The sequence below is a fragment of the Lissotriton helveticus genome, chromosome 7 (genome assembly GCF_964261635.1).
Source record: "Lissotriton helveticus chromosome 7, aLisHel1.1, whole genome shotgun sequence".
Classification (NCBI taxonomy): domain Eukaryota; kingdom Metazoa; phylum Chordata; class Amphibia; order Caudata; family Salamandridae; genus Lissotriton; species Lissotriton helveticus.
Window position 1 is genome coordinate 3,667,529 of NC_136068.1, and position 1,148,669 is coordinate 4,816,197.

General features: G+C 51.6%; 6 protein-coding genes across 8 annotated transcripts in view; 1 reads left to right on the top strand and 5 right to left on the bottom strand.

Moving 5' to 3' along the window:
• Positions 1–99,187: 99,187 nt before the first annotated feature.
• On the bottom strand, positions 99,188–732,079 carry APOE (apolipoprotein E). Of its 2 annotated transcripts, none has more exons than XM_078651268.1 (4): positions 731,745–732,079; positions 128,360–128,444; positions 101,940–102,090; positions 99,188–100,246 (listed from the first exon to the last, which is right to left on the bottom strand). In XM_078651268.1, the coding sequence occupies exons 2-4, from the start codon at positions 128,400–128,402 to the stop codon at positions 99,616–99,618; spliced, it is 825 nt and encodes a 274-aa protein (XP_078507394.1). In that variant the 5' UTR covers positions 128,403–128,444; positions 731,745–732,079; the 3' UTR covers positions 99,188–99,615. The 2 variants fall into 2 exon arrangements, with proteins under 2 accessions (XP_078507394.1, XP_078507395.1); XM_078651269.1 differs by lacking the exon at positions 731,745–732,079 and adding an exon at positions 142,582–142,826.
• Positions 216,609–228,790, bottom strand: LOC144767927 (uncharacterized). Its single transcript, XM_078651266.1, has 5 exons — positions 228,611–228,790; positions 226,853–226,909; positions 220,990–221,143; positions 216,835–217,600; positions 216,609–216,756 (listed from the first exon to the last, which is right to left on the bottom strand). The coding sequence occupies exons 2-4, from the start codon at positions 226,893–226,895 to the stop codon at positions 217,003–217,005; spliced, it is 795 nt and encodes a 264-aa protein (XP_078507392.1). The 5' UTR covers positions 226,896–226,909; positions 228,611–228,790; the 3' UTR covers positions 216,609–216,756; positions 216,835–217,002.
• TOMM40 (translocase of outer mitochondrial membrane 40) lies at positions 448,473–594,108 on the bottom strand. The gene is made up of 10 exons (XM_078651267.1): positions 593,970–594,108; positions 573,527–573,731; positions 562,528–562,595; positions 561,994–562,086; positions 549,847–549,948; positions 549,591–549,696; positions 524,045–524,167; positions 495,875–495,951; positions 472,376–472,478; positions 448,473–451,139 (listed from the first exon to the last, which is right to left on the bottom strand). Exons 2-10 carry the CDS (start codon positions 573,723–573,725, stop codon positions 451,000–451,002), a joined length of 1,011 nt encoding a protein of 336 aa, XP_078507393.1. The 5' UTR covers positions 573,726–573,731; positions 593,970–594,108; the 3' UTR covers positions 448,473–450,999.
• LOC144766555 (uncharacterized) lies at positions 512,299–516,763 on the top strand. Its single transcript, XM_078650360.1, has 2 exons — positions 512,299–513,148; positions 515,389–516,763. Exon 2 carries the CDS (start codon positions 515,436–515,438, stop codon positions 516,372–516,374), a length of 939 nt encoding a protein of 312 aa, XP_078506486.1. The 5' UTR covers positions 512,299–513,148; positions 515,389–515,435; the 3' UTR covers positions 516,375–516,763.
• A 20,249-nt stretch (positions 732,080–752,328) lies between the features above and the next one.
• On the bottom strand, positions 752,329–962,449 carry NECTIN2 (nectin cell adhesion molecule 2). Of its 2 annotated transcripts, XM_078651271.1 has the most exons (10): positions 962,277–962,449; positions 961,962–962,216; positions 937,430–937,762; positions 935,878–936,171; positions 934,131–934,248; positions 930,668–930,819; positions 801,447–801,591; positions 779,505–779,568; positions 768,217–768,312; positions 752,329–752,728 (listed from the first exon to the last, which is right to left on the bottom strand). In XM_078651271.1, the coding sequence occupies exons 2-10, from the start codon at positions 962,017–962,019 to the stop codon at positions 752,546–752,548; spliced, it is 1,443 nt and encodes a 480-aa protein (XP_078507397.1). In that variant the 5' UTR covers positions 962,020–962,216; positions 962,277–962,449; the 3' UTR covers positions 752,329–752,545. The 2 variants fall into 2 exon arrangements, with proteins under 2 accessions (XP_078507397.1, XP_078507396.1); XM_078651270.1 differs by lacking the exons at positions 752,329–752,728; positions 768,217–768,312; positions 779,505–779,568; positions 801,447–801,591; positions 962,277–962,449 and adding an exon at positions 902,070–904,269 and having other exon boundaries at positions 961,962–962,269.
• A 165,370-nt stretch (positions 962,450–1,127,819) lies between these two features.
• Positions 1,127,820–1,148,669, bottom strand: part of LOC144766556 (potassium-transporting ATPase alpha chain 2-like) — a 57,638-nt gene continuing 36,788 nt past the window's right edge. The window contains exons 19-23 of the mRNA XM_078650361.1: positions 1,146,935–1,147,080; positions 1,145,679–1,145,812; positions 1,137,369–1,137,470; positions 1,136,621–1,136,712; positions 1,127,820–1,128,100 (exon numbers count right to left, since the gene is read on the bottom strand). Of these exons, the coding sequence (XP_078506487.1) occupies positions 1,128,072–1,128,100; positions 1,136,621–1,136,712; positions 1,137,369–1,137,470; positions 1,145,679–1,145,812; positions 1,146,935–1,147,080 (503 nt within the window). The 3' untranslated portion in view covers positions 1,127,820–1,128,071. The remainder of the gene's footprint in view (positions 1,128,101–1,136,620; positions 1,136,713–1,137,368; positions 1,137,471–1,145,678; positions 1,145,813–1,146,934; positions 1,147,081–1,148,669) is intronic.

Consider the following 1,148,669-nt stretch of genomic DNA (forward strand, 5'->3'; position numbering starts at 1 on the left):
CTCGTTGCCAGTGGTAGATTTATATTTAGAGGCCTCGTTGCCAGTGGTAGATTCATATTTAGAGGCCTCGTTGCCAGTGGTAGATTCATATTTTGAGGCCTCGTTGCCCGGGGTAGATTGATATTTAGTGGCCTCGTTGCCAGTGGTAGATTCATATTTAGAGGCCTTGTTGCCAGGGGTAGATTCATATTTAGAGGCCTCGTTGCCAGGGGTAGATTCATATTTAGAGGCCTTGTTGCCAGGGGTAGATTCATATTTAGAGACCTCGTTGCCAGGGGTAGATTCATATTTAGAGGCCTCGTTGCCAGGGGTAGATTCATATTTAGAGGCCTTGTTGCCAGTGGTAGATTCATATTTAGAGGCCTCGTCGCCAGGGGTAGATTCATATTTAGAGGCCTCGTTGCCAGGGGTAGATTCATATTTAGAGGCCTCGTTGCCAGGGGTAGATTCATATTTAGAGGCCTTGTTGCCAGGGGTAGATTCATATTTAGAGACCTCGTTGCAAGGGGTAGATTCATATTTAGAGGCCTCGTTGCCAGGGGTAGATTCATATTTAGAGGCCTTGTTGCCAGGGGTAGATTCATATTTAGAGGCCTCGTTGCCAGGGGTAGATTCATATTTAGAGGCCTTGTTGCCAGGGGTAGATTCATATTTAGAGACCTCGTTGCCAGGGGTAGATTCATATTTAGAGGCCTCGTTGCCAGGGGTAGATTCATATTTAGAGCCCTTGTTGCCAGTGGTAGATTCATATTTAGAGGCCTCGTCGCCAGGGGTAGATTCATATTTAGAGGCCTCGTTGCCAGGGGTAGATTCATATTTAGAGGCCTCGTTGCCAGGGGTAGATTCATATTTAGAGGCCTCGTTGCCAGGGGTAGATTCATATTTAGAGGCCTCGTTGCCAGGGGTAGATTCATATTTAGAGGCCTCGTTGCCAGGGGTAGATTCATATTTAGAGGCCTCGTTGCCAGGGGTAGATTCATATTTAGAGGCCTTGTTGCCAGGGGTAGATTCATATTTAGAGACCTCGTTGCCAGGGGTAGATTCATATTTAGAGGCCTCGTTGCCAGGGGTAGATTCATATTTAGAGGCCTTGTTGCCAGTGGTAGATTCATATTTAGAGGCCTCGTCGCCAGGGGTAGATTCATATTTAGAGGCCTCGTCGCCAGTGGTAGATTCATATTTAGAGGCCTCGTCGCCAGGGGTAGATTCATATTTAGTGTCCTCGTCGCCAGGGGTAGATTAATATTTAGTGTCCTCGTCGCCAGGGGTAGATTAATATTTAGAGGCCTTGTTGCCAGGGGTAGATTCATATTTAGAGACCTCGTTGCCAGGGGTAGATTCATATTTAGAGGCCTCGTTGCCAGGGGTAGATTCATATTTAGAGACCTCGTTGACAGGGGTAGATTCATATTTAGAGGCCTCGTTGCCAGGGGTAGATTCATATTTAGAGGCCTTGTTGCCAGGGGTAGATTCATATTTAGTGGCCTCGTTGCCAGGGGTAGATTCATATTTAGAGGCCTCGTTGCCAGGGGTAGATTCATATTTAGAGGTTTTGTTGCCAGGGGTAGATTCATATTTAGAGACCTCGTTGCCAGGGGTAGATTCATATTTAGAGGCCTCGTTGCCAGGGGTAGATTCATATTTAGAGGCCTTGTTGCCAGGGGTAGATTCATATTTAGAGACCTCGTTGCCAGGGGTAGATTCATATTTAGTGGCCTCGTTGCCAGGGGTAGATTCATACTTAGAGGCCTTGTTGCCAGGGGTAGATTCATATTTAGAGACCTCGTTGCCAGGGGTAGATTCATATTTAGTGTCCTCGTTGCCAGTGGTAGATTTATATTTAGAGGCCTCGTTGCCAGTGGTAGATTCATATTTAGAGGCCTCGTTGCCAGTGGTAGATTCATATTTTGAGGCCTCGTTGCCCGGGGTAGATTGATATTTAGTGGCCTCGTTGCCAGTGGTAGATTCATATTTAGAGGCCTTGTTGCCAGGGGTAGATTCATATTTAGAGGCCTCGTTGCCAGGGGTAGATTCATATTTAGAGGCCTTGTTGCCAGGGGTAGATTCATATTTAGAGACCTCGTTGCCAGGGGTAGATTCATATTTAGAGGCCTCGTTGCCAGGGGTAGATTCATATTTAGAGGCCTTGTTGCCAGTGGTAGATTCATATTTAGAGGCCTCGTCGCCAGGGGTAGATTCATATTTAGAGGCCTCGTCGCCAGGGGTAGATTCATATTTAGAGGCCTCGTTGCCAGGGGTAGATTCATATTTAGAGGCCTTGTTGCCAGGGGTAGATTCATATTTAGAGACCTCGTTGCCAGGGGTAGATTCATATTTAGAGGCCTCGTTGCCAGGGGTAGATTCATATTTAGAGGCCTTGTTGCCAGGGGTAGATTCATATTTAGAGGCCTCGTTGCCAGGGGTAGATTCATATTTAGAGGCCTTGTTGCCAGGGGTAGATTCATATTTAGAGACCTCGTTGCCAGGGGTAGATTCATATTTAGAGGCCTCGTTGCCAGGGGTAGATTCATATTTAGAGGCCTCGTTGCCAGTGGTAGATTCATATTTAGAGGCCTCGTCGCCAGGGGTAGATTCATATTTAGAGGCCTCGTCGCCAGGGGTAGATTCATATTTAGAGACCTCGTTGCCAGGGGTAGATTCATATTTAGAGGCCTCGTTGCCAGGGGTAGATTCATATTTAGAGGCCTTGTTGCCAGGGGTAGATTCATATTTAGAGGCCTCGTTGCCAGGGGTAGATTCATATTTAGAGGCCTTGTTGCCAGGGGTAGATTCATATTTAGAGACCTCGTTGCCAGGGGTAGATTCATATTTAGAGGCCTCGTTGCCAGGGGTAGATTCATATTTAGAGGCCTTGTTGCCAGTGGTAGATTCATATTTAGAGGCCTCGTCGCCAGGGGTAGATTCATATTTAGAGACCTCGTTGCCAGGGGTAGATTCATATTTAGAGGCCTCGTTGCCAGGGGTAGATTCATATTTAGAGGCCTTGTTGCCAGGGGTAGATTCATATTTAGAGGCCTCGTTGCCAGGGGTAGATTCATATTTAGAGGCCTCGTCGCCAGGGGTAGATTCATATTTAGAGGCCTCGTTGCCAGGGGTAGATTCATATTTAGAGGCCTCGTCGCCAGGGGTAGATTCATATTTAGAGACCTCGTCGCCAGGGGTAGATTCATATTTAGAGGCCTCGTCGCCAGGGGTAGATTCATATTTAGAGGCCTTGTTGCCAGTGGTAGATTCATATTTAGAGGCCTCGTCGCCAGGGGTAGATTCATATTTAGAGGCCTCGTCGCCAGGGGTAGATTCATATTTAGAGGCCTCGTTGCCAGGGGTAGATTCATATTTAGAGGCCTCGTTGCCAGGGGTAGATTCATATTTAGAGGCCTCGTTGCCAGGGGTAGATTCATATTTAGAGGCCTCGTTGCCAGGGGTAGATGCCAGGGGTAGATTCATATTTAGAGGCCTCGTTGCCAGTGGTAGATTCATATTTAGAGGCCTCGTTGCCAGTGGTAGATTCATATTTAGTGGCCTCGTTGCCAGGGGTAGATTCATATTTAGAGGCCTCGTCGCCAGGGGTAGATTCATATTTAGAGACCTCGTTGCCAGGGGTAGATTCATATTTAGAGGCCTCGTTGCCAGGGGTAGATTCATATTTAGAGGCCTTGTTGCCAGGGGTAGATTCATATTTAGAGGCCTCGTTGCCAGGGGTAGATTCATATTTAGAGGCCTCGTCGCCAGGGGTAGATTCATATTTAGAGGCCTCGTTGCCAGGGGTAGATTCATATTTAGAGGCCTCGTCGCCAGGGGTAGATTCATATTTAGAGACCTCGTCGCCAGGGGTAGATTCATATTTAGAGGCCTCGTCGCCAGGGGTAGATTCATATTTAGAGGCCTTGTTGCCAGTGGTAGATTCATATTTAGAGGCCTCGTCGCCAGGGGTAGATTCATATTTAGAGGCCTCGTCGCCAGGGGTAGATTCATATTTAGAGGCCTCGTTGCCAGGGGTAGATTCATATTTAGAGGCCTCGTTGCCAGGGGTAGATTCATATTTAGAGGCCTCGTTGCCAGGGGTAGATTCATATTTAGAGGCCTCGTTGCCAGGGGTAGATGCCAGGGGTAGATTCATATTTAGAGGCCTCGTTGCCAGTGGTAGATTCATATTTAGAGGCCTCGTTGCCAGTGGTAGATTCATATTTAGTGGCCTCGTTGCCAGGGGTAGATTCATATTTAGAGGCCTCGTTGCCAGGGGTAGATTCATATTTAGAGGCCTCGTTGCCAGGGGTAGATTCATATTTAGAGGCCTTGTTGCCAGGGGTAGATTCATATTTAGTGTCCTCGTCGCCAGGGGTAGATTAATATCTGCCTCTAGTTATAATCCGCGGTTCAACAGGTGCAGCGAGTGTGAAGAGGATGTGGGGTCATGTTTTTAAAAACTCAACCAAATTTAAATACCTGTAAATGAACTGTACATGTATTTTAAAATCTGTCATCAGGGAGGGAAGCACAATCTAAGCACATCTTTTATAATTCTGAAGTGTCATGAAAACAACATCTTTAATAAGATTAAAATGAATGAACACTTTACTCCCCCCCTGCCCCCACCCACCCTTTGAAAATGGTTCCATCGCCGCTGTGAGCTGTAGTCCCCCCCCTCCCCACCCCCCTGCGGGGCCTCTCAGGCAAGGACTCCCTCAAGTCGGCCTTTAAATCCCTGCATTGACCTTTGCCCCCATCAGGCCTGGTATTCATTTCCTCCGTGGACTCTGCAAACAAGCACTGGACACATCAACCTCGCTTCGATCGCTGAAGGAGCTGAAGCCAGACCCAGTGAGGAGCCGCAGCGCCCCCCGGCGGCTCCTGGGGGGAGCACAGCACCGCACAGCGCCTCGAAGAGCCGAGCCCAGGCAGGAGGGTCTGTGGCGCCCCCCGGCGGCTCCTGGGGGGAGCGCAGCACCCCGCAGCGCCTCGAAGAGCCGAGCCCGGGCCGGAGGGTCTCTGGCGCCCCCTTGTGGCCGCCCTGATGACCACCAGCCCGGGCTGGGAAGGGTTAATGGATCCAGGGACGGGCTCCGCCGTGATTGGCTGCTCTATCTAAGATCGAAGACGAAACCAAGACGTGTATTTGTCAGATCCGGGCAGCCACTGCCCTGCTCGTGACCTCACACGTCACGCAAGCATGACATCACAAACAATTCCACCAGTAACACATCACAAGTGACATGTTTTAGATACTTGCACAAGTGCCACCTTTGCCTACGTAACGTTTGTTATTGTGCTGGAGTGTCTGCCTTCTATTGCAGTATTATACCTCTACTTGTATTTTGTACGTTTTTTGTAACCTGCACCCTTATCACTTTTTCCTCCTATAATGCACCGATTGCTACCTCATGTATTTTGGTTGCTCACTAGTGTCACTTTGATCCATGTAACTTATTGTTCGCTTTTGTATTTTGTTCCTGTATATCACTATTGGTCCTTCTGTGAAGCGCTCTGACACCTTCGGGTAAAGTCCGCGCTATAGAAAAATGCATAAATAAATAAAAATAAATAAAAAATCACCAATTATATTTATTTATTTATTTTATTTGATGCATTTTTATAAAGCGCGGACTTTACCCGCAGGTGTCAGAGCGCTGAGCACTAGAACCAGTGACGTCACATGAGAGACTGATACAGGAAGGGAACAGACAAAGGTGGCAGGAAATAGAATCGAAGCGACGCAGGCAAAAGACACACGATCTCAAGCACAGACTGTACGGGCAAAACTATGACTATAAACGACATGTCTTACAATGACTAAAGAACTTCCTGGCGAAAAATAGGCCACAGAATCGAAACAACGCTGGCATGACGTTACTGATGACGTCGTTCCACTCACAGATAGCGCCTTGAGCTTGTAGAGCCTCAAGGCGCTGTGTTGATGGCATCAGGCCTCAATGCGCGTGCGCAGCCTCCCCCGGGACTGAGCCCCCCCGGGCGGTGATTGTTTCACGTCCTGAGACTCCCACCCGAGCTCTGGGGTCGGAGCAGCGCTTCCGGTAAAGATAGCGCCTCGTGTGGGGACCTCGGGGCGCTTTGGGGCATCTGACAGCAGATCTAGAGGCGGAGGCAGCGCTTCTCAGACTGATGCCCCCCCCCCCCATCTTCATTCATTCACGGGGGGGGGGGGGGGGGCGGAAGGGGCTTTTTGCAGACCCTCTAGGAGGCAGAGACGACAAACACTGCAAAAACGCAAAACTTACCATCCAACACTGTCCAGTTTCGTGCTATTATCAATCATACAGGTAGATATTTACCTACTGCCCTGTTGTCTATGGGTTTTAAGAATTGCACATGCAATTTCGTGGGCACTTTTGTAAAAATCGCGGCATTTTTACAAAAGTGCAGATTTCGCTGCAAAACGCGAAATCGCGAAATCCTAGAGGGTCTGATGAAAGCCTACCTCAAACCTGTACAAAAGTCCAAAGCCGCATTCTACACCCACTTGATCCCATCGAGTCCTAACCCCTCAAAAACCATTTTTAGGGCTCGGGGCGGAGCTCCGAGATCCTAATGTAACAGAAAAAAAAAAAAGTCTTTAGGGCCTCGGGAAAGACACATTCCTTAGTTTTTTCTTATCGGAAGGAATGTTGATTGGTCGTCGCGGTGCTGTTTTTGTAGTTTTCTTGATGCCATAGGGCATTAGGCGGCCATGTTGGCATTTTCTCGGCGGTTTCGCGCACGGCCGACCATAAATATCAATTAGGTGCTGTCAGGGAGGTGCTGTAATGGAATCCAGATGTGTGCGCGCGTTCACCATCGAGCAGTGCGTTTGTCGGGCGCGCTGTGGAACGGGCCCGAGCGTGAAGGATCTCTGGTGCCATGGTTCATGGATGTGTCTAAGGGGAAATTGCCAAGAGTGACTTTTAGTTGGCATTTTTGAAATGGGAACCGAGCCGATGAAGAGAGGAATGCGACACGTGGTCACCTTGTCTGTGAAGCCATGGCGGTGTTCCGTTTAATGAATTGCTTGTCTTCATGCTGTTGCAGCTGCCATTCTGTAACATCTACTTAAATCACAGCTGGAAACACAGCTAACAAATCGATCACCAGGAAGGCGCTATTTACCTACCTCACAATGCAGCGAAAATAAACGGGACACGTACTCACATCGATAAGGCGGCAGGCATGTTATGTCATTATTAATCACTTTCTTCACTGTTAGCACCTCACGTGTGCTCTTTAAAAAGTGTCAGCCCTCTTTTGTTTCAATGGCGAACCTCGATGGATCGCATCCTTGACGTCACCAGGGAGGAAGGAAGGAGGAATTATTGAAAAGGATGTCAATGCGCACATCGGAGGGGAACCATCGCTGCTCAATACTGTCACCAATTGAAAGTTCGCTAAAGCGCCTTGCAAACTATTCTTGAATTTAGCAGGAGCCGTGGAAGTTATTTTAATCCACTTTTTAAAGGGACCATCGCTGAGAAATGGGTGTCTCTTTGGGCGAGAGAGCGCTTCCAAAGCTTCCCGGACTTTGTTGCAACTCATGGGTAGGAACATTATCCTTCAGCACACGTTTAAATATTAAGATGAGCCAGGATGTGAACAATGCAAGTGATGGTGCCAAATGTTGCAAAACCTAGTCTAACAGCACAACAAACAAACGAGAACAGGAAGCCTGAATCATTGCCAAATAGTAAGGTAAGAAAGCTGGCACTAAATTAGGAGACGTGCTATCACCAGACACTGCACTCGAGACTTAAGAGCACATTTTGGTCATTTAAATGAAATGGGTTCTTTTTAATTACGTATTATTTAACCATGCATTAGTGAGTCCAGAGTAGTGAGTAGTGAGTAGTGAGTAGTGAGTAGTGAGTAGTGAGTAGTGAGTGCAGAGTAGTGAGTGCAGAGTAGTGAGTAGTGAGTGCAGAGTAGTGAGTGCAGAGTAGTGAGTAGTGAGTGCAGAGTAGTGAGTAGTGAGTGCAGAGTAGTGAGTGCAGAGTAGTGAGTAGTGAGTGCAGAGTAGTGAGTAGTGAGTGCAGAGTAGTGAGTGCAGAGTGGTGAGTGCAGAGTAGTGAGTAGTGAGTGCAGAGTAGTGAGTGCAGAGTAGTGAGTAGTGAGTGCAGAGTAGTGAGTGCAGAGTAGTGAGTAGAGTAGTGAGTTGTGAGTAGAGTAGTGAGTAGTGAGTGCAGAGTAGTGAGTAGTGAGTGCAGAGTAGTGAGTAGTGAGTGCAGAGTAGTGAGTGCAGAGTGGTGAGTGCAGAGTGGTGAGTGCAGAGTAGTGAGTAGTGAGTGCAGAGTAGTGAGTGCAGAGTAGTGAGTAGTGAGTGCAGAGTAGTGAGTGCAGAGTAGTGAGTAGAGTAGTGAGTTGTGAGTAGAGTAGTGAGTAGAGTAGTGAGTAGTGAGTAGTGAGTGCAGTGGTGAGTGCAGAGTGGTGAGTGCAGAGTAGTGAGTAGTGAGTGCAGAGTAGTGAGTGCAGAGTAGTGAGTAGTGAGTGCAGAGTAGTGAGTGCTGAGTGCAGAGTAGTGAGTGCAGAGTGAGTGTTCTGAGTGCAGAGTAGTGAGTGCAGAGTAGTGAGTGCAGAGTAGTGAGTGCAGTGGTGAGTGCAGAGTGGTGAGTAGTGAGTGCAGAGTAGTGAGTGCAGAGTAGTGAGTAGTGCAGAGTAGTGGGTGCAGAGTAGTGAGTGCAGAGTAGTGAGTAGTGAGTAGTGAGTAGTGAGTAGTGAGTGCAGAGTAGTGAGTAGTGAGTGCAGAGTAGTGAGTGCAGAGTGGTGAGTGCAGAGTAGTGAGTAGTGAATGCAGAATAGTGAGTGCAGAGTAGTGAGTAGAGAGTGCAGAGTAGTGAGTGCAGAGTAGTGAGTAGAGTAGTGAGTTGTGAGTAGAGTAGTGAGTAGAGTAGTGAGTAGTGAGTAGTGAGTAGTGAGTGCAGTGGTGAGTGCAGAGTGGTGAGTGCAGAGTAGTGAGTAGTGAGTGCAGAGTAGTGAGTGCAGAGTAGTGAGTAGTGAGTGCAGAGTAGTGAGTGCTGAGTGCAGAGTAGTGAGTGCAGAGTGAGTGTTCTGAGTGCAGAGTAGTGAGTGCAGAGTAGTGAGTGCAGAGTAGTGAGTGCAGTGGTGAGTGCAGAGTGGTGAGTAGTGAGTGCAGAGTAGTGAGTGCAGAGTAGTGAGTAGTGCAGAGTAGTGGGTGCAGAGTAGTGAGTGCAGAGTAGTGAGTAGTGAGTAGTGAGTAGTGAGTAGTGAGTGCAGAGTAGTGAGTAGTGAGTGCAGAGTAGTGAGTGCAGAGTAGTGAGTAGTGAGTGCAGAGTAGTGAGTAGTGAGTGCAGAGTAGTGAGTAGTGAGTAGTAAGTGCAGAGTAGTGAGTAGTGAGTGCAGAGTAGTGAGTAGTGAGTAGTGAGTAGCGAGTGCAGAGTAGTGAGTGCAGAGTAGTGAGTAGTGAGTGCAGAGTAGTGGGTGCAGAGTAGTGAGTGCAGAGTAGTGAGTAGTGAGCAGTGAGTAGTGAGTAGTGAGTGCAGAGTAGTGAGTAGTGAGTGCAGAGTAGTGAGTGCAGAGTAGTGAGTAGTGAGTGCAGAGTAGTGAGTGCAGAGTAGTGAGTGCAGAGTAGTGAGTGCAGAGTGGTGAGTGCAGAGTGGTGAGTGCAGAGTAGTGAGTGCAGAGTAGTGAGTGCAGAGTAGTGAGTGCAGAGTGGTGAGTGCAGAGTGGTGAGTGCAGAGTAGTGAGTAGTGAGTGCAGAGTAGTGAGTGCAGAGTAGTGAGTAATGAGTAGTGAGTAGAGTAGTGAGTAGTGAGTAGAGTAGTGAGTAGAGTAGTGAGTAGTGAGTAGTGAAGAGTAGTGAGTAGAGTAGTGAGTAGAGTAGTGAGTGCAGAGTAGTGAGTAGTGAGTAGAGAGTAGTGAGTAGTGAGTAGTGAGTAGTGAGTAGTGAGTAGAGTAGTTAGTAGAGTAGTGAGTGCAGAGTAGTGAGTAGAGTAGTGAGTAGAGTAGTGAGTAGAGTAGTGAGTGCAGAGTAGTGAGTAGTGAGTGCAGAGTGAGTGTGCAGAGTAGTGAGTAGTGAGTGCAGAGTAGTGAGTGCAGAGTAGTGAGTAGTGAGTGCAGAGTAGTGAGTGCAGAGTAGTGAGTAGTGAGTGCAGAGTAGTGAGTAATGAGTAGTGAGTAGAATAGTGAGTAGTGAGTAGAGTAGTGAGTAGAGTAGTGAGTAGTGAGTAGTGAGTGCAGAGTAGTGAGTAGTGAGTGCAGAGTGGTGAGTGCAGAGTAGTGAGTAGTGAGTGCAGAGTAGTGAGTGCAGAGTAGTGAGTAGTGAGTGCAGAGTAGTGAGTAGTGAGTGCAGAGTTGTGAGTAGTGAGTGCAGAGTAGTGAATAGTGAGTAGTGAGTGCAGAGTAGTGAGTATTGAGTAGTGAGTAGCGAGTGCAGAGTAGTGAGTTCAGAGTAGTGAGTAGTGAGTGCAGAGTAGTGAGTGCAGAGTAGTGAGTAGTGAGTGCAGAGTAGTGGGTGCAGAGTAGTGAGTAGTGAGTAGTGAGTGCAGAGTAGTGAGTAGTGAGTGCAGAGTAGTGAGTGCAGAGTAGTGAGTAGTGAGTGCAGAGTAGTGAGTAGTGAGTGCAGAGTAGTGAGTGCAGAGTAGTGAGTGCAGAGTGGTGAGTGCAGAGTGGTGAGTGCAGAGTAGTGAGTAGTGAGTGCAGAGTAGTGAGTAGAGTAGTGAGTTGTGAGTAGAGTAGTGAGTAGAGTAGTGAGTAGTGAGTAGTGAGTAGTGAGTGCAGTGGTGAGTGCAGAGTGGTGAGTGCAGAGTAGTGAGTAGTGAGTGCAGAGTAGTGAGTGCAGAGTAGTGAGTAGTGAGTGCAGAGTAGTGAGTGCTGAGTGCAGAGTAGTGAGTGCAGAGTGAGTGTTCTGAGTGCAGAGTAGTGAGTGCAGAGTAGTGAGTGCAGAGTAGTGAGTGCAGAGTAGTGAGTGCAGTGGTGAGTGCAGAGTGGTGAGTAGTGAGTGCAGAGTAGTGAGTGCAGAGTAGTGAGTAGTGCAGAGTAGTGGGTGCAGAGTAGTGAGTGCAGAGTAGTGAGTAGTGAGTAGTGAGTAGTGAGTGCAGAGTAGTGAGTAGTGAGTGCAGAGTAGTGAGTGCAGAGTAGTGAGTAGTGAGTGCAGAGTAGTGAGTAGTGAGTGCAGAGTAGTGAGTGCAGAGTAGTGAGTGCAGAGTGGTGAGTGCAGAGTAGTGAGTAGTGAGTGCAGAGTGGTGAGTGCAGAGTAGTGAGTAGTGAGTGCAGAGTAGTGAGTAGTGAGTGCAGAGTGGTGAGTGCAGAGTAGTGAGTAGTGAGTGCAGAGTAGTGAGTAATGAGTAGTGAGTAGAATAGTGAGTAGTGAGTAGAGTAGTGAGTAGAGTAGTGAGTAGTGAGTAGTGAGTGCAGAGTAGTGAGTAGTGAGTGCAGAGTGGTGAGTAGTGAGTAGTGAGTGCAGAGTAGTGAGTAGTGAGTAGTGAGTAGCGAGTGCAGAGTAGTGAGTTCAGAGTAGTGAGTAGTGAGTGCAGAGTAGTGAGTGCAGAGTAGTGAGTAGTGAGTGCAGAGTAGTGGGTGCAGAGTAGTGAGTAGTGAGTAGTGAGTGCAGAGTAGTGAGTAGTGAGTGCAGAGTAGTGAGTGCAGAGTAGTGAGTAGTGAGTGCAGAGTAGTGAGTAGTGAGTGCAGAGTAGTGAGTGCAGAGTAGTGAGTGCAGAGTGGTGAGTGCAGAGTGGTGAGTGCAGAGTAGTGAGTAGTGAGTGCAGAGTAGTGAGTGCAGAGTAGTGAGTAGTGAGTGCAGAGTAGTGAGTAGAGTAGTGAGTTGTGAGTAGAGTAGTGAGTAGAGTAGTGAGTAGTGAGTAGTGAGTAGTGAGTGCAGTGGTGAGTGCAGAGTGGTGAGTGCAGAGTAGTGAGTAGTGAGTGCAGAGTAGTGAGTGCAGAGTAGTGAGTAGTGAGTGCAGAGTAGTGAGTGCTGAGTGCAGAGTAGTGAGTGCAGAGTGAGTGTTCTGAGTGCAGAGTAGTGAGTGCAGAGTAGTGAGTGCAGAGTAGTGAGTGCAGAGTAGTGAGTGCAGTGGTGAGTGCAGAGTGGTGAGTAGTGAGTGCAGAGTAGTGAGTGCAGAGTAGTGAGTAGTGCAGAGTAGTGGGTGCAGAGTAGTGAGTGCAGAGTAGTGAGTAGTGAGTAGTGAGTAGTGAGTAGTGAGTGCAGAGTAGTGAGTAGTGAGTGCAGAGTAGTGAGTGCAGAGTAGTGAGTAGTGAGTGCAGAGTAGTGAGTAGTGAGTGCAGAGTAGTGAGTGCAGAGTAGTGAGTGCAGAGTGGTGAGTGCAGAGTAGTGAGTAGTGAGTGCAGAGTGGTGAGTGCAGAGTAGTGAGTAGTGAGTGCAGAGTAGTGAGTAGTGAGTGCAGAGTGGTGAGTGCAGAGTAGTGAGTAGTGAGTGCAGAGTAGTGAGTGCAGAGTAGTGAGTAGTGAGTGCAGAGTAGTGAGTAGTGAGTGCAGAGTAGTGAGTAGTGAGTAGTGACTGCAGAGTAGTGAGTAGTGAGTAGTGAGTGCAGAGTAGTGAGTAGTGAGTAGTGAGTAGCGAGTGCAGAGTAGTGAGTTCAGAGTAGTGAGTGCAGAGTAGTGAGTGCAGAGTAGTGAGTAGTGAGTGCAGAGTAGTGGGTGCAGAGTAGTGAGTGCAGAGTAGTGAGTAGTGAGCAGTGAGTAGTGAGTAGTGAGTGCAGAGTAGTGAGTAGTGAGTGCAGAGTAGTGAGTGCAGAGTAGTGAGTAGTGAGTGCAGAGTAGTGAGTGCAGAGTAGTGAGTGCAGAGTAGTGAGTGCAGAGTGGTGAGTGCAGAGTGGTGAGTGCAGAGTAGTGAGTAGTGAGTGCAGAGTAGTGAGTGCAGAGTAGTGAGTAGTGAGTAGTGAGTGCAGAGTAGTGAGTAATGAGTAGTGAGTAGAGTAGTGAGTAGTGAGTAGAGTAGTGAGTAGAGTAGTGAGTAGTGAGTAGTGAAGAGTAGTGAGTAGAGTAGTGAGTAGAGTAGTGAGTGCAGAGTAGTGAGTAGTGAGTAGAGAGTAGTGAGTAGTGAGTAGTGAGTAGTGAGTAGTGAGTAGAGTAGTGAGTAGAGTAGTGAGTAGAGTAGTGAGTGCAGAGTAGTGAGTAGAGTAGTGAGTAGAGTAGTGAGTAGAGTAGTGAGTGCAGAGTAGTGAGTGCAGAGTAGTGAGTGCAGTGGTGAGTGCAGAGTGGTGAGTAGTGAGTGCAGAGTAGTGAGTGCAGAGTAGTGAGTAGTGCAGAGTAGTGGGTGCAGAGTAGTGAGTGCAGAGTAGTGAGTAGTGAGTAGTGAGTAGTGAGTGCAGAGTAGTGAGTAGTGAGTGCAGAGTAGTGAGTAGTGAGTGCAGAGTAGTGAGTAGTGAGTGCAGAGTAGTGAGTGCAGAGTAGTGAGTGCAGAGTGGTGAGTGCAGAGTAGTGAGTAGTGAATGCAGAATAGTGAGTGCAGAGTAGTGAGTAGTGAGTGCAGAGTAGTGAGTGCAGAGTAGTGAGTAGAGTTGTGAGTTGTGAGTAGAGTAGTGAGTAGAGTAGTGAGTAGTGAGTAGTGAGTAGTGAGTGCAGTGGTGAGTGCAGAGTGGTGAGTGCAGAGTAGTGAGTAGTGAGTGCAGAGTAGTGAGTGCAGAGTAGTGAGTAGTGAGTGCAGAGTAGTGAGTGCTGAGTGCAGAGTAGTGAGTGCAGAGTGAGTGTTCTGAGTGCAGAGTAGTGAGTGCAGAGTATTGAGTGCAGAGTAGTGAGTGCAGTGGTGAGTGCAGAGTGGTGAGTAGTGAGTGCAGAGTAGTGAGTGCAGAGTAGTGAGTAGTGCAGAGTAGTGGGTGCAGAGTAGTGAGTGCAGAGTAGTGAGTAGTGAGTAGTGAGTAGTGAGTAGTGAGTAGTGAGTGCAGAGTAGTGAGTAGTGAGTGCAGAGTAGTGAGTGCAGAGTAGTGAGTAGTGAGTGCAGAGTAGTGAGTAGTGAGTGCAGAGTAGTGAGTAGTGAGTAGTGAGTGCAGAGTAGTGAGTAGTGAGTGCAGAGTAGTGAGTAGTGAGTAGTGAGTAGCGAGTGCAGAGTAGTGAGTGCAGAGTAGTGAGTAGTGAGTGCAGAGTAGTGGGTGCAGAGTAGTGAGTGCAGAGTAGTGAGTAGTGAGCAGTGAGTAGTGAGTAGTGAGTGCAGAGTAGTGAGTAGTGAGTGCAGAGTAGTGAGTGCAGAGTAGTGAGTAGTGAGTGCAGAGTAGTGAGTGCAGAGTAGTGAGTGCAGAGTAGTGAGTGCAGAGTGGTGAGTGCAGAGTGGTGAGTGCAGAGTAGTGAGTGCAGAGTAGTGAGTGCAGAGTAGTGAGTGCAGAGTGGTGAGTGCAGAGTGGTGAGTGCAGAGTAGTGAGTAGTGAGTGCAGAGTAGTGAGTGCAGAGTAGTGAGTAGTGAGTAGTGAGTGCAGAGTAGTGAGTAATGAGTAGTGAGTAGAGTAGTGAGTAGTGAGTAGAGTAGTGAGTAGAGTAGTGAGTAGTGAGTAGTGAAGAGTAGTGAGTAGAGTAGTGAGTAGAGTAGTGAGTGCAGAGTAGTGAGTAGTGAGTAGAGAGTAGTGAGTAGTGAGTAGTGAGTAGTGAGTAGTGAGTAGAGTAGTGAGTAGAGTAGTGAGTGCAGAGTAGTGAGTAGAGTAGTGAGTAGAGTAGTGAGTAGAGTAGTGAGTGCAGAGTAGTGAGTAGTGAGTGCAGAGTGAGTGTGCAGAGTAGTGAGTAGTGAGTGCAGAGTAGTGAGTGCAGAGTAGTGAGTAGTGAGTGCAGAGTAGTGAGTGCAGAGTAGTGAGTAGTGAGTGCAGAGTAGTGAGTAATGAGTAGTGAGTAGAATAGTGAGTAGTGAGTAGAGTAGTGAGTAGAGTAGTGAGTAGTGAGTAGTGAGTGCAGAGTAGTGAGTAGTGAGTGCAGAGTGGTGAGTGCAGAGTAGTGAGTAGTGAGTGCAGAGTAGTGAGTGCAGAGTAGTGAGTAGTGAGTGCAGAGTAGTGAGTAGTGAGTGCAGAGTAGTGAGTAGTGAGTGCAGAGTAGTGAGTAGTGAGTAGTGAGTGCAGAGTAGTGAGTAGTGAGTAGTGAGTAGCGAGTGCAGAGTAGTGAGTTCAGAGTAGTGAGTAGTGAGTGCAGAGTAGTGAGTGCAGAGTAGTGAGTAGTGAGTGCAGAGTAGTGGGTGCAGAGTAGTGAGTAGTGAGTGCAGAGTAGTGAGTGCAGAGTAGTGAGTAGTGAGTGCAGAGTAGTGAGTAGTGAGTGCAGAGTAGTGAGTGCAGAGTAGTGAGTGCAGAGTGGTGAGTGCAGAGTGGTGAGTGCAGAGTAGTGAGTAGTGAGTGCAGAGTAGTGAGTGCAGAGTAGTGAGTAGTGAGTGCAGAGTAGTGAGTAGAGTAGTGAGTTGTGAGTAGAGTAGTGAGTAGAGTAGTGAGTAGTGAGTAGTGAGTAGTGAGTGCAGTGGTGAGTGCAGAGTGGTGAGTGCAGAGTAGTGAGTAGTGAGTGCAGAGTAGTGAGTGCAGAGTAGTGAGTGCAGAGTAGTGAGTGCTGAGTGCAGAGTAGTGAGTGCAGAGTGAGTGTTCTGAGTGCAGAGTAGTGAGTGCAGAGTAGTGAGTGCAGAGTAGTGAGTGCAGTGGTGAGTGCAGAGTGGTGAGTAGTGAGTGCAGAGTAGTGAGTGCAGAGTAGTGAGTAGTGCAGAGTAGTGGGTGCAGAGTAGTGAGTGCAGAGTAGTGAGTAGTGAGTAGTGAGTAGTGAGTGCAGAGTAGTGAGTAGTGAGTGCAGAGTAGTGAGTGCAGAGTAGTGAGTAGTGAGTGCAGAGTAGTGAGTAGTGAGTGCAGAGTAGTGAGTGCAGAGTAGTGAGTGCAGAGTGGTGAGTGCAGAGTAGTGAGTAGTGAGTGCAGAGTGGTGAGTGCAGAGTAGTGAGTAGTGAGTGCAGAGTAGTGAGTAGTGAGTGCAGAGTGGTGAGTGCAGAGTAGTGAGTAGTGAGTGCAGAGTAGTGAGTGCAGAGTAGTGAGTAGTGAGTGCAGAGTAGTGAGTAGTGAGTGCAGAGTAGTGAGTAGTGAGTAGTGACTGCAGAGTAGTGAGTAGTGAGTAGTGAGTGCAGAGTAGTGAGTAGTGAGTAGTGAGTAGCGAGTGCAGAGTAGTGAGTTCAGAGTAGTGAGTGCAGAGTAGTGAGTGCAGAGTAGTGAGTAGTGAGTGCAGAGTAGTGGGTGCAGAGTAGTGAGTGCAGAGTAGTGAGTAGTGAGCAGTGAGTAGTGAGTAGTGAGTGCAGAGTAGTGAGTAGTGAGTGCAGAGTAGTGAGTGCAGAGTAGTGAGTAGTGAGTGCAGAGTAGTGAGTGCAGAGTAGTGAGTGCAGAGTAGTGAGTGCAGAGTGGTGAGTGCAGAGTGGTGAGTGCAGAGTAGTGAGTAGTGAGTGCAGAGTAGTGAGTGCAGAGTAGTGAGTAGTGAGTAGTGAGTGCAGAGTAGTGAGTAATGAGTAGTGAGTAGAGTAGTGAGTAGTGAGTAGAGTAGTGAGTAGAGTAGTGAGTAGTGAGTAGTGAAGAGTAGTGAGTAGAGTAGTGAGTAGAGTAGTGAGTGCAGAGTAGTGAGTAGTGAGTAGAGAGTAGTGAGTAGTGAGTAGTGAGTAGTGAGTAGTGAGTAGAGTAGTGAGTAGAGTAGTGAGTAGAGTAGTGAGTGCAGAGTAGTGAGTAGAGTAGTGAGTAGAGTAGTGAGTAGAGTAGTGAGTGCAGAGTAGTGAATAGTGAGTGCAGAGTGAGTGTGCAGAGTAGTGAGTAGTGAGTGCAGAGTAGTGAGTGCAGAGTAGTGAGTAGTGAGTGCAGAGTAGTGAGTGCAGAGTAGTGAGTAGTGAGTGCAGAGTAGTGAGTAGTGAGTGCAGAGTAGTGAGTAGAGTAGTGATTAGTGAGTAGAGTAGGGAGTAGTGAGTAGAGTAGTGAGTAGAGTAGTGAGTAGTGAGTGCAGAGTAGTGAGTAGTGAGTAGAATAGTGAGTAGTGAGTAGAGTAGTGAGTAGAGTAGAGTAGTGAGTAGTGAGTGCAGAGTAGTGAGTAGTGAGTGCAGAGTAGTGAGTAGTGAGTGCAGAGTAGTGAGTAGAGTAGTGAGTAGTGAGTAGAGTAGTGAGTAGTGAGTAGAGTAGTGAGTTGAGTAGTGAGTAGAGTAGTGAGTTGAGTAGTGAGTAGAGTAGTGAGTTGAGTAGTGAGTAGAGTAGTGAGTAGTGAGTAGAGTAGTGAGTAGAGCAGTGAGTAGTGAGTGCAGAGTAGTGAGTAGTGAGTGCAGAGTAGTGAGTAGTGAGTGCAGAGTAGTGAGTAGAGTGGTGAGTAGTGAGTAGAGTAGTGAGTAGAGTAGTGAGTAGTGAGTGCAGAGTAGTGAGTAGTGAGTAGAGTAGTGAGTAGTGAGTAGAGTAGTGAGTAGAGTAGTGAGTAGAGTAGTGAGTGCAGATTAGTGAGTAGTGAGTGCAGAGTAGTGAGTAGTGAGTAGAGTAGTGAGTAGAGTAGTGAGTGCAGATTAGTGAGTAGTGAGTGCAGAGTAGTGAGTAGTGAGTGCAGAGTAGTGAGTAGTGAGTGCAGAGTAGTGAGTAGTGAGTGCAGAGTAGTGAGTAGAGGAGTGAGTAGTGAGTAGAGTAGTGAGTAGAGTAGTGAGTAGAGTAGTGAGTAGAGTGTGAGAAGTTGGCCTGATATATAATGTTCACTATTCTAGTGATCACTTTGTATCAGTCCAAACAACCCTTATTGATGATTGGTTGTAAGTCAACCTTATAGACCAGCTATCCTAGTAGCATGGATACGAGCAGTCTAAGGCTAAGACTCTAGAGGGCGTGTTAAGCCAGCTGTTTTACCATCACATTACCCCTTGAACACCAAGTGAAAGGACACCACACAAGTTGTTATCAAAAATAAAGTATATTTATTTATAACAAGACTACCCTGGCTCTTTATGAGACAGGGAGCTAAGCACACAACAAAACTCTTAAGAAAATACTTTAAGTCGCACAATTTACACAAATGCCCGAGGGGCACGAAAAACCATATACTACAAAAGTGGAATGCGAATTACTAGCAGGTAAGTAACTATTCTCATAGGCTTTAGGATCGCTAGGACTGGACTACTGAACCTTTAGATTACTAGCAGGAGACCTAGGGACGTCGTGTGCAGAGTGTGCACTCTCACGCGGGATACGGAACAAAGTCTATGGATCCTAGTAAATGCAAAGTTAGTGTTCTCGGGCGAACCCGACTAGGTAGGTCAAAAACGAAAGTGGATCTAGACACTTAGAGAGTGGCTCTATGCTGGAGCACCGTGGTACTCGGTTTACCTAGCCCAGGGACTGCGGCTGCATAGGGTTCAAGTGTCGTCGGGTTTCTTCGTTGACGAACCAGGAGCCTGAAGTAAAAGTTGCTGGCAGGCGACCAGTGAAGATGTTCCGGGCTGATCCAAGGACTGGATCAGTGAAGAAGGATACCTGTAAGCAGAGGGGACCAAGTTCTGAATCACTAGCCAGTGATTAGGTGGGCACCAGGATGGCACCGGACGAGGTCACTCAGCCAGGTGAAGAGGTGACACTGGATTCTGCTGCTGCACGGACCAGGGCGCTGATGTCGACCAGGCTGGAGGTCTGCGAGCTGTCCCACGTCGGATGTCTGCTGCTGGCGATGCTGGATCCGGTGAAGGAGGCAACAAGCCTTGGCTAAGGCAGGCCCACGCGGTGACACAAAATAGCGTCTGGGGTGGACCAGGAGGGTCCTAGGAAGTTCCCCTTCAAGAGGAGACAAGGGCCAGTCCAGAGGAGCTAGACCAGTGGTGAAACAAACATAGGACGTCGTCTGGAGGGTCACTAGCCAACGGGCAAGTGACCTGGACAACGCGGTGAGCAGCAAAAAGCAGAAGGGCCCCACGCAGATCTCGTGGATGCAAGGGGGCTGAACTTCGGTGCTGGAGCTGCTCAGGGTCGGGGCTTCTCTTACCCCAAAGCACTCGGTCGAGGGTCACTCGGTGGTCGTGCTGGACAAGCGTCGTGCAGTCTTGAAGATGGCCGGTCCCTCGAGGTCTCATCACACCCACGGGTCACAGCTGGGCTGATGATGCAGGTAGAGGTCAGAGGTGCCAGGGAAGCCGGTTCTCGTCGAGCTGGGCAGTCTTGATCCGGAGGAGAGACTTACAGCAGACCGCGAAGCTTGGTTGGTGCCTGCTGCTGCAGGGTGACTACTCCTTAGTCACAAGGGAGAATCTTGGGAAGAAGTCTTGAGTTCCTTTCGTGGAAAGTAGTTTCAGGATTCAAAGATGATCTAATTTGGAAGGGGGCCTGCTCCTACCTTTATCCTGAAAAAGGGGGCTGGCACGCGACTAAGTCCTGCCCTATGGGTGGGACTAGGAGGGGGGTGGTTACACCCCTCTCCTTTGGCGGGCTTTTCCCCAGAGCAGGGGCTGGAGTGCCCCTGGAACTGGTTCAAGCTGGCCTATGCACAGTGAGCACCGGGGTGCCACTTGCAGTCACCTTCCTCTAAAGCCCTGCCTACCTGGGATACACAAAATCCTGTCTGGGACGGTGCTGGCACCGCCCCTGGCAGGAAACCCTTTGTCCAGGCCTCCGTTTGCTGGAAGGACTCCCAGCAGCAGGAGGGCAGACTTGTGTCTCGGTGGCAGCATCCATTTTGTGGAGCTGAGGCTCTGTTAAACTTTAACCGGGGTTACAGCTACCGACATGTCTTCTCCCTCTAGAGGGGTGGAATGCTACCCCCGTCGCCAGAACTGGCGAGGGGGTAGTATTCCAAAGCGTATGACACCTTACACGACATGTTTAGATATTGTCAGACCAAAGTTACCATAACCGCGAGGATTATAAGGCACTTAAGAGTATATGGTCTGACGCTATCATGGAAACGGCTAAGGGATAGATCCCGAAAGCCGCAGACAGGCTCAGCTCATGCCAGAGCACTATCTCACACGATTCCAAGCACTCTGCCTCCAGGATTGTTAAGGCCTGCCATAGGAGTGACTGATAGGAGATCTGTGTGTCCATTTGAGGGTTAGATATAGGTATATTATATCTAAAGCAAAGGGTGATTACACCACCTTGCCCCAGCTGTCAAGCAGCCAGTTGTGTCAGTTTTGGATGGCCAGCCAGGGGTGGCATAATACATGCTGCAGCCCCTGGTAGGCCCTGGGTACACCTATGCCCTGGGTACCTAAGGTACACTGTACAGGGACTGATAAGGTGACTCAGTATCCAATTGGATATGTACCTAGGGTACATGGAATCCATTTTAACAGAGAGAGCAGTGGGCCTGGGGTCCTGAATAGCAGGGCCTCAGGTCAACTAAGTCAGAAAACCAGCAAAACACCAGGCAAAAAGTTGGGGGCAACCATAGTCAGGGATACCTTCCTACATAGAGTAGTGAGTAGTGAGTGCAGAGTAGTGAGTAGTGAGTAGAGTAGTGAGTAGTGAGTGCAGAGTAGTGAGTGCAGAGTAGTGAGTAGTGAGTAGTGAGTAGAATAGTGAGTGGTGAGTAGAGTAGTGAGTAGAGTAGTGAGTAGTGAGTGCAGAGTAGTGAGTAGTGAGTAGTGAGTAGAGTAGAGTAGTGAGTAGTGAGTAGAGTAGTGAGTAGAGTAGTGAGTAGTGAGTGCAGAGTAGTGAGTAGAGTAGTGAGTAGTGAGTGCAGAGTAGTGAGTGCAGAGTAGTGAGTAGTGAGTAGTGAGTAGAATAGTGAGTAGTGAGTAGAGTAGTGAGTAGAGTAGTGAGTAGTGAGTGCAGAGTAGTGAGTGCAGAGTAGTGAGTAGTGAGTAGAGTAGTGAGTAGTGAGTGCAGAGTAGTGAGTGCAGAGTAGTGAGTAGTGAGTAGAGTAGAGTAGTGAGTAGTGAGTAGAGTAGTGAGTAGAGTAGTGAGTAGTGAGTGCAGAGTAGTGAGTAGTGAGTAGAGTAGTGAGTATTGAGTGCAGAGTAGTGAGTAGTGAGTAGAGTAGTGAGTAGTGAGTAGAGTAGTGAGTAGTGAGTAGAGTAGTGAGTAGAGTAGTGAGTAGTGAGTAGAGTAGTGAGTAGAGTAGTGAGTGGTGAGTAGTGAGTGCAGAGTAGTGAGTAGTGAGTAGAGTAGTGAGTAGTGAGTAGAGTAGTGAGGAGAGTAGAGTAGAGTAGTGAGTAAAGTAGTGAGTGCAGAGTAGTGAGTAGAGAAGTGAGTAGTGAGTAGTGAGTAGAGTAGTGAGTAGTGAGTAGAGTAGTGAGTAGAAAGTAGTGAGTAGAGTAGTGAGTAGAGTAGTGAGTAGAGTAGTGAGTAGAGTAGTGAGTAGTGAGTAGTGAGTAGTGAGTAGTGAGTAGTGAGTAGAGTAGTGAGTAGTGAGTAGAGTAGTGAGTGCAGAGTAGTGAGTAGTGAGTAGAGTAGTGAGTAGTGAGTGCAGAGTAGTGAGTAGTGAGTAGAGTAGTGAGTAGTGAGTAGAGTAGTGAGTAGTGAGTAGAGTAGTGAGTAGAGTAGTGAGTAGAGTAGAGTAGTGAGTAGGACATCACAGGCAGCAGCTGTGCAAGCTTCTTACACTCACAAGGAGACTACAGGCAGCAGAGGTGCAAGCTTCTCCCACTCACAAGAAGGACATCACAAGCAGCAGCGGTGCAAGCTTCTCACACTCACAAGAACGACATCACAGGCAGCAGCAGTGCAAGCTTCTTACACTCACAAGGAGACCACAAGCAGCAACGGTGCAAGCTTCTCACACTCGCAAGAACGACATCACAGGCAGCAGAGGTGCAAGCTTCTCACACTCACAAGAAGGACATCACAGGCAGTAACGGTGCAATATTCTCACACTCACAAGGAGATAACTGGCAGTACACACCACATGAACACACTCCATAACACATAGCAACAATACATTGGCATTTATAATGCCATTAGCTCAAACTCAAATAAATCCGAGCCCGATTGCATTTCTAATGCTTGTTTCTCTTATAAATGACATGACAAAACCCCCAGTACGAACGAATAATATCATATCTACCAACCTGCACTGCGAATCTCTGGCAGGCAGCTTCATCAATAAACTACAGTGCGTCTATAATACACTCGACGCCAGAAGGGCCGCCTCCAAACCGTGGCCATCTAACTGCCCATCTGATCTCCACCATCGGTGTCCTGTAAAGAGCTGGAAACTCTGTCAGCGAAGGGGAAATCAGGCACCACTGATGACCCAGTAAAACCGGACACCTTCAGGAATTCTAGGACTGCCTTATGACGGAGGGCAGGGAACTGATCAATACATCGCTCCAGGCATCAGTAATTCCCAAATCTTGGAAACACGCCAAGGTTGTTCCCTTACTGAAAAAGCCAGCACTGAATGCATCTCTGCCAGAGAATTTCTGGCCAATTTCTCTGCTTCCTCACTTGGCCAAGAATATGGAATCCCACGTTAATATCGTCCTGACCAAATCTTTGGAAGTCAATGAGATTTTGGACAGATCACAAAACGGGTTCCGGCATAAACACAGTGACAACACCTCAACACTGATCTTACTCGATCTCAGCGCGGCCTTCGACACGGTCTCAATGACTCGGAAAGATCGGGTCAGTGACAAGGCCTGGTTTGCGTATTTTCTATCTGATCGCTCCTTTCAGATCCACTCCCCTCCCAAACTATCCTGTACCTATCCCCTCAGCAGTGGTGTTCCCCAAGGCTCTGCCCTGAGCCCCACGTTGTTTAACGTGACTGTCCACCCTCTAGCCCTCTTGGCCAAAGCCCGGAAGATTAATATGATATATGTTGGAAAGGCGATCCCAGGGGAGACAGAAGATGTCTGACTGCCCGCCCGCCCCGAGACCCACCTCTCTCTATGGAATAGGCCGAGCGCTGTAGGGAGGCCTCCTTGGCGAGGCTCCTCTCCTACAATCGTAACAGCTGAGCAATCACACTACCACAGACGGACACCACACGAAGGAATATTCTCAAGAATCTTTATATAAGAAATGAAGGCACGTTCTCGTAAGGCTATCACACAGGGATCGAGGGATCCGTAAAGTCTTGGTTTCGGGAAAAAGGGGGGTAGCGGGACAGTCTTGGTACCAACTGGTGCGTAGATAGTTCAAGGGGTCAGGCCGTGACGGCGTCGGCAGGGCCTCGATATTGTTCAGCGTTGATCAGGCCGCGACAGCGTCAGCAGGGCCTCGAAGGTGGTACAGCTTGGTTAGGCCGCGACAGCGTCAGCAGGGCCTCGAAGGTGGTTCAGCTCGGTCAGGCCGCGACAGCGTCAGCAGGGCCTCGAAGGTGGTTGAGCTTGGTTAGGCCGCGACAGCATCAGCAGGGCCTCGAAGGTGGTTTAGCTTGGTTAGGCCGCGACAGCGTCAGCAGGGCCTCGAAGGTGGTTCAGCTTGGTCAGGCCGCGACAGCGTCAGCAGGGCCTCGAAGGTTCCAGGTGCATGAGTTCGGATCAGGATCAGCCGCGACAAGGTCAGCAGGGCTTCGACTCCAAGATACAACTGAAGTCCTAATCCAGGGCTCGCCCAGATATAGGACTGGAGTTCTTTGATGTCCGGACCCTCGTGCCTGGGGGTCAGAGGGTCTGGGATGAAGGTGTCCAGACACCCAGCAGGGGGGTGGAGCCAGCGCCCAGGGAGGCTGGGGGGGCGATCGATACCAGGCGTTCGGGGACGGCTGGAGGCCCATCGAAACTCCCCTCCTCCGGGATCCGCCAAGTGGCCACTCTACCACCTGGGAGGATCTTGGTGCCTCGATGTCGGGGCTTCGCTGGGGCCGGGGCCAGGGATGGCTGCGGCCACGTGCTCGGGACGTGATGGTCCCAAGATGGAGTCGGGCCGGAATGGGTGGCCTGGCATGGTTGCCAGACCGGCAGTGTTGGCGAGCAGGGTCCGCCGGGTTCTCAGGGGGGAGAGCCGTGGGTTTCCAGGGGGGCTGCTCTCGTCGATGGTTCGTGTTCAGGGGGGTCGGCAGCGGGTCGACGGAGGCCCGATGTCGTCCCGGGCCCACCATGCGGGAGGGGTAGGACCACGCCACGAGGCCGGGTCCAACACATGTCCCCTCCAGCTGAAGGCGGGGAGAGTCACCCATCTTCCTGGGGATTCTCCTCGTCGAGGCGGAAGAAGGGGGACAGGCCATCAGCGTTGGCGTGGTCGTCGCCCGGGCGATGCTCCACAGTGAAGTCCATCCCTTGGAGGGAGATGGACCATCGTAGCAGCTTTGGGTTTTCGCCACGCATCTGCATCAGCCACCGCAGGGGCCGGTGGTCAGTCTGGACCCGGAAGTGGGTGCCGAAGAGGTAGGGCCTAAGTTTCTTGAGGGCCCACACGACGGCGAAGGCCTCTCTCTCAATGGTGCTCCATCGCTGCTCTCTGGCCAGCAGCCGTCGGCTGATTAAGGCCACAGGATGGTCAATCCCCTCGGGGTCAAACTGAGACAGGACCGCCCCGATGCCGTGATCCGAGGCGTCGGTCTGGACTACGAACTCCCGGCTGTAGTCAGGGGCGTGGAGCACAGGGGCGGTGCACATGGCTGTTTTCAAAGTCTCGAAGGCCACCTGACACGCGGGTGTCCATTGTACTTTCTGTGGCCGGTTCTTCGAGGTCAGCTCAGTGAGGGGCCCCACAATGCTCCCATAGTTCTTTATGAAGCACCGATAATATCCAGTGAGCCCCAGGAAGGCTCGGACGGCGGTCTGGGTGACCGGGGGCTCCCAGGCTAGGATGGCGTCAATCTTGGGTCAGAGGGGAGCCACGTGGCCGCTCCCCACTTGGTGTCCTAGGTAGGTCACGGACCCTTGACCTATCTGGCACTTGCTGGCTTTCACAGTTAGTCCGGCCCGTCGGAGGGCCGTCAGGACCTCCCAGAGGTGCTTCAGGTGCTCGGCCCAGTGGAGACTGTACACTGCAATGTCGTCTAGATAGGCGGCACTGAATTCTTCTAGCCCCGCCAGTACTTTGTTCACCAGTCTCTGGAAGGTTGCTGGGGCATTTTTCATACCGAAGGGCATCACCTTGAATTGGAAGTGGCCATCGGGTGATGAGAAGGCCGATCGCTCCTGGGCGCCAGGGGTGAGGCCGATCTGCCAGTACCCGGCTGTGAGGTCGAAGGTACTGAGGTACTTGGCGGCTCCCAGGCGGTCGATTAGTTCATCGGCCCAGGGGATGGGATGTGCGTCGGTTCTGGTAACAGCATTCAGTCCCCGGTAGTCGACACAAAACCTGAGTTCTGGAGGGGTGCCAGGTGCGGCGGCTTTGGGGACCAGGACAACTGGGCTGGCCCAGGGACTGTCGGAGGGTTCGACCACCCCCAGTGCCAGCATTTTGGTAACTTCTGTCTGGATGCAGGCCCGAACTCGGTCGGGAACTCGGTAGGCCCGGTGTCGCACTGGCTGGCTGTCCCCGGTGTCAACATCGTGGACACACCACTGGGTAACCACAGGGGTGAGGGAGAACAGGTCCGTAAATTGCTCCAACAGCTCTTGGCAGTCTCGGCGCTGTGCGGGGGTCAGGACGGAGGAGAGAGAGATTCCCTCGACGGAGCTGTCCTTCTCAGCGCACCTTAGGAGGTCGGCCAGGGGCTCGGAGTCGTCTTCGGCCCCATCATCGGTAGCTAGCAGCAGGCTCAGTTCGGTGCGGGCAAAATGAGGCTTGAGCCGGTTGGCGTGCAGAACCCGGAGGGGGTTTCGGGGTGACTCCATGTCCACGAGATAGGTGACGGGGCTCTTGCGCTCGATCACTTTGAAGGGGCCCGACCATTTGTCCTGGAGGGCACAAGGTTCGACCGGGGACATGACCCAGACCTGCTGGCCCGGTTTGAACTCGATGGATGAAGAGTTCTGGTCATACCAGCGTTTCATGTCCTCCTGACTGGCCTCAAGGTTGGCCTCGGCAAGGGCCCGGAACTTCCGAGTCTGGCTTCGGAGGGTCAGGAGGTACCGGTAGACATCCGGCGGTGCGTCTTGGACTGTAGTTTCCCAGCCTTCTTTGACTAGGCTGAGGGGACCTCGGACAGGGTCCCGTACAGGAGTTCAAAGGGGCTGAACCCCAGGGATTTCTGTGGTACCTCCCGATAGGCGAACAAGAGGCAGGGCAGCAGGACGTCCCATTTGCGGCGGAGGGGCTCTTCTAGGCCCTGGATCATCCCCTTGAGTGTTCGGTTAAACCGCTCCACAAGTCCATTCCCTTGGGGGTGATACGGGGTGGTGAACTTATACGTGACCCCGCACTGTTGCCACAGGGACCGCATATACTTCGATATAAAGTTTGTGCCCCGATCGCTCACGACTTCTCGGGGAAACCCCACTCTGGAGAAGATCCCCATCAGCGCTCGGCCCACCACGGGAGCCGTTATTGTTCGGAGGGGGATGGCTTCGGGATAGCGGGTGGCATGGTCCATGTAGGAAGGGGGAGTCTCTGGTTGGCGCAGTGCAGCACTAGCGACAAGCAGGGCCTCTCTCTTCCCCGTCAGGGCGAAGGGTTACCCTCAAGAACAACCTCTGCTTACCCTCTAGGTAGTGTGGCGCAAGCAGTCTAGGCTAATCTCTGGGGCACATAGGGTTAAACATTTGCAATATCATACCATCACAACCAACCCACCACACAATGACACCAAACTGTATTTTAGTAAAAATATATCTTTATATATATAGATTTAAGCAGGCTTGTAAATACAGTTTCTTCACTTTCAAGAAATGGTTCCAGTTACTTTCAATAGACCATATATACTCTTCCAGCAGTGCCTTGTAAATACAGTCTTTTTACTTTCTAAAAGTGGTTCCAGTGACTCTCTGATTATGTCACAGGTCTTTATAGCAATATTTAGGGCCTTCTGCCCACTTTCCTGAAGGTATGGTGCTCCTTAGTCCTTCTATGCGCTTCGTAGCGCTCTAGTTCGCTTTGTGCTGCTTCGCGGTAGATGCCCTGCTAAACCTCACGCATCTCGCGTGAGACGGCGTTCGGCGCGAACACTGAGAATGGCTGGTACAAGGCTACAAGCAATCCCACTGCCAGCGCACTGCTCTCAGCGCGCTCTATGCCTCTGGGGCGCCCAGCCTCAAGGCTCACACGAGGGGGGCAGAGACAGGAGGGGTGTATGCTGCAGCCAAGGCGCTTGGGGGCCAATCACTCAGACAGAGGCTTAGAGCTGGCAGTGCGAGGCGTCAGGACTTCAAGGCGCACACTGCAGGCTCCGTTCAAGCACATATCATGACGTGCACACTTCAGCTACTTTGATGTGCACACTTCTTGGGTGAACCTTAAAAGAGGACAGTCAAAGGCAAGTTTCAAGCGCCCAGTTCTTTTCAGAGTGCAGCCGTGCGCTGCGTGTGAGGCACAGTACCTTGACTTTCCTTGGCGGTTCGGGTCGGACGGCTCTAGGCTGTCGTCCAGCGGGGCGGTGCTGTCCTGGAGGGCGGGGTGACGCGGGGGCCACGGGGTCGCTTTCCTTCAGGCTGGCGGTGCTCCGGGGGACACAGGCTCACAAGGGCAGAGTCCTGGGGTCCTGGAGAGGGGTGCAGCAGATGGGATGATCGCTTACAGCAGGGCTTCTCACGGAAGGTGAGCCCACGCTTCTGGTCCGTCTTTTCTGTACTTTCCACGGGCGGGGGCCAGCAGATCGTGGTGATTGGACCGGACGAGTCCTCTGCTTTGCGTTGAGAGCTTCGGCTCAGGGAGGCAGTCACGGTGCTCGGGTCAGGCGGCGCTGACCTTTGCTGTGCGAGCTGCGGCTCGGCGGCAGGAGCTCACGGTGCTTGGCAGGACAGGGGCAGCGCAGGCTTGTCAGAGGGCACGATGGGGGCAAAGCGCACTCAGCTTTCCGGGGCAGCGATGCAGGGACACAATCCTCAGCAGCAGTTCCTCTTCCAGGGGGGGGTAGCGCCCACTGTTCCTGGGGCGCAGTTCAGGGGGCAAGTTCCACAGCAAGCCCTTGGAGATCTTGGTAAAAGTTTGGCACAAGTTGAAATTAAAGCAAAGTCTTTCAGTCTTTCTTCTCCTGCTCTCCTTCAGCAGCAAGGCACCCACCACAGGCCAGTCTCTTGGGGTCAGAGGCAGTACTTCTCCATGCAGCTTCCAGGGTCCTTCTCTTCAGGCAGAGCTTCTTCTTTGCGCAAACAGGATCTAATTTACAAGGAGCAGGGCTCCTACTTTTATACCCAGTTTCTTTTGTTCTTACAGGCCAGGGGGGCCTTTGCCTAACTGCTCTCAGTTCCTGAGCACTTGTGGTGGGTACTTCTGCTTCTGCATTCAGTGTGAGGGCAGGCACATCAGCCGCTCCCCAGGGGGGCGGAGCCGGCATTGTGAGGACAGGGGCAGCCTGAGCACTTTGTTGACAAGCTTCGCCCTTCCTGGGCCAGGTGCAGGCTGAGTCATCAGTCGCTCCCCAGGAGGGCGGAGCCAGCATTGTGGAGGCAGAGCACAGCCTGATGCATCATTCAGGGAAACTCCCACCCCCCACTAGGGTGTCATCCTGCTATTCACAACCTGTCAACTCCCAGCCCTGTCACTCACACACTCAGACAGTCAGATACACACAAAGCAGAGGCGGGCTGAAATGGTTAGACAAGCAAATGCTAACTTTCTAAAAGTAGCATTTGCAAACACAGGATATTAAAATAAACTTTACTAAAAGAAGTATTTTATTATTCTGAGTTCAGGCATACTAAACATTAAATTCTACCATGTTCCCTGAGCCTGCTGGGATTATAGAGTGTAATAATTCCAGCAGCCTATCTGGCCTAAAGGGAACTGGTAGCCTTACAATAGTGAAAAACGAATTTGGCAGTAATTCACTATTAGGACATGCCACACACATCAGGGCATGTCCTACCTTACACTTACAATGCACCCTGCCCTTGGGCCTACCATAGGGGTGACTAATATGAAGTTAAGGGAAGGTTTAGAGGCTGGCAAGTGTGTGCACTTGCCCAGCCAGTGTGACAGTACCAGACTGCACGCAGGTTCTGCAATGGCAGACCCTAGACACATTTTAAGGCTGCTTCTGTGGGTGGCGCAACCAGCGCTGCAGGCCCACTAGCAGGGTTGGCATTCACAAGCCCTGGCACTCCTGGTGCACTTTACTGGGGACTAACAGTAAATCCAATGAACCAATCATGGACATCAATCACATGTACACTTTTCAGTAGGGAGAGCATATGCACTTTGGCACTGGTCAGCAGTGGCAAAGTGCCCAGAGTCATTAAACCAACAAAAACAGGTCAGAGAGAGTATTGGAGGAAGGCAAAAAGTTTAGGGATGACCCTGCCAAGCGGCCCAGGTCCAACAGTCCACCAGGACGAGGATGAAGCGATGCCCTTGCGAGATTCGGGGGTCCAGGGGCCCCACGATGTCGATCCCCACTTGCTCGAAGGGGGTGGTAACTACTGGAAAGGGTTGGAGCGGGGCCTTCACCTTCCCCCCGCTCTTTCCGCTGGCTTGGCAGGTCGGGCAGGTGCGGCAGTGGTTATGCACATCGTTGCGCATTTTCGGCCTGTAGAAATGGGTCACCAGGCGGCTGTAAGTTTTGTCCTGCCCCAGGTGCCCGGCGAGGGGCACATCGTGTGCCAGGTTCAAGAGGAAGTCTCTGAATCGTAGGGGGACCACCAACACTCGGCTGGCCCCCAGCTCGGCAATCTTCTGTTCACTGTATAGGAGGCCGTGGTCCCAGTAGACCCAGTGGGACCCCGAGGTGTCCCCGGCAGCTTGGGCTGTGGCTTGCTGCCGGGTCCCCTCGAGGGAGGGGCAGGCCTTCTGTTCCTGCCGGAATTGTCCTCCTGGCGCCATTGGGCTAGTTCGGGTATGTCGCTGAGTTCGGCGCTGCCTTCTTGGTCGTGCTCCGATGGCTCGGGCTCGGGGTTGGAGTCCTCAGTGACTGCGGGCGGTGGTGGCGCGGGCCACTCTGGTTCTTCAGTCGGGGTGGCCTCGGTTGCCGCCGGGGCCCGGGCAGTCATAGATCGGGTCGTAGCGCAGACCCACTCTGGTAGTCCCATCATTCCTAGATGTTCTCGCCGCTCGACTTGGGCCCAGGGAGAGCTCTCGAGGTCGTTTCCGAGGAGGCAGTCCACGGGGGCGTCATCCCGGACGGTCACCTTGAGGGTGTCTGACACCCCCCCCACTCAAAGGGGATTCGGGCCATCTGACACAGAGTCTCGGAGTTGTCGGCGGCCCTCACGGGGCATCGCACGTTTGGTATGATCTGTTCGGGGGTCACCAAGTGGCAGCGGACGGCCGTCACACTGGCTCCCGTGTCTCGGAGGGCTTCGGTCCGTCGTCCATTGATGTGGACCCACTGACGGTATTTTTGAGTGTTGCTCGGTAGCGGGGCCTGGGGGACCATGTCTCTTTCGCCCAGGCAGGCTAGGGCCATGGCGGCCGGTTCATACTCTGTCTGATCTTCATTGTAGACCTCTTCGTCTTTTTCTCCCCCTTCCCCCAGGGCTGCGGCAGCGAACTGGCGGGTCGGAGGCCCGGTGGTGCCGGGACGCTGGTTCATGGGGCAGAGGGGGTCACTGGCATAGTGACCGGGCCGCTGGCATCTGTGGCAAGTAATGTTCGGGCGGGGCCCCGGCCGTGCTGGGGGGGGTCCTCTTCTGGTCAGGGATGGCGAAGTGCTATTCTGGGGGGACCCCCGAGGTGGACTCCGTCCCGGGGCCGGCGGGAAGTCTCGGCTCCTGTTCTGGCCTCCTCCGCCGCCCCGCTGGCGTGGGTGCCCCTGGCCGTTCCGTCCCGTTTCTCCTATCGGGGTCCGGGGGACCCGGGTGTTCACCCATCGATCGGCCTCGACGGCGAGTTTTCGGGGCTCGGTCAGCTTGCTGTCGAGGAGATGCTGTCTGAGCTCGACAAAGCAGTTGTTGGAGAGGTGCTCCCAAACGATGAGGTCGAACAGCTGCTCGTAGGTGGACACTTTGCTGCCCTTTATCCATCCTTCCAGGGCCCGGCTATAAAAGTTTACGTACTCCACCCACGTGGTACCGGGGATCTTTTTGCAATCTCTGAATCTCTGTCGGTAATCTCGGGGGTGAAGCTATACCGGGAGAGCACGGCGTCCTTCATGTGGTCATAGGAGGACATCACGTCCTCGGCCAGCTCTAGCAGGGTGTCTCTTCCTTCGCTGACAAATCTCCCCCATAAGCCGGCACCCCAATCTTTTCGCGGGATGCGGTGCGCGGTCATGGTAACTTCATACGCCTTGAACCATTGCTGGATATCATCATTCTTGTAGTATTCCTTGACGATATCCTTGGGGATGTGGACCTTCGGGTCGGCAGGAGGTGGAGGGTTCCGGGTTACCGCGGCGCCAGCCTCTTCAATCTTGGCTTTGATTTCTAGTACTTTGAGGCCACGCTCGTGTTCGTACGTGAGTTTTTTTCTTCCAATTCTCTTTGTCTCCGCCTCTCTTCTATGTCTCCCTCTAATCGTAGTGGCTCAATGGCCATTTTCTTTTCTGCTAATTGAAGTTCCCCGTCCAGCCGGAGTCGGGCGAGCTCTAGTTCATGGAGCCGACTCCTCTCTCGCTCCCTGGCGTCTTCGTGGGAGAGGCCCGGTTCTCTGTTGGTGGTTCTTTCTTCCACTGGGGCTATGACTGTACTCCGGGGTACTTCTAGGACAATGTCATCGTTAGCTTGGGGAGGATCGCTCCGGTCTCCACCCACGTTTGCAGTGCTTCTTTAAAATCGTCTTTTTTGCTTAGTCCGGTGGTAGCGATACCCAGGGCTTTGCAGAATTGTTTGAGTTCTTTATGGGTGTATTCCTCTAATCGATCCTTCTGGAATTCTGTGGTCGTTCCGGCTTCCTTAGTACTCATGGTTGCTGTGTGTCTCTGTTAGTAGTGGCGAGTTACTCGCTGTACGATTTGCGCGGGCTCGGATCCCGTCGCTTGCCACCAATGTTGGAAAGGCGATCCCAGGGGAGACAGAAGATGTCTGACTGCCCGCCCCGAGACCCACCTCTCTCTATGGAATAGGCCGAGCGCTGTAGGGAGGCCTCCTTGGCGAGGCTCCTCTCCTACAATCGTAACAGCTGAGCAATCACACTACCACAGACGGACACCACACGAAGGAATATTCTCAAGAATCTTTATATAAGAAATGAAGGCACGTTCTCGTAAGGTTATCACACAGGGATCGAGGGATCCGTAAAGTCTTGGTTTCGGGAAAAAGGGGGGTAGCGGGACAGTCTTGGTACCAACTGGTGCGTAGATAGTTCAAGGGGTCAGGCCGTGACGGCGTCGGCAGGGCCTCGATATTGTTCAGCGTTGATCAGGCCGCGACAGCGTCAGCAGGGCTTCGAAGGTGGTTCAGCTTGGTTAGGCCACGACAGCGTCAGCAGGGCCTCGAAGGTGGTTCAGCTCGGTCAGGCCGCGACAGCGTCAGCAGGGCCTCGAAGGTGGTTTAGCTTGGTTAGGCCGCGACAGCGTCAGCAGGGCCTCGAAGGTGGTTTAGCTTGGTTAGGCCGCAACAGCGTCAGCAGGGCCTCGAAGGTGGTTCAGCTTGGTCAGGCCGCGACAGCGTCAGCAGGGCCTCGAAGGTTCCAGGTGCATGAGTTCGGATCAGGATCAGCCGAGACAAGGTCAGCAGGGCTTCGACTCCCAGATACAACTGAAGTCCTAATCCAGGGCTCGCCCAGATATAGGACTGGAGTTCTTTAATGTCCGGACCCTCGTGCCTGGGGGTCAGAGGGCCCGGGATGAAGGTGTCCAGACACCCAGCAGGGGGGGTGGAGCCAGCGCCCAGGGAGGCTGGGGGGCGATCGATACCAGGCGTTCGGGGACGGCTGGAGGCCCATAGAAACTCCCCTCCTCCGGGATCCGCCAAGTGGCCACTCTACCACCTGGGAGGATCTTGGTGCCTCGATGTCGGGGCTTCGCTGGGGCCGGGGCCAGGGATGGCTGCGGCCACGTGCTCGGGACGTGATGGTCCCAGGATGGAGTCGGGCCGGAATGGGTGGTCTGGCATGGTTGCCAGACCGGCAGTGTTGGCGAGCAGGGTCCGCCGGGGTCTCAGGGGGGAGAGCCGTGGGTTGCCAGGGGGGCTGCTCTCGTCGATGGTTCGTGTTCAGGGGGGTCGGCAGCGGGTCGACGGAGGCCCGATGTCGTCCCAGGCCCGCAATGCGGGAGGGGTAGGACCACGCCACGAGGCCGGGTCCAACAATATATTACGTGGACAACACGTAATTGACATTCACTTTCACCAATAACCAAGCTCAAGACCTTCTAAAATTCCGTGAAGATGTCCTAGCCATCTCAGACTCCTTGTGATCCTGGCAGCACGCAGGGTGCACACACAGACTCCCTGAGATTCCTGGGAGCGTGCACACACAGACTCCTTGTGATCCTGGGAGGGTGCAGCATGCACACACAGATTCCTTGTGATCCTGGGAGCGTGCATCATGCACTCACAGACTCCTTGTGACCCTGGGAGTGTGCAGCATACACATACACAGACTCCTTGTGATCTTGGGAGCTTGCAGCGTGCACACACAGACTCCTTGTGATCCTGGGAGCATGCAGCATGCACACACAGACTCCTTGTGATCCAGGGAGCATGCGGCATGCACACACACAGACTCCTTGTGATCTTGGGAGCGTGCAGCATACACATACACAGACTCCTTGTGATCCTGGGAGCATGCAGCATGCACACACAGACTCCTTGTGATCCAGGGAGCATGCGGCATGCACACACACAGACTCCTTGTGATCTTGGGAGCGTGCAGCATACACATACACAGACTCCTTGTGATCCTGGGAGCATGCAGCATACACATACACAGACTCCTTCACATACACAGACTCCTTGTGATCTTGGGAGCTTGCAGCATGCACACACAGACTCCTTGTGATCCTGGGAGCGTGCAGCATGCTCACACAGACTCCTTGTGATCCAGGGAGCGTGCAGCATACACATACACAGACTCCTTGTGATCTTGGGAGCACGCAGCGTACACATACACAGACTCCTTGTGATCCAGGGAGCGTGCAGCATACACATACACAGACTCCTTGTGATCTTGGGAGCTTGCAGCGTGCACACACAGACTCCTTGTGCTCCTGGGAGCGTGCATCATGCACTCATAGACTCCTTGTGATCCTGGGAGCGTGCAGCATGCTCACACAGACTCCTTGTGATCCAGGGAGCGTGCAGCATACACATACACAGACTCCTTGTGATCTTGGGAGCTTGCAGCGTGCACACACAGACTCCTTGTGATCCAGGGAGCATGCGGCATGCACTCACAGACTCCTTGTGATCCTGGGAGCATGCAGCATGCACACACACAGACTCCTTGTGATCCTGGGAGCGTGCAGCATACACATACACAGACTCCTTGTGATCTTGGGAGCTTGCAGCGTGCACACACAGACTCCTTGTGATCCTGGGAGCGTGCAGCATGCACTCACATCCTCCTTGTGATCCAGGGAGCATGCGGCATGCACACACACAGACTCCTTGTGATCCTGGGAGCGTGCAGCGTGCACACACAGACTCCTTGTGATCCTGGGAGCACGCAGCGTACACATACACAGACTCCTTGTGATCCAGGGAGCGTGCAGCATACACATACACAGACTCCTTGTGATATTGGGAGCTTGCAGCGTTCACACACAGACTCCTTGTGATCTTGGGAGCTTGCAGCGTGCACACACAGTCTCCTTGTGATCCTGGGAGCACGCAGCATGCACACACAGACTCCTTGTGATCCTGGGCGCATGCGGCATACACATACACAGACTCCTTGTGATCCTGGGAGCGTGCAGCATACACATACACAGACTCCTTGTGATCCTGGGAGCATGCAGCATACTCACACACACTCCTTGTGATACTGGGAGCATGCGGCATGCACACACAGACTTCATGTGATCCTGGGAGCACGCAGCATGCACACACAGACTCCATGTGATCCTGGGAGCACGCAGCATGCACACACAGACTCCATGTGATCCTGGGAGCACGCAGCATGCTCACACAGACTCCTTGTGATACTGGGAGCACGCAGCGTGCACACACAGACTCCTTGTGATCCTGGGCGCATGCAGCATGCACACACAGACTCACTTTGATCCATGGAGAAAGCAGCATGTACTCACAGACTCCTTGTGATCCTGGGAGCACGCAGCGTGCACACACAGACTCACTTCGATCCTGGGAGCTTGCAGCATGCACACACAGACTCACTTTGATCCTGGGAGCTTGCATCGTGCACACACAGACTCCCTGTGACCCTGGGAGCATGCAGCATGCACACACAGACTCCTTGTGATCCTGGGAGCAAGCAGCATGTACTCACAGACTCCTTGTGATCCTGGGAGCTTGCAGCATGCACTCACAGACTACCTGTGATACTGGGAGCGTGCAGCGTGCACACAGAGACTCCTTGTAATTCTGGGAGCATGCAGCATGCACACACACAGACTCACTTTGATCCAGGGAGCTTACAGCGTGCACACACAGACTCCCTGTGATCCTGGGAGCTTGCAGCGTGCACACACAAACTCCCTGTGATCCTCGGAACTTGCAGCATGCACACACAGACTCACTTTGATCCCGGGAGCAAGCAGCATGCACACACAGACTCACTTTTATCCTGGGAGCGTGCAGCATGCACACACAGACTCACTTTCATCCTTGGAGCTTTCAGCGTGCACACACAGATTCCATGTGATCCTGGGAGCACGCAGAATTCACACACAGACTCCTTGTGATCCTGGGAGCAAGCAGCATGCACTCACAGACTCCTTCTGATCCTGGGTGCATGCGGCATACACACACAGACTTCCTCTGATCCTGGGAGCATGCGGCATGCACACACAGACTCCTTGTGATCCTGGGAGCAAGCAGCATGCACTCACAGACTACCTGTGATCCTGGGAGCGTGCAGCATGCACTCACAGACTCACTCTGATCCTGGGAGCATGCAGCATGCACACACAGACTCCTTGTGATCCTGGGAGCAAGCAGCATACACACACATACTCTCTCTGATCCTGGGTGCACGCGGCATGCACACAGACTCCCTCTGATCCTGGGAGCATGCGGCATGCACAAAGACTCCCTCTGATCCTGGGAGCGTGCGGCATGCACACACAGACTCACTTTGATCCCGGGAGCAAGCAGCATGCACACACAGACTCACTTTCATCCTTGGAGCTTGCAGCGTGCACACACAGACTCCCTGTGATCCTGAGAGCGTGCGGCATGCACACACAGACTCCCTGTGATCCTGGGAGCCTGCAGCATGCACACACAGATTCCATGTGATCCTGGGAGCACGCAGAATTCACACACAGACTCCTTCTGATCCTGGGAACATGCGGCATGCACACACAGACTCCTTGTGATCCTGGGAGCAAGCAGCATGCACTCACAGACTCCTTCTGATCCTGGGTGCATGCGGCATACACACACATACTCCCTCTGATCCTGGGAGCGTGCGGCATGCTCACAGACTCCTTCTGATCCTGGGAGCACGCAGCATGCACACACAGACTCCCTGTGATCCTGGGAGCGTGCGGCATGCACTTACAGACTTCTTGTGATCCTGGGAGCGTGCATCATGCACTCACTGACTCCCTCTGATCCTGGGAGCATGCAGCATGCACACACAGACTCCCTGTGATCCTGGGAGCGTGCGGCATGCACTCACAGACTCCTTGTGACCCTGGGAGCGTGCAGCGTGCACACACAGACTCCTTGTGATCCTGTGAGCTTATGGCATGCTCACACAGACTCCTTGTGATCCTGGGAGCATGCAGCATGCACTCACAAACTCCTTGTGATCCTGGGAGCATGCGGCATGCACTCACAGACTCTTTGTGATCCTGGGAGCATGCGGCATGCACTCACAGACTCCCTCTGATCCTGGGAGCATGTGGCATGCACACACAGACTCCTTGTGATCCTGGGAGCATGCGGCATGCACTCACAGACTCCTTCTGATCCTGGGCGCATGTGGCATGCACACAGACTCCCTCTTATCCTGGGAGCATGCGGCATGCACACAGACTCCCTCTGATCCTGGGAGCATGCGGCATGCACACAGACTCCCTCTGATCCTGAGAGCGGGCGGCATGCACACAGACTCCGTGTGATCCTGGGAGCGTGCAGCATGCACACACAGACTCCCTCTGATCCTGGGAGCATGCGGCATGCACTTACAGACTTCTTGTGATCCTGGGAGCGTGCAGCATGCACTCACAGACTCCCTCTGATCCTGAGAGTGTGCGGCATACACATACACAGACTCCCTGTGATCCTGGGAGCATGCAGCATGCACTCACAGACTCCCTCTGATCCTGGGAGCATGCGGCATGCACACAGACTCCCTCTGATCCTGAGAGCGTGCGGCATGCACTTACAGACTCCTTGTGATCCTGGGAGCGTGCGGCATGCACTTACAGACTTCTTGTGATCCTGGGAGCGTGCAGCATGCACTCACAGACTCACTCTGATCATGGGAGCATGCGGCATGCACACAGACTCCCTCTGATCCTGAGAGCGTGCGGCATGCACTTACAGACTCCTTGTGATCCTGGGAGCGTGCGGCATGCACTTACAGACTTCTTGTGATCCTGGGAGCGTGCATACTACACACACAGACTCCCTCTGATCCTGGGAGCATGCAGCGTGCACACACAGACTCCCTCTGATCCTGGGAGGGTGCATACTACACACGCAGACTCCCTCTGATCCTGGGAGGGTGCAGCATACACATACACAGACTCCTTGTGATCCTGGGAGCATGCGACATGCACACAGACTCCTTGTGATCCTGGGAGCGTGCGGCATGCACTTACAGACTTCTTGTGATCCTGGGAGCGTGCATCATGCACTCACAGACTCCCTCTGATCCTGGGAGGGTGCATACTACACACACAGACTCCCTCTGATCCTGGGAGGGTGCAGCATACACATACACAGACTCCTTGTGATCCTGGGAGCAGGCGACATGCACACAGACTCCTTGTGATCCTGGGAGCGTGCGGCATGCACTTACAGACTTCTTGTGATCCTGGGAGCGTGCATCATGCACTCACAGACTCCCTCTGATCCTGGGAGGGTGCATACTACACACACAGACTCCCTCTGATCCTGGGAGCATGCAGCATGCACTCACAGACTCCTTGTGATCCTGGGAGCGTGCGGCATGCTCACACAGACTCCTTGTGATCATGGGAGCGTGCGGCATGCTCACAGACTCCCTCTGATCCTGGGTGCACGCGGCATGCACACAGACTCCCTCTGATCCTGGGAGCATGCGGCATGCACTCACAGACTCCTTGTGATCCTGGGAGCGTGCGGCATGCTCACAGACTCCTTGTGATCCTGGGAGCGTGCGGCATGCTCACAGACTCCTTGTGATCCTGGGAGCGTGCGGCATGCTCACACAGACTCCTTGTGATCCTGGGAGCGTGTGGCATGCTCACACAGACTCCTTGTGATCCTGGGAGCATGCAGCATGCTCACACAGACTCCTTGTGATCCTGGGAGCGTGCGGCATGCTCACACAGACTCCTTGTGATCCTGGGAGCATGCAGCATGCACACACAGACTCCTTGTGATCCTGGGAGCGTGCGGCATGCACACACAGACTCCTTGTGAGCCTGGGAGCATGCAGCATGCACTCACAGACTCCTTCTGATCCTGGGCGCATGTGCCATGCTCACACAGACTCCTTGTGATCCTGGGAGCGTGCGGCATGTACACACAGACTCCTTGTGATCCTGGGAGCATGTGGCGTGCTCACACAGACTCCTTGTGATCCTGGGAGCGTGCTGCATGCTCACAGACTCCCTCTGATCCTGGGAGCGTGCGGCATGCTCAAAGACTCCCTCTGATCCTGGGAGCGTGCGGCATGCACACACAGACTCCTTGTGATCCTGAGAGCATGCAGCATGCACACACAGACTCCTTGTGATCCTGGGAGCGTGCGGCATGCACACACAGACTCCTTGTGATCCTGGGAGAGTGCGGCATGCACACACAGACTCCTTGTGATCCTGGGAGCATGTGGCGTGCTCACACAGACTCCTTGTGATCCTGGGAGCGTGCGGCATGCTCACAGACTCCCTCTGATCCTGGGAGCGTGCGGCATGCTCACAGACTCCCTCTGATCCTGGGAGCGTGCGGCATGCACACACAGACTCCTTGTGATCCTGGGAGCATGCAGCATGCACACACAGACTCCTTGTGATCCTGGGAGCATGTGGCATGCACACACAGACTCCTTGTGATCCTGAGAGCATGCAGCATGCACACACAGACTCCTTGTGAGCCTGGGAGCATGCAGCATGCACTCACAGACTCCTTCTGATCCTGGGCGCATGTGCCATGCTCACACAGACTCCTTGTGATCCTGGGAGCATGCAGCATGCACACACAGACTCCTTGTGATCCTGAGAGCATGCAGCATGCACACACAGACTCCTTGTGAGCCTGGGAGCATGCAGCATGCACTCACAGACTCCTTCTGATCCTGGGCGCATGTGCCATGCTCACACAGACTCCTTGTGATCCTGGGAGCGTGCGGCATGCACACACAGACTCCTTGTGATCCTGGGAGCATGCAGCATGCACACACAGACTCCTTGTGATCCTGGGAGCATGTGGCATGCACACACAGACTCCTTGTGATCCTGGGAGCATGTGGTGTGCTCTCACAGACTCCTTGTGATCATGGGAGCATGCGGCATGCTCACACAGACTCCTTGTGATCCTGGGAGCATGTGGCGTGCTCACACAGACTCCTTGTGATCATGGGAGCATGCGGCGTGCTCACACAGACTCCTTGTGATCCTGGGAGCATGCAGCATGCTGACACGGACTCCTTGTGATCCTGGGAGCATGCACACACAGACTCCTTGTGATCCTGGGAGCATGTGGCATGCTCACACAGACTCCTTGTGATCCTGGGAGCATGTGGCATGCTCACACAGACTCCTTGTGATCCTGGGAGCATGCGGCGTGCTCACACAGACTCCTTGTGATCCTGGGAGCATGTGGCGTGCTCACACAGACTCCTTGTGATCATGGGAGCATGTGGCGTGCTCACACAGACTCCTTGTGATCCTGGGAGCACGTGGCGTGCTCACACGGACTCCTTGTGATCCTGGGAGCGTGCGGCATGCTCACACAGACTCCTTGTGATCCTGGGAGCGTGCGGCATGCTCACAGACTCCCTCTGATCCTGGGAGCGTGCGGCATGCTCACAGACTCCCTCTGATCCTGGGAGCGTGCGGCATGCACACACAGACTCCTTGTGATCCTGAGAGCATGCAGCATGCACACACAGACTCCTTGTGATCCTGGGAGCGTGCGGCATGCACACACAGACTCCTTGTGATCCTGGGAGCGTGCGGCATGCACACACAGACTCCTTGTGATTCTGGGAGCATGTGGCGTGCTCACACAGACTCCTTGTGATCCTGGGAGCGTGCGGCATGCTCACAGACTCCCTCTGATCCTGGGAGCGTGCGGCATGCTCACAGACTCCCTCTGATCCTGGGAGCATGCGGCATGCACACACAGACTCCTTGTGATCCTGGGAGCATGCAGCATGCACACACAGACTCCTTGTGATCCTGGGAGCATGTGGCATGCACACACAGACTCCTTGTGATCCTGAGAGCATGCAGCATGCACACACAGACTCCTTGTGAGCCTGGGAGCATGCAGCATGCACTCACAGACTCCTTCTGATCCTGGGCGCATGTGCCATGCTCACACAGACTCCTTGTGATCCTGGGAGCATGCAGCATGCACACACAGACTCCTTGTGATCCTGAGAGCATGCAGCATGCACACACAGACTCCTTGTGAGCCTGGGAGCATGCAGCATGCACTCACAGACTCCTTCTGATCCTGGGCGCATGTGCCATGCTCACACAGACTCCTTGTGATCCTGGGAGCGTGCGGCATGCACACACAGACTCCTTGTGATCCTGGGAGCATGCAGCATGCACACACAGACTCCTTGTGATCCTGGGAGCATGTGGCATGCACACACAGACTCCTTGTGATCCTGGGAGCATGTGGTGTGCTCTCACAGACTCCTTGTGATCATGGGAGCATGCGGCGTGCTCACACAGACTCCTTGTGATCCTGGGAGCATGTGGCGTGCTCACACAGACTCCTTGTGATCATGGGAGCATGCGGCGTGCTCACACAGACTCCTTGTGATCCTGGGAGCATGCAGCATGCTGACACGGACTCCTTGTGATCCTGGGAGCATGCACACACAGACTCCTTGTGATCCTGGGAGCATGTGGCATGCTCACACAGACTCCTTGTGATCCTGGGAGCATGTGGCATGCTCACACAGACTCCTTGTGATCCTGGGAGCATGCGGCGTGCTCACACAGACTCCTTGTGATCCTGGGAGCATGTGGCGTGCTCACACAGACTCCTTGTGATCATGGGAGCATGCGGCGTGCTCACACAGACTCCTTGTGATCCTGGGAGCACGTGGCGTGCTCACACGGACTCCTTGTGATCCTGGGAGCGTGCGGCATGCTCACACAGACTCCTTGTGATCCTGGGAGCGTGTGGCATGCTCACAGACTCCCTCTGATCCTGGGAGCATGCGGCATGCACACACAGACTCCTTGTGATCCTGGGAGCACGCAGCGTGCACACACAGACTCACTTCGATCCTGGGAGCTTGCAGCATGCACACACAGACTCACTTTGATCCTGGGAGCTTGCATCGTGCACACACAGACTCCCTGTGACCCTGGGAGCATGCAGCATGCACACACAGACTCCTTGTGATCCTGGGAGCAAGCAGCATGTACTCACAGACTCCTTGTGATCCTGGGAGCTTGCAGCATGAACTCACAGACTACCTGTGATACTGGGAGCGTGCAGCGTGCACACAGAGACTCCTTGTAATTCTGGGAGCATGCAGCATGCACACACACAGACTCACTTTGATCCAGGGAGCTTACAGCGTGCACACACAGACTCCCTGTGATCCTGGGAGCTTGCAGCGTGCACACACAAACTCCCTGTGATCCTGGGAACTTGCAGCATGCACACACAGACTCACTTTGATCCCGGGAGCAAGCAGCATGCACACACAGACTCACTTTTATCCTGGGAGCGTGCAGCATGCACACACAGACTCACTTTCATCCTTGGAGCTTTCAGCGTGCACACACAGACTCCCTGTGATCCTGGGAGCCTGCAGCATGCACACACAGATTCCATGTGATCCTGGGAGCACGCAGAATTCACACACAGACTCCTTGTGATCCTGGGAGCAAGCAGCATGCACTCACAGACTCCTTCTGATCCTGGGTGCATGCGGCATACACACACAGACTCCCTCTGATCCTGGGAGCATGCGGCATGCACACACAGACTCCTTGTGATCCTGGGAGCAAGCAGCATGCACTCACAGACTACCTGTGATCCTGGGAGCGTGCAGCATGCACTCACAGACTCACTCTGATCCTGGGAGCATGCAGCATGCACACACAGACTCCTTGTGATCCTGGGAGCAAGCAGCATACACACACATACTCTCTCTGATCCTGGGTGCACGCGGCATGCACACAGACTCCCTCTGATCCTGGGAGCATGTGGCATGCACAAAGACTCCCTCTGATCCTGGGAGCGTGCGGCATGCACACACAGACTCACTTTGATCCCGGGAGCAAGCAGCATGCACACACAGACTCACTTTCATCCTTAGAGCTTGCAGCGTGCACACACAGACTCCCTGTGATCCTGAGAGCGTGCGGCATGCACACACAGACTCCCTGTGATCCTGGGAACCTGCAGCATGCACACACAGATTCCATGTGATCCTGGGAGCACGCAGAATTCACACACAGACTCCTTCTGATCCTGGGAACATGCGGCATGCACACACAGACTCCTTGTGATCCTGGGAGCAAGCAGCATGCACTCACAGACTCCTTCTGATCCTGGGTGCATGCGGCATACACACACATACTCCCTCTGATCCTGGGAGCGTGCGGCATGCTCACAGACTCCTTCTGATCCTGGGAGCACGCAGCATGCACACACAGACTCCCTGTGATCCTGGGAGCGTGCGGCATGCACTTACAGACTTCTTGTGATCCTGGGAGCGTGCATCATGCACTCACTGACTCCCTCTGATCCTGGGAGCATGCAGCATGCACACACAGACTCCCTGTGATCCTGGGAGCGTGCGGCATGCACTCACAGACTCCTTGTGACCCTGGGAGCGTGCAGCGTGCACACACAGACTCCTTGTGATCCTGTGAGCTTATGGCATGCTCACACAGACTCCTTGTGATCCTGGGAGCATGCAGCATGCACTCACAGACTCCTTGTGATCCTGGGAGCATGCGGCATGCACTCACAGACTCTTTGTGATCCTGGGAGCATGCGGCATGCACTCACAGACTCCCTCTGATCCTGGGAGCATGTGGCATGCACACACAGACTCCTTGTGATCCTGGGAGCATGCGGCATGCACTCACAGACTCCTTCTGATCCTGGGCGCATGTGGCATGCACACAGACTCCCTCTTATCCTGGGAGCATGCGGCATGCACACAGACTCCCTCTGATCCTGGGAGCATGCGGCATGCACACAGACTCCCTCTGATCCTGAGAGCGGGCGGCATGCACACAGACTCCGTGTGATCCTGGGAGCGTGCAGCATGCACACACAGACTCCCTCTGATCCTGGGAGCATGCGGCATGCACTTACAGACTTCTTGTGATCCTGGGAGCGTGCAGCATGCACTCACAGACTCCCTCTGATCCTGAGAGTGTGCGGCATACACATACACAGACTCCCTGTGATCCTGGGAGCATGCAGCATGCACTCACAGACTCCCTCTGATCCTGGGAGCATGCGGCATGCACACAGACTCCCTCTGATCCTGAGAGCGTGCGGCATGCACTTACAGACTCCTTGTGATCCTGGGAGCGTGCGGCATGCACTTACAGACTTCTTGTGATCCTGGGAGCGTGCAGCATGCACTCACAGACTCACTCTGATCATGGGAGCATGCGGCATGCACACAGACTCCCTCTGATCCTGAGAGCGTGCGGCATGCACTTACAGACTCCTTGTGATCCTGGGAGCGTGCGGCATGCACTTACAGACTTCTTGTGATCCTGGGAGCGTGCATACTACACACACAGACTCCCTCTGATCCTGGGAGCATGCAGCGTGCACACACAGACTCCCTCTGATCCTGGGAGGGTGCATACTACACACGCAGACTCCCTCTGATCCTGGGAGGGTGCAGCATACACATACACAGACTCCTTGTGATCCTGGGAGCATGCGACATGCACACAGACTCCTTGTGATCCTGGGAGCGTGCGGCATGCACTTACAGACTTCTTGTGATCCTGGGAGCGTGCATCATGCACTCACAGACTCCCTCTGATCCTGGGAGGGTGCATACTACACACACAGACTCCCTCTGATCCTGGGAGGGTGCAGCATACACATACACAGACTCCTTGTGATCCTGGGAGCAGGCGACATGCACACAGACTCCTTGTGATCCTGGGAGCGTGCGGCATGCACTTACAGACTTCTTGTGATCCTGGGAGCGTGCATCATGCACTCACAGACTCCCTCTGATCCTGGGAGGGTGCATACTACACACACAGACTCCCTCTGATCCTGGGAGCATGCAGCATGCACTCACAGACTCCTTGTGATCCTGGGAGCGTGCGGCATGCTCACACAGACTCCTTGTGATCATGGGAGCGTGCGGCATGCTCACAGACTCCCTCTGATCCTGGGTGCACGCGGCATGCACACAGACTCCCTCTGATCCTGGGAGCATGCGGCATGCACTCACAGACTCCTTGTGATCCTGGGAGCGTGCGGCATGCTCACAGACTCCTTGTGATCCTGGGAGCGTGCGGCATGCTCACAGACTCCTTGTGATCCTGGGAGCGTGCGGCATGCTCACACAGACTCCTTGTGATCCTGGGAGCGTGTGGCATGCTCACACAGACTCCTTGTGATCCTGGGAGCATGCAGCATGCTCACACAGACTCCTTGTGATCCTGGGAGCGTGCGGCATGCTCACACAGACTCCTTGTGATCCTGGGAGCATGCAGCATGCACACACAGACTCCTTGTGATCCTGGGAGCGTGCGGCATGCACACACAGACTCCTTGTGAGCCTGGGAGCATGCAGCATGCACTCACAGACTCCTTCTGATCCTGGGCGCATGTGCCATGCTCACACAGACTCCTTGTGATCCTGGGAGCGTGCGGCATGTACACACAGACTCCTTGTGATCCTGGGAGCATGTGGCGTGCTCACACAGACTCCTTGTGATCCTGGGAGCGTGCTGCATGCTCACAGACTCCCTCTGATCCTGGGAGCGTGCGGCATGCTCAAAGACTCCCTCTGATCCTGGGAGCGTGCGGCATGCACACACAGACTCCTTGTGATCCTGAGAGCATGCAGCATGCACACACAGACTCCTTGTGATCCTGAGAGCGTGCGGCATGCACACACAGACTCCTTGTGATCCTGGGAGAGTGCGGCATGCACACACAGACTCCTTGTGATCCTGGGAGCATGTGGCGTGCTCACACAGACTCCTTGTGATCCTGGGAGCGTGCGGCATGCTCACAGACTCCCTCTGATCCTGGGAGCGTGCGGCATGCTCACAGACTCCCTCTGATCCTGGGAGCGTGCGGCATGCACACACAGACTCCTTGTGATCCTGGGAGCATGCAGCATGCACACACAGACTCCTTGTGATCCTGGGAGCATGTGGCATGCACACACAGACTCCTTGTGATCCTGAGAGCATGCAGCATGCACACACAGACTCCTTGTGAGCCTGGGAGCATGCAGCATGCACTCACAGACTCCTTCTGATCCTGGGCGCATGTGCCATGCTCACACAGACTCCTTGTGATCCTGGGAGCATGCAGCATGCACACACAGACTCCTTGTGATCCTGAGAGCATGCAGCATGCACACACAGACTCCTTGTGAGCCTGGGAGCATGCAGCATGCACTCACAGACTCCTTCTGATCCTGGGCGCATGTGCCATGCTCACACAGACTCCTTGTGATCCTGGGAGCGTGCGGCATGCACACACAGACTCCTTGTGATCCTGGGAGCATGCAGCATGCACACACAGACTCCTTGTGATCCTGGGAGCATGTGGCATGCACACACAGACTCCTTGTGATCCTGGGAGCATGTGGTGTGCTCTCACAGACTCCTTGTGATCATGGGAGCATGCGGCATGCTCACACAGACTCCTTGTGATCCTGGGAGCATGTGGCGTGCTCACACAGACTCCTTGTGATCATGGGAGCATGCGGCGTGCTCACACAGACTCCTTGTGATCCTGGGAGCATGCAGCATGCTGACACGGACTCCTTGTGATCCTGGGAGCATGCACACACAGACTCCTTGTGATCCTGGGAGCATGTGGCATGCTCACACAGACTCCTTGTGATCCTGGGAGCATGTGGCATGCTCACACAGACTCCTTGTGATCCTGGGAGCATGCGGCGTGCTCACACAGACTCCTTGTGATCCTGGGAGCATGTGGCGTGCTCACACAGACTCCTTGTGATCATGGGAGCATGTGGCGTGCTCACACAGACTCCTTGTGATCCTGGGAGCACGTGGCGTGCTCACACGGACTCCTTGTGATCCTGGGAGCGTGCGGCATGCTCACACAGACTCCTTGTGATCCTGGGAGCGTGCGGCATGCTCACAGACTCCCTCTGATCCTGGGAGCGTGCGGCATGCTCACAGACTCCCTCTGATCCTGGGAGCGTGCGGCATGCACACACAGACTCCTTGTGATCCTGAGAGCATGCAGCATGCACACACAGACTCCTTGTGATCCTGGGAGCGTGCGGCATGCACACACAGACTCCTTGTGATCCTGGGAGCGTGCGGCATGCACACACAGACTCCTTGTGATTCTGGGAGCATGTGGCGTGCTCACACAGACTCCTTGTGATCCTGGGAGCGTGCGGCATGCTCACAGACTCCCTCTGATCCTGGGAGCGTGCGGCATGCTCACAGACTCCCTCTGATCCTGGGAGCATGCGGCATGCACACACAGACTCCTTGTGATCCTGGGAGCATGCAGCATGCACACACAGACTCCTTGTGATCCTGGGAGCATGTGGCATGCACACACAGACTCCTTGTGATCCTGAGAGCATGCAGCATGCACACACAGACTCCTTGTGAGCCTGGGAGCATGCAGCATGCACTCACAGACTCCTTCTGATCCTGGGCGCATGTGCCATGCTCACACAGACTCCTTGTGATCCTGGGAGCATGCAGCATGCACACACAGACTCCTTGTGATCCTGAGAGCATGCAGCATGCACACACAGACTCCTTGTGAGCCTGGGAGCATGCAGCATGCACTCACAGACTCCTTCTGATCCTGGGCGCATGTGCCATGCTCACACAGACTCCTTGTGATCCTGGGAGCGTGCGGCATGCACACACAGACTCCTTGTGATCCTGGGAGCATGCAGCATGCACACACAGACTCCTTGTGATCCTGGGAGCATGTGGCATGCACACACAGACTCCTTGTGATCCTGGGAGCATGTGGTGTGCTCTCACAGACTCCTTGTGATCATGGGAGCATGCGGCGTGCTCACACAGACTCCTTGTGATCCTGGGAGCATGTGGCGTGCTCACACAGACTCCTTGTGATCATGGGAGCATGCGGCGTGCTCACACAGACTCCTTGTGATCCTGGGAGCATGCAGCATGCTGACACGGACTCCTTGTGATCCTGGGAGCATGCACACACAGACTCCTTGTGATCCTGGGAGCATGTGGCATGCTCACACAGACTCCTTGTGATCCTGGGAGCATGTGGCATGCTCACACAGACTCCTTGTGATCCTGGGAGCATGCGGCGTGCTCACACAGACTCCTTGTGATCCTGGGAGCATGTGGCGTGCTCACACAGACTCCTTGTGATCATGGGAGCATGCGGCGTGCTCACACAGACTCCTTGTGATCCTGGGAGCACGTGGCGTGCTCACACGGACTCCTTGTGATCCTGGGAGCGTGCGGCATGCTCACACAGACTCCTTGTGATCCTGGGAGCGTGCGGCATGCTCACAGACTCCCTCTGATCCTGGGAGCATGCGGCATGCACACACAGACTCCTTGTGATCCTGGGAGCACGCAGCGTGCACACACAGACTCACTTCGATCCTGGGAGCTTGCAGCATGCACACACAGACTCACTTTGATCCTGGGAGCTTGCATCGTGCACACACAGACTCCCTGTGACCCTGGGAGCATGCAGCATGCACACACAGACTCCTTGTGATCCTGGGAGCAAGCAGCATGTACTCACAGACTCCTTGTGATCCTGGGAGCTTGCAGCATGAACTCACAGACTACCTGTGATACTGGGAGCGTGCAGCGTGCACACAGAGACTCCTTGTAATTCTGGGAGCATGCAGCATGCACACACACAGACTCACTTTGATCCAGGGAGCTTACAGCGTGCACACACAGACTCCCTGTGATCCTGGGAGCTTGCAGCGTGCACACACAAACTCCCTGTGATCCTGGGAACTTGCAGCATGCACACACAGACTCACTTTGATCCCGGGAGCAAGCAGCATGCACACACAGACTCACTTTTATCCTGGGAGCGTGCAGCATGCACACACAGACTCACTTTCATCCTTGGAGCTTTCAGCGTGCACACACAGACTCCCTGTGATCCTGGGAGCCTGCAGCATGCACACACAGATTCCATGTGATCCTGGGAGCACGCAGAATTCACACACAGACTCCTTGTGATCCTGGGAGCAAGCAGCATGCACTCACAGACTCCTTCTGATCCTGGGTGCATGCGGCATACACACACAGACTCCCTCTGATCCTGGGAGCATGCGGCATGCACACACAGACTCCTTGTGATCCTGGGAGCAAGCAGCATGCACTCACAGACTACCTGTGATCCTGGGAGCGTGCAGCATGCACTCACAGACTCACTCTGATCCTGGGAGCATGCAGCATGCACACACAGACTCCTTGTGATCCTGGGAGCAAGCAGCATACACACACATACTCTCTCTGATCCTGGGTGCACGCGGCATGCACACAGACTCCCTCTGATCCTGGGAGCATGTGGCATGCACAAAGACTCCCTCTGATCCTGGGAGCGTGCGGCATGCACACACAGACTCACTTTGATCCCGGGAGCAAGCAGCATGCACACACAGACTCACTTTCATCCTTAGAGCTTGCAGCGTGCACACACAGACTCCCTGTGATCCTGAGAGCGTGCGGCATGCACACACAGACTCCCTGTGATCCTGGGAACCTGCAGCATGCACACACAGATTCCATGTGATCCTGGGAGCACGCAGAATTCACACACAGACTCCTTCTGATCCTGGGAACATGCGGCATGCACACACAGACTCCTTGTGATCCTGGGAGCAAGCAGCATGCACTCACAGACTCCTTCTGATCCTGGGTGCATGCGGCATACACACACATACTCCCTCTGATCCTGGGAGCGTGCGGCATGCTCACAGACTCCTTCTGATCCTGGGAGCACGCAGCATGCACACACAGACTCCCTGTGATCCTGGGAGCGTGCGGCATGCACTTACAGACTTCTTGTGATCCTGGGAGCGTGCATCATGCACTCACTGACTCCCTCTGATCCTGGGAGCATGCAGCATGCACACACAGACTCCCTGTGATCCTGGGAGCGTGCGGCATGCACTCACAGACTCCTTGTGACCCTGGGAGCGTGCAGCGTGCACACACAGACTCCTTGTGATCCTGTGAGCTTATGGCATGCTCACACAGACTCCTTGTGATCCTGGGAGCATGCAGCATGCACTCACAGACTCCTTGTGATCCTGGGAGCATGCGGCATGCACTCACAGACTCTTTGTGATCCTGGGAGCATGCGGCATGCACTCACAGACTCCCTCTGATCCTGGGAGCATGTGGCATGCACACACAGACTCCTTGTGATCCTGGGAGCACGCAGCGTGCACACACAGACTCACTTCGATCCTGGGAGCTTGCAGCATGCACACACAGACTCACTTTGATCCTGGGAGCTTGCATCGTGCACACACAGACTCCCTGTGACCCTGGGAGCATGCAGCATGCACACACAGACTCCTTGTGATCCTGGGAGCAAGCAGCATGTACTCACAGACTCCTTGTGATCCTGGGAGCTTGCAGCATGAACTCACAGACTACCTGTGATACTGGGAGCGTGCAGCGTGCACACAGAGACTCCTTGTAATTCTGGGAGCATGCAGCATGCACACACACAGACTCACTTTGATCCAGGGAGCTTACAGCGTGCACACACAGACTCCCTGTGATCCTGGGAGCTTGCAGCGTGCACACACAGACTCCTTGTGATCCTGGGAGCGTGCGGCATGCTCACAGACTCCCTCTGATCCTGGGAGCATGCGGCATGCACACACAGACTCCTTGTGATCCTGGGAGCACGCAGCGTGCACACACAGACTCACTTCGATCCTGGGAGCTTGCAGCATGCACACACAGACTCACTTTGATCCTGGGAGCTTGCATCGTGCACACACAGACTCCCTGTGACCCTGGGAGCATGCAGCATGCACACACAGACTCCTTGTGATCCTGGGAGCAAGCAGCATGTACTCACAGACTCCTTGTGATCCTGGGAGCTTGCAGCATGAACTCACAGACTACCTGTGATACTGGGAGCGTGCAGCGTGCACACAGAGACTCCTTGTAATTCTGGGAGCATGCAGCATGCACACACACAGACTCACTTTGATCCAGGGAGCTTACAGCGTGCACACACAGACTCCCTGTGATCCTGGGAGCTTGCAGCGTGCACACACAAACTCCCTGTGATCCTGGGAACTTGCAGCATGCACACACAGACTCACTTTGATCCCGGGAGCAAGCAGCATGCACACACAGACTCACTTTTATCCTGGGAGCGTGCAGCATGCACACACAGACTCACTTTCATCCTTGGAGCTTTCAGCGTGCACACACAGACTCCCTGTGATCCTGGGAGCCTGCAGCATGCACACACAGATTCCATGTGATCCTGGGAGCACGCAGAATTCACACACAGACTCCTTGTGATCCTGGGAGCAAGCAGCATGCACTCACAGACTCCTTCTGATCCTGGGTGCATGCGGCATACACACACAGACTCCCTCTGATCCTGGGAGCATGCGGCATGCACACACAGACTCCTTGTGATCCTGGGAGCAAGCAGCATGCACTCACAGACTACCTGTGATCCTGGGAGCGTGCAGCATGCACTCACAGACTCACTCTGATCCTGGGAGCATGCAGCATGCACACACAGACTCCTTGTGATCCTGGGAGCAAGCAGCATACACACACATACTCTCTCTGATCCTGGGTGCACGCGGCATGCACACAGACTCCCTCTGATCCTGGGAGCATGTGGCATGCACAAAGACTCCCTCTGATCCTGGGAGCGTGCGGCATGCACACACAGACTCACTTTGATCCCGGGAGCAAGCAGCATGCACACACAGACTCACTTTCATCCTTAGAGCTTGCAGCGTGCACACACAGACTCCCTGTGATCCTGAGAGCGTGCGGCATGCACACACAGACTCCCTGTGATCCTGGGAACCTGCAGCATGCACACACAGATTCCATGTGATCCTGGGAGCACGCAGAATTCACACACAGACTCCTTCTGATCCTGGGAACATGCGGCATGCACACACAGACTCCTTGTGATCCTGGGAGCAAGCAGCATGCACTCACAGACTCCTTCTGATCCTGGGTGCATGCGGCATACACACACATACTCCCTCTGATCCTGGGAGCGTGCGGCATGCTCACAGACTCCTTCTGATCCTGGGAGCACGCAGCATGCACACACAGACTCCCTGTGATCCTGGGAGCGTGCGGCATGCACTTACAGACTTCTTGTGATCCTGGGAGCGTGCATCATGCACTCACTGACTCCCTCTGATCCTGGGAGCATGCAGCATGCACACACAGACTCCCTGTGATCCTGGGAGCGTGCGGCATGCACTCACAGACTCCTTGTGACCCTGGGAGCGTGCAGCGTGCACACACAGACTCCTTGTGATCCTGTGAGCTTATGGCATGCTCACACAGACTCCTTGTGATCCTGGGAGCATGCAGCATGCACTCACAGACTCCTTGTGATCCTGGGAGCATGCGGCATGCACTCACAGACTCTTTGTGATCCTGGGAGCATGCGGCATGCACTCACAGACTCCCTCTGATCCTGGGAGCATGTGGCATGCACACACAGACTCCTTGTGATCCTGGGAGCATGCGGCATGCACTCACAGACTCCTTCTGATCCTGGGCGCATGTGGCATGCACACAGACTCCCTCTTATCCTGGGAGCATGCGGCATGCACACAGACTCCCTCTGATCCTGGGAGCATGCGGCATGCACACAGACTCCCTCTGATCCTGAGAGCGGGCGGCATGCACACAGACTCCGTGTGATCCTGGGATCGTGCAGCATGCACACACAGACTCCCTCTGATCCTGGGAGCATGCGGCATGCACTTACAGACTTCTTGTGATCCTGGGAGCGTGCAGCATGCACTCACAGACTCCCTCTGATCCTGAGAGTGTGCGGCATACACATACACAGTGTTAGACGGAGACCTGAAGGGTCGGCCGAGCACAGTGATCGCACAGACAGGTAACTTCCCCCCCACAGATGGACACCACACAAAGATCAGGGTAACACCTTTTATAGGCACTTCTGGTAGTAGAGTGGTACGATACAAGGCGATCAGGACACGATGATCCTCTCAATTCTAGTCTCTAGTAAGGGAAGGGGGTAGCGGGACAGTCTTGGTACCCACGGGTATGGAGGTGTAACGGTGATAGCTCACAATCCTCGAGCTCGGTGTTCGGATGGGTCAGACCGCGGCAGCGCCGGCAGGGCCCGAAGAGGTCGTAGGTGGCAACGGGCCGCGGCAGCGCCAGCAGGTCCCAACGAGGATGAAGGTTACAACGGGCCGCGGCAGCGCCAGCAGGTCCCACGAGAATGCAGGTTGCAACGGGCCGCGGCAGCGCCAGCAGGTCCCACGAGGATGGAGGTTACTACGGGCCGCGGCAGCGCCAGCAGGTCCCACGAGGATGAAGGTTGCAGAGGGCCGCGGCAGCGCCAGCAGGTCCCACGAGGATGAAGGTTGCAGAGAGCCGCGGCAGCGCCAGCAGGTCCCACAAGGATGAAGGTTGCAGAGGGCCGCGGCAGCGCCAGCAGGCAGGACAATAGTTCACAAGGCAGGGCTGTGGCAGCGCCAGCAGTCCGTCAAGGATGAGTTCTTCTCGGTGTCTCTCGACTCCAGGATACAACTGCCTTCCTGTCCTGGGGCTGCCTCAGTTATAGGTCTGGCGCCCTTTGATGTCCGGACCCTCGCTCTTGGAGGTCGGGAGGTCTGGGATGAGGGAGTCCAGACACCCAGCAGGGGGGTGGAGCCAGCGCCCAAGGAGGCTGGGGGTGCTCGGCACCTGGCGGGGGGGAGCCATCGACACTTCGTACTCCCATTGACCTGCCAAGTGGGCCGTTCACCTCCTGGGTGGAGGGTGGTGCCGGGATGTCGGGGCTTGGCCAGGCCCAGGGTTGGGGTCGGGCTGAGGCCGCGCGGCCGCGTGGTGCCGTGTCCAAGATGGCGGCTGGGCCGGGCAATGGTGCTGACGGTGGCCTGGGCCCTGTCCTGCGGGGAGGGAGCGAGCCCTTCATGTGGCCTGTCCAACATGCGTCCCCCCCAGCTGAAGGCGGGGAGAGTCACCCATCTTCTTGGGGACTTTCCTCGTCGAGGCGGAAAAAGCGGGACAGGCCATCCGCGTTGGCGTGGTCTTGGCCAGGGCGATGTTCCACAGTGAAGTCCATCCCCTGCAGGGAGATGGACCATCGCAATAGTTTGGGGTTCTCCCCCCGCATCTGCATGAGCCATTGCAGGGGCCGATGGTCCGTCTGTACCCGGAAATGGGTTCCGAAGAGGTATGGCCGGAGCTTCTTGAGGGCCCATACCACCGCGAAGGCCTCTCGCTCAATGGTGCTCCAGCGCTGTTCTCGGGGCAGTAGGCGTCTGCTGATGAAGGCCACTGGTTGGTCCACTCCTTCGGGGTTCAGTTGGGAGAGGACGGCCCCAATACCATGGTCGGAGGCATCGGTCTGCACGATGAACTCGCGGCTGTAGTCGGGGGCCTGGAGCACAGGAGCGGTGCACATGGCGGCCTTCAGCGTCTCGAAGGCTGCTTGACAGTCGGGAGTCCAGTTGACTCTTTTTGGGTGGTTCTTAGACGTGAGCTCCGTGAGGGGCCCCACAATGCTGCCATAGTCCCTTACAAACCGCCGGTAGTATCCGGTGAGCCCCAGGAAGGCTCGGACCTCGGTTTGTGTCTCGGGGGGTTGCCAGGACTGAATGGCAGCTACCTTGAGTTGGAGGGGGGCCACCAGACCGCTCCCCACTTGGTGTCCGAGGTAGGTCACGGACCCCTGGCCGATTTGGCACTTGCTGGCCTTTATGGTGAGGCCGGCCTGTTGGAGGGCCTGCAGGACCTCTCTGAGGTGGTGGAGGTGATCCGCCCAGTGGCGGCTGTATACCGCGATGTCGTCCAGGTAGGCGGCGCTGAATTCTTCGAGGCCCGCCAATACCTGGTTCACCAGTCTTTGAAAAGTGGCTGGAGCGTTTTTCATGCCGAAGGGCATCACTCTGAAATGGTAGTGCCCATCCGGGGTGGAGAAAGCGGAACGTTCTTGGGCTCTGGGGGTGAGGCCGATCTGCCAGTAGCCCGCTGTCAGGTCGAAGATGCTTAGGTAGCGGGCTGCCCCCATGCGGTCGACTAGTTCATCTGCTCGGGGGATAGGGTGAGCGTCCGTTCGGGTGACCGCGTTCAGACCCCGATAGTCAATGCAGAACCGGAGTTCAGGGGTGGTGCCCGGGGCCGTGGCCTTGGGGACCAGGACGACCGGGCTGGCCCAGGGACTGTCCGAAGGTTCGATGACTCCGAGGGCGAGCATCTTGGAGACTTCTTCTTGGATGCATGTACGTACCCGATCCGGTACTCGGTACGCCCGGTGTCGAACAGGAGGACTGTCCCCCGTGTCCACGTCGTGCAGGCACCAGGAGGTGACTCCGGGTGCGAGAGAGAACAGGTTTGCGAACGGCAGCAGGAGGGCCCGGCAATCTTGACGCTGCTCTGGGGTCAGGGCCTCAGAGAGTCGGACCCCGTCCACCGAACCGTCTCTTTCCCGGGTCCTCAGTAGGTCAGGGAGGGGCTCGGAGTCTCCTTCCGCGCCACTGTCGGTAGCCATCAGCAGGCTGAGCTCTGAGCGCACGAAGTGGGGTTTGAGTCGGTTGGCGTGGAGGACCCGGAGGGGGTTCCGGGGGGACTCCAGGTCGATGAGATAGGTGACGGGGCTCCTGCGCTCGATCACCTTGAAGGGCCCCGTCCATTTGTCCTGCAAGGCACATGGTTCGATGGGGGACATCACCCATACCTGCTGACCCGGTTCAAACTCGATGGAGGAGGCATGTTGGTCGTACCACTTCTTCATGTCCTCTTGACTGGCCTCCAGATTGGCTTTAGCGATCTCCCTGAATTTCCGGGTCTGATTACGGAGGGTCAGGAGGTATTTGTAGACGTCCGGAGGGGTCTTTAGGGGGGCCATTTCCCATTCCTCCTTCACTAGGCTGAGAGGCCCGCGAACGGGGTGTCCGTACAGGAGTTCGAAGGGGCTGAAGCCGAGGGACTTCTGGGGGACTTCTCGGTAGGCGAAGAGGAGGCACGGTAGTAGCACGTCCCACTGGCGGCGTAGGGGTTCTTCCAGCCCCATGATCATCCCCTTGAGGGTGCGGTTGAACCGCTCGACCAGTCCGTTCCCCTGGGGGTGATAGGGGGTGGTGAATCGGTAAGTGACTCCGCACTGCTGCCAGAGGGATTTCATATACTTTGAAATAAAGTTCGTACCCCTGTCGCTGACGACTTCCCGGGGGAAGCCCACTCGAGAGAAGATCCCCATCAAGGCTCGACCCACTACTGGGGCTGTTATCGTACGAAGGGGGACCGCCTCAGGATAGCGGGTAGCGTGATCCACCAGGACCAGGATGAAGCGATGTCCCTGTGCTGTTCGGGGGTCCAGGGGCCCCACAATGTCTATTCCCACCCTTTCGAACGGGGTGGTCACCACGGGGAATGGTTGTAGGGGTGCCTTGAGTTTGCGGCCGCTCTTCCCACTGGCCTGGCAGGTCGGGCAGGACCGGCAATGGTTGGATACGTCATTTCTCATTTTGGGCCAAAAAAAGTGAGTCACCAGGCGGTGGTAGGTCTTGTCTTGGCCCAGGTGCCCGGCCAGGGGGACATCATGGGCTAGGTTCAACAGGAAGTCTCTGAAGTGGAGGGGCACCACTAGCACTCGCCCGGCCCCCAGTTCTGCGATTTTCTGTTCGCTGTACAAGAGATCATTGTCCCAATAAACCCAGTGGGCCCCGGTGGTGTCTCCTTGGCTCTGGGCGAGCGCTTGCTGTCGCAATCCCTCGAGGGAGGGGCAGGTCTTTTGCTCCTGCCGGAATTGTTCCTGGGTGGGTGTTAGACCTGGCACCTTGGCGTGAGTTTCCCTTCCACTTTTTGCTGTTGTGCCTCAAATGTTTTGCTGGTGTCTGCTACTCAGGGCACTGCGCCACGGCCAACCCGTGCCGCAGTGCAAGTGCTCCCTACTGTAAAGTGTACATGTGATTGATGTCCATGATTGGTTCATTGGATTTACTGTTAGTCCCTAGTAAAGTGCACTAGGAGTGCCAGGGCTTGTGAATGCCAATACTGCTAGTGGGCCTGCAGCGCTGGTTGCGCCACCCACAGAAGCAGCCTTAAAATGTGTCTAGGGTCTGCCATTGCAGAACCTGCGTGCAGTCTGGTACTGTCACCCTGGCTGGGCAAGTGCACACACTTGCCAGCCCCTAAACCTTCCCTTAAACTTCATATTAGTCACCCCTATGGCAGGCCTGAGGGCAGGGTGCATTGTAAGTGTAAGGTAGGACAAGCCCTGATGTGTGTGGCATGTTCTAATAGTGAATTACTACCAAATTCGTTTTTCACTATTGTAAGGCTACCTGTTCCCTTCTAGGCCAGATGGGTTGCTGGAATTATTACACTCTATAATCCCAGCAGGCTCAGGGAACATGGTAGAAATTCATGTTTAGTATGCCTGAACTCAGAATAATAAAATACTTCTTTTAGTAAAGTTTATTTTAATATCCTGTGTTTGCAAATGCTACTTTTAGAAAGTTAGCATTTGCTTGCCTAACCATTTCAGCCCGCCTCTGCTTGGATGTGGATCTGACTGTCTGGTGTGTGTGAGTGACAGGGCTGGGAGTTGACAGGTAGTGAATAGCCAGATGACACCTTAGTGGGTGGTGGGAGTTTCCCCTGAATGATGCATCAGGCTGTGCTCTGCCACCACAATGCTGGCTCCGCCCTCCTGGGGAGCGACTGATGACTCAGCCTGCACCTGGTCCAGGAAGGACCGAAGCTTGTCAACAAAGTGCTCAGGCTACTCCTGTCCTCACAATGCCGGCTCCGCCCCCCTGGGGAGCGGCTGATGTGCCTGCCCTCACACTGAATACAGAAGCCAGAAGTACCCACAACAAGTACTCAGAGACTGGAGCAGTTATGCAGAGGCCCCCCTGGCTTGCTAGAACAAAAGAAACTGGGTATAAAAGAAGGAGCCCTGCTCCTTGTAAATTAGATCCTGTTTGCGCTACAGAAGAAACTCTGCCCGAAGAGAAGGACCTGGAAGGACAAGGAGGAGTGCTGTCTCTGGCCTGTGTCTGGTGCCTTGCTGCAGAAGGAGAGGAAAAAGAAGAGACTACAAGAGACTTTTGCTTTATTTAACTTTGTGCCAAACTCTGCTAAAGATCTCCAAGGGCTTGCCTGTGAACTTACCCCCTGACCAGCGCCCCAGGAACAGTGGGCGCTACCCTTCCTGGAAAGAGAAGCTGCTGTGAGCCTTGCATCTGTCCTCTCAAGGAAGGCTCTGGGCACACTCGTCCCGCCAAGCACCGCAGATCGCTAACTGGCAGGCCCCAGCTGACATCGCCGAAGACCAGCCTCGCTGGCCCCAGCACCGTCCCTGTCGCCTGCCTATCTGCCGTCTGCCCCGCAAGAACGGACCCTGCCTTGTGCCTGCCTGCTTCCTGACGAGAGAAACGCTCCTGAAACCCCAGCCGCCGATCGTGACCTGCAGCGGCGTGGGGGGAGAAGAGTTACCCGCTGTGTAACTGAGACGCGTTGCTCGCGCCTCACAGTGCTGCCCGGGGCCCCGCCCCCTCTTTCCGCGACCTGAGACGCTGTGCCCGACAGATCCGGCCCGGCCCGCAACGTCCACCCCCTGAATCGCCTCGAGCCGTGGCTCGCAACCCAGGAGGAAGACACCGCGTCGCGGGACATCGAAGCTGACACCGGCACTGCGTCGAGAAGCTCTCCAACGAACACTCCAGGTACTGTGCGCACTTGCGACACGAGCCGCCTTGAAAGCCAGGCTCGCATCACCCTCTGAGCGGCACTAGTACGTTTCCCCAGCCTGCCGTCCCCGATCCGCCTCACAGCGCGCACTCCCTGCAGTGCGAGCCGCACGCCTAGATAGACCCGGCCGAGCCGAGCGCGAGAAGCGTGAGCTTGGGCGGGCCGGGCCCGATCCTCCTACGCGAAGGATCCCAGAGGCGCAGGGAGGCACACGGGACGTCAGGGGAACCCTTGCTGACCAGGGATTTTTGCGTGTAGAACTGGAGAAGTACTTTGGAGAACCTATACCCCCCCTTTCTTTGAAGTAAAGAACTATTTTAAAGAGCTGAATAAGAACTGTGGCACATTAAGAGTAACTGGAGCCGTGCAATTGCAAAAGTAACCAAGACTGTATTTACAAGCCTGCTTGAGATTTATATAAAGAACATATATTTTTACAACTACAGTTTGGTGTCATTGTGTGGTGGGTTGGTTGTGATGGTGTAATATTGCAAATGTTTAACCCTACATGCCCCAGAGATTAGCCTAAGACTGCTTAAGCCACACTACCTAGAGGGTAAGCAGAGGTTGTCTTGAAGGTAACCCTCAGCCCTGACGAGGAAGAGAGAGGCCCTGATTGTCGCCAGTGTTGCACTGCGCCAACCAGAGACTCCCCCTTCCTACATTGGTGGCAGCGGTGGGATTCACGAATTTACATTTGCAGTGTTTTACCTTAGCTACTGACCATTGCATAAGCGATTACAGTCCAGCAACTTAGCCACAGACTTTTTGTTTTTCAATTCTGCTAAAGAAGAAGATCCCTAGTGTTGAAATCATGCCTGCCACCAACAGCGTTGATGGGGCGGAATCCATGACCTCTGAGGTGTTGGAGATAGAATGGGACGCCTCAAAGTTGGATGACTATAAGAAGAAAGAATTGTGGAGCTTTATAAAGAAATTTAAGGTTCCACATGCAGGCTGCAGGAACAAGGAGGATTTCCACAGAGCGCTGAAAGCCTGGAGTGAATCAAGGGATGCGCCTGTGGATCTTGTGATACCTGAGCGACCAGACAGCGTCCACAGCTTTGGCAGAGGCCTGTCGCCAGAGGAGCTGGCAGGCAGACAAGCAACCAAGGATCATGAGATAAAGTTGGCAGAGTTGAAGTTGAAGGGCCAAATGGAGCTTGAAAGCAAAAAAATGGCCCTGGAAGAAAGAAACCTCCAATTGGAGTATGATGTGAAAATGAGGGAGATGAGTCTAAAAGAGAAAACCTTGGATCATCCTCCCTCTGGTGGCAGCGCAATGCCGGTGCAGGTAGAGTCAAGAGTGCACATCCCCAAAGATGTGGTTAAAGAGTTCTTTAGGGGGGATGACATAGGACAGTGGTTTAGGGCATATGAGGTAGCCATGTTTTCCCACCGGGTCCCTGAGAAGGATTGGGGAGCGGGGTTATGGGGAAGGTTCCTTAGCGAAGGGCGGGACACCCTGCTAGATTTGCCCACTGAAGACCAGAGATCCTATCCCCATATGAAAGAAGCTTTAATGACCAGGTATGGGCTTACCCCTGAAATGTATAGGCAGAAGTTTAGGGGGTGTAATAAGCGGCCTGGGAGTACGTATGTGGAGTTTGTGACTTTTTTTTGCAGAGCACTGGATGGTTGGGTGAAGGGTAACAAAGTGAATGATTTTCAAGGTCTCTTTGATTTAATTGCATGGGAGCACTTGTCTGATCAATGTTTTCCTGAGTTACGCCAGCACCTGATTGATAGCAAGTTGTCCAACCCGAGGAAACTTGCTGAGGAGGCGGACCGCTGGCTCAGCACCAGGGTCCACAAGGGTCCAGTGGGAGACTCCGCCAAGGGTGGGCAGGGTCCCCAGCAGAAGAGTGGGGGGGACAAGGGAAAACAGAAAGGGTTCCAAAAAGGCCCCCAAAGTAATCCCCAAGGGGACCAGCAGAAAGGTTCTCAGCCTCCCCCACCCCCAAAGCAGAATGGGGCCCCGACAGGTAGACCTGTTCCAAAGGGGCCCTTCAATTGTTACAAATGTGGTGACCCGGGGCACATAGCCAGTGACCCCAAGTGTCGCCTGTTTGGAAAACCAGCACCCACTGGTGCTCCGCCCCGACAAGTGACCAGTGTTGTTAGACGGGGACCCTGAGGGTCGGCCGGATACTGAGGGAGAGATCCCCGAGGGGGACCGTCTCCGGGGATCGTACAGACAAGTTACCTCCCTCCCCACAAACAGGCACCACACCAAGTCGAGTTCAATGCTTTATATAAGGTTCTTAAGGCAAGGATATCAGCGATACAGGATATCTCGGACCCGGGGGTCCTCTCACTTCTAGTCTCTGTAGGGAAAGGGGGTAGCGGGACAGTCTTGGTACCGGATCGGTACAGGTAGTGGTAAGGGGCGAGCTCACAATCCTCGAGCTGGAGGGTCTGTGGATCGGGCCGCGGCAGCGCCAGCAGGCCAAGATGGTAGTCTAACAAGGCAGAGGGCCGCGGCAGCGCCAGCAGGCCAAGTCGATGGTTTCACGAGGCAGGGGGCCGCGGCAGCGCCAGCAGGCCAAGATGGTTTCACTAGGCAGAGGGCCGCGGCAGCGCCAGCAGGCCAAGACGATGGTTTCACGAGGCAGAGGGCCGCGGCAGCGCCAGCAGGCCAAGACGATGGTTTCACGAGGCAGAGGGCCGCGGCAGCGCCAGCAGGCCAAGACGATGGTTTCACGAGGCAGAGGGCCGCGGCAGCGCCAGCTGGCCAAGATGGGTTCACGAGGCAGAGGGCCGCGGCAGCGCCAGCAGGCCAGTTACGGATGAGTTCCTCTCGGGTCTCTCGACTCCAGGATACAACTAACTTCCTGGTCTGGCCCTGCCCCAGTTATAGGTCTGGTCCCCTTTGATGTCCGGACCCTCGCGCCTGGGGGCCGGGAGGTCCGGGATGAGGGAGTCCAGACACCCAGCAGGGGGGTGGAGCCAGCGCCCAGGGCGGCCTGGGGTGATCGACACCTGGCGGAGGAGAGCCGTTGACGATTCCTTCTCCCATTGACTCGCCAAGTGGTCACTCTGCCTCCTGGGGGGAGGTTGGTGCCTCGATGTCGGAGCCGGCCGGCCCCAGGGTGAGGGTCGAGTTGAGGCCACGCGGCCTCGTGCTGCAGTGCCCCAAGATGGCGGCCGGGTCGATGTCGTGGTGTGGATGGTGACCCGGGCCAGCTGGGTCCGGAGCTGGTGTCTTGTAGTGGAGGGATTGCAGGGTACTTCGGGTGGTCGTTTGTGGACTCTGGCTGGGGATGCAGGGAGAGCCAGGGTCCCGGTCCCATTGCGGGGAGGGGGGACAGCCCGAACATGCGGCCTGTCCAACATGCGTCCCCCCCAGCTGAAGGCGGGGAGAGTCAGCCATCTTCCTGGGGACTCTCCTCGCTGAGGCGGAAAAAGCGTGACAGGCCGTCTGCGTTGGCGTGGTCCTGACCTGGACGATGTTCCACCGTGAAGTCCATCCCCTGCAGGGAGATGGACCAGCGCAACAGCTTCGGGTTCTCCCCCCGCATTTGCATCAGCCATTGCAGGGGTCGGTGGTCTGTTTGCACCCGGAAGTGGGTGCCGAAGAGGTATGGCCGGAGCTTCTTGAGGGCCCAGACTACGGCGAAGGCCTCTCTCTCACTGGTGCTCCAGCGCTGTTCTCGGGGCAAGAGGCGTCTGCTGATGAAGACCACCGGATGGTCGACCCCTTCGGCGTTGAGTTGGGAGAGGACGGCCCCCACACCATGATCGGAGGCGTCCGTCTGCACAAGGAATTCCCGGCTGTAGTCGGGAGCCTGGAGCACGGGGGCCGTGCACATGGCGGTCTTTAGCTTTTCGAAGGCTGATTGGCAGTCCGGGGTCCAGTTGACGGTTTTGGGGCTCTTTTTGGAGGTGAGCTCTGTGAGGGGCCCCACGATGCTGCCATAGTCCTTCACGAACCGCCGGTAGTATCCGGTGAGCCCCAGGAAGGCCCGGACCTCCGTTTGGCTCGTAGGGGGTTGCCAGGCCTGGATGGCAGCAATCTTGAGTTGGAGAGGGGCCACCAGCCCGCTTCCCACTTGGTGTCCTAGGTAGGTCACGGACCCTTGGCCAACCTGGCACTTGCTGGCTTTGATGGTGAGCCCGGCTTGCTGGAGGGCGTGTAGAACCTCCTGCAGGTGGCGGAGGTGGTCGGTCCACTGGTGGCTGTACACAGCAATGTCGTCCAGGTAGGCGGCGCTGAAGTCTTCCAGGCCCGCCAGTACCCGGTTTACCAGCCGTTGGAACGTTGCCGGGGCGTTTTTCATGCCGAAGGGCATGACTTTAAAGTGGTAGTGCCCGTCTGGGGTAGAGAAGGCGGATCGTTCTTGGGCCCTAGGGGTGAGGCCGATCTGCCAGTAGCCCGCTGTTAGGTCGAAGATGCTCAGGTAGCGGGCGGCCCCCATCCGGTCAATTAGCTCGTCTGCCCGGGGGATGGGATGAGCGTCGGTCCGGGTAACTGCATTTAGCCCTCGATAGTCCACGCAGAACCGGAGCTCAGGGGCAACGCCCGGGGCAGCTGCCTTGGGAACCAGGACGACTGGGCTCGCCCAGGGACTGGCTGAGGGTTCGATCACTCCTAAGGTCAGCATTTTGGACACCTCGGTCTGGATGCAGGCTCGTACCCGGTCTGGTACGCGGTAGGCTCGGTGTCGAATAGGAGGGCTGTCCCCGGTGTTCACATCGTGGAGGCACCAGGGGGTGACTCCGGGGGTGAGGGAGAACAGGGAGGCGAACCGCCTCAGGAGCGTTTGGCAGTCTTGGCGTTGCTCCGGGGACAGGGCCTCGGAGAGCTGGACCCCTTCCACTGAGCCGTCCTGCTCGAGGGCCCTCAGTAAGTCCGGAAGGGGTTCGGAGTCTTCTTCTGTCCCAGTATCAGTAGCCATCAGGAGGCTGAGTTCGGATCGCACAAAATGGGGTTTGAGCCTGTTGGCATGGAGGACCCGTAGGGGGTTCCGGGCAGTCTCCATGTCGATTAAATAGGTGACGGGCCCCTTGCGTTCGATTACCTTGAAGGGCCCGGACCATCTGTCTTGGAGGGCACAGGGCTCAACCGGGGACATCACCCAGACCTGTTGTCCAGGTTCGAACTCAATGGAGGACGTGTGCTGATCGTACCACCTCTTCATGTCCTCCTGACTGGCCTCGAGGTTGGCTTTGGCGGTGTCTCGGAACCGCCGGGTCTGGTTGCGGAGAGCCAGGAGATACCGGTAGATGTCCGGGGGAGTTTTCTGGGGAGGCTGCTCCCAACCTTCCTTGACTAGGCTGAGGGGGCCCCGGACGGGGTGCCCGTACAGGAGTTCAAAGGGGCTGAAGCCGAGGGACTTCTGCGGGACCTCCCGATAGGCAAACAGGAGGCATGGAAGTAGTACGTCCCACTGGCGTCGAAGGGGTTCTTCTAGACCCATAATCATCCCCTTGAGGGTGCGGTTGAATCTCTCGACCAGTCCGTTTCCTTGTGGGTGATAGGGGGTCGTGAATTTGTAGGTGACCCCGCATTGCTGCCAGAGGGACTTCATATATTTGGAGATAAAGTTCGTGCCCCTGTCACTGACGACCTCCCGGGGGAACCCCACCCGGGAGAAGATCCCCATCAGGGCCCGGCCCACCACGGGGGCCGTCACAGTCCGAAGAGGGATGGCCTCGGGATAGCGGGTGGCGTGGTCTACAAGGACCAGGATGAACCGGTGTCCTTGGGCTGTTCAAGGGTCGAGGGGCCCCACAATGTCTATTCCCACTCGTTCAAACGGGGTGGTGACGACCGGAAAGGGTTGTAACGGTGCTTTGATTTTTCGGCCACTTTTTCCGCTGGCCTGGCAGGTGGGGCAGGCCTTGCAGTGGTTGGTGACATCCTTCCGCATGTGGGGCCAGAAAAAATGGGTCACCAGGCGGTCGTAGGTTTTATCCTGCCCCAGGTGTCCGGCAAGGGGGACATCGTGGGCTAAGTTCAGGAGGAAGTCTCGGAAGCGAAGGGGCACCACCAGCACCCGACTGGCCCCTAGTTCTGCAATTTTCTGCTCGCTGTAGAGCAGGTCTTGGTCCCAGTAGATCCAGTGGGCCCCCGAGGTATCCCCGGTGCTCTGGGCCAGGGCTTGCTGCCGGAGTCCTTCGAGAGAAGGACAGGTTTTTTGTTCGGCCCGGAATTGTTCCTGCGTGGGGCCTCCCTCCTGCTGCCATTGTGCCAGGTCAGGGACGTCCCGAAGCTGGTCGGGTCTTTCTTCGGTTTGGGTTAATGGAATGGCTTCTGGGGCGGCCTCCTCTGGGATGAGCGCGGGAGGAGGTTCTGGCCACTCGGGCTCTTCTGGGCTGGGGACCGCGCGGGCGGTCATGGACCGGGTCGTGACGCAGACCCATTCGGGGAGGCCAAGCATCCCCAGGTGTTCTCTCCGTTCGACAGCTGCCCAGGGAGAGCTTTCCAGGTCGTTTCCTAGGAGGCAGTCCACGGGGGCATCATCGCGGACAGTTACTTTTAACATCCCTGTTACTCCTCCCCACTCGAAGGGGACGCAGGCCATGTGGCATAGGCTTTCGGAGTTGTCGGCTGATCGAACAGGGCAAAGAATGTTCGGCAAGATTTGGTCTGGGGTGACGAGGTGGCGTCGGACCGCCGTTACACTGGCCCCGGTGTCGCGGAGGGCTTCCGCCCGGCGGCCATTAATGTTGACCCATTGACCGTACTTCTGTGTGTTGGCGGGAAGGGGGGCCCGCGGAATCATGTCTCTCTCCCCTAAGCAGACCAGTGCCATGGCGGCGGGTGCCCATTCAGAGGGATCGGTCTCGTACTCTTCTTGGTCTTCCGGGATTATTTCTTCCCCTAGGGCCGCCGCTGCAACTTGGCGGGGAGTAGTGTTCGGATTCTTTGGGCAGTTGGGATCACTGGCGTAGTGGCCGGGTCGTTGGCACCTGTGGCACGTAATGTTGGCCCGGAAACCGGCCCGGACGGCAGGGCTTCCTCGGCCAACCGGGGTCGAGGGGTTTCTGGGGGGTGACGAGGGGCCGGGGTCTCTCCCCCGACCCTGACTTCCTCCTCCCCCTCGGGGGCGATACGGTCTGGATAATTCGCTGGGTGCGCTCCGGCCAACTCGGGTGCTTTCCCACCGGTCGGCTTCGGCGGCGAGTTGTCGAGGGTCGGTTAGCTTACTGTCCAGGAGGTGTTGCCGGAGCTCCACGAAGCAGTTGTTCGACAGGTGTTCCCATACGATAAGGTCAAAGAGTTGTTCGTAGGTGGTCACTTTGTTGCCCTTGATCCACCCCTCGAAGGCTCGGCTAAAAAAGTTCACGTACTCCACCCAAGTTGTACCCGGAATCCGTTTGCAGTCGCGGAACCGTTGGCGGTACATCTCCGGGGTGAGCCCGTATCGAGTGAGGAGGGCGGCCTTCATGTGGTCGTAGGAGGTCATCAGCTGGTCCGGGAGTTGCAGCAGGGCGTCCCGCCCTTCGTTGACAAACCTCCCCCATAATCCGGCTCCCCAATCGCTTCGGGGAATCCGGTGGGAGGTCATTGCCACCTCATAGGCTTTAAACCACTGCTGGATATCATCGTTCTTGTGGTATTCCCGGATGACCTCTTTGGGGATGTGAACCTTGGGTTCGGTCGAGGCAGACGGGGTCGGTCGTTCGGGGAGCCCGAGGTCTTTATTCTGTTTCTGGATCTCCAGTGCTTTGAGATTGCGCTCATGTTCGTACTCTAGTTTCTTTTCCTCTAGCTCCCTCTGTCTTTGCTTGTCTTCCCGCTCTTCCCTGAGCCGTAAGTGTTCCAGGGTTATTTTTTGTTCTGCCAGCTTGAGTTCCCCATCCAAGCGAAGTCGGGCTAGTTCTAATTCGTGGAGTCTGGTTTTTTCTCTTTCTCGGATCTCTTCCAGGGAGAGATCCGCTCTTTCTTTAGATGGTGCGGGGCTCGTTTCGGTTGTTTGTGTTCGGGGTACGGCCGTACCCGTTTCCGCCCAGGCTTCCAGGGCTCGTTTGAAGTCTTCCTTCGTACTCAGACCCGTGGTTGGGAGACCAAGTTCCATGCAATATTGCTTCAGTTCTCGGTGGTTGTAGTCTTCCAATTTTTCCATCTGGAATTTCTCCGTTGTTCCGCTCTCTGTTGTCATGGTGGTCGTGTGTCGTGGGTCGGGTGACTTTCTGTACGATTATGCGTAGGTTCGGATCCCGTCGCTGGCCACCAATGTTAGACGGGGACCCTGAGGGTCGGCCGGATACTGAGGGAGAGATCCCCGAGGGGGACCGTCTCCGGGGATCGTACAGACAAGTTACCTCCCTCCCCACAAACAGGCACCACACCAAGTCGAGTTCAATGCTTTATATAAGGTTCTTAAGGCAAGGATATCAGCGATACAGGATATCTCGGACCCGGGGGTCCTCTCACTTCTAGTCTCTGTAGGGAAAGGGGGTAGCGGGACAGTCTTGGTACCGGATCGGTACAGGTAGTGGTAAGGGGCGAGCTCACAATCCTCGAGCTGGAGGGTCTGTGGATCGGGCCGCGGCAGCGCCAGCAGGCCAAGATGGTAGTCTCACAAGGCAGAGGGCCGCGGCAGCGCCAGCAGGCCAAGTCGATGGTTTCACGAGGCAGGGGGCCGCGGCAGCGCCAGCAGGCCAAGATGGTTTCACTAGGCAGAGGGCCGCGGCAGCGCCAGCAGGCCAAGACGATGGTTTCACGAGGCAGAGGGCCGCGGCAGCGCCAGCAGGCCAAGACGATGGTTTCACGAGGCAGAGGGCCGCGGCAGCGCCAGCAGGCCAAGACGATGGTTTCACGAGGCAGAGGGCCGCGGCAGCGCCAGCTGGCCAAGATGGGTTCACGAGGCAGAGGGCCGCGGCAGCGCCAGCAGGCCAGTTACGGATGAGTTCCTCTCGGGTCTCTCGACTCCAGGATACAACTAACTTCCTGGTCTGGCCCTGCCCCAGTTATAGGTCTGGTCCCCTTTGATGTCCGGACCCTCGCGCCTGGGGGCCGGGAGGTCCGGGATGAGGGAGTCCAGACACCCAGCAGGGGGGTGGAGCCAGCGCCCAGGGCGGCCTGGGGTGATCGACACCTGGCGGAGGAGAGCCGTTGACGATTCCTTCTCCCATTGACTCGCCAAGTGGTCACTCTGCCTCCTGGGGGGAGGTTGGTGCCTCGATGTCGGAGCCGGCCGGCCCCAGGGTGAGGGTCGAGTTGAGGCCACGCGGCCTCGTGCTGCAGTGCCCCAAGATGGCGGCCGGGTCGATGTCGTGGTGTGGATGGTGACCCGGGCCAGCTGGGTCCGGAGCTGGTGTCTTGTAGTGGAGGGATTGCAGGGTACTTCGGGTGGTCGTTTGTGGACTCTGGCTGGGGATGCAGGGAGAGCCAGGGTCCCGGTCCCATTGCGGGGAGGGGGGACAGCCCGAACATGCGGCCTGTCCAACAAGTGTTCACTTAGGAGAAGAAGTGATGGTCCCGGGGGGTGGAGATCCTGTTCAGATGACCCTAGTCTCACTAGGAGACAGTGAGATGGTCCCTACAAGCTACCTGCCCTCTAACACTAAAAAATATGGGCAGGTGGTTACCATCAATGGTAAGAAAGCTGAGGCTCTTAGAGACACAGGAGCCAGCGTGACTGCAGTGAGGCATCACCTGGTGTCTCAAGAGCAGGTTGTACCCCATGCCTACTGTAGGGTTGTCAACGCTGACAATTCAGAGAGTCAGTGTCCGATGGCTCAAGTTCCCTTCGAGTGGGGGGGGGTCTCTGGTACTCTGCAGGTCTGTGTGAGGAAAGCCATGTGTTGGACAGGCCGCATGTTCGTGCTGTACCCCCTCCCCGCAATGGGACCAGGACCCTGGCTCTCCCTGCATCCCCAGCCAGAGTCCACCAACGACCACCCGAAGTACCCTGCAATCCCTCCACTACAAGACACCAGCTCCGGACCCAGCTGGCCCGGGTCACCATCTACCCCACGACATCGACCCGGCCGCCATCTTGGGGCACTGCAGCACGAGGCCGCGTGGCCTCAACTCGACCCTCACCCTGGGCCCGGCCGGGCCCGACATCGAGGCACCAACCTCCCCCCAGGAGGCAGAGTGACCACTTGGCGAGTCAATGGGAGAAGGAATCGTCAACGGCTCTCCTCCGCCAGGTGTCGATCACCCCAGGCCGCCTGGGCGCTGGCTCCACCCCCCTGCTGGGTGTCTGGACTCCCTCATCCCGGACCTCCCGGCCCCCAGGCGCGAGGGTCCGGACATCAAAGGGGACCAGACCTATAACTGGGGCAGGACCAGACCAGGAAGGCAGTTGTATCCTGGAGTCGAGAGACCCGAGAAGAACTCATCCGTGACTTGGCCTGCTGGCGCTGCCGCGGCCCTCTGCCTCGTGAAACCATCTTGGCCTGCTGGCGCTGCCGCGGCCCTCTGCCTCGTGAAACCATCGTCTTGGCCTGCTGGCGCTGCCGCGGCCCTCTGCCTCGTGAAACCATCTTGGCCTGCTGGCGCTGCCGCGGCCCTCTGCCTCGTGAAACCATCGTCTTGGCCTGCTGGCGCTGCCGCGGCCCTCTGCCTCGTGAAACCATCTTGGCCTGCTGGCGCTGCCGCGGCCCTCTGCCTCGTGAAACCATCGACTTGGCCTGCTGGCGCTGCCGCGGCCCTCTGCTTTATGAGACTATCACCTTGGCCTGCTGGCGCTGCCGCGGCCCGATCCACAGACCCTCCAGCTCGAGGATTGTGAGCTCGCCTTTTACCACCACCTGTACCGATCCGGTACTAAGACTGTCCCGCTACCCCCTTTCCCTACAGAGACTAGAAGTGAGAGGACCCCCGGGTCCAAGTTATCCTGTAACGCTGATATCCTTGCCTTAAGAACCTTATATAAAGCCTTGAACTCGACTTGGTGTGGTGCCTGTTTGTGGGGAGGGAGGGTACTTGTCTGTACGATCGCCGGAGACGGTCCCCCTCGGGGATCTCTCCCTCGGTATCCGGCCGACCCTCAGGGTCCCCGTCTAACATTGGTGGCCAGCGACGGGATCCGAACCTACGCATAATCGTACAGAAAGTCACTCGCCCCACCACACACAACAACCATGTCAATAGAGAGCGGAACAACGGAAAAATTTCAGATGGAAAAATTGGAAGACTACAACCACCGGGAACTGAAGCAATATTGCATAGAACTTGGACTTCCAACCACAGGTCTTAGCACAAAGGAAGACTTCAAACGAGCCCTAGAAGCTTGGGCAGAAACGGGTACGGCCGTACCCCGAACACAAACAACCGAAACGAGCCCCGCACCAACTAAAGAAAGAACGGATCTCTCCCTGGAAGAGATCCGAGAAAGAGAAAAAACCAGACTCCACGAATTAGAACTTGCCCGACTTCGCTTGGATGGGGAACTCAAGCTGGCAGAACAAAAAATAACCCTGGAACACTTACGACTCAGGGAAGAGCGGGAAGACAAGCAAAGACAGAGGGAGCTAGAGGAAAAGAGACTAGAATACGAACATGAGCGCAATCTCAAAGCACTGGAGATTCAGAAACAGAATAAAGACCTCGGGCTCCCCGAACGACCGACCCCGTCTGCCTCGACCGAACCCAAGGTTCACATCCCCAAAGATGTCATCCGGGAATACCACAAGAACGATGATATCCAGCAGTGGTTTAAAGCCTATGAGGTGGCAATGACCTCCCACCGGATTCCCCGAAGCGATTGGGGAGCCGGATTATGGGGGAGGTTTGTCAACGAAGGGCGGGACGCCCTGCTGCAACTCCCGGACCAGCTGATGACCTCCTACGACCACATGAAGGCCGCCCTCCTCACTCGATGCGGGCTCACACCTGAGATGTACCGCCAACGGTTCCGCGACTGCAAACGGATTCCGGGTACAACTTGGGTGGAGTACGTGAACTTTTTTAGCCGAGCCTTCGAGGGGTGGATCAAGGGCAACAAAGTAACCACCTACGACCAACTCTTTGACCTTATCGTATGGGAACACCTGTCGAACAACTGCTTCGTGGAGCTCCGGCAACACCTCCTGGACAGCAAGCTAACCGACCCTCGACAACTCGCCGCCGAAGCCGACCGGTGGGAAAGCACCCGAGTTGGCCGGAGCGCACCCAGCGAAGTATCCAGATCGTATCGCCCCCGAGGGGGAGGAGGAAGTCAGGGTCGGGGGAGAGACCCCGGCCCCTCGTCACCCCCCAGAAACCCCTCGACCCCGGTTGGCCGGGGAAGCCCTGCCGTCCGGGCCGGTTTCCGGGCCAACATTACGTGCCACAGGTGCCAGCGACCCGGCCACTACGCCAGTGATCCCAACTGCCCAAAGAATCCGAACACTACTCCCCGCCAAGTTGCAGCGGCGGCCCTAGGGGAAGAAATAATCCCGGAAGACCAAGAGGAGTACGAGACCGATCCCTCTGAATGGGCACCCGCCGCCATGGCACTGGTCTGCTTAGGGGAGAGAGACATGATTCCGCGGGCCCCCCTTCCCGCCAACACACAGAAGTACGGTCAATGGGTCAACATCAATGGCCGCCGGGCGGAAGCCCTCCGCGACACCGGGGCCAGTGTAACGGCGGTCCGACGCCACCTCGTCACTCCAGACCAAATCTTGCCGAACATTCTTGCCCTGTTCGATCAGCCGACAACTCCGAAAGCCTATGCCACATGGCCTGCGTCCCCTTCGAGTGGGGAGGAGTAACAGGGATGTTAAAAGTAACTGTCCGCGATGATGCCCCCGTGGACTGCCTCCTAGGAAACGACCTTGAAAGCTCTCCCTGGGCAGCTGTCGAACGGAGGGAGCACCTGGGGATGCTTGGCCTCCCCGAATGGGTCTGCGTCACGACCCGGTCCATGATCGCCCGCGCGGTCCCCAGCCCAGAAGAGCCCGAGTGGCCAGAACCTCCTCCCGCGCTCATCCCAGAGGAGGCCGCCCCAGAAGCCATTCCCTTGACCCAAACCGAAGAAGGACCCGACCAGCTTCGGGACGTCCCTGACCTGGCACAATGGCGGCAGGAGGGAGGCCCCACGCAAGAACAATTCCGGGCCGAGCAACAAACCTGTCCTTCTCTCGAAGGACTCCGGCAGCAAGCCCTGGCCCAGAGCACCGGGGATACCTCGGGGGCCCACTGGATCTACTGGGACCAAGACCTGCTCTACAGCGAGCAGAAAATTGCAGAACTAGGGGCCAGTCGGGTGCTGGTGGTGCCCCTTCGCTTCCGAGACTTCCTCCTGAACTTAGCCCACGATGTCCCCCTTGCCGGACACCTGGGGCAGGATAAAACCTACGACCGCCTGGTGACCCATTTTTTCTGGCCCCACATGCGGAAGGATGTCACCAACCACTGCAAGGCCTGCCCCACCTGCCAGGCCAGCGGAAAAAGTGGCCGAAAAATCAAAGCACCATTACAACCCTTTCCTGTCGTCACCACCCCGTTTGAACGAGTGGGAATAGACATTGTGGGGCCCCTCGACCCTCGAACAGCCCAAGGACACCGGTTCATCCTGGTCCTGGTAGACCACGCCACCCGCTATCCCGAGGCCATCCCTCTTCGGACTGTGACGGCCCCCGTGGTGGGCCGGGCCCTGATGGGGATCTTCTCCCGGGTGGGGTTCCCCCGGGAGGTCGTCAGTGACAGGGGCACGAACTTTATCTCCAGATATATGAAGTCCCTCTGGCAGCAATGCGGGGTCACCTACAAATTCACGACCCCCTATCACCCGCAAGGAAACGGACTGGTCGAGAGATTCAACCGCACCCTCAAGGGGATGATTATGGGTCTAGAAGAACCCCTTCGACGCCAGTGGGACGTACTGCTGCCATGCCTCCTGTTTGCCTATCGGGAGGTCCCGCAGAAGTCCCTCGGCTTCAGCCCCTTTGAACTACTGTACGGACACCCCGTCCGGGGCCCCCTCAGCCTAGTCAAGGAAGGTTGGGAGCAGCCTCCCCAGAAAACTCCCCCGGACATCTACCGGTATCTCCTGGCTCTCCGCAACCAGACCCGGCGGTTCCGAGACACCGCCAAAGCCAACCTCGAGGCCAGTCAGGAGGACATGAAGAGGTGGTACGATCAGCACACGTCCTCCATTGAGTTCGAACCTGGACAACAGGTCTGGGTGATGTCCCCGGTTGAGCCCTGTGCCCTCCAAGACAGATGGTCCGGGCCCTTCAAGGTAATCGAACGCAAGGGGCCCGTCACCTATTTAATCGACATGGAGACTGCCCGGAACCCCCTACGGGTCCTCCATGCCAACAGGCTCAAACCCCATTTTGTGCGATCCGAACTCAGCCTCCTAATGGCTACCGATACTGGGACAGAAGAAGACTCCGAACCCCTTCCGGACTTACTGAGGGCCTCCGAGCAGGATGGCTCAGTGGAAGGGGTCCAGCTCTCCGAGGCCCTGTCCCCGGAGCAACGCCAAGACTGCCAAACGCTCCTGAGGCAGTTCGCCTCCCTGTTCTCCCTCACCCCCGGGGTCACCCCCTGGTGCCTCCACGATGTGGACACCGGGGACAGCCCTCCTATTCGACGCCGAGCCTACCGCGTACCAGACCGGGTACGAGCCTGCATCCAGACCGAGGTGTCCAAGATGCTGACCCTAGGAGTGATCGAACCCTCAGACAGTCCCTGGGCGAGCCCAGTCGTCCTGGTTCCCAAGGCAGCTGCCCCGGGCGTTGCCCCTGAGCTCCGGTTCTGCGTGGACTATCGAGGGCTGAATGCAGTTACCCGGACCGACGCTCATCCCATCCCCCGGGCAGACGAGCTAATTGACCGGATGGGGGCCGCCCGCTACCTGAGCATCTTCGACTTAACAGCGGGCTACTGGCAGATCGGCCTCACCCCTAGGGCCCAAGAACGATCCGCCTTCTCTACCCCAGACGGGCACTACCACTTTAAAGTCATGCCCTTCGGCATGAAAAACGCCCCGGCAACGTTCCAACGGCTGGTAAACCAGGTACTGGCGGGCCTGGAAGACTTCAGCGCCGCCTACCTGGACGACGTTGCTGTGTACAGCCACCAGTGGACCGACCACCTCCGCCACCTGCGGGAGGTTCTACTCGCCCTTCAGCAAGCCGGGCTCACCATCAAGGCCAGCAAGTGCCAAGTTGGCCAAGGGTCCGTGACCTACCTGGGACACCAAGTGGGAAGCGGGCTGGTGGCCCCTCTCCAACTCAAGATTGCTGCCATCCAGGCCTGGCAACCCCCTACGAGCCAAACGGAGGTCCGGGCCTTCCTGGGGCTCACCGGATACTACCGGCGGTTCGTGAAGGACTATGGCAGCATCGTGGGGCCCCTCACAGAGCTCACCTCCAAAAAGAGCCCCAAAACCGTCAACTGGACCCCGGGCTGCCAATCAGCCTTCGAGAAGCTAAAGACCGCCATGTGCACGGCCCCCGTGCTCCAGGCTCCCGACTACAGCCGGGAATTCATTGTGCAGACGGACGCCTCCGATCATGGTGTGGGGGCCGTCCTCTCCCAACTCAACGCCGAGGGGGTCGACCATCCGGTGGCCTTCATCAGCAGACGCCTCTTGCCCCGAGAACAGCGCTGGAGCACCATTGAGAGGGAGGCCTTCGCCGTAGTCTGGGCACTCAAGAAGCTCCGGCCATACCTCTTCGGCACCCACTTCCGGGTACAAACAGACCACCGACCCCTGCAATGGCTGATGCAAATGCGGGGGGAGAACCCGAAGCTGTTGCGCTGGTCCATCTCCCTGCAGGGGATGGACTTCACGGTGGAACATCGTCCAGGCCAGGACCACGCCAACGCCGACGGCCTGTCACGCTTTTTCCGCCTCAGCGAGGAGAGTCCCCAGGAAGATGGCTGACTCTCCCCGCCTTCAGCTGGGGGGGACGCATGTTGGACAGGCCGCATGTTCGAGCTGTACCCCCTCCCCGCAATGGGACCAGGACCCTGGCTCTCCCTGCATCCCCAGCCAGAGTCCACCAACGACCACCCGAAGTACCCTGCAATCCCTCCACTACAAGACACCAGCTCCGGACCCAGCTGGCCCGGGTCACCATCTACCCCACGACATCGACCCGGCCGCCATCTTGGGGCACTGCAGCACGAGGCCGCGTGGCCTCAACTCGACCCTCACCCTGGGCCCGGCCGGGCCCGACATCGAGGCACCAACCTCCCCCCAGGAGGCAGAGTGACCACTTGGCGAGTCAATGGGAGAAGGAATCGTCAACGGCTCTCCTCCGCCAGGTGTCGATCACCCCAGGCCGCCTGGGCGCTGGCTCCACCCCCCTGCTGGGTGTCTGGACTCCCTCATCCCGGACCTCCCGGCCCCCAGGCGCGAGGGTCCGGACATCAAAGGGGACCAGACCTATAACTGGGGCAGGACCAGACCAGGAAGGCAGTTGTATCCTGGAGTCGAGAGACCCGAGAAGAACTCATCCGTGACTTGGCCTGCTGGCGCTGCCGCGGCCCTCTGCCTCGTGAAACCATCTTGGCCTGCTGGCGCTGCCGCGGCCCTCTGCCTCGTGAAACCATCGTCTTGGCCTGCTGGCGCTGCCGCGGCCCTCTGCCTCGTGAAACCATCTTGGCCTGCTGGCGCTGCCGCGGCCCTCTGCCTCGTGAAACCATCGTCTTGGCCTGCTGGCGCTGCCGCGGCCCTCTGCCTCGTGAAACCATCTTGGCCTGCTGGCGCTGCCGCGGCCCTCTGCCTCGTGAAACCATCGACTTGGCCTGCTGGCGCTGCCGCGGCCCTCTGCTTTATGAGACTATCACCTTGGCCTGCTGGCGCTGCCGCGGCCCGATCCACAGACCCTCCAGCTCGAGGATTGTGAGCTCGCCTTTTACCACCACCTGTACCGATCCGGTACTAAGACTGTCCCGCTACCCCCTTTCCCTACAGAGACTAGAAGTGAGAGGACCCCCGGGTCCAAGTTATCCTGTAACGCTGATATCCTTGCCTTAAGAACCTTATATAAAGCCTTGAACTCGACTTGGTGTGGTGCCTGTTTGTGGGGAGGGAGGGTACTTGTCTGTACGATCGCCGGAGACGGTCCCCCTCGGGGATCTCTCCCTCGGTATCCGGCCGACCCTCAGGGTCCCCGTCTAACACCATGCCTGTTGACTGTTTGCTAGGGAATGACTTGGAGGACTCCCCTTGGGAAAAGGTGGAGAAAACGACTCACCTGAGGATGGTGGGTCTACCTGACTGGGCGTGCGTGACCACCCGGTCAATGGCAGCCAGTAGGGGTGATCAAGAGGTCCTGGGGCCTGAAGGAGAGGCCCAGGAACCGGCCTTAGGGAGAAGGCGCAGGGGGCGCGGGAAACCGGCCCCTGAAGTTCCCACGGTCCAGGAGGAAGCAGACCTTGGGGGGGATGCCCTGGAGCCTACTGGGGAACAGATTGCCGAACTGGGGGACCTGCCTGAGCTGACCCATTGGCAGCAAGAAGGAGGCCCCTCCAGGGAGGAATTCTGCAGGGAGCAGAAAGAATGCCCTTCTCTCGTGGGTATGCGGCAGCAGGCTGCAGACCAGGCCAATGGTGTTCAGGCCAAAACACATTATGTGTACTGGGAGAATGACCTCCTGTACTCAGAGCCTAAGGCTGCTGAACCTGGGTCAGCCCGTGTGCTGGTGGTACCCCAGAAGTTCAGAGCCTTCCTACTGGGACTGGCTCATGATGTGCCTTTAGCAGGACATTTGGGGATGGACAAGACCTATGACAGGCTTGTCACCCACTTCTACTGGCCCCAAATGCACAAGAGCTCAGATGCTCATTGTAGGACCTGTCCAACTTGCCAGGCAAGTGGGAAGAGCGGAGGGAAGAACAAGGCTCCCCTCCAACCCTTCCCTGTGGTCAGTACTCCATTCCAACGAGTGGGTATTGACATTGTTGGGCCTCTGGACCCCAAGACAGCCATGGGCAACAGGTTCATCCTGGTCTTGGTGGATCATGCCACCCGGTACCCTGAAGCCATCCCTCTGAGGACAGTGACGGCCCCCGTGGTGGGGCGTGCACTGATGGGAATTTTCTCCAGAGTGGGATTCCCTCTAGAGGTGGTGAGCGACCGGGGGACCAACTTCATATCCAAGTATATGAAGTCCCTTTGGCAAGAGTGTGGTGTAACCTACAAGTTCACCACACCTTACCATCCCCAAGGAAATGGGTTGGTTGAAAGATTCAACCGAACCCTGAAGGGCATGATCATGGGCCTGGAAGGTCCAATGAGGCGTAAGTGGGACGTCCTCTTACCATGCCTGCTCTTTGCATACCGCGAGGTGCCACAGAAGTCTCTAGGGTTCAGCCCCTTTGAGCTGCTGTATGGTCACCCCGTGAGAGGACCACTGAGTTTGGTAAAGGAAGGCTGGGAGCAATCTCCCAGGAAACCTCCCCAGAATGTATATAGCTACATGCTGGCCTTCAGAAACCAAACCAGGCGCTTCAGACAACTTGCTGAGGCAAATCTGGAAGCTAGCCAGGAGGAGATGAAGCGGTGGTACGACCAGAATGCCACTCTGGTAGAGCTTCAGCCTGGTCAAGAGGTGTATGTCTTGGCCCCAGTGGAACCCTGTGCACTTCAGGATAAGTGGACAGGCCCATTTGAGGTTGTGGAGCGCAAGAGCTCAGTGACATACTTGGTGGACATGAAGACGCCCAGGAATCCTTTAAGGGTCTTACATGTCAACCGCCTCAAGCCCCACTTGAAAAGGTCCGAAGTGGGCATGCTGTTGGCCACTGATGATGGAATGGAAGAGGAGTCTGAGCCTCTTCCTGACCTCTTAGTAGCCTGTGAGAAAGATGGGTCAGTGGATGGAGTTAACCTCTCACCCACCCTGACCCCTGAGCAACAGGAAGACTGCCGCCAATTGCTGGGGCAGTTTCCAGATCTGTTCTCCCTGGTTCCTAGTGTCACAGATTGGTGCGTCCATGATGTGGACACAGGAGACAGCTTACCTGTGAAGCATAAGGCTTACAGAGTGACTGACAGGGTCAGGGCCTGCATCAAGGAGGAGGTCTCCAAGATGCTTGCTCTTAGGGTGGTTGAGTCTTCCAGCAGTCCTTGGTCCAGCCCCGTGGTCTTGGTCCCAAAGGCTGCTGCGCCGGGAGCCACACCTGAACTCCGGTTCTGTGTGGACTACAGAGGACTCAATTCAGTCACCAAGACTGACGCGCACCCTATCCCCAGAGCTGATGAGCTCATTGATCGGCTAGGGGCTGCCCGGTTCCTCAGCACGTTTGATTTAACGTCTGGGTACTGGCAGATCGCCTTAACCGATGGGGCAAAGGAGAGGTCAGCATTCTCCACACCAGATGGGCATTTCCAGTTCCGGGTTATGCCATTTGGGATGAAGAATGCCCCTGCCACCTTCCAGAGGTTGGTCAACCAGGTGTTGGTTGGGCTGGATGAGTTCAGTGCCGCCTACCTGGATGACATCGCAGTGTTCAGTGGCACCTGGCCAGAACACCTGCGACACCTCTGGGAAGTGTTGATGGCGCTGCGCAAGGCAGGCCTCACAATCAAGGCAAGCAAGTGCCAGATTGGGCAGGGTTCAGTGGTGTACTTGGGACACCAAGTGGGGAGTGGCAAGGTGGCACCCTTGCAACCCAAAATTGAGACCATCCTGGCTTGGGAACCCCCCAAGACCCAGACTGCAGTGAGAGCCTTCCTGGGGCTCACTGGGTATTACAGGAGGTTTGTCAAGGGCTATGGCACTATTGTGACCCCCTTGACAGAACTGACTTCTAAGAAGCAGCCCAGGAATGTGATTTGGACTGACACCTGTCAGAAGGCTTTTGACACCCTGAAGACTGCCATGTGCACGGCGCCCGTGCTCCTGGCTCCTGATTTCTCCAAGGAATTCATAGTGCAAACAGACGCTTCAGAGCATGGTGTAGGGGCTGTTCTCTCACAGATGACTGAGGAGGGCTGGGACCAACCCGTAGCCTTCATCAGTAGGAGGTTACTTCCACGGGAAAGTAGGTGGAGTGCAATAGAGCGAGAAGCATTTGCTGTGGTCTGGGCGCTGAAGAAGCTGAGACCCTACTTGTTTGGGTCTCACTTCCGGGTTCAGACGGACCACAGGCCCCTCAGATGGTTGATGCAAATGAGGGGTGAAAACCCAAAACTGTTGAGGTGGTCCATCTCCCTACAGGGTATGGACTTCACGGTGGAACACCGCCCTGGCACAGATCACGCCAACGCTGATGGTCTGTCCAGATTTTTCCGCCTTAGTGATGTGGAACTCCCTGGGGAAGGGTAGTTCTCCCCACATTTCAGCTGGAGGGGACACGTGTTAGACCTGGCACCTTGGCGTGAGTTTCCCTTCCACTTTTTGCTGTTGTGCCTCAAATGTTTTGCTGGTGTCTGCTACTCAGGGCACTGCGCCACGGCCAACCCGTGCCGCAGTGCAAGTGCTCCCTACTGTAAAGTGTACATGTGATTGATGTCCATGATTGGTTCATTGGATTTACTGTTAGTCCCTAGTAAAGTGCACTAGGAGTGCCAGGGCTTGTGAATGCCAATACTGCTAGTGGGCCTGCAGCGCTGGTTGCGCCACCCACAGAAGCAGCCTTAAAATGTGTCTAGGGTCTGCCATTGCAGAACCTGCGTGCAGTCTGGTACTGTCACCCTGGCTGGGCAAGTGCACACACTTGCCAGCCCCTAAACCTTCCCTTAAACTTCATATTAGTCACCCCTATGGCAGGCCTGAGGGCAGGGTGCATTGTAAGTGTAAGGTAGGACAAGCCCTGATGTGTGTGGCATGTTCTAATAGTGAATTACTACCAAATTCGTTTTTCACTATTGTAAGGCTACCTGTTCCCTTCTAGGCCAGATGGGCTGCTGGAATTATTACACTCTATAATCCCAGCAGGCTCAGGGAACATGGTAGAAATTCATGTTTAGTATGCCTGAACTCAGAATAATAAAATACTTCTTTTAGTAAAGTTTATTTTAATATCCTGTGTTTGCAAATGCTACTTTTAGAAAGTTAGCATTTGCTTGCCTAACCATTTCAGCCCGCCTCTGCTTGGATGTGGATCTGACTGTCTGGTGTGTGTGAGTGACAGGGCTGGGAGTTGACAGGTAGTGAATAGCCAGATGACACCTTAGTGGGTGGTGGGAGTTTCCCCTGAATGATGCATCAGGCTGTGCTCTGCCACCACAATGCTGGCTCCGCCCTCCTGGGGAGCGACTGATGACTCAGCCTGCACCTGGTCCAGGAAGGACCGAAGCTTGTCAACAAAGTGCTCAGGCTACTCCTGTCCTCACAATGCCGGCTCCGCCCCCCTGGGGAGCGGCTGATGTGCCTGCCCTCACACTGAATACAGAAGCCAGAAGTACCCACAACAAGTACTCAGAGACTGGAGCAGTTATGCAGAGGCCCCCCTGGCTTGCTAGAACAAAAGAAACTGGGTATAAAAGAAGGAGCCCTGCTCCTTGTAAATTAGATCCTGTTTGCGCTACAGAAGAAACTCTGCCCGAAGAGAAGGACCTGGAAGGACAAGGAGGAGTGCTGTCTCTGGCCTGTGTCTGGTGCCTTGCTGCAGAAGGAGAGGAAAAAGAAGAGACTACAAGAGACTTTTGCTTTATTTAACTTTGTGCCAAACTCTGCTAAAGATCTCCAAGGGCTTGCCTGTGAACTTGCCCCCTGACCAGCGCCCCAGGAACAGTGGGCGCTACCCTTCCTGGAAAGAGAAGCTGCTGTGAGCCTTGCATCTGTCCTCTCAAGGAAGGCTCTGGGCACACTCGTCCCGCCAAGCACCGCAGATCGCTAACTGGCAGGCCCCAGCTGACATCGCCGAAGACCAGCCTCGCTGGCCCCAGCACCGTCCCTGTCGCCTGCCTATCTGCCGTCTGCCCCGCAAGAACGGACCCTGCCTTGTGCCTGCCTGCTTCCTGACGAGAGAAACGCTCCTGAAACCCCAGCCGCCGATCGTGACCTGCAGCGGCGTGGGGGGAGAAGAGTTACCCGCTGTGTAACTGAGACGCGTTGCTCGCGCCTCACAGTGCTGCCCGGGGCCCCGCCCCCTCTTTCCGCGACCTGAGACGCTGTGCCCGACAGATCCGGCCCGGCCCGCAACGTCCACCCCCTGAATCGCCTCGAGCTGTGGCTCGCAACCCAGGAGGAAGACACCGCGTCGCGGGACATCGAAGCTGACACCGGCACTGCGTCGAGAAGCTCTCCAACGAACACTCCAGGTACTGTGCGCACTTGCGACACGAGCCGCCTTGAAAGCCAGGCTCGCATCACCCTCTGAGCGGCACTAGTACGTTTCCCCAGCCTGCCGTCCCCGATCCGCCTCACAGCGCGCACTCCCTGCAGTGCGAGCCGCACGCCTAGATAGACCCGGCCGAGCCGAGCGCGAGAAGCGTGAGCTTGGGCGGGCCGGGCCCGATCCTCCTACGCGAAGGATCCCCGAGGCGCAGGGAGGCACACGGGACGTCAGGGGAACCCTTGCTGACCAGGGATTTTTGCGTGTAGAACTGGAGAAGTACTTTGGAGAACCTATACCCCCCCTTTCTTTGAAGTAAAGAACTATTTTAAAGAGCTGAATAAGAACTGTGGCACATTAAGAGTAACTGGAGCCGTGCAATTGCAAAAGTAACCAAGACTGTATTTACAAGCCTGCTTGAGATTTATATAAAGAACATATATTTTTACAACTACAGTTTGGTGTCATTGTGTGGTGGGTTGGTTGTGATGGTGTAATATTGCAAATGTTTAACCCTACATGCCCCAGAGATTAGCCTAAGACTGCTTAAGCCACACTACCTAGAGGGTAAGCAGAGGTTGTCTTGAAGGTAACCCTCAGCCCTGACGAGGAAGAGAGAGGCCCTGATTGTCGCCAGTGTTGCACTGCGCCAACCAGAGACTCCCCCTTCCTACAGTGGGCCCCCCTTCTTGACGCCACTGAGCCAGGTCGGGAAGCTCGGGGGGCTGTGTGGACCCCTCTGGGGTGGGGTCCGGGTGGTCGGTCTGGAGGAAGTCTTCTTCTGGAGTGATCGAGGGCGGAGGTGCTGCCCATTCTGGTTCTTCCGGTCTAGGGATGGTGCGGGTGGCCATGGACCGGGTGGTTACGCACGCCCAGTCCGGGAGACCCAACATCCCCAGATGCTCTCTTCTTTCCACAGCGGCCCACGGGGAGCTCTCGAGATCGTTCCCCAGGAGGCAGTCTACGGGGGCATCGTCACGGACAGTTACTTTCAGCATGCCGGACACTCCTCCCCATTCGAAGGGGACGCAGGCCATCCGACACAGGCTCTCTGAGTTATCTGCCGATCGGACGGGGCAAAGTACGTTTGGTAGGATTTGTTCCGGGGTTACCAGGTGACAGCGGACGGCCGTCACACTGGCCCCGGTGTCACGCAGGGCCTCGGCCTTGTGCCCATTGATGCTCACCCATTGGCTGTACTTCCGAGTGTTGGCGGGCAGGGGAGTCCGCGGGACCATGTCTCTTCCTCCTAGGCATGCCAGGGTCATGGCGGCGGGTTCCCACTCGAACTGCTCCGACTCATAGGTCTCCGTGTCTTCGGAGACTTGTTCTTCTCCCAGGGCGGCGGCCGCCATTTGGCGGGGCCCGGGGGCCTGGTTCTTCGGGCAGGTCGGGTCACTGGCATAGTGGCCGACTCGCTGGCATCGATGACACGTCACGTTAGCTCGGAACCCCGGGCGCATCGGGGGGTTTCCCCGGCCTGCTGGGGCCGGGGTGGCGTTAGTGGGTGCGGCCGGGGCGGCGTCTCTGCCCCGGCCCGGGCCTCCTCCTCCTCCTCGGGGACGATGGTGACCTTGGTTGGTTCTGTTCTGCTCATTCGGCCCACTCCGGGCCACTCGGGTGCTCTCCCACCGGTCAGCCTCGGTGGCGAGCTGCCGGGGTTCAGTCAATTTACTGTCGAGGAGGTGCTGCCTGAGCTCGACAAAGCAGTTGTTGGAGAGGTGCTCCCACACAATGAGATTGAAGAGTTGTTCGTAAGTGGTTACGTTGTTACCCTTGATCCACCCCTCGAAGGCTCGGCTGAAATAGTTCACGTATTCCAACCACGTCGTACCTGGGATCCGGGTGCAGTTGCGGAACCTCTGGCGGTACATTTCGGGTGTAAGTCCATATCGACTGAGGAGGGCGGCCTTCATGTGGTCATAGGACGTCATTTGATGGTCCGGAAGTTGCAGCAGGGCATCACGACCCTCGTTGACGAATCTCCCCCATAGACCGGCTCCCCAGTCACTTCGAGCGACTCGGTGGGCGGTCATGGCAATCTCATAGGCGTTGAACCACTGCTGTATGTCGTCGTTCCGGTGATATTCTCGGACCACATCCTTGGGGATGTGGACCTTCTGCTCGGTAGGACCCGGGGAGTGCGGTTGCTCGGGCACCCCTAGGTTTTTGTTCAGTTTGCGTATTTCTATCTCCGCTAGTTTGCACTCGTGCTCGTATGCCAGTCTTTTTTCTTCGAGGTCTCTCTGTCTCTGTTTTTCCTCTCGCTCTTCTCTGAGCCGTAAGTGTTCTAAGTTTATTTTTTGTTCCGCCAGTTTCAATTCTCCGTCTAATCTGAGTCGTGCCAAGTCTAACTCGTGTAATCTATTTTTTTCCCGCTCTTGGATCTCTTCATGGGAGGGGCCTGTTCTCCGTTCCTCCGTCCGGGTGGTGTTGACTTCCGGGGCTGCGGGGTCCCGGGGGGTTGCGGTATTTGTCTCTGTCCAGGCCTCTAGGGCGTTTTTGAAGTCTTCTTTTGTGCTTAGCCCGGTGGTAGCAATGCCTAAGTCCATGCAAAATTGTTTGAGCTCTCGGTGGTTGTATTCTTCCAGCTTTTCCATCTGGAACTTCTCCGCCGATCCGCTCTCTTTGGTCGTCATTGTGGTTTTAGTCGTAGGGTGAGTTACTGTCTGTACGGTACGCGTTGGTTCGGATCGCGCCGCTAGCCACCAATGTTAGACGGAGACCTGAAGGGTCGGCCGAGCACAGTGATCGCACAGACAGGTAACTTCCCCCCCACAGATGGACACCACACAAAGATCAGGGTAACACCTTTTATAGGCACTTCTGGTAGTAGAGTGGTACGATACAAGGCGATCAGGACACGATGATCCTCTCAATTCTAGTCTCTAGTAAGGGAAGGGGGTAGCGGGACAGTCTTGGTACCCACGGGTACGGAGGTGTAACGGTGATAGCTCACAATCCTCGAGCTCGGTGTTCGGATGGGTCAGACCGCGGCAGCGCCGGCAGGGCCCGAAGAGGTCGTAGGTGGCAACGGGCCGCGGCAGCGCCAGCAGGTCCCAACGAGGATGAAGGTTACAACGGGCCGCGGCAGCGCCAGCAGGTCCCACGAGAATGCAGGTTGCAACGGGCCGCGGCAGCGCCAGCAGGTCCCACGAGGATGGAGGTTACTACGGGCCGCGGCAGCGCCAGCAGGTCCCACGAGGATGAAGTTTGCAGAGGGCCGCGGCAGCGCCAGCAGGTCCCACGAGGATGAAGGTTGCAGAGGGCCGCGGCAGCGCCAGCAGGTCCCACGAGGATGAAGGTTGCAGAGGGCCGCGGCAGCGCCAGCAGGCAGGACAATAGTTCACAAGGCAGGGCTGTGGCAGCGCCAGCAGTCCGTCAAGGATGAGTTCTTCTCGGTGTCTCTCGACTCCAGGATACAACTGCCTTCCTGTCCTGGGGCTGCCTCAGTTATAGGTCTGGCGCCCTTTGATGTCCGGACCCTCGCTCTTGGAGGTCGGGAGGTCTGGGATGAGGGAGTCCAGACACCCAGCAGGGGGGCGGAGCCAGCGCCCAAGGAGGCTGGGGGTGCTCGGCACCTGGCGGGGGGGAGCCATCGACACTTCGTACTCCCATTGACCTGCCAAGTGGGCCGTTCACCTCCTGGGTGGAGGGTGGTGCCGGGATGTCGGGGCCTGGCCAGGCCCAGGGTTGGGGTCGGGCTGAGGCCGCGCGGCCGCGTGGTGCCGTGTCCAAGATGGCGGCTGGGCCGGGCAATGGTGCTGACGGTGGCCTGGGCCCTGTCCTGCGGGGAGGGAGCGAGCCCTTCATGTGGCCTGTCCAACACACAGACTCCCTGTGATCCTGGGAGCATGCAGCATGCACTCACAGACTCCCTCTGATCCTGGGAGCATGCGGCATGCACACAGACTCCCTCTGATCCTGAGAGCGTGCGGCATGCACTTACAGACTCCTTGTGATCCTGGGAGCGTGCGGCATGCACTTACAGACTTCTTGTGATCCTGGGAGCGTGCAGCATGCACTCACAGACTCACTCTGATCATGGGAGCATGCGGCATGCACACAGACTCCCTTTGATCCTGAGAGCGTGCGGCATGCACTTACAGACTCCTTGTGATCCTGGGAGCGTGCGGCATGCACTTACAGACTTCTTGTGATCCTGGGAGCGTGCATACTACACACACAGACTCCCTCTGATCCTGGGAGCATGCAGCGTGCACACACAGACTCCCTCTGATCCTGGGAGGGTGCATACTACACACGCAGACTCCCTCTGATCCTGGGAGGGTGCAGCATACACATACACAGACTCCTTGTGATCCTGGGAGCATGCGACATGCACACAGACTCCTTGTGATCCTGGGAGCGTGCGGCATGCACTTACAGACTTCTTGTGATCCTGGGAGCGTGCATCATGCACTCACAGACTCCCTCTGATCCTGGGAGGGTGCATACTACACACACAGACTCCCTCTGATCCTGGGAGGGTGCAGCATACACATACACAGACTCCTTGTGATCCTGGGAGCAGGCGACATGCACACAGACTCCTTGTGATCCTGGGAGCGTGCGGCATGCACTTACAGACTTCTTGTGATCCTGGGAGCGTGCATCATGCACTCACAGACTCCCTCTGATCCTGGGAGGGTGCATACTACACACACAGACTCCCTCTGATCCTGGGAGCATGCAGCATGCACTCACAGACTCCTTGTGATCCTGGGAGCGTGCGGCATGCTCACACAGACTCCTTGTGATCATGGGAGCGTGCGGCATGCTCACAGACTCCCTCTGATCCTGGGTGCACGCGGCATGCACACAGACTCCCTCTGATCCTGGGAGCATGCGGCATGCACTCACAGACTCCTTGTGATCCTGGGAGCGTGCGGCATGCTCACAGACTCCTTGTGATCCTGGGAGCGTGCGGCATGCTCACAGACTCCTTGTGATCCTGGGAGCGTGCGGCATGCTCACACAGACTCCTTGTGATCCTGGGAGCGTGTGGCATGCTCACACAGACTCCTTGTGATCCTGGGAGCATGCGGCATGCTCACACAGACTCCTTGTGATCCTGGGAGCGTGCGGCATGCTCACACAGACTCCTTGTGATCCTGGGAGCATGCAGCATGCACACACAGACTCCTTGTGATCCTGGGAGCGTGCGGCATGCACACACAGACTCCTTGTGAGCCTGGGAGCATGCAGCATGCACTCACAGACTCCTTCTGATCCTGGGCGCGTGTGCCATGCTCACACAGACTCCTTGTGATCCTGGGAGCGTGCGGCATGTACACACAGACTCCTTGTGATCCTGGGAGCATGTGGCGTGCTCACACAGACTCCTTGTGATCCTGGGAGCGTGCGGCATGCTCACAGACTCCCTCTGATCCTGGGAGCGTGCGGCATGCTCACAGACTCCCTCTGATCCTGGGAGCGTGCGGCATGCACACACAGACTCCATGTGATCCTGAGAGCATGCAGCATGCACACACAGACTCCTTGTGATCCTGGGAGCGTGCGGCATGCACACACAGACTCCTTGTGATCCTGGGAGCGTGCGGCATGCACACACAGACTCCTTGTGATCCTGGGAGCATGTGGCGTGCTCACACAGACTCCTTGTGATCCTGGGAGCGTGCGGCATGCTCACAGACTCCCTCTGATCCTGGGAGCGTGCGGCATGCTCACAGACTCCCTCTGATCCTGGGAGCGTGCGGCATGCACACACAGACTCCTTGTGATCCTGGGAGCATGCAGCATGCACACACAGACTCCTTGTGATCCTGGGAGCATGTGGCATGCACACACAGACTCCTTGTGATCCTGAGAGCATGCAGCATGCACACACAGACTCCTTGTGAGCCTGGGAGCATGCAGCATGCACTCACAGACTCCTTCTGATCCTGGGCGCATGTGCCATGCTCACACAGACTCCTTGTGATCCTGGGAGCATGCAGCATGCACACACAGACTCCTTGTGATCCTGAGAGCATGCAGCATGCACACACAGACTCCTTGTGAGCCTGGGAGCATGCAGCATGCACTCACAGACTCCTTCTGATCCTGGGTGCATGTGCCATGCTCACACAGACTCCTTGTGATCCTGGGAGCGTGCGGCATGCACACACAGACTCCTTGTGATCCTGGGAGCATGCAGCATGCACACACAGACTCCTTGTGATCCTGGGAGCATGTGGCATGCACACACAGACTCCTTGTGATCCTGGGAGCATGTGGTGTGCTCTCACAGACTCCTTGTGATCATGGGAGCATGCGGCGTGCTCACACAGACTCCTTGTGATCCTGGGAGCATGCAGCATGCTGACACGGACTCCTTGTGATCCTGGGAGCATGCACACACAGACTCCTTGTGATCCTGGGAGCATGTGGCATGCTCACACAGACTCCTTGTGATCCTGGGAGCATGTGGCATGCTCGCACAGACTCCTTGTGATCCTGGGAGCATGTGGCGTGCTCACACAGACTCCTTGTTATCATGGGAGCATGCGGCGTGCTCACACAGACTCCTTGTGATCCTGGGAGCACGTGGCGTGCTCACACGGACTCCTTGTGATCCTGGGAGCGTGCGGCATGCTCACACAGACTCCTTGTGATCCTGGGAGCGTGCGGCATGCTCACAGACTCCCTCTGATCCTGGGAGCGTGCGGCATGCTCACAGACTCCCTCTGATCCTGGGAGCGTGCGGCATGCACACACAGACTCCTTGTGATCCTGAGAGCATGCAGCATGCACACACAGACTCCTTGTGATCCTGGGAGCGTGCGGCATGCACACACAGACTCCTTGTGATCCTGGGAGCATGTGGCGTGCTCACACAGACTCCTTGTGATCCTGGGAGCGTGCGGCATGCTCACAGACTCCCTCTGATCCTGGGAGCGTGCGGCATGCTCACAGACTCCCTCTGATCCTGGGAGCGTGCGGCATGCACACACAGACTCCTTGTGATCCTGGGAGCATGCAGCATGCACACACAGACTCCTTGTGATCCTGGGAGCATGTGGCATGCACACACAGACTCCTTGTGATCCTGAGAGCATGCAGCATGCACACACAGACTCCTTGTGAGCCTGGGAGCATGCAGCATGCACTCACAGACTCCTTCTGATCCTGGGCGCATGTGCCATGCTCACACAGACTCCTTGTGATCCTGGGAGCATGCAGCATGCACACACAGACTCCTTGTGATCCTGAGAGCATGCAGCATGCACACACAGACTCCTTGTGAGCCTGGGAGCATGCAGCATGCACTCACAGACTCCTTCTGATCCTGGGCGCATGTGCCATGCTCACACAGACTCCTTGTGATCCTGGGAGCGTGCGGCATGCACACACAGACTCCTTGTGATCCTGGGAGCATGCAGCATGCACACACAGACTCCTTGTGATCCTGGGAGCGTGCGGCATGCACACACAGACTCCTTGTGATCCTGGGAGCATGCAGCATGCACACACAGACTCCTTGTGATCCTGGGAGCATGTGGCATGCACACACAGACTCCTTGTGATCCTGGGAGCATGTGGTGTGCTCTCACAGACTCCTTGTGATCATGGGAGCATGCAGCATGCACTCACAGACTCCTTCTGATCCTGGGCGCATGTGCCATGCTCACACAGACTCCTTGTGATCCTGGGAGCATGCAGCATGCACACACAGACTCCTTGTGATCCTGAGAGCATGCAGCATGCACACACAGACTCCTTGTGAGCCTGGGAGCATGCAGCATGCACTCACAGACTCCTTCTGATCCTGGGCGCATGTGCCATGCTCACACAGACTCCTTGTGATCCTGGGAGCGTGCGGCATGCACACACAGACTCCTTGTGATCCTGGGAGCATGCAGCATGCACACACAGACTCCTTGTGATCCTGGGAGCATGTGGCATGCACACACAGACTCCTTGTGATCCTGGGAGCATGTGGTGTGCTCTCACAGACTCCTTGTGATCATGGGAGCATGCGGCGTGCTCACACAGACTCCTTGTGATCCTGGGAGCATGTGGCGTGCTCACACAGACTCCTTGTGATCATGGGAGCATGCGGCGTGCTCACACAGACTCCTTGTGATCCTGGGAGCATGCAGCATGCTGACACGGACTCCTTGTGATCCTGGGAGCATGCACACACAGACTCCTTGTGATCCTGGGAGCATGTGGCATGCTCACACAGACTCCTTGTGATCCTGGGAGCATGTGGCATGCTCACACAGACTCCTTGTGATCCTGGGAGCATGCGGCGTGCTCACACAGACTCCTTGTGATCCTGGGAGCATGTGGCGTGCTCAGACTCCTTGTGATCATGGGAGCATGCGGCGTGCTCACACAGACTCCTTGTGATCCTGGGAGCACGTGGCGTGCTCACACAGACTCCTTGTGATCCTGGGAGCGTGCGGCATGCTCACATGGACTCCTTGTGATCCTGGGAGCGTGCGGCATGCTCACAGACTCCCTCTGATCCTGGGAGCATGCGGCATGCACACACAGACTCCTTGTGAGCCTGGGAGCATGCAGCATGCACTCACAGACTCCTTCTGATCCTGGGCGCATGTGCCATGCTCACACAGACTCCTTGTGATCCTGGGAGCGTGCGGCATGCACACACAGACTCCTTGTGATCCTGGGAGCATGTGGCGTGCTCACACAGACTCCTTGTGATCCAGGGAGCATGCGGCATACACATACACAGACTCCTTGTGATCCTGGGAGCGTGGAGCATGCACACACAGACTCCTTGTGATCCTGGGAGCATGTGGCGTGCTCACACGGACTCCTTGTGATCCAGGGAGCATGCAGCATGCACTCACAGACTCCTTCTGATCCTGGGCGCATGTGCCATGCTCACACAGACTCCTTGTGATCCTGGGAGCGTGCGGCATGCACACACAGACTCCTTGTGATCCTGGGAGCGTGCGGCATGCACACACAGACTCCTTGTGATCCTGGGAGCGTGCGGCATGCTCACAGACTCCTTGTGATCCTGGGAGCATGTGGCATGCACACACAGACTCCTTGTGATCCTGGGAGCATGTGGCGTGTTCACACAGACTCCTTGTGATCATGGGAGCACGCAGCATGCTCACCCAGACTCCTTGTGATCCTGAGAGCATGTGGCATGCACTCACAGACTCCTTGTGATCCTGGGAGCATGTGGCGTGCTCACACGGACTCCGTGTGATCCTGGGAGCGTGCGGCATGCTCACACAGACTCCTTGTGATCCTGGGAGCGTGCGGCATGCTCACAGACTCCCTCTGATCCTGGGAGCGTGCGGCATGCTCACAGACTCCCTCTGATCCTGGGCGCATGTGCCATGCTCACACAGACTCCTTGTGATCCTGGGAGCGTGCGGCATGCTCACACAGACTCCTTGTGATCCTGGGAGCATGCAGCATGCTCACACAGACTCCTTGTGATCCTGGGAGCATGTGGCATGCACACACAGACTCCTTGTGATCCTGAGAGCATGCAGCATGCACACACAGACTCCTTGTGAGCCTGGGAGCATGCAGCATGCACTCACAGACTCCTTCTGATCCTGGGCGCATGTGCCATGCTCACACAGACTCCTTGTGATCCTGGGAGCGTGCGGCATGCACACACAGACTCCTTGTGATCCTGGGAGCATGCAGCATGCACACACAGACTCCTTGTGATCCTGGGAGCATGTGGCATGCACACACAGACTCCTTGTGATCCTGGGAGCATGCAGCATGCACACACAGACTCCTTGTGATCCTGGGAGCGTGTGGCGTGCTCACACAGACTCCTTGTGATCCTGGGAGCATGTGGCGTGCTCACACAGACTCCTTGTGATCATGGGAGCATGCGGCGTGCTCACACAGACTCCTTGTGATCCTGGGAGCATGCAGCATGCTCACACGGACTCCTTGTGATCCTGGGAGCATGCAGCATGCACACACAGACTCCTTGTGATCCTGGGAGCATGTGGTATGCACACACAGACTCCCTGTGATCCTGGGAGCACGCAGCATGCTCACACAGACTCCTTGTGATCCTGGAAGCATGCAGCATGCTCACACAGACTCCTTGTGATCCTGGGAGCATGCAGCATGCTCACACAGACTCCTTGTGATCCTGGGAGCATGCGGCGTGCTCACACAGACTCCTTGTGATCCTGGGAGCATGTGGCGTGCTCACACAGACTCCTTGTGATCATGGGAGCATGCGGCGTGCTCACACAGACTCCTTGTGATCCTGGGAGCATGCAGCATGCTCACACGGACTCCTTGTGATCCTGGGAGCATGTGGCATGCTCACACAGACTCCTTGTGATCCTGGGAGCATGTGGCATGCTCACACAGACTCCTTGTGATCCTGGGAGCATGTGGCGTGCTCACACGGACTCCTTGTGATCCTGGGAGCATGTGGCATGCTCACACAGACTCCTTGTGATCCTGGGAGCATGTGGCATGCTCACACAGACTCCTTGTGATCCTGGGAGCATGTGGCATGCTCACACGGACTCCTTGTGATCCTGGGAGCCTGCAGCATGCACACACAGACTCCTTGTGATCCTGGGAGCATGCAGCATGCACACACAGACTCCTTGTGATCCTGGGAGCATGCAGCATGCTCACACATACTCCCTGTGATCCTGGGAGCATGCGACATGCACACACAGACTCCTTGTGATCCTGGGAGCGTGAGGCATGCACACACAGACTCCTTGTGATCCTGGGAGCGTGCGGCATGCACTCACAGACTCCTTGTGATCCTGGGCACATGCAGCATGCACTCACAGACTCCTTGTGATCCTGGGCACATGCAGCATGCACTCACAGACTCCCTGTGATCCTGGGAGCGTGCGGCATGCACACACAGACTCCTTGTGATGCTGGGAGCATGCAGCGTGCTCACACAGACTCCTTGTGATCCTGGGAGCATGCAGCATGCTCACACGGACTCCTTGTGATCCTGGGAGCATGCAGCATGCACACACAGACTCCTTGTGATCCTGGGAGCATGCAGCATGCACTCACAGACTCCTTGTGATCCTGGGAGCATGCAGCATGCACACACAGACTCCTTGTGATCCTGGGAGCATGTGGCATGCTCACACGGACTCCTTGTGATCCTGGGAGCGTGCAGCATGCACACACAGACTCCTTGTGATCCTGGGAGCATGTAGCTTGCTCACACAGACTCCCTCTGATCCTGGGAGCGTGTGGCGTGCACACAGAGACTCCTTGTGATCCTGGGAGCGTGTGGCGTGCACACAGAGACTCCTTGTGATCCTGGGAGCACGCAGTGTGCACACACAGACTCCTTGTGATCCTGGGAGCGTGAGGCATGCTCACACATACTCCCTGTGATCCTGGGAGCGTGAGGCATGCTCACACGGACTCCCTGTGATCCTGGGCGCATGCAGCATGCACACATAGACTCCTTGTGATCCTGGGAGCATGAGGCATGCACACACAGACTCCTTGTGATCCTGGGAGCATGCAGCATGCTCACACATACTCCCTGTGATCCTGGGAGCATGCGACATGCACACACAGACTCCTTGTGATCCTGGGAGCGTGAGGCATGCTCACATGGACTCCCTGTGATCCTGGGAGCATGAGGCATGCACACACAGACTCCTTGTGATCCTGGGAGCATGCAGCATGCTCACACAAACTCCCTGTGATCCTGGGAGCATGCGACATGCACACATAGACTCCTTGTGATCCTGGGAGCATGCACTCACAGACTCCCTCTGATCCTGGGAGCATGCAGCATGCACACACGGACTCCTTGTGATCCTGGGAGCGTGCAGCATGCACACACAGATTCCTTGTGATCATGGGAGCATGCGGCGTGCTCACACAGACTCCTTGTGATCCTGGGAGCGTGAGGCATGCACACACAGACTCCTTGTGATCCTGGGAGCATGCAGCATGCTCACACATACTCCCTGTGATCCTGGGAGCATGCGGCATGCACACACGGACTCCTTGTGATCCTGGGAGCGTGCGGCATGCACTCACAGACTCCTTGTGATCCTGGGAGCATGCGGCATGCTCACACAGACTCCTTGTGATCCTGGGAGCATGCAGCATGCTCACACAGACTCCTTGTGATCCTGGGAGCATGCAGCATGCACTCACAGACTCCTTGTGATCCTGGGAGCATGCAGCATGCTCACACGGACTCCTTGTGATCCTGGGAGCATGCAGCATGCTCACACAGACTCCTTGTGATCCTGGGAGCATGCAGCATGCACTCACAGACTCCTTGTGATCCTGGGAGCATGCAGCATGCTCACACGGACTCCTTGTGATCCTGGGAGCATGCGGTATGCTCACACAGACTCCTTGTGATCCTGGGAGCATGCAGCATGCTCACACAGACTCCTTGTGATCCTGGGAGCATGCAGCATGCACTCACAGACTCCTTGTGATCCTGGGAGCATGCAGCATGCTCACACGGACTCCTTGTGATCCTGGGAGCATGCGGTATGCTCACACAGACTCCTTGTGATCCTGGGAGCATGCAGCATGCTCACACAGACTCCTTGTGATCCTGGGAGCATGAGGCATGCACACACAGACTCCTTGTGATCCTGGGAGCATGCAGCATGCTCACACATACTCCCTGTGATCCTGGGAGCATGCGACATGCACACACAGACTTCTTGTGATCCTGGGAGCATGAGGCATGAACACACAGACTCCTTGTGATCCTGGGAGCATGCAGCATGCTCACACAGACTCTCTGTGATCCTGGAAGCATGCGACATGCACACACAGACTCCTTGTGATCCTGGGAGCATGAGGCATGCACACACAGACTCCTTGTGATCCTGGGAGCATGCAGCATGCTCACACATACTCCCTGTGATCCTGGGAGCATGCGACATGCACACACAGACTCCTTGTGATCCTGGGAGCGTGAGGCATGCTCACACAGACTCCCTGTGATCCTGGGAGCATGCAGCATGCTCACACAGACTCCCTGTGATCCTGGGAGCATGCAGCATGCTCACACAGACTCCCTGTGATCCTGGGAGCATGCACTCACAGACTCCCTCTGATCCTGGGAGCATGCAGCATGCACACACAGACTCCTTGTGATCCTGGGAGCATGCAGCATGCACACACAGACTCCTTGTGATCCTGGGAGCGTGCAGCCTGTGTGCTTACCCAGTCTGTAGCCTTCTTGGCAAAGGCTCATACTGGTCAATAGGAAAACAACAATTTCACAGAGTTCTTTGTGCTCCTGCTTCCAAATGTTGCCTTGTATGTAATCATAGTTAAAAGCTGCAGCCACAGAGCTGACCTCATGGCCTGGGGAGTGGTCAAGTGCCTCTTGACAGCCACCCATGAGTGCACTTATACTGCACAGCTTTTAATGAGTAAACCAGAACTCATGCACATAAAAAGACCTCACACATACCCTCGCATGCACCCTCACACATACCCTCGCATGCACCCTCACACATACCCTCGCATGCACCCTCACACGTACCCTCGCATGCACCCTCACACGTACCCTCGCATGCACCCTCACACGTACCCTCGCATGCACCCTCACACGTACCCTCGCATGCACCCTCACACATACCCTCGCATGCACCCTCACACATACCCTCACATGCACCCTCACACGCTCACAGAGGTGTGCACAGCTTTCATAACATAAACCAGCATTTGCTATGGTGAAGGATTTTTGTACCTCAGGAAGTTTGGCGCTCTGTAAACGTAACTGTAAGTGGGCTTGTAGTGTATGGTGCAACCAGGTAAGGTGATAATCCCTTAACCCTAAGAATAATATTAGGGATACCCTGCACTATTACATATGAACCAGTGGGCGATGTTCAAACTTTAGGTCTCCCATATTTTTACCCTCAAAGACGCAGGGATCCCCCTCCCCACAGACTTGGGCCTCGAAGGAGTAACCACACTAGAGTTCCTCCTCCTGATAGGGTGTCTCATTTCCCATATTTTCCTCCATTGTTCAACAGGTGTGAGTCCCTCTCAGGCCTAGTGGGAGTCGACTGACTCCCGGACAGTGTAGGCGAACCAGCACAGGTGATGAGACCTACTATCGGTCCTGCACAGACCTGCCCACTTAAGGCCGGACTTGCCGGCAGAAGTGAGCCGGTACTGTGCAGAACCAAGAGATTGGTTAAGGAGAGACAGAATGCTGCCATCAGGGCTGAGATGTCTTCCCAAGATCCCCTGCTCAGTGCCCCCCCAGTTATCGCCCCAATAGCGCCTCCGCGCCCTAGTGAGTGTGCGGCGACCAGCCCTAACCTTCCACCACAGTCTGATCTAGATAGTTCTCCTATTGCTATAATTTTTAGCCCCAGGCAGTTGTCTGATCTGGCACCCACTTTTCTCGCAACTAGCATTGGCGGGCCCATGTGGGAGGGTCCTCCTCTAGCTACTCCGGGGAGGGCGGGCGCCCTAAGGACTGAGCCCCGAGGGGCCGGCTGAGGTGGCTCCTGTTTTTAGGATTCTCAGCTGGAACGTTGCGGGCATCACTAGAAAGCTGGATTTACCGGACTGGAATTCCTTAGTGGAGGCTTACTCAATCTGCATATTCCAAGAAACTTGGAGCAAGGAGCCCTGCCACAAGGTGGGGCACTCAACGTTTTTTAAACCAGCAGTTCCCCCCTCTTCGGGGAAGGGTCGCCCCTCAGGAGGCCTTCTTATATGGGTTGATGTCACGCTTGGGTGCCAAATTGTACAGCACGAGACTAATTCCCCTGACCTTCTTAGAATTTCACTCATGGGGCCCAGGAGAGGGCTCACCCGTGATATTATAACATCTATGCCAGGGGCACGAAAGGAGGATCCCAGCCCCCATTGTTGCAGGTCTGGAGGATCTTCTTAGGAAGTGCCCTGACAGATCACATGTCCTGGGCGCCGGGGACTTCAACTGTACGTTCGAGCCTCTGGCGACGGAAGACATCCTGGACACTGCCAAAGAAGATGCTAAGAGAGGTATTCCCATTTTAACTATTCCGCCTATCCGGAGGTGGTCCCAACGGGTTGTACAACTTAACTCCCTGGCCCTGGAATTTGGTCTGAGGGCAGCGAATGGGAGGACGACCTCAGACCCCTCCGGAGCCCATACTTATAATAGGCCTAATCATGCGTCGAGAATAGATTATATTCTCCTCGACTTTAAGCTCTGGACTTTTGTGTATGACATGGTAGTCCTCCCCTCAGCCGATAGCGACCATAACCCCCTCTCTTTGGCTCTGCTCCCCTTGTGGGGTGGGGAGCAGGGAATACATATGTTGCCAAAATCGGCTCCCTCTTTGGAAGTACGGCCCTCTAACTGTGGGAGGCGCTTGAGATGGAGCAAAGTTGCTAAGGATGGGGAGAGAATGACAGCCATGGAGGCTCTTTTAGTAGCTTCTCTGTCTATTCTGGATTCTTCCACCCTGACGAACAGTGAAGTGTCGGGCCTCTTTTGCAATACAATCACGGCCTTGGGTAATCTCTTCCTACTCCCAAATAGGGCCCTCACACCGGGTGGAACTAACAGATCCAAGAACCAACCTGGCTAGTTCACAGAGAAATGTAGGGAGACAAAATATGCCTTGACTTCAGCTGTTAAAGGCAAATCCCCGGTGGAGATCAGGTTCGCCAGAAAGGAGTATAAACAGACCGTCAATGCAGCAAAGAAAGAATGGGAGGATAGGTACTGGACTGAGCTAATGGCAGCAAGTGAAGGCAGAGATGCTAGAGGGTTCTGGAATCTGATAAGGACAAGGGATAGACCAGACTGTACCCTTATCACGTGTAACATTTCAGCCCACACCTGGTACAACCACTTTGTCCCTCTACACCTCTACGGAGGGGCATACCCAAGCGACCACTCTGAGTAGTCTTTCGCCAGTCGACTCCTCGGGGGACACATTGGGCGATCCCTTTACCCCAAGAGAGGTCGAAAGCGTAATAAACTCGCTGGTGCCCCTCAAAGCAGCTGGGCCCGCTGGGATGCCGGGTGATCTGTTGCGCGCCAACACGAAGGAGTGGGGAAAGCTGGTTTCATCCTTGCTAAATGCTATTAATAATGGTGCACCTGTCCCAGAGTCCTGGAAAGGGGCTGAGGTCGTCCCGATATTCAACGGGACGACCCAGCCAATTATAGGCCCATAAGCCTAATTGACTCATCTCAAAAGGTAGCGGGGAAAGTAATACTGGGAAGGGTCCTCCAGTGGATAGACGAGAATGACATCCTATCAGACCTTCAGGCCGGATTCCGTTCCGGTACAGGGACCGTAGAACAGGCCTTCAGACTGGTTCTTCTCCACTGGAAGCTGGTGCTGGGCAAGGGCAGTCTTTATCTGGCCTTCATAGACCTGAAGACTGCCTTTGACCTAGTACCACGGGAGGGGTTATGGAGAGTCTTGTCTGAGATGGGGTTGCCCTCGTATATCCTGTCCCTTTTGGTCAGGTTACACGCTGGAAACTATGCACAGGTGCGGTGGGGCTAGCACGGTGAGAAAACCGGCAGGATCCCAGTAGAAAGAGGTGTCCGCCAGGGATGTTTGCTTGCCCCCACTCTGTTCTCTCTTTACGTGAATGGAGTGGTGGAGCATCTGCTAAAACATCCTGCGGATGCACCCTCTCTGGCGGGCAAGCGCATCCCCACCTTGCTTTTTGCCGACGACACCCTCCTCATCTCAAAGACCCCCGTGGGCCTGCAGAGTCTCCTCAATAGCTATCAGGAGTTTTGCTCGCAGAGGGGCCTGATAATAAACACCAATAAAACAAAGTTCCTGGTTTTGAACCCGCCCAAAAAAATGGGCCGCCCCCCGGTGCTGAATTCCGTGACTCTGAAGAGGGTGTCTGAATTTGACTATTTAGGCATCCGTCTCTCAGACTCAATGCATTGGAACTCGCACATTCAAAAGATGCTTCTAAGCCACAAAAGGGTGGGCGGCGCCTTACTGAAGGAGCAACGCTCCTCTACACTCAAGCCTATTGCCCCAGTCTTGGAGATCTACAAAGCTAGAGAGGTTAGTGCTGCTTTGTATGGGGCGGAACTGTGCGGTACGTGTAATCTTGAAGTGTTAGCCAGATCAGAGAGCAAATTTCTGAAAGATCTGATGGCTCTCCCGCAGAGCACCCCAACAGTACCCATACTAATGGACTTGATCAAGGATCAGGCCCAACTTCGCCCTTTGCTGCTCTGGGCGCGACTGTGGCGTGTGCCCGAGTTGTCCTCATATGCAGAGGCTTTAGCAGAGGTCATGTCGCTGGAGGGCTGGTCCAAGATCAAGTGGCTGAGGGATGTGAAACGGCTGCTAGGAGCTTTGGGTCTCGGGGATGCTTGGGAAGCTAGGACCGCCCCCCAAAGCTGTTCTCAAGAAGCTCTATTGGAGCTGAATCCTTTGTAACAACTCCACTGATGTGAAACATTGTAAATCCACGGATAATTTTGTAAAGATGAAGGAAGTGGTGGCCTACGAACCCTATCTCGACATTATTTCCAACCCAACTGATAGGGCTTTGTACTTCAAATTCAGAGTAGGGACACTACCCGTAGGCGATTTTACTGCCCGTTGGAAACTTTCCCACCTGCTCTCCTCCTCCTGTGCGACCTGCCCATCATGTGTAGAGACGGTCGCCCACATCTTCTTCGAATGTCCAGCATATGTACTGCCGAGGCGGAGATGGCTCAAACCCTTATGTAGACAGTTAGGTACCCAGCAGTATAGAGAGGCGCTTCATATTTTAAAATCTGACACTCGCACCCTGGTTGTTTGCGGTGTGTCTAAGTTTTTAAAATGGTCATGGTTAATTCGTTTGAATAGGCTTTCCTTGACTATTTAATGCTTGTATTATCTGTTTTTACATGATTATATTTGTGTAAATAGAATGTGATTGTTCTTATTGATCTTAAAATTGTTGTATTTCTGCTTTTATGATATTTTTATATCGAAATAAAGGCATTCATTCATTCATATGAACCAAGTCCTGGGCACACATAAGATAATAATACAGAGAAAAGGTATCTCGGAACTGATACTGGCTGCCGTGAACAACCACAGCGCACTCTTTGAAGATCCACTTTCCAGTACCGAACAACCGATCGGTCTTTGAAACTTCAAGGCACCTCCAACAACTGGATCACCATTATTGTGGTGCATCTGTACTCCCATAACAGTCCACTATTTTGGAACTTTATCTTGACCAGGTGGGTCGGAATTATCACCGGCGGAGCGACCACCAAGATCCTTTTCTCCGATATTCAGCCCTGAGGTAGTCGCAGAATTATTTTCCAATGCAACGAAACACGTGTTGGCTGGTTTCTTTTGAAATGAGGGCAAAGTAATATTCTACCTACAAGAACAATTGACCGGAACTTACAAATTTTTCTTGAACAATGCTGATACCTTTTCTCTGTATTATTATCTTATGTGTGCCCAAGACTTGGTTTCGTAAACCTGCATTGATGCACACACAAACACCCTCACTCACACCGTCACATGCACACAGAGGCGGTATAGCTTCACACAAACACTCACACAAACTCACACACACTCACAGAGAGGCAGGCCAGTTTTTGCAGAGTAAGCCAGTATTAGGTCCCACACAAACACCCCGGCCAACACAGAGATGTGAAGAAAACTCTTGGGAAGTCTTTCACCAGAGTATTTTAAGCAGCATTTTTATTTGGTTTCAAAGGAAACCAGCACCAAGACAACAAAAGCAACCCAGAAACATGAAATTATTTAACACATTATTTTCTTGAGTTCAGCTGCGGACAGACAGAGGAGAGATGTCTGTAAGAGGCGTCTTCGGAAGTCCACGGTTGGCGGGGGCTTCAAGCCACAGACGCGATTGCTTCAGTATTGGCTGAGAGTGTCAGTGGGGCAGAAGTGAGACTAGGGTGCAGCGTCCTCTACTCCTGCCTCATGAAGGGGCAGATCCTCTGACGTTTACTACCTCTGGAGTCCTTGGACATTGGGAGTGAAGCTTCAGAGCAAGCGCGACTTCGTCCATGTTGAGGTTAAGATAGCAGTGAGAGTTAGAGTTCTAGGCGGTCGAAGGGGTGGACATGGCGAGAGCTAGACCCAGGTTTACTGCTGCTTCCCCTGCAGGGTCTCCAGGAAGGACTGGAACTGGGTGCGCATGCTCTCCAGGTACGGTGTGAACCACTTCTTGATCACCTCGGATCCCTCCTCCATGGAGCCGCGCACGATCTCCATCTTTTCCTTCACCTTCTCCTGGAGGTCCCCGGCTCCGGAGCTCAGCTTGTCGCGCACGGTCTTGCTCTGTTCATCCATCACTTGCCGGATGGCCTCCAGGCGCTGCTGGCTCTTGTCCCGGATGCTCGATACGTAGGGCTCCACCGAGTCCCGCACAGCCTCCACCTTCTCACTGGTTTTGGTGCGCATCTCCTCGGCGTAGGCGTTCAACTTCTTCTTCAAGTCCTCGGTGTCTTTGTTGAGCCTCTTCTTCAACTTCCTCAAGTACATGTTGAGGCGGGTGCGGACCTCCTCGATGTTCTGGTCGAACATCATGCGGATGTCCGACGAGTACTGAATGACTTTGCTCTTCGTGTCTTCCATGTCGGTCTTCAGCTTCTCCGAGACGGCCGAGACCTCAGTGTTGAAGCGTTCCTGTACGTCCTGAGCGTAGGGACCCAGCTTGGTTCTGATGTCCTCAGTGTAGACGTTGACTTCATCCATGGTGTCCGTTATGAGGCCACTGAGAGGTGAAGAGATCAACAGAGAGAAGGGTAAGCAAAGGGGAAGAACTGAATGAGAGGAGATATAGAACTACAGCAAGCGAGAGGAAGGACAAACGTAGAAGAGGCGTCAGAAGGGGAGACACTGGAAGGTGAGATCATGGAAGAGAAGAAACTGGAAGAGGAGGCAAATGAAGACCAGACGATAGAAGAGGAGACACTGAATGAGGAGACACCAGAAGGGGAGAGAAGAGAAAGGGAATCACCAGAAGAAGAGATAATAGAAGAGGAGACAATTGAAGAGGAGACACTGGAAGAGGAGATAATAAAACAGGAGATAATAGAAGGAGAGGAGACACTGGAAGAGGAGATAATAAAAGAGGAGATAATAGAAGGAGAGGAGACCTTGGAAGAGAAGTGGACACCAGAAAAGAAGACATCAGAAGGGGATATATTATAAGCGGAGACAATGGAAGGCGAGATCATGGAAGAATAGGAACTGGAAGAGGAGGCAAATGAAGATGAAGCGATAGAAGAGGAGACGCTGACTGAGGAGACACCAGAAGGGGAGATAAGAGAAAAGGAATCACCAAAAGAATAGATAATAGAAGAGGAGACACTGGAAGAGGAGGGGCACCCGAAAAGAAGACATCAGAAGGGGATATATTATAAGGGGAGACAATGGAAGGCGAGATCATGGAAGAATAGGAAGTGGAAGAATAGGCAATTAAAGATGAAGCGAAAGAAGAGGAGACACTGAAAGAGGAGAAACCAGAAGAAGAGATAATTGAAGAGGAGACACCAGAAGAGGCGAGCAGCAGAGAGGTTTCAAAATAAATGAGAGAAAAGAGGAACGACGGCTAAAAGAGAGTAAAAGTAAGAAGTGAAAATGGGTAGAAAAAATAAAAATGGGTAGAGAATTATACAGCAGGTTGAGGGGAGCTGTAACATAAGAGAAGAATAAAACAGAAAGGGCAGGAGACAAGGGAATGTGGGAGCAATCAGACTGAGAGGACTGAGTGTCATTGGGAGGGAAGGAGTTCAGGGGAGTCTAGAGTTGAGAGTAGGGAGTGTGTGTGGGTGAGTGAGGGTAAGAGAGGAGCTATGTAGGCAATTACATAATATGGGATCAGAAGCAATAGTGGGGGGGCAGGAAGAAGTGAGGGTGTGGTATGGGGGGGTAGAACCTGTAGCAAAACTGGGCCAAGAAAGAGAAAGAGAGATAAAAAGTAAAACATAAGGAAAACACACCAGACTCGAAAGGTTCTTGTGGATACTGCTGTTAGATCAGCTTACAACGCCTTCTTCTGACCTCGCCAGCAGGATTCTACGTAACAGATCTGGCTTAGACACCATCTTTACCCCCCATGGTTCTGAGTTGGTCTAAGATTAGGCACCTCCTTTACCACCCATGGTTCGGAGCGGGTCTAAGATTAGACACCGCCTTTACTACCCATGGTTCTGAGCTGGTCCAAGCTTGGGCACCGCCTTTACCACCCATGGTTCTGAATTGGTCTAAGATTAGACACTGCCTTTACCACCCATGGTTCTGAGCTGGTCCAACATTAGACAACACCTTTACCACCCATGGTTCTGAGCTGGTTTAAAATTGACTGCTGTCAGCCATGACGTCAGATGGTGTGTCAAAGGAGAGAACCCCGATCAGGACGACACCACATTGGAGAGAAAGGGATGTATGAGACGAACACTCACTCTAGCTCTTTGCTGAGCTGCGACTCCTTAATCTTGGATGTTGCATCGTCCGCGACCTGTCCCACCTGGGCTACGTAATCCCAGAAGGTGTCCACCGCCGTCTCCCACTTGGTCTTCGGTTCGTCATTGAAAAAGAGGTTGGCTTGACATCCTGAGGAGACAAAGGAAAGAATACAATGATGAGTCATTTGGTGTAGAGTCTGGCGGTTTTTGGCAAGGTCCACATAATGATGAGAAACAAAACAGGGGACGAAATCACTCCCTGGCGCTAAAAGTGCTTAAGTAGATCACATTTGTCTGTAAAGAAAAGGCAAGGCAAGGCCTGGAACCTCTGGGGCAGATTTAATGCCCCGTACGGCACATTTGCGCCACCGTTGCGTCACTTTTGTGATGCATCGGCGGCGCAAAGCCAGTGCCATGCTGCGGGGTATTTACAACGTGACGCATCTAGGGAGATGCGTCACGTTGTAAAGCTCTGCGCCCCATGTGGGCGTTCCAGCACGGGGGGCTTTCCGGCGCAGGAAAGCCTCCGAAAAGTGGCTGAGTGAAATCTACAAGATTTTACTCAGTCAGTTTTCCTGCCATTCTGCGTCAAAACCCTGCGCCTGCGCCTGCACCTGCTTGAAGGAGGCGTAAGGATTGACGCAGCATGTTAGAGATAGGGCACCCCCGAGCCTTGCTGGAGCTGCCGCAACTCCAGCAATGCGCCGCCTTTCCGCCGAGGGATGCGACACGCATCTGCCCATCTGTGCACCACGGTGCGCTGCTTTGTAAATGCGGCGCATCAGTGGTGGCGCACTGTGGGCAGACACTTTGCAACTGTTCTGGCGCATCCCTGCTGATTAGCAGAGATGCGCCAGAAATAGTAAATCTGCCCCTCTGGTTCTGTCTCCCCTCTGAGGGAAGCCATGCTCAGAGACACCATTGGACACGCCCTCCCCTCAGGGAAGCCGGGTCTGTCGGCTGCAGTGTTTGATTGTCAGAAAGATGGTGGTCCATGAAAGGAACCCCTCGCTACCCAGAGAGGGCACCGTCTGCGGCCATGGACGTCCTCCGCAGCGTGGCCGTCGTCTGTGGCCGGGGTGGCCTGGAATGACCACCGCTAGGATGACAGTGTAACGATGGACAACCAACAGTGGTAACATCAAGGACATCACATCAAACGTCTACAAGGGGAGGGTTCTCAGGATGCAACACTGACAACTACGCAGAAGAGCCTGATTGGCACGAGTTTCTCTGCCACAAAGTTTGCAGACAGCACAGTATCAGCACAGTACCAGCGCAGTATCAGCACAGTATCAGCACAGTATCAGCACAGTATCAGCACAGTATCAGCACAGTAATTTTCCTGTCTCGCACTATTCTTTTGTGACCTAGAAGCAACTGTGGAAACAACAATAAAAAAGTAATTTATGGAGTATTCGATGGACCCAATTTTTCAAACAGATACCCAGGCACACAACAATACAACACTCTAAGAAGTAAAATGCAATAGGTTTCTTGTATAGTTTGGAAACAGTTCGGTCTTTAATTCTCAAGCAAGCCAGGCTGACTTGCTTGAGAATTAAAGACCGAACTGTGTCCAAACTATAGAAGAAACCTATTGCATTGTTGTTGGCTTACTTATTAGAGTGTATATGTGTCTACACTGACACACTGTCTTATACTCAATTGTTGTGTGCCTGGGTATCTGTTTGAAATTTTGTATTGTGTTGGTAATTTCCCGCACACAATTGGGGGATTACAGGGCTCATCCCCTCACCCAGTTGCACCGCACGACGACATCTCTTACGTCCTAAACTACTGCGTCCACTGGTAGCTGAGCGCCTAGGAACTTCCCTGGACCATAAAACCCTTCCGAGAGTATATTACTATTCGATGGATCCATATGCACCCAATGGGATCGCAATCTGCTCGCAAGACAGAGCTGGAACCCAGTGGCGGCTGATGCCTTTTGAAAGTGTTGAGCCAGAAAGCTCTGAGCCGAAGAGTGGTGCCCTCCTCCCTGGTGCACCGCATGTCCCGGAACCTTCCAGAACATTTGAATCTTCACCAATGTCTGCGCGACAGACGGGTGCAAAGGCTACCGTTGCTGCACGTGCTAACGCAAAAACACCCTTTTCCGCAGCACTTGATTGCTGCAAACGTTTTTCTTTCACTCTTGGTGAATGTCGGAGATGAGTAAGGCCGGACTTGGTGCAAACTAAGTCCACTCAAGGCTGACCCTTGAGTGAATTATGTGCTGTGACCACATGATGACTTGTTCCGAATGTTCCCAATTGTAAAATATTGTATTCCGGCCTATTGATTACACTCCATCCAGTCCGAGCCGGAGAGTACGGCTTGAGCCGGAGAGTATGGCCCGAGTACGGAGAGTACGGCCCGGGTGCGGAGATTCCGTCCCGACTGCGGACGTAAAGATATGGCTCGTAAATGACCTCTGTGAATGTCAAAAGTCGTAAAGTTAGACTTTTGTCTAAGATTGCCTTTGTAAATCAAGCCCTAAGTTTAGACCTGGAGTCTAACTTTAAACCTGAAGTCTAAGTTTAGACCTGAAGTCTAACTTTAGACCAAGAGTCTAACTTTAAACCCGAAGTCTAAGTTTAGACCTGAAGTCTAACTTTAGACCAAGAGTCTAACTTTAAACCCGAAGTCTAAGTTTAGACTTCAGGCCTTAAGTTAGGCATCAGGTCTAAACTTAGGCTTTAGTTCTAAACTGAGGGCCTCATTTACTAATTCTTGGTGTAGGGCAGCCAGAAAGTAAAAAAAGTGAAGTTCTGGCAGCGCACAGGGCTTGTAAATAAGCCCCTCAGACTTCAGGTCTAAACTTCAATCCATCAATCTCGATTAGTATAGCGCCACTAATCGCCGGTCAGGGTGTCCAGGCGCTGAGCGCTGAGTGCTGCTGCCGGGGGCTCACTTGAAGAGCCGGGTCTTGAGTCCTTTCCTGACTTCCAGCAGGGAGGGTGAGGCCCGTAGGCGAAGAGGACGGTCGTTCCACAACTTTGCAGCGAGGTAGCTCCACTGTTGCTGAGGCGGATGCGGGCGACGCAGAGGGAGGTGGGGCGCAGGTGTCTGGAGGGTTGGTGGAAGGTCAGGTGGTGGCTGGTTGTTGGACTTTGGCCCTTAGGGCAGGTTCACCCCTAGACTTTTTGCTTGAAATGGTGACCTGGAGATGGTGATTTTTGGATTCTGCGCACTTTCACTGTGTCCCAGTGGAAAGTGCGTGCGCACTCTGAGTGCATGTGCTGAGCTAGGCCTGCCCGCCCATAGGAATGCATGGGGAATGTATGTGTCCCTGGTAGTTCCTGATGCGTGGGGTGTACAGGCTTGAGTCTGGTATGTGTGAACTCGTGTGAGTGAATGCTGCGCAACGGTGTATGCAGCATGTATGTGTCTAGTAGGAAAGCGCCATTTCTAGACATGGCTGTACGTGTGCTGTGAGGGTGCTGGCGTGTGATTGGCTGGAGCTGGCTGGCATGCCAGGCTCCAGGAAGTCTGGATGGGTCTGCCCGGTGGTGAGTGGAAGATTAGCATGAGTGATGTGTGGGAGGAGTGTACCTGTGTCCTGGATGGGCTGGGTTTTCCCCACACAATGCTGGCTCCGCCCCCCTGTGGTGTGTCTAATGACCCAAGCCCTGCCAGTGAATAGAGAGGGTGGTTGAGGTAAACAGAGTACTCAAGAACCAGCTGCGACTGGTTCCGCCCCCACTCTGCACCTTCAGACAAAGGAATGCACTGTATAAAAATGGGGCTGTGTCCCCACAGATGTTGTTCTTTTCCAGGATCCAGAGGGGGCTGCTGCTGCTGCTGCTGGGCCAGAGGACCGCCACTTGGGGTGTCTCCCTGCCTGGAGACCCAGTGAGCTGGCTCTGGGCCCAGTCTTGCCCCCCTGCCTACCAAGGAGGACTTCTGCTGGGCTTATTAGCCCCTAGCGCCTGGGAGCGCATTTTATTGACTTTTGGCGCTTGAGGGCGCTTTGCTGTGACCCAGCGCTTAATAGCGCTTGAAATTGCCATTTTAGCGCAGGGAGCGCTTTAAATTTCATTTGGCGCTTGAGAGCGCTCTGGGTGCTTTTGCCTGCTCTATTTGCCAATTTGGAAGCCCCTGGCGAGTGCCCACCTCGCCGGGGACTGTACCGCTATTGTCGTGGCCATAGCGAGAGCCCACCTCGCCTGCTATCTAAATTTGAGGGTTCACCGCCGCTGCCCGGAGTTTGCCTCGAGGGCCCGCCTCCCGACCGAGGGCCGCGCTGCCATTGGCGGCCCCCAGTCACCGGAAGTCAGGCAGGCGGTAGCGGGACAACAGGAAGTCCCGTCCTGCCCCGGCCCCCAGGAGGAGAGAGACCCAGCGAGGAGCAGCGCGAGAAGAAGAAGCCGGCACCTGTCCCCCCCCGAGGCTCCAGGAAAGTGAGGAGAGCCCCGGGGAGAGGGGAAGCGCCGGCGGAGCAGAGACGCCGCCGAGACCCAGCGCGACGGCGGGAACCCGGTGAGTGCATCCAAAGGAGAGGGGGGTGTCGGGGCACATTGCCGGTGCCCGCCCCGCCCCTCCCGTGCAGGCCTTAGTGCTGAGAGGCCCGTGGGGCCTCCCTTGATCCCGAGTCCCCCGGGAGCGACTCCAACGAGTGGGAGCCTTTTCTTGGAGCCACGAGGTGCCCCGGGGGCACCAGTTGCTTTGCAGAGCCCAGAGAGGCTCGTGAGCCCCACCATTGTGTTTCAGAGCCAGAGAGGCTCTTAGGGGGCATTTCTGGGCAATTCGAGTCCCCAAGAGGGGGACTCCAACTAGAGCCAGAGAGGCTCGAGGCGCTATTTGTTTACCGAGCCCAGAGAGGCTCTAGGGGGCCTGCTGGTTTTGTGAGAGCCCTGAGAAAGGCTCATTGCCCATTTTCGTTTTGAGAGCCCTGAGAGGCTCTGGGGCCCAGTGGTCCTGGAAAGAAGGGCCTGAGAGAGGCTCAGCAGCCTCCTTACTTGTCCAGGAGCCCAGCGAGGCTCCGCAGTGCCAAAGTGGTGGTTCTTGAGCCCAGAGAGGCTCCAACGTTGCCCTAACTTTCCCTGCACCAGTTGCCCAGCACTTTGTGGGCAACTGCGACGTTTAGGCCCTGACATTGGGACACAGGGACAGTCACAGGTGGTGACTGATCTAAGTTTTGCGCAATGTTATTGCTGCACCTCTGAATGTATTGTTTATGCGTCATGTGCCTTTACACCTCTGAATGAATGTTATGCATTGCATCATGTGTTTTCCTCTTACACCCCTACAGGTATTGTAATACATAGGTGGTTGTTTTCTCCCTAGTACAGGTGGTGCTAGTGAGGTCCTGGTTACCAGTAATTACTGGTTGTGTGCTATTTTGTGCTATATTCTATGTTCTAAGTGCTATTTCTGAAAGTGCTACTTCTGATTCCTGACAGTGGTCCAGGTGGCCCTGTCTTGTACATATCCCTTGTAAATTCTGCCCGTGCCTCTGGCACATTGTAAAGTGTGTGTTTTATCTAATGTGTTTTGGTGTAATACAAAGGCTATTTTTATATAACCTTGTGTGGAGTTTCCTTTGTGGTGGGCCTTTGGGTGCTGTTGCTGGGGTGCGTGCGCAAATACTTAGCCTACATCGCCTCCAAGTTTAGCCTTGCTGCTCGCGCCACGTTACCTAGAGGGTGAGCAGGGGTTATCTTGGCGTGTAACTCCCTTGCCCTGACTTGGGTGTGGTGGTCTCTGACTGACTTTGGCGAAAGCCCTGGCCAGCCGGGGATCCCACTTCCAACATTGGCGGCAAGCGGTGGGATAAGGATTTGTGTTTGCCTTGTACCTTAGTAGCGGCTGGCTGCACCACAAAACTCTGCATTTTAGATGACCACATTTTAAGGGGATTGTTTTTTTGGAAGTTTCATATTTTCTTCTCCTGAAGGTATCATTGTGCAATTGTGTCCAGTGCATTTGTTCCCCTGCCCCGCGCCCAGAGTCTGGTACCTGTGTCACTTGTGGTCAGGTTGAGAAGTCAGGGGTGGTAGAAACTGCCTTACTAGTCCGAGGGGGGGGTTGTGTGTGGATGAATGGTGTGTGGCACTAGGCAAGTGAGTGTGAGTTCTCTGGGGTAGAGAGCTTGCTGAATACCTTGTGAATTGTGTACTCCTGTGTTAGCTCAGACCCCTAGGTTCCCTGTGTGATCTCTTCACTAGAACGTCCGCCAGAATGGTGCCTGCTTTTGATGTCTGTGATCTGTTTAGATACAGTATGGGAGAGTTGGTAAGGTTCTGTGAAGAGAGAGACATAGGGGTGGATGAGTTAGACACTCAGTCCGAACTTAGGAGCAGCCTGATCCTATGGCAAAAGTGTCAGTGGGACCTTGAGCGCAGTGAGGAAAGGGCCCGGGCTTCACACCAGGAGGGTGGTGGGTCTGTGGGGAGCCCTGAAGATTCAGAAGAGGAGGAAGAAAATGATAGCACAGGGACGCCAGCAGATAGTGAGGACCCCATAGATAGGGAGTCCCTTGCTGGGTCCAGCATAGGAGGCAGCGCCTCATCCCTTTCCCTGTCCCCAGAGGAGCTGGAAGATAGGAGGAGAGAAAGGGAGCACCAGCTGGCTTTAGAGAGGCTCAGGTTGGAGCATGCCCAGGCTATGGCACAGCTGGGCATTAGAAAGCAACAGCTAGAGACCGAGAGGGTCTTAGCGCAGGAAAGGATAGAGGAGGCTGAGAGGGCCTCCACCAGAGGCGAAGTAGCTCTGGAGGGTAGACTATCCCCTGCGCGCAGTGTTGAGTTTCTGGATCCCCCAGGGAGGGTTGGGTCCAGTGGTGGCAGCTATTTAGATTCCAGTGTAGGAAATCCCAGTCCCAGTTCCCCCAGTCTGGTACCTTTTTCCCAAGAGGAGGAGTATAGGTTGAAATTCAGGGGCAGTAGGAAGCTGCCTCACCAGTCGTGGGAGAAGTTTGAGGATGAATGTTGTGGAGCACTGTGGGCTTGGGTAGAGGTTCACACTGACTCTGATTTTGAAGTCTTGTTTGATCTTATAGTCAAAGAGCAGGTGCTCAGTGGTTGTTCGCCAGAGTTGCGCCAACACCTGTTGCAAGTTGGATTTACTGATACAGAGTTACTGGCAAGGGAAGCCGACCGCTGGGAAAGGGCCAGAGGTTCTCTAGGGTCATTGGTGAGTGACTCCAAAAGTAGTGGTTCAGGGATCTTCCAGCCCAGCGTGGTGGAAGAGGCTCAGTGTAGCCCAGTTAGGTCCCAGGATAGCGAGGAGGGTTTAGGGGCTCACTGCCTGGCTCAGTGGAGCAGGAGTGAGGGGGAGACCAAGGTTCCCCAGACGCCCGAAGCCCTGCCTCAGGACTTGGATGGTTTCTGTAGGGAACACCAGGTTGGGGACCTAGGCTGTCCTGTTAGTCCACTTGAGGAAGATCTCCTAGTGAGTAGAGGACCTGGAGCGTCTGTAACCAGAGCTCCTATGGTTCTAGAGTCTGGCAGTACCGCTCCGGTAGGGAGGGTACAGGAGTCCAGAGTGAGGAGTGATTGGGGGAGTTCCCCAGTGGAAGGACCAGTGGGTCAGGGACTACCCAGTTGGGCTAGGTTCCCGTGTAGTGACCATGGTGACACCACTTCTGGTCTGGGGGATCGTCACGCACTGTCAGGTGGACAGAGGGCGGGAGATCTGCGCCAGACAGACAGTCACGCAACAGATGTGACATTTGTTAGCCTCAGGGGGATTGCGAGTGAATCCCCAGAAGTCCTGGAGTGCCAGGCAATTGTTCCACCGAAGGTTCTAGACCAGAGGTTGGGAGGCCAGGTTCAGGATCAGCCTGACCTGAAGGGTAGGACGACTGTAACCAGTGTCCTGACCGGTTCTTCTTCCAGAGGAACTTCTCCAGGTGGGAGAGGGCAGACCTCTGGAAGGGGGTGCAGAGGGTGGGAGAGCCCACCTCTGACCCCGGTGCAACCTGAGTGGATAAGTCCTGGGTTGGAATGGCGTTCTAGGGGTACCCCTCGCAGAGGGAGGAGGAACCCTAGGAGAAGAGGTAGGGGGAGGAGAGCCTTCCCCGAGACTCCTGGTCCGCCTGAGGTTGTAGGCCCTCGGCTGGAGTACCAGTGGCAGTCTAGTCCTGTCTTGCAGACAGGAAGAGTGGAAAATGGCTCCTATGTGCCAGGGGTTACTACCCCCCGCTCTGCGAATTGGCATGGACCCGTGGCACCTGGGTGGCCCAGGGCCTGGTCCTGGCCGCGGACAACTTGGGAGTACCAGTGGGGTAGCCCAGTTGGTCCAGACAGTGTGTTGAGAAGGAATCCCATGGGTTCACCGTGGCATAGAACAGGAGGGTGTCCCTGCAGTTGCGGGCCCGCGTCCGTGTTCTATCGCCCCAAGCAGGGAAGTCCATCACGGTGGTGATTGGTCTCCCCTGCGTTTTGGCTGGAAGGGGGTTATGTTGGACTTTGGCCCTTAGGGCAGGTTCACCCCTAGACTTTTTGCTTGAAATGGTGACCTGGAGATGGTGATTTTTGGATTCTGCGCACTTTCACTGTGTCCCAGTGGAAAGTGCGTGCGCACTCTGAGTGCATGTGCTGAGCTAGGCCTGCCCGCCCATAGGAATGCATGGGGAATGTATGTGTCCCTGGTAGTTCCTGATGCGTGGGGTGTACAGGCTTGAGTCTGGTATGTGTGAACTCGTGTGAGTGAATGCTGCGCAACGGTGTATGCAGCATGTATGTGTCTAGTAGCGAAGCGCCATTTCTAGACATGGCTGTACGTGTGCTGTGAGGGTGCTGGCGTGTGATTGGCTGGAGCTGGCTGGCATGCCAGGCTCCAGGAAGTCTGGATGGGTCTGCCCGGTGGTGAGTGGGAGATTAGCATGAGTGATGTGTGGGAGGAGTGTACCTGTGTCCTGGATGGGCTGGGTTTTCCCCACACAATGCTGGCTCCGCCCCCCTGTGGTGTGTCTAATGACCCAAGCCCTGCCAGTGAATAGAGAGGGTGGTTGAGGTAAACAGAGTACTCAAGAACCAGCTGCGACTGGTTCCGCCCCCACTCTGCACCTTCAGACAAAGGAATGCACTGTATAAAAATGGGGCTGTGTCCCCACAGATGTTGTTCTTTTCCAGGATCCAGAGGGGGCTGCTGCTGCTGCTGCTGGGCCAGAGGACCGCCACTTGGGGTGTCTCCCTGCCTGGAGACCCAGTGAGCTGGCTCTGGGCCCAGTCTTGCCCCCCTGCCTACCAAGGAGGACTTCTGCTGGGCTTATTAGCCCCTAGCGCCTGGGAGCGCATTTTATTGACTTTTGGCGCTTGAGGGCGCTTTGCTGTGACCCAGCGCTTAATAGCGCTTGAAATTGCCATTTTAGCGCAGGGAGCGCTTTAAATTTCATTTGGCGCTTGAGAGCGCTCTGGGTGCTTTTGCCTGCTCTATTTGCCAATTTGGAAGCCCCTGGCGAGTGCCCACCTCGCCGGGGACTGTACCGCTATTGTCGTGGCCATAGCGAGAGCCCACCTCGCCTGCTATCTAAATTTGAGGGTTCACCGCCGCTGCCCGGAGTTTGCCTCGAGGGCCCGCCTCCCGACCGAGGGCCGCGCTGCCATTGGCGGCCCCCAGTCACCGGAAGTCAGGCAGGCGGTAGCGGGACAACAGGAAGTCCCGTCCTGCCCCGGCCCCCAGGAGGAGAGAGACCCAGCGAGGAGCAGCGCGAGAAGAAGAAGCCGGCACCTGTCCCCCCCGAGGCTCCAAGAAAGTGAGGAGAGCCCCGGGGAGAGGGGAAGCGCCGGCGGAGCAGAGACGCCGCCGAGACCCAGCGCGACGGCGGGAACCCGGTGAGTGCATCCAAAGGAGAGGGGGGTGTCGGGGCACATTGCCGGTGCCCGCCCCGCCCCTCCCGTGCAGGCCTTAGTGCTGAGAGGCCCGTGGGGCCTCCCTTGATCCCGAGTCCCCCGGGAGCGACTCCAACGAGTGGGAGCCTTTTCTTGGAGCCACGAGGTGCCCCGGGGGCACCAGTTGCTTTGCAGAGCCCAGAGAGGCTCGTGAGCCCCACCATTGTGTTTCAGAGCCAGAGAGGCTCTTAGGGGGCATTTCTGGGCAATTCGAGTCCCCAAGAGGGGGACTCCAACTAGAGCCAGAGAGGCTCGAGGCGCTATTTGTTTACCGAGCCCAGAGAGGCTCTAGGGGGCCTGCTGGTTTTGTGAGAGCCCTGAGAAAGGCTCATTGCCCATTTTCGTTTTGAGAGCCCTGAGAGGCTCTGGGGCCCAGTGGTCCTGGAAAGAAGGGCCTGAGAGAGGCTCAGCAGCCTCCTTACTTGTCCAGGAGCCCAGCGAGGCTCCGCAGTGCCAAAGTGGTGGTTCTTGAGCCCAGAGAGGCTCCAACGTTGCCCTAACTTTCCCTGCACCAGTTGCCCAGCACTTTGTGGGCAACTGCGACGTTTAGGCCCTGACATTGGGACACAGGGACAGTCACAGGTGGTGACTGATCTAAGTTTTGCGCAATGTTATTGCTGCACCTCTGAATGTATTGTTTATGCGTCATGTGCCTTTACACCTCTGAATGAATGTTATGCATTGCATCATGTGTTTTCCTCTTACACCCCTACAGGTATTGTAATACATAGGTGGTTGTTTTCTCCCTAGTACAGGTGGTGCTAGTGAGGTCCTGGTTACCAGTAATTACTGGTTGTGTGCTATTTTGTGCTATATTCTATGTTCTAAGTGCTATTTCTGAAAGTGCTACTTCTGATTCCTGACAGTGGTCCAGGTGGCCCTGTCTTGTACATATCCCTTGTAAATTCTGCCCGTGCCTCTGGCACATTGTAAAGTGTGTGTTTTATCTAATGTGTTTTGGTGTAATACAAAGGCTATTTTTATATAACCTTGTGTGGAGTTTCCTTTGTGGTGGGCCTTTGGGTGCTGTTGCTGGGGTGCGTGCGCAAATACTTAGCCTACATCGCCTCCAAGTTTAGCCTTGCTGCTCGCGCCACGTTACCTAGAGGGTGAGCAGGGGTTATCTTGGCGTGTAACTCCCTTGCCCTGACTTGGGTGTGGTGGTCTCTGACTGACTTTGGCGAAAGCCCTGGCCAGCCGGGGATCCCACTTCCAACACTGGTGTATGCTGGTCCCCGGGTGTGGAGGGCCTTGGGGGGGTGTGTCCGCATCTTGACCTGGAGCCAGTCAGTAAGCCTGAAGGCTTGTACCTCACCTTTAAGTTTACCTTTGTGAATCGGGCCCATGGTGTCGGCTGGCTACATCTTGTGTTTATATTTTCGTCATTTTCCATCACGCTTGTTATTTGAAATGCCCAAGTTTACATCATTTTGCTGCAGTGTACAACTGGTGCTTGGATCGGATAAAAATTATGCTGTGGAAGCACGGGAACAAAACAATTTTTGTAGGGCGACCTGTCTTCATGATCATTTCATGCTTACAAAAAGCATCGTTGTCTGCAATGTTGTGAGCTTTTGCATGATTTCAGCAAAGGGAATTAATGAATTTTGCCCAGCCTAGTCTCTCAGCCAGGACTGCCCCCCTTGGCTTCCGGGTGGAAGCTGTACAGGACTCCCTCCATGGCTTTATAGGGCCTCCAGTGGGTGGTCCACACTTGCCCTGGGTGGACCCTACGTAGTATTCCTTGCCGCTTTGACAATACTCCAATGGGAAGGGTCTTTTGATGATACGGAGTGGACGCCTTCTACCCAATCGCCTCAACCGATGCCCTTATTTTATTTATTTATTTATTCAAAGTTTTATATAGCGCGAACAAGATCTTTGCAGATATCAGAGCGCTTTACAGTAACAGAGGGTAGGGGCAACAAGGGGGTGATTATACACACTCTTGAAAACAATATAATAGTCGGTAGAAGTGAGTTGCAAAGTAAGAAAGCAATCAAGTAAGAGTATAACAACAGTAAACAACAGGCAACCAAAAATACAGAGCCGTGCAATGTCTTTGATCCAGTAACCATAGCGTTCAGGTGAATTTAGCCATAAGGATGGCTTTTACCTCTTTCTTAAAAAATGCAGTGGAGGAGATAAGCCTGGTTTCAGGCGGGAGTGCATTCCAGATCCTGGGTGCCATTCCTGAAAAGGAGCGTTTGTATGTTTTTTCCTTCCGGAATCTTCTAGGTTTCAGGAGGAGGTTTTCTGTGCTTCTATTGGATCTCGAGCCTCCTGATATAGTCAGCTTTTGAGTGAGGTAGTTGGGTGACTTGTGGTGTATGGCCGAGTGTGTCATACAGGCAATTTTCAGCTGTACTCTGGCTTCAAACGGTAGCCAGTTCAGGGTTTTTAAGTCAGGGGATATATGCGAGTGTTTTCTTGAGCCAGTGATGAGTCTCGCGGCAGCGTTCAGGGAGGCTCTTAGGGGTGCCGTTGTTGATAGGGGAAGCCCGCTGAGAGCCACAATTCCGTAGTCTATGCGAGGGATGACTAGGGCTTGTACAGCAGTTTGGAAGTCCTTGGGTGGGAGGAAGGGTGTGAGTTTCCTCAAAGTGTTGATTTGGAAATTAGCTCCTTTAGTTGCTTTGCTAATGTGCTGCTGCATGTTGAGATTGGAGTCAAGTGTGATGCCTAGGGATTTCGCGGAGTCCACGATGGTGGGCTGGACATTGAGTGCAGTTAGATGATTGAGCCAGGTTTGGGTGATGGCGTTTTTCGCAGGAGGTGAGATCAGAAGGAACTCAGTTTTCAGAGCATTTAGTTTGAGGTGATTATCGGCCAGCCATGATTGGGTGTTTCTTAGTGTGGAGTTCAGAAGTTTGATGTCTTCCGGGGATTGTAGCTTGAGGTAAAGTTGAGTGTCATCGGCGTACATATGGAAGTGTACATTCGATGCTTGAAGCAAGGTTGTGAGTGGTTCCATGACGAGGTTGAACAATGTGGGGGATAGGGAAGATCATCCTTGTGGGACGCCTAGTGTTACGGGCACAGATGAGGACAACACGTTGTTGATCTTGAACTTCTGAGACCGGTTATGTAGGAAGGAGGTGAACCATTTGAGGACAGTCCCAGATAAACCCATTCTTGTATTTAACAACTCCAGTAGATTCTCATGTTTGACCGTGTCAAATGCTGAGGAGAGATCAAGAAGGATGAGGAGGCAGGAATCATTGCGATCAAGGATTTGGAGGGCGTCATCAATTATGTGTGTCATAGCCGTTTCTGTGCTGTGTTTTGCTCGGAAGCCTGATTGATGAGTGTTGAGGAGGTCAAACTGATCGATGTGTTTTGTCAGTTGGAGTTGTACGCATTTTTCTAGCAGTTTGGCCAGGGTGGGGATATTGGTGATAGGGCCGTAATTGTTTAGGTCGGCCGGGTCAGCTGTAGGTTTCTTGAGTATAGGCATGACTTGCCCTACCTTGAGGGAGTCTGGGATGAGTCCTTGTTGAAGGGAACCGTTAATGATTTTAGTCCAGAGTGGGAGGAGCAGGGGGGTGAAGTCTTTTACAGCATTAGCAGGTAGTGGGTCTGTGAGGTGATTAGAGGGCTTCAAGGTGCCGAGCAGTTTGTGAATTGATTCTTCAGAGTAGGTGTCGAAGGACGTCCATGCCGCGTTGTTTTTAGGTTGAGTGTTAGTTATGCTGATGGGGCTGGAGTATCGGCTTACATCATTGAGGAGATCACTTCTTATATTGTCGGTCTTTAGCTTGAAGAAGGCAGAAAAGTCTTCACAGCTTGGAATATCACTTGTTGTGCTGTTTGATTGTAGAGGTTGCATCTTGGTTTGGGTTTTGACTAGCTCGAACAGTTTTCTTGGTCGGTTTTTTGCTTGGTCCAGCTGTTGGCTAAAGAAGTCCGATTTCGAACGCTTGATTTTCCTAAAGTAGGCATTTCTCTTATTCTTAAGCATTTTAAGGTGCAGTGCTGAGGGGTCAGATCTCCAGGTGCGCTCTGCCATTCGCATAGCGCTCCTGTCTTCATTGAGTCTACCATCATACCAGGGGTTCGAGTTCTTGGTGGAGACTCTCATCAGTTGGAGGGGGGCGGCTTCATTGATTATTGAGGTCATAGAGTCGAGGTAGTGGTCGGTCAGAGAATGAACATCAGAGACGCCCGTAGGGGGAAGGAGGAGACTGCGGGTGTGGGAAGGCAAGGAGTCGGGGTTAAGATTCTTCATGTCCCTTTTCCAGATCTTTGTTTTGGTGGGTTGAGCCGGGTTAAGTTTGACCTTTTCGTTGATGAAAAATGTGATAATGTGGTGATCTGACCAGTCACAGGGTTGGATTGCCTCCAGATGGGTAGAGTCCTCTTTGGCGATGATCAGGTCGAGGATAGAGCCTTTGTCGTGTGTAGGACTGTTGCAGATTTGGGTGAGGTCAAGCGTGTTGAGGAAAGTTTGGAGACTATTCACCACAGCGTCTTTCTGGTCGTTCCAGTGGAGGTTGAAGTCACCAATGTAGATTTGAGTGATCTGTAGCCCGGCGTTGGATGTTATCGTGTCCATGAGTTGTTGGGAGAAGGTGAGGTTGTCCCCGGGTGGGTGGTAGATGACATGCAGGGAGCAGACAGGTTTGCCCTCGCTGGTAATATCGAGGCAAATGAGTTCACAGGAGGTAAGGGAGGGGGAGGTGGCTTTAGTAACAGCGAGATTGCTCCTAAAAATGCATGCAATACCCCCGCCCGTCTTGCCAGTTCTGTCGAGTCTAATGATGTGATAGTTGGGGGGGACTAGTATGTTAATTATAGGTGTAGAGGCTTCAGTTAGCCACGTTTCAGTCAGAATGGCTAGGTCAAGGTCCATTGTTAAGATGAGATCCGCGATGCCGGAGGAGTGTCTCGGGGCCGATCTGCAGTTGAGAAGGAGACATTTGAGGCTGGGGGTGAGAAGGGTGGTCGAGTGTTCTAGAGAGAGGGGGATTTTTCTGAGATTATTGGGGACGGAGCTTCTGTTACTCAGTGTGGGGGGCCTAAGGGGATTTGTGAGAATCGTGGGTATGGGAAGGTGTGTGGTGGTTGTGTGTTTTGTGGGACCTGGGCCATATGAGCGGAGGAGAGTGTATAGGTCGCGGTCAGAGAGGGGGTTGAGGGGGCGACGGGGGCGGCGGGTGATATTGCGAGCGGGGATAGAGGGCCAACGCGGGGAGTAATGAATGAAAGGGTCTGTGGGGAGGGTGGGGGACTTGTTGGACGCAGAAGTGGTGGGTAGGGGTGTCTGGGGTGTGAGAAAAGAAGTTCTTTGATGGTGTGGAGCTCTTCTTTGACTTGTAGGAGGGTGGATATAATCAAGTCCAGGGTTGGATTGGGGATGGTATTGGGAATGAGAGCCACGGGCGGTTGAGTGGGGCACTGTAGTGGGAGCTGAAGTGGAGGGGGAGGGATGTGCTAGCGACGGTGCCGGGCTCTTCGGCAGTAGTAGGTGGGGTTGCATTCGATGGGTGAGAGAGATTGTGGGTAAGGGGTGTGGATGAGGTAAGGGGCCGGTTGGTAGAATAGGTGATGGCGCTGGTGGGAGGCGGCGCAGGTGTGTTGAGGGATGAGTGTAGGCTGGAGATGGTGGGGGTGCAAGTAAGATAGTGGGGGCTGAGAATGGGGGGGGAGAGGATGAGGGGTTAGGGTAAGGGAGGTGGTGTGTTCCATGAGTCTAGCTGGGAGAGTGGGGTAGTGGGGAGTGAGAGTGGGGGGGAGATAGGGTGAGAGATGGTCCTGCTGCGGGACGTGGGAGATATGTTCAGGGCGGTGATGGGTTCTGCAAGGCTCGTATGAGGTGTGTGGTGGGGGGTAAAGAGGGTGGGGGTATGGGGGATGTATGAAGGGGAGTGATCTTCGCCAGTGCATGAGGGGTGTGGAGAAGTGGGATCGAGAGGGTGACTGATTACAGCGCTGGGGGGAGGGGAGAGGTGTGTGACGTTCAGATGCTGTGATAGGTTAGGCATGTTAGATTGACGATTGGGAGTCGAGGGTGTTGTGTAGTCCGCGGTGCTAGGAGTGGAGGTCCGCCTGTTGGAGATAAGATCTATGAAGGTGGGGAACAGGTTGTCGAGTAGGTCAAGGCTCCTGTCTGTGGATTGGAATAGGATGATCCCATTGTTGTAGATGGAGATAGTGGCTCTGCCAGAGAAAAGTTGGGATGGTGTAATGGAGAGTGTTAGCCCATGAGCAGATTTTCTAGTGGTGGAGATAGTGAGAGTGGAGAGGAACATTTTCCTACACTGTGCTCTACATAGAGGGTAGAGGATGATATCCGTGCTCGTGGCCCCATTAATTAGTGAGAAGTAGGTGTCCACAAACGGGGTTTCAGGGTGGGCCTTCATGAAGTTGTGTTTGAAGCGTTTGGCGTTTTTTTTGGTGAGCTCGGGTGGGTAGTTAATTTTGTATGTGTGCTTGCCCATGCTTTCCATGATGGAAGCGGTGTAGGTAGAAGAGGGGGGGTGTGGGTGGGTGGGTGAGGTTATAGGGCGGTGAGCATGAAAAGAAAAGAAAAATAGAGGAGGATAGCCTTAGGTATGAGTTAATGAGGATGACTAGTCTAAGATGGCCACCAAAGTGGAGGACTAGTCTAAGATGGCCGCCAAAATAGAGTATAGAGAGGCAAGAGTATTAGTCCTTTGTCTGTTGTTGTTGGGATTTAGAGAGTTCAGTTTCCCTTTCTACTGAGTTAGTCCAGCTTCTATGTTGCTGCTTCTATGTTGCTGCTTGGTGGGGAGGAGAGAGACTTATCTCCGTTTAGGTGACCCCTGACCGAGTTGGTATGCAGCCTCATGGTCATCTGGGGGCAGTGGGGCGATTTATTGCTCCAGTTATGGCCCCCGCCATTTTAGACAATGGAGACACTGCCCAGTCGACGAAAATAGTTTGATTTGAAAGAAAATATCACTTTAGGAAACCGGACAAAGGGAGAGAAAACCGGCATAAGTGTTCAGGAAAGTAAACTTGTGTGCACACACCTTGTAAAGAATCAGGCGGCCACTCGTAGCACCCCTGCACAGGCTGCAGCTCCGCTCACGGTAGATCCCGGTGGCAGCAGAGGGGGGCGCGGGGAGTGGCTGTTGTCGCTGCGGGCCGAGAGGCTTGATCCAGCTGATCTGTCCATCTGGGGGTAGGCGCGATGCTCCCGGTGAGCGTCCCTTCTCTAAGATCGATCCTGTGATGATGAGAGAGACTTCCCGAGGGCAGCGTGAGCTCCAGTCGTGCCAGCGGTTCCAGTCAAGCGATGATGAGAGAGACCTCCCGAGGGCAGCGTGAGCTCCAGTCGTGCCCAGCGGAGCCAGTCTCCTCGGTGGCTGCCGGATCTGTAGCAAGCTCAGCGACCAGCTCAGAAATCCGTCGATGGTCCGGTGCAGGCCGGTGCAGGCGTGGGAACCCTCCGACGAGGAGCCTGCTCCAGCCGATCCGACCGACCGGGCATCGGCGAGAGGTTCCCAGCGATCTCCCGTGGGCAGCACAGCACTCCTGCTGAGCTCAAATCGTGCCCAGCGGGGCCAGTCTCCACAGCGGTTGCAGGTGCGCAGATGGCTGCGATGGTTGCGGTGCTCCAGGTGCGAGTCCTGTCCCCAGGACCGCTCCGGTGGTGACGGGCGAGACCAAAGGCGATTTGGAGACCTCACCGTGGGCAGCACAGCACTCCCGGTGAACTCCAGTCGTGCCCAACGGTGTCAGTCTCCTCAGTGGCCGCTGGATCCGCCACCAGCTCGGCTATCCGAATCCGCCACTGGTCCGGTGCAAGCGTGGGAGCCCTCAGCCGACTCGAGCCCCTCTGCTGACCAGCGCCTCCCAGGCGATCCCGGACTCAAACTCCTCCGATGTCCAGTGCCTCCCAGGCGATCCCAGATCACAGATCAGGCGCACAGACCCACGCTGAGCACCAGCCGTCCGCAAATCAGGTACAATTGTTCATTTTGCATCCAGTTACTTGTTCGTGTTTCGATTCCTCGAAGTTGTGGGTGCTAACAGGGATAAAATCCAATATTGGGATCCCAAGCACTAGGAGCTCTTAACAGGAGCTCCTATCAGGCGGCCATCTTAGTTCATACCCTTGAATGGTAGGTTGTGTCTTTAATATTATAAATATTAATGGCGGCATCTACCTGCAGGTGCAACAGCGTCTACGCTCAACGTCATTACTACACCCCCTGCTTATGCACAGCGCCATTTGTTGCTCTCTGATTCCACAACATCTTAAAGCAGAGATGGTCCTTGGGAAGTGGATGTGAGCAGCTCAAGTCATTCAATGTCAACAAATCAAAGTCAGACCTAGGCGTGGACTTCACAAAGCATGGATGTATCTTTACTTCAAAACCATAATCTGAGGTCAACCCAAAGACGACACCAAAGCTTCTAATCCTTCAAAGGCTCTCGGACAACAACCTAAACCTAAACTCATCACTCGCCCTGCGGCTTCGATACCCAAGCCAACACTCTTCAAAAACCCATAAAGACTCCTGGAAAACCATGCGAATACACATGCTCCAAGTAAAACATGCAGGAACACGCCAACACCTTCTGCACCCTGGTACCCAGAAGCCCTTCGTGGTAACAAATGCTCTTTCTGCAGACAGGAAAGAAAATGGAAAATAAACAGAGCCCTCAATGGCCTTGCACTACTGATGTCCTGACTCACAACTGCCAAAGCTACGTCCTACACCAGCCCCATCTTTGAATCTGCCGGCAGACCAGGCGTGTTCTCCATTACAATCAAGCACCGCACCAACGGCCAGGCTCACCCTCAATTCCCACACCACACAGACACACGCACTACTATCAACCTCTTATTCAATGGAAAAGAATCACTGATCCAGGAGCAGATCATAGGCACAACGCCTGCTTCGCCCTTCTCGTAGCATCCTGCCAGGGTCCTCCTTCAAAGCCTTACTTCCTGCAGAAGATACCAATTTACTAAACTTCTTGAAAATCGTCTCGTATGAAGACGATGTCTTAGCCTCGTCTTTACTCAACGCTCCCCCTGGAGATGCTCTTCCATCCCTGCTCACCATTGCCAATGCCTCCCTCATTCAAGGCTTCTTCTCAGAAGTACTCAAGAGGGGGGCCAGATCCTCCCACTCCTGGAGGAATCAACACTAGACCCCAAGGCCCTCGCCAACTACCGGCCCATCACTCACCTTTCCTCCATCAGCAAGAACATTGAAATAACCAGAGTAGCGCCATCCATTTAAACAGCAACATACTTGACTTTAAATCACCCTGCAGCATGGAGACCACCACATCACGCACCCTGGAAAATGCCACTGACCACGGATGAGCTCGACCCCGCCTCTCGATGATGCTGGAGCCCTCCTGACTACGGATGAGTGTGACCCCGCCTCTCGATGATGCTGGAGCCCTCCTGACCACGGATGAGTGTGACCCCGCCTCTCGATGATGCTGGAGCCCTCCTGACCACGGATGAGCGCGATTCCCCCCCACCCTCTTGATGATGCTGGAGCCCTCCTGACTACGGATGAGTGCAATCCCACCTCCCGATGATGCTGGAGCCCTCCTGACCATGGATGAGCGCGACCCCCCCTCTTGATGATGCTGGAGCCCTCCTGACCACGGATGACCGACTTTTATGAAATTCAGTCGGCAGGTCGCATTTAGGTAAGACCATCATCTTACAGCGCCACATGGATTGTCGCCATAGCATTTGAACGGCCGGTCAGGGAGGGAAGCCGAACAACAAACCCCTGAGGCTTCCCTAGGGGCCCAATATCTTCTCCATAGGTTTTGAGGCAATGCCACCCTGCATAGAAAAAGATGTGCACTCATGCACCAGCCATATCTCTAGCCCGCTGGTCGTGTGAGGGCACGTGGATGAAGCACAGGGTTGTGCTCTAATGTGCTATATTGTGGTGGGCGTCATCATACCTACTTTGTTAACTTGTCCAGTCTTGCCCCTAGAATACGGAACGCACTTCCTCTTGAAACCATATCTCACCCTTCGACCTCCTCGGTTGCGCCTGAATAAATACCTTCAACAATAGCCCTGAAGACACTCAGATTTACTTTTGTTTCGTGTACACAGCTCTGGCAGCCCATTCTACTGCACAATTTTGTTGCTTTGTATCTACTATGCTTCACCTGTTGTTATATGTACAGTCCTTGCTATTTGCATGTCCATTTGTTTAGAATGTCTGCTTCTCTGTACCACACCCAGACACCCAGATGGGTCATGTTTGCGCTTTATAAAACTTCCCAAATGAATAAATAAATATTTCTTGATATCTGCTACTGTCTTGATCTCCTCATATTCCAAGAATGCGAAGCCTCCGATCTGGAGCAGGTGATTGGTCAGAGTTAAGTGGATTAGCCAGGCTGCCTTGAAGATAAAGAGCCCCTGGGGTTAACCAGCTCTGCTGGGAGGGCAGTGTGCTGCTACGCAGGAATGCCAGAACAGGGGGATGAGTCACAAACCATGGTCTTCAAAGGAAAGGGGAAGGCCTCAGTGTCATTTACAACTCTACTCATTTGACCCAAAGCTAGAGCTAGGATAGGGAAGGAATGCACAGATGCAAGGGGAGAGTCTATGGAAAGTAGCGCCCTAGGGGTGTGTTTACCCAGCTCTTACCACCCTGCTGGAAAATCAGCCATTATGAATCTGGAAGATTTGGTGCACTCTGGGACGAAATAATGCCACACTCTACAGGATGTGGTCATGCCTTTGGGGAGTTACCCTGCTCCAATTGGTCAGCAGGGACCTCCTGCTTGATCCAGAGAACTTGGAATAAGTATCTGAGAGTGGCAGAGCCCTCCAGATCTGCTGCTTGAAACTGAGAATCAGAAGCGTCTGTGCTGAAGAGTTTGAAGTGCGTTTCCAAAGTCCAGGACTCTGAGTTTGCACCTTTTTGCACCATTGGAAACTGCAGCCCTGTGGATCAAACCTGCTTCAAAAGAACTAAAGAGTGGACTCTCTGCAAGCTACAGGTTAACAGAGCTCACCTGGACATCCGCACAAAGAATTCCCAGCCTGGAGTACCAGTGGATTCGTCAGGGTTTTGTTTAATTGGATTGCGGAATTGAAGTTTCACACGTTCAAGGACCCTCTTGGAGATTCCAGAACCTTGGAATGTGTGTTGGATACTTTGGGACCCGCAAGCAGAACGCAAGGAAGGAGTTCTAACGGGACCCAGCCTGCTGGAGGGGGCTGCACCAGAGTGATGAGAGATCCTCCAGAACAATTGCTAAAGGTGAATGTGTACCTGTCAGAGCAAACAAAATGACTAAAAGGGGCACTGTTGGTTTCTAAGCACTAGAAAGCGACTAATATTTAAAAATTCATATTTCTGGTTCCCTACAATGGATTCTTTTCATTTTGGTTTCATTTAAAAGATAAAACTATTTCCTATTTTTATAAATTGGTGTTGGATTTATATTTTGTGTTGTGTCTTAATTCTTTACTGAATTGGTGTTTTTAAACGCTTTACATACCTGTCTCTGACGTTAAGCCTGCCTGCTCGCAGCCAAGGGTTCAGCAGAGGAATACTTTTCTAAGACCTATTCTGAGCCCTATACTGTGTTAGCGGCCCTATTGCCAGTGGCAGACTTACATTTGCCCCTACCAATAATCCACTGTCCAACACGGGTGCTTTGCGTGCATGAAAAATCACTGAACCATGACATCCAATGCCAGGTCACGTGAATCCATCGTGGACACCAACCACTCACCCTCCCGGCACACTTGAGAAGAAAACAAACACAGCCTAGAACCAGCCGTTCCTCCCAGAAAGTGACTTCAGAACTGCTGTTCAAAACATTATACTCTTAAATCTGTTGTTGGTGACTGCCCTGCACATGGCCTCAGAGACACCACACACACACCCTCCTATCCCATAAGGACATCCTACACACCACAGCTTCAGAGACATCACACGTCCCCCTCCTGCCCCATCAGGACATCCCACACGCCACGTCTCATCCAGGGCGTGAAGCGGTATCATCACATCGTCCCCATTCAGATGGAACTCCACTGGCTCCCCTTGCCAGCCACAACATATTTAAAACCAGCTGCATCCTCTACAAATTCCACATGAACAGCACCCGCAGCTATCTGGCAGGCAAGCTCGCCATCTCTGGGCACTCTGGAGCCAGTGCACTCACAGCTGTGACAAGCTCGCCATCTCTGGTGGCTCTGGAGCCAGCTCACTCTCAGCCGGGACAAGCTTGCCGTCTCTGGTGGCTCTGGAGCCAGCGCACTCGCAGCCGGGACAAGCTCGCCAACTCTGGTGGAACCGGAGCCAGCGCACTCGCAGCTGTGACAAGCTCGCCAACTCTGGTGGCTCTGGAGCCAGCGCACTCGCAGCAGAGACAAGCTCGCCATCTCTGGGCACTCTGGAGCCAGCGCACTCGCAGCTGTGACAAGCTCGCCAACTCTGGTGGCTCTGGAGCCAGCGCACTCGCAGCTGTGACAAGCTCGCCAACTCTGGTGGGACTGGAGCCAGCGCACTCGCAGCAGAGACAAGCTCGCCAACTCTGGTGGCTCTGAAGCCAGCGCACTCGCAGCTGTGACAAGCTCGCCAACTCTGGTGGGACTGGAGCCAGCGCACTCGCAGCCGGGACAAGCTCGCCAACTCTGGTGGCTCTGGAGCCAGCGCACTCGCAGCAGAGACAAGCTCGCCAACTCTGGTGGCTCTGGAGCCAGCGCACTCGCAGCCGGGACAAGCTTGTCATCTCTGCTGGCTCTGGAGCCAGCGCACTCGCAGCCGGGAATAGCTTGTCATCTCTGCTGGCTCTGGAGCCAGCGCACTCGCAGCCGGGACAAGCTTGTCATCTCTGCTGGCTCTGGAGCCAGCGCACTCGCAGCCGGGACAAGCTTGTCATCTCTGGTGGCTCTGGAGCCAGCGCACTCGCAGCCGGGACAAGCTTGTCATCTCTGCTGGCTCTGGAGCCAGCGCACTCGCAGCCGGGACAAGCTTGTCATCTCTGGTGGCTCTGGAGCCAGCGCACTCGCAGCCGGGACAAGCTTGTCATCTCTGCTGGCTCTGGAGCCAGCGCACTCGCAGCCGGGAAAAGCTTGTCATCTCTGGTGGCTCTGGAGCCAGCGCACTCGCAGCTGTGACAAGCTCGCCAACTCTGGTGGAACTGGAGCCAGCGCACTCGCAGCTGTGACAAGCTCGCCAACTCTGGTGGGACTGGAGCCAGCGCACTCGCAGCTGTGACAAGCTCGCCAACTCTGGTGGGACTGGAGCCAGCGCACTCGCAGCCGGGACAAGCTCGCCAACTCTGGTGGCTCTGGAGCCAGCGCACTCGCAGCAGAGACAAGCTCGCCAACTCTGGTGGCTCTGGAGCCAGCGCACTCACAGCCGGGACAAGCTTGTCATCTCTGCTGGCTCTGGAGCCAGCGCACTCGCAGCCGGGACAAGCTTGTCATCTCTGCTGGCTCTGGAGCCAGCGCACTTGCAGCCGGGACAAGCTTGTCATCTCTGGTGGCTCTGGAGCCAGCGCACTCACAGCCGGGACAAGCTTGTCATCTCTGCTGGCTCTGGAGCCAGCGCACTCGCAGCCGGGACAAGCTTGTCATCTCTGCTGGCTCTGGAGCCAGCGCACTCGCAGCAGAGACAAGCTCGCCAACTCTGGTGGCACTGGAGCCAGCGCACTCGCAGCCGGGACAAGCTCGCCAACTCTGGTGGCTCTGGAGCCAGCGCACTCGCAGCCGGGACAAGCTTGTCATCTCTGCTGGCTCTGGAGCCAGCGCACTCGCAGCCGGGACAAGCTTGTCATCTTTGCTGGCTCTTAGACCCTACAGCAGGGGGTTGGAGATGGCGGTCTGTGGGCCAGCCTGCTGGAGGGGGCTGCACCAGAGTGATGAGAGATCCTCCAGAACAATTGCTAAAGGTGAATGTGTACCTGTCAGAGCAAACAAAATGACTAAAAGGGGCACTGTTGGTTTCTAAGCACTAGAAAGCGACTAATATTTAAAAATTCATATTTCTGGTTCCCTACAATGGATTCTTTTCATTTTGGTTTCATTTAAAAGATAAAACTATTTCCTATTTTTATAAATTGGTGTTGGATTTATATTTTGTGTTGTGTCTTAATTCTTTACTGAATTGGTGTTTTTAAACGCTTTACATACCTGTCTCTGACGTTAAGCCTGCCTGCTCGCAGCCAAGGGTTCAGCAGAGGAATACTTTTCTAAGACCTATTCTGAGCCCTATACTGTGTTAGCGGCCCTATTGCCAGTGGCAGACTTACATTTGCCCCTACCAATAATCCACTGTCCAACACGGGTGCTTTGCGTGCATGAAAAATCACTGAACCATGACATCCAATGCCAGGTCACGTGAATCCATCGTGGACACCAACCACTCACCCTCCCGGCACACTTGAGAAGAAAACAAACACAGCCTAGAACCAGCCGTTCCTCCCAGAAAGTGACTTCAGAACTGCTGTTCAAAACATTATACTCTTAAATCTGTTGTTGGTGACTGCCCTGCACATGGCCTCAGAGACACCACACACACACCCTCCTATCCCATAAGGACATCCTACACACCACAGCTTCAGAGACATCACACGTCCCCCTCCTGCCCCATCAGGACATCCCACACGCCACGTCTCATCCAGGGCGTGAAGCGGTATCATCACATCGTCCCCATTCAGATGGAACTCCACTGGCTCCCCTTGCCAGCCACAACATATTTAAAACCAGCTGCATCCTCTACAAATTCCACATGAACAGCACCCGCAGCTATCTGGCAGGCAAGCTCGCCATCTCTGGGCACTCTGGAGCCAGTGCACTCACAGCTGTGACAAGCTCGCCATCTCTGGTGGCTCTGGAGCCAGCTCACTCTCAGCCGGGACAAGCTCGCCGTCTCTGGTGGCTCTGGAGCCAGCGCACTCGCAGCCGGGACAAGCTCGCCAACTCTGGTGGAACCGGAGCCAGCGCACTCGCAGCTGTGACAAGCTCGCCAACTCTGGTGGCTCTGGAGCCAGCGCACTCGCAGCAGAGACAAGCTCGCCATCTCTGGGCACTCTGGAGCCAGCGCACTCGCAGCTGTGACAAGCTCGCCAACTCTGGTGGCTCTGGAGCCAGCGCACTCGCAGCTGTGACAAGCTCGCCAACTCTGGTGGGACTGGAGCCAGCGCACTCGCAGCAGAGACAAGCTCGCCAACTCTGGTGGCTCTGAAGCCAGCGCACTCGCAGCTGTGACAAGCTCGCCAACTCTGGTGGGACTGGAGCCAGCGCACTCGCAGCCGGGACAAGCTCGCCAACTCTGGTGGCTCTGGAGCCAGCGCACTCGCAGCAGAGACAAGCTCGCCAACTCTGGTGGCTCTGGAGCCAGCGCACTCGCAGCCGGGACAAGCTTGTCATCTCTGCTGGCTCTGGAGCCAGCGCACTCGCAGCCGGGAATAGCTTGTCATCTCTGCTGGCTCTGGAGCCAGCGCACTCGCAGCCGGGACAAGCTTGTCATCTCTGCTGGCTCTGGAGCCAGCGCACTCGCAGCCGGGACAAGCTTGTCATCTCTGGTGGCTCTGGAGCCAGCGCACTCGCAGCCGGGACAAGCTTGTCATCTCTGCTGGCTCTGGAGCCAGCGCACTCGCAGCCGGGACAAGCTTGTCATCTCTGGTGGCTCTGGAGCCAGCGCACTCGCAGCCGGGACAAGCTTGTCATCTCTGCTGGCTCTGGAGCCAGCGCACTCGCAGCCGGGAAAAGCTTGTCATCTCTGGTGGCTCTGGAGCCAGCGCACTCGCAGCTGTGACAAGCTCGCCAACTCTGGTGGAACTGGAGCCAGCGCACTCGCAGCTGTGACAAGCTCGCCAACTCTGGTGGGACTGGAGCCAGCGCACTCGCAGCTGTGACAAGCTCGCCAACTTTGGTGGGACTGGAGCCAGCGCACTCGCAGCCGGGACAAGCTCGCCAACTCTGGTGGCTCTGGAGCCAGCGCACTCGCAGCAGAGACAAGCTCGCCAACTCTGGTGGCTCTGGAGCCAGCGCACTCACAGCCGGGACAAGCTTGTCATCTCTGCTGGCTCTGGAGCCAGCGCACTCGCAGCCGGGACAAGCTTGTCATCTCTGCTGGCTCTGGAGCCAGCGCACTTGCAGCCGGGACAAGCTTGTCATCTCTGGTGGCTCTGGAGCCAGCGCACTCGCAGCCGGGACAAGCTTGTCATCTCTGCTGGCTCTGGAGCCAGCGCACTCGCAGCCGGGACAAGCTTGTCATCTCTGCTGGCTCTGGAGCCAGCGCACTCGCAGCAGAGACAAGCTCGCCAACTCTGGTGGCACTGGAGCCAGCGCACTCGCAGCCGGGACAAGCTCGCCAACTCTGGTGGCTCTGGAGCCAGCGCACTCGCAGCCGGGACAAGCTTGTCATCTCTGCTGGCTCTGGAGCCAGCGCACTCGCAGCCGGGACAAGCTTGTCATCTTTGCTGGCTCTTAGACCCTACAGCAGGGGGTTGGAGATGGCGGTCTGTGGGCCACGGTCCTGCAGCAGGGGTTGGGGATGGCGGTCTATAAGGCACCGTCCCACAGCAGGGGTTTCAAGAGGGGGCTGCAGCATCCGCTGGAAGCTGTTGGCCCAGAGGGCATCTTACCTGTCAGAGCCACCAGCGCCAGCAGCAGGCCCAGGAACTTCATGGCGCCCTCTTATCCTGTGATTGTCCGAGAGATGAGCAGGATCTGTGGAGAGGAGACAGAGAGAGGGTCAGTGACTGTAGGGGTTCCTCGTCCGTGCGCCTCTGTGGTTTGATCTGGTATTGATCAGTCTTAGAGCAGGGCCATTGGTTCTCACAATAGGCCTTGCCAATGCCAATGCTTGTTGCCTTTCCTTTTCAGCATCAGAAAAAAAGAAAAGTTAACGTTCCTCTCAATGACATATATGCACACGTGTCAACAAGCACCATGATATTACCGCGACCCAGCACGATACCGTACAGGTAAGCGCGCGCCCTCGCGCACGCATGCGCGTACAGCATGAGTCAGCGGCCATTTTGTTTTTTAAGTTACTGTTTCAAGATAGTGAACCCCCACCTTTTGGAGGGATAATCTAGAAAAACAAACAAAAAAAGCACATTTAGGGGAAAGAGCTGACTGGTAGCTAAGATTCACTAAAATCATTAAACCGGGGATTGTACTAAAGGGTCGCGCCTCCCGAGGACGGTGTCATGAGGAGGAATATTTGTATTTTCCCTCGTTACCTCCTCTTTTCTTTTTTAAATGCATTCTGTATCACACATAGAAAGAGGGGGTTGTCTCTTAGGGTTGTTTTGCAGAGGATGGTTCCGTGCCTGCAATGCAGGAGCCCTCGCACCAGGGTGCAAAGATGCCTGCATTGGCAGCAGACACCACAAGGACCCCCTGCGCTGCGGTCAGGCGGGTCTTAGTAGATGTGTCACATTTCTGCTCTCCCCCTTCACGCAACGCAGCTCAACGCGTTCCCTGCCTGCTTTGCATTGCGACAAATGTGCGCGCCCAGAGTATGCAGGAGCGACTGTAAGCAATGGAAAGATACAAAAGAACACATCAAGAGGCGGTGCAGAGGCTGCGCTCCAGGGGCGGGGCAGACACGAACAGAGGATGATGCAAATGAGATTGACAGGAAAGCTAGCCAACGGTAAGCAGCGGCCTGACCCAAAGCTGGTTGTACACATTGACATGGTTCACAGCAGGAGTTTCTGCAGCAGAGATCTACAGTTGTGTGCGGGTGAAGCCTAACAAGAGCTGCTTTCTTTCCGGTGACATCCAGTTTTCAACTTTTTAGGTGCTTTTGTTCGCGCTCGCGCCTCACTGACGGTGCCATAAGCAGGGCCGGACTGGCTACCGGGCAGTTGTGTGTGCTGCCGAGCTAGGGGCTAATTTCTCTGTGGTGGGAGCTTATTTCGTTGATGGGGACCTGCGTGCGATTTGAAATAAAAAAAGCAAAACGTTTTGCACACGCAGGTCCCCATCAATGAAATTACCCCCAGCACGGCAGCACACACAACTGCTCGGTAGCCAGTCCGGCCCTGGCCATAAGCAGACTGTAAAGTAGTCCCTCCTGCATTCCAGCGCAAGCACACGTCACAGTGAAATGGCCAAAACAAAAACGTTGGCACCAAAATACTCCTCTGAACTCATCTAAGGTACGGTTGGTAACATCACAAGTGAACGGCTGAAGTTTGCAAGCAAAGTCGGCCAACGCCTGAAGGAGGCTGTTGCTTAGCTCTGTTGGCGCAAGAACTGAAAATAATAATCTTACCACGACTGGTGCAAGCGCCTTATACACCAAAAGAATCTGGGTACTTAAAAATTGTATTAGTGTGTATGTGTGTGCAAGTCTATGTCAGGGGGCTCAGAGGCAGAAACTGCCCAGACCAGGGGCTCAGAGGCAGAAACAGCCCAGACCAGAGGCTCAGTGGCAGAAACTGCCCAGACCAGGGGTCTCAGAGGCAAAAACTGCCCACACCAGGGGTCTAAGAGGCAGAAACTGCCCACACCAGGGGTCTTAGAGGCAGAAACTGCCCAGACCAGGGGCTCAGAGGCAGAAACTGCCCAGACCAGGGGCTCAGAGGCAGAAACTGCCCAGACCAGGGGCTCAGAGGCAGAAACTGCCCAGACCAGGGGCTCAGAGGCAGAAACAGCCCAGACCAGAGGCTCAGTGGCAGAAACTGCCCAGACCAGGGGTCTCAGAGGCAAAAACTGCCCACACCAGGGGTCTAAGAGGCAGAAACTGCCCACACCAGGGGTCTTAGAGGCAGAAACTGCCCACACCGGGGGTCTTAGAGGCAGAAACTGCCCAGACCAGGGGCTCAGAGGCAGAAACTGCCCAGACCAGGGGCTCAGAGGCAGAAACTGCCCAGACCAGGGTTCTAAGAGGCAAAAACTGCCCACACCAGGGGTCTCAGAGGCAGAAACCGCGTGCACCATGGGTGCTGAGCCCAAAACTGTTCCATATTAGGATATGTGTTTACTAAGGTCTTTCCATTGGGGGGATGCTGCCATGGAAAGGCTGGCGGGGATGTGCTTTGGGGGTCGGTTGGGGGCCCCCAGGAGGGGTGGGGGGTGCACTTGGCGGGTACCCATGGTACCCCCCTGCAAGCACAAGGTGGCAGGCACTGCGCGTGCAATGCACTGATTGCACCCTTGATGTATTTATCCAAAATGAAGTGATCTTGAAGTTGAATTCTTAGCATTCAATCCTGACATACATTTATCGATTGTAATTGTCCTCCAATCACAAACTCTGGAGGATTCTTCCTGTTTTTAATTATTAAACGTGAAATACCCCCCACAGGGTCCAGGTTGTGCCTAGAGGGACCGACCCTAGTCAGGGTGCGCGACGTCTTACAGATCTTGGGCCCGATTCACAGAACTAACTTAAGACAAAATCCTAAACTTACTACCATTTTGGTATTCACAGAAGTTAGGAGTCCTAAATGCCTTCTGTGAACCCCGAAAGTCTTAAAGTTAGGATTTTTCTCAGTTTAGGAGTAGTAAAGTTAGGACTCCTAACTTTAGGACTCCTAAACTGAGAAACATCCTAACTTTAAAACTTTCGGTATTCACAGAAGGCATTTAGGACTCCTAACTTCTGTGAATACCAAAATGGTAGTAAGTTTAGGATTTTGTCTTAAGTTACTTCTGTGAATCGGGCCCACTCTGCGGTGTCACACAACACACCACAGAAGCACAAAACAGTATTTTACCACATAATACTAGAGTGCCACACACTGAGCAGTGTACCATGCAACACTCTGCAGTCCTACACAACATACAACTGTACTACAAAACACAGTACCACACAACACAGCACAGAACCATGCAACAGACACAACCCCATCTGGCACTAGCCGCAGGCTTCAGGGGGCTGAGCATCAGACCTGGTCAAAAACAAACCACAGACTGAGGCTGGCAGGGGCAGAGGACACGCGTCCAGCGCCTAGCAGCAGGGACTGCTCGGTGCAGGGGACGCTGGCAGGGGCGGACTCCCACTCAGCCGGTGCCAGGGGTTGCCCATCCCACGATAGGTCTCTCTGGCTCCCGCGTGCTACCAGAGAGTAAACAACACAATGACAAAGTGCCTTGAAACCAGCGGATGCCTAAAAAGCGCTTCAACACCCCATCAGGGGTTAGAAGCGCTATATAAATACAAAACTTCATTCCTCCTCTATCCTTCTGCTATCATTCCGAATCCAAATAACTGACTAACTGTTAGACCTGACACCTTTTGGCGTGGTTCTTCCCCCATCTTTTTGCCTCTGACTCATGTGTTTTGATGCTGTGCTGGATTTCGTTTTTGCTGGTTTAGATGCTTTGGACACTCTGCCACTGCTGATCAGTGTCAGAGTGTAAGTGCTCCTTCTGTAAATTGTGATATTGATTGAGTATACCTAATTGGCATATTTGTATCACCACGAAGTCCCTAGTAGAGGGTACTGTGTGTGCCCGGGCTGGTGATGACAAATGCTGCTAGTGGGCCTGCAGCGCAGATTGCGCCACCCACATGAGTAGCTTTTAAAATGGTGACTCAGGCCTGCCAGCGCAGGGCCTGTGTGCAGTCAGTGACTGCCTGTCCCCCTGGCCAGTATCACCACTGGCTGGGCCTAACCCTTCCCCGTCTGTGCACATCAGTCACCCCTATGGAAGGCTCAAGGTACCCCCTGGGCAGGGTGCAGTGTATGGATAAGGTAGAGCATGTACTAGTGCAGGTACTATGCTCTGGTAGTGGGCAGCAGCCATTTTATGTGCTCACTGCTGTAAGGCTATCTTGCTCCATAGAGTAACATGGAGGGGGGCTGGGCCCATGTGATACCAGCCTATCTTCCCATAGGAACAAGATGGGACATAAGTGAAAGATATCCCTGGACTCAGAATTTAATGACACATCTTTTAGTGAAGGGTCTTTTTAAATCCTGTGTTGGAGAATAGCACTTTTAGAAAGTGGCTGTTCTCTTGTCTAAACCTTTCTGTGTGCCTGGGTTTGTGGAATGCCTGCCTGGTCTGGATGTGACAGGGGGGGCTGCAGAGCCCCAGAGGAGAGGGTCGGAGCCATCCCGGGGATGAAAGGGCACATCTGCCTGCCTGGGAGGAGGGAGGAAGGAATGCCTGATAAGTGCTGAGCTGCGCCTGCCTACCTCCCCCACATTAGCTCTCTCCTGGTGGTCAACTGACCCCACTGGCCCTGAAGCTGACAGGAAGAAGAAAGCCAGAGACACCTCAGTGCTCCGCAACCCCCAGAACTGGTTTAGACTGGACCCAGGGCCTCCATGCACAAAGAACTTCAAAGACATTGGGGGGTATAAGGAAAGGACCCCTGTCTGCAGAGAATTAGATTCTGAAATTCTGCAAGCAAGAAGGAACCCTCGCTGGAAGGAGGACAGCTAGAGAACTGAAGGAAGACTGCCTTGCTGTGTGCTCTAAGGGCTGACTTGTTCTGCTGTCCACCTGGAAGCTAAGGAGAAGAAAGGGACTTTGCTGTGTGCTGTGACCCTGCCTACTTGAAACTGCCAAGACTCTGCTGTGTGCTGTGTCTACAATCTTGAATCTCCAAGGGCCTGAGAAGAGCTGGCCCCCTGTCTGCAACCCAGGAACATAAAGGTTGCCCAAGGAAACAAGACTCTGCGGTGCCCCCTGAAGCTGCTGTGTGGCAAGGAGATCATGAAGCTGCTGTGTGCAGGGAAACTCGGGGACTGCTGGACTAAGCCCTGCTGATTGCCCCGTGTAGCGCGCTGGCTGCTCTCTGTTCTGCTTGAGAGCGCCGCGCTGTCTACTAACTGCTGCATCTCAAGATCGACGTGTTCATCGACACGTGCTGGTGGGGGCCAGAGGGTTCTAAAGCGCTCCAGCGTGGTGAGGGCTAAATACGCTTGACCCGCCTCAGCATCGCCGCGGGCCCGGGCCCTGAAATCACCCCCGAAGGTCTGCTCGCAGCCACGAAGGGGCCGCGCTGTGGTTGGCTGCCGCCGTAGGCTGAGGGAGAAACGCCGCGACCGGATTGGTCGATTTCCCCAGAGCAGGCGGTGACGTCACGGGAGGCTCGGCAGAAGCGCCGCGACCGGATTGGCTGATTCCCCCTGCGTGGTGGTGTCGTCACGGGAGGCTCGGCTGAAGGGCCGCGACAGGATTGGCTCCCGTCGTCAAGGACCTCGTCTGCCTGCGTAATCACCGCCGGGACCGGGGAAGACTGACCCGACCTCGCCGAGGGAATTGTAGGGGTGCTCGAGCCCCCGGCCTGCCGTCTCTGCTCCTCGCCGCCCCCGAGAGACTGGGAGCGGGCGGAGGACCTGCTGAGACCGGCCGGGCCCAAGCGCGAGTGGGCGCTGGCAAGGGAGGCTCGCCTGAGGCATAAAGAAGTGCCGGGGGAAGGAAAAGGAGTCCCCCCAGCCTTCGGGTGAGACGCGCTGCCGCGCTTGGCATTCCTGGTATTAGGGGCAGATCAACCTGGCTATTTTTAAGCGCTGACATTGTTTTCCTGGTTCGTTTTGAGAGCGAAGTGCATATAAATCAGGGGCATATTTTTAAGTGCTGATTTGAGAGACTAGAGACTATTTTTATTGTTATGCTAAGAACTGCTTATTTACAAGACCTACTAAGAATTAAGTGCAACCTTGTTCTAAATGAAGTGTTTAACGTGCAACCTTTAAGTTAGAAATGCTAGCTGTTCTAAAGAAGTGATTATCATGCAACTGCTTCATTTACATGCTGAAACTAGATAAAGTTATATTTTATATATACTTACCTGTGTGGTCTCAGTTTGTGGTGGATTGGGAATTGCTGTCGTGTTAAGTGCAAATGTTATCCACATTGTCTCCGAGTTTAGCCTAGACTGCTCGCGCCATGCTACCTAGAGGGTGAGCAGGGGTTATCTCAGAGGGTTATTCCGTCGCCCTGACCGGAGCTAGGGGTCCCTACTTGGGCCAAGGTACTTACCTTTGCCAACCAGAGACTCCCGGTTCTAACACTAACCTATCCACCACTTAAAATGTACTCGCATGTTTCACTATACTAATTCAACACTGATCCTCTATGGGTCCCGGATTAGCGTGCTACTCGCCGAAAAAGAGCTTCGACGCCTCGTCAGGGGTAGTAAGCGCTATAGAAATGCAATTACAATACAATAGCGTGCGTGGTGGGTCAACTCTCGCTGCCCTCTCATCCCACTAACGAAAGGGAGCAAAGTGGGTCTCACTCACCCAACCCTTCACTTCTGCCCCTCTGCACCACTCACCCAACCCTTCACTTCTGCCCCTCTACACCACTCACCCAACCCTTCACTTCTGCCCCTCTACACCACTCACCCAACCCTTCACTTCCACCCCTCTACACCTATCACCCAACCCTTCACTTCCACCCCTCTGCACCACTCACCCAACCCTTCACTTCTGCCCCTCTGCACCACTCACACAACCCTTCACTTCCACCCCTCTGCACCACTCACCCAACCCTTCACTTCTGCCCCTCTGCACCACTCACACAACCCTTCACTTCTGCCCCTCTACACCTATCACCCAACCCTTCACTTCCACCCCTCTGCACCACTCACCCAACCCTTCACTTCTGCCCCTCTGCACCACTCACACAACCCTTCACTTCTGCCCCTCTACACCTATCACCCAACCCTTCACTTCCACCCCTCTGCACCACTAACCCAACCCTTCACTTCTGCCCCTCTGCACCACTCACCCAACCCTTCACTTCTGCCCCTCTGCACCACTCACCCAACCCTTCACTTCCACCCCTCTGCACCACTCACCCAACCCTTCACTTCTGCCCCTCTGCACCACTCACACAACCCTTCACTTCTGCCCCTCTACACCTATCACCCAACCCTTCACTTCCACCCCTGTGCACCACTCACCCAACCCTTCACTTCTGCCCCTCTACACCTATCACCCAACCCTTCACTTCCACCCCTGTGCACCACTCACACAACCCTTCACTTCTGCCCCTCTACACCTATCACCCAACCCTTCACTTCCACCCCTGTGCACCACTCACACAACCCTTCACTTCCACCCACTGCACCACTCACACAACCCTTCACTTCCACCCCTCTACACCTATCACCCAACCCTTCACTTCCACCCCTCTGCACCACTCACCCAACCCTTCACTTCTGCCCCTCTGCACCACTCACCCAACCCTTCACTTCCACCCCACTCACCCAACCCTTCACTTCTGCCCCACTACCCCACTCACCCACACCTTCACTTCCACCCCTCTGCACCACTCACCCAACCCTTCACGTCCACCCCTCTGCACCACTCACCCACACCTTCACTTCCACCCCTCTGCACCACTCACCAACACCTTCACTTCCGCCACGTCGCGGAAAAGAGCTTCGACGCCTCGTCAGGGATAGTAAGCGCTATAGAAATGCAATTACAATACAATAGCGTGCGTGGTGGGTCAACTCTCGCTGCCCTCTCATCCCACTAACGAAAGGGAGCAAAGTGGGTCTCACTCACCCAACCCTTCACTTCTGCCCCTCTGCACCACTCATCCAACCCTTCACTTCTGCCCCTCTACACCACTCACCCAACCCTTCACTTCCACCCCTCTGCACCACTCACCCAACCCTTCACTTCCACCCCTCTGCACCACTCACCCAACCCTTCACTTCCACCCCTCTGCACCACTCACCCAACCCTTCCCTTCCACCCCTCTGCACCACTCACCCAACCCTTCACTTCTGCCCCTCTGCACCACTCACCCAACCCTTCCCTTCCACCCCTCTGCACCACTCACCCAACCCTTCACTTCTGCCCCTCTACACCACTCACCCAACCCTTCACTTCTGCCTCTCTGCACCACTCACACAACCCTTCACTTCCACCCCAACCCCACTCACCCAACCCTTCACTTCTGCCCCTCTGCACCACTCACCCAACCCTTCACTTCTGCCCCTCTACACCACTCACCCAACCCTTCACTTCCACCCCTCTACACCTATCACCCAACCCTTCACTTCCACCCCTCTGCACCACTCACCCAACCCTTCACTTCTGCCCCTCTGCACCACTCACACAAACCTTCACTTCTGCCCCTCTACACCTATCACCCAACCCTTCACTTCCACCCCTCTGCACCACTCACCCAACCCTTCACTTCTGCCCCTCTGCACCACTCACACAACCCTTCACTTCTGCCCCTCTACACCTATCACCCAACCCTTCACTTCCACCCCTCTGCACCACTCACCCAACCCTTCACTTCTGCCCCTCTGCACCACTCACACAACCCTTCACTTCTGCCCCTCTACACCTATCACCCAACCCTTCACTTCCACCCCTCTGCACCACTCACCCAACCCTTCACTTCTGCCCCTCTGCACCACTCACACAACCCTTCACTTCCACCCCTCTACACCACTCACCCAACCCTTCACTTCTGCCCCTCTACACCACTCACCCAACCCTTCACTCCCACCCCTCTACACCTATCACCCAACCCTTCACTTCCACCCCTCTGCACCACTCACCCAACCCTTCACTTCTGCCCCTCTACACCACTCACCCAACCCTTCACTCCCACCCCTCTACACCTATCACCCAACCCTTCACTTCCACCCCTCTGCACCACTCACCCAACCCTTCACTTCTGCCCCTCTGCACCACTCACCCAACCCTTCACTTCTGCCCCTCTACACCTATCACCCAACCCTTCACTACCACCCCTCTGCACCACTCACCCAACCCTTCACTTCTGCCCCTCTGCACCACTCACCCAACCCTTCCCTTCCACCCCTCTGCACCACTCACCCAACCCTTCACTTCCACCCCTCTGCACCACTCACCCAACCCTTCACTTCTGCCCCTCTGCACCACTCACACAACCCTTCACTTCTGCCCCTCTACACCTATCACCCAACCCTTCACTTCCGCCCCTCTGCACCACTCACCCAACCCTTCACTTCCACCCCTCTGCACCACTCACACAACCCTTCACTTCCGCCCCTCTGCACCACTCACCCAACCCTTCACTTCTGCCCCTCTACACCACTCACCCAACCCTTCACTTTCACCCCTCTGCACCACTCACACAACCCTTCACTTCTGCCCCTCTGCACCACTCACCCAACCCTTCCCTTCCACCCCTCTGCACCACTCACACAACCCTTCACTTCTGCCCCTCTGCACCACCCACCCAACCCTTCACTTCCGCCCCTCTGCACCACTCACACAACCCTTCACTTCTGCCCCTCTACACCTATCACCCAACCCTTCACTTCCGCCCCTCTGCACCACTCACCCAACCCTTCACTTCCACCCCTCTACACCACTCACCCAACCCTTCACTTCTGCCCCTCTACACCACTCACCCAACCCTTCACTCCCACCCCTCTACACCTATCACCCAACCCTTCACTTCCACCCCTCTGCACCACTCACCCAACCCTTCACTTCTGCCCCTCTACACCACTCACCCAACCCTTCACTCCCACCCCTCTACACCTATCACCCAACCCTTCACTTCCACCCCTCTGCACCACTCACCCAACCCTTCACTTCTGCCCCTCTGCACCACTCACCCAACCCTTCACTTCTGCCCCTCTACACCTATCACCCAACCCTTCACTTCCGCCCCTCTGCACCACTCACACAACCCTTCACTTCCACCCCTCTACACCACTCACCCAACCCTTCACTTCTGCCCCTCTACACCACTCACCCAACCCTTCACTCCCACCCCTCTACACCTATCACCCAACCCTTCACTTCCACCCCTCTGCACCACTCACCCAACCCTTCACTTCTGCCCCTCTACACCACTCACCCAACCCTTCACTCCCACCCCTCTACACCTATCACCCAACCCTTCACTTCCACCCCTCTGCACCACTCACCCAACCCTTCACTTCTGCCCCTCTGCACCACTCACCCAACCCTTCACTTCTGCCCCTCTACACCTATCACCCAACCCTTCACTTCCACCCCTCTGCACCACTCACCCAACCCTTCACTTCTGCCCCTCTGCACCACTCACCCAACCCTTCCCTTCCACCCCTCTGCACCACTCACCCAACCCTTCACTTCCACCCCTCTGCACCACTCACCCAACCCTTCACTTCTGCCCCTCTGCACCACTCACACAACCCTTCACTTCTGCCCCTCTACACCTATCACCCAACCCTTCACTTCCGCCCCTCTGCACCACTCACCCAACCCTTCACTTCCACCCCTCTGCACCACTCACACAACCCTTCACTTCCACCCCTCTGCACCACTCACACAACCCTTCACTTCTGCCCCTCTACACCTATCACCCAACCCTTCACTTCCACCCCTCTGCACCACTCACACAACCCTTCACTTCTGCCCCTCTGCACCACTCACCCAACCCTTCCCTTCCACCCCTCTGCACCACTCACACAACCCTTCACTTCTGCCCCTCTGCACCACCCACCCAACCCTTCACTTCCGCCCCTCTGCACCACTCACACAACCCTTCCCTTCCACCCCTCTGCACCACTCACACAACCCTTCACTTCTGCCCCTCTGCACCACCCACCCAACCCTTCACTTCCGCCCCTCTGCACCACTCACACAACCCTTCACTTCTGCCCCTCTACACCACTCACCCAACCCTTCACTTCCACCCCTCTACACCTATCACCCAACCCTTCACTTCCACCCCTCTGCACCACTCACACAACCCTTCACTTCTGCCCCTCTGCACCACCCACCCAACCCTTCACTTCCACCCCTCTGCACCACTCACCCGACCCTTCACTTCTGCCCCTCTGCACCACTCACCCAACCCTTCACTTCCACCCCTCTACACCTATCACCCAACCCTTCACTTCCACCCCTCTGCACCACTCACACAACCCTTCACTTCTGCCCCTCTACACCTATCACCCAACCCTTCACTTCCACCCCTCTGCACCACTCACCCAACCCTTCACTTCTGCCCCTCTACACCTATCACCCAACCCTTCACTTCCACCCCTCTGCACCACTCACCCAACCCTTCACTTCTGCCCCTCTACACCTATCACCCAACCCTTCACTTCCACCCCTCTGCACCACTCACCCAACCCTTCACTTCTGCCCCTCTGCACCACTCACACAACCCTTCACTTCTGCCCCTCTGCACCACTCACACAACCCTTCACTTCTGCCCCTCTGCACCACTCACCCAACCCTTCACTTCCGCCCCTCTGCACCACTCACCCAACCCTTCACTTCTGCCCCTCTGCACCACTCACCCAACCCTTCACTTCTGCCCCTCTGCACCACTCACACAACCCTTCACTTCTGCCCCTCTGCACCACTCACCCAACCCTTCACTTCCACCCCTCTGCACCACTCACACAACCCTTCACTTCCACCCCTCTGCACCACTCACCCAACCCTTCACTTCTGCCCCTCTACACCACTCACCCAACCCTTCACTTCCACCCCTCTGCACCACTCACACAACCATTCACTTCCACCCCTCTGCACCACTCACACAACCCTTCACTTCCACCCCTCTGCACCACTCACCCAACCCTTCACTTCCACCCCTCTGCACCACTCACCCAACCCTTCACTTCTGCCCCTCTACACCACTCACCCAACCCTTCACTTCTGCCCCTCTGCACCACTCACACAACCCTTCACTTCTGCCCCTCTGCACCACTCACACAACCCTTCACTTCTGCCCCTCTACACCTATCACCCAACCCTTCACTTCCACCCCTCTGCACCACTCACCCAACCCTTCACTTCTGCCCCTCTGCACCACTCACACAACCCTTCACTTCTGCCCCTCTACACCTATCACCCAACCCTTCACTTCCGCCCCTCTGCACCACTCACCCAACCCTTCACTTCTGCCCCTCTGCACCACTCACACAACCCTTCACTTCTGCCCCTCTGCACCACTCACACAACCCTTCACTTCTGCCCCTCTACACCACTCACCCAACCCTTCACTTCCACCCCTCTGCACCACTCACCCAACCCTTCACTTCTGCCCCTCTGCACCACTCACACAACCCTTCACTTCTGCCCCTCTACACCACTCACCCAACCTTTCACTTCCACCCCTCTGCACCACTCACCCAACCCTTCACTTCTGCCCCTCTACACCTATCACCCAACCCTTCACTTCCACCCCTCTGCACCACTCACACAACCCTTCACTTCTGCCCCTCTGCACCTATCACCCAACCCTTCACTTCCACCCCTCTGCACCACTCACCCAACCCTTCACTTCTGCCCCTCTACACCACTCACCCAACCCTTCACTTCTGCCCCTCTGCACCACTCACACAACCCTTCACTTCTGCCCCTCTACACCTATCACCCAACCCTTCACTTCCACCCCTCTGCACCACTCACCCAACCCTTCACTTCTGCCCCTCTGCACCACTCACCCAACCCTTCACTTCTGCCCCTCTGCACCACCCACCCAACCCTTCACTTCTGCCCCTCTGCACCACTCACACAACCCTTCACTTCTGCCCCTCTGCACCTATCACCCAACCCTTCACTTCCACCCCTCTGCACCACTCACCCAACCCTTCACTTCTGCCCCTCTACACCTATCACCCAACCCTTCACTTCCACCCCTCTGCACCACTCACCCAACCCTTCACTTCTGCCCCTCTGCACCACTCACCCAACCCTTCACTTCTGCCCCTCTGCACCACTCACCCAACCCTTCACTTCCACCCCTCTGCACCACTCACCAACACCTTCACTTCCACCCCTCTGCACCACTCACCAACACCTTCACTTCCACCCCTCTACACCACTCACCCAACCCTTCACTTCTGCCCCTCTACACCACTCACCCAACCCTTCCCTTCCACCCCTCTGCACCTATCACCCAACCCTTCACTTCCACCCCTCTACACCTATCACCCAACCCTTCACTTCCACCCCTCTGCACCACTCACCTTACCCTTCACTTCCACCCCTCTGCACCACTCACCCAACCCTTCACTTCCACCCCTCTGCACCACTCACCCAACCCTTCACTTCCACCCCTCTGCACCACTCACCCAACCCTTCACTTCCACCCCTCTGCACCACCCACCCAACCCTTCACTTCCACTCCTCTACACCTATCACCCAACCCTTCACTTCCACCCCTCTACACCTATCACCCAACCCTTCACTTCCACCCCTCTACACCTATCACCCAACCCTTCACTTCCACCCCTCTGCACCACTCACCCAACCCTTCACTTCCACCCCTCTGCACCACTCACCCAACCCTTCACTTCCACCCCTCTACACCTATCACCCAACCCTTCACTTCCACCCCTCTGCACCACTCACCCAACCCTTCACTTCCACCCCTCTGCACCACTCACCTTACCCCTTTTTCCTCCAACCTTTCACTTCACTTCCATCTTCCCCAGGGCCACTCCCTTCTGTCCCTCCCAGACCCCCACCTCCTCTCCCAGCCTCCTCCCTTCTCTTCTGGCCCCTCTCTCTGCACCCCTCGCCACACCTCCCCTCATTCTCTCCTGGTTCTCCCCAGACCCCCCTTCCGTGTCTCTCAGGTCCCTTCGTGTGGCCTCGGGCCAGAGCTGCCGACTCTAAAGCTGGCGATCCAGGGTTGAGTCTCGGCGCCGGCTCAGCATCCTGTGATCCTGGGCAAATCTCCTAATCTCGCTGTGTCTACAGACGAGCGTGTCCTTGTGAGATGTAAAGCGCTCCGATGCACCCCCCCCCCCCCTTACCTCCTGGTCTCGCAGCGCCTCTTCTGAGAGAGCTGCCCTCCGCTCCCCCTTATATAGCGTTTCCTCCCCCCTTACCTTATATAGCGCCTCCTCCCTCCCCTTATATAGCGCCTCCTCCCCCCTTACCTTCTCATAGCGCCTCCTCCCCCCTCTTACCTCCTGGTCTCGCAGCGCCTCTTCTGACAGAGCTCCCCTCGGCTCCCCCTTATATAGCGCCTCCTCCCTCCCCTTGTATAGCGCCTCCTCCTCCAGCGCCATTAAGCGGGTCAGGGATCCGCGGAGTCAGCGCGGAGGGTTGGAGGGGCGAAGTTTACCTCCAGTCACCCTCCGGCCTCCGACGCGGCGTTAACCCCTCGCCTCCCGCCTCGAAGCCTCCCCGGCGCCCGCGGCGCTGGATTCTTGAGGATCACCCGGCCTGTGTCTCTGTTCAGAGCCCCCCCCCTCCTGCGGGGGGGGGGGGAGGAGGGGGTCACATCTCTGCTCTGCTTCTTCGAAACAATTTAGACTATAAAACTGTTTCCAAAACTTTTGTGTCAACTGCTTTGTTCTGAAGAGTTGTTTGTGCCTCGAGAGGACGTGACTGTGAGGGGGGCTGAGGGCAGTGTGAGGGGAGCTGAGGGCAGTGTGTGAGGGGAGCTGAGGGCAGTGTGTGAGGGGAGCTGAGGGCAGTGTGTGAGGGGGTCTGAGGGCAGTGTGTGAGGGGGTCTGAGGGCAGTGTGTGAGGGGGTCTGAGGGCAGTGTGTGAGGGGGTCTGTGGGCAGTGTGTGAGGGGGTCTGTGGGCAGTGTGTGAGGGGGTCTGTGGGCAGTGTGTGAGGGGAGCTGAGGGCAGGGTGTGAGGGGACCTGAGGGCAGTGTGAGGGGAGCTGAGAGCAGTGTGTGAGGGAGTCTGAGGGCAGTGTGTGAGGGGATCTGTTTGTAACTGGGGCAGTGTGTGTGAGGGGGTCTGTGGGCAGTGTGTGAGCGGGTCTGAGGGCAGTGTGTGAGGGGGTCTGTGGGCAGTGTGTGAGGGGGTCTGTGGGCAGTGTGTGAGGGGGTCTGTGGGCAGTGTGTGAGGGGGTCTGAGGGCAGTGTGTGAGGGGGTCTGTGGGCAGTGTGTGAGGGGGTCTGAGGGCAGTGTGTGAGGGGGTCTGTGGGCAGTGTGTGAGGGGGTCTGTGGGCAGTGTGTGAGGGGGTCTGAGGGCAGTGTGTGAGGGGGTCTGTGGGCAGTGTGTGAGGGGGTCTGTGGGCAGTGTGTGAGGGGATCTGTGGGCAGTGTGTGAGGGGCGTGTGTGGTGGTGGTGTGTTTAGGTGTTGATTGGTGGTGAGTGGTGGGGTGTGTGGTGGTGGTGTGTGGTGGCGATATGTTTAGGTGGTGGGTGGTGGTGGTGTTTTGTGGTGGTGTGTTTAGGTGGTGGTGGGGGGGTGTGGTGGTGTGTGTGGTGGTGGTGTGTTTAGGTGGTGTAGGGTGGTGTGTGGTGGAGGTGTGTGTGGGGGCAAGGAGTAGTGGTGTTTGTAGAGGGAGTGAGTGGTAGTGGTGTGTCTAGGCGGAGGTGGGTGGTGCGTGTAGGGGCAGTGAGTGGTGGTGGGTTGTGTGTGGTGGTGGTGTGTGGTGGTGGTGGTGTGTTTAGGTGGTGGTGGGTCGTGTGGGTGGTGGTGTGTGGTGGTGGTGTGTTTAGGTGGTGGTGGGTGGTGTGTATAGGGGTTGTGAGTGGTGGTGGTGTGTGTAGGGGCAGTGAGTGGTGGTGTGTGGTGTGTGGTGGTGGGGTGTTTAGGTGGTGATGGGTGGTGTGTGGTGGTGTGTGTGGTGGTGGTGGTGTGTGGTGGTGATATGTTTAGGTGGTGGGTGGTGGTGGTGTGTGGTGGTGGCGTGTTTAGGTGGTGGTGGGTGGTGTGCGGTGGAGGTGTGTGTAGGGGCAGTGAGTGGTGGTGTTTGTAGAGGGAGTGAGTGGTGGTGATGTGTCTAGGTGGAGGTGAGTGGTGTGTGTAGGGGTTGTGAGTGGTGGTGGTGTGTGTAGGGGCAGTGAGTGGTGGTGTGTGGTGTGTGGTGTGTTTAGGTGGTGTTGGGTGGTGTGTGGTGGTGGTGTGTTTAGGTGGTGGTGGGTGGTGTGCGGTGGAGGTGTGTGTAGGGGCAGTGAGTGGTGGTGTTTGTAGAGGGAGTGAGTGGTGGTGATGTGTCTAGGTGGAGGTGAGTGGTGTGTGTAGGGGTTGTGAGTGGTGGTGGTGTGTGTAGGGGCAGTGAGTGGTGGTGTGTGGTGTGTGGTGTGTTTAGGTGGTGTTGGGTGGTGTGTGGTGGTGGTGTGTTTAGGTGGTGATGGGTGGTGTGTGTGGTGGTGTGTGTGGTGGTGGTGTGTGGTGGTGGTATGTTTAGGTGGTGTGTGGTGGTAGTGTGTGGTGGTGGTGTGTTTAGGTGGTGTGTGGTGTGTGGTGGTGATGTGTGGTGTTGGGTGGTGTGTGGTGGTGGTGTGTGTAGCGGCAGTGAGTGGTGGTGTGAGTAGTGTGTGTAGGGGTGGTGAGTGATGGAGGTGTGTGTAGGGGTGGTGAGTAGTGATGGTGTGTGTAGGGGCAGTGAGTGGTGGTGTGTGGTGGTGGTGTGTTTAGGTGGTGGTGGGTGGTGTGTGGTGGTGATATGTATTGTTGGGTGGTGTGTGGTGATGGTGTGTGTAGCGGCAGTGAGTGGTGGTGTGAGTGGTGTGTGTAGGGGCGGTGAGTGATGGTGGTGTGTGTAGGGGCAGTGAGTGGTGGTGGTGTGTGTAGGGACAGTGAGTGGTGCTGGGTGGTGTATGGCGGTGGTGTGTCTAGGTGGTGGTGGGTGGTGTGATGTGGTGATGTGTTTAGGTGGTGGTGGGTGGTGTGGGTGGTGGTGTGTGGTAGTGTTGTGTTTAGGTGGTGGTGGGTGTTGTGTGTAGGGGTTGTGAGTGGTGGTGGTGTGTATAGGGGCAGTGAGTGGTGGTGTGTGGTGTGTGGTGGTGGTGGTGTGCTTAGGTGGTGTTGCATGGTGTGTGGTGGTGGTGTGTTTAGGTGGTGATGGGTGGTGTGTGGTGGTGTGTGTGGTGTGTGTTGATGGTGTGTGATGGTGATATGTTTAGGTGGTGGGTGGTGGTGTGTTGTGGTGGTGTGTTTAGGTGGTGGTGAGGGGGGTGTGGTGGTGTGTGGTGGTGTGTGTGGTGGTGGTGTGTTTAGGTGGTGGTGGGTGGTGTGTGGTGGCGGTGTGTGTGGGGGCAAGGAGTTGTGGTGTTTGTAGAGGGAGTGAGTGGCGGTGGTGTGTCTAGGTGGAGGTGGGTGGTGCGTGTAGGGGCAGTGAGTGGCGGTGGTGTGTCTAGGTGGTGGTGGGTGGTGTGTGGTGGTGCATGGTGGAGGTGTGTGTAGGTGGGTGGTGTGTGTAGGTGTGGCGAGTGGTGGAGGTGTGTGGTGGTGGTGGTGTGTGGTGGTGGTGTGTGTAGGTGGAGGTGGGTGGTGTGTGGTGGTGGTGATGGTGCATATAGGTGTCGGTGAAGCAAATGAGATGTAAGGAAGTACAAGCCGGTGAGCATGAAAAGGGGCGCTGAAATGGACAAAGATGAGGTGTAAGAAATGTTTATGAAGATTTCAGAAAGATGTAAAGAGAAAAAGGGTGAAAGTGTCCCCCAGAGTGAGAGAATTACAAGGGGGGGGTGACTGAGGCACCCCTCCCCCCCACAGTGTTCAGCAATATTCAACACACAGCCTCTAGCTGCAGACTTGCAACATTTTCAACTATTCAGAACACATGTATAGTTGTTACTTACTGATTTGATGCTGAGAACTAGCATTGGCAGAGCCAACAGGTCTGGATCATTTTAGGTGGATTTCCGACCTTGTGTGATATGTCTTGATGCAATCACAGCGCCTTGAGACCCTCCGGGTGAGGAGTGCGGTCTATAGAGCCTTGATTGATTGATTGATTGACAGAAGCCCCTGTCCTGGTCAGATGACTCAGGTGTAGTTTATACCTCCTGGCCAGGATCCCTCGCAATGCTTCTTTGGCCACGCCCCTGTTAGGGACCCCCCATCTCTCTTTCACCCATCTTGAAGGCCTGTCTGGGACACGCTTGTGAGTGGGCGGGTCTGTTTGTGGGTCGGCGGGTGTGAGTGTGAGTGGGGTGTCTGTGGGTCGGCAGGTGTGAGTGTGAGTGGAGGGTCTGTTTGTGGGTCGGTGGGTGTGATTGGGGGGTCTGTTTGTGGGTCAATGGGTGTGAGTCTGAGTGGGGGTCTGTTTGTGGGTTGGTGGATGTGAGTGTGAGTGGGGGGTCTGTTTATGGGTCAGTGGGTGTGAGTGTGAGTGGGGGGTCTGTTCGTGGGTCGGAGGGTCTGAGTGTGAGTGTGTTTGTGGGTTGGTGGGTGTGAGTGTGAGTGGAGTGTCTGTTTGTGGGTCGGCGGGTGTGAGTGTGAGTGAGGTGTCTGTGGGTCGGTGTGTGTGAGTGTGAGTGGGGGGGTCTGTTTGTGGGTCAGTGGGTGTGAGTGTGAGTAAGGTGTCTGTTTGTGGGTCAGTGGGTGTGAGTGTGAGTGGGGGGTATGTTTGTGGGTCGGTGGGTGTGAGTGTGGGTTCTGTTTGTGGGTCAGTGGGTGTGAGTGTGAGTGAGGTGTCTGTGGGTCGGTGGGTGTGAGTGTGAGTGGGGGGTCTGTTTGTGGGTCGGTGGGTGTGAGTTTGAGTGAGGTGTCTGTTTTTGGGTCGGTGGATGTGAGTGTGAGTGGGGGGTATGTTTGTGGGTCGGTGGGTGTGAGTGTGAGTGCGGTGTCTGTTTGTGGGTCAGCGGGTGTGAGTGTGAGTGGGGGGTCTGTTTGTGGGTTGGTGGGTGTGAGTGGGGTGTCTGTGGGTTGGTGGGTGTGAGTGTGAGTGGGGGTTCTGATTGTGGGTCGGCGGGTGTGAGTGTGAGTGGGGTGTCTGCGGGTCGGCGGGTGTGAGTGTGAGTGGGGTGTCTGTTTGTGGGTCGGTGGGTGTGAGTGTGAGTGGGGGGACAGTTTGTGGGTCGGTGGGTGTGAGTTTGAGTGGGGGTCTGTTTGTGGGTCGGCGGGTGTGAGTGTGAGTGGGGGGTCCGTTTATGGGTCAGCGGGTGTGAGTGTGAGTGGAGCTGGTGATGAGCCCCCAGACTCAGACATGGAGCTCTTGCTGAGCTGGTGACCCGGAGAGGGAAGAGTTAAAGGCTGTCCAGGCGGCCATGTCTGTCTGTCCGCTCCCTGCATCTTTAAGAGAGGCAGAGCGATGGCAGCCCCTTCCCCATCCGAGATACAACCCCAAAGGGACACTGTCGGGACACAACGCATTGCAGGGCCAAGGATGCTGCACATCAGAGCCCACTGATCTGCCCACGGTTCTGCCCGTGGACTCCAGGATCTGAGGGCACCCTGGTGCTCTCGGCTGTGATGTTCCACAGCACAGCACATGTTTCTACCCATGTTTCCGCTCATGTTTCTGCACATGTTTCTGCACATGCTTCTGCCCATGTTTCTGCCCATGTTTCTGCCCATGTTTTCTGCCCATTTTTCCTGCCCATGTTTCTGCCCATGTTTTCTGCCATTGTTTCTCCGAATGTTTCTGCCCATGTTTCTGCTCATGTGTCTGCCTATGTTTTCTGCCCATGTTTCTGCCCATGTTTCTGCCCATGTTTCTGCCCATGTTTTCTGCCCATGTTTCTGCCTAAGTTTTATGCCCATGTTATCTGCCCTTATTTCTGCCCTGTCAACTCCAGAATCTGAGCTCTCTACTGATGATGTTCCACAGTACAGCTCATGTTTCTGCTCATGTTTTCTGCTCATGTTTCTGCCCATGTTTCTGCCTTTGTTTTCTGCCCATGTTTCTGTGCATGTTTTCTGCTCATGTTTTCTGCCCATGTTTCTGCTCATGTGTCTGCCTATGTTTTCTGCCCATGTTTCTGCCCATGTTTCTGCCCATGTTTCTGCCCATGTTTTCTGCCCATGTTTCTGCCCATGTTTTCTGCCCATGTTATCTGCCCTTGTTTTCTGCCCTGTCAACTTCAGAATCTGAGCTCTCGGATGGTGATGTTCCACAGTACAGCTCATGTTTTCTGCTCATGTGTCTGCTCATGTTTTCTGCTAATGTTTCTGCCCATGTTTCTGCCTTTGCTTTCTGCCCATGTTTCTGTGCATGTTTTCTGCTCATGTTTTCTGCCCATGTTTCTGCCCGTGTTTCTGCCTATGTTTTCTGCCCATGTTTCTGCCTATGTTTTCTGCCCATGTTTTCTACCCATGTTTCTGCCCATATTTCTGCCTATGTTTTCTGCCCATGTTTTCTACGCATGTTTCTGCCCATGTTTCTGCCCATGTTTTCTGCCCGTGTTTCTCCGAATGTTTCTGCCCATGTTTCAGCTCATGTTTCTGCCTATGTTTTCTGCTCATGTTTTCTCCCCATGTTTCTGCTCAAGTTTTCTGCTCATGTTCCTGCCCATGTTTATGCCCATGTTATCTGCCCTTTTTTCTGCCCTGTCAACTCCAGAATCTGAGCTCTCTACTGATGATGTTCCACAGTACAGCTCATGTTTCTGCTCATGTGTTCTGCTCATGTTTATGCCCATGTTTCTGCCTTTGTTTTCTGCCCATGTTTCTGTGCATGTTTTCTGCTCATGTTTTCTGCCCATGTTTCTGCTCATGTGTCTGCCTATGTTTTCTGCCCATGTTTCTGCCCATGTTTCTGCCCATGTTTCTGCCCATGTTTTCTGCCCATGTTTCTGCCCATGTTTTCTGCCCATGTTATCTGCCCTTGTTTTCTGCCCTGTCAACTTCAGAATCTGAGCTCTCGGATGGTGATGTTCCACAGTACAGCTCATGTTTTCTGCTCATGTGTCTGCTCATGTTTTCTGCTAATGTTTCTGCCCATGTTTCTGCCTTTGCTTTCTGCCCATGTTTCTGTGCATGTTTTCTGCTCATGTTTTCTGCCCATGTTTCTGCCCGTGTTTCTGCCTATGTTTTCTGCCCATGTTTCTGCCTATGTTTTCTGCCCATGTTTTCTACCCATGTTTCTGCCCATATTTCTGCCTCTGTTTTCTGCCCATGTTTTCTACGCATGTTTCTGCCCATGTTTCTGCCCATGTTTTCTGCCCGTGTTTCTCCGAATGTTTCTGCCCATGTTTCAGCTCATGTTTCTGCCTATGTTTTCTGCTCATGTTTTCTCCCCATGATTCTGCTCAAGTTTTCTGCTCATGTTTCTGCCCATGTTTCTGCTGTGTGGACTCCAGACTCCGAGAGAGCCCGTGGTGCCCTCTGCTGGCGATGTTCCACAGCACGGTACAAAAGGGGGTGGTGATGGACGGAGCATCTGAACCAATCAAACACTCACACCCAGTCAACAGATCTGGGTTTAATCCATCACCCTTCTTTAGCCCACTCTGCCACCTTAGTTCAGACATGGCCATATGCAAATCAGTCTGACCCTGTGCCTCATGGGCCTCACCGGTGGCAGAGTGGGCTAAAGAACGATGATGGATTAAACCCAGATCTTTTGACTGGGTGTGAGTGTTTGATTGGTTCAGAGGCTCCGTCCATCACCACCCCCCTTTGTACCGCTTTGTTCGCCATAAGTTTGGCAGGGTATGCTCAGAGGTGAGTCCCTTGCTCACTTTGCCACTGGATCAAGCAAGCTTGGCTGAAGACTGGCCTAGGAAGCTTGTTTCTGGTCCAGGGAAGGTATGGCTTGGCAGTTCGGGCTGGACTGTTCCCATGAGGCACAGGGTCAGACTGATTTGCATATGGCATGTCTGAACTAGGGTGGCAGAGTGGGCTAAAGAACGGTGATGGATTAAACCCAGTTCTGTTGACTGGGTGTGATTGTTTGATTGGTTCAAATGCTCCGTCCATCACCACCCCCTTTTGTACCGCGATGTTCCACAGCACAGCCAATGTTTTTGCCCATGTTTCTGCCCATGTTTTCTGCCCATGTTTTTGCCCATGTTTCTGCCCATGTATCTGCTCATGTTTCTGCCCATGTTTCTGCCCATGTTTTCTGCCTATGTTTCTGCCCATGTTTCTACACATGTTTCTGCCCATGTTTTCTGCCAATGTTTTCTGCCCATGTTTCTGCCCATGTTTCTGCCCATGTTTCTGCCCATGTTTTCTGCCCATGTTTCTGCCCATGTTTCTGCTCATGTTTCTGCCCATGTATCTGCCCATGTATCTGCTCATGTTTCTGCCCATGTTTTCTGCCTATGTTTCTGCCCATGTTTCTACACATGTTTCTGCCCATGTTTTCTGCCCATGTTTCTGCTCATGTTTCTGCCCATGTTTCTGCCCATGTTTCTGCCCATGTTTCTGCCCATGTTTTCTGCCCTTGTTTCTGCCCATGTTTCTGCTCATGTTTCTGCCCATGTTTCTGCCCATGTTTCTGCTCATGTTTCTACCTATATTTTCTGTCCATGTTTCTGCACATGTTTCTGCTCTTGTTTACTGCCAATGTTTCTGCCCATGCTATCTGCCCTTTTTTCTGCCCTGTCAACTCCAGAATCTGAGCTCTCTACTGATGATGTGTCACAGTACAGTTCATGTTTCTGTTCATGTTTCTGCCCATGTTTTTGCTCTTGTTTCTGCTCATGTTTCTGCCCATGTTTCTGCTGTGTGGACTCCAGACTCTGAGAGGGCCCCTGGTGCCCTCTGCTGGCGATGTTCCACAGCACAGCCAATGTTTTTGCCCATGTTTCTGCCCATGGTTTCTGCCCATGTTTTTGCCCATGTTCTGCCCATATTTTCTGCCTGTTTCTGCCCATGTTTCTGTCCATGTTTCTGCCCATGTTTTCTGCCCATGTTTCTGCCCATGTTTCTGCCCATGTTTCTGCTCATGTTTCTGCCCATGTTTCTGCCCATGTTTCTGCCCATGTTTTCGGCCTATGTTTCTGCCCATGTTTCTGCCCATGTTTTCTGCTCATGTTCCTGCTCATGTTTCTGCCCATGTTTCTGCCCATGTTTTCTGCCCATGTTTCTGCCCATGTTTCTGCCCATGTTTTCAGCCTATGTTTCTGCCCATGTTTCTGCCCATGTTTTCTGCTCATGTTTCTGCTCATGTTTCTGCCCATGTTTCTGCCCATGTTTTCTGCCCATGTTTCTGCCCATGTTTCGGCCCATGTTTCTGCTCATGTTTCTGCCTATGTTTCTGCCCATGTTTCTGCCCATGTTTCTGCCCATGTTTTCTGCCTATGTTTCTGCCCATGTTTCTGCCCATGTTTTCTGCCTATGTTTCTGCCCATGTTTCTGCCCGTGTTTCTGCCCATGTTTCTGCCCATGTTTCTGCCCATTGTTCTGCCCATGTTTTCTGCCCATGTTTCTGCTCATGTTTCTGCCCATGTTTCTGCCCATGTTTTCTGCCTCTGTTTCTCCCATGTTTCTGCCCATGTTTCTGACCATTTTTCTGACCATGTTTCTGCCGAGTGGACTCCAGACTCTGAGAGTGCCCCCTGGTGCCCTCTGCTGGTGATGTTCCCCAGCCCAGACCTGGCTCTGCTGCCCCAGGGTTACAGTCACAAGGTGCCCCCCACCAGACCAGAAGCAGAGAGCTGGACTCTCCCCTCTCTAGGCTCGGGGCTCTGCCCGCACCTCTGCCCCTCGAGGGGGGTGGAAGCCTGCAGACTGGTCTCACCTGGGAGTTGTTGTGGGTTTGTGGTTGCCCCTGGCTTCTTGCCAGCGCCCCACTGTGGGATGAGTGCCCCCTTGTGTTAGAAAGGCGATCCCGGGGGAGGCAGAAGATGTCTGACAGACCACCCCTAGGACCACCCCTCCGTCTAAAAGTAGCCGAGCGTTATCGAGAGGCCTCCTGGGTGAGGGTCCTCTCCTAGGATCGTACAGCAGAGTAACCACACACCACAAATGGACACCACACAAGAGGATGAGTTCTTAGGCTTTATCAAGAATAAAGGTTGCTTGTCTTTAGAGATATGTACAGGCAGATCGAAGGATCTGAAAAGTCTCGTAAATAAGGGACAGGGTAGCGGGACAGTCTCAGTACTGATGAAGGACGGGATACCCGGCGCACAGCTCTCAATCCTCGAGCCGGGGGTTCCGAGAGGTCGAGTCGCGGCAGCGCCAGCAGAACTCGACAGAGGGTCTTTAACGGCGAGGGGGCCGCGGCAGCGCCAGCAGGCCTCGAGGTAGTTTCGGCGAAGATGGGCCGCGGCAGCGCCAGCAGGCTCCAAAGATGGTTCAGCTAAGATGGACCGCGGCGCGGCAGCGCCAGCAGGCTCCAAAGATGGTTCAGCTAAGATGGACCGTGGCAGCGCCAGCAGGCTCCAAAGATGGTTCAGCTAAGATGGACCGCGGCAGCGCCAGCAGGCTCCAAAGATGGTTTAGCTAAGATGGACCGTGGCAGCGCCAGCAGGCTCCAAAGATGGGTTCAGGCTTCAGGGTAATGAGTTCTTCTCGGGTCAGCCGCGACAGCGTCAGCAGGGCTCTTGACTCCAGGATACAACTCCCGTCCTACTTCAGGGCTGGCCCAGATATAGGACTGGAGCCCTTTGATGTCCGGACCCTCGCGCCTGGGGGGCAGAGGGGCCGGGATGGCGGTGTCCAGACACCCAGCAGGGGGGTGGAGCCAGCGCCCAGGGAGGCCAGAGGGCGATCGATACCAGGCGTCCGGGGACGGCTGGAGGCCCATCGAAACTCCCCTCCTCTTGGATCCGTTGAGTGGCCCCTCTACCACCCGGGGGGATCTTGGTGCCTCGATGTCGGGGCTTCGCTGGGGCCTTGGCCGGGGCCGAGGCCACGTGCTCGGGACGTGATGGGCCCAAGATGGAGTCGGGCGAGGCCACGTGCTCGGGACGTGATGGGCCCAAGCTGGAGTCGGGCCTGTAGGGGTGATCCGGAGGGGTAGCCGGACTGGCAGTGGTGGGGCGTGCAGGGTCCGCCATGTTCCCGGGGGGAGAGCTGGGGTTTGCCAGGGTGGTTGCTCTCGTCGGTAGTTCGTGTAGGGTCGTGCCCAGGGGGTGACCGTGGCTCGATGGAGGGCCGACGTCGTCCTGGGCCCGCCATGCGGGAGGGGTAGGACCACGCCATGAGGCCGGGTCCAACACCTTGCCAGCAGCTTGTACTCTGTGTGGACTTCAGAAAGGAGCTCAAAGGTTTAGGAAAATGATGCATAGTTCCATGAATTGCGAATTCGTCACTAAGCGCTATATCTCAGCGTGAAATATTTCCAGCATCACCGGTTTCGGGTTCATGATAATGGATTAAACCCAGATCAGTTGACTGGGGGGGAGTGTTTGATTTGCTCAAACTCTCCGTCCATCATCCCCTTTGGTATCTCATGCACACACACAAACGCGCACTCACTCACACACATGCACACACGCTCGCACGCACACTTATGCACACACACACATGCAGACATACACTCTGTGTCATTATAGCTCCCCCAGGAAAGACTCCAGGTGCCTCACCTCCACACATGAACGCGCACTCACGCACACACACGCACACACGCTTGCACGCACACTAACGCACACACACGCAGACACACACTCTGTTGCAATATAGCTTCCCTGTGAAGGCCTTCAGGTGCCTCACCTCAACACACGCAGACACATGTACTCACGCACACACACGCACGCGCACTCATGCACATACACACACACACACAGACGCACACTCTGTTGCATTATTGCTCCCGGGAAGGCCTCCAGGGGCCTCACCTGCAAACACGCACACACGTGCACTCACATGCACTCACGCACACACACTCACACACTCTGTTGCATTATTGCTCCCCGGGAGGCCTCCAGGAGCCTCAACTACCCATATGCACACACGCTCACACGTGCACTCACACGTACTCACGCGCACACACATGCACAGGCACTCACGCACGCACACACACATGCACACTCTGTTGCATTATTGCTTCCCAGGAAGGCCTCCAGGAGCCTCACCTGCACACACGCACACACATGCACTCACACGCACTCACGCACACACATGCACTCACGCACACACATGCACGCGCTTTCACGCACACGCACAGTCTGTTGCATTATTGCTCCCCGGGAAGGCCTCCAGGAGCCACTTCTAGACACAGTTTCAAACCTGATAACAATACACTCCAACCTATGCGTTCTGGGTGACCTTAACATTTGGTTTAATAAACCCAATATGACCCATCCAAAAACTATAATCACCGCCCTAGACGCATTGAACCTGCATCAGATTGTCCACAAACCGACACACACTGCTGAACATATCCTAGATGTCATTTTTGCTAGTACTGAACTAGTTACCTTTCAAACTATAACTCCAGTCACATGGTCAGACCACCACTTGCTTGCCTTCCAACATCAAACAACGCTGAGCGACTCACCTAAAACTGCCTTACATCCATTCACCTATCGGCCGTGGAACAAACTCAATTTGGAATTTATTTATTTTATTTATTTATTTATGCGTTTTTATATAGCGCGGACTTTACCCGAAGGTGTCAGAGCGCTTCACAATAGGAACAGAACTGATACAAGTGAGCAAAATACAAAAGCAAACGTTACATTAAATGAAGCAAAAATGACAATCGTGAGCCAACAAAATACAAGAGGTAGCAAACGGTGCATTACAGGAGGAAAAAGTGACGTGTGCAGGTTACAAAAGCGTACAAAGTAAACATAGAGGTATAATACTGCAATATATGGAGGACACTCAAGCACAAGAACAAACGTTACGTAGGCACTGGTGGCACTTGTGTAGGTATCGAAAACAAACAAATGTAAGAGGTAGAAAACAGTGTGTTACAAGAGAAAGTGACGGGAGCATGTTACACACGAGTACCAAACACAGGTAGAAGGATAATACTGCAATAAATGGCAGACTTTCAAACCACAAGAACACACTGGGAGGACACTTCCATAGTCATGTAAAGTAGATTTCTCTAAAATGGAAGGGCTTCCTTCAGATAATAGAGAGGGCATGGATTACATTTGGAAGTGTCTTTGAAGGAGGAGAACTTTCAGGTCAGTTTTGAAGGCCTGGGGGGAGGTGGTGGTCCAGAGCTGAGGCGGAAGTGAGTTCCAGATTCCCACTGCGCTGCCTGAAAAGGATTGAGCCATCGATCTTTCCTTCTTGAAAGTGGGAGGTTCAAGCAGTAGATTTTCCGCATTTCGTGATGGTCTAGAGCCTCCAGAGAGTTTCAGTTTATTAGCCAGGTAGCGAGGAGAGGAGGAGTGCAAGGCTTTGTGGGTGATGCAGGCAGTCTTGTAGATAGCTCTAGCCTCGATGGGGAGCCAGCGGAGGGTGGATAGCATGGGAGTGATGTGGTCACTTCTTTTGGCCCCATAAATAAAACGAGCTGCTGAATGGAGAACAAACTTAAGGGGGGACAGGTGGGATTTGGGGAGGCCAGTCAGAAGAGAATTGCAGTAGTCCAGTCTGGAGAGGACCAGCGATTTGACCACGGTTTTAAGGTCATGCTCCGGGAAGAAGCGACGAATCCCCCAAATAAGGCGCAGTTGGTATCGGGCAGACTTTACAATTGAATTGATGTGGCGAGTTAGATTGAGTTTTTTGTCTAGTATGACACCGAGGGATTTTGCGCTGTCGACAATGATGGGTTTATTGTTCAGTAGATTCATCCGGTCCATCCATGATTGAACCGGGGGAGGAGAAAGTGAGGAGGAGAGGAGGAGGAATTCAGTTTTGGAGGGATTCAGAATCAGTTGATGTGTTGACATCCAGTTTTGAATGGAGTCGAGGGTAGAGCTTAGGACGGAGAGATCGTGAGTGGAGGCAACCTTGAGGTAGATTTGAGTGTTGTCAGCGTAGAGATGATAGTGGACCCCGGATTTACTTAGGAGATTTCCCAATGGTTCCAAATAGAGATTGAACACTGTGGGTGCAAGAATAGAGCCTTGGGGAACACCTTGACCCACCGCCAAAGGAGATGAAAGACTGTCACCTATTTTGATCATTTGGGATCTATCAGAGAGGAAGGAAGCAAACCATTTAAGCACGGTGCCCTCCATGCCCATTCTCTGTTGAAGAGTGTTGAGGAGGGTGTTGTGATTGACAGTGTCAAAGGCTGCAGAAAGGTCAAGGAGAATTAGAAGACAAGACCCCCCCGAGTCTAGTATTCGCAGCGCGTCATCGATCACTTGCAGCAGGGCTGCTTCAGTGCTGCAGTTTTGGATGAAGCCGGACTGAAAATTGTCAAGAAGATCATTGTCCTTGATATGACGAGAGAGTTGTTTTGCTACACATCTTTCTGTGATCTTCGCAAGAAAGGGAAGGTTAGTGATGGAAAACTTGGAAACACAACTAACATCCAGTACAAATCTGGAAGCCATAAATTCTGTTCAAAATCTATATGAGTGGCTCTAGGAAGCTTTTGACACCCTGATACCACTCAAAACCACACAACAGAACAAAAGAAAAATAGCGCCTTGGAAAAACATAGAATTAAAAGACATAAAACAACAAATTAGAAAGCTGCAACGTACCTGCCTCAAAATAAACGCCAAACAAGACAAACTTCACCTACAGAAAATTAACAGATTATACAAGTCGATTATCAAAAAAGCTAAGGAAAGGTACTATTCAGACAGAATTCAAAACGCTAAATGTGCAAATAAAGAATTCCATAAAATATTCAATGAATTCCGCAAACCAAATTGCCTAGAATAAACTCATCCTGTTACTCAAGATTTCACAGACAAACTGGCAAATCATTACACGGACAAAGCAGACATGTTGGACTCGTACTTACAACAGAAACAAAGCACCAGCACTAACCCTTGTACAAAACAACAATCCAAGAATACTCTAACTCAGCCTCTCCGTTCCTTCCAACACATCTCACACGATGAATTTATGAACCTGGTCAAAGCAAGCAGGCCTGCCGGCAGCCCTTCGGACCCCTGTCCGCCACAAACTTTCAAGACAATTCATTTAACAACCTCTGCTGCCATTCCAGTAAGAAGAATCATCAACGATTCCTTAACTACTGGAATATTTCCAGAAGAACTCAAAAAGTCACACATACGCCCTTTACTGAAGAAAACAAACTTGGACCCGCTGAACCCTGACAACTACAGACCCATTACAAATGGACCGTTCCTGGGCAAACTGATAAAAAGAGCAGCGTTCGCCCAGATGTCACAAATCATTGAAGAGAATGACATACTTTCAGACTTCCAAACAGGATTCCATCCGGGAAGAGGCACTGGATCTGCCCTCCTTGCCATCTGGGATGACTTGAAGAATACAGTTGACCGCAACGGGGTTGCTGCGCTACTCTTCTTGGACCTCTCAGCTGCCTTTGACACGGTTGACCATGACACTCTGAAACAAAGATTCTACGAAGCCGGCATAGAGGGAACTGCTCTTGACTGGATTGCGTCCTACCTTCGAAACAGAACTAATGTCATCCACACCCCACCTTTCTCATCCAAACCGTACTCCACAAAAGCAAGGGTCCCTCAGTGGATGACTTGGAGCCATCTCAAATTGAATGCTTCAAAAACTGAAATACTCACGTGTGGCGATTGGAAAAATTACAACCCACTTGCCGCATGGCCTGATGAACTGCTATCACTGCCTAAAGTATGGAAGGAAGTAAGAAACCTCGGAATGACCATGGACTCCAAGCTGTCGATGAATGCCCAAGTGGACAAACTAGCAAGATCAAGCTTTGTCACTATAAAAACGTAGTGACAACTTTTCCCTCATTTGGCATTTCCGCACAATGTCCAAGCTACGATCTCCCTTGTTCTGTCCAAACTCGTTTAACAATCGCCAAGCCTGGAACACAATCACCACCGAAGACACCATCCGCCTTATGAATTCCATCCACTCTGGCTCGCCAACCGACCCATGTCCCCACTACATCTTCACCAAAGCAGACTCCATCATCGCACCCCACCTCCGTGCTGTTATCAACTGCTCCTTCAACTCTGCTACCTTCCCAGAAAGCTGGAAACATGCCGAAGTCAGCGCCCTCCTGAAGAAACCCACAGCAGACCCCTCTGAACTCAAAAACTACCGCCCAATATCCCTCCTCCCTTTCCCGGCAAAAGTCATCGAGAAAGCCGTCAATAGCCAACTCGCCACCTTCCTCGAAGCCAACAACTCCCTCGATCCCTCACAGAACGGCTTTCGAGCCAAACACAGCACCGAAACCGCCCTCATCGCAGCCACAGACGTCATCCGAACACTACTGGACAACGTAGAAACAGTGGCCCTCATTCTACTCTGTCATAGCACTCTCATACAACGCCTTAACAACATCGGAATTCAAGGAAAAGCGTTGGACTGGATCGTCTCGTTCCTCGCCGGAAGAACCCAGAGAGTACAACTTCCCCCATTCAAATCTGAGGCTACCGAAGTCATCTGCGGTGTACCACAAGGATCATCACTCAGTCCCACCCTCTTCAACGTCTATATGAGTCCACTCGCATTCATCGCACGTCAACACAACCTCAACATCATCTCCTACGCTGATGACACCCAGCTGATCCTTTCCCTCACCAAAGACCCCAACTCCGCTAAAACCAATCTTCACGAAGGTATGAAAGAAGTAGCCGAATGGATGAAAACCAGCCGCCTAAAACTTAACTCAGACAAAAAGGAGGTGCTCATCCTAGGATCGTCCCCCTCTGCTTGGGACGACTCATGGTGGCCTTCGGCTCTGGGCACAGCACCCACACCCACAGATCACGCACGCAACCTGGGCTTCATCCTAGATTCCTCACTATCGATGACCAGACAAGTCAACGCCGTCTCATCCTCCTGCTTCAACGTACTTCGTATGCTCAAAAAAATCTTCCATTGCATCCCCTCCGAGACAAGAAAAACCGTCACCCACGCACTAGTCACGAGTCGACTGGACTACGGAAACACCCTCTACGCCGGCATTACAGCCAAATTACTGAAAAAACTCCAACGTATCCAAAACGCATCAGCGAGACTCATTCTGGACATCCCACGCCAAAATCACATTACCGGCCACCTGAAAGACCTCCACTGGCTCCCCGTCAACAATAGAATAACATTCCGTCTCCTCACCCACGCACACAAGGCCCTCTACAAGCCAGGGCCCGAATGCCTCAACACTCGACTATCCTTCTACACACCCACCCGCCAATTAAGATCCTCCGATCAAGGCCTCGCCGCACTTCCGCGCATCCAAAGATCCACCATGGGAGGCAGATCCTTCTCCTACCTGGCGGCCAAGACCTGGAACTCACTCCCCACCCACCTCCGCCTTACACAGAACCACACCTCCTTCAGAAAAGAACTTAAAACCTGGCTATTCGATAAATAATAAACCACATCCCCAAGCGCCTTGAGACCCTCTGGGTGAGTAGTGCGCTATATAAATTCTTGAACTTGAACGGATCACCTTTAACGACCATGAAAAGACTACAACGGATTCAGAACTCGGCTGCCAGACGACTCTTGCATATCAACCCGCGAGACCACATCTCCCCTAACTTTAAAGCTTTGCATTGGTTACCGGTTGCCAGAAGATCCACGTTCAAGCTGCTTTGTATTACCCACAAAGCGATGCATGGAATGGGACCACTCTTCTTCAGGAATAAAATCACCAAACACATTCCACAAAGGAACCTACGCTCTAAAGGAGCATCTCGCCTCAAAACCCCACCATACAAGAAAAAAACCATGGGTGGCACATCCTTCTCTCTTCAAGCAGCCAAACTATGGAACTCTTTACCCCCCAACATAAGATCCACCGACAACCACCTTATCTTCAGAAAACTACTCAAGATTTGGCTCTCCCCACATAAGCACCATACGCAAACAGAAATTTACAGCATATCCCTCTGTATACAAGCATTTGTTTTCACCACATATATGTACCTATCTTTGTGTATTACTTTGTATAAACATGTAAAATAATTATGTTGTTGAGAGAAAAAATAATAATAATAAATAAATAAAAATCATCTTTGGTCTACATGTACATACTTCCATTGTGCATCTATGCACCTTCCATGTACTTGGATCTGTGCGTCTGTTACTTTTCTCCTGAAAAGGCATATCCAATGCACCACCCTATTTCTCATCCTGTGCCTCTATCGTTAATCTGCATATGCTTACCTCCTGTATGCATCTATATACTTTCAATGTAGACTCTCTCCTGCTCTACCCCTCCTTGCGTCATCTGACACCTCTTTTTACTACACCGATCCCCTAAAACAAACCTTTCTAAACTCTTTCCTCTGAGTCCTCCCCTCCAAAACTCCTTTTTACTCATCCAAAAGCTTCCTCCTATTGCTAAGACCTTAAAAAAAACAACAACAAAAAAAACCTTCACTCTTTGATCCCTCCACTATACTTTTCAATCGAAATTGACAGACTAACATGTTCACTTCTCAAATTCCATATTCAATTATACTAATATACTACCAAAATAACTGAATAACATATCCACTACTCAAATTACTTCATATTTTTTTTTACTATACTAATTTTCAACAGTAATCCTTGATGGGTTCCGGAGTGGCGTGCTACTCACCAGAAAAGCGCTTCAACACCCATCAGGGTGCTATATGAGTGCTATATGAATGCAAATCTTTCTTCCCCTTTTCTCGCTCCGCTATCCTTCTCACTCCAAGTAACAGACTAATATCCACCACTGAAATTACCTCATATTTCACCATATTAATTCACCACTAATCCTTTCTGGGCTTCCTGAATAGCGTGCGTCAACAAGCGCTACATAAATACAAACCTTTTTCCTCCGCTATCCTTCTGCTATCATTCCAAATCCAAATAACTGACTAACCTATCCCCACTTAAAATGTACTCGCATGTTTCACTATACTAATTCAACACTATTCCTCTATGGGTCCCGGAGTAGCGTGCTACCCGCCGAAAAAGCGCTTTGACGCCTCGTCAGAGGTATCAGAGGTATTAAGCGCTATATAAATGCAATTACAATACAATACACACACGCACACTCTGTTGCATTATTGCTCCCGGGAAGGCCTCCAGGAGCCTCGTCTGCACACACGCACACACGTGCACTCACAAGCACTCACGTACACACACGCACGTGCACTCACGCACATACACACACACACACACACAGACGCACACTCTGTTGCATTATTGCTTCCCGGAAATACCTCCAGGAGCCTCACCTGCACACACGCACACACGTGCACTCACATGCACTCACGCACACACACATGCACACTCTGTTGCATTATTGCTCCCCGGGAAGGCCTTCCAGGAGCCTCGTCTGCACACACGCACACACGTGCACTCACAAGCACTCACGTACACACACGCATGTGCACTCACGCACATACACACACAGACACACAGTCGCACACTCTGTTGCATTATTGCTCCCCGGGAAGGCCTCCAGGAGCCTCACCTCCACACACGTACACACGTGCACTCACACGCACTCACGCACAAACAAGCATGTGCACTCACGCACACACACTCACACACTCTGTTGCATTATTGCTCCCTGGGAAGGCCTCCAGGAGCCTCACCTGCCCACATGCACACACGCTCACACGTGCACTCAAACGCACTCACGCACACACATGCACATGCGCTCACGCACGCACACACACACATGCACATGCACTCACGCACACACTCACGCACACTCTGTTGCATTATTGCTCCCCGGGAAGGCCTCCAGGTGCCTCACCTGCACACACGTGCACTCACATGCACTCACGCACACACTCACGCACACTCTATTGCATTACTGCTCCACGGGAAGGCCTCCAGGAGCCTCACCTCCACACATGCACACGCGTGCACTCACACGCTCTCACGCACACACATGCACATGCACTCACGCACGCACACACACACACGCACACTCTGTTGCATTATTGCTCCCCGGGAAGGCCTCCAGGTGCCTCACCTGCACACACGTGCACTCACATGCACTCACGCACACACTCACGCACACTCTATTGCATTACTGCTCCACGGGAAGGCCTCCAGGAGCCTCACCTCCACACATGCACACGCGTGCACTCACACGCTCTCACGCACACACATGCACTCACGCACACTCTGTTGCATTACTGCTCCCCGGGAAGGCCTCCAGGAGACTCACCTCCACACACGCACACACGTGCACTCACACGCTCTCACGCACACACATGCACATGCACTCATGCATGCACACATACACACGCACACTCTGTTGCATTATTGCTCCCTGGGAAGGCCTCCAGGCGCCTCACCTGCCCACATACACACACGCTCACATGTGCACTCACACGCACTCACACACACACACTCACACGCACTCACGCACACACACGCACGCACATGTACACTCTGTTGCATTACTGCCCCCCGGGAAGGCCTCCAGGAGCCTCACCTCCACACACGCACACACGTGCACTCACACGCTCTCACGCACACACATGCACTCACGCACGCACACACACACACGCACACTCTGTTGCATTATTGCTCCCCGGGAAGGCCTCCAGGGGCCTCACCTCCACACACACACACACGTGTACTCACACGCACTCACGCACACTCTGTTGCATTACTGCTCCCCGGGAGGCCTCAGGAGCCTCACCTCCATACACGCACATGCGTGTACTCACACGCACTCACGCACACTCTGTTGCATTACTGCTCCCCGGGAAGGCCTTCAGGAGCCTCGCCTGCACACCCTGGACTCTGCACCCCTTATCCGGACACCATAAATACCGCACAGAAGGACGTGTAGGGCAAAGTGTAGAGGAGCGCGTGGAGTTCAAGGGACAGGACGGGGGGGTGGGGGGGTGGTGGAGAGGGTGACCCCGGCCAAGCTGTGGGAAGCCCTCTCCCTCGGTCCCCACAGGCAGGGGTGTTGGGTTGGGTGTCGGGTGTTGGGGTGCTGCAGGCCCCCCCCCCCCCCCGGATATCCATTTAAATTTTTTTATTTTTTTATTTATTTATTTATTTATTTATTTATGCGATTTTATATAGCGCGAACTTTACCCGAAGGTGTCAGAGCGCTTTACATAGGACCCAGTTTCAACCATAAGGACTGAAGGTTACATTCGGAAAAACAGATTTGCAAATTTTTGACTTACATAAGAACCAGTTGAAAACATACGGACTTAGGGTTACATGCGTTAAAAAAAAGGGTCTAAAGCAAATACCATTGATTAGAGTTATTACAATAAGTCAAAGAGCAGCGTTCCATGAGTGTGGTGCAGTCACAGAATGGTTTAAACTGCATTAAATGGTGTCTTTCACCGTTCAGAGTCGCTGTGGTTCGAAGGCAGAGGTCAGAGGTCAGGCTGACACGTCGCTGCTGTGGAGACTTGTGGTGGATTCTGTACAATGCACACGTGACCGTCCTGCTGGTGGACAGACAGTGGACAGGAGGGGGCACAACAAGATTTAAATACCAAGAGAAAAACTCTCAGAAAGTTTCAAACTTTAGCAGCCGTGTGGAAAGCACCAATGAGCCCCGCCCCTTTGTAATCCTGAGGTGAGGAGGAAACAAAGGCTGAATATGATTGAAACAACTCAAGACACTTTCCTTGGTGGGGATGGGAGTGCTCGCTGGCACACGGCACTTACACTATGGTGCGTCCTGTACAGGTTTAGCAGCAACGCGACGTGTCTGGAAATGTGCGGTCCGTAAGGAGAGCGCAGTACCACGCCATGGGCGCGATTCACAAGGGACCTCCACACTCGTGGCAGAGGACCCACACTCGTGGCAGAGGAACCACACTCGTATCGGAGGAACCGCACTCGTGGCAGAGGACCCACACTCGTGGCAGAGGTCCCGCACTCGTGGCAGAGACCCCACACTCCTGGCAGAGGACCCGCACTGGTGGCAGAGGAACTACACTCGTGGCAGAGGAACCACACTCATGGTAGAGGAACCACACTCGCGGCAAAGACCCCACACTCATGGTAGAGGAACCGCACTCGCGGCAAAGACCCCACACTCATGGTAGAGGAACCACACTCGCGGCAAAGACCCCACACTCATGGTAGAGGAACCGCACTCGCGGCAGAGAACCACACTCGTGGCAGAGGTCCCGCACTCATGGCAGAGGACCCTCACTCATGGCAGAGGACCCGCACTCGTGGCAGAGGAACCACACTCATGGTAGAGGAACCACACTCGCGGCAAAAAGACCCCACACTCATGGTAGAGGACCCGCACTCGTGGCAGAGGACCCGCACTCGTGGCAGAGACCCCACACTCGTGGCAGAGGAACCACACTCGTGGCAGAGACCCGCACTCGTATCGGAGGAACCGCACTCGTGGCAGAGGACCCACACTCGTGGCAGAGGACCCGCACTTGTGGCAGAGGAACCACACTCGTGGCAGAGGAACCACACTCATGGCAGAGGACCCGCACTCGTGGCAGAGGAACCACACTCATGGTAGAGGAACCACACTCGCGGCAAAGACCCCACACTCATGGTAGAGGAACCGCACTCGCGGCAGAGGAACCACACTCATGGCAGAGGAACCGCACTCGCGGCAGAGGACCCACACTCGTGGCAGAGGACCCACACTCATGGCAGAGGACCCACACTCGTGGCAGAGACCCCGCACTCGTGGCGGAGGACCCGCACTTGTGGCAGAGGAACCACACTCGTGGCAGAGGAACCACACTCGTGGCAGAGGACCCACACTCGTGGCAGAGGTCCCGCACTCGTGGCAGAGGAACCACACTCGTGGCAGAGGAACCACACTCGTGGCAGAGGAACCACACTCGTGGCAGAGACCCGCACTCGTATCGGAGGAACCGCACTCGTGGCAGAGGACCCACACTCGTGGCAGAGGTCCCGCACTCGTGGCAGATGAACCACACTCGTGGCAGGGGACCCGCACTCGTGGCAGAGGAACCACACTCGTGGCAGAGGAACCACACTTGTGGCGAAGGAACCGCACTCGTGGCAGAGGAACCGCACTCGTGGCAGAGGAACCGCACTCGTGGCAGAGGACCCACACTCGTGGCAGAGGAACCACACTCGTGGCAGAGGTCCCGCACTCATGGCAGAGGACCCTCACTCATGGCAGAGACCCACACTTGTGGCAGAGGACCCACACTCGTGGCAGAGACCCCACACTCGTGGCAGAGGAACCACACTCGTGGCAGAGGAACCACACTCGTGGCAGAGGAACCGCACTCGTGGCAGAGGAACCACACTCATGGCGGAGGACCCTCACTCATGGCGGAGGATCAGCACTCGTGGCAGAGGACCCACACTCGTGGCAGAGGACCCACACTCATGAAGGAGGACCCACACTTGTGGCGGAGGAACCGCACTCGTGACGGAGGAACCGCACTCGTGGCAGAGGAACCACACTTGAGGCAGAGGACCCGCACTCGTGGCAGAGAAACCGCACTCGTGGCAGATGACCCACACTCGTGGCAGAGGACCCACACTCGTGGAAGAGGAACCACACTCGTGGCGGAGGCCCTGCACTCGTGGCAGAGGAACCGCACTCATGGCGGAGGCCCCGCACTAGTGCTGGAGGCCCCGCACTCGTGGCAGAGAACCCACACTCGTGGCGGAGGAACCGCACTCATGGCAGAGGAACCACACTCGTGGCAGAAGACCCACACTCGTGGCAGAAGACCCACACTCATGGCAGAGGAACCGCACTCGTGGCAGCGGACCCACACTCGTGGCAGCGGACCCACACTCGTGGCAGAGGACCCACACTCATGGCAGAGGAACGGCACTCGTGGCAGAGGAACCACACTCGAGGCAGAGGACACGCACTCGAGGCAGAGGACCCGCACTCGTGACAATGAAACCGCGCTCATGGTAGAAGACCCACACTCGTGGCAGAGGAACCGCAGTCATGGCGGAGGCCCTGCACTCGTGGCAGAGGAACCGCACTCATGGCGGAGGCCCCGCACTAGTGCTGGAGGCCCCGCACTTGTGGCAGAGGACCCGCACTTGTGGCGGAGGACCCGCACTCGTGGCAGAGGACCTGCACTCCTGCCAAAGGCCGTACACTCGTGGCAGAGGACCCGCAGTCATGTCAGAGGAACCGCACTCGTCGCGGAAGCCGTGCACTCGAGGCAGAGGAACCGCACTCGTTGCAGAGGACCCGCACTCGTGGCGTAAGCCTGGCACTCGTACTGGAGGCCCCGCACTCGTGGCAGAGGACCCGCACTCGTGGCGTAAGCCTGGCACTCGTGCTGGAGGCCGCGCACTCAAGGCAGAGACCTCGTGGCAGAGGCCCCGCACTCGTGGCAGAGGAACCGTACTTGTGCCGGAGGACCCGCATCCGTGGCAGAGGAACCGCACTCGAGGCAGAGGACCCGCACTCGTGGCAGAGGTACCGCACTCATGGCAGAGGTACCGCACTCATGGCAGAGGACCCGGACTCGTGGTAGAGGACCCGCACTCGTGGCAGAGGACTCGCACTCATGGCAGAGGACCCGGACTCGTGGTAGAGGACCCGCACTCGTGGCAGAGGACTCGCACTTGTGGCAGCAGACCCACACTCTTGGCAGAGACCCGCACTCGTGGCAGAGGACCCGCACTCGTTGCAGAGGACCCGCACTTGTGGCAGAGGACCCGCACTCGTGGCAGAGACCTGCACTCATGGAAGAGGACCTGCACTCGTGGCAGAGGAATCACACTTGTGGTGGAGGCCCTGCACTCATGGCGGAGGCCCTGCACTCGTGGCAGAGGAACCGCACTTGTGCTGGAGGACCTGCATCCATGGCAGAGGAACCACACTCATGCCGGAGGACCCGCATCCGTGGCAGAGGACCCGCACTTGTGGCAGAGGACCTGCACTCGTGGCAGAGGACCCGCACTTGTGGCAGAGGTATTACCAATGCTACACAGGTAGTATCAGTGCCCAGGTAGTACCAATGCTCGGGACGTATGGCTTCATGTGCAGTACCAATGCTGCTCGGGTTCTACTGCTTTATGTGTAGTACAATGCTCGCGGAGTACCAACGCGCAGGTACTAGTACTTCGAAAGAACCAGTGCTCAGGTAGTACTGCTTCACGAGTTGTACCAGTGCTCGGGTAGTACCAATGCTCAGGTGCCCGTGCTCGGGTAGTACCAATGCTCAGGGGCCAGTGCTCGGGTAGTACCAATGCTTGGGTGCCAGTGCTCGGGTAGTACCAATGCTCAGATACCAGTGCTCGGGTAGTACCAATGCTCGGGTGCCAGTGCTCGGGTAGTACCAATGCTTGGGTGCCAGTGCTCGGGTAGTACCAATGCTCAGGTGCCCGTGCTCGGGTAGTACCAATGCTCAGGTGCCCGTGCTCGGGTAGTACCAATGTTCGGGTGCCAGTGCTCAGGTAGTACCAATGCTTGGGTGCCAGTGCTCGGGTAGTACCAATGCTCAGGTGCCCGTGCTCGGGTAGTACCAATGCTCGGGTGCCAGTGCTCGGGTAGTACCAATGCTTGGGTGCCAGTGCTCGGGTAGTACCAATGCTCGGGTGCCAGTGCTCGGGTAGTACTAATGCATGGGTGCCACTGCTCGGGTAGTACCAATGCTCAGGTACCAGTGCTAGGGTAGTACCAATGCTCAGGTGCCAGTGCTCGGGTAGTACCAATGCTCAGATACCAGTGCTCGGGTAGTACCAATGCTCAGGTGCCAGTGCTCGGGTAGTACCAATGCTTGGGTGCCAGTGCTCGGGTAGTACCAATGCTCAGGTGCCCGTGCTCGGGTAGTACCAATGCTCAGGTGCCAGTGCTCGGGTAGTACCAATGCTCGGGTGCCAGTGCTCGGGTAGTACCAATGCTCGGGTGCCAATGCTCGGGTAGTACCAATGCTCAGGTACCAGTGCTCGGGTAGTACCAATGCTCAGGTACCAGTGCTCGGGTAGTACCAATGCTCAGGTACCAGTGCTCGGGTAGTACCAATGCTCGGGTGCCAATGCTCGGGTAGTACCAATGGTCAGGTACCAGTGCTCGGGTAGTACCAATGCTTGGGTGCCAGTGCTAGGGTAGTACCAATGCTCAGGTGCCAGTGCTCGGGTAGTACCAATGCTCAGATACCAGTGCTCGGGTAGTACCAATGCTCAGGTGCCAGTGCTCAGGTAGTACCAATGCTTGGGTGCCAGTGCTCGGGTAGTACCAATGCTCGGGTGCCAGTGCTCGGGTAGTACCAATGCTTAGGTGCCAGTGCTCGGGTAGTACCAATGCTCAGGTGCCAGTGCTTGGGTAGTACCAATGCTCAGGTGCCAGTGCTCGGGTAGTACCAATGCTTAGGTGCCAGTGCTCGGGTAGTACCAATGCCCAGGTGCCAGTGCTCGGGTGGTACCAATGCTCAGGTGCCAGTGCTCGGGTGCCAGTGCTCAGGTGACAGTGCTCAGGTAGTACCAATGCTCAGGTGCCCGTGCTCGGGTAGTACCAATGCTCGGGTGCCAGTGCTCGGGTGCCAGTGCTCGGGTGGTACCAATGCTCAGGTGCCAGTGCTCGGGTGCTAGTGCTCGGGTGCCAATGCTCGGGTGCCAGTGCTCGGGTAGTACCAATGCTCAGGTGCCCGTGCTCGGGTAGTACCAATTCTCAGGTGCCAGTGCTCGGGTGCCAGTGCTCGGGTGGTACCAATGCTCAGGTGCCAGTGCCCGGGTAGTACCAATGCTCAGGTGCCAGTGCTCGGGTGCTAGTGCTCGGGTGCCAGTGCTCGGGTGCCAGTGCTCGGGTAGTACCAATGCTCAGGTGCCCGTGCTCGGGTAGTACCAATGCTCGGGTACCAGTGCTCGGGTAGTACCAATGCTCGGGTGCCAGTGCTCGGGTAGTACCAATGCTCGGGTGCCAGTGCTCGGGTGCCAGTGCTCGGGTGGTACCAATGCTCAGGTGACAGTGCTCAGGTAGTACCAGTGCTCAGGTGCCAGTGCTCGGGTGCCAGTGCTCGGGTGCCAGTGCTCGGGTGCCAGTGCTCGGGTGGTACCAATGCTCAGGTGCCCGTGCTCGGGTAGTACCAATGCTCAGGTGCCAGTGCACGGGTAGTGCCAATGCTCGGGTGCCAGTGCTCGGGTGCCAGTGCTCGGGTGGTACCAATGCTCAGGTGCCAGTGCCCGGGTAGTACCAATGCTCAGGTGCCAGTGCTCGGGTAGTACCAATGCTCAGGTGCCAGTGCTCGGGTGCTAGTGCTCGGGTGCCAGTGCTCGGGTGCCAGTGCTCGGGTAGTACCAATGCTCAGGTGCCCGTGCTCGGGTAGTACCAATGCTTGGGTGCCAGTGCTCGGGTAGTACCAATGCTCGGGTGCCAGTGCTCGGGTAGTACCAATGCTTAGGTGCCAGTGCTCGGGTAGTACCAATGCTCAGGTGCCAGTGCTCGGGTAGTACCAATGCTCAGGTGCCAGTACTCGGGTAGTACCAATGCTTAGGTGCCAGTGCTCGGGTAGTACCAATGCTCAGGTGCCAGTGCTCGGGTAGTACCAATGCTCAGGTGCCAGTGCTCGGGTGCCAGTGCTCAGGTGACAGTGCTCAGGTAGTACCAATGCTCAGGTGCCCGTGCTCGGGTAGTACCAATGCTCGGGTGCCAGTGCTCGGGTGCCAGTGCTCGGGTGGTACCAATGCTCAGGTGCCAGTGCTCGGGTGCTAGTGCTCGGGTGCCAATGCTCGGGTGCCAGTGCTCGGGTAGTACCAATGCTCAGGTGCCCGTGCTCGGGTAGTACCAATGCTCAGGTGCCAGTGCTCGGGTGCCAGTGCTCGGGTGGTACCAATGCTCAGGTGCCAGTGCCCGGGTAGTACCAATGCTCAGGTGCCAGTGCTCGGGTGCTAGTGCTCGGGTGCCAGTGCTCGGGTGCCAGTGCTCGGGTAGTACCAATGCTCAGGTGCCCGTGCTCGGGTAGTACCAATGCTCGGGTACCAGTGCTCGGGTAGTACCAATGCTCGGGTGCCAGTGCTCGGGTAGTACCAATGCTCGGGTGCCAGTGCTCGGGTGCCAGTGCTCGGGTGGTACCAATGCTCAGGTGACAGTGCTCAGGTAGTACCAGTGCTCAGGTGCCAGTGCTCGGGTGCCAGTGCTCGGGTGCCAGTGCTCGGGTGCCAGTGCTCGGGTGGTACCAATGCTCAGGTGCCCGTGCTCGGGTAGTACCAATGCTCAGGTGCCAGTGCACGGGTAGTGCCAATGCTCGGGTGCCAGTGCTCGGGTGCCAGTGCTCGGGTGGTACCAATGCTCAGGTGCCAGTGCCCGGGTAGTACCAATGCTCAGGTGCCAGTGCTCGGGTGGTACCAATGCTCAGGTGCCAGTGCTCGGGTGCTAGTGCTCGGGTGCCAGTGCTCGGGTGCCAGTGCTCGGGTAGTACCAATGCTCAGGTGCCCGTGCTCGGGTAGTACCAATGCTCGGGTGCCAGTGCTCGGGTGCCAGTGCTCGGGTGGTACCAATGCTCAGGTGACAGGGCTCAGGTAGTACCAGTGCTCAGGTGCCAGTGCTCGGGTGCCAGTGCTCGGGTGCCAGTGCTCGGGTGCCAGTGCTCGGGTGGTACCAATGCTCAGGTGCCCGTGCTCGGGTAGTACCAATGCTCAGGTGCCAGTGCACGGGTAGTGCCAATGCTCAGGTGCCAGTGCTCAGGTGCCAGTGCTCAGGTGCCAGTGCTCGGGTGCCAGTGCTCGGGTGCCAGTGCTCGGGTGCCAGTGCTCGGGTAGTACCAATGCTCTGGTGCCAGTGCTCGGGTGCCAGTGCTCGGGTAGTACCAATGCTCAGGTGACAGTGCTCAGGTAGTACCAGTGCTCGGGTGCCCGTGCTCGGGTGGTACCAATGCTCAGGTGCCAGTGCTCGGGTGCTAGTGCTCGGGTGCCCGTGCTCGGGTGGTACCAATGCTCAGGTGCCAGTGCTCAGGTGCCAGTGCTCGGGTGCCAGTGCTCGGGTAGTACCAATGCTAAGGTGCCAGTGCTCGGGTAGTACCAATGCTCAGGTGCCAGTGCTCGGGTGCCAGTGCTCAGGTGCCAATGCTCGGGTAGTACCAATGCTCAGGTGACAGTGCTCAAGTAGTACCAGTGCTCGGGTGCCCGTGCTCGGGTAGTACCAATGCTCAGGTGCCAGTGCTCGGGTGCCAGTGCTCGGGTGCCACTGCTCGGGTAGTACCAATGCTCGGGTGCCAGTGCTCGGGTAGTACCAGTGCTCGGGTGCCCGTGCTCGGGTGCCAGTGCTCAGGTAGTACCAATGCTCAGGTGCCAGTGCTCGGGTAGTACCAATGCTCAGGTGCCAGTGCTCGGGTAGTACCAATGCTCAGGTGCCAGTGCTCGGGTAGTAATGCCGCACAGGTTCTGCTCCTGCTGCTGCCCCCTCAGCAGTACCCTGTCAGTCAGTCAGAGTCTGTCAGCAGCCCCTCCCCCCCCTCACTGTCCCACATCTGCTTCTGAGGCTCTGTCCCGAGGGCACTTCCGCCCTCACTTCCTCCCTGTCTGGTCCTGTCTGGGTAGAAGGGCACATTCGGGCAGGTTGTGGCTGGTGATGTCAGAGGCAGGAGGGAGGGGCTGGGGCTGAGTCAGAGGTCGGGTTCTGCACGTCAAGCATTCCCAAAGGTCAGCGCCCTCTGGGCATGAAGAGCCACCGCCCCCCCCCCCCCCAGAGTGGGGTTCAAGACCCTCTCTGTCTCTGAAGAGGGGGTGCACTGCCCCCCCCCCCCCCCGAGTGGGGTTCGAGACCCTCTCTGTCTCTGAGGAGGGGGTGCACCGCCCCCCCCCAGAGTGGGGTTCAAGACCCTCTCTGTCTCTGAGGAGGGGGTGCACCCCCCCCAGAGTGGGGTTCAAGACCCTCTCTGTCTCTGAGGAGGGGGTGCACCGCCCCCCCAGAGTGGGGTTCAAGACCCTCTCTGTCTCTGAGGAGGGGGTGCACCGCCCCCCCCCCAGAGTGGGGTTCAAGACCCTCTCTGTCTCTGAGGAGGGGGTGCACCGCCCCCCCCAGAGTGGGGTTCAAGACCCTCTCTGTCTCTGAGGAGGGGGTGCACCGCCCCCCCCCGAGTGGGGTTCGAGACCCTCTCTGTCTCTGAGGAGGGGGTGCACCGCCCCCCCCAGAGTGGGGTTCAAGACCCTCTCTGTCTCTGAGGAGGGGGTGCACCGCCCCCCCCCCCAGAGTAGGGTTCAAGACCCTCTCTGTCTCTGAGGAGGGGGTGCTCCCCCCCAGAGTGGGGTTCAAGACCCTCTCTGTCTCTGAGGAGGGGGTGCTCCGCCCCCAGAGTGGGGTTCAAGACCCTCTCTGTCTCTGAGGAGGGGGTTGGTTTGATCTTCTGTTACCTACCAACTACTCTATCCTCAGAAATAACAGAACTGACAAATTTGGGGTAGGTGTCGCTATCATTTGCAGAAACTCCCTTCAAATTAAAGTCCTTCCTACCATCCTCTTCCGTACATTCGAATGCCTCTCCCTAGAACTTCAAGTACATCACGGCTCACCCTTCAGGTTCCAAGTCATCTACCACCCGCCCGGAAACTGCTCTCCTTTTTGGAGGAACTCACCGACTTCTTTAGTGACCAATTGGCTCAAAGTGACAGACAGATCTTCCTGGGTGACTTCAATCTACACCGGGGCTCTTCGGAAGACTCGGCTGCCAACAAGCGTGCCACTTTCTATCAGCCAATGATCTGTTCCAACACTGCTCGGAAACTACACACTCTGAGGGCTCAATTCTGGACCTTGTCATATTCAAAGCAGACCTGCTCACTATTGCTCCCCTGTCCAAGTAGACTGGTCAGACCACTTCCTCATTCCCTTCCGTTTTCATCTATCGCTCGTTATTTCACTCGGCCAACCCAAAAGGGCTTCTAACTGGTTCCACAACACTAAAAACATTGATCTTGACACTCTGTGTGACTCTGCGTTGCAATCACTTCCTAGACTAGACCCTAGCTGGATGTCAACGATCTCACCTCCCATTGCCTCTCAGTCCTAGCAGTCAAAATAGATTTAGTTGTCCCACTCCAAAGCAAAAAGAAAAGACCCACCCCCTCAGCACCTTGGTACAATAAAGCTCTCTATGATGAAAGGAAAAATCTCAGAATATTGGAGAAACAGGGGAGACAATCTACATCCACCACCAATCTCTCGCTTTTACGTTCGGCAAAATCCAAATAAAACAAGCACATATTTCATGAAAAAGCATCACATTTCAGATCCCGCCGCGACTCAGCCTCATCAAAAACCCAAACTGCTCTCCCCAAACCATCGAGCCTGAGGATTCTTCAAAGAAAGCAGAAGAATTTGCCCTATTCTTTGATGAAAAGGTCAAATCACTGGTGGATCAGGTCGCCCAACCCACCCCCATTGAGGACGAAAATCCTTAGTCACTTGGCAGAACTTTGCCGCCATCTCAGAGGTTGATCTTCTCAAATGCATCCTTGAAACCAAACCCTCCAACTATTCTTCTGACCCCATCCCTAGTGTCATCGCCATTGATTTCAACACCAATACTCTCTCTTACTGGACCAGGCTAGTTAACCTCTTCCTCAGTCAAGGCTCCCTCCCTGCTGCCCTCAAATAGGACAGGATACCCCTCTTCTAAAAATACACTCCATAGATGCGAATGACCTCAACAACTTCCGCCCCATCACCAACCTCCCTTTTCTTTCTAAAATCACAGAAAAATGTTTTGCGAAACAACTTTCCCAACACATTATGGACAATAATCTCCTCGAGGTTTTCCAATCTGGTTTCATCCAAAATTGCAGCACTGAAACAGCCCTGCTGAGAGTGATCGATGATGCGCTGCATATTCTCGATTCGGGGGAATCGTGCCTTCTGATTCTTCTTGACCTCTCTGCAGCCTCTGACACTGTTAATCACAACACCCTCCTTAACACTCTTCAACAGAGAATGGGCGTGGAAGGCACAGTGCCTAAATGGTTTGCCTCCTTCCTCTCAGATAGATCCCAAATGATCAAAATAGCGAACAGTCTCTCGTCTCCATTGGCTGTAGGTCAAGGTGTCCCTCAAAGCTATAACCTGGCACCGACTCTGTTTAATCGATACCTGGAACCATTGGGGAACCTCCTAAGCAAATCTGGAATCCTCTACCATCTTTATGCGGATGACACTCAAATCTACCGCAAGGTTTCTTCCGCACACGATCTCTCACTACTCAACTCTACTCTCATCTCTATTCACAACTGGATGCTAGGTCACCAACTTATTCTCAATCCCACCAAAACTGAATTCCTCCTCCTTTCTACCTCTCCCCTCCTCCGGTTCAATCCTGAATGAATCAGATGAATTTACTGATCAATAAACCCATCATTGTCGACAGCGCTAAATCCCTAGGTGTCATTCTTGAAAAAAGACTCAACCTAATCTCCCACATCAACTCCATTGCCTAGAACGCATGTTATCAGCTGCACCTTCTGTGGGTGATCCGTCGGTTCTTCCCGGAGAATGACCTAAAAACCTTGGTCAAACCGCTAGTTCTCTCTAGACTGCATTACTGTAGTTTTCTTCTGACTGGCTTACCCAAATCTCACCTCTCCCCCCTCAAATCCGTCCTCCATTCAGCAGCTCGCTTCATTTCAGGGTCCAAACGAGGTGACCACATTACCCCTATCCTGTCTTCTCTCCGATAGCTTCCCATCAAGGTTAGAGCTATTAACAAAATGGCCTGCATCACCCACAAAGCCTTGCATACTTCCTCCCCTCGTTACCTGGCGAATAAACTGAAAATGTCAGGAGGTTCGAGACCCTCTCAGAATGTGGAAAAATTTCTGTTTGAGCCCCTTCTCCTTCAAAAAGGAAAGATCGATGGCACAATCGTTCTCAGATAATGCAGTGAGAATCTGGAACTCGCTTCCCCCATTGCTCCGTGCCACCACCTCCATCCAGATTTTCAAAGCTGACCTCAAATCTCTTCTCTTTCAAAGACACTTTCAGAACTAATACCCTCATTCTCAGACCCCTCCAGGAAGTTAGTTCACTATTGTAAATTTGTAACATCATCTTATTTATTCCCCACCATTGATTGCTGTGTCTGATATTTTGTGATTGCCTATATGGTTTTACTCTGCCTCTCCTGTTGATTTTTGTGACGTTCTATTTTGTACCATTTCTCTCAAGTAACGTAACTGGTTCTATTGTACAGCGCTCTGGCACCTTCTGGTAAAGTCCGCGCTTTATAAAAATGCATGAAATAAATAAATAAATAAAGCTAGTAACTAGGCGCTATGGCGTGGCCAGTGTCTTCGCTTTCAGACTCTAAGAGGCTGGTCACGTGACTTCTCGATGTGTTTTAGAAGTTGGTCCCGGAGTCGATTCCTCGCTTTAGAAGTTGGCCCCGGAGTCGATCCCTCACTTTTAGAAGTTGGTCCCAGAGTTGATCCCTCTCTTTTAGAAGTTGGTCCCAGAGTCAATCCCTCGCTTTTAGAAGTTGATCCCGGAGTCAATCTCTTGGTTTTAGAAGTTGGTCCCGGAGCCGATCCTTCGCTTTTAGAAGTTGATCCCGGAGTCAATCTCTTGGTTTTAGAAGTTGGTCCCAGAGTCGATCCCTCTCTTTTAGAAGTTGGTCCTGGAGTCGATCCCTCGCTTTAGAAGTTGGTCCCGGAGTCGATCCCTCACTCTTAGAAGTTGGTTACGGAGTCGATTCCTCGCTTTAGAAGATGGCCCCGGAGTTAATCCCTCTCTTTTAGAAGTTTGTCCCAGAGTCGATCCTTCACTTTTAGAAGTTGATCCCGGAGTCGATCTCTTGCTTTTAGAAGTTGGTCCCAGAGTCGATCCCTCTCTTTTAGAAGTTGGTCCCAGAGTCGATCCTTCGCTTTTAGAAGTTGATCCCGGAGTCGATCTCTTGCTTTTAGAAGTTGGTCCCAGAGTCGATCCTTCGCTTTTAGAAGTTGATCCCGGAGTCGATCTCTTGCTTTTAGAAGTTGGTCCCAGAGTCGATCCCTCTCTTTTAGAAGTTGGTCCCAGAGTCGATCCTTCGCTTTTAGAAGTTGATCCCGGAGTCGATCTCTTGCTTTTAGAAGTTGGTCCCAGAGTCGATCCTTCGCTTTTAGAAGTTGATCCCGGAGTCGATCTCTTGCTTTTAGAAGTTGGTCCCAGAGTCGATCCCTCTCTTTTAGAAGTTGGTCCCAGAGTCGATCCTTCGCTTTTAGAAGTTGATCCCGGAGTCGATCTCTTGCTTTTAGAAGTTGGTCCCAGAGTCGATCCCTCTCTTTTAGAAGTTGGTCCCGGCGTCGATTCTCGCACTTGAGACGCCGTCTGCCTAGATTACTTCTCTTAAATCGTGGCGTCACCTCTGGGTGTAAATTCTCCCTGCAGTGCCTCTTTAGTTTCCTGCCAGTAATCTCAATATCTAATTAACGGCCCCCAGGCAGTGTTAGCGCCCTGAACTGTCCCCCTAAAGCACTAGGGGGCCTATTAGTACCCAAAAACGTTTTCCCAAGGGACAAAATGTGTGGTGAGTGGTGTGCCCGAGGACTGCACTGATGCAGGTGCGGGGGTTGGGGGGGAGGTGGGGTTAGAAGTGGGGGGGGCAGTGATGAGGTGAGTGTAGGGGAAGGGAAGGGAAGCGAAGCAGGCACATCTAGGGCTGAACTGAACAACATGGAACTGGAAAACCTGGGATCAATCCCGGCCTCCCCGATTGACACTCATGGAGTGCCATAGAGCAGAGTGTCGTAGAGTGGAATGTCGTAGAGTGAAGTGTCATAGAGTGGAGTGCCATAGAGCAGAGTGTCATAGAGTGTAGTGTCATAGAGTGGAGTAACGTAGATTGAAGTGTCATAGAGTGGAGTGTCGTAGAGTGGAGTGTCATAGAGTGGAGTGTCGTAGAGTGGAGTGGCGTAGTGTGGAGTGTCATAGAGTGGAAAGTCATAGAGTGGAGAGTCGTAGAGTGGAAAGTCATAGAGTGGAGAGTCGTAGAGTGGAGTGTCATAGAGTGGAGTGTCGTAGAGTGGAGTGTCATCGAGTGTAGTGGCATAGAGTGGAGAGTCGTAGAGTGGAGTGTCATAGAGTGGAGTGGCATAAGTGGAGTGGTGTAGAGTGGAGTGTCATAGAATGTCATAGAGTGGAGTGTCATAGAGCGGAGTGTGATGGAGTGGAGTGGCATAGAGTGGAGTGTCATAGAGTGGAGTGTCATAGAGTGGAGTGTCGTAGAGTGGAGTGGCGTACTGTGAAGTGTCATAGAGTGGAGTGCCATAGAGTGGAGTGTCATAGAGTGGAGTGGCGTAGAGTTGAGTGTCATAGAGTGGAGCATCATAGAGTGAAGTGGCATAGAGTGTAGTGCCGTAGAGTGGAGTGTCATAGAGTGGAGTGGTGTAGAGTGGAGTGCCGTAGAGTGAAGTGTCATAGAGTGGAGTGGCATAGAGTGGGGGGCATAGAGTGAAGTGTCATAGAGTGGAGTGTCGTAGAGAGGACTGTCATAGAGTGGAGTGATCGTAGAGTGGAGTGTCTTAGAGCGGAGTGTCGTAGAGCGGAGTGGCATAGAGTGGAGTGTCGCAGAGTGGAGTGGCGTAGAGTGGAGTGTCATAGAGTGTAGTGGAGTGTCATAGAGTGGAGCGTCATAGAGTGCAGTGTCATAGAGTGGAGCGTCGTGGAGTGGAGTGTCAGAGAGTGGAATGGCATAGAGTGGAGTGTCATAGAGTGGAAAGTCATAGAGTGGAGTGTCGTAGAGTGGAGTGGCATAGAGTAGAGTGTCATAGAGTGAAGTGTAATAGAGTGAAGTCTCATAGAGTGGAGTGTCGTAGAGTGGAGTGGCGTACTGTGAAGTGTCATAGAGCGGAGTGGCATAGAGCGGAGTGGCATAGAGTGGAGTGGCGTAGAGTGGAGTGTCATAGAGTGGAGTGTCATAGAGTTGAGTGTCATAGAGTGGAGCATCATAGAGTGAAGTGTCATAGAGTGGAGCATCATAGAGTGGAGTGGTGTAGAGTGTAGTGCCGTAGAGTGGAGTGTCGTAGAGTGGAGTGGTGTAGAGTGGAGTGTCGTAGAGTGAAGTGTCATAGAGTGGAGTGGCAGAGTGGAGTGTCATAGAGTGAAGTGTCGTAGAGTGAAGTGTCATAGAGTGGAGTGGCAGAGTGGAGTGTCATAGAGTGAAGTGTCATAGAGTGGAGTGTCGTAGAGTGGACTGTCATAGAGTGGAGTGATCGTAGAGTGGAGTGTCTTAGAGCGGAGTGTCGTAGAGCGGAGTGGCATAGAGTGGAGTGTCGCAGAGTGGAGTGGCGTAGAGTGGAGTGTCATAGAGTGTAGTGGAGTGTCATAGAGTGGAGCGTCATAGAGTAGAGTGTCATAGAGTGGAGCGTCGTGGAGTGGAGTGTCAGAGAGGGGAATGGCATAGAGTGGAGTGTCATAGAGTAGAGTGGAGTATCATAGAGTGGAGTGTCGTAAAGTGGAGTGGCATAGAGTAGAGTGTCATAGAGTGAAGTGTAATAGAGTGAAGTGTCATAGAGTGGAGTGTCATAGAGTGATGTGTCATAGAGTGGAGTGTCATAGAGTGGAGTGTCATAGAGTGGAATGGCATAGAGTAGAGTGTCAGAAAATGTGGAGTGTCATAGAGTGGAGTGTCGTAGAGTGGAGTGGCGTAGAGTGAAGTGTCATAGAGTGGAGTGGCATAGAGTAGAATGTCGTAGAGTGAAGTGTCATAGAGCGGAGTGTGATAGAGTGGAGTGTCATAGAGTGGAGTGGCATAGAGTGGAGTGGCATAGAGTGTCGTATAGTGGAGTGTCATAGAGTGGATTATCATAGAGTGGAATGTCGTAGAGTGGAGTGTCGTAGAGTGGAGTGTCATAGAGTGGAATGTCATAGAGTGGAGTGGCATAGAGTGGAGTGGCATAGAGTGTTGTATAGTGGAGTGTCATAGAATAGAGTGTCATAGAGTGGAGTGGCATAGAGTGGAGTGGCATTAAGCGTCGTAGAGTGGAGTAACATAGAGTGGAGTGGCATAGAGTGTCGTAGAGTAGAGTGTCGTAGAGTGGAGTGACATAGAGTGGAGTGTTGTAGAGTGGAGTGGCATAGAGTGGAGTGGCATAGAGTGGAGTGGCATAGAGTGGAGTGGCATAGAGTGGAGTGGCATAGAGCGGAGTGGCATAGAGCGGAGTGGCATAGAGTGGAGTGGCGTAGAGTGGAGTGTCATAGAGTGTAGTGGAGTGTCATAGAGTGGAGCGTCATAGAGTGGAGTGTCATAGAGTGGAGCGTCATAGAGTGGAGTGTCATAGAGTGGAGCGTTGTGGAGTGGAGTGTCAGAGAGTGGAATGGCATAGAGTGGAGTGTCATAGAGTGGAAAGTCATAGAGTGGAGTGTCATAGAGTGGAGTATCATAGAGTGGAGTGTCGTAAAGTGGAGTGGCATAGAGTAGAGTGTCATAGAGTGAAGTGTAATAGAGTGAAGTCTCATAGAGTGGAGTGTCATAGAGTGGAGTGACGTAGAGTGGAGTGGCGTAGAGTGGAGTGGCATAGAGTGGAGTGGCATAGAGTGGATTGGCATAAAGCATCGTAGAGTGGACGGGCATAGAGTGTCAGTGAGTGGAGTGGTATAGAGTGGAGTGGCGTAAGGTGGAGTGGCATAGAGGGTCGTAGACTGGAGTGTCATAGAGTGGAGTGGCATAGAGCGTCGTAGAGTGGACTGTCATAGAGTGGAGTGGCATAGAGTGGAGTGGCATAGAGCGTCATACAGTAGAGTGGCATAGAGTGGAGTGGCATAGAGTGGAGTGGCGTAAGGTGGAGTGTCATAGAGTGGAGTGGTGTAGAGTGGAGTGGCGTAGAGTGGAGTGGCATAGAGTGGAGTGTCGTAGAGTGGAGTGTCGTAGAGTGGAGTGTCATAGAGTGAAGTGTCATAGAGTGGAGTGTCGTAGAGTGGAGTGTCGTAGAGTGGAGTTTCATAGAGTGGAGTGTCATAGAGTGGAGTGTCGTAGAGTGGAGTGTCATAGAGTGGAGTGACGTAGAGTGGAGTGGCATAGAGTGGAGTGGCATAGAGTGAATTGGCATAAAGCATCGTAGAGTGGAGTGGCATAGAGTAGAGTGTCATAAAGTGGAGTGGCATAGAGTGAAGTGTCATAGAGTGGAGTGGCATAGAGTGGAGTGGCATAGAGTGGAATGTCGTAGAGTGGAGTGTAGTAGAGTGGAGTGTCATAGAGTGGAGTGTCATAGAGTGGAGTGGCATAGAGTGGAGTGGCATAGAGTGTTGTATAGTGGAGTGTCATAGGAGGTGACCTGACCTGACCTGGTCAGTCCGGTCGCTCCTCCTGCCGCGAGGCCACCCCGAGTGTGCACGCTCTCCTCCCACTGCCGCCGCCGCTGCCGAGTCAAGACTGCCCCTGTCTTGGTTTGGCCCCTGTCCCTGACTGTCCCTGTGCCTGCTTGTTGTAAGCTGTTTTACTGCTGCCGTTTCTCGTTGTGTAAATTGTACTTTTGCTGCCGTTCTCATCTCTCGTGTTTGCCCTTAAGTTTTGTCCCTTTGTCCTTCGTTGTTCCCTGCCCCACCCCGCTCCCCGCAGCATCCCCACACGCTCCCCCCCACTCGCCACCCCGCTCCCGCCTCCCAGCTGCTCCTCCCTCCCACAAGGTACTTAAGGGGAGGCTCACGGGGCTAGGAGCTGTGACCTGACCTGACCTGACCTGGTCAGTCCGGTCGCTCCTCCTGCCGCGTGGCCACTCCAAGTGTGCCCGCTCTCCTCCCGCTGCCGCCGCCGCTGCCGAGTCAAGACTGCCCCTGTCTTGGTTTGGCCCCTGTCCCTGACTGTCCCTGTGCCTGCTTGTTGTAAGCTGTTTTACTGCTGCCATTTTCCCCGTTGTGTAAATTGTACTTTTGCTGCCGTTCTCGTCTCTCGTGTTGCCCTTAAGTTTGTCCCTTTGTCCTTCGTTGTTCCCTGCCCCACCCCCGCTCCCTCCAGCATCCCCGCATGCTCCCCCTCACTCGCCACCCCGCTCCCGCCTCCCAGCTGCTCCTCCCTAGCCCCTGCCCCCCCACTCTCCACTTATGGCAGAGTGCACGCGTACGTGCAGCGTTGACGCGCAGCATTGACGCGCAGCGGGCGCGCCAATTGCGTGCTGAAGGCGCGCCAAAGGTAAGCCCGTCTGCGCCCGTCCGCGCCTGGCCCGCGCCCAGCGCCAGGACCCCTGGCCCCCGCCGATGCAAGACCACCCGACAGACATACGACGCAGAGTGGAGTGTCGTAGAGTGGAGTGGTGTAGAGTGGAGTGTCGTAGAGTGGAGTGGTGTAGAGTGGAGTGCCGTAGAGTGAAGTGTCATAGAGTGGAGTGGCATAGAGTGGGGGGCATAGAGTGAAGTGTCATAGAGTGGAGTGTCGTAGAGTGGAGTGTCTTAGAGCGGAGTGTCGTAGAGCGGAGTGGCATAGAGTGGAGTGTCATAGAGTGTAGTGGAGTGTCATAGAGTGGAGCGTCATAGAGTGGAGTGTCATAGAGTGGAGCGTCGTGGAGTGGAGTGTCAGAGAGTGGAATGGCATAGAGTGGAGTGTCATAGAGTGGAAAGTCATAGAGTGGAGTGTCGTAGAGTGGAGTATCATAGAGTGGAGTGTCGTAAAGTGGAGTGGCATAGAGTAGAGTGTCATAGAGTGAAGTGTAATAGAGTGGAGAGTCGTAGAGTGGAGAGTCGTAGAGTGGAGTGTCATAGAGTGGAGTGTCATAGAGTAGAGCGTCATAGAATGGAGTGGCGTAAGTTGGAGTGTCAAAGAGTGGAGTGTGATAGAGCAAAGTGTCATAGAGTGAAGTGTCATAGAGCAGAGTGTCGTAGAAGGGAGTCTCATAGAGTGGAGTGTCATAGAGTGGAGTGTCATAGATTGGAGTGTCGTAGAGTGGAGTGTCGTAGAGTGGAGTGTCATAGAGTGGAGCGTCATAGAGTGGAGTTCCGTAAGTTGGAGTGTCATAGAGCAGAGTGTCGTAGAGTGGAGTGTCATAGAGCAGAGTGTCGTAGAGTGTCATAGAGTGGAGTGTCGTAGACTGGAGTTTCATAGAGTGGAGTGTCATAGAGTGGAGTGGCGTAAGGTGAAGTGTCATAGAGTGGAGTGCCATAGAGCAGAGTGTCTTAGAGTGGAGTGTCATAGAGTCGAGTGCCATAGAGCAGAGTCTCGTAGAGTAGAGTGTCGTAGAGTGAAGTATCATAGAGTGGAGTGCCATAGAGCAGAGTGTCATAGAGAGTAGTGTCATAGAGTGGAGTAACGTAGATTGAAGTGTCATACAGTGGAGTGTCGTAGAGTGGAGTGTCATAGAGTGGAGTGTCGTAGAGTGGAGTGGCGTAGTGTGGAGTGTCATAGAGTGGCATGTCATAGAGTGGAGCGTCGTGGAGTGGAGTATCATAGAGTGGGGTGCCATAGAGCAGAGTGTCATAGAGAGTAGTGTCATAGAGTGGAGTAACGTAGATTGAAGTGTCATACAGTGGAGTGTCGTAGAGTGGAGTGTCATACAGTGGAGTGTCGTAGAGTGGAGTGTCATAGCGTGGAGTGTCGTAGAGTGGAGTGGCGTAGTGTGGAGTGTCATAGAGTGGCATGTCATAGAGTGGAGTGTCATCGAGTGTAGTGGCATAGAGTGGAGAGTCGTAGAGTGGAGTGTCATAGAGTGGAGTGGCATAAGTGGAGTGGTGTAGAGTGGAGTGTCATAGAGTGGAGTGTCATAGAATGTCATAGAGTGGAGTGTCATAGAGCAGAGTGTGATGGAGTGGAGTGGCATAGATTGGAGTGTCATAGAGTGGAGTGTCATAGAGTGGAGTGTCGTAGAGTGGAGTGGCGTACTGTGAAGTGTCATAGAGTGGAGTGTCATAGAGTGGAGTGTCATAGAGTGGAGTGGCGTAGAGTGGAGTGTCATAGAGTGAAGTGGCATAGAGTGGAGTGTCATAGAGTGGAGTGTCATAGAGTAGAGTGTCGTAGAGTGGAGTGGCGTACTGTGAAGTGTCATAGAGTGGAGTGTCATAGAGTGGAGTGTCATAGAGTGGAGTGGCGTAGAGTGGAGTGTCATAGAGTGGAGTGGCATAGAGTGGAGTGTCATAGAGTGGAGTGTCATAGAGTTGAGTGTCATAGAGTGGAGCATCATAGAGTGAAGTGGCATAGAGTGTAGTGCCGTAGAGTGGAGTGTCGTAGAGTGGAGTGGTGTAGAGTGGAGTGTCGTAGAGTGAAGTGTCATAGAGTGGAGTGGCAGAGTGGAGTGTCATAGAGTGAAGTGTCATAGAGTGGAGTGTCGTAGAGTGGACTGTCATAGAGTGGAGTGATCGTAGAGTGGAGTGTCTTAGAGCGGAGTGTCGTAGAGCGGAGTGGCATAGAGTGGAGTGTCGCAGAGTGGAGTGGCGTAGAGTGGAGTGTCATAGAGTGTAGTGGAGTGTCATAGAGTGGAGCGTCATAGAGTAGAGTGTCATAGAGTGGAGCGTCGTGGAGTGGAGTGTCAGAGAGGGGAATGGCATAGAGTGGAGTGTCATAGAGTAGAGTGGAGTATCATAGAGTGGAGTGTCGTAAAGTGGAGTGGCATAGAGTAGAGTGTCATAGAGTGAAGTGTAATAGAGTGAAGTGTCATAGAGTGGAGTGTCATAGAGTGATGTGTCATAGAGTGGAGTGTCATAGAGTGGAGTGTCATAGAGTGGAATGGCATAGAGTAGAGTGTCAGAAAATGTGGAGTGTCATAGAGTGGAGTGTCGTAGAGTGGAGTGGTGTAGAGTGGAGTGGCGTAGAGTGAAGTGTCATAGAGTGGAGTGGCATAGAGTAGAATGTCGTAGAGTGAAGTGTCATAGAGCGGAGTGTGATAGAGTGGAGTGTCATAGAGTGGAGTGTCATAGAGTGGATTATCATAGAGTGGAATGTCGTAGAGTGGAGTGTCGTAGAGTGGAGTGTCATAGAGTGGAATGTCATAGAGTGGAGTGGCATAGAGTGGAGTGGCATAGAGTGTTGTATAGTGGAGTGTCATAGAATAGAGTGTCATAGAGTGGAGTGGCATAGAGTGGAGTGGCATTAAGCGTCGTAGAGTGGAGTGACATAGAGTGGAGTGGCATAGAGTGTCGTAGAGTAGAGTGTCGTAGAGTGGAGTGACATAGAGTGGAGTGTTGTAGAGTGGAGTGGCATAGAGTGGAGTGGCATAGAGTGGAGTGGCATAGAGTGGAGTGGCATAGAGTGGAGTGGCATAGAGCGGAGTGGCATAGAGCGGAGTGGCATAGAGTGGAGTGGCATAGAGTGGAGTGTCATAGAGTGTAGTGGAGTGTCATAGAGTGGAGCGTCGTGGAGTGGAGTGTCAGAGAGTGGAATGGCATAGAGTGGAGTGTCATAGAGTGGAAAGTCATAGAGTGGAGTGTCATAGAGTGGAGTATCATAGAGTGGAGTGTCGTAAAGTGGAGTGGCATAGAGTAGAGTGTCATAGAGTGAAGTGTAATAGAGTGAAGTCTCATAGAGTGGAGTGTCATAGAGTGGAGTGACGTAGAGTGGAGTGGCATAGAGTGGAGTGGCATAGAGTGGATTGGCATAAAGCATCGTAGAGTGGACGGGCATAGAGTGTCAGTGAGTGGAGTGGTATAGAGTGGAGTGGCGTAAGGTGGAGTGGCATAGAGGGTCGTAGACTGGAGTGTCATAGAGTGGAGTGGCATAGAGCGTCGTAGAGTGGACTGTCATAGAGTGGAGTGGCATAGAGTGGAGTGGCATAGAGCGTCGTACAGTGGAGTGGCATAGAGTGGAGTGGCATAGAGTGGAGTGGCGTAAGGTGGAGTGTCATAGAGTGGAGTGGTGTAGAGTGGAGTGGCGTAGAGTGGAGTGGCATAGAGTGGAGTGTCGTAGAGTGGAGTGTCGTAGAGTGGAGTGTCATAGAGTGAAGTGTCATAGAGTGGAGTGTCGTAGAGTGGAGTGTCGTAGAGTGGAGTTTCATAGAGTGGAGTGTCATAGAGTGGAGTGTCGTAGAGTGGAGTGTCATAGAGTGGAGTGACGTAGAGTGGAGTGGCATAGAGTGGAGTGGCATAGAGTGAATTGGCATAAAGCATCGTAGAGTGGAGTGGCATAGAGTAGAGTGTCATAAAGTGGAGTGGCATAGAGTGAAGTGTCATAGAGTGGAGTGTCATAGAGTGGAGTGGCATAGAGTGGAATGTCGTAGAGTGGAGTGTAGTAGAGTGGAGTGTCATAGAGTGGAGTGTCATAGAGTGTAGTGGCATAGAGTGGAGTGGCATAGAGTGTTGTATAGTGGAGTGTCATAGGAGGTGACCTGACCTGACCTGGTCAGTCCGGTCGCTCCTCCTGCCGCGAGGCCACCCCGAGTGTGCACGCTCTCCTCCCACTGCCGCCGCCGCTGCCGAGTCAAGACTGCCCCTGTCTTGGTTTGGCCCCTGTCCCTGACTGTCCCTGTGCCTGCTTGTTGTAAGCTGTTTTACTGCTGCCGTTTCTCGTTGTGTAAATTGTACTTTTGCTGCCGTTCTCATCTCTCGTGTTTGCCCTTAAGTTTTGTCCCTTTGTCCTTCGTTGTTCCCTGCCCCACCCCGCTCCCCGCAGCATCCCCACACGCTCCCCCCCACTCGCCACCCCGCTCCCGCCTCCCAGCTGCTCCTCCCTCCCACAAGGTACTTAAGGGGAGGCTCACGGGGCTAGGAGCTGTGACCTGACCTGACCTGACCTGGTCAGTCCGGTCGCTCCTCCTGCCGCGTGGCCACCCCAAGTGTGCCCGCTCTCCTCCCGCTGCCGCCGCCGCTGCCGAGTCAAGACTGCCCCTGTCTTGGTTTGGCCCCTGTCCCTGACTGTCCCTGTGCCTGCTTGTTGTAAGCTGTTTTACTGCTGCCATTTTCCCCGTTGTGTAAATTGTACTTTTGCTGCCGTTCTCGTCTCTCGTGTTGCCCTTAAGTTTGTCCCTTTGTCCTTCGTTGTTCCCTGCCCCACCCCCGCTCCCTCCAGCATCCCCGCATGCTCCCCCTCACTCGCCACCCCGCTCCCGCCTCCCAGCTGCTCCTCCCTAGCCCCTGCCCCCCCACTCTCCACTTATGGCAGAGTGCAGGCGTACGCGCAGCGTTGACGCGCAGCATTGACGCGCAGCGGGCGCGCCAATTGCGTGCTGAAGGCGCGCCAAAGGTAAGCCCGTCTGCGCCCGTCCGCGCCTGGCCCGCGCCCAGCGCCAGGACCCCTGGCCCCCGCCGATGCAAGACCACCCGACAGACATACGACGCCGCCGCCCTCAACGCACTCAATGCCGACCGGAACCCCGCCTGCTGCCGGGCCACCCCGAAGCGCATCCACGGACCCTTCACCTGCAAAACCTGCAAGTTCACCTGCCTCTGAACCTGCTCTGCACCCGCCAAGCCAAGCACCAGCAGCAACCACCTCAAGTGCATCCTGCTCAACACCCGCTTCGTCCACAGACACGCCGTGGAACTCTGGAACCTCCTCGACACAACATCACCAGACATCGCCTTCCTCACGGAAACCTGGATGAACGTCTCCTCAGCCCCCGACATCGCCATCCCGGACGGGTACAAGATCATCAGGAAGGACCGCGTCAACCAGACCGGAGAAGGCATCGCCATCGTCCACAAGAACACCATCCGCATCACGACCGACTCCAACGACACCTTCTCCGCTGCCGAGCACCTCCACTTCCAGATACACACCGACTCAAGGACGACCCTCAGAGGCACCCTCGTCTACAGACCCCCGGGACCATGCACACAATTCAGCGAAGACATCACAGACTTCATCAGGCCGCACGCCCTCCCCTCCGCTGACTACATCCTCCTAGGGGACCTCAACTTCCACCTGGAGAACAACAAGGACCGCAACACCACCGCCCTACTGGACAACCTCGCCACCCTCGGACTCAAGCAACTGGTGACAACCCCCACCCACCACGCCGGCCACACGCTTGATCCCGTCTTCTCATCCAGCAAGCACGTCACTTTCAGCCTCTCCACCGGACTTCACTGGACCGACCACAGCTGCGTCCACTTCAGCTTCAGAAAAACCACGACCCACCACCACCCACAACAGGTTCCTCACAGGAGCTGGAGCAAGATCACCGCCGACCAGCTCACCACCTCCCTCAGCCAGAACCCACCCGCCAGCACAACGGACCCCAACGAAGCAGCCCGCAACTTCACACAGTGGCTGACCGCCTGCGCCGACGACCTCGCACCACTAAAGAACCCTCCCAGCAGACCCAGAAGCAAGAAAGCCTCCTGGTTCACCGACGAACTCAAGGACTCCAAGAAGACCTGCCGCACCCTCGAGAAAGCCTGGCTCCTCGACCAGACCACTGACAACATGACCGCCCTCAAACACGCCACCCGCAAGCACCACCAGCTTATCCGCACCACCAAGAAGAAATCACTGAAGGAACGACTGGACAACAATGCCCACGACAGCAAGGAACTCTTCAGCATCGTCAAGGAGTTCTCCAACCCCAGCACCGGCACCAACGACATCACTCCTTCACAAGATCTCTGCGACTCTCTCGCCTCGTTCTTCCACCGCAAGATCGCCGACATCCACAATAGCTTCGGCGCACCATCCACGTACCCAACCGTCGAACCAACGCCCCCCACCGCCACCCTCCGCACCTGGACCACGGTGACCACCGAAGACACAGCCCGCACGATGAACACCATCCACTCCGGATCTCCAACCGACCCCTGCCCCCACCATGTCTTCAACAAGGCCGACTCCACCATCGCACCCCAGCTCCGGAACATCATCAGCACCTCCTTCAACACTGCCACCTTCCCGGAGAGCTGGAAGCATGCCGAGCTCAGCGCCTTACTGAAGAAACCAACAGCGGACCCCACCGACCTCAATAACTTCCGCCCCATCTCGCTCCTCCCTTTTCCTGCAAAAGTCCTCGAGAAGAACGTCAACAGACAGCTTGCCGCCTTCCTCGAGACGAACGGATCCCTCGACCCCTCGCAGTCCGGTTTCAGAGCCAACCACAGCACCAAGACCGCCCTCATCGCAGCCACCGACGACATCCGAGCCCTGCTCGACAACGGGGAAACAGCGGCACTCATCCTCCTGGACCTCTCTGCTGCGTTCGACACTGTCTGCCACCGCACCCTAGTCCAGCGCCTCAGCAACATCGGTATCCAAGAGAAGGCACTGGAGTGGATCATCTCGTTCCTCGCCGGTAGAACTCAGAGAGTCCGCCTCCCCCCGTTTCGATCCGAGGCCACCGAAGTCATCTGCGGCGTACCACAAGGATCATCACCCAGCCCCACCCTATTCAACGTCTACATTAGACCTCTTGCAGCCATCGCACGCCAACACAACCTCAACATCATCTCCTACGCTGACGACACCCAGCTGATCCTCTCCCTCACCAGAGACCCCGACACCGCCAGAACTTGCCTACACGAAGGGATGAAAGACGTCGCCGAATGGATGAAGAACAGCCGCCTGAAACTGAACTCAGAAAAGACGGAAGTCCTCATCCTGGGACCATCGCCCTCCGCCTGGGACGACTCCTGGTGGCCCCCCGCCCTGGGCACCACTCCCAAGCCAACAGACCACGCACGCAACCTGGGCTTCATCCTAGACTCCTCCCTCTCGATGACCAGACAAGTCAACGCCGTCTCCTCATCATGCTTTCACACCCTACGCATGCTCCGCAAGATCTTCCGATGGATCCCGACAGAAACCAGGAAGACGGTCACCCAGGCACTCGTCACCAGCCGACTGGACTACGGAAACACCCTCTACGCCGGAACCACAGCCAAGCTACAGAAAAGACTCCAACGCATCCAGAACGCCTCCGCCCGACTCATCCTGGACATCCCCCGACGCAGCCACATCTCCGGCCACCTGAGGGACCTGCACTGGCTCCCCGTCAGCAAGAGGATCATGTTCAAGCTTCTCACCCACGCACAAAAGTCTCTCCACGACCTGGGCCCCAAGTACCTCAACGACCGCCTGACCTTCTACACGCCCACCCGCCAGCTACGATCCACTAGCCTCGCCGCCGTACCACGCATCCGAAGAGCAACCGCCGGAGGCAGATCCTTCTCCTACCTGGCGGCCAAGACATGGAACTCCCTCCCCACCCACCTTCGGCTGACCCAGGACCATCTCGCCTTCAGGAGACAACTCAAGACCTGGCTGTTCGAACAGTAGCGGACCCCTTCCCCCAAGCGCCTTGAGACCCTTCCGGGTGAGTAGTGCGCTATACAAATGTCATGATTGATTGATTGATTGATTGATTGATAGAATCGAGTGGCATAGAGTGGAGTGGCATAGAGTGGAGTTGCATTAAGCGTCGTAGAGTGGAGTGACATAGAGTGGAGTGTCGTGGAGTGGCATAGAGTGGAGTGTCCTAGAGTGGAGTGTCATAGAGCGGAGTGATGTAGAGTGGAGTGGCATAGAGTGGAGTGGCATAGAGTGGATTGGCATAAAGCATCGTAGAGTGGACGGGCATAGAGTGTCGGTGAGTGGAGTGGTATAGAGTGGAGTGGCTAAAGGTGGAGTGGCATAGAGCGTCATAGAGTGGACTGTCATAGAGTGGAGTGGCATAGAGTGGAGTGGCATAGAGCGTCGTACAGTGGAGTGGCATAGAGTGGAGTGACATAGAGTGGACTGTCATAGAGTGGAGTGGCATAGAGTGGAGTGGCATAGAGCGTCGTACAGTGGAGTGGCATAGAGTGGAGTGACATAGAGTGGACTGTCATAGAGTGGAGTGGCATAGAGTGGAGTGGCATAGAGTGGAGTGTCATAGAGTGGAGTGGCATAGAGTGGAGTGGCATAGAGTGGAGTGGCATAGAGTGGAGTGGCATAGAGTGGAGTGTCATAGAGTGGAGTGGCATAGAGCGTCGTACAGTGGAGTGGCATAGAGTGGAGTGACATAGAGTGGAGTGTCATAGAGTGGAGTGGCATAGAGTGGAGTGGCATAGAGCGTCGTACAGTGGAGTGGCGTAGAGTGGAGTGGCGTAAGGTGGAGTGTCACAGAGTGGAGTGGCACAGAGTGGAGTGGCATAGAGTGGAGTGGCATAGAGCGTCGTACAGTGGAGTGGCATAGAGTGGAGTGTCATAGAGTGGAGTGTCATAGAGTGGAGTGTCACAGAGTGGAGTGGCACAGAGTGGAGTGGCATAGAGTGGAGTGGCATAGAGTGGAGTTGCGTAGAGTGGAGTGGCACAGAGTGGAGTGGCATAGAGTGGAGTGGCATAGAGTGGAGTGGCATAGAGCGTCGTACAGTGGAGTGGCATAGAGTGGAGTGTCATAGAGTGGAGTGTCATAGAGTGGAGTGTCACAGAGTGGAGTGGCACAGAGTGGAGTGGCATAGAGTGGAGTGGCATAGAGTGGAGTTGCGTAGAGTGGAGTGGCATAGAGTGGAGTGGCATAGAGTGGAGTTGCGTAGAGTGGAGTGGCATAGAGTGGAGTGGCATAGAGTGGAGTGTCGTAGAGTGTCGTAGAGCACACAACCGTTTTTATTTGTAAGTTGCTGTGGAGCTAGCAGGTTCCCCTCCGCGCTGTGGATTGTAGCACCCACCCCGAGTTCGAGCCTATAGTGGGAGTGAGAAATGGAGGTAGTAATTGAGCTCCTGAACGGCCGCTGACGGATTTTCCTGACGTCCACGGAGGACCCACATTGTACAAACTTGTGGTGTCTTAGTTATGCCATGGATACCTGCTGGTATGTCTTTGTTGTCACTCCAGCGGCTGTGGCGAGGGGTTATATTCACAGAGGCCTTGTTATCCCTGTACAGAGAGGTTGTGACAGCCCATGGGGGGCGCTGCATTAAGAGGGACTGTTTCAGGATTTACCAGGGATGGGCGTGAGGTACCGTGACCCCCATCTAATTCCATCGGGAAAGGATTTCAACATATACAGCGTGTGGGCCCGATATAAGAATTGTTGGGGAAATCATGATATCCGAATGGCATGGCAGCAGTATGAACTCTTCATTCAAATATTCACCGTCCTCCCATGGCTAGGATCACACCAATGGGAGTGGTGATTACATCACGTATAGCCAACCAGACCCTGTGTCTTCTCAAGCGAAGCATTTCCCAGCGCCTTGAGACCCTCACAGGTGAGTAGCGCACTTTATAAAACCCTGCTTGATTGGTTGATTGAGAGCACTTGAGAGAGGCAATCACGCCGAAACGCGTCAAGAAGGAAATCGCTGTTTTTTTTAAGTGTTGGCAGTCAACTTGGCCCTTGGCTTGAAGCAGAGTCTCATATAAAAAGTAAAAAATAACGGAAAGGGGGAAGGGTAGGTATACCCTGACCCTCCCCCACCCCAGATATGGTGGGGGTGTCCCACAGGGACCCTGGAGGGGTTCAAAAGCAGTTTAAAAAATTGCTCTTATTCACAGTAAAATGATGGCATAAAAAAAATGTATTTCCAGTTTACTCCTGCGAGCTTCAGGACTAAAATGGACTTCTTCGCCCAACCTGTAGTGCACCAGGATGTGCGTTTGCAGAGTAGTGGTGAAAAGGGCGTGACTTCCAACAACCTCTTAGGAATCCAGCTGTGTGGGACTTACTGGAGGTAACAAAAGGCGAAGTTGGCCCCCAAGGACCCTCAAGTGCCAAGGGGACTTCATCCCCCTACTAGAAGTGCGCCAGGAGGTGAATTTGCTGAGTGGTGGAGAAAGGGGGCATAGCCACCGAAAACCCCTCAGCAACCCAGCTGTGTGGGATTTACTGGAGGTAACAGGAGGGGTAGTTGGCCCCAAGAACCCTCAAGAGCCAAGAAGAACGCTTTATTCCCCAAGTAGTAGTGTGCCAGGCGGCGCGTTTGCAGAGTGATGGCAGAACTTGTGAAATGCAAATCGGGCTCTCATGGGGACCCTTGCCCTTCTCGGTTTTCAGATGAATGGCCCAATGGCTAAATCCTATATTGAACTAAATCCGGAGCTCCTCATTTAAAACTGGCGATATTCCGGCCAATCAGCAACAGGCATTTTTATTACTATTGTTTAAGAAATCTAATGCTGACCCTGAAGTGCTCAGCAACTTTCGACCGATCTCCCTGCTGTCTGCACCCGCTAAACTCTTTGAGAAATTGGCTCAGCGACAGCTAGCCGACTATGTAGAAGGTAATGGCCTCCTACATGACTCTCAATCAGGCGTCCGTTCTGGTTACGGCTCGGAGACAGCTTTGGTAGAGGTAGTGTGCTCCCAACCCCCATTCTGTTTCAAAGGCTCCCTTGAGCCAGCAAGCTGACGAGCTTTGGAGATGCACCTGTGTGCCTGTGAGTGGTACTGTGACCTGAGAGGAACTTGGCAGCATTTCCAGCAACCCCAGGTGATTTTTCTTTGCTCTCTAAAACTGCTGCTCTCTACTGATGAAGGGCTCAACCCAGAAACACGTGTCTAGAGATATACAGCAATGTCTGCACCAACATTCGTGAAAAACTCCAGCTAATTTTGAAGTAAGTTTGAACTGTGTACTGCATTTACCAGGATGCAGAGGGGCGAACTGTGCTGGGACGGTGAGGCAGTGTGCTCCCACCCCAATTCAGCTTTGGTAGAGGTGGCTGAGTCAGTGAGAATGACAGTTGACAGTGGCGCATCAGCCATGATAGTGCAGTTGGACCTATCAGCAGCGTTTGATACGGTAGCGCATTCAATCCAGCAGAAAAGACTAAGGGGCCGATTCACAAAGGTAATCTGAGACAAACGTCTAAATATACTACTTTTGGTAATCACAGAGGTAAATTCCAAGTTGTATCTTTATGTCCGCAGTTCGGCCAGAATTTCTGCACCCGGGCTGTACTCTCCGGCTTGGGCCCTACTCTCCAGATTGAGCCGTACTCTCCGGCTTAGGCCGAATGAAGTGTAATCAAAGGGCTGAAATGCAACTTTTATAAAAAGAAAAATTAGGAACGTGTGGTAAATCGTAGAGGAGGACAATGAAAAAACATTTGGACAGATAAAAAACTGTGGCCAGACACTGCAACATAACCCTGAAAAGTTGGCTCCTTTGCTTCATGGTACAATTTGTGCTCCCCTCGGTGTTGGATGTAGTGTCAACACTACAGTCTACACTGAGGGGAGCACAAATTGTGCACTGCATATACCATGATGCGAAAGAGCAAACTTTTCTGGGTTATGTTGCAGTGTCTGGCCACACTCTTTTATCTGTCCAAATGTTTTCTCACTACCCAAACTTGTTTTTCATGACCTCCTCTACCATTTATCACATGTTCCTAATGTTCCCTTTGGAAAAATTGTATATTGGCCCATTGCTTACACTTCATTTGGCCGGAGCAGGAAACTACAGCTCGAACCTGAGAGTACGGCCCAAGCCAGAGAGTACAGTCCGGGTGCGGAGACTACGGCCCAGGTGCGGAGATTCCGGCTTGACTGCCGACATAAAGATACAACTCGTAAATGATCTCTGTGAATACCAAAAGTCGTAAAGTAAGACTTTTGTCTCAGGTTGCCTTTGTGAGTCGGGCTCGATGTCATCTTGGTTTTCGGGGGTGGCACTCGACTGGTTACGGTCGTATCTTGAAGACCGCTCCCAATGGATTTTTCTCTGTCTATTCTCTTCCTCGTTAAAACCACTATTGTGTGGAGTGCCACAGGGCTCCGCCTTGAGCCCGCTGCTTTTTAATATCTACCTTGCCTCTTCGGCTTTGCATATTGCTTCATGGGGGGTGAAGGTGGTTTCCTATGCAGACGATACTCAGTTGGTGTTCTCTTTTAAAGAACAATCCGCTGCAGCCTTCCATAAATTCAAGGAATGCCTGAAAGACATTTTAGTCCGGATGAACGGAAATTGTCTGAAATTAAGTACAGAAAAGACGGAGTTCTTGGTTTTCAGTCAAGCACCTCCCTCCCTTTTGTGTCTTCGGTGGCCTGGAGAGATGGGTCCCCCGTCTGTGCCTACGGACTCAGCTAGAAATCTTGGAATCAGGTGGGAGACGGATCTCTTCTTTACGACCCAAGTCTGGCAAATCTCTTCTGCCTGTTTTGGGAAACTGAGAACCATCAGGAAATTCCTATGTTTTTTGCCAGAGGAGAGCCGTAGGCTTACAATCCAAGTGTTGGTAACCTCCCAGGTGGATTAGGCCATCAGCTTCTACCTAGGGTTGCCTGCCACCTGATTCAGAGACCACGGGTGGTCCAGAATGCGGCGGCGAGGCTAATCTGTTGGTTCCCCTTTCATCATCATATTCCTCTGAACCTGAGGCAGCTACACTGGCTCCTGGTGGCCAGAAGGATAGAGTTTAAGGCACTGACCTTCGCCTTCCGAGCCGCGAGTGACAGAGGCCCAGGTTACCTCAGGCAGAGGCTCAGCCCATATCGACATGAGCGGATCCTGAGATCAAAAGGCCTGCGACTCCTTTGCATCCCACAATATGCCAAGACTCAAAAAGGGGGTAGGTCCTTCAAGCCAAACTGTGGCACGCCACGCCAAGCTCTTTACACCTGATAGAAACAGAACATGAGTTTAGGAAGGCCATAAAAACTTGTCTTTTAAGCAGGGGTAGTATTACTGGTTGATCTTTCTCTTTAGTCTGTTCTTAGCACCCGGACACCTCTGTCGGGGTAGCTGTGCGCTTTACAAATGGCTTTTGATTGATTGATGGGGAAAAGGGGGCGTGGCTTCCAAAAACTCTCAGCAATTCTGCTGTGCGGGACTTACTGGAGGTAACAGGAGGGGTAGTTGGCCCCCAAGGATGTCCTTGGGGGCCAACTACCCATCCTGTTACCTCCAGTAAGTCCCATATAGTGGGATTGCTAAGAGGTCTTCGGAGGCACGCCCCCTTTTTCCACCAATCTGCAAATGCGGCTCCTGGTGCACTACTGGTTGGAGGATGAAGTCCACTTTACTCCTGAGGGCCTTGGGAGCCAATAAGCTCTCCTGGTACCTCCTGTAAGTCCTACACAGCGGAATTCCTGAGCGCTGGTCAGAGGCCCCGCCCCCTTTAATCACCACTCTGCAAATGCAACTACTGTTTAAAAAACCATGGAAATTCACTGAAAAAAACAAAGGCTACCGGGACGTTACAGCTAGGCTCAGGTTTCACTTGTGCAAAACCAGTGAAATTCAGCCGTTAAAGTTAGTGAGCTAACTTTAACTCATGTCCCCACAATGCACTGCTGATGACCTGGCATATTACATCACTCATGACATTGTCATTGACATCACTGATGACATCACCAATGATATCACTGGCGACATCATCCAGTGATTGTGAGTGGTTTTTAAAAAAAGTTTATGAGTGTTAAATATATATATATATATATACCAAGGTGTATTGTTGAATCAGTTGAAAAAAGCCCTGGCCCTAGGGGTGGGGTCCCCAGGTCCTGAAAATAGGACAGGGAAGTAGGTCCAAACTGCCCCCTCCCTTAAAAAAAAGGGGAAAAAAAAGAAAACGCACCTCCTGGTGCACTGCTGGTTAAGGGATTAAGACCCCTTGGGTCCAGAGGGTCCTTGGGGGCCAACAAGCCCTCCTATTACCTCCCCAGTGAGTCCCACACAGTGGGATTGCTGAGAGGTCTGCGGAGGCCACGTCCCCCTCATCCACCACTCTGCAAACACGCCTTCTCACGCACTGCTGGTTGGGGAATGAATTCTACTTTACTCTTGAGGACCTCAGGACTAAAGTGGACCACTTCCCCCTATCACTAGTGTACCAGGAGGCGCGTTTGCAGAGTGGCGGGGAAAGGGGGCGTTGCCTCCGACAACCTCTTAGAAACGCAGCTTTGCGGGAGTTGTGAAAAACTCTGCTCCGTGTAGCGGAGTTTTTCCTTGCTCGCGCTTAACAACTTACAGTTGGCGAGTGCGAGTGCGGAAAATCCACCTTCCAGCAAGATTTCTCAATGTGGGCGGTTAGATTTCTAAACGCGGGTGGTCGCGGACGGTCACAACCGCTGGCATTGAGAAACCTTCAGTTTGTGTTGAGAAGGCTGCTGCTCGGGTAAAAACTCCACTCGAGCGACAAGAAAAGAAGCAGCGGCCATTAGCGCAGCACATGGTGCTGATCATGTTGATTTACAGCACAGGACAAACACCCGGCACTGAAAATAAATGCACTCTGCAGCTTGCGGAACTTGGCGTAGTGTGGCAGAGTTTTATTGTCAATTTGTGGAGTTCCACGCACCGGAACTCCACGGACACTGCTCAGGCCTACTTATGACCTCACATATTACATCACTCATGACATACTCATTGACATCACTGATGACATCTCAAATGACATAACTGATGATATTACTAATGTATCATCAAGTGAGTGTAAGTGTTTTTAAAAGTTTATGATTGTTAAACATATATACTAACCTACTACAAAAGTTACATTAGTATAATAGGTGCACTACTACTGAGTGATTCCACTTCTAACAAATATTAAATGAGCGGCTGTGTGACTGTATGCACCCTTGTGTGTATGGGTGCTTTAGTGGCTGTATAAGTGGATGTATAAGTGAGTGTGTGAGAAGCTGTGTAGGTGAGTGAGATTCTGTGTGAGTGGCTGTATTGATGAGTGAGTGGGTGTGTCAGTGGCTGTATGGGTGAGTGAATGGCCGTGTGAGTGGCTGTATGGGTGGGTAACTGGGTGTGTGGTGACTGCATGGGTGAGTGAGCGGGTGTCTGAATGGCTGTATGAGTGACTGGCTGGGTCTGTAAGTGGTTGTATCAGTGAGTGAGTGGCTGTTTGAGTGGGTGATTGGTTAAGTGAGTTGGTGTGTCAGTGGCTGTATGGGTGATTGGATGTGTGAGTGCTTATATGGATGAGTGAGTCAGTAGCTGTGAGGGTTATTGAGTGCAGCTATCAGGGGCTGTATGGTTGAGTGAGTGTATGTATTGTTGTGTCAGTGACTGAATACATGTGTCAGTGGTGTATGGGTGAAGAACTGCATATGTGAAAGGCAGTATAGGTGAATGTTGGAGTATATGAGTGACTGTATGTGTGAGTGTGGGATTGTGAGAGTGGCTGGATGGGTGACTGAGTGCTTGGGTCACTGACAGTATGAGTGAGTATGTGTTACTATCTGTATGAATAAGTGAGTGTGTGTGTATAGAACTAGAGGTGAGTAAGTGGTGATCTGATTGACGCTATGGGTGAGTGACCAGGTGTGTGAGTAGCTCGATGGGTGACTGACAGTGTGTGAGTGACTGCATGGGTGAGTGAGTGGATAACTCAGTGGCTGTATTCGTGAGTGAGTTGGTGTATGAGTAGCTGTATGCGTGTGTGAGGGGATGTGTTTATAGACCTATGAGTCAGTGAGTGCGTGTGTAAGTACTGGTATGGGTGTGCCAGAGGTTTTGAGAATGGTAGTGTGGAAGTTGTAGTGAGTGTATGAAAGGATATAATGGGGTGTGAGTGGTTGAGTCAGATTCTGTGGGTGCTGTCATGAGTGATGTCATTTGAGATGTCATGAGTGATGTCACCAACCATGTCATGAGTGATGCAATATGTGAGGTCATAACCAGTGCATTGCAGGGGTGCTAGTTATAGTTAGCTCAGCTGACTATACCTGCTGAATTTAATTGGTTTTGTATGAGTAAAGCTTAAGCCTAACCATAACATCTCTGTAACCTTTGTTTTTTTAACTGAATTTCTAAGGTTTTTAAAATTATATTTGCTAACTATAACGCCCCTGAAATCTTTGTTTTTTTACTGTGAATTCCAAGGTATTTTTAATTTTATTTTCAAACTGAAACCTATAAACTTTGCGTGTGTGAGTGGCTGTATGGGTTTGTGAGTGAGTGTGTAATGTCTTGGTAATTATGTAAGTGCAAGAGTAGTGCCTGGGTGATTGTATGATTACATAGGCGGTGCGCCTGTGTGATTCTATGCGTGCAATTGCCAACGACACACTGTGAATACCGGTGTTCTTGACAAAGTGTAAAACACATGTATAGACATATTTTACAGAACCTTCCACTGTAGCTACTTAGTAAGATACCAATTTAACTTACGCCTTTCTATTCATTTGTTGAAATAACTACATTAAAATATATTCTCCTTCTTCACAGCAACACCGGGGGTTGCAATGACATCTGAGGTCATGAATCCAAATGACAAAGTGTAAACAGATATATAGACATATTTTACACAAAGTTTGAGGTTAGCTGTTCTGTAACATATTGGTTTAACTCTATTTTAACAACACATTTGTAAAAAAGAACAGCTCAAAAAATAACTTTCTTCATCTGATCTTAGGAGTAGAACATAACAACCAAACACCCATTAAACTGCCCATTCTTACCCAAACTCATGGGGAACCAACATCTGCTGCAAAACTAGTGCAATGGACCATCTGTGAAAAGACCCTCTCTAGAGGGGCAAACAAAAAGTATTCACGTGGGACTCGTCTATGTTATAGCATCTTAAAACCTATCATAGAAAACGTCTCCAACGGGCGATCAGGCAAAGGGAAGCGGGAGGACCATCTCCATCGGTGGCACAAGCAACAATCACCGGCCAAAAGCAGAACGTCCCCTCCGGAACACACAGTGGGGTTCACATACTACAGCCTCTTAACTAGAGTTCGCATTGTTGAGGGGTTTAACTTATTTTGTGTTTAAACTTTGCCTTGGAAAGATAAGTAGGAATTTTCTGAATATAACAATGGATTGCTGTCTGATACTACAAACACTACCACAACGCCAGGACCCTGACAACGCCTTCCTTGTACCACACAGTGTCTTACTGTGTTATGTGGTATCTTGCAGTACCGTGTACAGATATGGAGTATCGTGCAGTGGCACACAGGTTGGTGCAGTGCTGTGCAGTATAACACAGTGTCATACAGTGTTGTGCAGTACCTTTCAGTGCCGTGTACAGATATGTTGTATTGTGTGCAGTGTCATGCAGGGGCGCACAGGTTCATGGCTCAGCAGTATCACACAGTCTCATGCAGTGTCATGCAGTATCTTGCAGTGCCGTGTACAGTTATGTAGTATCATGCAGTGTCATGCAGTGTCATGCAGTGTCATGTTATCTTTATTTATTTATTTTATGCGTTTTTCTCTCGCGCGGACTTTACCCGAAGGTGTCGGAGGCTTCACAATAGGAACAGAACTGATACATGAGAACATTACAATAGCAGACGTTGAGATACATGAGGCAAAAGTGACAATTGTGAGCAAAAAAATACAAGAGGAGCAAATGGTGCAAAACAGGAGGAAAAAGTGACGTGTGCAGGTTACAAAAGCGAACAAAGTACAAGTAGAGGTAAAATACTGCAATAAATGGAGGACACTCAAACACAAGAACAAACGATACGTTGGCAATGGTGGCACTTGTGCAAGTATCGAAAGCAAACAAAATGTAAGAGGAGCAAACCGTGTGTTACAAGAGAAAAGTGATGTGTGCATGTGTGAGGAATGAGGTGGAGAAATGAGGGACCATGGGATACAGGGCGGTAGATGCTACCGTTGTTTTTAATGCGGTTTGTATACAGGGCAAGGTTCACAGGGTATAACAGTCTCTAATCGCCAAACAGCTGGAAGATGGTCCCTGGAGCCGTCGGCCTCCTTCTCTAGACGTTCCGTCTTGCCTGCTACCGTCGGCTCCTCTCAGGGTCGGAAGGCTCTCGAAGGAAGCAGAGATGGAACAGGGCAGTTAGAGGGATGTATCGGGAAAATCATTGAGGAGGAAGGGGAGTGCGGGATCACCAGGGTTCCACCACCGTATACCGTATCACTATAAGCACTCTGTGATGGTGACGGGGAAAGAACGAAACGTACAGTGACCACCCCGCAGCCTACCCCGTCCCACCCCGTGTAACAAACAGACCCCTGAGGCGCAGTCGTACCTTGTCCAGCCACACTTCTCCCCCGGAAGTGTGGCAGGGCAGCTCGCGTCTCCGTAGGCCTCCTGGCTTGACGAGTCTCTGGGTCTGCACTCCGGGTCGATCCTCTTCAGTCACGTCCCCCTCCTGGGCTTTCTCCTCAATATTCTCCTTGGCGTTCCTCTCGGCGTTCTCCTCGGCATTCTCCTCGGCAAGGGATTCCGCACCAACCAGGAAGAGCGGGGCTTCCTTAAACGCCCCCGAAGCAGTGGATTGGTTCCCAGCCAAACATGAGGTGACCCTTGATTGGTTGCCTTCAGGGGAAGCCCCTGACGTCAGAGAAGGCGGGTCAAATGATGAAGGCAGTTCCAGTGTCCCCGGTAGGGCAGGGGAAACCCAGGAAACAGGCAACGGATCCTGCGGACGGGGTGGAAAGGAACAGTGGTTAAAAGAAACACCCCGTCCGTCGGTGTCATAGTCCGAGTCCGGGACCTCGTGACACATCCCACCCCCAGGATTGACCCGATCGGGGGAAATCGGGAAGCGGGAAAGAAAGTCAACATTGCCTTGCAGGGAACCCTTCCGATGCCGAACCTCAAACGAACCTCAAAACAAAAAGGCTGCAACGCCAGGAACCAACGTAAGATCCGATCATTGTTCCCCTTATTCCTCTGGAGCCACGTCAAGGGGGCATGATCGGTAAACAGCACGAAGGGTCTCCCCTCAAGATAGTATTTCAGTTTGGCCACTCCCCAGTAAACAGCCAAACACTCCTTCTCGATAGTGGAATAGGCCTGTTCTCTAGGAAAGAGTTTACGACTGATGAAGAGTACCGGTCTCTCAACACCATAGTCATCCTCCTGTGACAGAACTGCCCCAATGCCCACCCCAGAAGCATCCATCTGCAAAATGAAGGGTTTCTGAAAATCTGGGGAAATGAGGACAGGGGAAGTAGTCAGGGCTTCCTTTAGGGCCTGAAAAGCTGAAGTATGGACATGAGAAGGGGCCGGTAAAGCAGACGACTTAACAGCTTTACCCAAAAGATCAGTGAGGGGGCCGGCAAGATTCGCAAATTGGGCAATGAACCTTCGATAATAGCCCACTAGTCCCAGAAAAGCACGGAGTTCTTTCTTTGTGGAGGGGTAAGGTAACGCCCTGATAGCCTCGATTTTCTCTGATTGAGGTTTAATGTGTCCATCCCCTAGGAGATAACCAAGGTATCTGACTTGTTGAAAGGCTACCCTAGACTTTTTTGCATTGATATGCAAGTTGGCTTCTTGGAGGCTAGACAGGATGTTACTTAAATGGTTCATATGCTCGTTCCACGTCTTGCTAAACACTACAATATCGTCTAGATAGGCGGATGCATACTGCAAGTGGGGTGACAGCAGGGTATCCATGACCCTTTGAAAAGTGGCCGGGGCTCCGTGCAAGCCGAAGGGGAGGACTGTAAAGTGGAAATGACCAGAGGGGGCAGAAAAGGCCTTTTTTTCCCTGTCCTCGGGGGCAAGAGGGATCTGCCAATACCCCTTGGTGAGGTCGATGGTGGTTATATAACGGGCCTCACCAAGGCGCTCCAACAGTTCGTCCACTCTGGGCAAAGGATAAGCATCTTGTTTGGATACCCTGTTGACGGCACGGAAGTCTATACAGAAACGGATACTACCATCCGGTTTTGGTACCAATACGACCGGAGAGCACCAGTTGCTGTGGGACGGTACTATTATCCCGGAACGGAGCATATTTTGGACCTCTGTCTGGAAGGCTAACCGTCTTGCCTCAGGAATCCTGTACGTTTTTTGTTTGACCACCACATCTGAAGGCGTATGTATGTGGTGTTCGGCCAAATGTATGAGCCCTGGTTGATCCGAGAAGACCTCGGCATGGGACAGGAGGAGAGACAGGACTTCTTCCCGTTGTTCAGGAGTAAGGTCATTATTGATAGGAGTGTCCCTGACTGTGTGGCCTTTTTCGGATATTGAGGAAACCAGGCTGATGGTCTGTGGAGGTTTCCCTAACCACTTCTTGAGAAGATTGATATGGTACATGCTGGTTTTGTTTCTTCCCAACTGTATCAAGTAGGTGGTACGCCCTATTCTTCTCACTATTTTAAAGGGCCCCTGCCATTCCTTCCTCATTTTATGTGTAGAAGAGGGTAACAGAATCAGAACCCAGTCACCTACGTTAAGTTCTCTCCACTTCTTTCCTCGATCATAAAATGTCTTCTGTTTGGCCTGAGCTATTGCTAAGTGGTCGTGAGCAAGCGTTCTGAGTTTATGCAGTCGGGACTGTAACTGACGGGTATAATCCAACAAGGCTTCAGCCTCCTGTACTCCTTCAGCTTCCCAACTGTCTTTAGTGATCTCAAGGAGAGTTCTCGGCTGTCTCCCAAATAATAACTCAAATGGGGAAGCACCTAGGCTGGACTGTTTTTGACTTCGCAGTACGAAGAGGGCAAGAGGCAGCAACTGATCCCAGTTCTTCCCATCCCCAGACAATAGTTTTTTTAGAGTCAATTTCAGGGAGCCTTTGTAACGCTCAACCAGCCCATCTGTCTGGGGATGGTACACAGAGGTTCTAATGTGTTGGATGTTCAACTGTGTACAAACTTGCTGCATTAACCGGGAAACAAATGGGGTACCCTGATCGGTGACTATTTCTCGTGGAAAACCCATACGAGAGAAGACCTCTATCAGTCTCTGAGCTATGGCGACTGTAGTTGCTGCTTTAAGAGGAAAAGCCTCAGGGTAGCGAGTCGCATAGTCTACCAAGACAAGTGCATACTGGTGTCCCCTGGAAGACTTAGGCAGTGGACCAATTAAGTCCATACCGAGACGATCAAAGGGAACCCCTATAATTGGCAAGGGAACCAAAGGGACAGGAGGAGGGGTATAGGGGTTTTTCTTCTGGCATATTCTGCATTCTTGACAGTATTTTTGGACCTGTGCATAAATACCGGGCCAGAAAAAAATGTCTCAATATGGATTGCCCTGTTTTTTCTGCCCCCGAGTGACCTGCCAGCAGATGTGCGTGCCCAAAAAATAGAATCTGGTCACGGAAACTGTTCGGAACCAAGAGCTGAGGCTCCGCATCAGCCGTAGCGAGTCTATAGAGTAGACCATTCTTTTCGACATATGTAGGATAGTGTCTAGTGGATGGATCTTGTGTATCCCGAGCAACTTGCCAGGCATGAGTGAGGCTAGCATCATTCAATTGTGCTGTCCTAAAATGAGTATCCCTGGCCCAAGGTTCTGAGGCCAACATGGAATCATGGGGGCGAGAGAGAGTCTGTAGGGTGTCCCGCAGCAGGGCGTTGAATGAGGGATTGTCTGTCCCTATGATAATAGGCTCTGGTAGTCCTGACATAACCCCTACAGTGACTTCCATCTCTTTCCCAGAGGGGGTACACAGGGTAACTCTAGCAACAGGGTATTCTTTAACGTCCCCGTGAACACACCGAATGTTCACTGTTTTCCCTGGGAGAAGAGAAGAGGGAGCTACTAGATCTTCTTTTATAACCGAATGTTTACAACCGGAGTCCAGCAAGGCCCTTATGGTAACACCATTTAGAGTAACTCTTACGTAAAAAGTGGCTCCTGTTTCATGTGCGTACAAGATGGACCTGCGAGCGTAGCTTACGTCCATGGGCTCGTCCTCCTTTTCCTTTTTTTTTCGACAGTACCGGGCTATATGACCCCACTCTCCACAGTCATAGCATTGGGGTCCGGAATTGGGCAAGTCAGACCGTTGAAACCGCAGCCTTGGTGGTTCGGGGATAGTCTTTTGCGGCTTTTTGTCTGGTTTGAGGGGGTTTAGGCTTTTGATCGGTTTATCCGGTTCTCTCATATACGGCTTGCCTTGTGCTCTGGAATAACAGGTGGCCATTTCTATGGCGTGGTCTAACGTCAACCCTGCATGTTGTTTAAGCCACCGTTGTGTACTATACGGCAGCGACTCAAGAAACTGTTCCAGGTATATCTTATTCATAATGGCATCAATGTTTCCTTCGTGGGGTTTCAACCACAAATCAGCAGCTTCCTTCAATTTAAAGAACAAGGTCTTAGGCAGATCCCCGGGAGTCCCTCTCTCCTGGCGAAACCGTAGTCAGTGGGTTTCTTCATCCACCCCCAGCCTGTCAAGGATATACTGTTTGACCACTGCATAGGCTACAGTGCCATCGCGATTCACAGTCTGGTATGCAGCTTGGGCTTCACCGATCAATAAAGGGGCCAGGTAAAAAGGCCATCTGTCCCCAGGCCATGCACTCGCTCTCGCGGCCCTCTCAAAATTTAAAAAGAATGCAAGAGGGTCCTCTCCCGGAGTAAACTTTTGTAGGGGCACCACCGTACCTGGGGGTGGGGCGGTAGCCCTCCCTTGACCCAGTACAGTCAACAATTGGGTTTGTCCTTCCGCTAACTTCAGGATCTGGTCGGACTGGCTTTGTATAGCCTGGGAGAAAGTGGTCCGGTCCGCTTCCATTTGCGTCAAGATGTTCTCCATTCTTTATCGAATGGCGGGGTTCCCCTCAGTCTCTCCTATCTGGCTCGCCACTTGTGAGGAATGAGGTGGAGAAATGAGGGACCATAGGATACAGGGCGGTAGATGCTACCGTTGTTTTTAATGCGGTTTGTATACAGGGCAAGGATCACAGGGTATAACAGTCTCTAATCGCCAAACAGCTGGAAGATGGTCCCTGGAGCCGTCGGCCTCCTTCTCTAGACGCCCCGTCTTGCCTCCTACCGTCGGCTCCTCTCAGGGTCGGAAGGCTCTCGAAGGAAGCAGAGATGGAACAGGGCAGTTAGAGGGATGTATCGGGAAAATCATTGAGGAGGAAGGGGAGTGCGGGATCACCAGGGTTCCACCACCGTATACCGTATCACTATAAGCACTCTGTGATGGTGACGGGGAAAGAACGAAACGTACAGTGACCACCCCGCAGCCTTCTCCGTCCCACCCTGTGTAACAAACAGACCCCTGAGGCGCAGTCGTACCTTGTCCAGCCACACTTCTCCCCCGGAAGTGTGGCAGGGCGTCTCGCGTCTCCGTAGGCCTCCTGGCTTGACGAGTCTCTGGGTCTGCACTCCGGGTCGATCCTCTTCAGTCACGTCCCCCTCCTGGGCTTTCTCCTCGATATTCTCCTTGGCGTTCCTCTCGGCGTTCTCCTCGGCGTTCTCCTCGGCAAGGGATTCCGCACCAACCAGGAAGAGCGGGGCTTCCTTAAACGCCCCCGAAGCAGTGGATTGGTTCCCGGCCAAACATGAGGTGACCCTTGATTGGTTGCTTCAGGGGAAGCCCCTGACGTCAGAGAAGGCGGGTCGAATGATGAAGGCAGTTCCAGTGTCCCCGGTAGGGCAGGGGAAACCCAGGAAACAGGCAACGGATCCTGCGGACGGGGTGGAAAGGAACAGTGGTTAAAAGAAACACCCCGTCCGTCGGTGTCATAGTCCGAGTCCGGGACCTCGTGACAGCATGTTACAAAAGAGAACCAGACACAGGTACAGGGATATATTATACTCCTTAGCACACGTTGGGTAAAGTTGTGAAAGTTCACAAGTGTTTCCACCATGCATCAATCATACATAAACAATAAATTCAGTTCCTAGTATTCAGGTTTGTTGATGTTGTGGTTTTATTTCTGGAGACGTCACAGCCGACACGTGTTTCGTCGTTGAGGGAATATATCCCACGATTTTTTCGAAGCGCAAATGAGTAAATTAGTCTAAGAGAACTAAGATTGGATCAACAACTAAATCTCAATTCAAATCTTTCTTTATAGAAATATCGACAATTTGGAGAATAGGTATTTCAAGCATGATTCACCTATATGCATGCTACCACTATTCACAAAAAACAAGAAACTTAACTTCAAAAAATCACCTTTCACGCCCAATCACAAAATGCATGATGACACACACAACCATTGACCTCTCCATTGCTCAATGGGTCCATAGACTTGTAATGCTGTCACAAACATGGAATGTTTGCATATACAGTGACTTAAGTTTTGTAATAATAACATCATCATCTCTAGCGTCAAGTAGAAATTTAATTATAACCGCCACCTATTCTAAACTGAAGTTAAGAACACAACGTGTACTTAAAATATATTGTAAATGATGCAACTACTACCAACAGTATGTTACAACATCACATGTCTTTTCTGACAGCCTCGAAAAAGTCGTGGGATATATTCCCTCAACGACGAAACACGTGTCGGCTGTGACGTCTCTAGAAATAAAACCACAACATCAACAAACCTGAATACTAGGAACTGAGGGGCATATTATCAACAAATAGCGATATTTATCGCTAAGTAGGGTTAGAGACAATTTTTTTTATCGCTAAGTATCGCTAAGCATCGCCTATTTTTATCGCTTAGGAACCTTGCTATTATCAAGGTTTATCTCCTAAGCGATAAAAATCGGCCGAAATGCATGGATATCGCTGAAAAGTCAGCGATATTCATGCATTACCGAGCTAATGCTCTTAGCCATGTTATCCACCTCCCATTGGATAACATGGCTAAGAACTGCTCAGGGCAGGCGTTAGCTTTTGGAGATATTCGCGCTTAGCGCGAATATCTCCAAAAGTTGGTAATAGGAGATAGCGATGTTAGCGACTGTTTCCAGTCGCTAACATCTTGGCACGCCCACTTTGCATGTCATTAGTGATAAATATCACTGACATGCAAAGTGGGGCCCAAGATGGTCGCTATCTCCTACTAGCGGTCGCTAACTGGTGTTAGCGACAGCTAGGTAATAGGGAGATACTTTTATCTCCGCTTTCTTGGCTTTTAAAGCCAAAAAAGCGGAGATAAACCCCCTTGATAATATGCCCCTGAATTTATTGTTTATGTATGATTGATGCATGGTGGAAACACTTGTGAACTTTCACAACTTTACCCAACGTGTGCTAAGGAGTATAATATATGCTGTGGCCTCGGCCAAACTAGAAGAGTAAAGTGGTTCTCTTTTCCTTTTAGCACCGTATCTAATAGTAGCAATCTTACCAGTAATAACAAGGTGTACATTCCTTTGAAGCGCCATTACCTAGCCCAAATACCACTAACCCAGTATATACAGGTACAGGGATAATACTGCAATAAATGGCAAACACTCAAACCACAAGAACACACTGGGAAGGCACTGCCATAGTAATGGAGGGTGGAGTTTCCTATAATGGAGGGTCTTCCTTCAGATAGTAGAGAGGGCGTGAATTAACTGTGGAGGTGTCTTTGAAGGAGGAGAGCTTTGAGGTCAGTTTTGAGGGCCTGGGAGGCAGTACCGTGTACAGTTATGTTGTATCGTGCAGTTATGCAGTGGCACACAGGTTGGTGCAGTGCCACACAGGTTGGTGCAGTGGCACACAGGTTGGTGCAGTGGCACACAGGTGTGTGCAGTGCAGGCAGTGGTTTGCTTTCAGTATTCAAGCGCTTCTTTCCTCTGGGACTCCAGGACAGAGCAGAGGGCAGAGGAGCTGCACTGGGGGAGCTGGGGGGTGTGCTGGTGGGGGCTGCAGCTGGGGAGGAGGGGTGGAAGGCGAGAGGCATTCTGGGAGTACAACCACCAGGATGCAGGCGGAGGTGGGGCAGGTCATTGCCTCTGCATAAACACAGGGCTTCAGACCTTTGACCTCTTTCTAGCGCCTGGGGCTCTGCTCACATTCCCACGGGGAGGCGCTCTCCAGATGTGCAGCTGTGTGTCCTGACATGTCCCCGCATACCGACCCCGTGCAGTGTCCGGGCGTCTGAGGGGCGCCTGGTAGGCTGAGTCTGGGCGTTACTTCCGGTCAGGTGCAGGCTGACTTCAGCAACATGACAAGCCAAACAAGCACTGCTAAAGCACAGTGGGTACACACACACACACACAAACACACACACACGTACTGCCAAACCACAATGTCTATACACAAACACACACACGCAAGCAGTGCCAAGTCCCAGTGGGTACACACCCACACACACACACACACAAGCACTGGCAAACCACAGTGGGTATAAACACAAGCAGTGCCAAAGCACAGTGGCTACACACACACAAGCACTGCCAAAGACCAATGGGTAAATACACACACACACACACACACTCACTACTGAAGCATAGTGGGAACACACACACAAGCTCTGCAAAAGCGCAATGGGTACACAAAAACAAGCACTGCCAAGGGTCACATTGTGAAAGCGCGCGTGAAGACCTATGAAGTCCTAGACACAGTAGCAGCAAAAACAATGAGGGGCAAATTAACAGGAAAAGGCGATAAATATCGCTATGCACGCTCAGCGCGATTTTAATTATCTCCGGTTTTTATCGCCCGGTTAGCGCATTATTAACAACGCTCATCACCCAGGTGGTAGAAATCCAGCGATAATCAGCGAAATGCAGGAATATCGCTGGAAAACCAGCAATATTCCTGCAACGATAGGGAATTCCTAGTTGATAGCCCATGGTGGTCGTAGCCTGACAATCCACCCCCTTTACACATATGGCTAAGTCTGAAATGTATCCGACGTTAGCTTACAGCGATAACCGGGGTTAGCGCGGGTTTCAATATCGCTATGGGTGTCAGGGCATTGGCTTGTTAATACCACGAGGTGCGGTTTGCGAGTTTTTCCCTGCTGTGTTGCCTGGGAACGCCCTCTTTGCATCTCAATACGGATGCATGGCACGGCATAACTGGAACAGGTGCTAAGACAAGGAAACACGTGCTAGCGTGTCCTTGTCAATACTGCGATGGAATTATCACTGCTTTTCGGCCGAAAACAGCTCCAAAAGCGGCAAAAAGGGGCTTGATGAAATGCCCCCTTTTTTCAATGTAAGAGTGTCCGATGAGGGTGGACCCGCCAAAGCAAAAGCAAAATCCACGTCATCAAAACGCAATCCAGCAACATCCTCATGCACCAGGGTGAGGGTGGAGCTGAGACCCCTTGGTCCCCAGCAGGGGCAGCTCTAGGCTCATGGCGGCCCTGGGCAGGGAGCGTAGGTAGGGGGCCCCGGAAGCGGGGGTCAGGGCGGGGCAGAGCACGGAGGCCAGTGAAGATGGGGGGTCAGGGTGTTTAGAAGTGGACAGAGCCGGAGGCCGCCAAATCCCTGCCAGGGGCCGCCGCGCAAATATGTATCCATCCTCAGAGGATTATTATATTAAGGATATATATTGGCGTGGTGGCCCCTGGGGTTTGGTGGCCCTGTGCAGGGGCACAGCTTGCACATGCCTAAGGCCGCCCCTGTCCCCAGGACCCCCTGTGGACCACCCTGGCCACTCACACCGCTCTGATTTGCCTTTGGACAAAGCTCGGGTTGTGGAATCAAATCATCGATGCGAAGCCCAAAGCAACGAATCGCCTCTAAGACTCGCTGACAGAATAAAGTGCTGAGTATTTGACGCCCGAGTAAATCACTCAACCCTCGTCTGCAGAATAATGAACCATTCCAGACGTTGAGACTATATACAAGCACGACTCCTGAAAGGTTTTGAGAGGTACGTATACACGGCCGGACTAGGAGCCAAAACCGGCCCAGGCAAACAGCTCGCCTGGCCCCGGGCCCGGGGGGGTTGGGGGTGCTAGTTGGAAGCACCACTCCCGCCTCACCACTGCTGCTTTTGTGATAGACGGCCGATATTGCAGCTATGCTGCAAAACTGGCCCGGAAACGAAAATGGCCCCCACCCTGGCAGCCCACCAGGGAAATGCCCAGTGCCCACTACAGCCTGTCCGGCCCTGGAAGTATAGTCCTGGTTTCAGGTCGACTGTCCTCAGCCTCCCTTTCTGGAAAAGTGGCAGTTATATGAGAAGTGGACCCCAATATGGCCGTCTTCTTACGGACATTTACGAAGGATCCTAAGAAAGGTTTCCAGGATACACTACTGGGCATCACTGGCCACTGACTAAGGATCGGGAGCTGGCGTACCAGGCTCAGGATTTGGAAATCTCCCCTTACCCTGATGTCTTCATTGGTTGTGTCCAACGTGCTCTCTGCCAGTTGGGGCATGCCAACGATGCTCTCCCTTCAGAGACGAAGTGGTCCATACCCCTCGCCCCCAGACTCACGGATCTGGCTACAGCCGCAGCGGCCCCAGGGTTGCCCCGCTTCTCTTTGGAGATGCTTTTGTTAATGACTTAGGGCTTGATTTAGATCTTAGCAGACAGGATATCCGGTGCACCGTATTACAAGTGCCTTAGGATATAATGCATCTATAATACAGGGGAACGGGATACACGTCACGTTTGCGATGGAGAATCCTCTCCACCAAGATCCGAATCAGACCCATAGGCTAGGTTATTTCTGTGTTTACCGCCTCAGACAATGTGCCGCTCTCACTCAAAAAGTCTTTCAGTCTGGTCTATTTTCAAGGGCCGGGCAGTCCTGGGGCCATTTGCCCACTCGTGTCCGCTATCAAGGCTCCCAATGAGGGACAGGGAGGATGAGGAGATACCTCGAGGGAAACTCAATCTTCCTCTCCAGATCGAAACTTGGGGCCTTATTCATGAGAAGTGATGCATTGACGCGTGGAAACTCTGCGCCCTCCTTGCGACGTGATGGATGCGTCATATTTACTGTAGGACGCATAATGTCGCAAGGAGTTACAGATACTTCAGTATTACTGATGTAACTGTCGGCGCAAAACTGACGCATTGCTGGAGTTGTGTCGGAAGCGTGATGCAATCCAAGCATGCAGGGGAGGGCTATGAATACAGCGCTGCGTCACCCTTACGCCTGCCATGAGGCAGGAATAAGGGTTTGACGCAATGGCGTCCTAGAAGTGGCGCAGTGAAATCTTATGGATTTTATTGTGACACTTCTACGAGGCTTACTTGCGTGAGAACGCCCACCCTGCATACATCATACCTGATAAAGGTATAATGTGATGCAGGGCTTTACAAAGTGACGCATCTGTCTACATGCATCAACTTTGTAAATAGGGCGCCCTGTGGTGCATGAACCCCTTGATATCTCATATATGGGCAGTTAACTTTTCTACACATCTGTTCACTTTTGTCCGACTGATTCGTCAGTGTATAAAAGATACCTTGTGTCGCTCCATATATCATAATGAAGTTGACTACACTTTGGTGAGTGATATATTATTTATTAGAACATTGGAATGTTGGGAGCTCCATTGCAGACAATGGAGTGCTCCCTGCTACTACGGTCCGGTAAAGGCCCGCAGAGCAACATTCCAATGTTCTGCAAAGGCTTCTCGAAGCTCGAGGGGATTTATATCCCCTCGAGCTTCGAGAACCCTTTGTTTAATTTGTTAGAACATTCTGCCCTCTAGTGGCAGAATGTTCTAATAGCCTTATAGCCCTTCGTAGCAGGGCTATACCGGCTATTAAAGTCCCGCTGTCTCGTTAAAGTCCCTCGCCTTCGGCTCGGGCCTTTAACGATTCAGCGGGCCTTTAATAGCCGGTATAGCCCGCTACGGCGGGCTATAAGGCTATAGTATGTGTAATTCTTTTTTGGTAGGGATAGAATATTTTTAGCTGACTCCAGGTTTTAGGTCTTACCTAGCACAGTGCACATCTGCTGTCACTTGCAGGAGAAATTGTATACTACCAGGGGGTTGAAGCCCGCCTATTGCTTACCATTAGCTTCCTTGTCAATTCTATTTGCTTATTACTAATTGTGCTGCCGTTCTTTTCTTGTGGAGGGAGAGCTGTTGTGGCTGTCGGGACTGCTGGATATTGTGGACCCTCCTTGCTGAGATTTACAACTTCTCGCGGCCCCCGCTGCGCGGGAGCCGCTCGCTTTGAGAACTGTGAGGAAGACCGACCCCCAGATTGCCGGCGGGACTGCAAGGACCAGCGTGCAGTGCGACGCTGATCTGCCGCAGCTGGTCCTCTTCCCGCCCCCACCTCCTGGCTGAATAAATCCTGTTGTGAATCGCGCCTACCTGGTGCTGCCGTTCTTTTCTTGTGGAGGGAGAGCTGTTGTGGCTGTCGGGACTGCTGGATATTGTGGACCCTCCTTGCTCAGATTTACAACTTCTCGCGGCCCCCGCTGCGCGGGAGCCGCTCGCTTTGGGAACTGTGAGGAAGACCGACCGCGGGACCGCAGAGTCCCAAATATAACATAGTCACATGTATATGCACTGATTGCATCCTCTAGCTACTAAGTATAGACTACCAATGTTAGAAATGGGGGTCTCTATTTGGCAGTGGCGGGCCACAGTCCAAGTAGGGACCCTTCTTCCTAAGTCAGAGTAAGGGGGATATACCCTTTGATACCCCCTGCTCATCCCCGTTACATGGGTGGGGTACTATGGTGCTACGATGGACCAGATGTGTACTCTAAGGTTTCAGTCCTCCCACTGTGCCTGGTCCCCTAGGGTAGAGTGCACGGACCCCCCCCCCTGTGTACCTGCATTGACCACCCCCCACCTCTTCCGGGGTGTGCATGTTTGGGGGTCCATGTGCTGGGGAGAATGGGGTTTTCTTCCAGGTGATCGCAGTTTCAGCTTAAGATGGGGGTCCTTCTTTGTGCCCCTTGCTCCGGGGTATGCTGCACCAGGCATGCACAGGTCCATGGAAAACTCTGGGGAGGTTTGGTGAGATCACTTCCAGCAGTCCTGGGAAATCTGCTGCAAAGAACTGGCCAGACACAGCCTAGGTGGCGCGGGTGCCTCACCCACAGATTTGTCCACTATCAGCTGAAGTGCCCCATGGGTCATTTGCTCTTCTCTCTTTGTAATGCCTCGATCAAGTGACCTCGAAAGCTGGGAAGTGCTGGCCACCCTGTATCCACCTGGATTTCGGTGGGGTCTCTCCTGTTGCATCAGCAGAGAGCAGATTCTTGACCTGGGGCAGTTTCATGCTGCTGGTACCTTTCAGCTCAGACCAGCCCCCGCGCCCCCGAGCAGCCCTGTCGGTGTGTCATGTCTCGATGATGCCCTGCTGGGGGGCGGGCATGACCGGAAAAGGTGAGCGGTTCAGTTCACTTGATCTCAACAGTTTTTCTGCCCTCTGTTTAGTCTTTTCTGCTTGTTTTTCTGCTCTCTGTTTTGCCTTTTTCGGCTCATTTACCTGCCCTCTGTTTTGCCTCTACTGCTCGTTTTTTCTGCCCTCTGATTTGCCCTCTTCTGCTCTGTTTTGTCTTTTCTGCTTGTTTTCTGCTCTCTGTTTTGCACTCTACTACTCTGTTTTGATTTTCTGCGTGCTAATTTTTCTGCCCTCTGTTTTGCCCTCTTATTCTCTGTTTTACCTTTTCTGATCATTTTTCTGCCCTCTGTTTTGACTGTTCTGCTCATTTTTCTACCTCTTTTTTGCCTTATCTGCTCGTTTTTCTGCCCTCTGTTTTCACTGTTCTGCTCGTTCCTACCCTCTTCCCACTGTTTCCTCAAGACCTGACTTTTTGACGAAAACCTTGCACCCCAGCACCCAGATACCTACCCAAATGTGTGAAAGTGCTGTGCTCTACAAATACTGGTTGATTGATTGATTGATTGATTGATTGATAGAAGTAGTCTAGAGCTTAACACCGGGCACGCACACATGTGACCTATGAGTGGGGCTTTAAGTAGTCGGGAGGAGGGAAATTGTGCTGTAAACAATGTAACAAGTGGAAATTTTTGAAGACGAGAGTTTAGGAATGGCCGATAGAATATGTTTTGGTTATGAGGTAAGTAACATTAAACTAAAGATAGCAGTGCTGGGATCAGTGGTTTACTGCAGTGTTGCTGTGATCGGCAGTTTAATGGCGGGAGGTGTTAAGGTTTGAGTATGAGCTGCACCGCTACAGTATGAAACAATGCGGGATGTAGGGAGCCCCTGCCGGCCACTATTTGTGAGTTCACTCAATCGCCATTAGATGGAATGTGGGAAGGGGAGGGAAGTCTGTTGCTCTTTGCACTTGTTCATTTATGGAAACAGCCAAAATGACGCGACACGAGGGAGCTGCAACACCCCATGAGATACGCTGGGGTAAAACCGTGGGAATAATGTATCTCTTGCTGAGGTGAGTCTTCAGAGCCTCAGTGACGGGTTGGGTCTCCTGTGTCTTTTCAGACCTGTAGTTCTTTTTTGGAAATGGACATATCAAGGTGAGCCAGGGCACGCGACCCCATGATGTACTCTCGGCCTCTTTTATGAAAAGGGTCAAATCTCTGCGAAGCAACACTTTTCAGTGCGCCCTCCTTGCGACACCATGGATACGCCGTATTTTCTATACGGCACTCCATGTCGCAAGGATTGACAGATACAGCAGGAATCCTGGCGTACATGTTGGCACAAAAATGGCACATTGCTGGAGTGTGTCTGGAAACAGACGCAACTCCAGCAACGTGTCATTTTGCATGGGGCAAGCCCCATGTGGAAAGGCCTGTGTCACCCCTTACGCCTGCTTCAAGCAAGCATAAGGAATTTGACACAGTGAGACAGTAGAAGTGTTGCTGTGAAATCTCATAGATTTAACTGCAATGCTTCTACAAGCCTTTTCTGCGCCAGAACGCCCCCCCTGCATACATTCTACCTGTCGCAGGTATAATGTAGCGCAAGGGTTTACATAGTGACGCATCTGCCTAGATTATTCACTTTGCAAATATGGCGCAGTGTGGTGCATTTTTTACGCTGCCGCAGCATCACAGAACGGGAAGCAACACCAGCGTAAGGGCCTCATAAATATGGCCCTCTTTGATTATAGTTTGAGCAGACCACATTTGTGGCAGTAGTTTATAAATTCTTTACATAAGCGACCCCACAGACTCTGAGCCATGCGGCATCATGAGGGAGGGCGTCCCCGAGAGGGCCAATAGAGGGCCACAGTAGCCGCAAGCGAATCATCTGAAATAGGAGACCTGTCCCCAATAAGAGCTACTTTCAAGAAGCAAATGACTTTTAGTGATGTCTCCTTATGTTCTTTCATTTATAGGTTAGAGACCCCCACCTACTTACTGAACAAACCAAGTGACCCTAGGAACCAAATAGGGCACATGAACTGGGTCTTTTGAAAGAAAAGCCCACAGTGGGCGTGGGAGGGCCCATGTTTAAAACTCCTCAATATTAAAAGGTAAGAGGAGAGACACATTAGTGCCCTTGAGCGAGAGGCATGGGCCAAACCCCTAAAAATGAAATAAAAATGTCATCTTCCTTTCCAGAGTGACCGCATCATGTGCAACTTTGCGAATACATCATATGATTTGAAACAATAGGGAAATAATACAGATCATAGTATCTTGATCTGAAAGAAAAGGCCGGGTACAGACGTTCTTATCTCACTGAACAGATAGTGTAAATAATCTTTAGTATGAATGTAAGGGACTCTAGGGACTGGAAGTAATGTAATCTTGATGTAAGCTTGATTGATAGTTTATTGACCCTGATTGCCAGTTGAGTGATTCAGTTTGGGGATCTGAATAAAAGGAGCAAAGAATGTTGCTGTACAAACTTGCATGGTGGGGTATAGTAGCATGAACTCCCCTTTTGGTAATTGATATGATAGAAGAAATGCCTCGGAATGTTGAGTCGAGTACAATGAAGATATTCTTTGCAATGAGATTTGATGCAATGAAACAATAGTACTGTGAATGTTGATATTTTGTTACACAGTTTTTTAAATACTATTTGCTGTGAATTCTTGTGGGAGATTGTGTATTTTTAATTTTTGTCCTGAGGAAGATTGCAACATATCATAAACTACACCGAAACGCGTCAACATACTTTTTATATGCAGGATCCACCTGACATTGTGATATAGCAGATGATTATCTTTGTGGAGCAGTGTGTATTACTTTTAATGACCATAGTGGACCAGCAGCACTTCATTAGACCTGATTGCAGTGTTTTATGTTTTCTCCATTTTTAAATTATAAAAATGTTTTAACTGTTATGAAATCTTTGTGCCATATTGTGCAGAGGGGTTCAATTAATGTATAGTTGAGATCTAGTAATGTAAAGCATCTTCTGTATGTAAATTCTGTTTTTCATATACATAAAAGAATGAAGTGTGGAATCATTACTATATAATTATGTTATGTTTGTGAGTACTTTTTTAAATATTAGATCCCGGTGTGGAAAACACGCAATAAAAACTCTGTTCAACTTGATATTGATGTGGTGCGAATTTATGTTTGTAGACCTTTGTGGCATGAGAGAAGGTTGTTGATTGGTTGTTTGAAGACCTATCTAGGATTTTTGTTTCCCCAAGGGGAGCATTGATTTTACTGCTGACACAGTGCTCTGCCCCCCTGGTCTCTGGGGCCCTTCTCTCGTGTCTAGTAGGCATGACTGTAGGGGACCAGGCCTTGCGACACTAGAGCTGCCTGGCTATCTCAGCCGAGTGTGATAGCACTTGAGGGCTGGCGGCACCAACAGTAAACGTTAGTACCTACCACAACCGTTGCTATGTAACCAAAACTGCCGCTACACCCGCTGCCCTGTAACCACAGACGGCCACAGACCTCACACCTGCCCACCCAGAGTTCAACCGACCCCTGAGAAGAGACCACTGGTGGGAATGCACAGTTCTTTCAGGGCCTCTCCCATTTTCAAGGCCTGTGTCCATGCTGAGATCAGTCAAAACTTTGATACATTAACATCAAGTACATTTGCAGCATCTCAGGCACTTCCAAGCAGGGAGCAAGACTTCATGCCAGACTGGGGAGTTCAACATGTTCTGGAAGACTTTGAGTGACAGTGAATCAGTCACTCGCGTTCACAAAACCAACCTCCGCGAGGCGTTCCTTTCACAACAGCTTCCGACTGGTGTTCTTGCTCCTGTCTGCAGATGAGGACAGTCCACACTTTTGCCTTAATTCAAGTTTGGAGACCACACAATTTGTTAAACATACACATTTTTATTTTAATACTGATTGGACAAACCAAAGCTGAAGTATCTGAGATGGAGGTGACACAAAGCAATGGGCCGGCAGAAAAACGTGCCACTCCTGGGTGCTGCGCGAGTGCTGCAGGAGCAGGGATCGACCTGAGACGCGCTGGTAGAGTCGCAGGAGCACGGGCCGCTCCTGGGTGCTGCGCAAGAGCTGAAGGAGCAGGGATAGACCTGAAACGCAGTGGTAGAGTCGCAGGAGCACGTGCCGCTCCTGGGTGCTGCGCAAGTGCTGCAGGAGCAGGGATTGAAATCATAGGAAGCAATGGACTGGCAGAAGCACGTGCAGCTCTGGGATTCTCCAGGAGTTCCCACAGACCAATCAGGAAGGCGCTTTAGTGATTAGTTGAACTTCTTGAGGAAGTTTCCCCAGAGGGTGGACAGCTGCTTCTGCAGGTCCTCGGCGTAGGGGTTGAGCTTCTCCTTCAGGTCTTCGGCGTAGGGCTCCAGGTTCTGCTGCACGGCCTGCACTTGTTGGGCCAGCTGGCCCTGCACCTCCTGGGTGAAGGGGCCCAGCCGCTGCTGGTACTCCTGGATGCGCTGGTTGATCTTCTCCGTCAGCTCGTCGGTGAAGGGGCTGATCTTCTCCCTCAGCTCCTCCAGACCCCGGACGATCTTGTCGCGCACTTCCTCGCTGCTGGAGGACCAGCTCTGGCGGAAGCTCTCGGAGTTCTGGTCCATCTGCTCCCGGATCTGGTCAGCGTAGAGGATGGCGCTCTGACGCAGCTCCTCCACGTTGGCCTTGATCTTCTGGTTGAGCTCGTCAGCGTAGGGGCTCACCTGACTGTTCACGGCCTGCAGGTCGTTCAGGATCTTCTGGCGGAGAATCTCAGCATCCTGCCCCAACCTTTCCACGAGCTCTTGGGAGAGCGGGCTCACCTTTCCTTGCAGGTCCGCCGCGTAGCCATTGGCGTTGTTGATGCTCGCCAGGATCTGGTCACTGGAAAGAACCACATGAGAGAGTTATCCAATGGCAAGAACCTTCCCCGGTTTATATTTACTCCCCCTGAACCAGATGAAAGATCAGAGGGGCATATTATCAAGGGATTTATCTCCGCTTTTTTGGCTTTAAAAGCCAAGAAAGCGGAGATAAAATTATCTCCCTATTACCTAGCTGTCGCTAACACCAGTTAGCGACAGCTAGTACGAGATAGCGACCATCTTGGGCCCCGCTTTGCATGTCAGAGAAATTTATCACTAATGACATGCAAAGTGGGCGTGCCAAGATGTTAGCGACTGGAAACAGTCGCTAACATCGCTATCTCCTATTACCAACTTTCGGAGATATTCGCGCTAAGCGCGAATATCTCCAAAAGCTAACACCTGCCCTGAGCAGTTCTTAGCCATGTTATCCAATGGGAGGTGGATAACATGGCTAAGAGCATTAGCTCGGTAATGCATGAATATCGCTGACTTTACAGAGATATTCATGCATTGCGGCCAATTTTTATCGTTTCAGAGATAAACCTTGCTACTAGCAAGGTTTATCTGCGATAACAATTGTCGCAGCTCGGCGATACATTTTTCATGCTAACCAAGCAATAGCGATAATTATCGCTATTGCTTGGTAATATGCCCCAGAGTTTGCTTATCTCCAGCGCCACTTGATCGGACCCTGGAGGCATACTAAAGCAAATACTCCAAAAAGACAACATGAATAGATTCAGCAAACACAAATAACAGAAGACTCTGCTAATGATTGTGACGGAGACAATCAAAGCCGAGATATTGACGGGTCACAATATCACAACCAGAATATCGAAAGACATGTCAATGACACAAGTGCACAGTGGGAGGTGAGGATTTACTATTCTTAACTCCACATCCACTTACATTGAAGACAGCGGGTCCGATACACAAAAGTAATCTGCGACAATATCCTAACTTTACGCGACTTTTGCTATTCCCAAAAGGCATTTAGTAGTAGTAAAGTTAGGATTTTTCTCAGTTTAGTAGTAGTAAAGTTAGGAACCCTAACTTTACTACTACTAAATGCCTTTTGGGAATACCAAAAGTCGCGTAAAGTTAGGACTTTGTCTCAGATTACTTTTGTGAATCGGGCCCATCAATATGACTAAGGTATGTATACGTGGAGTCAGGTTCTTTCGATACTCTGTCCCTCAATATTCAGGTCAAATTACTATGCGATATCCCCACTCCACAATGCTGCTAACTAAGGTGTTGGCCTCAAGACCCACCTACCCTATCTTTACCTGGAGCCTGAGAGGTTTGACATCCTAATGCCAACGAAGGGGGAAGGATCAGATGAGAAGGTGCTCGCATGGCCCACCCGCAACATTCCCTTTCTAACAAGCTTGTGAACATGAAGCGGCGTGGCCTCAATGCGGTTAGGGGGCCTAAGAAGATGGCACTTTGGATGGACCATGAGGTCCTTGCATGGTGGTACAGCTGGGCTCCTGCCGTAGTCCGCAGGAGCGGAGTCAATGATGGGAAGCCCGACCAAGCATCGGGTTCTTATAGTGAAGGAGGTCCCAAGGTAAGGCTCAAACCCCACAGTAGGACTTAACTACAACTCATGAGGAACCCCATGTCACACCCCCACTGGACTTACAACCCTGCTGTGGAAGCACATATAACTCATGACCCTGGAGCAGCAGCACTTTCACAGCACCTCCTCGCTCTGCAAGAACCGCTCCGGGGGCTTCGATAAGGCACTGGTGGTGGAAGTGCATGGGACCCCAGGGGTCTGACTGCATCAGTGGCTCAGGTGTTTGTCCCTAAGGGTGGCAGCTCAAAGAACACTATGGGGCATATTGCCAACAAGTAGCGATAATTATCGCTAAATAGGCTTAGCGACGATTTTTTTATCGCTGCCTATCGCTGGATATGTTAGCAGAGAAAACATGCTTTTAGGAACGTTTTTCTCCATTGTGCTAAAATATCCAGCGATAGCGGCGAAATGCGTGAATATCGCTCTTAGCCATGTTATCCACCTCCCATTGGATAACATGGCTAAGAACTGGTCTGGGCAGGTGTTAGTATTTGGAGATATTCGCGCTTAGCGCGAATATTTCCATCGCTACGCCTGCCTTGCTAATAGGCGATAGCGACGTTAGTGACTGCTTTCAGTCGCTAACTGGTTGGGTACGCCCACTTTGCATGTCATTGGCGATAAACATCGCTGACATGCAAAGCGGGCCCCAATCCGCTCGCTATCGCCTAAAAGCTGTCGCTAACATCAGTTAGCGACAGCTTGCTAATAGGGCGATAGAATTATCGCCGACAACTGCCGCTAAAGCGGCGATAATTGCCTATAGCCCTGCTTGATAATATGCCTCTATGGCCCCGATGTAGGTAAATCTAATTTACCTACTCATAAATACCGAATTTTACCGATTCGGTATTTATGAATCGGTAAATTGGAAGGAGGCAGATGTAGGTAATTTTTGATTTACAATTACCGAATCTGTAAGATTCGGTATTTACCGATTCGGTAAATACCGATTCGGTATTCCCCATTGATTACTATGGGCTTTGAAGCCTATAGGAATCAATTGAAAATACCGATTCGGTGTTTACCGAATCGGTAAATACCGAATCCTGGAAGGGGGAACGGGGTGTCACTTTGACACCCTGTAGCACCCCAAATGCAGGCTTGTGTGCCATGTGGCACACAGACATGCCCTAAGGGCATGTCTGTGTGTCACATGGCATAGGTGTACATGCACAGATGTGCATGTACACTGGAATTCGGTATTTTACCACCCAATAGGATTGGGTGGTAAATACAGACTCCTAAAGGGCCTCTGGCACTCTGTGAAGTGCCACCTACATCTTGATTTACAGAATCGGTACATTTACCGATTCTGTATTTTACCGATTCTGTATATTTACCGAATCGGTAAATATACCGATTCTGTAAATGAGATGCCCCCTACCTGCCAAATCCCAAATACCGGTCGGTAACGGCGGAAATCGGCCGTTACCGACCGGTAAATGGCGACCTACATCTGGCCCTATGTCAATAGTGTTTTGTGAATCTGTGATTCAATTCAACTGAGTAAGGTGAGTTAATATTATGACAAGGGATTCCTGCTCACTGTGTCATGATGAAACACCCACCACATCTTGCATTAGGCCACCCAGGGTTCACTAAGAGGTTCTTCCTTTGAAGCCTGCTCACTGTTCCCACAGCCCTCAGTTCACCCCAGAGTCACTCAGGGGTGAACCTCCCTGGTCCATGATCTCCTCCTCATACGCTTGCGCTCACTGATGGAGAGCCGTTAGTTCACCTGTGGTTCCATCTCGCTGTCGCGTTATAGGCCTTTGCTCCCTGATGTCACACTCTAGGTAGAGAGCTTCACTCACTTGATTTGTTGGCCCCACTCGGACTGCTTGATCTTCTCCAGGATGTCCTCCTTGGTGCTGGTGGCCTTGGCCACATACTGCCAGAAGGAGTCTTTCACCTGCTCCAGCTGCGTCTTGGGCTCCTCGTGCCAGTGCAGCAGGTTGGCCTGAGCCCCTGTAGAGAGGAAGAGTGAGCCGTGAACCTCAGAACACTCACCGCAAACACCCTGAACACGAGCGGGACTCGGAGGTACACCGTCTGTGAGGACAACCCACAACAACAGCCACAGGAACCACACTCACAACCAGAGCATTGTACACCCTCAACACGAGCGGGACTCTGGGGTCCACCCTCTGTGAGGACAACCCACGACAACAGCCACAGGAACCACACTCACAACCAGAGCATTGTACACCCTCAACACGAGCGGGACTCTGGGGTCCACCCTCTGTGAGGACAACCCACAACAACAGCCACAGGAACCACACTCACAACCAGAGCATTGTACACCCTCAACACGAGCGGGACTCTGGGGTCCACCCTCTGTGAGGACAACCCACAACAACAGCCACAGGAACCACACTCACAACCAGAGCAATGCACACCCTCAACACCAGCGGGACTCGGAGGTACACCGTCTGTGAGGACAACCCACAACAACAGCCACAGGAACCACACTCACAACCAGAGCAATGCACACCCTCAACACCAGCGGGACTCGGAGGTACACCGTCTGTGAGGACAACCCACAACAACAGCCACAGGAACCACACTCACAACCAGAGCATTGTACACCCTCAACACGAGCGGGACTCTGGGGTCCACCCTCTGTGAGGACAACCCACAACAACAGCCACAGGAACCACACTCACAACCAGTGCAATGCACACCCTCAACACGAGCAGGGCTCTGGGGCTACACCCTCTGTGAGGAAACCTATGACGAAAACACTCGGACAGTCACAGGCACCTAAAAAACACACCCAGTGCAATATAAACCCTCTCAACTTTATCAACAATAACCATTCTGGGAAAGTAAAAGCAACTTCAAAAATCATGCATGAACACAACATCTGCATTTACAATCACTTGAACTGTGACAGCACTAAGAGGGGTTTGGGCACTGTGGGGGGGTCACTCATCAGCAACACAACTTCTCTTGCATCAACCCATCACCAAGAGCAGCCCTGGGAGAACAAAGGACACCTTACAACACCCATGACCAGCACATCTCCTTATATAACCACATCAACAATACCTGTTCCAAGACCATCTTAGCGCCACTGAAAATCACCCGTGGACTTCACAAGAACCACTTACACAACGGCTTCGATAATAATAGCGCCAGGATCATGAAGCGCGTGTCAAAGGATGACCCTCATGCAGAGCATCCACCCACACACACCACTCATACCAGTACGTGAGGAGTGACACAGACAAATCAACAACTCAAAAACACCAAACCCCCTCTCAGTACACCAGGGCAACCTCATGGCCCAGGAGGACAATCACCCATAACCCCCACAAACAACCCTTCTTTAACAAAAGGAGCGGGCAGTGGGATTGGGGAGAGTACAGGAGACTTGAAAGACTCTCAAGGGATCATCCATGAACAATACAGGCTGCACCCCTCTCAAAACCTCCTCACAAACAGCAGCTCCGTAAGAGAGAAGCCACCCTCAGCCAATCACCCTCGGCCGACGCATAATCAGCTCTCACAGCCAAGTGAAGGTCAGCTCAGAGAATCACCACTAAAACCCCAACATTGATTCCCACGGCCTCACAGCAGCAAGAGAATCAGGAGGAGCTGAGCAAAGCACACATGAAAAAGACATAACACACTCTAACAACCTTAAGCAAGGTCTGAGGCACTGACAAAACACAACAGGTACCCAACCTTTACCAACAGCATCAGGAGATCAGCAGCAACTCAGACAATCTCCCATAATCATCACACCACATTGGCACTCCCAACCTCAACAACAACAGTGGCAGAAGAGCATCTCAGCAAACCCCCCATGCCCAGCACAATACCATCTCGGGCGAGTGAAGGACAGCTCATAAAGTCACCCTTGGATCACGCAGAACACAGAGCATACAGAAAGTGACACAAAGTGCAGAATTCGCTGGTCTTTAACACCGACAGCAGAAGTAGTGAAGTGAATCCCAGAGAACAACTGGTTTACAACTTAGCACCCAATGTTACAGCCTTACAAACGTCAACAGCAAAAGGTCCAAGGGCGCCTCAGCACAGCACTTATGACCAGCAAATACCAACTATCACTAACATGTCGCCAAGTACAGCATGTGGAGGGTCACGAGCACATCAGAGCAACAAACATTACATACACAAATAGCATGTCAGGAAAAGAGTCAAACCATCTCAGAGAAAAAAACTATCAACAACAGGTCACCCAGGTCACAGCCTCAAACACAACAGCAGGAGAGTCATGAGCACCTCAAAGAATCACACAGGAAACAAAACATCGCACATAAACTTATTTCCAAGACTAACACCAGTTTAGTTTATTAAATTAGCACAACTAATTAAAACCAGGAGAACCAAAATCCCTTTGGAAAGTAACCCTTGGACAACACAAATCAACTTGAAAAACCACATAAGCAATGAAAGTGCAAGGAGAATAATGTGCAGCTCACATAATGACTCAGCTCTCACGGAGCACCAGCACAGCCTCGGGAGAGTTAGGTGCATCTCAGAGAACCACTCAAACCCAACACAATCACTCTCACAACCTTTTCACCAGTGATAACACTAGGAGAGTGAGGAACACCTCAAAGGCTCACTTCTGAATAACACATCCCACACAACTTTACAACCAGTAACACTTCTAGGACAGCAAAGAGCACCTGAGAGAATTACTTTGGAACAACACAACATCATACAAAAAACCTCATAACCAGTTGTACCACTGGGAGGGCGAGGAGCACCTCACCGCAGTGAATTACTGATGAGCAACACAACAACTTACAAAACCTCATGACGAGTAGTACAACTAGGACAGTGAGATGCACCTCAGACAATCACTGACAAACAACACAACAAAACACAAAACCTCTTCACCTATAAATTCACCTGTATAACGAGGAGGACCTCAGAGAATCACAGTAGAAAGACACATAGAACAAAACCTTATTACCAGTAACACCACTGAGAGAATGATGAGCACCCCGAGAGAACCACTGATGAGCAGCACAACATCGAACAAAACCCATCACCAGTAACACCACTGAGAGAATGAGGAGCGCCCCTAGAGAACCACTGATGAGCAACATAACATCAAATAAAACCTATCATCAGTAACACCACTGAAAGAAAGAGGAGCGCACCTAGAGAACCACTGATGAGTAACACAACATCTAACAAAACCCCATCACCAGTAACTCCACTGAAATAAAGAGGGGCACCCCAAGAAAACCACTGATGAGCAGCACAACATCGAACAAAACCCATCACCAGTAACACCACTGAGAGAATGAGGAGCGCCCCTAGAGAACTACTGAGGAGCAGCACAACATCGAACAAAACCCATCACTAGTCACACCATTAAAAAAGCGAGAAGCACATCAGAGAACCACCGATGAGCAACACAGCATCGAAAAAAATTATCACCAGTAACACCACTAAGAGAAATAGGAGTACCCCCAGGGAACCACTGATGAGCAACACAACATCGTACAAAACCCATCACCAGTAACACCACTGAGAGAATGAGAAGCGCCCCAAGAGAACCACTGATGAGCAACACACCATCAAACAAAACCCATCACCATTAAGACGACTGAGAGAAATAGGAGAAGCCCAGAGAACCACTGATGAGCAACACAACAACTTACAAAACCTCATGACGAGTAGTACAAGTAGGACAGTGAGATGCACCACAGACAATCACTGACAAACGACACAACAAAATACAAAACCTCATCACCTATAAATTCACCTATATATCGAGGAGGACCTCAGAGAATCACAGTAGAAAAACACATGGAACAAAACCTTATTACCAGTAACACCACTGAGAGAATGATGAGCACCCCAAGAGAACCACTGATGAGCAGCACAACATCGAACAAAACCCATCACTGGCAACACCAATGAGAGAAATAGAACCCCAGAGAACTACTGATGAGCAACACAACATCAAACAAACCCCATCATCAGTAACAACACTGAGAGAATGAGGAGCGCCCCTAGAGAACCACTGATGAGCAGCACAACATCGAATAACACCCATCACCAGTAACACCACTGAGAGAAATAGGAGAACCCCAGAGAACCACTGATGAGCAACACAACATCGAATAAAACCCATCACCAGTAACACCACTGAAAGAAAGAGGAGCACCCCTAGAGAACCACTGATGAGCAGCACAACATCGAATAACACCCATCACCAGTAACACCACTGAGAGAATGAGGAGCACCCCTAGAGAACCACTGATGAGCAACACAACATCGAACAAACCCCATCATCAGTAACACCACTGAGAGAATGAGGAGCACCCCTAGAGAACCACTGATGAGCAACACAACATCGAACAAAACCCATCACCAGTAACACTGCTGAGAGAAATAGGAGAACCCCAGAGAACCACTGATGAGCAACACAACATCGAATAACACCCATCACCAGTAACACCACTGAGAGAATGAGGAGCACCCCTAGAGAACCACTGATGAGCAGCACAACATCGAATAACACCCATCACCAGTAACACCACTGAGAGAAATAGGAGAACCCCAGAGAACCACTGATGAGCAACACAACATCGAATAAAACCCATCACCAGTAACACCACTGAAAGAAAGAGGAGCACCCCTAGAGAACCACTGATGAGCAGCACAACATCGAATAACACCCATCACCAGTAACACCACTGAGAGAATGAGGAGCACCCCTAGAGAACCACTGATGAGCAACACAACATCGAACAAACCCCATCATCAGTAACACCACTGAGAGAATGAGGAGCGCCCCTAGAGAACCACTGATGAGCAACACAACATCGAACAAAACCCATCACCAGTAACACTGCTGAGAGAAATAGGAGAACCCCAGAGAACCACTGATGAGCAACACAACATCGAATAAAACCCATCACCAGTAACACCACTGAGAGAATGAGGAGCACCCCTAGAGAACCACTGATGAGCAACACAACATCGGATAAAACCCATCACCAGTAACACCGCTGAGAGAAATAGGAGAACCCCAGAGAACCACTGAGGAGCAGCACAACATCTAATAAATCCCCATCACTAGTCACACCATTGAAAAAGCAAGAAGCACATCAGAGAACCACAGATGAGCAACACAACATCGAATAAAACCCATCATCAGTAACACCACTGAGAGAATGAGGAGCGCCCAAAGAGAACCACTGATGAGCAACACAACATCAGGGGAAAAACATCACCAGTAACACCACTGAGAAAGCGAGAAGCACCTCAGAGAACCACTGATGAGCAACACAACATCGAACAAAACCCATCACCAGTAACACCACTGAGAGAATGAGGAGTGCCCAAAGAGAACCACTGATGAGCAACAGAATATCTACCTCAGCAGACTCCACTCTCAACGAGCTGGCGGGGAGCCTGTACCATGTCAGTCATGCTTGCTTTGGGGTGGGCATCACATATACGGGCAATCAGACACGGAAGGGGTAGGGGGTAATGGGGGGGGGGGATCACTGTGTGCTGTTTGTTCTGACCGTTTTCCACTGCCCGCTACTCCCTTCCAGTGCTGGGTCACAGTATACCATCTCGACCACTGCCCACCCTGCTGCACGTGTCCTTCCACGCTCCACCCAATCAGATCCGACCCTTCACTGCACCCCACATTTGATTTGTGCCCATACATACCTGCAAAGAGGGCCAGAGACAGGAAGACGGCGGTGAGCTGCATGATGGTCAAGGGTCCTGCGGGGGGAGGAGAACACGTCACAAAGGGAACAGGAGGCTGAGCAGTCGGTGCCCTCCTCACCAGACTGTGCCCTCCATTCAAGACTGTGCCCTCCATTCAAGACTGTGCCCTCCATCCCAGACTGTGCCCTCCATCCCAGACTGTGCCCTCCTGACCAGACTGTGCCCTCCTCACCAGACTGTGCCCTCCTCACCAGACTGTGCCCTCCATCCAAGACTGTGCCTTCCTGACCTGACTGTGCCCTCCATTCAAGACTGTGCCCTCCATCCAAGACTGTGCCCTCCTGACCAGACGGTGCCCTCCATCCAAGACTGTGCCCTCCTTCCAAGACTGTGCCCTCCTGACCAGACTGTGCCCTCCATCCAAGACTGTGCCCTCCATCCAAGACTGTGCCCTCCTGACCAGACTGTGCCTTCCTGACCAGACTGTGCCCTCCATCCAAGACTGTGCCCTCCATCCAAGACTGTGCCCTCCTGCCCAGACTGTGCCCTCCTCACCAGACTGTGCCCTCCATCCAAGACTGTGCCCTCCTGACCAGACTGTGCCCGCCTGACCAGACTGTGCCCTCCATCCAAGACTGTGCCCTCCTCACCAGACTCTGCCCTCCTGCCCAGACTGTGCCCTCCTCACTAGACTGTGCCCTCCATACCAGACTGTGCCCTCCATTCCAGACTGTGCCCGCCTGACCAGACTGTGCCCTCCTCACCAGACTGTGCCCTCCATCCAAGACTGTGCCCTCCTGACCAGACTGTGCCCGCCTGACCAGACTGTGCCCTCCATCCAAGACTGTGCCCTCCTCACCAGACTGTGCCCTCCTGCCCAGACTGTGCCCTCCATCCAAGACTGTGCCCTCCTTCCAAGACTGTGCCCTCCTCACCAGACTGTGCCCTCCTGACCAGACGGTGCCCTCCATCCAAGACTGTGCCCTCCTTCCAAGACTGTGCCCTCCTGACCAGACTGTGCCCTCCATCCAAGACTGTGCCCTCCATCCAAGACTGTGCCCTCCTCACCAGACTGTGCCCTCCTGACCAGACGGTGCCCTCCATCCAAGACTGTGCCCTCCTTCCAAGACTGTGCCCTCCTGACCAGACTGTGCCCTCCATCCAAGACTGTGCCCTCCATCCAAGACTGTGCCCTCCTGACCAGACTGTGCCTTCCTGACCAGACTGTGCCCTCCATCCAAGACTGTGCCCTCCATCCAAGACTGTGCCCTCCTGCCCAGACTGTGCCCTCCTCACCAGACTGTGCCCTCCATCCAAGACTGTGCCCTCCATCCAAGACTGTGCCCTCCTGCCCAGACTGTGCCCTCCTCACCAGACTGTGCCCTCCATCCAAGACTGTGCCCTCCTGACCAGACTGTGCCCGCCTGACCAGACTGTGCCCTCCATCCAAGACTGTGCCCTCCTCACCAGACTGTGCCCTCCTGCCCAGACTGTGCCCTCCTCACTAGACTGTGCCCTCCATACCAGACTGTGCCCTCCATTCCAGACTGTGCCCGCCTCACCAGACTGTGCCCTCCTCACCAGACTGTGCCCTCCATCCAAGACCGTGCCCTCCTTACCTCCCTCTTCCCACTTTCCCTTTCCTCCCATTTCCCTCTCTTCCTCGTGTTCCTCTTCCCTCACTCTTCCCTCTCTCCCTGTCCTCCCTCCAGCTCCTCAGCCCTCCCTCCAGCGCCTAGAGGCGGGAGCCCTTACCTGCTCGCTGCTCCTGCCGGGTTGAGTGCTGAGACTCTGCCCCCGCCGCTCTGCCCTTATATAGGGCGGGGGCAGGAGACGGGGGCAGACTCTAGGGCTGGACTCTCCTTATCGGCCTCCTCGTGGCGCTGGGACGTCTCAGGGAGAGAGGACTTCACCCCCGGGGGTGAGGGACGCCCCAACGCTGACGTCACCATCCTTAACACCGACAGGTGAGAGCCTCCCCCCCAACTCTGACGTCACCACCCATCACATCTGCAGGTGAGAGCCCCCCTACTCTGACGTCACCACCCATCACATCTGCAGGTGACATCCTCCCCCTACTCTGACGTCACCCTCCACACAGAGAGGGGCTTACGGTGAGATTTCACCCCCAGGTGTTAGTGCCCCCTAAAACTCTGACGTCACCACAGAAAGTGCTTCCGACAGGCTGGAGGTCAGGAGTTCAACCCCAGAGGTCAGAGGCTCCCCAAACTCTGACGTCATCGTAGATCCGCCTCTCCCCCCCCCCCCAATCCCCAGGGGGAGTCACACATAACTGGGATGGGGGAGCAGGGAGGCCCAATTGACAGAATGTGGACAAGTACTCACCTCCTGACTGAAAACACACAAGTACTCACCTCCTGACTGAAAACACACAAGTACTCACCTCCTGACTGAAAACACACAAGTACTCACCTCCTGACTGAAAACACACAAGTACTCACCTCCTGACTGAAAACACACAAGTACTCACCTCCTGACTGAAAACACACAAGTACTCACCTCCTGACTGAAAACACACAAGTACTCACCTCCTGACTGAAAACACACAATTACTCAACTCCTGACTAAAAAACACACAAGTACTCAACTACTCCTGACTGAAAACACACAAGTACTCACCTCCTGACTGAAAACACACAAGTACTCACCTCCTGACTGAAAACACACAAGTACTCAACTACTCCTGACTGAAAACACACAAGTACTCACCTCCTGACTGAAAACACACAATTACTCAACTCCTCCTGACTGAAAACACACAAGTACTCACCTCCTGACTGGAAACACACAGGTACTCACCTCCTGACTGAAAACACAAAAGTACTCACCTCCTGACTGAAAACACACATGTATGCACCTCCTGGCTCAAAAGACACATGTACTCACCTCCTGACTGAAAACAAACAAGTACTCACCTCCTGACTGAAAACACACAATTACTCATCTCCTGACTGAAAACAAACAGGTACTCACCTCCTGACTGGAAACACACAAGCACTCACCTCCTGACCGAAAACACACAAGTACTCACCTCCTGACAGGAAACACACAGGTACTCACCTCCTGACTGAAAACACCCTAGTACTCACCTCCTGATTGAAAACAAACAGGTACTCACCTCCTGACTGGAAACACACAAGCACTCACCTCCTGACTGAAAACACACAATTACTCATCTCCTGACTGAAAACACACAAGTACTCACCTCCTGATTGAAAACAAACAGGTACTCACCTCCTGACTGAAAACACCCTAGTACTCACCTCCTGACTGAAAACAAACAAGTACTCACCTCCTGACTGAAAACACACAATTACTCATCTCCTGACTGAAAACAAACAGGTACTCACCTCCTGACTGGAAACACACAAGCACTCACCTCCTGACCGAAAACACACAAGTACTCACCTCCTGAATGGAAACACACAATTACTCACCTCCTGACTGAAAACACACAAGTACTCAACTACTCCTGACTGAAAACACACAAGTTCTCTCCTCCTGACTGAAAACACACAATTACTCACCTCCTGACTGAAAACAAACACGTACTCACCTCCTGACTGGAAACACACAAGTACTCACCTCCTGACTGAAAACAAACAAGGACTCACCTCCTGACTGGAAACACACAAGTACTCACCTCCTGACTGAAAACACACAAGTACTCACCTCCTGAATGGAAACACACAATTACTCACCTCCTGACTGAAAACACACAAGTACTCAACTACTCCTGACTGAAAACACACAAGTACTCACCTCCTGACTGAAAACACACAATTACTCAACTCCTCCTGACTGAAAACACACAAGTACTCACCTCCTGACTGGAAACACACAGGTACTCACCTCCTGACTGAAAACACACATGTATGCACCTCCTGGCTCAAAACACACATGTACTCACCTCCTGACTGAAAACAAACAAGTACTCACCTCCTGACAGGAAACACACAGGTACTCACCTCCTGACTGAAAACACCCTAGTACTCACCTCCTGATTGAAAACAAACAGGTACTCACCTCCTGACTGGAAACACACAAGCACTCACCTCCTGACTGAAAACAAACAAGTACTCACCTCCTGACTGAAAACACACAATTACTCATCTCCTGACTGAAAACAAACAGGTACTCACCTCCTGACTGTTATGTTATGTTATGTTATGTTATTTGGTATTTTTATAGCGCACAGCTGCCCCAGCAAAGGGGCGTCCTGGCGCTCTGACAGATGCTGTAACATAACACATAATAAAAGAAGAGGAATTAACTAGATGCCGGGAACAGGAAGGTTTTAATCGCCTGCCTGAAGGTGAGCAAATCTTCAAGGGCTCGAATGTGAACAGGGAGCGAATTCCATAAACTTGCCGCTAGCAAACACAAAAGTACTCACCTCCTGACTGAAAACACACATGTATGCACCTCCTGGCTCAAAAGACACATGTACTCACCTCCTGACTGAAAACAAACAAGTACTCACCTCCTGACTGAAAACACACAGGTACTCACCTCCTGACTGAAAACACACAAGTACTCACCTCCTGACAGGAAACACACAGGTACTCACCTCCTGACTGAAAACACCCTAGTACTCACCTCCTGATTGAAAACAAACAGGTACTCACCTCCTGACTGGAAACACACAAGTACTCACCTCCTGACTGAAAACAAACAAGGACTCACCTCCTGACTGGAAACACACAAGTACTCACCTCCTGACTGAAAACAAACAAGTACTCACCTCCTGACTGAAAACACACAATTACTCATCTCCTGACTGAAAACAAACAGGTACTCACCTCCTGACTGGAAACACACAAGCACTCACCTCCTGACCGAAAACACACAAGTACTCACCTCCTGACTGAAAACACACAAGTACTCACCTCCTGACTGTAAACACACAAGTACTCACCTCCTGACTGAAAACAAACAAGTTCTCTCCTCCTGACTGAAAACACACAATTACTCACCTCCTGACTGAAAACAAACACGTACTCACCTCCTGACTGGAAACACACAAGTACTCACCTCCTGACTGAAAACAAACAAGGACTCACCTCCTGACTGGAAACACACAAGTACTCACTTCCTGATTGGAAACACACAAGTACTCACCTCCTGACTGAAAACAAACAAGTACTCACCTCCTGACTGAAAACACACAATTACTCACCTCCTGACTGAAACACACAATTACTCACCTCCTGACTGAAAACAAACACGTACTCACCTCCTGACTGGAAACACACAAGTACTCACCTCCTGACTGAAAACACACAAGTACTCACCTCCTGGCTGTAAACACACAATTACTCACCTCCTGACTGAAAACAAACAAGTACTCACCTCCTGACTGAAAACACACAATTGCTCACCTCCTGACTGAAAACAAACACGTACTCACCTCCTGACTGGAAACACACAAGTACTCACCTCCTGACTGAAAACACACAAGTACTCACCTCCTGGCTGTAAACACACAATTACTCACCTCCTGACTGAAAACAAACAAGTTCTCACCTCCTGAATGAAAACACAGAAGTAATCAACTCCTCCTGACTGAAAACACACAAGTTCTCACCTCCTGACTGAAAACACACAAGTAATCAACTCCTCCTGACTGAAAACACACAAGTACTCACCCCCTGACTGAAAACAAACAAGTACTCACCTCCTGACACAAGTACTCACTTCCTGACTGACAACAAACAAGTACTCACCCCCTGACTGAAAACAAACAAGTAAACAAGTACTCACCTCCTGCCTGAAAACACACAGGTACTCAACTCCTGACTAAAAAACACACAAGTACTCAACTACTCCTGACTGAAAACACACAAGTACTCACCTCCTGACTGAAAACACACAAGTACTCACCTCCTGACTGAAAACACACAAGTACTCAACTACTCCTGACTGAAAACACACAAGTACTCACCTCCTGACTGAAAACACACAATTACTCAACTCCTCCTGACTGAAAACACACAAGTACTCACCTCCTGACTGGAAACACACAGGTACTCACCTCCTGACTGAAAACACAAAAGTACTCACCTCCTGACTGAAAACACACATGTATGCACCTCCTGGCTCAAAAGACACATGTACTCACCTCCTGACTGAAAACAAACAAGTACTCACCTCCTGACTGAAAACACACAGGTACTCACCTCCTGACTGAAAACACACAAGTACTCACCTCCTGACAGGAAACACACAGGTACTCACCTCCTGACTGAAAACACCCTAGTACTCACCTCCTGATTGAAAACAAACAGGTACTCACCTCCTGACTGGAAACACACAAGCACTCACCTCCTGACTGAAAACACACAATTACTCATCTCCTGACTGAAAACACACAAGTACTCACCTCCTGATTGAAAACAAACAGGTACTCACCTCCTGACTGAAAACACCCTAGTACTCACCTCCTGACTGAAAACAAACAAGTACTCACCTCCTGACTGAAAACACACAATTACTCATCTCCTGACTGAAAACAAACAGGTACTCACCTCCTGACTGGAAACACACAAGCACTCACCTCCTGACCGAAAACACACAAGTACTCACCTCCTGACTGAAAACACACAAGTACTCACCTCCTGACTGTAAACACACAAGTACTCACCTCCTGACTGAAAACAAACAAGTTCTCTCCTCCTGACTGAAAACACACAATTACTCACCTCCTGACTGAAAACAAACACGTACTCACCTCCTGACTGGAAACACACAAGTACTCACCTCCTGACTGAAAACAAACACGTACTCACCTCCTGACTGGAAACACACAAGTACTCACCTCCTGACTGAAAACAAACAAGGACTCACCTCCTGACTGAAAACACACAAGTACTCACCTCCTGACTGAAAACACACAAGTACTCACCTCCTGACTGAAAACACACAATTACTCAACTCCTGACTAAAAAACACACAAGTACTCAACTACTCCTGACTGAAAACACACAAGTACTCACCTCCTGACTGAAAACACACAAGTACTCACCTCCTGACTGAAAACACACAAGTACTCACCTCCTGACTGAAAACACACAATTACTCAACTCCTGACTAAAAAACACACAAGTACTCAACTACTCCTGACTGAAAACACACAAGTACTCACCTCCTGACTGAAAACACACAAGTACTCACCTCCTGACTGAAAACACACAAGTACTCACCTCCTGACTGAAAACACACAATTACTCAACTCCTGACTAAAAAACACACAAGTACTCAACTACTCCTGACTGAAAACACACAAGTACTCACCTCCTGACTGAAAACACACAAGTACTCACCTCCTGACTGAAAACACACAAGTACTCAACTACTCCTGACTGAAAACACACAAGTACTCACCTCCTGACTGAAAACACACAATTACTCAACTCCTCCTGACTGAAAACACACAAGTACTCACCTCCTGACTGGAAACACACAGGTACTCACCTCCTGACTGAAAACACAAAAGTACTCACCTCCTGACTGAAAACACACATGTATGCACCTCCTGGCTCAAAAGACACATGTACTCACCTCCTGACTGAAAACAAACAAGTACTCACCTCCTGACTGAAAACACACAGGTACTCACCTCCTGACTGAAAACACACAAGTACTCACCTCCTGACAGGAAACACACAGGTACTCACCTCCTGACTGAAAACACCCTAGTACTCACCTCCTGATTGAAAACAAACAGGTACTCACCTCCTGACTGGAAACACACAAGCACTCACCTCCTGACTGAAAACAAACAAGTACTCACCTCCTGACTGAAAACACACAATTACTCATCTCCTGACTGAAAACACACAAGTACTCACCTCCTGATTGAAAACAAACAGGTACTCACCTCCTGACTGAAAACACCCTAGTACTCACCTCCTGACTGAAAACAAACAAGTACTCACCTCCTGACTGAAAACACACAATTACTCATCTCCTGACTGAAAACAAACAGGTACTCACCTCCTGACTGGAAACACACAAGCACTCACCTCCTGACCGAAAACACACAAGTACTCACCTCCTGACTGAAAACACACAAGTACTCACCTCCTGACTGTAAACACACAAGTACTCACCTCCTGACTGAAAACAAACAAGTTCTCTCCTCCTGACTGAAAACACACAATTACTCACCTCCTGACTGAAAACAAACACGTACTCACCTCCTGACTGGAAACACACAAGTACTCACCTCCTGACTGAAAACAAACAAGGACTCACCTCCTGACTGGAAACACACAAGTACTCACCTCCTGACTGAAAACACACAAGTACTCACCTCCTGAATGGAAACACACAATTACTCACCTCCTGACTGAAAACACACAAGTACTCAACTACTCCTGACTGAAAACACACAAGTACTCACCTCCTGACTGAAAACACACAATTACTCAACTCCTCCTGACTGAAAACACACAAGTACTCACCTCCTGACTGGAAACACACAGGTACTCACCTCCTGACTGAAAACACACATGTATGCACCTCCTGGCTCAAAACACACATGTACTCACCTCCTGACTGAAAACAAACAAGTACTCACCTCCTGACAGGAAACACACAGGTACTCACCTCCTGACTGAAAACACCCTAGTACTCACCTCCTGATTGAAAACAAACAGGTACTCACCTCCTGACTGGAAACACACAAGCACTCACCTCCTGACTGAAAACAAACAAGTACTCACCTCCTGACTGAAAACACACAATTACTCATCTCCTGACTGAAAACAAACAGGTACTCACCTCCTGACTGGAAACACACAAGCACTCACCTCCTGACCGAAAACACACAAGTACTCACCTCCTGACTGAAAACACACAAGTACTCACCTCCTGACTGTAAACACACAAGTACTCACCTCCTGACTGAAAACAAACAAGTTCTCTCCTCCTGACTGAAAACACACAATTACTCACCTCCTGACTGAAAACAAACACGTACTCACCTCCTGACTGGAAACACACAAGTACTCACCTCCTGACTGAAAACAAACAAGGACTCACCTCCTGACTGGAAACACACAAGTACTCACTTCCTGATTGGAAACACACAAGTACTCACCTCCTGACTGAAAACAAACAAGTACTCACCTCCTGACTGAAAACACACAATTACTCACCTCCTGACTGAAACACACAATTACTCACCTCCTGACTGAAAACAAACACGTACTCACCTCCTGACTGGAAACACACAAGTACTCACCTCCTGACTGAAAACACACAAGTACTCACCTCCTGGCTGTAAACACACAATTACTCACCTCCTGACTGAAAACAAACAAGTACTCACCTCCTGACTGAAAACACACAATTGCTCACCTCCTGACTGAAAACAAACACGTACTCACCTCCTGACTGGAAACACACAAGTACTCACCTCCTGACTGAAAACACACAAGTACTCACCTCCTGGCTGTAAACACACAATTACTCACCTCCTGACTGAAAACAAACAAGTTCTCACCTCCTGAATGAAAACACAGAAGTAATCAACTCCTCCTGACTGAAAACACACAAGTTCTCACCTCCTGACTGAAAACACACAAGTAATCAACTCCTCCTGACTGAAAACACACAAGTACTCACCCCCTGACTGAAAACAAACAAGTACTCACCTCCTGACACAAGTACTCACTTCCTGACTGACAACAAACAAGTACTCACCCCCTGACTGAAAACAAACAAGTAAACAAGTACTCACCTCCTGCCTGAAAACACACAGGTACTCACCTCCTGACTGAAAACAAACAAGTACTCACCTCCTGACTGAAAACAGGTACTCACCTCCTGACTGGAAACACACAGGTACTCACCTCCTGATTGAAAACACCCAAGTACTCACCTCCTGACTGAAAACACACATGTATGCACCTCCTGGCTCAAAACGCACATGTACTCACCTCCTGACTGAAAGCACACAAGTACTCACCTCCTGGCTGAAAACACACAGGTACTCACCTCCTGACTGAAAACACCCTAGTACTCACCTCCTGACTGAAAACACACATGTATGCACCTCCTGGCTCAAAACACACATGTACTCACCTCCTGACTGAAAGCGTACAAGTACTCACCTCCTGACTGAAAACACAATGTACTCAGCTCCTAACCGAAAATACACATGTACTCACCTCCTGATTGAAAACACAAATGTACTCACCTCCTGACTGAAAACACCCAAGTACTCACCTCCTGACTAAAAACACACATGTACGCACCTCCTGACTGAAAACACAAATGTACTCACCACCTGACCGAAAACACACGTGTACTCACCTCCTGACCGAAAACACAAATGTACTCACCACCTGACTGAAAACAGACAAGTACTCACCTCCTGGCTGAAAACACACAAGTACTCGCCTCCTGTTTGAAAACACACATGTACTCAGCTGATTTGAGAATAAACATAGTTTCATGCACCTCAAAGTAAAAAAGCAAGTTACCTAACCATATAGAGACATAAGTTCTAATTTTCTCACTACACACATGCACACACACTCTCTCCCTCACACATGCACAAATTACTCTTGTTCTCTCTCACACCCACACACACCCACATGCTCTCTCACACACACTTTCTTTCTCTCTCACACTCACACATGAGCATGCATGCACAGACTCTCTCACACACTCTTTCTCCCTCTCTCACACACTCTCTTTCTCTCTCACACCCACACACACACTCTTTCTATCTCTCTCACACACACACAAACTCTCTCACACACACACTCTCTCTCACACACACTCTTTCTCTCTCTCTCACACACACTCTCTTTCTCTTGCTCACTTTCTAACACACGCTCTCTTTCTCTCTCTCACACACACTCTCTTTCACACACACACACACTCACACACACAGTCTCTCTCACACACACTCTTTCTCTCTCTCTCAAACACACTCTCTCTCACACACACTCTCTTTCTCTTGCTCACTTTCTAACACACGCTCTCTTTCTCTCTCTCACACACACTCTCTTTCACACACACACACTCACACACACAGTCTCTCTCACACACACAGGGGCATATTACCAAGGGCATTATCGCCGCATTAGCGGGACTTTTTCCCACTAATGTGGCGATAATTTTATCGCCCTATTACCAAGCTGTCGCTAACACCAGTTAGCGACAGCTTGTAGGCGATAGCGGACATTTAGGGGCCCACTTTGCATGTCAGCGATAATTATCGCTAATGACATGCAAAGTGGTGAGGTTCCGTAAAAATTATTACGATGTTCTGGGCATTGCCGAATATGGATAAGTTTGGTATCTACGAACCGCAAATGACGAGTTCGGCAAGTGTGCGAATTTTCGCTACACTACCTGCCAGGGTTCGTCTAATATTACGTGTTCTTCATCTGAACCCTCGGGTTCCATTTTAGATACGGCATCCATTTTGTTTCTTGCCCTCACGTAGTCAGCGAGCAGATAACTGTTCGCCCCCTGACCCTCTAGTTCCCAAGCCTTACGGAAGACGCATATTCCTTTCATGCGTCTTTATGACCGGAGGAATGACACAACAAAGGCAGATGGCACAGCTTGAGGGTAATCTGGTTGTACCGGTCTATTGTGACAGCCCTACAGGCAATGGATCCAACTCTTTTGATCTCACGATCATGCTTCCGATATTACCCCCACACTCTTTTCTTTACACGTGTCTGACTTCCTTGCAGCTGCTCTTGTCTCTCCTTCTTGGTCATTTACAACTCTAATGGGTGTGCCTAATGGTGGGAAGATGTACTTTTACAGTTGGGAACCGGCATGGCTATTTATAAAGATGTTCCGGGATTCTGAACACATGAAAGCGACCCTTTTGAAATCTACTGTGGGAACCGGATTGTAATCTTTTGTCCACATGTTATGCAATGGTAACACTCTGTATAAAAGAGAGCGACCTACAACCTCAATTTGAAGCAGACTCTCAGAACCTACACACTGTTGTACTTCTTGTGACTTTTGCCTCCCTGCAGTAATAAACGCTGATCTTTGACGCCGAAGGAAGTGTCCCGTGTCTCTGTAGTTTGTGCGCCGAAACAGGTATCCCATGAAGGTTATAGGTGTTGTTCCCTGGCACCGCTGGTACTGTTAAAAGTCCAGTCCTTCAGTTGGCGCCCAACGTTGGGCGACTTCAGCGGTACCGGTCCAAAGCCTGATGATCGTGAGGAACTTCGTGTGAAATCTCCGAGGGAAGGTGCACCCCGCTTCATCGATCCTGTTGTCGAAATAAGTGGCCCGAAGTTTTTCCCTGCGAAGATTCCCGCTTCCTGACGGCTGCGACGGACCGATGCCCTGACTGTCGACCTGTCTTCGACGCCCGGCGCAGACCTTATGTACAAGCGAGACGATAGACGGGCCTTCCTGGTGCCGCCATTGAAGTTCTGAGTTAAGTATTTTGTGGGTCGCTCCCAGTCCTTAGTGGTTGTTCTAGCTTCTTGAAAGCTTTGTTGTTAGCCTTGAAGGCTTTGTTGTAATAGCTCACCGAGCTTTTAATAGCCTCCTCAGGCTTTGTGGTTAGCTCTCCGAGCTTTGTGATAGCCTTAAGGCTTTGTTGTATTGCATGGTTCCATTGCATTTGTGGTTCTTAGTATTGGTCCTTAGTATTATTTGACAGTTGCAATTGCCAAAAACCGAGGGTTTTGACTTACACGAGGTTTAATTACTTCGGTAATCCTTGAAGTTTGATACTAGGTTAGTGTGCACGATGCCTAGCCATAGTGGTTTGTTTCGTATTTTCAAATGTTGCGCAATGGATTCCCGGTTGGAGGACTCGTGTCCGATACCTCCAGTTGGAACTCCGATACATGATCTTTATAGTCGACACGGGGTGGGTCCTATAATATATAATGATTACTGGGTCCGCTATACAAAGAAAGACGGTGACCTTAGATGGCCACCACATGGAACTTTTGAACTTTCGATTTTAGATAATCTTGAGGCTAAATTATTTTTAAAGAAAGCTAGGCCAGCTATGTTTGATTCCTTTCGGATATGGCGTAAAGAGGCCAAGCAGAAAGAAATCAAACAACTTAAAAAGGATCAGAAGCAAGGGTTCGTTCCGATAATGCAAGCTATACGAGAATGTAAACAGGACAAAGAAGAAAAGGAAATGGAAATCTCTACTAGATTGCATCATATGAAAATAGATAGATGTTACCCAGTTTTGCCAAATAATCTAGAAAAGAAAGAAGAAGATTTGAAGGAGGATTCCTTGTTATCGTATTTAATGAAATCACCACCTCCTTATGTACAGGGTGCTACTGCTCCTGTAGTTCCTCCTGTAGTACCTCCTGTTGCTCCCCTTGTTGCTCCAGCGGCTGCGGGTCAGCCCGCTGTTAACCCTACGTTTGTTCCACCACCTGTCCTTGTTCCTACTGCTCCTGTACCTGTACCTTCGCAGACTGTTGTTTCTGCTACTCCAACTATCTTGTCAGTTCCTACTATGCCTTCTTTCACCTCCAGTGTTGTTGCCCCTGTTTTTCTTTCTCCTTCTGTTCGTAAGCGTGTTCCTAACTCTGTTGCTACCCTTTATTCACCTTTTTCTGGTCCGTTATTTTCGTCTGATTCATCTGAAACTCCTCAGAGACGGAGTCAGATCCCTAGTGGTAGGGAGAAAGAGACATTAATAACCATGGCACATAGGTGGATAAGACATCCTGCTAATTACACTCCTCGTGTGGTCTTTGATACATTTTCTCAGTTTAATGAGCCTACGCAGAGATTCGTGTTTGAGGAGATGTGTAACTTTTTGAGGGAAGAATGGTATAATGATGATGTAGATAATGTACCATCCGACATAATTGAACTTCAGAGTCACTTTTCGAACGGTATGATTATAGGAGACGATGTACGACGTGCCGTGGAACGCTTATTAGCGTTTAGATCCACAGCACATTCTCGGGTGTCCTCAGATGATACCACCGAGAATTGGAAAGCGGTTCCTGGTCAATATCCCATGAGAGAGGTTCCGCCACTGTGGGTGCCTGGTGATCCTAATGCAAACCCTGTGGTTCTACCGCATTTTCGAAGGGTATGGATACATCTTCCATGGAAACGATCGGAAGTTTTGCAAGTGAAGCAATCCTTACCCGATCCGCGTAAAAATCCGGCTGGTTATTATAAGGAGTTATCACAACTGGTGGAAGCTTCTATTATGAACCTTGCCGACATCGACATGTTGTTTGGCAATGTTGTACCGCAACCAGTTTGGGCCAAAATTCGTCAAGCCAACCGCGCAGTTGAATTAGGGGGTGATTGGGCTGCACTGCTAGCGGCTGATGCATTACAAGTTGGTGGGGCTAAGCCCGACCAGCTAATCTTAGACTTGCCGCAGAAAATCATTACGCTCATGAAAACTATCATGCCAGCGATGAAGGTGAACTGGGATAAGTTATCAGCTTGTAAGCAAAAGAAAGACGAGAGTGTCTCGGATTTCTTTACAAGGTTTGAGGAAGCGTTTGTCGACCACAGCGGTCAGGACATGGGAGCTGAGGGAGGCCAGCGGTTATTTGTTGACAAATTTGTGTCGAATTTGTTGCCTGAATTAAGCAACAAACTGAAAAATTCAGAGAGTGCGTGGGCAGTTTCAACCCCTGCGCAAATACTAGCAACAGCCCAGTATTATGAGAATAGGGAAAAGGAAGAAAGTGATCGTGTAGAGAAGAAAACGAAGGAGCTCAAGACGAAGGTTTTGTTACAGCAAGCATACCCTCCACGATCAAACAAAACTGATTCACAACAGCAGTATCGACCACGAGCACAGCCCGATAGGACACAGCCGCGTTCTGACAATTTTGATTATAGATCTTCCCTTGGGTATAATCAGTGCGCATATTGTAAGAAAGAGGGACACCTAAAATATGATTGTCTTGCCTTACGGGACCGCCTAAATGGTGTGTCAGCACGAGGAAATCGTGGTAGTGGTCCCCAACAGGCATCACGAGGTAGAGGTCGTGGTTCATCCCACAATCAGAGTGATCGTTATCAAAATCAATCAGATGCAAATAATTGTTTTGACCAGCGAAATGCAGGGTCAGTCCGATCTGCACAGTATAATGTGGACGATTATTACGTAGAGCATGAGACTGTTGTAAATGACCATTACTAGGACAGCCAACGACAAAGAGAGGGAGTAGTGTCAGCTCCGGTCGATCAGAGTGGGCCTTACGTTGCAGTGGCTACATCGGGTGTAGTTGAGCCTTTTCTGTTAGACACTGGTGCGACGAAAAGTTCCATCATGCATTCGAAACTCCCTGGCGCACCTTTGTCTGGCTTAACGAACGTTTCCGTTGGATTCTCTGGCGCCCCTGTTAGCAACCCAGTCTCTAGTCCTTTGCCTCTTATGATTGGTACTCGTGAGCTAACGGCTCCACTGATTCTATCTACATGTTGTGGTGAAAATCTTTTGGGCCTGGATTTGTTGAAACGATTATATGCAACATTGTATTGTTCCCCCGAAGGAGTGGAGCTTACATTGGGACGGAGAGTGATCTCTCCAATATATTTATCAGTCTACAAATTCCCACCGGAATTGAGTTCCCTCCCTGCGTCCTTATGGGCCACAGGTCCCAATGATGTGGGCCTGTTAGACATTCCACCCTATGTGATTCAATTGAAACCAGATGCGCGATTACCACGTTTACCTCAATATCGTATTTCTCTTGAGGGCGAACGAGCGCTGTTAGCAATCGTTCATGATCTCATTGGAAAAGGTGTTGTTGAAGAAACTCGTGGAAACGTGTGTAATAGCCCTGTATTACCAATTCTGAAACGAACTGACCCAACTAAACCTCCTGTGTATCGTTTTGTAATAGACTTAAGAGAAGTAAACAAAATAGTGGTTCCACAATTTCCTGTAGTTCCCGACATTACGGCTTTACTAACAATGATTCCGGCATCTGCCTCCTGGTTCACAGTGATCGATCTAAAGAATGCTTTCTTTAGCATCCCAATTGCAGAGGAAAGCAGAGACCTATTCGGATTCTCATTAGGTGGTCGCAGTTTTAGGTTAAAACGCGCTCCACAGGGCTACTGTGAGAGTCCGTCAATCTACAGCCAAGCACTTAAAGGTCAACTTGATGCCTTTGTATTACCTAAAGGTGCAGCTTTGATTCAATACGTTGATGATCTTTTAGTGGCAGCTGATACAGAAGCTATTTGCAAAACGGCTACAGTATCATTGTTACATTATCTACATAACTTACACCACAAGGTATCGCCTTCAAAGCTACAGTATTGTTGTCAAGAAGTTACCTATCTAGGTCACTTATTGTCAAGAGAAGGGAGAAGGTTGACCCCAGAGAGAATTGCAGCGATTTCCCGAATGACTGTGCCAAAAACCCAGAGAGATGTTCGTGCCTTTTTAGGTATTACGTCCTATTGCAGACAATGGATTCCAAATTTTTCATTGTTGGCGAAACCATTGATAGCCCTTACGTGCAAGGATGTTTCATCCCCATTGCCTTGGACTGAAGAGTGTCAGAAAAGTTTTTCTGAATTACGTGATGCGTTGTGTTCGGCTCCTGTGTTGGGCACTCCTGACTACAGTTAGCCGTTTACACTATACGTTCACGAGAGGGATGGTTGTGCGTTGAGTGTCCTGACACAACCTTTTGGTGGTAAGCAACGCCCATGTGCCTATTTTTCTTCGACTTTAGACCCAGTAGCAAGAGCCTTGCCAAGTTGTTTAAGGGCAACAGCGGCAGCTGCGGCGTCCATTCGACAGTCCGCAGGTCTAGTCATGGATAATATGCTTACGGTAATGGTTCCACATGCAGTTGACACTCTATTGAATCGAACGAAAACTCAACATCTGACGAGCGCAAGATTGTCTGGATATGAGTTGACGTTGCTGGCCAGTCACATACGGATAAAACGATGTAATGTGTTGAATCCAGCAACATTGCTGCCGATCGACACAGAATCAAGTGGTGAAGCAGTACATGACTGCTATCTCAGAACTGAAGAGGAAACTAAGGGTCGTATTGACCTAAAAGATACTCCATTGACAGATCCCGATGGTACTTTGTATGTGGATGGTTCTTGTTTCAAGTTGCCGAACGGTGATGTGACGACTGCGTATGCTGTAGTTACATTGAGAACGATTGTGGAAAGCGAAAGACTAAGTCAGAATTCGGCTCAGGCTGCCGAGTTAATAGCTTTGACGAGAGCGTGTGTGTTGTCTAAAGATAAGCGGGTGAATGTGTTTACAGATAGCCAGTACGCGTTTGGTGTGGCACATAGTTTTGGACGATTGTGGAGAGAGAGAGGATTCCTTACGTCGCATGGCACGAAGATTCAACATGGTCAGCTTGTAAATGATCTTTTAGATGCACTCACATTGCCTAAACAAGTGGCCATAGTCAAATGTAGCGCACATCAGAAAGTAACGGACGATGTGGGTCGTGGTAATGCGTTTGCGGATGAAACGGCTAAAGAGACGGCTAAAGATTTAACGAACAGAATGTATGTTACGAGCTCAGTGAGATGGCCAACAGAGACTGGTATGTGTAAAGACACATTTGAAAGCGTGAAAGGAATACAGAATGAAGCCACTGAGACGGAAAGAACTAAATGGAGAGAGAGCACGGGAAGATTAGATGAGAATGGATGTTGGGTTGATTTATCAGAGAAGCAGAGATGGATGTTACCGGATGCGTATGTGCTCGCTGTTGTTACAATGGCTCATGGTATGGCGCACATCAACACGAAAGGTATATGCAAGTTGTTGTCTCATGTATGGAAGAATGATGGGATTACTAAGTGCGCCGAGAGAGTGGTTAAAAATTGTATGGTGTGTTTGATGCACAATCCTGGTAAGGGCACCCCCACTCCACCTGGTCATTTTGCCCCTCCTACGTACCCTTTCGAAGTTATCCAGTTGGACTTTATCCACATGGACCGATGTAATAACTTGAAGTATGTGTTGGTTGTGGTGTGTGCATTCTCTAGGTGGATTGAGGCCTACCCCCTTAAGGATAATACGGCTTTATCCACGGCAAAAATTTTGCTCAAAGAGTATTTTCCCCGCTACGGAATGCCTCGGGTCGTATGGTCGGACAACGGAAGTGAGTTTGTTGGGAGTGTGATGAAGAGTGTGTGCCGCGGTTTAGGGATAGTACAAAAATTTCATAGTGCAAACCATCCACAATCAGCAGGCTTGGTGGAGGGATATAATGGCACTCTAAAACTGAAATTGGCTAAAATTCAGGCAACAACTGGTTTATCTTGGCCCGACGCTTTGCCTCTGGCTCTCCTGTCGACCAGGGCAACTGTACACTCTCGAGTAGGGCTCAGCCCATATGAGATTGTGTTCGGTCGTCCTGCTAATATATGGGGAGTCCCAAGACCTAAGGAAGTTGATAGAATTGAATACCCTATGTTGATTGATTATCTCTATGATCTGACTGCTAAATTGAGTTTGATTCATCAACAGGTCTTTGAGTCTCTGCCATCACAAACAGAGGGTCCTGGTCATCGACTTCAACCAGGGGACTGGGTCCTCGTCAGAAACTACGGACGAAAACGAAACCTTGAACCAAGATTTGTGGGCCCGTTTCAGGTACAGCTGGCTACAAGAACGGCGGTTCGACTACACGGACGTCGGAACTGGGTACATGCTACCCACACGAAGAGAGTCCCGCTTCCTTTGCCATCGGACACCTGGATAAGAAGAGGTCTTTCTTCATCTGAGACCGACACTGCACCACGTTTCGTTCCATTCAGCGAAGCTCGGCTTGTATCTGACACCGTTGCTGACTCCTCTCAAACAATTTCCTCCACATCAACCTTGGAAAATTTGGCTGTTGAACAATTGCCTGAACAATTGAACACTCCTTTGCCGTCCAATCCATTGTTTGAAGATCAGACTCGCCCTGGAAGTAGCCGATATTTTCTTCGTCCACGAACAAGCCATAAATAAAAAGATTTTTTTGTTTATAGGTTCTACGTTACTCTGAAAACAGTGGACATTATATATATATTGTGTATCTTTTTCTTTTTCGTACAGCCAAGAACATTATCTAGCCTAGAACCTACCATCCAGGTTGACCGTAAGGCCGTGCGGGTACTTCCTTCTGTTTAGCAGCTATCGACACAAGGTTGGTTTCTATTATCAATTTCTGGGAATTCCTGGGAATTGATAACCGCTACTCAGAACGAAGTGCGTCAAGAACGTCGCGGACGGTCGTTAGGGGATGGAATCATCATTGTCTGAGCTGTCGAAAAGAGAAGAAATGTTGGCGCAAAGATCTACATTGCAGAAAATATGTCATACAAAATGGTTTTTCTCACAAGTAATCATACTGTTTCTCACCATATCTATGCTATTGGTAGGAGGAATATATTATGGGTCTCAGTTCTTATTGTCTTCTGCTACACCTACTCTTCCATCTCATGATCAATATTTCATTTCTACTGTTTCTCCACATTCCTTTTATCCTCTGCCTCAACACGAACAAATCAGACGTGCGGAATTCAGAAACAACTCTTTTATACAACTCCTGCATCAGCATCAGTTAGTGGTAAACACTACCAACTGTTGGGTGTGTGGGTTAATGCCACATACTATGGATAAAGGTATTCCGTACCTAGTTCTGCCTTATAGTGCACAAGGGTCAGCTCGAGCATTACAAACTATGTTCCGTAGCGCACTAGATTCCTACCCCCATCGAGAACCACGCTCAGCAAACTCTGGTCCTGGCCCATACCACAAGACTCTGGCGAGAGCTATTGCAGACTTAGATAGAGACATTTTTGACGCATCACTCATCCCAGAGGAAGAGGTGCGAGCATATAAGGAACTAAGTGAAGCTGAGTACAGCTTATCAGTGGGTGAGAGGCAGCTTAAAAGCTCGCCACCGATATGGATTGTACCTCACCTTGGTAAATTCTGCTTAAAAGGTCTTGGTCGAAATCCGAGAGCTCAGTTTGGGGAGAGTGCTTGTACCGAGACATATGTCTTACCGACGCTCTCTTCCCCTGTTTTCCTGCCTACCAAGGGTACTTACTTTGTATGTTATGATCGAGCCTATACGTGGTTACCTCATGACTTCTCGGGTACCTGCTATATTGCGAATCTTTTGCCTCCCACTTTCACTGTGGCCTCTGATTATCACAGAAATAGAATTGTAAGAGGTGTGATTAGCAAAGAAGATACTTCCGGACAAGAGGCGGGAGACTTCTTTAAGGGTTTCCTACCATTCTGGGGACCAATGGTTAATAGCAGGAACCTGAGACAGTTAACTCGTGTAGTAGAATCAACTGCCAACATAACTGCAAATGCCCTTGGTAATTTGACAGCCGAAGTCCAGGCGGATAGACTGATGACGTTGCAGAACCGTATGGTTCTAGATATCGTTCTAGCAGATAGAGGTGGGGTTTGTAAAGTCATCCATTCGAGCTGCTGCATATTCATACCTGATAACGCTCCAACGGTTTATCAAGCCATCTCTAAGTTGCACAAAATTTCGGACTCCATACACGTGGACGAAGGAAATTGGACGCTTCTGGGATGGTTTTGGGGTCTGATATCGACTTGGGGTTGGAAGATTCTGATGATCATAGGGATTGTTGTGACATTTCTGTTCTCATGTTGTCTTTGTGTGCAATGTGGTCCTGCCTTATGTGGCCTTTGTGCTACGACGTGTATAAGACAGCCCGTTGTCACCAAAGAGGCATTAAAGGATCGAATAATGTATCAACAACATCTGAGTGATCTGATGAGTATCGAAATCGATTATGATTCCGACTAGTGCTTGCCTACATGAGGGCAAAAGGACCGTCTGAGGTTCCGTAAAAATTATTACGATGTTCTGGGCATTGCCGAATATGGATAAGTTTGGTATCTACGAACCGCAAATGACGAGTTCGGCAAGTGTGCGAATTTTCGCTACACTACCTGCCAGGGTTCGTCTAATATTACGTGTTCTTCATCTGAACCCTCGGGTTCCATTTTAGATACGGCATCCATTTTGTTTCTTGCCCTCACGTAGTCAGCGAGCAGATAACTGTTCGCCCCCTGACCCTCTAGTTCCCAAGCCTTACGGAAGACGCATATTCCTTTCATGCGTCTTTATGACCGGAGGAATGACACAACAAAGGCAGATGGCACAGCTTGAGGGTAATCTGGTTGTACCGGTCTATTGTGACAGCCCTACAGGCAATGGATCCAACTCTTTTGATCTCACGATCATGCTTCCGATATTACCCCCACACTCTTTTCTTTACACGTGTCTGACTTCCTTGCAGCTGCTCTTGTCTCTCCTTCTTGGTCATTTACAACTTTAATGGGTGTGCCTAATGGTGGGAAGATGTACTTTTACAGTTGGGAACCGGCATGGCTATTTATAAAGATGTTCCGGGATTCTGAACACATGAAAGCGACCCTTTTGAAATCTACTGTGGGAACCGGATTGTAATCTTTTGTCCACATGTTATGCAATGGTAACACTCTGTATAAAAGAGAGCGACCTACAACCTCAATTTGAAGCAGACTCTCAGAACCTACACACTGTTGTACTTCTTGTGACTTTTGCCTCCCTGCAGTAATAAACGCTGATCTTTGACGCCGAAGGAAGTGTCCCGTGTCTCTGTAGTTTGTGCGCCGAAACAGGTATCCCATGAAGGTTATAGGTGTTGTTCCCTGGCACCGCTGGTACTGTTAAAAGTCCAGTCCTTCAGTGGGCGTGCCAAGATGTTAGCGACTGAAAACAGTCGCTAACATCTCTAACTCCTATTAACAACTTTTGGTGATATTCGCGCTAAGCGCGAATATCTCCAAAAGCTAATGCCTGCTAAAATCAGTTCTTAGCCATGTTATCCAATGGAAGGTGGATAACATGGCTAGGAGCATTGTCACGATAATGCATGAATATCGCTGATTTTACAGCGATATTCATGCATTTCGCTGGATTTTTACCGCTTTTGAGATAAACCTTGATAATAGCAAGGTATCTCAGCGGTAAAAATCCTCGGTGCTCGGCGATATTTTTTTCCCGCTAACCAAGCTTAGCGATAATTATCGCTATTGCTTGGTAATATGCCCCACAGTCTTTCTCTCTCTTGCACACACACACTCTCATACACACAAGTATATGCAAACACTCTCTCTCCCACACACACACACATTCTTTCTCTCTCTCTCACACACAGACACACACACACATAAGCACACACACACTTCTATGGGACAAGTACATGACAAGAAATAAACACAGTAGTGTTCACTTCACAGTGCAAGCACACTCCTCCCATCACACAAGCAATCCCCTTCTCGGTCAATAAACACACAAGTGCACACCTTCTTACAGTATAAACACAGATGTGTACACTTCAAGATAAACACAATAGTATAAGCACACGTTTGCACTGCACATACACACTTGCACAGCCACATACTCACCTGGTTTGTACATAAACACAACTGTATGCATCTCAAAATAAATAAACACCAAAGTACAAACCTCACGGTATAAACACACAAGTACTCAATTGCTCCCTGTTCACACACCTCTGCTCACCCTGTCAGACTTTATACACACAGGTACTCATCTTAGAACACTAACACACATACTCACTTTCACACTGCACACACATATATTTAATACACACATACTCACCTGAGAGTACATGTGCCATAGACACACAATTAACCACCTCCCAAAGTATAAAGACATAGGTGCACACCTGAAATTAAACAAACACCTATGTACTTACTCACAATATAAAAATGCAGGTGCTCGCCTTCTTACACTACAAATACATAAATACAAACCTCTCCAAATACAAGCACACGACTACTAATTTCACAATATTAACCAGAATGTATTATCCTCATAGTATTAACATGAATGTACTTAACTTTTCACATAAATGCTCACCTTTGTATAAAAAACTCAAGTACTCACAAAAAGAAAACACACAAAGAAGTCTGATGGAGACAAGGGAGGGTATTGAGGAAGTTTTTCTCTACCATTTTGGAGAGGTGTATACGGAGGATTAGAATACCAGGGAGGAGGATGTGGAAGATTGGCTGGGACTGGACCGTCCAAGTAAGATTCCCGATATCCAAAGGCGGCGGTGGGAGTAAGCCTGGGCCGTGGGCTGTGGCCCGTCTGCTGCGGTCTGTGTGTGGAGCGTCCGGCCTCGGCTGGCTGGGCCACATCGCCGGCACTGATTGAGTCGGGGACAGGGACCTCCAGTTTGTTAGCCGTGTGGATTGGCCCTCTGCTCCCTGAATTGTTTCCCTGCATCGTGCCAAGGCCACGTGGGGCTTGTGTGTAACTGCTGGCATTGCTGCACCTGGTGTGGATCACCCGGAGTTGTGGGGGCCCCACCGCTTCTCGGCGTGGCTGTGTGAGGAGGGGCTGGTCCAGCATTGGTGGCCTATTGTGGAATACGGGCCTTTTGATCCGGGCCCGCTTCTATGCCCCAGTAACCACAGTCTGGTGTGTAGACTTGGCCTGGTTTCACCTGTGGGGTGTACGGACTGCTGGATGTTGTGAGTACAGGGGAGGAGGCTCTATTGGTCCTCCCTACATATATTTGCCAAGGATCCTATCCCGTTCCTATTGCCAAGCAGTCCACGCCACTGAGGCTCCAGTGAGGGCTTGCCCTCTGACAGGGGTGTCACCGGGTCAGATACTGCTCCATTGACACTGGGAGTCACATTTGTTTTTGCAGCCGCTGGCTCTGGGTTGCCCCTAATTGACGACGTATCAGGAGGGTATTGGTTTTCCACCCTACAAGGAATGATTGTTGCACTGTTTGACCTTTTGCATTACACCTATTGCTGGGTGCTGTGTTGGAGGAAGTTGTGCTGCAGTTCAGTGTCTGCGGTCTCTGTCTACAAGTATGGGGAAACCGGACAAATCGCAGCCTCGCCTCATGATTGAGGCGCGAAAATCAGGCAGGATTCTTCAGAAGGCGGCTTCTGACTCTGAGGCAGATGGACAGGAAGAAGCCCCACCTAGTCTGGAGTCCACGCTGTTGGTGATGCAAAAGAGTCCCCAGGCCATTGAGGAAAGTATGTCCATGATAAGTCATAGACTGGACCATATGTTGTTGCAACTAGAAAAGCTCAATGCGAGAATGGGGGAGATGGAACAGAGGGTCTAATGCGGAAGATGGTCTAAACTACGTCACTAGCAAGACCCATATTATGGAAAAGGTCTTAGCCCTCATACAGGCCAAGAATGAAGATTTGGAGGCCAGGTCTAGAAGGAATATCATACACCTTATGGGCCTTCCAGAATCCACAAATACTGGCAAAATGGAACAATTTATTGAGTCTCTCATTAAGGAAATCTTTGGTCCCGAGCAACTGCCCTCAATGTTTGCAGTGGAGCGGTCCCACCGCTCCCTGGCAGTGCAACGGGTCCCTGGGGCTCCACCTCGTCCCATTATAGCCAGGCTGCTGAACTACTGGGACCGAGATGTCATCCTGCGGCTGGCCAGGGAGAAGGGGAACATATGTCATCAGGGTAATACATTGCCCTTCTTCTCCAACTTTACTGATGCAGTTCAGTCTGCATGGTGTGAGTTTGGGACAGTAAAAATATTCCTCCAGTCCGAAAACATACCATGTTGTATCCAGCGCACCTCTGCGTTGGAGCGGAGGGGAACTTTAAGATCTTTTTTACCCCAAAGACGGCGATGGAGCATGTAAAGCAATTAAAGAGGCACCGTTGTGAGATCGAAACTGACCGGGGAGAGGAGGACTGAAACTGTATTTGTCACAGAGTTCACAATGTAAAACCGTTTCTTACTGTATATGTCAGGGTTCACAATATAAAACCCTTACTACTGTATTTTTCAGAAAGTTCACACTGTAAAACCCCGTCGTACTGTATATGTCAAAGTTCACAATGTAAAACCCCTTGTTACTGTATATGTCAAAGTTCACAAATGTAAAACCCCTTCCTACAGTATTTGTGAGAGAGTTCACAATGTAAAATCCTTCTTATTGTATTTGTCAGAGAGTTTACAATGTAAAACCCCTTTTTACTGTATTTGTCAGAGAGTTCACAATGTAAAACCCCTTTTTTCTGTATTTGTCAGAGAGTTTACAATGTAAAACCCCTTTTTACTGTATTTTTCAGAGTTCACAATGTCAAACCACTTCTTATTGCATTTGTCAGCGTTCCCAATGTAAAACCCCTTCTTACAGTATTTGTCAGAGTTCAAAATGTAAAACCAATCTTACAGTATTTGTCAGAGTTCATAATGTCAAACCCCTTCCTACGGTATTTGACAGACAGTTCACAATATCAAACCCATTCTTACTTTATTTGTCAGATTTCACAAAGTCAAATCTCTTCTTACTGTATTTGTCAGAGTTCACAATGTAAAACCCCTTCCTACTGTTTTTGTCAGAGAGTTCACAATAAAAAACCCCTTCCTACTTTATTTGTCAGAGAGTTCACAATGTAAACCCCCTTCCTACTGTATTTGTCAGAGAGTTCACAATGTAAAACCACTTCTTACTGTATTTGTCAGGGTTCACAATCTCAAACTTCTTCTTACAGTATGTGTCAGAGTTCACAAATGTAAAACCCCTTCATACTATATTTGTAATAGTCCACAATGTAAAACCCCTTCCTAGTGTATTTGTCTGAGAGATCACAATGTAAAACCACTTCTTATTGTATTTGTCTGAGTTCCCAATGTCAAACCCCTTCTTACTGTATTTGTCAGATATTTGACAATGTCATACCACTTCTTACTGTATATGTCAGAGTTCACAATGTAAAACACCTTCTTACTGTATTTGTCGGAGTTACAAATGTAAAACCTCTTCTTACTCTATTTGTCAGAGTTCACAATGTAAAACCCCTTATTACTGTATTTGTAATAGTTCACAATGTAAAACCCCTTAATACTGTATTTGTCTGAGAGTTCACAATGTAAAACCATTTCTTATTGTATTTGTCAGAGTTCACAATGTAAAACCATTTCTTATTGTATTTGTCAGAGTTCACAATGTAAAATCCTCTTACTGTATTTGTCAGAGTTCATAATGTAAAACTCCTTAAACTGTATTTGTCATAGTTCACAATTTAAAACCTCTTCTTACTGTATATGTCAGAGAGTTCACAATGTAAAACACTTCTTACTGTATTTGTCAGAGAGTTTACAATGTAAAACCCCTTTTTAGTGTATATGTGAGAGTTCACAATTTCAAACCACTTCTTACTGTATTTATCAGAGAGTTCACAATGTAAAACCCCTTCTTACTGTATATGTGAGAGTTCACAATGTCAAACCCCTTCTTACTGTATTTGTCATAGTTCACAATGTCAAACCCGTTCTTACTGTATTTGTCACAGTTCAAAATATAAAAGCACTTCTTGCTGGATCTGTCAGAGTTCACAATGAAAAACCCCTTCTTACTCTATTTTCAGAGTTCACAAAAGTAAAACTCCTTCTTACTCTATTTGTCAGAGCTCACAAATGTAAAACCTCTTCTTACTGTTTTTGTAAGAGCTCCCAATGTAAAACCCCTTCTTAGTGTATTGGTCTGAGGGTTCGCAATGTAAAACCACTCTTTATTCTATTTGTCAGCGAGTTCACAATGTAAACCCCCTTTTTACTGTATTTGTCAGAGTTTACAAATGTAAACCTTCTTCTTACAGTATTTGTCAGAGTTCACAATGTCAAACCCCTTCTTACTGTATTAATCAGAGTTCACAAATGTAACGCCTTTCCGACTGTATATGTCGGAGTTCACAAATGTAAAACCCCTTCTTACTCTATTTGTCTGGGAGTTCACAATGTAAAACCACTTCTTACTGTATATGTCAGAGTTCACACATGTAAAACCCATATTACTGTATATGTCAGAGTTCGCAAATGTATAACCCCTTCTTACTGTATATTTCAAAGTTCACAAATGTAAATCCCTACTTACTGTATATATCAAAGTTCACAATTTAAAACCCCTTCTTACTGTATATGTCAAAGTTCACAATGTAAACCCCCTTCTTACTGTATATGTCAAAGTTCACAATGTAAATACCCGTCTTACTGTATTTGTCAGAGTTCACAAATATAAACCCACTTCGTACTGTGTATGTCAGAGTTCACAAATGTAAAACACTTTCTTACTGTATGTGTCAGAGTTCACAAATGTACACCCCCTTCTTACTGTGAATGTCAAAGTTCACAATCTAAACCCCCTTCTTACTGTATATGTCAAAGTTCACAATGTAAATATCCGTCTTACTGTATTTGTCGGAGTTCACAAATGTAAACCCCCTTCTTACTGTGTATGTCAGAGTTCACAATGTAAAACCCCTTCTTACTTTATATGTCAGAGTTCATAATGTAAAACCCCTTCTTACTGTATATGTCAAAGTTCACAATGTAAAACGCCTTCATACTGTATATGTCAAAGTTCTCAATTAAATACCCGTCTTACTGTATTTGTCAGAGTTCACAAAAGTAAACCCCCTTCTTACTGTGTATGTCAGAGTTCACAAATATAAAACCCCTTCTTACTGTATATGTCAAAGTTCACAATGTAAATCCCCGTCTTACTGTATTTGTCAGAGTTCACAAATGTAAACCCCCTTCTTACTGTATATGTCAAAGTTCACAAATGTAAAACTGCTACTTACTGTATCTGTCAAAGGTCCGAATGTAAAAACCCCTTCTTACTGTATATGTCAAAGTTCACAATGTAAAACCCCTTCTTACTGTATATGTCAAACTTCACAATGTAAAACCCCTTCTTACTGTATATGTCAAAGTTCACAATGCAAAACCCTTCTTACTGTATATGTCAAAGTTCACAATGCAAACCCCCTTCTTACTGTATATGTCAAAGTTCACAATGTAAATACCCGTCTTACTGTATTTGTCAGAGTTCACAAATGTAAACCCCCTTCTTACTGTGTATGTCGGAGTTCACAATGTAAAACCCCTTCTTACTGTATATGTCAAAGTTCACAATGTAAACCCCCTTCTTACCGTATATGTCAAAGTTCACAATGTAAAACCCCTTCTTACTCTATTTGTCTGGGAGTTCACAATGTAAAACCATGTCTTTCTGTATATGTCAGAGTTCTCACATGTAAAACCCCATATTACTGTATATGTCAGAGTTCTCAAATGTATAACCCCTTCATACTGTATATTTCAAAGTTCACAAATGTAAATCCCTACTTACTGTATATATCAAAGTTCACAATGTAAAACCCCTTCTTACTGTGTATGTCGGAATTCAGAATGTAAAACCCCTTCTTACTGTGTATGTCGGAATTCAGAATGTAAAACCCCTTCTTACTGTATATGTCAAAGTTCACAATGTAAATACCCGTCTTACTGTATTTGTCAGAGTTCACAAATGTAAACCCCCTTCTTACTGTGTATGTCAGAGTTCACAATGTAAAACCCATTCTTACTGTATGCGTCAAAGTTCACAATGTAAATACCCGTCTTACTGTATTTGTCAGAGTTCACAAATGTAAACCCCCTTCTTACTGTGTATGTCAGAGTTCACAATATAAAACCCATTCTTACTGTATATATCAAAGTTCACAATGTAAAACCCCTTCTTACTGTGTATGTCGGAATTCAGAATGTAAAACCCCTTCTTACTGTATATGTCAAAGTTCACAATGTAAATACCCGTCTTACTGTATTTGTCAGAGTTCACAAATGTAAACCCCCTACTTACTGTGTATGTCAGAGTTCACAATGTAAAACCCATTCTTACTGTATGTGTCAAAGTTCACAATGTAAACCCCCTTCTTACTGTATATGTCAAAGTTCACAAATGTAAAACTGCTACTTACTGTATCTGTCAAAGGTCCGAATGTAAAAAAACCTTCTTGCTGTATGTGTCAAAGTTCACAATGTAAAACTCCTACTGATGGTATATGTCAAACTTCACAATGTAAAACCCCTTCTTACTGTATATGTCAAAGTTCACAATGTAAACCCCCTTCTTACTGTATATGTCAAAGTTCACAATGTAAATCCCCGTCTTACTGTATTTGTCAGAGTTCACAAATGTAAAACTGCTACTTACTGTATCTGTCAAAGGTCCGAATGTAAAAAACCCTTCTTGCTGTATGTGTCAAACTTCACAATGTAAAACCCCTTCTTTCTGTATATGTCAAAGTTCACAATGTAAACCCCCTTCTTACTGTATATGTCAAAGTTCACAATGTAAATACCCGTCTTACTGTATTTGTCAGAGTTCACAAATGTAAACCCCCTTCTTACTGTGTATGTCAGAGTTCACAATGTAAACCCCCTTCTTACTGTGTATGTCAGAGTTCACAATGTAAAACCATTCTTACTGTATATGTCAAAGTTCACAAATGTAAAACTGCTACTTACTGTATATGTCAAAGGTCCGAATGTAAAAACCCTTCTAACTGTATATGTCAACATTCACAATGTAAAACCCCTTCTTACTGTAGAGCGTGTCGTCTTCACGTTAGTGATGACACTGCAGCAGATTGTGCCTGCGATTCACAGAACATTGTTTCATTTCCGTTGAAGAATGGCTGAGGGCGGGCTTTTGGCTGAGCTGGGGCACAAAAGGCTGGAAATGTGCAGGACTGCCAATAAACATTGTACAATATACAACGTCCAGCAGAAGGCAATATATACGAGCGCCGGCGCCCGCAATAAATACAGCTATATTTTTATACATTGGTTTTCGTGCTTCATAAAGCAACAAGAGCCGCAAAAAAAGCATTACATGTACACGCTGGCTGGCGGGGAACGCCGTGAAGTCGTGAAAAGAGAGGACAGTTTGAAATAAAGCATCCTTTGTGCTCCCGAGAATCACTCTGCACCCACACTCACCAGATACGTTCCTGGAAGAGGATGGAAGCGTTCCCCTGGGAACGATCTTGGGAGAAGTTCTCGGGGAACCCCATGATTTTGTGGTTCAGGAGATGTGGGTGAGTGCCTGGGGTGTGAGGTAAAGTTGATAGGGTAGCCTGACTGTCTGCAATCCCTGCTTTTGTAATGTTATTTCAAAAGCAAGTAGTTAACCCTAAAAAAGTTACCTCAAAGTAAGTGGTCTGCAGCCCGGTCGGCATTCCGCTACATGCCCATCCCCGGTGCAGCCAGCAGCCCAGATGAGTTGCGTTAATGAGGCCACACACTCTAAACTCAAAGACTAACATTCACGGTGCCAGAGAGCACCAGGCATTCATTGGGGGGCAAGAGGCTGAGAGACATGCACACACATAGCGCAGCAGCTCAGTGAGCCAGAAACGGGTAATATTTCTTTGCAGCAAGCGCTATAATATAAGGCACATTTTATTTTTAACACTCTCCAGAGGCACACTGAGACTGTTGACATTAAACTAAATTGCAACATAAAGCATCCTTTGTGCTCCAGAGATCTGCTCTGCAGTCCGAGTTCACTTCAACTTGTTCAAGTTCAAAGTTCACGTAAGCTCATTTATTGCATGCACAAAGTTCACTTCGACTCATAAATTCTCAAAGTACTCTTGAAGTTCCCAGGTGGCTCGTCGTGTGCTTAAAGTTCATGTCAGCTCTTTAGGAAGTGCATGCCTCAGCCCATCATTTCCCCAAGTTTGCGTCTGCACATCACTTGCTCGGCTCGCTTTTTCTCGTTGTTCAGACAAGCTTGGCTTTAGAGCCTCATTGCGCAAAGTTTGGTTTGGCTCACACTCACTGTTAATTGGGCGCTTTGCCTACCGCCCGTGGTTGTACTGCATTTTCTGCCACTGCACGGTCAAGATCACAAGCCGGTTAACTTTATCAGCTACTGGTTGGCAGAAGGCGATAGTGTTTCGCGCACAGGGTTTGGGACCTCCGAATCTGCAACCTTTGTGAGCTTGGCCTCGACGTTGGGTCTCCTAGAGTTGTCCATCCAGGGACTTGGTTGCTCTGGCCAAGAAACAATGCACAGATCATGCCTTAAATCGGTGACAGGGTCTGCCAAAACGGGGGAGCACCATGTTCACTCTGAAATAACAAGACCTTAGAACTAACAATGGTCCGTGCTCTCACAGTGAATGGCAAATAGCATGCTGTGACCCCCCCCCCCCCCCCTCCAAGCTCGCCATTCAGTGATATGGTGCTCTAAATCACTATTGTGTGTCTTGGACAGCACAGCTATGCCTTCATGAGGCAGGCCAGGAACGATACAGCCCTGTCACCCCACAACTTTACATAATTACCTACTCTATTTTTAATAAAGCATAGGTGTACTCTTATCTTTCTGTTCCTAAGTATCTGCTTTTCTTCCTACCCTTCACACCTCACTCCTTCCCTTCTCTCCATTCTTCTGTCACTTTCTGCCCTACGTCCAAGTTTCCTCTTAATCGCCACCTCCCCTCATTAACTGCTTGTCATTTTTCACCTTTTCATCTTTCCCTTGCACTCTCTTTTCTAGCACCCCACTTCTGTCTATTCTTCCTACCTTTCTCCTCTTTCCTTTTTTCATTCTCTTCATGTTCCACTCCAGTCTTGCACTCCCTATCTCTGCTTTCCTCTCTTCTCTTCACATTCTTTGTCTACAGAATCTATATTTGCCTTCAGACCTCTCCTCCTTCCTCAAGCTCCCTTTTATGTGTTACCTTCTGGCGCATTTCTTTATATCCACTCCAGGAATCTGTGTTTGTTCTCAGGGTCATACATTTTAATCTTGGTACGCAACTCAATCTTTCATCTTTCTGAGGTCGATAAAATGTTTACCTATGAAGGATAACAACATTTTAAATTCGGTGTCAAGGCCCCCTTTGGTGAATATGTGCTTTACAAAGATTCATGGTATGTTAAGCACACAAATGTATTTTAATCTTTTGTTTTTAAACTTCTTTGCTATATTACACTGTCATTATTCTCTCTGTCCCTCCTTGACTCCCGTGACCTCCTTTCTTTCCTTCGTCCCATCTTTTTCTTTTCCCTTTTTCTCTTCCTTAGAACCTCCAGCCATGCCTCCTTTCCCCTCTTGCTTCCTTACACCCTTATTCCATTCTTGCTTCCTTCCTTACACCCTCATTCATTCCCCATCCTTCCTCCCATGGTGCAGTTATTCCTTCTTCCTCCATTCTTTCCTTACTTTCTTTTTTCCTGCTCCTTCCTTCGCCTCTTCTTTAATTTCCTCCTTTCTTATCATCAACCCTTCCTTATGCTTATCTTGCTCCTTTCCTTTCTTCTTTCTATTCATCCATCACACATCATTCACTTGCTTTCTCCCTCTATTCCATTTCTTCCTTTCACATTCTTTACTTGTTTCCTCCTCCTTTCATCTGCTACTCATATATGTCCTCACTCCAGTACTCCCCTCCCTGCCTGCATTTGTTGCTGCCTTTTTTAATGTATTCCTTCCTTCACCCTTTCCTATCTTTTAAACAGCACAGTAAAAGCACATTCTCTTTAGTTTGCAAAGCTGCCTCAAGTCCTCCAACGACCCTTCCTAAAGCTGCAATTTGAGCATTACACACATTCTCTAATTTGAGCTCACTTTTAAGTTGTTGTCATTGGCTTACCATATGTTATACTATGTTATGATATATTGATTTGTACATTACACTAATCACCTGAGAGAGTATGCAGGCACTTGGGCGGGTGTATAGGTCTGAGGTCCCTGAGGTGCTTATGCTAAGAGCCAGGCCTTCAGCTTCTTGCGGAACGCAAGATGTGAGGAGGTGGCTATGATGTGGTGAGGCTTGTGGATGTGGCTGTAACCAATAAAGGAAGTGGGTGGAGCCTCTGGGGAAGTAGGCAGAGCTGGGAAATTGGGTGTGGCCTCCCCAAAAAATGGAGCCACTGCTTCTTATGTCAGAGTTCACAATGTAAAACCCATTCTTACTGTATTTGTCAAAGGTTCACAATGTAAAACCCCGTCTTACTGTATTTGTCAGAGTTCAAACTGTAAACCCGTTCTTACTGTATATGTCAAACTTCACAATGTAAAACCCCTTTTCACCGTATGTGTCAGAGTTTACAATGTCAAACCCATTCTTACTGTATTTGTCAGAGTTCAGAATATAAAACCCCCTTTTACTGTGTTTGTCAGAGTTGACAATCTCAAACCCCTTCTTACTGTATTTGTCAGAGTTCACAAATGTAAAACCCCTTCTACTGTAAATGCTAGGGGTAGGGTTTTTAATGAAGACAGGAAGAATGGTGCTCAGACTAATGCTCGTGGTATTTTATATGGATTTGAGTAAATACGGTGCTGCCAGGTCGGGGGATTTACCCGATAACCCCCGATACGTGTTGTTAGAAAGGCGATCCCGGGGGAGGCAGAAGATGTCTGACTGACCACCTGTAGGAGAGTAGGGTCTGCAATCCTATGATCACCCAGATTTTTGCTTTTTGCTTCACTGGTTTACGACTTTCCCTGGCTGTGGGCCTGCTAATCAGACCCACAGCCTAGCTGTTCTCTCTATCCAAATTGTACTCAGGTACTGAATTGGCACTGGGCCCTCTCTGAGTCCCTGTACCCAGGGCTGAGGGGTACCCAGAAGTCTCCCAGGGGCTGTAGCATGTATTATGCCACCCCTGGGCTGACTAACTAAATCTGACACAACTGGCTGCTTGACAGCTGGGGCAAGGTGGTGTACTCACCCTTTGCTTTAGATATAGTATACCCTAAAATGGACACACAGATCTCCTATCAGTCACTCCTATGGCAGGCCTTAACAATCCTGAAGGCAGAGTGCTTGGAATCGTGTGAGATGGTGCTCTGGCATGAGCTGAGCCTGTCTGCGGCTTTCGGGATCCATCCCTTAGCCGTTTCCATGATATCGCATACCATATACTCTTAAGTGCATTATAATCCTCGCGGTTATATGCCAACTCTGATATCGCTTTATCAAAACATGTCGAGTAAGGTGTCATACGAATTGGAATACTAACCCCTCGCCAATTCTGGCAACGGGGTTAGCATTCCACCCTTCTAGAGGGACACGACATGATGGTAACCTGTAACCCCGGTTAAAGTCAAACAGAGCCTTAGCTCCACAAAATGGATGCTGCCACCGAGACACAAGTCTGCCCTCCTGCTGCTGGGAGTCCTCCCAGAGCAGGAGGCAAGGACAAAGGGTTTCCTGCCAGGGGCGGTGCCAGCACCGTCCCAGACAGGATTTTGTGGATTCTAGGTAGGCAGGGCTTTAGAGGAAGGTGACTGCAAGTGGCACCCCGGTGCTCACTGTGCATAGGCCGGCTGAAACCAGTTCCAGGGGCACTCCAGCCCCTGGCCTAGGGAAAGCCCACCAAAGGAGAGGGGTGTAACCACCCCCCTCCTGGTCCCACCCATAGGGCAGGACTTAGTCGCGTGCCAGCCCCCTTTTTCAGGATAAAGGTAGGAGCAGGCCCCCTTCCAAATCAGATCATCTTTGGAATCAAGACACGACTTTCTACGAAAGGACTTCAAGATTTCTTCTTCAAGATTCTCCCTTGTGGCTAAGGAGTAGTCACCCTGCATCCGCAGGCACCATCTTAAGAACACTGCGGTCTGCTGCAAGTCCTTCCTCCGGAATCCGACTGCCCAGCTCGACGAGAACCGGCTTCCCTGGCACCTCTGACCTCTACCCACCTCTACAGCTAAGCTGAGAACCGTGGGTGCGACGAGACCTCGAGGGACCGGCCATCTTCAAGACTGCACGACTTCTTTCCAGCACGACCGCCGAGGAATCCCCTGGTGAGTGCTTTGGGGTCCGAGAAGCCCCGACCCTGAGCAGCTCCAGCACCGAAGTTCAGCCTCCCAGCATCTCCACGATCTGCGTGGGGCCCTTCTGCTTTTTGCTGCTCACCGCGTTGTTTGGCTACTAGCCCGCTGGCTTGTGGCCTTCCTAACGACGCCCGACCACATCACTGCTGCTGGTCTGGTTGCTCCAGGCCGGCCCTTGCTCCCTTCCAGAAGAGGAGCACCCCGGACCCTCCTGGTCCACTCCAGACGCCATTTTAGGTCCACCGCGTGGGCTTGAATTTGCCAAGACTTGTTGCCCCAATCCTGGGTCCAGCGACGTCGACAGCATCATCCATCGTGGGACAGCTCGCCCCTCCATCCTGGTCACCGACAACGCCTCCTGGTCCGTGAGACTGCAGAGCACAGCGTCGCCCACTCACCTAGTCGAGGTGACTACCATCCGGTGCCCTCCTGGTGCCACCTGACTACTGGCTAGTAGTTAGGAACTTGTTCCCCTCTGCTTTCAGGTGTCATCCATCTTCGATCCAGGCTTGGATCACCCGAACAATCTTCACTGGTCGCCTGCCAGCAACTCCTTTTCTTCAGGCTCCTGGTTCGTCAACGAAGAATCCCGACGTCTTTCCAGACCTATGCAGCTGCAGCCCCTGGGCTAGGTAACTTCGGCATTTCGATGCACCAGCATAGCCTCACTATCCAAGGGTCCAGATCCACTTTCGTTTTTGACCTACCTAGTCGGGTTCGCCCGAGAACACTAACTTTGTGAATTCTAGCTTCCATAGGCTTTTTCCCGCCTTACGCGTGAGAGTTCCCACTCTGCACGTGGCGTCCCTAGGCCTCCTGCTCCTAACCTGAGTGTTCAGTATTGTAGGCCTAGCATTTCTAAAGCCTCTGAGAATCGTTACTTACCTGCTAGTAATTCGCATTCCACTTTTAGAGTATATGGTTTTTCGTGCCCCTCGGGCATTTGTGTAAATTGTGCAACTTAAAGTATTTTCGTAAGAGTTTTGTTGTGTGCTTAGCTCCCTGTCTCATAAAGAGCCAGGGTAGTCTTGTTATAAATAAATACACTGTTTATTTTCATAACAACTTGTGTGGTGTCCTTTCACTGGGTGTTCAAGGGGTAATGTGATGGTAAAACAGCTGGCTTAACACGCCCTCTAGAGTCTTAGCCTTAGACTGCTCGTATCCATGCTACTAGGATAGCTGGTCTATAAGGTTGACTTACAACCAATCATCAATAAGGGTTGTTTGGACTGATATATAGTGATCACTAGAATAGTGAGCACTGCACATCAGGCCAACTTCTCACACCACCCCTAGGTCCACCCCTCCATCTAGAAGTAGCCGAGCGTTATCGAGAGGCCTCCTGGGTGAGGGCCCTCTCCTAGGATCGTACAGCAGAGTAACCCCACCACCACAAAGGAACACCACACAAGAGGATAAGTTCTTAGGCTTTATCAAGAATAAAGGTTGACGGTTTTTAGTGATAGGTACAAGCAGATCGAGGGATCTGAAGAGTCTCGTAAATAAGGGACAGGGTAGCGGGACAGTCTCAGTACTGGTGAGGGAAGGGATACCCAGCGCACAGCTCTCAATCCTCGAGCCGGGGGGTTCCGTGAGGTCGAGCCGCGGCAGCGCCAGCAGGGCTCGACAGGTGGTCTTTAACGGAGAGGAGGCCGCGGCAGCGCCAGCAGGCCTCGAAGTGTTTTCGGCGAAGATGGACCGCGGCAGCGCCAGCAGGCTCCAAAGATGGTTCAGCTAAGATGGACCGCGGCAGTGCCAGCAGGCTCCAAAGATGGTTCAGCTAAGATGGACCGCGGCAGTGCCAGCAGGCTCCAAAGATGGTTCAGCTAAGATGGGCCACGGCAGCGCCAGCAGGCTCCAAAGATGGTTCAGCTAAGATGGACCGCGGCAGCGCCAGCAGGCTCCAAAGATGGTTCAGCTAAGATGGACCGCGGCAGCGCCAGCAGGCTCCAAAGATGGTTTCAGGCTTCAGGGTAAAGAGTTCTTCTCGGGTCAGCCGCGACAGCGTCAGCAGGGCTCTTGACTCCAGGATACAACTGGCGTCCTACTCCAGGGCTGGCCCAGATATAGGACTGGAGTCCTTTGATGTCTGGACCCTTGCGCCTGGGGGTCAGAGGGGCCGGGCTGGTGGTGTCCAGACACCCAGCAGGGGGGTGGAGCCAGCGCCCCGGGAGGCCGGAGGGCGATCGATACCAGGCGTCCGGGGACGGCCGGAGGGCCATCGAAATCCCCTCCTCTTGGCTCCGTTGAGTGGCCACTCTACCACCCGGGGGGACCTTGGTGCCTCGATGTCGGGGCTTCGCTGGGGCCTGGGCCGGGGCCGAGGCCACGTGCTCGGGACGGGATGGCCCCAAGATGGAGTCGGGCGAGGCCATGTGCTCGGGACGTGCTGGGCCCAAGCTGGAGTCGGGCCTGTAGGGGGGGTCCGGAGGGGTAGCCGGATCGGCAGTGTTGGGGCGTGCAGGGTACGCCATGTTCCAGGGGCGAGAGCCGTGGTTTGCCAGGGTGGTTGCTCTCGTCGGTAGTTCGTGTAGGGAAGCGCCAAGGGGGCGACCGAGGCTCGATGGAGGGCCGATGTCGTCCTGGGCCCGCCATGCGGGAGGGGTAGGACCACGCCATGAGGCCGGGTCCAACATGCGTCCCCCCCAGCTGAAGGCAGGGGAGAGTCACCCATCTTCTTGGGGGTTCTCCTCGCCGAGGCGGAAGAACCGGGACAGGCCATCAGCATTGGCGTGGTCGTTGCCAGGGCGATGCTCCACAGTGAAGTCCATCCCTTGGAGGGAGATGGACCATCGCAATAGCTTCGGGTTCTCGCCCCGCATCTGCATCAGCCACCGCAAGGGCCGGTGGTCGGTCTGTACCCGGAAGTGGGTGCCGAAGAGGTAGGGCCGGAGTTTCTTCAGGGCCCACACGACGGCGAAGGCTTCCCTCTCGATGGTGCTCCATCGTTGTTCTCTAGCCAGCAGGCGCCGACTGATGAAGGCCACGGGAAGGTCGATTCCCTCAGGGTTCACTTGTGATAGGACCGCCCCAATGCCGTGCTCCGAGGCGTCGGTTTGGACCACAAACTCTCGGCTGTAGTCTGGGGCCTGGAGCACCGGGGCGGTGCACATGGCAGTCTTTAGAGTCTCGAAGGCTGCTTGGCACTCGGGGGTCCAGTGCACCTTCTGTGGTAGTCTTTTGGAGGTCAGTTCTGTGAGGGGCCCCACAATGCTCCCATAGTCTTTTATGAAGCACCGATAATATCCAGTGAGCCCCAGGAAGGCTCGGACGGCTGTCTGGGTGACCGGGGGCTCCCAGGATCGGATGGCGTCAATCTTTGGCTGGAGGGGAGCCACCTGGCCGCTCCCTACTTGGTGCCCCAGATAGGTCACGGACCCTTGGCCTATCTGGCACTTGCTGGCTTTTATTGTCAGTCCGGCCCGTCGGAGGACCGTCAGGACCTCCCAGAGGTGTGTCAGGTGTTCGTCCCAGTGGAGGCTGTATACCGCAATATCGTCCAGATACGCGGCACTGAACTCTTCTAGCCCCGCCAGCACTCTATTCACTAGTCTCTGGAAGGTGGCCGGGGCGTTTTTCATGCCAAAGGGCATCACTTTGAAGTGGAAGTGGCCGTCGGGGGTCGAGAAGGCAGATCGCTCTTGGGCACCAGGGGTGAGGCCCATCTGCCAATACCCGGCCGTGAGGTCGAAGGTGCTGAGATACTTGGCGGCCCCCAGGCGATCGATCAGTTCATCTGCCCGGGGAATGGGATGGGCGTCGGTCCTGGTGACGGCATTCAGCCCCCGGTAGTCGACACAGAACCGGAGCTCCGGGGGTGCGCCGGGGACGGCGGCTTTGGGGACCAGGACAACGGGACTGGCCCAGGGACTGTTGGAGGGTTCGACTACCCCCAGGGCTAGCATCTTGGCAACTTCGGACTGAATGCAGGCCCGAACTCGGTCGGGAACTCGAAAAGCCCGGTGTCGTACAGGCGGGCTGTCCCCGGTGTCGACATCGTGGACACACCACCGGGTGACCCCGGGAGTGAGGGAAAATAGGTCTGCAAATTGCCCCAGCAGTTTCCGGCAGTCTTGGTGCTGTTCGGGGGGCTGTTGAAATTTTTATGTGACCCCGCACTGTTGCCACAGGGACCGCATATATTTAGATATAAAGTTTGTGCCCCGATGACTCACGACTTCTCGGGGGAAGCCGACTCTGGAGAAGATCCCCATGAGCGCTCGGCCCACCACGGGGGCCGTGATGGTTCGGAGGGGGATGGCTTCTGGATAGCGAGTGGCATGGTCCACCAGGACGAGGATGAAGCGGTGTCCCTGAGAGGTGCGGGGGTCCAGGGGCCCCACGATGTCTATCCCCACTCGCTCGAAGGGGGTTGTTACCACGGGAAAAGGTTGGAGCGGGGCCTTGACTTTCCCCACGCTCTTCCCGCTGGCTTGACAGGTCGGACAGGTCCTGCAGTGGTTGCTCACATCGTTGCGCATTTTCGGCCAGTAAAAATGGGTCACCAGGCGGCTGTAGGTTTTGTCCTGCCCCAGGTGCCCGGCGAGGGGCACGTCGTGTGCCAGGTTCAAGAGGAAGTCTCTGAATCGGAGGGGGACCACCAGTACTCGGCTGGCCCCCAGTTCGGCAATCTTCTGCTCGCTGTAGAGGAGGTCGTGGTCCCAATAGACCCAGTGGGACCCCGAGGGGTCTGCGGCGGCTTGAGTGGCGGCTTGTTGTCGGATTCCCTCGAGGGAGGGACACGTTTTCTGCTCCTGCCGGAACTGTTCGCAGGTGGGGCCACCTTCTTGGCGCCATTGAGCTAGTTCTAGAAGGTGACCGAGCTCGGGGAGGTCTTCAGGTTTGGGCCCCTGGGGCCCGGGTTCCGGGTCGGCGCCCTCGGGGACGGCGGGCGGCGGAGGTGCGGGCCACTCCGGTTCTTCAGGCGGGGGGTCTTCGTTCGGGACGGAGGCCCGGGCGGTCATGGATCGAGTGGTCGCACAGACCCATTCGGGAAGTCCTAGCATCCCCAGATGCTCTCTCCCTGCTCGACGTGGGCCCAGGGGGAACTTTCCAGGTCGTTCCCGAGGAGGCAATCCAGAGGGGCTTCATCCCGGACAGTCACTTTCAGCATGCCCGACACCCCTCCCCATTCAAAGGGGATACGTGCCATCTGGCACAAGCTCTCGGAGTTGTCCGCCGACCGTACTGGGCACAGGACGTTGGGTAGGATTTGTTCGGGGGTTACCAAATGGCAGCGGACCGCCGTTACGCTGGCTCCAGTGTCACGGAGGGCTTCGGCCCGGTGTCCATTAATGGTGACCCATTGGCGGTACTTCTGTGTGTTGCCGGGGATCGGGGCTCGGGGGATCATGTCTCTTTCACCCAGGCATACCAAGGACATAACGGTGGGCTCCCACTCGGCCTGCTCGGGGTCGTCGTCCTCTTCCTCGCCTCTTTCTTCACCCAGGGCGGCGGCCGTGATCTGGCGGGTTGGAGGTCCGGTGGTGCCGGGTCGTTGTTTCATTGGGCAGAGGGGGTCATTAGCATAGTGACCCGGCCGCTGGCATCTGTGGCAGGTAATGTTTGGGCGGGGTCCCGGTCGGGCTGGAGGGGCCCCCCTTCGGCCCAGGGCTGGCGAAGTGGAGGTAGGGGAGGACCCCGTGGGGGCGTCTCGGCCCCTGCTCTGGCCTCAATCAATCAATCAATCAATCAGGTCATTTATAGAGTGCACTACTCACCCGTAGGGTCTCAAGGCGCTGGGTGGGGGGGGGGGTGCCGTTACTGCTCGAACAGCCAGGTCTTGAGCTTCTTCCTGAAGGAGAGGTGGTCTTGGGTCAGGCGCAGGTCGGTCGGGAGTGAGTTCCAGGTCTTGGCGGCCAGGTAGGAGAAGGACCTTCCTCTTGTTGTCGCTCTTCGGATGCGTGGGACGGCGGCGAGGGCGTGGCTGGTTGATCTGAGGAGGCGCTTGGGAGTGTAGAAGTTGATCCGGTTGTTGAGGTAGCTCGGGCCTTGGTCGTGTAGGGCTTTGTGCGCGTGGGTGAGGAGACGGAAGGTGATTCTCTTGTTGACCGGGAGCCAATGCAGATCTCTCAGGTGTCCGGAGATGTGGCTGCGTCGGGGGATGTCGAGAATGAGTCTGGCCGAGGCGTTCTGGATCCGCTGGAGTCTCTTCTGGAGCTTGGCGGTGGTTCCGGCGTAGAGGGCGTTGCCGTAGTCCAGTCGGCTGGTGACGAGGGCCTGGGTGACCGTCTTCCTCGTCTCGGTGGGGATCCACCGGAAGATCTTACGTAGCATGCGCAGGATGTTGAAGCAAGACGAGGAGACGGCGTTTACTTGTCTGGTCATGGAGAGGGAGGAGTCCAGGATGAAGCCCAGGTTGCGTGCGTGGTCCGTCGGTTTGGGTGCGGTGCCCAGGGCGGGGGGCCACCAGGAGTCGTCCCAGGCGGAGGGCGAGGAGCCCAGGATGAGGACCTCCGTCTTGTCCGAGTTCAGTTTCAGGCGGCTGGTCGTCATCCATTCGGCTACATCTCTCATCCCTTCGTGCAGGTTGGCTCTGGCGGTGGCGGGGTCGTTGGTCAGGGAGAGGATCAGCTGGGTGTCGTCGGCGTAGGAGATTATGTTGAGGTTGTGTTGGCGTGCGATGGCCGCGAGGGGGCTCATGTAGACGTTGAAGAGGGTGGGGCTCAGCGAGGATCCTTGAGGGACGCCGCAGATGACTTTGGTGGCCTCTGACTTGTACGGTGGTAGGCGGACTCTCTGTGTTCTTCCGTCGAGGAAGGAGGTGATCCATTCCAGTGCCTTGTCCTGGATCCCGATGTTGCCGAGGCGCTGTACTAGGGTGCGGTGGCAGACAGTGTCGAAAGGCGCGGAGAGGTCCAGGAGGATGAGGGCCGCTGTTTCTCCGTTGTCCATCAGAGTTCGAATGTCATCGGTGGCAGCGATGAGGGCGGTCTCGGTGCTGTGGTTCGCTCGGAAGCCAGACTGTGAGGGGTCGAGGGATCCATTCGTCTCGAGGAAGGCGGCCAGCTGTTTGTTGACGGTCTTCTCGATGACTTTGGCTGGGAACGGGAGGAGCGAGATGGGACTGTAGTTCTTGAGGTCGGTGGGGTCTGCTGTGGGTTTCTTGAGAAGAGCGCTGAGTTCGGCGTGCTTCCAGCTCTCAGGGAAGGCGGCGGTGTCGAAGGAGGTGTTGATGATGTCCCGCAGGTGGGGTGCGATGACAGCGTCGGCCTTGTTGAAGACGTGGTGAGGGCAGGGGTCAGTCGGAGATCCGGAATGGATGGAGTTCATTGTGCGGATGGTGTCTTCGGTGCTGATCGGAGTCCAGGTGCGGAGGGTGGTGGTGGGTGGCGTTGTTGCGGTTGTGGCTTGCGTTGGTTGGTTGCTGAAGCTGTTGTGTATGTCCGCGATCTTGTTGTGGAAGTAGGACGCGAGGGAGTTGCAGAGGTCTTGCGATGGGGTGATGTCGTTGTTTTCGGCGTTGGGGTTGGAGAGCTCTTTCACGATGTTGAAGAGTTCCTTGCAGTTGTGTGCGTTGTTGTCCAGCCGGTCCTTGTATGTATTTTTCTTGGTGGCGCGGATCAGTTGGTGGTGTTTCCGGGTGGCGAGCTTGAGGGTGGTCATGTTGTCCGTAGTTGGTTCCCTTCTCCAGACTTTCTCGAGGGCTCGACAGTTCTTCTTGGAGCTCTTGAGTTCGTCGGTGAACCATGGTGTTTTTCTGCTGCAGGGTCTGCTGGGTGGGGTTCTCAGAGGGGCGAGTTCGTCCGCGCAGTTGTTGATCCACTTCGTGAGGTTGTCGGCGGCCTGGCTGGGGTTCGCTGAGCTGGCGGGAGGGTGCTGGCTCAGGGAAGTGGTGAGCTGGTCGGCTGTGATCTTGTTCCAGCTTCTTCGGGCAACCTGTTGCTGGTGGTGGTGGATCGTCGTTCTTTTGAAGGTGAAGTGGACGCAGCTGTGGTCCGTCCAGTGGAGTCCTGTTGCGTGGCTGAAGGTGACGTCTTTGCTGGATGAGAAGACGGCGTCGAGTGTGTGTCCGGTGAGGTGGGTGGGGGTGGTCACCAGTTGCTTGAGTCCGAGGTTGGCGAGGTTGTCGAGCAGGCTGGTGGTGTTGCGGTCGCTGTTGTTCTCCAGGTGGAAGTTGAGGTCCCCCAGGAGGATGTAGTCGGCGGAGGGGAGGGCATGCGGGCTGACGAAGTCGGCGATGTCCTCGCTGAATCGTGTGCGTGGACCCGGGGGTCGGTAGATCAGGGTGCCTCTGAGGGTGGTCTTCGGGTTGGTGTGGATCTGGAAGTGCAGGTGTTCAGCGGTGGTTAGGGTGTCGTCGGTGTTGGTCGTGATGCGGATGGTGTCTCTGTGGATGATGGCGATGCCTCCTCCCGTCTGGTTGGCGGTGCGGTCCCTCCGGATGATCTTGTAGCCCTCCGGGATGGCGATGGCGATGTCGGGGGCTGAGGAGGCGTTCATCCAGGTCTCGGTGAGGAAGGCAACGTCAGGGGCGGTGGTGTCGAGGAGGTTCCAGAGTTCGACGGCGTGTCTGTGGACGGAGCGGGTGTTGAGCAGGATGCACTTGAGGTGGTTGCTGCTGATGTTCGGCTTGGCGGGTGCTGGTGCAGGGTGAGTCCGGATGCAGGTGAACTTGCAGGCGTGGCAGCTGAAGGGTCCGTGGGTGTGCTTTGGGGCGGCTCGATGACATCCTGGGATGCGGCCGGTGTTGAGTGCGATGAGATCGGCGGCGTTGTAGGTTCGTCGGGTCGGCTTCCGTCGGTGGGGGCCAGGGGTCCTGGCCCTGGGCGCGGTCCAGGCGCGGACGGGCGCAGACGGGCTTACCTTTGGCGCGCCATCGGCGCACAATCGGCGCGCCCGCTGCGCGTCAACGCTGCGCGTGCGCACGGTCGCCATTTAAGGCGAAGTGCGCGGGTGGGCGGAGCAGCTGGGAGGCGGGAGCGGGGAGGGAACAGAAGGAAAAAAGGGGCGGGGTCGGCGGTGGTGGCGGGAAGCGGGGGGCGGCGAGGAAGGCGGGAAACAGGTACATTTCGGGGGTGAGTCCGTAGCGAGTGAGGAGGGCGGTTTTCATGTGTTCGTATGAGGTCATCTTGGCATCGGGAAGCTCTAGCAGGGCGTCCCTACCTTCGTTGACGACCTTCCCCCACAGGCCGGCGCCCCAGTCCTTAAGGGGTACTCGATGGGCGGTCATGGCTACTTCATAGGCTTTGAACCACTGTTGGATGTCGTCGTTCTTATAGTACTCTTTGACGACATCCTTGGGTATGTGCACCTTCGTGTCCACAGGAGAGGGCGAGGTCTTGCCCCCGGAGGCGCTGGCCTCGCTAGTTTTGGCCTTGATTTCTAGTTCCTTTAAGCCACGCTCATGGTCGAACGTGAGTTTCTTTTCTTCGAGGTCTCTTTGTCTTCGTTTCTCCTCTAGGTCTCCTTCCAGCCGTAGTTGCTCGAGGGCTATTTTTCTTTCCGCCAGCTGCAGTTCTCCGTCCAGCCGGAGTCGGGCGAGCTCCAATTCGTGGAGCCGGTTCCTTTCTCGTTCCCGGGCGTCTTCGTGGGAGAGGCCCGTGTCTAGGTTTGCGGGTCTTTCCCCCGCTGGGGTCGCGTCGGTCTCCGGGCATCCGTTCGGGCCCGGGTTATCTTCATTCTGGGGTGGCGTGTCTCCGGCTTCCACCCATGTTTGCAGGGCCGATTTAAAGTCTTCCTTGGTGCTTAGGCCAGTGGTAGCGGTGCCCAGGTCTTTGCAGAATTGTTTCAATTCCTTATGACTGTACTCTTCCATTTTCTCTTTTCGGAATTCTGCAGTCAGTCTGGTTTCTTGAGTAGTCATGGTCGTGGTGTGTTTTTATCGGTAGCGGGTGAGTCACTCTCTGTACGATCTGCGTTGGCTCGGATCGCACCGCTGGCCACCAATGTTAGAAAGGCGATCCCGGGGGAGGCAGAAGATGTCTGACTGACCACCCCTAGGTCCACCCCTCCGTCTAGAAGTAGCCGAGCGTTATCGAGAGGCCTCCTGGGTGAGGGCCCTCTCCTAGGATCGTACAGCAGAGTAACCCCACCACCACAAAGGAACACCACACAAGAGGATAAGTTCTTAGGCTTTATCAAGAATAAAGGTTGATGGTTTTTAGTGATAGGTACAAGCAGATCGAGGGATCTGAAGAGTCTCGTAAATAAGGGACAGGGTAGCGGGACAGTCTCAGTACTGGTGAGGGAAGGGATACCCAGCGCATAGCTCTCAATCCTCGAGCCGGGGGGTTCTGTGAGGTCGAGCCGCGGCAGCGCCAGCAGGGCTCGACAGGTGGTCTTTAACGGAGAGGAGGCCGCGGCAGCGCCAGCAGGCCTCGAGGTGTTTTCGGCGAAGATGGACCGCGGCAGCGCCAGCAGGCTCCAAAGATGGTTTAGCTAAGATGGACCGCGGCAGCGCCAGCAGGCTCCAAAGATGGTTCAGCTAAGATGGACCGTGGCAGCGCCAGCAGGCTCCAAAGATGGTTCAGCTAAGATGGGCCGCGGCAGCGCCAGCAGGCTCTAAAGATGGTTCAGCTAAGATGGACCGCGGCAGCGCCAGCAGGCTCCAAAGATGGTTCAGCTAAGATGGACCGCGGCAGCGCCAGCAGGCTCCAAAGATGGTTTCAGGCTTCAGGGTAAAGAGTTCTTCTCGGGTCAGCCGCGACAGCGTCAGCAGGGCTCTTGACTCCAGGATACAACTGGCGTCCTACTCCAGGGCTGGCCCAGATATAGGACTGGAGTCCTTTGATGTCCGGACCCTCGCGCCTGGGGGTCAGAGGGGCCGGGCTGGTGGTGTCCAGACACCCAGTAGTGGGGTGGAGCCAGCGCCCCTGGAGGCCGGAGGGCGATCGATACCAGGCGTCCGGGGACGGCCGGAGGGCCATCGAAACTCCCCTCCTCTTGGCTCCGTTGAGTGGCCACTCTACCACCCGGGGGGACCTTGGTGCCTCGATGTCGGGGCTTCGCTGGGGCCTGGGCCGGGGCCGAGGCCACGTGCTCGGGACGGGATGGCCCCAAGATGGAGTCGGGCGAGGCCACGTGCTCGGGACGTGCTGGGCCCAAGCTGGAGTCGAGCCTGTAGGGGTGGTCCGGAGGGGTAGCCGGACCGGCAGTGTTGGGGCGTGCAGGGTACGCCATGTGGCAGGGGGGAGAGCCGTGGTTTGCCAGGGTGGTTGCTCTCGTCGGTAGTTCGTGTAGGGAAGCGCCAAGGGGGCGACCGAGGCTCGGTGGAGGGCCGATGTTGTCCTGGGCCCGCCATGCGGGAGGGGTAGGACCACGCCATGAGGCCGGGTCCAACACGTGTGAGTCGAAGGATCCACACTGGGAAATGAGCACAGTCCTGGGCATACATGGTGAGGATATCACAGAGATAGTACAAGTGTTTTCATGTATTAACAATTCGGTGGTCAACATCAGTGGAAGTTTGAAAATGTTTTTTTATCACAAGGCAACAACTGTATTAAACCAAACAACCATCCGACACGTGTTTCGTCACAAGGAGTGATCCTTTGAATCTTCAGGGCTGGGAAGGATACAAAACAATAGGTGAGTGATACAAGGGAAACTGAAGGTAACAAAGTTGTTCGTTTTATATAAACCGGGGGAAAGGAAGGGGGTCACCCAAAGTGCACCAGCGGATAAAAAGAGAGACAGAGCGCTAGGTGAACAGTGACTGTTGTGAGTGTGCCGCTCTCATGGTTTGTACATCATGAGTAATCCACGGGAAAACACAGTAAGTGCAGCAAATGCAGTGACTGTTGTGAGTGTGCCGCTTCCATGGGTTGGACCTCATGAGAAATGCGCAGGAAAGCACAGTACATCAGAATATGTGACATGGTACACAAAAGTGGAGAATTATGTGTGGGTGGTAGGTGTGGTGTAGAGTGGTCATTGTGGAACCGCAGAAACCAAGTGAATAATAAACAGGAGTACAGTATGGCAGTGGTCGGTAAAAAGTTTGTAAATAATGGAGAAATTCCTACTGCACACTACGGCCCGAATGGTATCTAATATCTGCTAATGTGGTAGGTTGGTAACGGAAAGAACAGTGTGCAGGCGCTGAGATACAGAGAAAGCGTCATTGGATGATGCAACCTGATGGAGGAGAGGATCCTACTGTGGTGGGCAAGCTAATGGGTGGGAAAGAGAGACAAGGAGGGAAGGAAAGGGTGGGGGAAGGCGGGAGGACAGGACGTGTGGCATACTGGATACGCGGTGAATAGAGATGGAGGGAGGGTGGTTACCTGTTCCATGTTTGGAAGCAAGAAGAGAGCAGGACCCTGTGTAGAGGAGAAACAGGATGGACAAGGGATTAGTCTAAACCCCTTCCTACTGTATTTGTCAGAGTTCACAATGTAAAACCCCTTCTTACTGTATTTGTCACGGGGTTACAGCACGCACAGCCCGTACCTACTGTCTATGGCACGGGCTCTGCATCAACGATGTCCCAGTCCGCTATGAGTGATAGAACTACTAGCGCAACGGGTCAAACAAATACTTATAAAGCAGGTCAACAAGGGGTCGGAGCTAAAGTCCCAGGGCCTCATTTATGAGGCCTTGCGTCAGTTTTGCGCTGCTGATGCGTCACTTTTTGTGACGCATCGGCGGCGTAAAACATGCGCCTTGTTGCGCCATATTTAAAAAGTGACGTATCTACCTAGATGCGTCACTTTTTAAACCCCTGCGCCACATTATACCTGCGTCAAGTATAATGTATGCAGAGGGGGCGTTCCCCGCAAAAAGCCTCGTAATAGTGACGCAGTGAAATCTATGAGATTTCACTGCGTCACTTTTAGGATGCTGTTGCGTCAAAATATTGCGCCTGCCTCTCAGCAGGCGTAAGACTGATGCACGCCCTTTCACACAGGGCTTTCCCCATGTGAAAGGAAGCATTGCTGGAGTTGCATCACTTTTGTGACACACTCCAGCAATGCGTCACTTTTGCGCCTACAGATACGTCAGAAATACTGACATATCTGTAACTCCTTGCGACATGATGCGTCATACTGTAAATATGACGCATCATTGGTGTCGCAAGGAGTGCGCAGTGAAAAGTGACGCATCGCTGTTTTCACGCAGCGATGCGTCACTTTTCATAAATGAGGCCCCCAGATCCTATACTGCCTTTAAGTTATTTTTTGTGTGATTACTTAAGCTCTGGAACCAATTCAGAACCTCCTTCTAGCCAGACCTAAAAAGAAAATGTGGAAAGTTAAGCTCCACTCTCTCTCGAAATATAAACCTTATTTTGGTCTATTATGTTGTGTTTTTTAAGGTTTTGTTTTTCCAGGTGCATTGGCCATGCTGCGCCCACTCCTCCTCCAGCCCGCTGCCACCTCTGCTTTCACCCCGCGTTGATGCGTCACCCCTGGGTCCAAATGGCGCAATCTTAGGTAAGGAAGGCTGACAGGGCAGATTGTACTCAACCTCCTGGAAGACTTTGTCTTGAAAGGAAAAGTAAAAGATAAGAAGGACGTCCAACGAGGCAGAGGAGCGCGGACAAGGGTTGGACTGTGATACGCGGCGTGTTCAGGATTGCGCACATGCTGGGGCTGGAGGACCGCAGGCGCTTCCAGCCTGTCCCACTGACCCTTGGCTCTAGCTTCCAGTGCAGATGCTGATCTCGCTGCCAACAGCTGGCTCTGATGTCCTCTCAGGTAGCTGAGTCCAGATGCTGCAGCCTCAGGGCTGGTGAGTCACTGGCCTGGACCTTGAGCTCCTGCAGAGGAAACATCAGGAGCCATGAACTGGCCAGATCCAGGGAGCTGCACCTGACCAGCCCTGGCCGCTCTCTAAACTGACCCCCCTCCTTATGAAGAACCCCTGCGGCACCACACTGAGCACTGACCACCCCTTCCCTGACCCTCTATTCTACCTGGAACTGCTGCCACCTGCGGGTCCTCTGAAGGCACTGAAAGTCTGGTGCATGGAAGCTGCCTGAAATGTTTTTGTTTTTCATGCACAAGCTCTATTTATTTATTTATTTATTTATTTTATAGTTTTATAGAGCGTGAACCAGACCTGCGAGGGTATCAGAGCGCTTTACAGGGTATAGGGGGAGGAGTACAAAGCGTAAGGATGGGAGGGATCAAATTGGGAAAGAAAGGGATACATTATACAGGAGGAGCACGCGGTCTAAAGTCCAAGCTACATGTGGGATAAAAATTAAAGCAGGCAGATATAATATACAAGGCACGCAGTCTCAGCTCTTGGGGGGATGCCCCGGAGTGCAGAAAAATGTATCATCCGTAGAGGCCGTGGATAATGCCGAGGTGGAGGGTGGAACATGTCGATGAGGTGATTGTAAAGCATTCATTAGATGAGGTATTTTCCCATTAAGAAGGTTCTGGTCTCCTTCTCAAAGTGTGCCAAGGACGGCTCTAAAAGTTGGGAGTTTATTTTTAAAAACTAATGGCCCCTACTCCATTCTTTTTTGTGTTTGTGAGCTGGCAGTGGCAGACAGAAAAAAGGAGCTCATACTTTTCTCTGAATAGGATGTGGCAGTCGAATACCTTCACTCAAACGGCCCCTACACTGTTGGACCATTGGAGTAAGATTTCCAATGGCAAAGCCAGTAGACAATCAACAAATCCCTGCTCGGGAAACTCCAGACCATCCAGAACTCCACCGCCAGACTCATCATCGGTATGCCACGACAAGACAACATCACCCAGCGCCTACGAACCTCCACTGGCTCCTCGTCGAGAAGAGAGGGACCTTCAAGCTACTCGCTCATGCCTACTAATGCCTCCACAACACCGGACCCCAATACCTCAACAGAAGAGTCTCCTTCTATGCACTCAAGAGAAGCCTCTGATCCACTGACCTCGCCCTTGCCGAAACCCCGTGCATCCGCAGAGCCAGAACGGGTGGAAGAGCCTAATCCTACATCTCGGCAAAGACCTGGAAGGAACTCGTGCTCTGCGTGCCTTCAGATAGAGGCTCAAGACCTGGCTCTTTGGGTGAGATTAAGCTGCACTATCCCCCCCCTCCACCCACCAGCACCTTGGGACCCTCACAGGTGAGTAGCGCGCTTCACAAATCCCTGATTGATTGGTTGACCGCATTTGGAAAACGGATGGTCTGCCCAACTCAAACTAGAGCCGGCAGGCCAAGGGTTTGCGGACAGCGATCCCTGAGATTGCTGCCAGAGCTGCTTATCCACCAAACTCTAATCAGGGGTAAAGTTATGTTCATAAATTTGGCTTCTCAGAATTGTGGAATGCAAATGCAGCTAGACATGAAGATCAAACACCTGAAAAATCAATAAATAATCATTACAAAAAAAGAAGGGAATAGTCTATTTTGGCAGAGTCCTGAGCCTATGCAAGGTTTTAAAGGGCAGGCCGGAAGTCTTTAAATTGTTAGCGCAGGCCCAACTGAAGTGCAACGAGGAGAAATCGGAGGTGCTGCTTTATGGATCCTTCCCTCCGCATTTCAGAGAGGACATCTGGCCTGTGGGTTACCCCTTGCCTAATTCTATGGGGAGCCCGGCGAAAAATCACGGGGTCTGGTTCAGCAAGGAATTAAGATTTCTGCCTAAGATGAATAAATTAGCCGGAGTGTGCTTCGGAACACTTAAACGATTAAAGAAGTTCCTGCCCTTATTGCCCAAAGGGGCCAAGGAAAGGGTGACCCGCGCACTCATCCTGTCACGACTGGACTATGCCAATGCTTTGTACATTGGTCTCCCAGCATATCAGCTAAAAAAGCTGCAGATTGTCCAGAACGCAACAGCGAGAGCTTTACTGGGGATCACTAGTAGGTCTAGTGCAAGGGAGTCGCTACCGGATCTGCACTGGCTTCCGGTTGACTTACGATTCTGTTTAAAGCTCGTACACTGGCCCATGCTGCCCTCTACAAGGCAGGGCCGTAGTATCTTAGGAGACGCTTTACTTTTTATGTGCCACCCAGACACTTGCCCTCCTCAGGCCAATGCCTCACTGTCGTGCCTAGGTACCGTTTGGCTAGAATGGGCGGCAGCGCGCTCTCAGTTAGAGCTGCCATGGCCTGGAATGCCTTGCCCTTTGAACTTCGCAGCAACTGTGACCTCAAGCTGTTTAAAAAACATCTAAAACTCTGGTATTCAAGTCATCTTTCAGCCGGGTCAGTTCCCTTTTTTATCTCCATCCGCCAGGACACTTCCGAGTAGTGCCCTTGCGACACCTGGTAGTGCTCTTGTGACCCCTGGCAGTGCCCCTGTGACCCCTGGCAGTGCCCTTGTGACCCCTGGTAGTGCCCTTGTGACCCCTGGCAGTGCCCTTCCGACCCCTGGCAGTGCCCTTGTGACCCCTGGTAGTGCTCTTGTGACCCCTGGCAGTGCCCTTGTGACCCCTGGCAGTGCCCTTGTGACCCATGGCAGTGCCCTTGTGACCCCTGATAGTGCACTTGTGACCCCTGGCAGTGCCCTTGCGACCCCAGGCAGTGCCCTTGTGACCCCTGGTAGTGCACTTGCGACCCCTGGTAGTGCTCTTGTGACCCCTGGCAGTGCCCTTGTGACCCCTGGCAGTGCCCTTGTGACCCATGGCAGTGCCCTTGTGACCCCTGGCAGTGCCCTTTCGACCCCTGGTAGTGCTCGTGTGACCCCTGGCAGTGCCCCTGTGACCCCTGGTAGTGCCCTTGTGACCCCTGGTAGTGCCCTTGTGACCCCTGGCAGTGCCCTTCCGACCCCTGGCAGTGCCCCTGTGACCCCTGGTAGTGCCCTTGTGACCCCTGGTAGTGCCCTTGTGACCCCTGGCAGTGCCCTTGTGACCCCTGATAGTGCCCTTGTGACCCCTGGTAGTGCTCTTGTGACCCCTGGCAGTGCCCTTGTGACCCCTGGTAGTGCTCTTGTGACCCCTGGCAGTGCCCTTGTGACCCCTGGCAGTGCCCTTGTGACCCATGGCAGTGCCCTTGTGACCCCTGATAGTGCACTTGTGACCCCTGGCAGTGCCCTTGCGACCCCAGGCAGTGCCCTTGTGACCCCTGGTAGTGCACTTGCGACCCCTGGTAGTGCTCTTGTGACCCCTGGCAGTGCCCTTGTGACCCCTGGCAGTGCCCTTGTGACCCACGGCAGTGCCCTTGTGACCCCTGGCAGTGCCCTTGCGACCCCTGGTAGTGCTCGTGTGACCCCTGGCAGTGCACCTGTGACCCCTGGTAGTGCCCTTGTGACCCCTGGTAGTGCCCTTGTGACCCCTGGCAGTGCCCTTCCGACCCCTGGCAGTGCCCCTGTGACCCCTGGTAGTGCCCTTGTGACCCCTGGTAGTGCCCTTGTGACCCCTGGCAGTGCCTTTGTGACCCCTGATAGTGCCCTTGTGACCCCTGGTAGTGCTCTTGTGACCCCTGGCAGTGCCCTTGTGACCCCTGGCAGTGCCCTTGTGACCCCTGATAGTGCCCTTGTGACCCATGGCAGTGCCCTTGTGACCCCTGATAGTGCACTTGTGACCCCTGGCAGTGCCCATGCGACCCCAGGCAGTGCACTTGCGACCCCTGGTAGTGCTCTTGTGACCCCTGGCCTCAGAGGTGGCAGCATCATTGCCTCCACCCAGGGCGGCTGTCCTAAAGGGCGTTGGGGGCTCCGTTTTCCTGAGTGTCTCTCATTTTTTATTGCACAAATAGTGAATAATATTATTCACTATTAGTGTAATAAGAATGGAGCGCAATTACCTGCAATATATCGTCATCTGGCAGCTGAGGTAAGTAACATATTATTGTTAATGTATGCTGTATGAGAGTCTGTGGGAGAGAGTGTGTGTGTGAAGGTAAAGGTCAAAGGGCGTGTGACGTCACTTCCATCCTCCCTGACCTTCATGTGTCTGGAGGGCAGTTTCAGGGATGGGGGGGGGCAGGGCTGTCTTGGTTCCCGCTGACGTACACTGGTGTGTGACGTCACTTCCGCTGCCCCTCACTGTACTCAGGGAAGGGGTCAGTGCCCGATGACGCGTGGCCTGGGGGGGGGGGGTTCAGCGCCCTATGGTGTGTGGCGTGTGACGTCACTTCCGCTGCCCCCATGCCGCAGGGTCTGTGAGGGGCACAAGGCTCTAATCCAAGCTTCTGTGCGCCTGGTGAGGTGGGCACGTCAGGGTCAGAGGTCACGGCTTCTGGGGTCACCCAAGGCCCAGACCTTGACCCCGGGTGCATTGTGACCCGCAGACACAACTCGAGCTGTGACCCGGCCAGCACGTGCTCAGTGACGTCACTGCAGTGCTGCGGAGGCCCCCACACTCTGAGTCAGGCCCCAGCCTGTAGTGTCCTAGCATGGACACGTTCTAGTGTTCAAGTGTCTGTATTACACTTTACACCCACCCACCACAGACGTCATGGTGTCACATGACGCTGGCAATAAAAGGGGCCGAGCGCACGTGCTCGTGGCCATTCCCACTACCCTCATCTGGTGTCTGTGTCAGGTCATTGCTGCGCCTGACATGCGGGCCTAGGGCCCTCCACCATCAAACCCTACAATGGTGACGAGGCCGGTAGCGCAGCCCATGCGTGCCACTACCCACTGCTAAATCTACTAGAAATAGGGGAAGAGAGCTGCCCATCTAGAGGGCATCCCCTGTGGCGAGGCGCGACGCGCCGAGAAGACCGGTGGCCACGTCGGAGCCCCGCAGTGACCGGGAGCCCCTCAGCAAGCCGACCGGAGCCCACCCGCGTCCACCGCCACCAACGAGTGCCACCGAAAACAAGCGGACCGCCCAGTGCCCACCTGCGACGGCCGCGTGACTGAAAACCCCCACCGGAGAGGTACTCGGGCCGGGCGGAGCCCACCCGCCGCGACCGCGACGGAGCATCTGGCCCGCCGGCCGAAGGTGAGCCCCACGGGCGAAGTGCCCGCAATGAACTGTGCCACTGAATAAGCAGGACCAGCGGAGCCTACCCGCGGCCTGCCCGAGTCGTCCCCCGCCCCCGCCGCGTGTGTGCTTGGAAGCGGCAGGGGCTCATAGACTAATGGCAGCGTGAAATACAGTGCGGCCGGACCCGCAATCACCATAGACTACGAGGGGGAGGGAGCGGAGTAGCTAACCGCCTCCCGACCCCCCTCGCAATGTGATCCGGGCCAGCGGAGCCCACCCGTGGCCCGCCGGTAGCGACACCCCAAAGGAGGACTCTGCAGCGCCAGCGGAGCCCACCCGTGGCCCGCCGGCGGCACCCCCAGTGACGAAGAACACTGCAGAGCCAGCGGAGCCTACCCGCGGCCTGCGAGGGAAATGGCAAGTCTCCGCCGCGCAGCGTGTGGGAGGAAAAGCTGCTGCGGCGGGAGACCGGAAAGTGGAGCCTGCAGCAGCCGGTAAATAAGCAGAGCCGGCGGAGCCTACCCGCGGCCTGCCTCAAGCGTCCCCGCCCGAAGGCACAGTGAGAGCAGCGACGCGCTTTCCCCCCCCCGCCCCCCCCTCACCTGAGGGAAGCATCTACACCCCAACATCCCCACAAGCGGGCGCTCACCCCGCACAGTGACACACCACACTGCCGGCGCAATCTTCAGCCCCTCTCCCAAGCCCCGGAGTGCAGCAGGACGGCTTAGGAACAGAGCCATAGGAACAGAGCCAGTAAGCTCCGAGGACAGTGTCGACTTTCCCCGCCCCGCGCAGCGTGTGCAATGAGGAGCTGCGGGGGTGGGCTGCAAGCGAAAAGTGGAGCGGAACGCCGCGGGCGCTGACACCAATATGCCCCCACCTGCCAGAATAATGAAAACGCTTAGAAGCGGCCAGCACTGCTGAATGAAACCCTAACTGTGCCTAGGGACACTGGCTGCCACGCACAGACACTCCTATGTGCCACATCTCTAAAAGTGAAAGTGCCGGTGCAATCAACCAACGGTGAGGCGCCTGTGCCTTTCTGCCCCCAAAAGTGAAAAAACAAAAGTTGACTCACCAGCTCCCAGCAGCAGCAGCTCCAGCCCCATGTGCACTGTGACAATAGAGTGCACATCAGGGGAAGACAAGACAGGCTGCTAACAAATCCAGCAACACTGCCACCCAGTGGCTAAATGAAAAAGTGTACCTACATCCACATGAACTGAAACAAGCATTGCACAACGCAAGAAATTTCACTCAGCAAGTAACTGCGCAACAGCGCCAGCGACACCCACACACACCAGCAAGGAGTCGGCGACTGCCACTTCCAACGCGACGTGGGAAAAGGCACCAATGCCTCACAAAGCATCCAAGCACTGACGTCTGGAGGAAACGGCTGCCAAGCACTAAAAGAACGTCCAGGGAAACGACTGCCGCGATCAAAGGACGGAGAGGGCAGCGACGCCTTGTGGCCACAGGCGCTCACCGCATCATCAACTACTCCCGCCAACGGTCCAAAGCATCAAGTACCCGACGACAGCCAAAGCAGCAAGTACCCAACGTCACGCCGCAGAGGTCCCAGAACCCTGAACAGTAAGTGCGCAAACAACGCGCCACGTGGCGACGCACAGCCACCGCAAGCCGAAAGAAGAATGCATGCAGCGCCATCGCGCAGAACAATCTTCGCGAGCGATCGCCCATCAAGTGCCGACCCGCGACAGATCCATGGCGCCTCCCAGGAGCCGATCCCCAGAATGATCGCCCTTCAAGTGCTGACCCACAACGGGTCCCCCAGGAACTGTTGTAGCGCAAAGTCCGACAGGACGACTGAAAGCAACCTGCCAGGCATCGGCAGAAGTGGACCACCAACCGGTCCAGGACGTTCAACCATGAACAGGTCTACAAACATGGACCCCCGAACGTCACCAACAACCATCAAGAAAAGAAAGCATCAAGAAAAGAAGGTTCGCGACACCAACTCTGGCTGCTGAGGAAGAAGGAGAAAGTGTCCCCGACGGGGACAAGACCAGGGGTACACATGCAGGGTGCGCGCACTGCATGGAGGACCCAGGTCAGCAGAGAAGACACAAGATCGGTCCAAGTGATGTCGCGATGCAGAAGGAAGAAAAGGAGAGATCTGAGTGGCACGTTTGCCACCGTGAAAAGGAAGGAAGAAAAGGAGAGATCTGAGTGGCACGTTTGCCACCGTGAAAAAGAAGGAAGAAAAGGAGAGGTCTGAGTGGCACGTTTGCCACCGTGAAAAGGAAGGAAGAAAAGGAGAGATCTGAGTGGCACGTTTGCCACCGTGAAAAGGAAGGAAGAAAAGGAGAGATCTGAGTGGCACGTTTGCCACCGTGAAAAAGAAGGAAGAAAAGGAGAGATCTGAGTGGCACGTTTGCCACCGTGAAAAGGAAGGAAGAAAAGGAGAGATCTGAGTGGCACGTTTGCCACCGTGGAAAAGAAGGAAGCATACCCATGTGGCCTGTTGCCACAGTTAAGAGTAGAAGGAGAAGTCAGTGCGAAGCAACATCCCCACGGTGAACTAACTAAGGAAAGAGAGAGGAGTGCAGGAAGACCACTCACACTCCCGAAGAGAAGGAAGGCGACAAGTGCCAGGACAACGGTGCGAGGAACACGAGGCCGGAAGAACACCAGTGGCAAAGAAGACCAGCTGACAGACGATGTTTCCGCACACCCAGGATCTGCGGAGAGGAGCAAGCGAGACCGTTAGTGACATCCACCTTTGGGGTCACACGGACACTGGACACATGCCAGCCGTGGTGACTCAGGGGCAGAGGCCTCCGGGACGCAGTCCCCGCGACGAGAGACGGTCCTCCGACGCCCATCCGAAAGGTCCGGGGAGGGCGAAGACATCGCAAGCAAAGACAGAAACCAACAGCTACCTTGGGACGAGGCTGCGGAATCTGAGGTGAGACACATCGTCTCTTCCATACCCCCACTGACGGCGGCGCAGGAACAACTGATGTGGACACATCCAGCCCAGCGCGAATCCGAGAAGAGGACCTCAAGGATATCCCGTGGCAGGGGAACACCGACGAGAGGGGTCATCCTAGTGAGAGGGATGCCTTGCAACGGATCTGCCTTTTGCCAAGTAGGACACAGACTACAAACAAAGCTAAGGCCAAGACCGGAAATCGTGCATCATTCCCCGGCGAACCACAAGAACTCTAACTGCACCCGTTGCATGGAAGTGAGCAAAAGAAGGACTGTGAGGACAATTTGGTCGCAGAGTCATCAACAGACTGTTTCCATCGAGCACCACAAACCGGTGCCACTGTGAACTAATGTTACCCGCCACAGGTTGAACACCATCTGTGATTCCAAGCAGCGGCGAATTGAAAGACATTGCGGAAGCTGAACACTTTACTGCATCCTGATACATGTTATTTTCCCCACAGGTTGATTTCTGAATGTGGGTCTTTGCAATTAAAAAATGGGAGGGATGTAGTGTCCTAGCATGGACACGTTCTAGTGTTCAAGTGTCTGTATTACACTTTACACCCACCCACCACAGACGTCATGGTGTCACATGACGCTGGCAATAAAAGGGGCCGAGCGCACGTGCTCGTGGCCATTCCCACTACCCTCATCTGGTGTCTGTGTCAGGTCATTGCTGCGCCTGACATGCGGGCCTAGGGCCCTCCACCATCAAACCCTACACAGCCCTCAGCAGCAGGTGCATTGTCAGCAGGGCTACCTTCCCGTCCAGCGTCCATGCCCTGAAACCCGCTGGGTCTGCAAAGATCCGCAGACGGACGGACAGACACACAGACATTGCGAAAGCCGCCGCTTGTGACCCCGTGAGTCACACTATCCTCACCGCCTCGGTAAATGAATAATTTCTCAGGCTCTGCCCCTCATGCCCCCCCCCCACCCCGGCTCGGACACCTTTCTGGGGTCCCCCCTCCATACACCCCTCCCTCATACCCCCCCCCCCCCACACACACACACACACTTACTGGGATCCCAGAGCTTTGTATCACCAGGACTGGGAAGTCACTTCCGTGTGAGCTCCCAAAACAGGGCAGAACCCAGCTCAGCTCTGCCCCTGTCCTGCTGATGATGGATCAGGTAACAGATCCGAACTCAGCTACTGGAACCCCACCCCCCCCCCATCCCCGAAGATAGAAGGAAGACCCCCCCCCTAGGCCAGGAACCAACAGCACACAAGGCCGTACAAGCCGAACACCCTAAAACAGGGCAGAACACACCCGGAGACCTAGAACCCCCACAGCAGACAAGGCAGAACACACCTGTGCACCCTAAAACAGGGCAGAACACACACACAGACCTAGAACCTCCATAGCACACAGAGCCTAACACAACTGTGCACCCTAAAACAGGGCAGAACACACCCGGAGACCTAGAACCCCCACAGCAGACAAGGCCGAACACACCTGTGTACCCTAAAACAGGGCAGAAAACACCCGGAGACCTAGAACCCCCACAGCAGACAAGGCAGAACACACCTGTGCACCCTAAAACAGGGCAGAACACACCCGGAGACCTAGAACCCCCATAGCACATAAGGCCGAACACACCCGTGCACCCTAAAACAGGGCAGAACACACCCGGAGACCTAGAACCCCCACAACACAGAAGTCAGAACACACCTGTGTACCCTAAAACAGGGCTGAACACACACACAGACCTAGAACCTCCATAGCACACAGAGCCTAACACAACTGTGCACCCTAAAACAGGGCAGAACACACCCGGAGACCTAGAACCCCCACAGCAGACAAGGCCGAACACACCTGTGTACCCTAAAACAGGGCAGAACACACCCGGAGACCTAGAACCCCCACAGCAGACAAGGCAGAACACACCTGTGCACCCTAAAACAGGGCAGAACACACCCGGAGACCTAGAACCCCCATAGCACATAAGGCCGAACACACCCGTGCACCCTAAAACAGGGCAGAACACACCCGGAGACCTAGAACCCCCACAACACAGAAGTCAGAACACACCTGTGTACCCTAAAACAGGGCAGAACACACACACAGACCTAGAACCTCCATAGCACACAGAGCCTAACACAACTGTGCACCCTAAAACAGGGCAGAACACACCCGGAGACCTAGAACCCCCACAGCAGACAAGGCAGAACACACCTGTGCACCCTAAAACAGGGCAGAACACACCCGGAGACCTAGAACCCCCACAGCAGACAAGGCAGAACACACCTGTGTACCCTAAAACAGGACAGAACACACCCGGAGACCTGGAAGCCCCACAGCAGACAAGGCAGAACACACCTGTGCACCCTAAAACAGGACAGAACACACCCGGAGACCTAGAACCTCCATAGCACAGGCAGGACACACCTGTGCACCCTAAAACAGGGCAGAACACACCTAGAGACCTGGAAGCCCCACAGCAGACAAGGCAGAACACACCTGTGCACCCTAAAACAGGACAGAACACACCCGGAGACCTAGAACCTCCATAGCACAGGCAGGACACACCTGTGCACCCTAAAACAGGGCAGAACACACCTAGAGACCTGGAAGCCCCACAGCAGACAAGGCAGAACACACCTGTGCACCCTAAAACAGGGCAGAACACACCTGGAGACCTAGAACCCCATAGCAGACAAGGCAGAACACACCGAGCACCCTAAAGCAGGGCAGAACACACCTGGAGACCTAGAACCCCCATAGCACGCCAGGCAGAACACACATGTGCACCCTAAAACAGGGCAGAACACACCTGGAGACCTAAAACCCCCACAGCACACAAGACCGAACACACATGTGCACCCTAAAACAGGGAGGAACTGGAAACCTAGAACCCCCACAGCACAGAAGTCAGAACACACCTGTGCAGCATAAAACAGGGCAGAACACACCCAGAGAACTAGAACCCCCATAGCACGCAAGGCCGAACACACCTGTGCACCCTAAAACAGGGCAGCACACACACACAGACCTAGAACCCCCATAGCATACAGGGCCTAACACAACTGTGCACCCTAAAACAGGACAGAACACACCTGTGGACCTAGAACCCCCACAGCAGATAAGGCAGAACACACCTGTGCACCCTAAAACAGGGAAGGACACACCCGGAGACCTAGAACCCCCATAGCAGACAAGGCCAAACACACCTGTGCACCCTAAAACAGGGAAGGACACACCTGGAGACATATAACCCCCCACAGCTGACAAGGTAAAACACACCTGTGCATCCTAAAACAGGGCAGAACACACCAGGAGACCTAGAACCCCCACAGCACAGAAGTCAGAACACACCTGTGCACCCTAAAACAGGACAGAACACATCTGGAGACCTAGAACCCCCATAGCATGCAAGGCCGTACACACATGTACTCCCTAAAACAGGGCAGAACACACCCGGAGACCTAGAACCCCCATAGCATGCAAGGCCGAACACACCTGTGCACCCTAAAACGGGGAAGAACACAACTGGAGACCTAGAACCCCCACAGCGCAGAAGTTAGAACACACCTGTGCACCCTAAAACAGGGCAGAACACACCCGGAGACCTAGAACCCCCATAGCACCAAGGCTGAACACACCTGTGCACCCTAAAGCAGGACAGAACACACCTGGAGACCTAGAACCTCCATAGCACGCAAGGCCGAACACACCTCTGCACCCTAAAACAGGGCAGAACACACCTGGAGACCTAAAACCCCCACAGCACACAAGACCGAACACACATGTGCACCCTAAACAGGGAGGAACTGGAAACCTAGAACCCCCACAGCACAGAAGTCAGAACACACCTGTGCAGCATAAAACAGGGCAGAACACACCCAGAGAACTAGAACCCCCATAGCACGCAAGGCCGAACACACCTGTGCACCCTAAAACAGGGCAGCACACACACACAGACCTAGAACCCCCATAGCATACAGGGCCTAACACAACTGTGCACCCTAAAACAGGACAGAACACACCTGTGGACCTAGAACCCCCACAGCAGATAAGGCAGAACACACCTGTGCACCCTAAAACAGGGAAGGACACACACGGAGACCTAGAACCCCCATAGCAGACAAGGCCAAACACACCTGTGCACCCTAAAACAGGGAAGGACACACCTGGAGACATAGAACCCCCCACAGCTGACAAGGTAAAACACACCTGTGCACCCTAAAACAGGGCAGAACACACCAGGAGACCTAGAATCCCCACAGCACAGAATTCAGAACACACCTGTGCACCCTAAAACAGGGCAGAACACAACCGGAGACCTAGAACCCCCATAGCATGTGTTAGACGGACCGGGAGGGTCGGCCGAGGATAAGGGGAGAGGTCTCCGGGGAGAGCCGTCTCCAGTGAATCGTACAGACAAGTAACTTCCCCCCCACAGACGGACACCACACAAGGATAAAGGTCAACGATACTTTATAGGGAATTCTTCAAGTACGGTAGAATGGTACAAGGAGGTCTGGACTCAGGGGTCCCCTCTATTCTGGTCTCTGTTCGGGAAAAGGGTAGCGGGACAGTCTTGTTACCCAAAAGGTGGAAATAGCTCTCAATCCTCGAGCTCGGTGGTGTAGATGAACGGGCCGCGGCGGAGCCAGCCGGTCCCGAGATGGATGAAGGAAGACGACGGTCCGCGGCAGAGCCAGCAGGTCCCGATGAAGGTGAAGGATAGGGTGGTTCCCAAAGCCGCGGCAGCGCCAGCAGGCAAGACGAGGGTGCACAAGACAGAGCTACGGCAGCGCCAGTAGTCCGTCAAGGATGAGTTCTTCTTTGCGTCTCTCGACTCCAAGATACAACTCCCGTCCTGCCCTGGAGCGGCCCCAGTTATAGGGCTGGTGTCCTTTGATGTCCGGACCCTCGCACTTGGAGGTCGGGAGGTCCGGGATGAGGGGGTCCAGACACCCAGCAGGGGGGTGGAGCCAGCGCCCGGGGAGGCGATGGGCGAGCGGCACTTGGCGGGGGAGAGCCATCGACACCTTTTGCTCCCATTGACTGACCAAGTAGCCCGCTCACCTCCTGGGTGGATGTTGGTGCCGGAATGTCTGAGGCCTGGCCAGGCCCAGGGTTGAGGTTGATCGGGGGCCAGGCGGCCTCGTGGTGGAGTGTCCAAGATGGCGCCCAGGATGGGCGCGCAGGCCGGTAGTGGGTCGGCCTACGCGGTCAACAGGTTCGAGTGTAGGGGTCCCTGCGGGGACGGTGGACGTGCGATGGTGGTGTGTGGTACTTGCGTGGCTGGGCTCGGGCCTGGTTGGGCCGGGGGAGAGCGGCCCTTCAGGTGGCCTGTCCAACATGCGTCCCCCCCAGCTGAAGGCGGGGAGAGTTACCCATCCTCTTGGGGACTCTTCTCGTCGAGGCGGAAGAACCGGGACAGGCCATCTGCGTTGGCGTGATCTGGCCCAGGCCGATGTTCAACTGTGAAGTCCATCCCTTGTAGGGAGATGGACCAGCGTAGTAACTTCGGGTTTTCCCCCCGCATCTGCATCAGCCACTGCAGGGGTCGGTGGTCGGTCTGTACCCGAAAGGGTGTGCCAAAAAGGTAGGGCCGGAGCTTCTTGAGGGCCCATACCACCGCGAAGGCCTCCCTCTCTATGGTGCTCCAGCGTTGTTCCCGTGGTAGGAGTCGCCGGCTGATGAAGGCCACCGGTTGATCACGGCCTTCGGTGTTCACTTGAGACAGGACTGCCCCAATGCCATGGTCGGAGGCATCCGTCTGGACGATGAACTCCCGGCTGTAGTCGGGGGCCTGGAGCACAGGGGCGGAGCACATGGCGGCTTTCAATTGTTCAAATGCAGCTTGACACTCTGGGGTCCAGTTGACTTTCTGGGGCTGATTTTTTGACGTGAGTTCTGTGAGGGGCCTCACGATAGTACCATAGTCTTTCACGAACCTTCGGTAATAGCCCGTGAGGCCCAGGGAGGCTCGTACCTCGGTCTGGGTGATGGGGGGCTGCCAGGACTGGATGGCGGCAATTTTTAGCTGCAGAGGGGCCACCAGGCCGCTTCCCACCTGGTGCCCGAGGTAGGTTACAGACCCTTGCCCAATTTGACACTTGCTGGCCTTGATCGTGAGGCCAGCTCGCTGAAGGGCTTGTAGCACTGCTCGGAGGTGGTGGAGGTGCTCGGACCACTGGTTGCTGTATACAGCGATGTCGTCTAGGTAGGCGCTGAATCCTTCGAGCCCCACCAGGACCTGATTGACGAGCCGTTGGAATGTTGCTGGGGCATTCTTCATGCCGAAGGGCATGACTGTGAAATGGTAATGGCCATCGGGAGTGGAAAAGGCAGAACGTTCTTGTGCCCGGGGGGTGAGGCCGATTTGCCAGTAGCCCGCCGTCAGGTCGAAGATACTGAGGTAGCGGGCAGCTCCCATGCGGTCGATTAGTTCATCTGCCCTGGGGATGGGATGTGCGTCTGTCCTGGTGACCGCATTCAAGCCCCGGTAGTCGACGCAGAACCGGAGTTCTGGTGTGGTGCCGGGGGCAGCTGCTTTGGGGACCAGTACTACAGGGCTGGCCCAGGGGCTGTCTGAGGGCTCGATGACCCCGAGCGTGAGCATTTTGGCTACTTCTTCCTGGATGCAGGCTCGTACCCGATCTGGCACGCGGTAGGCCCGGTGGCGGATAGGGGGGCTGTCCCCCGTGTCCACATCGTGCGTACACCAGGAAGTGACACCTGGGGTGAGGGAGAACAGGCTGGCGAATTGTGACAGGAGAACTCTGCACTCCTGGCGTTGCTCTCGGGTGAGGGCCTCTGAGAGTCGGACCCCATCTACGGAGCCGTCTTTCTCCCGAGTTCGTAGGAGGTCAGGGAGGGGCTCGGAGTCCTCTTCAGCCCCATTGTCTGTGGCCATCAGGAGGCTGAGTTCTGTCCGTACAAAGTGCGGTTTCAGTCTGTTAGCGTGGAGGACCCGGAGGGGGTTCCGGGAAGATTCCAAGTCGACGAGATAGGTAGCCGGACCCTTGCGCTCGACCACTTTGAAGGGCCCTGTCCACTTGTCTTGTAGGGCGCAGGGTTCGGTGGGGGACATCACCCATACCTGTTGCCCAGGTTCAAATTCGATGGAGGAGGCATTCCGGTCATACCACCTTTTCATGTCCTCTTGACTGGCCTCTAGGTTGGCTTTCGCTAGTTCTCGGAATCGCCGGGTCTGGTTGCGGAGTGTTAGGAGGTAGCGGAAAACATCTGGTGGGTTCTTTAGAGGGGGCATCTCCCAGCCTTCCTTGACTAGGCTGAGCGGCCCCCGCACGGGGTGTCCATATAGCAGTTCAAATGGGCTGAAGCCCAGGGACTTCTGGGGAACCTCTCGATAGGCGAAGAGGAGGCACGGCAGCAGCACATCCCACTGGCGACGGAGGGGCTCTTCCAACCCCCCGATCATCCCTTTGAGCGTGCGGTTGAACCGCTCAACGAGTCCGTTTCCTTGAGGGTGATAGGGGGTCGTGAACCGGTAGGTAACCCCGCACTGTTGCCAGAGAGACTTCATATATTTCGAAATAAAGTTCGTGCCTCTGTCACTGACGACCTCCCGGGGGAAGCCCACCCGGGAGAAGATCCCCATCAGAGCCCGGCCGACTACCGGGGCTGTCACAGTCCGCAGGGGAACAGCCTCCGGGTAGCGGGTGGCGTGGTCCACTAGCACCAGGATGAATCGATGGCCTTGTTTTGTGCGCGGGTCCAGGGGCCCTACGATATCGATTCCGACCCTCTCGAACGGGGTGGTGACCACGGGAAAAGGTTGCAGGGGGGCTTTCAGTTTGCGGCCGCTCTTTCCACTGGCTTGGCACGTGGGGCAAGATCGGCAATGCTGGTGTACATTGTCCCTCATTTTGGGCCAGAAGAAGTGGGTCACCAGGCGGCTATAGGTTTTGTCTTGACCCAAGTGTCCTGCCAGAGGGACATCGTGGGCCAGGTTTAGCAGAAAGTCTCTAAAACAGAGGGGTACCACTAGGACTCGGCTGGCCCCCAGCTCCGCGATTCTTTGCTCACTGTACAGCAGATCATTGTCCCAGTAGACCCAGTGAGTTCCGGAGGTATCCCCTGCGCTTTGGGCTAGCGCTTGCTGGCGGAGTCCCTCGAGGGAGGGACAGGTCTTTTGTTCTTGGCGAAATTGTTCTTGCGTGGGCCCCCCCTCTTGAGGCCACTGGTCGGGGTTAGCGAGGTCTGGCGGTTGAGCTGGTTCGGGGGGGACGTCACGGTCGGTGGTTTCGGCGGGGGCGACCGGAGGCGGTGGCGCCGGCCATTCGGGTTCTTCTGGGCGGGGGTTGGCACGGGCGGTCATGGACCGGGTGGTGACGCACGCCCAGTCCGGGACGCCCAGCATCCCCAGGTGCTCTTTTCGTTCGACTGCTGCCCATGGAGAGCTTTCCAGGTCATTACCCAGGAGGCAGTCTACGGGGGCATCATCTCGGACCGTCACCTTTAACATGCCGGAGACCCCTCCCCATTCGAAGGGGACGCAGGCCATCCGACACAGACTTTCTGAGTTATCGGCTGAACGTACAGGGCAGAGAATGTTTGGTAAGTATTGTTCGGGGGTCACCAGGTGACAGCGGACGGCTGTTACACTGGCCCCAGTGTCACGAAGGGCTTCAGCCCGGCGTCCATTGATGCCCACCCATTGGCTGTACTTCTGGGTATTAGCGGGTAGGGGGACCCGCGGGACCATGTCTCTCCCCCCTAGGCAGGCGAGAGCCATGGCGGCTGGCTCCCATTCTTGGTGTTCTTGTTCATATTCTTCTTGTTCCTCTGAGATCTGTTCCTCCCCCAGAGCAGCAGCGGCTACTTGGCGGGGCCTTGGGCTCTGGTACTGGGGGCAGTTTGGGTCGTTTGCATAGTGTCCGACTCGTTGGCATCGATGGCAGGTAACATTGGCTCGATATCCCGGTCGCGCTGGGGTGCTGCCCCGATTGGCCGGGGGGGTGGTGCTGGTAGTGGGGGTGACCGGAGCGTTGCTTCTTCCGCGTCCTTGGCCTCCACCTCCTCGGGGACGGTGCTGACCAGTGGTGTTCCGGTTCTGTTCGCAGGACCCATTTCGACCCACTCTGGTGATCTCCCACCGGTCAGCTTCGGCTGCGAGCTGCCGGGGATCCGTTAACTTGCTGTCGAGGAGGTGCTGGCGAAGTTCAATGAAGCAGTTGTTCGACAGATGCTCCCATACCATAAGATTGAACAGTTGTTCGTAGGTTGTGACCTTGCTTCCCTTGATCCAGCCCTCGAAGGCTCGGCTAAAGTAATTGACATAGTCCACCCAAGTTGTACCCGGGATGCGGGTGCAGTCTCGGAACCTCTGACGGTACATCTCGGGTGTGAGGCCATAGCGGGTGAGGAGTGCAGCTTTCATATGGTCATAGGAGGTCATCTGGTGGTAGCGATACCTAATTCGATACAGAACTGTTTAAGTTCACGATGGCTGTACTCGTCCAATTTCTCCATCTGGAATCTCTCCGTTGATCCGCTGTCTTTAGTTGACATCGTGATTCGCCGTGGGGTGAGCTACTCTCTGTACGGTTTATGCGGTGATTCGGATCGCGCCGCTGGCCACCAATGTTAGACGGACCGGGAGGGTCGGCCGAGGATAAGGGGAGAGGTCTCCGGGGAGAGCCGTCTCCAGTGAATCGTACAGACAAGTAACTTCCCCCCCACAGACGGACACCACACAAGGATAAAGGTCAACGATACTTTATAGGGAATTCTTCAAGTACGGTAGAATGGTACAAGGAGGTCTGGACTCAGGGGTCCCCTCTATTCTGGTCTCTGTTCGGGAAAAGGGTAGCGGGACAGTCTTGTTACCCAAAAGGTGGAAATAGCTCTCAATCCTCGAGCTCGGTGGTGTAGATGAACGGGCCGCGGCGGAGCCAGCCGGTCCCGAGATGGATGAAGGAAGACGACGGTCCGCGGCAGAGCCAGCAGGTCCCGATGAAGGTGAAGGATAGGGTGGTTCCCAAAGCCGCGGCAGCGCCAGCAGGCAAGACGAGGGTGCACAAGACAGAGCTACGGCAGCGCCAGTAGTCCGTCAAGGATGAGTTCTTCTTTGCGTCTCTCGACTCCAAGATACAACTCCCGTCCTGCCCTGGAGCGGCCCCAGTTATAGGGCTGGTGTCCTTTGATGTCCGGACCCTCGCACTTGGAGGTCGGGAGGTCCGGGATGAGGGGGTCCAGACACCCAGCAGGGGGGTGGAGCCAGCGCCCGGGGAGGCGATGGGCGAGCGGCACTTGGCGGGGGAGAGCCATCGACACCTTTTGCTCCCATTGACTGACCAAGTAGCCCGCTCACCTCCTGGGTGGATGTTGGTGCCGGAATGTCTGAGGCCTGGCCAGGCCCAGGGTTGAGGTTGATCGGGGGCCAGGCGGCCTCGTGGTGGAGTGTCCAAGATGGCGCCCAGGATGGGCGCGCAGGCCGGTAGTGGGTCGGCCTACGCGGTCAACAGGTTCGAGTGTAGGGGTCCCTGCGGGGACGGTGGACGTGCGATGGTGGTGTGTGGTACTTGCGTGGCTGGGCTCGGGCCTGGTTGGGCCGGGGGAGAGCGGCCCTTCAGGTGGCCTGTCCAACAGCATGCAAGGCCGAACACACCTGTGAACCCTAAAACTGGGCAGAACACAACTGGAGACCTAGAACCCCCACAGCAGACAAGGCTGAACACACCTGTGTACCCTAAAACAGGGCAGAACACACCTGGAGACCTAGAACCCCCACAGCACGGAAGTTAGAACACACCTGTGCACCCTAAAACAGGGCAGAACACAACCGGAGACCTAGAACCCCCATAGCATGCAAGGCCGAACACACCCGTGCACCCTAAAACTGGGCAGAACACAACTGGAGACCTAGAACCCCCACAGCAGACAAGGCCGAACACACCTGTGTACCCTAAAACAGGGCAGAACACAACCGGAGACCTAGAACCCCAACAGCACGCAAGGCAGAACACACCTGTGTACCCTAAAACAGGGCAGAACACAACCGGAGACCTAGAACCCCCACAGCACACAAGGCGGAACACACCTGTGCACCCTAAAACAGGGCAGAACACAACCGGAGACCTAGTACCCACATAGCACCAAGGCCGAACACACCTGTGTACCCTAAAAAGGGGCAGAACACACCTGGAGACCTAGAACCCCCATAGCAGACAAGGCCGAACACACCTGTGTACCCTAAAACAGGGCAGAACACAACCGGAGACCTAGAACCCCCACAGCACGTAAGGCCGAACACACCTGTGCACCCTAAAACAGGGCAGAACACACCTGGAGACCTAGAAACTACATAGCACGCAAGGCAGAACACACCTGTGCACCCTAAAACAGAGCAGAACACACCTGGAGACCTAGAACCCCCCCACAGCTGACAAGGCAAAACACACATGTGCACCCTAAAACAGGGCAGAACACAACTGGAGACCTAGAACCCCCACAGCACAGAAGTTAGAACACACCTGGGCACCCTAAAACAGGGCAGAACACAACCGGAGACCTAGAACCCCCATAGCATGCAAGGCCGAACACACCTGTGCAGCCTAAAACTGGGCAGAACACACCCGGAGACCTAGAAGCCCCATAGCATGCAAGGCCGAACACACCCGTGCACCCTAAAACTGGGCAGAACACAACCGGAGACCTAGAACCCCCACAGCAGACAAGGCCGAACACACCTGTGTACCCTAAAACAGGGCAGAACACAACCGGAGACCTAGAACCCCCACAGCAGACAAGGCCAAACACACTTGTGTACCCTAAAACAGGGCAAAACACAACCGGAGACCTAGAATCCCCACAGCACGCAAGGCCGAACACACCTGTGCACCCTAAAACAGGGCAGAACACACAAGAAAGATCACCACCACGTTCACCACCACCACGTCCACCAAAACTGCCACGTCCACCACATCCACCACCACGTCTACCACCACCATGTCCACTAACACCACGTCCACCACCACATTCACTATAGGAGAGTAGGGTCTGCTTCCTATGGTCACCCCCACTTTTTGCTGTGATTCACTGGTTTTTCGACTTTAGACTGGCTGTGGGCCTGCTAATCAGCCCCGCAGCCCAGCTGTTCTCTCTCTAAATTGTTACCATGTACTTTAGGTACATACCTGATTGGGTCACCTTTGTGAGTCCCTGTATAGTGTACCATAGGTACCCAGGGCCTAGGTGCATCCAAGGCCTACCAGGGGCTGCAGCATGTATTATGCCACCCCTGGCTGGCCATCCAAACAGACACCACAGGCTGATCGCATAGCCTGGGTAAGGTGGTGTAATCACCCCTTACTTAGATATAGTATACCTATACCTATATATATATATATATGGACACATAAGAACCTATAAGCCACTCCTATGGCAGGCCTCGACAATCCTGGAGGCAGTGTGCTAGGTTTTATGTGAGAGGGTGCCCTAGCATGAGCTGAGCCCCTCTGCAGCCTTCAGAGCCATCTCCTTATAGCTGTTCTATGATATAGCCATACCATATACTCTTAAGTGCATTATAATCCTCGCGGTTACTGCTAACTTTGGTTTGGCTTTATCAAAACATGTTGTGTAAGGTGTCAAACACTTTGGAATACTACCCCCCCCCCCCCCAGCCAGTCCTGGCGGTGGGGGTAGCATTCCACCCTTCTAGAGGGAGAAGACATATAGTTACTGTTAAACCCGGTTAAAGTTAACCAGAGCCTCAGCATCACAAAAGGGATGCTGCTGCCACAGACACGAGTCTGACCTCCTGCTGCTGGGCGAAACTCCGGCAGGGGAGGCCTGGACAATAGGTTTCCTGTCCAAGTAGGTGCTAGCACCTCCCCAGACAGCCTGTAGTGTATTGGGGCTGGGTAGGTTCAATGGGAAGATGCTTTTCCAGACTCTGTCTGGGGCACACAAGGTGCTCCATGCATAGTCCAGGCCAAACCGGTTGCTGGGGCACTCAGCCCCAGCTCTGGCGCGAAACTGGACAAAGGGGAGGGGGTGTAACCACCCCCTTCCCAGGTCCACCCATAGGAGGGACCTTACAGGTAGTCCAACCCCTAAACTTAGTATAAGTATAGGAGCTGTGTCCCAAGGACTTTAGATTACCCTGGATGAAACTTTGAAACATACATCCTGGACCTTCGACATTCCATTTCGACTGGAAGACAGAAGACATCTCACTTGTGGTCAAGGAGTGACCACCCTGTTCAAACAGGCACCAACAGCATCTTTGCAGGTCTGCATTTTCGAGGCTCCCGCCGGATCCCGAAGAATCTGCGACACAAGGCATGGACTTCCAGATATCTCTGACCCAACCTTCGCTCACAGCAAAGCTGAGACACGTGGCGGACACGAGAGACATGGGACTGGAACTTGTGGACATCCTGCATTTTGCAAGCTGCACTCTTTTCTCGAGGTATCTTGAAGTTGTGCATTGAGGTGCTTGAAGCCCCAGCCTCGAGCACCATTTGCACTGAAGCTCAGAGGCCCACACTCCACGAGTGTCCCGTGGGCCCCACTTTTGCATTTCAGCTCAATGCGTCTTCCCAGTTCCTAGTCCGTTGGCTAGTGAGCCCCCTGAAGACTTCATTTTGAATCTAACTTGCTTACCTGGTTGCTCCAGGCATTGCTCCAGCTACCCAGCCAAGGAGAAGTGCCACAGACCTTGCTGGTCTGCAACAAAGCCAATCTTGGCATCCTGCGTGGATTGCGTTTGCCAAGGCTTGTTGGGTCCAATCCGGATACCGACACCGCAGTCAACTAGATCCTTTGTTGAACAACTCGAATCCAGCTCCTGGTTGTCGTCGACACCTCCTGGACCTCGTGGCTGAAGAGACAAACTTCACCTTCTCACCTGAAATCACCCGACATTGGCTGGCAGCTTTCCATCGCCATCCTGGTCACTGGCAAGTGACCCAGACTCTGTCCCTTCTGCTTTCAGGTTCTTCAGATCTTCAATCCACCCTTGGATCCACCGGACGCTTTTCCTCTGGTCGCCTGCAGCACTTCTTCGCAGCTCTCCATTGAAAACGACGACAAAACCTGCTTCCCTGGGTGAGGTGACATGAGTACTCCGGTGCTCCCCAGGGTCTTGACTCTCAAAGTGTCCTAGTTTAAAAGGGTTACTTCCTAGTCCATCCGGAAGTGTCCTTAAATTGTAATTGTGTAACTTCTTTGTTTCCCATAGAAAGTCAATGGTAACCCGCGGCTGTGTTTAGACACTGCACGCGTCTCCCGTGGGCCTCCTGCTTCCTAACCTTTGGTTGTTTAGTGTAGCCCCAGCGATTCTACAGGCCCTAGGCCTACTTTCTATTTCAGACGTGGTTTCTTATACCACTATTTTAGTATATGGTTTGTGAGGCCCTTAGAGCATACTGTATATTGTTCAACTTATCGTATGCTAATTGAGATTCTTGTAATATACTTTTACCTCTGACCTCATAAAGAGTGTAGAGGGGTTGTGTTCAGAATAAATACATATATACTTGATATATACCTTGTGTGGTGTACTTTCATTTGGTACTCAAGAGATTATAATTGGTAAAACAACTTGCTTAATGCGCTCTCTGAAGTCTTAGCCTGATGACTGCTGGTCCATGCTACCATTAGGATACCTTCCTATAAGGTTGACTTTACAACCACCATCGTAAGGCTTTACTTGTACTCTCAGTCGGACCGGATCTCTTTTACGTGAGTTCCATGATATTGATCATATAACAAGGAGCTATCCCGGAGCTTTAGCGACTTATTTTGATCGTCTTGTTACTCCTAACATCTTGAAACTTTTGGATGCCTCACATTATTTATTAGATAATACTTTACTCGACTGTCATTTGTTGTCGCCCTTGACTGATTTTAGCTCATTCGGGTTGAAATTGGCTGGATTTTCTCTACCATATTATCCGCCATCTTACTATTTCGCCACCACAAGTTAGGCGACGTCTCCATATTTGGTGTCAACACTGACAAGATTCTGTGATTTTGGAACACTTATCTTTCGCTGCCACATTGGAATAGGACGTTGTATATTTCCCATATTTTATCCTGTTACACTTCAGAATCTTTATCAGCCTTGAGGAAGTTGTGGTACTTATCTAGTACTAACCAAACACCTGTCGGCTGTTTCCATTGTGATGAATTTTTGAATAAACGGAACGACGATTTCCAAACCTTAAGGACACCGATTTGATTTTCCTGTCTCAAACAACTTGTTGTGACTCTAATTTAGATTGGACTGTATGGTGTATGTTCAAAACTAGTGTGATTATTATATCATTGCCCTATTACTGCAACTCAGGATGGTGCACGCCTGACCCAGTTTTTCTATTGTGTATACGTTGAGTTTGGATACTCAACATTTAGTCACCCTTGGTAGTGAGTGACGTGGGTTCTTGTTGCACTCTGCTAATATTATTATATTAGTCCTACATTTTTGTCCTGTAACCAATATCCCATTTACTCCTGTCGTGATTGTGCGAATAATCCCCATAGGGGAACACCACTACCTCTCCTTTTTCCTATTTATCAATAAGGCTTAGACTGGTGTAAGGTGCCCACTAGAACTAGTGGACATCATATGCCAGGCTAACTTATCACATTCATCACCACCACGTTCCCCACCACTGCCACGTCCACCACCACCACGTCCAACACGGTTGTATGGCATTACAACGCGGGCTTTTACCACGCGTGCCATTACAACGCTGTTTTTACAAGGCAAGTCGTTACAATGACTTGCGCTGCAAGCGCTGGATAGTGGAATAGTTTAATTTTCTATTTCAACTCCAGCCCACGTTACAGTAGGGAAGGTGTTGGAATAGAAAATTAAACTATTCCCTATCCAACAGCGCCCTCCAGCGCAAGTCGTTGTAACGACTTGCGTTGTAATAGCAGCGTTGTAATGGTAGCGCGTGGTAATACCCGCGTTGTAAAGGTTGTTTACCGTCCAACACCACATCCACCACCACGTCTACCACCACCACATCCACCACCACCACCCATGACGGGTAAAGTGTCACTGGAGGGCAGGTGTAATAGGAGTGTCAACCCCGGCTGTACATGGGACATTTAAGGATGCAATGTGTGCAAGAAGACGGGAATAGAGGCTAGAAGTCTTACACCAGACCCAAGATTCATTTTGAAGAGGCGCAATGTCACAGGGGCTCCTGTAAAAGCACTCGCAGCATTTCCACCTCACAGTGGCATACCTGCACAAGCCACTCACTCAAAACAAGCATTGGCATAGCCAATAGGTCTCGCCTTTCGGACCTTATAAGTGTTTAGCCATGCAACCCTTGATATTGTTGCACCAAGGGTATTGTGCTGGACAACTAAACACTTATAAGGTCCAAAAGGCGAGACCTATTGGCTATGCCAAGGCTTGTTGTGATTTGTTGTAAATCTGTTCAGTTGTTTTTGAAAACCTATGGGTAAAAATGATATGCATATCTGGACGGATGGGCTTGTGAGAGTCTGGAGAGGCTCTTGCGCAGTGCCAGTTTAAGAATGGACTGTTCTGATTGGCTCACGATCCTTTTTTTCTGTTGAGCCGATTCGCTCCCACAGGAGTTAGACTCTGGCAGGAGCGAGGGATCTGATTGGCTGCTACAACCCTTACAGAACTTAAGGGCTTAGTCCCCTGTCCTGAACTTGTAAAAATAAAGAAGGGGACAGGGTAGCGATACCCTGCCCCCCTAGGCCCCATGGTGGGACTCAGAGGGAGCCCCCCGGGCCAAAAAACAAACAAAGTCTGCAAAAATTGCTGAGATCCCTCAGGCCTTTGGTGGGATCGAAAGAAGAAAATGGCATCCAGGGCCACATTCATTAGTTATAGGCTTTGGAGAACGCACCCCGGGCCGTATTCAATAAGGGGAAGGCGGCCGAGTGGCCCCTGTCCATAAGCCGTTATACGTCCGAGAAGTGCACCCCTGGTGCCAAAATCATGAAAAGGGGGAGGGGCCATGCAGCCCCCTCCTTGAGCCATTAAAGGCCCCAGAGAGCCCACCCTGGGGTTGAAATGTGATGCTCTCCTTCCCTTAAAACAACAAGCATTGGAAATGCAATAGGTCTCGCCTTTGATTAAGTTAAAGCCCTTTGCTTTGCTAATGGAATTGTATAGCAAAGCAAATGGCTTTAACTTAATGAAAGGGGAGACCTATTGCATTTCTAATGCTTATTTTTGGGTCATGTGGCTCAGGCCTGTCTCAAGCTTTCAGTGGTTCGCCAAGCTCTTTTTTTTTTGTTGCAGATTTATATAGCGTAAACTCAACCCGAAGGTATTGGAGTGCTTCACATGAGCACCAGTTACGTTACACAAGGACACATTCATTTTTCTTTTCTTTTTTTTATAGGCACAGGGAGATTAAGGGATTTGCCCAGATCCACAGAATGTGTACGCGACCCCCGAGGCTCAAACCTTGGTTTCCAGCCGTAAAGTCAGCAGTCCAGCCGACGGACCACGTCCACTCCCCTCTCTTCTCAAGCTAAAACAGCAATTATGCAAAGATATCCGATACAAAGTATGCGAAAGAGTCTAAATAGTTTAGGAATAATGTTTTGAACAAATAGTGATAAGTGCCATGCTACAAAGAACCCTGGCAATCTTACACAAACTATATTCACCTACCAGCTTGGATGCTCCACAATATCACAAATTTAAATAATGACCAGTATTGCTTTTCTATGAATTTAGGTTGTTTAACCCGTAGTCCACCACATTATCCTGTCCCTCTAAACAGAACTCCCACTCTGGTCAATAACTACAAATCACTGTCAGTTGGAGCCAGCACTTTACCTGTAACACCGGCAGCACCGCTCTAGGAACGGTTAGGATTTGAGAATTATCAGGTGGAAGCCGTGTACAGAATGTTACGATGCACGCATCCCAACGACCTTCTCATAATTATTTAAATCGTCATCTTGGCTTAGGATATATTTTCTAAGTAATGCTTATTTCGCTTCAAAGCATCTTTTCCCACTGATCGACAATCATAACACCAGGTTTTGCATAACTGGTGACGCAAAATGACGCGCACGAATGGAAAACACGGGTGGAGCAGAAAGCAAGCTTCTGGAATCGTATTGATTCCAGGAAGCCCTCGCATGGCGAGATCAGCGCATGCGTGCTGCTAACGCCAGGCGAGACCTAAAAATGGCACTGGGGGCTGGGGTCCACAGGGCTTAATAAGGCTGAGGGAGGGGGGCCATGTGCCCCCCCTCCTTTAACATAAAATGCCCTGGAGGATGGGGGGAAGAGGACCTAGTAAGGCTTAGGAGGTTGGCCATTCCCCCCCTCGCCTTCAAAAAACATATGGCACTGGGGTCCCCTGGGCCTAATGGGCTTGGTGAGGATTGGGGGGGCCCATGTGGCCCCCCTTCTCCTTTGAAAAACATGAGGGTCAGTGGCCAGTCCCTTTGGCTGTGCACGGTGAGGCGTTGGCTTAAAATATGGTGTCAAAATATTACTTTATGTTTAAAAAAAAACTAGAAATTCACTGGATAATAATTATGATATTACTTTAACCTTTGTTTTTTTCAGTGAATTGCTAAGGTTTTGTTCAAAACAAAAACATATCTTTTTTATTATGTTACTTTAACCTTTGGTGTATTTGTTTTTTTAAATCCTTGCCAATTAACTAAACAAAACAAAGGTTAAAGTAAGGTTATATTTATTTGAATGTATCAATGACAACATTAATGTTCTGAACTAAAAAAAACACATAAATTCACCAGTTATAGTTAGCAGAAGTCATTATAACCCGTGCCCCCATCACACACGGCTTATGACCTCACATATTAGATCACTCATGACATGTTCTATGACATCACTGATGACATCATCCTTTGAGAGTGCTGGTTTATTTTACAGCTTACACAATGGCGGGTCACTACCATAATACCTCATTTTGTACCGCCTAGCTCCAGCCAATGGGTGTTTGCGAAACACGCGCGCTCCTGTTTGTGACGCTAAATAACTGCGCGCGCTGATTGATACTTCTGCATTTTATTTTTGCCTAAAAAGTAAAACAACTTAAAACTCCAGCTCTACTGATTCAATTTTTGTTGGTATGGCGTTATTTTATTTATTAAAATGTACTCTGCTTTGCTAAACAGGTGTGGGATTTTTCTTGCTGTGTGTTTTCACTTCATTCCTGTTTGTGGCCGCATAAATACTGCACACATCGCCTGTAAGTTGAGCCTGACTGCTCTGTGCTGCCCGAGTGCCCGAGGGTCCCAGGCTCCTTCAGTGGTCTTGTGGGTCACCCTGGCAGGATAGAGGGGGCTACCCCTCCCCTGAGGGTCCGTCTTCCACCCACACACTGCGGGGCAGTGACCCTGAGGGTCACCCTGGCAGGATAGAGGGGGCTCCCCCCTCCCCTGAGGGTCCGTCTTCCACCCACACACCTCGGGGCAGTGACCCTGAGGGTCACCCTGGCAGGATAGAGGGGGCTCCCCCTCCCCTGAGGGTCCGTCTTCCACCCACACACTGCGGGGCAGTGACCCTGAGGGTCACCCTGGCAGGATAGAGGGGGCTCCCCCCTCCCCTGAGGGTCCGTCTTCCACCCACACACTGCGGGGCAGTGACCCTGGGGGTCACCCTGGCAGGATAGAGGGGGGCTCCCCCTCCCCTGAGGGTCCGTCTTCCACCCACACACTGCGGGGCAGTGACCCTGGGGGTCACCCTGGCAGGATAGAGGGGGGCTCCCCCTCCCCTGAGGGTCCGTCTTCCACCCACACACTGCGGGGCAGTGACCCTGGGGGTCACCCTGGCCAGTGACCTCTGACCTCACTCCCCCGAGCCTGCACCCCTGAGGTGCAGATCAGCAGAGACGGATTCCCAGACATGAGGCGCCTGATGGAGTGATGCACAGACTGACTGCTGAGTGGGCGCATCTGGGCGCCCAGATGTGGTGTTGCTTCATCCGGGCACTTCAGGGCTTCACTGAACTTGTGCAGAGTTTGCAAGTCTGGAGGCGGCACCGCCTCCTGCTGACCGGCAGTGACCTCATGGGTGAGGGGGGGGGGGGGAGGGGGTCTGATCCTGGGTGACCGGCAGTGACCTCATGGGTGAGGGGAAGGGCTCTGATCCTGAGTGACCGGCAGTGACCCTCAGCAGTGGGGGGTGGGGGGGGGGGGGGGCTCTGATCGCATCAGCACCCACAAAAGCTCGGAAAGCACCGACTCCTGGTGACCGGTCCGGCAGTGACCTCATGGGTGGGGGGGGCTCTGATCCTGGGTGACCGACACTCATCCACGCAACGCCACTCACCCAAGCAACACCACTCACACACGCAACACAACTCACCCACGCAACGCCACTCACACACGCAACGCCACTCACACACGCAACGCCACTCAGCCACGCAACGCCACTCAGCCACGCAATGCCACTCAGCCACGCAACGCCACTCACACACGCAACGCCACTCACACACGCAACGCCACTCACACACACAATGCCACTCACACACGCAACGCCACTCACACACGCAACGCCACCCACACACGCAACGCCACTCACACACGAAACGCCACCCACACACGCAACGCCACCCACACACGCAACGCCACTCACACACGCAATGCCACTCACACACGCAACGCCACTCACACACGCAACGCCACTCACACACGCAACGCCACTCACACACGCAACGCCACTCACACAAGCAACGCCAATCACACACGCAACGCCACTCACACACGCAACGCCACTCACACACGCAACGCCACTCACACACGCAACGCCACAAACACACGCAACGCCACTCACACACGCAACGCCACTCACACACGCAACGCCACTCACACACGCAACGCCACTCACCCACGCAACGCCACTCACCCACGCAACGCCACTCACACACGCAACGCCACTCACACACGCAACGCCACTCAGACACGCAACGCCACTCACACATTGTGGGTGCAGATTGTGGGTGCAGATTGTGGGTGCAGATTGTGAGTGCAGATTGTGAGTGCAGATTCAGAGTGCAGATTCAGAGTGCAGATTCAGAGTGCAGATTCAGAGTGCAGATTCAGAGTGCAGATTCAGGGTGCAGATTGTGGGTGCAGATTGTGGGTGCAGATTGTGGGTGCAGATTGTGAGTGCAGATTGTGGGTACAGATTGTGGGTGCAGATTGTGGGTGCAGATTGTGGGTGCAGATTGTGGGTGCAGATTGTGGGTGCAGAATGTGAGTGCAGATTCAGAGTGCAGATTCAGAGTGCAGATTGTGGGTGCAGATTGTGGGTGCAGATTGTGGGTGCAGATTGTGGGTGCAGATTGTGGGTGCAGATTGTGGGTGCAGATTGTGAGTGCAGATTGTGGGTGCAGATTGTGGGTGCAGATTGTGGGTGCAGATTCAGAGTGCAGATTCAGAGAAACCTCAGCAGCACCACCACCATTGCAATGCAATAGGTCTCGTTTTAACGCAAACTTAAGCTATAGGCCTTGTAAATGACAAAGCCTTTTATTTATATTCCAAAAACCAGAACGCAAAAATAAAGGGCATTATCATTTACAATGCTAATAGTTCAGACTCGCGTTATTGCGAGACCTATTGCATTTCCAATGCTTGTTATTTGCATGTTTTTGTAGCGCTGTCCTCAAGCTAAACTGCACCTGCCACTTTTCAGTCTATTTAAGAAATCTTAGAAATTTGACAAACCATCGTTCTGCAGAGCATTACAGAGCGTCATTAGATATGCTGCTATCATACCAGCTGTAATTATCTGTACTTTCTGATAACTACCATTTTTTAAATATTCTATTCTTCTGAAACCACCGGAGGAGTGGGCGGTGACAGGTAGGTGCGCTGCTTCTGTCAATCACGGGGCCTGATTCACAGAACTAACTTAAGACAAAATCCTAAACTTACTACCATTCTGGTATTCACAGAAGGCACTTACTCATTCCGGTATTCGCAGAAGGCACTTACTCATTTTGGTATTCACAGAAGGCACTTACTCATTCCGGTATTCACAGAAGGCACTTACTCATTTTGGTATTCACAGAAGGCACTTACTCATTCCGGTATTCACAGAAGGCACTTACTCATTTTGGTATTCACAGAAGGCACTTACTCATTCCGGTATTCACAGAAGGCACTTACTCATTTGGGTATTCGCAGAAGGCACTTACTCATTTCGGTATTCACAGAAGGCACTTACTCATTTCGGTATTCGCAGAAGGCACTTACTCATTCCGGTATTCACAGAAGGCACTTACTCATTTTGGTATTCGCAGAAGGCACTTACTCATTTCGGTATTCGCAGAAGGCACTTACTCATTTCGGTATTCACAGAAGGCACTTACTCATTTCGGTATTCGCAGAAGGCACTTACTCATTTTGGTATTCACAGAAGGCACTTACTCATTTCGGTATTCGCAGAAGGCACTTACTCATTTCGATATTCACAGAAGTTAGGAGTCCTAACTTTATGACTCTTAAATGCCTTCTGTGAATACCGAAAGTCTTAAAGTTAGGATGATTCTCAGTGTAGGAGTCGTAAAGTTAGAAGTCTTAACTTCTGTAAATACCAAAATGGTAGTAAGTTTAGGATTTTGTCTTGTTTGTTCTGTGAATCGGGCTCATCGTAACTAATAATAATAATAATCCACATTTGTAAAGCGCACAATCACCCGTAAGGGTCTCTAGGCGCTGGGGGCCGTCGGGAAGATTTAGCGAGCTATTGCCCAGAGTCACATGGTGCTGGGCTAATCTGCCGCCGGCAGGCCCGGACTGGCCGTTGCGGGCACCGGGCAATTCCCCGGTCGGCCGCAAGGGTGGGGGCCGTTTTTGGGCCCCTGGGGGCCGTTTTTGTGACAGGGCCGTTTTTGCAGCAAAGCTGCAAAATCGGCCCTGTAACAAATTCGGCGGAAAAGCGGCCCTGGTAAAGAGCTTGGTGGCATCGGGGGGAGGGGGGGCCCTCCCCCAGGGGGAGGAGGGGGTCCGGCCGAGCACTTTGCCAGGGCCGCTTTTGGTTCCCAGTCCGGCCCTGGCCGCCGGGGATCGAACCGTGATCCCCAGATTCCGGAGTCAGTCGCCCTGGCCGCGGCGCCAGACCTCTTCCAGTACTACTACCCCATGTACCCTACCTTGAGCCGTACGGATAGCAAAGCATTTCACATGTTCACATTCGGAAGTTCAAACAGCTACAAGGTGACGCACGACAGGCTATACCATGTCATTGTAAAACAAAAAACATGTGTCAAAGCCAACAGGTCTAGCCCCAAGCACCGTACAATGCTGTATCTTTTTACTAAAACGTATCTAATATGCAATAACAAATCTATAAAAATAAAAAGAAGTAGCCCAGGTACACAATTCCTGAAAGTAAAGTGACCACTTGTTCTGACAGGTGTGCACTCGATCAGTCAAAGCGTTCACTCACAGGCGCTCAAGGCAGCCAATGGATAAAGACTGCTGGCACTTTATCCATGCTACATCGATGGGAAGTGGAAACTGAGGGGCATATTACCAAAGGCCTTATCGCCGCTTTAGTGGGAATTTTTCCCGCTAAAGCGGCGATAATTTCATCTCCCTATTACCTAGCTGTCGCTAACACCAGTTAGCGACAGCTTGTAGGAGATAGCGATCATCTTGGGCCCCGCTTTGCATGTCAGTGATATTTATCGCTAATGACATGCAAAGTGGGCGCGCCAAGATGTTAGCGACTGAAAGCAGTCGCTAACATCGCTATCCCCTATTACCAACTTTTGGAGATAATCGCGCTAAGCGCGAATATCTCCAAAAGCTAACGCCTGCCCTGAGCAGTACTTAGCCATGTTATCCAATGGGAGGTGGATAACATGGCTAAGAGCATTTCGTCACTAATGCGAGAATATAGCTGACTTTTCAGCAATATTCATGCATTTCGGCCGATTTTTATCGCTTAGGAGCTACACCTTGATAATAGCAAGGCTCCTAAGTGATAAAAATCGGCGGAGTGCGGCGTTATAATTTTGGCCGCTAACCAAGCTGAGCGATATTTTTCGCTCATGCTTGGTAATATCCCCCTGAATGTCAATGACAGTTGAACCGGCCAATCAAGGACTACTGCTGACTAAAAGACTTCTATTTATGCATTTATGAGCTTAGGTTATAATTAAAAAGAAAAAATACAGCAGGAGGTGCGACAACTAAAGCCACGTTTAAGTCAGAGCAGAAAATGAGCCTTAAAGTGCCCTCATGGCAAATGGTGCAGCTCACAATGCAGGTCTGGGGACGTTGCTTCCTTCTCCTCGGTCGAGCCAACCACAAGTACTTGGAGCTTCCGCGGAGGAGGACACAGTCTGTCCACTGCCAACGAACAGTAGCCAAGGCCACCGTGGAGTTCACTTTCTTTGCTTTCCAGGCAGCAGGATGCAACAAATAAACTGATATTATGCATCTGGGAGACAAAGAGGGCACACAGAGCTACTGCCTGAAATATTAGCTGATTAGGAGATAATATTTATCTGCACATGTGCTCAGTATTGTGACAAAAAGCATCAGCCTTTCAATTTCGGTCCCGGCCTTGGGCTGTGGTTTCTTCAGTTAGATACAACATCCTTCTCACTGCTTTTTAGGTCTCGCCTGATCCAGCGCATGCGCTAACCTGGCCGAGACATTTAGTAGCTGCTTTGAAAAGTGCTACTTTCCCGGCGATCAGCTTACTATCACAAGTGCCCGCGTGACGTGCACAGCTGCCATTCGGCTTCTTTTATTGCACGTGTGAAGGCCTTCCCTTACCACGCGCACCTCGCTTTAATGCCCGCGTGTTGCCAAACCTCTTTGTTGAACTCTTAACCCTTTGCATGCTCGTGACGGAACAATTCCGTCACGAGCCACGGTGACGCTGTGCTGGTGACGGAATGGTTCCGTCACGGCCCGGTCGCCGCGCCTGCGCGGCATCAATTTCACGCCTGCACGGCGCGTTCTATTGAGGGGGCGTAGTGGTTCCGTCACAAGCATGGCGGCGCCGCACGGCCCCCCTCCCCCCTAGCGCCACAGCGGAATTACCGCCGCGGCCAAGGAGTTAAAGGAATCACGTGCTGCCTTTACGACATAGAAATGATAGCTGCCTAATGAATCAACATTACAGAGCTGTAAAAATCCATAGCGCCCAAGTGAGCTTCGTCAAGGTTTTTATGCCGTGTTTTCACGGAATACGGTCTACTGGCACTGGTTACGTTAGTGCTACCCAGAGTACTGACCAGACATGAACACTGTCAATTAAACAAACGTGGTGTTCGCAGTTTCACTTTTGCCCGACGCACCCATTCTAGTGCTTCCCGCCATCAGCAAGTTTAAAGCTCGACACTGAGGCAGGTTATAGACCCCCCATTGCAATGCATTTGAACTAAGCAATGGATTTGAAGGTACAGGCATTCCAAAAATACATTGCTAAAGGCCAAATTCAGTCCCTCAAACATGTTCTTTTTGTTTTAATTAGGCACTGATGTTTAAATCAGGGAGTGCTTGTAATTGAGTTGCTGGATATTATATTCCATGATTTGTGTTATAATGTCCTTAATATTAACAAAAGCAGTGTTGAAATTTGCAAAGCAAACACACAGGGTTGGCCCTGCTGTCTCCTGCGACTTGATTTTATTCATCGCGTGTGATATAAATGTTCTATCTGCATTTACTCTTATTTCTCTAGCCAGGCAAATTGTTGGGAATTAACCAGTGTTCTGCCTCCATGCTACGAAAATAAGGATTTATCTTTTGATGGTAAGCCTGGGTACTCGAGCTCACTTGACACCACACCTTTTACTAACAAACACATTCCAATACCAGGAGGAAATGCAATTGTATTTCTAGGTGAGTTGTCTGTCAAAACCCGACTGGTGCAGCCTACATGCCATGTTAGATTTTGTATATTCAGGATAAAACACTATATGAGTATGCTCGAAGCTGAAAAAGTGTGGGTGGGGGCATAATAGAGTAAACGTTTATGATTCTTAAACGATTCCACTATAGAAAAGCTACAAAAGATTAGACATGACAGGAATTGTTTAAAGCTTTTTATGCGACATTACTTCTCAAATTCCATATTCAACTATACTAATATACTACCCAAATAACTGAATAACATATCCACTACTCAAATTCAAATTCAAAATTCAAATTTAGCTTTATTCGATTTATGTTGCAAAATCATAAAAGCACATATTAAAAATACAGGCAATAAACGCAAAAAATTTAAAATAACACTCCCAGGTATTTACACAAAGCTAAATAGTAATCGAGGTTGACAACAATCAAGTTATCTCCTGTAAATCAAAAATTAAGGAATATAAGTGGAATCGTACAGATATATGCATCATTGTTACTAACATTTTTCTGAACAAATGTTAAGCAGTAATAATTTAAAATAGTTACATAAAATTCATAAATATTTTTAATACAAAGATACAAAGATTAATAGAAACAAGGCACTACGCATAAATCACCCAAGTCACATGGTGTTCCTCAGGCCAATAAGTATCCTTAGGTAGGAGGAGACTGCTTTTATAACGAAATCTGGGTCATATTACCAACGATTAGCGATATTTATCGCTAACGATGCTTAGCAACTAATTTTTTAACGCTAAGCATCGCCGGAAATTATCGCAGAGATAACTTGCTATTAGCAAGGTTTATCTCAGAAGTGATACAAATCCTCGCGCTAACTGCCAAATGAGAGATTATCGCTGGAAAACCAATGATAATCTCTCGAAGTTCGGCGTTAGCTTGATGATAGGGGCTCACAAACTTAGCCATGATATCCACCTTCCATAGGATATCATGGCTAAGTCAGGAAAATACCAGGTGTAAAAAAAGCAGCGCTAACCACGGTTAGCGCTGCTTTTTTTTATCACTAACAGGGTTAGCGAAATCCTTGATAATAGGAGAAATGTCGCTTAACAACATTTCTCCTATTATTTTTCTCTGGAACGCCCAGATGCAAGGGGAAGCGTAGAGAAAAAGGGTGCTAACATGCGAATTTGCGTGTTAGCACCCTGTTGCTGATAGGGAGATCATTTTATCTCCGCTTTCTTGGCTTTTAAAGCCAAAAAAGCGGAGATAAATCGCTTGATAATATACCCCTCTGTTTCCAGTTGTTTTAACTTATAGAAAGCTGCTCTGCATCCCCTTATTCCCCATTTAGTAAAGATCGGCTTCAAAAACCTTTTTCTAGGGGTAACATAGAATTTGCAAAACAGGATGCAGTGAATATTGGTTTGGTGGGATAATTCATCGCATGGGCACTTCGCTAAGTGTTTAGACCAATCATTACAATTGGGAAATGTCGCCAAGCGAAAATAAGTATCCGCCCGAAACCTAGTCAGCAGCATTCGAGAAAAGGAACCAGAATCTAACAATAAATGAGGCTGTATCCCTACATGAGAATTAAGTGATTGGTTCACCATGGCGGTATATTTAACCTTTTCAATGTACCACCTTTTTTTATCTAGATGTTCCAAGATCAGTTTTTTAAGTGTACGTCTTGGAACCCTTTCTAAACACGTTGGATTATCAAAATATTCTTTGTGCCCTATACCTGATGTCATGGTTTTGATATAGTTTAACCATTTGATATTTGCAGCTCCGTCTAACGATAGACAATCTACAATGACATCTCTATTTAAAGATGTTTCTGGGGTTACCCAGATTTTATGCCATAGAAGCAATGGGGAAGATTTAATTATATCCTCGATAAATGGTAACCCGACTTCATTAAGGCTAAAATAAATAGGCATAGATTTAGGGGCTGCCAATAAATAATGAATGAAACCATTTCCAGAGCGTTGAATCTGCTCCACTTTGACAATCCCCCAAAGCCCAGCCCCATAGGTGCCAGTAGGAACACATTTTGTTTTATATATCTGGATCAGTTCACTCACTGGTCGCCCGCCCAGTTTCTTAGAAAATTTATCAGGGCACCATTGGCCCTACTAAAGGCCAATTTTCTTGCAAACACTGCCTCTTTCCAGCTCCCTCTACTATCAAAGTCGACTCCTAAGTAAGAGAAGCTACTGGTATTTTCGATCTTTTTTTCCCCCAAAAAAGATGGCCTTACTAGATCCTATTGAGGTACTACATGTCATGGAGTATGTTTTGGAGACATTCATTTCTAGCCCTCGGGTACTCATATATTTTGAGAATTCAGCCACAGCCCTTTGTAGGCCGATGACAGTACGTGACATTATTGCTGCGTCATCCGCATACAAAAGGATGGGAATAGACTTTCCCCCACGGCGGGATAGTCAAACTGAAAATCCTTGAGGTATTGTCCTACGCTATTAATATATAGGGTGAAGAGAACGGGCGCCAGAATGCACCCTTGTCTCACACCTCTTTTTATGTTGAATTTGTCAGAACCATTTCCCCCCCTCCCATACCGTACCCTGGCCCCTGCGTCCCTGTACGGTTCCTTAATAAATAATAGGATCTGTTGGTCTATGCCCATATCACTGAGCGTCTTCCATAACATAGAGTGGTCTACACAGTCAAACACGGAACTTAAGTCCACGAAGGTGATAAATAGACCTCTCTTGGCTTGGGTATACATGGCTGTCAATAATGCTAAATTTAGACCCTGTTCAATCGTGCCCTTACCAGTACTGAAACCGTATTGTAGGTTAGTAATGATTTCCTTTTCCTCCACCCAGACCTCCAGCCTATTAAGAATTATCCTACCCGCGACCTTCATTAAGGCATCTAAGAGAGATATTGGTCGATAACAAGTGGGATTATTCCTATCCCCTTTTTTGAAGATTGGGATAACAACTGCTTCTGGCCAAGTTGAAATAAAGCCAGAAGCATTAGAGCAATTTAGGACATTTGTTAACAGGGGTGACCAAAGAGATAACTCAGATTTATATAGGTCAATCGGGACACCGTCCGGTACCAGTGCTTTCCCTGAAGCACTGTCCTTGATTGCCTTAATAACCTCCGCGTGCTCAAATACGATCCCCAATGGGAACGGGTCTGATCGCTCCATCTCTACAAGTGCCACCATCTGGTTATCTATGGCGTTATCACTCTCAGGTGAATTAGGGTTATTATATAAATTTGAAAAATGCTTAACCCAGATGTCCCCTGGAATAGCTATGTCAATAATGTCTGTTTCTTTACATGTCAAGAAGGGAGTGTTTACTGCTCTCCAAAAAGCGTTGTTGTCATTCTTTAAACATGCCTCATGGAGGCTCTGCCAGGTTTAATTTTTTAGCTCTTTTTTCCTTCTGGTTAAGGCAGCCCGGTAAGATCTTCGAGTCTGTCTTACCAGCTCCAACGATCTGGGGGTTTCGTGTAGGGCAGATATCAGATTTTGATGTGCCCTCGAACAATCTTTATCGAACCAGCCCTTAACCATATGTGGGCGATTTTTATACACTCTTGTCAGCTGTTTTTTAATTTCACCCGTGATTTTACCAAAGGATTCAAGAACTTGGTGATAATCTTCGGATAATGAGAGGCAGGTTAATAGGTGGTCAAAAACATTAGTAACTAATTTTTGCATAAAAATTTCGGGGTCTACTTTTGCCCATTTAATGGAGTAACCATTGGTGCTAGCCAAATTAATCGGGCAGTTATAAATAACCTTATTAATAGTTTCTGGTCCCTTTATTTTCAAACAGAATGAAATGGGGTAATGGTCACTCAAGGCGGCATCAAGTGTCTCCCAAGACAAAACGAATGACCGGTGTCTTGAGGATAGGAGGGTAAAGTCAATTATAGAATTTACTCCTCTCCCGTTAAATGTTGGTTTAAACTCCTCTGCCGGTGAACAACTTTCGTTAATGTAGCCCAAATCAAACTTGTATATCAATGAGTTTAACAGATCCCCCAACCTGGAATGAACAAAGTGAGTTGGTGCGTCTTCCCTGTTCTCCGCCAGGAGACAAGTGCCAGTAGCATTACAGGTACGAAGCAAACAATTAAAATCACCCACCCATAAGAGGGCCAAGTCCCCATCCCCTTTTTTTCCAATTCCCTTAGCGATCTTCTAAGAGTAGTGATGGTCCCTTCCCATAAGGGCATTGTTATAAAAATTAACAATGGCCATGTTCTTCAAACCCGGCCAGGTGACTAATAAGATCTGATAAAATTCTGCTGAAATAAATGTAATAACAGTTATCCCTGCTATACTTGAAATATAGGTGCATAAGCCCCCTTTATTTCTACCATGCTGACTTACGGTGAACAACCTTTACAACGAAACTTTTACAACGCACTACCATTACAACGCGATCATTACAACGCAAACCATTACAACGCATTGCGCTGGGGGGCGCTCTAGGATAGGGTATAAGTTTAATTTTCTATCCAACACCTTCCCTAGTGTCCACGGGGACTGGAGTTGGAGTAGAAAATTAAACTTACCACTATCCAGCACCTCTAAGCGCTATGCGTTGTAAAGGTTTGCGATGTAAAAACCACGTTGTAAAGGCAGGCGTTGTAATAGCCTGCGTTGTAACGTCATACATCCCTGACTTACAATAGCAGGTGTGTTAAAGGTTTGATATCCCATTAAATTAATTTCTTGAGCCATCCAAGTTTCTTGAAAACACAAACTATTGTATTTATTTATTATGTCTAACCAGTCTGGGCGGCCCACTTTATCCTTCAAACCCGCTAGATTCCAGGACATATTCAGCTGGCCTTTACAAATATTCTTATCAATAGTATCAACCTCTCCCACATTAGATCTTGTATCGGGGGGCTTCTTCCCTATATATCGTGTCGTCAGCAATATATACAGATAGCTCATAGTCCCTCGCGATCTTTTCAGTCCTTTTGAGAGTCAGTCTACCCCCTCCAATCCAGAGAGAGAGGCAAATCAGTTGAAGGTGTCAATATTAAAAGTAGGACCCACCGTGGACCGCTTATTCGGGTACCGCGGTCTTGAGGGGTTTCCTAATAGAGCTTGTGGGTAAAAATAACTTAGATCAGGGGTAGATATACCTCCCCCATAACTCTCAGGGTACCAGTCTCTAATGCGATTAGTCGCCCTACGATCCCTGAAACTAATAATGATGACATCCCCCTGTACATCCTTCGGTCTTTGTCCCACCCAACCTAGGGGCATATTACCAAGGGCTAGTATCGCCGCTTTCTCGGCGAATTGTGCCGAGAAAGCGGCGATACAGCTAGAGCCCTATTACCAAGGGCACTTTAAAGCCTGGACCGAGCCCACTTTGCATGTCGGCGATAAACATCGCTAATGACATGCAAAGTGGGCGTTCCCACGTCCAACCACATGTAAAATGTGGTTGGAGGTGGGAACACCCTATTACCAAGGCAGGCGTTGGGAGACAAAAACCTGCGATAAACTCATTTATCGCAGGTCTCCCAACGCCTGCTCCGACCAGGCGTTAGGCATTGTTAACATGGGGGTGTGGATCATAAAGCTGAATCCACCCCCCCATATTATTAATGCACACATTAGCGCATGAAAACAACGTTTGTTTTCATGCGCTAATGTGCCATATCGCCGACTATCGCCGGATTTCTAATCGCCTGCCTGATGCGCATTGATAATTGCGCGCTAATTAGGCGATGAAATCCGGCAATAGCTGGCGATACTGAGATGTGTGTTGTGCGTTTTGCAACGCACACCTCGGTAATATGCCCCCTAGTCTTCTCACGTGTAGGATTTGGCCATCTGTGTTGGGAGGGAATGGCCTGGTCTTTCTCAGCCAATGCACTGCCTTGTTCTTAAGATCCTGATCTCCCTCAGATTTCACCGCTGTCAGCTCTGGCACCCCAGTGAGTATTATAACATAAGGTACCGCCTCTGGAGGGAGATCTATTAGCTGAGCGGGTCCTTTTACATTTTTGTCAAAGTGTGACCCCTTTGCAGTAATTCCGTGCTTGTAGCCTTGCTTACTTGCTTGCCCTCCCACACTTACTTCCCTAGATCTCATAGAGTCGGGAACTGTTATCGTGTTTAAGGGGACCGACATGTTATCGTGAACTGGGGGTAATGGATCATCGCTATTCAGAATGCTAGTAGTTTGCGGCCCTATCGCTGGCACAGGGGGGGTCAGGTCATGTCTGTACTCAAATTACTTCATATTTATACTATGCCAATATTCAACACTAATCCTTTATGGGTTCCGGAGTGGCTGAGGAGAGTTTATCGGTTCAAAAGGGGGTGGTGATGGACGGAGCATCTGAACCAATCAAACACTCACACCCAGTCAACAGATCTGGGTTTAATCCATCACCGTTCTTTAGCCCACTCTGCCACCCCAGTTCAGACATGGCTATATGCAAATCAGCTCTGACCCTGTGCCTCATGGGAACAGTCCAGCCCGAACTACCAAGCCATGCCTTCCCTGGACCGGAAACAAGCTTCCGAGGACCGGTTTCTGGCATTCCAGCCGTCTTCAGCCCGGCTTGCTTGAATCCAGTGGCAAAGTGAGCAAGGGACTCACGTCTGAGCATACCCTGCCAACTTATGGCAAACAAAGTGGTACAAAAGGGGGTGGTGATCGGCGGCAGAATAAAACAAAAGCGCAACACGCTTAATGTTGTAAAGCTGCGCACCAAAGTCCTGTGTTGCTCCGGTCACACTTGCACTGATGTATGGTGTAAATAGGCGCGGGAAAAAGCACCCAAGGGTTCTGAGAAGTTCCGATGCGGCAGAAAACTTCTGTCAGGCGACCATCTCGTCCGGGGCCTAGACCACGCCCTGGGGAAGCAAGAGTCTAATATTGCATTTTTATTTCTCACCCACATTGATGATTTATCCCCTTAGGGGGTCTCTCTGACTGCAGCCTTCATAGACCAGGTACGTTTTCTGTCTTTGTGGTGTACCCGCCCCGAGTAAATAAAACACAAGGCCCGAGTTTCCTCAGCTCTCAGCCTTTCTCCATGAAGCTTTGCGCCTGCTACGGAAAGGAAGCGCGTGCCGGGACAATAAGCCAGCATTGATTCATCTGGGCCTTGTGAACGGCTCTACTTTATCTGCGCGCACATAAAAGCGGCGATGGGCTTCAGAGCACGCTGGCTCTTGCAGTCACCAATTGGATTAATTGCGACACGGTGCAGGAGAGAATCTAAGACGCCGCCTTCAAGGTCACTTCACATCTAGACCTGCTAAGGGTCACGTAAAGTGGCTTAACTCTGCCTTGTACATGAGGTGCAGACCCCATCACCACCACAACGTTGGTAAATGTGACGTTCCTTGTTATGTTATGCTAGGTGGGATTTGTAAAGGGCGCTGACACCGTGGGTTTCCTGGCGCTGTAGGACAGAGGTGGGGCAGAGGCCGGGAGGAGCGGAGTTAGCCGGGTGGGGGAAGAGGAAGGTTTTGAGCAGCTTCCTGAAATGAAGGAGAGAGCTACTGGATTTGATGGTCAGGGGAAGAGGATTCCAGAATTTCGGGGCCAGGAGGGCAAACCGACGGCCACCGAATTTGTTGGTTCTGGTTTTGGGGACAGCAAGCATGTTGAGGTGAGCTGAGCGGAGGTTGCGAGTTGGGCGGTGTGGGTTGACGAGTGAAGACAGGAAAGCGGGGCTGGTGCAGTGGAGGGATTTGAACGTGAGGCTGCCCAGCTTGAAGGACGCCCTCTGTTCAATAGGCTGCCAGTGCAGCCAGTGCAGCAGGGGTTTAGCCGACTGCCATTTGGGGGTTTTGTAGATAAGACGGGCTGCTTGGTTCTGCACGACCTGGAGGCGGTGGAGTAGTGATTTAGGGAGTCTGTGATACAGGGAATTGGAGAAGTCCAGGCGGGATAGCACCAGAGAGATGATTACCTGGATCAGAGCGGCTGGTGGTAGTAAGTGACTGACTTTGCGGATTTTTTTAAGTTGAAACGTGCATGATGAGATCACGGTGCCAACTTGAGGTCTAAGGGAGAGTTCGGCATCGATGGTCACACCGAGACTCTTTACTGATTTCGCAGGGGTCTTGGGGGGCCTAGTTTGGTGGGCCAGAACTGCGAACCCCAGTAGGAGGAGCTGGATCCAGGGGGAAGGAGCTCAGTTTTTTCCAGGATTTAATTTTAGTTGATTGTAGTTTGTGTAACATGACGGAATGGAAATTGTCCACAGCGTTCGGGGAGTTAAGTGGAAAGATAATCTGCAGATCGTCAGCGTAGTTATACACTGTGATGTCCCAGTTTTGGAGCGAGTCGATCAGGGGCCGAAGGTAGAGGTTGAATAGTAGGGATGAGAGGGAGGAGCCCGGAGGGACTCCAGAGGTCGTGGGAGTTTTGGGCGTTGTGTAGGGGCCCAAGCGGACGGCTTGTGTTCTGCCAGTCAAAACGGACTGAATCCATTTGAGGGCAGGACCCTGGATGCCAGCCTGTTCGACACGGTGACGAAGGATGTTGTGGTCAACCGTGTCGAACGCGGCCGATAGATCCAGGAGTACGAGGGCCTTGGGGATCCCTGTGTCCGCGTTCCTCCTCAACGTGTCAAGGACTGCTAGAATGACGGCCTCGGTGGAGTGGGCTGGCCTGAAGCCGGCCTGGTTAGGCTCCAGGTGGCAGGAGGTCTCGATAAAGTTGGAGAGGCACCGGGTGACGTGGGCCTCCATTAGTTTGGAGAAGTATGGCAGGAGCGATATGGGACGGTAGTTGGAGAGTTCTACCGGGTCCGCGCCAGGTTTCTTCAGGAGAGGCACTAAGATGGCCTCTTTGAAGGTGCTGGGGACGATACCCGTGCTGAGGGAACCATTCAGCAGAGGTAAAATGCAGTCGGGTAAATTGAGACAGACGTTCCGTAGGACCGAGGGGGGCAGCAGTCATCCGGAGAGCCTGATTTTACCCGGGTCCCGAGTTCCGCTAATGAGATGGGGTTAAGGGTAGGGAAATCGGTAAAGATCGATGAATTGTTCAGAGGAGTGTCTGGGGTGGGAGTCTTTGGCGATAGGGGCTTGTAAATATGCCCCTACATTTCTGGAAGAGACTCATATCCTTGAATTCTCCCAAAATGGCCTCAGGCCGGCCCATGGTACGGAATCCCCTCTTCTTTCGGTCACCGAGGCCCTCCGAGGTGCCTTGGGTCAGGGTGGCTCTTCGGCCCGGATCCTGTTTGATTTGAGTGCTGCATTCGATACCGTGTCTCATGAAGTTCTTCTTGAACGCCTACAAAACATGGGCCCAGGAGGTTCTGCTCTGGCCTGGCCTGAGTCCTTTTTATCGGGCGCTCATTCCAAGTCACCTCTCCTCCTCTCGGCCCTCATACGCACGACGTACACTCGGGCGTCCCTCGGGCGTCCTCACTGAGCCCTACTCTCTTCAACGTATATGTCCAACCTCGGCTCAGGTAATCGACTCTTCTGGCCTCACACTGGTGTCATATGCGGACGGCCCCAGTGTGCTCTTTACTCTCTGCGGATACCACGCAGGATATGGCTGTCTTTCAGCCATGTATTCTCGCGGTCGCAGAGCGGATGAACAATAACGTGTCCGCCTGAAGCTGGTCAAGCTGAAGTTCTGCTGTTGGGCGACCATGCTCAGTCCTGGGAGGATTCCTGGTGGCCGTCTCCTCTTGGGAGTCTGGGTGGGCACAGTGGCGTTTGGGACCCGAGATCCACCTGGAGCGGGCCCTCGCTTTGGGCTCCTGTGAACGCCCTCTCGGGCCCCTGCTTCAGGCGCCGGTTCTGCCGCTTGGATTATTGCAATGTCCTGTATCTGGGAGCCAATCAGAGGGCCGCAGCGGACCCCCAAGGCGCTGTCGGACCGCTCTGTTCGCGCCCCATATTGTCATCCGTCCGGGCCTTCTTTGTAAGCCTCATTGGCCCCTGTGGAGAAACGTGTCCATTGGAGATCCCGCGCGTGGCTCATAAGACCTGGTACTGCCAGGGGCCCCTCCGGCCTGGACTGAGGGTTCCTCGCCCTCCCCTACCCTCTGCTGACCTCTGCCCAGCGGTGGGTCCTGGAGTCAGAAGAGGGGCAGGGGGGCCTCCGTGCCTGGGCCCCATCTCTTCGGTACCCCCCCCCCCTCAGGAAAATCCAGAACCACTTTCTTTTCAGAAAATCTCTTCAGACATTTCGCTATGGAGCCCAGTGATTCTGGAAGTGTCCCCTCATGACCTTTATATGCCCCACACCCTCCTCCCCCCCCACCTAGGTTGACCAACCGTCCGTAAATTTCACGGACAGTCCGTAATTTCGGGCGTCTGTCCGTTGTCCGTGAAGGATTCTTTAACGGACGCCATTTTAGTCGAGCCCTGGTCGCCCACCCTAAAACCGGCACAGCTTGCCGCCACCTCCCTTCTTCACTCCCGTGCTGTACCAAAGCTCCTCAGATACCCCGCAGCATTGGAGAGGAGCAGGGGGGGGGCAACCCTCACACCTCCAGCCCTTGATGAGCTGTTAAGAGGTGCTCGAAGGTGACTGAGAGGGAGGGGGGGGCAGCCCTCACACCTCCAGCCCTTGATGAGCTGTTAAGAGGCGCTTCGAAGGTGACTGAGAGGGAGGGGGGGCAACCCTCACACCTCCAGCCCTTGATGAGCTGTTAAGAGGTGCTTCGAAGGTGACTGAGAGGGGGGGGGGGCAACCCTCACACCTCCAGCCCTTGATGAGCTGTTAAGAGGTGCTCGAAGGTGACTGAGGGGGGGGGGGCAACCCTCACACCTCCAGCCCTTGATGACCTGTTAAGAGGTGCTCGAAGGTGACTGAGAGGGAGGGGCAACCCTCACACCTCCAGCCCTTGATGACCTGCTAAGAGGTGCTTCGAAGGTGACTGAGAGGGGGGGCAACCCTCACACCTCCAGCCCTTGATGAGCTGTTCAGAGGTGCTCGAAGGTGACTGAGAGGGGGGGGCAACCCTCACACCTCCAGCCCTTGATGAGCTGTTAAGAGGTGCTCGAAGGTGACTGAGGGGGGGGGGGCAACCCTCACACCTCCAGCCCTTGATGAGCTGTTCAGAGGTGCTCGAAGGTGACTGAGAGGGGGGGGCAACCCTCACACCTCCAGCCCTGGATGAGCTGTTAAGAGGTGCTCAAAGGTGACTGAGAGGGGGGGGAGGGCAACCCTCACACCTCCAGCCCTTGATGAGCTGTTAAGAGGTGCTTCGAAGGTGACTGAGAGGGGGGGGCAACCCTCACACCTCCAGCCCTTGATGAGCTGTTAAGAGGTGCTCAAAGGTGACTGAGAGGGGGGGGAGAGGCAACCCTCACACCTCCAGCCCTTGATGAGCTGTTAAGAGGCGCTTCGAAGGTGACTGAGAGGAGGGGGGGGGCAACCCTCACACCTCCAGCCCTTGATGACCTGTTAAGAGGTGCTCGAAGGTGACTGAGAGGGGGGGGGCAACCCTCACACCTCCAGCCCTGGATGACCTGTTAAGAGGTGCTCGAAGGTGACTGAGAGGGGGGGAGGGGCAACCCTCACACCTCCAGCCCTTGATGAGCTCTTAAGAGGTGCTCGAAGGTGACTGAGAGGGAGGGGCAACCCTCACACCTCCAGCCCTTGATGAGCTGTTAAGAGGTGCTCGAAGGTGACTGAGAGGGGGGGGGCAACCCTCACACCTCCAGCCCTTGATGAGCTGTTAAGAGGTGCTCGAAGGTGACTGAGAGGGGGGGGGGCAACCCTCACACCTCCAGCCCTTGATGAGCTGTTAAGAGGTGCTCGAAGGTGACTGAGGGGGGGGGCAACCCTCACACCTCCAGCCCTTGATGAGCTGTTAAGAGGTGCTTGAAGGTGACTGAGAGGGAGGGGCAACCCTCACACCTCCAGCCCTTGATGAGCTGTTAAGAGGTGCTCGAAGGTGACTGAGAGGGGGGGGGGGCAACCCTCACACCTCCAGCCCTTGATGAGCTGTTAAGAGGTGCTCGAAGGTGACTGAGAGGGGGGGGCAACCCTCACACCTCCAGCCCTTGATGAGCTGTTAAGAGGTGCTCGAAGGTGACTGAGAGGGGGGGGGGGGCAACCCTCACACCTCCAGCCCTTGATGACCTGTTAAGAGGTGCTCGAAGGTGACTGAGGGGGGGGGGGGGCAACCCTCACACCTCCAGCCCTTGATGACCTGTTAAGAGGTGCTCGAAGGTGACTGAGAGGGAGGGGGGGCAACCCTCACACCTCCAGCCCTTGATGACCTGTTAAGAGGTGCTCGAAGGTGACTGAGGGGGGGGGGCAACCCTCACACCTCCAGCCCTTGATGAGCTGTTCAGAGGTGCTTGAAGGTGACTGAGGGGGGGGGGCAACCCTCACACCTCCAGCCCTTGATGAGCTGTTCAGAGGTGCTTGAAGGTGACTGAGAGGGGGGGGGCAACCCTCACACCTCCAGCCCTTGATGAGCTGTTCAGAGGTGCTCGAAGGTGACTGAGGGAGGGGGGGGGCAACCCTCACACCTCCAGCCCTTGATGAGCTGTTAAGAGGTGCTTCGAAGGTGACTGAGGGGGGGGGGGCAACCCTCACACCTCCAGCCCTTGATGACCTGTTAAGAGGTGCTCGAAGGTGACTGAGAGGGAGGGGGGGGCAACCCTCACACCTCCAGCCCTTGATGAGCTGTTCAGAGGTGCTTGGAGGTGACTGAGAGGGGGGGGGGGGCAACCCTCACACCTCCAGCCCTTGATGAGCTGTTCAGAGGTGCTCGAAGGTGACTGAGGGGGGGGGGGGCAGCCTTCACACCTCCAGCCCTTGATGACCTGTTAAGAGGCGCTCGAAGGTGACTGAGGGGGGGGAGGGGCAACCCTCACACCTTCAGCCCTTGATGAGCTGTTCAGAGGTGCTTGAAGGTGACTGAGAGGGGGGGGCAGCCCTCACACCTCCAGCCCTTGATGAGCTGTTAAGAGGCGCTCGAAGGTGACTGAGAGGGAGGGGGGGGGCAACCCTCACACCTCCAGCCCTTGATGAGCTGTTCAGAGGTGCTCGAAGGTGACTGAGAGGGGGGGAGGGGCAACCCTCACACCTCCAGCCCTTGATGAGCTGTTCAGAGGTGCTCGAAGGTGACTGAGAGGGGGGGGGGCAACCCTCACACCTCCAGCCCTTGATGAGCTGTTCAGAGGTGCTCGAAGGTGACTGAGGGGGGGGGGGGCAACCCTCACACCTCCAGCCCTTGATGAGCTGTTCAGAGGTGCTCGAAGGTGACTGAGAGGGAGGGGCAACCCTCACACCTCCAGCCCTTGATGAGCTGTTAAGAGGTGCTCGAAGGTGACTGAGAGGGAGGGGCAACCCTCACACCTCCAGCCCTTGATGACCTGTTAAGAGGTGCTCGAAGGTGACTGAGAGGGGGGGGGCAACCCTCACACCTCCAGCCCTTGATGAGCTGTTAAGAGGCGCTTAGAAGGTGACTGAGGGGGGGGGGCAGCCCTCACACCTCCAGCCCTTGATGACCTGTTAAGAGGCGCTTCAAAGGTGACTGAGAGGGGGGGGCAACCCTCACACCTCCAGCCCTTGATGAGCTGCTAAGAGGTGCTTCGAAGGTGACTGAGAGGGGGGGGAGAGGCAACCCTCACACCTCCAGCCCTTGATGAGCTGTTCAGAGGTGCTCGAAGGTGACTGAGAGGGGGGGGCAACCCTCACACCTCCAGCCCTTGATGAGCTGATAAGAGGCGCTCGAAGGTGACTGAGAGGGGGGGGAGAGGCAACCCTCACACCTCCAGCCCTTGATGAGCTGTTAAGAGGTGCTTCGAAGGTGACTGAGAGGGGGGGGAGAGGCAACCCTCACACCTCCAGCCCTTGATGAGCTGTTAAGAGGTGCTCGAAGGTGACTGAGAGGGGGGGGGGCAACCCTCACACCTCCAGCCCTTGATGACCTGTTAAGAGGTGCTCGAAGGTGACTGAGAGGGGGGGGGGGCAACCCTCACACCTCCAGCCCTTGATGAGCTGTTAAGAGGCGCTTAGAAGGTGACTGAGGGGGGGGGGCAACCCTCACACCTCCAGCCCTTGATGACCTGTTAAGAGGTGCTCGAAGGTGACTGAGAGGAGGGGGGGGGCAACCCTCACACCTCCAGCCCTTGATGAGCTGTTCAGAGGTGCTCGAAGGTGACTGAGGGGGGGGGGCAACCCTCACACCTCCAGCCCTTGATGACCTGTTAAGAGGCGCTTCGAAGGTGACTGAGAGGGGGGGAGGGGCAACCCTCACACCTCCAGCCCTTGATGACCTGTTAAGAGGTGCTCGAAGGTGACTGAGAGGAGGGGGGGGGCAACCCTCACACCTCCAGCCCTTGATGAGCTGTTCAGAGGTGCTCGAAGGTGACTGAGGGGGGGGGGCAACCCTCACACCTCCAGCCCTTGATGACCTGTTAAGAGGCGCTTCGAAGGTGACTGAGAGGGGGGGGCAACCCTCACACCTCCAGCCCTTGATGAGCTGTTAAGAGGTGCTTGAAGGTGACTGAGAGGGGGGGGAGAGGCAACCCTCACACCTCCAGCCCTTGATGAGCTGCTAAGAGGTGCTCGAAGGTGACTGAGAGGGGGGGGGGGCAACCCTCACACCTCCAGCCCTTGATGAGCTGTTAAGAGGTGCTCGAAGGTGACTGAGAGGGAGGGGGGGGGGCAGCCCTCACACCTCCTGCCCTTGATGACCTGTTAAGAGGTGCTCGAAGGTGACTGAGAGGGGGGGGGCAGCCCTCACACCTCCAGCCCTTGATGACCTGTTAAGAGGTGCTCGAAGGTGACTGAGAGGGGGGGGGCAGCCCTCACACCTCCTGCCCTTGATGACCTGTTAAGAGGTGCTCGAAGGTGACTGAGAGGGGGGGGGCAGCCCTCACACCTCCAGCCCTTGATGACCTGCTAAGAGGTGCTCGAAGGTGACTGAGGGGGGGGGCAACCCTCACACCTCCAGCCCTTGATGAGCTGTTAAGAGGTGCTTCGAAGGTGACTGAGAGGGGGGGGCAACCCTCACACCTCCAGCCCTTGATGAGCTGTTAAGAGGTGCTCGAAGGTGACTGAGGGGGGGGGGGGCAACCCTCACACCTCCAGCCCTTGATGAGCTGTTAAGAGGTGCTTCGAAGGTGACTGAGAGGGAGGGGGGGCAACCCTCACACCTCCAGCCCTTGATGAGCTGTTAAGAGGTGCTCGAAGGTGACTGAGAGGGAGGGGGGGCAACCCTCACACCTCCAGCCCTTGATGAGCTGTTAAGAGGTGCTCGAAGGTGACTGAGGGGGGGGGGGGCAGCCCTCACACCTCCAGCCCTTGATGACCTGTTAAGAGGTGCTCGAAGGTGACTGAGGGGGGGGGGGCAACCCTCACACCTCCAGCCCTTGATGAGCTGTTAAGAGGTGCTCGAAGGTGACTGAGAGGGGGGGGCAACCCTCACACCTCCAGCCCTTGATGAGCTGTTAAGAGGTGCTCGAAGGTGACTGAGGGGGGGGGGGGGCAACCCTCACACCTCCAGCCCTTGATGAGCTGTTAAGAGGTGCTCGAAGGTGACTGAGGGGGGGGGCAACCCTCACACCTCCAGCCCTTGATGAGCTGTTAAGAGGTGCTTGAAGGTGACTGAGAGGGAGGGGGCAACCCTCACACCTCCAGCCCTTGATGAGCTGTTAAGAGGTGCTCGAAGGTGACTGAGGGGGGGGGGGGGCAACCCTCACACCTCCAGCCCTTGATGAGCTGTTAAGAGGTGCTCGAAGGTGACTGAGAGGGGGGGGCAACCCTCACACCTCCAGCCCTTGATGAGCTGTTAAGAGGTGCTTGAAGGTGACTGAGAGGGAGGGGGCAACCCTCACACCTCCAGCCCTTGATGACCTGTTAAGAGGTGCTTTGAAGGTGACTGAGAGGGAGGGGGGGCAACCCTCACACCTCCAGCCCTTGATGACCTGTTAAGAGGCGCTTCGAAGGTGACTGAGAGGGGGGGGGCAACCCTCACACCTCCAGCCCTTGATGACCTGTTAAGAGGTGCTTCGAAGGTGACTGAGAGGGAGGGGGGGCAACCCTCACACCTCCAGCCCTTGATGACCTGTTAAGAGGTGCTCGAAGGTGACTGAGAGGGGGGGGGCAGCCCTCACACCTCCAGCCCTTGATGACCTGTTAAGAGGTGCTCGAAGGTGACTGAGAGGGGGGGGGGGCAACCCTCACACCTCCAGCCCTTGATGAGCTGTTCAGAGGTGCTCGAAGGTGACTGAGAGGAGGGGGGGCAACCCTCACACCTCCAGCCCTTGATGAGCTGTTAAGAGGTGCTCGAAGGTGACTGAGAGGGAGGGGCAACCCTCACACCTCCAGCCCTGGATGAGCTGTTAAGAGGTGCTTCGAAGGTGACTGAGGGGGGGGGAGAGGCAACCCTCACACCTCCAGCCCTTGATGAGCTGTTAAGAGGTGCTCGAAGGTGACTGAGAGGGGGGGGCAACCCTCACACCTCCAGCCCTTGATGAGCTGTTAAGAGGTGCTCGAAGGTGACTGAGAGGGGGGGGGCAACCCTCACACCTCCAGCCCTTGATGACCTGTTAAGAGGTGCTCGAAGGTGACTGAGAGGGAGGGGGGGCAACCCTCACACCTCCAGCCCTTGATGACCTGTTAAGAGGTGCTCGAAGGTGACTGAGAGGGGGGGGGCAACCCTCACACCTCCAGCCCTTGATGACCTGTTAAGAGGTGCTTCGAAGGTGACTGAGAGGGGGGGGAGAGGCAACCCTCACACCTCCAGCCCTTGATGAGCTGTTAAGAGGTGCTCGAAGGTGACTGAGAGGGGGGGGGCAACCCTCACACCTCCAGCCCTTGATGAGCTGTTCAGAGGTGCTCGAAGGTGACTGAGGGGGGGGGGGCAACCCTCACACCTCCAGCCCTTGATGAGCTGTTAAGAGGCGCTCGAAGGTGACTGAGAGGGAGGGGGGGCAACCCTCACACCTCCAGCCCTTGATGAGCTGTTAAGAGGTGCTCGAAGGTGACTGAGAGGGGGGGGAGCCCTCACACCTCCAGCCCTTGATGAGCTGTTAAGAGGTGCTCGAAGGTGACTGAGAGGGGGGGGGCAACCCTCACACCTCCAGCCCTTGATGAGCTGTTAAGAGGTGCTCGAAGGTGACTGAGAGGGAGGGGGGGCAACCCTCACACCTCCAGCCCTTGATGACCTGTTAAGAGGCGCTCGAAGGTGACTGAGAGGGAGGGGGGGGGCAACCCTCACACCTCCAGCCCTTGATGAGCTGTTCAGAGGTGCTCGAAGGTGACTGAGAGGGGGGGAGGGGCAACCCTCACACCTCCAGCCCTTGATGAGCTGTTCAGAGGTGCTCGAAGGTGACTGAGAGGGGGGGGGCAACCCTCACACCTCCAGCCCTTGATGAGCTGTTCAGAGGTGCTCGAAGGTGACTGAGGGGGGGGGGGCAACCCTCACACCTCCAGCCCTTGATGAGCTGTTAAGAGGTGCTCGAAGGTGACTGAGAGGGGGGGGGCAACCCTCACACCTCCAGCCCTTGATGACCTGCTAAGAGGTGCTTCGAAGGTGACTGAGAGGGGGGGGAGAGGCAACCCTCACACCTCCAGCCCTTGATGAGCTGATAAGAGGCGCTCGAAGGTGACTGAGAGGGAGGGGGGGCAACCCTCACACCTCCAGCCCTTGATGACCCGTTAAGAGGTGCTCGAAGGTGACTGAGAGGGGGGGGCAACCCTCACACCTCCAGCCCTTGATGAGCTGTTAAGAGGTGCTTCGAAGGTGACTGAGAGGGGGGGGAGAGGCAACCCTCACACCTCCAGCCCTTGATGAGCTGTTAAGAGGTGCTCGAAGGTGACTGAGAGGAGGGGGGGGGCAACCCTCACACCTCCAGCCCTTGATGAGCTGTTAAGAGGTGCTCGAAGGTGACTGAGGGGGGGGGAGAGGCAACCCTCACACCTCCAGCCCTTGATGAGCTGATAAGAGGCGCTCGAAGGTGACTGAGAGGGGGGGAGGGCAACCCTCACACCTCCAGCCCTTGATGAGCTGTTAAGAGGTGCTCGAAGGTGACTGAGGGGGGGGGGCAACCCTCACACCTCCAGCCCTTGATGAGCTGTTAAGAGGTGCTCGAAGGTGACTGAGGGGGGGGGGCAACCCTCACACCTCCAGCCCTTGATGACCTGTTAAGAGGTGCTCGAAGGTGACTGAGAGGGGGGGGCAACCCTCACACCTCCAGCCCTTGATGAGCTGTTAAGAGGTGCTTCGAAGGTGACTGAGAGGGGGGGAGAGGCAACCCTCACACCTCCAGCCCTTGATGAGCTGTTAAGAGGTGCTCGAAGGTGACTGAGAGGGGGGGGCAACCCTCACACCTCCAGCCCTTGATGAGCTGTTAAGAGGTGCTTCGAAGGTGACTGAGAGGGGGGGGAGAGGCAACCCTCACACCTCCAGCCCTTGATGAGCTGATAAGAGGTGCTCGAAGGTGACTGAGAGGGGGGGGCAACCCTCACACCTCCAGCCCTTGATGAGCTGCTAAGAGGTGCTTCGAAGGTGACTGAGGGGGGGGCAACCCTCACACCTCCAGCCCTTGATGAGCTGTTAAGAGGTGCTTCGAAGGTGACTGAGAGGGAGGGGGGGGCAGCCCTCACACCTCCAGCCCTGGATGAGCTGATAAGAGGTGCTCGAAGGTGACTGAGAGGGGGGGAGGGCAACCCTCACACCTCCAGCCCTTGATGAGCTGTTAAGAGGTGCTTCGAAGGTGACTGAGAGGGAGGGGGGGGCAGCCCTCACACCTCCAGCCCTTGATGAGCTGATAAGAGGCGCTCGAAGGTGACTGAGAGGGGGGGAGGGCAACCCTCACACCTCCAGCCCTTGATGAGCTGTTAAGAGGTGCTCGAAGGTGACTGAGGGGGGGGGGCAACCCTCACACCTCCAGCCCTTGATGAGCTGTTAAGAGGTGCTCGAAGGTGACTGAGGGGGGGGGGCAACCCTCACACCTCCAGCCCTTGATGACCTGTTAAGAGGTGCTCGAAGGTGACTGAGAGGGGGGGGCAACCCTCACACCTCCAGCCCTTGATGAGCTGTTAAGAGGTGCTTCGAAGGTGACTGAGAGGGGGGGGAGAGGCAACCCTCACACCTCCAGCCCTTGATGAGCTGTTCAGAGGTGCTCGAAGGTGACTGAGGGGGGGGGCAACCCTCATACCTCCAGCCCTTGATGAGCTGCTAAGAGGTGCTTCGAAGGTGACTGAGGGGGGGGCAACCCTCACACCTCCAGCCCTTGATGAGCTGTTAAGAGGTGCTTCGAAGGTGACTGAGAGGAGGGGGGGGCAACCCTCACACCTCCAGCCCTTGATGAGCTGTTCAGAGGTGCTCGAAGGTGACTGAGAGGGGGGGGCAACCCTCACACCTCCAGCCCTTGATGAGCTGTTAAGAGGTGCTCAAAGGTGACTGAGAGGGGGGGGAGAGGCAACCCTCACACCTCCAGCCCTTGATGAGCTGTTAAGAGGTGCTTCGAAGGTGACTGAGAGGGGGGGGGGGGCAACCCTCACACCTCCAGCCCTTGATGACCTGTTAAGAGGTGCTCAAAGGTGACTGAGAGGGGGGGGAGAGGCAACCCTCACACCTCCAGCCCTTGATGAGCTGTTAAGAGGTGCTCAAAGGTGACTGAGAGGGGGGGGAGAGGCAACCCTCACACCTCCAGCCCTTGATGAGCTGTTAAGAGGTGCTCGAAGGTGACTGAGGGGGGGGGGCAACCCTCACACCTCCAGCCCTTGATGACCTGTTCAGAGGTGCTCGAAGGTGACTGAGAGGGGGGGGCAACCCTCACACCTCCAGCCCTTGATGAGCTGTTAAGAGGTGCTTCGAAGGTGACTGAGAGGGGGGGGAGAGGCAACCCTCACACCTCCAGCCCTTGATGAGCTGATAAGAGGCGCTCGAAGGTGACTGAGAGGGGGGGGAGAGGCAACCCTCACACCTCCAGCCCTTGATGAGCTGTTAAGAGGTGCTCGAAGGTGACTGAGAGGGGGGGGCTGCCCTCACACCTCCAGCCCTTGATGACCTGTTAAGAGGTGCTTCGAAGGTGACTGAGAGGGGGGAGGGGCAACCCTCACACCTCCAGCCCTTGATGACCTGCTAAGAGGTGCTCGAAGGTGACTGAGAGGGGGGGGCAGCCCTCACACCTCCAGCCCTTGATGAGCTGTTAAGAGGTGCTCGAAGGTGACTGAGAGGGGGGGGCAACCCTCACACCTCCAGCCCTTGATGAGCTGTTAAGAGGTGCTCGAAGGTGACTGAGAGGGAGGGGGGGCAACCCTCACACCTCCAGCCCTTGATGACCTGCTAAGAGGTGCTCGAAGGTGACTGAGAGGGGGGGGGCAGCCCTCACACCTCCAGCCCTTGATGAGCTGTTAAGAGGTGCTCGAAGGTGACTGAGAGGGAGGGGGGGCAACCCTCACACCTCCAGCCCTTGATGACCTGTTAAGAGGTGCTTCGAAGGTGACTGAGAGGGAGGGGGGGCAACCCTCACACCTCCAGCCCTTGATGACCTGTTAAGAGGTGCTCGAAGGTGACTGAGAGGGAGGGGGGGGCAACCCTCACACCTCCAGCCCTTGATGACCTGTTAAGAGGTGCTCGAAGGTGACTGAGAGGGAGGGGGGGCAACCCTCACACCTCCAGCCCTTGATGACCTGTTAAGAGGTGCTCGAAGGTGACTGAGAGGGAGGGGGGGGCAACCCTCACACCTCCAGCCCTTGATGACCTGTTAAGAGGTGCTCGAAGGTGACTGAGAGGGAGGGGGGGGCAACCCTCACACCTCCAGCCCTTGATGACCTGTTAAGAGGTGCTCGAAGGTGACTGAGAGGGAGGGGGGGCAACCCTCACACCTCCAGCCCTTGATGACCTGCTAAGAGGTGCTCGAAGGTGACTGAGAGGGGGGGGGCAGCCCTCACACCTCCAGCCCTTGATGAGCTGTTAAGAGGTGCTCGAAGGTGACTGAGAGGGAGGGGGGGCAACCCTCACACCTCCAGCCCTTGATGACCTGTTAAGAGGTGCTTCGAAGGTGACTGAGAGGGAGGGGGGGCAACCCTCACACCTCCAGCCCTTGATGACCTGTTAAGAGGTGCTCGAAGGTGACTGAGAGGGAGGGGGGGGCAACCCTCACACCTCCAGCCCTTGATGAGCTGTTAAGAGGTGCTCGAAGGTGACTGAGGGGGGGGGCAACCCTCACACCTCCAGCCCTTGATGAGCTGTTAAGAGGTGCTCGAAGGTGACTGAGAGGGAGGGGGGGCAACCCTCACACCTCCAGCCCTTGATGAGCTGTTAAGAGGTGCTCAAAGGTGACTGAGAGGGGGGGGAGGCAACCCTCACACCTCCAGCCCTTGATGAGCTGTTAAGAGGTGCTTCGAAGGTGACTGAGAGGGAGGGGAGGGGCAACCCTCACACCTCCAGCCCTTGATGACCTGTTAAGAGGTGCTCGAAGGTGACTGAGAGGGAGGGGGGGGGGCAACCCTCACACCTCCAGCCCTTGATGAGCTGTTAAGAGGTGCTCGAAGGTGACTGAGAGGGAGGGGGGGCAACCCTCACACCTCCAGCCCTTGATGACCTGTTAAGAGGTGCTTCGAAGGTGACTGAGAGGGAGGGGGGGCAACCCTCACACCTCCAGCCCTTGATGACCTGTTAAGAGGTGCTCGAAGGTGACTGAGAGGGAGGGGGGGGCAACCCTCACACCTCCAGCCCTTGATGAGCTGTTCAGAGGTGCTCGAAGGTGACTGAGAGGGGGGGGCAACCCTCACACCTCCAGCCCTTGATGACCTGTTAAGAGGTGCTTCGAAGGTGACTGAGAGGGAGGGGGGGCAACCCTCACACCTCCAGCCCTTGATGACCTGTTAAGAGGTGCTTCGAAGGTGACTGAGAGGGAGGGGGGGCAACCCTCACACCTCCAGCCCTTGATGACCTGTTAAGAGGTGCTTCGAAGGTGACTGAGAGGGAGGGGGGGCAACCCTCACACCTCCAGCCCTTGATGAGCTGTTAAGAGGTGCTCAAAGGTGACTGAGAGGGGGGGGAGGCAACCCTCACACCTCCAGCCCTTGATGACCTGTTAAGAGGCGCTCGAAGGTGACTGAGAGGGGGGGGCAACCCTCACACCTCCAGCCCTTGATGAGCTGTTAAGAGGTGCTCGAAGGTGACTGAGAGGGAGGGGGGGCAGCCCTCACACCTCCAGCCCTTGATGACCTGCTAAGAGGTGCTTCGAAGGTGACTGAGAGGGAGGGGGGGGCAACCCTCACACCTCCAGCCCTTGATGACCTGTTAAGAGGTGCTCGAAGGTGACTGAGGGGGGGGGGCAACCCTCACACCTCCAGCCCTTGATGAGCTGTTAAGAGGTGCTCGAAGGTGACTGAGAGGGGGGGAGAGGCAACCCTCACACCTCCAGCCCTTGATGAGCGGTTAAGAGGTGCTCGAAGGTGACTGAGAGGGGGGGAGGGGCAACCCTCACACCTCCAGCCCTTGATGAGCTGTTAAGAGGTGCTCGAAGGTGACTGAGAGGGGGGGAGGGGCAACCCTCACACCTCCAGCCCTTGATGAGCTGTTAAGAGGTGCTCGAAGGTGACTGAGAGGGGGGGAGGGGCAACCCTCACACCTCCAGCCCTTGATGAGCTGTTAAGAGGTGCTCGAAGGTGACTGAGAGGGGGGGAGGGGCAACCCTCACACCTCCAGCCCTTGATGAGCTGTTAAGAGGTGCTCGAAGGTGACTGAGAGGGAGGGGGGGGGGGCAACCCTCACACCTCCAGCCCTTGATGAGCTGTTAAGAGGTGCTCGAAGGTGACTGAGGGGGGGGGGCAACCCTCACACCTCCAGCCCTTGATGAGCTGTTAAGAGGCGCTTCGAAGGTGACTGAGAGGAGGGGGGGGGCAACCCTCACACCTCCAGCCCTTGATGAGCTGTTCAGAGGTGCTCGAAGGTGACTGAGAGGGGGGGGGGCAACCCTCACACCTCCAGCCCTTGATGAGCTGTTAAGAGGTGCTCGAAGGTGACTGAGAGGGGGGGGGGGGCAACCCTCACACCTCCAGCCCTTGATGAGCTGTTAAGAGGTGCTCGAAGGTGACTGAGAGGGAGGGGGGGCAACCCTCACACCTCCAGCCCTTGATGACCTGTTAAGAGGTGCTCGAAGGTGACTGAGGGGGGGGGCAACCCTCACACCTCCAGCCCTTGATGAGCTGTTAAGAGGTGCTCGAAGGTGACTGAGAGGGGGGGAGGGGCAACCCTCACACCTCCAGCCCTTGATGAGCTGTTAAGAGGTGCTCGAAGGTGACTGAGAGGGGGGGAGGGGCAACCCTCACACCTCCAGCCCTTGATGAGCTGTTAAGAGGTGCTCGAAGGTGACTGAGAGGGAGGGGGGGGGGCAACCCTCACACCTCCAGCCCTTGATGAGCTGTTAAGAGGTGCTCGAAGGTGACTGAGGGGGGGGGCAACCCTCACACCTCCAGCCCTTGATGAGCTGTTAAGAGGCGCTTCGAAGGTGACTGAGAGGAGGGGGGGGGCAACCCTCACACCTCCAGCCCTTGATGAGCTGTTAAGAGGTGCTCGAAGGTGACTGAGAGGGGGGGGGGCAACCCTCACACCTCCAGCCCTTGATGAGCTGTTAAGAGGTGCTCGAAGGTGACTGAGAGGGGGGGGGGGCAACCCTCACACCTCCAGCCCTTGATGAGCTGTTAAGAGCTGCTCGAAGGTGACTGAGAGGGAGGGGGGGCAACCCTCACACCTCCAGCCCTTGATGACCTGTTAAGAGGTGCTTCGAAGGTGACTGAGAGGGAGGGGGGGCAACCCTCACACCTCCAGCCCTTGATGACCTGTTAAGAGGTGCTCGAAGGTGACTGAGAGGGAGGGGGGGGCAACCCTCACACCTCCAGCCCTTGATGAGCTGTTCAGAGGTGCTCGAAGGTGACTGAGAGGGGGGGGCAACCCTCACACCTCCAGCCCTTGATGACCTGTTAAGAGGTGCTCGAAGGTGACTGAGAGGGGGGGGCAACCCTCACACCTCCAGCCCTTGATGAGCTGTTAAGAGGTGCTTCGAAGGTGACTGAGAGGGGGGGAGGGGCAACCCTCACACCTCCAGCCCTTGATGACCTGCTAAGAGGTGCTTCGAAGGTGACTGAGAGGGAGGGGGGGCAACCCTCATACCTCCAGCCCTTGATGAGCTGTTAAGAGGTGCTCGAAGGTGACTGAGAGGGAGGGGGGGGCAACCCTCACACCTCCAGCCCTTGATGACCTGTTAAGAGGTGCTCGAAGGTGACTGAGGGGGGGGGGCAACCCTTACACCTCCAGCCCTTGATGAGCTGTTAAGAGGTGCTCGAAGGTGACTGAGAGGGGGGGAGGGGCAACCCTCACACCTCCAGCCCTTGATGAGCTGTTAAGAGGTGCTCGAAGGTGACTGAGAGGGGGGGAGGGGCAACCCTCACACCTCCAGCCCTTGATGAGCTGTTAAGAGGTGCTCGAAGGTGACTGAGAGGGGGGGAGGGGCAACCCTCACACCTCCAGCCCTTGATGAGCTGTTAAGAGGTGCTCGAAGGTGACTGAGAGGGAGGGGGGGCAACCCTCACACCTCCAGCCCTTGATGAGCTGTTAAGAGGCGCTCGAAGGTGACTGAGAGGGGGGGGGGCAACCCTCACACCTCCAGCCCTTGATGAGCTGTTAAGAGGTGCTGAAGGTGACTGAGAGGGGGGAGGGGCAACCCTCACACCTCCAGCCCTTGATGAGCTGTTAAGAGGTGCTCGAAGGTGACTGAGAGGGGGGGAGGGGCAACCCTCACACCTCCAGCCCTTGATGAGCTGTTAAGAGGTGCTCGAAGGTGACTGAGAGGGGGGGAGGGGCAACCCTCACACCTCCAGCCCTTGATGAGCTGTTAAGAGGTGCTCGAAGGTGACTGAGAGGGAGGGGGGGGCAACCCTCACACCTCCAGCCCTTGATGAGCTGTTAAGAGGTGCTCGAAGGTGACTGAGGGGGGGGGCAACCCTCACACCTCCAGCCCTTGACGAGCTGTTAAGAGGCGCTCGAAGGTGACTGAGAGGGGGGGGGCAACCCTCACACCTCCAGCCCTTGATGAGCTGTTAAGAGGTGCTCGAAGGTGACTGAGGGGGGGGGCAACCCTCACACCTCCAGCCCTTGATGAGCTGTTAAGAGGTGCTGGAAGGTGACTGAGAGGGGGGGAGGGGCAACCCTCACACCTCCAGCCCTTGATGAGCTGATAAGAGGTGCTCGAAGGTGACTGAGAGGGGGGGGGGCAACCCTCACACCTCCAGCCCTTGATGAGCTGTTAAGAGGTGCTCGAAGGTGACTGAGAGGGAGGGGGGGGCAACCCTCACACCTCCAGCCCTTGATGAGCTGTTAAGAGGTGCTCGAAGGTGACTGAGGGGGGGGGCAACCCTCACACCTCCAGCCCTTGATGACCTGTTAAGAGGTGCTCGAAGGTGACTGAGAGGGAGGGGCAACCCTCACACCTCCAGCCCTTGATGAGCTGTTAAGAGGCGCTTCGAAGGTGACTGAGAGGGGGGGCAACCCTCACACCTCCAGCCCTTGATGACCTGTTAAGAGGTGCTTGGAGGTGACTGAGGGGGGGGCAACCCTCACACCTCCAGCCCTTGATGAGCTGTTAAGAGGTGCTCGAAGGTGACTGAGAGGGGGGGGGGGCAACCCTCACACCTCCAGCCCTTGATGACCTGTTAAGAGGCGCTTCGAAGGTGACTGAGAGGGGGGGGGGCAACCCTCACACCTCCAGCCCTTGATGACCTGTTAAGAGGCGCTTCGAAGGTGACTGAGAGGGAGGGGGGGCAACCCTCACACCTCCAGCCCTTGATGACCTGTTAAGAGGCGCTTCGAAGGTGACTGAGAGGAGGGGGGGCAACCCTCACACCTCCAGCCCTTGATGACCTGTTAAGAGGTGCTCGAAGGTGACTGAGGGGGGGGGCAACCCTCACACCTCCAGCCCTTGATGACCTGTTAAGAGGCGCTTCGAAGGTGACTGAGAGGAGGGGGGGGCAACCCTCACACCTCCAGCCCTTGATGAGCTGTTAAGAGGTGCTCGAAGGTGACTGAGAGGGGGGGAGGGGCAACCCTCACACCTCCAGCCCTTGATGAGCTGTTAAGAGGTGCTTCGAAGGTGACTGAGGGGGGGGGGGGCAACCCTCACACCTCCAGCCCTTGATGAGCTGTTAAGAGGTGCTCGAAGGTGACTGAGAGGGGGGGGGGGCAACCCTCACACCTCCAGCCCTTGATGAGCTGTTAAGAGGTGCTCGAAGGTGACTGAGAGGGGGGGGGGCAACCCTCACACCTCCAGCCCTTGATGAGCTGTTCAGAGGTGCTCGAAGGTGACTGAGAGGGGGGGGCAACCCTCACACCTCCAGCCCTTGATGACCTGTTAAGAGGTGCTCGAAGGTGACTGAGAGGGGGGGGCAACCCTCACACCTCCAGCCCTTGATGAGCTGTTAAGAGGTGCTTCGAAGGTGACTGAGAGGGGGGGGAGAGGCAACCCTCACACCTCCAGCCCTTGATGACCTGCTAAGAGGTGCTTCGAAGGTGACTGAGAGGGAGGGGGGGCAACCCTCATACCTCCAGCCCTTGATGAGCTGTTAAGAGGTGCTCGAAGGTGACTGAGAGGGAGGGGGGGGCAACCCTCACACCTCCAGCCCTTGATGACCTGTTAAGAGGTGCTCGAAGGTGACTGAGGGGGGGGGGCAACCCTCACACCTCCAGCCCTTGATGAGCTGTTAAGAGGTGCTCGAAGGTGACTGAGAGGGGGGGAGGGGCAACCCTCACACCTCCAGCCCTTGATGAGCTGTTAAGAGGTGCTCGAAGGTGACTGAGAGGGGGGGAGGGGCAACCCTCACACCTCCAGCCCTTGATGAGCTGTTAAGAGGTGCTCGAAGGTGACTGAGAGGGGGGGAGGGGCAACCCTCACACCTCCAGCCCTTGATGAGCTGTTAAGAGGTGCTCGAAGGTGACTGAGAGGGGGGGAGGGGCAACCCTCACACCTCCAGCCCTTGATGAGCTGTTAAGAGGTGCTCGAAGGTGACTGAGAGGGAGGGGGGGGGCAACCCTCACACCTCCAGCCCTTGATGAGCTGTTAAGAGGTGCTCGAAGGTGACTGAGGGGGGGGGCAACCCTCACACCTCCAGCCCTTGACGAGCTGTTAAGAGGCGCTCGAAGGTGACTGAGAGGGGGGGGGCAACCCTCACACCTCCAGCCCTTGATGAGCTGTTAAGAGGTGCTCGAAGGTGACTGAGAGGGGGGGAGGGGCAACCCTCACACCTCCAGCCCTTGATGAGCTGTTAAGAGGTGCTCGAAGGTGACTGAGAGGGGGGGAGGGGCAACCCTCACACCTCCAGCCCTTGATGAGCTGTTAAGAGGTGCTCGAAGGTGACTGAGAGGGGGGGAGGGGCAACCCTCACACCTCCAGCCCTTGATGAGCTGTTAAGAGGTGCTCGAAGGTGACTGAGAGGGAGGGGCAACCCTCACACCTCCAGCCCTTGATGAGCTGTTAAGAGGCGCTTCGAAGGTGACTGAGAGGGGGGGGAGAGGCAACCCTCACACCTCCAGCCCTTGATGAGCTGTTAAGAGGTGCTTCGAAGGTGACTGAGAGGGGGGGGAGAGGCAACCCTCACACCTCCAGCCCTTGATGAGCTGTTAAGAGGTGCTCGAAGGTGACTGAGGGGGGGGGCAACCCTCACACCTCCAGCCCTTGATGAGCTGTTAAGAGGTGCTCGAAGGTGACTGAGAGGGGGGGAGGGGCAACCCTCACACCTCCAGCCCTTGATGAGCTGATAAGAGGTGCTCGAAGGTGACTGAGAGGGGGGGGGGGCAACCCTCACACCTCCAGCCCTTGATGAGCTGTTAAGAGGTGCTCGAAGGTGACTGAGAGGGAGGGGGGGGCAACCCTCACACCTCCAGCCCTTGATGAGCTGTTAAGAGGTGCTCGAAGGTGACTGAGGGGGGGGGCAACCCTCACACCTCCAGCCCTTGATGACCTGTTAAGAGGTGCTCGAAGGTGACTGAGAGGGAGGGGCAACCCTCACACCTCCAGCCCTTGATGAGCTGTTAAGAGGTGCTCGAAGGTGACTGAGAGGGGGGGGGGGCAACCCTCACACCTCCAGCCCTTGATGACCTGTTAAGAGGCGCTTCGAAGGTGACTGAGAGGGGGGGGGGCAACCCTCACACCTCCAGCCCTTGATGACCTGTTAAGAGGCGCTTCGAAGGTGACTGAGAGGGAGGGGGGGCAACCCTCACACCTCCAGCCCTTGATGACCTGTTAAGAGGCGCTTCGAAGGTGACTGAGAGGAGGGGGGGCAACCCTCACACCTCCAGCCCTTGATGAGCTGTTAAGAGGTGCTCGAAGGTGACTGAGAGGGGGGGGGGGCAACCCTCACACCTCCAGCCCTTGATGACCTGTTAAGAGGCGCTTCGAAGGTGACTGAGAGGGGGGGGGGCAACCCTCACACCTCCAGCCCTTGATGACCTGTTAAGAGGCGCTTCGAAGGTGACTGAGAGGGAGGGGGGGCAACCCTCACACCTCCAGCCCTTGATGACCTGTTAAGAGGCGCTTCGAAGGTGACTGAGAGGAGGGGGGGCAACCCTCACACCTCCAGCCCTTGATGACCTGTTAAGAGGTGCTCGAAGGTGACTGAGGGGGGGGGCAACCCTCACACCTCCAGCCCTTGATGACCTGTTAAGAGGCGCTTCGAAGGTGACTGAGAGGAGGGGGGGGCAACCCTCACACCTCCAGCCCTTGATGAGCTGTTAAGAGGTGCTTCGAAGGTGACTGAGGGGGGGGGGGGCAACCCTCACACCTCCAGCCCTTGATGAGCTGTTAAGAGGTGCTCGAAGGTGACTGAGAGGGGGGGGGGGCAACCCTCACACCTCCAGCCCTTGATGAGCTGTTAAGAGGTGCTCGAAGGTGACTGAGAGGGGGGGGGGGCAACCCTCACACCTCCAGCCCTTGATGAGCTGTTAAGAGGTGCTCGAAGGTGACTGAGAGGGGGGGGGGGCAACCCTCACACCTCCAGCCCTTGATGACCTGTTAAGAGGTGCTTCGAAGGTGACTGAGAGGGGGGGGGGGGCAACCCTCACACCTCCAGCCCTTGATGAGCTGTTCAGAGGTGCTCGAAGGTGACTGAGAGGAGGGGCTGCAGGTTCAGGAGCAGCAACATCTATTCACATGCAAACAGCCCTGAATGCGTCATGTCTCTGCTATTTAGAGGGGGGGCTCACACATTCCATTTCTACCCAGGGCCCCAGACATCCGAGACTCTACACCCCTGATTACACCGAGGCAGCACCTGCTTCTCTTCACAGAGCCTAATTACTGACACTAAATTGTAAGCAAACCTTGGTTCTTCAAACATGCAGTCTATAATGTAATACAATAAAGAAATGGCACAATCGCACCCACACTGATTAACAAAGTATGGAGGACAATCAGTTCAATCAGTTCTCTTAGAGTATCTCCTGTAAGTACTGTACATCACAGTGGGGGGTGGCATTTTGGACAGAGAGCCTGTCTTCGTTGTCTTGTGCAGGAGGGGGCGAGGAGCCCAAGATGATACTAGAATACTGCATGCCCACCCCTGTGCCCACCCTGGTTGATCCTGTTCCCTCCCCTCAGTGATGGCTCCTGTCCTCCCCCCCCCCCCGCCTGGGATGGCTCTTGTCCCCCCATGTTGTGGCTCCAGTCCACCCCCGCCTGTGATGGCTCTTGTCCCCCCATGTTGTGGCTCCAGTCCACCCCCGCCTGTGATGGCTCCTGTCCCCCCATGTTGTGGCTCCAGTCCACCCCCGCCTGTGATGGCTCTTGTCCCCCCTGTGGTGGATCCTGTCTCCGCCCTGGGTGGCTTCTGTCCCAGTCCTGAAACGGCCCCTGCAGCGAGGGTGAAGTTCTTGATGGGCCTCTTCTCAAAAGGGCTCAGCTCAAAATTAATATGGAAAGGTCGGCGAGTGAGTAAGTGAAGGGATTGGTGGATGGCTGGATGAATTAGTGAAAGGGTGAATGGATGAATGAAAGATTGAATAAATGGATAATGAGAGAGGATGGATGGATTGATGAGTGAGGGGAAGGATGAAGAGAAAATGTAAATAGCTGGATGTATGGGTGGAAGGGTAGCTGGATGATGGATGAGGAGAAGGATGGATGGATCGATGGATGGGTGAGGGGAAGGATGGATGAAAGGAAGGATGGATGATGGATGAAAGGTAGGATGGTTGGATGGATGAGGGGATGGATGGATGAGGGGATGGATGGATGGATGGATGAGGGGATGGATGGAGGGGAAGGATGGATGGATGATGAGGGGAAGGATGGATGATGAGGGGAAGGATGGATGGATGATGAGGGGGTGGGTGAAAGGATAAATGATGAGGGGAAGGGTGGATGGATGGATGATGAGGGGAAGGATGGATGGATGGATGGATGGATGATGAGGGGGTGGGTGAAAGGATAAATGATGAGGGGAAGGGTGGATGGATGGATGATGAGGGGAAGGGTGGATGAATGATGAGGGAAAAGGATGGATGGATGAAGAGGGGAAGGATGGATGGATGATGAGTGGGTGATAGGATGGATCAGTGGATTGGCTGGGGGGTGGGTGAAAGGATGGATGAGTGGGTGGGTGGATGGTGGGTGGGTGGATGATGGGTGGGTAGGTGGATGAGTGAAATGATGGATGGATTGATAAGTGCAAGGGTGAATGAATGGACATATGAGTGAAAGGGTGGATGTAAGGATGGATGAATGAGTGAAAGGGAGGGTAGATGGACAAAAGGATGAATAGATGTGTGAAGGAGTGAAATGGTAGATGGATGAGTGATAGGGTCAATGGATGGATTCATGAGTGGATGAGTAGATGGATGGATGGGTGGGTGGATGGATGGATGGAAGGAAGGATGGCTAAGTGAAAGGGTCGATGGAGAGAGAAAGGGAGGATGGATGATGACTAAAAAGAATGGATGGGTGGAAGGATTAGTAAGTGAAAGGATGGCTGGATTGGTGAAAGGGTAAATGGCTGAATGGATGAGTGAATGGATGGATGGGATGAAGAGTGGATGGATAAGTGTACAGATGGATAGGGTGAAAGGGTGGATGGATGGATGGATAATGGAGGATGAGTGAAAGGATGGATGAAGGGATGGATGAGTGAAATGATAGATGGAAGGATACATGATGGATAGGTTTGCAAATGGTTTAATATGTTTGGAAATGTCTGGGCTTACTTATATGCTATTGCGCGACCTCTGATGTGTCTGTAAAACGTACCTATTGTCCTGAAGTTTTGTCCTGAATTTGCCCCAATGCCAGTTGGTCACCCTACCCCCACCAGCTGCTGTTTAGTTGCTGAGCACTAATATTCAGAATTGTTTTTCAATAAATGGGCCGCGTCTGTTAACCTGCAAAGAAATATTTGCCGGTTTATTCATTTTGAGACCCCCTCACACAACCCCTGCCCCAGCCCCCCCCTCTCCTGCCACCGGCTGGCATCAGTCACAGCTCAGACCGTACTGTGGGCCCCGGGCCCCTGTGGGCCCCATGCTCCAGCCTCTCTTTCTCCTCTTTGAGGCAGCTGCACCTCTTTGTTGTCAGGCCTAGCGCCAAGAGTCCCTTCTCAGCGCAGCGAAGCGCTTTATAAAACCTTTAACATAACTTCCTCCCAGTGACCGGCAGTGACCCTGGGGGGGGGGGGAGTGGGTGGGGGGGGGGTGGCTCTGCTCACATCTGCACCCTCAGGGGCTCAGACGGGCACTTCCTCCCGGGTGACCGGCAGTGACCCCCCCCCCCCCCCCCTCCATCACGGGGCTCATCCGCACCCTCAGGGCAGCTCGTGCAGCCGCGCTCACAACAACACGTGGGGGGGGGGGGGAAGGGGGGGGGGGGGGGGGGGGGTTGTGCCCTTGTTCCGCTCCCCGCGGCGCTGCTGCCTCAGCCGCTCTTCCAAGATCACACGTGCGAGGGGGCAGCGCTGTGATCCGCCGGCTCAGCCTCCTCCACATCAGCTGCCAGCGTGGAGGGGGCACCGGTGCCCGGGCAGAGTCCGCTGACATCACCCAGGAGGCCTCCAGCTCAGCAGGGCAGTGCCAAGGACAGGGGAGAGGGGGGGGGGGGGGGGGAGAGAGGAGGAGGGGGGGGGAGAGAGGGCAGGAGGGTGAGGGCAGGAGGGAGAGGGCCGGAGCCGGGTCGGTGACTCAATGGACCTCTTGGTCACAGGTTCAGTCCTGGAGGGCCCGCGCAGCCTTTCTTCCTTCTTACATTGATAAAATGAGTACCATTGAGTTGGGAAACAATGAACACGTTCTTACAGGGGGAGACGAGAGACCAGGATGGGAAGGGGGAGAGGGGCCACAGTCTCTCAGAGGCAGATAGAAAAGGGCAGGAGAGAGGGCGAGAGGAGGGGTGGGGGTCCAGAGAGTGGGGGGGGGGGCAGAAGGAAGGGGGCTGTGCTTGATATGAGCAATGGTCAAGTTTGGGAACCAGCACTTATTTTTCTGCATCAGACACTTAGAGATAATAAGAGAAGGAAAAACACACAAAGTGGAGGGATGAGGAAGAGAAAGATGAAAAAACCATCACAAAGGGAGGAAGGAACCACCAGCCAGAGAGATGAGGGGGGGCAGCAATGGATTAAAGAAGCACAAGACAGATTCAAGATTTCACAGCCTTGGTATTCGGAGCGCTGACATTTAATTGTGCAGGCCGCACTTTGGGCATTGCCACTTCATCCTTCACAATGAACCACTGTAGAGAGGGTAGAAGAGGTTATAGAGGGTAGGAGGGACAGAGGGCCAGAGGGAGAAGAGAGGGCCAAAGAGAGAGGGAGGGCAGGAGAGAGGAGAGGGTACGTAGAAGAGAGGGCCAGAGAGAAGGAGTTCATGAGAGTGAGAGAGGAAGAAGAGAGGGCCAAAGAGAGAGAGAGAGAGGGGGCCGGGGAGGGATGGACAGAAGACTGGCTGGAGAAAGGGAGAAGAAAATGGCGGCAAAGATGCCAAGAGGCAGAGGGGATTGGAAAGAGTGAGAGAGGAAGAGCTTAAGAGAGGGCCGGAGACAGGGTGTGAGGAAGAGAATAACAAAAACAGGGAGACGCTAAAAGGGAGAAAGGAGCTGAAAGTGGGAAAATGCTGAGGGGTGGGGGACTGCAGGAGGAAAATAGGACCTGCGAGAGGGAACGGACAGGGGGGGGACTAACAGAGAGGTAAAGAGCAGAGCAACAGTCTCCAGCCAAACTCACAGATGCCTCACTCCACAGAATGTGAAAGATCATCAACATAGAGATGATCCGATAGCACATCGACAGCACCGAGCCTGCTTCATCGATAGCACATCGACAGTCGACAGCAAATCGACAGCACCGAGCCTGCTTCATTGACAGCACTGAGCCTGCTTCATCGACAGCACCGAGCCTGCTTCATCGACAGCACCAAGCCTGCTTCATCGACAGCACCGAGCCTGCTTCATCGATAGCACATCGACAGTCGACAGCAAATCGACAGCACCGAGCCTGCTTCATTGACAGCACTGAGCCTGCTTCATCGACAGCACCGAGCCTGCTTCATCGACAGCACCGAGCCTGCTTCATCGACAGCACCGAGCCTGCTTCATCGATAGCACATCGACAGTCGACAGCAAATCGACAGCACCGAGCCTGCTTCATTGACAGCACTGAGCCTGCTTCATCGACAGCACCGAGCCTGCTTCATCGACAGCACCGAGCCTGCTTCATCGACAGCACCGAGCCTGCTTCATCGATAGCACATCGACAGTCGACAGCAAATCGACAGCACCGAGCCTGCTTCATTGACAGCACTGAGCCTGCTTCATCGACAGCACCGAGCCTGCTTCATCGACAGCACCAAGCCTGCTTCATCGACAGCACCGAGCCTGCTTCATCGATAGCACATCGACAGTCGACAGCAAATCGACAGCACCGAGCCTGCTTCATTGACAGCACTGAGCCTGCTTCATCGACAGCACCGAGCCTGCTTCATCGACAGCACCGAGCCTGCTTCATCGACAGCACCGAGCCTGCTTCATCGATAGCACATCGACAGTCGACAGCAAATCGACAGCACCGAGCCTGCTTCATTGACAGCACTGAGCCTGCTTCATCGACAGCACCGAGCCTGCTTCATCGACAGCACCAAGCCTGCTTCATCGACAGCACCGAGCCTGCTTCATCGATAGCACATCGACAGTCGACAGCAAATCGACAGCACCGAGCCTGCTTCATTGACAGCACTGAGCCTGCTTCATCGACAGCACCGAGCCTGCTTCATCGACAGCACCAAGCCTGCTTCATCGACAGCACAGAGCCTGCTTCATTGACAGCACTGAGCCTGCTTCATCGACAGCACCGAGCCTGCTTCATCGACAATACCAAGCCTGCTTCATCGACAGCACCGAGCCTGCTTCATCGACAGCACCGAGCCTGCTTCATTGACAGCACCAAGCCTGCTTCATCGACAGCACAGAGCCTGCTTCATTGACAGCACTGAGCCTGCTTCATCGACAGCACCGAGCCTGCTTCATCGACAATACCAAGCCTGCTTCATCGACAGCACCGAGCCTGCTTCATCGACAGCACCAAGCCTGCTTCATCGACAGCACCGAGCCTGCTTCATCGACAGCACCGAGCCTGCTTCATCGACAGCACCGAGCCTGCTTCATTGACAGCACCAAGCCTGCTTCATCGACAGCACCAAGCCTGCTTCATCGACAGCACCAAGCCTGCTTCATCGACAGCACCGAGCCTGCTTCATCGACAGCACCAAGCCTGCTTCATCGACAGCACCGAGCCTACTTCATCGATAGCACCGAGCCTGCTTCATCGACAACACTGAGCCTGCTTCATCCACAGCACTGAGCCTGCTTCATAGACAGCACCGAGCCTGCTTCATCAACAGCACCGAGCCTGCTTCATCGACAGCACCGAGCCTGCTTCATCGACAGCACCAAGCCTGTTTCATCGACAGCACCAAGCCTGCTTCTGACAGCACCAAGCCTGCTTCATCGACAGCACCGAGCCTGCTTTGACAGCACATCGACAGCACCGAGCCTGCTTCATCGACAGCACCGAGCCTGCTTCATCGACAGCACCAAGCCTGCTTTATCAACAGCACCGAGCCTGCTTCGTCGACAGCACCAAGCCTGCTTTATCGACAGCACCGAGCCTGCTTCATCGACAGCACCAAGCCTGCTTTATCGACAGCACTGAGCCTACTTCATCGACAGCACCGAGCCAGCTTCCAACTGCACATTGACAGCACGAGCCTGCTTCATCGACAACACTGAGCCTGCTTCATCGACAGCACTGAGCCTGCTTCATAGACAGCACCGAGCCTGCTTCATCAACAGCACCGAGCCTGCTTCATCGACAGCACAGAGCCTGCTTCATCGACAGCACCAAGCCTGCTTCATCGACAGCACCAAGCCTGCTTCTGACAGCACCAAGCCTGCTTCATCGACAGCACCGAGCCTGCTTCTGACAGCACATCGACAGCACCGAGCCTGCTTCATCGACAGCACCGAGCCTGCTTCATCGACAGTACCAAGCCTGCTTTAGCGACAGCACCGAGCCTGCTTCATCGACAGCACCGAGCCTGCTTCATCGACAGCACTGAGCCAGCTTCATCGACAGCACCAAGCCTGCTTCATCGACAGCACCGAGCCTGCTTCATCGATAGCACCGAGCCTGCTTCATCGACAACACTGAGCCTGCTTCATCGACAGCACTGAGCCTGCTTCATAGACAGCACCGAGCCTGCTTCATCGACAGCACCAAGCCTGCTTCTGACAGCACCAAGCCTGCTTCATCGACAGCACCGAGCCTGCTTCTGACAGCACATCGACAGCACCGAGCCTGCTTCATCGACAGCACTGAGCCTGCTTCATCGACAGCACCAAGCCTGCTTTATCGACAGCACCGAGCCTGCTTGATCGACAGCACTGAGCCTACTTCATCGACAGCACCGAGCCAGCTTCCAACTGCACATTGACAGCACCGAGCCTGCTTCATCGACAACACTGAGCCTACTTCATCGACAGCACTGAGCCTGCTTCATAGACAGCACCGAGCCTGCTTCATCAACAGCACCGAGCCTGCTTCATCGACAGCACCGAGCCTGCTTCATCGACAGCACCAAGCCTGCTTTATCGACAGCACCAAGCCTGCTTCTGACAGCACCAAGCCTGCTTCATCGACAGCACCGAGCCTGCTTCTGACAGCACATCGACAGCACCGAGCCTGCTTCATCGACAGCACCGAGCCTGCTTCATCGACAGCACTAAGCCTGCTTCAGCGACAGCACCGAGCCTGCTTCATCGACAGCACCGAGCCTGCTTCATCGACAGCACTGAGCCAGCTTCATCGACAGCACCAAGCCTGCTTCATCGACAGCACCAAGCCTGCTTCATTGACAGCACTGAGCCTGCTTCATCGACAGCACCGAGCCTGCTTCATCGACAGCACCAAGCCTGCTTCATCGACAGCACCAAGCCTGCTTCATCGACAGCACCGAGCCTGCTTCATAGACAGCACCGAGCCTGCTTCATCAACAGCACCGAGCCTACTTCATCGATAGCACCGAGCCTGCTTCATCGACAGCACTAAGCCTACTTCATCGACAGCACCGAGCCAGCTTCCAACTGCACATTGACAGCACCGAGCCTGCTTCATCGACAGCACCAAGCCTGCTTCATCGACAGCACCGAGCCTGCTTCTGACAGCACCAAGCCTGCTTCATCGACAGCACCGAGCCTGCTTCTGACAGCACATCGACAGCACCGAGCCTGCTTCATCGACAGCACCGAGCCTGCTTCATCGACAGCACCAAGCCTGCTTTATCGACAGCACCAAGCCTGCTTCCTCGACAGCACCAAGCCTGCTTCATCGACAGCACCGAGCCTGCTTCATCGACAACACCGAGCCTGCTTCATAGACAGCACCGAGCCTGCTTAATTGACAGCACCAAGCCTGCTTCATCGACAGCACCGAGCCTGCTTCATCGACAGCACCTAGCCTGCTTCCGACAGCACCGAGCCTGCTTCATCGACAGCACCGAGCCTGCTTCTGACAGCACATCGACAGCACCGAGCCTGCTTCATCGACAGCACCAAGCCTGCTTCATCGACAGCACCGAGCCTGCTTCTGACAGCACCAAGCCTGCTTCATCGACAGCACCGAGCCTGCTTCTGACAGCACATCGACAGCACCGAGCCTGCTTCATCGACAGCACCGAGCCTGCTTCATCGACAGCACCAAGCCTGCTTTATCGACAGCACCAAGCCTGCTTCCTCGACAGCACCAAGCCTGCTTCATCGACAGCACCGAGCCTGCTTCATCGACAACACCGAGCCTGCTTCATAGACAGCACCGAGCCTGCTTAATTGACAGCACCAAGCCTGCTTCATCGACAGCACCGAGCCTGCTTCATCGACAGCACCTAGCCTGCTTCCGACAGCACCGAGCCTGCTTCATAGACAGCACCGAGCCTGCTTAATTGACAGCACCAAGCCTGCTTCATCAACAGCACCGGGCCTGCTTCATCGACAGCACCAAGCCTGCTTCATCGACAGCACCGAGCCTGCTTCATGGACAGCACCAAGCCTGCTTCATGGACAGCACCAAGCCTGCTTCATCAACAGCACCGAGCCTGCTTCATCGACAGCACCAAGCCTGCTTCATCGACAGCACCGAGCCTGCTTCTGACAGCACATCAACAGCACCGAGCCTGCTTCCGACAGCACCGAGCCTGCTTCATCGACAGCACCGAGCCTGCTTCTGGCAGCACATCGACAGCACCGAGCCTGCTTCATCGACAGCACCGAGCCTGCTTCATCGACAGCACCAAGCCTCATCAGGCCAATAACGGTAAAAAAGTATCCACAATAAGTTAAAAGAAAAACGCGATTGTAAGTGCGTTGCAACAAGACTCAGTTCAGTTCGGTTTCGAGTGGCTGGTGCGACTTGGATACTCACAGTCGACATCGACGTGATGTGGAATCAGCTGGTATGATGCGTACGATAGTACGAGTCGGTTCAGGGGAACCGTGATGAGAATCTGCTGGACTCTAGACTTTGGTACGAGGCCTACTTGATGTTCGGCTCGAGGTGTACGAGCCGCTCTGAAATACTGCTGGGTTGTAGATGTCGGTACGAGGCGTACGATCCACGCTGAAATACTGCTGGGTGCTGGGCTGTAGATGTCGGTACGAGGCGAATGAGTCGCACTGAAATACTGTTGGGCTGCAGAGGTGCAATGCGAGGCGTACAGGAGGTACGGTTCGTAGGGTGTGAGCCGCGACGAAGTCAGCAGGGCTCGTCAGATGTGATGCAAGGCGTACAGGAGGTACGGTTCATAGGGTGTGAGCCGTGACGAAGTCAGCAGGGCTCGTCAGATGCAATGCAAGGCGTACAGGAGGTACGGTTCGTAGGGTGTGAGCCGCGAAGGTGTCAGCAGAGCTCGTCAGATGAGATGCAAGGCGTACAGGAGGTACGGTTCGTAGGGTGTGAGCCGCGACGAAGTCAGCAGGGCTCGCCAGATGAGATGCAAGGCGTACAGGAGGTATGGTTCGTAAGGTGTGAGCCGCGATTAAGTCAGCAGGGCCCTTCAGGTGAGATGCGAGGCGTACAGGAGGTATGGTGTGAAAGATGTGAGCCGAGACACGGTCAGCAAGGCTCTTCTTTGTCCAAAGCAATCTAAAAACTACAGCCAAAAAGGCCCCTAGTTATAGGGCAAAATGGGTCTTTGAAGTTGTTTGATCCGGCAGGGGGTTCCCCGGTACCCAGGTCCTTGTTGTGGGTGTTTCCTGCCAGATGACCCCTCTTTCCTTTGAAGGAGGGAGGCAGGGTCGTCAGACGCTCAGCGGGAAGTGGGGTCGGCACTGTGGAAGGCAGGACGCTCAACAGAAACGACTGCACCCCTCCCATCTAAATGCAGCCAGCTAACACCAGGCTCTGGAGACGGCCCAGACCCTGTCACTTTTCCCAGACATCTGACTACACATCTTCAGCAGCACACAGCAAGGTTTGGGTAAAGAAATAGTCACTTTCTTAAAGTGCTATTTCCAAGCTCAGATTCTAAAATTCCTTTCCCTTAAAACATGCATAACGAACTCCTGAGTTCAGGGACACTCATCTGGAATCTCTACCATTTTCCCTGGGTCAGATACGAATATAAGATGTTATATTTATCAGAAGGAGCACTTGCACCGTGGCACTGATCAGCAGTGGCACAGTGCTCAGAGCATCTTGTCTAGCACAAAAATAGGTCATACGCGTAGGAGGAATAATGAAAATAGAAAGGGAGACCCACGCCAAGGATGCCAGGTCTAACACAGATTATAACCTCTTGAATGACCAAATGAAAGAAGAACCACACAAGGTATATATACAATATATATATATATTACTAAACACTCTCTACTAACCTCTTTATGAGATTAGAGAGCAAGATACACAATATCAACACACTAGAACAACAGTAAATAGCACAATATGCAATGGGCCCCAGGAGGAGACCAAACCATATATTAAGAAAGTGGTATAATATCCACAACTTGACTAGACACAGTGCCTAGAGCATGTAGAATCACTGGGACCACAACGAACCACACAAGGTAGTGACACAGGGGACCCACGGGGGACGTATGCAGTGTGAGAACACAGCAGCAAGCTCCGTACAATGTCGATGGGCAAGGGATCGCGAAGGGACCTCGAGAGGAATCACTAAATACCAGCCCACGGGTCACTCATGGAGTGTAGGCCAGTAATCTTCAGTGGAATCACTGCTCGGGGCCTGGACTACAAGTAGCCCAAAGCACAGCCTCAGGGATTGCCAAGAAGCATATGCTGCTGCAAATGTGCACGGTGTCCAGGGGTTCGGGTTGCATGGTCCCCACAAGGGCTTTGGATCTCAGGTTTGCTGAGAGCACGGCTCGATCTCGGGGAAGCTTGGGAACCCACCTCCTGTGTTGCAAAGTCTTCGGAGTCCTTTGGGAGCTTTGGAGTTGCAAACTGGACAAATGCGTCTTTGGTGCCTGCCTTGCAGGGGAGTAACTCTTTTACTCCAAGCGAGATTCCTCGGTCATCCAACAAAGTGTAGATAGTTGAAGTTCTGGGATTCTGTAGCAGAGTTTTGTCCAGATAAATCTAAAAACCTGTAGTCAACGGTTCCTACTTTATACTCAAGGAAGGGGTGGGACAAACTCTGGGGACAATGGGAGGGTCAGGACAGAGGGGTGGCTACACACATATCCTTTGTCCAGTTTCGCAGCAGAGCAGTGGCTGATAGACCCTGCAAGCGGTTTGATCTGGGCTATGCACAGGGAAACCAAATGTGCCCCCAGTGCAGACTTCAAAGCACTCTCAGAGTGCTCCCACCCAGCTCCAATACACTAAAGCCTGTCTGGGAGGTGGGGGCACCTATTGTCCAGCCTCCCCTGCCCAAGTTTTGTCCAGCAGCAGGAGGTCAGACGCGTGTCTGTGGCTGGCAGAATCCATCTTGTGATGCCAGGGTTCTGTTAAGGTGTAGTCATATTTCTCCCCCTAGGAGGGTGGAATCATACCTCCACCACCAGGACTGGTGGGGAGGTATGATTCCAAGGTGGTTGACACCAAACACGACATGTTTCCTCGCAGTCATTTCAAAGTTAGCATTTAACCCAAGGTTATAATGCACCTAAGAGTATATGGTATGGCTGCATCACAGAACAACCCTGGAGGATAAGGAAAGCCTGGCGCAGAGACCCAACTCCGGACAACATGACTGCCCTCAAGCTCGCCACCCGAAAACACCACCAACTGATCCACGCCACCAAGAAAACTGCATTCAAGGAACGACTGGACAACAATGCACACAACAGCAAGGAACTCTTCAACATCGTTAAAGAGCTCTCCAACCCCAACGCCGGAAACAACGACATCACCCCTTCGCAAGACCTCTGCAACTCCCTCGCCTCCTACTTCCACAACAAGGTCGCGGACATACACAACAGCTTCAGCACCCAACCGACGCACGCCACGACCGAACCACCGCCCCCCACCACCACCCTCCGCGCCTGGACCCCGATCAGCATCGAAGACACCGTCCGCACAATGAACTCCATCCACTCCGGATCTCCGACCGACCCCTGCCCTCACCACGTCTTCAACAAGGCCGACGCTGTCATCGCACCCCACCTGCCGGACATCATCAACACCTCCTTCGACACCGCTACCTTCCCGGAGAGTTGGATGCACGCCGAACTCAGCGCCCTACTAAAGAAGCCATCAGCCGACCCCACCGACCTCAAGAACTACCGACCCATCTCGCTGCTCCTGTTTCCCGCAAAAGTCATCGAGAAGACCGTCAACAAGCAGCTGGCCGCCTTCCTCGAGACGAACGGATCCCTCGACCTCTCGCAGTCTGGCTTCCGGGCCAACCACAGCACCGAGACCGCCCTGATCGCAGCAACCGATGACATCAGAGCCCTGCTCGACAACGGAGAAACAGCAGCCCTCATCCTCCTAGACCTCTCCGCGGCCTTCGACACTGTCTGCCACCGTACCCTAGTACAGCGCCTCAGCAACGTCGGAGTCCAGGAGAAGGCACTGGAGTGGATCATCTCCTTCCTCGCCGGAAGGACACAGAGAGTCCACCTTCCCCCGTTCAGATCAGAAGCTACCGAAGTCATCTGCGGCGTTCCTCAAGGCTCCTCGCTCAGCCCAACCCTCTTCAACGTCTTCATGAGTCCCCTCGCAGCCATCGCACGCCAGCACAACCTCAACATCATCTCCTACGCCGGCGACACCCAGCTGATCCTCTCCCTCACCAACGACCCTGCCACCGCCAGAGCCAACCTACACGAAGGGATGAAAGAGGTAGCCGAATGGATGAAGGACAGCCGCCTGAAACTGAACTCAGACAAGACGGAAGTCCTCATCCTGGGATCCTCACCCTCCGCCTGGGACGACTCCTGGCGGCTCCCCGCCCTGGGCACCTCACCCAAACCAACAGACCACGCGCGCAACCTGGGCTTCATCCTGGACTCCTCCCTCTCCATGACCAGACAAGTCAACGCCGTCTCCTCGTCGTGCTTCAACATCCTGCGCATGCTACGGAAGATCTTCCGGTGGATCCCCACCGAGACCAGGAAGACGGTCACCCAGGCCCTCGTCACCAGCCGACTGGACTACGGCAACTCCCTCTACGCCGGAACCACCGCCAAACTCCAGAAGAGACTCCAGCTGATCCAGAACGCCTCAGCACGACTCATCCTGGACATCCCCCGCCACAACCACATCTCCAGACACCTGAGAGACCTGCACTGGCTCCCGGTCAACAAGAGAATCACCTTCCGTCTCCTCACCCACGCACACAAAGCCCTACACAACCAAGGCCCAGGATACCTCAACAGCCGTCTCAACTTCTACGCTCCCAAACGCCAGCTTCGATCGAACGGCCACGCCCTCGCCGCCGTCCCCCGCATCCGAAGAGCCACCACAGGGGGACGGTCCTTCTCCTACCTCGCCGCCAAGACTTGGAACTCCCTCCCGACCCACCTCCGCCTGACCCAGGACCACCTCGCCTTCAGGAAGCAACTCAAGACCTGGCTGTTCGAACAGTAGCAGACCCCCCCTCCCCTAGCGCCTTGAGACCCTCCGGGTGAGTAGTGCGCTATACAAATGCTTTGATTGATTGATTGATTGAGGATAGATTCCGAAGACTGCAGAGGGGTCCTGCTCATGCAGGGTCACCCTCTCACATAAAACCCAGCACCCTGCCTTTAGGATTGATAAGGCCTGTCATTGGGGTGACTGATAGGTTTATATGTGCAGTGATAAAAGGTAGATATAGGGAACCTATGTCTTAGTAAGGGGTGCATACACCATCTTACACAGGCTGCTGTAGCAGACCTATTGCGTCATTTTGAAGGGTCTCTCAGGGGTGGCATAATACATGCTGCAGCCCCTGAGAGGCCTCTGGGGCACCTATGCCCTGGGTTCATAGGATACCATATACTAGGGACTTATAAGGGCACCCCTGAAGCCAATCTGGAGTGTACCTAAAGTACATGCAATCAGTTTAGAAAGGAAGCAGCTAGGCTGGTGTCCTGGATAGTAGGATCCCAGGCAGTCTAAGTCGAAAAACAGTGAAACATCAGCAAAAAGTTGGGGTAACTATAAGAAGCAGATCCTACTTTCCTACACATACCTACACACATACATACGTACATACACACACATACATACATGCATACATGCATACATACCTACATACACACATACATACACACATACATACACACACATAAATACATGCATGCATACATACCTACATAAACACACATACATCAATACATACACATACACACATACACACATACACACATACATACACACATATATAGATGCATCACTACATGCGTACCTACAAACACACACATACATACATGCATACATACATAAACACATACATATGTACATACACACACAGATACTGTGGCTGTGGATCGGGCTGTTGGAAGTCTGGGAATCTGGTTCTTCTTGATCTCTGTCGCTCGAGCTCCGGCGGGAGCAGCAACAAAGCAAACCGTTGGGCGCTGGATGGTGCCTGCTTGCACAGAGTGTTCACTCTTTGACCACAAGGGAGAATCTTCAGTCTTCTACGTCGAGTGGGATCTCGAAGGGTCCAGAGTTCTATTTCAAAGTTTCAGTCAGGATTATCCAAAGTCTTGGGACTCAGCTCCTACCTTTATTCCAAATCAAGGGGCTGGATTACCTGCTAGGTCCCTCCTATGGGTGGGACCCAGGAAGGGGGTGGTTACACCCCTTTCCCTTTGTCCAGTTTCGCGCCAGAGCTGGGGCTGGAGTGCCCCAGCACCGGTTTGAACTGGGCTATGCATGGACACCTTGTGTGCCCCAGGCAGTGTCTAGTTTCACTCAGCCCTCCCTGCCCCAATCCACTATCTCCTGTCTGGGGTGGTGCTAGCACCTCCCTGTGACAGGAAACCTTTTGTCTAGGCCTCCCCTGCCGGAATTTCGGTCAGCATCAGCAGGAGACCAGACTTGTGTCTGTGGCAGCAGCATCCATTTTGTGACGCTGAGGCTCTGGTTAGTTTTAACCGCGTTTACTGTTAGCAACATGTCGTCTCCCTCTAGAAGGGTGGAATGCTACCCCGTCACCAGAATTGGCGTGGGGGTAGTATTCCAAGCGTATGACACCTTACACGACATGTTTCGATAAAGCTAAACCAAAGATAGCATCTAACCGCGAGGATTATAATGCACTTAAGAGTATATGGTATGGCAATACCCTGGAACAGCTATAAGGACATGGTTCCGAAAGCTGCAGACAGGCTCAGCTCATGCTAGAGCACCATTTCACATAAAACCAAGAACTCTGCCTCCAGGATTGTTAAGGCCTGCCATAGGAGTGACTTATAGATGTATATGTGTCCAGATATAGGTTTAGACATAGGTATACTACATCTAAGCAAGGGGTGATTACACGACCTTGCCCCAGCTGAGTGATCAGCCAGTTGTGTCAGTTTGGAGGGCCAGCCAGGGGTGGCAAAAGATATGCTGCACCTCTTGGTAGGCCTTGGATGCACCTAGTACTCTGGACAGGGGCTCATAAGGTGACCCAATCCCAATTGGTGATGTACCTAAAGTACATGGAGTCCATTTTACAGTGAGAGCAGATAGCCTGCGGCCCAGATTAGCAGGATCCCAGGCCAACTAAGTCGAAAACCAGCTAAACACTAGGCAAAAAGTTGGGGGTAACCATAGTCAGGCATCCACCCTCCTACAATGGGTATTAGGAAATACTTGTTTTTTTAGTTTGCAGTTGTTTTTGCATCTCTCTATGCCGCTGGCACCCCCTGGCCCCCTCTTCCATACGGAGGGAGGTGTGCCCATTTATGTTTGGAGGTCCTATGAACTAGAAGCCTCCTGATCTCTAGGCATCCATTAAAAGCCCTGAGAGGAAATCCACAGATTATTCACAAAATGGCCACAATAAGATTAACACAGAAAAAGGACAACCTCCCTTGATCACCTCTAATAGAAATAGACAGAGGACTTCACTGCCAGCACTAGTTAGCAATCTGAGCAGCCATCTTGGACTGTCCTCGTGCTACCGCCCTCCCCCTAATTGAGCAGCCCACTACGAAGACAGTTCCTTTTGTATACACGCCGTAATTCTAATCTTCACCCACGCTACGGAACTCACCGGGAATGCCATCTATTCCATCACCTACCCTCCAAACCTTACAAAAAAACAGCAAAATGCTACAAACACAACCTAGTAAAATCTCCTCCTGAAACCCCCGTCTCTGGCCCTTACTTCTCTATGCACAAAGGGCTCATCAAGAACGACATCCTCCTCTTCACCAAAAGAAGAGCGCAATGGAGAAAAGCCTTTATCGCTCTCTTCAAGATCTCTTCCATGAAGAAAACAGCGCACGGATTCACCCTAACTATCCTACCTTCCACATTCTTCAATGTTGAAGCCACGGTTAATATCTACCACAACGGAATCATCCTCATTCAATCCTCTGACCACAACCGTAATAAGTTAGACCACATATTTCCACTCACCAGGGAGAGAGTCTCGCTAATGCACCCCTCCTCTTCATCCAATCGCTGCGAAAGCCTCAACTCCCATCTTCACCCAGTTATAATTCAGGATTCCCAGCTATCCCCTCTGCTCCGCCACAAACTCTAGACCTCAACGACTCCCAACCGAAGAACTCATCCCACCTTACATCCGTCTCCCTCCTACCCCCCTCCAGCATACTATCTCGCCCTCCTTTCCCTGCATCACCTCCCCCACCCTCCCCCTCACCAGCCTTCCAAGCACCTCCCCTCAGTCCATATTTCCCACCGATACTTCCTCGAAGTATGGCGCAGCCGTCTCTCAATCTCCCCACCCTACACTCCCAACCCCTCCCCCGCCCACCACCACTAATCCCAACATCAGTTTTCAGCCCCTTCTCCTCACCAATACAGATCCAAGCTTTGCCCTCCTCCCACCCCCCACCCATCATACCCCCCCACCCTCCCATCGCACCATTTCTCATAGCACTTGACTCCAGCCCACCAATCCCAACTCTACCCCCACGGATCCCGACTTAACCGTCTCTTTGCCCCCTCTCCTCCCTGCCATCCCCACCGGTACCCCTACTGATCTTGACCTAACCGTCTCTCTATCACTTTACCCAACACCTTCTCCATCCCCCCGTCCCCCCTCACCACCTCCCTTAGCTCCCCCCATCAGCTCATCAAATCCACCCCTACCCCCACTGATCCTGATTCAGCAGCCGCTCAGCTCCCCCCCATCCTGACCTTCCCACTCCCCCCTCCATTGACACATCCACAGATAGAGCACTTTGGGGCATATTATCAAGGGGCTTTATCTCCGCTTTTTTGGCTTTAAAAGCCAAGAAAGCGGAGATAAAATTATCTCCCTATTACCTAGCTGTCGCTAACACCAGTTAGCGACAGCTAGTAGGAGATAGCGACCATCTTGGGCCCCGCTGTGCATGTCAGTGATATTTATCACTAATGACATGCAAAGTGGGCGTGCCAAGTTGTTAGCGACTGGAAACAGTCGCTAACATCTCTATCTCCTATTACCAACTTTTGGAGATATTCGCGCTAAGTGCGAATATCTCCAAAAGCTAACACCTGCCCAGAGCAGTTCTTAGCCATGTTATCCAATGGGAGGTGGATAACATGGCTAAGAGCATTAGCTCGGTAATGCATGAATATCGCTGACTTTTCAGCGATATTCATGCATTGCGGCCGTTTTTTATCGCATTTGCGATAAACCTTGGTAATACCAAGGTTTATCTGCAATAAAAATCGCCGCAGCTCAGCGGTAACATTTTGTCTCTAAGCAAGCAATAGTGATAATTATCGCTATTGCTTGGTAATATGCCCCTTTGTTCTATCCCCGACGACGAACTCCCATCAAACGACCCCACAGATGCTACTACTCAGCCCATTTAATCAGTTTTCCTTTTCAATATGTATACTCTCACGCCTGTCCCCTAACTCGACCAAATACCAGCAATCCTCCAGGAGGTCAAATCTTACATCCGGACCCTATATGATCTGATCTTACAACAACCCAAGCTCCTTCGCGGTAAACAGGAATATAGATCTTTCCCTCGATCTAAGAACTCCAGTCATACCCAACATCTTCCTGCTGACACCCAGATTCAGGGATCTCCTCGTTGGAGCACAGTACCGCACCCTAATGCCCCATCCCTTCCCAGTAGGGTGGTAAACCCGCTTTCCACCACAGAAGTAGGGGCACCCTCTTCATTCATACGAGCTTCCTCCCCCTCCTTTGAACACTGGGTATACAGCCCTCCCTTCCACAGAATCCCAAATTGAATCTAACCCTATCAACTCTCACAGAGTCACTAGACACAACTGCAAAGGCATAGTTGAGAACAAACTCACTAGAATCCCCCTCACAACCGAACCGTATACAGTACCCAACACGACGCGACTACATTGTATTCTCCTTAACTGCAGATCCGCATCCAGACATGCAGCCGAGATAGCTGACTCATTACTGACTAACGAACCAGACATCCTGTTCTGCACCAAAACATGGTTAAATGACACTTCCACTCACATCTTGGACATTTTGTTACCCCCCCAACTATGACATCACCAAACTCGACAGAACGGACAGACCAGGTGGTGGTATAGCCTGCATACATCAGAGCAGCCTAACAGTGTCTAACTCCAATGCCCCAGCCTTTTCTTCCTGTGAATACCTCTGCTTAAACATCGCCAGTAACAACAAACAAATCTGCTCTTTTCACATTTTCTATCACCCCCCTGGAGACAACCTCACATTCATAGAGCAACGCATGGATACTCTAGCGTCAAAGAGCAGTCATCAAAATAAGCAAATATTCCTGGGGGATTTCAACCTCCACTGGGACGACCAGAACGACCCTGAGGTAAATAGCCTCGAAGCCTTCATCACCAACCTTAATCTCAACCAAATATGCAACAGCCCTACACACGACAAAGGTGCAATTCTCGACTCAGTAATTTCTAATGCGGACTCCACACTGCTTGACTCACTCCTCCCTTGCGACTGGTCTGAGCATCAGATTATCACTTTCAAAGTCCTAGAAGAGGTTCAACGTCTCCCAACACAACCCCTGAGACCGAAGATCTGGAAGAGAAACTGGAATAACGCTGGCTCAATCCCAATCAGTTTTCAGAGAAGGTCATAGCACCGAAACGGCCATGACGCATGTAATTGATGATGCTCTAAAAATTTTGGACCAAAATTTCTTTCTTTCTTTATTTATTTTTGACATTTATATAGCGCGAACAAATGCCCATGGGCGTCTCGGCGCTGTAGATTCCATGCAAGATTCCGGAAGGAGTTTACTGATTGAACAGCCAAGTTTTTATCAGTTTTCGAAACTGGAACAAGGATTGGCATGATCGAATCTGTAGTGGTAGAGCATTCCAAAGTCTGGCTGCTGTCACCACGGATCGTCTGTCTCCCCAAGAGACAGTCTGGGTGCGTGGTACCACTAGTTGATGAGCTGTCAAGGATCTCAGTTGTCTGGTGGAGCAATAGGCAATAAGCTGTTTTATAAGAAATTGAGGGCCTTGTTTGTGTACCGCTTTGTAGGAAAGGCAGAGAGCTTTGAATTTTATGTGATTCTTGATCGCCAGCCAATGATAGTTTCGAATAACCTGCGAAATCGGTTTAAATTTGGGGGTCCTTGAGAGCCTGCTTACTTATCCTTCTCGACCTATCGTCAGCATTTGACACCGTCAAACGCGACAACCTGCTGGAACTCCTGAAACCAAGAATGGGTCTATCTGATACTGTACTTAAATGGTTCGCCTCCTTCCTGCGAAACAGATCACAAAGATTCAAAGTCAACCAATCCCTGTCCGATTCTTTGCCTGTAACACTTGGAGTCCCACAAGGCTCCGCCCTCTCACCGACGCTCTTCAACCTTTTTATGGAACCTCTTACCGATCTTCTCACCCTCACTAAAATCCATTTCCATATGTATGCAGACGACACCCAAATCTATATCAAGATCCACTCACTCGAGGACATCAAATCACTCAACTCCACCTTACAAAAACCCCAAACTTAGCTGGCCGAAAATCATCTGAAACGAAACTCCCTCAAAACGGAATTCCTCCTTATCGCCCCCTCTAACAAATCTTCCACTATCCTAGACTGGTTGAAGCATTTAACAGCTCTCAAATCTCAACCTCTCATCGTCGATTCAGCGAAATTGCTTGGGAAAATTCTTGGCAGCAACTTAAAGATGCAGAAGCATGTCAGCGCTTCCACAAATGGAACCAACTTCCACTTGAAGACCTTGCGATAACTGAAACCCTTTCAGGCAGCCTCAGATTTAAAACAAGCAGTTCAAGCCCTAGTAATACCGAGAGTGGAATATGGGGCAGTAACCTTATGCGGCCTCCCAACGGCATCAACAGCCCCACTAGGAGCCGCTATCAACTCAGCTGCGACACTCATCACGGGCTCAAAGAGAAACTCTCACATATCACCTGACCTCAGAGCCCTCAACTGGATACCGTTTGAAGCCAGAATTCATCTTAAAATCGCTTGTATGACTCATAAGGCCCTCTACCACAACTCCCCGCATTACCTGGCTCAGAAACTGCAGCTCTCTGCGGGCATCAGAGCCTCCAGGAGTGCCAAGACGCTTCTTCTAAAACTCCAACTGAGGAAAAGTTGTAAATGACTCACTCTCCCCACCAGGGATCTATCCAGAAGTTTGCATAATAAAGCAGCAAAGGAATTGACAGGCAATCTGTAAAATTAAAAGACATCTTTATTATAATTAATTATGAGGCTTCGTCGTCCAACCGTAGTTCTACAGCTGAAAGAGGGAGCCTGCCTGAGCTTTCTCAGGCAGGCCTTTTATACAAAAAGTTTGCCCCTAGGCTCACATTCTTGCTGTGACACACATCATTGTAGGTCGCTCCCATGGTACCATAACAAAGCAGGCTATGATTATGAATTCCATTCTACTTGCCCAAACTGACCAACCCATCTTCCATCATGAACATATGTCAAACTTCACATATTTTCCTGTGCAGGCCGGAGAAGCTCACAATAGAACTGGTTTCCTCCCCATCATATAAACAGTCACCTCCCCATTGTAAAAGCCCAGAAGCAGAGAAACAGAGCCAGGTGTGGAAGATAGAAATGTAGGATAAGGGGTGCTTATGGACCATAAACAGGCATGGCTACTGTATTCGGCCTTCTTATCTTGCTCAGGCCAATGTACACAACAAGTTGCTCAGATCTTTAATATAGATTGACTAGAGGGCATGGACTGGTTTGGTGAGGCCAACATCACGTAGGCAGATTCAGCCTGTTCAGGTCAAATGGGAATCAGGAAGAACTCAAGCTAAGGGGTACGTGTCCTTTCATACTTGCTCTACCAGAATCATTGGCTCATGTATATGCCTATGTAAAGGGCAACACCTAAAATGGACGCTGTTCACAACATGGGTGCCTGTGGGCTCAGAATGAATTTGCCAATAACTCCTGCATGCATCATTGTATTGTGATGAAAATACACACACATATAAAACTTGCCATTTTCGTTTCTCTGATATCAAAATCAAAGCAGAATAATGATATTTTAAACACAGGTTCAGATTTCAAAGAACCTCAGACGCCCCTTTTGCCCTTACATAGGCAATAACCTATACTCATGCTAAATCTGAGTCCATGTCTATCTTCATCACTAGCTGGTGTTGATGTAGAAATTGTACAAAAGGAATTATCAGTAAACTCTGACCTAACCAGTTCATGTTCAGGTAAAATATGAAACTCATGTGAAGAAACAGTAGAAAAAAAAGAAAGAGTATGTTGGGAAGTTGGTGCAGACGTCAATTGTGTAGAAGAAACAAACCAAAATATAGTAGCCAATAAAATACATAAAAGTATTAAAATAGATAGAGCAATACCGCACTTAGAGAACAATATTCTATAATCTCTTGCTTTTTATCGTCATTTCTCAATACAATCTCCATTTTCTAATGTCGCTCACGCAATCTTGGTAGAGTACTTCAGCTGTGATTATTAGCAGGTCATAGGGACACTGCAAGTCCTGCAGGCCTACTGCCACTACTCAGGTCACAAACTGAACCGTTTGTACTCCTACGTGACCCTGCAACTGGCAAATGGTAACCCATCAAAAATTTAACAAAAAAAACAAACAAACATAATACAATTTCAGAAAAAGCAAGAGAAAAATAAAAACAAAAGTCAAATGCAAAATACTTGCACAATCCTAAACAGAAAGCAAATCCTAGAATTATCTAATAACATTTTATATAGCTTCCTATGCATTTCAGTAATTCATTATATGTTTAAGTGAAACACTGGTGTTCCTGATCAATGCTCTCAGATGAAAAGGGATACTGTTCCACAGAGAGTGGACTTTATTCTGCTTCTACTAAACAGAATAGTACTTTAAAACAATGCCAGAAAAGCAGCAAAAATTAGTTTCCAAACTTCAAGTCTATACAAGCTCACAGAAAATACCCAAAGTCCGTCAAAGCCTCTCCTGGCAGGCTTCTATTATCCATCAAATCCGCTTCCAGTGTTTTCTTCGCGTTGGGCCTCTTCAAGTCAGGCTTTTCATGAGAAAACAATACTGTTTAGTTGGAGTGCTCTCCGGGCAAAACACTCACAGCTCACTCGAAAGTCTCAATGTCTCAAAACAATGCACCAGTGTCTGTTCTTTGTGGCAGACGCTACAAATGATGTGCTGTTCATTGATCAAGGGCACAAAGCATCTCGTGCAGATCCAAGCACTACTTAGCAAGATCAGCAGCATCTTCGGACTCCAACACTCATCATTTAGTGTCAGAGGACGCTCAAGCTGCTCTCTCATGGGCACCAAAATGTAGTGCCTTTTTCCAAACGTGGATGCTTGGGTGTACTGCCGTTCCACTGGTGCAAAGCAAAAGAGGTGTGAATGTGGCCAAAACTCGGGCCAAGGGCTCAAGGGAATGTACACTGACAGAGGTTTCCAGCACATAACAGGTACAGAGCCCAAACAACAAATAAAAGAACCAGCTCCTCCTTTCTTCTGCAACGCCTTTCGCAAATCAAATGCCTTGCTTTGGAGGTACCACTGATGTCGCGCTGATGATCGCTGTTAAGCTTCGCGACTTTCTTGTTGCACGAATTGTAGAGCCAGGAAATCTATTCATCTCAGAGCGGTCACTGATGGGGAGTGAGCTTAGTGCTGATCACAGGTCTACAGGGAATCACTCTTCCTTTAACTCTGGAAGGTCTAGCAGAGCCTAGTGATGCAGGGAATGTAACACAATTGTTAGTTTCCTTCAAATCAAGCACAAGAAGCAGTTCATGTGTTTTAACAAGGGGACTGGTAAGCATGTGGCCTGTAATTCTGCAAGGGAGTGACAATGTGCCATTGGCATAAAATACAAGAGCAAAGGCAAAAGGGCAAAACAGTATCTTTAGAATCTTCATTTATGTTCTTTTCATTATTCTCTGTCATCTATAGCTACACAGGAATTCTATCCAAATGAATTTCCTCACACAGTGGCATTGTCTAATGGGGTAAATACATGTGTTCCCTCAATGACTAAGCCTAGGTGTTCCTAAATTCCTTATCTAGAACATCTCGAATAGAAAAATAACATGATTCAGATTATCAAGGACATGAAGAAAAGTCCCTTAAAAATGTGCATTAAGTGCACTATGCAACACAAAGGCTAATGATCAAATGTGAAGACAAAGAACAAACACTAGAAAGTCCTGGTATTTGCATGATTAGAACACATCTAATTAAAAAAATTGAAACAGCAGAAACAGAAGAGAACTGAAAAATTAAAAATAGACATTAAAAATATGTCGTACTAAAAAGAATGTAAACTTGAGATATCTCCTATTGAGATGGAAAACTTGTATTGGGTCAATTAACCAGGCTATCACTATCCTGACAGTCAGTCTGAAAAGACATTTGAAGTAGGCCTAAAGAAAATTCTTGAGAACCAGTCTGGTCACACAAAAGGGGATAGTATGTAGCATAAGGGGGGTTCCTAATACATCACTGCAGTCTAGAAGTGTGAACATGAACAATACACCCATAATAATAAATGGGCTGACTGGTGAAAGGAAGATGGAGAAGGGAAAATGGACGTAGAACACAACTAAAATCTTCAATAACTAAACATGATGCAACATTGGTCAGGTAAGGAGCAAAAAGAAAAATCTATAGGAAGGACAAGAGTTTGCTTGGGTGGCCTAAGGCGTGTGACGCAGCACCAAGAGCACAGGGATACATGAAAGACCAATGTTACAGAAATTTAACTCTACCGCTGACAATCTATACCCTACACGGTAATTCCAACTAATGTTCAGTTGTCTCTTCAGGGAAAGAAAAAAATGAATCCATAGGCTAATCAAAAAATGCGATCAAAAAATGCGATATCGAAATTAGGCCACCTTTAGTCACGGATCTATAATTCCATCCTTAGGCCCAATCAAGGATACATAAATGCAGAGCTGCCTGTCCTTAAGGAAAAAGGGCAGTTAAGTGACTAACAACGGATGGCACACTTTGATCCAGTATATCATTTTAGTTTTCTTAAATATCATTACAGCCAAATTTAGGCATGCACTAGAAAAACTGCTGCCTTACTCGCTCACAGTATGAGGTCCATATCTGTGAAATTTATCTTAATACAATATTCATCCAATTTATTGTGAAATAACACATATCGTCATATGTGTTCCTTCACAGCACAGGGGATAAAAAAATACACATATCAAGCCATCTCAAGCCATAAGATATACTTGCTGTATATCAAGCACAAGGAAAAAAACAGCCCAGACAAACAAACAGCATATATGAATAAGCGGTCATGCATAATACCATGGCACATGTACTGTATACTATAAACCCGCAGCCCAATCTCAATTGTCAAGTCTAAAATCCTATACCCTACTTTTGACAGCAGGGCATCAGGTAATTGATACTCTGCTGTAAAAATATTATGTCGCTGTGTCAAATAACGCGTTTCAGTGGACCAAATGTATAAATGAAACATAAACACACATTTTTTTTTTTAAAGAAATTACGCAAAAAAAACATTTCTCTTCAACCAGCCAACTCACGTGTCTTGTGAATTAATCCATGAATTATCTATTGGAAGAAGCAGAAAAGATACACAACACACACATTTCTCATAATACAACATCAATTATAACCCTTTTTATCAAACATGACACAATGTGACATACAAAAACTTTTCATTATTTACCTGTAACTTTTTGTCCATGCACCTTGCAAAAACGCCCATTCTCACTCAGGCCTAAGGCCTTTAAGTTGCAGAATTTTGGGGAAGGGCTTCTACTTATCGCCTATCTAAAACTTAATGTAACACTTCGTTTTTCTTTTTGTCAAATAAACTTAACTAAAAAAAATCATTAGTTCCTAGCATGGAGACACACATATACCAGTTCTACAGATCATTTAGCAGAATGTTTGATATATTTTTTTTTTTAAAGAAATCACTTTTGCATTTGCCTTTTCTAAATCATGTTCCCTCATTTTACACAGTGCTTAATTTGTAAGACATGAAGTGCAGGTGCTACAATTTTGCATGAGGAATACCTTTCCTATTTGTTTATTATCTCAGATGTGCGCTTTTAACGCAGATGTAATGTGAATGCGGCAAATGAGAACAAGCCAGCCTGCAATGAATGAAGGTTACAGATTTAAATCATATACAAGCAACTACATCTCATATAAAGCGCTTGTGTGCAGCATTTTGAAAGCAACTGGGAGCTATGCAAACCACGTGTGGGCTCTAGAATCCTTCAGGGTACTGACAAATGAGGCTGCAGTTTTTCAAATTAAATAGTGTTCCTTTTATTATTATTAGCGGGATGCAATGCTGTGTCAGCCCTGCCGTATTTCTAATTTGAGATAAATGTGTTGATGACATAATTTACCGAACAACAAGCGTTTTGTGGGAACATGCTGGAGCTATTATTTATTCTTTGGCTAAAATGCAATCATCATTTGCTGTACATGTGCCCTGCATCCTCTGCTCATTTTAGTTCAAAAACAGAAACCCCATCCCAGCTAATGTCAAATTTGTAACGCTTTAAGAAGACACTTTTAAATTATGAACATGAGCAGGAATTAAATTTATCGGAGCAAGTCAGGCTATTCAAGTGACCTCAGGTCAGGACCGTGGCTGGGGCAGGGATTTAAATATAAAGAGGCAGCTGAAGTTAGCATCAAATGCATGTTTAACCATGTCATGCTGCATTCCACAGGCGAGGCCCTAATTAAAAGGTCACAAATGTCAACAAGACAGCCTTGCAAGATAACATCTCGGCCGCTACTGCTGGAACACGTTATACAGGTTCTGCCAGTCCCCTGCTCATGGTAACTGAAGCTGACGAAAGCCAGTAAGTTTAAACACTTCCACATAACCTGCAATATTTCACTATATTTAAAACAATTTCTATGACACATTGACTCGCTGAATCATAAGAAGGCACAACCTGCAAACATATATTATGACCTAAATGTATGCATTTTACTGAAGTGACGCTTTAAAAAGGGGCCCTGAAACCATTCAAAACAGTCTATTTATCTGAAAATCGACTTTTGCATTCTGGATACTAAGAAATAAATATCCTACAATTTTTTTGCATAATGGGTATTACTAGAATGTCTAATATCAAATTTAGGAGTCATACATTTGAAAATAATTATTTATACCTTATAGAAATGAGCTTGTTTGCGCCTAGGGTAAGGGAAATTGCGCACAGAAGTGTTTGGTCATTTTCGTGGTACAACATAACTTAAATCAAACATTTTAATGCTAGGGGGTCATAGTATGAGTGTTAAGCTTCACAAATATTAAAAAACGATTTTTGTAGCACTTGTTTTTAATTATTATTTTTCATAATTAATAATTTTTTCCTCCTAATGAAGCCTAATTATTGCTATTTGTGACTGTTCTACATGTAAAACGCTCACTACATCCCTAGTTTATTATTTAGATACATATTAACACACAAACCTAGGCGCAGCTGCCTAACTGGGAATGCGTGAGATTACTGCGCCATATTTATTTAAAAAGGACTGTTTGCAAAATTCCACCACCCGTGTTTAACTAAAGAGGTGCTGGCTGAATGAACATTCTTATTAGATATACTGCAGCTGAAAAGACTTGGCTGTGAACATCTAACACCGTGCGTCTAAAGAACAGGCAATTTCGTTTTTTCATTTTTTTCTTTGGAGCCTTATTTACATCTATTGGACGTGACCCATACACATACATACATTGAGCTCATTCCAGACACAAAACAGAAGGGGAGTCAAACACTCAGGCCACACAAAACAGCGTGCTCTAATCATTTCTTGTAAATAGCGCCGTCGCAATTTACAACAAAACCCACAAACAACATAGACATTTAAACACACATTTTAACCCATAGGTCAACACTTAGGACAGAAACAAGGAACAGCCTACAGACTGTCTTCAAAAATAACCTGCCAATACTAGTTGTAAACCATATTTACAACAAAAACTTTTTTTGTTCCTATTTTTTTTCGTTTTTTTTTTTTTTAATTCTTCAACAGATTTCCAGAAGGCTGCAAAAGGGACAGCCTCACAGACCTTTAGAGAGAGCTCATAAATTGGAGTTCCAACCGGAGGTATCAGACGCGAATCCTCCAACCGGGAATCCTTTGTTGCAACCTAGTCAATACTAATACAAAACAAAATACCGCGACCAGGCATCTGCGCTCACTAGTCGGGTTTCAGACTTCATGGGGCTATCTCCAACGATATACACGCAAATGTACGTGACCCACGGTTTTTGAATACTGCAGTGTTCAAATAATACTAAGGAACCAATACTGAGGAAGATTATCCAACTACAGCAACCTGCGATAATCTGAACCACAGCAACCAAAGGCCTACCGAACGAACCAAATGTACCGATACCCGAACTGAACCGAATGATTATCATAACCAGAATAACCAGTGATAATCTTACGAAGGACTGCGTCACATTTCTGCGACCAATAAATAACCAAGGACTGCGTCACATTTCCGCGACCAATAAATAACTAAGGACTCAGAACCAAAAAGGAGTGGGAGCGACCCACTTATTCTTCAATTAAAGCAGATGGAGAAAATATCTCTTCATTAACTGCCTATACAAATTGCAATTTGCATATACACAAATATTTGTCCAAATTATAACTGTCAATTCCCCACTGCACTAACAGTCTGTTAAAAAATACTTACAGCAAAAAAAGAATGGGTTCCTTAGTCAGGAGTGGCAACTTCAGGAGAGTTTTAAGTCAGAAAAATCAAAAAAAACATACTGGGCCACAGAGACAGATAATCCCCCAGAAAACCCTGTGCCCAGAGTACCTCTTTTTGGTAGAATTCTGTCTTGTCTTCCCCAGCAGTTTTTCCATCCCTTGACAAAACACTACTGAAGATAACCACTCCATTATAAGGCCCGACGTTGGGCGCCATTTGAGGAAAAGTTGTAAATGACTCACTCTCCCCACCAGGGATCTATCCAGAAGTTTGCATAATAAAGCAGCAAAGGAATTGACAGGCAATCTGTAAAATTAAAAGACATCTTTATTATAATTAATTATGAGACTTCGTCGTCCAACCGTAGTTCTACAGCTGAAAGAGGGAGCCTGCCTGAGCTTTCTCAGGCAGGCCTTTTATACAAAAAGTTTGGCCCTAGGCTCACATTCTTGCTGTGACACACATCATTGTAGGTCGCTCCCATGGTACCATAACAAAGCAGGCTATAATTATGAATTCCATTCTACTTGCCCAAACTGACCAACCCATCTTCCATCATGAACATATGTCAAACTTCACATATTTTCCTGTGCAGGCCGGAGAAGCTCACAATAGAACTGGTTTCCTCCCCATCATATAAACAGTCACCTCCCCATTGTAAAAGCCCAGAAGCAGAGAAACAGAGCCAGGTGTGGAAGATAGAAATGTAGGATAAGGGGTGCTTATGGACCATAAACAGGCATGGCTACTGTATTCGGCCTTCTTATCTTGCTCAGGCCAATGTACACAACAAGTTGCTCAGATCTTTAATATAGATTGACTAGAGGGCATGGACTGGTTTGGTGAGGCCAACATCACGTAGGCAGATTCAGCCTGTTCAGGTCAAATGGGAATCAGGAAGAACTCAAGCTAAGGGGTACGTGTCCTTTCATACTTGCTCTACCAGAATCATTGGCTCATGTATATGCCTATGTAAAGGGCAACACCTAAAATGGACGCGGTTCACAACATGGGTGCCTGTGGGCTCAGAATGAATTTGCCAATAACTCCTGCATGCATCATTGTATTGTGATGAAAATACACACACATATAAAACTTGCCATTTTCGTTTCTCTGATATCAAAATCAAAGCAGAATAATGATATTTTAAACACAGGTTCAGATTTCAAAGAACCTCACAACAACAAAACCCTTTACTCGTTCATTCTCTGATACGGCTCCCAGGACCTGGAACGCTCTGCCCACGGAAACAAGAACGAACCCGTCCCCTGCCTCCTTCAAAAAAGAAGTGAAAGCGTTCCTCATGGCGCAATTCACGCAAACTTTGGCAGTCCTGCTAACCTCCAGAATATTACACCTATCGTGATCTCTGTCCTCAATATCGGACATTTGATCCCCCAAAATAGTTGACGGGACTTTTATAAGTTATGTAACTCTACTTCACATATCTCTTGTTTTGTGTACTTTTGTTTTCTCGCTTACATCTGACTTGTAAAGCGCTCTGTTACTCGCAAGAGTCTTCTTCGCACTATATAAAACCTTCAAATAAATAATTAAATAAATGACATTCTACCTCTTCTCCCTGCTCTGCCTGTCTCTCTGCAGCGTTCTGTTATGTTAAAAGTACTTATTGAGCGCACATACACCGAGCGGTTTCATGGCGCTAAGAACAAGGGGGATGCTGCATCGACGAGACAACTGGCGTACTGATATGCCTTTCTCACTTGAGAGCACATCTTGACACACCCCACTCCTTTCACGCTTTACATTATCTTCTCTCAGTCAGGATCTCTCTCTTCCACGTGATCACACTCTAATGCCTCCCTGTGTCTCTGTGTCTTTAGCTCTTTCCACCTCTCTGCATCTTTCTTCTTGGATACCTCATCTTTCACTTTGCATCCCCCTTGCAGTGCCTGCCTCTGCCCCTCATCTTTCACTTTGCATCCTTCCTGCAGTGCCCGCCTCTGCCCCTCATCTTTCACTTTGTATCCCCCTGCAGTGCCTGCCTCTGCCCCTCATCTTTCATCTTTCACTTTGCATCCCCCCTGCAGTGCCTGCCTCTGCCCCTCATCTTTCATCTTTCACTTTGCATCCCCCTTGCAGTGCCTGCCTCTGCCCCTCATCTTTCACTTTGCATTCTTCCTGCAGTGCCCGCCTCTGCCCCTCATCTTTCACTTTGTATCCCCCTGCAGTGCCTGCCTCTGCCCCTCATCTTTCATCTTTCACTTTGCATCCCCCCTGCAGTGCCTGCCTCTGCCCCTCATCTTTCATCTTTCACTTTGCATCCCCCCTGCAGTGCCTGCCTCTGCCCCTCATCTTTCACTTTGCATCCCCCTGCAGTGCCTGCCTCTGCCCCTCATCTTTCATCTTTCACTTTGCATCCCCCCTGCAGTGCCTGCCTCTTCCCCTCATCTTTCACTTTGCACCCCCCTGCAGTGCCTGCCTCTGCCCCTCATCTTTCATCTTTCACTTTGCATCCCCCTGCAGTGCCTGCCTCTGCCCTCATTTTCATCTTTCACTTTGCATCCCCCTGCAGTGCCTGCCTCTGCCCCTCATCTTTCATCTTTCACTTTGCACCCCCCCTGCAGTGCCTGCCTCTGCCCCTCATCTTTCACTTTGCATCCCCCCTGCAGTGCCCACCTCTGTCCCTCATCTTTCATCTTTCACTTTGCATCCTCCCTGCAGTGCCTACCTCTGCCCCTCATCTTTCACTTTGCATCCCTCCTGCAGTGCCTGCCTCTGCCCCTCATCTTTCATCTTTCACTTTGCATCCCCCTGCAGTGCCTGCCTCTGCCCTCATCTTTCATCTTTCACTTTGCATCCCCCTGCAGTGCCTGCCTCTGCCCCTCATCTTTCATCTTTCACTTTGCATCCCCCTGCAGTGCCTGCCTCTGCCCCTCATCTTTCATCTTTCACTTTGCATCCCCCCTGCAGTGCCTGCCTCTGCCCTCATTTTCATCTTTCACTTTGCATCCCTCCTGCAGTGCCTGCCTCTGCCCCTCATCTTTCATCTTTCACTTTGCATCCTTCCTGCAGTGCCTGCCTCTGCCCCTCATCTTTCACTTTGCATCCCCCTGCAGTGCCTGCCTCTGCCCCTCATCTTTCACTTTGCATCCTTCCTGCAGTGCCCGCCTCTGCCCCTCATCTTTCACTTTGCATCCCCCCTGCAGTGCCTGCCTCTGCCCCTCATCTTTCATCTTTCACTTTGCATCCCCCTGCAGTGCCTGCCTCTGCCCCTCATCTTTCACTTTGCATCCCCCTGCAGTGCCTGCCTCTGCCCCTCATCTTTCACTTTGCATCCTTCCTGCAGTGCCCGCCTCTGCCCCTCATCTTTCACTTTGTATCCCCCCTGCAGTGCCTGCCTCTGCCCCTCATCTTTCATCTTTCACTTTGCATCCCTCCTGCAGTGCCTGCCTCTGCCCCTCATCTTTCATCTTTCACTTTGCATCCCCCCTGCAGTGCCTGCCTCTGCCCTCATTTTCATCTTTCACTTTGCATCCCCCTGCAGTGCCTGCCTCTGCCCCTCATCTTTCACTTTGCATCCCTCCTGCAGTGCCTGCCTCTGCCCCTCATCTTTCATCTTTCACTTTGCATCCCCCTGCAGTGCCTGCCTCTGCCCCTCATCTTTCACTTTGCATCCCCCTGCAGTGCCTGCCTCTGCCCCTCATCTTTCACTTTGCATCCTTCCTGCAGTGCCTGCCTCTGCCCCTCATCTTTCACTTTGCATCCTTCCTGCAGTGCCCGCCTCTGCCCCTCATCTTTCACTTTGTATCCCCCCCTGCAGTGCCTGCCTCTGCCCCTCATCTTTCATCTTTCACTTTGTATCCCCCCTGCAGTGCCCGCCTCTGCCCCTCATCTTTCACTTTGCATCCCCCCTGCAGTGCCTGCCTCTGCCCCTCATCTTTCACTTTGTATCCCCCCTGCAGTGCCTGCCTCTGCCCCTCATCTTTCACTTTGTATCCCCCCTGCAGTGCCCGCCTCTGCCCCTCATCTTTCACTTTGCATCCCCCCTGCAGTGCCTGCCTCTGACCCTCATCTTTCACTTTGCATCCCCCTGCAGTGCCTGTCTCTGCCCCTCATCTTTCACTTTGCACCCCCCTGCCGTGCCTGCCTCTGCTCCTCATCTTTCATCTTTCACTTTGCACCCCCCTGCAGTGCCTGCCTCTGCCCCTCATCTTTCACTTTGTATCCCCCCTGCAGTGCCTGCCTCTGCCCCTCATCTTTCACTTTGTATCCCCCCTGCAGTGCCCGCCTCTGCCCCTCATCTTTCACTTTGCATCCCCCCTGCAGTGCCTGCCTCTGACCCTCATCTTTCACTTTGCATCCCCCTGCAGTGCCTGTCTCTGCCCCTCATCTTTCACTTTGCATCCCCCTGCAGTGCCTGCCTCTGCCCCTCATCTTTCACTTTGCATCCCCCTGCAGTGCCTGCCTCCGCCCCTCATCTTTCACTTTGCATCCCCCTGCAGTGCCTGCCTCTGCCCCTCATCTTTCACTTTGCATCCCCCTGCAGTGCCTGCCACTGCCCCTCATCTTTCACTTTGCATCCCCCCTGCAGTGCCTGCCTCTGACCCTCATCTTTCACTTTGCATCCCCCTGCAGTGCCTGTCTCTGCCCCTCATCTTTCACTTTGCATCCCCCTGCAGTGCCTGCCTCTGCCCCTCATCTTTCACTTTGCATCCCCCTGCAGTGCCTGCCTCCGCCCCTCATCTTTCACTTTGCATCCCCCCTGCAGTGCCCGCCTCTGCCCCTCATCTTTCACTTTGCATCCCCCTGCAGTGCCTGCCACTGCCCCTCATCTTTCACTTTGCATCCCCCCTGCAGTGCCTGCCTCTGCCCCTCATCTTTCACTTTGCATCCTCCCTGCAGTGCCTACCTCTGCCCCTCATCTTTCACTTTGTATCCCCCCTGCAGTGCCTGCCTCTGCCCCTCATCTTTCATCTTTCACTTTGCATCCCCCTGCAGTGCCTGCCTCTGCCCCTCATCTTTCATCTTTCACTTTGCATCCCCCTGCAGTGCCTGCCTCTGCCCCTCATCTTTCACTTTGCATCCCTCCTGCAGTGCCTGCCTCTGCCCCTCATCTTTCATCTTTCACTTTGCATCCCCCTGCAGTGCCTGCCTCTGCCCCTCATCTTTCACTTTGCATCCCCCTGCAGTGCCTGCCTCTGCCCCTCATCTTTCACTTTGCATCCTTCCTGCAGTGCCTGCCTCTGCCCCTCATCTTTCACTTTGCATCCTTCCTGCAGTGCCCGCCTCTGCCCCTCATCTTTCACTTTGTATCCCCCCCTGCAGTGCCTGCCTCTGCCCCTCATCTTTCATCTTTCACTTTGTATCCCCCCTGCAGTGCCCGCCTCTGCCCCTCATCTTTCACTTTGCATCCCCCCTGCAGTGCCTGCCTCTGCCCCTCATCTTTCACTTTGTATCCCCCCTGCAGTGCCTGCCTCTGCCCCTCATCTTTCACTTTGTATCCCCCCTGCAGTGCCCGCCTCTGCCCCTCATCTTTCACTTTGCATCCCCCCTGCAGTGCCTGCCTCTGACCCTCATCTTTCACTTTGCATCCCCCTGCAGTGCCTGTCTCTGCCCCTCATCTTTCACTTTGCACCCCCCTGCCGTGCCTGCCTCTGCTCCTCATCTTTCATCTTTCACTTTGCACCCCCCTGCAGTGCCTGCCTCTGCCCCTCATCTTTCACTTTGTATCCCCCCTGCAGTGCCTGCCTCTGCCCCTCATCTTTCACTTTGTATCCCCCCTGCAGTGCCCGCCTCTGCCCCTCATCTTTCACTTTGCATCCCCCCTGCAGTGCCTGCCTCTGACCCTCATCTTTCACTTTGCATCCCCCTGCAGTGCCTGTCTCTGCCCCTCATCTTTCACTTTGCATCCCCCTGCAGTGCCTGCCTCTGCCCCTCATCTTTCACTTTGCATCCCCCTGCAGTGCCTGCCTCCGCCCCTCATCTTTCACTTTGCATCCCCCTGCAGTGCCTGCCTCTGCCCCTCATCTTTCACTTTGCATCCCCCTGCAGTGCCTGCCACTGCCCCTCATCTTTCACTTTGCATCCCCCCTGCAGTGCCTGCCTCTGACCCTCATCTTTCACTTTGCATCCCCCTGCAGTGCCTGTCTCTGCCCCTCATCTTTCACTTTGCATCCCCCTGCAGTGCCTGCCTCTGCCCCTCATCTTTCACTTTGCATCCCCCTGCAGTGCCTGCCTCCGCCCCTCATCTTTCACTTTGCATCCCCCCTGCAGTGCCCGCCTCTGCCCCTCATCTTTCACTTTGCATCCCCCTGCAGTGCCTGCCACTGCCCCTCATCTTTCACTTTGCATCCCCCCTGCAGTGCCTGCCTCTGCCCCTCATCTTTCACTTTGCATCCTCCCTGCAGTGCCTACCTCTGCCCCTCATCTTTCACTTTGTATCCCCCCTGCAGTGCCTGCCTCTGCCCCTCATCTTTCATCTTTCACTTTGCATCCCCCTGCAGTGCCTGCCTCTGCCCCTCATCTTTCATCTTTCACTTTGCATCCCCCTGCAGTGCCTGCCTCTGCCCCTCATCTTTCATCTTTCACTTTGCATCCCCCCTGCAGTGCCTGCCTCTGCGCCTCATCTTTCACTTTGTATCCCCCTGCAGTGCCTGCCTCTGCCCCTCATCTTTCACTTTGTATCCCCCTGCAGTGCCTGCCTCTGCCCCTCATCTTTCACTTTGTATCCCCCCTGCAGTGCCTGCCTCTGCCCCTCATCTTTCACTTTGCATCCCCCTGCAGTGCCTGCCTCTGCCCCTCATCTTTCATCTTTCACTTTGTATCCCTCCTGCAGTGCCTGCCTCTGCCCCTCATCTTTCATCTTTCACTTTGCATCCTCCCTGCAGTGCCTACCTCTGCCCCTCATCTTTCACTTTGCACCCCCCTGCAGTGCCTGCCTCTGCCCCTCATCTTTTATCTTTCACTTTGCATCCCTCCTGCAGTGCCTGCCTCTGCCCCTCATCTTTCATCTTTCACTTTGCATCCCCCTGCAGTGCCTGCCTCTGCCCCTCATCTTTCACTTTGCATCCCCCTGCAGTGCCTGCCTCTGCCCCTCATCTTTCACTTTGCATCCCCCTGCAGTGCCTGCCTCTGCCCCTCATCTTTCACTTTGCATCCCCCTGCAGTGCCTGCCACTGCCCCTCATCTTTCACTTTGCATCCCCCTGCAGTGCCTGCCTCCGCCCCTCATCTTTCACTTTGCATCCCCCCTGCAGTGCCTGCCTCTGCCCCTCATCTTTCACTTTGCATCCCCCCTGCAGTGCCTGCCTCTGCCCCTCATCTTTCACTTTGCATCCTCCCTGCAGTGCCCGCCTCTGCCCCTCATCTTTCACTTTGTATCCCCCCCTGCAGTGCCTGCCTCTGCCCCTCATCTTTCACTTTGCATCCCCCTGCAGTGCCTGCCACTGCCCCTCATCTTTCACTTTGTATCCCCCTGCAGTGCCTGCCTCTGCCCCTCATCTTTCACTTTGCATCCTCCCTGCAGTGCCCGCCTCTGCCCCTCATCTTTCACTTTGCATCCCCCCTGCAGTGCCTGCCTCTGCCCCTCATCTTTCACTTTGCATCCCCCCTGCAGTGCCTGCCTCTGCCCCTCATCTTTCACTTTGCATCCTCCCTGCAGTGCCCGCCTCTGCCCCTCATCTTTCACTTTGTATCCCCCCTGCAGTGCCTGCCTCTGCCCCTCATCTTTCACTTTGCATCCCCCTGCAGTGCCTGCCACTGCCCCTCATCTTTCACTTTGTATCCCCCTGCAGTGCCTGCCTCTGCCCCTCATCTTTCACTTTGCATCCTCCCTGCAGTGCCCGCCTCTGCCCCTCATCTTTCACTTTGCATCCTCCCTGCAGTGCCTGCCTCTGACCCTCATCTTTCACTTTGCATCCCCCCTGCAGTGCCTGCCTCTGCCCCTCATCTTTCACTTTGCATCCTCCCTGCAGTGCCCGCCTCTGCCCCTCATCTTTCACTTTGTATCCCCCCCTGCAGTGCCTGCCTCTGCCCCTCATCTTTCACTTTGCATCCCCCTGCAGTGCCTGCCACTGCCCCTCATCTTTCACTTTGTATCCCCCTGCAGTGCCTGCCTCTGCCCCTCATCTTTCACTTTGCATCCTCCCTGCAGTGCCCGCCTCTGCCCCTCATCTTTCACTTTGTATCCCCCCTGCAGTGCCTGCCTCTGCCCCTCATCTTTCATCTTTCACTTTGCATCCCCCTGCAGTGCCTGCCTCTGCCCCTCATCTTTCACTTTGTATCCCCCCTGCAGTGCCTGCCTCTGCCCCTCATCTTTCATCTTTCACTTTGCATCCTCCCTGCAGTGCCCGCCTCTGCCCCTCATTTTTCACTTTGCATCCTCCCTGCAGTGCCTGCCACTGCCCCTCATCTTTCACTTTGTATCCCCCTGCAGTGCCTGCCTCTGCCCCTCATCTTTCACTTTGCATCCTCCCTGCAGTGCCCGCCTCTGCCCCTCATCTTTCACTTTGTATCCCCCCTGCAGTGCCTGCCTCTGCCCTCATCTTTCATCTTTCACTTTGCATCCCCCTGCAGTGCCTGCCTCTGCCCCTCATCTTTCACTTTGCATCCCCCTGCAGTGCCTGCCTCTGCCCCTCATCTTTCACTTTGCATCCTCCCTGCAGTGCCCGCCTCTGCCCCTCATCTTTCACTTTGTATCCCCCCTGCAGTGCCTGCCTCTGCCCCTCATCTTTCATCTTTCACTTTGCATCCCCCTGCAGTGCCTGCCTCTGCCCCTCATCTTTCACTTTGCATCCCCCTGCAGTGCCTGCCTCTGCCCCTCATCTTTCATCTTTCACTTTGCATCCCCCTGCAGTGCCTGCCTCTGCCCCTCATCTTTCATCTTTCACTTTGCATCCCCCCTGCAGTGCCTGCCTCTGCGCCTCATCTTTCACTTTGTATCCCCCTGCAGTGCCTGCCTCTGCCCCTCATCTTTCACTTTGTATCCCCCCTGCAGTGCCTGCCTCTGCCCCTCATCTTTCACTTTGTATCCCCCCTGCAGTGCCTGCCTCTGCCCCTCATCTTTCACTTTGTATCCCCCTGCAGTGCCTGCCTCTGCCCCTCATCTTTCATCTTTCACTTTGCATCCTCCCTGCAGTGCCCGCCTCTGCCCCTCATCTTTCACTTTGCATCCTCCCTGCAGTGCCTGCCACTGCCCCTCATCTTTCACTTTGTATCCCCCTGCAGTGCCTGCCTCTGCCCCTCATCTTTCACTTTGCATCCTCCCTGCAGTGCCCGCCTCTGCCCCTCATCTTTCACTTTGTATCCCCCCTGCAGTGCCTGCCTCTGCCCTCATCTTTCATCTTTCACTTTGCATCCCCCTGCAGTGCCTGCCTCTGCCCCTCATCTTTCACTTTGCATCCCCCTGCAGTGCCTGCCTCTGCCCCTCATCTTTCACTTTGCATCCTCCCTGCAGTGCCCGCCTCTGCCCCTCATCTTTCACTTTGTATCCCCCCTGCAGTGCCTGCCTCTGCCCCTCATCTTTCATCTTTCACTTTGCATCCCCCTGCAGTGCCTGCCTCTGCCCCTCATCTTTCACTTTGCATCCCCCTGCAGTGCCTGCCTCTGCCCCTCATCTTTCATCTTTCACTTTGCATCCCCCTGCAGTGCCTGCCTCTGCCCCTCATCTTTCATCTTTCACTTTGCATCCCCCCTGCAGTGCCTGCCTCTGCGCCTCATCTTTCACTTTGTATCCCCCTGCAGTGCCTGCCTCTGCCCCTCATCTTTCACTTCGTATCCCCCTGCAGTGCCTGCCTCTGCCCCTCATCTTTCACTTTGTATCCCCCCTGCAGTGCCTGCCTCTGCCCCTCATCTTTCACTTTGTATCCCCCCTGCAGTGCCTGCCTCTGCCCCTCATCTTTCACTTTGTATCCCCCTGCAGTGCCTGCCTCTGCCCCTCATCTTTCACTTTGTATCCCCCCTGCAGTGCCTGCCTCTGCCCCTCATCTTTCACTTTGCATCCCCCCTGCAGTGCCTGCCTCTGCCCCTCATCTTTCACTTTGTATCCCCCCTGCAGTGCCTGCCTCTGCCCCTCATCTTTCACTTTGCATCCCCCCTGCAGTGCCCGCCTCTGCCCCTCATCTTTCACTTTGTATCCCCCTGCAGTGCCTGCCACTGCCCCTCATCTTTCACTTTGCATCCCCCCTGCAGTGCCTGTCTCTGCCCCTCATCTTTCACTTTGCATCCCCCTGCAGTGCCTGCCTCCGCCCCTCATCTTTCACTTTGCATCCCCCCTGCAGTGCCCACCTCTGTCCCTCATCTTTCACTTTGCATCCCCCCTGCAGTGCCCGCCTCTGCCCCTCATCTTTCACTTTGTATCCCCCTGCAGTGCCTGCCACTGCCCCTCATCTTTCACTTTGCATCCCCCCTGCAGTGCCTGCCTCTGCCCCTCATCTTTCACTTTGTATCCCCCCTGCAGTGCCTGCCTCTGCCCCTCATCTTTCACTTTGCATCCCCCCTGCAGTGCCCGCCTCTGCCCCTCATCTTTCACTTTGTATCCCCCCTGCAGTGCCCGCCTCTGCCCCTCCTCTTTTATCTTTCACTTTGCATCCCCTCTGCCACCCTCTCTGTCTCTACATTCAATAGATCAATATATCAATAGATTGCCGATTTTCCCATGAGTCTTTCCCTTCTTCTTGTCCATCAGACGCAACTCTCGGTGCTTCTCGCGGGTGGAAATGCTGCCCTCTAGCGGCGGCGCGGAGAGCAGCACCGCGGGGGCTCTGACAGCATCACTGGGCCCGGATTATAATGACCAGGGGTCGAATCCAACATTTGCTTTGAGTCTTCGGTTCTGTTGCAAACAAAGATGCACGCGGCCTCGTCATCTCAAGGACCTCTAAAGCTACAGCAGCAGCTGAGACTGCACCCATTGAGCAGCGAGGGGCGCGGTCATTATCACAACTCAGCCGCCTAACTCTGCGATTATCGCTGCAAATCCTGCGGTAATCGCACAACTTTAGGCGCTAGCTTGCTGATAGGACCTCACATACTTAGCCATGATTTGCACCTTCCACAGGTTATCATGGATAAGTCAGTGTCAAAGCAGTGGAGTTCTGGACTTTTTGGTTCCGTCCAGAGGTGTCAGGGATAACACCCGAAGACCCCGGAGTTCCACCTGTCTCGGTGCACAAACAAACAGAAACACGGGCTTCTCGATGGTGGCGTCAAAGACCAAAGGTTTATTACTGCAGGGACACAGAAGTCACAGAAACTACACATGGGCAGTATCTAGGAGCCTGTTCGATTTGTACAAAGAGGGTTGCTCCTTATATACTAAATATTGGGCTTCAGGCAAATTCTTTACATGTTACCACAGTTCTAAACATTCGTGTCTTAAACAATAAATATTTGGCGTTGCACAGGGATCGTCAACAGTATCTGATGTTAAAACATTACAAATGAGGGGTTCCCACTAGTCCATCATAATCCCATGTCAATTCTTCATTCAAGACCCGGACCGCCTCATCGTAAATTTCGTTACCTCCCCCTAATAAAGGCCCAGAAGGAAAGGAGCAGAGCCAGGTGCAGAAGATAGAAAGACAGGATAAGAAATGTTTGTGGGCCGTAAATGGGCACGGTTACCAGCTTCGGCCGCCTAATCATGATCAGGCCAACGAACACAAGAACCAGTATAGCAGGACTGGCCTCAGGCTGGGGAGGCAGTTCTTGCCGAGTCATGCTGCTACAGCGTTGCTGGCCTAAGGTGCACGTGTCACTAGCAAGGTGAATCGCCGGTTAAAGCCTACGTGTCCTTTAATGAAAAAGAAGAGGTCATTGCGTGTCCATTGACTATGTGAGGGCAAGGAATACAAAATGGCTTCCGTGTTCTAAGATGGATGCCACGGGTAGAACAGAAATGTGTTTGTAACTGGAGTGCTCTTGCTCGTAGCATAGCGAAAACACCAGGATATACAAGATGGATCATTTGCGGTTCGCTGATACCAAAATTATGTATTTACGACAATGTTACAAACACGAGTAAAATCGTCACGGAACCTCAGACCCTCCTTTTGCCCTTACATAGGCAACTACTCAGTCTATATCAGAGTCAGAGTCTAATTCTATGCTCATTAGGTTAGTGACATGTTGTTGTATCATCATCCTGTCTCGTGCCTTTTCTCCTAATGCAGGTGGTTTTCTGAAACAGGTTGCAGCACAGAGGCTACACAGAGCGGGACCACATTGGATAATAAGACAGCACGAGAACAGAAATACTAGGATGACACCAATGACCATCAGAACCTTCCATCCCCACGCTGATACCAGAGTCCAAAACCACTCCATGAAGGACCAGTTTCCCTTATCTACGTGTATAGAGTCGGAAATCTTATGTAGCTTAGAGATTGCTTCATAGACTGTTGGAGCATTATTTGGAATAAAGACACAGCAGCTCGATTGGATCATTCTGCATACCCCACCTCGATCTGCAAGTATTACGTCTAGAACCATACGGTTCTGCAACGTCATGAGACGATCCGCCTGAAGCTCAGCTGTTAAGTTACTAAGGGCACCAGCAGTTTCTGTAATTGTAGATTCAACTACCCGTGTTAGTTGACGAAGGTTTCTACTATTGGCCATAGGCCCCCAAAACGGAAGGAAACCTTTGAAAAAGTCTCCAGCTTCTTGACCAGCGGTATCTTCCTTGCTGAAGACACCTCTTGCTACTCTGGTTTTGTGATAATCTGAAGAAGCAGTGTATGTCGGGGGTAACAATCGAGCAATATAACATGAACCTGAAAAGTCAGCAGGCAGCCATGTATATGCTCTGTCCTGACAGATGAAGTAGGTACCCCTAGCAGTCAGAAAGGCAGGGGAGGAGTTAGACGGAAATACGTAAGTCTCAACGCACTCACTCCTCCCTAGCTGAGCTCTCGGATTTCTCCCAATTCCTTGCAAACAGACCTGACCTCGGTGAGGCACGACCCAAACTGAAGTGGAGCTTTTACGCTTGCTTTCTCCCAAACTAAGGCGATACTCTGTAGAGTTCCAACTCAAATACACCAGTAATTCATCTCTAGGATAAGATGGAGTATTATTGACGTCTTTAATCATATCAATAATTCCCTGGACTAAAGCTTTGTTGGCTGAGTTGTATTTAGTGGACCGTGGTGGACGCGGAGGATAGGTCTCAAGGGCATATGAAAAAATGGTCTGAAAAGCCTGAAATGATCCATTATAGCTGAAAGGCAAGACTAGATAGGGAATGCCTTTATCCATAGTGTGAGGTATCAAGCCACACACCCAGCAGTCTGTAGTATTAACTATCAGTTGGTGTTGATGCAAGAGCTGTACAAATGTATTGTTAATAAACTCTGAGCGTCGAGCTTGTTCGTGTTCAGGAAATGAGTGAAAAGAATGCATAGAAGAAACCGTAGAAGTAGTAGGATCAAGGGAAGGTACTGTAGTTACTGGCATAAAAATCAAATGTACACCAAAGACGATTCCACCCACCAACGTTATTAAAACAATTAAAAATGTAACTGCACATTGCATTAGAAAGCATTTGCTGTGTAGTATTCTGTACAGTCTATTTCTGCGAACATAAATTACATTTTCTCGTTGTAGCTCAGGAAGCTCCATCTTCTACGACCGTTCGCGACCACTGATGATGTGTACGTAGATGAAAATGCCTCTATCAGCCCTGGGAGTTCCCAGAACTAACAGAAAGATCGACCTTGTGTCGGACCCCCGCAGATTCAACTAGGCACACAGCCACGACCCTACGGCTACCCAGACGGCAAGGCAATTTTAAAACAAAAAGAAACAATACAAAGTATTAGCAAACTTCCTGGCTGGAGGCAATGTATAGCAAATTCAAATCTGAAAATAGGCAGTTTCCTGCTTTATTTGTCCATATTGCGAGAACGTAAGTTGTATCTCAGTTTTGCAGGAGCTGTCTGATCTGGAAACAATGTATTTTCAGCTAACGTTGCAATGTTCACGTTCGCAGATGGCGAATGTTCTTTGGGTGTGGATGACAAATGTTCAGGGTTCAAAAGAGCAGTTTCAGGAGGAGAGTCAGAATTTGGTGAATCCGTGATCAGTTCTGCATCGCTGAAAGGTATGAACCTGGGGACTTGTTCCGTTTCAGAGGCACCGATTCCTTTCTTTACCCAGTTGTCGTAAGGAAGTGGCAGAGGCACACGTTTAGCATGTGTCGTATGGATCCAATTTTTCCTTCCGGCCACACGAATAGCAGTTCTCGTTGCTAGCAGGACTTGGAATGGGCCAATGAATCTGGGCTGAAGATTTTTTGTTCTTGCAAAATTTCTGATGACCACCTGATCACCCGGTTTCAGCTGATGGCCTGGACTCTCCGGTGGCTTTGGCAATGCATCGAAAACCTGTTGGTGAATAAGACTCAATTTAGCAGTCAAGTCGAAAAGGTAATCAATTAACATTGGGTATTCCAGCTGCTTAAATTCTTTCGGTCTAGGTACCCCCCAAACATTTGCAGGACGGCCAAAAACTATTTCGTAAGGACTAAGCCCTACTCTAGAATGTACAGTTGCTCTTGTTGATAGCAAAGCCAAAGGCAATGCGTCTGGCCAGGACAAACCCGTGGATGCTTGTATCTTAGCGAGTTTCAGTTTAAGGGTGCCATTGTAACCCTCGACTAAACCCGCGGACTGGGGATGATTCGCACTATGAAATTTCTGTCTAATCCCTAGGCCGGCACACACACTCTGCATAACTTTCCCTACGAACTCACTTCCGTTGTCTGACCATACAATCCGTGGCATTCCGTATCTGGGGAAGTATTCTTTAAGAAGAATTTTGGCAGTGGATAAGGCAGTATTGTCCTTCAGTGGGTATGCTTCGATCCATCTGGAGAAAGCACAAACTACCACTAGGACGTATTTCAGATTATTGCAACGATCCATGTGAATGAAGTCTAGCTGGATCACCTCAAAGGGGCAGGAAGGAGGAGCGAAGTGACCTGCAGGTGTGGGGATTCCCTTGCCAGGATTATGCATCAAGCATACCATACAATTTCTCACCACTCTCTCTGCACACTTACTAATCCCGTCATTCTTCCAGACCGGAGCCAACATCTTACAAATCCCTTTTGAACTGATGTGCGCTGTTCCATGTGCCATCGTTACTACTGCAAGCACATACGCATCAGGCAACATCCAACGCTGTTGTTCCGACAAGTCAATCCAACACCCACTCGAGTCCAATTTACCCGTGCTCTCTCTCCATGCAAGTTTTTCCTCCTCAGTCGCCTCTTTCTGAATTTCCTTCACGCTTTCCACTGTGTTCTCACACATTCCAGACTCAGAAATCCATCTTGCAGACGTTGCAACATACATTCTACTCATCATATTTCTAGCTGTCTGTTTTGCGATCTCATCAGCAAAAGCATTCCCACGACCAACATCATCCGTGATTGCTTTATGAGCACTGCATTTCACAATCGCAACTTCAGTCGGCAAGGTTAGAGATTCCAACAAGTCATTAACTAGCTGACCATGTTGAATCTTAGTCCCATGGGACGTAATGAAACCTCTTTCTTTCCACAAACGGCCAAAACTATGGGCCACGCCGAACGCGTACTGACTATCTGTGAACACATTCACTCTCTTTCCCTTAGCTAAAACGCACGCTCTTGTTAGCGCGATCAATTCTGCAGCCTGGGCAGAATTCTGACTCACTCTTGCAGTCTCCACAATCGTACTCAAAGTTGTTACTGCATAAGCAGCAGTCACATCACCATTCTCCAATTTGAAGCAAGACCCGTCAACATACAACGTGCCATCTGGTTCTGACAACGGAGTGTCTTTTAGATCGATTCGTCCTTTTGTTTCTTCCTCAGTTTTGAAACAACAGTCGTGTGGTTCGGAATCACTCGACTCTTCGCTAGTCGGCAACAATGTTGCTGGATTCAATACATTGCATCTTTTGATCTGAATATGACTAGCTAACAGTGTCAGTTCATAACCTGATAATCTAGCACTGGTAAGGTGTTGCGTCTTGGTTCGGTTCATGAGTGTATCCACAGCATGGGGAACCATGACTACTAGCATGTTGTTCATTACTAAACCAGCAGATTGTCGAATGGAAGCTGCAGCTGCGGCTGTAGCTCTCAAGCAACTAGGCAATGCTCTAGCTACTGGATCTAATGTTGATGAAAAATACGCACAAGGGCGTTGTTTATCACCAAATTTCTGCGTCAAAACACTCAATGCACAACCTTCTCTCTCGTGGACATAGAGCATGAATGGCTTACTGTAGTCGGGTGTACCCAATACAGGTGCTGAACACAGTGCATTTCGTAACTCAGAAAAACTCTGCTGACATTCAGCAGACCATGGTACCGGACTCGGAACACCTTTCCCAGTCAAGGCTACCAATGGTTTTGCTAGAAGAGAAAAATTTGGGATCCATTGCCTACAATATGAGGTAATACCCAAAAAAGCACGTACTTCTCTCTGCGTGCTAGGAACGTTCATCTGTGTAATTGCTTTTATTCTCTCTGGGGTCAACTTCCTTCCCTCCTTTGACAAGAGATGACCTAGGTAGGTCACTTCTTGGCAGCAGTATTGCATTTTTGAAGGTGACACCTTGTGATTCAAATCTGACAAGTGATGCAATAAAGAAATCGTAGCTGTTTTGCAAGTTTCCTTGTCATCGGCAGCCACTAGAAGATCATCGACATACTGTACTAAAGCAGAACCACTAGGAAGTACGAAGGAATCTAACTGGCTTTTTAATGCTTGACTGTAAATGGATGGGCTTTCACAATAACCTTGTGGAGCGCGTTTAAATCTAAAACTTCGTCCTCCTAGAGAGAAACCGAAGATATCTCTGCTTTCCTCGGCTATCGGAATGCTGAAAAAGGCATTTTTCAAGTCGACAACCGAAAACCATGCTGCTGTAGCAGGAATCAACGTCAATAATGCAGTAATGTCTGGTACCACAGGAAACTGTGGGATCACAATTTTATTAACCTCTCTAAGATCAATTACGAACCTATATACTGGAGGCTTTGTAGGGTCAGTTCGTTTCAAAATAGGCAGTACAGGACTATTACAGACATTTCCTCTAGTCTCTTCTACAACATCTTTCTTGATCAGGTCTTGTACTATCAGTAGGAGCGCACGCTCGCCTTCATTAGAGATTCTGTATTGTGGAATTCGTGGAAGTTTGACATTTGCTTTCAAAGTTACTACATAGGGTGGAATTTCCAATAGACCTACATCATTAGGACCAGTCGCCCAAAGAGTATCAGGGAGTGAACGCAGCTCTGGTGGGAGCGCATCCATCGACAGGTACATCGGAGAGATTATTCTTTTACCCAACGTAAGCTGTACTCCTGCTGGAGAACAGTACAATGTCGCGTACAGGCGTTTTAACAAGTCTAAACCAAGCAGATTTTCGTTACAACCTGTCGTCAAAATCAGGGGTGCTTTCAATTGACGTGGTCCAACAGAAATAGACAAAGGACCAGAAACAGGGTTGTGAACAGGGGCGCCCGAAAAACCTACTGAAACGTTTGTTGAGCCAGACAAAGGTGCGCCAGGGAGTTTCGCATGTATGATAGAACTTTTTGCTGCACCAGTATCCAACAGAAACGGTTCGACTATACCTGATGTTGCTACTGCGACATAAGGCCCACTCTGATCTACTGGAACTGATACTACTCCCTCTCTTTGTCCATGGCTGTCCTAGTATTCACCTTGCTGAACTTCCTCACTAGCTTCATAGTAGTCTTCGACATGATACTGTGGAGACCTATTCTGTTGGGCAGATTGTCCATTACGCTGGTCGAAATAATTAGAGGGGCGATCACTTGTCTGTGGAGGCATAGCACCTCGTCCTCGACCTCTAGAGTTTTGCATAGAACTACCACGACCTCCCTGAGCTGCCGCAGCATTATTTTGCGTTCGAACTGGACATTCACTTTTGTAATGACCTTCCTTTTTGCAATAAGCACATTGATTCCATTGGTATTGTGGCCTTTGAAAATTATAATCCGTTCTTTGATATGACCCTTGCTGCATATTAGTTTGATTCATGCGAGGCGGATAAGCTTGCTGTAAAAGTACTTTAGTTTTTAAATCTTTCGTCTTTTTATCTGATTTTTCCTTCTCTTCTTTATCCCTATTTTCATAGTACTGAGCAGTCGCAAGTATTTGCGCAGTCGTAGAGACAGCCCACGCACTTTCAGAATTCTTTAATTTACCACTAAATTCTGGCAACAGATTGTGCACAAATTTATCAACAAATAATCTCTGGCCTCCTTCTGTGCTCATATCCTGACCACTATGATCCACAAAAGTCTCTTCGAATCTTGTGAAAAAGTCGGAGACGCTTTCGTCTTTCTTTTGTTTGCACGCGGACAATTTGTCCCAGTTAACGCGCAATGCTGGCATCAAGGTTTTCATTAAATCGATTATTCTACCAGGCAAATTAGCAATTAAAGGTTCAGGTTTGGAACCACCTATTTGTTGACCATCCGCTGCAATTATAGCTGCCCAGTCACCACCTAGGGCAACTGGATGATTCTCTTTACGAATTTTAGCCCAAATTGGTTGCGGTACTACATTACCAAATAGCAGATCTATGTCAGCAAGATTCAATACACAAGCGTCAACTGTTTGAGCCAACTCTTTGTAGTACCCTGCAGGATTTTTACGCGGATCTGGCAAGGCCTGTTTCACTGCTAATACTTCAGCTCGCTTCCATGGAATATGTATCCAGACTCTCTGGAATTGGGCCGGAGCGGCTGCAATACCAAGGTTTGCATTAGCTTGCACAGCTTCACGCCAAATTGGTGGAACCTCTCTCATTGGATATTGACGATTTCGTTTCGTACTACGTTTCTCTAATTCTCTCGGTGAACGAAGGGATGAGTCATTCCTATAACTTAGAATCAGTTCCATCGCTTCTTTTATATTTTGTCCAACTATCATACCTGCAGCAAACTCTCTCTGAACATTAATTAATTCTCCTAGATTTGATTCAGGGTCATCCTCTTCCAATTCCTCACGTAGAAGGAAACACATTTCATCGAACACATATCGTTGTGTCGGTTCGTTCCATTGCATAAATGTATCTAATACATTTTGTACATTATATCTTCCAACTTTCGAAACCCATCTAAGAGCAGTGGAATCTAATATTCCTTTTTCTTCAGTACTGGGAAGCTGACTACGTCTCTGCACAGAGTCAGAGGTAGGAGTCTTAATCAGAGTTTTATAGAAGGGAGATAGAATATTAGAGACAGAATCAGTGATTCTTCGACGAACAGAAAGCGGAGTCATAATATTAACAGAGGCAGTGAATAGAGTAGCAGTTGGAACAGATAGATCAGGAACAGTAGGGGTAGCAGGAAAAATAGCTTGTGAAGTAGCAGGTGTGAGCGACACAGGCATAGGTAAAGAAGCCGGCAACCCTAGAAGAGGGGTTGTCGAAGGAACATTAATATTGACCACAGGAGGTACAGGAACTTGATTCAGGGGAGCGGGAACAGGGACACCAGGTTGTCCAGCAACCGGTAATTGAACATTCGGTATAGGTGGAGCCGTAGCACCCTGTGCATACGGTGGGGGTGATCGTAACAAGTAAGACAACAGGGGATCCTTTTCAGGGTCCTCTACTATCTTAGCCGTACTCGATGGCAAAGCAGGATAGCACTTGTCTATCGCTAAATTACGCTCTCTATCGGCCACCTCCATCGCTTTCTCAGACTCGTTGAGTTGCAGCTGCCTAGCAGACTGTTCTAAAGTCAACTCTTGCTCTTTCTGTTCTTTCTTCAACTTTTTAATTTCTCTCTGTTTAGATTCTTTTCGCCAATAACGGAAAGAATCAAACATTGCCGGCCGGGCTTTCTTCTTAAACAACCTTCTTTCTAGATTATCGAGAACTTCAGGTTCAAAACTACCATGTAGTGGCCAACTAAGGACACCATCTTTTTCTGTGTAGCGGATCCATACCTCATTATAAGAGATAGGGCCCACACCAAATTTGCAATATAGATCATAAAGGGGAGTTCCAATCGGAGGAACCAAACACGAGTCCTCCAACTGGGAATCACTGTTGCAACTAAAACAAGACAACATACGATTTTTCCGACTTACCATTTTATAATCCGGAACACAAAACAAACAAGACACAAACAGAAAAGATGCGCACTCGAACCAAGAACTTAGGCCTACCAGAACTGACAAATGTATCGATACCTGAACTGAACAGAATGATTATCGTAACCAGAATAACCAGTGATAACCTTACAGAACTGAACTGAACTGAGAACTAAAAGGATTATCCAAATAGGAGCAACCCTTACAAAATAACCAACTAGCAACCACTGAATACTTAACTGAGGCACTGAAGACGTCACCAAGGAGAAACCCGTCACGTTTCGCCGTACTGAGGACTGCACCTCGGGTCCAAGACAGGGCGACGGTCAAGGCAACGGACCACTGCAGCCGTCTGAACGGGAACCCTCGTGGAAGAGAACGTCGGGGCCACTTTTGCGATATGCCGGGATCGATGAAGTGGGGCGCCTCCCTCTGAAATCTTCACACGAAGCTCCTCGAACTCTTCAGGCTTTTGGACCGGTACCGAATGACGTCGCCCCACGTTGGGCGCCAAATGGAGTTCTGGACTTTTTGGTTCCGTCCAGAGGTGTCAGGGATAACACCCGAAGACCCCGGAGTTCCACCTGTCTCGGTGCACAAACAAACAGAAACACGGGCTTCTCGATGGTGGCGTCAAAGACCAAAGGTTTATTACTGCAGGGACACAGAAGTCACAGAAACTACACATGGGCAGTATCTAGGAGCCTGTTCGATTTGTACAAAGAGGGTTGCTCCTTATATACTAAATATTGGGCTTCAGGCAAATTCTTTACATGTTACCACAGTTCTAAACATTCGTGTCTTAAACAATAAATATTTGGCGTTGCACAGGGATCGTCAACAGTATCTGATGTTAAAACATTACAAATGAGGGGTTCCCACTAGTCCATCATAATCCCATGTCAATTCTTCATTCAAGACCCGGACCGCCTCATCGTAAATTTCGTTACCTCCCCCTAATAAAGGCCCAGAAGGAAAGGAGCAGAGCCAGGTGCAGAAGATAGAAAGACAGGATAAGAAATGTTTGTGGGCCGTAAATGGGCACGGTTACCAGCTTCGGCCGCCTAATCATGATCAGGCCAACGAACACAAGAACCAGTATAGCAGGACTGGCCTCAGGCTGGGGAGGCAGTTCTTGCCGAGTCATGCTGCTACAGCGTTGCTGGCCTAAGGTGCACGTGTCACTAGCAAGGTGAATCGCCGGTTAAAGCCTACGTGTCCTTTAATGAAAAAGAAGAGGTCATTGCGTGTCCATTGACTATGTGAGGGCAAGGAATACAAAATGGCTTCCGTGTTCTAAGATGGATGCCACGGGTAGAACAGAAATGTGTTTGTAACTGGAGTGCTCTTGCTCGTAGCATAGCGAAAACACCAGGATATACAAGATGGATCATTTGCGGTTCACTGATACCAAAATTATGTATTTACGACAATGTTACAAACACGAGTAAAATCGTCACGGAACCTCAGCAGGTTTAAGGAAAGTAGCGATAACAGAGGTTAGCGCTACTTTTCTTGTCGCTATGCTGCTTTGCGTGAGGCTTGATAATAGGAGAAATGTCGCTTAGCGTTATCCTGGGGAGGAACGCCCACTTTGCATCTCATTAGAGATGCAAAGCTGGGCGTTGACGGAAAGTGCGAAGAAGCATGGATTCATGCATTACCGCGTCCTTGCTAATAGGGCGTTAGAATTATCGCCACTTTTCGGCCAAAAACAGATGATAAAGCGGCGATAATTTTAACTCGGCCCTTGCTGATATGCCCCCAAGAACCCCCAAGAGCACACGGTGCGAGCAGGGGGCGCCGCCCCGCCGTGAGAGGCTCCGCCTCCTTGTGCCTCGGTGACTCTCCAGGTGGAGGATTCACCGCAAACTCGGGCCTGTGAACTGCCCCCCCCTTGGAAAGAGTCGGATTAAATCAGGTGTCATGACACACATTTTTTTTAAGCCTAGACTACAACATCCCTTGATTGATTGATTTATTTATAAGGTGTTATATAGCGCTGGCTGGACTCAAGAATATCGGAGCGCTTAACAAGGTTTGGTGATGGAAAATTGCAACATAACATTTGTACACTGAGGAAATAAACAAGAGAATAGAACATTTTAAACAGGATCATTATTAAATGAGGTAAATGAACTAGGAATACATGAGTCAAACAACAGGTCACAGACAGCGGGGCGAGCAGAGCTGGTGATGAAGAGGGGGAGGGGGTGAAAGTGGAGGGCGACTGTGGAGAGGGAAGTGGAGGGGAGAGCAGGTGGGAAGAGGTGGGAACTCCCGAAAAAACCATTTAAACAGTCACAGCCAACTGTTGTAATGACTTGCAATGTAAATGCATCGCATACTAACAACACGGTCGTTGTAACGACCGCGTAGCAATAGTACTGCGATGTAATGACAGTGCTGTAAACACCAGGTGCGGTTCGTCCATTGGGGCGTGGGGGTGTAGCCCCCCCCTGCCCGAAGCCGCCCGCAGCTCCCTCGGCGTTTTTGAGTTAAGACTGTGACAATCATGTCAATGAATCAACATGACGTCAGACCGCCGGGCGGGCGTCATGTTGATTGATTGACATGATTGTACAGACGGCAACACAAGTGCGCATGCGTGGGGACGGAGGGTGAATTTTTACCCGTGCCCACGCATGCGCACTTGTGTTTTTGCGGCGTTGCGCATGCCCATTAGGAGCCCTAATGGGCGTGCTGCGGGCGAGAAGGTACCTGTGCCCCTGGCGCCAGGATTCGCCAGGGGCGCTGTGAGCCTGTGACGTGTGGGGAGCAGAGGCCAGAGGTGGCGCGGACCGGGACTGGCAGCAAGGTAAGAGTGTGTGTTTTTCTTTTATTTTAAAGTGTTTGGTGCGAGCGTGCGTGTATGCATGAATGTTTGGTGGAGAGTGTTGTGAATGGATGTGTTGGTGTGTATGCGTGTGTGAATACATTTCTTTGAGTGTTGTGTATGTGGGGGGGTCACCGTTAGCCTGAGTGGCCTGGGACCCGCACTCGCAAATCAGTTTGCGCCTCACCACTGTAAAATGTCACCAGCCGCCCCTGGTAAACACTGTTTGCCCGAAGCTCTTATCACCAGTACAATGTCACTAAAAGTCACTTTCAGCAGCTTTATCACCTCAAGTCTGCCCACCGCGCCCACCCTTCTTGCCCCTTGTGAATTCCGTGGCGAGCACCTTTAGATCACTATCCGGGGATCAAACCTTCCAGCAGCTGCCATGGGCGTCCGCAGAAATGTTTCCAGTGGGGGGCAAATTTTTAACTTCATGACCATCCTCCGACATGATTGAGCACAAGTATTAAAAACATTTTTTAAAAATCTAATAAGACAGCTTAAATAAACAAAGAAACCCATAGGGGGAAGAGAAAAATCTTGTGAGGCGCCACAGCAGATGACCTGGCAACTACAATGAATCAGAGGGAAAAACTAAAAATGGCCGGAAAAAAACAAAAGAATTCTAAATCAGGTTGATGTGGTTCTAGAGAGACCCACATCAGCAAACCTTTCAATGATGGTACAGTGGACGATTGTGTCAAATTGAAGAGCTAGTAGGATCAGCCTCGCTAAGCCACATCGTATCAAACAACATTAATGAAGCACCTCATTAAGTACCAAATCCACGACTGATTCCATCGATCTACTTGGACAGAAACTCACAGAGGAGTGTACAGAGCATTGAATTCTTCAAGATGGTCGGTAAGTTGTTCAGACATTATTTTCTTTGTCTTTTTTTCAAAAGTGGGTAACAACACCATGAGATCAGAGTTATAAACATTTGGAACATCCAAACCATCTTTTGAAGCCAGAGGGCTAGCAACACTGGATTTCCAAACTTTGGGGACAAGTCCAGCTGTGATCAATGCATTTATACTATTGGCAATTTCTTAGACACTGGCAGTAGAACTTCCTTGTAATATTCTCACACAGCACAAGTCATTGGGAAAGCCAGGTTTCAACATGGACAGGAGAATGCCTAACTCCTCTTTAGAGTCCGTGGAAAAGCAAGAGAGGGAAATCTCAGTGCTGAAGTAAAGGCCAGGTGCAGGAAAACTGAAACAAGGAAAGCAGGGGACTGATAAATGGGTAGGTCTTAGGTGTACTCTGCAAGTCATTGAACATGGAAGCGGCAGGGCTACGTGTGCCCCAACGCACACCTCTTCAGAACAGAGGCAGAGACCCAAAGGCAAACAATAGGGATGGACAGAATGGAGTTCATGGGTTTGGTGAGGTGGAGTTCTGAGAGACTTGAGAGTTACATTCAGCTAGGAGTAGGGGGGCAAGAAAATAGAGGATGAGCTTAGCCCTATTTTGCGTTATTCAGGGGCCTTGCCCATTCTAGGGAAGAAACCGTGTTTTGAGGTCACTTAATAACAAGCATTAGCATAGCCAATAGGTCTCGCTTTTTGGACCTTATAAGTATTTAGTTTTGCAGCACAATATCCTTGGTGCAACAACATCACCTGGTGCATGGCTAAACACTTATAAGGTTCCAAAGGCGAGACCTTTTGGCTATGCCAATGCTTGTTGTTCTTGGAAGTAGACAGCTTGTCATGCCCACATGATCGACCAGGTCAGACAGTCAGGGGTATGGTCCGGAATGCGATTTTGGTGCACGGGATGAAAGTCCCTATTATGGGCGCCTCCTGAGAGGTGTACAGGCTTGAGATTGGTTAATAGCTCTTCCTTGACTGCCTCTTTCTGCAATGGATATTCTAGTGAATTACTTTAACTGGGTCTACAGGGTTTCCAGAGGGGACACTTTTGCACAACATACAGCAGTTTGTAACATCTTGCACTAGGCATTTAGACACAGAACTGATATGCTCTCCTATTCAAGATTTTTATATACCCAGATCAATTGAGTGGCCTGTATGTCATTTGAAAAGAACCTGTTCACTGCCATGAAATGTATCTGAGGGGTCCTGGGAAATCTATGAAGGGCAATTAAAAGTACCTTTCCACCCATACGTTGAGATAGTCTGGGAGGCTTCATTCCTTCTTCATGGGTCTTCATGGGTCACCATGGCCTGTTAGTCTGAAGGACTCTTCAATGTATCGCTGCGTCACTGCGTACCCTGGTGGCCTCCGTCTTCACCGGCCTGCTGCTATGGATCACTACTTGCTTCCCCCTGGTAGAAAAGGGTGAGGTTAATTGGTGGCTTCCATCCTTTACTCATGTCGTTCTGCAGTGGGGAAGTTGTCAGAGCCTGCTTCCCTTACCAAAATGTTTTCTTACATTACATTATGTTATGAAAACCTTTATAGATCGCACTATTATCTGGGGGCCTGCTGGCAGTAACGGGACCCTTGTTTTAGAAAGTTATCAGATAAATTATCCAAAGATTTGACCGAAAAGCAGAGTTAAAATGCGTCTTAAGAGCAAGTGTGAAAGAATAGATGTGAGATGAAGAGGGAGACCTTGTAGGAACCTCAGAACCAAGGTCGAAGAATGGAATTAATTAATCAATGTGCGAGTGATAGGTTCTAGACCTCGCTTCATTTGAGCCAGTAGGTGAGGGGGTGCGCACAGCACTCATTTTTGGGGACCAGTACTTATATTTCTTTGTCAGACTTTTATCCAAAGCAAGAAAGTGGAAAACACACAAGCAGCAAAGGAGGAAGAAAAAGGCCGAAAAAAGTGACGAAGGTTCAAAGCAAGAACCTGCAAGAGTGAGAGAACGGGACAGGAGGTTGTGGAGCAAGGAAACAGGCGGCGGAATCAAGACTATGCAGCCATGGCTTTCATCGTGCTAAAATACAGCAGCTCCTTCTGAGCAAAACTGTGAGCCCCGGTGCTTCTACTTACAAATTAAGCAACGGACCTGGAGGAGTGTAGGTTCTTACATAATGAGGAACAAACGTGGGAACAGTCAGTGGTACTGGAAATGTGGATGCGGGAATTGATGAACCAATCCCATAAAACTTGAAAGATTTTAGTAGGAAAATTAACAGTAGAACCACCTCATATGTTTTTCGTTTGTCATCATTTGGTATGTTTTCTGACACAGACTGTTAAATATCAGGCACCCTTTTCTGGCAAACTGCGGTCATTATTTTAACATGATGACCTCTGTTTTAGTTTCCTTTCTGTCACTGCCAAGTGAGGAAGTGCTCTAATTTGAACCGAATCTTCCCGCGTAGAGGTGTATGAAAGGGGAACATTATATTCAGTTGAGAGATTAATTTGTAAAAAAGAAAAAAAGTCCCTGTCCCCAAACGTTTGTTAGTGGCCAGTCTGCCACTACCACCACTTGCGTGGGCTGTTGGTTCATAAGCACCTTCAGATATTGTAACTGGAGCTCTACTTTGGTTGTGGCTGACGATTATGGTGTTGTTTCTCTCTTCAAATATTTAATGTTGTCAATCATAGGAGTTAATCTGTTTTCTGAGTAGGAAGGGAACACCTAGATTTATTTCTTTTTTGCCTGCTTCCCACCGCAGCAAAAATGGTTACATACTGCGTCTGTGAGCTTCGAACACAACCAAAAGACGAAATCGGTAATCGTGCATTGTGTGGCCAGAGACGTGCCATCAGGCTTTGGCGTGTGAGAATGATGCCTTTAGAATTGCCATGACCTGTGGCGTAAGGACGGGTAATGACCAGATCCGACCAACGTTGTCTGGCACATTCATGTACCATAAGTAGTGCTGCTCCTAGGGAAAATCAGACACAGGCCCTGCTGCACTGAACAAAGAAACCAAAGTAAAATCTCTCCCCTGTTAAAATAACATAAGAGGAAATGCAAGCTTGTCTCTCTGCTTGAAGTTCTTCCTGCCTGCCTTTTGTTTGATTAGATGCCTCCTTACTATAAGGAGGTCCTTGAGAGGTTAAGAAACGAATTTGCATCTTTCACTTTTGGGTAAAGGGGCCCAACCCGGGCAGGGTTCCAGAATCCACCCCCAGACGACAAAAAATGTAAACAAAACAGTTTCGTAAAAAAATAAATAATTAATAACCACCTCTCTCTCGTTTTCTGCTCTTCTCCCTTTCCCTTCTTTGGCAGTGAGCAGAGCCCATTGTCATGTGAGGTCACTCTGTTGTTTAGGGCTTGCCTGCTGATGCGCTTGCGCATAGCTGGCAAGCTATATTGTGGCTTAACTAGAGCTTAACCATCTCTGCGATTTGTTGCTGTGCCCGAGAAAACAAGCTCAATGCGCAAGCGCATTGGCAAAAAGCGCGTGCAGATCAAAGCCACCAGCCTCCCTCCCACAGGCATCTCAGCTTCCCCCAGCTGGCATTTCTCCTCCCCTAATTATTCACTGCACGGCCGGCGGCAACATCAAAGGCTGCTGCTGCCGTGACTCGCATTTCTCCTCCCTCCTCCCCTTTCACTGCCCAGGCCGGCCGTACTTTCACTTTACACAGCCGCCAGGCCATGTCTCGCGTTTATTTTAACATGGCAGCTTTTCCTTTTCTGGTTCAATGTCTTCTAGCTTTCCCTCACCCTATTCTCGTCACCCTTACTCACTCCCATCAATCTCCCGGACTAAACCCTTCTCTTTGTACCCATTCCCGGAGTGACCTTTGTTTCTGTCAAACTCCTCTGCTTCGTGTGTGAAGCTTTGTAATCTCACTATTGGGAAGCCGCTTGTAGATGCATTTCCCTCCCGGCTCAAGCTCTACCTATCCCCTACCGATTTTCTCCCCACTTCCTCCGAGTACAGATTCCTTCCCTCTGTAACGATGCACCCAACACACAGCTCCACCGATGCAGCCACCACACAGCTCCACCGACACAGCTCCACGGATGCACCCACCACACAGCTCCACCGATGCACCCACCACACAGCTCCACCGATGCACCCACCACCCAGCTCCACCGAGGCACCCACCACACAGCTCCACCGATGCACCCACCACACAGCTCCACCGATGCTCCAACTAAGCTCCACCAATGCACCCACCACACAGCTCCACCAATGCACCCACTAAGCTCCACCGATGCACACACCACTCAGCGCAACCACAGCAATGGCTTTTCATTTTTTAAAATAATTAATACTTTAATAATTTATTTAATTTGTAATGGCAATAGCTTAAACTTTTGTAAATAACTTTTGTGAAGATTATGTTCAGTGTTTTTTATTGTGATGAAAATCCAAGAACAGAAGTGAAATATTAACATCTTTTTGTGACATTTGTAATGAAGCATGAAAGCTTGAAAACAGCTTGAAACATTGAAAGAACATATTTGAACCAGTAATGCTGTGGTTGCACTGAGTGATGCTGTGGTTGCGCTGAGTGATGCTGTGGTTGTGCTGAGTGGTGTGTGCATCGGTGGAGCTTAGTGGGTGCATTGGTGGAGTGCAATCCAGGGGGGGGCAATCGCCCCCTCTTGCCCCCCCTGCGGATGCCCATGGCAGCTGCTGACCCTGGCAGTAGACACAACAAAGCACTCTCTGAATCTACATCAAACGCCGTCGATCCGAGGCCGGGGTTGTTTCGTGCTTATGATGAGGGTAAAAACGGAGGGCCCGATACCGACCCATCTCAGCACCTGGCTTTCAGAACTGCTAGTGCTGAGCACTGCCAGGACCCGGCCCACTTAAAGCCCTGTAAGTTGCTAATGCCAAATAAGAAACAGTAGCAAGTCCAGCACCACACATGGCCAACGCCTGGTACTGCAACATTAGCTCATGGAAAATAATGGCGGTAGAAACATCAAATTAATTAATATATAAATATACTAAATCAAAATATTTTTTCCTGAAGTTATTAAAATAAATATGCTTTCATTTTAAATGGTTTAACATTTAATTATATTATTTTATATTTAACTACTTTAAATATTTTAGCATAATTTCCTGTAGGGTTTTATGTTCATTCCTGTTGGACCTGGCCCTTTCTGCAGGGTCATCCCCAGGCTTTTTGCATTCCGCCGCCTATTTTTCTGACCTTTTTGTTGGCTTTGTGACTCTGGGCACTTGACCTCTGATAGTACTAAAGTGCATGAGCTCTCTTCTCTAAACAAGGTGTGATTGGTTTACATCTGTTTGGCATATTTATTTATATGCAAGTCCCCTGTGAAGTGGTATCCCATATACCCAGGGCCTGTAGATTAAATGCTACCAGTGGGCCTGCAGCACTGACTGTGCCACCCACTGACCTCTCTAAGACCTGCCACTGCAGGGCCTGGGTGCCGTTCACTGCCACTTTAACTTGTCATTTAAAACCACCTGCCAAGCCTTAAACTCCCCTTTTATTACACATAGGTGACCCCTAAGGCAGGCCCTGGGTAGCCCTATGGGCAGGGTGCTGTGTAAATAAAAGTAAGGACATGTGACGTTATGTGTGGCATGTCCTGGGAGTGAGAAACAGACTATTTTGTTTCTCACTACTGCGTGGCTTGCTCCTCTCATAGGCTCGCATTAGGAATTCCGTTATATGTTTGTAAGTGGTAATTCCTGATCTGGAAGGAGTGGTGTTGCCATGTTTGGTATGTTTAGAATAGTGGTGATAAATGCTACTTACTGGTGTAGATGGATGTTACCTTACTATTTTAGAAACGCCACTTTTAGAACGTGCAGAAACTTACAGGTTTGGGCCCTTAATCAGTAAAGTCCCTCTTCAAACTCAAAAAACTCCCACATGCCAGCACTGATTTACCTTCACACGGTCATTCAAATCCGTGATCATATAAATCAATTCTTATGATCACCATTTATTTGCTTGCTTTCAATCAAGACTTTTTTTGTATAACATTCTAATTTAAGAAAAGATACAATTTACAATTTTTTCTAATTCAGAACAAGCCTAATCAACATACATAAGACAGGTTTATGATGTGCAGATCAATGTAACACCAATGTGGAACAATATACACAAATAAATCATAAAAAATCATATAAAAAGTGGTTTCAATTCAGCCATAAACCCAGGTTCTGACTTTTACACTGCCACAAGAGCTTCCTCTTTTTTCTTTAAGTCATGGCTTCTTATTGAATGGGCCAAGATCATACAGTGCGCGCGCTGAGCTCAGGGAGAAGAATCTCCAATGCAGCTGGAGATTATGATACTTCTGAGCTCCAACAGTGTCTAAGTTTGAAATGCACTTGTTTGGTAGAAGAAATCAGTTGATGCGTTTTGACCCCTTTTCTTTATTTTGGGTTCTCCTCAGGGCTCAGAACATCAGGGCACTCTTTTGTCCAATTTGTCTTACTTCTGCATAACATTGCCCAGAGTTTTCCTAAATCCAATAGTCAACCCTGATTCAACTTTTGTTATGCAAATCCTTGCTTCCATCCAAGTACCCACCGAAATGACGGAAAAACAAATCCAACCTGTTCTTTATGGGGCACGTGGGCTTCAATCGCACGTGCTCGGACTTGTTCTTCTTTGATGCAGATCTATTCTGCAGGAAATTGTTGTGGTTGTTTTGATGTAAACAGGCGGAGATCAGTTACATTTTAAAGCTGCGTTTCATTTCATTATCCAACCGGTTGAAGTCTCCTCATCTTTTCAGAAGCTTTCCATGGACCATGCAACACAGACGGTCACCGCCTTAGAGTCTCTCTGTCTCAGGTTGGATAATGAAATTAAATGAAGTGTCACTGGGATTCTGCTCTGGAAGAGAACCATGCTTGGGACCATAAAACATCAGTGTGAAGGGACTGAGTCACCGTACCACCTCAGTATCTATGAACCTGAGTCGACTAGCTACAGTGCCTCCCTTGACCTCCTACCCTTACCAGAGAGACAAGTGAATTGACACCCTCGGAACACAATCTCTCGACCCTCTGAGGGATCGCGGTGACAGGACACACCCTTTCACTCTCTCACCCGTACTGGTCCACAATAAGATAATCAAGAGACACAGAAGAAGATTTAGAATATTTATTCAAACTATTGTGCTCTGGAATGCAGTATACATGTCACAATTAAAAAACAAATGCATAATAATATCGGTAGCATGGTTAATAATCCATATACCATGAAAAACACCTCCATTTTATAGGACAGAGTAACCTAACCCCCTTCCTTGCTAAATGATTATATATGAAAGATCTCTGGGATTACGGGCTGACCCCGTACCTTAGCGTACACGGATGAACGCTCTACCTCTCAGGAGACGCAGCTCTTGTCTCAAAACTCTGGTTCCGTGAGTCTGTATTTGGCACATGTACTCCTCTATATGGTAGGACATGTGTGCATATAAACAACAGCTGCGTTCTTGTGCTATGTCTCGGTGATAGTGTCTGGCCAGAAAGACTAACAAGGTACATTGTTGCTTGAGCTTATCTATGGTGTTCAGACTAAATCCCAGGAAAAGAACAGAATGCGAAAACATATGCAGGTTCCGTGTAAAAAAAAGTACAATGTGGCATGAAGGCAAGCATGTTTTAATAATATGTGCAAAGGAAAATGAGGCCTACAATGAGTTCAGTACGGCTAACAAAGGGAAAACTACAAAAGGCCACGCAAGAAACACATCACGCCTTCCCTTTGGTCCGGATAATAGCACTAAAGAGACAACAAGTACTAGTGTAATCAATAGGTGAAAACACTCAAAGCATTTGTTATAAAAATATAAATGAATAAAAATAAAAGAAACTGAAATTTAGAAGCAAATGGCAATTTAGAAAAAGTTGTCAAATCAAGGTGCTTTGAAGGAATCTATAAGGTTACTCGCCATTTCATGGGCCAAAGACTCCATCAAGGAACCCGGCTCCACATATAATGACCGGTCAACAGCCCAAGTCACGAACTCCAAAGAACAAACATGCTCTTCGGTCTCAGCCAACGCCGAGACAATTACCGTACAACCTGCATTCGTGTTCATAGAGCCTGTTTCTTCTGATCCATGTGCCAATGCACAGATCTCCTCGTATGTTAAAGGCTTAAACCTCGCATTGTGCAGAAGTCTTAAGTCCAGAGGACAGTCCTGAAAACGGGTCACCAAGGGACTCATTGGCAGTCCAAAGTCCAAGGCAGCGGGTGTCTGCAAAGCCAGGCATATATCCAGTGCCCATTCGAAGGGGCACCAGATACAGCGGGACATGGGTGGGACGTAGGTAAATGAAGCAGGCCGGAATGTCAAAGACCAATCAAGAACCAGTTCCTGCAGTAGAAGCATTCGGAAAATATGATTCATCTACTCAAGGTAGTGCTGGAGCGATGCCAGCTCCAGAGTGCCCACAAAAGGAGCATCCATTGGGGAGAAGCAGGAACAAAACAAGAATGCCACAAATGAGGAATAACAGCCACGGGACTCCTCAGACTACACTAGTGAAAATGGAGTGGATAAAAGTTGGGATTACTCCAAAGATGACCTGAAAAGAACTAATGAGCCCGGAGCCTCCAACCTTAAAAAAGTAGGCAAGGCTGGTAGTACCAGAGGTGTTCAAAGATTTGATGCACCAATTCTCCAAAATATAGGGAAGGTTTGTTTTTAACAGTGACCGCATTTCACTTGAAGCTCTAGGCACCAGCAATTTGAAGGTCTCGTGAGCAGATGTAAGACCTACTTCTTGTTGAAACAATAACGCTTTGAGTGTGCTGAGCTTGTTAAAGTCTGCCTTCAAAGTTGAAAGGGAAGACCACAGTGAGCTATCTATCATACCATGCGAAGGGAGAAACAAGACATTGCTGCAACACGTGACTAACTGGGAAACAGGCACAATATACGGGACTGCATCCCACATTCCGCAGCAAGCTTGATCAGTAAGCATTAGATAACACCTGTTAGAAAGTACCGTAATGAAGGAGCGAATTGCAAGAACCGGGATTTCTTTTAAAAAAGCAAGCCAGATTGGGAGCTGTAGTGTTGTATGCACTGTGAATCTTTACAAGTTTACAAACAAGTGAATGTCTGACAGTGGAGTTGCATTCTTCACCAGTGATAAAAATCTCCTTGTTTCTACGTTCACGATGATACGCAAAGCGGAATGGCCATATTTCTTGTGTGTAGCTACTACCTAGAGGTTTGTATCTACCTACAGAAAAATGTTTAATGCAAGCTGTTAATTGAAATGTCGAGATAGGTAGTGAAATAACACAGTGAATCAACCACACCGCCAAAGGGGTTTCAGCAGTAGTGAATGGGAGTTGTTCTAATATTTCTAAATGCAGTATTATGTAGGTTGCATCTCTCATGGCCATTAATTGCTGCTTACGTTTTAAATTAAAAGGTGTAAACAAATCAGTACAATTCCAGCAATGTCATGGAACGCGCCCATTTTTGACTGTTTGAAGTGGTCCAGCTAAATTATAGATCTATGCTGACTTTCCCCATCATACGCGGTTGACATGTCACTTAGCACAATATCAATAACAGCTGATACAATACTGTTCAAGTTAAAGATACGACATGACAACACCAATAACTTCCACCTGGGATCATTTCCAAATTTCATTATAGGTAGCATGTATAAATCTTTTTAGAACAACCGGATTTGTCACCTAAAAGAAAATCTGATCATTCATGTCCTCGGACAAGAGAGAAAGAGATGTTGTGTTACTGCAGACAGTGTGGAATTTTCCAACTACTGTTGACATAACTTTCCTAGCGAATAAGTGGTTATAGTACCAGAATGTGTTGACTGTAAATATAGTGGATCAGGTCTAATTGATTTGAACTCAGGTGTGGAATTGAGAAAATTAGCATGACAACCATTGACGTCTACTGACCAAAATAACCAGCCGCCAGGACTCGAAAACAAAGAATTAAATGTACTGTTCTGTACCATGCTATTTAATTGTTCTTCTGTGCAGTCTGTAAAATGCTGCATCGAAACAAGCAACAGAGGGAATGGTCGGAGCATTCATTCCTTTAATTTTGGCTAACCCTTGACAAGTAGCCTGCTGGATTGTTTCATTCAAGATAATCATTTGTGTGGGAATTAAACAGGCTCGAAATAAAGTCTCCGTACCTTGAACCTACCAGGACTTCGTGCCCCATATTGAATCGAATCAAATCAATGGTGTCCTTCCAGTAATCATAACCTTTACGGTCCAACTGATTAACAAACATTGTAGTATATACAATATTAGTTTGAGAAAACATATATTTCTTTGGTGATAACAGAACATATCAGCATAGTTAGCGGAATTAAGGTACAGATCCTCTGATTCAAATACAGTATAATACTCTAATTAAGAAAACATAGAATTTACAGTGTCGACATCCCAATCATCTGACTGTAACCCCAGTACTATCACATTACCCATAGAAACCTTGAAAACCTCGAACACATACGTATCTGCAGGATCTCCGTCTGACCGCATATATCGAAAGGAAATTTATCCCAAACAAATCCATCACTCACTGGAACAGCAGAAATGTTAACGAGGGACAGATCTCTTTTCATTTTATGTAATGAAGAATGGGCAGCCAACACCCCATCAACCAGTTCTGTAAGAGAACATTCCGGGAGGTAATGGCCGTTGATCATTAGGAAGAAAACAGTCACAAATCCAATCCACATGAACAAGAAAACCAAGGAAATTATGATCGAGACATATATCCAAAGAGGGACTAGATAAGCGCTGTTGGAAAGGGGAGTCTCTGGTTGGCGCAGTGCAGCACTGGCGACAAGCAGGGACCCTCTCTTCCACGTCAGGGCTAAGGGTTACCTTCAAGAACAACCTCCGCTTACCCTCTAGGTAGTGTGGCGCAAGCAGTCTAGGCTAATCTCTGGGGCACATATGGTTAAACATTTGCAGTATCACACCATCGCCACCAACCCACCACACAATGACACCAAACTGTATTGTAGTAAAAAAATATATCTTTATATAAGTTTCTTCACTCAGGCTTGTAAATACAGTCTTGGTTACTTAATCGCGGTTCCAGTTACTTGTAAATAGGCTTTGCAGACTTTCAAGGGGCCACAGTTCTTTGGAATGCAAGGTTTGGGGCCTTCTGCCCAGTCTTAGCAAGGTACAGCGCCTGCCAATGCTCTTGTGCGCTTCGTTCCGCTTTAATCCGAGTGCCCGCCTAAACCTCACGCATCTCGCGTGAGCGGCGTACTGTACAGTCAATGGAGAAGAGACGTACAGGTCGTTTTGAGACAGGCGAACCGTACCGGCTTTACAAGCGCACAGCCCTCAGCGCACACTTCAGGGTGGGGGTGGCAATACCATGCACAAAGCCCTAAATCGTTGTGACAGCTGGGGGAGGCGCACAACTCTCTTGTGCGGTGCGAGGGCGGTCGGTTTACGGGGCCGGGTACGAGGCGTACACGGAGTCAGGGACACACGGGCAATTCAAGGCGCACAGTTCTTGATGGCTTCTAGAGGCACACAGTCTACTTATGGCAATGCGCTGGGTACGGACCTCACCATGCGAGGCGTACAGTTGTCAGTACCTTGGACACTTTGGTGATTCCTGGAGCGGACGTCTGGAAGGGGAGCTGTCCCACGTCGCGTTGTCTTCCCTGGGGGGTGCGGCGGCCTGCGGATCTCAGCTGCAGGTCACCGAGCACCCGGGACGGCGGTGCGTTTACGGGACAGGATTCTTCCGGCACGGTTCGCTTCAGGCTCTGAAGGGGGGGGCTGCAACAGGCGGGGCTGAGGGGGGCGCACTCCATGAGGCATGGTGCACAGATCAGGCGAGGCCCTGCAGCGAGTCACTTCCCAGCTGCGGGGACGAGGGGACTCAGCGCCCAAGTTACGAGGGGCACAATCTTGGCAGTGCCTGTCTTTGCGGGGCGGCCTGTGCTTCGGGGGCAAACAGGCGGCGATGCTCGGACCGGACAGGTCCTCCCTTTCCTATGTGAGTGCGGCTCAGCGCGGAACAGTCACGGCGCTCGGACCAGCGTGGGGCCGGTCTTCACTTTGGAGCTGGCACACGATCAGGCCACAGTCACGGTGGTCGGGGGAGGGACACGGCTGCACGAATTGGCAGAGAGCGTGGCGGAGGGCACAGCGCTCTCAATTCTCCTCCACTCGGCGCTGTAGGTACACACAGCACACGCCAGCAGCAGCTTTCTTCAGAGGGGTAGCGCCCACTGTTCCTGGGGCGCTGGTCAGGGCGCAAGTTCAACAGCAAGCCCTTGGAGATCTTCTTAGCAGAGTTTGGCACAAAGTTCAATAAAAGCAAAAGTCTCTTGTAGTCTCTTCTTTTCCTCTCCTTCTGCAGCAAGGCACCAGACACAGGCCAGAGACAGCACTCCTCCTTGTAGTCCTTCCAGGTCCTTCTCTTCGGGCAGAGTTTCTTCTGTAGCGCAAACAGGATCTAATTTACAAGGAGCAGGGCTCCTACTTTTATACCCAGTTTCTTTTGTTCTTACAGGCCAGGGGGGCCTTTGCCTAACTGCTCTCAGTCCCTGAGCACTTGTGGTGGGTACTTCTGGCTTCTGCATTCAGTGTGAGGGCAGGCACATCAGCCGCTCCCCAGGGGGGCGGAGCCAGCATTGTGAGGACAGGGGCAGCCAGGAGCACTTTGTTGACAAGCTTCGGTCCTTCCTGGGCCAGGTGCAGGCTGAGTCATCAGTCGCTCCCCAGGGGGGCGGAGCCAGCATTGTGGTGGCAGAGCACAGCCTGATGCATCATTCAGGGAAACTCCCACCTCCCACTAAGGTGTCATCCTGCTATTCACCACCTGTCACCACCCAGCCCTGTCACTCACACAACTCAGACAGTCAGATACACACAAAAGCAGAGGCGGGCTGAAATGGTTAGACAAGCAAATGCTAGCTTTCTTAAAAGTAGCATTTGCAAACCCAGGATATTAAAATAAACTTTACTAAAAGAAGTATTTTATTATTCTGAGTTCAGGCATACTAAACATTAATTTCTACCATGTTCCCTGAGCCTGCTGGGATTTTAGAGTGTAATAATTCCAGCAGCCCATCTGGCCTAAAGGGAGCAGGTAGCCTTACAATAGTGAAAAACGAATTTGGCAGTAATTCACTATTAGGACATGCCACACACATCAGAGCATGTCCTACCTTACACTTACAATGCACCCTGCCCTCAGGCCTACCAGAGGGGTGACTAATATGAAGTTAAGGGAAGGTTTAGGGACTGGCAAGTGTGTGCACTTGCCCAGCCAGCATGACAGTACCAGACTGCACGCAGGTTCTGTAATGGCAGACCCTAGACACATCTTAACGCTGCTTCTGTGGGTGGCGCAACCAGCGCTGCAAGCCCACTAGCAGTATTGGCATTTACAAGCCCTGGCACTCCTGGTGCACTTTACTAGGGACTGACAGTAAATCCAATGAACCAATCATGGACATCAATCACATGTACACTTTTCAACAGGGAGAGCATATGCACTTTGGCACTGGTCAGCAGTGGCAAAGTGCCCAGAGTCATTAAACCAACAAAAACAGGTCAGAGAGAGTATTGGAGGAAGGCAAAAAGTTTAGGGATGACCCTGCCAAGAGGCCCAAGTCCAACACAACCCCCTTCCAGCCAAAACGCAGGGTAGACCAATCACCACTGTGATGGGCTTCCCTGCTTAGGGCGATAGAACATGGACCTGGCCCGCAACAGCAGGGGCACATTCCAGTTCTACGCCAAACTGAACCTATTTCAAATCCTCTGTCCATACTCTCAGGGTCCACCCAGCTAATCCATGGGGCACCCTTCTCTTCCTCTGTGGACACCACCTGTGCAGCCTCTAACCTTAACTTGCTCACAGGTGTGTCCCAACAGACAGACATCAAGTCATAGCGGCCACTGACGGTAGTCAGAGATGAGACCCAGGCCTCATGCCTCTCAGGGCTCTCAAACCTCTGTGGCCTTAAAGCGTGGGGGGCAGTAACCCCAGGTGCTTGGCACCCTTTGTCCACTCTCCCTCCTGTCAGGTCAGGTATGACATCCTGGCACTGACCCACCAGTCCCAGGTCTGTACCTGGCGGCTGTACCAATACTGGGGTGGCCTCTCCCACACCCGGTCCTCCTCCTTGGGGCTCTGTACCCTCCCACCTGGAGTGGTACCCCCTTCCAGAATTGTCAGGGCACCTGTGGCAGGTGACCTGCACAATTCGCCCACCAGTTCAGGGGTGCTATCCTGCAACTGGGGCACCAGGTCAGGGGGGACACCCTGCACCTGGCCCTTAAACCTAGGGTCTAAACCCTCAAACTGCACCGGGGTCAGAGGCAAGGACTCCCTCCCTCTGCACCCCCTTCCAGAGTACTGCCCACTCCCCACTGGAGTGGTACCCCTAGAAGTGACATGGGTCAGGACACTGATTACAGTGGTCCCACCCTCCAGGTCAGACAACACCTGAACCTGGCCCTCCAACTCAGGGACCCAACCCTGCAGTTGAACACTTGCCTGGCGCACCAGGACTTTCCGGGGAGCACGCCTGCCCCCCCTGAGGGTGGCACATAACTCATGTGTCGTGCGACAGTCTGCCTGGCGCAGATCTCCCAACCCCTGTCCCTCTGACAGTGCGGGACGATCCCCCAGGACAGAAGTGGTGTCCCCCTGGTCATTCACTGGGGACGCAGCCCTGCTGGCTGGCCCCTGACCCACTGGTTCTTCCACTGGGGACTCTTTCCCCCTCTCGCCCCTCTTTCTGGACCTCTGCACCCTCCCAACTGGAGCGGTACTGCCAGACACCAGAACTACTGGAGCTCTGTTTACAGAGCCTCCACGTTCTCTAGCCACTGGGGGATGCCCCTCAGAGGGTGACTCATCCGGACAGCCTAGGCTCCCCACCTGGTGTTCCCTTAAAGAACCATCCAGGCTCTGAGACTGAGGTTGGGCACTACCGGGACAAAACCCATTCTCACTCCTTCCCCTTAAGGACAGGACGTGAGGCCCTACACCCCTCTCACTACTACAGGACCTAGCTGGGCTACTCTGCGCCACTTCCACCACTCTGGGCTGGAAGATACCTGAGCCACTCCCCACAGGATCACACCCCAATGCCTCTCCAGACTCTCTGGAATCCACCACAAGGTCTGCCTCCAACGTGAGCTCCCTGGGGTCAGAGAACTCACTCTCAAACAGGTGTTGGCATAGCTCTGGAAAACTGGGACTTAAAGTATGCTCTCCCACAATTGGATTACACAGCCCCCTAGCAGGGTTAACCAAACTATCCCTCACCTCACCATCCAGTGCCTCACACACAACTCCACACCATCCTTCTGAGACTGGCCAGACAGTAGCGAACTGTCTCTGTCACACAACCCACACTCTTCTGGGCGGTCCTTACACTCACCCACCAGGACCTCAACCATGGGGGAATCCCTCCCACCACTAGGACCATGAACTCCTACGCCAGCCACCCTATTCCCTTCAGGGACGCTGCGCACTACTGGAGCTACCTCATGCCCTTGAACCTCCTGGTGTAAGTTAACCCCCTCCAAGTCAGGTGCCATATCTCTAGGTGCGCGCACTATGCTGTCAGCACTAGATACCTTAATGTTGCTGCCACCATCTGAGCTGGACTCCAACTCAGCAAAGCTCAATCTCTGAGCTACACACATTTCTTGTTGCTGGGCTGAAGCCCTCCTGGCCTCACGCCCCTCGAGCTCCAAGTCAAGTTTCCTCATTCTTAAGTCATGCGCAAGCTCCATTTTCATTTCTTCCAGGGCTAACTTCCTAGATTCTAGCTCCAGTTGGCATTTCAATTTCAGCTCCGCCAACTTCATTTCATGTATTCTGGCCTCCTTCCTGTCCGTCAACTCCTCTGGCGACAGGGCTCTACCAAAATCCATGATGCTTCCTGCTGGTTCAATCTCCATTCTGACTGATCCAGGCATGACTTCACAACAAATGGGGATTCTCTCAGTAAAACATAAATCAAAAAAAAGTCTGTGGCTTAGTTACTGGACTGTCATCCCTGTGTAATGGTCAGTAGTTAAGGTAAAGACACTGCAAACGTAAATTCCCTATCCTCACCGCTGCGTCCAATGTTGGAAAGGGGAGTCTCTGGTTGGCGCAGTGCAGCACTGGCGACAAGCAGGGACGCTCTCTTCCACGTCAGGGCTAAGAGTTACCTTCAAGAACAACCTCCGCTTACCCTCTAGGTAGTGTGGCGCAAGCAGTCTAGGCTAATCTCTGGGGCACATAAAGGTTAAACATTTGCAGTATCACACCATCGCCACCAACCCACCACACAATGACACCAAACTGTATTGTAGTAAAAAAATATATCTTTATATAAGTTTCTTCACTCAGGCTTGTAAATACAGTCTTGGTTACTTAATCGCGGTTCCAGTTACTTGTAAATAGGCTTTGCAGACTTTCAAGGGGCCACAGTTCTTTAGAATGCAAGGTTTGGGGCCTTCTGCCCAGTCTTAGCAAGGTACAGCGCCTGCCAATGCTCTTGTGCGCTTCGTTCCGCTTTAATCCGAGTGCCCGCCTAAACCTCACGCATCTCGCGTGAGCGGCGTACTGTACAGTCAATGGAGAAGAGACGTACAGGTCGTTTTGAGACAGGCGAACCGTACCGGCTTTACAAGCGCACAGCCCTCAGCGCACACTTCAGGGTGGGGGTGGCAATACCATGCACAAAGCCCTAAATCGTTGTGACAGCTGGGGGAGGCGCACAACTCTCTTGTGCGGTGCGAGGGCGGTCGGTTTACGGGGCCGGGTACGAGGCGTACACGGAGTCAGGGACACACGGGCAATTCAAGGCGCACAGTTCTTGATGGCTTCTAGAGGCACACAGTCTACTTATGGCAATGCGCTGGGTACGGACCTCACCATGCGAGGCGTACAGTTGTCAGTACCTTGGACACTTTGGTGATTCCTGGAGCGGACGTCTGGAAGGGGAGCTGTCCCACGTCGCGTTGTCTTCCCTAGGGGGTGCGGCGGCCTGCGGATCTCAGCTGCAGGTCACCAAGCACCCGGGACGGCGGTGCGTTTACGGGACAGAATTCTTCCGGCACGGTTCGCTTCAGGCTCTGAAGGGGGGGGGCTGCAACAGGCGGGGCTGAGGGGGGCGCACTCCATGAGGCGTGGTGCACAGATCAGGCGAGGCCCTGCAGCGAGTCACTTCCCAGCTGCGGGGACGAGGGGACTCAGCGCCCAAGTTACGAGGGGCACAATCTTGGCAGTGCCTGTCTTTGCGGGCGGCCTGTGCTTCGGGGGCAAACAGGCGGCGATGCTCGGACCGGACAGGTCCTCCCTTTCCTATGTGAGTGCGGATCAGCGCGGAACAGTCACGGCGCTCGGACCAGCGTGAGGCCGGTCTTCACTTTGGAGCTGGCACACGATCAGGCCACAGTCACGGTGGTCGGGGGAGGGACACGGCTGCACGAATTGGCAGAGAGCGTGGCGGAGGGCACAGCGCTCTCAATTCTCCTCCACTCGGCGCTGTAGGTACACACAGCACACGCCAGCAGCAGCTTTCTTCAGAGGGGTAGCGCCCACTGTTCCTGGGGCGCTGGTCAGGGGGCAAGTTCAACAGCAAGCCCTTGGAGATCTTCTTAGCAGAGTTTGGCACAAAGTTCAATAAAAGCAAAAGTCTCTTGTAGTCTCTTCTTTTCCTCTCCTTCAGCAGCAAGGCACCAGACACAGGCCAGAGACAGCACTCCTCCTTGTAGTCCTTCCAGGTCTTTCTCTTCGGGCAGAGTTTCTTCTGTAGCGCAAACAGGATCTAATTTACAAGGAGCAGGGCTCCTACTTTTATACCCAGTTTCTTTTGTTCTTACAGGCCAGGGGGGCCTTTGCCTAACTGCTCTCAGTCCCTGAGCACTTGTGGTGGGTACTTCTGGCTTCTGCATTCAGTGTGAGGGCAGGCACATCAGCCGCTCCCCTGGGGGGCGGAGCCAGCATTGTGTGGACAGGGGCAGCCAGGAGCACTTTGTTGACAAGCTTCGGTCCTTCCTGGGCCAGGTGCAGGCTGAGTCATCAGTCGCTCCCCAGGGGGGCGGAGCCAGCATTGTGGTGGCAGAGCACAGCCTGATGCATCATTCAGGGAAACTCCCACCTCCCACTAAGGTGTCATCCTGCTAATCACCACCTGTCACCTCCCAGCCCTGTCACTCACACAACTCAGACAGTCAGATACACACAAAAGCAGAGGCGGGCTGAAATGGTTAGACAAGCAAATGCTAGCTTTCTTAAAAGTAGCATTTGCAAACCCAGGATATTAAAATAAACTTTACTAAAAGAAGTATTTTATTATTCTGAGTTCAGGCATACTAAACATTAAATTCTACCATGTTCCCTGAGCCTGCTGGGATTATAGAGTGTAATAATTCCAGCAGCCCATCTGGCCTAAAGGGAGCAGGTAGCCTTACAATAGTGAAAAACGAATTTGGAAGTAATTCACTATTAGGACATGCCACACACATCAGAGCATGTCCTACCTTACACTTACAATGCACCCTGCCCTCAGGCCTACCAGAGGGGTGACTAATATGAAGTTAAGGGAAGGTTTAGGGACTGGCAAGTGTGTGCACTTGCCCAGCCAGCATGACAGTACCAGACTGCACGCAGGTTCTGCAATGGCAGACCCTAGACACATCTTAACGCTGCTTCTGTGGGTGGCGCAACCAGCGCTGCAGGCCCACTAGCAGTATTGGCATTTACCAGCCCTGGCACTCCTGGTGCACTTTACTAGGGACTGACAGTAAATCCAATGAACCAATCATGGACATCAATCACAGATACACTTTACAGTAGGGAGAGCATATGCACTTTAGCACTGGTCAGCAGTGGTAAAAGTGCCCAGAGTCATTAAACCAACAAAAACAGGTCAGAGAGAGTATTGGAGGAAGGCAAAAAGTTTAGGGATGACCCTGCCAAGAGGCCCAGGTCCAACAAGCGCGTTTTAACCCGGAAATGAAAACGCAAATCTGTGCTGGAAGCGTGTACACCACAGAGGAACTGTCAGAAGAAAACTTATCTTGATCCATATAGTGCCAGGAGGCAAAAGAGGATGGGACTCTGCTGTAGGACTTGGAAAGGCCAACTCGGATGGAATGATATCTGTTGTAAAAGACGTAATATTGGACGCAAGTAGCGTATCAGGTTGATGGACTACTCGGCCTCTCCCTCCCTCGTCTGAGGAGAAGCAGCATCTATGGTGCTCACAGGCAGCAGAGAAAAGTCATGTGAAAATGAACGGCTATCCCATGGCATACTATCAAGTATCGGCTACACAGTGTAGTTTGACATGTTCAATAGATCAGCACTTTTCTTTAGAACCAGGAAGAAGTGGTAAAATCACAGTTCATGAACTTTGAAGTCCAAGAACAGTAGCAGGGTATGCTGGGTCTAATTCCTTCTTTATGGCCATTTTTTCGTGAACCAGATCACTAATTTCTGAACTCGTTAAGCCAGAAACTGGAAGAGAAACTCATGAAGTCAAAGGTTGAGATGCAGGCAAATGTTTGTGTGAATTGGGATCACAAACTCTTGTAGGTCCTGTAAGACAGCACAATAGTTATCTACGTCAAAGGTTGGAGTAGCTGCCACAATGTCTGGAACGTAAGATAAACTGAGACAAAAGTCTAACTTTACTACTCGTAAATGCCCTTTGTGAATACCGAAAGTTGTACAATTAGACTTTCATCTCAGTTAACCTTTGTGAATCGGGCCCAATATCTTTGCTGTAAGAGTGAAATGGCGGCAGTCACACTGGCATACGCAGAAGCTATACATTCATGTGAGGCCACAATCCTGTCTGCGGTTCGTGTTGGGAATCATGCGATCTCCAAAGCCAGGAATAGTTACACAAGGGATACTCTGGTCATTTAAATGGTATGAGTACTTAGAAGGGAAGCCCTTTGGTAAGTGAGTGCCATTTTTAATAGCCTAGAACTGCAACCAAAATGCCTCTAAGGCCGGAATAGGAGAAATTGCAATAATGTTTTTACCTTGAGCAAGTGGCCGCTCCATCAGGATGGCCATCAGCACAGAAGTCAGAATTTTTCCAGTGGAAGCAAAACGCATTTCCACAGGTGAATACAAATGCGACGTATAAGCAATGGGTACTGGTATACCTTCATTAACCCCCTGGCTGCGGCCGCAATTCTGCACCTGTGCGGCACATTCCGATCGCGGGCGTGGTCATGACGGCTCCCGGCCGTCATCAGCACACGCCCACCGTAACTGATGACGATCGGGAGCAGTCATCAGCACCGAAGGGGTTAAAGGTGACATATGTAAATCCAATCGCACCCTTTCAGACCTGGATGACCAAGTTTGTAGTATTAACCCGTGTATGTGAATGGAGTATTTCAAGCAAGTCAGCCTGCAAAGATCTGAGTGTTGCAGTATGTTCTGACATCCACTAGGAAGTGGAAAAATCTGGACGTATTAAGGCATTAAGAGGTTAAATACGCTCAGTATAATCAGGTACATAAGTCCAGCCAAGATCAAAAAATCCAGAAGAGACTGCAATTGTTTAAGTGTTCTTGGAGGCAACAACTGAGCACACTTTTACAGAAAATGAGGGGCAAGACTTCTTCCCTCACTGGTGAGCTCATATCCCAAGAAAAGAATGCTGAGAAAAGCAATGTAAAAACAATGTCAAGTTACATTTGTAACAAAGTTTGGCAAACAGCAAAATAATGCGATAAACTCTTGCTGAATGAGGGTTCAATTCATCGTCCGTTGAGTAGATATTATCCACGTAAGACAGAGCGTCCGGGTCGACTTCATGAAGAATCAACAGAATTCGTGCTGCAAAGACTCCCCGGCTGTTCTTGTAGCTCATAGTCAGTAGGGCGTATCACCTCTGAAAACTGAGGGAGCTAAACACGGACCACTGGCTGCTCTTTGGAGCTAAATTATGACTGGAAAAGCTGTTGGAAATATAAAAGGTAGTTTTATATTTTATGCAAACGACCTTATTACTGAGGGCTTTACTGTGTGCATTTGGTACAGCAAAGGTGCGTGTATGACTATTCAAATGTCTGTAATCTAAGATAATGCAATAGCAAAGGTCTGGTTTCAGAACAGGAAAAAGAGGGTTATTAATTTGAGATACACAGGATTCAATGACTCCCTGGTACCCCAGTTGGGAAAGAATGTCCTTGATGGTGCTTTAGCATCCCATTTAATAGGATACTGAAGTTCTACCGGAGGGGTGGACCGTACAGGAATAATGTGGTAAGGAGAATCCCTACCCCATCCTGTGTGGTTGTGATAAAAAGCACGTACCAGTGCAAGGGTCCATTCATAGGCATAAGCTTGTTTGACTTCGTCAGCGACATGGTGTGAGAAAGATGGAAGAATGAAATCATCACCCTGAGGGCACGAAAGAATGAACGGTGGGGGCCAATTGACCTCCGCCAAGAGAAAGTCCTATGACATAGTTAAATTGTCCCAGAAGATTGCTTTAATGGTGCGTTTAACGTCACCTTCAATCTGAATATTCAAGTAATAAAGTCTGTCTGGCGCAGCCACCCCAGTGTCCACCAGTCACCAAGTGACAAGTCACCACCCAACTCCTGTTCAGGAGCAGGGTTCTCACCGTCTGTGAAATATTTAGCTGTTAATGCTGCAACTTTCTTTTGCTGAAAACAGGCTGAGGAGGTCTACCCTCTTTCTTTATATTCACATCAGACGAACATTGGGCCTCATTTATGAGGCCGTGCGTCACTTTTTGTGATGCACCAGCAGCGTAAAAAATTTGCCTTGTTGCACCATATTTACAAAGTGATGCATCTACCTAGATGCGTCACTTTGTAAACCCCTGCGCCACATTATACCTGCGCCAGGTATAATGTATGCCGGGGGAGGCGTATTGACGCAAGAAAGGGTCATAGAAGTGACGCAGTGAAATCTATGAAATTTCATTGCACCACTTCTAGGACACAAATGCGTCAATATCTTATGCCTGCCTCACAGCAGGCGTAAGACTGACGCAGGCCCTTTCACATGGGGCTTTTCCCATGTGAAGGGACACATTGCTGGAGTTGCGTCACTTTTGTGACACATTCCAACAATGCGTCACTTTTGCTCCTACAGATACGTCAGAAATACTAATGTATCTGTAACTCCTTGCGCCATGATGCGTCATACTGTAAATATGACGCATCATTGGTGTCGCAAGGAGGGCGCAGTGAAAAGTGACGCATCGCTGTTTTCACGCAGCGATGCGTTGCTTTTCATAAATGAGGCCTATTGTGTCTCCCTTTTCGGTTGCACGTACTCTCCTTGTCTGCGATCAGATCGTCCACCTCTATTATACTATTGGTCAAATGATTTGTGAAAGGAAGGAGTAGAACGGGGATCAGGAATTTGATATCAATCAGGAGTTTTTATTTTTGAGCAACCATGAAAACCGTATCGCCTCTCAGAAGAGCCAGGGGGCGGAGAGCCTCCACGTTGTCTGGGTTGTTGTTGGTGATATTTCTCCCATGGTTTATTTGAAAAGTCATGAGCCGGCCTGGCATCCTTGTTGGAACTAGGCTTGCCAAGAGGTGGAACTGCAGGTGTGGTCCCCAAACGATTGCATCCTAAAGACGTATACACATTAGCAATAATGAGAGGCAACTCACATACACGGTCGGCAACCGCCATTGTGGCAAGACACTGGCACGTGAACAAAGATGCTGCTTCACTTTTAACATTAGAAAGAGTCATTTTGGAGAGGATGTGGTATATAAATAAATAATACCGGATCTAGGTTTTACTGGACATAGCAATAACAGATAGCTCAATAAATAAGAGCCAAGATTCGAGGTAGTAGGAGTTTGCAGGTTTTAATACAGCATAAAGGACAGGAACAGGACAACCTGCACGGGAACAGGATGGCAGCGCTGCCGGGGGCAGGATCAGAATCGGCATCTATGTCCTACAAGTGTCAGCTACAAATCGTGGCCAGGACCCGCCCCGTGCTCATTCTGTATCTGTTTGAAGGAATTTGGCAGAACGGCCATCGAGGGAGTGATATGGCATAGAGTATAAATTGTGGCAATAATGGTCCCCCAGGTGTTGCCGTCAGCCATAGTGGGGACATAGTATGAACCATGTGCTTATCTAGCGGTCCAGTAAGGAGAAACCGAGTTTTGAGTTCATCTATTTTCTGGGCAATCCAAAAGGGGATTACATCAAGATTTATGGGTCGTTTGCCCATTACTGAATTCACAATGACCGGACCGATTATGGCCCCAACAGACTGCTGTGCCTGCAAGGACATGGGGAAGGGCGCCATTAAACCAAGTTTGGAGTTCCCAAACTATAAGTGGTATTTCAAGAAGTGCATATGGACGATATGCAGCAGGTGCCTGAGGCACTGTATAATCATGAAAAGTATTGTCATTAGCGTGCACAGCCGAAAAGGTGACCCATAAATAAAAAAAACTCCAAGCGGAATGCGGAGTCAACTTCAACAACAACAAGCATTTGCAATGCAATAGGTCTCGTTTTAACGCAAATTTAAGCTATAGGCCTTGTAAATGACAAAGCCTTTTATTTATGTTCCAAAAACCAGAACGCAAAAATAAAGGGCATTATCATTTACAATGCTAATAGTTCAGACTCGCGTTATTGCGAGACCTATTGCATTTCCAATGCTTGTTCTTTTGAGCTTCTTTATTCCTCTGATAAATAACAGTTCAAAGCATCCTATCTATATTCATCAGATATTTTTCAGGGTCCGTTTAGTGTTAAAAAATAAAAAAAAGCCAACACGCAATGTTCAATAGTCGCTTTTTCAAGGCTTTATCATTTCTTAATAAACTTCTTCATGAAAAGTGTGCTAAGATTGATGCACACTCAGAGTAGGAATTGTTTGGCTGTTGTCAAACCTGCACTGGTAGTTAGATACCAAAATGTTGAATATTTATAGATGGGGAGGTATTTGCTTTAGTGGAGTGGCCATGTTGGGCTCAGATAATGAGTGTGTACGTGAGGCCGGCTCTGCTCGGCCTGTAGGCACCTGTAGCCCTGGCGGCGGGAGTGGGTGAGGTGAGTGGAGGTGGCAGAGGGGTGTGTGGACTCTGTGGAGTGAGAACCAGGTGTACCTGGAGGGCAGGACGGAATTGGGAAGGAGAGGCTAAGAGCACAAGGGGTGGGGGGTGAGGGGGGGAGCAGAGATAGAGATGCAAAGGCAGGGAAGTGCGGAGTTCGGAGCGACACAGTGTGAGGCCAGATAAAGGGAGGAGCGTTGAAGGGCGGGAAGAGGTGAGGAGACAGATGCTGGAGTCCCGAAGAGGGAGACCCACCAACAGGGGCAAGCGTGGAGTTGTTATTCAGAGAGGGAGACAGAGACTTGGGATTTGGGAACGCTGAGATCCTGAAGATCCCGAACAGTAGACCACGGAAGAAAGAGTTCAAGCGAGAGGGGGAGGTTAAGAAAGATGCGACGGCGCTGGAGAAGCCAGAGTAGAGAGAGGGTGAACGGAGGAGACATGGACACGAAAGAGCAGTGACAGGAGGCTAGACGTTGACAGCTGTTGAAAGGGAGAATAGATTTGATTTATTTTTTTATTTACTTTATGCGTTTTTATATAGCGCGGACTTTACCCGAAGGTGTCAAAGCGCTTCACAATGGGAACAGTAGCGTTACATGAGGAGAAAATTACAAGTGGACGTGTTACAAAAGCAAACGTTACATTGCATGAGGCAAAGATGACAATTGTGCATGTGCCAAAAGCAAACAAAATACAAGAGGTAGAAAGCGATACGTTACAAGAGGAAAAAGTGACATGTGTGCAATTACAAGTAGAGGTAAAAAAAAAAGGCAGATAACAAGACCAGAGAGACATGGACGAGAAGGAAGACACTGGAGAAGAGACGGAGCAAGAAAAGTCAAGGCAGGAGCTGTACGAGGTTGTTCTAAAAAAACAAATCTTCTGGTCGTGACGTGCGATCATTGGAGGGGGTGCAAGTGATGAGGGAACACGGCCTGGGGGAAGCTGGCTGGGGAGGGGGAGGAGAAATGCAAGGAAGTTAGGGGAGGAGAAGTCGAGAAGCCGCAGAGCGCACGCTGGGCGAAGCCCTTTGATGTGCTGTGCGGCAAATGGAGGGAGGCTGATGCGCGTTCATGTTTGAACACGTGGTTCACATGAACTGCATGAAAACGCCAGCAAAAAGCTGGTGGTTTCATGAGCATTTTGAGCACTTGAATTCTCGTTCCTCAATGCGCTTGCGCGCATTTAAGGTCAGGAGACCTAAAAATCACAGAAGCTCCTGCATTAAGGACTCCATTTTGAAGTAAATGTTGAGTAACTGTCCGGTGGCAATTAACATTAACAGCGACTGGCTGAGCGTGGTCTCTTGCTGAAGCACGATGGCGGCTGTGCGAGAGGAGCCGCGGAGCAGCAGCGGTGATGTGGTGCAACGAAAGCCTATGATCTTTTCTAGGATTACCCATTTATATCAGATATTAAATGGGTAATCCTAGAAAAGATTAAAGAACAGACCAGAATGGGTAACAGTACGAAGAGACGAAAGCAACAAGAACAGTGGTTTATGATCAAGTTTAACACAATAAAAAATGGGTTAAACACAAGAGAAGACTGGGATGCCCTAATCTAAGGAAGTTGTTGAATAACTGAATAATCCTCTAACTTTAAATAGCGCCCAAATCAATTATGGAGATAAGGTTGTAGCACCCTAAAAGAGACCTCGGACGTACAGTAAATAAGATCTTTCACCCCAGCGGGTCCAGAATGATAAACATCAATAGGGTGCAAAAGCAGTGTTCAGGTGAAAATAGAAACTTTAAAATGGCCACTGCCTATGTAAAATAGAATACATCTACTTGCAGGGTGTGTAGTGTTTATAAGACATGCAATAAAAACAAATAGGGCAAGATACGGGAGGACTAGCCTTCTAAAAATATAAATAGGATTATTTAAGTATATAAGAAGCACGAGGTAGGCGTTAGGACGTAAACGGAGACACCATCTAAGAAACGGACTAGGATATTAAATATAAATATTGTAAACCGCGTGGAAATTGCAGCCGGGTAAATTTTAAGATGGTGAGAAAAGAAGAACAGGGCAGACAGAAAGGCGACATGGGTTAAGCCAATATGAGATAGAATTCACAACTAGTGGCACATATCGTTGTCCCTTTGTAGAAACCATCGAGTTCTACAAACCTGCACCAGGACGCGATTGGCGGTCCGGAAGCACAGTGAAACCACGAGGAAGGAGGTGTTTCTAATAATTTAGGGTAAGGCAAGAATGAGGAGAAGGGGCCCATTAGATAGAAGAAATGCATGGGACAAGAAATAAAACTAGTCCTTTTCCATACACTCCTAATAGGAACCCCTATGAAAAATAAGTGACTGAAGTAATCCAGAGTATTGAACCAGTGGCCGGTAGGAGCAAAGAATAAAGATCAGAATACACAGTTTTTGTCTGCTAAAGGGAAAAGGTACTATGCAACTACCTACCTATAATATTTAAATCGGCACGAGCAGGGAGATTGCACAAATGATTAACAAACCTCAACCTTTCTTTTGATTGATCCCCCTATTAGATTCTATACTGAGTGTCTTGAACAAATAAAACGGTCGTTTGAACTTGATGACCCCAAACCAAAATACTGTCCTGATGAAGGTGTGACCATTTCCATGGGCTACAAAACCGAAACGCGTTGACGCACTTTTACATATAGAATTCAAAAAAACCTAGGAGATCCTAGAGATATTGTACTATACGATACGGGAAGTCCCCATGTATTCATGTAAAGGTTATTGAATCAACTAATCTGTAGCAATATTAAGTGCTCCATGAAATTAGGGGGTTATGTTGCATGTTCTTTTCTATTGATTTATGATATACTGTATGATTACCTTTGTGGACCAAGATAAATGTATTTTGCTTTCCATTTTTATTATGTTATATATATGTATTGTCTTTTTTAATATGTTATACACATGCAATTGTATCATGTTTTTCTTTTAAATACAACTCTTTTATATTATGAGATGTCTCTATTTTGATGTTTTCAGTAGATTCTAATAGAATTCTTACTGATATTTTAATGAATATAATTTTTAATAAAATAGACTGTAAACGTTATGATCTAGTTTGTGACTAGTGATTGACGATTTTTCCAGTGTGCGTGGTGAGCGAATGTGACAAGAATACGATACTCTGGTAGTAGCTCCCCTGGCTACAAACCTTTCCAGGGATAGCCCTTTGACTTTCAGTGTTAAAAGTACCCCGTTCCCTGGAACTTGTGGGGTCCTCTCTCATATTTTTTACTTATTATTATTGACTTTATAGACTTAGTGAAAATACTGGATGTCTGGTTAACTGGAAGTGATGTGCATGGCTATGCCGGGCTTTATAATTTATTTATCAAAGAACAGACTTTAAGTAATTGCATTAATGAAAAAGTGAATCAGTATCTGGACGTACTAGTGTCCAATTTCTCCCCAAGAATTGGGAAAGAAGGCGTACCACTGGGTCAAGACTAAAGTGACCAAGACCAGCACTGGGGGGTGTCCAGAAGATGGGGTTACAAAACCTCCCCAGGGGAAGGTGGGTGATCACTCTAAAGATAAAACTCAAGAGTCTTATAAGGGCCCCCAAAAACCTGCACAGGGGGGTGGGCCCCAGAACTCTTTCCAGCCCCGCAGTGGGAACAAAGTTAACATTTGTGATCCTCTAAAGGCCTGGTGTCACAACTGTAAGAAGCTGGGACACAAAACTGGAGACACTGCCTGTCCCAAAAAGAAAGCCCCTAGTGCCTCTACAGCTCGCACTGATATGGCAAGTCTCCAGGCGGGAGCAATAGTGTGTCCAGAGTGAAACAGTGTTCACACGGAAGCTAATTTAGTCTCTGAGGGTGGGGTAGATTTAGCCACTCTTGCTGTTTGGCCCCTAATATGAAAAAGTAGCAGCAGTTCCCTGATTAAAGGGACCGGGTAAGAAGCCCTGAGGGATACAGGGGCCAGTGTCACCATCTTTAAAGAAAACCTGTCCAGCCACTAACGCTGATAATGTCACTACAGTCCACCCCATGGCTATGCTGTCCTTTGAAGGTGGAGGGGCTACTGGCCTGAAAAAGGTAGGGGTCTCTCCAAAACTCCCAGTGGAGTGTCTGCTAGGGAATGATCTGCAGACCTCAGCGTGGGCGGAGGTAGAACTGAAAACTCATACAGCCATGCTGGGAATCCCGGAGTTAGTGTGTGTGAAATCAAGAGCACACAGTCGAGCACAGGTTGAAAAAGAAGTGCTAGAGTCTCGAATAATCGCCGGACCTTCCAAGAAGAAAGGTAAGAAGACTCTAGAACCGGCTTCTGTACAGCAAAAACCTCAGGACCCCTCTCCCCAGGGAGAGGACTTGTCAACCCAAGAAGTAACTGAGACTGTGGAACTTGAACCATACCTATTTTTATTTATTTATTCATTTATTTATTTATTTATTTATTGATTGAAGTTTTGTATAGCGCTAGCTGGACCCGAGGGTATCAGAGCGCTTCACAGCATGTACAAATTATGAGCAAACAAGTTCTGAACGGAAAACGAGAGCAGAGAAGAAAACAAAAACAAAAACATCTTCGGTATACCAACTCAGTGGCAATATGGCAACAGTTGCGGAACATGTCTCCAGTTGGAGGGATTTCGATAGTAAACCTTCCTCAAGTCCTTTCTGGGTTACCCTCTACGGTCGCGAGCGCTCTAGGAAGAGGGCTTTGAGAAGTGTCTTGAATTTCGGGAAGGAGGTGATCAGTCTGATGTGGGGTGGGATGGAGTTCCAATTTTGGGCGCATTACCCGCGAAGGATTTAATTCCGGTTTTGAGTTTCCGAGCTCTCAGTGGGATGAGTAGAAGCGTGTTGGAGCTTCTGAGGTTCCTGGACTGACCGGCCCTTTTGAGTTTGGCGGCCAGATATTCAGGTTTGCCTGTGTGCAAGGCTTTGTGAGACAGGCTGTAAGAAAGCTGGCTCGTTGGTCAATAGGAAGCCACTTCAGTTCCTTTAGTGCCAGAGATATGTGCTCAAATTTTTTCGTTCCTGTGACCATTCTTGCTGCGGCATTGATGGTAGTGGTCAGGGGAACTAAGTGAGATTTTGCTGATCCAGTCAAAGTTGCGATTCCATAATCAATTCTGGAAAGCATCAAGGCCTGTGTGCCCTGTTTGAGATCTTTTGGAGGGAGGAATAGTTTTCTTCTGTACAGTAGCTTCAGGTTTAGGAACGCGCATTTTGCGGCTTTAGAGATGTGTTTTTTCATGTCCAGCTTGGGGTCGAGGGTAAACCCTAGGGATTTCACAGAGCCAGTTGGCGCACGAGCCCCATTGAGGGCGTCTAAGGCTTTGAGCTATTTCTCGATTTGAGGGGTTTTGTCTCTATTCGAGATGAGAACTTCTGTTTTCTCTTGGTTGAGTTTGAGGTGGTTCATTGAGAGCCACTGTTGGACCTCTTTGAGCGTGACGTTCAGTCTGTGGATGTCTTCGATCAAGGTGGTACCTCCCACAGCATCAGGAAACAAATGTATACTGGGAGTAGTGGATCATGATGTCAGGTATCCTTAAGAAATCACCCTTAGGACCACAACAGCCCCTGCAGTACCAAGGCCCTCATTGGCATCTTTACCAGGATAGGGTTTCCTAAGGATGTGGCATCAGACATCATGTCTGCATACCTGTCACACATGTGGAGTGAGTGTGGGGTGACTTATAAGTTCACCACACCTTATCATCCACAAACCAATGGCCTTGTTGAAAGGTTCAAGACATTGAAAGGTATGATCATGGGACTCCCTAAAAAACTCAAAAAGAGGTGGAATGTCGTTTTGCAATGCCTGTTTTTCACCTACAGAGCGGTGCCTCTGAAGGGAGTATGTCTTAAACCTGTGTTTGGCGGACCATTTTGTCTTGTTTAGGACGTTTGGGAGAAGCCTCTCCAAAAACCTAAGCAGGATACTGTGGACAATGTACTAGATCTTCGCTCCAGAATGGCAGAGCACATGAAGAACGCATCAAAAGAGTTTTGTGGCCAGCCAAGAGGTCCAGAAGCTCTGGTATGACCAACAGGCTGCACTGGTGGAATTCCAACCAGGACAGAAGGTGCGGGTTTTAGAGCTCGTGTCTCAAACGGCTCTCCAAGACAAATGGAGTGGTCCTTACCCTATCCTAGAAAAGAAAAGTGAGGTTACCTTCTTGGTAGGCCTGAGCACTAGCAGGACTCCCAAGAGGGTGATCTATGTGAACCGCCTCAAACGTTTCCATGGAAGGGCTGATGTAACCATGCTGATGATGACTGATGAAGATCAGGAGACAGAGAGTGAACCTCACCGTGACCTCCTCTGTTAAAATCCAACGTATGGGTCCGTTGGTGGAGTTGTCTACTCAGGCACACTCTCTGCCCAACAGCAGACCGACCGAGGGCAAGTCCTGCCACAGTATGCTGAGCTCTTCTCCTCAACTCCTGGACAGGCACTCTGGTGTACCCATGATGTGGACACTGGGGACAGCTTGCCTGTCAAAACAAAGCTGTTACGGCAGTCGGACCACGTTAAGGAAAGCACCAGGACTGAAGTAATCAATATGGTGGTCCTAGGGGTTATTGAACCATCGGACCCCTTCCCCTTTGTGAATGTTTGTATAATAATTTTTTAAGAGCAGGCAGTGGTCTCACAGACCACTGCCTGCTCTTATACAATAAAAAGAAAACTTTTAATTTTGGTTTTTGAACCACATCCCATTTCCTTTAAGGAAAACAGCTGCATTTTAAAAAAAAATGATTTGAAGTCAATCACAGACATGGTGGTCTGCTGAGCCCAGCAGGCCACCATCCCTGTGATTTTTGCGATGTCTAGGGGGTCACAAATTGTGACCTACCTGATTAATATTCATGAGGTAGGTCATTTGCGATCCCCTAGGAATCGCTAAGTGTTCCACACACTGTCATGCATTCCGTTTTGAGATTTCCTAATTACAAATCGCACAGATTCACAATTCGGAAATCGCAAAGTAGTTTCTTCACGCATCTGGCCCATAGTCCCTAATTCTCACCCACAGGGTGGAAAGTGAGCAATATAGTTTTGTGTGGACTAAAGAGGTCTCAACGCTGTCACTAAGACAGATGTTCACCCTATACCCAGGGCTGATGAGCTGATAGACAAATTGGGGGAAGCCAAATTTCTCTGTACTTTTGACTTAACTGCAGGGTACTGGCAGATTGGCATGGCCCCAGAAGCCAAAGAAAAAAATAGCATTCTCCACATAAGATGGGCATTATCAGTTTACTGTGATGCCTTTTGGGTTAAAGAATGCCCCTGCCACCTTCCAAAGGTTGGTGAATCAAGCCTTTGCTGGGTTGGAATCCTTTAGTGCTACTTATCTCGATGATATTGCTGTCTTTAGCTCCACCTGGCAAGATCACCTGATCCACCTGGGGAAGGTTTTAAAAGCCCTGTGAAATGCAGGCCCAGCTATCAAGGCATCCAAATGCCAGATAGGGCGGAGCACTGTGGTGTACTTGGGCCACCTTGTTGGTGGAGGCCAGGTCCAACCCTTACAGGCCAAGATCCAGAGCATCCTGGACTGGGAGGCTCCAACCACCCAGACTCAGGTCAGGGCATTCCTTGGCTTGACTGGATACTACAGGAGGTTTGTGAAGGGATATGGGATCATTGTGACTCCCCTCACAGAACTCCAAGAAGATGCCCAAGAAAGTAACCTGGACAGTTAGTTTCAAAAGGCTTTTGACACCCTGAAAGAGGCAATGTGCTCAGCACCTTTTCTCAGAGCTCCAGACTACTCCAAGCAGTTCATAGTGCAGACTGATGCCTCTTCGCTCGGCATAGGAGCGGTCCTTCCTATCCCAGACCAATGATGATGGACACGACCAACCGGTTGCTTTTATAAGCAGGAGGCTTCTCCCCAGAGAGCAGCGTTGGAGTGCCATTGAGAGGGAGGCCTTTGCTGTGGTTTGGTCCCTGAAGAAGACGAGACCATATCCGTTTGATACTCACTTTCTTATTCAAACTGACTACAGACCTGTCAGATGGCAAAGGCAAATGAAAGGTGAGAACCCAGAACTCTTGAGGAGGTCCATCTCCCTACAGGGAATGGACTTTGAAGTGGAACACAGACCTGGGACTGCCCATGCCAATGCAGATGGCCTTTCCAGGTTCTTCCACTTAGACAACGAAGACTCTCTTGGGAAAGGTTAGTCTCATCCTCTTTCATTTGAGGGGGGGGGGTGTACAGGATAGTGCCCCTTTTTGCATGGTTACCCCCAATTTTTGTCTGCTGTCTGATGCATTTTGATTGAGAGTGTACTGGGTCCCTACTAATCAGGTTCCCAGGACCTGTGTTCTTGCCCAAAACTGTACTTTTGTGTCCACAATTGGCACAACTCTGGCCACCTCTATGTCCCTTGTAAAAGGTAACACTGGTGCCAAAGGTCTTGTGACCAGAGAGGGTCTCTAAGAGCTGCAGCATGTATTGTGCCACCCTCAGGGACCCCGAACCAAACACCCACACCCTGCCATTGCAGACTGTGTGCTTTGGTGCAAACAAAACTTGAGAGTTGATATGGAATACATCCCTGTGTGCCATGCCGGCAAATATTGCCTGTGGAATCGGTAAGTTACCCCTCTAGCAGGCTTCACCGCCCTAAGGCAGGGTGCACGGTACCACAGGTCAGGGCATAACTGCATGAGAAATATGGCCCTGCCGTGTCTAAGTACATTCTTAGACATTGTAAGTGCAGTGAAACCATACACAGTACAAGGGCTGGGAGTTTGTGATTACAAACTCCACGGCTCCGTGATGGCTTTACTGAATGCTAAGGAGTTTTTTATCAAACTTCTCAGCATAATAAACCCACACTGATGCCAGTGCCGGATTTATTATGAAATGCACTCAGAGGGCATCTTAGCGATGCCCCCTGAAAAACAACCAACTCCCTCGTGTCCAGCTCACTGGTCTGCACCAGCCTGCCACAGACAGACATGTCTCTGACCCCTGAGTAAGAGCCCTTGTGCTCAGCAACAAAGCCTGCTTGGGGAGGAGGATCTTCACACCTACCCCTAAGCAGGAACCGCATTCGGGGCGGTGAGCCTCAAAGCATTCCTGCCCTTTGTTATGCTAGCCAGGGCCTCTCCAGTTAGTCGAGATGCCTGCCCCTTGACAAAGTCCCACCTTGGTGGCAGGGTCAGGGGGAAAATTAGTAAGTCAGGAGAGGTGTGTCCCCACTCCTCCAGGACCACCCCTAAGGTGCCCTGGACCGAGGTGACCCCCTTCTTAGAACATACTCCATCTTGAATGGAAGGATTTTAGGCATTCAGGTTAGGGGGTGCCCCTCCCCAAAGGGAGGTGGCATACAAAGGGTGTAGTCACCCTAAAAGGCAAGTAGCCCATTGGCTACCATCTGCCAGTAACTGTAACAGTGAGAAATGTAGTATTATGGGGCACTCCTGAACCTTGATCCTCAGATTCCTGCAACCTAGCGAGAAGGACGAAGAAGACGATGTGCAGCAAAGACTAAAGATGCTACTGACCTGTCCCCTGACCTACCAGCCTGTCTCCAGCTTAAAGACTCCACAAAAAAGACGAAGCCTGTCCTGTGGTCAGCAACTACCAGAAACCCGAGGAAGACTGCCCACTCTTCAACAAAGACCAGATCTGCTGAGGACAGCGGCCCTGTCCAGAAGAATCCAACTACAAGGACTCTGGATCCAGCTGGAACCGTATTACTGTCCACTCTGCACCCAACGCCCACAGCCCTCGTCTGAGTGTCTCACCTGTCCAGAGAAGTCTCCCCAGCGATCCTAACCGTGACTCCATCGGTGGCTGACCACTCCTGGACCCCACTGACCGTGACCAGCTCCGGTAAAGAATAATCAGACACAAAAAGGCACCCCTGCATCCTCAGCCCCTGGACTTTGGGGTGCCCAGCAGACAGCAAGACCTCTGACCTCCTCGCCAGGGAAACTGCTCTTCCCTCACGCAGCTCCACTGTTGTGCCTCTTCCACCTGCACCTTTCTGGTCCCCAGGTAAAGTGCTTCCCTGGTGGTCCAGTGGGGAGCCTTGCTCTTCTGCTAGTCCGTCTTACCAGCCTTCTGTGGGTTTCCTGCTTCTGTCTGCCTGTGCCCTTGTCTGTCTGTGCTTCGCTGTGTCTTGTCTACTTTTTGTGAATAGTTGGCTGTGTGTGCCTTGCTGTCTATTGTGCCTTTCTGCGCCTTGCTGTCTCTTGTGCTTCCTAGTCTCTCTGTGCCTTGTTTGTCTCTTGTTGACTTTTTGTTCCTTCCTGTCTTTTGCGCCTTTTTTCCTGTCGTCCTCGTCACATTTCCCATGGCCGCTTCCCCTGCAGCCCCTCCCGCCCTGCGTGTTCCAGCACCCACCACCCAGCTGCTCTACCTTCCCCTACTTAATGGTGGCCACCGCACTGCCGGCGTGCCAAAGGCAAGCCCATCTATGCCCGTCCATGACTAGCGCCAGTGACCGTCTTCCGACCCCTCTCCGCTAGGAATCAGCAACCCTCCACGTACTCAACCCCAGAAGAAACATCAACTGCCAGCTGTCTACGCTGAACAGCACCCAAGGCCAGTTCTCCTGCCAACACTGCTTGAGCTGCATCCACCTCAACGCACACTCCCTGCACAGACACAGTAGAAACCTGGGACCTCCTCGACACCCTTTCTCCTGACGTGGCCTTTCCAACAGAGACCTGGACCAACACCAGCTCCACATCAGATATTGCAACCGCTATTCCTGATGGGTTCAAGATTCAGAAGAAAGACCACCTGTTGGACACGGCCTCGTGGCGTGGTCCGACCCCGTCCGCATGGCGGGCCCGGGACGACATCGGCCCTCCATTTACCTACTATCGACCCCCCTGACCCGCACATTCACGAACCATCGGCACGAGCAGCCTCCCCGGCCACCTACAGCTCTCCCCCTCCCTGGGACCCCGGCGGAACCTGCTCGCCAACGCTGCCAGCCTGGCACCCTGACCCGGCCACCCTTTCCGGCCCGACTCCATCTTGGGACCCTCACGCCCCGAACACGTGGCCGCAGCCATCCCGGGTCCGGCCCCAGCGAAGCCCAGACATTGAGGCACCAGGATCCTCCCAGGTGGTAAAGTGGCCACTCGACCAGACCCCGGAGGAGGAGAGTCTCGAGGGGCCTTCCCCCACCCCCGGACGCCTGGTATCGATCGCTCTCCCGGCTCCCTGGGCGCTGGCTCCGCCCCCCTGCTGGGTGTCTGGACACCTTCATCCCAGCCCCTCTGACCCCCAGGCGCGAGGGTCCGGACATCAAAGCCCTCCAGTCCTATATCTGGGCCAGCCCCGGATCAAGACGGGAGTTGTATCTGGAGTGGAAGCCCTGCTGACCTCGTCGCGGCTGATCCTGATCCGAACTCTTGCACCTGGAACTACCTTTGAGGCCCTGCTGACGCTGTCGCGGCCTGTCCAAGCTAAACCACCTTCGAGGCCCTGCTGACGCTGTCGCGGCCTGACCGAGCTGAACTACCTTCGAGGCCCTGCTGACGCTGTCGCGGCCTGACCGAGCTGAACTACCTTCGAGGCCCTGCTGACGCTGTCGCGGCCTGTCCAAGCTAAACCACCTTCGAGGCCCTGCTGACGCTGTCGCGGCCTGACCGAGCTGAACTACCTTCGAGGCCCTGCTGACGCTGTCGCGGCCTGACCGAGCTGAACTACCTTCGAGGCCCTGCTGACGCTGTCGCGGCCTGTCCAAGCTAAACCACCTTCGAGGCCCTGCTGACGCTGTCGCGGCCTGACCGAGCTGAACTACCTTCGAGGCCCTGCTGACGCTGTCGCGGCCTGTCCAAGCCAAACCACCTTCGAGGCCCTGCTGACGCTGTCGCGGCCTGACCAAGCTGAACTATCCTCGAGGCCCTGCTGACGCTGTCGCAGCCTGAACCCTTGAACTATCCACGCACCAGTGGGTGCCAAGACTGTCCCGCTACCCCCTTTTCCCCGAGATCAAGACATTACGGATCCCTCGATCCTAGCCGCTATCCTGCCAAGAACTTGCTTCGAGGACTTATATAAAGATTCTTGTGAACCTCCTTCCTGTGTAGTGTCTATCTGTAAGTAGTGTGATTACTCTGCTGTTACGATTGTAGGAGAGGAGCCTCGCCAAGGAGGCCTCCCTACGGCGCTCGGCCTAGTCCATACAGAGAGGTGGGTCTCGGGGCGGACAGTCAGACACCTTCTGTCTCCCCCGGGGCCGCCTTTCCAACATTGGTGGCAAGCGACGGGATCCGAGCCCACGCAAATCGTACAGCGAGTAACACGTCACTACTGACAGAGATCCACAGCCACGATGACTACTAAGGAGGCCGGAACGACCGCAGCATTCCAGAAAGACCTGTTAGAGGAGTATACCCATTAAGAACTTAAACAATTTTGCAAAGACTTGGGTATCGCTACCACTGGACTAAGTACAAAAGACGATTTCAAAGAAGCGCTGCAAACCTGGGTGGAGACCAGAGAGACCCCACCCCAAACGAACGATGACATTGTCCGAGAAGTAACCGTGAGTACCGCCATAGCCCCCATAGAAGAAAGAGCCGCCAACAGGGACCCGGGCCTCTCCCACGAAGATGCCCGGGAGCGAGAGAGGAGTCGGCTCCATGAACTAGAGCTCGCCCGACTCCGGCTGGACGGAGAACTCCAATTAGCAGAAAAAAAAATGGCCCTTGAACAACGGCGATTAGAGGGAGATCTGGAAGAGAGGCGGCGGCAAAGAGAATTGGAAGAAAAAAAACTCGCATACGAGCACGAGCGTGGCCTCAAAGAACTCGAACTCAAAGCCAACCTCGAAGGAACTGGCGCCACGGTAGCCCGGAACCCCTCACCGCCTGCCGACCCAAAGGTCCACATCCCGAAGGATATCGTAAAGGAGTACTACAAGAATGACGATATCCAGCAATGGTTCAAGGCGTACGAAGTTGCCATGACCGCGCACCGCATTCCGCGATCAGACTGGGGTGCCGGCTTATGGGGGAGATTCGTCAGCGAAGGAAGAGACACCCTGCTAGAACTGGCCGACGACGTAATGTCCTCCTATGACCACATGAAGGACGCCCTGCTTGTCCGGTATGGCCTCACCCCCGAGATGTACCGGCAGAGATTCAGAGACTGCAAGAAAATCCCCGGTACCACGTGGGTCGAGTACGTGAACTTTTATAGCAGCGCCCTGGAAGGATGGATAAAGGGCAGCAAAGTGTCCACCTACGAGCAGCTGTTCAACCTCATCGTTTGGGAACACCTCTCCAACAACTGCTTTGTCGAGCTCCGACAGCATCTACTCGACAGCAAGCTAACAGAGCCCCGGAAACTCGCAGTCGAGGCAGATCGATGGGTGAGCACCCGGGTCCCCCGAACACCGATAGGAGAACCCGGTCAGGGCGGCCGGGGGCACCCCCGCCAGCGGGGGGGCGGAGGAGGACAGAACCAGAGCCGAAGCTTCCCGCCAGCCGCGGGCCGGGGCCCCCCTCCCGGGTTCCCCCCGAGTAACACTTCGCCGTCCCTGAAGAGGGACCCCCCAGCACGGCCGGGGCCCCACCCGAACGTTACTTGCCACAGATGCCAGCGGACCGGCCACTATGCCAGTGACCCCCTCTGCCCCTTGAACCAGCGTCCCGGCACCACTGAGCCTCCGACCCGCCAGTTCGCTGCTGCAGCTCTGGGAGGAGAGGGAGAAGAAGACGTAGAGGTCTACGAGGAAGAACAAATCGAGTATGAACCGGCCGCCATGGCCCTAGCCTGCCTGGGCAATAGAGACATGGTCCCCCAGGCCCCGCTACCGAGCAACACTCGAAAATACCGTCAGTGGGTCCACATCAATGGACGGCGGACCGAAGCCCTCCGAGACACGGGAGCCAGTGTGACCGCCGTCCGCTGCCACTTGGTGACCCCCGAACAGATCATCCCGAACGTACGCTGCCCCGTGAGGGCCGCCGACAATTCCGAGACTCTATGCCAGATGGCCCGAATTCCCTTCGAATGGGGGGGGAGTGTCGGGCACCCTCAAGGTGACCGTCCGGGACGACGCCCCCGTGGACTGCCTCCTTGGGAACGACCTCGAGAGCTCTCCCTGGGCCCAAGTCGAGCGGAGAGAGCAGCTAGGAATGATGGGACTACCAGAGTGGGTCTGTGCGACGACACGATCTATGGCGGCCCGAGCCCCGGCAGCGACCGAGGCCGCCCCGACCGAAGAGCCGGAGTGGCCCGAGCCACCACCCTCGGCCATCCATGAAGAATGCGACTCCGAGACCAGGCCCTCGGAGCCCGGAAACCACCCCGAGCTCAGCGACATCCCCAAACTCGCCCAATGGCGCCAAGAGGGTGGTCCCACCCGAGAACAATTTCGGCAGGAACAGAAGACCTGCCCTTCCCTCGAGGGGACCCGCCAACAAGCCGCTGCCCAAGCTACCGGGGACACCTCAGGGTCCCACTGGGTCTACTGGGACCACGACCTCCTATATAGTGAACAGAAAATTGCCGAGCTGGGGGCCAGCCGAGGGCTAGTGGTTCCCCTGCGATTCAGAGACTTCCTTTTGAACCTGGCGCACGATGTGCCCCTCGCAGGGCACCTGGGGCAGGACAAAACTTACAGCCGCCTGGTGACCCATTTCTACTGGCCCAAAATGCGCACTGATGTACATAACCACTGCCGCACCTGCCCGACATGCCAAGCCAGCGGAAAGAGCGGGGGGAAGGTGAAGGCCCCGCTCCAACCTTTTCCAGTAGTGACCACCCCCTTCGAGCGAGTGGGAATAGACATTGTGGGGCCCCTGGACCCTCAAACCTCGCAAGGGCATCGCTTCATACTTGTCCTGGTGGACCACGCCACCCGCTATCCTGAGGCCATCCCCCTCAGAACCATCACCGCTCCAGTGGTGGGGCGAGCCTTGATGGGGATCTTCTCCCGAGTAGGATTCCCCCGGGAGGTCGTGAGCGATCGGGGCACGAACTTTATATCTAAATATATGCGGTCCCTGTGGCAACAGTGCGGGGTCACATACAAGTTCACCACCCCATATCATCCCCAAGGGAATGGACTTGTGGAGCGGTTCAACCGGACACTCAAGGGAATGATACAGGGCCTAGCGGAGCCACTACGACGCAGATGGGACGTCCTGCTGCCCTGCCTCCTGTTTGCCTATCGGGAGGTACCACAGAAATCCCTGGGGTTCAGCCCCTTTGAACTCTTGTACGGACACCCTGTCCGAGGTCCGCTCAGCCTGGTCAAAGAGGGCTGGGAAACTACCGTCAAAGACGCACCCCCGGATGTCTACCGATACCTCCTGACCCTCCGAAACCAGACTCGGAAGTTCCGGGCCCTTGCAGAGGCCAACCTGGAGGCCAGTCAGGAGGACATGAAACGCTGGTACGACCAGCACTCCTCCTCCATCGAGTTCGAGCCGGGCCAGCGGGTCTGGGTCATGTCCCCGGTCGCACCCTGTGCCCTCCAGGACAAATGGTCGGGGCCCTTCAAGGTGATCGAGCGCAAGAGCCCCGTCACTTACCTCGTGGATATGGAGTCTCCCCTGAACCCCCTCCGGGTTCTGCACGCCAACCGGCTCAAACCTCATTTTGCCGGCACCGAACTGAGCCTGCTACTCGCTACCGACGATGGGACCGAAGACGACTCCGAGCCCTTGCCTGACCTCCTAAAGTGCACTGAGAAGGACGGCTCCGTCGAAGGGATCTCTCTCTCCCCCGACCTGACCCCCGCACAGCGCCGAGACTGTCAGGAACTGTTGGGACAATTCACAGATCTGTTCTCCCTCACCCCCGGGGTTACCCAATGGTGTGTCCACGATGTCGACACCGGGGACAGTCAGCCAGTACGACACCGGGCCTATCGGGTCCCCGACCGAGTTCGGGCCTGCATCCAGACGGAAGTCACCAAGATGCTGGCCCTGGGGGTAGTCGAACCCTCCGACAGTCCCTGGGCCAGCCCAGTGGTCCTGGTCCCCAAGGCCGCCGCACCTGGCGCCCCGCCAGAACTCCGGATTTGCGTCGACTACCGGGGGCTGAATGCTGTTACGAGAACCGATGCACATCCCATCCCCCGGGCCGATGAACTGATCGACCGCCTGGGGGCCGCCAAGTACCTCAGTACCTTCGACCTCACCGCCGGGTATTGGCAGATCGGCCTCACCCCTAGCGCCCAGGAGCGCTCAGCCTTCTCCACACCCGACGGCCACTTCCAGTTCAAGGTGATGCCCTTCGGCATGAAAAACGCCCCGGCCACCTTCCAGAGACTAGTAAACAAAGTACTGGCGGGGCTAGAAGAGTTCAGTGCCGCCTACCTAGACGACATTGCGGTCTACAGCCTCCACTGGGCTGAGCACCTGAAACACCTTTGGGAGGTTCTGACCGCCCTCCGCCGTGCCGGGCTAACTGTGAAGGCCAGCAAGTGCCAGATAGGCCAAGGGTCCGTGACCTATCTGGGACACCAAGTGGGGAGCGGCCAAGTGGCTCCCCTCCAACCCAAGATCGACGCCATCCTAGCCTGGGAACCCCCGGTCAACCAAACCGCCGTCCGAGCCTTCCTGGGGCTCACGGGGTACTATCGGCGTTTTGTCAAGAACTATGGGAGCATTGTGGGCCCCCTCATGGAACTGACCTCGAAGAACCGGCCCCAAAAAGTGCAGTGGACACCAGCGTGTCAGGTGGCCTTCGAGACCTTGAAAGCAGCCATGTGTACCGCCCCTGTGCTCCAGGCCCCCGACTACAGCCGAGAGTTTGTGGTCCAGACCGATGCCTCGGAACACGGCATCGGGGCGGTCCTATCGCAAATGGACTCCGCGGGAACTGACCATCCTGTGGCCTTCATCAGCCGGCGGCTGCTGGCCCGAGAGCAGCGATGGAGCACCATCGAGAGAGAAGCCTTCGCTGTCGTGTGGGCCCTCAAGAAACTCAGGCCCTACCTCTTCGGCACCCACTTCCGGGTGCAGACTGACCACCGGCCCCTAAGGTGGCTGATGCACATGCGTGGCGAAAATCCCAAACTGCTGCGATGGTCCATCTCCCTCCAAGGCATGGATTTCACGGTGGAGCATCGCCCTGGCAGTGACCACGCCAACGCTGACGGCCTGTCCCGGTTTTTCCGCCTCGACGAAGAGAGCCCCCAGGACGATGGGTGACTCTCCCCGCCTTCAGCTGGAGGGGACGTGTGTTGGACACGGCCTCGTGGCGTGGTCCGACCCCGTCCGCATGGCGGGCCCGGGACGACATCGGCCCTCCATTTACCTACTATCGACCCCCCTGACCCGCACATTCACGAACCATCGGCACGAGCAGCCTCCCCGGCCACCTACAGCTCTCCCCCTCCCTGGGACCCCGGCGGAACCTGCTCGCCAACGCTGCCAGCCTGGCACCCTGACCCGGCCACCCTTTCCGGCCCGACTCCATCTTGGGACCCTCACGCCCCGAACACGTGGCCGCAGCCATCCCGGGACCGGCCCCAGCGAAGCCCAGACATTGAGGCACCAGGATCCTCCCAGGTGGTAAAGTGGCCACTCGACCAGACCCTGGAGGAGGAGAGTCATTTCATTTTCATCAACTTTTATTCGATTATAAAATTTTGTATAATCATAAAAAGTACAATTTTAAGAAACACAGTGAAAATACATAATCAATAGCATATTAGCACGAAATGTTAAAAAGCGATTTTACGACGTATTGATATTACTATTTTTAAAAAGATCGCTATCAACTTCGCTTCATACGGGGATTTCGGCAATTGAAGGCAAACTAGTGCTGGATACGATTGTCTGAGTCCACTTGAACGGAGGAGGGGCAGGATCCATTTTTTCCTTGCTGAACTGTAATACTTGCAGAACAGGATGACATGTATCGTTGATTGTTTAGAAGCTCCATCGCAGGGGCATCGCATCAAGTTTCTGGACCAGTTCTTCATTTCAGGAAAAGAGACTATACGGAAGAAAAGATCAAACCGTAGTCTCGTCAATAAGAACTTTTCATAGTTTGAGAGAAAATACGTCAAGTAGGGCTGAATAAATTTCTGAATTTGCAATGTGCAAATTTTTTCATTTTGCGTTTTTACTATCTCGACTTGGTTGCGAATCTCTCTTAGGTGGCCCATGCATAGTTCCTTCAACTGTTTCTTTGAAATGTCTTCAATTGAAGGAGGTTCTAGGAAGTATTGCTCGCGATCTAGGTCTTGGAAGAAATTATGGATATAGTTAAGCCACGGTATTTTCCTCCAGTGCGCTAAGCCAAGACATTCGGTAATGAGGGAGCGTGTTATGTGACTTTCGGGGTTACACCATATGCGGTGCCAGAGCATGAGAGGCTGGCATCTTATGGTGTCGGTCATGTATTCCACACCCAGCTCCCGATGTGTGGCCAAAATCGGGGAGCTTTGAGGGAGAGCTAGGATGTATTTAAAAAACGCATTCTCCGTGATCTGGAGTTGATCAACACAGCCGTAGCCCCAGATACCTGCTCCATATGTCGCCACGCTGTGGCATTTCGCGTAGTATATGGTTAGCAGTTCCGCTGGGGCTGGTTTGCCTAGTTTCCTAGAGAAAGCGCTTAGTGATGATACTGCTCTGCGGAAGTTGAGGTTTCTGGCTTCAATTGCCTTGTTCCAGGTCATTGTGTCTCCCATTAGTATGCCCAAATATGGGTATACCGATGTTCTTTCCAACCTGGTGTTACTTATGAAGATGGACTTTGAGGCTCCACGTTTTGGTCCAATAGACATTGTAAAGGTTTTTTTAATGTTTACTTTTAGACCCAGGGAGTCCATGAATGACACATATTTATTCAACTGCCGCTGAAGTTGGTTGGGAGTCCGAGCCAGAATAACCGAGTCGTCGGCGTACAGGAGGATAGGTATCGGGCGCTGCGCTATCTGTGGGAGATCCTGGCTCCCTTCCAGCATAGCCTGTTCAAGGCCGTTGGTATATAGGTTAAACAGGAAGGGAGCCAGTACACAGCCTTGCCTTACTCCCCGTGATATTTTAAAGGGACGAGATAGTTCGCCGCCAGTTCCATAGCGAACTCGTCCTTCCGCATTGGTATAAAGCTCCCTCAGGAAGGCTAATAGGGGTGGGTCCACTCCAAGGTTTGTCATAATCTGCCACAGCTTCTCATGCTGTACGCAGTCGAATGCCGCACTCAAGTCTACATATACCATGTAGATGCTACCTTCTTTCGCGCGTGTATACTTTCCAGCAAGGAGGGTCAGGTTTAAGGCCTGTTCCACCGTTCCGAGCCCCTTCTGGAAACCATATTGCAGGTCTGTGATGGTATTGTTCTCACGGGCCCAAGATTGTAGTCGGTCCAAGAGTATTCGACCTGCAATCTTGCCCGTGGAGTCCAGAAGGGAAATCGGTCGGTAGCACGCGGGGTCGTTGCGATCCCCTTTCTTGAATATTGGCAAGAGCGTAGATGTTGACCATGATGGAAGAAGTCCAGTTTCAGTGACTGCAGCCATTACCCGGAAGATTATTAGTGACCAATAATCAATATTATGCAAGAACAGGTCCATTGGTACCCCATCTGGGCCGGGGGCCTTGCCAGGTTTTGAGGTTTTAATTGCCTTCCTGACCTCATTAAGGGTGAAACGCAGGTTAATGGGATATATATTATCCTTTGGTTGTTCCTGGTCTTTTGTTTGGGGAAGGTCAATTGGTGTACCAAAGATTTTTGTGAAGTGAAGGATCCATTCGTTCTCGGTTATTGCCACGTCCAGGTGGTGTGGGTCAGCGATATTGTTCAGGAAGGGTGATCGTATGGTCTGCCAAAATGCAGTACTGTCTTTCCTTAGTGCGCTGTCATGTAACTGGTGCCATAGGTCTTTTTTGATTTGCTGCTTGCGATTTTTCCGGGCGTTGTTGTATACTTTCCTCCGTTGTGAGATTATTTCAACATCTCTTGGCTTCTGTCGAAGAGCTTCTTTAAGACTTGTAAGGGCTTTTCGACAATCAGTATCGAACCATCTCGTCATGGGGAGTCTTGGTTTATTTGCTGTGTTTTTAAAAAGCTCTTCCCTTATTGCTCTTTGAATGTTATTAAAAGAGGTGATAATTGATTCGGGGGATGTCTCTGCCGATAGACAGTCCAGTAGCCATCGATTTGTTTTTTCGAGCACCCTTTGCGTTGTCTCTTCAGGGTCGATTTTTGACCATTTAATTGCATAGCCATTTTTCTTCTTTAGGGCCAGCGAGTGTTGATCGAGGGAACTAGCTATGGTAGATGGTGGACCTGGTTGGTCTATTAGGAGTACCACACTAAGAGAGAAATGGTCGCTAATTGGGCTAGACCCTACTTTGTAGTTTTTTAGTTGTCCTTTGCAGATGTTTGAGACTAGAATATAGTCAATGGTTGACAAGCAGCCTCTCCCGTGAAAGGTGGGAAGAAATTCCTGGACGGGATCGACTAGTTCATTGATGAAGTCTAGATCCAAAGTGAAAAGGATTTCATTCAACTTGTTGCCAGCCGGGGTATGTGCAAAGTGGGGAACAGGGGTTCCAAGTTCATTATATAGTCCACAGACCCCGTTTATATGTTTTAGACATAGTGACTGGTTGAAGTCACCTCCCCAAATATATTTTAAAGATGCATTTTGGGTTATTGTTTGGAGTGAGGATGCATATGCCATCATCTCATCTAGGTGCGCACAGCGGTCCAAGGTACCACTGTTATTGTAATAGTTTATGAGTATGTATACGTTTCTCTTTTTTGATGTCTCATGCGTGATTTGAATAATTTGATAGAAGCATGATTCCTTTAGTAGTTTCGCAGTCAATGGAACGGTGTTGGAGAGATAGATCGTAAGACCACCTTTTGGTCTTCCCATTGGACTAGGTGTTGCTGCGGTAAAGAAAGTTTTGTATCCCACTAGATGGACAGGGGTTATGCGCCAGGTCTCTTGCAGACACAAGATTTGCTTACTCTTTGCTACACTCAGCCATAAAGGGCATGTTATTTTTGTGGTAAGGCCTGCTACGTTCCAATAGGCGATATCTACACTCAAGGACTGGGTTTCTTTCATATTAGCAGATTCTTTCCTGTTGTTAATGTTGTCTGCATTGATTTCGTCTAGCTGGATGTTTTGTCCCAAGTTGGAACCTACTGTTGATGGAAGAATACTAGTCGAGAGATTATTTAGGTGTACTACTGGTGTCTCGGTGACATAGAACGACTCTGAATGTGCTGAATGCTTTTTATCAGGTTCACAATAGTTAATGTTTTCAGGTTTGTGGTGGCTGAATTTATCCAAGAATGGTCAGTCGACCATTTCGAGGCAGTCAAAACGATTTTGGGTTGGGAAACCCTGCCAACCTACGTATGCTTGATAGGCTCTGTCCTGCCGGTAAGGCATAGCCCGTTCTGAGTACCCATCTCTTGGCCCACTCCTAGCTGTATATTCGTGTGAGTATTCCATCTGATTACGTGGTGGTTGGTACCATGGCTCCTGATTACGTGAATCTTTGAGATGGTGATGCCATGCCCATTGAGGCGGGTTACGGTATTGGTTCACAGGAGGGTAGAAAAAAGAAAGGTGTCGGGCGTCAATCCCCCCTTTTTTGTCTAATTCTGGCCAGGCGCAGATGTGATCTACGGTTGAGGGATCTCTGCATGTTACGATGATACAATCACCTCGTATCGATTTTTTCGTTTTGCCTATCCAGGCTACCCTACGGGCTGTAGTAATCCCACCCGAGAGATGGGATTCAAGGGGTCTATTGATGCTCAGCCACTGCATGGTTTTATTTTTGATGGACCAAGCAGTTTCTGATGTGTCATCTATCAACTCGGGTACTCCCGTGAGGACTATTGTATAGGGAGTGGCTTCCGGGGGTAAGTGGACAGGACGTCTAACTGCGGCAGGTTTTTTGGTTGTAATTTTAGGTGATTTTTGGGGGGACGGGGGTTTCCGAGAGGCTGGTTCAGGCGTGTTGTCTGTGCAGATTCTGCTGGACTCTATGTTTATTACAGGGCCTGGGATATCTGCAGTGACTTTCTCTTTTGTTATAACTTGCTGTTCTATTTTGGACGCTGGTATCTCTTTCTGTGGATGAGCCGTGTTTGCTGTAGATTTGGGTAGTGTAGTGTTTTGTTTTACATTTTTCTGTGCTGAAGGTATTGAGTTTGAGTGATTTGCTGTCTTCTGCTTAAGTGATTGATAGTCTTTTTTCGAAGGGTGCGAAGTATTACGCTGCCCGTTTATATTAATGCGAGTATTAGAATCTAAAATAGCGGCCGAGATTACAGTTAATTGGGCTTCAAGATTTCTAATAGTCAACTGAATAGGTTTTAGATATTGATATAATAAGTCCTTGATAGTGGTAAGAACTTCCGAAGTGATTCTACAAGTCTTACATTGATTAGTAATAACGTCATTTAAGATTGCCTTGTGTGGAAGGGTGGTTTCGGGAAACTTTAATATGCTATAAGTCATTGAAGGACTAGAATAAGTTGTTATGTGATCCTGAAGCGATGGGCTCAGTATTTCTTTACTGTTTGGATGACGAGTTTCCGGAGTTGCTCCTTTTCTTTCGCCTTCTTGAGAGGCGATTTCGGAGGGTTGAGCGTCTTTCTGGGTTTGGCAACCAGCTAGATCAGGAGTTGTTTCCAGGTCATCTGATGATGTCGAAAGATCCAGTTCTGAGTGCGTAACTGACAGATCCACTACCGACGGGACGGTGTTTAAGTCTGGTACTGACAGAGTTACGGGGAGAGAGCTGTTTTGGGTAGTAAGATTAATTGGTGAGGTGGCTTTGGCTATGGCACCTAGTGAGGAGCGCTTGGCGTTTGCATTCATAAGGTCTAATGAAACTCTTCTCTCCATCAAGGCTATGCTTTGATTTATCGTTTCATTGACCCGCGATATAAATAAATCTATAGGGCCTGTAACCTGTGCTACCTCCTGCGCATGTTTGGATTTTGGCTTGGAAGTGCTCCTAGTTTTAGCAGGCATGAATATGTTGTTGCTTGGTCGTCGATGAACGGGGGGTGGCCCGGTCCGGACTCTATCGGGCACTAACGGGCAACAACGGGCCCGCCCTTGGCCCGGGCTTCGCCCGGGCTGCGTCCCGCGCGCGTCCCGCATAGCGGGTGTCGCGAGATGTTATAGCGCTTGGCTGGGGGCGGGGCACTGGAAGGGGGCGCGGCTCTCTCAGGAAGAGGACCAGCTGTAGATGGTGATTGCTGGTCCTCGCAGTCCTGGGGCCGGCGCCTCGTCCTCCTCTGCGGCCTCGCGCTCTCACTCAGTCAGCGACGCTCTTGGGGAAACAGCTGTGCTACTCCTGTAGCGGGAATCAGCGGCAGGAAACAGAGTCAGGGAGATTACAACGGTGAGACTTCCTCCACGAGTGGCACCCGCGCAGCGGGTGCCGCGAGATGTTATAGCGCTTGGCTGGGGGCGGGGCACTGGAAGGGGGCGCGGCTCTCTCAGGAAGAGGACCAGCTGTAGATGGTGATTGCTGGTCCTCGCAGTCCTGGGGCCGGCGCCTCGTCCTCCTCTGCGGCCTCGCGCTCTCACTCAGTCAGCGACGCTCTTGGGGAAACAGCTGTGCTACTCCTGTAGCGGGAATCAGCGGCAGGAAACAGAGTCAGGGAGATTACAACGGTGAGACTTCCTCCACGAGTGGCACCCGCGCAGCGGGTGCCGCGAGATGTTATAGCGCTTGGCTGGGGGCGGGGCACTGGAAGGGGGCGCGGCTCTCTCAGGAAGAGGACCAGCTGTAGATGGTGATTGCTGGTCCTCGCAGTCCTGGGGCCGGCGCCTCGTCCTCCTCTGCGGCCTCGCGCTCTCACTCAGTCAGCGACGCTCTTGGGGAAACAGCTGTGCTACTCCTGTAGCGGGAATCAGCGGCAGGAAACAGAGTCAGGGAGATTACAACGGTGAGACTTCCTCCACGAGTGGCGGAAGGAGGAGAGTCTCGAGGGGCCTTCCCCCACCCCCGGACGCCTGGTATCGATCGCTCTCCCAGCTCCCTGGGCGCTGGCTCCGCCCCCCTGCTGGGTGTCTGGACACCTTCATCCCGGCCCCTCTGACCCCCAGGCGCGAGGGTCCGGACATCAAAGCCCTCCAGTCCTATATCTGGGCCAGCCCCGGATCAAGACGGGAGTTGTATCTGGAGTGGAAGCCCTGCTGACCTCGTCGCGGATAATCCTGATCCGAACTCTTGCACCTGGAACTACCTTCGAGCCCCTGCTGACGCTGTCGCGGCCTGTCCAAGCTAAACCACCTTTGAGGCCCTGCTGACGCTGTCGCGGCCTGACCGAGCTGAACTACCTTCGAGGCCCTGCTGACGCTGTCGCGGCCTGACCGAGCTGAACTACCTTCGAGGCCCTGCTGACGCTGTCGCGGCCTGTCCAAGCTAAACCACCTTCGAGGCCCTGCTGACGCTGTCGCGGCCTGACCGAGCTGAACTACCTTCGAGGCCCTGCTGACGCTGTCGCGGCCTGACCGAGCTGAACTACCTTCGAGGCCCTGCTGACGCTGTCGCGGCCTGACCAAGCTGAACTATCCTCGAGGCCCTGCTGACGCTGTCGCGGCCTGAACCCTTGAACTATCCACGCACCAGTGGGTGCCAAGACTGTCCCGCTACCCCCTTTTCCCCGAGATCAAGACATTACGGATCCCTCGATCCTAGCCGCTATCCTGCCAAGAACTTGCTTCGAGGACTTATATAAAGATTCTTGTGAACCTCCTTCCTGTGTAGTGTCTATCTGTAAGTAGTGTGATTACTCTGCTGTTACGATTGTAGGAGAGGAGCCTCGCCAAGGAGGCCTCCCTACGGCGCTCGGCCTAGTCCATACAGAGAGGTGGGTCTCGGGGCGGACAGTCAGACACCTTCTGTCTCCCCCGGGGCCGCCTTTCCAACACCACCCCACCACCTTGGAGGTGGACTCGCCATCGCACATAAATGCTCCCACCGACTTACAACCGCCAACTTGAATGAGTTCTTACCCTCCCCTCCATGGAACATCTCCAGCAACTCTTCAGAATCATACAATAATTCACCAACCCCCCCCAGCAAAACCTCGGACGTCCCTCCCTCCCAGGATCTCTGCAGCAAACTCAGCTCCTTCTTCCACCACAAGATCAGGACTCTTTGCAACAACTTCGAAGAACAGAACCACGGCACAGACACAACACCAGTCACCAGCAATGCCACCCATTAGACCATCACCGCCTGGACCCCTGTCACCACAGAAGACACCGCAAACACCATGAGAAGCATACACTCAGGAGCCCCCACCGACCTCTGCCCGCCACACATCTTCCACAGAGCCGCCACTGCCATAGCACTTGAACTATGACGTACAATTAACTGCTCCCTCCAAATAGGCACATTCCCAGATGACTAGAAATGCGCAGAAGTCAAACCCCTCCTTAAGAAGCCCTCCAAAGACACGACGGACCTCAAGAACTAAAGACCCATCTCCCTGCGCCCCTCCACTACCAAAGTCACTGAGAAGATCATCAACATCCAGCTCGCAAACTTCATAGAATCAAACTCGAGCTCAACACTTCTCAATCCAGATTCCGCAGCAACCACAGCACCGAGACCGCCCTCCTAGCCGCCACTGACATCTGCACCCTCCTCGACCAAGACCACACCGCAGCCCTGATCCTACTGGACCTCTCAGCAGCTTTCGCACCGTCTCCCATTGCACACTAGCCACAAGTCTCCATCACGCCGGCATACAGGGAACTGACCTAGACTGGATCCGCTCCTTCCTGGCTAGCCGAACTCAAAGAATCAGACTCCCGCCATTCCTCTACGAACCCACAGAGATCACTCTGCCCCACAATCTTCCACATCTACATGGCCCCGCTCGCAACCATAGCCTGAAAACACAGACTTAGTATATTTTCCTAGAACGGCGACACCCAGTTCATCCTCTCCCTCACCAAGGAACCCAACTTCACCAGAGTCCGCTTCCAGGATGGAATGAAGGACCTCACATCCTGGATGAGCAGAAGCTGCCTGAAGCTCAATTCGGAGAAGACAGAAGTCCTCGTCCTCGGATTCACCCCCACCAGGTGGGATGACACCTGGTGGCCACACGCCCTCGGCAACCCTCCCACTGCTACAGACCACGCCCTCAATCTTGGCATCATACCCGACTCCTCGCTCACTATGAACTGACAGATCAAAGCCGTATCTGCTATGTGCTTTAACAACCTTCGCAAGACCTTCAAGTGGATCCCCTCGAGTCCAGGAAGACCGTCACCCACGCACTCATAACTAGCAGACTGGACTACGGGAATGCACTCTATGCCAGAATTAACAAATCTTTTCTCCACAAACTCCAGACCGTCCAGAACGCCGCAGTTAGACTCGTCCTCAACATCCCACAACAGGACCACATCACCCAGCACCTACGAGACCTCCAATGGCTCCCCATCAAAAAGATAGTGGTCTTCAAGCTGCTCACTCTTGCCTACCAATCCCTCGACAACTCCAGACCCCAAAACCTTAACGAAAGAATCTCCTTCTACACCCCCAAGAGAAACCTCCGGTCCGCCCACCTCGTCCTGGCTGAAATCCCGTGCATCCAAAGCGCCAGAACAGGAAGAAGAGGCTTCCCCTAAATCACTGGCAGGCCCTGGAATGAACCCCCCCTCAACACCAGATGAACCCCCACACTGCAAGCATTCAGGAAGAGCCTCAAGATCTGGGTTTTCGGATGACGTGGAGCTGCCTCATATTACCCCTTCTCCCCGAGTGCGTAGAGACCCTCACGGGTGAGTAGTGCGCTTCACAAATCTCTGATTGATTGATTGCTTGACAGTGCCCAGGCGTCCATCGACTACTCAACTTACATGCCTAGCTGTTGGTCACCTTCCTTCAGCCTCTGGGTCCAAGCCTGAAGCCTCTTTGTGTGACCAAGATTCCCCTTTACTTGCATTGGACACCTGTCGAAGATTTGCACTCACTTGTGGTGTGCGACTGGTGCTGCTTTGTGGCCCCCGTGCTTGCTTTAACCCCCGGGGCCTGTGCCCTGAAACCACAGGTACTTACCGGCAAACTGCACCTCTTGTGTCCTCAGTCTCCATTGACTAGCATTGGGCCCTGTGACCTCCTCACCTGGCTGCCCTAGTCGCTGGTGGTGCAGTACCTACCTTCACCTGACCCATGCCCAGTGTTTGTCTAAACCCCTGAAGAATGGATGTGTAAGTCGAGTACTTACCTGTAACTGCTTATAACTGTTTTCCTTCCATAGGATTGCATTGTATTTTTGGCTATTGCACTGAATGTCTATCTCTCACATTTGCTAAGAGTTCCTCTTGGATCTTAAATAAAAAAACATAGTTTTACGAGTGTGTCTAATAATTTTTTTTTAATTTAATTTTTTTGCATAAGTGTGTACAACAAATGCGTAACACTGCCCTCTGATAAGCCTAACTGCTTGGCCACACTACCACAAAGAGAGCTGTTAGTGATTATCTAATTAGGCTCTGTAAGCCTCTGGGGATCCATTGGACTCTGTGCACACTATACCTTACTTTAGTATAGTATATACAGAGCCAGCTTTATACACATGGAATACCGTTGAGGGGCTGTCAGCAGAGGGGTTTATTACTTGTGGTCATCCACAGAACCCTTTCTAGTCCTGGTACTGGTCTGTTGTTCTAGAGTCACCACTAGACAGGGGCATCAGCAACCATGGGTGGTGACGGACTGACTCTATGCTCCTGGGTGTCTGCTCTGGTCATAGTTACTTAAGTCACACCAGGGCTGTTTCCCAACTTGGGGCATGACTGGAGCACGTCCAGACCACAAAGAAAGCACATTATGTCTGGACTACGGTAACGCACTGTATGCAGGAACCACTACCGAACTCATACAGAGACTACAGACGATCCAGAACTCAGCGGCCAGACTCCTCCTCAACCTTCCAAAATGGATCCACATTACCCACACCTTAGGGACCTCCAATGGCTCCCCGTCCAGAAAAGATGCCAATTCAAGATATTAACACACCTACAAAGCTCTCCAGGAGCTTAGACCAGCCTACATCAACCACCAGCCATCCGCTGCCCTCGCACAGACACCGTGCGTCTGTCAAAACTGCAGCAGAAGCCGTTCCTTTTCCTACCTCGCCGCTTAGACCTGGAACGCCTTCCCCTCCACCTCATGACATCACCCTCGCTGGTGCATTTCAGGAAAAGACTCTCGACCTGGCTGTTCGGTTGAGCCTTGAACTCTAGCACATGGAAACCCTCATGGGTGATTAGTAGCAACATGTAAATATTGATGGACTGACTGATGGAAGGCTGTGATGATGGGTTCAAGCTGAAGACACAACTGCTTTCATTTCAAGGTCATCATGTGGAAGGAGGGCCTACCCGGGAGGAATTCTGTCGGGCGCAGGAGTGCCCCACGCTTGAAGGCATGCGGCGAGAGGCCGAAGCCCAAGCGGCTGATCAGGAGACTGGCAGTTTTCACATGTATTGGGAGGATGGCCTCCTTTACAGTGAGCCTAAGGTTCCGGTGCATGGATCCTCGGGGGCCTTAGTGGTCCCCCAATGCTACCGGGCCTTCTTATTGGAACTGGCGCATGAGATACCCTTGGCTGGACACCTGGTCCAGGACAAGACCTTTGCTAGGCTAGTCCCACATTTTTATTGGCCCAGGATGAGAGTTGCCTCTTACACCTACTGCAAGACCTGCAAGACTTGCCAGCCAAGTGGCAAGACGGGGACCAAAGTGAAGGCCCCATTGGAACCGCTCCCGGTGGTCGGGACCCCTTTTGAGCGGGTCGGTATCGACATCGTTGGGCTGTTGGACCCTCCGACCTCTGCGGGACACCGGTTCATCTTGGTGTTAGTGGACCACGCCACTCTGTACCCGGAGGCTATTCCTCTGAGGACCGTTACTGCACCTGTGGTGGCGCAGGCCCTGATGGGGATATTTACCAGAGTGGGATTCCCCAAGGTCGTGGTGTCGGACAGGAGCACAAACTTCATGTTGGCCTACATGCAGGCCATGTGAAAGGAGTGCGGAGTGACCTATCGGTTCTCCACTCCTTACCACCCCCAGACTAACGGGCTCGTAGAGCGCTTCAACAAGACCTTGAAGGGGATGATCTGGAGCCTGCCAGAGGACTTGAGGCGGAAATGGGACATCCTCCTCCCTTGCCTGCTGTTTTCGTACCGCGAGGTACCATAGAAGGGAGTCGGGTTCAGCCCCTTCGAACTGCTCTATGGCCATCCCGTTAGGGGACCCCTCAGCCTTGTCAAAGAGGAGTGGGAGAAGACTTCGAAGAAGCTTCCCCGTGATGTCGTCAGCTACATGCTGGCATTCCGCAGCCAGATGGCTAAGCTGTGGAAGGAAGCCTCAGACAACTTAGAGGCTAGCCAAGCCGTCAGGAAGGAGTGGTATGACCGCAACGCCTGGACGGTGGAGTTGGACGCTGGACAGAAGGTGTGGGTCATGGAGCCTGGGGAGCTTAGTGCCCTCCAGGACCGGTGGACTGGTCCGTACGAGATTGTGGAGCGTCTAGGCCAGACCACCTACGTCGTGGATTTGAAGACCCCCTGTCAGCCCCATCGGGTGCTCCACATCAACCGCCTGAAGCCTCACCATGAGCGATCGGAGCTTGCTCTCCTCATGGTGACGGATGGGAGCAAGGAGAAGAAGAGTGAGCCTCTTCCTGACCTTCTGGCGGCCCAGGAGAAGGATGGTTCAGTGGAGGGAGTTGTCCTCTCCCCATCCTTGACCCCAGAGCAACAGAGGGACTGCCGCCAGGTATTGGCGCAGCACGCCTCGCTGTTCTAACTCACGCCTGAAATTACGCATCTGTGTACCCATGATGTGGACACAGGGGACAGTCCGCCAGTAAAAACCAAGTCTTACCGGGTGTCCGAGAAAGTGAAGAACAGCATCCAGGGTGAGGTGACCAAAATGCTGGAGCTGGGGGTGATCGAACCCTCCAGCAGCCCGTGGGCTAGTCCGGTCGTGCTGGTGCAGAAAGCGGCACTACCGGGCACCACACCAGAACTTCGGTTCTGTGTGGATTATCGGGGGTTGAACTCTGTCACCAAGACAGACGCTCACCCGATCCCACCGGCAGATGAGCTGATTGACCGGCTGGGAGCAGCCAAGTACCTCAGCACCATCGACTTGACATCAGGGTACTGGCAGATTGCCATGGCCGATGGAGCGAAGGAGAAGACAGCGTTCTCCACCCCCGAGTGCCACTTCCAATTCAGAGTGATGCCCTTTGGGCTTAAGAATGCTCCGGCCACTTTCCAGCGGTTGGTGAACCAGGTGCTATCTGGCCTGGAGTCCTTCTCAGCGGCGTACCTGGATGACATAGCTGTCTTCAGTAGCACCTGGGAGGACCATCTGCAGCATCTCCAGGAGGTGCTGCAGGCTTTGCAACGTGCTGGCCTCACAATCAAGGCTAGCAAGTGCCAGATTGGACAGGGATCTGTCATCTACCTGGGACACCTGGTGGGCGGGGGTAAGGTGCAACCCCTCCAGGCCAAAATTGAGACCATCATGACCTGGGAGCCCCCCAAAACTCAGACTGAGGTCCGAGCTTTCCTCGGCCTCACTGGCTACTACCGCAGGTTCGTCAAGGGATATGGCACCATCGTGGCCCCCTTGACCGAGTTGACATCCAAAAAGCAGCCACGCAAGGTGATCTGGACGGCTGCTTGCCAGGAGGCATTTGAAACACTGAAGCGTGCGATGTGCACCGCTCCGGTGCTGGCCACTCCAGACTTCCAGAAAGAACTCATCGTGCAGACAGATGCCTCAGAGCATGGCGTAGGCGCCGTGCTATCGCAACTCAACGACGACGGCCAAGATCAACCTGTGGCCTTCATCTCCAGAAGACTCCTCCCTCGGGAACGGCGATGGAGTACCATCGAGCGAGAAGCCTTGGCTGTGGTCTGGGCCTTGAAGAAGCTGAGGCCAAACCTTTTTGGCTCTCACTTCCTAATTCAAACCGACCACCGTCCCCTTCGCTGGCTCATGCAGATGAGAGGCGAAAATCCCAAGTTACTAAGGTGGTCCATTTCCCTACAGGGGATGGACTTTAGGGTGGAACAACGGCCCGGAGCTGACCACGCCAATGCTGACGGTCTCTCCCGGTTTTTCCGCCTTAGTGACGAGAACTCCCTAGAGGCTTGGTAGCTCTCCCCTCTTTCGGCTGAGGGGGACGCATGTTAGACCTGTCAGCCCCAGGGTGGTCTTTCCTTATTTTTTTCGCCCATGCCTCATTTTTCCCACTTCGTTGGCCCTTAGGTCTCCGGGCACCTTTCCATGGCAAATCCATGTTAAGGTGCAGGTGCTCTCTACTCCAAACATGGCTGCCACTGGCCCCTGCTACAGCAGCGTGGTCTTTTTCTAGTAGCACCCTAGTTGCCAGGAGCTGGCTGGGACCCCATACATTGTTGCAATGCCAGCCTGCCATCGCCTGCCCATAGGTAGAGTGGGGAAGCTCCTGGAACCTTCCAGAAGAAAGGCGGAGCCTATTTTTGCCGCCTTAGAGAGTGGTCACCTGACCTGGGCATACATAAGCAAGGGAGGGAACTTTTTTTTTGTCAGTTGGGGCATCACGGACCTGGGGAACCCACGCAGGAGATTTAGGCGGCAGGGCCTAGTCAGGGACCTATGCCACTGGGAGTGACAGGACTTAGGTGCTGCCTCTTAAGATGAGTGAGGTATCCTAGGCTAGCCCAATGATCTGGCCCGGCGTTAGGGGCACCCAGGGACCCTCTTCAGTGATCTGAGGAAACTTGCCAAGCCTCCAACTCAAGACTACCCCCCTCTTCAAAAAACCACCTCATAAGGGCGCAGAACCAACCAAGCGCGAAGAAGACTGCTTGCCGTCCTACAGAGGACTACTGGGGGATCGACTAGGGACTGGACTGTGCTGCCCCTGCGTACCCCCTGCCTGAACTGTCTGAATCTCTGTCCTGCCTCATCCCCCCGCTGAATTGCCTGAGAAGCGCTGTAATCTGCTGTCCTGATCAGCGTTGTGACTTAGACTGCCTTTCCTGTCAGAATGGCTGGGTGTGTCCCTATATCATGTCTCACCCGAGCGCTGTAATATGCCCCAAGCGCTAAACTGCCCCCACGTGTTTGCCCCGTGTGACGCGCTGACTGAGACTGCCCCTGCAGCGCTTTGAAGACCGAGTGTGTTGGCAGGCCGACTCACCGCCACGGCCCGGAGCTGTTCGCGCCCTGCTAGGGGCGCCTGAGGAATCCTACCTCTGTGACCGCGGCTCCAGCGCCGCACGTACAAAACCCCGAGACGCGCTGTGCCTGCCAGCGCTGCTGTCAGACACTGTGCTGTGCCCAGTGCCCCCGGCGGTTTCAGCGCCGTCATCGTGCCCCCCTCGGTGGCCCTCGTGTGACAGGAGAGGGCCGCCGCACCGAGCGCACCAGGCCTGAAGTCATTATCTCCCTTATGACGTGACGGGGAGCGCCGCCGCGTCATCGTACACGCCAGAGCCGCCGGTGATTGGATCACGGGCCCAGGCCGAGGAAGAGGCCCGGGCCCGTCCTGCTGCTCCTTGTCCGCCGCCCTGCCCCTGACTGGTCCCGAGGCCGGAGGAGCCTAACAGAGGCCCGGGACCGGTTCCCCCGTTGCAGCGCTGGGCCGAGCCCTTCCCCCCTGCCAAAAGCCATTGCAAGGGCCCCGGAGGGCCAAAGACAAAAGGTAACCCCCAGGGGAGGAGGGCGGAAGGCCGGAGAAGGCCCCAAGTTCGCCCCTCCCCCGGGGAAACTGTGCCTGGGCCCCGTTGGCCCCCAATGAGCCTCTAGTGACTGCGAGGCCCTGATGAATATCAAGGTTGTTCGGGCCTAATTAACTGTTTATGCCCGATGACATACTTACACCTCATTAACGGTTTATGCCTGCTGTCATAGTTACCCCTAATTAACTGTTTAGGCCTGATGACCTACCCCGAAGTGGTTTAGCCCTGCACAAGGGAGTTGTCCGCCTCAATGAAATGATTTGCCTTTAATGAACTGTTTATTCTTATAGGATGTAATGCTCATTCTCACTACCTGAAATGCTGGTTCATGATTAATGAAAGTATCCACTTTATGTGATGAAAAGGTTATTGCGACAGGCTATGTTATTTTCTGAATTGCTACCTTTGCTCCCATGATGAAAATGCTTTAGTGAAATACTCTAGGAAATGCTGATGAATTGATTGCCCTGATCCTAATCCTATATAAAAGCTATTGATTTTAATCAAAAGTACTGGTGTGGTCTCCATTATTGCGCACACTTATTGTCTCCGTGGATGAGTGTGTTGTGTAGCTACTTTACACGTAAGCCCCTGATGCCTACCTGCTTGAGCCAAGCTACCCCCCGGGGAACTGGAGGTCTCAGTTCTTACACAGTGCAAGATCAAAAAGTGATGAAAAGTGCAATTTAAAATTGAATATCGAGAGAGAAAATATTTTAATGGGTATCTCTTATTATCCAAACTAAAAACAGTGCAAGAGCAGTTTTAACAAAATAACTGCCGGAAATCAGGTTTACATGTTTCAGCCAACCGGACATTAACTAGTCCTAGGCCTTCTTCAGGACCACTGCATATACTTTTGCTACTGCGTATGTGAAAAAAGAGAGAAAACTAAATGTGTCAAAAAGCAAATTGTGAAATTATCAACTTTTGAACAAGGGTGGAATGAATACAACCGAAAAACCTGAATTCCAGGCTTACTAATCCTCCACAAATCACTGGATGCTGATGGAACCCATGATTCATGAGGATCGGACCTTACCCTACCTGGCAACGGCTCAGGAAAAGAGGCCCACTCAGTCCGTCGGTACCCCGGGCTGGTACTGAGCTCTTGGTGGAGACCCACTAGGAGAGCCTCAGGTCTTCATGCTTCCTGCCTTAGATCAAGACATGCTATTCAGTTCAGACAAGGTTACACAGCTCACACAAGGTTAACCAGGGCACCCTCTGGAGCCCTGGAGCAGCATGCTTCCTGCCCTAGACCAAGACATGCAGCTCACACAGGGTAACACAGCTCACACAGGGTAACACAGCTCACACAGGGTAACACAGCTCACACAGGGTAACACCGCTCACACACGGTAAGACAGACTTCCCCGGCCTCATAGCTCCTTGAAACCTCCAACAGGATTGCTGTCACTTAACGACTCTAAAGCTCACACCACAGGATCCAGTGGAGGTAACAAGGGGGAAACAAACAATGGTGGCAAAATAACTTTAAGGTATTTATATTTATTGAAGCCAGCTGGCTTCCAAACATCCATGTAGTTTGTTTCTGTAAAAGAGCTCACTTTCCATAACTTATAAACATGATTTACATTTTGAGCCTCTAAATGGAGGCCACAGGCAGAGCGCCGATAGCTTCTGTGGGTCACAAGGATCAGGTACTCTTGGAGAAAGTGCCCACCCTGTCAGATGCCACCGGCGCAGAAGTCACCGTACTTTGGAAGGTGTCGCGCTGCAGATGAGCCGCTGTGGAAGGTGTTACATTCCCAAGTGAAGGTGCCACTTCTGCGATCAAATGCATTTGGATACCATCAGCCCAACTCTGAAAGCCCCTCATCAAGATTGGACCCACCTACTCACAGGAGCGTAGCAGATGTAAAAATAAATCTCTTAAAATGCATCAGGGAAGCTTTACCTTTAATCTGTCACAGTACGTGCATAACCAGGTCCACACTGATAGGCCCCAATGTCATCCTCCCGGTAACGTAAGAGCCCATGAAAGCAGAACCTGAAGAAACCTCAACAAGTAGGGACACATCGCCAAAGACTGACAAACAAAGGGGATCCCCCACCACGCTAAGAAAGAGGCCAGAGAGGAACTTAACTATCGCAAGAGATGAAAAGGCACAGCTTCGTCATACAGAGGTCAGAGGGGAGCGATCCCTCCGTGGGGGCTCTAGCGAGGGGATCTTAACCTCAGCTTCGTCATACAGAGGTCAGAGGGGAGCGATCCCTCCGTGGGGGCTCTGGGGAGGGGATCTTAACCTCAGCTTCGTCATACAGAGGTCAGAGGGGAGCGATCCATCTGTGGGGGCTCTGGGGGAGGGGATCTTACCCTCAGCTTCGTCATACAGAGATAAGAGGGGAGCGATCCCTCTGTGGGGGCTCTAGGGAGGGGACCCAAACACCCAGCTTCATCATACAGATGTAGAAGGGGTGAGATCCCTCCGAGGCGGCTCTGGGGGTAGGGGGGGTTACTCCCAGCTTCGTCATACAGAGGTAGGGGGAGAGCGATCCCTTCGTGGGGGCTCTAGGGAGGGGATTTTAGTCCCAGTCTTAATGGTGCTGGACAGAGAGGGAACCCTAGCCAGTTTTACAGATGCTCCAAGAGCTTGGAAGGGGCCAATACAGGTCAAAAATGAAGGTTTGCACTGTACAAAAGGAATCTCTACTTCAGAAGCATGAAGGCCAGACATGAGCGGCAAGGAGTGTTTCCATTCTGTGGCTACTTCCGTGCGAAGAGACAGATACGTTTCAATTTGGTCTTTGGGGCAGTGCGAGGTCGGCGTATACAAGAGGAAAAAGACAGCTCCTTGCACCTCCCATATTGTTAGGTCTTCGTTTGCTGGCGTCCATGGGAAGAAACACCACATGTTGTGGTGGAAACCAAACCATGAGCCTGTCAGGCAGCATGGATGAAGCCTGGACAACTTTATGTTTCTGCCCAAGAAGGAGGCGGAGGTCAAGGACGAGCACAGTGAGGGGTTGGAGGCTCATTTTGTCAGCGCACTCTCAATACATAGCCCTACAAGGTACGACCCAGAATCCACCTCCAAACAATGTGAGCTATTCCTCTTGGAGCTCACATTATCACAGATACAGGGCTAAAAGATGACAGGGGTATAAAACCAGAGCATGCAAGAGCATTCCTAAATCCACAGCGCTCTTTGCTGTTCAATGCAGAGAACACACAATCCCAGAAATGGCACAAGAGATGCACACAGGACAAAATTCGGATCCTCTAGCCACAAGACGTCTCTCACCTGGGGAGATCTGTCCTGGGATGGAGGCTCTTTGGAAACAAGAAGTGTGGGTTTTAATGAGCACAATGGGGGGTGGGGTAAGAGGTCAGAACCCTGATCAGGCATAGTGAAGATGCCAGATTCTTCCAAAGATTCCAGTGAGACAATATCCAGACAAAGAAAAGACTTTAAGAATACAACCCCTGTCCTTACTCCTCCTCTCAAGACCTGGTGGTGCAGGCTAACCAACGGGCCATGTGTTCAGAACGGCAAACTGGCTGCGGAACCAGGTAAAGCAGCAGTTGTCAGCCCCACCCTCCCAAGCAGCAGCAACCTTGAAGAAGGACCTTGAGTGAATGAAAGGCAGGTGGTGAGACAGGCAGTCTGAGGGTACTTCAGGGGAGCAGAGAATGCTATCACTGCTCAGGAGATGAAGAAAGGTTGCCCTGGAGGAGGTAGAAGAAAGCGAGGAAGGTGTGGCTGTGGTGTTGTGCGTCTCAGCTGGGTTATTTACGAATGCTGTCCCCCGAGCTTAGGCCTCAACTGCATCCCTGGTCAGATTGCTTGGAGCCAGCTGTAGCGATGCTTGAATCCTTGCAAGAACGAAGTGTGTCTCTTGGACAGCGGTGAGCTTCACCGTAACACAGTCTGGTTCACGTCATCCACTGTTCTGCACAACAGGCTCGGATCAGTGTGCACAGGCCATAAAAAAATAAAGATTAAAAAAAAACAAAGATTTTGAAGGGATGGCGTGGAGTTGAGCAGCAGTTCACATTTAACCGATCGTTAGACCAAAGCCACACTGAAATTTGTTCTTTTTGTGGTTCAAGAAGGCGCCCATGGCTAATGTTAAAGGCAGAGGTGGCAGCTTCTTCTCCAGGGAGGCGCCAACAACCCAGTTACTGTCTACAGAACCTGTGGGGGAAAGAGAGAAATGCATGAGGGCTGCAATCAAATGACACAGGAGAGATCAATACAAAAGAACTGGAGAGGGCGGGAGATGAGACCTAGAGGAAGAGAGACATGCATGATGGCTGCAACAAAACGACACAGGAGAGATCAATACAAAAGAACTGGAGAGGGCGGGAGATGAGACCTAGAGGAAGAGAGACATGCATGAGGGCTGCAACAAAACGACACAGGAGAGATCAATTCAAAAGAACTGGAGAGGGCGGGAGATGAGAGACCTAGAGGAAGAGAGACATGCATGAGGGCTGCAACAAAACGACACAGGAGAGATCTAAAGAACTGGAGAGGGCGGGAGATGAGAGACCTAGAGGAAGAGAGACATGCATGAGGGCTGCAACAAAACGACACAGGAGAGATCAATACAAAAGAACTGGAGAGGGCGGGAGATGAGACCTAGAGGAAGAGAGACATGCATGAGGGCTGCAATAAAACGACACAGGAGAGATCTAAAGAACTGGAGAGGGCGGGAGATGAGACCTAGAGGAAGAGAGACATGCATGAGGGCTGCAATAAAACGACACAGGAGAGATCTAAAGAACTGGAGAGGGCGGGAGATGAGACCTAGAGGAAGAGAGACATGCATGAGGGCTGCAATAAAACGACACAGGAGAGATCTAAAGAACTGGAGAGGGCGGGAGATGAGAGTCTCAGAGGAAGAGAGACATGCATGAGGGCTGCAATAAAACGACACAGGAGAGATCTAAAGAACTGGAGAGGGCGGGAGATGAGAGTCTCAGAGGAAGAGAGACATGCATGAGGGCTGCAATAAAACGACACAGGAGAGATCTAAAGAACTGGAGAGGGCGGGAGATGAGACCTAGAGGAAGAGAGACATGCACGAGGGCTGCAACAAAACGACACAGGAGAGATCTAAAGAACTGGAGAGGGCGGGAGATGACAGACTTCGAAGAAGAGAGAACATCACAAGGGCTGCAATAAGCGGACAGGTAGAATTAGCACAAAATAATGTGACTTTGGGGGCACAAGAGTGTGTATGAAAGAAGACAGAGGCTGGGATTGAGGAAGAGTGCAAGGGAATAGGAGGACATGAGGGCAGGAACAGATGAGGGGTTAAACCTGCAAAAGAGGTGGGGAAAGAGCAACAGAGTGGGACAGAGAAGGAACAAGGACAAGCTTAGAGCATTAACCCCTACTACGCTCATGACAAGGTCAGCTCGTCATGGGCGTAACCTGCGCTACGCGGATGACGAGCTGACCTTGTCACGTAACGCGGGATTTTTAAAATCGAAGCGCGCAGCGGAAAAACCGCTTGCGCGCATGCGGTTAACCATAAATCTGCAGCGTCACTGTGGGGGTCAGCTGGACTCTGCAGCATCCCAGTGGGTATCAGTCCTACACCAGCAGCTTCTCCCTGAGTGTTGTCCTACACTGCAGCGTCCCCACAGGCATTTGTCCAACGCAGCAGCATCAATGCGGACATCAGTACTAAACTTTCAATGCCCACGCCTGTATCAGTCGTAAATCAGGAGCACCCTTGTGAATATAGTCATAGGGTTTTATTGAGCGCAAGTCACCCGGAGGGGTCTCAAAGCGCTGTAGTGAATGCTGGTGAGGGCAAAGATAGACGGCTGATGGGAGGAAGCGAGGGCAGAATAGCCAGGTTTTATGCCTTTTAATATCAGATCAACGTACGAGTTTGGCGATGAAAAAACCCACACTTCTAAACACATTTTCATGCTTGCCTAATTGGCCAAAAACTGATTCAATCATGTGAAAAACAAAAAGGATAATGTTACTTACCCAGGAAGTATCTGTTCTTGGCATGTAGAGCTGTAGACTCACATGCTGTGCATAGCTCGCCATCTAGCGTTGGGTCTGGATGGTTGCACTTTGTTTTTCTTCAAATGAAGTCTTTTCCAGTCACGAGGTAGGTGACTCCTTCTTTCGGTGATAGCGTGTGTGGGCATTGACTCCACTGTTAGATTGTTCTCCCGCAGAGGGTGAAAACGGAGTAATTGTAAAGAATAGTGATGTCCATGCGTATGTATATAGATTTAAGAGAGAACTGCAACGGGTACAGCTACCCGGGGAGGCGGGTGGACGCATGTGAATCTACAACTCTACATGCCAAGAACAGATGCATGCTGGGTAAGTAGCATTCTCCGTTCGTGGCATGCAAGCTGTAGATCACATGCTTTGCTTAGACTATACAGCAGTGGTCTCCCAAAGTGGGGGTTAACCTGTCGCTGTTGCAGTGGTTTGAAATAGTGTCTGTGAAACTGCCTGACCTACACTAGCTTGTTGTCTTGCTAACACATCTTCACAATAGTGTTTTGTGAATGTGTGAGGTGTAAACCATGTTGCTGCTTTGCAGATGTCAGCTATGGGAATGTTTCCTAAGAAAGCCATGGAAGCCCCTAGTTTGCGAGTGGAGTGCGCTCTAGGGGGAATTGTTAAGGTTCTTTTTGCATAGCACGTCTGAATACATTTGACTCTCCGCGTGCAATGCCTGATTTTGATATAGGATTGCTTTTATGAGGTGGGGCAATAACCACAAAGACTTGTTTCGTCTTACGGAAAGGTTTTGGCCTTTCTACGTAGTAGAGTGGTGCCCTTTTAACCTCTACGGTGTGTAGAGCACGTTCTGCCACAGAACCTGGTTGAGGGAAGAACACAGGCAACAGATTGGATGATATGAAAGGCAGAAATCATGTCGTGTATTTCTATTGGTTCTGAATCAGTCCCCCTATTCCTGACCCTATTCTGGTTAAACTAACTATCAAGTTAACTAACAGTCAGCCCATGAGGCAAGAAAACCCCCATGATGCAGATACCGTTATCTGACGCAGTCACACTACGGCACAGGAACGTGTTATCTGATTAGGTCATAACGCTTGAGATCTAATTAGACAAGCGACATTCCTCCAGCCCCTGATAAGGCATACGACGTTCTCATAACAAATCAAACCTATGACAACCTGGATAATCCGTGCGGCCATTGTTTTGATTTCACAGAGAACTTTTGCAAAAGAATGTGCTAACGAGCAAGTCGTATGACATCTTTATTGACGTACCTATGTCCATCCTTACGTCAATCTCGGCACCTTTAAGGTATAAATATTGCCGACCTTGCCCTATGCAAACACACGCGTGGTGACAAGACGGAGCAGCCATACTTGCCGAAGCCGAGAGCAGAAGCAGACCCCGCTGGCACAGCCCCGCCTTCCTGACGCGCTGAGAGACGCGCTGCTATCTCAAGCCGAGAGACCCAGCACCGGCGCTTTCGGGCAGCCCTCGCAGGCAGCCTGGAATATCGAGAGCAGAGAAAGAGATACCATTCCTCATTCATCCTAAATTCCAGGTACAGAACTGAATAACCCCTCACAGAGAATTCTTTAGTTATTCACTTGGCAAAAACAAACTTAACTTAAACTGTAACTTTCTATTCCCGCCCACGCATTAGACTTAGGTCAGGTACACGGGGTAGGCGTATTTAGAAACACCAGTTGAGTACGTTTAGTCAAATGTATATGTGTATGTAAATATATTTTAATCATTTTAAACATCATATGGCTCAGAAACCATATCAATGTTTTTACAGTATTATTTTATACTATTGCTTTTAATGTATGCACTTTACTTAACTATAAGTATTGCAATAATATCGATCCATTTCTCATGTATGAGAAAAGAGACTGATCAATAAATAACACCTTTTTATTGAACACGCCCGTCTCTTCCTTTTCTCTACATTCTGATGAGACTAAGAATGCACGTACTGACTGAGTAAAATAATTGCCTTGTGCTCACACGACTCTCGAGATTGACTCTTGATTAGGGGAGAGCAAAGTTGTCATGTTCTATGGTTTTCAGAAACTAAATCCCTTCTTGTCTAATCAGGGAAGTTAATCCTTCCTTGAACATTCGAGAAAGTTTCTAGCGAACTCTGAGCTTAGCTGGCAAACCCAAAAATTAAGTCTAGTATCGACAGTAGTAGACCTAGTTAACGTCTGGCCTAGGCCTTTACTGCTGTAGGTACTATTCCAATGCGCAGAGCCTATTGGGAAGATAGGAACTACACTACATGGCGCCCAACGCGTTTGGAAAGGGCGATAAAACTAACGTAAGACATTTAGAGTAACTCAATCGTGCTTTCTCACTCAGACCCCTTTTCCCAAATACTCCAAAGACGTCTGGAGTGGGTGAAAGGTTATATCCTCCAAAACCTCGCAGGAGGGAACTCCTATGTATGGTTCTTGGTCAAGTCAACGTTGAAGGATAAACAGTTCCAAAATATTGTACATCTAATCTTTGTTCCATAAAGAAACCTGATCTGCAAACAAACATAATACCATCCTGTCTGTAAAATGGGAGAGAGTGATGATGAAAGAGAGGCAGTTAGATTAGCAACTGAACTCGCAGATGCTGATGCTACCATGCAAGCAGCAGACGCGGATATAATACTCATTCCGGTCATTAAAAGGAGATCTATAACCTTAAAACTTATAGAAAATGGACTGACACCTAGAGGTGGCACAGTCATATTCGTAATTGAGGCACACGAATATCGGCAGACAGAGGTATACTATTCATGGATACATTTTCCAGCAGCAAATGCTGTAACAAAGTACTTCCACTATTACAAAGTAGAGGAACCTCCTGAAACGTACACTCCTTTCGAGGAGGTGGAAGTACCACTCAAATTCCAAGAGCATTTGCTCTTATTTGATGGCGCCCTAAAACATAATAATCACATAACCAGGCTCGGTCCTTTAGGTAGACCAGGAGCAACGTGGCCGGTCTTAGCCGGATACACACCACATCCAGACATCGAAAGAATGCCTGCAGCAGAGCTGTTAATACAGCTAAAACAACTACTAAAAATTCATAGACAATTAGTTCAGTATGTAATGCGGACTTCAACAATTCAGCCAGCGATTAAACTTCCACAGCTGACCCCTCACCAGGGGAACACAAATAAAATCACACCACAGAACATCCAATCCTGCCTAGGTAAAGTTCCAGCTAAACGGGAACAAATACCATTCTGGTTGGCACAGAAAATCACCCAAATAGAGGCGGTGTTTCCTGACACCACCCCGCTGGAAAAACACAGGATTCTGACTATATGTCTCCCAATGGGAATCGCACCACACATTGAGGACTGTGACACTTGGGGTACAGTCTTTGCTTCCATCTACACAAAAACGCACGGTGTTCCATCCATTTCGTTAATACCAGATGTGCTTAAACAAATTCAAGATGAATACGGTCCAGAACCTGCTTTAACTCTTGGTATGAAATTACTAAAAGACTTCAAGCAGGTCTCGGCTATATTATTAGCCAACATAAAAGGTGAAGCAGCAAACGTGGCGATCCGCCAGAGGTTAAAAGAGACAGATATAGCAGACCAACCAGCTGAAATTGCCAGAATCATAGAAAAATCCTATGAAGAACTAGGCAGAGATAGTCTAGGTGGAATACCAGTAAAACCGCAACTGACTACAAGTCCAGAAAAAATATTTTTTAATAATAATAATTCACCAAAAAAGAACTGGGATGGAAACAAACAATCCAATCCTAAAGAAAAGAAATTCCAGTCCAGAGGAAGGTCTCCGAGGCGAAGAGAGAAATCTCCAAACCAAAGACAGAGGTCACCGCAGAGTGACCCCTCTGGGAATAGATATAACCTTAGAAATAGGGATAATATTAAAAAACCTGATAGATATCAAGACATTGATACACGTCCCTCTCAATCTTTTCAGAATTCCTCGCAGAAATCGGAAAGAAGAGGACGATCAGAAGAGCACGCCAAGTCCAAAGACAAGGAACCTGCTCAGCTAAAAAAGAAATTACAATTTCCAAAAAAGAAGGTAGCCAGTATCAAGGTAGTTAACAATGCCGAGAATACTGAGGACACAACTGAAAAACGGAGAGTGGGCTCAGACAATGCTAGACAGCGCAGCAGAGGTGAGCATAGCTCGCAAAGTCCTTATGAATCATCTGGAGACAGTGGACACGAATGCATACCTTCAAGTGGAAACTGCAGACACCAGAGTTAGCAAACCTCACAAAATATACGAGATAACATTACGTATAGAGGGAGATAAGACTAGGAAAATAAGGGGACTATTTTGGGATAACCTCTCCAAAGGCTATGACATCCTTCTAGCTGAAAAAGACTGGCCACCAGAGTTTGTCAGGGAGTGCCCTCATGGCGAAGAAGTAATTATGCCTGCCTTCTCGAATCAAATCCCGATTCATAAAAAATATACACTTGCTAGAAAGTGGGCAGTGGCTCTAGCACCTGCTTTATATAAAAATCATGTAGGATGGGATGAGGACTCCCCTCCTCACAAAATCCAGTTAAAATCACAACCTACTGCACAAAGGCAGTACCCAATTAAGCAAGAAGCTAAAAAACAGGTAAATGAAATACTAGATCAGCTACAATACCAGGGGGTGATTGAAACTTGCACCTCACAAATGAACAATCCTTTGTTTCCGGTCTCCAAACCAGACAATTCATATCGTCTAGTTTTGGATTACCGACACCTTAACACATGTTGCAAAACCTTTGCAGTGCAAAACTCACACAGTGCTGCACTAATGAATAACATAGTGCGCAAAAAATACAAAACAACCTTGGACATCTCCAATGGATTCTTTTGTCAAAACATAGCACCAGAGAGCAGATATTTAACTGCATTCTCAGTAAATGGCACTCAAAAACAATTCTGTCGGTTAGCCCAGGGGTACAAGAACAGCCCGGGGGTATTCTCAGCGAGAGTAACAGAATTACTACAACTATATGATGATGAAGCATTATCTTATGTCGATGACATTTACTTAACAGATGATGACTTGGAGACTCACTTGAAAAGAGTGAACACCATAATACTTGGGTTCGCTGCAGAGGGTTACAAATTCAACTTCAAAAAGTCCAGAATTGCCCATCTGACAGTCCTATTCTTAGGATATGAGTTATCAAGTGAAGGCAAAAGCCTGGCAGACAATTTCCTAGAGAAATGTGCCGTAATCCAAGCTCCTAAAACACTAAAAAACCTACAGTCAATTCTAGGCTTCCTAAATTTCGGAAGAACATACATTGCAAATTACGCAGAAAGGGTCAAACCCCTTTATGATCTAATTAAACCAGACTTTAAAAGATCCAGTTGGACTCAAACACACACAGAAATTTTGAGATCCTTACAAACAGACATGCTAATTAAAACAAAATTAGAAACCCGTGATAATACACGCAACCTTGTGATCCGAATCATCCCAGGGAGATGCAGATTCACATACCTAACCTCTAATGAGGGAGATAAGGTACCAATTGCATTCAAATCACACATGTACACAGAAGCTGAACAGAAATTCAGTAATACAGAAAAAATCATTCGTGCAGTTCAAACCACAATAGCTAGAGAAAAAGACATAGCTGACGGTAGACATATCACAGTCAGAACAGCAGAATCAGCCTTTGAGGCACTAACAGCACCGTGTAATTTACCAACAACATTGAATCCGGAATGGATACAATGGGTGAATTCAATCACAATGGACAAAGTATACTACTTCTTTGATCCAGAACTAGAAGAATTAAAAAATCTAAAATATGAAAAGACGTATCCTCTGCCAATCGACATTCTGCCTCTACGACATTACGCCTGTGTAATCTATACAGACGGACATGCTCAACCCTCCGTTTGGGGAGAACATGCATACAATCCCACATGTGAGATTACAAAAGAAGTGTGGCACGGAGGTAAACTAAGACCTCTATTAACAAAATCACACTCAGTAGAAACTAATTCAGAAAAACAAACTGAAATAATAGCTTTGAAAATGGCGCTAGATAATGCGGATCGCGAATTCCCGACACTTATAGTGTCAGATTCATATTACTGCGTCAAAGCATATAACAAGGATTTGCAGACATGGATTCAGAACGGTTACAAAGATGACACAGATGCACCAATAAAGCAGAAACTGCTCTGGGAACAAGTAGCTCTTTTGAAAAAAGAACTACCAAAGACTCACGTGACACACTCACTGAGTCATCAGCGTGATGGCGTTCACGTTGTGGGGAATTCATTGGCTGAAACAGCCGCAGCGGCAGCCACTAAACCGGCTCCCGTAGATCGAAAAAAGCGTACATTAAAATACATTGACGGTGAAACAATGCTGGCGGTGAAAACGTCATCAAAAGGCGACTGCTCAGCGTTACCGATCAACTATCCACTCAATTATACATACATAATCGATGCAAACTCCGTCCCTTTTGCTCGAATCCCTGGAGTGGGGGATAGAGTGATTCCAAACATGGACAGGAGAAACTTGTTAATCGCAGACGCACACATGGGCGAGGGTCACAGACACCTTAAATTAAAAGATTCTCTGGAAGAATTACAATCACGGTACTGGTGGCCAGGCATGAGCCTGCACTACACCATGTTTGTAAAAAACTGCCCAAACTGCAACAGAGATCGCAGTGGGGAGAGAAGCAGTTTAATACCTCGTCGTATCAAGGCAGATAATATTACCAGCAAAAAGAATGGCTTGCGATTAACATATACAGGCTAGTTTCCACTTATAATGTAGATCACCAGCACTCGGCTGACGTCCGGACTATTATACAAGATTTGCGAGTCTAAATGGCATATACGCTAAGAGCATGCTACGTTCGACCATTGTTTTCACTCAGGCAAACCAGCCTGGGGGGAAACATGGCCAAATGAGCACAGCCCAGCGGGAATCTTCTCACTTCCTTCCTGAGGGTACGGGATGGTGTAAAGAAAAAACCAAGGCAGAAAACAATCTATAATGGAAAGGATATTAGGTTCGGGAGCTGGGTGGGTCAAACATCTAATAAGTGTCCAACGTAGTCTAAATAACTTGCCAAGAAATTCTCTGAAGGGATTCAGTCCGTACGAATTATTATTCGGAACTAGGATGTTGATCTCTGACCTTGATAGTCAGACTTCAGTGGTAATAGAAAAAACCTTTGATGTCAAAGACCGTTTGGCTATTTTGCAGGACTTAAACAAAACAAGAAAAGACCTGAGCAACATACAGTTGAAACAACAGCCAACGACCACTGAAGAATCACCACCTGTCCCAGCAAGACCTGTCTGGATTCCAAAAGTCGGGGATCTAGTCAGGGAGAAGATCGCGGTAAAGAAGGAATTTGGGCCTTCTTACAGAAAAGCAGTTCCTGTCTTGTCTGTCAACGGGACAAGATCAGTTGTACTACCGCCACTTGCTGGAAAAAAGGAGAACCGAGTTGTATCCATCGACCTGGTAAAACCACAACATGTGGCCGATAACAAACAGTAGGCCAAGTGGACTCCCAATAAGTAGCAGAACACCAAGGTTTGCTACCAGTACAGAGGTCCTAACAAAGAGGCTCATCACATTCGAAACGCCTACAGAAGAACAACAAGGACTATGCAACAATGCAATAGAACTCAGACCTCTGAAAACCCAAATAAAGACATTTAGCAGAGACACACCAATCTATACTGAAGTACCAAGTGAAAATGCAAAAAACAAAAATCCTGAACCAATTGGAACAATTGACAGAACTGCATCTGGTTACTTCATCAACTTCGATGATTCCTCTGACGGCTTCAGTGAATCAAAGACACAGCCATCATCAAAATCCTTTAAAGACAAAGCGAAGGAACTTTTGAAACAACTGAAAGAAACATATCTGATTTCTCCATGGATTGAATTTTGGGTGGGTTTTGGTGCATTTATCCTCATACTTTGGCTCATCATGGTATTTACTTTGGGACGCTTCATTGAGGGAAAATATGCTAAAATGGACACAGCAAGTCAGAACATCAACTTGGTCCTCAAACCACACACATCTTCACACGTCGAGAAAAGAGAACTTTCTCCAGAACTTTCTTCAGCCAACTTCACAGCCAATCCGATACCTGGTGGGGTAGCCTGGGACAACACTGACTATGAAATTTATGGTCCGGTCGAGATCCTGAAATATCCACACCAAATCAAGATCTCTTTGAGTGACTTTGCAAAACCAAACTCATTTGCTGATGATTGGGACTTCGAAAGCATTAACAATATGATGTCTGATTTAGTAATGTCTGCTAAATTTACAAAACATGATTATTTGCAAGGTTCTACAAATTATGATAGTATGTATTGCTATAACCATTATGGTAACCATTTTTTGCATAAATCGGCACAACCTAGAAATGTTTTAAATTATAATCAATGGGAACATTGTGCTACACCTCCAAAAGGGAGCTCTAGAACTGTTTATGACAAATATTCATATTTTTCAGGTTTTAACACAAGTAATGCTGAAACATTTTATTTTAAATTGTCAAACAAGACAGGGATGAAAACCATGATAACCAACACAAAATTGATATATTCAGATTCGTTCTTTGAAAAAATGAATACTTTTGGATTTGATTATTGGGACAAAAATGTTGATTTGAAAAGTGATTGGGGTACAAAAGAATGGCAAGTACAGGGTTTAGAAGCTTTGTTTAGAGCCTGCATGATCCCAGAACAAATGATATTTTTAAATGACACTGTTCAACAAACCACCTGTCTTGGCTTAGCCAAAATCAAAGATTTAATTAAACCGTCTATTCCAAAGCCAACAATGTTTAGCAATAGCTCTGATACAGATGAAGAGATAGACGTAAACCATATACTTAACCAAAACAGAACACATCCTGATTGGAAACAATGGTTGATCTGGCCCACAGATACAAATAACTGTCAAGATAGATTCCTGAATAAAACACAGGGTTTCAAAATGACCAGGCCAGACCCTAGATATCCCCAAAGACATCACCCAGGGATAATAACAACCTACAGTGTGGGCAAATTATGCCTTCAATGGCTATAGACTTCCACACTGCCTGAAATTAAGCAACACCTAACTTTACTTACTGATGGTGCTGACTTGCGTGATTTCATATTGGGACCACGCAAACAGCGTCATAAGCGTTTCATAGCAGCCTCTGTATATGCAGCATACAATGAGGCCTGGAAGGTTACTCAAATTGAAACAGCAGAAAGAATACGGGAAATTGACCGTATCAATTTGGAAAAATCACTATCTGTAGTGGACAATGGGTTAATGACTCTGTCCTCCAGAATTTTTTCATTGGACAGCATTGTGTCTTCAGCAATCGATATATTATCGCAAGACTTACTGTTATTACAACATGGTCAGTCACAATTGCGTTCTATTGTACAGCTTGGCTGGACGTTACAAAATCTGCGTTCAGGCTATGTGCCTTGGCGTTTAATCAACACAATGTCACTATTCCAAATCTTTAACCTTACCGATAGACAAATCGGTATGGCGCAAAAGGGTGCTGATTATACAATCTTGAGCATTGAAAAACTAGAAAGATTACCAATGACAATGTCAGAACGACCTGTCAGTGAATGGATAATCCACGGAATCATAAATATTCCAATCTCAACCTTCAGGTTTCAATACTGCCAAAAATATATACAGGCTGGCATGTACGAGAAATTGGGAAAGGGGTACCTTAAAACAACTTGGAACCTGCCCTATTCACATGCATGTGTCAGTAATAAAGGACAGAAAGTGTTTCTTAGTGGCAACAATTGTGCTATGTCACTAAGCGGCACGCTTCTGTGTAACGGAATTAGTTTGCATGGAGCCTGTGAAGGGAATTCATACAACCTTTCATGTCACCAGCAAGGCGCACCTGCAACTGAAATAGAACCATTCTTTCAAAGACTCTATAATGGGAGTTACATTCTTATTGTAGACCGCAGATGTTGTAGTCGTAGGCCCGGGACTCCTTATCTAGTCACTACGACGGCGAAGGTTAAGTGCTGTGGACGTTCTTTGTTCCCCAGCTCCTTCCCAGACAGGGAGGCAAGGGCATGGCCCAGTTTGAAAATTACTTCTATTCGAATAGACACTTTAAGCAGAATGAAAACAGTGCTTCTTCAGACGCCTACAAGGCTCACGTCATCAAAAGAAACATATGATCTACAAGTCGCAAGGACGACTGCAGAGATACATACATTATTATCAACTAATTCCCCCGTACATTTCGCGGAAATCCTGAGCGAAATCTTAAATATTTCTGATACCACTGGGGTCTCAAAGGTATTTAAGACAGTATTTTCGATGGCATTAACACCATTCAAAGCCATACTGGGTATTTTTCCAGATTTCGTCCATTCGATTTTTGGCGGACTTCCCCTGATTCTGGGACTAATTGCAGGAATCCTATTCCTAGTCCTTATTTTTCGTTATGGCAACCCATGTCACAGACAAAACTCTTGCGACAAGGGAAGAAACAATCCTAGCCATTGGATACCGGGACCGGATATCAAAAATCCTGGGACTCTCCCGGCTTAGAGACCTGAACATGACTTGGTTTCTATCATTTCGACCAATGTGGCAAAGGTGTGTTTTACCTGTATTAAGGTGTCTGCTATGCGGAGAAGAATGCGTGTTAGACACCTGTCTGACGCTACAATCGGATGCGCCGATGGATGCAGAAATATTGTTGAGCCCGATCAAGGTTCATGCTTTGTGCTGCCCTCAAAGGCTACCAATCCTGATGACGGCATTCCTGGAATCTTCACCACTGCGATTGAAGAGTAGTGAAGTTCAAGATGAAAGCAGCATCGAACAGGTACGACCTTCTGTCAGCAATGCAAATCAGAATGTCAATGGAGACAATCATGCGCACGAATGCATGGTTACACCTATTTCCGAGTTAGTGGAACTTTCCCAGGAAGCTGTTGACAGTTTTTTCGAAAGCCTGAATGATATGATGTTCTCTCCAGAACAGAAATAGAGACTTTTGAGTAAACTCGCACACGGCGTTCCCTGAATTCGGCCTTCAACTTTAAAAATAAAGTCACATGAACAATTACAATCCAGTTCACGGACAGCAATTTTTTCAGCAAGCCCCTAAAATATTTTTCTTCCTATATTTTTTCCCGGGACACTGATCTTCTGCTTAAAGTAAGAAACTATTCCTAGAGAACTAAGATTTCTATTTTTAGATACTTTATATAGACTTTAGCTGCCCGCTGGTATGTTCACAAATATTTTATTATGTGATGAAATGGTCTCGAACTTCCTTTCTGTATAGCCATATTAAGAGCCATTTCATGTGTATTTCTCATATACCAATAAGCAATAATGCATAAAAATGCGTGTTTACTTTTGCATCTAAATCATAGCTTAAGTGCATACAATATATATGACTGCAATTTTTCAGTATATTTGAAAATTTCGAAATGCATTTATGTATTTTGGGGTGGTAAGGTATACACTATACTCTATAGTATGTTGTACTATGTTATACTATGCATAGATTAGTAGATATGACCATAGTTAGCGTGGAGTGGGTGTCGTGTATTTCTATAGGTTCTGAATCAGTCCCCCTATTCCTGACCCTATTCTGGTTAAACTAACTATCAAGTTAACTAACAGTCAGCCCATGAGGCAAAAAAAACCCCATGATGCAGATACCGTTATCTGACGCAGTCACACTACGGCACAGGAACGTGTTATCTGATTAGGTCATAACGCTTGAGATCTAATTAGACAAGCGACATTCCTCCAGCCCCTGATAAGGCATACGACGTTCTCATAACAAATCAAACCTATGACAACCTGGATAATCCGTGCGGCCATTGTTTTGATTTCACAGAGAACTTTTGCAAAAGAATGTGCTAACGAGCAAGTCGTATGACATCTTTATTGACGTACCTATGTCCATCCTTACGTCAATCTCGGCACCTTTAAGGTATAAATATTGCCGACCTTGCCCTATGCAAACACACGCGTGGTGACAAGACGGAGCAGCCATACTTGCCGAAGCCGAGAGCAGAAGCAGACCCCGCTGGCGCAGCCCCGCCTTCCTGACGCGCTGAGAGACGCGCTGCTATCTCAAGCCGAGAGACCCAGCACCGGCGCTTTCGGGCAGCCCTCGCAGGCAGCCTGGAATATCGAGAGCAGAGAAAGAGATACCATTCCTCATTCATCCTAAATTCCAGGTACAGAACTGAATAACCCCTCACAGAGAATTCTTTAGTTATTCACTTGGCAAAAACAAACTTAACTTAAACTGTAACTTTCTATTCCCGCCCACGCATTAGACTTAGGTCAGGTACACGGGGTAGGCGTATTTAGAAACACCAGTTGAGTACGTTTAGTCAAATGTATATGTGTATGTAAATATATTTTAATCATTTTAAACATCATATGGCTCAGAAACCATATCAATGTTTTTACAGTATTATTTTATACTATTGCTTTTAATGTATGCACTTTACTTAACTATAAGTATTGCAATAATATCGATCCATTTCTCATGTATGAGAAAAGAGACTGATCAATAAATAACACCTTTTTATTGAACACGCCCGTCTCTTCCTTTTCTCTACATTCTGATGAGACTAAGAATGCACGTACTGACTGAGTAAAATAATTGCCTTGTGCTCACACGACTCTCGAGATTGACTCTTGATTAGGGGAGAGCAAAGTTGTCATGTTCTATGGTTGTCAGAAACTAAATCCCTTCTTGTCTAATCAGGGAAGTTAATCCTTCCTTGAACATTCGAGAAAGTTTCTAGCGAACTCTGAGCTTAGCTGGCAAACCCAAAAATTAAGTCTAGTATCGACAGTAGTAGACCTAGTTAACGTCTGGCCTAGGCCTTTACTGCTGTAGGTATTATTCCAATGCGCAGAGCCTATTGGGAAGATAGGAACTACACTACAATCAGTCCTACACCAGCAGCTTCTCCCTGAGTGTTGTCCTACACTGCAGCGTCCCCACAGGCATTTGTCCAACGCAGCAGCATCAATGCGGACATCAGTACTAAACTTTCAATGCCCACGCCTGTATCAGTCGTAAATCAGGAGCACCCTTGTGAATATAGTCATAGGGTTTTATTGAGCGCAAGTCACCCGGAGGGGTCTCAAAGCGCTGTAGTGAATGCTGGTGAGGGCAAAGATAGACGGCTGATGGGAGGAAGCGAGGGCAGAATAGCCAGGTTTTATGCCTTTTAATATCAGATCAACGTACGAGTTTGGCGATGAAAAAACCCACACTTCTAAACACATTTTCATGCTTGCCTAATTGGCCAAAAACTGATTCAATCATGTGAAAAACAAAAAGGATAATGTTACTTACCCAGGAAGTATCTGTTCTTGGCATGTAGAGCTGTAGACTCACATGCTGTGCATAGCTCGCCATCTAGCGTTGGGTCTGGATGGTTGCACTTTGTTTTTCTTCAAATGAAGTCTTTTCCAGTCACGAGGTAGGTGACTCCTTCTTTCGGTGATAGCGTGTGTGGGCATTGACTCCACTGTTAGATTGTTCTCCCGCAGAGGGTGAAAACGGAGTAATTGTAAAGAATAGTGATGTCCATGCGTATGTATATAGATTTAAGAGAGAACTGCAACGGGTACAGCTACCCGGGGAGGCGGGTGGACGCATGTGAATCTACAACTCTACATGCCAAGAACAGATGCATGCTGGGTAAGTAGCATTCTCCGTTCGTGGCATGCAAGCTGTAGATCACATGCTTTGCTTAGACTATACAGCAGTGGTCTCCCAAAGTGGGGGTTAACCTGTCGCTGTTGCAGTGGTTTGAAATAGTGTCTGTGAAACTGCCTGACCTACACTAGCTTGTTGTCTTGCTAACACATCTTCACAATAGTGTTTTGTGAATGTGTGAGGTGTAGACCATGTTGCTGCTTTGCAGATGTCAGCTATGGGAATGTTTCCTAAGAAAGCCATGGAAGCCCCTAGTTTGCGAGTGGAGTGCGCTCTAGGGGGAATTGTTAAGGTTCTTTTTGCATAGCACGTCTGAATACATTTGACTCTCCGCCGTGCAATGCCTGATTTTGATATAGGATTGCTTTTATGAGGTGGGGCAATAACCACAAAGACTTGTTTCGTCTTACGGAAAGGTTTTGGCCTTTCTACGTAGTAGAGTGGTGCCCTTTTAACCTCTACGGTGTGTAGAGCACGTTCTGCCACAGAATCTGGTTGAGGGAAGAACACAGGCAACAGATTGGATGATATGAAAGGCAGAAATCACCTTGGGTAGAAATTTAGGATTAGTCTGAAGAACCACTTTGTTTTGGTGTACTTGTAAAAATGGTTCTTCTATGGTTAGTGCCTGAAGCTCACCCACTCTCCTCAGGGATGCGATAGCTCTGAGGAAAGCGACATTCTAAGTGAGACATGGCAGCTCACATCTGTGCAATGGCTCAAAGGGTGGACCCATCAGTCTGGGGAGGACAATATTGAGATTCCATACAGGAGCAGGTGAAAGTCTTGGGGGAATAACTCCTGAGTCCTTCCTTAAATGCCTTAATAACAGGCACTTTGAAGAGAGACAAATGTCTATTTTGAAGGTATGTGGCTATTGCAGCGAGATGTAAGCGTATGGATGTGTACGCTAAATCTGAACATTTTAAATGCAGTAAATAGCAAATGAGGTTTTGAATTGAAGCATCAAGCGGGTTGATTTGATTGTTATTACAATAAATAACAAACCGCTTCCACTTTGCTGCATAGCAGGCTCTTGTGATAGGTCTTCTGGCTTCTTTAATAATGTTCACGCAGGCTGGCGTGAGATTGAGGCAGCCAAACTCTAGGACTTCAGGTGCCGGATCGCCAGATTGAGATGACGGGATCTGGGTGCTTTCTCTCTCCATGGCTCTGTGTGAGGAGACTGGATGTGAGATGTAGTTTTGGATGAGAAACTACTGAGAGCTCTAACAGGGTGGTGAACAAGGTAGAAGGGCCCATGTGGGAGCTCCTAGGGTCAGTGTGAGGGACGTTTGGCTGAGTTTCCGAACCACTAGTGGAATGAGAGGGAGAGGCGGAAAAGCGTAGGCAAATATCCCGGACCAGTTCATCCATAGCACATTGCCCTTGGACAATTGGCGTGGATACCTGTAGGCGAAGGTTGGCCATTTTGCCTTTTGGTGTGTGGCGAACAAATTATGTCCTGGAAGCCCCACATCTGAAAGAACGGGAGGGGAACTTGAGGGTGGAGTTCCCATTCATGAATCTGTTGTCTCTGTCTGCTGAGCAGGTCCACAATCGGATGGTCTACTCCTGGAAGGTGTTCTGCGAGGAGATATATTTTGTGACGTATGGCCCACCTCCAGATGGTCTGTGCAAGTTGTGACCGCTGGATAAAGTGTCCCTCCCCCCCCCCCCCCCTCACCCCATTTCTGTATATAATACACGGCTGTCATGTTGTCTGGACGTATCAGGACAGCTTTGCTTGCAAGGTGAGCTTGAAAGGCTTTGAGTGCTAGAAATATCGCTAGAAGCTCTTGATGATGTATGTGAAGCTGCTTTTGCTGCAGACTCCACATGCCCCTAGTTGTGCGAGTTTGGAGATTAACTCCCCAACCAGTGTGCGATGCGTCTGCTGTCAGCACTGTCTGTGGAACCGGGTCGATGAAGGGCCGCTCTTTTGGAAAGGTTTTGGGGATTCCACCACTGCAGAGAGCGATGAGTGTGGCCGTCCACCAACACTAGATCTGATAACTGACCCTGAGACGGATTCCACTGACGTGCTAAGCATTCCTGAAGGGGACGCATTTGAAGTCTTGCATGGGGGACTTTAAGATGCAAGACACCATCATTCCCAGTAACTGCACAAATTCCCGAGCTGGCAATAAGTGTTGAGGCTGGAACTGGGAAACTAGAGATTGAATTTTGCGGATTCTGGCCGGATTGGGACAGGCCAGAGCCTTTTGCGTATTCAGAGTGGCTCCCAAATGTGTTTGCGTTTTGGAGGGTTGGAGATGGGACTTTGACAGCTTTACTGCGAAACCAAGATCGTGGAGCAGCTGCACGGTTTTGTAAGTGTTTTAGACAGTTTGCTTGTGAGCTGGCTTTGATGAGCCAATCGTCTAAGTATGGTAAGACGTGAATGCGTTGTCTTCGTAGATAAGCTGCGACTACTGCCAGGCATTTGCTGAAAACTCTGGGAGCAGCGTTGAGTCCGAATGGGAGCCGTTTGAATTGGTAATGTTGTCCCGCTACAACAAACCTGAGGCATTTGTGAGGAGCAGGGTGTATTGGAATATGGAAGTAGGCGTCCTATAAATCTAAAGTGGACATAAAGTCACCTTGCTGAAAGAGCGGGAGCATTTGATGGAGTGTCACCACGTGAAAGTGATTTGATTGGATTATAGATTCAGTTCTCGAAGGTCTAGTATAGGCCTGAGAGAACCGTATTTTTAGGGAATTAGGAAGTATAGGGAGTATACACTGGCCCCTTGATATTGGAATGAGACTGGCTCGATAGCTCCTTTTTCCAATAGAGAGAGAACTTCTTGTTTGAGAAGGTTCAAATGTTCTTGTGACAATGTTTGGGCGAGTGTCCGTAAGTTTCATGCAATAACCATATTGGATCATCTGTAGAACCCATCTGTCTGAGGTGATTGTATTCCAGATGGGTAGAAATTGGGAGAGACGTCCCCCGACAGGAGTGGAATGATCGGGGTAGAGTAAGGAAGTCGCTGTTTGTTGTTTGCGCGTTGAGTTGCCTCTACCTCTTCCCTTGCCGCCATTCCCTCTAAATCCTCCTCTAAAGTAACATCTTGAGGGCGATTGATTATTGCCTTTGTAACATGAGGAGGGGGTTTTCTGATGGTGTTCTTGGAGCCCCCCGTAAAAGGAGCGACGAAAGGAGCCCCGATTAGAAGGGAGTTGCAAAGCCCCATGGATTTAGCGACCTCTGTATCCTTCTTCATCTTTTCTAAAGAAGTGTCTACTGTGGGACCGAAGAGGTTCTCCGTATCAAAGGGCTGATTTAGAATAGAGACTTGGACCTCGGGTTTAAACCCAGAAATTCTGAGTCAAGCGTGTCTGCGTAGCAAAATGCTAGTGTTGACTGCGCGAGCTTAGGTGTCAGCTGCGTCTAAAGCGCACCTAATAGATGTATTGGAAATTAATTTCCCCTCTTGAATTAGATCACTAGCTTTAGATTTATGTTCATCATGTAAAAACTGAATTCATTTTTCTAGATCATCATAATGAGCTCCGTCATAGCGAGCTAGAAGAGCGTTCGCAAGTGCCAGTGATTGGCTGCTTGCGCTGCTACTCTCTTGCCAGAGGCATCTATCAGTTTAGACTCTTTATCAGGAGGAGGGGCATCTCCTGTGGTTTGAGTCTGCTCTTTTGCGAGTGTTAGCGACTACCAGAGAGTCCAATGTGACTTGACCCTTGATGTAGATGGGGTCAGTAGGCGTTGGCTTGTATTTATCTATTCTGGGTGTGACAATCCTTGCACGCACAGGGTCTTTCAAAATCTCCTCTGCGCGCTTAAGCATTCCTTTCAGCACGGGCAGTGTGTGTGGTGCTGTTTGAGAGGAACTGAAGGTCTCAAAGAGAATTGTAATTTGGCAGACGGGATATCTATCTCGTTTGTGAGGGAATATCCCTGTCCGCCAAGATCGTAATCTGGACTTTAGTCTCTACTCTTCCAACTTTCGCCCCCTGGGTTTTCTTCTATTGTTGGAGTTGGAGGGATGAGAAAGCTGGACTGCTCTTCCCCTCCTCCATCCCACCATCCTAGTCTGTTTTTTGGTGGATCTGGCCAGTAGGCGGTAGCTAACAGCTTGAGGAAGCAATAACTTCTTCCTATCCCTCCCGTAGTCCTGCCGAGCAACTTAATCCTGGAAAATTACCTGGAGGAGGATGTGGGGGTGTGTGTGTGTATTTTGGGGGGTTGGGGGAGGGGTGTTTTCACTTGTGGCTTTACATGCATATTAGTGAGGCATCCCAGAAATGAGCACTGCCTGGATCTTTAAGGAGTTTGACAGTGCATAGAAGCGACCGGAACCCAAAACAAAATGGGTGCCAGGCAGGTCCGTTTTTTCCAAACTTATGTACAAGTCATAAGGGCGCCCTGAAGATACCCTTTCATGACAAACATCAAAGGAATCAACTAGACAATACCCCTGTGTCATGGTGACAGACAGATATGGAGCAGCACAGCCCTTTGCCATAACAAGTTCCCTGATGAGCAGAACTTAAAACCCATTTAAAAAGGAGCAAACCGATGTGGGCTGTCGATACTGCTGAGAGACAGGCAGCCAACAGAGCAGTACTGAGCCGACATGGAGGGTAACAAAGAACCTCGCTCAGGCTGGAAGTGCATGCCAGAGCTCTCTAGATGCAAAGCACGTGTGCGCACCATCCGGCAGCCTCAGCGGACGACAGCTCCAAGGGCTTCCTCGTCTGGGAAGATTTGGAGATCTATCTGAATGTAAACTGTTTATCTGAAGAAACAGAAACAGTGTTTTCACGTACACAGCAATGTCCTGAGAGTAACTAGCCTCTACTACAGCATCCTGAGAGTAACCGGCCTCTACTACAGCACCCTGAAAGTAACCTGCCTCTACTATAGCGTTCTGAGAGTAACCAGCTTCTACTACTGCACCCCTGAGAGCAACCGGCCTCCCTGCCGCAGACGCCAGCGGCTCCCTGCCGCAGACGCCAGCGCCTCCCTGCCGCAGACGCCAGCGCCTCCCTGCCGCAGACGCCAGCGCCTCCCTGCCGCAGACGCCCGCGCCTCCCTGCCGCAGACGCCCGCGCCTCCCTGCCGCAGACGCCCGCGCCTCCCTGCCGCAGACGCCCGCGCCTCCCTGCCGCAGACGCCAGCGCCTCCCTGCCGCAGACGCCAGCGCCTCCCTGCCGCAGACGCCAGCGCCTCCCTGCCGCAGACGCCCGCGCCTCCCTGCCGCAGACACCCGCGCCTCCCTGCCGCAGACACCCGCGCCTCCCTGCCGCAGACACCCGCGCCTCCCTGCCGCAGACACCCGCGCCTCCCTGCCGCAGACACCCGCGCCTCCCTGCCGCAGACGCCAGCGCCTCCCTGCCGCAGACGCCCGCGCCTCCCTGCCGCAGACACCCGCGCCTCCCTGCCGCAGACACCCGCGCCTCCCTGCCGCAGACACCCGCGCCTCCCTGCCGCAGACACCCGCGCCTCCCTGCCGCAGACACCCGCGCCTCCCTGCCGCAGACACCCGCGCCTCCCTGCCGCATGTTCTAATCCCCAGCACTGCAGCACCTCTTCTGGACGCCAATCTCAATAGTATAGCGCCTCCTGCTTGATCAGTGAAATGTAGGGTCTTCCACCCAGAACAGTAGAAGGGGTGGGGTTGTAGTCGTAGGAATTACCTTTAAAGAGCAAGTTGGCCTTTGGTAGATCCAGCTGGTACCCAAACGAGACACTGGTGTCCTGCATCCGTGTGCTGGCTTCAAACTCGACGCCGACCTGCAGCTGAAATGAGAAAAGAGAGGGGACATAAGACCACCACTGAGAAGAGGCCCCAGACGGCCATCACTACAGGAGCATTTAGGTGAAAGAAGACATTAAAGACAAATCTCTGGATGAAGAGAGACGTAAAAGAGAGGCACAGAGAATGGCAGGCTGGTATATGTATCACCCGAACGGCAGCATCTCAATGAGCTGAGAAGACTTCTCTCTCAAAATAAGAGATCTGCAGTGTGAAAAAACATCTTTTCAAAGAGTGTAGGAAACCCGCACTCAAGTTACACAGACTATAGGCAACAGGAAACTGGCAAGTGCTCTGGAGAGTTGTGAGAAGCTGGGTTTCGGTTGCAGTAACCACCCCCCCCCCCCACACACACACACACTTTTTGCCAGACTACTGATGCACTTTGGTTTTCTGTGCCCTGGGTCCCTGCCAGTCAGGTTCCCGGGGACGGTGTTCTTTCCCCAAATCTATACCTTGTACACCCAATTGGCACATCTCAGGCCACAGGTCAGTCATTAGTAAAAGGTACAAAAGGCACTCTGGCCAGGGAATGCCTCTAAAGGCTGCAGCACTTATTGTGCCACCCTTAGAGGTCTCTTACTCTCTCTCACTCACACACACACACACTGCCTTCGCAGGCTGCGTGTTTAGGTGCAGAATAAAGTGAAGTCTCGACATGGCACACATCTGTGTTCAAAAAGATACTGGGATGCACAACATTCTTGTAGGAGAGTAGGGTCTGCTATCCTATGGTCACCCCAAATTTTTGCTTTTTGCTTCACTGGTTTTCGACTACTGAGGCTGTGGGCCTGCTGATCAGACCCCCAGCCTGCTGTTCTCTCACTAAATTAATGATACATGTGCTATAGGCACATACCACAATTGGAAATGGACTCCTTGTCAGCCCCTGTATAGTGCACTATAGGTGCCCAGGGCATAGGGGCCACCAAGGCCTACCAGGGGCTGCAGCATATCTTTTGCCACCCCTGGCTGGTTCTTAAATTGACACAACTGGCTGATCACTCAGCTGGGGTAAGGTGGTGTAAACACCCCTTACTTAGGTATAGTATACCTATATCTAACCCTATATCTGGACACATATAAACCTGTGAGCCACTCCTATGGAAGGCCTCATCAATCCTGGAGGCAGAGTGCGTGGTTTAATGTGAGATGGAGCTCTGGCATGAGCTGAGCCTGTCTGCAGCTGTCGGGAACAACTCCCTAAGCTGTTTCAGGATAATGCCATACCATATACTCTTAAGTGCCTTATAATCCTCGCGGTTATATAGCAACTCTGGTTTGGCTTTATCAAAACATGTCGTGTAAGGTGTCATACGATTTGGAATACTATCCCCTCGCCAGTTCTGGCGACGGGGATAGCATTCCACCCCTCTAGAGGGGTAAGACATGTTCCTTTACTGTAATGCGGTTAATTTCTCCAAAGACCTTAGATCCACAAAATGGATGCCTCTGCCACAGACAAATGTCTGGACCCCTGCAGCTGACCGAAACTCAGCCAAAGGGGTCCTGGACAAAGGGTTTCCTGTCACAGGAGGGTGTCACCGCCCTCCAGACAGGAGATAGTGGATTGTAGCAGGGAGGTCTGAAAGAAACCAGACACTGCCTGGGGCGCACAAGGCTGCCCCTTGCATAATCCGGCCAAACCGGTTCTGGGGCACTCCAGCCCTCGTGCCAGGGCGGCCCGGATCAAAGGAAAGGGGTGTATCCACCCCCTTCCTGGGTCCCACCCATAGGGGGGGACCTAGCAGGTAATCACGCCCCCCAGATTGGAATAAGAGTGGGAGCAGTGCCAATGCACATCAGATTTCCTGGAAGAAACATTAGAAACGTATTGCTTTCATTAGCAGGAGGCTGACCCCTAGAGAGAAACGTTGGTCAGCCATAGAGAGGGAGGCCTTTGCTGTGGTTTGGGCACTAAAGAAGCTGAGGTCCTACTTGTTTGGAACTCACTTCCTAGTGCAGACAGATCACAAGCCCCTCTTGTGGCTCAATCAGATGAAGGGTGAAAATCCCAAACTGCTCAGGTGGTCCATTTCCCTACAGGGGATGGACTTTACAGTGGAGCACCGCCCAGGGACTGACCATGGTAATGCAGATGGTCTCTCCAGGTACTTCCACTTAGAACATGAAGACTTATCTGGTCAAGGTTAGTTTAATGTCCCTGCGTTTGGGGGGGGGGGGGGTTGTGTAGGAGAGTAGGGTCTGCTATCCTATGGTCACCCCAAATTTTTGCTTTTTGCTTCACTGGTTTCCGACTACTGAGGCTGTGGGCCTGCTGATCAGACCCCCAGCCTGCTGTTCTCTCACTAAATTAATGATACATGTGCTATAGGCACATACCACAATTGGAAATGGACTCCTTGTCAGCCCCTGTATAGTGCACTATAGGTGCCCAGGGCATAGGGGCCACCAAGGCCTACCAGGGGCTGCAGCATATCTTTTGCCACCCCTGGCTGGTTCTTAAATTGACACAACTGGCTGATCACTCAGCTGGGGTAAGGTGGTGTAAACACCCCTTACTTAGGTATAGTATACCTATATCTAACCCTATATCTGGACACATATTAACCTGTGAGCCACTCCTATGGAAGGCCTCATCAATCCTGGAGGCAGAGTGCGTGGTTTTATGTGAGATGGAGCTCTAGCATGAGCTGAGCCTGTCTGCAGCTGTCGGGAACAACTCCCTAAGCTGTTTCAGGATAATGCCATACCATATACTCTTAAGTGCCTTATAATCCTCGCGGTTATATAGCAACTCTGGTTTGGCTTTATCAAAACATGTCGTGTAAGGTGTCATACGATTTGGAATACTATTCCCCTCGCCAGTTCTGGCGACGGGGATAGCATTCCACCCCTCTAGAGGGGTAAGACATGTTCCTTTACTGTAATGCGGTTAATTTCTCCAAAGACCTTAGATCCACAAAATGGATGCCTCTGCCACAGACAAATGTCTGGACCCCTGCAGCTGACCGAAACTCTGCCAAATGGGTCCTGGACAAAGGGTTTCCTGTCACAGGAGGGTGTCACCGCCCTCCAGACAGGAGATAGTGGATTGTAGCAGGGAGGTCTGAAAGAAACCAGACACTGCCTGGGGCGCACAAGGCTGCCCCTTGCATAATCCGGCCAAACCGGTTCTGGGGCACTCCAGCCCTCGTGCCAGGGCGGCCCGGATCAAAGGAAAGGGGTGTATCCACCCCCTTCCTGGGTCCCACCCATAGGGGGGGACATAGCAGGTAATCACGCCCCCCAGATTGGAATAAGAGTGGGAGCAGTGCCAATGCACATCAGATTTCCTGGAAGAAACATTAGAAACGAAACTCTGGACCCTTGGACCTCCATCTCAACGTGGAAGCCCGAAGAATCTCCCTTGTGGTCAAGGAGTGACCACCCTGCAGCAGCAGGCACCATCCAGCCCTCGACGTCTACTTAGTTGCAGTTCCCGCCGGAACTCGAGCGACTGAGATCGACGAGATCAAGCTTGCCTGCCTTCCAACAGCCCGATCCACAGTCCCTGCAGAGCTGAGACCCGTGGAGGCGACCGGAAGCGTGGGGCACGCCATCTTGAATTGACCACGAGACGCTGACCGTGCAGCCCACGAGTGACCCTCGAAGCTGTGCACCGGGGTTTGAGAAGCCCCCACCCTGAGCTACTCTTGAGCCGAAGTTCAGCCCTCCACACTCGACGAGTGCTGCGTGGGGCCCTTCTGCTCCATTTGGCTCAACGCGTTGGCCCGGTCACTTGCCAGCTGGCTAGTGGTCCCTGTGCCGACGAAACTACAAAGAAGACTCGTGAATCTGGTTGCTCCAGATCCACACCAGCTCCCCTGAAAAGGAGCCCCCACTCTGACCTTCCTGGTTCGAGTGAGAAGCAATCTCCCGGTTCTGCGTGGATTGCTCTTGCCAAGTGTTGTTTGCTCCAAACTTGAAGCCGACAGCGCCGACGGTGAGAGCCTGCGTGGGACAGATCGTGACCTGCTCCTGGACGTCGCAGATGCCCCAGAGCCCACGTGACAGCGGAGAGAAGCTCCTCGACGACCACCTGATTGCGCCCGACATTGCCTGGTTCCGTCCTGGTTCCACCCTGGTCACTGCTGAGTGACCCAGACTCTGTCCCCTCTGCTTTCAGGTACCCTTCGACTTGAGTCCACCCTTGGACTCCACCGGACACTTCATCTTCAACCCGCCTGCAGCCCTTTCAGCTTCAAGCACCAAGAGCCTGCGTGTCAAAACCCGACGCCTCTTCGACCCTGTGCACCCACTTCCTGTGGGTGAGGTAACTTTGCTCCGCCGGTGTTCCCACACTGGTGCACATCTCTAGGGTCTGTGTGTCAAGTTTTGTTCCTCTAGGTTCAGCGGAAGTGTCCTTAAACTTTAACTCTACAACTTTTACGCACCATTGGTTAACATTGGTGCATGCGTGCGCTTTCCGCACATCTCCCGAATCCCGAGGGCCATTCCCGACTTCAACACTGCTTGTCCTGACTGCTCCCAGCGATTCCCTAGGCCCTAGGCCTAACCACTGCTCGAGTGGCATCTCTTATACCACTTGTTTAGTATATGGTTTGAGTGGCCACCCGCCCTCATCCATAATTGTGCAACTTGTATGTTTAAACAGTGCTTTTGATTTAACGCTTGTGCCCCTTTATTCATAAAGAATATTGGGGATTGTTTTTAGTAATAAATACATATATTTTTATAATATATACTTGTGTGGTGTCCTTTCATTTGATATTACAGGATTGTATGTGGTAAAACAGCTCGCTTAACACGACCTCTTAAGTTAAGCCTTTAGGCTGCTTAGTCCATGCTACCCCTAGGATAGCTTGTCTAATAAGGTTGACTTACAACCAGACACCATAAGGGATTGTTTGGTCTGATAATAGGTGGTTCCAGAATTGGAAACATCACCTATCAGGCCAACTTCTCACAATTCTCATCTATGATCGTCCGTTTTGTCCTGAAATCATCCAAGCGTACGTGTGCACTGGTATAGTGCCTTGCCCTGGTGGCACACGGATACTGAACCATGGTATGTGGGGCGACATGTCCCCCCAGGACCAGTCGTGCAGCTTAATTCGAAAATGTATGCGTCAAATGTATCCATTTTTCTCCAAATAATCAATGCTTTGATCCTCTTTTTATGCTCAACCCCGCTTGACCCACACATGGGGTATTATGCTATTTTCCAAGTTTCATGTGTTCATGATGTGACCATCGGGACCTCTATCAAAAACACGACCAACGCATGATTAGTCCAAGGTATGTTCTTTACTCAACCCCAATGCATTTTGGATTTCGCGAGTCCTTCCTCAGGGGTAACTACAAGTAAAACATTTCACCATTACTGCTTGCTTATACACATTACATATACAGTAATACATATTTAATGTTTGAAAAACTGTTTGAAAAAACAACAATGTGATATTGGTTCTGTTGTGCACTAACAAACATCAATTGATTTGGAGGTTATGCATGTTACGGCTCTGTAATGTAACGCAGTCGTTTACGGGTGAGTCAGCCTTGCCACAGCGAAGAACGATTTTGGAGATTTGTCAAAGTCAGGACGTGTAAACTTAAGTACACATGTCCTACTTTTTAATAGCCATGCTCCCTGCCCTGTGGCCATTTAGACATGCCTTACTTTTTATTTATTTATTTTATTTAAAAATCTTTATATAGCGCAAACATGACCCTTGCAGGTATCAGGGCGCTCTACAACCCGTCCGCCACGATCTAAATCAGGCTCGTAGTCTTGTTTGGAGATGATAAGGCCGAGCACGGCACATGTGCCATGAGTGGGTTTTTCTTAACTGGAAGAGAATCTCGATTCAGAGGTGATTGCATCAGAGGCCTTATCCCACCCGATAATGAAATATCCAAGGAAGATGGTGTCAAAAGGGAGAAGAGGGGAGGAGTTTCAGAAGCTCGGTTAGGAGAGAGCGGTTGTTTTCAGTCTGATGGCAGATCGGAAGAGGTGTGGGGCAGTGGCCAGGGTGACTGATGCAGGACGCTGGGGCTCATGGTTCGATCCCTGGCACCGGCGGCAGGGGTCTGCCCAGCACCATGTGACTCTGGGCAATAGCTCGCTTAATCTTCCCGACGGCCCCCAGCGCCGGGATGCCTACGGGTAGCTATGCGCTTTACAAATATCGGATTTACATTTTTACTAATCTGATGGTTTGTGTTGACAAGGGAGAGAGCAACCTGAAGGAGTTCAAAAGAGGGGTACGATAGTTTAAGAAGAGTTGAACACTACAGATGACTTTGTGAAACGCAGCTATTCCACCTTGATTTTCCAAGCTGATCCTGCCTGATGATAATTCAGGGTGGACGAGAAAGTCACCGATGACCCGAGAGGAGTGATTCAGCAAATTATCAGTTCAAAAAAGAATATCAACGTCCTCGTCAAGATGGTGGCAGAGATGTCGGTGCAGTTTGCAGCAGTGGATCTGCCATTTAGGACAGTGCCGTTTCCGGTGGTCAGGGTTGTGTGCTGGACATTTCTTTTTGCAGCACACCTGCAGGAAGTGCTCCACTCCTTTCATAACAATCCAGCAGGAATGATCTTATTTTGTGCACTCAGTTTGGGATCTAATTTTGTTGCCATTGCACTTCAAGCCATATCTGCTCTGCGTTGTATTATTATTATTATTATTATGCGTTCTTATATAGAGCTCGATTACCCGTAGGCATCTCGGCGCTTGCCTTGGGAACCCGTCCTGGCTTTTTTCCTGTGAGATACCCGTACTGGGCATCCCCAAGGTGAAAGCCAGGCATCCTTAGCGTTGTGGGGCCGGTGTGGAGATTAAGCAGGCTGATGCCCAGAGCTGCAGAGTGGGACCCATGATTAGAGTAGGTACCGAAACGAGAATTATCGAGTCCGTGGATATTTGGGCTCAAGACCCTGCCGCGTTGGGAATTGAACCCTGGTCCCGGGTCTGACCTTTGCTTCAGGATCTACCTCCTCTAACCAGTGAGCCACACTTCTCTTCTGTGGGCAGCGCTTCAAGCAGCCCATGGGCACCTCGAGCTCCTCGTCTCTTGTCTCTGTATTGTTTTTCGTGTACAATGTATTCTATGCATCATCATGTTTTCTACAGGTATTGTTAATAAATGCCAACATTTGAGAACAGAGATTTGGAAAGTCATCTACTGTCCTGTGCACCTATCAATATTCTATTTTTTCTTCTTGTCCCCTTAATTCACGGTTTTCTACACCCATGTACTCCACAATCAATTCCTGCAACCTCATTATGTTTTCTGTGCTCACGTGCTTCTCAATATATTGTCAATATATTTTATGCATGCCTTAGTGTCTTGCGTTCTGGCCGCGTTAAAAGATGTTAATGGTGCATAGTTCTCTTGGTCCTTCTTCACAGTTAAATAAAAAAATAAACCGCTGCTGAGCCATCTCACAGTTAAAAGGGTGAGTGAAGTGATAAAACATTTCGATTTAACATTGTAAAGGAATGCAGTGCCTTGCAATGTTTGCAGATGTGACCAGCCGAGGTGCTGGGTCAAAGGGGACACCACCAACACTTTGTATCCTAGGGATAGGAGAGGTGGGTGGCACTTTCTCTTTTTTCTGCAATATAAAGCTGTTTTCCTTACACTTGTTTGGATTCCTGTGCAAACGTTTACAGTGTTGTATTCGGTTTTCTATACTTCCTGTGCAGTGTTCTTTGGACATCAGTGTATGTCTCTTGTGCACCTCTTATCGGAAATGCACCTCATTTCCCGTTTTGTCCTACTCACCATTTTATTTCTGGTGCTACAGTTCTCCAGACCTACTACAGCCAGCGTAGACGGTTATCGTTCATGTCCGTGTGTTGGTTTGAGTCACGCTTTGTTTGGCCACGTGACGCAGGGTGGGAACAATAGAGGAAGCTTCCGGAGATTTCTGTAATCAACACAGGGCGCGCATTGCGCGGCGTCCCTGCAAAGGGGTGGGGGGTGGGGGAGAGGCGAGGGGATTGTTTAAGGGGGTGATATTTAAAAGTTAAGCCAATGCTGTTGGACCCGGCCTCGTGGCGTGGTTCACCTCTGTCCCTCCACACCCTGTGAGCGTAGGCCTGTACCCCGAGTCCCCTGCGCAGCCACCCCGTTAGTGTAGCCTGCAACCCGAGCCTGGTCGTCCTACCGAGGGACACCTAAATCCCCCGAGAACCTTGACCAGGCCTGCCTTTCCCGCTCCTCGCCCGGCTCCGAGCGCCTAACCATGCATGCCCCACAGGGCCCGGATGCCATCTTCCCTTCCCGACATCCCTGTCTCCCTAGGCCTAGCGTGACCCCGGCCCCAGCGAAGCCCAGACTCCAAAGGCGCGCCAGTCCCGGCTGGGGGGTAAAGGGCTCCCGAGTGAGATAAGCCAGGGAGTTTCGATGGCACCTCCGGCCTCCCCTGAGGGGCTGGTTTCTGTCACACCTTTGGCCTCCCCTGTGGGCCAGTTTCGATCACCCCTCTGGCCTCCCCGAGGGCTGGCTCCAGACCCGCTGGGCGTCTGGGAATCCCCGGACCCATCTTTCAAAGGGATCAAAGAGCCAACCGCCGGACCTCGCCAACGACCAGCCCCCAGGGCCGGAGACCTCTGCCTGCGAGGGTCCGGAGATCAAAGAGTAGAAGGACTATAACTGGGCCCGCCTGACAACTAGCGGGCTGTTGTATCTTGGACCTGAAGCTTGCTGATTTGATCGCGGCTGACCCTAAGAAGACTCACCTGGAACCTCTGAGCCCTGCTGACGCTGTCGCGGCTCCTTCTTCGCCTTAAGGAACTGAACCACCGGAGCCCTGCTGACGCTGTCGCGGCTCGATCTCTAAAGACCGCCGGAGCCCTGCTGACGCTGTCGCGGCTCGACCTCTAAGACCATCGGAGCCCTGCTGACGCTGTCGCGGCTCGAGCTGAACTTGCAACCATCCGAGCCCTGCTGACGCTGTCGCAGCTCGACCTCTAAGACCATCCGAGCCCTGCTGACGCTGTCGCGGCTCTCACGAACCCCTCCCGATCGAGCCCTGCTGACCTCGTCGCAGCTCGAGGAGTACTCTGGTCCGGCTGGACCATCGAGACCACCATCACGACCGGGCCGACTCGACGAAGGGGAGGCAGCCAGTACGACCACCATCTCGTACCCCCCCGGCTCGAGGATTGAGAGCTGTGCGTGGGGTACGCCTCGTACTGACCCAGAGACTAACAGACTGTCCCGCTTCCCCCTTCCCGAATCCTCAGAGACTTTGTGGTCCTTTTGCCACTGTGTATATAAGAGTGCTTCCTTCGTTATTTGCTTATATAAAGAACTTGTTCCTAAAACCCAACGGTGTGGTGTCTGTTCGTAGTGTGGTGTGAGCTCAGTGTGTACGATCCCAAACCCAAAGGCCTCCCCGGCGAGGACCTCACATCAAGACTCGGCAAGTTCTGTGGGAGAGGTGGATCTTGGGGTGCCCGGGTGAGCACAACCTGGCCCTCGGAGATTGCCCCTTCCAACATTGGTGGCAGCGTCGCGATAAGAACCTACGTCTAGGGATCGTACAGTACTGACACACTACCCAAACAAAGAGCAGCCATGAGCGTCACTACCGACAAGACCACCTTCCAGATGGAGCTTCTGGGAGACTATTCGCACCGTGAGCTCAAGCAATTCTGCAAAGATCTCCATATCCCGTCAACGGGATTAAACACCAAAGAGGACTTCCAACAAGCTCTAACAGCCTGGGTGGAGACCGGAGCCCAACCTCCAGCACCGACGGAAGCCGATGGAGGGGGAGCACCCCTGATCGAAACCCACGCCCCAGAGCAAGAAAGAGCAGAGTCCCCGACGCGGACTTACAGCCCCGAGAGAGGTCTGTCTCGAGAAGAGATGACCGACCGAGAACGCAACCGAAACCACGAGCTAGAACTAGCCCGTTTGAAAATGGAAGGAGAACTCAAGCTGGCCGAGAAGAAGCTAGCCATCGAGCGGCTGCAAGGAGAACTGGAGGAGAAGAAGCTCCAGCGAGAACATGACGGAAAGAAGCTCCAGCTGGAGCTTATTGGAAATCGAACTAAAGGCCCGGAACGAAGGCAACAAAACAGCAGCGACCCGAGAGTCTGGTCCCCCAGTGGATCCCAAGGTCCACATCCCCAAGGATGTGGTCAAAGAATATTATAAAAACGATGACATCCAGCAATGGTTCAAGGCCTACGAGGTAGCTATGACCTCACACCGAGTTCCGCAGAAAGATTGGGGAGCCGGGCTGTGGGGTCGATTCCTGAGTGAGGGGAGAGACACCCTACTCGACCTACCGTCTGCCGAACAGACCTCCTACAGCCACATGAAAGAGGCCCTCCTCACAAGGTACGGGCTCACTCCAGAAATGTACCGCCAACGCTTCCGAGAATGCAAGAAGATCCCCGGCACCACGTGGGTAGAATATGTCAATTTCTACAGCCGGGCCCTGGAAGGGTGGATCAAGGGCAGCAAAGTATCCACCTTCGAGGGGCTCATCGACCTCATTGCGTATGAGCACTTGTCCCTGAATTGCTTTGTGGAACTCAGACAGCACCTCCTGGGCAGCAAGTTGGCCGACCCCCGGAAGCTGGCCGTCGAGGCCGATCGCTGGGTGAGCACCAGAGTACCCCGGGGGCCCGGGGGGGACACTGGCCGAAACGAACAAGGACCATCCCGCCTGAGGGGAGGAGGGGGTCAGAATAGACAGAGGGGTTCCCAGGTAGGGTCCCCGCGCAGTCCCCCCAGAAACCAGCCAGGTACCTCACCTCCCACAGCGCGCGCAGGGTTTCCCCCAGCTAGGCCAGGGCCCCGGGTCAGCCAAGCCTGCTACCATTGCCAGAAACCCGGGCACTATGCCAATGACCCCCGCTGCCCCTTGTTCCAGAAGCCTGCCGCTGCAGGGCCCCCAGCGCGCCACATCACCTCCGTAGCCCTAGAAGAGGAGGGGGAGGAAGAGTTCGAGGGAGCTGAACCCGCAGCTATGATGTTAGTCTCCTTGGGTGATAGGGAGATGGTCCCCGGAGCTCCCCTACCCGACAACACAGAGAAGTACCGGCAGCAGGTGACTATCAATGGCCATCACATAGGGGCGCTCCGAGACACTGGGGCCAGTATCACCGCCGTCAAACGGCACCTCGTCACCGAAGCCCAGATTGTTCCCCACATCTCCTGCAGGGTGATCGCAGCCGATAACTCCGTCCGCACCTGCCGGATAGCTCAAGTCCCGTTCGAGTGGGGGGGGCGTCTCTGGAGAGTTACGAGTGGCGGTCCGCTCCGACATGCCGGTGGACTGCCTGCTCGGCAACGATCTAGAGAGCTCCCCATGGCAGCGGGTTGAGAAAAGGACCCACTTAGAGATGGTGGGCCTACCCGAGTGGGCCTGTGTGAGTACCCGGTCGATGACCGCCCGAAGGACCGCCCCCGAAGGGGTGACCTTAGAGGCGGCCCCGGCGACCCCCGAGGACCCCAAGGTCCCTGAACCCTTTGAGACCCCTGAGCTATTCCCCGGGGAGAGCTTCCCCCTCGACGCAGGGCCCCTCGGCCCCGACGTCGAACCGACCCCGAGCTTGGACGACCTTCCTGAGCTGGCCCAATGGCGCCAGGAAGGGGGACCGTCCCGAGAAGAGTTCTGCCTAGAGCAGACATCCTGCCCATCCCTGGAGGGACCGCGGCAGCAGGCCGCTGCCCAGGCCGCCGGTGACCAGTCCGGCTCTCACTTTATCTATTGGGAAAACGGCCTATTATACAGCGAGCAAAAGTCCGCCGAGCTAGAGTCCGGCCGAGTGCTGGTGGTCCCCCTACGCTTCCGCGGCTTTCTCCTGAACCTGGCCCATGACGTGCCCCTGGCGGGACACTTGGGACAAGACAAAACGTACCAGCGCCTGGTCACCCACTTCTACTGGCCGGGCATGCGCTCCGATGTGGAGGCCCACTGTAAATCCTGCCCCACTTGTCAGTCCAGCGGAAAGAGCGGAGGGAAGCGCAAGGCTCCTCTCCAACCCTTCCCCGTGGTCAGTACCCCCTTTGAGAGGGTGGGAATCGACATTGTGGGCCCACTCGACCCCCGAACCTCCTTGGGGCACCGCTTTATCCTGGTGCTGGTGGACCATGCCACCCGATACCCCGAAGCCGTTCCCCTCCGTAGTGGGGCGGGCCCTCATGGCCATCTTCTCCCGGGTGGGATTCCCTCGAGAGGTCGTCAGCGACCGAGGGACCAACTTCATCTCGAAATACATGAAGTCCCTTTGGCAACAATGTGGGGTGACGTACAAGTTCACCACCCCATACCCCCCTCAGGGTAACGGTCTGGTGGAACACTTCAACTGGACCCTCAAGGGAATGATCATGGGACTCGAAGAGCCCCTGAGGCGTAAGTGGGACGTCCTCCTTCCCAGTCTCCTCTTCGCGTACCGCGAAGTTCCCCAGAAATCCCTGGGGTTCAGCCCCTTCGAACTGCTCTACGGGCACCCCGTCCGGGGACCCCTCACCCTGGTCAAGGAAGGGTGGGAGACGGCGGCCCCAGAGCCCCCTCCCGATGTGTTTCAATACATTTTGGCCCTCCGGAACCAGACGAGGAAGTTCCGAGAGCTGGCCGAGGCAAACCTCGAAGCCAGCCAAGAAGAAATGAAACGGTGGTATGACCAAAATGCCACTCTGGTCGAGTTTCAGCCCGGACAGCGGGTCTGGGTTATGGCCCCCGTAGAGCCCTGTGCCCTGCAAGACAAGTGGACAGGGCCCTTCAAGGTGGTAGAGCGCAAGAGTCAGGTGACCTACCTCATCGATGTAGAGTCCCCCAGGAACCCCTTGCGGGTCCTTCACGTGAACCGCCTCAAGCCCCACTTCGCCCGGTCCGAGTTGAGCTTGCTCCTCGCCACGGACGATGGGGAAGAAGAAGAAACGGAGCCTCTCCCCGATCTCCTGTGCGTGAAAGAAAAAGATGGCTCCGTAGAGGGGGTGAGTCTCTCCTCCCTCTCTCCCGAGCAGCGCGAGGACGGTCGCCAGTTGTTGGGACAGTTCTCGGACCTCTTCTCCCTCACCCCCGGCGTCACCAACTGGTGCGTCCACGACGTGGACACCGGGGACAGCCCACCGGTACGGCACAGAGCCTACCGCGTCCCTGACCGAGTCCGGGCCTGTATCAAGGCCGAGGTATCAAAGATGCTAGCTCTCGGGGTGGTCGAAGCCTCTGACAGCCCATGGGCTAGTCCCGTGGTCCTGGTTCCGAAGGCAGCCGCCCCCGGTGCTGTTCCCGAGCTGAGGTTCTGCGTTGACTACCGCGGGCTCAACGCAGTCACCAGGACCGATGCTCATCCCATCCCCCGAGCCGACGAGCTTATCGATCGCCTCGGGGCTGCTCGCTTCCTTAGCACTTTCGACCTGACCAGTGGATACTGGCAGATCGCCCTCACCGAGGGAGCAAAGGAAAGATCCGCTTTTTCCACCCCGGATGGTCACTACCATTTCCGGGTGATGCCCTTCGGGATGAAGAACGCCCCCGCCACCTTCCAGAGGCTGGTGAACCAGGTACTGGCGGGGTTGGAGGAGTTCAGCGCTGCGTATCTGGACGATATCGCAGTGTACAGTTTCCACTGGCCCAAGCACCTCCAGCACCTCTGGGCGGTGCTGATGGCCCTGAGAAGGGCCGGTCTCACCATTAAGGCAAGCAAGTGCCAGATCGGACAAGGGTCCGTAACCTACCTCGGGCACCAGGTCGGAAGCGGCCTCGTAGCCCCCCTCCAGCCCAAGATCGATGCCATCGTGGCCTGGGAGGCCCCCACGACCCAGACAGAAGTGCGGGCGTTTCTAGGGCTCACGGGGTACTACCGCCGGTTCATCAAGAGTTACGGCAGCATCGTAGCCCCCCTCACGGAGTTAACCTCCAAAAACCAGCCGAAGAAAGTCAGCTGGACCTCCGCCTGCCAAGAGGCGTTCGAAACGTTAAAAGACGCCATGTGCACTGCCCCCATTCTGAAGGCCCCCCGACTACTCACGAGAGTTTGTAGTCCAGACGGACGCGTCCGAGCATGGCATCGGAGCCGTCCTGTCCCAGGTGAATGAGAACGGCCTAGACCAACCAGTGGCATTCATTAGCCGGAGGCTACTCCCTCGAGAACAAAGGTGGAGCACCATCGAGCGGGAGGCCTTCGCGGTAGTTTGGGCCCTGAAGAAGCTGAGGCCCTACCTGTTCGGTACTCACTTCCGGGTCCAGACCGACCACCGACCTCTCCGGTGGCTAATGCAGATGAGAGGGGAGAATCCCAAATTGCTGCGCTGGTCCATCTCCCTCCAGGGGATGGACTTCACTGTCGAACACCGGCCGGGCGCGGACCACGCCAACGCTGACGGCCTGTCCCGATTCTTCCGCCTCAGCGAAGAGAACCCCCAAGAGGATGGGTAGTTCTCCCCGCCTTCAGCTGGGGGGGGACGCGTGTTGGACCCGGCCTCTTGGCGTGGTTCACCTCTGTCCCTCCACACCCTGTGAGCGTAGGCCTGTACCCCGAGTCCCCTGCGCAGCCACCCCGTTAATGTAGCCTGCAACCCGAGCCTGGTCGTCCTACCCAGGGACACCTAGATCCCCCGAGAACCTTGACCAGGCCTGCCTTCCCCGCTCCTCGCCCGGCTCCGAGCGCCTAACCATGCATGCCCCACAAGGCCCGGACGCCATCTTCCCTTCCCGACATCCCTGTCTCCCTAGGCCTAGCGTGACCCCGGCCCCAGCGAAGCCCAGACTCCAAAGGCGCGCCAGTCCCGGCGGGGGGGGGGTAAAGGGCTCCCCGAGTGAGATAAGCCAGGGAGTTTCGATGGCACCTCCGGCCTCCCCTGAGGGGCTGGTTTCTGTCACACCTTTGGCCTCCCCTGTGGGCCAGTTTCGATCACCCCTCTGGCCTCCCCGAGGGCTGGCTCCAGACCCACTGGGCGTCTGGGAATTCCCGGACCCATCTTTCAAAGGGATCAAAGAGCCAACCGCCGGACCTCGCCAACGACCAGCCCCCAGGGCCTGAGACCTCTGCCTGCGAGGGTCCGGAGATCAAAGAGTAGAAGGACTATAACTGGGCCCGCCTGACAAATAGCGGGCAGTTGTATCTTGGACCTGAAGCCTGCTGATTTGATCGCGGCTGACCCTAAGAAGACTCACCTGGAACCTCTGAGCCCTGCTGACGCTGTCGCGGCTCCTTCTTCGCCTTAAGGAACTGAACCACCGGAGCCCTGCTGACGCTGTCGCGGCTCGATCTCTAAAGACCGCCGGAGCCCTGCTGACGCTGTCGCGGCTCGACCTCTAAGACCATCGGAGCCCTGCTGACGCTGTCGCGGCTCGAGCTGAACTTGCAACCATCCGAGCCCTGCTGACGCTGTCGCGGCTCGACCTCTAAGACCATCCGAGCCCTGCTGACGCTGTCGCGGCTCTCACGAACCCCTCCCGATCGAGCCCTGCTGACCTCGTCGCGGCTCGAGGAGTACTCTGGTCCGGCTGGACCATCGAGACCACCATCACGACCGGGCCGACTCGACGAAGGTGAGGCAGCCAGTACGACCACCATCTCGTACCCCCCGGCTCGAGGATTGAGAGCTGTGCGTGGGGTACGCCACGTACTGACCCAGAGACTAACAGACTGTCCCGCTTCCCCCTTCCCGAATCCTCAGAGACTTTGTGGTCCTTTTGTCACTGTGTATATAAGAGTGCTTCCTTCGTTATTTGCTTATATAAAGAACTTGTTCCTAAAACCCAACGGTGTGGTGTCTGTTCGTAGTGTGGTGTGAGCTCAGTGTGTACGATCCCAAACCCAAAGGCCTCCCCGGCGAGGACCTCACGTCAAGACTCGGCAAGTTCTGTGGGAGAGGTGGATCTTGGGGTGCCCGGGTGAGCACAACCTGGCCCTCGGAGATTGCCCCTTCCAACAAATGCCAATAACCAAAATTAAAAGCGCGCACAGGGCGCTGCAAATACGGCCACCATTGCTAAAGCTGGCGTCCCACCAGTGCTCTTTAGAGTTATTTCGGGAAAGAGTTGGCCAGAATCGCTAATGCAGGCAATATCAAAAGGGCTCAAGTAAAAGTCGCCATGGGTGGGTACAAATGGAGAGAAGGTGTTACGAAGGAGGGACAACAAGCCTGTTTAGAAAGCAGACGCCACTATTTATGAAGGACATTGACACAAGCAAAAGGCAAATATGGTCAGGGAGTGGGCGGAGCTTCCATTACATCCTCCACTACAACAAGTCTCCCCTAGAGCAGCGCATGCGCGCTGACGCTAGACTCTACCTAAAAACAAGAGGAAGTGATGTGATTTATATGTCCCTCAAAAGATAGCTTGGTATCAATTACTCTAAGGCTTTTTGCTTTCCCACTAGGGATCGGTAGAATCCCCAGTTCCTGGGGCCAGCAGTTGTTCGACTAAAAAGAGGGATTGTTACTAAGCAACAGGATCTCAGTCTTTGAGGAATTTCATTTCAAGCAGTTGCTGCTCATCCACCTCCCGATGTGAAGCTTACAGTTGTAAAACTGGGCTGCAGTGGCTCCGGGATTGTCAGTGACAGATACAACAATCTGCGTGTCGTCCGCATACGAAACCAGAGAGAAGCCAGATGATCTGATTAGAGCTGCAAGTAGGGTAACAGATTAAATAAAGTGAGGTTCAAGGATGAGTCCAGAGGGACCCCACGGGGCAAAGAGAAGGTTGGTGAGGTAAAATCACTGAGAGAGACTGTCTGGATACGGTCAGCCAGAAAAGAGGTGATAAACGAGTGCACTGTCTTTGATCCCAACTGATTCAAGGCGATCAATTAAAAGAGCGTGATTAAGACTATCAAATGCGGCTGAAAGATCCACGAGGATCAGAGCCGCATTTCCTCCACTATCTATAGTCTGCCTGATTTCTTCCTTGGCTGTGACCAATGCCAGCTCGGTACTATGATGAATACGAAATCCGAATTGCGTGGAATCAAGACTCTTTGTTTTGTCAAAAAAAGGTGGTTAATTCCTGGTTCACTATATTTTTTACCGATTTGGCAGGAATTTGTAGCAGAGTAATTGGTTGATAATTGTTGGGGTCAGCAGTAACTATGTTTTTTTTTATAATGGAAGAATAGACCCTATTTTCCAGTCTATTGGGAAATATCCTGCTTTAAATAGGTTGTTGAACATGGCTGTGAGGTGTGTGGCTATCACCTCTGGGAACAAGTGAATTACAAGCATAACTCTACATTGGGATAAGATAGAGAAATGGAGTTTAGTACACCTGAACTCAATTTAAAAATACATCTTTTAGTGAAGATGTTTTATATGTTGTATGTTTGAAAATACCACTTTTAGAAAGTGGGCATGTTCTTGCTTAACCATCCTGTTTGCCTCTGGCTTTTGTGTCTTGTGTATTCCCTGTCTGGGTTTAGTGACAGGAGCAGGGGGATGAGTACTGACACTAGACAGACACCGGAGAAGGGGGCAGAAGGTGGGGGAGTGGAGGTGTGTCCTGCTTCCTGGGTAAATCATAGCCAGGCTGAATAGACCTGCTTGCATTTAGAGTACTGGGAGGAGTTGTCACTTGCAACTGAATGGACTGTGGTTGCCTCTCTCAAAGCTGTCTCCACCTCCTGTGGTGAACCTGGACTGAGCCAGACTGAACTGGTCTGTGTGTGCCAGAGGAACTTTGTACCAACTTCAAAGGAACCTGTGGTATACATTTTGGGGCCCTGACCCTAGAACTTTAGATTACTGCTGGGCTAAGGAATCTGCCAGGAAGAAGAGCTGGAAGAGCTGTGAGGAGAGACGACCACTTGCTGTGTGCTTTGCTGGGTTGGCCTGCAGTTGCTATTTCGGTCTTGGGCAGGGAATGGACTGGACAGTCCTTTCTGCATCCCAAGTTTCCCCAACGGCTTGATGTAGCGCTTGCCTCCTGTTGGAAGTCACAGGGAAATCAAAGACTTCAACTTCTTCCGGGTACCGCCTTCTGGAACTGGATGTTTCAGCTGCCGCAGAGGAAAAAGGTAACCCGACACCATCAATGACGCCACTGCCAGCTACGTGACCTGAATGCGCCGCTGCACTTCGCAAAGCAACCCTGGTCTTACCGAAGACTCCGCCCCCATGCCACCATCGAGGCGCTGCTGGCATCGTGACCTGTGGGCATCGCACTCTTCACACCGCTGCCTTGATATCCCCGCCGCCACCACGGACACTGCTGCCTGCACCGTGATCTGTTGACACCGCTCGTAGAGAACACAGAGCACCAACCCGATTTGCACTGCAGCCCTGGTCTCACTGACGATGCCGCTCTGTGAGAAAGAGCCATCTTTCTTGCATGGTATGACCCCATTTTTTGCTGAATTGCTGATGTACTTTGACTGAGTGTGCCCTGCGCTCCAGTAAATCAGTTACCCAGGGCCTTTGTTCCTTCCCTAAAACTGTATTGAAGCCTAAACTCAATTGGCATCTCTGGCCACAGGTAGGCCCCTGGTAAATGGTACCCAGGGCACTGTGACCAGAGAAGGCCCCAAAGGGCTGCAGCACTTATTGTGCCACCCTTAGAGGCCCTGTACCCTGACACACACACACACACACCACACTGCCCTTGCAGGCTGAGTGTCCGGTGCAGAACAAAGCAAAGAGTCGACATGGCACGCATCCCTGTGTATCATGCCCACAACACACTGTTCAGACACCCCTCTAGCTGGGTGCCCTATGCCAGTGGTGTGGGTACAAGGGCATGAGCCCTGAACCCCTACAGTACCCAGGACCATTCCTGGGCACTGTAAGAGCAGTGCTGCCATTAAGAGTATATGGTGCTGTGAGGTCGTCATCACGAACTCGAGAGCACCATGATCGCTACACTGAAGACTGAAGTTTGGTATCAAAATTCTCAGCACATTCAATCAACACTGATGCCAGTGTGAGATTTAATGTAAAATGCACGACAGAGGGCAACTTAGAGCTGCCCCCTGAAACTAACCCACAACCAGCGTCCTGACTGAGAGGCTGCCACCCAGCAGATATGTTGCTGAACCCCTAGGTAGAGAGTGATCCGCCCTTGTGAGCCTTCAACAATGCACATCCTGGGGCGAGGGGCTAGGCCTCCGCCCCCAGGAGGGGCAGGGGGAGCTTCAAAGGCGTGCCCCCTTTGTGAGCTTCCCCAGGCCACTTGCTGGAAGATAGGCGGGAAAATCTAAGTGAGGAATGGGGCTGTGCCAGCCTCTGCCAACCCCACCCCTCAGGTGGGGGAGGCGAGGTGAAGCACAACTCCGGGCTCTCGCCATCATGTGGACGGGGAGCCCTACCCAATCAGAGACATGCTCCTGCCCTCCTCCCACTGGAGAGTGGTAGGATAGGGGGTGGACCCATTGGTCAATGACCTTGCCATACCTGTAACGCCCCTAAATTTAGTATTTAGGGGCACCCTGAACCTTCCTTCCTCAGATCCCGATTCCAAAACAAGAAGAATAAGAAGAAGAAAGAAGACCTGCTGGGCAGCTGCTAATAAGAGGACGACAACTACTGACTTGGCTCCAGCCCTACAGGCCTGTCAACCCTCGAACCTGCTCCTCCTAAATCCCGACGTCTCTTGTGGTCAGCAACCTCAAAAACTCCGGACCACCTGCCTGCCTTGATCATCTAAAAGACTGGGACTCCCACGAGCAGTGGTTCTGCTCAAACAGCAACAACCCCTGGTGCCAGCCAGGAACCGCGAATCCAGCACACTCTGCACCCACCGAGCCCGGCCTGTGCCTGAGTGGACAAAGACACTGAGGACGTCCCCCGGTGACTGTGACCAGAATCCAGCACCCAAGGACCCTCTTGGACGCTCCCGACGCCTGCAGCCTCACAACCAGGGACCCCTCCAACCGCGACCAGCTGAGGGTAAGATTTCCCGATACCAAAAGACACCCCTGCACCCGGCGCCTTGCGGCCGCCTATGCCCTCCTCTGGGGTGCCTACCTAACCTACAGCTTCCCAACTTACCTCTCGAAGCAGTGGTCGCACCTGAAGAATCTTTGTTCCCGAGCCTTTGTTCGTCCTGTAGCTTCCCATTGAAATATATTGGGCGCCCGACGGCTCAAAAGCACCCTACCCCCAACCGCCCGAGTGGAACTGGAAGTGCAGCATCAGTCCTATCTTACTTACCCACTTGCCCTGTGTAAGTGACCAGGAGCTCAGCTCCCACAGCCGCGCGGTCTGCCTGCTAGCAGACAACAATCAAAGGCCCCTGAGCGCCATCGGAAAACATTGGGCCTACTCGCTCTGTAACCGGCTGCCCCTGTGCCGCTGAGGGTGTAACAACTGTACCTACCTGACCCTGGGAGACCCCCCCCGAGTCTTGCCCCAGAAACTTAACTCTGCCAGTCGAGTACTTACCCAAAGACCGATAACTTGATTTTCTCCATAGGGTAACATTGGCTGGGTTTCACTTGGAAATTTTTTCTAAGTGTCGAGTTTTGCAACTTTGAAATATTCCTTAAAAATCATCCGAACAACGAAAACGAAATTACTCACCTGTTACCAGGAGAGATCCCAGTGCTGGATCTTTGTGCCCAGCACTGACCCACAAAAGTAATTACAACTGTGATTTTCCGATAACTCGATTTCCTCCCATAGGACAACATTGCCTGGTTTTGACCAACATGTCTTCTAAGTGTCGATTTTCAAAACATACAAATATTCCTTAAAAATCACCGATGTAACATAAACGATTTCTTTCAACTGTTTACAGGAAATGCACCAGGGCTGAATCCAGGATCCAGCCCTGAGTAAGAAAAACATTTGTAAAGTGATTTTATTGCATTTACTTAAAACTTCCCACTGAGCTCAATGTTATAATTGTGTTTAACTTGTGCTGCAGATTGCAACAACTGTATCTATTGATATTTGAAAGTATTCAATTGCAACATCTCATTCTGAGAAAGTATTTTTTTACCGACTTGTGGTTCTAAAATAAAACAATATATTTTTATATACAAAACAATTGGCCTAGAGTTCAGTTGAGTGTGTGAGACCTTTTGCTGACTGAGTGTGTACAACAAATGCTTTACACTGTCCTCTGATATTGCCTTACTGCTCGACCAAGCTACCACTTTGGAGAGTAAGGTCCTATCCGACTTTAGCCTCTGCCAAACCTCTGGAGACTACTGGACTCTGTGCACACTGTACCTTACTTCGGTCCAGTATATACAGAGCCACTTTCTTACACGCTCCAAGCGGACATCGACGCAGCAGCCTGCACCATGGTTTGGGGGCACCGCTCATAGGTTACTCGACGCACCACCCCGTCATACACAGCAGCCATGGCCCACCAACGCCATCGCCATCGACTCCAGACCATCAACCAACACCGCTGCCTGCACCGCGAACTGACGGTGCCCGCACACTGCATTGCCCCGTATCGCACCGAAGACGTGTGTCTACCGACAACAGCGCTTCAGCCACGATGCTGCTGCTTCTTGCATTATAACCGGTCAGCACTGCAATGCGCACTGTCCTGCTCTGCACCGCAGCCCTGGTCTCACCGCCACCGCTGGATGACCGGCACCAAGCCGCTGCCTGCACCGCGACATGAGGGCTCCGCACGTCGCATCACTCCACTTCACGCAGAAAGCCCTGGCACCTGCAGACGCCGGCGCTCTGGACTTCAAACTCACGGAGTTCGACCGGTGTGAGACTCTGTGTGCACCAACTCCCGGAACAGACGCCTGCCGACACCACTCCTCCGTAGCTCACCGCAAGGTCTGATGCTGAACTGATGTGCTTCTGCAAGTTAAGATTTTTGTTGAGTTATTCCCAGAGATCTCACTGAATCTAGAACATGTGGTAAGCTGAGGTTAGAAGAATTTGTTTTTTAGAAAATAGTTTGAGGTGGTTGAATACCAGCCAACTTTTTTTTCTGTAGAATCAAGTTGAAGAATCGGATGTCTTTGGGGAGGAGACGTCCGGGTACAGTTGGGTGTCATTGGCATTCATGTGGGAGGGGATATTCAATGAACTCATAATGTTTGTTAGAGGCTCAATGAGCGAGTTGAAGAGAGTGGGTGAGAGGGAGGAACCCTGTGGGACCCCTAGAGTATCTGGAGTAGCCTGAGATAAGGAATGAATAAGGTAACCCTCCCCTCCGTGGGTGAATAAGGGGCCGTTCGAGTGCCAAGCAAGAGGAATAACTCCCCCCGTGGGCATCTCAGAGAGGGTTCCAGCATTGTTCCACCAACAGGCTCACCTTCGAGCTCAGGTCCGCTCTCTCCTACTTTATCTTCTACATGTGGTTGCTACCATCCTCCTGAACAATAAGAGCGAGGAGAGCGAACCAAGCAACCAGTGTGCTTAAAACCATCAAGCGCCATCCTGCCCAGGGGCTTTCCCGGCAGCCTCATCCTGCCCAGGAGCAGTCCCGGCAGCCTCGCCCTGCCCAGGAGCAGTCCCGGCAGCCTCGCCCTGCCCAGGAGCAGTCCCGGCAGCCTCGCACTGCCCAGCGGCTGTCCCAGCAGCCTCACCCTGCCCAGCGGCTGTCCCGGGCAGCCTTCGCCCTGCCCAGCGGCTGTCCCGGGCAGCCTTCGCCCTGCCCAGCGGCTGTCCCGGGCAGCCTTCGCCCTGCCCAGCGGCTGTCCCGGGCAGCCTTCGCCCTGCACAGAAAAAAAGTCCCTCAAGCCCCATCCTCCCATCGGAGCAAGTTCCTGCAACACCAACCTGCCACGGGGGCAAATCCATGCAGCCCTATTATGTTTAGGGCACACATCCTGACAAATTTACACTCCCATGGTGAGCGTGTAGTTCAAAGAGCACAGCCGAAGGTCAATCAACCCATTTACAACAGTAAGCAGTAGCTAAAATTAAAAGACCAACATTTAAAAGTTGAAAGAATGAGGTAGTCCTACAGTGCAGATCACCTTCAGGACAAGTTTACCAAAAATACCAAAGTTTAAAGAAAAAGCATAAAATATAAGAATGTCATCCAGAGAACAAGTGAAGACATTTTAAGAGACGTTGGATTTAAAACATGACCTATGTACTCCGTCAGTAACTTTGTGTCCAGCAAGGTGGTGCTTCCATTCTTTGGATGGGTCCATTTACTGCCGGCACCTTGGATCTTCTGGGACTAAAGCTCAGGGGTTGTGAAACCATTTTTAATGCAGATGGAGGGCTCTCTGCGTTCACTTTTTATTTCACAACAAAACAGTTTGAACTCAAATTCACTTTGTAGAAATTCACTGAGATGTAGGCGACTGTAAAAAGTGCCTCCTCGTGGTCTTCATTTTATGGAATTGGATTAGTTTACCGTTGTTTATGAACTTGGGATTGTGTCTTACAACAGCCCTACTTCTAGCCGTTTCATTGTGTGTCATTTACTTTCAATAATAACACGGGCCCACGTTACAGCATTGGTTCTTTACCCCACAACAATATTGCTTCTGCGCTCACCTCTTACCTGCTCATTTGCTTTGTGGTAGTAGGTAGCGTGAGCACCGGCCTGCCCTACCGTCAGCGTCGCGATCCAGGTAGGAACTACAAAGGAAAGACCAAATGAGGGATGAGCAGGAATGCCACTCTGCAATATTTGAGGATTCTTTTAACAATACAGTTTAAAAGATTAAATGAACGGGATCCACAAGGTACACTGGGCTTGAGATGAAACAGACACAGAGTAGACACTTCTTGATATTAAAGAGCCTCCAGCTTCAAAGTTCTACCTCAAATACCTACTCCTCATCGGAAACATCCCCCTCCAAGACCTCTACAGACAGAGCCCGCCGCTCCCAGGCAGCGTGGGGTTCGAAACTGGAATCAGGGTGGTGAAGGGCACAGAACGGTGCCGTAAGTAGAAGCACAAGCCTTGGGGCAACTCCGATCTACTCAAATGTGGAATGAACACAGAAATGGAACGCAGACAGAGGCTAGTAAATACGGAAATCCTGAAAACACTGCAATCACAACAAAACTGCAGGAGGACACCTACTCAAGCATAAACATGAAGAGCAAATTTACAGGAAAAAAGAAAATTAGCAAATGTAGGGGAAAAGGGAAACTGTTCACAGGATGATGGTCCTACCAGCCACTGAGGGCTCAAATTCTACCTCAAATGCACCTTGACTGGATGGTCTAGATTTCCAAGGAATATCTCTGTTTTTACTGAAATACTCTAGAATCCTGACAGTGAGGAACATTTCTAAAGTTACAGTTTAAAGCCAGACAACGCCATTATGTGGACTGAGCTTACTTTGGAATTGTTTTTTAGATGGTTGTTTTTTTTTGCTAACAGCCTCACTTGATCTAACCTCAGCACGTGCCGTGACTGTCGCGAGTCCCCATAGGGCACACTGCAGTGTTACCCTATGTTAGCCTAACTGCACACGTTGCAAGCTGCTTCTGCTTTTCACACGCTATGGAGTAACATGCTAGTTTTTGTGTCACACTATTATTTTAGAAATAGGCTGCAAACGTTTTGTTACTCCGCTCTTCTGCTGGGATTCAGTCCTTCAAGGACAAACAGCATCGTGCCCAGTTAGTGGTCGGACACTAACACTTAGACACAATAGAGAGACCCAGCTGCTATTTTCGTAGCTGGGCCTTTCTTTTTATATAAGCAGAGACTCCCCTGAGGCGGAAAGCCGGGGGATTAGGGCTGGATACTGAGCGAGTGTTTTTATTTCATGATTGCAAGATTTTAAATGTAATGTCATGTAAACTGTTTGCACTATCGGATTTTTAACAAGGAAAGGCACGTACCACTTTAGCTCGCGCTTCTTGCTGGCTGGTGGCTTCGGTCCCTTGTATTGGTTCGCTAACATCTTCCACCCCGCCGCGCAGCCGATTGGGCGCTGACGCGGAAGGGGGCACAGGAACCGCCATCTTGGAGGGAGGGGAAGGTCTGCGGACTAGTTGTCGCAGCCTCCCGCCCTCCACCCGCCCTAAAAAATGGCCATAGCATCTCGCCCCCGAAGGCGCGCCAAAGGCAAGCCCGTCTGCGCCCGTCCGCGCCGGGCCCGCGCTCAGCGCCACAACCTCTGTGACTTTTCCACCAGCCCCCTGTGAGAGACGCACTTACGATAGAGCGGTGCTTTGGAATCTGGGGGGGGGTTGTCAGAGGACTGGGTGTCCAAGGATAGCCCCGGATAAAGATTTACAGGTGGGGCTGCAAAGCCGTCCCGTATGTAAAATGAATTTTCCTCCTATTACGGGGGACAAAAATCAAGGCCTATACTCGTACTCCGACTACTAAGGAGAGTCGAGGAAACCAAACTTTTAACTGTATTTTGATCAATGTTAGATCGTTGGTAAAGCATAGTGTGGAATGTGCTGAGTTGATTCTTGACTTGAATGCACAAATATCTTTTATCACTGAGACCTGGACGGATGCTGCATCTGCTCCCGACTTGGTGAAGGCCACACCGCCAAATTACCTCCACTTTGTCCTGGATAGGCCAGTGAGGAGGGGTGGAGGTCTGGCAATTATCTATCAGGCATCCATTCAGGGACATTTCTTTCCAGCTACCTCCGGGGCATGCGAGGCCTTGGGGTTTAAATTGGATCTCTCCAACCATTGCATGTTTAAAGGCTGCCTCCTTTACAGACCCCCTGGGACGAAGGCCCGTTTTCTTGATACAGTTGGTAGTATCTTAGAGGAAGCCCTGTGTGCCAACTCTTATACCGTTCTGGGCGATTTTAATTTTTACTTAGAAGACACCATTGATGCCGACACTATGGCCTTAGCTGATGTGATGTCTGCGGCAGGTCTGATCCAGTCGGTAGTAGGGCCAACCCATCAGGCAGGCCATACACTAGACGGGATATTTTCCAGCAATCCTGATCTGGTATTCTCCAATGCTGAACCTCTGCCCTGGACTGACCATCGAGTGGTGCGGTTCTCCATCCTCAGCCCACGGATTAAGTCATCTCTAGGTGAGGGGCAAGTAAGTAGGATGTGTAGGGCTTGGAAAAACATCGATGGGACAGCTTTGGAGGAGCTGCTCCTGGCCTCCGGCCCGGCCCTGCCGGCGGACGTAAACACAGCCACCGCCAAGTATACGGACTGGATTGATGGGGCCTGTCACAAGTTAGCTCCTCCTAAGAGATGTAGACCCACTAGGCTGATTCCATCGGCTCCCTGGTATACTGACGCGCTTAGAGAGGCCAAAGTAGCATGCAAAAAATTAGAACGGCTCTGGCGAGCTAATTATTCCGAGCCTGACAAAGAGAGACTGAAAATGTGTCAAAGGGCTTATAAAGATATTAGGAAAGCCAAGAGTGTCTACTTCACGGATCGTATTGAGAATGCCAAAAACTCATCTAAGGAACTCTTCGAGACAGTGGCTAGTCTGGCTTCTCCTAAATCCGTGACTGTGCCACCTAATATAGAACTTTGCGAATCACTAGCAAGTTTTTTTCTGAGCAAAGTTCAATTGATTTTTACCTCTCTTGAAACTTTTGTGGCCCAGAGTCTCTTAGAGATGCCCCACGGGAATACTCCGGTTGGACCCCCGGGGGCAAAATTCTCGACCTTTGAGCCAGTCGGGACAGATGAGGTATTGAAACTTTTGCTGGCCACAACATGGGGCTCACCCCAGGATCCCTGCCCGACCTCAATCGCAAAGCTAGCAGCAGTTCCTATTGCGGACTACTTGGCTAGCATTTATAATCTAATGTTTGAGAGAGGGAATTTCCCTAAACTATGGAAGCGGGCCTCAATCCGCCCACTTCTTAAAAAACCCTCCCTTGATATTGCAGACCCAAACAGCTATAGGCCAATTTCCAGGTTGCCACTACCAGCCAAATTGGTTGAGAAAATCATGAATTCCCAGCTCTGTTCTTTCCTGCGTAACTCCAAGGGCCTAGACCCAGCTCAACATGGGTTCAGGGAGGGTCACAGCACCGAGACCGCTCTTATAAAATCCATAGAGGAGGTCCGGAAGGTGCTTGATGAAGGGGGCCAGGCAGTGCTGATCCTCTTGGACCTGTCGGCGGCCTTCGATACGGTCCACCATGCTTTGCTGGTGGATCGATTGGAGGGCTGCGGGGTCCAGGGTCAAGCACTTAACATCTTGAAAGCCTTTTTAACAGACCGGGTACAAGTGGTGGCGATGGGGGAGTTCGAATCAAGACCTTTCCAACTTCCAGGGGGGGTCCCGCAGGGCTCCTCCCTAAGCCCCACTCTATTTAATATTTATGTATCATCCCTGGCCCCAGTGATCAGATCCTTTGGATTTGAGTTAACATCTTACGCAGACGACACCCAGATTGTGGTCTCGGTGCTCCCGGGGACAGAGGTGGGTGTGGCAGTCAGGTTTCAGGACTGTATGTCAGCAGTCAGTTCCTGGATGGCTAAAAGCTGTTTAAAACTGAACTCCTCCAAGACTGAGGTGCTTATCTTTGGGGCCCCAGCTGGTGGCCTACTGGCATGGGACCGCCACCTTGTCCGGTTTCGAAGGTGAAGAATCTCGGTGTCATTATCGACAACCAACTCTCCTTCAAACCCCAAGTCAAGGCACTGAGCTCCTCCATACATTGGACCCTGAAAATTATTAGGAAGGTTCTCCCCTTCCTACCAGAGGGAAACAGAAAGACGGTGGTGACAGCTCTTGTACTCTCACGCTTTGACTACTGCAATAGTCTTTTCCTCGAGGCACAACAGGGGGTGCTCAACAAACTTCAGGTCCTACAAAATGCGGCCGCCCGCCTTATTGGGGGACTGCCCAAGTTTTCCTCAGTTACCAAGGAGCTGGAGAAGCTGCACTGGCTCCCGGTGCGGAAGCGGATTCTGTTCAAGGCCCTCTGTATAGTCTTCAAGGCATTACACGGTCTTGGCCCTCAGTTCCTTCAGGATCGCTTTCAATGGTACAGACCAGGTAGACAACTTAGGTCGGTCAGTCTAGGGCTGGTTAAAACGACCCGGATCAGGAAGGCGCGGTGGGGCGAAAGGAGTTTTGTTAGGGGAGCAGAGGTGGCGTGGAATTCCCTCCCTCTTTCCCTTAAACAGAATGAGAATCTGTTGGCATCCAGAAGGGATCTAAAAACATGGCTCTTTTCCCTCTAGTTCCTGAAAACTCTCTCCCTGGGGATTATCACTTCAGCGCCAGGACACCGACTGGTAATAGCGCGCTTTATAAGTGTTATAATAAATGAATAAATAATAAATAAATAAATACATTTTGAAAATAGAGAGGAGAATTTCTAGAAGAGGAGAGGTCCCTGGAAGAGAGCGCCAGCTGTATGCAATCTGAGATGCAGACTGGCTAACGGCAAATGCCAGGTATGGGGCCGGTACCAACCCCGAGATCTTTATACATTATTGTGAGGCTAGGCTTGGGCAAATAAACCAACAACCATGATAGGGCTTTTCACTGTGTACGGTTTATTGGTGATGGCAATTACAATACCAAGTTTTGTATGTGTTCTAGTTGCGGCACAGTTGCTTCATAATAGAGCACAATAGTTTCAATAAGTATTTTAAACTGTTCTTGTATCTCCTTTCTGTATATTTTGGACATGCAGAGTGAGCGAACGAAAGGTGGTGACCCGTTACCATGGTGTCCCTGAGGGGACTAGAGTGTTGTGTTTTGAAGTGCCAACTGACCTGTTACTCTGGGGAGGTTAGGAAGCCAGGTGATTCACTGAGCTAGTCTGGATTGGGGCTCCTGGGTACTGATGTGGTATGGAGACTCAGTTCCTACATACGGACGCTCTGTGATCCCAGGCATAGTTCTGCTCCTGAACAGAATCCCTACAACATGGCGCAACCAACGTTTGGCCTGGTACTTATTTATGGGTATCCTGAGTATTTCTTATGTGTCCATAATACCCTTTACACAGGTATTCTGAGTATTTCTTACGTGTCCATAGTACCCCTTCCACCTACCACCGGAGACGTCCATGGGGTTCGTGATAAATCCTCCACAGTGCTCAGGAAGCACCTAGCTGTGGTTTTTTAAGCTCGAAAGTTTAAAAAGATTACCTGTGTTTGTGTTGCACTTTGTATTCCTTTCTATTTTATTTATGGCGGCAGCACCTGTCGTCATTCCAATTAACTGCAGACCTACGGTCCAAGCACATGTAACGCATCTTGGACTTATCAATGCAGGTGGTGCGTTTATCTTCGCAGTTGAAGCCAACGCAGTTGAAGCCAACGTTGATTACCACTTTGAAGTCTTTTATTCTTGGGATCGATTTTCCAGTTGTGGATGGGAACACATTCCATACACACACCACCTTTACCATCAGCACAATACAGGTGGTGCCGGGGGATCCTGAAATGGTGATGTGGACACTGGCATGGTCTGTCCAGGTAGGCTCAGTGACATGGTTGTATTTGACTCAGTCGTTGGCCGTGAAGATGGGGCCGAGCGTGTGTCCTGTGTGGTGTGAGGGGTCGGTGACTAGTTATGTCAGGCTGATGTTTATGCTTCCGAAGAGGTTGGAGCTGTTCAGGTCGTGGAGGTTGAGGAGGTGAAAACTGAGGTCACCGAGGAAGATTTAGTGCTTGGATTCGCCTAGGCAACGAAATCCGGAATGGCGCTGCAGAAGCTGGGGCGTAGTCCTGGAGGTCTGTAGGTGATAGTAATTTTGCCATTGACATGGAGTTGGAAATTGAGGTGATCCATGATTGGGCTGGTGTCATCTGCGGTGGTGGTGCATTGGATCTGGATGATGGCGATTCCAACTCCCTGTTTGTTTGTTGGTGCGTTCTCGGTGTACTATTTGTAGCCATGTTAGGGGCTGCTGCGTGGTTATGCCAGGTTTCTGTGACAAAAACGTTGTCAGGGTGAGGGAGGTGATGATGTCCCAGATCTCAGAGGCGTGCTTGCAGTGATTCTACACTGAACAGGAGGCAGTGGAGTTGTTCCGGAGCAGTCATGGTAGGTGTGGGTAGTGTGGTGATGGTCATTGTGCTTTCACTCCTGTGTTGCAGGAGAAGAGAGTGCTGGAACGTGAAAGGTCCTAAAGTTGAATGAGGGAAGAGCGGCAGTAGTTATTGCAAGGTTTGGGGTCCAGGGCTCAGGGTTCAGCAGCAGTGTATCTGCAGGGGGCGGGAGAACCCAGGTTCCTGGTGCTGGGTGCGGTCCAAGCGCCAACAGGCATAGACGGGCTTGCCTTTGGCGCACTTCTGACATATGGCTGGAAGGAATATGCTACTTACCAGTATGCATCTGTTCTTGGCATGTAGGGCTGCTGACATTCGTATCTGTGGATAGATCGCCGCCTAGTGTTGGGTCCGGATGATTGCACCTTGTTGTCCTGGAAGAGTCTTCGAAGTATCAAGAGATAGGTGACTCCTCCCCTGGACTACAGTGCGCATGGGCATCGACTGCATCCCCAGATTGTTTTTTGCCATTGTGGCAGAGATGGAGAAAGTAAAGTAGGAGATGGCCATGCAAAAGATAATGCTGCAGCTGCAACAGGCACCGGGGAGGAGGGCGGGCGATGTGAATGTCAGCAGCCCTACATGCCAAGAACAGATGCATACTGGTAAGTAGTATATTCCGTTCGAGGCATGTGGGCTGCTGAATTCATATCTGTGCATAGACTGAATAACAGTATCTCCTCTAGCGGTGGCCACCTGTGCCAGCTGCAGCAGTTTGAAAGAGTTTTGAGGACAGCCTGGCCTACGGCAGCTTGCTGCTTTGCTTGCACGTTTACACAGTAGTGTTTTGTTAAAGTGTGTATAGTAGACCATGTGGCTGCTCTACATGTCTTCAAGAGGAATATTCCCTAGGAAAGCCAAGGATGCCCCCATTTTGCGCGTAGAGAGTGCTTTTGGAGGGACAGTTAACGTGCGTTTAGCTTTTTGATAACATATTTGAATGCATTTCACTATCCATCTGGCTATTCCTGACTTTGATATGGGATTCCCTTTATGTTGTGGTGAAAAAGCAACAAATAATTGTTTGGTTTTTCTGAACGATTTAGTTCTGTCCACATAATAAAGCAGAGCTCTCTTTACATCTAGTGTGTGTAGGGCTCTTTCAGCTACTGACTGTGGATTTTGGAAGAACACTGGCAGTTCTATTGATTGATTAATATGGAAAGTGGATATGACCTTTGGCATAAACTTAGGGTTTGTTCTAAGTACTACCCTGTTAGCATGTATCTGCATGAAGGGTTCTTGAATTGTTAGTGCTTTTAGCTCGCTGACTCGCCTGTGTGAGGTAATGGCAATCAAGAATGCCACCTTCCATGTTAGAAATTGCAATTCGCATGAGTGTAGAGGTTCGAAAGGAGGTCCCATAAGTCTGGCGAGTACTATATTTAGGTTCCAGACTGGTGAAGGTGGGTGTTTTGGAGGAATCGCCCTTTTGAGACCTTCCATAAAAGCCTTGATTGCTGGTACTCGAAACAGTGAACGGTGTTGTCTGTTTTGGAGATATGCTGCTATAGCAGCGAGGTGTAGTCGTATGGAAGAGTATGCTAAGTTACATCTTTGAAGATGCAGTAGGTAACATATAATGTTCTGTATGGAAGCGTCTAATGGGTCGATTTGGTTATTGTTGCAGTAAATAACAAATCTCTTCCATTTAGCTGCATCGCACGCTCGTGTGGTTGGTCTCCTTGCCTCCTTATTGATATTCATGCAGTCTGGGGGCAAATTAAGGTATCCAAATTCTAAGACTTCAGGAGCCAGATCACCTAGGTTCATGTGATTGGGATCTGGGTGTCTGATTTCTCCATGGTTCTGAGTTAGAAGATGGGGTGCGAGGCGCAGCCTTTGATGAGGAACTACTGAAAGCTCCAGGAACGTTGTGTACCATGGCTGTCTCGCCCATGTGGGAGCAACTAGGATCAGTGTGAGTGACTGTAGTCGTAGTTTGCGTGCCACCAGCGGGATCAGTGGTGCTGGGGGAAAAGCGTACGCAAATCTGCCTGACCAGTTCATCCATATCGCATTGGCCTGTGACAATGGGTGTGGGAACCTGGCGGAAAAGTACTGGCATTTTGAGTGTTCTTTTGTGGCAATCAGGTCTATCTCTGGGTGCCCCCACTTTTGGAAGAATGGCTGGAGAACTTGGGGGTGAATCTCCCATTCGTGTATCTGTTGGCTGTGTCTGCTGAGCAGATCCGCTACTTGATTGTCCTTCCCTGGGAGGGTGTTCTGCCAGGAGAAAGATGTTTTTTGGAATTGCCCATTTCCATATGCTCTGTGCTAAGTGGGACAGCTGTGGAGAGTGTGTTCCTCCCTGTTTCTGGATATAGTACATGGCTGTCATGTTGTCCGTCCGGATCAACACAGTCTTGTTGTACACGTATTTTTGGAAAGCTTTTAGGGCTAGAAATATTGCTAGCAACTCTAGTTGGTTGATATGCAGTTTCTTTTGTTTGATTGTCCAGAGCCCTTGGACTGTGTATTGATGTAGGTGGGCTCCCCAGCCTGTCAGTGACGCGTCCGCTGTTAGTACTACTTGTGGAACTTGCTCTTTGAACAGTCGCCCCTTGGAAAGGTTTTGTGGGTTCCACCACTGCAGAGAGTTGTAAGCGCGACTGTCTACCAACACTAGGTCTTTGAGTTGTCCTTGAACTTGGTTCCACTGTCTTGCAAGGCACTCTTGCAGTGGACGCATTTGAAGTCGGGCATGGGTGACAATGAATATGCAGGACGCCATCAGGCCTATGAGCTGCATGAAGACTCGAGCTGGCAAAGAGTGTCGTGGCTGAAATTTGCGAATGAGCATCTGCATGCTGGCTATCCTTGCTGAGTTTGGATATGTTATGTTACACATATTTGTATTGCGCGCAGCTGCCCCAGCTAAGGGGCGTCCTGGCGCATGGCAGGAAATATGCAACACCTACAGGGAACACAACAGATAAAAGCAAAGAGGTTTGTTAAAAGAGAAAAGTTTTTAACGCTTTACGAAAAGCTAACAGATCGTCTAATAACCGCAATTCGACTGGGAGGGAGTTCCAAAGCTCAGCTGCTCTGACCCGGAAGGATCGACCACCAACCCGACACAGCCTGTATCGAGGGATCACGGCAAGAGCTTGGCCCCGAGATCTCAAAGAACGGGTAGGAACATACCAGGACAAAAGATCCGCAAGGATTTGCGGACCCCCTCCCCTCAAAATCTTGAATGCCAGACACAGCACTTTAAACTGAATTCTTGCCTTGATAGGCAACCAGTGCATTGATCTCAGTGTGCCAGAGACGGAACTCGTTCGGGGTAAGCCGACAATGGCTCTCGCCGCGGCATTCTGCACACGTTGGAGGCGAGTGATTTCAGCCACATTGGTCCCTGCCAGGAGAGAGCTTGCATAGTCCAGGCGAGATAACACAGTAGCCTGGACTATCAGCTGCCTGGTACGATGGTCAAAGAACTTCAGAATGGGACGCAACGACCGCAAGATGCCAAAACAGCAGGCCGCGATTTTCTTCGAATGGCCCACAAAACTGAGAGCAGGGTCCATCCATACTCCCAAGTTCTTTAGTTCAGTGACCGGGCAGGGAACCGGCCCCAATTCAGCAGGCCACCACCTGTCCCCCCACAGTTGCGCCCTCCTACCGACGATCATGATCTCTGTTTTCTTAGCGTTGAGCTGGAGACAGTTGTTCTTCATCCAGCTTGCCACCGCCCTAAGTCCGCTCTGAAACCTGGGGGCATCCCGGTCCGCATCCCCGCTGATCGTAACCGCTAGCTGAGTGTCGTCAGCATATGAGACCATGGTCATGTCCCATTGCTTGACAACCTCAGCCAGCGGTCTCACGTATAGATTGAACAACGTGGGGCTCAGCGAGGAGCCTTGCGGGACCCCCTGTTTCAAAGGAAGGAATTGGGACTGGAACGGTGGCAGGGCAACGCTAAAGAAACGATCGTCAAGGAAAGAGCGGAACCACTGGAGGGCAGTGCCGCCCAGCCCAATCTCCTCCAGGCGATGCAACAGGATGGGATGGGAGACAGTATCAAACGCGGCGCTCAGGTCTAATAAAACGAGCGCCGCTGTCTGCCCCGCATCCATCACCGTGCGAAGATGTTCCGCCATGGAGAGAAGGGCGGTCTCCGTGCTGTAGCCAGCACGGAAGCCGTTCTGGGAGGGGTCCAAGATATTAGCCTGGATAAGGTGGGCCGAAAGAACTTTGTTGACATGGGCCTCCAACACTTTGCTACTGAGGTGTCTATAGTAGCTCCCAGATATTGCTGTGTGTGGGATGGTTGTAGATGCGATTTTGGGTAGTTTATTGAAAAATCGAGGCTGTGTAGCAGCTGAAGTGTTTGAGACGTATCTCTTACACACTGTTCGTACGATTTTGCTTGTATTAGCCAATCGTCTAGGTATGGAAACATGTGGATGTGTTGCCTCTTGAGATGTGTAGCTACTGTCGCTAAGCATTTTGTAAACACTCGTGGAGCTGTGGTTACCTCGAAGGGGAGAACCTTGAATTGGTAGTGTTGACCTTCTATTGTGAACCTGAGGTATTTCCTGTGAGCTGGATGTATAGGTATGTGAAAATATGCATCCTTGAGGTCCAATGTTGCTAGGAAGTCTCCTTGCTGGAGCAGCGGGAGCACTTGCTGTAGTGTGATCATGTGGAAGTGCTCCGACAGTATGTATTGATTTAGGGGTCTGAGGTCCAATATTGGTCTGAGAGAGCCGTCCTTTTTTGGAATAAGGAAGTATAGTGCGTATACTTCCGTCCCTTGGTGTTGGAGAGGGACTGGCTCTATGGCCCCCTTTTCCAGCATGCATCTCACCTCTTGTTGTAGCAGGGTGATGTGTTCTTTGGACATAGGACGGTGCCTGGGTGGTATGTTGGGTAGAGTAGAAGTGAGTTCTAGGCAATAACCATACTGGATAATTTGTCTCACCCACCTGTCTGTGGTAATTGCGTTCCAGACTAGTAGGAATTGTTGGATTCTGCCTCCGACCGGTGTTAAATGGTCTGGAGGTAGTGTGATGAAGTCACTGTTTTGCGGCAGTGGAGGCTCTGGTGTTATTGCCTCCACGTCCTCTTCCCTTATTATTGTTGCCCCTATAACCTCCTCTGTTGGAGTTCTTGTTAAAGGAACCTTGTGTGTTGCTTTTGTATGTAGATGGGGCTTGTGAAGTATTGCCTCGTGTAGCTCCTCTGTAAGAGGAGCGTCGAGAGGAACCTCTGTGTTGTTGAAACTGCAATGCACCCATTGATTTTGCAGTTTCTGTATCCTTTTTCATTTTGTCTAAAATGGTGTCAACTGCAGGGCAAAAAAGGAAGTCTTGATTGACTGGTTGGTTAAGAATGTGGATTGCACCTCGTTCTTAAAGCCAGAGATGCGTAGCCATGCCTGTCTGCGTAATAAGACGCTAGTGTTAATAGACCTGGCTGCAATGTCAGCTGCGTCAAGCGCACATTTGATGGAGGCGTTTGTAATGAATTTCCCCTCTTGTATGAGATCATTAGCTTGGGCTTTGAAAGGTTCAGGCAGATGTTGCATCAAACTTTCAAGCTGGTCGTAGTGTGCCCTGTCGTAACAAGCTAGTAGAGCTTGTGTATTTGCAATTCTCCATGAATTGGAGGCCTGGGATGCTACTCTTTTACCCGAGGCCTCTAGTATTTTGGACTCTTTATCAGGAGGTGGAGCTTCTCGTGTTGTCTGTGAGTTGGCCCGTTTGCGTGCGTTGGCCACTACTAGTGAGTCTAATGGTAACTGACCTCTGATATAAGCAGGGTCTGTCGGGGTCGCTCTAGATTTCTTTTCAATCCTGGGATTGATCACACGTGCCCTGGCTGTATCTTTAAATATATCTGGCGCGTGTTTTAATACCCCTTTCAACATAGGAAGTGTTCTGACATTTTTCTCTGAAGTAGGGAATGTGTCCAATAAAAAGTCTTCGTCTATAGCGTCATTGTGCATGTCTACGTTGTGGTACTGCACTGCCCTATCTATTAGCTGGTTGAAGACAATGGTGTCGTCAGTAGGTGACGGCTTTGTTGGGTATGTGGAGGTGTCAGGGATGGGATGCGTGTCATATGGATCAGTCTGATCATCATATGGCTCATTTTGAGGGTTAGGATCCGCTGGATAGTTATAATCATCTTGAGGTCCTTCCCCTTTGTTATCCTCATTGTAATCTGAGTGTGTAGGAGAGTAAGGAGCAAAGGGCGTAGTAGGCATAGTGGGGTATAGAAAGGAATGAAAGGTCTAGAGGGAGAAGTCCCAAAGTCATTTTTCTTTAGAGGAATGGGGGAATGAGAGTCCGTGTCCGATGGCCTCTTCTTCCTGTGTAGGATTGTGACTTTACCAGTCTCAGGGTTTATATACAATTTTGTCTGTTCCTCTGATATGTTGGATCTGGATGGAAGAGTTCTTCTTCCACTGTACGTGGCTGTGTCGTTGACTTCTTTGGCTTAGTCTTTTTTGGATCGACTGTTGCCTTTGTGGAAAAGTATATTTTGCCATGTTCTGTGTCCCTACGCGTCCTCCATCGTATGTTATCTGTGCATGATTAATATGCATATGTATTTCCCATGTTCGATTAAAGACGCAATTACAGTTGTGTCCACCTCTAGTATGTCAGTTTCCAGTTCTCGTGAATACTACGAATATCAGGCCTATGTAAAGCTACGTTGCCACGTTTCTCAGTGTGCACGTTATTTCATTGTAAAGTCCCCGTTTCTAGGCCTCAAAAGGGCCCGGACACCAGATTCAGCTCCTGTCTTCCAAGCCTTGCTGAGGAGCGATACAGCCCCCACCTGTGTTCCTCGACCCTTCACTTACTTCCTGCCTTGCAGTGCCCGGTTCAGCCTGGCTCTGCCTCTGAGTCTGCCAAGAGTATGTTATGATTCCAGTTATCAGTTCAGTCCTCCTTCTCTGCATTCCTAAGCTACTGAACTGCATCAATAGTTTCCGTCATTGTCTAGCCTTCACGTCTCCACGTTAGAGAAATACTGCATTTAATGATCATTTAATATTCTTCATCACGCACTACATGTAGAATAATGCATGCTCCAGTCTTAGAATCAAGTTAGCCTTTCCCCTCCTGACTTATAGTTTATATCAACATGTTCTCTAAACATCAGATACTAGATACTGCTTAGGTACATGTCGCCCTGACTCTCCAGACTTCAGTCTCTGCTCCTAGCACAGAGTTCGTAGCCCCCAGCTTCTCCTAGTAATACGTCATTGCCAGTTTGCGCGCACCATCAGGTTAGAGGTCCCGGCTCCTTAGGTAGCCCCCTCCATGTTTCCGCCCCATTCATGACATATTCTGTTACGTTTGCATCACATGTCTATGTATACGCCCTGTTACACCTACTTTCACCCTTATCTTTCGCGACTGCTACGCGTCACGCCTATTGCTCCACCCACTGCTACGCCTATTGCAATGTAATGCTATGTGTTTGCGTTATGTATATATGCTCATGTACTGTTATTAAAAAGTTATCCTGGTCCTTGTCCCGATTCTGCCCCCGGCAGCGCTGCCATCCTATTCCTGTGCAGGTTGTCCTGTTCCTGTCCTTATGCTGTATTAAACCTGCAAAACTCCTACTACCTCGAATCTTGACTCTTATTTATTGAGCTATCTGTTATTCATTTATTTATTCAAAAATAGAGGTATTATTTATTTATTTACCACATAATGGCGCCCGAACAGGGACTTGCCCTTTCCCCACGCGTCGGTGAAGCCACGCCGACCCCCTGACCCTCTGCAGTCGTGACGGAACTCTTCTGCGCACCGGCAGATATTTCTGCTTCAAGTATCCCTCAGGCCCACGGAGGAGACGGAGGAGGCGGTCCAGCATCCAGACGAGACGGTGGAGGAACGCGGCGAGTCCCGACCAGAGCCCAAGCTGAGAGTCCAAGGTCCGAGGTATCCGGAGGCCCACCCGTAACAGAAGTCCGAAGTTCGTCCGTCCGGCGTCGAAGCAGTCCAGTCCAGTCTGAGGCCTTCCGTTCTTACTGCCCGGTGAGTACCATTGCTGGGGTAGTATCTAGACAGGGTCAATCTAATTGACTCTGGTCCGTGGGTTGGTGGTACACAGTCCCACAAACGAAGTGCCCACTTCGGTGGATACGGGTCCTGACGTGTCTCTGTATGAGACCGGTAAGTTTCGTACTGTTTCAGCAGTGCATCTAGTTCCTGTTCTAGTCAGTTCTGTTCTCGAGAAAATTCATGTATTCTGTTTTCCGTATTCCAGGTGGTATTCTGTTCGAACTGTTATTCATAATGTTCTTCATGTATTTTAATGTCGTGGTATGAGTGCGAAGTGATTCTCGTGTTTATTGTGTATTGTATTGTGTCCAGATTATAGTTCAGTCATGCCGCTCTTTTCAAAACTGCGTCAGTTAAGAACTAGAAAAGGTCTGCTAGAAGCAGCAGTTCCTGTCCCGCCTAGGGACAGTCCAGGTCATTTCATGTATCAGAAGCATGGCATAAGCGCCATATTGTATCTAGATTTATGGGTCGAGTATACCAAACAGTTAGAGGAAAAGTATAGATGGCCCGTATCGGGTACATGGGATGCCGAGTGCATCATGAGAGTAGAAGAAGCATTATGGAAAAAGAAAGCCAGACAGTCACAGAAAGATGCCATCGAGTTATGGCGCAAAGAATCTCATAAAAGAACCGAAAAAGAAATCAGAAAGTCAGAATTAAGTAGAGAATCCTTGGAACGAGCCCAAGAAAGGGAATTAATCGAGATTGGTGAACGAGTTAAAACCGAACAGTCAGACAGACAGAGGCATGCCCTTATTAAGGGTATGTATCCTCTTCTTGCCGAGGGCTTGCCAAAAGCGACCCCGGAGGCATCCAGTAATTTCCCGCCACCATTAGTTCCGACCAAGCTACGTCACAAACCGACCGCAGCTGATATTTTCATTTCGTCCTATTTGGACGACACAGTCCCAGAATATGCAAATCCTGTTACTACTCCGCCAGTCCCTGTAAATCAGGCACTTCCCGCTCCTCCAGACACCGGAGTACCTGTTACGGTACCCCCGGTCCAGCCCGCCATACAAGTCCAGTCTGCATTTCCATTTCCCACTCTGCCAGGACGAAGAGCATCAGTAGACGACTCTAGTTTAGGGGCCGCAGGAGGAGGTCCTCCTCAAACCCCGCCGCCACACAAGCGTTTAACGTTAGCCGAATTACATGCACAAGCGTCACAGCGTACGCCCAGATATCAGTCTGTTGCAGAAATAAGAAAAGCCCTTAACGAATGTGGCTATGATCCAGTCCCAGGCGAGGATAATATGGTATTATATTCATTACGCGTGAGAAAGGTGACCGAGTATCTAGTCACCCTACCAGATATGAAAGAGGATCTAGACAGAATATATTGTTTCATCCGTACAGGGAATGATCCAGAAAGTATTAGTGACGTCATGTGCCAAAGAAAAGTTGAAGTCCAGCTCATGCTATTAAAGTTTCTGATTAATTGTTTAATACGAGAACAAGATTATCCGACCAAAGATCGAGCCGAAATGAAAGTCCTGACAAGGTGGAGTGATAATATAGCCGAGGGTAAGCACAAGACTATCAGTAGTATAGAGAGTATGTACAAGAAAATCCGTAAAGAAATAATAAGGGTACACGAACAACGTAAAGAAGCACAAGTAAGCGAGAAAGAAAATGACTCTTCTACAGAAGAGGTAGAGGACGAGAATCCCGACAGAATAGCGTATGTAGGAAAATCTAGATTTCCAGATCGCCATTTGCGCCTAGAACACAAGTCAATTTTTCATCATCCAGCACCAGAACAAGGTTCTCTAGAACAAGTATTTCAAGCTACCGATCACATTCTGAAATCACGAATCGGTTATAGTGAGTTAAGTACCATGCATGAACAAGAACTAGTCCGATCAGCAGTCCGATGGACTACTGATTCTACCACTTTTCCAGACGAAATAGTGGCACAAATGTTTCTGAAATTGCCCCCAGCCGAGCAGCGACTGGTGGGTATGTATATGATCCAGTACCTCATTACATTGTATGAGGGTCAACATTCTGATCCAGGTCCGTTACACGATGTCCTGAACGAGTTACTCCAGTATAGATGGAAAGGTTTAGGTACCGATTTAATTAGTGTCATTCTAGAACAGCGCCACAAATATAGTATGTTTTTGAACCCGCATTTTGTTCATGTCTCACCCCCAGAAAGTAAACCCTTTTACATAGACAGACAGAATCCGTTACGAGAAGTGCATCCAGTTAAGACAGACGGTGGTGAAATGCAACGAGTGTTTGTTTACACCCCTATCACAAAGATGGAACTCTTAGAGATGAAAAAGTTAATTCCCTGTCATGATAAAGATCCAGCAGGGTTCCACCGAGAATTAAAAGACATGCTGCGTATGGGAGAATACACGTATCCAGATATTATTAAAATGTTAAAAGTCCTGTTGCCCGCAGGGGTATATGAGAAACTCAAGGAAAAAGAATGGGAGGTGGGAGAGAAAAAGATCGATTGGGCAGTCCTAGAAGCTGAAGACAAGGCACGAGTACCAGGTACCGGTCTTGGAGATAAATGTAAAGAATTACCAGAACTGTTAATACAAGTTTTGCCTAGGTTATTGACAACTAGAAAAGAAGACTGGGATGCAATCTCAGCCTGTAAACAGAAACAAGACGAAGATATTAGTGATTACTATTCCAGATTTGAGAAATGTTTTACCATAAACAGTGGCCTCAAGACAAGTAGCGAGTCATACCCTCATCTTTTTGTTACTAAATTAGTCGAGAATTCAAGTCCACAAATTAAAAACCGAGTTTTGAAGGTCGAAAGTACCTGGCAAGCTAATACCCCGTCCCAGATGTTACAGATGCTTCAATATCACCAGAATAGAATCAGAGAAGAACAAGAACATGAAAGGAAACGTATGAAAGACACGAAAATGAAAGTGCTAGTTGCACAATCTGTTCCTCAAGACAGTCAGAAAAGGGGTCCGAATCAGGCCAGTCATCCTGCAGCTCCCGTTAAAGGAAACTGCAATTATTGTAAACAGCCAGGTCATTTTATAAACGAGTGTGCAGTTCTGAAACACAACATAGCTACCGGTAAGACTAAAGAAAGACCACGTCCGCCTAGACAAGAACAAGTTACACAGGCTCCGCAGTCACAGAATGCACCACAGACAGTTACAGCACCGCAGCCTATTGCTGCAACACAGCATGTTACACAGCAAATGTATCAGTATGCACAGTCCGAGTATCCAGAGTATCAACCGTATTCATGAAACAGCCTAGAGAGGGAGGTAGGCTTGCCTCTCATCGAGATACCTGTAGATCAAGAAGGTCCCTATGTTCATAGTCAAGTACTAGGGAAAGACAGAAAGTTTCTGATTGATACAGGGGCAAGTAGGACCACCATCAGTCACGCCGAAGTTCCAGGGGCTCCGCTCTCAGGCTCTAGAAATGTTTCCCTTGGATTTTCAGGAAAACCTATTGTAAATGAAATATCAAAGCCAGTTACTCTAGAAGTAGGTCCATTGTCCCGCACTACTGATCTGTTACTTACTAAGTCATGTCCAGAAAATCTATTAGGTATTAAAACACTGAAAGAGTTAGGTGCAGTTATATGCTGTTCCCCAGAGGGAATACGATTGTTCCTACGTGACTTCAAGGGTCACTATGTATTACGAGATTTTGATCCCAGATTGTCCAATGTCCCGCAGCATCTATGGGCGCAAGGTCCAACTGATGTTGGTTTTATGCAAATCACACCCCATCGTGTGACTCTCAAGCCAGGTGTAGTGTTACCACGAATCAGACAGTACAGATTGCCACCTGAGGCTGTAGCAGCCTTATCCAAAATTATTGACGAGCTCATGGCTCAAGGAGTAGTTGTAGAAACTGACTCCAATGTATGTAATTCTCCGATCATTCCTGTCATGAAACGTACTGATCCAAATGCACCCCCAGTATATCGATTAGTGATTGACCTTCGAGAGCTTAATAAATGTATTATTCCCCAGTACCCAGTTGTCCCAGATATCTCTTCCCTATTGACAGCCATTGATTCCGAAGCTTCATTTTTCACTGTCATAGATCTCAAGAACGCGTTTTTCAGTGTCCCCATTCATCCAGACAGCCAGTTTCTTTTCGGATTTTGTTTAAATGGAAGGAGCTATATGTTCACACGAGCTCCTCAAGGTTTCACAGAAAGTCCTAGTATTTATAGTCAAGCACTCAAGAGACAACTAGACAACATTCACATGCCAACTGACACTGCCCTGCTCCAGTATGTCGATGATCTCCTGATCACAGCCCGTTCTGAACGTGCTTGCGAGCGAGCATCACTTACAGTCTTGTATTTCCTAGCCGAGATGGGACACAAGGTGTCCCCTTCGAAGCTTCAATTCTGTGTCCAGCAAGTGGTCTACTTAGGACACTTACTGTCCAAGAGGGGTAGGCAGTTGACACCTGACCGTATTCAGTTAATAGCGAGTCTTCCTCAGCCCAAGACCCAGAAGGAGGTACGTGCTTTTATTGGCCTCACTTCTTACTGCAGACAATGGATTCCTCAGTATGCATTTCTAGCCAAGCCACTGATACAGTTAACGACACAGGAGGCAGCCGTATCGACTGTCCTCCCTTGGACATCTGAACATACACTTAGTTTTAATGAGTTAAAGAAAGCCCTATGTCAAGCTCCAGTTCTAGCTACACCGAACTACAGTAAGCCTTTTACACTTTTTGTCACTGAACGCGAAGGTACAGCATTATCTGTCCTCACACAAGATCAAGCAGGACAATACAAGCCCTGTGCTTATTTTTCGAGCACATTAGATCCAGTAGCCCAGGCTCTGCCTGCGTGCCTCAAGTCAGTTGCAGCCACAGCTCTAGCAATCAGACAAAGTGATTCCATAGTATTAGGACACTCCCTGACAGTACAAGTTCCACACTCCGTGGAAGTTCTTTTAAACCGAACACAAACTCAGCACTTAACAATTGCACGTTTAACAGGTTATGAATTGACACTGTTTCAGCCACACATAGAAATCAGACGCTGCAACGTCTTAAATCCTGCTACACTGTTACCGTCAGTTAATCCAAATCCTGCCACACACGACTGTGTGGAAGTAGTTAGCATCATGACAAAGCCAAGACAAGATCTGACAGATATTCCATTACCAGATCCCGACCTGACACTTTATGTGGATGGTTCATGCATGAGAACAAGTACAGGAGAACTAGTAGCCGCGTATGCAGTGACTACCGACACTGAAGTTATTGAAACACACCGTATTGACACCCTGTCTGCTCAAGCAGCAGAGCTAGTTGCTCTGACACAAGCCTGCATACACGCCAAGAACCTGAAAGTTAATGTTTACACCGATTCACGTTACGCATTTGGAGTTGTACACGACTTCGGAGTGCTCTGGCAAGAAAGAGGTTTCATGACTTCTCATGGAACCAAGATTCTGCATGGTCTCCTTATTCAGGCTCTGTTAGATGCAATACATTTACCGACATCCATTGCTATCATGAAGTGCAAAGCACATACGAAAGTTACTGACACTATTTCCCAAGGTAATGATCTAGCAGATCGCACAGCCAAGCTTACAGCTCAGACTCCAGACGTTCCAGTTAATAAGACACCGACATACACTCCAGATCTGACTACCTGTATGACAGTTAAGGACCCTACTCAAGATGTCATAGATATCCAGTTACATGCTGCTCCCGATGAAATCAAGAAATGGTCCGAACAAGGAGGGGTCCAGACAGATCAGGGATGGGTAACGAAGGGTAGAGCCACATGGTTTCTCCCCGACTCTATGGTTCAAGTCATTATCAATACCGCACATAGTCCAGCACATCTAGGAGAAAAAGCAATGTTAGACAGTATCCAGAACATTTGGTTCAACAAGCATTTACGAGCTGCAGCCAAGCAGAAAGTCCGTATCTGTATGATATGTTGTCAGTTTAATCCAGGTAAAAGTGTCCCGGTGGAACAAGGTGGATTCCAGCCCCCTGACCACCCTTTTGAAGTCCTCCAGATGGATTACATTCAGATGGAGCGATGTTGAGGTTTCAAGTATGTCCTTGTAGTTGTATGCGCTTTGTCCAGATGGACGGAGGCATATCCAGTTCCAGATTACACAGCCGCGACCACTGCCAAGCAGTTGGTTCGTGAGTTCTTCCCCCGTTATGGACTCCCTAGAGTCGTATATTCTGACAACGGCCAGCCATTCTCATCTGAACTCATGAAGCATGTTTCCCTGTTGTTAGGGTACCAGTGGAAGTTCCATTGTGTACGCCATCCTGAAGCAGCCGGTCTCGTAGAGAGACATAATCAGACCCTGAAAATCCGAATTGCAAAGGTTTGTCAAGAGAAAGGTGTGGACTGGCTAGTAGCTCTGCCTGTCGCTTTGTTCTATATGCGCATGGTCGCACATTCCAGATCAGGTCTGTCCCCGTATGAGGTCGTTTTCGGCCGCCCCCCTAACATGTGGGGTACACCTAGACCTCGAAGTATTACCGATGTTTCAAGTAATATGCTGACAGATTACCTAGCTTCCTTGATGTCTGCCCTCAACTCTTGTCGTTCACAGGTTGCCGCCGCATTTCCAGACAATACCGAGGTGGCACCGCATGAAATCGTTCCCCGATCCATGGTCCTAGTGCGAAATTTCGATCGCTCAAGTCCGCTGGAGCCTCGCTGGAAGGAGCCCCGACAGGTCCTCCTCGCCACCCGTACAGCCGTGAAGTTGGAGGGACGCAAAGGCTGGGTGCATCTTTCGCATATTAAAAATTTTTATGGATTGAAGCCAGTCTCAAAGAACATTTCCCAGGATTCTAAAGACTGCCAAAGTACTATTCTTAAGGACTGTCCCGCAAAAGACATTGATACTGCACCCTCCCTGTTAGAGAAAACTCTGCAACAGGAGTATAAGCTCAAGTTAAGGTCTAGTAAAATAAGTCAGCCAGTTTGATTGTCTAAGTCCTCCCCTAGGTGAAACGGTTAGACCGGTTTCTGACATGTATAAAATAGACCCCCATAGTGAGAGAGTTAGTCAAAACTCAATCCGATGTATCGTTTTTCTAAGTTTCATATTATTTCTCAGCATTATGATTTCCTGCACCAGTTATGCATTTTACCTGTATTTTCCAGTTTCTCATGTAAATAAGTCTTCTAATGTTACAGTAGAGCACACGTTTAGTGATCTGCCTCCTCATGAACTCTCTTACCGCCTCGCTATGCGTAACAACTCTTTTATCCGCATGTTACATTATTCACATCAGACCAGCAATGCCACTAATTGTTGGGTGTGTGGTCGACTCCCCCCTTTCCAGACACCGAAGGGAGTTCTGCCACTCTTTCCTTATCCATTCTCACATAATGGTTCGTGTGGAGCATGGTCCACGTTAACGTCATCTTTAACAGATATGTCTTTTCTTAACAGTACATGTTTTCCAGACAAGCAAGGTCTTCCCCACAGAACAGGGTTAGATCTAGAAAATGAAGTTTACAATTTAGGTAATTATTCTTCGAATTTTATGGTCCTGAATGTCCAGTCTGATTCCACTCCAGACTTACCTGCTATTTCAGTACTACCAGTCAAAGGCGAATTATGTGTTAGAAATAATGGTTCCGTACATGTAGGACATAGTGATTGTACTACTATTGTCAAGTATAGTGACAGTGGGAAATCTATTTTCAAAGCTTCACGTCATTCTTATTTTGTTTGTGGTCAGACCGCATATGTTCGTCTGCCCCTCGATTGGGAGGGAACCTGTTACATTGCCTTCCTACTGCCACCAGTTTTTCTAGCCCCACCCGACTACCATAGGAATTCCCACCTAGTACATACAAGACACAAGAGAAACCTCCCGATTGTCGATTATACTGAAACTGCTCTAGAACAATATATAGATATCAATAAAGGTGTCTTCCCTTATTTAGGTACAGTTGTGAATAGTAAACTGATACGTAGATTAACCAGAACACTCGAAGCAGTAGTAATTGAGACTACTTCTGCTCTAAGTAATTTAACCGAAGAACAATCCTTTATGAGAATTGTCGTGCTCCAGAATCGTCTCGTCCTTGACGTCATATTGGCCGATAGGGGCGGGGCCTGTAGAGTCATCGGATCTAGTTGCTGCATTTTCATTCCAAATAACGCGCCGTCTGTTTATTCAGCTATAACCAGACTCCATAAAATTGCCCATCTGTTACACCAAGATCCAGGCACCTGGACATGGTCCGGTTGGTTCTGGAATATAATTTCCGCTTGGGGATGGAAAGTCTTGTCCTTTCTAGGTATTGCAGTAGCGATCATATTCAGCTGCTGCCTCTGTATACAATGTGGCCCTGCGATTTGCGGCATTTGTGCTACCTCTTGTATTCCTAGTCCCAAGTCCCGTTCTAAAACACGTTCCCAGAAAATTCGAGACGAGCAAATGATACTGTATGAAATGATAGATGGTATCATGAATATTGATGTTTCCTGATGGAAGCGTAGTGACAAGGAGGGAATGTGGAAAAGTAAATTTTGCCATGTTCTGTGTCCCTACGCGTCCTCCATCGTATGTTATCTGTGCATGATTAATATGCATATGTATTTCCCATGTTCGATTAAAGACGCAATTACAGTTGTGTCCACCTCTAGTATGTCAGTTTCCAGTTCTCGTGAATACTACGAATATCAGGCCTATGTAAAGCTACGTTGCCACGTTTCTCAGTGTGCACGTTATTTCATTGTAAAGTCCCCGTTTCTAGGCCTCAAAAGGGCCCGGACACCAGATTCAGCTCCTGTCTTCCAAGCCTCGCTGAGGAGCGATACAGCCCCCGCCTGTGTTCCTCGACCCTTCACTTACTTCCTGCCTTGCAGTGCCCGGTTCAGCCTGGCTCTGCCTCTGAGTCTGCCAAGAGTATGTTATGATTCCAGTTATCAGTTCAGTCCTCCTTCTCTGCATTCCTAAGCTACTGAACTGCATCAATAGTTTCCGTCATTGTCTAGCCTTCACGTCTCCACGTTAGAGAAATACTGCATTTAATGATCATTTAATATTCTTCATCACGCACTACATGTAGAATAATGCATGCTCCAGTCTTAGAATCAAGTTAGCCTTTCCCCTCCTGACTTATAGTTTATATCAACATGTTCTCTAAACATCAGATACTAGATACTGCTTAGGTACATGTCGCCCTGACTCTCCAGACTTCAGTCTCTGCTCCTAGCACAGAGTTCGTAGCCCCCAGCTTCTCCTAGTAATACGTCATTGCCAGTTTGCGCGCACCATCAGGTTAGAGGTCCCGGCTCCTTAGGTAGCCCCCTCCATGTTTCCGCCCCATTCATGACATATTCTGTTACGTTTGCATCACATGTCTATGTATACGCCCTGTTACACCTACTTTCACCCTTATCTTTCGCGACTGCTACGCGTCACGCCTATTGCTCCACCCACTGCTACGCCTATTGCAATGTAATGCTATGTGTTTGCGTTATGTATATATGCTCATGTACTGTTATTAAAAAGTTATCCTGGTCCTTGTCCCGATTCTGCCCCCGGCAGCGCTGCCATCCTATTCCTGTGCAGGTTGTCCTGTTCCTGTCCTTATGCTGTATTAAACCTGCAAAACTCCTACTACCTCGAATCTTGACTCTTATTTATTGAGCTATCTGTTATTCATTTATTTATTCAAAAATAGAGGTATTATTTATTTATTTACCACAGTTCGACGACTTTCGGTGCCTTATTGCTCTTTCTCGGCTCGGCCTGTTTGTCCGGGTCGACGACTGATTGGGGATCGACCAGATCTTTAGGTTCGATACGTTTTCTGTGCTCGACAGCTTTTTTAGGTTGACTGTCTTTTGTCGAGTCGATGATTTTTTTCGGATCGACCGGTGTTTTAGGAGCACTTGTCTTTGATTCGATGCCTTTCTTTGGCTCGATGACAGTCTTTGGCTGGACCACAGGCTTTGGTACGACACCCTTTGTGTCGATGACCTTCTTCGGTTCGGCGACCTTCGGCACAGCGGCCTTATTTGGGTTGACGGCCTTCTTCAGTACGGCGGTCTTCGGCTCGGCGGCCTTCTTTGGCTCGGCGGCCTTCTTTGGCTCGGCGGCCTTCTTTGGCTCGGCGGCCTTCTTTGGCTCGGCGGCCTTCTTTGGCTCGGCGCTTTTTGGCTCGACGGCCTTCTTTGGTTCGCGCCCTTTGGCTCGACGGCCTTCTTCGGGTCGACGCCCTTAGGCTGTACGGCCTTTTTCGGTTCGACGCCCTTCGGGTCGACGACCTTGGGAATAACGTTACTTGGACCTGGAGTCTCTGAAGGCTTAATCTTTATTTTTGGAGCCAAGCCGGACGGCAGGGCTGCTGAATGAGTTTTTGGATCTTGACTAAGGCCTTTAGGCGATGTCTCGACCGGAGCCTTCTGTAACGGGCTAATCGGTGTCGGGGGCAATGTACTCACGGTTTGCCCCGGTGGGATTTCGTCATCGGAGTCCGATTGGTCCTCGACGGTGACGATCTCTAGATCCGAATCTTCCGCTTCTGGAAGGTCTTGTTCATCATCGAAGATGTTGTCTGGTTCCGGTGCCTGTCGCTGCATCTCTTGCCTAGCGGCCCGTCGAATCCGGATGTTTTTCTTCAAACGGAATTGGGCACAGGCTGGGCAGGTTTCTTCCTTGTGGTCTGGAGATAGGCACTTGTTGCATACTGTGTGTTTGTCAGTATGCGGGAACTTGGAGTGGCATTGTGGGCACCTTTTGAACGGGCTCCTTTCCATCGACAGCAGGCCCACGTGGCGTCAAAAAGGCCCAACGGCCCGTGCCGACGACCGGGTCGAGATGGAAAGTTTGATTGAGTCAGGAAGTACCGAGCGAGAACAATACAGTCGAAGGCATTTTGGCCTCTAGAAAAGTTTAGTTTCGATTCCGAAGTTGGAGTATAGGAATAACCTCCGAACCCAATGGCGGAAAAAAACAATCTGAGGATGGAGAAGATGAAAATACGCACTGTAGTCCAGGGGTGGAGCCAGCTATCTCGTGATACTTCGAAGACTCTTCCAGGACAACAAGGTGCAATCATCCGGACCCAACACTAGGCGGCGATCTATGCACAGATATGAATTCAGCAGCCCACATGCCTCGAACAGAGAGATTACATATGTGCCAAGAGAGAAAAACAGCAAAATTACGGTGAGTGGGAATGAGGGGAGGGGCGCATGCTAGAGGGCAGTGGGGCAGTTTGACATCAGAGGATCAGTAACCATGCAATTCTTGAAGCAAGAAAAGAGGAGAAGTACTAGCACAGGCCTAATCCGTACTGTGGGGGAAAAAAGGCATCTCACAGTAAAAGCCAAAAAGCAAGCAAAACCAAAAACCTTTCTGAAAAGTTGCAATGTAACCCAAACCTGCATGGTGTGGAGAAAACACTTAAAACAAATGGATTAGAGACCTACCAGACACACATGAATAATGTGATAAGGGGTTTTGTCTTTTTGGGGATTTGAACCATCAGCACATTTCAAGGAGAAAAAACATTGTAAGTATGAAACGTTTCATATTTAAGCACATGTCCTAATAGTCCTAAGCAGAACAGAATATCTACATAACATTTTTGCCCTTCATGTTGCAAACGACCCTCAGCACATCGGAATGTGTCGGCAGGACGGCTTGGGCATAAAAGATCTCCTCCCACACGTGATGGAAAAAAAGTCTAATTTCTGCGAGCGAACGTTACCCTCACGGTTGTAAGTGGAAGGCACAGGTGCTGTGGTCTGGGTCGGCATTTACTCTTTACCAGTGGCAGCCCCTTCTAGATCTTGTTGTCTCCCAGAACTGGAAACCCAAATAGGGGCAAACTCGAACACCGAAGCAGTTCATGACATGCTTAAACTTGAATATCACAGATACCCAGGTCCCGATCTCAAGCTGCTAATCTCCTTGGTTCTCCTTAATAAACTAAAAGGACTCCGGCTCACACCAGACCAGTCAAACCTAGACCAATAATGCAAGCCTTATGTGTCCTACTGGCTTCCTTTTTTGCACGCCTTGTTTCAATCTGTGTGTGGTGTACTGTACAGTGCTCTGGTTTGATATATACTACAATTATAGACAGCCATACTCTACCCAAGGGAATATTGGCAGGGAGAGCATAGATTACACCAGGACAAGCATTGGCAAAGCTAATAGGTCACAGACAACGGGAGGGAAGGTGGTGGCGAACGGGCAACACAGAAAATAACAGGGAACAGCCAACAAAGACAAAAGGAAGGAGGGAAGGATGGAACAGTCAATGGGACAATAAAGAAGCACTATGCTGCAGCCAGTGCCGGCAAGTTGGAGAGGAAAGGGGAGCAACACAGGCAACGGGAGGGAGGGGAAGAAGAAACAGATGAGGGGTGGGAGGGGGAAGAAGCAATACAAACAAGGGGAGGTGGGAGGAACAGAAGCAACACAGACAACGGGAAAGATACAACAGACAACAGAGCGGTGAGATAGGAAAGTATCAACAGACAACAGGGGGCAGGGACGGAACAAACAACACAGACATTGAAGAAGCAACAGAGACAACATGAGGCTGGGGTAGGAACAAGCAACACAGACAACGGGGTCTGAGGGAGGAACAAGCAACACAGACAACGCGGGCTGGGGGAGGAACAAGCAACACAGACAACGCGGGCTGGGGGAGGAACAAGCAACACGGACATTGAAGAAGCAACACAGACAGCAACTAAGGAGCAAGAAAATGAGTGCGTTGTCAAAGGCTAGTAATGGGAAGCCTGTAAATAAGTCTTTTGCAACCAGGGAGCTTGCACAGTCTGGTAGGCTGGACCTAAAAATTACAACATTCCAGCATGTTGCTAGTTCCCTACAATTGTGGCATTCGGTGAACGGGGCATCGCCTGGAAAGGGCGTGGACTGTGGGAAGGGGTTGGGGACAAGAGGGTGGTGACATCAGCAGGGCACTGCCAACCGTCACAATGCTCGGATGTTTATTGAAGGAGGTCGATCTCTCAATTGAATACACAAATCTGTACAAAACAATGCTGGGGGTAGAAAAAGAAGAACCACCATCTGGTTGCAGGCGAAGGCCTAACCAGGCTTGGAAAAGCAACACACGATGGCTGATGCTGGATCTCATTGTCCCCACACCGCATTCCTTGGTTACACATGCTAAAGGACAACATTTAATGCTGCCTCAAATGGTGCAATAGTCTGTACAAGAGAAGTGGTAAGAGAGCACTTTAAAAAACAGTGTCTTTAGAGATGAAGTTCTGCGGGAGTGAGGCCGGCACCATCTCATGAAAAAGCAGGGAAAAACTGCTGAAAAAGAATGTGGGGGTAAGGATGCCCAAGGGGAATGGAGTGATTCAGCCCCACAGAAAACTTCTCATTGAGAAAATGATGGAAAAGACAGGTTCCCCTCTCTCATCTCACCTATTCTCTCACTTCTATTCTTGTCCCCCTTTCCTTCTCTGCCTCTTATGATTGTCCATTTATTTTGTCATTTCTGTGCAACAAATGTTTTAAATTATTATACCTTGTAACTCGCTATGCTGCTATGTTGTTCCTTATGTAAAGTGCTCGGATACCTCCGGGTCTAGCCAGCGCTATATAAAACTCAAGATAAATAAATAGAGAACTTTGACAACAGAGTGCATGGGCGAGGAAAGCTTGAAAGTAAGACTAAGAGAATAATCACTAGTGCCAAAGAAGGTCGGCGGTCAAAGGATGAAGGACTTCATACCTGTATACTTTCCCGCTAAGGACATGACGGTCCCTTCCTCTCCTGGCCGACGATGATAGACCAGCTCCCCTCCTAGAGCCAGGTTGGGTGTGATACTCTGCAAATAGTGCGCTACGACGATACCTGCCAAAGACACAGAAGGTCAGGATGGTCACCTGTGGCAGCACAAACAAAGCAACGTTCTGAATGAGGGCAGTATGCAGGCAAAACTACAACACAAAGAATAAAATGGCCACCTACCTGTGGCAGTAATTTTGCAACCTCAACACTTTCTGGAGTCACATGCTGTGCATTATTCGGCCGCCCAGTGGTTGGGTCTGGAATAATCTCCGTTATCCTTTTAAGTGGACCTCGTCGTTAACCATTTGATACTATGTCCCTCCTTTACTGACCCATAACCACAGATTATTTTATCTGGTGCTCAACCTTGGCATCTTTTGTTTTATGGTCACCATCTCCCTTTTCAGTTGCAAAGCTTTTACTTGTTTTCTCACGAAGGTAGGAGGGTGGGAGAGGGGAAAATCGCATGTGTATTAAAGCTGCAAAGCTACTCCCACAGGTAAGCAACCATTTTGATTTGCAGTGTGAATCTTTCAGTATTCACATGCTGTGCACGCATCATTAGTGCTGCTCCCTTGTCCAGCAGGAGTTTGGGGGGAACAAGAGCTGTATGCACGAAGAGCTGTTTGAGTACTTTTCTATCCCACCTACGGGAAACATCCTTTATGACGAAACTTTCACAACGCGGTACCATTACCACGCAGGTTTTACAACGCAAGTTGTTACAACGAATTGCGCTGGAGGGCGCTGTAGGATAGGGAATAGTTTAATTTACTATCCAACACCTTCCCTACTATCCACGGGGACTGGAGTTGGAATAGTAAATTAAACTATTCACTATCCAGCGCCCCCCAATGCAAGTCATTGAACGACTTGCGTTGTAAAACCTGCGTGGTAACGGTACACGTTGTGAAAGCACGCGTTGTACCGTCATACATCCCCACCTGCGCTTCCTTGTTAGCTTGGATGTCCGCACAGTAATGCTTAGTGACGCAATGTACGGGGGCCATGTTGCTTCTGTGCAGACGTCCCTAGTTGAGATGTTTGCTATGAGAAGTGTCTCTTTTTTCTTTCTCGTGGAATGTTCTCCCGGTGTCACCTCTAGTGTCACTCCTGCTGGTGTGTGATGTCTTTGTATTGCTTGCGCTTTCCATCTTGTGATAGTAACTTTTGAAACCGGGGTCCCCCGGCTCCTGGGGCAAAGGTAACAGACAAGTGATTGGCCTTTCCGATTAGTCCGATCACTGTGTGTAAAACATAACCGTCCCCATGTCTAGTGTGTAACGGACATGTTCTGAGTATTTGTGAGTGTGTGTAGCGGTTGGAAAAAAGTTGGCAATTGTATAGTTCGACATAGAAGTGTTAGACTAACCCGGGTAGGAAGTTTGGGTCAGTTCTCGGGACTACTCTGTCTTTATGGATTTGAAGGTATGGTTCCAGCACTGCGAGTGCTTCAAGTGTGCTAACCCAGAGTAAGGATGTGATGCAACTAGAAAGGCCATCTTTAAAGACCGGAATCACGGCCCTGACTGCGCATGGGTTGGAAAGGTGGATTCATGAGCTCTGTTAGAACCAGGTTCAAACTCCACATAGGTGAGAGGGCCGCTCTGGGCAGTACCAATCTCTCGGACCCTTCTAGGAACCTTTTGACATCTGGTGTTTGGAAGAACTTCCTTCCTATGACCCCTCTTCTGTAGGCTACAATGGCTGTCATGTGTACCTTTAAGTGAGGGTTCGGAGAGTCTCTCGCTCAGCAGATCCAGGTCATCTGTCCAGGCTCTGGGATCTCTTTCTTTAGTGCAACACTGTCGGAATCTGTTCCACTTTACTCTCCTCGCTTCTTTCAGAACAACCATAGTTCTTTCTGGAAGGTCCAAGTGTCTGAACTCGTCTTCAGAAGACATGCCGCCAAGCAGTGTTTTTGGGTGCGGGTGAACCACATGATCCCGCTGCTTGGTAAGTAAGCTGGTTGTGGCAACAGTGTCATCACTTACCCCTCTGCATGGTAAGTATGCTGGTTGTGGCAACAGTGTCATCACTTACCCCTCTGCATGGTAAGTATGCTGGCTGTGGCAACAGTGTCATCACTTACCCCTCTGCATGGTAAGTATGCTGGTTGTGGCAACAGTGTCATCACTTACCCCTCTGCATGGTAAGTATGCTGGTTGTGGCAACAGTGTCATCACTTACCCCTCTGCATGGTAAGTATGCTGGTTGTGGAGGCAGCACTATCCCTTACCCGTGTGCTAGCTCCACCCAGTCGGAGAACCAAGTCTGTCCAGCCGGTTATTTCTCCATTACTAGGGGAATCCGAGGATTTTGGGGAAAAGCAAAGGCAAATCTCCCAGACCATTCTTCCAATAGGGCATTTCCCAGCAAAGGGTGGTTTGGGTATCTGGATACAAAGCCCTGGTATTCTGCGTTCTCCTGGGTTGGGAACAGGTCTAGGGGTGAGGTCCACCACCTCCGGAAGATCCTATCACCTTTTGATCTCGCTTGCAATCGGCTGCTTCTGTGTTTTGTATCCCTGGAAGGTGGATAGCTACTACAGTGGAGTGCCTTTGGGCGCCCAATGACCATATATCCTGTGTTACTTTGGCTAGCACGCAAGACCTTGTCCCCCTGCCGCTTGTTTGTTGAGAAAGACCACAGTGTTAGTGTTGACGGTCTGAACCTGCATTACCTTCTGTTGCACCTGGCTCTTTCTGCAGGGTTATCCCCAAACTTTTTTCAGATCTCCGCCTATATTCTGACCTTTTTTTGTTGGCTTTAGGACTCTGGGCACTTTACTACTGATAATAGGGTGCTAAAATGCACGTGCTCTCTTCTCTAAACAAGGTATGCTTGGTTTACAGCTATTTGGCATATTTACTTTCCTTGTAAAATGGTATCACATATACCCAGGACCTTTAAATGAATATGCTACTTACCAGTGTGCATTTGTTCTTGGCATGTAGGGCTGCTGACATTCATATCTATTGCATAGATCGCCGCCTAGTGTTGGGTCCGGATGATTGCACATTGTTGTCCTGGAAGAGTCTTCGAAGTATCACGAGATAGGTGGCTCCTCCCCTGGACTACAGTGCGCATGGGCATCGACTCCATCCCCAGATTGTTTTTAGCCATTGTGGCAAAGATGGAGTGTAACAGTGTAAGCGATGGCCATGCTAAGAGTAAGTTTGAATTCTGCAGCCGCTACAGGTGCCGGGGAGGAGGGCGGGCGATATGAATGTCAGCAGCCCTACATGCCAAGAACTGATGCATACTGGTAAGTAGCATATTCAGTTCGAGGCATGTGGGCTGCTGAATTCATATCTATTACTGCAAAAACAACAATGATGGATAGAATGTGGATCAATGTCACACATTCACCCCAGTCAAAAGATCTGGGCCCAAATCCATCGTTTTTCCACTCCACACCACCCTGGGTTAGACAATGGCGATATGCAAATCAGCGCTGACCCTGTGCCCCATGGGAACAGTCCAGTCCGAACTACAAAAGCCATGTCCTTCCCAGAACGGAAACAAGCATCCGAGGACCGGCCCGGTTTCGAGGTAACACCTCTCATCAGCCCGGCTAGCTTGCTTCCAGTGGTGTGGAGTGCCTGGGACTCACGTCTGAGCATCCCCAGTACACTTAGAGCGGTTACTGCACACCACTTGGAGTCAAGCTAGCCAGGCTGAAGAGAGGTGTTACCTCGAAACCGGTCCGGTCCTCGGATGCTTGATTCCGTTCTGGGAAGGACATGGCTTTTGTAGTTCGGACTGGACTGTTCCCATGGGGCAACAGGGTCAGAGCTGATTTGCATATCGCCATGGTCTAACCCAGGGTGGTGTGGAGTGCAAAAAAACGATGGATTTGGGCCCAGATCTTTTGACTGGGGGAGTGTGTGACATTGATCCACATTCAGTCCATCACTTGTTGTTTTTGCAATTGCCGCCCTAAGTGCGCTGGGGATGCCCAGACGTGGGTCCCAGGCACTCCACACCACTTGGAGTCAAGCTAGCCGGGCTGAAGAGAGGTGTTACCTCGAAACCGGTCCGGTCCTCGGATGCTTGATTCCGTTCTGGGAAGGACATGGCTTTTGTAGTTCGGACTGGACTGTTCCCATGGGGCAACAGGGTCAGAGCTGATTTGCATATCGCCATTGTCTAACCCAGGGTGGTGTGGAGTGCAAAAAAACGATGGATTTGGGCCCAGATCTTTTGACTGGGGGAGTGTGTGACATTGATCCACATTCAGTCCATCACTTGTTGTTTTTGCAATTGCCGCCCTAAGTGCGCTGGGGATGCCCAGACGTGGGTCCCAGGCACTCCACACCACTTGGAGTCAAGCTAGCCGGGCTGGGGAGGAGCTTGGCGGGCATCAGAGATGGCCGCGTGAGCACAGCGCTCTCCGGACCCCCGCCGCTCCCGGCTTAATATCCTGCCTCAATCCTGATTTCTTGCGAGGATTTCAATAGAGGACGTTGGGCTGATCTACCTGGACCTTTCAGGAACTGAATTGGACATCGGGTGACTGAATTATGTTCAATTGAACTTTTGGGCTCCGCCCTCGAAGTGCGCCCGGGACTGGGTGAGGTTCGGTGGCCGTCTTGGAGTTGAACAACAACGGCAGGGGGATCGGCCTTGTGGGTCCCCTTCCTAAGTTTCGGTTTCGATTCTGCCTCAGACTGGGACGTTGGTAAGAGGGTCGGGCCAGAGCTGCGGCCAAGACCAGCGTGGGTTGTCGGGCCCTTGGCTGATCTCTTCCTTGAGTTGGCTGCATTTATCCTAGTGTTACCCCTCTTGTGATCCTTTGGTCCCGGGGCCTCCATTTCTGGTGCCCGGTCCGTCGACCCTGGTGACTTTACTCGTGACGCATCTTCAAGATGGCGGGCAGAGGGGACCGAGAGACGCGCAAGACGAAGACACCTCTGCGCGGGGGACCGGTTCAATCTAATGTTATGGATCGTTATACCCACTCTAAGGGGTCCCCCGGAACTGCCCTGCCCGGTCCCACCGCGTCTGACCAGGTCGTGGATGCGTCGACGGAGCCCTCCTTGCAGGACATCATGGGCGCCATTTCTGGCATGAGGGAATCCATAGGCCAACAGTATGAAACTTTGGCCCACAAACTTGACACTGTGGCAATTGAGGTGAATTTGATTCGGGCCGATCTCTCCAAGACGAACGAAAAGGTGAAGTCGCTGGATATCAAATCATCCAGCCTCACGACGGACGTCTCTGATATACAGACGGAGATCGGCAATCTCCGTAGGGTGAACGATTTCATGACCCGGCGCTTGGAGGATTTTGAGAACAGGGCACGTCGCTGTAATGTTCGCGTGGTTGTTGTGCCGGAGAATCCGGAACCCCATTCTGTTGATCTCCTGGTTGAAGACCTGATCCAGAACCACCTTTCTCCGTCTGGCCTTAGTACATTTTTCACAGTGGAGCGCGCACACCGTGTTCCGGGGGGCCAGGGCAAACCAGGCGCCCCGCCGAGACCGATTGTTGCGAAGCTTTTCCACTACAGAGATCGGGACGCTATCCTACAGGCCTCGCGGGTGAAGGGCCCGGTGGCCTTTGAAAACGCCACGGTGAACTTTTATCCGGACTTTTCCCCAACAGGTCCAGAAGCAGCGTATGGGATTTCGTGGTGCCAAGAAGCGTCTTAGGGACATGGGGATGCGTTACGCAATGCTCTTTCCGACCAGGCTGCGGGTTGAGTATAATGATCGTACTTTCTTCTTTGATCGGCCAGATGCGGTGAATGACTGGCTAGACTCCCTGCCTAACCGACCTCCTGAGACTGAGTCCGAAGCCCACACGGGCGGTGCTGAAGGTGGTGTAGAGAGCTGAACGTCTCGTTTTTGACTGATGCCTTGTTTTGTATCACTTCTCCAGGGATGTATGCCTATGTTCCTCTACCTCATATGTGTTTTGCTGTATGTTCCTTTTCTCGTCATTGGTTTGTGCGGGGGGCGGGTGGGACGGAGCCTTTCCTCCTCCGGGGTCTTTGTGTAGAATAGGGGTTTTTGGGCGACAGGCACACTGCAGGTTGGGGTGGCTTTTTAGCTTTTTGCAGGGGTGGGGGGTGTTTTCTTCTTAGTTGGGGGGTGGGTGGTTGGGAAGTTCGTTGTTTGTGTGTTCAGTGTTCAAGGCGACTTTCTCCTGTATTTGACTTTGTTTTTGCGGTCATGCTCATTGGTGGGGGGTCTGGGCTTTGTCGGGTGGGATGGGGGGTAGCGGGTTGAGATTTGTTTCGTGGAACGTTAATGGTCTGGGTGATCGTATCAAACGAAGTGTGGTGTTGAAATGTATACGACGTTTATCTCCTGATATTGTTTTCCTGCAGGAGACTCATTTGATAGGCAATGTCTGTCATGCAATGAATAGGTGGGGCTATCGCCTCGTAGCACATTCAGGGTTTACTTCGGGTTCCAGGGGTGTGGGTATCCTTATTCGGGCTTCCCTCCCCCTGGCTATTGATGATGTGATTCAGGATGACCGGGGGCGGTTCGCTGTCCTTGTGGGTCGGTATGAGGGCCGTGCCCTCTCCCTATTAACTGTTTATGTGCCCCCCGGCTTGCAGACTTCTACCTTTTCAGATTTGGGCCGTGTCTTGTTGGACCTCCCTGATAGTATGCTCTTTCTGGCTGGTGATTTTAATTCTGTAGTCTCCTAGGGTTACTCCGGCGGCTCAGCAGTGGTTGGGTGGATTTTTGGATACCTTTGGCTTGGTGGATTGCTGGAGGCTTTTGCATCCTACTCAGCTTCAGTACACCTTTCACTCTGGGGCCCATGGGAGTCTGTCCCGACTGGATTATTTCCTGATGCCTGCGGCTCAGTCCCCAGCGGTGCGTGAGATTGTGCACCTGCCCCGGGGTATCTCTGACCACTCTCCGCTCTGGCTTCGTTTTGAGGTTGGGGTGGAGTCTGTGGGCCGGGTGGCCCCCATTAATCCGTGGTATCTTACCTCCCCCGAGACCCGCAGCCTTTTGCTTCAGTCTTTGGACGCGTATTTTCTGGATAACGAGGGGTCGGTTTCCTCGGCTGTATCCCTATGGGAGGCCTTTAAGACAGTGATTCGTGGGCAGGCCCTCTCCCTTATTGTTGAGGCTAAGAGGGCGAGGAATAGAGAGGTGGTGGATCTTGAGGGGGAGATTTCTGCATTGGAGGAGGATTTGGAATCTGGTGTCACGTCTGAGAAGCTCCATGCCCTGGGTCTGAAACAATTTGCTTATAAGTCCATAGTCACAGATGCAGCCAAAGTGATGTTTCGGGAGCAACAGGGCCGTTTGTATGATGTGGGTGACAAAGCGGGTAAACTGCTGGCGTGGCTGGATAAGAAGGAGAGAGCTAATCGTGTGGTACCAGTGATTCAGTCTGCGTGTGGTGTGAGTGTAACGGACCCGCTTGGAATAGTTGACCGATTTGCCGAGTACTTCCGTGTGGTTTATACCCCGGTGTCTGTGAGGGATGTGGCTGACTCTCGCCTTCTGTTGCGTGATATCGTCCTGCCCAGTGTGTCCGATTTAGACCGTGGGGCGTTGGACTCCCCCTTTACAGTTGATGAGATAGCTGCTGCCATCCGCTCCCTCCGTTCGGGCAAAGCATTGGGCCCGAACGGGTTGCCTATCGAATTGTACAAGTTGCGTCCCGACAGGGTGGCTCCGTATCTTCGCGCCATGTTTCTGGAGTCCCGGGAATGGGGTATTCTCCCGTATGATCAGCGACTGGCCACGATAGTTGTCATCCCCAAGGATGGTAAACCGCGTGATCTTTGTTCCTCCTATAGGCCAATATCCTTGCTAAATGTTGAACCCAAGGTATTGGCGAAACTCCTGGCATCCCGTCTCTTGACGGTCATTAGTGACTTGGTCCATCCGGATCAATCTGGCTTTATCCCGCACCGCAACACGGCTCTGAACCTACGTCGTCTTCACGGCGCGGTGGCGAGGGCGGGGCATCTGACGGAGCCGGCCATTTTGGCATCGTTGGACGCATCCATGGCCTTCGACACGGTGGAGTGGCCTTATCTTTGGGCGGCTCTTGAAAAATTTGGTTTTGGACCTGAATTTATCGGTTGGGTCCAGTTACTATACGCGGAACCTCTGGCGCAGGTAGTGGTCAATGGTAGAGTCTCGGCTCCTTTCACCCTCGGTAGGGGTACCCGTCAGGGATGCCCCTTGTCTCCGTTATTGTTCGCTCTCGCCATGGAACCATTGGCTGCTTGGCTTAGGTGGGAACCTTCCCTCAAGGGGATTCGCTGGTCTCCGGACTTTGAGGACCGCGTTTCACTTTACGCGGACGATATTCTTTTGTATCTCACCTCCCCGCGTAAATCTCTGTCTGTTCTATTTGACGTTCTTGCTTCCTTTGGTGCCAACTCGGGCCTTGTTATTAATTGGACCAAGTCCTGTGTGTATGTTCTTTCGGGTGTTTTACCCCCATTGCCTAGCAGACTTCCTATTCAGGTGGTCCAGTCGGGTTTCAAGTATTTAGGGATTTTTATTACGTTGGATCCGTCGCTTCGCTTTGAACGTAATCTCCTCCCACCGTTGCTTAGATTGCGCTTGGATGTGGCCCGGTGGCGTAAGCTTCCTTTGTCTCCACTGGGCAGGGCGGCCCTGTTTAAAATGATGTCCTTGCCGCGATTCCTTTACGCGCTCCAAAACTCCTATGACGCTATCCCTACGACCTATTTCCGAGAGATTGAGAGTCTTCAACGGCAATTGATTTGGGATGGGCGTCCGCGTATTGCACTCGCAAAGCTCACCATCCCTTGGTATGACGGGGGCATGGCGCTCCCCGATATCAAGCGATATTACTGGGCTTCTCAGTTGTCTGCCATTAATCATATGATGTTCTCCCCGGGTCGTAATCCTGCATTCGAGATGGATAGACTCCAGCTTCCGGGTGGGGACTTTAATAGAGCGCTTTATTCTCGATCGGCCGGGCGCCATCTTGTGGGCCCGTCCAGGATTGCAGTAACTGTTTGGCGAGCCGCGAATGTGAGTTTGGGGTGGGAGGATCGGCTGACGCTGGCGACGCCGCTTTTTGCCTCGGAACGTTTGGGCGGTCTCTGGTCTACCAAGGGTTTCGACCGCTGGGATGTGATTGGGATTTGTAAGGTGGGTGATGTGTGCTCGAACGGTCGTGTGAAATCGTTCCAGGCCCTTCAGGCGGAATATGGTTTGAGTGAGAGGGAATTTTTTCGTTATCTGCAGGTCCGGCACGCCCTCACCTCAGTTTTGGTTCCTGATGAGGCCCCGCCTGAGTCTTCCCCCCTCGAGGACCGTGTCCTTGATGGGCATCTTCCTGATAGCACTATTTCTCTGATTTATAAAAAATTGATCAATAATCGGGCGGACTTATTGGTCCGACTTCGGGAGGCTTGGGTCGGCGATGGGTTGGAATTGGATGACGAGGATTGGCAGTCGGCACTCTCTTCTCCCAAGGAGGTGGCCATCCCTGCCCGTCTCCGTTTGGTTCAACTGAAGATCCTCCATCGAGTATATGTCACGGGTCCGCGACTGGTGACGATGGGCTTTTCTTCGGATGGGCTCTGTAAGCGTGGTTGTGGTTCGAATGCGACCTTTTTACATATCCTTTGGGAGTGCCCGGCGGTAGCGGCTTACTGGACTGCTGTGCTTGAGGTGATGACTGATGTGACTGGTGTGGCCCTGCGGCCGGAGCCTCGACGGTGTCTGTTGAATGTGTGGGAGCCCACTGACTACTCGGTGGCCCAGACCAGATGGGCTACCCTGGGTTACATGATTGCGAAGCGAGATGTTGCGCAACTCTGGGGAGCTTCCAGGCCCCCTGAGGTCTCAAAGTGGGAGGACAACATGGACTGGTCCATGTTTCGTGAGAAGACGGTGTATGTAGCCAGGGGCAGACCCAGGGCGTGGACAAAGATTTGGGGCCAGTGGAATGATTATCGTGGGGGTATCTGCACCCCTCCCCTTGTGGGCACTGCTGAGATTGTCCCATCTCCCTAGGCGAGCGTTCCCGGAACTCTTCCATACTGTTTTTTTTTATATTTCCGGTTCTCCCCGCTGCTCCCCTCCCCCTCCCGACTTGGTTGGAGCCTTAGGGCTCTGGGTGTGTTCTCCTGACCGTAGACCATCCCCTCCGTTTCTTTGGGCTGACCTGACTTACCGTGCATTCGCCTTTTAATGTTTGTTTTTCTTTTTGTAAAAAAAATAAATTCAAAGTGCTCTGTGATATCTGTAGAGTAATGCTTTGTGCTCGAGCTTTGCCTGACCATGGGTGTATATTTTTACTTTATGCATTGTGCCTTATTATTAGCGGCCAGCCCGTGAGGTTGTAGGCCCATTCTTGTACCTTTTTATGCTTACTCCAATAAAGGTTTTTGAGGAAAAAAAAAAAAAAAAAAAAAAAAGCTAGCCGGGCTGAAGAGAGGTGTTACCTCGAAACCGGTCCGGTCCTCGGATGCTTGATTCCGTTCTGGGAAGGACATGGCTTTTGTAGTTCGGACTGGACTGTTCCCATGGGGCAACAGGGTCAGAGCTGATTTGCATATCGCCATTGTCTAACCCAGGGTGGTGTGGAGTGCAAAAAAACGATGGATTTGGGCCCAGATCTTTTGACTGGGGGAGTGTGTGACATTGATCCACATTCAGTCCATCACTTGTTGTTTTTGCAATTGCCGCCCTAAGTGCGCTGGGGATGCCCAGACGTGGGTCCCAGGCACTCCACACCACTTGGAGTCAAGCTAGCCGGGCTGAAGAGAGGTGTTACCTCGAAACCGGTCCGGTCCTCGGATGCTTGATTCCGTTCTGGGAAGGACATGGCTTTTGTAGTTCGGACTGGACTGTTCCCATGGGGCAACAGGGTCAGAGCTGATTTGCATATCGCCATTGTCTAACCCAGGGTGGTGTGGAGTGCAAAAAAACGATGGATTTGGGCCCAGATCTTTTGACTGGGGGAGTGTGTGACATTGATCCACATTCAGTCCATCACTTGTTGTTTTTGCAATTGCCGCCCTAAGTGCGCTGGGGATGCCCAGACGTGGGTCCCAGGCACTCCACACCACTTGGAGTCAAGCTAGCCGGGCTGAAGAGAGGTGTTACCTCGAAACCGGTCCGGTCCTCGGATGCTTGATTCCGTTCTGGGAAGGACATGGCTTTTGTAGTTCGGACTGGACTGTTCCCATGGGGCAACAGGGTCAGAGCTGATTTGCATATCGCCATTGTCTAACCCAGGGTGGTGTGGAGTGCAAAAAAACGATGGATTTGGGCCCAGATCTTTTGACTGGGGGAGTGTGTGACATTGATCCACATTCAGTCCATCACTTGTTGTTTTTGGAATTCATATCTATAGCATAGAATACATAGCAGTCCCTCCATTAACGGCGGCCGCCTGTGCCAGCTGCAGACGTTTGAAAAAGTGTTTTAAGAACAGCCTGCCCTACAGCTGCCTGCTGTTTGGAATGCACATCTACACAGTAGTGTTTGGTAAATGTGTGTGGGGTAGACCATGTGGCTGCTCTACAAATGTCTTCCAAAGGGATGTTACCAAGGAAAGCCATGGAGGCCCCCAACTTGCGGGTGGAGTGGACTCTTGGGGGGATCGTTAAAGTGCGCTTAGCCTTTTGATAGCAAATCTGAATACACTTAACGATCCACCTGGCTATACCTGCCTTGGAAATGGGGTTGCCCTTGTGTTGTGCGGAAAAGGCAACAAAGAGTTGTTTTGTCTTCCTAAAATCTTTGGTCCTATCAATGTAGTACATCAAAGCTCGTTTGACGTCCAGAGTGTGGAGCATTCTTTCAGCCACTGTCTCTGGATTTGGAAGAACACTGGCAGTTCAATAGTTTGATTGACATGGAACTGTGAAACCACCTTTGGAAGAAATTTAGGGTTAGTGCGCAGCACCACCCGGTTGGAGTGAATTTGTATGAATGGCGCCTGTACAGTGAGCGCCTGGAGCTCACTAACACGTCGCAGTGACGTAATGGCTATCAGGAAAGCCACTTTCCATGTTAAGAACTGAATTTCGCAAGAATGCAGAGGCTCAAAAGGTGGACCCATCAGTCGGGTGAGGACCACATTAAGATTCCATTCAGGAGCAGGTGGGGTCCTGGGAGGAATGACTCGTTTGAGCCCCTCTAGAAAAGCTTTAATGGCAGGCACTCTGAAAAGGGAGAGATGCTGCCTGTTTTGGAGATAAGCCGCTATGGCGGATAAATGTATCCGAATGGAAGCATATGCCAGATTACATTTGTAAAGATGTAAGAGATAACAAATGATGTCGTGCGTGGACGCGTCAAGCGGGTCAATGTTGTGGTCTACGCAATAAATGACAAACCGCTTCCATTTTGCTGCGTAGCACGCTCTGGTGGTGGGCTTTCTTCCTTCCCGTATGATATCCATGAAGTCAGGAGGCAAGTTGAGGTAGCCAAACTCTAAGACTTCAGGAGCCAGATCGCCAGGTTGAGCGGTTGCGGATCTGGGTGCTGAATGTCGCCATGGCTCTGCGTCAAGAGTCTGGGTGTGAGGCGCAGCCTTTGATGCGGTACCACGGAAAGGTCTAGAAACGTGGTGTACCATGGTTGGCGTGCCCACGTTGGTGCAACCAGGATGAGTGTCATCGATTGTTGCTTTAGCTTTCGTGCCACCAGCGGTATTAGAGGTGCGGGGGGAAAAGCGTAAGCAAATTTGCCTGACCAGTTCATCCATATCGCATTGCCCTGCGACTGTGGGTGAGGGAACCTGGCGGCAAAGCTTTGGCATTTGGCGTTTTCCCTTGAGGCAAACAGGTCTATCTCTGGATGACCTCACTGCTGGAAGTACGGTGGAGCACTGATGGATGTATCTCCCACTCGTGCATTTGGTGGCTGTACCTGCTGAGCAGGTCCGCCATCTGATTGTCTTTGCCCGGGAGGTGTTCCGCCAGGAGGAAGATGTTCCTCTGAATGGCCCACTTCCACATGCTCTGAGCTAGATGAGACAACTGTGGAGAGTGTGTACCTCCTTGCTTCTGAATGTAGTACATGGCTGTCATGTTGTCCGTCCGGATCAACACGACTTTGTTGCACAGATGTACCTTGAAGGACTTGATTGCCATCAGCTCTAGGTGGTTGATGTGCATCTTCTTCTGCTGCGTTGTCCATAGTCCCTGCACTGTGTAGTTGAGTACATGAGCTCCCCAACCCTGGAGAGAAGCGTCCGTCGTTAGGATGATTTGTGGGACAGGCTCCTGGAACGGTCGGCCCTTGCAAAGGTTATGTGGATTCCACCAATGCATAGAGTTGTATGCCCGACCGGTCACCAACACTAGGTCTTTTAACTGTCCGTGAGCCTGATTCCACTGACGTGCTAAGCACTCTTGGAGCGGACGCATATGTAGTCTTGCGTGCGGGACTATGAAGATGCAGGAGGCCATCATGCCTATCAACTGCATGAACACTCGTGCCGGAAGCGAGTGTTGCGGTCTGAATTTCTGGATTAGCAATTGAATGCTGTTGATCCTCACAGAATTTGGCTGCTCTGTGGCCGCCAGAGTATCTATGGTCGCGCCCAGATACTGCCGCACATGGACTGGCTGAAGGTGTGACTTTGGATAATTTAGTGAGAATCCCAGATCGTGAAGAAGGTGAATGGTGTGGGACATGTTGGCAGCGCACTGCTGGGCGGACTTTGCTTGGACAAGCCAGTCGTCCAGGTAAGGGTAGACGTGAACGTTTTGTCTCCTGAGGTGCGCAGCCACCGTTGCCAGGCACTTTGTGAACACCCTGGGCGCTGTGGTCACTCCGAAGGGAGGACTTTGAACTGGTAATGCTGATTCTGAATGGTGAATCTGAGGTATTTTCTGTGTGACGGATGTAGTGGAATGTGAAAATATGCATCTTTGAGGTCTAATGTTGCGAGGAAATCCCCCTGATTGAGCAACGGAAGAACCTGCTGCAGCGTGAGCATATGAAAGTGTTCCGAGAGAATGTATTGGTTTAGGGGCCTGAGGTCCAGTATGGGTCGGAGGGACCCGTCTTTTTTCGGGATTAAGAAGTACAGGGAGTACACTCCCGAGCCTTTTTCTTCCACCGGCACAAGCTCGATTGCTCCTTTTTGTAGCATGACGAGTACCTCTTGCTGCTATAAGTGCAAATGCTCTGTGGACATAGGACGGTGTTTTGGGGGTATGTTGGGTGGAGTGGATATTAACTCCAGACAATAACCGTACTGGATAAGCTTTCTGACCCACCTGTCTGTGGTGATGGATTTCCAGACTGGCAGGAACTGTTGGAGTCTCCCCCGACCGGTGTTGTATGGTCGGGGGGCAGTGACAAGGCATCACTGTTTGTTGGCTGCGGAGGCTCGGGAGTTGTTGTTTTCACGACCTCTGCCCTTGGCGCTGTTTCCGCGATAGCCACCTCTACTTTGTTTGTTGTATGAGGTTTGTGCACCACTTTTTGTGTACTGCGTTTGCTGGGACATCTGGCCTCTGGAAACACCTCTATTGCTTGAGCGACGAAAAGTACTACCCCTGAACTGCTGGGACTGGAGAGCCCCCATAGACTTTGCAGGCTCGGTGTCTTTTTTTGATTTTTTCCAGAGTGGTGTCCACCTCAGGTCCAAATAAGTGATCGGGGTTTACTGGCTGATTTAGGATGGTGGTTTGTATCTCCGGCTTGAACCCGGAGATTCTGAGCCAGGCCTGACGCCGCAACATCACACTTGTGTTAATGGCCCTGGCCGCGGTGTCTGCTGCGTCCAGTGCACATTTAATAGAAGCATTTGAGATGAGCTTCCCTTCCTGAATGATCATCTCTGCTGCCTCTTTATATTCATCTGGCAAGTGTTGTAACAGGGTTTCAAGTGTATCATAGTGTGCCCTGTCATATCTGGCCAAGAGTGCCTGCGTGTTAGAAATGCGCCAGATATTGCCCGCTTGGGCCGCCACCCTCTTCCCTGATGCCTCTAGCACTTTAGATTCCTTGTCAGGGGGAGGAGCATCACCAGTAGTCTATAAATTTGCCCTCTTCCGGGCATTAGAAACAACTAGAGAGTCCAACGGCAACTGGCCCTTGATGTAGGTAGGGTCGCCAGGCGCCGGCTTGTACTTTTTTTCAATTCTGGGGTTGATAACCCTGGCACGTGTGGGATCTTTAAAAATGTCTGCAGCATGTTTTAAGACACCCTTCAACATAGGCAGAGTTTTTACGGTTTTTTCAGAGGTGGAAAAGGTGTCAAACAGAAAGTCCACTTCAATAGGGTCAGCATGCAGCTGGACGTCATGATTCTTGGCTGCCCTCTCAATAAGCGCATTAAATGCCGCAGAATCCTCAGTAGGGGAGGTTTTGACAGCATACACTTGAGTGTCCGTGGCAGTTTGTGGATCCCCTGGGTCTGCAGTATCTGCCCATGTGTCATGCTGATCTTCAGGATCAGTGTCGGCAGGGTAGTTGTATTCCTCATAGTCACCTTCCCCAGCCTCCACATCCGAGTAAGTGGGCGAGATTGGAGCAGTGTCCTGAGCACGTGGATTAATCAGTTCAACAAGAACTGGGGAATATGTGGAATCCTTTTTCTTCTTTAAAGGAATTGTATAGGAGTCCATAGGCTGTGCTGGTGTGATCTTTCGCTTGTAAATGGAAAGTGTCCCGGTGTTGGCGTTGATAAAATGTTCCGACTGCTCCTCGAGTAGGGGTTGTCGATGCTTTGTGCCTACAACTGCAGGGGTAGGCTTCGGCCCGGTGGACACCGGCATGGACGCCTCGACGACCTTCTTTGGCGCGAATGCCTTGGGCGCCACTTTCGGCGGCAGCGTGAATTGAATCGGCGCCGTCGACTTTTGTGGTTTTGCGGCTGGCTTCGGGGTGGAAGCATCCTTCGGATCGATCGCGGAAGCCTTGTCCTTAATGCGCTGCAACGAGTCCGACACTTGCTTCGTGAAGGATGCGGACGGTTTCGTCGACTCAACAGGTGCTCTCGAGCCACTACCATGTGTGGAGTCGAGGGAAGCAGTAGTTTTGGCCTAGTCGGGCCGACGTGCAGGATCAACAGCCTTTAGAGCTCCGAGTCCTTTAACTGTGTCGACGGCCTTTGGCGCCGACGGCTTTGGGTCGGCGGCCTTGGCAAGCGCTTTCGGTGGCCCAGTCTTCGGCTCGACGCCCTGAGCGACTTCACAGAGTCGATAACTTTCTTTGGCTTCGTCAGCACCGACAGGTCCGAAGACGTGGAGCCGACCAAGGCGACAGGTGCTTTCTGTGTCGACGGCGCCTCTATCACTTTCGGTTTTGTCGAGACCGAAGCTTTCACTTTCGGTTTCGATTTGACTAATGGCGGCTCCGTAGAAGTGTCTGTCGAGACCATAGCTTTCTCATTCGGTTTCGATTGGAGTAATGGCGGCTCCGTAGAAGTGTCCGGAGGCGAGACCGTGGATCTAGGTGCATGATCTTGGGTAAGGCCATGTGGCGATCCCTCGACCTGAGACTTAGTTATTGTTCGAACGGGGCATAGCTCTTCGCCTGAGCTATCTTCCGTCCCCCTATAGGCCTCATTGTCGTCTCCTACCTCGTCGACGACTTCTTCTGTATCGAGCATTTCGACGTCTGCGTCGTAGTTGGAGTCGATCTCTGCCGCTGGATTTGAAATCGGCTCTCGATCTTCCTGCTCGTCTGCCTCTTTTCCCTCCGTATCGAAAATGTTCACCGGGTCTGGTGCCGTCTGCTGGGCCTCCTGGTGCGCCACGCGCCGAAGTCGAATAGTCTTCTTGGATCGAAAACGAGAACTAGCCATACAGTTGGCTTGATCGTGATCCGGCGACAGGCACTTGCTGCACACCGGGTGGACGTCGATATGGGGATACTTCGAGTTGCACACGGGGCACCTCTTGAACGGGCTCCGCTCCATGATGTGTCGTCGAATAAGGCCTGTTGCGTTGACCGGGCCTCGAGTACCGAAGAGCCACGCGACTCCTCAGGATGTCCGACTCGGGAACTGAGCCGGAACAGAGCTGGGCACCAAACGCAATACAATACCGACGATATAGGAAGGGCCTTTGGGCCGAAAAGAAAAGTTTCTATTGAATCTGAACTTGAGTGATGAAATATGCATCCGAACCCAATGGCGGAAAAAAACAATCTGGGGATGGAGTCGATGCCCATGCGCACTGTAGTCCAGGGGAGGAGCCACCTATCTCGTGATACTTCGAAGACTCTTCCAGGACAACAATGTGCAATCATCCGGACCCAACACTAGGCGGCGATCTATGCTATAGATATGAATTCAGCAGCCCACATGCCTCGAACTTAAATGCTACTACTGGGCCTGCAGCAGTGCTTGTGCCACCCACTGATGCAGCCTTTCAAACCGGTCTCGAGTCTGCCACTGCACCGTTTACTGGCAATTTGATTTGACATTTTAAGCTACTTGCCAAGCCTTAACCTCCCCTCTTATTACACATAGGTTATCCCTAGGGTAGGCCCTACGCACAGGGTGCTGTATAAGTAAAGGCAGGACATGTGCCTCTACGCATCTCATGTCCTGGTAGTGACAGAGAGCCTATTTAATTTTTCACTACTGTGAGGCCTGCTCCTCTCATAGGCTAGCATTGGGAATTCCCTTATATATACGCAAGTGGTAATGCCTGACCTGAAAGGAGTCATGTTGCCATGTTTGGTGTGTTTTGAAAAGAGATGATAAATCCCACTTACTGGTGTAAGTGCATTTTACATTACTATTTTAGAAACACCACTTTTAGAACATGGGCATTTCTTTGAGCTTATGACTGTGCTTTGCAGCCTGACTCCAATCCACGTCTCGTCTGGGTGACAGCTACAATCGAATAGGTGGTGTCTTGCCCTCACACAATGGGCTGACCTCTGGAGCCAGGGCTGGGCCGAAATGGAAGTATTGTACACTTGAAAGGTTGATTTGAAGTCACCCCCTGAACAAAGACAATTTTGAGTATAAATAAGTGCATGGGCTCTGACCCTATGATTTCAGGACACTACTGGACCTGGAAGAAACTACGCTGGAGTAAAGACTGCTGCGCTGAAGGATTGCCATCTTGCTGTGCTGACTGTTCCAAGGGACTGCTGCCCTGCCTGATTGAGTTGCCCTGCTCCCAACTTACCTCTGCTCTGCTGCAAGGAACCAAGAACACCCCCAGAGTGACTCCAAAGGCTTGCTGGCTTGCCCCCTGTTCTTCAAGGTCTCAGGGACATCAAAGACCTCGCAACATCAAGCTCTGCATTTTTCCTGAATCTCCAACGCCACACGATTGTCGTGAGGTCAGCGGGCTGAGGGTTTCCCCAACCAGGCCTCAAGGATTATTCCTGCACATGACCTGTGTGTAGCGGGACCCCTGGATTGAAGACACTTGCTGCTGTGTGTAGCGGGACCCCTGGATTGAAGACACTTGCTGCTGTGTGTAGCGGGACCCCTGGATTGAAGACACTTGCTGCTGTGTGTAGCGGGACCCCTGGATTGAAGACACTTGCTGCTGTGTGTAGCGGGACCCCTGGATTGAAGACACTTGCTGCTGTGTGTAGCGGGACCCCTGGATTGAAGACACTTGCTGCTGTGTCCAGCACTCCTTGGAGCAGCTCTTCTTCTCAAGGTCCTCCTTTGAAAGGTCTGTCTTGGCGTGTTGTAGCACTGCCATTCTGTTGAGGTGCCCTGACTAGGCCTTTGAGGTATGGTATGATCGTGAAGTGTTATTGGCTGTGAACCTCCTCTTGCAGGTGCTCTCTTTCATGGAGTGGAGCAATCGCTAAATTCTTCTCTGAATTTAAGTGCCGCCATTGACTGTGTAGTGTCATTATCCTTATTCATTCCTGGAGAGAGTCGTCAACTACTGCTCAACAACTTTTCTTCAGTGAACAGCATGTTTACCACTGCTGACAGCAACCCATGCTTGAAGCCAGACACACACACATCCACGTAAGTCTGGACGGTGTTCCAGCGCAGAGGTGCCTGTCGGCTGTATCTGCCGCATCGAGGGCTGACTTTAGACAGGTGTTGCTTATTGTCTTTCCCTCGTTTCTGCTACTGCACAAGGAGCTGATATAGTAGACTATTTCCTCCACTACTGTTGTCCCTACCTGTTTAGAAGAGCACTGGATTGGGTAATCCTCCATTGGACCGCTGCCAAAAGGAAAATGTGTCTACTCACCATTTCCACCCGCTTGCTCTCTTGGCTGGGTGACACGCCTACTGCTATGTGGGTGTTATCCCTCGTTCGTGCTGTAGGACTATTACTGAGTCGGCACAGACACTGCCCGTGATGTAGGCTGGTCTTGAGGATAATGTCCTACTCTAGGGCTTACTGCTTTGGCTGTTGCTGGCCCTTTGAGAGCTTCTCCCTCTTGGTCAAAAATACTGTGCAGCATGGAAAGAATTTGCCTTTTCCTCCTGAGACGGCAGAAGTGTTTCCAATAGGCAGGATGTTTTGCCTGCCCTTCGAGATTGACACTGTAGATGTCAGCAGCCCTTATTACGACCGACTTTAGACAACTAGGTCGTCTGGCAGTGAGGGTCTTGAAGGGCATGTGTCATCTCCTCATCTTGTGAATTGGCTTGGACGTCCTTTCATTGGAGAAGTGTGGCTCAATGGTTAGAGCAGCAGACCCTGATGCAGAGGTCTAGCCCGGGACCAGGGTTCAATTCCTGCCTCGGCGGGTCTTGGGCTAAAATTTCCTCGGACCTGATAATTCTCGCCTCGGTGCCTATTCTAATTCATGGGTCCCACTCTGCAACTCTGGGCAATAGCTTGCTTAATCTCCACAACAACGCTAGGATGCCTGGCTTCACCTTGGGGGTGCCCAGGAGTGGGCACTTCACAGGGAAAAGCCAGGAAGGGTTCCACAGCGGTATGCGTACAAGCGCCGAGATGCCTCATGGGTGACTCGTGCGCTATACAAGTACTACTACATTTACACATCCTTTCTCAGAGGAGTCCCTGTAGGAGAGTGGGGTCTGCAATCCTATGGTCACCCCAGATTTTTGCTTTTTGCTTCACTGGTTTACGACTTTCCCTGGCTGTGGGCCTGCTAATCAGACCCACAGCCTAGCTGTTCTCTCTCTAAACTGACATCCATGTACTTTAGGTGCATTTACCCATTGGTACTGGGCCACCTTATCAGTCCCTGTACCCAGGGCACAGGTGTACCCAGGGCCTACCAGGGGCTGAAGCATGTATTATGCCACCCCTGGCTGGCCATCTAAATCTGACAACTGGCTGCATGACAGCTGGGGCAAGGTGGTGTAAACACCCTTTGCTGTAGATATAGTATACCTATATCTAACCCTAAAATGGACACATATGTTCCTATCAGTCACTCCTATGGAAGGCCTTATCAATCCTGAAGGCAGAGTGCTTGGAATTATGTGAGATGGTGCTCTGGCATGAGCTGACCCCGTTTGCAGCTTGCGGAACCAAGTCCTTTAGCTGTTTCCATGATAACGCTATACCATATACTCTTAAGTGCATTATCAACCTCGCGGTTAAATGCTAACTCTGGTATAACATTATCAAAACATGTCGAGTAAGGTGTCATACGATTTGGAATACTACCCCCTCGCCAATTCTGGCGACGGGGGTAGCATTCCACCCTTCTAGAGGGACACTACATGTATGTAACTGTGAACCCCGGTTAAAGTTAACTTGAGCCTCAGCATCACAAAATGGATGCTGCCACCACAGACACAAGTCTGACCTCCTGCTGCTGGGAGTCCTTCCAGCGAGGGAGGCTTGGACAAAGGGTTTCCTGCCTTGGGAGGTGCTAGCACCACCCCAGACAGGATTTTGTGTATTGAGGTAGGGAGGCCTGAAAGGAATGAGACATGCCTGGGGCACACAAGGTGCCCTGTGCACACACCGGTTCAAACCAGTTGCTGGGGCATCCCAGCCCCAGCTCTGGCGGGAAACCGGACAAAGGATAGGGGGTGTAGCCACCCCCCTTCCTGGTCCCACCCAGGGGAGGGACCTAGTCAGTAGTGCAGCCCCCTTTAGGAGAATAAAGGTAGGAGCTGGTCCCATTCCAAATTAGATTATCCTGAACTATTCATCAAGAAGAAACTCTGGCCTTCGACCTTCTGCTCCACAGAAGACTGAAGAATCTCCCTTGTGGACAAGGAGTGTCCACCCTGCAACTGCAGGCACCATCAAGCGTCCAGCGGCTTCACTTTGTCGTCTTCCCTCGAGGATCCAGACTTCAGAGCCCGACGAGACCCGGATTCCCAGACCTCTCCGACCTCTACCTACATCTGCAGCAAAGCTGAGACCCGTGGGTACGACGAGACACGTGGGACCGGCCATCTTGAACGAACCTGCACTTCGCTTCCAGCACGACTCCCGAGGTAAACTCGACCAAGTGCTTTGGGGACTGAGAAGCCCCAACCCCGAGCAGCCCCTGCACCGAAGATCAGCCCTCCAGCATCCACGAGATCTGCGTGGGGCCCTTCTGCTTGGTTCCTGCTCGACGCGTTGTCTGGTCACTTGCCGGCTGGCTAGTGACCTCCCAGACGATGAACCTGTGAATTTCCACTGCTGATCTGGTTGCTCCAGATTGGCCCTTGCTCCCTTCCAAAAGAGGGGTACCCCGGACTCTCCTAGTCCGCACCAGACGCTTTTCCTCCTCACCGCGTGGGTTGCCTTTGCCAAGGCCTGTTGCCTCCAATCCTGGATCCAACACCGCCGACAGCGAGAGCCTGCATGGGACAGCTCGTGCCTCCATCCTGGTCGTCAAAGACACCTCCTGGTCCACGTGGCTGCAGAGTCAAGCGTCCACTCTTCACCTGATCGCGACGTCGATATCTGGTTCCTTCCTGGTTCCACACTGGTCACTGGCTAGTGACTGTGAACATTGTACCCTCTGCTTTCAGGTCTCCTTCTTCACCAATCCACCCTTGGATCGCACCGGACATCTTCCTCCTGGTCGTCTGCAGCATCTTTTCTTTCAGGCTCCATTGACTTCAACGCGAGAACCCGACACACTTTGGCACCTATGCACCCGCGGCCCGTGGGTGAGGTAACAAGAGCATTTCGGTGCTCAAGGGTAGTTTAACTGTCCTAGTGTCGAGTTCCACAGTCGTTTTAGTCCTACCTAGTCAGGATTGTCCGTACTCACCTTTAACTTGAACTGTACTGTCCATAGACGTTGTTACGCATCTCGCGTGTGAGTTCACACTCTGCACACGCGTTCCGTGGGCCTCCTATTACTTACCTAGAGTTAGGGTAGCGTGGTCCCATCGATCCTACAGCCTCTGGACAGCTCCATTCCTTCTATCGACTCTCACATTCCACTTACTTAGTATATGGTTTGTCGTGCCCCTAGGGCACCATTGTAATTTTGTGCGACTTGTAGTATTTTTCCTAAGAGATTGTCATGTGCTTAGCCCTCTGACCTCAAAGAGTTCAGAGGTGTTTGTTATTAATAAATACTGTTTATTTTCATAACAACCTGTGTGGTGTCCTTTCCTCTGGTATTCAAGGGGTTATATTATGGTAAAACAGCTGGCTTCACATGCCAAAAGAGTTTAGCCTAAGACTACTTTGTCCATGCTACCATTAGGATAGCTGGTCTATAAGGTTGACTTACAACCAATCACCATAAGGGTTGTTTGGACTGATACAAGGTGATCACTAGAACTAGTGAGCATCATAGATCAGGCCAACTTCTCACAGTCCCTTCATCAAAATCCACCTCGTACTCTAACATCGCCTCTTCATATTCTTGCGCAGGTCTGAGTCATCAGCAGTTCCAGTTCTTTAACCTCTGCCGACTTTTCCTTCAAATTTTGGAGGAGAATCCAGTATCCGGATATGGATTCACCGGTCCTTTTTATAACCCTCCTGAAGAAAGCCTCCATCTTGGCCTTGAGAAGTTTTTTCTTCTTTTCGACATTGAGAGCCTTCTGTTCATCGTCGCTTGTTGAATTCTTAACCACTGAATGCTTCGCTTCTCAGTATTCCTCCTTCCTCCCACGCATTTGATCGCCCTTTGGGGTTGAGGCCAGCTCAGGGTTTACTGCCTAAAGTATTCCTAGGATTGGATCGGAGGGGCTCCCTGGCTTTTGTTTGCCCAAACCACCATGGATGTTGCAGTCTGTGTTGTTGTGGAGTGTTTGGACTCAAACGCGCTCTGCCCTATGCTGTACTTGAGATATCGTCTTTCAATGTTGTTATACTATACCAAAGTGAGGTATAGTGTGCACAGAGTCCAGGGGACCCCAGAGGTAGGCAGAGGTAAAGTTAGATAGCACCTCACTCTCTATTTGTGATAGAGTGGTCGTTCAGGAAGGTTTTATCAGAGGACCGTGTTAAGCATTTGTGGTACACACTCAGCAAATGATATCACACACTCAAATACTGAACTCAGACCAATTGGTATTGTATAAAAATATTATTTTCCGTATTTTATTTCCCAGAACCAAGCAAGCCTGGCACAGGTAAGTGATCTTGGGTCTGGATCGCCAGGGAGACCTCCTCGTGGTGTTGGGCCACTCGACTCGGGCCGTGGGCATTTCTGTGCAGACTCAAGGATTTTGCCAGAGCTGGAAGTTGGTGAACAAATCCGGTTTTCACAGGAGACAAAGTCTTTGGTTTGGAAGGAAGGGCTGGTCGTCTGGGTTCTTGAGGTTACTAGCTGCAGGACACACCGGAGTTTCCCTTCTGCAGGTTCAAGGTGGGGACAGGCCGTTAGGGCTGAGGCCAAGTCAGTAAGCGTCCTCCTCTTTTTAGCTTCGGCACGGCTGTTTGGTCCTTCTTTTTTTCTTGTAGTCGGTTCTTGTCTAAGTTCTTGGTTCAGGGCTGTCTCCTAAAAACTGTATTTAGGGGGTGTTTTAAGGGTCTCAAGGTCAGTAGCCAATGAGCTATTGACCTTAGGGTGACTACTCCCTTGCTGTGAGCACAATCCTGATTGGGGGATGCCTGCCATCTGCAAGATGGTGGGCACTGAAAAGTGGGCTTCACCTCACCTCCCCCACCTGAGGGGCGGGTTGGCAGAGGTGGGCACACCTTCTAGCTGGCTAAATTTTCCTGCCTGTCTTCCCGCCGAAAAAGAGGGGAGACAGGAAGGGGGTCTGCTCCTGATAGCAGGAGAGGCTGAGGGTCATTTTACAAAGGTTGCCAGGCCTTTGAAGCCCCCCTGCCACAGATGGCTCTTCCTGGCTTGGGGGAGGTGTGAACACCTCACCCAGGAAATGCTTTGTTTCTGGGCTCAGGGAGCGAAGGCTCCCAACCCAGGGGTCCAGAAATATGTCTTGTGGCGGCAGGCCGATGTTTAGCAGTCAGGGCTTCCACCAAAGGCTGGTTGTTTTCAGAGGGCATCTCTAAGATGCCCTCGGAGTGCATTGTTCATGAAATCCCAGACTGGCATCAGTGTGGGTGCAATGTGCTGAGAAGTTTGATATCAAACTTCCCAGTTTTCCGTAAAGCCATTATGTGGAGTTTGTAATGACAAACTCCCAGCACCATATACTCTTAATGGCAGCAATGCACTTACAATATCTAGGAATGGACTTAGACACTGTAGGGGTACAGGGTTCATGCACCTGTACCCTCACCACTGGTATAATGCACTCTGCTAGAGGAGTGGCGGACCTATACAAGGGCAGTGGGTTGTAGGCATAGCACACAGGGATGTGTGCCATGTCGACTTTCACTTTGCTCTGCAACAAAACACCCAGCCTGCAATGGCTGTGTGTGAGTTTTAAGGTACAGGGCCTCTAAGGGTTACACAATAAGTGCTGCAGCCCTTAGAGGCTTTCCCTGGCCAGAGAGGTGCCAATTGGGGGTACAAGGTACAGTTTTGGGGAAAGAACAGAGGCTATGGGAACCTGACTTGCAGGGACCCAGGGCACATCAAGTCATCAGTAGCCTGGCAAATAGGGGGACGGGGACGGGGGGCGGTGCTGCAACAGAAAACCAGCTTCCAACATCACCTTTGCATCCAGACCAAACAGTGGAAAAAAAGAATCTGAAGTGTGGCTTCCGGGGCTCACGTCAGACATCAGTAAGGGAGGTATAGCACCAAATGGTCAACCACGTCCCCTTAAAAAGAGAACCGAAAATTCCAAACCCAACCACTTGATGATGAAAAAACACACAGCATGTAAATCCAGAAACATTCATACACAAAACCCCAAATATAGAAGCGAGCTAGCCACGTATGTGAAAGAGAGCCGTCTATCACCAGATATATGAATACAAAGAGGCCAGAAAAGTGGCCTCACTCGCAGAGAAAGCCAGAAAAAGGAATAAAATATGAAGCTGTATAAAAAAAGGTAACGTTACATAGTTAAGACACAGATGACCAAAGGGATGGACGACTGGAGAAAAGATATGGACACAGCCCTGATAGTCGTTAACTTGCAGCACATTGAAATAGATCATGCTCAAAACTAGCTGCATGCAGACCGAACTAACGCATTGAAAGAAAGTCTTGTATGAGCTGAAGATAAGACAAAGTTATGCACAGACAAATCTCCACATCTGAAGTCCTGGCCTTAGCGAGGGTGATCTCACCTGAACCAACAAGAATGTCTGGGTTTCCCAACGTCACAGCTCCAGTGAAGTCCTGTCCTCGGTACTCGGCATCGACCTGCCAGTTCACAAACTTAGACTGCTGCGTCTGAAACAAGAGGATAACATGTGACAAGTTACGGATGGTTACCATGTGAAGGGCTGAGCAACGGGCCTCAATGAAGACGCCCACCCCAGGGTCAAGTATGGCGAGCACATGGACAGTCTGATGCAGTCGCCTGAAGTCTTGTGCACTCACCTGGAAGGCAATCTTTGATCTGACGCAACTGGACAGTTGATGAATGATCTGTGCGTTGAGACTGCCGCCGTTGTCCATATCGCCCACCAGCACCGGGAAGGCCTACAGGCACAGAAGATCAACAAGACAATAGGTGAATCGATTTATTGACATTTAAACATGGCTGAGCCTGATACCAAGCTTATAATGATCATCTGCATGATTTCAACAAACCTTAGCATGCCATACAACACAGTGTAAATAAAGTATACTCCAAATCTGAAGCGGTCAGTAAGGAGCAAGCTGCGACCATACAAAACACGCCCAACAAACGGACACCATCAAACTTGGTGTAACTTTAGAAATGTGATAAAAATATAATTAGAAACTATACTAGGTACAGCTAAAGAATATGAAAATCACAATGACTTTTTGAACAAGCAGCATCTTAAGAGCGTATCATAAGGCCGTGGAGAACGTTACAACTCTCACAGGAGAAAGGGGTTTGTAAAGAGAACATATCTGCACCCGTGAATCTGAACAAGAACCAAATGTTTGCATTTCGATTCAAAGAGCAGGTAACTCTTGGACAGAATCAGACTGTACCCAAGGAGCTAGGAGGGGCCTGAGAGCATTCGACTCCTCATATCAAGTACTCCTCACCCAAGATCAGAGTTCAAAATGAAGCCTCAGCAGACAGAATGCATCAGAGATATCATGGCAGCTCAGAGCACCAAGAGAGGCTCCAAGGAGGCAACAGCGTCCAACCAAAGTAAAACAAAGAAGCCATGGGAGCCCAGAGCACCAAGAGAGGCTCCAAGGAGGCAACAGCCTCCAACCAGAGTAAAACAAAGAAGCCATGGGAGCCCAGAGCACCAAGAGAGGCTCCAAGGAGGCAACAGCGTCCAACCAAAGTAAAACAAAGATGCCATGGGAGCCCAGAGCACCAAGAGAGGCTCCAAGGAGGCAACAGCGTCCAACCAAAGTAAAACAAAGATGCCATGGGAGCCCAGAGCACCAAGAGAGGCAACAGCCTCCAACCAAAGTAAAACAAAGAAGCCATGGGAGCCCCGAGCACCAAGAGAGGCAACAGCCTCCAACCAAAGTAAAACAAAGAAGCCATGGGAGCCCCGAGCACCAAGAGAGGCTCCAAGGAGGCAACAGCCTCCAACCAAAGTAAAACAAAGATGCCATGGGAGCCCAGAGCACCAAGAGAGGCTCCAAGGAGGCAACAGCGTCCAACCAAAGTAAAACAAAGATGCCATGGGAGCCCAGAGCACCAAGAGAGGCTCCAAGGAGGCAACAGTGTCCAACCAAAGTAATACAAAGATGCCATGGGAGCCCAGAGCACCAAGAGAGGCAACAGCCTCCAACCAAAGTAAAACAAAGAAGCCATGGGAGCCCAGAGCACCAAGAGAGGCTCCAAGGAGGCAACAGCGTCCAACCAAAGTAAAACAAAGATGCCATGGGAGCCCAGAGCACCAAGAGAGGCAACAGCCTCCAACCAAAGTAAAACAAAGATGCCATGGGAGCCCAGAGCACCAAGAGAGGCTCCAAGGAGGCAACAGCGTCCAACCAAAGTAAAACAAAGATGCCATGGGAGCCCAGAGCACCAAGAGAGGCAACAGCCTCCAACCAAAGTAAAACAAAGATGCCATGGGAGCCCAGAGCACCAAGAGAGGCTCCAAGGAGGCAACAGCGTCCAACCAAAGTAAAACAAAGATGCCATGGGAGCCCAGAGCACCAAGAGAGGCTCCAAGGAGGCAACAGCGTCCAACCAAAGTAATACAAAGATGCCATGGGAGCCCAGAGCACCAAGAGAGGCTCCAAGGAGGCAACAGCGTCCAACCAAAGTAAAACAAAGATGCCATGGGAGCCCAGAGCACCAAGAGAGGCTCCAAGGAGGCAACAGCGTCCAACCAAAGTAAAACAAAGAAGCCATGGGAGCCCAGAGCACCAAGAGAGGCAACAGCCTCCAACCAAAGTAAAACAAAGAAGCCATGGGAGCCCAGAGCACCAAGAGAGGCTCCAAGGAGGCAACAGCGTCCAACCAAAGTAAAACAAAGATGCCATGGGAGCCCAGAGCACCAAGAGAGGCAACAGCCTCCAACCAAAGTAAAACAAAGATGCCATGGGAGCCCAGAGCACCAACAGAGGCTCCAAGGAGGCAACAGCATCCAACCAAAGTAATACAAAGATGCCATGGGAGCCCAGAGCACCAAGAGAGGCTCCAAGGAGGCAACAGCCTCCAACCAAAGTAAAACAAAGATGCGATGGGAGCCCAGAGCACCAAGAGAGGCTCCAAGGAGGCAACAGCATCCAACCAAAGTAAAACAAAGATGCCATGGGAGCCCAGAGCACCAAGAGAGGCTCCAAGGAGGCAACAGCGTCCAACCAAAGTAAAACAAAGATGCCATGGGAGCCCAGAGCACCAAGAGAGGCTCCAAGGAGGCAACAGCGTCCAACCAAAGTAAAACAAAGATGCCATGGGAGCCCAGAGCACCAAGAGAGGCTCCAAGGAGGCAACAGCCTCCAACCAAAGTAAAACAAAGATGCCATGGGAGCCCAGAGCACCAACAGAGGCTCCAAGGAGGCAACAGCCTCCAACCAAAGTAATACAAAGATGCCATGGGAGCCCAGAGCACCAACAGAGGCTCCAAGGAGGCAACAGCGTCCAACCAAAGTAAAACAAAGATGCCATGGGAGCCCAGAGCACCAAGAGAGGCTCCAAGGAGGCAACAGCCTCCAACCAAAGTAATACAAAGATGCCATGGGAGCCCAGAGCACCAAGAGAGGCTCCAAGGAGGCAACAGCCTCCAACCAAAGTAAAACAAAGATGCCATGGGAGCCCAGAGCACCAAGAGAGGCAACAGCCTCCAACCAAAGTAAAACAAAGATGCCATGGGAGCCCAGAGCACCAAGAGAGGCTCCAAGGAGGCAACAGCGTCCAACCAAAGTAATACAAAGATGCCATGGGAGCCCAGAGCACCAAGAGAGGCTCCAAGGAGGCAACAGCGTCCAACCAAAGTAAAACAAAGATGCCATGGGAGCCCAGAGCACCAAGAGAGGCAACAGCCTCCAACCAAAGTAAAACAAAGAAGCCATGGGAGCCCCGAGCACCAAGAGAGGCAACAGCCTCCAACCAAAGTAAAACAAAGAAGCCATGGGAGCCCCGAGCACCAAGAGAGGCTCCAAGGAGGCAACAGCCTCCAACCAAAGTAAAACAAAGATGCCATGGGAGCCCAGAGCACCAAGAGAGGCAACAGCCTCCAACCAAAGTAAAACAAAGAAGCCATGGGAGCCCAGAGCACCAAGAGAGGCAACAGCCTCCAACCAAAGTAAAACAAAGATCCCATGGGAGCCCAGAGCACCAAGAGAGGCTCCAAGGAGGCAACAGCGTCCAACCAAAGTAAAACAAAGATGCCATGGGAGCCCAGAGCACCAAGAGAGGCTCCAAGGAGGCAACAGCGTCCAACCAAAGTAAAACAAAGAAGCCATGGGAGCCCAGAGCACCAAGAGAGGCAACAGCCTCCAACCAAAGTAAAACAAAGAAGCCATGGGAGCCCAGAGCACCAAGAGAGGCAACAGCCTCCAACCAAAGTAAAACAAAGATGCCATGGGAGCCCAGAGCACCAAGAGAGGCTCCAAGGAGGCAACAGCGTCCAACCAAAGTAAAACAAAGATGCCATGGGAGCCCAGAGCACCAAGAGAGGCTCCAAGGAGGCAACAGCATCCAACCAAAGTAATACAAAGATGCCATGGGAGCCCAGAGCACCAAGAGAGGCTCCAAGGAGGCAACAGCGTCCAACCAAAGTAAAACAAAGATGCCATGGGAGCCCAGAGCACCAAGAGAGGCTCCAAGGAGGCAACAGCGTCCAACCAAAGTAATACAAAGATGCCATGGGAGCCCAGAGCACCAAGAGAGGCTCCAAGGAGGCAACAGCATCCAACCAAAGTAATACAAAGATGCCATGGGAGCCCAGAGCACCAAGAGAGGCTCCAAGGAGGCAACAGCGTCCAACCAAAGTAAAACAAAGATGCCATGGGAGCCCAGAGCACCAAGAGAGGCAACAGCCTCCAACCAAAGTAAAACAAAGAAGCCATGGGAGCCCCGAGCACCAAGAGAGGCAACAGCCTCCAACCAAAGTAAAACAAAGAAGCCATGGGAGCCCCGAGCACCAAGAGAGGCTCCAAGGAGGCAACAGCCTCCAACCAAAGTAAAACAAAGATGCCATGGGAGCCCAGAGCACCAAGAGAGGCAACAGCCTCCAACCAAAGTAAAACAAAGAAGCCATGGGAGCCCAGAGCACCAAGAGAGGCAACAGCCTCCAACCAAAGTAAAACAAAGATCCCATGGGAGCCCAGAGCACCAAGAGAGGCTCCAAGGAGGCAACAGCGTCCAACCAAAGTAAAACAAAGATGCCATGGGAGCCCAGAGCACCAAGAGAGGCTCCAAGGAGGCAACAGCGTCCAACCAAAGTAAAACAAAGAAGCCATGGGAGCCCAGAGCACCAAGAGAGGCAACAGCCTCCAACCAAAGTAAAACAAAGAAGCCATGGGAGCCCAGAGCACCAAGAGAGGCAACAGCCTCCAACCAAAGTAAAACAAAGAAGCCATGGGAGCCCAGAGCACCAAGAGAGGCAACAGCCTCCAACCAAAGTAAAACAAAGAAGCCATGGGAGCCCAGAGCACCAAGAGAGGCTCCAAGGAGGCAACAGCCTCCAACCAAAGTAATACAAAGATGCCATGGGAGGCCAGAGCACCAAGAGAGGCTCCAAGGAGGCAACAGCATCCAACCAAAGTAATACAAAGATGCCATGGGAGCCCAGAGCACCAAGAGAGGCTCCAAGGAGGCAACAGCATCCAACCAAAGTAATACAAAGATGCCATGGGAGCCCAGAGCACCAAGAGAGGCTCCAAGGAGGCAACAGCATCCAACCAAAGTAATACAAAGATGCCATGGGAGCCCAGAGCACCAAGAGAGGCTCCAAGGAGGCAACAGCGTCCAACCAAAGTAAAACAAAGATGCCATGGGAGCCCAGAGCACCAAGAGAGGCTCCAAGGAGGCAACAGCGTCCAACCAAAGTAATACAAAGATGCCATGGGAGCCCAGAGCACCAAGAGAGGCTCCAAGGAGGCAACAGCCTCCAACCAAAGTAATACAAAGATGCCATGGGAGCCCAGAGCACCAAGAGAGGCTCCAAGGAGGCAACAGCGTCCAACCAAAGTAATACAAAGATGCCATGGGAGCCCAGAGCACCAAGAGAGGCTCCAAGGAGGCAACAGCATCCAACCAAAGTAAAACAAAGATGCCATGGGAGCCCAGAGCACCAAGAGAGGCTCCAAGGAGGCAACAGCCTCCAACCAAAGTAAAACAAAGAAGCCATGGGAGCCCAGAGCACCAAGAGAGGCTCCAAGGAGGCAACAGCCTCCAACCAAAGTAATACAAAGATGCCATGGGAGGCCAAGGAACCAAAGCCAGGCTACAAATATACAGCACCATCTAAACACGGTTATACACAACTGCCATGGAAGCCTACGGAACACAAGCCACACAACAAGGAAGCGACAGCATCCAAACGCAGTAATGCAGACATGTTGCGGAAGCTCATGATAGCCAAGCCAGATTACAAGTACGCTGCAGCATCCAAACGCATTTATACTCTCACGTCACGGGAACTCGCAGAAACCTAGAAGTAAATAACAGCATCCAAACGCATTTATACTCTCACGTCACGGGAACTCGCAGAACCTTACAAGCAAACAACAGCATCCAAACGCATTTATACTCTCACGTCACGGGAACTCGCAGAACCCTACAAGTAAACGACAGCATCCAAACGCATTTATACTCTCACGTCAGTGGAACTCGCAGAACCCTACAAGTAAACAACAGCATCCAAACGCATTTATACTCCCAAGTCACGGGAACTCGCAGAACCCTACAAGTAAACGACAGCATACAAATGCATTTATACTCTCACGTCACGGGAACTCACAGAACCCTACAAGTAAACACAGCATCCAAACGCATTTATACTCTCACGTCAGTGGAACTCGCAGAACCCTACAAGTAAACAACAGCATCCAAACGCATTTATACTCCCAAGTCACGGGAACTCGCAGAACCCTACAAGTAAACGACAGCATACAAATGCATTTATACTCTCACGTCACGGGAACTCACAGAACCCTACAAGTAAACAACAGCATCCAAACGCATTTATACTCTCACGTCACGGGAACTCACAGAACCCTACAAGTAAACAACAGCATCCAAACGCATTTATACTCTCACGTCACGGGAACTCACAGAACCCTACAAGTAAACAACAGCATCCAAACGCATTTATACTCTCACGTCACGGGAACTCACAGAACCCTACAAGTAAACAACAGCATCCAAACGCATTTATACTCTCACGTCACGGGAACTCACAGAACCCTACAAGTAAACACAGCATCCAAACGCATTTACACTCTCACGTCACGGGAACTCACAGAACCCTACAAGTAAACACAGCATCCAAACGCATTTATACTCTCACGTCACGGGAACTCACAGAACCCTACAAGTAAACAACAGCATCCAAACGCATTTATACTCTCACGTCACGGGAACTCGCAGAACCCTACAAGTAAACAACAGCATCCAAACGCATTTATACTCTCACGTCACGGGAACTCACAGAACCCTACAAGTAAACAACAGCATCCAACGCATTTATACTCTCACGTCACAGGAACTCGCAGAACCCTACAAGTAAACACAGCATCCAAACGCATTTATACTCTCACGTCACGGGAACTTGCAGAACCCTACAAGTAAACACAGCATCCAAACGCATTTATACTCTCACGTCACGGGAACTCACAGAACCCTACAAGTAAACAACAGCATCCAAACGCATTTATACTCTCACGTCACGGGAACTCACAGAACCCTACAAGTAAACACAGCATCCAAACGCATTTACACTCTCACGTCACGGGAACTCACAGAACCCTACAAGTAAACAACAGCATCCAAACGCATTTATACTCTCACGTCACGGGAACTCACAGAACCCTACAAGTAAACAACAGCATCCAACGCATTTATACTCTCACGTCACAGGAACTCGCAGAACCCTACAAGTAAACACAGCATCCAAACGCATTTATACTCTCACGTCACGGGAACTTGCAGAACCCTACAAGTAAACAACAGCATACAAATGCATTTATACTCTCACGTCACGGGAACTCGCAGAACCCTACAAGCAAACACAGCATCCAAACGCATTTATACTCTCACGTCACGGGAACTTGCAGAACCCTACAAGTAAACGACAGCATCCAAACGCATTTATACTCTCACGTCACGGGAACTCACAGAACCCTACAAGTAAACACAGCATCCAAACGCATTTATATTCTCTCACGTCACGGGAACTCACAGAACCCTACAAGTAAACACAGCATCCAAACGCATTTATATTCTCTCACGTCACGGGAACTCACAGAACCCTACAAGTAAACAACAGCATCCAAACGCATTTATACTCTCACGTCACAGGAACTCGCAGAACCCTACAAGCAAACAACAGCATCCAAACGCATTTATACTCTCACGTCACGGGAACTTGCAGAACCCTACAAGTAAACGACAGCATCCAAACGCATTTATACTCTCACGTCACGGGAACTTGCAGAACCCTACAAGTAAACAACAGCATCCAAACGCATTTATACTCTCACGTCACGGGAACTTGCAGAACCCTACAAGTAAACGACAGCATCCAAACGCATTTATACTCTCACGTCACGGGAACTCACAGAACCCTACAAGTAAACACAGCATCCAAACGCATTTATACTCTCACGTCACGGGAACTCGCAGAACCCTACAAGCAAACAACAGCATCCAAACGCATTTATACTCTCACGTCACGGGAACTTGCAGAACCCTACAAGTAAACAACAGCATCCAAACGCATTTATACTCTCACGTCACGGGAACTTGCAGAACCCTACAAGTAAACGACAGCATCCAAACGCATTTATACTCTCACGTCACGGGAACTCACAGAACCCTACAAGTAAACACAGCATCCAAACGCATTTATACTCTCACATCACGGGAACTCACAGAACCCTACAAGTAAACACCAGCATCCAAACGCATTTATATTCTCTCACGTCACGGGAACTCACAGAACCCTACAAGTAAACGACAGCATCCAAACGCATTTATACTCTCACGTCACGGGAACTCACAGAACCCTACAAGTAAACACAGCATCCAAACGCATTTATACTCTCACGTCACGGGAACTTGCAGAACCCTACAAGTAAACGACAGCATCCAAACGCATTTATACTCTCACGTCACGGGAACTCACAGAACCCTACAAGTAAACACAGCATCCAAACGCATTTATACTCTCACGTCACGGGAACTCACAGAACCCTACAAGTAAACACAGCATCCAAACGCATTTATACTCTCACGTCACGGGAACTCACAGAACCCTACAAGTAAACAACAGCATCCAAACGCATTTATATTCTCTCACGTCACAGGAACTCGCAGAACCCTACAAGTAAACGACAGCATCCAAACGCATTTATACTCTCACGTCACAGGAACTCGCAGAACCCTACAAGCAAACAACAGCATCCAAACGCATTTATACTCTCACGTCACGGGAACTTGCAGAACCCTACAAGTAAACAACAGCATCCAAACGCATTTATACTCCCAAGTCACGGGAACTCGCAGAACCCTACAAGTAAACACAGCATCCAAACGCATTTATACTCTCACGTCACGGGAACTCACAGAACCCTACAAGTAAACACAGCATCCAAACGCATTTATACTCTCACGTCACGGGAACTCACAGAACCCTACAAGTAAACACAGCATCCAAACGCATTTATACTCTCACATCACGGGAACTCACAGAACCCTACAAGTAAACACCAGCATCCAAACGCATTTATATTCTCTCACGTCACGGGAACTCACAGAACCCTACAAGTAAACAACAGCATCCAAACGCATTTATACTCTCACGTCACGGGAACTCACAGAACCCTACAAGTAAACACCAGCATCCAAACGCATTTATATTCTCTCACGTCACGGGAACTCGCAGAACCCTACAAGCAAACAACAGCATCCAAACGCATTTATACTCTCACGTCACGGGAACTTGCAGAACCCTACAAGTAAACGACAGCATCCAAACGCATTTATACTCTCACGTCACGGGAACTTGCAGAACCCTACAAGTAAACAACAGCATCCAAACGCATTTATACTCTCACGTCACGGGAACTTGCAGAACCCTACAAGTAAACACAGCATCCAAACGCATTTATACTCTCACGTCACGGGAACTCGCAGAACCCTACAAGTAAACGACAGCATCCAAACGCATTTATACTCTCACGTCACGGGAACTCACAGAACCCTACAAGTAAACACAGCATCCAAACGCATTTATACTCTCACGTCACGGGAACTCGCAGAACCCTACAAGTAAACGACAGCATCCAAACGCATTTATACTCTCACGTCACGGGAACTCACAGAACCCTACAAGTAAACACAGCATCCAAACGCATTTATACTCTCACGTCACGGGAACTCGCAGAACCCTACAAGTAAACACAGCATCCAAACGCATTTATACTCTCACGTCACGGGAACTTGCAGAACCCTACAAGTAAACGACAGCATCCAAACGCATTTATACTCTCACGTCACGGGAACTCACAGAACCCTACAAGTAAACACAGCATCCAAACGCATTTATACTCTCACGTCACGGGAACTCGCAGAACCCTACAAGTAAACACAGCATCCAAACGCATTTATACTCTCACGTCACGGGAACTCACAGAACCCTACAAGTAAACAACAGCATCCAAACGCATTTATACTCTCATGTCACGGGAACTTGCAGAACCCTACAAGTAAACAACAGCATCCAAACGCATTTATACTCTCACGTCACGGGAACTTGCAGAACCCTACAAGTAAACGACAGCATCCAAACGCATTTATACTCTCACGTCACGGGAACTCACAGAACCCTACAAGTAAACACAGCATCCAAACGCATTTATACTCTCACGTCACGGGAACTCACAGAACCCTACAAGTAAACACCAGCATCCAAACGCATTTATATTCTCTCACGTCACGGGAACTCACAGAACCCTACAAGTAAACAACAGCATCCAAACGCATTTATACTCTCACGTCACAGGAACTCGCAGAACCCTACAAGCAAACAACAGCATCCAAACGCATTTATACTCTCACGTCACGGGAACTCACAGAACCCTACAAGTAAACAACAGCATACAAATGCATTTATACTCTCACGTCACGGGAACTCGCAGAACCCTACAAGCAAACAACAGCATCCAAACGCATTTATACTCTCACGTCACGGGAACTCACAGAACCCTACAAGTAAACAACAGCATCCAAACGCATTTATACTCTCACGTCACGGGAACTTGCAGAACCCTACAAGTAAACAACAGCATCCAAACGCATTTATACTCTCACGTCACGGGAACTTGCAGAACCCTACAAGTAAACAACAGCATCCAAACGCATTTATACTCTCACGTCACGGGAACTTGCAGAACCCTACAAGTAAACAACAGCATCCAAACGCATTTATACTCTCACGTCACGGGAACTCACAGAACCCTACAAGTAAACACAGCATCCAAACGCATTTATACTCTCACGTCACGGGAACTCGCAGAACCCTACAAGTAAACAACAGCATCCAAACGCATTTACACTCTCACGTCACGGGAACTCACAGAACCCTACAAGTAAACAACAGCATCCAAACGCATTTATACTCTCACGTCACGGGAACTTGCAGAACCCTACAAGTAAACGACAGCATCCAAACGCATTTATACTCTCACGTCACGGGAACTTGCAGAACCCTACAAGTAAACAACAGCATCCAAACGCATTTATACTCTCACGTCACGGGAACTCGCAGAACCCTACAAGTAAACACAGCATCCAAACGCATTTATACTCTCACGTCACGGGAACTTGCAGAACCCTACAAGTAAACAACAGCATCCAAACGCATTTATACTCTCACGTCACGGGAACTCGCAGAACCCTACAAGTAAACACAGCATCCAAACGCATTTATACTCTCACGTCACGGGAACTCACAGAACCCTACAAGTAAACAACAGCATCCAAACGCATTTATACTCTCACGTCACGGGAACTTGCAGAACCCTACAAGTAAACGACAGCATCCAAACGCATTTATACTCTCACGTCACGGGAACTCGCAGAACCCTACAAGTAAACACAGCATCCAAACGCATTTATACTCTCACGTCACGGGAACTCACAGAACCCTACAAGTAAACACAGCATCCAAACGCATTTATACTCTCACGTCACGGGAACTCACAGAACCCTACAAGTAAACACCAGCATCCAAACGCATTTATATTCTCTCACGTCACGGGAACTCACAGAACCCTACAAGTAAACAACAGCATCCAAACGCATTTATACTCTCACGTCACAGGAACTCGCAGAACCCTACAAGCAAACAACAGCATCCAAACGCATTTATACTCTCACGTCACGGGAACTCACAGAACCCTACAAGTAAACAACAGCATCCAAATGCATTTATACTCTCACGTCACGGGAACTTGCAGAACCCTACAAGTAAACAACAGCATCCAAACGCATTTATACTCTCACGTCACGGGAACTCACAGAACCCTACAAGTAAACGACAGCATCCAAACGCATTTATACTCTCACGTCACGGGAACTTGCAGAACCCTACAAGTAAACAACAGCATCCAAACGCATTTATACTCTCACGTCAGTGGAACTCGCAGAACCCTACAAGTAAACAACAGCATCCAAACGCATTTATACTCTCACGTCACGGGAACTCACAGAACCCTACAAGTAAACACAGCATCCAACGCATTTATACTCTTATGTAACAGGAGCCCACAGTACGCTACAAGTAAACAGCATCATCCAAACACATTTATACAAAATTGTCATGGAACCCCCCGGTACACAAGCATGAATATCAGGATTCAAGAGCAGCACCACAGCACCCTCCACTCCCTGCCGGGTGAGGCGCTCACCTCTGTGGGGCTTAGCTGCTTGGTCCCTACGTATGTCACCCCGAAGTGATAGTTGGAGTCCCCAACGGTGCTGAGCGCGACAGTGTGATTCACCTGATGAAGAAAATAAACATTTTCATAAATCTGAGCAAACAAAAAGATCAGAAATCCAACATTATTTGACGTGCCCTGTACACCGCTCCCAAATATTAAATTATATAATGTGCCCTGTAACATCGAATCAGAAATGCTACATTATGTAATGTGCTTGCTAACAGCTAACAAGAAACATTAGATCACCTAACTTGCTGTGAACAGTGCAATCACAACGATGAAGTTATCCGATGCACCCCTTGTAATCCAATCGCAGCCAGAAATTTCAAATTATCCAGCCACACAGTTTTTACATACTTTACAGTAGTGTACCATGCAGTGACCCGGAAGCTGTTCTAACGCCCGTTCCATTTGTAACTGAGTGCACACACATTACCGGCGTCTGTAACCAAAAAGCTTTTTGATACGGACAGTGGGTAGAAGGATAACCCTGAACTTTACCTGAAAGTGGTTACTGAGGCCTTTGTTCACAATTAGTTTCACACCTTCCATCTGGACAGGAAACATCTCTGTAGGAAGAAGCAAAGAAGGGTTAAGACACACAGATGAGGTGACTAAGTCAAGCGAGGGGTGAACAGTAGAGGAAGAAAGTATCCGGGGCATAGGACGACACATGACACCCTAGGAAAAAGACACCTTCCTTACTGTTAGGTGAGTAAAAGGCAAATAAAAGACCAGCACCCAAGGAATCTTAGAAGAAACCACGCTTTTAAAAGCATCCTCCCAGTTTCTATCCCTCTGGGTCCACAGAACCAAAGACAGACACATGAAAGCTCATTGATACAACTGTAAAAATACAGACTGTAGAGAGCAGTAAGGAACATGCAGAAATGTGTAACAGGCTTATGTACAGCGTACCATAAATGACCAGAAGATTTCCCTTATAGGACCTTAAAGAAACAATTATTATCCATCCAGTGCCACAATCAACCCAATTTGCTACCACAGGACCTTATAAAACATATATACAAAATGTGATCAAAATATTAAATAAAACAATCCATAAAAGTATTATGAAGAAACCAAATAGTGTGCCTTCATATGCAACATAAATAAAACAAACAATAATGCATCACACGTGCATAAAGATAGTCAACAATATTTGGCATGTACACAAAAATAATACATCCCATATAGTTAAAAACAAGAGGGGGATTTAAACTTCAATCGGTTTTTCAGAAATAATTTCTCTCCCACTAAGAGGATCACTGGGAATAGTTGGATATGTTCAATTACATATTCTAATTGTCCAAGCACTGGGGTTGTGTTTGTACAAATCTGTTGACACGTTTTGGTGGTCTTAATTGGGATATACCACCTTCTTCAGGACAAATATATTAATTTGCCCCTCCCAAACGAATATCTATAAAAACATTAACAAAATATCTTAAACATACATGAAAAATACATATATGAATATAATCTTTAAACAATGCAAACAGACACCAACAAAGAAAATATCCATTACCAAGACATGTTCACATATATGTGCAACCCCAATATCCCGTAGCATAAAATTGTGGTTTCGGCACACCTTAATTACGTCTGTCTCTCTAATCGTACAAGGGTCAGAGTCTTTAACATTGCCTCGGCACTTTAGTGAACTTTGGAGGCTGTTAACTTGTATTATTTTGGTTGAGAATGGGTGCAGAGAGGCCATAATCTGGGCATCTGGTAAAATATATAGACTCACAGATACCTAGTTGGAACCTAAACGGTTACAAGCTCTCAGAGCTTTACTGGGATCATGTTATTTATGGCTCTATGAGCAATACAGAGGGATTTAAACGTAATCCTTGCCTCAATTGGGAGCCAATGCAGCTGTTTGAGGGGTTCTCTTGCGGAGACATGGCTAGGAACCTTTAGAAGGAGCCTTGCTGCTGCATTTTGCACAGTCTGAAGTCTCTTTATTACGTATTTGGGTGCGCCCACATAAAGGGAGTTGCCATATCCAGATGGGAAACTATGAGGGATTGAATGGCCAATTTCCTTAGATGCTTTGCGATCAATATCCGTATCTTCCTCAGCATTCGGAGTAAAGAGAAACGGATGCCAGACAATGTATTTGCTTGGTGATCCATTGCTAGCGAATTGTCCAACCAGATTCCCTATTTTTTTATCACCGGTTTGGGAACGGGGGGCATGTCAACAGGCCAGCTGATCAGAGGTCTGTGTATGGCCTGGTTTCCAAGGATCATTAATTCTGTGCCATCATCATTCAGCTTTAGGCAGCAGCTTGACATCTAGCGGTGCAGTTTATCCAAAGAGGGTGCCAAATGTTTATTTCCTGGATTAGGGCCTTCTGTAAGAGAAACAACCAGCTGAGTGTCATCTGCATGGGAGACCGCTGACAGGTTTAAGTCCTGCACTAAGGTGGCAAGCTGGCGGACATATATATTGAACAACTTGGGGCTGAGAGACGATCCCTGAGGAACACCATAAATCATTGGAAAGCTGTCAGAGAGGCAGTCTTTGTCCATGACTTGGTAGGATCTGTTTTCCAGATGCGAGGTGAGCTAATCTAATGCTTTGCCCTGAATTCCCACCTCGTAAAGTCTATCTCTTAGCTCTTGTGAGAGATTAAGAAACTCTTTAAGTGACGGTAATATGACCTCTGCCACTTTGGATAAGGTATGTGGGGAGTGGGATCTAATGGAGATCAGATATGCTTGCCTTTATAAGATTATGGATTGTCTCTTTGTCAAGCTTAGGGAATTTTGCTAGAACTGGAGGCGGTGGCAGATCCTTGCCCTTAGTTACCTCCCCGAGCTCAGGTTCGGGATTGATAATAAATATTGGTCACTTTTTTGTGGAAGAAGGATGCTATATTGTTGCGCCGTTCTTATGTGGCTTGGGGAACGGTGCTACTATCAACTGACTGGATAGGGTTTTAACCACTCTAAACAGTTTCGAAGCTGGAGTGATTTTTTCCCCATAGAATTTGGCCTGCTCTTTCTTTATTTCATTGTGATGGGATCTGATTGAAGCTTTAGATTTTATTTTAAATGCCGGTCAAATTCCTCTCTTCAGTTTCTTTCTAATTTCTTGCAATTTTTTTTATTGCAAAGAAGTTGTCATTGTTACAAGGGTCTTGCTTTGTATGTGTTTTAGGTCAGGAGTTAGCTTTGGGAACGCATGCATCTAGGGACTAGGTGATCCAATTGTCCCATTGCTGATAATCCTCTTCTAAATTACCTGCAAACGTAGGCGTTGTATCCTTCAGGGCAGTTTTCCAAGTCCTAGGATCTAGTCATCTGGTCCTTCCCTTGATCTGTTGGGCAGGTTTGGGAAGTTTAAAGAGAATAAGACAATGATCGGACCAGGATTATTCTAGAAAGAGTAACCAGAGGGTCATTGGAAAAAATGAGGTCCAAAGTATGCCCTTTCTCATGTGTGGGGGTTGATACGAGTTGGTTTAGTTGTAATGCCTCAAGACCTGCTTTTAGCTTTTTGATGGAGGGGTCGTCCTGTATGTCGAAGTGCAGCTTAAAGTCACCCAAAATAGTCATGTGGGTTTTTTGTAAAACTAGGCTGGCCAGTATGTCTGGGATTGCCTCCAAGGATTTGGAGCCGGTACCCGGAGGTCTGTAGATAAGGACATCTGAGAACGTATGGGTGGGGAAGAGTGTGATCTGGGACTGAAGGCTTCCACATTCTAGAAGGGAGATGGAGGAAGTAACACATCTAAAATCTGATTTTAGAATGATGGCATTTCCACCCCCAACTTTTTCGACTATCTAATCTGTGGACCTGGTAGCCACCGGGTGGGCGAGGTGGATATCAGGATCTGAGCGGTTAAGCCACATTTCTGTGACAAATAAAACATCCAGCGGATCCTCTTCCATCAGGGTTCTAATGTCAACGGCATGCCTGGACAGCGAGCGAGCACTGATCATTCCCAGAATCCACGAAGCTACTTGTAGCTCCCGAGTAGTGAGATGAGAGTCCTTATTTCAAAACAGTTCGCCCAGAATCACAGGAAGTTGAGCATCCCTGCTGAGACTCAAACCCGGTCTCTCAGCTTCGAGGTCAACTGCTCTAGCGGTTAGGTCACATCCTCTCCCCAATATGCCCATAAAGTTTAGTTTTATCTTTCTTCATTATGCCAATACAGGGTTTACATAGATGTGCTTCTGGAAAGAACAGATACCTGGCCGACCAGCCACAAATCCAGTATATACACTATTTAGGAGACTGCAGTCTTGTCCTCCTTTTAGATAAGGTCATTTATGTATCAGATACATATTAGATAGGACCCTCAGTGTGGCCAAAAGATCGAACGAGGCGGAATAGCCAACTGTGTTTTGGTTTATTAGTCGATATATAATTTCTCTCATTTATGTTTATAGGTTCTTCTTTTATGGCTGAAGATAACCTCTTGATATATTTATGATGGAAACAATTTCCAAGTCCCAACAGTTCTGAATGGGATTCGTAATTACGAACACTTCGAGTCTGGAGGCTGGTTTAGGTATGTATCCCCATGACGAGGAGATTTGTCTCATAAGTGTGCCAATAACACCTTTAGATAAACATACTAATAGGATTGTTTGGCATTCCTGTCATCTTAGGAACAAAAACGATTTCTTTTTCAGAGGCTGAGGTATTGTGTCCTGTAACACCCACGCTTACATGTGGTTAGTTTTTCTAAAAAGGTAACAATTCATCTCAACCACTCTTGAGCGTGGCGATATAGATGGTTACACAAGAGTATGGAAGGGACACGGCCAAATGGATGTTAGATTCTACACACAACACTTGCTGGTTGAGGGTACGACGATGCATCACTGGGTGTACCGGAGCCTCAACCACAATTTAATGCCACAGGATATTGGGTTTGCACATATATGTGGACTTTTCTTGGTTACGGATGTGTCTTTCTGCGTCCTTTAAAGATATTATAGGTGTTTTATCCATATATGCTTAAGATGCTGTGTTAATGTGTTTTTACAGATATTCAATTGGGGTGAGCAAATTCATATACTTGTCCTACCCGGAGTCAATGGATTTTACAAACACGACCCCAGTGCTTGGATAATTAGAACATATAATTGAATATATCCACCTACACCCAACGACTCGCTTAGTGGGAGTGTAATTCTTTCTGAAAAACTGACTGTAGGTTTTTTGTTTTTTTTAGATATTTTTCCGCCCCCTCTTGTTTTTAGCTATATGAGATGTATTGTGGATTAACTTTATGTACATGTGATGCATTGTTGATTGCATTATGTTGCATATGAAGGTGCACGGTTTGGTTTCTTCATAATACTTTTATGGATTGTTGTTTTATAAGGTCCCTGTGTATCACATGTGCTTGATTGTGGAGACCTGATGCAAGCAGATGGTTTCTTTAAGGTCTTGTAAGGGGAATCTTCTGGTAATTTGCGGTTGGTTAGACCCCGTTCCCTTGCGTTTTGAGGGGTTTCTCTCTTTTCTTTGAAGTCTTATGTACAATGTAGGCTGAAAAGCGTGGACCTGTTTGATTATGGACAGCGAGGTCAGAAACACAGTGCTTTGTAATAGAATTATGTATAGGGTCACGGGATTATGAATGCACGGAGCTGAGCTCGGATTACGTGCCATGAGCATCTGGAACTCAGCAATCTAATGTAGGGTGTAGTTGTGTAACGGCATTTAATACAGTGTACCATGAGGGGGTGGAACTGTGCTATCTTATGGAGAATGCAGTCAGTGTTACATACAGTGTGCCATAAAAGTTCTGTGCTGTATGACAAGACTAAATGTAGTGCAGCAATGACCTTGCTGCACTGGGTCATGCTGAGTGACATAAAATAACTCCTCTTTCTCGCAGCTTCCTAGCTCCCAAAACCAAACAGCTCCTTTTACCACATTTTTTTTCATTATTGGACATTGAAAGTGACAATGCAGTATCTGGCGGCAGAACTGACATAACTGCAAGCGCCTTACAACCGTCTCGTCGCCTAGGGACACAGTAAGTGCCTTGCAGCCATTTCATCGCCTAGAGATGCAGTGACTGCCTTGCAGCCGTCTCATCGCCTAGGGGCGCAGTGACTGCCCTGCAGCCGTCTCATCGCCTAGGGGCGCAGTGACTGCCCTGCAGCCGTCTCATCGCCTAGGGGCGCAGTGACTGCCCTGCAGCCGTCTCATCACCTAGAGGCGCAGTGACTGCCTTGCAGCCGTCTCATCGCCTAGGGGCGCAGTGACTGCCTTGCAGCCGTCTCATCGCATAGGGGCGCAGTGACTGCCCTGCAGCCGTCTCATCACCTAGAGGCGCAGTGACTGCCTTGCAGCCGTCTCATCGCGTAGGGGTGCAGTGACTACCTTGCAGCCGTCTCATCGCATAGGGGCGCAGTGACTGCCCTGCAGCCGTCTCATCGCCTAGAGGCGCAGTGACTGCCTTGAAGCCGTCTCATCGGCTAGAGGTGCAGTGACTGCCTTGAAGCCGTCTCATCGCCAAGAGGTGCAGTGACTGCCTTGAAGCCGTCTCATCGCCTAGGGGTGCAGTGACTGCCTTGCAGCCGTCTCATCGCATAGGGGTGCAGTGACTGCCTTGCAGTCGGCGGCAGCCGCCTCATCGCCAAGAGGTGCAGTGACTGCCTTGAAGCCATCTCATCGCCTAGGGGTGCAGTGACTGCCTTGCAGCCGTCTCATCGCATAGGGGCGCAGTGACTACCTTGCAGTCAGCGGCAGCCGTTTCAGCGCCTAGAGGTGCAGTGACTGCCTTGCAGCCGTCTCATCGCCAAGAGGTGCAGTGACTGCCTTGAAGCCGTCTCATCGCCTAGAGGTGCAGTGACTGCCTTGCAGCCGTCTCATCGCCTAGAGGTGCAGTGACTGCCTTGCAGCCGTCTCATCGCCTAGGGGCGAAGTGACTGCCTTGCAGCCGTCTCATCGCCTAGGGGCGAAGTGACTGCCTTGAAGCCCTCTCATCACATAGGGGTCAAGTGACTACCTTGCAGCCGTCTCATCGCATAGGGGCGCAGTGACTGCCCTGCAGCCGTCTCATCGCCAAGAGGTGCAGTGACTGCCTTGAAGCCGTCTCATCGCCTAGAGGTGCAGTGACTGCCTTGCAGCCGTCTCATCGCCTAGGGGCGCAGTGACTGCCTTGCAGCCGTCTCATCGCCTAGGGGCGCAGTGACTGCCTTGCAGCCGTCTCATCGCCTAGGGGCGCAGTGACTGCCTTGCAGCCGTCTCATCGCCTAGGGGCGAAGTGGCTGCCTTGAAGCCCTCTCATCACATAGGGGTCAAGTGACTACCTTGCAGCCGTCTCATCGCATAGGGGCGCAGTGACTGCCTTGCAGCTGTCTCATCGCATAGGGGTGCAGTGACTGCCTTGCAGTCGGCGGCAGCCGCCTCATCGCCAAGAGGTGCAGTGACTGCCTTGAAGCCATCTCATCGCCTAGGGGTGCAGTGGCTGCCTTGCAGCCATCTCATCGCATAGGGGCGCAGTGACTGCCTTGCAGTCAGCGGCAGCCGTCTCAGCGCCTAGAGGTGCAGTGACTGCCTTGCAGCCGTCTCATCGCCTAGGGGCGCAGTGACTGCCTTGCAGCCGTCTCATTGCCTAGGGGCGCAGTGATTGCCTTGCAGCCAGCAGCAGCCGTCTCATCGCCGAGGGGCGCAGTGACTGCCTTGCAGCCGTCTCATTGCCGAGGGGCAAACTGAATAGACGGGGTCCCATGCTTCGGACATGGTCCGGATCTCTCATGCCAGGGGCCCGTGCACAGTCCCGAAGTGGGACCCCTGGAGCTTGGGGGGACACCTGCACCGTGGGCGCTGCAGGGGCTATTGTTACGCCACTGAGTGTCTTGCAGCTGCCTCATCAACGAGGGGAACAGTGAGTGAGTGCCTTGGCTAGGGACACAGTCAGTGAGCGTCTTGCAGACATCTCATCGCCTAGGGGCACAGTGAATGACTGAAGCCGTCTCCTAATATAGGGGCACAGTCAGTGATCGCCCTGCAGCCTTCTCATCCCCTAGGGGCACAGTTAGTGAGCGCCTTACAAACATCTCAACGCCTGGGGCACAGCCGGTGAATGCCTTGCAGCCTTCTCATTGCCTGAGGGCGCAGTCAGTGAGTGCCCTGCAGCCATTCTAGGGGCACAACCAGCCAGCTCCATTCAGCTGCGTCATCACCTAGGGGCACAGTCAGTGAGTGCCCTGCAGCGGTCTCATCGCCTAAGGGCACAGTCAGTGAGCGCCTTGCAGCCACCTCATCTCCTAGGGGCACAGTCATCAGTGACTTGAAGCAGTCTCATTGCCTAGGGGATACAGTGAGTGCCTTGCAGACGTATCCTTGCCTAGGGACGCAGTCACTGAGCGCCTTGCAAACGCCTTATTTCCTAGGTGCATATTCAGAGTGCCTTGTGGCACCGTCAGGGAATGCCTTGCAGACGTCTCATCGCATAGAGGCAACGTCAGTCAGTGACTTGAAGCAGCCTCATCGCCTAGGGACACAGTAAGGGCCTTGGAGACGTCTCATCGCCTGGGGACGCAGTTAGTGAATGCCTTGTACAAGTCTCATCGACTGGGGTGCAGTCAGTGAGCACCTTGCCAACTTCTTATTTCCTAGGTGTGCATTCAGAGTGCCTTGCGGCACAGTCAGTGAATGCCTTGAAGAGGTCTCATCGCCTAGAGGCAAAGTCAGTCAGTGACTTGAAGCAGTCTCATTACCTAGGGACTCAGTGCGTGCCTTGCAGGGATCTCATTGCCTAAGGAAATAGCCAGTGGGTGCCTTGCAAACATCTCATTGCCTAGGGACACAGTAAGAGCCATGCCGACGTCTTATCGCCTGAGCGCACAGTAAGTGAGTGCCTTGCAAATGTCTTATTTCCTAAGAGCACAGTCAGTGTGAGCATCTTGCAGCCGTCTCATTGCCTAATGGCACAGTCAGTGGGCGGCTTGTAAACTATCCATCCCCATGAAACACAGCGATTGCCTTACCGATGTCTTATCACCTAAGCGCACAGTCAGTGAGTGCCTTGCAGATGTCTCATTGCCTAAGAGCACAGTCAGTGTGAGTGTCTTGCAGCCGTCTCATTGCCTAATGGCACAGTCAGTGGCCGGCTTGCAAACATTGCATCCCCATGGGACACAGCGGTTGCCTTGCCGACGTGTTATCGCCTAAGCGCACAGTCAGTGAGTGCCTTGCAGATGTCTCATTGCCTAAGCGCACAGTCAGTGAGTGCCTTGCAGCCGTCTCATTGCCTAAGGGCACAGTCAGTGAGCGTCTTGCAGACATCTCATCGCCTAGGGACACAGTGAGTGCCATGCGGAGTCTTATCGCCTAAGCGCACAGTCAGTGAGTGCCTTGCAGATGTCTCGTTGCCTAAGCGCACAGTCAGTGAGCGTCTTGCAGCCGTCTCATTGCCTAAGGGCACAGTCAGTGGCCGGCTTGCAAACATCTCATCGCCTAATGGCACAGTCACTGGGCGGCTTGCAGCCGTCTCGTTGCCTAAGAGCACAGTCACTGGGCGGCTTGCAAACATCTCATCGCCTAGGGACACAGTGAGTGCCATGCGGAGTCTTATCGCCTAAGCGCACAGTCAGTGAGTGCCTTGCAGATGTCTCGTTGCCTAAGCGCACAGTCAGTGAGCGTCTTGCAGCCGTCTCATTGCCTAAGGGCACAGTCAGTGGCCGGCTTGCAAACATCTCATCGCCTAATGGCACAGTCACTGGGCGGCTTGCAGCCGTCTCGTTGCCTAAGAGCACAGTCACTGGGCGGCTTGCAAACATCTCATCGCCTAGGGACACAGTGAGTGCCATGCGGAGTCTTATCGCCTAAGCGCACAGTCAGTGAGTGCCTTGCAGCCGTCTCATTGCCTAAGGGCACAGTCAGTGAGCGTCTTGCAGACATCTCATCGCCTAGGGACACAGTGAGTGCCATGCGGAGTCTTATCGCCTAAGCGCACAGTCAGTGAGTGCCTTGCAGATGTCTCGTTGCCTAAGCGCACAGTCAGTGAGCGTCTTGCAGCCGTCTCATTGCCTAAGGGCACAGTCAGTGGCCGGCTTGCAAACATCTCATCGCCTAATGGCACAGTCACTGGGCGGCTTGCAGCCGTCTCGTTGCCTAAGAGCACAGTCACTGGGCGGCTTGCAAACATCTCATCGCCTAGGGACACAGTGAGTGCCATGTGGAGTCTTATCGCCTAAGCGCACAGTCAGTGAGTGCCTTGCAGCCGTCTCATTGCCTAAGGGCACAGTCAGTGAGCGTCTTGCAGACATCTCATCGCCTAGGGACACAGTGAGTGCCATGCGGAGTCTTATCGCCTAAGCGCACAGTCAGTGAGTGCCTTGCAGATGTCTCGTTGCCTAAGCGCACAGTCAGTGAGCGTCTTGCAGCCGTCTCATTGCCTAAGGGCACAGTCAGTGGCCGGCTTGCAAACATCTCATCGCCTAATGGCACAGTCACTGGGCGGCTTGCAGCCGTCTCGTTGCCTAAGAGCACAGTCACTGGGCGGCTTGCAAACATCTCATCGCCTAGGGACACAGTGAGTGCCATGTGGAGTCTTATCGCCTAAGCGCACAGTCAGTGAGTGCCTTGCAGATGTCTCATTGCCTAAGCGCACAGTCAGTGGCCGGCTTGCAAACATCTCATCGCCTAATGGCACAGTCACTGGGCGGCTTGCAGCCGTCTCGTTGCCTAAGAGCACAGTCACTGGGCGGCTTGCAAACATCTCATCGCCTAGGGACACAGTGAGTGCCATGCGGAGTCTTATCGCCTAAGCGCACAGTCAGTGAGTGCCTTGCAGATGTCTCGTTGCCTAAGCGCACAGTCAGTGAGCGTCTTGCAGCCGTCTCATTGCCTAAGGGCACAGTCAGTGGCCGGCTTGCAAACATCTCATCGCCTAATGGCACAGTCACTGGGCGGCTTGCAGCCGTCTCGTTGCCTAAGAGCACAGTCACTGGGCGGCTTGCAAACATCTCATCGCCTAGGGACACAGTGAGTGCCATGTGGAGTCTTATCGCCTAATGGCACAGTCACTGGGCGGCTTGCAGCCATCTCATTACCCAAGGACAGAGTGAATGGTGGAGTCAAGAGCCGACTCTTGTTGAGAGGTAAAGCACCAGGTCTACACAGCTCCAGCACAGTGAGATGGATAGAGTGCCTCGGGAATAAAGAAGAGGCAAGAGGCTTTTATTGGCAGGAAACCAATACCACGTAGAGGTCTCGCTACTTTATTTCAGATTAAAGGATGACGTGAATAGTGTGAGCTTCACATGATTATATCAAAAGGGAAGAAATCACTGGCCTTTGAAACCCCTAAAGCGCAAAGAGTGTGGCATCACACATGTACACTTCTGAGTATACCAAGAGCAGTGCCTCACTCCTGCCCTACATAGGAACTGAGGTTTTCACAGTCTGAATGCTAAGCGGACAGTGAGATTACCAGCGTGTTTACAATTAGATTAAAATGGTTAGTAGCATGTTCACACTATAAGAATACCAAAGGGTGGGATCTCACCTTTACACTTCCTGTGGCATTCTTCAAAGGTGCCTGGGTTTGGCAGTCTGTCTTCCTTGGATTCTTCCTGTTTCTCCTGTGCCAGGCCCAACCCGCTGACTGGGGGCATGGTGAACCCAGGTGGAACAGACATCAATCCAGCACCGGGCCCGGGTGCTGGAGGAGCCGCTGGGGAACTGGCTGCCAGTACGTTGCCCATCGTGAACTAGAAAGGGAAGAAAACATGGTCACAAAGACTCACTAGACGGAAATCAGCCCAGAAGCACAACAAAGGTGCACCGAAGCAGGGGGTTGAAACTGAAACCATTGTGAAGCTTCAATGCCGAAGTTCGAGGAGCCTTTCACGCCTCCCAGGTAGAACAGTAGAAGCCCCCCCAACAGGATTCAAATGCAGCCAGAGTGGACACTGATGCAGTTTGAGCATATTATAAAGGGACAAAACAAATGCTGCACATTTGTTCACTGAAAATACTGTCAACGATCCACTAGTAATCCTCAGCAGCATCTCAGCCTATAAACTGGCACGGACTGCAAGTCGTACATAATTTCGACAAAGGCCAGTAACAAGTGTCGTCTACAACGTAAGATAGGATCGAAAACCAAATCTGTAGCAAAGAAAGAGGACATGTGAGAACTGGAAGACTTTTAATGCAATACACAACCCAACGGAAGCCACTGCAGCATGTGGCCTGCACGAACTACAAACCACAACACTCGAACCATATCCTTCTACTACAGGCCACAAGACCCCACCGACAAAACCACAACACTCGAACCATATCCTTCTACTACAGGCCACAAGACGCCACCGACAAAACCACAACACTCGAACCATATCCTTCTACTACAGGCCACAAGACGCCACCGACAAAACCACAACACTCGAACCATATCCTTCTACTACAGGCCAAAAGACCCCACCTACAAAACCACAACACTCGAACCATATCCTTCTACTACAGGCCAAAAGACCCCACCTACAAAACCACAACACTCGAACCATATCCTTCTACTACAGGCCAAAAGACCCCACCTACAAAACCACAACACTCGAACCATATCCTTCTACTACAGGCCACAAGACCCCACCTACAAAACCACAACACTCGAACCATATCCTTCTACTACAGGCCAAAAGACCCCACCTACAAAACCACAACACTCAAACCATATCCTTCTACTACAGGCCACAAGACCCCACCTACAAAACCACAACACTCGAACCATATCCTTCTACTACAGGCCAAAAGACCCCACCTACAAAACCACAACACTCGAACCATATCCTTCTACTACAGGCCAAAAGACCCCACCTACAAAACCACAACACTCGAACCATATCCTTCTACTACAGGCCAAAAGACCCCACCTACAAAACCACAACACTCGAACCATATCCTTCTACTACAGGCCAAAAGACCCCACCTACAAAACCACAACACTCGAACCATATCCTACTACAGGCCACAAGACCCCACCTACAAAACCACAACACTCGAACCATATCCTACTACAGGCCACAAGACCCCACCTACAAAACCACAACACTCGAACCATATCCTTCTACTCCAGACCACAAGACTCCACCTACAAAACCACAACACAAACCATATCCTGCTGCTCCAGGCCACAAGACGCCACCTACAAAACCACAACACTCCAACCATATCCCTCTACTCCAGACCACAAGACGCCACCAACAAAACCCCACCACAAACCATATCCTTCTACTCCAGGCCACAAGACCCGATCTACAAAACCACAACACTCCAACCATATCCTTCTGCTCCAGACCGTGCACACCCTGGTCATTCCCGGAGAAGAACTAACAAAGTTGTACCAGCACCTGTTAAAGAAAAAGACCACCTTGCTGCACCAAACTTGCGAGAAGAGAACTGCGGACTATTTTGGCTGGGCTCAGTTCAAATTCAAGGACACCCCAGAAGAGTTTAGACTCAACACAGCTGGGGGTCGATACCATCCTTACCCTACACAAAAAAGCTAATGCCCGCTGGCTCCAAATAAACAGTTGGGAAAAGCTCAAGATGATGAACTGAACCAAGCTGGACGGGTACATGACAGTCACGGACGGGTGCATGACAGTCACGGACGGGTGCATGACAGTCACGGACGGGGGCATGACAGTCACGGACGGGGGCATGACAGTCATGGATGGGTACATGACAGTCACGGACGGGGGCATGACAGTCACGGACGGGTGCATGACAGTCACGGACGGGTGCATGACAGTCACGGACGGGTGCATGACAGTCACGGACGGGGGCATGACAGTCACGGACGGGGGCATGACAGTCATGGATGGGTACATTACTGCTCGTCACTAGCCTCCAGGAGCTGAAACTGGTGAGGAGGGGGCGGACACGCAGCACCCCTAAAGAAAGAAATCAATAGAACTACACAATATTTGGCCCATTATCAGTAAGTCTAGGCCCCAATAATGAGAAGAACACCACAAATGCCAACACTGATATCTTTTCATAGAACCATCACTCATGAGATCACACACACGTTACGATCAACAGCAATTTCTTTCTTTTTCAAATATTTCTTATTTTTAGATCAATATTTTCTTCAACTTAGTCATTTCAAAACTCAATTTTCAATCATCAGAAAAATCGATACACAAAGAACATTAAAAAACATTCAAAAAATAAAAGGTGATTAATCACTTTGTTTATACAAGAAATTCCACCACAATCACAATAATACAACAAGCAATATTGAAGCAGCATAGCTTCCGTTGTTTTTTAGTTCATTTTTACCAAAAGTTGCCCACAAAACTAAAGGAGAAGGTCAAGTTTTACCCAGCAGGCCAACATCAAACGGTGCCCCTACTGGGTAAAGTGTTCCCATGGAGTGGTGATTGGGGTGAAGTCGTGGTGGCCTAATACTTTTTAGGCAAATTCTCAGAAGCATGACCGAACAAGACACGCACTCATACACAGAGGATCATAGTCAAAGGCTAGTAAACACTCCTTCGCTCTTTTTCATATCTTTAAGCTCTTCGGCTAAACAACAAAATTAATCTGAAGAGTTAATCAGATTAAAAAAGAAACAAATCTGGACTGAATTGCATGGACGCTCCTTAATAGAACACTTGAAAGCAGGTACGATTCCTTGGGGATTACAAATACGGAAATTCCTGTAATTTTTACAGAAGACCCAGTATATAACAAGCATTTACAATGCAATAGGTCTCTCAACGACATTGTTACGAGATATTGCATTGAAAATGTTATTTTTTTCCCCTTCGTGAAGCATTAATCAAAGGGTGTAATTGAAAATGGCAATAGCTCACGTTGTTATAGTTGCGAAATCTATTGCATTGCACTTGTACTATAGTACATTCTCTCTCGAAAATCCATATTCTTTTCCAACACATCAGGAAATATACCTATATACATATAGCCGGGGTATCAGTTACACCTGGAGGCAGAATTGTCATGTCTTATTAGGTGTAGGGTGTGTAACCCGAGGGATAGCTCTGCTGTGAGCCTGCAAGACTGGAGGAAGAGGCTGTGTAACCCGAGGGACAGCTCTGCTGTGAGCCTGTAAGACTAGAGGAAGAGGCTGTGTTAATCGAGGGACAGCTCTGCTGTGAGCCTGCAAGACTGGAGGAAGAGGCTGTGTAACCCGAGGGATAGCTCTGCTGTGGAACCCTGCGCCACTGGATGAAATAAGGAGCAGTAACCCGAGGGATAGCTCTGCCGTGGGAGCCTGCAAGACTGGAGGAAGAGGCTGTGTAACCCGAGGGATAGCTCTGCTGTGGAACCCTGCGCCACTGGATGAAGTGAGGAGCAGTAACCCGAGGGACAGCTCTGCCGTGAGAGCCTGGAAGACTGGAGGAAGAGGCTATGTAACCCGAGGGATAGCTCTGCCGTGGGAGCCTGCAAGACTGGAGGAAGAGGCTGTGTAACCCGAGGGATAGCTCTGCTGTGGAACCCTGCGCCACTGGATGAAATGAGGAGCAGTAACCCGAGGGATAGCTCTGCTGTGTGAGCCTGCAAGACTGGAGGAAGAGGCTATGTAACCAGAGGGATAGCTCTGCTGTGGAACCCTGCGTCACTGGATGAAATGAGGAGCAGTAACCCGAGGGATAGCGCTGCTGTGTGAGACTGCAAGACTGGAGGAAGAGGCTGTGTAACCCGAGGGATAGCTCTGCTGTGGAACCCTGCGCCACTGGATGAAATGAGGAGCAGTAACCCGAGGGATAGCTCTGCCGTGGGAGCCTGCAAGACTGGAGGAAGAGGCTGTGTAACCCGAGGGATAGCTCTGCTGTGGAACCCTGCGCCACTGGATGAAATGAGGAGCAGTAACCCGAGGGATAGCTCTGCTGTGTGAGCCTGCAAGACTGGAGGAAGAGGCTGTGTAACCAGAGGGATAGCTCTGCTGTGGAACCCTGCGTCACTGGATGAAATGAGCAGTAACCCGAGGGATAGCGCTGCTGTGTGAGACTGCAAGACTAGAGGAAGAGGCTGTGTAACCCGAGGGATAGCTCTGCTGTGGAACCCTGCACCACTGGATGAAATGAGGAGCAGTAACCCGAGGGATAGCTCTGCTGTGTGAGCCTGCAAGACTGGAGGAAGAGGCTGTGTAACCCGAGGGATAGCTCTGCTGTGGAACCCTGCGCCACTGGATGAAATGAGGAGCAGTAACCCGAGGGAAAAGCTCTGCTCTGTGAGACTGCAAGACTGGAGGAAGAGGCTGTGTAACCCGAGGGATAGCTCTGCTGTGGAACCCTGCGCCACTGGATGAAATGAGGAGCAGTAACCCGAGGGAAAAGCTCTGCTCTGTGAGACTGCAAGACTGGAGGAAGAGGCTGTGTAACCCGAGGGATAGCTCTGCTGTGGAACCCTGCGCCACTGGATGAAATGAGGAGCAGTAACCCGAGGGATAGCTCTGCCGTGGGAGCCTGCAAGACTGGAGGAAGAGGCTGTGTAACCCGAGGGATAGCTCTGCTGTGGAACCCTGCGCCACTGGATGAAGTGAGGAGCAGTAACCCGAGGGACAGCTCTGCCGTGAGAGCGGAGCAGTAACCCGAGGGACAGCTCTGCCGTGAGAGCCTGGAAGACTGGAGGAAGAGGCTGTGTAACCCGAGGGATAGCTCTGCCGTGGGAGCCTGCAAGACTGGAGGAAGAGGCTGTGTAACCCGAGGGATAGCTCTGCTGTGGAACCCTGCGCCACTGGATGAAATGAGGAGCAGTAACCCGAGGGATAGCGCTGCTGTGTGAGACTGCAAGACTAGAGGAAGAGGCTGTGTAACCCGAGGGATAGCTCTGCTGTGGAACCCTGCACCACTGGATGAAATGAGGAGCAGTAACCCGAGGGATAGCTCTGCTGTGTGAGCCTGCAAGACTGGAGGAAGAGGCTGTGTAACCCGAGGGATAGCTCTGCTGTGGAACCCTGCGCCACTGGATGAAATGAGGAGCAGTAACCCGAGGGATAGCGCTGCTGTGTGAGACTGCAAGACTAGAGGAAGAGGCTGTGTAACCCGAGGGATAGCTCTGCTGTGGAACCCTGCGCCACTGGATGAAATGAGGAGCAGTAACCCGAGGGATAGCGCTGCTGTGTGAGACTGCAAGACTGGAGGAAGAGGCTGTGTAACCCGAGGGATAGCTCTGCTGTGGAACCCTGCGCCACTGGATGAAATGAGGAGCAGTAACCCGAGGGATAGCGCTGCTGTGTGAGACTGCAAGACTAGAGGAAGAGGCTGTGTAACCCGAGGGATAGCTCTGCTGTGGAACCCTGCGCCACTGGATGAAATGAGGAGCAGTAACCCGAGGGATAGCTCTGCCGTGGGAGCCTGCAAGACTGGAGGAAGAGGCTGTGTAACCCGAGGGATAGCTCTGCTGTGGAACCCTGCGCCACTGGATGAAATGAGGAGCAGTAACCCGAGGGAAAAGCTCTGCTCTGTGAGACTGCAAGACTGGAGGAAGAGGCTGTGTAACCAGAGGGATAGCTCTGCTGTGGAACCCTGCGTCACTGGATGAAATGAGCAGTAACCCGAGGGATAGCGCTGCTGTGTGAGACTGCAAGACTAGAGGAAGAGGCTGTGTAACCCGAGGGATAGCTCTGCTGTGGAACCCTGCACCACTGGATGAAATGAGGAGCAGTAACCCGAGGGATAGCTCTGCTGTGTGAGCCTGCAAGACTGGAGGAAGAGGCTGTGTAACCCGAGGGATAGCTCTGCTGTGGAACCCTGCGCCACTGGATGAAATGAGGAGCAGTAACCCGAGGGAAAAGCTCTGCTCTGTGAGACTGCAAGACTGGAGGAAGAGGCTGTGTAACCCGAGGGATAGCTCTGCTGTGGAACCCTGCGCCACTGGATGAAATGAGGAGCAGTAACCCGAGGGAAAAGCTCTGCTCTGTGAGACTGCAAGACTGGAGGAAGAGGCTGTGTAACCCGAGGGATAGCTCTGCTGTGGAACCCTGCGCCACTGGATGAAATGAGGAGCAGTAACCCGAGGGATAGCTCTGCCGTGGGAGCCTGCAAGACTGGAGGAAGAGGCTGTGTAACCCGAGGGATAGCTCTGCTGTGGAACCCTGCGCCACTGGATGAAGTGAGGAGCAGTAACCCGAGGGACAGCTCTGCCGTGAGAGCGGAGCAGTAACCCGAGGGACAGCTCTGCCGTGAGAGCCTGGAAGACTGGAGGAAGAGGCTGTGTAACCCGAGGGATAGCTCTGCTGTGGAACCCTGCGCCACTGGATGAAATGAGGAGCAGTAACCCGAGGGATAGCGCTGCTGTGTGAGACTGCAAGACTAGAGGAAGAGGCTGTGTAACCCGAGGGATAGCTCTGCTGTGGAACCCTGCGCCACTGGATGAAATGAGGAGCAGTAACCCGAGGGATAGCTCTGCCGTGGGAGCCTGCAAGACTGGAGGAAGAGGCTGTGTAACCCGAGGGATAGCTCTGCTGTGGAACCCTGCGCCACTGGATGAAATGAGGAGCAGTAACCCGAGGGATAGCTCTGCCGTGGGAGCCTGCAAGACTGGAGGAAGAGGCTGTGTAACCCGAGGGATAGCTCTGCTGTGGAACCCTGCGCCACTGGATGAAATGAGGAGCAGTAACCCGAGGGAAAAGCTCTGCTCTGTGAGACTGCAAGACTGGAGGAAGAGGCTGTGTAACCAGAGGGATAGCTCTGCTGTGGAACCCTGCGTCACTGGATGAAATGAGCAGTAACCCGAGGGATAGCGCTGCTGTGGAACCCTGCGCCACTGGATGAAGTGAGGAGCAGTAACCAGAGGGATAGCGCTGCTGTGTGAGACTGCAAGACTAGAGGAAGAGGCTGTGTAACCCGAGGGATAGCTCTGCTGTGGAACCCTGCACCACTGGATGAAATGAGGAGCAGTAACCCGAGGGATAGCTCTGCTGTGTGAGCCTGCAAGACTGGAGGAAGAGGCTGTGTAACCCGAGGGATAGCTCTGCTGTGGAACCCTGCGCCACTGGATGAAATGAGGAGCAGTAACCCGAGGGATAGCGCTGCTGTGTGAGACTGCAAGACTAGAGGAAGAGGCTGTGTAACCCGAGGGATAGCTCTGCTGTGGAACCCTGTGCCACTGGATGAAATGAGGAGCAGTAACCCGAGGGATAGCGCTGCTGTGTGAGACTGCAAGACTAGAGGAAGAGGCTGTGTAACCCGAGGGATAGCTCTGCTGTGGAACCCTGCGCCACTGGATGAAATGAGGAGCAGTAACCCGAGGGATAGCTCTGCTGTGTGAGCCTGCAAGACTGGAGGAAGAGGCTGTGTAACCCGAGGGATAGCTCTGCTGTGGAACCCTGCGCCACTGGATGAAATGAGGAGCAGTAACCCGAGGGATAGCGCTGCTGTGTGAGACTGCAAGACTAGAGGAAGAGGCTGTGTAACCCGAGGGATAGCTCTGCTGTGGAACCCTGCGCCACTGGATGAAATGAGGAGCAGTAACCCGAGGGATAGCTCTGCCGTGGGAGCCTGCAAGACTGGAGGAAGAGGCTGTGTAACCCGAGGGATAGCTCTGCTGTGGAACCCTGCGCCACTGGATGAAGTGAGGAGCAGTAACCCGAGGGACAGCTCTGCCGTGAGAGCCTGGAAGACTGGAGGAAGAGGCTGTGTAACCCGAGGGATAGCTCTGCTGTGGAACCCTGCGCCACTGGATGAAGTGAGGAGCAGTAACCTGAGGGATAGCTCTGCCGTGGGAGCCTGCAAGACTGGAGGAAGAGGCTGTGTAACCCGAGGGATAGCTCTGCCGTGGGAGCCTGCAAGACTGGAGGAAGAGGCTGTGTAACCCGAGGGATAGCTCTGCTGTGGAACCCTGCGCCACTGGATGAAATGAGGAGCAGTAACCCAAGAGATAGCTCTGCTGTGTGAGACTGCAAGACTAGAGGAAGAGGCTGTGTAACCCGAGGGATAACTGCTGTGGGAGCCTGTAAGGAAGAGGCCGTGTAACTAGGTGGCAGGTACCTCAGGCCCTTAGGAACAGGCTAAACCCTTCACCCCAGCACATCCACCTTCCTGGGGGTATCTGAGGGCAAAACTAACCATTTCAGTATGGATGCCTAGGGATCGGCTGGTTCTGGGTCATATATTAACCTCGGTACACAATGAATGTGTCTGTCTATAACGAAATTGGTTCTCATGTAAAGCGTTCTGATACCGGATATCTTCAGGTCGAGTTTGTGCTATATAAAACTCTTTTAAAAAAATCCAACTTCTGACCTTAAACAGCAGCTAAACACTCTCTCTTTTGCTTCCGGGCAGGAGGGAGCAGCAGTGTAATTCCAAGATGCATTCGCATCTTGCGTGGCAAATGGTGCAGTGAACCATATTAGCATCCTGCATTGAACTTTGGAGTGTGTTGGGTTTCTTTGTCCTTGGTTCACGGGGTAGTAGGGAGGAGCGGGGATATATCCCTCCAAAAATGCAATCATTAGATTAATTACATTGGCGGCGTTAGAAAGATGGATTTACACCCTTCACCCCCATGTTGATTTTCAGGAAGAAGCGATACAATCTTGTCCAAAAGCAATTCAAACGATGAACAATTGTCCCTTAAAAAGGTGTTACTGGGTAGGCTTATTGCAAGTAAGCAGCAAATGTTGCCTCAACTTGGACTTTACAGAGAGAAGTCACAAAAATATATTGATGTTCTGATGTAACGGAAGGTAATGCGAAGATGCCACTCCCACAGAATGCAACTCGGAATGTGAAACAAGCATAGGAAATACCAGTCCCATTAATGGGAAGAAGTCGTACAACTCCCAATGCGCCCGGCCTGTGTAAAACAGAAGACCTGAGGTAGGAGCACAGCTGACATTCACTCACCTCAAAATTGCTGGGAGTATGGGTCGGCTGTTTTGTCCCTACAGCCTTGCTGCTTTCCACTCAGCTCACGCCACACAGACTGCACAGCTTCTCTAGCGCCAAATCCGCTCACACAAAACCCGCGCGCCAACTGAACCCACAGACGCGCTGGAGACATTTGGAATCTCATGATAGGCTGACAAGGGACGGAAGAACCTAGCCACACGATTAGTAGCTGTAGTCCTTGACGTATTGATTCAACTAGCTTCTGATTGGTAACACCAACGTTAATACCAGCCTTCCTGGTGATGCCATCTGTTGACAGCAGCAGCCTTTCTGATAACCGATACGGCCGTGTGGCTGCTGAGCACGGCGCACTGCACACGATTCATGTGGAAGAATGCACCCTCTCGTAGCGACCATGGCAGGGTCAGGCAAGAAGCCATTGTTTTAAGAACCCAAGCTGGAAATGGACAGAGCCGCCTGAAGTTAAATGTCCTGACCTCGCATATCATAGCTGCTGACATGCGCAGTCAGTCCTTAAAGTCCACAGCTGTGGCTTTTTTTCCCGCCAACTTGGAACCCCTGACTCAGTCAGATCTAGATATTAATTGGAAGAGCATTTATAACATCAAGGCGAAGTGACATTTTATCGCTATATACAGAGAGACCGGTTGGATTGTAAAGATGTTTGCTCCGAGGCGGGGGCTGAAGCGAGGAGAGGCTGCCCGAGCAGCCATTACGAGCGTGCAAGCCACAATAAAACAAGCTGTTGGAATCATGATCCCGCAGTACACGCCTCCAAAAGATAAGAAATTGCTTCACACCAGCCATGAAGCAGACGACCCAGTCCGGATGGGTCTTCCAAAAGGGAGAAAGGGTAGTGATCAAAAAGCATCCTTTTTAATGGGAAGCCAGCGTTTAGAATAAACGCTGTCGCGACCCAATGAAAATTATGGGCGGGTCTTCAAGTCCCCTTCTGAAATCGCCTTATCCACAATAGGTGTCGCCGAGCGAGCAGCGCATGCGCACTGCAACGCTAGGAGAGACCTAATAAAGGCTACAGCTGTATTGGTACGAAGTGTAGTCGAGACTTAATGGTTTTAACTATTGAAACGGCTGTCTGGAGAATAGTTGATTGAAATAGCCAAGCTCGAGCAGGAGCTTAATGACAACCAGTCAATAACAGACACCAAGACTTTATTGTCTAAAATTGAAAGAGAGATTGCTGAATTCAAAGATTTCACAATAAATCAAAAAAGTGTTACATTTGAAAAAGACAAAAAGAACTTCAGTCTTTAGACAACATATCCTTATTGGTATCCAGATTTCTATTCTCAGACAGATTCCTCTCAGATTTTCAAGCCAGGTCACAACGAAAATTCATTTCATTTTCGGATACTTCATCCTCCTCAACTGGAGAATCAGATATAGGAGAAACTAATTCAAATTACAACCAACAAAACATGAACCGTCAAACACCAGTCCCTTTTTAGGTCTCGGTGAGCCAGCGCATGCGCTGCTCTTCGAGACACGTTGTGTGCGGGCTTTGAAAAGTGCTACCACAGCTTTCTGGCTGGCATGGAGTGTGCAGTTACGCGCACAATGACGAGCAGAGGCACCATATGGCTTTCCTCTCTCGTCATGGTGCGCGCACACCACTCGCCAGCCTGCTTCCTTTTGCCACCTTTCCCCCCCCCCTACGTATCACGGCCAATGTTTGTTGGCTTTAAAATTCTGGTCACCCTACCGGAGTAGCACGGTCGGATACGACTCCGACCTCTTGACTCCAACAATAAACTTGTGTTCTCCAACCAACTTTCCTGCAAGGAAGCAGCCACCTTGAAATGTTTCTCTTGTATGAATCAGATAGCGCTTTCCAGCACATTAATAAAACGAGCTCGTAGAAAATTCGTCAACAATGGTCTCAGTTCGAAATATAATGCGAAGAAAAGGAGCACGGAGGGTAGAATGTAAATAGATGAAATACTAGCCTATATGAACATTCTATAAAAAAAAATTGTGAAATGAGAAGACACTACTGTGCATATGGAGTGAAAAACTGAACTAATATCAATGTCTTCCGGTATCTCCTGTTACTTTGCATTTTGATGTGACATTCCAAGATGGCCGTCAGATACACGCTGGGATGCCTGCAATGCTAGTCCTTCTTCTTCTATATTTACTGATACATGGTACCAGAGTCGGATGGAGTCTACTGTACTGCGAGCAGGGGCTAGGTAAGTAACTGTTTTTTTGGCCTTTGTACCTATATCATTATGCCATAATGAACCTTTTGACCTTTTCAGCCATCAGAGACATTTCGCCCAAATACCAAGAGCAGGGCAGGCATCATAAGGTGTGCACCAGTCGTTTTCTTCTGGTCTCCTGCAGTGTATGATGCTGGAGCCTCGCTCACCGCCCATGATTCTGTTTTTTCCATCAGCGACTTTTAGTCCCAGGACTGACATAATTCGATGCTCTGTGTCGGAGCTTCGTTTAAAGGTGGGCATCGATGGCAGCTGTGCATCAGTTCAGTGATTTTAAAGTTTGCATCACTGACATGGCTCTGGAGTGCCCCTCTCTGATGTGATTTAGAGTCTCAATCAGTGATGTGAATTCTAGAGATTTTACTGACATAATTCCGGAGTCTCCGTCACAGGCAGGGTTCTTGGCTCTCTGTTACAGACATGATGCTGAGGTCTCCATCACTGAAGTGATTCTTGTGTCTCCATCAATGGCATTTATCTGGGGGTTCAATCAGAAAATAAGCCTGAGGTCTCTCTTCCTCATGGCATGATTCTCCATCCTGTTAGAAACTTGATTTATTTGGGAACATGATTCTAAGGTTTCTGCTACATCATGATTCTGTGGTCTCCTCTCGTGGCATAGTTTTATGGCCTCCACTACTCAGATGGTATCAATCTGTTTTCTCCCATGAACTAATCTATTTTTTGGACTCCATCACGTTATTCTGTGCTCTCTGACACACTGATACAAATGTGGGTCTCCATCAAGACATATTGCTGGAATTTTCATCACTGTCTTGACTCTATGCCACTTCACTCAACTCTCCTCTACACTACTCTACGCCTCTCCATAACACTCCACTCCACACCGCTCCACTTTATGACACTCCACACCACTCTACTTTATCCCAATAATTTGGCTAATAAGGTTAAAAGGGTTTTTTGAAGCATAGACAAAGATAAACAAGCATTGGCATAGCCATTAGGTCTCGCATTTGGGACCTTATAAGTGTTTAGCCATGCAACAGGTGATGTTATTGCACCAAGGATGTTGTGCTGGATAACTAAAAACGTATAAGGTCCCAAAGGAGAGACCTATTGGCTATGCCAATGTTTGTTTTAGGGAGAGGCCAGCAACGTCTGTTAGGGAAAAACAGATTTGTAAATCAACCATGGGAAATGACTATGAGACGGAAATACTACAAAAATCCATTACCTATCCGATCTTTAATTTGTCAGACAGACAGAACTTTATCTAAAACTGAGGAGAGTATTTTGACTAAAGGTCTCTCATTTGTACCTGTTAAGCAAACAGATTTTACTAAAAAATGAAAATAGAAGTCATTGAATTTTGTCGGACAATTCGACTTAAAGCATTCTTTTTACACATGAATACACATCAACTAAGGAAACTACTGGACTTAGAAACAACTCGACTTTCAGTCCTCCACCACATAAAATGCCTAAAAAGATTTCTGTCTTTTGAACACACTGTGCTATCAGCTTTTCAACATATGGAAAACAAAAAGAATTTCATTTATCATAATATTTCCAAAATACAAAGAGACATTAATCATGCTAAAAGAAGATCAGCCCATTGTTACCAAACCAGCTAATAAGGGTGGAGCAATTGTTATTTGGTCCACCGAAGACCACAAAAAAAAGTAGAGAGGAAAATTTACAACACAGGATTTTACAAACGGATTCCAGCAGATCCAACACAAGATATTTTAGGTGCACTGTCAAACAACGATATAACCAAGGATTCATTGGACCAAAAGAATATGATTATCTTTTGAAAAAACACCCTCGGATACCAGCAATATAGAGGTTGCCGAAAATACACAAGAACGAGACATTACTTCCCGGAAGACCAATTGTGTCCGGTTGTGACTCTTAAAACCAATATCCAAATATGTTGATTTCTTTCTTTCTAAAAACATTTTTAAAGATGATTCCTTCATACATAAGAGATAGTATGGACTTCATAAACAAAATAGAAGATTTAAAAAATATTGAGACCAATCACAGACTAGTCACTTTTGTTGTAGTCTCATTATACAAACAGATACCGCAGGAAGAGGGCATAGAAGCAATTGAAATCTTTTGTAGACCATGACCACAGCAAGTTCCGACTGATTTTATCATTGAAGTGGCGAGTTTTGCATTTTAAAAAAATTACTTCAAATTGAATGTAGAATTATTTTTCCAAATCAAGGGGACAGCCTTGGGTTGTCCCTTTGCGCCGGAGCTGACAGTTCTGTACATGGCAACGTTTGAGGGAATTTGTCTTAAACAAAAACCCCTACAGAAATCATGTGTCAAAATGGGTATGTTACATCGATGTTTTTGTATGGACAGACCACGAAGATCTACTGTATAAATTCCATGGCTGGTTGAATGACAGGACACCAGATACTACATTTAGTTTACACCATGATTCCATCAAAATTACATTCATTGATGTTGAGGTGGTTGCAGTTGATGGTTTATTAAAAACATTACTACCCATCAAGCCAACCAATAGAAATAAAGCTCTACATTATGCAAGGCACAATTCCTGGAGCTTAAAGGACAATCTGTGATTGAAAAACTTGCAGAAAGAGGCTACCCCAAAAAATTGCTAAAACACTCAGTTAAACGAGCGTGGTGGTCACCTTGTGAAGAATTACTCTTAAAGAGAAACTGACCAAAGTTAGAACCACCAGTGTTTGTATCTACATTTTGTATAAATACGAATCAGTTGAAAAAAATCATTCATCAGAATTGGCATTTAATTATTTGGACCCATCATTAAAGACTCCTTGGTTTGCTCTTAAAAAAAGAAAAAAGTTTAAGGGACAAACTAGTTAGAGCATCGACTTCAAAAGCATCAGTAAAAAGTACAATGCAATAGTTCCTAATTCTTCCACCAATCCAACAAATGTGGTACATGCATCAATTGTCATCCAACTGTCGAAGGAATAACTTTCACGCATAAGAATATCCACTGGAAACATGTTTTTTTCCAATTGTAATGCAAAGAACGTGGTATATGGAATTATCTGTCCGTGGAATATATTGTACATAAGAAAAACTAATCAAGAAGTGCATCAACGCATGACCCAGCACAAATCTGGGATTCGAAAAAAAGTCCTAAAGACACCTCTAGTCACACATTGGTTAGATGAAAACCATATGGAAACAGATTTAAAATGGACTGTGCTAACAGTGATTCAGGCAGAACAAACAGGTGGAGATTCCAAAACGCGTTTAATACAACAAGAAGCATTTGTACTTGCAAAGTTTAATACTGCCACTGAAGGGCTGAATGAAATAAAAAAAATGTCAACACCTTTAATACAGCGATCCTGGAACATTCAGCTTTAAGATAAAGAACCAGAATTTGTACATACATGTTCATTCCTAAGGTCTGATTGCAAATAAAAGTTTTCAAAAGAATTCATTGCTTTTGAATTACGACATTTCCCACAAACCATTGTGTTGGTCCCTTTGCTTTCACATTAACTATAGATCAATATGTGGCAAATATAGTGTCAAGTTGTCTCTAATAGAAGCAATTTGCCCCTTTCTTCTTTTGACACATTCAAGACTTAAGAATCGATGCAATGGGTTCGCTGTCACACTTTCCAACAGCAAAGAAAACATTGTTGATTGCTCAGTTTTTTGCTTCTTCAAAAAAACTTTATTGGTTTTTGTTTAATGCGGGAAGCCTTTGTCAGACACGACTTCCAGGAGAGACGCTCAATTGTATAAAAATAAGATCCGTTTCCGGGTAGATACTGTCGCCAGGATTGAATTTTGAAGCACTGTATCGAATTGACAACGGGACAAGGTTAGTCTATTCACCTTCCTGCATCAGCGCAACGCAGTACAGTTAGACAGCCAAAGTGCATTGATCGATGTCAATGGCAGGTTGCGAAGTAGGGCACGCAAGCTAAACGCATCAGCTTCTAACAAAGTCAGTAGTTGGCTTGATCTTGGAAAATGTAGTTCATTTTTTGCTCTTCATTTTAGGAATTTATTTTAAAAAAAGACAAAGAACAGGTACCCTGTGGCAAAAATATGAACGCTTCACTTCAGGATAGATGTAAGTGAATTTACCAACATTTGACATCAGATCAATGTTTGTACATAGTCTGACTCCGTGTCCTATTCTTTGTAGGTGTCTGAAGGCTTTTAGATTAATGACTATTTTGGCGTTCAACTAAGGTAGTGCGGACATTTAAGGTAATTTAGAGCGAAAGGGTGTTTTGATTGTGTGAAGATTGAGTAATGAGAATTTAGAGGGAAAAAAAACAATGTTTAATTTTTCAGCATTCTAGGGTTCTGGGTCCTGAGAAGAACCCCAAAATTCGATATAAAGGGGTTCAAAATGCACCAACAATTTTTCCACCAAACGAGTGCTTTTTATGATAATACCGTATCTGAAAAAAACGTATTATTAAAAAAGAGGCGATTTCGCTTGGAGCTCAGTAGGGGCACCGTAATGTGTTGGCCCGCTGAGTAAAACTTGACCATCTAAATTAGTTTTGGGGGCAATTTTTGGTAAATATTAACTCAAAAAACAATTAACCTATGCTGCTTCAATATTGTTTGTTGTATTATTGTGATTGTTTATACAACAAATTACACCACAAAGTGATAAATTAATCACCTTTATTTTTTGTATATGTTTTTAATGGTCTTTCTGAGTATCAATTTTTCTAATGATGTTTGAAAATTGAGTTTTGAAATCACTAACTTGAAGAAAATGTTCATCTAAAAAGAAGAAATATTTGAAGAAAAAAAAATTGCTGTTGATCAAAAGGTGTGTGTGATCTCATGAGCGAATGATTCTATGAAAAGATATCATGATTGGTATTTGTGTTGTTCTCCTAAAGCAAGAAAAGCATGACGGAGAGAAGAAGGTGCAGCACTGTCATGGATGGGTACACGAGCTCTCACCAATAGGCCCCAGGAACTGAAGCCGATGAGGACGAAGGGGCGGAGACGCCACCCCTCACAGCAGCTCACATGCCTGTGAGCGTCACCAGGACCCCCTGCCCCTAAAACATTACCAGGATCACAGAAAGAGGCAGGTGCATGACTGCCATGCAGCCGTTCATGAGCCCCCGGCTCCACCCCAGGTGCTGCCCCATCTCAGAGGCCGGCTGCACAGTGAAGACCCCCTTCCATCATCCCAGAGACTGGGGGTGTTCAATCCCCCCCCTTCCCTTTCTGGGCCACTTGGTGAACCCCATCGTTGTCCCTCTCCAGGCCCCCAACATCACACTGCCCCCTCTCCAGGCCCCCCACATCACTGTCACTCTCCAGCCCCCCCATCACACTGTCACTCTCCAGCCCCCCCCCATCACACTGTCACTCTCCAGCCCCCCCCCATCACACTGTCACTCTCCAGCACCCCCCCCATCACACTGTCACTCTCCAGCCCCCGCCATCACTGTCACTCTCCAGCCCACCCACATCACTGTCACTCTCCAGCCCCCCCCCATCACTGTCACTCTCCAGCCCCCCCCATCACTGTCACTCTCCAGCCCCCCCCTCATCACTGTCACTCTCCAGCCCCCCCCATCACTGTCACTCTCCAGCCCCCCCCATCACTGTCACTCTCCAGCCCCCCCCTCATCACTGTCACTCTCCAGCCCCCCCCATCACACTGTCACTCTCCAGCCCCCCCATCACTGTCACTCTCCAGCCCCCCCATCACACTGTCACTCTCCAGCCCCCCCCATCACACTGTCACTCTCCAGCCCCCCATCACACTGTCACTCTCCAGCCCCCCCCCATCACTGTCACTCTCCAGCCCCCCCCCATCACTGTCACTCTCCAGCCCCCCCCCATCACTGTCACTCTCCAGCCCCCCCCCATCACTGTCACTCTCCAGCCCCCCCCCATCACTGTCACTCTCCAGCCCCCCCCCATCACTGTCACTCTCCAGCCCCCCCATCACTGTCACTCTCCATCCCCCCCATCACTGTCACTCTCCAGCCTCCCCTCATTGTCACTCTCCAGCCCCCCCCCCCACTGTCACTCTCCAGCCCCCCTCACTGTCACTCTCCAGCCCCCCCCCCCACTGTCACTCTCCAGCCCCCCTCACTGTCACTCTCCAGCCCCCCCCTCATCACTGTCACTCTCCAGCCCCCCCCCTCATCACTGTCACTCTCCAGCCCCCCCCCTCATCACTGTCACTCTCCAGCCCCCCTCACTGTCACTCTCCAGCCCCCCCCTCATCACTGTCACTCTCCAGCCCCCCCCCCCTCACTGTCACTCTCCAGCCCCCCCCCCCCTCACTGTCACTCTCCAGCCCCCCCCCCCCTCACTGTCACTCTCCAGCCCCCCCCTCATCACTGTCACTCTCCAGCCCCCCCCCTCATCACTGTCACTCTCCAGCCCCCCCCATCACTGTCACTCTCCAGCCCCCCCCCCCCTCACTGTCACTCTCCAGCCCCCCCCTCATCACTGTCACTCTCCAGCCCCCCCCCCCCTCACTGTCACTCTCCAGCCCCCCCCCCCCTCACTGTCACTCTCCAGCCCCCCCCCCCCTCACTGTCACTCTCCAGCCCCCCCCCATCACTGTCACTCTCCAGCCCCCCCCCATCACTGTCACTCTCCAGCCCCCCCCCATCACTGTCACTCTCCAGCCCCCCCCCATCACTGTCACTCTCCAGCCCCCCCCCATCACTGTCACTCTCCAGCCCCCCCCCATCACTGTCACTCTCCAGCCCCCCCATCACTGTCACTCTCCATCCCCCCCATCACTGTCACTCTCCAGCCTCCCCTCATTGTCACTCTCCAGCCCCCCCCCCACTGTCACTCTCCAGCCCCCCTCACTGTCACTCTCCAGCCCCCCCCCCCACTGTCACTCTCCAGCCCCCCTCACTGTCACTCTCCAGCCCCCCCCTCATCACTGTCACTCTCCAGCCCCCCCCCTCATCACTGTCACTCTCCAGCCCCCCCCCTCATCACTGTCACTCTCCAGCCCCCCCCCATCACTGTCACTCTCCAGCCCCCCCCATCACTGTCACTCTCCAGCCCCCCCCTCATCACTGTCACTCTCCAGCCCCCCCCATCACTGTCACTCTCCAGCCCCCCCCATCACTGTCACTCTCCAGCCCCCCCCTCATCACTGTCACTCTCCAGCCCCCCCCATCACACTGTCACTCTCCAGCCCCCCCATCACTGTCACTCTCCAGCCCCCCCATCACACTGTCACTCTCCAGCCCCCCCCATCACACTGTCACTCTCCAGCCCCCCATCACACTGTCACTCTCCAGCCCCCCCCCATCACTGTCACTCTCCAGCCCCCCCCCATCACTGTCACTCTCCAGCCCCCCCCCATCACTGTCACTCTCCAGCCCCCCCCCATCACTGTCACTCTCCAGCCCCCCCCCATCACTGTCACTCTCCAGCCCCCCCCCATCACTGTCACTCTCCAGCCCCCCCATCACTGTCACTCTCCATCCCCCCCATCACTGTCACTCTCCAGCCTCCCCTCATTGTCACTCTCCAGCCCCCCCCCCCACTGTCACTCTCCAGCCCCCCTCACTGTCACTCTCCAGCCCCCCCCCCCACTGTCACTCTCCAGCCCCCCTCACTGTCACTCTCCAGCCCCCCCCTCATCACTGTCACTCTCCAGCCCCCCCCCTCATCACTGTCACTCTCCAGCCCCCCCCCTCATCACTGTCACTCTCCAGCCCCCCTCACTGTCACTCTCCAGCCCCCCCCTCATCACTGTCACTCTCCAGCCCCCCCCCCCTCACTGTCACTCTCCAGCCCCCCCCCCCCTCACTGTCACTCTCCAGCCCCCCCCCCCCTCACTGTCACTCTCCAGCCCCCCCCTCATCACTGTCACTCTCCAGCCCCCCCCCTCATCACTGTCACTCTCCAGCCCCCCCCATCACTGTCACTCTCCAGCCCCCCCCCCCCTCACTGTCACTCTCCAGCCCCCCCCTCATCACTGTCACTCTCCAGCCCCCCCCCCCCTCACTGTCACTCTCCAGCCCCCCCCCCCTCACTGTCACTCTCCAGCCCCCCCCCCCCTCACTGTCACTCTCCAGCCCCCCCCCATCACTGTCACTCTCCAGCCCCCCCCCATCACTGTCACTCTCCAGCCCCCCCCCATCACTGTCACTCTCCAGCCCCCCCCCATCACTGTCACTCTCCAGCCCCCCCCCATCACTGTCACTCTCCAGCCCCCCCCCATCACTGTCACTCTCCAGCCCCCCCATCACTGTCACTCTCCATCCCCCCCATCACTGTCACTCTCCAGCCTCCCCTCATTGTCACTCTCCAGCCCCCCCCCCACTGTCACTCTCCAGCCCCCCTCACTGTCACTCTCCAGCCCCCCCCCCCACTGTCACTCTCCAGCCCCCCTCACTGTCACTCTCCAGCCCCCCCCTCATCACTGTCACTCTCCAGCCCCCCCCCTCATCACTGTCACTCTCCAGCCCCCCCCCTCATCACTGTCACTCTCCAGCCCCCCCCCATCACTGTCACTCTCCAGCCCCCCCCATCACTGTCACTCTCCAGCCCCCCCCTCATCACTGTCACTCTCCAGCCCCCCCCATCACTGTCACTCTCCAGCCCCCCCCATCACTGTCACTCTCCAGCCCCCCCCTCATCACTGTCACTCTCCAGCCCCCCCCCCCCTCACTGTCACTCTCCAGCCCCCCCCCCCCTCACTGTCACTCTCCAGCCCCCCCCCCCCCTCACTGTCACTCTCCAGCCCCCCCCTCATCACTGTCACTCTCCAGCCCCCCCCCTCATCACTGTCACTCTCCAGCCCCCCCTTCGGTCTCTGGGCTGTACCCCTCCACTGCAGGGGGCCCCCCGTCTCCCCCCTCCCTCCAGGGGGCCCCCCGTCTCCCCCCCCCGGCCCTCCCCGCTCACTCACCGGCCTCGGAAGGTCGAAGATCCGGCTGCAACAGACTCACGCACCGTCAGGGACACCCGAACCCTGCACCTGCGAGTCCCGCCCCTGCTGCGCCGCTATTGGCTGCGCGTGGGCGCACAGTCCTGGGCACGCAAACCCGTTGGTTCATTTACCTGCCACTCCTAGCCCGTTTCCCTGGACACTGACGCCCTTTCTTACTCATTCATTATTGGCTGCTCTATTCCGTCCATTATACCGGTCGTGCTTGTTATTGGACAGTACAGATAAGGAGGCTGGTTCCGCAGGCGGCGCTCGAGCCTCCTCCCGCTCTCCCATTGGTCGAACCGCCTCCAGCGCGCCTCTGATTGAATCCACTGGCTGCTCTCGCGGCTCACCCCTCCCCGCAGTTTGGCTGCACGGAACGGTCCATGTGAGCAGGAGCCGGCAAGGTCAGGTGTGCTGGGACCACAATGCAGTGCGGTGACCCCGTGCGCGGAGCGTGGAAACAGAGAACGGACTCACTGAGCGCAGACTGAAAACAGCGCCTTGGTACCGAGAGTGGAAACAAAAGACGGACAAAGCAGCGCTCTCTTGACTGAGCCGCAGCTGCCAGCTCTGTGTGCGCATGCGTGACGCTTCCAAGCGTCCTGCCTCTGCATGCGTGACGCTTCCAAGCGTCCTGCCTCTGCATGCGTGACGCTTCCAAGCGTTCTGCGTCTGCATGCGTGACCCTTGTATGTTTATGTGTGACACTGGCATTGCATGTAAACAAGGCATTCCTGGACATGCAATGAGATCATTTTCAGACATTTATCTATTTTTTTGATCAATTTCGTGGTCTAGAACAAGCAATACAATGTCATGAAACTTCCCAAATGCCAATGCAATGTCACTAGGGTGACCAGATTCTCAAAACAACAATCATTGTAATAGACAATAGGTCTCGCCTTTTGGACCTTATAAGTATTTAGTTATGCAGCACAATATCCTTGGTGCAACAACATCAACTGTTGCATGGCTAAACACTTAAGGTACTTCCTAACTTGAGTGGACTGGCCACTCACCTCTGTGCACTGTTGCTCTATGTGAGCTATTCACAACAATTTAAACTGCTACATCATATTTTTCAAAAATGACTATAAACAGTGTAATCTTGAACATAAAACTTGTGTTCTGCTTGTCAAACGTACTTTTTAATTTGATTGTAGTCATCAAAATAAATCAATAACATTTCAATTCGTTTTCATACAGTATATAAACAATTTTCCATTTCATGAATTATATAACATGCTGATGGAGCCCAAAAATATGACACGCTGATGAAGCCCGATGCATTTCGAGTCTCAAGGGACTCTTCTTCAGGGGCCTGAAACTGAATGTGTACATAACATAAGTAAACCCATAATATTTACAAAATTCTGATAGAAACAGGCAATACAAGAAATGCTGCTTTTGTTCAAGTGAAGGAAAATATAACGAAAACTTACAGAATCCACCACCTCACCTCACACAGTGAGAAACAATACTAAAATATACTCACTCTCCGACTGGAGAAATGTATGCTCCACCTATAAACAGTACCAACATAATCAAAAACTGACAATCTTCAATCTCTGGTAAACTTGTAAGCACCTAACCAGACCGCGTCTTACCTCGGTCATTAGCTCCGTTTCAACTGTGTGCCAATAACTGAACCTCTGTCTTCAAGAAGACGGACCCTCCTCTCCTACGAAACGAAACACACTGGGTAAACTTCTCCTTCTCCTACAACCCCTATACTTAGCCCTACCCTTGCAGATCCACGTTACCTTATGGACGCCTAAACGGTGCTCAGATTTTCTCCGCCTGACTCCTATACTGTTCACCACGAAGTTCCTACGGGCGTATCTCACTACTCTTATCTGCCTCCATTACGCGCACGCCGCGTTTACTTCCGCAACTGAAATGAAAAGAAGACTTCTCTCGTATCCTGCAAGCCCGTTCCGCCATCGTGCCCTGGGCTAAAACCGGATTCTGAAAACAAACGATCTATGCCTCGGCAAGTCCCGAGTGATCAAAGCTCATAACACCGCGATCCACCTTCTACTCTAAGTGGGAATTCTATGTTACAAACAACCAGTGCCAATCAAAAAAATGAAAAAATACTTAATAATGAATAAATAAACTGTGCAAACCAAGAAAAAATACAAAATAAAATAAACAAGTGAACACTTTACAAAAGTACATGTCGTGTTAGATTGTACGTATTTCAACAATTTACCAACAAACATTTCAATGGTCAGTCTGAAACCTACAAATGCACTATACCACAGGTGCACCTTTTGTTTATAAAAAACAGTGTGTTTCGTTTCGTAGGAGAGGAGGGTCCGTCTTCTTGAAGACAGAGGTTCAGTTATTGGCACACAGTTGAAACGGAGCTAAAGACCGAGGTAAGACGCGGTCTGGTTAGGTGCTTACAAGTTTACCAGAGATTGAAGATTGTCAGTTTTTTATTATGTTGGTACTGTTTATAGGTGGAGCATACATTTCTCCGGTCGGAGAGTGAGTATATTCTAGTATTGTTTCTCACTGTGTGAGGTGAGGTGGTGGATTCTGTAAGTTTTCATTATATTTTCCTTCACTTGAACAAAAGCAGCATTTCTTGTATTGCCTGTTTCTATCAGAATTTTGTAAATATTATGGGTTTACTTATGTTATGTACACATTCAGTTTCAGGCCCCTGAAGAAGAGTCCCTTGAGACTCGAAATGCATCGGGCTTCATCAGCGTGTCATATTTTTGGGCTCCATCAGCATGTTATATAATTCATGAAATGGAAAATTGTTTATATACTGTATGAAAACGAATTGAAATGTTATTGATTTATTTTGATGACTACAATCAAATTAAAAAGTACGTTTGACAAGCAGAACACAAGTTTTATGTTCAAGATGACACTGTTTATAGTCATTTTTGAAAAATATGATGTAGCAGTTTAAATTGTTGTGAATAGCTCACATAGAGCAACAGTGCACAGAGGTGAGTGGCCAGTCCACTCAAGTTAGGAAGTACATTGTTCAGGCACGGTGTGCGGACAGACGTGCCACCTCAGCAGCACGCTTGTACAAAACAAGAAATTATTTGCATTAAGAAAATAGTATTAAAAAATATACATATCAGGCGTGGCCAAGATGGCGTCGGAGTAGGACGCTTTTTCAGGTCTCTCCGGCGCCGATCCGAAAAAGCTACTGACAGCACGGTCCTGGTGTAGCTGCCCGGGTCCAGAGGGGTGGCGGAAGGGCCCCCAACGCAGCGGAGTGCAGCGGTGCCTTCAGAGGAGCGGAGTGACCCTGGGAACGTCCGCGGGGATACCTCGCCTCTGGGGCCTGTGAAGCACCGGCCTCGCGTGGTCGGGGAGCCGGCGTGGTGACCTGCGGCACTCGCGGCACTTGGAGAGGTGCCGCCTGTGTATATTCAGCGCCTGCCGGAGGTGGGGGCAGAGGTCCTGCCGGCAGGGAAACGAGCCTGGGCATCGGAGCCCTGTTGCGGAGGACGGCGGGGACAGCCGGAACGTGGAGGTGACTCCGGCGGCCGGACAGAGGAGGTGCGGTAAGCACGCCACGGAGCGTCCAGAACCGGCAGACTACCGGCGGGCTGCGCAGACCAGGGCCACTGGAGGGGAGTGGAATCACGCGGGGCCCAGTGCTGATAGTGGAACAGGCGGTGCAGGGTCGACGTAAGGGCCCGGCTGCGGTGCCGGTCCGAGCGAGGGCTTGTCGGCAGGGTGAGTGCCTCCCCAGGAGGGGGCGGGAGCGGCCGTGATACCTGGGGCAGCGGGACCTGGCGCTATCTACAACTGCTGCAACACTGCATTTGGCCTATAGGCGGGGGCTGGCTGGACGATTGCAGTTGCCACGTGGTGCCAGGGCGACCTGCGTCGTGATCCACGGCCTCGAGTGAGCAGTGCAGAGCCGTTTGGATCACAGACCCCGTTAGGGGAACGGATTGCTGGGGCCGGACTGCTGCACCCTTGCCCCTGGGCCCGCACCTCATCTGAGTCTGACGCAGTTCCAGTTCAGTTACTTCCCGGAGGCCACGGCGTGGATAGCGCTACCCACGGAGTGGACTGTGACTACATTGCCCTAACGAGCCCTGCCTCCGGATCGCACATAGTTGGTGGTAGGGACCCCTGACCCCCAGCATATGGCTCGCCTGCTTCAGATCTGCCTTCCGGTGATCCCTGGATAGTGAGGGGGTTCCATTTGAGCTGCCTGGAAAGAAGCGTTGCGACCCTCGGGCTCCACGAGCTCCCATAGCGCCTGATTCCTGTCTGACTGGGGGGGTCTGTTCCCCCGGTCTGCGTGCCACCAGCCAAGATGTCCACCTTGTCACGAAAGGGGGGTCGACAGGGTAAGGATGGAGCTTCCAAGTCCTCTCAGCAGCCGGCGTCCCCGGGGGCCAGTGGCTCGCAGAAGGTGTCGGACGACGAGGCGCCTGCTACTAAGGCCTTCATGTCTGAACTATTTGCATCCATCAAGGAGGATATTTCTGAGCTCCGGGCTCAATTGGCCTCTGACCTGAGGGAAGTGCGCAGAGACGTGGACGGCATTGGCGAGAGAGTGGCGACCCTGGAAGACCATGATTTGAGCATGGCTAACGATGTGCACTTGCTGCAACAAGATATCATCCGCCTCACCGAACAGAATCTGGACCTACAGTTGCACACGGAGGACCTGGAAAACCGTTCCAGGAGGAACAACATCCGCATTCGGGCGGTGCCATGGGAGGGCGAGGCGGGAGACCTGCGTGGTTACGTCCGGGATTTGTTTTTACAGATCTTGGACGAGGAGGAGGTGAGGGAAATCGAGATGGATAGAGTACACAGAGTGGGTCTGCCTAGGCGAGGAGGGGGTCCCCCTCCTGACATCCTCGTCTGTGTTCATGATTTCCAAATCAAAGAACGCATTCTCCGCAAGGCCAGGGCCATCACGTCACTGCAATTCAGGGGCCATGCCCCTCAGCTGTACCAGGACTTGGCAGCCTCCACACTGCGGAAGAGGAGGGAGTTTCGTCCGGTGACTTCCTTCTTGAGAGAACGTAACATCTCCTACTCATGGGGCCACCCCTTCAGGATCATCTTCCGATGGCAGAATCGGCTGGCACAGATTAATTCTCTCCAAGCAGCAAAGGACCTCTTGGGTCTACAGGATGTCCCTTCTTCACAGGAGGCGAATGCTTCGCCATCTCGGAGACGTCACCGCTCGTCCTCTTGGCATAGGGTGGGGGCTTCCCCAGACCGGCGGCGGCCGGATCGTGCCTCTGGTCTGCAGGAAAGGGCCGACGCAGTGGCTTCGGTGGCCTCAGCCACTCTGGCGGATACGCAACAAAGCTCTGGAGCGGCATGACCACCACGGATTTGAACTGACCAGGATCGGCGCTGGAGGGGCTTCGGTGCCTCGGTCTGGGGTATGGATGTACTTTTTGGGAAGACACCCCGGACCATGGCCGCGGGGGTTGACCAACTGGCGCCCCTGCTCCACTTCCGGTTAGGAAGGCCCCTCACGAACTTTGGACTACTGGAACTGATGAGTATTCTCTTTATCCTTTATGATTTCCACTTCTTTTGTTTGTTGTTCCTTTCTCTACGGGTAGGGTTGGGTGTTGGGGAGTTTGGGGGTTCGGGGTCGGGGGGGCTCCATGACTTGTGCTATGCTTGGTTTGCTTATCTATTGGGGTGGGGTTGGGATGGGGGTTGTTGGGGACGGTGGGGAGGGACCCGTGACGGAGGGCCGAAGGGGATGTTTGTTATGTGTCTGCTGCTGAGTACGTACTCTACTGTTGGCGCTTTCGTGCCACGAACGTTCTGGAAGCTACTGGTTGTCTGCTGCCTGAGGGCGGGGCTGAATGCGGGGTGGGTGGCACTTGGCATGCTGAGAGCGATTTCTGGGTTTTATTTCCGCTATGCCGCTTAGTGTAGGGACGTGGAATGTTAAGGGCTTGAATTCGCCACAGAAGCGGCAGAGAGTACTGAAGTATGTGATGGATCATCAACTTGATGTAGTTGGACTGCAAGAAACCCACTTGGCACGGATGGATGAGGCGAGGCTCCGCCATAGGGCGTACCCCATTGTTTACAGGTCCTCTGCTGTTACGAAGCATCGGGGGGTGGCGCTTCTGTTCAGGGCTACGTTGCATTTTCAACCGGTGGAGGTCCGACACGACAAGGAGGGTCGATGGCTGATGGTTAAGGGGCACATTCAGGGCAGGTTGTGTACGTTTGTGGTGGTATATCTGCCCAATGCAGGTCAGAACAAGTATTTGCAAGAATTGCTGGTGAAGATTGGGGACTTTGCGGAGGGGCTCTTGTTCCTGTTGGGAGATTTTAATTTGGTGTGGGACAGGGACTTGGACAGCTCGGGGGGGCGTAGGGCGGACACAGGGGTCTTTTCGGATTCCACGCAGCAAGGGGTGGGGGAGTTGGGTCTAGTAGACGGATGGCGTTTTTTCCACCCTGCCATGAAAGACTACACATTCTTTTCACATGTGCACCACTCCTACTCTCGCTTGGATCACATTTTTCTTAGCCAGTCCCTCAGAGGGAACATTTTAGATGCCGCCATTCGTCCGATTTCGGTGTCGGACCACAGTCTCTTGGTGCTCACTCTCCGTTGGTCGCCACCCGACACCGCGAGCCGAAAGTGGTACTTCCCGGCGTCAGTGGTTAGAGATGAGGTTTCCAACCAAGCCTTACGCCTGGCCATCCGTGAATTTTTCGACTGCAATCCACCGTCGGATACTTCTCTGACGACTACATGGGACGCCTTTAAGGCGACGATCAGAGGGACGTGCTTGGGCCTCAACTCGCAACTTAACACCCTGCGTAGAAAGGAACGGGACGCACTGGAAGCCGAGGTGCTTGAACTCGAGAGGGCTCATAAGCTCAATCCCTCGAGGGTGACCCTGCGTCCGCTTACGGCGGTTAGGGGCAAATTGAAGGCACACTATGCAAATAGAGCCGAGCTTACTCTCTTGCGATTGGGGCGGCATTCATACTCTAGTGGCAATAAGATTGGCAGACACTTGGCCCGGCAATTGCGGGACAAGAGGGAACGAGAATACATAGGGGGGATCAGAGACCCCGCAGGAGTTCTCTATCATCGGGACGGGGCGAAGGCGGACGTATTTGGCCGCTTTTATGCCGATTTGTATACGGGCGAGGAGTTGGATGCGACAGCGCAGCGGGAGTTCCTGCAGCGCTTGCCGCTCCCGCAGGTCTCCAGGGCGTGGAACGATCTGTTAGAGGCTCCGATCTCGAGGGAGGAAGTCCTCTCCGCCATTAAAAACTTGAAATTACATAAAGCCCCCGGCCCGGATGGGTACACTGCTGTCTTCTATAAAACCTACGCAACTGAGGTGTGCGATTTTCTAGTTGCCCTCTTTAATGACATGGCTACGTCCGGAGTGAATACCGGGACTCTGGCGGAAGCGGTGATTACGGTCCTGCCGAAGCCAGGGAAGGATCCTGAGCTCTGTCCCTCCTTCCGCCCCATAGCCTTGCTTAATATTGACGCGAAGCTGTATTCGGCGATACTAGCGAGCCGCCTCCAGGACTTGTTACCGGCGATTGTTCATCCGGATCAATCCGGCTTTATCAAAGGCCGCCAGACGCACGACAATACGCGCAGGGTGATTCATCTCATTGAGAAGGCGAACAGGTTCCGCATTCCGGCGGTATTGGTGGGCCTAGATGCGGAGAAGGCCTTCGATCGCGTGGACTGGAGCTTTCTATTTCACACGTTGCAGGCGTTTGGGTTCTCCGACAGGTTCATCACCATGGTGAGGGCTAATTTCTGTAGCCCGCGCTCGAGGGTGGCGGTGAACGGCCACCTATCGGCCTTCTTCCAGCACTCGCGAGGTACCAGACAGGGATGCCCCCTCTCTCCCTTATTGTTTGCGCTTAGCATTGAACCCTTGGCGATGGCGGTCCGGGAGCATGAGGGGGTGAAGGGCATTCCATTCACAGGGGAGCAGCACAAAATCTCTCTCTTTGCGGATGATGTTCTGCTGTCAGTGGCTGACCCCGCTAACTCTCTCCCATGCGTGCGGGATATCTTGCTGGAATTCGAGGGAGTGGCTGGCTTCAAGGTAAACTACGGCAAGTCTTATGTCCTGAATTTAACCTTATCACAAACCGACGTTGCTCAGGTAAGAACTTCGACGCCACTAGCCTGGGCTTCGGGCTCGATACTTTACTTAGGAGTCCACCTCACTCCCACGGTGGGTGGCTTATTTGCAGCCAACTTCCCACCCTTGGTGGCCAAGACGCGGGCCGAACTGGAGAAGTGGAAGCCCAAATTCCTGTCATGGTTAGGTAGGGTGCATGCCATTAAAATGGTCCTTCTCCCTAAATACTTGTATCTCTTTCAGGCCCTACCGATTCCACTGAGCACTTCATTTTTTGGACAGCTCAGAACATTGATCTTAAAATTTGTCTGGCAGGGAGGTCGGGCTCGGCTTTCGTTTGCACTCTTGCGACGGTTGCGGGCTGACGGAGGGGTCGGCCTCCCGGACCTACACCTCTATTATAAAGCTGCCCAACTAAGAGTCATGGTGGAATGGTCACAGCAATTTTCCGACAAACACTGGTTGCATATGGACCGGAGCGTGACTGGCCGGTCCATCTGGGATCTGGCCTGGAAGCCCAAGCGTGATCGACCGGTGAACGCGTACATTAGTACGCCCACAGGGACTACACTGAAAGTGTGGGACACCCTGGCGGGGGATGAGCGATGGACGACCTTCCCGTCTCCATTCACTCCATTGCATTTCAATCCGGCGTTCCAGCCGGCACTCGCCGAGGGTCCCTTTGATACTTGGAGGGAGGGAGGATGCCGCGCATTGCTCCATCTGTTCCACGGCTCTGATCCCCTGACTTTTGAGAATTGCATGCGGGATTACCAAGTGCAGCCAACTGAAAAATACAGGCATTTACAACTGCTCCACTGGGCCACGTCACCGGGAGTTCGGGAGGCTGCCACGAGGCCTCCCTCCGAATTTGAGGCCTTCCTGCTGAAAACATCTGCCATGAAGGGGGCCATCTCCTTTCTATACCAACTGTTGCTTCGTTCTGCCCTTTCTCCTAGACCGCGCTACATGGAACAATGGGAGGAGATGGTGGGGAGGGACATCGCCGATGGAGAATGGTCGGCGTTGTGGAGGGACATGACGCAATTTAACCACTCAATTCTACTGAGGGAGGCTCACTTGAAGACTCTCACACAATGGTATATGGTCCCCGCCCGACTTCACCGTATTTACCCGGTCGTTTCGGATAGATGTTGGAGGGGCTGTGGCCTACTGGGGGACTTCCGCCACATCTGGTGGGATTGCCCGTTCATCAAACCCTTCTGGGACGAGATCCTATCCCATATTAAAGATATTTTGCAGTATCCCATTGATAACTCTTTGGCATCCGTGGTCCTGGGCCTGCGGGATCCTGGCCTTGAGCACCAGACGCGCGCGGACAAGAAGATTCTATGGCTCTGCCTCGGCGCTGCCAAGCTCACGCTGGCGGCAGCATGGAAACGGAAGGAGGCACCGGCGATCTCACTTTGGCACGCTAGGCTGTGGAGGCTTCTGAGTCTTGAGAGAATGGCGGACATCTTCCTAGGCAACTACAAAAACTTTAAGCACACATGGGGTCCCCTGGTGTCCTTTCTCTCTACTGGTTTACCCTCGGCAGTTTGCCCGGCATCGCTGAGGACCCTACATCTGTTTCAGCTCTAAGTGTGTGTGATGGATGAGTGAGGAATGGATGAGGCGCCGTCACGGGAGGGGGGGGGGGGGTGGGATGAGGGAAGTTAAGTTTGTGTTCCGCTATTGGGGCATCTGTGCCGCTGGGACGAGGCTTAGTTTAATGGCTTTGTGACTCTGAACTTCTACCGGCTGGACTAGAAGTATTCCCCGCCTGGGGTTACATACGAGACTACATCTTTTCTGCGGATGCTGGAGCCTAGCATCTACTCGCTTCTCTTGCACTGCATTATTGCCTCGTCTTGCTTTATTGCTTTCCCACTGTGTGGGATCATCTATGCACCCGATGCGGTAACTTTTGTTTACTGTTTTTTCTCTGTGTTTTGCAAAATAAAAAATTTTACAAAAAAAAAAAAAATATACATAGGTGTGCTTCTCCACTCAATTCAGTAAACACTTAAGGTCCCAAAGGCGAGACCTATTGCCTATGCCAATGCTTGTTTTGAATGAGTGGCTCGTGCAGGTATGCCACTGTGAGGTAGAGATGCTGCAAGTGCTTTTACAGGAGCCCCTGTGACATTGCTCCTCTTCAAAATGTATCTTGGGTCTGGTCTAATACTTTTAGCCTCTATTCCCGTCTTTTCGCACCCAATGCATCCTTAAATGTCCCATGTACAGCCGGGCTTGACACTGCTATTACCCCTGCCCTGCAGTGACACTTTACCTGTCACGGGTGGTGTTGGTGGACGTGGTGGTGGTGGATGTGATGGTGTGGGGGACGTGGTGGTGGAGGTGGAGGTGGAGGTGGTGGTGTGAGTGGTGGTGGTGGACGTGGGTGGTTGTGGACGTGGTGGTGGATGTGGTGGTGGTGGTGGATGTGGTGGTGGTGGTGGATGTGGTGGTGGTGGTGGTGGTGGTGGACGTGCTGATGGTGGACTTGGTGGTGATGGACATGGTGGTGATTGATGTGGACGAGGTGGTGGACGTGGTGGTGGTGGTGAATGTAGTAGTGGTGGACGTGGTGGTGGTGGACATGGTGATGGTGGACATGGGGGTGGACATCATGGTGGTGGACTTGGTGATGGTGGTGGATGTGGTGATGGTGGTGGACGTGGTGGTGGTGGATGTGATGGTGGGCGTGGTGGTGGACGTGGTGGTGGACGTAGTGGAGGTGGTGGACGTGGTGGTGGTAGACGTGGAGGTCGTGGTGGTGGTGGACCTGGTGGTGGGCATGGTGGTGGTGGATGTGGTGGTTATGGACATGCTGGTGGTGGACGTGCTGCTGGACATGGCAATGGTGATGGACGTGGTGGTGGTGGACATCGTGGTGGTGGTGGACATCGTCGTGGTGGTGGACGTGGTGGTGGTGGTGGTGGTGGACGTGGTGATGGTGGTGGACGTGGTGATGGTGGTGGACGTGGTGATGGTGGTGGACGTGGTGATGGTGGTGGACGTGGTGATGGTGGTGGACGTGGTGGTGGTGGTGGACGTGGTGGTGGTGGACGTGTTGGTGGTGTACGTGGTTGTGGGGGTGGATGTGGTAGTGGTGGACTTGGTGGTGGTGGATGTGGTGGTGGTGTACGTGCTGGTGGTGGTGGACGTGGTGGTGGTGGACGTGGTGGTGGTGGACGTGGTGGATGTAGTGGTGGTGGATGTGGTGGTGGATGTGGTGGAGGACCTGGTGGTGGACATGGTGGACGTGGTGGTGGTTGACATGGTGGACATGGTGGTGGTGGACGTGTTGGTGGACGTGGTGGTGGTGAAGGACGTGGCACTTCTAGGGCCATGCTGCTAATCACTAATACTATGCCTTCCCAAATGAAGAGACGGTCAGACAGTGGAGAAGATAAAACAAAGGTTTATTTACATAGATCTCTATAGAGGAGCCCAGTCAGAAACTCACTCAAAGAAGAGCATCGAGAGGACTGGCCCCCCAGCCTCTGGTAATACAAGAAAACCCCTTGGGGAGCCTCGGCCAAGCCCCCAATGGAAAACTACCAGCCTAGACTGGACATGAACAATGGAGGCACAGAGAGATGGGTCTGTACCTGTCAGCAGGTCGTGTTATCAGCGGCTCAAGGCCGCTGAGCCAAGTCCCAGTGTCTTTCCTATGTGAGAACATCATGAAGTGTATCCATCGGAATGAAAAACAATCATACTCTCATTAGCGGGTGCAGATGTAGCCTTGGGCATGGCAGAGAGAAAAAACATAGCACATGTACGGTTTTGCTGAAGCAAGCATTTTCACATCTAGGCCTAAAGTGAGGCAAAGGCAGACTGGCATCTGCTTCATACATAGTCTATTACACCGCAAACACAAATCTCAATGTGTGTAATATAGCCACACATGGCTAACTATAAGTAACATAGTTCATTGATCTGGACAGAAGATAATTTTGAAATCAGCAGACCCTCCTTTTAGCCTTGTGTGGTTAATCTTTCGACTGTAAGCCTTTATTCGCTATTAGGTAGGGTCTTTCCATTCTAAGAAAGTACTAACCTTTCATATCATACTAATTAACTGATAAAGTAAATAGCAGACTTTTTTTTTAGAGAAGCAGCAAACATCACATTTCAGTATTCAAATATACCTTCATTTATTAGCATAAGCGACTGTATTTCTTGCATCATCATAGGAGAACACTTTGTATCACTTTTAGGCAATGGAACAGTAGGAGTTAGTTTACGTATGCAATATGTACAGCAGATCGGGAGGCAATGCATACAAAGACAACAGGAGAAAATAACACCTGCAATCCATAGCAGAATAATGAATATTTTCCAGCCCCAGGAAACATGCAGACTCCAGAGCCATCCCAACCAAGACCATGACCCATTGTCCTCATGTAGTTCGGACGCTAATCTATGCAACTTTTTTATGGCCAAGTTGACAGTCGGGCAGTATCTGGTATATATATATACGCAGAAGCTACTCCTGATGACACAGCATGCTCCCCACCTATCAGCAAGGATGACGTCTAACACCATCCTGTTCTGAAGGGAAACGAGCCTCGTCACCTGAAGCTTGACTGTGACATTGGTAAGTAAATCCGCAGTGGTATTGATGACCCCCTCCACCACCCTCGCCAGTCGACGTATGTTACGACTGTTAAATATGGGGCCCAAAAAGGTGTCAGCCCTTTTATAATATCAGTAAACTGCTGCAGAGATGTATCAGTTTGTGTCAGGTACCCCACAAGACTCACCTGGGCTTGTGAAGTAATTCTGCAGAGACGACAGGAACCACCACCCCTGACTCCAACCTACCCCCGCGGGGAGTAACACCCGACAAGGACAAGATGGATCCAGAGATGGGGGCCAAATAAGGAAACGGAGTGGCCTTTGGTGGTGGGGGCGTTGAGTAGGGTTGTGGCACGGCTGGATAGGGTCTCGGCACAGCTGAGGGAACAAGACAAAGACCCAATTAGGACTAGGTACTACTACGCCACCACACCCCACAAGACACATACAGGAGGGAGCCCTTGTCTTTGGCACTCACCATAACACGCTGTTCACGTTGATCCAATGAAGAGCCTTTCCACGTAGCGTCCATGAGCTTGATACCGCGGCGTAAAAAGGAAGGAGGGACTCCTGCTTAGGAACCACCAAAGAACCAAACAACAAAAGGGCGCATCTGCGCAAAAAGGTACATATGACTGGAACTCCAGGGTAAGCGCTATAGCGCGGCCCAGTGCAAGTATGTGTGACGCTCCTGCGCCACCTATCTTAACCTAACTGTGCTCTCTATAGTGAGCAAAAGTCGAAACTAGCAGAAGCGCTCCTGCGCCACTGCTACTGAAAAGTAATTAAAGAACCAATGTCATTGCGCTCCTGCGCATGCCCATAAGTGTCAAAGCAAAATATTGGACAGCCTGTCCAAACGAGGAAATCCCAGCGCTCACGGCGCTCAGTCCGACCTTCCCACAACAACGCTCCTGCGCCGGTTGTGGAAGGGGAGGCAAAAGGAATGGTACGGGTCCAAAGGATGTCACGTAACGCGGGAAGACCCCGGGCAGCGTTACCGTGACTTGCAAAGCAACTTGACAAAAACGGAATCTCGAAGAGCTGGAATCCGGTCTGTCGAATACTGCTGGGCTCCGGGAAGTAAACTGAATCAGAAGCACCGACCCGGCGGTGCAACACGCATTTATGCGTATTCCCCCGGAAGTGCTTGCTCCGAAGGAGGACTAGACCGGGACACCACTTCCGGCCGGAAGTGAGTATTCCGGTCCTGTATGTGTCCTGTGGTGCCCGGAACGGCGGAACAGCCACCATATGACAGTACCCCCTCCTTAAAAACCGAACCCCACCCGGACGTCAGTGAGGGGAAGCAGGGCGCGGACTCAGGGGGTGGCTCAGAAGGAAAGCACGGACCAGGACAGGGGCATGGCGGACATGGGACTGAGGTTCCCAGGACCGTTCCTCAGGACCGTAACCCTTCCAGTCAACCAGGTAGTACAATCTCCCCCTGGTACGGCGAGAACCCAATATGGCTCGGACCTCGTACTCTACATGGTCCTCCACTACCACCGGAGAAGGAGAAGGGGGGATGGCACTGTCCGGATGGACCTCCCGCAGAAGAGAGACGTGGAACACCGGGTGTATCTTCATGTGAGCCGGGAGCGACAGTCTCATGGCCACGGGGTTAATCACCTTCTCTATGGCAAAAGGACCCACAAACCGAGGCAGCAGTTTCTTGGGTCCATGCACATTGAGATGTCGAATGGAGAGCCACACCTTGTCGCCGATGCGATACTCAGGTTCTGTTTGTCTGTTAGCGTCCGCATGTGCCTTGTAGGAGTCTTTAGCTTTGGCCAGCTCAAACCGGGCCTGTTGCCAGAGCTGACACAGTGTCTTGTGATATGCCCGTACCGTGGGCAAAGGGCTATCCGCTGGGACGTCCCACTCCGAGATGCGGGGGTGTTTCCCTTGGAGGCAGAAAAAGGGGGACATGCCTATGGCCGAATGTTTGCTGTTGTTGTAAGCGTACTCCGCCATCCACAGTACGTCGGACCATTCCCTTTCGACAGTGAGCAACAAACAGCGCAGGTATTGTTCCATGGTGTGGTTGGTCCTTTCCGCTTGCTCGACTGTCTGAGGGTGGTAGGCGGAAGAAAGACGAACGTCCATCTCCATGATTCTGCACACCGCTCTCCAGAAGCGGGACACGAATTGCGACCCCCGATCTGTTATCACCACCTCTGGAACGCCATGGAGGCGAACCACGTTGTTCACGAACACCAATGCCAGTTCTGCCGCGGTGGGTACTTTGGGCAGAGGCACGAAATGGGCCATCTTGGTGAGGTGATCTACCACGGTGAGCACCGTGGTATGGCCGGTTTTGGTCAATGGAAGCTCCACCACGAAATCCATAGAAATGGTGTGCCAAGCATACGGTGGCACCGGGATGGGACGGAAATGGCCCACTGGGGTTTCAGACCTGTTCTTGCGAAGTAAGCATATGGTACAACGAGAGACGTGGTTTCTTGTGTCGGTTTCTACAGTAGGCCACCAGAACTGTCTTTGTATCAGATCAAGCGTTTTGTGGTATCCCAGATGACTAGAGATGACGTGGTCATGACACATCCGGATCGCTCGTTGTTGACAGGGTTCCCCAGGCAGGTACAACTTGTTTCCTTTAACCAGGAAACCGTTTTCACGAACCACGCCTTTATGTCCGTGTACTAGAGCCGCTGGGTCTATTCCGTCCGTGTCCTTCCGTAACTGGGTCATGAACTCCGTGGAGGCCACTACTCCCTGGAAGTGGTCGTCCGAGATGACGGGGACTGGTTCTGTGTTTTCTGTGGCATCCTCGGACTCGTCCAATCTTGAGAGAGCATCCGCCTTGGCGTTGTCCTTGCCGGGTCGGTAGGTGATGGCGAAGTTGTATTCATCAAAGAACAGGGTCCATCGTAACTGTCGGGCGGTAAGGGCGCGTGCTGAGCGTAAGAACTGTAGGTTCCTGTGGTCCGTGTAGATGGTGACCGTGTGTTTTGCGTCCTTCAGGTAATGTCACCATTCTTCAAACGCCGTCTTGATGGCCCGGAGCTCCCTGTCCGACACCGTGTAGTTCTTTTCTGCCGGTTGTAGTTTCTTGGAATAAAAGGCCACCGGATGTAGCTGTCCGGTGTTGGCATCCCTTTGTGACAACACGCCTCCCAATGCGTCCTTGGAGGCGTCTGCCTCTACCACGAAAGGTTGTTCGGCGTCTGGGTGTATCAGTACCGGGGCTGTAGTGAACCGCCTTTTTAGTTCCTGGAACGCGTAGTCTGCTTTCTGGTCCCAACAAAAGCGTTGTCCTTTGCGCAATAAGCGCAAGATAGGTGCCACCATACCGGAGAACCCAGTGATGAAACAACGGTAGTAGTTGGCAAACCCCAAGAACCGTTGCACCCCTTTCACGGAGTCCGGCGTGGGCCAAAGAAGGATGGCCTCTACCTTCTTGTTATCCATCTGTATGCCGGCTGGGGTGATGATGTGTCCCAGGAACTCCACAGAGGTAACGTGGAATACGCTCTTCTCCAGTTTCACGTATAGTCGGTGTTTCCCTAGTTGTCTCAGAACTGAACTTACGTGCTGTACGTGCTCGGTGATGGTCTGTGAGAAAATCAAGATATCGTCTATGTACACGATACAGAAGACGTCGCGGAACTCCCTCAACACCTCATCTATGAAGTATTGGAACGCTGCGGGGGCGTTGCAGAGTCCGAAAGGCATGACCTGGTACTCGAAGAGGCCGAATTTGGTCCGGAAGGCGGTCTTCCATTCGTCACCCTTCCGGACCCTGACCAGATGGTAGGCACTCGCAGATCCAGTTTGGTGTACAACGAGGCATTCTTGACTTGGTCCAGGAGGTTGGAGATGAGCGGTAGCGGGTATCGGTTTTTAACAGTGATTGCGTTCATCGCCCTGAAGTCGATGCAAGTCCTCAGGTCCCCTTCCTTCTTCGACACGAAGAAAAGGGGATATGACACCAGGGACCTGGAATGACGGATGAACCCATTGTCCAAATACTCATCCAGATAGGAACGTAGGTGGATGTTCTCTTTTTCGGTAAGGGAATAGATCCTGCTACAGGGCAGCGTCGAGCCGGGTATAAGATCGATCCGACAATCAAAGGAACGATGCGGTGGCAAGGTGTTGGCTCCCTTTTTATTGAACACTTCTGCCAGATCCTGATAGTCCTCTGGCACTTCGGCATGAGACACCATTCCCATGCCTTGTCCTGGTAGCGATTGAGCTTGTACGGAACGGATACCCTGTATGTTGTCCTCTTCGTAGCAAGTGTTACAGCAGTGTTCCGAATCCAAACTGATAACCCGAGACACCCAGTCGACTCGGGGATTGTGGTTCACCAGCCATGGCATGCCCAGGATAACTTTAAACTGTGGTGCGTCTATGACGTCGAAACAGATGGTTTCGGCATGTTTGTTTGTGAAGCACATGGTCATGTCTTCGGGTCTGATGCCGGATGAGACCGGAGGTCAAATCCGTACCATCGACTGCCTTTACCGTCTCTGGTTGCTTTTTAGGCACCGTGCTCATTCCGAGGGTCTGTAAATAGACGGTGTCAATGAAATTGCCGGTGCACCGGAATCAAGCATCGCGATGACGTTCCAAGTGGCGCCTGTTTGGTTCCGCAAGGTCACTTCCATGCCTATGTGATGGTTACCATCGAAGACTGCAGGGATCGCTGTGGTGCAGGAAGAAAAACCCAGAGTACGGACCCCCATGTCTACTGGGTTGTCTCGTTTCCCGCCTTGCTTCCTTTGTCGATGGGCAAGGCGAAAGGCCGTTTGTTCCGTGTGCGGCTTGGTTTCACTGGGCACTCCCTGACGAAGTGACCGCTCTTACCGCAATAGAGGCACTGGTTCTGTTTCCTCCTTCTTTCCCTCTCTTGGTTGGTTAGAGCCCCTCTGATGCCGCCTATCTGCATAGGTTCCTGGGGGTCGCTAGGCGAGGTTGCGTCCTCCTTGATATGTCGGAGGCCTTCTCTGCAAAAGGGAGGAAACGGTTGTCGCTGTTTTTCCCTTTTTCGGTTTTCCTCTCTTGCAACCGGAAGTTCATCTTGACCACCATGTCAATGAACGGCCCTATCATATCCGGAGGGTCGGGGTGTTGGGCAATAAGGTCCTTTAGGTCATCCCTCGGTAAAACACTGACACCTTTTTGTCCTCAGGCCACTGCGCCTCGATGACTAGGCGACTGAAGGTCGTGATATAGTGGAGCAGGTCGCTGTTTCCTTGCTTCAGCCCGAGCAGCTGGTTGTCTGCGGCTTGCACAAATGTATGGCGGGCGAACATCCGTCGCATGGTCTCTTTGAAGGTTGGCAAGTGGTTTAGCATGGGGTCGTCGTTTTCTACCAGCGAGATGGACCACTGCGCGGCGTCCCCGCCCATGTAGGACAGTATGAATGCCACCTTTGATGCATCGTCAGGGAAGGCAGCTGTTCTGGCCATGAAATGCAGATGGCATTGGTGGATAAAGACGCCGAACTTGGTGCTGTCGCCATAGAAGCGTTCGGGTGGAGCTAGTTGCACCGGGTGAGGCGTGATGACCTGGATAGCCGCGTCCTGACCGGTGGCAGAGGAGGACCCTCCAAAGGAGAAGGTAGGAGGCCTAAGCAACCCTTCTTGTCGGACTCTGGGACTAGGAGTGGTTCCCCAAGGGTTGGTGAAGCCAGCCGCCACTTGGCCCTGTAGGGCCGCTATGTCTTGGCGTAAGCTGAGGTTCTCTGCCTGCATGGCAGCCAGCAAGGCTGCTATGTCCTGCAGGGTTACCTCCGGTTCTCCCATGTCGTCTGGCCAGAATGTATGAACGTGGGCTTCTGATTCTGTCAGGTACCCCACAAGACTCACCTGGGCTTGTGAAGTAATTCTGCAGAGACGACAGAAACCACCACCCCTGACTCCAACCTACCCCCGCGGGGAGTAACACCCGACAAGGACAAGATGGATCCAGAGATGGGGGCCAAATAAGGAAACGGAGTGGCCTTTGGTGGTGGGGGCGTTGAGTAGGGTTGTGGCACGGCTGGATAGGGTCTCGGCACAGCTCTAGGGAACAAGACAAAGACCCAATTAGGACTAGGTACTACTACGCCACCACACCCCACAAGACACATACAGGAGGGAGCCCTTGTCTTTGACACTCACCATAACACGCTGTTCACGTTGATCCAATGAAGAGCCTTTCTACGTAGCGTCCAGGAGCTTGATACCTCGGCGTAAAAAGGAAGGAGGCACTCCTGCTTAGGAACCACCAAAGAACCAAACAACAAAAGGGCGCATCTGCGCAAAAAGGTACATATGACTGGAACTCCAGGGTAAGCGCTATAGCGCGGCCCAGTGCAAGTATGTGTGACGCTCCTGCGCCACCTATCTTAACCTAACTGTGCTCTCTATAGTGCTCAAAAGTCGAAACTAGCAGAAGCGCTCCTGCGCCACTGCTACTGAAAAGTAATTAAAGAACCAATGTCATTGCGCTCCTGCGCATGCCCAGAAGTGTCAAAGCAAAATATTGGACAGCCTGTCCAAACGAGGAAATCCCAGCGCTCACGGCGCTCAGTCCGACCTTCCCACAACAACGCTCCTGCGCCGGTTGTGGAAGGGGAGGCAAAAGGAAAGGTACGGGTCCAAAAAATGTCACGTAACGCGGGAAGACCCCGGGCAGCGTTACCGTGACTTGCAAAGCAACTTGACAAAAACGGAATCTCGAAGAGCTGGAATCCGGTCCGTCGAATACTGCTGGGCTCCGGGAAGTAAACTGAATCAGAAGCACCGACCCGGCGGTGCAACACGCATTTATGCGTATTCCCCCGGAAGTGCTTGCTCCGAAGGAGGACTAGACCGGGACACCACTTCCGGCCGGAAGTGAGTATTCCGGTCCTGTATGTGTCCCGTGGTGCCCGGAACGGCGGAACAGCCGCCATATGACAGTTTGATCAATATCCTCTGCATTGACAACGCTCTTGCTTTAGAAAAAAACTTGTCTATGCTGGAGTTGATGTGTCTTGTGATAGTCAGAAGAAGCCACATACACTAAAGGAAGGAGATAAGAAAGATAGCATTGCCCAGACCACCCTCCGGGTAACCATACATAACCATTGCTTCCACAAACAAAATAAACATTGGGAGGAGGGATCAGAGGAAGAGTCGGGTGGCGCCAGGTCCTGGATGCTGCTGCCTGGCAGGTCTATTACCCCTTGCGCCCCATGCCGTCGCTCTACCCAGCGCATTTCTGCAGCAGCTCAGAACGATCGTTCTGTAGGGTGCCGCTGCCCCTGCGTCTTGCTCAGGCTGCGCCTTGGCCACCCTCTCACTTCCGGGGAGATGGGTGGGCCCACCGGTGCCCGTGCGACCACACCTGTCAACCCTTCTCACGAGCCCTCTCGCCCAGGCGGGTGGGCTCTCTCCCCAGCAGGCTCCTGAGAGTGGATGTGCGAAGGTGTCGGTCGCGGGACGGTGCTCGCGGCTCCCAAACCCACCCCATCAGCAGATGCGACTTCCTGGTTGATCCTGCCAGTAGCATATGCTTGTCTCAAAGATTAAGCCATGCATGTCTAAGTACAAACGGCCGATACAGTGAAACTGCGAATGGCTCATTAAATCAGTTATGGTTCCTTTGATCCCTCCATCTGTTACTTTGATAACTGTGGTAATTCTAGAGCTAAAATAATCAACAAAGACCACCTGAAAAAAATATATTCAGTATATATTCCGATGTTGTTGGAATATATTCAGTGTGTTAAAATACCCCTCACACACCAAAAGGGCCCTTGGTGTCATGCTTCATCATCGGGGTCTTCCCGCCCCCGCTGCGGGACGGGGCAGTGCTGCGACAAGCGGCTACGCCGGAGCACCTTTTTATTGTGAGTACTATGTGAGTGATAATGGAGTGAGTGTCAGTGGGGTCAGGAGTGATAAGCAGTGAAGTTAAAAGATACCTGGCCTGGTGTATAGAAAAAATTATTTAATAGGCACTGGCTGGTATCGTTAAAAGGGGTGAGGCGGAGGGCAAGGACGAGTTACTAGTCTTGCTCTCCTGTGTGGGTCAACATGTTTCGGGGCGACATGCCCCTTCGTCAGGACCGGGTATATAGATCCCCCTGTCACTCACTAATGCGCTCCCACAGATAGAGAGTGAAATGTATGATCAATGTGTATGGATAAATTTTATGGATACACGTGAAAAAGCTAGCTCAGTACTACTGATGATATAAGCTTTTTGCATGAGGAGACAATGCCCCATGAGCCAAGCTGGGCGAAGGGTAAAGAGGGTCCAATCAACCCCCACACCTCAGTGCTTCCTCCTTCGTCAGTGGCTTCCGTGGTAATACATGCCGATGAGCGCTGACCTCCCAGGATGCCTGCATTTATCAGACCTAAGTCGGGACCAAATCGTTTCTGTGACATTGCTAATGAACCGCAGCTCTTGGAGCAACTGGACCATCCAAGCTGAATGAAGTCACAACTGATGCCTGTTCCTGGACCATGATTATCGAGTCGTCCAAGTAGACAATAAAGTGAACGGCTTTCTCAACCACTGGCCTCATGAGTGTGGTGAAATGCCTTGGGGCTGATTAGAGTCTCAAGGGAGAATCCTGAGCTCCTAGCAGCCGGAACTGGAGGAGCCTCCTGTGGACCGAGAACATGAGGCTGGTGAGGCAAGAGTCTTTTAGATCGTGATGCATGGGTCAATATCCCTCCTGTACAAGGTCTATAAGGTCTCATTTTCTTCTCGTTGTTACACAAGCCGTGAACAGGAATAGCAAAAGGTTCAGAAATAATCTGAAGCCAACACCTTTTTTCCGCACAAGAAAGATCATGCTGAGAGAACCCCAAGAATGAGGGTGCTTAACGCAAACCATGTCCTTGCACACCAGTCCCTGAATTTCAGAGCCTCAGAAGGCTTGTTCTTTCTGGAAAAAAGTAAAGGACCTAGGAGGAAACTACAGAGTCGGGTTCCCATAAAACTCGGTCTGTACCTTTCTACTGTCTCTAAGACCCACAGATCATAAGTTATTTTCCGCAGTTGTGTATGATATGCCGAACCCTGCCTCTCTGTACTATTGAGGAAAGATGGATACGGTTTACTCACTGAGGCTGAATTGGAGGATCCGGTGTGTGGTGCTTGATAAATCTAGAGTAATGCAGAGCTGATCACTGCGTTGCGTTACTCTGCTCCAGAGAGGTGTTTCATTGGTGGAGAATGGTTATTCCCACGCACCCACCCATGGATTGTGGTGCATTCCAAGATTTACCATTACTGGGGGTCCTGGGAATGCGTCAAGATGCTACGCCTCCCCAGGTGAGGCGTAACGAGGACACATCCCTTTATTTCTCCTCGTTACTTCTTCTTTCGATTCTGCAGCACACACAGAGGAAAAGGCCTCCGTGCTTTGCTTCTGCGCAGGGAGGGCCCCCTTCCTGCAAACAAACAATCCTGTCTGCAGAGCAGGCACCCTTGCACCAGGGCTCAAGGGTGCTTGTGTTGGCGCCAGGCAGCAGTCTGTGTGTCAGCACAGGGAAAGAACAGGAATGCAGAGAGTAATGTTAAATATGGCTCATTCCTGCCCGTCCCTTTCACGCAGAGCCGGCAGGACGGTGGCCTGCTGCGCTGCATGAACCTTTGCTAACCGAGGCCCAGTGTGCCCAACATGGCATTTACGATGGCAGAATCCAATAAGATCAACAACGACACATGCAAAGAGCATGTGAAGGATGAATGTTTTTTGGAAGACAGTCTGCTAGTTAGATAATTCTGTACGACAATCCATAAACAGAGCGCTGGCGGTAGCTCTTCAACCCTTCAAAAGAGAGCTCTGTAAATACAACCAGAGTATGCCTCTAACCCTACCTTACAGTGATCCCAAAATGCACACCAGCAAACAAGGTCCTTGGAAAGAGAAAGCCAGCGCCTTAAGACCCTGGTGGGTGAGTAGTCACGCTTAACAAATACTGATTGACTGATTGATTGAACGTGAAACCTGGTGAGCGCCCACGCATGGCAGCCTTGGACAAACCAGCCTAGGATTCCGGACCATGCTTATTCAGCACTAGAACATCTGCTAATGGCACTTTCACTCCAAAACATGCAATGACTGACGATCAGAGAAGGCTTCCACCCTCTCTGACCAATTGGATGACAATTTAGGCAGGAACCATAAGCACGGACATCAGGGTCATCTGCCCCCCCTAGCATGGACTCTTCGAGGACGTTTCAGACCCACTACATTTTCTGTATTCTAACCCCGACAACATCATCCATCCCAGGTCTGCGGACTGGGCTCCACTCACTCCAGTAGCCGAGTATGCACAAGCGAGGCTCCATAGAGGCTATGATAGGGAAGTTAGCAACAGCCTGTGTAAGGCCTCACCTTCTGGAAAAAGTTGCCAATCATGGCAATCTTCCTCAAAAAGTCCTCCAGATTTTTTGTTATGTTATGTTATGTTACAAGTTGCTTATAAAGCGCACGTACACCCAGGGGTTTCATGGCGCTGCTAGGGACATACTGAGAACAGAGGGAGACTATATGTGCGCACTTATAAACAGCCGCGTTTTGAGCGATTTCCTAAATTTAAGTAAATCTGTACAGGAGCGGATCTCCAGAGGAAATTAATTCCAGAGTCTAGTGGCCAGGTATGCGAACCGTCGTCCACCTTGTCGTTTCTGTTTACAGGCAGGAGTAGTCAGTAAGTGAAGATGCATTGAGCGGAGGTTACGGGAAGGGGTGTACCTATTTAGAAGAGTATTGATAAATATAGGGCTCTTGCCGTACAATGATTTAAGGACCAGACATCCCTTGAATTCTTGAATTCTGTCCTTTGGGGTATCGGGAGCCAGTGTAGTTTTTTCAACAGTGGTCTGGCCGATTGCCATCTGGGTTGTTGATGGATCAGCCTGGCCGCCTGATTCTGGATCATGTGAAGCCTCTTGATAAGAGAGAGAGGCAGCCCCAGGTAGATAGAATTAGCATACAGCTGATGGGGCTTTTAGTGGAATGCTCAGAAAGAGATGACGCTCTGCCTAGTGTGTACGTTAAGTGTGTCTTGGTGGCTAGGTATAGGTATGGTGCGTAAGAGCGAGCGGAAAAAGACCCCTTAACCGTTCGAATGGAAAATCTGAAAAGACCTTCACAACAATGAAAACAGCAATGCTCTCGCACACAATAAACAAGGTATTACACTGGTAGTTACGCAACAGTTAATATAATAAACAGAAGCTAATAAGTTGACAGATGCAGTTTCTTAAGTATGTTCTTTAAGGTGGGTAGTTTAATGAGTCCACAATCCAGCCGACACGTGTTTCGTCGTGTGGAAACAATTCACAACGACTCTTCAGGGCTTGTGGCACGACCTACACACATGTAGGTCAGGACGAAAAGAATTCACAAGAAATCACAATCCTTGAAATAGTGATACCGGTTCGGTTATTCGTCTTTGGGTCAAGGATTCGAGAAAGAATATATATCTGTCTGGAAATCACGAGTACACAGGGTCAACGAGTGCTGTGTTTATGCACGCTTAATACGTGTACATATTAAGACTGTAACCGGGAGCGGATCCACATTCCATTACAGATCCTGCGTGTATGGCTCGAATCTTGGAGTAATCAGCTCTGTGGCATCCCTCCTCCTAAGTTTCCCGGTCGCCGTTTTCCATTAACGGACTGATAGAATTAGCATAGTCCAGGTGCGATATTACCAATGCCATCCTCACCTGTATTAACGCTGCATGGGTGAGCATGCAGCTGATTTGCCTAATCTTTCATAATTGATGAAAGCATTTGGAGACCACTGAACCTACTTGGTTTTTTAATAAGTCATTATCTATAATGACCCCGAGGCTCTTTACTGAGGTAGAGGGTACTGGTGGGGAGCCTAGATCCGTCGGCCAGTGCTGTGGTCCCCAGAAGATCTTACTTTTGCCTGCCAGTAGTAGTTCTGTCTTACTAGGGTTGAGCTTTAGATGGTTTAGATCCATCCATTGACGGATGAAAAGCATGGTGGTCTGGAATTCAATCTGGACGGATCAGGTCCAGATGTTGCTACCGCCCTCCCCCCGAGTTATGCTATTGCAAGGAGGGACCGGGTAGGCCAAACAGGAGGGGGTATCGCCATTATTTACAGCAGAGATTATGTGTGCAACTTTGAACCTGCAGATATCCCTAACTGCGAAGCAGCATCTTTCAAAATTACCCTCAGTCCAAACTTCACCTTCTCTGGCTTATTGATCTACCGACCGCCAGTAAATAATCCTTCTTGGTCAGATAATTTGCCTAATTTCATCCTACCCCAACATCTGAAAGCCCAAAACTTCACTGTACTTGGAGATTTGAATCTTCATCTAGAAGATGACAAAAACAAGTCCTGTAAAAACTTAATAGACGACCTCATGGTTTTGGACATGACGCTACGTAATAGGGGTCCAACTCACAAAGCTGGACATTTGTTAGACCCTATTATATCAAATATGAAAGAACTCTCATGGCTTAACACCACGCCTGTTCTCTGGTCAGACCATTTCCTATTAAGTTTCGCCATTTCACTTAAACCTACTAAATGTCCAGTCACAACTCCTTCAGAATCTTTTAGGAGAAACTGGAAATCCCTAAACTTGGAAGATCTCAACAATGCTTTGAAGAAAGATCACCCATGTTTAGAAGGAGATATGGATAGTGTTGCAGAGTCTACACACACATGGTTAACTGGCGCAGTTGACACTTGCCTGCCCTTAGCCCGTTGCAAAGGAAAAATACATCGTCCTCCTGCCCCCTGGTTTACAGAAGCTCTTAAGAAAGAAAAATCTACCTGTAAGACTCTAGAGAGGCAGTGGCGAAAAAATTACGAACTTCATCAAAAAGAAGTCTATCGAAAGGCCAGAAATAGTTATCATTCAGCTTGCATGAAAGCCAAAGCATGCTATGTCACCACTACTATTAACATGGCCGTAAATAAATCCCAGACTCTCTTTAATACTGTAAAAGAGTTGGCTGGTGAGAATTCTAGAGCGGAACCTACCCCTCTCAACACCCAGCAATGCCAGGACTTGGCTTCTTTTTTCACTGATAAGATTGAGAACATTGTCTCTAATATCAAAATTGACAGCAGGATCACAGGCAAGCAAGAAAACACCTCCCAATTTCCCAGTGGAAACTGTCATCTTGAAGCCTGGCCTCCCATTAAATTGGACACACTGAAGGAACTATTAAAATCGATCAAATCGGGTTCCCCACGTGACCCTATTCCTATCAGTATCATAAACAAGTTAGAGGACGCTGCTTTGACTTCCATAGCAGAGATATTGAATGCTTCCATAGAGCAAGCCACAGTTCCTGCCCTATGGAAACATGCTATGGTCAGCCCTCTACTTAAAAAACCAGGCGCAGACCCTATGATATTGGCCAATTATCGTCCAATTTCATTACTGCCTGCCTTTTCTAAAATTTTAGAGAGGCATATCCATAAGGCACTTTCAACCTATGTGGAAAACAACGAGCTCCTTCATTCGTCCCAATCTGGGTTTAGGAGTGGTTATTCCACCGAGACGGCCCTGCTCGGGGTCACAGAAGAGATCAGGGAGCTTATGGATGACGGCCAAACGGTAGCGTTGGTCTTGTTGGATCTTAGTGCGGCCTTCGACACCATTTCTCACTCCATACTGCTTGGCAGGCTGGGGGAGAATGGTGTCGAGGGCAAAGCACTGGAGTGGATTAGATCTTACTTATCCCTCCGCACTTTCCAGATCTCCTCTTCAGAGGCATGCTCTGAGGTATTCCACTCTCCTCATGGTGTGCCACAGGGATCAATCCTGAGCCCTTTGTTTTTTAATTTGTACCTGCGACCGCTGGCCAATCTCGCAGAAAACTTTGGTCCTAGTTTAATGACCTATGCAGATGACTCACAAATTCTGTTTTCACTCTCCAAATCTGAATCATCTGCTCCATCTGCATTAAAAATAGGCCTTCAGGAAATATTTAGTTGGATGTCAGCTAACCAACTTAAATTAAATGGGGAGAAAACAGAGGTTCTCCTCTTAGGGAACAGTAAAGATCTCTGGAGTGATCCCCACTGGCCATCGTCATTAGGTAAACTTCCACCTCCAGCCTCTCAGGTTAGAAACCTTGGGGCCATCATAGATGACAGTCTATCTATGACTCAGCAAGCAAACAAAGTGGCAGGTATATGTTTTACCATTCTTAAATGGTTACGTAAAATTGTCTGGATGTTGCCTTCTACCACCCAGAAGACCGTAGTCAATGCCTTAGTGACATCTCGGCTTGATTACGGTAACATCTTGTACCTGGGCTCAAACAAGGCAGTAATAAAACATCTGCAACTGGTGCAGAACGCTGCGGCCAGACTGCTTTGCAGAATCCCGAGATCCGCTAGGATCACCAAACACCTTAGGGACCTGCATTGGCTCAGGGTTGAAAACCGGATTCGTTTCAAAACCCTGAACTACCTATTTAAAATCACAGCTGGCACGGCCCCCAAATACCTACAGGACCTTGCTAAGCCCTACCTCCCCAATCGCAGCCTCCGTTCAGGCACAGCTGCGAACTTTGTGGTACCGAGGTTCAAACGGGCCCGAATAGGTGGGAGATCCTTTTCCTACCTGGACCCAACGCTATGGAACTCACTGCCCATTCATATACGCAAGGAGGAAAGCTATATGAATTTTAGAAAAAATGTAAAAACTTGGCTGTTCGACAAATAAATGCTTTGACTGTTCTCTCTCCAGTTGTACTTTTGTGTCTTGCTGGTCCGGCGCCGGGAAACCCTTTGTGGGTAGCTGTGCGCCTTATAAGTGTTATAAAATAAATAAATAAATAAATAAATAAATAAATAACCACTGACTTAGGTGAATTATCAATAGTGAAGGTTAGCTGAAGGTCGTCGGCATAATTAAAAGTTGTTACGTTCATTTCCTTCAGTGTACGAATCAGAGGAAGAAGGTATAGATTAAACAGATGGGGTGAAAGCGAGGAACCTAGTGGCACCCCGCATGATATAGTTAGCTTGGGGGCTGTGAATGAGGCCAGTCGTACAGATTGAGTACGATCTTTGAGAAAGGAACTGATCCATTTTAAAGCCTGTCCCTGGATGCCAGCCTGTCTGACCCGGTCTTCCAAAATACTATGGTCGACCGTGTCAAACGCGGCTGACAGATCTAATAATACCAGGGCCTGTGGGATGTCTTCATCCGCCTTTTTATGTAGGTCATCCAGGACTGCCAATATCACGGATTCCGTTGAATGTGCAGGGCGGAAGCCCGCCTGGTGAGAATCTAAATAACCAGACAGTTCCATGAAGTTAGACAGGCATTTTGCCACGTGTGCTTCCAACACTTTCGCCAAATAGGGAAGCAGGGAGATCGGACGGTAATTTGACAGATTAAGAGGGTCGGCTCCAGACTTTTTTAATAGAGGGACCACAATCGCATTTTTAAACATATTAGGGACATAACCCTGAAGTAAAGACTCGTTGAGAAGAGTTATAGCGGCAGTTGGTAGAGCAAAGAATATGTCCTTTAGGACATAGGACGGGCAGCGGTCCAGAGGGGAGCCAGATTTCACTTTGGACAGCAGACCCAGAAAACCTTGATTACTAATAGCCGGAAAGGCATCCAAGGTAAGGCGATTAGTGGGTGAGTCGACAGGAATCTCCTTAGTATTTGAAATAGGAATGCCTGCTTCAATAGCAGCTATTTTATCCAGGAAGAAGTGGTTTAAGGAATTACAAAGATCTTGAGTGGGGTTGGGGGAAGGTGAAATTCTATCTGTATTAGATAGTTCAGTAACAATATCAAAGATTTCCCTTGACCCATTAGATGAATTGAGAATTCTAGACGAATAGTGTGAAGCCTTTGCTATACTTATAGCTTTTTTGTATTCCTTCTGCGCTAGAAAATAGGTCTGCCTGTCTTCACCGGAATAATTTTGTCGCCACCTGTGTTCTTTTTGGTGAAATACAAATTTCTGCTCTCTTAGTTCTGTAGAGAACCATTTGGGTGCCTCAGAACAACAAGCCTGTTTCAGTTTTTTTTGTGGGACCTGGTCCAGAATGTGACCTTTGTTATTTGTAGCTGAGGTCACATGCTGACAAAAATTCAAGTTAGTTAGAAGTTCAGTTAGTTCTATGGAGTGAGGTCCTTCTTGCAGGTCATTCGACCAATAATTTAAATCTCCTACTAGCAAAATTTTAGTGTAATTAGTTGCGATATTGGCCATTTGCTCGCTCAGCCCCGACAGAAACTGCGGCATGTGCTGTGGGGGCCTGTAGATCAAAACACAAATTAGGGGTCCGGATTTAGATTCTAGCTTGATGACCAGGTTGTCCGCATCAGGGAGATCAAGAGGAGCAATTATCGTAAATTTGTAGTCATGCTGAATAATTGCTGCGACTCCCCCCCCCCCCCGTCTTGTCAAGCCGGCCTGCGTGAAGTGTATAGTAGTCATTGGGTAGTGCAGCCAAAATATCCGACGTGGAGTCAGATTTCAGCCATGTTTCTGTTAGAAACAGAATATCTGGTTTATCCGCTGAAAGTAGCGAGAAATTATCTAGTTGGTGTTTTACTAATGATCTAGTATTTAGATAATGTATCCTTAGCTTTTGGTTAATAGTTTTGGTTTTAGGAGGAGTAGGTTGTTTATACATATGTGAGGAGTGCTTTGGTGCCTCGAAATGACCTATCTGCGGTTTGCAGATCTCTAATAACCTCAATCGCGCAATTGTTGCATGGCCTAGAGGGGTGACAGGTTGGTACATGTCCCTTAGTTCCTCCGTAGAGTAGCTAATAATTTGGGCATAGTTCCTGGCCCCTGGGCCCGTCCAGGGGCGGACGGGCGCAGACGGGCTTACCTTTGGCACGCCTTCGGAGCGCTGCCGGCGCGCCCGCTGTGCGCGTCCGCTGCGCTCCCGCGGCAAGGTAGCCCTTTAAACAAATTACCCGCCTATGTCTCCTCTCCCACCCTTCGTGATTGGCTGGAGCATAGGGTTCAGTAGAGACTGCTAAGGAGCTCTGCACCGTCAAATCCACACGTCGGTATCAGGTATTTCGGTATCAGGTATTTCCTACTAGTACATTAGTTGATACAATTTTAAAAACAGTTTCTAGTGCAATTTTAAAAAACGCGCCCTTCAGGTAGCGGTATGATTCCCGATGAAAGGCATAGACAGGTCCTGCAAGGCTTGCCAAGACAAAATCTTAGATCTGTCAGGGTCTTTCTATAACATTTCGTAGATGGCCGTAATTAATACTGACATGCTGGTGGGCTGGGCGCGACTCGCAATATATCATAAGGGGAATGTGAATTGTACTCTCTTCTTGGAACGCAGGAGACTGAGCCTCTACAGAATCATCCGGAGGCTGACAGAACTTGCTACAGCAGAAGCAGACCCTATAGGTAACTGATGCTTGTTTGCCCATAGGTTTGGCAAAAATGTAGGAAAATTCATCCATACATTCACGATACTGGATAAAGCCTGAATCGAACTACAAAATGTCTTATAACCACACCGTTTTGGCTGGGTCGGCTGAAGCAGAGGGCGATCGTCTAGCCACTCAGCTATGCAAGGCCCTTCCAGAGGGTTTCAGCATAGACGCCATGGATGGTCAGACTCCAGACGAGGAACATCCTATCCTTCCAGACTCCGGGAAGGCCCATTTAGGAAGACTGGGTTCCGTTCTTCACGGACCTTCCATACAGGCACAAACACTTCAGGAAATAATTATTCCAGCCTCCTCAGCGGTCTTGGGAGACAAGATAAAAGAGTTTCTGGCCAACTGGAACGATTGACAAATGACGCATGGGTATTAAAAATCCTATTGGGTTTCAAAATAGAGTTCAATCGCCATCTGCCACCACCAGACTGGTTTCTGGACCCATGGCCTCCGCTCTCTTGGTCCGAAAACCAATCCCATCCTGGGCAGAGGGGTGAGGCCTCCTCCCCCAGGATGGGTTGGGTCCATGAAGGGGAAACTTTAACGGCCTGCCACCTTTGGGAGCTGCCCCTAGCAACTGGCTCCCACCAGTTCTGGCCCCCACTCTGGGCGGAAAGATCGGCGGGATATTCAAGCTAGGAAGAGAGGAGTGCTTACCTTTGCCAAACCCCCGACCCCTCCGGTGGGAGAGGCGAGGTGAAGCACAACTCTCAGTCCCCTCCATCTTGAGGATGAGGGGACTCCGCCAATTAGAGAGAGGCCCATGCCCCCTCACACTGGATGCTGGCATAATAGGGGGAGTACCAACCCCAAGGAAAGGACTTCTTGGTCCCAACCTGCACACCCCTTTAAAACGCCCCTAAATCTAGTATTTAGGCTCAACCCTGTAGCTTGCCTCCTCAGATTTGAGGAAGAAAGAAGAAGGACCGAAGAACAGTGCTGACCCAGGAAGAAGAGGACACATACTGCTTTGGCCCCAGCCCAACCTGCCTCTCCAGACTCTAACCTGCCTACAACGAAGAGACCGGTGTGTCCAGGAGCCAGCAGCCCCCTAAGGCCTGAAGACCTGCCCTGCACTCATCTTACAGGCTCTGTCTCCTGTGAGCACCAGATTTGCTCAACAAAGACTCCAAGACCACAACCCAGATTCCAGCGACTCAGGGATTTTGCACCACTCTGCACCCGACATCCACGGCCCGACACCACGAGGAGGTCTGTCCAGCGATCCTGACCTGACTTCCGTTGATCCTTGACCTCTCTCAATCTTCGAGACGACACCTACAGCCTCAACCTGGAGGTGGTAAAGAAGCCCAACACCAAAAGACACCCCTGCACCCAGATAGACAGAACTCCTGAGGCGGAAAGCCGGGAGCAACGAAAGAGCACCTTTCTAAAATTGCATTTTCTTGTGTATTTCTTGTGTATTTTAAAACTTACCCTCTGGCAATACTCTCGCTACCACTCCCCCCCCGCACAGCCGATCTAAACGCTGCCGCGGGCCGCCATACCTTGCCACGTCATTCTGGGGAAGCCTGGTCAGGCCACGCCCCCTCCACTACGGGCCACGCCCCCTCCGCCTTAAAACGCGCCAAACTCAAGGCGCTGGCAGGTAGACAGAACTCCTGAGGCGGAAAGCCGGGAGCAACGAACGAGCACCTTTCTAAAATTGCATTTTCTTGTGTATTTCTTGTGTATTTTAAAACTTACCCTCTGGCAATACTCTCGCTACCACTCCCCCCCGCACAGCCGATCTAAACGCTGCCGCGGGCCGCCATACCTTGCCACGTCATTCTGGGGAAGCCTGGTCAGGCCACGCCCCCTCCACTACGGGCCACGCCCCCTCCGCCTTAAAACGCACCAAACTCAAGGCGCTGGCAGATAGACAGAACTCCTGAGGCGGAAAGCCGGGAGCAACGAACGAGCACCTTTTTAAAATTGCATTTTCTTGTGTATTTCTTGTGTATTTTAAAACGTACCCTCTGGCAATACTCTCGCTACCACTCCCCCCCGCACAGCCGATCTAAACGCTGCCGCGGGCCGCCATACCTTGCCACGTCATTCTGGGAAAGCCTGGTCAGGCCACGCCCCCTCCATTACGGGCCACGCCCCCTCCGCCTTAAAACGCACCAAACTCAAGGCGCTGGCAGATAGACAGAACTCCTGAGGCGGAAAGCCGGGAGCAACGAACGAGCACCTTTTTAAAATTGCATTTTCTTGTGTATTTCTTGTGTATTTTAAAACTTACCCTCTGGCAATACTCTCGCTACCACTCCCCCCCGCACAGCCGATCTAAACGCTGCCGCGGGCCGCCATACCATGCCACGTCATTCTGGGGAAGCCTGGTCAGGCCACGCCCCCTCCGCCTTAAAACGCACCAAACTCAAGGCGCTGGCAGATAGACAGAACTCCTGAGGCGGAAAGCCGGGAGCAACGAACGAGCACCTTTCTAAAATTGCATTTTCTTATGTATTTCTTGTGTATTTTAAAACTTACCCTCTGGCAATACTCTCGCTACCACTCCCCCCCGCACAGCCGATCTAAACGCTGCCGCGGGCCGCCATACCTTGCCACGTCATTCTGGGGAAGCCTGGTCAGGCCACGCCCCCTCCACTACGGGCCACGCCCCCTCCGCTTTAAAATGCGCCAAACTCAAGGCGCTGGCAGGTAGACAGAACTCCTGAGGCTGAAAGCCGGGAGCAACGAACGAGCACCTTTTTAAAATTGCATTTTCTTGTGTATTGCTTGTGTATTTTAAAACGTACCCTCTGGCAATACTCTCGCTACCACTCCCCCCCGCACAGCCGATCTAAACGCTGCCGCGGGCCGCCATACCTTGCCACGTCATTCTGGGGAAGCCTGGTCAGGCCACGCCCCCTCCACTACGGGCCACGCCCCCTCCGCCTTAAAACGCACCAAACTCAAGGCGCTGGCAGATAGACAGAACTCCTGAGGCGGAAAGCCGGGAGCAACGAACGAGAACCTTTTTAAAATTGCATTTTCTTGTGTATTTCTTGTGTATTTTAAAACTTACCCTCTGGCAATACTCTCGCTACCACTCCCCCCCGCACAGCCGATCTAAACGCTGCCGCGGGCCGCCATATCTTGCCACGTCATTCTGGGAAAGCCTGGTCAGGCCACGCCCCCTCCACTACGGGCCACGCCCCCTCCGCCTTAAAACGCACCAAACTCAAGGCGCTGGCAGATAGACAGAACTCCTGAGGCGGAAAGCCGGGAGCAACGAACGAGCACCTTTCTAAAATTGCATTTTCTTGTGTATTTCTTGTGTATTTTAAAACTTACACTCTGGCAATACTCTCGCTACCACTGCCCCCCGCACAGCCGATCTAAACGCTGCCGCGGGCCGCCATACCTTGCCACGTCATTCTGGGGAAGCCTGGTCAGGCCACGCCCCCTCCACTACGGGCCACGCCCCCTCCGCCTTAAAACGCACCAAACTCAAGGCGCTGGCAGATAGACAGAACTCCTGAGGCGGAAAGCCGGGAGCAACGAACGAGCACCTTTTTAAAATTGCATTTTCTTGTGTATTTCTTGTGTATTTTAAAACTTACCCTCTGGCAATACTCTCGCTACCACTGCCCCCTCACAGCCGATCTAAACGCTGCCGCGGGCCGCCATACCTTGCCACGTCATTCTGGGGAAGCCTGGTCAGGCCACGCCCCCTCCACTACGGGCCACGCCTCCTCCGCCTTAAAACGCACCAAACTCAAGGCGCTGGCAGATAGACAGAACTCCTGAGGCGGAAAGCCGGGAGCAACGAACGAGCACCTTTCTAAAATTGCATTTTCTTGTGTATTTCTTGTGTATTTTAAAACTTACCCTCTGGCAATACTCTCGCTACCACTCCCCCCCGCACAGCCGATCTAAACGATGCCGCGGGCCGCCATACCTTGCCACGTCATTCTGGGGAATCCTGGTCAGGCCACGCCCCCTCCACTACGGGCCACGCCCCCTCCGCCTTAAAATGCGCCAAACTCAAGGCGCTGGCAGGTAGACAGAACTCCTGAGGCTGAAAGCCGGGAGCAACGAATGAGCACCTTTTTAAAATTGCATTTTCTTGTGTATTTCTTGTGTATTTTAAAACGTACCCTCTGGCAATACTCTCGCTACCACTCCCCCCCGCACAGCCGATCTAAACGCTGCCGCGGGCCGCCATACCTTGCCACGTCATTCTGGGGAAGCCTGGTCAGGCCACGCCCCCTCCACTACGGGCCACGCCCCCTCCGCCTTAAAACGCACCAAACTCAAGGCGCTGGCAGATAGACAGAACTCCTGAGGCGGAAAGCCGGGAGCAACGAACGAGCACCTTTTTAAAATTGCATTTTCTTGTGTATTTCTTGTGTATTTTAAAACTTACCCTCTGGCAATACTCTCGCTACCACTCCCCCCCGCACAGCCGATCTAAACGCTGCCGCGGGCCGCCATACCTTGCCACGTCATTCTGGGGAAGCCTGGTCAGGCCACGCCCCCTCCACTACGGGCCACGCCCCCTCCGCCTTAAAACGCACCAAACTCAAGGCGCCGGCAGATAGCCAGAACTCCTGAGGCGGAAAGCCGGGAGCAACGAACGAGCACCTTTTTAAAATTGCATTTTCTTGTGTATTTCTTGTGTATTTTAAAACTTACCCTCTGGCAATACTCTCGCTACCACTCCCCCCCGCACAGCCGATCTAAACGCTGCCGCGGGCCGCCATACCTTGCCACGTCATTCTGGGGAAGCCTGGTCAGGCCACGCCCCCTCCACTACGGGCCACGCCCCCTCCGCCTTAAAACGCACCAAACTCAAGGCGCTGGCAGATAGACAGAACTCCTGAGGCGGAAAGCCGGGAGCAACGAACGAGCACCTTTCTAAAATTGCATTTTCTTGTGTATTTCTTGTGTATTTTAAAACTTACCCTCTGGCAATACTCTCGCTACCACTGCCCCCCGCACAGCCGATCTAAACGCTGCCGCGGGCCGCCATACCTTGCCACGTCATTCTGGGGAAGCCTGGTCAGGCCAGGCCCCCTCCACTACGGGCCACGCCCCCTCCGCCTTAAAACGCACCAAACTCAAGGCGCTGGCAGATAGACAGAACTCCTGAGGCGGAAAGCCGGGAGCAACGAACGAGCACCTTTTTTAAATTGCATTTTCTTGTGTATTTCTTGTGTATTTTAAAACGTACCCTCTGGCAATACTCTCGCTACCACTCCCCCCCGCACAGCTGATCTAAACGCTGCCGCGGGCCGCCATACCTTGCCACGTCATTCTGGGGAAGCCTGGTCAGGCCACGCCCCCTCCGCCTTAAAACGCGCCAAACTCAAGGCGCTGGCAGATAGACAGAACTCCTGAGGCGGAAAGCCGGGAGCAACGAACGAGCACCTTTTTAAAATTGCATTTTCTTGTGTATTTTAAAACTTACCCTCTGGCAATACTCTCGCTACCACTGCCCCCCGCACAGCCGATCTAAACGCTGCCGCGGGCCGCCATACCTTGCCACGTCATTCTGGGGAAGCCTGGTCAGGCCACGCCCCCTCCACTACGGGCCACGCCCCCTCCGCCTTAAAACGCGCCAAACTCAAGGTGCTGGCAGATAGACAGAACTCCTGAGGCGGAAAGCCGGGAGCAACGAACGAGCACCTTTTTAAAATTGCATTTTCTTGTGTATTTCTTGTGTATTTTAAAACGTACCCTCTGGCAATACTCTCGCTACCACTCCCCCCCGCACAGCCGATCTAAACGCTGCCGCGGGCCGCCATACCTTGCCACGTCATTCTGGGGAAGCCTGGTCAGGCCACGCCCCCTCCACTATGGGCCACGCCCCCTCTGCCTTAAAACGCGCCAAACTCAAGGCGCTGGCAGATAGACAGAACTCCTGAGGCGGAAAGCCGGGAGCAACGAACGAGCACCTTTTTAAAATTGCATTTTCTTGTGTATTTTAAAACTTACCCTCTGGCAATACTCTAGAACAAAATGTGGCCTCCTGGCTTGAGTCGGCCAGTGACCTGTTTGCCCCCTTGGTCAAATTCCCCTACACCAGACACAGGAATTCTCACAGGTGGTTCTCCGACGACCTCAAAACCCGGAAACTAAAAACACGCCAGTTGGAACGCATCTGGAGACACGATTATTCTGACCTAGCCAAACAATCTTATCTGACCGCTCGCAAAGAATTTAAAATAGCTATCCGTTCAGCTAAAATGGAACACTTCGCCAGCAGGATCTCCCTGGCAGCCAACAAATCTAAGGAGGTGTTCAGAGTCTTGAACGAGTTAACCACAGACGACAGGACCCTTCCAGCCCAGACCCCTACTCAGGAGGCCTGCGACACCTCGAACTCGTTTTTCTTAGAAAAAATTTCCATTATTAAAAAATCCATTCCTCCACTCCCCCAACTGTCACTACCGGATAACTCCCTCAACAACCCCCTGTCTTTCACTTCCTTTCCCATCCTAGACTCCTCCTCTCTGGCGGAACTAGCCACTCGTGTGAAATCTGGCTCCCCGAATGACTGCTGTCCACCGTCCGTCTTGCGGAGCATATGTGTCAATTTACCTGACAGTATCTTACATCTACTTAATAGCTCCCTCAGCAGCGGCATCTGCCCCTCTTCCTTTAAGGAAGCCATCCTGGTACCCCTCCTAAAGAAACCCGGCGCCGACGTGGCGGAGCCATCGGACTACCGCCCCATCTCCCTCCTCCCTTATTTTTCTAAACTTATGGAGGCCCACGTCACTTGCTGCCTGTCCAGGTTTATAGAATCTTCCGGCTATCTCGTACCAACCCAGGCCGGCTTCAGACCCGCCCATTCCACAGAGGCCGTCATCCTGGCGGTCCTTGACACACTCAGAAGCAACGCGGACGCGGGAAACCCCCAAGCCCTCGTCTTACTGGATCTGTCAGCCACGTTCGACACGGTGGATCATAACATCCTTCCCCACCATGTCGGGCAGGCGGGCATCCAGGGCGTCGCCCTTGAGTGGGTCAGGTCCTTCCTCACGGGTAGAACACAGGCGGTCCGCCTTGGTCCCTACACTGCCAAAAAAACTCTTACATCCTGTGGTGTCCCCCAAGGCTCCTCCCTCTCCCCGCTCCTTTTCAATCTTTACCTCCGGCCACTCATCCAGTCACTTCTGAAATGAGACATCGTCACTTACAACTACGCTGACGATCTCCAAATCATCTTTTCCCTCAACTCACCACAATTTGCATTTGCTCTTCTCCCCTGAGGCGGAAGCCGGGGGAATCTTTCTCTACTCTTTATCCTTCAACCTCGCAGCATTAGCATGTTTTTGAATGTAGAATTACGTGCTATTTTAAAAATGGTGACATATTTTAACCAGTACTTTTTTAAATCGTTGTTTACCTCGCGGTGAGATTACTTCACCCAGAGGCTGTCTATTCAGCTGATCGTCACAGCGCGGCTGCATTCAGGCGCTGGGACCTCACCTGACACTCCTTTAGCCGCCATCTTCGAGAGGGAAGGTTAGCGGTGCAGCTGCTCGAGCCCTCCCGCCCTCCTCCACCCAATTATGGATATAGTCATCAGACCATCCCGTCCGCGCAGCGGGCGGGCGCAGCGGGCCGAAGGCACGCCAAAGGCAAGCCCGTCTGCGCCCGTCCGCGCCGGGACCGGGCCTAGGGCCACATCCCCTGCCCGATTGGCGCCAAATAACATTCGGACCTATACCCAAAAACGCCTATTGATACTCCGGCCACCACCTAACACATGTTGTACAAGAATAGATCCTTCTCTGGCATCAATCGACCTCGCCACACATTGCTCCTATTGTAACCGCACAATACCTATACAACTGCCTCCTGTTAATATCAATCAAGTAAGGAACCTAAAAGAGGAGGTTACTACAGTTGCTCTGATTAATGCTCGCTCACTCTGTAAGCATAGGCAAGAGATTGCAGATCTCATAACCGATGCTAGACTGGACATTCTTTTTGTCACAGAAACATGGACGGATGAGTCATCCGAGCCAGATCTGGCCATTGCAGTACCTGAGGGATACAAAGTCTATCGCCAGGACAGAGTTAGGAAAAAAGGAGGTGGACTGGCTATTATAGCCAGAGAACAGTTCCCTGTTAGAACGAACCCAATTCCATCTACCTTCTGTGAATCTATGCAGTTCGACGTTAAGCTATCAGCCCTTTTTAACTTTAAAGGAATACTGATATACCGTCCCCCTGGAACGAAGACAGGATTCCTCGCTAATATCAACACTATAATGGAATCAGTTGCCACTGAAAGCTCGCTCACGGTCCTAGGTGACCTGAATTTTCATCTGGACCAAGGCAACCAAACAGATACAGCTACTCTAATTTCCGACATGGAAATATTGGGGTTAAAACAACTGGTCACTTCTCCCACCCACTTGGCGGGCCACACTTTGGATGCCATATTTTCTAACGTCGAAGGTCTTCAAATAACCAACATCCTGCCCATGCCGTGGACAGACCACAACGCTATATTCGCCAAGCTCACTATCAACACCCTTCCTAACAAAAAATTAGCCCTAACATCTCAAAAATCTTTTAAAGATTGGAAAAATATAAATCAGGATGACCTTAGAATAAGCTTGGATCATACCCGTCCAATCATATCTACTGAACCCAACGCCGCATTACAACAATTTCAGACCTGGTTGGGCCAGGCAACGAATCAATTAGCTCCAACAAAAGTATTATCTAGAAACAGAGCTAAACCCACCACCCCATGGTACACCGAGGAATTGAGGTTACAAAAACAAACGAACAAGAACAAGGAAAGGCTATGGAGGAAAACCTACGACACAGCTAGCAAAATATGCTATAAAGAGTCATTGGCACTCTATAAAGTTATGATTATAAAGGCGAAAAAAGCTTTTTATTCAGACCAAATTCATGAAGCTAAAAATTCAAGCAGACGACTGTATCAAATTACCAAATCTTTGTCAGGTAATACTCCAGACCGTATTCCTCCCCCTTCACAAGTACTATGTGACTCTCTAGCCACTTATTTCTTTACTAAGGTTGATGATATTTATCAAACCTTCTCTGCCAAACCACCCCCAAGGAGAGTCAATTCCCCCACGCCACCTCCGGCAAATATGTTTCCTGGCTTTCAAGCAGTAACAAACGACCACATAAGAACAATCGTGTCAACAATTAAAACTGGATCGGCTCTGGACCCTTGTCCTTTTTCAGTTCTCTCGCCGGTAATGGAGTCCATTATTCCAGCACTTACACAAGTCTGCAATTCAATTTTGCTCTCAGGTACATATCCAGACCCGCTAAAAAATACTTTATTAAAACCTCTACTAAAAAAACCTTCCCTTGATAAAAAGGAACTGAAAAATTACAGGCCCATTGCGAGTCTTCCGTTCATGGCCAAAGTAATTGAAAAGGCTATGAACTCCCAGTTATCAGAACACATCGAAAAACATCACCTCTTGGATGACACGCAATTCGGTTTTCGGAAGTACCACGGGACCGAAACAGCCTTGATTAAGGCTGCTGACGATATCAGGGCAATCAGGGATCAAGGGGGGACAGCGATCCTGGTAATGCTGGATTTATCCGCAGCCTTCGACATGGTCGACCACACCATCTTGGTCGACCGTGTCGAAAGGCTCGGCATCTGTCATTCCGCCAGGGACCTGCTGGCCTCCTTTCTAGCTAATAGAACGCAAGCGGTCACTTTAGGACCTTTTCAATCAGCGCCACTATCGTCACCATGTGGAGTTCCTCAAGGCTCATCCCTTAGTCCGACACTTTTTAACATCTATGTGTCGGACCTTGCTAATGTCATCAAAGCACACGGGATGAGCCTAACCTCCTATGCTGACGATACCCAGTTGGTGTTAGCCATTAAAGGCGATTGAGCTCAAGTGGCAAAGAAATTCAATAAGGGACTGCTAGACATAGGAGAATGGATGGCCACCAACTGTTTGAGGTTGAACTTAGAAAAAACTGAGGTGGTCATCTTTGGACCTCTTCTCCCAACCTGGCCATCATGTTGGTGGCCAGAAACTTTTGGCACTCCCCCGAGCCCGACAGCCAAGGTCAGGAACTTGGGAATCATCTTCGACGAAGGATTAAACTTCATGGACCATGCTAAAAAAACAGCATCCACAGCTTATTACAAACTGAAGATGATCAGGAAGATTCGCCCGTTTCTCCCGGGGACAGCCATCAAAACGTTGGTCAGTTCATTAGTTCTGTCAACTCTGGACTACTGTAACGGTTTAATTTAATTGCGGGTTTATATAGCGCTAGGAATCGACTCCCGGAGGAGTATCTCCACGCTTCGACCGCTGGGGAACCCGTCCTGGCTCACCCTGAGAGATGGTCCCTGATGGGTATCTCTAAGGTGTGACCAAGCATCCCCGGCGGTCTGGGGGGGCCGTTGTGAACAGGCCCGGACTGGCAATGCCGGGCACCGGGCAATCCCCCGGTCGGCTGCCAGGGATGGGGGCCGGTTTTTTGGCCGGGGGCCGGTTTTGTTGCTGGGTGGGGCTGGAGCCGATTTTTAACATTCAGTAGTAGTCAGTCACTGACTCACTACTGTACTCTGCTGTGTCTGGCAGTCTGCGTGCGTGTCACTCGCTCCAGAGCCTCCGTGCGGTAAAAAGCACCATTTAAACAATCTCACTAGAATTTCAATCATCTGCGGCTGCGTTCTGTTCAGGATAAATGCATTTGGAGCAGGCGCAGCAGTGCGATTTTAGGGGGTGGGTGGGTCGCGTGCACAGGCTGATCCTAGTCTTCAGTTCAATCACCTTAGGGGGGTGGGGCGGGCGCGGCTGTTGGCGGTGACACATGCGCAATAAAAAGTGCGCGCAGCGTGACCCACATTCCACGTCCCAGAGACTGAAACGACGAGAGGCTCTCTCCCAGCACCCCATAATTTAATTATTTCTAGCCCTGGCCCTGCCTGTCCCAGTGTCCCACTCCCTGCTGTCGACTGTCTGCCTCCCGCCGCCAGGTGAGTGTCATTTGCATTTTTCCAAATTTCATTTCAATCAGATAATGTACAGCAGAGTAGGAGCGCGGGGTCAACAGGTAGGTAGGTAGGATCGAAGTTAGTTTATGTAGGGCAACCGGGAAGGGGCACAGCTGAAGACCAGAGGTCAGAGGGCCACCGCAGTGGGACAGGAAGCGTTTATTTATCTAATGTGCGGAGCTGAAACAAGTCGGCTTTTAGGGTGCTGAGACTAATGAAGCACACATTCTGCTTAACAAATGCTTGCTCGACATGTTTGACTTGTTCCCTTTGCAAGCATCCATAGCTAAATGAACCTTTCAGCCCTGTAAGTTATCTAATGCAGATGCAATCAAAAGGGCTTTTTTATTTCATGGCTGAGATTTGCAAAGCTACGGGTTGTGTTCCCTCAGGTTTTATTATTGCAGAATTACTGTAAATCCAGGGGTAATTAATATAGTTGGACTCAAGGTCATTATTTTTGAGGAGAGTGAAAATTTACTAGAATTTCTATGTGTAAGAGATAAACGAATTTACTAGGTTCAAAAACTGGTTTGTGCATTTCCAACAGGAATGTAGCCTGTGTCATTACACAAATTGCTGTTTGAGACCTTCGTCCCCTACATTAAAACACAGTCTTGAAATTACAATACCTTTGCACATGCAATGGCGTGATGAAAGGTGGAACTTCGCAGCACACAAAGCAGCAGCAATCAACATTTCACATGCAAAAGCTGTTTTGCGCCAAAAGTTGACACTAGCACCGTGCAAAATTGCTTTACACCACAGAGCCCGCCCCATTATTAGCCAAGCAAAAGGGATTTACTGGGCAGGAACAGCACAACCATTCAATTTTGATGCAAAACCACATTTACTGACCTGGCTCTGCCTGAAATCTGAATACCAATTGACACTAGGGACAAGTGGACTATAGTTTGAGATTGCTATACATAACGTGTGATTTCTGGTAAATAACAAATTTTACCCTGCTTATCCCTGAATAGTCAGGGCCCCTAGAGTGGCCAGCTCTGCACATTCCGTGCTTGGAAGGTTGGTGTAAGGGTCAGGTACAAAGGTCCCCATAGCTTGAAATGACCACGCAGATACAGTGCTATACTATCTGGAATGGGCCCAGAGAACGTACTCCCGGCCCCTTTTATTGGAAGGGTCACCTGACCATTGACACTTGTGATGGATGGGTGTGGGGTGTGTGGAAGCCAGCCCTCAAGGAGTGTCTGGTGGAATATTTGGAAACACTAGAACGTGACAAAACGGTGACTGCAGTTGGGTGGGGCAGAGGGAATGATACTGTGACGTAGTGGCCATTGCAGCTGCAGCAGGGTAAGTGGACTTTTCTCTCTGAAGGCCATGGCCCATAATAGTCAATCGCTTTCTAGGTCCAGCAACCCTCGAAGTAAGCTAGACAGGGCCGGGCTGGTTATTCCGGCCACCGGGCAATCCCCTGGTAGGCTGGATGGGGTGCAGGCCGGTTTCGTGGCAGGGGGGCGGGTTCTGTCGTTGGGGGCGATTTGGACCAACACGGTCGGTCCAAATCGGCCCCAATAACAGAACACAGTGCTCACAGGCAGCAGTGCACAATCAGATCTGAGGCCTGGTGTGAGCTGCTCAAAATGAAATAATAATGTATTTGAAATCTGCGCGGGCCGTGCCGATTTCAAAAAAATTATTATTTCATTTTGATCAGGTCACAGCGGCGCTGCCCGGCATTAATGTATATTACAAAAACACTACATCACCACTGACCTCACCTTCTCCTGGTCACCTGACCATGATGATGTTTTGTTCCTGGTGGTTGTTGAAGATGCGCGCAGGCTCAGCGCGCATATGTCACCGCCTCCGCGGCGCCGCTGGTTTTTTTAGGGTGGGCATGCGCATTGGGAAGTGCGTGTGACTGAGCTGAGGCAAGGTCAGCCAGGAAAGAGAAAGAGATCGGTACCCCTGCGCACCCCGTAATTTAATCTCCCCCAACCCAGGCCTGATCTCCCCTGTCTGTCGCCCGCAGCGTAGGTGAGTGCTATTTGTTGTTTGCAGCCTGATCCTGTGTACTTGAATTTTTTTTCTGAGGATGTGTAAATAAAAAGGAATCTCAGCATGTCTATGTGGGAGCAGTCCTAATATGTTTGTGTGTAAGGGTTAGACGATTACAGTTCTTACACAACAAGTTCAGCTTCCCATAACTGCAAGGGTCTGAAGAACAGAGAGCCCAGTTCATAAACGTTTTAATAAATCTTGCATGGGTAAATTTAAAAACTTCAGGGAATGGTAAACTTTTCTAAGAGCACCCCAGCAAAGCTGTAACAGTAGCATGTTTTCCAGGAGGATCCCTAGAAAGGGGTTTTATCTTTCTATACAGGTGCATCCGAAATTAATTACACATACATCACTTTGCATATATACAAAGTTGAATGTGCGAAAAAGCTCTTGAAAGAGTGCAATTACACTATTCCTATTTTTTCCACAGTTTAAATATTTTTCTCTTGGCGAAACCCCTTCTCTGAAGTTCTCAACAACCTTCCCAGGTACACCCTTTAATGGGGCTTACCTTCACCCTTTACAGGAGTGAATTTATGAATATTTCGAAGTGTGAGATGGAGGTTTTGGAGAGTTTGAGATACCCCGGAGTTCGAAACGATCCTAAAATAGCTAATCTATTCCCATATTTAGGATTTACCCATATCATACTTGTGAAATAACACTTGTGGGTATTAAAAAACAAATATTGCACTCATGAGGCCTGATTCACAGAGGCATTGCTCTGACTCAATCTTCCCCTGTGATTTCCCATTTGGCATTGCCTTCACCACATCTGGGATGTCTTTGTTCATTATTTCTCCATTTAACCCTTCTCCGAGTGCTTCAGCTAATTGTATGATGGGCAGATTACTCGTGAAAACCTTTTTGGCAGTTTAGTCTACGGTTGCGTCAGAGGTATATTATATATTAAAAAAATAAAAGTAAAATGTGGAAAATTCCGCCGGCACAGCACTACTGTGCTAAAAAGACATTTCATTCATGATACAACTTGAACTCAGTGTACAACTGCATTCAATGCTGCGCATCGCTGCCCGATTTTTGGTTAATCTGGTCTGGGCCTCTGTTTCACACCTTAATCTTTAATTCTTCCTTCCAGTTTGCTTTAGGTTGTTACTTGCTATCTATTGTTTGTGCGTGTTGTTTCTGATAGTGGTTTATTTAGTTATTTAGTGAAGCCATTTTCTACAGTGATAACATATATGCCAGCAGCCACTTCAGAGCACTTGCTTGAGACTTTCCATCCACACGACTGTGGGTCGAATGCATTTCTGGATGGGAAGGGTTTCCAATCTTTCCAGAAGAGACAACAGTGTCCTTATTGCCTATCAATAGGTCAGGACCATTCTAGAGGTCTGGGCCAGGGCAGTTCTTACTTCGTGTCTTTTTTTTTTCAATGTGGTTGGGACAAGGAGAGCTGATTTGAACAATCTTCGGTTCATTGTGAGAAGGTTACCACAGCACTGCACTGCCCGGGCCTGAGGCGGGGGTCAGCGTCAATTTCGGGTATGGAAGGCCTAGACCAGCTAACCGAAGCAGCCTGAAGGCACATGAACCGAAGGTCTTAAGAAAGCTGTGCTTTAAATGGGCAGGTATAGTCAAGTACCTTACCTAGTACCCACACTACTTTAATTTAAAGTGAGACCAAGGGCGCTCCTTGCAGGGGTGTAAGAAAATGCATTTAATGGGAGAGTACAGTACAGACAATTCTCAGGTGCATGCAGATACACTGGGTCAGGGTGGGACCCGGACTAACCTGCAGTTCTGTATCCCATTTCATGCGTTGCTTGCTAATATGTGTGACGTAGCGTGACACCAAAACTAGGGAAGGGAGCAGCAAGGATTAGGAAAGACTGACAATTTATCTAGAAGGCCTTGTACCGATCACCCCCCATTTTCAGGAGGAGGAGGAGGTACCTGAGCGCAGCGTGCAGAATGATGCACTGTCTCCTCCGCCATGTCTGCGGGCCTTAGAGTGCGGCTGATGTCATCATGCCGCATGCGCATTGGGCCTCGCGCAATTAAAAGTGCACGTGACTGGCTGCCTGCAGCATCACGAGTTGAGTGAGACAACAGGCAATACATGAATTTGCTTTTAAATTAGCAGGAGACAGAAAAGTTAATGCTGCCAGTGCCACCAAGGCTCCACAATCCCTCAAAACAAACAAGAAATAAAGTTTTCTATTTTCTAAATGTGTCCCTTCCGCAAGTTGCTTTTTACATTTATGAATCGTTTTTAAAAGTGTTAGATCTCGGGTTGCATTTTACATTTATGAATTGCCTCTCTGGTGCTAGAATCATTTTAGTGTAAAATATGTAAGACCATTGGCATAGTATTTTTTTTATGTAGAGCCGCTGTGTTATCTTTATCGCATAACGACAGAGCAACAGAACACTGGATGGATTCATTTCTTTTACACCTAATTCAAGCGTTTCCCCAATCTGTACGTTTTCAAGCCCATAGAAAATTACCTAGGTTCTATGATGGAAGCTAAGAGGGAAAGGTAAATACCCCCACAGTCAAATCGGGAGCAGGGAATACCAATTATGTGACTGTAATTGCCCACTTGGTTTAAATTAAATTTTCTACAGTCACTCCATCAGATCATGGCTGGGTCATTGCTCCGGCAGCTTACAGAGCCCGGGGCCAGCAGTACTGTATCTGCATTGCAGTTCTCCAAATCGTACATTGTAAAACCATTACTCTGTGTTTTATGCATGGTGTTTCCTCACATTCTGTCTTTTTGTCTTAGTGCCTACCAATTTAAAAGAGGCAACATTCACCTTTTTGATTTTGTGCATGTCATATAGTCTATTTAAATCACTGTATTGGTCTCATAGCAAGAGTTACTGAATCACTCTACAGATTAGAGTCAGAGTTCAGAATCCTCAAAGACCTTGAGTTTGATGCATTCTTTTAAGGTCTGCAGTGGAGGAGAGTCCCCAGGTCACAATGGGCTTTTTTTTAATATATATACACACACATGAGGGGGGCAGGTTGCCACAGGGCATTAGAGACTTTTTCTCTTTTTTAAATGTTGTTTTGCTGGAGGGGGTTTAAGGAACCTATCAGAGAGATAGTGGAATGCTAATATGTTTTGTAGCAAGACTCCTCCCAAAAGTATGACATTCCTGCAAGTATTATCTCAAAGAGCTAGACATCTTCAATGTGTCTCCGCCTCTATTATAGGCATATAGATTGACTCATTCCTTTGGCTGTACAGTGGTGGGTGGCACAGTAACTTGGCACTGGACGCACCTCACGCAGTGGTGGTGGTGGACAGGGACGGACTGGTCACTCCCCCTAGTAGTGGTTGCTCACTGCGCTTGCTCGCTACACACCATGTGGGGGCTGGTCTCACTTTTACTTTGTTCCCTCTGATTCGCTACTTGTGTCTATTTTTGATGATCTCTGAAAGAATGTCTATGGGTACATATGACTGGGTGGGTAACTTGATGTTCTTTAAGGTCATCTCTACTATTTACTGTGCTTTGAAAGGTGATACAATTTGAATATGTAATGAAAAATGTGCTGTAAAATTCACCATTTTGGTCTGTCGTTTTCCAAAATTTCCGTGGGGGGAGAACCCCCCCAAACCCCCCTAGTAGCTGTCGGGCTCGCTCGCTGCGCTCGCTCGCTATGCGCCAGTCGGGGGCTGGTCTGGCAAAATTTGCCAGGGCTGCTTTCAATTCCCAGTCCGGCCCTGGTTGTGAAGATGAGGCAAGCTGATGCCCAGAGTTGCCGAGTGTGGTTTCTGACTAGAGTAGGCACCGAGGCGAGAATTATCGAGTCCGCTGACCCTGGTCCACGACCCTGCCGCGTCGGGAATCGAACCCTGGTCCCGGGCCGTTCTCTGCTTACGGGTCTGCCGCCTCTAACCAGTGAGCCACACTTCACACTTCACTATTCCTTAACGCACAATCCAGAGTCATAAGGAAACTACAATCCATTCAGAATGCGGCAGCTCGCCTGCTCTCTGGAAAAACAAAATATGAGCCCATATCAAAAATCATAAAGGAATATCATTGGCTTACAATCCGTAACAGAATACATTTTAAGTCCTTATGTATAGTTTATAAGGCACTGAAAAATCAAGGACCACATTTCTTGAAAGAGCAACTCCAACGCTACAAACCAAGCAGACTGCTACGATCAGCCACCCTTAATCAGTTAATCGTTCCACGTGCCAAAACAGTGTCCTGGGGCGATCGCCGCTTCTTAGTAGCTGCCCCGAAACTGTGGAATACTCTTCCCCAAAATATCAGGCAAAGTTCTTCCCTCCTTCATTTCCGTAAACTTCTAAAAACTTGGCTGTTTGACCAATGATTCTCCATTATTGGTTTTAGCTCTCCTCTTTATAAGTAAGCGCAGTCACTAGCGCCGAGACGCCTACAGGTATTTGTTGCGCTTTAAAATGTCAAAAATAAAATAAATAAATAAATAAAATAATGCCATTAAAACTTTTCATGGAGCCATGACTCATATCCAACTCTGGATGAACCAGACCAATTGAAGCTGAACCCCGGTAAAACCGAGCTCCTACTTCCTGGACTCAGCTCTACCTACTGGGGTCCACAGTTCTGGCCCCCAGAGTTCGGCTCCCCCCCCCCGTCCCAGCAAAAACAGTAAAAAGTCTGGGTGTCATCATTGACACCGAGCTTTCTCTCAGGGCTCAAGTTGGAGCGGTGGTTTCCTCCTGTATGTACCAGCTTCGGAGGATCCGCAAAATCCGCCACTTTCTTCCCCCGGCGGCACTCACCCAAACTTTCATTTCACTGGTACTTTCCCGTCTGGATTTCTCCAACGCCATCTACCACGGCCTGCCACAATACCTGATCCAACGCCTCCAAATCGTCCAGAACCAGGCTGCCCGCCTGATTCATGGAACACCTAGATGGCAATCAGCTAAACCTCTGCTCATGAACCTGCACTGGCTCCCGGTCGATCGAAGGGCTGCCTTCAAGGTAGCTTGCCTTACCTTTAAGGCACTTCATTGCCCTTCCCCCGCTTTCCTAAAATCTATCATCCGTCCTCACTGTCCCACACGCAATCTCCGATCCGCTCACCGCGACTTGCTGATTACCCCCAAGAGCAAAACCAAGAGATTCGGCGGACGCTGGTTCTCTCATCTAGCCCCTGTGCTCTGGAACCTCCTCCCTCTCCCGATCAAATCCTGCTCCTCCCTTCTCGATTTCAGAAAAATGCTAAAAACTCATCTCTTCCCCACCCCCATTTAGACTCTGCTACTTATGCCTACCCCTCACTTTGTTCTGTCTACCAGCGCCAGGAAGCTTCGGTGTCAGTGCGCTCTATAAGCTACATTTAACATAACATAACATAACACCCGACACCCCACGACCTGGGTGGCCCAACTAATTGTGTCCATGAATCCCCCAAGAACCCAACTTAGCTCTCCAGCTAGATGTCGCCTTCAGGAACTCTCCCTGCCCGAGTATGCAGCAACTTTGCCGAACTGAAGGTCCCCATTGAGAAGAACAGGGTCCCCAACGCCTAATTGGCACCTTGCACCCGGCCACCCCATTGCCACTGCTGGTACAGATCCTGTGCTAATTGATGGCCCCTGCAGTGCTGACCTTAACCCCAAGAGCTTTGCTCCCACTCCTGAGTGGCCTGCACTCAGGAGTGCAGGAGTGAGAAGTGTGGCTCAATGGTTAGAGCGGCAGACCCTGATGCAGAGGTCTAGCCCGGGACCAGGGTTCAATTCCCCGCCTCGGTGGGTCTTGGGCTCAAAAATTCCACGGACCTGATAATTCTCGCCTCGGTGCCTATTCTAATCATGGAGTCCCACTCTGCAACTCTGGGCAATAGCTTGCTTAATCTCCACAACGGACCCCACAGCGCTAAGGATGCCTGGCCTCCACCTTGGGGGTGCCCAGGAGTGGACACCTCACAGGGAAATCCAGGATGGGTTCCACAGCGGTATTCGTACAAGCGCCTTGAGACCCTTGTGGGTGAGTAGTGCGCTATACAAGTATCAATTTACAATTTTTTTTTTTACACGTCATCAGTCCCTAACTGGAAGCCCCCCCCGTGGACCCTTTGGATAACATTGGGACCCTGCACTTTGCACCCGGTCGCCCCAGTGCGGCTGGTGGTGCAGCTTGAGTGCCCATCTAGACCTTGGGGAACCTTGGTACTAATCCCCTAAACTCCCACTCATGAGACATTTACTTACCATCTGTAACTGATAAGCATTTGTGTCCCTTAGGAACCCATGTTATGAGATTTTGGGCCTAAAATGTTCTCTGTTTTTTTTTAATAATTCTTTTTATTGAAGAAAAACAAGTGCCATCCTATAGAATACATTACAACAGTAGGTAGGTGAATAGGCCAATGCAGAGAAATAAATACACAGGAGTATAAGACGTCAACGTAGAGAAGCATATGAAAAAGGAGCGACAATACGATAAACAACCTCATTTAGCTTCAGTCTGCAAGACCCATCCACCCAAGATTCAGGATAATTAAGACCAGAGTAGACACCCAGATAAGTGAGAAAATCGATTCAGGATAAACAACACACCTCTCGTAAAAGGGAAAAAGGAAAGAAAAAGGCCATAGAAATAAACAAAGACAAAATAACCCCCCCCTAAACCTCCCACCCTGCACCCCTGCAATAGCTACGGCCTAACCCCACTAGCAGCGTGCCTGTCGCCCAAGAACTAAACCTAAAAGAAGGAAAAGAGCGGAGGAGGAGATATCAAACAGGCCCCCGGTCTCCCTTACCCCCCCCCCCCCCAGAAGCAACCGCCCCTAAATATAATCAAGACAGTATAGAGTTACGATTACAAACCAACCGGGGGAGTTTGTGAGAACCACCCGACGCCCACATCATTTTAGGCTACAAGTCCCATATCAAATGAAGGTATTTTATCAAACCCAGGCAGTCAAATTCAACCCTGGCCACTCCAATTTTTCGTGCGAGCCCTCGCCGCTCGAACCGCCATCTCAATAGAAGAATCAAAACGCTCAAAAAAGTCAAAGTCAGTACGGTAGGATCGAAACCAAGATATTAGTACTCGACGTCCACACATCAAACGGAGATAGCTGTCCAGCAAAGATAAGTCACAAGAACGTGGTTGAACCAAGTGGGAGGAAAAAGATGATGAATCACTCAGATAGTCACTAAAGAACCTATTATGGCATATGAGATTGTCTATGTCCATCTTGGGCGGTATCGGCGTTGAGCAGAATGAGCTTATGGTAGTCCCAGGCTCGCTAGCTGTTGTTTGGGAGCCGACAAAAAACACCAAATCTGGCTTCCGCACGGGGCCCTCTGTCTCAAGCATACCCTGCTCCACGGGTTACACAGCTTGTTTGAAACCTATCGAAGGGTCATAGTCCGGTCTCAGGCAAATATTGTCAACTGTTACGACCATTTTCTGGATGATGGCGGTGACCTGCGAGTGGAGCGCCCCAATGGCGGCCATTACGATCTGCAGCGACGGCATACATTCCGCCCGCTCCATCCCCTCTAGCGAAGCGACAGAGCAAGTCTTGAACCCCGGAGGTCGACTACCCCGGGGTAACAGGCACAGGTGGGGCCGATGGCAACGGTGGGCGCTCTCAATCTCGCTATATCGACACCTTCGCCGCCAGCGAGGATCCAAGCCCGTCGACCCCGGGAGCCTAGCAGAGTCTCCGGGCAACGGACCCCCGACCACAGCAACCGGTGCGTCACGCCGCTGTATCTTCGGAATCAACCGACCACAGTATCGCCATCCAAACCAGTCAGGATATACTCCACTTTGGGAGACCGGACGCCGCCCAAGTCCCGCGGCCGATGTTGTTCAACTCCAACCCAGATGGGTTAGAAATCAAGGGCCCCGGCTTCCACGCTGGGTTAGGCCGAGAATGAAAACACGGCGTATCTTCATCATTCGAGAAGATGGAAATCTCGGGATTGCACCTTTAGATTCAGGAACACCACATGAACACGGGAGTCTGGTGCGAATTCAGGATCAATATCAGGATATACTAGCTGCTGGCGGAGGTCGGCGGAGCTGGGAGCTTACGCGGCCATCTTGGTTGCTAGCGTAGCTCCTCCCCCAATGTTCTGTGTTGAACTGTGTTTTGTATGGAGGAAAAAGTCACTATAACTTTACCCAAGAAAAGTCTTCTTACCTTGTATTGTGAGATCTGTAGGTGTGGTATCTAGGCATACCACCCCTAGTAATCAAAGTAATCTAAAAGTAACTGAGAAGTGTTCTAAAAGTAATCATGGTGTAATGTGAACTGCTTTTTGAATTCATACCAACCTGTGACTATTGCATATTCAACCATAACTGCATTTTTAACATCACATAACATAACATTTCCTTTTGAAGTCTTGCATTTGAGAGTATATTTTACTTACCTGGGCCAATTCCTGCTTGGTTCTAAAATAAACCATAAGTGCACCTTTTTTATTCTTACCTAATTGGTCTGGATTCGGTCTCTGAGTGTGTGTATCAGTCCTTGATTGAGTGAATATAATAAATGCGTAACACGCCCTCTGTATAAGCCTATCTGCTCGCCCACACTACCACAACGAGAGCTGTTAGTACTTACATAATTCAGCCTGTGTTATACCTCAGGGGACTCCTTGGATTCTGTGCAAACTATACCTTAAGTTGGTATAGAAAAATACACAGCCAGCTTCCAACAAGATGTTATCATTGCTTTAAAAGGGAGGGTATTTTTCCTCTCAGAGCCCTCCTACGAGACAACGATTGATTGGGCCACCTCAATTTGAAAGAAGTGAACCTCACTTTTCTGATTTTTCATCCACACATTCAGGGGAAGATTTACAAGCCCCTTGCGCCTCTTTTACGCCACCGTTGTGTCACTTTTGTGACGCAGCGGCGGCGCAAAGCCAGGGCCATGCTGCGGGGTACTTACAACGCGACGCATCTGGGAGATGCGTCACGTTGTAAAGCCCTGCGCCACATGTAGGCATTCTAAAAGGGGGTGGTGATGGACGGAGCATCTGAACCAATCAAACACTCACACCCAGTCAAAAGATCTGGGTTTGATCCATCGCCGTTCTTTAGCCCACTCTGCCACCCCAGTTCAGACATGCTATATGCAAATCAGTCTGACCCTGTGCCTCATGGGAACAGTCCAGCCCGAACTGCCAAGCCATGCCTTCCCTGGACCGGAAACAAGCTTCCGAGGACCGGTTTCTGGCATTACAGCCGTCTTCAGCCCGGCTTGCTTTTGACTGGGTGTGAGTGTTTGATTGGTTCAGATGCTCCGTCCATCACCACCCCCTTTTGTAGCGCTTTTGGCCGCCATAAGTGTGGCAGGGTATGCTCAGACGCGAGTCCCTTGCTCACTTTGCCACTGGATTCAAGCAAGCCGGGCTGAAGACGGCTGTAATGCCAGAAACTGGTCCTCGGAAGCTTGTTTCCGGTCCAGGGAAGGCATGGCTTGGCAGTTCGGGCTGGACTGTTCCCATGAGGCACAGGGTCAGACTGATTTGCATATAGCCATGTCTGGACTGGGGTGGCAGAGTGGGCTAAAGAAGGGTGATGGATCAAACCCAGATCTTTTGACTGGGTGTGAGTGTTTGATTGGTTCAGATGCTCCGTCCATCACCACCCCCTTTTGTACCGCTTTTGGCCGCCATAAGTGTGGCAGGGTATGCTCAGACGTGAGTCCCTTGCTCACTTTGCCACTGGATTCAAGCAAGCCGGGCTGAAGACGGCTGTAATGCCAGAAACCGGTCCTTGGAAGCTTGTTTCCGGTCCAGGGAATGCATGGCTTGGCAGTTCGGGCTGGACTGTTCCCATGAGGCACAGGGTCAGACTGATTTGCATATAGCCATGTCTGAACTGGGGTGGCAGAGTGGGCTAAAGAACGGTGATGGATCAAACCCAGATATTTTGACTGGGTGTGAGTGTTTGATTGATTCAAATGCTCCGTCCATCACCACCCCCTTTTGTACCACATGTAGGCGTTCTGGCGCAGGGGGTGGGGGTGGGGGGGGGTGTTCCGGTGCAGGAACGCCTCCTAAAAGTGGGTGAGTCACTTTTAGGGCCATGCTGCGTCAAAACCCTGCGCCTGCTTGAAGCAGGCGTAAGGATGGACGCAGCATGTTAGAGATAGGGCACCCCCTGTCACGGCTGCTGGCTCCTCGGGGTCGGAACAATGCTCAAATGGGGTCCACCTCCTGACGTCCCTGCACTCTGACTAACTGTAAACATCCAGAGCACAAAGGCAGTCAAGCGAGGGATAGGTAGGGGTAGGAGCAGCTGGGATAGGGACACCTGTAACAAAAGAGGACACACGTTAGTACACACCTCTCTCCTCTCTATGCTCCTGTACTATTAGGTGTACTCAAAACAATACCTGATAACGCTCAGGAGATGACCCCTTCCCTCTTTAGAGATCCTTCTCTCCTTTGCTGCACAACTGGTCTAAGAGAGGGGAGAACGTGAACTGTATTACTCGTATCGCAATGTCACCATAGACCCCGTACTCCTTTACCACACAGCTATCATACATACCAGAAGTGCACTCACAAGTCCCTAAGAGAAGTTCGGGAACATTCACTTCTCAGTTCTCCAAGTAAAACAATAATCTCCTTTCCCCTAAAGTTCCACCAAAGCAAAGAGTCAATTCCAAGGAGTGGCAAACGAAATAACAATAACGTCAGAAAACAATGATAGCCTACCGGCTGGTCCCGGGGGGTGAACAAAACCTCACCGTTCCTTCTCTGAAAGTTAACAGAGTATCTCCAATTTAATCATTAGTAAGAGTTCCAGGAGGGGGCAATCCAACATCTCCTGACTCTTGAGGGGATCATCTCAACCCACTACGAACAGTTTACTTGATGTGGCCAGGAAGGGTGCAATCCTGCGTCTTCCTGACCGAGGTCTCAAGTATAAAGCCCCAAACACCAGGTCTCCTAGGTATTTACACTCAGCCGAGTGTAAAAAAACAAACGCTTTCCATGGGGACGCGGAGGGGCTAATCCAGCGTCTCCGAGCGTCTCACCCTGATGAAGATGACAAAACCCGGTGAGGACGCGGAGGGGGCAATCCTGCGTCTCTCGCGCCTCACAACTGAGATCACTGGCAGTACCAGCCGGTAACTGCCTTAGGTGTACTAGCTCCTCCGAACCAGCACCCAAACTTGCTTCGCAGCCACGAAGCACGAACGGCTACGCGAAGGTAGAACCAAGAACTCCGCAGCAGATCCACGGGGACAGGGCGTCCGCTATCCAGCTGACTCCCTAGGACGAATCACGTGCAGTGTCCTCTGCCTCCCATACTGCTATATGCCTTTCGCGGTCCGTCCCTTTACCACTAGGCATTATGGGAGATGTAGTCTTCCTTCTTCAACTTAGGCAGGCACTTCCGTTAGACCCTGACATCCCCGAGCCTTGCTGGAGCTGCGTTGTGCTTGCGACGTATCTCCAGCAATGCACTGCATTTCCGCCAGGGATACATCACGCATCTGCCCATCTGAGCGCCACAGTGCGCTGCATTGTAAATGCCGCGCAACAGTGGTGGTGCACGGGTGGGCAGATGCGTCGCAACTCTTCTGGCGCATCTCTGCTGATTAGCAGAGATGCACCAGAAGTCGTAAATCTGCCCCTAAATGTTACATTGTTTTGGAACGGGCATTGGTGCAAATTCAAAGTCCTCTCATTTGGTCTTTCATCTGCCCCTTGGTGTTTCACCAAAAGGATGAGACCCCTAACAGAAAGTCTTCGAGACAGTGATATGAGGCTGATGGTTTACCTCGACGGCATGCTTCTGATGGCACAAGACAAGGATTTCGTGATAATGCATCTTACATGGACAATACATCTTCTTTAAGAGCTAGGGTTCTTAGCGAATGAGAAGAAATCACCGTAGACCCCCTCCCAAAGCAGTGACTTTCTGATTTACAGATCAGTTCGGTGGCCAGACAAGTGCCACGGCGGCTCACAAAGTGAAAGTGGCGAAGTAAGAATTGAAACAGACCTTGATCAAGGCGGGGTGTGCAAGGTGGGGTGGCTTTGAATGTTTTGGCCGGAACTGTAGGACTGCTGTCTTCCTCCATTCAAGCCGTCTTATTGGGCCTGTTACATAACAGAGCCCTCCAGAGACACAAAAAATACATAATCTTCAGAAAGGTGTTGCTTATTCAGAGCTGGTCTAGTTGTCTCCGGAATCCAGAGCAGAGCGGTCATGGGCGCCAGATCCATTGGCCGCCAGATCCATTGGCCGCCAGATCCATTGGCCACCAGATCCATTGGCCGCCATGACATTCCCTCATTGCTCCGTCCCACCGCCTCTACCCGGACCTTCAAAGCTGACCTCAAATCTCTTCTATTCCAAAGACACTTTCAGATCTAATACTTTCATTCTCAGACCCCGCCAGGAAGTTCACTCATGATTGTAAATTTACAATTTTTTCTTGGACATTCCTCACCTTTGCTTGCTGGGTTGGATATTGTGTTTGTGTACCCTACCTTTCTTAGTCTCCTATTTATTTTTGTAACCTTCTATTGTGTAACACTTTTCTCTTGTACCGTAACTGGCTCTATTGTACAGCGCTCCGACACCTGCGGGTAATGTCTGGCTTTATAAAAATGCACTAAATAAAAAATAAATAAATCACATGACTGCTTGGAGTGGCCGAGGCATGTTTGGATCTCAGCTGGACATCAGAATAGAACCGGACGCCAGATGTTGGGGGTGGGGAGCCAGCCGTGAAGGTGCATTTACAGGAGGTGATGGGTCGAACTGGAGTTCCACATAAACTGCTTCTCGGAGGCTCTTTGGCGATGAACGAGATGCACCTCGCCCCCTCAACCCATCCTAGCCACGCATAACCTGTTGTTTGCAAACATAGCAAAGTCACATAAGCCCTTGAACGCCACCCTTCTTCCACTTTCCTCTCCAAGTAACCCTACTATCTACACCATTCCGACCATCTCCTCTGTCAGAACCTCTCATCCACCTAAACCCTTCCGAGCACCCTCAAATAAGTACATCATCCCCATCACCCCTCATAGTCCAAGTGCCCCCGTCACCAAAACAGTCTCGTCAGAGCTGCGCTGTCTGCTCCACAACTGCAGATCTGCAATAAAACACAAATTTGAAATCTCCGATACCATCACCCTTCACAATATTGACATGCTCTTCCTCACAGAGACTTGGTTCAATGATACCTCTCACGCTATGTTTGATCTCCTATTACCCACAGGCTACTCTATCCTCAGGAATGACAGAATTGAATACGTTGGTGGAGGTATTGCAGTCATCTTTAGAAACTCCCTTCAACTTAAGGCTTTTCCTATCAGCTCCTTCCGCACTTTTGAATGTCTATCCCTTGAACTTCAATTGCACCACCGATCACCCCTCAGATTCCAAGCCATTTACAGCCCGCCGTGCAGTGGCCCCTCGTTTATGGAGGAACTCACTGACTTCATTAGCGACCAACACTCGCAAAGTGACAATCAGATCTTCGTGGGTGACTTCAATCTCCACTGGGGCTCGTCTCAAGACTCTTCTGAAAATTTGCTGGCCACCTTCCTCTCTGCAAACGATCTTATCCAACACTGCACAGAAACAACACACTCTAAGGGCTCAATCCAGGACCTTGTTATTTCTGAAGCAGGCATGCTTTCTATCACTACCCCTATCCACGTAGACTGGTCCGACCACCTCCTCATCCCATTCTCTCTTCACCTAGCACACTCTATAACTCTTGGCCAACCTAAGAGGGCTACCTCTTGGTTCTGTGACACTACAAATATTGACCTCGGTACCCTTTGTGAATCAGCTTTGCTATCACTTCCAAGGCTAGACCCGAACCTAGATGTTGACGATCTCACCTCCCAATGCCTCACAGTCCTTGCAGTCAAAATCAATAACGTTGCTACGCTCCAAAGCAAAAAGATAAGGCCCACTCCCTCAGCACCTTGGTTCAACAAATCCCTCTATGAAGAAAGGAAGCAGCTAAGATTCCTGGAGAAACAATGGAGGCAAGCGCCCTCCACCGAGGTTGTATGACGATCCATCGCAATCCAACTCCTCGCGGCCGTTCGCATCGCGGCCAATACATCGCAATGACACTTACATCGGCCATTTCGTCATCGCACGTCGTTGCAACGCAAATGCGGCCGTGGCCTAGGATCGCGTCTCACATCGCGCGACATGACATTGCGCGACATGACAACGCGATGTTTCACAGAGTTATCTACTCTCCAAGCAACGGCGGCACCCGGCGTTCATAAGGTGCAGTCTTATTCTCATAAAAAATAACATCTTAGATTTAAACCCGAGGAAAGAGAAAAAGTAAAGAAAAAAACAGGACTGTGCCTGGGTGAAGCCGGTCATGACCTCTTACCCTGGGGAGGATGTTTTTGATCCGAGATGACTGCATTGAGAATGTGCACAAGTGCTGAATGGCATGAGGCTGTGTCATGCCTTTAACAATCCGCTCTTTCTTCGTATGCCACTTCTAGGCTCTGTCACGCGTCACTCTGCAAACGTCACAGCTGCGTTTCCCGCAAGATTCCACTGTGCTTCGCTGGAAACGTAATGTAGTGTTAGGTTACTGATCTCCCTTGCTATTCTTGACCCATATTCTTTTGCTTCATTTTTTTTCTTCTAGGAACACGTCTCATAGATAAAAGCAAACCAGTCCCCTCTGCCCCATGGCCTGCTTGTGCGCAGCATCGGATAATTGTGTTAAGTACTAGTTGTGCTCCTCTGGGAGTCTGGACACTTTAAACTAATGATGAAAAAGAAGACATCAAAGGCGAGCTATGATAGAAACGTGAACTGCACAGTAGAGGGGCATATAAAAGGAGGGAAAATAAAACAAGTGCAGATTCGACAGAAAACCACCCAACACATCAGAAACTAGGAAAATGAAAATACGAGACGTCCAAAGGAACATATGGAAGGTCAAGTACGTTTGGAATAGACTACGATGCACAGCCAGACGCACTTTTCACAATAAATTTTAGCTTAGAACTGCTCAGTCTGTGTGAGATTGTGCCCCGCACCTAGGCCGGGAAAGGTACATCTATTCCTTATAAGGTACATTACAGTGCATTCCAGTCACATTAGACAACTGAGCTGATCAAATCCATAGTACTTTCTACGCCACTGAATTAAATCTTGTTTTTAACAGCTGCCATTCTTCATAACCCCACAAACGCTTAAATCTTTAATACGTGTCATGCATCACAAACATGTAATACAGAAACATACATATATACAGAGGGGTTCTGGTCCAGCCTTACTCATTTCAGCTGTCATTCAAATTAACCTTACACCCCCCTCCCCTCCCCATATCAAACGAAATGGGGCAGTGGGTTAGACCATTTCGGCCACAGGCTCTCTTTTCAGTTTGCCTGAGGCAGTGCATGCGCTGTTACTTGTGAGACATTGTATTTACTTACAGGGAACTTAGAGCCCACCCATTGCTTACCATTGGTTGGCTTAGTCACTAAAATTTCCTTGATTCTTTGTGGTCTGCGTAATTGTCCTCCCCCCTCCCCCGGAGCATTGGCAAAGAGCCATTGACAATCCCAAAGGTATGTAGCCATGTTGTACACAAACTGTGCTACATGGCTGAAAGTTAAAAAAAAATACATATACACCCACCAATCCATCCATCCACCCATCCATCCACCCATCCCATCCATCCATTAATCCACCATCACCCATCCATCCACCCATCCATCCATCCACCCATCCCATCCATCCATTAATCCACCATCATCCATCCATCCACCCATCCCACCCACCCGCCCATCCATTAATCCACCATCACCCATCCATCCACCCATCCCACCAACCCACCCGCCCATCCATCCATTCATCCACCATCACCCATCCATCCACCCATCCCACCCGCCCATCCACCCATCCCACCAACCCATCCATCCATTAATCCACCATCACCCATCCACTCATCCAACCCACCCGCCCAGCCATCCCCCAGCACCCACCCACCCATCCATCCATTAATCTACCATCACCCATCCATCCACCCATCCCACCCACCCATCCATCCATCCACCCGCCCATCGTTAGTATCTTGAGATGAGTGGATGTAGCACACCTTGCCCCAATTCCAGGCTGAAAGAAATGACCTCAATTGCGTAGCATTTTTTTTGTTCCAAATGAACACAATGAAAGCTTTAAAGAAAATAATTTATCATATCTGCTTCACATGTATTGAGGTTCAATTAACTTTAATAAAGACAATTTCAATTTTATGAACACAATTGCGCATATGCTCTGATGAAATGAACTCTAGTGTTTAATAATGCAATGTATCTTCAATTGCCATTTTATGAACGCAATTCTGCTCATATATCATCTTGAGTGGATGATTGGAGGCTCGAACCTTGTCTGACAGCACCAAAGTCTGGCTACCCCTCCACCGATAACTTGTCCATGCTTCGTTCAGCAAGATCCAAGTACCATAAGCACATCTTTCTTGGAAAAGCGACGCACTTCGGAACCCTCCTCGACTCAGCTAAAAATAGACCCAAAAAACTATTCGATCTCATCAAGAATCCAAACTGCTCCCCCCCCAACTTCCAAGTTGGTGGATTCTAAGAAAGCAGCGGAATTCGCTATATTCTTTGACGAAAAAGTGAAATCACTTGTGGATCAGGTCAGTCATCCTGCTCCTCCAGAGGTGCGCAAATCCTCAGCCATTTGGCAGAACTTTGTCCCCATCTCTGAAGATGCCCTCTTCAAATGCATCCTCGAAACAAAGCCCTCCAACCATTCTCTTGACCCCAACCCTAGTGCCATTGACCTCTATTCCCATTCTCTTTCCTATTGGACCACACTGGTCAACCTCTCCCTCTGTCAAGGCTCCCCTCCTGTCTCCTTCAAAACTGGGCAATTTATCCCTCTGCTTAAAAAACAACTGCTGATGCGAACGACCTCAACAACTTCCGCCCCATCACTAACCTACCTTTTCTTGCGAAAATCACAGAAAGATGTGTAGTGAAACAACTCTCTCGTTTTCCAGTCCGGCTTCATCCAAAACTGCAGCACTGAAACAGCCCTGATGCAAGTGATTGATGACACGCAGCGGATACTCGACTCGGGGGTCCTGTCTTCTTATTCTCCTTGACCTTTCTGCAGCCTTTGGCACTGTCAATCACAACACTCTCCTCATCACTCTTCAACAGAGAATGGGCATGGAGGGCACTGTGCTTAAATGGTTTGCTTCCTTCCTCTCTGATAGATCCTAAATGATCAAAATTGAGAACAGTCTTTCATCTCCTTTGGCGGAGGGTCAAGGTGTTGGAACCACTGGGAAATCTCCTAAGTAAATCCGGGGTCCACTATCATCTCTACGCAGACGACACTCAAATCTACCTCAAGGTCGCCTCCACTCACGATCTCTCCGTCCTAAGCTCTACTCTTGACTCCATTCAAAACTGAATGTTAACTCATCAACTGATTCTGAATCCCTCTAAAACTGAAGGGCATATTATCAAGGGGGTTTATCTCCGCTTTTTTGGCTTTAAAAGCCAAGAAAGCGGAGATAAAATGATCTCCCTATTACCTAGCTGTCGCTAACACCAGTTAGTGACAGCTAGTAGGAGATAGCGACCATCTTGGGCCCCACTTTGCATGTCAGTGATATTTATCATTAATGACATGCAAAGTGGGCGTGCCAAGATGTTAGCGACTGGAAACAGTCGCTAACATCGCTATCTCCTATTACCAACTTTTGGAGATATTCGCGCTAAGCGCGAATATCTGCAAAAGCTAACACCTGCCCTGAGCAGTTCTTAGCCATGTTATCCAATGGGAGGTGGATAACATGGCTAAGAGCATCTGCTCGGTAATGCATGAATATCGCTGACTTTTCAGCGATATTCATGCATTGCGGATGTTTTTTATCGCATTTGCGATAAACCTTGATAATAGCAAGGTTTATCTGCGATAATTTCTGACGATGCTTAGCGGTAAAAAATTCGTTGCTAAGCATCGTTAGCGATAAATATCGCTTAACGTTGGTAATATGCCCCTGAATTCGTCCTCTTCTCCTCCTCACTTTCTCCTCCCCTGATTCAATCATGGATGGATCAGATGAATCTACTTAACAACAAACCCATCATTGTCGACAGTGCAAAATCCCTTTGTGTCATACTCGACACAAAACTCAATCTACTCTCCCACATCAATTCCATTGCAAAGTCTGCTCGATACCAACTGCGCCTTCTTTGGGGAATGTGTCGCTTCTTCTTCTTGGGGGATTCATTGCTTTTTCCCGGAGAAGGACCTTAAAACCCTGGTCCAATCGCTGGTCCTCTTCAGACTGGACTACTACAATTCTCTTCTGACTGGCCTCCCCAAATCCCACCTGTCCCCCCTTAAGTCTGTTCTCCATTCAGCAGCTCGTTTCATTTATGGGGCCAAAAGAAGCGACCACATCACTCCCATGTTATCCACCCTCCGCTGGCTCCCCATCGAGGCGAGAGCTATCTACAAGACTGCTTGTATCACCCACAAAGCCTTGCACTCCTCCTGTCCTCGCTACCTGGCGAATAAACTGAAACTCTCTGGAGGCTCTAGACCTTCAGGCAATGCGGAGAATCTACTGCTTGAACCTCCCACTTTCAAGAAGGAGAGATCGATGGCCCAATCCTTTTCGGGCAATGCGGTGAGAATCTGGAACTCACTTCCACCTCAGCTCCGGACCACCACCTCCTCCCAGGCCTTCAAAACTGACCTCAAAGTTCTCCTCCTTCAAAGACACTTCCAAATGTAATTCACACCCTCTCTATTATCTGAAGGAAGCCCTTCCATTTTAGAGAATCCTTTTCTCCATGACTATGGAAGTGCCTTCCCAGTGCGTTCTTGTGGTTTGAGAGTCTGCCATTTATTGCAGTATTATCCTTCTATCTGTGTTTGGTACTCTTTTGTAACCTGCACACGTCACTTTTTTCCCTCCTGTAATGTACCGTTCGCTCCTCTTGTATTTTGTTTGATTTTGATACATGCATAATTGTCACTTTTGTGTCATGTAATGTAACGTTTGCTTTTGTAATCTGTTCACTTGTAATTTTCTCCTCATGTTTCAGTTCTGTTCCTATTGTGAAGCCTCCGACGCCTTCGGGTAAAGTCCGCGCGAGAGAAAAGCGGATAAAATAAATAAAATAAAACATGTTTGCCCTCCCAAAACAAACTGCTGCAGACGTCTCTGCCTGGACCAGGGGCCAGTAGTCCAGTCTAAACTGGGAGGCAGGAAACCCAACCTCCTGCCCGCACTGACATGGCGAGAGTCCGCCGCAGGGCGGCGCTGTCCGTCCGCATCAGAGCCGAGCAGAAGAGTTGGGTCTTAATTCCATTCACATTAAAAGTGGCGGAGCCGCCCACGCCCTTCTCATAGCTCGCGGGCTGCAGCGGCCTGAGGGCCCCCCTGCAGTGGCGTCACTAGGGGGGTGCGGCCCGCACCGGGTGACACCAGGACATGGGGTGACACCAATCTGGTTGCTGTGTTGGCTGCTGGCCAAACTTTGCAACCTCGCGCCTCTGCTATGAAATGGGCCCTGCAGTCCTTTCAGAAGACGTCCTCACTCGCGCTCCGTGGACTTTTATGACCAGAACCTTTGATTACTTAAGGGTGTAGAATCTCGCCCTGTGTCTGCTACATTTGATTGGTAAAGGTGTATAATAGTAGCGGTTTAAGCTTAGTCATGATCAGCTGCATGCCAGTGCCCGGACGTTCACACACAGTGTAGTGTCTTCTTTGCGCAATTCACGGTACTTTCCAGGGGCCCTGCGCCAAGCGGCATAGTTGAAGTCGCACTCTAGTCAGTGGTGACAGAGTAGCGATAGTGTAACTTAACGTCGTTGAAATGTCACTCAATTACCCTGAAATTATGAATATGTCACACATAAGCAATCTAAAATCTTGGCTATGCATGGAGCTGAAAAAGCGTGTTCTGTTCAAATAAAAAAACATACGGCAACAGGCCTTTGCTCAGCTGTGACAGAACTGAGTGAAAGACTCAACGAGGCATCAGTAAACAACCACGGACTGGAGAGACACGCTAAACTCGAGTAGCTAGATAATGCCCTTGGACTGCAGAGAATATGAAGGCAGAACTCAAACACGCTGTAAAGGTAAAAGGTGCATCGTTCTTTCTTGTATATTCCTCGGTATGTCAGAATATAGGGCAGGTTTTGTGACACGAATCTTAGGCAATGCTGACAATATATTTGTATTCAGTTTTATTTTGTTTGCACATGTTCCCTACTAATCATCGATTCGTAATAAATGTTATTAATTTGCTGTATATTAGCATGGGGTGAAATAAACACATAAAATGTAACCTGTGTTTTTACTGACTGCTTGCAGCCTGTAGGGGAAATGTGCAGTTTCCTGAGCATCAGATAGGACTGCTGTTGTCTCTTCACAGACAAACACTGTGTCACCCACACAGGAGGCGGCAACGAGGCATCATTGGGCATCAATGGGTTACCTCTGCCCCGCAAACCAGCAGAGAATCCCTCAGGGTCTTGGGAACTTGAGGATATTACCGGGTCATCCAACAAATTCTTTGGCACCAAGAAAAAAAATGCCAGTTAACTTAGATAATATAATTTCCCAGTAACACAAACCCTCTCTCTAGCATTCCCGGAGGGTGGGGGGGAGGGGGGTTACGATGCCTATACAAAAACTCGTAAACAAAGATGGCCTGGAAGCGCAACTTTATTTATTTGGGACTGTGGAGAGGAACTCGGATGCAAGGAGGTGAAAGCAGGAGAGCGGAGGAGGACACGGAAGCAGGATGACCACCGGGAAGGCGTGCCGGACGAGGCGGCCTTGGCTCTGTCACAGAGGAGGTCCACGGGGTAAGCCTTGCCCTGGAGTCTGCGGACGAGGGCCTGATGTGCGGGCGCTGGGCTGGCAGCTGCCACCTCTGTCCGGCGAAGCCAGTGGCAAAGGGAGCACAGGACCCACGTCGGGGCAACTTAGGGTGGCACAAGCAAAAGAAGCAGGCATTACTCCCAGCAGTGAGAGGCGCGTTGGCTGTGCTGGGGTGATGACGGTCTCACCCCTCCTGGAGTGATGGCAGTCTCATCCCTCCTGGGGTGACGGCGGTCTCATCCCTCCTGGGGTGATGGCGGTCTCATCCCTCCTGGAGTGATGGCGGTCTCACCCCTCCTGGAGTGATGGCAGTCTCATCCCTCCTGGGGTGACGGCGGTCTCATCCCTCCTGGGGTGATGGCGGTCTCATCCCTCCTGGGGTGATGGCGGTCTCATCCCTCCTGGAGTGATGGCGGTCTCACCCCTCCTGGAGTGATGGCAGTCTCATCCCTCCTGGGGTGACGGCGGTCTCATCCCTCCTGGGGTGATGGCGGTCTCATCCCTCCTGGAGTGATGGCGGTCATACCCCTCCTGGAGTGATGGCGGTCTCATCCCTCCTGGAGTGATGGCGGTCTCATCCCTCCTGGGGTGATGGCGGTCTCATCCCTCCTGGAGTGATGGCGGTCATACCCCTCCTGGAGTGACGGCGGTCTCATCCCTCCTGGAGTGATGGCGGTCATACCCCTCCTGGAGTGATGGCGGTCTCATCCCTCCTGGAGTGATGGCGGTCATACCCCTCCTGGAGTGATGGCGGTCTCACCCCTCCTGGAGTGATAGCGGTCTCATCCCTCCCGGAGTCACGGCGGTCTCATCCCTCCTGGAGTGATGGCGGTCATACCCCTCCTGGAGTGACGGCGGTCTCATCCCTTCTGGAGTGATGGTGGTCATACCCCTCCTGGAGTGATGGCGGTCTCATCCCTCCTGGAGTGATGCGGTCTCATCCCTCCTGGAGTGACGGCGGTCTCATACCTCCTGGAGTGATGGCGGTCTCACCCCTCCTGGAGTGATGGCGGTCTCATCCCTCCCGGAGTGACGGCGGTCTCATACCTCCTGGAGTGATGGCGGTCGTGATGGCGGTCTCATCCCTCCTGGAGTGACGGCGGTCTCATACCTCCTGGAGTGATGGCGGTCGTGATGGCGGTCTCATCCCTCCTGGAGTGACGGCGGTCTCATCCCTCCTGGAGTGATGGCGGTCTCATCCCTCCTGGAGTGATGGCGGTCTCACCCCTCCTGGAGTGATGGCGGTCTCATCCCTCCTGGAGTGATGGCGGTCTCACCCCTCCTGGAGTGATGGCGGTCTCACCCCTCCTGGAGTGATGGCGGTCTCATCCCTCCTGGAGTGATGGCGGTCTCACCCCTCCTGGGGTGACGGCGGTCTCTTCCCTCCTGGAGTGATGGCGGTCTCATCCCTCCTGGAGTGATGGCGGTCGTGATGGCGGTCTCACCCCTCCTGGAGTGATGGCAGTCTCATCCCTCCTGGAGTGACGGCGGTCTCACCCCTCCTGGAGTGATAGCAGTCTCATCCCTCCCGGAGTCACGGCGGTCTCATCCCTCCTGGAGTGATGGCAGTCTCATCCCTCTGGAGTGATGGCGGTCTCATCCCTCCTGGAGTGATGGCGGTCTCATCCCTCTGGAGTGATGGCGGTCTCATCCCTCTGGAGTGATGGCGGTCTCATCCCTCTGGAGTGATGGCGGTCTCATCCCTCCTGGAGTGATGGCGGTCTCATCCCTCTGGAGTGATGGCGGTCTCATCCCTCTGGAGTGATGGCGGTCTCACCCCTCCTGGAGTGATGGCGGTCTCATCCCTCCTGGAGTGATGGCAGTCTCATCCCTCCTGGAGTGATGGCGGTCTCATCCCTCCTGGAGTGATGGCAGTCTCATCCCTCCTGGAGTGACGGCGGTCTCATCCCTCCTGGAGTGATGGCGGTCTCATCCCTCCTGGAGTGATGGCGGTCTCACCCCTCCTGGAGTGATGGCGGTCTCATCCCTCCTGGAGTGATGGAGGTCTCATCCCTCTGGAGTGATGGCGGTCTCATCCCTCTGGAGTGATGGCGGTCTCATCCCTCCTGGAGTGATGGCGGTCTCACCCCTCCTGGAGTGATGGCGGTCTCACCCCTCCTGGAGTGATGGCGGTCTCACCCCTCCTGGAGTGATGGCGGTCTCATCCCTCCTGGAGTGATGGCGGTCTCACCCCTCCTGGGGTGACGGCGGTCTCATCCCTCTGTGGAAAAGTAAATTTTGCCATGTTGTATGTGCCTACGTGTTCCCCATCTTATGTTATATGTGCATGATCGATATGCATGTATTCCCCTCTGACCGATTAAAGACGCAATTACAGTTGTGTCCATCTCTAGTATGCCAGTTTCCAGTCTTCGTGAAAGCAACGAATATTATGCCTACGTAAACCTACGTTGCCACGTTTTACAGTGTGCACGTTAATTCATTGAATTGTCCCCGTTTCTAGGCCTCAAAAGGGCCCGGACTCAGATTCAGCTCCTGTCTCCTGAACCCTCTCCGAGGAGCGATATAGCCCCCACCTGCATCCCTGACCCTTAGCTTACTTCTTGCCTCGCAGTGCCCGGCCCGGCCTGGCTCTGCCTCCCAGTCTGCCAAAAATATGTTATGTTTCTAGTTATCAGTTCAGCCCTCCTTCTCTGCATTCCTAAGCTACTGAATCGCATCAATAGTTTCCGTCACGGTCTAGCCTTTATGTCTCCATGTAAGAGAAATACTGTATTAATATTCATAGAATATTCCCCGCACACGCAATACATGTAGAATTATGCATGCACCAGTCTTAGTGTCTATTAGCCTTTGCCCTGATAACTTTTGGATTCTATCAACATGTACTCTAAACACTAGATACTAGATATGCCTTGGGTACATGTCGCTCTGACACTCCAGACTTTAGTCTCCTCTTCTAGCGCAGAAGTCATAGCCCCCAGTTCTCCCTGGTAACACGTCATTGCCCGTTTGCGCGCACCACTAGGTTAGAGGTCCCAGCTGCTCAGGTAGCCCCCTCCATGTTTCCGCCCCATTCATGACATATTCTGTTACGTTTGCATCACATGTCTATGTATACGCCTTCTTGTTACATCATTTTGCCCTTATCTTTCGCGACTGCTACGAACCACGCCTACTGCTACGCCTACTGTATTGAATGTAATGTATTTGTTTAAGTATATATACTGTACACCCATATTAAAAGTTACCCTTGTCCGTTCCCAGGCAGCTGCCTTCATTCCTTTTCCGTACAGGCTGTCTTGTTCCTGTCCTTTATGCCTATTAAAGCCTGACGACTCAAGATACCTCGAATCCTGACTCTTATTTATTGAGCTACCTGTTTATAGAGTATCCTGAAAAATAGTACCGGTAATTAATTATTTATTTACCACATAATGGCGCCCGAATAGGGACTTGCCCTTTCCCCACGCGCCGGAGAAGCCACGCAGGCCCCCTGATCCTCTGCAGCCGTGACGGAACCATACCGTGCACGTGCATATATTTCTGCTTCAAGTATCCCTCAGGCCCACAGAGGAGACGGAGGTTGCGGTCCAGCGTCCAGACGAGGCGGTGAGGAACGCGGCGAGTCCCGACCAGAGCCCAAGCCGAGAGCCCAAGGTCCGAGGTATCCGGAGGCCCACCTGTAACTGAAGTCCGAAGTTCGTAGTCCGTCGTCGTAGCAGTCCAGTCCAGTCCGAGGCCTTCCGTTCTTGCTGCCCGGTGAGTACCGTTGCTGGGGTAGTATCTAGACAGGGTCAATTAATTTGTCTCTGGTCCGTGGGTTTGGGTACGCAGATCCAACACGAAGTGTTCACCTAGGTGGACGCGGGTCCTGACGTGTCTCTTTATGGGACCGGTAAGTTTCGTGCTGTTTTAGCAGTGCATCTAGTCATTCTAGTAAGTTTCTGTTCTCGAAAAATTCATGTATTCTGTCCGAACTGTTATTATAAATGTTATTTCATGTGTTTTTCAATGTCGTGGTATGAGTGATTTGTTTTTTCAGTTATTATTGTGTTTATCGTGTATTGTATTGTGTCCAGACTCCAGCCCAAATTATGCCTCTATTCTCGAAATTACGCCAGTTAAAAACTAGAAAAGGATTGCTAGAGGAAGCAGTTCCTGTTCCGCCTAGGGACAGTCCAGGTCATTTTATGTATCATAAGCATGGCTTAAGTGCCATATTATATCTAGACTTATGGGTGGAGTACACCAAGGAATTAGAAGAGAAATATAGATGGCCCGTATCAGGTACGTGGGATGCCGAGTGCATCATGCGAGTAGAAGAAGCGTTATGGAAAAAGAAAGCCAGACAGTCCCAGAAAGATGCCATCGAGTTATGGCGCAAAGAATCTCATAAAAGAACCGAAAAAGAAATCAGAAAGACAGAATTAAGTAGGGAATCCTTAGAAAGAGCCCAAGAAAGGGAATTGATCGAAGTAGGTGAACGAGTTAAAGCCGAACAGTCAGACAGACAGAGAAATGCCCTTATTAAGGGTATGTATCCTCTTCTTGCCGAAGGCTTGTCGAAAGCAACCCTGGAAGCACCATGTAATTTTCTGCCGCCATTAGTTCCGATTAAGCTACGTCACAAACCGACCGCAGCTGATATTTTTCTCTCGTCCTATTTGGACGACACAGTCCCGGAATATGCGAATCCTGCTCCGCCAGCTCCCGTAAATAATGTAATTCCTGTTCCTCCAGCCACCGGGGCACCCGTTGCAGCACCTGTTACGGTACCCCCGGTCCAGCCTACAGTACATGTACCCGCTACATCAGTCACTCTCCCAGCACGTACAGTACCCGTCGACGCTTCTAGTCTAGGAGCTGTGGGGGGAAGTCCTCCTGGAACCCCGCCGCAACACAAACGTCTGTCATTACTCGAGCTACATGCACGAGCGTTACAACGTTCGCCCAAAAATCAGTCAGTTGCCGATATCAAGCGAGCCCTTACCGAATGCCGTTATGATCCAGTCCCAGGCGATGATGGTATGGTCCTGTACTCATTGCGTATAAGACGGGTGACCGAATATTTGGACACCCTGCCGAATATGAAAGGTTATCTAGACAGAATATATCGTTTTATCCGTACAGGAGCAGATCCAGGAAGTATTGGCGAAACCATGGCTCAAAGAAAAGTCGAGACTCAGCTCATGCTATTAAAGTTTCTAATTAATTGTTTAATAAGGGAACAAGATTATCCGGATAAAGATCTGGAAGAAATGAAAGTCCTGACCAGGTGGAGTGACCATATAGCCGAGGGAAGACACAAGACACAGAACTGTATAGAGAGTATGTACAAGAAAATCCGTAGGGAAATAATAAAGTTACACGAGAAACGAGAAGCAAAACAAGCAACCGAGAAAGAAGACAACTCTGATACTGAAGAGGTAGACGACGAGAATCCCACCAGAATAGCGTATGTAGGTAGAACTAGACTTCCCGACCGACATTCACGACTAGAACACAAGAAAGTTTTCCCTCTTCCAGCACCAGAACAGGGTTCTCTTGAGCAAGTATTTCAAGCTACCGATCACATTCTGAAATCACGAATCGGTTATAGTGAACTTAGTACCATGCATGAACAAGAACTAGCCCGATCAGCAGTCCGATGGACTACTGATTCTGCCACTTTTCCTGACGAAAAAGTAGCACAAATGTTTCTGAAACTGCCCCCAGCCGAGCAGCGACTGGTGGGTATGTATATGATCCAGCACCTCATTACACTGTATGAGGGACAACATTCTGATCCAGGTCCGTTACATGATGTTCTGAACGAGTTACTCCAGTATAGATGGAGAGGTCTAGGTACCGATTTAATTAGTGTCATTCTAGAACAGCGCCACAAATATAGAACGTTTCTGAATCCGAATTTTGTTCATGTCTCACCTCCAGAAAGTAAATCATTTTACATAGATAGACAGCATCCGTTACGAGAAGTACACCCAGTTAGGACAACGGGTGGTGATCTAGAACGAGTATTTGTTTACACCCCCATTACAAAGATGGAACTCTTAGAGATGAAAAAGTTAATTCCCTGTCACGACAAAGATCCAGCAGGGTTCCATCGAGAATTAAAAGACATGCTCCGTATGGGAGAATACACGTATCCTGATATCATTAAAATGTTAAAAGTCCTGTTGCCCGCAGGGGTATATGAAAAACTCAAGGAAAAAGAATGGGAGGTGGGAGAGAAAAAGATAGATTGGACAGCTCTAGAAGCTGAAGACACTTCACGAGTACCAGGTACCGGCCTTGGGGGTAAAGTTAAAGAATTGCCCGAGTTATTGATTCAGGTTTTGCCAAGGTTACTAGCCACGAAAAAGGAAGATTGGGATGCAATCTCAGCTTGTAAACAGAAACAGGATGAGGACACTAGTGACTTTTATTCCAGATTTGAAAAATGTTTTATTATTAACAGTGGTTTGAAGACGAGTAGTGAATCGTACCCTCATCTTTTTGTTACCAAACTAGTCGAGAATTCAAGTCCACAAGTTAAAAATCGAGTTTTGAAAGTCGAAAGTAGTTGGCAAGCTAATACTCCGTCACAAATGCTACAGATGCTCCAGTATCACCAGAATAGAATCAGGGAAGAGCAAGAACACGAAAGGAGACGTATGAAAGATACGAAAATGAAAGTATTAGTTGCACAATCTGTTCCACAAGACAGTCAGAAGAGGGGTCCGAATCAAGCCAGTCATCCTGCAGCTCCCGTTAAAGGGACTTGCAATTACTGTAAACAGCCAGGTCATTTTATAAACGAGTGTGCAGTTCTGAAACACAACATAGCTACTGGTAAGACTAAAGAAAGACCACGTCCGCCTAGACAAGAACAAGTTTCACAGATTTCTCAGTCACCACAGAATGCACAACAGACAGTTGCAGCACCGCAGCCTGTCGCTGCAACACAGCATGTTACACAGCAGATGTACCAGTATGCCCAGACAGAGTATCCAGATTATCAGCCGTATTCATGAAACAGCCTAGAGAGGGAGGTAGGCTTGCCTCTCATCGAGATACCTGTAGATCAAGAGGGTCCCTATGTACACAGTCAAGTATTAGGGAAAGACAGAAAGTTTCTGATTGATACAGGGGCAAGTAGGACTACTATCAGTCATGACGAGGTTCCAGGGGCTCCGCTCTCAGGCTCTAAAAATGTTTCCCTTGGATTTTCAGGAAAGCCTATTGTTAATGAGATTTCAAAACCAGTTTCCCTAGAAGTTGGTCCATTGTCCCGAACTACTGATTTGTTATTAACGAAATCATGTCCAGAAAATTTGTTAGGCATTAAAACGTTAAAAGAGTTAGGTGCAGTAATTTGCTGTTCCCCAGAAGGAGTCCGATTGTTTTTACGTGACTTTAAAGGTCACTATGTATTACGTGAATTTGATCCAAGATTATTGAATGTCCCGCAGCATTTATGGGCGCAAGGTCCAACTGATGTAGGATGTATGCATATCACACCCCATCGTGTGACTCTCAAACAAGGTATAGTTTTGCCACAAATCAGACAGTACAGATTGCCACCTGAGGCTGTAGCAGCCTTATCCAAAATTATTGACGAGCTTATTGTTCAAGGAGTGGTTGTAGAAACTGACTCCAATGTATGTAATTCTCCTATCATTCCAGTCTTGAAACGTACTGATCCAAATGCACCTCCAGTATATCGATTAGTGATTGACCTTCGAGAGCTTAATAAATGTATCATACCCCAGTATCCAGTAGTCCCAGATATTTCTTCCCTATTGACAGCCATTGATTCTGAGGCTACATTTTTCACAGTTATCGATCTCAAGAACGCATTTTTCAGTGTCCCCATTCATCCAGACAGCCAGTACCTTTTCGGTTTTTGTTTAAATGGAAGGAGCTATAAATTCACACGAGCTCCTCAAGGTTTCACAGAAAGTCCTAGTATTTACAGTCAAGCACTTAAGAGACAACTAGACAATATTCACATGCCAACTGACACTGCCCTGCTCCAGTATGTCGATGACCTACTGATCACAGCCCGTTCTGAACGTGACTGCGAGCGTGCGTCACTTACAGTTCTGTATTTTCTGGCCGAGCAGGGGCACAAGGTGTCCCCTTCCAAATTACAATTCTGTGTCCAGCAAGTGATCTACTTAGGCCACTTACTGTCCAAGTGGGGTAGGCAGTTGACACCAGACCGTATCCAGTTAATAGCGAGTCTTCCACAGCCCAAGACACAGAAGGAGGTACGAGCTTTTATTGGCCTTACTTCTTATTGCAGACAATGGATTCCTCAGTATGCATTTCTAGCCAAGCCACTGATACAGTTAACGACACAGGAGGCAGCCGTATCGACTGTCCTCCCTTGGACCCAGGAACATACACTTGTTTTCAATGAATTAAAGAAAGCCTTATGTCAAGCACCTGTTCTAGCAACACCGAACTACAGTAAGCCTTTTACACTTTTTGTCACAGAACGTGATGGTACTGCATTATCTGTTCTCACACAAGATCAAGCAGGCCAGTACAAGCCCTGTGCTTATTTTTCGAGCACATTAGATCCAGTAGCCCAGGCTTTGCCTGCGTGCCTCAAGTCAGTTGCAGCCACAGCTCTAGCTATCAGACAAAGTGATTCCATAGTATTAGGACACTCCCTGACAGTACAAGTTCCACACTCCGTGGAAGTTCTTTTAAATCGAACACAGACTCAGCACTTGACAATTGCACGTTTAACAGGTTATGAACTGACACTGTTCCAGCCACACATAGAAATCAGACGCTGCAACATTCTAAATCCTGCTACACTGTTACCGTCAGTTACTTCAAATCCTGCCACACATGACTGTGTGGAAGTTGTTAACACTATGACAAAGCCAAGACAAGACCTGACAGACATTGCATTACCTAATCCCGACCTGACACTTTATGTGGATGGTTCATGTATGAGAACTAGAACAGGAGAACTAGTAGCCGCGTATGCAGTGACTACTGAAACTGAAGTTATAGAAACACATCGTATTGACACCCTGTCTGCTCAAGCAGCAGAGCTAGTTGCTCTGACCCAAGCCTGCATACGTGCCAAGAACCTGAAAGTAAACATATACACAGATTCACGTTACGCATTCGGAGTTGTACACGACTTTGGAGTGCTCTGGCAGGAGAGAGGTTTCATGACTTCTCATGGAACCAAGATTCAGCATGGTCTCCTCATTCAAGCTCTGTTAGATGCAATACATTTACCGACAGCTATTGCTATCATGAAGTGCAAGGCACATACGAAAGTTACTGACATCATTTCCCAAGGTAACGATCTAGCAGATCGAACAGCCAAGCTTACAGCTCAGACCCCAGACATTCCAGTTAACATGACACAGGCACTCACTCCAGATCAGACTACTTGTATGATAGTCAAGGACCCTACACAAGATGTCATAGACATACAGTTACATGCTACTCCCGAAGAAATCAAGAAATGGTCCGAACAAGGAGGGGTCCAGACAGATCAAGGATGGTTGACGAAGGGAAAAGCCACATGGTTTCTCCCCGACTCTATGGTTCAAGTCATTATTAATACCGCACATAGTCCAGCACATCTAGGAGAGAAAGCTATGTTAGACAGTATCCAGAACCTTTGGTTCAACAAGCACTTACGAGCTGCAGCCAAGCAGAAAGTCCGTACCTGTATGATATGTTGTCAATTCAATCCAGGTAAAAGTGTCCCGGTGGAACAAGGTGGATTCCAACCTCCTGACCACCCTTTTGAAGTCCTCCAGATGGATTATATTCAGATGGAGCGATGTCGAGGTTTCAAGTATGTCCTCGTAGTTGTATGCGCTTTGTCCAGGTGGACAGAAGCATATCCAGTTCCAGATTACACAGCCGCGACCACTGCCAGGCAGTTGGTTCGTGAATTCTTTCCCCGCTATGGACTCCCTAGGGTCGTGTATTCTGATAACGGCCAGCCATTCTCATCTGAGCTTATGAAACATGTTTCCCTTCTGTTAGGGTACCAGTGGAAGTTCCATTGTGTGCGCCATCCTGAAGCAGCCGGTCTCGTAGAGAGACATAATCAGACGTTGAAAATTCGCATTGCGAAAATATGTAAAGAGAAAGGTGTAGACTGGCTAGTTGCCCTGCCAGTTGCTTTATTTTTTATGAGGATGGTTGCACATTCCAGATCAGGTCTGTCCCCGTATGAGGTCGTATTCGGCCACCCCCCAAACATGTGGGGTACACCTAGACCCCGCAGTATTACAGATGTTTCCAGTAATATGCTGACAGATTACCTAGCTTCCTTGATGTCTGCCCTACACTCTTGTCGTTCACAGGTTGCCGCCGCATTTCCAGACAACACCGAGGTTAAACCGCATGAAGTCATTCCAGGGGACCTGGTGTTGGTACGGAATTTTGATCGTTCAAGCCCGCTGGAGCCCCGTTGGAAGGAGCCCCGCCTCGTCTTGCTAACAACAAGGACCGCCGTGAAGCTCGAGGGCAGGAAAGGATGGGTCCATCTGTCCCATATAAAGAAGTTCCATGGACTGCCAGAAAAGACTTTTGCTAAGGACTGCCTCATTCCTAAAGACTGCCTAAAAACAGACTCTGAACTTAAAGTTCCCCTGTTAGAGAAAACTCCGCAACAGGAGTATAAACTGAAACTCAGGTCTAGTAAAATAAGTCAGCCAGTTTAATTGTCTAAGTCCCTCTCGGGTGAAACGGTTAGACAGGTCCCTGACATGTATGAGATAGACCCCCATAGTGAGAGAGTTAGTCAAAACTCTATACGATGTATCATCATTCTAAGTTTTTATTATATGTGAGTCTAATGGTTACCTGCACAAGTTATGCTTTACATTTATGTTTTCCAAGTTCACATGTAAATAAGTTTTCTAATGCTACAGTAGAGCACACATTTAGTGATCTGCCTCCTCACGAGCTATCCTATCGTCTTGCTATGCGAAATAATACATTTATCAGAATGTTACACTATTCACACCAGACCAGCAATGCTACTAATTGTTGGGTGTGTGGTCGACTCCCCCCTTTCCATACACCGAAGGGAGTTCTGCCACTCTTTCCTTATCCATTTTCACATAATGGTTCGTGTGGAGCATGGTCCACTTTAACGTCATCCTCCAATGATATGTCCCTTCTGAATAGAACATGTTTTCCAGACAAGCAAGGTCTCTCCCATAGAACAGGGTTAGATCTAGAAAATGAAGTATATGATTTGGGTAATTATTCTTCGAATTTCATGGTCTTGAATGTTCAGTCTGATACTACTCCAGATTTGCCTGCTATTTCAGTACTACCAGTCAAAGGCGAATTATGTGTCAGAAAGAATGGTTCCGCACATGTAGGACATAGTGATTGTACTACTATTGTCGAGTATAGTGACAGTGGGAAATCTATTTTCAAAGCCTCACGTCATTCTTATTTTGTTTGTGGTCAGACCGCATATGTTCGTCTGCCCCTCGATTGGGATGGAACATGTTACATTGCCTTCCTACTGCCACCAGTTTTTCTAGCCCCATCTGATTATCACAGAAACACACATCTAGTACACGTCAGACCTAGAAGGGAGATCGAGTCCCCAATTGTCGATCAAACTGAAACTACTCTAGAACAGTATCAAGACTTCAATAAAGGTTTCTTCTTCTTTATAGGACCTGTCCAGAATAGTAAGTTAATACGTAGGTTAACCAGAACCCTCGAAGCAGTAGTGAATGAGACTACTTCTGCTCTAGGTAACTTAACCGAAGAGCAATCTGCTATGAGATTTGTCGTGCTCCAAAATCGTCTCGTTCTTGACGTCATACTGGCCGATAGAGGAGGAGCATGTAGAGTCATCGGATCTAGTTGCTGCATTTTCATTCCTAATAACGCGCCGTCTGTTTATTCAGCTATAACCAGACTTCATAAAATTGCCCATCAGTTACACCAGAATCCAGGCACCTGGACATGGTCCGGTTGGCTCTGGAGTATTATATCTGCCTGGGGATGGAAAGTATTGTCATTTCTAGGTATTGCAGTAATGATCATATTCAGTTGCTGCCTCTGTATACAATGAGGCCCTGCGATTTGCGGCATGTGTGCTACCTCTTGTATTCCTAGTCCTAAGTCCCGTTCCAAGACAATTCAAGACGAGCAAATGATACTATATGAAATGATAGATGGTATCATGAATATTGATGTTTCCTGATGGAAACGTAGGGCACAAGGAGGGAATGTGGAAAAGTAAATTTTGCCATGTTGTATGTGCCTACGTGTTCCCCATCTTATGTTATATGTGCATGATCGATATGCATGTATTCCCCTCTGATCGATTAAAGACGCAATTACAGTTGTGTCCATCTCTAGTATGCCAGTTTCCAGTCTTCGTGAAAGCAACGAATATTATGCCTATGTAAACCTACGTTGCCACGTTTTACAGTGTGCACGTTAATTCATTGAATTGTCCCCGTTTCTAGGCCTCAAAAGGGCCCGGACTCAGATTCAGCTCCTGTCTCCTGAACCCTCTCCGAGGAGCGATACAGCCCCCACCTGCATCCCTGACCCTTAGCTTACTTCTTGCCTCGCAGTGCCCGGCCCGGCCTGGCTCTGCCTCCCAGTCTGCCAAAAATATGTTATGTTTCTAGTTATCAGTTCAGCCCTCCTTCTCTGCATTCCTAAGCTACTGAATCGCATCAATAGTTTCCGTCACGGTCTAGCCTTTATGTCTCCATGTAAGAGAAATACTGTATTAATATTCATAGAATATTCCCCGCACACGCAATACATGTAGAATTATGCATGCACCAGTCTTAGTGTCTATTAGCCTTTGCCCTGATAACTTTTGGATTCTATCAACATGTACTCTAAACACTAGATACTAGATATGCCTTGGGTACATGTCGCTCTGACACTCCAGACTTTAGTCTCCTCTTCTAGCGCAGAAGTCATAGCCCCCAGTTCTCCCTGGTAACACGTCATTGCCCGTTTGCGCGCACCACTAGGTTAGAGGTCCCAGCTGCTCAGGTAGCCCCCTCCATGTTTCCGGCCCGTTCATGACATATTCTGTTACGTTTGCATCACATGTCTATGTATACGCCTTCTTGTTACATCATTTTGCCCTTATCTTTCGCGACTGCTACGAACCACGCCTACTGCTACGCCTACTGTATTGAATGTAATGTATTTGTTTAAGTATATATACTGTACACCCATATTAAAAGTTACCCTTGTCCGTTCCCAGGCAGCTGCCTTCATTCCTTTTCCGTACAGGCTGTCCTGTTCCTGTCCTTTATGCCTATTAAAGCCTGACGACTCAAGATACCTCGAATCCTGACTCTTATTTATTGAGCTACCTGTTTATAGAGTATCCTGAAAAATAGTACCGGTAATTAATTATTTATTTACCACACCTCCTGGAGTGATGGAGGTCTCATCCCTCCTGGAGTGATGGCAGTCGTGATGGCGGTCTCACCCCTCCTGGAGTGATGGCAGTCTCATCCCTCCTGGAGTGACGGCGGTCTCATCCCTCCTGGAGTGATGGCGGTCTCACCCCTCCTGGAGTGATAGCGGTCTCATCCCTCCCGGAGTCACGGCGGTCTCATCCCTCCTGGAGTGATGGCGGTCTCATCCCTCTGGAGTGATGGCGGTCTCATCCCTCCTGGAGTGATGGCGGTCTCATCCCTCTGGAGTGATGGCGGTCTCATCCCTCTGGAGTGATGGCGGTCTCATCCCTCTGGAGTGATGGCGGTCTCATCCCTCCTGGAGTGATGGCGGTCTCATCCCTCTGGAGTGATGGCGGTCTCATCCCTCTGGAGTGATGGCGGTCTCACCCCTCCTGGAGTGATGGCGGTCTCATCCCTCCTGGAGTGATGTCAGTCTCATCCCTCCTGGAGTGATTGCGGTCTCATCCCTCCTGGAGTGATGGCGGTCTCATCCCTCTGGAGTTATGGCGGTCTCACCCCTCCTGGAGTGATGGCGGTCTCATCCCTCCTGGAGTGATGGCAGTCTCATCCCTCCTGGAGTGATGGCGGTCTCATCCCTCCTGGAGTGATGGCGGTCTCATCCCTCCTGGAGTGATGGCGGTCTCATCCCTCCTGGAGTGATGGCAGTCTCATCCCTCCTGGAGTGACGGCGGTCTCATCCCTCCTGGAGTGACGGCGGTCTCATCCCTCCTGGAGTGATGGCGGTCTCACCCCTCATGGAGTGATGGCAGTCTCATCCCTCCTGGAGTGACGGCGGTCTCATCCCTCCTGGAGTGACGGCGGTCTCATCCCCCCTGGAGGGATGGCGGTCTCACCCCTCCTGGAGTGATGGCGGTCTCATCCCTCCTGGAGTGATGGCGGTCTCACCCCTCCTGGAGTGATGGCGGTCTCTTCCCTCTGGAGTGATGGCGGTCTCATCCCTCCTGGAGTGATGGAGGTCTCATCCCTCTAGAGTGATGGCGGTCTCATCCCTCCTGGAGTGACGGCGGTCTCATCCCTCCCGGAGTGATGGCGGTCTCATCCCTCCCGGAGTGATGGCGGTCTGATCCCTCCTTTTCCCAGGTGCAGAGCAGAACCAGGACTGGCGGTTCCGGCCGTACTTTGAAAAGAATTAGGGACTAAAATGATGTCGGACAATTTATGGCGCAGGACGCATGGTGAACGGTGCATGGAACACGCCCTCACAATGGGCTCATGGGAACTGTCGTTTTTGTTTGACTTGTTGTATGTGATTGGCCGCTGTGAGAAACAAGTTAACAAACAGCAACGAAAGAGAAGCATAATCTGCACCTCCCAGTCCTCGTTGGCTACAAAACATTTGAATGCCCGGTTACTTTTCGGTTGTCGGACTTGGCCCTCTCTGCAGAGTCACTGTAGGAAGCCGGCTCTGTATATACTGTACCAAAGTGAGCTGTAGTGTGCAGAGTCCAGTGGAACCCCAAGGGTAGGCAGAGGTAAAGGTAGATAGCACCTCACTCTCTATTTGTGGTAGTTTGGTCGAGCAGTAAGGCAGTATCAGAGGACAGTGCTAAGCATTTCTTGTAGACACTCAGTCTGCAAATGAATTCACACGCTCAAGAACTGAACTTTAGACCAATTGTTTTTGTATAAAATGGGCTTTTCATTAAAATTCCAAGTAAGTTACTTTTTAGATTACTTGTATTACACAGTGCAGTATACCTGGATACTACTCTGGGACAATTCATGTAAACAGGTAAGTTAAGTCGTTTTTGTTAGTTAGTGCAATTTTAAACAATTTTTTTTTGGTTTTCAAACTCCACCCTTTGAAACTTTTTCAAGAAAAACCGTCAATGTTATCCTATGGAGGAAAATAGGGTTATCGGTTCACAGGTACGTAATCGACTGTGGGAGTTGAGGTTCTGGGGTTAGACTCAGGGGTCCCCCAGGGTCAGTGATGCACTGTTGTTACACCTTCAGCAGCACTAGGGCGGCCGGGTGCAGGGTGCTGTTTCGACGTTGGGCGCTCTGTTGTTTGTAATGGCGAGTCTCCGGTTTGCAACCACACTGCAGGCTTTGGTACGAAGGACTTCTGGGAGCGACCACCACTTCGAGAGGTAAGTTGGGATGTTGGGGGTTGGTTAGGTACCATCAGTTTGGCCACCCAAGGCTGTGGGTTGTCGGGTGCAGGGGTGCTTTTTGGGGTCGGATCTTCTTACCAGCTCCTGGTCGCAGTTGGGGGGACCTTCTGGATTTAGGTTGCAGGTGTTGGCTGGAGGTTTGAGGCAGGTCAAGGGTCGCCGGATCTTGGGTTAGGATCGCCGGGGGGACCTCCTCGTGGTGTTTGCCACTTGGGCTCGGGCCGTGGACGGCGGGTGCAGAGTGGGCGGATCCATGGTGTCCAGCCGGAGCCAGAGGTTGCAGATGAACAAATCCGGTATTCATGGGAAACAAAGTCTTTAGTGTTGAAGGCAGGCAGGTCTCCTGGGATTTCCGACGTTGCTGGACACACCAAGATTTTGCAGGAGCAGGTTCCAGGTGGAGACATGCCGGCAGGGCTGGGGCCAAGTCAGTGGGCGTCTGGGCGGCTGTTAGTGCCTCTTTTTCTTCTTCTTCTTGCAGTTTCTTCTTGTGTGAGGAAGCAAGGTTCAGGGGTGCCCCTAAATACTAGATTCAGGGGTGTTACAGGTAGATAGAAAGGTTGGCACCAATGGTGCCCTTCCCTGGGGTGGGTGCACCCACTATTATGCCACCCACCAGTGTGAGGGGGCATGAGCCTGTCCCTGGTTGGCTGAGTCCCCCATCTTCAAGATGGCGTGGACTGAGAGTTGTGCTTCACCTCACCTCCCCACCTTAAGGGTGGAGTTGGCAGAGGTGGGCACACCTCTCTTCCTCACTTGTTTTTCCTGCTGTGTCTCCCGCCCAAAGTGGGGGTCTGAACCAGTGGGGACCAGTTGGTGAAAGCGGTACAAAAGGGGGTGGTGATGGACGGAGCATCTGAACCAATCAAACACTCACCCCCAGTCAAAAGATCTGGGTTTAATCCATCACCGTTCTTTAGCCCACTCTGCCACCCCAGTTCAGACACCGCCATATGCAAATCAGTCTGACCCTGTGCCTCATGGGAACAGTCCAGCCCGAACTGCCAAGCCATGTCTTCCCTGGACCGGAAACAAGCAAACCAAACGCTCCGTCCATCATTCTCTTTTGTATCAGTTGGTGAAAGCAGCATATGGTCTGGGGAGTCTCACAAAGGCGGCAAGCCTTTGAAGCTTCTCGTTTGTGAGCCCTGCCCATCCTGGGGGAGGAGGCTTGGCACCTCGTCCCAGGATGTGCCTTGTTTCAGGTCCCTGAGAGCAGCAGCTCTCGACCCAGGGGTCCAGAAACATGTCTGGTGGTGGCAGCTGCAAGCAGCCGCTCAGCCTGGACACTAGAGTTAGGTCATTTTTCAGGGGGCATCTCTAAGATGCCCTCTGTGTGCATTTTCCATTAAACCCCACACTGGCATCAGTGCTTCTGGAGATGTTGTGCCACAATCCAAGGAGGACTCCGACACTACAGGGCCTACGCACACACCCAGTGCGTCTCCTGCATCCATTGATCCTCTCGGTCAACTGTCCTTTGAGGCATCGAGGGTTTCAGAAGACGCTGGCAAATGCTGGCATTTCGCAGCAGGCTTTTTCTACCAGCACCAGGCTTGGTCAGCAAATAGCCATGCAATGGGGGTGGGGTCGCACACTACTCACACACCAGCGGGATCGCCCCTAAGGACTGTGGTAAGTGTAGTTCGTGTTCCGCGATGCATCTTCTTTCGATTCTCTGCTATCTTCGCTATCTTCGCCATCCCTGGACACGTGTTTCGGGGTATTTACCCCTCATCAGCAGGGATTAGGCCGTGTTCTGGGGTTGCTGGTGGCTGCCAAATATTGCCAGGTTTAGTACCACTCAACCCCAGTACACGGCCTATCCCTGCTGATGAGGGGTAATACCCCGAGACACGTGTCCAGGGATGGCGAAGACAGCGAAGATAGCAGAAGATCGAAAGATGATGCATCGCGAACACTTTACTACATTGACCAGAGTCCTTAGGGGCGACACCGCCGGTGTGTGAGTAGTGTGCGACCCCACCCCCATTTGTAACTTTAAAGCTCCCTTGAGCAGCGGGCTGACGAGCCTGGGATCCCGCACCTACGCGCCTGAGTGGTACTATACCTGGCAGATATTGGCAGCCATCGGCAACCCCAGTACACGGCCTATCCCTGCTGATGAGGGGTAATACCCCGAAACACGTGTCCAGGGATGGCGAAGACAGCGAAGATAGCAGAAGATCGAAAGAGGATGCATCGCGAACACTTTACTACATTGACCAGAGTCCTTAGGGGCGACACCGCCGGTGTGTGAGTAGTGTGCGACCCCACCCCCATTTGTAACTTTAAAGCTCCCTTGAGCAGCGGGCTGACGAGCCTGGGATCCCGTACCTACGCGCCTGAGTGGTACTATACCTGGCAGATATTGGCAGCCATCGGCAACCCCAGTACACGGCCTATCCCTGCTGATGAGGGGTAATACCCCGAAACACGTGTCCAGGGATGGCGAAGACAGCGAAGATAGCAGAAGATCGAAAGATGATGCATCGCGAACACTTTACTACATTGACCAGAGTCCTTAGGGGCGACACCGCCGGTGTGTGAGTAGTGTGCGACCCCACCCCCATTAGCAATTAGCCATGGAAGGGGTCATTCAGCCTGGAGATGATGGGTTGGCAGGTGCAACGAATGGGGTTTGGATCCCTCAGCAGTGGAACTGCACTGGATTATGAACCTTCTCTCCCACGCAGCGGATAGTGGTTTGGCTTACAGGTCAGTGATACATTCTGAGGAGTCCTGTTGGTGTGCATCTGCTCATTTGCAAGATGTTGAGAGATATTAGATTGATCCATCCACCCTAAACCTAAATATAGGGGGGCAGATTTACAAGAAAGCGCCACCATGCAAAACCCTTGCATCACCATGGATGCGCCGTATTTACAATATCATGGCACAAGGATTGACCGATGCATCAGAAATTCTGACGTATCTGTTGACGGAAAAGTCACGCATTGCTGGAGTCGTGTCGCAAGCACGACGCAACTCCAGCAATGCTTGTTGCAGCCTATTCCCAATACACTGCGACACTCCTTACGCCTGCTTCAAGCAGGCGTAAGGTTTTGACGCAGTGGCTTCCTAAAAGTCACGCAGTGAAATCTTGTAGATTTCACTGCGTTCCTTTTATGAGGCGTTCCTGAATGGGAACGCCCCCCTGCATACATTATACCTGACGCAGGTATGATGTCACGCAGGTCTTTACAACGCGACGCATCTCCCTAGATGCTTCACATTGTAAATGTGCCTCAACTTTTACGCCGCCACTGCATCACAAAAGTGACGCAACGGCGGCGCAAAAGTGACGCAAGGGACTTGTAAATCTGCCCCAGGGTTTGTGAGATGTTAGCCTTGTATTAAGATTCTTGGAAAGATGGTCAGCTAATGATCATTTATCCCAGAAAGAAGCTTTCTGCACAATTGACAGTGACTTTATGTCTTTCTTGTCAGAGAGTCTTGGGTGGGCGGGCTCTCGATTTAGCAGGTAGAGTGTTTTCACCTTTGGCGGCGGGGGGAGCTGGTTTACTATCTGTAAGAGAATCAAAACCAACAGCTGATGTGTATTTTATCATGCTTTCCTAAATAACCATAAGTCATGTGTGGTGCTATGCTGGAAGGCGTTCGAAGATACTCCCACATCGCAATTCAATTAAAATTCTAGACATAAAAGGCATCTGACAACGTAGAGTTTTGGTGCCTTTGAGAAAGATGGATACGATACTGACCTGGCGTTGGTCTTACTCCTCCTGTTAAACCAAAGGTTACCCCGTCTGGTGAGAACATTCAACCAGAAGTATCCAGAGCTTGCTCTAAGATACCCTCCCACATGAAACCATACACGGCAGCATTGCGAGTTTCCCTGATAATTCCTTCATGGAGAGCAATTCTTGATCCTGCCTTTAGACCGTGTTCACACCCCGCAAGGATGAATACCTGGGTTATGGGGGGTTAGACAAAAGGATGCCCTTCATTAGTTTACACACCCCATGGTGCTCTCCCACCGCAGCTCGTTGATTGGAGCCCGCCCTGCTGGTATGGCCGACCCGAAGGTATTGATTATCCTGTGTGCAAATTCTGTATCAGCCCTTTCTGAGAGGGAATTCAGGACGGGATAATTTCTGCCCCATGGGATCCAAATGTTTTGCTCTCACCATGTCCACCTTTGCGATGCCGCTCTGTCGCCTTTGATGTTGCCCTCAGCCCAGGAATGCTAAGGAGTCCTGAAGCGTCCTCTGAAAGGTCTCGCATTCCTCCATCTTCCCCAAAACCACACAAGCCACGGGCTTCGGGTGTCCTCGCAGTCCCGGGGGATGAGACTGCCCAGCACAATCCTCCAGAATATCCAGAGAGACACTTAATGCCAAGCTGACGCCATCCCAACTGAAAACTGGAGTCTCTAGAATAAGAGTTGCTTTCGGTCTTCTGACCTGAGCTGCTATTCTGGCAATCATCGTGAAGGAGGAAGGCGTAGTTTTGGCCGCTAGAACAATCCTAGAGAATAGCATCCATTGCTGTTGCCCCCCGGGTCTAGTCTCCAGCTGAAGTACTGGGGAAGCTGATTGCTCAATGTGGAAGCAAAGAGATCTACCTATACGGTCCCCATCTGGCCGTCAAAACTTTGGTTAAGCATCGAGCCGCTGGAGTCTGTACCGTACCTGGCGTTTCGATCCGCCACGTTGTTCGTTTTGCATTCTGCGGTAACTTGTTGCTCCAGGCAGAAGTGCCAGAAGTCTTGCACCTTCTCTGTGAGATTCCTCGATCTTGTGCCTCCCAAAAGGTTGATATATTTCATCGCCAACACTGTGTTCATCTTCAAGAGAACGCAGCAGGATATGCTGAACATCCTCATGGATCTGATGGCAAAAGACCCCACTAGGAGTTCAAAGCAGTTTATATGCAGGCTCAGTTCTTCCTCTGCTGATCAGCCTCCCATAGAAACCCTTCTGCACCTTGCTTTGGATTCCTTGATCAGGTCCGGGTTGCTCACCCGTTCCAAGGCTTCCATGTGATCCAACCACCATTGGACCTCCATCCTGGCTTTCTGTGGTAGAGAAATCTGAGACCAGGTCATCAGTTTCCTGAGATAAATCATCTTGAGTCCTTGAAGGGCCCTGTAATGGAGAGGGCCTGGAAAGACTGCTTGAATGGACGATGGTAGGAGTCCCACTCTTCTGGCCAGCAATCTGAGAGCGATCCTGTCTCTCCTTAGGATCCATACAGCGTCGCTCCATGATGTTTGTCATCCATCCTTCCGGTGGGCTCCGTGTCGCTGCCTCGGAGTGTCGCAACACCCACCTGGGCGAATGCTGCCCCACCTTCCATACACTCTGAGAGCCGAGGCACGAGCTGGGAGAAGTGCGCAGCGGTCTACCTTGCGCTGCAAACATGGTGGCCCGAAGGAAACCAGGGAGAAGACGAAAACACGGCGCATGGGAAAGAAACGACATTACCCAGATGACCGCGCAGCGCGCCGTCCGCGCGTCAGGAAATGACGCGTCTTTGACCCGTAATGCTATTTAAGCTGTTGAAACTTGCGGGAACGCTGCAGATTATTCAGAGCATTTCTGATGCCCCAGAGGAAGAGAGAGTTTGTTTACCGTGGGACCAGTATGGGAAGGGCGTCTCTGACACCACCTAATTGTTCAGCTACAGCCTATCGAAGGGTTTCCAGAAACTTAAGTATTCTTGGGACAATGTTCTTGGTCTTGGAAAACCCTCGAAGGATATGATACCTGGAGCCCGGGGTTTCTTGCAAACAGGATACTTTGGATTACTCAGTCGACTTCTTTTTTTTGGATAAAGTGATATCTGAATGAGTGCCAGGTGGTATAAAACCTGCAAAGAAAATGCTGTACAATTTTTTTTGAATAACATACGCTGTACTACAAACAAGTTTATAAACGAATCTTACGTTGATGGAGTTTCAGGAACGATACATATATATATATATTAAGGAATGTTATACGGAAGGATCTACCATTCACGTGCTTATTCTTTGTTGTGTGTTACTTGCTCATGTTTTCTAAGAGGGGGCGGATAGAGGTTGAAGCTCTGCCATACTCTCCCCCCCCATGTGAAGTTAGGCATATAACAAACATAGGTGGGTACATGCCAGCCTCATAGTATATATGTATGTGTAGGTCCGAGGCTGATACTAGTGGTAATACTCTTGTTTATTTACAGCACCTTTGAAAGGAATCTATGTGTATATTACTACTTGAAGTAATTGAGCTATTTAAGAGGATACCAATGAATGCCAATCGCCCTTCTTAAAAAAATACTGCCTGATCCTCGTTATCTTTCTTTACAGGTCGTAGGGAGAAATGATGTATATGATTGCTGTTAGATCTGGCACCATTGGCGTGGGTCTCCCTTCCATTTTTGCTGTTGCCTCATGTGTTTTTGCTGGTGTTAGATGCTTTGGGCACTGTGCCACTGCTGTCCAGTGCCACAGTGCAAGTGCTCCCTATCGTAAATTGAAGTATTAATCAGTGACTCCATGATTGGCTTATTTGGTTTACGTGTCAGACCCTAGTACAGTGTACAATGTGTGCCCAGGGCCTGTAAATCAAATGCAGCTGGTGGGCTTGCAGCACTGGTTGTGCCACCCACAGAAGCAGCCTGTGAAAGTGTGTCTAAGGCCTGCCATTGAAGAGCCTGTGTGTAGTCTGGTATTGTCATGCTGACTGGGCAAGTGCACCCACTTGCCAGTCCCTAAACCTTCCCTTATCTTCAGATCAGACACCCTTAAGGTAGGCCCAAGGGCAGGGTTCATTGTAAGTATAAGGTAAGCCATGTCCAGGTGTATGTAGTATTGTGCTAATAGTGAATTACAGCCATTTTCGTTTTTCACTATTGCAAGGCTACCTCGTCCCCATAGGCCAGAATGGGCAGTTTGGTTATTACAACTTATAATCCTAACGGACTCAGGGAACATGGTAGAAATTCAAATTTAGTATGTGTGAGAAGTTGGCCTGATATGTGATGTACACTATTCTAGTGGGCACCCTGTATAAGTCCAAACAACCCTTATGGTGATGGTTGTAAAGTCAACCTTATAGACCAGCTAAGCTATCCTAGTGGTAGCATGCACAAAGCAGTCTTAGGCTAAACTCAAGAGGGCATGTGAAGCCAGCTGTTTTACCATATGCAATCCCTTTAATACTACATGAAAGGACACTACACAGGTTATGTATATATATATCAAATATATATGTATTTATTACTAAATTAATCCTCTGAACTCTTTATGTGGTCAGAGGCACAAGCACATAACAAGATACTTAATTAACATACAATAAGTTGCACAATATACAGTAATGCCCTAGGGGAACTTCGAACCATATACTAAAATAGTGGTATAAGAACCACGTCACGAACAAAGGATAGGCCTAGGCCCTGGAGAATCGCTGGGGCTACGCTGTACTACCAAAGGATAGGGAGCAGGAGGCCCATGGGATGCGCGTGCAGTGTCTTTACACACACGCAAGTTACCATAGAGTTAGAATGGGAACAAAAGAATTGGAAACTAGTTCTCTTAGGTCACTTCCGGATGGACAAGGCGAAAGCGACTTGAAAGTTAGACACTAGGATAGTAAATACCCACAGGAGCACCGAAGTACTCCTGTTACCTCACCCACAGGAAGCGGGTGCATAGGTGTCAAAGTGTGTCAGGTTTAGTCGCTGATTCCTATGGAGCCGTGAAGAAAGATGCTTCAGGCGACCAGGAGGGAAGTGTCCGGGTGGATCCAAGGGCGGATCGAGGATGAAGAGTACCTGAAAGCAGTGGGGACAGAGACTGGGTCACTAGCCAGTGACCAGGAAGGAACAAGGAAGGAACCAGGCAATGTCGCGAAGCAATCAGGTGATGTCATGAAGCTTGTCTCTGCAGCCACGTGGACCAGGAGGTGTCGACGACGACCAGGCGCTGGATACAGACTGTCCCAAGAAGGCTCTCCCTGTTGGGGGTGGCGGCTTCCAGATTGGAGTCAACAAGCATTGGCAAAGGCAACCCACGCAGGAATCAAAGATGGCTTATGGATCAGACCAGCAAGGTCTGATGGGCTTCTCCTTTTCAGGAAAGCAGGGTCCAGTCTGGAGCAACCAGACCAGCAGTGTAAATTCAAAGGTTCATCGTCACAGAGGCCACTAGCCAACGGGCAAGTGACCGGACAGACACATCGAGCAGGAAAAAGCAGAAAGGCCCCACGCAGAACCCGTGGAGTGTGGAAGGCAGATCTTCGGTGCAATTGGTGCTCGGGGCTGGGGCTTCTCAATCCCCAATGCACAACTTCGAGGGTGCATCAGAAGTTGCACAGAAAGCAATTCGCTGGCTTTCCAAGATGGTCGGTCCTACGTCTCTCGTCGCCTCCACGGGTCTCAGCTCTGCTGTAACTGTGGATCGGGCTGTTACAAGTCTGGAAGTCCGGATCTTGTCAGGCTCTGTGCTCGGGCTCCGGCGGGAGCATTGACAAAGCAAAGCGTTGATCGCTTGATGGTGCCTGCTTGCACAGGGTGGTCACTCCTTGACCACAAGGGAGATTCTTCAGTCTTCTATCTTGAAGTAGAACGTCGAAGGTCCAGAGTTTCGTTTCAAGTTTCAGTCAGGATAAATCTAAAGTCTTGGGGCTCCGCTCCTACCTATTTACCAAATTTAGGGGCTGGATTACCTGCTAGGTCCCTCCTATGGGTGGGACCAGGGAAGGGGGTGGTTACACCCCTTTCCCTTTGTCCAGTTTCGCGCCAGAGCTGGGGCTGGGGTGCCCCAGCAACTGGTTTGAACCGGGCTATGCATGGGACACCTTGTGTGCCCCAGGCAGTGTCTCATTTCATTCAGCCCTCCCTGCCCCAATACACTATGGCCTGTCTGGGGTGGTGCTAGCACCTCTCAAGACCGGAAACCTATTGTCCAAGCCTCCCTCGCTGGAAGGACTCCCAGCAGCAGGAGGTCAGACTTGTGTCTGTGGCGGCAGCAGCAGCATCCATTTTGTGATGCTGAGGCTCTGGTTAACTTTAACCGGGATTAGTTGGAACAACATGTCTTCTCCCTCTAGAAGGGTGGAATGCTACTGCCGTCACCAGAACTGGCGAGGGGGTAGTATTCCAAAGAGTATGACACCTTACACGACATGTTTTGATAAAGCCAAACCAAAGTTAGCATTCAACCGCGAGGATTATAATGCACTTAAGAGTATATGTGTGAGAAGTTGGCCTGATAGGTGATGTTTCCAATTCTGGAACCACCGATTATCAGACCAAACAATCCCTTATGGTGTCTGGTTGTAAGTCAACCTTATTAGACAAGCTATCCTAGGGGTAGCATGGACTAAGCAGCCTAAAGGCTTAACTTAAGAGGTCGTGTTAAGCAAGCTGTTTTACCACATACAATCCTGTAATATCAAATGAAAGGACACCACACAAGTATATATTATAAAAATATATGTGTTTATTACTAAAAACAATCCCCAGTATTCTTTATGAATAAAGGGGCACAAGCGTTAAATCAAAAGCACTGTTTAAACATACAAAGTTGCACGATTATGGATGAGGGCGGGGGCCACTCAAACCATATATTAAACAAGTGGTATAAGAGATACCAATCGAGCAGTGGTTAGGCCTAGGGCCTAGGGAATCGCTGGGAGCAGTCAGGACAAGCAATGCTGAAGTCGGGAATGGCCCACGGGATTCGGGTGCAGTGCGGAAAGCGCACGCGTGCACCAATGTTAACCAATGGTGCGTAAAAGTTGTAAAGTTAAAGTTTAAGGACACTTCCGCTGAACGTAGAGGAACAAAACTTAAGACACAGACCCTAGAGGTGTGCACCAGTGTGGGAACACCGGCAGAGCAAAGTTACCTCACCCACAGGAAGCGGGTGCACAGGGTCGAAGTTGAGTCGGGTTTCGTCACGCAGGCTCTTGGTGCTTGAAGCTGAAAGGGCTGCAGGCGGGGTGAAAGAGAAGTTTCCGGTGGAGTCCAAGGGTGGACTCAAGTCGAAAAGTACCTGAAAGCAGAGGGGACAGAGTCTGGGTCACTCAGCAGTGACCAGGGTGGAACCAGGACGGAACCAGGCAATGTCGGGCGCAATCAGGTGGTCGTCGAGGAGCTTCTCTCCGCTGTCACGTGGGCTCTGGGGCATCTGCGACGTCCAGGAGCAGGTCACGATCTGTCCCACGCAGGCTCTCGCCGTCGGCGCTGTCGGCTTCAAGATTGGAGCAAACAACACTTGGCAAAAGCAATCCACGCGGAACCGGGAGATTGCTTCTCACTCGAACCAGGAAGGTCAGAGTGGGGGCTCCTTTTCAGGGGAGCTGGTGTAGATCTGGAGCAACCAGATTCACAAGTCGTATTCGTAGTTTCGTCGGCACAGGGACCACTAGCCGGCTGGCAAGTGACCGGGCCAACGCGTTGAGCCAAATGGAGCAGAAGGGCCCCACGCAGCACTCGTCGAGTGTGGAGGGCTGAACTTCGTTGCAAGAGTGGCTCAGGGTTGGGGCTTCTCAAACCCCGATGTACAGCTTCGAGGGTCACTCGTGGGCTGCACGGTCAGCGTCTCGTGGTCAATTCAAGATGGCGTGCCCCACGCTTCCGGTCGCCTCCACGGGTCTCAGCTCTGCAGGGACTGTGGATCGGGCTGTAGAAAGGCAGGCAAGCTTGATCTCGTCGATCTCAGTCGCTCGAGTTCCGGCGGGAACTGCGACAAAGTAGACGTCGAGGGATGGATGGTGCCTGTTTACACAGGGTGGTCACTCCTTGACCACAAGGGAGATTCTTAGGGCTTCCACATTGAGTAGGAGGTCCAAGGGTCCAGAGTTTCGTTTCTTATGTTTCGTCAGGAAATCTAAAGTGCATTGGCACTGCTCCCACTCTTATTCGAATCTGGGGGGCGTGATTACCTGCTAGGTCCTCTCCTATGGGTGGGACCCAGGAAGGGGGTGGATACACCCCTTTCCTTTGATCCAGGCCGCCCTGGCACGAGGGCTGGAGTGCCCCAGAACCGGTTTGGCCGGATTATGCAAGGGGCAGCCTTGTGCGCCCCAAGCAGTGTCTGGTTTCTTTCAGACCTCCCTGCTACAATCCACTATCTCCTGTCCGGAGGGTGGTAAAACCCCCCTGCGACAGGAAACCCTTTGTCCAGGCCCCATTTGGCGGAGTTTCGGTCCGCTGCAGGGGTCCAGACCCGTGTCTGTGGCAGAGGCATCCATTTTGTGGATCTAAGGCCCTTTTTGAAATTAACCGCATTTAAGTAAAGTAACATGTCTTACCCCTCTAGAGGGGTGGAATGCTATCCCCGTCGCCAGAACTGGCGAGGGGATAGTATTCCAAATCGTATGACACCTTACTCGACATGTTTTGATAAAGCCAAACCAAAGATGCTATATAACCGCGAGGATTATAAGGCACTTAAGAGTATATGGTATGGCGTTATCCTGAAACAGCTTAGGGAGTTGTTCCCGACAGCTGCAGACAGGCTCAGCTCATGCTAGAGCTCCATCTCACATGAAACCACGCACTCTGCCTCCAGGATTGATGAGGCCTTCCATAGGAGTGGCTCACAGGTTAATATGTGTCCAGATATAGGTTTAGATATAGGTATACTATATCTAAGCAAGGGGTGATTACACCACCTTACCCCAGCTGAGTGATCAGCCAGTTGTGTCAATTTAAGAACCAGCCAGGGGTGGCAAAAGATATGCTGCAGCCCCTGGTAGGCCTTGGTGGCCCCTATGCCCTGGGCACCTATAGTGCATTATACAGGGGCTGACAAGGAGTCCATTTCCAATTGGGTTATGTGCCTATAGCACATGTATCAGTAATTTAGTGAGAGAACAGCAGGCTGGGGGTCTGATCAGCAGGCCCACAGCCTCAGTAGTCGAAAACCAGTGAAGCAAAAAGCAAAAATTTGGGGTGACCATAGGATAGCAGACCCTACTCTCCTACACAACCCCCCCCCCCCAAACGCAGGGACATTAAACTAACCGTGACCAGATAAGTCTTCATGTTCTAAGTGGAAGTACCTGGAGAGACCATCTGCATTACCATGGTCAGTCCCTGGGCGGTGCTCCACTGTAAAGTCCATCCCCTGTAGGGAAATGGACCACCTGAGCAGTTTGGGATTTTCACCCTTCATCTGATTGAGCCACAAGAGGGGCTTATGGTCTGTCTGAACTAGGAAGTGAGTTCCAAACAAGTAGGACCTCAACTTCTTCAGGGCCCAAACCACAGCAAAGGCCTCCCTCTCAATGGCTGACCAACGTTTCCCTCTAGGGGTCAGCCTCCTGCTAATGAAAGCAATGGGCTGGTCTTGACCATCTTGATTAAGTTGTGAGAGCACAGCTCCCACCCCCAACTCAGAAGCATCTGTCTGTACAATGAACTGTTTGGAGTAGTCAGGACTCTTTAGGATAGGTGCAGAGCACATGGCCTTCTTCAGGTCTTCAAATGCCTTTTGACAGCTCACTGTCCACTGAACCTTTTTTGGCATCTTCTTGGATGTCAAGTCATTTAATGGTGTCACTATAGACCCATAGTTTTTCACAAACTTTCTGTAATACCCAGTCAGACCTAAAGAAGGCTCTGACTTGGGTCTGGGTAACTGGAGGAGCCCAGTCGTGTATGGTCTGGATTTTGCTCTCCAGTGGCTGAACCTGACCTCCACCTACTAGGTGGCCCAGGTATACAACCTTACTCTGCCCTATCTGGCACTTGGTGGCCTTGATAGTTAGGCCTGCCTTTTGCAGGGCCTCCAAAACTTTCTTCAGGTGGATCAGGTGATCCTCCCAGGTGGAGCTAAAGACAGCAATATCATCTAGATATGCTGCACAAAAGTCATCCAACCCAGCAAGGACTTGGTTCACCAACCTTTGGAAAGTGGCAGGTGCATTCTTCAAACCAAAGGGCATTACCACAAACTGATAATGTCCACTAGGGGTAGAGAATGCTGTTTTGGCTTTTGACTCCTCAGCTAGTCTGATTTGCCAGTAGCCAGCTGTCAAATCAAATGTGCTCAGAAACTTGGCAGAAGCCAATCTGTCAATGAGCTCATCTGCTCTTGGAATGGGGTGAGCATCTGTCCTAGTGACAGCATTGAGACCCCTGTAGTCCACGCAAAATCTCATTTCTCTCTTTCCATCTTGGGTATGAGGTTTTGGCACAAGGACTACTAGGCTGGCCCATGGGCTCTCTGATTGCTCAATCACTCCAAGCTCCAACATCTTTTGCACCTCAGCCTTGATGCAATCCCTGACATGGTCAGGTTGCCTGTAGATCTTATTCTTCACAGGCAGACTGTCACCAGTGTCCACCACATGGGTACACCAGTCAGTCTGGCTGGGTGGGTGTGAGTGAAAACAAATGTCTGTGGGCCTGCAAAACTTGTCTGCAGTCCACCTGTTGCTGGTCAGTGAGGCTGCCCACCAAGGCTACTCCATCCACTGAACCATCATCAGGGTTCTGGGAAAGCAGGTCTGGGAGAGGGTCACTCTCTTCCTCCTGATCCCCATCTGTGGCCATGAGCAAGCTCATGTCCTCCCTGTCCACAAATGCTTTCAAACGATTCACATGGATTACCCTGTGAGGGCTCCTGGGGGTTCCAAAGTCAACCAAGTAGGTGACTTCTCCGTTTTTCTCAATGATAGGATAGGGTCCACTCCATTTGTCCTGGAGTGCTGCTGGGGCCACTGGCTCCAGTACCCACACCTTCTGTCCTGGTTGGAACTCTACCAGTACAGCCTTTTGGTCATGCCAAGCTTTTTGTAATTCTTGGCTGGCCTCCAGGTTTTTGGATGCTCTCTCCATGTATTCAGCCATCCTGGAGCGGAGACCAAGTACATAGTCCACTATGTCTAGTTTGGGCTTTTTGAGAGGTAACTCCCATCCTTCCTTCACCAAACACAATGGACCCCTCACAGGGTGGCCAAACAAAAGTTCAAAAGGGCTGTAGCCAACCCCCTTCTGTGGGACCTCTCTGTAAGCAAAGAGCAGGCAAGGTAAAAGAATGTCCCATTTCCGCCTGAGCTTCTCTGGTAATCCTTTTATCATGCCTTTAAGGGTCTTGTTAAATCTCTCCACAAGCCCATTGCACTGTGGATGATAGGGGGTGGTAAACTTGTAGTTTACTCCACACTCCTTCCACATTGCTTTCAGATAGCTAGACATAAAGTTCGTGCCTCTATCTGATAGTACCTCCTTTGGGAAGCCCACTCTTGAGAAAACTGCAATGAGGGCTTTTGCCACCACAGGTGCTGTGGTGGTCCTCAGGGGAATAGCCTCTGGATACCTGGTGGCATGATCCACTACCACCAGTATAAATCTGTTCCCAGATGCTGTTTGGGGGTCCATTGGACCCACAATATCAATTCCAACTCTTTCAAAGGGAACCCCCACCACAGGTAGTGGTATTAGGGGGGCCTTTGTTGTGCCACCTGACTTACCACTGGCTTGGCAAGTGACACAGGAGCGACAAAACTCCTTGACATTTTCTGACATATGAGGCCAGTGAAAGTGTGAAACAAGCCTGTCCCACGTCTTGTTCTGGCCTAAGTGTCCTGCAAGGGGAATATCATGGGCCAAGGTAAGAAGGAACCCCCTAAACTGCAGAGGTATAACCAACCTCCTGGTCATGCCAGGCTTGGGGTCTCTAGCCTCTGAGTAAAGGAGTCCATCATCCCAATACACAGTATGGGTACCTTGGGCATCCCCAGCAGCCTCAGCAGCAGCCTGCTGTCTGAGGGGGTCAAGTGAAGGGCAATCTAATTGAGCCTGCCTCAGGTCTACCCTTGAGGGTCCCCCTGTCACCAGAAACTCAACCTGGTCAGGTTCAAGTTCCTCAGAGACAGTCTCCTCTTGGACTGCAGAATCAGTTTCCTCTGAAACCTGATCCTCAACCTGGGGCAAGGTGGAAGGCTCAGCCTTTCCTCTCTTGCTCCTTCTCTTGGGTTGTGGTTGGTCTATTGTTCCAAGATCCACCACTGGTTCAGGAAGGCACTTCTTAGCCTGAGACCTTGTCACTGCAAGGACATGAGCTGAAATCCCTAGCATTTCTGCATGAGTCCTGTACTCCACTTCTGACCAAACTGAGCTTTCAAGATCATTGCCTAACAGACAGTCTACTGGGAGGTCTGCACTCACAACAACTTTCTTTAGGTCATCTACCCCTCCCCAGGAGAAGTTCACAACTGCCACACTATGGGAAGTAGTGGAGTTGCTTGCATTGGTCACTAGGTAACTTTCACCTAGTACAATCTGTCCAGGTTCCACAAAGTCAGGTGTCACCATTGTGACACTGGCACATGTGTCCCTGTAGGCCTGAGCCAGTTTCTCATTGATTAAAGGCGTCTGCCTATATTTGCCCAGGTTACTGGGGCTTACTGCAGTGGACAAATCTAGGTCCACATCATATAGGAGAACTGCCTGAGTAGGGGTTCTGACTAGGCCAGATCCTACTTCAATACCCAGGGTCAACCCAGCTACACCCTTGGACTGTGTTCCACCACTGCTTACTGGACTAGGGGTTGCAGTTGCTTTAGGAGCTGCAGTGGTGGGGACTGGATTTGTCTTAGTGCATTCACTGCCCCAGTGTGAAACTGATTTGCAGGTATTACACCAAGGTGTCTTTGGACCTTTATTCTTCTTCTTCTTGTTTCCATTTTGGGAACCACCCTCCTTACTATTAGTTTGGGGGCCTGAAGACTTCTGGTCTTTTTCTTTATCTTTCTGATTTCCACCCTTCTGGTCGGTTTTCTTCTGGTCACCACCTTGGTTCTGGGGTTTCTGCTTAATCCTTGTTCTGACCCATTTGTCCGCCTTCTTTCCCAATTCTTGGGGAGAGGTCAGATCAGAGTCAATAAGGTATTGATGCAACAGCTGGTTTGTACAGTTATTAAGGATCTGTTCTCTCATTATAAGATTGTACAATCCTGTATAGTCTGAAACTTTACTTCCCTGCAACCAACCCTCCAAAGCCTTAGTGGCACACTCAACGAAATCAGTCCAGTCTTGAGTCTGTGCTTTTTGGGTGTCTCTGAACAACAACCTGTATTGCTCAGTGGTTAGGCCAAACCCTTCAATAAGAGCACTCTTCAAAACAGAGTCGTTTTTGGCATCCTCAGGTCTAACTGTGAGGAGCCTGTCCCTCCCTTTCTCAGAAAAGGAGTACCATAAAATTGCAGCCCACTGATCCTCAGGAACCTGCTGTACCATGCAGGCTCTCTCAAGAGCAGTCATCCATTTGTGGATGTCATCCCCTTCCTTGTAGGGGGGCACAATTTTTGTCAGGTTTCTATTATCATAGCTCCTGCCTTTTTCTCTAGGAAGATTGCTGCCACCAGTGGCATCTAAGCCACTCAATTTCTGCTCTCTTGCCAAGGTAAGTCTAGCTTGAGCCAGGGCTACCTCCTCCCTCTCTATTTGGAGTTTGACAGCCCTCATTCTGGCCCTATGCTCAGTCTTCTGAGAAGCAGTCATACCTCTCTCAGATTCTCTTGAGGCACTAGAAATATGAGAGTCCCCTGAGGGAGATCTCACCCTTCTGTTGCCTGGGAGAATGTCATAGGGTCTGGGGAGGTGCTGGCCCTCTCCATTCCCCAGTAGGTCTAAGTTGGCCTGGTTAAGCCTGGCAACTTGGACCTGGCTACCTCTCTGATCCTGATCCTCGAGGTCCTCTACATCTGAGTCCTCCTCCCCCTCCTCTCCTTCTTCCTCCTGAGGGGCATCAGTTACAGGGGGGTTCCCTCCATCTCCTGACTCTAAGGTAATTTCATTCACCTTCTCTAAGTCATCCTGTTCTAGAATGGCTATCAGGATAGGACAGGTGGGACTTCTGCCCCTTTTTAACCCTCTTGAAATGCACAAGGCAATCAAGTCCTTTCGGGTTAGTTTGTCATAGCTGAAAGTTGCCTGGGTAAGGTCAACTGTCGCAGGGGTAGACCCTGAGGCCACTCCTGTGTCAGACATGACTCTAGTGAGGTGTAAGTGGTGCACTTACCTACACTAAGTGTTTTCCTACTGTACCTTGCTAGTGAGTTGTAGTCAGGGTGTGCTAATCCCTTTAATCTACAACTACTAAGTTCAGTAGAACTTAATATGCTAAGCTTTTGATTTATATGTACCTAGAGGTACTTGATGTGATCTTTCAATTTGATAAAAAGATTGCAATGGTAAAAGAACAGCAAGCTCATATCCGCACCGCTGCTCACCAATGTGAGAAGTTGGCCTGATAGGTGATGTTTCCAATTCTGGAACCACCGATTATCAGACCAAACAATCCCTTATGGTGTCTGGTTGTAAGTCAACCTTATTAGACAAGCTATCCTAGGGGTAGCATGGACTAAGCAGCCTAAAGGCTTAACTTAAGAGGTCGTGTTAAGCGAGCTGTTTTACCACATACAATCCTGTAATATCAAATGAAAGGACACCACACAAGTATATATTATAAAAATATATGTGTTTATTACTAAAAACAATCCCCAGTATTCTTTATGAATAAAGGGGCACAAGCGTTAAATCAAAAGCACTGTTTAAACATACAAAGTTGCACGATTATGGATGAGGGCGGGGGCCACTCAAACCATATACTAAACAAGTGGTATAAGAGATACCAATCGAGCAGTGGTTAGGCCTAGGGCCTAGGGAATCGCTGGGAGCAGTCGGGACAAGCAATGCTGAAGTCGGGAATGGCCCACGGGATTCGGGTGCAGTGCGGAAAGCGCACACGTGCACCAATGTTAACCAATGGTGCGTAAAAGTTGTAAAGTTAAAGTTTAAGGACACTTCCGCTGAACCTAGAGGAACAAAACTTAAGACACAGACCCTAGAGATGTGTACCAGTGTGGGAACACCGGCGGAGCAAAGTTACCTCACCCACAGGAAGCGGGTGCACAGGGTCGAAGTTGAGTCGGGTTTCGTCACGCAGGCTCTTGGTGCTTGAAGCTGAAAGGGCTGCAGGCGGGGTGAAAGAGAAGTGTCCGGTGGAGTCCAAGGGTGGACTCAAGTCGAAAAGTACCTGAAAGCAGAGGGGACAGAGTCTGGGTCACTCAGCAGTGACCAGGGTGGAACCAGGACGGAACCAGGCAATGTCGGGCGCAATCAGGTGGTCGTCAAGGAGCTTCTCTCCGCTGTCACGTGGGCTCTGGGGCATCTGCGACGTCCAGGAGCAGGTCACGATCTGTCCCACGCAGGCTCTCGCCGTCGGCGCTGTCGGCTTCAAGATTGGAGCAAACAACACTTGTCAAAAGCAATCCACGCGGAACCGGGAGATTGCTTCTCACTCGAACCAGGAAGGTCAGAGTGGGGGCTCCTTTTCAGGGGAGCTGGTGTAGATCTGGAGCAACCAAGTTCACAAGTCGTATTCGTAGTTTTGTCGGCACAGGGACCACTAGCCGGCTGGCAAGTGACCGGGCCAACGCGTTGAGCCAAATGGAGCAGAAGGGCCCCACGCAGCACTCGTCGAGTGTGGAGGGCTGAACTTCGTTGCAAGAGTGGCTCAGGGTTGGGGCTTCTCAAACCCCGATGTACAGCTTCGAGGGTCACTCGTGGGCTGCACGGTCAGCGTCTCGTGGTCAATTCAAGATGGCGTGCCCCACGCTTCCGGTTGCCTCCACGGGTCTCAGCTCTGCAGGGACTGTGGATCGGGCTGTAGGAAGGCAGGCAAGCTTGATCTCGTCGATCTCAGTCGCTCGAGTTCCGGCGGGAACTGCGACAAAGTAGACGTCGAGGGCTGGATGGTGCCTGTTTACACAGGGTGGTCATTCCTTGACCACAAGGGAGATTCTTCGGGCTTCCACGTTGAGTAGGAGGTCCAAGGGTCCAGAGTTTCGTTTCTTATGTTTCGTCAGGAAATCTAAAGTGCATTGGCACTGCTCCCACTCTTATTCGAATCTGGGGGGCGTGATTACCTGCTAGGTCCCCTCCTATGGGTGGGACCCAGGAAGGGGGTGGATACACCCCTTTCCTTTGATCCAGGCCGCCGTGGCACGAGGGCTGGAGTGCCCCAGAACCGGTTTGGCCGGATTATGCAAGGGGCAGCCTTGTGCGCCCCAAGCAGTGTCTGGTTTCTTTCAGACCTCCCTGCTACAATCCACTATCTCCTGTCTGGAGGGTGGTAAAACCCCCCTGCGACAGGAAACCCTTTGTCCAGGCCCCATTTGGCGGAGTTTCGGTCCGCTGCAGGGGTCCAGACCCGTGTCTGTGGCAGAGGCATCCATTTTGTGGATCTAAGGCCCTTTTTGAAATTAACCGCATTTAAGTAAAGTAACATGTCTTACCCCTCTAGAGGGGTGGAATGCTATCCCCGTCGCCAGAACTGGCGAGGGGATAGTATTCCAAATCGTATGACACCTTACTCGACATGTTTTGATAAAGCCAAACCAAAGATGCTATATAACCGCGAGGATTATAAGGCACTTAAGAGTATATGGTATGGCGTTATCCTGAAACAGCTTAGGGAGTTGTTCCCGACAGCTGCAGACAGGCTCAGCTCATGCTAGAGCTCCATCTCACATTAAACCACGCACTCTGCCTCCAGGATTGAGGAGGCCTTCCATAGGAGTGGCTCACAGGTTAATATGTGTCCAGATATAGGTTTAGATATAGGTATACTATATCTAAGCAAGGGGCGATTACACCACCTTACCCCAGCTGAGTGATCAGCCAGTTGTGTCAATTTAAGAACCAGCCAGGGGTGGCAAAAGATATGCTGCAGCCCCTGGTAGGCCTTGGTGGCCCCTATGCCCTGGGCACCTATAGTGCATTATACAGGGGCTGACAAGGAGTCCATTTCCAATTGGGTTATGTGCCTATAGCACATGTATCAGTAATTTAGTGAGAGAACAGCAGGCTGGGGGTCTGATCAGCAGGCCCACAGCCTCAGTAGTCAAAAACCAGTGAAGCAAAAAGCAAAAATTTGGGGTGACCATAGGATAGCAGACCCTACTCTCCTACAATATGGTATGGCTATATCGTAGAACAGTTATAAGGACATGGTTCCGAAAGCTGCAGACAGGCTCAGCTCATGCTAGAGCACCATCTCACATAAAACCAAGCACTCTGCCTTCAGGATTGTTAAGGCCTGCAATAGGAGTGACTTATGGATGCATATGTGTCTATATAATGATAGGTATAGGAATACTATACCTAAGCAAGGGGTGATTACACGACCTTGCCCCAGCTGAGTGATCAGCCAGTTGTGTCAGTTTGAGTGGCCAGCCAGGGGTGGCAAAAGATATGCTGAAGCCCCTGGTAGGCCTTGAGTGCACCTATGCCCTGGTTACCTATGGTACACTATACAGGGACTCACAAGAGTGACCCAATATCCAATTAGGTGTGTACCTAAGGTATATGCAGTTCATTTTATAGAGAGAGCAGATAGTTGGCCTGGGATCCTGCTAATCAGGGCCCCAGGCTAAGTCGAAAACCAGCTAAACACAAGGCAAAAAATCTGGGGTGACCATAGTCAGGTATCCACCTTCCTACAGTATGCCTGAAATCAGAATGATAAAATACTTCATTTAGTGAAGTTTGTTTTAACATTCTGTGTTCGAAAATACCCCTTTTAGAAAGTAGGTATTTTCATGTCTAACATTTCAAGCCTGCCTCTGCTAGGTTGTGTATTCCTTGTCTGGAGTTTGAGTGACAGGGGCTGCGGGATTCCAGGAGATATGGTGAGTCAGCACAGGGCTGAATAGACAGATCTGCATGCAGATGGGTGGGAGGAGTTGCACCTGGGACAGGAACAGGGCTGGGCCTTTCCTTCACAATGCTGGCTCCACCTCCTGTGATGCGTCTGATGTCCCTGGCCCACAATGTGAAAGGAAAGAAGGAGTCTTGTCAACAAAGTGCTCCAGGACTGACCAGAACTGGTTTGGACAAGGCAAAGGCCTCTCTGCCTTCAGAGAACAAAGAGAATTTGAATAAATATGGGGACCCAGACCCCAAGACTTTAGATCACTTCTGGAACAGCAAGACAAACCTTTTGCCAAGGAGAAGAACCAAGGAAGCTGCAAGAGTTTGGACTGCCCCCCTGCCAGTGTGCTGTGTTGCTGGGTTGGCCTGCTGTGGTTTCTTTATTGCCAAGGAAAGGAGAAGGAACTTTCAAAGAACTTTCATCATCTTGCAGAATATTACTTGTACTTGCCTCCTGCTGAAGTCTCAGGGACAAAAGACTTCAGCACCAGCTCCCCTCTGAATTTCCTTGCTGGGCATTCTGTGTCGCAGCTGTTGCCGTCGCATCGCTGGAGAAGCGTGCCTTCGTCAAAGCAGTTACATGATGCATCACCGGAGAAGAGTGTCGCCGCCGCATCACCAGAGAAGCGTGTCGCAGGGCCTGTTGCGGCTCCAAAGCTACAGAGTTCGCCGCACGGTCACCGGACGTGCACGCATTGTCTTTCCGTCATCGCAAAAAGGGCGCCATCTTATCGCATCGACCCGGAACGTCGCATCTAGGTGCCATCTTGTTTCATTGCAACCGGAACGCATCACGAGAATCCACTCATCTCCTCCTCTCCGGTAAGGACCTCCCCTACTCTGAGCAAGCATTGAGGCACGACACATCATCTCCCCCAAAGCAAGGAACCGACGCATCTCTCTTCCTGCAAACCTTTTGTTTGTTTTGCATTACGCATCCAGGTACTTTTGCGAGAAATTTGTTGCATTCATTATCAACTTGAATTAAGTAACTTCTACCTTCTTTAAGTCTATTTTAAGTACAGTATTGTGGACTTTTGTCGTTTGTGGTCTTGTGTTCAGTCTATATAAAGAATACTTATTTTTATAAAACCTGTGTGGTGTCCATCTGTAGTGTTTTCACTGTATTACTGTGTATATTCACAAATGCTTAACACACTGCCTCTGAGATAAGCCGGTTTGCTCCTGCCAAGTTACCAAGGGGGTGAGCAGTGGTTATCCAGTAGTGTAATCCCCTTTCCCTGACATAGAAGCAAGGGTCCCTATTTGGTCAAAGGTGTATACCTTTGCCAACTAGAGACCCCAGTTCTAACAATTTCATTATAAAAGTGTTTAGTTTATTATACCCATGGATGCCTAAACAAATCCTTTTTCCTTCCCCGCTGTTCCCTTCCTTTCCTTCCCCCAATTGATCACCTCAACCTTCCGTGCATTTCGGAATTGATGGTGTCAAGAGGGGGACCACTCTGAGCAACGAACCGATCCTGAGAGGCAGCTGAGGTGCCCGTGATACTGACTATGATTAATTTCTCGGAAGCATATGGACTGGTCTGGGGTCAGTTCGGATTTGCTTTGGTTTATTATGAAGCCCGGACCGTGTAAGAAGGCAATACTTACTTTCAGATGATGTTGTAGCCGATCTTGACATTCATCCATTATCAAGATATCATCTAGATATATTACAAGCTGTGTGCCCCTCATCTACAGATGTTTCCCCAACGGCCGCAGACGTTTTGTAAAGCACCACAGGACCGAAGGCAGGCTGAACGGAAGCGCCACAAACGTGTAGACACGTTCCTTCCATTAGAACTGAGGTAATCCACTCTGTGGTGCAAAAATATGGGCACCATCAGGTAACCGTCCACCAGATCGAGTTGCCCCATCCAAACCCCAGGCAGAGTCTATCCCTCAGGAGGTGAATGCCCTCCATTTTGAAGTGGAGATATATAAGCCCTTCATTGCATTCTTTCAGGTTTATCACAGGCCTGAAACCCTTGTCTCCTTCTGTACAAGAAATAGGTTGCTTAGAAAACCCCTGGGATGGATTACTGAGCTGGAAATGGCACCTTTGCGTTCCAAGTCTTGTACTTTGGTGGCTCTGAGGTGTGTTTCCATGTAAGAAAAATGTAGGCGTTTGGGATGTGTGGTCCGTTGACTCGGGAACCACCCCAAAGATCTTGGTAGATCTGGTCCGGCTCAAACATGTCAGACGGAGATTCCCCGTTTTGTGTTGACCCTGGTGTACCTGGACTGGGGAACCAGGGGCCTTATTTATGAAGGACTTGCGCCGCCGGTGCGTCACTTTTTCCCATGTTAAAAGTGACGCACAGGTGGCGCAAGTCCTTCATAAATAAGGCCCCAGGTCTGCCGCACTCACGGTTCCTCATGCGAGGACTGATTATCATCATCTGTTCCACCCATCCCACCTTTGGGGGACCCTACGACAGGGTCAGACGTTGAGGTGATAGCATCACCAGATTTTTAGGAGAATGCTGCCTTCTGAGACGGTAGGTGTTTGAGAGATTGTGGAGCAGTGTGGCTCAATGGTTAGAGCGGCAGACCCTGATGCAGAGGTCAAGCCCAGGACCAGGGTTCAATTCCCGCTTTGGCAGGTCTTGGGCTCAATTTCCTCGGACCTGATGATTCTCGCCTCGGTGCCTATTCTAATCATGGGTCCCACTCTGCAACTCTGGCAATAGCTTGCTTAATCTCCCCAACAGCGCTTGGATGCCTGGCTTCACCTTGGGGGTGCCCAGGAGTGGACATTTCACAGGGAAGCCAGGAAGGGTTCCTAAGCGGTATACGGACAGCGCCAGGACACCTCCGGCGGAGGTAGCTGTGCGCTTTACAAATGTCGGCATTTCATTTCATTTCATTGCACACTCGTAGAGAAGCCTTGAAGCACAGTTGGTACCCCGCATCATGCTTTCAAGACGCCTTCGTAGATGTGGGTCCTGAGAAGCCATGGGAATTCTAGGAAAAAAGAGGATTGCGCCTTCCCCAAGATATTCAGATCTCTTCGCTGTCAATGAATGAGGCTGCTCGCTGATATGTTTTAGGGCCTCAGTTAACACCGTTGACGGAGGGTTCTAGGCCGGTCGGGATAATGTGTTCTTATGAGGCCATTTCTCTGCCTCTTCTCCCAGGCACTGGGGGTATTCAAGCTCTTTAAAGGGCTCTATGTGTAGAGGGCAGGGTGTCACCAATGTTGGTGCTAACAACTCTGTAGAGCGCCCTTATGACTGACCGTGCAGCCCCTCACTGGTGGTGTTAAAATGAGATAAGAACATTAGCTTTACTCGTGCCCTCATTCATACATGCCAACAGTTTACAAGAGGAAAGTGGGGAATTATTTTTTTTATCAGAGATTGTACTTCTCCCATTGGCTTCTATTGGGGCTTTTATTGTCATGTATGGGACTAAATGTAAATATATGTTTATTTTCCTTACCTGTCAGGAGCACGGACAAAGCGCTACGGCAAGCAGTGAGATTGTGACAATAATGTTGTGCACTGAAGTGCAGGAGCAGATTATTGGCAGTGCACACTCTGAGTCACACAAGACCCATTCCGGTCGGCCAATGCCCACAGAGGAATCAGGTTTTGCTTACAGGAATCGGAAGGCGGGGAACAGCCTTGCAATCTTCATTGTTAAAATTGAGAAAGTTGATGTCAACATGAAGAACAATACATTTATGTATAAAAACAAGATCGCAACTTTTTTAGCAAATTTGCCCGTTCTGAACTCCAGGCCAACCCTGACACATTCATACGTAGTCAGGCGGGCCCTGAGACCTCTGAGGCCAGCAGACAAACGCACAAACAGGAAATCACAGATCAGTCCCACAGATAGACGCAGCAACACCACAATGGTCCAAGGAGATTGGCCTCAATAAAAAACACATGGCCGAAGGGGTACATCCGCTCCTAAAAATCTGTAAATTCAGATGCCACATCAGTTAGGGATACAAAAGGGGATGGTGATGGACGGAGCATCTGAATCAATCAAACACTCACACCCAGTCAAAAGATCTGGGTTTAATCCATCACCGTTCTTTATCCCACTCTGCCACCCCAGTTCAGACATGGCTATATGCAAATCAGTCTGACCCTGTGCCTCATGGGAACAGTCCAGCCCGAACTGCCAAGCCATGTCTTCCCTGGACCGGAAACAAGCTTCCGAGGACCGGTTTCTGGCATTCCAGCCGTCTTCAGCCCGGCTGCTTGAATCCAGTGGCAAAGTGAGCAAGGGACTCACATCTGAGCATACCCTGCCACACTTATGGCGGCCAAAAGAACGGTGATGGATAAAACCCAGATATTTTGACTGGGTGTGAGTGTTTGATTGATTCGGATGCTTCGTCCATCACCACCCCCTTTTGTACCAAATGAGTTAGGGAAACATAGCCATTCAGGACACAGCACACACAGTACACGCAATGACCAAGCACTCCCCATGCCAGATATCTCGACACATTACCCACTGGCTGCATTGTGTCCATGCAAGGTCGAGGCCCACCTGGATTCCCCATTGAATAAATTAATTGATGACCCCAGAGGCAGCAACTTGCATTCCTTACCATACAAGGATCGTCAGAACCGCTTATGGTATTCAATGAATAGTATATAAACTCATCTCAGAATGATTGTAAGATGAGACAGTCCTCAGACCCAGTACCTGTTCTCCCAGCCGCATTGCTGAATTGAACAAACTGTTCCTGTTTTGTCAAATGCCTCTTGTCATTCGTTTTTTCAAGGTATTTCATGTTCAAGCAACATTTTGGCGAGCCACCATCAGAGCCGATTGGTACCTCGAACCCCACTGCAGCCAAAGCAAGGAGACCCCACCCAGACGGATTCACATTTGCTTATCAAGGAAGGTGGACAGAGATTATAATTGATGGGGAGTTCTGCTGAATCTGCGGGGCAGAGATCCGTCCTGAAGCAACCAACACAGTGCGTAAGGGACTACCTCAGAACCTTTTTGAGGCATTTGGCATTCTAGGGATAAGCATAAAAAGATAACCTGAACACCCCGCCCCTGACAGAATCTGGCATATTACCTATTCTATATGTCCTAGATGACAAGATGTAAGGTGGCCTTGGAGGTGATCCTGCAGAAGTCATCTTTTTTCTATAATCAACATGCTAGAAAAGGTGAATATTTATTGTGCAGCCCTTTATGGCTCTCAGGACGCTATTTTCGTGATAAAGCTATTCTCATTGAGCAGAGTTGGCACCTCAATCTTATTGTTTAGTCTAAAAGGATTTCTAAGTGCCACTGGTTTCTTAACAACGTTTGTATCTGAAAGCAGGTAGAGTGTTGGTCACTTGGACCGATGTGCGTGACATCGATGGTAGGCTTGGCCCCTGGGTGTGATACAGAGTGTGATTAGGACATTTAGGAAAAAAGAATTGGTCCTGGGAAACTAGGTGTAACTTGTGTGTGGCCAAGAGGGGTCTGTAGTACTCGAGTCATTCCCTTTTTTCTATCAACTATTGCTATGACCTTTGTCCCGGATCAGATATTGGTAGACTATCGGGCTCATTTATTTCTGTGTACCGTGCTTAGCTTCCTCTCGTCATGGGGCAGGATACGCTAGGAGTGGACTAAGATATTTTTTGACAAAGTCATAATTTTTTCTCTGTACTTTTTTTGTTGAGATTGATGTGATGTTATGGTGCTGTTATATATTGCAATCTGTATTTTGTTCAAAAGGTGATCTAAGATTGCCCTAATTAATGCATTTTTTGTTGACGATTCAATGTTTCATATGAGAATGCAGTTATTTCTTGCAAACTGTATTTGACACCAAACGTCAATATCGTTCATATAGTATTTTTGTTGACAAATGCACTTTTTATCTATGTTGCAACCCTTCACATGCCTTGTTATTTGTGTTAATGTAATGTTCATATTGAATTGTTTGATGCATCTGTAGATAGCACTGAGCTCGTAGAATATAATTACAAGAAGTACACCCTGTACATACTCCCCAAGATTAGATCAAAACAAAGAATTCTCTAAAAAAAAGATCAAGTTTTTCTTTGTCCACAAAATCTACCAGATTGTTCACGTATTCCCCATTAAAACACATGCTAACTAAGGGTGGGCAGTAAACTACACTTCGCCAGCAGTTTGCAGAGTTTTGACAACTCAGCGCTCCACAGCGAGCACGGAGTTCAGCAAAATACTCCAATGCGCCTGGTGGCGGTGTTTTCCCCGCTGCCCGCCCTTAATCAGTACCCTAGAGGTGTGAAGGCACTATTTCCATACATGATCTATACAAATATATTCAAAATCGCTTTGCATATCAGTTTGCTGCTGCTGCATGTGCAGTAGACCAAATCCACTGTTTGTAATAATCTGCGCACCATGAAGCTCCCAACAACCTCTACCCCGATGTCTTTCACGTCAGACACAAGTGGGGTTCATACCTTTTGTGTCAATGTTAGGTAGATCCAAACATAAATTATTTTAACTGTGGGCACTCAGGCAAAGCGTTACAGAAGAGAACCTTTTTGTTAGCTTCAGTGATTTCATACAAATTGTAGAAGACTTGATTGAGAAAGGAGTGGTTGAGGAGACGACTGCTAATGTTTGTAACAGCCCTATTCTTCAGATCCTCAAACGGACTCCTTTGGGTCCTTCTGAGTATCACAAAGATATTTATTGTTTTGTGATTGATTTGCATGAAGTTAAAAAGATAGTGATTCCTCCGTTTCCTGTGGTCCCTGACATTACGACTCTCTTGACGACGATTCCTTCTTCTGCCAAATTCTTTTCTGTCATTGACTTGAAAAATGCATTCTTCCGTATTCACAATTCATGCTGATAGCAGATATCTGTTCGGGTTCACCCTCGCTGGTAGAAGTTTTAAGTTCTGTGGCGCACCTCAAGGCTATACAGAAAGTACGGGTATCTATAGTCAGGCATTGAATGGTCATTTGGATTCCTTGAGACTCCCTGCAGGTAATTTATTGCTTCAATATGTCAATGACTTACTCATCGCCTCGGATACAGAACAAGGTTGCAGAGAAAGTACCATTAAATTGCTGCTACATTTAGCGCAAAATGGCCATAAAGTGTCTCTTTCCAAATTTCAGTTTTGTCGACAGGTCACCCACTTAGGTCACCTACTGTCGAAGGAGGGTAGAAGACTGACCCTTGAACGCATCAGTACCATTGTTAAAATGTATTTCCTGCAAACTCAGAAAGATGTGCTCGCTTTTATAGGTATCACTTCCTATTGCAGGCAGTAGATACCTGGCTACTCGCTGCTTATTAAGCCTCTGCTTGAGCTAACACTAAAAGATGTGCATGAGCCCCTGCCTTGGACGCCAGAGTGTCAGCAGTCTTTCGAGTGTCAGCAGTCTTTTGAGCAATTAAAAAGTATGGCAAGTTGTGGCTTCAGTCTGAAGCCTGGGGAGTGGGAGCCCCATAACCTGAGGGATAGCTCTGCTGTCTGAAGCCTGGGGAGTGAGAGCCCCATAACCCTAGGGATAGCTCTGCTGTCTGAAGCCTGGGGAGTGAGAGCCCCATAACCCGAGGAATAGCTCTGCTGTGTGAAGCCTGGGGAGTGAAAGCCTCATAACCTGAGGGATAGCTCTGCTGTCTGAAGCTTGGTAGAGTAAGAGCCCCATAACATGACGGATAGCTCTGCTGTCTGAAGCCTGGGGAGTGAGAGCCCCATAGTCTGAGGAATAGTTCTGCTGTCTGAAGCTTGGTAGAGTTAGAGTGACTTGACCTGAAGGATAGCTCTGCTGTTTGAAGATTGGGGAGTGAGATCTACATAGCCTGAGGGATAGCTCTGCCGCCTAAACTCTGAGCCTGTAAAATCTGTGCATTCTGAGGGATTACTCTGCTGTCTGAAGCCTGGCAGAGTAAGAGTGGCATTACCTGAGGGATAGCTCTGCTGTTTAAGGCCCAGGTGTGTAGGATAGATGCAGCGTGAAGGATAGCTCTGGTTCTTGAGAACTATACAATAATTACTTGTCGGGATAACTTTGCTGCCTAAACTCTGAGCCTGTAAAACCTGTGCACTCCGAGGGATAGCACTGCTGTCGGGTGCCTAGCCTAAGGCTTGTAAGATCGCAGCACTGCCCCCCCACCCCCGCTTGGAGACCAACACTGTCAAACACACTCACTCTTTGTTTAAGAAATACCCAGCAGCACCCACATATGAGAAACAGTTTATTTACAAAACAGAGCTTTTAATCAAAATATTCATGTTATTGTCTAAATTGGATCAAGAGATAAAAGGCACTCGGGATTCACTTTATAAACAAATGTTTCATGATTTGAACAAGATTCCGCAACAAAAAACACAATTAAAAAACACCTTAATTGGAATGACCGTCACCTCGATTCCTGGACGGAATGAGGCTGTTTGAGTGACAGCCTAAAACTCTTTATAAAATATTCACATTCCAGCAGCAGCCCGGGGGTCACGTGACCCTGGGGATTTAATACAATCAGCAGTTACTACTGTTTCACAGAGAAGAAACCCAAGGTGGGCTGTGGGGACAGAAGGGGCGCGTCCATTGTGGCCTGGAGCCAGAGTTTGGGAATGTAGTGAGGTGTAGGCACGGGGGGCTAGGGGAGAGTCAGGCAGAGACCCCGGACACAGGAGGGAGGTCTTAGGGTCCTCAGAAGAAGGCCTTGGAGATGTAGTAGCAGATGTAGGCATGGGGGGGGGGGAAGTCAGGCAGAGACCCAGGGAGACGGCACCACCTACTAAAAGAGCTGGCACCGCACAGTGGGGCCGGAGCAGGGGGGAGGCCGTGGGGTCCTCAGAAGGCATGGAGTAGTGTTGAGTAGTGCTCGCAGACACCAAGTTCTTCTGTTGAGTAGGATTAGCAGCCATGTTAGCAGCCCTAATACCTAGTAGGGTTGGAGGCAGGTGCTGGTTCGGCACCGAGTAACTTAGAGGATGCACTAATGTCGAGCAGGGTTCGGAGTCGAGCACTGCCCTACTACCGCCTACTACAGCTTCGAGGGTCACTCGTGGGCTGCACGGTCAGCGTCTCGTGGTCAATTCAAGATGGCGTGCCCCACGCTTCCGGTCGCCTCCACGGGTCTCAGCTCTGCAGGGACTGTGGATCGGGCTGTAGGAAGGCAGGCAAGCTTGATCTCGTCGATCTCAGTCGCTCGAGTTCCGGCGGGAACTGCGACAAAGTAGACGTCGAGGACTGGATGGTGCCTGTTTACACAGGGTGGTCACTCCTTGACCACAAGGGAGATTCTTCGGGCTTCCACGTTGAGTAGGAGGTCCAAGGGTCCAGAGTTTCGTTTCTTATGTTTCGTCAGGAAATCTAAAGTGCATTGGCACTGCTCCCACTCTTATTCGAATCTGGGGGGCGTGATTACCTGCTAGGTCCCCTCCTATGGGTGGGAACCAGGAAGGGGGTGGATACACCCCTTTCCTTTGATCCAGGCCGCCCTGGCACGAGGGCTGGAGTGCCCCAGAACCGGTTTGGCCGGATTATGCAAGGGGCAGCCTTGTGCGCCCCAAGCAGTGTCTGGTTTCTTTCAGACCTCCCTGCTACAATCCACTATCTCCTGTCTGGAGGGTGGTAAAACCCCCCTGCGACAGGAAACCCTTTGTTCAGGCCCCATTTGGCGGAGTTTCGGTCCGCTGCAGGGGTCCAGACCCGTGTCTGTGGCAGAGGCATCCATTTTGTGGATCTAAGGCCCTTTTTGAAATTAACCGCATTTAAGTAAAGTAACATGTCTTACCCCTCTAGAGGGGTGGAATGCTATCCCCGTCGCCAGAACTGGCGAGGGGATAGTATTCCAAATCGTATGACACCTTACTCGACATGTTTTGATAAAGCCAAACCAAAGATGCTATATAACCGCGAGGATTATAAGGCACTTAAGAGTATATGGTATGGCGTTATCCTGAAACAGCTTAGGGAGTTGTTCCCGACAGCTGCAGACAGGCTCAGCTCATGCTAGAGCTCCATCTCACATTAAACCACGCACTCTGCCTCCAGGATTGAGGAGGCCTTCCATAGGAGTGGCTCACAGGTTAATATGTGTCCAGATATAGGTTTAGATATAGGTATACTATATCTAAGCAAGGGGCGATTACACCACCTTACCCCAGCTGAGTGATCAGCCAGTTGTGTCAATTTAAGAACCAACCAGGGGTGGCAAAAGATATGCTGCAGCCCCTGGTAGGCCTTGGTGGCCCCTATGCCCTGGGCACCTATAGTGCATTATACAGGGGCTGACAAGGAGTCCATTTCCAATTGGGTTATGTGCCTATAGCACATGTGTCATTAATTTAGTGAGAGAACAGCAGGCTGGGGGTCTGATCAGCAGGCCCACAGCCTCAGTAGTCGAAAACCAGTGAAGCAAAAAGCAAAAATTTGGGGTGACCATAGGATAGCAGACCCTACTCTCCTACAATATGGTATGGCTATATTGTAGAACAGTTATAAGGACATGGTTCCGAAAGCTGCAGACAGGCTCAGCTCATGCTAGAGCACCATCTCACATAAAACCAAGCACTCTGCCTTCAGGATTGTTAAGGCCTGCAATAGGAGTGACTTATGGATGCATATGTGTCTATATAATGATAGGTATAGGAATACTATACCTAAGCAAGGGGTGATTACACGACCTTGCCCCAGCTGAGTGATCAGCCAGTTGTGTCAGTTTGAGTGGCCAGCCAGGGGTGGCAAAAGATATGCTGAAGCCCCTGGTAGGCCTTGAGTGCACCTATGCCCTGGTTACCTATGGTACACTATACAGGGACTCACAAGAGTGACCCAATATCCAATTAGGTGTGTACCTAAGGTATATGCAGTTCATTTTATAGAGAGAGCAGATAGTTGGCCTGGGATCCTGCTAATCAGGGCCCCAGGCTAAGTCGAAAACCAGCTAAACACAAGGCAAAAAATCTGGGGTAACCATAGTCAGGTATCCACCTTCCTGCAGTATGCCTGAAATCAGAATGATAAAATACTTCGTTTAGTGAAGTTTGTTTTAACATTCTGTGTTCGAAAATACCCCTTTTAGAAAGAAGGTATTTTCATGTCTAACCTTTCAAGCCTGCCTCTGCTAGGTTGTGTATTCCTTGTCTGGAGTTTGAGTGACAGGGGCTGCGGGATTCCAGGAGATATGGTGAGTCAGCACAGGGCTGAATAGACAGATCTGCATGCAGATGGGTGGGAGGAGTTGCACCTGGGACAGGAACAGGGCTGGGCCTTTCCTTCACAATGCTGGCTCCACCTCCTGTGATGCGTCTGATGTCCCTGGCCCACAATGTGAAAGGAAAGAAGGAGTCTTGTCAACAAAGTGCTCCAGGACTGACCAGAACTGGTTTGGACAAGGCAAAGGCCTCTCTGCCTTCAGAGAACAAAGAGAATTTGAATAAATATGGGGACCCAGACCCCAAGACTTTAGATCACTTCTGGAACAGCAAGACAAACCTTTTGCCAAGGAGAAGAACCAAGGAAGCTGCAAGAGTTTGGACTGCCCCCCTGCCAGTGTGCTGTGTTGCTGGGTTGGCCTGCTGTGGTTTCTTTATTGCCAAGGAAAGGAGAAGGAACTTTCAAAGAACTTTCATCATCTTGCAGAATATTACTTGTACTTGCCTCCTGCTGAAGTCTCAGGGACAAAAGACTTCAGCACCAGCTCCCCTCTGAATTTCCTTGCTGGGCATTCTGTGTCGCAGCTGTTGCCGTCGCATCGCTGGAGAAGCGTGCCTTCGTCAAAGCAGTTACATGATGCATCACCGGAGAAGAGTGTCGCCGCCGCATCACCAGAGAAGCGTGTCGCAGGGCCTGTTGCGGCTCCAAAGCTACAGAGTTCGCCGCACGGTCACCGGACGTGCACGCATTGTCTTTCCGTCATCGCAAAAAGGGCGCCATCTTATCGCATCGACCCGGAACGTCGCATCTAGGTGCCATCTTGTTTCATTGCAACCGGAACGCATCACGAGAATCCACTCATCTCCTCCTCTCCGGTAAGGACCTCCCCTACTCTGAGCAAGCATTGAGGCACGACACATCATCTCCCCCAAAGCAAGGAACCGACACATCTCTCTTCCTGCAAACCTTTTGTTTGTTTTGCATTACGCATCCAGGTACTTTTGCGAGAAATTTGTTGCATTCATTATCAACTTGAATTAAGTAACTTCTACCTTCTTTAAGTCTATTTTAAGTACAGTATTGTGGACTTTTGTCGTTTGTGGTCTTGTGTTCAGTCTATATAAAGAATACTTATTTTTATAAAACCTGTGTGGTGTCCATCTGTAGTGTTTTCACTGTATTACTGTGTATATTCACAAATGCTTAACACACTGGCTCTGAGATAAGCCGGTTTGCTCCTGCCAAGTTACCAAGGGGGTGAGCAGTGGTTATCCAGTAGTGTAATCCCCTTTCCCTGACATAGAAGCAAGGGTCCCTATTTGGTCAAAGGTGTATACCTTTGCCAACTAGAGACCCCAGTTCTAACAATTTCATTATAAAAGTGTTTAGTTTATTATACCCATGGATGCCTAAACAAATCCTTTTTCCTTCCCCGGTCTCCTTCCCCGCTGTTCCCTTCCTTTCCTTCCCCCAATTGATCACCTCAACCTTCCGTGCATTTCGGAATTGATGGTGTCAAGAGGGGGACCACTCTGAGCAACAAACCGATCCTGAGAGGCAGCTGAGGTGCCCGTGATACTGACTATGATTAATTTCTCGGAAGCATATGGACTGGTCTGGGGTCAGTTCGGATTTGCTTTGGTTTATTATGAAGCCCGGACCGTGTAAGAAGGCAATACTTACTTTCAGATGATGTTGTAGCCGATCTTGACATTCATCCATTATCAAGATATCATCTAGATATATTACAAGCTGTGTGCCCCTCATCTACAGATGTTTCCCCAACGGCTGCAGACGTTTTGTAAAGCACCACAGGACCGAAGGCAGGCTGAACGGAAGCGCCACAAACGTGTAGACACGTTCCTTCCATTAGAACTGAGGTAATCCACTCTGTGGTGCAAAAATATGGGCACCATCAGGTAACCGTCCACCAGATCGAGTTGCCCCATCCAAACCCCAGGCAGAGTCTATCCCTCAGGAGGTGAATGCCCTCCATTTTGAAGTGGAGATATATAAGCCCTTCATTGCATTCTTTCAGGTTTATCACAGGCCTGAAACCCTTGTCTCCTTCTGTACAAGAAATAGGTTGCTTAGAAAACCCCTGGGATGGATTACTGAGCTGGAAATGGCACCTTTGCGTTCCAAGTCTTGTACTTTGGTGGCTCTGAGGTGTGTTTCCATGTAAGAAAAATGTAGGCGTTTGGGATGTGTGGTCCGTTGACTCGGGAACCACCCCAAAGATCTTGGTAGATCTGGTCCGGCTCAAACATGTCAGACGGAGATTCCCCGTTTTGTGTTGACCCTGGTGTACCTGGACTGGGGAACCAGGGGCCTTATTTATGAAGGACTTGCGCCGCCGGTGCGTCACTTTTTCCCATGTTAAAAGTGACGCACAGGCGGCGCAAGTCCTTCATAAATAAGGCCCCAGGTCTGCGGCACTCACGGTTCCTCATGCGAGGACTGATTATCATCATCTTCTGTTCCACCCATCCCACCTTTGGGGGACCCTACGACAGGGTCAGACGTTGAGGTGATAGCATCACCAGATTTTTAGGAGAATGCTGCCTTCTGAGACGGTAGGTGTTTGAGAGATTGTGGAGCAGTGTGGCTCAATGGTTAGAACGGCAGACCCTGATGCAGAGGTCAAGCCCAGGACCAGGGTTCAATTCCCGCCTTGGCAGGTCTTGGGCTCAATTTCCTCGGACCTGATGATTCTCGCCTCGGTGCCTATTCTAATCATGGGTCCCACTCTGCAACTCTGGCAATAGCTTGCTTAATCTCCCCAACAGCGCTTGGATGCCTGGCTTCACCTTGGGGGTGCCCAGGAGTGGACATTTCACAGGGAAGCCAGGAAGGGTTCCTAAGCGGTATACGGACAGCGCCAGGACACCTCCGGCGGAGGTACCTGTGCGCTTTACAAATGTTGGCATTTCATTTCATTTCATTTCATTGCACACTCGTAGAGAAGCCTTGAAGCACAGTTGGTACCCTGCATCATGCTTTCAAGACGCCTTCGTAGATGTGGGTCCTGAGAAGCCATGGGAATTCTAGGAAAAAAGAGGATTGCGCCTTCCCCAAGATATTCAGATCTCTTCGCTGTCAATGAATGAGGCTGCTCGTTGATACGTTTCAGGGCCTCAGTTAACACCGTTGACGGAGGGTTCTAGGCCGGTCGGGATCATGTGTTCTTATGAGGCCATTCCTCTTCTCCCAGGCACTGGGGGCATTCAAGCTCTTTAAAGGGCTGTATGTGTAGAGGGCAGGGTGTCACCAATGCTGGTGCTAACAACTCCCTAGAACGCCCTTATGACTGACTGTCCAGCCCCTCACTGGTGGTGTTAAACTGAGATTAGAACATTAACTTTACTCGTGCCCTCATTCATACATGCCAACAGTTTACAAGAGGAAAGTGGGGAATTATTTTTTTTATCAGAGATTGTACTTCTCCCATTGGCTTCTATTGGGGCCTTTATTGACATGTATGGGACTAAATGTAAATATATGTTTATTTTCCTTACCGGTCAGGAGCACGGACAAAGTGCTGCCGCAAGCAGTGAGATTGTGATAAAAATGTTGTGCACTGAAGTGCAGGAGCAGCTTACTGGCAGTGCACACTCCGAGTCACACAAGACCAATTCCTGTCGGCAAATTCCCACCGAGGAATCCGTTTTTGCTTACAGGAATCGGGAGGCGGGGAACAGCCTTGCAATCTTCATTGTTAACATTAGAGAAAGTCGATGTCAACATGAAGAACAATACATGTATGTATAAAAACAAGATCGCAACTTTTTTAGCAAATTTGCCCGTTCTGAACTCCGGATCGTCAGAACCGCTTATGGCATTCAATGAATTGTATATAAACCCATCTCAGAATGATTGTGAGATGAGACAGTCCTCAGACCCAGTAACTGTAACTGTTCTCCCAGCCGCATTGTTGAATTGAACAAACTGTTCCTGTTTTGTCAAATGCCTCTTGTCAATCGTTTTTTCAAGGTATTTCATGTTCAAGCAACATTTTGGCGAGCCACCATCAGAGCCGATTGGTGCCTCGAACCCGACTGCAGCCAAAGCAAGGAGACCCCACCCGGGCGGATTCACATTTGCTTATCAAGGAAGGTGAGCAGACACTGTAATTGATGGGAAGTTCTGCTGAATCTGCGGGGCAGAGATCCGGCCTGAAGCAACCGACACAGTGCGTAAGGGACTACCTCAGAACCTTTTTGAGGCATTTGGCATTCTAGGGATAAGCATAAAAAGATAACCTGAACACCCTGACAGAATCTGGAATATTACCTATTCTATATGTCCTAGATGACAAGACGTAAGGTGGCCTTGGAGGTGATCCCGCGGAAGTCACCTTTTTTCGATAATCAACATGCTAGAAAAGGTGAATATTTATTGTGTAGCCCTTTATGGCTCTCAGGACTCTATTTTTGAGATAAAGCTATCTCATTGGGCAGAGTTGGCACCTCAATCTCATTGTTTAGTCTAAAAGGATTTCTAAGTGCCACTGGTTTCTTAACAACGTTTGTATCTGAAAGCAGTGAGAGGTGTTGGTCACTTGGACCGATGTACGTGACATCGATGGTAGGCTTGGCCCCTGGGTGTGATACAGAGTGTGATTAGGACATTTAGGGAAACAGATTTGGACCTGGGAAACTAGGAGTAACTTGTGTGTGGCCAAGAGGGGTCTGTAGTACTCAAGTTATTCCCTTTTTTCTATTAACTATTGCTATGACCTTTTCCTGGATCAGATATTGGCAGACTATCTGCTCATTTATTTCTGTGTACAGTGCTTAGCTTCCTCTCGTCATGGGGCAGCATACGCTAGGAGCGGACTAAGATATTTTTTTACAACGTCATCATTTTTTCTCTGTACGTTTTTTTGTTGAGATTGAGGTGATGTTATGGTGCTGTTATTTATTGCAATCTGTATTTTGTTAAAAAGTTGATCAAAGATTGCCCTAATTAATGCATTTTTTGTTGACGATTCAATGTTTCATATGAGGGTGCTGTTATTTCTTGCAAACGGTATTTGACACCAAACATCAATATCGTTCATATAGTATTTTTGTTGACAAATGCATTTTTTATCTATGTTGCAACACTTCACATGCCTTGTTATTTGTGTTAATGTAATGTTCATATTGAATTGTTTGATGCATCTGTAGATAGCACTGAGCTCGTAGAATATAATTACAAGAAGTACACCATGTACATATTCCCCAAGCTTAGATCAAAACAAAGAATTCTCTAAAAAGAGCAAGTTGTTCTTTGTCCACTAAACCTACCAGATTGATCACGTATTTCCCATTAAAACACATGCAAACTAAGGGTGGGCAGTAAACTATGCTTCGCCAGCAGAGTTTGCAGAGTTTTGAGAACTCTGTGCTCCACTGCGAGCACGGAGTTCAGCAAAATACTCCAATGCGCCGGGTGGCGTGTTTTCCCCGCTGCCCACCCTTAATCAGTACCCCAGAGGTGTGAAGGAAATATTTCCGGGGAGTTGTGATCTATACAAATATATGCAAAATCGCTTTGCATATCAGTTTGCTGCTGCATGTGCAGTATTCCAAATCCACTGTTTGTAATAATCTGCACACCATGAAGCTCCAAACAACCTCTACCCCGACATCTTTCACGTCAGACCCAAGTGGGGTTCATACCATTTGTGTCAATGTTAGGTAGATCCAAACATAAATTAATTTTAACTGTGGGCACTCGGGCAAAGCGTTACAGATGAGAAACGTTTTGTTAGATTCAGTGATTTGATCCGAATTGTACTTGATTGAGAAAGGAGTGGTTGAGGAGACGACTGCTAACGTTTGTAACACTCCTATTCTTCAGATCCTCAAACAGACTCCTTTGGGTCCTTCTGAGTATCACAAAGATATTTATTGTTTTGTGATTGATTTGCATGAAGTTAACAAGATAGTGATTCCTCAGTTTCCCGTGGTCCCTGACATTACGACTCTCTTGACGACGATTCCTTCTTCTGCCAAATTCTTTTCTGTCATTGACTTGAAAAATGCATTCTTCCGTATTCACAATTCATGCTGATAGCAGATATCTGTTCGGGTTCACCATCGCTGGTAGAAGTTTTAGGTTCTGTTGCGCTCCTCAAGGCTATTCAGAGAGTCTGGATATCTATAGTCAGGCATTAAAAGGTCATTTGGATTCCTTGTCAATCCCTGCAGGTAATGTATTGCTTCAATATGTCAATGACTTACTCATCGCCTCTGATACAGAACAAGGTTGCAGAGATAGTTCCATTAAATTGCTGCTACATGTAGCCCAAAAAGACCATACAGTGTCTCTTTCCAAATTTCAGTATTGTTGACAGGTCACCCACTTAGGTCACCTACTGTCGAAGGAGGGTAGAAGACTGACCCTTGAGCGCATCAGTACCATTGTTAAAATGTATGTCCTGCAAACTCAGAAAGATGTGCTCGCTTTTATAGGTATCACTTCCTATTGCAGGCAGCGGATACCTGGCTACTTGCTGCTTATCAAGCCTCTGCTTGCGCTAACACTAAAAGATGTGCATGAGCCCCTGCCTTGGACTCCAGAGTGTCAGCAGTCTTTTAAGCAATTAAAAAGTATGCTTTGCTCGGCTCCAGTGCTTGGTACCCCTAATTATGCAAGGTGCTTCGTACTGTATGTCCATGAGCTGAGTGGTTGTGCGCTTTCTGCTGTAACACAAAAATTCGGAGATAAGCAACGTCGGTGTGCTTATTTCTCTGCTGTACTTGACCATGTCGCCCGAGCCCTCCAGAGCTGTCTAGGAGCGCCTGTGGCTGTCTCAATAAGACAATCGGCGGGACTTGTACTCTACTGACCTCACAGTTATGGTACCCCATGCTGAGGATACACTTTTGAATAAGGCAAGGACACAACACCTCACCAGTGCATGTCTGACAGGTTACGAGCTAACCCTTTTTCAAAAGCACATTACGATCTAATGCTGTTCTACTTTGAATCCAGCAATGTTACTACCCTTCCGAGAATGAGGAGATTGAAATACATGATTGTAAATTTTGGACAGAAGAAGAGACAAAGGGATGGGTAGACCTGACTGATGTTACCTTACATGACCCCCAGGGGGAACTATATGTTGATGGCTCTTGCTTTAAGTTGCCCGATGGCACTACAACTGCTGCATACGCAATTACAACACTGCACAAGCTGCAGAGCTAGTCGCTCTAATTCGAGCCTGTGAGTTGAGCGAGGGTCTGGTTGTTAATATTTATACTGACAGCCAGCATGCCTTCGGGGTCACCCATAATTTTGTGCGGAGAGAGGGTTCCTTATTTCCCATGGGGCACGCATTCAGCATAGTCCTCTTACACATAGGCTTTTGTCTGCTTTGACACTCCCTAAGAAGGTGGCCATAGTGAAGTGCAGCACCCATTAGAAAATTACTGACGATGTGGGTAAGGAGAATGCTTTTTGCGGATCAGACAGCTAAGGAAACAGCCCAAACAAATATGAAAAGAATGTTTGTAGCAGGTGCAGCCAGGTGGGTGCCTGTGTTCTCCATGTTTTAAAGGATACACTTGAAAACGTGAAGAAGATACAGAGTGAGGCTATGGTGGAGGAATTAGCGGTGTGGCAAGAAAGTAAAGCAAATTTGATTGATGAGGGATGTTGGATTGACAAGTCAGGGAAACAGAGATGGATGTTGCCAGATGCATACGTTCTACCTGTAGTCACTATGGCTTACGGGCCAGCTCATATCAGTGCTATGGATATTAGCAAGTTGCTAGACCCCGTATGTCAAAATGACAATATCTCCAAGATAGCTACACATTTAGTAAAATACTGCATGGTGTGCATGATGCACAATCCTGGCAAGGGTACCCCCACACCACCCTGTAATTATGCACCTCCCACTTTCCCTTTTGAGGTCCCTCAAATGGATTTTATTGAAATGGACAGGGTCAATAATTTGAAGTATGTGTTTGTGGTTATTTGTACATTCAGTAAATGGGTTGAGGCTTACCCCACTGAAGAGAATACAGCCATTGCGACTGCAAAGATACTCCTGAAGGAGTTCTTTCCTCGATTCGGCTTGCCCCGTTTGATCTGGAGTGACAGAGGAAGTCATTTCAATGCCAAGGTTATTAAGTTAGTTTTTGAGGGACAACACATCAGACAGAAGTTCCATGCTGCGAATCACCCCCAGTCAGCACGTTCGGTTGAGAAGTACAACGGTACTCTCAAATTAAAATTAGCAAAGACAACAGGAGACCACATGGTTGCAGTGGCCAGATGCTTTACCATTAGCCATTTTGTCCACAAGAACAATAGCACATTCTAAGACAGGATTGTCACCTTACGAGGTTGTGTTCGGACTCCCGGCGAATATCTGAGGTGTCCAGGAACCATGCAAGTTTTTGGAAATTGAGTATACTTTGCTGACAGATTACCTGGCCAAAACAATTGGATACATTGCACCAATTGCCGCAGAGTGCCTTTGTCCTTACCCTATGACGAATGGGTGAGGGATGGTATTGGGGATGCTGAGGGAGAGAAGAAACCTCAGTTTGTCCCCTTTAGTTACGCGCAGCTTATAAGGACCCTAACAGATGCTAAGAACGATGACGCGCTAAATACAGCAGTCCCCTTTAAGATCCGAGCAATAAAAGAGCCCCTCTTTGTTGAGCCCTCTGTGCCTGGAGTCATCAGGTACAATTTACGCCCTCGGTTGAAGGACGGTGCACCAAAGGAGAAGTCAGATTAGTTAGGGATGGCCCAGCCTACCTCAACAGACGGCTCTCCTTCTACATCCCCAACCGCCAGCTCCGCTCCACCGACCTCTCACTCGCCACCGTCCCGCGCATCCGAAGAGCAACCACCGGTGGGAGATCTTGGTATGAAGAGAACGTGTGCCCGGTCCCAGAGTCGAAACTCATCTTACTGTACTTCTTTGTTTTAGCTGCACCTGCTAGTAGATTTCCATTAGGGGCGGGACATTGTTGGTTCAGAAAGCGTACATATTGTATCTCTATGTTTTCTGAAGTCAGTATCTCTGCAGCAATCTCAGGAGGCTGGCCAGACTGGACTCCGCTCAACTGTATCTGAATAAAATATACTTGGTTTGTATTCTCTACTGTCTGACCGACTCTTCATTTGTATGGAAGGCTGAGAGGTGGTTGTGAGTGACCCGGGTGGCCCTAATCGGGTCACTTCCTTCAGGAGCGCATTGCCACAAGACTTACTTTTGTTTATACTCAGCGCAGGACCGCTTGTGTTGTTCCAGTATTGCGGCACGTGCTGGAGTGCGTTGTCACAAGGCCTACTTTGTTATACTCAGCGCAGGAGCGCTTGTGTTGTTTCCATATTGGGGCACGCGCTGCCACAAGACCTACTTGCTTTACATTAGTGCAGGAGCGCTTGTGTTTTTTCCCTGATGCGGCACACACAGGAGCGCGTTGCCACAATACCTACCTTGTTTATACTCAGAGCAGGAAGCGCTTTTCTTATCATTTACGCAAAAGCGCTTAGTTTTGTTTCCATTTTTTTTTTTTTTTTTTTGCTGAGTTTTATATAGCGCGAACGAGACCCGAACCGAATCAGGTATCAGAGCGCTTTACATAGCACCAGTTACGTTACATGAGGACACACTTTCATTTTAGGCACGGGGAGATTAAGTGATTTGCCCAGAATCACAGGAGGTTTTTGGGTGTCTTTACCGAGACTCGAACCCAGATCCCCAGGTCCGAGGTCGAGCGGCTTCGCCGTTAGGCCAACCCCTCTCCCCATTACCTTTCGATGTGTGAAGACTTCAAGTTCCAGCCTGTCCATGTACCACACCCCAGGTGGTTATGAAAGTTCCCTTTACTGACGGTATGTAAGCCTGTACAAGTGTGATCAGGGGGTGTAGAAGAACGTACCCATATCGTTTCTCCTTACAGGCGGTGATTCTTAGAGGGAGTCTCTCATCATCAGCGGACATACTCAACCAGGTCTTCACATAATAGGGCACCACTCCACACTCCAAGGATTCCTTCCCCCGGCCCCATCTCTACCCTGGCCAGTATATATTTCTTCACTAGGGAAAGGTGGGAGATGGTGGAGGTTGTTCACGTCATCCCTGCGAGATTACTCCGCAAGCAAGGCGTAAGACTTGGGGGGTCCTGACAGTCTCTCTCTCCAGAAGGCCTCTCTCTCTCTCTCTAAGGCGTGTCCTTGAGTCAATGCTGTGTAAGAGGTCTCGCTGACCTCTTCTTTCCAAAGAAGCCCCCTCCCTTCCAAACACCCTTTCATTTCTGAGCCCCTCCGCTTCGGCCGCGTCATTGACTGCCTTCACTCCCTCCCAGGTACCATCCTTCTGGGGTTCCAGCAGATTTGCCCCCACAGAGGTCAGATGTATCTACTTCCGGTTAAAACCCTGAAGTGTCCAATCGGGCTCGTCTTCGGAGGGCAGTTGTCAGCTGCCCCCGGCTCCTTCAGCGGAGTCCAGTCCAGGTTTTAGGCGGGTGTGAGGGACATCTCTCCCTCCTACACTCTGCCCTCTGTAAGTCCTCCCAGGATGTCTCTTCACTCCTCTCCCCCAGCAGGGATCTATTCAGGCCTCCCACAGCCTGAGGTATCCGTTTAACATCAAGGGTGGTTTCAGTCTGAAGCCTTGTGCATGTCACATACGTGTACGGTTAGGGATGGCTTTACTCTGAGGCCTGTGCGTGTCACATACATGTACGGCGAGGGGTGGCTTCAGTCAGAAGCCTGTACATCTCACATACTGTATGGTGAGGGGTGCTTCACTCTAAAGCCTGTGCACGCCACATAAGTGGACGGCGAGGGGTGGCTTCAGTTTGAAGCATGTGCATGTCATACGTGTACGGCGAAGGGTGGCTTCAGTCTGAAGCATGTGCATGTCACATATGTGTACGGCGAGGGGTGGCTTCAGTCTGAAGCTTGTCACATAAGTGTACAGCGAGGGGTGGCTTCAGTCCGAAGCCTGTGTGTGTCACATATGTGTACGGCGAGGAGTGGCTTCAGTCTGAAGACTGTGCTTGCACATGAGTGTACAGCAAGGGGTGGCTTCAGTCTGAAGACTGTGCTTGCACGTGAGTGTACAGCAAGGGGTGGCTTCAGTCTGAAGACTGTGCTTGCACGTGAGTGTACAGCAAGGGGTGGCTTCAGTCTGAAGACTGTGCTTGCACGTGAGTGTACAGCAAGGGGTGGCTTCAGTCTGAAGCATGTGCATGTCACATACGTGTACAGTGAGGGGTGGCTTCAGTCTGAAGCCTGTGTGTCACATACATGTACGGCGAGGGGTGGCTTCAGTCTGAAGCCTGTGCGTGTCACATACGTGGACGGTAATGGGGACTTTACTCTGAAGCCTGTGGGTGTCACATATGTGTACAGCAACGGGTGGCTTCAGTCTGAAGCCTGTGTGTGTCACATACCTGTACGGTGAGAGGTGGCTTCAGTCTGAAGCCTTGTATATGTCACATATGTGTACGGTGAGAGTGGTTTTACTTTGAAGCCTTGTGCGTGTCACATATGTGGACAGAAATGGGGGCTTTACTCTGAAGCCTGTGTGTAACACACGTGTACGGCGAGGAGTGCTTTCAGTTGGAAGCTTGTGCGTGCCACGTGTACGGCGAGGGGTGGCTTCAGTCGAAAACCTGTTTGTGTCACATACTGTACAGTGAGGGTGGCTTTACTCTGAAGCCTGTGTGCACCTGTGTGTACCACATACGTGTACGGGAGGGGTGGCTTCAGTCTAAAGCCTGGGGTAGGCACTAGTCAAACTTACTGCTCCATTTCAGAGAAATGGTGCATCGTATCTTTGACATGTTTGATACGCGTAGGATAGTGCACCTATTTAAGAGCAGATTCTGGACTATTGAGAACCTTTCAGAGTTATTCCATTATTTATACACTTCATGTTGGGAAGCGGTTTTGGAGTGCGTTCCCTGGTCCTACTCTATGTACTGGGTATCCTAGTTTTAATTTTCCAGCTACGCTATGGACGTCCTAGTTTCCACAGAGGAGGAAGACGCACTCCTGGTGCGACGTTGCCGAGAACGCATGGTACTCCATCTGGGCACACCTCTGCTTCGGGAGCTAAGCGAGCAGTGGTTCCTATTGTTCATATCAGACTGGGCTGACTGCAGCTTGCCTGTGCTCCGCTGCCTCTTCTACGGATACGAGTATGTGTTGGACATGTAGACTCTTCCATCGGTTGAGCTGCCTGGACGAAGATGTACTACTGCACCTCTGAAAGGCCCACATGTACGTGTCTTCAGCGTGTTCCCATGTTGATGTCGGCATTCTTAGAGCCACCACGGGATGCTTCAGCTCCTGGTGGAACGGACACTGGCTCTACAACGGGCACGCAGGTGTCATGTTCTTCCTCAGTGGCTATCTCTGCTAACAGTCCACTTGGGAGCCCTGCTTCGCTCAATGTCCTCCACAAAAGGTCACGTGGCACTAAATCGAACGCTGCTCTCAGATCAACGAAAGCAACGTATAAATGGCCCTTCTTAATATGCACATATTTCCAGTATATGCAGCAAAATCTGAAAACTTGGTCGATTGTGCTCACTTTACATCGGAAACCAGCCTGGTATTTTGTTATGATTGCGTTTTCCTCCAGCCAGTCATTGACACGAGTTAGGATGTGTCTCGAATAGATTTTCTGGAGAATGTCCATCAGGCTAATTGGCCGATAATTAAAAGGATCCAGCCGGTCCCCTTTTTTAAAAATTAAAACAATTTCTGCCCCCCTCCAGCTTTCAGGGAAATCTAGACTATGGGATAGCTTGTTGCACAGGTAATTTATGTATGGTACCCATACCTTTAGATCGTGCTTGTACAAGTCCCCTGGTATCTTGTCTAGCCCTGGCACTTTGCCATTTTTTACTGAATTTATTGCAGCCTCAGTTTCTCCTAATGTGAATACCAAACAATCTATAGGATATTCGGGGCACAGGGCATCGTCACCGGGGGCTCTTGGCATGGTGTCATACTTTTTGTAAAGGTTCGTGAAGTGATTAACCCACGTTAGTTCGTCAAGATAGACGTCCTTTGCTACTCTTCCTACGTGGTTGCCATTGGCAACTAACCTCCAGAACCCTGCACTGTCCTTTGATTTGACAGCTGTCAGCATGTCTGCCCAGCTTTCTTCCTCCCAAGCTTTCCTTGAGGCAATTTGTACCTGCTTATAGTTTTTCCTTGCTATTTTTATATCTTCCCCTGATTTAGATTTAATAGCAATTAGCAGCGCCCCCTTGGATTCCCTACAAAGGCTATCATACCATGGTTTACTGTGAGACAGATTCTGTACTTTTTGTTGGTTTTTCTTTGGCATTCTTGTGACTATCGTTCTTAAATCTGAAAAAAAGTTTTTGTGAAGTGACATAAAATAACCAGAATTTCCTTCGTCTATAGAGGAACCTACAAATGATCCAAAGGCTCCTGCAAAAAGTGCGTACATTTCGGCGATAATCTCGCCATGGTCCAATATAAATGGCCATGTGAGTGCTCGTCTGTTATTACTAATGTGGATTTCATCGCTCATTCCACTGTTTGCATCAATTAATGGCACACACTCTGCTACCTGAAACAAGGAAGCTTCTATCAGTAGACTCAGGGGGAAGTGGTCACTTTCTAACCTGTCCTTTACCTCGAAATCTATCATACTCTGCCAGACAGACATGGAGATGATTACCAAATCTAGATTGCTCTTACAGTTATTTCTAGTGAATGTTGTTTTTTTCGAACTGTCCGACGCGAGTCGCCCATTACAGGCCCTGAGGCCATGCTCCGCAGACAATTTCATTAGTTGGACTGCCAAGACTGTACATTTGACAGGTTAGATATTCTCCAGTGATGGGATATTATTGGCTTGGTCCTCTTCTTCAAAAATATCACTGAGCCCTAGAACTGGTTCATAGTTATAGTTTAAATCACCAGCTATAATGACATGTTCCTCTTTTCCAACTATTCTACCCAAAAGGGAGTCTAGTTTAGCTAATGTAGGAGATTCTTTAGATGCAGGGGCTGGTCTGTTGTAGACATTTACTGAGTAGAATATTTTCCCTTCACGTGTGGTGATTTTTAAAACTAGTATGTCAGGTGAATTTGTGTCTACTACATCTATCTGTATTCTCGGGGTTACCTTCTCCCAGGTTATTAATCCACCTGAGGGCCTTCCCCTTTTAGATGGGATAGCACCTATTCCAAAGGACTTAAACCCTACTCTATGTGGTGTAGCTACCGCCAGGATTCCTGTAGAAAACAGAAGTCGCTGGAATCAATGAACTCTGCCCATTCCGGGTCCCTCAGATTCTTGGACACTCCAGCTATGTTCCATGATCTAAGTTCAGTGGCTTGTTCTTTGTATTTATAACATCAGGTGGTTCCCCAAGTGCAAATTCCCCGGTTGGAGGCATCTCTATAGGCAATTCTTCTGCCAAACCTGAGTCAAGAGGAGTTACAGGGACCGTCTGTGAAGGCAGGCAGCAGCGATGTTGCGTCTCCCACACAGGACACAAATACTTGCCTCTCCATGTGATGGGAACAATTCGGCCTTTTTCAAAAACATTCCAAATAAGAATTTGAAAACATCTTCTTTGTTTAATTTTCTCTCCAGCTCTCACTGAGTACCATGGCTTTTGATGTGCTCAGTTGGTACACGGTAGATTGGCTTTCTAGAGGACTTACAGAGCATTTTAAATTCATTTACATCATTTTACATATACCATGTTTTTTAGTTTTTCTACCATTTTTTTAACAATGTTTTTATGCTTTTTAGACAGGCACATCTTATAATTAGTTTATCCAACGTCCTTCGGATGAGGAATGGGTGTTTTGAGCCTCACTGTACCCCAATATAGGCCTAGATAGCTTCACAACCTTTTACCTACATTAGTCCTACTGTGCTTTACATAAAGGCTCTGGCCCTGACCTTTTACCTCGTTAGGTGCTGACTAAATGTCGTGTGGTGTTCTTAGAAAACCAGGCCATTTATTGTAGTGTAGCTCCTATTTTCCCAATAGGCTCTGCGCATTGGAATAGTACCTACAGCAGTAAAGGCCTAGGCCAGACGTTAACTAGGTCTACTACTGTCGAAACTAGACTTAATTTTTGGGTTTGCCAGCTAAGCTCAGAGTTCGCTAGAAACTTTCTCGAATGTTCAAGGAAGGATTAACTCCCCTGATTAGACAAGAAGGGATTTAGTTTCTGACAACCATAGAACATGACAACTTTGCTCTCCCCTAATCAAGAGTCAATCTCAAGAGTCGTGTGAGCACAAGGCAATTATTTTACTCAGTCAGTACGTGCATTCTTAGTCTCATCAGAATGTAGAGAAAAGGAAGAGACGGGCGTGTTCAATAAAAGATGTTATTTATTGATCAGTCTCTTTTCTCGTACAAGAGAAATGGATCGATATTATTGCAATACTTATAGTTAAGTAAAGTGCATACATTAGAAGCAATAGTATAAAATAATACTGTAAAAACATTGATATGGTTTCTGAGCCATATGATGTTTAAAATGATTAAAATATATTTACATACACATATACATTTGACTAAACGTACTCAACTGGTGTTTCTAAATACGCCTACCCCGTGTACCTGACCTAAGTCTAATGCGTGGGCGGGAATAGAAAGTTACAGTTTAAGTTAAGTTTGTTTTTGCCAAGTGAATAACTAAAGAATTCTCTGTGAGGGGTTATTCAGTTCTGTACCTGGAAGTTTGGATGAATGAGGAATGGTATCTCTTTCTCTGCTCTCGATATTCCAGGCTGCCTGCGAGGGCTGCCCAGAAGCGCCGGTGCTGGGTCTCTCGGCTTGAGATAGCAGCGCGTCTCTCAGCGCGTCAGGAAGGCGGGGCTGCTGCCTGCGGGGTCTGCTTCTGCTCTCGGCTTCGGCAAGTATGGCTGCTCCGTCTTGTCACCACGCGTGTGTTTGCATAGGGCAAGGTCGGCAATATTTATACCTTAAAGGTGCCGAGATTGACGTAAGGATGGACATAGGTACGTCAATAAAGATGTCATACGACTTGCTCGTTAGCACATTCTTTTGCAAAAGTTCTCTGTGAAATCAAAACAATGGCCGCACGGATTTTCCAGGTTGTCATAGGTTTGATTTGTTATGAGAACGTCGTATGCCTTATCAGGGGCTGGAGGAATGTCGCTTGTCTAATTAGATCTCAAGCGTTATGACCTAATCAGATAACACGTTCCTGTGCCGTAGTGTGACTGCGTCAGATAACGGTATCTGCATCATGGGGGATTTCTTGCCTCATGGGCTGACTGTTAGTTAACTAGCTAGGTAGTTTAACCAGAATAGGGTCAGGAATAGGGGGATCGATTCAGAACCTATAGAAATACACGACACCCACTCCACGCTAACTATGGTCATATCTACTAATCTATGCATAGTATAACATAGTACAACATACTATAGAGTATAGTGTATACCTTACCACCCCAAAATACATAAATGCATTTCGAAATTTTCAAATATACTGAAAAATTGCAGTCATATATATTGTATGCACTTAAGCTATGAATTAAATGCAAAAGTAAACACGCATTGTAATGCATTATTGCTTTTTGGTATATGAGAAATACACATGAAATGGCTCTTAATATAGCTATACAGAAAGGAAGGTCGAGACCATTTCATCACATAATAAAATATTTGTGAACATACCAGCGGGCAGCTAAAGTCTATATAAAGTATCTAAAATAGAAATCTTAGTTCTCTAGGAATAGTTTCTTACTTTAAGCAGAAGATCAGTGTCCCGGGGAAAAAATATATAGAAAAATATTTTAAGGGCTTGCTGAAAAAAGCTGCTGTCCGTGAACTGGATTGTAATTGTTCATGTGACTTTATTTTTAAAGGTTGAAGGCCGAATTCAGGGAACGCCGTGTGCGAGTTTACTCAAAAGTCTCTATTTCTGTTCCGGAGAGAACATCATATCATTCAGGCTTTCGAAAAAACTGTCAACAGCTTCATGGGAAAGTTCCACTAAGTCGGAAATAGGGGTAACCATGCATTCGTGCGCATGATTGTCTCCATTGACATTCTGATTCGCATTGCTGACAGAAGGTCGTACCTGTTCGATGCTGCTTTCATCTTGAACTTCACTACTCTTCAATCGTAGTGGTGAAGATTCCAGGAATGCCGTCATCAGAATTGGCAGCCTTTGAGGGCAGCACAGTGCGTGAACCTTGGTAGGAACCAACAGTGTATCTGCATCCACCGGCGCATCCGATTGTAGCGTCAGACAGGTGTCTAACACGCATTCTTCTCCGCATAGCAGACACCTTAGTACAGGTAAAACACACCTTTGCCACATTGGTCGAAATGATAGAAACCAAGTCATGTTTAGGTCTCTAAGCCGGGAGAGTCCCAGGATTTTTGATATCCGGTCCCGGTATCCAATGGCTAGGATCGTATCTTCCATTGTCGCGAGAGTTTGATCTGTGACATGGGTTGCCATAACGAAAAATAAGGACTAGGAATAGGATTCCTGCAATTAGTCCCAGGATCAGGGGAAGTCCGCCAAAAATCGAATGGACGAAATCTGGAAAAATACCCAGTATGGCTTTGAATGGTGTTAATGCCATCGAAAATACTGTCTTAAATACCTTTGAGACCCCAGTGGTATCAGAAATATTTAAGATTTCGCTCAGGATTTCCGCGAAATGTACGGGGGAATTAGTTGATAATAATGTATGTATCTCTGCAGTCGTCCTTGCGACTTGTAGATCATACGTTTCTTTAGATGACGTGAGCCTTGTAGGCGTCTGAAGAAGCACTGTTTTCATTCTGCTTAAAGTGTCTATTCGAATAGAAGTAATTTTCAAACCGGGCCATGCCCTTGCCTCCCTGTCCGGTAAGGAGCTGGGGAACAAAGAACGTCCACAGCACTTGACCTTCGCCGTCGTGGTGACGAGATAAGGAGTCCCGGGCATAAGACTACAACATCTGCGGTCTACAATAAGAATGTAACTCCCATTATAGAGTCTTTGAAAGAATGGTTCTATTTCAGTTGCAGGTGCGCCTTGCTGGTGACATGAAAGGTTGTATGAATTCCCTTCACAGGCTCCGTGCAAACTAATACCGTTACACAGAAGCGTGCCGCTTAGTGACATAGCACAATTGTTGCCACTAAGAAACACTTTCTGTCCTTTGTTACTGACACATGCATGTGAATAGGGCAGGTTCCAAGTTGTTTTAAGGTACCCCTTTCCCAATTTCTCGTACATGCCAGCCTGTATATATTTTTGGCAGTATTGAAACCTGAAGGTTGAGATTGGAATATTTATGATTCCGTGGATTATCCATTCACTGACAGGTCGTTCTGACATTGTCATTGGTAATCTTTCTAGTTTTTCAATGCTCAAGATTGTATAATCAGCACCCTTCTGCGCCATACCGATTTGTCTATCAGTAAGGTTAAAGATTTGGAATAGTGACGTTGTGTTGATTAAACGCCAAGGCACATAGCCTGAACGCAGATTTTGTAACGTCCAGCCAAGCTGTACAATAGAGCGCAATTGCGACTGACCATGTTGTAATAACAGTAAGTCTTGCGATAATATGTCGATTGCTGAAGACACAATGCTGTCCAATGAAAATATTCTGGAGGACAGAGTCATTAACCCATTGTCCACTACAGAAAGTGATTTTTCCAAATTAATACGATCAATTTCACGTATTTTCTCTGCTGTTTCAATTTGAGTAACCTTCCAGGCCTCATTGTATGCTGCATATACAGAGGCTGCTATGAAACGCTTTTGACGCTGTTTGCGTGGTCCCAGTATGAAATCACGCAAGTCAGCACCATCAGTAAGTAAAGTTAGGTGTTGCTTAATTTCAGGCAGTGTGGAAGTTTGTAGCCATTGAAGGCATAATTTGCCCACACTGTAGGTTGTTATTATCCCTGGGTGATGTCTTTGAGGATATCTAGGGTCTGGCCTGGTCATTTTGAAACCCTGTGTTTTATTCAGGAATCTATCTTGACAGTTATTTGTATCTGTGGGCCAGATCAACCATTGTTTCCAATCAGGATGTGTTCTGTTTTGGTTTAATATATGGCTTATGTCTATTTCTTCATCTGTATCAGAGTTATTGCTAAACATTATTGGCTTTGGAATAGACAGGTTATTTAAATCTTTGATTTTGGCTAAGCCAAGACAGGTGGTTTGTTGAACAGTGTCATTTAAAAATATCATTTGTTCTGGGATCATGCAGGCTCTAAACAAAGCTTCTATACCCTGTACTTGCCATTCTTTTGTACCCCAAACACTTTTCAAATCAACATTTTTGTCCCAATAATCAAATCCAAAAGTATTCATTTTTTCAAAGAATGAATCTGAATATATCAATTTCGTGTTGGTTATCATGGTTTTCATCCCTGTCTTGTTTGACAATTTGTAATAAAATGTTTCAGCATTAGTTATGTTAAAACCTGAAAAATATGAATATTTGTCATAAACGGTTCTAGAGCTTCCTTTTGGAGGCGTAGCACAATGTTCCCATTGATTATAATTTAAAACATTTCTAGGTTGTGCAGATTTATGTAAAAAATTGTTACCATAATGGTTATAGCAATACATACTATCATAATTTGTAGAACCTTGCAAATAATCATGTTTTGTAAATTTAGCAGACATTACTAAGTCAGACATCATATTGTTTATACTTTCAAAGTCCCAATCATCAGCAAATGAGTTTGGTTTTGCAAAGTCACTCAAGGAGATCTTGATTTGGTGTGGATATTTCAGGATCTCGACCGGACCATAAATTTCATAGTCAGTGTTGTCCCAGGCTACCCCACCAGGTATTGGAATTGCTGTGAAGTTGGCTGAAGAAAGTTCTGAAGAAAGTTCTCGTTTCTCGACGTGTGAAGATGTGTGTGGTTTGAGGACCAAGTTGATGTTCTGACTTGCTGTGTCCATTTTAGCATATTTTCCCTCAATGAAGCGTCCCAAAGTAAATACCATGATGAGCCAAAGTATGAGGATAAATGCACCAAAACCCACCCAAAATTCAATCCATGGAGTAACCAGATATGTTTCTTTCAGTTGTTTCAAAAGTTCCTTAGCTTTGTCTTTAAAGGATTTTGATGATGGCTGTGTCTTTTGTTCGCTGAAACCTTCAGAGGAATCATCGAAGTTGATGAAGTAACCAGATGCAGTTCTGTCAATTGTTCCAATTGGTTCAGGATTTTTGTTTCTTGCATTTTCACTTGGAACTTCATTGTAGATTGGTGTGTCTCTGCTAAATGTCTTTATTTGGGTTTTCAGAGGTCTGAGTTCTATTGCATTGTTGCATAGTCCTTGTTGTTCTTCTTTAGGCGTTTCGAATGTGATGAGCCTCTTTGTTAGGACCTCTGTACTGGTAGCAAACCTTGGTGTTCTGCTACTTATTGGGAGTCCACTTGGCCTACCGTTTGTTATCGGCCACATGTTGTGGTTTTACCAGGTCGATGGATACAACTCGGTTCTCCTTTTTTCCAGCAAGTGGCGGTAGTACAACTGATCTTGTCCCGTTGACAGACAAGACAGGAACTGCTTTTCTGTAAGAAGGCCCAAATTCCTTCTTTACCGCGATCTTCTCCCTGACTAGATCCCCGACTTTTGGAATCCAGACAGGTCTTGCTGGGACAGGTGGTGATTCTTCAGTGGTTGTTGGCTGTTGTTTCAACTGTATGTTGCTCAGGTCTTTTCTTGTTTTGTTTAAGTCCTGCAAAATAGCCAAACGGTCTTTGACATCAAAGGTTTTTTCTATTACCACTGAAGTCTGACTATCAAGGTCAGAGATCAACATCCTAGTTCCGAATAATAATTCGTACGGACTGAATCCCTTCAGAGAATTCCTTGGCAAGTTATTTAGACTACGTTGGACACTTATTAGATGTTTGACCCACCCAGCTCCCGAACCTAATGTCCTTTCCATTATAGATTGCTTTCTGCCTTGGTTTTTTCTTTACACCATCCCATACCCTCAGGAAGGAAGTGAGAAGATTCCCGCTGGGCTGTGCTCATTTGGCCATTCTTCCCCCCCCCAGGCTGGATTGCCTGAGTGAAAAAAAAAATGGTCGAACGTAGCATGCTCTTAGCGTATATGCCATTTAGACTCGCAAATCTTGTATAACAGTCCGGACGTCAGCCGAGTGCTGTGGATCTACATTATAAGTGGAACTAGCCTGTGTATGTTAATCGCAAGCCATTCTTTTTGTTGGTAATATTATCTGCCTTGATACGACGAGGTATTAAACTGCTTCTCTCCCCACTGCGATCTCTGTTGCAGTTTGGGCAGTTTTTTACAAACATGGTGTAGTGCAGGCTCATGCCTGGCCACCAGTACCGTGATTGTAATTCTTCCAGAGAATCTTTTAATTTAAGGTGTCTGAGACCCTCGCCCATGTGTGCGTCTGCGATTAACAAGTTTCTCCTGTCCATGTTTGGAATCACTCTATCCCCCACTCCAGGGATTCGAGCAAAAGGGACGGAGTTTGCATCGATTATGTATGTATAATTGAGTGGATAGTTGATCGGTAACGCTGAGCAGTCGCCTTTTGATGACGTTTTCACCGCCAGCATTGTTTCGCCGTCAATGTATTTTAATGTACGCTTTTTTCGATCTACGGGAGCCGGTTTACTGGCTGCCGCTGCGGCTGTTTCAGCCAATGAATTCCCCACAACGTGAACGCCATCACGCTGGTGACTCAGTGAGTGTGTCACGTGAGTCCTTGGTAGTTCTTTTTTCAAAAGAGCTATTTGTTCCCAGAGCAGTCTCTGCTTTATTGGTGCATCTGTGTCATCTTTGTAACCGTTCTGAATCCATGTCTGCAAATCCTTGTTATATGCTTTGACGCAGAAATATGAATCTGACACTATAAGTGTCGGGAATTCGCGATCCGCATTATCTAGCGCCATTTTCAAAGCTATTATTTCAGTTTGTAGTTCTGAATTAGTTTCTACTGAGTGTGATTTTGTTAATAGAGGTCTTAGTTTACCTCCGCGCCACACTTCTTTTGTAATCTCACATGTGGGATTGTATGCATGTTCTCCCCAAACGGAGGGTTGAGCATGTCCGTCTGTATAGATTACACAGGCGTAATGTCGTAGAGGCAGAATGTCGATTGGCAGAGGATACGTCTTTTCAAATTTTAGATTTTCTAATTCTTCTAGTTCTGGATCAAAGTAGTAGTATACTTTGTCCGTTGTGATTGAATTCACCCATTGTATCCATTCCGGATTCAATGTTGTTGATGGTAAATTACACGGTGTTGTTAATGCCTCAAAGGCTGATTCAGCTGTTCTGACTGTGATATGTCTACCGTCAGCTATGTCTTTTTCTCTAGCTATTGCGGTTTGAACTGCTTGAACAATTTTTCCTTTGTTGCTGAATCTCTGTTCAGCTTTTGTGTACAAGTGTGATTTGAATGCAATTGGTACCTTTTCTCCCTCATTAGAGGTCAGGTATGTGAATCCGCATCTCCCTGGGATGACTCGGATCACAAGGTTGCGTGTATTATCACGGGTTTCTAATTTTGTCTTAATTAGCATGTCTGTTTGTAAGGATCTCAAAATTTCTGTGTGTGTTTGAGTCCAACTGGATCTTTTAAAGTCTGGTTTAATTAGATCGTAAAGGGGTTTCACCCTTTCTGCGTAATTTGCAATGTATGTTCTTCCGAAATTTTGGAAGCCTAAAATTGACTGTAGGTTTTTTAGTGTTTTAGGAGCTTGGATAACGGCACATTTCTCTAGGAAATTGTCTGCCAGGCTTTTACCTTCACTTGATAGCTCATATCCTAAGAATAGGACCGTCAGATGGGCAATTCTGGACTTTTTGAAGTTGAATTTGTAACCCTCTGCAGCGAAACCAAGTATTATGGTGTTCACTCTTTTCAAGTGAGTCTCCAAGTCATCATCTGTTAAGTAAATGTCATCGACATAAGATAATGCTTCATCATCATATAGTTGTAGTAATTCTGTTACTCTCGCTGAGAATACCCCCGGGCTGTTCTTGTACCCCTGGGCTAACCGACAGAATTGTTTTTGAGTGCCATTTACTGAGAAAGCTGTTAAATATCTGCTCTCTGGTGCTATGTTTTGACAAAAGAATCCATTGGAGATGTCCAAGGTTGTTTTGTATTTTTTGCGCACTATGTTATTCATTAGTGCAGCACTGTGTGAGTTTTGCACTGCAAAAGTTTTGCAACATGTGTTAAGGTGTCGGTAATCCAAAACTAGGCGATATGAATTGTCTGGTTTGGAGACCGGAAACAAAGGATTGTTCATTTGTGAGGTGCAAGTTTCAATCACCCCCTGGTATTCTAGCTGATCTAGTATTTCATTTACTTGTTTTTTAGCTTCTTGCTTAATTGGGTACTGCCTTTGTGCAGTTGGTTGTGATTTTAACTGGATTTTGTGAGGAGGAGAATCCTCATCCCATCCTACATGATTTTTATATAAAGCAGGTGCTAAGGCCACTGCCCACTTTCTAGCAAGTGTATATTTTTTATGAATCGGCATTTGATTCGAGAAGGCAGGCATAATTACTTCTTCGCCATGAGGGCACTCCCTGACAAACTCTGGTGGCCAGTCTTTTTCAGCTAGAAGGATGTCATAACCCTTGGAGAGGTTATCCCAAAATAGTCCCCTTATTTTCCTAGTCTTATCTCCCTCTATACGTAATGTTATCTCGTATATTTTGTGGGGCTTGCTAACTCTGGTATCTGCAGTTTCCACTTGAAGGTATTCATTCGTGTCCACTGTCTCCAGATGATTCATAAGGACTTTGCGAGCTATGCTCACCTCTGCTGCGCTGTCTAGCATTGTCTGAGCCCACTCTCCGTTTTTCAGTTGTGTCCTCAGTATTCTCGGCATTGTTAACTACCTTGATACTGGCTACCTTGTTTTTTGGAAATTGTAATTTCTTTTTCAGTTGAGCAGGTTCCTTGTCTTTGGACTTGGCGTGCTCTTCTGATCGTCCTCTTCTTTCCGATTTCTGCGAGGAATTCTGAAAAGATTGAGAGGGACGTGTATCAATGTCTTGATATCTATCAGGTTTTTTAATATTATCCCTATTTCTAAGGTTATATCTATTCCCAGAGGGGTCACTCTGGGGTGACCTTTGTCTCGGGTTTGGAGATTTCTCTCTTCGCCTAGGAGACCTTCCTCTGGACTGGAATTTCTTTTCTTTAGGATTGGATTGTTTGTTCCCATCCCAGTTCTTTTTTGGTGAATTATTATTATTATTAAACATTTTTTCTGGACTTGTAGTCAGTTGCGGTTTTACTGGTATTCCACCTAGACTATCTCTGCCTAGTTCTTCATAGGATTTTTCTATGATTCTGGCAATTTCAGCTGGTTGGTCTGCTATATCTGTCTCTTTTAACCTCTGGCGGATCGCCACGTTTGCTGCTTCACCTTTTATGTTGGCTAATAATATAGCCGAGACCTGCTTGAAGTCTTTCAGTAATTTCATACCAAGAGTTAAAGCAGGTTCTGGACCGTATTCATCTTGAATTTGTTTTAGCACATCTGGTATCACCGAAATGGATGGAACACCGTGCGTTTTTGTATAGATGGAAGCAAAGACTGTACCCCAAGTGTCACAGTCCTCAATGTGTGGTGCGATTCCCATTGGGAGACATATAGTCAGAATCCTGTGTTTTTCTAATGGGGTGGTGTCAGGAAACACCGCCTCTATTTGGGTAATTTTCTGTGCCAACCAGAATGGTATTTGTTCCCGTTTAGCTGGAACTTTACCTAGGCAGGATTGGATGTTCTGTGGTGTAATTTTATTTGTGTTCCCCTGGTGAGGGGTCAGCTGTGGAAGTTTAATCGCTGGCTGAATTGTTGAAGTCCGCATTACATACTGAACTAATTGTCTATGAATTTTTAGTAGTTGTTTTAGCTGTATTAACAGCTCTGCTGCAGGCATTCTTTCGATGTCTGGATGTGGTGTGTATCCGGCTAGGACCGGCCACGTTGCTCCTGGTCTTCCTAAAGGACCGAGCCTTGTAATGTGATTGTTATGTTTTAGGGCGCCATCAAATAAGAGCAAATGCTCTTGGAATTTGAGTGGTACTTCCACCTCCTCGAAAGGAGTGTACGTTTCAGGAGGTTCCTCTACTTTGTAATAGTGGAAGTACTTTGTTACAGCATTTGCTGCTGGAAAATGTATCCATGTATAGTATACCTCTGTCTGCCGATATTCGTGTGCCTCAATTACGAATATGACTGTGCCACCTCTAGGTGTCAGTCCATTTTCTATAAGTTTTAAGGTTATAGATCTCCTTTTGGCGACCTGGATGAGTATTATATCCGGGTCTGCTGTTTGCATGGTAGCATCAGCATCTGCTATTTCAGTAGCTAATCTAATTGCCTCTCTTTCATCATCACTCTCTGCCATTTTACAGACAGGATGGTATTATGTTTGTTTGCAGATCAGGTTTATTATGGAAACAGAGATTAGATGCACAATATTCTGGAACTGTTTTATCCTTCAACGTTGACTAGACCAAGAACCATACATAGGAGTTCCCTCCTGCGAGGTTTTGGAGGATATAATAACCTTTCACCCACTCCAGACGTCTTTGGAGTATTTGGGAAAAGGGGTCTGAGTGAGAAAGCACGACTGAGTTACTCTAAATGTCTTACGTTAGTTTTATCGCCCTTTCCAAACACGTTGGGCGCCATGTAGTGTAGCTCCTATTTTCCCAATAGGCTCTGCGCATTGGAATAGTACCTACAGCAGTAAAGGCCTAGGCCAGACGTTAACTAGGTCTACTACTGTCGAAACTAGACTTAATTTTTGGGTTTGCCAGCTAAGCTCAGAGTTCGCTAGAAACTTTCTCGAATGTTCAAGGAAGGATTAACTCCCCTGATTAGACAAGAAGGGATTTAGTTTCTGACAACCATAGAACATGACAACTTTGCTCTCCCCTAATCAAGAGTCAATCTCAAGAGTCGTGTGAGCACAAGGCAATTATTTTACTCAGTCAGTACGTGCATTCTTAGTCTCATCAGAATGTAGAGAAAAGGAAGAGACGGGCGTGTTCAATAAAAGATGTTATTTATTGATCAGTCTCTTTTCTCGTACAAGAGAAATGGATCGATATTATTGCAATACTTATAGTTAAGTAAAGTGCATACATTAGAAGCAATAGTATAAAATAATACTGTAAAAACATTGATATGGTTTCTGAGCCATATGATGTTTAAAATGATTAAAATATATTTACATACACATATACATTTGACTAAACGTACTCAACTGGTGTTTCTAAATACGCCTACCCCGTGTACCTGACCTAAGTCTAATGCGTGGGCGGGAATAGAAAGTTACAGTTTAAGTTAAGTTTGTTTTTGCCAAGTGAATAACTAAAGAATTCTCTAGGAGGGGTTATTCAGTTCTGTACCTGGAATTTAGGATGAATGAGGAATGGTATCTCTCTCTCTGCTCTCGATATTCCAGGCTGCCTGCGAGGGCTGCCCAGAAGCGCCGGTGCTGGGTCTCTCGGCTTGAGATAGCAGCGCGTCTCTCAGCGCGTCAGGAAGGCGGGGCTGCTGCCTGCGGGGTCTGCTTCTGCTCTCGGCTTCGGCAAGTATGGCTGCTCCATCTTGTCACCACGCGTGTGTTTGCATAGGGCAAGGTCGGCAATATTTATACCTTAAAGGTGCCGAGATTGACGTAAGGATGGACATAGGTACGTCAATAAAGATGTCATACGACTTGCTCGTTAGCACATTCTTTTGCAAAAGTTCTCTGTGAAATCAAAACAATGGCCGCACGGATTTTCCAGGTTGTCATAGGTTTGATTTGTTATGAGAACGTTGTATGCCTTATCAGGGGCTGTAGGAATGTCGCTTGTCTAATTAGATCTCAAGCGTTATGACCTAATCAGATAACACGTTCCTGTGCCGTAGTGTGACTGCGTCAGATAACGGTATCTGCATCATGGGGGATTTCTTGCCTCATGGGCTGACTGTTAGTTAACTAGCTAGGTAGGTTAACCAGAATATGGTCAGGAATAGGGGGATCGATTCAGAACCTATAGAAATACACGACATTATCACGCATGATGATTCTTAATATCACAGCAGGATTACCATCTTCTGCATAATAATTCTGTGTAAGGGTCACCACCATCGTCATCATGAGCCAACATGCCCCCAGTACCATGACATATCGAGGAAGACCGCTGAGGGTACCTTTCGGGGATATAAGTAAAACATCTTGGCTGAGCAAACCAGAGGAGAAGCTTCCACGCTGACACAAGACCCTGTGGTCCCTACACACAGACGCTCCCGAACGCAGTGGTCCGACATCCTTTGCAAGGTGTCCAACAAGAGACCAAGACGGGGTCCTTCGTTCTCTCCCATCAGGTGATGGGGTTGCCTCTTTCCTAGGGGATTCTTGGCTCTACACTTACATACATGCTAGGTACGTTCAGGTACACACAGCTAGGGTCCGCATAGTAGGAGTACGCTTGATTAGTGCCATGTATCGATAAGCCTGCATATATTCACAGGTTTAGCTCCATGGTAGAATTCTACCTTTTCTTTCCTCTGATGCTCGTAATCAAATATACCTGGTTCTGTCTAATGGTTGATGCAGCACACGTAATCAACACTAGAATGACGCTGGTTTACTAAATACTTATTGAAAACCTCCCCGCCGTTTATTCTGAGCACCTCTCTGAGGAGAAGTAGGCACGAGCGACCAAGCGAACAGTACTGTGCGGTTTCCACGATACCTCAGGGAGCAAGGATTGTCATGTTCGATCGGTGCCAGAAATGATTTGCTCCTTGGTATTGTTAGGGGGCGTCTAGTGTCACGGTGAGCGAGCCGGTCTACAGACGAACATATCCTGTGGGGGTGTCAGGAATCAGTCTGGACCAATCCCTTAGTTTACGTGGTCTAAACGCACAGATCCTATATAGATTTGTAAGAACTACACGACACCTGGGGAGTGGGATCCCTAGAACCTGAGGGATAGCTCTGCTGTCTGAAGCCTGGGGAGTGAGAGCCCCATAACCTGAGGGATAGCTCTGCTGTCTGAAGCCTGGGGAGTGAGAGCCCCAGAGCCTGAGGGATAGCTCTGCTGTCTGAAGCCTGGGGAGTGAGAGCCCCATAACCTGAGGGATAGCTCTGCTGTCTGAAGCCTGGGGAGTGAGAGCCCCATAACCTGAGGGATAGCTCTGCTGTCTGAAGCCTGGGGAGTGAGAGCCCCAGAGCCTGAGGGATAGCTCTGCTGTCTGAAGCCTGGGGAGTGAGAGCCCCATAACCTGAGGGATAGCTCTGCTGTCTGAAGCTTGGGGAGTGAGAGCCCCATAACCTGAGGGATAGCTCTGCTGTCTGAAGCCTGGTGTAGGAAGGGGGAGTCTCTAGTTGGCGCAGTGCAGCACTGGCGACAAGCAGGGACTCTCTCTTCCCCGTCAGGGCTGAGGGTTACCTTCAAGACAACCTCTGCTTACCCTCTAGGTAGTGTGGCTTAAGCAGTCTTAGGCTAATCTCTGGGGCATGTAGGGTTAAACATTTGCAACATTACACCATCACCACCAACCCACCACACAATGACACCAAACTGTATTTGTAAAAATATATCTTCTTTATATAAATTTCAAGCAGGCTTGTAAATACAGTTGTCAAACTTTCAATAGCGGTTCCAGTTTACTTAGTTGGGTTGCCACAGTTCTTTCTAGCAATAGGCAATCTTTAGCGTTTCAAAACAGTTCTTTATCAGCTTCCAATTCCCCCAAATATGGTATTACTTTGGGGGCCTTTCTGTTCACGTTTTATCAAAACAAAGGCGGAGTTGCCTGCTGGGGCCTTGGCGCACCTCCGAGGACTGAATGGGCCCGACCGGCCCGGGCTCACGCTACTAGCGGGAGCGGCGGCAGGTTGGCTCGAGTCCGCCCCTCTGTGCGAGCCGCACGGCTGTGCGCGGCTGGCGGGGGAGAGAGCGGGGGCCCTGGGAGCGCTCCACACGCGACTCCGAGGGCTTGGCAGGTCAGAGGGCGGTGCGAGCGAACAGGCTAGAGGCTCGCACCGCGGGGGCAACAACAGTACCTTTGTCTTTGATGAACAGGGTCGAGGCAGTCCGGCCACAGGTCAGCGCGGTGGTCCGCGTCGCGGGGTCTTCCTCCCGGGGTTGGAGCGAGCGGCGGCTCGGCTCGAGCTCGGAGGTTGGCGTTGCGGCGCGGGCCGGGCCACAGGGACGGAGCACCTTGAGATTTCCTGACCAGGAGGGCACACGCAGAGGGCAGAGATCCTCGGCGCAGGCCTCTGTTAATCCAGGCGACGTTCGGGCACCCCACGCAACAGCTGTTCCTCGGACAGCGGCGGCGCGTTCAGGGGCACACAGACACGAAGGGGTGCAAGCAGGCACCGGGCACCACCCTTCTTCACGTTGCGAGCTGCAGCTCGGGGTCAGTCACGGTGTTCAGATCAGCTGGGCTGGTCTTCACGATGCTTCTGGGCCAGGCAGGCGGCAGTCACTTTGCTTAGAGGACGGGCGGCTCCCAGAGCGCTGCTGAGGAGCGCGATGGACACAGCGCGCTCCGCTTTTTCCTGGGGAGGCTTGCAAAAGGAAAACAGCGTCTTCCAGTGGTTCCTGGGTCAGGGGGTAGCGCTCACTGTTCCTGGAGCGCTGGTCAGGGGGCAAGTTTACAGGCAAGCCCTTGGAGATCTTTCAGCAGAGTTTGGCACAAAGTTTCAATAAGCAAAAGTCTTTGGTAGTCTTTTCTTTCCTCTCCTTTGGCAGCAAGGCACCAGACACAGGCCAGAGACAGCACTCCTCCTTGTCCTTCCAGGTCCTTCTCTTCGGGCAGAGTTTCTTCTGTAGCACAAACAGGATCTAATTTACAAGGAGCAGGGCTCCTTCTTTTATACCCAGTTTCTTTTGTTCTAGCAAGCCAGGGGGGCCTCTGCATAACTGCTCCAGTCTCTGAGCACTTGTTGTGGGTACTTATGACTTCTGTATTCAGTGTGAGGGCAGGCACATCAGCCGCTCCCCAGGGGGGCGGAGCCGGCATTGTGAGGACAGGAGTAGCCTGAGCACTTTGTTGACAAGCTTCGGTCCTTCCTGGGCCAGGTGCAGGCTGAGTCATCAGTCGCTCCCCAGGAGGGCGGAGCCAGCATTGTGGAGGCAGAGCACAGCCTGATGCATCATTCAGGGGAAACTCCCACCACCCACTAAGGTGTCATCTGGCTATTCACTACCTGTCAACTCCCAGCCCTGTCACTCACACACACCAGACAGTCAGATCCACATCCAAGCAGAGGCGGGCTGAAATGGTTAGGCAAGCAAATGCTAACTTTCTAAAAGTAGCATTTGCAAACACAGGATATTAAAATAAACTTTACTAAAAGAAGTATTTTATTATTCTGAGTTCAGGCATACTAAACATGAATTTCTACCATGTTCCCTGAGCCTGCTGGGATTATAGGGTGTAATAATTCCAGCAGCCCATCTGGCCTAGAAGGGAACAGGTAGCCTTACAATAGTGAAAAACGAATTTGGCAGTAATTCACTATTAGAACATGTCACACACATCAGGGCATGTTCTACCTTACACTTACAATGCACCCTGCCCTCAGGCCTACCATAGGGGTGACTAATATGAAGTTAAGGGAAGGTTTAGGGGCTGGCAAGTGTGTGCACTTGCCCAGCCAGGGTGACAGTACCAGACTGCACGCAGGTTCTGCAATGGCAGACCCTAGACACATTTTAAGGCTGCTTCTGTGGGTGGCGCAACCAGCGCTGCAGGCCCACTAGCAGTATTGGCATTCACAAGCCCTGGCACTCCTAGTGCACCTTACTAGGGACTAACAGTAAATCCAATGAACCAATGATGGACATCAATCACATGTACACTTTACAGTAGGGAGCACTTGCACTGCGGCACGGGTTGGCCGTGGCGCAGTGCCCTGAGTAGCAGACACCAGCAAAACATTTGAGGCACAACAGCAAAAAAGTGGAAGGGAAACTCACGCCAAGGTGCCAGGTCTAACACCTGGGAAGTGAGAGCCCCATAACCTGAGGGATAGCTCTGCTGTCTGAAGCCTGGGAAGTGAGAGCCCCATAACCTGAGGGATAGCTCTGCTGTCTGAAGCTTGGGGAGTGAGAGCCCCATAACCTGAGGGATAGCTCTGCTGTCTGAAGCTTGGGGAGTGAGAGCCCCATAACCTGAGGGATAGCTCTGGTGTCCGAAGCCTGGGGGAGTGAGAGCCCCATAACCTGAGGGATAGCTCTGCTGCCTGAAGCCTGGGGAGTGAGAGCCCCATAACCTGAGGGATAGCTCTGCTGTCTGAAGCTTGGGGAGCGATAGCCCCAGAGCCTGAGGGATAGCTCTGCTGTCTGAAGCCTGGTGAGTGAGAGCCCTATAACCTGAGGGCTAGCTCTGCTGTCTGAAGCTTGGGGAGTGAGAGCCCTATAACCTGAGGGATAGCTCTGCTGTCTGAAGCTTGGGGAGCGATAGCCCCATAACCTGAGGGATAGCTCTGCTGTCTGAAGCTTGGTAGAGTGAGAGACCCATAACCTGAGGGATAGCTCTGCTGTCTGAAGCTTGGTAGAGTGAGAGACCCATAACCTGAGGGATAGCTCTGCTGCCTGAAGCCTGGGGAGTGAGAGCCCCATAACCTGAGGGATAGCTCTGCTGTCTGAAGCTTGAGGAGTGAGAGCCCCATAACCTGAGGGATAGCTCTGCTGTCTGAAGCTTGGGGAGTGAGAGCCCCATAACCTGAGGGATAGCTCTGCTGTCTGAAGCTTGGGGAGCGATAGCCCCAGAGCCTGAGGGATAGCTCTGCTGTCTGAAGCCTGGGGAGTGAGAGCCCCATAACCTGAGGGATAGCTCTGCTGTCAGAAGCTTGGGGAGTGAGAGCCCCATAACCTGAGGGATAGCTCTGCTGTCTGAAGCCTGGGGAGTGAGAGCCTCATAACCCGAGGGATAGCTCTGCTGTCAGAAGCTTGGGGAGTGAGAGCCCCATAACCCGAGGGATAGCTCTGCTGTCAGAAGCTTGGGGAGTGAGAGCCTCATAACCCGAGGGATAGCTCTGCTGTCAGAAGCTTGGGGAGTGAGAGCCCCATAACCTGAGGGATAGCTCTGCTGTCTGAAGCCTGAGGAGTGAGAGCCTCAAAACCTGAGGGATAGCTCTGCTGTCTGAAGCTTGGTGAGTGAGAGCCCCATAACCTGAGGGATAGCTCTGCTGTCTGAAGCTTGGTGAGTGAGAGCCCCATAACCTGAGAGATAGCTCTGCTGTCTGAAGCTTGGTGAGTGAGAGCCTCATAGCCTGAGGGATAGCTCTGCTGTCTGAAGCTTGGGGAGCAAGAGCCCCATAACCTGAGGGATAGCTCTGCTGTCTGAAGCCTGGGGAGTGAGAGCCCCATAACCTGAGGGATAGCTCTGCTGTCTGTAGCCTGGGGAGTGAGAGCCCCAGAGCCTGAGGGATAGCTCTGCTGTCTGAAGCTTGGGGAGTGAGAGCCTCATAACCTGAGGGATAGCTCTGCTGTCTGAAGCCTGGGGAGTGAGAGCCCCATAACCTGAGGGATAGCTCTGCTGTCTGAAGCCTGCTAGAGTGAGAGCCCCATAACCTGAGGGATAGCTCTGCTGTCTGAAGCCTGGGGAGTGAGAGCCTCATAACCTGAGGGATAGCTCTGCTGTCTGAAGCTTGGGGAGTGAGAGCCCCATAACCTGAGGGATAGCTCTGCTGTCTGAAGCCTGGGGAGTGAGAGCCCCATAACCTGAGGGATAGCTCTGCTGTCTGAAGCCTGGGGAGTGAGAGCCCCATAACCCGAGGGATAGCTCTGCTGTCTGAAGCTTGGGGAGTGAGAGCCTCATAACCTGAGGGATAGCTCTGCTGTCCGAAGCTTGGGGAGTGAGAGCCCCATAACCTGAGGGATAGCTCTGCTGTCTGAAGCCTGGGGAGTGAGAGCCCCATAACCTGAGGGATAGCTCTGCTGTCTGAAGCTTGGTGAGTGAGAGCCCCATAACCCGAGGGATAGCTCTGCTGTCTGAAGCTTGAGGAGTGAGAGCCCCATAACCTGAGGGATAGCTCTGCTGTCTGAAGCCTGAGGAGTGAGAGCCCTATAACCTGAGGGATAGCTCTGCTGTCTGAAGCTTGGGGAGTGAGAGCCCCATAACCTGAGGGATAGCACTGCTGTCTGAAGCCTGGGGAGTGAGAGCCCCATAACCTGAGGGATAGCTCTGCTGTCTGAAGCCTGAGGAGTGAGAGCCCTATAACCTGAGGGATAGCTCTGCTGTCTGAAGCTTGGGGAGTAAGAGCCCCATAACCTGAGGGATAGCTCTGCTGTCTGAAGCTTGGGGAGTAAGAGCCCCATAACCTGAGGGATAGCTCTGCTGTCTGAAGCTTGGGGAGCGATAGCCCCAGAGCCTGAGGGATAGCTCTGCTGTCTGAAGCCTGGGGAGTGAGAGCCCCATAACCTGAGGGATAGCTCTGCTGTCTGAAGCTTGGGGAGTGAGAGCCCTATAACCTGAGGGATAGCTCTGCTGTCTGAAGCTTGGGGAGCAAGAGCCCCATAACCTGAGGGATAGCTCTGCTGTCTGAAGCCTGGGGAGTGAGAGCCCCATAACCTGAGGGATAGCTCTGCTGTCTGAAGCCTGGGGAGTGAGAGCCCCAGAGCCTGAGGGATAGCTCTGCTGTCTGAAGCTTGGGGAGTGAGAGCCCCATAACCTGAGGGATAGCTCTGCTGTCTGAAGCTTGGGGAGCAAGAGCCCCATAACCTGAGGGATAGCTCTGCTGTCTGAAGCCTGGGGAGTGAGAGCCCCATAACCTGAGGGATAGCTCTGCTGTCTGAAGCTTGGGGAGTGAGAGCCTCATAACCCGAGGGATAGCTCTGCTGTCTGAAGCTTGGGGATTGAGAGCCCCATAACCTGAGGGATAGCTCTGCTGTCTGAAGCTTGGGGAGTGAGAGCCTCATAACCTGAGGGATAGCTCTGCTGTCTGAAGCTTGCGGAGTGAGAGCCCCATAACCTGAGGGATAGCTCTGCTGTCTGAAGCCTGGGGAGTGAGAGCCCCATAACCTGAGAGATAGCTCTGCTGTCTGAAGCCTGGGGAGCAAGAGCCCCATAACCTGGGGGATAGCTCTGCTGTCTGAAGCCTGAGGAGTGAGAGCCCCATAACCTGAGGGATAGCTCTGCTGTCTGAAGCTTGGGGAGTGAGAGCCCCATAACCCGAGGGATAGCTCTGCTGTCTGAAGCCTGGTGAGTGAGAGCCCTATAACCTGAGGGATAGCTCTGCTGTCTGAAGCTTGGGGAGCGATAGCCCCATAACCTGAGGGATAGCTCTGCTGTCTGAAGCTTGGTGAGTGAGAGCCCTATAACCTGAGGGATAGCTCTGCTGTCTGAAGCTTGGGGAGTGAGAGCCCTATAACCTGAGGGATAGCTCTGCTGTCTGAAGCTTGGGGAGCGATAGCCCCATAACCTGAGGGATAGCTCTGCTGTCTGAAGCTTGGTAGAGTGAGAGACCCATAACCTGAGGGATAGCTCTGCTGTCTGAAGCTTGGTAGAGTGAGAGACCCATAACCTGAGGGATAGCTCTGCTGTCTGAAGCTTGAGGAGTGAGAGCCCCATAACCTGAGGGATAGCTCTGCTGTCTGAAGCTTGGTGAGTGAGAGCCCCATAACCTGAGGGATAGCTCTGCTGTCTGAAGCTTGGGGAGCGATAGCCCCAGAGCCTGAGGGATAGCTCTGCTGTCTGAAGCCTGGGGAGTGAGAGCCCCATAACCTGAGGGATAGCTCTGCTGTCTGAAGCTTGAGGAGTGAGAGCCCCATAACCTGAGGGATAGCTCTGCTGTCTGAAGCTTGGTGAGTGAGAGCCCCATAACCTGAGGGATAGCTCTGCTGTCTGAAGCTTGGGGAGCGATAGCCCCAGAGCCTGAGGGATAGCTCTGCTGTCTGAAGCCTGGTGAGTGAGAGCCCCATAACCTGAGGGATAGCTCTGCTGTCTGAAGCTTGGGGAGCGATAGCCCCAGAGCCTGAGGGATAGCTCTGCTGTCTGAAGCCTGGTGAGTGAGAGCCCTATAACCTGAGGGATAGCTCTGCTGTCTGAAGCTTGGGGAGTGAGAGCCCTATAACCTGAGGGATAGCTCTGCTGTCTGAAGCTTGGGGAGCGATAGCCCCATAACCTGAGGGATAGCTCTGCTGTCTGAAGCTTGGTAGAGTGAGAGACCCATAACCTGAGGGATAGCTCTGCTGTCTGAAGCTTGGTAGAGTGAGAGACCCATAACCTGAGGGATAGCTCTGCTGTCTGAAGCTTGAGGAGTGAGAGCCCCATAACCTGAGGGATAGCTCTGCTGTCTGAAGCTTGGGGAGTAAGAGCCCCATAACCTGAGGGATAGCTCTGCTGTCTGAAGCTTGGTGAGTGAGAGCCCCATAACCTGAGGGATAGCACTGCTGTCTGAAGCTTGAGGAGTGAGAGCCCCATAACCTGAGGGATAGCTCTGCTGTCTGAAGCCTGATGAGTGAGAGCCCTATAACCTGAGGGATAGCTCTGCTGTCTGAAGCTTGGGGAGTGAGAGCCCCATAACCTGAGGGATAGCTCTGCTGTCTGAAGCCTGGTGAGTGAGAGCCCCCGAGCATGAGGGATAGCTCTGCTGTCTGAAGCCTGGGAAGTAAGAGCCCCATAACCCGAGGGATAGCTCTGCTGTCTGAAGCTTGGGGAGTGAGAGCCTCATAACCAGAGGGATAGCTCTGCTGTCTGAAGCTTGGGGATTGAGAGCCCCATAACCTGAGGGATAGCTCTGCTGTCTGAAGCCTGAGGAGTGAGAGCCCCATAACCTGAGGGATAGCTCTGCTGTCTGAAGCTTGGGGAGTGAGAGCCCCGTAACCTGAGGGATAGCTGTGCTGTCCGAAGCTTGGGGAGTGAGAGCCCCATAACCTGAGGGATAGCTCTGCTGTCTGAAGCTTGGGGAGTGAGAGCCCCATAACCTGAGGGATAGCTCTGCTGTCTGAAGCCTGCTCGAGTGAGAGCCCCATAACCTGAGGGATAGCTCTGCTGTCTGAAGCTTGGGGAGTGAGAGCCCCATAACCTGAGGGATAGCTCTGCTGTCTGAAGCCTGGGGAGTGAGAGCCTCATAACCTGAGGGATAGCTCTGCTGTCTGAAGCCTGGGGAGTGAGAGCCTCATAACCCGAGGGATAGCTCTGCTGTCTGAAGCTTGGGGAGTGAGAGCCCCATAACCTGAGGGATAGCTCTGCTGTCTGAAGCCTGGGGAGTGAGAGCCCCATAACCTGAGGGATAGCTCTGCTGTCTGAAGCTTGGGGAGTGAGAGCCCCATAACCTGAGGGATAGCTCTGCTGTCTGAAGCTTGGGGAGTGAGAGCCCCATAACCTGAGGGATAGCTCTGCTGTCTGAAGCCTGGGGAGTGAGAGCCCCATAACCTGAGGGATAGCTCTGCTGTCTGAAGCCTGCTAGAGTGAGAGCCGCATAACCTGAGGGATAGCTCTGCTGTCTGAAGCCTGGGGAGTGAGAGCCCCATAACCTGAGGGATAGCTCTGCTGTCTGAAGCTTGGGGAGCAAGAGCCCCATAACCTGAGGGATAGCTCTGCTGTCTGATGCTTGGTGAGTAAGAGCCCTATAACCTGAGGGATAGCTCTGCTGTCTGAAGCCTGGTGAGTGAGAGCCCCATAACCTGAGGGATAGCTCTGCTGTCTGAAGCCTGGGGAGTGAGAGTGGCATAACCTGAGGGATAGCTCTGCTGTCTGAAGCTTGCGGAGTGAGAGCCCCATAGCCTGAGGGATAGCTCTGCTGTCTGAAGCTTGGGGAGTGAGAGCCCCATAACCTGAGGGATAGCTCTGCTGTCTGAAGCTTGGGGAGTGAGAGCCCCATAACCTGAGGGATAGCTCTGCTGTCTGAAGCCTGGGGAGCAAGAGCCCCATAACCTGGGGGATAGCTCTGCTGTCTGAAGCCTGGGAAGCGAGAGCCCCATAACCTGAGGGATAGCTCTGCTGTCTGAAGCCTGGGGAGTGAGAGCCCCATAACCTGAGGGATAGCTCTGCTGTCTGAAGCTTGGGGAGTGAGAGCCCCATAACCTGAGGGATAGCTCTGCTGCCTGAAGCCTGGTGAGTGAGAGCCCCATAACCTGAGGGATAGCTCTGCTGTCTGAAGCTTGCGGAGTGAGAGCCCCATACCCTGAGGGATAGCTCTGCTGTCTGAAGCTTGGGGAGCAAGAGCCCCATAACCTGAGGGATAGCTCTGCTGTCTGAAGCCTGAGGAGTGAGAGCCCCGTAACCTGAGGGATAGCTCTGCTGCCTGAAGCTTGGGGAGTGAGAGCCCCATAACCTGAGGGATAGCTCTGCTGTCTGAAGCTTGGGGAGCAAGAGCCCCATAACCTGAGGGATAGCTCTGCTGTCTGAAGCTTGGTGAGTGAGAGCCCCATAACCTGAGGGATAGCTCTGCTGTCTGAAGCTTGGGGAGCGAGAGCCCCATAACCTGAGGGATAGCTCTGCTGTCTGAAGCCTGGGGAGTGAGAGCCTCATAACCTGAGGGATAGCTCTGCTGTCTGAAGCTTGGGGAGCAAGAGCCCCATAGCCTGAGGGATAGCTCTGCTGTCTGAAGCTTGGGGAGCGAGAGCCCCATAACCTGAGGGATAGCTCTGCTGTCTGAAGCCTGAGGAGTGAGAGCCCCGTAACCTGAGGGATAGCTCTGCTGTCTGAAGCCTGAGGAGTGAGAGCCCCATAACCTGAGGGATAGCTCTGCTGTCTGAAGCTTGCGGAGTGAGAGCCCCATAACCTGAGGGATAGCTCTGCTGTCTGAAGCCTGGGAGGTGAGAGCCCCATAACCTGAGGGATAGCTCTGCTGCCTGAAGCTTGAGGAGTGAGAGCCCCATAACCTGAGGGATAGCTCTGCTGTCGGAAGCTTGGTGAGTGAGAGCCTCATAACCCGAGGGATAGCTCTGCTGTCTGAAGCTTGGGGAGTGAGAGTCCCATAACCTGAGGGATAGCTCTGCTGTCTGAAGCCTGGTGAGTGAGAGCCCCATAACCTGAGGGATAGCTCTGCTGTCAGAAGCTTGGGGAGTGAGAGCCCCATAACCTGAGGGATAGCTCTGCTGTCTGAAGCTTGGGGAGTGAGAGCCCCATAACCTGAGGGATAGCTCTGCTGTCTGAAGCTTGGGGAGTGAGAGCCCCATAACCTGAGGGATAGCTCTGCTGTCTGAAGCCTGGGGAGTGAGAGCCCCATAACCTGAGGGATAGCTCTGCTGTCTGAAGCCTGGGGAGTGAGAGCCCCATAACCTGAGAGATAGCTCTGCTGTCTGAAGCTTGAGGAGTGAGAGCCCCATAACCTGAGGGATAGCTCTGCTGTCTGAAGCTTGGGGAGTGAGAGCCCCATAACCTGAGGGATAGCTCTGCTGTCTGAAGCCTGGTGAGTGAGAGCCCCATAACCTGAGGGATAGCTCTGCTGTCTGAAGCCTGGGAAGCGAGAGCCCCATAACCTGAGGGATAGCTCTGCTGTCTGAAGCTTGAGGAGTGAGAGCCCCATAACCTGAGGGATAGCTCTGCTGTCTGAAGCCTGAGGAGTGAGAGCCCTATAACCTGAGGGATAGCTCTGCTGTCTGAAGCTTGGGGAGCAAGAGCCCCATAACCTGAGGGATAGCTCTGCTGTCTGAAGCTTGGGGAGCAAGAGCCCCATAACCTGAGGGATAGCTCTGCTGTCTGAAGCTTGGGAGTGAGAGCCCTATAACCTGAGGGATAGCTCTGCTGTCTGAAGCTTGGGGAGCAAGAGCCCCATAACCTGAGGGATAGCTCTGCTGTCTGAAGCTTGGGGAGCAAGAGCCCCATAACCCGAGGGATAGCTCTGCTGTCTGAAGCTTGGGGAGCAAGAGCCCCATAACCTGAGGAATAGCTCTGCTGTCTGAAGCTTGGGGAGTGAGAGCCTCATAACCTGAGGGATAGCTCTGCTGTCTGAAGCCTGGTGAGTGAGAGCCCCATAACCTGAGGGATAGCTCTGCTGTCTGAAGCCTGGGAAGCGAGAGCCCCATAACCTGAGGGATAGCTCTGCTGTCTGAAGCTTGGGGAGTGAGAGCCCCGTAACCTGAGGGATAGCTCTGCTGTCTGAAGCCTGGTGAGTGAGAGCCCCATAACCTGAGGGATAGCTCTGCTGTCTGAAGCCTGGGGAGTGAGAGCCCCATAACCTGAGGGATAGCTCTGCTGTCTGAAGCCTGGGGGGTGAGAGACCCATAACCTGAGGGATAGCTCTGCTGTCTGAAGCTTGGGGAGTGAGAGCCCCGTAACCTGAGGGATAGCTCTGCTATCTGAAGCCTGGGGAGTGAGAGTCCCATAACCTGAGGGATAGCTCTGCTGTCTGAAGCCTGGGGGAGTGAGAGACCCATAACCTGAGGGATAGCTCTGCTGCCTAAACTCTGAGTGTTAGACCTGTCAGCCCTAGGGTGGTCTTTCCCTGTGTTTTTTTGCCCTTGCCTCATTTTTCCCACCTTCTTTTTGTTGGCCCTTAGGTCTCAGGGCGCCTTTTTTGGCTAATTCATGTTAGGGTGCAGGTGCTCCCTACTCCAAACATGGCTGCCACTGGCCCCTGCTACTGCAGCGTGGTATTTATAGTGTAGCACCCTAGCTGCCAGGAGCTGGCTGGGACCCCATACAATGTTGCAATGCCAGCCTCCCATCCCCTGTCCATAGGTAGAGTGGGGAAGCTCCTGGAACCTTCCAGAAGAAAGGCGGGGTGGATTTTTGCCGCCTTAGAGAGTGGTCACCTGACCTGGGCATACTTAAGCAAGGGAGGGAACTTTTTCTAGTCAGTTGGGGCATCACTCACCTGGGGAACCCGCGCAGGAGATTTAGGCGGGAGGGCCTAGTTAGGAACCTGTGCTACTGGGAGTGACAGGATTTAGGTGCTGCCTCTTAAGCTGGGTGAGGTGTCCTAGACTAGCCCCCTGATCTGGCCCAGCGGTAGGGGACCACAGGATCCATCTGCAGTGACCTGAGGAAAACTCATCCAGCCTCCAACTCAAGCCCCCCCCTCAACTTCAAGAAACCATCACCTAAGGGCGCAGAACCATCCAAGCGCCAAGAAGACTACTTGCCTACAACCAGAGACTGCTGGGGGATCAACCAGGTACTGGACTTGTGCTGCTCTGTGCACCCCTGCCTCCATCTGGGCCTAATTTGCCCTGCCTGTCTCCCCCTGACTGACTCTCTCGGCCTTACATCCTGCCGACCTACTTGCTGTATGATTGGAAAGCGCTGTAATCTACCCCCTTTCCAAGCGCTGGGTCAAAGACTGCCTGTCATAAACTGCTGTAAAGTGCCCCTCACGCTGAGACCGTGTGAGCGCTAGACCGCCCACGTGTCTGCCCCCGTAGCGCTTTCAGAGCTGAGCGCGCTGGCCCGGCGCTGTCTGTGCCCACCTGTAGCGCCAAGAATCCTCCACTGGTGGCCGCGGCGTCAGCGCCGGGATTGAGTCCCCGTCGGCGGCCCCCGTGTGCCAGGAGAGGGCCGCTGGAATCCTCCTCAGGCCTCGCCAGGCATCCAGTGACCCGCCTTCCGGCCCCCTGGTGTCTCCGCGCCAGCATTGTGCCCCCTCGGCGGCCCCGGATCCCAGGAGAGGGCCGCCGCTCGCCGCACACTAGGCCTGAAGCCGGGCTGTACCACATCACGTGAGCGCCGCCGCGTCAACGGCCGCGCCCCCGCCCAAGCTGCACAGCCATTGGCTGTCACCACCGAGCACCGCTGACAAGGCCCGGCGCCCGTGGAAAGCCGTGCCTCCTCGCAGAGGGGGCCGCTGAGCCAGAGAGCCCCCTCCGTTCTGCCCCGAGCGCTGGTCCTGCCTCGCCCCGGCACCGGGGCTCCAGAGCTGTCCCCGCGCCGCACCGGGCAGGGTGAGGCCCCGGGAGGGCCGAAGACAAGAGGTAAACCCAGCGGAGAAGGGCGGAAGGCCGGTTGGGCCCTGAGTTCGCCCCTCCCCCTGGGAACACTGTGACTGGGCCCTGTTGGCCCCCCAAGAGCTGCGAGTAACTGGGAGACCTGGCTTAAGCCTCGAGAATAGACGGGTCTATACCCCGTGCCTATGTAGGGACAGACTCCCTCCAGGTTCCGTGGCTAGGCCTGAATGCAGGTTTATACTGAGTTAACGGTCAGGCCAAATTGGTAACAAGGTCGTTCACCTCATTGACGGTTGGTGCCTGGTGACAGCCTTATGCTCCATTTACTGCTCATGCCGCTTATATGTCCTCAAGCCTGCTGATGAAGTGGTGATCTCTTTCCCTGTACTGAATTTCTTGCAGGGGCGGGCTTCAAGGAATCCTGGTGGGATTAAACTCTGACACTTAGTGATTTACTCCAGCACTATGTTGATAACCTAACGCCTGGTGTGGCACTGTTGATATTTACAAGGGGAAATGCTTATGACTGCTCCCTGCATGTTAATCCATGGTTTATGAAACTACCCTCTTAGCCTGCTGAGGAGTACACGCGACAAGCTGTGTTACTGCAAGTTTTCTGCTTTACTGGAAATATTTAATGAAGTGTTTCACCATTTTACAGGAAATGCGTTTTGAAAGGCCTCCATGAAATGCTTTATTGAGGTACTTAATGAAATGCTGATGATTTGCTAATGCATTAATTGCTTTGATCTAAAGCCTACATAAAAGATCTTGATTTTCAAACACAACTACTGGTGTGGTCTCCATTATTGCGCCCACTTCTTGTCTCAGTGGATGAGTGTGTTAAGTAGCTGCTTTACACGTAAGCCCCTGGCCGCCTTCCTGCTCGAGCCAAGCTACCCCCCGGAGAACCTGGTGGTCCCAGTTCTTACATTGAGCCTGTAAAATCTGTGCATTCTGAGGGATAGCTCTGCTGTCTGAAGCCTGGTAGAGTACGAGTGGCATAACCTGAGGGATAGCTCTGCTGTTTAAGGCCCAGGTGTGTAGGATAGATGCAACGTGAAGGATAGCTCTGGTTCTTGAGAACTATACAATAATTACTTGTCGGGATAACTTTGAGCCTGTAAAACCTGTGCACCCTGAGGGATAGCACTGCTGTCGGGTGCCTAGCGGAAGGCTTGTAAGATCGCGGCACTGCCCCCCCCCCCGCCCCCGCTTGGAGACCAACGCTGTCAGACACACTCACTCTTCGTTTAAGAAATACCCAGCAGCACCCACATATGAGAAACAGTTTATTTACAAAACAGAGCTTTTAATCAAAATATTTATGTTATTGTCTAAATTGGATCAAGAGATAAAAGGCACTCGGGATTCACTTTATAAACAAATGTTTCATGATTTGAACAAGATTCCGCAACACAAAACAAAATTAAAAAACACCTTAATTGGAATGACCGTCGCCTCGATTCCTGGACGGAATGAGGCTGTTTGAGTGACAGCCCAAAACTCTTTATAAAATATTCACATTCCAGCAGCAGCCCCGGGGTCACGTGACCCTGGGGCACTAATACAATCAGCAGCTACTACTGTTTCACAGATAAGAAACCCAAGGTGGGCTGTGGGGGCAGAAGGGGCGCGTCCAGTGTGGCCTGGAGGCAGAGTTTGGGAATGTAGTGGGTGGGGGAGGGGAGGGGGGAAGTCAGGCAGAGACCCCGGGAGACAGGAGGGAGGCCTTAGGGTCCTCAGAAGAAGGCCTTGGAGATGTAGTAGCAGATGTAGGCATGGGGGGAAGTCAGGCAGAGACCCAGGGAGACGGCACCACCTACTAAAAGAGCTGGCACCGCACAGTGGGGCCGGAGCAGGGGTGAGCCGTGGGGTCCTCAGAAGGCATGGAGTAGTGTTGAGTAGTGCTCGCAGACACCAAGTTCTTCTGTTGAGTAGGGTTATCAGCCATGTTAGCAGCCCTAATACCTAGTAGGGTTGGAGGCAGGTGCTGGTTCGGCACTGAGTAACTTAGAGGATGCACTAATGTCGAGCAGGGTTCGGAGTCAAGCACTGCTCTACTACCGGGTCGAGTTGATGGAAGAACTCTTGCAGCCTTAGTGTCGAGTAGGGTAGGGAGTCACACGCTGCCCTACCACGAAGTAGAGGTTATGGAGTAACTCTTGCAGCTTTAGTGTGGAGTAGGGTTGTAAGTTATCCGCTGCCCTACCATCGAGTAGAGGTTATAGAGAAACTCTTGCAGCCTTAGTGTCAAGTAGGGTAGGGTGTCACGCGCTGCCCTAGAACCGAGTAGAGGTTATAGAGAAACTCTTGCAGCCTTAGTGTCAAGTAGGGTAGGGAGTCATGCGCTGCCCTATCACGGAGTAGTGGTTATGATAAACTGTTGCTGCCTTAGTGACGAGTAGGGTGTCACGCGCTGCCCTACCACGGAGTAGTGGTTATGGACTAACTCTTGCTGCCTTAGTGTCGAGTACGGTAGGGAGTCACATGCTGCCCTACCACAGAGTAGAATTTATGGAGGCACTCTTGTGACCCTAGTGTCGAGTAGGGTAGAGTCACGTGCTGCCCTACACGGAGTAGAGTTTATGGAGGAACTCTTGCGGCCCTAGTGTCGAGTAGGGTAGGGAGTCACGCGCTGCCCTACACGGATTAGTTTATGGAGGAACTCTTGCGGCCTTAGCATAGGTTAGGGAGTCACGGTTGCAATCTTGAGTAGGGGGGACAGTCCGCCTTCGCTGCCATCAGTTTGCAGTGGGGTGACCCCCCTGCAGTGCCACTCTTAGCGTCAGAGAGTAAACCTGACCTTGTATGTTGTGCTAGGGCTCATACATGAGAACCGCTCTTTCGTATCATGTGCTAGGGCTCATACATGAGAACCGCTCTTTCGTATCATGTGTTAGGGCTCATACATCATACCCACTCTTTCGTATCATGTGCGAGGGCTCACAGATCATAACCGCTCTTTCATATCATGTGTGCGGGCTCACACATAATAACCGCACCTTTGTATCATGTGTTTGGGCTCACACATCATAACTGCTCTTTCGTATCATGTACGAGGGCTCACACATCATAACCGCTCATTCGTATCATGTGCGAGGGCTCACACATCATAACCACTCTTTCGTATCATGTGCGAGGGCTCACACATCATAACTGCTCTTTCGTATCATGTACGAGGGCTCACACATCATAACCGCTCATTCGTATCATGTGCGAGGGCTCACACATCATAACCGCTCATTCGTATCATGTGCGAGGGCTCACACATCATAACCACTCTTTCGTATCATGTGCGAGGGTCACACATCATAACCGCTCTTTCGTATCATGTACGAGGGCTCACACATCATAACCGCTCATTCGTATCATGTGCGAGGGCTCACACATCATAACCACTCTTTCGTATCATGTGCGAGGGCTCACACATCATAACTGCTCTTTCATATCATGTGCGAGGGCTCACACATAATAACCGCTCTTTCGTATCATGTGCGACGGCTCACACATAATAACCGCTCTTTCGTATCATGTGCGAGGACTCACACATCATAACCGCTCTTTCGTATCAAGTGCGAGGGCTCACACATCATAACCGCTCATTCGTATCATGTGCGAGGGCTCACACATCATAACCGCTCTTTCGTATCATGTGTGAGGGCTCACACATCATAACCGCTCTTTCGTATCATGTGTGAGGGCTCATACATCATAACCGCTCTTTTGTATCATGCGCGAGGGCTCACACATCATAACCGCTCTTTTGTATCATGCGCGAGGGCTCACACATCATAACCGCTCATTCATATCATGTGTGAGGGCTCACACATCATAACCGCTCATTCATATTATGTGCGAGGGCTCACACATCATAACCGCTCTTTCGTATCATGTGTGGGGGCTCACACATAATAACTGCACCTTTGCATCATGTGTTTGGGCTCACACATCATAACTGCTCTTTCGTATCATGTGCGAGGGCTCATACATGAGTCACTCTTTCGTATCATGTGTTTGGGCTCACACATCATAACCGCTCATTCGTATCATGTGCGAGGGCTCACACATCATAACCGCTCTTTCGTATCATGTGTGAGGGCTCATACTTCATAACCGCTAATTCGTATCATGTGCGAGGGCTCACACATCATAACCGCTCATTCGTATCATGTGCGAGGGCTCACACATCATAACCGCTCTTTCGTATCATGTGTGAGGGCTCATACTTCATAACCGCTCTTTTGTATCATGCGCGAGGGCTCACACATCATAACCGCTCTTTCGTATCATGTGCGAGGGCTCACACATCATAACCGCTCATTCGTATCATGTGCGAGGGCTCACACATCATAACCACTCTTTCGTATCATGTGCCAGGGCTCACACATCATAACTGCTTTCGTATCATGTGCGAGGGTCACACATCATAACCGCTCTTTCGTATCATGTACGAGGGCTCACACATCATAACCACTCTTTCGTATCATGTGCGAGGGCTCACACATCATAACTGCTCTTTCGTATCATGTGCGAGGGTCACACATCATAACCGCTCTTTCGTATCATGTGCGAGGGTCACACATCATAACCGCTCTTTCGTATCATGTGTGAGGGCTCACACATCATAACCACTCTTTCGTATCATGTGTGAGGGCTCACACATCATAACCGCTCTTTCGTATCATGTGCGAGGGCTCACACATCATAACCACTCTTTCGTATCATGTGTGAGAGCTCACACATCATAACCGCTCATTCGTATCATGTGCGGAGGCTCATACATGAGAACCACTCTTTCGTATCATGTGCGGGGGCTCACACATGATAACCTTTTCCAATTACCGGGTGCTAGGGCTCACATATGAGAACTGCTCCTTCACGTATGACAAAGATGCCATCAGCTGCTTCCCTCTGGCCTGCCCTGTGGGTGCAGGCAGCAGACTGATGCTCAGTCCCTATGTCCAGCATGAATGACTCCCAGAGTGTGACCTACGGAGGGCAGAGTGCTCCAGGGACCCTTGAGGCGGTCAGTGCGAGCAGACATCACACCGAGGGCTAGAGGTGGGCGTGTAGGAGGAGGTGTAGTGAGGGACAGACAGATGGACAGCAGGTACTGCCCAAGAAAGAGACGTCACTCCAGCTATTAGGAAGAGAAGAGACGGAGCGCTCTCTAGCGCGAGACAGACAGCCAGACACTTGGAAAAAATGATGCTTCAGGTTGACTGATATATAGAGAAACGTCACCTGAGGGTCAGCGAGGGAGGTCATGAGCAGGGTCACCTCAAAGCACATGGAAGGTCACCCCATCCCAGCACATGTATGCACCCATAGGACAGGTCTGACATCACCCCCTAGAGGTGGCAGACATCACCCCCTGGAGGTGGCAGGCATCACCCCCTAGAGGTGGCAGACCTCACCCCTTGGAGGTGGCAGGCCTCACCCCCTAGAGGTGGCAGACCTCACCCCCTAGAGGTGGCAGACCTCACCCCCTGGAGGTGGCAGGCATCACCCCCTGGAGGTGGCAGGCATCACCCCCTAGAGGTGGCAGACCTCACCCCCTGGAGGTGGCAGGCATCACCCCCTGGAGGTGGCAGACCTCACCCCCTGGAGGTGGCAGGCATCACCCCCTGGAGGTGGCAGGCATCACCCCCTAGAGGTGGCAGGCATCACCCCCTAGAGGTGGCAGGCACCACCCCCTAGAGGTGGCAGGCACCACCCCCTAGAGGTGGCAGGCATCACCCCCTAGAGGTGGCAGGCATCACCCCCTAGAGGTGGCAGGCATCACCCCCTAGAGGTGGCAGGCATCACCCCCTAGAGGTGGCAGGCATCACCCCCTAGAGGTGGCAGGCATCACCCCCTGGAGGTGGCAGGCATCACCCCCTAGAGGTGGCAGGCATCACCCCCTGGAGGTGGCAGGCATCACCCCCTAGAGGTGGCAGGCATCACCCCCTGGAGGTGGCAGGCATCACCCCCTAGAGGTGGCAGGCATCACCCCCAGAAACATCTCAAAAGCAGACCGAAGGGCCTACAATGTGGCTTCATTTTTAAGTTGGAGAGGTGTGGGTCCTGGTAGGCAGCCCAAAGTGGCAGAAGATGGAAAGGTGAGAGAGATGCCCCTTAACTGCAGGCTGCTGGAGGCTGGAGGGGCTGGTAAGGTCAGTAGGGGCGGCACTTCCAGTGTTAGCTTCAGGTGACGGAGGAACCACCAGGAACATCCAGTGAAGCGGAGGCCTCTCCCCAGCTCAGCAGACATCAGAAGTGAGCACAGGGTCATTAAAGATCTCCCCAGGTCAACGGAGCACTGACCGAGGGCCCCCCCGAGCAGAGGCTCGGGCCCTCCAGCATGGGGGGCCCGAGGGGCCCTAGACGTACATGGCCCTGGACATGACAAAGCCTTTGTCGTCCTGGTAGCGGTCGGAGGCCGGGTAGGACAAGTCATTGTAGATGGGGTTGATCTGCTCCAGGTAGTCGTCCTCGGTGCTGGGGGGGTCCTCGGTGTGCCCCAGGCCCTCGTCCACGGTGACCTCCTGGTAGAGGGGCTGCGTCTGTGGGGACACAAGCAGAGAGTGAGACCTCAGGTGTCAAGAGTCTGGCCTCCACCACACACAAACAAGCCTCCAATCAGACCACTGGACTGTGCAAGGGGTCCCCTCGGGTACAGCGCCATAGCCATGCGCCCCCAAACCTGCCCCCGTACGCTGTGCCATGTCCACTGTACAATAGGCTTCATCACTGTGCTCCACGGATGCACACTCTGCCCTGCGTCCCACCGCTGGGCTCCACTGATACACACTCTGCCCTGCGCCCACGGCTGGGCTCCACGGATGCACACTCTGCCCTGCGCCCACGGCTGGGCTCCATGGATGCACACTCTGCCCTGCATCCCACGGCTGGGCTCCACGGATGCACACTCTGCCCTGCGTCCCACTGCTGCCTCCACTGATACACACTGCCCTGCGTCCCACGTCTGGGCTCCACTGATGCACACACTGCCCTGGGTCCCACCGCTGGGCTCCACTGATACACACTCTGCCCTGCGTCCCACGGCTGGGCTCCACTGATGCACACTCTGCCCTGCGTCCCACCGCTGGGCTCCACTGATGCACACTCTGCCCTGCGTCCCACCGCTGGGCTCCACTGATGCACACACTGCCCTGCGTCCCACTGCTGCCTCCACTGATACACACTGCCCTGCGTCCCACGTCTGGGCTCCACTGATGCACACACTGCCCTGGGTCCCACCGCTGGGCTCCACTGATGCACACTCTGCCCTGCGTCCCATCGCTGGGCTCCACGGATGCACACTGTGCCCTACGTCCCACCGCTGGGCTCCACTGATGCACACTGTGCCCAGCGTGCTCCACTGATACACACTCTGCCCTGCGTTCTATCGCTGGGCTCCACTGATACACACTGTGCCCTGTGTCCCACGGCTGGGCTCCACTGATGCACACACTGCCCTGCGTCCCACGGTGGGCTCCACTGATGCACACACTGCCCTGGGTCCCACCGCTGGGCTCCACGGATGCACACTCTGCCCTGCGCCCACGGCTGGGCTCCACGGATGCACACTGTGCCCTGCGTCCCACGACTGGGCTCCACGGATGCACACTGTGCCCTGCGTCCCATCGCTGGGCTCCACTGATACACACTGTGCCCTGTGTCCCACGGCTGGGCTCCACTGATGCACACACTGCCCTGCGTCCCACGGCGGGCTCCACGGATGCACACTCTGCCCTGCGTCCCACGTCTGGGCTCCACTGATGCACACACTGCCCTGCGTCCCACCGCTGGGCTCCACTGATGCACACTGTGCCCTGCGTCCCACCGCTGGGCTCCACTGATACACACTGCCCTGCGTCCCACCGATTGGGCTCCACTGATGCACACTGTGCCCTGCGTCCCACCGCTGTGCTCCACTGATGCACACACTGCCCTGCGTCCCACGGCTGGGCTGCACTGATGCACACTGTCCTATGTGCCACACTGCTGCCCCCACTGATACACACTGTGTCCTATGTGTCACACTGCTGCCTCCACTGATGCACACAGTGTCCTATGTGTCACACTGCTGCCTCCACTGATACACACAGTGTCCTATGTGTCACACTGCTGCCTCCACTGATACACACAGTGTCCTGTGAGCTACACTGCTGCCTCCACTGATACACACAGTGTCCTATGTGTCACACTGCTGCCTCCACTGATACACACAGTGTCCTATGTGTCACACTGCTGGGCTCCACTGATACACACTGTGTCCTATGTGTCACACTGCTGCCTCCACTGATACATACTGTGCCCTATGTGTCACACTGCTGCCTCCACTGATACACACTGTGTCCTATGTGTCACACTGCTGCCTCCACTGATACACACAGTGTCCTATGTGTCACACTGCTGCCTCCACTGATACACACTGTGTCCTATGTGTCACACTGCTGCCTCCACTGATACACACAGTGTCCTATGTGTCACACTGCTGCCTCCACTGATGCACACTGTGTCCTATGTGTCACACTGCTGCCTCCACTGATGCACACTGTGTCCTATGTGTCACACTGCTGCCTCCGCTGATACACACTGTGTCCTATGTGTCACACTGCTGCCTCCACTGATACAGTGTCCTACGTGCCACACTGCTGCCTCCACTGATACACACAGTGTCCTACGTGCCACACTGCTGGCTCCACTGATACACACTGTGTCCTACGTGCCACACTGCTGCCTCCACTGATACACACTGTGTCCTATGCGCCACACTGCTGGACTCCACTGATACACACTGTGTCCTATGTGTCACACTGCTGCCTCCACTGATACACACACTATGTGTCACACTGCTGCCTCCACTGATACACCCAGTGTCCTGTGAGCTACACTGCTGCCTCCACTGATGCACACAGTGTCCTATGTGCCACACTGCTGCCTCCACTGATACATACGGTGTCCTATGTGTCACACTGCTGCCTCCACTGATACACACTGTGTCCTATGTGTCACACTGCTGCCTCCACTGATACACAGTGTCCTATGTGTCACACTGCTGCCTTCACTGATACACACTGTGTCCTATGTGTCACACTGCTGCCTCCACTAATGCACACTGTGTCCTATGTGTCACACTGCTGCCTCCACTGATGCACACTGTGTCCTATGTGTCACACTGCTGCCTCCACTGATACACACACTGTCCTATGTGTCACACTGCTGCCTCCACTGATGCACACTGTGTCCTATGTGTCACACTGAGGCCTCCACTGATACACACTGTGTCCTATGTGTCACACTGCTGCCTCCACTGATACACACTGTGTCCTATGTGTCACACTGAGGCCTCCACTGATACACACTGTGTCCTATGTGTCACAATGCTGCCTCCACTGATGCACACTGTGTCCTATGTGCCACACTGCTGCCTCCACTGATGCACACTGTGTCCTATGTGTCACACTGCTGCCTCCACTGATGCACACTGTGTCCTATGTGTCACACTGCTGCCTCCGCTGATACACACTGTGTCCTATGTGTCACACTGCTGCCTCCTCTGATGCACACTGTGTCCGATGTGTCACACTGCTGCCTCCACTGACGCACCCTGTGTCCGATGTGTCACACTGCTGCCTCCACTGATGCACCCTGTTTCCTATGTGCCACACTGCTGCCTCCACTGATACACACAGTGTCCTATGTGTCACACTGCTGCTGCCACTAATACACACAGTGTCCTATGTGTCACACTGCTGCTGCCACTAATACACACAGTGTCCTACGTGCCACACTGCTGGCTCCACTGATACACACTGTGTCCTATGTGTCACACTGCTGCCTCCACTGATACACAGTGTCCTGTGCGTCACACTGCTTCCTCCACTGATACACACGGTGTCCTATGTGTCACACTGCTGCCTCCTCTGATGCACACTGTGTCCTATGTGTCACACTGCTGCCTCCACTGGTGCATACTGTGTCCTATGTGTCACACTGCTGCCTCCGCTGATACAGTGTCCTATGTGCCACACTGCTGCCTCCACTGATACACACAGTGTCCTATGTGCCACACTGCTGCCTCCACTGATACACACAGTGTCCTATGTGTCACACTGCTGCCTCCACTGATACACACTGTGTCCTATGTGCCACACTGCTGCCTCCACTGATACATACGGTGTCCTATGTGTCACACTGCTGGCTCCACTGATACACACTGTGTCCTATGTGTCACACTGCTGCCTCCACTAATGCACACTGTGTCCTATGTGTCACACTGCTGCCTCCACTGATACACACTGTGTCCTATGTGCCACACTGCTGCCTCCACTGATACATACGGTGTCCTATGTGTCACACTGCTGGCTCCACTGATACACACCGTGTCCTATGTGTCACACTGCTGCCTCCACTGATACACACAGTGTCCTATGTGTCACACTGCTGCCTCCACTGATACACACTGTGTCCTATGTGTCACACTGCTGCCTCCACTAATGCACACTGTGTCCTATGTGTCACACTTCTGCCTCCACTGATGCACACTGTGTCCTATGTGTCACACTGCTGCCTCCACTGATGCACACTGTGTCCTATGTGTCACACTGCTGCCTCCGCTGATACACACTGTGTCCTATGTGTCACACTGCTGCCTCCACTGATGCACACTGTGTCCTGTGTGTCACACTGCTGCCTCCACTGATGCACACTGTGTCCTATGTGTCACACTGCTGCCTCCACTGATGCACACTGTGTCCTATGTGTCACACTGCTGCCTCCACTGATGCACACTGTGTCCTATGTGTCACACTGCTGCCTCCGCTGATACACACTGTGTCCTACGTGCCACACTGCTGCCTCCACTGATACACACAGTGTCCTACGTGCCACACTGCTGGCTCCACTGATACACACTGTGTCCTATGCGCCACACTGCTGGACTCCACTGATACACACTGTGTCCTATGTGTCACACTGCTGCCTCCACTGATACACGCACTGTCCTATGTGTCACACTGCTGCCTCCACTGATACACACTGTGTCCTATGTGTCACACTGCTGCCTCCACTGATACACACACTGTCCTATGTGTCACACTGAGGCCTCGACTGATGCACACTGTGTCCTATGTGTCACACTGCTGGCTCCACTGATACACACTTGTTGGACACGGCCTCGTGGCGTGGTCCGGCCCCGTCCGCATGGAGGGCCCGGGACGACATCGGCCCTCCATTCACCGACTATCGACCCCCCTGACACGCACATTCACGAACCATCGGCGCAAGCAGCCTCCCGGGCCACCTACAGCTCTCCCCCTCCCTGGTACCCCGGCCGGACCTGCTCGCCAACGCTGCCAGCCTGGCACCCTGACCAGGCCACCCTTTCCGGCCCGACTCCATCTTGGGACCCTCACGCCCGGAACACGTGGCCGCAGCCATCCCGGGCCCGACCCCAGCGAAGCCCAGACATCGAGGCACCAGGATCCTCCCAGGTGGTAAAGTGGCCACTCGACCAGACCCCGGAGGAGGAGAGTCTCGATGGGCCTGCCACCGCCCCCGGACGCCTGGTATCGATCACTCTCCCGGCTCCCTGGGCGCTGGCTCCGCCCCCCTGCTGGGTGTCTGGACACCTTCATCCCGGCCCCTCTGACCCCCAGGCGCGAGGGTCCGGACATCAAAGCCCTCCAGTCCTCTATCTGGGCCAGCCCCGGATCAAGACAGCAGTGGTATCTGGAGTCGAAGCCCTGCTGACCTCGTCGCGGCTGATCCTGATCTTAACTCCTGCACCTGGAACCTTCGAGGCCCTGCTGACGCTGTCGCGGCCTGACCAAGCTGAACTTTCTCCGAGGCCCTGCTGACGTTGTCGCGGCCTGTCCAAACTGAACTATCTTCGAGGCCCTGCTGACGCTGTCGCGGCCTGCCAAGCTGAACCACCTTCGAGGCCCTGCTGACGCTGTCGCGGCCTGTCCAAGCTGAACCACCTTCGAGGCCCTGCTGACGCTGTCGCGGCCTGTCCAAGTTGAACCATCTTTGAGGCCCTGCTGACGCTGTCGCGGCCTGTCCAAGCTGAACTATCTTCGAGGCCCTGCTGACGCTGTCGCGGCCTGACCAAGTTGAGCTACCTTCGAGGCCCTGCTGACGCTGTCGCGGCCTGAACCCTTGAACTATCCACGCACCAGTGGGTGCCAAGACTGTCCCGCTACCCCCTTTCCCCCGAGACCACGACATTGCGGATCCCTCGATCCTTGCTGTTACCCTGCCAAGAACTTGCTTTGAATACCTATATAAAGAATCTAGTGAACATCTTTCCTGTGTCGTGTCTATCTGTAAGTAGTGTGATTGCTCTGCTGTTACGATTGTAGGAGAGGAGCCTCGCCAAGGAGGCCTCCCTACGGCGCTCGGCCTATTCCATACAGAGAGGTGGGCCTCGGGGCGGACAGTCAGACACCTTCTGTCTCCCCTGGGGTCGCCTTTCCAACATTGGTGGCAAGCGACGGGATACGAGCCCACGCAAATCGTACAGCGAGTAACACGTCACTACTGACAGAGACCCACAGCCACGATGACTACTAAGGAAGCTGGAACGACCGCAGAATTCCAGAAAGACCTGTTAGAGGAGTATCGCTACCACTGGACTAAGTACAAAGGACGATTTCAAAGAAGCGCTGCAAACCTGGGTGGAGTCCCGAGAGACCCCGCCCCAAACGAACGATGACATTGTCCGAGAGGTACCCGTGAGTACCGTCATAGCCCCCATAGAGGAAAGAACCGCCAACAGGGACCCGGGCCTCTCCCACGAAGATGCCCGGGAGCGAGAGAGGAGTCGGCTCCATGAACTAGAGCTCGCCCGACTCCGGCTGGACGGAGAACTCCAATTAGCAGAAAAGAAAATGGCCCTTGAACAACGGCGATTAGAGGGAGATCTGGAAGAGAGGCGGCGGCAAAGAGAATTGGAAGAAAAGAAACTCCCATACGAACACGAGCGTGGCCTTAAAGAACTCGAAATCAAAGCCAAACTCGAAGAAGCTGGCGCCACGGTAGCCCGGAACCCCTCACCTCCGGCCGACCCAAAGGTCCACATCCCGAAGGATATCGTCAAAGAGTACTACAAGAATGACGATATCCAGCAATGGTTCAAGGCGTACGAAGTTGCCATGACCGCGCAACGCGTTCCGCGATCAGACTGGGGTGCCGGCTTATGGGGGAGATTCGTCAGCGAAGGAAGAGACACCCTGTTGGAGCTGGCCGACGACGTAATGTCCTCCTATGACCACATGAAGGACGCCCTGCTTGTCCGGTATGGCCTCACCCCCGAGATGTACCGGCAGAGATTCAGAGACTGCAAGAAAATCCCCGGTACCACGTGGGTCGAGTACGTGAACTTTTATAGCAGGGCCCTGGAAGGATGGATAAAGGGCAGCAAAGTGTCCACCTACGAGCAGCTGTTCGACCTCATCGTTTGGGAGCACCTCTCCAACAACTGCTTTGTCGAGCTCCGACAGCATCTACTCGACAGCAAGCTAACCGAGCCCCGGAAACTCGCCGTCGAGGCAGATCGATGGGTGAGCACCCGGGTCCCCCGAACACCGATAGGAGAAACCGGTCAGGGCGGCCGGGGCCACCCCCGCCAGCGGGGAGGCGGAGGAGGACATAACCCGAGCCGAAGCTTCCCGCCAGCCTCGAGCCGGGGTCCCCCTCCAGGGAACCCCCCGAGTAACACTTCGCCGCCCATGAAGAGGGACCCCCCAGCCCGGCCGGGGCCCCACCCGAACATTACTTGCCACAGATGCCAGCGGACTGGTCACTATGCCAGTGACCCCCTCTGCCCCATGAACCAGCGTCCCGGCACCACGGGACCTCCGACCCGCCAGTTCGCTGCTGCAGCTCTGGGAGAAGAGAGAGAAGAAGACGTAGAGGTCTACGAGGAAGACCAAATGGAGTATGAACCGGCCGCCATGGCCCTAGCCTGCCTGGGCAATAGAGACCTGGTACCCCAGGCCCCGCTACCGAGCAACACTCGAAAATACAGTCAGTGGGTCCACATCAATGGACGACGGACCGAAGCCCTCCGGGACACGGGGGCCAGTGTGACGGCCGTCCGCTGCCACTTGGTGACCCCCGAACAGATCATCCCGAACGTACGCTGCCCCGTGAGGGCCGCCGACAACTCAGAAACTCTATGCCAGATGGCCCGAATTCCCTTCGAATGGGGGGGAGTGTCGGGCACCCTCAAGGTGACCGTCCGGGACGACGCCCCCGTGGACTGCCTCCTTGGGAACGACCTCGAGAGCTCCCCCTGGGCCCAAGTCGAGCGGAGAGAGCACCTAGGAATGATGGGATTACCAGAGTGGGTCTGTGCGACGACCCGATCTATGGCAGCCCGAGCCCCGGCATCGACCGAGGCCGCCCCGACCGAGGAGCCGGAGTGGCCCGAGCCACCGCCCTCTGCCATCCCTGAAGAATGCGACTCCGAGACCAGGCCCTCGGAGCCCGGAGACCACCCCGAGCTCAGCGACATCCCCGAACTAGCCTAATGGCGCCAAGAGGGTGGTCCCACTCGAGAACAGTTTCGGCAGGAACAGAAGACCTGCCCTTCCCTCGAGGGGACCCGCCAACAAGCCGCTGCCCAAGCTACCGGGGACACCTCAGGGTCCCACTGGGTCTACTGGGACCACGACCTCCTATATAGTGAACAGAAAATTGCCGAGCTGGGGGCCAGCCGAGTGCTAGTGGTTCCCCTGCGATTCAGAGACTTCCTGTTGAACCTAGCGCACGATGTGCCCCTCGCCGGGCACCTGGGGCAGGACAAAACTTACAGCCGCCTGGTGACCCATTTCTACTGGCCCAAAATGCGCACTGATGTCCATAACCACTGCCGCACCTGCCCGACATGCCAAGCCAGCGGAGGGAAGGTGAAGGCCCCGCTCCAACCCTTTCCAGTCGTCACCACCCCCTTCGAGCGAGTGGGAATAGACATTGTGGGGCCCCTGGACCCTCAAACCTCCCAAGGGCATCGCTTCATACTTGTCCTGGTGGACCACGCCACCCGCTATCCTGAGGCCATCCCCCTCAGAACAATCACCGCTCCCGTGGTGGGGCGGGCCTTGATGGGGATCTTCTCCCGAGTAGGATTCCCCCGGGAGGTCGTGAGCGATCGGGGCACGAACTTTATATCTAAATATATGCGGTCCCTGTGGCAACAGTGCGGGGTCACATACAAGTTCACCACCCCGTATCATCCCCAAGGGAATGGACTTGTGGAGCGGTTCAACCGGACACTCAAGGGGATGATACAGGGCCTAGAAGAGCCACTACGACGCAGATGGGATGTCCTGCTGCCCTGCCTCCTGTTTGCCTATCGGGAGGTACCACAGAAATCCCTGGGGTTCAGCCCCTTTGAACTCTTGTACGGACACCCTGTCCGAGGTCTGCTCAGCCTGGTCAAAGAGGGCTGGGAAACTACCGTCAAAGACGCACCACCGGATGTCTACCGGTACCTCCTGACCCTCCGAAACCAAGCTCGGAAGTTCCGGGCCCTTGCAGAGGCCAACCTGGAGGCCAGTCAGGAGGACATGAAACGCTGGTACGACCAGCACTCCTCCTCCATCGAGTTCGAGCCGGGCCAGCGGGTCTGGGTCATGTCCCCGGTCGAACCCTGTGCCCTCCAGGACAAATGGTCAGGGCCCTTCAAGGTGATCGAGCGCAAGAGCCCCGTCACTTACCTCGTGGATATGGAGTCTCCCCGGAACCCCCTCCGGGTTCTGCACGCCAACCGGCTCAAACCTCATTTTGCCCGCACCGAACTGAGCCTGCTACTCGCTACCGACGATGGAACCGAAGACGACTCCGAGCCCTTGCCCGACCTCCTAAAGTGCACGGAGAAGGACGGCTCCGTCGAAGGGATCTCTCTCTCCCCCGACCTGACCCCCGCACAGCGCTGGGACTGTCACGAACTATTGGGACAATTCACAGATCTGTTCTCCCTCACCCCCGGGGTTACCCAATGGTGTGTCCACGATGTCGACACCGGGGACAGTCAGCCAGTACGACACCGGGCCTACCGGGTCCCCGACCGAGTTCGGGCCTGCATCCAGACGGAGGTCACCAAGATGCTGGCCCTGGGGGTAGTTGAACCCTCCGACAGTCCCTGGGCCAGCCCAGTGGTCCTGGTCCCCAAGGCCGCCGCACCTGGCACCCCGCCAGAACTCCGGTTTTGCGTCGACTACCGGGGGCTGAATGCTGTTACGAGAACCGACGCACATCCCATCCCCCGGGCCGATGAACTGATCGACCGCCTGGGGGCCGCCGAGTACCTCAGTACCTTCGACCTCACCGCCGGGTATTGGCAGATCGGCCTCACCCCTGGCGCCCAGGAGCGCTCCGCCTTCTCCACGCCCGACGGCCACTTCCAGTTCAAGGTGATGCCCTTCGGCATGAAAAACGCCCCGGCCACCTTCCAGAGACTAGTAAACAAGGTACTGGCGGGGCTGGAAGAGTTAAGTGCCGCCTACCTAGACGACATTGCGGTCTACAGCCTCCGCTGGGCTGAGCACCTGAAACACCTCTGGGAGGTCCTGACCGCCCTCCGCCGGGCCGGGCTAACTGTAAAGGCCAGCAAGTGCCAGATAGGCCAAGGGTCCGTGACCTATCTGGGACACCAAGTGGGGAGCGGCCAAGTGGCTCCCCTCCAACCCAAGATCAACGCCATCCTAGCCTGGGAACCCCCGGTCAACCAAACCGCCGTCCGAGCCTTCCTGGGGCTCACGGGGTACTATCGGCGTTTTATCAAGAACTATGGGAGCATTGTGGGCCCCCTCACAGAACTGACCTCGAAGAACCGGCCCCAAAAAGTGCAGTGGACACCCCCGTGTCAGGTGGCCTTCGAGACCTTGAAAGCAGCCATGTGTACCGCCCCTGTGCTCCAGGCCCCCGACTACAGCCGAGAGTTTGTGGTCCAGACCGATGCCTCGGAGCACGGCATCGGGGCGGTCCTATCACAAATGGACTCCACGGGAACTGACCATCCTGTGGCCTTCATCAGCCGGCGGCTGCTGGCCCGAGAGCAGCGATGGAGCACCATCGAGAGAGAAGCCTTCGCTGTTGTGTGGGCCCTCAAGAAACTCAGGCCCTACCTCTTCGGCACCCACTTCCGGGTGCAGACTGACCACCGGCCCCTAAGGTGGCTGATGCACATGCGTGGCGAAAATCCCAAACTGCTGCGATGGTCCATCTCCCTCCAAGGCATGGATTTCACTGTGGAGCATCGCCCTGGCAGTGACCACGCCAACGCTGACGGCCTGTCCCGGTTTTTCCGCCTCGACGAAGAGAGCCCCCAGGAAGATGGGTGACTCTCCCCGCCTTCAGCTGGAGGGGACGTGTGTTGGACACGGTCTCATGGCGTGGTCCGGCCCCGTCCGCATGGAGGGCCCGGGACGACATCGGCCCTCCATTCACCGACTATCGACCCCCCTGACACGCACATTCACGAACCATCGGCGCGAGCAGCCTCCCGGGCCACCTACAGCTCTCCCCCTCCCTGGTACCCCGGCCGGACCTGCTCGCCAACACTGCCAGCCTGGCACCCTGACCAGGCCACCCTTTCCGGCCCGACTCCATCTTGGGACCCTCACGCCCGGAACACGTGGCCGCAGCCATCCCGGGCCCGACCCCAGCGAAGCCCAGACATCGAGGCACCAGGATCCTCCCAGGTGGTAAAGTGGCCACTCGACCAGACCCCGGAGGAGGAGAGTCTCGATGGGCCTGCCACCGCCCCCGGACGCCTGGTATCGATCACTCTCCCGGCTCCCTGGGCGCTGGCTCCGCCCCCCTGCTGGGTGTCTGGACACCTTCATCCCGGCCCCTCTGACCCCCAGGCGCGAGGGTCCGGACATCAAATCCCTCCAGTCCTATATCTGGGCCAGCCCCGGATCAAGACAGCAGTTGTATCTGGAGTCGAAGCCCTGCTGACCTCGTCGCGGCTGATCCTGATCTTAACTCCTGCACCTGGAACCTTCGAGGCCCTGCTGACGCTGTCGCGGCCTGACCAAGCTGAACTTTCTCCGAGGCCCTGCTGACGTTGTCGCGGCCTGTCCAAACTGAACTATCTTCGAGGCCCTGCTGACGCTGTCGCGGCCTGTCCAAGCTGAACCACCTTCGAGGCCCTGCTGACGCTGTCGCGGCCTGTCCAAGCTGAACCACCTTCGAGGCCCTGCTGACGCTGTCGCGGCCTGTCCAAGTTGAACCATCTTCGAGGCCCTGCTGACGCTGTCGCGGCCTGTCCAAGCTGAACTATCTTCGAGGCCCTGCTGACGCTGTCGCGGCCTGACCAAGTTGAGCTACCTTCGAGGCCCTGCTGACGCTGTCGCGGCCTGAACCCTTGAACTATCCACGCACCAGTGGGTGCCAAGACTGTCCCGCTACCCCCTTTCCCCCGAGACCACGACATTGCGGATCCCTCGATCCTTGCTGTTACCCTGCCAAGAACTTGCTTTGAATACCTATATAAAGAATCTAGTGAACATCTTTCCTGTGTCGTGTCTATCTGTAAGTAGTGTGATTGCTCTGCTGTTACGATTGTAGGAGAGGAGCCTCGCCAAGGAGGCCTCCCTACGGCGCTCGGCCTATTCCATACAGAGAGGTGGGTCTCGGGGCGGACAGTCAGACACCTTCTGTCTCCCCTGGGGTCGCCTTTCCAACAACACTGTGTCCTATGCGCCACACTGCTGGCTCCACTGATACACACAGTGTCCTATGTGTCACACTGCTGCCTCCACTGATACACACAGTGTCCTGTGTGTCACACTGCTGCCTCCTCTGATGCACACTGTGTCCTATGTGTCACACTGCTGGCCTCCACTGATGCACACTGTGTCCTACGTGCCACACTGAGGCCTCCACTGATGCACACTGTGTCCTACGTGCCACACTGAGGCCTCCACTGATACACACTGTGTCCTACGTGCCACACTGCTGCCTCCACTGATACACACTGTCCTATGTGTCACACTGCTGACTCCACTGAGACACACTGTCCTATGTGTCACACTGCTGGCTCCACTGATACACACTGTGTCCTATGTGTCACACTGCTGCCTCCACTGATGCACACTGTGTCCTATGTGTCACACTGCTGCCTCCACTGATACACACAGTGTCCTATGTGTCACACTGAGGCCTCCACTGATACACACAGTGTCCTATGTGTCACACTGAGGCCTCCACTGATACACACTGTGTCCTAGGTGTCACACTGCTGACTCCACTGATACACACTGTGTCCTATGTGTCACACTGAGGCCTCCACTGATACACACTGTGTCCTAGGTGTCACACTGCTGCCTCCATTGATACACCCTCTGTCCTATGTGCCACACTGCTGCCTCCCCTGATACACACTGTGTCCTATGTGCCACACTGCTGCCTCCACTGATACACACAGTGTCCTATGTGTCACACTGAGGCCTCCACTGATACACACTGTGTCCTAGGTGTCACACTGCTGCCTCCACTGATACACACTGTGTCCTATGCGCCACACTGCTGGCTCCACTGATACACACTGTGTCCTATGTGTCACACTGCTGCCCCCACTGATACACACTGTGCCCTATGTGTCACACTGCTGCCTCCACTGATGCACACTGTGTCCTATGTGTCACACTGAGTCCTCCACTGATACACACTGTGTCCTATGTGTCACACTGCTGGGCTCCACTGATACACACTGTGTCCTAGGTGTCACACTGCTGGGCTCCACTGATACACACTGTGTCCTAGGTGTCACACTGCTGGGCTCCACTGATACACACTGTGTCCTATGTGTCACACTGTTGCCTCCACTGATGCACACAGTGTCCTATGTGTCACACTGCTGGGCTCCACTGATACACACTGTGTCCTATGTGTCACACTGCTGGGCTCCACTGATGCACACTGTGTCCTATGTGTCACACTGCTGCCTCCTCTGATGCACACTGTGTCCTATGTGTCACACTGCTGGGCTCCACTGATACACACTGTGTCCTATGTGTCACACTGCTGGGCTCCACTGATGCACACTGTGTCCTATGTGTCACACTGCTGCCTCCTCTGATGCACACTGTGTCCTATGTGTCACACTGCTGGCCTCCACTGATGCACACTGTGTCCTATGTGCCACACTGCTGCCTCCACTGATACACACAGTGTCCTATGTGCCACACTGCGGCCCCCACTGATACACACAGTGTCCTGTGAGCTACACTGAGGCCTCCACTGATACACACTGTGTCCGATGTGCCACCATGCTGTCTCCACTGATGCACACTGTGTCCTATGTGTCACACTGAGGCCTCCACTGATACAGACTGTGTCCTATGTGTCACACTGCTGGGCTCCACTGATACACACTGTGTCCTATGTGTCACACTGCTGCCTCCACTGATGCACACTGTGTCCTATGTGTCACACTGAGGCCTCCACTGATACACACTGTGTCCTATGTGTCACACTGCTGCCTCCAGTGATCCACAGGGTGTCCTATGTGTCACACTGCTGCCTCCACTGATGCACACTGTGTCCTATGTGTCACACTGCTGCCTCCACTGATACACACGGTGTCCTATGTGTCACACTGCTGCCTCCACTGATACACACTGTGTCCTATGTGCCACACTGCTGCCTCCACTGATACACACTGTGTCCTATGTGCCACACTGCTGCCTCCACTGATACACACTGTGTCCTATGTGTCACACTGAGGCCTCCACTGATACACACTGTGTCCTATGTGCCACACTGCTGCCCCCACTGATGCACACAGTGTCCTACGTGCCACTGCTGCCCCCACTGATACACACTGTGTCCTATGTGTCACACTGCTGCCTCCTCTGATGCACACTGTGTCCTATGTGTCACACTGCTGCCTCCACTGATACATACTGTGCCCTATGTGTCACACTGCTGCCTCCACTGATACATACTGTGCCCTATGTGTCACACTGAGGCCTCCACTGATACACACTGTGTCCTATGTGCCACACTGCTGCCCCCACTGATACACACAGTGTCCTACGTGCCACTGCTGCCCCCACTGATACACACTGTGTCCTATGTGTCACACTGCTGCCTCCACTGATGCACACTGTGTCCTATGTGTCACACTGCTGCCTCCCCTGATACACACGGTGTCCTATGTGTCACACTGCTGCCTCCACTGATGCACACTGTGTCCTATGTGTCACACTGCTGCCTCCACTGATGCACACTGTGTCCTGTGTGTCACACTGCTGCCTCCGCTGATACAGTGTCCTACGTGCCACACTGCTGCCTCCACTGATGCACACTGTGTCCTATGTGTCACACTGCTGCCTCCACTGATGCACACTGTGTCCTGTGTGTCACACTGCTGCCTCCGCTGATACAGTGTCCTATGTGTCACACTGCTGCCTCCACTGGTGCACTTTATGTCCCAGCTCATGAGAGTGGATCTTGTGAACCACCCAGACATAAGGAATCCTGAAAGACTATTTGCCCCAGCTTCAGTACCCCCTAACGGGTACCATGAAAGCCATCACCCGAGTAAGAGAATCATAGGATACGCTCCACTCCAGACTCACAACAGCATCATAGGAGAGGGGGGAACCTAGGGCAACTAAGGTGATCACAGGGTACCCTCTGATTTCAGCCAGCCCCACTCAGAGGATCTCTCCAACCTAAGGTACCCCCACAGCCCACGAAAGGTTCATGGAATACCCTCCACCCCAGCCCAATTTGGAGGATAATGAGAAAAGTACTACCCAGAGCCACTTGCAAGATCAAGGAACCTGAAGTACCACTCCAACTCCCCTAGGAGGGTCCTAGCACCTGAGGTACCACTTCCGCCCCCCTGAGAGGGTCCTAGGACCTGAGGTACCACTTCAGCCCCACTGAGGGTATCAGAGGATGCCCCAGACCACAAGACAATCATGGGACACCCTCTACCCCGGCCAGATGGAGAACATCACAAGGTACCCACCAACCCTTCCTCATCGAGAGCATCCCATCAACGCAGCGCACCACCTACCGTCTCTGGATATGCTTCTGCCCAACCCGGGGACTCGAAGGACACAGGTTTCAGAGCCACATATTCTTCAGTCTCACTCTCTTTATTCTTAGAGACCTGAAACAACAACAAACCCCATCAGAGAAGACAAAAGCAAACATCAACTTGAAACAACAACAAAAAACCTCAAAGAACACCAGCCATGGAATACAACCTGAAACAACAAGCCAGTCCGAGAAGGTCAGCCTCAGAAATTAAACTAAAGCAACATCAAACTCCTGAGAGAAGACCAGCACAGCAATTAACCTGGAACAAGTCCCTGAGAGAAGACCAGAACAGAAATACATCTGAAACAAAAAACCCTCAAAGACGTCCAGTCATGGAAATCAACCTGAAACAACAAACCCCTCAGAGAAGACCAGCCACAGAAAATGAAACAAACAACAAACCACTAAGAGAAGATCAGCCATGGAAAATACAACAGGAACAACAAACCCCTGAGATGTGCCAAGCACAAAAAACTACCTGAAACAACAACAAACACTCAAAGAGGACCTACCATGGAATATTATAGTAAACCATTCAGTCAAGACCAGCCACAGAAATCAAACTAAAGCAATAAACCCCTGAGAGAAGACAAGCAAAAAAAGCAACCTGACAACAAATCCTTCAGAGAAGGACTAGCAACATCAATTAATCAGAAACAACACGCCCCTGAAAGAAGACAATCACAGAAATCAACTTGAAACCACAAACACCTCAAAGAAGGACCAGCCACGTAAAATAAACTGAAACAACAACCCCCTGAGAGAAGACCAGCCACGGAAATGCAAACTGAAACAACAAACCAGTAAGAGGAGATCAACGCAGAAATCAAACTGAAGCAACAACAACCCCCTGAGAGAAGACCAGTACAAAAATCAACCCGACAACAACAAATCCCTCAGAGAAAGACTAGCAACATCAATCAAGCAGAAACAACACGCCCCTGAGAGAAGACAAGCACAGAAATCAACTTGAAACCACAACTCCTCAAAGAAAGACCAGGCACGTAAAATAAACTGAAACAACAAACCCCTGAGAGAAGACCAACCACGGAAAAATGAAACTGACACAACAAACCACTAAGAGAAGATCAGCCATGGAAAATCAAACAGAAACACAAACCCCTGAGATGTGCCAAGCACAAAAAACTACATGAAACAAACAAACAAACCCTAAAGGAGGACCTACCATGGAATATTACAGCAAACCACTCAGTGAAGACCAGCCACAGAAATAAAACTAAAGCAATAAACCCCAGAGCGAAGACAAGCAAAAAAAGCAACCTGACAACAAAAAAATCCCTCAGAGAAGGACTAGCAACCTCAATCAAACAGAAACAACAAGCCTCTGAAAAAAGACAAGCACAGAAATCAACTTGAAACTACAAACTCCTCAAAGAAGTACCAGCCACGTAAAATAAACTGAAACAAACCACTAAGAGAATATCAACACAGAAATCAACCTGAAGCAATAAACAAACCCTCAGAGAAGGCCGTCACAGAATTTAACCTCCAGCAATAAAAACCGCTCAAAGAAGACCAGTCATGGAAAATAAAACTGAAGCAACAACAACCCTCTGAAAGAAGGTTAGCACAGAAATCAAACTTCTGTTCCTCCAACTTATTCTATGCACACCGGGCTATATGCAGTGACAACAGAGGCAGAAACATAGAAAGACGGGCAGTAAGATGGACAGAGCCACAGAGGACTACACTCTGATGGCGACAGTCATTGGTAATAATACAGTCTACTAGAGACAGAGTCACTGGGAAGTCAGTCTGATAGGGTCAGAGCAGCAGGTGGCAGCACAGTCTGACAGGGACAGAGAACACGGCCTGATGGGTACCCAGGCAGAAATAGAGCTTGTTCAGGGAAGAGCCACAGGCAGTTACACAGAGTGATACAGACAGGCACAGAACAACAGACAGGAACTGTCTGATAGGCACAGAACCACATATAGGAGGAACTGAAGTTGACAGGGACAGAGTCTCTGTGAGAGAGAGGCACAGACAGGAACACAAAGTGATACAGAAAACGCCAGAGGGAGGGCACAGTGTGATGGGGACAGAGGCACACGTAGAACACAGTGTGGTTAAGACGGAGCCACAGGTAGGACACAGTGCGATACGGGCAGAGCCACAGGTAGGACACAGTGTGGTACCGGCAGAGCCACAGGTAGGACACAGTGTGAAAGGAATAGAGCCACAGGTAGGACACAGTGTGGTACGGACAGAGCCACAGGTAGGACACAGTGTGGTACGGACAGAGCCACAGGTAGGACACAGTATGAAAAGAATAGAGCCACAGGTAGGACACAGTGTGGTACGGACAGAGCCACAGGTAGGACACAGTGTGGTACGGACAGAGCCACAGGTAGGACACAGTGTGGTACAGACAGAGCCACAGGTAGGACACAGTGTGGTACAGACAGAGCCACAGGTAGGACACAGTGTGGTACAGACAGAGCCACAGGTAGGACACGGTGTGGTACAGACAGAGCCACAGGTAGGACACAGTGTGGTACGGGCAGAGCCACAGGTAGGACACAGTGTGGTACTCATAGAGCCACAGGTAGGACACAGTGTGAAAGGAATAGAGCCACAGGTAGGACACAGTGTGGTACGGACAGAGCCACAGGTAGGACACAGTGTGGTACGGACAGAGCCACAGGTAGGACACAGTGTGGTACGGACAGAGCCACAGGTAGGACACAGTGTGGTAGGGACAGAGCCACAGGTAGGACACAGTGTGGTACGGACAGAGCCACAGGTAGGACACAGTGTGGTACGGACAGAGCCACAGGTAGGACACAGTGTGGTACGGACAGAGCCACAGGTAGGACATAGTGTGGTATGGATAGAGCCACAGGTAGGACACAGTGTGAAAGAAATAGAGCCACAGGTAGGACACAGTGTGGTACGGACAGAGCCACAGGTAGGACACAGTGTGGTACGGACAGAGCCACAGGTAGGACACAGTGTGGTACGGACAGAGCCACAGGTAGGACACAGTGTGGTACGGACAGAGCCACAGGTAGGACACAGTATGAAAAGAATAGAGCCACAGGTAGGACACAGTGTGGTACGGACAGAGCCACAGGTAGGACACAGTATGAAAGTAATAGAGCCACAGGTAGGACACAGTGTGGTAGGGACAGAGCCACAGGTAGGACACGGTGTGATACGGGCAGAGCCACATATAGGAGGAACTGAAGTTGACAGGGACAGAGTCTCTGTGAGAGAGAGGCACAGACAGGAACACAAAGTGATACAGAAAACGCCAGAGGGAGGGCACAGTGTGATGGGGACAGAGCCACAGGTAGGACACAGTGTGGTACGGACAGAGCCACAGGTAGGACATAGTGTGGTATGGATAGAGCCACAGGTAGGACACAGTGTGAAAGAAATAGAGCCACAGGTAGGACACAGTGTGGTACGGACAGAGCCACAGGTAGGACACAGTGTGGTACGGACAGAGCCACAGGTAGGACACAGTGTGGTACGGACAGAGCCACAGGTAGGACACAGTGTGGTACGGACAGAGCCACAGGTAGGACACAGTATGAAAAGAATAGAGCCACAGGTAGGACACAGTGTGGTACGGACAGAGCCACAGGTAGGACACAGTATGAAAGTAATAGAGCCACAGGTAGGACACAGTGTGGTAGGGACAGAGCCACAGGTAGGACACGGTGTGATACGGGCAGAGCCACATATAGGAGGAACTGAAGTTGACAGGGACAGAGTCTCTGTGAGAGAGAGGCACAGACAGGAACACAAAGTGATACAGAAAACGCCAGAGGGAGGGCACAGTGTGATGGGGACAGAGCCACAGGTAGGACACAGTGTGGTATGGACAGAGCCACAGGTAGGACACAGTGTGGTAGGGACAGAGCCACAGGTAGGACACAGTGTGGTAGGGACAGAGCCACAGGTAGGACACAGTGTGGTACAGACAGAGCCACAGGTAGGACACAGTGTGGTAGGGACAGAGCCACAGGTAGGACACAGTGTGGTAGGGACAGAGCCACAGGTAGGACACAGTGTGGTACAGACAGAGCCACAGGTAGGACACGGTGTGGTAGGGACAGAGCCACAGGTAGGGCACAGTGTGGTACTCATAGAGCCACAGGTAGGACACGGTATGAAAGGAATAGAGCCACAGGTAGGACACAGTGTGGTATGGACAGAGCCACAGGTAGGACACAGTGTGGTATGGACAGAGCCACAGGTAGGACACAGTGTGGTATGGACAGAGCCTCAGGTAGGACACAGTGTGGTATGGACAGAGCCTCAGGTAGGACACAGTGTGGTATGGACAGAGCCACAGGTAGGACACAGTGTGGTATGGACAGAGCCACAGGTAGGACACAGTGTGGTATGGACAGAGCCACAGGTAGGACACGGTGTGATACGGACAGAGGGACAGGTAGGACAGGGTATGGTAGGGACTGTTATGTTTCACATAGGCGACCTAATATAGGCCCAGGAGACATCAAACCCTTTCACTTACATCCGTCCCCCACATTACACAGTCACAAGACTACACTCTGATGGCGACAGTCATTGGTAATAATACAGTCTACTAGAGACAGAGTCACTGGGAAGTCAGTCTGATAGGGTCAGAGCAGCAGGTGGCAGCACAGTCTGACAGGGACAGAGAACACGGCCTGATGGGTACCCAGGCAGAAATAGAGCTTGTTCAGGGAAGAGCCACAGGCAGTTACACAGAGTGATACAGACAGGCACAGAACAACAGACAGGAACTGTCTGATAGGCACAGAACCACATATAGGAGGAACTGAAGTTGACAGGGACAGAGTCTCTGTGAGAGAGAGGCACAGACAGGAACACAAAGTGATACAGAAAACGCCAGAGGGAGGGCACAGTGTGATGGGGACAGAGGCACACGTAGAACACAGTGTGGTTAAGACGGAGCCACAGGTAGGACACAGTGTGGTACGGGCAGAGCCACAGGTAGGACACAGTGTGGTACTCATAGAGCCACAGGTAGGACACAGTGTGAAAGGAATAGAGCCACAGGTAGGACACAGTGTGGTACGGACAGAGCCACAGGTAGGACACAGTGTGGTACGGACAGAGCCACAGGTAGGACACAGTGTGGTACGGACAGAGCCACAGGTAGGACACAGTGTGGTAGGGACAGAGCCACAGGTAGGACACAGTGTGGTACGGACAGAGCCACAGGTAGGACACAGTGTGGTACGGACAGAGCCACAGGTAGGACATAGTGTGGTATGGATAGAGCCACAGGTAGGACACAGTGTGAAAGAAATAGAGCCACAGGTAGGACACAGTGTGGTACGGACAGAGCCACAGGTAGGACACAGTGTGGTACGGACAGAGCCACAGGTAGGACACAGTGTGGTACGGACAGAGCCACAGGTAGGACACAGTGTGGTACGGACAGAGCCACAGGTAGGACACAGTATGAAAAGAATAGAGCCACAGGTAGGACACAGTGTGGTACGGACAGAGCCACAGGTAGGACACAGTATGAAAGTAATAGAGCCACAGGTAGGACACAGTGTGGTAGGGACAGAGCCACAGGTAGGACACGGTGTGATACGGGCAGAGCCACATATAGGAGGAACTGAAGTTGACAGGGACAGAGTCTCTGTGAGAGAGAGGCACAGACAGGAACACAAAGTGATACAGAAAACGCCAGAGGGAGGGCACAGTGTGATGGGGACAGAGCCACAGGTAGGACACAGTGTGGTAGGGACAGAGCCACAGGTAGGACACAGTGTGGTACAGACAGAGCCACAGGTAGGACACGGTGTGGTAGGGACAGAGCCACAGGTAGGGCACAGTGTGGTAGGGACAGAGCCACAGGTAGGACACAGTGTGGTATGGACAGAGCCACAGGTAGGGCACAGTGTGGTACTCATAGAGCCACAGGTAGGACACGGTATGAAAGGAATAGAGCCACAGGTAGGACACAGTGTGGTAGGGACAGAGCCACAGGTAGGACACGGTGTGGTACAGACAGAGCCACAGGTAGGACACAGTGTGGTAGGGACAGAGCCACAGGTAGGACACGGTGTGGTACAGACAGAGCCACAGGTAGGACACGGTGTGATACTGACAGAGTTACAGGTAGGACACAGTATGAAAGGAATAGAGCCACAGGTAGGACACGGTGTGGTACGGACAGAGCCACAGGTAGGACACAGTGTGATACGGACAGAGGGACAGGTAGGACAGGGTATGGTAGGGACTGTTATGTTTCACATAGGCGACCTAATATAGGCCCAGGAGACATCAAACCCTTTCACTTACATCCGTCCCCCACATTACACAGTCACAAGCCTTGTAAGGATTGAACGCCTTTTATGGACTGAACCTTTTGCCTGGTTCCAGGCCTAGGTGCGGAAGGAGGGTTTTCCCTGAACAATAGTGTTCTATGACTTTATCTTGCAGACGGACACCGCAGGAATGAATATTCATGAGGAAACCAGGCAGGGGCTACAACACCTTCCTAATATCTACGCACAAGGTTCATCACACACCTCATCCTCAAACCCAACAATGGCTCACACAAGATCAAGGTACAAAGGAACGTTAGATACTTTTCTGTATAAATACAGCACCTCTTGCTAGTGTGAGCTAGAGGGGACCGAGGCTTTCACACAACACACTGACCAGAGACGCTGAGGCTGCTGCATGCAGACGCTCCCGCTGACAGTGGTCTGAACATCCCTTGCAGGGTGTCCGATTCGAGACCAAGAAGGGCTCCGACATTCTCGCACTTCAGGTAATGGGGTTCGTCTAAGTCCTGGAGGGATTCTTGGCTTCTCACCTACTCACATGCTAGGTGCACTTAGGTACATCTAGACAAGCATCGTAGAGTACGTGCTTTCTTTTATCCTGCATTTTATATTCATGTATTTATTCATGCTCATTGCAAGATGGTAGAACTGTACTATCCGTTCATATTCACAGTACTGCTAACCATATATCTCTGCTAGTGTCTAATGGTTGTTGCGGCTCATATATTTTACACGAGAATAACAACTGTTGAATAAACCCTTATTGAAACGCCCAGACTGTTTATTCTGTGCATCTCTGAGATAAACTAAACGAGCACGAGTGACTGAGCGAAAAGTAGTAGTACACATTTCCACGATCTTGAGGGATCAGGGTCATCATGATCTAAGGTTACCAGAAACTAATCTCTCCCCAATAGGACGAGACACTAGTGGCACTGTGAGCTCGCTAATGCAAAAACCGGCTAACATATTCGGTGGGGGTGCTCAGAGTTAGTCTGCCACCAATCCTACAGTTTGTTATCCAAACGCGCAGGTCCTGCCTGGTTAATATAAGAACTGCACGACATGGCACCCAACGCGGGTATGGTACTTATTGAACAGTAGAATCTGAGTAGTTCAGTCGTGCTATTCTCAGAGACGCCTACTCACAAAACACTAGAGACCTCTGGAGTGGGTGGGCACAAACTCCGCCACAGCTGAGTAGGCGAAATATCCTATTTATTGGCTGCTGGTTAATTAAGCTTGAAGGACATAGTGTTCCAAAACAATTGTGCATTACACCTTAACATAGTTCCCTTTAACATACTTTTTCTCTGTTACAAAATGTCTGGACAGGAAGTGACATGGCCGTAGACCTTCACCTCTTAGGAGAAGAGGTGGATGAAGTACTCATTCCACCTAAATTAAGACGTACTATCACCCTGAAACTACTAGAAGATGGGTTAACACCCAGGGGTGGCTTAGTAGCCTTTGTGATTGAGGCACACACATCAAACAAAACGGAGGTATTCTATTTGTGGGTTACCTTCCCAGAAGCAGATGCACGAACACACACATTTCACTCTTACACAGAGGGAGATGCAACAGTGGCATATGGTCCTTGCGAGGACGTAGAAGTTCAACTAACTTATCAGGAACATCTTTACTGGTTTAAAGGCACCCTACCCCACTAACGAGACAGAGTAAGATCAGGGACAGGGCAACATGGCCAATATCAGCGGCCTGCACACCACATCCTGACATTGACACAATGCCACAACCAGACTTACTCATACAACACAAAGATTTAAGCAGAATCTACAGAAACCAATACAATACGTCATGCAATACGTCATGAGGACTTTCACAGTCCAGACAACAGTTGCAACCAATGGTGCTCGATACCAGGGTACAGCAACTAAAATAACTCCACAAACATTACACGCAGTAATGGGTAAGATGCCCACGAAACACAAACAAATAACATTCTGAGTAGCTCAAAATAACTCAGCTCGAGGCTGTATTCCCAAATGCGACCACATTTGAAAAACACAGAATGTTAATATACTTGCCCATGGGGATAACACCACAATTAGAGGATTGCACCACTTGGGGTACAGTCTTTGCTGCCATTTATACCAGAACTCCTGGTATTCCTTCATTAGTCGTGATACCGGATGTATTAAGACCAATACAGAACGAGCACGGAGCAGAGCCCGCTCTGAACCTAGTGATGAAGTTACTAAATAACTTTGACCAGGTATCAGCCATAATACTAGCTAATGTTAAAGGGGAAGCAGCATCAGTGGCAATCTGCCAACGCCAAAGGGAGTTTGATCCACTGGATCAACCACATGAACTACCCAAACTAAATGAAACTTCATATGGAGAATTAGGCAGAGATAGTTTGGGGGGGAAGAGCTTTAAAACCACAACTGATGGTCAGTCCTGAAAAGGACACTACTAAGCAGACACATACTTCTTCTAAAAAGAAGTGGGAAAATAAAAAACAACAACATTATACAGAAATAGATCTCAATCCCGAAGTAGATGTCCTCCACAGGAGCACTCTAAAAAGAGGTACAACCTTAGGAATAGGGATAACATTAGGAAACCTGACAGGTATCAGGATACTGATACACGTTCCTCTTGTTCCTTTTCAGGGCTCAACGAAAACATCCGAGAGAGAAGGACAGTCAGAACATAAAGAAGAGCGTTCAAAGTTCAGAGACAAGCAGCACGCTTAAGACTATTCTTCCAAAAAAGAAGACAAGCCAAAATCAAAACCTCAATTTAAGGAAAAGAAAGTTGCAGGTTTGAAAATCAGAAATGGCCAGAATTCTGAGGACCCAACTTCTCAACGCGGAATGGGCTCTGATGATGCTAGACAGTGCAGCAGAAGTAACAATAGCTCACCTGACCTGGAAGGAATTTCTGGCGACAGCGGACTTGAATTATTACATCACGGTGGAAAAACCAGATAAAAGGGTGAGCATCTCACATAGGTTACACAAGATAACCCTCCAGTTGGAGGGGGACAAGCCCAGGGAAGTAAACTGTCTCTTATTTTAAAAACGGTCATCCGGGGATTACATTCTGTTAGCAGAACAAGATTGGCTGCCGGCATTCTTTATGGAGTGCCCAAGGGAAGTAAATGTAATTTTTTCATCTTTTTCCGACCTTGTTCCCATACACCTTAAACATGCATATGCACGGGAGTGGGCAGTAGCCCTTGCTCCAGAATTGTGTAAAAACCACACTGGCTGGGATGATGACTCAACCCACGACGTGATCCCGTTAAAAGTTCCACCTAATGCTCAGAGGCAATGCCCTATAAAGCAAGAAGCTAAAAAACAGGTCAGGGAGATCTTAGATCAACTTGAATACCATGGGTTATTGAAACATGCACCTCACCAATGAACAAGCCTTTGTTTCCAGTATCAAAAACAGATAATTCATGTCAAGTTTTAGCTAACAGAGATTTAAACACTTGTAACAAAGACAATCGCTATCCAAAATGCACACAGTGCCGCATTAATGAATAACTGTGTGGAAAAAATACAAAATGACACTTGATATCTCAACTTGATTTTTCCTGTCAAAATATAGCGCCTGAAAGCAGGCATTTGACCGCATTTTCAGTGCTGGGGTCTCAGGGACAATTTTGTCGTCTCCCCCAGGGTTACCAGGGTTATTAGAACAGCCCGGGGTATTTTCAGCAAGGGTACCAGAGTTACTCCAAAATTTTGAAGAAGCATTGTCCTATGTGGATGATGTTTATCTTACGGACGACGACTTAAAAAGTCACTTGACCAGGTTGAGCCCCATTATTATGGGATTCGCCTCGGAGGGCTACAAATGTAACTTTAAATAATCAAAAATCGCCCACCTCAGTGTCCTGTTTTTAGGATACGAGCTGTCAAGTGAAGGTAAAAGTCTGGCAGCCAACTTTTTAGAAAAGTGCGGCTGCTCCTGCCACGATAAACATTAAAATACGTACAATACTGGAATTTCTACATTTTGGCAGTACACACATTCTGGATTACGCAGAAAGAGTAAAACCTTTCTAGGATTTATTAAAACCTGACTTTTCAGTTAGACATTGGACACAGGAACACACAGATATCCTATGTTCATTACAAGAAGACATGATTGCTTCCAAACACTTACAGAAATGCGTAAATGTATGCAAGTTGGTGATCCGTGTTATAGCGGGCCAATGCTGGCCACCATCACTCACACTTCTTTCCTCTCCAAATGCAACCATCCCCCGCACTTCCTTCCTCTCTGCTTGCTGATCACCATCACTTATGTTTCTTTCTGCTCTACCTTCTGGCCACCATTGCTCTCTTCTTCGCTACCTGCTGTTCCCCATCACTCAAGCTTGCTTACGCTCTGCCTGCTGGCCACATCACTCGCGCTCTCTTCCTCTCTACCTACTGGCCCCCATCACTTGCGCTCGCCTCCTCTCTACCTGCTGGCCACCATCGCTCACGCTTCCTTCCTCCACCTGCTGGACCCCATCACTTATGCTTTCTTCATCTCTACCGTGTCCACCATCACTTGCACGTCCTTCCTCTTGACCTACTGGCCAGACGCCAACAACAAGATACTCACGTGTTTATCCGTCGATTTGCCTTGATATTATCACTTTGGGGAAGACCCCACCATCCACAGGTCTTCTTTCTCATTCCCTCAAGTGTCTCTTCTTTGCAGAGCCCTCTTATTTATTTCTCCTGTTTTACAGACACTTCTCTAGTGCTTTAAAGTGACTTCACAGGGGTAATAGGTGCTACAAAATTATCAACAGTGAAGAAAAAGAGGACAAGATGTGAGAGGGGAAGGAATATGGACAAAGGTTCAGATGAGTGATAAAAAGGTGGGAAGGAGAGCGGGGACACAATGATGGAAGAAGAGGAGGGAGAGAAGTAGCGCAGGGAAGGCAGGGCAGAGGTAAGGGTAGAGAAGTAGTGATCAGGGTTGGTTCACCCACCGTGTCTTGCGCCTGCAGTTTGACTGAAGGAGGCGGAGGCTTGTATGCTGGAGGCCCCTCCAAGCTGAAAGCAAAACAAAGAATTAGAAAAGTTTAAAACTATTCACCAAAAGGCCAAATCCAGAGAATGCAGGCATGCAGTGTGCCTGCAAATACAGGAAAAGTGCATGACTGCATGCAGTGTGCATGAGAGTACAGGAGGGGTGCATGAGAGTACAGGAGGGGTGCACGAGTACAGGAGGGGTGCACGAGTGCATGCAGTGTGCCTGCAACTACAGAAAAAGGGTGTATGACTGCATGCTGTGTGCCTGCAAATGCAGGAAGGGTGCACAACTGCATGCAGTGTGCCTGCGTGTCTAGGCAGGGTGCACGACTACATGCAGTGTGCCTGCGAGTACTGGCAGGGTGCACAACTGCGAAAGAACAATTTGGACACTGGGGCTGGTTCACAAACATTTTCACTGATGCCATTTCAAGTCCTTAGTAGTAAGAAATAAAGAGCCTCGTGCTCTACAGAGTCAGCTAGCCGGCATCGTGGTAAGATATGAAGAGCCTTGTCCTGACTGAGCTGGCGGTGCGTAAGCTATGAAGAGCCTTGTGTTCTACCGACTGAGCTGGCTGTGCGTAAGATATGAAGAGCCTCGTGCTCTACCGACTGAGCTGGCAGGACATTAGATATGAAGAGCCTTGTGTTCTACCGACTGAGCTGGCTGTGCGTAAGATATGAAGAGCCTCGTACTCTACCGGCTGAGCTGGCCGTGTGTAAGCTATGAAGAGCCTTGTGTTCTACCGGCTGAGTTGGCCGTGCGTAAGATATGAAGAGCTTTGTGCTCTACCGACTGAGCTGGCTGTGCGTAAGATATGAAGAGCCTTGTGTTCTACCGACTGAGCTGGCCGGACATTAGATATGAAGAGCCTCGTGCACTACTGACTGACCTGGCTATGCGTAAGATATGAAGAGCTTTGTGCTCTACCGGCTGAGTTGGCCGTGCGTAAGATATGAAGTGCCTTGTGCTGTACCGACTGAGCTGGCCGGACATTAGATATGAAGAGCCTCGTACTCTACCGGCTGAGCTGGCCGTGCGTAAGATATGAAGAGCCTCGTGCTCTACCGACTGAGCTAGCCGTGTGTAAGATATGAAGAGCCTTGTGCTCTACCGACTGAGCTGGCCAGACATCAGATATGAAGAGCCTCGTGCTCCATCGACTGAGCTGGCCGGACATTAGATATGAAGAGCCTCGTGCTCTACCGACTGAGCTGGCCGGACATTAGATATGAAGAGCCTCGTGCTTTACCGACTGAGCTGGCCGGACATTAGATATGAAGAGCCTCGTGCTCTACCGACTGACCTGGCTGTGCGTAAGCTATGAAGAGCCTCGTGCTCTACCGACTGAGCTAGCCAGGCCGGTGGAAAGATATGGCAGTGCTTGGCGCAAACACCTTCTACCTCTCAACTATGAATGTAAGTTTGTGGAGGTGGTAATGTTTGTCAAGAATGTTTGTGAAGTGTGAGTAAAAAGGACCCCCTGTAAAATTGAAATACAATTCCTAGGACAGGGCAAATATGCAATCGAAAATAAAATTAATAGTCAATATACAGTCTATCACAATGGAACAAGTAATATACAAGAAAAGAGTTCAGTGTAACTATCATGTGTAGAGTAATGAATTGTTTTCAATTATAAAAAACAGACATAACATTCAAATAAAATGAATATTTATTTAAAAAGACATCAATTTGGTGACATTACATTAACACTATTTTAATGCAATTTGACATTAAAAATACAATACAGTTTAAAAACAAGGGTGGCAGAAAATTAATCTTCGACGCACGTTTCGGCGCTGGTAGCTCCTTCGTTTGAAAATGAAGGAGAATTTTCCCTTTTGTATTAAGAAAATCGTTGATGATTATCGATATACTGGCAAGCTATATTTTATAAAAATTTCTTTGTGAATAAGGTCAATGTTTTTAGATATTGAGGATACGCGACGAGCACTGCTGGGATGGCAACCCTCTTGTATATAAAACCGCAATCCTTTATCAGATTTAACCTTGGACCTATGATAATCCTTAGTCGGTTCTGGTGTGGATTCCGCTTGAGAGGACTTTTCAATTTGTATTAAAATACTGTTCATATAGTCTCAAGAATGTTTGTGTACATTTGTTGTGTTGCAGTATGTTGTGGTGGTGTTGCGTAAACACGTTGGGTTCAACAGTGGTAAACCCAGGCCCACGAGAGAGGCTTTGAGGCCATAAGATTTAAAAAGCGGTCCGCGGATTCACGTGGAGTCGTTGGAAGAGGATATGAGCCCTGGTCACCGGATCACCCACGAGCCACTCTTACTGCAAAGCTCTCGATGTGTGTAAGATGGAAGAGGGCTGCCCGAGGGCAGAGGGTTGCAGCAGATTAATCTAGACAACACAAGAAGCTATCACTTGCCCATGCAGATCAGATGGTAAAGACCATCAGAGGCGGTGCCCAGAACAGCTGCAAGAGGTTTAACCGAGAATCAACAAAACAATATGCCAGCACTGCGCTATAATTTTATGTATTTCACAGAACAATGAGCAAAACAGCTGTTCTGTATAGACCACTAATTCAGTCCGAATGAATCTTTCAATCAAATTGCTTTTCATTTTTCATGATTTTTTATACCTATTTTGAAAACGTTGTTACATTAGAGTAAATTAAACAAATAGCCTATTTACAGAGTGAGCCCTTATTTTTTTTTTAAAACAGGGGGAGACAAAGCCACCTTGTTGTAGAAGTGGAAGGATAACCATATGGAAGTGTTCGGACAGTATGTATAGGTTTAACAGTCTGAGAACTGAGATTGGTCGTAGAGACCCGTCATTGTTTGGGGATTAGGAAGTAAAGTGAGTAAACTCCTGATCCTTGGTGTTGTAATGGAACCGGTTCTATAGCTCCTTTTGTTAGAAGAGCTTGTACATCTTATTCGAGGAGCAGTAGGTGTCCTGACAAAGTTTGTGAGTGCGAGGTGGAACATCGATAGGATCACTGGTAAGTTCCGGCAGTAACCATGTTGGATAATATCCAAAACTCATTTGTTTGATGATATTGCCAAATGTAAGGAAATTGTGGTAATCATCCCCGACAGGTGACAAATGGTCGGGGGAAGTGGTAGCAAGTCGTGCTCATTAGAGGACTGGGAGGTACGCGTTGGTGGACCTTTACCTCTGCCTTTAAAATGGTTTCCTCTATATCCACCCCGGTAGAAGGCTCTAGAGGGGGTTGATAGTGTTTGTGTCTTGTATGAAGATGCGGCTGTATCGGAGGTGTTAGTGTTAGCTTTGGAGACTCTGGTAGAAGGAGCGACGAAAGGAACCTCTGGTAGAAGGAGACTGAAGCGCTCCCATAGACTTTGGCGCTTCGGTATCCTTCTTCATCTTTTCAAGGGACTGATCTATTTGAGGCCCAAAGAGGTTTTCCTTATCGAAGGGTGTATTAAGGATGGTTTGTTGCACCTCAGATTTGAAACCAGAACTTCTGAGCCGTGCAGGTCTCCTAAGCAGAAGGCTGGTGTTGATACCTCTAGCTATAGTATCTGCGGCATCTAATGCACACCTGATAGATGAAATAGAAATAGGTTTACCGTCCTTTACGATTTCCTGCCCCCTCTTTCTGTGTTCTTCTGCGAGATATTTTAATAATTCTTCCATCTTATCCCAGTGAGCTCCATCATATCTGGACAAGAGACCCTACGTATTAGCTATATGCCAATGGTTCGCTGACAGAGCAGCTACTCTCTTCCCCAACACATCTATCAGCTTGGATTCTTTATCTGGAGGTGGAGCCCCTCCTGATGTCTGACTTTGCCCTTTTACGGGCATTAGCGACCACCAAAGAATCCAAAGGCAACTGGTCCCTGTAGGAAGGTAGATCCCTGACTATGATTGCCCCCAACTTTTTGCCTGGTGTTTTGCTGGTTTTCTGACTTAGTTGACCTGGGGCCCTGCTATTCAGGACCCCAGGCCTACTGCTCTCTCTGTAAAATAGATTCCATGTACCTTAGGTACATATCTAATTGGATACTGAGTCACCTTATCAGTCCCTGTACAGTGTACCTTAGGTACCCAGGGCATAGGTGTACCCAGGGCCTACCAGGGGCTGCAGCATGTATTATGCCACCCCTGGCTGGCCATCCAAATCTGACACAACTGGCTGCTTGACAGCTGGGGCAAGGTGGTGTAGTCACCCTTTGCTTTAGATATAGTATACCTATATCTAACCCTAAAAATGGACACACAGATCTCCTATTGGTCACTCCTATGGCAGGCCTTGACAATCCTGAAGGCAGAGTGCTTGGAATCGTGTGAGATAGTGCTCTGGCATGAGCTGAGCCTGTCTGCGGTTTTCGGGAACCATCCCTTAGCCGTTTCCATGATATCGCATACCATATACTCTTAAGTGCATTATAATCCTCGCGGTTATATGCCAACTCTGGTATCGCTTTATCAAAACATGTCGAGTAAGGTGTCATACGAATTGGAATACTAACCCCTCGCCAATTCTGGCGACGGGGTTAGCATTCCACCCTTCTAGAGGGACACGACATGTATGTAACCTGTAACCCCGGTTAAAGTCAGACATAGCCTTCGCTCCACAAGATGGATGCTGCCACCGAGACACAAGTCTGCCCTCCTGCTGCTGGGAGTCCTCCCAGCACAGGAGGCAAGGACAAAGGGTTTCCTGCCAGGGGCGGTGCCAGCACCGTCCCAGACAGGGTTTTGTGTATCCTAGGTAGGCAGGGCTTTAGAGGAAGGTGACTGCAAGTGGCACCCCGGTGCTCACTGTGCATAGGCCGGCTGAAACCAGTTCCAGGGGCACTCCAGCCCCTGGCCTGGGGAAAGCCCGCCAAAGGAGAGGGGTGTAACCACCCCCCTCCTGGTCCCACCCATAGGGCAGGACCTAGTCGCGTGCCAGCCCCCTTTTTCCGGCCCCCTTCCAAATCAGATCATCTTTGAATCCTGAAACTACTTTCCACGAAAGGAACTCAAGACTTCTTCCCAAGATTCTCCCTTGTGACTAAGGAGTAGTCACCCTGCAGCAGCAGGCACCAACCAAGCATCGCGGTTTGTTGCCAGTCTCTCCTTCGGATCAAGACTGCTCCAGCACCACGAGAACCGGCTTCCCTGGCACCTCTGACCTCAACCTACATCATCAGCCCAGCTGTGATCCGTGGGTGCGACGAGACCTCGAGGGACCGGCCATCTTCAGAACTGCACGACGCTTGTCCAGCACGACTCCCGAGTGACCCTCGACTGAGTGCTTTGGGGTAAGAGAAGCCCCGACCCTGAGCAGCTCCAGCACCGAAGTCCAGCCCCCCTGCATCCACGAGATCTGCGTGGGGCCCTTCTGCTCTTGACTGCTCACCGCGTTGTCCAGGTCGCTTGCCCGTTGGCTAGTGGCCCCTTCACGACGCTCCACGACGACAACCACTGCTGGTCTGGTTGCTCCAGACTAGCCCTTGCTCCCCTCCAAAAGAGGAGCACCCTGGACCCTCCTGGTCCACCCAAGACGCCATTTTAGGTCCACCGCGTGGGCCTTGCATTTGCCAAGACTTGTTGCCCAATCCTGGGTCCAGCGACGTCGACAGCAAGAATCTTCGTGGGACAGCTCGCACCTCCATCCTGGTCGCCGACAACGCCTCCTGGTCCGAGAGACTGCAGAGCCCAGCAGCGCCCACTCACCTGGCTGAGGTGACTTCGTCCGGTGCCATCCTGGTGCCCACTCAAATCACTGGCTAGTGATTCAGAACTTGGTCCCCTCTGCTTACAGGTTTCTTCTTCCCTGATCCAGGCTTGGATCACTCCGAACTTTCTTCACTGGCCGCCTGCCAGCAACTCTTTCTTCAGGCTCCTGGTTCATCAACGAAGAAACCCGACGACACTTGAACCCTATGCAGCCGCAGCCCCTGGGCTAGGTAAACCGAGTACTCCGGTGCTCCAGCGTAGGCCCACTCTCCAAGTGTCTAGATCCACTTTCGTTTTTGACCTATCTAGTCGGGTTCGCCCGAAAACACTAACTTTGCATTTACTAGGATCCATAGACTTTGTTCCGCATTACGCGTGAGAGTTCCCACTCTGCACACGACGTCCCTAGGTCTCCTGCTAGTAATCTAAAGGTTCAGTAGTCCAGTCCTAGCGATCCCAAAGCCTATGAGAGTAGTACTTACCTGCTAGTAATTTCGCATTCCACTTTTGTAGTATATGGTTTTTCGTGCCCCTCGGGCATTTGTGTAAATTGTGCGACTTAAAGTATTTTCGTAAGAGTTTTGTTATGTGCTTAGCTCCCTGTCTCATAAAGAGTTCAGGGTAGTCTTGTTATAAATAAATATCTGTTTATTTTCATAACACTTGTGTGGTGTCCTTTCACTGGGTGTTCAAGGGGTAATGTGATGGTAAAACAGCTGGCTTAACACGCCCTCTAGAGTCTTAGCCTTAGACTGCTCGTATCCATGCTACTAGGATAGCTGGTCTATAAGGTTGACTTACAACCAATCATCAATAAGGGTTGTTTGGACTGATATATAGTGATCACTAGAATAGTGAGCACTGCACATCAGGCCAACTTCTCACAGTCCCCAATACAAACTGGGTCAGATGGTGGGGGGTTTATATTTTTGTCCATCCTCGGTGTTAGTATGCGAGCTCTAACTGGGCTTTAAAAATATCATTCGTATGCCTCATCATCCCTTTCAGCATAGGCAATATTTGTGTTGTGTGTGTTTCTTCTAGGGCTTCTTTGTGTAAGGGTACTTTGTGATAATTAGCTGCCCTAGCAATCAACTCCTGATACGCAGTATTATCATCGGGGGAGGTTTTGCTGGATATAGATCAGGGTCTGTATCTTGAGGTGGATCAAATGTTATCGTCATCCCAGGGATCTGGTGGTGGCTGATTATAATTGTCGTCATCTTCTGCTATATCAGGATTTGGGTTAGAAGACCCTGATGGTGTAATGTGTAGAGGATCTGTATGTGGTAAAATGGGTATTGGTGAAGAAGGTGGCCGGGTCTGGGGAATATCGATTTGCATGGTAGCCATGTCCTTTTTAGGTCTCGCCTACGCAGCGCGCATGCGCTGCATAGGAGGAGACCTCTTGGAATCGATTCACTTTTTAGGCCAAAAACGTGCAAGCATTGCATTCAATGGCAACGCATGCACGTTTGGCTATACCCTTGCGGGAGCGAGCTTTGGCACCATCTGTTTGCAAATTAATTACAGAAAGATGTCGCCAAAGCTCGCTCCCGCAAGGGAAACAGGCGCAGGCCCCCTCCTCTCTCCCCTCCCCCTGCTGCCTCCTCCTCCTCCTCCTCTCCTCGTTCTTGCCTCCTCCTCTCCTCGTTCTCGCCTCCTTCACCCCTCCCCCATTCCTCTCTAAACAAACAAGGAAGCGGGTGTGTGTCCTGGGAAGTGAACTGGCGGAGCGGTTTGTGGAACGGTGAATAGGCAAAGCAGCATATTAACCGGCAGACATCATGCCTATCTTGACTAAGCTTCCTTAACTGCATTTGTAGTACCCAACCGTCAAGGGGGTGTTCCCCTGATGACGGCTGACCGGCCTTTACTATGAAGCTTGACACTTCGGGCCTATCCCAGGATTTGCCATTTTACACATAACTATTAGAACAGTGTTGTATATCTATTGAATGAACGGTGTGGCCTTTACAATGACTGGAAGTTACTTACTCAATTATAGTCTGTCAATCAGCCACCAAAATGCTTGAGCTTCTTGTCCAATGAAACCTCCGATCTCAAGCTAGCTTCTGGCTTCTGAGAGATTGTTGGCCAATGACGTGTCACTTCAAGGTTCAACCAATGGTGCAGACTGCTGTTTTCAGAACCAATGGGCAAGAGCACAGGATGTGTATGCCAGCGAGACCCGCCCTCCTGCTTGCGCTCCCTCAGCCCTTTGATTACAATGGGAAGCTCTTAATCCCGCGGCTGGGTCCAGGCTGCGCGTGTGTTGCGACGTGGCGGGAAGTGGGGCGGCAGCAGCCATGACCGCCCTGTAGAGACATGCAGAATTCACACAGGAGCTTCCCCTTCAGCATCATTTTCCTGCAGCCCAGGAGGAACAAGGAACGGCTGCGACCGGCAGCGGTGCCGCTTCGCCGGCCAGGAAGGTACTTAGCACAGACCCTGCCGGGGAGAGCCCTTAGTCGAAGGAGACCCCACTCCTCCCTTCCTTTCAGTGATGACTCAGGGAGACCCCCAGTCAGCAGCCAGCTAGACTGCAGTCTGTTGGGAAGTCATTCTGTTCGCCTTAGTACGGAAAGCGCCCTGTCAGCGGCAGCCCTGAGAGTCCTCGTGCCTGCAATGGCGTAGAAAGTCAATTCTCAGCAGTACCTCAAAAACCTCACTGTCTGCAACGCACCAACATCCCTTATATGCACTTCAGATTTTATTCCTAAATAACGAAGTTCATGCTAGTAGTACAGAAAGAAGTCTTCCAGTAGCAGCACGGATGACCTGCTCTGTAAAGCAGTTTTCAGATCAGCAGCAAGCACCTCGGCAGGCGCAGCACAGAGTACCCTAAGTCAACAACTCACACAACCTCCACTTTCAACGGCGCTCAAAACCACTCATCATCACTCAAGAAAAGCCCGATCTCGTCAGCACCCCTTTATGCCAACCATTTCAGTGCACAATAAGTCAGCAGAATCAACAGCAGCGCATAAAGTTGCAGTCGGCAGCATGCAAAAGAAGCATTGGCATAGCCAATAGGTCTTGCCTTTGGGAACTTATAAGTGTTCAACCATGCAACAGTTAATGTTGTTGCACCAAGGATATTGTGCTGCATAACTAAATACTTATAAGGTCCCTTAAGTGAGACCTTTTGGTTATGCCAATGCTTGCTCTCCTTGAGGGGGATTCTGTATTCCGTCTTTGCTTTCCTTTTTGAAGGTATCACTGGTTAGGTAGAGCCTAGGGCAGCGCGCAGAGCCGCTCTAGGAGATGACCTTTAGAAATCGGTCGGCACTTTTCAAGCACTCGTGCTTGTGCTGGCATCCACCTTGCGAGAGTGAGCAGTGGCGCGCAGGGGCCATCTGTTTCGAATTAGCGTTGCCGCGCAAGCTTGTTTTTTTGCGCATGTGTGTTTTTCCACTGTCCCACATTAGTACGCCAAGCAGGTCTTCTCTGAATGTTCATTCTGCCACACACTGGAAGCGCTATTGTTTTAATTAGTGCAGAGTAACAACATCGGCAGATAGAGCTACCAAGTCCGGGCAGATTCCTGAAGGTGGACATAAAAAACGGGTACATTGAGGGCAATGAAAGCAGACGCAACCACAGAAATGCTACCTTTTTGTTTTCTTGTGTTTTTCCATCAGGCGATCCTTGCATCAAGGCAAAGCTTTTAAAGCCCGTACTTTGACATGTTTACAGTGATAAGCTGCATTATGGGAGGCATGATGCATGCCACGACAAAAGAGTCCTCAAACTGTTTTTCAATTCATGTGGAGAGCATGCAATTCTTCGCTACCTGCTGAGTAAGTGAGTCGTCAAGATTTACAGTTAGGTTCATACACTATAATGACGCCCCGTCACGCTCCATGTTTGCAATGCGCAGAATTTGCCCCTCTGGTGGTTCAGTCGGGCGCAGGGTGGGTCTTATACAGCTGCATTACACATCAGCAGTAGCCGCTATCTTTTTTTGGGCTAAATACAAATTTCCCCTCCCCATAGCTGCCATGTTGGGATTGGGGAATAAAATGGATGGAGCAGACAAAGCTAATGTTGTGATATGCCCATCTCATATGATTGGTGGTTGGGTTGGTTTTGTTTCCCGTAGCTTGAATGTTATAATTGGGCATCAAATCACCGTGATAGTTCTAATGTGGCTGGTGTTTTAATACAATGTGTCCACAGATGGCATGTTAGTTGTATATACATATTGACTTCCAGCCATGCTGAACAGAAGCCCTGTTGCTTGCTATTCAGCAAGGCTAAAAGACATTGACAAGGCCAATAGCTCTCTGATTGTTGAGACCTAGTGGCTTTGCCAATGCTTGTTTTGTTATGTGACCAGTATCAGGATTTATGTGAATCTTCTTCTGTTTAGAATCCAGCTTTCCCTTAATTTTTTCCAAAATCGGCTCCGGTGACTGTCTTTTTGTTTTGGCTGCAACATTTTCGGTGGAGAACTGGATTTTTGCTTTTTCTCTTTCGATTCGATATGTTTTGGGGGTATCATCTTGGCTTGGGCCCAAACTGGAAGTCTTAATTTGCTGTTTCGTGGCCGAGCCAGAAGGCAGGGCATTTAAATCAGAGTCTCGGTGCCGACCATGGCCTGTTGACAGTGGTGGCCTAATAGCCTTTTGTTTTGTTGGAGTGGATTTCGTGGGCAAAGGGGCTTTGGTACCCATGGCACCCTGTCCAGCCGGAACGTCTTGGGACTCGAGTTCGATCTCCAATTCAGAATCCGAATCCTGGAGGCACAAGGCCTCTTCCTCCACTGCCATTTCATCCTGCTCCTTCTCGATGCCCTCACCGAAGAGATTGTTGCTGAATATCTCTTTGTCGAGCTCGACTGTACCACAGAGTCTTTTTGGAACGGAAAGACCGACCTGCATCGCAGTCTACCTCTTTATGTTTCACGGATAGACAGAGGTTACAGATCTTATGCTGGTCGGTACGTGGACATTTGGAGTGGCATCAAGGACAGAATTAAAATGGTATCCGTTCCAACGGCAGAAGGCTGGACGCTGGTTCTTGAAGTAGAAGTCGAGGAAAAAGGTAGGTTCGAAGGCCGTGCTTAGAGATTTTTCAATAATATAGATGAGGTTTCCTTGGATTTCGACACAAAAGTTGGAGACGCGATCGAAAACAGTACAGACGAGGGTTGTGCATTGTGCACCGAAGGGACCCCGATTAACAGTTTCTAATCGGAGTGCCGCAATACATGTCTGAACCCAATGGTGGAAAGAAAACAATCTACCAACGGAGTTGATGCCGAGAACTGTCACCGAAAGGAGGAGTCACCTTACCTCGTGACTGGAAATTACTTCTTCAAAGAAAAACAACTCGCAAACCTCCGGACCCAACACTAGATGGCAGGAGCATGCAAAGCATGTGAATCTACAGCACACATGCCTTGAACAAACTGTTTTGAGTTATAGCACGCTTATGTGCTTTACCGAACCCTGCAGGCTCCATATGTCCTTGATCCTCAGCTCGTTCATGTGAGCTCCCCAGCCTCCGTGAGGCATCCGTTATGATAGTGACCGACTCTGTTAGGATTGTGACATACTCCGTTAGGATTGTGACTGACAGAGTTGGGTTTTGAAAAGGTTTGTCCATCGCAACGTTCAACATGGCCCGACATTGCAGCTCCTGGTGTACTTTGTCTGTTACAACCACTAGATCTTCCCAACGCCCCGGTTGCATGTGGCCATTGTCTTTGTTGCCATTCCTGTAGCGGTCTCATGTGCAGCTGTGCACTGGGGATAAAGAGAGCACAGGCAGCTGCCGAGCTCAACAGTTCTCCCATCGTCCTCACTGTCAGAGCTTGTTCCTTCTGGTAAAGCAGAGTCTGGCCTGTAGCGCATCGATTCTCTTCTGAACAGGGAACACTTGCTTTTCTGGTGTTTAGCTGTGCTCCCAGAAAGGTATTTTCCTGACGTTTTCCGAATTGGGAGAAATCTAGGTTGTGTAGCGTATGCTCACCAGGCAGCTTTTGAATTAAAACCCCCAAAGGTGGTTCAGAACTCAGCTTACAAATCAGTTATATGTATAGCAGAATTGTTAGTCCATAGTACCCAGACAGGAATAACAAAACAGTATCTTTTCAATGAACAAATGTAGGAGCCGTCCTTCTTCCAAAAATGTCTTTATTCTTTATTCATCAGTTTTTCTTAAAATCACAGCATGCGATCAGCAGCCAAGGAACCGGATGTCATGCTGTTATACCCTGCAGCAACTGTACTAAATGCATCCTATACACCATATTTCTCTGTTAAAAAGCACAACATGACGAACATGCGAGAAGACCATTAGCATGCTGAGCCCTGAAGAAGTCCCAGGTGGAAGAAACGCATTGGCTGCTGATCGCATGCTGAGCCCTGAAGAAGTCCCAGGTTGAAGAAACCCGTTGGCTACTAATCGCATGCTGTGATTTTAGGAAAAACTGATGAATAAAGAAATACATTTGTGGTACTGTCAACTCATAACAATGCTTGTCCCGCAGTAACAGTGCACGTCTGAGGTAACAGTGCACGTCCCGCGGTAACAGTGCACGTCCCGCGGTAACAGTGCACGTCCCGCGGTAACAGTGCACGTCCCGCGGTAACAGTGCACGTCCCGCGGTAACAGTGCAGGTCCTGCAGTAACGGTGCAAGTGCCACATGGAAATTCGTATTGATGATGCCCTCACTGCGCATTCCCAAGTTCAGGCGCTAGTCGGGACCTGTATTGGATTGTTACGGATGGTGAGAAAGTTTCTTCCACTTCTTCCGCTAGACTGTAGGAGGAACGTGATCCAGGCACTGATCACATCAAGACTGGATGACGGGAATGTCCTTTATCTGGGTGTGTCCGACTCCCTCCTGCAATGTCTTCAGGGGGTGCAGAACGCTGCAGCCAGGGACCCAAGGTCCCATGTGACGCAGCGTCCAAAAGCATTACATTGGCTCTCAGGGAGGGAGCGGATACAGCTCAAGACCTTAGTAATGCTCTTTAAGGCTCTTCATGGCAAAGGGCCCAGCTCGCTTATAAGACATGTTGGTTGGTACACTCCGACTAGAGCACTTAGATCAACAGCGGGGGCGTTCGCCTGTGTCCTGAATGTTCGCCTGGCACGCAGGGCTGGCATATCCTTCAGCCTCTTGGGGGCACAGGGATGGAATAAACTTTTGCTGCCCCAGAGACGTGTGAGAGCTCTGATGAGTATTAGAAAACTGTTGAAAACCTGGTTCTTTGAAAGTTAAACCATCGCTGGGCTAGCAGCTATGTGATTCTGCAGCGCCGGGACACTCCTTTTGGAGAAGCCGAGAGCTATATAAACGCTTTCAATCAAACATGCACACTCTTGAGGTACTGTCAACTTATAACCATGCACGCCTCGCGGGAACAGTGCACGTCCCGCGGGAACAGTGCACGTCCCGCGGGGACAGTGCACGTCCCGCGGGGACAGTGCACGTCCCGCGGGGACAGTGCAGGTCCCGCGGGGACAGTGCAGGTCCCGCGGGGACAGTGCAGGTCCCGCGGGGAAAGTGCAGGTCCCGCGGGGACAGTGCAGGTCCCGCGGGGACAGTGCAGGTCCCGCGGGGACAGTGCAGGTCCCGCGGGAACAGTGCAGGTCCCGCGGGAACAGTGCACGTCCCGCGGGAACAGTGCACGTCCCGCGGGAACAGTGTACGTTCCACATGCACACACGTATGGTACTGTCAACAGGGACATCTGAAGGATTTTGAGGGCCCTGGGTCAAATGTATTTTGGGGTCCCCTGTTCCGAACAGCTTTGAATTTATGATCCAATTTCAGCTCACATTAAAAATGAATTAGGAAAAATGGTATTTCAAACAATCTATTTTAACAATTATTCAAGGTTATCAGGGCAAGGCTATGCAGGACAGGGCTGGCTCTGTCATGGGGCCCCCAGAAAGGTGGGGCCCATGCCTTAAAACGTCTGTCAACTCATGACAGTGCAGGCCCCGCACAGAAGTTCAGTACTCCGGCAGAGACGGTCAGTACTGTCCACTCCATAGCACCGCGGTCCTGCAGAGATGGTCAGTAATGTCCACTCCAGAGCACCGCGGTCCTGCACAGACGGTCAGTACAGTCCACTCCATAGCACCGCGGTCCTGCACAGACGGTCAGTACTGCCACTCCATAGCACCGCGGTCCTGCACAGACGGTCAGTACTGTCCACTCCATAGCACCGCGGTCCTGCACAGACGGTCAGTACAGTCCACTCCATAGCACCGCGGTCCTGCAGAGATGGTCAGTACTGCCCACTCCGTAGCACCGCGGTCCTGCAGAGACGGTCAGTACTGCCACTCCGTAGCACCGCGGTCCTGCACTGACGGTCAGTACTGTCCACTCCATAGCACCGCGGTCCTGCAGAGACGGTCAGTACAGTCCACTCCATAGCACCGCAGTCCTGCAGAGACGGTCAGTACTGTCCACTCCATAGCACCGCGGTCCTGCAGATACAGTCAGTACTGTCCACTCCGTAGCACCGCGGTCCTGCAGAGATGGGTCAGTACTGTCCACTCCATAGCACCGTGGTCCTGCAGAGACGGTCAGTACTGTCCACTCCATAGCACCGCGGTCCTGCAGAGACGGTCAGTACTGTCCACTCCATAGCACCGCGGTCCTGCAGAGACGGTCAGTACTGTCCACTCCATAGCACCGTGGTCCTGCAGAGACGGTCAGTACTGTCCACTCCGTAGCACCGCGGTCCTGCAGAGACGGTCAGTACTGTCCACTCCGTAGCACCGCGGTCCTGCAGAGACGGTCAGTACTGTCCACTCCGTAGCACCGCGGTCCTGCAGAGACGGTCAGTACTGTCCACTCCATAGCTCCGCGGTCCTGCAGAGACGGTCAGTACTGTCCACTCCATAGCTCCGCGGTTCTGCAGAGACGGTCAGTACTGCCTCGGACACTGAACTATGCTCAGCCCGGATGGCGCTGCACTGAGTGTCTCACTTATGGAAGTAAAGAGAAGGACGGATGCGGTTCAGGACACATCGCTGCTGACCGGTCCCTTTGCTCTGTGCGTTTTACTCCTGTCCTGTCCTTCTCCTGCACTTGTTCCCAGTTTTTCTTCTCCTCTCTCTCTTTCCTTCTTCCTACCAGCGAAAGGGAAACCTGCCGAGATGTATACCATTACCTCTATACCGTGTAACCTCACGGGCGGGAAGCCCACATAACTTTTTGTCTTTGTTGTATGTATATACAATCACAAAAATAAAATAAATAAGTAAAAAAAGCTCCGTTTTTGCTTAAAATGTTGCTGTTCCGCGTTGGCCCATCAGGCTGTGTGACAGATTTGCACTTTTCTGTAAGTTTTTTTGTTTAATATTTTGGTTTTTTTTGCGGTATGAAAAGGCGGGTTTGTAACATTTCTCCACTAAATATATATATTGTTTTTGTGGTCATTTCCCGGTACTTCCCTCAGCCCCGTGTTTGTAAAGTGCACAGGAGCCTGCTGCCAGCAGGGGGCGCTGCAGTCTGAGAGGACAGGGACTGGGAGCAGGGACTGGTGCAGCTTCACCCCTACTTAACAAAGAGCCCTGAGCTGCTGCAGAGCGGGGGATCTGGAGGCAGCGGGGAGAGGCCTTTTATGGTCGAAGCTTGTACACCCATAACCCCCCACAACCTATTCCGCGAAGAAATTGGAACAAAATCACCACTGAACAACTCTTCACATCGCTTCACCAAAACCCCCCACCAAATCATTGGACCCAAACCAAGCAGCCATTAACCTCACCCAATGGATCACCCAACGCGCTGACGAACTTGCACCCTTGAAAAACCATCTAATCAAACAAGGTAAAAAAAAAGCCCCCTGGAACAACGATGACCTTAGGAAATCCAAGAAGCTCTGTCGTACTCTCGAGAAAACCTGGAGAAAAGCCCAACCACTGATAACCTAGCCACCTTCAAGAACGCCACCCGCAAACATCACCAACTAATCCGATCCACCAAGAAATCAGCATTCAAGGATCGACTTCACAACAATGCCCAAAACAGCAAGGAACTATTCAACATCGTCAAAGAATTTACTAACCCCACCGCCGGCACCAACAACATAACTCCCTCCCAAGACCTCTGCGACTCTCTATCCTCATTCTTACACAGCAAAATCGCCTGAAATACATAACAGCTTTGAAAACCAGTCCGAAGACTTGTCCACTCCATCCACTTCCGATCCAACACCGCCCTCAAACAACCTTTGCGCCTGGAACCCAATCACCACCGAAGACACCATTCGCCTGATGAACTCCATCAACTCAGGATCACCACCCGACCCATGTCCCCACCACATTTTCAACAAAGCAGGCTCCATCATCGCACCCCATCTCCGCGATGTCATCAATTGTTCCTTCAACTCCGCTACCTTCCCGGAAATTTGGAAACATGCCGAACTCAGCGCCCTTCTGAAGAAACCCACAGCAGACCCCACCGAACTTAAGAACTACCGCCCCATCTCGCTCCTCCCATTCCCTGCCAAAGTCATTGAGAAAGCCGTCAATAGTCAGCTCGCCGCCTTCCTTGAATCCAACAACTCCCTCGACTCCTCACAGTCAGGCTTCAGAGCTAAACACAGCACCGAAACCGCCCTCATTGCAGCGACCGACGACATCCGAACACTACTGGACAACGGAGAAACAGTTGCCCTCATCTTACTCGACCTCTCTGCAGCCTTTGACACAGTCTGTCATAGCACCCTCATACAACGCCTCAGCAACGTCGGAATACAAGGAAGAGCATTGGAATGGATCATATGGTTCCTTGCCGGAAGAACCCAGAGAGTTCGCCTCCCCCCCCCCCCTTCAAATCAGAGGCCACCGAAGTCATCTGCGGCGTACCACAAGGATCATCACTCAGTCCCACCCTCTTCAACGTATACATGAGCCCCCTCGCATCCATCGCACGCCAACACAAACTCATCATCTCCTACGCAGACGACACCCAACTGATCCTCTCCCTCACCAAAGACCCTAACACCGCCAAAACCAACCTACATAAAGGAATGAAAGAAGTAGCCCAGTGGATGAAGAACAGCTGTTTAAAACTGAACTCGGACAAAACGGAAGTCCTCATCTTAGGCTCATCCCCCTCGGCCTGGGACGACTCTTGGTGGCCTCCAGCCCTAGGAACCGCACCCACACCAACGGATCACGCACGCAACCTGGGCTTCATCCTGGACTCCTCCCTCTCGATGACCAGACAAGCCAATGCCGCTTCATCATCCTGCTTCAACATCCTACGCATGCTCAAAAAAGTCTTCAGCTGGATCCCCTCTGAAACAAGAAAGACGGTCATCCACGCACTGGTCACCAGCCGACTGGATTACGGAAACACCCTCTACACTGGAACCACAGCGAAAATACAGAAAAAACTTCAACGCATCCAAAACGCATCAGCCAGACTCATACTGGACATCCCTCGTCAAGCTCACATCTCCGGCCACCTGAAAGATCTCCACTGGCTCCCCGTCAACAAGAGAATAACATTCCGTCTCCTCACCCACGCACACAAAGCCCTCTATGACCTAGGACCCGAATGCCTCAACACGAGACTGTCCTTCTACACCCCCACCCGCCAACTACAATCTTCCAATCAAGCCCTCGCCGCAATTCAGCGCATCCACAGATCCACCATGGAGGGAAGATCCTTCTCCTATTTAGCGGCCAAGACCTGGAACTCTCTCCCCACCTACCTCCGCCTTACACAGAACCACCTCTCCTTCAGAAAACAACTAAAAACTTGGATCTTCGATAAGTAAATGCACCCGCCTCCCCAAGCGCCTTGAGACCCTCTGGGTGAGTAGTGCGCTATATAAATTTCTGAACTTGAACTTGAACACCCAGCCCTTCTAACCTGCTGTGCGCCAGCACTGGGCGGAGAAGTGCTGGTTCACTTCAGTTAATCTGGTTCTCAAACACACAGCAATAAGTGTAACAAAAGGCAGAGGTGGGGGAAGGGAGGGTAGACAAACAGATGAGGGCAGAGAGGAGGAAATGGAAAAGCAGCAACAGGGAGAGGGGAGATGAAACAAGTACTCCCAGGAGTGCTTTGAGACCGATAAAAACAAGCATTGAAAATGCAATAGGTCTCGTCTTTGATTGAGTTAAAGCCATTTGCTTTGCTAATGGTATTGTATAGCAAAGCAAATGGCTTTAACTTAATCAAAGGAGAGTCCTATTACATTTTCAATGCTTGTTTCAGAATGATAGGAGTGAACTGAAAGCTTGAATCTTTCTCAAGCAAAGTGAAGAAGTGAAGGAAGGGAGCGGGGGTGGGTGGGAGATGTAATCAAGGCAGAGGGGGAGATTGACACACGGGTCAGGCGTGGAGGGAGGGGAGGCGGAACCTAGAGACGGGTACACACACATAGAAGTGGAGCGGAATAGAGGGTGAGATGGAAACCAGGGCAGAGGGAGGGCGATGTGCACACGGGGTCTGAAGTGGAACGAGACAGAGAGGGGTGAAGGAAGCAAGGGCAGAGGGGAGTGAGATACACGCACAGGAACCTTCATGTCTGCGGTGGGCATTGTTTACCTGCTTCCGCCGGTAGAAGAGCCAGCCCGCTTCGCCGCCGCTTACCACCGGGAAGCCATGGCTGAGCTGCTGGAAGTGTTTACTAGGAGCTGCTCTCACATGGGGGTCACGGCGCCAAGCAAGTCTCGCGAAATGTACAGCCAGCAGAGGGTGGGGTCTCGCTCGGATTAAAGAGCCTGCTGGGGGCGCTGCGCACTGCCTCCTTTCCATCCACCCACTTAAAGCTGCCGCCTGGTTTTTAGGTCAGTCCAGAAGGAATGGCACGCATGAACATTTATGAGTGGCATAAAAGATACGATTGTCGCGCACTAGATCTGATCAGCATGATCGCGCAATAAACAACATCCCTCAAACAGCGGAAGTTTTCTTAGCTGAGACAAAGCCTTCTTTAGGCGAGTAACGAAAACGATACTTAACTTGAGAGTGAAAATTGGTTCAGTCAGCAGTACTACAAAGGCAGCCGCGCGTTTATTTTCGCATCGCGCTTTCACTTTAAGTGAAAGCACGATGCGAAAATCAACACAGCTGACTTTGCCAAAGCCGAGTGAGAAGAAAAAAAGCGCGTGGGGACAAATGAAGGAGAAAGTGTCACACCGCCGGTAAACGATCCAATCCCGGTAGGCGGGGCCAAAAGGAGACAAGGCGGCAACAAGGAGGGACTAAGAAGCCTCCTTTACAATCAGAAGCCATCGTTTTCCATGTAAGATGACGCTAACCAATTAAAAAGATTTGCGGGGCTTCAACTCTGCCTCCAAGAGCTTCGGAATCTGTATTGATTCCAAGAAGCCCTCGTATGACGAGAGCAGCGCATGCGCTGCTTTCGTCAGGCCGAGACCTAAAAACAGCTCCAAACAACGGGAGCAGTGGAAGGAGACAGTACTTGGTCCATGCTCTTTGGGAGGGTCAAACACAGGAATGCGACAGATAATGACGCACAGACACCTACCGGGACGCAGATATCCTCTAGGGACCCTATCCGAGAGGCGAGGGAGCCGCACCCTAGGCTGATGGCGCACAGGCACCTTCAGAGAGACATATCCTCTAGGGACCCTGTCCGAGAGGCGAAGGAGCCACACCCTAGGCTGATGCACAGACACCTGCCGAGACGCAGATATCCTCTAGGTACCCGATCCGAGAGGCGAGGGAGCCGCACCCTAGGCTGATGACGCACAGAGATGAGAGCACACCAAGATCACCCAGTGAGGGTGAGAGGCTTCTGGACACTGTGGCTGCATGAAGTGACGTCTGGAGAGAGCTCAGGAGCCATTACGAGAGTGTGTGTGTGGTTAGTGGCTACCTTTAGAGTGCCAGAGAGGTGCCTGTCAGTAGAAATATGTGCATAGGGTCTCCAGGAAAGGCTGACTGGAGGAGTTTATAGGCACTGTGTCTGGGAGCGGATTGGCTGGAGATGTTTGCAAGTTTAGTAACAATGGGGTAACGCAGTAGCCCTCAGAACCTGGGCAGTCATATACAAAAAATACAATCGGTTCTGTCGGGTGAGTATTTCTTCAAGCAATTGAACCAATCAGGAGTCTATTCATAGAAAGACCAATTAATCAAAATAAACACAAACATAGAACCATAGGGGGTATTTCTAAGAGCTTTTATAAATTGCATCATTCATAAATACCCAATTTACATTTGCAAGGCTGTCGAAAACACAGTGAAATATTGCAAGTGACAAGGAGACGTTTGGTGCTCAGTGCTATAGTGATGGTGTGTGATATATACAAACAAAGTGATTGGAGGGAAATATGGCAGCGAAGCGCATATTTCAAGTAGATCTGCGGACTGAATAAACAAGTCTCATCGCAGAATCTTTCGACTGGTCCAAGGATTAGTTCGTCACTAATCCCTGGACCGGTTGAAAGATTCACTCTACCACTGAGCACCAACGTCACCTTGTCACTTGCTATATTTCACTGTGTGTTTTCGACAGCCTTGCAAATGTGAATTGGGTATTTATGAATGATGCAATTTATAAAAGCTCTTAGAAATACCCCCTATGGTTCTATGTTTGTGTTTATTTTGATTAATTGGTCTTTCTATGAAGATACTCTTGATTGGTTCAATTGCTTGCGGAGATCTTTGCAGGCAGTGTCCCTGGGAGCAGATTGGCTGCGTTTATAGGCAGTGTACCTGGGAGTGGATTGGCTCGAGATGTTTGCAGGATGTGTATCCGGTAGCAGATTGGCTGCGTTTATAGGCAGTGTACCTTCTACCTCCCCAACCACCAGCTCCGCTCAGCCGACCTCTCACTCGCCATCCCGCGCATCCGAAGAACAACCACCGGCGGGAGATCCTTCTCCCACCTCGCAAACAAGACATGAAACACCCTCCCACTGAGCCTACGACAGACCCAAGACCTGCTGACCTTCAGGAGGACACTCAAGACCTGGCTGTTCAAAAAGTAGTGCCCCCCCCCCAGCGCTTTGAGACCCTCGCGGGTATGTAGTGCGCTTAACAAATGACTTATTGATTGATTGATTGAGTGTACCTGGGAGTGGATTGGCTGGAGGTGTTTGCAGTCAGTGTATATGGAAGCGGATTGGCTGGAGGTGTTTGCAGACAGTATCTGGGAGCGGATTGGCTGGAGGTGTTTGCAGACAGTATCTGGGAGTGGATTGGCTGGAGGTGTTTGCAGACAGTGTATCTGGGAGCGGATTGGCTGGATGTGTTTGCAGTCAGTGTATCTGGGAGTGGATTGGCTGGAGGTGTTTACAGACAGTGTATCTGGAAGCGGATTGGCTGGAGGTGTTTGCAGACAGTGTATCTGGGAGCGGATTGGCTGGAGGTGTTTGCAGACAGTGTATCTGGGAGTGGATTGGCTGGAGGTGTTTGCAAACAGTATCTGGGAGCGGATTGGCTGGAGGTGTTTGTAGACACTGTACCTGGGAGCGGATTGGCTGGAGGTGTTTGCAGACAGTATCTGGGAGCGGATTGGTTGGAGGTGTTTGTAGACACTGTACCTGGGAGCGGATTGGCTGGAGGTGTTTGTAGACACTGTACCTGGGAGTGGGTTGGCTGGAGGTGTTTGCAGACAGTATCTGGGAGCGGATTGGTTGGAGGTGTTTGTAGACACTGTACCTGGGAGCGGATTGGCTGGAGGTGTTTGTAGACACTGTACCTGGGAGTGGATTGGCTGGAGATGTTTGTAGACAGTATCTGGGAGCGGATTGGCTAGAGGTGTTTGCAGTCAGTGTATCTGGGAGCGGATTGGGTGGATGAGTTTGTAGACAGTGTATCTAGGAGTGGTTTGGCTGGAGGTGTTTGCAGACAGTGTATTTAGGAGTGGATTGGCTGTGTTTATAGGCAGGGTACCTGGGAGTGGATTGGCTGGAGATGTTTGTAGACAGTATCTGGGAGCGGATTGGCTAGAGGTGTTTGCAGTCAGTGTATCTGGGAGCGGATTGGGTGGATGAGTTTGTAGACAGTGTATCTAGGAGTGGATTGGTTGGAGGTGTTTGCAGACAGTGTTTTTGGGAGCGGATTGGTTGGAGGTGTTTGCAGACAGTATCTGGGTGCGGATTGGCTGGAGGTGTTTGCAGACAGTGTATCTGGGAGTGGATTGGCTGGAAGTGTTTGCAGACAGTGTATCTAGGAGTGGATTGGCTGGAAGTGTTTGCAGACAGTGTATCTGGGAGTGGATTGATTACAAAGGCACAGAAGTGTGATCTTACTCTTCATCGTCCTTCAGTGTCTGGTTTTTCCGCTGCTGTTTGCAGATCATTACGACAGTGGCAATAACAGCAACGCCCACAATGGCTGCGATGATCCCGCCGATGATCCCACCCGTGGCTCCGGCTCCTGCGGTGTTCGGAGTCTCTGAGGAGTGGAAAAGACAAAATAAAGACAGCTTAGTTTCGACCCCCACTGAGTAATTACTGGAATCAAAGACCCCCACTGAGTCATTACTGGAATCAAAGACCCCCACTGAGTCCTTACTGAAATCAAAGACCCCCACTAAGTCATTACTGGAATCAAAGACCCCACTGAGTCATTACTGGAATCAAAGACCCCCCACTGAGTCATTACTGGAATCAAAGACCCCCCACTGAGTCATTACTGGAATCAGAGACCCCCCACTGAGTCATTACTGGAATCAAAGACCCCCCACTGAGTCATTACTGGAATCAAAGACCCCCCCACTGAGTCATTACTGGAATCAGAGACCCCCCACTGAGTCATTACTGGAATCCAGGGACCCCACTGAGTCATTACTGGAATCAAAGACCCCCACTGAGTCATTACTGGAATCAAAGACCCCCACTGAGTCATTACTGGAATCCAGGGACCCCACTGAGTCATTACTGGAATCCAGGGACCCCACTGAGTCATTACTGGAATCAAAGACCCTACTGAGTCATTACTGGAATCAAAGACCCCCCACTGAGTCATTACTGGAATCAAAGACCCCCACTGAGTCATTACTGGAATCAAAGACCCCCACTGAGTCATTACTGGAATCAAAGACCCCCCACTGAGTCATTACTGGAATCAAAGACCCCCCCACTGAGTCATTACTGGAATCAAAGACCCCCCACTGAGTCATTACTGGAATCAGAGACCCCCCACTGAGTCATTACTGGAATCCAGGGACCCCCACTGAGTCATTACTGGAATCAAAGACCCCCACTGAGTCATTACTGGAATCAAAGACCCCCACTGAGTCATTACTGGAGTCAAAGACCCCCACTGAGTCATTACTGGAATCCAGGGACCCCACTGAGTCATTACTGGAATCAAAGACCCTACTGAGTCATTACTGGAATCAAAGACCCCCCACTGAGTCATTACTGGAATCAAAGACCCCCACTGAGTCATTACTGGAATCAAAGACCCCCACTGAGTCATTACTAGAATCAAAGACCCCCACTGAGTCATTACTGGAGTCAAAGACCCCCACTGAGTCATTACTCGAATCCAGGGACCCCACTGAGTCATTACTGGAATCCAGGGACCCCACTGAGTCATTACTGGAATCAAAGACCCTACTGAGTCATTACTGGAATCAAAGACCCCCCACTGAGTCATTACTGGAATCAAAGACCCCCACTGAGTCATTACTAGAATCAAAGACCCCCACTGAGTCATTACTGGAATCAAAGACCCCCACTGAGTCATTACTGGTATCAAAGACCCCACTGAGTCATTACTGGAGTCAAAGACCCCCACTGAGTCATTACTGGAATCAAAGACCCCCCACTGAGTCATTACTGGAGTCAAAGACCCCCACTGAGTCATTACTGGAATCAAAGACCCCACTGAGTCATTACTGGTATCAAAGACCCCCACTGAGTCATTACTGGAATCAAAGACCCCCACTGAGTCATTACTGGAATCAAAGACCCCACTGAGTCATTACTGGAATCAAAGACCCCCACTGAGTCATTACTGGAGTCAAAGACCCCCACTGAGTCCTTACTGGAATCAAAGACCCCCACTGAGTCATTACTAGAATCAAAGACCCCCACTGAGTCATTACTGGAATCCAGGGACCCCACTGAGTCATTACTGGAATCAAAGACCCCCACTGAGTCATTACTGGAATCCAGGGACCCCACTGAGTCATTACTGGAATCCAGGGACCCCCACTGAGTCATTACTGGAATCCAGGGACCCCTCCACCCTGATGGAGCAAGGATTCAAAATGAAACTTGCTCGGAACAATCTTCTCACATAAAACGTTAATATTAAGTATTAATAATGGTTTGTCATGCTATTCTTACATCAAAAATCCATATTCCGTAGTCAGAGGGAAGCTTGGATATGTGTTTTACTAACAAATAACCCGACTGGGATTAAAGATGGCGGCTAAATGCGGGGATTGAATTGCGCATACGCACGCTGCATGACGACATAACGCTTGGAGGGAAAAGCTTGCTTCTGCGCAGTAGTGATAAAAACGGCCGCTTTGAAACTCGCGTACTAAGCATCTGCTTTTCCAGAATTAACATGAGCTATAGACTAAATGCTAATGCAAATATAGTTAAAATAAGTAAATGGGAATAGTGTAGAAATAAGTGGTATACAGTGACATCATTTTATTTTGAAATTAATATTTGTTTTCTTTGACTTTTCTAAATAGTTTGTATTTGGGCCTGGAAGGGGTAATGGAGTGAAGCATGTGCAGGACGGGCACCACACCCTAACACCCTTCTTACACGTACAGGACGGGCACAACACCCCTCTTACACCTACAGGACGGGCACAACACCCCTCCTACACGTACATGACGGGCACAACACACCTCTTACATGTACAGGACGGGCACAACACCCCTCTTACACCTACAGGACGGGCACAACACCCCTCTTACACGTACAGGACGGGCAAACACCCCTCCTACACGTACATGACGGGCACAACACACCTCTTACACCTACAGGACGGGCACAACACCCCTCTTACACCTACAGGACGGGCACAACACCCCTCCTACACGTACATGACGGGCACAACACACCTCTTACACCTACATGACGGGCACAACACACCTCTTACACCTACAGGACGGGCACAACACCCCTCTAACACGTACAGGACGGGCACAACACCCCTCTTACCCGTACAGGACGGGCAAACACCCCTCCTACACGTACATGACGGGCACAACACACCTCTTACACCTACATGACGGGCACAACACACCTCTTACACCTGCAGGACGGGCACAACACCCCACTAACACGTACAGGACGGGCACAACACCCCTCTTACCCGTACAGGACGGGCACAACACCCCTCTTACCCGTACAGGACGGGCACAACACCCCTCTTACCCGTACAGGATGGGCACAACACCCCTCTTACACGTACAGGATGGGCACAATACCCCTCTTACATGTACAGGACGGGCACAACACCCCTCTTACACGTACAGGACGGGCATAACACCCCTCTTACACCTACAGGACGGGCACAACACCCCTCTTACATGTACAGGACGGGCACAACACCCTGCTTACACCTACAGGACAGGCACAACACCCCTCTTACACCTACAGGACGGGCACAACACCCCTCTTACACCTACAGGATGGGCACAACACCCTGCTTACACCTACAGGACGGGCACAACACCCCTCTTACACGTACATGACGGGCACAACACCCCTCTTACACGTACAGGACGGGCACAACACCCCTCTTACCCGTACAGGACGGGCACAACACCCCTCTGACACCTACAGGACGGGCACAACACCCCTCTTACACGTACAGGATGAGCACAACACCCCTCTTACACCTACAGGACGGGCACAACACCCCTCTTACACGTACAGGACGGGCACAACACCCCTCTTACACGTACAGGACGGGCACAACACCCCTCTTACACGTACAGGACGGGCACAACACCCCTCTTACATGTACAGGACGGGCACAACACCCTGCTTACACCTACAGGACGGGCACAACACCCCCCTTACATGTACAGGACGGGCACAACACCCCTCTTACATGTACAGGACGGGCACAACACCCCTCTTACACCTACAGAACGGGCACAACACCCCTCTTACACCTACAGGATGGGCACAACACACCTCTTACACCTACAGGACGGGCACAACACACCTCTTACACCTACAGGACGGGCACAACACACCTCTTACACCTACAGGACAGGCACAACACCCCTCTTACACGTACAGGACGGGCACAACACCCCTCTTACACGTACATGACGGGCACAACACCCCTCTTACACGTACAGGACGGGCACAACACCCCTCTTACACGTACAGGACGGGCACAACACCCCTCTTACACGTACATGACGGGCACAACACCCCTCTTACACGTACAGGACGGGCACAACACCCCTCTTACACCTACAGGACGGGCACAACACCCCTCTTACACCTACAGGACGGGCACAACACCCCTCTTACACGTACAGGACGGGCACAACACCCCTCTTACACGTACAGGACGGGCACAACACCCCTCTTACATGTACAGGACGGGCACAACACCCCTCTTACACGTACAGGACGGGCACAACACCCCCCTTACACCTACAGGACGGGCACAACACCCCTCTTACATGTACAGGACGGGCACAACACCCCTCTTACATGTACAGGACGGGCACAACACCCCCCTTACACCTACAGGACGGGCACAACACCCCTCTTACACCTACAGGACGGGCACAACACCCCTCTTACACGTACAGGACGGGCACAACACCCCTCTTACACGTACAGGACGGGCACAACACCCCTCTTACACGTACATGACGGGCACAACACCCCTCTTACACGTACAGGACGGGCACAACACCCCTCTTACATGTACAGGACGGGCACAACACCCCTCTTACACCTACAGGACGGGCACAACACCCCTCTTACACCTACAGGACGGGCACAACACCCCTCTTACACCTACAGGACGGGCACAACACCCCTCTTACACCTACAGGACGGGCACAACACCCCTCTTACACGTACAGGACGGGCACAACACCCCTCTTACATGTACAGGACGGGCACAACACCCCTCTTACACGTACAGGACGGGCACAACACCCCTCTTACATGTACAGGACGGGCACAACACCCCTCTTACACCTACAGGACGGGCACAACACCCCTCTTACACGTACATGACGGGCACAACACCCCTCTTACACCTACAGGACGGGCACAACACCCCTCTTACACGTACATGACGGGCACAACACCCCTCTTACACGTACAGGACGGGCACAACACCCCTCTTACACCTACAGGACGGGCACAACACCCCTCTTACACGTACAGGACGGGCACAACACCCCTCTTACACGTACAGGACGGGCACAACACCCCTCTTACACGTACAGGACGGGCACAACACCCCTCTTACACCTACAGGACGGGCACAACACCCCTCTTACACCTACAGGACGGGCACAACACCCCTCTTACACATACAGGACGGGCACAACACCCCTCTTACACGTACATGACGGGCACAACACCCCTCTTACACCTACAGGACGGGCACAACACCCCTCTTACACGTACAGGACGGGCACAACACCCCTCTTACACGTACAGGACGGGCACAACACCCCTCTTACACGTACATGACGGGCACAACACCCCTCTTACACCTACAGGACGGGCACAACACCCCTCTTACACCTACAGGACGGGCACAACACCCCTCTTACACGTACATGACGGGCACAACACCCCTCTTACACGTACAGGACGGGCACAACACCCCTCTTACACGTACAGGACGGGCACAACACCCCTCTTACACCTACAGGACGGGCACAACACCCCTCTTACACGTACAGGACGGGCACAACACCCCTCTTACACCTACAGGACGGGCACAACACCCCTCTTACACGTACAGGACGGGCACAACACCCCTCTTACACGTACAGGACGGGCACAACACCCCTCTTACACGTACAGGACGGGCACAACACCCCTCTTACACGTACAGGACGGGCACAACACCCCTCTTACACCTACAGGACGGGCACAACACCCCTCTTACATGTACAGGACGGGCACAACACCCCTCTTACACCTACAGGACGGGCACAACACCCCTCTTACACCTACAGGACGGGCACAACACCCCTCTTACACCTACAGGACGGGCACAACACCCCTCTTACACCTACAGGACGGGCACAACACCCCTCTTACACCTACAGGACGGGCACAACACCCCTCCTACACCTACAGGACGGGCACAACACCCCTCTTACCCGTACAGGACGGGCACAACACCCCTCTTACACCTACAGGACGGGCACAACACCCCTCTTACACCTACAGGACGGGCACAACACCCCTCTTACACCTACAGGACGGGCACAACACCCCTCTTACACCTACAGGACGAGCACAACACCCCTCTTACACCTACAGGACGGGCACAACACCCCTCTTACACCTACAGGACGGGCACAACACCCCTCCTACACCTACAGGACGGGCACAACACCCCTCCTACACCTACAGGACGGGCACAACACCCCTCTTACCCGTACAGGACGGGCACAACACCCCTCTTACACCTACAGGACGGGCACAACACCCCTCTTACACCTACAGGACGGGCACAACACCCCTCTTACACCTACAGGACGGGCACAACACCCCTCTTACACCTACAGGACGAGCACAACACCCCTCTTACACCTACAGGACGGGCACAACACCCCTCTTACACCTACAGGACGGGCACAACACCCCTCCTACACGTACATGACGGGCACAACACCCCTCTTACACCTACAGGACGGGCACAACACCCCTCTTACACCTACAGGACGGGCACAACACCCCTCTTACACGTACATGACGGGCACAACACCCCTCCTACACCTACAGGACGGGCACAACACCCCTCTTACACGTACAGGACGGGCACAACACCCCTCTTACACGTACAGGACGGGCACAACACCCCTCTTACACGTACATGACGGGCACAACACCCCTCTTACACGTACAGGACGGGCACAACACCCCTCTTACACCTACAGGACGGGCACAACACCCCTCCTACACCTACAGGACGGGCACAACACCCCTCCTACACCTACAGGACGGGCACAACACCCCTCCTACACCTACAGGACGGGCACAACACCCCTCCTACACCTACAGGACGGGCACAACACCCCTCCTACACCTACAGGACGGGCACAACACCCCTCTTACACGTACATGACGGGCACAACACCCCTCCTACACCTACAGGACGGGCACAACTTCCCTCTTACACGTACAGGACGGGCACAACACCCCCCTTACACGTACAGGACGGGCACAACACCCCCCTTACACGTACAGGACGGGCACAACACCCCCCTTACATGTACAGGACGGGCACAACACCCCCCTTACACGTACAGGACGGGCACAACACCCCTCTTACACCTACAGGACGGGCACAACACCCCCCTTACACGTACAGGACGGGCACAACACCCCCCTTACACGTACAGGACGGGCACAACACCCCCCTTACACGTACAGGACGGGCACAACACCCCCCTTACACGTACAGGACGGGCACAACACCCCCCTTACACGTACAGGACGGGCACAACACCCCCCTTACACGTACAGGACGGGCACAACACCCCCCTTACATGTACAGGACGGGCACAACACCCCTCTTACACGTACAGGACGGGCACAACACCCCTCTTACACCTACAGGACTGGGTCTGCTTGGTCTCCCTTCCTCCTAAAAACATCCCGTCCATGTCACTTCGGTCAAGCCCCGCCCACAGCAGCTTCATGGTTCCTTGGAGCTGTTCACAAAAGGAACCAACATGTGAGCCAGCTGGATGAGCGCTTATTGTCATGCCGCATATGTTGAAAGGGTAGTGCTAAAACTGCTTTCTTAATAAAGTTTTACCACAGCAGTGACATGGTTAAAACATCTGGGGCCGTATTACATAAGGTGCCCTGGGGGCCCAACAGGCGTTTGCGCCCTCTTTGGCGGCCCGGGCACATTGGCACTGTAGAAGGGGGCGCAAGCGCTTGTGCGTCCCCTTCTACAATACGAATTGCGCTACCTTCAGAGGGCGTTTCCTCATTTGCTTAGGGGCGTGCCCTAAGCAAATAAGGGAATTCCTTTGACTCTGCACCAGCGCCATATTACAGATGCGGTGCAGAGTCAAAGCAGCCCTCAGGAGGCTCGCTGTCATCGCTGTCAGTGCGCCTCCGACAGCAGCCCTCAGGAGGCTCGCTGTCAGTGCGCCTCCGACGGCAGCCCTCAGGAGGCTCGCTGTCAGTGCGCCTCCGACAGCAGCCCTCAGGAGGCTCGCTGTCAGTGCGCCTCCGACAGCAGCCCTCAGGAGGCTCGCTGTCAAGAGCGCCTCCGACAGCAGCCCTCAGGAGGCTCGCTGTCAGTGCGCCTCCGACAGCAGCCCTCAGGAGGAGCACTGTCAGTGCGCCTCCGACAGCAGCCCTCAGGAGGATCGCTGTCAGTGTGCCTCCGACAGCAGCCCTCAGGAGGCTCGCTGTCATCGCTGTCAGTGCGCCTCCGACAGCAGCCCTCAGGAGGCTCGCTGTCATCGCTGTCAGTGCGCCTCCGACAGCAGCCCTCAGGAGGCTCGCTGTCAGTGCGCCTCCGACAGCAGCCCTCAGGAGGCTCGCTGTCAGTGCGCCTCCGACAGCAGCCCTCAGGAGGCTCGCTGTCAGTGTGCCTCCGACAGCAGCCCTCAGGAGGCTCGCTGTCATCGCTGTCAGTGCGCCTCCGACAGCAGCCCTCAGGAGGCTCGCTGTCAGTGCGCCTCCGACAGCAGCCCTCAGGAGGCTCGCTGTCATCGCTGTCAGTGCGCCTCCGACAGCAGCCCTCAGGAGGCTCGCTGTCAGTGCGCCTCCGACAGCAGCCCTCAGGAGGAGCACTGTCAGTGCGCCTCCGACAGCAGCCCTCAGGAGGATCGCTGTCAGTGTGCCTCCGACAGCAGCCCTCAGGAGGCTCGCTGTCATCGCTGTCAGTGCGCCTCCGACAGCAGCCCTCAGGAGGCTCGCTGTCAGTGCGCCTCTGACAGCAGCCCTCAGGAGTCTCGCTGTCAGTGCGCCTCCGACCGCAGCCCTCAGGAGTCTCGCTGTCAGTGCGCCTCCGACAGCAGCCCTCAGGAGGCTCGCTGTTAGTGCGCCTCCGACAGCAGCCCTCAGGAGGCTCGCTGTCAGTGCGCCTCCGACAGCAGCCCTCAGGAGTCTCGCTGTCAGTGCGCCTCCGACCGCAGCCCTCAGGAGTCTCGCTGTCAGTGCGCCTCCGACAGCAGCCCTCAGGAGGCTCGCTGTCAGTGCGCCTCCGACCGCAGCCCTCAGGAGTCTCGCTGTCAGTGCGCCTCTGACAGCAGCCCTCAGGAGGCTCGCTGTCAGTGCGCCTCCGACAGCAGCCCTCAGGAGGCTCGCTGTCAGTGCGCCTCCGACAGCAGCCCTCAGGAGGCTCGCAGTCAGTGCGCCTCTGACAGCAGCCCTCAGGAGGCTCGCTGTCAGTGCGCCTCTGACAGCAGCCCTCAGGAGGCTCGCTGTCAGTGCGCCTCTGACAGCAGCCCTCAGGAGGCTCGCTGTCAGTGCGCCTCAGACAGCAGCCCTCAGGAGGTCAGTGTCAGTGCGCCTCCGACAGCAGCCCTCAGGAGGCTCGCTGTCAGTGCGCCTCCGACAGCAGCCCTCAGGAGGCTCGCTGTCAGTGCGCCTCCGACAGCAGCCCTCAGGAGGCTCGCTGTCAGTGCGCCTCCGACAGCAGCCCTCAGGAGGTTCGCTGTCAGTGCACCTCCGACAGCAGCCCTCAGGAGGTCAGTGTCAGTGCGCCTCCGACAGCAGCCCTCAGGAGGCTCGCTGTCAGTGCACCTCCGACAGCAGCCCTCAGGAGGTCAGTGTCAGTGCGCCTCCCACAGCAGCCCTTAGGAGGTCAGTGTCAGTGCGCCTCCGACAGCAGCCCTCAGGAGGTCAGTGTCAGTGCGCCTCCGACAGCAGCCCTCAGGAGGCTCGCAGTCAGTGCGCCTCCGACCGGAGCCCTCAGGAGGATCGCTGTCAGTGCGCCTCCGACAGCAGCCCTCAGGAGGTCAGTGTCAGTGCGCCTCCCACAGCAGCCCTCAGGAGGTCAGTGTCAGTGCGCCTCCGACAGCAGCCCTCAGGAGGCTCGCTGTCAGTGCGCCTCCGACAGCAGCCCTCAGGAGGCTCGCAGTCAGTGCGCCTCCGACCGGAGCCCTCAGGAGGATCGCTGTCAGTGCGCCTCTGACAGCAGCCCTCAGGAGGCTCGCTGTCAGTGCGCTTCCGACAGCAGCCCTCAGGAGGTCAGTGTGCCACCGACCGCAGCCCTCAGGAGGCTCGCTGTCAGTGCGCCTCCGACAGCAGCCCTCAGGAGGCTCGCTGTCAGTGCGCCTCCGACAGCAGCCCTCAGGAGGCTCGCTGTCAGTGCGCCTCCGACTGCAGCCCTCAGGAGGTCAGTGTCAGTGCGCCTCCGACAGCAGCCCTCAGGAGGCTCGCTGTCAGTGCGCCTCCGACAGCAGCCCTCAGGAGGCTCGCTGTCAGTGCGCCTCCGACAGCAGCCCTCAGGAGGCTCGCAGTCAGTGCGCCTCCGACCGGAGCCCTCAGCTCGCTGTCAGTGCGCCTCTGACAGCAGCCCTCAGGAGGCTCGCTGTCAGTGCGCCTCCGACAGCAGCCCTCATGAGGCTCGCTGTCAGTGCGCCTCCGACAGCAGCCCTCAGGAGGCTCGCTGTCAGTGCACCTCCGACAGCAGCCCTCAGGAGGTCAGTGTCAGTGCGCCTCCGACAGCAGCCCTCAGGAGGCTCGCAGTCAGTGCGCCTCCGACAGCAGCCCTCAGGAGGCTAGCTGTCAGTGCGCCTCTGACAGCAGCCCTCAGGAGGCTCGCTGTCAGTGCGCCTCCGACAGCAGCCCTCAGGAGGCTCGCTGTCAGTGCGCCTCCGACAGCAGCCCTCAGGAGGCTCGCTGTCAGTGCGCCTCCGACTGCAGCCCTCAGGAGGTCAGTGTCAGTGCGCCTCCGACAGCAGCCCTCAGGAGGCTCGCTGTCAGTGCGCCTCCGACAGCAGCCCTCAGGAGGCTCGCTGTCAGTGCGCCTCCGACAGCAGCCCTCAGGAGGCTCGCTGTCAGTGCACCTCCGACAGCAGCCCTCAGGAGGTCAGTGTCAGTGCGCCTCCGACAGCAGCCCTCAGGAGGCTCGCTGTCAGTGCGCCTCCGACAGCAGCCCTTAGGAGGCTCGCTGTCAGTGCACCTCCGACAGCAGCCCTCAGGAGGTCAGTGTCAGTGCGCCTCCGACAGCAGCCCTCAGGAGGTTCGCTGTCAGTGCGCCTCCCACAGCAGCCCTCAGGAGGCTCGCTGTTAGTGCGCCTCCCACAGCAGCCCTCAGGAGGCTCGCTGTCAGTGCGCCTCCGACAGCAGCCCTGAGGAGGCTCGCTGTCAGTGCGCCTCCGACAGCAGCCCTCAGGAGGAGCACTGTCAGTGCGCCTCCGACAGCAGCCCTCAGGAGGCTCGCTGTCAGTGCGCCTCCGACAGCAGCCCTCAGGAGGAGCACTGTCAGTGCGCCTCCCACAGCGGCCCTCAGGAGGCTCGCTGTCAGTGCGCCTCCGACAGCAGCCCTCAGGAGGCTCGCTGTCAGTGCGCCTCCGACAGCAGCCCTCAGGAGGCTCGCTGTCAGTGCGCCTCCGACAGCAGCCCTCAGGAGGCTCGCTGTCAGTGCGCCTCCGACAGCAGCCCTCAGGAGGCTCGCTGTCAGTGCGCCTCCGAGAGCAGCCCTCAGGAGTCTCGCTGTCAGTGCGCCTCCGACCGCAGCCCTCAGGAGGCTCGCTGTCAGTGCGCCTCCGACAGCAGCCCTCAGGAGGCTCGCTGTCAGTGCGCCTCCGACAGCAGCCCTCAGGAGGAGCACTGTCAGTGCGCCTCCGACAGCAGCCCTCAGGAGGAGCACTGTCAGTGCGCCTCCGACAGCAGCCCTCAGGAGGAGCACTGTCAGTGCGCCTCCGACAGCAGCCCTTCGGAGGCTCGCTGTCAGTGCGCCTCCGACAGCAGCCCTCAGGAGGCTCGCTGTCAGTGCGCCTCCGACAGCAGCCCTCAGGAGGAGCACTGTCAGTGCGCCTCCGACAGCAGCCCTTCGGAGGCTCGCTGTCAGTGCGCCTCCGACAGCAGCCCTCAGGAGGCTCGCTGTCAGTGCGCCTCCGACAGCAGCCCTCAGGAGGTCAGTGCACCTCCGACAGCAGCCCTCAGGAGGCTAGCTGTCAGTGTGCCTCCGACAGCAGCCCTCAGGAGGCTCGCTGTCAGTGCGCCTCCGACAGCAGCCCTGTGTGGGAGGTAAAGGGGGGTCCATGGACCCCCAGACCTTCCCTTTGAAAATGCAGGCGGGTGCAGTCACTGGCTGAACCCGCCTGCAGGGGGCCTCTAATCCCCTTTGAAACTGCAGGCGGGTGCCGCCTGCACTGTGCAAACATGGAGCGGCTACTCTGTGTTTTCACATGAATGCGCTGCCCCAGGGCAGCGTGAGGTCGCGGCTCCCCTGGGGGCCGGGCATTCACCATAGTGGGGTGCATTGGCATTGTTTGCGCCTGGTGCAAATTTTCAAAGGAGCGCCGGGCGCAAAGAATGCCAATACATAATCCGGCCCTAGTGTTACCTCTAGACCAGAGGTCGTCAATCTGTGGGGCGCGACCCCCAGGGGGGGGCCATGGAGTCCTGGGAAGGGGGTCCCCCATTCCTCAGCTTCACTTGTGCCTGCAACTGAACAGGTCTGCCTTATTTATTTAATTTTTTATTTAAGAGGTTTTATATAGCGCTGGCTGGACCCAGGAGTATCAGAGCGCTTTACAAGGTGTTTCCATACAGGTACAGTGTGTATAAGCACAGACAACGGAATAATAAAAGAGCAAGTCCACATAGGATACATGACATCTAGATAAAAAAGTAAAAAACAATTGCTAGACACTATGAGTCATACAAAATAGCGGTCACAGTTTGGCGGGAAGCCTCACTTAGGTATACAAAAAACATGCAAGAGAACTGACTGTCATGAGGAGGGGAGGTATGGTGATCAGATAGAAGGAAAGGGAGTTGGCCAGGCGGTGGTCACAAGTCATATGCGGAGCAGATAGGTGGGGTGATGCAGAGGGGCGGGGCTACCAGGGAGGGATTAGAAACCCCAGTATTTATTAAGGAGAAGTTTGAGTTCTTTTTTGAAGCTGGGGTAGGTCTGGTTACAGCGGAGGTCTGGTGGGAGGGCATTCCAAATAAGTGGGACATTGCCTGAAAAGGAGCGTGACTGAGTGGAATTCTTTTTCTGAAGGAGAAGGGATAAGTAGGAGGGTGTTGGAGCTTCTCAGTGATCGCGTGCAGCCTGCTTTGGTCAGTTTATTGGAGAGGTATGCCGGTGTGTTTTGGTGGAGGATTTTGTGTGTAATGCAGGCGGTTTTATAAGTGGATCTATCTTCAATGGGGAGCCATTTAAGGGATTTAAGGGTGGGAGAGATGTGGTCAAATCGTTTGCAGTCTGTGATAAGCCTGGCCGCGAGGTTGAGCACAGATTTAAGAGGTGCCAGGTGGGTTTTGGGAATTCCGGTGAGGATGGCATTGCCGTAATCAATGCGCGATAGAGCAAGCGATTGGACTGCCAGTTTAAAGTCATCAATTGGGATGAAGGGCTTAATTTTCTTAAGGTTACGGAGGGTAAAGAGGGCTCCTTTGGCAGAGTTGTTGATGTGAACGTTGAGAGTTAGGCGGTTGTCAAGGGAGATGCCCAAGGATTTGACTGAGGTGGCTAGGGACAGGGAGCAGTTGAGGGCGTTAAGGTCTGTGATCCACTTTTGGATGGGGAGCAGGTTGTTTTTTGGGGAGAAAATAATTTCAGGGTTTTTTTGGGTTAAGTTTGAGATGGTTCGAGTGGAACCAGGCTTGAATTTTGATGAGGGTGTTGTTGAGGTGGAGGATGTCAGCATGGGTTTTAATCTTATGGTAGAGTTGTGTATCGTCCGCGTAGAGCTGATAGTTAATCCCGGCTTGTTTGAGAATGAGGGTGAGAGGTTCCATGAAGAGGTTAAAGAGAGAGGGAGAGAGTCTGGATCCTTGTGGAACTCCTAGAGAGATGGGGGAGGGGTTCGAAAGGCAATAGTGGATTTTAATTTGCTGAGCGCGGTGCTGCAGGTATGAGACAAACCAATTATGAGTCATGCCATTAAGGCCGAATCGTTCTTTAAGGACTTTGAGTAGAACAGAATGGTTAACGGTATCGAACGCTGCGGAGAGATCGAGGAGGATCAATAGGCTAGATTCGCCATTGTCGAGGGAGTGGTGAATGTCATCTATAATGTTAAGCATGGCGGTTTCGGTGCTGCAACCTTTCCTGAAGCCTGATTGGAGGGGGTCAAGTAAGTTAAAAAGTTCAATGTGTCCGTCAAGCTGAAGGACACATTTTTCAAGGGCTTTCGAGAGAAGGGGCAAGTTGGAGATAGGACGGAGGTTGTTGAGGTCATTAGGGTCGGCAGTAGGGTTTTTAAGAATGGGGGTGATTTGGCCCAGTTGTAGGGAGGTGGGGACACAGCCGGTGGCTAGGGAGGTGTTAATGATCGAGGTTCCAGGCAGGTGTGATGATAGGTTTGAGGTTTTGGATGAGTTTAGAAGGGAGGGGGTCTTTAGTGTGGGAGGAGGGTTTAAGTTTTGCAATGATGTCAAAGACATCTCTTTCAGTGACTGGCTGGAAATTATGCCAAGCGGCGTTATTTTTAGGGCGAGTCTTAGGGGGATTAGAATCTTGGAGGGTGGAGGGAAAGGAGGGGGGAGTGAGATCAGTATTATGGAGGGTCGTGGAGGGGGCGGGGGGGAGTGGGCAGGAAGCAGGTGCGGTAGGGGGGATGTGTAGTATGGAGGTAGGGGTCAGTGTCGGCAGGAAGGATTGCTCTATTTTTGTAATTTTTTCAGAGAAAAAGAGGGCTATTTCTTCGCATCTAGTCGTCGAGGCCATAAGTACAGGCGGAGCGGCTGAGGTTTGATTGCGAACAATGTTGAACAGTTCTCTGGGTCTGTTTTTGGCTCGGACAAGTTGTGTTCTGAAAAAGGATGCTTTTTGTTAAAGGATGTGTTTTTTGTAAGAGGATCTTGCAAGTCTGAGACGAGCTAGGTGCAAGGTGGTAGGGTGCAGTCTCCATGTTCTTTCCGTCTGTCTCAGTGAGCGTCTTTCATTGTTAAGCTCTGTATTAAACCATGATTTGGAAGGGACGGTTCTTTGGTTTTTGAGCTTAAGCGGGGCCAGGAGGTCCAGTAACTGCTTTGTTGTAGTGTTCTCTAAGCTCATTAGCGTTAAGTGAGGGCGGGATGGCGAGAAATTGGGCATGGAGTTTGGATTCCAGTACATCCGGGGGGATATTATTCAAATTTCTGGTCAGTTTCGAGGGTTTAGTGGTTTTCGTGGGCGGGGGAGTGGCAGAGACCGCTATAGAGAACAGTATGAGATGGTGGTCGGACCAGTCGATGGGAACAATGTTGGATAGGAGGGCTAGATCTTTGCTAGTAATTATGGCATCTAGGATAGCTCCTTTGGAATGGGTCGGGGAGTGACAGAGTTGCTCGAGGTCATTGATCTCAAGGAGGGTGATAGAGGGATCGCTGCGCTCATTCCAGTGGAGGTTAAAGTCTCCCAGGAAAATGTTGAGGGAATTGGAAAGTGAGGATTGTGTAAGAATGTTGGATAGCTCATCAACGAAGGGATGAGTATTGCCGGGAGGGTTATATATGTTGTGAAGGCGAATGGGTTGGGAGCCGTGAATTTTGAGTTCAGCTTCGAGGTATTCAAGGGCGGAGTAATTAGTGTTATTGACAAGGGAAATTTGTAGTTCCTCCTTGAAGATGATGGCAACACCACCGCCAATTCGGATGGACCGGTCTTTCCTGAGAATAGAATAGCCCGGAGGAGCGAGGAGGTCCAGGATGCTTGTCGAGTGGCCTTTGAGCCAGGTTTCCGTTAGGAACGCAATGTCGATGGATTCACTAAGGATAGTTTCTGATATTTCAGTGGCATGTCGCACAGCGGACCGACAATTAACAAGCATGCAGTGAAGAGGTATCGGGGAAGTTTTGGGGAGTGGAAGGGAGTGGATGGCTGTGAGTTGGGGAGGTGGCCTAGGTGAGCTAGGTGAGCGGGGAGTTCGGCTAGTCCCCAGTATGACAGGGATGCTGGAAGCCGGGGGAGGCTGGATATTAGTGGGTGAGCAGTGAGGGTAGGATTTGCAGAGGTCGAGGATCTCCATGGGGGAGAGGGGGCAGGAGGTGCGGAGAGGTCTGTGTGTGCGGCAGTGTAGAGGAGTCGTGCAAAACGGTTTGGGGGTAGCGGGATTTATATGTCTAGTACGAGCGCAGTTTAACCGAAGTGGGAGGGCTCCGTTTTTGAGGGAATAGAAATCAGATCTAAGATGAGCGAGATCTCTGGTGAGAGTGGCGAGATCGTGTTCAATGTTGCAAAGAGAGTTAGATACAAGACTAAGGTGGGATATTGGAGAAGGGGGAGGGAGCGGCACGGGATGAGCGATGTTCGTCGTAGGGGGTGGTTTGTTGTTGGGAGGGAGGGTGGGGTTCCTAGAAAGGGAGATGGGAGGACTGTGGTAGTAGGGCAAGAGGAGGGGCATGGAGGGGGAAGGTGGGTATGTGGTCATCGAGAGTGAAGGAGGAATAGGGAGGGGCAGGAGTGTTCGGAAGAACGGTGAGGGACGGGTCGGGAGGGGGGGGAGCCATGATAATCAAAGGGAGAGAGGATGGGTCTAGGGGGGGGGGTGAAGGGGCGGTTCTGGAATAGAGTGACAGATGGTTCGGGTTGGTGGGTGCATTGAGTTTCGGGGGACAGAGGATGGGTTTGGGTGAGGAGGAATAGGGTGGAGTAAGAGTAGGAGGGGAAGGGCAGTGAGAGTCAGAAAGGGGGTGGGGGATAGCACTCGTGGCGTGGGGAATGAGGGGAGGGGGAGGGCAGGTCGTATGTGTGGGGGATTGGGAGCTTTGGGGAGTAGGGAGGATCAGGGGAAGAGGAGGGTCCATGGGAGAAGGCCGGGCCGGGGGGGGTATGCGGGGGGGGGATCCTCAATTGTGAGGCATTGTTGGATGTGTACATGGCCAGCAGTTGTAGGGCATTGTTTTTTTTTTAAAAACCTTTATTGTACAAAGAGTGCTCATAAATACGGGCCAACAACCCAACGGGCTGGCCACCACATAGCAAAAGCATAATTAGCAGTACAAACGTGTCCACAGGATATGACAACAAGAACACAGGAGATATACCAAAAGCCATAGAGCAATCAGCAGGGACAGGATATGTGAAGGTTGATTTTCTTTTATGGGAACGGGGAGTACAGGATCATGACGGGCAGTGAGTCAAGCAACAAGGGAGGGGCCGTGGTGAGCCGCGATCCGGCGATCATAGAATCTACAGGATAAATCCAACACGAACTAAACATATCGATAAATACAATCCCAACTGAGGTACCACAAGAAGAGGCAATGGCGTTCGCCGTCCAGCGCCCACCCACCACAGCAACAACCCGACTTAACAAACATAAGTAAAAAGGATCCCATCGTAGAAAGCAATACGGTACACACCCCAATAAAAGGAAGGAAATCCCCCACGAAAGAGGGAGGGGAAGGAAGAAAAAGGAAAAAGGAAGGGACTCCCCCCCAACCACGCGCCCCCCGGCGACAAAGCAGGAAAACCTAAACCGGTACACGGCATCCATTAAAGATCGATGACAGAACATGTAGTGAGCCATAATCACAATAAGACCGGAAGGTCAATGCATCAGTAACACCCCAGGGGGACACATGACGAGACGGAGTCCCGAAAAAGAGAATACGTAAGAGCCATAGAACAAAAAAGGGAGAAAAAAAGGGGGGAAAAAGACCCCCCAAAGTGACAGACCCCCCCACCCACCCCTCAAGCCCACCCTGCACCCATGCAGAAGGCTATGGCCTACCCCCCAGCAGCGTGCCTGTCGCCCTAATTAGAACCCGAAATATAGAAGAGCAAAGGCAAGACGGAAACAGAAGACAAAAAAAGGGGGAGGGGAAGGGAAAAGGGAAGAAAACACACACGGGAGAGGGCCAAGGAACAGAATTATCTGCACCCACCCACCCGCCTGAGAAAAAAAACAGAGCCCTCGGGAAGTCAAAATTGTAGGGCATTGTTGGTCGTGTACATATCTGCAGAGGGGAGTACAGGATAAGGGAGAGGGGTTAAAGTGGAGGGCAAGGGGAGAGGGGGGAATGTTGTTGGGGGAATTATGAAGTTGGATGGTCAGCAATTGTGAGGCATTGTTGACTGTGGGCACGTCAGCAGAGGGGATTATAGGATGAGAGAGAGGGGTAATAGAGGAGGGCAAAGGATGTGAGGGGGTAGGTTATTAGCGGAGTTTTGAAGTTGGATGGTCGGCAATTGTAAGGTATTGCTGGACATGGGCGCATCGGCAGAGGGGAGTATAGGATGAGGGAGAGGGGTTAAGACGGAGGGCAAAGGATGAGAGGGGGAAGGTTATTAGCGGAGTTTTGAAGTTGGATGGTCAGTGATCTGAAGTGTAATTCAAAGGAGTTAAGGTGGGGAACGGCCGCTTGGATGAGGATGTTACCGGTTTTAAAAATGGAGATATTGATTTCCCCAGGAAAGGTAGAAGAGGGAGAAGTGGATAGTTTATGGCCATGGGGGATTTTGAGGGACTTCGTGACTGGGAGAGATTGTAGGAAAGTGCTTTTCCATTTAGAGCGGCATTTGGAATAGAAAATGTAGTTGGTAATAATAGGGGCGGTCAGGCTGTAATAGTTGTCCACGATGAGAGTTTCAGGGTTAAGGACGAGAAGGTTGTGTTTGAATTTTTTTCTTGCGTATTTCGAGAGATTGAGGGGGGTTGAGAATGGACCAGGAGTTCGGGCCATGTTGGGATAGCTGAAGAGGAGGCATAGTAGGGGATAGTGGTAGGTTATGAACATAGGTGCATGTAATAGGACATCGGGTGATAGAGGCCTATCGGGGTCATAAGGAAATAACAAAGCTGGTCATATAAATAAACAAATTGAGGGGCGAAATTCAGGATAAGGCTACTAGGTGGCGATCAAGCCTAGCAGGTCTGAAAGGAATAAGACTATAGCTGGTCATATAAAATAAGCATTGAGGGGGGAAGTTCAGGATAGGACCACTAGGTGGCTCTCAAGGCTAGCAGGTCTGAAAGGAATAAGACTATAGCTGGTCATATAAAATAAGCATTGAGGGATGAAGTTCAGGATAGGACCACTAGGTGGCGCTCAAGGCTAGCAGGTCTGAAAGGAATAAGACTATAGATAATTTCTAATTTAAAACATTTCTAAAGCGCAGCGTACACCTTGCGGTTTCTTGGCGCTAGTAAATAGGATTGGCAACTGAGGGACAAGACAGGAGTGGTAGGAATGAAAAACTAAGCGGGGAAAGCCTGATTGAAGAGGAAGGTTTTTAAATCTTTCCGAAAGGAGAGATACTGGGTAGCAGAGCGGAGATGGTCAGGGAGGGAGTTCCAGAATGTTGGGGCCAAGGTGGAGAAGTTGGCCCCACCCCACTTTTTACGTTTGAAGCGGGGGGTCTGAAGAAGAGATTTAGAGGAGGACCGGAGCTCTCTTGCGGGAACATAGGGTTTTATTAAAGAAGAAATAAAAACGGGGGCAGTGCCCTGACGGGCCTGGAAGACCATGCAGCCCGTCTTAAAAAGGGAACGTTCTTTTACGGGAAGCCAGTGAAGCTCCCTGAGAAGGGGGGTAGAATAGTGATAGCGTGGGAGGCCATACACCAACCGGGCCGCCTGGTTCTGGATCGACTGGAGTCTTCGCAGGCTGTATGCTGGGATGCCATGATAGAGGGCATTGGCATAGTCCAGCCTAGATATCACCAGGGCGGCCAAGATAATCTTGAGTGCCTGAGTGGAAAAGAAGCGGGAAACAGAGCGGATGGTGCGGAGAGTGAGAAAACAGGAGGAGACCACGGAGCTAATTTGTGAATGGAGAGTGAGCTGATGATTCATTTTAACACCCAGTGTTTTGACCGTGGTTGAGGGGGAAGGTGCAGGCCCAAGAGAGGGGGGCCAAAAGAGAGTTCCAGGGGCTGGATGAACCACCAGTGAGGACCAATTCGGTTTTGTCCGGGTTCAGCTTAAGGTGGTTGTGGTTCATCCAGTCCCTGATGAATGTCATAGTAGACTGAAAATTAGAGACCGAAAGGGGAGAGGAGGACAGATCGAAGATGAGCTGGAGATCATCCGCGTAGTTGTACACGGTGACCTCCAGCTGCTGGAGCGCGAAAATAAGAGGAGAGATGTAGAGATTGAAAAGTAAGGGGGAGAGAGAGGAACCCTGGGGAACACCACAAGTGACTGGGAGGGGGGTGGTAGAGAAATTGCCTAGTCGCACTGCCTGGGTGCGGTCCCTCAGAAAGGAGGAGAGCCAAACCAAGGCTGATCCCCCGATTCCGGCCGCCCTGACACGGGACAGTAAGATGGTGTGGTCCACCGTGTCAAAGGCGGCGGATAGATCAAGGAGGACCAGTGCCTGGTATTTGTTATCATCCATACCCTTTCTAAGGTTGTCTAGGACTGAGACCACAACCGATTCGGTTGAGTGCCTGGGACGGAAACCGGCCTGGCAAGATGCCAGCCCCCCATTTGTCTCAATATGGGCGCTGAGTACCGCAGTGGCGTGGCGCTCCATCACCTTGCCCAAAAAGGGGCAGCAAGGAGATGGGGCGGTAGTTGGCCAAGATGGAAGGATCCGCGCCAGGTTTCTTCAAGATGGGTACTATAGCAGCTGCCTTTAGCGCAGGGGTAACTACTCCCTGTGCTAGGGAGCTGTTGAGAAAGGCAATGGGGGGTTCAGGGCAGCAGGAGTAAATTTGCTGCAGGATATGTGCCGGACAGACATCCGCCGGAGACCCCGACTTCACTTTGGGGAGGATCGCCAGAAAAGATTCCTGAGTAAGGGGGGGAATGGAGGTGAGGGGGCATTGAACAGGAGGGGAGGAAGGATCGATAAATGCAAGTGAGGGTGGTGGGATGTTGGCCTTAATGGTGACGATTTTGTCCAGAAAATAGGCGTTAAGTTGATCACAAAGAAGCTGGGAGGGAGGGATCTGGGATGAGGTTCGAGCTGAGAATGCCAGGTCATTTACTATGCCAAAAATTGCCCTTGGTTTGTTTTCAGCAGACGCTATTTTAGCAGAGAAGTAGGTAGTCTTTGCGGCGAGGATTGCTATTTTATATTTAGCCAGTGATGTGAGGAAGTGAGTTTTAGATAAAGGACAGTAATTTTTCCTCCATTGCCTCTCCGCCCGTCGGGTGCTCAGTTTAAGCTCTTTCAGGTGGTCGTCAAACCATCTGTTGGAATCTTTAGATCGACAGATGGATATACGACGTAGGGGGGCCATTGAGTCACAGCCACCAGCCAGCCAGGTGTTTATGGCCTTGGCTTGAGAGGTAGATGATAAACCAGATAGGGTGGGAGTGGAGTTTTGAAGCAGAGAGGTCAGGGAGGGAAGATCCAGTCTGTTCCAATTCCGCGCCCAGGTGTTTTTGGCATGCGGAGTTTTTAATACCGGATTACGGGAAATGGAGAAGGAAATGAGGGCATGGTCAGACCAGGGGCAGGGAGAAACTGCCACCGAAGCCACTGGGAGATTTAGGGACCAGACCTGGTCGAGTATGTGGCCATGGGAATGAGTGGGGACAGTTATATGCGGTGCAAAGTTGAGGGACAGGAGAGATTCTGTGAAGTCTTTTGAGGCCATACACTCATGTGGGTCCGAGGGCCAGTAATTAAAATCACCCAGCACCAAGACCGAGGCGTAGTTGACCACCAAATTGGCCAACAGGTCTTGAAATGCCGGTAGGAACGAAGGCGAAGACTGAGGGGGGCGGTACATTAGGAGACAGGTAATGGGCGGGGAAGATAAAAGAGAACGGACTACCAGAAAGTCAGCAGGGGGAATAGAGGGAAAGGGAAGTGATTGAAAATTCAATTCCGACCGAGCGATTAAGGCGACCCCACCACCAACCCTGCCTGCTGGACGGTCGGCCCGTAGGGCCACATAGGAGGGGGGTAGGGTAGCCAGGAGAAGAGGGAGGGAGGAATCACAATACCAGGTTTCGGTCAGGAGCAGTAGGTCAGGTTTCTCTGAATCGGGTAGGACGAACAGCTCGTGATGGTGCTTGACCGCTGACCTGGTGTTGAGTAGGAATACAGACAAAGGCGAAATGATGGGCTGAGGATCGAGTAGGGTGGGACAGGGTGGCGGGCGTATATGCAACGGAGGATGTGGCGTCATGGAAGGGGAAGAAGAAGAAGCGAGGCCTAATGAAGAGACGAGCCTGTGGATAGGAGGGGGAAGTGGCCAGTGGCCTTGGAGGGCGATGAGTTCCTTTGAGGAATAAGACATTATTTTGGCATGGTGTCGTGCCCCCGGCCCCGTCCGAGCGCGGACGGGCGCAGACGGGCTTGCCTTAGGCGCGCCTTCGGCGCGCAAAAGTCGCGCCCGCTGCGCTCGTCCGCTGCGCTTCCTGCCAAGACACATACTTTATGCCAATAGGTGGGAAGGTTGGGGGGGCGTGGCCAGCCGAGGGGGCGTGTCTCGCCTCGCCCTCGGGAATGGCGACTGAAGGAAGGGAGTCGTTACAGCGAGTAGCGCTGTTTGTAGGAAGCCAGAAGTGCAGGTAAGTAGGGATAACAGTTAAAAACACAGTATTAATCACAGAATGCTTTTAAAATTCTTCGTCCCTGCTCCCGGCTATTTTGCCTCAGGAGCCAATCATAAATGCAACGCCCAAAGCCGGCGCGCTCTATTTGTAGGTTTGGCGGGGGGCGTGGCCAGCCGAGGGGGCGTGTCTCGCCTCGCCCTCGGGAATGGCGACTGAAGGAAGGGAGTCGTTACAGCGAGTAGCGCTGTTTGTAGGAAGCCAGAAGTGCAGGTAAGTAGGGATAACAGTTAAAAACACAGTATTAATCACAGAATGCTTTTAAAATTCTTCGTCCCTGCTCCCGGCTATTTTGCCTCAGGAGCCAATCATAAATGCAGCGCCCAAAGCCGGCGCGCTCTATTTGTAGGTTTGGCGGGGGGCGTGGCTAGCCGAGGGGGCGTGGCTAGCCGAGGGGGCGTGTCTCGCCTCGCCCTCGGGAATGGCGACTGAAGGAAGGGAGTCGTTACAGCGAGTAGCGCTGTTTGTAGGAAGCCAGAAGTGCAGGTAAGTAGGGATAACAGTTAAAAACACAGTATTAATCACAGAATGCTTTTAAAATTCTTCGTCCCTGCTCCCGGCTATTTTGCCTCAGGAGCCAATCATAAATGCAGCGCCCAAAGCCGGCGCGCTCTATTTGTAGGTTTGGCGGGGGGCGTGGCTAGCCGAGGGGGCGTGTCTCGCCTCGCCCTCGGGAATGGCGACTGAAGGAAGGGAGTCGTTACAGCGAGTAGCGCTGTTTGTAGGAAGCCAGAGGTGCAGGTAAGTAGGGATAACAGTTAAAAACACAGTATTAATCACATAGCTGGTCATATAAAATAAGCATTGAGGGGCGAAGTTCAGGATAGGACCACTAGGTGGCGCTCAAGGCCAGCAGGTCTGAAAGGAATAAGACTATAGCTGGTCGTATAAAATAAGCATTGAGGGGCGAAGTTCAGGATAGGACCACTAGGTGGCGCTCAAGGCTAGCAGGTCTAAATAGGTCTGTATAGGGTCATTGTGGTTCAGGAGGAAAGAGATAAGCGGTCAGGACGTTTGTTGTTGTTGGCTAAGCGTCCATCTTAAGGGGTCAGGAAGTAAAGATCATGGATTCCACACCATTTTGTTTCTCATGAGGGACCTGGTATAGAAATGTCCCCATCGGTCAATGTCGCTATTCAACTCTATCAGATCACGTCGGCCCAACTGGGATCCCAAAGTTAGACTCCCGCATCGGTAATGGACAGGGCAAATAGACCAGTGAGGGGGTCGAGCGCTGTCCCCCAGCCCAACGACAGCTCCGCAATAATCCACACTGTGCCCTAGCCAGGAAGACCCGTGGGCAGCGTGGCTGGTACCGGGCCGAATGTCTGGGCAGGGGCGTCGCTCCTCACCAGGATGCAAGGCAGCCAAAACATGAAAAGCGGAGCGCGTCGCTCCTCTGCAGCCGGCGCGAAGGCATCAGGGGCACCACTCCAAGTGCACAGCATACAGGGCAATCATCCGCCACGTGAACCTCAGCCACAGACCCCCCAGAAGAAGTCCACACGCTCATCAAACGGGGCCGTGGCACATGCAGCCGTCCACGCAGGCAGGGTCCCCAGCCGGGCCCTCCACGCTCAAGTCCGGAGGGAAGCACCCGGGACCAGTTTGAAAAAAGACCGCCGTCCTGGGGCGGCTACTTTAGATTGTTATCAGACGAAGTTTCAATTATTATTTATTATTATTATTATTATTATTAAGCGTTCTTATATAGCGCTCGATTACCCGTAGGCATCTCGGCGTTTGCCTTGGGAACCCGTCCTGGTTTTTCCCTGTGAGATACCCGTACTGGGCATCCCCAAGGTGAAAGCCAGGCATCCCGCCGCGGAGGGGCCGTAGTGGAGATTAAGCAAGCTAATGCCCAGAGCTGCAGAGTGTGAACCTGTGACTCGAGTAGGCACCGAAACGAGAATTATCGAGTCCGTGGATATTTGGGTGTTGGACAGGCCGCATGGTCGGGCTGCCCCCTCCCCGCAATGGGACCTGGACCCTGGCTCCCCCTGCATCCCCAGCCAGAGTCCCCGACAACCACCCGAAGTACACTGCAATTCCTCACCCACAAGACACCAGCTCCGAACCCAGCTGGCCCGGGTCACCATCCACACCACGGCCTCGGCCCAGCCGCCATCTTGGGCCACTACAGCACGAGGCCGCGTGGCCTCAACTCGACCCTCACCCTGGGCCCGGCCGGGCCCGACATCGAGGCACCAACCTCCCCCCGGGAGGCAGAGTGACCACTTGGCGAGTCAATGGGAGAAAGGAATCGTCAACGGCTCTCCTCCGCCAGGTGTCGATCACCCCCGGCCGCCTGGGCGCTGGCTCCACCCCCCTGCTGGGTGTCTGGACTCCCTCATCCCGGACCTCCCGGCCCCCCAGGTGCGAGGGTCCGGACATCAAAGGGGACCAGACCTATAACTGGGGCAGGACCAGACCAGGAAACCAGTTGTATCCTGGAGTCGAGAGACCCGAGAAGAACTCATCTGTGACTGGCCTGCTGGCGCTGCCGCGGCCCTCTGCCTCGTGAAACCATCGTCTTGGCCTGCTGGCGCTGCCGCGGCCCTCTGCCTCGTGAAACCATCGTCTTGGCCTGCTGGCGCTGCCGCGGCCCTCTGCCTCGTGAAACCATCGTCTTGGCCTGCTGGCGCTGCCGCGGCCCTCTGCCTCGTGAAACCATCGTCTTGGCCTGCTGGCGCTGCCGCGGCCCCCTACCTAGGGAGATTATTATCTTGGCCTGCTGGCGCTGCCGCGGCCCGATCCACAGACACTCCAGCTCGAGGATTGTGAGCTCGCCTCTTACCACTATGTAGGAAGGTTGACCCCTGACTATGGTTGCCCCCAACTTTTTTGCCTGGTGTTTTGCTGGTTTTCTGACTTAGTTGACCTGAGGCCCTGCTGTTCAGGACCTCAGGCCCACTGCTCTCTCTGTACAATGGATTCCATGTGCCTTAGGTACATATCTAAATTGGATACTGAGCCACCTTATCAGTCCCTGTACAGTGTACCCTAGGTACCCAGGGCATAGGTGTACCCAGGGCCTACCAGGGGCTGCAGCATGTATTATGCCACCCCTGGCTGGCCATCCAAATCTGACACAACTGGCTGCTTGACAGCTGGGGCAAGGTGGTGTAATCACCCTTTGCTGTAGATATAGTATACCTATATCTAACCCTAAAATGGACACACAGATCTCCTATCAGTCACTCCTATGGCAGGCCTTAACAATCCTGAAGGCAGAGTGCTTGGAATCGTGTGAGATGGTGCTCTAGCATGAGCTGAGCCTGTCTGCGGCTTTCGGGATCTATCCCTTAGCCGTTTCCATGATATCGCATACCATATACTCTTAAGTGCATTATAATCCTCGCGGTTATGTGCCAACTCTGGTATCGCTTTATCAAAACATGTCGAGTAAGGTGTCATACGAATTGGAATACTAACCCCTCGCCAATTCTGGCGACGGGGTTAGCATTCCACCCTTCTAGAGGGACACGACATGCCTGTAACCTATAACCCGGTTAAAAGTCAGACAGAGCCTTAGCATCCACAAAATGGATGCTGCCACCGAGACACAAGTCTGCCCTCCTGCTGCTGGGAGTCCTCCCAGAGCAGGAGATAAGGACAAAGGGTTTCCTGCCAGGGGCGGTGCCAGCACCGTCCCAGACAGGGTTTTGTGTATTGTAGGTAGGCAGGGCTTTAGAGGAAGGTGACTGCAAGTAGCACCCCGGTGCTCACTATGCATAGGCCGGCTTGAACCAGTTCCAGGGTCATTCCAGACCCTGTGCTGGGGAAAAGCCCGCCAAGGAAGTGGGTGTAACCACCCCCCTCCTAGTCCCACCCATAGGGCAGGACTTAGTCGCGTGCCAGCCCCTTTTTACAGGATAAAGGTAGAGACTGGCCCCCTTCCAAATCAGATCATCTTTGAATCCTGAAACTACTTTCTGCGAAAGGAACTCAAGACTTCTTCCTAAGATTTCTCCCTTGTGACTAAGGAGTAGTCACCCTGCATCCGCAGGCACCATCTAAGAACACTGCGGTCTGCTGTAAGTCCTTCCTCCGGAATCCGACTGCCCAGCTCGACGAGAACCGGCTTCCCTGGCACCTCTGACCTCTACCCACCTCTACAGCCCAGCTGAGAACCGTGGGTGCGACGAGACCTCAAGGGACCGGCCATCTGCAAGACTGCACGACTTCTTTCCAGCAAGCCCGCCGAGTGAATTCCTGGTGAGTGCTTTGGGGTCCGAGAAGCCCCCACCCTGAGCAGCTCCAGCACCGAAGAGCAGCCCCCCAGCATCTCCACGATCTGCGTGGGGCCCTTCTGCTTTCCGCTGCTCACCGCGTTGTTTGGCTACTAGCCCGTTGGCTTGTGGCCTTCCTGACGACGCCCGACGACATTTCTGCTGCTGGTCTGGTTGCTCCAGACTGGCCCTTGCTCCCTTCCAGAAGAGGAGCACCCCGGATCCTCCTGGTCCACTCAAGACGCCATTTTGAGTCCACCGCGTGGGCTTGAATTAGCCAAGGCTTGTTGCCCAATCCTGGGTAACTTCGACGCCAACGACTTCATCCTTCGTGGGACAGCTCGCACCTCCATCCTGGTCGCCGACAACGCCTCCTGGTCCGAGAGACTGCAGAGCCCAGCAGCGCCCACTCACCTGACTGCGGTGACTTCGCCCGGTGCCATCCTGGTGCCCACTTAATCACTGGCTAGTGATTCAAGAACTTGGTCCCCTCTGCTTTCAGGTTTTCTTCTTCCTTGATCCAGGCTTGGATCCATCGAACTTTCCTTCACTGGTCGCCTGCCAGCAACTTCTTCCTTCCAGGCTCCTGGTCCGGCAACGAGATCCCCGACGTCTTTTCAGACCTATGCAGCTGCAGCCCCTGGGCTAGGTAACTTCGGCACTTCGGTGTCCCAGCATAGCCTCACTATCCTAGGGTCAGGATCCACTGTCGTTTTCTTCCTACCAGGTCGGGTTCGCCCGTGAACACTAACTTTGCCTTTCCTAGCTTCCATAGACTTTGTCCCGCATCCCGCGTGAGAGTGCACACTCTGCACCCGAGTTCCCTAGGCCTCCTGCTAGTAATCTAAAGGTTCAGTAGTCCAGTCCTAGCGATCCCAAAGCCTCTGAGAATCGTTACTTACCTGCTAGTAATTCGCATTCCACTTTGAAAGTATATGGTTTTTCGTGCCCCTCGGGCATTTGTGTAACGTGCTAACTTAAAAGTATTTTCGTAAGAGTTTTGTTGTGTGCTTAGCACCCGGTCCTCATAAAGAGTACAGGGTTGTTGTGATTCTAATAAATACATTGTTTATTTTCATAACACTTGTGTGGTGTCCTTTCACTGGGTGTTCAAGGGGTAATGTGATGGTAAAACAGCTGGCTTAACACGCCCTCTAGAGTCTTAGCCTTAGACTGCTCGTATCCATGCTACTAGGATAGCTGGTCTATAAGGTTGACTTACAACCAATCATCAATAAGGGTTGTTTGGACTGATATATAGTGATCACTAGAATAGTGAGCACTGCACATCAGGCCAACTTCTCACATTGGTGAGCAGCGGTTGGGATTTGAGCTTGCTGTTGTTTTACCACACATGCCCTAAGAATATCTTGTGAAAGATCACATAAGTACTAAAGGTACATATAACTTAGCTTAGAATACTCTGAGTTCTACTGAACCAGCTGTTGTAGCTCCTAGGGCCTAGCACACCCTAAACTACAACTCTAGCAAGGGATCAGTAGGCAAACATATAGTGTAGGTAAGTGCACCACTTACACCTCACTAGAAAAGCATGTCGACTCAGGGGGACTCTACTGAGACTCCCCTGGTCAGTGTTGACCCTCCACAGGTCACTTCAAGATATGCAGCTCTCAATTTTCAGGAGATGAGGCAACTCTGTGTCTCCAGGAAACTGAAGCAGGGGTCTAACCCCACCATTCCCTTTCTGATAGGTCTCTTAGAGACATATGATGCCAGAAAGCTCTCTCAGTTACATGAGAGCATGCCAGCCTTAGAGGGAACCTCTGGGGATCCAGACCTCCCCAACACTGATTCAGCAGTTGAGGAGGAGGATCAGGAGGTACTCTCTGGGGATGAGGTAGACAAAGGTCTTGAGGTAGTCAGAAGGCTAACTAGGACCAACTTAGACTTACTTGGGCTAGGATCTGGGGGCCCCCCAGTACTAACCCGAAGTGGGCCTAACCTTGGAGTTAGGAGAGATAGATCTCTTTCTAGGGACTCCAATAGATCACTGCACTCTAATGCCTCTTCTCAGGGGAGAAGGAATCCTCCACAGAGGAGATTTACTTCCCCTCAGAGAAAGGAGCATGAAGCTAGGATGAGACAAGCTGAACTGAGGATTGAAAGGGAAGAAATTGCCCTGGCCAAAGAGAAGCTTGCCCTGGCAAGAGAGCAGCAGATGAGTGGGCTAGCTCCCACTGGTGGCAGCAATCTCCCAAGAGATAGAGAGAAGGGTTTAGATACTAAACACCTGACTAAAATAGTGCCCCCCTTTAAGCAAGGGGATGACATCCAGAAATGGATGGCTGCTCTGGAGAGGGCCTGCACTGTGCAGAACATTCCCCAGAGTCAGTGGGCAGCTATACTGTGGCTCTCCTTTGATGGTAAAGGTAGAGATAAGCTCCTCACTACAAGAGTGGAGGATGCTAACAATTACCAGGTCCTGAAAAATGCACTGGTTGATGGGTTTGGTTTAACCACTGAGCAGTACAGGTTGCTGTTCAGAGACACCCAGAAAACTCAGTCTCAGGACTGGTCAGACTTTGTTGATTGTGCCACTAAGGCTTTGGAAGGCTGGCTACTGGGTAGTAAGGTTACTGATTTCAAGGGATTGTATAATCTAATTATGAGAGAGCAAGTCTTAAATAATTGTCAGAACCAGTTATTACACCAGCACCTGGTAGACTCTGATCTGACCTCTCCACAAGAATTGGGTAAGAGGGCAGACAAATGGGTCAGAACCAGGATTAGGCCCAAGAACCAAGGTGGTGACCAGAAAAAGGAATCAACCAAGCCTCAAGAGAAGGGGGGGAATAAATCTACAGATCAAACCACATCAGGGCCCCAAAAATCCTCTGAGGGGGGTGGGTCCCAGAATCCTTCCAACAACCAGAAGAAACCTTATTGTTATCCCTGTAAACAGGTGGGTCATTTAAAAACTGACAGCAGTTGCCCAAAGAATAACAATAAGGAAAACATACCCCCAAGTAACATTCCCAAACCTCCTGTTACTACTAGTAGTAATCCCCCAGGTGGTGGGAGTGCCCCCAAGAATTTGGGTGCATTTACTTTGGGAGTTCCTGGGGACTCTGGCCTAACCAGGTCCCCAAACTTAGATACTCTTGTCTGTGAGACTGGCATGGGGTTTGCCAACTTCACAACTTGTCCCAACACTTTGGGCAAGTACAGACAGGAGCCCCTCATCAATGGTATAAAAGTTGAGGCCTATAGAGACACAGGGGCTAGCATCACTATGGTGACTGAGAGTCTAGTCCCCTCAAGGCAACTTTTACCTGGTGCCACATACCAGGTGACCAATATTGATGGAGTACAGAGGGATCATCCCATGGCAGTGGTCAATCTCAGCTGGGGAGGTGTCACTAGCCACAAGAGAGTGGCAGTGTCACCAAACTTGCCTGTAGATTGCCTACTGGGGAATGATTTAGAGCTCTCAGCCTGGGCTGAAGTAGAACAAGAGACCCATTCTAGAATGGTGAACATCCATGGTAAGGTTAGTGGGGCAGTGGTAGCCACAGCCCCAGTCCAAGATATCCTCCCTGAACAGGTCAGGAGGGTTGTGCCAGTCACAACCCAATCTCAGACAACTTCCTTCCCAGAACAGGTTGTCAAGGCTGTGATGGTCACAGCCCACACCCAAACTGAGCCCCCTCCTGAAAAGGTTGGGAGAGTTGTGATGGCCACAGCTCAAACTCAGACAGATGACAGTGTTGTGAAGCCTGAAACTATGGATCACTCCACTCAGACAGAGAGCATTGAGGAGGAAGAGAAATCTCCCTCACACCAGACTTTAGGAAAGGATCAGCCTCCTCAGGGAACTGATCTGACCCCTTGTGAAGCAACTGCCACAGAGATCGTCAGGCCTAGCCTGGCAGAACCCCTGATGTCAGTGGACCCTTCCAAGGTGGGACCCAGTCTGGAGCAGGTAACCTGCCCCTCTCTACCCTGCCTCAGTCAGCCCAGGGCTGCAGAGGTCAGGGAGGCCAGTGTTGGACCCCAAAGGGCCCCCTGTCCAAAAGAATTTCCCAATCAGCAGATTAAGGGCACTGAAGCTAGTAGTCCTAGCCAAGTGAAAATAAAACATACTCCTGAGGGATCCCCCTTAAAATTAGTTAGGGACCTCCCACAGATGGACACTGTTGGGCACAGCCAAACTTGGGACCTGAGGGCCCCAGACCTGACCTGTCCCTCCAGTAAGCCAAACAGAGGGACCCAACCTCCAGCTGTAGGTAGCCAGAGGTTGACCCTGAGAGCCCAAAACAACTCAGTCTTGGAAAGAAAGGCCTATATGGTGGAAAATGATTGGAGGAAGCTGAGCCCAAAATTAGTGGAGCCTCACTTCAGTACTCCATTTCAGCACCAGCCTTTTTCTTTGACAAAACACACCACAGGTAGGGATTCCCTATGGTGGAGACCCTCAGACACCCTTAGGGTGAGGGATTGCTTAGTGGACCATGACATAGGGGGTAACCATGCCAGTGCTGGTACTTCCTTAAATGGCCACTTAGGCAATATAGGCTTACCTGGACCAGGATAGCCTTATCTCCTTTCGTTTGGGGGGGGGTTATGTAGGAAGGTTGACCCCTGACTATGGTTGCCCCCAACTTTTTTGCCTGGTGTTTTGCTGGTTTTCTGACTTAGTTGACCTGAGGCCCTGCTGTTCAGGACCTCAGGCCCACTGCTCTCTCTGTACAATGGATTCCATGTGCCTTAGGTACATATCTAAATTGGATACTGAGCCACCTTATCAGTCCCTGTACAGTGTACCCTAGGTACCCAGGGCATAGGTGTACCCAGGGCCTACCAGGGGCTGCAGCATGTATTATGCCACCCCTGGCTGGCCATCCAAATCTGACACAACTGGCTGCTTGACAGCTGGGGCAAGGTGGTGTAATCACCCTTTGCTGTAGATATAGTATACCTATATCTAACCCTAAAATGGACACACAGATCTCCTATCAGTCACTCCTATGGCAGGCCTTAACAATCCTGAAGGCAGAGTGCTTGGAATCGTGTGAGATGGTGCTCTAGCATGAGCTGAGCCTGTCTGCGGCTTTCGGGATCTATCCCTTAGCCGTTTCCATGATATCGCATACCATATACTCTTAAGTGCATTATAATCCTCGCGGTTATGTGCCAACTCTGGTATCGCTTTATCAAAACATGTCGAGTAAGGTGTCATACGAATTGGAATACTAACCCCTCGCCAATTCTGGCGACGGGGTTAGCATTCCACCCTTCTAGAGGGACACGACATGCCTGTAACCTATAACCCGGTTAAAAGTCAGACAGAGCCTTAGCATCCACAAAATGGATGCTGCCACCGAGACACAAGTCTGCCCTCCTGCTGCTGGGAGTCCTCCCAGAGCAGGAGATAAGGACAAAGGGTTTCCTGCCAGGGGCGGTGCCAGCACCGTCCCAGACAGGGTTTTGTGTATTGTAGGTAGGCAGGGCTTTAGAGGAAGGTGACTGCAAGTAGCACCCCGGTGCTCACTATGCATAGGCCGGCTTGAACCAGTTCCAGGGTCATTCCAGACCCTGTGCTGGGGAAAAGCCCGCCAAGGAAGTGGGTGTAACCACCCCCCTCCTAGTCCCACCCATAGGGCAGGACTTAGTCGCGTGCCAGCCCCTTTTTACAGGATAAAGGTAGAGACTGGCCCCCTTCCAAATCAGATCATCTTTGAATCCTGAAACTACTTTCTGCGAAAGGAACTCAAGACTTCTTCCTAAGATTTCTCCCTTGTGACTAAGGAGTAGTCACCCTGCATCCGCAGGCACCATCTAAGAACACTGCGGTCTGCTGTAAGTCCTTCCTCCGGAATCCGACTGCCCAGCTCGACGAGAACCGGCTTCCCTGGCACCTCTGACCTCTACCCACCTCTACAGCCCAGCTGAGAACCGTGGGTGCGACGAGACCTCAAGGGACCGGCCATCTGCAAGACTGCACGACTTCTTTCCAGCAAGCCCGCCGAGTGAATTCCTGGTGAGTGCTTTGGGGTCCGAGAAGCCCCCACCCTGAGCAGCTCCAGCACCGAAGAGCAGCCCCCCAGCATCTCCACGATCTGCGTGGGGCCCTTCTGCTTTCCGCTGCTCACCGCGTTGTTTGGCTACTAGCCCGTTGGCTTGTGGCCTTCCTGACGACGCCCGACGACATTTCTGCTGCTGGTCTGGTTGCTCCAGACTGGCCCTTGCTCCCTTCCAGAAGAGGAGCACCCCGGATCCTCCTGGTCCACTCAAGACGCCATTTTGAGTCCACCGCGTGGGCTTGAATTAGCCAAGGCTTGTTGCCCAATCCTGGGTAACTTCGACGCCAACGACTTCATCCTTCGTGGGACAGCTCGCACCTCCATCCTGGTCGCCGACAACGCCTCCTGGTCCGAGAGACTGCAGAGCCCAGCAGCGCCCACTCACCTGACTGCGGTGACTTCGCCCGGTGCCATCCTGGTGCCCACTTAATCACTGGCTAGTGATTCAAGAACTTGGTCCCCTCTGCTTTCAGGTTTTCTTCTTCCTTGATCCAGGCTTGGATCCATCGAACTTTCCTTCACTGGTCGCCTGCCAGCAACTTCTTCCTTCCAGGCTCCTGGTCCGGCAACGAGATCCCCGACGTCTTTTCAGACCTATGCAGCTGCAGCCCCTGGGCTAGGTAACTTCGGCACTTCGGTGTCCCAGCATAGCCTCACTATCCTAGGGTCAGGATCCACTGTCGTTTTCTTCCTACCAGGTCGGGTTCGCCCGTGAACACTAACTTTGCCTTTCCTAGCTTCCATAGACTTTGTCCCGCATCCCGCGTGAGAGTGCACACTCTGCACCCGAGTTCCCTAGGCCTCCTGCTAGTAATCTAAAGGTTCAGTAGTCCAGTCCTAGCGATCCCAAAGCCTCTGAGAATCGTTACTTACCTGCTAGTAATTCGCATTCCACTTTGAAAGTATATGGTTTTTCGTGCCCCTCGGGCATTTGTGTAACGTGCTAACTTAAAAGTATTTTCGTAAGAGTTTTGTTGTGTGCTTAGCACCCGGTCCTCATAAAGAGTACAGGGTTGTTGTGATTCTAATAAATACATTGTTTATTTTCATAACACTTGTGTGGTGTCCTTTCACTGGGTGTTCAAGGGGTAATGTGATGGTAAAACAGCTGGCTTAACACGCCCTCTAGAGTCTTAGCCTTAGACTGCTCGTATCCATGCTACTAGGATAGCTGGTCTATAAGGTTGACTTACAACCAATCATCAATAAGGGTTGTTTGGACTGATATATAGTGATCACTAGAATAGTGAGCACTGCACATCAGGCCAACTTCTCACACACTACCTGTACCGATCCGGTACCAAGACTGTCCCGCTACCCCCTTTCCCTACAGAGACTAGAAGTGAGAGGACCCCCGGGTCCGAGATATCCTGTATCGCTGATATCCTTGCCTTAAGAACCTTATATAAAACATTGAACTCGACTTGGTGTGGTGCCTGTTTGTGGGGAGGGAGGTAACTTGTCTGTACGATCACCGGAGACGGTCCCCCTCGGGGATCTCTCCCTCAGTATCCGGCCGACCCTCAGGGTCCCCGTCTAACATTGGTGGCCAGCGACGGGATCCGAACCTACGCATAATCGTACAGAAAGTCACCCGACCCACGACACACGACCACCATGACAACAGAGAGCGGAACAACGGAGAAATTCCAGATGGAAAAATTGGAAGATTACAACCACCGAGAACTGAAGCAATATTGCATGGAACTTGGTCTCCCAACCACGGGTCTGAGTACGAAGGAAGACTTCAAACGAGCCCTAGAAGCCTGGGCGGAAACGGGTACGGCCGTACCCCGAACACAAACAACCGAGACGAGCCCCGCACCAACTAAAGAAAGAGCGGGTCTCTCCCTGGAAGAGATCCGAGAAAGAGAAAAAACCAGACTCCACGAATTAGAACTAGCCCGACTTCGCTTGGATGGAGAACTCAAGCTGGCAGAACAAAAAATAACCCTGGAACACTTACGGCTCAGGGAAGAGCGGGAAGACAAGCAAAGACAGAGAGAGCTAGAGGAAAAGAAACTAGAGTACGAACATGAGCGCAATCTCAAAACACTGGAGGTCCAGAAACAGAATAAAGACCTCGGGCTCCCCGAACGACCGACCCCGTCTGCCTCGACCGAACCCAAGGTTCACATCCCCAAAGATGTCATCCGGGAATACCACAAGAACGATGATATACAGCAGTGGTTTAAAGCCTATGAGGTGGCAATGACCTCCCACCGGATTCCCCGAAGCGATTGGGGAGCCGGATTATGGGGGAGGTTTGTCAACGAAGGGCGGGACGCCCTGCTACAACTCCCGGACCAGCTGATGACCTCCTACGACCACATGAAGGCCGCCCTCCTCACTCGATACGGGCTCACACCGGAGATGTACCGCCAACGGTTCCGCGACTGCAAACGGATTCCGGGTACAACTTGGGTGGAGTACGTGAACTTTTTTAGCCGAGCCTTCGAGGGGTGGATCAAGGGCAACAAAGTAACCACCTACGAACAACTCTTTGACCTTATCGTATGGGAGCACCTGTCGAACAACTGCTTCGTGGAGCTCCGGCAACACCTCCTGGACAGTAAGCTAACCGACCCTCGACAACTAGCCGTCGAAGCCGACCGGTGGGAAAGCACCCGAGTTGGCAGGAACGCACCCAGCGAATTATCCAGACCGTATCGCCCCCGAGGGGGAGGAGGAAGTCAGGGTCGGGGGAGAGACCCCGGCCCCTCGTCACCCCCTAGAAACCCCTCGACCCCGGTTGGCCGAGGAAGCCCTGCCGTCCGGGCCGGTCTCCGGGCCAACATTACGTGCCACAGGTGCCAGCGACCCGGCCACTACGCCAGTGATCCCAATTGCCCAAAGAATCCGAACACTACCCACCGCCAAGTTGCAGCGGCGGCCCTAGGGGAAGAACTAATCCCGGAAGACCAGGAAGAGTACGAGACCGATCCCTCTGAATGGGCACCCGCCGCCATGGCACTGGTCTGCTTAGGGGAGAGAGACATGATTCCGCGGGCCCCCCTTCCCGCCAACACCCAGAAGTACGGTCTATGGGTCAACATTAATGGCCGCCGGGCGGAAGCCCTCCGCGACACCGGGGCCAGTGTAACGGCGGTCCGACGCCACCTCGTCACTCCAGACCAAATCTTGCCGAACATTCTTTGCCCTGTCCGATCAGCCGACAATTCCGAAAGCCTATGCCACATGGCCTGCGTCCCCTTCGAGTGGGGAGGAGTAACAGGGATGTTAAAAGTAACTGTCCGCGATGATGCCCCCGTGGACTGCCTCCTAGGAAACGACCTTGAAAGCTCTCCCTGGGCAGCTGTCGAACGGAGGGAGCACCTGGGGATGCTCGGCCTCCCCGAATGGGTCTGCGTCATGACCAGGTCCATGACCGCCCGCGCGGTCCCCAGCCCAGAAGAGCCCGAGTGGCCAGAACCTCCTCCCGCGCTCATCCCCGAGGAGGCCGCCCCAGAAGCCAGTCCATTGACCCAAACCGAAGAAGGATCCGACCAGCTTCGGGACGTCCCTGACCTGGCACAATGGCGGCAGGAGGGAGGCCCCACGCAGGAACAATTCCGGGCCGAACAGAAAACCTGTCCCTCTCTCGAAGGACTCCGGCAGCAAGCCCTGGCCCAGAGCACCGGGGATACCTCGGGGGCCCACTGGATCTACTGGGACCAAGACCTGCTCTACAGCGAGCAGAAAGTTGCAGAACTAGGGGCCAGTCGGGTGCTGGTGGTGCCCCTTCGCTTCCGAGGCTTCCTCCTGAACTTAGCCCACGATGTCCCCCTTGCCGGACACCTGGGGCAGGATAAAACCTACGACCGCCTGGTGACCCATTTTTTCTGGCCCCACATGCGGAAGGATGTCACCAACCACTGCAAGGCCTGTCCCACCTGCCAGGCCAGCGGAAAAAGTGGCCGAAAAATCAAAGCACCGTTACAACCCTTTCCTGTCGTCACCACCCCGTTTGAACGAGTGGGAATAGACATTGTGGGGCCCCTCGACCCTCGAACAGCCCAAGGACACCGGTTCATCCTGGTCCTTGTAGACCACGCCACCCGCTATCCCGAGGCCATCCCTCTTCGGACCGTGACGGCCCCCGTGGTGGGCCGGGCCCTGATGGGGATCTTCTCCCGGGTGGGGTTCCCCCGGGAGGTCGTCAGTGACAGGGGCACGAACTTTATCTCCAGATATATGAAGTCCCTCTGGCAACAATGCGGGGTCACCTACAAATTCACGACCCCCTATCACCCGCAAGGAAACGGACTGGTCGAGAGATTCAACCGCACCCTCAAGGGGATGATTATGGGTCTAGAAGAACCCCTTCGACGCCAGTGGGACGTGCTACTTCCCTGCCTCCTGTTTGCCTATCGGGAGGTCCCGCAGAAGTCCCTCGGCTTCAGCCCCTTTGAACTCCTGTACGGGCACCCCGTCCGGGGCCCCCTCAGCCTAGTCAAGGAAGGTTGGGAGCAGCCTCCCCAGAAAACTCCCCCGGACATCTACAGGTATCTCCTGGCTCTCCGCAACCAGACCCGGCGGTTCCGAGACGCCGCCAAAACCAACCTCGAGGCCAGTCAGGAGGACATGAAGAGGTGGTACGATCAGCACACGTCCTCCATTGAGTTCGAACCTGGACAACAGGTCTGGGTGATGTCCCCGGTTGAGCCCTGTGCACTCCAAGACAGATGGTCCGGGCCCTTCAAGGTAATCGAACGCAAGGGGCCCGTCACCTATTTAATCGACATGGAGACTGCCCGGAACCCCCTACGGGTCCTCCATGCCAACAGGCTCAAACCCCATTTCGTGCGATCCGAACTCAGCCTCCTGATGGCTACCGATAATGGGACAGAAGAAGACTCTGAGCCCCTTCCGGACTTACTGAGGGCCCTCGAGCAGGATGGCTCAGTGGAAGGGGTCCAGCTCTCCGAGGCCCTGTCCCAGGAGCAACACCAAGACTGCCAAACGCTCCTGAGGCAGTTCGCCTCCCTGTTCTCCCTCACCCCCGGAGTCACCCCCTGGTGCCTCCACGATGTGGACACCGGGGACAGCCCTCCTATTCGACACCGAGCGTACCGCGTACCAGACCGGGTACGAGCCTGCATCCAGACCGAGGTGTCCAAAATGCTGACCCTAGGAGTGATCGAACCCTCAGACAGTCCCTGGGCGAGCCCAGTCGTCCTAGTTCCCAAGGCAGCTGCCCCGGGCGTTGCCCCTGAGCTCCGGTTCTGCGTGGACTATCGGGGGCTGAATGCAGTTACCCGGACCGACGCTCATCCCATCCCCCGGGCAGACGAGCTAATTGACCGGATGGGGGCCGCCCGCTACCTGAGCATCTTCGACCTAACAGCGGGCTACTGGCAGATCGGCCTCACCCCTAGGGCCCAAGAACGATCCGCCTTCTCTACCCCAGACGGGCACTACCACTTTAAAGTCATGCCCTTCGGCATGAAAAACGCCCCGGCAACGTTCCAACGGCTGGTAAACCAGGTACTGGCGGGCCTGGAAGGCTTTAGCGCCGCCTACCTGGACGACATTGCTGTGTACAGCCACCAGTGGACCGACCACCTCCGCCACCTGCGGGAGGTTCTACACGCCCTCCAGCAAGCCGGGCTCACCATCAAAGCCAGCAAGTGCCAGGTGGGCCAAGGGTCCGTGACCTACCTAGGACACCAAGTGGGAAGCGGGCTGGTGGCCCCTCTCCAACTCAAGATTGCTGCCATCCAGGCCTGGCGACCCCCTACGACCCAAACGGAGGTCCGGGCCTTCCTGGGGCTCACCGGATACTACCGGCGGTTCATGAAGGACTATGGCAGCATCGTGGGGCCTCTCACGGAGCTCACCTCCAAAAAGAGCCCCAAAACCGTCAACTGGACCCCGGACTGCCAATCGGCCTTCGAAAAGCTAAAGACCGCCATGTGCACGGCCCCCGTGCTCCAGGCTCCCGACTACAGCCGGGAATTCATTGTGCAGACGGACGCCTCCGATCATGGTGTGGGGGCCGTCCTCTCCCAACTCAACGCCGAAGGGATCGACCAGCCAGTGGTCTTCATCAGCAGACGCCTATTGCCCCGAGAACAGCGCTGGAGCACCATTGAGAGGGAGGCCTTCGCCGTAGTCTGGGCACTCAAGAAGCTCCGGCCATACCTCTTCGGCACCCACTTCCGGGTGCAAACAGACCACCGACCCCTGCAATGGCTGATGCAAATGCGGGGGGAGAACCCGAAGCTGCTACGCTGGTCCATCTCCCTGCAGGGGATGGACTTCACGGTGGAACATCGTCCAGGCCAGGACCACGCCAACGCCGACGGCCTGTCACGCTTTTTCCGCCTCAGCGAGGAGAGTCCCCAGGAAGATGGCTGACTCTCCCCGCCTTCAGCTGGGGGGGACGCATGTTGGACAGGCCGCATGGTCGGGCTGCCCCCTCCCCGCAATGGGACCTGGACCCTGGCTCCCCCTGCATCCCCAGCCAGAGTCCCCGACAACCACCCGAAGTACACTGCAATTCCTCACCCACAAGACACCAGCTCCGAACCCAGCTGGCCCGGGTCACCATCCACACCACGGCCTCGGCCCAGCCGCCATCTTGGGCCACTACAGCACGAGGCCGCGTGGCCTCAACTCGACCCTCACCCTGGGCCCGGCCGGGCCCGACATCGAGGCACCAACCTCCCCCCGGGAGGCAGAGTGACCACTTGGCGAGTCAATGGGAGAAAGGAATCTTCAACGGCTCTCCTCCGCCAGGTGTCGATCACCCCCGGCCGCCTGGGCGCTGGCTCCACCCCCCTGCTGGGTGTCTGGACTCCCTCATCCCGGACCTCCCGGCCCCCCAGGCGCGAGGGTCCGGACATCAAAGGGGACCAGACCTATAACTGGGGCAGGACCAGACCAGGAAACCAGTTGTATCCTGGAGTCGAGAGACCCGAGAAGAACTCATCTGTGACTGGCCTGCTGGCGCTGCCGCGGCCCTCTGCCTCGTGAAACCATCGTCTTGGCCTGCTGGCGCTGCCGCGGCCCTCTGCCTCGTGAAACCATCGTCTTGGCCTGCTGGCGCTGCCGTGGCCCTCTGCCTCGTGAAACCATCGTCTTGGCCTGCTGGCGCTGCCGCGGCCCTCTGCCTCGTGAAACCATCGTCTTGGCCTGCTGGCGCTGCCGCGGCCCTCTGCCTCGTGAAACCATCGACTTGGCCTGCTGGCGCTGCCGCGGCCCTCTGCCTCGTGAAACCATCGACTTGGCCTGCTGGCGCTGCCGCGGCCCCCTACCTAGGGAGATTATTATCTTGGCCTGCTGGCGCTGCCGCGGCCCGATCCACAGACACTCCAGCTCGAGGATTGTGAGCTCGCCTCTTACCACTACCTGTACCGATCCGGTACCAAGACTGTCCCGCTACCCCCTTTCCCTACAGAGACTAGAAGTGAGAGGACCCCCGGGTCCGAGATATCCTGTATCGCTGATATCCTTGCCTTAAGAACCTTATATAAAACATTGAACTCGACTTGGTGTGGTGCCTGTTTGTGGGGAGGGAGGTAACTTGTCTGTACGATCACCGGAGACGGTCCCCCTCGGGGATCTCTCCCTCAGTATCCGGCCGACCCTCAGGGTCCCCGTCTAACATTGGGCTCAAGACCCTGCCGCGTCGGGAATTGAACCCTGGTCCCGGGTCTGACCTCTGCTTCAGGGTCTGCCGCCTCTAACCAGTGAGCCACACTTCTCCACGAGTCATCAATTGAGTGTCTTGTGTGTGAAAAGCAGTCATGCCAGGGTGCCCGCTCGCCTGAATTAAATGCAAATGTGCCTATTAGTTAATCTGCAAGTGTAAAGGGTGCTTGGAAGCAGGTTCTGGCTTTAATTGATGCAATCACTCCAAGCTCCGGGATGACAAAGATTTGGTTTTTTTTTTAGTGGTACTGCAAAGGGTTAACAACTGGGCTGTGACGTGCTTGCTTTTAAATGTAACTGCATTTACACAGCTCTTAGTACCCCAAAGGAGGTGTTGAAGGGACAGTTATGTAAAAAACAAATTTGAATTACATACACACTGGTATTACTAAAATCTACATTTGGAAGCACCGTTTTAACTTAAAACATTTTGCGCATTTTGAAGCAGTCTATATTACACCATGTGGAATGCAAGTATAAAAGAATGACTTGCATATTCACAGCGCTTTCTGTCGCATGCTGTGACCTCGTAGCACTAAAAATACTTGACACTATTCACCACTGCACCAACCAAGATTTAATTCTGTGGCTCTCTGGTTACTCACAGACCTCTGCAGTGCTTTAACTAATAGAGGTTTCATAATGTACCTCAGTGCATTTCCCACTGAGTAACAACTTTTAACAATGCATTTTTAATTTACGCTGCCCATTATTTTATATGTAGTAATCTGATGGTGGAAGACGTAACCAAAGTTCAGAGTATTTTGGTGCTTATTTATGAGAGGCTTACCTCGCCAGAGCATCTCTTTGTTTGAGGCTCCGGCGCCGCAGGCGTCTCAACCACACCTATGAGGCGGAGCAAAGGCACCTGCGTGGCTTTGCGTGGCCTCATAGAAGCGCAGGTCACTGCGTTGCCTTATCTCTGCATCAAGGAGAGGGTTCCATGGGCTGTGCGTGCAGTTCCCAGCCAAAACCCATGGGTTTGATGCCGCCCCATAGTTACAAAATCAAGTAATCCTGGGGCAGCTCTAACCGCGGACGCCTCCCCAGCAGAGGCAGAACGAGGAGTATTGTTTTCATTTCTCCTCATTTTTTCCTCCGTCCGTGAGTGCCGCATTCTGCAGCTCACGTAGAACGAGAAAAGCGCCTCTTGGGATTGTTTTTGGAAGGAAGGTTCCCCTTTCTGCACAAAAACAATCCTTGCGAAGTTGGCGCTCGGCAGCAAGTTCTCCACCAACACAGGGAAAAAGGACAGGAGTGCGCCGTATCTCATAAATACGGTGCGTTCCTGCCCTTTCACAGTGGCATAGGGCAGCGCAGCAAGAAGACTGACAGCGCAGCAACAAGACTGGCAGCGCGGCCCTGCACCAATCCCTTATAACGGAGGCCCTTTGTTTTTATCTACACCTATGACCACGCCCCCATGCTCACTGACCTTTGGTTTGCTACACACGGTTTAATATCTTTTCCCCACCGTAAAAGTTATTTGCTGTGGGAATTGGGGGTGTTTATGGTTGTCGATAGTTGTTGATGAGGAGTACTGGGGTCTAGAAATGTTCGTCAGAAGGGGGTCCTTATGCCTAAAAAAGTTTGACAAGGGGGTCTCGGCATCAAAAAGTTTGAAGACCTCTGGTCTGGACGAACAGAGGCAAGTACACGGAGGAAGTAGAGACGGAGGGCCCGCCGAGCTGCACCCGACCTATATCGTGAACATTAACCGTAAAAGTGCAGAGAGGAAATGCCGTAAATGGGGAAATCCGGTACCGTGCACGTCTGCGCGTTCATGAGCAGCACCAAAAGCGGAAAGGGTCCCAGTGGTAGGAGTCGTGCTCAGAGGCCAGGGCGCAGCTGCAGAGGTGGTGGTGCGACATGGTGGTACTCGCATGAAGGATTAACGACAAGAATAGGCCCTGGTGAACGGGAGGTGGGGGGCGGAATCACAGCCTTGAACTGTATGGAGCTAAAGAGCGGCAGGCATTTAATGCCAGATAGAGGGGAAACATCCTGTACAATGCAACTTTTACCACGCAGTGCTGTTACAACGCAAGTATTACAACGAACACCTTTACGACGCAGCTATTACAACACATGTCATTACAACGCATTGCGCTGGGGGGCGCTCTAGGATAGGGAATAGATTTAATTTACTATCCAACACCTTCCCTAGTGTCCACGGGGACTGGAGTTGGAATAGTAAATTAAACTATTCACTATCCAGCACCCCAAAGCGCTATGCGTTGTAATGGTATGCGTTGTAAAAACTGCGTTGTAACAGCATGCGTGGTAAAAGCATGCGTTGTAACGTCATACATCCCAGATAGAGGCCCAGCCGGGTAGGACCCTGGAGTGAAGCGGTGTTAAAGGGTCATTCTAGCTATGTGAGATTGGGCGACATTGGAACAAGAGAAGTACAGATACTTGGCCTCAGTGGTATTGAGGGGACAGACAGACAGACAGACACAGTTACATTCAAGCGGGCCAGCGTAAAGGACGGTAAAGTTCTTGCTGAAGAAAGAACAGAAACCTGTCGAGACAGGCTGGCACGCGTCCCGGATGCACACATGATGGTTAAAGTTAGCAGCCACACCTTGAATAACAAACGTGACCATTACTGGAACGAGGCCCAGAACGTAGAAGTGCACGGGTGCTTGCCAGTGGGAAGGTGGGGCGGCGAGAGGCCTGTGTTTTGCCAATAATACAAGGCAGCATTTATTAAAAAGAAATAACAAAAACACCGCGTGCCCAGAAAAGGGAGAGGAGGAGGGACGAGGGAGGTGGTCAACACAGACTATGGGAGGGGCCGAGAGCAAAGGCAAGACGGACAACAGGCGGCGCTCGGAGAGAGGGGCGGAGCTCGGGACACGCAGGAAACAAAGAAAAGAAGCAGAGGCAAAGAAACAAGCATTGAAAATGCAACATGACTCGCCTTTGATTAAGTTACAGCCATTTGCTTTGCTAATGGTATTGTATTCTAGCTGAGCATTATTTAGTGTTTATTTGTGATATTTCCATATATTTGCTTTCCCCTCGCTCCTTTTGTTTGCCTCATGCTATTGTAATCCTCACTATAGGAAAGTAACAGGTGAGACCTATTTGATGTTTAATACATGCATATGGGCCCGATTCACAGAACTAACTTAAGACAAAATCCTAAACTTACTACCATTTTGGTATTCACAGATGGCACTTACTCATTTTGGTATTCACAGAAGTTAAGAGTCCTAACTTTAGGACTCCTAAATGCCTTCTGTGAATAACAAAAGTCTTAAAGATAGGATTTTTCTCAGTTTAACAGCCCTAATGTTTGGAGTCTTAACTTTACTACTCCTAAACCGAGAATAAACTGAGAAAAATCCTAACTTTAAGACTTTTGGTATTCACAGAGGCATTTAGGAGTCCTAACTTCTGTGAATACCGAATTATGGATTCTTTTTGTTTATATACAGATAGATCTAGGGACAGTGTGCCTGCTGCAGAGGACGGGCTCCAAGTTAACTCCTTCGGTGCTCATGACGAGCCCAGCTTTTCATGAGTCATAGTGGAGCTGTGCTCATGACAAGCTGGGCTCGTCATACCGGCTGCGCGCCGCCCACGCGCAGTTGATTCCCCGCCTGTGCGCGAGAATTAATCAGTGGGCGGGGTTGTGACAGCTCCACTGGGACTCTTGACGAGCTAGGCTCCTCATGAGCACCGCAGCGCCACGGACCCTCCCTCACACTGAAGGGGAATTGCCCCCGCAGCGAAGGGGTTAAAGGTCACAGAATGTGATCCACTCCCACTGATTCATAACCACAGAGAGCGGAACTCACTAATGACCATCTTCCCTATGAAGAAACCTCAACGGACTCTCAGCACCCAACAACATGTACTCTGAACTATTGCAAAAAATACATTCTAATATAAACCAGGCCAAAAAAAGGTTTATTAAGCGCACCGTTTATGAGTAACGAAGGAATTCATGACCGTGGTTATTAACCGCACCATTTGTCAGTAGCACGGAATCCCTGAACTTAGAATAACGTTCTGCGAATGTGCGCGCGGTTCGGGTAACATGTCCTGGCAACTGACATGCCCAGTAGGTAATAACATCGGAACAAAGATAACACGCATGCGCGTGTGCTAGCATTCAATACTGACATGCACAGTAGGTAATAATATTGGAACGGGGACAACGCGCATGCGCGTGTGCTAGCATTCAATGCGGACATGCGCGACTGCCCGTTTTTTGACGAATGTGCACCGGAATACCCATGTTTGGGCACATCCGACCAATTAAGGGACCAAATTGTCAATTAACGGCATTATATAACCAGTTCCCCTATGGCAGTTAACGCACTCTCAGCGGAGCCACGTTCGGGGCAGTCAGGCAGCAGTGTCTCCTAGACTTTCGGGAGTATGTCATGTGGGAGCAAAGGTGGACACCACCACGAGAATGTGAGTACTTTAGAATGCAATAACTGTGCATCATTTGCAGGTAGCGAATCTGCACGGGGACCCCAACGTTCCAGAGGCTCATGAGGCATTGGAACTAATCCATAACAGAATGCTCTTCCATTATCCTTTTTCCCTCACTATATCTACTCCTGAATTTTATTACCACCATAAAAACAAGGAAATGGACAAAGAACCTGACTTTAGAGTGTGTGCTTTATGTTGAGTGTATTGTATGTCTTGTACTTGTCCTTTTTGGCACGAATTCACAAGTAGCATGACATTGTTGTCTAGTGATCGGAGCCCGCACAATGATATTACTTCTCCACAGGTCACTGCGCCTAGTGTTTTCTTTCAAAGGAAGGACCACCAGAAAATATTTTTTGTCCTCTTCCTTTTCAGGTGGACTATTTTGTGACAACTATCATACTTTGCAGGTAGATAATAGAACCTGCATTAGATTTCACTTTTCTTAAAATAAAGAACATCTATTAATTAGAAAAACGTGAGTCCGGTGGGGATTTGTGTACCCTGTCCTGAAGAAGGAGCTTAGACTCCGAAACATTTCGACACACACACATGGGAGGTAATGCACATTGCCCTGCATAATACACCTCCATATTCTGCACGTTTTTAATAGCACCAGCCCGGGGGCTGATTAAAATTGTTTCTTTACCCCACGAGCCAGGCTCTTTTTAGAACATCACTCACCGTATAGCTCCACCACTCACGCACATAAATAAAACCCTCACACACCACACATAGTCATCGGCCGAAAGTGCTCCCGCGTAGTCGCTGGTTGAAGCACGCCGCATCCCGTAGAGGGGTGCGAAGACTCCAATGATGAAGCATGACACCAAGGGGCCTTTTGGTGTGTGAGGGGTATTTTAAAAACACAGGGTGCTCCCAACCTGAGTAGGGAAACCCTTCCTGAATGGATTCTTTTTGTTTATATACGACTGACTAGGGAGAACAAATCCATCTATACTCTCTCTCCCCTTTTTGTTTTTTTGCCTAGATCTATCTGACCAGGATGCACAGCCTGAGTGTACCCACAGGAGGCTAGTTAACGCTCTATCCCTCTTGAACCAAGCCCTCCAAGTTTTTGGCATATCTCTGCAGTATGTGCAAAACCCACTGAGCTACAGAACAGGGGTGATAGGTCCTTGAAGGTTATCGCATATCTATAAGGCAAGAAAGAAACTCACTGAGAGATCTCATGGCGCCACGCAGGAGTGGCCTACAAGCATATATATAGGCTGTGGGGTTTTAGGTTTAAACCTATAATAACTGATAAAACCCCACTCAAAGAGAAATAGCCCTCACCAGTGTAAACATATAAGCACTGAAAAAACACCTGCACAACCACAAACGAAATGCCATTCAAAGAAAGGAAAAAGAGTGTGAAAGTCATTTTTGTTTCTTCCTGAGGAGGCCAATACAATGTAACTTTGTTATACAAGTAGCAGCAAGAAAGACTGGGCTAACATTATTCTGCTTGAGTTTTGATGTTTAGGGATGCCACTACAATATTGTTTCTTCTTCCTTTTTCAGTTTTGTGGTCTTTGGTCTAAAGATGCAGGGTTTAGAAGCATGTTTTAGGTCTCATTTAATTATTTTATAAACTGTAGAGAATCAGGAAATATCAATATCATATTTGATATTTTGGCTGAGTTTGATTCTTTCACTGATAGGTAAAATGGTGGGTTTCAGAAGGATCATTCCTAATATGCGTCATCACATTTACGCACAGAGAATGGGTAAAAACCCTTAATACATCAGACCACAGTTGTTTCTAGTGGGTCAGTATTGATAGTAGGTGAATTGCCAACACCTCAGGCTTTAAACATTCAATGCAAGGTACAGTGACAAGTATATGTGAAAAGAGCGCAATCACCAAGCATCAGGGATAGCGGATAAAACAGGACACCAGGCTTTTGGAAAACATGGAACCCAGTGCTCTGTAATGCTCTGCAAAATAGGTTCTTTCCAAGTTCAACAAAGATTGGAGTGATATTGTTTGCATTTGCAGTGATTCAGCTACGTATATAAAAAAAGTTGTGCGATGACCTGTCAAAATTGATACCAGAGCTGAAGTGATTCCCTGTAGGAGATCCTTGCCACTTGTTAGCTGGTATGCTGAAAGCATCTTTACATTCTTCAGAGTTAATGAGGGATGCTATTGACTTTTTAGTCCATTCTGGTACTCCTTGAGAGTAGGCTGGGCGACACCTTTAGTGACTTTGGCACTGCAACATGTTCCATGTTAGAGCGCTTGCCACTTGGTAAGCAAAGCAATGTTGGAGATCAATTCAGGAACATTTATTCTTCAATGTATGAGAAATGGCTTGCAATGATGCATAGAAATGTCCCTTCACCACCAATGGCATTTGAAGTCAATGAAACCTCACTGTGGCACTCTGTACAAGTTCTAGATCCCTTCCGTAAGGGGAATTTCCTCCGTAGTTTCAAAAGTGGTGCTTCATTTTTGACCGCTTCAATAACTCTGAGGGCATTAGCGGCAGCTCAATGCAAATGTTGCAGAACCTGCCCTGAGAATCGCAATCTTTAAGTACACCAGTATTGGCATGGAAAGCTCTGTCAGTGGCCAGAGTTAGCAAATTGTGTACTGGCTGTTTTGGCGTTGCCCGTCTTAAGTGCCAATGTTGAGAGGGCCTTTTCACAGATACAAGTTTACATGGGAAGGAAAGAGCGAGCGTGCATGACCGAAGACTCACGGAAGAAGTATTGTATGGTGTACTACGATAAGTTTAATTTGATTTGCAAAAATCTATTTGGAACTCATATACACTGTACATACACTGTCTACATACCATGTTCTATCAGTGCAGAAAGCAAGCAATAATAAAAGCAAAACGTTCCATAAACACCGGAAAAACACTTTTTCTTTTGTTTTTAGTGGCGCGAAAATGTGTAACCACTGATAAGTTTTTTAAGGTATTGAAATCAATGAAAAAACCCCACCAGAATTTACCAAAAATAGAAACTGAAAACAGGAAAGCCTACATATATATATATATGACCTCTGCTGACCTCGTCCACCCCCTCCCCTTTGTAGTGCGATCCTTACACCTCACGCTCTTTACAGCGTTTCCCTGGGGGAGGCCCCAGTCTGTATCACAGGGGCTTTACGATCCTGTAGAAAGGGGGGGGTCGCAGCAGTAACCTCAAGTGTTTTGAGGTGTTCTCAGGTTCCCTGTGTCCCCGGGGAGGGGGCAGTGGGAAAGCAGGGGCAAAAGCTGCCTGGTGCATGTTTGTTTAAAGAGGGGAGGAGAAAAGAGAAGACAAGCTGTCGCCAGTGTGAAAAATATAGCGCGTCCGTCTCACGCCGCGAGGAAAGCATGCAGTCCCCGCGTGCACATCTTCTGTCCGTCTGCATGCACATCTGGAATCTGTATTGATTCCAAAAGGCCCTCGCTGCTAACGCCAGGCGAGACCTAAAAACAGTGCTCCAACACTATACATGGCTGTTAGAAATGGGATTTTTGGTAGGCTAAGGCATGTGCCAAATCCAGGCAGAAACCACCACTCTAGTAAAATAACCCCTGCTTACCCCCTTGGTAGCTTGGCACGAGCATTCAGGCTTATCTTAGAGGCAGTGTGTAAAGCATTTGCACATAAATAACTGTAATACAGGGTAAGCACTTCAAAAGGACACCACACCAGTTTAGAAAGAGATCCATTATTTTTATATACTTAAGACAAGACCAAAAACTATAAAAATCTACAAATACAGTACTTAGAAATCTTCAGTTATCAAAATAACCTTGAAAAACATCTCCTTGAAGTCGACAGATCCATCCGGGGCTATCACGGCGTCATGAACAAACAAATCCAAACAGTTCTGGCTGACCGTGGATTTTGCGTGCCAGCTATGGTGTCGGGAAGACCCGCAAACAGTACCTTTTAGAAATGCAGGGTGTCGGCGACGTCTTGTTGAGCTTCCGATAGCACAGCGTCCGCAGGTGTCTGTTCGCAGGTGTCTGTTCTAGAGGTCGGTGCAGGAGTCGTCGGGCCTTCGAAGTAACACGCATTGCAGATCAAACTCCACTCTGTTGAAGTCAGGAGCACAGGCATCGACAGGCGTCGGGTGCTGCGGGGCGAAGTGCGGCATGCAGTGCCCTCACGGCGCAGTACGAGCAGCGGCTCGTGGCGGCATCGATGAGACCAGGGTCGTGGTGCGAAGTGAATGAGGTGCCCGTCACGGTGCTGGCAGGTTGCTGTGCAAGCAATGGAGTTGTTGTTGCTGGAGCGCTGTCGTCTGGAGTTGATGGCGCCGGTGTCAGTAGGCAAAGGCTGCGGTGCGGAATGAGGGCGGTGTGTCATGTAACTTTACGAGCGGTGCCCTAGAACCATGGTGGAATCAGCAGCGTTTATTTCAGCGTGGAGCGGCGTCATTGGGGAGGCCAAGGCGTAGTCGTGAAACAAGGCAGTGCAGAGTGCGGTGCCCACAGGTCGCAATGCGAGCAGCGGCTCAGTGACTGCGTCAGCTGGCGTCGTCGGTTAGACCAGGGTCGCGGTGCGGCATTGTGTCAGTGCCTTCTGCGGTGCCTTCAGGACAAGGAGTCGGCAGCGGTGTCGTCGACATCGTCGGGTTGCTTCTTCTGTTGCAGCACAAAACACATGGTCCCCAGTGCTGAGGGCAGAAGAGCTTGAAGTCTTTGTTGTTCCTGCGACTTCTTGAACAGGGGGCAAGCTCTAGCTCAAGCCCTTGGGGAAACTCACGAGAATAGATTGCAGAAAGCTCAGTCCAGTCCTTTCACTGCCTAAGACAGAAGCAGCCACTGCAGGCTAACTCAGCAAAGCATACTGTAAAGTGGCAGGTCCTCCTCACAGTTTCTCCAGCTCTTCTTCTTGGCAGTCTTCTTGATGCAAAAGAGTTCTAAAGTTCAGGGGTCTGGGTCCCAATATTTATATCCCAAAATCCTTTGATCTCTTAGGCAGAGTGTGTCTGTACCCAGCCAGAACCAGTTTTGCCTTCTCTGGTGTGACTTCCTGGCAGGAGGTGAAGACGGCATGGTCAGAGGCAGACCAGGCCCTTTGAGGAGCAAGGAAATCTCCTCCCCCCTCCCCCATTGGAGCCCAGGCCTATTCAGCCCTTTCCCGACCCACCTAAACTATCTGGAGCCACTGTTCCTCCCCATCCTTCTGTCATCCAAACCCCAGACAGGCAATCCACATTCCAGCAGAGGCATATGGGATGACTGAGCAAGAAAATATCTTTCTAAAAGTGGTATTTTCAAACACAATGTAAAAATCATCTTCACTAAAAGATGCATCGTTAGAATCTGAGCTCAGGCATACTAACCTTTATTTTCCTACCTAATTCCCTTGGCCAGTTAGGTTTATAGGAGGTTATAAAGAAACTCCCCATTCTGTCCTATGGGGAACAGGTGCAATAGTGAAAAACGAAATGGGCTGTAATTCACTATCAGGACGCGCCACACACACCCGGGCATGTCCCTCCTTTCACATACAGTGCACCCTGCCTACAGGGTTACCATGGGCCTATCATAGGGGTGGCTGACATGTAAGAAAAGGGAAGGTGAGGGACTGGCCAGTGTGTGCACTGGCCAAGTCGACATGGCAGTTACAAACTCCGTGCAGATTCTGCAATGGCGGGTCTGAGTTACCTTTTCAGGGTACTCACGTGGGTGGCACAATCCGTGCTGCAGGCCCACGAGCAGCACTTGATTCACAGGCCCTGGCACACTCGGTGCACTTTACTAGGGACTAACAAGTAAACCAAATATCCAATCATGGAAACACCAATCCATAACACAATTTACCACAGCAGCACTTGCACTTTATCACTGATCATCAGTGAGAAAAGTGCACAGAAACGTTATATCAGCAAAAACAGTCAAAACCACCGGGAGGTTAGAAAGCAGAAACACTCCAGGGAAACACGCCAAAAGATGCCAAGTCTAACAATGGCTGATCCTGAAATAATCCATGTAACAGGGTCAGCCTGCAGGGCGTGAACACAACAGCCAAAGGTAGGACAAAGTAAAGCATTTACCTACCAAACCGAAGGAACTTTGAAGGGCCGGCCAAGGAACAAATGAAAATGTGCTGAGCGTGTGATGGGCGTGGTGAAAGCCCACAGATGGAGATACAGCAGGTCGAGAGAGAGCGCACGAATGCCTAAGCTCGACCTAAAACAGGAGACCACGCAATGGATCCTAATGATCCTTTCTGTCAACATGTTTGAGGGTCGAGTATTGCCCCTATGGGCTCAGGCATCTTTCCCGGCCTCACGGGGCATGCTCACCATCCACAGAAGGGTGCGGGCGATAGGACATTTCCTCAGGTGCCACTCCTTGAAAAGGTCTGGCAACGTGATATTGGTGATGCTGTCGGTACACACTTACAGCTGACCGAGTATGGACGGCAGGCATACATGGGCCTGGCGTCTGCGGACTATGTGTGTAACACCAAAGCATCTCCTTTCACTGCCCAAGTGTGGAAAAGTAAATTTTGCCATGTTCTGTGTCCCTACGCCTCATCCATCATATGTTATGTGTGCATGACCAATATGCATATGTTATTCCCCATGTCCGATTAATGACGCAATTACAGTTGTGTCCACCTCTGGTATGTCATTTTCCAGTCCTCGTGAATACTACGAATATCAGGCCTATGTAAAGTAATGTTGCCACGTTTCTCAGTGTGCACGTTATTCCATTATAAAGTCCCCGTTTCCAGGCCTCAAAAGGGCCCGGACCACAGATTCAGCTCCTGTCTCCTGAAAGCCTCGCTGAGGAGCGATACAGCCCCCACCTGTATCCTCGACCCTTCACTTACTTCCTGCCTCGCAGTGCCCGGTGCAGCTTGGCTCTGCCTCTGAGTCTGCCAAGAGTGTGTTATGATTCCAGCTATCAGTTCAGTCCTTCTTCTCTGCATTCCTAAGCTACTGAACTGCATCAATAGTTTCCGTCATTGTCTAGCCTTTTCGGCTCCACGTTAGAGAAATACTGTATTTAATGGTCATTTAATATTCTTCATCACGCACTACATGTAGAATAATGCATGGTCCAGTCTTAGAATCAAGTTAGCTTTTCCCCTCATGACTCCTAGTTTATATCAACATGTTCCCTAAACATTAGATACCAGATAGGGTTTAGGTACATGTCGCTCCGACCCTCCAGACTCTAGTCTCTGCTCCTAGCACAGAGTTCGTAGCCCCCAGCTTCTCCTAGTAACACGTCATTGCCAGTTTACGCGCACCCTTAGGTTAGAGGTCCCGGCTCCTTAGGTAGCCCCCTCCTATGTTTCCGCCCATTCATGACATATTCTGTTACGTTTGCATCACATGTCTATGTATACTCCCAGTTACACCTACTTTTACTGTTATCTCTCGCGACTGCTACGCGTCACGCCTTCTGCTCCACCCACTGCTACGCCTACTGCAATGAAATGCTATGTGTTCGCGCTATGTATATAAGTCGATGTATTGTTATTAAAAGCTAGCGCGCTCATCCCAGATCAAGCCCCGGCAGCTGCTGGGCCCCAGTTGTCCTGCTGGGCCCTGTTACCCCTGTTCCTATGCAGGTTGTCCTGATCCTGTCCTTATGCTGTAATAAACCTGCAGAAACTCCTACTACCTCGAATCTTGACTCTTATTTTATTGAGCTATCTGTTATTCATTCATTCATCCAAAAATAGATCCGGTATTATTTATTTATATACCACATAATGGCGCCCGAATAGGGACTTGCCCTTTCCCCACGCGTCGGTGAAGCCACGCCGACCCCCTGACCCTCTGCAGTCGTGACGGAACTCTTCTGCGCAGTGGCAGATATTTCTGCTCAAGTATCCCTCAGGCCCACGGAGGAGACGGAGGAGGCGGTCCAGCATCCGAACGAGACGGTGGAGGAACGCGGCGAGTCCCGACCAGAGCCCAAGCCGAGAGTCCAAGGTCCGAGGTATCCGGAGGCCCACCTGTAACTGAAGTCCGAAGTTCGTCATCGTAGCAGTCCAGTCCAGTCCGAGGCCTTCCGTTCCGTGCTGCCCGGTGAGTACCATTGCTGGGGTAGTATCTAGACAGGACCAATCTAAATTGACTCCTGGTCCGTGGGTTGGTGGTGCCCAGACTCACAAACGAAGTGTTCACCTAGGTGGATACGGGTCTTGATGCGTTCCTTTATGGGACCGGTATGTTCCGTACTGTTATAGCAGTGCATCCAGTAACTCTAGTCTGTTCCGTTCTCGAGAAATTCTTGTATTTCTGTTCTCAGTATTCCAGGTAATATTCTGTTCGAACTGTTATTTATAATGTTGTTCAATGTATTTCCAATGTCGTGGTATGCCTGAATTGTTTTCCCAATTGTTATTGTTTTTCGTGTATTGTATTGTGTTCCGATTCAAGTTTACAATGCCGCTCTTTTCAAGATTACGTCAGTTAAAAACTAGAAAGGGTTTATTAGAAGAAGCAGTTCCTGTCCCACCTAGGGACAGTCCAGGTCATTTTATGTATCAGAAACATGGCATAAGCGCCATAATGTATCTAGATTTATGGGTAGAGTATACCAAACAGTTAGAAGAAAAGTATAGATGGCCCGTATCGGGTACATGGGATGCCGAATGTATCATGCGAGTAGAAGAAGCATTATGGAAAAAGAAAGCCAGACAGTCACAGAAAGATGCCATCGAGTTATGGCGTAAAGAAGCGCATAGAAGAACGGAAAAGGAAGTCAGAAAGTTAGAGTTAAGTAGAGAATCCCAAGAACGAGCCCAAGAAAGAGAATTAATCGAGATAGGTGAACAAATCAAAGCCGAACAGTCAGACAGACAGAGGCATGCCCTTATTAAGGGTATGTATCCTCTTCTTGCCGAGGGCTTGCCAAAAGCGACCCCAGAGGCATCTAGTAATTTCCCGCCACCATTAGTTCCGACCAAGCTACGTCACAAACCGACCGCAGCTGATATTTTTATTTCGTCCTATCTGGACGACACAGTCCCAGAATATGCAAATCCTGTTCGCGCTCCGCCAGTCCCTGTAAACCAGGTAGTTCATGCTCCTCCAGACACCGGAGTACCTGTTACGGTACCCCCGGTCCAGCCCGCCATACAAGTCCAGCCCACGTTACAATTACCGACCCTGCCAGGACGAAGAATGTCAGTCGACGATTCTAGTCTAGGGGCCGTAGGAGGAGGTCCTCCTCAAACCCCGCCGCCACACAAGCGTTTAACATTACTCGAATTACATGCTCAAGCGTTACAGCGCACGCCCAAACATCAGTCTGTTACAGAGATCAGGCAAACCCTTACCGAATGTGTCTATGATCCAGTTCCAGGCGAATATAATATGGTTTTATATTCCTTACGCGTAAGGAGAGTGACCGAGTATCTAGTCACCTTACCGAATATGAAAGAAGATCTAGACAGAATATATCGTTTCATCCGTACAGGGGATGATCCAGAAAGTATTGGCGAGATTATGTCTCAAAGGAAAGCCGAGATCCAGCTCATGATATTAAAGTTCCTGATCAATTGTCTAATAAGAGAACAAGATTACCCGTCTAAAGATTCCGCCGAAATGAGAATCCTGACAAGGTGGAGTGATAATATAGCCGAGGGTAAGCACAAGACCGTCGGTGCCATGGAGAGTATGTACAAGAAAATTCGTAAAGAAATAATAAGGTTACACGAACAACGTAAAGCAGCACAAGTAAGCGAGAAAGAAAGTACCTCTGAACCTGAAGAGGAAGACGACGAGAATCCCGCCAGAATAGCGTATGTAGGAAAATCTAGATTTCCAGATCGCCATTTACGCCTAGAACATAAGTCTATTTTTCATCATCCAGCACCAGAACAAGGTTCTCTAGAACAAGTATTTCAAGCTACCGATCACATTCTGAAATCACGAGTCGGTTACAGTGAATTAAGTACTATGCATGAACAAGAACTAGCCCGATCAGCAGTCCGATGGATTACTGATTCTACCACTTTTCCAGACGAAATAGTGGCACAAATGTTCCTGAAATTGCCCCCAGCCGAGCAGCGACTGGTGGGTATGTATATGATCCAGCACCTCATTACTCTGTATGAGGGTCAACATTCTGATCCAGGTCCGTTACACGATGTCCTGAACGAGTTACTCCAGTATAGATGGAGAGGTCTAGGTACCGATTTAATTAGTGTCATTCTAGAACAGCGTCACAAGTATAGAACGTTTCTGAACCCGCATTTTGTTCATGTCTCACCCCCAGAAAGTAAATCATTTTACATAGACAGACAGAATCCGTTACGAGAAGTCCACCCAGTCCAAGGGGCGGGTGGCGTAATGCAACGAGTGTTTGTATACACTCCGATTTCGAAAGATGGAACTTCTTGAAATGAAGAAATTAATTCCTTGTCATGACAAAGATCCAGCAGGGTTCCATAGAGAATTAAAAGACATGCTCCGTATGGGAGAATACACTTACCCAGATATCATTAAAATGTTAAAGGTTCTGTTACCCGCAGGGGTGTATGAAAAGTTAAAGGAAAAGGAATGGGAGGTGGGAGAGAAAAAGATCGATTGGGCAGCTCTAGAAGCTGAAGACAAGGCACGAGTACCAGGTACCGGTCTTGGAGATAAATGTAAAGAATTACCAGAATTATTGATTCAAGTTTTACCCAGATTATTGACAACGAGAAAAGAAGACTGGGATGCAATCTCAGCCTGTAAACAGAAACAAGATGAAGATATTAGTGATTTTTACTCTAGATTTGAAAAATGTTTTAGTATTAACAGTGGTCTCAAGACAAGTAGTGAGTCATACCCTCACCTTTTCGTTACCAAATTAGTCGAGAATTCAAGTCCACAAATTAAAAATCGAGTTTTGAAAGTCGAAAGCACCTGGCAAGCTAATACTCCGTCCCAGATGCTCCAGATGCTCCAGTACCACCAGAATAGAATCAGAGAAGAGCAAGAACACGAAAGAAAACGTATGAAAGATACGAAAATGAAAGTGCTAGTTGCACAATCTGTTCCTCAAGACAGTCAGAAGAGGGGTCCGAATCAAGCCAGTCATCCTGCAGCTCCCGTTAAAGGGAATTGCAATTATTGTAAACAGCCAGGTCATTTTATAAACGAGTGTGCAGTTCTGAAACATAACATAGCTACTGGTAAGACTAAAGAAAGACCACGTCCGCCGAGACAAGAACAAGTTTCACAGATTCCTCAGTCACAGAATGCACAACAGACAGTTTCCGCACCGCAGCCTATTGCTGCAACACAGCACGTTACATCGCAGATGTACCAGTATGCTCAGACAGAGTATCCAGAGTATCAGCCATATTCATGAAACAGCCTAGAGAGGGAGGTAGGCTTGCCTCTCATCGAGATACCTGTAGATCAAGAAGGTCCCTATGTTCACAGTCAAGTATTAGGGAAAGACAGAAAGTTTTTGATCGATACAGGGGCAAGTAGGACCACAATTAGTCATGCCGAAGTTCCAGGGGCTCCGCTCTCAGGCTCAAGAAATGTTTCCCTTGGATTTTCAGGAAAGCCAATAGTTAATGAGATATCTAAGCCAGTTACTCTAGAAATAGGTCCATTGTCCCGCACTACTGATCTGTTACTTACTAAGTCATGTCCAGAAAACCTATTAGGTATTAAGACACTGAAAGAATTAGGTGCAGTTATTTGCTGTTCCCCAGAAGGAATACGTCTGTTCCTACGTGACTTTAAGGGTCACTACGTATTACGAGATTTTGATTCAAGATTGTCTAATGTTCCACAGCATTTATGGGCGCAAGGTCCAACTGATGTAGGTTATATGCAAATCACACCCCATCGTGTGACTCTCAAACCAGGTGTAGTGTTACCCCGAATCAGACAGTACAGATTGCCACCTGAGGCTGTAGCAGCCTTATCCAAAATTATTGACGAGCTCATGGCTCAAGGAGTAGTTGTAGAAACTGACTCCAATGTATGTAATTCTCCGATCATTCCAGTCATGAAACGTACTGATCCGAATGCATCCCCAGTATATCGATTAGTGATTGATTTACGAGAGCTTAATAAATGTATTATTCCTCAGTACCCAGTTGTCCCAGATATCTCTTCCCTGTTAACAGCCATTGATTCCGAAGCCATGTTTTTCACTGTCATAGACCTTAAGAATGCATTTTTTAGTGTTCCAATTCATCCAGACAGCCAGTTTCTTTTCGGATTCTGTTTAAATGGAAGGAGCTATATGTTTACACGCGCTCCTCAAGGTTTCACAGAAAGCCCTAGTATTTACAGTCAAGCACTCAAGAGACAACTAGACAACATTCACATGCCAACTGACACTGCCCTGCTCCAGTATGTCGATGATCTACTGATCACAGCCCGTTCTGAACGTGACTGCGAACGAGCATCCCTTACAGTTCTGTATTTCCTAGCCGAGATGGGGCACAAGGTGTCACCTTCGAAGCTTCAATTCTGTGTCCAGCAAGTGGTATACTTAGGACACTTACTGTCCAAGAGGGGTAGGCAGTTGACACCAGACCGTATCCAGTTAATAGCGAGTCTTCCCCAGCCCAGAACCCAGAAGGAGGTACGTGCCTTTATCGGCCTTACTTCTTATTGTAGACAATGGATTCCCCAGTATGCATTTCTAGCCAAGCCACTGATACAGTTAACGACACAGGAGGCAGCCGTATCGACTGTCCTCCCTTGGACATCTGAACATACACTTAGTTTCAATGAGTTAAAGAAAGCCCTATGTCAAGCTCCAGTTCTAGCTACACCGAACTACAGTAAGCCTTTTACACTTTTCGTTACTGAACGCGAAGGTACAGCATTATCTGTTCTCACACAAGATCAAGCAGGACAATCCAAGCCCTGTGCTTATTTTTCGAGCACATTAGATCCAGTCGCCCAGGCGTTGCCTGCGTGCCTCAAGTCAGTTGCAGCCACAGCACTAGCAATCAGACAAAGTGATTCCATAGTTTTAGGGCATTCCCTGACAGTACAAGTCCCACACTCCGTAGAAGTTCTTTTAAACCGAACACAAACTCAGCACTTGACAATTGCACGTTTAACAGGTTATGAATTGACACTGTTCCAGCCACACATAGAAATCAGACGCTGCAACGTCCTGAATCCTGCTACACTGTTACCATCAGTTAATTCAAATCCAGACCCACATGACTGTGTGGAAGTAGTTAATATTACGACTAAACCAAGACAAGACCTGACAGACATTCCGTTACCAGACCCCGACCTGACACTTTATGTGGATGGTTCATGTATGAGAACTAGTACAGGAGAACTAGTCGCAGCATATGCAGTAACTACTGACACTGAAGTTATTGAAACGCACCGTATTGATACCCTGTCCGCTCAAGCAGCAGAGGTAGTCGCTCTGACACAAGCCTGTATACACGCCAAGAACCTGAAAGTTAATGTTTACACAGATTCACGTTACGCATTCGGAGTTGTACACGACTTCGGAGTGCTCTGGCAGGAGAGAGGTTTCCTGACTTCTCATGGAACCAAGATTCAGCATGGTCTCCTTATTCAAGCCCTGTTAGATGCCATACATTTACCGACATCTATTGCTATCATGAAGTGCAAAGCACATACGAAAGTTACTGACATTATTTCCCAAGGTAATGATCTAGCAGATCGCACAGCCAAGCTTACAGCACAGACTCCAGACATTCCAGTTAACATGACACATACTCCAGATCCGACTACATGCATGACAGTTAAGGACCCTACTCAAGACGTCATAGATATACAGTTACATGCTACCCCCGAAGAAATCAAGAAATGGTCCGAACAAGGAGGGGTCCAGACAGATCAAGGATGGTTAACGAAGGGTAGAGCCACATGGTTTCTCCCCGATTCTATGGTTCAAGTCATTATCAATACCGCACATAGTCCAGCACATTTAGGAGAAAAAGCTATGTTAGACAGTATCCAGAACATTTGGTTCAACAAGCATTTACGAGCTGCAGCCAAGCAGAAAGTCCGTACCTGTATGATATGTTGTCAGTTTAATCCAGGTAAAAGTGTCCCGGTGGAACAAGGTGGTTTCCAACCCCCTGACCACCCTTTTGAGGTCCTCCAGATGGATTATATTCAGATGGAGCGATGTCGAGGTTTCAAGTATGTCCTTGTAGTTGTATGCGCTTTGTCCAGGTGGACAGAAGCATATCCAGTCCCAGATTACACAGCCGCGACCACTGCCAAACAGTTGGTTCGTGAATTCTTCCCTAGATACGGACTCCCTAGAGTCGTATATTCTGACAACGGCCAGCCATTCTCCTCAGAGTTAATGAAGCACGTTTCCCTTTTGTTAGGGTACCAGTGGAAGTTCCATTGTGTACGCCATCCTGAAGCAGCCGGTCTCGTAGAGAGACATAATCAGACCCTGAAAATCCGTATTGCAAAAGTCTGTAAAGAAAAAGGTGTGGACTGGCTAGTAGCTCTGCCAGTCGCTTTGTTTTATATGCGCATGGTCGCACATTCCAGATCAGGTCTGTCCCCGTATGAGGTCGTATTCGGCCGCCCCCCTAATATGTGGGGTACTCCTAGACCCCGAAGTATTACCGATGTTTCATGTAATATGCTGACAGATTACCTAGCTTCCTTGATGTCTGCCCTCAACTCATGTCGTTCACAGGTTGCCGCCGCATTTCCAGACAATACCGAGGTGGCACCACATGAAATCGTTCCAGGCTCCCTAGTGATGGTCCGGAATTTCGACAGATCAAGTCCGCTGGAACCACGTTGGAAGGAGCCACGTCAGGTCCTCTTGACCACCCGTACTGCCGTCAAGTTGGAAGGCAGAAAAGGATGGATCCACCTGTCTCATGTTAAACTTTTTAAAGGACTGAAATCCGTTTCTAAAAACATTTCCCAGGATTTGAAACATTGCCCGAATATTGCTCTTAAGGACTGTCCCGCACAAGACATTATTACAACCCCTCCCTTGTTAGAGAAAACTCCGCAACAGGAGTATAAGTTAAAGCTCAGGTCTAGTAAAATAAGTCAGTCAGTTTGATTGTATAAGTCCTCCCCTAGGTGAAACGGTTAGACTGTTTCTGACATGTATAAAATAGACCCCCATAGTGAGAGAGTCAGTTTAAACGCAAACCGATGTATTGTTTTTCTGAGTTTCATATTATTCATCAGCATAATGATTTCCTGCACCAGCTATGCGTTCTATCTGTATTTTCCAGTTCCTCATGTAAATATGTCTGCTAATGCTACAGTAGAGCACACGTTTAGTGATCTGCCTCCTCACGAATATTCATACCGCCTCGCTATGCGCAACAACACATTTATCCGTATGTTACATTATTCACACCAGACCAGCAATGCCACTAATTGTTGGGTGTGTGGTCGACTCCCCCCTTTTCAGACACCGAAGGGAGTTCTGCCACTCTTTCCTTATCCATTCTCACACAATGGTTCGTGTGGAGCATGGTCCACGTTAACGTCATCCTCAACAGATATGTCTTTTCTTAACAGTACATGTTTTCCAGACAAGCAAGGTCTCCCCCACAGAACAGGTTTAGATCTAGAAAATGAAGTATATAATTTAGGTAATTATTCGTCGAATTTTATGGTCCTGAATGTTCAGTCTGATACCACTCCAGACTTACCTGCTATTTCAGTTCTACCTGTCAAAGGCGAATTATGTGTCCGTAGTTATGGTTCCGTACATGTAGGTCATAGTGATTGTACTACTGTTATCCAGTACAGTGACAGTGGGAAATCTGTTTTCAAAGCTTCACGTCATTCTTATTTTATTTGTGGTCAGACCGCATATGTCCGTCTGCCCCTCGATTGGGAGGGAACCTGTTACATTGCTTTCCTACTGCCACCTGTTTTTCTAGCCCCATCTGATTATCACAGAAACACACATCTAGTACACATTAGACATAGAAGGGAGTCCCCAATTGTCGATTATACTGAAACTACTCTAGAACAGTATACAGATTTCAATAAAGGTTTCTTCTTCTTTGTAGGACCTGTCCAGAATAGTAAACTGATCCGTAGGTTAACAAGAACCCTTGAAGCTGTAGTAAATGAGACTGCCTCTGCTCTAGGTAACCTAACCGAAGAACAATCTGCTATGAGATTTGTCGTTTTGCAAAATCGTCTCGTCCTTGACGTCATACTGGCCGATAGGGGCGGGGCCTGTAGAGTCATCGGATCTAGTTGCTGCATTTTCATTCCAAATAACGCGCCGTCTGTTTATTCAGCTATAACCAGACTCCATAAAATTGCCCATCTGTTACACCAAGATCCAGGCACCTGGACATGGTCCGGTTGGTTCTGGAATATAATTTCCGCATGGGGATGGAAAGTCCTGTCCTTTCTAGGTATTGCAGTAGCGATCATATTTAGCTGCTGCCTCTGTATACAATGTGGCCCTGCGATTTGCGGCATTTGTGCTACCTCTTGTATTCCTAGTCCCAAGCCCCGTTCTAAATCCCGTTCCAAGACAATTCGAGACGAGCAAATGGTACTGTATGAAATGATAGATGGTATCATGAAAATTGATGTTTCCTGATGGAAACGTAGTGACAAGGAGGGAATGTGGAAAAGTAAATTTTGCCATGTTCTGTGTCCCTACGCCTCATCCATCATATGTTATGTGTGCATGACCAATATGCATATGTTATTCCCCATGTCCGATTAATGACGCAATTACAGTTGTGTCCACCTCTGGTATGTCATTTTCCAGTCCTCGTGAATACTACGAATATCAGGCCTATGTAAAGTAATGTTGCCACGTTTCTCAGTGTGCACGTTATTCCATTATAAAGTCCCCGTTTCCAGGCCTCAAAAGGGCCCGGACCACAGATTCAGCTCCTGTCTCCTGAAAGCCTCGCTGAGGAGCGATACAGCCCCCACCTGTATCCTCGACCCTTCACTTACTTCCTGCCTCGCAGTGCCCGGTGCAGCTTGGCTCTGCCTCTGAGTCTGCCAAGAGTGTGTTATGATTCCAGCTATCAGTTCAGTCCTTCTTCTCTGCATTCCTAAGCTACTGAACTGCATCAATAGTTTCCGTCATTGTCTAGCCTTTTCGGCTCCACGTTAGAGAAATACTGTATTTAATGGTCATTTAATATTCTTCATCACGCACTACATGTAGAATAATGCATGGTCCAGTCTTAGAATCAAGTTAGCTTTTCCCCTCATGACTCCTAGTTTATATCAACATGTTCCCTAAACATTAGATACCAGATAGGGTTTAGGTACATGTCGCTCCGACCCTCCAGACTCTAGTCTCTGCTCCTAGCACAGAGTTCGTAGCCCCCAGCTTCTCCTAGTAACACGTCATTGCCAGTTTACGCGCACCCTTAGGTTAGAGGTCCCGGCTCCTTAGGTAGCCCCCTCCTATGTTTCCGCCCATTCATGACATATTCTGTTACGTTTGCATCACATGTCTATGTATACTCCCAGTTACACCTACTTTTACTGTTATCTCTCGCGACTGCTACACGTCACGCCTTCTGCTCCACCCACTGCTACGCCTACTGCAATGAAATGCTATGTGTTCGCGCTATGTATATAAGTCGATGTATTGTTATTAAAAGCTAGCGCGCTCATCCCAGATCAAGCCCCGGCAGCTGCTGGGCCCCAGTTGTCCTGCTGGGCCCTGTTACCCCTGTTCCTATGCAGGTTGTCCTGATCCTGTCCTTATGCTGTAATAAACCTGCAGAAACTCCTACTACCTCGAATCTTGACTCTTATTTTATTGAGCTATCTGTTATTCATTCATTCATCCAAAAATAGATCCGGTATTATTTATTTATATACCACAAGCATTTACCTACCAAACCGAAGGAACTTTGAAGGGCCGGCCAAGGAACAAATGAAAATGTGCTGAGCGTGTGATGGGCGTGGTGAAAGCCCACAGATGGAGATACAGCAGGTCGAGAGAGAGCGCACGAATGCCTAAGCTCGACCTAAAACAGGAGACCACGCAATGGATCCTAATGATCCTTTCTGTCAACATGTTTGAGGGTCGAGTATTGCCCCTATGGGCTCAGGCATCTTTCCCGGCCTCACGGGGCATGCTCACCATCCACAGAAGGGTGCGGGCGATAGCACATTTCCTCAGGTGCCACTCCTTGAAAAGGTCTGGCAACGTGATATTGGTGATGCTGTCGGTACACACTTACAGCTGACCGAGTATGGACGGCAGGCATACATGGGCCTGGCGTCTGCGGACTATGTGTGTAACACCAAAGCATCTCCTTTCACTGCCCAAGACAGAAGCAGCCACTGCAGGCCAACACTGCAAAGCGCACAGCAAAGTGGTCGTCCCTCCTCACAGCTTCTCCAGCTCTTCTTCTTGAGCATCTCCTGCCTCGCTTGGGGCACCATTAGGGCAGTGGAAGTGTGACAGTGATGGCCAGGCCCACAGTTCTCCACAGCGCCATCTGTGTGGCAGCCTGTCTGGAAAACAAGCAGCCCCTTGGCTGAGAACAGATTTCACGTCAGCCTGGAACTCCGGCCACTTTATAACTTTTACAAATACAAAATTGTATTTTAGATTGTCCCCTTTAGCACCTTAATTTATATCACTGCACTGAGTGACTTTTATTAAAAGGAGTAAACCATATCCTCTCTACGGTGCCAATTTTATTAGTGACCCAAGAGACAAGTTGGTTGTCTTGTGTCCAACGAAAGGCCTTTATTGTGGATCCAGACGGAGTAACATAAAGGGCTATTCACCTACACACCAGATCGGTTTTAGTACACCGCATATCTGGAACGAACTATTTGGAGATGCTCTCACATGGGAACATCACTGAAAAAGAGTCAGAATGAAGAAAAGTAACTGCCCAGGGTCACACCGTGTGGGCGAGCAGGGTTTGAATTCGAGGTAGCCGGGCCAGGGCATCACCACTGGTTTTGCCCCGGGTCCGTTAACGATTTCGGACTAACCTGGGCATGTTATTCAAGCACATTCAAAATACCGTTTGTTTTTTTTATAGTAAGGACCAACAGCAGTGGAATCCACCCCTCTTAATAGAACAAGCACAGCCTGGGCAGACAGTGTGAGCTTCACTCCTCAGCGGAGAGGTACACATCAGGCAGCAGCAGTTCAAGCTTCATTGCCTCACAGATTAGGGGCAGCATGGCAGCAGCACAGCAAGCTTCTCTGTCTCTTGCTCACAGGAGTTGTAAGTGAAGTCTTCCGTTTCCCACAGAACGGATCCCGCGAGCATACTACTGCAAGCTTCTCTCTCTCTCACAGGAGTTGTAAGTAAATGTAAATGTATTGTATTTATATAGCGCACTTCTACCCGGAGGCCTCGTAGCGCTGTATTCATACCGCTGTGGAACCCATCCTGGCTTTCCCTGTGAGGTGTCCACTCCTGGGCACCCCCAAGGTAAAGCCAGGCATCCTTAGCGTTGGTGGGGCCGTTGTGGAGATTAAGCAAGCTGTTGCCCAGAGTCACAGAGTGGGACCCATGATTAGACTAGGCACCGAGGCGAGAATTATCAGGTCCGGGGAAATTGAGCCCAAGACTCGCCGAGGCGGGAATTGAACCCTGGTCCCGGGCCAGACCTCTGCATCAGGGTCTGCCGCTCTAACCATTGAGCCACACTTCTCCTGAGTGAAGTCTTCCGTTTCCCACAGAAGGGATCCCGCGAGCATACTACTGCAAGCTTCTCTCTCATGGAAGGTGTAAGTGAAACTTCCGTTTCACACAGAACGATCCCGCGAGCATACTACTGCAAGCTTCTCTCTCATGGAAGGTGTAAGTGAAACTTCCGTTTCACACAGAACGATCCCGCGAGCATACTACTGCAAGCTTCTCTCTCATGGAAGGTGTAAGTGAAACTTCCGTTTCACACAGAACGATCCCGCGAGCATACTACTGCAAGTTTCTCTCTCATGGAAGGTGTAAGTGAAACTTCCGTTTCACACAGAACGATCCCGCGAGCATACTACTGCAAGCTTCTCTCTCATGGAAGGTGTAAGTGAAACTTCCGTTTCACACAGAACGATCCCGCGAGCATACTACTGCAAGTTTCTCTCTCATGGAAGGTGTAAGTGAAACTTCCGTTTCACACAGAACGATCCCGTGAGCATACTACTGCAAGCTTCTCTCTCATGGAAGGTGTAAGTGAAACTTCCGTTTCACACAGAAGGGATCCCGCGAGCATACTACTGCAAGCTTCTCTCTCATGGAAGGTGTAAGGGAAACTTCCGTTTCACACAGAACGATCCCCCGAGCATACTACTGCAAGCTTCTCTCTCATGGAAGGTGTAAGGGAAACTTTCGTTTCACACAGAACGATCCCGCGAACATACTACTGCAAGCTTCTCTCTCATGGAAGGTGTAAGGGAAACTTCCGTTTCTCACAGAACTGATCCAGCGTTTTAAAAGAATGTTCACCCCCCACAGAGTATGTATCAGGGCGGGGCATCGGAACCCCAGAGAGAGGGTGGAGGGTGAGAGAGGGTGGAGGGTGAGGGAGGGTGAGAGGGTGGAGGGTGAGAGAGGGTGGAGGGTGAGAGAGGGTTGAGGGTGAGAGAGGGTGGAGGGTGAGAGAGAGGGTGGAGGGTGAGAGAGAGGGTGGAGGGTGAGAGAGAGGGTGGAGGGTGAGAGAGAGGGTGGAGGGTGAGAGAGGGTGGAGGGTGAGAGAGAGGGTGGAGGGTGAGAGAGAGGGTGAGAGGGTGAGAGAGAGGGTGAGAGGGAGGGTGAGAGAGAGGGTGGAGGGTGAGAGAGGGTGGAGGGTGAGAGAGAGGGTGGAGGGTGAGAGAGAGGGTGGAGGGTGAGAGAGAGGGTGGAGGGTGAGAGAGAGGGTGGAGGGTGAGAGAGAGGGTGGAGGGTGAGAGAGAGGGTGGAGGGTGAGAGAGGGTGGAGGGTGAGAGGGAGGGTGAGAGAGAGGGTGGAGGGTGAGAGAGAGGGTGGAGGGTGAGAGAGAGGGTGGAGGGTGAGAGAGAGGGTGGAGGGTGAGAGAGAGGGTGGAGGGTGAGAGAGAGGGTGGAGGGTGAGAGAGAGGGTGGAGGGTGAGAGAGAGGGTGGAGGGTGAGAGAGAGGGTGGAGGGTGTGAGAGAGGGTGGAGGGTGAGAGGGAGGGTGAGAGGGAGGGTGAGAGAGAGGGTGAGAGGGAGGGTGAGAGGGAGGGTGAGAGAGAGGGTGGAGGGTGAGAGAGGGTGGAGGGTGAGAGAGGGTGGAGGGTGAGAGAGAGGGTGGAGGGTGAGAGAGAGGGTGGAGGGTGAGAGAAAGGGTGAGAGGGTGGAGGGTGAGAGGGTGGAGGGTGAGAGGGTGGAGGGTGAGAGGGTGGAGGGTGAGAGAGGGTGGAGGGTGAGAGGGTGGAGGGTGAGAGAGGGTGGAGGGTGTGAGAGAGGGTGGAGGGTTTGGAGAGAGAGGGAGCTGTTTTCTTTGGGATAGCAGGTGTGGTGATGTGATGGGGAGGGGGTGGGCTCAGAGGTGGGAGGGGGTGGGGGTGGGGAGGGGATTGGACCCAGTGGTGGGGAGGGTACCCTGGTGCGAGAGTGTTGGCTGAGCCCGTGGAGTCCTTGACACACTCCGTCTCTCCACAGTCCACAGGAGGTGACTGCAGGAAGGAAGCCATTGCACAGAGACAGCTCCACATCCTGCAGCAGGCGCCCTGCCAAGTGATGAGCAGGCCAAGGGAAACCAGCAGGGGGCAGAGGGCACCCTCCAGACAGGGGTGGGGCCCACATGCACCTGTAGGCTCCCTGTAAGCAGGGCAGAGGTGCAGGCACAGAGCATCCTGCAGCCATGGGTACAAGCAGACGCACGGCCATGTCCACGCCGCAGTCACCAGGTCAGATGGCCCGGCCGCCACTGCCAGGGAACAACAACAATTACATTTCAGCCTTCTTCAGCCAGGCTAGCTTGAATCCAGTGGCAAAGTGAGCAAGGGACTCACGTCTGAGCATACCCTGCCAACTAATGGCGGCCAAAGCGGTACAAAAGGGGGTGGTGATGGACGGAGCATCTGAACCAATCAAAACACTCACACCCAGTCAAAAGATCTGGGTTTGATCCATCACCGTTCTATAGCCCACTCTGCCACCCCAGTTCAGACATGGCTATATGCAAATCAGTCTGACCCTGTGCCTCATGGGAACAGTCCAGCCCGAACTGCCAAGCCATGCCTTCCCTGGACCGGAAGGAGTAGTTTCTGTCCTGTAACTCCAGTTCTGTAGTAGGGGTATCTCTGTTATAGTCATAATCTAGTGAATAGTCCCGCCCATGTGCGTGGACCCCGGCAATTAAAAATAATCTCTTAAGGTGTCGAAACATGCAGAACTGCACAGACACTCGAGAGAATTAAAGACAGATAATGCAGCCTATAAAAAAGGCTACACTGTCCAGTACTTCAACTAGAAATTCCACCAAAAAGTCCACAAAACAGCAAAGGCTGTACAGATTTCCCTTGCTTCAGCAGCAAAAACCCTCTGGAATGATAGAGAGGAGGATCTGGACAGACAAGCCCCATAAGCTGCCATTATGTGGCTCAGAACAGGATACTGTGCCTTTAGAGAACTTTCCAGAACTTCACAGTATCCCAGAATGCACTGCAGGTCCCTTTTACATTCAGTTCTTTTTGAAGGCATAACACGCCAGACCTGTAGCATTTCTTACGTAACTATCTCTCTCCACCAGGGAGGAGGGCGGGCGCTTATGACTATAACAGAGATACCCCTACTACAGAACTGGAGTTACAGGACAGAAACTACTCCTTCTGTAGTAGGGGATCTCTGTGTATAGTCATAATCTAGTGAATAGAATGGCAAGCCCATCCCCACACCAAAGCGGCGGTGGAGAAACGAGAAATACCACCACTATTGTGCGAACAGATTTCGCAGCGAAGCCTGCCCAACCTGAGCGTCTGCCCTGGAATCAGTGTCCAGGCAGTAATGCTTAGCAAAGGTATGGACCGACTTCCAAGTGGCCGCCTTGCAGATCTCTGCAATGGTAACATTACGAAGCAAAGCCGTCGTGGCAGCTTTGCCCCTGGTGGAATGAGCCTTAGGCTTACCCTCTAAGGTCTTATTAGCCTTTTGGTAACACAATTGTATGCAGGACACAATCCACCTCGAGATGGACTGCTTAGAGGTAGCAAGACCCGCCCTGACTGATCCATAATTGATAAACAATTGGTCTGACCTACGAATATCTTTGGTTTTATCCAGATAACATTTCAACACCCTCCTAACATCCAGGGAATGTAAAGACCGCTCCGCTGGAGATGAAGGATTCTGAAAAAACGTAAGCAAAGTTATGGTCTGGTTAACATGAAAATCAGAAATAACCTTGGGAAGAAATTTAGGGTGAGTATGCATAACAACCTTAGCAGCATGAAATACAGTATAAGGTTCTTGGCAACACAACGCCTGAATTTCACTCACCCTGCAGGTCGATATAATGGCCACGAGGAACGCCGCCTTCCAGGACAGGTGCTGCAACGAAGCCTTATGAATAGGTTCAAAAGGGTCCTTCATCAATCTGGACAGCACCACATTCAATTCCCACGAAGGCGAAGGAAGCCTGACAGGAGGGAATACTTTCTTCAAGCCTTCCAAAAAGTCTGATCACAGAGATCTGGAAGAAGGAAGTCTGTGAAGGGCATTTCCTGTAGGCAGTCAATGCAGCCAGATGGACCTTAACCTGTTCGGTGCTCATGACAAGGTCAGCTCGTCATGCAGTACACTGGAGCTGTGCTTATGACGAGTTGACCTGGTCATGAACCATAGGATTTTCAGCACAGGAGGGGAAAACCTCTAGCAGCCAAGGTGTTAATGGAATGGACATTAAGGCCAGACTGTGCCAGATGTAGAAGGTATGGAAGGATGACATCTTCCTTGCATGACGTAGGGTCATAGTTCTTAGACTTGCACCAGATGCAAAATCTCTTCCACTTGTAAGCATAAGAAGTCCTAGTGGAAGGGCGCTTAGCCTCCTTCAGTATGTCCATGCAATCTTCCAGGAGATTAAGTTGGCCATATTGCACTATCTCAGGAGCCATGCCACCAAACTCAAAGACGAGAGGTTGGGGTGCAACATCTGCCCCCCGAACTTCGTGAGAAGTTCCGGCCGGCTCGGCAGCCGTATGTGAGGAAGGAGAGACCGGTGAAGCAGGTCCGTGAACCACCACGGTCTGGGCCATTCCGGGGCAACCAGTGTCATCCGCGCCCTGGACTGGGCCAGCTTGATCAGAACCGTCGGAATCAGGGGAATGGGTGGAAAAGCGTACAGAAAGCTGTTCGACCAGTCGATCCATAACGCATTCCCCAGCGTCCCCGGCTGGTAGTACCTGGAGGCGAAGTCTCTGCATTTGCTGTTTTCGGCGGTGGCGAACAGATCTACGTTTGGAGTCCCCCACCTTGCGAAGACTTCTCCTAGCACTTCGTCTTTTATGACCCATTCGTGATTTTCCTGAATCAGTCTGCTCAGTGCGTCTGCCTGAACATTCTGCACACCTGGCAGATGGGTAGCCGTTATCGTCAGTCCTCGAGCCAGAAGCCAGTGCCAGATCGCCTGCGCCTCCTGCGACAGGGTGCGGGATCTCGAGCCCCCCTGCTTGTTGAGGTAATACATCGTGATCGTATTGTCCGTCTGTACAAGCAGAGAGTCGGTCTGGAAGGACGGGTGAAAGGCCTTCAGTGCCAAGTGAACAGCTCTGAGTTCCAGGAAATTGATGTGGTACGTGGACTCCGTCTGGGACCACGTCCCTTGAATCTGTAAGTCTCCGGAGTGCGCTCCCCAGCCCTGGAGAGAAGCATCCGTCACGATAGTCTGAGTGGGAATGTCCTTGTGGAAGGGAACCCCTCTGAGGAGATTCTCCGCTGAACACCACCACTTCAGAGACTGAAGAGCATGCAGAGACAGTCGTATCTTGTCGTCCCAAGATCCTCTCCTCTGGTCCCTCTGATCCTCCAAGCACTCCTGCAGCGGCCTCATGTGCAGCCGCGCATGTGGCGTCAGGAAGATACAAGAGGCCATCGATCCCAGTAGAGAAGACACCGTCCTCACTGTTGTAGATGGAGTGGTCATAAGAGCCTGAGCCTTCCGAAGGAGTGATAATCGTCGCTCCTCCGAAGGAGACACGCTTGCTGACATCGTATCGATGGTGGCCCCCAAGTACTGAATGCACTGGACCGGAGTCAGGACAGACTTGGACATGCTGATGTGCAACCCCAGCTTGTTCAAAAGAACGCGCGTCTTCCGGAAGTGCGCTTGAGCTTCCGAGAAGGAGGAGGCCTTGATCAACCAATCGTCCAGGTACGGGTAGACAAACACCTTGTTCTTCCTCAGGTGTGCCGCTACCACTGCCATGCACTTCGAGAAAGTCCTGGGCGCGGACTTCAGCCCGAATGGAAGTACCGTGTACTGGTAGTGATTGGCGCCGACTAGAAATCGCAGGAACTTCCTGTGTTTGTGTGCAATGGGCACATGGAAGTACGCATCCTGTAGGTCTATTGCACAAAACCAGCCTCCCCGTTGCAGCTGAGGATAAATCGGATGCAACAACAGCATGCAAAACTTTTCTCTGCGAATCCATTTGTTTGCCTGTCGCAAGTCCAGAATGGGCCTGAACTCGTTCTTGTCCTTCTTGCGGACCAGAAAGAACCGGGAGTACAGACCTCTTCCTCTTTGAGACAGAGGTACGTCTTCTATCGCCCTTTTCCTTAACAGGATATCGGCCTCCGACTGGAGCTCGCGCAGTTGATACTGCCAGCTGACCGGAGGAATCGATGGAGGAGGGCTGGTGAATCGAAGACTGTATCCATTACAAACAATATTCAGCACCCACTTGTCCTGAGTAATTTTTCTCCACTCTGCCAGAAAAAATTGAACGCTTCCCCCCACCGGAGCGGGTAACGGATGAAGGGGAAGCAACCGCTCAGGGTCGAGACCCGGCCGGGCCTTTGTTAGCTGTAGAGGACTGCTGTCCACCTCTACCCTTATGGCGCTTCTGGAAGGGTCTCCGGAACTGCTGCTGTTGTTGCTGCTGCTGTCCCGAAGACTGTCCTCGCCCTCTGCCCTGTGCACCGAACCGTCTCTGGAACGGTCGGTAGGACTTCTTTTCCTTGGGCTTCTCCAAGCCCACCGCCGTCAGGGTCTCTGCCTCCGCCTTCATGCGGGCCATCTCATCATCGGCATGTTTTCTGAACAGAGTTTCTCCTGAAAACAGCAGATTGACCACTCGCTGCGGGGCCTCCGGCTTCTGTGACGTCAGCCTGAGCCATGCATGACGGCGCTGGTTGATCCCATGACAATAACCATGGGCTCCCAAAAGAGAAATATCCGCAGCCGCGCTGATGACCTGGTTTGAAACCAGCATCCCTTCCTTAATGATCTCTAGGAAGTCCTCCCTCTTCGCCCAAGAGCCCTGGGGGGATGGGGAACAGACCGTGGTCATTCCTCTCAATGTCGTGGTCGCTGCAATAGACCCAGACGGAGAGTGGGCACATTTGTTCGTCTTCCTGCCCCTGGGGAGCCCCCCAGAGGCCTCACCATGGGCAGAAGGAGCCCCTCCAGACCCACCTTGCGCCTTCAGCTTCTTTCCTCGAGTCCCTGAAGCCTGATCTTCTTTCTTTCCTTCAGGGTCCTGCCAGAGAAGCCCTGACAAATCTCACACTTCTCTGGGACATGGGAAGAGGGAAGGCAGAGGATACACACCTCATGGGAATCCGATTTGGCCTTTTTCCTGGAGCACTCCGGGCATTTGTCAAATAATGCAAGCATATTTGACATCAAAAGGGAGCAAAAACCAAGAAGAACAGCACTAAAGTACTTTAGAAGCACTCAAAACGAAATTAATGGTGAAAAATCACCAATAAACCCTTGAAAAGGGAGAGCTCAATGCTCCAGGGTCCTGCTTGCAGGAGCCGGAAAAAAGAACTGAAAGTAAAAGGGACCTGCAGTGCATTTTGGGATAATGTGAAGTTCTGGAAAGTTCTCTAAAGGCACAGTATCCTGTTCTGAGACACATAATGGCAGCTTATGGGGCTTGTCTGTCCAGATCCTCCTCTCTATCATTCCAGAGGGTTTTTGCTGCTGAAGCAAGGGAAATCTGTACAGCCTTTGCTGTTTTGTGGACTTTTTGGTGGAATTTCTAGTTGAAGTACTGGACAGTGTAGCCTTTTTTATAGGCTGCATTATCTGTCTTTAATTCTCTCTTAAGTGTCTGTGCAGGTCTGCATTTTTTCGACACTTTAAGAGATTATTTTTGATTGCTCCGGGGTCCACGCACATGGGCGGGACTATTCACTAGATTATGACTAACAGAGATCCCCTACTACAGAAACAAGCTTCCGAGGACATGTTTCTGGCATTACAGCCGTCTTCAGCCCGGCTTGCTTGAATCCAGTGGCACAGTGAGCAAGGGACTCACGTCTGAGCATACCCTGCAACACTTAGGCAGCCAAAGCGGTACAAAAGGGGGTGGTGATGGACGGAGCATCTGAACCAATCAAGCACTCACACCCAGTCAACTGATCTGGGTTTAATCCATCCTTCTCACATCTTGCTACTAGTAGCTCAATATTAGGGTCTTTGGTGTCCAGAGTCCACTTTTTTAGTTTGACAGGCTGCGCGGTCTTGCCCTTTTTTATGGTGGGTATCAGGAAGGTTATGACATGGTGATCCAACCAATCGCAAGGAACAATTGAGTGGACTGTAATATCTTTACTTCTTGAAATTACCCAGTCTAAGGTTTCCGCTTTCGAGTGAGTTGGCTGTGTGCAGGCTTGAGTAAGGTTTAGATCTGCTAAAAAGTCTTTAAGTGTGTTGACCGGTTTGCCACTATTATCGTTGTCCTTCTGTGGTGTGCAAAAGTGAAATATAGTAGGTTGTGCCTCGTGTAACCAGAACGACTTCTTTGCACCGGAGACAAGAAGCTGCTGAGACCTACAGCTGGGGTCAGAAGGGGTCACCATCTAACCAGAGAAGTGCAGTGGACTTCCAGCCACCTTATAACCTGCAACAAGACAACTGCCCATCACCGGAACTTGAGCAAAGTCAAACGTCGGATGCCTCCAGGCCATGACGCCCTTCAGGCCTGCCTCATCATAACACCCCAGGAGCGGGGACCACTGATCCTCAGGAGCGGGGACCACTGATCCCCAGGACGCATGGCCCGGACTGCTCCAGCCATTGTGGGACTTTTAGAACTCACACTTATTAGCTGGGCCGAGACGGAATGGTACCTCTTGAGAATGGGGAATAACCACTCTTAGTGCACATGGGGAGGCACTCAGGATCTTGCCAGGGCATGCTAGAGAGCCGCCTTAAGAAGACTCTGTATATTAGCTATTGTGGCTCGTATTTCACTTTATGTTTCTATATAAATACTTCATTTACTGGGGTTACAGAGTCAAGTGCTGAAGGGGTAGCACTTGGCCGGTTACTCAGAAACCCCAGTAGGTTGTGCGGCGAGACACCAGGAGCAAAAGGGGCCCAACGGCTCCTGCTTGCCCCATGGCCCTCTGAAGGGGGTTCTGACAGCAGGTTTTAGGGGATCCACGTGTTTTTGGATGCAGTACTCCTCAGATCTTTTCATCTTTGCTGCGCAGCAGGTTTGGGTCACAGGTTTGCAGGATTCTCGTTGGATGTTGAGGATTTCTGCGGAAGACGCAGGTAGCCAAACCCCAGGACCTCGGGTGCCAAACCCCGGGACCTCCGGTGCCAAACTGCTGCATTGAGCGGTTTGTGGTCTTGGTGTCTGATGTGACCCTGGTTCCTGATGCGAACGGCTGGCCTGCTGGGGGCTCCTTGTGGGGATGGATTGCCGTCTCAAGGAATGGTGAGAACCAGGACTGTCTGGCCCAGGTGGGGCTACGAGGATGAGAGGCTGAGATGTCTCGATCATCTTCCATGACACAAATAGGAGTGGAAGAGGCAGAAACGTGTAAGGAAATGTCCCTGAGCAGCTCATCCGGGGCCCTGAGCAGCTCATCCGGAGCCCTGAGCAGCTCATCCGGGGCCCTGAGCAGCTCATCCGGGGCCCTGAGCAGCTCATCCGGAGCCCTGAGCAGCTCATCCGGAGCCCTGAGCAGCTCATCCGGAGCCCTGAGCAGCTCATCCGGAGCCCTGAGCAGCTCATCCGGGGCCCTGAGCAGCTCATCCGGGGCCCTGAGCAGCTCATCCGGGGCCCTGAGCAGCTCATCCGGGGCCCTGAGCAGCTCATCCGGGGCCCTGAGCAGCTCATCCGGGGCCCTGAGCAGCTCATCCGGGGCCCTGAGCAGCTCATCCGGGGCCCTGAGCAGCTCATCCGGAGCCCTGAGCAGCTCATCCGGGGCCCTGAGCAGCTCATCCGGGGCCCTGAGCAGCTCATCCGGGGCCCTGAGCAGCTCATCCGGGCCCTGAGCAGCTCATCCGGGGCCCTGAGCAGCTCATCCGGGGCCCTGAGCAGCTCATCCGGGGCCCTGAGCAGCTCATCCGGGGCCCTGAGCAGCTCATCCGGAGCCCTGAGCAGCTCATCCGGAGCCCTGAGCAGCTCATCCGGGGCCCTGAGCAGCTCATCCGGGGCCCTGAGCAGCTCATCCGGGGCCCTGAGCAGCTCATCCGGGGCCCTGAGCAGCTCATCCGGGGCCCTGAGCAGCTCATCCGGAGCCCTGAGCAGCTCATCCGGAGCCCTGAGCAGCTCATCCGGAGCCCTGAGCAGCTCATCCGGAGTCCTGAGCAGCTCATCCGGGGCCCTGAGCAGCTCATCCGGGGCCCTGAGCAGCTCATCCGGGGCCCTGAGCAGCTCATCCGGGGCCCTGAGCAGCTCATCCGGAGCCCTGAGCAGCTCATCCGGAGCCCTGAGCAGCTCATCCGGGGCCCTGAGCAGCTCATCCGGGGCCCTGAGCAGCTCATCCAGGGCCCTGAGCAGCTCATCCGGGGCCCTGAGCAGCTCATCCGGGGCCCTGAGCAGCTCATCCGGAGCCCTGAGCAGCTCATCCGGAGCCCTGAGCAGCTCATCCGGAGCCCTGAGCAGCTCATCCGGAGTCCTGAGCAGCTCATCCGGGGCCCTGAGCAGCTCATCCGGGGCCCTGAGCAGCTCATCCGGAGCCCTGAGCAGCTCATCCGGAGCCCTGAGCAGCTCATCCAGGGCCCTGAGCAGCTCATCCGGAGCCCTGAGCAGCTCATCCGGGGCCCTGAGCAGCTCGTCCGGAGCCCTGAGCAGCTCATCCGGAGTCCTGAGCAGCTCATCCGGGGCCCTGAGCAGCTCATCCGGGGCCCTGAGCAGCTCATCCGGAGTCCTGAGCAGCTCATCCGGGGCCCTGAGCAGCTCATCCGGAGTCCTGAGCAGCTCATCCGGGGCCCTGAGCAGCTCATCCGGAGTCCTGAGCAGCTCATCCGGGGCCCTGAGCAGCTCATCCGGGGCCCAGAGCAGCTCATCCGGAGCCCTGAGCAGCTCATCCGGAGCCCTGAGCAGCTCATGCGGAGTCCTGAGCAGCTCATCCGGAGAGCTCCGCCCATGGAATATGAGTAACAGAGGAAGGTTGGGCATTTGGCATTTTCAGGGCAGGGTATTTGTGGAGTGCCCCCGCGTGGTCAGTACTGGTGGAGGACTTGTGCGTGGTGTGCCCACTCGTGGACTTGTTGACGAGTCCTGTGGAGTTGCTCCGCGAGGTCGTTGTCCAACCCCAGAAGGTAATTCATCATCAGGTGGATGTGTTGGCAGCGTGCCCAAGCCAGGTGTTCTGTGCCAACCAAGTCCTTCAAGTCCAACGCCGCCCTGCTGAAGGGGGATGGCATTGGGCAACAGAACCATAAAGAAACGTTCAGCGGGGGTCGCCTCGTTCGGGGGCCAGAGGTCCAGAAAGGGCCAGAGGGAACGGTCCTCCTTGGGGTCGAGGAAGTAGGGAGATTAAACTCCTTGCCCTGCTTGTGTGTGGGGGTGGTACAAAAGGGGGTGGTAATGGACGGAGCATCTGAACCAATCAAGCACTCACACCCAGTCAAAAGATCTGGGTTTAATCCATCACCGTTCTTTAGCTCACTCCGCCACCCTAGTTCAGACATGGCTATATGCAAATCAGTCTGACCCTGTGCCTCATGGGAACAGTCCAGCCCGAACTGCCAAGCCATGAAGACATGTGTGTGGGGGGTGGCACTGAGCCTACTTGTGAAGGAGTGATTGTAGCTCCCCCTCGAGAAGGCTGGGCTGTCCTCTGCTGGGCTGTCCTCTGCTGGGGTGGCCTCTTCTGCTGGGGTGGCCTTTTCTGCTGGGGTGGCCTCCTCTGCTGGGGTGGCCTCTTCTGCTGGGGTGGCCTCCTCTGCTGGGGTGGCCTCCTCTGCTGGGGTGGCCTCCTCTGCTGGGGTGGCCTCTGCTGGGGGGTGGTTGTGTGTGGGATGCTGGGAGGGGGTTTGAGAAGCTCTAGGCAGTATCCGTGGCGAAACACAGCTCAGACCCACGCGTCTGATGTGATCTCTTGCCTGTGATGGAGGAAATGCTGCAGTCTAGCCCGGACAGGTGTTCTGTGCTAGGACGGCGGGGGGTGAAGTTAGTGTTTGAAGTGGAGGCCCCTTGGCTGGGATCTCTTTGGCCCCTGCTGCATCTTCTTGACGTCCGCTGGTGGTACGATTGTTGCGGTCTCTGGTAGGAGGGGGTACAGTTCGGTTCACCAACCCCTCTTCCCTCTTTCTGAACCCCACAGGGAGATGCTTAACTGGTTCCTGCATCTCATCAATGGACACGTGTCGTACAGGGAGAGGGGGCCAACCTAGTGGGCTATCCTTCATGAGTGGTGGCTCCTTCAGCTCCCCTCTTCCCAGCAGCTTCACGTTTCTTGCTCTCCTTGTCGGGCGGGGGCCACCGCCCCCTCTGAGCAGAACCAATTATTTAAGAATGTAACAGAGCTCTCCAACCCAGACAGTCTGTGACTAAGCGACTCTCAGATCCTTTTTAGACCGAACCTGGGCAGCGAAAGCGCTGCTCTGCGAGGCATGCTGTATTCAGGTATGGACTTGAGGCTCCGCCCATATTTTTCATTGGCTTTGGTCATTGTCCTTTGTAAATGCTGGCTTCTGATTGGTTACTAGGCTTGTTAGTCCTTCCTTAGTTCCACCTTGTCTTCATTTGTAACCGCCCATGAGGACTGGACCTTTTACTTCTGTTGTTACACTGTATGTTTTATAACCAGTCTGTGAGCGCTATTTTCTTTAATGGGTTTCTCCTAGTGCAGGCTTTGCTTGCACCAATCGTGGGGTGCTGCGTTCACAATGGTGGGCGGTTATTCTTTTTTATATGTTCAGCGTGCTATGCGCACTTTCACTTTCCAAGAAGCACGGGACAATGGCGGCCACTTCTTGTTCCATTAGATCTCAATCACATGACCTGAAAGTATGGGGCGCCCTAAGCTCCAGTGCCGGATGGGGCGCCCTAAGCTCCAGTGCTGGATGGGTCTTTGGCTTTAAGGGCAAAGGAAGTGCAGATGCAGAGTACTTGCGAGAATGCTTTTGTCTCTCAAACCTCGCTTAATTTCCACAGATCGGGAAAAGCAGATTACCGTGGGCAGAACCGACCTGCATCCTGAGTGAAGGACACAGGGGGGAGGGATTTTTTTAGGGACGGAAGGGGTGCTAAAGCATCAGATTTCTGCGTGCACAGGGGCGGAGTCCGCAGCAGGTTACTATAGCAAACGCGGTACACACGGCAGAGCATCACTGCCAGAAACACGCTACACACACCAGTCTCACCGACAGAAGATCACACATGCGCCCCAGCTGCAGCAAAAACAGCCGAAGTACAACAGAGCCTCAAGCATGTGCAATGCAATAGGTCTCACATTTGCAAACGTTTGAACTATTGGCATTGTAAATACCAATGCATTTTATTTAAAAAACCTGCCAGTGGTGTGTAAACGCGCACTTCGGACTTGCAGTCGTTGCTTACGAGAAGCAACGCAGGCAGTAACTATGTCTCTTTTACTGCCAGCCTTGCTTTTCGCACGCAAGGACTAAAAGTACAAAGTGCGTGTTTACACACCGCTTGCAGCTTTTCAAAACACAAATAAGAGGCAGTCATTTACAATGCCAACAGCTCAAACGCAAGACCTACTGCATTGCAAATGCTGGTTTGTTAATAAGATCGAGTCCATCAAAAAGAGCATTGCCCCTTGTACCGGTTCACAATACCCTCTCTCTCAGCGATACAAACACTCGCCTCACCTCCTTTCCTGAGAAGTCAAGACGACCTATCGAATCTACTGAGAAAAGTTGAGTCAGGGCCACCTGACACCTGCCCTCGAACATCCTAAAAGTAGTATTCACCCACTTCTCAGATCTGCTATTATCATTTCTCAAACAGCCTCTGAATACAGGCATAGTTTCTTCGTCCAGCAAAAAGGCAAGCGTAGCCCCCTACAAAAGAAAGCCGGGGTGGACCCCCTCAACATGCAAAATTACAGACCCGTTTCCCTCCTAACCTATCTGGCAAAATGACTTGAAGCACACGTAGCCCGTCATCTCTGTTCATTCATCGAGGCCTCAGACTTTCTTGAACGCTGCCCAGCGGTGTTCCGGCCTGCACGCTCCACGGAGGCGGTGATCCTCTTGGCAGAAGATGACACGCGGAAGGAAGTGGATGGTGGCAACACTCGAGCCTTAGTGCTGTTCGACCTGTCGGAGGCCTTTGACACGGTTGACCACTCCCTCTTGTCTGACCCTCGATCTGTCGGCGGCCTTTGACACGGTCGACCACACCCTCTTGTGTGACCCTCGATCTGTCGGCGGCCTTTGACACGGTCGACCACACCCTCTTGTGTGACCCTCGATCTGTCGGCAGCCTTTGACACGGTCGACCACTCCCTCTTGTCTGACCCTCGATCTGTCGGCGGCCTTTGACACGGTCGACCACTCCCTCTTGTCTGACCCTCGATCTGTCAGCGGCCTTTGACGCGGTTGACCACTCCCTCTTGTCTGACCCTCGATCTGTCAGCGGCCTTTGACACGGTTGACCACTCCCTCTTGTCACTCTGACCGCATCAGAGCAGCGGGTCTACGGGACGCAGCTTTCAACTGGGCTGCCAGAATCCTTAGAGACAGATCTCAATCCGTTGGACTTCCGCCTTTTAACTCCTCCGAGGACCAACTGAATTGCGGGGTGCCGCAGGGCTCCTCTCTCGCCCCTCATCTTTTTAATCTCCATATCCACCCCCTGATTAACTCTCAAAAATAAGAAAGTAAATATTTTTAATTATGCCGATGACATGCAACTGCTGTTTACCATCAATGGGAGCCCGACGTCCAGACGGCAGTTTCAAGTAACTATGCAGTTCATCCAGGACTGGACGAATGGCAATCACCTGAAGCAAAACTCTGAAAAGACAGACGCCAATCACCAAAAAACAAGCTCGAACTCTGGAGCACTTCCTTCTGCCCCGACCCCATCATAAAAAGTCGGGAAAAAGCCTCAGCTATATTATTGATGAGGAGCGATCACCTAAGCAGCATGTCCGCGCAGTGACGTCTGCAGCTTCAATCAACTTCAATACCTAAGAAGTTAAAGACATTTCTTGCCGCAGACGCAAGGTATAACGTCGATAATCATGTCAAGAATTGACGCCAGCTCCCTCGATCTGCACCCCCCTAAATACCTCACTCGTAAACTCCCTCGATCTGCACCTCCCGAAATACCTCACTCACAGATTCCCTCGATCCCTAAATACCTCACGCGCAAGCTCCCTCGATCTGCGCCTCCCGAAATACCTCACTCGGGGGCTCCCTCCATCTCTAAATACCTCATTAGCAGGCACCCTCCATCCCTAAATACCTCACTCACAGGCTCCCTCCATCTGCGCCTCCATAAATACCTCACTCGCAGGCTCCCTCGATCTGCGCCTCCCTAAATACCTCCCTCGAAGTGCGCCTCCCTATATACCTCAATCGCAGGCTCCCTCGATCTGCGCCTCCCTAAATACCTCACTCGCACACTCCCTCGATCAGCACCTCCCTAAATACCTCACTCGCTGACTCCCTCGATCTGCGCCTCCAGAAATACCTCACTCGCAGACTCCCTCGATCTGTGCCTCCCTAAATACCTCATTCGCAGACTTCCTTGACCCTTAAATACCTCAGTTGCAGACTCCCTCGATCATTAAATACCTCACTCGCACACTCCCTCAATATGTGCCTCCCTAAATAGCTCACTCGCAGACTTCCTTGAACCATAAATACCTCACTCAGACCCCCTCGATCCCTAAATATCTCACTCACAGGCTCGATCTACACCTCCCTAAACACCTCACTCGCAGATTCTCTCGATGTGTGCCTCCCTATATACCTCACTCGCAGGCTCCCTCGTCCCCTATATACCTCACTTGCAGGCTCCCTCGATCTGTGCCTCCCTAAATTACTCACTCGCAGACTCTCTCGATGCACGCCTCCCTATATACCTCACTCGCAGGGTCCCTCGATCTGTGCCTCCCTAAATACCTCACTTGCACACTCCTTCAATCGGTGTCTCCCTAAATACCTCACTCGTAGACTCCCTCGATCTGCGCCTCCCTAAATACCTTACTCGCAGACTTCCTCGATCCTTAAATAATTCACTTGCACGCTCCCTCGATTGGCACCTCCCTAAGTACCTCACTTGCAGACTCCTCGATTTGCGCCTCCCTAAATATCTCCCTTGCAGACTCCCTTGATCCTTAAATACCTTCCATCGCAGACTTCCTCGATCCTTAAATACCTCACTCACAGGCTCCCTCGACCTGTGCCTCACTATATACCTCACTTGCAGACTCCCTCGATCCCTAAATACCTCACGCGCAGGCTCCCTCGATCTGTGCCTCCCTAAATTCCTCACTCACAGACTCTCTCGATGCACGCCTCCCTATATACCTCACTCGCAGGGTCCCTCGATCTGTGCCTCCCTAAATACCTCACTTGCACACCTTCAATCGGTGTCTCCCTAAATACCTCACTCGTAGACTCCCTCGATCTGCGCCTCCCTAAATACCTTACTCGCAGACTTCCTCGATCCTTAAATACCTCACTCACAGGCTCCCTCGACCTGTGCCTCCCTATATACCTCACTTGCAGACTCCCTCGATCCCTAAATACCTCACGCGCAGGCTCTTTCGATCTGCGCCTCCCTAAATACCTCACTCGCAGGCTCCCTCGATCTGCGCCTCCCTAAATACCTCCCTCGAAGTGCGCCTCCCTATATACCTCCCTCGCAGGCTCCCTCCATCTGCGCCTCCATAAATACCTCACTCGCAGGCTCCCTCGATCTGCGCCTCCCTAAATACCTCCCTCGAAGTGCGCCTCCCTATATACCTCACTCGCAGGCTCCCTCGATCTGCGCCTCCCTAAATACCTCACTCGCACACTCCCTCGATCAGCACCTCCCTAAATACCTCACTCGCAGACTCCCTCTATCTGCGCCTCCAGAAATACCTCACTCGCAGACTCCCTCGATCTGTGCCTCCCTAAATACCTCATTCGCAGACTTCCTTGACCCTTAAATACCTCAGTTGCAGACTCCCTCGATCATTAAATACCTCACTCGCACACTCCCTCAATATGTGCCTCCCTAAATAGCTCACTCGCAGACTTCCTTGAACCATAAATACCTCACTCAGACCCCCTCGATCCCTAAATATCTCACTCACAGGCTCCCTCGATCTACACCTCCCTAAACACCTCACTCGCAGATTCTCTCGATGTGTGCCTCCCTATATACCTCACTCGCAGGCTCCCTCGTCCCCTATATACCTCACTCGCAGGGTCCCTCGATCTGTGCCTCCCTAAATACCTCACTTGCACACTCCTTCAATCGGTGTCTGCCTAAATACCTCACTCGTAGACTCCCTCGATCTGCGCCTCCCTAAATACCTTACTCGCAGACTTCCTCGATCCTTAAATAATTCACTTGCACGCTCCCTCGATTGGCACCTCCTTAAGTACCTCACTTGCAGACTCCTCGATTTGCGCCTCCCTAAATATCTCCCTTGCAGACTCCCTTGATCCTTAAATACCTTCCATCGCAGACTTCCTCGAGTCTTAAATACCTCACTCACAGGCTCCCTCGACCTGTGCCTCCCTATATACCTCACTTGCAGACTCCCTCGATCCCTAAATTCCTCACGCGCAGGCTCTTTCGATCTGCGCCTCCCTAAATACCTCACTAGCAGGCTCTCTCGATCTGCGCCTCCCTAAATACTTCACTAGCAGGCTCCCTCGATCTGTGCCTCCCTAAATACCTTACCCACAGACTCTCTCGATCTGCGCCTCCCTAAAAACCTCACTTGCAGACTCCCTCGATGTGTGCTTCTCTATAGAACCTCACTCGCAGGCTCCCTCAATCTGCGCCTCTCTAAATACCTCACTCGCAGATTCGATCTGTGCCTCTCTAAATACCTAACTCGCAGACTCAGTCAATCCTTAAATACCTCACTCTAACACCACCTCCATCTGCGCCTCCCTAAATACCTCACTCGCAGACTCTCTCAATCGGCGCCTCCCTAAGTACCTCACTCGCAGACTCCCTCGATCTGCGCCTCCCTAAATACCTCACTCGCATACTCCCTCAATCCTTAAATACCTTACTCGCAGTCTCCCTCGACCTGTGCCTTCCTAAATACCTCACTTGCAGACTCCCTCGATCTGCGCCTCCCAAAATACCTCACTCGCAGACTCCCTCTGTATGTGCCTCCCTAAATATCTCACTCGTAGACTCTCTCGATGTGCACCTTCCTATATACCTCACTTGCAGGCTCCCTCGATCCTTAAATACCTCATTCTCACACTCCCTCGCTGTGCGCCTCCCTAAATACCTCACTCGCAGACTCTCTCGATGTGCGCCTTCCTATATACCTCACTCGCAGGCTCCCTCAATCCGCGCCTCCCTATATACCTCACTCGCAGACTCTCTCGATGTGCGCCTTCCTATATACCTCACTCGCAGGCTCCCTCAATCCGCGCCTCCCTATATACCTCACTTGCAGACTCCCTCGACCCCTATATATATCTCATTCGCAGGCTCCCTCGATCTGTGCCTCCCTAAATTCCTCACTCACAGACTCTCTCGATGCACGCCTCCCTATATCCCTCACTTGCAGGCTCCCTCGATCTGCGCCTCCCGAAATACCTCACTTGCACACTCCCTCGATTGGCACCTCCCTAAGTACCGCACTCGCAGACTCCCTCGATCTGTGCCTCCCTAAATATCTCCCTTGATCCTTAAATACCTCACTCACAGGCTCCCTCGACCTGTGCATCCCTATATACCTCACTTGCAGACTCCCTCGATCCTTAAATACCTTACTCTCAAACTCCCTCGATCCTTAAATACATCACTCGCAGACTCCTTCGATGTGCGCCTCATATACCTCTGTCACAGACTACCTCGATGTGCGCCTCTTATGTACCTCACTCGCAGGCTTCAGCTGATTCCGGCCGGTATGTCACCTCCCGGACACGGTCACATCTCTCGAGTGATCAGAGATCTCTAGGGACCCCCAGTGGCCCCGAGATCCATGTTAAGAGTATGTTTCACCGTCTTCAAGGCCCTGCACGTGGACAGTCCGGCCTACCTCACACCTCACATCATTGATTATTCCCCACAGGAGCTGAGGTCCAGCCACTCACACCGTGCAGCCACCCACACACTGTGCAGCCACCCACACCGTGCAGCCACCCACACACCGTGCAGCCACCCACACACCGTGCAGCCACCCACACACCGTGCAGCCACCCACACACTGTGCAGCCACCCACACCGTGCAGCCACCCACACACCGTCCAGCCACCCACACACCGTGCAGCCACCCACACACCGTCCAGCCACCCACACACCGTCCAGCCACCCACACACAGTCCAGCCACCCACACACTGTCCAGCCACCCACACACTGTCCAGCCACCCACACACTGTCCAGCCACCCACACACAGTCCAGCCACCCACACACAGTCCAGCCACCCACTCACACACCGTCCAGCCACCCACACACTGTCCAGCCACCCACACCGTCCAGCCATCCCACACACTGTCCAGCCACCCACACTGTCCAGCCACCCACACACAGTCCAGCCACCCACACACTGTCCAGCCACCCACACACTGTCCAGCCACCCACACACTGTCCAGCCACCCACACACTGTCCAGCCACCCACACACTGTCCAGCCACCCACACACAGTCCAGCCACCCACTCACACACCGTCCAGCCACCCACACACTGTCCAGCCACCCACACCGTCCAGCCATCCCACACACTGTCCAGCCACCCACACTGTCCAGCCACCCACACACAGTCCAGCCACCCACACACTGTCCAGCCACCCACACACTGTCCAGCCACCCACACACTGTCCAGCCACCCACACACTGTCCAGCCACCCACACACAGTCCAGCCACCCACACACCGTCCAGCCACCCACACACTGTCCAGCCACCCACACACTGTCCAGCCACCCACACACTGTCCAGCCACCCACACACTGTCCAGCCACCCACACACAGTCCAGCCACCCACACACAGTCCAGCCACCCACACACAGTCCAGCCACCCACACACAGTCCAGCCACCCACACACTGTCCAGCCACCCACTCACACACCGTCCAGCCACCCACACCGTCCAGCCATCCCACACACTGTCCAGCCACCCAGACCGTGCAGCCACCCACACACTGTCCAGCCACCCACCCACACACCGTCCAGCCACCTACACCGTCCAGCCATCCCTCCATGTAAGAGGACGCGGGCTAGCTTCTCAGTCACTGCCCCCCCCCCATACACCCCCTCCCTTTGTCCTCAAGCTTGGACCTCCTGTCTTTGGAACTTGGGACCACCACAAATTATGCTAAATTCTGTGGGCCCGATGCAGAGAACTAACTTAAGACAACATCCTAAACTTACTACCATTTTGGTATTCACAGAAGTTAGGAGTCCTAACTTCTGTGAATACCAAAATGGTAGTAAGTTTAGGAGTTTGTCTTAAGTTAGTTCTGTGCATCGGGCCCAGAGGTGCTGAGGCCGTCTCTTTCCACAAGCCCCCCCCAGAGAACCCCTCGAGCCTGCGGACTCCCTGCAGTGACATATAACAGGCCTCAGAGGCGAGAGACGCCCAGGGACGCCCTGCACTCCAGAGACAGTTGACGGCCGAGAGTGGGGGCTGGACAGACACCAGACACACCCAGGGACGGCCGAGAGCCGGACAGACCTCAGACACAGTCACTCCATCGGCGCTTCCAGGATCCGAAACCACAACCCCCCCCCCCCCCCCTCTCATTGAGTCACTGCTCCCTGCCCCGCCCGGCTCGAGGGGGGGGGGGGCAGCCACAATGGACAGAAACCTGGAAAGAATGCGGAAGTGACGCCGCCGCAGTTTCGTCGTCTCGGGCCCCGCCCCTCCCCCACACCTGCACAGATCACTTCCGGCTGCGTGGCACCCCGCGGGGGGGGGGGGGGGGGGGCGGGGGCAGCCTCGGGCTCAATGAAACCCTTGAATCAAGGAATCAAGGCGCTGGAGTCACCAGGGTCACAGCTGCACAGACCCCCCCCCCCCTCTCAGCAGGTGCCAAGGTCACACGGTGCGACGGCGGCAGAGCTGAGCTCAATGAAACCCTTGAATCAAGGCGCTCATGGTATCGGTGAGCAGAGTATCGTGTGACGTCGGCATAGCCTCTGGGCGCTGGCTCAGGGCACAGGTGCAGTATTGATGATAATCGGAGTAATACAACAAACCCTCCCACACCTGGGTAAAGAACAGAGAGTGGTGGGGGGGTCTGTTGCAGACTTTGCTACACGTACAGGGACTATAAATCCACACAATTCTCAGTCTCAATGTTTAACTTTTTTCCACAATCCTCACATGCCATCTAGTCCTCACGATCACCAGTTTTATATCTGGCAATCCGTACTTCAAAGTCGTATTCTCGTTTTTTATGTCTGTACAATATAATTAGTCATATATATATATATACACACATCATTATTTTTCGATAAACAAAGAATACCAACAGCAAACAATATTCTAAACCAATAAGTGTTGTTTTCTTATTGTCACCCAAAAGGTCATTCATAAAAAAAGTGTCCCCCGTGGGATCAGGGGGTCCACTTAAGAGGGAGTCGTGTCTTCGCACAATGAGCTCTAAAGTTCTGACCCTAAGTTCAAAGGTCGTGCGCAGCCAAACAATGAAATCAGGTCCAAACCATCACAGACCCCTCTAGTCATAAAGCGTCGACGCGTTTCGGCCTCAGGAATCTTGGCTTCCTCAGGACAAGGGCGAGTAAGGAGCTGCTCTCCCAGTCTTAAGTGTGCGTCAAAAGCGCCTCAGGGCTCCTTGAGGGTCACAGTCACAGCCCGTCTGCTTACGACCCTCTCACCACCGACCACCGGCTCCTCTTCTACTTTCATGGAGTCCGAAAACTCTTCTCCTTCCGGAAGCAACTGAATCAGGGGGGCACAGAGAAGAGACTCAGGGGGGGGGCCTCAGGGTACACAGAAAGGGAACTCCAGAGGCACGGGGGGGCCGACTCCAGAGGCACAAATGGGGGGGGGCAACTCCAGAGGCAGAGGGGGGGGCTGCAGAGGCACAGAGAGGGGGGGGCTGCAGAGGCACAGAGGGGGGGGGGGGGCTGCAGAGGCACAGAGAGGGGGGGCTGCAGAGGCACAGAGAGGGGGCAGATAACTGCCCTGGAAATAAACCACACACCTGCCCAAATCAGACCCCTGCCCGGATCGTGATGCCTCATCCAGGACAGGGTTTGTGACGTCACTGGACGCGCGTGACGTCTTCTTACAAACACCTGGGGATGGGCCTCTGGCTGGGACTTGGAAGGGACAATTCTACCATGGGGGAGGGGGCTGACGTCATCAGTCCCCCACCCCAGCAGGAGATGGGATTGAAACCCCCACCCGTCCGCCTAGGACAGAAGGCAGCACCAAGGTCACAGGCCGGACACGTCTCTGCGCCGGGACTCGTGAACACAGAACGGAAACCAGCATTTCAACAAGTGACGCCTTTCAACAAAGTTGCTTTTTATTTTCGGAGGAAACTTGTTGCATTTTATGAGACCGCGGAAGTGAAGGTTCCGGCAAGGATCTGGAGTTAAAGGGCCCGAGTGGGGGCGTTGAAGGGGGGTGGGGGGAGTTAGAGGGGGGTTTGTGGGGGGCTGTAATCTGCGGTCCCCAGACCTTGACACCCACAGGCGTCCACGGAAGCTCAGGCCACTTCCAAGAGCGCAGCTAATGTCCGAGGAGGTAAGGGAGTGAAAAGGAGACAGACAAACATTGGCAAAGCCAATAGGTCTCGCTTTCATGTCTGTGTCAGAGCGAATTTCATCTTCCAGGCCTTTCTAAACAAGTACTTGCAATGCAATGGGTCTCGCAATTACGAGAGTTTGAGCTATTGGCCTTGTAAATGACAGTGCCTTTTATTTATGCGTCGTTTTTAAAACATAAATAAAAGGCAACGCCGGTTATAATGCTAATAGATTAAACTCTCGCAAATGGAAGAGCTATTGCATTGCAAATGGCGTTAGGAGAGAGCGGGCCAGCCTGAAAGTTGCCTATTGCAATGAAGAACGAGCCGCGGCAGAGAGCTCGAGCAGACTCACTGGAACAAACTCACCAGCTGTCTCCCTGGAGCCACGGCAGAGCTCGAGCAGACTCAATTGTTGTCTCCCTGGAGCCGCGGCAGAGAGCTCGAGCAGACTCACCGGCTGTCTCCCTGGAGCCGCGGCAGAGAGCTCGAGCAGACTCACCGGCTGTCTCCCTGGAGCCACGGCAGAGAGCTCGAGCAGACTCACTGGCTGTCTCCCTGGAGCCGCGGCAGAGAGCTCGAGCAGGCTCACTGGCTGTCTCCCTGGAGCCACGGCAGAGCTCGAGCAAACTCACCGGCTGTCTCCATGGAGCCGCGGCAGAGCTCGAGCAAACTCACCGGCTGTCTCCATGGAGCCGCGGCAGAGCTCGAGCAAACTCACCGGCTGTCTCCATGGAGCCGCGGCAGAGCTCGAGCAGACTCACCGGCTGTCTCCCTGGAGCTACGGCAGAGCTCGAGCAAACTCACCGGCTGTCTCCATGGAGCCGCGGCAGAGCTCGAGCAGACTCACCGGCTGTCTCCCTGGAGCTACGGCAGTCTTTATAGTAAATTAGTAACAGCTGGGTAGCGTGCGTGGGGCACTCTTAGCATCAACCTGGAAGTAGGAGTTCCGTGGAGGAAAATGCTGCAAGCCAAGTGCGTTTTGGTGAACATTATCTGCGCCATCTTGCCTCTTCCCTGATGCCACACTTTTGTCGTGCGCGCCCGCCATTTTAAGATGCCCCGATCAGAACAAACCCTTTTGCATGCCGCTGGCCCCTGACATAGCCCTTTGCCTTCGCTAAGCCTGCACGCTGACCACCCCCCTGCTTGCACCTGCCTTGAGTCATAAACCCCTCTTCGGCGCTGCTCTGCCCCAGGCCCTCATCCTGTTCCCAGCGCGACACCTCCCTGCTTTCCTTTCATGATCTCCGGCCCTTAGATGCAAACCCCCTTTTTCCCCCGTGTGCCCGTTTTTTTCCTCCCCGTTCCCAAGCCGACACCCAGCTCTGCCGATACCATCCTTGCCCCTCCCCGTACAATAGAAAGCTTCCCCCATCAAAGAATCCCCGGGTTGATCAAAGCCCCCCACCCCATGAGATCCGATCAGACTCCCCACATTCCGTGAATCGGCGGATTATCCAGCTGCGCAATGCTCATCACCTGTTGTGACTAGGGTGGGGACTTTAACTGTAAATGTGTGTGGGAACGGGCCCAAAGGGGAGTTCCGAGAATGTCTTTTCCGTACATCAAAGCTTTAAACATGTATGTGTAATCTGCAATAAAGTCATAAATGTGGATATAAGAGGCCAGGCCTCAGAAATACAGTTAGAGCACCTCAGAACGATACCTTCTGTCCGTTTCGTTGTGTTCTCCTCCGGAGAGAATAAAAAAACCTTGTTTCCTGCCTTCCAGTCTCCAGCGCCTGCCTCTTCAATAGTTTAACTTCTTTGTGGGTTCAAGAGGCGACATCGCCGGGCAATAATTAAGGATCTTATATTCTGGTTGGTAGTGCCCCCCCCAGTTTGTATTTTTCCACAATTGGCGTCCCAAGCGTGGGGCCCATCAGCGACTCGTGGATCCAGTGGGAGAGGTCCCGACGACAGAGTGAACGACTGCAACGATCGGGAGAGCTCTTGCCCAATAGACCCTCGTCTGGCAGCCGATCATCCGAACTTCACTAGTTCCGAACAGACCTCTCTCGAGTGATCTACGGTCCTGACTGGGAACCATCAGGAGTGCCGTGAGAAATACGAGAAAAAGAGGACGATCGGGCGCTGGATTCGGAAGACAAGAAACTGTCCACATGGTCCGGGTAAGGTCGTGTTGCCACGACAAGTTGCGAAATTTGTTTTGATTGCTTGATTGTTCAAAATACTAGTATTGCTTTGTTTATTTTTATTTAGAGATTCACTGTCTGCAAACGGAGAAGCAACAGGCTCTCTCTCCCTTTGCAAGCAGTGGAGGATAAGTAGGGTAGCAGCCGTGCTTGTTCTTTTTCTCCCCCACTCAATAATTGCTTGAAACTGAACTGTTGTTCACAAAACTATTGTTTCCTGGAGATTCCCTGTCTGCAAGCAGGGAAGAGACCACCCTTTTTGCAGATAGTGAAAAGGGTAGGTAACGCAGATCTTTGCGGACCTACTCATTCTCCCCATTGTTATTTATTGGTCGTTTGGTTTTATATATTTTTTTTTGATCCATGAGGTATTCACTACCTGCAAACAACGTAGAATAGAAATATTCTGTCTAGTCTTTGCACCTAGTGATAAGATAGGCAGTGCTGACTTTTTAGTCCCTCGTTACGAGCCGTCATGTCTGTCTTCTCCCCATTGATAAATAGCCTGTTTAGCCCGGACCGGGTGTTAGAGGTGGACCATATAGCTCCACTAGAAGGCACCCCTAATAAGGACATGTTCATAAGCTATGGGTTAGTCACCATAGCTTATAATAAATTATGGCACAGGTATACCGAAGATAGCCAAGACAAACAGTGGCCACTGGCAGGATCCTTTGACCTTGATAAAATAGAAACGTTAGAAATAGCCCTTCGAAATAATAAGACGACGCCAATTATGCTCGACAGTCTCGGTATGTGGCGCAGAGAGGCTACGAAACGACAGAGAAAAGACGAGGATAAACCAAGTAGGGAAATATACCGACAGGACAACCCCAGGACACCGCTACCCACAACTTATCCCCCGACACTATGCAAAGGACGACCAGACTTAGGGTCAGACCAATGCGCTTTTTGTAGGTATGTCGGACACTGGAAAGCCCAATGCCCGACTCTACTGAGCGTGAGTAAAGGCAAAGGGCCGACAAGAACGACAGACCGACAGTACGAGAAAAGGCGCGAGACAGAGAAGAACCCGACTTACATAGACAGACCAGACAGAACCACCACGTTTGATTATGCCCGATGGCACAGATTTCGCCAGGAAAATCTCAGCGGCATGCTCAAGTTCTCCTAGGTCGGGCAATGTCAAGACGGGAACCCAGCCTCGTTTAAAATTCACAGACGGAAAGAGATAATTATGACCAATAACTGTTTTTTATATTTGTCTTGGGTCTTTGTATGTCGTACTTGTACTGTCCCCCGTCTGAGTTCGTGTGTATGTAATGTACAAATCTGCGTCATCCCTCTACACGTGTTTTCGTGTTACTCGACCCCTGTTAGCAGAAACTTAGCATAAAAGCAACCTGGAAAGAAAGAAATGATAAAACAAAACCCGTAGACCATTAATAAACTTGAACTTTTAATTTAACACAACAAACAAGGAATAATAACGATAAACTGTAGAAAATGAAAGTTAAACAGAACATTCGCCCCCCCCCCCATTCTGGAACCTTCCAAAGTAGGGCAGGGTTACGGCTACGCCCAACCAACGGCAACCCATATAAGGCGAGCCCCGCCGCCAACTCTTGGTCAGGAAATCTTAACGTATGGGGGAGCCGGAGGAGAGGCAGGAGCCCGCAGCCTGGGCATTTGCAGGTAGTCCCGCCACATGTCTCCTTGGCCGGCCGCAACGGGCCTGGAAAGACTAAGGTAGTCCCGCCACATGTCAAGAGGAGAACGAGGCACCTCTTCCTTTTCTCTTCCGTCACAGCCGCAGCAGTCCTGGACGGCGGGATGTCCTGCACGTACCTCCACAACAATTTGTCCAAGTTGGGCTGGGAGGGAGAGGCGACGCGGACGAGCCTCTCCCACCTCCACCGGTAGGAGGTTTCCCAGCCCCCAGCCCGACGCCGAACACCCCCAGTCAGGCGATGGTGCCCATACTTCCACAGCACCGGACACACCATGGTGGCACCCCAGTACTTGCGCAGCACCGAACGTACAATGGTGGCACTTGGGGAACACCGGATGTGGAGAGGCCTTCATGCGGGGCGATGAAAAGGAGCGGCATGGAGTGCACCGGGAGAAGGAGACGATGTGAACGAGTCTCCCTCGCCCCCCAGGTGGGGGCATCACAGCTGCACCCCAGCTGAACGTCCCGCTCTCACAAAACAGGGACCTCTTCCTTCCACTCCGAAGGGTCTCTTCCATTCTTGCAAACTCGACGAGAGTGGCCCCTGTAGGGCCTCAAAATGGCGTCTGGATCCGCTGGAAGGCGGGCCCCGGCCACTAGAGTAACTTTGGCCAGCCATACAACTCGAACATTTGTCCCATGGAGCACGAGCCCCCATCTCCGACAGCATCTCCGCAGCCGTGAAGATCATACAAAGGTCCCCGGCGGAACCTTCGGCCTTTGCAGGTTTCCGGTAAGGGACGGCTGCCTTGATCGCCAACGAAACAAACATGACATTGCCACACCTTCTGTTAGCGTGAATTCTAGAACTGCCGAAAAGGACTCTGGTCCAAACTGCCAGTAATGGAAACATTTCCCCCTGATGCTGCTTCCGGACTGTGCCGGCCCCGCCCAAAATGGCGCTGGTATCAATCGGAACTTACGAACACCTCGTGGTGTTCCTTCGCACTAATATAAACTTGATGTTCTGAGATTTTTGTGATCCTTTGTACACTTGGCTAGAAAAGACAAGGAGAGCTCACTCGACGAACAGTATGAAAGAATCCCCATTACAAATGTTGATTACAAATGTACACTGTATTATATTTTTATAACCGATGTAAACCCCATTTACGACGCACACGTACGGTATGCATATAGGAAATCTGATTACAACTATTGTGATTATGCTTCTAAATTATGAAAATATATGCCCCCGAACCCCCAGCCAATTAATAGACGTTTTAGTCTCTTACAAATGAATGAGTAAAACTTTCCGATGTTTTTATTGTTGCAAACGACACCCCCCACTGTACGCACTTTAGCCATTGCCACGGCCGACCAAATACGACCACACCCTCCTAATCCATATGCTGAAATGAATTTGCAAAATAAAGTCTTTGAAACTATGGACGGGTATTGCATGCTTTATTTTAAAACAATATGGGATGGGTAGGAAAGTTATTTTTCTGTGCACCCTACTCTGCTCTCTCTTTAAGGTTAAAGGAAGATGGTTGCCCAGCCCTGGAGGACGGATCGGATCGACAACACGACACTCCGCCTTAAAAGTACGCGACTGACTCATGAACTCTCGCGTAGAGGAAGACCGTGACTTCCAAGGATGGGTAAAACGAATGGTGTAAATGAGGGAATGTAAAAGGAGGGTGAAATGAAATAATGTAAATATTGTAAAGTACAACGTTCCAAAGTAGCAGGGACCCAAGAACCGAAGAACTTTAGAACGCCACGGCGTTGAAAGAGGTTTAAGGATCCCGATAGTGAGATATATCCTTTGACTAGATACCTCGCACTAGGCACCTCTGGTTTCCTTTTTATGTTTCCCCGCACACGCCCTACATGAACACACTACCCCCCCCCCTCGACTCCGAAAACTATATCCCCGGGGACCCTGCCCCAAGGAGGAAAGACGAGTAAGAGGTAAGTAAAGGACTTATGAATCCATGTATTTGAATGCGCGCGAATGCTGTCTCCCCCACCCCCCCCCTTTTTTTCCTTCCTCTGCAGGTTACATCAGAGATTACAGCCAAGGTGTGGCGAAGATCTGAGACCTTGCCATGTCTAAATACACGAAACGGACTAGCGCCGCAGGGTGGTGTCTAAGCACGCCTGCAAACTACTCACGTATCGAACAAACCCGAAAAATTAGCACAACCTGATAAAAAGTGATCACCCTTAAACCAGACCGGACGAATGAACCCATGTCACGTATGATGCGAAACTGTGAGGGAATGTGTGTGTGTGACTGAGGCGTTGACCCAACTGATCAAAGGACCGAGAATGCGAGAAAGTGCGACAAAGTGGTACCTCCTTTTTTCTTCTTTCCTTTTCTCAAAGCACGTCCCCTCTACCCTGTCTAATGCTCAAACTGCATGATTACAAGATTCTAACGCGGACTCGTGAATACCCTTTACTGTGTAATGCACTAAATAGCCTTTCTTGAATGCACTGCCGCCCTCTCTGTTGCACGTGTACTATTTAGCCTGCCGTTGCACTCTCTCTCTCTCTCTCTCTCTCTCTCTCTCTCTCTCTCTCTCTATTTTTGCACTACCACTCTTCCGAGTGGTTAGCCCCGAAATTGGCAGATTGCCACCCCTAGCACACCACCTAATTGGCTTCAAATACCGTCAGTATTTGCACAAACGCTTGTCTTTAATACAATCACCCTGAGGCCGCGTCATTACCTCTCCTTTTCCGCTAGAAGTCAATGAACCCAGGTTGGGCCGTAAGGGAAAGGACAGGTAAGACGACAGAGGTTCCCTAATCTGGCCCGAAATAAGGGAACTACATGTCAACGGCTCCTATAGTATAAAACAAGGACCCCAGAATACGCGACCCTCCCCTCCCCGAATCGTCGCAATACCCAAACCAGAAAAACGATCACCCCCGTTACCTCCCCTGTCTATGTCCCTGGTTGTTTCCCATAAAACCCCTGTCCTTCCTAGTTAAGTAACCGGGCTGTAAAAGGTTACGTAGGACCCAGAATGATGTTTTACAAGGTTAACAGACTAGACCAAGGTAAAGAAATCATCAAAATGAACCCCGCAGTAGTTGAAAAACAGGATGCACCGATAGAAAGGAAATGTTTAGCCATGTTCGTCTCTCAGCAAAATACCTGTGTAGTACCATGTTGACGACTCACTGTACCCTTTTGTAAATGTGAAACTCTAGAGAACGGCATATCTTTGCCAGATTTGTCTCCCGAAGGTGGGTTACCATCAGATGAACTGTCATGCCTGTAATAAATGATTATGAAGGAAAGTCATAGTAAATCCAACAGGTCCGCCACCGGTCATTCATATGCCAGTTGTGAACGTTAAATATAACGGACATTTTCATTCTTTGCCTGGAGCTGGGAGAGAAATAGACTTTTTGATTATCTTCATCTGCAAATTTTCTAAAGACTGTCTTTTCAAACTTGTTTAAGGGTACTGCTGTTGGAGGAGAGAAGGACTGGATGTGGGAGCACGAGGCCCGACTGCAGACTAAGGGACACCTGCGACATTAGCCAAGGCGAGACCACGACTGAAAGGAGCTGCAGGACGAGGCACTGTTTTCGACAGCATGAAAAGAAAGGGTCGACCTGATGCCCCTGCTCGACGTCCAGTGCCTTTCGACAAGTCCCCGCTCTCTGAATTCCGTCGCACGCCCGCCCATTTGAAGTCTCTCGTTCCCCTAGTTTGTTCCCAATTTGGCCTTGCTCCATCCCCCTTTTTCCTCTGACCTACCCTATGGACTGTTTTGAACGCTCTTCTTCCATCGGAACTTTCTGACAATCACCTCAAAGGACACAGGGCGAAAAGGACCTTTCCGACCAGAAACGCGAGGAAAGGGTCGTGCCCTGCAACGCAGAACTTAGAACAGAGCTGGACTTGTAGCTCCACCGCCGGTGCTCAACAGCGCCAACGAAAGACCACAAAGAACAATGAGAACTCATAAAACTTCGAACATTCGACATCCTCAACTACCGTTTTGCTACGCCTCATTTCTCTCCCAGCCGCCATTGTATTGATCCTGCTCCAATCCGAATCTGAAATATGTATTAACCTGCCAGTTCACGTTATGATATGTACTTGCTGCTCGCCGTTTTTGTATTTCATTCCTATGACTTTCCTGCTGAACAAATTTATCAAAGTTTATCAAATAGGTGCACCTCCTAAAAAAAAAAACTAGAAACCTCAAAATGTATTGTTTACAACTCTTTTTTCATCTAGGGTTCCTACCGTTTTCTTTCTCATGCTCACCACAGTAGACCCGAATAGAAAATGAACCAGCAAGATGTCTTGAATATGTTAAAGGGAGGACTGTGGAAAATTAGTGCGTTTTGGTGAACATTATCTGCGCCATCTTGCCTCTTCCCTGATGCCACACTTTTGTCGTGCGCGCCCGCCATTTTAAGATGCCCCGATCAGAACAAACCCTTTTGCATGCCGCTGGCCCCTGACATAGCCCTTTGCCTTCGCTAAGCCTGCACGCTGACCACCCCCTGCTTGCACCTGCCTTGAGTCATAAACCCCTCTTCGGCGCTGCTCTGCCCCAGGCCCTCATCCTGTTCCCAGCGCGACACCTCCCTGCTTTCCTTTCATGATCTCCGGCCCTTAGATGCAAACCCCCTTTTTCCCCGTGTGCCCGTTTTTTTCCTCCCCGTTCCCAAGCCGACACCCAGCTCTGCCGATACCATCCTTGCCCCTCCCCGTACAATAGAAAGCTTCCCCCATCAAAGAATCCCCGGGTTGATCAAAGCCCCCCACCCCATGAGATCCGATCAGACTCCCCACATTCCGTGAATCGGCGGATTATCCAGCTGCGCGATGCTCATCACCTGTTGTGACTAGGGTGGGGACTTTAACTGTAAATGTGTGTGGGAACGGGCCCAAAGGGGAGTTCCGAGAATGTCTTTTCCGTACATCAAAGCTTTAAACATGTATGTGTAATCTGCAATAAAGTCATAAATGTGGATATAAGAGGCCAGGCCTCAGAAATACAGTTAGAGCACCTCAGAACGATACCTTCTGTCCGTTTCGTTGTGTTCTCCTCCGGAGAGAATAAAAAAACCTTGTTTCCTGCCTTCCAGTCTCCAGCGCCTGCCTCTTCAATAGTTTAACTTCTTTGTGGGTTCAAGAGGCGACATCGCCGGGCAATAATTAAGGATCTTATATTCTGGTTGGTAGTGCCCCCCCCAGTTTGTATTTTTCCACACTTCCGGAAGCAACTGAATCAGGGGGGCACAGAGAAGAGACTCAGGGGGGGGGCCTCAGGGTACACAGAAAGGGAACTCCAGAGGCACGGGGGGCCGACTCCAGAGGCACAAATGGGGGGGGGCAACTCCAGAGGCAGAGGGGGGGGCTGCAGAGGCACAGAGAGGGGGGGGGCTGCAGAGGCACAGAGGGGGGGGGGGCTGCAGAGGCACAGAGAGGGGGGGCTGCAGAGGCACAGAGAGGGGGCAGATAACTGCCCTGGAAATAAACCACACACCTGCCCAAATCAGACCCCTGCCCGGATCGTGATGCCTCATCCAGGACAGGGTTTGTGACGTCACTGGACGCGCGTGACGTCTTCTTACAAACACCTGGGGATGGGCCTCTGGCTGGGACTTGGAAGGGACAATTCTACCATGGGGGAGGGGGCTGACGTCATCAGTCCCCCACCCCAGCAGGAGATGGGATTGAAACCCCCACCCGTCCGCCTAGGACAGAAGGCAGCACCAAGGTCACAGGCCGGACACGTCTCTGCGCCGGGACTCGTGAACACGGAACGGAAACCAGCATTTCAACAAGTGACGCCTTTCAACAAAGTTGCTTTTTATTTTCGGAGGAAACTTGTTGCATTTTATGAGACCGCGGAAGTGAAGGTTCCGGCAAGGATCTGGAGTTAAAGGGCCCGAGTGGGGGCGTTGAAGGGGGGTGGGGGGAGTTAGAGGGGGGTTTGTGGGGGGCTGTAATCTGCGGTCCCCAGACCTTGACACCCACAGGCGTCCACGGAAGCTCAGGCCACTTCCAAGAGCGCAGCTAATGTCCGAGGAGGTAAGGGAGTGAAAAGGAGACAGACAAACATTGGCAAAGCCAATAGGTCTCGCTTTCATGTCTGTGTCAGAGCGAATTTCATCTTCCAGGCCTTTCTAAACAAGTACTTGCAATGCAATGGGTCTCGCAATTACGAGAGTTTGAGCTATTGGCCTTGTAAATGACAGTGCCTTTTATTTATGCGTCGTTTTTAAAACATAAATAAAAGGCAACGCCGGTTATAATGCTAATAGATTAAACTCTCGCAAATGAAAGAGCTATTGCATTGCAAATGGCGTTAGGAGAGAGCGGGCCAGCCTGAAAGTTGCCTATTGCAATGAAGAACGAGCCGCGGCAGAGAGCTCGAGCAGACTCACTGGAACAAACTCACCAGCTGTCTCCCTGGAGCCACGGCAGAGCTCGAGCAGACTCAATTGTTGTCTCCCTGGAGCCGCGGCAGAGAGCTCGAGCAGACTCACCGGCTGTCTCCCTGGAGCCGCGGCAGAGAGCTCGAGCAGACTCACCGGCTGTCTCCCTGGAGCCACGGCAGAGAGCTCGAGCAGACTCACTGGCTGTCTCCCTGGAGCCGCGGCAGAGAGCTCGAGCAGGCTCACTGGCTGTCTCCCTGGAGCCACGGCAGAGCTCGAGCAAACTCACCGGCTGTCTCCATGGAGCCGCGGCAGAGCTCGAGCAAACTCACCGGCTGTCTCCATGGAGCCGCGGCAGAGCTCGAGCAGACTCACCGGCTGTCTCCCTGGAGCTACGGCAGTCTTTATAGTAAATTAGTAACAGCTGGGTAGCGTGCGTGGGGCACTCTTAGCATCAACCTGGAAGTAGGAGTTCCGTGGAGGAAAATGCTGCAAGCCAATTTAGAGAGAAAAGGCTGCCGGTCCAAGCACCCAGGTGGAGATTTAAAATATTAAGCATGGCACCCGTATTGTTAATGCTTAAAGATTAGCACGTGCCCAGGGGTGGCACAGCAATAAGGAGCAAAGCGGGGGAAAGTGGGTGCCGTGGTGAAACCTAAAGAGCAGCGTCCGTGTTGTGAAAATAAAAGCGGAGATGTTGACAGAGTTGGGCGAGCTGTGCGTCCACAATGGTTTGCTTAGTTTCCCGGTCAGCAGTGACTAAGTGGTGTTGCGTACTACAAAAAGAAAAAAGAACGCAAAGTAATAGAAACAAAAAGACAAATATAGAAGCGGGTGCCTGTTAAAATATTAAGCGTGCCACCGCCGAGTGGGAGGAATAGGGGAAGAGTATTAAAGAAAATAGTGCTCACCGACCTAATGAAGCAGACCGTGAAACACAAGTAGAGTCCAGTCCTCACGGGAGGTTACAAATGCAGACAAGGCGGTGTCCAGCAGGGACTAGTAAGCCTACTCGCAAATGAGAAGCAATGGTTTTAAAAGGACAGTTACAGAAGCCAATTGAAAAGATGGACGGGAAATGGGCGGAGCTTCTATTCCATACCTCAATACAGCACGCCTCGCAGAGCAGCGCGGGCGCTGCCCAGGCTCGACCTAAAAAGAAACAAGGGGGGGCAACAGAAGCATTGGGCAGGAGGGGTAGGGGGTCACTGAGATCAAGAAAACACCTGTGACCGGTGGCGAACAAGAAGAGGTGGTGGAGGGAGGAATCAAACAGGGAGAGGTGAAGCAGAAAGTGAGGAGCAGGGGTTGAAAGTGAGGAGCAGGGGTTGAAAGTGAGGAGCAGGGGTTGAAAGTGAGGAGCAGGGGTTGAAAGTTACAGAGTGCACGCAGGAGAGGGCGTGACGAACGAAACATAGCGGGAGAGGCTCTCAGGAGAGAGCAAGAAAAGAGGGCAGGGTGACAGATGCCCGAGAATGACCCGGACAGTCCCGGTGTCAGTCACTTTTCTTAATTTTAGGTAAATGTCCTGGTTTTTCGGACAAAGGTCAGGCCATTCCGCAAAGCAGATATACGCTCCATTCACAGGGCCTCTGAAGACACGCACACGCGCGCAGTTACACGCCTAGCGCATATGTGGGTTTGTGTGTATATATATGTAAACACATATACAAGCACATTAATTTACAAGCTGTGCGTGTTTATCTGTCTGCGTGTGTGCGTGCATATATTTACAAGGTTGTGAAAAAAAACGGGACAGGCCAGATATGGAAGTAAGAGTTAAGGCTTTAGTACTACTTTTTATGTCTGGCCTGTCCCGGTGTTTGCTTCTCAAAATCTGGTGACCCCAGGATAGTGATAAGAGCAAAGAAAAAGAAATAGTTCCATGAATGTAGGCGCGAGGATACAATCCACACCCAAGACTAGTAAAGAAGACTTTCTCCAGGGGAGGGACTCACAAGACGAAGAAAAGCCATTTAATACGCAAACACAAGAGCGACAAAAAATTCAACCAATGATAGGCAATGGGCGGACAAAAGCCAAGTGCACGTAACATTGTCCAAAATGCTTCTTTCAGTAGACTGCTACAGGTGTCCGTAGGTGAGCTCTGAAATAGAAGAGGCAGCCACCCGACTCTGGGGGGCGCTCATTACTAACAGCCACCAGCCCAGCGGAGAGCTGCGTACAAGCAACATGCGCCCCTAAAAAGGCACCCTAGTAAAAGAAAGATAGTGCATGGTCCCTGCACAAACTTACATCCATCCACGCGATCCCCCCCAAGCCACTCTTCACTTGCAGCTATCCACCCGCACTGCCCCAGACGCCCTCCACTGGCCTCTATCCGACTGCCCCAGCCCCTCTCCACTGGCCTCTATCCGACTGCCCCAGACGCCCTCCACTGGCCTCTATCCGACTGCCCCAGACGCCCTCCACTGGCCTCTATCCGACTGCCCCAGCCCCTCTCCACTGGCCTCTATCCGACTGCCCCAGACGCCCTCCACTGGCCTCTATCCGACTGCCCCAGCTTCTCTCCGATGGCCTTTATCCACCATGCACTGCCCCAGCCGCTCTCCACTGGCCTTTATCCACCGCTCACTGCCCCGGCCGCTCTCCGATGGCCTTTATCCACCCTGCACTGCTCTCCACTGGCCTTTATCCACCCTACACTGCCCCAGCCGCTCTCCACTGGACTATCTCCACCCCTCACTGCCCCGGCCGATCTGCACTGGCCTTTATCCACCCTGCACTGCCCCAGCTGCTCACCGATGGACTCTATCCACCGACACTGCCCCAGCCGCTCTCCGATGGCCTCTATCCACCCCTTACTGCCCCAGCTGCTCTCCACTGGCCTTTATCCACCCCTCACTGCCCCAGACGCTCTCCGCTGGCCTCTATCCACACTGCACTGCCCCAGCCGCTCTCCGATGGCCTCTATCTACCCTGCACTGCCCCAGACGCCCTCCACTGGCCTCTATCCGACTACCCCAGCCACTCTCCACTGCCCCAGCCACTCTCCGATGGACTCTATCCACCCGCACTGCCCCGGTCGCTCTCCACTGGCCGCTATCCACCCCGCACTGCCCCAGCCACTCTCCACTGGCCTATATCCACCCGCACTGCCCCAGACGCCCTCCACTGGCCGCTATCCACCCCGTACTGCCCCAGCAACTCTTCACTGTCCTTTATCCATCTGTACTGCCCCAGCTGCTCTCCGATGGCCTATATCCACCCGCACTGCCCCAGCCGCTCTCCACTGCTCTGCATCTGATGTTTGGAGGAGAGGGGGGGGGGGGGGTCGGGTGGGGGGCAAGTCACTTGCACAACAGATTTGAATGTAGCATTTATTATCAGCATACTTTGTGAAAGTGGTAAAGGTATGGTTAGATGATGGAAAAAAAAAACTTTCTAGACCCTTCCCGCTTCTATCCCTCCACTAGCCTCTTCAATCCAAATAACAGACTAATATGTCCACCGCTCAAATTAATTTAATATTTCTCCAGACTAATTCACCACTAATTCTTTTTTGGCTCTGGAGTAGCGTGCTGCTCGCCTATAAGCACTTCAACACAACAGGGGTAGTAAGCACTATGTAAATGCAAACCTTTTCCCTCTTCTAGTCGTACGCTATCCTCCTCAATCCAAATAACTGACTAACAGATCCACCACTCAAATTACTTTCATATATCACTTTACGAATTCACCACTAATCCTTTATGGGTCCCGGAGCAGCGTGCTACTCGCCAAAAAAGTGCTTCGATGCCCCTTCAGGGGTAGTAGGAGCTAAATAAATGCAATTACAATATAATACAGCTTTAGGAAAGAGGAGCAAAATAGAACACTCTGAAATGGACGTGGGTTGACGTCCTACTCAAGCAAGGCAGAGCAGGCAAGGGGTCAGAGGTGAGAGGGTGGGGGGGGGGGTGCATCAAGATTCAAAGACCCATTTAAAGAAAAAATAACTTTTACTGATCAAAAACAGAGCAAATGTGGGAAAACATCTCAAACTGTCAATTACAAGAGTGGGGTAAACAAAAGAGGAGCTGCAATGCACCCCAACACCCAATCCCCCCCCCCCCCCCGAGGAACCCCCGCCTGTCTGGAACGAAAGCAGCCGTTACAAAACACTTGTTTCTACACTAATAATTTACTTACAAATAAACATCATTAAAAAACGATTCCTTCGTCGCCCAGAATAAAAGTAGTGTTCTCCGCCAAGTAGTCGTGACATGTCCACCAGGAGCCTCCCCGTGTGCAGCACCACCCCAGCCTCGTCTGCGGGAGCCCAGGGGGGCGGGGTCGAGTCAGAGTTGGCAGCCCCCCTGGCACGGGGTACAAAGCCACAGGTGTCTGCAGAGTCCCTGGGTGAGGAGAGGCCCCCACATCCAGCCATGCTCTGGCCCACACTGCAAGGACTGGGCAGTCTGTGCCAGGGGCCACAAGAAGGCTTGCCCTCTGCCCAGCCATGCCAGTCCCTGCTAGATCTGCAGCTTACCCTCACCCATGGGCACATGCCCACCCCTGCCAGCTCCAGGGCTTCCCATCACCCATGGATCCTGCCATCTGCACGCCTGCCAGATCGCAGCCGCCGAAAGACACGGTGGCCACCCCTGCCAGAACCAGTGGTTCCTTTCACCCACGGACCGTGCCATCTGCCCACCACAGCCAGGAACCTTGTACCGCCCCCTGCCAGATCCCCGACAACTCAAGACAAGATGGCCACCCCGCCAGTCGCTTTCAGAGTGGAGAGGATCAAAAACCAACACCACGAGAGTGGAAAGGGGTCCACTGGGTAAAGTCCAACAGAGAGCGGGTAGGACCACCTGCATGGCAGGGTAGTTTCACAATATACAAGTCATCAACAATATGTGCCAAGAAACTCAGCCATTAAGTCTTTAAGTCTCTAGAAGTGGAGAGAGTCATGTGCACCCTCAGGCAATAGCAAATGGATCAAATCACAAAAGTGTCCCAAGTTGGCACGCCACCCATGGATGGCACCTACAGGTATCAGAAGGCATCAGAGGTACACACTCCCCGCCCCTAGAAGACGTCCTGCTCATAGGGTCAAGGCCAGGAGCCTAGACGTACACGGCCGTCTTGGAGATCATGGAGCCATCGTTCTGCGACTCCATGTCATCGTCCAGGTAGGCGTCGTGAGGGATGTGGGGTCTCAACTGAAGCATGGGGCCCACCTCATTGAAGCGCTCGTCCTCTTCTTCCAGCAGGTCATAGTTGTGCTTCTCGTCGTCCTCGTCGTCGGTGTGAGTGCGTGGCGTCTCCACGGCCAGGCCCGGGGCTCCCTGAAGGGGCTTGCCCAGGTCAGAGTCCTCGTGGTACGCAAACTCCTGGGAAGTTGCCCCGTTGCCAAAGATGCGAGTGTTGGGTGTGTAGGATCCCTTGTCTTTGGTCTTCCGACTTCTAAAGAACACGAAGAAGAGGATGGCGCTGACAAGTGCGATGAGTAAAAGCGCGCCGATGACGCCGCCGATGATGGCTCCGGTGCGGTCCCCCTCCTGCGCCTGGGCTCGCTCTGGATAAAAGAAACACAGGCGTGTTGGTAGATGCTTCCAGTGTCATGTTAAGAGCAAAATCACAGCCAATCAATGCACAAGCCTAAACATGCGTGTTGAGGTGGAAGACGCTGAAGAATCCCACAAAGCCCTAGCTGCGCGTGCACCCCCGCTGGAGGCGGAGCATTGGGAACCATGCAAAAGCGCTCACTGCGTTTCATGCAGAACATATCGGCTAACCAGGAGGCTACTCGAAGAGTACCAAACTGTACACCGTCTACAGGGTCCAAGACACTTAGCCATCATGTGGACGACTAGAGTACAGCCAGTCTGGGGCCAGGGTTAATATGGGATGTGCTGTTCAATCAGTGTCTGTGTGTTCCTAACCAAATCTAAATTGTACCACCATGGCAAGATACATGTGGTATATACTCAGCAAAGCCTGGTTACAAGGGGTGCGGCTGCACGGTCAAGGAATGTCAGTCACAAGTCTATACTCTGGTCAGGACCGGGGAGATCTAAACTCAAGGAGGCCTTGTCACGAGGGGTGTGGTGTATACTCAAGGAGGCCTTGTCACGAGGGGTGCGGTGTATACTCAAGGAGGCCTTGTCACGAGGGGTGCGTTGTATACTCAAGGAGGCCTGGTCTCGAGGGGTGTGGTGTATACTCAAGGAGGCCTTGTCACGAGGGGTGCGGTGTATACTCAAGGAGGCCTTGTCACGAGGGGTGGGGGGTATACTCAAGGAGGCCTTGTCTTGAGGGGAGTGGTGTATACTCAAGGAGGCCTTGTCACGAGGGGTGCGGTGTATACTCAAGGAGGCCTTGTCTCGAGGGGTGCGGTGTATACTCAAGGAGGCCTTGTCACGAGGAGTGCGGTGTATACTCAAGGAGGCCTGGTCTCGAGGGGTGCGGTGTATACTCAAGGAGGCCTTGCCACGAGGGGTGTGGGGTATACTCGAGGAGGCCTTGTCACGAGGGGTGCGGTGTATACTCAAGGAGGCCTTGTCACGAGGGGTGCGTTGTATACTAAAGGAAGGCTTGTCTCGTGGGGTGGGGGGTATACTCAAGGAGGCCTTGTCACGAGGGGTGCGTTGTATACTAAAGGAAGGCTTGTCACGAGGGGTGCGGTGTATACTCAAGGAGGCCTTGTCACGAGGGGTGCGTTGTATACTAAAGGAAGGCTTGTCTCGTGGGGTGGGGGGTATACTCAAGGAGGCCTTGTCACGAGGGGTGCGTTGTATACTAAAGGAAGGCTTGTCACGAGGGGTGCGGTGTATACTCAAGGAGGCCTTGTCACGAGGGGTGCGTTGTATACTAAAGGAAGGCTTGTCTCGTGGGGTGGGGGGTATACTCAAGGAGGCCTTGTCACGAGGGGTGCGTTGTATACTAAAGGAAGGCTTGTCACGAGGGGTGCGGTGTATACTCAAGGAGGCCTTGTCACGAGGGGTGGGGGGTATACTCAAGGAGGCCTGGTCACGAGGGGTGCGGTGTATATTCAAGGAGGCCTTGTCACGAGGGGTGCGGTGTATACTCAAGGAGGCCTTGTCTCGAGGGGTGCGGTGTATACTCAAGGAGGCCTTGTCACGAGGGTGTGGTGTACACTCAAGGAGGCCTGGTCTCGAGGGGTGCAGTGTATACTCGATGAGGCCTGGTCTCGAGGGGTGTGGTGTATACTCAAGGAGGCCTGGTCTCGAGGGGTGTGGTGTATACTCAAGGAGGCCTTGTCACGAGGGTGTGGTGTATACTCAAGGAGGCCTTGTCTCGAGGGGTGTGGTGTATACTCAAGGAGGCCTTGTCTCGTGGGGTGGGGGGTATACTCAAGGAGGCCTGGTCACGAGGGGTGCGGTGTATATTCAAGGCCTTGTCACGAGGGGTGCGGTGTATACTCAAGGAGGCCTTGTCTCGAGGGGTGCGGTGTATACTCAAGGAGGCCTTGTCACGAGGGTGTGGTGTACACTCAAGGAGGCCTGGTCTCGAGGGGTGCAGTGTATACTCGATGAGGCCTGGTCTCGAGGGGTGTGGTGTATACTCAAGGAGGCCTGGTCTCGAGGGGTGTGGTGTATACTCAAGGAGGCCTTGTCACGAGGGTGTGGTGTATACTCAAGGAGGCCTTGTCTCGAGGGGTGTGGTGTATACTCAAGGAGGCCTTGTCTCGTGGGGTGCGGTGTATACTCAAGGAGGCCTTGTCACGAGGGGTGCGGTGTATACTCAAGGAGGCCTTGTCACGAGGGGTGCGTGTATACTCAAGGAGGCCTTGTCACGAGAGGTGTGGTGTATACTCAAGGAGGCCTTGTCTCGAGGGGTGCGGTGTATACTCGAGGAGGCCTTGTCACGAGGGGTGCGGTGTATACTCAAGGAGGCCTTGTCACGAGGGGTGCGGTGTATACTCGAGGAGGCCTGGTCACGAGGGGTGGGGGGTATACTCAAGGAGGCCTTGTCTCGAGGGGTGCGGTGTATACTCAAGGAGGCCTTGTCACGAGGGGTGCGGTGTATACTCAAGGAGGCCTGGTCTCGAGGGGTGTGGTGTATACTCAAGGAAGGCTTGTCTCGTGGGGTGCGGTGTATACTCAAGGAGGCCTTGTCTCGAAGGGTGCGGTGTATACTCAAGGAGGCCTTGTCTTGAGGGGAGTGGTGTATACTCAAGGAGGCCTTGTCTTGAGGGGAGTGGTGTATACTCAAGGAGGCCTGGTCTCGAGGGGTGCGGTGTATACTCAAGGAGGCCTTGCCACGAGGGGTGTGGGGTATACTCGAGGAGGCCTTGTCACGAGGGGTGCGGTGTATACTCAAGGAGGCCTTGCCACGAGGGGTGTGGGGTATACTCGAGGAGGCCTTGTCACGAGGGGTGCGGTGTATACTCAAGGAGGCCTTGTCACAAGGGGTGTGGTGTATACTCAAGGAGGCCTTGTCTCGAGGGGTGTGGTGTATACTCAAGGAGGCCTTGTCTTGAGGGGAGTGGTGTATACTCAAGGAGGCCTTGTCACGAGGGGTGCGGTGTATACTCAAGGAGGCCTTGTCTCGAGGGGTGCAGTGTATACTCAAGGAGGCCTTGTCACGAGGGGTGTGGTGTATACTCAAGGAGGCCTTGCCACGAGGGGTGCGTGTATACTCAAGGAGGCCTTGTCTCGAAGGGTGCGGTGTATACTCAAGGAGGCCTTGTCTTGAGGGGAGTGGTGTATACTCAAGGAGGCCTGGTCTCGAGGGGTGTGGTGTATACTCAAGGAGGCCTTGTCTTGAGGGGAGTGGTGTATACTCAAGGAGGCCTTGTCACGAGGGGTGCGGTGTATACTCAAGGAGGCCTTGTCACGAGGGGTGCGGTGTATACTCAAGGAGGCCTTGTCACGAGGGGTGCGGTGTATACTCAAGGAGGCCTTGTCTCGAAGGGTGCGGTGTATACTCAAGGAGGCCTTGTCTTGAGGGGAGTGGTGTATACTCAAGGAGGCCTGGTCTCGAGGGGTGCGGTGTATACTCAAGGAGGCCTTGTCTTGAGGGGAGTGGTGTATACTCAAGGAGGCCTTGTCACGAGGAGTGCGGTGTATACTCAAGGAGGCCTTGTCACGAGAGGTGCGGTGTATACTCAAGGAGGCCTTGTCTTGAGGGGAGTGGTGTATACTCAAGGAGGCCTGGTCTCGAGGGGTGAGGTGTATACTCAAGGAGGCCTTGTCTCGAGGGGTGCGTTGTATACTCAAGGAGGCCTTGTCTCGAGGGGTGCGTTGTATACTCAAGGAGGCCTGGTCTCGAGGGGTGCGGTGTATACTCAAGGAGGCCTTGTCACGAGGGGTGCGGTGTATACTCAAGGAGGCCTTGTCACGAGGAGTGCGGTGTATACTCAAGGAGGCCTTGTCTCGAGGGGTGCGGTGTATACTCAAGGAGGCCTTGTCACGAGGGGTGCGGTGTATACTCAAGGAGGCCTTGTCTCGAGGGGTGCGGTGTATACTCAAGGAGGCCTTGTCTCGAGGGGTGCGGTGTATACTCAAGGAGGCCTTGTCACGAGGGGTGCGGTGTATACTCAAGGAGGCCTTGTCACGAGGGGTGCGGTGTATATTCGAGGAGGCCTGGTCACGAGGGGTGGGGGGTATATTCGAGGAGGCCTGGTCACGAGGGGTGGGGGGTATACTCAAGGAGGCCTTGTCTCAAGGGGTGCGGTGTATACTCGAGGAGGCCTGGTCACGAGGGGTGTGGTGTATACTCAAGGAGGCCTTGTCACGAGGGGTGCGGTGTATACTCGAGGAGGCCTGGTCACGAGGGGTGTGGGGTATACTCAAGGAGGCCTTGTCACGAGGGGTGCGGTGTATACTCAAGGAGGCCTGGTCTCGAGGGGTGCGGTGTATACTCGAGGAGGCCTTGTCACAAGGGGTGCGGTGTATACTCGAGGAGGCCTTGTCACGAGGGGTGTGGGGTATACTCAAGGAGGCCTGGTCTCGAGGGGTGGGGTGTATACTCAAGGAGGCCTTGTCACGAGGGGTGCGGTGTATACTCAAGGAGGCCTTGTCACGAGGGGTGGGGGGTATACTCAAGGAGGCCTTGCCACGAGGGGTGTGGGGTATACTCAAGGAGGCCTTGTCACGAGGGGTGCGTGTATACTCGAGGAGGCCTTGTCACGAGGGGTGCGGTGTATACTCAAGGAGGCCTGGTCTCGAGGGGTGAGGTGTATACTCAAGGAGGCCTTGTCACGAGGGGTGTGGTGTATACTCAAGGAGGCCTTGTCACGAGGGGTGCGGTGTATACTCAAGGAGGCCTTGTCACGAGGGGTGTGTGTATACTCGAGGAGGCCTTGTCAGGAGGGGTGCGTTGTATACTCAAGGAGGCCTTGCCACGAGGGGTGTGGGGTATACTCAAGGAGGCCTTGTCACGAGGGGTGCGTGTATACTCGAGGAGGCCTTGTCACGAGGGGTGCGGTGTATACTCAAGGAGGCCTTGTCTCGAGGGGTGTGGTGTATACTCAAGGAGGCCTTGTCACGAGGGGTGGGGGGTATACTCAAGGAGGCCTTGTCACGAGGGGTGTGGGGTATACTCAAGGAGGCCTTGTCACGAGGGGTGCGTGTATACTCGAGGAGGCCTTGTCACGAGGGGTGCGTGTATACTCGAGGAGGCCTGGTCACGAGGGGTGTGGTGTATACTCAAGGAGGCCTTGTCACGAGGGGTGTGGGGTATACTCAAGGAGGCCTTGTCTCGAGGGGTGTGGTGTATACTCAAGGAGGCCTTGTCACGAGGGGTGGGGGGTATACTCAAGGAGGCCTTGTCACGAGGGGTGTGGGGTATACTCAAGGAGGCCTTGTCACGAGGGGTGCGTGTATACTCGAGGAGGCCTTGTCACGAGGGGTGCGGTGTATACTCAAGGAGGCCTTGTCTCGAGGGGTGCGGTGTATACTCAAGGAGGCCTTGTCACGAGGGGTGCGTGTATACTCGAGGAGGCCTGGTCACGAGGGGTGCGGTGTATACTCAAGGAGGCCTTGTCTTGAGGGGAGTGGTATATACTCAAGGAGGCCTGGTCTCGAGGGGTGCGGTGTATACTCAAGGAGGCCTTGTCACGAGGGGTGCGGTGTATACTCGAGGAGGCCTTGTCACGAGGGGTGTGGTGTATACTCAAGGAGGCCTTGTCTTGAGGGGAGTGGTGTATACTCAAGGAGGCCTTGTCACGAGGGGTGCGGTGTATACTCAAGGAGGCCTTGTCTCGAGGGGTGCAGTGTATACTCAAGGAGGCCTTGTCACGAGGGGTGTGGTGTATACTCAAGGAGGCCTTGCCACGAGGGGTGCGTGTATACTCAAGGAGGCCTTGTCACGAGGGGTGCGGTGTATACTCGAGGAGGCCTTGTCACGAGGGGTGTGGTGTATACTCAAGGAGGCCTTGTCTTGAGGGGAGTGGTGTATACTCAAGGAGGCCTTGTCACGAGGGGTGCGGTGTATACTCAAGGAGGCCTTGTCTCGAGGGGTGCAGTGTATACTCAAGGAGGCCTTGTCACGAGGGGTGTGGTGTATACTCAAGGAGGCCTGGTCTCGAGGGGTGAGGTGTATACTCAAGGAGGCCTTGTCACGAGGGGTGCGGTGTATACTCAAGGAGGCCTTGTCACGAGGGGTGCGGTGAATACTCAAGGAGGCCTTGTCACGAGGGGTGCGGTGTATACTCAAGGAGGCCTTGCCACGAGGGGTGTGGGGTATACTCAAGGAGGCCTTGTCTCGAGGGGTGCGGTGTATACTCAAGGAGGCCTTGTCACGAGGGGTGCGGTGTATACTCAAGGAGGCCTTGCCACGAGGGGTGTGGGGTATACTCAAGGAGGCCTTGTCACGAGGGGTGCGTGTATACTCGAGGAGGCCTTGCCACGAGGGGTGCGGTGTATACTCAAGGAGGCCTTGTCACGAGGGGTGTGGTGTATACTCAAGGAGGCCTTGCCACGAGGGGTGCGGTGTATACTCAAGGAGGCCTTGTCACGTGGGGTGCGGTGTATACTCAAGGAGGCCTTGTCACGTGGGGTGCGGTGTATACTCAAGGAGGCCTTGTCACGTGGGGTGCGGTGTATACTCAAGGAGGCCTTGTCACGAGGGGTGTGGTGTATACTCAAGGAGGCCTTGTCTCGTGGGGTGCGGTGTATACTCAAGGAGGCCTTGTCATGAGGGGTGCGTGTATACTCGAGGAGGCCTTGTCACGAGGGGTGCGGTGTATACTCAAGGAGGCCTTGTCTCGAGGGGTGCGGTGTATACTCAAGGAGGCCTTGTCACGAGGGGTGCGTGTATACTCGAGGAGGCCTGGTCACGAGGGGTGCGGTGTATACTCAAGGAGGCCTTGTCTTGAGGGGAGTGGTATATACTCAAGGAGGCCTGGTCTCGAGGGGTGCGGTGTATACTCAAGGAGGCCTTGTCACGAGGGGTGCGGTGTATACTCGAGGAGGCCTTGTCACGAGGGGTGTGGTGTATACTCAAGGAGGCCTTGTCTTGAGGGGAGTGGTGTATACTCAAGGAGGCCTTGTCACGAGGGGTGCGGTGTATACTCAAGGAGGCCTTGTCTCGAGGGGTGCAGTGTATACTCAAGGAGGCCTTGTCACGAGGGGTGTGGTGTATACTCAAGGAGGCCTTGCCACGAGGGGTGCGTGTATACTCAAGGAGGCCTTGTCACGAGGGGTGCGGTGTATACTCGAGGAGGCCTTGTCACGAGGGGTGTGGTGTATACTCAAGGAGGCCTTGTCTTGAGGGGAGTGGTGTATACTCAAGGAGGCCTTGTCACGAGGGGTGCGGTGTATACTCAAGGAGGCCTTGTCTCGAGGGGTGCAGTGTATACTCAAGGAGGCCTTGTCACGAGGGGTGTGGTGTATACTCAAGGAGGCCTGGTCTCGAGGGGTGAGGTGTATACTCAAGGAGGCCTTGTCACGAGGGGTGCGGTGTATACTCAAGGAGGCCTTGTCACGAGGGGTGCGGTGAATACTCAAGGAGGCCTTGTCACGAGGGGTGCGGTGTATACTCAAGGAGGCCTTGCCACGAGGGGTGTGGGGTATACTCAAGGAGGCCTTGTCTCGAGGGGTGCGGTGTATACTCAAGGAGGCCTTGTCACGAGGGGTGCGGTGTATACTCAAGGAGGCCTTGCCACGAGGGGTGTGGGGTATACTCAAGGAGGCCTTGTCACGAGGGGTGCGTGTATACTCGAGGAGGCCTTGCCACGAGGGGTGCGGTGTATACTCAAGGAGGCCTGGTCACGAGGGGTGCGGTGTATACTCAAGGAGGCCTGGTCTCGAGGGGTGAGGTGTATACTCAAGGAGGCCTTGTCACGAGGGGTGTGGTGTATACTCAAGGAGGCCTTGCCACGAGGGGTGCGGTGTATACTCAAGGAGGCCTTGTCACGTGGGGTGCGGTGTATACTCAAGGAGGCCTTGTCACGTGGGGTGCGGTGTATACTCAAGGAGGCCTTGTCACGTGGGGTGCGGTGTATACTCAAGGAGGCCTTGTCACGAGGGGTGTGGTGTATACTCAAGGAGGCCTTGTCTCGTGGGGTGCGGTGTATACTCAAGGAGGCCTTGTCATGAGGGGTGCGTGTATACTCGAGGAGGCCTTGTCACGAGGGGTGCGGTGTATACTCAAGGAGGCCTTGTCACGAGGGGTGCGGTGTATACTCGAGGAGGCCTGGTCACGAGGGGTGTGGTGTATACTCGAGGAGGCCTGGTCACGAGGGGTGTGGTGTATACTCAAGGAGGCCTTGTCTCGTGGGGTGTGGTGTATACTCAAGGAGGCCTTGTCACGAGGGGTGCGGTGTATATTCAAGGAGGCCTTGTCACGAGGGGTGCGGTGTATACTCAAGGAGGCCTTGTCACGAGGGGTGCGGTGTATACTCAAGGAAGGCTTGTCTCGTGGGGTGCGGTGTATACTCAAGGAGGCCTGGTCACGAGGGGTGCGGTGTATACTCAAGGAGGCCTGGTCTCGAGGGGTGTGGGGTATACTCAAGGAGGCCTTGTCTCGAGGGGTGCGGGGTATACTCAAGGAGGCCTTGCCACGAGGGGTGTGGGGTATACTCGAGGAGGCCTTGTCACGAGGGGTGCGGTGTATACTCAAGGAGGCCTGGTCTCGAGGGGTGAGGTGTATACTCAAGGAGGCCTTGTCTCGAGGGGTGTGGTGTATACTCTAGGAGGCCTTGTCTCGAGGGGTGCGTGTATACTCAAGGAGGCCTTGTCTCGAGGGGTGCGGTGTATACTCGAGGAGGCCTTGTCTCGAGGGGTGCGGTGTATACTCGAGGAGGCCTTGTCACGAGGGGTGCGGTGTATATTCAAGGAGGCCTTGTCTCGAGGGGTGCGGTGTATACTCAAGGAGGCCTTGTCTCGAGGGGTGTGGTGTATACTCAAGGAGGCCTTGTCTCGAGGGGTGCGTGTATACTCGAGGAGGCCTTGTCACGAGGGGTGCGGTGTATATTCAAGGAGGCCTTGTCTCGAGGGGTGCGGTGTATACTCAAGGAGGCCTTGTCTCGAGGGGAGTGGTGTATACTCGAGGAGGCCTTGTCTCGAGAGGTGTGGTGTATACTCAAGGAGGCCTTGTCTCGTGGGGTGAGGTGTATACTCGAGGAGGCCTTGTCTCGAGGGGTGCGGTGTATACTCAAGGAGGCCTTGTCTCGAGGGGAGTGGTGTATACTCGAGGAGGCCTTGTCTCGAGGGGTGCGGTGTATACTCAAGGAGGCCTGGTCTCGAGGGGTGAGGTGTATACTCAAGGAGGCCTTGTCTCGAGGGGTGTGGTGTATACTCAAGGAGGCCTGGTCTCGAGGGGTGAGGTGTATACTCAAGGAGGCCTTGTCTCGAGGGGTGCGTGTATACTCGAGGAGGCCTTGTCACGAGGGGTGCGGTGTATACTCAAGGAGGCCTGGTCAGGAGGGGTGCGGTGTATACTCAAGGAGGCCTTGCCACGAGGGGTGCGGTGTATACTCAAGGAGGCCTTGTCACGAGGGGTGTGGTGTATACTTGTTGGACCTGGCCTCATGCGTGGTTTCCCCCCCCCCCGTTCCTCAGCACCCCGTTAGCCTAGCTCTGCACCCAGAAACCCTTGGTCGTCCCGTTCCCTGTCCGCCCGCTCCCTACACGACCCTACCAACCGACGACCAGCCCTGCATTCCACCGTCCTCCTTCCCGGCACCGGGCGCCCAGAACCTGCATCACCCCACAGGGCCCCCGGCCGCCATTTCCTTTCCCCGAGGTCCCCGACTCCCTGGCCCTTGCCTGACTCCGGCCCCAGCGAAACCTAGGCTTCAGACGTGCCAGGCCCGGCTGGGGGGTAGAGGGCTTCCTGAGTGAGATAAGACAAGGAGTTTTGAACACACCTCTGGCCTCCTCGAGAGCTGGCTCCAGACCCTTCTGGGCGCCTGGGAATTCCCGGGCGCATCTCCAAAGGGATCAAAGGACCAACCGACGGAGCACTCAGACGACCAGCCCCGAGGCAGGAGATCTCCGCCTGCGAGGGTCCGGACATCAAAGGGCCACTGGACTATATCAAGGCCCGTCCAAGAACTAGCAGGCAGTTGTATCCTGGACAAGAGAGCCCTGCTGATCTGATTGCGGCTCAACCCTTGGGGAGAAGACTGAAACTCGGAACTTATCGAGCCCTGTGGACGCTGTCGCGGCTCACCCTCGTGAAGAAGGAACTGGAACCTCGGAGCCCTACTGACCTCGTCGCGGCTCATCCTTGAACTCTAAGGACATTCATTGAACACCCTGAGCCCTGCTGAAGTGGTCGCGGCTCCTCAAGAGCTGACAGACACTCCGGATCGAGCCCTGCTGACCTCGTCGCGGCTCGAGGAGCACTCTGGTCCGGCTGGACCATCGACGCTACCAACATGACCTGGTTCGAGAAGAAGTGAGTGGAGCAGCCAGTACGACCGCCATCTTCCGTTTCCCCCGGCTCGAGGATTGAGAGCTATGCGCAGGGTACGCTTGGTACTGGCCTAAAGATCGAGACTGTCACGCTTCCCCCTTCCTTATCACTGAGACTTTACGATCCCTCGATCGCTTCTAAATACGTGTGCATTTAGCCCAAATCTCTACTGTTGATAAAGAACTTGCTTACTGAAATCCACGGTGTGGTGTCCGTTCATAAGTGTGGTGTGAGCTCAGTGTGTACGATCCTAGACTCGAAGTCCTCCCCGGCGAGGACCTCACGTTAAGACTTGGCATTATTTGTGGGAGAGGTGGGTCACGAAGTGGTCGGGAGAGCCTAACCTGGCCTTCTGAGATCGCCCCTTCTAAAAATACTCAAGGATTTCCGCCTCACAGAACAAGTCTAACCACTTGTGACAATGTTGCACTCTTGGGTGCCCAGAGTGGGAGGGGCCCGTGCCCCGCCCAGGGTGGGAGGGGCCCGTGCCCCACCCAGGGTGGGTGGGGACTACTGGGCGGGGCCTGTGTTTTTGGGGGTGTCAGGCGCTGCTTTTTATGTCTTCGGAGCCAACACTCAAGGAGCGCCTTGTGTAGCAGCGCCAGAGGCCTCAGGGAGCACCCTCCTTATCGAAGCTCCCAAAGGCAATGGATCGATGATCCATTATCATTCTCTCTCTGTAGTCAGGAGGAGGGGGTGAGGGCTGGTTGGGGCCTCCCTGAAAGGGAGGGGCTGCAGGCAGAGGAAGTAAACCGAATGGGCTTCACAGCACAGGGATGCCAGTCGTGTGATCTTCGGCACCTGAAGGCTGGAGCCCACAGGGGATGAAATGACGCGTCTGAAGCCAGGCATGTCCAATTCCTACCTTTGCAATATTCGGCTTACAAAGCTGGCAGCTAGGGTAACTTTAGGCCCGCAGTATCTCTGCCAAGGCCCCCCACCCCAAGCCCCACCTCCAGAAGGCAGTCGATCTGTTTGTGTATGGGGGGCAGCTGGATTGAACCCAGGGTGGGCTTCTTGCAGCACCAGGCATCAAGGGGGGCTCCCTCTGAGCTTTCTATTGCTCCAAGGACCCCGGTGCCCCCCGTGACCTCCCAGCACCCCAGCACCTCCTGCAGAGCCTCCTGCCTCAGACCCCCCCCCCCCCCGTCTGTGGCACCCCGGGGCCCGCGCGCCCACGTGTCGGTGCCAATGCTTCCACGCCCGGTTAGCCAAGAAACCCGTGCCCACTCCGCGCACAGGGGGGGGGAGGGGGGGCTGCACTGTATGTAGGTCAGACGTCCTCGCATCCCTCTGATTCACAAAGACGAGCTCCGAGTCCCGGGGCAGCAGAAGCCTGGGATGCGCAGGCGCAGCGCAGGGGGGGGGTACCCCTCCTGACTGCGGTGCCCATGCAGGGCTGGTCACTGGCAGCGCGGACGTCAGGGGGTGATGCCCATGCAGGACCGGGCACTGGCAGCGCTGACGTCAGGGGGTGATGCCCACGCAGGGCCGGGCACTGGCAGCGCTGACGTCAGGGGGGTGACGCCCACGCAGGGCCAGCCACTGGCAGCGCTGACGTCAGGGGGTGATGCCCATGCAGGGCCGGGCACTGGCAGCGCTGACATCATGGGGGTGGTGCCCATGCAGGGCCGGGCACTGGCAGCGCTGATGTCAGGGGGGTGGTGCCTATGCAGGCCGGGTACTGGCAGCGCTGACGTCAGGGGGTGGTGCCCATGCAGGCCGGGCACTGGCAGCGTCGATGTCAGGGGGGTGGTGCCCATGCAGGGCCGGGCACTGGCAGCGCTGACGTCAGGGGGGTGATGCCCATGCAGGGCCGGGCACTGGCAGCGTCGATGTCAGGGGGGTGATGCCCATGCAGGGCCGGGCACTGGCAGCGCTGACATCATGGGGGTGGTGCCCATGCAGGGCCGGGCACTGGCAGCGCTGACGTCAGGGGGTGGTGCCCACGCAGGGCCGGGCACTGGCAGCGCTGACGTCAGGGGGTGGTGCCCATGCAGGCCGGGCACTGGCAGCGTCGATGTCAGGGGGGTGGTGCCCATGCAGGCCCGGGCCATGGCAGCGCGGACGTTTGAATTGTGCAATTTACTAATGTGGTGTTTAGGATATAAAAAAAAAGCGAAATAAAGCTTGAAAACTTTGGAATTAATGGTCTAAGCTTCATCACAACTCTAATCAAAATAACCCCCCAGACATCCCGTTTGCTTATTTCAATCCGACCTGTGGTGGCAGACTTCAGGGGGGTATCCTGTGCGGCGCTGGTACCCTGTGCCGCACCAAAGCAATGGCAGCTCCCTATGCTATTAGGGGATTGCCCCTTATGCAGCAGTGGCGGCACGATGTTGCTTGCTATACAGGACGTGTACCCTAGGCAGCAGTGGTACCTTGGCAATGCCAGCGCTCAACTTGAGGTGAGGGTCATACCCTATGCCGCGCTGGTAGCTGGTCTGTGGCGGCACCGGTTTTACTTGCTATGCGTGGGTGGGACCCTATGCAGCAGGTGTACCGCACAGCAGAAGCAGCACCCTAGGTGTCGCTTGCTATGCTGGGCTGGTAGTCTATGCAGCAGTGTTACCTGAAGGAGGGGGGCGGGCAGTACCATGTGTGTTATGCGATCTCTTTATATGTGCGGTAGTGGAGGCACCCTGTGTGTTCCTTGCTATGTGGGGGTGGTTCCCTATGCATCAGTGGTACCGTCGGGGGAGGTCGCACCCTATGCGTTGTACACAATGAGGGTGTGGCACCGTACACAACAGTGGCAACATCCAACGTGTTGCTCCTTGTGCAGGGTGATACCACCCGGTTTGTTGCTTGCTGTGTAAGGTGGTCTTCTAAGCAGCGGTGGTGGTGGTGGTGGTGGCGGCCCCCTGTGCAGGGTGGACCCTTCCGTATTTCTGGCACCCTGTGGCTTGCTGTTCAGGATGGTACCTACTGCGGTGGGGGCACCCTATGTGTTGCCTGCTGTGCAGGGTGGTACCTTCCACAGTTGTGGCACCTTGTGAGGGTGGTACATTCCGCTGTGGTGGCACCTTGTGAGGGTGGTACATTCTGCAGTAGTTGCACCCTGTGTGGGGTGGTACTTTCCGTGGGGGTGGTACATTCTGCAGTGGTGGCACCCTGTGCGGGGTGGTACATTCCGCAGTGGTGGCACCCTGTGCGGGGTGGTACATTCCGCAGTGGTGGCACCCTGTGCGGGGTGGTACATTCCGCAGTGGTGGCACCCTGTGCGGGGCGGTACATTCCGCGGTGGTGGCACCCTGTGCGGGGCGGTACATTCCGCGGTGGTGGCACCCTGTGCGGGGTGGTACATTCTGCAGTGGTGGCACCCTGTGCGGGGTGGTACATTCCGCGGTGGTGGCACCCTGTGCGGGGCGGTACATTCCGTGGTGGTGGCACCCTGTGCGGGGTGGTACATTCCGCGGTGGTGGCACCCTGTGCGGGGCGGTACATTCCGCGGTGGTGGCACCCTGTGCGGGGCGGTACATTCCGCGGTGGTGGCACCCTGTGCGGGGTGGTACATTCCGCGGTGGTGGCACCCTGTGCGGGGCGGTACATTCCGCAGTGGTGGCACCCTGTGCGGGGCGGTACATTCTGCGGTGGTGGCACCCTGTGCGGGGTGGTACATTCTGCAGTGGTGGCACCCTGTGCGGGGTGGTACATTCCGCGGTGGTAGCACCCTGTGCGGGGCGGTACATTCCGTGGTGGTGGCACCCTGTGCGGGGTGGTACATTCCGCGGTGGTGGCACCCTGTGCGGGGCGGTACATTCCGCGGTGGTGGCACCCTGTGCGGGGTGGTACATTCCGTACATTCCGCGGTGGTGGCACCCTGTGCGGGGTGCTACATTCCACAGTGGTGGCACCCTGTGCGGGGTGGTACATTCCGCGGTGGTGGCACCCTGTGCGGGGTGGTACATTCCGCGGTGGTGGCACCCTGTGCGGGGCGGTACATTCCGCGGTGGTGGCACCCTGTGCGGGGCGGTACATTCCGCGGTGGTGGCACCCTGTGCGGGGCGGTACATTCCGCGGTGGTGGCACCCTGTGCGGGGCGGTACATTCCGCGGTGGTGGCACCCTGTGCGGGGCGGTACATTCCGCGGTGGTGGCACCCTGTGCGGGGTGGTACATTCCGCGGTGGTGGCACCCTGTGCGGGGTGGTACATTCCGCGGTGGTGGCACCCTGTGCGGGGTGGTACATTCCGTGGTGGTGGCACCCTGTGCGGGGTGCTACATTCCGCGGTGGTGGCATCCTTCTTTAGACATGCTCCACAACAGCAAGATGAATGGACACACACTTCAGTTTGTTTCTCCTCGTGCTCCAGAAGATGGCGCTCTTTAATGTCCGTCTGTGCCAGAGATGTGGGCGAAGAGCCGCAAAGGTATATGAGGCATGGGTGTGCAGCACCAGAGGTTTGGGGGCACTACTTGGTCGCTGCCAAGTTGCTCCATGGCATGCAGGGCTCCTGCATTCTGGTCTGTTTTCTCCAAGCGCGCTTCACTGGACCAGACTTGGAGGCCGAGCTTTGGTGCCAGGCGGTGGTGGTTTGATCACCGCCGCTGACGGGCAGGGCTGAAGGCATCACACGTCAAAGAGCCGCCTGGCATGGAGAGAGAGAGGCTACAACCTCAGAGTCCCACCCACTCTAAGGCCTCAAGCCCTAGGTACCACCCACCCCAGTCAGCCAACCAGCGATGCCCCGCGGCTGGATCCCCCCATGGGATCCACCCCTCAGTCAGGCACATGGTCACGTCTCAGATCATGCCCAATTCTCATCCGAGGGACCCTCAATAGCGGACAGCACCCAGAGAACTCGAAGGGGCTTTTAGGGTAGCGCCTAGAGCAGCTAGTGCAGCCTTCACTGCTGACCCCACTGCAGACATGGGAAGGTGCAGGGCCGACCAACCTTCGGTGACTTGGGACCCTTTCAATCCCAAGGTGCAGCGACCCTCATCTGCATGGGAGGGGGGGGGGGGGCAACCCTCATCTGCATGGGAGGGGGGGGGGGGGCAACCCTCATCTGCATGGGAGGGGGGGAGGGGGAGCGACCCTCATCTGCATGGGAGGGGGGGGGGGAGCAACCCTCATCTGCATGGGAGGGGGGGGGGGAGCAACCCTCATCTGCATGGGAGGGGGGGAGGGGGAGCGACCCTCATCTGCATGGGAGGGGGGGGGAGCAACCCTCATCTGCATGGGAGGGGGGGGGAGCAACCCTCATCTGCATGGGAGGGGGGGAGCAACCCTCATCTGCATGGGAGGGGGGAGGGGGGAGCAACCCTCATCTGCATGGGAGGGGGGAGGGGGGAGCAACCCTCATCTGCATGGGAGGGGGGGGGGGGGAGCAACCCTCATCTGCATGGGAGGGGGGGGGGCAACCCTCATCTGCATGGGAGGGGGGGGGCAACCCTCATCTGCATGGGAGGGGGGGTGGCGGGAGCGACCCTCATCTGCATGGGAGGGGGGTGGCGGGAGCAACCCTCATCTGCATGGGAGGGGGGGGGTGGCGGGAGCAACCCTCATCTGCATGGGAGGGGGGAGGGGGGAGCGACCCTCATCTGCATGGGAGGGGGGGGGGGAGCAACCCTCATCTGCATGGGAGGGGGGGGTGGCGGGAGCAACCCTCATCTGCATGGGAGGAGGGGGGTGGAGGGAGCGACCCTCATCTGCATGGGAGGGGGGGTGGCGGGAGCAACCCTCATCTGCATGGGAGGAGGGGGGTGGAGGGAGCGACCCTCATCTGCATGGGAGGGGGGTGGCGGGAGCAACCCTCATCTGCATGGGAGGAGGGGGGTGGAGGGAGCAACCCTCATCTGCATGGGAGGGGGGGGGTGGAGGGAGCAACCCTCATCTGCATGGGAGGGGGGGTGGCGGGAGCAACCCTCATCTGCATGGGAGGAGGGGGGTGGAGGGAGCAACCCTCATCTGCATGGGAGGGGGGGGGGAGCAACCCTCATCTGCATGGGAGGGGGGGGGGAGCAACCCTCATCTGCATGGGAGGGGGGGTGGCGGGAGCAACCCTCATCTGCATGGGAGGGGGGGTGGCGGGAGCAACCCTCATCTGCATGGGAGGGGGGGGGGGCAACCCTCATCTGCATGGGAGGGGGGGTGGCGGGAGCAACCCTCATCTGCATGGGAGGAGGGGGGTGGCGGGAGCAACCCTCATCTGCATGGGAGGAGGGGGGTGGAGGGAGCAACCCTCATCTGCATGGGAGGGGGGGTGGCGGGAGCAACCCTCATCTGCATGGGAGGGGGGGTGGCGGGAGCAACCCTCATCTGCATGGGAGGGGGGGGGTGGAGGGAGCGACCCTCATCTGCATGGGAGGGGGGGGGTGGAGGGAGCAACCCTCATCTGCATGGGAGGAGGGGGGTGGAGGGAGCAACCCTCATCTGCATGGGAGGGGGGGGTGGCGGGAGCAACCCTCATCTGCATGGGAGGGGGGGGGGCAACCCTCATCTGCATGGGAGGGGGGGGGAGCAACCCTCATCTGCATGGGAGGAGGGGGGTGGAGGGAGCAACCCTCATCTGCATGGGAGGGGGGGGGTGGAGGGAGCAACCCTCATCTGCATGGGAGGGGGGGTGGCGGGAGCAACCCTCATCTGCATGGGAGGGGGGGTGGCGGGAGCAACCCTCATCTGCATGGGAGGGGGGGGGGCAACCCTCATCTGCATGGGAGGGGGGGGGGAGCAACCCTCATCTGCATGGGAGGGGGGGGGGAGCAACCCTCATCTGCATGGGAGGGGGGGGGTGGCGGGAGCGACCCTCATCTGCATGGGAGGGGGGTGGCGGGAGCAACCCTCATCTGCATGGGAGGGGGGTGGAGGGAGCAACCCTCATCTGCATGGGAGGGGGGGGGGCAACCCTCATCTGCATGGGAGGGGGGGTGGCGGGAGCAACCCTCATCTGCATGGGAGGGGGGGTGGCGGGAGCAACCCTCATCTGCATGGGAGGGGGGGGGAGCAACCCTCATCTGCATGGGAGGGGGGTGGCGGGAGCAACCCTCATCTGCATGGGAGGGGGGGGGAGCGACCCTCATCTGCATGGGAGGGGGGGTGGCGGGAGCAACCCTCATCTGCATGGGAGGGGGGGGGTGGCGGGAGCGACCCTCATCTGCATGGGAGGGGGGTGGCGGGAGCAACCCTCATCTGCATGGGAGGGGGGGTGGCGGGAGCAACCCTCATCTGCATGGGAGGGGGGGGTGGAGGGAGCGACCCTCATCTGCATGGGAGGGGGGGTGGAGGGAGCGACCCTCATCTGCATGGGAGGGGGGGTGGAGGGAGCGACCCTCATCTGCATGGGAGGGGGGGCGGGAGCAACCCTCATCTGCATGGGAGGGGGGGGGAGCAACCCTCATCTGCATGGGAGGGGGGGGGAGCAACCCTCATCTGCATGGGAGGGGGGAGGGGGGAGCAACCCTCATCTGCATGGGAGGGGGGAGGGGGGAGCAACCCTCATCTGCATGGGAGGGGGGGGGGGAGCAACCCTCATCTGCATGGGAGGGTGGGGGGGGAGCAACCCTCATCTGCATGGGAGGGGGGGTGGCGGGAGCAACCCTCATCTGCATGGGAGGGGGGTGGCGGGAGCGACCCTCATCTGCATGGGAGGGGGGGTGGCGGGAGCAACCCTCATCTGCATGGGAGGGGGGGTGGCGGGAGCAACCCTCATCTGCATGGGAGGGGGGGGGGAGCAACCCTCATCTGCATGGGAGGGGGGGGGGAGCAACCCTCATCTACATGGGAGGGGGGAGGGGGGGAGCAACCCTCATCTGCATGGGAGGGGGGGGGAGCAACCCTCATCTGCATGGGAGGGGGGTGGAGGGAGCGACCCTCATCTGCATGGGAGGGGGGAGGGGGGAGCAACCCTCATCTGCATGGGAGGGGGGGGGGGGAGCAACCCTCATCTACATGGGAGGGGGGAGGGGGGGAGCAACCCTCATCTGCATGGGAGGGGGGGGGGAGCAACCCTCATCTGCATGGGAGGGGGGTGGAGGGAGCGACCCTCATCTGCATGGGAGGGGGGAGGGGGGAGCAACCCTCATCTGCATGGGAGGGGGGGGGGAGCAACCCTCATCTGCATGGGAGGGGGGTGGCGGGAGCAACCCTCATCTGCATGGGAGGGGGGAGGGGGGAGCAACCCTCATCTGCATGGGAGGGGGGGTGGCGGGAGCGACCCTCATCTGCATGGGAGGGGGGGTGGCGGGAGCAACCCTCATCTGCATGGGAGGGGGGGTGGAGGGAGCAACCCTCATCTGCATGGGAGGGGGGGTGGCGGGAGCAACCCTCATCTGCATGGGAGGGGGGAGGGGGGAGCAACCCTCATCTGCATGGGAGGGGGGGGGGGGGGGAGCAACCCTCATCTGCATGGGAGGGGGGAGGGGGGAGCGACCCTCATCTGCATGGGAGGGGGGAGCGACCCTCATCTACATGGGAGGGGGGGCGGGGGATTCTGGCCTCCATCTGCCGCGACTGAATCCCTGAACCGACATCATTGGAACGGATACAACCCTTCTGCCAGCACCGCATGGCAAGAATCCATCGGCGTGCCCAGCATCCAGAGGGCGTACAGGATCGCCCACCGATGCACCTGCTGGGGCCATGAATTCCATCTCTCGGCCACCCATGGCCCTCGCTCAGCGACGTCCAACCGGGATCAAACAACCAATCACTCTGGGTTGGTAAAGCGCAGCTACTCACCCGTGAGGGTCTCAAAGGCGCCGGAGGTGGAGGGGGCGGGTCCGTTGAGGGCTGGGGCGGCTCCGTTGAGGGCTGGGGTCATCCGAAGAGCTAGGTCTGGAGGTCCTTCCTGAACTGGGGCAGAGAAGGAGATGCCAGAGGGGGGAGGTCGTTCCAGGCCTTGGCTGTGAGGTAGGGAAGGACTTTCCTCCCATTCTGGTCCTGTCGGTGCGTGGGACGGTGGCTGGAGAGAGGTTGGCTGATCGGAGGTGTCTTTTGGGTGCGTGGAAGGAGAGGCGGTTGTTCAGGTATGTTGGTCCGATGTTATGGAGGGCCTAGTATGCGCGAGTAAGGAGTCTGAAGGTTATTATTCTTTCGATAGGGAGCCAGTGGAGATCGCAGAGATGTTGGGCGATGTGGCTGCGACGGGAGATGTCGAGGATCAGTCTGGCTGAGGCATTCTGGACAGTCTGGAGTTTGAAGACTCGAGTGCGCTCTCAATTCCATCTTTTTGCCACCCATGGCCCTCACTCAGCAACCTCCTCTCAAGACCACCCACAGACTCGAGTGGGCCATACATTCCATCCCTTGGCCACCCATGGCCCTCACTCAGCGACCTCCTCTCAAGATCACCCACAGACTCGAGTGGGCCATACATTCCATCCCTTGGCCACCCATGGCCCTCACTCAGCGACCTCCTCTCAAGATCACCCACAGACTCGTGAGGGCCATACATTCCATCGCTTGGCCACCCGTGGCCCGCGCTCCGCGACCTCCTCTCGATCACCTATAGACTCGAGTGGGCCATACATTCCATCCCTTGGCCACCCATGGCCCGCGCTCGGCGACCTTCTCTCAAGATGACCTACGAATGCATCTACTAATGGGCCACATGGGCTCAGGTTTTCTGGCAGGAGTCGACAGGGTGCCTCCCTCCTCCCATGATCACAAGAAGCAACAAGTGAACTCTGAATAGTGATTAGTGCCACAGGTTCCATTTATGATCTTTGCACCACAGCTATAACCTTCAGGTGGCTACTCCCGGCAGAGTGCACCACCCTTTCAGGTGGCTACTCCCGGCAGGGCGCACCACCCTTCAGGTGGCTACTCCCGGCAGAGCGCACCACCCTTCAGGTGGCTACTCCCGGCAGAGCGCACCTCCCTTCAGGTGGCTACTCCCGGCAGAGCGCACCTCCCTTCAGGTGGCTACGCACGGCAGAGCGCACCTCCCTTCAGGTGGCTACTCCCGGCACATGGCGCACCACCCTTCAGGTGGCTACTCCCGGCACATGGCGCACCACCCTTCAGGTGGCTACTCCCTGCAGGGTGCACCACCCTTCAGGTGGCTACGCACGGCAGAGCGCACCTCCCTCCAGGTGGCTACTCCCGGCAGAGGCCCGCATCCTCCAGGTGGCTACTCCCGGCAGAGGCCCGCACCCTCCAGGTGGCTACTCCCGGCAGAGGCCCGCACCCTCCAGGTGGCTACTCCCGGCAGAGGCCCGCACCTTCCAGGTGGCTACTCCCGGCAGAGGCCCGCACCCTCCAGGTGGCTACTCCTGGCAGAGGCCCGCACCCTCCAGGTGGCTACTCCCGGCAGAGGCCCGCATCCTCCAGGTGGCTACTCCCGGCAGAGTCCCGCATCCTCCAGGTGGCTACTCCCGGCAGAGTCCCGCATCCTCCAGGTGGCTACTCCCGGCAGAGTCCCGCACCCTTCAGGTGGCTACTCCCGGCAGAGTCCCGCACCCTTCAGGTGGCTACTCCCGGCAGAGGCCCGCATCCTCCAGGTGGCTACTCCCGGCAGAGTCCCGCACCCTCCAGGTGGCTACTCCCGGCAGAGTCCCGCACCCTCCAGGTGGCTACTCCCGGCAGAGTCCCGCACCCTCCAGGTGGCTACTCCTGGCAGAGGCCCGCATCCTCCAGGTGGCTACTCCCGGCAGAGGCCCGCACCCTTTAGGTGGCTACTCCCGGCAGAATCCCGCATCCTCCAGGTGGCTACTCCCGGCAGAGGACCGCACCCTCCAGGTGGCCTCGCCCGGCAGAGGCCCTCACCCTCCAAGTGGCCTCGCCTGGCAGAGTCCCACACCCCCACAGTCTTTGGCAACAAACACCCACCAAGGAGCGCCACCTTGTTGAGCTCCTCCCAGTTTCCCCATCATGAACCAGCTCCCTCACATTAGGGCAACAGCTGCTGCCCCTCAAGTCAATCCCCACCCATGCCCCCCTCTCCAGCACAAAGGTTGAACACCGCACAACCCAGGAGAAGCTACCAGACTGGCAAAGCCCAGGGACCCAGCATCAATGGGCAGCCCCTTCCGCAGACTTCAAGGACACGCCCCCTCTCAAACCAAGGCAGCCCCGCCTTAAAGTCAAGGACCCGGCTGTTCTAGTCGCTTCTTATGAGCATCTGTAAAGCGCTTTGTCACTCGCAAGGGTTTCCTGGCGCTGAGCATGTGGGTGTGCCTAGCCCTGCCTAGGGTAGGTTGGTTAATCACCAGGGAGGGTATCTCTGCCTTTGGAAGATTGGTTAATAATCCGCAAGGGTATCCTGGCTCGGACCAGGTGTGCCTCCCTAGGTCAATCCCCCGCGAGGATAGCCTGGTGCTGGACCTGTGAATGTGCCAGCCCCTCCTAGGGTAGGTTAGTTAATCCCCTGTGAGGATCTCACAGGTGTGTGCGAGCCATGTTAGGGTAGGTTGGTTAATCACCCATGAGGATATCCTGGTGTTGGACAGGTGAGTGTGCCCAGCTCTGCCTGGGGTAGGTTAGTTATCACCCACGAGGACATACCTGGCGCAGAGCAGGTGTGTGCTAACCCTGACTAGGGTAGGTTAGTTAATCCCCTGTGAGGATCACAGGTGTGTGCTAACCCTGACTAGGGTAGGTTAGTTAATCCCCTGTGAGGATCTCACAGGTGTGTGCTAACCCTGACTAGGGTAGGTTAGTTAATCCCCCACGAGGGTATCCTGATGCTGGACAGGTGTGTGCTAACCCTGCCTAGGGTAGATTAGTTAATCCCCTGTGAGGATCACAGGTGTGTGCTAACCCTGACTAGGGTAGGTTAGTTAATCCCCTGTGAGGATCACAGGTGTGTGCTAACCCTGCCTAGGGTAGGTTAGTTAATCCCCTGTGAGGATCACAGGTGTGTGCTAACCCTGACTAGGGTAGGTTAGTTAATCCCCTGTGAGGATCACAGGTGTGTGCTAACCCTGACTAGGGTAGGTTAGTTAATCCCCTGTGAGGATCACAGGTGTGTGCTAACCCTGACTAGGGTAGGTTTGTTAATCCCCTGTGAGGATCACAGGTGTGTGCTAACCCTGACTAGGGTAGGTTAGTTAATCCCCTGTGAGGATCACAGGTGTGTGCTAACCCTGACTAGGGTAGGTTAGTTATCACCCACGAGGACATACCTGGCGCAGAGCAGGTGTGTGCTAACCCTGACTAGGGTAGGTTAGTTAATCCCCTGTGAGGATCTCACAGGTGTGTGCTAACCCTGACTAGGGTAGGTTAGTTAATCCCCCACGAGGGTATCCTGATGCTGGACAGGTGTGTGCTAACCCTGCCTAGGGTAGATTAGTTAATCCCCTGTGAGGATCACAGGTGTGTGCTAACCCTGACTAGGGTAGGTTAGTTAATCCCCTGTGAGGATCACAGGTGTGTGCTAACCCTGCCTAGGGTAGGTTAGTTAATCCCCTGTGAGGATCACAGGTGTGTGCTAACCCTGCCTAGGGTAGGTTAGTTAATCCCCTGTGAGGATCACAGGTGTGTGCTAACCCTGACTAGGGTAGGTTAGTTAATCCCCTGTGAGGATCACAGGTGTGTGCTAACCCTGACTAGGGTAGGTTAGTTAATCCCCTGTGAGGATCACAGGTGTGTGCTAACCCTGACTAGGGTAGGTTAGTTAATCCCCTGTGAGGATCACAGGTGTGTGCTAACCCTGACTAGGGTAGGTTAGTTAATCCCCTGTGAGGATCACAGGTGTGTGCTAACCCTGACTAGGGTAGGTTAGTTAATCCCCTGTGAGGATCACAGGTGTGTGCTCGCCCTGCCTAGGGTAGGTTGGTTCATCCCCCACGAGGGTATCCTGATGCTGGACAGGTGTGTGCTAGCCCTGCCTAGGGTGGGTCTTTAACCAGAAACACTAAACACCTCCGCCCCCACACCCACCCTCCTCAAGCAGCTCCTCTCAGCTGCTCAATATTCTGATAACCCTCACAGAGCTTTTAATGAACCAGTCACAACGCATATCACTGCATGACAAGCCCCCATCCCACCAGAGACTGCTGCATAAAGCCCCCATCCCACCACCAGAGACTGCTGCATAAAGCCCCCATCCCACCAGAGACTGCTGAAAAAAATGCCCATCCCACCAGAGACTGCTGCATAAAGCCCCCATCCCACCAGAGACTGCTACATAAAGCCCCCATCCCACCACCAGAGACTGCTGCATAAAGCCCCCATCCCACCAGAGACTGCTGAAAAAAATGCCCATCCCACCAGACTGCTGCATAAAGCCCCCATCCCACCAGAGACTGCTGAAAAAAATGCCCATCCCACCAGAGACTGCTGCATAAAGCCCCATCCCCCAGAGACTGCTGCATAAAGCCCCATCCCACCAGAGACTGCTGCATAAAGCCCCCATCCCACCTGTGACTGCTGCATAAAGCCCCCATCTCACCTGTGACTGCTGCATAATGCCCCCATCCCACCAGAGACTGCTGCATAAAGCCCCCATCCCACCTGTGACTGCTGCATAAAGCCCCCATCCCACCTGTGACTGCTGCATAAAGCCCCCATCTCACCTGTGACTGCTGCATAATGCCCCCATCCCACCTGTGACTGCTGCATAAAGCCCCCATCCCACCAGTGACTGCTGCATAAAGCCCCCATCCCACCAGTGACTGCTGCATAAAGCCCCCATCTCACCTGTGACTGCTGCATAATGCCCCCATCCCACCTGTGACTGCTGCATAAAGCCCCCATCCCACCTGTGACTGCTGCATAAAGCCCCCATCCCACCTGTGACTGCTGCATAAAGCCCCATCCCACCTGTGACTGCTGCATAAAGCCCCCATCCCACCTGTGACTGCTGCATAAAGCCCCCATCCCACCTGTGACTGCTGCATAAAGCCCCCATCCCACCTGTGACTGCTGCATAAAGCCCCCATCCCACCTGTGACTGCTGCATAAAGCCCCCATCCCACCTGTGACTGCTGCATAAAGCCCCCATCCCACCTGTGACTGCTGCATAAAGCCCCCATCCCACCTGTGACTGCTGCATAAAGCCCCCATCCCACCTGTGACTGCTGCATAAAGCCCCCATCCCACCCGAGACTGCTGCATAAAGCCCCCATCCCACCCGTGACTGCTGCATAAAGCCCCCATCCCACCTGTGACTGCTGCATAAAGCCCCCATCCCACCTGTGACTGCTGCATAAAGCCCCCATCCCACCTGTGACTGCTGCATAAAGCCCCCATCCCACCTGTGACTGCTGCATAAAGCCCCCATCCCACCTGTGACTGCTGCATAAAGCCCCCATCCCACCTGTGACTGCTTCATAAAGCCCCCATCCCACCCGAGACTGCTGCATAAAGCCCCCATCCCACCAGAGACTGCTGCATAAAGCCCCCATCCCACCTGTGACTGCTGCATAAAGCCCCCATCCCACCTGTGACTGCTGCATAAAGCCCCCATCTCACCTGTGACTGCTGCATAATGCCCCCATCCCACCTGTGACTGTTGCATAAAGCCCCCATCCCACCTGTGACTGCTGCATAAAGCCCCCATCCCACCTGTGACTGCTGCATAAAGCCCCCATCCCACCCGAGACTGCTGCATAAAGCCCCCATCCCACCTGTGACTGCTGCATAAAGCCCCCATCCCACCTGCGACTGCTGCATAAAGCCCCCATCCCACCTGCGACTGCTGCATAAAGCCCCCATCCCACTTGTGACTGCTGCATAAAGCCCCCATCCCACCTGCGACTGCTGCATAAAGCCCCCATCCCACCAGTCCGTCTACTCTGTCTACTCCGAGCATACGCAGAAGGGCTGGGCTCGCAGGAGCTCTGAAGGCCCCCAGCAAGAGGAAATGCGACCAGTGCAAGGGGGGGCATCCAGGGGTTCAAGGGGGGCACCCAAGGGGTTCCAAGGGGACACCGACAAGTTTAAAGGGGGGCACCCAGGGGTGTGGGGAGGGTTCAATGAAGGGATGAAGGGGTTCAAGTGGGTGCCCACAGGTTTTTTTTGGGGGGGGGGGGGGCACCGGTTCCAGGGGCTCACCAGGCCCTGCTTCACCCCCTCAGAGACCGAACTGCGGGTCTTTCTCGCAAACCGGACACCATTTTAATATTGTCAGCGTCATTCGAAGACTCGTGACCTCGTCCAGTGCTTGGCTCTTTGGGGCGGTCAGTCTGCACGCACGTGCTTCGTCCTATCGCCTCTTCCGCCGCCTTCGAGGCACATACAGGGTTCCGCTCATCCTATGGGTGTGCGTCTTTAGGAGCTCGGCAAGATACATCTCAGAAACCGGCATTCGTACGAGTGACCCCCTCTAAGAGGCCGGGTCCCACAACTCCCTAAATGGACCTGCCAATGGGATGAAAGCCAAGAAATCCCTCTATTCTGCGCGGGCTCACCCATCGACAGCAGGGCAGGAAAAGACCACAAGCCCTCACCTCTCCGCAGGACCCTTCTTGGGACTGGACCCTTCTTGGGACTGGACCCTTCTTGGGACTGGACCCTTCTTGGGACTGGACCCTTCTTGGGACTGGACCCTTCTTGGGACTGGACCCTTCTTGGGACTGGACCCTTCTTGGGACTGAACCCTTGAGGAGGGACTTCGGGCCGATTACGATCCTGGCGGATGGGATACTCAGTCACAAACATGACGGATATCCTGACCGGTGTATTGAAGCTCCAAAGGCTAGAACACGATTGTAATTTGCTGGATGAGTAGCCACGTTTGTGATGAAATGATGAAGTTCATGGAAGTTTTCAGTGGTCTCCTCAGAGACGAGGAGCATCAAGTTCATGGCCCCAAGACCTCATTGGATGGCACCCACCAGCTCTTGCCTCCGTGAACCAATCAGAGAAGGCACTGCGCCTGGAGCTGGAACGCAACAGAAGACGCCAACCTGCATCCCAGGGCTTCCACCGCAGCACTACAATTCACTAGCTCCCAGAAGTCTGGAGTACGGCTCCCCATCAGCTCTGACATGCAGGACCCCTACGGTGAAGCACGGTCATCCAGGATTACCCCAGACCTAGTCTAGATACATCTAAGGAGCACAACTGCGGCAGATAACCCTAGCCGAGACTGGATTCAGGCCAACCTTGCCCACGAGACGTGGGGCTCGAATGAGCGTATTCCATCCTTATCCCTAAAGCCAACGAATGCAAAGCATCTCTAGGGGGCGCCTCACCTCTGACGAAGACTTGCAGCTGCGCAGAGCGAGTGCCACGGGCGTTGGAGGCCTCGCAGATCAAGGTCGTGTTCACCAGATAGTCCACCGTCCTCACCACCAACAGGTTCCCAATCACATCCACCGTCTTGGGAAGAGGCTTTCCATCGGTGCTGTAAGAGAGCAGGGGAGAACCCAACATCAGGAGTGCGTTATACAGGGCATCGCCCTCGAGGCAGGCGCGCGCATCGACCTAGCTATCCTAGGGTGTAGAACATCATCAACGTGCATCCGAGGGGGCAGGAAACCCACTCAGACCATGCATCCGAGGGGGTAGAAACCCACTCAGACCACGCATTCGAGGGGGCAGGAAACCCACTCAGACCATGCATCCGAGGGGGTAGAAACCCACTCAGACCATGCATCCGAGGGGGTAGAAACCCACTCAGACCATGCATTCGAGGGGGTAGAAACCCACTCCGACCATGCATTCGAGGGTGTAAGACACCTCCAGCACAGGCCCCATAGGGTGTAACATACCTTCAGCCCATGCGACCTACGGTGCGAGAGGAGATGAAGATGGCATGAAAGAAGGCACTAAGAGACTATGAAGTCACAGACGAGAGCACAGAGATAAGGATACAGATGAGGGCACTGAGAGACGAAGAGGACACAGACGAGGGAACGGAGACGAAGAGGACACAGACGAGGGAACGGAGACGAAGAGGACACAGACGAGGGAACGGAGACGAAGAGGACACAGACGAGGGAACGGAGACGAAGAGGACACAGACGAGGGAACGGAGACGAAGAGGACACAGACGAGGGAACGGAGACGAAGAGGACACAGACGAGGGAACGGAGACGAAGAGGACACAGACGAGGGAACGGAGACGAAGAGGACACAGACGAGGGAACTGAGACAAAGAGGACACAGACGAGGGAACTGAGACAAAGAGGACACAGACGAGGGAACTGAGACAAAGAGGACACAGACGAGGGAACTGAGACAAAGAGGACACAGACGAGGGAACTGAGACAAAGAGGACACAGACGAGGGAACTGAGACAAAGAGGACACAGACGAGGGAACTGAGACAAAGAGGACACAGACGAGGGAACTGAGACAAAGAGGACACAGACGAGGGAACTGAGACAAAGACACAGACGAGGGAACTGAGACGAAGACACAGACGAGGGAACTGAGACGAAGACACAGACGAGGGAACTGAGACGAAGACACAGACGAGGGAACTGAGACGATGAGGGAACTGAGACGATGAGGGAACTGAGACGATGAGGGAACTGAGACGATGAGGGAACTGAGACGATGAGGGAACTGAGACGATGAGGGAACTGAGACGATGAGGGAACTGAGACGATGAGGGAACTGAGACGATGAGGGAACTGAGACGATGAGGGAACTGAGACGATGAGGGAACTGAGACGATGAGGGAACTGAGACGATGAGGGAACTGAGACGATGAGGGAACTGAGACGATGAGGGAACTGAGACGATGAGGGAACTGAGACGATGAGGGAACTGAGACGATGAGGGAACTGAGACGATGAGGGAACTGAGACGATGAGGGAACTGAGACGATGAGGGAACTGAGACGATGAGGGAACTGAGACGATGAGGGAACTGAGACGATGAGGGAACTGAGACGATGAGGGAACTGAGACGATGAGGGAACTGAGACGATGAGGGAACTGAGACGATGAGGGAACTGAGACGATGAGGGAACTGAGACGATGAGGGAACTGAGACGATGAGGGAACTGAGACGATGAGGGAACTGAGACGATGAGGGAACTGAGACGATGAGGGAACTGAGACGATGAGGGAACTGAGACGATGAGGGAACTGAGACGATGAGGGAACTGAGACGATGAGGGAACTGAGACGATGAGGGAACTGAGACGATGAGGGAACTGAGACGATGAGGGAACTGAGACGATGAGGGAACTGAGACGATGAGGGAACTGAGACGATGAGGGAACTGAGACGATGAGGGAACTGAGACGATGAGGGAACTGAGACGATGAGGGAACTGAGACGATGAGGGAACTGAGACGATGAGGGAACTGAGACGATGAGGGAACTGAGACGATGAGGGAACTGAGACGATGAGGGAACTGAGACGATGAGGGAACTGAGACGATGAGGGAACTGAGACGATGAGGGAACTGAGACGATGAGGGAACTGAGACGATGAGGGAACTGAGACGATGAGGGAACTGAGACGATGAGGGAACTGAGACGATGAGGGAACTGAGACGATGAGGGAACTGAGACGATGAGGGAACTGAGACGATGAGGGAACTGAGACGATGAGGGAACTGAGACGAGGAGGACACAGACGAGGGAACTGAGACGAAGAGGACACAGACGAGGGAACTGAGACGAAGAGGACACAGACGAGGAAATTGAGAGGAAGAGGACACAGACGAGGGAACTGAGAGGAAGAGGACACAGACGAGGGAACTGAGACGAAGAGGACACAGACGAGGGAACTGAGACGAAGAGGACACAGACGAGGGAACTGAGACGAAGAGGACACAGACGAGGGAACTGAGACGAAGAGGACACAGACGAGGGAACTGAGACGAAGAGGACACAGACGAGGGAACTGAGACGAAGAGGACACAGACGAGGGAACTGAGACGAAGAGGACACAGACGAGGGAACTGAGACGAAGAGGACACAGACGAGGGAACTGAGACGAAGAGGACACAGACGAGGGAACTGAGACGAAGAGGACACAGACGAGGGAACTGAGACGAAGAGGACACAGACGAGGGAACTGAGAAAAGACAGACTACGTCACGGAGAGACAAAGACAAGGGCACGGAGAGACAAAGAAGACAGAGATGAGGGCACGGAGAGACAAAAAAGACAGATGAGGGCACGGAGAGACAAAGAAGACACAGACCAGGTTATGGAGAGACTAAGGCACAGAGTCCAGGAGGACACAGACAAGGACAGACGGAGAGGACAAAAACGAAGACACAGATGAAGAGGAAACAGAAAAGGTACCGAGATGATGAAGAGGACAGACAAGGGCACTGAGATGAGGATACAGACAAGGGCACTGAGAGATGAAAAGTACACAGACGAGGGCACAGATGAAGAGGATACAGACGAGGGCACAAAGACTAAGAATGCAAGAAAGAGGGCACAGAGAGATGCACACGGCATTGAGGGATGAGTCCAGGAAGGCATTAGGTAAACGGTGAGAGAACATGGTAGCCACTGCGGACCGAAGCATGGAATCTCTATCCACCACAGACCCTCATCGCTATGCTACCAGGGATTCCTCTGCAATGCTCACAGAAGATTCGACATTTGAGATACTCTGAGATTCCACAGAAGATACCCTGAACTACTGATTGGACATCAAGGAAAGCCTTGTGCAAGAGACGTGCTCACAAGAAAACTCACTGCCCCTGCAAGCGTTTTAATCCATGTTTAAGTAAACTTACGTTTTCCATTCGTACTTGATGGGAGGGGGGTTGCCACTGGCAGAACATTTCAGCTCCACCTGCTGTCGGTTGATGTACCAGTTGTCATCGTACCCCATGATGTTCACCTCCGGGGGGTCTAAAAAAAAGAACAAGCAGTTAAAGGGAGAATCATAGCCACCCCTGGAAAGAGCCTGGTGGCAAGACCGAGACTTCTGGGGGCCGAGACAAGGCAGGGTGGCGTCCACCAACCCCTCCTCCAACAAGGAAACGTGGCTTTCAAATACTCAGCGTTGGACTGAGCCTTCAAAGCCAAGGGGCGACATAACCCACTGCGGACTGTAGCGCCCAAAAGGCTCTAGAATGGGGTGTGTAAGAGTTCGCAGAATGGGCCACTGTGCGGGGTCCACTCCACCCAAGTTCTCAGCTGGACACTCAACCCCTGGAGAGCAGGACTGATTAACACTATGGGAAGAGGGGGCAGTGCTGAAGCGAGGCATTCACTGCCTGTACAGCACCCAGCGCTCTATAGCTCATCGAGGGGCAGACGGTGCTATAAACTCAAGCTGGTGCTCCGTGGGGGCCACGACGCGCACCCTCGCACTGCACGGACAGCACCACAGCTCAGGACTTCAAAGCGGTGAACACTATGGACACGGACCGTACCACAGCCGGGCTCCTTGGAGGGGGGGGGGGGGAGAAAGCTACTACTACTACTACACACTTACACTGTATGGACAGTGCAAAGGATGAGCCCTTACCGGGGGGGGGAGAGCTGCTCCATGCTCACACAGTACTGACTACCACCGACAGACTCTTTGGAGGGGCCATAAGCTACTACTACACACACTGGATGGACAGTACCAAAGATTAGCCATTAGAGGGGGGACGAGCTGTTCCATGCTCACACAGTACTGACAATACCACCGCCGGGCTCTTAAGAGGGGGTAAACTACTAACACCAACACACACACACTATGGACAATACCAAGCTGGGCTCTTTAGAGGGGGGTAAACTACTAACACCAACACACACACACACACTATGGACAGTACCACCGCCGGGCTCTTAAGAGGGGGTAAACTACTAACACCAACACACACACACTATGGACAATACCAAGCTGGGCTCTTTAGAGGGGGGTAAACTACTAACACCAACACACACACACACACAAAAACACACACACACACACTATGTACAGTACCACCGCCGGGCACTTAAGAGGGGGTAAACTACTACTACACACAAACACTGTATGTTATGTTATTTGGATTTTTTAAGCGCACAGCTGCCCCAGCTAAAGGGCGTCCCGGCGCTGTATCAAAAAGGTAACATAACTAATATGGACAGTACCACCGCCGGGCTCTTAAGAGGGGGGTAAACTACTACTACACACACAAACACTGTATGGACAGTACCACCGCCGGGCTCTTTAGAAGGGGGGGGTAAACTACTAACACCAACACACACACACACACACACACACACACACACACACACAATGGACAGTACCACGGCCGGGCTCTTTAGAGGGGGGTAAACTACTACTAACACACACACACACACACACACACACACACACTATGGATGGTACCACAGCTCAGGTCTTGGAGGTGGTGGGTGACCTGCTACACAAACTGAGTGGACAGTCCCACAGCTTGGCTCATTGGAGGGGGGGGGGATGACCTACTACACACTCACAAAGTACGAATAGTACCACAGTGGAACCCATTCAAGGGGAGAGGGGAGGACGGATATACTCACACTGTATGGACAGTACCACCGGGATACTTTGGGGAACCTTGGCTGTCCTGGAGCTGATGACACAGGTAACCGTCTTCCCATTGGCTGTGCTCGTTGGGAAGATGCGGTACTGGCTGTTTACGGTGAGGGTGCCGTCGGTGTTGTTGGTCACCGTTGTGCTGACGTTGCCAGGAACCACCGATTGCCACGTGATATCGGAGGGAGGCTTCCCATTGGCTGAGGTGCAGTTTGCCACAGTAATCTGCTGGTCTCCAACTGCACCAGGCACGGCCTCAGCATTATTTGTGGGTTCAGCTGGAAACCAATGGAGAAAAGCATTCAATGGCGGTAAGAGAACGCGAGCATCTGAACGCCAGCAGCGACCTTCCGTAGCAGAGAATACAAAGTAGATTCACACCACTGCCCCAGCTTGGGAACTGCGCATGGGTGCAGCCATGGCCTAGTACATGCATTGGCAATCAAACCTTGGTGTGCAAGCAGCTGACCCCGCCCAGGCGCCCTAGCAGCCGACCTCGCCTGGGCGCCCTAGCAGCCGACCCCGCCCGGGCGCCCTAGCAGCCGACCCCGCCCAGGCGCCCTAGCAGCCGACCCCGCCCAGGCGCCCTAGCAGCCGACCGCACCCAAGTGTGCTACTAGCCACACCTTCCAAACCCCCCCAGTGCGCTAGCAGCTGCTGCACCCAGGCACGCTAGGAGCTGACCCCTCCCCCAGCACACTAGCAGCCAACCTCCCCAGCATGCTACAAGCCGACCCCCTCAGTGCACTAGCATCCGACCTCGCCCAGGCGTGCTAGCAGGTGAACCTCTCCGTGTGCTGACAGCCAACCACCCACATCGCGCTACCAACGACGCCCCACTTCCATGCTCGCAGACGACCCATCCCAGAGCATTAGCAGCAACCCTGTCCTAGCAGCCATCCTACCGTAGTGCACTGGCAGCAGTCAAACTCTAGCGTACTGTATGAGAAACATTCATGAACACAGCCCCCTCCCCTAGTGTATAAACAATTGGGCCCTGCTGGTGCACTAACATCAAATCATCTCTGTGCACAAGCTATCAACCAATCAACTCCATGCAGAAGAAAACACTAAATCACCCCATACACAAGCAAGCAATGATACCCTTTGTGCACAAGCAAGTAACAGATCACCGCCACAACCAAGCAAGAAATCACCACAGTGCACAAACATGTTCACTCAAGTGGAAAAGCAACACATTTCCCTATACACAAGCAAGAAACACTACCCTTGTGCACAAGCAAGCAACAGATCACCACCACAGAGATCAACGAATCCCCTCCGCGCACAAGTCATAAATCACACATGGACAAGAAAGCAAAAAATCAACCCTATGCACAAGGAACCAGTGATACCCTTGTGCACCAGAAGGCACAGATCACCGCCACAAGCAAGCAAGAAATCACCCCAGTGCACAAGCATGTTCGTTCACTCAGGTGGACAAGGAACACACTACCCTATACACAAGCAAGAGTCAAGAACCACCCCTTGCACCACCCATCAGTCCCTGCCACCGCAGCCCCCAAGGGTCCTCACCCAGCAGAATCAGCTTTGTCGTGCCCTCTTCATTGCCATTGGGGTAAGTGGCGAACTCGCAGGTGTAGGCGCCCTCGTCGGCCATCTGGAGGCCGGTGATGACCAGGGTGGGCTCGGTCAGCGAGGGCTGCAGGAAGGCGATGTGCTTGATGGGCAGGTTGGTCCCGAAGGACGGGTTGTACACGGCCACATTGGTCTTCTTGCCCCCAGCTTCCCTCACCCACGTCACCTGGGTTATCTTAATACTGGGGTCATCGATGGGGAGGGTGCAGGGCAACGTCACATCCTGGCCCACGAAGCCGGTGACCTCGTCCCGCACTTTCACTCTCTGGGCTGCAGGAAAACGAGAAACCATTAGATTTGCAACTAAAAACAGGATGTTGCCATACAGGCAAATACAGATTACCACCACAGAGATCAACGCATCACCTCCGCGCACAAGAAAGTCATAAATCACACATGGACAAGAAAGCAAAAAAATCAACCCTGTGCACAAGGAAACAGTGATACCCTTGTGCACCAGAAGGCACAGACCCCCGCCCCAGATTAGCAAGAAATCATCCCAATGCACAAACATGTTTGTTCACTCAGGTGGACAAGGAACACACAACCCTATGCACAAGCAAGAGTCAAGAAACCCCCCCCCCCCCCCCCGTTGCACCACCCACCAGTCCCCGCCACCGCAGCCCCTAAGGGTCCTCACCCAGCAGAATCAGCTTGGTCGTGCCCTCTTCGTTGCCTAATTCCCCAGGAATTGTGGTAAGAGACCTAGAACCTTTTCGCTCAGTCACTCGTGCTCTCAGAGAAATATACAAGGAATACACAGTGGGACGTTTTCAATGATTATTGAACCAACGTGATTCTTGCACAGAATATAGAAATCTGGCGTACTACTACTATGCAGTCCCTAACCCAAGTGTCTGCGGCTGTGCGTGTATTCTGGCACGAACCCCCGTACTGGATGATCCGACCACGGTTACATGATCGGATCGGTCACAAGCTGGACACCCTTCGCAGAGATATCAGCAACTGCTGGGCCGAAGTTTCAGCGTGTACAGACCTGGTCAATGTCAGCAGAGTACTCCTCTAACCAAACCCGGAAATGCTTGTTTATTTATAATGAAAATCATCCTAGCGAGTCCTGGGCAAGCCAGCATTGTTATGGTCTATAGATAGCCGTGTCGCCTCGTGGCCGAAAAATAGAACAACATTTACACAATGTGTGCCGAGGACTTGTACATGGTGCTCAAGGAGTCGCGACAACGGTCTCACAGAGTGGAATCTGTAAATGAAGCAGACAACAGGCACAGACGCCCGCTCCAGACAACAGGGACAGACACCCGCTCCAGACAACAGGGACAGACACCCGCTCCAGACAACAGGGACAGACGCCCCGCTCCAGACAACGGGCACAGACGCCCGCTCCAGACAACAGGGACAGAGGCCCCGCTCCAGACAACAGGGACAGACGCCCCGCTCCAGACAACAGGGACAGACGCCCCGCTCCAGACAACAGGGACAGACGCCCCGCTCCAGACAACAGGGACAGACGCCCCGCTCCAGACAACAGGGACAGACGCCCCGCTCCAGACAACAGGGACAGACGCCCCGCTCCAGACAACAGGAGCAGTTGCCCCGCCACAGAAAATAGGCACAGGAATCAGGTACAGATGCTCCACCCCAGGACGCAGGGAGACGCGCCGCCCCAGAGAACAGGCACAGATGATCCCCCCAGAGAACAGGCACAGATGATCCGCCCCAGAGAACAGGCACAGATGCACCGCCCTGAAGATCAAGGAGAAGGGACACACCTCAGAGCAGCAACACATGCCCCGCACCCCCTCCAGAAGCAGGCACACATACATGCCTCCCCCACAGAGCAGGTACACATGCCCGCCCCACCCTCCGGAAGCAGGCACACATGCCCCGCTCCACCAGGGAGCAGCCACACATGCCGCAACCCCCCCAGGGAGCAGCAACACATGCCGCCACACCCCCAGAGCAGCAACACATGCCGCCACACCCCCAGAGAGCAGCAACACATGCCGCCACACCCCCAGAGAGCAGCAACACATGCCGCACCACCCGGAGCAGCCAAACATGCCGCAACCCCCCCAAGGGAGCAGCCACACATGACGCAACCCCCCCCCCGCCCAGGGAGCAGCCACACATGCCGCAACCCCCCCAAGGGAGCAGCCACACATGACGCAACCCCCCCCCCAGGGAGCAGCCAAACATGCCGCAACCCCCCAAGGGAGCAGCAACACATGCCGCAACCCCCCCCCCCCCCCAGGGAGCAGCAACACATGCCGCAACCCCCCCAGGGAGCAGCAACACATGCCGCAACCCCCCCCCCCCCGGGGAGCAGCAACACATGCCGCAACCACCCCAGGAAGCAGCCACACATGCCGCAACCCCCCCCCCCCACCCCCCCGCCCAGGGAGCAGCCACACATGCCGCAACCCCCCCCCCCCACCCCCCGCCCAGGGAGCAGCCACACATGCCGCAACCCCCCCAGAGAGCAGCAACACATGCCGCAACCCCCCCCGGAGCAGCCAAACATAATAATAAATAATAATCCACATTTGTAAAGCGCATAATCACCCGTTAGGGTCTCTAGGCGCTGGGGGCCGTCGGGAAGATTAAGCAAGCTATTGCCCAGAGTCACATGGTGCTGGGCAGATCCCTGCCGCCGGTGCCAGGGATCGAACCGTGATCCCCAGCTTCCGGAGTCAGTCACCCTGGCCGCGGCGCCACACCTCTTCCTTCCATGCCGCACCCCCCCCCCCCCCGGAGCAGCCAAACATGCCGCAACCCCCCCAGGGAGCAGCCACACATGCTCTTATGGGGCAGGCGGTACTGTGCAGGTGGAAGTAGTGTACAACAAAAGGAGCCCTCCAAAGAACAAAGAAGATGCTGTGTCTTTCCAGTAACAAGTACCCTACACTATCAAGCAGCGTATCCGGCACCACGCAGGGTGTAAAGCACCAACAACCGCGTCATGCGTATGGGGGATCACATGATTCCAGCAGAAATCAGATGCGCGAGTTGGCGTCCAATTCACGCCTAGGACACATAGCTACAAAAAGGGGGGCGGGGTCGGCATTTCATCCATTGTAAATAGCCCTGTGAGTGACAGGGGCTGGGCAGGTCCACGGGCCGGTGTCCCCAGATTCAGGACGACAGCCGTGGGGAAGGGTAGTTGCTATACGGACCTCAATACTATCCATTACCCAGAGGAGCCTCCCACCCCCACTCCTCCCAAGCCCACCCAAGCAGGAGGACTAAGGCTATGGATCAGAGTAATGAAGATTACCGGTAAGGAATTGGAATAATAAAGAGTAATGAAGAGTACTAGTAAGTAATTGGAGTAATGAAGATTACCGGTAAGTAATCAGAGCATTAAATCACCGAACGACCCCCCCCCCCACCCACCGGGCTTTCCATACGGCACCTTCAGTTTAGCACAGTAAGTGCTACGTTAAAAGGCTTCATGGCACACAAAGTTCACCAGGGCCGGGGACCCAAGAACTTGCAACAACATAACTAAACCAAACAAAACTGATATTCCGAGAAACCACGGAGAGCAAATGGAGGACAGACGAAGAACGGGAAGAAAGCAGATCGGAAGAAAGAACGCAGCTCAGAACCACAGATCATGGAGCTTGACCTAAAATGTAGATTGTCTGGTCATTTGCACCCTTACAAGAAGGTGCTCTGATGACAATATTGCACATCCAAAGAAAAAGTGAAAGCCAGCTGTCGACTACACATCTATCCCGTCGTCTCTCCGGTCAGTCGTGACATCAGACAAGAAGCATTCTTCAGCCAGAAGCAAGCACACGTAGCTCTCTGCAGAAACCGTACTTGAAAGGACGCTTCGGTCTTTTCAGGGTAGAGACCTGGTTTACAATAAATAGAAACTGCAAGCAACGTAGTGGGCGGGGTGAGCTCCAACGAGGCGGGGCCTAAAGGAGGAGGCAGAGACGGCAGGCATGATTAGAGTATCACCGGCAACTATTCAAGTTCATCGAAACTAAAGCCGCCTTGGAATGACTACAAAAGCATAAAAAGGTCTGGTAAAACTAAGACAAATGCTTTAAAGAAGCAAACATATAGTTGACATATACGTTAAAAGTATAGGTCATTTTGACCGGTAACTGGGGAGCATTTTTTGTCATTCAAGACTAAAGCACAATTTTAGTTTTTTTTTGCAATTTTATTTCACATCACAATTTTAAAAATCCATAAATAAGCTTGCTTTATCCACAGCTTAATCATAATTTATTTTACTGTGTTCACCCCCAGGCTTGAACTTAATTGCATGATAAATGCTACTAATGAAACAGCCATGCAAGGCTCTGCTGGTCTGGCAGAACCGGTTTGTGTCCCTGTGGCGCAAGACTAGGGTGGAGCCGGACGAGCTTTTAAAAAGAAAAGTAAACAGGCGCCCTCAGGAAACAGCGCCCGACATGTGATCTCGGTCTTTGAGTGCAGAGCAAAGGTAAGGAGTTAAGAGAAAGATTTTGAGGCCTATTTACTGCGGAGCTTGGAGCGCTCACGTGAACTACTCTTTCGGGGAGGGTTAAACACAGGAAGAGGCTTGACGCACGCATGCCACGGACCAATGGGGAGAAAGAATATGAGCGCAACAAGAGTCAGCCAATGGGAAGCCTAGGGGCGTGCTGAGGCCCACAAAGTATATACAACTCGTCTCAACTAGTCGACCTAAACATGATGAAGCGATACTATTACAAAACTTGCAGCATTAACCCCTTTGATGCTGGTGACGGAACCATTCCGTCATCAGTCACGGCTGAGCTGTGCTGATGACGGAATGGTTCCATCACGACCACACCCGCAATTGGAATGTTCAGCACAGCGCTGAAATTCCTGCAACACGGAAGCGGTTAATGCCACGGAATTGGATTTTCTGGCCACAGAATTTACCAAACCCTGCCGCATGATTTGGGCCTCTCCTGCGGCATAATTCCACTGGCCCTTACAATGTCATGTCAAGGTGGTCACTTGGGTGAGAGGCAGCGGCTGAATGTGCAGCGACACACTGCAGGTGAAATAAGTGGTACTGCCTAGGCAGCTGCAATATGTCCTCTAAAAACACACAAATAAGAAGGAAATACATTATGAGGACCTACCGAAAAGGGAACATGGAAAATTAAAGGACTAAACCACCAATGTGCTGACATTTTCAGGAGGATGTGCTCAGGCAGCGTAGCCAACTACGGAACAGTAAAGCCAGCGGATGAAGTGTTTCACCCCTGCTCATGATGGAACCACGCCGTCATGAGCCACGGGCGGCGTGTGCTCATGACGGCGTGGTTCCATCATGCGGCTGCCGCTCCTCCCACGCGGCATCAATTCCCCGTCTGCGCAGGCGAATTAATGAGCGGGCGGGGCCGTGACCGAACCGTGCCGTCATGAGCCCAGGCCGCCTGTGACTCATGACGGGGTGGTTCCGACACAAGCATGGCGGTACCGCACTCACCCCCCACTCCCCCGTGCTGCGGTGAAATTAGCGCCGCGGCCGAGGGGTTAGTTTATTTGTATAGCACCAAACTTACCCTGGAGGCCGTCCTGGCGCTGAGTGGGCCGACTCACCGCCACACGGGGTCCTAGATTGAAAGATTTACACTCTACAGGCCATTGGCAGACGAGGGCAGACCCAAAGCCCCTCCCTATGGATATGAATTTAGATCAATTTATTACAGGACTTTGGCAGACAACTAAACATCTAAGACCTTCCAAAGAGATTCTAGCAAGAATTATTACAGTATCAATATTCCCCAAGGGGCAATCGGCACGGCAGCCCTTGCCGCGGAGGGGCAATCGGCAGCGCAGCCCTTGCCGCGGAGGGGCAATCGGCCCCTCCGCGGCAAGGGCTGCCGGGGCAATCGGCACGGCAGCCCTTGCCGGGGAGGGGCAATCGGCAGCGCAGCCCTTGCCGCGGAGGGGCAATCGGCAGCGCAGCCCTTGCCGCGGAGGGGCAATAGGCGCGGGAGCCCTTGCCGCGGAGGGGCAATCGGTGCGGCAGCCCTTGCCGCGGAGGGGCAATCGGCGCGGCAGCCCTTGCCGCGGAGGGGCAATCGGCACGGCAGCCCTTGCCGCGGAGGGGCAATCGGCACGGCAGCCCTTGCCGCGAGGGGCAATCGGCACGGCAGCCCTTGCCGCGGAGGGGCAATCGGCACGGCAGCCCTTGCCGCGGAGGGGCAATCGGCACGGCAGCCCTTGCCGCGGAGGGGCAATCGGCACGGCAGCCCTTGCCGCGGAGGGGCAATCGGCACGGCAGCCCTTGCCGCGGAGGGGCAATCGGCACGGCAGCCCTTGCCGCGAGGGGCAATCGGCACGGCAGCCCCTGCCGCGAGGGGCAATCGGCACGGAAGCCCCTGCCGCGAGGGGCAATGACTCTGTCCGCCCTTATACCCTCCTCACAGCAGCGCTGCGCATCCTGTACCCCCCCCCCCCCCCCTTATGAGCTCCGGTACCCACAGCCTCCCGCCTGCACCTGTCCTCAGTACCTCTTCCTACCCTGTGCCTCATTGTAGACCCCCCCAGAAGCGCCTCCTTGTCCTGTACCCCCCGCCCCCGCCCAGCAGGCCTTGCTTCTATACCCTGCCCATCTTATACCCTCACACACAGTAACTCATGTGTCTCATACGTCTCAGCCGGGCCCCTACCCCCGCCCCCACCCCAGTCTCAGCTCTGGTGCTCTCGGGAGCAAGGCCAGCCAGTCACGTGATGTAATGGATGCTCCTGGTTGCTATGGGAACCGCAAGACTACAACAATTACCCTCCTTGGCAACGGGTCCTCGTCCAAGGCTGGAGAGGGAGCTGGGCCAGGAGAGGTCTGCTCCACTGGATGAAATGAGGAGCAGCAATCCGAGGGATAGCTCTGCTGCGGGAGCCTGCCCCACTGGATGAAATGAGGAGTAACCCGAGGGAAAGCTCTGCTGCGGGAGCCTGCCCCACTGGATGAAATGAGGAGTAACCCGAGGGAAAGCTCTGCTGCGGGAGCCTGCCCCACTGGATGAAATGAGGAGCACTAATCCAAGGGATAGGACTGGGAGGGACTCACGCTGCACAGGTCTCCGCAGAGCACAAGATCACACAGTGAGTCATAGGCGCCGAGACTGGTCCTGTCTCTGCTGCGGGCGAGGGGTCACTTTGGCAACCCCTGCCCTGCAGGAGGTGAGCTCTGCCCCGATCTGTGCGGTCACCCCCCCCCCCCCCCGCCGCTGAATCACCGCAGGAGTCTGGAGTCAGCGCTGATTACAACCTCGGAGGGAGGAAAACAAGTACCTAGAAGGAGGGAAGGGGGGGGCAGAAGGAAGAGGTGGGGGCCGTGGGGGTAATGACCGCTGCAGAGGGCGGCAGCAGGGCCAACCCGAGGAACGTGGAAAGAGCCGAGCGGGGAGGGGGGGGGGGGCGACACAACCTCACCAAACTACAAGGAAGGGGGGGACACAACCTCACCACACTACAAGGGGGGGGGGAGACAACCTCACCAAACTACAAAGGGGGGGGGGGACACAACCTCACCACACTACAAGGGGGGGGGGAGACAACCTCACCACACTACAAGGGGGGGGGGAGACAACCTCACCACACTACAAGGAAGGGGGGGACACAACCTCACCACACTACAAGGGGGGGGGGAGACAACCTCACCAAACTACAAAGGGGGGGGGGGACACAACCTCACCACACTACAAGGGGGGGGGGGACACAACCTCACCACACTACAAGGGGGGGGGGAGACAACCTCACCAAACTACAAAGGGGGGGGGAGACAACCTCACCAAACGACAAAGGGGGGGGGGACACAACCTCACCACACTACAAGGAAGGGGGGGACAACCTCACCACACTACAAGGGGGGGGGGGGGAGACAACCTCACCACACTACAAGGGGGGGGGGGGAGACAACCTCACCAAACTACAAAGGGGGGGGGGAACACAACCTCACCACACTACAAGGGGGGGGGGGACAGACAACCTTACCACACTACAAGGGGGGGGGACACAACCTCACCACACTACAAAGGGGGGGGACACAACCTCACCACACTACAAAGGGGGGGGGGGGGACACAACCTCACCACACTACAAGGGGGGGGGGACACAACCTCACCACACTACAAGGGGGGGCACAACCTCACCACACTACAAGGGGGGGGCACAACCTCACCACACTACAAGGGGGGCACAACCTCACCACACTACAAGGGGGGCACAACCTCACCACACTACAAGGGGGGGGCACAACCTCACCACAAGGGGGGGGCACAACCTCACCACACTACAAGGGGGGGGGGCACAACCTCACCACACTACAAGGGGGGGGGGCACAACCTCACCACACTACAAGGGGGGGGGCACAACCTCACCACACTACAAGGGGGGGGGCACAACCTCACCACACTACAAGGGGGGGGGCACAACCTCACCACACTACAAGGGGGGGGGGCACAACCTCACCACACTACAAGGGGGGGGCACAACCTCACCACACTACAAGGGGGGGGCACAACCTCACCACACTACAAGGGGGGGGACACAACCTCACCACACTACAAGGGGGGGACACAACCATACCACACTACAAGGGGGGGGGACACAACCATACCACACTACAAGGGGGGGGACACAACCATACCACACTACAAGGGGGGGGGGGACACAACCATACCACACTACAAGGGGTGGGGACACAACCATACCACACTACAAGGGGGGGGGGGACACAACCATACCACACTACAAGGGGGGGGGACACAACCATACCACACTACAAGGGGGGGGACACAACCATACCACACTACAAGGGGGGGGACACAACCTTACCACACTACAAGGGGGGGGGGGACAACCTTACCACACTACAAGGGGGGGACACACAACCTCACCACGCTACAAGGGGGGGGACACAATCTCACCACGCTACAAGGGCGGGGACACACAACCTCACCACGCTACAAGGACGGGACACAACATCGCCACAAGGGGGGGGAACACAACCGTGCCACTCTACAGGGGGGGGGGAACACAACTGTATCACACCAAAAGGGAGACACAACCTTACCACACTACAAGGGGGGGGGGGGGGGAGACAACCGTACCACACTACAAGGGGGAGGACACAACCTCACTACACTACAAGGGGGAGGACACAACCTCACTACACTACAAGGGGGGGGACACAACCTCACCACACTACAAGGGGGGGGGAACACAACCTCACCACACTACAAGGGGGGGGGGGGACACAACCTCACCCCACTACAAGGAGGGGGACACAACCTTACCACACTCAAGGGGAGGGGGACACAACCTTACCACACTAAAGGGGAGGGGGACACAACCTTACCACACTAAAGGGGAGGGGGACACAACCTTACCACACTAAAGGGGAGGGGGACACAACCTTACCACACTAAAGGGGAGGGGGACACAACCTTACCACACTAAAGGGGAGGGGGACACAACCTTACCACACTAAAGGGGAGGGGGACACAACCTTACCACACTAAAGGGGAGGGGGACACAACCTTACCACACTAAAGGGGAGGGGGACACAACCTTACCACACTAAAGGGGAGGGGGACACAACCTTACCACACTAAAGGGGAGGGGGACACAACCTTACCACACTAAAGGGGAGGGGGACACAACCGTACCACACTAAAGGGGAGGGGGGACACAACCTTACCACACTAAAGGGGAGGGGAACACAACCTTACCACACTAAAGGGTAGGGGGACACAACCTTACCACACTAAAGGGTAGGGGGACACTACCATTCCAGACTACAAGGGGGGGTGAAACACAACCATAACACACTAAAGGGGGACTGCACTATTACTTCAATATATGGAGGGCTGAGACAGTGGACGACTGACGGTTGAGAGAAACCTGGTGAGAAGTGGAGGCAAAGTCTAGGTATAGATGGCGCCGGGTCCTTGGACTCGCCCCCACTGGGCCGCTCCAGTCGGAGACGGGCCGGCTGCAAGCGAAGCACTAGAAACCAATCATTTTGTTCCATTCTACTCCAACCACGCCTGCGCAATGGGGCGGCACCGGAGGCGCCCTCGGCCCGCGGCCCAGGAGCCGACATTATCCACATGATCTCGACCTGTGCGATGTGCGAGGCCCTGGAGACGGCTAGAGGAAACTTCCGGACGCAGTCTCAGAGGATGAAAATAAAACTTACATCTGAATTCATGTTATTGGGGGGGGGGGGGAATCACGAAGGAAGGAGCATCAGGGACACAACAAGACTGTTTTTCTGGCTGTGGCAGTAGTAAGAATATACATCGCCTCCGCTTGATTTGAACCGGCTCCTCCCCCATTTCAACAGTGGCTTGCACAGCTCTTATCCATGTACAATCTTGAAAAGGAGCTATATGAAAGAAAAGGAAGGAGAGCCGGAAACTTATCTGGGCTCCCATCCACAAATGGAAAAACAAGCATTTGCAATGCAATACGTCTTGCATCTACACGAGACCTATTGCATTGCAAATTGTAGTCATCACGGACAACAGGAGGGAGGGCGGGGGGAGAAAGCACAGACAACGGGGAGGGAGGGGAGAAATCACGGACAACGGGGAGGGAGGGGAGAAATCACGGACAACGGGGAGGGAGGGGACAACGGAGAGGGAGGGGAGAAGGCACAGACAACGGGGAGGGAGGGGAGAAGGCACAGACAACGGGGAGGGAGGGGAGAAGGCACAGACAACGGGGAGGGAGGGGACAACGGGGAGGGAGGGGACAACGGGGAGGGAGGGGACAACGGGGAGGGAGGGGAGAAGGCACGGACAACGGGGAGGGAGGGGAGAAGGCACGGACAACGGGGAGGGAGGGGACAACGGGGAGGGAGGGGAGAAGGCACGGACAACTGGGAGGGAGGGGACAACGGGGAGGGAGGGGAGAAGGCACGGACAACGGGGAGGGAGGGGAGAAGGCACGGACAACGGGTAGGGAGGGGACAACGGAGAGGGAGGGGAGAAGGCACAGACAACAGGGAGGGAGGGGACAACGGAGAGGGAGGGGAGAAGGCACAGACAACAGGGAGGGAGGGGACAACGGAGAGGGAGGGGAGAAGGCACAGACAACGGGGAGGGAGGGGAGAAGGCACAGACAACGGGGAGGGAGGGGACAACGGGGAGGGAGGGGACAACGGGGAGGGAGGGGACAACGGAGAGGGAGGGGAGAAGGCACGGACAACGGGTAGGGAGGGGACAACGGAGAGGGAGGGGAGAAGGCACAGACAACAGGGAGGGAGGGGACAACGGAGAGGGAGGGGAGAAGGCACAGACAACGGGGAGGGAGGGGAGAAGGCACGGACAACGGGGAGGGAGGGGAGAAGGCACGGACAACGGGGAGGGAGGGGAGAAGGCACGGACAACGGGGAGGGAGGGGAGAAGGCACGGACAACGGGGAGGGAGGGGAGAAGGCACGGACAACGGGGAGGGAGGGCAGAGGGCACGGACAATGGGGAGGGAGGGCAGAGGGGTAAAGAAGGCACCAAAGCACATTGTGTCTGCAGTAGGAGAACCTAATTAAAGAAAATAGTGCTCACAGTCTAAATAGCACATACCGTGTAACACTCAAAGTAAAGGGGCCAGTCGCCATGGGAGGTGACAAAGGAAGAGGAGGTGGTACTAACGAGGGATTAACACGCCTATTGAGGGATCAGAAGCAGCATTTAGGACAGACAATGACCAGCCAATGGCAAGCATCGGCGGAGAGTGGGCAGGGCTTTGATTCTCTGCTTCACCACAGGTCTGTCAGCGCAGCGCATGCGCGCTGGTCAGGCGCGACCTAAAGATGGAGGCTGGCCAGGCTACAGCTTGTATGATCTGGAATCCCTCGTACCTTGAGTGATGCAAATAATGCTATTTTACGGACAGATATGAAATGTTGAAAACGTGCTTTTATGCTCCCTTATATAACGCATTATTGGTAGTAGTTCCTCATGTATCTATGTAATTATCTATCTATATACATTTACTTGATGGTGCTAAACAAAACAAACAACAATAAAAAACAAGCGGGCCGACCTATTACTCCCATCAGAGGGGACACAACCTTACACACAAGGGGGGCGTTGAGTTACACTGCGCCGGAGCCTCGCATACAGAACACTACCCCCTGGCACCACCAGCGACGCAGGGCAAGAGGCACAACTCAAGTACACAACGCTACACCACACCCGGCAGCCACTGAAGGGGTGGCAATCCCCCAGACGGCGCAGGCACCCCATTTCATCGAGAGGCGAAGGGTTGCCTGCAGTGGGACATGAAAGCCTTAAATGTCACTGAATGACACACCGCGTGGGATGTGTGGAGTCGCTATTAACGAACATGTTTGCGTCACTGTCACTGTCCTCAATCCTCAGATATCCCACCGGGCCCTCAGTCTCCAGGATGGCACACTATCCTGCGTCTCTTTAGGATCTGGATTCCTAAAGAACCTTCATGGGCGGCCCCTTTGCATCTCCTGGGGTGAGCAGCCGCACAAGCGGCCCGTCCGTGCCGCATAACATAGCACGCCGCGCGGTGTAACACGGCCACCCCCTGCCGCATAGCTCCAGCGAGGGGCGACTGTGGTCAGCCTCCTCCACTCAGACGTCACTCACTGGTACTCCTTTCAGCCATGAACCTCAGTCAATCAGGGTTGGTAAAGCGCAGCTACTCGCCCGCGAGGGTCTTAAGGTGTTGACGCGGGCATCGAAGCAGCCTGGCCGCCCTTCTGATACAATCATGTCCACCTCACACTCAAAGCAGGAATGTAACATGCAAATATACCAGGATTCTTGAAAAAGACCAGAGCACCGGTCTCCAACCTTCTCACACACAAGAGCTACTTATGTTCAATGAAAATCACACACGCTACTAATGTGATTAGTGTTGTACATATCAGACAAGATTACATTAGCGGCCACCCTATGCAAGATTACCAACAGTGATCACCTCAGTGTAGGACTGCCCTCAGGGATGCACCAAGCATTGGCACAACCAATAGGTCTCGCCTTTGGGACCGGAGCAGTCTTGAGCCAGAGCTATTGGCTTGGCAAGGTTTTTAATCTAGGTTACCCAAGCAGACCGATAAGTAGAAAGGAGAGCATTTGAGGTATGTCCCGACTGAGAGCTGACGTCCGTGATTAATCAAGGGAGACTACCGTAGAATAAACATACTCGATAGGTGGTAATTGTATAGAACACTGACATGTTGGAAAGCACATTATCACACGGTAAACACAGAACACGCAGCACCGTGTGCAAGCCAGCGGCGAGCAGAGGGCGGAAAGAAAGACTAGTGCAGTCAGCATATGGCCCATACTGGAATAAAACATGCAGCAGGAGCAGTCGGCAGGGCTGGAACAAAACCGCCACAAGGCGGGACAAATGTACACTATTCACCAACGAAAACTATTGAATTAGTAAAGGCAGACCGAGCACCCAATGAAAAGTGGTGGGCGTGTCCCACAGACAAATACAGCACGCCTCGCAGAGCGCACATGCGCACAGGCTACGCTCCATCTAATAAAAATGGCCTTCTCACTACTCCTGCGCTAGTGCACAAACAGGTTGTCTTGCACAATCAAAACGTTTGCACCATGGTGCAGAGGTACATGTGTGCTGTCTAACATAGGATTTGTACTGAAATCTATCAGACCATTTGTAAAGAGCACTACTTACCCGTGAGGGTCTCAAGGCGCTGGGGGGGTGAGGGGGGGGGCAAGCTGCTACTGCTCAAAAAGCCGGTCTTGAGTCTTCCAAAGGTCAGCAGGTCTTGGGTCTGTCCTAGGGGGATGGGGAGGGTGTTCCAGGTCTTGGCGGCGGGGTGGGGGAACGATCTGCCGCAGGAGGTCGCTCTTCGGATGCGGGGGACTGTGGCAAGGGCATGGGCAGCAGAGCGGAGCTGGCGGTTTGAGTGTAGAAGGGGAGTCATTCGTTGAGGTATGCTGGTCCGGTGTTGTGGAGTGCCTTGTGTGTGGGGGTGAGGAGTTTGAAGGTTATCCTCTTGTTGACCGGGAGCCAGTGCAGGTCTCTCAGGTGGGGTGTGATGTGGCTGCGGCGAGGGATGTCGAGGATCAGGCGTGCAGAGGCGTTCTGAATGCGTGAAGTTGTTTCAGGAGTTTGGCCGAGGCTCCTGGGTAGAGGGTGTTTCCATAGTTCAGCCTGCTGCTGACGAGGGCATGGATGACCGTTCTTGTTTTGGTCAGGATCCACCTGTAGATCTTGCGGAGCATGCGGAGGGTGTTGAAGCAAGAGGACGAGACGGAATTGAGCTGCTTTGTCATGGAGAGGGTGGGGTCGAGGATGAACCCTAAGTTGCGTGGTCGGTGTGTGTTGGAGCTGTTCCCAGTGCGGTTGGCTACCAGGAGTCGTCCCAGGCTGAGGGGTTGGATCCGAGGAGGACTTGCGTCTTGTCGGAGTTTAGCTTCAGTCGGCTATTCTTCATCCATACAGCGATGGCTTTCATTACTTCGTGTAGGTTGGTTTTGGTTTTAGGGGTTCTTGGTGAGCGAGAGGAGATGATGTTGAGGTTGTGCAGTCAGGCGACGTGGGCGAGTGGTGCCATGTAGAAGTTGAACAGCGTTGGGCTAAGGGATGAGCCCTGGGGTACGCCGCAGATTAGCTCAGTGGTTTTAGAGCGGAAAGGGGGGGTGGGGGAGGAGGACGCAATGTGTTCTGGAGGAAGGAAGTGGCCCAGTCCAGAGCTTTCTCTTGGATTGCAGCATCGTGCAGGCGTGTGCGTAGTGTGTGGTGGCAAACTGCGTCGAAGGCGGATGTCAGGTCCAGGAGGATGAGGCACGCGGTCTCACCGTTGTCCAGCAGGACGCTGAAGTCTTTGGTGGCTGCGATGAGGGCAGTTTCGGTAATGTGGTTGCTTCGGATCCTCGGCTGGGACGGGTCCAGGATGCTAACACAAGTAGCCAAGCGGCGTCGGTGAGCTGCACCTTCTCCTAGGTGACACGAGAAGGTGTGTATAGATTTCCCCTGACGAAGGACACCGCTGAAAGGTGGGGAGAAGGAGAGACACCGGAAGGCGGTTGGGGGGGGGGGGGTGGAAAGAAGGTGCAGGACCCGGAGTAGGGAGTGTTTAGAGAAGGCAAGATGGGAGAGAGAAGGATGATCCGAGGCACCGGTGCTCCTGGGGGGGCCCCGAGACATGCAAATCGGACAACTCGAGGGGGGTGGGGGAGGGAGGACACACAACCTGGCCAAGATGGGGGATGAGCAACAAGCTGAACAAGCCAGGAGTGGGGGAGAGATCAGCTGGACAGGCCAGGGGGGCAGAGTGGCCGAGAGACAAGCTGGACAATCTAGGCACACTGCCTGGCCCAGGGCCGCCGAGCCGGCGCAGCACTGCCTAGCCCAGGGCCAAGTCCTGTGTCTTGAGTTTTCCTGCAGGGCGGACCGGCCTCAGGGAGGGGAGACTGAAGGAAACACCCCGACTCTGAACACGGATCGAGGAAAAGAAAGAACCACCCTCAATGGAAGGTAGTAAGAGGTATGACAGGAACAGAAAACACACACTGGCAAAGCCAACTTATCCTGACCTGGAGACCTACTGGCTTTAACACTGGCCACCCCCGGGCACAACCCCAGCACCAGTGCCAGCCCTCCGCCCCTGTCCCAGCTTCCAAATGTAAATGTAAATGTCATGGTACTTATAGAGCGCACTGTCACCAGACGGTCACCTTGGGGTGTCGCCTATGCGGCTTCCTGGCGCTGATACTCATACCGCTGTGGAACCCCTCCTGGCTTTCCCTGTGAAGTGTCCACTCCTGGGCACCCCCAAGGTAAAGCCAGGCATCCAAGCGCTGCTGGGGCCGTTGTGGAGATTAAGCAAGCTATTGCCCAGAGTCACAGAGTGGGACCCATGGTTAGACTAGGCACCGAGGCGAGAATTAACAGGTCCGGGGAATTGAGCCCAAGACCCGCCGAGGCGGGAATTGAACCCTGGTCCCTGGCCAGAACTCTGCATCAGGGTCTGCCACTCTAACCATTGAGCCGCACTACTCTACACTTCTTCCACCCCCACCCCCTGTCCCAGCCTCCACCCCAGCCCTGCCCCCCCCACGATGCATCAATAGTTTCTGGATGATGCGGAACATCTCACTGATGAGGGGGGGCGGGGGCTATTTTAGGCCGGGAATGTACCATCCTGGGAAGTCCCTGCAGCCGGAGGCGCCCGTGGTACCTGGCACGAGGGAGGGGGTGGGTACAGGAATGAGGGGGGAGGCACGGGGGAGAGGGCAGGGGCTCACTGGAATGCCACCACCCCCCTTCCCAGCCCTTTATCTCTTAACCAAGAGTTCCCAGCACTGAGCTCCGACTCAAGACCCCCACTTGTTATGGTAATGACCCCCCCTCCTCACCAAGGAGGAGAGCCTCGTGCAAGGAGAGGGTTTAAGAGCACAGGCAGCAGCAGTGCAGGCTTCACTCGTGCACACACAGAGCCGGTGCAGCACAGGCAGCAGCAGTGCAGGCTTCACTCGTGCACACACAGAGCCGGTGCAGCACAGACAGCAACAGTGCAGCACAGACAGCAGCAGTGCAGCACGGGCAGCAGCAGTGCAGCACAGACGGCAGCAGTGCAGCACAGACGGCAGCAGTGCAGCACAGACGGCAGCAGTGCAGCACAGACGGCAGCAGTGCAGCACAGACGGCAGCAGTGCAGCACAGACGGCAGCAGTGCAGCACAGACGGCAGCAGTGCAGCACAGACGGCAGCAGTGCAGCACAGACGGCAGCAGTGCAGCACAGACGGCAGCAGTGCAGCACAGACGGCAGCAGTGCAGCACAGACGGCAGCAGTGCAGCACAGACGGCAGCAGTGCAGGCTTCCCTCAGACACCAGGCAGAGTATGACGAACAGTGAAGCTTCTCTAAGACGCTCCGGGTACATCAAGGGCGCGAGCACCGCAAGCATCCCTCTCACAAACCGAACAGCTGTATCCAAGTGAACCACAGTCCCACAGACACCAGCACTTCACAAGCCTGAAGGGTGGGTCCCACCAGGACCACAGACCTCCAGTACTGGACAAGAGCCGGACCAGGAACTCAGCCATAAACAACTTTCTGAGCATGAGGTCCCCTATTGTGGAGGACAAGGGTCGCCTGTGGCTTCAGCTGCTTCCGGCAACAATGGAAGGCCTGGAGGTCGGTAAACAGGTACTAACCGGTACGCGCACACTGCTGACACCACAGGCCCAGAGCAGGGGACGAGGCACGGCAGAGGCGAACAGGTGGGGACAGCACTGGCCAAGGGTACAGGGCTGCCAACCTCCACGTGCGCAGATCCAGCCAACACCACAACCACCAGCCCCAGCCAACGCCACACACCACCGGGGGCGCAGACGCAGCCAACACCACACACCACCAGACTCAGCCAACACCACCAGACCCAGCCAACACCACACACCACCAGGGGCACAGACCCAGCCAACACCACACACCAGCAGAGGCGCAGACCCAACCAACAACACACACCCCCGGGGGAGCAGACCCATCCAACACCACACACCACCGGGAGAGCAGACCCAGCCAACACCACCGGGAGAGCAGACCCAGCCAACACCACCGGGAGAGCAGACCCAGCCAACACCACACACCACCGGGAGAGCAGACCCAGCCATCCCACCGCAGGCGCAGAGCCACAAGACACCACCACACACAGCCCATCCTCCCGACTGCGCCTCATCCAGCTTCACTATTTGCACGCCACCTATCCAACACTGCTGCGTCTCTGGAGGCAGGTAGAAGACTTACGTCGCAGTGCAACTGTTGTGTGGCTCGGAGGCAGACTTACAATGTGGTGTGGTTGTGTCCCATTATTGCACAATACGGGTCATCTGCTGTGGGGTTTTGGCGGTTGTGTTGGAGAAGCCGGTGGAACCTTCTCCCAGACTGGCGCTGCTGGGGTATTCAACAACCTTGGGGTCCCGGGGTGGACTTGGGGATGTTGCTCGCTGAACAAGACCTAGTACGTCACTGGAACGCCACAAGCTCTCACAAACTTACGATGGACTGGTGCTCCAAGCTGGAGGTGCCCCTATACCAGCCCGGGAATGCCGGCATAGGCGTGCCAAGATATGGGTTTGGTGGTGGACTTATTCTGGACTCAGTGTGGTTGCATCCTTGGGGTGAGCTGGTGACCCTCATTCTGTGTTGTCGTACTCTGGGATTCGGCGTGGGATGGGAGAAGAGGTGCATTTGCTTGTATTTCTGTTCTTGTAAAATAATACAAACAGGTAACAAAAAAATCCCATGGATCTTATCTACATTTTTCAACTTGCGCTATGGTCAACACCAAGGGGAGAGCAAATCACGGACGGCTCAACACCAAGGGGAGCGCAAATCACGGACGGCTCAACACCAAGGGGAGCGCAAATCACGGACGGCGCAACACCAAGGGGAGAGCAAATCACGGACGGCGCAACACCAATGGGAGAGCAAATCACGGACGGCTCAACACCAAGGGGAGAGCAAATCACGGACGGCTCAACACCAAGGGGAGCGCAAATCACGGACGGCGCAACACCAAGGGGAGAGCAAATCACGGACGGCTCAACACCAAGGGGAGCGCAAATCACGGACGGCGCAACACCAAGGGGAGCGCAAATCACGGACGGCGCAACACCAAGGGGAGCGCAAATCACAGACGGCGCAACACCAAGGGGAGCGCAAATCACAGACGGCGCAACACCAAGGGGAGCGCAAATCACGGACGGCGCAACACCAAGGGGAGCGCAAATCACGGACGGCGCAACACCAAGGGGAGCGCAAATCACGGACGGCGCAACACCAAGGGGAGCGCAAATCACGGACGGCGCAACACCAAGGGGAGCGCAAATCACGGACGGCGCAACACCAAGGGGAGCGCAAATCACGGACGGCGCAACACCAAGGGGAGAGCAAATCACGGACGGCTCAACACCAAGGGGAGAGCAAATCACGGACGGCTCAACACCAAGGGGAGAGCAAATCACGGACGGCTCAACACCAAGGGGAGCGCAAATCACGGACGGCTCAACACCAAGGGGAGCGCAAATCACAGACGGCGCAACACCAAGGGGAGTGCAAATCACGGACGGCGCAACAGCAAGGGGAGCACAAATCACGGACGGCTCAACACCAATGGGAGAGCAAATCACGGACGGCTCCACACCAATGAGAGAGCAAATCACGGACGGCTCAACACCAAGGGGAGAGCAAATCACGGACGGCTCAACACCAAGGGGAGAGCAAATCACGGTCGGCTCAACACCAAGGGGAGAGCAAATCACAGACTGCATGTACCATGATGCAAAGGAGCAAACTTTTCTGGGATGTGATGTAGTGTCCGGCCACAACATTTTTCCTGCACAAACTGATTTTCATCACCTCCTTAATTATTAAACGTTCCTAATGTTCCTTTTTGTACAAAATGGTAGGGTCCAGGTGCTGAGAGTACGGCCCGGGTGCGGACGTAAAGATACGACTCGTAAATGACATCTGTGAATACCAAAAGTAGTAAAGTTAGACTTTTGTCTCAGACTGCCTTGTAGAACCCTGCCCTTCAGCCACTACACAGTAAAGTCGTTTACTAAACTATTTTATTATTTTGTTTGTCCACAGCTAGTTCATTGTCCCTAGTCCCGGTGTCTGTGAGCTAGGCATTGGTTCAGCAGACAATGTTGCTGCTGAAGAAGATATGAGAGACACAAAAGTTGCTTAATGGATTAGACGGTATTTCCGAATAATGGCTTTAGATGGCTCGGCTTACAAAAGAGGAAAAACATCAAAGAAGGGGTCTAAAGAACAGAAAATACTCCTGAGAAAGGAATGGGCCAGCATCAGTGGCGCAGGCAATCACTGGATTTGATGCTGTGACTGTAGTATTTTGTGGTGGTTCCCCTGGTGCAGCAGGCGGCCATCACCGAGTGTTATGTGGATGGGGGTCGTTGGATGCAGGGGGTTGCTTAAAGCCGCAGGTGGTTTCTGGGCATCACCGAGTGTTATGTGGATGGGGAGGTTGGTTTGCGGGGGGTTGCTTAAAGCCTCAGGTGGTTTCTGGGCATCACTGATGTTGATAGTGTCGTTGGATTAAAGTGGTTCTTTCAAAGTACCAGGTTGTTTGGGGGTTCACTGAGCGTTATGTTGAGGGTGTAGTTGGCCTGCAGTGGTTCTTTCGAAGTACCAGGTTGTTTGGGGGTTCACTGAGCGTTTTGTTGAGGGTGTAGTTGGTCTGCAGTGGTTCTTTCGAAGTACCAGGTTGTTTGGGGGTTCACTGAGCGTTTTGTTGAGGGTGTAGTTGGTCTGCAGTGGTTCTTTCGAAGTAGCAGGTAGTTTGGGGGTTCACTGAGCGTTATGTTGAGGGTGTAGTTGGTCTGCAGTGGTTCTTTCGAAGTACCAGGTTGTTTGGGGGTTCACTGAGCGTTTTGTTGAGGGTGTAGTTGGTCTGCAGTGGTTCTTTCGAAGTACCAGGTTGTTTGGGGGGTTCACTGAGCGTTTTGTTGAGGGTGTAGTTGGTCTGCAGCGGTTCTTTTGAAGCACGAGGTTGTTTGGGGGTTCACTGAGCATTATGTTGAGGGTGTAGTTGGTCTGCAGTGGTTCTTTCGAAGTACCAGGTTGTTTGGGGGTTCACTGAGCGTTTTGTTGAGGGTGTAGTTGGTCTGCAGTGGTTCTTTCGAAGTACCAGGTAGTTTGGGGGTTCACTGAGCGTTATGTTGAGGGTGTATGTTTGCAGGGGTTGTTTTAACGCAGCAGGTGGTTGTTGGGGTTCACCGAGTGTTATGTTGATGTAGTTGGATTACATTGGTTCTTTCAAAGCACCAGGTGGTTTGGGGGTGATAGCTGGGTTTTATGCGGATAGTGGGGGCGGTAGCTTCGCTTCCCCGCTCTCCATAGCGGGGTCTGCATCCTGGTTTCGAGCCCCCTTGGATGTTGCCGGTTTGCAGCAGTTGTTCACTTTCTTGCACAAGGGGCAGTTTCTCAGAGCTGCCCGAGGCAGACATTACGGAGTCACATGGGGCAGTTCCTGGACAGAGTCTGGGACTTCCCCTAAGCATCTTTCTGTGGGTTTTCTATTAGAAGGGGAGGAGAGGGGGGTGGTCACATCTATCTTAAGTAGAGATCAAGGCTTGAGGTGGACATTCAGGTCACTTTGGGACCAGTGACTTCTTGACGTTTTGTATTTGTGGGTGGAGTGCTGCGCCCCCACACCCACCCTCCCACCGGGTGAGGGGGCAAGTAGCCCAGTGAGGGCTTAACCAGGAACTTCCCAGAGGACAGGTGACGTCAAAGCGCTACATGACCACGGGTGGGGGGAGGGGGCGTCACTACCAGGGTTCTCAACAAAACAGATCGAAGCCGGCCTGCCCCCCCCCCCCACAGGAACAGTCTCTCCACCGCCCCCCCTCACAGCACACCTTGTCACCGACACGGGGGGAGGGGGCGGGATGGCTCACCGAGGACCCCAGACCCTCTGCATCCACGGCGAGCCCTCAGTCCTACCGCCAGCGCCCCGCACACCCTCAGATTGCTAAAGTGACCCTTGTTGGCCACACAGGTCCAACTAAAGCCCCCCCCCCCCCTCCCGAGGGTCATGGGGCACTGGGCTGTCTACCGTCCTCTACCCCCTTCCTGGCCTGCCTCCCAGCCCCCCCCCCGGGGGCTCGCTCCTCTTAGAAATGTTGAAAGGAGTGACGTGTGCACCCAGCGACCCCTGTAAATTCAATAAAACAATAAAGCGCAACTGTTTGCACAAGAGCAGCAGTGCCAAGTGCAGGGGGGGGCTGACGCGGGGAAGTGGGGGGGGGGGGGGGGATGAGGTACACGAGGAGAGGCAGGAACCCTCAATAGCATCCTTGAGCCGGGGAGCGCCATGACAACCCCCCCCCCCCCCCACCCCAGGAAGGTGAAAAACAGGAAATACCGCGCAGGCCTCCGAGCCATCACAGGGACATTCCTGACGCCCCCTCCCCCCCCCCCCCCCCCACCCCGCCCTCAGACTCAGCAAACTCCACCCCAAGAAAAATACGGATATAAAAATATTAAACCTTTCTATTTCTTTAAGAAACCAGACACCATTAGTAACCTTAAACAATGCCGGCGGTGTCCTCCACCACGACCACTTGTACATTGTACAGTTTCAACATTACAATGTTTCCCGACCCAGACCCCACACAAACCACAGCTCAAAGTCCCACACTTCAAACCTTCTACTAAAAACAGTAAAAAAAACTGACCAATAGAAACACAGCTCGTTCTGCTCCAATCAGGAGTCCAAAGTGCGGGTGAGTTTAAACAATTGAAAACAGCGCATTTCACCCCACAGGACCCAAGTGCAGGTGCCCAGCGGCTCCCACGCCCGCCCTATAGGGGACGCACTCACCGACAGTCTTACTGAGGAGAGGACACCCGCACCGACCCCGACCTTCATCCCTGTGGGGTCGACAACACGGACCACCGGAGACAGCTACACCTCGGAGCCCTGGACACCCCACTGTAGTAACATTACCCTAAGGAGCCCAGGACACCCGCTGTAGTAACATTACCCCTAAGGGACCCTGGACACCCCGCTGTAGTAACATTACCCCTAAGGGACCCTGGACACCCCGCTGTAGTAACATTACCCCTAAGGAGCCCGGACACCCCGCTGTAGTAACATTACCCCATAGGAGCCCGGACACCCCTCTGTAGTAACATTACCCCATAGGAGCCCGGACACCCCTCTGTAGTAACATTACCCCATAGGAGCCCGGACACCCCTCTGTAGTAACATTACCCCATAGGAGCCCGGACACCTCGCTGTAGTAACATTAACCCTAAGGAGCCCGGACACCCCTCTGTAGTAACATTACCCCATAGGAGCCCGGACACCCCACTGTAGTAACATTACCCCATAGGAGCCCGGACACCCCTCTGTAGTAACATTACCCCTAAGGGGCCCGGGACACCCCGCTGTAGTAACATTACCCCTAAGGGGCCCGGGACACCCCGCTGTAGTAACATTACCCCTAAGGGGCCCGGGACACCCCTCTGTAGTAACATTACCCCTAAGGGACCCTGGACACCCCGCTGTAGTAACATTACCCCTAAGGGGCCCGGGACACCCCGCTGTAGTAACATTACCCTAAGGAGCCCGGACACCCCGCTGTAGTAACATTACCCCTAAGGGACCCTGGACACCCCGCTGTAGTAACATTACCCCATAGGAGCCCGGACACCCCACTGTAGTAACATTACCCCTAAGGAGCCCGGACACCCCGCTGTAGTAACATTACCCCATAGGAGCCCGGACACCCCACTGTAGTAACATTACCCCATAGGAGCCCGGGACACCCCACTGTAGTAACATTACCCTAAGGAGCCCGGGACACCCCGCTGTAGTAACATTACCCTAAGGAGCCCTGGACACCCCGCTGTAGTAACATTACCCTAAGGAGCCCTGGACACCCCGCTGTAGTAACATTACCCCATAGGAGCCCGGACACCCCTCTGTAGTAACATTACCCCTAAGGGACCCTGGACACCCCGCTGTAGTAACATTACCCCTAAGGGACCCTGGACACCCCGCTGTAGTAACATTACCCCTAAGGAGCCCGGACACCCCGCTGTAGTAACATTACCCTAAGGAGCCCTGACACCCCGCTGTAGTAACATTACCCTAAGGAGCCCTGGACACCCCGCTGTAGTAACATTACCCTAAGGAGCCTGGACACCCCGCTGTAGTAACATTACCCTAAGGAGCCCGGGACACCCCGCTGTAGTAACATTACCCTAAGGAGCCCGGACACCCCGCTGTAGTAACATTACCCTAAGGAGCCCGGACACCCCGCTGTAGTAACATTACCCTAAGGAGCCTGGACACCCCACTGTAGTAACATTACCCCCAAGGAGCCCTGGACACCCCGCTGTAGTAACTGGTTTGCAGGGTATACACCCTCCTCACACACTTTAGGTGGAGAGGTGTGGTGCTGTGGCCAGGGTCACGCACACCTTGGGTTCCTCACGCACACTTCGGGCACCTCACGCAGTTTTGGGCACGTCACGCACACCTTGGGTTTGTCACGCACTATTTGCATCGACCGTTCAGCTGATACCCGAGCTTGACACAAGTTACCCTTGAACCCCCCTCTCTTGCAGGTGAACAGGACATGGGGGTCTCGTCCCCCCCCCCCCCCCGTGCAGCTCGGAGGGTTGGGCAGTGGAGGCCACAAGTGCGTCATCGAGGAGACACCTGGGCCGCAGGTAGAGCCGAGGGTGACCCCCCCCCCCCCCCGGGGTGGGGGACAGGAAGAGGAGGGACTGGGCTGAGAGCACGGGGGGGGGGCAGCGGTGCCTCGATTGAGGGGTTCGCGGAGGTGGGGGGGTGCAGCTGCCCCCAGGCACGGGGGGGGGGGGTCGGTTAGGAGGTGAGCGGCTCCCATGGGGGGGGGGGGGACCCCCTTTACTGGGGGGACCCGCTGCTGGAGGGGGGCTGCGGAGGTCGGGGGGGCATCTCTGGGGGGTGACTCACCGTGTCCGCACAGCAGCAGCAGCAGCGGCAGGAGCAGCAGCGCCGCCCGGGGGCCCATGGCGGGGGCCCGGGGTCCCTCCGGGGTCTCTCTCGGCCTCCCTCTCCCTGGAGGTGTCTGCTGGACGCCTGGGGGTCTCCTCGGGGCCCCTGGTGTCTCTCTCGGGCCCTTCCCAGGGAGGCTCTCCCAGGCCCCTCTCTCCCCCTCTCCTCGGGAGCGTCTCTCTCTCTCTCTCCTCTTCAAGGCCTCCGGGGTCCCTCTCTCTCTCGGGCCCTTCCCAGGGAGGCTCTCCCAGGCCCCTCTCTCTCTCTCTCTCTCTCTCTCTCTCGGGCCCTCGCTGCGTCTCTTCCACCCTCTCCCAGGGAGTCTGTCTCTCTCTCTCTGGCCTCCTCGGGGCCCCTGGTGCCTCTCTTCCTCTTCCTCCTCCTCGGTGAGCGTCTCCTCTTCCTCCTCTGCTCTCTCTCTCCCTCCAGTCTGGATCTTCCCTCCTCGTGTGACGCACCCTCTGCTCCTCCCCACATCCCAGCCCCCCCCCCTGCTCCGGGCCCTCCCCTCGCCCCTCCCCCCGCCGCTCCCTCCTCCCAGGCCTCAGCCCTGCCCTCACCTCACCCATCGCATTGCACTCTCTGCTGCAGCATTCATAGCGCCTGCTCCCGCTCCCGAGGCGCTTGAGCGCGCGCCATCCGTGGCCCGGCACTGCAGGGGCCAGAGGCGTCACGTGAAATGTTGGGGCCCCCTGCAACACGCGACGAGGGGCCCCTGAGACGCCCATACCGGCCCGAGGCGTCACGTGAAATGTTGGGGCCCCTGCAACACGCGACGAGGGGCCCCTGAGACGCCCTTACCTCTCAGATACTCACAGGATTTGGGCTGAACCCTCCCCACCCCCACACACACAGTGAGAGGGTTCTGCACTTACTGCGTCCGGAGCCAAGAAACCCTTTTTGGGTAGCTGCTGCGCCTTACAAGTTCAATAAATAAATAAACACAAATAAATATGGGGTATCTGCGATACAGGGTGGGGCGGTTACACCCCTGCCTGGGCCACAGGTAGTATCTGGCAATGGCACCCCCATTTATGCAGCGGATTGAATGACCCTTCTACCGAGGAAACGCAAACTATGCAGGGCCGGACTGGCCTTTCATCCCGCCGGGCACTTCCCCGGTGCGCCGCGCCCCAGAGGCGGTGCTGTGCATCCCTGGTGTGACGTCCTGTGATGTGGGACTGAACCACAGCGAGCGCGCTGCGTGTGGGTGCCGCTGCAATAACCACACACGAACATAGTATAGCTATTCGGGCGCTGACCGCCTCTCGCGGTCCCGCACACCTTTATTTATCTACGCATCCGCCTTCCCACGCGAGCGCGGGAGTCGGCCCTTTCCGGCGCATACACCAGCAACAACAACTGGTGCGCCCACTCGTCACATCCCATCCCAACTCACAAATCACTTACTTGGCAGACAAAGTCCTTCAGGCGAGTGCTGCTCGATCGGGAGTTGCCTCTCAGAGCGTACCTGGACTGGCCACAGTTGGACTTGGGCTCAGCAGTTGGTTCGCTGAGTGGGGGTTCAAGTTCAAGTTCAGAAATTTGTATAGCGCACTACTCACCCAGAGGGTCTCAAGGCGCTTGAGGGATGGAGGGTGCTTTACTTATCGAATAGCCAGGTTTTTAGCTGCTCTCTGAAGGAGAAGTGGTCCTGAGTAAGGCGGAGGTGAGTGGGGAGAGAGTTCCAGGTTTTGGCCGCTAAGTAGGAGAAGGATCTTCCTCCCATGGTGGATCTCTGGATGCGCGGAATTGCGGCGAGGGCTTGATTGGATGATCGTAGTTGGCGGGTGGGAGTGTAGAATGACAGTCGAGTGTTGAGGCATTCGGGTCGTAGGTCGTATAGGGACTTGTGTGCGTGGGTGAGGAGACGGAACGTTATTCTCTTGTTGACGGGAAGCCAGTGGAGGTCTTTCAGGTGACCGGAAATGTGAGCTTGACGGGAGATGTCCAGTATGAGTCTTGCTGAGGCGTTTTGGATGCGTTGGAGTTTGTTCTGTAGTTTGGCTGTGGTTCCGGCGTAAAGGGTATTTCCGTAATCCAGTCTGCTGGTGACCAGTGCGTGAGTGACCGTTTTTCTTGTTTCGGTGGGGATCCAACTGAAGATTTTTTTGAGCATGCGAAGGACGTTGAAGCATGAAGATGAGACGGCGTTGACTTGTCTGGTCATCGAGAGGGAGGAGTCTAGGATGAAGCCCAGGTTACGTGCGTGGTCTGTTGGTATGGGTGCTGTACCCAGGGCCGGTGGCCACCATGAGTCGTCCCAGGCAGTGGGGGATGATCCTAGGATGAGGACTTCCGTTTTGTCCGAGTTTAGTTTTAGACGGCTATTCTTCATCCACTCGGCTACTTCTTTCATTCCTTCGTGTAGATTGGTTTTGGCGGTGTTTGGGTCTTTGGTGAGGGAGAGGATCAGCTGGGTGTCATCTGCGTAGGAGATGATGTTGAGGTTGTGTTGTCGCGCGATGGATGCGAGGGGACTCATGTAAACGTTGAAGAGGGTGGGACTGAGTGATGATCCTTGTGGTACGCCGCAGATGACTTTGGTGGCCTCTGATTTGAATGGGGGGAGGCGGACTCTCTGGGTTCTTCCGGCGAGGAACGAGATGATCCAGTCTAGAGCTTTTCCTTGTATTCCGAAGTTGCTGAGGCGTTGTATGAGGGTGCTATGACAGACTGTGTCGAAGGCAGCGGAGAGGTCAAGTAGGATGAGGGCAGCTGTTTCTCTGTTGTCCAGTAGCGTACGGATGTCGTCTGTAGCTGCGATGAGGGTGGTTTCGGTGCTGTGTTTGTCTCGGAAGCCGGACTGTGAGGGGTCGAGAGATTTGTTGGATTCAAGGAAGGCGGCGAGCTGATTGTTGACGGCTTTCTCAATGACTTTGGCAGGAAATGGGAGGAGCGAGATGGGGCGGTAGTTTTTAAGTTCAGAGGGGTCTGCTGTGGGTTTCTTCAGAAGGGTGCTGAGTTCGGCGTGTTTCCAGATTTCCGGGAAGGTAGCGGAGTTGAATGAGCAGTTGATGACGTCTCGGAGATGGGGTGCGATGATGGAGTCTGCTTTGTTGAAAATGTGGTGGGGGCATGGGTCGGTTGGCGATCCTGAGTGGATGGAGTTCATCAGTCGGATGGTGTCTTCGGTAGTGATTGGGTTCCAGGCGCAAAGGTTGTTAGAGTGCAGTTTTGGTTCGGAGGTGGGTGGAGTGGACTGTTCTTCGGACTGGTTTCCAAAGCTGTTATGTATGTCGGCGATTTTGTTGTGGAAGAAAGAGGATAAAGAGTCGCAGAGGTTTTGGGAGGGGGTGATGTCGTTGGTGCCGACGGTGGGGCTGGTAAACTCTTTTACGATGTTGAATAGTTCCTTGCTGTTTTGGGCGTTGTTGTCGAGTCGAACTTTGAATGCTGATTTCTTGGTGGATCGGAGCAGTTGGTGGTGTTTGCGGGTGGCGTTTGCGGGTGGCGTTCTTGAAAGAGGCTAGGTTGTCAGTGGTTGGGTTTTTTCTCCAGGCTTTCTCGAGGGTGCGGCAGAACTTCTTAGATTTCTTAAGGTCATCGTTGAACCAGGGGGCTTTTTTGGTGCCTTGCTTGATTTGATGGTTTTTCAGGGGTGCTAGTTCGTCGTCGCTGAGGGTGATCGATTGAGTGAGTTTGTTGGCTGCTTGGTTTGGGTCCGATGATTTGGCAGGGGGTTTAGGTGAAGCGAAGAGGAGAGCTGGGCGGTGGTGATTTTGTTCCAATTTCTTCGGGGAATGGGTTAAGAGGGGTTGTGGGTCATGGTCTTTTTGTAGATGAAGTGAACGCAGCTGTGGTATGTCCAATGGAGGGCAGTGGTGTGATCGAAGGAGATGTGTTTGCTGGAGGTGAAGATTGGGTCAAGCGTGTGTCCGGCCAGGTGGGTGGGGGTATCAACAAGTTGTTTGAGTCCGAGGTTGGCCAGGTTGTCCAGAAGGGTCGTGGTGTTGTAGTCGTTGTTTTTTTCTAGGTGGAAGTTGAGGTCTCCCAGTAGGATGTAGTTCTCGGAGGGGAGGGCATGTGGGCTGATGAAGTCGGTGATGTCTTCGCTGAATTGTGTGCGGGGTCCAGGAGGTCTGTAGATGAGGGTGCCTCTGAGAGTGTTCTTGGGGTCGGTGTGGATCTGGAAGTGAAGGTGTTCGGCGGTAGCGAGGTTATCGTCGGAGCTGGTCGTGATGCGGATGGTGTTCTTGTGAACGATGGCGATGCCTCCTCCAGTTTGGTTGATGCGGTCCTTTCGAATGATCTTGTAGCCGTCCGGGATAGCAATGGCGATGTCGGGCGCTGATGAGGCGTTCATTCAGGTTTCTGTAAGGAAGGCGACATCCGGCGATGTAGTGTCGAGTAGGTTCCAAAGTTCAATGGAGTGTCTGTGAACCGAGCGGGTGTTGAGCAGGATGCACTTTAGGTGGTTGTTGTCTGAGCTCTGTTTGGAGTTAGTGGATTTGGTGTGGGTCCTGATGCAGTTGAACTTGCAGGTATTGCAGGTGAAGGGTCCATGGGTTTGTCCTGGGGCGGCTTGGTGGCAGTCTGGGAGTCGACCGGGGTTAAGTGCTGAGAGGGTTGCGGCGTCGTACGTTATGCGGGCGGAGTGGGTTTTGCGGGGGCCAGGGGGTCTGGCGCTGGGCGCGGTTCAGGCGTAGACGGGCTTACCTTTGGCGCACCTTCGGCGCGCATGGGGCGCGTCCGCTGCGCGGAAAAGCATCTGTCATATGTGGGTAGTGGAGGGGGGAGAGGCGAGGGAGGAGCAGCTGGGAGGCGGTAGCGGGGTGGAGGTCCGGGCGGGGATGCGCAACAACAAACAACAAAATGGCTGCAGGCCAAAAGCGAAACTGGATTGGGGCACAAGGTAAAATAAACGCTATGCACAAATCACAATCCAACCTTCTAATAACGCTATGCACAAAGGAAATTATTCAGGTTAAGGCAGACAATCACAATACAATGCTGATGGAAGCGCGCTTTCGAAATCTAGCGCTACGATCAATATTTCAGCAGAGAGCAGCAGACAGGCACTAATGCGCGTTTAACAGATAAAGCGCTACGCTGCAATAATTAATGGCAAGCAGGTAACAATTGCAATGGGGCTAAGGCAGTCTGGCAGTGCAAAGCGCTACGATACCGCAACAGTGCTGGGAGCTGCGTGGGGCGCGTCCGCTTCTGAAGGTTTCAGGGCGGTCACCGGTGTCTCTGGGGGCTCTTGGGTTGCTTCCTGAGTTCCCAGTGGGAAGGTAGGCCCGGAGTTGTGGCCCTCCACTTCTCCCGACTCCGCTTGCTTGGCCCTCGGTTCTCCAGAGTCGCTAGTGGCTTTGGTACATTGACCAAGTTCGACCACCCTTTTGAACCAGGAGATGTTGCGGGTCACAGTTTCCCCTTCCTTGCTGACCGTTACCATGGTTCCCTTCACGTCGGTCACAGTCCAGTACCCCTGTTCGTACTGAGTCCGGAATTTCCCTCCGGACCTCCGGTCCGTCATGATAACGGTGTCTCCCCAGTGCAGCTGACGAGGCTTAGCCCTCCTGGCCTGGCTGGCCGTGAGGTTGTGATTCTCCCTCCTCCTGAGGGCACCTTCTTCGTCAAATGGAGGGGATGTCCACCCCGGTGCAGTGGGGAGGCCATCCCAGCGAGTACCGTTAAACATTAGCAACCATGGTGCCTGTCGCGTGGAACTCGGAGGGGTGCTTCAGTATTCTCGCAGGAATTTCTGTAGGTGCTGTTCTGGGTCAGCATGCTTTGCTATGGCAATGCGAAGAGCTTTATTGATAGTTCTCATAAAGCATTCGATATTGCCATTTGTTTGGGGCCATTGCGGGGTGATACGTCTGTGCCACCTCCACGACAGTGTACTTCAAGTAGCTGTCAATTAGGGCTAGGGTGACTCTGCCATCCGGGAAGCTCCCGAAATCCATGCTTAGCTTCTCCCAGGGACGTTTTCCATGCTCTTCTGTGTGGATGGGTGCGGGCCTCCCAGGGACACTCGTCAGCTTACAGGATGGGCACCTCTGGACTGTCTCGTCGACTCTTACATCCATCCCCGGGAACCAAGCCTTCTCCCGCATGTAGGCTTTCATTTTCTCCACCCCTTGGTGCCCTCCTTGGGCGAGTTGTGTCACTCGCCCTTGGAGAGACGCTGGTAATCCTTTTAGCAGGATTCCTCCTTGGGTAACGCTCAACTAGTTCCTAACTCTCCACATGTGTATCAGGCTCTCCTTCTCTGGACCAGTCCAGTCGTTGGCAGACTGTAGAAATTGATGCCAGCGTCCCCCTTGGAGGGTTGCCCGGACCTTGGCAGTGACTGGGTCTGCCTCCACTGCAACTGTCACCTCCTCAATTGTCAGTGCTTGGGGAAACATGAGTGCCGAGATCATGTTCAGGTGGGCTTCGGTGGGGTCGGTATCAGCCTTCCCGTCCTTGGGTTCCACTGGGGTCGGGTGTCTCGAGAGGAAGTCAGCAGAGTTCTTGGCGGCCGGCCAGTATGCAACGTCCATCTCATACTGTTGGAGCCCGATAGCCCATCGTTCAATTGGTGGTGGATGGGGCGCCAAACCTTTGAATAATGGCACTAGGGCTTGATGATCCGTAATGATCTTGAACGGGTGTACGCATATGTACAGGTGGAAGTGCTGGCACGTCCAGCAGATGGCTAGGACTTTCCTTTCAATTTGGGCATATCGTCTTTCGGTCGGGGAGAGCGCTTTGCTGGCATAGGCTAGGGCGGCCCACCGTCCAGGTTCTTGCTCCTGAGTAAGGACGGCCCGAGACCTACAGGGCTGGTGTGCACCAGTATCTCTGTTCGCTCATTGGGGTTGAAGTAGACGAGAGTGGTGTGGTTAAGGAGAGCTTTTATGACTGCGTGGAATGCCGCGTCTTCAGCTGGGCCCCACTGCCAAGAGGCATCTGCTCAGGTGAGGTTTCCAAGTGGCTGTACTCAGCAACTGGCCCCCACCGGTTCTGACCCCCACTCTGGCGGGAAGAACGGCGGGAAACCATAAGTGAGGAAAGGGGGTGTGCCAGCCTCTGCCAACCCCACCCCTCAGGTGGGAGAGGCAAGATGAAGCACAGCTCCGGGCACCTGCCATCTTGAGGATGGGGAGCCCTGCCCAATCACAGCTAGGCTCCTGCCCCCCTCCCACAGGAGAGGAGCAGGCTAGGGGGAACCTGCTCCTGCTTAACCCCGGCGTCTCCTGCGGAAAGCAACCTCGAAAATCCAGAAGGACCTGCCTGCCTTGATCATCTGAAAGACTGGGACTCCCATGAACAGTGGTTCAGCTCAAACAGCAACACCCCTGGTGCCAGCCAGGAACGGCGAATCCAGCACACTCCGTGATCAAGGACCCTCCTCGAAGATCCTGACGATGCCTGCAGCCTCACAACAGCGACCCCTCCAACCGCGACCAGCTGAGGGTACGATTTTCCGACACCAAAAGACACTCCTGCACCCGGCGCCCTGCGCCCCCTGTGCCCTCCTTGGGGGAACCTACCTATCCTCCAAGATCCCAACTTACCTCTCGAAGTGGTGGTCACACTTGAAGAATCTCCGTGTCAGAGTCTGCAGCTTTTGTTCAATCTCCAGTTCTCCATTAATTAAGATTGGGCACCTGATCGCCCAAAAGCACCCTGCACCCAGCCGCCCAAGTGCCGCTGGAAGTGCAACAACTACCCCACTTGCCCTGTGTAAGTGACCAGGAGCTCAGGTCCCACAGCCGCGTGGTCTGCCTGCTAGCAGATACCAACCGAAGGCCCCCTATCCTCCATAGGATAGCATTGCGCCTACTCTCTCTGCACCCGGCTACCCCTGTGCCGCTGAGGGTGTAACAACTGTACCTACCTGACCCTGGGAGACCCTTGAGTCTATGCCCAGAACCTTAACTCTGCCAGTCGAGCACTTACCAAAAAGCCGATAACTCACTTTTCTTCCATAGGGTAACATTGACTGGTTTCACTTGGAAATTCTTCTAACTGTGGAGTTTTGAATCTTTAAAATATTCATCTAAAATCAGCCGAACAACGAATTCCAATTTACTCACCTGTTATCAGGAGAGAACCCAGTGCTGTATCTTGTAGCCCAGCACTGACCCTGAAAAGTGTCGATTTTTGAAACTCACAAATATTAGTTAAAAATTCGCCTGTATGGCCTAAATTAATTCTTTCAATGGTTTACAGGAGATGCACCAGTGCTGGATCCAAGATCCAACAGTGAGTAAGAAAAAGTAACAATAACACTATTTACCTGCTAAGTGAATTTCCTCCCATAGAGTAACATTGGTAAATATATGTGAAAACGTTTCTAAGTGTCAACTTTTTAAATGCAATAATATTCCTTTAAAATCACTACTGTAACCAAAACGCTTTTACTCCATTGTTTACAGGAGATGTCCCAGGACGGAATCCAGGATCCAGTCCTGTGGTTAGAAAAGTAATCCATAAATTAATTTATTGCATTTAACTAGAAATTCCCATTGAACTCAATGTCACATTGTGTTTGAAATTGTGTTGCCTATTGCAACAACTGTAACTATTGTGCTCAAGAGTCTATTGCCTATTTGAAAAGTATTTAACTAAAGTAACTCATTCTGAAAAGTATATTTTGATACCTATTGTTGGTTTGTAAAATAAAACAACTATATTTTTAAATACAAAACAATTGGCCTAGAGTTCAGTTCAGAAAAGTATTTAACCCCTTCTCCGTGGGGCTAATTCCCCCGCGGTGCGGGGGTTAGGGGGCCCGCGCGCGTCTCCTCGGTGCTCGTGACGAGCTGAGCTCGTCATGACTCCGCCCACTCAATGGAACGCCCCGCACAGGAGTGGAATTATCCCCGAATGGGCGTTCCGCAGCGGTTATGACAAGCTCAGCCCGTCATGAGCACAGCTCCACTGTGCCTCATGACGAGCTGAGCTCGTCATGAGCGTCGAACGAGTTAACTAAAGTAACTCAGTCTGAGAAAGTATATTTTGATACCTTGTTGGTTTTAAAATAAAACAACTATATTTTTATATACAAAACAATTGGCCTAGAGTTCAGTTCTTGAGTGTGTGAAACCATTTGCTGACTGGGTGTGTACAACAAATGCTTTACACTGTCCTCCGATACTGCCTTACTGCTCGACCAAGCTACCACTTTAGAGAGTACGGTTATATCTAACTTTAGCCTCTTCCAAACCTCTGGGGACTGTGGACTCTGTGCACACTGTACCTTACTTTGGTCCAGTGTATACAGAGCCACTTTCTTACAGATACCCACGTCGTGGGCCCTGAGACCTTTTCTATGACCCCTTGATCTTCCAGCTTCCGTAGTTCATCTTCCACCAGCGGCCGAACGTGGAAAGGAATTCTCCTGTGCTTCAGTGCTGTTGGCATGATTGTTTGGTCTATGTGCAGCTTGATAGGGGCTTTTTTATCCGCCCCAGCCCCTTGAACAGGTCCTCAAATTGGTTGATTTGTTCTTTGGTGTGTTTGGCTTCCAAGCTCCTGGCGAACTTCACCAGGCCGAGGTCCAGCGCTGCATGGCTGCTCAGCAGCGTATCTGCCTCCTGGTTGATGACGTGGATGTCTACCATGATTTCGGTGTCTTCCGACCGCACTGGCACTGCCATTTTGCCTCAGAGGGGCAAGCGCTTCTGTGACATTTGCCTCCTGTGTGCCTCTTATTGATCTGCCTGGCTGCCGCTTTGCATATAACGCGCATTGGCTTTAAAGTGTACTTTTTCAGCTGCTGTATTAGCGCGTTTGTTCCCAGGCGCTCTGTTGTGCTCCCCCCTCCTCCATTTTGTTTGTTGTTGCTCTCGTGGTCAGCCCGCCCCGCCTCCCAGCTGAGTCGCCCTCCCACAGGATACAAACAGCGCCTCCCTGCCTGGAAGCGCTGTGACTCGCTCTTCGCTTTGGCCGGAGTGGTCGCTCCCAGTGCCCCCTGGCGTGTACTGGTATCGTTACTGCAGCGCTTCTGTGACATTTGCCTCCTGTGTGCCTCTTATTGATCTGCCTGGCTGCCGCTTTGCATATAACGCGCATTGGCTTTAAAGTGTACTTTTTCAGCTGCTGTATTAGCGCGTTTGTTCCCAGGCGCTCTGTTGTGCTCCCCCCTCCTCCATTTTGTTTGTTGTTGCTCTCGTGGTCAGCCCGCCCCGCCTCCCAGCTGAGTCGCCCTCGCCCCTCCCCCCTCCTCTTCCTTATATGACAGTAGTTCCCGCGCGCAGCGTTCACGCGCAGCGACCGCGCCCAATCCGCGCCGAAGGTGCGCCAAAGGTAAGCCCGTCTACGCCCGTCCGCGCCTGGACCGCGCCCAGCGCCAGACCCCCTGCCCCTCTCGCCGCCCACCCCCCCCGCATTACCTACGATGCCGCCACCCTCCTAGCCCTTAACCCCGGCCGCGCCCCCACCTGCGTCCAAGCCGCTCCTGGACGCACCCATGGACCTTTCTCCTGCTACTCCTGCAAATTCAGCAGCACCGTCACCAACTCCGCTACGACCACAACACAGATTCCCGACCCCAACCACCTAGAATGCATCCTTCTCAACACCCGCTCGGTCCACAGGCACGCCATTGACCTTTGGAACCTACTAGACACCATCTCTCCTGACGTCGCCTTCCTAACGGAAACATGGATGAACGCTTCCTCCGCCCCTGACATCGCCATCGCCATCCCTGATGACTATAAGATCACACGCAAGGACCGCACCGACCATACAGGAGGTGGAATCGCTATCGTCCATAAGAAAACAATCCGCATCTCAACCAGCTCTGATGCCAACCTCGCCAATTCCGAACACCTTCACTTCCAGATCCACATCGACCCCAAGACCACACTCAGAGGCACCCTCCTCTACAGACCACCAGGACCACGCGCAAAATTCAGTGAAGACATCACGGACTTCATCACCCCACACGCGCTCCCCTCCAAAGACTACATCCTTCTGGGAGACCTCAACTTTCACCTTGAAAAGTTCAACGACCGCAACACCGCCACCCTCTTAGACAACCTCGACAACCTCGGACTTAAACAACTGGTCACTTCCCCCACCCACATCGCAGGTCACACACTCGACCCCATCTTCACCTCCAGCAACCATGTCTCCTTCAGCCACACTACGGATCTCCTCTGGACTGACCACAGCTGCGTTCACTTCACCTACAACAAGCCGAAACCCATCATCCACCTCCAACCAACTCTACAAAGAAACTGGAACAAAATCACCACAGAACAGATCTCCACATCGCTCCTTCAAACCTCCCCAGCCCTCTCTTCTAACGCCAACGAAGCCGCCTCCAACCTCACCCTTTGGTTATCCAACACCGCCGACACCTTAGCACCACTGAAAAAACGTCAACACAAACTTGGCATCAAGAAGGCCGCATGGTTCAACGACGACCTCAAGAAGTCCAAGAAACTATGCCGCTCCCTTGAAAAGGCCTGGAAAAAAGACCCATCCACCAGCAACAAGGACGCCTTCAAAAGCGCCATCCGTACTCACCACCAACTGATCCGAAAAGCCAAGAAAACAGCATTCAAAGATCGACTTGACAACAACGCCCACAACAGCAAGGAACTTTTCAACATCGTCAAGGAATTTTCCAACCCCTCGGCCAACTCCAACGACATCACCCCCTCTCAAACCCTCTGCGATTCCCTAGCCTCTTTTTTCCACAACAAGATTGCTGACATCCACAACAGCTTTGTCAACCAACCCGGAAGCCAACCCACCCTACCATCAGCTGACCATCTTCCCCCCGTTAACACCCTTAACGCCTGGAAGCCAATCTCCACTGAGGACACCATCCGCCTGATGAACTCCATCCACTCTGGATCCCCCACAGACCCATGCCCTCACCACATCTTCAACAAAGCAGACTCCGTCATAGCTCCGCACCTCCGAGACGTCATCAACTGCTCCTTCAACTCCGCTACCTTCCCAGAAGACTGGAAACACGCTGAACTCACCGCCCTTCTGAAAAAACCAACAGCAGACCCCACCGAACTCAAAAACTACCGCCCCATCTCGCTTCTTCCATTCCCGGCCAAAGTCATCGAGAAAGCCGTCAACAACCAACTCGCCGCCTTCCTCGAAGCCAACAAATCCCTCGACCCCTCACAATCTGGCTTCCGAGCCAAACACAGCACTGAGACCGCCCTCATCGCAGCAACAGACGACATTCGAACTCTGCTGGACAATGGAGACACAGTCGCCCTCATCCTCCTCGACCTCTCCGCAGCCTTCGACACGGTCTGTCATAGCACCCTTCTACAACGCCTCAGAAAAATCGGAATCCAAGGAAAGGCACTGGAATGGATCACTTCGTTCCTCACCGGAAGAACCCAGAGAGTCCGCCTCCCACCTTTCAAGTCCGAGGCCACCGAAGTCATCTGCGGCGTACCACAAGGATCCTCACTCAGTCCCACCCTCTTCAACGTATACATGAGCCCCCTCGCGGCCATCGCCCGCCAACACAACCTCAACATCATCTCTTACGCGGATGACACTCAACTGATCCTATCTCTCACCAAGGACCCCAGCACCGCCAAAACTAACCTACACGAAGGAATGAAAGAAGTCGCCGAATGGATGAAACAAAGCCGTCTGAAACTGAACTCAGACAAAACAGAAGTCCTCATCTTAGGTAAATCCCCCTCTGCATGGGACGACTCCTGGTGGCCGGAAGCCCTCGGAAATGCACCCATCCCGACAGACCACGCACGGAACCTTGGCGTCATCCTGGATTCTTCACTCTCAATGAACAAACAAGTCAGCGCCGTATCCTCTTCCTGCTTTAACATTCTTCGCATGCTCAGAAAAACATTTCGCTGGATCCCCTCCGATACAAGGAAAACAGTCACCCACGCTCTAGTCACGAGCCGACTGGACTACGGAAACACCCTCTACGCAGGTACCACCGCTAAACTCCAGAAGAAACTACAACGAATCCAAAACGCCTCAGCCAGGCTCATATTAGACATCCCACGCAACGAACACATCTCTGGTCACCTTAAAGACCTCCACTGGCTACCCGTCAATAAGAGGATTACTTTCCGACTGCTTACCCACGCACACAAATCACTCTACGACATCGGACCAGATTGCCTCAACTCTCGACTGTCCTTTTACACCCCCTCCCGACAACTTCGCTCTTCCAGCCAAGCCTTCGCCACTGTACCTCGCATCAACAAGACCACCATGGGAGGCAGATCCTTCTCATACCTGGCTGCCAAAACATGGAACTCACTCCCCGCTTACCTTCGCCTCACCCAGAATCACCTAGCGTTCAGAAAGCAGCTTAAAACGTGGATATTTGACAAATAATCCTCCTCCCCTTCCTAAGCGCCTTGAAACCCTCTGGGTATGTAGTGCGCTATATAAATGTTATGACTTGACTTGACTTCCGTAAGCGAAGATTTTTGTCTTTGAAGGCTGGAGCTCTGGTCTAGGCTTGAGCTTCTTGTATTGTTGGATTCCCATGATGGTGACTGACGGTCTGTGTCGATCACTGCATTGACGTCCGACCCGGCTATCCGCACAGTGCATCGGGGCTGGGGACGTCTACGTTGTTTCAATGCTTGGGTGAACGAAACCAGGTATGTTTCTCCTTCTTCATTAGATGAGGTGTCGTCTGGCTGGTAGACTGTTCCATCTTCCTCCGTTCCGGCGTGGATGACAGCAAGACGCTTGACAGCTGGCGGGCCAGTTTCCGCACTTGTTTGGGCCGTCTCCCTTCTTTATGCTGTGTCTTCCTTCTGCAGACCGAAGCGAAATGGTTTGCAATGCCACAGTTGGTGCCCGTTTTCCCTTGGGCCGGGCATTGTTGAGGGGGGTGTTCTTCGTACCCACAGTATCCGCATTGGCCTTTAGGGGTCGGCGGCGGGCGATCCCTTGGTTTGGTAACTTTGACACGCATTCTGATGGCGTCAGCTCGTCCAGCCTTGACGGTAACGCCTTTTTCATCAGCGCAAGGTCCATTTCCTCCTCACGTGCAGCTGAGAGGTCATGGGAAGGTGCTAACACTAGTATGTCGTTCATTGGTATGTTCGACTGCCTTATGATGAGGCCTCGCATGACCTTACTGCGGATCCCTTGATCAGTTGTGCTCTGATCTCTTCCGCCGTTCTGTCTCCCATGAGGTGAGTGCTGGCGAGCTCTCTCAGTATCGCATGGAAAGAGTCTACTGATTCACCTTCCCTTTGCCTCGCTTGCCTCCATTTGAAATGCTCAAAGTCTGGGTTTAACTGAGGATCAAAATGCACATTCAACGCTGTCACCGCTGCCGCATAATCGTCAGGGGGTCCCGTGTTGAGGAGATGTTTGAAGAGCAGGATATTTCCTCCCCTACATTGTGGAGAAGCAGCAAGCGCTTAACAGCTCCGTCCATCTCTCTGGTGGCAATTAAGTCGATTTGCAGGCAGCTGAGCCATACTTTCCACCTAGGCGACGCTGTGGTGGGATCTGCAGACTCGCTGAAAGGTGGCAGGACACCTGTAGGGGGGGCTGTGTTGCAGCTCTTGCTGGGGGCTGAGCGCCCTCATCCTGGTCTCCCATGATGCTGGCAAACGAAGTGTCTGTGTGACCCAGCGAGGGTGTGGCGCCTCAAGATACAGTGCTGACACTCTAGGCTGTAGAGCCAGAACCTGTGGGGCCTTGTGTGTTCAGCACCTGTAAGCGCGGCCTTCTAGCACGTGGCCGGTCTTGCTGCGCCGAGAAGTCACGGTTGCCCCCTCCGCGCTTCTTACTCAACTCACCCGGGTCAATGTGGGCGTGTTCTGCCCTGTTGAACCGTGTGCAGGTGCTGCCCTCGTGCCAGGACCCTTATGCCAATGAAAGGCCTCCTTGCTGCGTGAAGTTGGCCCACAGTATGCGTCTTGCTGCTGGGCTGGCCGTCGGTATGGCCTGCACAATGTGGGGGAGAACTGCTGCTCCTTCCTGCTGGGTGCTGCTTGGAGCGTGGGCCAATCAGCTCCTCATCGCCAATGTTACGTCCCATGATGTTGGACTGAACCACAGCGGGCGCGATGCACGTGGGTGCCGATGCAATAACTACACACGCACACAGTATAGCTATTCGGGTGTGGACTACCCTCCCAGTCCCACCCACCTTTATTTATCTACGTGCTCAGCCTTCCAGTGCTCCCACTCGTCACATCTGGCAAGGCAGAAGAGGCGCAAGGGAGAGATGAGGCGACATCAGAGGGAGGGAAGGGACAGGAAAGGGTTGGGTGCAAAGAGAGAGTGGGGTTGAAGTTACCAGGTGCTTTGAACATTTTTGGCTGGGCTGTCCTTGGCTCCCAGGCCGGCCCTGAAATTATGTGGCATTAAAGCTGTTTATGCGGACAGTTGTTTTTTAGGTCTCGCCTACTCAGCGCGCATGTGCTGATTATGAGACCTTTAGCCGTCGCTCTGCTCTTTTTGGAAGCACATACTTGTGCTTTTGGCGGCATCCACCTTGCGGAAGTGAGCAGGAGCGCATCACAAGCAAGAGTATGTGCTTCGAAAAAGAGCAGACTGCGCGCGCACGCACACACGAAATTACAGGTTTTCAGAACATGCCGATTCAAGTCTTCACTATAATTGTTTCTTTTATTTGTTCTGCATGTATTTATTTGCATATAATAATGTAGTATCCTCAGAGCATTACGAATAGCCACAAATTGTTAAACTATGCAAACATGTACGGGTTTTATATTCAAACCATTGTCACAATGAAATTTGAGCTTTAGAGTACTCACCCTAACTACAAATGCGTTTCATTAATGGCTGACTCACTCTCACTGACACTCTCACTCTCTCACACTCTCACCGACACTCTCACAGACTCTCACTCTCTCGCACTCTCACTGACACTCTCACTCACACTCTCACTCTCACTGACTCTCACTCACACTGACTCTCTCACTCACACTGACTCTTTCACTCTCACTGACAGACTCTCCCACTCTCACTCACTAACTGACCTTCCCACTCTCTCGCTCACTCACTCTCTCTCACTGACAGACTCACTGACATACTCTCACTGACAGACTCTAACTGACAGATTGACTCACTCACTCTCCCTGACAGACTCTCTCACTCCACTGACTCACTCTCACTGACTCACTATCACTGACAGACTCTCAATCAATCAATCAATCAAAAGATGTGTATAGCGCGCTACTCACCCGCTAGGGTCTCAAGGCGCAGGGAGGGGGGGAGTCGCTACTGCTCGAACAGCCAGGTCTTGAGTTGCTTCCTGAAGGAGAGATGGTCCTGGGTCAGCCGTAGGTGGGTGGGGAGGGAGTTCCATGTCTTGGCCACCAGGTAGGAGAAAGATCTTCCTCCGGCGGTGGCTTTGCGAATTCGTGGGACGGTGGCGAGGGCGAGGCTGGCGGATCGGAGCTGGCGGGTGGGTGAGTAGAATGTGAGGCGGCTGTTGAGGTATTTGGGGCCCATGTCGTAGAGAGCCTTGTGTGCGTGGGTGAGGAGTCTGAACGTGATCCTCTTGCTGACGGGGAGCCAGTGCAGGTCTTTCAGATGGGCAGAGATGTGGCTGTGACGGGGGATGTTCAGGATGAGTCGTGCCGAAGCGTTCTGTATGCGCTGGAGTCTTTTCTGGAGTTTGGCTGTGATTCCAGTGTAGAGGGTGTTCCCGTAGTCCAGACGGCTGGTGACGTGGGCCTGGGTGACCGTCTTCCTGGTTTCAGTGGGGATCCAGCGGAAGATCTTTCGGAGAATCCGCAGGGTGTTGAAACAGGATGACGAGACGGCGTTGACTTGCTTGGTCATCGTGAGGGAGGAGTCTAGGATGAAGCCCAGGTTGCGTGCATGGTCCGTTGGCTTGGGGGCGGTGCCCAGGGCAGGGGGCCACCAGGATTCGTCCCAGGCCGAGGGGGATGGTCCCAGGATGAGGACTTCCGTCTTTTCTGAGTTCAGTTTCAGACGGCTGAGCTTCATCCATTCCGCGACGACTTTCATTCCTTCCTGGAGGCTGGCTCTGGCGGTGGCGGGGTCGTTGGTGAGGGAGAGGATCAGCTGTGTGTCGTCAGCGTAGGAGATTATGTTAAGGTTGTGTTGGCGTGCGATGGCTGCGAGGGGGCCCATGTAGATGTTGAAGAGGGTGGGGCTGAGCGAGGATCCTTGTGGGACGCCGCAGATGACTTCGGTGGCCGCAGATCGGAACGGGGGAGGCGGACTCTCTGGGTTCTTCCGGCGAGGAACGAGATGATCCACTCCAAGGCCGTTCCGTGGATTCCGGTGTTGCTGAGGCGCTGTATCAGGGTGCGGTGGCATACGGTGTCGAAGGCTGCTGAGAGGTCCAGGAGGATGAGGGCAGCTGTTTCCCCGTTGTCGAGCAGGGACCTGATGTCATCGGTAGCTGCGATGAGGGCGGTCTCGGTGCTGTGGTTTGCTCTGAAGCCGTACTGCGAGGGGTCGAGGGATCCGTTTGTCTCGAGGAAGGCGGAGAGTTTTTTGTTGACGGTCTTCTCGATGACTTTGGCAGGAAAAGGGAGGAGCTAGATGGGGCGGAAGTTCTTGAGGTCCGTGGGGTCCGTGGTGGGTTTCTTCAGGAGGGCGCTGAGCTCGGCATGTTTCCAGCTCTCCGGGAAGGTGGCGGATGCGAAGGAGCTGTTAATGATGTCCCGGAGTTGGGGTGCGATGATGGAGTCGGCTTTGTTGAAGATGTGGTTTGGACAGGGGTCGGTTGGGGAGCCGGAGTGAATGGTGTTCATCGTGCGGGTGGTGTCTTCGGTGCTGACCGAGGTCCAGGTGCAGACGGTGGTGGTGGGGGGCGCTAGTTCGGTGGTTGGGTGCGTGGTCTGTGCGCCGAAGCTGTTGTGTATGACGGCGATCTTGCGGTGAAAGAACGAGGCGAGTGAGTCGCAGAGGTCTTGCGAGGGTGTGATGTCGTTGTTGCAGGCGCTGGGGTTGGAGAGCTCTTTAACGATGCTGAAGAGTTCCTTGCTGTTGTGGGTGTTGTTGTCCAGTTGTTCTTTGAATGTTGTCCTTTTGGTGGTGCGGACTCTCACTGACTCACTCTCACTGACAGACTCTCACTGACAGACTCTCACCGACAGACTCTCACCGACAGACTGACTGACTCACTCTCACTGACTCACTCTCACTGACAGACTCTCACTGACAGACTCTCACTGACAGACTCACAGACTCTCACTGACAGACTCTCATAGACTCTCACTGACAGACTCACTGGCAGACTCTCACTGACAGACTCACTCTCACTGACAGACTCTCCCACTCTCTCCCACTGACTGACTGACTCATTCTCACTGGCATACTCTCACTGAGTCACTCTCACTGTAAGAAAGTGGCTCTGTATATACTGCACCAAAGTGAGGTACAGTGTGTACAGAGTCCACAGTCCCCAGAGGTTTGGCAGAGGTTAAAGTTAGATATAACCGTACTCTCTAAAGTGGTAGCTTGGTCGAGCAGCGAGGCAGCATCAGAGGACAGTGTAAAGCATTTGTTGTCAGCAAATGGTCTCACACTCAAGAACGGAACTCTAGGCCAATTGTTTATATAAAAATATATAGTTGTTTTATTTTAGAACCAACAAAAGGTATCAAAATATACTTTCTCAGAATTAATTACTTTAGTTAAATACGTTTCAAGTAGGCAATAGACTTTTAAGTACAATAGTTACAGTTGTTGCAATAGGCAACACAATTTCAAACACAATGCGACATTGAGCTCAATGTGAATTTCTAGTTAAATGCAATGAGTTACTTTATGGATTACTTTTCTAACCAAAGGACTGGATCCTAGATTCAGTCCAGGGACATCTCCTGTAAACAGTTGAGTAAAAGCGTTTTGGTTACAGTAGTGATTTTTAAGGAATATTATTGTATTTTAAATGTTGACAGAAACTTTTTCACATAGAATCACCGATGTTATCCTATGGGAGGAAATTCACTTAGCAGGTAAGTAGTGTTATCGTTACTTTTTCTTACTCACTGTTGGATCTTGGATCCAGTGCTGGTGCATCTCCTGTAAACAATTGAAAGAATGCGTTCAGGGCATACAGGCGATTTTTAAGGAATATTTGTAAGTTTGGAAATTGGACACAAAAGATTTTCTGGTGAAAACCAGACAATGGTTTCCTATGGAGGAAAATTGAGTTAACAGTAAATCACGGTTATAATTACTTTTCAGGGTCAGTGCTGGGCTGAAAGATGCAGCACTGGGATCTCTCCTGATAACAGGTGAGTAAATCAGAATTCGTTGTTCGGCTGATTTTAGATGAATATTTTAAAGTTTCAAAACTCCACAGAAGAAATTCTGAGTGAAACCACTCTATGTTACCCTATAGAAGAAAAGTGAGTTATCCGCTTTTGGGTAAGTACTCGACTGGCAGAGTTAAGGTTCCAGGGGTAGACTCAGGGGTCTCCCAGGGTAAGGTAGGTACAGTTGTTACACCCTCAGCGGCACAGGGGCAGCCGGGTGCAGAGAGAGTAGGTCCAATGTTATCCTAAGGAGGATAGGGGGCCTTCGGTTGGTTACTGCTAGCAGGCAGGCCACGCGTCTGTGGGAGCTGGGCTCTTGGCCACTTGCTCAGGGAAAGTAGGGAAGCAGATTAGGGTAGTTGTTGCACTTCGAGCGGCACTCGGGCGGCTGGGTGCAGGGTGCCTTTGAGCCGTCGGGCACTCAATTCTATTCAATGGGAGACTTGGAAATTGAACAAAGGCTGCAGGCTCGGGGATGGAGATTCTTCAGGTGCAACCACCACTTCGAGAGGTAACTTGGGATCTTGGAGGATAGGTAGACACCCAGGAGTTGGGCACAGGGGGCCTTGGGGCGCCGGGTGCAGGTGTGTCTTTGGACGTCGGAAAATCTTACACTCAGCTGGTCGTGGTTGGAGGGATCCCTGGATGTGGTTGGAGGGATCCCTGGTTGTGAGGCTGCAGGCATCGTCAGGATTGTTGAGGAGAGTCTTTGGGCACTGGATTCCGGGTCACAGTCCCCGGGGGGACGTCCTCAGTTCACACTGGCCTCTTATTACAGACACTGTCCTCTGATTGCAGACACTACCCTTTGATTGTGGACATTGGCCTCTGATTACAGACACTGGGCTCTGCTTGCGGACACTGGCCTCTGATTGCAGACACTGGCCTATGATTGCGGACACTGGCCTCTGATTGAAGACACTGGCCTCTGATTGTGGACACTGGCCTCTGATTGCGGACACTGGCCTCTGATTGCGGACACTGGCCTCTGATTGAAGACACTGGCCTCTGATTGTGGACACTGGCCTCTGATTGCAGACACTGGCCTCTGATTGCGGACACTGGCCTCTGATTGCAGACACTGGCCTATCATTGCGGACACTGGCCTCTGATTGAAGACACTGGCCTCTGATTGTGTAGACTGGCCTCTGATTGCGGACACTGGCCTCTGATTACGGACACTGGCCTCTGATTGCGGACACTGGCCTCTGATTGCGGACACTGGCCTCTGATTGCGGACACTGGCCTCTGATTGCGGACACTGGCCTCTGATTGGGGACACTGGCCTCTGATTGCGGACACTGGCCTATGATTGCGGACACTGGCCTCTGATTGCGGACACTGGCCTCTGATTGCGGACACAGGCCTCTGATTGCGGACACTGGCCTCTGATTGCGGACACTGGCCTCTGATTGCGAACACTGGCCTCTGATTGCGGACACTGGCCTCTGATTGCGAACACTGGCCTCTGATTGCGGACACTGGCCTCTGATTGCGGACACTGGCCTCTGATTGCGGACACTGGCCTCTGATTGCGGACGCTGGCCTCTGATTGTGGACGCTGGCCTCTGATTGCGGACGCTGGCCTCTGATTGCGGACACTGGCCTCTGATTGCGGACACTGGCCTCTGATTGCGGACACTGGCCTCCGATTGCGGACACTGGCCTCTGATTGCGGACACTAGACTCTGATCACAGACACTGGCCTCTGATTGCGGACACTGGCCTCTGATTGCGGACACTGGCCTCTGATTGCCGCACTGGCCTCTGATTGCGACACTGGCCTCTGATTGCGACACTGGCCTCTGATTGCAGACACTGGCCTCTGATTGCGATTGTGGACACTGGCCTCTGATTGTGGACACTGGCCTCTGATTGTGGACACTGGCCTCTGATTGCGGACACTGTCCTCTGATTGCGGACACTGGCCTCTGATTGCGGACACTGGCCTCTGATTGCGGACACTGGCCTCTGATTTCGGACACAGGCCTCTGATTGCGGACGCAGGCCTCTGATTGCGGACACTGGCCTCTGATTGCGGACGCTGGCCTCTGTTTACATACACTGGCCTCTGATTGCGGACACTGGCCTCTGATTGCGACACTGGCCTCTGATTGCGACACTGGCCTCTGATTGCGATTGTGGACACTGGCCTCTGATTGTGGACACTGGCCTCTGATTGTGGACACTGGCCTCTGATTGCGGACACTGGCCTCTGATTGCGATTGTGGACACTGGCCTCTGATTGTGGACACTGGCCTCTGATTGTGGACACTGGCCTCTGATTGTGGACACTGGCCTCTGATTGTGGACACTGGCCTCTGATTGCGGACACTGGCCTCTGATTGCGGACGCTGGCCTCTGATTGCGGACACTGGCCTCTGATTGCGACACTGGCCTCTGATTGCGACACTGGCCTCTGATTGCGACTGTGGACACTGGCCTCTGATTGTGGACACTGGCCTCTGATTGTGGACACTGGCCTCTGATTGCGGACACTGGCCTCTGATTGCGATTGTGGACACTGGCCTCTGATTGTGGACACTGGCCTCTGATTGTGAACACTGGCCTCTGATTGTGGACACTGGCCTCTGATTGCGGACACTGGCCTCTGATTGTGGACACTGGCCTCTGATTGCGGACACTGGCCTCTGATTGTGGACACTGGCCTCTGATTGCGGACACTGGCCTCTGATTGTGTACACTGGCCTCTGATTGTGGACACTGGCCTCTGATTGCGGCACTGGCCTCTGATTGCGACACTGGCCTCTGATTGCAGACACTGGCCTCTGATTGCGATTGTGGACACTGGCCTCTGATTGTGGACACTGGCCTCTGATTGCGGACACTGGCCTCTGATTGCGAACACTGGCCTCTGATTGCGGACACTGGCCTCTGATTGCGGACACTGGCCTCTGATTGCAGACACTGGCCTCTGATTGCGGACACTGGCCTCTGATTGCGGACGCTGGCCTCTGATTGCGGACGCTGGCCTCTGATTGCAGACACTGGCCTCTGATTGCGGACACTGGCCTCTGATTGCGGACACTGGCCTCTGATTGCGGACACTGGCCTCTGATTGCGGACACTAGCCTCTGATTACGGACACTGGCCTCTGATTGCGGACACTGGCCTCTGATTGCGGACACTGGCCTCTGATTGCGGCACTGGCCTCTGATTGCGACACTGGCCTCTGATTGCGACACTGGCCTCTGATTGCAGACACTGGCCTCTGATTGCGATTGTGGACACTGGCCTCTGATTGTGGACACTGGCCTCTGATTGTGGACACTGGCCTCTGATTGCGGACACTGTCCTCTGATTGCGGACACTGGCCTCTGATTGCGGACACTGGCCTCTGATTGCGGACACTGGCCTCTGATTGCGGACGCAGGCCTCTGATTGCGGACGCAGGCCTCTGATTGCGGACACTGGCCTCTGATTGCGGACGCTGGCCTCTGATTGCGGACGCTGGCCTCTGATTGCGGACGCTGGCCTCTGATTGCGGACACTGGCCTCTGATTGCGGACACTGGCCTCTGATTGCGGACACTGGCCTCTGATTGCGGACACTAGCCTCTGTTTACATACACTGGCCTCTGATTGCGGACACTGGCCTCTGATTGCGACACTGGCCTCTGATTGCGACACTGGCCTCTGATTGCGCTTGTGGACACTGGCCTCTGATTGTGGACACTGGCCTCTGATTGTGGACACTGGCCTCTGATTGTGGACACTGGCCTCTGATTGCGGACACTGGCCTCTGATTGCGATTGTGGACACTGGCCTCTGATTGTGGACACTGGCCTCTGATTGTGGACACTGGCCTCTGATTGTGGACACTGGCCTCTGATTGCGGACACTGGCCTCTGATTGTGGACACTGGCCTCTGATTGCGGACACTGGCCTCTGATTGTGGACACTGGCCTCTGATTGCGGACACTGGCCTCTGATTGTGGACATTGGCCTCTGATTGTGGACACTGGCCTCTGATTGCGACACTGGCCTCTGATTGCGACACTGGCCTCTGATTGCAGACACTGGCCTCTGATTGCGATTGTGGACACTGGCCTCTGATTGTGGACACTGGCCTCTGATTGCGGACACTGGCCTCTGATTGCGGACACTGGCCTCTGATTGCCGACACTGGCCTCTGATTGCGGACACAGGCCTCTGATTGCGGACGCAGGCCTCTGATTGCGGATGCTGGCCTCTGATTGCGGACGCTGGCCTCTGATTGCGACACTGGCCTCTGATTGCGACACTGGCCTCTGATTGCGACTGTGGACACTGGCCTCTGATTGTGGACACTGGCCTCTGATTGTGGACACTGGCCTCTGATTGCGGACACTGGCCTCTGATTGCGATTTTGGACACTGGCCTCTGATTGTGGACACTGGCCTCTGATTGTGAACACTGGCCTCTGATTGTGGACACTGGCCTCTGATTGTGGACACTGGCCTCTGATTGCGGACACTGGCCTCTGATTGCGGACGCTGGCCTCTGATTGCGGACACTGGCCTCTGATTGCGACACTGGCCTCTGATTGCGACACTGGCCTCTGATTGCGACTGTGGACACTGGCCTCTGATTGTGGACACTGGCCTCTGATTGTGGACACTGGCCTCTGATTGCGGACACTGGCCTCTGATTGCGATTGTGGACACTGGCCTCTGATTGTGGACACTGGCCTCTGATTGTGAACACTGGCCTCTGATTGTGGACACTGGCCTCTGATTGCGGACACTGGCCTCTGATTGTGGACACTGGCCTCTGATTGCGGACACTGGCCTCTGATTGTGGACACTGGCCTCTGATTGCGGACACTGGCCTCTGATTGTATACACTGGCCTCTGATTGTGGACACTGGCCTCTGATTGCGGCACTGGCCTCTGATTGCGACACTGGCCTCTGATTGCAGACACTGGCCTCTGATTGCGATTGTGGACACTGGCCTCTGATTGTGGACACTGGCCTCTGATTGCGGACACTGGCCTCTGATTGCGAACACTGGCCTCTGATTGCGGACACTGGCCTCTGATTGCGGACACTGGCCTCTGATTGCAGACACTGGCCTCTGATTGCGGACACTGGCCTCTGATTGCGGACGCTGGCCTCTGATTGCGGACGCTGGCCTCTGATTGCAGACACTGGCCTCTGATTGCGGACACTGGCCTCTGAATGCGGACACTGGCCTCTGATTGCGGACACTGGCCTCTGATTGCGGACACTAGCCTCTGATTACGGACACTGGCCTCTGATTGCGGACACTGGCCTCTGATTGCGGACACTGGCCTCTGATTGCGGCACTGGCCTCTGATTGCGACACTGGCCTCTGATTGCGACACTGGCCTCTGATTGCAGACACTGGCCTCTGATTGCGATTGTGGACACTGGCCTCTGATTGTGGACACTGGCCTCTGATTGTGGACACTGGCCTCTGATTGCGGACACTGTCCTCTGATTGCGGACACTGGCCTCTGATTGCGGACACTGGCCTCTGATTGCGGACACTGGCCTCTGATTGCGGACGCAGGCCTCTGATTGCGGACGCAGGCCTCTGATTGCGGACACTGGCCTCTGATTGCGGACGCTGGCCTCTGATTGCGGACGCTGGCCTCTGATTGCGGACACTGGCCTCTGATTGCGGACACTGGCCTCTGATTGCGGACACTGGCCTCTGATTGCGGACACTAGCCTCTGTTTACATACACTGGCCTCTGATTGCGGACACTGGCCTCTGATTGCGACACTGGCCTCTGATTGCGACACTGGCCTCTGATTGCGCTTGTGGACACTGGCCTCTGATTGTGGACACTGGCCTCTGATTGTGGACACTGGCCTCTGATTGTGGACACTGGCCTCTGATTGCGGACACTGGCCTCTGATTGCGATTGTGGACACTGGCCTCTGATTGTGGACACTGGCCTCTGATTGTGGACACTGGCCTCTGATTGTGGACACTGGCCTCTGATTGCGGACACTGGCCTCTGATTGTGGACACTGGCCTCTGATTGCGGACACTGGCCTCTGATTGTGGACACTGGCCTCTGATTGCGGACACTGGCCTCTGATTGTGGACATTGGCCTCTGATTGTGGACACTGGCCTCTGATTGCGACACTGGCCTCTGATTGCGACACTGGCCTCTGATTGCAGACACTGGCCTCTGATTGCGATTGTGGACACTGGCCTCTGATTGTGGACACTGGCCTCTGATTGCGGACACTGGCCTCTGATTGCGGACACTGGCCTCTGATTGCCGACACTGGCCTCTGATTGCGGACACAGGCCTCTGATTGCGGACGCAGGCCTCTGATTGCGGACGCTGGCCTCTGATTGCGGACGCTGGCCTCTGATTGCGGACGCTGGCCTCTGATTGCGGACACTGGCCTCTGATTGCGGACACTGGCCTCTGATTGCGGACACTGGCCTCTGATTGCGGACACTGGCCTCTGATTGCAAACACTGGCCTCTGATTGCGACACTGGCCTCTGATTGCGGACACTGGCCTCTGATTGTGGACACTGGCCTCTGAGTGCGGACACTGGCCTCTGATTGCGACACTGGCCTCTGATTGCGACACTGGCCTCTGATTGCGGACACTGGCCTCTAATTGCGATTGTGGACACTAACCTCTGATTGTGGACACTGGCCTCTGATTGCGGACACTGGCCTCTGATTGTGGACACTGGCCTCTGATTGTGGACACTGGCCTCTGATTGTGGACACTGGCCTCTGATTGCGGACACTGGCCTCTGATTGCGGACACTGGCCTCTGATTGCGGACACTGGCCTCTGATTGTGGACACTGGCCTCTGATTGTGGACACTGGCCTCTGATTGCGGACGCTGGCCTTTGATTGCGGACACTGGCCTCTGATTGCGGACACTGGCCTCTGATTGTGGACACTGGCCTCTGATTGTGGACACTGGCCTCTGATTGTGGACACTGGCCTCTGATTGTGGACACTGGCCTCTGATTGCGGACACTGGCCTCTGATTGCGGACACTGGCCTCTGTTTACGGACACTGGCCTCTGATTGCGGACACTGGCCTCTGATTGCGGACACTGGCCTCTGATTGCGGACACTGGCCTCTGATTGCGGACACTGGCCTCTGATTGTGGACACTGGCCTCTGATTGTGGACACTGGCCTCTGATTGTGGACACTGGCCTCTGATTGCGGACACTGTCCTCTGATTGTGGACACTGGCCTCTGATTGCGGACACTGGCCTCTGATTGCGGACACTGGCCTCTGATTGCGGACACTGTCCTCTGATTGTGGACACTGGCCTCTGATTGCGACACTGTCCTCGACAGAGAAGGGGTCTTCTTTGCCCCTTGCATTGAGACAACCTGTTTAGCGCCTCGACGTCTTTGGCAAAGCCCGTGCTTTATAAACGATCATTCATTCATTCATCTGTCCGCTGGTGGTGGCCGCCCCCCCCTCCTACTGCCCAGTGTCCCGGGCACTGCCAGCCGCTGCCTGCCAGGGGGTGAAGTGACGTCATCTATTATTTTATTTGCCCTGTTCTTGTTTCTCGTTTGTTTCTGTAACGTGTACATTTGTCATTTTCTTCTCCTGTAACACACTTGGCTCTTGTGAAGCCTCTGACGCCTCTGGGTAAAGCCCGCGCTTTTTAAAAAAATGCAATAAATAAATAAATTAAATAAAGCTTGGTTAATAAGATTTTCCAATGGTCGGCGTCGATATCTTGTTAAATTACATAATATGAGAAGTGGGGCATGGGGGGGCGGGGGCTCGAGAGAGGGGGCCCGAGAGAGGCGGGGGGGGTCTGCTGGGGGCTTTTAAAACCACATTTTTCAGAGTGCTCCACATGCCTGAGGCCTCAGAGCGAGGGGGGGGGTCCGACTGACAGACAGCCCCGGACAGACTGAAGGCTCCCGGTATCTCCCACAGAATACCTCACCCCCCCTGAAGCCCCGCCCCCCCCTCCTCTGGACCGGTTCTTCCGCCCCCGCCCGGGCTGAGGCTCTTCCGGCCCCGGAACCGGTTCTGCAGCCGCCGCCAGCCCTGGCAGCATGGGGGGGGGGCTAGGACTGGGGGTATCACCCCAGCCCTGGCAGCATGGGGGGGGGGGCTAGGACTGGGGGTATCACCCCAGCCCTGGCAGCATCGGAGGGGGGAGGGGAGGACTGGGGGTATCACCCCAGCCCTGGCAGCATCCATGGGGGGGGGGGGCTAGGACTGGGGGTATCACCCCAGCCCTGGCAGCATCCATGGGGGGGGGGGCTAGGACTGGGGGTATCACCCCAGCCCTGGCAGCATCCATGGGGGGGGGCTAGGACTGGGGGTATCACCCCAGCCCTGGCAGCATCCATGGGGGGGGGCTAGGACTGGGGGTATCACCCCAGCCCTGGCAGCATCCATGGGGGGGGGGCTAGGACTGGGGGTATCACCCCAGCCCTGGCAGCATCGGAGGGGGGAGGGGAGGACTGGGGGTATCACCCCAGCCCTGGCAGCATCCATGGGGGGGGGCTAGGACTGGGGGTATCACCCCAGCCCTGGCAGCATCGGAGGGGGGAGGGGAGGACTGGGGGTATCACCCCAGCCCTGGCAGCATCCATGGGGGGGGGGGGCTAGGACTGGGGGTATCACCCCAGCCCTGGCAGCATCCATGGGGGGGGGGCTAGGACTGGGGGTATCACCCCAGCCCTGGCAGCATCCATGGGGGGGGGCTAGGACTGGGGGTATCACCCCAGCCCTGGCAGCATCCATGGGGGGGGGGGCTAGGACTGGGGGTATCACCCCAGCCCTGGCAGCATGGGGGGGGGCTAGGACTGGGGGTATCACCCCAGCCCTGGCAGCATCGGAGGGGGGAGGGGAGGACTGGGGGTATCACCCCAGCCCTGGCAGCATCCATGGGGGGGGGCTAGGACTGGGGGTATCACCCCAGCCCTGGCAGCATCGGAGGGGGGAGGGGAGGACTGGGGGTATCACCCCAGCCCTGGCAGCATCCATGGGGGGGGGGGCTAGGACTGGGGGTATCACCCCAGCCCTGGCAGCATCCATGGGGGGGGGGCTAGGACTGGGGGTATCACCCCAGCCCTGGCAGCATCCATGGGGGGGGGGCTAGGACTGGGGGTATCACCCCAGCCCTGGCAGCATGGGGGGGGAGGGGAGGACTGGGGGTATCACCCCAGCCCTGGCAGCATGGGGGGGCTAGGACTGGGGGTATCACCCCAGCCCTGGCAGCATGGGGGGGGGCTAGGACTGGGGGTATCACCCCAGCCCTGGCAGCATGGGGGGGGGCTAGGACTGGGGGTATCACCCCAGCCCTGGCAGCATCGGAGGGGGGAGGGGAGGACTGGGGGTATCACCCCAGCCCTGGCAGCATCCATGGGGGGGGCTAGGACTGGGGGTATCACCCCAGCCCTGGCAGCATCGGAGGGGGGAGGGGAGGACTGGGGGTATCACCCCAGCCCTGGCAGCATCCATGGGGGGGGGCTAGGACTGGGGGTATCAGCCCAGCCCTGGCAGCATCCATGGGGGGGGGGGCTAGGACTGGGGGTATCACCCCAGCCCTGGCAGCATCGGAGGGGGGAGGGGAGGACTGGGGGTATCACCCCAGCCCTGGCAGCATCCATGGGGGGGGGGGCTAGGACTGGGGGTATCACCCCAGCCCTGGCAGCATCCATGGGGGGGGGGGCTAGGACTGGGGGTATCACCCCAGCCCTGGCAGCATCCATGGGGGGGGGGCTAGGACTGGGGGTATCACCCCAGCCCTGGCAGCATCCATGGGGGGGGGGGCTAGGACTGGGGGTATCACCCCAGCCCTGGCAGCATGGGGGGGGAGGGGAGGACTGGGGGTATCACCCCAGCCCTGGCAGCATGGGGGGGCTAGGACTGGGGGTATCACCCCAGCCCTGGCAGCATGGGGGGGGGGGCTAGGACTGGGGGTATCACCCCAACCCCTGGCAGCATGGGGGGGGGAGGGGAGGACTGTGGGTATCACCCCAGCCCTGGCAGCATGGGGGGGGGGGAGGACTGGGGGTATCACCCCAGCCCTGGCAGCATGGGGGGGGGCTAGGACTGGGGGTATCACCCCAGCCCTGGCAGCATGGGGGGGGGAGGGGAGGACTGGGGGTATCACCCCAGCCCTGGCAGCATGGGGGGGGGGGGCTAGGACTGGGGGTATCACCCCAGCCCTGGCAGCATGGGGGGGGGGGCTAGGACTGGGGGTATCACCCCAGCCCTGGCAGCATCGGTGGGGGGAGGGGAGGACTGGGGGTATCACCCCAGCCCTGGCAGCATCCATGGGGGGGGGGCTAGGACTGGGGGTATCACCCCAGCCCTGGCAGCATCCATGGGGGGGGGGCTAGGACTGGGGGTATCACCCCAGCCCTGGCAGCATCCATGGGGGGGGGCTAGGACTGGGGGTATCACCCCAGCCCTGGCAGCATCCATGGGGGGGGGGGGGGCTAGGACTGGGGGTATCACCCCAGCCCTGGCAGCATGGGGGGGGGAGGGGAGGACTGGGGGTATCACCCCAGCCCTGGCAGCATGGGGGGGGGGGCTAGGACTGGGGGTATCACCCGAGCCCTGGCAGCATGGGGGGGGCTAGGACTGGGGGTATCACCCCAGCCCTGGCAGCATCGGAGGGGGGAGGGGAGGACTGGGGGTATCACCCCAGCCCTGGCAGCATCCATGGGGGGGGGCTAGGACTGGGGGTATCACCCCAGCCCTGGCAGCATCCATGGGGGGGGGGGGCTAGGACTGGGGGTATCACCCCAGCCCTGGCAGCATCCATGGGGGGGGGCTAGGACTGGGGGTATCACCCCAGCCCTGGCAGCATCCATGGGGGGGGGGGGGGCTAGGACTGGGGGTATCACCCCAGCCCTGGCAGCATCCATGGGGGGGGGCTAGGCCTGGGGGTATCAGCCCAGCCCTAGCAGCATGGGGGGGGGGCTAGGACTGGGGGTATCACCCCAGCCCTGGCAGCATCCATGGGGGGGGGGCTAGGACTGGGGGTATCAGCCCAGCCATAGCAGCATGGGGGGCGGGGGGGGCTAGGACTGGGGGTATCACCCCAGCCCTGGCAGCATCCATGGGGGGGGGGCTAGGACTGGGGGTATCAGCCCAGCCCTAGCAGCTTGGGGGGGGGCTGGGACTGAGGGTATCAGCCCAGCCCTAGCAGCATGGGGGGGGGGGCTAGGACTGGGGGTATCAGCCCAGCCCTAGCAGCATGGGGGGGGCTAGGACTGGGGGTATCACCCCAGCCCTAGCAGCATGGGGGGGGGCTAGGACTGGGGGTATCACCCCAGCCCTAGCAGCATGGGGGGGGGGCTAGGACTGGGGGTATCAGCCCAGCCCTAGCAGCATGGGGGGGGGCTAGGACTGGGGGTATCACCCCAGCCCTGGCAGAATGGGGGGGGGGGCTAGGACTGGGGGTATCAGCCCAGCCCTGGCAGCATGGTGGGGGCTAGGTCTGGGGGTATCACCCCAGCCCTGGCAGCATGGGGGGGGGGCTAGGACTGGGGGTATCAGCCCAGCCCTAGCAGCATGGGGGGGGGCTAGGACTGGGGGTATCACCCCAGCCCTAGCAGCATGGGGGGGGGGCTAGGACTGGGGGTATCAGCCCAGCCCTGGCAGCATCGGGGGGGCTCGGGACTGGGGTATCACCCCAGCCCTGGCAGCATGGGGGGGGGGGGCTAGGACTGGGGGTATCAGCCCAGCCCTGGCAGCATGGGGGGGGCTAGGACTGGGGGTATCACCCCAGCCCCTAGCAGCATCCATGGGGGAGTGGGCTAGGACTGGGGGTATCAACCCAGCCCTGGCAGCATGGGGGGGGGCTAGGACTGGGGATATCACCCCAGCCCTAGCAGCATGGGGGGGCGGCTAGGACTGGGGGTATCAGCCCAGCCCTAGCAGCATGGGGGGGCTAGGTCTGGGGGTATCACCCCAGCCCTGGCAGCATGGGGGGGGGCTAGGACTGGGGGTATCACCCCAGCCCTGGCAGAATGGGGGGGGGGCTAGGACAGGGGGTATCAGCCCAGCCCTAGCAGCATGGGGGGGGCTAGGACTGGGGGTATCACCCCAGCCCTAGCAGCATGGGGGGGGGGCTAGGACTGGGGGTATCACCCCAGCCCTAGCAGCATCCATGGGGGAGGGGGGCTAGGACTGGGGGTATCACCCCAGCCCTGGCAGCATGGGGGGGGGGGCTAGGACTGGGGGTATCAGCCCAGCCCTAGCAGCATGGGGGGGGGGGGCTAGGACTGGGGGTATCACCCCAGCCCTAGCAGCATGGGGCGGGGCTAGGACTGGGGGTATCAGCCCAGCCCTAGCAGCATGGGGGGGCTAGGACTGGGGGTATCACCCTAGCCCTAGCAGCATGGGGGGGCTAGGACTGGGGGTATCAGCCCAGCCCTGGCAGCATCGGGGGGGGCTCGGACTGGGGTATCACCCCAGCCCTGGCAGCATGGGGGGGGGCTAGGACTGGGGGTATCAGCCCAGCCCTGGCAGCATGGGGGGGGGCTAGGACTGGGGGTATCACCCCAGCCCTAGCAGCATCCATGGGGGAGGGGGCTAGGACTGGGGGTATCAGCCCAGCCCTAGCAGCATGGGGGAGGGGGCTAGGACTGGGGGTATCAGCCCAGCCCTAGCAGCTTGGGGGGGCTAGGTCTGGGGGTATCACCCCAGCCCTGGCAGCATGGGGGGGGGCTAGGACTGGGGGTATCACCCCAGCCCTGGCAGAATGGGGGGGGGGCTAGGACAGGGGGTATCAGCCCAGCCCTAGCAGCATGGGGGGGGCTAGGACTGGGGGTATCACCCCAGCCCTAGCAGCATGGGGGGGGGGCTAGGACTGGGGGTATCACCCCAGCCCTAGCAGCATCCATGGGGGAGGGGGGCTAGGACTGGGGGTATCACCCCAGCCCTGGCAGCATGGGGGGGGGGGCTAGGACTGGGGGTATCAGCCCAGCCCTAGCAGCATGGGGGGGGGGGGCTAGGACTGGGGGTATCACCCCAGCCCTAGCAGCATGGGGCGGGGCTAGGACTGGGGGTATCAGCCCAGCCCTAGCAGCATGGGGGGGCTAGGACTGGGGGTATCACCCTAGCCCTAGCAGCATGGGGGGGCTAGGACTGGGGGTATCAGCCCAGCCCTGGCAGCATCGGGGGGGGCTCGGACTGGGGTATCACCCCAGCCCTGGCAGCATGGGGGGGGGCTAGGACTGGGGGTATCAGCCCAGCCCTGGCAGCATGGGGGGGGGCTAGGACTGGGGGTATCACCCCAGCCCTAGCAGCATCCATGGGGGAGGGGGCTAGGACTGGGGGTATCAGCCCAGCCCTAGCAGCATGGGGGAGGGGGCTAGGACTGGGGGTATCAGCCCAGCCCTAGCAGCTTGGGGGGGGGCTAGGACTGGGGGTATCACCCCAGCCCTAGCAGCATCCATGGGGGAGGGGGGCTAGGACTGGGGGTATCACCCCAGCCCTAGCAGCATGGGGGGGGCTAGGACTGGGGGTATCACCCCAGCCCTAGCAGCATCCATGGGGGAGGGGGGCTAGGACTGGGGGTATCACCCCAGCCCTAGCAGCATCCATGGGGGAGGGGGGCAAGGACTGGGGGTATCACCCCAGCCCTAGCAGCATGGGGGGGGCTAGGACTGGGGGTATCACCCCAGCCCTAGCAGCATCCATGGGGGAGGGGGGCTAGGACTGGGGGTATCACCCCAGCCCTAGCAGCATGGGGGGGCTAGGACTGGGGGTATCAGCCCAGCCCTAGCAGCATCCATGGGGGAGGGGGGCTAGGACTGGGGGTATCACCCCAGCCCTAGCAGCATGGGGGGGGGCTAGGACTGGGGGTATCACCCCAGCCCTAGCAGCATCCATGGGGGAGGGGGGCTAGGACTGGGGGTATCACCCCAGCCCTAGCAGCATCCATGGGGGAGGGGGGCAAGGACTGGGGGTATCACCCCAGCCCTAGCAGCATGGGGGGGGCTAGGACTGGGGGTATCACCCCAGCCCTAGCAGCATGGGGGGGCTAGGACTGGGGGTATCACCCCAGCCCTAGCAGCATGGGGGGGCTAGGACTGGGGGTATCACCCCAGCCCTAGCAGCATGGGGGGGCTAGGACTGGGGGTATCACCCCAGCCCTAGCAGCATCCATGGGGGAGGGGGGCTAGGACTGGGGGTATCACCCCAGCCCTGGCAGCATCCATGGGGGAGGGGGGCAAGGACTGGGGGTATCACCCCAGCCCTAGCAGCATGGGGGGGGGGCTAGGACTGGGGGTATCAGCCCAGCCCTAGCAGCATCCATGGGGGAGGGGGGATAGGACTGGGGGTATCACCCCAGCCCTGGCAGCATGGGGGGGGCTAGGACTGGGGGTATCACCCCAGCCCTGGCAGCATCCATGGGGGAGGGGGGCTAGGACTGGGGGTATCACCCCAGCCCTAGCAGCATGGGGGGGGGGGCTAGGACTGGGGGTATCACCCCAGCCCTAGCAGCATGGGGGGGGCTAGGACTGGAGGTATCAGCCCAGCCCTAGCAGCATCCATGGGGGAGGGGGGCTAGGACTGGGGGTATCACCCCAGCCCTGGCAGCATGGGGGGGGGGGCTAGGACTGGGGGTATCAGCCCAGCCCTGGCAGAATGGGGGGGGGGCTAGGACTGGGGGTATCAGCCCAGCCCTGGCAGCATGGGGGGGGGCTAGGACTGGGGGTATCACCCCAGCCCTGGCAGCATGGGGGGGGCTAGGACTGGGGGTATCACCCCAGCCCTGGCAGCATGGGGGGGCTAGGACTTGGGGTATCAGCCCAGCCCTGGCAGAATGGGGGGGGGGCTAGGACTGGGGGTATCAGCCCAGCCCTAGCAGCATCCATGGGAGAGGGGGGCTAGGACTGGGGGTATCACCCCAGCCCTGGCAGCATGGGGGGGGGGGCTAGGACTGGGGGTATCACCCCAGCCCTGGCAGCATCGGAGGGGGGAGGGGAGGACTGGGGGTATCACCCCAGCCCTGGCAGCATGGGGGGGAGGCTAGGGCTCGGGGTATCACCCCAGCCCTGGCAGCATCGGAGGGGGGAGGGGAGGACTGGGGGTATCACCCCAGCCCTGGCAGCATTGGGGGGGGGGGGCTAGGACTGGGGGTATCACCCCAGCCCTGGCAGCATGGGGGGGGGCTAGGACTGGGGGTATCACCCCAGCCCTGGCAGCATCGGAGGGGCGAGGGGAGGACTGGGGGTATCACCCCAGCCCTGGCAGCATCGGAGGGGGGAGGGGAGGACTGGGGGTATCACCCCAGCCTTGGCAGCATCGGAGGGGGGAGGGGAGGACTGGGGGTATCACCTCAGCCCTGGCAGCATGAGGGGGGGGGGCTAGGGCTGGGGGTATCACCCCAGCCCTGGCAGCATGGGGGGGGGCTAGGGCTGGGGGTATCACCCCAGCCCTGGCAGCATGGGGGGGGCTAGGGCTGGGGGTATCACCCCAGCCCTGGCAGCATCGGAGGGGGGAGGGGAGGACTGGGGGTATCACCCCAGCCCTGGCAGCATGGGGGGGGGGCAGCATCGGAGGGGGGAGGGGAGGACTGGGGGTATCACCCCAGCCCTGGCAGCATCGGAGGGGGGAGGGGAGGACTGGGGGTATCACCCCAGCCCTGGCAGCATGAGGGGGGGGGCTAGGGCTGGGGGTATCACCCCAGCCCTGGCAGCATGGGGGGGGGGCTAGGGCTGGGGGTATCACCCCAGCCCTGGCACCATCGGAGGGGGAGAGGAGGACTGGGGTATCAGCCTCAGCCCTGGCAGCATCCATGGGGGGGGGGGGGTAGGACTAGGGGTATCACCCCAGCCCTAACAGCATCCTGGGGGGGGGCTCGGACTGGGGGTATCACCCCAGCCCTGGCAGCATCCTGGGGGGGGGGTCGGACTGGGGGTATCACCTCAGCCCTGGCAGCATCCTGGGGGGGGGGCTCGGACTGGGGGTATCAGCCTCAGCCCTGGCTGCATGAAGGGGGGGCTAGGACTGGGGGTATCAGCCTCAGCCCTGGCAGCATCCATGGGGGGTAGGACTGGGGGTATCACCCCAGCCCTGGCAGCATCGGAGGGGGGAGAGGAGGACTGGGGGTATCACCCCAGCCCTGGCTGCATGAAGGGGGGGGGGGTAGGACTGGGGGTAACAGCCTCAGCCCTAGCAGCATGGGGGGGGCTAGGACTGGGGGTATCACCCCAGCCCTAGCATCATCCATGGGGGAGGGGGGCTAGGACTGGGGGTATCACCCCAGCCCTGGCAGCATCCATGGGGGAGGGGGGCAAGGACTGGGGGTATCACCCCAGCCCTAGCAGCATGGGGGGGGACTAGGACTGGGGGTATCAGCCCAGCCCTAGCAGCATGGGGGGGGGGCTAGGACTGGAGGTATCAGCCCAGCCCTAGCAGCATCCATGGGGGAGGGGGGCTAGGACTGGGGGTATCACCCCAGCCCTGGCAGCATGGGGGGGGGGCTAGGACTGGGGGTATCAGCCCAGCCCTCTCAGAATGGGGGGGGGCTAGGACTGGGGGTATCAGCCCAGCCCTGGCAGCATGGGGGGGGGCTAGGACTGGGGGTATCACCCCAGCCCTGGCAGCATGGGGGGGGCTAGGACTGGGGGTATCACCCCAGCCCTGGCAGCATGGGGGGGGGGCTAGGACTGGGGGTATCACCCCAGCCCTGGCAGCATGGGGGGGGGGCTAGGACTGGGGGTATCAGCCCAGCCCTCTCAGAATGGGGGGGGGGGCTAGGACTGGGGGTATCAGCCCAGCCCTGGCAGCATGGGGGGGGCTAGGACTGGGGGTATCACCCCAGCCCTGGCAGCATGGGGGGGGGGCTAGGACTGGGGGTATCACCCCAGCCCTGGCAGCATGGGGGGGGCTAGGACTGGGGGTATCACCCCAGCCCTGGCAGCATCGGAGGGGGGAGGGGAGGACTGGGGGTATCACCCCAGCCCTGGCAGCATGGGGGGGAGGCTAGGGCTGGGGGTATCACCCCAGCCCTGGCAGCATCGGAGGGGGGAGGGGAGGACTGGGGGTATCACCCCAGCCCTGGCAGCATTGGGGGGGGGGGCTAGGACTGGGGGTATCACCCCAGCCCTGGCAGCATGGGGGGGGGCTAGGACTGGGGGTATCACCCCAGCCCTGGCAGCATCGGAGGGGCGAGGAGAGGACTGGGGGTATCACCCCAGCCCTGGCAGCATCGGAGGGGGGAGGGGAGGACTGGGGGTATCACCCCAGCCTTGGCAGCATCGGAGGGGGGAGGGGAGGACTGGGGGTATCACCTCAGCCCTGGCAGCATCGGAGGGGGGAGGGGAGGACTGGGGGTATCACCCCAGCCCTGGCAGCATGAGGGGGGGGGCTAGGGCTGGGGGTATCACCCCAGCCCTGGCAGCATGGGGGGGTCTAGGGCTGGGGGTATCACCCCAGCCCTGGCAGCATCAGAGGGGGGAGGGGAGGACTGGGGGTATCACCCCAGCCCTGGCAGCATCGGAGGGGGGAGGGGAGGACTGGGGGTATCAACCCAGCCCTGGCAGCATGGGGGGGGGCAAGGGCTGGGGGTATCACCCCAGCCCTGGCAGCATCGGAGGGAGGAGGGGAGGACTGGGGGTATCACCCCAGCCCTGGCAGCATCGGAGGGGGGAGGGGAGGACTGGGGGTATCACCCCAGCCCTGGCAGCATGAGGGGGGGGGCTAGGGCTGGGGTATCACCCCAGCCCTGGCAGCATGGGGGGGCTAGGGCTGGGGGTATCACCCCAGCCCTGGCAGCATCGGAGGGGGGAGGGGAGGACTGGTGGTATCACCCCAGCCCTGGCAGCATCGGAGGGGGGAGGGGAGGACTGGGGGTATCACCCCAGCCCTGGCAGCATGGGGGGGGCTAGGGCTGGGGGTATCACCCCATCCCTGGCAGCATCAGAGGGGGGAGGGGAGGACTGGGGGTATCACCCCAGCCCTGGCAGCATCGGAGGGGGGAGGGGAGGACTGGGGGTATCACCCCAGCCCTGGCAGCATGAGGGGGAGGGCTAGGGCTGGGGGTATCACCCCAGCCCTGGCAGCATGGGGGGGGCTAGGGCTGGGGGTATCACCCCAGCCCTGGCAGCATCGGAGGGGGGAGGGGAGGCCTGGGGGTATCACCCCAGCCCTTGCAGCATGGGGGGGGCAGCATCGGAGGGGGGAGGGGAGGACTGGGGGTATCACCCCAGCCCTGGCAGCATCGGAGGGGGGAGGGGAGGACTGGGGGTATCACCCCAGCCCTGGCAGCATGTGGGGGGGGGGCTAGGGCTGGGGGTATCACCCCAGCCCTGGCAGCATGAGGGGGGGGCTAGGGCTGGGGGTATCACCCCAGCCCTGGCACCATCGGAGGGGGAGAGGAGGACTGGGGTATCAGCCTCAGCCCTGGCAGCATCCATGGGGGGGGTAGGACTAGGGGTATCACCCCAGCCCTAACAGCATCCTGGGGGGGGGGCTCGGACTGGGGGTATCACCCCAGCCCTGGCAGCATCCTGGGGGGGGGGGGTTAGACTGGGGGTATCACCTCAGCCCTGGCAGCATGGGGGGGGCTAGGACTGGAGGTATCACCCCAGCCCTGGCAGCATCGGAGGGGGAGAGGAGGACTGGGGTATCAGCCTCAGCCCTGGCAGCATCCATGGGGGGGTAGGACTAGGGGTATCACCACAGCCCTGGCAGCATCCTGGGGGGGTGGGGCTCGGACTGGGGGTATCACCCCAGCCCTGGCAGCATCGGGGGGGCTAGGACTGGGGGTATCACCCCAGCCCTGGCAGCATCGGAGGGGGAGAGGAGGACTGGGGGTATCAGCCTCAGCCCTGGCTGCATGAAGGGGGGGCTAGGACTGGGGGTATCAGCCTCAGCCCTGGCAGCATCCATGGGGGGTAGGACTGGGGGTATCACCCCAGCCCTGGCAGCATCGGAGGGGGGAGAGGAGGACTGGGGGTATCACCCCAGCCCTGGCTGCATGAAGGGGGGGTAGGACTGGGGGTAACAGCCTCAGCCCTCGCAGCATCCATGGGGGGTAGGACTGGGGGTATCACCCCAGCCCTGGCAGCATCCTGGGGGGGGGGGGTCTCGGACTGGGGGTATCACCTCAGCCCTGGCAGCATGGGGGGGGGCTCAGACTGGGGGTATCACCCCAGCCCTGGCAGCATCCTGGGGGGGGGGCTCGGACTGGGGGTATCACCCCAGCCCTGGCAGCATCCTGGTGGGGGGGGGGCTATCCTGGTCGCATCCTGCCCTGGAGGAGTGTGAGGGGAGGGGAGTATCACCTCACCCTGGCCGAAAGTGGCAGCGAAGTCTTCCTAGGGGGGAGGATAGGAGCTGGTAGTACGGTCTGTGCGAGGGTCCCCTGTACTGTGGAGAGGGCACACTGTAGGGGTACTTAATCCAAGGACACTTTCAATCTTACTCTTCATATACCCATGGGTAGTTAATCCAAGGACACTTTCAATCTTACTCTTCGTATACCCACGGGTACTTAATCCAAGGACACTTTCAATCTTACTCTTCGTATACCCACGGGTACTTAATCCAAGGAGACTTTCAATCTTACTCTTCATATACCCACGGGTACTTAATCCAAGGACACTTTCAATCTTACTCTTCGTATACCCACGGGTACTTAATCCAAGGAGACTTTCAATCTTACTCTTCATATACCCATGGGTAGTTAATCCAAGGACACTTTCAATCTTACTCTTCGTATACCCACGGGTACTTAATCCAAGGACACTTTCAATTTTACTCTTCGTATACCCACGAGTACTTAATCCAAGGACACTTTCAATTTTATTCTTCGTATACCCGCGGGTACTTAATCCAAGGACACTTTCAATCTTACTCTTCGTATAACCACGAGTACTTAATCCAAGGACACTTTCAATCTTATTCTTCGTATACCCGCGGGTACTTAATCCAAGGATACTTTCAATCTTACTCTTCGTATACCCACGGGTACTTAATCCAAGGACACTTTCAATCTTACTCTTCGTATACCCACGAGTACTTAATCCAAGAACACTTTCAATCTTACTCTTCATATACCCCCGGGTACTTAATCCAAGGACACTTTCAATTTTACTCTTTGTATACCCGCAGGTACTTAATCCAAGGACACTTTCAATCTTACTCTTCATATACCCATGGGTACTTAATCCAAGGACACTTTCAATCTTACTCTTTGTATACCCACGAGTACTTAATCCAAGGACACTTTCAATTTTATTCTTCGTATACCCGCGGGTACTTAATCCAAGGACACTTTCAATCTTACTCTTCGTATACCCACGAGTACTTAATCCAAGGAGACTTTCAATCTTACTCTTCATATACCCACGGGTACTTAATCCAAGGACACTTTCAATTTTATTCTTCGTATACCCGCGGGTACTTAATCCAAGGACACTTTCAATTTTACTCTTCATATACCCACGAGTACTTAATCCAAGGAGACTTTCAATCTTACTCTTCATATACCCACGGGTACTTAATCCAAGGACACTTTCAATCTTACTCTTCGTATACCTACGGGTACTTAATCCAAGGACACTTTCAATCTTACTCTTCGTATACCCACGGGTACTTAATCCAAGGACACTTTCAATCTTACTCTTCGTATACCCACGAGTACTTAATCCAAGGACACTTTCAATCTTATTCTTCGTATACCCGTGGGTACTTAATCCAAGGACACTTTCAATCTTACTCTTCGTATACCCACGAGTACTTAATCCAAGGACACTTTCAATCTTATTCTTCGTATACCCGCGGGTACTTAATCCAAGGATACTTTCAATCTTACTCTTCGTATACCCACGAGTACTTAATTCAAGGACACTTTCAATCTTACTCTTCGTATACCCACGAGTACTTAATCCAAGGACACTTTCAATCTTATTCTTCGTATACCCGCGGGTACTTAATCCAAGGACACTTTCAATCTTACTCTTCGTATACCACGAGTACTTAATCCAAGGACACTTTCAATCTTATTCTTCGTATACCCGCGGGTACTTAATCCAAGGATCCTTTCAATCTTACTCTTCGTATACCCACGGGTACTTAATCCAAGGACATTTTCATTCTTACTCTTCGTATACCCACGAGTACTTAATCCAAGGACACTTTCAATCTTACTCTTCATATACCCCCGGGTACTTAATCCAAGGACACTTTCAATTTTACTCTTCGTATACCCACGGGTACTTAATTCAAGGACACTTTCAATTGTACTCTTCGTATACCCATGGGTACTTAATCCAAGGACACTTTCAATCTTACTCTTCGTATACCCACGGGTACTTAATTCAAGGACACTTTCAATCTTACTCTTCGTATACCCACGAGTACTTAATGCAAGGACACTTTCAATCTTACTCTTCGTATACCCACGGGTACTTAATCCAAGGACACTTTCAATCTTACTCTTCGTATACCCACGGGTACTTAATCCAAGGACACTTTCAATCTTACTCTTCGTATACCCACGTGTACTTAATCCAAGGACACTTTCAATCTTATTCTTCGTATACCCGCGGGTACTTAATCCAAGGACACTTTCAATCTTACTCTTCGTATACCCACGAGTACTTAATCCAAGGACACTTTCAATCTTATTCTTCGTATACCCGCGGGTACTTAATCCAAGGATACTTTCAATCTTACTCTTCGTATACCCACGGGTACTTAATCCAAGGACACTTTCAATCTTACTCTTCGTATACCCACGAGTACTTAATCCAAGGACACTTTCAATCTTACTCTTCGTATACCCACGGGTACTTAATCCAAGGACACTTTCAATTTTACTCTTCGTATACCCACGGGTACTTAATCCAAGGACACTTTCAATTTTACTCTTCGTATACCCACGGGTACTTAATCCAAGGACACTTTCAATCTTACTCTTCATATACCCGCGGGTACTTAATCCAAGGACACTTTCAATCTTACTCTTCGTATACCCGCGGGTACTTAATCCAAGGACACTTTCAATTTTACTCTTCGTATACCCACGGGTACTTAATCCAAGGACACTTTCAATCTTACTCTTCGTATACCCCCGTGTACTTATTCCAAGGAGACTTTCAATTTTACTCTTCGTATACCCACGGGTTCTTAATCCAAGGAGACTTTCAATCTTACTCTTCATATACCCACGGGTACTTAATCCAAGGACACTTTCAATCTTACTCTTCATATACCCCCGGGTACTTAATCCAAGGACACTTTCAATTTTACTCTTCGTATACCCACGGGTACTTAATCCAAGGACACTTTCAATCTTACTCTTCGTATACCCACGGGTACTTAATCCAAGGACACTTTCAATCTTACTCTTCGTATACCCACGGGTACTTAATCCAAGGACACTTTCAATCTTACTCTTCATATACCCACGGGTACTTAATCCAAGGACACTTTCAATCTTACTCTTCGTATACCCACAAGGACACTTTCAATCTTACTCTTCGTATACCCACGGGTATTTAATCCAAGGACACTTTCAATCTTACTCTTCATATACCCCCGGGTACTTAATCCAAGGACACTTTCAATTTTACTCTTCGTATACCCACGGGTACTTAATTCAAGGACACTTTCAATTGTACTCTTCGTATACCCACGGGTACTTAATCCAAGGACACTTTCAATCTTACTCTTCGTATACCCACGGGTACTTAATCCAAGGACACTTTCAATCTTACTCTTCGTATACCCACGAGTACTTAATCCAAGGACACTTTCAATCTTACTCTTCGTATACCCACGGGTACTTAATCCAAGGACACTTTCAATCTTACTCTTCGTATACCCACGGGTACTTAATCCAAGGACACTTTCAATTTTACTCTTCGTATACCCACGAGTACTTAATCCAAGGACACTTTCAATCTTATTCTTCGTATACCCGCGGGTACTTAATCCAAGGACACTTTCAATCTTACTCTTCGTATACCCACGAGTACTTAATCCAAGGACACTTTCAATCTTATTCTTCGTATACCCGCGGGTACTTAATCCAAGGATACTTTCAATCTTACTCTTCGTATACCCACGGGTACTTAATCCAAGGACACTTTCAATCTTACTCTTCGTATACCCACGAGTACTTAATCCAAGGACACTTTCAATCTTACTCTTCGTATACCCACGGGTACTTAATCCAAGGACACTTTCAATTTTACTCTTCGTATACCCACGGGTACTTAATCCAAGGACACTTTCAATTTTACTCTTCGTATACCCACGGGTACTTAATCCAAGGACACTTTCAATCTTACTCTTGATATACCCGCGGGTACTTAATCCAAGGACACTTTCAATCTTACTCTTCGTATACCCGCGGGTACTTAATCCAAGGACACTTTCAATTTTACTCTTCGTATACCCACGGGTACTTAATCCAAGGACACTTTCAATCTTACTCTTCGTATACCCCCGGGTACTTATTCCAAGGAGACTTTCAATTTTACTCTTCGTATACCCACGGGTTCTTAATCCAAGGAGACTTTCAATCTTACTCTTCATATACCCACGGGTACTTAATCCAAGGACACTTTCAATCTTACTCTTCATATACCCCCGGGTACTTAATCCAAGGACACTTTCAATTTTACTCTTCGTATACCCACGGGTACTTAATCCAAGGACACTTTCAATCTTACTCTTCGTATACCCACGGGTACTTAATCCAAGGACACTTTCAATCTTACTCTTCGTATACCCACGGGTACTTAATCCAAGGACACTTTCAATCTTACTCTTCATATACCCACGGGTACTTAATCCAAGGACACTTTCAATCTTACTCTTCGTATACCCACAAGGACACTTTCAATCTTACTCTTCGTATACCCACGGGTACTTAATCCAAGGAAGCTTTCATATTATCATGAGGAAGTGACGTAACATCCACTGTGCTTTAGATTGTGTCTGTGGTTATTTGTGGTTTGAGAGGCTCCAGTATGTTCTGCAGGATCCTTGATATAAATCGATGTGTTGATAACTAAAGGTTGAAGATGTTTATCCAAATATTTGCCAACGGGTTCATGAATGGAATGTACTGTGCAAACGACGGTCTGGATGGAGGCAGGGGGGTACGTTTGTGTATTTTGGAAATCATATAAATGTACGGAAGTCAAGGGTTGCTTGTGATGAGGTAATTTGTGTCTTCGCTGGTGATTGTACCTGTCTCCAAAGCACTAGTGATGATTCCAGAAAGGATTCTTGAACTTCTGTGGTGGGATCCCTTGGTAGTGGTGTGTCAGTGCCGGGATCCTGTACATGTTCCTGGATTTTGTCATTGTGATAGCGTGTACCCATGATGACCGTGGCACCGCCTCTGACATTGTGATAGCATGTACCCATGATGACCGTGGCACCGCCTCTGTGACTCGGGGTTCGAGGTGGGGGTGATTCAACTTTGCTCCTCTTGTTGAGTGTTGTCTTGCTTCCTCTGACATTGTTGCTGTTGTTGTTGTTGCTGTTGTTCGGTTCTTTCTGTAGTTCGGTTTCGAAGCGTCTGGGGCCTCATTTATGAAAAGTGATGCATCGCTGCGTGAAATCAGCGATGCGTCACTTTTCACTGCGCCCTCCTTGCGACACCAATGATGCATCATATTTACAGTATGACGCATCATGTCGCAAGGAGTTACAGATACGTCAGTATTTCTGACGTATCTCTATGGCGCAAAAGTCACGCATTGCTGGGGTGTGTCACAAAAGTGACGCTACTCCAGCAATGTATCCTTTCCCACGGGGCAAGCCCCATGTGAACGGGCCTGCGTCAATCTTACGCCTGCTGTGAGGCAGGCGCAAGATTTTGACGCAACAGCATCCTAAAAGTGACGCAGTGAAATCTCATAGATTTAGTTGCGTCACTTCTACGAGGCTTTTTGCAGGGGAACGCCCCCCCCTGCATACATTATACCTGACGCAGGTATAATGTAGCGCAGGGGTTTACAAAGTGACGCATCTGCTTAGATGCGTCACTTTGTAAATAGTGCGCATCAGGAGGCATGTTTTACGCCGTTGATGTGTCACAAAAAGTGACGCATCGGATGCGCAAAACTGACACAAGGCCTCATAAATGAGGCCCCTGATATTTTCTGACTCACTGGGGCTATACACGGGCCCCAGCCCTCCGGGGCCCCTGAGAGCCCCTCTGCTCTGCAGTCTGCCCCGTGACCATCGATAATTGAACCGATTGTGAGTCTGTTGCAGACACAACGTGTTTCATGCAAGAACCCCCATCTGTAAAGTGTCTTCTGGATGACGTAGGAGCGATGGGGGGGGGGGGGCTGGGGAACAGAGAGTATGTGTGGTCATGCTAGTGACCCACGGCTCTTCACACGTCACTTCCCCCGGATATCAGATGTGGACACATTTGGACTTTGGCCGAAGAGGACATGAAACTGGATCATGAGATCAAAGCGGATCCGGGGGCCCCGAGGCACGTGGGGCCCCGGGCCCCTGTGTCCTTAAGAGGTCCCTGGCGTCTCAAGGACCTTCCCTCGATTCTGGGAGCGCCCCCCCTGTACAGCCCCCCCAGGCGGTGACGCTGCCCCGAGAGCCGCAGGCCCCGCCCCGAAACTGACCCCCACTGAGTGAGGAGAGTGGGGGGGGGGGGGGGGCAGAGACTGTGAGTGAACAAAGGGGGGCGGGGGAGGCATTGTCCGTCCCCGACTCACAACTCCTTAATGAGCGAAGCAAACAAAGCGTCAGACGCAGGAGGCGGCTTCGGGGCGCTCGGATGAACAAGTGCAAGTCACCCCGGACAGAAAGCACCCCCTCCAGCATCGCCTCTCTGCCCCCCCCACCCCGGCCGCCCCCGTCTGGCAGATAAAGCGGCTGTAAACCCGTCCCAGTGTCAGCACAGCCCCCGCCCCCCCCTGTTATAAATCATTCCGAGCGTCTGCCCCCCCCCCACCCCCATGCTGAGAGTGGAACAAGCCCCCCTCCAAACACCCCCACCCAACAGCAGTATGGCTGATGCTCAGACTGTCACAAGCAGGAGCGAGGATGTGGACTAAGGGCCAGAGCTGCCGACTTTGGAGCTGGGGATCCAAGGCTCGAGCCCCGGGGTTGGCCCCGCACCCTGTGATCCTGGGCAGATCCCTTCATCTCCAGTCCCAGCGCATGACAGAAGAGTGTGACCGGTGCTCCCGTAAAGCGCTTTGATGCCTTCCGGGGAGTCGCGCTATATTCATGTGAAAAGTAAAAAATAAGCTGCAACAAACACCGAGATAAACGAATCACTGCACTGCCCACGGATGCAGAGACAACAAGCATGTGCAATGCAATAGGTCTCGCATTAGGAAAGTTTGAGCTATAGATATTGTAAATGACAATTTTTTTGATTTATGTTTTGTTTTTGAAAATAGCAAAATTAAAAGCTTTGTAATTTACAAAGCAAATGTAAATGTAAAGCTATAGTGCCGAAGGGAACCCGTCCTGGTATTCCCCTGTGAGATAACCCCGGCAGGTATCCACAAGGTGAAAGCCAGGCATCCCGCCGTGGAATTTTTGAGCCCGAGACCCGCCGAGGTGGGGAATCGAACCCTGGTCCACGGCTGCCGCCTCTAACCCCTGAGCCACACTTCTCCATCCAGTTATAACTTTCGCATATGTGACACCTCTAGCGTTTGTAATGCAATGTATATTGTATTTACGTGACTTACATGTATTGATATTACAAATAACAATGGCTTAATTTTTTTCAATAATTAATACTTAAATAAAAGTTATTATAATGGCAATAGCTTAAAGTTTTGTAAATAACTTTTGTGAAGATTATGTTCAGTGTATTTTATTGTGATGAAAATCCAAGAACAGAAGTGAAATATTAACATCTTTTTGTGACATTTGTAATAAAGCTTGAACATTGAGAGAACATATTTGAACCAGTTGTTGTTGAATGGTTGCACAGATTGATTCTGTGGTGGCGCTGAGTGATGTTGTGATGACGAATGAGTGATGCTGTGGCGTTCAGTGATGCTGTGGTAGTGCATAGTGATGTTGTGGTGCCCCTGAGTGATGCTGTGGTGGTGCTGAGTGATGCTGTATGCTATGCTATGTTTTGTTTTGCTATCCTATGTTTTGTTTTGTTATGCTATGTTTTGCTATCCTATGCTTTGATTTGTTATATTATGCTATGCTGTGTTTTGTTATGCTATGTTTTTGTTATGCTATGCTATGCTATGCTTTGTTATGCTATGCAATGGTTTGCTATGCTATGCTTTGTTATGATATGCTATGTTTTGTTGTGTTTTGCTATGTTTTGTAATGCTATGTGTTGTGTTTTGTTATGCTATGTTTTGTTATGTTATGCTATGTTTTGTTATACTATGCTATGTTTTGTTTTGCTATCCTATGCTTTGTTTTATTATGCTATGCTATGTTTAGTTTTTCTATCCTATGCTTTGTTTTGTTATGCTATGCTATGTTTTGTTTTGTTATGCTATGCTATGTTTTGTTATGCTATGCTGGTGAGGGTGTGTGAGTGTGTGTGAAGGTGAGAGAGGGTGAGGGGGTGTGAGGGTGTGTGAGGGTGAGGGTTTGTGAGGGTGAGAGGGTGAGGGGGTGTGAGGGTGTGTGAGGGTTTATGAGGGTGAGGGTGCTTGAGGGTGAGGGGTGTGAGGGTGAGAGTGAGGGTGTGAGTGTGAGGGAGGGTCACGGGGGTGAGGGTGATGGGGGTGAGGGGGTGAGGGGGTGTGAGGGTGAGGGTGTGAGGGTGAGGGGGTGTGAGGGTGAGCGGGTGTGAGGGTGAGGGGGTGTGAGCGTGAGAGGATGTGTGAGGGTGAGAGGGTGTGAGGGTGAGAGGGTGTGTGAGGGTGAGAGGGTGAGTGAGGGTGTGAGAGGTTGAGGGTGTGGGGGTGTGAGGGTGAGGGTGTGTGAGGGTGTGTGTGGGTGAGGGGGTGTGAGAGTGAGGGAGAGTGAGAGGGTGTGAGGGGGTGAGGGTGAGGGTGTGTGGGGGTGTGAGGGTGTGTGAGGGTGAGGGTGTGAGGGTGAGGGGGTGTGAGGGTGAGAGTGAGGGTGTGAGTGTGAGGGAGGGTCACGGGGGTGAGGGTGATGGGGGTGAGGGGGTGAGGGGGTGTGAGGGTGAGGGTGTGAGGGTGAGGGGGTGTGAGGGTGAGCGGGTGTGAGGGTGAGGGGGTGTGAGCGTGAGAGGATGTGTGAGGGTGAGAGGGTGTGAGGGTGAGAGGGTGTGTGAGGGTGAGAGGGTGAGTGAGGGTGTGAGAGGTTGAGGGTGTGGGGGTGTGAGGGTGAGGGTGTGTGAGGGTGTGTGTGGGTGAGGGGGTGTGAGAGTGAGGGAGAGTGAGAGGGTGTGAGGGGGTGAGGGTGAGGGTGTGTGGGGGTGTGAGGGTGTGTGGGGGTCTGAGGGTGTGGGGGTGTGAGGGTGTGTGGGTGTGTGAGGGTGAGGGGGTGTGAGGGTGAGGGGGTGTGTGAGGGTGAGGGGGTGTGAGAGTGAGGGGTGTGAGGGTGGGTGAGAGGGTGTTTGAGGGTGTGGGGAAGAGGGTTTGTGAGGGTGAAAGGGTGTGTTAGGGTGAGAGGGTGTGTGAGGTTGAGAGGGTGGGTGAGAGAGGGTAAGGGGGTGTGAGGGTGAGGGGGTGTGAGGGTGAGGGTGTGAGGGAGGGTGAGGGGAAGTGAAAGAGAGGGGATGTGAGGGTGTGAGGGTGAGAGGGGGTGTGAGGGTGATAGGGTGTGTGAGGGTGAGAGGGTGAGTGAGGGTGTGTGAGGGTGAGGGTGTGTGAGGGTGATGGGGTGTGAGAGTGAGGGGGTGTGAGAGTGAGGAGGTGTGAGAGTGAGGAGGTGTGTGAGGGTGAGGGGGTCTGAGGGTCTGAGGGGTTGAGAGTGAATGAGGGCGAGAGGGTTGTGAGGGTGAGGGTGTGAGGGTGGGTGAGGGTGTGAGGGTGAGCGAGGGTGTCGGAGGGTGAGAGGGTGTGAGGGTATGCGAGGGTGAGGAGGTGTGAGGGTGAGGGTCCGAAGTAAATGGTGGCAGGGCAGACATCATAAGACAGAGAGAAGAGACTGCGTTGTGACTGTGTTGGTCAGTTTCAGAATCAGGAGGGGCAGAGTCAGCACAGACTGGGAGGGATCAACGTGTCTAGAGGCAAAGCATTGTGGATGTAGCATTGCAGCTAGCAAGTCAAGTGTTTTCAAGCTGAGTGTCCCTAGAGAGGTGGCAACACAGCAACAGCATTTGAGGAGCAAGGCTACTGTAAACAAGCACGGTAGGCTTTAACTTTCGTCCAGAAAAAAAGACGAGAGAGGTGCAGAGAACGCCAAACAAAACACGGCTTCCCCACGAAATGGATGCAAAAAAAACCAAGCTCTCGGCATTGTTGTGGCGGGGGCGGGGGAGCGGGAGCGCTTTCCTTTGAAGTCTGATGCCAAGGCTCAGACAAATGGTGGTGTGCGACGTGCACGCGGGGGACGGGGGAGCGGCAGCCTTTGAAGTCTGAAGCCGAGGCACAGACAAATGGTGGTGTGTGATGTGGCTGGCTCTGTGCACGCGCATAGCTCACATGAACTATACGCGATCCGCAGCTAGGTAGACTTTTCTTTTCCGCTTACTATAATCTCGCCTATTTATCCCTGCGCAATATAATAGGCGAGACCTAAAAACTGCACCAGCCATGGAGGCAAAACAGTAAACTGCACCACCCACAGGTACAAAGACAGACATTGCACCAGCCGCAGAGATAGAGCTATTTTATTTTTTATTTATTTTATTTTAAGAGATTTATATAGCACTGGCTAGACCCGGAGGTATCAGAGCGCTTTACATGAGGTTCCACAAAAATTAAAAGATTACATCAGTTCCATTTTACATCAGTTGCTAGACAAACATTACAAGAGCATAGAAGACGAGATAAGTGAAGTGTAGAGGGGAAGGGGGTAAGGGTAAAGGGGTAGGAGGGAGAAACGGCAGAGAGACGAAGGAAGGTCTGCCCAAAGTCCGGCTGGGTAGGTGACAGTTGAGGGGGAAGTTCCAAATACCCATCTCCGCTATAGCTATCAGGTAGCTCCATCGGGCATTGGCCAAATAGCTAGGTCTCAATGGGAAAACATTTAAAGAACATACAGCCAGATTCATCATTCTCCCGTTTTGCGAGCCCCTAATAGCGATTCATAAGGAATCGCTATTAAGGACTTGCAAAACGGGATTCATGTAGGAATTGCAAAAAATATTGCGATTCCTACATGTTCCTTATTTGCGATTAGCAAATTGCTAATCGCAAATAAGGAATAACTCCCCATTCATTCCTATGGGCCTACAGCCCCATAGGAATGAATGGGGAGTTATTCCCTATTTGCGATTAGCAATTAGCTAATCGCAAATAAGGATGCGATTTCAAGGGTGCAGGGGTGTCCAAAGGACACCCTGTAGCACCCCTGAAATGTAATCTACATTGGTGTTGCGCACACACATGTCCAAAGGACATGTGTGTGTGTAACATGCAACTTAGAAAAATGCAATTAAATGCATTTTTCAAAATTTTTGCTATTTACCACGAGGTCTGACCTCTTGGTAAATAGCGGCCCAAAATTGCAATTTCGCAATTTTAAAATGATTCATGAATTGCATTTAAGGAATCTCAAATAGAGATTCCTTAAATGCAATTCTTCGCAAATGTGCGAATTCTTTAATAGCGAATTTTGCATTTGGGATGATGAATCCCAAATGCAAAAATTGCACTCGCAAAAGGCAAGATTCTGAGAATCTTGCCCATAGAGGGCAAAATAATTGTAGTGTAGAGGGGTAATGGGGTAGGTTAAAGGAGTAGGAGGGAGCATATGACAAAGAGATGCAGGAAAAAATCTGCCCAACGTCTAGCTGGGTTGGTGACGGCAGAGGGGGAAGGTCCACAGCCCATCTCCTCTTTAGCTACCAGGTAGCTCCACCGGGCGTCGGCCAGAAAACTAGGTCTCCACGGTCGGGGGAAAGGCCACAGATTCAATGTCCGGATGAGGGAAAGGTCAATGTCAAGTTAAATATCCCATAGTAGGAGCACAACGTGTAAGGGACCACTGTGGCAGCCATCTTGGGGTCAGGCAAGGGGTTCTGACCTTGGTATTAACATTCACCCGGTCCCCAATTTTTATCTTTTGCTCAACAGGAGGGGGGGGCGTTGTTGTGCAGAGGAGCAGCTTGAGGGTAGAGCCAGTGTTCGCATTGTCTCCCGAGGTGAGTATTTACGAGTTATAGTAGCTAGGGGGAAAGACAGTCGCCATTTTAGGATCAGACGGGACGCCTCAGGTGTCTTACTCGGATGATTTTAAGGCTGATCGTAGTCCTCCCAAAAGGTCGGAGCTGTTGCTGTCATTACCAGCCCCCCCATGACCACTATGCTGTAGGAGCCAAAGGGGGCCTCCCTTGGGGTGCCGCCCCCCTGACCCCTGGCGACGATCTTCTGTAGGTGCCATTTTGGGGTCAGGCACATTAGAATAAAGGCTCACAAATACAGCTTCATGCCCCAAACAAGAGACAATGTCGGGAGCCCCAGCCTCGCAGACTCACCGCCAAGATCCCTGGCGCTCCCAGCGATTTCAAGAGTGTCCCCGCTCACCGTCTCTCCTCTCCCGGTGAGTGTCTGCAATGGTGGGCGGGATCCCGATAGGATCGGAACTAACTCCTCCCGTGCTTTGCGCTCCCTCACCGCGCCTCCGCCGTGTCCGATATAGCATGGGGAGATGAAAAAACCTCATCCGCCGGTAGAGTGGAGACAGGCAACATCACGGATCCTTCATCTCAGCCTCCGGGCTCAGTCCAGCAGCTCCACAGGTGCCATCTTAGTTCACTCGCCTACTGGGGCATCACGAGCCATTACTCGGCCATTCAGGGTCAGAGAAAAATGATTTTTAGCTCAAAGAGGTCCGCCTGCATTCCAATTGCAGAATTACTTTTTATCCATGGGAATGTTTCGTGGCAATGCACCGCTCAGGATACTGGTGTGCGGGTTCACCACGGCGCTTCAGCTCTGAGCGGCCATTTTCAGGTTGGCTAGTTGAACCTCTCAAACTGCACCAACCACAGGTACAGAGACAGACACTGCACCAGCCATGAAGGCAGAGCAATACACTGCACCATCCACAGTTGAAGAGACAGACACTGCACCAGATATGGAGGCAGAGCGATAAACTGCACCACCCGCAGGTACAGAAACTACACCAGCCATGGAGACAGAGCGATAAACTGCACCACCCGCAGGTACAGAAACTACACCAGCCATGGAGACAGAGCGATAAACTGTACCACCCACAGGTACAGAGACAGACACTACACCAGCCGCGGAGATAGAGCGATAAACTGCACCACCCACAGGTACAGAGACAGACACTGCACCAGCCGCAGAGATAGAGCAATAAACTCTACCACCCAAATGTAAATGTACATGTATTTATATAGCGCAAATCACTGACACGGTATCTAAGCGCTTGCTTAGGGAACCCGTCCTGGTATTCCCCTGTGAGATACCCCGGCAGGGTATCCACAAGGTGAAAGCCAGGCATCCCGCCGCGAGGGGCCGTAGTGGAGATTAAGCAAGCTATTGCCCAGAGTCGCAGAAGCTTCCTGGTCTGCCGCCTCTAACCACTGAGCCACACTTCTCCACACAGGTACAGGGACAGACTTTGCACCAGCCATGGAGACAGAGAGATAAACTGCACCACCCACAGGTACAGAGACAGACACTGCACCAGCCGCGGAGATAGAGCGATAAACTGCACCACCCACAGGTACAGAGAAAGACATTGCACCAGCCTTGGAGACAGAGCGATAAACTGCACCACCCACAGGTACAGAGACAGAAACTGCACCAGCCATTGAGACAGAATAATAAACTGCACCATCCACAGGTGAAGAGACAGACACTGCACCAGCCATGGAGGCAGAGCGATAAACTGTACCACCCACAGGTACAGAGACAGACACTGCACCAGCCGCGGAGATAGAGCGATAAACTGCACCACCCACAGGTACAGAGAAAGACATTGCACCAGCCTTGGAGACAGAGCGATAAACTGCACCACCCACAGGTACAGAGACAGAAACTGCAGCAGCCATTGAGACAGAATGATAAACTGCACCATCCACAGGTGAAGAGACAGACACTGCACCAGCCATGGAGGCAGAGCGATAAACTGCACCAACCACTGATACAGAGACAGACACTGCACCAGAGAGTGCAACAGTAGGGAAAGTGTTGGATAGCGTAGAAGTTAAAAACAACATACTTAAAAATAATTAAAATATAAAAAAAAAAAATGAATTAATTATTAAATAAACTATAAATTATTTAAAAATACCCCAAAATAATTAAAACATAATTAACAATGAATAATTAATTAACAATACATGAATAATAAATACCAATGAATTAAAATTGAATTAAAATTAATTAATATTAATTAACAATTAAAAAATATTGTAAAAAATATAATACCAAGAGCATATTAATTAAAAAAAAATATTTACCAATTAACAAATGTTGAAGGATTCCATAATGTTGTATACCAAAAAAAGTAATTATTACAATTAATTACTAATGAATAACAATTATTTACCAAATAATAACAATTAATTACCTATCAATAACAATTTCCAATTAATAATTAATTAACAATAATTTAATTATCAACACCAATTAATAAAAATAAATTATTAAATAATTACATTTAAATTACTTCCCACCCTATTCCACTATAAACCCAGAACCTGCTACAGAACTTAAACAATAAAATTAATCAAATGTATTTATAAATAATAAAAATGAATAAATAATGTACTATAATTAAATTACTTACCACCCTATTCCCCTATAAACCCATAACCCGCTACGATACTAAAACACAAAATTAAAATATACATATAAAATTATTAATAAAATAATGAAAATAATACAACTATCGATATTAGTAACCTCAAGATATTTGATAGCGATATTAATAACTTCAATATTAAAAACATCGATATTACTTACCTTAAGGTCGATATTCTGTCCATCGAAATTATTAACATCGATATTTTGTACCATCAAAATTAAAACATCGATATTATTGCATATCGATATTTAAATTTCGATATTTTGGCTACTCACCACAGAAACTACACCAGACATTGAGACAGAGCGATAAACTGCACACCTGTAGGTACAGAGACAGAAACTGCACCAGCCATGGAGACAGAGCAATAAACTGCACCAGTCACAGGTACAGAGTCAGAAACTACACCAGCCATGGAGGCAGAGCGATAAACTGCACCACTCACAGGTACAGAGACAGAAACTGCACCACCTAAGTGAGCAGAGACAGAAACTGCACCAGCCACAGGTACAGAGATAGATACTGCACCAGCCGCGGAGATAGAGCGATAAACTGCACCACCCACAGGTACAGAGACAGAAACTGCAGCAGCCGTGGAGACAGAGCGATAAACTGCACCACCCACAGGTACAGAGACAGAAACTGCAGCAGCCGTGGAGACAGAGCGATAAATTGCACTTCTTAACCCTTTATATGTTTCAGATGCGTGGGAGCCGTACGATGCAAAAGTGCACATGTGCGTCGAATGGCTCCCACACGTGCGACGCCATTGCACAGGAAATTCCTCAGTATCATGATGTAATTAACAAATTAATTAAGCAATAAAATAATTTTTGCAAAATCATAATTTGATTTAGATGCGGTTGGTTTGCAGCTTATTGAATTTAATTGGCTGCAAACCAACAGCATCTAAATGATGATTTTGCAAAAATTATTTTGTTGCTTTATTGGTTTGTTAATGAAACCGTGATATTTGTTTATAAAAGCCACATTAAAATGGCGCCCAAAGTTAAACTGTGATTGTAATGGTCTAATAAAGTCCTACTTCTGTGTTGCTAACAAGACAGTATGTAAAGAGGGTGCAATAAAGTTTTCCCCATACCGTGAACAAGCTTAGACAGCGAAACGCTAACTTAACTACTCCTAAACTGAGAAAAATCCTAACTTTAAGACTTTCAGTATTCACAGAAGGCATTTAAGAGTCCTAAAGTTAGGACTCCTAACTTCTGTGAATACCGAAATGAGTAAGTGCTTTCTGTAAATACCGAAATGAGTAAGTGCCTTCTGTGAATACCGCAATGGTAGTAAGTTCAAGGGGGCATATTATCAAGGACCGATGTTAAAATTATCGCCGTTTTATCGGCAGGAAACTGCCGATAAAACGGCGATAATGGGCTTGATAATAGGCCCTTGTTAATTCCCATAGAAGCTCAGGTTAACACCAGAACATGGGCTCGGGAAACATCTTAAACAACGAAGTCTAAATCACGACTTACCTGAACAACGAAGTCAGAACAACGAGGAATTCCGAACAACGAATTCCTGAACCACGATATTCTTAAACAAGACTCAGACCTTCCTCTGAAAGTAGAGACGAAACTTAAATTTAAAAAAACGACCGGAATCGGTCCAGAATAGACACAGTGATGCATGTACTCAGGAGATGGGGAAATATTGTAGAACAGTGGCAGAAAGAGGCAGGGGATTGGACTAAGACATGGATGTAGCAACAGCTGCAGTTCATAAGCCCCCTCCTTCATAGTTTTCATGTGTGACCTAGCCTTCGAGGGTGTATGTATGTTCCTTTAAAGAACTGATTACCGTTCTACGTGCCGGGTCGATATGAGGCAGGGTGACGTGAATGGATCGTCTTGAATTTATGTCGTCTTGTTCGACGGCATCATTTCCTCCTTCTTGAAAATGTATACACAGCTGTGTTGACAACTCACAGAATTCTTTCATTCTTTGTTCATTGGTAAACCATGCGTTTTTTATGCCTTTCATTTGCAATTGCCCTTGTTCACATGTCCCTCGCGCAGTGTCCGCGTGACAACCTGCTCCTCGTTTCATCATTCTTGTAGACGCCATATTTTAATATTGCAGACATCTGCTGAGCATTGCTTTACATTACTATGGTGAGCTGCTCAGCTGAAGAGTGCTAAATTCACAAGGTGGTACTCCTTTAAACAAGGGTGACTGCTGTGACACAACTGAGGAGCTGAATTGTAGCAGTCTGAGCTTGTCTTTTTATGTGAACCCCAGTGAGGAGGCCCCCTATTGCCTCTCCATGGTAAACCCACATAGAAGCATACCAAGAATAAAATATCAATGAAATGGATAAACAGCAATTAAAAAATATATTTTGTAGAAGTAATGGTATTACAATAGTGCCATCCAGTGGCCAGTCACAAGGTGGTTGTTATTTGGTGGTTTAGGAAGTCGTTGTAAAAAAAGTAGTGGTTTAGCATTGCTCGTTGTTTAGCTTTCGTGGTTCAGGAAGTCGTGGTTTAGCCAGTAGTTGTTTAGTCAGACATCCCATGGGCTTCTATGGGAATTCACAAGGGCAGATTATCAAGCCCATTATCGCCGTTTTATTGGCAGTTTCCTGCTGATAAAACGGCGATAATTTTAACGCCGGTCCTTGATAATATGCCCCTAGATTTTGTCTTAAGTTAGTTCTGTGAATCAGGCCCTCAGAGTGTGAGCGGCAGAGAGAGTGAGACAGGAGAAGAGAGAGAGAGGGAGGAAGAGAGTGATAGAGAGAAGGAGAGAGAAGGAGAGAGAGAGAGAAGGTGTGAGAGAGGGAGAGATGGAGAGGCAGAGAGAGAGAAAGAGAGAGAAGGAACAGAGAGAGAGAAGGAGAGAGAGAGAAGGAGAGAGAAAGAGAGAGAGGGAGAGAGAAGGAGAGAGAGGGAGAGAGAGAAGGAGAGAGAGAGAAGGAGAGAGAGAGAGAGAGAGAGAAAGAGAGAGAGGGAGAGAGAAGGAGAGAGAGGGAGAGAGAGAAGGAGAGAGAGAGAAGGAGAGAGAGAGAGAGAGAGAGAGAGAGAAAGAGAGAGAGAGAGAAGGAGAGAGATGGAAGGAGAGAGAGAGAGGGAGAAGGAGAGAGCGAGAGAAGGAGAGAGGGAGAGAGGTGACCGTCCTGATCTGACCAGAAGCGGTCGCTCCTCACACTGCTCCCAGCTCCCTGCTGATTGGTATTGTAGCGCCAGACTGCCAGATTAATACTTGCTAGCTCGCATTGCTCACGAAATTAATAGTGCCTGACTGCTCATTATATTTGTATAATAGCGCTATACTGCGATAGTGCGCTTTGACGATCATTGTACTGTGCTGTGCTGCCTTTGCCTAACTATATCTCCTGTGACTGATTGTGCCGGTGCCATTGCCAATTTGATCGTGTTTTAAAGTTTTTGCCCCAATCCTCTTTCGCTTTTGGCTCGCAGCCATCCATTTTGTTGTTTGTTGTTGTGCCTCCCAGCTGCTCCTCCCTCGCCCCTCCACTATCCACATATGACAGATGCATTTGCGCGCAGCGTTCACGCGCAGCGGACGCGCCCCATGCGCGCCAAAGGTGCGCCAAAGGTAAGCCCGTCTACGCCCGTCCGCGCCTGGAACGCGCCCAGCACCAGACCCCCTGGTCCTCGCGATTCCCATTCCACCCGCATAACATATGACGCCGCAACCCTCTCAGCACTCAACCCCGGCCGTCTCCAAGACTGCTACCAAGCTGCCCCAGGACTTACTCATGGACCCTTCGCCTGCCACTCCTGCAAGTTAGACTGCACCAAGACCCACACCAAATCCACAATCTCCAAACAGAGCTCCGACACTAACCACCTAAAGTGCTTCCTGCTCAACACCCGCTCGGTCCACAGACACTCCATCGAACAATGGAACCTACTCGACACTACATCGCCGGACGTCGCATTCCTTACAGAAACCTGGATGAACGCTTCATCAGCGCCCGACATCACCATAGCCATCCCGGACGGCTACAAAATCATCCGAAAGGACCGCACCAACCAAACAGGAGGAGGCATCGCCATTGTCCATAAGAACACCATCCGTATCACGACCAGTACCGACGATAACCTCGCAGCCGCCAAACACCTTCACTTCCAGATCCACACTGACCCCAAGACCACACTCAGAGGCACCCTCATCTACAGGCCACCAGGACCCCGCACACAATTCAGCGATGACATCGTTGACTTCATCACCCCACATGCCCTCCCCTCCGAGAACTACATTCTACTGGGAGACCTCAATTTCACCTGGAAAAGACAAACGACAGTAACACCACCACCCTCCTGGCCAACCTGGCCAACCTCGGACTCGAACAACTTGTCAATACCCCCACCCACTATGCTGGACACACGCTCGACCCAATCTTCACCTCCAGCAAGCACATCTCCTTCGATCACACCACAGCTCTCCATTGGACGGACCACAGCTGCGTTCACTTCAACTACAAAAAAAACATGACCCTCAACCTCCCACAACCTATTCCCCGAAGAAACTGGAACAAAGTTACCACCGACCACCTCTTCTCTTCGCTTCACCAAAACCCTCCTGCCATATCATCGGACCCAAACCAAGCAGCCACCAACCTCACACAATGGATCACCCACAGTGCCGACGAACTAGCACCCTTGAAAAACCATCAAATCAAACAAGATAGCAAAAAAGCCCCCTGGTTCAACGATGACCTTAATAAATCCAAGAAGCTCTGCCGTACCCTCGAGAAAGCCTGGAGAAAAAACCCAACCACGGACAACCTGGCCACCTTCAAGAACGCCACCCGCAAACACCACCAGCTGATCCGATCCACCAAGAAATCAGCATTCAAGGATCGACTTGATAACAACGCCCAAAACAGCAAGGAACTATTCAACATCGTCAAAGAATTTACCAACCCCACCGCCGGCAACAACGACATCACTCCCTCCCAACACCTTTGCGACTCTCTTTCATCATTCTTCCACAACAAAATCATCGACATACATAACAGCTTCGAAAACCAGTCCGAAGACCTATCCACTCCACCCACCTCCGAACCAAAACCACACTCTAATAACCTTTGCGCCTGGAACCCAATTACCACTGAAGACACCATCCGCCTGATGAACTCCATCCACTCAGGATCGCCAACCGACCCATGTCCCCACCACATTTTCAACAAAGCAGACTCCATTATCGCACCCCATCTCCGCGACGTCATCAACTGCTCCTTCAACTCCGCCACCTTCCCGGAAAGCTGGAAACATGCCGAAATCAGCGCCCTTCTGAAGAAACCCACAGCAGACCCCACTAAACTTAAGAACTACCGCCCCATCTCGCTCCTCCCTTTTCCTGCCAAAGTCATTGAGAAGGCCGTCAATAATCAGCTCGCCGCCTTCCTTGAATCCAACAAATCCCTCGACCCATCTCAGTCCGGCTTCCGAGCCAAACACAGCACCGAGACCGCCCTCATCGCAGCATTCGAACCCTACTGGACAACGGAGAAACAGCCGCCCTCATTCTACTTGACCTCTCCGCAGCCTTTGACACAGTCTGTCATAGCACCCTCATACAACGCCTCAACAACATCGGTATACAAGGAAAAGCAGTGGACTGGATCATCTCGTTCCTCACCGGAAGAACACAAAGAGTCCGCCTCCCCCCTTTCAAATCAGAGGCCACCGAAGTCATCTGCGGCGTACCACAAGGTTCATCACTCAGTCCCACCCTCTTCAACGTATACATGAGTCCCCTCGCATCCATCGCGTGCCAAAATAACCTTAACATCATCTCCTACGCAGACGACACCCAGCTGATCCTTTCACTCACCAGAGACCCAAACACCGCCAAAACCAACTTACACGACGGAATTAAAGAAGTAGCCGAGTGGATGAAGAACAGCCGTTTAAAACTAAACTCGGACAAGACGGAAGTCCTCATCCTTGGTTCATCCCCCTCTGCCTGGGACGACTCATGGTGGCCACCGGCCCTGGGAACCGCACCCATACCCACGGATCACGCACGTAACCTGGGCTTCATACTGGACTCCTCCCTCTCAATGACCAGACAAGTCAACGCCGTCTCTTCATCATGCTTCAACATCCTACGCATGCTCAAAAAAATCTTCCGTTGGATCCCCACCGAAACAAGAAAGACGGTCACCCACGCACTGGTCACAAGCCGCCTGGACTACGGAAATACCCTTTACGCCGGAACCACAGCCAAACTACAAAAAAACCTCCAATGCATCCAAAACGCCTCAGCCAGACTCCTCCTAGACATCCCCCGCCAAGCTCACATTTCCGATCACCTGAAAGACCTCCACTGGCTTCCCGTCAACAAGAGAATAACGTTTTGTCTCCTCACCCACGCACACAAGGCCCTCTACGACCTAGGACCCGAATGCCTCAACACACGACTGTCCTTCTACACCCCAACCCGCCATCTTCGATCGTCCAATCAAGCCCTCGCCGATATTCCGCGCATCCATAAATCCACCATGGGGGGTAGATCCTTCTCCTACTTAGCGGCAAAAACCTGAAATTCTCTCCCCACCCACCTCCGCCTTACACAGAACCACCTCTCCTTCAGAAAGCAATCAAAAACCTGGCTATTCGATAAGTAATGCACCCCCCCCCTCCCTTAAGCGCCTTGAGACCCTCTGGGTGAGTAGTGCGCTATACAAATCTCCGAACTTGAACTTGAACTTGAGAGAGTTTAGAGAGGAAGCAGCTAGGCTGGGGTCCTGGTTAGCAGGCCCCCACCAGACTAAAGTCGATAAATCAATGAAAGACAGCAAAAAGTGGGGGTAACCATAGTAGGCAGACCCTACTCTCCTACACTGTGAACACCATTAAAATGGAAACTGAATACACCAGCATTAAAGAGAAAACTGCGGAGCACCATGGCTGTAGCCGGAGCAAGTACAGAGGTCACCCAATATGCAAACAGGATTGTCAGTGAGTTGCGGTGCACTGGGGTTGGGGCACTAGAGCTGAGCGCGCTCATGTGAATACATTGTCTGTGATTGTGTCCTTTCGGGATATTCCTGATGCAGCTGCAATGGGGTGTGTTAGACCTGCATCATCTTCTCATCATCTTCTCATCATCGTCCCAGCTCTCCCACACTGCCTGAGGTGACATTGCTGCGTAACCTCTCCACAGCACAAAATAATGGTCCATGGCTGTGGGTGCTCTGAGTCAGTGGCACCTGGAGTGCTGAGCAGGGTATCAAGCTAATGATGGCATCCACGACAGGTGTGAGCAACTTCGTTAGTCTGCTAGTACCACTGTTTCGACTCCTGCAGTTGGCTTTTGGAGGTGGTCCTGGTGGTTGTGGCATGTGCCTCCTGCGGTTATGCGAAGTCTGGGACGGACATGCCATGGTGGACTGCAGTTGAGGCCGGTGGCTGCGGACAGCGCAAGGCCACATACACATGGCATCGTTGACCACAAGGCCGTTGTCTCAGAGGCCATCCAATATCTCAGAAGACATGGTCCCTGACTTGAGCTACATAGAGTCAGTGGCCCCGGATGCACTGCGGCCAGCACAGGCACACCGCCAAGGGACGGTGACTTGCGGTGCACTGAGGTAGGGCCACAAGAGCTGAGCGGGTCCTCGTCGATGTTGAAGGTGAATGTTGCAGAGGGTTGCAGGGGACAGTGGAAGATGTCCTGCAGGGTCCTGTATCCTATACTTATAACATTTAAGAAGGGAGACAGATTTTAAACCATAAAGACAACATTTTTTGTCACAAGGCTTATGATTAAGGCAATGTTATCTGTAGTCCTGATGATGATCCTTCATAGGGTATAGGATCGAAACGCCATCGACTGTCAGTGTAGTGACACATCAGTTTCCAATGTGACAAAAATTGTGTTATCTACATGTGCTTAGCTAGACCAATTGTTATCTTTTAACTAGCGGCTCTATATATAATTGCCTGTTGATTTTTTGTCTTTATGGTTTAAAATCTGTCTCCCTTCTTAAATGTTGTATGTATAGGATACAGGACTGTATCCCACTGTATAAATTGTGTTTTATAAGTGTTATTCCCTCAAATAATTAAATCAGTGTCCGGCTGGGCACCTTATTTATTATAGTACAGATTCTTGTCCATAATTTATCCTTAACTTGTAATTATTGTGCTTAATCAAGGACCTTTTGTTACTTGATAAAAATGAAATAGGTCCTCAGCCATTGTGTAATCAAGACTCAGTTCCAAATGTGTGACCTACTAGTCCACTGTGTCTGCCAGTGGAGTACGTCAATGAGAAAGGAGTACTGCAGGCCTGTGTCGCGGAGGCCATGATGGTCGGAGGAGGCTGCAATGGTCGCAGGCCTCAGGCTTGAAGCGTGCACCGACACTTGGTGGGCCCTCTTCGACACACGCCAGTGTCGGCAGGTGGGCATTGAGGTGTGGGTGCACAGGGGCAGCCAAGACGGGTCCGGGGACTAGCAGCCTGGGGTGCAGCAGGGGTACATGCTCACAGGCAACACCGCTCACGGCCACGGCATTGGCCTCGTGGCGGGTGAGAGGCGCCGCCCTGGCAGACAAGTTGGGCATTCGGAAGAGAACCACGCCCAGAGTTACGTGCTTTTTATTCACACCCCTACGCTGGCCTGGCTTACTCTGGGCCAGCCCACTCCCCTCATGCTTGGGGGGGGGACATAACAAGCTACATTTCTGCATTCTTCCCCACTGGCTGGGGTGACATGGTTATGTCCACTGACCAGTACACTCAAAACACCAGCAGTGTGTGTCGACATGGATATGTCTGTGGTCTGCATACTGCAGTCTGGCCATCACATCCACGCCACACTTGGCATTGTGTGCATTCTCATTCATTGGTCACTTGCCTCCTTTGCACATGCCTGGTCCCCACCTCTCCCCACAATCTGCTATTGTGTGGCTGAGGTGCCATGCTGTTGATGGCTTATGTACATGGCTGGCCCAGGCTCCCACAGTAAGTTGTGCTGCCATGTCTGGTGGGTGGGTCTGTTGTTTGGTATGTTGGTTGTAGGTTTGTAACATGTGCATTTCCAGTGTTGTGAGTTGCATGATTGTGGAGTTGAGGTATGTGATGTGTTCATTTGGTACTTGCCAACGTGCAGTGCATTTCCGTGGGTGCCAGCCTGGAAGCGCTGGTTGATGATGGACTGTCGGGAGATGTAGGAATCATGCACACTTTCTGGGTGGTTGGCGTCAACATTGGTGGAGATTCCCCAGTGGTCCACTGTTGCCAGCACATTGATGGAATGTGTGTGCTTTCTGTTGCAGTAATTGTGTGCAGTGTTGCCAGGGGGCACAAGTAGGACATGTGTGCAGTCAATTGCCCCCAACACCTGCGGGAAGCCAGCTGTGGTGTAGACGCCTTGCTTGGTCTCCAGCTGTTCCTGCGCAGTGTGGGGGAAGTGACGGTACTGGGGTATGAAGCTGATGATGGCCTCCAGGACAGGTTTGAGGAACTTGGATTGGGCTGGCTGTGAGACTCCTCCGACTCTGGCAGTTGATGGTTGGAAGGTGCCAGAGGCCAACAGGTGCAGCACGGCCAGCAGCTTCATCTGAGGTGGGATGTTGGTTGTCCGCTGTGTTGGTGCCGTCAGCCTGTGAGCAATGATGGTCAGGATGCGGAGGATGGTTGTCCCTTTGAGCCTGTAGCGGGCAATGGCATTCTCTGGTGTTGGGTCTGTGAGGCTGGTGCATTTTCTGAAGGTCCTCTGTCTGTGTCTGCGCTGCCTCAGTGTTGTTCCGGAGGGGATGTGGGGGGCGGTGGATATCTGGGGGGGGGGGGGGTGGGTCCTGGGGGTGGTGAGTATCCGGGGGGGTCCTGGGGGTGGTGGGTGTTGTGGCTCTCTTGGGTGTCCCAGCTGCATGTTCAGTAGCTCCATGGCATCTGTTGTTCTTCAGGTGTGGCTCTGGGCTCCCTTTTTCTGGTGCAGGCTGTGTCCGACTTTACGATTTTTAAAATTAAACAGTATTATGCGCTACTTTCTGCTTTCAACCAGGCACACATTCCTGCACAAAAACAAGCATTGATGGCATCTTCCTCTCTGCGGCTCGCGTAGAATGAGGAAAAAATGAGAAGACATAAAAGTATTTCTCCTCTTTGCTCCACCAGCGGTGCAGGATTCTGACCGATTCTGAGGTTTACGGCACTTTGTAAATCTCGTAATGTGTCAGGTTCCATGGATGCTGCGTGGGAACCCCCAGCAACACCCATGGACCGGCCATTGGACGCCCCTTTCTCATAGAGTAATGCGTGAAAGGGGCCATATTTACAAGGCCATGAAAGGACACACAGGGTGGCTTTATGTTGCCTTGTAAATATGGGCAGGCACACTGCGCTGCCTTTGCACATCACAAAAAGTGACGCACCGTCGGCGCAAGGGGCGTGTAAATGTGGCCCTAAATCTATTTTTCACACCTTGCGGTAGCCTGTCTTATGCTGTGTACAGCGCCGTTTTAAAATAATGACTTTCATATTCACAGTGCCTTCTGTCACAGGCTGGGTCTTGCAGCACTATAAATAGATATTAAGGTACATATTTATGAGGATGTGGCAGCGCAGCGTCGCCTCGCTGCGCTGCGTCACAAGGAAAGGGCCGGAATGCGCTGCATTTAAAAGAAAACTGCATTTCTGTCATTGTCCCTGCGCTGGCGCCGTTTTGGCTGCTTCGTGCCAGCACCCTTGCAGTGACGGCTGGTGACATCTGAAAATGGTGAGGCGTAAAAGCTGCTGGTTTTGCTTTTTACCTTTCATCGAATCCGGCGAGGGGGCGTCTCCTCCTTGAATCTAAGGGGCATATTATCAAGAACAGGCGATAACATTATCGCCGCTTTATCGGCAGGAAACTGCTGCTAAAGCGGCGATAATGGGCTTGATAATGTGCCCTTGAGAATTCCCATAGTAGCCCAGGTTAACACCAGAACCTGGGCTTCTATGGGAATTCACAAGGGCCTATTATCAAGGCCATTAGCGCCGCTTTAGCGGACGTTTCCTGCCTATAAAAGTGGCAATAATTTTATCGCCAGTTCTTGATATTATGCCCCTCAGTTCGTCTTTTGTCTCCTCCACTGACAGCTGATGGCCACTCTGGCCTGTCCAGACAGGCTTCATACCCCGGGCAGGAGGCAGGCATGTTGTGAATGTGCAGGAGGGAGGGATTCCATCCGTGGTGATAGCCTGCTGTCTCGTGGCGAGAAGCGGAACTTCTGTAACCGGAAGAGGTGGATTCCAGCATCCTCTCAAAGTGAAGGAAAGGGCTTCAGTCACCTGGGCTCGTTCTTGGAATCGGCGGTATTACTTATTTAATTTATTTATTTAGTGCATTTTTCTAAGGCGCGGACATTACCCGAAGGTGTCAGAGCGGTGAGCTCTAGAACCAGTGACGTCACAAGAGAACAGTGGAGACACAATAGAACATTACAAAGACAAATCATGAAGGGCACACAAACCCAAAATCCAACACAGCACGCAGGGGTGAGGAATCTACAGGAAAAACAAGCATTAGAAATGCAATAGGTCTCGCAGCATTAGAGTTAGTGCTTTTAGAATTGTTTATGGGTTTTTTTGTAAATCTTTAGCATTTTTGTTTCCTGTAGCCAATGCTAAAGAATTAAAAAAAAAAAGCCATAAACATTTCTAAAAGCTCTAACTCAAATTCTCCGAGACCTATTGCATTGGAAATGCAATAGGTCTCGCAGTAGGAAAGTTTGAGCTATAGGTGTTATTTATTTTTTTGTTTTTTATTTATGTGTTGTTTTTTCTAAATAGCTAAATTAATAGCTTTCTTCTTTACAAAGCCAATAGTTATAATTTTTGTAAATGTGACACCTCTAGCATTTGTAAAGCAACATGTTTTGTATTAACGGGACTTATATGTGACTTATATGTATTGATATTAAAAAAATCAATGGCTTTAAAAAACAATTAATAATTAATACGTAAATAAAATGGATTTTATTTTATATTGCCAATAGCTTAAAGTTTATTAAATATATTTAGTGAAGATGCTGTGGTTGCGCTGAGTGAGGGTGAGTGAGGGTGAGGGTGAGTGAGGGTGAGGGTGAGTGAGGGTGAGTGAGGGTGAGTGAGGGTGAGTGAGGGTGAGTGAGGGTGAGTGAGTGAGGGTGAGTGAGGGTGAGTGAGTGAGGGTGAGTGAGTGAGGGTGAGTGAGTGAGGGTGAGTGAGTGAGGGTGACTGAGTGAGGGAGGGTGAGGGGGTGAGAGGGTGAGGGGGTGAGGGGTTGAGGGTGAGTGAGGGTGAGGGTGAGGGGGTGAGGGGTTGAGTGAGAGTGAGGGTGAGTGAGGGGTTGAGGGTGAGTGAGGGTGAGGGGTTGAGGGTGGGTGAGGGGTTGAGGGTGAGTGAGGGTGAGGGGTTGAGGGTGAGTGAGGGTGAGGGTGAGTGAGGGTGAGTGAGGGTGAGGGTGAGTGAGGGTGAAGGTGGGTGAGGGTGGGTGAGGGTGAGTGAGGGTGAGTGAGGGTGAGTGTGGGTGAGTGTGGGTGAGTGTGGGTGAGTGTGGGTGAGTGAGGGTGAGGGTGAGTGAGGGTGAGGGATTGAGGGTGAGGGGTTGAGGGTGAGTGAGGGTGAGGGGTTGAGGGTGAGTGAGGGTGAGGGGTTGAGGGTGAGTGAGGGTGAGTGAGGGTGAGGGGTTGAGGGTGAGGGGTTGAGGGTGAGTGGGGGTGAGTGAGGGTGAGGGGTTGAGGGTGAGTGAGGGTGAGGGGTTGAGGGTGAGTGAGGGTGAGGGGTTGAGGGTGAGTGAGGGTGAGGGGTTGAGGGTGAGTGAGGGTGAGGGTGAGTGAGGGTGGGTGAAGGTGAGTGAGGGTGGGTGAAGGTGAGTGAGGGTGGGTGAAGGTGAGTGAGGGTGAGTGAGGGTGAGTGTGGGTGAGTGTGGGTGAGTGTGGGTGAGTGTGGGTGAGTGTGGGTGAGTGAGGGTGAGGGATTGAGGGTGAGGGGTTGAGGGTGAGTGAGGGTGAGGGGTTGAGCGTGAGTGAGGGTGAGGGTGAGTGAGGGTGAGGGTGAGTGAGGGTGAGGGGTTGAGGGTGAGTGAGGGTGAGGGTGAGTGAGGGTGAGGGTGAGTGAGCTACATCTAATGACTTCAGAGGACTGCTTATAGACTGTTTAAATTACAACCACTGTCGATAGTAAGTACTATTGACCCTGATAACACCCTAATATATGTCCAAAGTCACAGTTTGGTAGGACTGGGCCAGACCAATGTATATGTTTCTATAAGTGTAGTCAGGACCATACAAGGGTTAGTTGAATAGCCTTGGCGGAAAACCCTGCTTCATTTTTTCGTATGAAACGATCCAGAGCGCCGCCTCAAATTGACAGGCGAAAGTATGATCTAAACATTACTGACATCTCCATCCTGAGGCGTGGGGTCTATAGCGTGACAGCTCGGTCTACACTTCATGCCCTTGGACGAACGCGGATTGGCTGTTCCGTTCTATGTGTCAGGAGCTCAAGGCTGACAAAACTGATGCCGAACTCCTAAAGGAAGTTTTAGAAAAAATGCGCTTGAGATGAGTAGCAACCAAATCGAAGGCAGGCAGATTTCGCTTCATTTATATCCAGTATCGTTGTTGTCCTGAGCGGCACCCTCGGGGCAACAGAAGCCGCTGCCATTGCTAAATAAAACAATGCAAACAATAGTTTAAAATATGGCGCGCTGAAGGATCTTAAATACAGCCTTTAACCCCTTAATCCTCGCTAATTGTACAAAACACCCACTGTAACGCAAGAGTCGAAGAGCGTTCTGACGTACCTTGCCTCGTAGTTTTTGCAGATGCGTAAGAAGTAGACAGAGGACTAACGCTTCCCCAGGGTAGGGTAACGGGACGGCCATTTCAGAAGAGAGCGTTTCCGGTCGAGAGGAATGGCAGCTTCTCGGATGGCCACCATACCCTGAAGATTTGCCGTTTGATGGAGAAAGTAAACACAAATTGAGACAGAACACTTTATTGGTCTAAATGGAGGGAGTCTCCCTTCCAATTAGAAAGCCTGCTTGTGCGTGAGCTTGAGGTCCTTTCTAAGCAAGTCTGGTGAAGATATAAAACACTTTATTGCATTTCGGGTTACGTTATTAAGTGGAGAGGTCATTGAGTCGGTACTTGTTTTTCTAGCCTCTCCAGTGCATGTTTTGTTTGCTTCTTTACTTTTGTAGCAGGTAGTAAGATCTGATAATGTACCCCGAAGGACGGCAATAAGAGACTATACAAAAATGCAAATTCAAAGAAATCGCCCAGCAAAACGTGTGCTCAAAGTCCTGAAACGCAAATAGATTTTCTGCTTGTGACAGGCCAGCTGTTTCTGTAATTCTTACACTATTACGTGATTATGCATGGAGTAAAAGTTTTGAACGCGACATGGCAGGCAGGGGAGGGGGCGGAGCGGGGGTGTGGGAGGAGTGCGGGAACAGACGGGGAGGAGATTAGGAGGAGGAGAGTAGAGGAGGCACGGCCTAGCGGCCTTGCAATCAAGAAGTGAGGGGGTGGAGCTGGGGGAGGCAGGAGAGTAGGAGGAGGAGAGTAGAGGAGGCACGGCCTAGCGGCCGTGCAATCAAGAAGTGAGGGGGTGGAGCTGGGGGAGGCTGTGTGATAGAGTAGGCAAGGCAGGCGGCTGGGGGCATGTGCACGCGCATTTAAGCTCAATGCGCATTGAGCTTAAATTTCTCGTGCACTGCAAGGAATCGCCACGATTCCTTGCAAGTTGGGGATAAAGAGTGGATAAGCCACCATAGACTCGCAAGCTCGATGCGCATGCGCATCGACAGGCGAGACCTAACAATGAGGAACTGACTCCCAAGAGGGTCCTGAGAATGAGGGTGTTAGATCTGAAAGTGTCTTTGGAAGAGAAGAGATTTGGGGTCCGCTTTGAGGGTCCGGGAGGTGGTGGTGGCGCGGAGCAATGGGGGAAGCGAGTTCCAGATTCTCACCGCGTCGCCTGCGAAGGATTGCGCCATCGATCTTTCCCTTTCGAAGATGGGGGGCTCAAGCAGAAGCTTCTCCGCATTGTTCCCCGTTTCTCGATATGTTGTTACAATGCTCTCTGCTCCTCTGTCCTTCAGTTTGAAGAGTCTCAGTACCAGAATATAAGCGCACGAGGGCGCGGCTCCGAGAGTTGGCCCCGTGGCTGAACCCCATTCCCAACCTAACCAATCCCGGAGCGCCTATCATGCCGCTTATAGCACTAATCAGCATGAGTGAAGCATCTGGATTGGCTGGAGCAGGCTTCAGATCTCCGAAAGGCACAGGAGGCCTGTGCCTGCTTTTCAACCCAGCTGTCCAAAACACCTGGTTTGCAGAGGTTTGAACTGCGCATGTCGGGGCTGGCCGTAGAACGATAGCCGGCCAAACCGACATGAGCTCTTCAAACTGAGGCGGCCGCTCCTCACTGCGGCCAATCAGCAGCAACGACTCACGGGCCCGCCCTCACACTCCGTTCAGCACACGTTTATTTCTTTGTTAGGCGCGGGGAGATGACGTGATTTGCCCAGAATCACAAGATATTGAGCGTGCCTTTACTTGATTTACATGATGCAAAGACAAGGCAAGTAAATAGTACATTTGGGCCCAAGTCTGTAATAACCTGGAGAGTGTTGGTTAACACAAAACACACACACATGCATGCACGCATACAACCACACACACACGGCAAAACACTCAGGGGCAGATTTACAAGCCCCTTGCGCCTCTTTTACGCCACCGTTGCATCACTTTTGTGACACAGCGGCTGCGCAAAAGATGCGCCATAGTGCGGGGTATTTACCACGTGACGCATCTCAGAGATGCGTCACGTTGTAAAGCCCTGCGCCACATGTAGGCGTTCCTGCGCAGGGGGGGCGTTCCGGCACAGGCGCGCCTCCTAAAAGTGGCTGAGTGAAATGTACAAGATTTCACTCAGTCACTTTGGGGCCCATGCTGCGTCAAAACCCTGCGCCTTCTTGAAGCAGGCGTAAGGATTGACGCAGCATTGTGCAGATAGAGCCCCCCCCCGAGCATTGCTGGAGCTGTGTCGCGCATGCAACGCAACTACAGCAATGCGCCGCCTTTACGGCACAGATGCGTCACGCATCTGTGATGTTTTTGCCCCGTGGTGTGGCGCATTGTAAATGCGGCGCATCCATGGTGGCGGAGCCGCGGCACACAATAACTGTCTCATCCCTGCTGATATGCAGGGATGCGCAAATTATTGTAAATCTGCCCCCCAAACTGTATGAAACCAGGTGCAATGGGTCCCTGCACACACACTAACTGACCATACACATGTGCGCACACACAGACAGAGACACAAGTGCACACACAGGCACACATACAAACATACACATTACATAATTCTCACAGTGTATGATACAAGCTGCAAGTGCCCCTGACCAGGCACACATCCACACACACACACACACATAAATACACACACTGCACAATAATCATTGTATAATCCCAGTCGCAATGGTTCCCTGCCCACACGCACACACACACTACCCACTGTATGCAAGTGGATGAACACACATGACCCTCTACACATGCTTGCTCACACTCTCACACACACACACAGAAATGTGGACATGTGGTGTGATGCAGGTGGAGCGGTGTGGTGCAGCGGCCAGGACAGCTGTTTTGTTTGGACGAGTATGCACCAGGGTGTCCTTTATGCCTTTGGCTCTTTTGAAAGAGAAGAGCAGTTTCTCCCACTTGTGGTTGTTGCTTTCCAAAATCCCCCAGTGCTTCTTGATTGATCTGCTGAGAGTACTGTACATTGTCACACATGTGAACGGTATCTCCTCAGGGTTCTTGGGATTTTCTTCTAGAAGAGCTTCCCTGTGTTGGTTCCTTGCCCTCTTGCAACTTTTCTTTAGTATTCGATCAGGATAGCCCCGGCCGTGGAGGCCTGGTCTTGACGAATGCTTGGCAAATCGCACTTCGTAAGCTGAAACATGTTGACCACCAACCACACTTAGTCTAACCTGGATGCGCCTGGTCAATTTAGCCAGACAGCTAGCATCCGTCTCACTTGTTTTTAACGATACCTGGTTTTCCACCGTTAAAATTACTTTGGGATTAAACCACGTCATCTTTTAACTTGCACTATCTCACCCCTGCACTGACACTACATCACCATTGCCCGTTCCGCTGCAATTCAGGCGTCGTAGCACACCAGGGAGGCACTCGGCCTCTCTGGTGGGAACCCGATGATGAAGCATGTCACCTACCAGGTTGGTGAGTGAGGGTTCTTTTAAATAAGAGGTATTCCTCGTGCTGACCCGCCCTTTCTACTCACTCTTTTGTTGTTACTGAGCCTATACATTAGGGGGAATGTGAGTGATTATCCTTCCCTCTCCTGTTGTCTTTATACATACACAGAACTATGCGCAGGAAAACAGGACCTCAGTGAATGGGTGTTGTACCAACCCACCATATCCGTACCCAAAATCCCAAACCGACTAGCTATAGTGTCTCATTCATTCTCCATCTACAGCAAAGTTACCAATGATTAGACAACCCAGAACACGTAACCCTATCTTGGGAATCGCAGGAGCCAGACGCTCCTTCATTCAGCCACTCATACTTGTCCACAATGTGAGTAATCAGAGACGCAGCATAGTTTAAAAAGTTCATTTCAACTAAAGCGCTCTATGGTGCAGTACACGAGCCAATACTAGCAGCAAAATGCATAAACACAATATAGTTAGCATTGTTACAATACCATAGAATACAAACAGGGATATCATGTTATAAAAAAAACAGTGGAAAAGGACGAAACGATCTAACCACCCTCCCCTCCCCCATACCTCACGGCCTAGATGCAATGTTCACATCGCAGGACAAGCGCAGCTCCTCTCTCTGGAAAGGTGTCTCTCCAAGTGTATAAAAACAGGTTGCGTTGCAATATTAAAGTACATGATTTCCATGAGTGCAGCTGTGTGTGGCATGTTATGTCTAGATGTGAGGGACAGATCAGAATAAGAAGGGGCATTGTTGTTTAATCTTGAACATCGTGTGCAGACTAAACCTCAGAGCACAGCAAAGAACCTGCAAAGCAGACAGTTCTCATGTGAAAGGAGCACAAACAGAGGGGCATATTAGCAAGGGCCATATCGCCGCTTTAGCTTTAGAGGGGGGGGGGCTGAAGACATGTGTGTGCCCGGACTAGGACACACCATGGAGGGGGGGGGGGGGCGAAGACATGTGTGTGCCCGGACTAGGACACACCATGGAGGGGGGGGGGGGCGAAGACATGTGTGTGCCCGGACTAGGACACACCATGGAGGGGGGGGGGCTGAAGGTCCGTGTGTGTGCCCGGGCTAAGACACACCACAGAGGGGGGAGTGGGGCAGAAGTACTGTGTGTGCCCGGGCTAGGACACACCACGGAGGGGGGGCTGAAGACCTGAGTGTGCCCGGGCTAGGACACACCACCGAGGAGGGGGGGCTGTGTGTGCTCGGGCTAGGACACACTAAGGAGGGGGAAGGGGGGGCTGAGGATCTGAGTGTGCCTGGGCTAGGAGACACCACGGAGGAGGGGAGGGGGGGCTATTTGTTGTGTATGATTACAAATGCTTAACTGACACATCGCCCTGAAGTTTAGCCTTGACTGTTCGCGCCACGCAACCTAAAGGGTGAGCTGGGGTTATTCTAAAGGGATAGTTCCCTTGCCCTGATTAGAGGAGAGGGTCCCTGCTTGTCACAAGTACCTACCTGTGCCAACCAGAGACCCCCAATTCTAACAAGGAGCTGTTGGAAAACGAGGCAGCATCTGTGAGGCCTGCACAAATAACATGACACGTTTGTCCTTCACTGGGAACCAAACACCCTAGGGCAGCGCCTGACTCTCAGAGGGTAGCGTTGCAGAGCAGTCTGAGGCTTACTCAAGGGAGGTGGTGTGGGCTAGTAATCGCCATTTGCAGGTGCGCAAAAATAACACTCAATAATTGATTGTCCAGTCTGTACTTTGCTTTATAAAAGTAAGAGTACATTTATTAAACACACACACTACTCAATACTATGCACCAATTTACAAATATACATAAGCTGTTGGAATTACTTTGTGACATTGCATAACATCTCCACCACTCCCGCAGGGGGGGCGGGGTCTAGTACCACCACTCCCATGTATACACATCATCTTGCCCCCAATGCAGTTAGTTGAACATAGCCTGGAGTGAGGGCCCTGCGCACTGGCACCATCCCAGTGGCAACCCACTCCAGTACTTCAACCAGCATTTAAAATAGGTAACCCTGCCTTGGTGACACACAACCCTGACTGCGCATTTCCTACTGACCATAAGGTATGCACCTCTATAACTTAAGGGCAATGGGCCCGATTCACAGAAGTAACTTAAGACAAAATCCTAAACTTACTACCATTTTGGTATTCACAGAAGGCACTTACTCATTTCGGTATTCACAGAAGTTAAGAGTCCTAACTGTAGGACTCCTAAATGCCTTCTGTGAATACCGAAAGTCTTAAAGTTAGGATTTTTCTCAGTTTAGTAGTAGTAAAGTTAAGACTCCTAACTTTAGAACTCCTAAATGCCTTCTGTGAATACCAAAAGTCTTAAAAATTGGATTTTTCTCAGTTTAGGAGTAGTAAAGTTAGGACTCCTAACTTTAGAACTCCTAAATGCCTTCTGTGAATACCAAAAGTCTTAAAGTTAGGATTTTTCTCAGTTTAGTAGTAGTAAAGTTAGGACTCCTAACTTTAGGACTCCTAAATGCCTTCTGTGAATACTGAAAGTCTTAAAGTTAGGATTTTTCTCAGTTTAGGAGTCCTAAAGCTAGGAGTACTAACTTTACTACTCCTAAACTGAGAAAAATCCAATTTTTAAGACTTTCGGTATTCACAGAAGGCATTTAGGAGTCCTAAAGTTAGGAGTACTAACTTTACTACTCCTAAACTGAGAAAAATCCTAACTTTAAGACAGTCTTCGGGGTCCAGAGTTGGGCTCCCGTGCCCCCAGGGACAATCTTAATAGGAGGGACGCAGCGGCACCCCCCGACTTTAGCCTTCTTGTCGGGGGCCAGGGTGGGCTCCTGGCACCCCGTTTGCCCCACTTCACGGGTAGTGCGACGGCGCTCCCCGGCTTGATTTCAGCCGCGAGGGGGGACGTGCGGTGGCGCGCCCCCTCCTCCTCCTCAACGTCGCTGGGGCCATCTTCACGGGGAGTGCGACAGCGCTCCGCGGCTATGAGCTCTCTTTGAGGGGGGCGCAATTGCGCTCCCCCTCCACAGATGTCTTTGGGGCCAGGGTGGGCTCCTGGCACCCCTCAGGGGTCAGTTCACAGGAAGCGCAACGGTGCTCCCCGACTTTACTTCTTTCTGGGGGCAGCCTCCGGAACCTGACCCACCCCGGGGATCATCTGGGATCAGCAGCGGAGGCACACATGCTTCGTAGTCGGTCCGGGCAGGGGTCAAGGTTGCCTACCTTCTGGGGGGCATATCTTGGCCCCAGGGTACCGATCTGCACCATTTTCACATCTTCTTGCTCCTGGTGGCGTCCCCCAGCCACTGAGAGTACTCTCCTTTGCCCTCGGGGTCTCCAAGAAGGGGCATTCTGCAGGGAGCAGTCTTCACTGGCTCCCTGCGCCTCTCTTCTCCCTGCGCAGAGGCCCTGGCTTCTGCGCACCGGTCCTGGGCGCTTCTTCTGGTGCTGTTAGGGGCCTGGGTGGGCCGTCAGGGGTGTCCTCCTTCCAACTGCCCATTGCCAGGCTCCAGCACCTTCCGCCTCAGCAGACCACACCCCAGAGAGAGCTTCTCTTCCTGTGCAAGTACTTTTTAAAAGTTGAGTAGGGTGCTGGCAGAAAGTCTCTGTGTGTCCTATCAAACAGTGACACATCACTTCCCTGCCACTGCTCCCTCCTTCTTGTCCAGCCTCTGGTTTGTTCAAAATGGCGTCGTTCAGTGTCTCTGGCCATATGGCCTCTGAAACCCAACTCCTTCACCCCTCACTGCCCTCACTGTGGTTCAGCTTTGTGCCTGGCACCCAGTGACAGCAGTTGATGGATTGGCTTGTAGCTCCACCTATCTTTTCTCCTTGGAGGGAAGATCTTTGCTCTGGGAAGAAAGGCCATTAATCTAACCTGCCAGGGCCAGACCCCAGCCAGGGACTCAGAGAAATATGACATTTCTGGATGACCCAAAAGCAGTACATATGACTTTGGACTCTGCAGAATACTTATTTTCACCTCCACTTCAATGGACTTTAGTGCGTGTCTGGAATCCGTAGGCCTTGTGGAAGTCAATTTAGCCATGGGCCCCACATCTCCATAGGGAAATAATGAAGTGAAAACACACTGACTTTCCCTGGCATTTTTATTTCCAGTGTATAAAACCTATTCCATGTCAACACCCAATTCTGCATAAGTCCTGCCACACCATTCAATTTGTACCCGCTCTTGGACTGCGCACGCTAGGAATCTCGGCTGTGCAGCCCCTACACGTGTGCACACGCATGTACACCTGTGTCTGCATGTAACCTGCACGGTGTCCCATACTCCAGCTGCTGCGCAGAGGCCTAGTCAAGCCAGGGGGACACCAGTAAAATCTCCATGCAGTCTGCTTCATTATGAGTTCACTGTGGGTGAGTCCCAGATTATGAGGCTCCCCACAGTAAAAGCTCAACACCTGATGATGATGTCGCTTGATCCCTTGAAGACAGTCGCGGTATGCTGTGTCCTGTTGAAGCTTCTGTTGCCTGGCCTGGCTACTTCCTGGAATCCATTGGTGGGGCAAAATAAAGTCCATCTCTCATGCTTGGCGAGGCCCCTTGGATGAGTTGCCACGGGACTGCTATGGGCTGCACTGGGTCTGCATGTGTCTTCATCTAGACAGCCACATGACCACCTTGGAGCCCCCGCCTAGTCACTCGTGCAACGTCAGGGGTGGGTGTGTCCTGGTCAGAACATGCTCTCGCTACTGGGGTCAGGATGTACGCCAGTTAAACAAATGTTCACTGGTTCTTCAGCTCGTCACTCTGTATGGCAATGGTGCAGGACTTCAGTTGTGTTACTTGATGCCCCGGCGATGGTGGTGATTGACATGGCAAATGATGGAGTGGCTGCCATGAGACGACTTGAACAACAGGTGGTGCTGACTCGCATGGAGTAAGGTTGAATGGAGGATCTTTGCAGTCATGTAGCTCGTCGGACACTTGGTGCAGCTCTTCTTATTCGGCATGTGAGTAAGCAAACAGGGATGCCATTTACTTTAAGCAGCCAGTGACAGGTGGCTGGACGGTCACATTATGAAGCATGGGGCAGACACACAGTTTGCGCATGTAGGCGGTTTATGTTTGGTACTCTGTAGGAGAGTAGGGTCTGCTATCCTATGGTCACCCCAAATTTTTGCTTTTTGCTTCACTGGTTTTCGACTACTGAGGCTGTGGGCCTGCTAATCAGACCCCCAGCCTGCTGTTCTCTCACTAAATTAGTAATACATGTGCTATAGGTACATACCACAATTGGAAATGGACTCCTTGTCAGCCCCTGTACCATGCACTATAGGTGCCCAGGGCATAGGTGCCACCAAGGCCTACCAGGGGCTGCAGCATATCTTTTGCCACCCCTGGCTGGTTCTTAAATTGACACAACTGGCTGATCACTCAGCTGGGGCAAGATGGTGTAATCACCTCTTGCTTAGGTATAGTATACCTATATCTAAACCTATATCTGGACACATATAAACCTGTGAGCCACTCCTATGGAAGACCTTATCAATCCTGGAGGCAGAGTGCGTGGTTTAATGTGAGATGGAGCTCTAGCATGAGCTGAGCCTGTCTGCAGCTGTCGAGAACAACTCCCTAAGCTGTTCTGGGATAATGCCATACCATATACTCTTAAGTGCATTATAATCCTCGCGGTTATATAGCAACTTTGGTTTGGCTTTATCAAAACATGTCGTGTAAGGTGTCATACGATTTGGAATACTATCCCCTCGCCAGTTCTGGCGACGGGGATAGAATTCCACCCCTCTAGAGGGAGAAGACATGTTACTTTACTGAAATGCGGTTAATTTCTAAAAGGGCCTCAGATCCACAAAATGGATGCTTCTGCCACAGACACAAGTCTGACCCCCTGTAGCTGACCGAAACTCAGCCAAAGGGGCCTGGACAAAGGGTTTCCTGTCCCAGGGCGGTGTCACACCACCCCAGACAGGAGATAGTGGATTGTAGCAGGGAGTTTTGAAAGTTACCAGACACTGCACAGGGAGCACAAGGCTGCCCCTTGCATAATCCGGCCAAACCGGTTCTGGGGCACACCAGCCCCCGTCCCACCGCGGCCTGGATCAAAGGAAAGGGGTGTACCCACCCCTTCCTGGGTCCCACCCATAGGAGGGTGGAGTTCTGGACTTTTTGGTTCCGTCCAGAGGTGTCAGGGATAACACCCGAAGACCCCGGAGTTCCACCTGTCTCGGTGCACAAACAAACAGAAACACGGGCTTCTCGATGGTGGCGTCAAAGACCAAAGGTTTATTACTGCAGGGACACAGAAGTCACAGAAACTACACATGGGCAGTATCTAGGAGCCTGTTCGATTTGTACAAAGAGGGTTGCTCCTTATATACTAAATATTGGGCTTGGGGCAAATTCTTTACATGTTACCACAGTTCTAAACATTCGTGTCTTAAACAATAAATATTTGGCGTTGCACAGAAGACGTCAACAGTATCTGATGTCAAAACATTACAAATGAGGGGTTCCCACTAGTCCATCATAATCCCATGTCAATTCTTCATTCAAGACCCGGACCGCCTCATCGTAAATTTCGTTACCTCCCCCTAATAAAGGCCCAGAAGGAAAGGAGCAGAGCCAGGTGCAGAAGATAGAAAGACAGGATAAGAAATGTTTGTGGGTCGTAAATGGGCACGGTTACCAGTTTCGGCCGCCTAATCATGATCAGGCCAACGAACACAAGAACCAGTATAGCAGGACTGGCCTCAGGCTGGGGAGGCAGTTCTTGCCGAGTCATGCTGCTACAGCGTTGCTGGCCTAAGGTGCACGTGTCACTAGCAAGGTGAATCGCCGGTTAAAGCCTACGTGTCCTTTAATGAAAAGGGGTCATTGCGTGTCCATTGACTATGTGAGGGCAAGGAATACAAAATGGCTTCCGTGTTCTAAGATGGATGCCCTGGGTAAATCACAAATGTGTTGGTAACAGGAGTGCTCTTGCTCGTAGCATAGCGAAAACACCGGGATATACTAAATGGATCATTTGCGGTTCACTGATACCAAAATTATGTATTTACGACAATGTTACAAACACGAGTAAAATCGTCACGGAACCTCAGACCCTCCTTTTGCCCTTACATAGGCAATTACTCAGTCTATATCAGAGTCAGAGTCTAATTCTATGCTCATTAGGTCAGTGACATGTTGTTGTATCATCATCCTGTCTCGTGCCTTTTCTCCTAATGCAGGTGGTTTTCTGAAACAGGTTGCAGCACAGAGGCTACACAGAGCGGGACCACATTGGATAATAAGACAGCACGAGAACAGAAATACTAGGATGACACCAATGACCATCAGAACCTTCCATCCCCACGCTGATACCAGAGTCCAAAACCACTCCATGAAGGACCAGTTTCCCTTATCTACGTGTATAGAGTCGGAAATCTTATGTAGCTTAGAGATTGCTTCATAGACTGTTGGAGCATTATTTGGAATAAAGACACAGCAGCTTGATTGGATCATTCTGCATACCCCACCTCGATCTGCAAGTATTACGTCTAGAACCATACGGTTCTGCAACGTCATGAGACGATCCGCCTGAAGCTCAGCTGTTAAGTTACTAAGGGCACCAGCAGTTTCTGTAATTGTAGATTCAACTACCCGTGTTAGTTGACGAAGGTTTCTACTATTGGCCATAGGCCCCCAAAACGGAAGGAAACCTTTGAAAAAGTCTCCAGCTTCTTGACCAGCGGTATCTTCCTTGCTGAAGACACCTCTTGCTACTCTGGTTTTGTGATAATCTGAAGTAGCAGTGTATGTCGGGGGTAATAATCGAGCAATATAACATGAACCTGAAAAGTCAGCAGGCAGCCATGTATATGCTCTGTCCTGACAAATGAAGTAAGTACCCCTAGCAGTCAGAAAGGCAGGGGAGGAGTTAGACGGAAATACGTAAGTCTCAACGCACTCACTCCTCCCTAGCTGAGCTCTCGGATTTCTCCCATTTCCTTGCAAACAGACCTGACCTCGGTGAGGCACGACCCAAACTGAAGTGGAGCTTTTACGCTTGCTTTCTCCCAAACTAAGGCGATACTCTGTAGAGTTCCAACTCAAATACACCAGTAATTCATCTCTAGGATAAGATGGAGTATTATTGACGTCTTTAATCATGTCAATAATTCCCTGGACTAAAGCTTTGTTGGCTGAGTTGTATTTAGTGGACCGTGGTGGACGCGAAGGATAGGTCTCAAGGGCGTATGAAAAAATGGTCTGAAAGGCCTGAAATGATCCATTATAGCTGAAAGGCAAGACTAGATAGGGGATGCCTTTATCCATAGTGTGAGGTATCAAGCCACACACCCAGCAGTCTGTAGTATTAACTATCAGTTGGTGTTGATGCAAGAGCTGTACAAATGTATTGTTAATAAATTCTGAGCGTCGAGCTTGTTCGTGTTCAGGAAATGAGTGAAAAGAATGCATAGAAGAAACCGTAGAAGTAGTAGGGTCAAGGGGAGGTACTGTAGTTACTGGCATAAAAATCAAATGTACACCAAAGACGATTCCACCCGCCAACGTTATCAAAACAATTAAAAATGTAACTGCACATTGCATTAGAAAGCATTTGCTGTGTAGTATTCTGTACAGTCTATTTCTGCGAACATAAATTACATTTTCTCGTTGTAGCTCAGGAAGCTCCATCTTCTACGACCGTTCGCGACCACTGATGATGTGTACGTAGATGAAAATGCCTCTATCAGCCCTGGGAGTTCCCAGAACTAACAGAAAGATCGACCTTGTGTCTGACCCCCGCAGATTCAACTAGGCACACAGCCACGACCCTACGGCTACCCAGACGGCAAGGCAATTTTAAAACAAAAAGAAACAATACAAAGTGTTAGCAAACTTCCTGGCTGGAGGCAATGTATAGCAAATTCAAATCTGAAAATAGGCAGTTTCCTGCTTTATTTGTCCATATTGCGAGAACGTAAGTTGTATCTCAGTTTTGCAGGAGCTGTCTGATCTGGAAACAATGTATTTTCAGCTGACGTTGCAATGTTCACGTTCGCAGATGGCAAATGTTCATTGGGTGTGGATGACAAATGTTCAGGGTTCAAAAGAGCAGTTTCAGGAGGAGAGTCAGAATTTGGTGAATCCGTGATCAGTTCTGCATCGCTGAAAGGTATGAACCTGGGGACTTGTTCCGTTTCAGAGGCACCGATTCCTTTCTTTACCCAGTTGTCGTAAGGAAGTGGCAGAGGCACACGTTTAGCATGTGTCGTATGGATCCAATTTTTCCTTCCGGCCACACGAATAGCAGTTCTCGTTGCTAGCAGGACTTGGAATGGGCCAATGAATCTGGGCTGAAGATTTTTTGTTCTTGCAAAATTTCTGATGACCACCTGATCACCCGGTTTCAGCTGATGGCCTGGACTCTCCGGTGGCTTTGGCAATGCATCGAAAACCTGTTGGTGAATAAGACTCAATTTAGCAGTCAAGTCGAAAAGGTAATCAATTAACATTGGGTATTCCAGCTGCTTAAATTCTTTCGGTCTAGGTACCCCCCAAACATTTGCAGGACGGCCAAAAACTATTTCGTAAGGACTAAGCCCTACTCTAGAATGTACAGTTGCTCTTGTTGATAGCAAAGCCAAAGGCAATGCGTCTGGCCAGGACAAACCCGTGGATGCTTGTATCTTAGCGAGTTTCAGTTTAAGGGTGCCATTGTAACCCTCGACTAAACCCGCGGACTGGGGATGATTCGCACTATGAAATTTCTGTCTAATCCCTAGGCCGGCACACACACTCTGCATAACTTTCCCTACGAACTCACTTCCGTTGTCTGACCATGCAATCCGTGGCATTCCGTATCTGGGGAAGTATTCTTTAAGAAGAATTTTGGCAGTGGATAAGGCAGTATTGTCCTTCAGTGGGTATGCTTCGATCCATCTGGAGAAAGCACAAACTACCACTAGGACGTATTTCAGGTTATTGCAATGATCCATGTGAATGAAGTCTAGCTGGATCACCTCAAAGGGGCAGGAAGGAGGAGCGAAGTGACCTGCAGGTGTGGGGATTCCCTTGCCAGGATTATGCATCAAGCATACCATACAATTTTTCACCACTCTCTCTGCACACTTACTAATCCCGTCATTCTTCCAGACCGGAGCCAACATCTTACAAATCCCTTTTGAACTGATGTGCGCTGTTCCATGTGCCATCGTTACTACTGCAAGCACATACGCATCAGGCAACATCCAACGCTGTTGTTCCGACAAGTCAATCCAACACCCACTCGAGTCCAATTTACCCGTGCTCTTTCTCCATGCAAGTTTTTCCTCCTCAGTCGCCTCTTTCTGAATTTCCTTCACGCTTTCCACTGTATTTACGACAATGTTACAAACACGAGTAAAATCGTCACGGAACCTCAAGGGGACCTAGCAGGTAATCCAGCCCCCCAGATTCGAATAAGAGGGGGAGCAGTGCCAATGCACTTCAGATTATCCTGATGAAACATAAGAAATGAAACTCTGGACCCTTCGACATCCTACTCAACATAGAAGACTGAAGAATCTCCCTTGTGGTCAAGGAGTGACCACCCTGTGCAAACAGGCACCATCCAGCACCTTGACGTCTGCTTTGTTGCAGTTCCCGCCGGAACTCGAGCAACAGAGATCGACGAGATCAAGCTTGCCTGCCTTCTAACAGCCAGATCCACAGTCCCTGCAGAGCCGAGACCCGTGGAGGTGACCGGAAGCGTGGGGCACGCCATCTTGAAAAGACCACGAGACGCTGACCGTGCAGCCCACGAGTGACCCTTGAAGCTGTACACCGGGGTTTAAGAAGCCCCAACCCTGAGCCACTCTTGCACCGAAGTTCACCCCTCTACACTCAACGAGTGCTGCGTGGGGCCCTTCTGCTTCTTTTGGCTCAACGCGTTGGCCCGGTCACTTGCCAGCCGGCTTGTGGCCCCTGTGCCGATGAAAACCGAAATACGACTTGTGATTCTAGTTGCTCCAGATTTACACCCACTCCCCTGAAAAGGAGTACCCGCTCTGACCCTCCAGGTTTGAGTGAGAAGCAATCTTCCAGTTCTGCATGGATTGCTTTTGCCAAGTGTTGTTTGCTCCAATCTTGAAGCCGACAGCGCTGACGGTGAGAGCCTATGTTGGACAGCTCGTGACCCGCTCCTGGACGTCGCAGATGCCCCAGAGCCCACGTGGCAGTGGAGAGAAGCTCCTCAACGACGACCTGATTGCGCCCGACATTGCCTGGTTCCGTCCTGGTTCCACCCTGGTCACTGCTGAGTGACCCAGACTCTGTCCCCTCTGCTTTCAGGTACTTTTCTATCCGGACCCACCCTTGGATCCCAGCGGACACTTCTTTTTCCTATCGCCTGCAGCATCTTCAGCTCCAAGCGCACAGAACCTGCACGACGAAACCCAACGACACTTCGACCCTATGCACCCGCTTCCTGTGGGTGAGGTAACATTGCAACGCCGGTGTTCCCACACTGGTACACACCTCTAGGGTCTGTGTCTAAAGTTTTGTCCTTCTAGGTTCAGCGGAAGTATCCTTAAACTCTATTTGTGTAACTTTTACGCACCATTGACTTGCATTGGTGCATGCGTGTGCTTTAAGCACTGCACCCGAATCCCGCGGGCTTTTCCCGACTTCAGCATTGCTTGTCCCGACTGCTCCCAGCGATTCCCTAGGCCCTAGGCCTAACCACTGTTCGATTGGTATCTCTTATACCACTTTCTTAATATATGGTCTGAGTGGCCCCTCGCCCTCATCCATAATTGTGCCTTTGTATGTTATACTGTGCTTTTGATTTAACGCTTGTGCCCCTTTGTTCATAAAGAATACTGGGGATTATTTTAAGTAATAAATACATATATTTTTATAATATATGCTTGTGTGGTGTCCTTTCATTTGATATTACAGGACTGTGATTGGTAAAACAGCTCGCTTAACACGACCTCTTGAGTTAAGCCTTAAAGGCTGCTTAGTCTATGCTATCATTAAGATAGCTTGTCTACAAGGTTGACTTACAACCAGACACCATAAGGGATAGCTAGGACTGATACAAGGTGGTTCCAGAATTGGAAACATCATATATCAGGCCAACTTCTCACATTGGTGCGCAGCGGTGCGGATTTGAGCTTGCTGTTGTTTTACCATTGCAATCTTTTTATCAAATTGAAAGATCACATCAAGTACCTTAGGTACATATAAATCAAAAGCGTAGCATATTAAGTTCTACTGAACTTAGTAGTTGTAGATTAAAGGGATTAGCACACCCTGACTACAACTCACTAGCAAGGTACAGTAGGAAAACACTTAGTGTAGGTAAGTGCACCACTTACACCTCACTAGCAGTCATGTCTGGCACAGGTGAAGCTCCAAGCTCTCTGCCTGTGACAGTTGACCTTACCAAGGCAACTTCCAGCTATGACAAACTTAGCCACAAAGACTTGTGTGCCTTGTGCATATCAAGAGGGCTAAAAAGGGGCAGAGGTCCCACCATCCCTACCCTGATAGCCATTCTAGAACAGGATGACTTAGCTAAGGTGAGTGCAACTCCCCTAGACTCAGGAGATGAAGTGAACCTCCCTGTAACTGATACCACTCCAGAGGAGGAAGAAGAAGAGGAGGAAGAGGAGGAGGAGGACTCAGATGTAGAGGATCTTGAAGATCAGGATCAGAGGGGTAGTCAGGTCCTAGTTGCCAGGCTTAACCAGGCCAACTTAAACCTACTTGGGAATGGAGAGGGCCAGCACCTCCCCAGATCCCAAAATATCATTCTCCCAGGCAACAGAAGAGTGAGATCTCCATCAAGGAACTCTCATATTTCTAGTGCCTCTAGAGAATCTCAGAGATGGATGACTGCCTCTCAGAGGAAAGAGCATAGGGCCAGGATGAGGGCTGTCAAACTCCAGATAGAGAGGGAGGAGGTAGCCCTGGCTCAAGCTAGACTTGCCTTGGCAAGAGAGCAGAAATTAAGTGGCTTAGATGCCACTGGTGGCAGCATAATTCCTAGAGAGAAAGACAGGAGCTATGATAATAGAAACCTGACAAAAATTGTGCCCCCCTACAAGGAAGGGGATGACATCCACAAATGGATGACTGCTCTTGAGAGAGCCTGCATGGTACAGCAGGTTCCTGAGGATCAGTGGGCTGCAATTTTATGGTACTCCTTTTCTGAGAAAGGGAGGGACAGGCTCCTCACAGTTAGACCTGAGGATGCCAAAAACTACTCTGTCCTGAAGAGTGCTCTTATTGAAGGGTTTGGCCTAATCACTGAGCAATACAGGTTGTTGTTCAGAGACACCCAAAAAACACAGACTCAGGACTGGACTGATTTTGTTGAATGTGCCACTAAGGCTCTGGAGGGTTGGCTGCAGGGAAGTAAAGTCTCAGACTATACAGGATTGTACAATCTTATAATGAGAGAGCAGATCCTTAATAACTGTCAGAACCAGCTGTTGCATCAATACCTTATTGACTCTGATCTGACATCTCCACAAGAATTGGGAAAGAAGGCAGACAAATGGGTCAGAACAAGGATTAGGCAGAAACCCCAGAACCAAGGTGGTGACCAGAAGAAAACAGACCAGAAGGGTGGGAATCAGAAAGATAAAGAAAAGGACCAGAAGTCTTCAGGCCCCCAAACTAATAATAAGGAGGGTGGTTCCCAAAATGGAAACAGGAAAAAGAAGAATGATGGCCCAAAGAAACCTTGGTGTAATACCTGCAAATCAGTTTCACACTGGGGCAGTGAATGCACCAAGAAAAATCCAGTCCCCACCACTGTAGCTCCTAAAGCACCTGCACCCCCTAGTACAGTTAACAGTGGTGGTACACAACCTAAGGGTATAGTGGGGTTAACCTTGGGTACTGAGATGGAATCTGGCCTAGTCAGAATCCCTACTCAGGCAGTTCTCCTATATGATGTGGGCTTAGCTTTGTCCACTACAGTGAGTCCCAGTAACCTGGGCAAATATAGGCAGACGCCTTTAATCAATGAGAAACTGGCTCAGGCCTACAGGGACACATGTGCCAGTGTCACAATGGTGACACCTGACTTTGTGGACCCTGGACAGATTGTACTAGGTGAAAGTTACCTAGTGACCAATGCAAGCAACTCCACTACTACACATAGTGTGGCTGTTGTGAACTTCTCCTGGGGAGGGGTAGATGGCCTAAAGAAGGTTGTTGTGAGTGCAGACCTCCCAGTAGACTGTCTGTTAGGCAATGATCTTGAAAGCTCAGTTTGGTCAGAAGTGGAGTACAGGACTCATGCAGAAATGCTAGGGATTTCAGCACATGTTCTTGCAGTGACAAGGACTCAGGCTAAGAAGTGCCTTCCTGAACCAGTGGTGGATCTTGGAACAATAGACCAACCACAACCCAAGAGAAGGAGCAAGAGGGTTAAGGCTATGTCTTCCCCCTTGCCCCAGGTTGAGGATCAGATTTCACAGGAAACTGATTCTGCAGTCCAAGAGGAGACTGTCTCTGAGGAACTTGAACCTGACCAGGTTAAGTTTCTGGGGACAGGTGGACCCTCAAGGGCAGACCTGGGGCAGGCTCAATTAGATTGCCCTTCACTTGAACCCCTCAGACAGCAAGCTGCTGCTGAGGCTGCAGGGAATGCTCAAGGTGCCCATAAAGTTTATTGGGATGATGGACTCCTTTACTCAGAGGCTAGAGACCCCAAGCCTGGTACAACCAGGAGGTTGGTCATACCTTTGCAGTTTAGGGGTTACCTTCTCACCTTGGCCCATGATATTCCCCTTGCAGGACACTTAGGCCAGAACAAGACTTGGGAAAGACTTGTCCCACACTTTCACTGGCCTCATATGTCAGAAAATGTCAAGGAGTTTTGTCGCTCCTGTGTCACTTGCCAAGCCAGTGGTAAGTCAGGTGGCACAACAAAGGCCCCCCTCATACCACTACCTGTGGTGGGGGTACCCTTTGAACGTGTTGGAATAGACATTGTGGGTCCCATGGATCCTCAAACAGCATCTGGGCACAAATTTATACTGGTGGTAGTGGAGCATGCCACCAGGTACCCAGAGGCAATTCCCCTGAGGACCACCACAGCACCTGTAGTGGAAAAAGCCCTCATTGCAGTTTTCTCAAGAGTGGGCTTTCCAAAGGAGGTACTTTCAGATAGAGGTACAAACTTCATGTCTGGATACTTAAAAGCAATGTGGAAGGAGTGTGGAGTAAACTACAAGTTTACCACCCCCTATCACCCACAGTGCAATGGGCTTGTGGAGAGATTCAACAAGACCCTCAAGGGAATGATAAAAGGGTTACCAGAGAAGCTTAGGCGGAAATGGGACATCCTTTTACCCTGCTTGCTCTTTGCTTACAGAGAGGTCCCACAGAAGGGGGTTGGCTACAGCCCTTTTGAACTTTTGTTTGGCCACCCTGTGAGGGGTCCACTATGTTTGGTGAAGGAAGGATGGGAGTTACCTCTCAAAAAGCCTAAGCTAGATGTTGTGGACTATGTACTTGGTCTCCGCTCCAGGATGGCTGAGTATATGGAGAGAGCCTCCAAAAACCTGGAGGCAAGTCAAGAATTGCAGAAAGCTTGGCATGACCAAAAGGCTGTTCTGGTTGAGTTCCAGCCAGGGCAGAAGGTGTGGGTGTTGGAGCCAGTGGCCCCAGCAGCACTCCAGGACAAATGGACTGGACCCTACCCTATCATTGAGAAAAAGGGAGAAGTCACCTACTTGGTTGACTTTGGAACTCCTTTGAGCCCCCACAGGGTGCTTCATGTAAATCGTTTGAAAGCATTTGTGGACAGGGAGGACATGAGCTTGCTCATGGCCACAGATGGGGAACAGGAGGAGGAGAGTGACCCTCTCCCAGACCTACTTTCCCAGAACCCTGATGATGGATCAGTTGATGGAGTAGCCTTGGCAGGCAGCCTCACTGACCAGCAACAGATGGACTGCAGACAGGTTTTGCAAGCCCACAGACACTTGTTTTCACTCGCACCCAGTCAAACTAACTGGTGCACCCATGAGGTGGACACTGGTGACAGTCTGCCTGTCAAGAACAAGATCTACAGGCAACCTGGCCATGTCAGGGATTGTATCAAGGCTGAGGTGCAAAAGATGTTGGAGCTTGGAGTGATTGAGCCATCAGTGAGCCCATGGGCAAGCCCAGTGGTCCTCGTGCCAAAACCTCATACCCAAGATGGAAAGAGAGAAATGAGATTTTGTGTGGACTACAGAGGTCTCAATGCTGTCACTAGGACAGATGCACACCCCATTCCAAGAGCAGATGAGCTCATTGATAAATTGGCTTCTGCCAAGTTTCTGAGCACATTTGATTTGACAGCTGGCTACTGGCAGATCAGACTAGCTGAAGAGTCAAAAGCCAAGACAGCATTCTCTACCCCTAGTGGACATTATCAGTTTGTGGTAATGCCCTTTGGTTTGAAGAATGCACCTGCCACTTTCCAAAGGTTGGTGAACCAAGTCCTTGCTGGGTTGGATGACTTTTGTGCAGCATATCTAGATGATATTGCTGCCTTTAGCTCCACCTGGGAGGATCACCTGATCCACCTGAAGAAAGTTCATGAGGCCCTGCAAAATGCAGGCCTGACTATCAAGGCAACCAAGTGCCAGATAGGGCAGAGCAAGGTTGTATACCTGGGCCACCTAGTAGGTGGGGGTCAGGTTCAGCCACTGGAGAGCAAGATCCAGACCATACAGGACAGGGCTCCTCCAACTACCCAGACACAAGTCAGAGCCTTCTTGGGCCTGACTGGGTATTACAGAAAGTTTGTGAAAAACTATGGGTCCATTGTGACACCATAAAATGACTTGACATCCAAGAAGATGCCAAAAAAGGTTCAGTGGACAGTTAGCTGTCAAAGGGCATTTGATGACCTGAAGAAGGCCATGTGCTCTGCACCTATCCTGAAGAGTCCTGACTACTCCAAACAGTTCATTGTACAGACAGATGCTTCTGAGTTGGGGGTGGGAGCTGTGCTTTCACAACTTAATCAAGATGGTCAAGACCAGCCCATTGCTTTCATTAGCAGAAGGCTGACCCCCAGGGAGAAACGTTGGTCAGCTATTGAGAGGGAGGCCTTTGCTGTGGTGTGGGCCCTGAAGAAGTTGAGACCATACTTGTTTGGAACTCACTTCCTAGTTCAGACAGACCATAAGCCCCTCTTGTGGCTAAATCAGATGAAGGGTGAAAATCCCAAACTGCTCAGGTGGTCCATTTCCCTACAGGGGATGGACTTTACAGTGGAGCACCGCCCAGGGACTGACCATGGTAATGCAGATGGTCTCTCCAGGTACTTCCACTTAGAACATGAAGACTTATCTGGTCAAGGTTAGTTTAATGTCCCTGCGTTTGGGGGGGGGGGGGTGTAGGAGAGTAGGGTCTGCTATCCTTTGGTCACCCCAAATTTTTGCTTTTTGCTTCACTGGTTTTCGACTACTGAGGCTGTGGGCCTGCTGATCAGACCCCCAGCCTGCTGTCCTCTCTCTAAATTATTAATACATGTGCTATAGGTACATACCCCAATTGGAAATGGACTCCTTGTCAGCCCCTGTACCATGCACTATAGGTGCTCAGGGCATAGGTGCCACCAAGGCCTACCAGGGGTTGCAGCATATCTTTTGCCACCCCTGGCTGGTTCTTAAATTGACACAACTGGCTGATCACTCAGCTGGGGCAAGATGGTGTAATCACCTCTTGCTTAGGTATAGTATACCTATATCTAAACCTATATCTGGACACATATAAACCTGTGAGCCACTCCTATGGAAGGCCTTATCAATTCTGGAGGCAGAGTGCGTGGTTTAATGTGAGATGGAGCTCTAGCATGAGCTGAGCCTGTCTGCAGCTGTCGGGAACAACTCCCTAAGCTGTTCTGGGATAATGCCATAGCATATACTCTTAAGTGCATTATAATCCTCGCGGTTATATAGCAACTTTGGTTTGGCTTTATCAAAACATGTCGTGTAAGGTGTCATACGATTTGGAATACTATCCCCTCGCCAGTTCTGGTGACGGGGATAGCATTCCACCCCTCTAGAGGGAGAAGACATGTTACTTTACTGAAATGCGGTTAATTTCTAAAAGGGCCTCAGACCCACAAAATGGATGCTTCTGCCACAGACACAAGTCTGACCCCCTGTAGCTGACCGAAACTCAGCCAAAGGGGCCTGGACAAAGGGTTTCCTGTCGCAGGGCGGTGTCACACCACCCCAGACAGGAGATAGTGGATTGTAGCAGGGAGGTTTGAAAGAAGCCAGACACTGCATGGGGAGCACAAGGCTGCCCCTTGCATAATCCGGTCAAACCGGTTCTGGGGCACACCAGCCCCAGTCCCAGCGCGGCCTGGATCAAAGGAAAGGGGTGTACCCACCCCCTTCCTGGGTCCCACCCATAGGAGGGGACCTAGCAGGTAATCCAGCCCCCCAGATTCGAATAAGAGTGGGAGCAGTGCCAATGCATTTCAGATTATCCCACACTCCCCTCCCCCAATTAACCTCCCACACTCCCCTCCCCCAATAACCTCCCACACTCCCCTCCCCCAATTAACCTCCCACACTCCCCTCCCCCAATTAACAATATTGAGGAGATGTCACAAACCTTAGCCCCAAAAGCTAACCCCCACACAATACCTCTCCTATTCTGGAACGTGGCGGGTCTACGATCCAAGATCGAAGACCCTGTAGCAGTGAACTTCCTTGAACAAGGCAAAATAATCTGCCTTCAAGAGACCTGGACAACTTCAGAGCTCCACCTGCTAGGGTATAAAACCTATTCCTCCCTAGCCAGCCGTAGCGCAATGGGTAGACCCAAAGGAGGACTAACTACCTATACTGCCAACACCCTATCCCGCTTAAAAGTGACCAATTTTTTCACTGATTCAAATTGCCAGATACTTTTCCTCTCCTTTCCAAACGAAGACACTGTAGTTCTTGTTAACTCATATAACAACTTAACAGAAAACGATTTTCTGATTTTCGTTGGAAACATGCAGGAGAAATTAAGATGTCTACTACAGAGGGAGACTAACTCCAAAACGATCCATCTTCTTTGGGGAGGCGACTTCAACCTTCACCCATGCCCATTGGCAGTCTCCCAATGTTGTGGGTTCGTGAATGAACACGAAGCCCCATTAGCTCACTTTGCCCACAACAAATCCGGCAATGTTATGAATAATATACTGTCAGAGTTCGACTTAGTGATCGCTAATTCTCCAAAGGCGAGGGAACTCCAATTTAACCCTACCTACGTGGGCAGAGGCCACCAGACAACAGTGGACTATATCCTGCTCTCTCAAGGCCTCGCTACAATGGTCACAGATTACCAAGTAATGACAAATATACTAAGCGATCACTACGCATTAAAGATAGAACTCTATCTGCCAGAACACAAATCTAAGGTCACCGATATAGCAAAAGCCCTCACCCAAGAAAGATTGCAATTAGGGAAACATAACGGCTACTCCATAAAATGGGAAAAGATTGACCCGCAAAATCTCACAAAGAAAATAGTCAACCAGGCGTATTCGAACATCACCAATTGCCTAGACCCGACACTAAACCATGCAGAAGTCCTGTCAAACTTTGGAGAAATCCTGGCAGTAGCTAAAGAGTTGCTCACGGGGAAAGCTACAAACAAACATCCAGCAAAAAAAGGTTGGTTTGATCACAACTGTACGAAGGCCCTAACTGATCTAAAATCTGCCCTTCACAAAAAACCAAGAGACGTCGGCCTCATTCAACTCTTGAGAAGACAGTATAAAAAGGATCGTAACCTTAGAGTTCAACAACTGAAAGAGAAACTGTGGAAAGATCTAGACAAGAGCTCCTTATCAAAATGCAGTAAGGATTTCTGGAGAACGGTCAGATCCCCATACCTCTCAGATAACAACTCTCCCAAGATAGAGGTAGCTATAGACGAGGGAACCTGGATAGCTCACTTTGAAAACATATTCAAAGACCAAGGAATCACAGACCATTCAACGAACCTCCCTAACGAGGTACAATACCCGATTCCAATATCCTTTGACATTTCGGAAATCTTGGTGGCTCTGGAAAGAAGTAAGACAGGAAAAGCCCCGGGTCCCGATGGCGTCCCCGTCGATCTTTTTAAATTCAATCAGGATCTCTGGGCACCCATCCTAACAAGAGTTTGTGCAGCTGCAGCCAGTGAAGGAATTCTAGACTCCTGGAATCACAGACCATTCAACGAACCTCCCTAACGAGGTACAATACCCGATTCCAATATCCTTTGACATTTCGGAAATCTTGGTGGCTCTGGAAAGAAGTAAGACAGGAAAAGCCCCGGGTCCCGATGGCGTCCCCGTCGATCTTTTTAAATTCAATCAGGATCTCTGGGCACCCATCCTAACAAGAGTTTGTGCAGCTGCAGCCAGTGAAGGAATTCTAGACTCCTGGACCAGATCAATTATGGTCCCCATTTTTAAGAAAGGGGACCGCCAGGACGTGAAATGCTATCGTCCGATTTCCCTCCTGGACTCCCTCGGCAAAGTGGTGGGAAGGGTCATTTTGGAGAGACTCCAACTGTGGTGCGAGGAAAAAGCAATCATTTCCGATCTCCAATTTGGTTTCAGAGCAGGTCTCGGGACAGTAGAGCAGGCACTTAACCTCAGCCTCATAATGGCCAAATACATGCATGCCAAGAAAACCACGGTGTACATGGTCTACGTGGACCTGTCTGCCGCTTTTGACTGTGTCTCACACTCCAAATTATGGACAGTCCTAAGAAAAATGGACATAGACCCCTCCCTGTTGGATCTCCTGAGAGAGCTCTATTCCGGGGCCTCGGCGAGAGTCCGCTTTGGAAAGAACGGCGAGTTGACGGCGTCGTTCGGCGTGGAGCGTGGAGTCAGGCAGGGTTGTGTTCTGGCCCCCTTTCTCTTCTCGCTTTACGCCAACGGCCTGGAGGAAGAGATGTTGAGAGGGGCTCAGGACCTCCCAAAACTGAAACAGAGATCGATCCCAGCACTCCTCTACGCGGATGACGCCGTCATCCTGGCCCGAACTCCCCGTGAACTTCAGCTCTCACTCAATAGATACACCTCCTTCATGAACTCTTTGGACCTTAAGGTCAACGTACAAAAAAAAAACGTTTGTTATGATCACGGGGGGGGGGGGTGAAGAAAGGTACAAAAAACATCCTCCTTGATAACCAACCACTTGAGACCACAACACAATATCCATATCTTGGGGTGATGATAGATCACAAGCTAACATGGAAACCAGCTGTGGACACCAGATGCCATCTCTTTAAACGTTCGACAGTGGCCCTGCAGTCCTTTTCACGAAAATTGGGAAGGAGACGTCCAGTAGAATTGCTGAGAATTTACAAAGCCAAGTGCCAGGCTATTGCTCTCTACGGAGCAGGAGTCTGGGGTCACACAGACGTTGGACCCTTACAGAAAATCGAAAACGAGTTTATAAGATTTCTTCTCGTGACTCCGAAAGGTTCATCAACCTACGCCTCTCACACAGAACTGGGAATTCCCTATCTTCAGGATCTTATCAAAATCCAGCCTTTGCTCTTGTGGAGGCGTATCTGGGTATCGGACATGAATACACTATCTCAGTCGATAGTGGCCGATACAATGTCACTCGACCACTCTTCCAGACTGAAATGGCTCCGTTATATCAAAAACTTTTTTACCGACCATGGGCTCGAAAACTTTTACTTCCAACCTGAGTCGATTGTTTCCCTCCCAAAAAAGGAGCTCAAGGAACTTGCCTTGCGACACTTGGAAACACTAAGATTGTCAACTGACGCTGCAAAACCTTCAGTGATACATGCGAACATAGTCCAGCAAACTTTTGGCATTCAACCCTATCTTACCTTACAGAGCAAAACATACAAGAGGATGTTGTTGACCAGGCTCAGACTGAATCTTTTTTTCAGACTGGTAGCTTTTCCCATGAATAAGGCCTGGGAACAAAACATGCCCCCATGTCTCTGCGACGGGAAATCAATTCAATCGAACATCCACGCTTTCTTGTTTTGCAAATTTTACCATCCCCACGGAAAACGTTGGATCCTCCCGATATGCAGGCGGTGGGGCCTCAGACAGTGTCGACCGGCCTTTTATCGATTGCAATCCTTAGAGTCTGAAGAAGTTTGTTACCTAGTCCTAAATTTTTTAAAATGCATTATGAATCACAGAAAAAACCTTTAGCAACATGCCAAAACAATAACTTTTAAAGCAAATATTTCCTTTTTTTTAAACATATGTTTGTTCTCTCTAAAATTTTAATCGTTTTCTGAAATGTTTTTTTTTTTTTTTCCTCATGTACTTCAATGAAATTGTTGACTGTTTCTTTTATGGTTTTCTTTGTGATTAACCGAATAAAGAAATAATAATTATTATTATTATTATTACTTCAGATTATCCTGATGAAACATAAGAAACGAAACTCTGGACCCTTCGACATCCTACTCAAAGTAGAAGACTGAAGAATCTCCCTTGTGGTCAAGGAGTGACCACCCTGTGCAAACAGGCACCATCCAGCACCTCAACGTCTGCTTTGTTGCAGTTCCCGCCGGAACTCGAGCGACAGAGATCGACGAGATCAAGCTTGCCTGCCTTCTAACAGCCCGATCCACAGTCCCTGCAGAGCTGAGACCCGTGGAGGCGACCGGAAGCGTGGGGCACGCCATCTTGAAAAGACCACGAGACGCTGACCGTGCAGCCCACGAGTGACCCTCGGAGCTGTACACCGGGGTTTGAGAAGCCTCAACCCTGAGCCACTCTTGCATCGAAGTTCACTCGACGAGTGCTGCGTGGGGCCCTTCTGCTTCTTTTGGCTCAACGCATTGGCCCGGTCACTTGCCAGCCGGCTTGTGGCCCCTGTGCCGACGAAAACCAAAATACGACTTGTGATTCTGGTTGCTCCAGATTTGCAACCACTCCCCTGAAAAGGAGTACCCACTCTGACCCTCCTGGTTCGAGTGAGAAGCAATCTTCCAGTTCCGCATGGATTGCTTTTACCAAGTGTTGTTTGCTCCAATCTTGTAGCCGACAGTGCTGACGGTGAGAGCCTACGTGGGACAGCTCGTGACCCGCTCCTGGAGGTCGCAGATGCCCCAGAGCCCACGTGGCAGCGGAGAGAAGCTCCTCGATGATGACCTGATTGCGCCCGACATTGCCTGGTTCCGTCCTGGTTCCACCCTGGTCACTGCTGAGTGACCCAGACTCTGTCCCCTCTGCTTTCAGGTACTTTTCTATCCGGATCCACCCTTGGATCCCACCGGACACTTCTCCTTCCCATCGCCTGCAGCATCTTCAGCTTCAAGCACCCAGAACCTGCATGACGAAACCCGACACTACTTCGACCCTGTGCACCCGCTTCCTCTGGGTGAGGTAACATTGCAACGCCGGTGTTCCCATACTGGTACACACCTCTAGGGTCTGTGTCTAAAGTTTTGTCCTTCTAGGTTCAGCGGAAGTATCCTTAAACTCTATTTGTGTAACTTTTACGCACCATTGACTTGCATTGGTGCATGCGTGTGCTTTAAGCACTGCACCCGAATCCCGCGGGCTTTTCCCGACTTCAGCATTGCTTGTCCCGACTGCTCCCAGCGATTCCCTAGGCCCTAGGCCTAACCACTGTTCGATTGGTATCTCTTATACCACTTTCTTAATATATGGTCTGAGTGGCCCCTTGCCCTCATCCATAATTGTGCAACTTTGTATGTTATACTGTGCTTTTGATTTAACGCTTGTGCCCCTTTGTTCATAAAGAATACTGGGGATTATTTTAAGTAATAAATACATATATTTTTATAATATATACTTGTGTGGTGTCCTTTCATTTGATATTACAGGACTGTGATTGGTAAAACAGCTCGCTTAACACGACCTCTTGAGTTAAGCCTTTAAGGCTGCTTAGTCTATGCTACCATTAAGATAGCTTGTCTACAAGGTTGACTTACAACCAGACACCATAAGGGATAGCTTGAACTGATACAAGGTGGTTCCAGAATTGGAAACATCATATATCAGGCCAACTTCTCACATACTCCCACTGAACTATCCCCTGTGACGTCACCGCACCCCAGTGGCTGGCTTGTATTAGTAGGTGCACTCAGGTAATGGTACGAGTACTCGTTCATGTCCCCTTGTTGACTTCTCGTGCGTACTTGAGGTTGTCAGCTTTTCTGTGACAGGATTGTCACCCTCGATCGCTCAACTTCTTTTCTTCTTTGCAAATGTGGCAACGTGCCACGCTCTCTTTTTCCTTAATTCTTCCTTCCTGTCTAATGTTGCGATAGGACACATGTCTACTGTGTGAATGTTGCAAAGTGGCGACGGCCATGCTATTGCATGTCTGTGCTGCACATGCTCTGAAGTGCCGACAGGACACGTGTTCTCACAGGGACCTCCTGCTCATTCTGTCATGTTCCTTGGACTACGCATCTTCTCCCGCCACGTTCCGCTCGCAGTTCTGGTCCTGTCTGTAGGTTGGGGCGCCTTCTCAGGTACGTCAGCCAATTCATAGATGGCGGTGGAGGTAGATGTGCTTTGGTGGAACCGCTCTGCGGCGCCTTCCATACCCTTCTTATCCTCGACAAGGTATTCTGGAGGTAACTCAGGATCAATGTGGGATGTAAAGGTCTCCCTTCTCTTGTGTCAGTGGCAGCATGTCACTTGGAGTGTGGGACTCTTCTCATGCCTATAATGGACTGATGCATACCACAGTCTTAAGGCAGCCTTGGAGGCACTCCCAGAATAATCTCTGGCCCACTACAGGGCAGTGCAAGTGCAGGTAGGTTGAACACAGGCCATTCTACGCCCCAATATCGAACAACGTGCCTGTCACAGCTTGTCCGATGAAGAGCGGGCAGTGTGCTCCTAACAAGGCGGGCACCACTGTGACCGGACAGGTTGGTTCGGCATGAAAGGGCTGAGCGGGGCAGTGCAAACACAAATGGGCAGGTCCTCCATAATCCCCACTCAAAGGACAGATGAGCCAGGGATGGCTCACCCCCCATACCCGCAGGTACCGACCAGGGCGAGCAGGGCTCGAGTCGGTGTACCACGCGGGTGGATGACGTCCCACCACTTATTTTACCGGGAGCTCGATTACTGGAGCAAATGGAGCCACACATTCATTCTTTGGCCTCTCTGGGGCGAGATCAGAGCCCATTCAGAACGCTGCTCACGCGCTGGCTTCTCTGATGCAATCGTATCTAAGGGGTGAGCGAGGGGAGGCAATGAGGCTGATGGTGCAAGCCACCTTTTGTGATGTCAATTCTTGTTGTGACGTCAGCCTCCCCTCACTTCTTTTTCAGGTCTCGCTGAAGCCATCCTGTTAGGGATGCTTTGGCGAGTATAAAGTAAGGGCTTTCAAAAGTGCACCCAAAGCGCGGATCGGGTACAGTGCATGTGTGCACAACCACGCGCATTGTGCACAGCTTCCATTTGCCACCAGACACTTCGTGCGCGCGTGCCGCGCTCCGCCTCTGCTGCAACACACATTCAGCTCACCAGGCTGCCCACCCCCTCACCCCCCATATGCTGGCTCGCCAATGTCCCTCCCACCCTTCCTTTGATCTCCGCCGCGAGTTCTCACAGGCTCCTCTCCGCCCCCTTCCGACCCTGAGGCAGCATCATTAAGGTAGGCCTCTGCCAGCGCCACCATTCTTTACCTCCATCATGTTCTTCATTTCACTCCTCCGCAGGAACCACTCGTTCTCTGGTTCAGTTCACCTGAGGCTCTACACTGCCTTTGCTTCATCTTTCACTTTAGATATGGAGGCCAATTCTGACCCGTTTTTGGCCTCAACCACACAGTGTGTTGCCACACTACCATACAGGTAATGTTCTGCCATCGCCATTTTCTCCACTTTTATCCTGTTTTTCGCATTTTCATGTTGAATGGTGCTCGTTTTCCTTTCCCCTTTAGAGAGGCTGGTATTTTCATATGTTCATATCTACCAACATACGCATGCTGGAAAGTCCCTTCACCAAGTCTCTCATTAGGTTTTATCCTCAGCTAGTCACAATCCCTCTTTTCTCTAGTTGTGACCCGGATTACTGGTCAGCAGCTGCATCTACCTAAGACACGTTTGATTACAATATTGATTTCGTACTGCTGGAGTTTGTATATATTTGAGTGAAAACTTCATGTGTGTTTGGATTATATCACTATGTTTAGACGTCGTCAGCACCACCACACACATACTGTGCCCTCACACTACTTTAGGCCACACACACTGTGCCCTCACAAACTGTGCCCTCACACTACTTTAGGCCATACACACTGCGCACTCACACACTGCGCCCTCACACTACTTTAGGCCACACACTGCGCACTCACACTCTGCACCCTCACACTACTTTAGGCCACAAACATTGTGCCCTCACATTACTTTAGGCCACACACACTGCACCCTCACACTACTTTAGTCCACACACACTGTGCCCTCACACTACTTTAGGCCACACACACTGTGCCCTCAATCTACTTTAGGCCACACACACAGCGCCCTCACACTACTTTGGGCCACACACACTGCGCCCTCACACTACTTTAGGCCACACGCATTGTGCCCTCACACACTGCGCCCTCGAACACTGCACCCTCACACACTGCACCCTCACACACTGCACCCTCACACACTCTGCACCCTCACACACTCTGCACCCTAACACACTGCACCCTCATACACTCTGCACCCTCACACACTGCACCCTCACACACACTGCACCCTCACACACAATTACACTCTACTGAATAGAACATACACTCCACACAATACCACTCAGTGCCACATAATTATATGCAAAATAATTACAATGCACTCTACGCAACATACACTCCAAATACCAATCAGTGCCACATAATTACACACCACATAATTGCACTCTACTGAATGCACCACACACTCCATACAATACCACTCAGTGCCACATAATTATATGCTACATAATTACACTGCGCTAAATGAAACATACACTTCAAATACCACTCAGTGCCACATAATTATATGCTACATGTTTACACTGAGCTCAACGCAACATACACTCCAAATAACACTCAGTGCCACATAATTACACGCCACATAATTAAACTGCACTCAATGCAACATACACTCCAAATACCACTCAGTGCCACATAATTACATACCTCAAAATTACACTGCACTTAATGCAACATACATTCCAAATACCACTCAGTGCCACATAATTACACGCCACATAATTACACTGCACTCAATGCAACATATACTCCAAACAATACCACTCAGTGCCACATAATTACACGCCACAAAATTACACTCTACTGAATACAACATACACTCCTCATAATACCAATCAGTGTCACATAATTATATATTACATAATTACACTGTGCTCCACGCAACATACACTCCAAATACTACTCAGTGCCACATAATTACAGGCCACATAATTACCCTGCACTAAATGAAACATACACTCCAAATACCACTCAGTGCCACCTAATTATATGCTACATGTTTACACTGCGCTCAACGCAACATACACTCAAAATAACACTCAGTGCCACATAATTACATGCCACATAATTACACTGTACTCAATGCAACATACACTCCGAATACCACTCAGTGCCACATAAGTACACGCCACATAATTACACTGCACTCAATGCAACATACACTCCAAATACAACCCATTGCCACATAATTACGCGCCACAAAATTACACTGCTCTCAATGCAACATACACTCCAATTACCACTCAGTGCCATATAATTACACCCCACATAATTACACTCTACTGAATGCAACACACACTCCAAACAATTCCACCCAGTGCCACATAATTACACGCCACATAATTACACTCTACTGAATAGCACATACACTCCAGACAATACCACTCAGTTCCACATAATTTTATGCTACATATTTACACTGCGCTCAACGCAACATACACTCCAAATACGACTCAGTGCCATATATTTACACACAACATAATTACAATGCACTCAAGGCGACATACACTCCAAATACCACTCAGTGCCACATAATTACACGCCACATAATTACACTGCACTCCATGCAATATATACAACAAATACCACTCAGTGCCACATAATTACACGGCACATAACTACACTTCACTCAATGCAACATACACTCCAAATACCACTCAGTGCCACATACCAACATGCCACATAATTACACTGCACTTCATGCAACATCCACTCCAACTACCACTCAGTGCCATATAATTACATGCCACATAATTACACTGCACTCAATGCAACATAAACTCCAAATACCACTCAGTGCCACATAATTACACGGCACATAATTACACTCTACTGAAGGCAACACACACTTCACACAATACCACTCAGTGCCACATAATTATATGCTACATAATTACACTGCACTCAACGCAACATACAATCCAAATACCACTCAGTGCCACATAATTACACACCACATAATTACCCTCTACTGAATGCAACACACACTCCACACAATACCACTCGGTGCCACATAATTATATGTTACATAATTACAATGCAACATACACTCCAAATACCACTCAGTGCGACATAAGTATATGCTACATATTTTCAATTCGCTCAATGCAACATACACTCCAAATACCACTCAGTGCCACATAATTACACGCAAAATAATTACACTGCACTCAATGCAACATACACCCAAAATACCACTCAGTGCCACATAAGTATATGCTACATATGTACACAGTGCTCAACGCAACATACACTGCAAATACCACTCAGTGCCACATAATTACACACAACATAATTACACTGCACTCAATGCAACATACACTCCAAATACCACTCAGTGCCACATAATTACACGCAACATAATTACACTGCACTCAATGCAACATACACTCCAAATACCAGTCAGTCCCACATAATTACACGCAACATAATTACACTGCACTCAATGCAACATACACTCCAAATACCACTCAGTGCCACATAAGTATATGCTACATATTTACACTGTGCTCAACGCAACATACACTGCAAATACCACTCAGTGCCACATAATTATATGCAACATAATTACCATGCACTCAATGCAACATGCACTCCAAATACCACTCAGTGCCACATAATTACATGCAACATAATTACCATGCACTCAATGCAACATGCACTCCAAATACCACTCAGTGCCACATAATTACACGCAACATAATTACACTCTATTGAATGCAACACACACTCCACACAATACCACTCAGTGACACATAAGTATATGCTACATATTTACACTGCGCTCAACGCAACATACACTCCAAATACCACTCAGTGCCACATAATTATATGCAACATAATTACCATGCACTCAATGCAACATGCACTCCAAATACCACTCAGTGCCACATAATTACATGCAACATAATTACCATGCACTCAATGCAACATGCACTCCAAATACCACTCAGTGCCACATAATTACACGCAACATAATTACACTGCACTCAATGACACATACACTCCAAATACCGCTCAGTGCCATATAGTTACACACCACATAATTATACTGCGCTCAACGCAACATACACTCAAAATACCACTCAGTGCCACATAATTACATGCCACATAATTACACTGCACTCAATGCAACATACACTCCAAATACTACTCAGTGCCACATAATTATCCGTCACATAATTACACTGCACTCAATGCAACATACACTCCATATACCACTCAGTGCCACAAAATTACACACCACATATTTACACTGTGCTCAATGCAACATACACTCCACATACCACTCAGTGCCACATAATTACATGCAACATAATTAAACTACACTCAATGCAACATACACTCCAAATACCACTCAGTGCCACATAAGTATATGCTACATATTTACACAGCGCTCAACGCAACATACACTGCAAATACCACTCAGTGCCACATCATTTTATGCTACATATTTATACTGCGCTCAACGCAACATACACCCCAAATACCACTCAGTGCCACATAATTACACACCACATAATTACACTGCACTCAATGCGACATACACTCCAAATGCCACTCAGTGTCACAAAAAAAACTCCACATAATTACACTGCACTCCATTCAACATACACAACAAATACCACTCAGTGCCACATAATTACACGCCACATAACTACACTGCACTCAATGCAACATACACTCCAAATACCACTCAGTGCCACATACCTACACACCACATAATCACACTGCACTTCATGCAACATCCACTCCAACTACCACTCATTGCCACATAATTACATGGCACATAATTACACTCTACTGAATGCAACACACACTTCACACAATACCACTCAGTGCAACATAATTATATGCTACATTATTACACTTCCCTCAATGCAACATACACTCCAAACAATACCACTCAGTGCCACATAATTACACACCACACAATTACATTCTACTAAATACAACATACACTCCACACAATACCACTCAGTGCCACATAATTATATGCTACATAATTACACTGCACTCAATGCAACATACAATCCAAATACCACTCAGTGCCACATTATTACACACCACATAATTACAGTCTATTGAATGCAACACACACTCCACACAATACCACTCAGTGCCACATAAGTATATGCTACATATTTACACTGCGCTCAACGCAACATACACTCCAAATACCACTCAGTGCCACATAATTATATGCAACATAATTACCATGCACTCAATGCAACATGCACTCCAAATACCACTCAGTGCCACATAATTACATGCAACATAATTACCATGCACTCAATGCAACATGCACTCCAAATACCACTCAGTGCCACATAATTACACGCAACATTATTACACTGCACTCAATGCAACATACACTCCAAATACCACTCAGTGCCACATAATTACACACAACATAATTACACTGCACTCAATGCAACATACACTCCAAATACCACTCAGTGCCACATAATTACATACAACATAATTACACTGCACTCAATGCAACATACACTCCAAATACCACTCAGTGTCACATAATTATCGGTCACATAATTACACTGCACTCAATGCAACATACACTCCAAACAAAACCACTCAGTGCCACATAATTATTTGCTACATAATTACACTGCACTCAATGCAACATACACTCCAAACAATACCACTCAGTGCCACATAATTATATGCTACATATTTACACTGCGCTCAACGGAACATACATTCCAAATAACACTCACTGCCACATAAGTACACGCCACATAATTACACTGCACTCAATGCGACATGCACTCCAAATAAAACTCAGTGCCACATAATTACACGCCACATAATTACACTGCACTCCATGCAACATACACTCCAAATACCACTCAGTGCCACATAATTACACGCCACATAAGTACACTTCACTCAATGCAACATACACTCCAAATACCACTCAGTGCCACATAATTACACGGCACATAATTACACTCTACTGAATGCAACACACACTTCACACAATACCACTCAGTGCCAAATAATTATATGCTACATAATTACAGTGCCCTCAATGCAACATACACTCCCAATACCACTCAGTGCCCCATAATTACACACCACACAATTACACTCTACTGAATACAACATACACTCCACACAATACCACTCAGTGCCACATAATTATATGCTACATAATTAAACTGCGCTCAACGCAACATACACTCCAAATACCACTCAGTGCCACATAATTACACACCACATAATTACACTCTACTGAATGCAACACACACTCCACACAATACCACTCAGTGCCACATAATTATATGCTACATATTTACACTGCATTCAACACAACATACACTCCAAATACCACTCAGTGCCACATAATTACACGCAACATAATTACACTGCACTCTATGCAATATACACTCCAAATACCACTCAGTGCCACATAAGTATATGCTACATATTTACACTGCGCTCAACACAACATACACTGCAAATACCACTCAGTGCCACATAATTACATGCAACATAATTACACTACACTCAATGCAACACACACTCCAAATACCACTCAGTGCCACATAATTACACGCAGCATAATTACACTTCACTCAATGCAACATACACTCCAAATACCACTCAGTGCCACATACCTACACGCCACATAATTACACTGCACTTCATGCAACATCCACTCCAACTACCACTCATTGCCACATAATTACATGCCACACAATTACACTGCACTCAATGCAACATAAACTCCAAATACCACTCAGTGCCACATAATTACATGGCACATAATTACACTCTACTGAATGCAACACACACTTCACACAATACCACTCAGTGCAACATAATTATATGCTACATAATTACACTGCCCTCAATGCAACATATACTCCAAACAATACCACTCAGTGCCACATAATTACACACCACACAATTACATTCTACTGAATACAACATACACTCCACACAATACCACTCAGTGCCACATAATTATATGCTACATAATTACACTGCACTCATTGCAACATACAATCCAAATACCACTCAGTGCCACATAATTACACACCACATAATTACACTCTACTGAATGCAACACACACTCCACACAATACCACTCAGTGCCACATAAGTATATGCTACATATTTACACTGCGCTCAATGCAACATACACTCCAAATACCACTCAGTGCCACATAATTACATGCAACATAATTACCACACACTCAATGCAACATGCACTCCAAATACCACTCAGTGCCACATAATTACACGCAACATAATTACACTGCACTCAATGTAACATACACTCCAAATACCACTCAGTGCCACATAATTACACACAACATAATTACACTGCACTCAATGCAACATGCACTCCAAATACCACTCAGTGCCACATAATTACACACAACATAATTACACTGCACTCAATGCAACATACACTCCAAATACCAGTCAGTGTCACATAATTATCCGTCACATAATTACACTGCACTCAATGCAACATACACTCCAAACAATACCACCCAGTGCCACATAATTATTTGCTACATAATTACACTGCACTCAATGCAACATACACTCCAAACAATACCACTCAGTGCCACATAATTATATGCTACATATTTACACTGCGCTCAACGGAACATACATTCCAAATACCACTCACTGCCACATAAGTACACGCCACATGATTACACTGCACTCAATGCGACATACACTCCAAATAAAACTCAGTGCCACATAATTACACGCCACATAATTACACTGTACTCCATGCAACATACACTCCAAATACCACTCAGTGCCACATAATTACACGCCACATAACTACACTTCACTCAATGCAACATACACTCCAAATACCACTCAGTGCCACATAATTACACGGCACATAATTACACTCTACTGAATGCAACACACACTTCACACAATACCACTCAGTGCCACATAATTATATGCTATATAATTACAGTGCCCTCAATGCAACATACACTCCAAATGCCACTCAGTGCCCCATAATTACACACCACACAATTACACTCTGCTGAATACAACATACACTCCACACAATACCACTCAGTGCCACATAATTATATGCTAAATAATTAAACTGCGCTCAACGCAACATACACTCCAAATACCACTCAGTGCCACATAATTATATGCTAAATAATTAAACTGCGCTCAACGCAACATACACTCCAAATACCACTCAGTGCCACATAATTACACACCACATAATTACACTCTACTGAATGCAACACACACTCCACACAATACCACTCAGTGCCATATAATTATATGCTACATAATTACAATGCAACATAAAGTCCAACTACCACTCCGTGCCACATAAGTATATGCTACATATTTACACTGCATTCAACGCAACATACACTCCAAATACCACTCAGTGCCACATAATTACACGCAACATAATTACACTGCACTCTATGCACTATACACTCCAAATACCACTCAGTGCCACATAAGTATATGCTACATATTTACACTGCGCTCAACGCAACATACACTGCAAATACCACTCAGTGCCACATAATTACACGGAACATAATTACACTGTACTCAATGCAACATACACTCCAAACACCACTCAGTGCCACATCAATCAATCAATCAATCAGAGCATTTATATAGCGCACTACTCACCCGGGGGGTCTCATGGCGCTGGGGGGGGGTCCGCTACTGCTCGAACAGCCAGGTCTTGAGTTGCTTCCTGAAGACGAGGTGGTCCTGGGTCAGGCGGAGGTGGGTCGGGCGGGAGTTCCAGGTCTTGGCGGCGAGGTAGGAGAAGGACCTTCCCCCTGTGGTGGCTCTTCGGATGCGGGTGACGGTGGCGAGGGCGTGGCCGGTCGATCGGAGCTGGCGTTTGGGAGCGTAGAAGTTGAGGCGGTTGTTGAGGTATCCTGGGCCTTCGTTGTGTAGGGCTTTGTGTGCGTGGGTCAGGAGGCGGAAGATGATTCTCTTGTTGACCGGGAGCCAGTGCAGGACTTTCAGGTGTCTGGAGATGTGGTTGCGATGGGGGATGTCCAGGATGAGTCGAGCTGAGGCGTTCTGGATCCGCTGGAGTCTCTTCTGGAGTTTGGCGGTGGTTCCGGCGTAGAGGGCGTTGCCGTAGTCCAGACGGCTGTTGACGAGGGCCTGGGTGACCGTCTTCCTTGTCTCGGTGGGGATCCACCGGAAGATCTTAAGTAGCATGCGCAGGATGTTGAAGCACGACGAGGAGACGGCGTTGACTTGTCCGGTCATGGAGAGTGAGGAGTCCAGGATGAAGCCCAGGTTGCGTGCGTGGTCTGTTAGTTTGGGTGCATTGCCTAGGGCGGAGGGCCACCAGGAGTCGTCCCAGGCGGAGGGTGAAGATCCCAGGATGAGGACTTCCGTCTTGTCCGAGTTCAGTTTCAGGCAGCTGTTCTTCATCCATTCGGCTACCTCTTTCATCCCTTCGTGAAGGTTGGCTCTGGCGGTGGCGGGGTCGTTGGTGAGGGAGAGGATCAGCTGGGCGTCGTCGGCGTCGGAGATGATGTTGAGGTTGTGCTGGCGTGCGATTGCTGCGAGGGGGCTCATGTAGACGTTGAAGAGGGTTGGGCTGAGCGAGGAGCCTTGAGGGACGCCGCAGATGACTTCGGTGGCTTCTGATCTGAACAGGGTGAGGCGGACTCTCTGTGTCCTTCCGGCGAGGAAGGAGATGATCCACTCTAATGCCTTCTCCTGGATTCCGACGTTGCTGAGGCGCTGCACTAGGGTGCGGTGGCAGACAGTGTCAAAGACCGCAGAGAGGTCTAGGAGGGTGAGGGCCGCTGTTTCTCCGTTGTCGAGCAGGGCTCGGATGTCATCGGTCACTGCGATCAGGGCGGTCTCGGTGCTGTGGTTGGCCCGGAAGCCAGACTGTGAGGGGTCGAGGGTTCCGTTCGTCTCGAGGAAGGCAGCCAGCTGCTTGTTGATGGTCTTCTCGATGACTTTTGCAGGAAACGGGAGCAGCGAGATGGGGCGGTAGTTCTTGAGGTCGGTGGGGTCGGCTGATGCCTTCTTAAGTAGAGCGCTGAGTTCGGCGTGCTTCCAGCTCTACGGGAAGGTGGCGGTGTCGAAGGAGGTGTTGATGATGTCCCGTAGGTGGGGTGCGATGACAGCGTCGGCCCTGTTGAAGACGTGGTGAGGGCAGGGGTCGGTCGGAGATCCGGAGTGGATGGAGTTCATCGTGCGGACGGTCTCTTCGGTGCTGACTGGGGTCCAGACGTGGAGGGTGGTGGTGGGGGGCGGTGGTTCGATCGTGGCGTGCGTCGGTTGAGTGCAGAAGCTGTTGTGTATGTCTGCGATCTTGTTGTGGAAGTAGGAGGCGAGGGAGTTGCAGAGGTCTTGCGAAGGGGTGATGTCGTTGTTTCCGGCGTTGGGGTTGGAGAGCTCTTTAACGATGTTGAAGAGCTCCTTGCTATTGTGTGCGTTGTTGTCCAGTCGTTCCTTGAATGCAGTTTTCTTGGTGGCGTGGATCAGTTGGTGGTGTTTTCGGGTGGCGAGCTTGAGGGCAGTCATGTTGTCCGGTGTAGGGTCTCTGCGCCAGGTTTTCTCGAGTGCTCTGCAGTTCTTCTTGGAGCTCTTGAGTTCGTCGTTAAACCATGGGACTTTCTTGCTGCAGGGTCTGCTCGGTGGGGTCTTCAGAGGGGTGAGGTCATCTGCGCAGTCGCTGATCCACTTCGTGAGGTTGGTGGCCGCTTGGCTGGGGTTCGTTGTGCTGGTGGGAGGGTTCTTGCTCAGGGAAGTAGCGAGCTGGTCGGCAGTGATCTTGTTCCTGCTTCTGCGTGCAGCCTGTTGCTGGTGATGGTGGATCGTGGTCCTTCTGAAGCTGAAGTGGACGCAGCTGTGGTCCGTCCAGTGGAGTCCGGTGGCGTGGCTGAAGGCGGTGTCCTTGCTGGATGAGAAGACCGGGTCGAGTGTGTGTCCGGCGTAGTGGGTGGGGGTGGTCACCAGTTGCTTGAGTCCGAGGTTGGCGAGGTTGTCCAGCAGGGTGGTGGTGTTGCGGTCGATGTTGTTCTCCAGGTGGAAGTTGAGGTCCCCGAGGAGGATGTAGTCAGCGGAGGCGAGGGCATGTGGGCTGATGAAGTCGGCGATGTCTTCGCTGAATTGTGTGCGTGGTCCCGGGGGTCTGTAGATGAGGGTGCCTCTGAGGGTGGTCTTGGGGTTGATGTGGATCTGGAAGTGCAGGTGCTCGGCGGGTTTGAGGGTGTCGTCGGTGTTGGTCGTGATGCGGATGGTGTTCCTGTGGATGATGGCGATGCCTCCTCCAGTCTGGTTGATGCGGTCCCTCCGGATGATCTTGTAGCCGTCTGGGATGGCGATGGCGATGTCGGGCGCTGAGTAGGCGTTCATCCAGGTTTCCGTGAGGAAGGCGACGTCTGGGGCTGTGGTGTCGAGCAGGTTCCAGAGCTCGGCGGCGTGTCTGTGGACGGAGCGGGTGTTGAGCAGGATGCACTTGAGGTGGTTGCTGCTGGAGTTCGGCTTGGTCGGTGCTGGTGTGGTGCAGGTCCGGATGCAGGTGAACTTGCAGGAGTGGCAGCTGAAGGGTCCGTGGGTGCGTCTCGGGGTGGCTCGGTAGCAACCAGGGATCCGGCCGGTGTTGAGTGCGTTGAGGGCGGCGTCGTCGTAGGTCTGTCGGGGCGTCTTGCAACGGCGGGGACCAGGGGTCCTGTCACTGGGCGCAGTCCAGGCGCGGACGGGCGCAGACGGGCTTACCTTTGGCACACCTTCGGCGCTCAATCGGTGCTCCCGCTGCGCGCGTCCGCTGCGCGGTCGCTCTGGGGGCGTCATAAGAAGGGAGCCGGTAGGGAGGGTCTGCGGGGAGGCGGGAGCGGGTTAGCCAATCGGCTGGCGGGGGGGCGGGGCCGCGGGCTGGCAGCGGCGGGAAAATTGAGTGCGGGCTTGGCGGGTGGCCCTGCGGCAGCTGGGGCACTGGAGGAGGGAGCAGGCGGCGGCGGCGGCGGCAGGCACAGGCAGCAGGTAAGGCAAGGAACGGGAGACAGGCGGAGCGTGGGGGCGACCAGGCCGGTAGGCGCAGTGGTCGCTCCCGAGATGGAGTCTGGGTCCCCTTAAGAAGGGAGCCGGTAGGGAGGGTCTGCGGGAGGCGGGAGCGGGTTAGCCAATCGGCTGGCGGGGGGGCGGGGCAGCGGGCTGGCAGCGGCGAGAAAATTGAGTGCGGGCTTGGCGGGCGGCCCTGCGGCGGCTGGGGCGCTGGAGGGGGGAGCAGGCGGCGGCGGCGGCGGCAGGCCCAGGCAGCAGGTAAGGCAAGGAGCGGGAGACAGGCGGAGAGTGGGGGCGACCAGGCCGGTAGGCGCAGTGGTCGCCACAAAATTATACAGCGCTCAACGCAACATACACTTCAAATAAATGTAAATGTAAATGTAGGTGTATTTATAGAGCGCACTGATACTCAGGAGTGTCCTGGAGCTGTACTCATACCGCTAGGGAACCCATCCTGGCTTTTCCCCGTGAAATGTCCACTCCTGGGCATCCCTGGGGTGCAACCAGGCAACCCCAGCGCTGTAGGGGGCCTTTGTGGAGACTAAGCAAGCTATTGCCCAGAGTTGCAGCGTGGGACTCGTGCTCAGAGTAGGCACCAAGGCGAGAAATCAGGTCCGAAGAATTATGAGCCCAAGAACCGCCGAGATCACCCGAGGTGGGATTTGAACCCTGGTCCCGGCCCAGGCCTCTACACCAGGGATGGCCGCTCTAAGCAGTGAGCCACACCTCTCCACTCAGTGCCACATAATTACACGCTAGAACCAGACAGGACCCTGGATTCTGGCCAACTATTATAGCTTAAATAGTCAACAAAAGTACTTGCATCTGTTTAAAGCTTAAATGTACACCGTCTTCAGAACAGTTTTTCTCCAGTAATTTGTATTTTGCACAAGACACCACAGTGCATTGAAGCTCATATTTCCATTTCTGGGGTCATGGAGTCTATTTCATCAATCATAGAAGATCAATATCCTTCTTATTAAAAACAACCTTATGGTTTTCAAGTTTGTACAGTGTATATATGAACACTGGAGCCACCGTTGTCTGTATTTGGTAGTCGGTACGATAAAGATTATGACGGCTAGAGTTACATGCGTGATTGGATCAGGGCATATCCCGGTGCATTAGGGGATGTCCTCTTGCAGTGGCGTTTCAATTTACCATCTGATAGGGAGAGTGCGACCTCCCTGCTCCAAAGTACAGGTTAAGGCAATGATGATCGATCAACCTGTTTTTCCTTTTTATGTGATGAAGAAAATGATGTGTTTTTACCCTGTCTTATGATACTTTTGTACAGAATAATGCATTGCACTTAATAAATCAAGTATTTGTATAATTAGTTTTTTTTGTAATTTTTGTGATTGTATACTGATAACTGTGGCACCAGTGGTTCTTCTTTCTTTTATTAAGCTTTAAACGGAGGCACGTACTTTTGTTTACTATTTAAGCCATAATAGTTGGCCAGATTCCAGGGACCTGTCTGTTTCTAGCATTTCCCTCCTTGTCCCTCATTGGGCTTCTAAGGAGACCTCCCTTTCTTTCTTGAAGTGACATAATTACACGCAATATAATTACACTGCACTCAATGCAACATACACTCCAAATACCACTCAGTGCCACATAATTAAACGCCACATAATTACCCTGCACTCCATGCAACATACACTGCAAATACCACTCAGTGCCACATAAGTACACGCAACATAATTACACTGTACTCATCAAAGTATAAAATAGTCTCATTCCTTTGAATTAGTCGCACTTCGTGTGGTGGCTGAAGAAAAGGATTTGAAATTTTAACTCCTTGGGTCGATCTGTTCCTCCATTACTATATCACCAACCTGGAGACTGCAATCATACTACAAATGAGACCAGGCACACAGATGGGGATGTTGTGGAACACTGGGCGGGCACCACACTAACTGAGCCGAAAGCCAATAAAACCAGCCACACAGATAAAGCTAAAATTGATCAAAATCATATGGACAACTCCCTTTCTGAAGTACCGCTTAAAACATGCTCTGTGGTAACGGATGGACTATCCTTCCGCCAGCAGGGCCAGTCTAGGATAAGCAGGTGTACTTTGGTATCCAACGATACTGATGAGACGGTGGCTCCCGGCGTAGTTTCCATACTTTCCTGGAACGTCGCCGGTTTGGCCAATAAATTAGATTCTCCAGAGTGGGCAGAATTAATTGAAGGACACGATATATGCTTGTTTCAAGAAACATGGGCCAGGGAAAACCAGTCACGAACGGGATATGCTTCCTTTGAGATCTTGGCAAAATGGGGCGGAAAGGGAAGGCCATCAGGGGGCCTTTCGATCTGGCTGGGCTCACACCTTGGATGCAGGGCGAGAATACTTGAAACCAACTCAGCGGACTTTCAGTGCGTTGTCTTGGAGTGGGCATCAGGAGCGAGAGTAGCATTGAACAATGTGTACTCAAGAGCGGTGGGGATAGCAGGAACTTCAGGGACAATTGAGGATCTAGCGCTGTTCCTTGATTCTGCTACTCTCTGTCCGTCGCTTATAGTTGGGGGAGACTTTAACATTCAGTATGAGCCCCTTCCGGATCACCTGGCAGGAGTAACTAGTGATGGGGATGATCTCTGGGAGATTCCCTCTCCCGTGGGCCCCCCTGTAAAGTCTTGGTCACCTCTTGTCACCCAAATAACATCTCTTACGTGCTGCCATTCGCTGAGGGCTTGCAATGGCCGAATCAAGGGAGATATCCCACCAAAACATACCTTCAATAGGCCAGGGCATGAGTCACGAATTGACTATATCTTGGTTTCAGTGAAGGACTGGCTTAAAGTGAGGGACTTTGAGATAATAGCTAGGACTGACAGTGACCACAATGTTCTTTCACTGAGATTTGCGGGCCCAGGGATTGCCCATGGGTACCGCAGAAGAAAATTTAACACCTTCATCTGGCTTAATCGCAACCAGCAACAGACGTAGACTCAAATGGTTAAAACTTGTTGAGAACCCCAATAACATCCAGAGGCCGTATGCGTCAGTGGTCCCTGCCCTAGAAAAGGTTGAGGGTCTAATCCCTCAGTTAGCTATTGCCACTGACCCCCCTCCAAATACCAGTCAGTGCCACATAGTTACACACAACATAATTACCCTGCACTCAATGCAACATACACTCCAAATACCACTCAGTGCCACATAAGTATATGCTACATATTTACACTGCGCTCAACGCAACATACACTGCAAATACCACTCAGTGCCACATAATTACACGCAACATAATTACACTGGGCCTGATTCACAGAACTAATTTAAGACAAAATCCTAAACTTACTACTTTTGGTATTCACAGAAGTTAGGATTTTGTCTTAAGTTTGTCTTAAGACAAACTTAAGACAGACTTAAGACAGACTTGAGTTAGGATTTTGTCTTAAGTCTGTCTTAAGTCTGTCTTAAGACAAACTTAAGACAAAATCCTAACTTCTGTGAATACCAAAAGTAGTAAATTTAGGATTTTGTCTTAAGTTACTTCTGTGAATCGGCCCCACTGCGCTCAATGCAACATACACTCCAAATACCACTCAGTGCCACATATTTACATGCCACATAATTACCTGCACTCAATGCAACATACACTCCAAATACCACTCAGTGCCACATAATTATCCGTCACATAATTACACTGCACTCAATGCAACATACACTCCATATACCACTCAGTGCCACAAAATTACACGCCACATAATTACACTGCACCCAATGCAACATACACTCCAAATACCACTCACTGCTACATAATTACACATCACATAATTACTCTTCACTCAATGCAGCATAGACTCCAAATACCACTCAGTGCCACATAATTACACGCCACATAATTACCCTGCATTCCATGCAACATACACTGCAAATACCACTCTGTGCCACATAGTTACACACCACATAATTACACTGCACTCAATGGAACATACACTCCAAATACAACTCAGTGCCACATAATTACGCGCCACATAATTACACTGCCCTCAATGCAACATACACTCCAAACAAAAAAACTCAGTGCCACATGATTATATGCTACATAATTACACTGCACTCAATGCAACATACACTCCAAACAATACCACTCAGTGCCACATAATTACACGCCACAGAATTACCCTCTACTGAATACAATATACACTCCAGACAAAACCACTCAGTTCCACATAATTATATGCTACATATTTACACTGCGGTCAATGCAACATACACTCCAAATACTACTCACTGCCACATAATTACACGCCACATAATTACACTGCACTCAATGCGAATTACACTCCAAATACCACTCAGTGCCACATAATTACACTTCACATAATTACACTGCACTCCATGCAACATACACTCCAAATACAACTCAGTCCCACATAATTACACGCCACATAACTACACTTCACTCAATGCAACATACACTCCAAATACCACTCAGTGCCACATAATTACACGGCACATAATTACAATCTACTGAATGCAACACACACTTCACACAATACCACTCAGTGCCACATAATTATATGCTACATAATTACACAGCCCTCAATGCAACATACACTCCAAACAATACCACTCAGTGCCACATAATTACACACCACACAACTACACTCTACTAAATACAACATACACTCCACAGAATACCACTCAGTGCCACATAATTATATGCTACATAATTACACTGCGCTCAACGCAACATACACTCCAAATACCACTCAGTGCCACATAATTACACACCACATAATTACACTCTACTGAATGCAACACACACTCCACACAATACCACTCAGTGCCACATAATTATATGCTACATAATTACAATGCAAAATACACTCCAAATACCACTCAGCGCCACATAAGTATATGCTACATATTTACACTGCGCTCAACTCAACATACACTGCAAATACCACTCAGTGCCACATAATTATACGCAACATAATTACACTACACTCAATGCAACATACACTCCAAATACCACTCAGTGCCACATAATTACACGCAACATAATTAGACTGCACTCAATGCAACATACACTCCAAATACCACTCAGTGCCACATAAGTATATGCTACATATTTACACTGCGCTCAACGCAACATACACTGCAAATACCACTCAGTGCCACATAATTACACGCATTATAATTACACTACACTCAATGCAACATACACTCCAAATACCACTCAGTGCCACATAATTACACGCAACATAATTAGACTGCACTCAATGCAACATACACTCCAAATACCACTCAGTGCCACATAAGTATATGCTACATATTTACACTGCGCTCAACGCAACATACACTGCAAATACCACTCAGTGCCACATAATTACACGCATTATAATTACACTGCACTCAATGCAACATACACTCCAAATACCACTCAGTGCCACATAGTTACACGCCACATAATTACACTGCGCTCAACACAACATACACTCCAAATACCACTCAGTGCCACATAATTACACGCTAGAACAAGACAGGTCCCTGGAATCTGGCCAACTAATAAGGCTTATATAGTAAACAAAAGTACTTGCTTGTGTTTAAAGCTTAAATATACACCTGCTTCAGGACAGTTTTTCTCCAGTAATTTGTATTTTGCACAAGACCAATATCCTTCTTATTAAAAACAACCTTACCGTTTTCAAGTTTGTACAGTGAATATATGTACACTGGAGCCACCGTTGTCTGTACGATAAAGATTATGACGGCTAGAGTTACATGCGTGATTGGATCAGGGCATATCCCGGTGCATTAGGGGATGTCCTCTTGCAGTGGCGTTTCATTTTACCATCTGATAACAAGAGTGCGGCCTCCCTGCTCCAAATGTACAGGTTAAGGCAAAGATGATCGATCAACCTGTTTTTCCTTTTTATGTGATCAAGAAAATGATGTGTTTTTACCCTGTCTTATGATACTTTTGTACAGAATAATGCATTGCACTTAATAAATCATGTATTTTTATAATTTGTTTTTTTAGTAAATTTTGTGATTGTATACTGATAACTGTGGCACCAGTGGTTCTTGTGGCTTTTATTCAGCTCTAAACGGATGCAAGTACTTTTGTTTACTATTTAGGCCATAATAAATGGCCAGATTCCAGGGACCTGTCTGTTTCTAGCATTTCCCTCCTTGTCCCTCATTGGATTTCTAAGGAGACCTCCCTTTCTTTCTTGAAGTGACATAATTACACGCAACATAATTACACTGCACTCAATGCAACATACACTCCAAATACCACTCAGTGCCACATAATTACACACCACATAATTACCCTGTACTCCATGCAACATACACTGCAAATACCACTCAGTGCCACATAATTACACAAAACAACAAGTGATGGACTGAATGTGGATCAATGTCACACACTCCCCCAGTCAAAAGATCTGGGCCCAAATCCATCGTTTTTTTGCACTCCACACCACCCTGGGTCAGATAATGGCTTTATGCAAATCAGCTCTGACCCTGTTGCCCCATGGGAACAGTCCAGTCCGAACTACAACAGCCATATCTTTCCCAGACCGGAATCAAGCATCCGAGGACCGGACCGGTTTCGAGGTAACACCTCTCTTCAGCCCGGCTAGCTTGACTCCAAGTGGTGTGGAGGGCCTGGGACCCACGTCTGGGCATCCCCAGCGCACTTAGGGCGGCAATTGCAAAAAACAACAAGTGATGGACTGAATGTGGATCAATGTCACACACTCCCCCAGTCAAAAGATCTGGGCCCAAATCCATCGTTTTTTTGCACTCCACACCACCCTGGGTCAGATAATGGCTTTATGCAAATCAGCTCTGACCCTGTTGCCCCATGGGAACAGTCCAGTCCGAACTACAACAGCCATATCTTTCCCAGACCGGAATCAAGCATCCGAGGACCGGACCGGTTTCGAGGTAACACCTCTCTTCAGCCCGGCTAGCTTGACTCCAAGTGGTGTGGAGTGCCTGGGACCCACGTCTGGGCATCCCCAGCGCACTTAGGGCGGCAATTGCAAAAAACAACAAGTGATGGACTGAATGTGGATCAATGTCACACACTCCCCCAGTCAAAAGATCTGGGCCCAAATCCATCGTTTTTTTGCACTCCACACCACCCTGGGTCAGATAATGGCTTTATGCAAATCAGCTCTGACCCTGTTGCCCCATGGGAACAGTCCAGTCCGAACTACAACAGCCATATCTTTCCCAGACCGGAATCAAGCATCCGAGGACCGGACCGGTTTCGAGGTAACACCTCTCTTCAGCCCGGCTAGCTTGACTCCAAGTGGTGTGGAGTGCCTGGGACCCACGTCTGGGCATCCCCAGCGCACTTAGGGCGGCAATTGCAAAAAACAACAAGTGATGGACTGAATGTGGATCAATGTCACACACTCCCCCAGTCAAAAGATCTGGGCCCAAATCCATCGTTTTTTTGCACTCCACACCACCCTGGGTCAGATAATGGCTTTATGCAAATCAGCTCTGACCCTGTTGCCCCATGGGAACAGTCCAGTCCGAACTACAACAGCCATATCTTTCCCAGACCGGAATCAAGCATCCGAGGACCGGACCGGTTTCGAGGTAACACCTCTTTTCAGCCCGGCTAGCTTGACTCCAAGTGGTGTGGAGTGCCTGGGACCCACGTCTGGGCATCCCCAGCGCACTTAGGGCGGCAATTGCAAAAAACAACAAGTGATGGACTGAATGTGGATCAATGTCACACACTCCCCCAGTCAAAAGATCTGGGCCCAAATCCATCGTTTTTTTGCACTCCACACCACCCTGGGTCAGATAATGGCTTTATGCAAATCAGCTCTGACCCTGTTGCCCCATGGGAACAGTCCAGTCCGAACTACAACAGCCATATCTTTCCCAGACCGGAATCAAGCATCCGAGGACCGGACCGGTTTCGAGGTAACACCTCTCTTCAGCCCGGCTAGCTTGACTCCAAGTGGTGTGGAGTGCCTGGGACCCACGTCTGGGCATCCCCAGCGCACTTAGGGCGGCAATTGCAAAAAACAACAAGTGATGGACTGAATGTGGATCAATGTCACACACTCCCCCAGTCAAAAGATCTGGGCCCAAATCCATCGTTTTTTTGCACTCCACACCACCCTGGGTCAGATAATGGCTTTATGCAAATCAGCTCTGACCCTGTTGCCCCATGGGAACAGTCCAGTCCGAACTACAACAGCCATATCTTTCCCAGACCGGAATCAAGCATCCGAGGACCGGACCGGTTTCGAGGTAACACCTCTCTTCAGCCCGGCTAGCTTGACTCCAAGTGGTGTGGAGTGCCTGGGACCCACGTCTGGGCATCCCCAGCGCACTTAGGGCGGCAATTGCAAAAAACAACAAGTGATGGACTGAATGTGGATCAATGTCACACACTCCCCCAGTCAAAAGATCTGGGCCCAAATCCATCGTTTTTTTGCACTCCACACCACCCTGGGTCAGATAATGGCTTTATGCAAATCAGCTCTGACCCTGTTGCCCCATGGGAACAGTCCAGTCCGAACTACAACAGCCATATCTTTCCCAGACCGGAATCAAGCATCCGAGGACCGGACCGGTTTCGAGGTAACACCTCTTTTCAGCCCGGCTAGCTTGACTCCAAGTGGTGTGGAGTGCCTGGGACCCACGTCTGGGCATCCCCAGCGCACTTAGGGCGGCAATTGCAAAAAACAACAAGTGATGGACTGAATGTGGATCAATGTCACACACTCCCCCAGTCAAAAGATCTGGGCCCAAATCCATCGTTTTTTTGCACTCCACACCACCCTGGGTCAGATAATGGCTTTATGCAAATCAGCTCTGACCCTGTTGCCCCATGGGAACAGTCCAGTCCGAACTACAACAGCCATATCTTTCCCAGACCGGAATCAAGCATCCGAGGACCGGACCGGTTTCGAGGTAACACCTCTCTTCAGCCCGGCTAGCTTGACTCCAAGTGGTGTGGAGTGCCTGGGACCCACGTCTGGGCATCCCCAGCGCACTTAGGGCGGCAATTGCAAAAAACAACAAGTGATGGACTGAATGTGGATCAATGTCACACACTCCCCCAGTCAAAAGATCTGGGCCCAAATCCATCGTTTTTTTGCACTCCACACCACCCTGGGTCAGATAATGGCTTTATGCAAATCAGCTCTGACCCTGTTGCCCCATGGGAACAGTCCAGTCCGAACTACAACAGCCATATCTTTCCCAGACCGGAATCAAGCATCCGAGGACCGGACCGGTTCCGAGGTAACACCTCTCTTCAGCCCGGCTAGCTTGACTCAAAGTGGTGTGGAGTGCCTGGGACCCACGTCTGGGCATCCCCAGCGCACTTAGGGCGGCAATTGCAAAAAACAATTATCTGACCCAGGGTGGTGTGGAGTGCAAAAAAACGATGGATTTGGGCCCAGATCTTTTGACTGGGGGAGTGTGTGACATTGATCCACATTCAGTCCATCACTTGTTCCTTTTTGCAATTGCCGCCCTAAGTGCACTGGGGATGCCCAGACGTGGGTCCCAGGCACTCCACACCACTTGGAGTCAAGCTAGCCGGGCTGAAGAGAGGTGTTACCTCGAAACCGGTCCGGTCCTCGGATGCTTGATTCCGGTCTGGGAAAGATATGGCTGTTGTAGTTCGGACTGGACTGTTCCCATGGGGCAACAGGGTCAGAGCTTGTTAGACGGACCGGGAGGGTCGGCCGAGGATACGGGGAGAGGTCTCCGGGGAGAGCCGTCTCCAGTGAATCGTACAGACAAGTAACTTCCCCCCCACAGACGGACACCACACAATGATAAAGTTCAACGATACTTTATAGACAATTCTTCAAGTACGGTAGAATGGTACAAGGAGGTCTGGACTCAGGGGTCCCCTCTATTCTGGTCTCTGTTTGGGAAAAGGGTAGCGGGACAGTCTTGTTACCAAAAAGATGGAAAATAGCTCTCAATCCTCGAGCTCGGTGGTGTAGATGAACGGGCCGCGGCGGAGCCAGCAGGTCCCGAGATGGATGAAGGAAGACGACGGTCCGCGGCAGAGCCAGCAGGTCCCGATGAAGGTGGTGGTTACAAACGGTCCGCGGCCACGCCAGCAGGTCCCGACGATGATGAAGGATAGGGTGGTTCCCAAAGCCGCGGCAGCGCCAGCAGGCAAGACGAGGGTGCACAAGACAGAGCTACGGCAGCGCCAGTAGTCCGTCAAGGATGAGTTCTTCTTTGCGTCTCTCGACTCCAAGATACAACTCCCGTCCTGCTCTGGAGCTGCCCCAGTTATAGGGCTGGTGTGCTTTGATGTCCGGACCCTCGCACTTGGAGGTCGGGAGGTCCGGGATGAGGGGGTTCAGACACCCAGCAGGGGGGTGGAGCCAGCGCCCGGGGAGGCGATGGGCGAGCGGCACTTGGCGGGGGAGAGCCATCGACACCTCCTGCTCCCATTGACTGACCAAGTAGCCCGCTCACCTCCTGGGTGGATGTTGGTGCCGGAATGTCTGAGGCCTGGCCAGGCCCAGGGTTGAGGTCGATCGGGGGCCAGGCGGCCTCGTGGTGGAGTGTCCAAGATGGCGCCCAGGATGGGCGCGCAGGCCGGTAGTGGGTCGGCCTACGCGGTCAACAGGTTCGAGTGTAGGGGTCCCTGCGGGGACGGTGGACGGGCAATGGTGGTGTGTGGTACTTGCGTGGCTGGTTCGGGCCTGGTTGGGCCGGGGGAGAGCGGCCCTTCATGTGGCCTGTCCAACATGCGTCCCCCCCAGCTGAAGGCGGGGAGAGTTACCCATTCTCTTGGGGACTCTTCTCGTCGAGGCGGAAGAACCGGGACAGGCCATCTGCGTTGGCGTGATCGGGCCCAGGCCGATGTTCAACTGTGAAGTCCATCCCTTGTAGGGAGATGGACCAGCGTAGTAACTTCGGGTTTTCCCCCCGCATCTGCATCAGCCACTGCAGGGGTCGGTGGTCGGTCTGTACCCGAAAGGGTGTGCCAAAAAGGTAGGGCCGGAGCTTCTTGAGGGCCCATACCACCGCGAAGGCCTCCCTCTCTATGGTGCTCCAGCGTTGTTCCCGTGGTAGGAGTCGCCGGCTGATGAAGGCCACCGGCTGGTCATGGCCTTCGGTGTTCACTTGGGACAGGACTGCCCCAATGCCATGGTCGGAGGCATCCGTCTGGACGATGAACTCCCGGCTGTAGTCGGGGGCCTGGAGCACAGGGGCGGAGCACATGGCGGCTTTCAATTGTTCAAATGCAGCTTGACACTCTGGGGTCCAGTTGACTTTCTGGGGCTGATTTTTTGACGTGAGCTCTGTGAGGGGCCTCACGATAGTACCATAGTCTTTCACGAACCTTCGGTAATAGCCCGTGAGGCCCAGGAAGGCTCGTACCTCGGTCTGGGTAGTGGGGGGCTGCCAGGACTGGATGGCGGCGATTTTTAGCTGCAGAGGGGCCACCAGGCCGCTTCCCACCTGGTGCCCGAGGTAGGTTACAGACCCTTGCCCAATTTGACATTTGCTGGCCTTGATCGTGAGGCCAGCTTGCTGAAGGGCGTGCAGTACTGCTCGGAGGTGGTGGAGGTGCTCGGACCACTGGTTGCTGTATACAGCGATGTCGTCTAAGTAGGCGGCGCTGAATCCTTCGAGCCCCGCCAGGACCTGATTGACGAGCCGTTGGAACGTTGCGGGGGCATTCTTCATGCCGAAGGGCATGACTGTGAAATGGTAATGGCCATCGGGAGTGGAAAAGGCAGAACGTTCTTGTGCCCGGGGTGTGAGGCCGATTTGCCAGTAGCCCGCCGTCAGGTCGAAGATACTGAGGTAGCGGGCAGCTCCCATGCGGTCGATTAGTTCATCTGCCCGGGGGATGGGATGTGCGTCTGTCCTGGTGACCGCATTCAAGCCCCGGTAGTCGACGCAGAACCGGAGTTCTGGTGTGGTGCCGGGGGCAGCTGCTTTGGGGACCAGGACTACAGGGCTGGCCCAGGGGCTGTCTGAGGGCTCGATGACCCCGAGCGTGAGCATTTTGGCTACTTCCTCCTGGATGCAGGCCCGTACCCGATCTGGCACGCGGTAGGCCCGGTGGCGGATAGGGGGGCTGTCCCCCGTGTCCACATCGTGCGTACACCAGGAAGTGACACCTGGGGTGAGGGAGAACAGGCTGGCGAATTGTGACAGGAGAACTTGGCACTCCTGGTGTTGCTCTCGGGTGAGGGCCTCTGAGAGTCGGACCCCATCTACGGAACCGTCTTCCTCCCGCGTTCGTAGGAGGTCCGGGAGGGGCTCGGAGTCCTCTTCAGCCCCATTGTCTGTGGCCATCAGGAGGCTGAGTTCTGTCCGTACAAAGTGCGGTTTCAGTCTGTTAGCGTGGAGGACCCGGAGGGGGTTCCGGGAAGATTCCAAGTCGATGAGATAGGTAGCCGGACCCTTGCGCTCGACCACTTTGAAGGGCCCTGTCCACTTGTCTTGTAGGGCGCAGGGTTCGGTGGGGGACATCACCCATACCTGTTGCCCAGGTTCAAATTCGATGGAGGAGGCATTCCGGTCATACCACCTTTTCATGTCCTCCTGACTGGCCTCTAGGTTGGCTTTTGCTAGTTCTCGGAATCGCCGGGTCTGGTTGCGGAGTGTTAGGAGGTAGCGGAAAACATCTGGTGGGTTCTTTAGAGGGGGCATCTCCCAGCCTTCCTTAACTAGGCTGAGCGGCCCGCGCACGGGGTGTCCATATAGCAGTTCAAATGGGCTGAAGCCCAGGGACTTCTGGGGAACCTCTCGATATGCGAAGAGAAGGCACGGCAACAGTACATCCCACTGGCGACGGAGGGGCTCTTCCAACCCCCCGATCATCCCTTTGAGCGTGCGGTTGAACCGCTCAACGAGTCCGTTTCCTTGAGGGTGATAGGGGGTCGTGAACCGGTAGGTAACCCCGCACTGTTGCCAGAGAGATTTCATATATTTCGAAATAAAGTTCGTGCCTCTGTCACTGACGACCTCCCGGGGGAAGCCCACCCGGGAGAAGATCCCCATCAGAGCCCGGCCGACTACCGGGGCTGTCACCGTCCGCAGGGGAACAGCCTCCGGGTAGCGGGTGGCGTGGTCCACTAGCACCAGGATGAATCGATGGCCTTGTTTTGTGCGCGGGTCCAGGGGCCCTACGATATCGATTCCGACCCTCTCGAACGGGGTGGTGACCACGGGAAACGGTTGCAGGGGGGCTTTCAGTTTGCGGCCGCTCTTCCCACTGGCTTGGCACGTGGGGCAAGATCGGCAATGCTGGTGTACATTGTCCCTCATTTTGGGCCAGAAGAAGTGGGTCACCAGGCGGCTATAGGTTTTGTCTTGACCCAAGTGTCCTGCCAGGGGGACATCGTGGGCCAGGTTTAGCAGGAAGTCTCTAAAACGGAGGGGTACCACTAGGACTCGGCTGGCCCCCAGCTCCGCGATTCTTTGCTCACTGTACAGCAGATCATTGTCCCAGTAGACCCAGTGAGTTCCGGAGGTATCCCCTGCGCTTTGGGCTAGCGCTTGCTGGCGGAGTCCCTCGAGGGAGGGACAGGTCTTTTGTTCTTGGCGAAATTGTTCTTGCGTGGGCCCCCCCTCTTGAGGCCACTGGTCGAGGTTAGCGAGGTCTGGAGGTTGAGCTGGTTCGGGGGGGACGTCACGGTCGGTGGTTTCGGCGGGGGCGACCGGAGGCGGTGGCGCCGGCCATTCGAGTTCCTCTGGGCGGGTGTTGGCACGGGCGGTCATGGACCGGGTGGTGACGCACGCCCAGTCCGGGACGCCCAGCATCCCCAGGTGCTCTTTTCGTTCGACTGCTGCCCATGGAGAGCTTTCCAGGTCATTACCCAGGAGGCAGTCTACGGGGGCATCATCTCGGACCGTCACCTTCAACATGCCGGAGACCCCTCCCCATTCGAAGGGGACGCAGGCCATCCGACACAGACTTTCTGAGTTATCGGCTGAACGTACAGGGCAGAGAATGTTTGGTAAGTATTGATCGGGGGTCACCAGGTGACAGCGGACGGCTGTTACACTGGCCCCAGTGTCACGAAGGGCTTCAGCCCGGCGTCCATTGATGCCCACCCATTGGCTGTACTTCTGGGTATTAGCGGGTAGGGGGACCCGCGGGACCATGTCTCTCCCCCCTAGGCAGGCGAGAGCCATGGCGGCTGGCTCCCATTCTTGGTGTTCCTGTTCATATTCTTCTTGTTCCTCTGAGATCTGTTCCTCCCCCAGAGCAGCAGCGGCTACTTGGCGGGGTCTTGGGCTCTGGTACTGGGGGCAGTTTGGGTCGTTTGCATAGTGTCCGACTCGTTGACATCGATGGCAGGTAACATTGGCTCGATGTCCCGGTCGCGCTGGGGTGCTGCCCCGGTTGGCCGGGGGGGTGGGGCTGGTAGTGGGGGTGACCGGAGCGTTGCTTCTTCCGCGTCCTTGGCCTCCACCTCCTCGGGGACGGTGCTGACCATTGTTGTTCCGGTTCTGTTCGGAGGACCCATTTCGACTCACTCTGGTGATCTCCCACCGGTCTGCTTCGGCTGCGAGCTGCCGGGGATCCGTTAACTTGCTGTCGAGGAGGTGCTGGCGAAGTTCAATGAAGCAATTGTTCGACAGATGCTCCCATACCATAAGATTGAACAGTTGTTCGTAGGTTGTGACCTTGCTTCCTTTGATCCAGCCCTCGAAGGCTCGGCTAAAGTAATTGACATAGTCCACCCAAGTTGTACCTGGGATGCGGGTGCAGTCTCGGAACCTCTGACGGTACATCTCGGGTGTGAGGCCATAGCGGGTGAGGAGTGCAGCTTTCATATGGTCATAGGAGGTCATCTGCTGGTCCGGGAGTTGCAGCAGGGCGTCGCGGCCCTCATTGAGGAATCTCCCCCACAGACCGGCCCCCCAATCGCTTCTATCGATCCGGTGTGCAGTCATAGCGATTTCATAGGCCTTAAACCATTGCTGGATGTCGTCCTCTCGGAAGTATTCTCGAACGACATCCTTGGGGATGTGTACCTTCTTCTCTGTTGCCCCTGGAGTGTGGGGTTGCTCGGGCACCCCTGTTTCTTTATTCTGTTTGCGTAGGTCGATTTCAGCTAATTTCCGCTCATGTTCATATGCCAGTTTCTTTTCCTCGAGCTCCCTTTGTCTCTGTTTCTCCTCTCTTTCTTCTCGGAGACGCAGGTGCTCTAAGTTGATTTTCTGTTCGGCCAACTTTAGTTCAACGTCCATTTTGAGCCGGGCCATTTCCAGCTCGTGTAGTCGGGTTCTTTCTCGTTCCTGGATCTCGTCTGGCGAGAGACCCGTTCTTCGTTCTTCAGGGGCCATGGGGGTTTGTGCTGCGATGTCTTGATCGGGGGTTCCGGCAGCCCCGGTTTCTGCCCAAGATTCCAGGGCCTGCTTAAAGTCATCTTTGGTATTTAATCCGGTGGTAGCGATACCTAATTCGATACAGAACTGTTTAAGTTCACGATGGCTGTACTCGCCCAATTTCTCCATCTGGAATTTCTCCGTTGATCCGCTGTCTTTAGTTGACATCGTGATTCGCCGTGGGGTGAGCTACTCTCTGTACGGTTTATGCGGTGATTCGGATCCCGTCGCTGGCCACCAATGTTAGACGGACCGGGAGGGTCGGCCGAGGATACGGGGAGAGGTCTCCGGGGAGAGCCGTCTCCAGTGAATCGTACAGACAAGTAACTTCCCCCCCACAGACGGACACCACACAATGATAAAGTTCAACGATACTTTATAGACAATTCTTCAAGTACGGTAGAATGGTACAAGGAGGTCTGGACTCAGGGGTCCCCTCTATTCTGGTCTCTGTTTGGGAAAAGGGTAGCGGGACAGTCTTGTTACCAAAAAGATGGAAAATAGCTCTCAATCCTCGAGCTCGGTGGTGTAGATGAACGGGCCGCGGCGGAGCCAGCAGGTCCCGAGATGGATGAAGGAAGACGACGGTCCGCGGCAGAGCCAGCAGGTCCCGATGAAGGTGGTGGTTACAAACGGTCCGCGGCCACGCCAGCAGGTCCCGACGATGATGAAGGATAGGGTGGTTCCCAAAGCCGCGGCAGCGCCAGCAGGCAAGACGAGGGTGCACAAGACAGAGCTACGGCAGCGCCAGTAGTCCGTCAAGGATGAGTTCTTCTTTGCGTCTCTCGACTCCAAGATACAACTCCCGTCCTGCTCTGGAGCTGCCCCAGTTATAGGGCTGGTGTGCTTTGATGTCCGGACCCTCGCACTTGGAGGTCGGGAGGTCCGGGATGAGGGGGTTCAGACACCCAGCAGGGGGGTGGAGCCAGCGCCCGGGGAGGCGATGGGCGAGCGGCACTTGGCGGGGGAGAGCCATCGACACCTCCTGCTCCCATTGACTGACCAAGTAGCCCGCTCACCTCCTGGGTGGATGTTGGTGCCGGAATGTCTGAGGCCTGGCCAGGCCCAGGGTTGAGGTCGATCGGGGGCCAGGCGGCCTCGTGGTGGAGTGTCCAAGATGGCGCCCAGGATGGGCGCGCAGGCCGGTAGTGGGTCGGCCTACGCGGTCAACAGGTTCGAGTGTAGGGGTCCCTGCGGGGACGGTGGACGGGCAATGGTGGTGTGTGGTACTTGCGTGGCTGGTTCGGGCCTGGTTGGGCCGGGGGAGAGCGGCCCTTCATGTGGCCTGTCCAACAGAGCTGATTTGCATAAAGCCATTATCTGACCCAGGGTGGTGTGGAGTGCAAAAAAACGATGGATTTGGGCCCAGATCTTTTGACTGGGGGAGTGTGTGACATTGATCCACATTCAGTCCATCACTTGTTCTTTTTTGCAATTGCCGCCCTAAGTGCGCTGGGGATGCCCAGACGTGGGTCCCAGGCACTCCACACCACTTGGAGTCAAGCTAGCCGGGCTGAAGAGAGGTGTTACCTCGAAACCGGTCCGGTCCTCGGATGCTTGATTCCGGTCTGGGAAAGATATGGCTGTTGTAGTTCGGACTGGACTGTTCCCATGGGGCAACAGGGTCAGAGCTGATTTGCATAAAGCCATTATCTGACCCAGGGTGGTGTGGAGTGCAAAAAAACGATGGATTTGGGCCCAGATCTTTTGACTGGGGGAGTGTGTGACATTGATCCACATTCAGTCCATCACTTGTTCCTTTTTGCAATTGCCGCCCTAAGTGCGCTGGGGATGCCCAGACGTGGGTCCCAGGCACTCCACACCACTTGGAGTCAAGCTAGCCGGGCTGAAGAGAGGTGTTACCTCGGAACCGGTCCGGTCCTCGGATGCTTGATTCCGGTCTGGGAAAGATATGGCTGTTGTAGTTCGGACTGGACTGTTCCCATGGGGCAACAGGGTCAGAGCTGATTTGCATAAAGCCATTATCTGACCCAGGGTGGTGTGGAGTGCAAAAAAAACGATGGATTTGGGCCCAGATCTTTTGACTGGGGGAGTGTGTGACATTGATCCACATTCAGTCCATCACTTGTTGTTTTTTGCAATTGCCGCCCTAAGTGCGCTGGGGATGCCCAGACGTGGGTCCCAGGCACTCCACACCACTTGGAGTCAAGCTAGCCGGGCTGAAGAGAGGTGTTACCTCGAAACCGGTCCGGTCCTCGGATGCTTGATTCCGGTCTGGGAAAGATATGGCTGTTGTAGTTCGAACTGGACTGTTCCCATGGGGCAACAGGGTCAGAGCTGATTTGCATAAAGCCATTATCTGACCCAGGGTGGTGTGGAGTGCAAAAAAACGATGGATTTGGGCCCAGATCTTTTGACTGGGGGAGTGTGTGACATTGATCCACATTCAGTCCATCACTTGTTCTTTTTTGCAATTGCCGCCCTAAGTGCGCTGGGGATGCCCAGACGTGGGTCCCAGGCACTCCACACCACTTGGAGTCAAGCTAGCCGGGCTGAAGAGAGGTGTTACCTCGAAACCGGTCCGGTCCGCGGATGCTTGATTCCGGTCTGAGAAAGATATGGCTGTTGTAGTTCGGACTGGACTGTTCCCATGGGGCAACAGGGTCAGAGCTGATTTGCATAAAGCCATTATCTGACCCAGGGTGGTGTGGAGTGCAAAAAAACGATGGATTTGGGCCCAGATCTTTTGACTGGGGGAGTGTGTGACATTGATCCACATTCAGTCCATCACTTGTTCTTTTTTACATAATTACACGCAACATAATTACACTGTACTCAATGCAACATACACTCCAAATACCGCTGAGTACCATATAGTTGCACACCACATAATCGCACTACGCTCAATGCAACATACACTCCAAATACCACTCAGTGCCACACACATACACGCCACATATTTACACTGCACTCAATGCAACATACACTCCAAATACCACTTAGTGCCACATAATTACACACCACATAATTACACTGCACTCAATGCAGCATACACTCCAAATACTACTCAGTGCCACATAATTACATGCCACATAATTACCCTGCACTCCAAACAACATACACTGCAAATACCACTCAGTGCCACATAGTTACACGCCATATAATTACCCTGCACTCAATGCAACATACACTCCAAATACAACTCAGTGCCACATATTTACGCGCCACATAATTACACTGCACTCAATGCAACATACACTCCAAATACCACTCAGTGCCACATAATTACACGCCACATAATTACACTCTACTGAATGCAACACATACTTCAAACAATACCACTCAGTGCCACATAATTATATTCTACATAATTACACTGCACTCAATGCAACATACACTCCAAACAATACCACTTAGTGCCACATAATTACACTCCACAGAATTACAATCTACTGAATACAACATACACTCCGGACAATACCACTCAGTTCCACATAATCATATGCTACATATTTACACTGCACTCAACGCAACATACACTCCAAATACCACTCACTGCCACATAATTACACGGCACATAATTACACTGCACTCAATGCGACACACACTCCAAATACCACTCAGTGGCACATAATTACACGGCACATAATTACACTCTACTTAATGCAACACACACTTCACACAATACCACTCAGTGCCACATAATTATATGCTACATAATTACACTGCCCTCAATGCAACATACACTCCAGACAATACCACTCAGTTCCACATAATCATATGCTACATATTTACACTGCACTCAACGCAACATACACTCCAAATACCACTCACTGCCACATGATTACATGCCACATAATTACACTGCACTCAATGCAACATACACTCCAAATACAACTCAGTGCCACATAATTACACACCACATAATTACCCTGCACTCAATGCAACATACACTCCAAATACTATTCAGTGCCACATAATTACACGCCACATAATTACACTCTACCGAATGCAACACACACTCCAAACAATACCACTCAGAGCCACATAATTACACGCCACATAATTACACTGCACTCCATGCAACATACACTCCAAATACCACTCAGTGCCACATAATTACACATTACATAATTACACTCTACTGAATGCAACACACACTTCACACAATACCACTCAGTGCCACATGATTATATGCTTCATAATTACACTGCACTCAATGCAACATACACTCCAAATACCACTCAGTGCCACATAGTTACATGGAACATAATTACACTGCACTCAATGCAACATACAGTCCAAATGCTGCTCAGTGCCACATAGTTACACACCACATAAATACACTGCGTTCAACGCAACATACACTCCAAATACCACTCAGTGCCACATAATTACACGCCACATAATTACACTGCACTCAATGCAACATACACACCAAATACCACTCAGTGCCACATAATTATCCGTCACATAAACACACTGCACTCAATGCAACATACACTCCATATACCACTCAGTGTCACATAATTACACACCACATAATTACACTGCACTCAATGCAGCATACACTCCAAATTGCACTCTTTGCCACATAATTACACGCCACATAATTACTCTGCACTCCATGCAACATGCACTGCAAATACCACTCAGTGCCACATAGTTACATGCCACTTAATTACACTGCACTCAATGCAACATACACTCCAAATACAACTCAATGCCACATAATTACACGCCACATAATTACCCTGCACTCAATGCAACAAGTATATACTACATATTTACACTGCGTTCAACGCAACATACACTGCAAATACCACTTAGTGCCACACAATTACACGCAACATAATTACACTGCACTCAATGCAACATACACTCCAAATACCACTCAGTGCCACATAATTACAATCAACATAATTACACTGCACTCAATGCAACATACACTCCAAATACCAGTCAGTGCAACATAATAACACGCAACATAATTACACTGCACTCAATGCAACAAACACTCCAAATACCATTCAGTGCCACATAGTTACATGCCACATAATTACACTGCACTCAAAGCAGCATACACTCCAAATACTACTCAGTGCCACATAATTACACGCCACATAATTAACCTGCACTCCAAACAACATACACTCCAAATACAACTCAGTGCCACATAATTACGGGCCACATAATTACACTGCACTCAATGCAACATACACTCCAAATACCACTCAGTGCCACATAATTACACTCTACTGAATGCAACACACACTCCAAACAATACCACTCAGTGCCACATAATCATATTCTACATAATTACATTGCACTCAATGCAACATACACTCCAAACAATACCACTCAGTGCCACATAATTACATGCCACACAATTACACTCTACTGAATACAACATACACTTCACACAATACCACTCAGTGCCACATAATTATATGCAATATAATTACACTGTGCTCAATGCAACATACACTCCAAACAATACCACTCAGTTCCACATAATTACACACCACACAATTACACTCTACTGAATACAACATACACTTCACACAATACCACTCAGTGCCACATAATTATATGCTACATAATTACAATGCAACATACACTCCAAATACCCCTGCGTGCCACATAAGTATATGCTACATATTTACACTGCGTTCAATGCAACATACACTCCAAATACCACTCCGAGCCACATAATTACACGCAACGTAATTACACTGCACTCAATGTAACATACACTACAAATACCACTCAGTGCCACATAAGTATATGCTACATATTTACACTGCGCTCAACGCAACATACACTGCAAATACCACTCAGTGCCACATAATAACACACAACATAATTACACTACACTCAATGCAACATACACTCCAAATACCAGTCAGTCCCACATAATTACACGCAACATAATTACACTGCACTCAATGCAACATACACTCCAAATACCACTCATTGCCACATAATTACACTCTAGAACCAGACAGGTCCCTGGAATCTGGCCAACTATTGTGGCTTAAATAGTAAACAAAAGTACTTGCATCTGTTTAAAGCTTAAATTACACCTTCTTCAGGACAGTTTTTTTCAGGTAATTTGTATTTTGCACAAGGCACCACGGTGCGTTGAAGCTCACACTTCCAGTTCTGGGGTCATGGAGTCTATTTCATCAATCATAGAAGATCAATATCCTTCTTATTAAAAACAACCTCATAGTTTTCAAGTTTGTACAGTGTATATATGTACACTGGAGCCACCATTGTCTGTATTTGGTAGTCGGTACGATAAAGATTATGACGGCTAGAGTTACATGCGTGATTGGATCAGGGCATATCCCGGTGCATTAGGGGATGTCCTCTTGCAGTGGTGTTTCATTTTACCATCTGATAACAAGAGTGCGGCCTCCCTGCTCCAAATGTACAGGTTAAGGCAAAGATGATCGATCAACCTGTTTTTCCTTTTTATGTGATCAAGAAAATGATGTGTTTTTACCCTGTCTTATGATACTTTTGTACAGAATAATGCATTGCACTTAATAAATCATGTATTTTCATAATTTGTTTTTTTAGTAAATTTTGTGATTGTATACTGATAACTGTGGCACCAGTGGTTCTTGTGGCTTTTATTCAGCTCTAAACGGATGCAAGTACTTTTGTTTACTATTTAGGCCATAATAAATGGCCAGATTCCAGGGACCTGTCTGTTTCTAGCATTTCCCTCCTTGTCCCTCATTGGATTTCTAAGGAGACCTCCCTTTCTTTCTTGAAGTGACATAATTACACGCAACATAATTACACTGCACTCAATGCAACATACACTCCAAATACCACTCAGTGCCACATAATTACACACCACATAATTACCCTGTACTCCATGCAACATACACTGCAAATACCACTCAGTGCCACATAATTACACAAAACAACAAGTGATGGACTGAATGTGGATCAATGTCACACACTCCCCCAGTCAAAAGATCTGGGCCCAAATCCATCGTTTTTTTGCACTCCACACCACCCTGGGTCAGATAATGGCTTTATGCAAATCAGCTCTGACCCTGTTGCCCCATGGGAACAGTCCAGTCCGAACTACAACAGCCATATCTTTCCCAGACCGGAATCAAGCATCCGAGGACCGGACCGGTTTCGAGGTAACACCTCTCTTCAGCCCGGCTAGCTTGACTCCAAGTGGTGTGGAGTGCCTGGGACCCACGTCTGGGCATCCCCAGCGCACTTAGGGCGGCAATTGCAAAAAACAACAAGTGATGGACTGAATGTGGATCAATGTCACACACTCCCCCAGTCAAAAGATCTGGGCCCAAATCCATCGTTTTTTTGCACTCCACACCACCCTGGGTCAGATAATGGCTTTATGCAAATCAGCTCTGACCCTGTTGCCCCATGGGAACAGTCCAGTCCGAACTACAACAGCCATATCTTTCCCAGACCGGAATCAAGCATCCGAGGACCGGACCGGTTTCGAGGTAACACCTCTCTTCAGCCCGGCTAGCTTGACTCCAAGTGGTGTGGAGTGCCTGGGACCCACGTCTGGGCATCCCCAGCGCACTTAGGGCGGCAATTGCAAAAAACAACAAGTGATGGACTGAATGTGGATCAATGTCACACACTCCCCCAGTCAAAAGATCTGGGCCCAAATCCATCGTTTTTTTGCACTCCACACCACCCTGGGTCAGATAATGGCTTTATGCAAATCAGCTCTGACCCTGTTGCCCCATGGGAACAGTCCAGTCCGAACTACAACAGCCATATCTTTCCCAGACCGGAATCAAGCATCCGAGGACCGGACCGGTTTCGAGGTAACACCTCTCTTCAGCCCGGCTAGCTTGACTCCAAGTGGTGTGGAGTGCCTGGGACCCACGTCTGGGCATCCCCAGCGCACTTAGGGCGGCAATTGCAAAAAACAACAAGTGATGGACTGAATGTGGATCAATGTCACACACTCCCCCAGTCAAAAGATCTGGGCCCAAATCCATCGTTTTTTTGCACTCCACACCACCCTGGGTCAGATAATGGCTTTATGCAAATCAGCTCTGACCCTGTTGCCCCATGGGAACAGTCCAGTCCGAACTACAACAGCCATATCTTTCCCAGACCGGAATCAAGCATCCGAGGACCGGACCGGTTTCGAGGTAACACCTCTCTTCAGCCCGGCTAGCTTGACTCCAAGTGGTGTGGAGTGCCTGGGACCCACGTCTGGGCATCCCCAGCGCACTTAGGGCGGCAATTGCAAAAAACAACAAGTGATGGACTGAATGTGGATCAATGTCACACACTCCCCCAGTCAAAAGATCTGGGCCCAAATCCATCGTTTTTTTGCACTCCACACCACCCTGGGTCAGATAATGGCTTTATGCAAATCAGCTCTGACCCTGTTGCCCCATGGGAACAGTCCAGTCCGAACTACAACAGCCATATCTTTCCCAGACCGGAATCAAGCATCCGAGGACCGGACCGGTTTCGAGGTAACACCTCTCTTCAGCCCGGCTAGCTTGACTCCAAGTGGTGTGGAGTGCCTGGGACCCACGTCTGGGCATCCCCAGCGCACCTAGGGCGGCAATTGCAAAAAACAACAAGTGATGGACTGAATGTGGATCAATGTCACACACTCCCCCAGTCAAAAGATCTGGGCCCAAATCCATCGTTTTTTTGCACTCCACACCACCCTGGGTCAGATAATGGCTTTATGCAAATCAGCTCTGACCCTGTTGCCCCATGGGAACAGTCCAGTCCGAACTACAACAGCCATATCTTTCCCAGACCGGAATCAAGCATCCGAGGACCGGACCGGTTTCGAGGTAACACCTCTCTTCAGCCCGGCTAGCTTGACTCCAAGTGGTGTGGAGTGCCTGGGACCCACGTCTGGGCATCCCCAGCGCACTTAGGGCGGCAATTGCAAAAAACAACAAGTGATGGACTGAATGTGGATCAATGTCACACACTCCCCCAGTCAAAAGATCTGGGCCCAAATCCATCGTTTGTTTGCACTCCACACCACCCTGGGTCAGATAATGGCTTTATGCAAATCAGCTCTGACCCTGTTGCCCCATGGGAACAGTCCAGTCCGAACTACAACAGCCATATCTTTCCCAGACCGGAATCAAGCATCCGAGGACCGGACCGGATTCGAGGTAACACCTCTCTTCAGCCCGGCTAGCTTGACTCCAAGTGGTGTGGAGTGCCTGGGACCCACGTCTGGGCATCCCCAGCGCACTTAGGGCGGCAATTGCAAAAAACAATTATCTGACCCAGGGTGGTGTGGAGTGCAAAAAAACGATGGATTTGGGCCCAGATCTTTTGACTGGGGGAGTGTGTGACATTGATCCACATTCAGTCCATCACTTGTTCCTTTTTGCAATTGCCGCCCTAAGTGCGCTGGGGATGCCCAGACGTGGGTCCCAGGCACTCCACACCACTTGGAGTCAAGCTAGCCGGGCTGAAGAGAGGTGTTACCTCGAAACCGGTCCGGTCCTCGGATGCTTGATTCCGGTCTGGGAAAGATATGGCTGTTGTAGTTCGGACTGGACTGTTCCCATGGGGCAACAGGGTCAGAGCTGATTTGCATAAAGCCATTATCTGACCCAGGGTGGTGTGGAGTGCAAAAAAACGATGGATTTGGGCCCAGATCTTTTGACTGGGGGAGTGTGTGACATTGATCCACATTCAGTCCATCACTTGTTCCTTTTTGCAATTGCCGCCCTAAGTGCGCTGGGGATGCCCAGACGTGGGTCCCAGGCACTCCACACCACTTGGAGTCAAGCTAGCCGGGCTGAAGAGAGGTGTTACCTCGGAACCGGTCCGGTCCTCGGATGCTTGATTCCGGTCTGGGAAAGATATGGCTGTTGTAGTTCGGACTGGACTGTTCCCATGGGGCAACAGGGTCAGAGCTGATTTGCATAAAGCCATTATCTGACCCAGGGTGGTGTGGAGTGCAAAAAAACGATGGATTTGGGCCCAGATCTTTTGACTGGGGGAGTGTGTGACATTGATCCACATTCAGTCCATCACTTGTTGTTTTTTGCAATTGCCGCCCTAAGTGCGCTGGGGATGCCCAGACGTGGGTCCCAGGCACTCCACACCACTTGGAGTCAAGCTAGCCGGGCTGAAGAGAGGTGTTACCTCGAAACCGGTCCGGTCCTCGGATGCTTGATTCCGGTCTGGGAAAGATATGGCTGTTGTAGTTCGGACTGGACTGTTCCCATGGGGCAACAGGGTCAGAGCTGATTTGCATAAAGCCATTATCTGACCCAGGGTGGTGTGGAGTGCAAAAAAACGATGGATTTGGGCCCAGATCTTTTGACTGGGGGAGTGTGTGACATTGATCCACATTCAGTCCATCACTTGTTCTTTTTTGCAATTGCCGCCCTAAGTGCGCTGGGGATGCCCAGACGTGGGTCCCAGGCACTCCACACCACTTGGAGTCAAGCTAGCCGGGCTGAAGAGAGGTGTTACCTCGAAACCGGTCCGGTCCTCGGATGCTTGATTCCGGTCTGGGAAAGATATGGCTGTTGTAGTTCGGACTGGACTGTTCCCATGGGGCAACAGGGTCAGAGCTGATTTGCATAAAGCCATTATCTGACCCAGGGTGGTGTGGAGTGCAAAAAAACGATGGATTTGGGCCCAGATCTTTTGACTGGGGGAGTGTGTGACATTGATCCACATTCAGTCCATCACTTGTTCTTTTTTACATAATTACACGCAACATAATTACACTGTACTCAATGCAACATACACTCCAAATACCGCTGAGTACCATATAGTTGCACACCACATAATCGCACTACGCTCAATGCAACATACACTCCAAATACCACTCAGTGCCACACACATACACGCCACATATTTACACTGCACTCAATGCAACATACACTCCAAATACCACTTAGTGCCACATAATTACACACCACATAATTACACTGCACTCAATGCAGCATACACTCCAAATACTACTCAGTGCCACATAATTACATGCCACATAATTACCCTGCACTCCAAACAACATACACTGCAAATACCACTCAGTGCCACATAGTTACACGCCATATAATTACCCTGCACTCAATGCAACATACACTCCAAATACAACTCAGTGCCACATATTTACGCGCCACATAATTACCCTGCACCCAATGCAACATACACTCCAAATACTATTCAGTGCCACATAATTACACGCCACATAATTACACTCTACCGAATGCAACACACACTCCAAACAATACCACTCAGAGCCACATAATTACACGCCACATAATTACACTGCACTCCATGCAACATACACTCCAAATACCACTCAGTGCCACATAATTACACATTACATAATTACACTCTACTGAATGCAACACACACTTCACACAATACCACTCAGTGCCACATGATTATATGCTTCATAATTACACTGCACTCAATGCAACATACACTCCAAATACCACTCAGTGCCACATAGTTACATGGAACATAATTACACTGCACTCAATGCAACATACAGTCCAAATGCTGCTCAGTGCCACATAGTTACACACCACATAAATACACTGCGTTCAACGCAACATACACTCCAAATACCACTCAGTGCCACATAATTACACGCCACATAATTACACTGCACTCAATGCAACATACACACCAAATACCACTCAGTGCCACATAATTATCCGTCACATAAACACACTGCACTCAATGCAACATACACTCCATATACCACTCAGTGTCACATAATTACACACCACATAATTACACTGCACTCAATGCAGCATACACTCCAAATTGCACTCTTTGCCACATAATTACACGCCACATAATTACTCTGCACTCCATGCAACATGCACTGCAAATACCACTCAGTGCCACATAGTTACATGCCACTTAATTACACTGCACTCAATGCAACATACACTCCAAATACTACTCAATGCCACATAATTACACGCCACATAATTACCCTGCACTCAATGCAACATACACTCCAAATACCATTCAATGCCACATCATTACACGCCACATAATTACACTCTACCGAATGCAACACACACTCCAAACAATACCACTCAGAGCCACATAATTATATGCTACATAATTACACTGCACTCAATGCAACATACACTCCAAACAATACCACTCAGTGCCACATAATTACACCCCAAAGAATTACACTCTACTGAATACAACATACACTCTAAACAATAGCACTCTGTTCCACATAATTATATGCTACATATTTACACTGCGCTCAACACAACATACACTCCAAATACCACTCACTGCCACATAATTACACGGCACATAATTACACTGCACTCAAAGTGACATACACTCCAAATACCACTCAGTGCCACATAATTAAACACCACATAATTACACTGCACTCCATGCAACATACACTCCAAATACCACTCAGTGCCACATAATTACACACCACATAATTACACTTCTCTCAATGCAACATACACTCCAAATACCACTCAGTGCCACATAATTCCACGGCACATAATTACACTCTACTGAATGCAACACACAATTCACACAATACCCCTCAGTGCCACATAATTATATGCTACATATTTACACTGCCCTCACTGCAACATTCACTCCAAACAATACCACTCAGTGCCACATAATTACACACCACACAATTACACCCTACTGAATACAACATACTCTCCACACAATACCACTCAGTGCCACATAATTATATGCTACATATTTACAATGCAACATGCACGCCAAATACCACTCAGTGCCACATAATTATATGCTACATATTTACACTGGGTTCAACGGAACATACAAAACAAATACCACATAAATACACGCAATATAATTACACTGCACTCAATGCAACATACACTCCAAATACCACTCAGTTCCACATAAGTATATACTACATATTTACACTGCATCAACGCAACATACACTGCAAATACCACTTAGTGCCACACAATTACACGCAACATAATTACACTGCACTCAATGCAACATACACTCCAAATACCACTCAGTGCCACATAATTACAATCAACATAATTACACTGCACTCAATGCAACATACACTCCAAATACCAGTCAGTGCAACATAATAACACGCAACATAATTACACTGCACTCAATGCAACAAACACTCCAAATACCATTCAGTGCCACATAGTTACATGCCACATAATTACACTGCACTCAAAGCAGCATACACTCCAAATACTACTCAGTGCCACATAATTACACGCCACATAATTAACCTGCACTCCAAACAACATACACTCCAAATACAACTCAGTGCCACATAATTACGGGCCACATAATTACACTGCACTCAATGCAACATACACTCCAAATACCACTCAGTGCCACATAATTACACTCTACTGAATGCAACACACACTCCAAACAATACCACTCAGTGCCACATAATCATATTCTACATAATTACATTGCACTCAATGCAACATACACTCCAAACAATACCACTCAGTGCCACATAATTACATGCCACACAATTACACTCTACTGAATACAACATACACTTCACACAATACCACTCAGTGCCACATAATTATATGCAATATAATTACACTGTGCTCAATGCAACATACACTCCAAACAATACCACTCAGTTCCACATAATTACACACCACACAATTACACTCTACTGAATACAACATACACTTCACACAATACCACTCAGTGCCACATAATTATATGCTACATAATTACAATGCAACATACACTCCAAATACCCCTGCGTGCCACATAAGTATATGCTACATATTTACACTGCGTTCAATGCAACATACACTCCAAATACCACTCCGAGCCACATAATTACACGCAACGTAATTACACTGCACTCAATGTAACATACACTACAAATACCACTCAGTGCCACATAAGTATATGCTACATATTTACACTGCGCTCAACGCAACATACACTGCAAATACCACTCAGTGCCACATAATAACACACAACATAATTACACTACACTCAATGCAACATACACTCCAAATACCAGTCAGTCCCACATAATTACACGCAACATAATTACACTGCACTCAATGCAACATACACTCCAAATACCACTCATTGCCACATAATTACACTCTAGAACCAGACAGGTCCCTGGAATCTGGCCAACTATTGTGGCTTAAATAGTAAACAAAAGTACTTGCATCTGTTTAAAGCTTAAATTACACCTTCTTCAGGACAGTTTTTTTCAGGTAATTTGTATTTTGCACAAGGCACCACGGTGCGTTGAAGCTCACACTTCCAGTTCTGGGGTCATGGAGTCTATTTCATCAATCATAGAAGATCAATATCCTTCTTATTAAAAACAACCTTATGGTTTTCAAGTTTGTACAGTGTATATATGTACACTGGAGCCACCATTGTCTGTATTTGGTAGTCGGTACGATAAAGATTATGACGGCTAGAGTTACATGCGTGATTGGATCAGGGCATATCCCGGTGCATTAGGGGATGTCCTCTTGCAGTGGCGTTTCAATTTACCATCTGATAGCGAGCGTGCGGCCTCCCTGCTCCAAATGTACAGGTTAAGGCAATGATGATCGATCAATCTGTTTTTACTTTTTATGTGATCCAAAAAATGATGTGTTTTTAACCTATCTTATGATACTTTTGTACAGAATAATGCATTGCACTTAATAAATCAACTATTTGTATAATTTCTTTTTAGTAATTTTTGTGATTGTATACTGATAACTGTGGCACCAGCGGTTCTTCTTTCTTTTATTAAGCTTTAAACGGATGAAAGTACTTTTGTTTACTATTTAAGCCATAATAGTTGGCCAGATTCCAGGGACCTGTCTGTTTCTAGCATTTCCCTCCTTGTCCCTCATTGGATTTCTAAGGAGACCTCCCTTTCTTTCTTGAAGTGACATAATTACACGCAACATAATTACACTGCACTCGATGCAACATACACTCTAAATACCACTCAGTGTTACATAGTTACACACCACATAATTACACTGCGCTCAACGCAACATACACTCCAAATACCACTCAGTGCCACATAATTACACGCCACATAATTACACTGTACTCAATGCAACATACACTCCAAATACCACTCAGTGCCACATAGTCACACACCACATAATTACACTGCGCTCAACGCAACATAGACTCCAAATACCACTCAGTGCCACATAATTACACTCCACATAATTACACTCTATGTATCTTTTGCATCACCACAGCATCACTCAGCACCACCACATCATCACTCAGGGGCACCACAACGCCACTATGCGCTACCAGAGCATCACTGAACGCCACAGCATCACTCGTCGCCACCACAACATCATTCAGCCTCACCACAGCATCAATCTGTGCAACCATTCAACAACAACTGGTTCAAATATGTTCTCTCAATGTTTCAAGCTTTATTACAAATGTCACAAAAAGATGTTAATATTTCACTTCTGTTCTTGGATTTTCACCACAATAAAAACACTGAACATAATCTTCACAAAAGTTTAAGCTATTGCCAATATACATTACAATAACTTTTATTTAAGTATTAATTATTTAAAAAGATTAAAAGAAATTGTTATTTGTAATATCAATACATCTAAGTCACGCAAATACAAAACATGTTGCATTATAAATGTTATAGGTGTCACATTTGCAAAAGTTAAAAGTATTGGCATTGTAAATGACAAAGCTATTAATTTAACTATTTTCAAAACCAACACATAAATAAAACATTTGTCATTTTCAAGACCAATAGCTCAAACTTTCCTAATGCGAGACCTATTGCATTGCAAATGCTTGTTTAGGGCGTGTGCCCTGCGGGCAAGTGACTGCCGGAGTGGCACTAAGATGCCCTCACTGCCCCCCCCAGCGGCAGAGCCAGAGGAGCCTCCTCGCTTGCATCTTAGCCCTCACTCTGGTCATTGTTCTGCGGAAGGCTACAGCGCCATCTAGTGGCTAAACTTGGAACTGCAACAGCTTGAAGGCAATACAAAGAAATGTTCCAGGCACTAAGAAGGTTGCTGTGGCCCATCGGCGTCCGCAGGGGAGGGGGGACAAAGAGGGGCGCTTGCCCCCCCTCCTGGAGCTCCCCTCCTTACCCCCCCCCCCCTTTGAAGTGGCAGCAGCTGTACCATCTCCACCCGCCACATCTGCCAGTGTCATCAAAGAGCCAGGCTAACCCATAGCTCAACCTGGGCACTAGAGCCTGTTAGCGAGGCCCCACTGCCAGACACCCTGCCCACAGCAACAGAATCCGTGGGGGCGCCTGACCTCAGCACGAGGCCCAGGCCCCTGCCTCCTGAGAACATGTGACACCAGGGGGTCCCATGCCCAATAATGGGCCTGGACTGTGAAGAGGGTCTTAGGCTCCAACATGAGTATGTAGTGTACCCCGCTTTGCCTCCACCCCTCTAGTGATGCACAACCATCACCGCACGATACGAAGGAAAATAATCTACTGGGACTTCTCAGCAATGTAGGAGGGAGAAGAGCATTGCACGCCTCCTGGTGGCAGGAAGCTACCACTGCAAGACACGAGACAGGACTACTGAGAGCCAGCTGAGGGCGCCATAGAGATAAGAGCAGAGGTAAAGCCTCGCGTAGCCTGAACGCAGGGAGGAGGGCCGCCACGTCTCCACTGCACCAGCGAAGCCCCGCACTAGACTGAACGCAGGGAGGAGGGCCGCCACGTCTCCACTGCACAAGCGAAGCCCCGCAGTAGACTGAACGCAGGGGGAGGAGCTGCTACGTCTCCACTGCACCAGCGAAGCCCCGCAGTAGACTGAACACAGGGAGGAGGGCCGCCACGTCTCCACTGCACCAGTGAAGCCCCGCAGTAGACTGAACGCAGGGGGAGGAGCTGCTACGTCTCCACTGCACCAGCGAAGCCCCGCAGTAGACTGAACGCTGGGAGGAGGGCCGCCACGTCTCCACTGCACCAGCGAAGCCCCGCAGTAGACTGAATGCAGGGAGGAGGGCCGCCACGTCTCCACTGCACCAGCGAAGCCCCGCAGTAGACTGAACGCTGGGAGGAGGGCCGCCACGTCTCCACTGCACCAGCGAAGCCCCGCAGTAGACTGAACGCAGGGAGGAGGGCCGCCACGTCTCCACTGCACCAGCGAAGCCCCGCAGTAGACTGAACGCAGGGAGGAGGGCCGCCACGTCTCCACTGCACCAGCGAAGCCCCGCAGTAGACTGAATGCAGGGAGGAGGGCCGCCACGTCTCCACTGCACCAGCGAAGCCCCGCAGTAGACTGAACGCAGGGGGAGGAGCTGCTACGTCTCCACTGCACCAGCGAAGCCCCGCAGTAGACTGAACGCAGGGAGGAGGGCCGCTACGTCTCCACTGCACCAGTGAAGCCCCGCAGTAGACTGAACGCAGGGAGGAGGGCCGCCACGTCTCCACTGCACCAGCAAAGCCCCGCAGTAGACTGAACGCAGGGAGGAGGGCCGCTACGTCTCCACTGCACCAGTGAAGCCCCGCAGTAGACTGAACGCAGGGAGGAGGGCCGCCACGTCTCCACTGCACCAGCGAAGCCCCGCAGTAGACTGAATGCAGGGAGGAGGGCCGCCACGTCTCCACTGCACCAGCGAAGCCCCGCAGTAGACTGAACGCAGGGGGAGGAGCTGCTACGTCTCCACTGCACCAGCGAAGCCCCGCAGTAGACTGAACGCTGGGAGGAGGGCCGCCACGTCTCCACTGCACCAGTGAAGCCCCGCAGTAGACTGAACGCAGGGAGGAGGGCCGCCACGTCTCCACTGCACCAGTGAAGCCCCGCAGTAGACTGAACGCAGGGAGGAGGGCCGCCACGTCTTCACTGCACCAGCGAAGCCCCGCAGTAGACTGAACGCAGGGAGGAGGGCCGCCACGTCTCCACTGCACCAGCGAAGCCCCGCAGTAGACTGAACGCAGGGAGGAGGGCCGCCACGTCTCCACTGCACCAGTGAAGCCCCGCAGTAGACTGAATGCAGGGATGAGGGCCGCCACGTCTCCACTGCACAAGCGAAGCCCCGCAGTAGACTGAACGCAGGGAGGAGGGCCGCCACGTCTCCACTGCACCAGCGAAGCCCCGCAGTAGACTGAATGCAGGGAGGAGGGCCGCCACGTCTCCACTGCACCAGCGAAGCCCCGCAGTAGACTGAACGCAGGGGGAGGAGCTGCTACGTCTCCACTGCACCAGCGAAGCCCCGCAGTAGACTGAACGCAGGGAGGAGGGCCGCTACGTCTCCACTGCACAAGCGAAGCCCCGCAGTAGACTGAATGCAGGGAGGAGGGCCGCCACGTCTCCACTGCACAAGCGAAGCCCCGCAGTAGACTGAACGCAGGGAGGAGGGCCGCCACGTCTCCACTGCACCAGCGAAGCCCCGCAGTAGACTGAATGCAGGGAGGAGGGCCGCCACGTCTCCACTGCACCAGCGAAGCCCCGCAGTAGACTGAACGCAGGGGGAGGAGCTGCTACGTCTCCACTGCACCAGCGAAGCCCCGCAGTAGACTGAACGCAGGGAGGAGGGCCGCTACGTCTCCACTGCACCAGCGAAGCCCCGTAGTAGACTGAACGCAGGGAGGAGGGCCGCCACGTCTCCACTGCACCAGTGAAGCCCCGCAGTAGACTGAACGCAGGGAGGAGGGCCGCTACGTCTCCACTGCACCAGCGAAGCCCCGTAGTAGACTAAACCAGGGAGGAGGGCCACCACGTCTCCACTGCACCAGCGAAGCCCCGCAGTAGACTAAACGCAGGGAGGAGGGCCGCCATGTCTCCACTGCACCAGTGAAGCCCCGCAGTAGACTGAACGCAGGGAGGAGGGCCGCCACGTCTCCACTGCACCAGTGAAGCCCCGCAGTAGACTGAAGACAGCGCAGCAACGAGGCGCAAGAGCTACTCCCTTAAGCCAAGAGGAGGCGGAAGGGACGCTACCCGCCATACACGTAGCACCAAGCAGATCCCAGAGGAGGGGCCCGTGTGGCCCGGATGCAGTATGGAAAGAGATCGTGTTCAACCTAACTGCTTTTCCACTGCCCTGTAGTGGGCCAGAGATTATTCAGGATAGGCCTCTGTTAGATTTGGAGGTCTCTAGTTGGCACAGGTAGGTACTTGTGACAAATAGGGACCCACTCCCATAGTCAGAGTAAGGGGGTAACACTCCTAAAATAACCCCTGCTCACCCCCTTGGTAGCTTGGCACGAGCAGACAGGCTTATCTCAGAGGCAGTGTGTAAAGAATTTGTGATCACATACAGTAAAAACACTACAGATGGACACCACACAGTTGTATATTAAAAATAAGTATTCTTTATATAGACTTACCACAAGACCATAAACGACAAAAATCCACAATACTATACTTAAGATGATTGTTTTAGTTTAGTTCAGTTCAGTTCTTAAGATGCAACTCTTTGATGCATTGCGCTTCCCAATGTTGCAGCGATGGAAATTAAGCAAAGTTCCGGTGCAAAGAAATAAACACGTGAAGATCTTCCAGATGCAGCACGCTTTTCCGATGATGCTAGAAGTCTAGTTTTGATGTGTCAGCTGCAGCGGCGACACCCTTGCTCAGTGATGCGACGGCAACAGCTTCAGCTGCGACACTCTTCTCCGACGTTTGCGAGAAGCTTCCGCACAATGTGACAACTACAGCGGCGACATCCTTGTTCAGAGATGCGATGGCAGCAGCTCCGATGGCGGCGCACTTCTCCGGGGATGCAAGGTGCTTTCGTTGATGCAGTGCAATACGACAGCTACAGCGCTGACATTCAAGATGCGATGGCAGCAGCAGCGACGGCGACATGCTTCTTCCTTGTTGCGAGACACTTCTCTCGATGCGGTGCTATACGACAGCAATAGCGGCGACACACTTGTTCAGAGATGCAACGGCATCAGCAGCGACGGCGACATGCTTCCTCTTCATTGCGAGACGCTTCTCCCGATGCGGTGCAATATGACAGCTACAGCGGCGACACACTTGTTCAGAGATGCGAAGGCAGCAGCAGCGACGGCGACATGCTTCCTCTTCGTTGCGAGACGCTTCCCTCGATGCGGTGTAATGCGACAGCTACAGTGGCGACACCCTTGTTCAGAGATGCGACGGCAGCAGCAGCGACGGTGACACGCTTCTTCCTCGTTGAGTCGCGCTTCCAGCTCCTTGCGACACGCAGTCCCTCATAACGCCCAAAACACCAGCAGGCACTTCCAAAGAACTCTGGGGACCTGGGGTTTGAAGTCTTTTGTCTCTGAGACTTCAGCAGGAGGCAAGCTCTTTTCCAAGCCCTTGGAGCTCCTTCACAAGTTGAAAGTATAGCACACAAAATTCTTTCTCCTCTCTTTGGCAGTCAGGCAACCACTGCAGGCCAATCCCCTAGGCAGCACTTCAGTTTAGTAATAGTCTCTCCTCAGTTTCTTTGCGCTCCTCTCCTCAGCAGAGGTTTCTTCTTGTAGTCCAAAAGCGATCTAATTTCTTGGGATCAGGGTTCCAATATTTATACCCAAAAATCCTTTATCCTCTGAGGGCAGAGGGGTCTTTGCCCAGTCCAAACCAGTTCTGAAGCACTCGGTTTACATGACTCCTTCTTTCCTTTCACAGTGCAGGTCAGAAACATCAGACGCCCCACAGGAGGTGGAGCCAGCATTGTGGAGGGAAAGCACAGCCCTGGAGCACTTTGTTGACAAGATTCCTTCTCTTCCTTCAGTGTGCAGGGCAGAGACATCAGCCGCACCCCAGGAGGTGGAGCCAGCATTGTGGAAGGCAGGCATAGCCCTATTCAAGGTTCAGGTGCAACTCCTCCCTCCCATCTGGATGCAGATCTTTCTATTCACCACTGGGTGACTCATCCTGTCTCCGGGAATCCCCAGCCCTGTCACTCAAACACACCAGACAAGGACTTCACAACCTAGCAGAGGCAGGCTTTGGATAGTTAGACAAGAAAATACCTACTTTCTAAAAGTGGTATTTTCAAACACAGAATGTTAAAACCTACTCCACTAAAAGATGCATTTTATCATTCTGAGTCCAGGCATACTAAACTCGAATTTCTACAATGTTCTCTGAGTCAGTTAGGACACCTACCATCTTGCTGTGTGTTGGGCTGGGCAGCAGTTCTTGGACCCTCCTGTGGATTCCTGTTAACAGCGCTGCAGCTTGCCGCACCCGCTTCGCGGGTGCCGCTTCGCGCTCAGGGCTGTGGGCTCAGGCGGCAGGACTGTGCTGCGGATTGTGTGGGAGACTCGGAGTGTGGCAGTTTGCTCAGTGGTGGTGCGCGGCAGAGACTCCGTTTCCCAGGAGTCCCTGCACACCCAGGAAGATCGTGGACGCGCCCCCTGATAGCCACGCCCCCAGCCTGCAACGCCCCTTATTTCAACAGCCCGCCTACCGTCTCGCGGGACGCGAGCGGGACGTTGAGCGAAGCCCGAGCAAAGGGCGGGCAGTCTGTGGCAGTCAGGGGCTGTCAGAGGCTGGGCTGGGCCCCGTCTCTTTCATTCGGCTGAGGGCCCAGGTCGGTTGTGTTACACTGTCCAAAGGCATTCCTTTCTATTATGTCAACCCGTTCTGGCAAACTACTTAGGTCTGAGGGTGAAAGGGGTGGCGTGGTTGGGAGCCCAGTGATCGGAACTATGGACCGCTTCATTACGAGAGTGGCGGCGGTCATTGACAATGAGATCGCCATTTCTGAACGCCGACTCTCTGAGGTCTATCTCCCCTCTAGACGCTCTTCTTTGGGGGCTGTAGCTCAAGTCTTATCACCTGCTAGCGTGAACACTCATACTGTTTCCCGTGAGGTCTTGGAGGCCTCTGCAGGTTTTCCCCAAACGGAAGAAACTGGTAGCAATAGAGACAGGTTAGAACACCTACCTGCGCTCCTAGTTAGTGGTGTTGTGGAAGTCTGTGGCGCAGAGACAGTACCTCCTCCTGCGCCCCCGACCACAAGTCCTACCCAAACAACATTGTCAACTTCACCGGCTCAAAATATAGTAAACCTAGTGGAGGTGCCAGCAGTGCTAGACTTGAGTGGGCAAAATAAAAGGGCCAAAAACAAAAGGGCGGCATGCGCTAGGAAGGGTAGGCCGATGACACAGGCTAGGTTATATAAGCAACCGAGAAAAGTTATTGAGCAGGGCATGAGTGACGCCAGGGGGACGGTTTTAGCAGATAAGGTAATGGTGGAGGGGGGTTCCATGGATGCTCCCATGGGTAAAAATAACTGCCCGCCCCCTACTAGTAGTGCAGTTAATGCTTCTTCAGCTTTTGAACAAAATGTGATTGATAGGATTATGGAGAGGGTAAATACCCTCTTTGTGCCGTTGCTGACTCAGGTTAATGGTTTGGGGACTCGAATAGACAAATTGGAGCAATCAACCCTTGACGGCTTCTTCTCACTCAAATCTATATTTAAACAGCATAAAAGAGCGAGTGAGAACCAGGCTATGGATCCATGTGAAAGTGTGCCCCCGGTAATCCCCGCGCAATCCCAGGCGGACTCTAATCACTCAATCAGGGCAAAGAAGGTAAATACTGGCAACATACAAGCCCCGGTGCCTAAAATCCCTCCCCTAATAAAAGTAGGAATCCATCATAAGGGAACGGTAATATCTACTGAGATCACCAAAGGCACACCTAAACCAACACTCCATCCACTGCCCTTGGTTACCAGTGGGACGACAAAGGTTAGCCGAGCCCCGGGCATACAAGACAAAGGCAAGGGAGTATCTACAGAGAAGGCCGCTAAAACTGCCCCTCACTCTGTAGCCCTGACTACAACTACAACGGTCCCCCACAAATTTACGCGGCGGACTCCCCCAATTAATTTACCTCCTGATTGTCAACCCTTTGTTGGTGTCCTAATAAACGTTCCCCCACTGAAGGAAGACCAAGTAGAGAATCACCAGTCCCTCAAGAACAAGTGTGTTCATTGGCTAAAACTAAATAAGCCAATCCCGAATGGCCTAGATGGGCTAATTCTTAGCGTCCGCAGAGTAGGGTGGATAGGCCAAGGAAAAAAAACACATGAGGGGGATTGTGTAATTATAAACTTCCAAGATCCCAGATTGGTGAGTTCCATCTGTGGCCCTTTAAAAAATATGGATGAGGTAGGGGTTAAACTAGTGGACCTAACCTTTTTCTATCCTAGGACAATTGTAATGCAACCTCGGCTAGGCCCTAGTATAATTGACCCCGGCCAAAACTGGGACCCACGTGCGATTGGGGGTCTGGGATATAACGGGTCGATTCCCCCGCGGGTGCCTAGGAGTTGTTGACTGGAGGAGGGCGATATGAGCGAGACTATATTGCCCGGCAGGGCCACTGCCATTAGGAAGGGACTAATGACAGTAACACCACCCCGAATACTCTCCCTGCCAAGTATAGGCGCCATGGGAATGGCAGACTCTCTGCCCATTCCTTTGGAAAGTAGTTTGCCTGTTTCCCTTGTTTCCCCTATGAGGCCCATGGACAGGAGCGTCCTTGCGGTCTGCGACGCACCAGCTGTGACGGACCGGAATTTCAAGGTTTTCAGTTGGAACGTCGCAGGGATCGCAAGAAAACTGGTCCTTCCAGACTGGAATGCTTTGGTTGACGACCACGCCATATGCATTTTCCAGGAGACCTGGAGTTTGGTTCCGGCACATAGGGTGGGTTTCTCATCCTACTTTGTGCCGGCCCAAATCTCAGATTCGGGGAGAGGACGCCCTTCGGGAGGTTTGCTTATTTGGGTGGCAGCTTCCCTAGACTGTAGAATAGAAGACCTTCAGTCAGGATGCCCAGATATCCAAAATATTATCTTGAGAGACTCTAGGGGTCGCACAATCTTGAATATCTACAACGTATATGCCAGAGGGACAAAGGGCGGGAGGAAGTCGTCTGTATTAGCTCTCCTAGAAAGCCTCCTTAGTTCAACTCCACATAAGTCGTGTACCCTGGTAGCGGGCGATATGAACTGTACGTTCGAGCCCTTGGGCTCGGACGTTGCCTTAGAGCAAGATGAGGAGGATGCGAGGTTAGGGATCCCAACCTTGGAGATTCCTCCTATTAGGAGATGGTCACAGGTGGCGTTGCAGTTATACACCCTGAGCACTGAATTTAATTTAAGGGCAGTGAATGGGAGGACGATTTCAGATAGGGGGGGGCACACACTTATAATAGACCAGGACATACTTCTAGAATTGATTATATTCTATTAGATATATGTCTGTGGAGTAAGGTGAGGGATATGATTGTCGTACCCACGGTCGAAAGCGATCACAATCAGCTTTCTTTAACCATGACTCAGTGGTGGTGTCATTCCATGAAGGGGACTATCAACCCTATAGCAACTCCCCCAGATGAGTCGGTAGTCTCACTATGCGGAAGGTGCCTAAAATGGGCTAAATTGGTCATGTCGGAAGAAAAAATGGGAGAAATATCAGCCCTTTTAGATCATGCTTTGACAAACCTGGGGAATATCCCGGAAGGGGTGGGTAGGGCTTGCGAGGTCTTCGCCGCACTAACAGAGGCATTGACTACTTTGTTTTCTATCCCTCCGAGTAAGCCAGGGAGTAAAGGAGGTGAAAAGAAAGCTGGCGGGTGGTATACACAACTGTGTAGGTTAAACAAATCTAGACTTGTTGAGGCAGTGAAATCCAAATCCCACCCCGATATATTGGAAGCAAGGAAGGTGTATAGCAGATCCCTTAAAATTGCTAAAAAGGAGTGGGAAGAGAACTTTTGGGAGGACTTACTTGTTGCTAGTAAAAGCAAAGACCCGAGGGGCTTTTGGAATCTTGTAGGCTCCCGTAATAGGCCTGACGAAGCTTTGAGACCCTGTAATATTCCCCCACAAAGCTGGGTCAAACACTTTGGGGCCCTATATCTCCCGGCGGACGGGGCACTAAACGTTAGGATGCTCCCCCTACTAGTATCCGAACCTCATGGCTACAACCTCTTTACACCTTTAGAGATTGAAAAGGTGATTGGGTGTGTAGCCCCCCGGAAAGCAGCAGGCCCAGATGGATTACTGGGGGATCTCATGCGGGCATATCCAGTGGCCTGGGGCGGGGTTATTGCGGCACTCCTTAATGATATTATGAAGGGGGGGCTAGTGCCCGAGTCCTGGAAAGGGGCGGTGGTGGTCCCAATTTATAAAAAAGGTCCTAGAGAAATCCCGGGGAACTACCGCCCCATAAGCCTCATAGACTCCACCCAAAAGATAGCAGGCAAAGCTATCCTTGGTAGGATTCTTCACTGGGTGGAGGAAAACAAAATATTAACAGACTTTCAGGCAGGGTTTCGGGCGGGCACAGGGACTATTGAGCAGGTGTTTAGGTTGGCACTCCTTGGGTGGAAGGTGGTGGAACTAGGCAAGGGCAGTCTATATTTGGCATTTATAGATCTAAGGGCTGCTTTTGGCCTAGTTCCCCGGGAGGAGTTATGGAGGGTACTTTATGGGTTGGGATTGCCCCCCTACATTTTGTCCCTTCTTATTAGCCTACATGAACACACCTTTGCTCAGGTTCGTTGGGGGAGAAATGGAGAGATAACTGAAAAGATTCCAGTGTCTCGAGGTGTGAGACAGGGATGTGTCCTAGCGCCCACCCTTTTTTCTTTATACGTCAATGGGGTGGTGGATTATCTCCAGCAAGATCCAGCCGATGCTCCCTGTCTAGGGGGAGTGCGGATCCCAACTTTACTTTTTGCGGACGATACGCTTCTGATTTCTAAGACTCCGCAAGGCCTCCAAAAGCTGCTTGCCCGTTTTCAGAATTTTTGTGCTTTAAGGGGCTTGGAAATTAACGTAGACAAAACAAAGTATCTTGTTCTAAACCCTCCAAGGAAATTGGGCCGCACGCCAACTCTTAACGCCGTTCCTTTGGAAAAAGTATCCGAATTCGACTATCTCGGAATTCGGATTACGGACACCATGAATTGGTCATCCCATATTGCTAAGATGGTCTTGAGTCATAAGAGAGTGGGAGGGGCCCTCCTGAGGGAATTTCGAGCTGCACCAAGGAGGTCGCTTGCCCTCGCAATTGACATCTACAAGGCCAAGGGAGTAACATCAGCCCTATATGGGGCAGAGCTTTGGGGTCATTGCTGCCTGGATTCCTTGGTAACATCAGAGAGTAAGCTCTTGAAATCTCTAATCGCCCTCCCTCCAAGCACCCCTACAGTGCCTGTGCTGCTGGACACTGGGTGTAAGAACATCAAAGGTCAAGCCCGGCTCCGACCACTCCTGCTATGGGCGCGTATTTGGAGGGTCGAAGAGTTAAAATCTTATGCTGAAGGGCTAGCAGAAATAATGAACTTGGGTGGCTGGGCGAAGATCAAGTGGTTGGTATCTACGAAAAAACTTTTGGAGGATATTGGGCTAGGGGACTGCTGGATATCAAGATCGGCTCCACCAAAAGATGTTTTGAAACGTCTCTACTGGAAATGGGTTGCGGATCAGCTAGTGTCAAATTCTAGACATTGTAAATCTACAGCTGCCTTCCTATTAATTAAAGATGTTGTAGCCTACGAACCATATTTGGACTTAATTACCCTGGCAACGGATCGAGCATTGTATTTTAAATTCAGAGTGGGTTCCCTTCCAGTTGGTGCCCTGGTGTCTAAGTGGAAATCGGGTGCCCACACGTCCCCCTTTTGTGCCTGTTGCACCACGAGGACAGAGTCTATCCCGCACATATTGTTTGAATGCCCGGACTATGCAAAACCAAGGGGCTTGTGGCTGAATCCCCTTTGTCGTAATATGGGCACGCGTAGTCATCTGGTAGCTCTTCGTATCCTCATGACGGACACTTCTCCTCCCATTGTCTGTGGCATAGCCAAATTTTTAAAGCAGTTTTGGTTGATTTGTTGCAAGAGATTGTCAATAGCGGTTTAATTTGTATTTTAGTTAATTTATTCTGACATCATATGTCTTTTTATAGTTTTTAATTGTACACAATACTGTTCTTAATGTATTTTTTTTTTTAGTTTTTAAATGTTGTATTTGTGTACGCTTTCAAGATATCTTGCATATCGAATAAAAGCTTCAACCAACCAGTTAGGATTATAGAATGTATTAATCTAACTGCCCATTTGGGCTTATGGAGAACAGGACGCCTTGCAATAGTGAAAAACGAAAATGGCTGTAATTCACTATTAGGACATGCCACACATCAGGGCTTGTCCTACCTTACACTTACAATGCACCCTGCCCTTGGGCCTACCATAGGGGTGTCTGATATGAAGAAAATGAAAGGTTTAGGGACTGGCAAGTGGCATATGGCACAACCTTAAACTAAGTGAGGCCTTCTGAGTGGAGAGTGCATTTCCCTGTGGCACCAGGTGCCAAGACACTTTTTCAGTAGCCACTGGCCATATCAAAAGTACTGAGGCCTGTAGCTGCACACAATCTGTCCGCCAGCTCGTCAGTGTAGGAAATGGAATTGGCATCCGTCTTCGTGATGTATTGAGTGTCTAGTAGTCCATATATAAGTGCAGTTTGAAAGACCCTTCTTGGGAACTAGCACCCCTGGACTTTGGGAGTTCTCAGTCATTTCATTTTCATCATTGTGGCCCCCTCTGCCTTGATACACATTCATCCTGCTCTGGCATTCTGTATAGTTTGCTTTTCACTGGTCACAGACTGCAGTTCTATGGTGAGGGTCAGCCTTCTGCAACTCAACTGCTATTATAATGTCAGATAAAGGGCACTCTTGCCCCTTTCAGTAACCCATCTCTCTCATCTGTGAAATGAGTCTGGGAGGGGTTCACTATCCACTCCAACCTCTTCTGCCATTGCTAGGATGCTGACCGTAACATCCCTCTAGGGAGGGGCTTAAGCCATTCCACATGGACCACCCTCGGGGATCCCAGGGTGGCACATGTGTCCACTAGGCAGTGGACAGCAGAAATCTCCCTAACCATCTCATAACGACCACTCTATGTGTCACCCAAGGCTCGACAGCAAATTGTCTTGAGCACCAATATGGTATGACCCTTAGGGTAGGAAGCTGGCTCAGTATATGATATTGCCACAAGGTGGTAACACCGTGCACAGAGTCCAGGGGTTCCCCAAAAGTGTACAGGGCTTCTATGCAAAGCCAAAGTGCTCTATTAGTGGTGGTGTGGGCGAGCAGCCTTAGGCCGAACACAGAGGAGTGTAAGGCATTTATTGCACAACAATGACCAATAACGGACACACGACCCAAGAAGGAGATCAAGACCAACTTTAGAAATGTATACTTTGATTATATTTTATTTTGAGACCCGGGTCTTTGTATTAAGGTAAGTAAGTTTTTAATGAAAAATACTTTTCACTTTGAAATATTGACACTTTTTCACACAGTCCAATATTATCCTATGGGTTAAACAATATCAAGGTTAAACAAGTAAGTATTTAATTTAGAATCTCAGTCTTTGGAGCCAAAAGTCAGCAAGGGTCAGGTAAGTACCAAAACTGCACCACTGGGATGGCCGGGTGCAGAGGTCAGAATCGGACTTTGCCTCAATGCATTGGAAAGGAAAAAGGAGGTGCCTAGAGCCACACTGATTGCAGGTAAGTAGATCCGTTGCGGGGCCAAGCTTTGGGGGTTAGGTTAAGGACGGGGGCACAAAGCAGCACTAAACATACCCCGCTAGCGGCACATGGGCAGGGCCACGATGCAATTTCGAAGTTGGGCGCCCAATGCTTTTCAGTGAGGATTCTTCTGACAGCAAAGAGGCTGCAGGCATGGCACCGGAGGTTGCTAGAGGAAGAGCAACAACGGCAGAGGTGGGTTGAGATGGACAGGGTCTAAGGGGCACTGTTGGTTCAGCTCACCAAGGCACCGGGGCTTTGGGTGCAGGGGTGCCTTTTGGCATCTGAGTCTTTTTACTGGTGCTGGTCACTGTCGGTAGGAGCCTCTGGCTTCACCCTGCAGGTGCCGTCCTGGACATGAGGTCAGGATTGCTGGGGAGACTTTACAGCACACGTGAGCCTCTCAGACTTGTGCCATGGGCGTCGGGTGCAGAGTGGGCAGGTAGACGCGGGTTCGCTGGGTCAAGAGTCTTTGGGGAAGGTTTCTTCTGGACAGGTCCACTGTCCAAGGGTTAATTGGAGTCTTTTCCAAAGGCAGCAGTCCTCCTAGGGGCGCCAGAGGTCTCTGGCTGCAAGACAGGTTACAGGGTAGTCGTAGCTGGAGACAGGCCGGTAGGGCTGGGCCAAGGCAGTCGTCATCTTCAGTCTTCTCTGCAGGATCGTCTTCTTTCTTCTTAGATCATCGTAGATCTAGTTTCTAGGTCTGAGGAGGCACCTAAATACCAGGGGGCTTATTTTTGAGTCCCTTGCTCTGCTGGTGCCTCACTTTTTGTGATGCACCGGCGGTGTAAAATATTCGCTACACTGACATATTTACAAAGCAACGCATCTAAGCAGATATGTCACTTTGTAAACCCCTGCGCTACATTATACCTGCGACAGGTATAATGTATGCAGGGTGGGCGTTCCCCCGCAAAAAAGGCTCGTAGAAGTGTCGCAGGGAAATCTACGAGATTTCACTGCGACACTTCTAGGAAGCCACTGCGTCAAATCCTTTCAAAGCCTCACAGCAGTCGTACGACTGATGCAGGCCCTGTCACATGGGCCTTGCCCCATGTGAAAGGAGACATAGATGGAGTTGCATCCATTTTCAGACACACCCCAGCAATGCGCCACTTTTGCGCCTACAGATATGTCACAAATACTGTTGTATCTGTAAACCCATGCAACATGGAGCGCCGTACAGTAAATACGGCGCATCCATGGTGGCGCAAGGAGGGCGCACTGAAAATTGTCACATAGTTGTTTTCACGCAGCGATGCAACGCATTTCATAAATGAGGCTCTAAATTTTAGCAGGCGTATTAGGGAAGTAGTAGGTAGGGCAAATGGGCACCTTACCGGGGGTGAGTACACCCTTTATTATGCCACCAAGCCGTAGGAGGAGGCATGGACCTACCCCTGATTGGAGGGGTCTCCTCATCTTCAAAATAGAGGGGACCGAAAGTTGTGTTTCACCTTACGTCCCCCACTTTAGGGGTGGGGTTGGCAGACGTGCGCACACCTCCTGTTCTGTTCAGTTTTTCCAGCCGGTCTTCCTGCCCAAAGTGGGGGTGAACCAGAGACTGCCAACTGCTGCCAGCAGCACAGGCTGGGGGTCGCATTTCACAGGTGGTAGACCTTTGTAGCTTCCCTCTTTGAGCACTGGCCCATCCTAGGGGAGGAGATGTGACACCTCTGCCCAGGAGGCGCATTGTTTATGGCCCCAGAGAGCAGAGAATCCCCACACAGAGTCCAGAAACATGTCTGGGGTGGTTGTCTGCCTAAAGCCAGTCAGTGCCCACACCAGGTGTAGAAAAACAGCGTTTCTCTTGTAAATACCAAAGCTGCCCGGCGCAAGACGCCTCTAATTCACTTCAATAATAGTTACCAAAATAAAGAGGCAGGCGATGGCAACTGGAAGGCAAGAACAGGTTTATTACTCCAGAGGAGAACACGTCAACTCGAACACGCAGAATGTCTTTGGGAGGTGCTCTGACAATTTCTCCGCTGCTTTCTCTTTTATACAGTATTACAGACATTTTATTGGTGGTCAAACATCCTTGGAATTCCCGCCTCCAGCCGGTTCCCACACAGACCCAGCAGCTGTCGTCCCCCCTCCTAAATCTAACAGATGATCGCTATCTTGCAGCCGGACATTCCGACAGGATCTAAATGTGCGTGGGATGGGTCAGATCCGAGGGTTCGTGTTATTCATTAAATCAGACTTCTTTGTTAGTGCTACAAGTCCTGCCGTGTGGGGGCAATAAACTGTGTCTGCAGGGGTCAGTTAGTGCCTAAGACCGGATCGGGTGGCCAAGTGCGGTTACAGTGTTATCAGGATGCCTTGCTCATGCGCAGGGGATGAAAGGACAAATGTGTTTTAGGGCGGGAAGTGGCTCCGGGGCATTGTCAGGCTGACAAGGTTTTATGACCCTAGTACGTGTGTTCAGGCTTGGTCAGAGTGCTGGGGATGATTGCGAGGTCAGGGTGAATCAAAGGTGACTAGCAGTGAGTGAAATGGCTGCGATATCTAAAATGGTTGCTGCTTAAATGCACGCAGTGGCTCTTGTTAAGCAAGATGGCGCCGTCGATGTTCACGTCTGTCGATTATATTTTAACACAGGGTCGGTAGGTTTTCAGGTTGCACCTCCGAGGTGCCCTCTGAGCACATGTTTTAATAAATCTCACACTGGCATCAGCGTGGCTTTACTGAGAGGAGTAGTTTGGTACCAAATATTCCTGGGTTCAGTGGAGCCTTCATGGTGCTGGGGGACTCGAGTTGTTGAGTTTCCAGCCCATGTACTCTTCATGGCTTCACTGGCACTTACAATATTAAGCAGATATCAATCAATCAGGGTTTTGTACAGTGCGACTACTCACCAGTAACGGTCTCAAGGCGCTGTGTGGGGTTGGGGAGTCTGCTGTTCAGTCCAAGAGTCGGGTCTTGAGGTTCTTCCTGAATTGCGGCAGTGACGGTGATTGCCTGAGGTGCAGAGGCAGAGAGCTCCAGGTCCTTGCAGCGAAGTAGGACAAGGATCTTCCTTCAGCAGTGGTCTAGCGGATCCATGAGATGGGGCCAGGGCCTGATGGGTGGAGCGGAGATGTCTGTGGGGATGTCGAAGTGGTTGAGGTATGGGGGTCCGGCGTTGCGGAGGGCTTTGTGGGCTTTCATGATGAGCTTGTAGGTGATCTATTTGTTGACCTGGAACCAGTGAAGGTGCCTCAGGTGGCCGGTGACGTGGCTGTGGCGTAGGATGTTCCGGATGAGTCTGGCGGAGGCGTTCTGGACGGTCTGCAGTGTTTTGGGGAGTTTCTGGGTGGTGCCGGCATAGAGTGCGTTTCTGTACTTGAGTCTGCTGCTGACAAGTGCACAGGCGACTGTTTTCCTTGTCTATGTGGGGCCTTGACTCCGCTGTGGAAGTTGTTCTTGGCGTCAGAGAGGGAGAGGATCAGCTGGCTGTCGTCGGCATACAAGACTATGTTGATTGCCAACCTACGGCAGACCCAAGACCTACTGGGCTTCAGAAGACTACTCAAGACCTGGCTCTTTGATCAGTAGCAGCGCCCCCCCCCCCCCGGCGCCTTGAGGCCATAACGGGTATGTAGTGCACTTTACAAGTGTCCTCATTGATTGATTGATTGATTGATTCTGTGATTTCTGACCATGTCTGCAAGTGGGTCCATGTAGATGTTGTAACGGGTGGGTCTCAGGGAGGAGCCCTGTGGCACTCTGCAGCTGATTTCTGTGAGTTTGGAGAGTAAGGTGGAAGTCTGACTCTCTGTGTTTGGCCTTTGAGGAAGGAGCAGATCGAGTCGAGGGCTTTCTCGCAGATGCCGGCGTTGTGAAGTCTAGCACAGAGGATGTCGTGGGAGACGGTGTCAGAAGTAGCTGAGAGGTCCAGGAGGACCAGGGCTGCAGTTACACTTCTGCTGAGCAAGATGCAGATGTCATCTGGGGCGGTGAGGAGAGCAATCTCAGTGCTGTGCTTGCCACTGAATTCAGTTTGGGTGAGGTCCAGGATGTTGTCTGATTCAATGAATTTGGAGAGTTGGGTGTTGATGACCTTCTTGATGAGTTTGGTTGGGAAGGGGAGCAGGAAAATGGGTCTGTAGTTCTTGAGGTCCGTCGGGTCAGCAGAAGGTTTCTTCAGTAGTAGGTTGATCTTGGCATGTTTTCCATCTTCAGAGAAGGTGGTGGATTCGATGGAACAGTTTATTGTGCGGCTGAGTTTGGGTGAGATGGAGGCGCTGGCTGTGTTGAATATGTGGTGTGGGCAGGGATCCGAAGGGGCTCCGGAGTGGATGGTCTTCATGAACTTGAGGGTATCGTCTGTGGTGAGGGATGTCCAGTTGAGTAGGGTCTACTGGGGTCTAGGTCCATTGGGTGCGATGGTTTAGCTTGGGGTCGGTGGGTTTTAGTTAGTGAACGTATCGTAGATCGCCTGATCTCGCTGTGGAAGAAGGTGGCCAGGTGAACGCAGAGGTCTTTGGAGGGGGATGTCTGCTCTCGTGCCTGGCTTGGTGAACTCTTTGGTGAAGAGTAGTTTGCGTTGATGCCTTCTTGTATGGCCATTTTCTTAGTTGATTTGATGTGGTGGTGGTGTTCGGTGACAGCGGTTTTGAAGGCTGCATAGTCTGCCGAGGCCTTGCTTCTTCTCCATCTTTTTTCGAGCCATCTACAGTTGTGCCTGGACTCTTGGAGGGTGGGAGAGAAACAGCTGGCTTTCTTGGAGGGTTCCTTGCCTGAGAGTTTCTTGAGGGGGGCCAGTGTGTTGGCGCACTTGGAGATCCATGAGTGGAGGTTGCATGCAGAGGAGTTGACATCCGTGGATGTTGGTGGTGGCGTTGCTGTGAGGGTGGTGGTGAGTTGGTCTTCGGTGACCTTGTTCCAGCTTCTGCATGGGTGACGGTGGGTGTGCTGGTGTATGGTGAGTTTGGTGAAGGAGAAATATGCCCACACCCGGGATATAGTGCACGTGCCTTAGGGCTGGTAACGCCTGCTAGAGGGGGGACTTATCTATATCTTAGGAAGGTGGTCTTCAAACTTCATAATGCTGCGTTCCCGCTTTAAAAAAAATACTCAATTTATCACAATTATCCTACTAAATTTGCAATGTTCCCCCCAGTTTGAAGACATCTGTCTTAGGCAGTGCTATATGGCATGGCACACAGGCAGTGTGCCAAGTGGACTTGGCCATTTTTTTTACCTCTCAATGGCATGCCAGCTGCTGGGACAGTGACCTAGTCCTAGTGAGGGAGTCCAAGGGGGCCCTATTTAGCCACTAGGTACGTAGGCTATCACTTATTAGGGACTTCCAGGGGTGCAGAAGTACCAATTACAGACATGTTTTTAGGGAAAGACCACTGGTACTGGGAACATGGATAGAAGGGGGCCAGTAATCTACAGTCAAAGTTGCACCAAAAGCCAGACAAAAAGTGTGGGGGGGGTACTACAACAGAACCCCATTTGCTCACACTCAGTCAGCGTCACTTTCTGGTCATGCCACTCTTCGTTGAGACTTAGCTAGCCTGAAGGTTTCTCTTTCTTGCTCATGAGATGAGACATCAGCTTCCTGAGGTGCAGACATAATCCCTGCCCTGTCTGAATAAGTCATTGCACCATGGGCAGGATGCCACAACAGAAACTTAAAGGTGCAAAACACTATCTCTTTTGGTGGGAGTTCAGACGTGGTAGGAGGGGCTCCCATTTCCTCCCGAGGTTCTCAGGTTGAGTTTCCATCATGCTCTCTACAGTCTTATTAAAGCGCTCCAGCAGCCCGTTTGTCTGCGGGTGGTATGCTGTTCAGAAGTGGTATGTCACATCAGCTTGTTCCACACCGCCCTCATGGATGAGGAGGTGAAAGCTGTACCATTGATGGAGGCCAGTATCAAAGGGAATCCAATTCTGGAGAACATGGTAAGAAGGTCTCCCACCAGACCTTGGCAGCCATGCTACTCGGAAGGCTCTGACTCGGAGTACCTGATGCCAGGAGCCACCACAACCAAGATATACTTATTGCCTGAAACCAAATGGTTATTAAAGGTCCCAACTATGTCTGTGCCCGCCCTCTCAAATTGAACACCAGCCATGGGTACAGGTGCCAACGGTACCTTAAAATGGTAGTTGAGCCCTGCCTCTCACCTGACAAATTGGGATGGTGGAATGAGGTCTCTATAAATCTCTGCCCATACCTGGTCAGTAGTACAATACAATACAATACAAATACAGTAGAACCTATCTTTGTTTTTTTTTATTCCCAAGTGCCATATAACTTATGGGCTAGCGACAACAGGATATTCCTGTGTGTGCTAAATCCACAGACTCCTTACACAGCAAGTCTTCCTCTCTAAACCCAAAAGGGCAGATTTATGAAGGCCTTGCGCCGCCGGTGCGTTCTTTTTAACATGGGAAAAGGTGACGCACCGGTGGCGCAAGGCCTTCATAAATCTGCCCCAAAATGTTTACTAAAGTGTCAGGAAGGTGGGCTTAAGCCACTGTTTACTGCTCAGTGCCGTTCATGTATGTGGAGGCGGCGCTCTAACTCAGTAAAGGCAAGGGTGCCGGTCAGCAAATACTACGGGCCCTGGATGAGGCTGCCTGCGCATGAAGGCTGCGTACACACTGAGTCTGCGTACGCACGGAGTCTGTTTACGCGCGGTGGCTGCATATGCACTGAGTCTGTGTACGCACAGAGGCTGCATATGCACTGAGTCTTTGTACGCACAGAGGCTGCATATGCACTGAGTCTGTGTATGCCCTGAGTTTGTGTATGCATGGAGGCTGCAAGTGCACTGAGTCTGCGTACGCACTGAGTCTGTTTACGCATGGTGGCTGCATATGCACTGAGTCTTTGTACGCACAGAGGCTGCATATGCACTGAGTCTTTGTACGCACGGAGGCTGCAGATGCACTGAGTCTGTGTATGCCCTGAGTCTGTGTACGTACGGAGGCTGCATATGCACTGAGTCTGTGTACTCACAGAGGGGCATATTAGCAAGGGCAATATCGCCGCTTTAGCGGGACTTATTCCCGCTAAAGCAGCAATATTTTTATCGCCCTATCAGCAAGCTGTCGCTAACAGCAGTTAGCGACAGCTTTTAGGTGATAGCGACCGGTTTGGGGGCCGCTTTGCATGTCAGTGTTATTTATCGCTAATGACATGCAAAGTGGGCGTACCCAACCTGTTAGCGACTGAAAGCAGTCGCTAATACAGCTCTCGCCTATTAGCAATACCCGCGACGCGATAAATAAAGCGCGGTAACCACGATTAGCGCCAGGATTTTACACCTGGTAAAAACGTGACTTAGCCATATTAGTCAATGGGAGGTGGATTCTACCGCTAAGTCCCCACCTGCCTATTAGTGAGATTTCCCTTAGCGATAGGATTTTTATCCCTGGAAATCTCACGTTAAACATGGGTTTCGCCGCTATCGCTGGATTTAATATTGCATTGGAGATAAACGTTGGTAATACTGTGTGATCTCTGTGATCAAATCCAGCGATAGGAGGCGATAAAAAAAATCACGCTAAGCGAGGTTTGCGATCATTATCACAAGTTGTTGCTAATAGGCGTACACACTGTGACTGCTGTGAACAGACGGAGGATGTGCTGCTCAACGGAGTACTAGCAATGAACTACAGTTCCCAGCAGGCCACAAACTCTTGTGTGATCTAAGGAATCTGTGGTCCTTTTGGGTGATTGGGTGTAACTCTTTTCGTGGTTCTTGGCGCCCTCTGATAGGCTATCAGGCTACACTGGTGTTGCAGCCAGGACTTCCCTGAAGGTTTTGTATTTCCTTGCAAAGACCCATTCCTTAAGGGATGTTTGCACAGACACCAGGGTTGCAGAAATATCCTGAACCTCTGTTGTTGATGAATATGAACTCTAAACTGTTTCCCTGAACATTTGCCTGAGTTGTTGTGTTTTATGGTACACGTCATCACAATGAAAGAGGAGTGTAAGGAAGACAGAACACCACGTCCTGAGTGATCCCATGGAGGAGAAAGATGGGTCAGTGGTGTCCCTGGAACGACTCTGCACAGATGTTTCATCTCTCTTCACTGACGCATGTATGTGTGCTTGACATGACACATGTATGTGTGCTTGACACAACACATGTATGTGTGCTTGACATAGACACATGTATGTGTGCTTGACATAGACACATGTATGTATGCTTGACATAGACACATGCATGTGTGCTTGACATAGACACATGTATGTGTGCTTGACATAGACACATGTATGTGTGCTTGACATGACACATGTATGTGTGCTTGACACAACACATGTATGTGTGCTTGACATAGACACATGTATGTGTGCTTGACATAGACACATGTATGTGTGCTTGACATGACACATGTATGTGTGCTTGACACAACACATGTATGTGTGCTTGACATAGACACATGCATTTGTGCTTGACATAGACACATGTATGTGTGCTTGACATAGACACATGTATGTGTGCTTGACATGACACATGTATGTGTGCTTGACACAACACATGTATGTGTGCTTGACATAGACACATGTATGTATGCTTGACATAGACACATGTATGTGTGCTTGACATAGACACATGTATGTGTGCTTGACATAGACACAGGACGTCGCTTGCCAGCGAGGAGCAGTTTCCCGGATGTGAACCTCCAGGAATGCCTCAAGGCGGAGGTTGCTAAGATTGAGCATTCCCAATGGCATGGAGCAGCAGGCGTGTGCCTTTGAGTGACTGCCAGGAGCAGCAGGCGTGTGCCTTGGAGTGACTGCCAGGACCAGCAGGCGTGTGCCTTTGAGTGACTGCCAGGAGCAGCAGGCGTGTGCCTTTGAGTGACCGCCAGGAGCAGCAGGCGCGTGCCTTTGAGTGACTGCCAGGAGCAGCAGGCGCGTGCCTTTGAGTGACTGTCAGGAGCAGCAGGCATGTGGCTTTGAGTGACTGCCAGGAGCAGAAGGCGTGTGCCTTCGAGTGCCTGCCAGGAGCAGCAGGCGTGTGCCTTTGAGTGACTGCCAGGAGCAGCAGGCGTGTGCCTTTGAGTGACTGCCAGGAGCAGCAGGCGTGTGCCTTCGAGTGACTACCAGGAGCAGCAGGCGTGTGCCTTCGAGTGACTGCCAGGAGCAGCAGGCGTGTGCCTTCGAGTGACTGCCAGGAGCAGCATGCGTGTACCTTCGAGTGACTGCCAGGAGCAGCAGGCGTTGCCTTTGAGTGACCGCCAGGGGCAGCAGGCGCGTGCCTTCGAGTGACTGCCAGGAGCAGCAGGCGTGTGCCTTCGAGTGACTGCCAGGAGCAGCAGGTGTGTGCCTTTGAGTGACTGCCAGGAGCAGCAGGTGTGTGCCTTTGAGTGACTGTCAGGAGCAGGCGTGTGCCTTTGAGTGACTGCCAGGAGCAGCAGGCGTGTGCCTTCGAGTGACTGTCAGGAGCAGCAGGCGTGTGCCTTTGAGTGACTGCCAGGAGCAGCAGGCGTGTGCCTTTGAGTGACCGCCAGGAGCAGCAGGCGTGTGCCTTCGAGTGACTGCCAGGAGCAGCAAGTGCGTGGCTTCGAATGACTGCCAGGAGCAGCAGGCGTGTGCCTTCGAGTGACTGCCAGGAGCAGCTGGTGCGTGGCTTCGAATGACTGCCAGGAGCAGCAGGCGTGTGCCTTCGAGTGATTGCCAGGACCAGCAGGCGTGTGCTTTTGAGTGACTGCCAGGAGCAGCAGGCGTGTGCCTTGGAGTGACTGCCAGGACCAGCAGGCGTGTGCCTTTGAGTGACTGCCAGGAGCAGCAGGCGTGTGCCTTTGAGTGACCGCCAGGAGCAGCAGGCGCGTGCCTTTGAGTGACTGCCAGGAGTAGCAGGCGCGTGCCTTTGAGTGACTGTCAGGAGCAGCAGGCTTGTGGCTTTGAGTGACTGCCAGGAGCAGAAGGCGTGTGCCTTCAAGTGACTGCCAGGAGCAGCAGGCGTGTGCCTTGGAGTGACTGCCAGTAGCAGCAGGTGTGTGCCTTTGAGTGACTGCCAGGAGCAGCAGGTGCGTGGCTTCGAATGACTGCCAGGAGCAGCAGGCGTGTGCCTTCGAGTGACTGCCAGGACCAGCAGGCGTGTGCCTTTGAGTGACTGCCAGGAGCAGCAGGCGTGTGTCTTCGAGTGACTGCCAGGACCAGCAGGTGTGTGCCTTTGAGTGACCGCCAGGAGCAGCAGGCGCGTGCCTTCGAGTGACTGCCAGGAGCAGCAGGCGCGTGCCTTTGAGTGACTGCCAGGAGCAGGCTTGTGCCTTTGAGTGACTGCCAGGAGCAGGCTTGTGCCTTTGAGTGACTGCCAGGAGCAGGCTTGTGCCTTCGAGTGACTGTCAGGCCCTCAGTGAGGGACCACGCCGGGTGCATATGAGACTCTTGGGGGTCTACTGTCCGGGTGCTGGTCGCGTCTTGAACCCCTGAGATCTGAGCAGTGGCCATTGGCAGACAGCATTGGACATGGTGGTAAGAAGACTGCACTCTCTGTGCCAGGGGGGTCGACCCTGCCTCCTGGGATCAAGGATGCTCCCGGCTCCTTTCAGCACCAGGCGCACTGTGGGGCATATTATCAAGGGGGTTTATCTCCGCTTTTTTGGCTTTAAAAGCCAAGAAAGCGGAGATAAAATTATCTCCCTATTACCCAGCTGTCACTAACACCAGTTAGCGACAGCTAGTAGGAGATAGCGACCATCTTGGGCCCCGCTTTGCATGTCAGTGATATTTATCACTAATGACATGCAAAGTGGGCGTGCCAAGATGTTAGCGACTGGAAACAGTCGCTAACATCGCTATCTCCTATTACCAACTTTTGGAGATATTCGCGCTGAGCGCAAATATCTCCAAAAGCTAACACCTGCCGTGAGCAGTTCTTAGCCATGTTATCCAATGGGAGGTGGATAACATGGCTAAGAGCATTAGCTCGGTAATGCATGAATATCGCGGACTTTTCAGCGATATTCATGCATTGTGGCCGTTTTTTATCGCATTTGCGATAAACCTTGATAATAGCAAGGTTTATCTGCGATACAAATCGCCGATGTGCGGCGATAATTTTTGTCTCTAAACAAGTTAGAGACAAAAATTATCTCTATTGGTTGGTAATATGCCCCTGTGTTCTCTTTGGGTCCTAACATGACAACACTGCCATCCTTAGCAATTCAAGTGAGGACAACCTTAGACACACGTGTTAGTCAGTGTCCAGAGAGCAGAACTGACCTTCAAGGCAGCCAAGTGCCAGGAGGGCACCCTCTGTCGTCTCCCTCGTCATCAGGTGGGCAACAGGACACTGGATGCTGGGACCCCGCCTGTTATCTGGGAAAGTCCAGTTTCAAGTTTGGCCAGACAAGAGAGGGTTTTGCATCCGTGCTTGCTGTGATGATGCTAAACACTGGCTCCTGGTTGCATCAAGACAACCTTCCCCACTGAGGCTGAGGCTGGCGTGGCCCCCCTGGCTACTGAACCCCGCGATGTGCAACGCAGCAACATGGTCCGCTGCAAACACATTCCCACAACACTTCCACTGGTTTGTAGCTTGTTGAGTTTCTAATCTAAAGGTGCCCAGTGCAATGTCAGCTTCACAGTGACTCTGGGATGAGCCACTGGGGCCATTCCTGAAGCTGCAACAACTTGCAGTATCCTGGTCACAACACTAGGTGGCAGGTGTGCTGCGCACACACAGCGTGGGAATCTACAGCAGTAGAAGACACGAGCCCGACTCTAGAAGAGAAGAGCCAGAACTTTTTGAAAATAAGAAAAGTTCATCTATCCATCGAGGGCTTGACATGAAGCTCTTGTTTCAAGGATTGGAGAAAGAAGACTTCAAGGCGCCCTCTAGAGCTGGCCTTTGACCCGGAAGCACGGAGGTCACTCTGAAGATTCACTGAGATCGCACCTCAGTCCAGGATCTGAGAAAAGAAGGGTGATATTCAGCCGGACCTGGAGATGGTGGAAATCCATTGGAGTGAGATCTCCTGGAGAATCTATAATGGGGTGAGATCTCTGTGAGAATCTATAATGGAGGTGAGATCTCTGGGATAATCTATACTGGAGGTGAGATCTCTGTGAGAATCTATAATGGAGGTGAGATCTCCTGGAGAATCTATAATGGGGGTGAGATCTCTGGGAGAATCTATACTGGAGGTGAGATCTCTGGGAGAATCTATAATGGAGTGAGATCTCTGGGAGAATCTATTATGGAGGTGAGATCTCTGGGATAATCTATACTGGAGGTGAGATCTCTGTGAGAATCTATAATGGAGGTGAGATCTCCTGGAGAATCTATAATGGGGGTGAGATCTCTGGGAGAATCTATACTGGAGGTGAGATCTCTGTGAGAATCTATAATGGAGGTGAGATCTCCTGGAGAATCTATAATGGGGTGAGATCTCTGGGAGAATCTATACTGGAGGTGAGATCTCCTGGAGAATCTATAATGGAGTGAGATCTCTGGGAGAATCTATTATGGAGGTGAGATCTCTGGGATAATCTATACTGGAGGTGAGCTCTCTGTGAGAATCTATAATGGAGGTGAGATCTCTGTGAGAATCTATAATGGAGGTGAGATCTCTGTGAGAATCTATAATGGAGGTGAGATCTCCTGGAGAATCTATAATGGAGGTGAGATCTCTGTGAGAATCTATAATGGAGGTGAGCTCTCCTGGAGAATCTATAATGGAGTGAGATCTCTGGGAGAATCTATTATGGAGGTGAGATCTCTGGGATAATCTATACTGGAGGTGAGATCTCTGTGAGAATCTATAATGGAGGTGAGATCTCTGTGAGAATCTATAATGGAGGTGAGATCTCTGTGAGAATCTATAATGGAGTGATATCTCTGTGAGAATCTATAATGGAGGTGAGATCTCTGGATCTCTGGGAGAATCTATAATGGAGGTGAGATCTCTGTGAGAATCTATAATGGAGGTGAGATCTCTGGGAGAATCTATCATGGAGGTGAGATCTCTGTGAGAATCTATCATGGAGGTGAGATCTCTGGGAGAATCTATATTGCAGGTGAGATCTCTGGGAGAATCTATAATGGAGTAAGATCTCTGGGAGAATCTATCATGGAGGTGAGATCTCTGGGAGAATCTATAATGGAGGTAAGATCTCTGTGAGAATCTATATTGCAGGTGAGATCTCTGGGAGAATCTATAATGGAGTAAGATCTCTGGGAGAATCTATTATGGAGATGAGATCTCTGGGAGAATCTATAATGGAGGTGAGATCTCTGGGAGAATCTATAATGGAGGTGAGATCTCTGGGAGAATCTATAATGGAGGTGAGATCTCTGGGAGAATCTACAATGGAGGTGAGATCTCTGTGAGAATCTATTATGGAGGTGAGATCTCCTGTAGAATCTATAATGGAGTGAGATCTCTGGGAGAATCTATTATGGAGGTGAGATCTCCTGGAGAATCTATAATGGAGTGAGATCTCTGGGAGAATCTATAATGGAGGTGAGATCTCTGTGAGAATCTATAATGGAGGTGAGATCCCTGGGAGAATCTATAGTGGAGGTGAGATCCCTGGGAGAATCTATAGTGGAGGTGAGATCCCTGGGAGAATCTATAATGGAGGTAAGATCTCTGGGAAAATCTATACTGGAGGTGAGATCTTTACGAGAATCTATAATGGAGGTGAGATCTCTGGGAGAATCTATAATGGAGGTGTGATCACTAAGAGAATCTATACTGGAGGTGAGATCACTAAGAGAATCTATAGTGGAGGTGAGATCTCTAAGAGAATATATAATGGAGGTGAGATCTCTGGAAGAATCTATAATGGAGGTGAGATCTCTGTGAGAATCTATAATGGAGGTGAGATCTCTGTGAGAATATATAATGGAGGTGAGATCTCTGGAAGAATCTATACTGGAGGTGAGATCTCTGGGAGAATCTATACTGGAGGTGAGATCTCTGGGAGAATCTAGCCTCAGTATTAGGCAGGAGGTGGCAAGCAGAGACAAAACGTCACTGAAAATCAGTCTTTTTAGATGAGAATACAGAGAGATGTCGATGAAATCAGCACACGTTCTCTTTTTACATATACGCGTCTCCTGAATAATGATGATGTAAATATCAAAACCACCACATTAAAACAAGGGCAGATATTTCTGGAAAGGTATAAGAGGATGCAACTTTGGAAACCAAATCCTGCATTGAATATACATTTAGTTGCTAAAAGTAGCAGATTTAGTACTGAGGAAAAGTCACTAACATCTTAAAGAAGGAGAAATGTCCACATTTAGAAAACAAAAACTTTATTGGAAATGATACAGAGCAGAAATAGATACAACATTATTAAGTGGGATATCCATAGGAACCAGACCACCAAAACAACAAAGCAATTTACACAAACATGTCGAGTCTCAACCGCCCAGCGGTCTGCCGTGTCTACGATGGAGGGAAGGACCAGCCTCCACTCCCGCCGCATCGATGCCGGGTGACGTCCTCATTCTACTCCCGTGGCGACACTTCTCCACATCTGGCGCCTCCTGGAGGTTAGTAGTATAACTCTCTGTCGACCCAAGCTGAAGCATGGACAAAAAGATGGAGTTAAAATCTGGCCACTTCCAAAGTCTTAGGGCTTTAGAGCTCATGGGGCAACCGCTGAAAGTCTCAACAATGGGCTGAGAGCGAGTCCCAAAAGTCCTACATTCGCCCAATGACCGCACACTAACATGACAGGCAACTGAGCACAACTACGCATGCCACTGGAGCACAGCACTCTGACACACTCTAGAGAGCACAGCACTCTGACACACTCTAGAGCGACGGTTACTTGAGGTCCACACTCAAGGATCACATACATCGGATGTTCTGCCACCACAACCCAACGCAACTAGTAAACCCATGTACCCACGGGGCCGGGCATGAATTCTAACACTCAACCAATGACCCCTTATACGGAAGTGTCAGCGAAAAAGCACAGCTCTCAAGCAATGATCTCCTAAAGCCGATGTTCAGTCACTGACGCTCAACAATCAGTGAATAGACACAAGGACCTAATGCACAGACAATAATAACCAGATCCCCAACAATGACCGCATATATCCGAGGGTCAGTTACTGGAGCCCAGCATGCAAAGAATGTTCCTGTAGAACAGTCATTACAGACCAACCCTCAGCCAATTACCCCTTGTAAGAGAAGGTCTACCACTGAAGGCCAACGCTCAATGACCCCTTGTAAGAGAGGGTCTACCACTGAAGCCCAACCCTCAATGACCCTTGTAAGAGAGAGTCTACCACTGAAGGCCAACGCTCAATGACCCTTGTAAGAGAGAGTCTACCACTGAAGGCCAACGCTCAATGACCCCTTGTAAGAGAGGGTCTACCACTGAAGCCCAACCCTCAATGACCCCTTGTAAGAGAGAGTCTACCACCGAAGATCAACGCTCAATGACCCTTGTAAGAGAGAGTCTACCACTGAAGGCCAACGCTCAATGACCCCTTGTAAGAGAGGGTCTACCACTGAAGACCAACGCTCAATGACCCTTGTAAGAGAGAGTCTACCACTGAAGGCCAACGCTCAATGACCCTTGTAAGAGAGGGTCTACCACTGAAGCCCAACCCTCAATGACCCCTTGTAAGAGAGAGTCTACCACCGAAGATCAACGCTCAATGACCCCTTGTAAGAGAAGGTCTACCACTGAAGGCCAACCCTCAATGACCCCTTGTAAGAGACAGTCTACCACTGAAGGCCAACGCTCAATGACCCCTTCTAAGAGAGAGTCTACCACTGAAACCCAACCCTCAATGACCCCTTGTAAGAGACAGTCTACCACTGAAGGCCAACGCTCAATGACCCTTGTAAGAGAGAGTCTACCACTGAAGGCCAACGCTCAATGACCCTTGTAAGAGAGAGTCTACCACTGAAGGCCAACGCTCAATGACCCTTGTAAGAGAGGGTCTACCACTGAAGCCCAACCCTCAATGACCCCTTGTAAGAGAGAGTCTACCACCGAAGATCAACGCTCAATGACCCCTTGTAAGAGAAGGTCTACCACTGAAACCCAACCCTCAATGACCCCTTGTAAGAGACAGTCTACCACTGAAGGCCAACGCTCAATGACCCCTTGTAAGAGAGGGTCTACCACTGAAGCCCAACGCTCAATGACCCCTTGTAAGAGAGGGTCTAACACTGAAGGCCAACGATCAATGACCCCTTGTAAGAGAGTCTACCACTGAAGCCCAACGCTCAATGACCCCTTGTAAGAGAGGGTCTACCACTGAAGCCCAACGCTCAATGACCCCTTGTAAGAGGGTCTACCACTGAAGACCAACACTCAATGACCCCTTGTAAGAGAGAGTCTACCACTGAAGACCAACGCTCAATGACCCCTTGTAAGAGAGAGTCTACCACTGAAGACCAACGCTCAATGACCCCTTGTAAGAGAGAGTCTACCACTGAAGACCAACGCTCAATGACCCCTTGTAAGAGAGAGTCTACCACTGAAGACCAACGCTCAATGACCCCTTGTAAGAGAGAGTCTACCACTGAAGACCAACGCTCAATGACCCCTTGTAAGAGAGGGTCTACCACTGAAGACCAACACTCAATGACCCCTTGTAAGAGAGAGTCTACCACTGAAGACCAACGCTCAATGACCCCTTGTAAGAGACAGTCTACCACTGAAGGCCAACGCTCAATGACCCCTTGTAAGAGACAGTCTACCACTGAAGGCCAACGCTCAATGACCCTTGTAAGAGAGAGTCTACCACTGAAGGCCAACGCTCAATGACCCCTTGTAAGAGAGTCTACCACTGAAGCTCAACGCTCAATGACCCCTTGTAAGAGACAGTCTACCACTGAAGGCCAACCCTCAATGACCCCTTGTAAGAGAGAGTCTACCACTGAAGCCCAACCCTCAATGACCCCTTGTAAGAGACAGTCTACCACTGAAGGCCAACGCTCAATGACCCCTTGTAAGAGAGTCTACCACTGAAGGCCAACGCTCAATGACCCCTTGTAAGAGAGAGTCTACCACTGAAGGCCATCGCTCAATGACCCTTGTAAGAGAGGGTCTACCACTGAAGCCCAACCCTCAATGACCCCTTGTAAGAGACAGTCTACCACTGAAGGCCAACGCTCAATGACCCTTGTAAGAGACAGTCTACCACTGAAGGCCAACGCTCAATGACCCTTGTAAGAGAGAGTCTACCACTGAAGCCCAACCCTCAATGACCCCTTGTAAGAGAGAGTCTACCACCGAAGATCAACGCTCAATGACCCCTTGTAAGAGAAGGTCTACCACTGAAACCCAACCCTCAATGACCCCTTGTAAGAGACAGTCTACCACTGAAGGCCAACGCTCAATGACCCTTGTAAGAGAGAGTCTACCACTGAAGGCCAACGCTCAATGACCCTTGTAAGAGAGGGTCTACCACTGAAGCCCAACCCTCAATGACCCCTTGTAAGAGAGAGTCTACCACCGAAGATCAACGCTCAATGACCCCTTGTAAGAGAAGGTCTACCACTGAAGGCCAACCCTCAATGACCCCTTGTAAGAGACAGTCTACCACTGAAGGCCAACGCTCAATGACCCCTTCTAAGAGAGAGTCTACCACTGAAGCCCAACGCTCAATGACCCCTTCTAAGAGAGAGTCTACCACCGAAGATCAACGCTCAATGACCCCTTGTAAGAGAGAGTCTACCACTGACACCCAACGCTCAATGACCCCTTGTAAGAGAGGGTCTACCACTGAAGGTCAACGCTCAATGACCCCTTGTAAGAGAAAGTCTACCACTGAAGGTCAATGCTCAATGACCTCTTGTAAGAGAGGGTCTACCACTGAAGGCCAACGCTCAATGACCCCTTCTAAGAGAGAGTCTACCACCGAAGATCAACGCTCAATGACCCCTTGTAAGAGAGAGTCTACCACTGAAGGCCAACGCTCAATGACCCCTTGTAAGAGAGGGTCTACCACTGAAGGTCAACGCTCAATGACCCCTTGTAAGAGAGGGTCTACCACTGAAGGCCAACGCTCAATGACCCCTTGTAAGAGAGAGTCTACCACTGAAGGCCAACGCTCAATGACCCCTTGTAAGAGAGGGTCTACCACTGAAGGCCAACGCTCAATGACCCTTGTAAGAGAGGGTCTACCACTGAAGGCCAACGCTCGATGACCCCTTGTAAGAGAGGGTCTACCACTGAAGGCCAACGCTCAATGACCCCTTGTAAGAGAGGGTCTACCACTGAAGGCCAACGCTCAATGACCCCTTGTAAGAGAGAGTCTACCACTGAACAACAACGCACAATGACCCCCTTGTAAGAGAGGGTCTACCACTGAAGGCCAACGCTCAATGACCCCTTGTAAGAGAGGGTCTACCACTGAAGACCAACGCTCAATGACCCCTTGTAAGAGAGGGTCTACCACTGAAGACCAACGCTCAATGACCCCTTGTAAGAGAGAGTCTACCACTGAAGACCAACGCTCAATGACCCCTTGTAAGAGAGGGTCTACCACTGAAGACCAACACTCAATGACCCCTTGTAAGAGAGAGTCTACCACTGAAGGCCAACGCTCAATGACCCCTTGTAAGAGAGAGTCTACCACTGAAGCCCAACGCTCAATGACCTCTTGTAAGAGAGAGTCTACCACTGAAGGTCAACGCTCAATGACCCCTTGTAAGAGAGGGTCTACCACTGAAGGCCAACGCTCAATGACCCCTTGTAAGAGAGAGTCTACCACTGAAGGTCAACGCTCAATGACCCCTTGTAAGAGAGGGTCTACCACTGAAGGCCAACGCTCAATGACCCCTTGTAAGAGAGAGTCTACCACTGAAGACCAACGCTCAATGACCCCTTGTAAGAGAGAGTCTACCACTGAAGACCAACGCTCAATGACCCCTTGTAAGAGAGAGTCTACCACTGAAGACCAACGCTCAATGACCCCTTGTAAGAGAGGGTCTACCACTGAAGACCAACACTCAATGACCCCTTGTAAGAGAGAGTCTACCACTGAAGACCAACGCTCAATGACCCCTTGTAAGAGACAGTCTACCACTGAAGGCCAACGCTCAATGACCCCTTGTAAGAGACAGTCTACCACTGAAGGCCAACGCTCAATGACCCTTGTAAGAGAGAGTCTACCACTGAAGGCCAACGCTCAATGACCCCTTGTAAGAGAGTCTACCACTGAAGCCCAACGCTCAATGACCCCTTGTAAGAGAGAGTCTACCACTGAAGACCAACGCTCAATGACCCCTTGTAAGAGAGAGTCTACCACTGAAGGCCAACGCTCAATGACCCCTTGTAAGAGAGAGTCTACCACTGAAGGCCAACGCTCAATGACCCCTTGTAAGAGAGGGTCTACCACTGAAGGTCAACGCTCAATGACCCCTTGTAAGAGAGGGTCTACCACTGAAGGCCAACGCTCAATGACCCCTTGTAAGAGAGAGTCTACCACTGAAGGCCAACGCTCAATGACCCCTTGTAAGAGAGGGTCTACCACTGAAGGCCAACGCTCAATGACCCTTGTAAGAGAGGGTCTACCACTGAAGGCCAACGCTCGATGACCCCTTGTAAGAGAGGGTCTACCACTGAAGGCCAACGCTCAATGACCCCTTGTAAGAGAGGGTCTACCACTGAAGGCCAACGCTCAATGACCCCTTGTAAGAGAGAGTCTACCACTGAACAACAACGCACAATGACCCCCTTGTAAGAGAGGGTCTACCACTGAAGGCCAACGCTCAATGACCCCTTGTAAGAGAGGGTCTACCACTGATACCCAACGCTCAATGACCCCTTGTAAGAGAGGGTCTACCACTGAACAACAACGCACAATGACCCCCTTGTAAGAGAGGGTCTACCACTGAAGGCCAACGCTCAATGACCCCTTGTAAGAGAGGGTCTACCACTGAAGACCAACGCTCAATGACCCCTTGTAAGAGAGGGTCTACCACTGAAGACCAACGCTCAATGACCCCTTGTAAGAGAGAGTCTACCACTGAAGACCAACGCTCAATGACCCCTTGTAAGAGAGGGTCTACCACTGAAGACCAACACTCAATGACCCCTTGTAAGAGAGAGTCTACCACTGAAGGCCAACGCTCAATGACCCCTTGTAAGAGAGAGTCTACCACTGAAGCCCAACGCTCAATGACCTCTTGTAAGAGAGAGTCTACCACTGAAGGTCAACGCTCAATGACCCCTTGTAAGAGAGGGTCTACCACTGAAGGCCAACGCTCAATGACCCCTTGTAAGAGAGAGTCTACCACTGAAGGTCAACGCTCAATGACCCCTTGTAAGAGAGGGTCTACCACTGAAGGCCAACGCTCAATGACCCCTTGTAAGAGAGAGTCTACCACTGAAGACCAACGCTCAATGACCCCTTGTAAGAGAGAGTCTACCACTGAAGACCAACGCTCAATGACCCCTTGTAAGAGAGAGTCTACCACTGAAGACCAACGCTCAATGACCCCTTGTAAGAGAGGGTCTACCACTGAAGACCAACACTCAATGACCCCTTGTAAGAGAGAGTCTACCACTGAAGACCAACGCTCAATGACCCCTTGTAAGAGACAGTCTACCACTGAAGGCCAACGCTCAATGACCCCTTGTAAGAGACAGTCTACCACTGAAGGCCAACGCTCAATGACCCTTGTAAGAGAGATTCTACCACTGAAGGCCAACGCTCAATGACCCCTTGTAAGAGAGTCTACCACTGAAGCCCAACGCTCAATGACCCCTTGTAAGAGAGAGTCTACCACTGAAGACCAACGCTCAATGACCCCTTGTAAGAGAGAGTCTACCACTGAAGGCCAACCCTCAATGACCCCTTGTAAGAGAGAGTCTACCACTGAAGGCCAACGCTCAATGACCCCTTGTAAGAGAGTGTCTACGTCTAAAGGCCAACGCTCAATGACCCCTTGTAAGAGAGAGTCTACCACTGAAGGCCAACGCTCAATGACCCCTTGTAAGAGAGTGTCTACCACTGAAGGCCAACGCTCAATGACCTCTTGTAAGAGAGAGTCTACCACTGAAGCCCAACGCTCAATGACCCCTTGTAAGAGAGAGTCTACCACTGAAGACCAACGCTCAATGACCCCTTGTAAGAGAGAGTCTACCACTGAAGGCCAACCCTCAATGACCCCTTGTAAGAGAGAGTCTACCACTGAAGGCCAACGCTCAATGACCCCTTGTAAGAGAGGGTCTACCACTGAAGGCCAACCCTCAATGACCCCTTGTAAGAGAGAGTCTACCACTGAAGGCCAACGCTCAATGACCCCTTGTAAGAGAGTGTCTACCACTGAAGACCAACGCTCAATGACCCCTTGTAAGAGAGAGTCTACCACTGAAGCCCAACGCTCAATGACCCCTTGTAAGAGAGAGTCTACCACTGAAGACCAACGCTCAATGACCCCTTGTAAGAGAGAGTCTACCACTGAAGGCCAACCCTCAATGACCCCTTGTAAGAGAGAGTCTACCACTGAAGGCCAACGCTCAATGACCCCTTGTAAGAGAGTGTCTACGTCTAAAGGCCAACGCTCAATGACCCCTTGTAAGAGAGAGTCTACCACTGAAGGCCAACGCTCAATGACCCCTTGTAAGAGAGTGTCTACCACTGAAGGCCAACGCTCAATGACCTCTTGTAAGAGAGAGTCTACCACTGAAGCCCAACGCTCAATGACCCCTTGTAAGAGAGTGTCTACCACTGAAGCCCAACGCTCAATGACCCCTTGTAAGAGAGAGTCTACCACTGAAGCCCAACGCTCAATGACCCCTTGTAAGAGAGAGTCTACCACTGAAGACCAACGCTCAATGACCCCTTGTAAGAGACAGTCTACCACTGAAGGCCAACGCTCAATGACCCTTGTAAGAGAGAGTCTACCACTGAAGGCCAACGCTCAATGACCCCTTGTAAGAGAGAGTCTACCACTGAAGCCCAACGCTCAATGACCCCTTGTAAGAGAGAGTCTACCACTGAAGACCAACGCTCAATGACCCCTTGTAAGAGAGAGTCTACCACTGAAGACCAACGCTCAATGACCCCTTGTAAGAGAGGGTCTACCACTGAAGACCAACGCTCAATGACCCTTGTAAGAGAGAGTCTACCACCGAAGATCAACGCTCAATGACCCTTGTAAGAGAGAGTCTACCACTGAAGGCCAACGCTCAATGACCCCTTGTAAGAGAGGGTCTACCACTGAAGACCAACGCTCAATGACCCTTGTAAGAGAGAGTCTACCACTGAAGACCAACGCTCAATGACCCCTTGTAAGAGAGTCTACCACTGAAACCAAACGCTCAACCAATGACTCCTAGTAATGGGTTGATACTGAAGATCAGCCGTCAGCCAGTGCCCGATGCTGCAGAGGGTCAGGCAGTGAAGCGTAACACATCAAGTGCAGCCTCAGTATGGACTGCATAACCAGATCTTGGCTGTGCAACCCCTGTTCGCCTCCTCTGCAGACCACTATCATTTTCTGGCTCTAATTTGCGTCTCAAAATATTCCGGATACAATGTGCTGCAATGACTAATGCAGAGATTAACATGAGATAGTGGCATTCAATCACATGTTAATCTCATGTCTGCTGTGCTAGACCTGTAGTGCATGCGTGTGTGAATGAGTTGGTAGTTAGTGGCTGGGTTAGGTTGATGCATACACCTTGTGGGTTCATAATGATCCCTTTACCTCCACCTGCACGTTTCTGTGTCGGGGCAGAGTGAGATGCTGCGGAAGAGTGATAGAACCCCGTTTCTACGCATCTTAGGGGGGGTAGCAAGAGTACATTCAGCCGCTAGTCCCCAGAAGTGCTGATCTGTGCCTCAAATCACCACAGTTCCACCACCACTACCATCAAGAGCAAAAGAAAAGAAAACACTTTCAACCCTGGAATGTGCAAAAGAGAAGAAAACACATACACCCCGGGATTGTGCAAAAGAGAAGAAAACACATACACCCCGGGATTGTGCAAAAGAGAAGAAAACACTTATACCCTGGGAATTTTGCAAAAGAGAAGAAAACACTTATACCCTGGGAATTTTGCAAAAGAGAAGAAAACACTTATACCCTGGGAATTTTGCAAAAGAGAAGAAAACACTTACACCCCGGGAAGGTGCGGATCAAATATTTCCGAAGTTCATCATACGCCAGAATCAGGATAGCGAAGTGAATGGACACAAACCAGTACTGGATCCTACAGGGAGAAAAGAAATTGGGAAGAGTATGAGGAGAGACAGAAGAATCAAGCATTGATGCATTCAATGAATCAGTACAAAGGCGTCCGAAGTACTGCAGCGGCTCTTTTTGGGACACTCCGGTCAGTCAAGTAACAACATATGAAGTGGTCTGAAACCTTGGACGAGGTGTTACAAAACTTCATTTAAAGATGAAAGAAATATACTGTTTGGAAGAAACTTCTGGGACTTCTTGTTTGCTTAATGCATCTGCTAGGAGCCAAGGAGATTGTAAGCAGGCTTAGCTCACAGAGATGTTCAAACATGAACAGAGAGGAGTGAAGGATTGTCGACTTGTACAACTAGTAAGAACCCTAAAGCGAGCATTCTCAACTGTTGGCTTCTGGGATTCTGTATTAAAGAATTTGCTTTACAAAACCCCCAAACACCATCAAAGTAAATCTACACAAATTCATGCGTACAATGGATACAACTTAACATTTCTCAAGTGTCTCTGCACTTAGCAGGGTTTTACCCAATGACATAATATCTTCTCCCCTTCGGGGGAAGCCCCCTCCCCAAGGACCTGCTCCAGAAGATGTTGGCACCAGAGTGGCACTCCCTCAGAAAGCCCCTAGAAGAGTCCCTGGTGCAGGCCACACAGGATCTGACTTACCTCAGAGGTGAGAAGTGCAGCGCCTCGTCCATGCCGGGGCAGTAGCAAAGGAAGACCCCGATGACGATCTGCGACAGCACCCCCAAGAAGATCACCTTGTTCCTGAAACATCACAAACCTCACATTACTCTCCCACATCCTGTGGGTTCACAAGAACCACAAAAACACATCCAGCTCTAAGTGGACCTTCTGGGGATGAAGATTATCTTGGAACTCCCTGCAGTATCTGATGGGATAGGAAGGAGTCCTGCGGAAAGAGCCTTGCTGCTCTCTGAAGCCAGTCAGGGTTATATAAATAGATTTAAGAGCAGAGGCATGAGTCCCCCCAGAGCAGAGGTCAGACCGACTGCACCCGTGGCAGACAATGTGGTCACACTGTGGTCATTCGGCTGTGGTCCTGGGCGGAGGCCGGCCTCCCTGGGCCTCAGCTCCCTCATCTTGCTATATCACGGCTACTTTACATGCAGGTGAGAATCTTGCCCTGAAGGTTGGTAGAATTCACCACTAGCAAACACTAGTTAACCGTACAGTGGAGAAGAAAGAGTATAGTTGGGTCACGGGTGGGTTCAGAGGTACATTGGAGAAGAAAGGGTCATAGTTGGGTCATGGGTGGGGTCATGGGGGGGTGCCGAGGTACAGTGGAGAAGAAAGGGTCATGGTTGGGTCATGGGTGGGTTCAGAGGTACATTGGAGAAGAAAGGGTCATAGTTGGGTCATGGGTTGGTTCAGAGGTACAGTGGAGAAGAAAGGGTCATAGTTGGGTCATGGGTGGGTTCAGAGGTACAATGGAGAAGAAAGGGTCATAGTTGGGTCATGGGTTGGTTCAGAGGTACAGTGGAAGAAGAGAGGGTCATAGTTGGGTCATGGGTGGGTTCAGAGGTGCAGTGGAGAAGAAAGGGTCATGGTTGGGTCATGGGTGGGTTCAGAGGTACAGTGGAAGAAGAGAGGGTCATAGTTGGGTCATTGATGGGGTCAGAGGCACATTGGAGAAGAAAGGGTCATAGTTGGGTCATGGGTGGGTTCAGGGGTACAGTGGAGAAGAAAGGGTCATAGTTGGGTCATGGGTGGGTTCAGAGGTACATTGGAGAAGAAAGGGTCATAGTTGGGTCATGGGTGGGTTCAGGGGTACAGTGGAGAAGAAAGGGTCATAGTTGGGTCATGGGTGGGGTCAGAGGCGCAGTGGAAGAAGAGAGGGTCATGGTTGGGTCATGAATGGGTTCAGAGGTACATTGGAGAAGAAAGGGTCATAGTTGGGTCATGGGTGGGTTCAGAGGTACATTGGAGAAGAAAGGGTCATAGTTGTTTCATGGGTGGGTTCAGAGGTACATTGGAGAAGAAAGGGTCATAGTTGGGTCATGGGTGGGTTCAGAGGTACAGTGGAAGAAGAGAGGGTCATAGTTGGGTCATGGGTGGGTTCAGAGGTACAGTGGAAGAAGAGAGGGTCATAGTTGGGTCATGGGTGGGTTCAGAGGTACAGTGGAAGAAGAAAGGGTCATGGTTGGGTCATGAATGGGTTCAGAGGTACATTGGAGAAGAAAGGGTCATAGTTGGGTCATGGGTGGGTTCAGAGGTACAGTGAAGAAGAAAGGGTCATGGTTGGGTCCTGAATGGGTTCAGAGGTACATTGGAGAAGAAAGGGTCATAGTTGGGTCATGGGTTGGTTCAGAGGTACAGTGGAGAAGAAAGGGTCATAGTTGGGTCATGGGTTGGTTCAGAGGTACAGTGGAGAAGAAAGGGTCATAGTTGGGTCATGGGTTGGTTCAGAGGTACATTGGAGAAGAAAGGGTCATAGTTGGGTCATGGGTGGGTTCAGAGGTACATTGGAGAAGAAAGGGTCATAGTTGGGTCATGGGTGGGTTCAGAGGTACATTGGAGAAGAAAGGGTCATAGTTGGGTCATGGGTGGGTTCAGAGGTACAGTGGAGAAGAAAGGGTCATAGTTGGGTCATGGGTGGGTTCAGAGGTACAGTGGAAGAAGAGAGGGTCATAGTTGGGTCATGGGTGGGTTCAGAGGTGCAGTGGAGAAGAAAGGGTCATGGTTGGGTCATGGGTGGGTTCAGAGGTACATTGGAGAAGAAAGGGTCATAGTTGGGTCATTGATGGGGTCAGAGGCACATTGGAGAAGAAAGGGTCATAGTTGGGTCACGGGTGGGTTCAGAGGTGCAGTGGAGAAGAAAGGGTCTCAGTTGGTTCATGGGTTGGTTCAGAGGTACATTGGAGAAGAAAGGGTCATAGTTGGGTCATGGGTGGGGTTCAGAGGTGCAGTGGAGAAGAAAGGGTCACAGTTGGTTCATGGGTTGGTTCAGTGGTACATTGGAGAAGAAAGGGTCATAGTTGGGTCATGGGTGGGTTCAGAGGTACATTGGAGAAGAAAGGGTCATAGTTGGGTCATGGGTGGGTTCAGGGGTACAGTGGAGAAGAAAGGGTCATAGTTGGGTCATGGGTGGGTTCAGAGGTACATTGGAGAAGAAAGGGTCATAGTTGGGTCATGGGTTGGTTCAGAGGTACATTGGAGAAGAAAGGGTCATAGTTGGGTCATGGGTGGGTTCAGAGGTACAGTGGAGAAGAAAGGGTCATAGTTGGGTCATGGGTGGGTTCAGAGGTACAGTGAAGAAGAAAGGGTCATGGTTGGGTCATGAATGGGTTCAGAGGTACATTGGAGAAGAAAGGGTCATAGTTGGGTCATGGGTGGGTTCAGAGGTACAGTGGAGAAGAAAGGGTCATAGTTGGGTCATGGGTGGGTTCAGAGGTACAGTGGAAGAAGAGAGGGTCATAGTTGGGTCATGGGTGGGTTCAGAGGTACATTGGAGAAGAAAGGGTCATAGTTGGGTCATGGGTGGGTTCAGAGGTACATTGGAGAAGAAAGGGTCATAGTTGGGTCATGGGTGGGTTCAGGGGTACAGTGGAGAAGAAAGGGTCATAGTTGGGTCATGGGTGGGGTCAGAGGTACAGTGGAGAAGAAAGGGTCATAGTTGGGTCATGGGTGGGTTCAGAGGTACAGTGGAGAAGAAAGGGTCATAGTTGGGTCATGGGTGGGTTCAGAGGTACAGTGGAAGAAGAGAGGGTCATAGTTGGGTCATGGGTGGGTTCAGAGGTACATTGGAGAAGAAAGGGTCATAGTTGGGTCATGGGTGGGTTCAGAGGTACATTGGAGAAGAAAGGGTCATAGTTGGGTCATGGGTGGGTTCAGAGGTACAGTGGAAGAAGAGAGGGTCATAGTTGGGTCATGGGTGGGTTCAGAGGTACAGTAGAGAAGAAAGGGTCATAGTTGGGTCATGGGTGGGTTCAGAGGTACATTGGAGAAGAAAGGGTCATAGTTGGGTCATGGGTGGGTTCAGGGGTACAGTGGAGAAGAAAGGGTCATAGTTGGGTCATGGGTGGGTTTAGAGGTACATTGGAGAAGAAAGGGTCATAGTTGGGTCATGGGTGGGTTCAGAGGTACATTGGAGAAGAAAGGGTCATAGTTGGGTCATGGGTGGGGTCAGAGGCGCAGTGGAGAAGAAAGGGTCATAGTTGGGTCATGGGTGGGTTCAGAGGTACATTGGAGAAGAAAGGGTCATAGTTGGGTCATGGGTGGGTTCAGAGGTACATTGGAGAAGAAAGGGTCATAGTTGGGTCATGGGTGGGTTCAGAGGTACATTGGAGAAGAAAGGGTCATAGTTGGGTCATGGGTGGGTTCAGAGGTACATTGGAGAAGAAAGGGTCATAGTTGGGTCATGGGTGGGTTCAGAGGTACATTGGAGAAGAAAGGGTCATAGTTGGGTCATGGGTGGGTTCAGAGGTACATTGGAGAAGAAAGGGTCATAGTTGGGTCATGGGTTGGTTCAGAGGTACATTGGAGAAGAAAGGGTCATAGTTGGGTCATGGGTGGGTTCAGAGGTACAGTGGAGAAGAAAGGGTCATAGTTGGGTCATGGGTGGGTTCAGAGGTACATTGGAGAAGAAAGGGTCATAGTTGGGTCATGGGTGGGTTCAGGGGTACAGTGGAGAAGAAAGGGTCATAGTTGGGTCATGGGTGGGTTCAGAGGTACATTGGAGAAGAAAGGGTCATAGTTGGGTCATGGGTTGGTTCAGAGGTACATTGGAGAAGAAAGGGTCATAGTTGGGTCATGGGTGGGTTCAGAGGTACAGTGGAGAAGAAAGGGTCATAGTTGGGTCATGGGTGGGTTCAGAGGTACAGTGAAGAAGAAAGGGTCATGGTTGGGTCATGAATGGGTTCAGAGGTACATTGGAGAAGAAAGGGTCATAGTTGGGTCATGGGTGGGTTCAGAGGTACAGTGAAGAAGAAAGGGTCATGGTTGGGTCATGGGTGGGTTCAGAGGTACAGTGGAAGAAGAGAGGGTCATAGTTGGGTCATGGGTGGGTTCAGAGGTACATTGGAGAAGAAAGGGTCATAGTTGGGTCATGGGTGGGTTCAGAGGTACAGTGGAGAAGAAAGGGTCATAGTTGGGTCATGGGTGGGTTCAGAGGTACAGTGGAAGAAGAGAGGGTCATAGTTGGGTCATGGGTGGGTTCAGAGGTACATTGGAGAAGAAAGGGTCATAGTTGGGTCATGGGTGGGTTCAGAGGTACATTGGAGAAGAAAGGGTCATAGTTGGGTCATGGGTGGGTTCAGAGGTACAGTGAAGAAGAAAGGGTCATGGTTGGGTCATGAATGGGTTCAGAGGTACATTGGAGAAGAAAGGGTCATAGTTGGGTCATGGGTGGGTTCAGAGGTACAGTGGAGAAGAAAGGGTCATAGTTGGGTCATGGGTGGGTTCAGAGGTACAGTGGAAGAAGAGAGGGTCATAGTTGGGTCATGGGTGGGTTCAGAGGTACATTGGAGAAGAAAGGGTCATAGTTGGGTCATGGGTGGGTTCAGAGGTACATTGGAGAAGAAAGGGTCATAGTTGGGTCATGGGTGGGGTCAGAGGCGCAGTGGAGAAGAAAGGGTCATAGTTGGGTCATGGGTGGGTTCAGAGGTACAGTGGAGAAGAAAGGGTCATGGTTGGGTCATTGATGGGGTCAGAGGCACATTGGAGAAGAAAGGGTCTCAGTTGGGTCACGGGTGGGTTCAGAGGTACATTGGAGAAGAAAGGGTCATGGTTGGGTCATGGGTGGGGTCAGAGGCGCAGTGGAGAAGAAAGGGTCATAGTTGGGTCATGGGTGGGGTCAGAGGTACAGTGGAGAAGAAAGGGTCATGGTTGGGTCATGGATGGGTTCAGAGGTACAGTGGAGAAGAAAGGGTCATAGTTGGGTCATGGGTGGGGTCAGAGGTACATTGGAGAAGAAAGGGTCATGGTTGGGTCATGGGGGGTTCAGAGGTACAGTGGAGAAGAAAGGGTCATAGTTGGGTCATGGGTGGGTTCAGAGGTACATTGGAGAAGAAAGGGTCATAGTTGGGTCATGGGTGGGTTCAGAGGTACAGTGGAGAAGAAAGGGTCATAGTTGGGTCATGGGTGGGTTCAGAGGTACAGTGGAAGAAGAGAGGGTCATAGTTGGGTCATGGGTGGGTTCAGAGGTACAGTGGAAGAAGAAAGGGTCATGGTTGGGTCATGAATGGGTTCAGAGGTACATTGGAGAAGAAAGGGTCATAGTTGGGTCATGGGTGGGTTCAGAGGTACAGTGAAGAAGAAAGGGTCATGGTTGGGTCATGAATGGGTTCAGAGGTACATTGGAGAAGAAAGGGTCATAGTTGGGTCATGGGTTGGTTCAGAGGTACAGTGGAGAAGAAAGGGTCATAGTTGGGTCATGGGTTGGTTCAGAGGTACAGTGGAGAAGAAAGGGTCATAGTTGGGTCATGGGTGGGTTCAGAGGTACAGTGGAAGAAGAGAGGGTCATAGTTGGGTCATGGGTGGGTTCAGAGGTGCAGTGGAGAAGAAAGGGTCATGGTTGGGTCATGGGTGGGTTCAGAGGTACATTGGAGAAGAAAGGGTCATAGTTGGGTCATGGGTTGGTTCAGAGGTACATTGGAGAAGAAAGGGTCATAGTTGGGTCATGGGTGGGTTCAGAGGTACAGTGGAGAAGAAAGGGTCATAGTTGGGTCATGGGTGGGTTCAGAGGTACAGTGGAAGAAGAGAGGGTCATAGTTGGGTCATGGGTGGGTTCAGAGGTGCAGTGGAGAAGAAAGGGTCATGGTTGGGTCATGGATGGGTTCAGAGGTACAGTGGAGAAGAAAGGGTCATGGTTGGGTCATGGATGGGTTCAGAGGTACAGTGGAGAAGAAAGGGTCATGGTTGGGTCATGGGGGGTTCAGAGGTACAGTGGAGAAGAAAGGGTCATAGTTGGGTCATGGGTGGGGTCAGAGGCGCAGTGGAGAAGAAAGGGTCATAGTTGGGTCATGGGTTGGTTCAGAGGTACATTGGAGAAGAAAGGGTCATAGTTGGGTCATGGGTGGGTTCAGAGGTACATTGGAGAAGAAAGGGTCATAGTTGGGTCATGGGTGGGTTCAGGGGTACAGTGGAGAAGAAAGGGTCATAGTTGGGTCATGGGTGGGTTCAGAGGTACATTGGAGAAGAAAGGGTCATAGTTGGGTCATGGGTTGGTTCAGAGGTACATTGGAGAAGAAAGGGTCATAGTTGGGTCATGGGTGGGTTCAGAGGTACAGTGGAGAAGAAAGGGTCATAGTTGGGTCATGGGTGGGTTCAGAGGTACAGTGAAGAAGAAAGGGTCATGGTTGGGTCATGAATGGGTTCAGAGGTACAGTGGAGAAGAAAGGGTCATAGTTGGGTCATGGGGGGTTCAGAGGTACAGTGGAGAAGAAAGGGTCATGGTTGGGTCATGGGGGGTTCAGGGGTACAGTGGAGAAGAAAGGGTCATGGTTGGGTCATGGGGGGTTCAGGGGTACAGTGGAGAAGAAAGGGTCATGGTTGGGTCATGGGGGGTTCAGAGGTACAGTGGAGAAGAAAGGGTCATAGTTGGGTCATGAATGGGTTCAGAGGTACATTGGAGAAGAAAGGGTCATAGTTGGGTCATGGGTGGGTTCAGAGGTACAGTGGAGAAGAAAGGGTCATGGTTGGGTCATGGGGGGTTCAGGGGTACAGTGGAGAAGAAAGGGTCATGGTTGGGTCATGGGGGGTTCAGGGGTACAGTGGAGAAGAAAGGGTCATAGTTGGGTCATGGGGGGTTCAGGGGTACAGTGGAGAAGAAAGGGTCATGGTTGGGTCATGGGGGGTTCAGAGGTACAGTGGAGAAGAAAGGGTCATAGTTGGGTCATGGGGGGTTCAGAGGTACAGTGGAGAAGAAAGGGTCATAGTTGGGTCATGGGTGGGTTCAGAGGTACATTGGAGAAGAAAGGGTCATAGTTGGGTCATGGGTGGGGTCAGAGGTGCAGTGGAGAAGAAAGGGTCATAGTTGGGTCATGGGTGGGTTCAGAGGTACATTGGAGAAGAAAGGGTCATAGTTGGGTCATGGGTGGGGTCAGAGGTGCAGTGGAGAAGAAAGGGTCATAGTTGGGTCATGGGTGGGTTCAGAGGTACATTGGAGAAGAAAGGGTCATAGTTGGGTCATGGGTGGGTTCAGGGGTACATTGGAGAAGAAAGGGTCATAGTTGGGTCATTGATGGGGTCAGAGGCACATTGGAGAAGAAAGGGTCATAGTTGGGTCATGGGTGGGTTCAGGGGTACAGTGGAGAAGAAAGGGTCATAGTTGGGTCATGGGTGGGTTCAGGGGTACAGTGGAGAAGAAAGGGTCATAGTTGGGTCATGGGTGGGTTCAGAGGTGCAGTGGAAGAAGAGAGGGTCATAGTTGGGTCATGGGTGGGTTCAGAGGTACATTGGAGAAGAAAGGGTCATGGTTGGGTCACGGGTTGGTTCAGAGGTGCAGTGGAGAAGAAAGGATTGCAGTTGGGTCATGGATTGGTTCAGAGGTGCAGTGGAGAAGAAAGGGTCATGGTTGGGTCATTGGGGGGTTCAGAGGTGCAGTGGAGAAGAAAGGGTCATAGTTGGGTTACGGGTGAGTTCAGGGGTACAGTGGAGAAGAAAGGGTCATAGATGGGTCATGAATGGGTTCAGAGGTACAGTGGAGAAGAAAGGGTCATAGTTGAGACATGGGTGGGTTCAGAGGTACAGTGGAAGAAGAGAGGGTCATAGTTGGGTCATGGTTGGGTTATGGGTGGGTTCAGAGGTACAGTGGAGAGGGAAGTCTTAGAATTGGGCCATTGACGAGTTTAGCTGCACTGAGGACAAGGACAAGTTAGCTTTGGCTGATAAGTAAATTAATCTTAATAGGAAAGACAAGTTTACACAGAAGTTTGTGGGCACAGGGTGTAATCTCCACATCATAGCTATGGGTTACAAATGCATGGGACCCCCATGCAAGATCTTATATCTTACCTGAAAAAATTACTGTTAAAAATTGTATTCTTTCTCGTTTTGCGAATAAAAGCATCTGCCATCTGGCACACCACAATGCTGATAAAAAATCCAGAGTAGCAGAACCACTCCTGCTGCAATCGCTGATAATAGGTCTGTGGGAGAAAGGACGGCAAGGTGAGCCTTGGCCACAGAAGAACCGAAGTGTCAGAGATAAAGAACTGTAAGAACAAACTGAAGAAGGCAAAGAGAAGGAAAGTCAATAAATACTGAGCCCAACCAACTGAGGAACACTTCTCTAGAAGATCGGGATTCAGAGACAAAGAACGAATAAGATGACAAACATAACCAGCGGTTGAGAGAGGGACAGCTAACCACCCACAGCACCAGGAAACAGTTGCGTTCTTTACAAATACAGAGATGCTAGATTGAGACATACCCAACCAGAGATGTGAGATTGAGACAGACTCAACCAGCGGAGGCCAGAGATGTGAGATTGAGACAGACTCAACCAGCGGAGGCCAGAGATGCTAGATTGAGACAGACTCAACCAGCAGAGGCCAGAGATGTGAGATTGAGACAGACTCAACCAGCAGAGACCAGAGATGCTAGATTGAGACAGACTCAACCAGCAGAGGCCAGAGATGTGAGATTGAGACAGACTCAACCAGCAGAGACCAGAGATGCTAGATTGAGACAGACTCAACTAGCAGAGGCCAGAGATGCGAGATTGAGACAGACTCAACCAGCGGAGGCCAGAGATGCGAGATTGAGACAGACTCAACCAGCGGAGGCCAGAGATGCTAGATTGAGACAGACTCAACCAGCGGAGGCCAGAGATGCTAGATTGAGACAGACTCAACCAGCGGAGGCCAGAGATGCGAGATTGAGACAGACTCAACCAGCAGAGGCCAGAGATGCGAGATTGAGACAGACTCAACCAGCGGAGGCCAGAGATGCGAGATTGAGACAGACTCAACCAGCGGAGGCCAGAGATGCTAGATTGAGACAGACTCAACCAGCGGAGGCCAGAGATGCGAGTTTGAGACAGACTCAACCAGCAGAGGCCAGAGATGCTAGATTGAGACAACAAGCAATCACAGTGGAATGAACCAGACACACAACACAGACTGAATGTGCCAAAGAGAAAACCAGTGATGAGTGACAGTCTCAGTCCTCGTGAGAGGTTATCAGATATTTCCTCCAGAGAGGTCACGCCTTCTCCATGGGCAGTTTCCTCTCTCTGCCCTTTAGGGGTGTCACCAAGGGGCTCTTACCCATTCACTGCCGTAGCTGTCCTCCAGTTCTAATTCCGCCTTACTCTCCCAAGCCGGACGCAGCCCAATCAGTTTCCCTGGAAGGAAGCCTTGTTGGGCCATAATTGTGAAATAATTCGCAAAGCCAGCGAAGGATTCCATGGCGGCTGAAGAGGAAGAATGGAATTATAAGCTGGATGACTTCGGGTGAAATCCATCCATCCATCCATCCAACGATCCATCTATCCATCCAACGATCCATCCATCCATCCAACGATCCATCCATCCATCCATCCAACGATCCATCCTTCCATCCATCCAACGATCCATCCATCCATCCATCCAACGATCCATCCATCCATCCAACCATCCATCCATCCATCCATCCATCCATCTATCCATCCATCCATCCATCCAACGATCCATCCATCCATCCAACAATCCATCCATCCATCCAACGATCCATCCATCCATCCAACGATCCATCCATCCAACGATCCATCCATCCATCCATCCAACGATCCATCCATCCATCTATCCATCCATCCAACGATCCATCCATCCATCCATCCAACGATCCATCCATCCATCCATCCATCCAACGATCCATCCATCCATCTATCCATCCATCCAACGATCCATCCATCCATCCATCCAACGATCCATCCATCCATCCATCTATCCATCCATCCAACGATCCATCCATCAATCCATCGATCCCTCCAACGATCCATCCATCCATCCAACGATCCATCCATCCATCCAACGATCCATCCATCCACCCATCCATCCATCCAACAATCCATCGATCCCTCCAACGATCCATCCATCCATCCAACGATCCATCCATCCATCCATCCAACGATCCATCCATCCATCCATCCAATGATCCATCCAACGATCCATCCATCCATCCAACGATCCATCCATCCATCCAACGAGCCATCCATCCAACGATCCATCCATCCAACGATCAATCCATCCATCAGTGATTACATTAGTCTTGCTGACAAGCTATTAATGCACACCAGTGTCCATGTAACTCATAGACCATAATTTGAAGATTTGAAATACTTGTCAGCCATACACTCATCAGAAAACAAACAATATTTTTTCTTGTCACGACTAAGCATCGAAGAGGCTGAAAGGTTTACTCTTTGCCACCTCGCCAAGTGCGCTGAGCAGCAAATATCACTCAATAACAGAGAGCAAAGGGGATGTCAGAGACAAGAGAGAGGGAGGGAGAGAAATGAGAAGAGGGGAGGGTGAGACAAAAGAAGGGGAGAGAGACAAAAGAGGGGGGAGAGAGAGAAAAGAGGGGGAGAGACAAAAGAGGGGGAGAGAGAAAAGAGAAGAGGGGAGGGTGAGACAAAAGAGGGGGAGAGAGAGAAAAGAGAAGAGGGGAGGGTGAGACAAAAAAGGGGGAGGGAGAGAAAAGAGGGGGAGAGAGAGAAAAGAGGAGAGAGAAAGACAAAAGAGGGGGAGAGAGAGAGAAAAGAGGGGGAGGGCGACAAAAGAGGGGGAGAGAGAGAGAAAAGAGGGGGAGGGCGACAAAAGAGGAGAGAGAAAGACAAAAGAGGGGGAGAGAGAGAGAAAAGAGGGGGAGAGAGAGACAAAAGAGGGGAAGAGAGACAAAAGAGGGGGAGAGAGAGAAAAGAGGGGGAGAGAGGGAGAAAAGGGGGAGAGAGGGAGAAAAGAGGGGGAGAGAGACAAAAGAGGGGGAGAGAGAGAGAAAAGAGGGGGAGAGAGAGAGAAA

What these genes read in the sequence shown, in the direction of transcription:
- APOE (XM_078651268.1), bottom strand. Translation starts at nt 128,402, where the DNA reads ATGAAGTTCCTGGGCCTGCTGCTGGCGCTGGTGGCTCTGACAG. An exon ending in GGCGCTGGTGGCTCTGACAG is followed by an intron (nt 102,091 to 128,359) that starts GTAAGATGCCCT and finishes TTGTCTCCTCAG; the next exon opens with GATGTCAAGCCAACCTCTTT. An exon ending in CAGCTCAGCAAAGAGCTAGA is followed by an intron (nt 100,247 to 101,939) that starts GTGAGTGTTCGT and finishes TTCACCTCTCAG; the next exon opens with TGGCCTCATAACGGACACCA.
- LOC144766555 (XM_078650360.1), top strand. Translation starts at nt 515,436, where the DNA reads ATGACAAAGCCAAGACAAGATCTGACAGATATTCCATTACCAGATCCC.
- TOMM40 (XM_078651267.1), bottom strand. Translation starts at nt 573,725, where the DNA reads ATGGGCAACGTACTGGCAGCCAGTTCCCCAGCGGCTCCTCCAGCACCC. An exon ending in ATGCCACAGGAAGTGTAAAG is followed by an intron (nt 562,596 to 573,526) that starts GTGAGATCCCAC and finishes TTCTTCCTACAG; the next exon opens with AGATGTTTCCTGTCCAGATG. An exon ending in GCCTCAGTAACCACTTTCAG is followed by an intron (nt 562,087 to 562,527) that starts GTAAAGTTCAGG and finishes TTTCTTCATCAG; the next exon opens with GTGAATCACACTGTCGCGCT.
- NECTIN2 (XM_078651271.1), bottom strand. Translation starts at nt 962,019, where the DNA reads ATGGGCCCCCGGGCGGCGCTGCTGCTCCTGCCGCTGCTGCTGCTGCTG. An exon ending in GCTGCTGCTGTGCGGACACG is followed by an intron (nt 937,763 to 961,961) that starts GTGAGTCACCCC and finishes GTTTTCCTGCAG; the next exon opens with CCCAGAGAGTGAAAGTGCGG. An exon ending in CAGAAGCATATCCAGAGACG is followed by an intron (nt 752,729 to 768,216) that starts GTAGGTGGTGCG and finishes GTGTCCCCACAG; the next exon opens with ACGCAGCCCCTCTACCAGGA.
- LOC144767927 (XM_078651266.1), bottom strand. Translation starts at nt 226,895, where the DNA reads ATGCAGCTCACCGCCGTCTTCCTGTCTCTGGCCCTCTTTGCAG. An exon ending in GTCTCTGGCCCTCTTTGCAG is followed by an intron (nt 221,144 to 226,852) that starts GTATGTATGGGC and finishes TCCTCTCTACAG; the next exon opens with GGGCTCAGGCCAACCTGCTG. An exon ending in GAGTGGGGCCAACAAATCAA is followed by an intron (nt 217,601 to 220,989) that starts GTGAGTGAAGCT and finishes GGTTCTTTCCAG; the next exon opens with TGACCAGATCCTGGCGAGCA.